Here is a 1010397-nt window from a genome sequence, read left to right as displayed (position 1 = left end):
GACACCTGAAACTGACATGTTACATGTCAATTATATGGCAATTAAAAAAAAACTGAACTCATACCAGAAACAAAGATGAAACATGTTATATAAGCCATAATTTGGCAGATTAAAAAACAGTAATTTATATACAAAAATAGTATTTGTTCATTGTAGAAAATATAAAAAAATATTTTAACATATAAAGGTAAACCTTGAAGTCACCCTTAAATTTCATCTTTCGGAGATAACCGCAGTTCACGTTCTCATGTATTTCCTTTTAGTCTCTTTTTTCCATGAACACTGAATACAAAGAGCTGTAATTTAGAACTGGCAATAGTGGAGTGCTATGTATATCTTAACAGATGTTTTCTATTTTGTGTACTTACAGAAAAAATGAAACTGTGACATATATTAAAGTTTGCTAAGCTACTGTCATGCACTTTTGACACTTTTACCATGTTTCTTGAAGATGAAAAAGGTTTTCCCTGAAAGTTGGGAAGTTACAGGCACCCACTCTCACCTGTTAGACTCACTGTTAAATAGTGTATCCTAATTTTTTTAGTTCATGTTAGCATTTCCCCAAGTCATTAAATACCCTTTAAAATACGCTTTTAATGAATGTGAAACATTCAATATAAGGATAATATGTTCAATATTTCACTGAAATAGTTTTCTACTCTTCAACATTTAGGATATTTTCAGATTTTTTAGACTAACATCTAATGCTACGACGATATGAAACATATATATAATATTCATATATAAACTCTGACCATTCTTTGATCATTTCTTTAGGACAAACTCCTAGGAATGAGACTCGTAGATTTTTATAGGATTTTCTCTGAGATTCAAGGGGACCCAGTTTTTTTTCAGATAGAGCCTCTCCCTAAAGCCTCTGCCCTTAGTCTGTCCAGGTGTGTTGCCCTTTGGTTTAAACCTGAGATTCTGTGAATCCCTGGAGAATCTTTTTCAATCTAACAAGCTTGTCGACTATCTCACTTTCATCCCTTTTTAGACAACAGCTTTTTGAGTTTTTCTCTTTATCTGATCCCTTCTTGTGCCCAGCTCAGACCATTTGGAAATAAAATGGGATAATATGCTCCTATCCATCTCCCATCTCCATGTTTACTCCACTCAGCTCCACTCTAATGCCTTCTCTGCAGATGCTAGTGCCCAAGGATAAGACAGATAGTAACGAAGCACTTAAGGCTTCTTATGTTCCACCTCCCAGGGTACTGAAGAACCTAATCAGTCAGGACTCTCATAATTACTTGAATTTTTGTTTTAATTTTTAAAAATTTCTTTAATTTTTAATTTCTTAGGGTTTTGTTTTTCTATTATACTTTATTTATTGTTCTGTCAATTTCCGATGTACAGCAAAGTGACCTAGTGATATATATGTGTGTGTGTGTGTATATATATATACACACACATATATATATATACACACACACACATTCTTTTTATCACATTATCCTCCATTATGTTCCATTACAAGTGACTACATATTCCCTGTTCTATACAGCAGGATCTCATTGCCTATCCATTTCAAATGTAATAGTTTGCATCTATTAACCCCAAACTCCCAGTCCATCCCTCTGCCTCTCCCTCCCCCTTGGCAACCACAAGTCTCTTCTCCAAGTCCATGAGTTGGCTTCTTTTCCATAGAAAGGTTCATTTGTGCCATATATTAGATTCTGGATATAAGTGATATCATATGGTATTCACCTCTTTCTGACTTACTTCACTTAATATGAGAGTCTCTAGTTCCAGCCATGTTGCTGCAAATGGCATTATTTTGTTCTTTTTATGGCTGAGTAGTATTCCATTGTGTATATATACCACATCTTCTTAATCCAGTCATCTGTTGATGGACATTTATGTTGCTTCCATGTCTTGGCTATTGTGAATAGTACTGAAATGAACATAGGGTACATGTATCTTTTTCAAGGAAAGTTTTGATGGATATATGTCCAAGGGTAGGATTTCTGGGTCATATGATAATTCCATATTTAGTTTTCTGAGGTACCTCCATACTGTTTTCCATAGCAGTTTTACCAATTTACATTCCCACCAACAGCTTAGGAGGATTCCCTTTTCTCCACACCCTCTCCAGCATTTGTTAAAATGGCCATACTACCCAAAGCAATCTACAGAGTTGATGCAATCCTGATCAAATCAACCATGACATTTTTCACAGAACTAGAACAAACAATCCAAAAATTTATATGGAACCATAAAAGACCCAGAATTGCCAAAGCAAACCTGAGGAACAAAAACCAAGCATGGGGCATAACTCTCCCAGACTTCAGGCAATATTACAGAGCCACAGTAATCAAGACAGTGTGGTACTGGTACAAAAACAGACATGCAGACCAATGGAACAGCTTACAGAACCCAGAAATTAAACCCAGACACCTATGGTCAATTAATCTTTGACAAAGGAGGCAAGAATATAAAATGAGGAAAAGGACAGTCTCTTCAGCAAGTACTGCAGGAAAAACTGGACAGCTGCATGTAAATCAATGAAACTGGAATACACCCGCACACCATGCACAAAAATAAACCCAAAATGGCTTTTAAACATAAGACAAGACACCATCAAACTCCTAGAAGAGAGCACAGGCAAAACATTTTCTGACAGCAACCTTATAAATGTTTTCTTAGATCACTCTCCCCAGGCAACAGAAATTAAAGCAAAAATAAACCAAAGGGACCTAATAAAACTTAGAACTTTTGCACAGCAAAGGAAACCATTAAAAAAAAAAAAAAAAGACAACCGACAGAATGGAAGAAAATAGTTGCAAATGACAAGGGCTTAATCTCTAAAATATACAAACAACTCATACAACTCAACAACAACAACAAAATAACGACCCAATTGAAAAATGAGCAGAAGACCTGAACAGACATTTCTCCAAAGAAGATATGCATGTAGCCAACAGGCACATGAAAAAATGCTCAACGTCACTAATCATTAGAGAAATGCAAATCAAAAGTACTATGAGGTTCCACCTCACACCAGTCAGAAAGGCCATCATTAATAAGCATTTAAAAAGATGATCCTAGTCAGAGTTCCTCTTTGGCTCAACGAGTTAAGGATCAGGCATTGTCACTGTAGTGGCTGTGGTGCAGTTTCCATCGCTGGCCCAGGAAATTCTGCATGCCATGGGTGAAGCCAAAAAACAAACAAAAAGAGAAAGATAGAGAGAGAATCTTAGAGAAAGGAAAATGGTCAGCTCAAAGGAATGAATCACTAATTGTGGAAATCACAAAACCAAACAGTAAATCACAGAGAAAGTGAGATTTGCATTAGATCCATAGGAAAAGAAAGCTGTTGAAACCATGGGCTTGGCTGAACTTGCCTTCCAGGAAAGGAGGAAGATGTGTGAACCCAACACAGAGCCTTGGGAGTCAGTGGCAGAGGCTCTCAGGAAGGAAGCTGGAGGGGGTGGATCAAAGTCCAGATGGTGGGATGGGAGGACAGTGAGAGCCTTCACGTGCCAGTGAGCTGTCTGGCGTCGAACTAAAGGCAATCAATGGCTCCATTCTAGGGTCTCAGCAAGAAGATATTGTGCAGAAGTCAGTGCCTGAAGATTCTTCCAGAAACTGTGGGCTTGAAAAATTGTGAAGGAGATAAACCAAGAGCAGGAAAATCAGCCAGGAAACTGCGGTAACAATAATGGCTAATATTTACTAGGTATTTATTGTGTGTTGGGCACTGAGTTGTGTCTCATGCATTAACTCATTAAAAAAACAGCCCAGGTTAATGTTGGAAGTACTATTACAACCCCATTTTATAGATAAGGAAACTGGGAAATAGAAAGTTAAACTGCCTACCTAAAGCTACACAGCTGGACCAGAGCCCAGATGCATTAGCCCTTCCCTGTGAACTGCTGTGAGGATGGCGACCTTGACTGTGGAGAAGTTTCAGACACGGGAAGAAAAAGCACGTGTGTCAGTGTGCATAGTTTATGTTCCAGGGTGTGAGGAGGCAGAGAAAAAAAATGAAGACCGCATCTGAGAAATGTTTCAGAGCTGGCAGAGGCAGGAGCAGGGAGAACCGTGCGGTATCACAGGACCACAGCTGTCCAATGTCTGGCAGTACAGCTGTCCTCTGCAACTTACCAGATTGTTGGACCAGCCTGGGCTGGGGCTCTGCTGGACTGATAGGAGGAGAAGAGTAGCTTCCTCTTTCTTAGCACCTATTTATGCCAGACACAGGCTAGCAACTTGACGTGTATTATCTGATTGATTTCTCAAAACAAGACTACATTTACTTCTTTTTTTGTTTGTTTTCTTTTCTTTTTTTTTTGTTCATACTCCCAGCATGCAGAAGTTCCCAGGCTAGAGCTCAAACCTGAGCCATTGCAAGTGACCCAAGCCACAGCTGTGACAAGGCTAGGGCACCAGGGAACTCCACTTCTATGTTATAGATGAAAACAAAACAAAACAAAACAAAACAAAAAATTGAGGCTCCAAAAAATTATGTGATTTGGGCAAGGCATACAACTCCAAGATCTGAACTCAGGCAGGTCTGTCAGCTCCAAGGCCATCAGCTCCCTGTTTGCTCCTGGCTAAAAGTAACATTTGACATCCAGTCTTGGGGTCCTTCCTTCTCCCACTCCCCAGGGAAAGCCCCTTTCCCATCAGGGAAGAAGGGCTGAGGCTTCCTTTGCTCAGACTTGCCATTAACACCCCTCCCCACACTCCTCCCTTCCCCTGCCTCACAAAAAACAAAGTTCCTGGATCTGTAGGTTGAAGGATGGTTGTCCTCAATCCACGACCTTGTCTGGGTATTTCCTCCCCTTTTATGGATTTCCCAAGTCCAAGATGTGGAACCAGCAGCCCATGCTGGAGTCGTGGCCCCTCAGTTCATGGATGTCTGGTTAAGAGCAAACCTCCATTTCCTCCTTGGGTTGTTGGGAGCACTAAGTGCAGTGATGCATGTGAAACGTTTTGTGAACTGGAAAGCCCTATGTATCTCTTCCACAGCACTGACCCGCTCTCCCCCATCGCTCAGGATTGACTCCAGAATAACTGTCCCCCGAGTTGCCTCCTCCACATTAGGGGAGATGAAGCTGTGAACAGGGAAGTCTGGGCATCCATCAGAGGCCCGCTGTGAGCCAAGCCACCTGCCTGCTGAGCCAGGGCTGGAGTCAGGGCTGAGCCAGACGGCTCGCATTCCTCTGAGGCTTCGCCGTTTACAAACTGCATCCACATTTGTTATGTGGTTGCTTCACAACCACCCCACAAGGCAGCAGCACCATCCGTGTCTGTCAAAAGAGAAAACTGAGTCTTCAGAGAGGTGAGTGACTGCCTCAAGTCACACAGTTACTGAGTGGAGAGCTGGGCTCAAATCTCGGTCATGGGCCTCCTGATCCACTGCTGCTTCCTGGGGCCTGCGGTCCACAGAGCAGCCTCGTCACAGCTCCATGGCTCAGCTCATAGAAATTATGTACAATTGCATAGTTTTCTATACATTGTGTATAAATGTATAATTATGTATAAATAAAGCATACTCTAATTTTGATTATGCGGGGTTTTTGTTTTAATCTCAAGTTGGGAACATCTCAAACATTTTGGAAGACCCTAGTAAACCTCATCAGCCCTAAACATGGTGTCAATACAGAGCCTAACAGTTAAAATCGCCTGCTCGCCAACTGGCACTCCCTCTCCATTACAGCTCAAGGCACTCTGGGGTCAGTTCACCTTGCTTGAGCCCAGATATGGATCCCTTCCCCACTCCTGGCCCAGGAACCAAGGGTCCCCTGCAGGCGGTCAGGCAGCCAGGTGGCTGTCCTAGGGGATGCTCACAACCTCTGCTTGTTCAAGTCTTGGCCTAACCGCCACCCTCTGGAAGCCTTCCCTGACTGCCAGGCTGGCCAAGGTGTCCCTTTGCTATGTTCTCACTGTGCCCAGTAATGGGCTCAGTCACTCTGTGGTGAGTGTCTGTTGCTTGTATGAGTCCCCTCCAGATAATGAGCAGCTGAGGCCAGGACCTGTGTCATCTTCATCTCCCCCAGCACAGGACCCATCAATAAATGCTTCTGGAGTGACTGAGTGAGTGAGTGAGTGGAAAACACAATGCATGGATAAGTGGAAGGGTATTTACTGCCCCTCTAGCTCTTAAATTCTCCTCTACTCCACGTATATGTCAGAAAGGGCAGGGGAAGCAGGGACAAGGGGGGCAATTAAGGCCAAAGAAATAATACTTTTAAAAACAGCATTGACAGGAGTTCTCTGGTGGCTCAGCAGGTTAAGGATCCAGCTTTGCTTCTATGGCTGGCACAAGTCTGATCCCTGACTCAGGTGCCTGACCCAGGAACTTCTACATGCCATGGGTACAGCCAAAAAAAAAAAAAATAGCATTTTTAGAAAGTTTGGTTTTTCTTTTAAGGGCCCAGCTCTTATGCGCCCCCAGAGAGATGGCCCATGGCACAGAGCCTGGCCAGAGAATCAAGGCAAACCAAAGTCCTCTCTCATGTCCCTGACCCTCTGAACTTATTTAAGGACAGTGAATTACCTTCTCTCGTTCCTTACCAGGTCACCAGTTCAAGCTGTGGTGATCAAGTGTTTTCTAGGCAGCAGTTTCCATTTATCCATTTCCCTTGGTGACTGCAATTTTTTTTTTTTAATATACCTTAGGGCTTTCTCCTTGACCTACAAAACAGCACAGTGCATTCTGCATTCTCTGGGCAGAAGTCCTCCCAAACCTTTATTTGGAGAAGTGAGTGTGTGCTGGGGTTTGTCATCCTCAGTGGGAAGTTTGATTCATCTCACCAGGGGACAGTTGGGGGCAATGCCAGCCTGGGCTTCCACTTCTCCCTTTAATGAAGTGGCACCTATTTGGATGATAAGGAGCCACTGAAAATTGGGAACATCTTACAAATGCAAAATGCCCTTTATAGAGAAATGTATATCTTACTTTAGAATGTGTCCTGTAATATTTTTCTAATATAATAAGGATTCCTACAAGGAGTTTATAATAACTTGGGGAAATGTTTATGAAATAGCATTGACTTTAAAAGCAGAATGTGAAATTATATATACAGTGTGTCCTCAATTCTGTTGCTGAAAAGCATACATCAGAAAAAGAAAGGCAGCTTTCTCATTTAATCTTCACAACAACCCTGCGGTATTATGCAGGATTATTAAATAATCTGCCCAAAGCCATACAGCTATATATGCTGGCTGAAGTCACATGCATGAAGAGAAATATGTGCATGTAGATTTTATCTAGAAGGCAACTTGGGGGCTCTGCTTGAAGGCACACAGGAGAATTGCCCTTCCCTAGCACCGCAGAGCCTGATGTGGCCAAACAGTTTGCTTTGGTCAATGACACATGACTGAGGTGATATATCCCTTCCAGGTGGAAACATGAAATCCAGGGTCCATTCCCCATATTCTCTTTTGCCTTCCTCCTAAAGACTGCTGGTCCTCCAGGTAAGACTGGCCTGGCAGCTGGATCCCAGAAGAAGGAAAACAGGAAGCAGAATTTGTATGAAGCATGAAGGGGAAATGGTCCTGAATTTTTTCAAGCCACTGAGATGTGGAGGGTGATTGACACAACACACCATGGTAAAACCTGGTGGATTCTGCCAGATTCATGGGACAAACACAGGCTTACATGAATACTCCCACATAACTTCTTACAGTTCAGGTGGGAGTGTGTGATGCTATAGAGGAGGTTGGGTCTCAGAAGCAGATGTGAATTTCAGCACAAGCCATTAACCTGGTTAAACTGACTTTCATATTTTAAAACAAGGATTATCATATCTTCCCTAGAGAGTTACTCTATTAAATAAGATAGTGCATAGGCGCCATTATGGCTCAGCAGTTAACGAACCTGCCTAGTATCCACGAGGACACAGGTGTGATTCCTGGCCTCGCTCAGTGGGTTAAGGATCCGGCATTGCCATGAGCTGTGGTGTAGGTTGCAGATGCCGCTCGGATCCCAAGTTGCTATGGCTGTGGTATAGGCCAGCAGCTGTAGCTCCAGTTCGACCCCTAGCCTGGGAACCTCCATGTGCCACGGGTGCGGGTCCTAAAAAGCAAAAAAATAAAATAAAATAAAGTAAAAAAGATAGTGCATAGAAAGTACCTGCCACTTAGAAGAAAATAAAAACTGGTTATTCTAAAATTTTTCTACACCACTGATGCCCTAATCCTAATGTATTTGTTAAGCAAGGTGTGATTTTTAATTCTTAACTTGTTCTTTCCACCAATGAACAAAAAATTGTGATGATGTTAGTTTTCCCTCTACCAGAGAGTAATAAATACACAATATATAGCATAAATATATTCATATATTTATAAGAGGAAAAACCAGTGGTTATCATGATTTAAAAGCTTATCATTAATAAAAATTAATATTGAGATGAAATTCAGAGAAGGAAAAATTACTAAAAATACATTTAACGAACATATAAATTGAGGTTCAGTCATTGATATAACATCAATCTAAAGGAATAACAGAGTAACACTAGGAAATAATGGATCTGACTTCCTTTGCATGCCTACTCTGCCAAATATACAGTTCCTGTCCTCAACAAACTTCCAACCTGAGAAAATGAAATACATGCAAAAGATTTCACTCAAATGCTGCATGAAATGTTGGAGTATTATGTTACGCTCCTCCTTCCTAGATTATATAATGAGTCCACACCTTTTTGCTCATTCCATGCTCGACTCACACACAAAAAGAGAATATATTGTGGCTTCAATATAATGCATCTGAATACAAATCAGACTACTAAACTGTAGCTGTTTCTGTAGTAAGCAGGAAACTGTCATCTCCTTTTCCAATGCTGTATTAGGTCTTTTTCACAGGCTTCTTAGGACTCTCCCAAGGCAGCAGAATCAGTAACCTATTGGTCAGAGCCCAGGCCCTTCCTTGCACATTTTCATAATTTTAGAGGTTGCCATGTTTTAAAATACAGCAGCATACCAATATCTCTTCTATATACACCCCGAGTGCCAGAGTCAGCTTCACTTTTGCAGAGACAAATCAAAGTTTCTATGGGAGCCTTTGTTGGCTCCCTAAATAAGCCCGCCCCTCAGTTGCCCAAGGCTGATAATGGGAAGGATCACACAGGGGTGTGGCTGTGCCTCCCAGTCCTGATTTGTCTGCTGAGATTGACCTTCTCATGGGAAAGTCACTGCCACCTCTGCAGTGACTGCGCTTGCTCTGGATGTGCTGCTCCTTCAATGTCTTGCCCCCTCAGGAAAGACTTCCTCCCATTCCCTCTCAGTGGGGACAGTATGGCCCAGGCTCCCATAGGAAAGCCTGTGAGGATGTTTCACCCTTGCTTCTTCCCAGGACCCTCCAAGAATCAACTTATCTTAACCCACTCCTATAGGCATACCAACAGGGAGGTCAGCTCTAGGCCAGACATCCTCCCCCCACCCCCACCCTCTGGGGTCTAGTCCGGCTACGACCCTGGGGCCAAGCTTAGACTCGCCCCAGGCGAGGACTGTTTGTGGCAAACAGGATTGTAAGTACAGAGGAGGGGGCGGGGCTGAAGTCTTGTCCTCCCAGCCTTGGCCATTTAGACACTCCGCAGGGACAGACACAATCTCACTTAGTAGCAGCAAACAACACTTCTAGTTTCACAAATTACTTCACCACAGCCTCCTTCAAAACCTAAACAACTTCTCCAGCTCAGGAAATCTCTCCAGAAAGACATCCCCTGTCACCATCAGCCCATTGTTCCTCCATGGTACCATTTTTTTTTTTTTTTTTTTTTTTTTTGTCTCTTTAGGACCACACCCCAGGGCATATGGAGGTTCCCAGGCTAGGGGTCTAATCGGAGCTGTAGCCACTGGCCTGGCCTACACCACAGCCACAGCAATGCGGGATCTGTAGCCACATCTGCGAACTACACCACAGCTCAGGACAACGCCGGATCCTTAACCCACTGAGCAAGGCCAGGGATCAAACATGCAACCTCATGGTTCCTTGTCGGATTTGTTTCTACTGCGCCACAATGGGAACTCCTTTTTTTTTTCTTTTTTTTCCCATTATAACTGATTTGCTGTGTTCTGCCAATTTTCCACTCCACAGCAAGGTGACCCAGCCACACATACGCATATATATTCTTTTTTCTTACATTATCATGCTCCATCACAAGTGACCAGAGTTCCCAGTGCTATACAGCAGGATCTCATTGCTTATCCATTACAAAGGCAATAGTTTGCATCTATTAACCCCAAATTCCCAGTCCATCCCACTGTCCCCCCCCCCCCCCCCCCCCCCCGCCAACCACCTTTTTAAAGTACTCCTACTTTCTGTGCTAACCTGAGCTAAGTTTGGTTAAAACACGGCTTCTATACTGCTTGTTCAGTTCTTTTCTTCCATTGTGGTCAGCTGAGAAGTCCTTCTGATAGGGATGGAGTAGGATGGTCACACAGGGAGTTGTAGAAGTCCCAGTAGGGGACCATAGATAGAGAGGAAAATCTGGGGAACTTTGGAAGATACTGTAAGTTAATAATGGCTCAGGAAAGCCATCAGAACTAAGGAGGCTTGTTTTACAACAAAATCACAAATGAAAGCCTGAGATATACCCCAGGTCCTTAAAATGAGGCCTGCATTCAAGTTAGCAAGACGATGACCCTCAGGACCAAGGGCGGGAGTTTAAGGACCACCCTTCTGCTGATTTGAATAAGTACATTGACAGTCCTCGTGTGACCTTGTAGGGTTAAATACTCTCTTACCAAATACCAAGGAGGAGCTACTACTCAAAGAAAGAGGAAGAGGTGTTCTTTTCCCACCCAGACTCCCCTCCCCTCGGAGGATAAAACTGTAGCCCACCTAATTAATCCTCAGGACAGAGCTTCCTTGCGCACCCGCTTGCATCTCTCACAAGTGTCTTACCCTAACAAATCTATGTCTTGCCTATCACTTTGTCTCTTGCTGAATTCCTTCTGTGCTGAGGCACAAAGAACCTGAACCTCAGTATATCCAGACACCAGGTGAGTGATTCTAATTTAAAAACTGTGGGTTCGAGTCCCAACCTGGGTTTGGGCTGGGTTCAAGTCATAAGTGCTGTCAGTTTCGCTTCCACTCAATGTTCCTTCCTTCCTTTCCTCCACACCTTTTTAGAACCTATTCCTAGATAATGTTTGGTTTTCTCCCTGTAGGGAGCTAGTATTTGTAATGGTCATAGTTACCGAAAATTACAAACCAGGTGATTATTTTTCTTTTTTCCTTTATCTGCCAGAAAGCTCAGAGCCAAACTTAGAGCTCAATTACATGAACTGAATTGGGTCATTTGACCCACATATCTCATCATGTTTCTAATTTATACATCCCTCATCCAAATTTTCATGTATATTTCACTATTTTATTATATGGGTGTCTATACATATCCTCAACTCTTGCAAAATCCAGAAAGGAATAGAGATGATACATAGATGGCTGGCCAGATAGGCAGACCCATAGATAAACAGATAGGTATTCATAGATCGAAAGAGACGTCTTACTCACTGGTCACCTATTCAGCCAAATTTCCCACTGAGTGTCCACAATCTTCTGAAAAGTAAAGTCTTCCTTCCTGTGGACTGTTTTCCCCTTAAGGAACTCACAAGCCCAGAGAAGGAATGTTGCCCTTCAAGGCAGAGGGTGAGCATCCTGTTCAGAGTCATATGCTGTGGCTATGGTCCAGGCAGGGCTGACCCAGCTCTCTTGGTTTCCAGCCCAGTGAAACCACTCTGCTCTTTGTGCAGTTTTACAGCATGGAAAGCCCATAAAGGCAGAGTCCAAATTAACCACCTTTGGGGGAGGGGGAGAACCAAATGGAAGTTTATTTCTCAAGTGAACATCCCAACAAGGTGCTAGTTCTCTATGGGCGGCAGCAGCAAGGGCGCCCCAAGTGGTCACTATGGAGGTGCTCTGGGGAGCACCTATTTTTTGGTTGCTCATTGTGGGTGGTGGCAAGGCTGAACAAGTGTCCAGAGCCAACTTCAGTTCCAACTGAGAACTAGAGGCAGGAGTTGCAGGACTTGAAGAACATGAGCAGCAGTTGCCAGTCATGGTGGAGCCTGATGATATACAATCCTGGTCACATATGCAATCACTGGGGCCTGGGCTCCCACTCCTCACCAGGGCACATGGCCAAGCCTTCAGCTCTCTAACCACATATTTTTTGAGTCCTGTTCTAATCCCATTCATCCTTTCCTGGGTAGGGGATCTTCCCTTTCCTTATTTTTTCCCTTAATATTTCTACCTTTTGAAGCACATTTCTTTCTCTTTCATCTTCAATCCTTCACTCGTACTGTTTTCTCTGTGTTTGTTTTTGGTTTTGTTTTTTAAAAAAGGGTAGTTCCTCCTCACAGCACAGCAGAAATGAATCTGACTAGCACCCATGAGGACGCAGGTTTGATCCCTGGCCTCGCTCAGTGGGTTTAGGATCCGGCGTTGCCATGAGCTGTGGTGTAGGTTGCAGACACAGCTTGGATCTGGCATTGCTGTGGCTGTGGTGTAGGCCAGTGGCAACAGCTCCAATTCAACCCCTAGTCTGGGAACTTTCATATGCTGTGGGTGTGGCCCTAAAAAGCAAAAAACAAAAACAAAAAACCACACACACACACACACACAAGAAAGAAAACAACAATGCTCATAACTGCCCAGCTGGCCTGCTGCCCAAGGTACCCAATACATGTTAGTTCTCTTTGCCTATACACTTTGACACATGTCAAATGCTCCTCTCCCTCCTTCCTGCACTTCCATCGTTCCAGATACATTGACTTGTGAACTCTGCCAAATGAACATCTAGAACAGATAGATGTCAATGTCATTCTGGAAGGAAAAATAGAAATAAAGTGCCACTCTGCCAAATTGGCCTATCAAAAAGTACTCCCTTTTTATACTAGATCTTTTCCTATCTTCAGTATATCTGATTGGGGGGGGGCATAGGTGGAGAAATGACATCTGTCTGCTTTTCATCATTTGATTTTCACTTGACTTCAACGAGGTCATAGGGAGGGAGTTAGCGATTTGCAATAGAGCTTTGTGGTAACTTTAATATCCATTCCTTTCTTTTGTCTTTTTTTCATCCGGGGATCCATATGGGGCCCATGCGGTCCAAGGAAGCTAACTGCTCTCTGGCTCCAGGGGAAGAGCACGGGACTTGGCCTAAGCAAATCAGCATCCCATTCCCCTGGCCATAGTGATTCATTATCAAGTGGGTGCTCTGACCTCAGGGGGCTCAGTCAAAATAATCATCAGGGCTTTTGTCAAGGCTTTCTCTCCTCCTCTGGAACTAGGAAGTCTAAAGCTCCTTCAGCCCTTTTACTACCACAAGGCAAACCAACTTGAGGAAGAGTCAAAATACAGAGAATGGCAAAGAAATGAAGCCAGGACCCTGGTGACATCATGAAACCTTAGACTAGACCTTACCTAGACTTAGACTTTTCAGTTGCATGAATTATGCAATTTTATTTACACTCATAAGTTACTCTCAAATAAAAGCTCTCTAACTGATACACTGACATTACCTTAAAATTCAGGTAAATAATGCTTGTTTTTGATCAATAACAATAGTTGTGATTCATCACTGCAACTTACGCCATGTCCACTATGCTAAAGACATCAAGCAGGTGGAGGCGATGGTGGTGTGTATGTCTATGTACGTGAGTTTTCCCAAATGATCAACACCAACAATCGTCATTATCTCCATCATCACTGTGGATGGGGCCATCATATGTAAATCAAGCTCAGATGACCAAAGTTTACAGCAACACTTGAAATTTAGTGTCTCAGAAGCATTTCATTTCCGTCCCATAAAAGTTATGGTATGCTGATTAAATACTGACTGGAGGCAGAAAGCATGCTTACTTGAGTTTTATGGGGAAGGAAAGGATGCATTCTGTTGCCATCTAATTTTTTTTCAAAATATCGCTGCCCAAAGACAGCCAAATGCATGGGTTTCAGCTGTTTTAAGGGAAAGAGATGTCATACTTTTTATTTTTTATAATGGTATTTTCTGCCAAAAATAAAATAAGAGAAAGAAGAAATGTTGAGAAGTCCCCGTTGTGGCTCAGTGGTTAACAAATCCGACTAGGAACCATGAGGACGCAGGTTCGATCCCTGGCCTTGCTCAGTGGGTTAAGGATCTGGCATTGCTGTGAGCTGTGGTGTAGGTCACAGATGCAGCTCAGATCCTTCGCTGCTGTGGCTGTGGTAGAGGCTGGAGGCTACAGCTCCAATTCAATACCTAGCCTGGGAATCTCTATGTGCCGCAGGTGCGGCCCTAAAAAGTAAAAAGAAGAAGAAGAAATGTTGATTCAAGAAGCCATATTCCTTTTCCAAAGAAAACATTTGTTGTGTTCAGTATCCTCACTTCTGTTTTTGAGGAGAGAAAGGTAATTCATTTCCTCTGGTAAATATTTTTCACATGGGAGCCTCCCAACTTTCCCTATTGTAGCTCCAGGGATTTTTTTGTATTATTATTATAGTTGATTTACAATGTTCTGTCAGTTTCTGCCATATAGCAAAGTGACCCAGTTGCACACATACATACATTTTTTTCTCGCATTATCCTCCATCACGTTCCATCACAAGTGACTAGATAGAGTTCCCAATGCTATACAGCAGGATCTCATTGCTTACCCACTCCAAATGCAATAGTTTTCATCTATTAACCCCAGATTCCCAGTCCATCTCACTCCATCCCTCTCCCCCTTGGCCACCACAAGTCTATTCTCCCTGTCTATGAGTTTGTTTCTTTTCTGTAGATAGGTACATTTGTGCCATATATTAGATTCCAGATATATGTGATATTACATGGTATTTTTCTTTCTCTTTCTGACGTACTTCACTTGGTATGAGAGTCTCCAGATCCAGAGTTTTAAGGGTTTTGTACTTAATTCCTCCCCCTGCTCAATTCTCTAAGACAAAGGGCAAGGGCCACCTGAACAGATTTTCAAGAAAAAAGCAAAGCAGGAAAAAACTGTCCAGAGGCACCTCCCAGGGGGCTGCTCCTTGCACAGGAGGCAGCGATACAAAGGGACCAAGACACCACGGACGACAGAAAACCAGCTCTGGGGGTAGGAGATGAAAAGGCTGCTGGGAGTTTCCAGTGCTGAGGAATAGGCAGGCAAAGGAAATTTTTAAAGAATTTTTGCGGGGTGGATTTCCCATCGTGGCTCAGTGGTTAATGAAGCCAACTAGTATCTATGAGGACGTGGGTTTGATCCCTGGCCTTGCTCTGTGGGTTAAGGATACGGCAATGCCGTGAGCTCTAGTGTAGGTCACAGATGTGGCTCAGATCCTGAGCTGTGGTGGCTGTGGCACAGGCCAGAGGCTACAGCTCCATTTCGACCCCTAGCCGGGGAACTTCCATATGCCACAGGTGCTGCCCTAAAGAGACAAAAAGAACCCCCCAAAAAAGAATTTCTGTGGAACAAGTAGCTCTAAGGGTTTCAGCTGTATCGATATGAAGTATTGCTCCAGCACTAAAGCCTGGGTTTCTTCACTGTGTGAGCAATAAGGACATCCTTCAGCGATTTCTTTATTTATACTATTTTATTAAGAGCATTTTCAAATGTATAGAAAAATTGAAAGGAACAGTGAAAAGTATACCCATATATGCAGCATCTAGACTCTACAATGAGCAGTTTGCTATATTTCTATCCATTTAACTACCTATCTATCCATTCATCAGTTCATCTTACCTGAGGGTGCATTTCAAAGTAAGTTGCAGACATCAGTAACCTACACTTCTAAATACTTCCTCAAGCCTATCATTAACAAGAGTTCAGGGTTTATTTACAACATTTTTTCCCCTATGTGAAATTTACATAGAGTGAATTGCATGAGGTTGCTGGTTCCATCCCTGGCCTTGCTCAGTGGGTTAAGGATCCAGCTGTGGTGTAGGTTGCAGACACAGTTCAGATCTCACGTTGCTGTGGCTGTGGTGTAGGCTGGCAGCTACAGTTCCAGTTAGACCCCTAGCCTGGGAACCTCCATATGCCGAGGGAGTAGCCCTAGAAAAGGCAAAAAGACCAAAAAAAAAAAAAAAGTGTGGGGAAAAAGAATATATATGTACAACTGGGTCACTTTACTGTAGAGCAAAAATTTACACTTTACTGTAAATCAACTATAGTAAAAAAATTTTTTAAATAAAAATAAAAACGTAAACTCAAAAAAAGTGTTTGAAACACTGGGTTAAACAATGTTAAGAAAAGATTTATTTAATATAAGACTTCTCCTAGTCCTTAACGAGTGTATGTGTATTGCGAATCTACAAGAGGAGACTTTGATAAGGAGCATTTCCCACATTTATTTAAACACAGAATTTTATTGCAGAAAATGTCTAGAGAAGCCATTTTTTCTCCAGAGCACATTTTTTTTCCTTTCCTTTTTGGCCACACCCACAGCATGTAGAAGTTCCAGGTCAGGGATCAAACCCGTGTCACGGCAGTGACCGAAGACACAGTAGTGGTTCCTTAACCCACTGAGCCACAAAGGAACACATTTTGAGAAAAGGTGGCCTTGCCTATCCACTTCACTTTCTAGATGAAGAATCCAAGTCTCACAAAGTTTTAATGACCTGCCAATGCCAGGGGCGAGGCCACAAGACCCATCTCGAAATTCCTAGCGCCAAGCCCTGCCCTTTGCCCTGCATCCTTGCAGGTGGCACCTCTTGGGCTTCCAGGGCCATTCCATCCATGAGAATGATCAGGATCTGTTGTAGAAGTTGGCTGCAGAAGCAGACTCTCCAGGTGACTCTGCTTTTTTTTTTTTTTTTAAGTTTTATTGAAGCATGATTGATTTACAACGTTGTGATCATTTTTTTCCGTACAACAAAGTGACTCTACTTCTAAGGGAGGGGTGGTGGGCTTAGCACTTCTACTTTCTCACCAACACCTCAGAACCCAGGCAGCAGTAAAAGCAGACAGTTGGGAAATTAATTTTTCTTTTTTTTTTTTTTTTTTTTGCTTTTTGCTTTTTAGAGCCACACCCGCAGCATATGGAGATTCCCAGGCCAGGGGTCCAGTTGGAGCTACAGCTGCCGGCCTACACCACAGCCACAGCAACACCAGATCCGAGCCACATCTGCAACCTACACCATGGCTCATGGCAACGCCAGATCCTTAACCCACTGAGCGAGCCCAGGGATCGAACCTGCAACCTCTGGTTCCTAGTCAGATTTGTTAACCACTGAGCCACAACGGGAACTCCATGGGGCAAGAGTTTAGTAAAGAGTTTGCATAGTACTTGGTATATAGTAAGCTCTCAAGGTTATTACTACTGGGAGCCAAGGCCGCAAACAACACTAAATATCGTCTTAGGTTGCCATCTCCAGAGGTGTGCACTCTAAAGGATTTGAGCGCTAGTGGTTTGTTTGGAATGTGATTCTAGGAAACAGATAGGTGGAGAAGCCAGACATAAGGGGATAGAAGCCAATACAGGGTGTATTCCCATGAAGAGCAACTGGGGCTGAATTTTGCAGGGTCATATAGGAAAGCAGAATACAACACACCTCAAAGAGCCCTGCCCATCAGGCAAGGAACTGGGCTATTTATCACCAATTCTCATTTACCATTGGTTGAAGACTATTTCCAGAGAGATTAACACCCCAGTACTCCTGGCCAGCCATCCAGCAGACAAAGCATGTTCTTGCCATCGTGGACTGGCTGCTGCCAGGATCAATTAAGCACCATGGGGAAGAGCCCTGCCTATGCCCAGAGTAGGATGCATTTCCTCACTTAGCACTAGTGACCTAGCCCCATCAAGTCCATCGTGGAGGTTATGAGGATGCATCTTACAGGGCTCCAACTCTGGAGCTGAAACCATACTTCCCATGGGCTGCTTCCAGCTGATGACAGAGTGTGGCAGAAATATTAAGTCAGGCTCATACCCTGGAGTCCTCTGACAGCCATACTTGAGCTCCAGGACTCCAAGCTGGCCTCACTGAACGAACACTGCACATCCGTCTAGATGCTTGCACCCAACTCTCCTCCCCTCTCTCCTGCACTCTGGCTGAACTTGCATTGTGGTCTCTTGGCTCGCCCAGACTATCCCAACTCCTTCGCCATGGGCTCTCATACAGGGGTTTCTGCTAATAAAATCCTTGACCATTTTTTCTCCCATCTTGGTATCTGCTTCTCTGAGAACTGAGACTAACAAATCCATAGAAATGCCATCAGAGTATGCAGCAGCAGAGAAGGCAATTTTCAGACCATAAAAACAAAGGATTCCTGAAATCCTTTTGCTACAGGAATAGGAAATAATCTTTCAATGACCAGGAGAGAAATACTCTTACTGCAGGGAAGTTTCAGTGTTGCTTCTCTTTTTTCCAAGTCTAAAATTCTCTGTTATCTCATTGACAACTTCCTTCTACTCCAGCCACCCACACATACACAAACCACTCCCATACCCACTCTCTCCAACACACGGAGCAAACATAAGCTGGCCCATCAACCAGGGGTGTGAAATGTTTGGAAATATTTTTTTTTCCTCCTTTTAAGCCCACACCTGTGGCATATGGAAGTTCCCAGGCTAGGTGTCTAATCAGAGCAACAGCTGCGGCCTACACCACAGCTTATGGCAAAGCCAGATCCTTAACCAACTGAGCCAGGCCAGGGATGGAACCTGCATCCTCATGGAGGCAAAGTCAAGTCCTTAACCTGCTGAGCCACAACGGGAACTCCCTGGAAATAACTTTTAATATCAGCTTTGACAAAGATAAATAATAATTTAGAGGGGATGTTTGTTGCAAAATTGAATTCTACACAGTGAAATTTTGACAATTTGATTAATCAGTCATTCAGCCAGGCAGACTTTCCAACAAGAACTGGATTCTAGAATGTGCTTAAAGAAGTTTAACAATAGTGCTTTCTGAATGGCAGGCCCTATTTAAAACTTAACTCTAAGGAGGTACCAGTTGTAAGTCATGACCTGCCTCAACCACTTAGTACTGTTAAAGGTACTTTGAAAGAAAATTCAATTTTTGGAGTCCTTGGTTTGAAATACTTACTAATTACAGAAAGCGTCCCTTAGTTTATGAGTAAAAGCTTTCAATTTTCAGGGAAGGAAATTCAATGGTTTTTAATCCAGTGAGGATCACATAATTGTGCCACGATCATCTTAAGCCAGTCTGAATGATTGGCTTGGGTTTTGGTGGACAGTCAGGCAGCCCAGTCCCTGAAGACAGTTCTCAGTGCACAGCCCATGGCCTTATGGAAAAGGCTCCCTCGGACGCTTGTGTGTGTAATAGATGGAAAGAGTCAATTGTCCCAAAATGAAAGAAGACACAGATTCCTTTCCTCCTATGAGCCATGAGTGCTTCCCGAAGGTCCCTTCTGGTCAACCGTTCTCTTGATTCGCTTTTCTTCTCTCAGTCTGCTGGAAACCTAAATCGTACCCACCCTCCAGCCTGCTCAGACCTAGAAAGTGGAAACCCGAGGTGCTCTGAGCTGTGCTCTTCCACCCGCAATCGAGGTGTTGACTCAGATCTCGATGGGGGAGGATCTGCTTCAAAGCTCATTCGTGTGGCTGCTGACAGGCCTTGGGTCCTTGCTGGCTGATGGCTGACACATTAGTCCCCTTTCCAAACAGGCCGGGGGCCCCTGCAACATGGCATCCCCCATGTGAATGTGGCCCCACAGGAAATTTGCTTCCCCAGAGTGGGAGCTCTGAGGGCAGGAGAACAAGAGGGAGCCAGCCTGTGGAAGGCAGTCCTCTTAAAAGCTAATCTCAGCGGTGACGTCTCATCACTGCTGCTGGGTCATCCTGACTGGAAGCAAGTCCATGGTTCCAACTCACACTCCAGGAGAACTAGTCAAAAATACCAGGGTGTGGAGGTCATTGGGGCCATTTGAGAGGCCATCTGCTACACTGGCCCTCCGTGTAGAGAGAGGAGAGATCTCTACACTGGGAGAGATTCGTGACTCTCCCCACATGCAAAACACACACTGGTTGTTCTCACTCATGGCAGCTTTAGGTTTTTCTCAGTCACAATGGTTTTTGTTTTTGTTTTTTTCCAAATTCTCACTAGTTCAACTGGGTGTTTGGCTGAAAAATTATCCATTTGGACCTTGAGCTCTTTCCATCATGGTACCTCTGCTTTTTGGAGGTTTGAGGACTCCAATTTGTGGACCCTCTTAGGAAACGGACAGAAGGCAGATCCTGTTAGCGTGGTATATGGGAGTGACATGGGTTCACGGAACTTAACTGGCTTGGCAGGACATGGTCAGATTGGGTGGAGGAGGAGTTATCTGAATTCCTTCCCCCAGCTGGAGCCACAAGGGGCACCTTCAGGGCCAGGGCCTCTGGGGCAGTGGGTAAGTGAATTAGACTAGAACATGCAAGGTTATGGTGTGTTCATTGGGAACATGAGTCATAACGTCCATTTTCCAGGTTTTGACAGAGAAATGATACAATATAGATGTAAACAGCTCAGATATGGGAGTCAAACCATCTGAATTTGCATCCCAGCACGGACATTATAGTGTGATCTTGAGCAAGAAGCTCAACGTCATTGAGGTATTATGAGGTTTAGTCCATGAACATTGGCTGTAAAGTGCTCAGCACCATGCCTGGCACAGGATGAGAGACAAACCACACTAGTTACTGTCATTTTCGCACATTCTCTCTGAGACTGTAGGTGGGCCGCCAGCATCACTTTTTATTCCTTTGCTGCAGTCATTTGTTGGGGAATCTGCCGGATGAGGGCGCTGGTTCCAAGGCTGAGAGACTCAAACTTGTAGCCTCCTGGAGGGCCTGCCTTGCCCGGAGACCACCAGAGAAACTCTGGTTTGCCCCAGGTGATCTCTACATCTGCTGCCAGGCAGCTGGATGCCAAAACTCTGATTGGAGTATAGTAATCACCCAGCCTCTGTCATGGGAAATGAGAGAGAGAGGCAGGTACTGTGACTAATCCAAACCACACTCCATGGAGATCTCCTGCAGGCAGCCAGCTCCCAAACGCAGGGCACAAGCCTGCTTTTCTATAATCCAGCACCAAGCAGGACACTCGGGGCACACAAAAGATGCAGTGAGCACTGAATGGGACTAAGTCCCATCTTCTCTCCTATTGTGGGCCTTACCTCAGTCCCCAGATCATAGCTCCCACTTACTGAGAGCCACACACTGTGCCTAGTGCCTTCAAAACCAGTTACACTCTCTCCATTCCCCAGCCGGTCCTCCATTGAATGGATGTGGAAAGAGATGGCAGCACACAGTCTACTAGATATTGAAGGCTGTGCACATGTCCTACACCAAGCTGCCTCAAGCACACACTCGAAAATGCGACGCAGAAGTTTCTTTCATCTGCCTTCCTCCCTCTCCAGGAAGCTGGAAGGGGACTTGCCCTTTTGCCAGTTCCAGATGTGCTCAGGAGAGAGGAGCCACCTCCCCACACACCAGATATCTCTCAGAAAGACACTCCTGAAAAACCCACTGCAGGCTCTGAGCCCCAGGCCTGCCTCCACCTTGTACCATAGGCAAGGGGGCAGCCCCCATGGGCTGATGAGAACCAAATGTCTGCATCTCTTCCTGACTCCTCATTAGTAGTTGGGAATTAGTCAATGTGGACTATATACATCATGGAGATTGGTGAAGCTACAAATCGGGACTTTGACTTGATTCTGGAGAGCTGGTTCTTAAACACTGACCAGCACACTGCTCTTAGAGTGATGAGATAAAGCCCTCCCATCCTGAGACAATGTTCTCATAGGTGTACAAACATTTCATGCTGCTGTGAAAACCAGGAATGTGTCAGATGGAGTCACAACGCTGCCTCTGGGAACCTTCCTATTGCCTTGCTTTAAGTAGTACAGCTGTCACCTAGGAATGTTTCATTTACGAATAGAACCCTTAATTCACCTATAAAATATGATTCACATAATGAATCCAGGTATTTCACCCAGTACTAAAATCCAAAAGCAATTAGCCTTTTTGTTTATTTCATGTGGGAGTTAGACTAAAAGCTAAATGAACGCACACAAAAAAAAGAGCCAGGCATTGGTCCAAATGTCTGAATGATGTACTAATTAAATTGTGTAACAACACTGGTATCTTTATACATACACTTTATTACAGGTTGGGGAATCAGCCCAGGGCCTTCCAAGTCAGCCTCCAGGAGAGCACTTCTTTAAAACAAGAGGAACGGTACCAGGTAAAGCTTTGTAAGGAGGGTTTAGCTACACATTCAGGAAGAACTGATAAGACTTTGGATGTGATTTGAAACAGCTTGGTTAATTTTTTGCTTCTCTCTGCCATAATATGATCCTAATCAGGGGCAAGAATTTAAAAGTCTGCTGATTTATGTATTTTCTAAAAAAAAAACATTATGCAATTTGGGATAGATGCTGGGGATAATACAAAATTAATTAAGCCTGTTCCATGCCCTCTAAAAGTCCTCGGATAGCCCCAGTCTGGCAGAGAAGAGAATACTTTTAAGAGCATGTCCCTAAATGTGACACAGGACTCAGAGGTCCCACAGGTAGGTCTGGAGAGAGATAGTTAATAGTGTCTGGGTGGAAGGTGGTAGAGTGGGTACTGAAGGCCCCTCAAAGAGAAGGGGATTTAAGTGGGTGTCTCTCATTTCTCTCATCCAAGTCCGTTAAGCTTCCATGATGAATGAAAGATGTATTGCTAAAGTAGCTTGTTTCCAAACTCATGATGGTTTTCACAAGGAAAACCTGGAAAGACTAGTAGTAGTGATAATGGCTAATAAGCACTAAAGCTTTCCTTGGGCCAGACTCTCTCCAAGAGGTTTAAGTGGCCTGATTCATTTAACCTTCACTACAACACTAGGGTGAGTACAGATGAGCAAAGTAAAGCTTAGTGAATGATGGAGCTGGCATTTGAATCCAGGGGTCTGGTGCTCCCCACCACACACTGCCTGGGATCACATGGCCAAGTGCAAGTTTGCCATCACAGATCACCCTACTGGTCATAACATCATCTCTGTATGTTTACTTTCTTTAAGGAGATTGTCTGGTACAGCAATAGATATATTTCAACCTGAGCCTTGGACTCCATCTTGAGTCCTCTGCCTGGCCACACCACTAACCAGGCAGTGACATGGAAACAAGTTGTCTCTTCTGTCTCAGCTGCCACTACTGCCCATCTCAGGCCACAAAATCCAAGTCCCCTAAACCACTCACCATCTCCCTAATCATCAGGCCCTGCCAATGTCCACAGGTGTTTTCACTCCCCAGGATGAACTGATGGTTCTAAAATGAAGTCACTAGCAACTTGCAAATCTGCTCTACCAGTACCCAACTGCACCCATAAAACAGCACAGAACATTCCAAGTCACTGTGGGGAGACAATATGGCCACCATGGTTGCAAGGGGAACCTCAGGAAGAGTGGGGGTGGCCCTGAGTGTGGACCCTGAAGAACAAGCTGGTTAATAAGGGCAAGGAGGAGAGACAGCTGGACTACGGACTGTGCTTCCTTGACCAGGGCCAGGCTCACAGAAGTTGCTCAATATAATCTTGTCAAAGAAATGATGACAACATTCCATCTTGTGTCAGATAGGTGCTAGGGGATATTTCCTGGTGATAGAAAGGTGTTCCATGCAAGGCAGGAAGGGATGGGTCTGGTCAACCCAAGGCACAGAGAGCACATTCCTGGCTGCAGTGGAAGCAGCTGTGTAGAACGGTGGGGACAAGATTTGCACAGGTGAGGAGTTCCCAATGTGGCACATCTTGGGAGCTATGGGACTCAAGTTCAATGGTTCTATCCCCAGTCTGGAACAGTGGGTTAAGGATCTGGCATTGCCACAGCTGCAGCTTAGGTCATAAATGCAGCTTGGATCTGATCCCTGGCCTGGAAGCGCGATATGCCTCGGGGAAGCAAAAACAAAAAAAACAAAACAAACAAAAAAAAGATTTGCACAGGTAAGCGTGATTCTACCAGCAGGAAACCAGGGATAGGACTAGACAGAGAGAAGCAGTTCTTCATCAGGGGGCTGCAGGCAGACCCCCAGGGGATGGTGTATTAGACTCTGACACACACACACACACACACACACACACACACACTCACACACATCATTTGAGGGGTCTCATCAAAATGCAGATCCTGATGCATCAGGGCTAGGTTTGGGGCCTGAAAGTTTGCATTTCTAAGAGGCTCCTGGATGATGCTGAGGCTCCTGGGTGATGCTGACGCTGCTGGATCACACTTTGAGTAGCAGGTCCTAAAGAGTCCACAGCAGGCTTCAGAGGTCTGTGAACTCCTTAAAGCCTTTTGCAAAATGTTATATTCTGTGCACAGGTGCATTTTTCTGTAGCAAGATGATGGTTTTTATTAGACTCTCAAAAGGGTCTGGTTTGGGGTTGAATTGCATCCCCCCAAAAGGATACATTATGGTCCTGACCCCAGTACCTGTGAATGTGACTTTATTTGGAGTTTGGGAATTTACTGATGTAATCAAGTGAAGATGGGGTTATTGGGATGGGCCCCAATCTGATGGGACTGATGTCTTTATAAGAGAGAAACATGGACATAAACACACAGGGAGAATGCCATGTGACAGCAAAGGTAGAGACTGATCTAGCTGTGAGCCAAGGAAGTCAGGATTGCTGCGAACACTAGAAGCCAGAGAGAGACAAAGAAGAATTCTCCTCTACACGTTTTCAGAAAGAGCATGGCTCTGCTGACATCTTGATCTTGGACTTCCAGCCTCCAGAACCATAAGACAGTACACTTGTGTTTTAAGCCACTCAGTTATTTGTGGCACTTTTTTATGACAGTCCTGGGAAACTAAAATAGAATATAAGGTACACACACACACACACAAACATGGTGAAAGATGTTCATAAAGATGCAAGTAATTGATGATTTTGAGACTATGATTTGCAGCCATCACTGGCAACTTGCAACTGCTACCCTGCCCACTTGCATTTCCTTCCTTTCTTAAACCCTAAAGATGCCTTCTTTCCTAATCAGATCTTTCTCTGGGATCACCATCCGTCTCTTCACCTTCAACCTGTAGGAAGACAAACATTCTCTCTGGACTTCCAGGCCTGAAGCCCCTGCTGGTTTTTTCTTAACAAAGACCACAGAGAAGCTGAAGGTTATGGCTTTTCCTTCTCTCCCAGGTCCCAACTCTGCCACGGTTTGTCTCATCTTGGTCCACACAATCTGGTTCTCCTTTATTCTTGCCCTTCCTTGGCTGTGAGGAGAAAGGCAGCCCTTCCTCTTTTGATGAGGAGATTTAAACCTTAGGAGTTCCCTCTGAGGTCCAGTGGTTAAGAATCCAACTTCAAGAGTTCCCGTCATGGCTCAGTGGTCAACGAACCTGACTAGCACCCATAACAATGCAGGTTTGATCCCTGGCCTCGATCAGTGGGTTAAGGATCTGGTGTTGCTGTGAGCTGTGGTGTAGGTCGCAGACACAGCTTGGATCCCACGTTGCTGGGCTATGGAGTAGGCTGGTGGCTATAGCTCCAATTGGACCCCTAGCCTGGGTACCTCCATATGCCATGGGTATGGCACTAAAGAGACAAAAAAGACCAAAAAAAAAAAAAAAAAAAAAAAGAATCCAACTACAGCAGCTCAGATTGCTTGGAGGTGCAGGTTTGATTCCTGGCCCAGTGCAGTGGGTTAAAAGATCAGCACAGGTTGCAGCTGCAGCTCAGATTCAATGCCTGGCCCGGGAAATTGCTGCAGATGTGATCAAAAACCACCACTACCAACAAAAAACCTAGAAGTACTCTACTCCATGCCTTACCTGGATACTCAGGCTCTCTGGATTAGAAACCAAGATTCAAATAACCTGTATCTCCACAAGAGCTGCTTCTGTCTCCAGGATGCTTTCTCTCTGCCCCAAGGTCCAGGCTCTTGGATCTCTGTGTCCCTCATTTGTAATTTTTGTGGCTACTGCTACCATCACACTTATCTTCTACTGGGAATAGAGGAAGCAGATGGGGAACTAGCATTTACTGAGTATTCAGCAATGATTTTATATACACTTTCCCTCTTAACCCTCATATTCACACCTTACACACTCAAAAGGAGACTAGGTATCAGCATGCCACTGATCTCATCTTCCAAATTAGGACACCAACTCACAGGGCTCACAAGGGACAGAAGTAAGATTCCTATGCAGTCCGGGTCTGCTCCAAAGCCCATGCCCTCCTCACCATTCTAAACTGCCTGACTGAGGCTAAGCTAAACAACTAAATCAGGGAAATACATAAAACCAGTCAGGCTCAATTCTGTTGTTCCAGAACATTGTCTTTAAGACAAATATTTTAGTGTCACGCAAACACAAGCACCATCTGTCTACATGCTTGCTATCTGTCTGATCCACTTACTCTCTCTGATGCAAAAATAACCACCATCAGCTATTCAACAGACAAGACAACGGAAGCCACACTTTTCCACTGGTTGTTATGGACACAGTCAGAGCTTTAGCTTTTCAACAATAATCCCCAACTCTGAATTTGCAACACCCAAGGGCATTTCCCATCACTGTAAGGGATTTTAAAAGATTCTTAAAAATTCCCAGAACCAAATTAGTGTCAACGTCCTCTAAAAAAATAGACAGACTCGGAAAGGCAGACTTTTCAGAAGGCAGAGAAAAGGCTGTGTGGTGGAGCCCAGCAATAAGTGAGAGCTGTTATAATGAGCACATTGCGGGTGGATCTGTCTCCCATTCCTTCACTCAGGTAGCCCTTTCCCCCATGAAACAGATGAACATGTCATTCTTGCTTGTAAGGAGGCATGGAGACCTTGACCTCATTATGTATGGTATGAAGATGCATGAGGAAAAAATAAATAAATAACCCCAAAAGGCTGCAAAGATTTCTGGGTGAAAGGTTAGAGAACATGGAGCTAATTTTTTGTTTGTTTGTTTGCTTTTTAGGGCCTCACCCATGGCACATGGAGGTTCCCAGGCTAGGGGTTGAATCAGAGCTACAGCTTCTGGCCTACACCACAGCCACAGCAGCACGGGATCCAAGTCGTGTCTGTGACCCACACCAAATGGCATGCCAGATCCTTAACACACAGAGGGAGGCCAGGGATTGAGCCCGCAACCCTCTGGTTCCTAGTCAGATTCATTTACCAGTGCACCACAACAGGAACTCCCATGGAGCTAATTTTGTTTGGAGGAAGGAGAGCTGAAAAGCAAGGCCGCTGGTCATATTTTGGAGGGGCATTTACACAGGACTTACGGCCCCCACTTCTGTTTCCCTTACCTGTGGCAGACACCAGTCACTAAGAACAAAACTGGCATGGAGCAAGAGCTGAGCCTCAGAATCTTTCTCAACTCAGTTCTCTAGAGATGCCCATGAAATCAGTTGGGCCCTATAATCCCTGATATGGAGTGGGCTCCCAATCACCATATTGATACACACTGCTATATCACAAGGGGCAAACAGGATGGCAGAGCAAGTACACAGACCCCCTCTCTCTTCTCCTCTTTTTAGCTTGCCTTTAATCCACTAAGTTCTCTCTTCATCATTTCTGGACAAACCTATCATTCTAAATTGTTCTGAATTTGTGTTCATTTTTACCACTGGGTATCCACTCATACATTTTTAGTCCTGAAAAGCCATGGGTGTGTGGGGTGACCCCATTGTGAAAGTTCAGCCAAACTGAACTCTCCAGATTTCTTTGAGATTTCTCAAGTATAGACTGAGAAAGTTGGAGTTCCAGCCACTCACTATCTTGCTCACCTGCACCCACCTGAGCCTCCTTGAAAGTCACTGTCCCTTAAGATGAAAGGGTTGTATCCTATACCCCCTGCAAAATGGCCTCATCAATATTATTGGTTCCATATGCTCTTTTTGAACCTTGCCATTCCTCTGTCAAGAAATGAAGACTTTTGGAGTTCCTGTCATGGCTCAGCGGTTAACAAACCCAACTAGGGTTTGGGTTTGATCCCTGGCCTTGCTGAGTTGGGTAAGAATCTGGTGTTGCATGAGCTGTGGTGTAAGCTGGCAGCTATAGCTCCGATTCAACCTCTAGCCTGGGAACTTCCATATGCCATGAGTGTGGCACTCAAAAGACAAAAGATAAAAAAGAGAAGAAAGAAATGAAGATTTCTCCCCTCCTTGAAATTAGGTAAGCCATTACTGTGCCTCGACCAATAGAATATCTGGTAGAAGAGACACTGCATGACTTCTAAGACAAGGTCATAAATGGAAATATGGCTCCTTACCAGATCTCTCTTTGCAGGATTTTCAACCTTAGAATCTAGCCACCATGTTGTAAGGAAGCCCTAGCTGCAGGGAGAGACTGTGTATGGGTGTTGTGGCTGAGAGACCAAGCCAAGATCTCAGTAAACAGCCAGCACCAACCACCATACATGAGTGAGTGAGCCTTCAGATGATCCCAACCTGTTTCTCCAAGCTGCCCCCAACTAATGCCAAGTGGAGAAGAAAACAGTCGTCCATGTCAAGTCCTGCCTCAATTGCAGATTCATGAGAAAAATAAGTGTTGTCCTTGTTTTAAGCCACTTTTAGAGTGGCTTAATTTGCAACATTAAATAACCAGACCAAGTATGCCTATAAAACCCTGGAAATTATATAAATGCTGATATTCTATACTTCCATACAGACTAAGTAGTCACCGAGCAGTCCTGAGAGTTAAGAGTCAGTACTTGGACACCAGAACTTGCTCCAGGCCCGAGCATACAAGTCCCAGAAACTTGATTCATTAGCTCATCCTCTGACCCATGCTATCTGGGATCAACCCAACACTTAAAAGTCAGATAAGAGTGGCTCCAATGACCTCCTTAAGATTTCCATAAAATTCCACACAATTTCTCTTCTCATAGTCCTTCCTGGGTCTGTGCTTCTGTTTTTGCTGACTTAGTTCTCTCAGTGGGTCATTTCTCTGACTAGCATGTACTGATAGAGAATAGAAGTTAATCTCTTTCTCTGATGTTTACAAAAATCCATTCACCTAAGTCTTGGTCTGTGAATCAGACATTACTAAGTGTTTGTGCAAACTAAGATAGTATACTGCAGAACTAGAAATGAAATTTCAGACATCCCTATTCCTTTCAGGTACCCATCCTGGCCACTGCGCTCCAACCAGAGACCTGAATGTCTTCAGATTCAGATTTCTATCTCTCCACTCTCACCCTCAACATTTTCCCCTCATTGCTACCTTCCTCTCCAATTGCTCCCAGGAATTTCATGTCCCAGCTTGGTACTTATCTTTCTGTTGGGTATGGCCAGTAGCTCTCATGCTTGATCATGTCTCAAATCAACTGGTGAGCTTGTAAACCACATATTTCTGGGCCTCATTTCAGATTCCCAGTTTAGTAGGTCTGGGATAGGATCTGAAAAGTGGTATTTCAAAGCAAGTTCCTGAGTGATGCTGATGCTGCTGGTCTGGGGACCACACTTTGGGAACCATTAGTATGTGTTACATTTCTTTCTAGCCCTTATTTTCAAACTTGTCCCCAGATCTCCCTTTGCTCATCAGCTGATCAGAAGAGAGTCACCACCCAGTTAGCTGCCCAAAGGACACTTGATAGCATCTAGACATCACCTGTGCTATACAACCAAAATATCCATCAACAGTGGAATGGATAAAGAAGACCTGGTATATATGTACAATGGAATATTAGCCACAAAAAAGCAAGAATTAATGCTATTTGCAGTAACATGGATTGACCTAGAAATTATCATACTAAGTGAGGTAAATCAGAGAAAGAAAAATATCATATGAGATCACTAATATGTGGAATCTAATAGAAATGATACAATAGAACTTACAAAACAAAAACAGACTCAAAGATTTTGAAACCAAACTTATGTTTACCAAAGAGGAAAACATAAACAGGGGGATGGATAAATTACAGGGTTGGGATTAATATATACACACTACTGTATATGGAATAGACAGGTAATGGAGACCTACTATATAGCAAGAAAAACTGACTCAGTACTGTGTGGTAACTTATATGGGAAAAGTATCTGAAAAGGAATGAATGTGTGTATATGTATAACTGATTTACTTTGCCATACGGCTGAAATTAACACCATTTTGTAAGTCAACTATACTCCAATAATTTTTTTTAAGTCACCTGTGCTTATAGAAGTCAGTTATGGTTTTAACTACAATCATTTCTCCCTCCAACTCAGTTGGAAGGCTGTATAAGTTGGTGTGACTGCTTCAGAGCCGGCTCTACCTAGCACTGGTTGAAATACTTAGGACATGTTACTCAACCTCACTGAGCCAAATTTCCACACCTATGAAACTCTGGATGATAATACTTACTTCTTAGGATTGTTTGAGCATTAATGGAAATACGCATGTATGGTACTAAACACTTTTTGGGCATGTGAAAAATACTCTATCCGTGTTACCTATTTATCATTCCACAAACCTTCACCAAGCCCCTGCTGTATTTCAGACACCCTGCTGGGCACTGGGATGAGAGATATAACCACATGGATAGAAGAAAGGACAAATAGTAAACAAATACAGGCTCTCAGGTTTATGCCAGAGATGAGCTCTTGAAGGCCTCTGATAATTCAATATTATTTCTTCTTAGAAATAAATGTAAAAGGGGAGATGTATTCTAGGGGCACATAAATCCAGCAACATTGTAGAATAATGTGCTCTAATGCTGCTTTTTATTTTCTCAGCATTAGCTCTAATATTTTGCAGAGGTCTCCTTCTTACATTAATAGCATATCATGGCAGCTGCTGGAGATTCCTGGTAGTATTTTATCACCTCTAACTTCTATTCCAAAGTTATTGATCTTTTTGGTATGTTTTTCATCACTTGTACAAACACCATCTAATGAATACTTGGAAAACTTTGCTAAATTATAACAGCTGAATGTTAAAAAATAACAGGACAATGGCCGCCAAAAATCATTCCGGGAAGTGTAGGTGCCTGCGAACCATGGAAGTGTCCAGAAACACTGACGCAGAGACTACCTAAGGTGGCGCCGCCCTGTGGCGGCAGCAAAAACGCAGTTCATTTCTCAATTCCCTGGGTCCTCCAGCCTGCAAGGGGTACTTCCAGCTCGGATTGTTGCTGCTTTTCATTTGCGGGTCATTGCATCACTTTACATTCTAGGCATAAAGTGAAATTAGAGTCTCTAGGTTAGACTGTTTCACATCTGAAACTCAGATTCCCATGGAATATGTGTTGCCCACAATCACGACGGTCTGAAATAGGTGGTGGCAGGCGCTGCGGTCACACTCTGGTGATCCACTCGAGGCGTCGGCAATTCCATCCTCCCTTCCTGCTGCTGCTCTTTCCCTTCCAGGTGTGTCCTCATCAAGCAAGCACCCTCTCTGCCAAAATAAAAGCAATGATCCCACGGGATACCTTTTGTCGTGGGCTACATCCTGGGGCCAACATCTAGCTTCTGATGATTGAGATAGTCCAGCCCATGGAAATTCATGGAAATCAGAGAGAAATGTGTACCTTCCAAACTACTTAACCGTAATAAACGTATTGAAAGTAGATGACCCTTTTCTGGTTTAACTTGACTTACTTTTTTAAGGAGTAGAATCTCTGTGTATGTTTTGAGTGTGAATTTAGGATTATGATCCAGAGTATTGTCAATTATTTAGAAGCTAAAATTAGAATAAACCAGGTGGGAGTCTAAAAGTTACATTTTAGGGAAGTTAGCACTTGCCTTTCTCCTGATATTTTATATTTTTCTATAGCAGTAGTACAGCAAATAGAAAGGGGATGCTATCTAACACTATTTAATCCCAGCATATTTAAGATATGGTGAAAAAAAAGGAAAAGAAAACTACTTACTAAGAGTCTTGATTGTGAAGATACTCAGTATGAAGCTAACAGTGATTCCATTTCGGAGCTAACAGTGATTCCTGACATCCTAGGCTTTGGGGAATATCTGATGTCCCATTAAGGATATTCAACAAGAGTGTGTGGCAGGAAAATTATTGAGCCGTTCATCTGTGGCTTGTTCTCATTGTATATTTCCCTCTTCATTCGACACAAAAAAAAGACTAAGTGTTTGTGTTCTCTTGTCCCCAGGGGTATTTGTGTTACAGGGCAGAAAGCTGAAGTCAACTGAAGAGGCCTTGCTCTCGGCTTCTGTTCTGAAAGCTGAAACCCTTTAAAGAGGTTGAGCTTGGTTCCCCAGGAGATAAGGGCAAAGGAGCTGCTGCCCCCTGGGGGGCAAGAAGGAACAGCCAGAGCGCCCGCTAGCGGCGAGGGCAGAGACTGGGTGCTGTCTGAGCCCATTGTCCAAAAGTCACATCTTTTTGAGTTTTTACTTTAGAGTAATATGTTAACGTGATTGCTAGGCAAATGATGAAAAGATACCTCACCGAGTGCGTGAAATATGCAATGAAAGTGTGAAGGGTCCGACAGCCGAGCCAGGGAGAGAGCAGTCTTAGGGAAGAGCCTTTCCGGTTTGTAGGAGAGGCCTCCGCTGGGTGCGCAGTGCTGCTGAGATCCTCAGCCTGCTGCCTGCCCTGGTATTAGAAGCTGGCCCAGCTCCAGGAAGAGCTGAAAGACGTTGGCCCGCAAGGATTCCCCAGACCTGGGCACTGAGTATCTCAGTAGCAATCACAGTACTGATGATAAAGCTTCTGTTCATATATTCTGGAAGGGGCAAGACCCCTTGCTCTTCGAACCCTGGAAGTCTGGCAGAAATGCCACCACGTTTAATGACTATCTCTTTATGAGGCAAGACATATGACTAACCTTGGCTGTCTTCCTTAAGAGGGGCTGGGGCCCTATTACAGCATCTAAATATATCAAGAGTGGAAAGGCTAATGAATCCTAGACGAAAGGCCAAAAGCAAGCACAGTTTGTAACTGTCAGATGTTTTGGGTCTGGTGATGAACTGTATCTGTAAAAGGATTGAAACTATGTATTTTTTTCTTTTTTAATATTTTGTATTAAAATATGGTTGATTTAAAACATTGTACCAATTTCTGCTGTACAGCAAAATGACCCAGACATATATATATATATATATATATATATACACACACACACACACACACACACATACACACACACACACACTCCCTTTCTTATATTCTTTGAAAACTGTATTATTAAATGATTAATTTTTTCCCTTTTTTGGCCACACCCATGGCATGTGAAAGTTCTGGGTCAGAAATTTGAACTCAAGCCACAGTGATCCTAAACCTACTGTGCCATTAGGGAACTCCTTAAATGATTAATTTGAGAACATCTGATGATTATTCATTCCTCAACGGGAGCTATGTTCCAAGTATTGTGCAAAATGTTAATCCTAAAGGTATGGGAAAAATTTTTGTTCCTGCCTTCATGAAGCTCCCCATCTCACCCGGCAGTCAGATGAAAATTCAACAGAACCTAGAAAATGCCTCATCGAAGTATGCATATATTTCCATGGGGGCCTTCTTAGGAGCAGAAAGGCCAACGATGGACCAATTCACCGAGTTTGGGGCACTCAAAGTGAATTACTGGGTTTGTTCCAACAATAATGGAAGCAATATACTTTTTCTTCTTGTTTTAGTCTCAGTCTTTTCAGAATTTTCTCAACAAAATTGGTCCTTCTCTAGATTAAGAGTTCATGGGTCTTTGAATGCATTTTATAGAATTAGTGAATGGAGAAGAGATTTGTCATATTTGAGCTCCTTCTGAATAGTTTGAAAATTGTCTCTATAGAAAAAATTAATTGTTGTTGGATTTTGTTATGAAGAAACTGTTTCATACCATACAAGTGTAGAGTGGAATAGATATTACTATCTTCATAAGGGAATGAATAGTCATCATCATTAAAATATTTTCCTATTGATCTATATCTTTAGATGTAAGCTTCTGTTATGATTATGAGCATCAATCCTTGGTCTGGTTTCAGAAAGTGTGTTTCCTTGGGTTTTACGCCAAATGTAATGCACACCAAAAACATGCTTCTTCTTGCACAGTGAGTTTCTTGTTCAGTGGAAGCAGAAAGCTAGCAAAATCAAAGGAACAGTTGGCATCTGTCTATTGTGGGAATGCTGGTTCAGAATGGATCATTTTCATGAGAAGATAGGTCAACTCAAAAAAAAAAAAAAAAAAAAAGACAGAAAGAAAGAAAGAAATTTACACCAACTCAATAGCCTGAACTTAGAGCATTCTGCAACAATGCTTATCTCATGACCAAACAAAAGAAGCCTTGCAACAGGGCAGACCTTGGGGTGATTTGCCCTAAAGAAGTCAAGTGGAGGAGTTCCCGTCGTGACGCAGTGGTTAACAAATCCGACTAGGAACCGTGAGGTTTTGGGTTCGATCCCTGGCCCCGCTCAGCAGGTTAAGGATCTGGCGTTACCGTGAGCTGTGGTGTAGGTTGTAGACGCAGCTCAGATCCCATGTTGCTGTGGCCCTGGTGTAGGCCAGGGGCTACAGCTCCGATTAGACCCCTAGCCTGGGAACCTCCATATGCCGCGAGAGCAGCCCTAGAAAAGGCAAAAAGACAAAAAAAAAAAAAAAAAGAAGAAGTCAAGTGGATCTGTGATCTGAGAAGGGAAGAAGTTCCTTTATCAAGAAGTGTTGGAGGTCCCCTTGTGGCTCAGCAGGTGAAGACTTTGTCTCTGTGAAGATGCAGGTTCAAACCCTGACCTTATTCAGTGGGCTAAGGATCCAGCATTGCCATAAGCTGCTGCATAGGTTACAGATGTGGCTCAGATTTGGTGTTATAGGCCTCAACTTCATCTCTGATTTGGGATGAAGCTTCCATACACCACAGGTGTGGCCGTAAACAGAAGGGTGGCAGAGTCACTAGTTTTCTTCTGTTTTGACTAAGATCTCAGGGGACTCTGAGCCAGATGAGTTTCCTTCAGTGTACAACTGAATGAATGCTTGGGTAGTTCTCAGTGGATCCACTTCCTCATTTTCCTGTTACATACATGCATGTGTCCATTTGATGAGCCTGCTTTGGAAGCATCAGATGCTCAGGGCAACTTTGAAATAATGAAAATTTTCTTTGAACAAAATGTTGGAAGGAAAATATTAGTGCTGTGGGTCGAGATGGACACACTGCTGTCCCACAGATCCTCCAGCTTTCCCATGTTGCTGAAAAAGAAACTCCACATATCAGACTGACCTCTTGTTTTCTACATCCACATGATGTATACTAAGTCATGTCCACTTCAACTTAGAGTCAAGACCTTGAATCCTGCCTTAACAATAGGATTTGTCAAGAAATTAAATGCTAATGTTCACTAGATTTCTAAAGTGCAAGTTTTGAAGCAATTGATTAGCTTCAGACAGAAAGCTTTACCTTTCTTAGGTAACTAACAAAACCCATTCTCATACTGATTGACAAAGAAGACCTCATTTATGATTTGAGTGACTTGATTTACATCTGCGGCCATCTGAATGAACTAAAACTCTTGACTCAACATCCAGCAGATCCCATTATAAATGCTACCAAAAAAATTTAAAGTCTCCTGACCAGACTACCGTTGTGGAAGAGGTGTCTAGAGAAAGAGCTACCTGTTGCTTGCATTGTTGGGAAAAGGGCAGCAGGAGGCCAGAGCCAAGAGTGAGACAGCTTTACTCACTCTCATGCAGGTACAAATGGGCAAAGGAGCTCTTTAAGAATATTTCGCTTGGATGACTTTAAAATTGAAATGTATGGTCCTGATTCTTTCTTTAATGACAAAGACAACATTTATGGTTCAGACATCGACAAAGTTGACCTCCCTGAATTAAAGACAAAGAAAATTATGTTACATGAATTCAACTCCAAGTGTTTTGGAGAATTCTGTGTTCTCGACACAAGGATACCAGAATAATCTGTGAAAACTCTGTCTTTTGCTAGCAAATACCACTGCAAGTTAGAGTTTGCTATCCTTGTTACCACAAAAATGAAAAATCTAAACTAATGGTATGTGAAAGATATTTGCATTATCACATAAAAAACTCCACACTCAATAATTTCAATCTTGTTGTAACAAAACTTCAGCAATCTTCTTATGAAAGTTACTTTTGAACTAAATTACATTTTACTTTTATTTGCACATTTTGACTTACTAAGATTTTTTAGGCAGTAGCTATTAATTTTTGCATGCAAAATGAGATTAAGAGGATCATAAATTTTTTTCAAGCATTGTTTGAACATTGTAACTATGTGAAAGATAGGTCTGCCATGCAGCAAACTAGACTGCAGTCAGTAAATTATGTCATGTGTTTACGTGCATCTATAGCCTTCATCAGATTCTTAAAGACTATCCACCTATTCACACATACCCCTAAAAAGGATTACGAATCACTGACCTAGTTAAATTTGTATCTTCTGATGGGCTCTGAATCAGTAGAAGAGGCAGGCCCAAATTCATGTTTGGTAGCTTGTCAAAAAAAAGGTGGACATTTTTTAAATCAATAGTCCATGGACCCTGATTAAAATGAAGTTCTTTTTTTTTAAGTATTTTAAATAGATCAAATTTTTAAAATAAGACTCTTGTTTGTTTCTTTTCCTTCTTGCACCTCAAAGTCCATGCCTGTGTCTTTGAGGGACAGAGCAATACTAGCAGTCCTAACCCTAAAATATCTGGGGTGTTTATTGAGGATTTTATTAGTGCAAAACATGTTTAAAGTGGCCCTGGAAATAAGCACTAGCACATTGTAATATATTGTGTTTCAGTTTTCCAAAAGGCTCATAGGATAAAGGATAGGATAGGATAAGGATAAAGAAAGACTTGCAGGGAATAGAGACGATGAAATCAAGCACAGAAAAGACATCACTCAGGACAACTTTCCCAAGGGACCAAATACACATAGATGGGAGACACATCTTGTAGCAAAGTGTGTGTGTGTGTGTGTGTGTGTGTGTGTGTGAGAGAGAGAGAGAGAGAGAGAGAGAGAGAGAGAGAGAGAGAGAGAGAGAGAGAGAAATGAGCAAATAGCAGTGATTTCTTCCAGCCAAACACATATCTTTGAAAGTGGAGAGTCAGCCCTGGTGATGCTAATGGAGTGGAACATAAATATTGGCAAGCTGGTTGTCAAATAGAGGCTTTTAAAGGTTGGAATTTTTCAAGGCAAATGTTAACTGCAGTTAAAGGGCCAAAGTGGTCTTAACCTGATCTCAGAATCTAGAATTTTACTTGAAGTTCTAAATACCCAGGATTCTTATGCTAAATTTAGCTTTCCCAGCTCTGCAACCGGCATTTTGGAATGCTTGGTCCATGACGATAAATCATCACACTTGCTGAATACAGGGTTAGCAGGGGACAAGCAGACAGAACCAATTAATATATCAGCCTCCCAGGCAGCTTGGGAGCAGAAGGGAGGGTGCAGGCCCATGATGAACTGTTTTGCCACATTTCAAATAGTAAGTGTACTCTCCCCTGGACAGACCTCCCACCCTCCCCCCAGCCCCACACACCCAGCAAGGCTTTGCTTCTCGCTACTTTTCCAGATCATACCCATCCCAAGAATCAGCCTAATTTCTATCTTCCTGAGGTTTCCTTTCCAAACTCCCCATAAAGACATCAATCTCTACCTTCTCTCAGTTCTCTATCCTTCACTTTCAATCTATAATAGCAGCTTTTCTATAATAGCAGCTAACACACACCTGAACGTTTACTATGTACCAGGCACTATGCTAAATGCTTTACAGGAATTATCTCATTTAATCCTCACAGCAGCTTTATGATGTCGTTTTTATTATCATTCACAGAAGAGAAATGTTTATATAAGGAAACCAAGGCTTAGAAAGGCAAAGCAACCTTCCCAGAGTCCACAACTAATAAACAGTGGACCAATCAACCAGGTTGTCTTCCTCAAATGCCCTCTTAGTGGCAAAATGTACAGTGCTGATGTCTGAAGTGCATGTACCACCTACCCAGCTGGATTTTAAGCTCTTTGGAGCATCTGTATAACCTTTCCTTCATGTGACCCTCAGAGCTGGCATTAAGCTCCACCCGTAATCAATCAATACTTATTGAGGGAGAAAATGAATTAATAAATGAGTAAAAATCAATGCACCAGCTGTAAAACCCAAGAAATATTAATTGATTTGGACCTCCAAATAGCATGCAGAATCAGGAAAAAACTGTTCCTCTTACTGCAGTTGGCAGTAGAAAACAGATGAATTGCTGACTCGCTGCCCTTGTGCTCAGCACAGAGTTAGAGGTGGGCAATGAGTGTCTGTGAACAACCGTGATGGCCCCAGTTTTGTCCCTGGATGCCCCCAAAGCCCCCAAGTCTATCCTGATCCTCAGAATCCGCAAAGTTCACTGCAAGAGAGGGGAGCGACTCAGGAGTTTACCAGGGTAGCAACCAATTCTTCCTAGACCCAACACTGCCTACTGCATGCACACACACACACACACAGAAAGATGATTCCAGCTAGTTAACTTCAATAAATGCATTTTGAGTATTTAGCCCAGAGATTCACAAACTTGGTTGCACATCACAATTATTTATGAATTGTTTGTTTGTTTGTTTTTTCTTTTTTAGGGCTGCATCCATGGCATATGGAGGTTCCCAGGCTAGGGGTCAAATCAGAGCCACAGCTGCCAGCCTACACCACAGCCACAGCAACACCAGATCTGACCCACATCTGCAACATATACCACAGCTCACGGCAACCCTGGATCTTTAACCCACTGAGTGAGGCGAGGGATGGAACCCGCAACTTCATGGTTCCTAGTTGAATTTGTTTCTGCTGCACCACAACGGGAACTCCCATCTATGAGATTTTAAAAATTACCAACATCTGGGCCCCACCTCAAACAGACTGATTCAGAGCCCAGGCACTGGGATGCTGTCACAATGACCCATGAAAATTGAATGTGCTCTGAGGGTAAAGAACCACTAAAATCCATGCCAGACACTGTGCCAGGGGCAGAGTCGCAGAAATGTGGGTATGAAAAGGGAAGCTTGCAGAATAGTCCAAGGATGACAAAAGCAATTGCAATAAAAACATCATGAAAAAGTAACTGTAATGAAGGGCTCAGACAGCAAAAACCACAGGACGTGGTGGGAGCTCAGTGGAGTGGTACCTACTCTCACTGGGAAATGTTGGAAATGTCAGGAGGCAGAAGTGGAGGATGAATGAGGGGGGGTGTGTTTTACAGAATGAGGTGCTGGATCTGATAGGAGTCGGGTTGAAACTTCATGCTTTCCTGGAGGAGAAGTTTAGACCTCCTTAACCCCTGATGACCTCCCAAACGCCCCCAATCCCTGGTGGCAACTATGACTGCCCCTCAGAGGCCCCCAAATCCCTCTGAACCCCTTTGAATCCCATAAACACAAGGGAAATTATTAAACATTGGAACTTGGGATTTAACATCAGATTTAAAATTTTTTAGAACTTTTAATCAGCAGTCAGTGGCGACTGAGAGATTTGGCCCTAAATTTGTTCATTTATAAAATAAGTGTAATCATCTACACTTTGCCAGGGATTGTGAAGTTTCGAGTATTTTTTAATAAGCATTTATTGAGCCCCTACTGTATACCAAGCATGGCAGAGAGATACAAAGATGAACACTCCCAGACCCAGACCCTGTTCTTATGGACATCATAGTCTAGTAAGGGAGAGGGACATGAAGGAAATAATCACAGTATTCATTACTTTCAGAGATGAGTCCAGTGAAGGAACTGCATAAATCTAAATGCCAGAAGAGCATCTAATAGGGAAACCTGGCCTAGACTGAGGGGGGCAGGGAAGTCATCCATGATAAGTAATTCTTAGGCTGAGACCTGAAAGATGTCAAAGAGTACACTAGATGAAGAAAGAAGCAGGAGGAGTTCCCACTGTGGCTCAGTGGGTTAAGGACCTGACATTGTCTCTACAAGGATGTGATTTTGATCCCTGCCTTGCTCAGCAGCTTGAGGATCTGGCATTGTTACAAGTTGTAGTGTAGTCACAGATGTGGCTCGGATCCGGTGCTGCCATGATATTGGCATAGGCCTTCAGCTGCAGTTCAAAGTCAGCCCCTAGGCCAGGAAATCCCATATGCTACAGGTATGGCCATAAAAAGACAGAGAAGGAAGGAAGGAAGGACAGAAAGAAGAAAGAAGCAATAAAATCCAGCAGGGGGAATCCTGGGCAAAGGCCCTGTGCCAGGAGTGAACACCTTGCAGAGATGAACCAAAAGCAGACCAGTATGAGCAGAGCACAAAGAACAAGAGGGAGAGTAGACAACACAAACTGCAGAAGGAGTCGGGGTCCTGCCGACTACACCCTCATCCCAGGAACAGCAGGAAGCTCCTGGGAGGCTCTCAGCCCATGATGTGAACATGTATGAATTTTCAAGAAACCCCTCTGGCTGCTCTGTGGGGAATAGATTGGAGGGCTAAGAGCAGATCTGGATGGACCAGCTAGTGTGTTATTGTAAGTCCAGATCAGGGGTGACCAAGTTTGGTTTTTAATATACAGAATTCAAGATGCCAAGTATGAAAGAGAATTGAGGAGTTCCCATTATGGCTCAGTGGCTTAAGAACTTGGCTAGTATCCATGAGGGATGTAGGTTCAATCCATGGCCTCACTCAGTGGGTTAAAGATCGAGCATTGCCGTGAGCTGGGTAGACATAGGTCATGGATGAGGCTCAGATCCCACGTTGCTGAGGCAGTGGTGAAGGCCAGTGGCTATGGCTCTGATTTGACACCTAGCCTGGGAACCACAATATGCTGTGGGTGCAGCCCTAAAAAAAAAAGACAAAAAAATAGAGAATTGAATTTGAGGTAGCCTATGGTATATAACTGCTTACTATTTAATTAATGTTACACAGGTATTCTATTACATAGAAACATGGCTACTATTTGGAAAGGGAAGACTAGATAGATCTCTTTAGACACCATAACCTAGATCAGTGGGTTAATTCCACTTTCCTTCAGATAATCATTTTGAGAAATGCCATTATTCAGTACAAGAAGGTTGAGCCAAGAGCCCCCAGAGGCCAATTCTGAGTGTTCTTACTAAGCAGTGGGTTGACCCCTGGGAAGACGCCAAGGAACCAAGCCATATTTCTCACCTTCTGACACCTACAGAGATGCCACAATCTGGTCCAAGAAGAAAGACTTTGCCTTCAAGTAGCTGGATGTATAATTCTGCACCTATTAAGGAATAACAGATTCCAAATTGGGGAGCATAACTGCTCGTGGCTGAAGGAGATGAGACCACCATTTTGGATTTGGTTGGAAAGCTAATTAATAAAGGTTCCTGAGATCATAATCTAGACAAGCTGCATGCAGTTGATCAAAGAGCCATGCCCAAGAAGGAGTAACCAGGAATACATTCCCCTCACAAACTGGCCTGTCTTTTCATAACGAATTTTACCTTCTTGGGGAGGTGATTCCATAAGTTTGTGGATGGAGGTACCCACATACCACAGGGGGTTCATTGCACAGGAGCTGTCGGCAGAGGAAGATAGAGAGCCCAGAGGCTCCTGATACAGTCACCATGGCAACCAACCCAAATCTGGTCCATTTTATTCACAGACAAAAAAACCCAGTTCAGTGAACACTGTAGGGAGGTAGGAACAGCTTAGATTAACCAGGCTATCTTCTGGCCCCAAGCAATCTGCAGGATAAGACCTTGCATTAGGCAAAGGTCTTCACTGTGACAAAGCAGAGGATTTGTTAAGCTCTTTGGATCTCACTGGGCCCATTTAACTTCTAGTGTGGGATTAAAAAATTACTCTTCTCCAGGCAGGAGGCCTGAAGTTTCACATGAACTCAGTTGGAAGTGGTAATGGCCAAGCCACAATAAACAATCATCCAGAGCCATTCTCTTTCTCATCACTGGGAGGGTCAGGAGACTGTACAATCAGCTCCTTCTCATCTCTGGCCTACCAGGTAAGAAAACAGACCATGTTTTACAAATGGAAATTCACCTCAAAATTGCCTTGAGTGTTAACATGTCATTTACATGTGTGGTATTTCCCTTTTTTCCCTGGTAATGAGAACAAACAAGGTCTCTGAAAACTGAATGAAGGGAGGGAATGAGAGTCTTTTCAAGGAAACATTATTCATTCATTCGTTCATTTAATTTGGGTTTATTGAAAACCTACTTGGTGCCATAGGGTGACAGAGATGACTAAGCAAGGACTCTGCTTACAGTTCAATGAGGGAGAAGAACTTGATTAAAAATAAAGATGTAAATGGTTAGAACTGAGTAAGGTAAAGTACAATGCCTTAAACAAAATGGAGGGTAAATCTTGCTCATGAAATTGTCTAGGACAGATGGTCCTCCACTACACTGAAAGGAGAGTCAACCATTTCCAATTCATGGCTGCCATGATACTCTGGCTGCATCATGGGGGGATTCATGGACCAGACCCAGAAGTGGCACACATGTCTCCCACTCACATCCACTGGAGGGAATTTAACCACATGTCCAGACCCACCCATAAGGAATCCAGGAAATGCAGTGCACCTGGGCTCCCATGTGCTATGCTACAGTTCTGTTGCCAAGGAAGAGGCAGAGAGCAAAATTTGGAGAAAAAATAATATTAGCCATCTCTGACAATAACAAAGACATGTACCAAGTTTTCTAGAAAACTAGAAAATACCTATCATACTCAAAAATCTCAAATATTTATGAAAGAAATATTGAACTTACCTTGTAATTCAACAAATGCTAGTTAGAAAATAATGAAATATCACGTTTCCCTATTAAATTGCCAAAAATAAAGAAAGAATAATAACAGCGATTGTTGCTGGCAAGTTTCCAAAAGAAAGAAGCACTTATAACTGCAGGAAGCACCAATCAGTACAATCTTTTTGGAGGGCAGTTTTGGAAGTACACATGCAGCAGATTTTTTTTTTTTTTCTTTTTGGGGCCACAGTCTCGGCCAGAGCACTGTCAGCCATGTCTCCAAACAGTAGTTGTGTAATGAATTATTCAAAAGGCTGGATTTTGGCCTCTTAAGACCCACCAGTCTTGATCAAAAGGCTTACTGAGATGGAGACCTGGACTACAATTTTCCATTCTTCTCTTTAATTACACATATTAAACAGCTAAATGTAGCACGGATTGATGACATAACCATTGATTAGGATATTTAAGAAATCAATTCCAATGTCTTGTGATGCAGTTCTGGATCATCGTTGCCATTGACTATGGCAGATCTTGACCCTTGGCACTTGGACAAAAAGGACTGAATTTCAGAGCAGGCAGAGATCCAGATGCGCCCAACAGAGACTGAGAAACAAGCAGGACCCAGAAATCAGATGTGCAGCAAGTCAGAACCATGGGTGGTAAGACCGAAGCAATATAAAGCACAGGCCAATAAGATCATAAGGAGAATTTCTAACCTAACCTGGTGATTCTTACATTATTCCTATCAGGAATGACCCAGCCTAGGGTATGAGCAACACAGGGTCCTTGGGTTAAACCAGGTAAGTGGCCACCCCTGAGGGAGTGGTAGTGAGGCCACAGCTGCCAAGAAAATAGTAACACAATCCCTTTCTTATTCAACTTATATTTCATCAGGGAATCAAGTCCCATAAAGGCCTGGGAAACATGCCTGAGGATTCAGAACAGCATGACATCAAAAACACCCTCTGAGCTTGGTCCTACAGTGCCTGGTGACTTCTCTGCATTCCAGGTTTCTTTCTCAGCCATGAGGTTGAACCATCAGAAAGATGGATAGGTGTCTCCTCTCTAGTTCCCTCTCGTTCTCCTTCTCTATCTTTCATTTGACAGAAGCAAAGAAGAAAAATCATGCCACTTAAGTGTGAAAATGCCATGACTCACACTATTCTTCAGTGAAAGTTTCTCTCTTCTCAACTCCTGGAGACATCTGCCCTCCAGTGAAGTGTTTCCAACAGTAGCCACTGGCTACATATTATTTGAAACTTACATCCTTTGTCACCCATGCAACCTGCACATTTTAAGCTGCTTCTGACACTGTTCCCGAAATCTTTTATAAAGCATCTGTATCTCTTGCCATGGAATATTTTATCCCAACATTTAAACATGGATTTTGCAATATAAATGTAAAGTTGACCTCTTCATGGGGACACATCCTTGGAGTCTGTAAGAAAGAGTGAAGGGCTGTTGCAGGAACTGGACGTATGGATCTGGGGGCAGGCACTGGAGGGGCTCTGCCTCTTCCTGAAGGCTGATAGAGTTTTAGAAGAAGTTTGGGTGAGGCTTGAGAAGGAAGCCCTGGAGGAAGTACGTGGACAAGGCAGCAGCTATTCTTTTTAGACTTAACCCGGTGAAGCCACCACTTATAAGGCATCCAGGATCTGGAAAAAGGCAAACAAGGGAACCTTGGGGGGTGAGAGGGACACACTGGGATACCATGTGTCCCAAGCTGAGTGTTCCCTGTAGCAGGACTCCTTAAGGGAGCAAAGGAAGCCATGAGCCTGGACAAGGTAGGTTTGGGGTCCCACAAGCTATAAAAGAGAATGGGCAGCCTTGAAGGAAAATATCCATACTCCTCCAGGGAAACACGGAAAGACCCATTCCTGCCTCTAATTAATGATAATAATTTACTTTTATACCAATACATGTGTAAATATTTTATCATCCAGAGATTAGAAGTGAGAAAACCAGAATGAAGACTCATGCAATTGTCCTATGAAAAGGACAATTAATATTAATATTGTTCTCTTGTATAAAAATATATATTAATTATACATAAAATATTAATATATTTTTCAATTTATAGAGTAATTTTAGAGTTTTAAAGTGTAATTTTTTTTTTTTTGTCTTTTTGCCTTTTCTAGGGCTGCTCCCATGGCATATGGAGGTTCCCAGGCTAGGGGTCGGATCGGAACTGTAGCCGCCGGCCTATGCCAGAGCCACAGCAACGTGGGATCTGAGCCATGTCTTCAACCTACACCACCGCTCACGGCAATGCCGGATCCTTAACCCACTGAGCAAGGCCAGGGATCAAACCCGCAACCTCATGGTTCCTAGTCAGATTTGTTAACCACTGCTCCACAACGGGAACTCCTTAAAGTTTAATTTTTACAACAACTCTGAGAGACACTGGAACAGGTATTAATACCCCTCTCCTGGGAGATGGGGAAACTCAGTCATAGAGCAAGTGAGTAGCCCAAGGTCACTGAGAGGAGGCCAGAATGCAGGCCCTGGCCTCTTTGGCTACCACTTTCCAACACTCCATTGACTGCTCTTTCAGCTTGATCTTGAGGTTTTTCTTTTGTGATCAAGCAGTCCCTGCCAAAGAGGATGAGGCCAGCTGGCGTAGGGAAGGAATTGCCTTGGGGCAATACTGTTGCCAATGAGACAGGGATGTCCTTGCAGTGATGCTAACATGGGAAGCCACTGCATCTCTGTCCAGCAGGCAGCACAAGGGAGGCAGGTACATGAGAGGCGCCCAAAGGCCATAGCCCAGGGCCCCTTGAAGGTGTCCGATCCCCAGCTCGGGCTTGAGGCTTAGCCACCCAGGCACGTTTCCTACTGTATCTCCAACTTCTCACAAGCCCTTCCAGATATAGCAATGATGAAATCTCACACATTGTTCCTCAGCACTGAAATGTGTTTATGCTCTCAAACTGAAGGTTTGTAATGGGTTTTGCTCACGGGAATGATTATTTTAGTGCTGACTTTTTAAAAGGCAATTGATAACAAGTTTGCCCAGCCCAAAGAGCGCTGGCAATTATCTGCAAATTCAGACTCCGGGAAGAGCCAAGCCAGATCATTTAAGACCCCCTGAATCCATTCTGGGGCCGAGATTATCCAAAATGACAAGCTAAAAATGAGATAATTTATGCTAAAATGGTGCTTATGAAATCAAGATGCTCCTCTGGACATCTGAGGCTGGGAGATGCCATAATCTCTTCTTCCCTTCTTTTTCTCCTTCCTGGGCTTCTTCCCTCCCCCCTTCACTTTCCCAGTTGAGATGGTGGAGAAAGGGGTGAGTGTTTGGGGTATTTTGGCCTGAAAATTTGCTGGGACAGTTTTTAAGCTTCTCATGCAAAGCCTTGAACAACTTGCACAGAATATAAAACATCTCCAGTGTCAGGGTTTGTAGTTGTTTGTTTTTAATCACAGCTCTGGGCAGGGCCTGGGATACAGAGAAAATTCCACTGATGGAGAGGAAGACAAGTCCTGAAGTTGCTCTCCCAGCTCTTCCGCTCACCTGCAAACATTCCCCCAGATGGTCTTGGCCTGAGACCTGAGCACTGAGGCTCCACAAGTGGGAGAAGATGTGGGCTCGCCAGAGGAATATGACCTGCTCCAAGGCTTCCCTCCTGGATGCTTTCAGGGCTCAGAGCATTGGGAGAGTCCCTGAAACTGAGACCCACTTAATTCTGGCCACTGGAGTCCTTGCCCAGCAGCCTGGTCAGAAACAAACTGAGTGGAGATCAAGGAGAGGATGAGCTGGCTCAGGTCTGGCCAAACATAGTGGACCAAGGACACATCTCAATCTCTTCCCATCCTCACACTTTCTTTCTTCTTTTTTTTTTTTTTTTTTTTTTTTTGCTATTTCTTGGGCCGCTTCCGCGGCATATGGAGGTTCCCAGGCTAGGGGTCTAATCGGAGCTGTAGCCGCCAGCCTACACCAGAGCCACAGCAACGCGGGATCCGAGCCGCGTCTGCAACCTACACCACAGCTCACGGCAACGCCGGATCGTTAACCCACTGAGCAAGGGCAGGGACCGAACCCTCAACCTCATGGTTCCTAGTCGGATTCGTTAACCACTGCGCCACGGCGGGAACTCCCTCCATCCTCACACTTTCTAAGTGAAAGTAAAGGAATAAAAATACCTATCAGCAAAGACCAGAAGAACGAGAAAGTAAGGAGAGAGTGGAGGATCTGTTTCAACAGATTTGGGAAGCCAGGAAGCAGATGGCTGAGGGGTGAATGCCCTAGAGGAACAGAGGAGGTAAAATCTTTGTGCCCACAGAGGAGCTACACAGATGGAAAGCAAACCGTTTTGTCCTCTCGTCAGATGAAGAGACTAGGCCGAGTACCCTGGAAACCAGGGTAAAATGTGCTGCTGAAAACCATGAAGTTATTGAAAATCTATGTTTGCCTATCTATGATCTTCCAAGCCCCCTCAGGCATCCCAGGCAACCGGGCATCATTCAGATTCCCTTACCTCTGTAGGAGATGGGGTTTTATTCTCTGGAGAAGATCAAGCAGAGGCTTCAGCTGAGAGGTCAAGGATTTGGAATGAAGCTGAAAATAGGGGATTAGATGGAGGCCCATATACTGAACTCTGGGGCCCCCAGACCCTTCCCCTACCTCCCTCTCAGGAGCAGGCAGCCAGGAATACATGTGTCCTGGCAAGAAATAGGAAGATTATTTTCTAGATGAAATGAACACACCTCTCTAAGAGGAGATCCAAGTATTGATGTTTGGGGGCTTTCCTGCAGCATGGCTGGTTCATCCTCTGACACTTGGGGGAGTTTCCACTGAAGTGCAGAGGGTTAAGAAGCTGGTGTTGCCACACCTATGGCATAGGTGGCAGCTACACTTTGGATCCTAACCCCAGCCTGGGAACTTCCATATGCCACAGGGGTGGCCATGAAAAAAAAAAAAAAAAAAAAAAAACAACTTGAGAATCAAAACAATACAGAACTGGCCCAAAAAAACTCTTGAAAAGAGTAATCTTAGAAATATTAAAGTTACAAAGGGGCAAAGAACCAGCAAGGTGTTTTGACTTTACTGGGAGTGGGTGAGGGAAGAAAAAAAAAATGACAACAAAAAATTTAAAAATCAGCAAAAGGAATAAATACAAAAATCAAGAAACTCTCCCAGAAAATAGACAAAAAAACTTAAAAACAGGAGAGCTATTGAGAAAACTAGAGAATTAACCCAGGATATCCAGAAAGAACAAAATAAAAAACTAGAAGATATTCCCAGAGAAAGACAGAAGAACTGAAGGACTTGAGTTTCCAGAATTAAGCATCTACCAAGTACCCAGCACAATGAGAGATTAAAAAGTATACCTCATTATAACATTTTAGAATATTGAGTTAAATAGAACACCCTAAAAACAAAACAAAGTGTAACATATTCAAAGAAATAATGATACAGAAGACTTGCCAATAATAAAACTGGATGCTAGAGAAGAGAGGGCAGTGCTTTAAAAAGCCCGAGGGGGGAAAAGACTTCAACCTAAAGTCTATAAATAACTACCAGTGAGTCATAAGGTAAAATAAAAACATCAGACACTGAGCTCGAATGTTTTTCATTTACACCCTCTCTCTCTCTCTGAGGAAGCTACTAGAGGACCTGTTTTGGCTAGTTGCAGATGCAAACCAAAAAATAAAACTGGAAAAAAAGACATGGAGATTCAGAGAAGAGCCAGCCCAGAAGTAAGAAGAAAGGAAATCCCAGAATGATCTCCCTTCGCTTGTGAGCAGTGAGTCCTGGTGGAGCTCAAAAGAGAGCTGAGGAGCAAAGAGCAATGGTGCCCTGCTTTATTCAGTTGCATATTTATCATAATATAAACACTGACTGTTAGAACTATTCTGGAAGGGTAAGGGAGCAAGAAGATTGAGCCTTCAACTACCACCTCATGAGTGAGCAGATCTGTGCAAAATGGATCAATGATGAAAGAGACCAATCATAGCATTTAGGTACATGGAGGGAAATATCAGAAGAAATGTCTTCAAGAGTGGGCAGGGACTGGGAGCTATATAGGAGATTTCTGTTTTTCAATACTTAGTACTGTGTAAGTATATTACATGGATAAAAATAAAATTTAAATTATTTTTTTAAGTAAATTCAAATATTTGTCCATTTTCCCTATGCATTAGAGTGATTGAAAGTCTCCATTTAATTCCATAATTATCCCTGAATGTCACCTGAAAGTAGGTGGTATCTCCTTTTCCACAGTTTGCCAATCTGTTGCTCCATACATGTCCTTGTCACTTTCTAGGATGTATTTTTTCTTTTTCCTCAGTGGAAGGAGGAAAAGGAATAGTAGTTGAAAATAGGTGAGGCTTGATTAAGGCAAAAGTGAGAATCCTGGCCCCTGCCCCATCGTCCTACCTGACTGTATAAAACAAAATCAATAGGAAGCTATGCTCCAACCCCATTTCAAGAGTGACTTGCCTGCTCACTAAACAATATGTGGTTGTGTGTATGAGACAGAACTGGATGCCAAGAGCATCAGGAAAAAGAAGCCATGGAATCAAACCCCTCCCTCTTAACCTTCCCCTTGTTAGAATGTGTAACTGGGTCACCATGCTGTGAGGTAGAAACAATATATATATAAAGAAATAAAAATAAAAATAAAAAAATAATATATATATATTTAAAAAAAAAAAAAAAAGAAACTCCAAGAGAAAAATGGCCCTATAAGACTCACATCCTGCCCTTACTCTGGTGCTGCAGTGTTGTTGAACATTCAGATTCATAGAAGAAATTCACTAGACTGAAATTTCTTCAGGTTCCAGAGGACCAGAGAGACATGTCATTACCTAAGAAAGCTAGAAAAAAAGAACACAAAAGGACCTCTACAATGAATTTTGATGATAAACCCATATAAGGGGTAAAATGACTACAAATTAGGCTGAGGGAAGCATAGACAGATGAACATTCTAGAGAGCTAGAGAGCAATGCACCCCCTAATCCCCAATAGGCCTGAGTAGACATGAACTACTTGGGGAAAAAAAGCACCTTTAGAACAATCATTGAAGTTGGTCTGTAAGGGTAGTAAGGAGTCCAGCCAAAGCCTCTGCCCAACCCTAATAGTGACAGAGACAGTGCAGAAGCTCCAGCTCTCTCAGCAATATTCCATGTTTATGATGCATTAAATTTTGTTCTATTTTTCTCCTTTCCTCAGTCATGGAACTCCTGACTTCAAGTCTCTGTCCTTTGCTTTTGTGAGGCTGGTGGAAATAAGTTCACATAACTAAAGAAACAAAACTAAAGGAATAAAAACTAAAGAAAATAAAAATAAATTATAAAGAACACCCATTAAAGGCCCTTCAAAAGGATGAAACGATTTCAATTTTGCTCTGTCTCACTCACGTCTCCCCACTTCCTCCCCAGATATACCTGCATATCTATATATTTATACAGATATTTTTTATTATTTAGTTAATATGAATTACAGGCCTCATGCTTCCTCCCTTCTAAATCCAAAATGAGGAAGCTCTCTCTTTTCTCTCGCTCCCTTTTTTCCTCCACTCCCCCTCACCAACACGATTTACATTCTCAATGTAATGTATTAAAAAGTTGACAGGGACGAAAGGATTCACACGATGTCTGCTAAGAAACCCAATTTCCATGATGAATTGCCCGAAGCCCCTGAATCACAAACCATTTTTTCCGCTGCTCAGAAGTTGGTTTTTTTTTTTTAAATCTTCTTAAAGCCTCTTTCCTAATCTTCGGCTAGAAGAGATGGGTGAAAGGATTTTTTTTTTTCTAAACTAAGGAAAGTATTAGCATCTTGGTTGTTGTGCATCAAATTTGAAAATGCAAGGTTAGTAATATTTCAAATCGGCCATGGTCCAAACCTCTTGATAAGTGAGTGTGCTCTTTGGTATTCTCTCTCTCTCTCACGTCCTTCCCCACCCCACCCCCCAGTCTTACAGCTAGTAATAAGGAGGAGCCTAGGAGAAAAGGAAAATTTAGAGTGATTCATTAAACATCTACCCCTTTTTTGAAAGGTTATAGAATTCCAAATCAAAGATATCCACACTCCTGGAATTGGATGGATCAACCATATTTTAGGCAAAATTTTCAACAGCAAAACCCTAACCCAATGCATAGGACACACCTGTCAACTCAGGAGCAGAAGCTGTGATCAGAGCTGCATGTACATGGCACTGAGTATGTTCTCTCAAGATACTGCATTTGCCCAGAAGAGTTCACCCTGGGCTGCCCATTATCAGAGCAGTGAAGAGAGGCACAGAGTCCATCTGAGCTCTTCCTAATGTTTTTGCATTTCTGGGAAAAACAAAACAAAACCTTACTCTTTCCATTCTAGAAATTTGGGCCTCTCCTGACTATTTACAATTTCAACTTGACATTTTTTCCATGTCCCATGGCCCTCCCACTTGGGGCAGGGCGAGGCTTTCCCTGCTGCCCAAGGACTCTGGTTTGTCCTAGGACACACTGGCCCCAAAAACTTACCAAAAAAGACAGAGCACTAATAAAACTTTAATAGAATTAAAGAACTCTTTCCTTAAAGAACATACTCAACATTATGCTGGGGGGGGGGAGAGAGGGTCTCTGATATTGCCTATAAGTTGCCAAAACATTTTTTTGATGTATTAAGAGAATGACAAGACCATATTCTAGAGTTTAAGTCTGAAGTCACAAAGCCCAAACTTGGGAATTATATAAAGCTATGAATTTCTCTCTCAAGAAAAATTTACAGTGCCTAGGGAACTATATCCAGTCTCTTGGGATAGACCATGATGGAAGGTAATATAAGAAAGGGAATGTATATGTATGTATGACTGAGTCACTTTTCTGTACAGCAGCAATTGGCACAACTGTGTAAATCAACTATCATTTTAAAAAGAAAAATTTACAGTGCAGATATTTAGAAAAGCTTTGCAATTTAAAAGACATGATAAACTTGGACCTACAACAGTAAGAACACACACCCTGAAGGTGAAGAAACTGAAAATGTTAGAAGGGGGAGAAAAAAAACACCTGTCTTCAGCTGCACAGCTAATGAGTGACAGAACTAGGACTTGGTCAGATCCAGTTACTAGTCCTTATATTTCCAAATATGTAACTGTCTGACATTATATAGATACTGGTAACTGGGTAAGGGCTTTAAAACCACGCAGTTTCCCCCAAAGGTTATTTCTCTTGAACATTGTGTTCACCTAAAGGAAGAGAAAGAACACAGCAGGGTAGAGTTAGAAAGGAAAAGGCGATCTCATTATCTTTCCAGACCAGCTTAGCAAAAGGACTTAATGGGTCACCTTACTGAAAAGTCTTCAAGTTGGCTCAATTCAGGGCTAACAGGATCATCAGGGCTCTGCGTCTCCCTGGGGCTCAAGGAGAGAGGAGAGTGAGCTTTGCTGGAATGTTGGAATGTGCCTATGGTGTCACGTAAAGGAAAATCACTGAGCTGATTACTTGTACTTGCCTCCTCAAACAATCATTATAGAGTCACTATTCTCATACTATCTACATCCCTTAGCCAAAGAGATAGCTGCATGGAATTAAAAATAAATGAGTTGACCATACAGTGGAGAAAGATAGTCTTTTCAGCAAATGGTCTGGTAAAACTGGACACATACATGTTTAAAAAAAAAAAAGGATATAGACACAGACCTTATATCCTTCATAAAAATTAACTCTAAGTGGATCATAGAACTAAGTTTAAAATGCAAAATGGTAAGACCCCTAGAAGATAACAAAAGAGAAAGTCTAGATGACCTTGGGTATGGCAATGACCTTAGATATAGCACCAAAGGCATGACCCATGGAAAAAAAATTGATAAGCTGGACTCCATTAAAAACACCTGTTCAGCTGTGATATTGTGATATAAGAAATATGTATTTGGTGTTCATAAGAAATACATACATGGTGTTCATCCCTGGTTCCTGGTATAAGAGCCTCTAAAACTCTTGGAATTTCCGAAGTGAAAAGAGTAAGAGGAGAATCTTTGGTATTTCATAATAAGCCCTCTTTCAACCATACCTGAGTTTATGCTAATGAGTTGATTCTTGTTGAGTCCCTGGATAGCTTTAGGATGGGGTGGATTGCCAGACGAACCAACCATGTGATTAGAGGGTTGAAACTTTCAGCCCCACCTTCTGCCCTCTGGAGAGGAAATAAGGGCAGAAGATTAAGTTAATCATTGATGCCCAGCAATTTAATCAACTGTGCATAAGAAATGGATTCTCCATAAAAACCCTAAGCAACAGGATTTGGAGAGTTTCCCGGTTGATGAACACTTTGAGGTGCTGGGAGGGTAGCACATAGAGAGCAAATATGGAAGCTCCAGGGACCAACCTGTCCATCCCTGGCCCTATGCATCTTTTCCATTGGGCTGTTCCTGAGTTGTATTTTTTTTTTCTTTTTGTATTCTTAATGATAAACAGATAATGGTAAGTAAAGCGCTTTTCTGGGTTCTGTGAGTTGTTCTAGAAAATTATCAAACTTGAGCAGTGGGATATGGGAAATTTAGAGCCACTTATCAGAAGAAATACAGGTGACCTGGGCTTGTGATTGGCATTTAAAGGGGGGGGGCAATCTTCTATGACTGAGCCCTTAACCTGTCGAGTATATGCTAACTCTGGGAAGTTAGTATCAGAACTGAGTTAAACTGTAGGACATTCAGTTGATATCTGCAAAGAATTGTTTGGTGAGGAAAACCTATGCATTTGGAGTCAAAAGTACTGTAAGTAAAAACTTGATCTGTGAAAGACACCATCAAGAGAATGAGAAGAAACAGAAATATGTAGTCTGTGCCACAGACTACACAGACCAGCCCATATATACACACATATATAGTGTATAATGTAGACATATATATGTATATATGTCTATAGATAGATAGATAGATCCAAAATATACAAAGAACTCTTAAAATTCAATAATAAGAAAATAAACCATTTTTAAAAGAACAAAAGACCTTAACAGACCCTTTACCAATATAGAAAATGGCAAATAAGCATATGAAAGGATATTCCAACATCATATGTCATTAGGGTAATGCAACTCAAAATGGCAATGAGATGCCACTACACACCTACTAGAATTGTCAAAATCTAGACCACTGACAACTGCAAGTGATGGTGAGGATGTAGAGCAACAGGAACTTTCATTCATTGGGGATGGAAATGCAAAACAATACAGCCACTTTGGGAGACAGTCTTATGAAACTAAACATGTTCTTACCATAAGACTCGCAATTGCACTTCTTTGTATATACCCAAATGAGGTGAAAACTTATGTCTACACAAAAACCTGCCCATGGATGTTTATAGAAACTTTATTCATAATTATCAAAACTTGGCAGCAACCAAAATGTCCTTCAGTAGGTGAATAGATAAATAAAATGTGGGACATCCAAATAATGAAATATTAAGTGTTAAAAAGAAATGAGCTATCTAGCCACAAAAAGACATGCAGATGTATATTACTAAATGTATATTACTGAGATGTATATTACTAAGTAAAAATGACGTACACATTCCATGATAAATGCATACCATATGATTCCAACTATATGACATTCCAGAGAAGGCAAAATTCTGGAGATAGTAAAGTAATCCATGGTTGCCAGGGAAGAGGAAGGAGGCGTGAATAAGCAGAGCATGTAGGATTTTTAGAACAGTCAAATTATTCTGTATGATACTATAAATGATACATAAAATCCACTGAATGTACATCAAGAATTATGCCCTCAAGTAAACTATGGACTTTGGCTGATAAATGACGTATCAGTGTAGATCCATCAATTATAACAAGTATATTACTGGTTCAGGAAGTTATCAACAATCAGTGGGAGAAGTTGTGCATGTCTGGGGGAAGGGAGTATATGAGAACTTTCTATGCTTTCTGATCAATATCTCCATGAACCTAAAATTACTCTAAAAGATAAAGTCCATTTAAAAGGGAAAAATTAACAAAAAATAAGTGAATTGTACAAGGCAGGTGGTATTTTCTAATGTCAAAGCCTTCAGAATTGTGAATTGTGCTATGACCACACAGCAAATATCCAGGAAAAATGATATAATTCAGAGGTCACATAATCACATAGTGACAGGCATAAGAAGAAAGTAAATGAGAGTACATTTGACATGGATTCATCTTGAGTGAATTAAAATAGAAGAAACAGGCAGACTATTCTGAAATTAGCCTTCCTGCATAATTTTCAAGTAGCTAAAATTGAAAAGGGAAAAAGTTATGAGATAGAAGTAAATAGAAAAGGAAGATCTCACCTCATTGTCTGCTCACTGTTCATGGAATAACAAAAAAGGAAGATTCCACCATGACAAAGAAATGGACACATAGAATGGTAGTTCCATGAGAGAAGGGGTTATTTTCCATTCACTGTGTACCCCTAGTGCCTAGAATAGTAGCTAGCACCAAAAGAACGCTTGTTAAATAAATGATTTCATAAATCAAAAAGCTAGATCTGAGCAGATTATTGTGGGATAGGACCCAGATGGTACAAAGAAAACCAGGTGCAGCAGATTAAGATCTAGCATTGCCACTGCAGTGGCTTGGGTCACTGCTGTGGCATGGCTTCAGTCCCTGGCCGGGGAAATTCTGCTTGCTTCAGGTGTGGCCAAACAAACCAAAAGAAAGAAAGAAAGAAAGAAAGAGAAAGAAAATCACCAGTGACCAAGAAAAAGCAAGTGTAAGATTCAAGACTCACCAACTAATATTTTAAAAATTCCAAATATTCAGCGATTTAACCAGTGAAGATTTCTTATTCCCATTATCATCTGATAATGAAGACTGGAGAAAATTCTATTCTATATAGCTATTAGGGAACCAATATTTTTTCACTATTGACTCCATTACTTCTAAAGCCTCCATTAATTCTTCTATGTCCAGCTGGTAACACCAGCAAGGCAAATTCGTGAAAGATCATATGTAGATTTTCTAAATGGTTAGGTTTGGAAGAGACGTCTGTTACTTCTACTTGCATTCCATTAGTTTGGACTGGGTCAGATTTCCCACTTAACTGCAAGAGACCCTGGAACAGGTACTCTAGCTACAACCAATCAGGTAAGCAACTTGCTAGAACATCAAAGAGCCATTTGCAGATAACAGAAATGCTTGTTCTCTGGGTTAGTGTCTGGGCTTGTCAAGAGAGGAGAGAGAGAGGGAAAGAGAAGCCAATTCAAGAATTCATTCAGGGTGGAGAGTTTTGCTTGAGATATTCCTCATATTAATTTGGAATCCCAAAGAGATATACCTTCAGGGTAAGAAAAATCAGATCTAGCTAGATCTGCCTTCTGGGAATGGTGAAAAGAGCTACCTTGATAAACAGATCAGAACAGAATCAAAGAAGCCATCTCTGGTAGGTCTTAGCTGTGGACAGGATTCACCTGCTATCAGGTTCTTCAAGAAGCAGACTCCAAGCCCCAAGAATAATAAAGTACTCTTGGAGTTCCCTGGTGACCCAGTGGTTAAGGATCCAGCATTGTCACTGCTGTGGCTCAGGTTACTGCTGTGGCATGGGCTCAGTCCTTGACCTGGGAACTTCTTCATGCCTCGCATGGCCAAAACAAAAAGAAAAAGGAAAAGAAAAAAGAAAGTAATCTTAGGAAAAAGCGATGGCTAAGGGAAGCAGGATAGGGAAAAGGAAGAAGCCAACCTAGGGAAAAAATTCAGATAAGCCCCAGGTGCAGCCCGCTCCTTCAGGGAGCTCTCAAGTGTAAATTGCACATTACAGAGTTTCTCACCTCCCAGCAAGGGAGCTAGGTTTTTGTGCTCCTGCACCAATTATTCATTGGCTCTATGTTTTCTTAAGATAATATGAACTCCCAAGTATTTCTACACCAATCAGTTTACTGGTTTACAGGCAACCCTAAGGGAAATAGACCCAGAAAATTCCACCTGTCTCAACAGGCAAGGTGAATCCAATAGTCCAAGGGAGATCTTCTGAAGAATGTTACAGGTATTAGCTTTCATTTTCCCCCATAAAAATGCTGGGGGAAACACATAGAACCAGTAATAGGAATTGGTGGAAATTTAAATGAGGCACCGACAGCATCCACATGCACAATTGGGCCTCAACTCCCCCATTTTCTGGGTGAGCCAAAAACTCTCAATCCTTGAATTTATTTTGTGGTGGTCCCAAAGGGTAGAGCAACTGCAGCCCAGGAAGTGTCCAATATAAACTCTCTCTGGAGGAGAGTACATCCATTCTAGATACTAGGGAAACCCCATAAATTATGTTTGAAAAGTGATGATCAGCTAGCAATCAAAAATTACTAGGTATATGAGAATACAAGATAATATAAATATATATGAGAACCAAGAGAAATCATAGAGAACAGAAATAGATCCACCCAGACTTCAAATATTGAAACTATCAGACACAGTTTGGTAAGATGCTTATCATACTTATTTATCATGTTTAAAAATATAAATGATAACTTTGAAAATATCTGTAGGAAACAGAAGACTATAAAAAGTATCATAGCAGATTTAAGGAAAAATGAAATAGAACTTCCAGAAATAAAAATATAATAACCAAAATTTTTTAAAAAAGAGAAAGGGTCATAGGCAATTTGTAAAATGAAAATGGCTAAGAATATTCAAAACTGATTAAAGACTTTAATCCACAGATTCAAGACTCCTAAATAGGTTAAATAAAAAGAAATTTACCCCTTAGACAAATCATAGGAAATTTCAGTAAAACCAAAGACAAATCCAGAATCTTCAGTGCAGTCAATGAAAATGGAAAGATTACCATCAAAGAAGTGATATTTAGACCAACAACCAACTTCTGAACAGCAACAATGAAAGCTAAAAGATAGCAGAATGTCTTTTCAGATGCCTGAAGGGGGTAAAAAAACCCTGCAGCCTAGAATTGTGTCAACAAAAGTATCTTTTAAGAGAGAAGACTCAATAAAGACATTTCAAAAAATTTCATCATCGGCAGATCCTCACTGAAAAATGTTCTAAAGGGCATACTGTGATCAGTAGCCCCAGATTAAATGTCTGAGACATAAATAGGTGTGAAATGAAATTGAGTGGCACTATATAGGAGTTGTAAAAACATTGATGATAAAAAGCAATACTAATGCCTAAAGGGTTGAAAATGTTAAAGGCATTATACCAGTTAATAATAATATAGAAGTCAAAGTCCTGATAAATGGAATTATAGTGTTCTAAGGTATTATTTGGAAGACAGAAAATAGTTATGAACTTTTCTTTTAATTTAAATATGCATTTTAAAATTTATATTTTATAATTTCCAGAGTACCTCCTAACAGGATACAAGCAGAGCATATAATATGCCCCCAAAATTGGGAGTAGAATTAGAAACAAAAAAAAATTTAGAAAGAGAGGGACTAATATATAATTGATAAAGAAAATATTTAGCATAAAAATCCCAAATATATCCTTTTTTTCTTTTTTCTTTTTTCTTTTCTTTTTTTTTTTTTTTTTGTCTTTTTGCCTTTTCTAGGGCCGCTTCTGCGACATATGCACGTTCCCAGGCAAGGGGTCTAATCAGAGCTGTAGCCATTGGCCTATACCAGAGCCACAGCAACGCGGGATCTGAGCCACTTCTACAACCTACACCATAGCTCACGGCAATGTCAGATCCTGAACCCACTGAGCAATGCCAGGGATTGAACCCGCAACCTCATGGTTCCTAGTCGGATTCGTTAATCACTGAGCCACGACGGGAACTCCCCCAAATATATCCTTAATTATGGTGACTATAAACAATGCTTTTAAAGAAAAAATTAGAAAAATGTAAAATCTAATTATATACTGTTTACAAAGGACATAAAATGTAGAGATATAGAAGACTTGAAAGTAAGAGGCAGCATTAAAATACCAATAAAATACTAATAAAGACATAGTGTTGCTATATTAATATCAGACAAAATATAAGTTGAGGTGAAAAATCATTCCTAGAAACAAGGTCAATCACTTTACGAGAAAAAGATTCAATTCATAAGTAAAAAAGCAATTTTCAGTTTATGTGCATTTATAATGTGGCCTAAAATATATAATGCAAAACTTAATAGATGGAAAAGTGAATATTCACAAATTGTGAAGATTTCAACACTTCTTTTCCATGTTTGACAGAATATGCTGATAAAAATCAGTGAGGATTTTTTAAAATCCGGTCTAAAAAACAGAATTAACAAACAACACACAGGGAACACTGTACCCCACAACCAAATATACTGTTTTGGCAAATTTATACATGTATTTACAAAAATACACGTTACCATCCAATGGACTGTAAAGCATGTCTCAGCAAGTGTTTGAAGACTGAGATCAGAATACATTCTCTGACCACATGCATTAAACCAGAAACAAGATTAAAACAATATTAAATTCTGAAATATTTGGAAATGAAAGCATATTGATAACCATAGATCACAGAAGAAATAATAATGGAAATCAAAAACCACTTAGAGCTATAACGGCAGTTTAAGTACAATACATTCTAACCTATAGGAAGCATTAGCCTTAAAATGCATTTATTAGTAAAGGAAAAATTAATGAGTTAAGTGTCATCTCAGAAAGTTAGGATGTGAAGGAGAGAGGGGAACCTAGAAAAGAGAGAATAACAGAAATCAGTGAACCAAAAAGCAAATATTAAAAAAGAGAAACGGAAAACAAAGCCAAAGCTGATTCTCTAGAATAAGAGATGACACAAGAGTTCCCGTCGTGGCGCAGTGGTTAACGAATCCAACTACTAGGAACCATGATGTTGCGGGTTCGGTCCCTGCCCATGCTCAGTGGGTTGACAATCCGGCGTTGCCGTGAGCTGTGGTGTAGGTTGCAGACGTGGCTCGGATCCCGCGTTGCTGTGGCTCTGGCGTAGGCAGGTGGCTACAGCTCCGATTGGATCCCTAGCCTGGGAACCTCCATATGCCGTGGGAGCGGCCCAAAGAAATAACAAAAAAAAAGACCAAAAAATAAATAAATAAATAAATAAATAAATTATAAAAAAAATAAGAGATGACACATAACTAACAGCAGTAATGGAAAGGAAATCTGCTCAGGTGCTGAAGACCTCAAACAGATGAGAGAAAATTATCAGCCACTTAAGGCCTATAAATTTGACAATGTAAATGAAATGGACATGGTGTCACACCCAGCTTGTTTGATACCCAGAGCAGATCATTTTAACATACCCAACCTCTATTCAACAAAATTGATTTTAGGAATAATCATGTAATCAAACAAATAATAATAATGACCAGAAAAACAAAACCACAGAAGGTGAAAATGCCTTTTATTGAACTTCATGTGCCAGTAGACACACGCAGATACATACCAAAGAAAAGGTTTTACAGAAAAATAGAGGCGTTCCCAATGTGGCTCAGCAGTAATGAACCTGACTAGTATCCATGAGGACTTTATAATCCCGGACCTCTCTCAGGGGGTTAAGGGATCCAGCATTGCCTGAGCTATGGTGTAGGCTGCAGATGTGGCCCAGCTCTCCCTTGCTGTGGCTGTGGTATAGACCGGCACCTGCATCTCTGATTCAACCGCAAGCCTGGGAACCTCCACATGCCACAGGTGCAGCCCTAAAAAGACAAAAATAAATAAATAAATACAGAAAAATAGATGAAAAAAGCAGAGGGGTAAAACTTTTGAATTGCCTCAATGTAATTTTAAAGGGAAAATACTTATACATATAGCTCTACCAGAGCAATAAACACAAACATGACAATTTCCATTTTTGAGCCTAACTTCTGAAAGTTTATGGATGACTTCATCACAATTGATCTTATTCACATATTCATGTCCCTGGACAGTCTAGCCAGACTTGTCAATCTATCTTTACTCAAAGTTGAGCAAAAAAACCTTTTTATTCAGAATGGCCATCATTAATAAATCCACAAATAACAAGTGCTGGAGGGGTTGTGGAGAAAAGGGAACCCCCTGCACTCTGGGTGGGAATGTAAGCTGGTACAGCCACTATGGAGAACAGTTTGGAGATACCTTAGAAATCTATACATAGAACTTCCATATGACCCTGCAATCCCACTCTTGGGCATATATCTGGACAAAACTTTCCTTACAAAAGACACATGCACCCGCATGTTCATTGCAGCGCTATTCACAATAGCCAAGACATGGAAACAACCCAAATGTCCATCGACAGATGATTGGGTTCGGAAGATGTGGTATATATACACAATGGAATACTACTCAGCCATAAAAAAGAATGACATAATGCCATTTGCAGCAACATGAATGGAACTAGAGACTCTCATACTAAGTGAAATAAGTCAGAAAGACAAAGACCAATACCATATGATATTGCTTATAACTGGAATCTAATATACAGCACAAATGAACTTAGACTTGGAGAATAGACTTGTGGCTGCCCCAGGGGGGAAAGGGAGGGAGTGGGAGGGATAGGGAGCTTGGGGTTATCGGTTATTGGATGCAAACTATTGTTCTTGGAATGGATTTACAATGAGATCCTGCTGTGTAGCATTGAGAATTCTGTCTAGATACTTATATCGCAACAGGACAATGGGAGGAAAAAAATGTATACATGTATGTGTAACTTGGTGCCCATGCTGTACAGCGGAAAAAATAAATAATAAAAAAAAGAAAACTCTCTTTCATATGAAGAAACAAATATACAAGGAGTTAGGAAATGTCCTAAACAAAATGTTAGGTGTTGCCAAAATTCATAAAAATAGCCCTTCACAATAAAGTCCAGAAATCGCAATACTGTCCATGCCTTTGTTGCCTGGGATCCATTCCAGCTGCTTTCAAACATGAGAATGACAGAACTTATAACCACAATTCTATTTATTTATTTTTCCTATCACTGCACTACCATCATTAATTTCTAGTCTACTATTTTGACCCAGGAACTTGTGGTATATCACAGGGCTTGTTAGAACAACCTACACTCAAAGCAGATACCCTTAAATAATTCCCACCTGTCACAAACTGACTCTCAAAACAAAAGCCCATAGCTGAGTCCAAGGGTGTCAAGAGCCAACCCTACAAGTGGGAATCCTCCAAATTAAATTTCACATAGAATATGGTGATTTTTTTTTTTTTTTTTTTTTTTTTTTTTTTTTTTTTGCCATTTCTTGGGCCGCTTCTGGAGCATATGGACGTTCCCAAGCTAGGGGTCGAATCAGAGCTGGAGCCACCGGCCTACACCACAGCCACAGCAACGCAGGATCCAAGCCACGTCTGCAACCTACACCACAGCTCATGGCAACGCCTGATCCTTAACCCACTGAGCAAGGCCAGGGATCGAACGCGAAACCTCATGGTTTCTAGTCAGATTCGTTAACCACTGACTCACAAAGGGAACTCCAGAATATGGTGATTTTTAAAATATAATTTTTTAAAGGACCAGTTTGAAGCTCACATACATATTATTAAAATGCAACAGAAATCTCAGCCATTTTTTATAACCCAACAGAAGATGGGGAGTGGATTTGGAATTGCTGAAATTTTCGCTAAATTTATTATCATTTTAAAATTCTCTACAGACAAGGCACTCCCTTATTGCATACCTCTAGGGAGCCTGCTCCGACCACCCTGATCTTGGTACTAAATGGACAAGTCCTAGAAAACTTGAACTTCTCAAACCTAGTCATCAGAACACACTTATATAACAATGTTCACAGCAGCACTGTTCATAATCTCCAAACATGTGGTCCAGGATAGAATACAATACAGCCAACCAACCTTCTAATAGTGTCCTCTTTCTTTTCTTTGTAACACCTGGCACAACTTGTTACAATGTCTGTGTTCATTGCTTACTTGTTTTTGTCGACCCATTTCCCCCACCACATGGTAAGCTCCCTGAAAGCAAGCATCAAGTCCCAATTTTCATGTAGCCCCAGCCTAGTGCCTGACACACAGGTGGCACGCAGAAGTCCTTTCATGTATGAGTGAACCATGAATGGTGACAGTTGAGCTGCGCTTGCCTGGAAACCATTCTGCCACTTTGAAGTGACTTTGTGTAATCTTACATATATATTTATCTTTTCGTTTAGAAAAAAATTTCCTCAATTCCAAAGTCCTCGGATACCCTCAAGTACTGATAACACAGGCAATGGTGGATATGGAATTGACTTACTCTGAGGACATCGAACATCTAACATCAGTCAGAATACAATAAAAATTATTAGCATTTATTGAGTGCTTACTACTTGCAGGCTAATCCTAAGTGTCACAATATTCACAGGTCTATGAGGTAGTGCCAGTATTATTACCATTCTGCAGATCAAAAACTGAGGCAGAGAGATGCTTTTCAAAACTCACAGAGCTGCGTAAGTGGTAGAGCTGGATTCAAACCCAACAGACCACACTGGGCTATGCTGCCTCAAACATTCAGGGTTGAAACTAAGAGTATTAATTGTAACTCATGCTGTAAACTGGTTAGCAGGTTGAACAGCATGGCTTGGGATGTGTGGTGAAGAGAGAAGACTGAGCTAATAGGCACCGTGTGGGGCCTGTGAAGCCAGGCTTCAGAAAGTCAGTGCCCACGTAGGCTCCCAATAAAGAACTCTTCAGATCCCACCTTTTGCCTATGCTGGGTAATCACAGGATTTACCTGGAGGAGCCAGGATTGCATCTCTTGTGATCCTGGCTGGGGGCTCAGAGTGCCTGTTGCTACTGGAGTCATCTATAATTAGGGGATTAAACCTACTCACATTTGGGCTGACTGCAGGCGTCCTTGACAAGCATCAGTCTTACTGATGGGTATGGATGTCTGTGTGGTTTGTGGCTCTGTGTACAGGTGGCTAGAACTTTAGAAAAATAAACTGCAGAAACCATTCAAGTTTTCATTTCTGCCTTCTCGGATTTTTATTCCTTTTTTTTTTTGAACATTTTATGCAGTAGAGGCATATGGCCATTCTTGCTTTCTCTGCCACCCTGCAGAATGGCTGCAGAGTAATACCTGCACAGCTCTACCACACTGCACTGGGTGACAGACCATCTTGGGACACATTCATTCACACCTTAGGTAGTTTGGCATAGGAAAAGCATCAGGGATCTCTTCCAAAGCTGCCCTTCCTTTCACTGGCTCCTGGGCTGAGGTTGGTGGTCTGCATTCTTCCCTCAGGCTATAGACCCTTTCATCAGATCCTTGGTAGTACTGATCCTCCATCTTTCTCCCAATTGGTAAGCTTCTGGAATATTATCAAATCATAACATGTTTATCACCAAAACATCAGACAACATTCAAGTATATTAAAGAGAAAATGAAAGTCCCCCCAAATTCCACCCACACCCAGGAGATTACCACTGTTATTAATGTGGTACCAATATTCACAAAACCCTTGAAAGCATCTAAGATGATAGATAGGTAGATACATAGGTAAGTAGGTAGGTAGGTAAGTAGATAGATAGATAGATAGATAGATAGATAGATAGATAGATCCAATCAATTATAAGAAATTATTTCTACAATTTTATAATCAAATTTGCTTAATAACATGTTGTGGACATTTGTCTATGTCTAGAAATTTTGAAAGATTGATCTGTCTTATCCCTATTGATGGCTGTATAGTATTTCATGTTTCAAAATCAAACTCATTTCTCTGAAGGGAATCACCATCCATCCAGATAAAAACTGGCTGTCTTCCTTGGTATCTCTCCAAATGCAAGCATTTACCAAATTCTGGTGAATTTGCTTCCTAAACTTCCTCAAATGCAGCCCTCCTCTCCTCTCTATCACCACCATTTGAGTCCAAGCTACCATCTTCTCTCACCTAAACTTCTGCAATTGTCTCTCGACAGACACCTCTTCAAATTATAATTCGGATCACATCATCAACCCCAGCATCCAACCCCTCTTGATTCAAAAGCCTTGTAATAGCTTCTATTGCTCTTGAGATATGGACAAGATGCCTTGGCATGACCTACAAGGCCATCTCGAAGAGACCCCTACTGAAGCAAAAGTTCATGCACATTTAAAATTTTGATAATCATCGTCAATCCGCTCTCCAAAAAGGTTATCAAGGTTACAACACCACCAATGGTATTTGAAAGTGTGAGTGAGAAAGAGAAATGCTTTCTTAAATAGCCTTCCTCTATCTCACTACCATCACCATTCTATACCGAAAAGAAAGAAAAAAAACAAAAAAACAAAAAAACAAAAAAAAAGGCTTCCCAGGGCCTAAATGTTGATTTAGCCAGTATTATGTCTTTACATCCATAAAATAATATGACTTGAGGCAATGTCAAATTAATAGAAAAAAATGCTGCAGTAGCTTAACTCTGCCAGCGATGTTACCTCACAAAGGCTCAGTTGGGAGGTAATTACAAACCATAGAATCCCAGGCCTCCCGCAGACATGAAGGAGTGAAGGTCTGCCTGGCTACTGAGCCCTTCCAATTTCAGTATCTCTCAGGCAGCCAGCTGGAGGCTGCCATCTGGTTTGGGAAGGAAGGTCCCTGGATGGTTCTTTCCTCAATCTGGAAAAGTGTTTACTGTTCATTTCCTCTTTTTAACTGTTCACTGGATCAGTTTGAGGCCACACCTTCCGCACACATTTTCTCCAGGGTTAATTCTTAACTAATGCCCAGTAAATTATGAGGTCTCTAATCTAAGAGTAGAATCACATTTTTTGAACCCATGTTTATACTGGATTGTAGTTTAACCTCGAAGTGGTACTGCCCAATTATTCCTATGTTTTATGCAAACCACGCAAAAAAGCAATAGCTTAAAATCCCCCCCAATAACTTTCATATTTCATTCATTCATTCATTCATTCACTCACTCACTTGATACAGAACTGTCCAACGCATATCATGCACCAGACACTGAGTCAAGTGCTAGGAAAATAACAAGAAAAAGAATAACGAAATCTTTATGTTTGTGTGCTGATGCACAGTGAGGTCAAACAAACAGAAATATTGGAATTCGGAACATAGAAAGGTTAATTGCGGGGCCAAGCAAGAAGAACCAGCAGCTCGGGCCCCAAAAGCCTAAACCCCCTGATGGTTTTCAGGGAAGGGTTTTTATAGGCAAAATTTAGGAGGAGGGCTGCAGGGTGTGTGATCCTGCTCGGATTGGTTGGTGGTGAGGTAACAGGGTGATGATGGTTCCAGGAATCTCAACCATCAGCCTTCTTGTTCCAACCAGTCTGGGGTCCAAACGCTTGTGCTCAGCCTGGAGTTACCATCCTCCACCTGGGTGGAGGCCTTAGTTCCTGCAGGACTCAGATATATGTATCAGATTTCTCAGCACATCTCCAGAAGAGGGGGTTAGGAATCAGGACCCCTGTTTCTTTCTGCATTCCTCACTCCCCTAATTAGTAACAGTTTCAATAGCTCTTTGGAACTCAGGGAAAGTCTAGGAGAGGGAAATCTTCTTCTTACAAATAAGAAATGGGGGACACTAAGAATCTTTTTAGCTTGGGGGGGGATCACAGCATCCTGCTCAGTTTCAAACAGGTCATTTCTGACTTTTATTCAAGACCTCATTTTTTGTCTTCATCATTGAACTTCAGTTCTCTCCCTGAGTTACACACAGAGCCTGAACTGTGCTTTCCCAGAAATAACCTTCCCAAAAAAGATGGAATCTTCTCAATTTAATACCTTTTGTTTTCAGAGCCTTCAGGCTATTTTCTTGTCTGCTTTTGCAAATAAATTTTCCTAGTCCCTATAGTAGTTTAAATTATTGATCCCAACACTTAACCCCTCCTTCCATTCATTCCCTTTGCCCAGGGACTTTGCAGTTCCTCCCACCGGCAAGACCTTGACCTTGAGCTCAGCCAGGTGATTTGCTTCAGCTAATGGATGTTAGCAAACATGACACAAGCAAAACAAACAAACAAACAAACACTTGTACTTGCCTGTGTGGGTGTGCCCTCTTGCAATTCTACCATTACCATGAAAAGAACATGATCTAGTCAGTCCACTGATGCAGGGAAAATGAAAGACACCTGGAAGAAACCTAACCTGTAACCTGGATCCCAGGCCCAGGAGAGCTCAGTCTAGAACAGCTGAACCTCAACCTACTCATAGGTGCATGAGTGAGAATAAGTGATTATTGTTTGAAGGCACTGGGCTTGGGGTGGTTTGTTACACAGTGATAGGTGATTGATAAAATCTCTGGCAACTGGTGTCAACATCCCTAGGTCTCTTTCCCCTATAAGTCTATTAGGACCCCCTCTAGAAACCCAAACTAAAAGATGACTACACTTTATATTGTTGGGGGGTTGTCTGTGATAGTTCTTGGGAAACTATCACAAATGGGATACTTTTACCAACAAACTGACCTGTTCCTCTGTCCTCTCTTTGTCTGGTGAAGCCATTGTCTCAGCTACTTTCTGCACTCCCTCCAACCAAATACCTCAGGTTTCTTCTCGGCTTCTTCTTGGAGGAATACTGAAAGGGAACTTTGGGTTTAGAGCATCAGAGGCCTGCATTTAAAGCATGACTCTCGTGTTTATTAGCTGTGTGACCTTGAGCTTTAAGGTGATTTAAAGTTTCTGAATCTCATTTTATGCAACTGAAAAAAAAAATGAAACTGTTACTCATCTAAAACTAGATAATACAGTCTGTGAAAATCTTGACTTTAGTCTCAACTGTGGGAGTCAGTAAAAGTTGCAGGGTGTTTTTTTGCTTTGCCTAATATTGTTTTATAGCTGTAGTTAATCTGTGGGTTTTTAATTTTCTATTTTTGGCTTATCCCCATTATTTATCTGGGGAATTGTCAAAACTAAAGAAGTTAAAAAAAAAAAAAGAGAGAGAGAGAGAGAAGAAAAAAAGAAAAAGAAAAAAACCTTCCTACACTTTCTAGAAGGGAAAAAAATGTCGTATATTAACACTTCAAAATCTCAAAGTAAGCAACCAGCATACATGACTATATAAAAATAAAGCATGTCAGGGCTTCAAGGCAAAGGTGGCAAAAAGAAGCCAAACATAGTCTCCTTCTTTGATATATTATGAAATAATCCAAAATTAGTAAGTAATGATAATACCAGCCAAAAAAATTCATCAACAACAATCCAACCAACTACAGACTTCAAAAAGTGGTGGCCAAGTAGTGGATCAAGTTTCTGGTGTGGCTCTGTAAGATCCTAACATTGGCCTCAGCACCCAGAAACACAACTGGGGTCAGGGGGCGAGGGGGAGTGGCAGGGAATGGTGACTGAACAAAATCCTGAGACTTCTTCCAACAGCCCTGAGTCTGGAGAGAAGACTAGGGGCTGAGCCGAGTAAACATCGCGATTAAAATCCTCAAGATAAAAGCCCCCTACTACACATGGTGGAAACTTGGGATATCAGTAAAAGCAGTAAAATGACTTTGCAGGGTGCCATGCTGAATTGAGAGGATGATCTGAAACCTGTGGATATCCTCCCTGGGAAACAGAGACCCCCTTACGAGGAGGCATAAATTCAGGATGGGCATTTATCAAAATCCCAGAAGACAGCCCAGAGCTCAGGTCATGTATCAAAGTCAGCCTAAGGCTCTGGAAGACTTCTCCTCCACTACCTCCCCACTCCTGCCCTGTGCCCTTGAGGAAACAGAAAAATAAATAAAACCACAATATCTCAGGCTTTAAACAGATCTCACTTATAGAGGGAAGGGAGCCAAGAAGATTCATCCATACCCAATCAGAGAAAACAGAAGGATGAACAGAACTGCTTACATTAACATGAACAAGATAAAAAGAAAGGTATGACAATTATGCAAATTTACCACATCTAAAGAAATACAGCATGCTAATGACAAAATATCCATTTTAGAAGAATATCTCCTACAACTATTTGGGCTGTAGGTAAACTTAACAAAAACGTGAAATCAATAATCAAGAGTAGGGAGGCAAAATTAAAAAACAGCAGAATAAAACCAAAAGAGATTGTCTAGCCAATGAAATAGTTTCAAGACCAAAAATCACATCATTAAAGAAATAATAATCACATTAGAAACATCAGTGAACAATCAAGGTTTCACTGATTGAGGAATAATATGAGATAGTAAAAAATAAATTTCAGGGAGGAAAAGGCAAGTTTTAAGCACTTTGAAAATAATAGCTATGAAAGACAAAGACCATCCAAATAGAACCTATCCCTGAAGACATGCCCAAAACCAGAGCAGAAATGCAGTTGGAGATATAACACAAAAAAATTCCCTTCTATAAAAGAACTAATACTATGTGCCAGGAAATTCCACTAAGGAATTATCAGCAAGACATCACCTTCTTGAATTACTAGGATTAGAAGACTGTGAAAGAATTATTTAGGCACTCAGAACTCTCCAAAAACACATATAAAATCACCTATAAAGAGGGAAATATCAGACACATAAAGGTAACAGATAAGTGTTCTGACATGAAAGAACTTGGACAGAAAGCCTCTAAGAATCATTCTTTAAAAACCTAGTAATAAATCCAGCCAATCAAGAATAAATCAAGGAGCAGAGATTAAAGGAAACAGTGCAAAACCCAGTACCCAAAGGTCATAGAACAATGCCCACAGTCTTATGGGAAACAGATTGGGACACCAAACTGTATACCCAGCCAGGTCAATGTAGAGGAAACCATCAGAAATTTTCAGGTATGCAGGAACTCACAGAGCAAGTGCTATGAGTTCATCTTGAAAAAAGCTTGACAAGGAAATCTGGCAAACCAAAAATGAATCATACTCTTAAAAATAAATCATATTTTTAAAAATAAATAATTCGAGAACACAGAAACTGCGGTACAAGGACAGGAAGTGGGTGGCAAGTTCATTTAAGTATAGATATAAGACTAAACCATGATAATTATGGAATTACAGAATTATAAATGCTTTATACTCCAACATTTTTTTAAAATGATGTTACTAAAAACTCATAAGATGAGGGGAGTGGGAAATGAGGTGAGAGGAAGATTAAAAGTTTTAATTTCCTTATCTTTCATAGCAGAGAGTCAATCAATATGTCTAAAATTAAACATGGATCTTTAAGAAAAACTCTAGCTTTCTTAATTTTTTTTTTATAATCTTTCTTTATAACCTTAGGGAGCACTTTTAGGATCTAATATCTCTGTGGTAAGAAAAAAACATTATCTGAAGTTCCATAATTCCTTTGGTTTTTCTTTGGTTTCTTTTTCTTCCATTAAATTCAAGAAAAATTTAATTTAATGCTTCTTTATTTTTCTGGAAATGGGTAGTAAGACCCAATTTTCACAAAATTATTCTGCATTTTTCATTGCATTTACACACTTAAAGAGCTAGCCAGAATGATGTTCCCCTAAAGTTACTAGGTTACTTCTTTGACAGAATTTGAGGCAATATTTTTATTCTGTTTTATTTTTTGATTATTTTATGCTCAATATGTATTACCTATATAAGAACAATAAAGTTGTTTAGTCTTCAATACACTGGAATACTAATCGCCCTAGTCCCCGGAGCCCCCTTTTGTCTTCAGTACCCTCCAGTATTAGTCATGTATCATGGTTTAACAAATCACACCAGAACTTAATGGCTAATAACACCATGAATGTACTATTTTTCACAATTTGGGGGGGGGGTTGGCTGAGCAGTTCTTCACTCCCACATGGACTAATTCAGGGTTCTGTGGGGAGACTTGCCACAGCTGCGGCAGTGAGGACAAGCTGGCATTTCTGGACCTCTCTCTTCATATATTCTTTCAACCTCAAGGGGACCATACCAATCTCGGCTGACACACAGGATGAAAGCTGCATTCTAAGTGGACAAACCCTAATGCACAAGCACTTATCAAACTTCTGCTTGCTTTATGGATGTTGACACCCCATTGGCCAAAGGAAGTCACATGACTAAGCCCAGAATGAATGTGGATGGGAACTAAACAAGAACTGAAGCAGTGGGAGGCTGCTTCACTAGCAGTGAATTATGAGCAGTCTACCACATCTCCTAATTCTGTCCTAACCTCTATTCCTAGATTAATTATCCTAAACACTTGTTCCATTATCCCAGACCCTTGACCAACCATCTCTTGATGTCAGCGAGATTCAGTGAGGCAGTGGAACTTTTCTGTCATGTATACGTTATAGATGAAATGTGGAATAAATGTTACATTTAGGGAGAAAGTCATCCTGCTGTGCTACATGCTACTGATTGATCACATCTGAGAATTACAACCAACCAGGCCACCAGAGGACAGTCAGGATAGGGAGAAATCTTGAAACTATCTCTTGTCTGGGCTCATAAACTGTCTTGCATGTCTTTCATCTTTGTCTCTAGTCCCATTCTACAATGTGTTAATCATACAGATATTTGATGTATGAATGAGTGGATAGATGGATGAGTGAATTGAAATGGGAGAGTTGAGTGAACAAATTGTTAGCCTGAAACAGTGGTTCTCAAATTTGAGCCTTCAAATGAAGTATTGCTGGAGGACTGCTGAACCACAGATTACTGAGACCTGTGCCCTAGGTGGGAGTAGGGGGGCTCAGAATGTGCATTTCTAACAAGTTCCCAGATGATGCTAATGTTGCAAATTGAAGACCACAGTTTAAGAACCCCTGGCCCAGGAGTTCTCTTGTGGCACAGTGAGTTAAGTATCCAGTATTGTCACTGCAGTGGCTCGGGTCAATGCTATGGTGCAGGTTCCATCACTGGCCCCAGGAGCTTCCAATGTCACATCCAAAAAAAACCAAAACAAACCAAACAAAAAAAACCTACCAGAGAAGAGAAGATCAAGGGAAGAAATGCTATCATTTAGTATCTAAAAACTGATGTAGCCAGAGAAAGCAGATTTGTTCTGCATGGTTCCAGAGTACAGAATCCAAGTTGATAGATGTTGATTCGAGTAAAACATATTTTCTAATAACTAGAGGTGTGTAACAGTGGAATAGGCTGGTCCTCTCCCTCCTTATCCTGCCTCTTTTCCTGCCTTCCTTTAACTTCCCTCCTATTCGCATAGCCCTGTTCCAGTAACAAGTTTACGGCCCTCGCAGAGAGTATAGATGTCGCATTTCCACAATCAGAAATGTCCCTCTCCTAGGAACCAAATGTCAGCAATTTTCTGAATACAATTTTAGGAGAGAAAGAATCAGGCTCTCAAATGTCCATTTGTCTCATTTTGTGCTGTAATGTTCTGATGAGTTTTGGCTCAGGTAAGCAAAGCAATCTGCATTTGGCCATTTCTGTATGTTTATCCCAGACCGCTAATTTCTAATAAAAAATCAAATCCTATTTTAGCATGACACCATTTTGTTTCCCTGTGGAATTATGTGAACATTCATAACAATTTTGCTTTTGAACCTGGTGCCACATAGGAAATGCTGATAACACAATTTCTTAACACACACCCCGAACACAGGTTGCACAAAAGCAGATTCTACTTTAGCCTTTTTGAGAGGCTGTTTAAAAGTTAAGTTCCCCTTAATGAAACAGCAAGAAAAAGGGCTTTGCTTTCCTTCTCTCAGCATCCCGGCTTTCCCCTCTTTGTGGGCTTATGATGTTTTCCTTCTTCCTTGTGTTATCAGTGTTTCCTGCTCATCTCAACTTGATGGCATGTTGCTGAGACAACTAAGTCGCTAACCTTCTTAACTTGGCTTTTGTTGTGCGCTCGCATGTGTTTAGGCGGGATATTTTCATTTCTCTTAGAACACTCTGTGTCTGCTCTGGGGAGGGCTCTTAGACCTGAAGGTGGAGAACAAGGGAGTCTTTTTAAGTGCTTGCCATTCAAGTCGCCTTTTTACTTCCTTTAAGCCCATCGTTTGCATGTGGGCAGGCGCTGGCAGAAGCTTCCTGGGCTGCCCATGGTCAGGATTAATTTACTCAAGGATGCAATGTGTGTTGGAGCCCAGACTCTAGGGGAAAGGAAGGTCCAAGCAAAGAAACATCCAAATTGTCCATCACTCCCCTTTCTTTATTTTCTCTTTCATCCCCTTGGCAAAAGTGGGGAGCCAGCTTGACTGCAACATGACGACTCTGTCCCTTCATCTAGTTGGTTATCCAACAAAATAAGATTCAGACATAAACAAAACCCACGTTTGTCCACATACTAAAACAACTCTTTGTTTATCTGCCTCTGCACCTCCCTCCACGTGTCACCCTCTGCTGCGCTCCCCTAAGTCTCTAACCTCTGTCTTTCTATCTTTGCCCATCTCACATGCGGACTGAGAAAAAGGGTTCCTCTTGGTGCAGAAGGAAATGGATACAAACAGATCCTAGAAAGTTGTTTCTTAAGACACAATTACAAGGCCTACTATATAGCATAGGGAACTCTACTCAATATTCTGTAATAACCTGCAGGGGAAAAGAATCTGAAAAAGAATGGCGATAAGTGTATGTATAACAGAATCACTTTACTGTACACCTGAAGCTAACACGACATGGTAAATCAAGGATACTTCAATACAAAATAAAAATTAAATTTTTAAATAGGACACGATTAATTACAGGTGGCTCCCAATGCTAAAATTTAACTCTGCTGATAGATACAAACTCACCTGACTAAATCTAAATTGAGATGGGAAAAGAGTATCAATTTAGAAATAATTTCTAATGTCTTCAAAATATCTTACGTGTCTAAATTTCCCAACAGATTGTTACTGTGGTTATTCATTTGTTTATTTTATAATTATAACTCATATAATTATACACATCATCTCCATAGGTATCCCCAGGTTTCCAACCTTCTGGGGTTTTCTTTCCCAAATCAGGAGGATGACCATCAGTGTTGTCTGAATACCCGCTAATGCCTAAAAACCTTATTCTCGTGGCCACCTCTGATTCCAGCCAACTCCTAATCTCTCTCTCTCTTCTATCTCCTGTAGTGCATCTCTTATCTAAACTTCCAGTCGAGGAGCTCCTGTCACGACTCACTGATAACAAGCCTGACCAGTATCCATGAGGAGCGCCAGTTTGACTCCTGGCCTCGCTCAGTGGATCAAGGATCCAGTGCTGCCAGGAGCTGTGGTGTAGGTCAAAGATGCAGCTTGGATCTGGTGTTGCTGTGGCTGTGGTGTAGGCCTGCAGCTACAGCTCCAATTCAATCCCTAGCCTGGGAATTTCCATACGCTCCACATTTGGTCCTAAAAGCAAAACACAAACAAACAAACAAACAAACAAAAAACCAAACCATAAACTTCCAGTTGATTTAAAGGTAGAACACAGACCCTTTATCTTTACCTCCCCAAGTCAAGCGCTAAGACTGACATGTACAGGAGACTTAGGGAAGTTTGGGATTGGTGTCTGTTAGCTTCACAATTTGTACAACAAATACTTTTTACTCCTTTGTTTCCTAGGACCTGAGCGATGAGGCAGCTCCAGTCCTTCATGAAGTCCAGAGGAGGACTGAAGACAGAGACAGATTGTCTTTTGAGCAAGTAAAAAAGATCTTGAAGTTCCTAGAAAGAGCTGAACTTTCCGGGAAGGAAAAATAAAAATGTGATTTCCCAGATCCAGAGCCTAGAGTACTTGGACACTGTTTGTGAAGTAAATTGGCATGGGGTAGGATGCAGCCATGACCTAGGCATTTTCCTGCCTGACAATAAGATTTTTTTTTTAAAGATAATAAAGATAAAAAGCTTTCTGGTCTTGGAGGAAAGAGCTGAGAGAGAGAAGGAATCCAGAAAGAAAAAAGAACCAGTGCCTCACTTTCCAGAGCAAGGCCTGGGAGCGAATGCCAGATGCAGAGAGAGGTCCTGCATCTTAAAGGCCTTTGCCGGACCAGGGAAGCCAAGTGAGAAGGTGGGAACATGGCTTCAAGGACCCCCTGAGAAGAAAGAGTTCAGTTCTCAGTGAAACAAGAGCTTGAACTATACAGGCACTCCAGATTGTGCCCACTTCAGTTACAAATATAGATAGATAGATAGATATAGATAGATAGATAGATAGATAGATAGATGAATATATAATTTCTCTTTATTGAGATAAAATTCATAATCTAAAATTTATTTTATTTTTTATTTTTTTTGTCTTTTTAGGGCTGCACCCGAGGCATGTGGAGGTTCTCAGGCTAGGGGTTGAGTTGGAGCTGTAGCCACTGGCCTACAGCCACAGCCACAGCCATGCCAGATCCAAGCCATGTCTGCAACCTACACCACAGCTCACGGCAATACTGGATCCTTAACCCACTGAGTGAGGCCAGGGATTGAACCTGTGTCCTCATGGATACTAGTCAGATTTGTTTCCACTGAGCCCCCACAGGAACTCCGCAATTTACCATTTTAACCATTTTTATCATATATTTGTGACTACCTCCCTGGCAGATATCCTTCTATGGTCCCAGAGAAATTGAGATTCTTGGAGACTGAGCATGAAAACACTGAGAGTAATTTTTACTTATCAACATGCCCACTTGCCCTACTGAAAGCCAATGTACTTCTTTTTTTTTTTTTTTAGCAGTATCGCATTTCTTTTTTTTTTTTTTTTTTCCCACAAGGGGATCAAGTTATCCTTACATGTATACATTACAATTACATTTTTCCCCCACCCTTTCTTCTGTTGCAACATGAGTATCTAGACAAAGTTCTCAACGCTATTCAGCAGGATCTCCTTGTAAATCTATTCTAAGTTGTATCTGATAACCCCAAGCTCCCGATCCCTCCCACTCCCTCCCCCTCCCATCAGGCAGCCACAAGTCTTTTCTCCAAGTCCATGATTTTCTTTTCTGAGGAGATGTTCATTTGTGCTGGATATTAGATTCCAGTTATAAGTGATATCATATGGTGTTTGTCTTTGTCTTTCTGGCTCATTTCACTCAGTATGAGATTCTCTAGTTCCATCCATGTTGCTGCAAATGGCATTATGTCATTCTTTTTGATGGCTGAGTAGTATTCCATTGTGTATATATACCACTTCTTCCGAACCCAATCATCTGTCGATGGACATTTGGGTTGTTTCCTTGTCCTGGCTATTGTGAATAGTGCTGCAATGAACATGTGGGTGCATGTGTCTCTTTTAAGTAGAGTTTTGTCCAGATAGATGCCCAAGAGTGGGACTGTGGGGTCATATGGAAGTTCTATGTATAGATTTCTAAGGTATTTCTAAACTGTTCTCCATAGTGGCTGTACCAGTTTACATTCCCACCAACAGTGCAGGAGGGTTCCCTTTTCTCCACAGCCCCTCCGGCACTTGTTATTTGTGGATTTATTAATGATGGCCATTCTGACTGGTGTGAGGTGGTATCTCATGGTAGTTTTGATTTGCATTTCTCTTATAATCAGCGATGTTGAGCATTTTTTCATGTGTTTGTTGGCCATCTGTATATCTTCTTTGGAGAAATGTCTATTCAGGTCTTTTGCCCATTTTTCCATTGATTGATTGGCTGAAAGCCAATGTACTTCTTAAGCTTTAGCTTTTCCTATGACAACATCACAGTAGAATACACCTCTCTGGCATGGCTCAATCAACCACTCTTCTATTCACTGTATTAGTCAGCTTTGCTACAATGTGATGTGGTAACAAATAGCCCCCTAACCTCAGCAGCTCCCAACAACCAAGCTCTCTTTCTACATGTAAGAAATTTCAGTTGATGATGGTGCTAACTGGAACTTAATCAAAAATATGTGAAAAAATGTACTGTTATCTATTCTGTCCTTTTATTCTTCCATGTAAGTGAGTTTTATTTCAATACTAGATTTTAAGTTCTTTGAAGGCAGGGAATCAAATGTACCTCATACTCATGTTTCTCTCACTTTACCTGGTTTAGGCTTAATTAAATATTTGATGGATGAACCACTGAATAAATGCATCTATTGAAGAACTGTAAACAGGTATGTGAGTTAATAGGCATGAGACTTTACATAAGTTTTTTTGTTAAATGGCAATTAAATGCATTGACATTCATTATAGGCTGAATATATTGAGAATCTAATTGCTCACATGTTACTCATGCAATCTCGTTATTTTGTTGACAACTTGATGTCTTTCTGACATACTTATTGTACCTGGATCAATGGCTATTTCACTCTTAATTGATCTTTTATTAACATATAATAACTCTTATTAAATCTAAATTACAGTCTTAATTGAGACACTTTACCTGCAGTGTTTTAACGTACAATACTCATAACATAATGGATAATCGACAGAAAAGCTAGTAACATATTATCTGTCACCTTTCTCATTGACCTGAGAACAGATTTTCAGCTGGAAGATTTTGTTTCACTTCATTAAGAAACCTGAGTGGCAACTACATTCAGAGATGCATGAAAACCATCCAGTTTCTCTGTTTTCACACATAAAACCTATTCCCCAGCCTCTGCTGTCTTCCTCACCCCTCAACTGAGGCCACGTGACCACCAACAGCAATTGATGAGCACTGTTAATTTAAACACAAATACGACAGCACAGCTACCAAAGATGCTGCAGAAAATAGTAACTATATTCTCTACTGGTCCCCAGCAGCTCTGTGTCTGGGCTCCCTGCCCTCAAGCTCTTAACTACCTTTTTCCTTCATCCCAACCCATCTCTCCTCACCTGGCCTGCTCTGCTGATTGTGTAACTCTGCCCAAATTAAGGGAATGGTCCTACCACCACTTGGTCTGCCATTTGTGCAACAGCTCCCCTTGTTGGGTCAACCCAATTTCTTTCTCTTTTATACTTTTATCTAACTCATGTTAGATGTTCCCAATTCATGCCAATCCTGACCTCAGCCATAAGTTCACCCTTGTGCTGATCTGGATGAAACCTTAAGTCCCCATTGTACTGTCTGAGTTTCTGGCTGATCACCCTGTCCATGGACCATAGTTTTAGTATCTTACCTCATTCCTGTTCCCTCAATAATGCCAGCTGGTGCCTAGGATTTTGCTAGCTGCTCTCAAACTTCCCTGGTGCTCAAACATATCCAAATTTCTGCAGGTCACTTGTTTCTTGAGTCCCTGTTATTGTGAATACAAGATAGCCTCTCCTGCATCCATTCCCCACCTCATCCCCCACAAAACGCCCCTCTTCCATATAGCCATCCATCTCAGGGGAAACATACAGCTACCCCAACTCCAGTAATAGGTTCAATGAATCCAAAAGAAATCTCATCTTCCTTGCTTGTGACTGGTTCAATTATGAGCCAGTGAGGATTATAGGGGCTTCCAGAAGGGGTACTCTCACTCTTCTTCTGGACATTATCCTCTCCATACATGGAGCATGGGACTGATTGGTCACCTCATCATTCATCTCAGGATGATGCAGGAGAAGCAGAATGAAAACAAAATACAGAAGTGCAGCCAAAAACATTGGATAAAATCAACTCCGAAGTCAGCTCTGTCTCTAAAATTTCAGTTATATGACCATATGAATTTCCTTTTTGTTTACACCTACTGCGTTGGCATTTTCTACCATTACAGCTGAAAGCATCCTGCCTCTCATAACTCTGAATCCCTTAGGTAGACATACCACTCACCCATCACTGCCTGATATTGGCTGTATTCTAATCAAGCCAAGATCCCACTGCATCTGATGTTCTCTGCTGTTCTCTTAGCCAGTGCAGGTGGGTCTACACTCAGCCCATGCTGTCCCTTGAGGGGGCAAGAATCACTTAAGATCCAGCCCTTCCCAGTCCTCTGAGCCCTGGTACAGGACATTTCTAGTTCAAGACTGAAGAAAATGAAGAGAACTCATCTAAAACTACTTATTCTGACTGCTGGGAATTCCAAATCAGTATAAGGAACAGGACAAATATTTTAGAACTTAGGGCATTACAAAAGATAGTAATTTCTTAAAAATAGAAGTCTTCTAAATATAGTACTTAGAGAGTAGGAAGCATAAGATCAAAAGATAACTGAGCAAATCTCTGTAACAAGTGTGCATTAAATATATATTCAGCGAGATGGCCTCCGATATTACAAAAGAAAAAGTCTTTGTTGAAAGCAGCTTTCAGCATGTAACATGACTGAGATAATATATATTTGCTTTGTCCTTTTCTAAATATTTTACTGAATAATATTCATTGACCATTTCTCTCAGAATGATCAAAATGCACCTTATGTTTTGAAACACTATGTTGAAATGCTACTTTTACTGGCATTTTCCAATTTTCACAAATGAGGGTAAAGGTCTCAGAGAATACTTAACCAGTGAGAAAAGTTTTGTGATTCATTGGCTGGGGCTCTGGCAGAAGCCCCTCCCAACCCCGCTGCCTTTCTGTCCACATACACGTCCTGCTCTGACAAATACTCATGAAACACTGTGTGGATCATCTCTGCCCTCATCCAGCCATGAACTGCTTCCTGAACTGAGGTGGGTGTTCACAGGAAAATGAAGTTTGTTTTACAAATAACACATAAGCAACACAATTTTCTGGGGGAAATTTTTTTTAATAATTCAAAATTAATATCCAAAATTCAGGTAAGTAATTATACAGATAAGCTTGGTATTTAACTTACTTTGAACATGCTCACAAGCTCTTTAATGTGAAACAGTTATAAAAACTCAATCTTTGGAATGACTTGGTTTCAAATCATGACTCCACATTTACAGCTGAGGAAACCCACGCCAATGATGTAAGCTCCTGACCTCAGCACCACTAGTAACCATGAGTGGTTCTTCTATGCCAAGCCAGCTCCCGCTTGCTTTGAACAGAGCTAGTTCACAAGCTCTTTGACAAATCTCTCCTGCTCTAACTACTCTAAGCTAGCTTGGATGGCTCTCTCTGGCTCCAACAATGTCCTCCATTTACCTGCCTCACAACCCCAAGGTAGGGGTTTGATTTTCATGCCCATCTCTTCTCACTCAACCATGATGAGCTCTTTAAGAACAGGGGCCATGGGTTGCTTGTGCCATATGCCCAGAGCCCACCACAGTGCCTAGCAGGTAAAAGCTCTTAATAAATCAATATTGAATGAATGGATTGGGTGGATAGACTTCTACAGGAAAGTAGAATTGTTGGAGTGAAAACATGTTTTCTAATTCACTAATTGCTATCCTTGTTTGCAAACATGACCCAGATATAGAATAGGATTTTTTTAATCATTACATCATTTATTATTGAGATATAATTTGCACAAACTCTAATGTACAGATTTTAAATTTACAGTCCAATGATATTGGCACATAAATAAATGGTACAGAATGCAACATCCAGAAATATGCCCATATATATAGTCAATTAATATTTGACAAAGATGTCAAAGTAATTTAATAGGAAAAGAAAAAAATTATTACTTTTTAGGGCTACACCTGCAGCATATGGAAGTTCCTGAGAAAGGGGTCAAATTGGAGCTACAGCTGGAAGCCTATAACAGCCCCCACAATACCATATCTGAGCTGCACCTGAAAACAACCCCATAGCTTGCAGCCAAGCCAGAGGCTTAACCCATTGAGCAAAGCCAGGGTTTGAACCCACATCCTCATGGAGACTATGTTGGGTTCTTAACCCGGTGAACCACAAGAGGAAGTCCAGGGGAAAAAAAAAATCTTTTCATCAAATGATATTGGGACCATCGAATGTATAGGGAAAAAAAATTCCTACCTCATACCATACATACAAATTAGAAATGGATAACAGCTCTAAAAGCAATGGATAACAGCTCTAAAAGCAAAAGTTTAAACTTATAAGTCTTAAAAGAAAACGTAGGGAAAAAAATCTGCACAACCTTAGCCAAGATACAGAAAGCATTCATCATATAAGAAAAAGATTGATAAATTGTACCTCATCTGAACTTTTAAATTTATTCATCAAAGACACTATCGGGACAATCAAAAAGGAGAGATGATTTTTAAAACCTGAAGAACGAAGTTTATTTCTACAGGTACTTTTTCTCAGTGAACTTCAACTGTCACTCTCAGGCCCAATAACCTTCATTCTAATTCCCTCTGCAAGTCAGAAATCCAAGCCCCATGTCTTCCAGACTCACTCAAGACCCTATGCAACCATTTTTTACCTTCCTTTGACTTCAGAGATTAGAAGATGAAAGCAGAGCAGAAAGATAATCTCTGCCATTCTCCCTAACTTCTTAAAACCCATGTTTGTCTCTCTTCCAACCAAATAGAAGGTAACACTTGGCAACCATATTTTACACTCTTACCTCCTCTAATTCATTTGACCTTCAATGGTTCACCTTCTTTGAAGAGTCCCGTCTGAAAATAAAATGATTCACATAGACAACTCAAAGTCATTTTTAGCTAAATAGGCTCCATAAATCTCTACATCTTAAGGGATGTGTAAATTTTCTTTTGAATACTTAGGTAAAAACATTTGAGCATGAAAAAATTGTGTTTACAACCAGAATTTTCCCACACATAATTAATACAGATGAAATTAAATATTTTTTATTTTCAAAGTTGTGATGATCACATGTGAAAATTCATTGCAAATTGCAATGCATGAGAAACACATAAGGTGTTTCAATGTTCAACTTCCCTAAATATGACAGAGTAAATATTCTGAAGGGCTCCCATTCTAAAATGCAACCCAATCCTGTACAAACGATAGCAAATATAATTTTAGTTTGTTACTAGACTTTATAGAAACATAGGAAAATCTCAAAGAGAAGGGGGAAAAAAGGCAGCAAGTTGAAACTACTGTTGGGAACTTGGGCAGTAAGTAAACACAAAAGGATTTCCCTGATTGAAAGTGTAAAAATTCTGCCATTGGAAAACTGATCTTTGGCCCTCATTAAAGTGCTGAACCTGAAATTCCAGAATTATTCCAGGATGTTCAAAGGCAGTTGAAGTGTTTCCAGTTCAGTAATTCTCCCTAGCTCCAAGTAGATACAAAGAAAATTCCTCTTCGGAAAAACGCCCCCCCCCCCCCGCCATATATTGGGTCCTCAGAAGTTCTACACATTAAAGACAACATATGAGCTCACAGCCCCAAAAATAATTACAAAACCCACAGAAGGAAATTAGGTCTGAATAAAAATAAGCATAAACAGGAGTTCCCGTTGTGGCTCAGGGGTTAACAAATCCGACTAGAAACCATGAGGTTGCGGGTTCGATCCCTGGCCTTGCTCAGTGGATTAAGGATCCGGCTTGCCGTGAGCTGTGGTGTAGGTCGGCTCAGATCCCACAATGCTATGGCTCTGGCATAGGGCATCAGCTGTAGCTCCAATTAGACCCCTAGCCTGGGAATCTCCATATGCCTCAGGCATGGCCCTAGAAAAGACAAAAAGACCAAAAAATAAAATAAAAAATAAAAAAATAAGCATAAACACAAAAACATAGCTGACTCCCAAGCATCTTAAATATTCTCAAAAGCAGAATTTAAAATAGCTATTATAAAATGCTTAAAGAAATACAAGAATTTTAACAGTGAACCAGCAACTGAAAGATATTAAAAATGATCTAATAGGTTTTTAAAGGGCCAAAAATGCTTTTAGAAAAGTACAATATTTGCAGTTAAAATGTAATGGATGGGATGAATAGCAAGTTAGTCATAGCTAAAAAACAACTCTGAACTGAAACATGGTGCTGAAGAAATTTTCTCAGTTACAGCACAAGAAAATGAAAAGATGAAAACATAAAAGTTCAAGACGTGGGCAAGAGAGGAACACACATCCAATCAGTGGGCAAGAGAGGAACACACATCCAATCAGAGTACCAGAGGAAAGAACAGAGGGAATGGAAGAGAAGAAATATTGAACAGAAAATGGCTTGAATTTTCTAGAATTGATGAAGAAATATGCATCTTCAGAAATAAGAAGTATAATATACCCTAAGCAGAACAAATGAAAATAAATCCACAAACACATTATGGTGAAATGTGGACCACCAAAGGCAATGAGAAAATCTTAAAGGCATTCGAAGAATGGAAAAACAAATCACCCACAAAGCAATAGCAAATAAACAAAGCTAATTTTCTAAAAGTAACCATGAACCCTGAAATTAATGAAACAGCATCTTCAAAGTGCTGAGAGAAAATGATTGTCAATCTGGAACAATAGGAAGCCAAACTATTTTTCTTTTTTTGTTTTTTTTTTTTTGTCTTTTTGTCTTTTTGTCTTTCTAGGGCTACACCTGAGGCATGTGGAGGTTCCCAGGCTAGGGGTCCAATTGGACCTGTAGCCGCCTGCCTATGACACAGACATAGCAACACCGGATCCAGGCCGAGTCTGCGACCTACACCACAGCTCACGGCAACACTGGATCCTTAACGCACTGAGCAAGGCCAGGGATCAAAGCCACAAACCCATGGTTCCTAGTCAGATTTGCTTCCACTGTGCCACAACAGGAACTCCCAAACTATCTCTCATACAAACAAAAATTGACAATGTACCACCAGGAGAACGTCAGTAAAGAAATTCTACAAAATGTACTTCAGGTCTCAATGGTTTTTTATCCAAGACAGGCATCCTCAGTGAGATGATATCACCCCCTAAGGGGAGAAAATTCATTCTTGGTTGGCAAAAAACAAAATCCTTACTCTTTGTATATATCTTCTCAAGAAAGTTCCAAATCTTAACTGTCAATTATTCAAAAATGATATATAGATTCACAGCAAATTCTAATCTAGGTTTTCAAAGGAACCTAAGTAGCCAATTCCAAAATTTGTATATGGAAAAGCAAAGTGTCCCAAGATACTCCTAAACATTGAATGTAAGGAACTTGTCCTATCAAGTATTGTGACAATTCATAAACTATAGTACTGAAGACAGGGCAATTTTGGCAGAGGGATCGACAAACTGACAAAGGAATAAAGAGCCCAACAGCCCTCCATAGGTGTGACTATCATGCCCTTGCTTGATCACCGTGTCTTTTGCTTTCAGGTGAATTCTTTAGTCCCGTTTTGGTCCCTAAGTCAGCATCTTAGAGAGTATCTCTCTTCAGCCCAGGGGTCTCATTATCTTGGAACACTTTCCTCAAAACAACATATTTTCTTCTAACTATTCTACTGAAAAATTTCCCAAAGTATGCTCTCTAGAATCCAAATGTTCAGGATGTTACCGGGTAATTAGATTATTTCAATCCATTATGACAAAAGTTGGAAGAGTTCACTCAATCGCCCCATCTTAACTGCCCTGGAGCCTTTAACATGATGATGGGCCTTGAGAATCTTCCTGAATGGGATCCAGTGCCCGAACTCCCACCATTCCTACTCCTTACACCAGTGATCCAGGGCACCGTCTCCTCTCCCTGCGGTGATAACCATCAACAGCAGGCCTTCTGTAAAGACTCTAGGGAGCAGCATCCCCTGGGATGTTCCCCCACATGGGAGGCATTCCCAAACCTGGGCATGTGAGAGCTGGTGAAAGGTCACAGATTCTGTCCTATCCCATTTTTCTTTTTCCTTTTTTGGCCTCAGCATATGGAGTTCCCCAGCCAGGGATCAGAGCCGAGCTGCACTTGCAACCTAAGCCACAGCTGCAGCAACACAGGATCCTTAGCCCACTGTGCATGGCAGGGGATCAAACCTGTGTCCCAGTGCTGCACTCAAGATGCCGCCAATCCTGTTGCACTGCAGTAGGAATTCCTGTCCTATCCCATTTTCTGCCCATCTTGCTCTCACGCAGGCCTTGTGTCACCCACCTGGAGCAACAGACCTCCTGAAATACAACTGGAGGACTAGTTTTTCTTCTACTTCTCAACTTTCTCTGATGGGATTATATACATTTTACGATAAAAATTATTTAGCATTTTTTAAACTTAATCTTAGTATTGAGTTAAGGGCTATTACCCAAATAGAGCTCCACATTAAATTTCACTAGTAGCCCCCTTAGGAGGTGTTAGCTTGGAATAGACAGAACATGGGATTAAATTAAAGAAACTGGGTTTTGGTCCTGGCTTCTCCACTCACATCAATGTGAGTTTGAGAAGATTCAATCATTGTCAAACCTCAGTTTTCTCATCTGTAAATGGGGATAGTGTGTTATAATTCTGCCATCTGTATAAACACATTCAATCCTCACACCAGCCCTAGGATGTTGATGTCATCTCCAGGTAATCATTATCCTCTTTTTATGGAAGAGAAGAATGAGGCACAGAGAGGATAGGTAACTTGTCCAAGGACACATATCCAAGTAGGTGAGCCAGCCTGGATTTGAACAGACAGAGCTATTCAGAGCCTACACTCTGGACCACCATGCTGTGCTGCTTCCTAACTGGGATTGGACACAAATTAAATAAGCCAATATACGTCAAGGATTTGCACTTCCCTGCCCAAGTCCCAGGCTATAGGTGTCAGGAAGAGAGAGGCTATATTTCACCATCTTTTTTTTTTTAAGATAAACTTCTTTTCATTTATTAAATTTTCTTTGGCCATGCCCATGGCATGCAGAAGTTCCCAGGCCACTGATCAAACCCTTGCCACAGCAGTGACATCACTGGATCCTTAACCCACTGGGCCACCAGGGAACCCCTATTTCACCATCTTGTATCCTCTTCACTGGGCTTGGTCTCTGACAATACCCAGTCGAAATATTACACTAGTGAAGTACTTCCACGTGGTTGGTAACAAGCCACTGCCTCAAGTCTCTCTCCAAGATCCCCCCGATCCCCTCAGATCCAGCAACTGAAGAGTTAACTCCTGGCGTAGCACAGGGCCCTCCAAGGACACAGGAAGTAACAGCAAACATTTATTGAGTGAGTAGAGCTCAGGAAACCAAACCCAAAGTCCTGTCCTCGGTAAACAGTAGAAATGGGAATTTAGACCCAGGTCTGCCTGATTCCAAGACCCAGGGTCTGTGCTTCAGACAACGAAGCATCTGCAAGCATCTGAGGCACTTGAGGTCCAAGAGCCAGAAGACAGCTGGCTGTTTACCGCAGACTCTAGAATCCACATGCAAATTCCCTACCACTCACCTGGGTCACGTGGTCCCCCACTATCCTGACCTCATGGCTACCTCTCTCCCCACACTCCAGCTGCAGCGGCTTCTCTCTGCTCCTTGGCCAGACTTGGTTTCTGTGGCTTGAAAAGCTCTTCTTGCAGAGTCTCACCTGGCTCCTCATCATTCAGGTCACACTGGAAACATCCCTCCCAGAGAAGACTTCCCAGACCACCAGCCCTCAGGCTGCTATTCTCCCAGACACCATAGCCTGGTCACAATCAACTGAAGTGTGAATCACCTTTGGCTTTGTGCTCTTTGTTTTTGCTTCGCTCCCACATGGCATGTAAAGCCACGAAGCCAGGCTCTCTATTTCACTCTGTATCCACAGCTTCTAGTATATTCCTGAATAAATGAATGAGGAGCAAGTGTAAATACTCAGGAAGCGATGCCCAACTGATTAAAGCAGCCCAAGGCCCAGTATCTTCAAAAAACAGCAGAAATCACCCAAGGAAGCCTGACTTGCAGATTCATCTTTCCATCAATAGAAAGTGAGCCTCCACTACATGCCAGGCACCATCCTAAGGTACTGGGGGTACACAGGGGAACAGACAAGAGCGCCTGCCTTCATGAGGTTTTGCCAGAATGGGAATTCAGGCAATACATATAACATGAGTAAAATATATTACATGGCTGATGGTGATGAGTGCTAAGGACAAAACTGAAATATGAAGTAGCATTAAGAGCATAGGGGAGGGGGGAGTGTGAGCTACTAAGGAGTCACTTAAAGAGCTGGAGGCTGGGAGGCAGGGAGCCACAGGGGGATCTTGGGGGTGGGGAGCATTTCACACAGAGGAACTGCAAGCACAAAGGCCCTTGTGCAGATATACCTGGGAAGAGGTATCTTTCCAGGAAAAGCAAGAAGACTCAAGTGGGAGTGTCGTGGGAGATCAGGACACACGAGAACCCTGAGCCCAACAGCAGCCACTGGAAGGATATGAGACGAGGAGAAATGAGGCTGTTTGAGGCTGCAGCCCAGGCGGAGGGAGGCAGAGTAACTCAGAGGTAGTCATACACTCAAGAGAGCCTGGTGGCTTGGACCAGAGGAAGGGGGATGGAGGAGGAAAGACACAGTAGAATTCTGAGAATCTGAAGTCAGATGCTAAAGTCAGAGAAACAGAGGTGGCAAGAAAGAGAAGAAAAATAAAGGATCGGCCCAGACGTGTGGAACCTCTTTGTCAGCGATGACGAAGCCTGGGAGCAAGGAGAGGGTGGGAGAGAGGGGCAAGTCAGCAGGGAAGTTTGGGGTTTGGGGCAGGGACACCAGAGGCCAGCGGGGAGACAGAGCACCAGACGAGAGTAAGGAGAAAGGAGGCTTTTAAAAAGTCGTCCAGGCGGCTATCTCTGCCCTGGCAAAGTTGTGTCTCTAAAGAAAGCATCCTTTTGTGAAGGCAAAGCCCCTGACAGTCAAGGCCAGCTTCACGGGCAGGCCATTGACTTGTGCAGTCTCCCAGAAGGGGCCCTGTGCTTGGTTTCACACCCTGCCATCACTGTCTTAAAATTCTAGTTTGGGGAATTTCTGTTGTGGCTCAGCAGTAATGAATCCAACTAGTATCTGTGAGGATTTGGGCTCAATCCCTGGCCTCAATCAGTGGGTTAAGGATCCGACGTTGTCGTGAGCTGTGGTGTGGGTTAAAGATGCGACTCGGATCCTGTATTGCTGTGGGTGTGGCATAAGAAGGCAGCTGTAGCTCTGATTTGACCCCTAGCCTGGAAACTTCTATATGCCGCACATGTGGCCCTAAAAACCAAAAAAAAAAAAAAAAAAAAAAAAAAAAATCTACTTTTAACAAGGGCCCCCACACTTCCTTTTCTCTGGGCCACACATTTCATGCAGGCAATGCTGTTGCAAATGCTCTCCATTCACCCGTTACCACATTTATGAAGAAAATCTCCACGTGGGAACTGTGCGGGAAAAGCTGAGATAATGACATTGGAACAGCCCTTGGACTCTCCTGGGAAACTGATGCATGTTCAGCTGTGCTCTGAGAGGCACGGTGGTGACTCCGGAACATGAGCACACAGCCCTGGACCAAAGGGCCTCATTGGCCTCTTTAAAAGAGAAAAGGACAAGAACAACACAGACAACATCTCTGGTGGAAAAATACAGCATCCCATCCTTCCGTCGTTAATCTCTGGCCTCCAAAAACAAATGCATCAAGGAATGGCCCCAGCAACCAAGGTTGTCATTTTGATTGGTGCCAAAAACTGGGACCCAGCCATGGTCTTATGATTGATTCTGAGGCACAGAATGGAAAACATTAATATTGATTTATCTGTTCATTCTCTTTATTCAGTGTTCATCCATTTACCCACACTAGCCTTAGCCACTAGACACTAGAAAATTAAATTTAAAACAACTCCTGTATCCTAGATAGACTCATTCTCCTTCTTCTGCTTCTAGGGCTGTGGCTCCAGAAAGCCGAGGCATCCATTAATTTCATTTTTTTAAATATCATGCTATCTCCTGGGGCGGGGGGGAGGGAGGACTCACAAGAATAGTGTTGGAATAATGTAAACTAAAAACTGCAAGACTGACAGAATTTGTTCCTTTATGGATGTTTTGGTACCATTGTGCAGCATCTCAGAAAATCAGAAAAAGAGGCCATAGCAGCTTATTAAGCAGGTCCTCACATCTTACAGCCTCAGAATAATAAGCATCCTTTCGTCCTCTTGCAGCATCCTTCAGTGCAGCCCCGACACTCCACATCACAAAAACATGAGCAGAGCCTCTGCCAGTGACCTATGCTAAGATACAGAACCCCAGAGTGTTTACATTTCTATTAGGCCATCTCTAATATGGAGCAATCAACTAATAACCAAGTATGTCTTGATCATCTGCTAGGTACAAGCACCACAATCGTATTACTGAGAAAGGAAGATGAGAGCTTGCTCTCAGAGGGCTGAACTGAATTTTGCAGACCTGCTCTAGTATACAGCTCCCACGATGGACAAGTCATAATAGCATGGTCTTCAGCAAATACTGCCTTGCTTACCTCAGTGCCCCAGCCACCCAGCTCCAAAGCTCAAAATAGGAGATCTTTCATCACATTACACCTCTACACCATACCAGAAAATAATGCTATGACCTCCTCTCTCTCCTCTCCCCCCCCCACACCTCTCTCTCCACATACACAACACCACACACACACAAATTGAAAAATAAAAAAGTGAAAAAAGCCAGACATAGAAAAGAGAGTTAAATAACTGACAGACTGTCAAGACAACTGAATGCTAAACAATCACCTCCAATGGAAAGGATGCAGATTTATATGCCTAGAGCAGAACCTAAAAGAGCACAGACACAGATTCCCCACCAACATAAGCTGCAAAAGCTAACTCTGCCCAAAGGAGCACACTGGAGGCTCTTGCAATGAACTGGGTAAATACCTCCTTGTTCCCTTCACCCTGCATGAAATGTATTATTTACTTCTGAATGAGTCCATCAAAATGGAAACATCCATTTATCTGAACAGAAAGACACCAGTATTGTTCTGGGGAAAGAAAAAAAAATGCTTTGGTTTGAGGCCACTTAGTCCTACCTAGTGTACACGAGTGTAGACCCACCACTAGATTAGCCTCATTTCCTGGGAACCTATATTGGGGTTTGAAGATGAATCCTAGATAATAGCAAAGTGTTATTTTTCCTGCTTTGCTGCTGTGCTGAGAATCTCACACAAGGTCAGATTCTTCCATTACTCTTGAAACAAGATCCAAGAAGCCCAATTATGTCACTATGTTGACAGCAGTAAGATTTTTTAAAAAAGAATTAATTTATTGCTTATAAGAATTAACTCTTCATGGGTTAAAATGACACACTAAGCAAAATCCAGCTTTACTTGGCAATTAACTAATGGGACTTAAAAATTATGTCTTTCCTCCAGCAGGTGTTTTTGGTGTACTGAATTAGCAACAGGAGATAAAGTTTGTGTTTTTCTGACCCAATTTTCAGTGCATAACCTTGTTTTGAGATAAGACAATTGATATACTCAAAAAGACTTTCCTTCGGTCAGATCTGTACCTACGTTTTTAAAATAAGAGGTTATATTAAAGGAAATTTATTTCCATTGCCACTCCTTTGTAATACAGTAAGCGCTTGGAAAGTCATTACTTGTTTCTCTTCAAAAGAGAATTGAATTTAAGAAGGAAGCTTATCTAAGTTCTTTAAGATTTGGAAAGTAATTCCCGAGATAGGCCTGTATTCATTTCAAGTGAAAATTTTACTTAAACAGAGGAAGCCACATGATTAAAAATGAAGGTTCTTTGAAATGCTTTAAATTTTACTTGGGAAAAAAGAAAAAACATGATCTCAGAAAAATGTGCCTTCTCCTGAGATTTTTTCCAAAAGCAACCCTCTGACCCAACACTGACCATGCCCTTACATAATTGCAGCTCCGGAATCAATTCTGTTTGCAAGACAACTAGTAAACGTCTCCCAAGACTACAAAGGACAATGGAGAACGTTGCTTTTTTTTTTTTTAATTTAGAAGATGTGAAACTATAGTTTTCCAGATGATATACAGTGTTACTTATTTAAATAACACATTTAGAGAATAAACCTAGCATCATTGTCCATTGTAAGTCATTGATATTTATCAGCATCTTTCCCTTCATTTTTTTAATGGTAATACTTACATTTTAGCACATTAAAGCCAACATACTTAGGAAAACAACAATGTACATGAAAACCTGGTACAGAAAAGGATCTTCCCTTTGGTACCTGAATACAGATCTGTTTCTAGTTAGTTTACTCAGCATAGACAGGAAGCGAGCTTCAGTAAATCACAAAGCAGTCCTTTCAGACACTGGCCAGAAAGTAGAAAGGAGAAATGGAAGCAGTGGTCAAATGTTTGCCCTACCAGAGCCATCAGGATCCCTTTTGTTTTGTCAATTATTTTTACCAAAACTTCAAGGAAGAGATCCTCTTCATCCTACAGAAAATGTTTCAAGGAGGAAGGAAAGGAAAGTTACCAACTAATTTTACTAAGTTAACAACAAATTTAATAATAAAACTAGATATATGGAGCATGATAATTAGAGGAAAAAGAATGTATACATGTATGTGTAACTGGGTCACCTTGCTGTACAGTAGAAAATTAACAGAACACTGTAAACCAGCTATAATGGAAAAAAATAAAAATCATTATATAAAAAAAATTTAAAAAATTTTTTTAATTTAACAATAAAACTAGCAAAGTACAGAGATATAAAAAACAAGTATAGGCCAATTTTAATTATCAACATAGATGGAAGAGTCCTAAAGCATTAACAAATCAAATTCAATACTATATTTTTAAAATTACATCATAATCATTTGGAGTTCAGTCCAAGATGCAGAGAAAATTCAGAAACTATTAAGGTATAACTTGCATTCATGAAGTAAGAGGGAAAACCTCAGTAGGGGCTGACAAATCATTTGTTAAAATGAAACATTCATGTGTGAATTTTTTAATGCTTTTTGTGAACTATGAGTCGGAGGGAATTTTCTTAATATGATTTTTTTAAAAACCTATTCTCCGAAAACCTAGAGCCAACATAATACCTAATGGGGAAAATTTTAAATTATCACCATTAAAGTTAGAAATAAAAAAAAGACGGCTGCTCTCCCTGAATGAGCATTGTCACATTGTGCTAGACCACACAGTCAGAATAGGGAGAGAAAAAAAAAGCAAGAACTTTGGAAAGACAGACATTAAATTGCTACTATTTGCAATTATTATTTTCTATTTATAAATGCCAAATAATCTATAGACCAATCATTTTAAGCAATGAGAGAGTTTTTGCTGGTTACAAAATCAATATACTAAAATCAGTAACATTCCTGTACCCCAGCAATAACAGTTTTAAAATGCAATCGGGTATGTACACACAACTAATTCACAATAGCAGCAAAACTTTTTTAAAAAACCAGGAATAAATCTAATAAAAAGCTTTAGGTTGTTTTTGGTGGTGGTGTTTTGTTTTTGGTTTTGGTTTTGGTTTTTTTGGCCTTGCCTACAGCATGTGAAAATTCCTGTGCCAGGGATTGAACCCACATCATGGCAGTGACCCAAGCCCCTGCAGTGACAATGCTGGATCCTTAATCCAATGCACCACAAGGGAATTCTGCAAAAAGTTTTAAGAGAGAATTATAAAATAGTAAGAAAGGACATAAAAGAAGGCTTGGATAATTAAGATATACCTTTTTCATGGACAGGAAACTGAATAAAGATATAATTTTTTCCCAATAAATACAATGTGATTATCATCCCAGTGACAGAGTAGAATTTAGCAAATCGATTCTGCAGTTCATATGAATGAATAGAGTTTCAAGAAGAGTCAATATAATTCTAAAAAAGAGCAAGGATAGTAGCTCTGGCAAATATCATGATGTCATAAACTTTATAGTAATTAAAGCAGTATGGTGTTAGTGGAAAGACAGATAAAGAGATTAGTGACACAAAATAGAAAGGCTGGAAATATAGCATATGATAGAGAAAGGCTTACATGGTAGAAGAGAAAGGAAAAACTGTTCCATTAATAATACTGGAAAATTTGGCTTTCTACCTAGAAAACAAACAAAACTTTATACTCCATATAAAGATATATCTCCAATGAATTACAGGTTTAAGTATGAAAATCAAAACTAAACTATAGAGGGAAAAATTGACTTCCAATTAAAGATAGAAAGTCAAATGCACATGTTCGTCTTCACTGTCTTCTTAAATCCCAGTAAAATAACAATCAATGGATTTCTAGGATATGAAACCACGGAAACAAAAATAGAAAAACAAACAGCAGCAGCAAAATTTGCAGTCTAAAAAGCAGATGGATGAGAAGTAACTTAGCAGACCCAGAGAACCAAATTCTAAATTGGCAGTGAAGAAATCAAGAAGCAGCCCGATATACTGTACAGAATCTCCGAAAGATTTATCAATTATCTCTACCAGTACCACTGGGTGTGAGGGTAAAAGTGAGCTGTAAAAATGAACATTGGTTAAAGTATGTTTAAGAAGCATTTATTCCCCCCAAACCCCTTTCCTCAATTTTGCCCACCAGAGAACTGCTCTTCCCTGACCTTGAAGTTTATTTTCTGGAGAGGGTGAAATAGAAGGTCTATAGGCTGCAAAACACCAGCCTAGTTGAGGGCACGGGTACCTTAGGAAAATAGGGATATTCAAGTAAATATTTTAATTCTGAAGGCTGACATGCCCAGGGCTTTTTTTCTCCACTTGGTTCCCAAAATTCTGACAGGCAGGCTTGTGTATATTCCAATCAAGAACAGGGGAAGCCTTTTCTAGGGGAAAGGCCCCAAGAAAAAGATCTAAAGAAAATTACATGGGGGAGTTCCCACTGTGCTGCAGTGGGTTCAGAATCCAACTGCAGCAGCTTGTGTCACTGCAGAGGTGTCGGTTCAATCCCTTGCCCAGCACAGTGGGTTAAGGATCTGCGATTGCCATGGCTGTGGCATAGGTGGCAGCTGTAGCTCAGACTTGATCTCTGGCCCAGGTACTTCCATATGCAGACATGTAAAAAAATAAATAAAAGTACATGGTGAGTCTCTAAACCAAATGGCACAGCCACATCTGCCTCCATGAAGACTCCAGTTAGCAAATCCAAATCAGGTGTAGTCCCCTGCTCAAATATAAGAGGACAACCAAGGATCCCCGAGCATTTGAAGAAGCCCTCTGATTGAAAGATAGGAGCTCTCAAGGCAATCTGAAGGAACAGACTCCATGTGAGGAGAATGAAAACTTGAGAAATATTTGTAATATCATTATAGACATAAGAGAAGATATTGTGTATCCATGAACTAATAATAAGATAACATTTTAAAAAGAAGGAAAAGGCAGGTTTTTTAAGACACTTGGAAATTAAAAAGATAGCAAAAATTTTAAAAAATCCACTTGGAGGGTTAAAAGATAAAGTTGAAAGACTACCCTTGAGGTAGAACAAAAAGCCAAAGAGACAGAATTCTTTTCAAAGAGAAATTATGAAAACTGAGGAAGAATTCTTGGAGAAAGAATCCAAGGAATTTTCCAGAACTGAAGAGCATGTGTTTTTAGACTGAATGGGTCCAGTTACTGCCCATAAAAATGGTGAACAGTTAACCCACATCAGGATTAATTTCAGAATACCAGAAGACTTTTCAAACTTCCAAAGAGGAAAAACAGTAGCCAGAGGTGTCAAACAAAGAACAAGTATAAGAATAAACTTCTGGCCCAAAATAACACCATTCTGAAGGTAGAAGACAGTAGAGCAATGCCTCTAAAATTTTTCCGAAAAAAATTATTTTCAACCTAAAATGGTACATCCAACAAACATAATATAAGTGTGAGGGCAAAATAAGGCACTGTTAGACATGCAGATTCTCAAAAGGTTTCTCTCCCATGTATTATTTTCTAGGAAGCTACTGTAACACGGTCTTTGCCAAAACTAAGGAGTCAATCAAGAAATAGGAAGTTGGGGAATAGAGGGCAAAGGAAACCCAATATGGGAAAGGCAAAAGGAAAATTCATAGGAGAATAGATGCCCGGCGGTGTAGGAGGCAACCAGCTCTGACTGGGAGAGGTTAGAGGGGCCCAGGGGACACTTATTTAGGAAGATGACTGACAGCACATCTGATGTGTTTGACCATATCAAGAGAAGAGGTTCATATAGTCATTCAATTAAATACCACACACAAATGTAATGAGTCGACACAAACAAACACACACACACATCAACACTGAAAGATTTGGAAGATCAAATATTGAGTGAAAAAGCAATGAGTACTGTGACTACTACTATACCATTAGAATTTTTTAAATTAATGGTACAAGCAATACTGTAGCCTTTTCATGGGAGGTGGAGGGAACAAAAGTCATAAAGTTTCCCTTTTCTGAGGAAAGAGGAACATGAATGGTACTGGGGAGGGAAAATCAGGAGGACTTCAATTTTATCTGTAAGATTCTATTTCTCCTAAGTGATTTTTAAAACCTAAAGCAAAAATGACTAAGTGTAAATATTAGTTAATTCTGGGTAGTGAGTACACAAGTATTGATCTTACATTGATCTTCCTATTTTTCTGTATTTTTCTTTTCTAGGAAGGAAAGAAGGAAGGGAGAAAAAAAGAAAGACAAATGCTGCAATGACAGCCTTTCCACGGGCCTGGGCTGCAGGGACAGGAAAGCAGGTGCCAGGACAAGGGGGGCCACTCGGGCTGCCCCTCTGTCCCTTCATCCTGTTCAGTCCTCTGCTCACAACAGCACGCAGCCATTCTGCAAGGTGCAGGTTTCATTTTTCAAACAACATCCTTTTTCTAAATCTCTGCTTTTTTGCTTTTTCAACATGGTCTACTGAATTTGCGCTTCAGGAGCCCACAAGAAGGAAGGGTGGGTTACCTCCCTTTCACAGCAGAAAATGGAGACTCCAAAACGATGCTCTGGGAGACAGCTTAGTAATTAAAATACTGTGAACCATTTTCATACTATACTTAGCATTGCTACTACTTTAATAGAAAGAGACGTAAATAACAACCAACTCTCTCTCACTCATTCTCATCTATATCTGGCAAAGCACCGCCAAGCCTAAAGACACTACCCTCCCCTGGTGGCAGCTACCCCAAAGGCAGGTGAGAGCCTAGGAGGAAAGGAACAGGACCTGGACTGCTCTGTCAGTATCACCTAAGAAGCAACAGTAAATCTCATACATATATATATATATATATATGTATATATATATATATATATATACACACACACACACACACACATATATGTATAACTGAGTCTTTTTGCTGTACAGCAGAAATTGGCATGACACTGTAAATCAACTAAACTTTAATAAAAAATAAAGAAATGACAGTAAACCTCGTGTGTGTGTGTGTGTGTGTGTGTCAATTTGCTGTCTAGCGAATTGGCAGAACATTGTAAATTAATTATACTTCAATAAAAATAAACAAAAAATAAGTGATAATAAAACATATATATGTACATATAACCAAGGCACTTTGCTGCACAGAAGAAATTGGCACAGCATTGTAAATCAACTATATTTTAATAAAAATAAATAAACAAATAAAGAATAGTAAACTTCCTAAGTATGTGTGTATAACTGAGCCAGTTAGCTAATTAGCAGAACATTGTAAATTAATTATACTTCAATAAAAATAAATAAATAAAAAGTGATAGTAAACTCCAATGTATTTGTATCACTGAGTTACTTTGCTGTACAGCAGAAATCGGCACAACATTTTAAATCGACTATACTTTAATAAAAAATAAACAAAGAAGTGACAGTAAGTCTCACAATGATGGAGGGGCTTGGGACCGGGTGATGCTGGGAAGACATTTGTTCTGTTTAACATAGAGATTTGCCCTTGGCCATCAAAGGGCCTGCTAAATACTCAGCTTCAAGTACACGGTCACAACTTCTGCAAAAAAGCCAAAAGGCTGAGCCTACAGATACTAATGCATATGGTCTCAGATAGACTCAAAATAGTTCATCATCAGACTATTTCATTTGATTTGGACAGGAAGAATTGCAAAGAAGACAAAATGAAAGGCATTGGACAGTTATCCTTTCTCTATTAAAAAAAAAAAAAAAAACTCTGAAGTTTGGTGAGAATGTTGTGTGCTTGGGTTTAGGTCAGTGCTTATAGTCTCCAACGCTTGATGGATTTCTGGCTTCAAATGTTTTATCAAGACAATCCACCTTGTAGCCATCTCCAAAGAAGGCTGTGTGGCTCTATTAAGTCTGCAATTTGCCTTTTAAAATGACTAAATATGCTTTTTCACAACAACGACAAGTCATCTCCCTCCTGGAGCCAACAGAGTTTGTCACCCAGCATCCCTGGCTTTTCAAAGGCAGCCATCAAAAAGCAAAGGAAATGTCATGACTTTGGAGCGGTCAGAAAGCTCTTAAGTCGCAGTGCAGGCTATTTCTCCTTTTGTGGCACAGAAAAGAGTGGACAGACACAATGAATAAATAATCCCATTGTACTTACAAATGTGTAACAATCCTTCAAAATGAGGTGAGGAACAAAGATAGGAGATAGCAAAGCAGCCCAGGTCTTCACAGAACAGCTTGCAATTCCAGAGCCTAAACTGCCTTTGCAAACAAACACACACACACAGTGACCCTGAGAAAATAAAAATTAAAAACGGCATCCGATTCAGAATGCCAAGAGGCTCAGCCTAAATGGCCTTCTGCATAATTCACTTTGGACACCATCAGCCTCCGTGGCTAAAAGGCAGCTGGTCTGGGCCAAGGTTAACACCTTAAACCATTCAAAATAACTGACTTTGAAAGAATCATCAGGGTCACCGGTTGTTGCTAAAAACACCTCTTCATCATTTTTACTCCCCCATGGCCTTTCCTTTCGTTTAAAGAAGTCTCGTTGCTTTATGTTCTAGCATTTGTTCAAGGCTTCCGTTTTTCATCTCTGGTGCCTGCAGCCACCATTTTCCCACCTTGAACTGCAGAATCCAGGGGCAAACAGCAGGACGTGTGATCACTAGAAGATCCAACAGAGAAGGTCCGATGCTGGATGGAGCAAAGGGGGCCCAAGACAGTAATGGATAAAGCTCAAGCCAGAGGTTCAAAGTTCCTAGAAACACAACTCCAGATACTCAGCACTTCAAATGGCCTTGGAGAATTAACAATTGCAAATTTTCAGTTATAGATTTAAAGGAAGGGGACGGGGGGGACGAAGTTTGGCAAATCAAAAAAATAAAATAAAAACCTCTTCATTAGGAGAGAGTACATTTTTGTACACATGAAAGAATGTTTTATATTCTCTTCATAAGACTGTTTTCTTCGTAGGCAAAGGAAAGTAAAATTTGGAAACAAGAATTGTTAGGCATGGAACCACGACTGCCCAGTATTTGTCTCCATGATAGAGGGAAACATTAAGTGGCTTCATTCCCTCGCTGCACAGCTTAGCACTCTTCTTAAAACATATCTGGGTACCAGATGTGATGCCCACATTGATAGATGAGTACTGGCCCTAAGAAAACATAAATGTTACGTTTAATCACTTTTCAACAATGGAAGTTCAAAGAATTGTATTTAGTACTGGATATGATATATTTTTCTTTCTTCCATTGATTAATTTATTGATTGTCAGATCAATAAATATTTGTTAATATTTGCCTCAAGTTCAGGCATTGTGTTGCATATAACATAAAATTATGTATCATTTTCGGTGTTGTATATAATTGTGAAGAAGACATGGTCTCTACTTTCTCAGAGTTTACTATCTCACACTGCATTAGAAGAGAAACAGAATGCTGAATGTGACAGTGTTAAAATCCTTAGCAGCCAGTCAAGATAAGAGAACTCTCAAAATTAGATATACAAATGACTGTTGGTCCCAATGAAAAGTTCTCACCGAACCCAAGGTTCCTGCTCAGATTATTTTTGGCCTTTTCTTTGTCTAGCTTCATGAAGTTTTCATCCTGAGCTGCTGCAAGAGTCCGAAGCATCTCAGGGAAAACAGATAGATTGAACTCCATTAAGTCAGTAGAGAAGACTATACAGACCTCCTGTAGTTGTTGTTCCTAAGCTGTGCACTGGGGCACCCCAGAGTGCTACAATAAACACACATGGATATTTTAACTGTTCAAATGAAACACTGGGACCTACGTCAGACATTGTGAAAACTGCTATTATTACATTGGGCGTATATACAGAGAGAGAGAATTTTTTTTATTTTCTGTACCCATAGAGTTCTGTTACCATTTTTCTTCTGAACTACACTATCATTACAGCTATTATTATGCAGTTATTTCAAGCTACATAAATATATTACATATTTTGATATATAATCATTAAACATACTGTATATCCCTGAATCTAATACATTATTGATTATGAGACACATTCTTTTACCTACCCAGTGGGGGAAAATGTCCTGCCAATTAAACCATGAGGCAAGACTTTCTTATCACATTGGATTGTTTTGTAGATTTATGGGAAGACCTTTTTTAGACTTCAGACATAGATTTTAATCATACACGATACTTGTGCATTCATAAAAAGGGTGATATAAGTGGAACGAATTGGCTCTGGTACTCTACAACATCTTCACATTTTGAGTCCAGCTCTTTTGAATCACTTTTCAACCAAGACATAAACGACCACAATGTTCTACCCAATAGCATCCTCTGTGCCATCAGGAACATTGGTGAAGCAGCAGTTTTTTATGATATTCTACTATTGTCTCTAGGATTTTCTTCCAAGCCATGGACACCATTTTCCATTCTGGAGCTTTCTTACTTGAAATGGTCAGGCCAAAAACAAACAAACAAACAAACCACTTCATGACCGAGACCTAACTGCAGGAATTATAAGATGCCATTGACCATAAGACACACCTTTGTTTCCAGACATAATTAGTGCTCTCATAGACATAATAATTGTATTTTAATGCTACCCCAGTGAAAGGAAGGCAGAGGTCAGGGACAAGGGACACACATCAACTTTGATGAAAGTAAAGAGTCAGAAACCAACCCAGTAGTGAGAGGAATTTGACCCCATCATCAGAGCCACTTTCCCAGCCTTTGTTTCTTTGTTGCCCCAGGACATTTATCTGTCATAAGGCAAAGCATCCCTGAACATGGATGGTTCAGATGACCAGAATCCATAACTTCCTTCCTAATAATTTTCCACGTACAAACGTGCCTAAGGCCTGCAGATTCTCTTTCTCATCTACCCTCCTGTCCTCACTTTAGAAAACATCAGCATCGGAATAGCTCCCTCCTGACGGTGGTGCTTTACCGTGTAATATATATTTACTTATTTATTTATGACTGAGTCACAGCAGAAATTGGCACGACACTGTAAATCAACTATACTTTAATAAAAATTTAAAAATAAAAAAAATCCGTGTGCCCTTATGCCATGCAGAACGTCTCTGGTATCCCCAGGGGGGTAACATTCACCTGTCTAAAGACTACAACAGCAGACTGACTTGCTATCACACATGCAGGGCCGCAAAATAATACAGAGGTCTGGTCCCGAAGGCACAGACTGCCCCTCTGCTCCTACATGCCTGGGACGCCGTGGTGGAAGCCACGTCTTAAGAGAGGCCTCAGTCCACAGAGACACCAAACTGCATTGATGCCGGCCTCTTTCTCCATTCCATGGGCCATGCCACCAAAACTGAGACAAGAGAAGAACCCCTCCTGGTTACTTAGCAAGACAAATATTGCTTATCCGCCCCCCATGCAGAGCCCCCATGCTTCTGAGGCAGTTTCTGTTCCAAAGACCCAGCACATCAACATCTAGCCAGACAGCGTGCCTAGGTGCTTATGAAAATGCATGATGTTTTAAAAATGTTCTTCTGTGCTGTAATCCCCCTTTAAAATTAATGTTCCTAATTCCTGGGGCTGCCGTGATAGGATCTCAGCCATCTGCCCCTGCTGGTTCCTACCACATCCCCTGATTAAACAAAGGGAGGCCTCAGAAAGCACAGAGGTTTTCTTTCAGAAGGGCCCATATATCCTTTATAGGCCTCATTTAGGAATATGATTTTCTTCTCAAGTTTTTTTTTTTTTCAACCAAATGCACAGAGTATCTTCTTCATCATTTCTTATTTAGAGAACTGGGGAAGATATTTGTTACTTTCCCATCCTCACCATTTTAGACACAACTTCTCCCCAGCATCTCCCTGCTTCCACCCAAATGGTACCTCTGTGTTTGCACAATCCTGTCTGCCTCCTTGGCATCTGATACATTCTATATATATAGTGATGCCCCTGACCTTTCCACTTCTCTGAGAATTGAAACAATGGCACTGCAAAGCATGAAATAAAATAAAGAAGAGCATCCTGTCAAATTCAGCAAGTGAATGCACTCCATTCCATGGACACATCAAATCTAACTACTTGAACAGACTCAGGTTATCACAAGCCACAAGGTTTACCAAAAGAAATGCAACCTCGTTTTCTACAGCCCCATTTACTCTGAGGCCCCATTTCCATTTGACATGGCAGCAAACAATTTAGTCACATTCGTGATCACACAGACAGTTTAACTCAGTCAAATGGTGTGTGCCCCTCGTCCTCCATCCTCCATCCACCTCCCCACCCCCATTCTGTATTGGCTACCCAGGGATAGCCTGGGCATGGGCATGGAGGGGACCTCTGGGCCATAAAAATCCTCATTCATCTGCTAGCAGCCCCCCACATGAGCTCTTCTTCCTTTACCAGCTGCTCAGCTACGTCTACGGACCTGGGGGCTTTCTGATGCCCTCCCTGTGGGAAGCTATTCCCATGCCTTTGTAGCCTGGGGAATATTAGCAAGGGTGCCAAAGCCCCAGAGGAGAGCAGGTTAAAAGTCATTACTAATCTTGGAAACCTAAATTTAAAGGAGTTTCTAGGACCCACCCCAAGGTAGTGCATGAGGAAGAATCTCACTCGCATTTCTAATCCCTTTGCTTCTTCCCCAGTTCCAAATCCCTGGATCTATCCCTTAGGGCACTAATTCTCAATAGGAGTGGCACTGCCCCCCTGGGAATTCTGAAAATTTTGAGGGCAGCTCCCCCAAAACATCTTCTTTTCAAAGTTTTCAAATCTTTGGAAGAGTTGCAAGAATAGAAAAATAATTATCCAAATGAGCAAGAAACTTAGTATTAATACTATTATGTATTACACAGTTTCTTAGACAAGTGTCCCCAGTTACCCCAGAATGTTCTTCATAGCTGGTTTTCAGTTCCATCTGGGATTTGATTAGGGATCATACATTGAATTGTCTTTAATTTTCTTTCATCAAAATTGTTCTGGCACTTGAAGAGCAGGAAGCAAAAATAACAGTCATCTCTCAGTACATGGATGGTCCCACAAATAAAGAATGGTTCTATGCCCATGTGACTTTGAGCATTTCTCCAGACATTGATAAAAAGCTGGTTATATGATAGGAAGAAACTTTTAGGGGTGGTGGATATATTTATGGCATAGATTGTAGTAATGGTTTTAGGGCTATCTACTTATCTTCAAAATCACCAGCGGTATATATTAAATACGTTCAGCTTTTTAGATGTCAATCATACCTCAATAATGCGTTTTTTAAAGCAAATGATAATAAAATATAAATGAAAAAAATTTAAATAATAAAATATAGGTTACAATTATCTGCCCCTAGAGCTTGATTCCATTTTACATATAAACACATAGTAACTTCTGCACACTTTGAATATACACTGAATTTTTAGGAACACCAACAATATTTTAAAGAAAGGCTGTACCCTGTTTTGTCAGAAATTTTTCCAAAGAGTTCATTTCAAAAAAGTATGTCACTAATGGCAATGCCATTTACAGTAATTGTCATGACAGGACACCCCTATATCAGTCTGTGTGCAGAGCTTTCACTTCACAGTGTTTCTATGTTCAAGGTCAAGAACAGAACTGCATCATCATGTCCTCTAATATAGTAATGTCCAAGTAAATAATGAAATACTTGTTTTATTTTCAGCTGTTTTCATTTTATTTCTTCTTTATATTCAGAGAGGGCATTATAAAGAGGGGATTCAAACAAATTGTTAGAAATGTATAAGTTAATCAGGGAAATGTGAACACAGTAATTAGGGAATTATCATTCATTATCTTTAGATGTAATAATCGTATTGGGGCTATGTTTTCTAACAAGACTCTTTTATTTTAAAAGATTGCATACAGAAGTCTTTGCTGATAAAATGCTACAATTTGCTTTGAAATAATCAGGGTGGTAGAGCGAGTCAGGCCGAGATGAAACAAGACGCACCATGGATCAATAATTGTTGAAGCTGGGTGATGGGTACATCAGGCTCATTTTACTATTCTCCTAGTTTCTGTGAATGTTTGAAATTTTCAGAAATAGAACAGTTGAATTAAAGAAAGGAGAGTCTGCTGAGTCCAATGAGGTTGAAAACCACTGGTTTACGGTGAATTGTACATTCCGTTTTCTTTAGGGCTTAGCCATTTGAAGTTTTTTTTAAAAAAGAACTGACTCTTTTGTCTATGTTCTTTTGTGTCTTCCTTCAGTGAAAGTGGAAAACTGGGCAGGATGGGGGTGAAAGGTCACTTGGAGAAGGGTGGGGATAGTGGGAATAGGAGAGACTGGAAACAGCACTGGGGGCCAGGAAACCTTGGAAAATATCCATTGTTCCACTCTACTGCATTTCAAATGAACTCTCCTGCTGACTGCAGCAGCCACCCTGAGGGTGACCTATTTCAGACCAGCAGCGCTGTAAGTGCAAAGGGTCAGCCCCTGCCCCTGTCCCAGCCAGACCTTCCGGCCCCCAGGTTTCCCTTCCTCTCCACTAGTTTCTAATCCCATTTCTCAAAGATGGAGCCTACTCTGGGTGTAGAGATTCATTAACAAGCATGTCTTAAGTTCCAGGCTGCAAGCTGGTGGGGACAGGGAACAAGCCAGATGACACTGGGGAACCCCATTCTAGTAGGAGCCATGTGTGTGCAAAGGGTCTGCCCATGATTAGGACACAAAGCAGAGACCCTATATCCTCAGGTGCTGAGGCTTGGTAAAATGGTACATATGTGCAAAATAGACATACAGAATAACACTTGCCTGGAGCTCCCCCAGCTGCCCAATCTCCTCCAGGAGCCAAAACTGAATTCAATTTAATTCAATGACTATTTACTAAATACCTTACCCCAGAACTACATTCCTGGCACTGCCTTTTGGAAATATGCTTCCCAAGTCCCACCTGTTTTAACTTCCTTGAGATCTCATCACTCTGATCCTTCACACTTTATTATTTGTGATTCAGCATCTCCTACCCCAGACAGATGAACAGGTAGAGCTGTTTCTAGCCTCACAGAGCTGCCTTCCAGGCAATTTCTGGTTCATTTCAAAGTAACATTTAAAAACAAACAAACAAACAAAAACAAAAAAACACTTTCATTAAAACCAGATTTGCAAAAAACAAAAACAAGACAAAAAATAAAAATAAAAACAACAACAAAACAGATCAATGTACACACCAGGAGGAGGAGCCATGTCCCTCAAAGCCCTCTTTGCTGCCCTTCTTTGCCCAGAGCCTGCTCCTCTGGAGGACTTTGCAATGGCTCCAGAATCCCCAGGCAGGAGGGGAAAGTCCTAGTGGACTCAAGTCCTAGGGACTCAGGCTTAATGATACTCAGGGCTTCTTCAGTGGCCCCTCTCAGGGATATGTGCATTTGGAAAGATGGCGAATGCCTTGATCTCTCCAGCTTCTCCAAGCTCCTAACCCTCTCCTGGCCTCACGTTCTTCCTTCCCCAGGACTGAGCCCCTGCTTGGTTATCAGAACCAACCCCTCCTTTGCATTCAGCCTTCCACTGTGCCAGCCCAGCAAAGCCCAGCCCCTCATTAGTCCCACCGTTTGTCTGAAACCTGATGCCTCCAAGTCAAATCCTCCCGTCCTGGCCTGCACGCCTTTCTTCTCTGGCTCGTCTTAGCAGAAAGCCTCAGCTCCCTTGTGGGGAAGATGGAGCGAACCAGGAGTGAATATGCTCCAAGTCCGGCTCCCATACTTGCACAGGAGGCCAGCCATGCGGTGCCCTCCTCCCACACAAGGTCAGCCCCCTCCCCAAATCTGAATCCCAAGTTCTTGCCTCCAGGACCCTTCCCTCCATTCATCCCTCCCATCTCCTGCTGCACAGAAGATTCTAGGTCCTCTCACGCCCTTGCTCCTCAATCAGACATCTCAGGGGCCTTCACGTCTTTGCTTCCCATTTATACCTAAACCTGGTATCTGCCACATCACATCACAGGACCACTGGCACAGAGCATCGCATCCCACAGCTGCTGTCCAGGCCCACTGGATGACAGAGCCGAGCTTTCTGCTGTGTTTCCGCTGTCTTCCTGCAGAGCCTCCTCACATTTCCTTAGCCGGCCACCTCCGATGCCCCCTTCTACACTAAGTATTTCTTCCTGGAAGCTTCTTCTGAATCCCCAGTTTTGCCTGTGGGCCCTTCCTCTGGCCCCTAAGACTGGCTCTCACCTTCATCTTAACATTTACTATATGTTAAAACGTATTTCCTGGAAGGCAGGGACCAGGTCTCCTTCACTGGCTCCTCCAGGACCCAGCCCAGGCCCTGGCATGCAGGAAGCCAGGTGTTGGCTGGGCTGAGCTGAATGTCTAAAAGCAACATACTCCCAAATACCCAGCTTTCTCTGGACACTTTATGGTGACATGGTCACAAGTTTTCATCAAAACTGGATATGCACACTCTGGAACTGGCACATGTGAGGGGTCACCACAGTCTTCTGGACCCTCTCAACCCGATCAAGACATTGAGGGGGAAAAGAGTCCCCATCTGCACTCAGGTGACATTTCAAACAGCTTGAGCCCTACCTCCACATAAATATTCACCAAGGGAGTGTGTGTGTGTTGAGGCAAGCTCACTTAAACTACATATGAGAGAGCATGAAAGACCTATCAATTCCCTCTGCTCGTGCCTCAACATTTCGGATGACAGTGACAAGCACATGTTCTGTTTCCTCCCCCCACATCAGGGTTCTAGGAGAGTGGGTAGTATCCATCCACTCAGGGCAGGGCAGGGCTGTCTCTTCTTCCTCTCAGAACACACCTGGCTTAGCCCCTTGCTCAGAAGAGGCACTTAATAAATAAAACAAAATTTTAAACCAAAATTATGAAAATTGACATCACACTGGTATTTTTCTAACAACCAGAATTTTCAGGGAATAAGATAATACATATATTCTGATTAGTGATTCATGAGAGACAATTGACAATTCTTTCCTGCATTAAAATTGTACTTTAAAATGCAAAATTAGTCAACTCTCTCACTTGGGGAGCAGAGGGGCTTTCTGGAATCTGACCAAGTCTGCCTTCCTCAGTACATTTTCCTGCTAGCAATGCTCTTAGGAATCAAATGTGGTTTATTTCATTTTAAGTCGCTTTTTTTTCAATTCAGGAAAATGAATGTTGGAGCCAGATAAGAAACTATAGTCTGCTTTCAAGAAGGTTACAAGAAAACTGCATCTTGCATTACTAATCCTTTATCTTCATGTTAACAAAAAGATTACTGACACATTTTTGAATGAAAGAAAATAAAATAGCAAATGCATCTTAGGAAATGTGTAACTTTCATGCAACACACAAATCAGTTGTTAAATATTTTTTAAATGAAGGAAAATGCATAATAAATTCTTCCTTTAGAAGTAAAGAAACCAACTTTTGAGGATAGGAGAAAAAAAAGAGAAGAAAGCTAGAACTGGGAATCATCTTTTCACAGGAGGTAGAATATGAATTAAATGATTGTACCTAAACCTTCTTAATAGAAAACATGTCTCCCAAAAATGATTTCATTGGCCAAACCAAGTGTTGTTTTGTGAAGGGAAACATTTCAGAGTTGTCTCTGTGCTTCTCTCCATTTTCCCAGAGTCCCTGAGGAAAATTCTGGAAGACTGAAGCCAGACAGATACATTTTCCCAAGACCCTCAAACACAGTGCCCAGGTCAGAGAGGCGACTCAAACCAATTAGCAGTGCTGCCTGAACCCACCTTATAGCATGGGGTCAAGGGCGGACCACCATTCTTAGCAGCAAAGAGACCCGCCCTCACTCTCAGCCATGTTGCATAAACCAGGTGCCTGGAACAAGTTACCTAACCTCACTGCGCCTCAGTCTCCTCATTTATAAGATGGAGATAACATAACTACCTAAGAGAATTAAATAGTATTTAATTGATTAAACAAATAAATATGGAGGAAACAGAGCTGTACACAACAAAAGATAGTTGCTATCTTTGAGCAAGAAAAAGGGAGCCTGAGAGCTCTCTTTTTAGGATTAGAGGATGAAGGGAGGATGGAGGAAATAGGATTAGTCCTCCCCAAAAGATGGCAAATGCCACTGACAGAATTCAAAAGAGCTAAGGCACATCTCGATGAGTGTTTTATTTCCCTCTGGAAGTAGTAAAAGATGCTTTTAATTTCACTTCATATGGTAGTTTTTCAGTGATAGCACAATAATAACCTGGTAATAAGAAGAAACACTTATTGATATCAAAGTTGTTCTATGTACTTTATACATCATCTCACTGGATCCTATAATAGCTCTATGAGCTATTTATTAATATTATCCCCAACTGGAGGGTAGCAAGAAGTCCAAAAATTTGGTTCTTTTTAGAAATGGAAGAACAACTACTTAGGTCCCAGCCCCATGCAATATACTTCAATTCATCCCTTTCCAGAGAAACCCACATGGAAATATCAACTGCCTGTGCTGCTCTGAGGAATGGAGGGAGTTACTGGGGGAAGGGTTGCAGGGGAAGTAACTATTTAAGATTCTTCAGAGAGAGAGAACCAGCAGGATAACTCAAGGAAACAAAAAGGAAGCAATTCTTCCTTCCTCCCACCTTCTGTTCTGTCTAGGTCCTCCATGGATTAGACGATGCCCACCCACATTGAGGAGGGTAATCTTCTTTACTAAATCTACGGAGTCAAAGCTAGTCCAAAAACAACCTCACATACACACCCAGAAATAATGTTTAATCTGGGCACCCTTTGCCTCAGTCAACTGACACACAGAATTAACCATCACAGTGGGGTGACTGGCAGGGCAAGATTGCGCATGTCTGGGTTTCTAGTCATGCTATCAACATATACCACAGAATCTGATCCATCACACAGATATGACCAGAGCCTCACCAGGTTTACATTATGGAATGGGATACATATATTTAGATAGATAGATAGATAGATAGATAGATAGATAGATAGATAGATAGATAGATAGATAGATAGATTGATTATTGGTCCTCTTGCTATGTTACCAAAGCAGAAGACCAGGTTCTTAAAGCTGTGGCACCTGCCACATGCTCCCCAGGAGCAGCAATTCATGTCTCCCTCATGACCTGTGTGAAGGCTGAAGCTTTAACCCAACATAGTTCTTGAACCCTGGAGAAAATGCTTAGGAAATGAGCAATTAATCATCCTAATAGTTCAGATGATGTTATCATATTCAATTATTTCCTTACAGAGACATTCCCAAGGAATTCACTGAGTGTTAACCATTTGAACTTGCATCTCAGAGAAAGGTTAAAAGGCCCTTCAATTCTAATTAAATAATTGGTAAACTCAAAGTAGGAAACAACAGTGGAAGAAAATGTATTACGTGTGAGGAAGACACTTAACAAAAGGGGTCCTCTAGAGAAAAGGAAATAATAAAACAGGGCAAGGACTTGGGAAACTTAGAAGCACTGTAAATAAATCACCTTATTTATAGCCTGGCCAATCTCTTCCTCTGGAGACACCCCTTCCCTAGTCTAAGTGGACCCAGGGAGCTGTCCGTAACAAATCACTCTTTCCTCATCCCCCAATCATATAGGCACAAGCTGGAAATCCAATCTGATCAATCAGAATTCCACCCATCCCCCAACCCACAACAATGATTGGGCATGATACACATCAGACCAATTCGATTCTTCACCAGGACTTTTCTTGTAGAGCCAGTAAGAAAGAATGTCTCTTGCCTTGGTAGTCATAAGGATAGGAAGAAGTAAGATTGGAGTTTCCAGCACCCATCTTCCTTACCTGAGAAGAGCAAAGGGAAAACCTTGTCTATTATGAGAAGGAAACGAATGGGGTCAAAAGAAAAAAGAAGTAAAGCTAACGAATTATATCAGAGAAAGTTCTTTTGATAGCTCTTGGTTACCTGAATCCAACTGAACCTGAATTTAGCTCTATTTCTAGATTTCCCAATTAAATGGATCAATAAATTCCCCCATCTCTTAAGCCAATGTGACTATGGTTTCCCCTGCTTATAACTGAAATAGAGCCAAAAATTAAAACCTATGTCTGTATGAATCCAAATCCCATCCATGTTCTTTCCGGTTCAGGAAGCAGAAGAACCCGCCACCACTACCATTTCTTAGAGGAGACAATATGAATGGTGATGAGTGCAGAGAGAAAGCTTCAACTCAGTTTTGCCATCATTTATCAGGTTTGCCAGTTGCTGTGAGAAAAGACACATGCATGAGAACCACTACCCTTCTGGAGCTTGCAATGCTGGAGGGAAAACAGACTATTACCCAAACTACTTCACTTCAAGTCAGAATGAGGTTACAGTAGAAAGTCGTTCAGGATCCCAAAGAGGCAAAGACAGATCCCAACAAATCCCAACTGGGAAGAGCAGAGGAATGCTTTAGGGAGGTGAAACTTAGTATAAGCTTAAAATTGAGTGGGATTTCAGTAAGCTGAAAGGGTAAGACAAGGAGGCCTTCTCTTTTAACTAAAACACTGTATGAATTTGGCTAAGTGTGACCTTGCACTATCTGGTTAGTACAGAGAACTGAAGCAGATAAGACAATGTATTGATCAGAGTGGACTAGTTTATGTTACAGTAATAAACAACCCCAAAATGTCAGTAGATATGAAAAATAATACTTATCTTGCTTAACTCTTTGTTCACCATGCTTAGCTGAGGAGTCCACTTCATAACCCTTTCACTCCAGTATGCAGGTTGATGAAGCAGCCTCTATCAGGAACAACTGCCACCATGAGAGAGCAAAATCTTGCTGGAGGGGCTTATGCCATCAATTAAATTATCCAGCTTGGATGTGACTCCCATCACCTCCATCCACAACTCTTCATCTAGTACTAATCCAGAACACCATCAAATCAACGGGGCCCAAGACATGTAACCCTAACAGGTGCCCAGAAAGTAAAGAGCCAGTGATATTTGCAAACGGCAGCAATGACTACCAAACTTGATAAAGACATTTATCCAGCAGAGGGTTCATATGAGGCAAAAACATCAGGAGATGATAGTCATATGGAGAGAAAATAGAGTCTAGAAATCAGATCAGCAAAATGGAAACATTTATTAAGCACCTACTACATGTTAAGCTCTGTGCTAAGCCATAGAGATTCAAAAATAAATAATATAGCGTTTCTGACTTAAAGGGGCTCACAGTCTGAGGGTAGAAAATGATGCATATTTGAGACTGAATTGTGCTCCCCCAAATTCATACATTGAAGCCTTAACCCCCAGTGTGACAGTATTTGAAGATAGGGCCATTAAGGGATTAATTAAGGTTAAGTTTGGGTCATAAGGGTAGGGCCCAAATCCACATAACTGGTGCCTTTCTTTATAAGCAGAAGAAGGGATACCAGAGCTCTCTTGCTCTCAGTACACACATGCAGAGGAAATGCCATGTGAGGACACAGTAAGATAGCAGCCATCTTCAGACCAAGACTTACCAAAAACTAACCCTGGAACCTTGATCTTGGATATCCAGCCTCCAGAACGGTGAGAAAATAAACTTCTGTTGTTTAAGCCACCCAGCCTGTAGTATTCTGTTATGGTAGTGAAGCAGACACTACAGTGTATAAGCAAATAATTATAACGTGGTATAGGAAGTGCAATGATAGATATAAACATGTGGGCACACAGGAGAAGAAGCTCCTTCAGTGATTAAAACATAATGATAGGAGTTCCCGTCGTGGCGCAGTGGTTAACGAATCCGACTAGGAACCATGAGGTTGTGGGTTCGGTCCCTGCCCTTGCTCAGTGGGTTAAGGGTCCGGTGTTGCCGTGAGCTGTGGTGTAGGTTGCAGACGCGGCTCGGATCCTGCGTTGCTGTGGCTCTGGCGTAGGCCAGTGGCTACAGCTCAGATTCAAGCCCTAGCCTGGGAACCTCCATATGCCGCGGGAGCGGCCCAAGAAATAGCAACAACAACAACAACAACAACAAAAGACAAAAAAGACAAAAAAATAAATAAATAAAACATAATGATAATGCAACTAGAGATTCTCAAATTAAGTGAAGTAAGTCAGAAAGAGAAAGACAAATAGTATATGATATCACTTATATATAGAATCTAAAATATGTCACAGATGAACCTATCTACAAGACAGAAACGGACTCACAGACACAGAAAACAGACTTGTGGTTGCCAAGGGGGAGGGGAGAGAGAGGGAGTGGGATGGATGGGGAATTTGGGATTGGTAGAAGCAATTATATTTCCAATCCCTTGGTATAGACTGATGGAAGATAATATAAGAAAAAGAATATGTGTATATTCATATATAACCCACATATGAATGCATATTTTTAAAAAGAAGAAAACTGAAAGGTAACAAAATGAGCATCCATCACAAGGAGTTAGGGGAAGACACAAGTTAAATCAAAGAGTAAAAAGGACAGAAATGATATAAAAAATAATCAAATTAATAGTAATAAATAAAGAGAAGAAACAGCAATAAAATAGACAAATCTCTGGCAAGATGGAGCAAGGAATAAAATCAAAGGAGAAAGCCACCCCCTCAAAAAAGAAATAATGCTAAGAATTTGTTTAACAATCCTAAGAAAAGATTCACTAGATATTTTAAAATCAAAAGAAAATGCTACAGAAAACTTTATGCTAGTCAATTTGAAAAATTGAGATGTAATGAAAAAAATAAATTGCCAAAATTGTCTAAAGAAGGAATAACATACTGGATTAGAACCTAATCAGTAAAAGTTCTACATGTGTTTATCAAACCTTCAAGATGAAAATAACTCTTATCTTATCAAAATGTCCCAAAGAGTAGAAAAAGAGAAAAAGGTGCTCCAACTCATTTTATGAAGTTTGTATAACTTTGATACCATAACAGGACAAAGAGATAAGGAGGAGGAAAAAATTATATAAGTCAATCTCACTTAATAACAAAGATGAAAAATATTAAAATACCAGCAAAATGAATAGAAAGAAGTGTGAAAAAATTGGTCATGACTAAGAGTTTATTCCAATTCAAGAGGTTGTTCTAAAAGTTAAAAGCTATTAACTGCGTCACTAAATAAGTTATCAAATGGCCTATAAGCATATTTTAAAAAGTGCTTGATATCGTGAATTGGAGATTGCCACTTGCCATCTGCCTCTACACATATTGAGTTATAAGCCACTGCAGCTGCTGAACCTCAACACCCCTTCTACTCCCCGTGACAAGCAGTAACCTTCATGAGACTAGCAGCAGCCTTCTGCAAAACATGTGCATGGTTGTATATACCTCCTCCCTAGACCAAAATCACATTTATACTGATATTCCCTCCCACCTCTTTGGAGTGGTTTTTCAGAGTCATTTGAAACGCTGTCTCCCAAGCTATAGTCCTCATTTTGCCCCCAAATAAAACTTAACTCTCAACTGTCAGGTTGGGCATATTTCTTTTTTGTGTCTTTTTAGGGGTGCACTAGCAGCTTATGGAGGTTCCCAGGCTAGGGGTCTAATCAGATCTGCAGCTGCCAGCCTATGCCAAAGCCACAGCAATGCCAGATCCAAGCCTCACCTGCAACCTACACCACAGCTCATGACAACACCTGATCCTTAACCACTGAGCAAGGTCAGGGATTGAACCTGTGTCCTCATGGATACGAGACAGGTTCGTTTCTGCTGAGCCACAGTGGGAACTCCTGTGCATATTTTTTAAGTTGACAATATCATTAGTCATCAGATAAATGAAATGCATATTACAACCACAAAGAAAAACAACTATAATTTAATAAAAAAATCAATTTAAAAAACCACAAAGAGATACCACTTTGTACTCATCAGAAAATCTAAAATTAAAGACTAACAATACCAAGTGTTGACAAGGATGTGGAGCAACTGGAATTCTCAAATATTGCTGATGAATGTGAAAAATGATAAAATCACATCACTTTGGAAGGCTATTTGGCAATTTGTTATACAATTATATATACACCTATGTTTCATTGGCCATAATAATGTCCCACGTCACAATTATATAATGAATCATTATTATAAAATCATTAATCTTATTTTTATTTTTATTTTTTTTGCTTTTTAGGGCTGTACTCATGGCATATGGAAGTTCCCAGGCTGGGGTAAAACTGGAGCTATAGCTGCTGGCCTATACCACAGCCACAGCAATGGGGGAATCCTAGCCATATTTGCAACCTACACCACAGCTCACGGTAATGCCAGATCCCCAACATACTGAGCGAGGACAGGGATTGAACCTGCACCTTCATGGATACTAGTCGGATTTGTTCCTGCTATGCCACAATGGGAACTCCCTAATAAATCTTAATTTTCTAACTCATGATGTATATGAGAGTATGTTTGAAGTAAATGTAATCAACAAATGGTTATCATCAGAATATAAAAAGAATAACCCAATAGAAATAGTCAGTTCTCTAAAGAAGAAACTCAGGAGTTCCCGTTGTGGCATGGTGGTTAATGAATCTGACTAGGAACCATGAGGTTGCGGGTTCGATCCCTGGCCTCGCTCAGTGGGTTGAGGATCTAGCATTGCTATGAGCTGTGGCGTTGCTGTGAGCTGCAGTGTAAGTCACAGACCCGGCTCGGATCCTGTGTTGCTGTGGCTCTGGCATAGGCTGGTGGCTATGGCTCCAATTGGACCCCTGGCCTGGGAACCTCCACATGCCACAGGAGCAGCCCTAGAAAAAGGCAAAAAGACAAAAAAAGACAAAAAAAAAAAAAAAAAAAAAAAGAAAGAAAGAAACTCAAATGACCAATAAGCATATGAAACGAAGCCCATGTTCATGATTAGGAAAGTGTTAATTAAAACAAACTTCACCAAATCATCAAACTATCAGTCAAACAGGTAGGAATAAGGCCATTCCAGGTAGAAGGAACAACATGTGCAAACACATCTAATACCAATGAGCACATGTTGGAAGAAGGCAGCAAAAATTTTATATGCAAGTAAATATCAAATCTGGACTGAAGTACTTTTCTCTGTATCCCCTGGAACAAATGCACATGAAAGTCCAGTGGCTCAGCAAATAAAGGCTCTCTAATCCAAGGCATTCCTAGGATTCTGGGTGGCTCTTTCTCCTGGGTTGTGGTTATTTCTTCCTACATCGACAAGTGAGTTCCAAGCCACTCATCCATTTATCTTGTGGGGTGAAAAGACCCCCTTAGATGTGCCTGAATCAGGAACAACCAGCAGTTGGGATTACTTCCTGTCTTCCTCCTGCAATGGCCCCCCCTTCCTAGACAGTTCCAGGAACATCTGACTTTGGAAGATCCTTGTGCCATGTCCTGAAGGCTGACCTTTTCTGGCATAATAGCATATTGTAGCTGAGGCTCTATCACCTTGAAAATCCAAAGCACAGACAAAAATAACTTGTAAAAAAGTAGAAAGCATCAAGGGGAAAGTAAACACATTATACACGGCTCAATGTGTTCCCAAACAGCAAAAAAATTCTTTCATTGTCTACTTTTTATCATTATAGTATTGCCTCTATTTATTTGATAATTGCAGGTCTTCTAAACTTCAATGAAATTTTCCTAGTTAAAAAAAGAAGTGCAGGAAATCATGGAAATGAAAATGATTTGCCTCAAGAAATGGAGATGGGGGGCAATGTGTGATTTAGGGCATCACTTATGTAGAGTGAGATAAGCACAAAAAAAACATTTGACGCCTTAATAAAATCCCAAAGGTGGAAGGAAGGACGGCAGGATTGGTTCTGCCAGGCTGTGGGGAGAGGAGGGACAGCCAGCCCCACCCTTAGAGAAGGCGACCAGCTCCTTTGGCTACAGAGCCCAGGCCTGTGTGGAGCTGGCTGTGAGAATGGAAAGAACAGCCCACAATGGGGATTAACACAGTAACTCACCCACTGAACTAATTATATCTTGTTTGAACGTGAAGGGTCATAGGGTCAGGGGCAAAACTAAGATTCACCCATCAGTGGGACTCTCGCTTTCGTTCTTATTTTAGAAGTAAATAGCAGCAGCAGAAAAAATACAAAAGGGATAGGTTTTGAAGGCCAAGTTGAAGAGCAGAAAGAAAATGAGGTAAGGTAGCTATTGTAAGCAGGCGCATTAAGGTAATGTGTTTATAGGAGTATAAAAGCAGCTGGAGGATATTCACTCCATGCCCCTCCAGGAAGAAGGCCCCCAGGGTGTGGGGGTGGGATGGGGGCTGATGACATTCTGGGGGCTTCGTACCCCAGGGAAAGCTAAGAGTGACCATTTGGACCTCACTAGTTCATCCCTTCACCAAAAATCAGATAATTCTGATGAACCACAGGAAGCAAGGCAGTGTTTCTCAGCCTCTTTCCGTTACCATCCCCCAAAGGAGTCATTGCAGGTATTTTTCCCTAGTTGCCCCCCCCATTAGATTTCAAACCATATAGATATGCTGTGTATCTGTTTATGTTTATACCAGTGTGTTGTATACATAAAAAGACTCAGACTTTTTTTACCTCCCAAGAACTAATTTTCACTCCCCTTGGGAGTGATGCCGGGCTCTTTAACAATGCACAGCCTGGCCCCATTAACTCTTTTCCTCCAGCTTGCCTCGGATGGCTTCTAATAACCACAACCAATAGATTGAATTAAATTCTATTTCCAGAGAACAAGTGCAACAAGCCAATTAGCCAGGAATAGATTTATTCCCCTGATCTAATGATTACAGTCCATGACGGCACTCACAAACACCTAGTGGCAAGTAACAGAATTGCAGGAATACAGGTGAAAAGGAGAGTCAGCCCTCACATGGTTTTGTGTTTATCTCCAAAATCTCACACATGCATGTCTCTCCCCACCTTCAAGTTCACTCTAAGAATTACATTCATGTAGCCTGACCAGCCAAGAAAACTGTCATACTTCCTGAGCCACAACTAGTCGTGTACTAAAAATAAGTTTTACTTTTACAAAAATTTCCAAATGTGAACCATAGCATAAAATTTCATGTATTTTTGTCAGACATGCTATATTGTCTCGAAATTCTGATATAGCCTCCTGGAGATGGGGGCAGAGTATCCATTTGAAAATCACTCATGGAAAAATAAACAATGATCATGAGGCAAACATCTCAGAGTTAGCTGGAAAAAGCAAAAAAAAAAAAGCTTGAAAAACAACTGGTTGAAGTCAAACATACATATAGCCCATTGGTTCCCAAAGCATCCAAACACTTGCTTGATTCATTGAAATCTCTCCAAATTGGTTTGTATGATGATAATAGTTGTCATAATAGCTGCCATGGTTCCAGTAACTAGATGCAGGTGTTGCTGTTGTGCCCATTTTCCAGCTGTGGAACAGGAGACTTATGGACAATGAGGCCCATTCTTTGTCCATGCTCACAAGGCTAACAAAAGTGGTAGAGTTGCAATTCAAATGCAGCTCTTTCTGACCTCAAAGTCCACATTTTAACCACAGCACAGTCCCTGCCTTTGTGTAGACAAAGCCTGGGTAGAGAGGAGGCTTCAGTGTCAAGTAGACATAGTGCTGCTGAAATAGAAGCTATGTCACTCAACTTTGTGGGTTTTTTGAAAAATTTGGACCACAGCTCCATCCTTCTCAAAAGGAGCAGGGTGGAAAAGCCACTGTGAAGATTTGTTTTCGAATTGGAGACCCACTCCAAGAGGGTGTGCGCAGAGTTCAGCAGACAATGAAAAATCATACCAGGCTCTACCCCCTGACAATCAGTGCACAGAACTCTGCTCTCTATCAACCTCGCAGCTCCAGCCGGCTCAGGGGGCTCTCTACTTTGCATGCGACTGCACAGAGGCAATTTATTTTCTCATTGGAAATGGTGATGCCGAGAGAGCAGAGCCGTGTCACACATGGGGGAGCCACCACTATAGGGAACAGAAGCTCCTTCCAGCCTGGCTTAGCTGCCATCTTTTAGGCTGCTGTGATAGCCGCGAGAATGGTGCATCTCCAATCCCTGTCTCAAGCAGGATTGAGAGTGTCTCAAATCCCTGCCTTCTTAGAGAGAATAATGGCCCGGGTTCGTGGGGGAGAAAGGGAGGGGAAACTCTCTCTTGAAACTCTGACTATTGGGCTCCTTAAAGATGGATTAGCATTTCAGAGATTTATTCAGTTTCTTGGGTAGAGAAGCTGACTCACAGATACTATAAGTTTGGGCGTGATAGCTTAGAGCTAAATCTGTGTCCTTAAGCAGAATCTCAAGCCAATAATTTTGAGAAGGCATAATGGAGTGCTGCGATAACCCCCAAACTCCATAAATAATGAAGTCACACCCCCCTTATCCGAGAGAGTCAAGCATCAAACACCCTCAGCCATCCAGAGCATCTGAAAACACACAAGTATCCCCAGCAGTTACCCTGCACAGGCAGAAATTAAAAGCCAGGGAAAGCCTAAGAGGGAGGATTACAGGAAGAATGACATGATTGGGAGGTTTGCAATGAAAGGAGGTCCTTCATAGGTAAGCACTGCCTCTAAAAATCAAGTGCCATTAAGAGCAAAAAGAAGGAATGGGGGCAAAATGAGAAGAATATACAAAACCCAGATCCTAGAGAATCTTACTAACAGTAGCACTGTCCAATAGAAATATGGGAGCCACAAATTCAAGCCACGTGTGTAATTTTAAATTTCCTAGTAGCCACACTAAAAATAAAAAGGAACAGGTAAAATGAATTTCAATGATTTTTGTTACTTATCTTGGGGGGGGGGCACACCCATGGCATATGGAAGTTCATAAGCTAGGGGTCGAATCGGAGCTATAGCCACTAGCCTATGCCACAGCCACAGCAATGCAGGATCCAACCCACGTCTGAGACCTACACCACAGCTCACGGCAACTGGATCCTTAACCCTCTGAGCAAGGCCAGGGAGCGAACCTGCGTCCTTGTGGATGCTGGTCAGACTCGTTAACTGCTAAGCCATGACTGGAACTCCTATTTTACATATCTTAATCCAAGAAACCCTTTCAAATTGTAACCTATATCTTTTTAATTATTGAGTTTTTACACTCTATTTTTTACACTAAGTCTTCAAAACCCAGTATGTTATTTTACACTTACAGCACAGCCCAGTTTGGACTAGCCACACTTCAAGCACACAAGGGCCAAATGTGGCTGGTGGCTAATGTATTAGCAGAAAATTCTTAGCCATATATATATGCTCAAAGAAATCACAAGGATGTTATAAGTGGTGAAAAATTGTAAACGACCTAAATGGCCCATCAAAAGGTGAATGGATTATTTGATTTTATTCTACTAAATACACAAAGCAACAATTAAAATGAATACATTGAATCTAAATATACCACCATACTATTGCTCCAAAACATAATGTTAAATGACAAAATCAGTCTATTGAATCATACTTACACTGTACCATTTAGGTAAAGTTTTAGAAATATCCCTCCAAGGAATTCTCTTGTGGCACAGTGGGTTAAAGATCCAGCATTCTCACTGCAGAGGCTTGGGTCACTGCTGTGGCACGCCCAGGAACTTCCATATGTCATGGGTGTGGCCAAAAATAAAATTTAAAAAATAGAAACAGAAATATTCCCCCAAAAGCCGTACATTGCTTTTTGAAACAAACATGTGTAATACAGTAAAAATTTAATATCAGAATATGTATTAACTTTGGGAAAAAAGTGGTTACGAAGAAGGAAGGCGAGAGAGAAAAGGGTTTTGAGAAAGCTCCATAGAGTCCTCCATTGAATATGCAGTGTTTTATACACTCAAAAAAAAAAATCTGGCACAGACAACAAAATATTAATACTGTTAAATCTCAGTGGTGAGTACAAAAATGCTCATTAAATTACTCTCAGTTCTTTTCTGTATGTTTGATATATTTCATGAAAGGAGAGAAGGAGGGAGGCAAAAAGAAGACACATCATCACAAGAGAAATAAAGAGATGAAATAGTTGGAAGAACATATCACAGGACTGGGCATCACATTCTACCTGCCTCTTGCAGGCAGTGGGATCCATTTGACCTTCACTAGTAATATGCAAGTATTTGTTGCATCCCTTCCAAATCCAAATGCTGCCAGCATTCAGAGATGCTCACAGCTGTGAACCTAGTGGGAAAAAAAAAAGTGCATGTACTCTTTTGTTTTCCATACAGTCTAGGACGGCAGAAGAGCATTTGGTTTTATTTCAAAGAATCTGCTATAAAAGGTTTACACCAAATTTTTAGCACATAAAAGGGTTAACCTTCAGCCTCTGGAACTCAAGCTGAGCAGATCCCCTACTTGGCAATAATGGATAACAGAGGGTAACACAGCCCACAGAGCCATGCCCTGGCTTGATCACACCCTACAAAGCCTCCTCATTTGGAACTTTGAACCTGACACCTCTACTCCTGGTCCACAGTCTCCCACCCTGCCCTACAGGCCTATACACACCCACATACACATGCACACATGCACACACACACACACAGACACACACACACACACACACACACTACACTTGATTCTGCCTCCTTTCCCTGCTTCTAAGCGTGTCTGACTTTCAGCCCAGAGAGGATTCTGCGCATTTGGTGTTCTCCACAAACCTTAAGAGTTTTTTGTCCTTCATCTCTTCCTGGTCATTTATTACAGATGCATCAAAACACTAATCCCAAGAGGTCCCCACTTTTAGCTCTTCTCCATCCACAAGCTGCCCATTTATACCTATCCTTGTTGATTGTCTGTGCCCAGTTCTTCTCTTGGATAAAAACTGCCTCCACAGTTCCATGGAAACAGCTTTCAATATTAAATGCTGTCAGAGATCTATTGTTTAGTTGGAGGAGGAGGGTGTTAAGCTTAAGCAACTCCTGTATCATATCCACACAACTTTTTTTGACATCCCACCAAAAAGGAAAAAGAGAGAGAGAAAATGTATATACTTACCTGATTAGCAAGGGACACGCTCTCATTTTCAAAACCAATCTCCTCATCTGACAAATTCTTTTGCACTCTCTGGTAAATCTATTTCAAGTTTTCTAGGTGTCCAAGGTCAGGCCAGCCTAAGGTTCTCAGGGCCTTTTGGACTCTCTGATGAATGATTATTTATAAGCTGAATTCCTCTGCTCTCATTGGGAAATTGAGCACCACAGAAAAAAAAGAGCTCCATTTCCTTGAAGAAACATCTTAATTTGTGCTTCTAGGTTAAAAACATTTTTTTCAAGATAAAGTCCTGTGTTATTTAATAAAAATTCCAAACAGTCTGTCATGGATCACAGAATTCTTTGAAATTCATTTATTTTCATGAAAATTAGCATTTTACCTGGTCATAAATATAAACTATTGAGGGAGAGGCAAAAAAAATTATTTAAATTTTCACCATCCAAACAAACAAGCACTTTTAAACAATTCAAGAGAGTCTTAAAATCACATGACTCTAGTAATAAAGCTCTTTCAACTCAGCGATGCTGTTTATACACGTGGATATGTTAGCATTGCAGAAATAAAAGCAGAGATGCTCTAGACATGCTTCATTCAGGTGAAAAACAAAGACCAAGTGTTACTGTTTGAGTGGCTCTTGGACAATTTAGGTATATTGGAACAGAATTTCATCTTTTCCCCTAGAAGCAAGCCAAGACCACGGGAAGAAATGTTCTATTTCAGCCCTTCCGGACCTGCGCTTTGAGGACTAGAAACTGAAGGGATTATCTTCACTTAGCCCCTGGAGAAAAGGCAGACAATTGTCTTCAAAGAGAAGGGCCGGCTCACCCACAAAGCGTTTGGGGTCTGGAGCCGAAACACAAACTGTACTTCAGAGTAAAAAAATTTAAGTCCCTTTCCTAAAATCTTTTAAAACGGGCACTCGTTGAACAGTGAGTAGATTTTGTTTGGCTCTGTAATTTTCATACTTTGCTACCAAGACTATAAATGTGTCTGTAACCCTGTGAGTTCATCCTTTCTTCTTTCCCTCCTTGCCCTCTTCAGATCTCTCTCCTTCCCTTTTATGCCCTATTTTACCAGAGCGGTCTGTTGAACTCACGCCTCCGGAAAATAGCAGCATCCTTTTGTCTTTGGCGCCCTCTGATGGTCACGTCGTTTTTATAACTATCTCAGAGCGTTTTCGTGACGAGTGAGGGAACTTGGAGATTTTAAGTCTGAAAAGCCATGAACCAAGTCACCTTAATCTTTTTCTATGGGATGCCAATAAACTATTCATCCAACCGGTCAAGGACAATACCCCGAACAGGTCTAAGGGATACCCCCTCCACTTCAAAGGAGCCTCCTTGTCTCCCTGCTGTGTGACGATGTGTAATTCCCCTATTGTTAGCTATTATTCCAAGTCCCATAGACTAACCCTAGCTTCACCATTCCATATTTCTCACTTAGTCCTGTCTCAGAAATTTTCTTCTACAAGGGCCCAAAGCCTTTGCATTCAGAGCAGTGAATCTCCTCCTGACGAAACACACAAATCCTATGTAAGTGAGTGAGTGTGCTGGTCCCACCGCGCCCTGCCTCGCCCCTGGAGCACACTTCACTTCATCTCAAACTTCCCTCGACTTGTGCGGCTCGTCACCCAGCAGACCCCACACACCTTTCAAGTTGCAGCTGAAATGCTATCTCTTCTCTCCTCCCAGAGTGGGCGTGGCTGCCCCATCTCACAGTCTCTCTGTAAGTTAGACATGTCTCCATAATGGAAATTAACGAGTTCTAGAGAATTCACTTCCAAGTCATGGAAAATAGGCTTCTGTGGACAAATATATCTGAGCAATGGAATATACTCTATCTCCTTCTTGAATAGTATGCACAGAACGATGTTTGGAAACTGCTTTTCAGCCATGTTGGCAAAACTGAGTCACCTGTGAGGAGCCATATTTCTGCATCCTTAAGGCAGAACTGGCAAGGCTGATGGGAATCTGTACTTACCTGCTGTCACCTTTCCTCTCTGGGAGCCCAGCCCCCATAGGACATTCATACCCTCACTGAGAGCTCAGGGAGCCCCACTAAGTCCGACTCAAGAAGCAGCATCAAGGCCACCCCTCCTGTCTCTAGGTGGCCAGGAACTGACTTTCTGGCCACTGCCTGCCTTCCTGATGCTCTGTCCCCACCCCCTTGCTGTCCACCTTGACATGAGAAACTTTTCCAACTCTGGGTATTTGCCACAGGATTTCCTGATTCATCCCATGGGCCTCGGCCTGCAGGAATTCTGTGACTCCATGGACTCCTTCTGCCTGGTCACTGTCCCACCCTCCCTGTCCTACACCTGTCCACATGCCATTGCCATTCAGTGCCCTTGGCAGAAAACACCTCTCTCTCTGGGGAGAACAAAAAATTGCATCTTGGTCGATTCTGCCTCCCAATGTCTCCAGAATCTCCCCACCTCTTTCTGACCCCACAATACAAGTTCGGGCCACCTCATCTCTCCCTGGATGATGATAGCTGGCCTCCTGCCTACATCCTCTCCCATCCATTCAGAGTATCCTTTTTAAAAAGCAAATCTGATCACATCACACACCCTTACCAAAGCTTACAGTGGCTTCTTGTGCTTTGGATCAAGACCAAAGTCCTACACAGGTGATGCTCTGCCAAATCCTCCAGCTTTGTCTCCCAACTCTCAACCAGTATGCTACAGCGCATGGAAGGTCCTTAGGGCTTTTTCTTTCTTCCTTCCTTCCTCCCTTTCTTTGCTGCACCTTCAGCATGTGGAAGTTCCCAAGCAAGGGGTCAAATCGGAGCTACAGCTGCAGGCTTCACCACAGCCACAGCAACACCAGATCCACGCTTCATCTGTGACCTATGCCACAATGCCAGATCCTTAACCCACTGAATGAGGCCAGGGATCAAACCCACATCCTCATGAATACTAGTCAGGTTCTTAACCCTCTGAGCCACAATAGAAACTCTGCCTTGGGTTCTTAAAACACTAATTTTCTCCATGCCCAGGAGACACTATTTGTTTCATTTGGAGCTCTCTTCCCTCTGTCCTTCACATGGATCACCACACCCATTCTTTTTTTTTTTTTTTTTCTGTCTTTTGTCTTTTGTCATTTTTTTTTCGGGCTGCACCCGTGGCATATGGAGGTTCCCAAACTAGGGGTCTAATAGGAGTTGTTGCTGCCAGCCAATGCCAGAGCCATAGGGCAATGCAGGATCAGAGCCATGTCTACAACCTATACCACAGCTCACAGCAACACCGGATCCTTAACCCTCTGAGTGAGGCCAGGGATCAAACTGGCAACCTCATGGTTCCTAGTTGGATTCGTTTCCGCTGCGCCAAGACGGGAACTCCACCCCACCCATTCTTTACTCTCATGTGAACCTCATCTCCCCCACAAATCTGACTCACAGGACCCCTGCAGATGTTAGAGTCCCAGAGGCCAGGTCTACCTGACTCTCTTCTCCACCCCCAGCATCTAACACTAGGTCTGGCCCATGACAGTGCTCAATGAACATTTGTTGGGTGAATTTTGAATTAGGCCGTTTCTTTGTACTAACAGAATATGCATGTTTCCCCCACCATCATTTTATGGCCTATTTTAGCCAGAAGCCTCCTCAGATATCACACCAAATAGGCCATTTCTCTCTGCTTCCTTAAAATAACTGATTTCCCTGACCCAAATTTGAATTAAGCATAAAGAGAACTGAGTCGTACATCACTGGACAGGTCTTTCTCTTCCACATTATTGAACACCCCTCCAACCAGGGTCAAATTGTGGAAAGAATATTTTTCATGTCTAATACTTCAGAATTTCCTAAGTGCTTTTACATGTATCATTGCACAGTGTAAAATCACATTATTCCTGCATTATTTTATATGTGTAATTGCAAAGGACTGCTTCTAAGTGGGTTTTCCTTGGGATCGCTCCTCATTTATACTGATACAAGTAATCAGACCATTAGAAATACCCTGGGCGGTGGGGGGAATGGACTTCCCATTATGGCTTGGCAGGTTAAGACCCTGACATTGTGCCTGTGAGGATGTGGGTTTGATCCTTGGCCTCGCTCAGTGGGTTAAGGATCTGGCGTTGATGGGAGCTGTGGTGTATGTCACAGATGTAGCTCAGATCTGGTGTGGCTGGGGCATAGGCCGGCAGCTGTAGCTCTGATTTGACCCCTAGCCTGGGAATTTCCATATGCTGTAGGTCTTAAAAAGAAAGAAAAATAATATCTTGGGATTTTCAACACTGGGTGACTGTAGTAGGCCAATAACTTCAAAGTTCTAAGGAAAAATTTACTCTCCATCTCAAATGATTTATACGTGACCAAACTATGGATCAAGCAAGAGGGTACAATAAAGACATTTTTAGATATTTAAGGATTTAAGATTTTGTTTCCCATGTATTGCTTTTAGAAAATCACTGGGAAGTTTGCTTTGGCAAAAGGAGGGAGTAAATCTAAAAGAGGATGACACAGGAGTCAGGAAACAAGTGAAGCAGACAAACAGAGTGGTGAAAAAGAAGCCCAAGGATGTTAGCGAGGGCCTAGAGAACCAGTCATGTTGATGAGAGCAGGAGGACAGTGGGCAGGGCACTAAGTGTGGTCATCTAGGCTGTTCCCGCCCGCAGACATGCCACCCAGAAGATCCATGGGACCCCAAGGCTCACTAAGTCAGGTGTTCTGAGGGAGGGCTGAGTACCGAGGTTCCACAGTAGCTGAGAGCATCCCTGAAAGGTTGTGTGCGGGACAGGAAGGTGGGAGGAGTGGACAGAATGTTTGGAACTCTCGTGAGTCTGGGGAAAGTTATTGATAAGTTTGTTGGACCATTTGGGGGAAAAAAAAGGTGAGTCAACAGTATGAGTTTGCTAGGGCTGCCATTACAAATACCACCAACTTGTGGCTTAGGCAACAGAAATTCATTTTCTCGTGGTTCTGGAGGCTCAAGGCCAAGACCAAGGTATCAGCAGGGCTGGTTTCTTCTGAGGCCTCTCTCCGTGGTTTGTAGGTGGCCACCTTCCCACTGTGTCTTCACATGGTCTTTCCTCTGTACATGTCTGTCTGTGTCCTAATGTCCTAATTTCCTTTTATACAGGCGCCTGTCACACTGGATTAGGGCCTACCATAACAGCCTCATTAACTTAATCACCTCTCTAAAGGCCTTATGTCCAAATCTGAGGTACTGAGGGACAGGACTTCAACACACAAATTTGAGGAGGACGTAATTTAGCCCATAACAGTCACAGAGTAAACTAAGCAAATGAAAAAAATTAAGCAATTATTAACTCAGGGATAAATAAAAGTTGTAACAGAAATGATCACAGTAAGCAATCTGGTTGACAGCAAACAATATTTACATTGTCATTATAATGTAAATATTAAGTTTTAACCATGCTTTGTACTATTGAGAGACTAGAGGTACAAATAACATAGAAGAGGAGGGAGTGAGAACTAACAGGGTAAGTTCTCAGCCACCATAAAGGAAAGCTACGTAATAGATATTATTCAAAATGGGTTACTTAAGAAAAAGTAGCACAAGATTGTTTACTAGATGTGGCTATAAGTACTTGAAAAAAAGAAGCTTAAAGTAGTTGAAAGTAGTTGTATTTGTGAAAAGGAATCAGAGGTGAAGAGGGCTGGATAAGTAACTACTAAATTTTATTATAAGCCTTTTGTAATTTAATGTTTTAACTGCAAAGATATGGCTGTGGTTAAAAAACTAGTTTTTAAACATTTCACTCAAATAATTCAATTTTAACACTTTTGGTAGGTCACACAGACTCATGCTGCTGTGTTAATTTCTTCATGTGCAAAATTCAGAATAATCTCCTCTCACCTCCGCTTAATTGAAAACATTCCAAGTTGCAAAAACAACTACTTTAAATCCTTTACCATTTGCAACGACTTATTTGTGTGGATTGGAAATTTTCTCAACATTTGCAGCCCAAACAAAATTCAGAAAGGAACTGAATCTAGAGCCTGATCTCAAATGCACATGCTAATTTAATGAAAACTCATCATCGTCATTAACTTTGGAAGTAAATATTTTATGCTTTCCCTAATATAAATGTATTCTAATGAAGTGCTGCTTCTTTGCTTATATTAAAATTTTTTCAAGTAATGGGAGGGAAGATGTTTAAGAAGGTTGATCTTACCAGGGAGCCCCTTTCCCTTGTGCACTTCACATTCCCATTATGGATTAAAACTTCCAAGCCTTTCATCACTACCATAAGGATGCCAGAAAGTGGGGGTGGAGCGTAGGGAGATCCCCTGGAGTCTTCAGCCTAAGTCAAGGACACCCTCCTAGTTTTGGTGAACCATATAGCTTTGGAATTCCAAGGTTTGGTGTTAATTTCCACAGAGATGATACAATGAATGATCTTTTCAGCTCCCTTATAATACTCACATGCAAATGTACGACAAGCTACTGACCCACTGTCAGCTGGATAAAAATTCTTCTTTATAGAACTGTGCTCAAACAGTTCTTAAAACCTTAATAGCAAAGCCAGGTAATAACTTTATGCTGATGTAAAGAAAAGCATCTTTGAAGAGTTCCTAATCAAAGCTCCTGTCCAACTGCAAGTTAATTTTTGAAGTTTCTTAGAGTTCAGATGTGTCACCAAGCTATTTGCTAAGTGTTTCTATAGTTACTTGCTTACTGAGGAAATAGAAGATTACACGTATCTGAGATCCTTCTCTTCCCTGTAAGATGTGCAGGGACCTAGGCATTAAGTACCCAGAGGGGAGAATTTAATGTTAGACCCAAATTTTTTAGAAACAAACAAAAGCTCCATTAATGTGACATTTTGTTTACATTAAAGAGCTAAATTTTCAGGGCTAAAGTGGATTGGTAGTATCTTCTGGGAGGTCAGTATTCACCTCTAGATATTTTCACCTGGTGATTAATAGTTCCTTCATCACATTATTACCATCATCATCATCGTTATCCGTATCCTTTTTCACTATAGCATGCAAACAATAGGAAATTACTTGCAACACAGATAAATCTCTTTTCTCACAATTTTAATAAGCTAAGAAACTAAAACTTCTAAACTTGTGGAGTTATCATTGTGGCTCAGTGGTAACGAACCCAACCGGTAACCATGAGGATACGGGTTTGATCCCTGGCCTTGCTCATTGGGTTAAGGAGCCGGCATTGCCACAGAGCTTTGGTGTAGGCCACAGATGCGGCTCAGATCCTGCACTGCTGTGGATGTGGTGTAGGCCAGCAGCTGCAGCTCCAGTTCAACCGTTAACCTGGGAGGAACTTCCATATGCCGCAGGTGCAGCTCTTAAAAAAAAAAAAAAAAAAAAAAAAAAAAAAACTTCATAAACTTGTAATTTAAAAATATAATGGTATATTAAGACTCAATGCCCAGAGACCAGGCACATAATATAGGTGAGGAAGGCACATAAGAGGAACATACAGTCTGTCTAAATGGAGCTGCCACTAACCTCTTCCTGCTGACTATCGCTATGTTGGAATAAGATTCCAATCTTGTCACATATTCTGACTTTTCAGGAGAAGCTGGAATCCTTGATTTTTATGTGAAATGTCTTAACTTGCACTCAGCAACCAATTCAAACTTTTTTTTTTTTAACACATAAGTTTTTTTTTTTTTTTTTACCTCATCCCAGGGACTGCTAGTTTCAACTTCTGATGCAGACTATGATGATAGATTCTCTTTCCATGCATGAAGTCACGAGCCATGTCATACAGTGTTAACCAACACTATGAGTGAAAAGGACACAACTCTTATCAGTCCCTGCTTTGGACTGTGACTTTTTTCCTTTTCCCACCTGAAGGCCTCAGGTCATGACTGTGTTCTGACTGGACACTTCACTGGTTGTTTGCCCATTGACCCTCAGCTCCATGCCCACCTATGTTCTGCTCTGTAAGTATCACAAGGGGCTGGACGTCTGCCAACTACAATTCCCACACTCATTTCCCAGCTGGATTCCAGTCATATTCAGCCAATGAGAGACCCTGGAGGAGACTCAAAAGTAGGAAGAGGGAAGAAGCCATTGTTTAATCTCCCTGTCTGTCTTTCTGATTCAGGTCTCTCTCTGCCTCTGTCCTTTTCTCTCTCTCCCACCATCTCCTTCCCTTTTTTGCAGTCCACCCCCACAGTGGCTAAGCCTCCGTCACCTCCTGGCTCCAGATCACTCTGTTCTCCTTTAGTCCTTCCAGCCCTGGAGAGCTCGTGGTTTCCTGCAGTTACTACTCTTTGGATTACTTTGGCTTCCCCTGTTTTGTTTCTCCAGCCTCTTCAACACCTCTGTTACCAATTCTTGGATAAATTTTCTCTCTTGAAATGCCTAGAGGGCTTTTTTTTTTCTGTGTCACTTCTGACTATACAAGTACTCACATATGTCTGCGTATATTCAGTTGTATAAATAACATTTGGTTGTAAAATTTGTTTTCATCTGCAAGATGTACCTTGTACCCCTGCCTTTCTTTCTAAAATTCTAGAGCCCTTCCTTGTCAAACTCAAGTTAGCTGCCATTCTATCAAAAGCTTTTGAAGTAAAGTGGAAGGCAGTGTTTCCCAATTTTGTCATATGATACAAATTGCTTAAGACACTTGTTTAAAAATAATTCCCCACCCCCTCCCTAAACCTGATGACTAAAATCCCCTGGAGAGTGGCTTAGAAATCTGTACTTTTGAAGTTCCCACTGTGGCTCAGCAGGTTAAGAACACAACATAGTCTCTGTGAGGATGTGTCTTCAATCCCTGGCCTGGCTCACTGGATTAAGGATCTGGTGTTGCCACAAGCTGCAGCATAGGTTGCAGGTTTGGGTCAGATCTGGTGTTGCTGTGGCTGTTGCAGAGGGTGGCAGCTGCAGCTCCAATTCAACCCCTAGCCTGGGAACTTCCATGTGCCACAGGTGCAGCCATAAGAAGAAAAAAAAAATCTGTACTTTGATTTTTTCCAAGTTATTCTAACTCTTAAACAAGCTTGGGTAATACTTGTGAGCATCATCCATTCTATGGGTGACTTCTATGCCTATTAATAGTTGAGGTCCAATGCTAACTATTGATGTAATCATTTCACAATATAGGTAAGCCAAGTCATTATGCTATACATCTTAAACCTGTACAGTGCCGGAGTTCCTGTCATGGCTCAGTGGTTAACAAACCCAATGACTATCCATGAGGATTTGGGTTCAATCCCTGGCCTTGCTCAGTGGGTTAACGATCCAGCATTGCCTTGAGCTGTGGTGTAGGTCACAGATGAGGCTTGGATCTACTGTTGCTGTGGCTGTGGTGCAGGCCGGCAGACACAGCTCCGATTAGACCCTTAGCCTGGGAACCTCATATGCCACAGGTGCAGCCCTAAAAAGACAAAATATAAAAAAAAAAAAAAAACCTATACAGTGCTGTGTGTCAATTGTATCTCAGTAAAACTAAGAGAAAAAAGAGAAGCAACAGTTGCACTGAATGTTAGAGTGAATGGTAGATCAATAAAATAATTTGCCAAGAGAAAAAATTTTTAAATAAATGAATAAATAAAAATTAATAATTGAGGAGTTCCCTGGTGGCTCATCTGGTTAAGGACTCAGTGTTTTCAGTGTTGTGGTTCTGGTTACTGCTGTGGCACAGGTTCGATCCGTGGCCCTGGGAACTTCTACATGCTATGGGCATGGCCAAAAAAACTAATTTAGAGGTTTTGCCCCAGAGAGTCATCTTGACTTAAGCAGGCCATCCAAGCAATCAACTCCCCATTGGAGACTTTTATATAGATAAAAAGCTAATGGTCCCTGACACCTTTACTTTTCTAAGACAAAATTAATCCACCAAAATGGCATAAATAACAATAAAATTATCTAATAATTTAAAACCTGGGACTGTGTCATTGAGATGAATGGGTTTGGAGTTGGAAAGACTTGGATTTAAATACCAGTGATATCACTTAATAACATATGACATGCAACAAGCTGTTTAATCTCTTAGAGCTTCAGTCTTCTACAAAGTGAGAATAATACCACCTACTTCACAGAGCTATTCTGAGGATTAAGTGAAAATATGTGTAAATCACCTGGCATAGTCCCTGACCCATAAAAGGTATCCAATAAATATCTATTCTTCTTCTAATCCGTAAGAAGAATATTGGATTTGTGGTAGATTTGTATTGTTTCCCAAAATTCCCTTCCCTGCATAATCCTGAGTTGGCTGGGAATTTAAAAGATGCTTGCTGGAGATTTGGAAGACAGGAGAGAAGCAGCATCTATATTACCTGTGCATAATAAATATGTAAATATAAATAAACAGATTGTAGTAAATGAAAGGGAGTGTTTTAATATAAATGGGGAGGGGGGAGTATGGAATAGCCATCTTACATGGGGTGGTCTAAGAAGGCCCTTTTAAGGAAGTAAGATTGTTCCCTTCATCCTGATGCCTTGAAGAGAAGCTGACAGTCAAGCCAAGAGCTAGGAACAGAATAGCCCAGGTAGATAGAACAGCAAATGCAAACGCCACAAGACAAGTCAGAGCTTGGCTGGCTTGAGAAACAGAAAAGGGCTCAGCGCAATCCTGGCATTTGAAGTAAAACAGAGAACGAACAGCATAAGGGGATGGTGGAGATCCCGGCAGAGGCCAGCCTATGCAAGGCTTTACTAAGCCACATCTTTTTCTTAAGGTGTAGATTTTTTTTTTTTTTCGATTTTGTATTGTAGTTGATTTACAATGATCTATAAATTTCTGCTTCTTGAGGTTTAGGTTTTATTCTAAATGTAAGAACCCCAGTGAAGGGCTGGAAGCTTGCATGTTTTTTTAAAGATCCCTTGTTTCATACCTTTTAGATTGCCAAATATTTTTCAAAGTCAGATAGTTTCAATTGCTGGAGAATATAGGGAAACAAGAACGTTCATAGTGCTGGCAGGAATCTACTGCCATTTTGAAGGGCAGTTTTATAGTTTCAGGTAAAACTGAAAATGGATAACCATAGGATCACTCCTGGTCTCTGCCAGAGAAACTCTTGAATATTGCATAAGAAAACGTGTCCAAGGCTACACAGAGCAGTACTCTCGGCAATAATAAAACATTAAAGGCAGTGAAGTATTGATGAATAAATTAAATGAAGTCTGTCCATCTAATGCAATTTTATTCAGTAAGTAAAATAAATAAATTTGACCTATATCAATACATAATTTTAAAATGCAAAATGATACTAGACATAACAACGCTTGACATTAAATACAAACATGGGGAGCATAAAAAAGGGAACAAGAAAGACATATACCATGATCATCATAATGGTTGCATCGAAGAAAGAAAGAATGCATCCTTCATTTGCATCCCCCCTTAACAACAATAGTTTGGAAATCATCTACAGACAAAAGTACCTTTGTGAGAGACCCAAATCAGAGAGGAAGAACAAGATTGTCTCTGTTTGCAAATGACTTGATACTATATATAGAAGACCCTAAGTATTCTACCAAAAAAAATGTTAGAACTAATCAACAAATCAGATAAGTCATAGGATACAAAATTAACATAAGAAATCAGTTGCATATACATGAACAACAAAATATCTGAAAGAGAAATAAAGAAAATAATTCTGTCCCCAATAGCATCAAAAAGATTAAAATACTTAGGGATAAATTAAACCAAAGTAAAACATCTGTACATAGAAAACTATAAGACTTTGATGGGAGTTGCTACTGTGGCTCATCTGGTTACAAACCTGACTAGTGTCCATGAGAATGCAAGTTCAATCCCTGGTCTTGATCAGTGGGTTAAGGATCCAATGTTGCTATGAGCTGTGGTATAGGTGGCAGACATGGCTTAGATCTCACAGATTCATATCCTTGCCTGGGAACTTTCACATGCCACAGATGCAGCCCCCTCCCCCCGCCCAAAAAAAAAAGATTTCAATGAAAGACAGTGAAGGAGACACAAATAAATGGTACATTGGAACATATACTGTTTATGGATTGATAGAACTAATATCGTTAGAATGTCCATACTACCCAAAGCCATCCATAAATCCAGTGTAATCCCTATCAAAATTCCAATGGCACTTTCCACAGAAATAGAAAAAGACATCCTAATATTTGCATGGAACCACAAAAAGACCCCAAATAGTCAAAGAAATCTTGAGAGAGGACAAAGCTGAAGGCATCACGTTACCTGATTTTAAACTATACTACAAAGCTATAGCAATCAAAATAGTATAGTACCAGCATAAAAAAAGACACATGGACCAATGGAACAGAATCAAGATCCTAGGAATAAACCCATGCATATTTGGCCAATAATATTTGAAAAGGGAACCAAGAATATTTAATGAAAAGGAATAATCTCTTCCATAAGTGGAACTGAGAAAACTGGAAACTCACAGGCATAAAAAAGAAACTGGACCCCTGTCTTGTATCCCTCACAAAAATTTACTTGAAATGGATTAAGACTTGAAAGAAGACTTGATTGTAAGACTTGAAATTGTGAAATCTGTAGAAGAAAACATGGGGGGAAGCTCCTTCACATTGGTTTTAGCAATGATTTTTTTTTTTGATAGGACACTAAAAAAAGTGCAAGCAACAAAAGTAAAAATAAATAAGTGGGACTATATCAAACTAAAAAGATTCTTCAAAGAATAAGAAACAATCAACAAAATTAAAAGGCAATTTATGGAATGGGAAAAATATTTGCAAACCATGTAACAATAATGGTATAAATATCCAAAATATATAAGGAACTCATACAACTCCACAGAAAAAATGATAATAATATGATTTTTAAAATGGGCAGAGGACCTGAATCAATATTTTTCTAAAGAGGACATGCAAATGGCCAATAGGTACATGAAAAGATGCTTAAAATCACTTATCCCCAGGGAAATGGAAATCAAAATTACTTGAAGTATCACCTCCTTCCTGTTAGAATGACTATTATCAAAAAGACAAGAGATATCAAGTGTTGGCAAGGATGTGAACAAAAGGGAACCCTTGTGCACTGTTAGTGAGAATGGAAATTAGCATAGGAATGATGGAAAACAGCCCAGAAGTTCCTCAAAATATTAGAGATAGAACTAACATTTGATCCAGAAATCCTACTTCTGGGTATAATATATCCAAGGGAAATAAAATAACTATCTCAAAGAGATATCTGCTCTCCCATGTTTATTATATCATTATTTACAATAGCCAAGATAAGAAATAATCTGTGTCCATCAACAGATGAATGGATTAAAAATATATAAATATATGCAATGGGTATTTTTCAGCCATTAAAAAAGAAGAAATATGCCATTCGTGACAACATGGATAGACCTTGAGGGCATTATGCTAAACAAAAATAAATCAGACAGAGAATGATATTTGAACATGAGCTTATAGACCTTCAAGAATGATCCAGTTGTAAAAGAGAGACAAGACGCAGGGAGGAGAAAAAGGGTGACTGCAGGAACAGAGTCTTTAGGAAGGTTCGAGGAAAAGGAAATTGCAGCACACATTGATGGATTCTTCTTCCACTGTAACAAAAATGAGAGAATATCTGGACAGGGGCAGGGAGTCTTAAAGATTTGTTTGCCGAGAAATGAGTATTCTTGAAGGAGGCAACAAGTTCACTAATCAAGAGAGGAGGAAGGAAGATGTTACAGGAGATTTGATAAGAAAAGAAAAGTCACCTTGGAGAGTAAGTGAACCCACTATGAAGGAGATTTGGATCTCAGACAATGCCAAGTGCCTATTTTATTTTATTTTATTACAGCCACACCCACAGCACAGAGAAATTCCTGGATTAGGGGTCAAATCTTAGCAACACCAGATCTAAGCTGCACCTGCAACCTACACCACAGCTTGTGATAACACTGGATCTTTAACCCACTGAATGAGGCCAGGGATTTAACCCACATCCTCATGGACACTATGTCAGGTTCTTAACCCACTGAGCCACCATGGGAACTCCCCAAGAAGCACCTATTTTAAATGTGTGATCACAAATTTAAGTACAACCAGTCATCCTGAGTTTTTGTTTGTTTGTTTCACTTTTTAGGGCTGCACTCTTGGCACACAGAAGGGGTCAAACTGGAGCTAGAGCTGCCAGCCTATGCCATAGCCACAACAATGCCAGATCCGAGCCACATCTGCGACCTACACCACAGCTCACAGCAATGCCAGATCCTTAACCCACTGAGCAAGGCCAGGGGTTGAACCTGCATCCTCATGGATACTAGTCGGATTCATTTCCACTGAGCCACAGTGGGAACTCCCCAGCCTGAGAACTTTTTATGTTTAATGTTTTGCTGCACAGGTGTAAGCAGGTAATTGAGTTTAGTTAGGCTTGGAGTAACCAAATAAGAGAGAAAGCCAAAGGTGTTGAAGATGTTTGCAAGAGAACAGAGAGAAAATAGACTGGGGAGGGTGGGAACACAGCCTCAGGGACCTATGGAACTATAACATAGATTTAATTCATGTCGTTGGAGTCCTAGAAGGAGATAAGAAAGAAGACAAGGTTGATAAAATACTCAAAGAAATTATCACTGGAAACTTCCCAAATTTGACAAAAGACATAAAATTACAGATTTAGGAAGATATCCTAAACAGTATATACCCAAAGAAGATCATGTCAAGTCACATCACAATTAAAATTCTGAAAGCTAAAAATAAAATTAAAATCTCGAAAGCAGCCAGAGAAAAACAACACCTTACCTATAGGGAAAAGTAATTCAAATAATGGCAGATTAATTATCAGAAACCATAGAATCCAGGAAAAGTGACAGTATTTTTCAAGTACTAAAAAAAGAAATGTCAACCTAAAATTCTACACTTGGCAAAGTATCCTTCAGAAATGAAGGGGAAATCAAGGCATTCTCAGATAAAGGAAAACTAAGAATTTATCACCAGCATACTTATCCTTTTTTTTTTTTAAGGTAAAGAAAATTATCCAGAGAAAAATAAAATGATAAAAGAAGAAAGTTTGAAACATCAAGAAATAAAAAAGACCAAGATAGGTAAAAGTATGGGTAGTAAAATAGATTTCTTATCCTCTGAAGTTTTCTAAATTATGATTAACGGTTGAAGCAAATTTTGCAGAATCATGTGGTTCTAAATGGATGTAGAGGAAATACATAAGACAATGTGTTATAAATAGGAGATAGTAAAGGGACAAAAGAGAAGTAAGACTTCTATATTCCACTCAAACTGGTAAAAATATCAACACCAATAGACTGTGATAAGTTATGTATATAAAATGTCGTATCTAGAGCAAACACTAAAAGAAAACTACACAAAAAGGTACTCTCAAATGCACTATACATGAATCAAAATGGAATTTTAAAAAATGTTCAAGCAAGCCACAGGCAAAATAAAACAGCGAGAAAAGAAAACCAAAAAATAAAATGGCAGATGTAAGCATTAACAAATCAATAATTACATTGTGTAGATTATTTAAATAGACAAATTAAAAGACCAAAATTGACCAGATGGATTTAAAAATCTGACCCAACTATATGCTATCTATAAGAAACACACTTCAAATGTAATAATAAAGTCATATTTAAAGTAAAATAATAGAAACCTATATATCATGCAAACAGTGATCAAGGAAAGCAGAAACAGACTTCAGAGAAAAGAAAATTACAAGAAATGGGGAAAAATATTATATAATGATAAAAAGTTCAGTCTACCAGGAAGATGTAACAACCCTAAATGTGTAGGTACCAAAAAACAGAGCTGAATAATAATGGAGCAAAACTGAAAGGAGAAATAGACAAATTCGCAAATGTGGTTGGAGACCTCAACACCCCTGTCTCAACAATTTATAGGACAACTAGACAGAAAATAAGCTATACAAAGAATTCAATAACACATTCTATCAAGAGAATCGTATCACTATTTATAGAACACGCCACCAAATAAAAACAGAATACACATGTTTTTCAAGTGCTCACAGAACATATACTAAGATAGACTATGTCTTGGGCCATAACATAAACCTCAGCAAACTTGAAAGAATTGATATCTATAGAGTGTGTTCTACAACCACAATGCAATCAAACTAAAGTTCAATAACAGAAAGATAATGGGAAAATCTTCAAACACTTGGAAACTAAACATTATACTTCCAAATAATCCATGGGTCAAATTAGAAGTCTCAAAAGAAATCAAAGTATAAACTGAATTGCATAGAAATGAGAGCACAACCTATCAAAATATGTGGGACAGAGCTAAGCAGTGCTTTTAGGAAATTTTATAGCACTAAATGCATACATTGGGAAAGAAAAAAATCTAAAATCAATAATCTAAGCTCTCAACTCAAGAACCAAAAAAATAAAGAAAAGAAACACAAAGGAAGCTGAAGGGAAAACTTAATAAAGAGCAGAAAACAATTACATTGAAAACAGAAGAACAGTAGAGAAAAGTCAATGAAAACAATAGCTGTTTTTGAAAATATCCATAAAACTAACAGACCTCTAGCAAGACTGAGAAGGAAAAAAAGAGAATATACAAGTTACAAATATCAGGAGTTAAATATGGAATATCCTAAAAATACTTAGATATCAAAAGAAAAATAAAGGAATATGATAAACAACTCTTGAACTTGTAGATACATACATATGACAATAGATAAAATGACCCTCTTTCTCAAGAAACATAAACTACCACAACTCACTCAATACAATACAAGTAATTTGGATAGACTTATAGCTATTAAGAAATTTGAATTTTAAGACTACCTGGAGGTCTCTCTTACCTCCAGACCCAGATAGTTTCACTGGAGCACTTTACCAAATGTTTAAGGAAGAATTAACACCAATTGTATACAATCTCTTCTAGAAACTAGAAGAGGAAGCAACAGATTCCAATTCACTTTATGAAGCTAGTTTTCCCCTGATGCTAAATCCAGACAAAAACAGTATAAAAAAAAGAAAATTACCAACTTATATCCCTCCTGAGTATGTAAAACTCCTTTTCATAATACTAGCAAATAGAATAGAATTCAGCAGTATATGAAACAGAATTATACAGCATGAAAAAAAATGGGATTTTTTTTCTAGTGATAGAAGTCTGGTCCAATATTCAAAAATTAATCAATGTAATCCACCACATTAACAGGTTAAAGAAAAAAAATCATATTATGAATCAATGCAGAAAAAGCATTTTGCAAAATCCGTACTCATGATTTTTTTTAACTCTCAGAGAAATAGGAATAGAGGAAAGCTTCCTCCACTTGATAAATATTATATATCAAAAAACCTACAGTTAATATCATCACACTGAATGGTGAGAAAATGAATGTTTTCCCTCTAAAATCAATAACAAGGCAAGGATGTTCATTCACTCTCATCACTCTTACCCAGCATAATACTGTACATTCTATCCAGTGCAATAAGGCAAGAAAAAGCATTCACATCAGAAAAGAAAAAAACAAAGCTGAATCTATTTGCAGATGACATGATTATCTACACAGAAAATCACAAGATTCCCCCCCCAAAAAAAACAAAACAAACAACGACAATAAAAAAACTCCAAGAACAAATAAGTAAATTCAACAAGGTCACAGGATAAAAGATAAACATAAAACTTCGTATTGTGTTTCTATATACTAGCAATGAACACATGGACATTGAATTTAAAAACACAATACCATTCACAATCTCTCAAAAAATGAAAAATATAGGTATAAATCTAATAAAATACATATCAGAGTATTTTTACTGAAAAATATATAATGAAAGAAATCAAAGATCTAAATAAATGGGAAAACCATACCATATTCATGGACTGGAAAATTCAGCATGGTTAAGATGTCATGGTAAAGATTGCCAGTCTCCCCAAAATGATAACATTGTTTACCAAAATTCCTACCAAAATCCCAGCAAGAATTTTTGCAGCTATAGACAAGAGTATTCTAAAACGTGGGAGTTGCCATCGTGGAAACAAATGCGACTAGGAACCATGAGGTTGCCGGTTCAATCCCTGGCCTCACTCAGTGGGTTAAGGATCAGGTGTTGCCTTGAGCTGTGGTGTAGGTTGCAGATGAGGCTTCCATCCTGTGCTACTGTGGCTGTGGTGTAGGCTGGCAGGTGCAGATCTGATATGACCCCTAGCCTAGGAACCTCCATATGCTGCTGGTGCGGCCCTAAAAAAAAGCAAAGAAAAAAAAAAAAAGATAATCTAAAACTTACATAGAAAGACAAAGGAACTAAAACAATTACAGTTATTTTGAAAAAAAGAAGAAATTGGGAAGAATCAGTCTATCCAATTTCAAGACGTTATAGAGCTACAACAATCAAAACTGTGTGCTTTTACACAGAGAGATAATAAGTGGCATTGTCCTAGAGAGGGTGGCCCAAAGAAGAAAGATCATACTTATGATAGTCTACTTGACTGAAGCCAAAAATTTCATATGCTTTCAATGCAGAATCCCTGGAAATGTTTCAACAGTGTGATGTACATTGGGAGAGTCTATACAGCATGATACACCTGAATAAAAATCAAAACATCAAGTCTCTCATTTATCTTTGAAACTCAAAGACAACTATTTAGATTTTTCATTTTAATCTTATGAAGACTGTTCACTCAGTTTGCTTTAGGAAAAAAATCGAAAGCATGAAATTCCACAGAAAGCGAAAAGCGAGTTTTGCAAATACCCGATAGATGTGTGTGCTGATAGAGAAGACAAATACAAATGTGAGTTATGAGGAATTAGAAATTTTGATTAGACTTAGTGGATACTACACTTGATCTTAGCCAAAAGGCCAAGAAGCGATGATTAGACTTAGTGGATATAAATAAAATTTTTACCTCTAATAAAATGATAAGACACATGTTATGGGAGAAAGTGAGAAGAAATTACACTAGTTATATTTTATAGGGGTTTTTCCCTGGCAATACTGACAAAGATTTGCAGCTGAAGAAAATGCAAAGGCACATTCATGTTACATCACTGCAAGTCTGAATGTGAAAAAACTAATAGAATATTCTTCTAAAAATAGCCATCGTCTTTGTAAAAACAAGTAGGGTGTGAAAAGAGCTGGTGACAGACAGCTCTGGCCTCTCCATTCCAGTGTTATACAAAGACCATAGGCATGGGGGAGGCCAAGAAATGGGTCACCTGTATTTGCAGATTGCTGAGGCCATGCTAAACCAGGCAGGCAGGCAGTAACACCTGGCCCCTCTTTTTTTTTTTTTTTTTTTTCTTTTCTTTTCTTTTTTAGCTGCTCCTTGGCATATGGAGTTCTTGGGCCAGGGATCAGATCTGAGCCACAGTTGCAACCTACACCAGATCCTTAACCCATAACTCCATCTGGCCCCTCTTTCAACATCTAACCATGACATTTAAACCAATGGTTCTTAAATTTCAGCATCCATCAGGAACACTTAGTGGGCTAATTAATGCTCAGATTGTTGGGCCCCACCCCACAGAGTATCTGATTAGGTCTGGGGTGGAGCCTGAGAATCTGTGTTTCCACCAAGCTCCCAGATGATGATGATAATGATGACGATGACAGCCCAGGAACCACACTTGCAGAGCCACTGGTTTAGAGGAACGTACAAGCTTTTTTGGCCTTACTTAGGGATGATCACAAGGAAGTTTTTCTCCAGGTGTGCTGGTATGCCTCCCTTTATCAGATAACATGTGTTTCCCTTTCTTCTAGGTAACTCAGAACTCTATTTTTATGATCAATTATATTAACATGTAAACTGATGTTCAAAGTGTATCTATATTCTTGTTCCTCAGTGGCTTTTAATTCAAAAGGAAGACAGGGTGAAATGAACAAATGAACAAATTAATGACCAAACTCATTGCACTGTATTTCAGGCCTAGAAATATCGAATTTGGAAGCTAGCAGTATATACTAACTATAAGCCCTAAAATTTGGTATTTTTAACCTTTATAAAACTATCTGTCAAGTGACTGCCCCATGCATTACACCACTCCTCTCCAATAAGCAAGAGAAAGGGTCAATGAAAGATGATGTCCACGTGGGCTTTGATTTGGAGCTGGTTGACCATGTCGATATTATACCTGGCTTTCTAGGATGAGGCAGGAGGTGCCCTGCTGCATACACTGCTCAGGGGTAGAGAAGATCTACCCTGGTGCCTAGTTCACGAGCCACAGAGTCAGCTTCCCACTGACTGTCTCTTACGACACTGGCTGCTGCAAGGTTCATTCAAAACCAGCTTTTGATTTCTCCGTTTAGATGTTTCCTCTGGGCCTGCTCTCTCCTGCAGGCAACCCAAGAAAGGGCAGCCTTAAGTGGAACCCAAGCCCCTCAGTCATCCCCAAGTTCCAGTAACGGGCTTGGCAAGGATCCTATCACCTGTCAGGGGCCTCATCAGCCTGTTCCCAAATTCATGACCCCCTCAGCAACACCACTATTCCTCCTGCTCGCACAAAACACATGCACACAAGTGCTTACACACACATACACAAATATTGCTTTACAAACTCCCGGGTATAACATTTTAGGATTCCATTTATAACAAGAGTCTATAATCATATGCACACACTAGTTTGGAAAATAGATTGAATTCTATCTGATATGTGTTTTCTCTAATCATTATCAGGCAACTTAGGATCCAGCTAGTTATTAACTTCCTATCAGTTGAATTCTACCTATAGTTTTCAAAGCATTCATTGTCAACTGATTTCAACCAGGGTTTTTCTTTACCCGGGGTCAGCTGAGTGTCAGCTCAGGCAGAGAAGCCCAACAGGCAGTCTGAAAAGAGGTTGTGTGTGTTCCCTAAAGGTGGAAGGATCTTGCAGAGCTGATCTATATAGCCGTGAATCAGGCTCCAGATCACAATAGCTACCATTAGTCAGTACCTCCCATGTTCCATTCATCTTATCTTGCATTTAACCCTCACCAGCAACACAAAATGTCTCTCACCATCTCCAATTACAGATTCTCAAGCTTAAAGGGGTTGAATGGTTCAAGCCAGTAGGTGACAGGACCAGCTTAACTCTTTCGACTCCAGGACCTACCTTTCTGCTACCAGTACTAGTTTGCTTCTAGGTTCATAGAGAACCTCATTTTCCCATGGTCCTATGACCCTCTGATCATGGTTTGCCACCCTCTATATGAATTTCCAGAGTTATTATGGAAGATTTAAAAATGTAATGAGGAGTTCTCGTTGTGGTACAGTGGTTAACAAATCTGACTAGGAACCATGAGGTTACAGGTTCGATCCCTGCCCTTGCTCAGTGGGTTGACAATCTGGCGTTGCTCTGAGCTGTGGTGTGGGTCGCAGACGCGGCTTGGATCCCACGTTGCTGTGGCTCTGGCGTAGGCTGGCAGCTACAGCTCCGTTTAGACCCCTAGCCTGGGAAACTCCATATGCCGCAGGAGCGGCCCAAGAAATGGCAAAAAGACAAAAAAAAAAAAAAAAAAAAAAAGTAATGAAAGTAGATTCACAGTGTATTGGTTTCTGAACTAATTTTTATTTATGCTAAAAGATGCATTCATGTCCAGACAATGGCTGTGCTCTATTTTGCCTTCTTGTCTAAGCTCCTCCTTTCCTGGAACCTGGAACTTATGAATGCATTTAAAGGCACATGCGCACCCAGGTGAGCAGACATTGACAGGTGGCTAAATGTGTTTGTCTAGCATTTGCCCTTCATTTAATTCATGAGGTTGAGCAGGACTGGTCCCACCAATTCACCAAGTTCTGACAGCCCTGGGGATTTGTTCTGGGACAGGTCTCTGATTCCAGTTGGTCCAATCCTCATTCCCAGGATTTTGCAGAAGCAGACACTCCATGTCCATAGAATGTAAACCTAGAGAGAACCTATCTGAAGACAACACAGAAAACAGACCAGAGATATGGGAGAGAGTCCTGAGGGCAGTGTCTGAGGCCCCCAGTCCAGTAGCTTGAAGCTAACTATTGCACTTTTCAGTTATAAGACAATACAATGCTATTGTAACAGCAGGCCAATCAGTAGGTATGAGCAGAGAAAGGGAGGGTTGGGGCCAAGTGGCAGGAAACCACACATCATGTAAACAGCAGGGCAGACGAAGACAAGTAGGAACCTCTAGACTGAAAGAAAACCACCATATATTTTGAGGTAATAGGTGTCCTGGAGGCAGACAAAGAAATGTGGAAAAGGACACAAACCTCCAGCTTCTAAAGGTAACTTATTGCTCATTATACAATAAAATTAGCCTTGCAGGTAAGACGTTCCTATCATGCACAATGCCAGGACACTTCCAATCAAAGCTAAATAAAGACAAAAATTCCTCCTCCCTTTGGAAAGGTGGCGCTCTAAAAAAAATCAGGAGGTGTGATTAAGCCCCTCCTTCCCAGTGAATATTCTGCCCATTCATTTGAATGCCCCTTATAACCAGGGTGCCAGATAAACTCAGCCCCTTATAACCAGGGTGCCAGATAAACTTGCCTCTCTGCCTCTCTCTCTTTAAGAGGTTTATTTCTCACTTAAATAAATCCTCACTTTCTCAATTTCCGTCTCATTTCTGAATTCCTTCTACGATGAGACAAGAACCTTGCCTTTGGGAAAGCTATTTGGTCTTAAACAAAATTGAGTTGAGCTTTCTGTCACTTACAATAGACCAAGCTCTATTGGGGCATCTATAAACTCCAGGTCTTAGCAGACACCTGAGTCTAGTCCCTGCTTCCCTCAACTAGAGTTCTTTCCATTGCAAATACTTAAGTCTGGGCAGGGGACATTAAAGGACACATGTGAAGCAATGACGAAGAGGAAAGGACTTGAATTCCAGAAATAGGGGACTTTCTGGTCATATTGTTCTTGGGTGGCTGTGGGGTGAGAATGCTGAACCCTAGCCACCTGATGTCAGCTCACAGAACTTGTCCCTTTAGAGAAAGAATTCTGCAGAGAGATTGAGGGTAGTGAGGCAAACAAGTATTCATTAAGAGAGGAGAGAAGATAGGTGTGGAGAAAGCACAGGTACAGGCAGGCTTGGGGTGGGGGTGGTAGTGAAGAGAGAGAGGGAGAGACAGAGACAGAGAGAAAGAGCAAAAATGAAAGAGAGTGCTTTGGAGGTGGTTTAAATCACCTGTATGAGGACAGACCTCCCCTGGCTTCCTCTGGCCAATCATCTTGCTCTGTCTGTCCTTGAGCCCACATTCAGCCTGACTCAGGGCCCTCCCCTGTGTGCAGGTGCATCTTTTGGCCAGGATGGATTCCAGCGCAAGGGTCTCTGCGAAGTTGACGGGACATACTACGGTCTGGTGCCCCTCCTTTCTCTAATCCCTGAGGAACCTTTCTGTGAGTGTGTAGTTCCATTCCAGAGGTGTCCTTTACCTCAAGAATGAGAAGTAGGTGGTTTCTATCTTTTATCCAAGCTCCTATATTGACATTATCTGTCCACAGGGAACAGATTACAGTTGCTCAGCCTGGGACCCATCTATCTCTTGCTTCAACATCTATCTCCTGCTTTCCCCCCTGCAGAAAAAGAAGACCCTCAAGATGAGTGGATTTTTACTTTGCCACTTCACACTAATAGGATTCAGCTATTGTCAGGAATCTTCTCTCTCTGGAGCTTGTCTGTTGCAGGCTCCTCACTGCTTCTTCTTTCAGCCTGCCATTTCTCTGCCTTGAGTTCCTGCTCCCTCATAACTTGGACTCTCCATGACCCCTCTCAGCTCCCTCTCGTCCTCACAGCGCCTCTTCACACAGCCCTTAAGCTTCAAGTCTAGCTCCTCACAACCTCTTTCTCTGGACATCTTCTAGTTCACATACCCGGGAGAACAAACCTGCTTGGCCCACCTCTTCTTTGTGTGCAGTGCAACTTCATAGGTTGCTGACCAGCCTGCAGCGTGGCTGCCCCTGGGGTCAGTAAGCACTTCCAGTCCCATCAGCTGTGGACAGAGGTGGAATCTCTTGCTTTTACTTAGAAGGGACTACGAGCAAGACAAGAGCCATGATTGACAACTAAGTGCATGCCCACTATCCCCAGTTTGGCTGATGCTTGCTTTTCCCTCTGCCTGCAATACCCTTTCTTCCCTCTCCGTTGTTTTGGTGAAAAAGGCATTGGAAACATCATCATTTCTGGGAAGAGGCTGTAGTAGTTTTTCCAGTCATGATGCTCATCATGGCATCAATCATCTGTCATCATGCAAATAATAGAAATGTTTTAATATTTAATTGATGTCATTTCCTCCAAGATTTCCTTATATTTGGAAGTTCTCTCTTTAAGGAGCTAGACTTAAAGAACATAGGATAACATAAGTGATGTATCCTTGGCTTTTTGTGCTTAAAAAGCCATTCAGGGAAATAGATAATCAACAAGGACTTACTATATATCACAGGGAATTCAATATTCTGTAATAATCTATGTGGGGAAAGAATCTGAAAAAGAATGGATATATGTATATTACTGAATCGCTTTGCTATAAACTTCAAACACATTGTCAATCAACTATATTCCAATATAAAATAAAAATTAAATTAAAAAAAATTTAGGGGACATAGACCTGGGGTTCATACTGGGAAAGAATAGTATGAGTCTGGCCTTGGATTTGCTAGAAATTTGCCTGGTACCCAGAGACAGGCCTGGTGTTCTCCTGTTAATCATAAAAAAAAAAAAAACCTTCACAGAACATCAATATCAGACAAGGCTACTATGAAACCATAGCATGGTTTCAGGACAAAAATAAGACCACTCCATAATCATGTCCAATCACAGCCAAAGCATGGACATTCTCCAAGCTACAAAAATACCCAACATCAACCTCCCCCAGCTAATGTGAATAACTGCTACTTCTTTACCTACTATAGTTTAGCCTCTGCCTAGCCTTCCCTCCTAGGTAAAATGTATTAGATACCCAGTCATAGAATTACTCTACTTCCTGACAGCATCTAATCCATAGCAGAACCCCATTTCCTTAAACCCTTTCAAAACTTCTGAACACAATCCAATTCTAAAATCAGTTCTTTCTAACACCCTTTTAACTTATATTTTTTTTTCTTTTTTCTTCTTTTCTTTTTTGGTTGCCCTGTGGCATATGGATTTCCAGGGCCAGGGCTCAGATCCAAGCTGCAGCTGCAGCAACACCGAATCCTTAACCCACTGTGCCAGGCCAGGAATTGAACCTGCATTCCAGCACCCCCAAGACACTTCAGATCTCATTGCACCATAGCAGGAACTCCTACAACACCCCTGTTCTTTATGGCCCTTGCTTTCCCTCACTGTACCAAATAGAAAACCAAATTTGTCCAACTAAGGTGTTTTCTTCCTGGTCTCGGCTGGAGAGCACTGACATTCGGAAATTTGAAGATGTCTAGGGCATAGCCTATGCCATAAATAAAAAGATTTGAAAGAATGTTTGTTATTATTCAAAGTTGTTTCCCAATATCCACACACAGGAGACTGCATTATATTCCATAATCTGGGGAGCTAAGATAAAAGGGAGAGAAGATTAAAGGAAACACATGGGCATTTGTTGTTGAAAAGTAAGTACACTCTATAGGAATATCAGGACATCAAAAACCAGTATTAAAGTTACTGTGTGGGAAGGAAGAAACCTGGACCCTGGTGAGTCCCCAAAAGGAGTACCCATGCCATTTACTCTCCCACCTCTCCCAATCTGCCCCCATCAACCCCCCCACACACACCAAGCCAAGGATTTTGGAGGCAGTGTGCACAATAATACTCCCAGATAGATTTAGAGATCCAAGGGTAAGGAGGAGCTGTGCTCAATTCCCAGATGGAACTCAGTACTTGGTAAAAGTCATAGAACTTCCCTAAGCCCAGGACTCTCTGAACCCGGCCAATTAAGAGACTTTTTTGTGGTTTAATTACATAGGTATAATTGGTTAAATCATTAGCCTTGGTGATTGAAATCAATCTCCAGCCTGGAGGTCGAGGTAGGGGATGGGCCTAAAAATTCCAAGCTTCTAATCAAGGCTTGGTCTTTCTGTTGACCAGTCCCATCTCAAAACTCTCTATGGGCCCACTAAGAATAATTCCATTAGTATAAACATGTATGGTTGAAGGGGCTTGTTATGATTGACAAAAGATGCTCCTATCAAATTTATCACTCAGGAAATTCCAAAGGTCTTTGGAGCTCTGTGCCAGAAACAAAGGACAAAGACCAAATAGATGTTTCCTGTTATACCACACCAGCACAATGCAGGGAACAACCAACTGTCTGGGGACAAGAGGGTCGTGGGAGCAGCTAAGACCCAGACATGAAGAAGCCTTGTGGTTGGGATAAAGAGGCATAGCTGTAATCTACATGGGCAAGCCCTTATGGACCACATGGAGATGAGATGCTCAAAGATGCCAGTGTGGAAGATGACAGTGGGCTCCCCCATCTCCAAACATCTTGGCATTCTGATTGCCAAAAATTCTGATGCCCCCAGAACTCATTTCCAACCCCATGGATGGCAAGGTCAGGAAATCCTGAACTGGCCAGGATATTTACATTGATGGGAATTAAGTGTCCATTTGATGTCAGAATAAAAACTCAAAATAGAAATTAAGCTCTATTCTGAAAAAAATTAAAACAGTTTCATATTGGGAGCACTTGAGTTTATCTAATGTGATTAACCCACTACTTTTGCTGTCACCTGATCTAGGCTTTGGGTGTTGTCAGTCTGTGGAAGTCTTGTTCATGAGACCTGTCCATCCCCCTCACTAAGCTCCAAGTTCCTGAAACATTGGAACCCAGTATTATTTGCCATTGACACACCAGTGCACATCATAGTGCATGTTTGGCATTTGTTCTGGATAAGCTATTAACCAGCTTATATCCTTAGGAAAGTTGCTTAATTGCTTTGAGATTCCATTTTCTCACCTTAAAATTAGGTAATCTACCGGCAAAAATAAAGCATGTGTTTTCACCAATTGTAGCAAAGACTAGTATTACATTGGTAATAAGTATGAATTGCAGAATATATTAAGAAAATGTGTTTTTCTATTTTATAGCTATATACTAATAAGAACTAGGTTAACTAGATTCAACTACTCCTTTAATCCAAAGGATTCAGAGTAGTCCTTAGGGAACCTAATTTAATGACTAGATAAGGCAAATTTGTAATTAGCGTATCAACTGCTTATATGGAATTAAGTCTTTCCAAAGTGCTTGAAGGTACTTGAAATAGTTTATCTTAAGTAGACCAACTGTTCCCAAACCTGGCTCATCATCAGAATCATATATGGAACTTTTTAATCACAGAGATCCCTGGGCCTTACCATGGAGATTCTAACCCTGTGGGTTCTGAAATCTACATGCCTAAAAATCTTCCCAGATGGAGTTCTCTCTTGGCTCAGTGGGTTAAGAATCTGGCATTGTCAATAGTGTGGCTATGGTTACAGCTATGGCACGGGTTTGATCCCTGGCCTGGGAACTTCTGCTTATAGCAGGTGTAGCCCAAAAAAAAAAAATTGTTTTAATTTAGTATAAAACTTCCCAGAAAATTTCAATGATCAGCCAGGTGTGAAAATCAATGCTTTAGAAAAAACTAACTAGGCAATGGAAACTCCAACCCAATTTGAATTATCATAGATTCCAAATTAATTTCTCCTTTTTATTTTATATTAGAACTTTTTTTCTTTTTCAATCAATACATTACTAAGTAAATACTGTGCTATCTGGGATTTGCTTCAAGATATGCTAGGGAATTGAGGAATGGGCTGGGGGAATAGGATAAAAAAAAACAAGATTGACCATGAATTGATCATTGTTGAAGCTGGGGCACAGGACAAGTATTCTATTTTGTTTTTATTATTTTATCCTCTCTATTTTTGTGTATGTTTGAAACTTTCCATGATAAAACATTTTTAAAAACAAAACTGAGGTACGCGAATAATGAGTAGAGGCTCCTGCTTCTCCTGTCTCATAATCTCATTCCCCAGTATTAGCTGTTAATAGAAGTTGAATGTATATCCTTTCAGATATCTTTCTGTATATTCTAAACAAATGTCCCTTTCTTTAATTCCACTTATGTGCCAACCTTGTGCCTGTAATAAAATTGGTTTAGGAGATGTATTTAGAAATTTTTGCAGAGGAATCTTTGCACTCTCTTCACCAACCTTCTTCCTGCTTCCCTCACTTTCACCATCTGATTGTAACTCCCACTGCAAACAGAAAGGGGCACCTTAAATCCCAATCAACCTGCCTGGAAGACATTACTGCATTTTCTTCACAGTACCATTCTTCCCTCTTTAGAGCTTCATAGACTTTGAAAGCAGCCAGACTCTGAGTTCAAATCCCAGCTCCACTACTTTCTGGTTGTGCAATTAATCTCCCTCAGCCTCAATTTTCCCACCTATGCATGATGTTAACAGTAAAACTCTTCAGAGTGATTATGAGTAGCACCCGTAAAATTTAAATTCTGCTCCCCCATGCTCTAATTAATGTACATTCTTGCCTCACTGAGTTTTTGCAAAACTCATATCCAAACCCCAACTCTAACCTTACACACACACTCCACAAATATGTCTTGTTGTTGTTGTTGTTTTGCCTTTTGTCTTTTGTCTTTTTAGGGCCACACCTGCGGCATATGGAGGTTCCCAGGCTAGGGGTCTAATCAGAGCTACAGCTGCTGGCCTACGCCACAACCACAACAATGTGGGATCCAAGCTGCATCTGCAACCTACACCACAGCTCATGGCAACACTGGATCCTTAACCCACTCAGCCAGGCCAGGGATCAAACCCACAACCTCATGGTTACTAGTTGGATTCATTTCCACTGTGCCACAACGGGAACTCCACAAATATGTTAATGGTTCAGATTTTGTTGTACTAAAATATGATATAAAATGAATCAAAGCATTATTTTTCTTCAGCCTCCTGTCAACAAAAAAATGTCTTTCCACTAGGGGGATAGAATAAATTGACACATGACATTACCACTAAAAGCCCAAGTACCTACCTGGTCACCTCTCAGGTTTTGTCTTGGTTCATTTTTAAATCTCACATTTCATCCCTTTATTTTCCAAGTCTTCCTTTAGGTATGATGATGCATATCTCCAACAATAGGTTTCCAAGATGGTCTTAACCACCAAAACTCTTGCAACACATTTCCCAAAACCTGTTTGGGCTGGTGTTCCCAGGCACTAAATTTTATCTATAGATATATCTGCCCACAGAGGGAGAGGAATAGCGAGAGGGAGGAAGAGAATGCTTCTAAATACCTGAGTCGCCTCCTGAACTTCTCCTTTATAATCCAGATATATTTAGGTCCATGTATTCACAGGCAGAGAACATACACTCTATGTGTACATCCTAGCATGAGTGCACGCACATGCGCACGTGCACACACACACACATACACATATAAATCTCTTTTGACCCTATCATGTATATACTTTGAAAAGTTTGTTAGAAGAACCCGACTGGTAATAATTCACTGCACCTCATGTATAATAAGCAGAAATGCACCAGCCTTTATGATGAATTGCCAGGGTAACACAGGGACATCTTGTTTGCATTTCAATGCACCAAGTGTCAGATTCTTATTTCATTACTCGCCGGCACATTAGTGGACGGTTTTTAATTTCTTTTTTTTTTTCCCTTTAGCAAAGCTCCATGGAGACCTCTCGCTTTTGCCACTTGCATCGAGAGCAAGGTTGCATTATTTTTAAATGCTATCGTGTCTGGGTCTCACTCGAAATGTTGCTGAATTAACAAAATAAATGACAGCATCCGACCAGCAGTTCTATCTGGTTTTCTTTTAAACACAAAATTTCTCTTGCTTTTATTGAACTCATTCTATAGAAAGGGGTTGGGAAGAGTTATGTTATCTCCATATTTCCTATTGGAAGCTGTTCTTTGTTTTTAGTTATGTTTTGGGTCTTTTTTAAATCCAGATTCTCATTGTTCCTTATGCACAACAATAGGGGAAGATACAAAAAGCTGTTCTCAAGGAAAACGTAGTTCTGAATTACCTTGTAATCTGCCGGGAGCTGCTGGATGCTTGGACCCACCATGAAGCCCCTGGCTTGCCCCATGCTTTAGGGTAGCGGACTAAGCATGGATGCCATATGGACTGAGAGCAGATGATTTTTTTTTCCAAAATCATCCCCCAAAAATTTGAAGTGAACTTTCTTCCTAATATTTTCCCAGGTACCTAATCAGAAACAATGGAACAGTGGTTCTCAAACTTAGCAGGCATCAGAATCCCCCAGAGGGCTTGTTTAACCATAGATGGCTAGGTCCCACACCCCCTCAGAGCTTCTGATTTAGTAGGTGTGGGATGAAGTCTGACAACTTGCATTTCCAGCAAGATCCCAGGTGATGCAGATGCTACTGATCAGGGATTACACTTTGAGAATCACTCTAGGGTGGATTATAATCCAGGTGTCATTTACCTTCCCGGTGGCCTTGAGAAAGTTTTCTCACCTCTTAGAGATTTAGAGTCTTCATCAATAAAATGCAAATAGTAATAGCACTTTCTGTATAAAGTAGTCATTAGGAAAAATGAACCAATAAATATAAAGCATCAACCACAATGAAGGATATATACTCAGTGTTCAACTAATAATTAGTTCTTTTTCCCTTCCTCTTCTCCTTCTCATAGAAGGGAAATGAGAGGTCCTATAATCCAATACTCTGTGCAGGAGTCCCTTGTCCAGCCTGCCTGTTGTGGTCATTTAGCTCCTGTCTGTTCTCCTCCAGATGTGGGAAATCCACAACTTTAGGAAACCTATTGCTTTGTGGCCAGCTCTCCCCCATATAAAGTTATGCTGAGCTGAAACCTATCTCCCTGAATTTAGATGCTATTGCCTTCCTGTATCAGAGAATAAATCTTTCCTCTGACTTTGAAACTTTTAATTCAGGACACCCTATGGGCTTATCAACACGATAAGTGGGCTTCTACAGGGACAGATCTCAAACTGTTTGGTATGCCTTGTTTGTTTATTAGTGGCTTCAAATGATGATTCTTTCACTTAATCATTCTCTCACTAAGCAGAGTATGGCAGCAGGCTCAGGAAGGCCAGGCTAAGGGGTCTAGACTTTATTCTTGGGTGATGGGAAGACTTTAACTAGTTTTAAGCCAAAGAGTGAAATGGTCAGATTTGAATTTCATAAAAATCACACTGACAATAGCTTGAAGAGCACATTGTATAAGGAGAAACTGGAGCCAAGAAGACTAATTAAAAAATTACAAAGAGGAGATGAATAGGAGATGTCAGGGAAGTATAAAAAACAGGACCTGGTCTTTGTATGTGAGGAACAAAGGGAGATGGGCATGTCTAGAATGATGTTGAAGGCCCCAGCAGCAGAATAAGGGTTGATGTTTACTGATAAAGATAATACTTGAAGGTTTTGTCAGGTTTTCTAGGAAGTAATCAGCCCAATTTGGGGCATGTTAAGTTTGAAATACTTCTGGGATATCTTGTAGGCAGTTTAATACACAGATCTGAAATCTAAGGAGTAAGATCTGAACTGTAGATGTAGATGTAGGGGTCAATAACTTACATCTTATAGTTGTTATAGGAGTAATTCTGGGAATTATAATTATAGAGAGGAGAAAAATACAGGGTGAGCAAGGAAAGAGGGGGACCAGAACAAAACTTTGAGGAACAGCATCCTAAGGGCAAATGAATCGAAAGGAATACACCAAGGACAGCCAGAGAGATGGAAGAAGACACAGGAGAAAGCAATAACGCAGAAGCCCAAGGAGAACCCCAATATTCAGACCAGCACTATTTACAATAGTGAAAACATGGAAGCAATCTAAGTGCCCATCAACAGAGGAATGGATAAAAAAGATGTGGTATATAGGAGTTCCCTTTGCAGCTCAGGAGTTAACAAACCCAGCAAGGATACAAGAGGATGAGGGTTCGATCCCTAGCCTTGCTCAGTGGGTTGAGGATCTGGCATTGCCATGAGCTATGGTGTAGGTCACAGACGCTGCTTGGATCCTGCATTGCTGTGGCTATGGCATAGGCTGGCAGCTGTATCTCCAATTCATCCCCTATGGAAACTTCCATATGCTGTGGGTGCGGCCCAAAAAGAAAAAAAAAGAAGAAGGTGTGGTATATATATTCATTGGAATACTGCTCAGCCATAAAAAAGAATGAAATAATGCCATTTTCCAGACAAGGCACAGCCCTCAACAGGAGAGGAGGCAAGAGAGCTTAAGAGTATCTTTTCCCTTAACTACACCTCCATTCTTATGTCCCCTCTAGCTCAGTACAATGTCTTTTACATACAGGTCATTTATGACACTACCAGAGAATTGCAATAATCTTCCCATAATTGACCCCGAAGACATTGAGATCTATAATTTACTGATAAAGAATTCAAAATAACTGGTTTAAGGAAATTCAAAAAGCTTCAAGAAAACACAGAAAGACAATTCAATAAAATCAGGAAAAAAAATACTCAGTGGAGAAAGAATGGTTTCTACCATAAGTGGAATTCGGAAAAGTGGATAATCACATGCAGAAGAAGGAAACCGGACCCCTACCTAACACAACAAAAATTAATGCACAATGAATTAAATATTTAAACATGAAATCTAAAATCATAAGACCCCCTAGACAAAAATGTAGGGGTAAAGGCTCTTTCGCATTGGTCTTGGAAGCAGTTTTTTTTAGCTATGACATCAAAAGCATAAGCAACAAAAGCAAAAGTAAATAAGTAAGACTACAAACTAAAATGCTGCTGCACAGCAAAAGAAGCAAACAACAAGGTGAAAAGGCAACCTAGAATATGTTTCCAAATGGTGTATCTGAAAGGGGTTGAGATCAAAAATACATAAGGAACTGGAGTTCCTACTGTGGCTCAGTGGAAATGAATCTGACTAGTATCCATGAGGACACATGTTCGATCCCTGATCTCGCACAGTGGGTAAGGATCTGGCATTGCCATGAGCTGTGGTGTAGGTCATAGACATGGCTTAGATCCCACATTGCTGTAGCTATGGCATAGGCCAGCGGCTGCAGCTCTGATTCAACTCCTAGGGGGGAATCTCCATGTGCCACCAGTGCAGCCCTAAAAAGACTTTTAAAAAATACATAAGGAACTAATATAACTCAACAGCAAAATTAATTAGTCCAATTGAAATGAGCAGAGGATTTGAAGAGACATTTTTCCAAGGAAGACATACAAACAGCCAACAGGTACAGCCGAAAGGTGTTCAACATCAGTAATAATCAGGGAAATAGAAATTAAAACCATAATGAACTATCAACTCACACCTGTTGGAATGGCTATCATCTAAAAGACAAGAGATGTACAAGAGATAACAATTATGGCAAGGATATAGAGAAAAGGGAACACTTGCACACTGTTGGTGAGAATGTAAATTGGTACAGCCACTATGCAGAACAGTACTGAAGTTCCTTACAAAATTAAAAATAGAACTACCATATGATCCTACTTCTGGGTATCTATCTGAAATTATTAATATCACAAAGAGATATCTACACTCCCATTTGATTGCAGCATTATTTTCAATAGGCAAGATATGGAAATAACCTAAGTGTACATCTACAGATGGATGGATAAAGAAGATTTGGGATGTATGTACATATGAATATGTATGTATATATTAATATATATGAATATTGGAGTTCCTTGGTAGGCTAGCAGTTAAGGATCCTGCATTGTCACTGCTGTGGCAAGTTCAATACCTGGCCTGGGAACTTCAGCATGCTGTGGATGTGGCAAAAAAAAAAAAAAGCTAAAAAATTTATATGAATATTATTTGGCCATGAGAAAGAAGGAAATTTTGCCATTTGCTACAACATGGATGGATCTTGAGGGCATTATGCTAAGTGAAGCAAGTCAGACAGAGAATAACAAATACCACCTGACATCGCATATATGGAATCTAAAAAAGCCAAATTCACAGAAACAGAATAGAATAGTGGTTGCCAGGGGCTGAGGGTTGGGGAAAATGAAGAGATTGGTCAAAGTGTACAAATTTCTAGTTATAAGATAAGTAAGTTCAGTATATAGCATGGTGACTATACATACTGTACTGGTTAATAGAACAGTATTATACACTTGAAATTTGCTAAGAGAGTAGATCCTAAATAGTCTCACCACAAAAAAAGAAATGATAATTACGGAGGTAGTGGAGGTGTTAACTAACCCTACTCTGATAATCATTTTGCAGTATACAAGTTTATCAAACCATTGTGTTGTACACCTTAAACTTAGACAAAATTACATGCCAACCGTACCTCAGTAAAGCCATAAAAAAAAATTATCTCATTTCTATAAACTTACTTTTTTTAAAAAAATAGCCTCACCTGCAGCATATGGAAGTTCCCAGGCTAGGGGCTGCAGCTGCCAGCCTATGCCACAACCACAGCATAGGCTCCAAGCCACATCTATAAACTTCACACCTGCACATCTGCTACAGCTTGTGGCAACACCAGATCTTTAACCCACTGAGCAAGGCCAGGGATCAAACTAGAGACTACATCGAGTTCTTAACCCACTGAGCCACAATGGAAACTCCCATCTATAAACTTACGTCTGCTTTCTACTAGTCTTACAGACGTGCACAGAGAGATTTTGGAATGGATTTGCATTGAGAATGATTACGTTGGGATCAAGTGTATAATGAGCATATAGCTTATTTAGGAAGTGAGTTCCAGAGACCAAGGAGAGTGAAACAGGCAAGGAGGGATTGCCAATATAAGGATGCTGTCAAGATGAGCATCACCATGGACAAGTGGTGATCCATCTGGCCATGTTCTCCTGAGGAAATATACACAAGGTCCCTCAGAATTGTGCCCCCACCCCCCAAGGATCAACATGGAGAAGTATTTATCCACTGGCTTCCATCTCCATCAGTTGAGGGTTGTCACGTTTCAAGGCTGTGTGTGGATGAGTGTCCAGGATTGATGTCCCCTGCCATGGTGTCACAGAAGCCTGACAGCAAGTAGCAAGAGACCCTCAGCACCTGCTTGAGCCAAGGTGCTGTCAAAGGAAGAAAGTCAAGCCCACACAAAGCCATTGCCATAGCCAATCCTGCTGTAAAGGACTGAGACTAGGAGAATAAGAGATGTCCAAGATAGGGTGTTTACTTTTCACTTTATCATATCTTTTAATTTTTAGGAATTCTTTTAATAATAAGCATGTGTTGTGTTTATAATGATGATATAGTTAGGATTCTTTTTTTTAAAAACAAACCTCTATTGGCATTAGAAGAGATCATTGCCAGGTACCCCACAATTTTTTTAAACTAATTTCTACCTTGTAACTGGCCTGGAGGACTGACTGTGTGGCAGGCCTTGCCACCTTGTAAGAGGCAAGAGCTTCTGTGAATCCACAGGATTCAACATGGACTCTCTGTTCCTTGTATATAAGTGCCCTTCCCCACAGACACATAGGTCCAATTCCCATGGCTTTTAAATAAAATTTAAATTTGCCAACAATTCCTAAATTTGTATCCCCAACCCAGACCTTACATTAGAGCTCCAGATTCTATATATACAACTGTTTGTCTGATATTCTCACCTGTATGTATCTTAGGCATCTCAAAATTAATATATTCAACATGAAACTCTAACTGCTTCACAGAACTCTTCCTCTTTGGGTCATCTCCATCATTATGAGCTGAACTGTGTCCCCACCCCCCTGAAATTCTCATGTTGAAGTCCTAACCCCCCAGTACTTCCACAAAGGACCATACTTGGAGATGGGGTCATTAAAGAGATAATTATGTTAAAGCGAAGTCATTACGGTGGGCCCTAATCCGCTGTGACTGGTGTCCCAATAAGAAAGGGAAGTTGGACCCCAGTACATACACGGGAAAGACAGTGTGGAGACACGGGCAGAAGACCACCATCTACAAAACAAGGAAAGACCTGGAAAAGATGCCTCCCTCAGAAGAACCAACTCTGCCAGCATCTTGGTCTTGGACATCCAGACTCCAGAAACTGTGAGAAAATAAATTTCTGCCGTTTAAGTGGTCAAGTCTATGGTACTTGGCTACAACCACCGTAGCAAGCTGATACAACATATAAACAGCTGGTCACCAACTTCCAGTGAGCTAAAGCCAGAAATCTGAGATTCGGTCTTGAAATGCTTTCTTCTTTTCTTTTTATTATTGAAATGTAGTTGATTTACCATGTTGTGATAAATTCTGCTGTACAGCAAAAATTGAATCACAGCAAATTGCTACATATATATACACACTATTTTTTAAATATTCTTACCCATTATGGTTTATCAGAGGACATTAAATAGAGTTCTCTGTGCTCTACAGTGAGACCTTCTTGTTTATCCCCTCCATATACAATAACTCACATCTGCTAACACCAACCTCCCACTCTATCCCTCCCCCCAATCCCCTCCACTATGGCCACCACAAGTCTGTTCTCCTTCTTCATGAGTCTGTTTATCTTTCATAGACATGTTCATTTGTTTCATAATTTAGATTTCACATATAGGTAATACCACATAGTATTTCTTTCTGTTTCTGACTTCGCTTAGTATGATGATCTCTGGTTACATCCATGTTGCTGCAAATGGCATTATTCTGTTCTTTTTATGGCTGAGTGGTATTCCACTGTATATATGTACCACATCTTCTTTATCCATTCACCTGTCAGTGATCATTTAGGTTGTTTCCATGTCTTGGCTATTGTGAATAGTGCTGCTATGAACATAGGGGTGCATGTATCTTTTTGAATTGTAGTTTTGTCTGAATATATGCCCGGGAGTGGGATTGCTAGATCATATAGTAACTCTATCCTTAGTTTTCTGAGGAACCTCCATACTATTTTCCACAGTGGTTGTACCAACTTATATTCCCACCAACAGTGTAGGAGGGTTCCCCTTTCTCCACATCCTCTCCAGCATTTGTTTCTGTAGAATTTTTAATGATGGCCATTCTGACTGGTGTGAGCTGGTACCTCATTGTAGTTTTGATTTGCATCTGAAATGCAACCACCACCTGACATCCAACATATAACCAAGTCAACCTACAAAATACATCTCAATCTGCCCACTTCTCTCTATCTCCATTGCCACCACCTGGCCCAAGCCACCATGTCTATTGACAGGAATGATACCAGCAGCCTGGTGACTGGGCCTGGTTCTGATCAGTCTCCTCCAGTATAATGGGAATGGACTTATGAATAGAAATTTGTGCCCAAAACTAGCTAAATAGGGTAGGGGTGGGGAAAAGGCAAGGGTCACAACTCCTGACAGGTCCTGGGCCAGCAGCTGAGTGGGCCCCCAGCTTCTGATCTATTCTCATCTATGTAAGCTTATTCTGACCCTCAGTATCTGCCTCATTCTTTGAGCTTGACCTCACAGTGCAGGCTTTGGATCCAGGGCCTTCAAGGCCAATGTACTCATCAATTTTTTTGCCCATCTACCCACCTGGCGGTCCCCTACTCCTGGTCCTGCTCTGACCTTCCACACTTGAAGGTGTCCAGTACTCCTGCTGCCAGCCCTTTAATTCTACCTCGACCATCACATTTTTCCCACGGCTTCTTGGGCTTGAGCCTCACCACTCAACCTACTCCTCAGGCTCAACCTCTCTGTCTATGCAAAGTATGCCCTTATTTTGATGGCTCCCCAACACCTACAGGAGAAGGGCCAGTCCCCTCCCCTGCAACATGGTACATAAGTGCCCATGTCTTGCTTACCTCTCCCGCTCTATTAAAATATAATCCCTCTCCTCTCTTGAACAACCTAGCAGTCTCCTTGGCTCCCAAATAGGCCTCTCATTTTCACAGTTCCAGGATTCGTTCATGCTATTCCCTCTGCCTCAAATGCTTTTCCCTCACTCTAACTCCTGACTGCTCTTCTTCATTCTTGGAGACTCAGAGTAGATGACCACCTCCCTCCATGTGCCATCCCTCACCCGTCCACACCTACCAGTTCTAGATACCCCCTCCTCCCATTCCTCTGCACTTTACCTACTATATGTTAATTTGTTTACTTTTCCGTCTTCATCACTGAACTGTGAACTCTTTGAAGGCATAGACCACCTCTGCTTGACCTCTGTCCTCCCTTTAGGAACTACCCCCACACAGTATATGTCAAATGAGTGTCTGTTGAGCCCAAGTGGCCTGACTCCCAGGCCCCTGTGCCCTGTGTCCCCAGCACCAGCCCCCAGCAGATGACACACTTCACCTTCTCCACAAACAGGGGACCTGGCTGCTCCCTTTCCTGAACTGAGCCACATGGTAGCCGCTCTAAACAGAGTGCACAGGTAGTGAGGCCTAGATGAATTTTTAAAGTTTCTCAGAGAAAAAATTGTGAAATTCCCCACTGGGACCGCGAAGCAATCTCTCCTAGTCCAGACTGGCGCCCAAAGCCAGCTGCTTGGGCCGGGAGATAACAGGGCCCCATGCTGAGCCGCCACCAGCAGACTCAGAAAAGTAACAAATTGACAACATTCAGGAAGAAGATTCCTCATTTCCAATGGTATCATCTATACCCTGTGGCATAAAGCACCTCCTGCCTTATTAACGTCTTTTACATTTTTTAGTGCAGAATCCAAGGTGAAAGGGAGGAGGGGGAGAGGGTATGTCTGTACCAGAGTCCTTTAGGAACCAGGAAAATGCCGTGGCAGAGATGAATTGTAGACCCAGAAATAGCATTTTTTGGATGAAATGTATAATGTTCACCCTTTTTCAAAAAAAAAAAAAAATAATGTTTAATACAGCCCAAATGACATCATATCAGGTCAGACAGAGCAGAAGGAAGGAAGAAAAAGAGCATGAGAAGAAATTAATACAGACAGGCACTTTCTAAAATGGAATCCACACAGCACACACTGAAGACCAGAGAGAAAAACCTTCATCAGAAAAACGGTGTCTCCCCTTACTTACACCACAGTTAAATACCAGCCAGACTTATTTAGGCTTTAAACGACCTGCTGTGCTTCAAAGACTAACATCAAAACTTAAATGAAAATTATATTTAGCTAGTCTTGTCAGACCTCTCCGAGGTATGCCTGGGAAGTAGGGGAGTTTCATATCATATTCACTAAGCCCAGTAAATTTCTCTCACACAGAACCCCTCCCAGTCTCCACCCTCACTTCCCCACTGTCCAGGACTCACGTTCCCATGCTCCCTACCCCCTGAAGACATGAGCCATCCTGTTATGGCTGAATTAAAGTTCTAGAAATTGCCATGTCCCCACTAGCATTCTCCTGGTGCCAGGTCACTGAAGCCCACTCAGTCTAGTTCAACAAAAGAAAGGGGGTGAAGGAGAGTTTTCTTTATTTTAAGGCCACTCAACCTACTCCTCAGGCTCAACCTCTCTTACAGAATCCAAGAGGAAGAACACAGCCTTTCTTAGGACAGAACCAGAACTAGGCGTCATCTTGTTTTCAAGTCCATCTCTCATTTCTGATTCTCTCTGTGCATCTGCTTCACTGTCTTGGCTCTGCAGACACACTTCCTGACCCTCAGCCCACAGGGCAGGTTGTATAACCTGCAGCTCCTGAGAAACTGGCAGCTCCTGCCACCCCACAAAGAAACAAAATATCTGACTACCTTGTGAATTCAATTCCTAATTCCTGGAGAAGAGAATCTGATTGGGTAACAAATCATCTCTGAGCCAATCAGCTGTGGCAAAGGGAATCATCCTACAGTGCACTCAGCTGCCTTGGGTTCACCTTGGGAGCCTGGGAGCTGTTCCCGGAGTATAGGTGTTTGTGTTCTGCCCAAGGTCCAGAAACAACACTGTACAGGGGTTCACTGTGTCTCTCCTGACCTCAGCGCAATATGAGTCCTGTCCAATCTCTCCTGTGAAAGCTGGACCAAGTGAGGAAAAAGAAAGCGTTTGAAGGGATTCAAGGGATGGAGCTAAAGAGTGAGATCAGAGAAAGAGAGAAAGAGAGAGGTACGAAGTAAAGGCATCAAGAGAGGCCAGTGGATGAACAAGCAGTGCAAGTGTTTTGGCATGGTTCTCAAATAATCATTTATCAGGAAGGATGCCATGGAGTTTCCATTGTGGCTCAGCAGGTTGAGAACCTCCAGTAGTCTCCATGTGGATGTGGGTTTGATCCCTGGTCTCAGTGGGTTAAGGATCCATGGTTGCCTTAAGCTGTGGCATAGGCCTGCAGCTATTGCTCCCATTCAACACACACACACACACATCCTTTTAAATAGAACTACAGAAGTAAATGAAGGAGTTCCCATCGTGGCGCAGTGGTTAACGAATCCGACTAGGAACCATGAGGTTGCGGGTTCGGTCCCTGCCCTTGCTCAGTGGGTTAAGGGTCCGGTGTTGCCGTGAGCTGTGGTGTAGGTCTCAGACGCGGCTCGGATCCAGCGTTGCTGTGGCTCTGGCATAGGCTGGTGGCTACAGCTCCGATTCGACCCCTAGCCTGGGAACCTCCATATGCCGCAGGAGCAGCCCAAGAAATAGCAAAAAGACAAAAAAAAAAAAAAAAAAAAAAAGAAGTAAATGAAAACATCAGTCCTTGGAATGATTCCCCTTAACATCCTTGATTCCCACTGCCCAGAAGCAACCATTTTTAGCTTTTGACGCTATTTCTTCTGATTTCTTATTTGTAAATAATACTAATACATATTTATCTCTTGATTTTTCTTTTTTAGACTTTATATGTCAACTTTCTTTAGTGCTAGACCATCTCAATGTCATCAAACATGTCAGGTAACCTACCAGTTCCAGTGGACTGATTGAGAACACTCCTCCTGGAGAATTTCACACTTCTCCTCAAATCTCAGTGGCTGCTCTTGGACCTACAGACCAGCTGCAGTTCTAGAACTTCTCCTCCCATCATCCCAGGAATTCCCTTTGCTGCTCTCCTGGGTTGCCTCTCCCCACATTGACTTGACATCCTCCTCTTTCTTGATTTACAATCTCATTCTGCTGGAACACACACCCAGTAGTTTTCTGAACATCTGAACATGGGAGATACATTTGTAAGAACTTGCAAATATCATTCTGCCTTCAGTCTTAATAGATGGTTTGGCAGAATGTGGAATTCTAGATTGAAATATATCTTTCCTAGAATTTTGAAAGCATGACTCATTGTCTTCCATCTGCCAGGGTTTCCATGATAAATATCATGCCATTTTGAATCCTGATATGTTGTATGTAGCCTGCTTATTCTCCTTAGAAGATTTTAGACAGTTCTCTACATCCCAGGAGTTCTGAAATTACATTATGGTGTATTTTTTACTCAAACTATGTTCATTCATTTTGCTGGACCTTTAAATCAAGAAGTTCTTGTCTTAGAAACTATCTTGTATTATTTCTAAAAATTTCTCTTGCATTATTTCTTGGATAGTTTCCTCTCCTCCATTTTCTCTGTTCTCTCTTTGGGGTTCCTTTTTATCAAATATTGACATCTTGACCTGATCTCCAGTTTTATCTTTCCTATTTTCCATCTCTTTTATTTTGTTATTTTATTTCTGAGGGATTATTTTCCCTATGAAACTATCATCCTCAATGTTGCTTTCCAATTCACTTATTAAATATATCACTTTTATCACCTTTTAAATTCCCATGAGCTCTGCCATAGTGTATCACTTCATCTCTCTAAAGTTACCTCACGCAATATTATCTCTCATCTCTCTGAAGATATTCAACTATAGGGAACTCTTTAAAAGATTTTTCCTCCTTTCTCATGTGTTTCTTCAGAGTTACTTTTTACTGTTTGCTTATTTTAGTCACTGTCTTTTCTATACAAGACTTTTTACAAATATCTGATGAGCTTTGGTTGCCCATCTAAAAGTGAAATCCCAGAGTTCCCATTGTGGCTTAGCAGTAACAAACCTAACTAGTATCCATGAGGACGCAGTTTCGATCCCTTGCCCCACTCAGTGGGTTAAGGATCTGGCATTGCTGTGAGCTGTAGTGTAGGTCACAGATACAGCTCAGATCTGATGTTGCTGTGGTGCTGGTATAGGCTGGCAGCTGCAGCTCCAATTAGACCCCTAGCCTGGGAGCTTCCATATACCCTAAAAAGACAAAAATAAAAAATAAAGTAAAATAAAAGCAAAGTCTTAAAAAGCTGACTGGCAGCTCTTTGTGCTTGGCTGGAGTTTTTTGGCATCTAGGCTTTGCAGCAGATCAGCACACAGCCGTTTGTGTGAGGGCTTCCAAATGTCAATGTCTGGAGATTTGTTTTCTCTCGTATTCTTTGCTTGTTTGTTTTTTGTTTTTTGCCTTTTTGTCTTTTCTAGTGATGCACCCATGGCATATGGAGGTCCCCAGGCTAGGGGTCCAATCAGAGCTGTAGCCACCAGCCTACACCACAGCCACAGCAATGCGGGATCCTCAACCCACTAAGCGAAGCCGGGGATCAAACCCGAAACCTCATGGTTCCTAGTCGGATTCATTAACCACTGAGCCACGACGGGAACTCCTCTCTTGTATTCTTTATTCTTGTGGGTTTATTCCTTCTTTATTCCTTCTGTTGTTTCAGTGATATTTCAGCAGGGAAAAGAAATAACTGTATGAGTTCAATCCACCACCTTGTGCTGAGAATGCCCTATTACATTTCTGACAATTAATGTTTCTTTCTGGAAATTGAGAATTCACATGCCTCCTCTGTGTCCCCAGCACTATGTTTCTGCCTGCTGGTGAATCAGCCCTCAAAGTCAAGAATGTTCCTTTATCTTTTCCTCCTTTGTCTCTGCAGCCATCTCACTGGATAGAACCCACTTGGGGATTCTCATTGGTTTCTCTGATCCCTTGAATGCAGAGAACAGTCAGCATACTTGGGAATTTACTCGGCCTTCTTCCTTTTTCCCGATTTAGCTGAAGCAGCAAAGACCTGTTTCCTAGGGCCTGCCTATTGCCCATACACTTAACATGGCTCTTACTACCCCACCTGGCATAGTCAGTCTTCCAATAATGACTTTTGTCTCTGTTGCACCTTAAGAACAACAATTCTAGTGTGACTCGCTGCACATCATGCTTTGTAAGGCCTTTCTTTGCACCCACTCAGAAAGTGCAAGGAGCCTGGGCTTCCTCTGGGAAGTAGTATGATTTGGGTGAGAGTAGGGGGTGTATGCTTTAAGACAGCTCTGAGTTTTGTCCCAGCTTGAACACCAGCTTGGTCAGATACTCAACATCTCTGAGACTTAATTTTCTCACTGTGAAATGGAGCTAACATGAGTACAGTGAAAAAAATGCTTCAAAGCACTAGTTGATATGATCTTTATAGCTACTGTCCCTCCCAAGCTCTGCAATTAAAAGGAAGGACATCCATTGATGTAGCCACAGTGAATTTTGGGAACAACTATGCTGCAGTGCATATCTTTTAAGGTCAAAGGACATTTTCTGGGTGTGAGACATGAAAACCTTTTAGTAGAGCTGCCAATAGAGAAAGCAGGTTTGCCCGTATCCCACAGCAAATGGAAGGGCTCCTAGATGGAGGAGAAGAAAGAGGGTTTAAGAGAAGGAAGGAGATACCTCGTAGAAACCCAGCTCCCTGCCTCTCATCCTCAAGCTAGGCCCAGGCTGGGCAGGAGGGGATCTCGGGGTGAGGAACAGGGACTGAGTTCAATAGGAACTCCCAAAAATTAGGCTTCTAAACAGTAACACTGGAAGCTAGCATAGGATGATAGAGTAATACCATTGAAACATTGGGATCGTGTGACTCTGATGCCTGGCTGTATCAGTCATAGCTCTCCAGAGAAACAGAACCAACAGACTATACATATCCTATTTACATATCCATTATGTAAATGCATAACGGCATATACTTACATAAGTATATAAAAGAATTTTGTTCAAGAAATGGACTCATGTGATGGGGGATGCTGGCGAGCCTGAAATCTGTATGGCAGGCTAGAAATGCAGGCAGGAACGAATGTTGCTGTCTTGGAGGCAGAATTTCTTCTTCGAGAAACCTCAGTTTTTACTCTTAATTTCTTTCAACTGATTGGTTGAGGCCCACCGACATTATCGAGGTGATTTCTTTTACTTACTATCAACAGGTAACATCTAGATTAGTGTTTGATTAATTAACTGGGTATTATGGTTTAGCCAAGTTAACACATAAAGCTAACCATCACACCAAGCAAACCAGCAATTAAGGATGGCAGTAGAATAAGACATTTTCAGGCATAGAAAGTCTTAAAATGTTTATAAGCCATACATTCTTTCTCAGGAAGCTACTACAGGATGTGCTCCAACAAATCAAGGGACTAAACCAAGCAAAAGGAAAAGACCCTTGTCTCATGTTGGGTCCCCTTGAAGACTCAGAGACATAAGTTTTTGTGCAAGTGATTTATTAAAGAGACCTCTAAGAGAGTGGAGGAAGCAGGACAAGGAAATAGAGGAAGGCAAACAAGGCATGATTCCAGGCAGAGTTCAGTCTGACCCTCCAGAAGAATGCTGGAAGCTAAGTTACTTTAGAGTCATCCCAACCTGAAACAAAGGAGCTGGCTGGCACATTCCCACATTAATCCATCAATAGATAAGGGTTTCTCTGGGGAGTGGTAAGTGGGGGGGGGAATTCCAAGGCCCTTGGATCTTGGGCGTTAGGCACAGCACCTTCAGAAGTAGCCCAGAGACAGTCCTTCTAAGAAGAGCTACAAGTACTAACTGTTGGAAACAAGAGACACTGGAGCCAGGAAGTATGTGTATGTGTGAGTACACGAAAAATGGTGAAATGATGAAATAGGAACACGGCAAACAGAAAATTCAACTCAGGAGAAAAACAAAGGAATCCGCAGGATGATGGTGAAGGGAAACCTCAAGATGGCAGACATGCAAACCTCAGATTCCTAGAGTGGATCCAGAAGACTGGGAGAGAGCTATTCAAAAGGATATTTGGAAGAGCTCCCGCTGTGCTGCGTTGGGATCAGCAGTGGCTTGGGAATGCTGGGACGCAGGTTTGAACCCCAGCCTGGCACAGTGGATCTAGTATTGCTGAGGCTTAGTCCACGGCTGCGGCTCAGATACGATCCCTGCCTGGGAGCTCCATATGCTACAGGGCAGCCAAAAAAAAAAGGGTATATGGAGTTCCCATTGTGGCTTAACAATAACAAACCCGACTAGTATCCATGAGGACATGGGTTCAATCCCCAGCCTTGCTCACTGGGTTAAGGATCCCTTGAGCTATGGTGGAGGCCGAAGATGAGGGTCAGGTCTGGCACTGCTGTGTCTGTGGCATAGGCCGGCAACTGCTGCTCTGATTCAACCCCTAGCCTGGGAAGTTCCATATGCCACAGCTTGGGCCCTAAAACATAATATAAAATAAAATAAAATTTTAAAAAAGGATATAAATGATAAAATGCCTAATGAGTCTGAACATATTGAAAAGAGATTTACATATATGAGGGAGAGTTCACAGTTGGATTAATGATAAGGATACAGAAAATTTAGCAAATGAGATACTAAAACAATCGTAAACTCCAGGGAAAATAAAACATACTAGAAATTAACAATAGTTCATAAGCTTCATGACTCAGTTGTGAATTACTCAGTAGCATTTACATGATCATAATAATATAAATGCTGAATGTATTGAATTTAATTAAAATTATGAATCAACTCCATAGGGAGAATGGGGATAAGAAGGCAGCATGTGTGATGGGGTTGGAGACAGTGGCCAAAAAATCTCATCTTCCGTACTGGGAAGCCAGTAGATACTGCAACTGAAAAAGCAAGAAGTAGCAGTATCAGCATGTTACTTAGAGGTAGGGAGGAAAAGACCTAGAACATCTTCTAAAAGTTGAAAGGGATTTCCTCTGGGTGGTGAGAAATGGGTGTGGAACAGAGCAGTGTGTGCAATTGCTATTTCTTACACAAGTCTTATAAAACAATTTCATTTTGGAAACTGTAGGCATGTAAAATTTTTATTAAATATAAAAGAATAAATTAGAAAGGGAGGAAATTCCTACAGGCAGAGATGACAGAGATGTGGGAAGATGAGGAATAGAAATCTGATTCAGATATATTTCAGATAGTTTGTGTCTTCTCCATCCCAGAGCTGGGCCCCCAGTAGAGAACTGTGCCAGCGGGGAGACTTTGATCTGTAGACTTTGGCAAAAAAAGCATCTTAGAACCTTGAAAACTGAAATGCATGGAACCACGAAAGTCTGGAATCTTATTTTCACAGAACTGCATTTGAATTCATCCTCTAAATCTCAACTCAGCTGTCTCTTCCTCCAGGATGTCTTCACTGACCCCTTCCCCACACTCTCAAGATCCCCGCCTTTCCTGCTTTCCAGGCATCACGGGTCTGAAGAATCAGGTTGTTTACTTGCCTCCCTCCTCCACTGATGGCAGATGTGTGCCAGTTATTTATTTATTTATTTAGGTCTTTTTGCCTCTTCTAGGGCCACACTCACAGCATATGGAGGATCCCAAGCTAGGGGCCCAATCAGAGCTGTAGCCGCCAGCCTGTGCCACAGCCACAGCAACATGGGATCGGAACCGCATTTGCAACCTACACCACAGCTCACAGCAACACCTGATCCTTAACCCACTGAACTGAGCAAGTCCAGGGATCGAACCTGCAACCTCATGATTCCTAGTCAGATTCATTAACCACTGAGCCATGACAGGAACTCCAGCAGACCTGTGTCTTTAATCACATCCAGGTGAACACAGTCATTTCCATTTTAAGCAATTGTGATGACTCAAAAGGATTCCTGCCCCAGCGCCCACACTTTCCCCGGGGGTGGCAGTCAGTCAGGGGAACTGGCATTGCCTCAGCTCCATGGAGAGCTCCTAGTCTCTGGTCATGGCAAGTGTCCATGCTGGCATCTGGGATGTCACTCGACCCTCTGGTTTGGTTTGTGGCATCCCGAACCACTGACACCTCCTGAGGTATGTGTCCTTGGTCTATCTCTTCCCTGGCTTGACCACAAGGCCCCTCTTTGCTGTCCCTCCTCAGCCATATCCTTGAGCCCCTCTGATGAACTCCTGAGCTTCTGTGGTCTAAAGAAGACTCAGAGGATGCTCTGCCAGGCCCTATTTATTGGCTCAGAAGTGCCCTGCCCACTGCAGGTACCATATTGGGGCAGTGACACTCTCAAGGACCTCTCTTACCATGCTAGGCCTTACCTGGGGATGACACACATCCCTTCTCCCACAGATCCCTGAACTAATCTGTACTAGTTTTCTGTTGCTGCACAATAATGTTACCATAAACGTAGAGACTTGAAAAACAGGACATGTGTATTATCTAACGGCTTCTATGTGTCAGGAGTCTGGCTTAGCCGGGTCTTTTGCAAGGCTGCAGTCAAGGTGCTGCCAGGGCTGGGTTCCTCCCTGAGGCTCAGTCACAGAAAGATCTGCTCCAGGCTCACATGGGGTCTGCAGCATTTGGTCCCTCGGCCACTGGCTAAGCGCCACAGTTTCTCGCCAGTCATTGGTTGGAGGATGCTCTCAGCTCCTTGGCACATGGTCCTGACCTGGGCCAGCTCCCAGCACGGTGGCTGGCTTCCCACAGTCAGCAAGGGATGGTGTCTCCTTGCAAAGGGGAATGAAAATTGTATGTTGTGTAAGTCATGTCCACATAATGGTGGACCTTCTATCTCCTTTGCTGTATCTGTTGGTTGGAAGCAAGTCACAGGTTCTGTCCACACTCAAAGGGAGGGGATTTTGCAAGGGCACGAATACCAGGTGGGGGCGATCAATCAGCAATGATCATGAAACAGTCTGCCCACTGAGGGTCTAGCTCCTGAGTCTAGAACACCCGGGGGCACAGGGCCCCCACTTCTGCATTCATCTCTGACTCTCCCTGATCCTCCCTGGCTCCTTCTAGTCTTGGGTGGGGGAACTGACTTCTTTTGCTCAGACCTGTCTTTGTTTTGTTTTTGTTTTTCAGCTGAGCCCACAGCATGAGGAAGTTCCAGGGCCAGGGATCCAACCTGCTCCACAGAAGTGACAACACTGGATCCTAAACTACAGGCCTCCAGCAAACTTCAGCCCTGTCTTCCTTTTTTTTTTTTTTTTTTTTTTTTTTTTTTTTTTTTTTTTTTTGTCTTTTTGGGTCACATCAATGGCATATGTAAGTTTCCAGGCTAGGGATCAAATAGGAGCTGCAACTGCCATCCTATGCCACAGTCACAGCAATGCAGGGTCCGAGCCACATCTGCAACCTACACCACAACTCACAGCACTGCCGGGGTCCAATTGGAGCTGTAGCCACTGGCCTATACCAGAGCCACAGCAACGCCAGATCCAAGCCACATCTGTGACCTACACCACAGCTCACAGCAACGCTGGATCCTTAACCCACTGAGGAAGGCCAGGGATCAAACCCACAACCTCATGGTTCCTAGTTGGATTTGTTAACCACTGAGCCATACCAGGAACTCCTAGCCCTGTGTTCTTAATTCAGTTATACTGTTTACAGAACATTGCCTTTGTGTACCCAGAAGCCAGGATTTTGAGGTCTAAAGCAATTCGCTGTTAGAAGTTCCAAAATTCTCTTTTTTTTTTTCTTTGTAGGGCAGCACCTGTGATATTTATAGGTTCCCATTTGTAGGTCAGATGCTGGAGCTGCAGCTGCTGGTTTATGCCACAGCCACAGCAACATAGAATCCAAGCTGCTTGTGCAAACTACACCACCACAGCTCATGGCAATGCTGGACCCTTAACCCACTGAGCAAGTCCACGGATTGAACCTGCATCCTCATACGAGTCAGGTTCATTACCACTTGAGCCATGATGGGAACTCCCTCCAAATTCTCTTTTAAACTCAAAAGCTGGAAACTCATTTTTTTGTTCTTAGTTTTTTTATGTCCTTCCTCTTCACAGTAATAAGCTCAAACTACCCTCACTGCTGCCCCCAAAGTGTAGAAAAATGATGGGCAAGACTAAATGGTGGGGAATCACCTGTGCCCTGCACAGGGCTGCAGGAATGAGAGTGACACAACATCAGGGACTTGGGTGCAAACTCCTGCTCTATAACTCACTCACTTTGAAACTTAGAGCAAGTCGCTTATCTTCTATAAGCCTCAGTTTCCTCCCCTACAACACAGGGATGATGATACCTATTCTTATAACTTTGTGAGGATTAATTGGAAGAAAGTTGGTAAAAACTCCAGTCAACTCTAAAGAACCATCAGTGTAGGCACTCCCATGATAGACACACAAGGGCACAAGAGACCACTCCGTAGACAACACTTGATTTTGACCTGGCTTCTTTATCATTCTGGAAAGAGGGCACAGGCTTTGATGTAGGTGAAATGCATAACAGCAGATGCTGACCTGCTTGTAGCTGTGTCCTGGGCCAGGCCTGCTTTTTCCTTGAGCTTTTACCAAATCAGTGTCACAATATCCAGGCGGTAGTATTATGTGTGTTGATGCTTCTGGTAAATGACAGCAGTGGAATGAATGAACACTCAGATTCCTAAGCTGGGAGTGTTATTCCAAAATGCTGTTTGGCCAGAGTATTTCTTCCTGCATGATATTCTTTTCATCACAATGGCATTACACCCCATCGTGTAATGTGGTCGCTGTGGTGCCAGGCTCTGTGAGGGGAGAGTTATGTTATGCATAGATTTACAGAAGTGCTTTCTTCTCTTTGGACTTGCTCAAACAATATTAATTTTAATAAGTATTTATGGAGGCCAGCTGCCATCGGGTAGTACGGGTGACACAAACAGGCCATAAAATTCCTTTAACTTTCTCCTGAAAATCTCATCTTCTGCTGCCTCATAGCTCATCTTTGACTAGAAGAAAGAAATTGATACATCGAATTGCAGACCCAGCTGAAGGTCTATAAAATGAGAAAAGCAACCTGTTACATGGGTCTGAAATTAGAGGCCTCCTGATGGTGGAAGGAACTTCTCGACGGGACTGTCTCATTTCATCCACAAATGTTTAAAATTTGTCCTTCTGTAGTTAATCTAAAGATCTCTATCTCCTGGTTGGGGCTTTCTGCATCATCTCTTTTTAAAGCCAGCTGAATTGAACATGCAGTGTCTGGGCAAACCGCATTAGTTATCTGACATTCCTAGCAGAGGAACTGTGGGTCTACCTCAGACGTCACATCGACATGGGGAAAAGAGAGCTGGGTGGGGTTTGGGGCAAAGTGAGAACTCAGGGTGTGGTTGGTAAAGGAAAAGCATTAGTCCTTAGGGGTCAGAGCCCAGAAGCCGGGCTTAGCCTGCTTTGCAGAGAAGAGAACAGTGTCGGGGTACTAGTGTCTCAAAGGCTTCCCCTGCCTGGGAGGTGTTATTTTTTCTTCTTAACCATGCCTGCATGATGAAATTTCTAGAGCCAGGGACCGAACCCACACCACAGCAGCGATCCAAGCTACTGTAGTGACACTGCTGGATCCTTAACCCACTGCACCACAGGAGAACTCCCAACATTTTTGGGCTCTTAGCATGTGCCAAGCACAGTTAGGGAACTTTATGGATAGAGCTGTATTTAATCACAATAAAAACTATATGAAGCAAGTACAATGATTCTGACTTTTAGTCACAATAGTTTCTAAGACTCAGATGAGAAAAAATGAAGCTAAAAATTTCTCTAACATTGAATTCAGTTTGCAAATCCCTATTTCGGCTGCTAGAAGAAATGTAATCTAGCAATGTTTCAAGACTTTTCAACCCAATACATTAATTTTTTTATGTTTAAAAACTTTATTGTAGTATAGTTGATTTACAACGCTAATATTAATTTTTAAGTTACTTTTGTCTTTTTTTTTTTTTCTTTTTAGGGCCACACCTGTGGCATATGAAAGTTCCCAGGCTAGGGGTAGAATCAGAACCACAGTTGCAGGCCTGCGCTGCAGCCTGTGGCAATGTCGGATCCCTAACCCAGTGAGTGAGGCCAGGGGTCAAACCCACATCCTCACCAATACTATGTCCTTTCAGTTACTTTTGGCTTAAAATGTAACCATTTCAAGGTCTGTGGCTCCCCTGCTTCCCACCCCCACCCCAGCCCTGCACACTCACATGTCTTATTCAAGGGATCCTTCAGGACCTGGTGGCATTGAGTTGGTGGGCATCTGGCCTGTAGTTGCCTCACTGATGAGGTATCCTCTGCAGACAAATCCCCACTTTATCTCTTTTCCCATCTCAGTCTGTGCTTAGTCCAGGAGCAGAGGTGTCTTCCTCTTTTGATTTGGTGCCACTTCTGCCCTGGCTTTACTGCTGTCATCCTGAGCTCAGTTGCAGAGAACTTCCTCTGACCAGGTCAGGCTCTCCTCCCCAGCCATGGAGGTGGGGTCCACGTGGCTTGCGCTAAACCTACTTCCAGGTTGGCTCACGGTGTTCATTCTTAGTGACTGTCTCCTTCCCATTCATGCCATGGACACTCCTAGGGCTCCAGCAGCTGGCCCATCACCTCCCAATGTCATCTCTTCCAGGCTGCTGGATGGCTCTCAGAACTCTCAGATGGGAGCGCCCAAGAATTAGTCTTCCAGGGTCGAATCAGAGCTGCAGGTTCTGGCCTACGCCACAGCCATAGCCAAGCCAGATCTGAGCCTCATCCGTAACCTACAACACAGCTCATGGCCATGATGGATCCTTAGCCCACTGAGCGAGGCCAGGGACTGAACCCACATCCTCATGGATACTATTCAGTTTCTCAAACCCACTGAGCCACAACAGGAACTCCCATACTATTTTATGGATACCCTCTTGGAGACATCCCTGCCTGAAGGCAGAGGGCTGAGATTAATGACCTGTGATGCTATCTCTCTCCTCCGTGTCTGTAAGAAACGGTTATCCAATCAATGGCGAATCCCGAAGAGATGACGAGGGATGTAGAGGTTCAGTATCTTTTAAGTCACACCACCTGCATTGGCAGCAGGAGCCTAGAGAAGGAGGCTCCATCCTGGAGGAAAGATGGAGCCTCCAAGGCAGCTGTGATGAGGAATCAGCCTGATTTGAACTCTCATTCATTCACACGCCCCTCCAGAGGCAGTCTGGTGTAGTGGGAGAAAATATGGGCTTTGGCTCCACACACCAAGGATAAGTTCCCTTTTTGATACTTCCTGGACCTGTGAGCTAGGAGCAATGACTTATCTTCTACAAGTATTAACCTTTCTTTTGGAAATCTAGATCGGGAGGCAATTCAGTTGTCACCCAGGACCCTAGATTCCCTCTGCCATTAATTTAACCTGCACAATAACCATCTGAGTACTTGTCTCTCGCCCCTTCTGAACTTCAGCTTCTAAATGACAAGGGCTGGGCCATTTACCACTGAGCTTCACAGGTCACCTGGGCACCTGGGATTCAGTGAATATTGGATCGATGTTCGTTCTCTGTGCTCTCATGTACCCTATGAACTAGGAACCAGAATCTTTTTGGAAGACTGGATATTTTCAGGTTGTTCATAGGTACAGAAGGTCCACAGAGCACAGGAAGTGAAGCAAGAAGAAAGAGGGAGAGGCGGTGGTTGGAGTGAGAGAAAGAAGCAACCAAATGGAAGAAACTTAAGAAGAGTGCGGGGGCGGGGGGGAAGAGAGTTATAGTACATATCCAAAACAGTATTTTTTTTTTCTTTTTTTAGCCACCCCACAGCATATGGAAGTTCCTGGGCCAAGCTACATCTTCCACCTACACCACAGCTGCAACAACACCAGATCCTTAACCCACTGTGACAAAATGAGAACTCAACAGGATTGGTTTTTAATGAAAGAGGACTGGGAAAAAGAAGGTCATAAGATACAAGTAAATTTGGATCCTGGAGAAGGAAAATAGAACTTAATGCTAGAACTATGTGATTAAAAAGCTGTAATATCTTAGCGAGTAAGAGAGATTCACCTTTATGCTGATGGTGTACTGGTTTTGACCAAAACTCTCCTTTTCAGGTAACTGCTCCTATGCCCACTTCATCCATGCATTTTCCTCAATTGCTACCATTTTCTTCCATGAATCTACCTTCCAATCCTTGCCACAGCTGATTGAACTAGCAGTAGGCATCCAGTACAGTCCAGACCAATCAAAGACATTCCTCAGAAGTTTCTTCATTTATGTAAACTTAAAGAAAAACACACAGGAGCTCTCAGAAGCTGTTTCTCACCATGTGGAGGAAGCCCAGCTACAGAAAGAAGCAGACAAGGAGCACTGGCCACGCTCAAGACCATGGGCCAAATTGCTGCTGAGGCCCTTCTGTTGCCCCTCCCTTTTCACAACACGACTGTTTATTCTTAAAGGATGCTGGTGAGCCAGTAAGTTCCTCCTTTTACCCAAGTCTGCTCAAGGTAAGTTCCTGTCACTTGCAACCAAAATGGTCTTAGCTAATATGTGAAGAAAATCTGTGATACAAGAACACATGTTCACATACTTAGAAATATTTATGCATTTGTGCACATTATCTTTAATCTTGCCAAATCATTAAAGCAGACCTAGGAAGGGGATCTTACCTGTGTTTGTTATATCCCAGTGGCTCTTGGGACATTTAACATAGCAAAATCCTTACTCTAAAAGTCCTTGATTCCAATTTCAGACTGCCCTTCCTTCCCATTAATCCCCACTTTAGTCTCCCAGGCAAACCTTACAGACATTGTTTCTTTCCTCTTCTTTGACAACATGTCCAAAATATCATCATCACTCCCATACTCTACAAATTTTGAAAGACCATTCTCTGTCATAGACTAGTAACTTCCAAAGTGTGGAAATTAGAAAAAGATAAGTTTCCAACTGCAGTCAAGACAGAATAAGCACACTTCAACTTCTCTCTCCTACTGAATACTGTTTAAAATTCTGAACAGGGAGTTCCCATTGTGGCTCAGCAGGTTAGGAATCCAACTATTATCCATGTAGATGCAGGTTTGATCCCTGGCCTTGCTTGGAGGGTTAAGGATCCGGCATTGCTGCAAATTGCGGTGTGGGTCCAAGATGTGACTTGGATCTGGTGTTACTGCAGTCTTGGTGTAGGCCAGCTGCTGCAGCTCCAATTCAAATCCTAGCCTGGGAACTACCATACACCATGGGTGTGGCCCTTAAAAAGAAGAAATGAATAAATAAATAAAATCCTGAACAGAATGCATGGAGCAGCCATCTGAGGACACCGAAAAGTAAACAGTGATAAGTAATTTGGGAAAAGACATATGAACTCAAAAAACCATCTCCAAAATGATGAGCTTCCAGGTTTTACCCTTCAATATCTCTGAGCCTAGATTCAAAGGTAGTCTGAAACCTGAAACTGTGCACCAGATGAGGACAGAAAGAACACCAAGAAAAACCCATCTTTTTTTCTTTCTTTTCTTTTTTTCTTTTTTTTTTTTGGTCTGTGTCCACAGCATACAGAAGTCCCTGAGCAAGGGATCAAATTTGCACCACAGCAGTGACAATGCCAGATCCATAACCATTAGGCCACTAGAGAACTCCAAAGCCATCTATTTCTGATCTGAAGCATTGGAAAGAAAGCCTCTATGAAACTGACAGCACTAACGGCCTGAACCTAGCTAAACACAGATCGGGACTTGAACCAAGGGGCCGGGACTTGAACCAAGGGGCCAGGACTTGAACCCAGCCAAAACCCAGCCTGGGACTAGAACCCACATGCCGGTACTCGAACCCAGCTGAAAGCCAGATTGGAACTTAAACCCACAGTTTTAAATTAGAATCACTCACCCTGTGTCTGGATTCACTGAGGTTCAGGTTCTTCATGTCTCCTCACAGAAGGACTTCAGCGAAAAACAAAGTGATAGGCAAGAAATAGATTTATTAGGACACTTGTGAGAGATGCAAACAGGCAGGCACGGAAGCTCTGCCCGAGGATCTGGTGGGCCAGTTTTATCATCCAAGGGGCCTGGCGGTTGGAAAGGCCCACCTCTTCCTTTCTGGGAGTGGTAGCTCCTCCCTAGTACCCTGTAAGGAGGGTATTCAAATCAGCTGAAGGGCAGTCCTCAAACTCTTGCCTTCAGTCTGAATCTGAATGGAGGCCTCACCCCCATCCCCCACCCAATGACCTGAGGCAATTCTCACACCTCCACTAGTTAAGCAAGCCTGCAGTGTTCTGATGGCTTTCTTGAACTTACAGTGGTCTCTCAACATCCCCCAGGTGTCCCTCTTTACCTATGATCCCTTATTGGGACTTCTACAGTCACCTGTGCCTACTCCATCCCTATCACCTACAGTGGGAGAAATCCCCTGGACTGGTTGGTTGCTTTTTCCATTCTCTCACTGCCTAGTCTCCAGGCAAGATTTTAACAATACCTACAATACCCAGGTATACTCCTAAAATTCCAAGAGAGGGAAACCCTTCTCTCTTATCAGAGAAACTGTGGTCTCCATAGCATGGGGTGAATTCACATTAGTGTATTTTTTCTATGTATTCCTCATTTCATGGCTCTGGATGCAGACACAGTCAAAGGAAGTGAGTGAGAAAACTAAAGACCCAGCTTTCTAGCCAGAGGACCAGGAGGGGAGGACCTTGAAGGCAGAAAGTGTCAGGGAAGGGAAAGCCAATCCCCAGCTACAAGGACAATTCCTGCTGGGTCTAAACTTAGCAATTCACTGTGGCCTCATTCCTCTTGACAGTCAGTTTAGCATGACATGGAATGCAATTCTGGTCAATGAGAAGAGAAATAAGGGCTGGAGATGGGGATGGGTAGGGACAGGAGGCAGATGTTTGTAAAGGTTTCTTTGCTCTTCAAAAGAAAGAGAAAAGGCGTGGATATTAGATTTTATATTTGTAGACTAGAGCCACAGCACCTGTGCTCTAACCACAATCAAAGCTGACAGAGGAAAAGGTGACATTCTGCAAGTGGCAGAATGGAAACATGGAAAGAACATGGAATCGTGGATTTAACCAGTCTGGAGCTGCCCTACCCATGGGCTTCTTGTTATAAGGGATAATCTTTTTTTTTTTTTTTTTCATGTGTTTTTGATTGAATTGAAGCAGGAATTTCTAGAATTTGCAGTCAAGTTACCTAATAATACCCTGTAAGGCACATACAAGGCAAAGACTGCTAGACTATGGCCAAAGGATCAGATCCTCACCCACCCAAGGCAGCCCTCACTCTATGCTTTAGGCTCCTTCTTTGAACGATTGGGCAGGGCACTACTTAAACCTTCCTCAAGGTTCAGAGGAGGTATTAACCTCGGGGGGAAAAGTAAGAAGACTCTATCTGGAACAGCTGGGAAGAGGGACTCCCCTGCCTCCAGGCCATCCACAGAGACTTGCAGTATCCCAGCCACAGCTTCCTGGGCAGGTGATCACAATAACATTAATAATCATAGTACAGAAATAGTGAGGTAGGAGTTTCTGTAGTGGTGCAGTGGTTAACGAATCCACCCAGAACCACAAGGTTGCAGGTTCAATCCCTGGCCTCGCTCAGTGAGTTAAGGATCCAGCGTTGCCATGAGCTGTGGTGTAGGTTGCAGATGTGGCTCAGATCCCACATTGCTGTGGCTCTGGCGTAGGCCGGTGGCTACAGCTCTGATTCGACCCCTAGCCTGGGAACTTCCATATGCCACAGGAAGCGGCCCTAGAAAAGGCAAAAAGACAAAAAAAAAAAAAAAAAAAAAAAAAGAATGAGGTCAACTCTCCAAAGGAAGCTAGAAACACCCATGTTAGAAAAGAATTGACTACATGGATTACACGTATAATGAAGTTTTACCTACTGTCACATTGCTTGGTCAAAGGGTAGATGTTTGACAAATACTTAAATAATTGTATAGGAATATGATCCCATGAATTTAATACTTCCAGCTATTTACAGCTATCCACATTTTTTTTCCAGACTCGTCAGAGCACAGACACTATTTACGGGAAGCTGTAAGAGTGGCTATTCTATTCTGCGCTCTGCTTTGCTTGCACTCAGCTTTGTAATGTGTGCACATTTTCTCAGCTCGCATACTTTTCAGTTTTAATGGTCACTGGGAATTCTGATACACCATGGTTCTCTTAACCATCCCCGCTCACTGGGCATTTGGGTCACTTTCTATTTTCCCCTATTATGAACATGCTGCCATAAATATCTTCGTATAAATGGCTTTTTTTCCATTTGGACTATTACCTTAGGGTATTTTCCCAAAAGTGGGATTACCAAGTCAAAGGGTATGAATGCTTCTTGGTTCTTATTATAAATTGCCAGCTTGCACTTCAGAAAAACAGGAACAAATTACAGTGGCCAGCACTGTGTGTGGGTTTTCCATGCAGAACCTAATGTAATAGGTTTTATTGGTCCTATTTATTTTTATTAATTTAATAAATAATGTTATTAATTTTTACTAATTTAATGTCATTCCTTGGCCGTTCAAATCTGTATTTCTCTCATTATTATTCAGGATGAATTTTTTCATGTTAATGTATTCTCTGTAAAAAATAAAACGACATTTTGATAGAGCAAATCTATCCCCTATGAGATATTATAAATTGTAAAGGTGATATTTATGAAAGATGTTACCTGTCATTCTTTCTATGTAAACAATATCTTTGTATCTTTTGATAATCCTCAAGTAGAGTACAGGTCTTAACCATAAATTTGCATAATTCTGTATCTATTTTGGACCTTAAGCCTTATTCATAATAATTAAAATAATTTTCTAAGTTTTTCATTTCATTTAGTATTTTTTTCCCTACCAAAAGTTGAAATTATTTTATAATTGATTTGATTCACCTTGTTTCTGATGGTATCTTCTATGGCTTTAAATATCACAAATGTATTTCTCTCCCATTGTAGAAATAAATATGTTATTTCATCCTCTTTTGATTTTTTTATGGCTTATTTCATGGTCATTTGCAAGGTGCAAACCTGAGGTAAATTTCATTACTGCCTGGACTTCTGACATATATGGCTAAATACTTCCCTTATGACATTAACTGAGGATAAAAACACACAGCCTTTCCATTCTGTGTGTGGTGGGTTGGTATAGACCAATTCAGGGTTCAGGATGCTAGGCTACCACATACCTCAGCCTCCTGCAGGATTCCTAACTAACCAGACAGAGCGACTAGAAGGGTGCTCAGAAGCAACATGAGATGTAGGAAAGCCACACACAAAGACAATTTTTTCTTTTCCTTTTTAGGGCCACACCTGTGGCATATTGAAGTTACCAGGTCAGGGGTCAAATCAGAGCTGCTGCTGCCAGGCCTATACCACTGCCAGGGCAACAATGGATCCCAGCCACATCTGCTGGGAGTCCTAACCCACTGGGCAAGGTGAGAGATCAAACCCAAATACTCGTGGACACTATGAATATTTCTTAACCCTCTGAGTCACAACAAAAACTTCCACAAACACAAATTTTAATGTGTATCTCCCTGTATTATTTCTTACAATTGCATATGGGTCTATAATTATCTCAAAACAAAAAGGTTAATTGGAAAAAAATGTTTTTAATGCACAGAAATTTAGTAAGATATTTTCTTTGAAGTATACAAATTTCCAAATTCATATTCTGACTGTTTTTTTGTTTGTTGGTTGGTCTTTTTGTCTTGTTTAAGATTCCCAGGCTAGGGGTCCAATCAGAGATGCAGCCACTGACCTACACCACAGCCACAGCAATGCCAGATCCTTCACCCACTGAGCAAGGCCAGGGATCAAACCTGCATCCTCATGGATGCCAGTCAGGTTTGCTAACTGCTGAACTACGAAGGGAACTCCATTATTCTGACTCTTAAGAGAGGTCCAGAAGCCTGGAGCATGGCTCTTCATCATCCGTTCTGGTACTCAGGGCAAAAACCACCAGGAGGTGGAGTCTTCATCCTCAACCTCCCATAATTTGAGGAATCAGCTTTCAAACACTGCCACGTTAAGGCCAAATGCACATTTAGAAGTGGTGGTTTTTAACCAAATTGCCAAATATTTATTAAGGGCCATAAGCAATCTTGCTTGAAAGTGGGGCACCAGCTGTCAGGTAAAAAAACTTGCAGCAGAGGAAATTAATATTTTAAAGCTGCCAACAGTTTCGTCCCATTGCTACAGGTGAGGTTTCATTTTTGAAGCTGGGAAACTGTCATTTTGGTATCCTGTTGAATTTTGCATCCTAGATTTTAAGCTGGAATTTGTCCTTGGGCTGGTGTTCCTTTTCTTTTGGAAGGGCCTCTGTGGCGACCTTTTTAGGCATACAGACAGAAATAAAGCAATTTCTTAACCCTTTCTCTTTGCACAGCTTTGGATTTAAGTATTCTGTTCACTAATGAAAATTTGGTTTCTATTTTAGCAGGACTGTGCCCTTGCAAATAAATTATTTTCAAATATTAAAATAAACTGCTCAGTGCCTGAAAATTATTGCTTGCTTATGAGAGATAGTTTCATTTCTCTAGCTCCAATGTTTATTCCCAATAGATTGCCAGACCAGCCCATGCCAAAAGAAACCTCAGGTCTGGTGGTCTTCTCCTGCTGAAGACAGAGGACCTGAGCTGGGCTTGGCAGGTGCTCCCTGACCTGTCCAGTTGGGACCCCACACTACAGGCTCTACCCCTGCTGCCTGTCTCAGGTAAGCAAACATCACGTCCACTTTCATACAAAGTCCACAGACCCACAAATGAGAGACTTGGAGAAGAGGGGAATCCCGTGGTAAAGGAAACCTGGGCCACCAGGGTGGAAGACACCCACTCTACTTGACCACTTTCAGGACCTTTGGGTACCTGGGAAAATAGAACCAGCCCCACTCTCTCCCAAAGGGCTTGGCATACAAACTTCCACTCAGTTTTGTAAACTGAAGCACGTTCCCATCCTTTCTGTGCCTTGGCGTCCTCATCTGAAAATGAAGATAATAATAACATCATTAGGTAATAAGAGCATCCTTACTATAAGGGGCTCTCCATAACTGCTAGTTCCATATCCAACACCATTTTATACAAGAGACTTGAGCAGCCAGCTGATCCTGCATCCAGATGCAGGGTCGGGAGTGTACTGCAGCCAGAATAATGTACCATGAACTGGGCGGCTTAAACAACAGACACTTATTATCTCATAGTCCTGGAGGCTGGAAGTCTGAAATCAAGGTCTTGGAGGGCCGGTTCCTTCTGAGGCTTCTCTCCTTGGCTTGTAGATGGTCATCTTCTCCCTGTGTCTTCATATGGTCTTCTCTGTATGTGTACGTGTGTCCAAATTTTCCCTTTTTTTTTTTTCTTTTTCAGCTGCATCCATAGCATTTGGAAGTCCCTGGCCCAGGGATCAAATCTGAGCTGCAGCTGCAACCTATGCCACAGCTGCAGCAATGCTGGATTTGTAACCCACTGCATCAGACCAGAGATGGAACCCACACCACCACAGAGAAAACAACAACAGGTCATTACCCACTGTGCCACAGTGGGAACTCCCAACTTTTCCCTTTTTATCAGGACACCAGTCATATTGGATTAAGACCTAACCTAATGACCTCAATCAATTTGATTATTCCTGTAAAGGTCCTATCTCCAAATAAGGTCACATTCTGAAGTGTGGATAGGATTGAGGACACAATCTGACCCCTTAACACTTACCTTATAGAGTTGTCATGAGGATTCAAATGAGTCAGGTTTTCTAAAGTGCTTACATTAGTGCCTGGCATAGAGTAAGCCCTATGTATATTTTGCTATGATGATGATGATGATGATGAATTAAATCAACTTCAGAATTTTTGTCCTCAGTAACATTAAGATGTAAAAGTAGTTGCAAAATGGTTTAACACAGAATATAAAAAGCTTTATGAATTGCCTGGTGGCTCAGTAAGCTAAGGATCTGGCGTTGTCCCTGCTATGGTTTGGGCCACAGCTGTGGCAGGGGTTCGACCCCTGGCCCAGGAACTTCTTCATGCTGCAGGCACAACCAATAATAATAATAATAAATTAATGTTTACTACTATTGTTGTTGTTATTATTATTATTATTATTAAAACCTTTATAACTCAAAAAGGTGAAAGAAAAGGCAAAACCTGTCCAAAAGGGTTTATTCCCTGATTGTTGTGAGACCAGTTTCCACCAGTATGTGTAGTATTTGAGCCTAGCTTGTGTTCCACAAATCTGAGCACACTGGGGGGGGGGGGGGCAAAATTAATCCACTGTTAGACAACTCTTGCAACAAATGTTTGTGCTATCACAGCTACAAGATACACTTTCCCACTGCTGCTCACCATAAATAAGCAAAACTGACAGACTAAAAATTAACAGTAAAGGGACAGAAAATGAGGCCTTGCCCCAAAGAATCTTTTTTTTTTTTTTTTTTTTTTCATTAACTCACTGCCCTGAGATCACAGAACCCAGGAGAAAGGAGAGGAGATCTTTGAGTGCATTGTTGAGTTCCAGGCTCAGGGGAGCTGCCAGGATAAATACTGAAATTGTGTGTTTATGTTGTGTGAGCCAATCAGGAAGCCTTGCATCCTCCCTGGCCAGAAGAAAATGGAAATTACTTCCTCCAGGACTCCTGGAAGACACGTGGAGGCTGGGCTTGTTGAAAGGACCACACAATGGTGGTGTCCAGTGGGAGTCCCTGGAAATGAATTCCAATGTGTTTCACCCCCAGATGGGCTTCCAGTCACTTATCTGCACCTCCAATTTGCCCCCGTGGGCCTGGGGGTGGGGGGATCTGCACCCACAGGCCAGGGCTGACAGTTGCTGTGGCCTCCACCAGCCAGCTATTGATTCAAAAGTTTCACTGAATATAAATGCAGTTATTTAGTGTATCACAGCTGTTAATGTAAATAGATTATTTAGAACTGGATGAATATTACATCTGATGTATTCAGCTATAAATAACAGAAAATCCAACAGATTCAAAAAAATACAGGCATCTATTATTTACTAACAAAAAAAGGGGAAACAGGTGGTGCTAGGTTTGGTTTCACAGCCTAATGATGCCATCGAGGAACCAAGAGTGTTTCCCTTTCCATGCTCCCATCTTGGGCCTGTTGGCTTTTGAGTCTCTTGCTTGCAGCCCCACAGTTCTAAATTGGGTGACTGGTAACACTGCCTCCCCACTTCATCTTTCCCATTTAGGGCCAGAGCAGCTTCTTGCTATTGCTGATTTCTGGGTTGTTTCATCCATCCACTGTTTGTCTTCTCAGCAACTTTATCACCTTTTTAAACAGTTTCCTGCATTAAATTCCTCCTGTTGTAATAACAGAAGTGATTCCGTTTTCTCAGTTAAAACCTAACTGGCCATGTGGCTCACCCAGTAACAAACTAATATCCTTAGGTAGCAGCGCATACAGGGAGTTCCCGACATGGCGCAGTGGAAACGAATCTGACTAGGAACCATGAGGTTGTGGGTTCAATCCCTGGCCTTGCTCAGTGGGTTAAGGATCTATCGTTGCTGTGAGCTGTGGTGTAGGTTGAAGACGTGGGTTGGATCTGGTGTTGCTGTGGCTCTGGCGTAGGCTGTCAGCAACAGCTCCAATTATACCCCTAGCCTGGGAACCCTCTATATGCCGTGGGTACAGCCCTAAAAAGACAAAAAGAAAAAAAAAAAAAAGTACATACATACTTAAGGAGAACACAAAGATAATTTTTGGTAGAAATTAACAAAACTCCAAGTAGGCAATAAGAAAATGACACTGAAAATGAAGCATGGGATGACAGGATGATGAGAACACCCTGGACAAGTGAGAAGGTGGAAGAGGCCAGCACCCCTTCTAGTTTGTTCTGTACAGGGCACCAGACAAAGGGGTGAGTAGGGGCTCAAGTTCAGCCTGTGCATCACAATCACACTTTGCACCCTGTGTGGGGCTATTCTCCCAAACAAAGGGCACTATTTTCATAACTTGCACAAAAACTACACAAAGGTTTCTCTCTCATTGTCTATCCTTGGCCCTGTCTAGACTTGCCAAAACTCATGGCAGCAGGAGAATCAAGAGGAGCAGGAAGAATATCAACAGAGCATAAAATGAGGCCCATTTGACCCCTAAAGAACTTTAACATTTTCAATGTTCCAAGAACACAAGGGGAAGGGAATTTTAAGGAGGCTCCCTGTCCAGAGGCCAGGCTGTTGACAGTACATCCTCTGGAGCAGCAGACAGACACAGTGCCTGCAGCAGCCCTGCTGGAAGCTCCTCCTCAGAAAAGAACCCAGACTTTGACTAGCAAACTGCTCCTCATAGCTATAGCATTTTCTTTTCTTTTCTCCGTCATTTGAGAAAGGGACTCAAATTAGAAATTTAGAACTTAGAAAGTCAAGTTTGATCTCTAGTGCGCTTAATAAGCAACACCCCACACACACGACACAGCAGGACTCCAGAGGACCCAGACAAACCTAGAGTACACCTAGTTATTTCTGGAAGGGCAGCTTGCCATGTACTCACAGCTGATCTCTGCAGCTGCCACCTGGCATCACCCTCCCTTCCTCTGGACCCCCATCTTACTTGTCCATATCTCCTGCTCTTAAGCTGCTTGCAATAGCCTCCCAGCCCATGGGGGTGATGCCTCCATCTGTGCCACATGTGCTCCCCAAGCCACGTCCCCAGGAGCCCTCATGGTGCCAGACCTCATGCAGAAGTAGGGAAGTGGTCTCCCCAGCTCTGTGCCTCACCTCATCAATTACCTGGATCCCAAAGTAGCTCTGCCAGTGCCCAGAGTCTCACCCAGTGGCCCAATCAACTCCTTTAACACCCCATCCCCAGACCTAGACAATCTGGCAAAAGCCGTGTGTCATCAGAGACCTCTATGTCTTCCAGGGATTCAGCCTACAGGGCCTCACGCCCCCAACTTTTTCCTCTTGTTTTTCACCCTCTCCTGCCTCCCAAAAATCCTCTTGGAAGCAAAAACTCTCAGATACTGATGTGTCTGAGAGAAACTCAGTGTACCACCTACATCAGCAGCCAATGAAAGACCCTCTGGTACACTTGCCAGAAGGGAGGGAGGTCTCTCCTCAGCAAAGGAGGGCATTAAGCAGGGGCCGTGCACAGTTCAAAAGATACTGACATTTACTGCCTCTGTTTGACCTCCAGGCCTGTAGGCGGTGCAGCAGCAATGTCCTGAAACAGATTAAACTCCCCGAGCAGGACCAGAACCAGAACTGGTTTGGGGAGGCGAACCTCCTGTTTGCTATCCTCTGCTCTCCCCTCTGGTCTTCTCCCTCCTCCATTCCTTTCTCTTTGTTCTTACCTCCCTCCCTCCTGTTCCTTGGCCTCCCACAATGGTCCTTCCTCTCTTTCTGTGTACATCCCACTTTCCCTCCAGGACCACTTGTGAGTGGAGCACTTTTCTTTTCTACAGGTTATTGGAGATTAAAAAAAATTGGGAGGATTTCACTTGTGGCTCAGTGGGTTAATGATCTCACCTTGTCACTGCAGCAGCCGGGGTGTAGCCAAAAAGAAAAAAAAGAACTGGGAGACACAGTCCCCACCCTTAAGGAGATTATTGAGATAAATAATATATACGTAAATAAATATATATATATTTAGTATATATATATTTGCTTGCGGAGCAAAGCAAAAGGGTAGGGCTGAGTCAAAGATAGTTTTAGCCCCTAACCCTTCTTCATTCACATGCTTAGGCAGCCTCGCGGAGGAGACATGGCTGGAAAGAAAACCCAATGGGTCCTTCTGGATCAGTTCAGATGACAAAGGAAGGTAACCCTTGCTGATGTCTACTCCGTGACACAACTGATTCATCTAATGAAAAATAGGAAAGTAAAGAAATTTCCATGAAGGACTCCTCTACTCATTTAAATATAATAATGTTCTGTTTGTGTGTGTTTTAAAGTCTTTTTAAAAGCCTCACACACAAAACTGTCAGAAGTCCTCTTAGAGTGAAGACACCCAAACAGTAAGGAGGACCATAAATACTGTTAATAGGTGTTTAAAAATTCATTCAACAAATGTGATAAACTCAAGTTTAGTTTTAGATAGAAGGAGCTAGACAGAAGAAAATTCCTCCTTTCTAGTTGGAAGAGGTTCCTCTTAAAGATTTATGGGCTGGACATACAGGAATTCTTCCCTTTGTGCCAGGAAAGACAGACTCAAGTGTGCAAAGTATAGAGGCAGGGAATAGGCTCTTAGGGAAACTAACCACTGGCTAAGGATGTGATCCTTCCCTAGCTGTCTAAATGCACATTCTGGACAAGGCAAGCAAGAGTCAGTATCATCCATTCCAATCTGGGAGAAGGAACCAAAGATGAGTAAGCAGAAACTGGTTCTTCCTGTGTTTTCACATTTCTTTCCGTCTTTCCCCATAGCAGTCTATCTAACATACACTTATGGTATTAATAACTGTTTATTCTGTAGTCCTTTTGGTTTTTATAGAGCTTTGGAAAAGGAAGCTATATGCTCTTTCAGCATCCCACAGCTATGGACCCCGGTGGTCCCAGCAGGTACCCAAAGTAGAGGCACCCTGCTTAGGAGGATGTCTCAAATCCCCCAGCTAATCCAAGAGTTAAGAGCAGATAGCGCAACCCCTACCTAATCGAGGCATGTGGGTAAACATCTCCCTAACCAGACCTGCAACTTAAGACAAAGCAAAGTGGAAAATGGCAAGAGCACTCATTTCCCTGTTGATGTCCCACCGCTGCTTCCACCCACACCTTTGGATTAAGAATGATGGACAGGAGAACTACCTTCTGCCAATTAATTCCAGAGTATAATTTGTAACCTGGGCCTAGCCTGGAAGATCCTGGGCTGCTAACAAACCATGACACTGCTTTAATTTCTCCTTTGCCCCCACACTTTATTAAAACCTGGAGTGGGTTCCATCAAATATCCCTTCAAGGGAAAAACAGAGAGAGGGAGAGAAATGGAGCAACATTTGTCTCAATGCAATATGAAAGATTAGAGTTTGCTGGATAAAGAGGGAGACAGGAGGGGGCAGGAATTCTTGTGAAACACACGCAGGCACGCACAGGGACACACACACACACACACACACACACACACACACACACAATTTCTCTTTTGCAATGACCTCCTTATGCCCCATCCATCAGCCTGGGGTTGGCTTATTCTAACTAGCAGATTCCTTTATTCTGTATAACAGGCCCATCAGACACAATCTGCATGCCAATTACTGGCACAGACCCCTTGATACCAAAAAATGGAAATTAGCTGTCAAGGAAAGACTTCAGCCAGCCAGGTCTCTTTCTTGCTCTCCATTTCCAGCTCATACACATACTCACTCTGCTCAGCGCCTGGCTCTCACCAGGGAGTCCCCGGTGGAAAAAGTCATCTAAAAAATACAAACATATTTTATTGTTATTAGTATTAGTTGCTGACTTTCTCAGTACAATGTGAAATTCACCAGTGGGCAAAAGCTGCTTAGGGCAGAAATGGGTGAGAGAGGTTGATTTCTGATAATTGCATTTCTTTGGGAGCAGATCAAGGCGTCCCATGAAAGGACATTCAAAGAAATGTGAGGATAAGGGCAAGAGAAAACAGACAAGGAATGAGATTCTGTAACCAAGATAACAATCAAAACTTTCACACTTAGGAATGGGCCTAGGCAGAGTTGAGGGGACAGAGGTGAGACACGCTGCAGGAACAAGCCCACATGACTGTTTGCATCCTAATCAGCTCTCACAAAGCCAGGCTGCGGCCAACCCGGAGGGGTTCCTTTGGACGCAGAAACACTCAGTGTGTTTTCAGCCCAATGCAAGCATGCTACCTATAAGGTTTCTGGCCCGCTGCTCCCAGAATGTCCAAAAGAGCACATTTGACTACGTAATTCCTCCTTTCTTTTTTTCCAAAAAGTCACGGAGGGAGGGAGTTTTTTTTTTACTGACAGAGGTCCAGGGTCCATGTTGAATCTCACTTAAAAGGGTCCAGGGTCATGGAGTTTCCGTTGTGGCTCAGCAGGTTAAAGATCCAACATTGTCTCTGTGAGGATTCTGGTTCAATCCCTTGCTTGCTCAGCGAGTTAAGGATCCTGTGTTGCCACAAGCTGTAGTGTAGTTGGCAGACGTGGCTCAGATCCATCGTTGTGGTGGCTGTGGCGCAGGCTGACAGCTATAGCTCTGAATCGATCCCTAGCCTCGGAACTTCCATATGCTGCCAGTGCAGCCCTAAAAAGACAAAAAATAAAATAAAATAAAATAAAATAAAATAAAATAAAATAAAATAAAATAAAATAAAATAAAATAAAATAAAATAAAGCAAAAATAAACAGGTCACCTTAGCTTCCACTGGAGGGTGGTTTTTGTGTTCCCTGACCCAAATGCTCTTCCCCCAGCTCCCAGTTTTAAGGTTCTGGATTTCCAAAAAGTTATCTATTTTCTCATCATACAATGAAACAAAAACAAGTGGTTTAGAATCTGTTGACATTTAGTGCTTCTAACCACTCCCTCAGGGCTGCTGCAGGAGGTTCCTGGTTTCCCTGCCACCATTTCTCTGACTGATTCTTCTCCTCCTTTGAGGATTCTTCTTCTGCTCCTTAAATGTTGGTATTTCTCAGAGTCTTTCCCCTCCTACTCGTGTATTCAGGCTCCAGAACAACAGAGAAGCCAAATTGACCCACAGATGTCTGGCTTGAGCAGCTGGATAAACACAGACCATTCTGTCAGGCATCTTTGATTTCTAGTAATAGAAATCCACTCAAACTAGCTCAAGTAGAAAGGGAGTCCTGTGAGGACAAGAAGTGTCTCAGAGAAATGCAGAAAACTCCCAGACTTCAGGAAGCAAAACCAAAGACACGGACAGGACCCTCTCACCTCCTCCCCCTGGAGCCTGACTACCTCCACCCCCTTCCTGTCCCCCAGTCAGCCATCTCTGAGTTTACCCCCTTCCCAAACTCATCTAGCCCTTTATTGCCACCCCCAGACAAAACTCTACCATGGTCTTTCCACTCCAGTGCCAACCATGAACTGAAACTTGGTCTCAGACACACTCCCCAGAGTGGGCATCTGATTGGCCCAACTCACTTTGTCTGCACCAGGCCAGCTGGTCAGTGAGCTCCCCTTAGATGAGGTGCACACCCCTGCACCAGTCAGCAATGACTGCAGTCAGGTCGGTGGTCTGGGGCCCACCCAGCAGGGGCTATGGGTGAAGGAAGTTTCTCTCAAAAAGAAGTGTGGGAGTTCCTATCATGGCTCAGCAAAAACAAATCTGACTAGCATCCAGGAGGACACAGGCTTGATCCCTGGCCTTGCTCAGTGGGTTAAGGATCCGGCATTGCCGTGAGCTGTGGTGTAGGTCACAGACATGGCTCAGATTCTGAGTTGCTATGGCTGTGGCGCAGGCCGGTCACTACAGCTCCGATTCAACCCCTAGCCTGGGAACCTCCATATGCCACAAGTGTGGCCAAAAAAAAGAAAGGAGTGTGGGTGAGGTAGGTATTCCCAGATGTGCCAATACGTGGTATTACTAAATAGACAGGCAAATTCTACAAATATTTATTGTGAAAATTCTAACTGCACAGCAAGAGAAGAGGGTTGAGGCTGGAAACTCTCCCATTTTGGAGGAAACAGGTTGAAAAGGACCAGCAGAAGAAGCAGAAGTTTCCATCAATTTAAATGTGACCACCTAGGGAGAAGAGGGTTTTGAGACATATATTAGTTTCTTACTGCTGCTGTTAACAAACTACCATGAACTTAGTGGCTTAGACATGCAAATTTATTCTCTTACAGTCCTGAAGGGAAGCAGTCTGAAATGGATCTTGTGGGGTTTCATGTTAAATATGGACAGAGTTATGTTATTTTTGAAGATCCTGGGGGAGTTCCCATCGTGGTGCAGTGGAAAGGAATCCGACTAGGAACCATAAGGTTGTGGGTTCAATCCCTGGCTTCACTCAGTGGGTTAAGGATCCTGTGTTGCTGTGGCTGCGGCGTAGGCCGGCAGCTGTCTCTCTGATTAGACCACTAGCCTGGGAACCTCTAGCTACTAGAGGGGCCAGCCTTCCTTGGCTCATGACCCAGCATTACTGACCTCTGCTTCTATCCTCACACCTCCTCCCTGAATTAGACTTTCCTGTCTCCTTCTTTTCCTTAAAAGGACCCCTAGGACTACATTGGGCCCACCTAGATAATCCAGTATAATCTACCCATCTCAGGTAATTGAATTAATTAATTTGGTCAGTCTGCAAAATCCTTTTTGCCATATAAGATAACATACTCACAGGTTGCAGGGATTAGAACATGGATCTTTGGAGGGCTATTATTCTGTCTACTGCAAGAGGATATGACAGTCACATGAGACAAACCCTGCCACTAATCTAAGGAACAGTCACTGAGTCTTGCATGGCCTCAACCTCATCCTTCAAAAATCATTTTCACAAAACAGAAGGAATGGAAGTCAGATGTCAAAGATTCAAGGTGTGCAGGTGGTAAAGAAAGAAGAGGCAGAAATGCTGACCACTCCTAGGAAAAGTCCAGCGATGGAAGATGAGGAGATGGCTATTGCCTGAGAGGGAATCAGGCCAGAGAAGGAAAGAGAGTGACAGAGTCATTGGAGCATGAAAGTTGGAGCAGAGGACCCCCCCTTGAGACATAGGGAGGCAGAAATAGACCAAGCCTTGAGGCTTTGGGCTTGAAGACACTTCCAGGGAAATGCCATGCAGGGGCCCGAGGAGGAGGAGAAGTTCCACACAATTCAGAGTCTCCAGCTAAGGTTATTATTTTTGTTTTTATTTTTATTTTGACCACACCCATGGCATGTGGAAGTTCTTTGACCAGGGATCAAACGGGCACCACAGCAGTGACCTAAGCCACAGCAGTGACAACACTGGATTCTCAGCCCACTGAGCCACCAGGGAATTCCCTTCAGCTGAGGTTAGATGTTGACTCATCCTCCATGACTTTCATGATCAGTCCCAAGGCCTCAATAAAAGGCAAATGGTGGAGAGGGTTGGGTTGGATGGTTTCATGGAGGCTGTGGGGAGTGAGCATTCTGGGCTGATAAAGAGGGCAAGGATAGAAAGGCTGAGAAGGCAGAGAAGCCAGGGAAGGAGACTGGAGAACCGAAGTGAGGGGGGGAGACTGGCAGCAGCCTAGGAAAAGGACTCCAGCAGCACCTACGGGGTGATGGCACACAAGGAAGATTGGACAGCAGGTCCAGAGCCACAGCGCTGCTGGTCGACTGAGTGTGATGTAGGATCTGGGGCTCTAGACGAGAGGTTGTGATTGGATGGCGGGGAGGGGGCGGACCGAAGGTAAACAGCTTCACATCTCTAACCAAGCCACGCCCGAAGGCTTACAGAGCTGCACAGATGAGTGTTTCAGGATTTCTTGGGTAATCTATTTGGTCTCCACAGACTAAGGAGGCCCTGGCCACCCGAAAGGAAGGACTATCCCAATCAGCTTCCACGAAGTAGTCTGTCGTTATTTAACCCTATATCCTTTTCCTTGGCAGGCAGTTGGGCGGGGGAAGGGGGGGCAGTTTATGCACTGACTCCACCCGCCTTACAAAGGCTTGTCAGATGGACACTGGCAGAAAGAACATCTCTCCCCCAGACAAAAGAAAGATGTCACTGAAATTATCCTGGGTTCCATGGGTGACAGCAGTACAGGCAGACTGCAAAACATCAAGTGCCAATTTACAGATTGGCTTCTGTAGTGCTAAATGAAAATCCTCCCCTTGTGTCAAGGGTGTTGGTGAGAAACCTCCCCCAGCCACAGGCTGGGCTGCACGTGGGCCCAGGGGCCACTTATCTGCCATGTAGGTGGATTCTGCGCCGCGTGACTCTAGAGGAAAATGCATCTTACATAAGGTGCTGCTCCATAGATAAGTCTGTTGTTAATATGCCTCAGACCGCCTTTGCTGCGGCTATTATCACGGATACATGTGACATACATCTTTTTTATCAGTATGCATTGTACTTGGGGTAAAAAAAATAAAAATAAAAAAGGAAGAGAGGCCACAGGATATCATTTGTTATTTTTTAAAAGAGAAAAAAATTTTGCTACAGATTCAACCCAAATCACATTTTATCCCCAATGAATAAATTGGAACATCGTGTTGGCTTCGGCAACACCTATACCAAAATTGGAATGATGCAGAGAAGATTAGCATGGCCCTTGAGCAAGGATGGCATGCAAATTCATGAAGCATTCCATATTTCTTTAAAAAACTGGAGCAACTAACATGCATTAGTCCAATGTGTGGTTTTTTCAGAATGGACTTTTCCATAGTTTGGTGTGATTCAGCAGTACTTGCAGACTCTTATGCCTGAACTGAATGCTACCTGCCACAATTCTGCTCCCTCGCTGTTGTTTTAAAATGTATGGAGTATTTTTTGGAGTTCCCTAGTATCTCAGCGGGTTAAGGATCCAGCATCATCACTGCAGCAGTTCAGGTTGTTGCTGTGGCATGGATTCAATCCTGGCCCAGGAATTTTCACATACCATGGAAGAAACCAAAAGTAAAACAAAATGTATGGATTATTTTTTTTCCCAAAAATGAAAAAGATGATTGGTAACCAATTCTTTATTTATTTATTCATTTATTTGGTCTTTTTAGGGCCACACCCAGGACACATGGAAGTTCCCAGGCTAGAGGTCAAATTGGCGCTTAGACTTCTAGGGTCGAACTGGTGCTGTGGCTGCTGGTCTACACCACAGCCACAGCAACACTGTATCCTTAACCCACTGAGTGAGGCCAGGGATTGAACCCCAGTCCTCATGGATACTAGTCAGGTTCTTAACCCACTGAGCCACAAAAGGAACTTCAGTAGCCAACTGTTTTAGCTGAAGGAGTGGAAGAAAAGTGGGGGCCCAGTGTGAGTCTGGTTTAATATATGCTTTAATATCCAGGAACTGATCAGTTTGGGGAAACTGAAGCATTTCAACCAGATGTTTGTTCCAACAGAAGCCAGTATCAGAGTGAGTCCCAGCTGCACTGTTGGGGGAATTCCTGTCCCTCCTTGGAGCCCCTCACCCGCATGAGGCATTCCAACAGCAGATGTTGTTTGTGGATGTTCAGGCAGTGACAGGCCAGGAATCCATTCCATTTCTTGAACCCAGAAGGCAGAAACTTGAAAGATGACCAGGAAGGAAACCACATGCACAGCAAGGCCTAGGAGCCTGTGGGCTGAAGAAGCCCCTGTGAGTTGAGGGCATCCGTGTCTCTAGGCCTTGCGTCCCCATCTGTGAGATGCCTTTAGGGGACTAAGTGGCCAATGAGGTCCACTGTACTGATCACAGTTGCCCATATGCCTAGAGGACAGGTTTCACCCTCACTCTAGTCTGTCCTCTCCACATGTTTTGGGGCTTCCTGCTCACCGGGGAACAACTGAGGTGCTGGCTGGGGATACCACCTGAGCTCTGACTGAGCCTCACCCTGAGGAAAGCCCAGATCTCAGTTGGTGCTGAGAGGAAGGAATCTTCCCGAGGCTCAGAAACCCCCAAAAGTGGGCCTGAGCTCGTGGACGGAGACTGAAGAGAGGGGGCCCCCACGAGGATCGGGAATTCTCTGACAAGGCCCGCCCACAGCCCTGTGCGTCACCCGCCGCAAGAGGGCGCGCTGACAGCTCCAGTCTCACCCAGCATAAGGACTGAGGTGGGACTGGAGGAAAGGACGCTCGCAATGCGCCCCCCAGATCCTGGGGTCCCTTTCACCTTCTGTGCATCTCCCGCCTGGCTTCACTATGCTTTAGCCCTAATGGCCAGCATCCTACTTCTGGGATGCAGACCCGTCAAATGGAGGTCAGTGTACCACTAGGAGGGAGTCCTAGATGCTTTCCAGAGCTTGATCCAGACTGCCAGAACTCTCTCCAGCCCATAACTCATGTACTCCTAGCACTCTCTAAGCCCCCTCACTGCTTTGCTGACCCCATACCCCAACTGCCTGCCTGCCAACCAGCGACCCATATTTATGTTGCCTTCTGCGTGACACTGCACATAAAATGGTTATATCAGGAACCCCTGTAATCTTCTTCCTTACCCTCAGTTGCAAGAGCCTGGAGGCATATTTAACAGTGTCCCACGGAAGTGCCACGATCCCTGTGCTTTGTCCCAGATCCAAGAGCAAGACCCTCCCACCCAATGTGGTTTAAAATGCCCCCTCATTGTAAATTGTAGCAGCAAAGAACACTGAGTAAGGCAAACAACACAACCTCCAGACCCCAGAAACTGGTTGAGTGCCCAGGTTTTGGGAGAAGAGGCCAAGGAATGAGAGCAATCGAGAGAGTGTGAGAGTCCATCAGCACACAGAGTCCAAAATTTACCAAATTACACTGTCTGCCTCTTAGTCCGTTAGGTAAGGTTAGCAAGTCACCTTGGGGCACCGGGGGGACCCTTCTTAGTTATGCATATTAAGGGGTCTTGTGTGTATTTGGGGAGAGGATGCTAAGGCCTCATTGGGGATATAGGTATGTAACACCTTACTGCTGATGCCCTGGAGGAGTGTAGCAGATTTTTGCACCACCATGAAGGTATGTCCCGGCCTGACGCCCCAGAGCTCAGGAGAAAGGTGGACAGTCTGCAGGAGGAGGGATCTTCTGAGAATAAAGCGTCTAAGATCCAGACTTGAAGCTAAAAAAGCTGTCAGGAAGTTCGTTGTGGCTCAGAGGGTTAAGAACCTAAAATAACATAGTGTCCATGAGGATGCAGTTTCCATTCCTGGCCTCGCTCCTGGGTTAAGGATCCAGAATTGCCCCAAGCTTTGATGTAGGTCACAGATGCTGCTCAGATCCAGTGTTGCTGTGGCTGTGGCATAAGCCTCAGCTGCAGCTCAGATTAAGCCCCTAGCCCAGGAACTTCTATATGCCACAGATGAGGCCCTAAAAATAAAAAATAAAATAAAAAAGCTGTCAGGGTGGACAGGTCTATGTGTAATGTGGGTAGGGACTCGGGCTCTAACCAAAGGCCTGAGGCCTGGGGTCATGGTTTGTGAGGGGAGACCAGATCTGGCAGGGTAACTGGCTGGGCCTGTGCTGGGTTCTGAGGGTTAACAGCCAAGCAGGTAAGCAAAAACTGAGTAAATAGCTTTGATGCCAGGGTGAGAATTCACTCTGCAGAGGGCAAGCATCCAGCCATCTAGGACCAGACATTGGCAGGTGTGCCCTGTGGCAATGACAACAGTTTGGGTCCAGGGGTGAATCATCTGTTGTCCTGGAACAGCATGGAGATGGGATACAGAGGCTCTGAGGGGGTGATTCTCACCTACTAAGACTGTGGGGCCTCCCCAGGGTAAGCAGACACATTAAAGCAAGAGGATAAAATATTCACTTTAAGCCTTTGGTGTGGTTCAAAGATAAGAATCTTAAAACCAAAAAAAAAAAAGAGTTCCCACTGTGGTGCAACAGTAATGAACCTGACCAGTATCCATGAGGATGCTCCCTGGCCTTGCTTGGTGGATTAAGGATCGGGTATTGCTGTGGCTACGGTGTAGGCTGGCAGCTGAAGCTCCAATTCCACCCCTAACCTGGGAACTTCCATATGCCACAGGTGCAGCCCTAAAAAGGAAGAAAAAAAAGTACAACACTCCAGTCTCAGTGGCCGGCCCATGGAAGAAGGTTGATAAACTGGAAGAAGAGAAGAAAGACAATTGTCTAGGGATCTGCCAGCCCTGGGGCCATTGTCCTTGGAAGTCAACTGCAGAGGAACCTCATCTGAGCCCTCATTCCAGAGGGCCAGCCCATTCCTCCTTTTACTCCTGTCACCTTCATAAAGGCCTGGATTGAAGAGCTCTCCTGTAAGTTTTATACTGATTCAGCCAAGGTCTGGAGTCCTGAGTAGCAATCACTGGGCAGCCCCTCTGCTATCTCTCCCAGGCACTGACGGCCTGGGGGTGTGCTCTGCATTCCATCAGAGGCTCCTGGAGAAACCTTGCACCCCAGGGAAGGGACGGGATCCATAGCTGCAGAGAAGAGAGAGAGTAGTCAGTGCTTGGCCTTCCATGGTGTTCCCCATTGCACCCCTCTCCCCCAACGCTGTGAAGCAACCATCTCGGCCGCGCCAGGCCTCGCAATTACACAGGAGACCACGTGCACAGCCCACCATACGGCATCATTCGGCCTGCATTACTTCTCCATAATAATCTCATATATCAAAGCTCGGAGAGACCCTGGCTCTGCCTGTAAGCGACTCGGTTAGACATTGAATATCATTATCAGAAGCCCCTCGCTCCCTCGGCTTCGTATGCAAACTCCTGAGCTCCCTAGAGTCCTTCCCGAAGAAAGTGCCCTGCACGACGGACATTTGTTATTTTGCTGGAGAGACGCTGAGGTTCCACGGGGGGACGGAACGAAATTAAAGGCAGCCACGATGTGGCATCAACCAAGACCTACATTGACACCTAGTGGCCCCTCTCGAAACTGCATCTGGCTCTGGCGCGTTCCTCTGGAAGTCACGCTCCAAAAGTTGAAACAAAAGCCACTGATCTAGATAGCTACAGATATCTGGCAGAAAGACAGAGTGGAAAACAAAAATTCAATTTTCAGCAACTATGGGGTGATAGACAAACTTATAATTCATGTCATCTTAACTTTACAGGAGAGGGAGAAATTGAAACTATTACATTTTCATCCCATCTCAGGATAAAATCTATTGCAAAAGAAAAACGGAGGCATAGAGTCAAAAGCATAGGTGAATTCAACTTTACATTGCACTATCCCTCTGATTTAGGAATCCGACCTGCATATAGTCACACAGGTGCACAAAGATAGTCATTGCAGCAATGTTTGGATTTTTTTTTAAATGGAAACAACCTAAAAATTCTATGTATCAGATAGATGATGATAGAGAGATAGATATTTTGCGTGTATAATATAAAAATGATTTTAAAATGGAAACGACCTAAAAAGACCCTAAATTAGATATATAAATAGATAAATTATGTATAGATATATATTTATACAATAGAAAATATATGAATATATATAGATATAACAAAAGTCATATGTATAGTAAATGAATATATATATATCACCTGGTATACATGTTATGGATTTTGTTATTGTTACATAATTCGATTTTACCTTTATTTGGAGTCTTCATTCCTCCTGATGCAGAAAATGTAATCATGGTCAATCCTGGGTAAAGTCAGGCATTTTATATTTAAACTTATCACAGAAGTTTTCTTTCCTTACCTTGGCCCTTAGGTTTAGGGGCCTACTTCATATCACATTTGAAGAGTGGGGGCAGGTATCTATTCTCCAAATCTCCAAATGGAGGTTTATCACTGACTCCTGAGCCCCTGAGTCCCCAGCCTCTACCCTGAGCCTCTGCAGCACCCTCACATGCTGCATCTTACCCCCAGGGGAGGGCAAGGAGACTCCCTTTGGACACCCCGACTGTTTTTCTATTACTTCCTCCCAATCGTCCCTCTTCCTCTGCCTCATCTTCATCTAGTCTGAGGTTGAGAAGAGGGAGAAAAACTGCCAAAACATAATCTCCTCTGTCTCTTCTATTTCATATCTGGGATGAGAAGTTTTTAGACTAAAACCCAAGAATTGGCACATTTCATCTCTGATTCCACCATGACTGCTTCCTCGAAGCCATGAGTCCCTCCCATCTGCCTTCCAAAATCGGGAGGGGAGGAGGGATCCAGAGAAAAGGGAGTGGGGGCTGGGAGAATGAGAGCTGGTGCCACTTCACACATTATCCCTTCTCAGAGAAAGAGAGGGAGGGAGGGAAGATATGGAAGGAGGCACACCAGATCCTCCCAGAGCTCACACCTAGGGTGAAGGAGGAAAGAAGGGAAGGAATCAAGGAGCCTTTTGATATATGTCCTTCCCTATTGCTCGAAGTTTTCACAATAAGCATGTATTCCTTTTGGAGACAAATGTAATTGGTCTAAATATTAAAAAGTATGAAGCTAGCCAAAAAAAAAAAGAGTTCCCACTGTGATGCAACAGAAACAAATCTGACTAAGAACCATGGGGTTGTGGGTTCCATACCTGGCCTTGCTCAGTGGGTTAAGGATCCAGCGTTGCCGTGAGCTGTGGCGTAGGCCAGCAGCTACAGCTCCAATTAGACCCTTAGCCTGGGAACCTTCATATGCCACAGATGCGGCCCTCAAAAGACAAAATAAATAAATAAATAAAATAAAAAGTATGAAGCTAGCCAGATCTTAAGTTATTTCCCTTCCTCTTCTTTACATCCTTTGAAAACATTGCCTGTGAAAGCCATACAATAGGACGGCGATTAGGACACATTCAGGAGGCAGGCACTGCTGTGTCTTCATTTGACAACCCAACCCTGTCCCCATCACTGCCTCTTCTAGAAGATCTGAATCAGCCAGGTCCCAATCAGACCTGAGTGTCGATGCTGAGAAAAACTCCTAGAATAAGGTCCTACTGTGTGCTGTTCCAAACACCTGAGCCTAAATAACAAGTGCCTTGAGCTCATCACATGCGGATTAGAAGCAGCAGAAAAGTGTTGTTGTTGTTTTTTAAGGGAAAAAAAGCCCGTTTAATCAGTTTATGGAGAGAGAAGGAAGGAGTAGAAAGTCGAGGAGATTTCAGTCACATGCCTCCTATTCTCCCAGCCTGGGTTGAGGAAGGCAGGACACACCCTTGACCCAGATGTTTCCTGTGATAAGAATGTGACAGGTGTGACGTTGGCTCCCAGCTTCACTGAGCAGGATCTATCCCCCATCTGGCACAGTGGGTTAAAAGATCCAGGGTTGCCACAACTGAGGTGTAGGTCACAACTGTGGCTCGAGTCCAATCCCTGACCCAGGAACTCCATGCGCCATGGGGCCAAAAAAGGCAATAAAAAAAAGTAATATCCTGGAGTTCTCTGGTGGCCTAGTGGTTAAGGATCCTGTGTTGTCACTGCTGTGGCTCAGGTCGATGCCACAGGTGCAGCCAAAAAAAAACAATATCCAAATATTGTATCCAACAACCATTGAGAGGATATGAACAGGATTGAGTTGTTGGACATTTCAAAGGATTTATGAAGAGGATGTCTTTGGATTGAGCTTTGGAGTGCTCTGAGTTCCACCAACCCTGCAGGAAGGGAATAAGGGGTATTTTGGTTTATCTCTTAATCCAAATTTTAGGATGCCATGCAGAGAGTCTGATGTGTGTTCCCTGCTGTTGGGGGAAAAAGAGAGTGGATGCCTGGCTCACTTTGAGGCCAGAGGGCCTATGAACACAGAGTAAGCAGCAGTGAATTCAGAGGCTAAAGAGGAAAACTGCAGCTATGGACTAGTCTAGGTTCTCAGAGAACTCCTAAGGGCCTGACTTGTGATTCACCCACAGAGGCCACCAAAAGCTCCAAACAACATCCCTCTCTGCCATGACAGTCTAAGCCCCACTGGACCTGCTGGATCCTGTGGACTGAATGGCAGAGCAGCTTGCACAGCAGCTGGGACTGATGTGGAGCTTCTCTTGTTCTAGGGCCCATTCAAAACAAGTGCATTTTGGAAGTTCTCATCGTGGCTTAGCAGAAATGAATCCTACTAGTATCCATGAGGATGCAGGTTTGATCCCTGGCCTCATTCAATGGGTTTGGGATACAGTGGTATAGGTTGCAGACGTGGCTCAGATCCCACATTGCCATGGCTGTGGCATAGGCCAGCAGCTCTAGCTCCAATTTGACCCCTAGCCTGGGAACTTCCATATGCTTTGAGTGTAGCTCTAAAAAAAAAAAAAAAAAATTGCTTTTTCAGATTCCTCAGTAAATGGGCTGGAGTAACACATCACAGGAGGAATATGTTACCTCCAAAATCCAAAGAGGCCCAGCTGGTGTTGTGCCTCTTTTTCAACTGTAAGAGGGTTTAGAGCAACAACTTATCCTTTGCCTTAGAAGGAAGATCTGAATAGAGTTAAAAGGCTGCGTAAGGAAAAATTCTCTGTCTCTCTCTCTCTGCCAGTCTTCAAGCTGGAACATCAGTCTTCCCTCCCCACCCCCCATGAGCCTGGGACTCAGGCTGGAACTTAGCCTTTGACTTTCCTGGGTCTCATTTTGCCAATTGTAAATCTTGGCACTTCTTTTTTTTGGGGGGGCCCTTTAGGGTTGCTGTCTTGGCATATGGAGGTTCTCAGGCTAGGGGTCTAATCTATGGTACAGCTGCTGGCCTACACCATGGCCACAGCAACACTGGATCCCAACCAAATCTGTGACTTACACCACAGCTCACAGCAACACCAGCTCCTTAACCCACTGAGCAAGGCCAGGGATCGAACTCGCAATCTCATGGTTCCTTGCAACCTCATGGTTTCCACTGCACCACGACAGAAATTCCTCTTGGGACTTCTTAGTCTCCATAACCATAGAAACCAAAACATTAGAAAGTGTGTGTGTGTGTGGGGGGGGGTTAATGGGGAGTTTGGGGTTAGTAGATGCAAACTATTACATTTAGAATGGATGAGCAGGAGTTCCCGTCATGGCTCAGTGGTTAACAAATCCAACTAGGGTTTGATCCCTGGCCTCGCTCAGTGGGTTAAGGATCCAGTGTTGCCGTGAGCTGTGGTGTAGGTCGCAGACACAGGTCAGATCTGGCATTGCTGTGGCTGTGGCATAGGCCGGCAGCTACAGCTCTGATTAGACCCCTAGCCTGGGAACCTCCATATGCCATGGGAGTGGCCCAAGAAATGGCAAAAAAAGACCAAAAAAAAAAAAATAGAATGGATGAGCAATGAGGTCCCACTATACAGCACAGGAAACTATGTCCAATCTCTTGGGATAGACCATGATGGAAGACAATATAAGAAAGGGAATGAGTATGTATAACTGGGTCACTTTGCAGTACAGCAGAAAATGGCACAACATTGTAAATCAACTATGTTTTAATCTACGTGGGAAAAGAATCAGAATGGATATGTGTAGGAGTTCCCATTGTGGCACAGCGGAAACCAATCCGACTAGGAACTATGAGGTTGCGGGTTCGATCCCTGGCCTCGCTCAGTGGGTTAAGGATCCGGCGTTGCTGTGAGCTGTGGTGTAGGTCGCAGACACCGCTCGGATCTGGCTTTGCTGTGGCTCTGGCGCAGGCCAGCGGCTACAGCTCCGATTCGACCCCTAGCCTGGAAACCTCCATATGCCACAGATGTGGCCCTCAAAAGACAAAAAAAAAAAAAAAGAGTGGATATGTGTATATATGACTGGGTCACTTTGTTGTATAGCAGAAATTATCTCAGCCTTGTAAATTAACTATACTTCAATAAAAGTTTAAAAAATAAGTAAACAAAAATTTCTTAAATTAAAAAAAAGAAAAGATCAAAACCTTAGAAAGTTTATCTCAATATACCTCTCACCACGGGGCCTAGAATTTTCACTGAGGTGAAAGGCCTCTGGATTTTGGCCAGGTTTGCTTCCATTCCCTAACATGCAAAGTCCTCACCAAAAAGTCTAGAGCAGTTGCTACTTCTTGCTCAGCAGTTTCAATCAGCATAATGTCACCAGTGTAATGGGCCAGTGTGATATCTTGTAGAAAAGAAGGGTGATCAAGATCCCTGCGGACTCACTTATGACCTAGAGCCAGAAAGCTGATATTCCCCTGAGGTGGGACAGGGAGGGTTATTGCTGGCCTTGCCAACTGAAAGAAAACTGCTTCTGGTGGCCTTTACTAACAGGTAAGGAGAAAAAAATAAATTGCCAGATCAATAGCTACATACCAGGGACCTGGGAATCTGTTGATTTGCTCAAGCAGTGAAACCATGTCTGGTACAGCAGCTGCAATTAAAAACACCACCTTGGAGTTCCTTTGTGGTGCAGTGGGTTAAGGATCCAGCATTGTCACTGCAGTGGCCTGGGTCAATGCTGTGCTATGGGTTCAATCCCTGTCATTCTCGAGGATCCATCCATCTTCTGCATGGGTCAAATAAGTGAGGTCACTGGGGATGAGGGAGGACTCACCACCCCTGTGTCTCTCAAGTTCTTAATGGTGGCACTGATCTCTGCAGTCCCTCCAGGAATATAGTGTTGCCTTTGAGTTACTAGTTTCCTAGGGAGACACAGCTTCAGGGGCTTCCACTTGACCTTTCCAAGAACCAGTGTGGGGATTCCACCAGCTGCCAAGTCTATCTACTCCAAGCATACATTCCAGAACCATGGAAATAGACACAGGGTGTGTTTAGGGACCCACCAGGCCCACTCTGATGTGGACCTGAATTCAACTCCATTGATCCCTGCTGTCAGTGGGGGACCACAGTGACATGATGTGTCTCCCAGAATCAGTGTCAGGTCAGCATTAATGTTCCATTGTCCCCAAAAGTCCTGATTATTTCCTTTTCCCCAATGCAGTTCCCATGGTAAAAGGCTATAAACTCCTTTTGGGGAGTTTCGAGGAAGAGTAACAGCACAAATTGTTGGTAATACTCCAATATCCTTCCTAAGGGGCCACCCTCCTCATCATTCAAGAGGCTCTGGATCTGGGGCTTCATTGAGAGGCCAGGTTCTATGTTTTTATGGTTCAGGTTAGACTTTTGGTCTCTCATCCTAGAACTTTTCTGTTTCTGTAGATCGAATAAGAATCTAGTGGCCTTCCTGTTTCCCTTCTAGGAACACCGTGATCGCCAGCCAATGCCATAGGCCTGCTGTCCATTACACTAACCATGACCACCTTGCCTTTGGTGGTTGAAGGTCACCACTTGGCCCCCTGCAACCCTGATCCAATTACCACCATTGCCTTTAGGCTTCAAAGAGATCCAAGCTGCAAAGAGTTGGGGCTCCCTTCACAAACTTATTTCTCACAGTGTTGGTGAAAGGTCTTTTGCAGAGAAAGACAAATATTATATGTTTTCACTTATATGGGAAATCTAAAAACTAAAACATTAGAACAGAAATAGACTCACAGATAAAGGGAACAAACTAGTGGTTACCAGGGCGGGGGGGGTGGACGGCAAGATCAGTGAAGGGGATTAAGTGGTACAAACTAGTAGGTATAAAATAAATAAGATACAGAGTTCCCTGGTGGCTCAGCAGGTTAAGGACCCAGTGGTGTCACTGCTTAGGCTTCATCCTTGGCCCTGGAATTTCTGCATGCCACTGTGTGGCCAATAAAAATAAATAAATAATATATAAGACTGTAATGTACAGCGCAGGGAATAGAGCCAATATTTTATGATTTGAATAACTATAAAAAATATTGAATCCCTATGTTGTATACCCAAAACAAATATAATATTGTAAATCAAGGAGTTCCCATGGTGGCTCAGTGGTTAACGAATCCGACTAGGAACCATGAGGTTGCAGGTTCGATCCCTGGCCTCACTCAGTGGGTTGATGATCCGGCATTGCTGTGAGCTGTGGTGTAGGTTGCAGACACGGCTCAGATCTCGTGTTGCTGTGGCTCTGGCGTAGGCCAGTGGCTACAGCTCTGATTAGACCCCTAGCCTGGGAACCTTCATATGCCGCAGGAGTGGCCCTAGAAAAGGCAAAAGGACAAAAAAAAAGTAAAAAAAAAAAAAAAAAACATTATAAATCAACTACATTTCAACTTAATAAAATAAAGAAAATTGTGTCTTCTTGGCCCTCCCAGGGTGGGTGAGCAGGTCTTAAATGACAGAACCACTCTAACATTCTAATTTCCCTAAGTCTTTGGATGCCTTCCTCTACATTAGACCAAGGCAAGTCTGGCATTTCTAATTTGTTCACTGTGAGCCTCCTTTTGGTCCATGTTTAAGTCAACCAAACAATCAAACTGTCAGAGCCCTTCCTAACTTCCCAAGCTGCAGCATTAATGCAGAATCTCTTCTTAATGAACCCATATCAATAAATTCAACCAGATCTAATTTTATGTTCTCTCCCCCGTGACCCCACACTTTCAATATCCATTCCCACACGTGTTCCCTAGATCTCTGGTCTGTATAAGTTAGAAAACTCAAGTCATTCTTTTGGAGTGCCATGTACCTCTTCATGGGTCACATTTTGTACCTCACCTTTAGGGTCTATTGGGACTTGAGTCTAGTTATGAGTCTAGAAGCAAAGAGAGATGTGAGGTTGGCTCCTAAGAAGTATCAGCATCATCTTGCATAGAAAAGACCTCAGGAGAGGCGTGATGGTTTCTTCAGCCAATACAAGGTTGTGGGGAATTGCTACCACTGGTTGTGGGAAGACTGCCTCTACTGGAGTGGCCTCTTCCACTGGCAAAGACTCATCAGAATCTAGGGGTTCAATGTCCTCTTCTTCATCAGAGCCTCCCCACACATCCCCACTCCAACTCACAAGACCCACTTCTTGCCTAGTCAGTGCCCTCTCTTTTACAATAGACACCCTGCAAAGCTGGGAGTTCAACTTGCATTGTCAGTCAGCCCATCACATGATGAGGTTCTGGGTATGATTTTCAGCAATCTCAGCCCTTCGCTACAGAAGATAAGAGTTTCCCCCAGAGCACACCTGGGGTGATCAGGACATGTATGCAGTGTCTGAGCTGAGAATTCAAATCCCTGTGCTTATCCTTTTCTTTTGCCACTTTGTCCAGTGACATTAGGAGCAACCAGCCAACCTCATAATTGTATTCATTTTTTTCAAAAGTGTTCAGAAATGACATTTATACAGTCACCCATCTCTTTGCTTCTTACAAGAGGCTAATCAGGAGTATCCAGTGGAGATATTTCCCAACTCTCTATTGCCAAATCATGGACTCTCTGGGCTCTCTTCACTATAGGAAATAAAGGCATTAGCTTTTTTAAATCTAATCAGATTAGGGAGTTCCCATCGTGGCTCAGGTGTAAGGAAGCAAACCCTAGAACCCGACTAGTATCCATGAGGACTCAAATTCCATACCTAGCCTTGCTCAGTGGGTTAAGGATCTGGTGTTGCCATGAGCTGTAGTGTAGGTCGCAGATGCAGCTTGGATCCCACAGCAATGCTGTGGCTGTGGCGTAGGCCGGTAGTTGCAGCTCCGATTTGACCCCTAGCCTGGGAACTTCCATAAGCCAAGGATGCAGCCCTAAAAAGAAAAAAATATAAATATAAATAAATCTAATCAGATTAGAGAATCAATTTCAGAAACCCAAGAACCAATTTGGAAAACTCACTCTTAAAATTCTGTAACCACTCTCAATACCAAAGTCTGTATTAATATGGGAGAAAGAGGTAAATAGATTGGTGATAGAGAGATAAAGAAAGATATTATCTCCTACTGGTTCTATTCCCCTGGAGAATCTGTATTGGTCTGAGAGCATTGATAACAATATCAACAACAACAATAATAATGGTAATATGTGGAGAGAGAGAGATTTATTATAAGGAATTGGCTCATGTGACTTGGAGGCTGACAAGCCCCAAGGTCTGAAGCTGGCAAACTGGATACCCAGGAGAGACAGTGGTATAGTTCCTGTCTGAGTCTAAAAGTCTGAGAACCAGGAAAGCCAATGGTGTAAATTCCAGCCCAAGTTTGAGCCTGAAGACAGAAGACAGACGTCCTAGCTTGGAAACAGTTGGGCAGAGAGAGAGAGAGAATTCCAGAGTTCCCACTGTGGCACATCAGGATTGGCATCCTCTTGGGTGTGCTGGGAAGCAGGTTCAATCCCCAGTCTGGCACATTGGGTTAAGGATCCAGCGTTGCCACAACGGTGGCTTAGGTCACAGTTGCTGCTCAGGCCCTGGCCTGGGAACCCCATATGATGCAGGGCAGCCAAAAAAAAAAAAAAAAGAGAGAGAGAGAGAGAATTCTTTCTTACGCAGCCTTTTTACTCTATTCAGGCCTGCATGGATTGGACAAGGCCCACACACATGGGGAGGGCAATTTGCTATACCCAGTCTACGAATGCAGACGTTAATCTCATCCAGAAACGCCCTCACAGACATACCCAGAATCATGATCACCCAAATATCCGGACACCCCATGGCCCAGCCAAGGTGACACATAAAGTTAACCATCCCAAGCTGAGTTTTCCTTTTCTCTATCCAGGGAGCCCAGAGCGCTTGACGAATAGGGAACAAAAGGAGGAATTTCCAGTACTCAACACAAGGTGGCGCCAGACACCCGTGGACGTAATGAGGCCCCCCCCCCCCCCCCCCCCCGTCCGTCCAGGTGGGCTCCGGAAGAGGGCGAGAGTTCCCTGAAGGGATGGAATGAGGACAGATTCCAAGGAAACAGAACTCTGCATCCATAGGAAGTTGGCCAAAAGATAAAATGGGACACATAGAAAAATAAGGGTGAAAAAAAAAAAATCGAAGAGATGGGAAAAGGTAGCACAGAAACTAGACCGAGTCTATATAAAAGGATCTTGAAAGAACTTTGCCATGGAATTCCGGACAGCACAGGAAGTGGGCGAGTGCACAAAGGCTGGAAGGGGAGGCTGTTGTAGGCATTCGGTGGGGAGAGGGTCATGGCTTGGGCCAGAGAATGATGGTGGTGAAGAAAAACGACTGCTGTACTTACATTTACTAGTTTATATTTACTAGCATTCTCCTTCCATACACTGAGTCAGTAAGCCCAACAGGATTCAATAACAGGAATCAGTAGAAATACACTCTATTCTTTTCTTTTTTGAGATTCTTTTATTTTGTTCTTTTTGTGTACTGTTATGGATTCATGACTTTTCAAATTTATTGTGTTAACTCATGTCAGCCAGTCTTCTCCTTTTGATGCTGACATTGTCCTAACTATAGTTGGTGGGAACCCTTTTAGACTGATTCCTGTGTAATTTTGAATGACCCAGTTATTTAAAGCTTTGCTTCTGGCCCAACAAGGTGCAGGTATCCTGGGACTGCCTTGCACCTTTCACTCCAGACCAGGCATGGAATCAGACATTGCTCCAAGAAACTCCACCTCCTTTTGAGAGAGAAATAGCATTAGGAACCAAAATATGGGGTACTTTGCTACTGGGTCATTTCCATGAAAAAAAAAAAAAAAAAAAAAAGCCAAAAGGGAAATCTATTTTTCATTTAATCTATATGAAGGCAGGACTTTGTGTTGATAAATTCAATTCAGTTCCAACAGTTACACTGCTCCTCCTCGAATGTTTGAGTCTGCCAATGGCTTTCCCTGTCACTAATCCTGAAATCTACGTTTCTGTCAAAATAAACATAATCATTTCCTTGTTCTGACAACTTAAGGGAGTAGCTAAAAAAAAAAAAAAAAAAATACACTGTCAATACAAACAGTATAAATACTGAATACAGTTTTTGTTTTAGACTGCATACTCTTAAGGATTTGTTGCCAAACTATTTTGCTCTAGAGTCACGCTAAATCTCCCACACTGTGTAAGGATTTATCTGACAGACAGTTGTGTGCCATCATTTTCATTTATTTTCATTTAGAGGAGGCTGCAACCCGCCCTCACTCCATCCCTCCGTATTCTGCTCCACTTTGTCATTTTCCTATAGTGCTTACAAATTCCCAGTATACTAGATAATTCACTTAATAATGATAATTACTATTATTTTTGTTTATCATTTTATTATTATTTCTCCTTCTCCACCGCCCATCTGAATGTAAGCCTCATGGAAAAGGGGTTTTGTTCATTGGACTCTGGCACTGTCTGAAGGCAGGACTAAGAAAGCTGGCTTGTGAGTTCCCATTGTGGCGCAGTAGAAACCAATCTGACTAGTCTCCATGAGGATGTGGGTTCGATCCCTGGCCTTGCTCACTAGGTTAAGGATCTGGCATTGCCGTGAGCTATGTTGTAGGTCACAGGCATGGCTCAGATCTGGCGTTGATGTGGCTGTGGCTGTGGCTGGCAGCTGTAGCTCAGATTCTGCCCCTAGCCTAGGAACTTCCATATACTGCAGGTGCTGGCCTTAAAAGCAAAAAAAAAAGGGGGGGGGAAGAAAAAAAAAAGAAAGCTGGGCTCCATGCTGCAGTCAGGGTTGTCTACTCGAATGAGCAGCAGAAAGGACTGGAAAATGGTCAGTCTTCCTTCCGTCCTGTTGTGGTTATTAATCACACCCCTTTTCACTTGTTAAAGTGTCCCAGTTTAGAGGGCTGGGTGCCTGGGTAAATCGAGCGGAGGGGAGGAAGAGGCTGGGAAGTCAGAGTACAAGTATTCCAGGACAGAGGGCGTGGCCCGCTATGGGGGAGGCAGCCCCTCTGTTCTCATGGATTAGCTCAATGTCCAGTGCAAGGCTGGGCTTTAATAAATGATGCTGCGGACATGAGAAGACAACAGAATAATTGAGAGAAATTCCTGTATACTTACACATGTGAGCAAGATGGAGGGGCAGGGGGACCAGCTGGGAGAGGGACTCAACCAGAAGGAAATCAGGGGTCATTTCTGGTTTCTGGGACTGGACAGGTGACAGGGGGACAGTGGACCCAGGATGGAGGGTCAAGAGAGAGGGAGGAGGGGGTGGTGACTGGTGGAGGAGTATAATCTTTATTTCTTCAAACTGAAAATATGTTTCCAGGAGTTCTCCTTGTGGCTCAGTGAGTTAAGAATTGGACATGGTGTCCATGAAGATGCAGGTTCGATCCCCGGCCTTGCTCAGTGGGTTAAGGATCCAATGTTACCACAAGCTGAAGCATAAGTCGCAGATTTAGCATGGATCCCATGTTGCCATGGCGGTGGTAAAGGCCACAGCTGCAGCTCTGATTTGACCCCTAGCCCAGGAACTTCCATATGCTGCAGGTGCGGCCTTGAAAAGAAAATAAATAAATAAATATTTCCCTTTTAGGCCAAATGTAAAACTAACACATAAAGAGTCAAACAATACAGAGTATACACAATGGTAGAGAAGAAAAAGATCTCCATCAATCTCATCTTAGCCCATCCTCTGACTGCTTGAAACCCCACCAGGTGGAGAGAAGGCTGTGCGCCTCTGCCTTGTAGGGGAAACACCTGGCTGAAGCTGGTAAATGGTTCCTACCTCTGGGTTGGCTGGGCAGGCCACAGGAAGAGGGGGTAGAGACAACTGAGCCCAGAGGCTCCAGAGCCGGGAGGGGCGGAGTCTAAGAAGGGAGGCACAGGCCTTGCCCCGCAATCGCTTCAGCCCGTGAGAAATATCCCTCCATCCCTCCTCTGACCCTGACTCTTTCTCACCTGGTGGGGGAAGGGAGCAGGAAGAGGCTCCGGCCCAAAGAACAAGCAGAGAGAGCTGAGGACACCCTGAGGGGCCATCTTGAGGAAAAGAGTTTCCACAAGGGCTTTCCTGTAGAGTGAGGCCTCCAGGAAGACCCAGGGGTACCCTGGTCAGGCGAGGCTTTGGCCAGCTCTCTCAGTCAGGGCTCCCTAGAAGCCAGACGCTGCCCCTCCTTCCCGATCTCTCCTGCCCCACCCCCTGCCTGGGGTTGCCCCCATGCTTCCTGACCAAAGGTGGCCTTTGGGTGGCCGGGACTCAACATGGATGCTAGAACTCGAACCCTAACGGCGACTTTTAAGGAAGAAACCACAGTGATTACCCAAGATGATCCCTCTTTATTTTTCATTCTGTCCTTTCACAACTCTACAGGAAAAAGGAACACAGCAAACATCACACTTATCACCGACATCCTTGGGCAGTCTCATCTCGTGTGTGTGCAGTTTACCTGCTGTCTTCAGTGCACACAGTTTACCCTGTGCTGCATTTCCCGTGTCTGTACCATCTGAGTGCATCCCATTTTCAGTGGGGCTGTGGCCTCCCTGCGGGTCACAGATGGTAAAACTGGCTGAGACATTTGGTCCCCTCTGCAAGGGCATTTGACTGAAGTGAAATCAATCCAGATGGACCCATCCTTCCTTTCCTCTTCAAGGTTTCCTCTAGGGAAGTGAGATCTCCAAGCCGGCTGGTGCAAAGAGCCTTAGATCATTCTCATTACACACGTATCTACTGCTCCTCAGAAAAGCTTAACCCATCACAATATACAGTGTTGCCAATTTCCCTATAGCCCTGCAAGTGGTGGAGAGAGAATGTGTATCTATATACATAGGGTTAATGGTTGTGCAGTGAATTCCCTGTTTTACAAATGAGAAAACCGAGGAGCAGAGAGACCAAGTCACTTCCCCCGGGGTCACCCCACTAGTGGACGGCAGAGAGACCCAGTGCTGGAGGTCACATCTCCTGACCCCGACTCAGGGCTCCATCAGCCACACCACTCTGCCTCTGACAGTTGCTTCTAGACATGGACACAGTGGCTCTTCTCTTCTTGTCCTTCCTTTGTCCATGGAGGAAACAGAAGCATGGCCTTTCCCCTCATGGCTCCTGGGTCCTGCAGACCAGGTTTCTGGGCTTCAGCTGGACAGCGCCCCAAGCTTGCTAGATCCACGCCCTGAGAAGCTCCTCAGAAGACAGCCCAGCTGTTGCACAGGCTTCTACCTCTTCCCTTCTGCAGCTGATTAGCTTCTGGGGTGAACTGGTTATTTTCTGAAATAAAATTTTCATTCACAAACAATGGTAATGGTAAGGAAAATCACCAAAAATCCCAACTATTTGATTCATTAGCTGTGAAGAAGCTAAATAAGTAATAGGCAAATAAATATCAAAAGACAATTCTAACCCCTAGAGCAGGAGCTTCCAACTTTTACTGAGCTGTCTCCCAATTCACTGACCAGCAGACCTCTTGGGGCCCTGCCTCCTCAGTGCTCCTGCCCCACAAAAGTCCAGGATGTGGTTCTAGTCCAAAAAAATCTAACCTTCACCCACAGGAGAGCTCTGAAAATAGTGACTTGGTCTGAGGCACTCCACATACAGCACCTAGCAGGGCTCCCAGTCCAGGGACAGTGCTCCATAAACAGGAATCCCTTCCCACTTGTATTTCACGTTCCTGCCATCTTCTCCTAGCAACCCCAATATGTCACCATAGCTGGTTGTAAAAATGTAGGTATCCTGGGAGTTCCCCTCGTGGCGCAGTGGTTAACGAATCTGACTAGGAACCATGAGGTTGCGGGTTCGATCCCTGGCCTTGCTCAGTGGGTTAAGGATCCGGCGTTGCTGTGAGCTGTGGTATAGGTTGCAGACGCGGCTCAGATCCAGCGTTGCTATGGCTCTGACAGGCTGGTGGCTACAGCTTCGATTCGACCCCTAGTCTGGGAACCTCCATATGCCGCGGAAGTGGCCCTAGAAAAGACAAAGACAAAAAAAAAAAAAAAATGCAGGTATCCACTTCTCATGGCAACTCTCCCCAGGGTTGCTAGCCCACTCACCTCCCCCAACTCACTAGGATCTTCCACAGCTTCTCCCACGGTCCCTCCCGTCTGTCATCACCCCCCAGAGTGGCACCTGGGCACAGACAGGTGGGCATGATGGTTTCCTCCACCCCAGTCCCCAGGAGACATCGGCTTTATCCAGGCAGCTGTCTTTGGGCTTCTTTGTAAAGAGGCAGCTACAGTCATTCCTAGTGTCCACAGGCAAAAAACAGGGAAGGACAATGTACAAGTAGGGCTCACTGATCAGGACATCAGTGTGGAGCCTGCCACCAATTCACTGCTGCTGGTCTGCTCAGATTCTCAGAATGCTGGATAACTACATCTGCAGGGCTTATACTGATTGTTTTTCAAACTCTAAGACACTGTCCAGTGAAAATGTAATGTGAGCTATAAATGCAATTAAAAATGCTCTAGTAGCACCTTTTATAAAGTAAAAAGAAGCAGGTGAAATTAATCTTAATAATATATTTTATCTTAAAAGTAAATATTATCATTTCAACATGTAATCAATATAAAAATATTAATAGAAATTGTACACTATTTTCTTGTAGTGTCTTCAAAATCTGTTGTGTATTTTGTAGTTGCAACACATCTCAGTTTGACCTGGTCATATTTCAGATACTTAATCATCACATTTGGTGAGCAGCTACCATATTAGATAGTGTGGTTCTAGGACATTAAAGTGAAACAACATAACCTCAGAATTTAACAAGGTAAAAAACTATTGCCTCATAGGTTAAATACTCTTTCAAGCAAGGTTCAGCTTAAAAAATATGTATTTTAAATACATAGATATTTTAAAATTTGAATTCATTTTTAACATTTATATCTGGAGATTTATTACAAAATCTGGATTTTTGGTTTCTCATTTCCATGCAGAGCCCAGGGAGTGCTGGCTCATAGTCCCGCTTGGCAGCAACCTTGTTGAACTGAGAAGCAGCTGCTTTCTTTAGTTGACACATGTTTGCCATGGTCCTCATATCTATCTCTCCCTGTTAAATCACATTTATGGCACTGTATACTCTTTTTTTTTTTTTTTTCCACCTGTCTGGGCCCCAGAGGCATCTGAGCTCCACATTCTATGAAGCACATAAAGTCAGACTTGGGATGGTCCATTGAAGAATGCCTAACTTGAGGCCATCTTTATTCTCGCTGCCCACGTTGCAGTGGAATGTGACAGCAGGGAGAAAAAGAATAAAGTGTGCCACATAAAGGAAAGGAAGACCCTTTAAGACCAAAGCCTCCATCCCCATGAAGCAATTATGGATGAGAGACAAGGAGAAGACATTATATTTTAAAATGGGAAATACACACTGAGCAGTCTTAATATAATTTTCCTTGGATATATATTTTTTGCTTTAGACTGTTACTTTGGTGATATAAACTTGAATGGAAAGACATTCTTAATAGTATATTTCAGAGTGCAGCCATCACCAACTGTAAAATTATAGATGTAGACATGAAATGTTTAATCCAAACAGATAAATGAAACACTTACAAACTCAATAGGACTTTTTGAGGCCTTGTCAAGGATTTCAACTTGGTAATTTTCCATGGTTTAATTGGAAAGATGTGTGGCTTTTGCAGGGTTGGCTGGGAGTTGCTTTTTAATAGTTTGGAGGATTATCTGTAACTAATGCAAATGCTGAAGTGCAGCTAGGCTATACTAAAGTCAAGGCTGAGAGTGGGGGGATGGTGGTGAGGTGCAAGTCCAAAATCTTTTGGGGGTTTGATGGACACTAGTGATCTGTTCTCACATAGCACCATGGGAAATGCGTATGCATTAGTCTGGGGAGAAAAGGAAAAGGAATTAAAAGCCTTATGGAAAGAAATGCATGAGGAACAGACACTGGAGTGATGTAGAAAGGATGGTAAGGAGAACAGAGAAGTAAAATGTGACCAAGGGTCGTGGCATATCTTCCATCAACCAAAGGGGTCTCTCATAGAATCTCCTTGTCTCTGGTCTCACTCAGTTGCTTGATTTCCTCTAAAAATTATTTTTAGGGTGTGGTTCATCATGCATTAGGATTCCCAGGAGCTCTTGCCATTTGAAGGCTTTTCTTGTGCACCTGAAATTCTATCGGAAATGGACCCTTTATATGGTTATTTCCCTGGCCCCTCACTCCAGGGCTCCCTACCAACGCACTGGGTTCTGGGAGGCAACTCTGCTGGGTCACTGAATTCAGGACCAAAAGAGGGAAAATGAGGGAAGGTGTTAGGAATGGAATAGCCTGGGAGTAGAAGGTAAGCAAGGGGTCAGAGTTGAGAGGAAAACCACAAAGGGTCACTACTGGATGGAGTCCAGCTGAGGAGGCTGGACATTTCACCATCTGTGGGAAAGAAGAGCTGGGGACCAGCTGAACCAGGGATGCTCCCCTCCCAACATCATCATTTGGGGTTCACTCAGGGTTTCTTCTTTTATTGCAGGGCTCTGCTTCCATTTATGGCAAGAGGAGCACCAATCGTTTCACAGATAACAATTTCAAAAACAGATCAAAATATAAAACCAACTTCCATAAGTCACTGGAGAGCCACCAAAAGTTGACACTTGGAAGAAGGGAATGTCTCTGGGTGAATTTCCCATTTTTTGCATTTCTGTGTCTGAGAGCAGGTCTCTCTTGGTGCCATGAACAGTGACAGTCTTGCTGGCTTGAAGAACCAGAAAACGGATATGGGTAACATAAGTTAGAAACTGAGAAGGCCAGAGTTAAGTGTTAATGAACTAAACATTCCAATTAAATGATAGAGATTGTTGAAATGGATTTGCTTTTAAAAAAAAAAAAAGTTACGCTGCTTCAAGAGACACCCTTCAAATATGAGGACACAGATAAGTTTAAGGTAAAAATATGGAAGATACACCCTACAAAGAGTAAACAAAAAAGGGCTAAGAGTTTCTGTGTGGCTCGTGGGTTAAGGATCTGGCATTGTCACTGCTGTTGCTGGGGTCACTGCTATGGCCCAAGTTCAATCCCTGGCTCAGGAATTTCTACATGCCGTGGGCACAGCCAAAACCAAACAAACAAAGGCTATATTGATATCAGGATAAGAAATATTGCCAGAGATAAAGAGAGACGGTTCATGATGATAAAAGACTCAATTACTCAGGAAGACCTATCACTCATAAATATGTATGCACCTAAAACAGCTCAAAATACATGAAAATTTGACACAAAAGGACAAACAGACACATGCACACTCATAGAGAATTTGTTGTCTCTCTCTCAATAACTAATAGAACTATACCAAAAATAATCAGTAAGGACAAAGATGATCTGAACAGTATGATCAAACATTTTGGCCCAATTGATACCTCTAAAACAGCACCCTGACAACTGCCCAATGCACATCCTTTTATGCTTCAGGAAACTCTGAGACCCTCCAGTTCTTGCCGAAGGGGATGCAGGCCCACCCTATGCCCTGTGTTGATACATCCCGCTGTCTTTATGTTTAGCAGTAAAGCATTTAGTCGTCTGAGTGCCTGGACGGGGAACTGATGGTAAGCGTTATGCAAAGGGGCAAATGAAATGAGCCAATTATCTGTAAAGCCCTTAACTCTGGACCAGTGTGCCCTAAAGTTGTGACTCCCTGAAGTCCTGGAAAGAAAGAGGGCTGACACTAGGCAAACAGGGTGGGGGTGTCCTGAGGACTGGACTGCTGGGAGGATTAGTCCTCCTGTGAATCAGGATCATGGCCTGTGCTCTCAGGGCCATGAGATGTCACAAGGGTGCTTCCTTCCTGGGTGATTCCAGGGTGATAAGGAATGACAGGAATGTATAGCTTGCAGGCAAATTCTGGCTCTAGTTGTTTCTGAGAAGCTAACTGCCAACCCCCTCCTGCCAGGAGAGAACTGTGAGAAATCCCTGAAGGGACAGGGATGGGTTTCCTTTTGTCTGTTATTATTTTGTTGTCTTTTGTTGCACTGGTTGGTGTGCTGAGGTCTTGGGGGCTGGGGTGGGGGTGCACAGGAAGCATAGCGACCATGGTGGGAGCCCTGGAGCCCTGCTTTTGCTCCCTGACTCTAGCATAGGCGTCCAGGGCCTCTCCCCACTGGAGAGACTCAGACCTATGGCCCAGTGCCATCAGGAGTAGGATAAGTGTCCTGGCTTGTGAGGAGCTGGGGGACTCCTCACCCTGGGTTGTTACCGGGCAGGTACCGAGAGTCCCCCTGTACCCAGCCAAAGGCAGAGCACAGTCTGTGGGCCCCACATTCACATACATGCCCTTCACCCTGAGAGCTCATGAGGTTCTTGGTTTATGAATCGACAGTGTTGTGTTGGAACATGTTACAGGAGGCAGCTGCTGCTGTAATGATGGGAGGGGCCCAGAACACTTGGCAGGCCCGTCCCGAGGGTAAGACCAGGCATGACTCCTGACACGCCGGGCCTCCTGGGCTGGGCTACACTCCTGATGCCTTGGCTGTGCCAGGCCCCGGGGGCAAGCAGCAGAGGCCTGAGGGGACCCTGAGGAAGGCCACCCCTCCCTGGAGAAGGGAGATCTCCCATCCCTTTTGACCTAAAGGGAAGGCCCATAAGTGCTCTTCTCCCCTCTTTGTGCAAATGCTTGGAGACCCACGACACGTGTGCCCAGGCCCCACAGAGGCCTACATGACATCTGGTCAGGGCGGTGCTTTGAAAGGAAAATAGAACACAGTTACCAAGGTGTCGGGGAGCACCACCACAGGGCAACAGGAGCGCCGGAGCAGCCGGCCCATTTTCCAGACGGAGAACGGCACAACCACGAGGACGAGCATGAAGCCCACAAATGCAAACAGGGCCAGTGCCAGGGGCAGGCTCTCTCCTGGAAACAGAAAGACAGGAAGCAGCTTAGGAGACAAACTCGCCAATCCTGGTCTTCCCTCACTCTCTTGGAGTTGGCTCTGCAGACTGCCCAAGAGAGCAGCTGCCAACACGCTGAGACTTGACAGATGCCCTCATGACCAAAATGACCACCATTAAAACACTTTTCCTAGAATCCAGATCAAGACTTGGTTTTCAGAAAGCCCCACAGGGAAGATTACACCCTTTTTCTTGGGAAGGGAAAGGGAGGAGCATTATCTGTTAAACCCTAGCTGTGTTTGCACATACCTCGGCGCCTCTGCCAGAAGGAAGGCAGAGTGCCAGGCCCCGGGCAGGATGAGGGGGAGGCACCTAAAGAGAACGGCACAGAAGGGTGCTGGGCTGCAACTGAAAACAAAGTGTGTTTCACAATTTGGTCTTGGCAATGATTCAGGCTGTGGAGGAAAATACTGGGCTCAGAAAACAGTCACACAATAACTCTGACGTATCAAGCCCCTCCAGTGGTTAAGTGACTTACCCCAGATCACACAGGTAGAACTGGCTCCAAATTCCACTAAGGGATGTATCAGAAAGTGCCATGTCTGAGCCATCTGCAGATGCAGGAGGAACCTCTAGCAATTCATTTAGCCCCTCTGGGCTGGGCTGCTCACCCAGATGTGAATGGTGGCACAGCCCATGTGGCTGCAGAGAAGCTAGTGGGCTCTCCCAGGGGGCTGGGGGTACCATCGTTTGAATCAATGCTTTTGGAAAATATTTTGGCCATACACATCAAGAGATACAATAATGTTCAAACCCTTTCACCACTCCTTTGAGTGGATTCCAAAAAAATAATTCCAAGGAAGGAAACAATTACATGCAGAGAGCAGTTCATGGCAACATCTGGATTAGAACAACAACCTGGTAACCAGTCTCCCTCTCTGCCCAAAGCAGCACACCTGCATGTCCTTCCACCCCCAGCGTACTCCGGTGTGTTTTCTCATAGCACATACCACCAAGGGAAACTATCTCATTTGCTTACTTCTTTGTAATCTGTCTCCCCAACTAAAAGCAAAGCTCCGTGAGGGCAGGAACGTCCCAGCTGTGACAAAGCCAGCGCTTGGCACATAGTCAGTGCTCAATAATTATTCACTGAATGAATAAATGAATGATTCAGTGAACGGACATCATCTCCAAAAGCAGATGGAAATGATCTAAATAGCCCCCAATAGAGGATGATGGAATACATTATCAGCATGGCACTTAGGAGTTCCTCTATTACAATGAGAACTAAGATATATCCAAGCTCCTTCACTGCAGCACGGGTTGCAGTGGCAAAAGACTGGAAAGCACAGAAGACACTTATTAATAGCCCAGGTACATATAGTTTGACATATCTATATATTGGCTTGATATGCATCTTCTTTGGAGAGGTAGATCCATATGTACTGACATGAAAAGATGTTCACAATAGATTCCAAGTGAAGATAGGCCAGGGACAGAGCAGTGAGCACAGAATGGTCCCATCTGTGCCTGTGAATACTAGCATCACACACTGACTGGAAGATTAACTCCAAACTTGCCAAAGGAAATCTTGGGGAGATTGGAGTGGTATGGGGAGAATGGAGAATATGGACCTCTTTATGTACTTTTGCATTGTTTGAATTTTTTAGCAAGCTTTACTTATACGGTTTTAAAAAGTAATATAAAATAGTAATCAGAAAATCTACAGGGAAAATGTTACGGAGATAATATTTGTGAAAAAATAAAAATACAAAGAATATGCATGATACAGAGTTCCTGTTGTGGGTTAAGAATGTCTGTGAAGATGCGGGTTCAATCCCTGGCTTTGCTCTGTGGGTTAAGAATCCAGCGTTGTTGCAGGCTGTGGCTGTGGCATAGGCTGCAGCTGTAGCTATGATTCAATCCCTAGCCCAGGAACCTCCATACACTACAGGTGTGGCCATTTAAAAAAAAAAAAAAGAATATGCATAATATAAATACACCATACGTCTACACAAAGGATAACACCCCTTTAGAGAGCAACTTGGAAACAATGGTCAAAATTCTCTGTATTTCCTTTGACCCAGCAACTCTACTTTCAGGAATTTATCCTTCAAATATACCATCAAATGATCTATATACAAGGTAATTAATGAAAGCATTGGCTCTAATAGTAAAATATTGGGAAAAAATGAAATATCCATCAATAGGGGACTAGTTAAACTAGTTATGTACATATAATAGACTATCATGTAGCTATGAAGAAGGATGAAGAAGTTCTTCTTTATTTATTTGTTTGGCTGTGCCCACAGTATGTAGAAGTCCCAGGCCAGGAACTGAATCTGAGCCATAGCAGTGACAGCTTGGGATCCTTAATCCCTAGGCCATCAGGGAACTCTCAAGAAGTTCTTTTTGATTTGGAAAAATCTACAAGATATGTACTGTAAAAAAGACAAGACCTAGAACAGTGTATAGAGTGTACTACCATTTGTGCTAAAAAGAAGGGAAATATGTAAAAATGTATTCCCATTCCCTTGTAAATGTATTAAGACGTCTTTAGAAGTATACACAAAAAGCTAATACCCATGGGGAGGGGTGGGAATTACATCGATGAGGAAGAGGAGTAGGAAGGAGTTGCCATGTGTACCTTCTCAAGTTTTTTGAACTAAGTAAATGTACCAAATGTTCAAAACAATAATTTTTTAAAAACTAAGAAATTACACACTAAATGTCATTGGTGGTGTTTGTGTGGCAGAATCATGGGGTTTTGTTTTTGTTTCTTTTCATTGTAGGTTTATAGACCATAAAAAGTTCAAGGGAAAAAAATTAAGTCAAACAAGGGATTCCATAGACTTCCCATGAAGCCCCTCCCGGCTGAGTGCGGCTGTGTACACAGTGGGCTACACCCTCACAAGGTCTGACTCTCGGGCCCCAGGCTGCTTCACCCGCAGCCCCCTCTGGTTCACAGGCAGCTGCCACTTAGTCAACCAGCCTGGCAACATCTGGCCTCAGGCCTCAGGAGCTTTCAGGGAAGGTGTTCTGGAAAGCTGGACAGCGGCGGAGTGACACCCACCCAACCCCAGGATGGACACTCGCTTCAGGGGGAATTAGAACACAGCACAATTTCACCACAGGAAACCACCCAGCCTGAGGTGGAGGGGGCAGGTCAGGGAAACTGAGGGGAGACTCAGAACCAGGGGCAAACAGATGGCCTTACCTTGCACCTTGACACACTCTGCCTGGCTGAAGGCACTGTACCGCCCGATGGCCTTCACAAATGTCCGGGCTTTCACGCAGTATGTGGCCCCTGGCTCCATGGTTTCCAGGTGCATTGGAATACCCCCAGGCCTCACCACCTTGACGTGTTCCTTTAGAAACCAGACAACAGTTACACCCTGAGCAAAGCAGAACAGGAAAGGGGGAGCAGGAGGGAAGAAAACCTGCAAATATTTCCTTTCCAGGATGCATACAGAGTGTTCCTCTCATTCATTCATTCATTCTTATTTATTTATTTATTTATTTATTTATTTATTTAGCACCCGCTGTGTGCCAGGCGCTGTTGTAGGCACTAGGACACAGTGCTGAACAAAACAAATTTCCTGCTCTCTTGGAGCTTACGTGGGGGAACACAGATTGTATATGATACACAATACACATCCAGTAGTGAAAAGGGCTGTGAAGAAAACTGAGGCAGGACAAGCAGGTAGAAAGTGATGAGGAGGCACTAGAGCAGTGGTTAAGGAAGGCCTCTCTGATAGGTAATATTTGGACCAAGACCTGAATGTCAGAAATCTGACTGGGGTCTTGGCTTGGCCACTGCTGCCAGGGGGGATCAGTGCACAGAAACAACGGAGTCAGTGGGCAATGCCTTCTCACACATCCAAGCATCCACTGTCTGTCTACCCATCTGCACATCCCTCCACCCTACCCACCCCCTGAGGCCTGTGCTCCATGCCTGAACCTGCGGAGGCTTGTCTGGGCCAAGGCCCAGGTGACTCAAGGTACATGCCCTGTAACTTCCAGAGAATCCAAGGGACTTAGATCCTAGGTCCTGATCTGTCCCCCACAAGACTCCATCTGCCTGGCCAGATGGACTCCAGTACCAGGTCCTACCATTTGGGCCCTAACACAGCAGAAGTAAATACTGGAAACCATTGCTATTGCCTGTTCTACCTGTCCATACCACCTTCCAGGGAAAGCCACCTAGCCCACAACCCCTATTGAGAAGGTCATAGGGCACACGTCCTGTCCACCAGACCCAGGCATTAGGTGAGGAGTACCCTTGGCCTGAGAAGGGTCTACCAGAGGCCAGCCAGCAACCAGCAACCCCTAAGCTTGGCCTGATAAGATAAGCAGGACCAGGAAGATTTCCTCCCCTGGGAACTGGTCTTGGGAAACTGAATACCTGCAGCTAGAACCAGGGGTCAAGAGGAAAGGACACGGTAAAGGGGAGGCAGGCCTGGTAAGGCACGGCCATAGGCACATGCAGGAAGGAGTGATGAGGGGTCAGGACAAGCTGGGGAGAGGTGCAATAGAGAAGACCCATCAGAGGGAAGCAAGGATTCTGCAAGAAATGACTGCTGGATAAGGGAGGCTGTGCTGCAGCCTGACTCGGGGCCTCTTCAGAGAGTCTGTGAGAGCCCTTATCACGGAGTATTAGTCCTTGTGATATCAGCTGGGACAGGGCCTCCACGGATCTGTCCAAGCTCTAGACCTTCTGAGGCTGAGGCTATGCAATGTTTGGCCACACCCTCTGGGGAAGCTGACCTTCCACCCAGCCCAGCCTGCAGTCACTGTCCCACAGGGAGGGGCCAGCGCCCCAGCTAGGCATTCCAGGTGGCCCGCCCATGCATAATTAGCTTTGTGCCTAAGCCAGCTCCTGGCTCTCTGCCCTGATTTCTGCACCCTGCCCAGATACACACCCTCAGGAGGCTTGTGTCAGCCCATACACTTTTGAAATCATCCAATTGATCTGGAACACCCTGGTCTGCTGCCCCTAAACACGCCAGGGAGAATGGCTGAGAAGACACGCTGATGAAGGAGAAGAAATGCATTGAAAAGGTATTGTGGATCCAAAAATGTCAGAGATTAAGGCAAGGAGGCAGCCCCCATACCTCAGCAAATCTGGCCTGAGATGGCTCCCAGCCAAGGTGTAGGTTGGACCAAGGTGGGTCTTAGAGGAGGAGGCTGCCAGCTTTGTCATCCTACACTCATCTCTCCTTTCCCACAATTAGGTCTGCTCATCCTCAAGCCACCCCAGACAGCTAGTGTTGCAGGGGCTGGCTTTCCTCACTCAGCTCTCAGAAGTCTGTGCCTTCTTCTCTAAAGCCTAACTCAAAGGCCGAAGCTGGAAGTCTCACCTTGGCACCAGGCTCCCTCCTCCAGTAGGCCACGAAGAACTCAAACTGGGGCCCCAGGTCTTCCAGCTTAATAACCAGGTGGAAGCCATCCTTGGTGACCTCCATTCCAGGTGGGATGAGAGTGGCTGTTGGCAAGACAAGGGGAGAATCAGAGCCAGCCCCAGACAGGACTGATTTCTGTCCAGAGACCATGACCAAGTCATCTGGAAACATGCCAGGCTCATTGGAGGGGGAGGGTTTAGATGTGGTTTCACAGCACAAAGAAACATGTACTCCAGTCCTCTCCTGTACTCAGCAGGTGCTCAGTAAACACATTTCGAGTGATAAGCAAGTGAAAAAAAAAAAAGAAAAACTTAACTGTAATTAACATAGATCAGTGATATATACCAGCTGTTGCTAACTATCAAACATTAGCAAATCAGAAGTTCCCGTAGTGGCTCAGCAATAATGAACCTGACTAGAATCCATGAGGACACAGGTTCGATCCCTGGCCCTACTCAATGGGTTAAGGATCTGGCATTGCTGTGAACTGTGGTGTAGGTCACAGATGTGGCTTGGATCTGGTGTTGCTGCGGCTGTGGCGTAGACCGGCAGCTATAGCTCTGATTCAACCCCTAGCCTGGGAGCTTCCGTTCACCATGGGTGTGGCCCTAAAAAAAAAATTAAAAAAAAAAAAATCAGCAGCATTCTTGGTCCAAGGATTCTTTATCTCATATCCTTAACAGGATATGTTGGAAAATCAGAGGGATTTATAAATTTCAATAATTAGCTCTAGAAATCACAGCACAAACACAAACACCATCTTATACATAATTAGATCCCAAACAGAAAGGCCAGCAACCTCCACGGATACTTTTCTATCAGCAGACCAAGAACAAAAGGGCCTAAACAGAGAGTCTTTAGTCCCTGACTACTAATGATGGGTCCAGACTTGCCTCCCAGATCCAGACACTGCGGGACCAGAAGGGCCACCCTGATTGTTGGGCTTGGCTTAGGAAATAGAGTGGAGCGTGTTCTGGGCTAAATCCCCCTGCCTTGGGGTCAGTGGACACTCAAAAGAAAGGCAGTTCCTGCAGGGAGTTTTCAGAGAACAAAGCATTTCCTGGCATTTGAAGAGCTGCCTGAATAGGGGACAGGAGGACTTGGGAGTCAGGGACCAACTGTGCAAAACAGACCCTGTTCAGAGCCATCATAAGAGCACACAGCACCAATAGACTACCTCTGAAACACCCCCAGAAGGAAAAGAGATGTTTGATTCCTCCAGTTTTAAGTCAAACATGATTAGAACTGGACTTTCCATCTCCATCTTTGTTGAGAATAGGATTAGAGAAAATGCCCTAAGGTCATTTCAGTTCAGGGGATTTTCTTGACAGTGTTGAGCCTCTGTCCTTTGTCCTCTACATCCTTATCTCATTTAATCCATCCAGTAGATTTAAGAAGGTAAATACTATTCCTTTTGTACAGATGACATAACAGAGCCTTAGAGAAGTGATTTTCCCAGAGTCACAACAGTTAATGGCCAGAATTTGAATTCATGTCTTTCCATGTTTCTAGACTTTGCTGTGTGGGGTGTTGAGCCTTGGTATTAGTGGATTTCAGCTCTGGCTATACATGAGAATAACCTGGGGAGAATTTTTAACTCCCAAGAAACAGGATGCACATGGATCATTTAAATCGGACTCTGGGGATGGGCCCCAGAGATAAATGGTTTTAAAGCTCCCCTGTGACTTGAATTCATGCAACTGAGGTTAAGAACCTCTGCATTTTTCAAAGACCAACTACAGACTTAATGCCCTTAAGAATCTCAATTCCATCTCAGCTCTACAGCCAACATCACCGGCACAGGGACCACACAGGATCACATCTTCTGCTTTTGGTGCAGGTACAGAGAATCCTTTCCTCAGCTTCTCCAGCAGCAAGCCCTTTTCCTGTTTACACTGGCCTTTTCAAGTGCAAGTTCCTACTGCACACACCCACCCACGTAGTTTTGCAGGCACTTCCTTATCTCCAAGCACCCCATGCCTTCCTTTCCAACCCCTGCTGCCAGCCCCAGCTGGAGCTCCGTGTTTCTAGGACCCAGAGGAGGTGGTGTTGGATGCTGCCTGGGCATTGCAGGAAGAGGCAAAGCTGCACCACCTTCCAGTGCCCTACAGGCTCCCGCAGGGCCTGCCAGTGGGATCTCACTGCTTCTGCCATATCCTCCCAGTGCCTAGGGAATGACACCTGGGCAGAGGAGCCCACATTCTGCACCCAAATTCCTACTGGTACCCCACTTCAATGGTCCCATGCCAGTCCCCACCTTTTCACTCCTTCCTCTGCTCTCTGGCTCTTAACTCTGGCATCCCTAGGATAATAACAGTAATAGTAGTATGGTAATAGTAGTGATACTTACTAATAGCTGAGTGCTGTGATAAGACAGCACTGCCCTGATCATTTACACATTTCATCTTGCCCACAGTCACCCAGTGAGGCAAACTGTTGCCCGTCTTACAGAAAAGGACTCGAGTGGCTGAACTGGGATTAGAACCACAACTGTCGGAATCTAGAGGGCCAACTTCCCCTACAAATGGATCTTCACTTTCCTCAGCCCCTTCCAGGGTGGGCTCCCCCACCTTCTACACCCCTCAGTAACCTTCGATTCCTTCCATTACTGTACATGCTGCCCCCAACCCTCCTACGTCCTCACACCAGAGGATTGCCTGCCACACCAAGAAAACCAGTCACCGAAGGCAAGCCTTTCCCTTGCCTTTCCTGCATGTCCAAACCGGTCACATTATCATCCACACCCCTCTCAGAGGAGGGCTGCCCTGCGCCTTTCTCCTCCACTCACTCCTCCAGCCGGCAGCCTGACCAACATGCTCACTGCTCCACGAAGCCACTTTCTCAAGGACCCATTTAGGGACCTCCTTCAGACCTATCAGCAGCTCTCCTATCCTCCCTTCCATGACCCTCTCCCTGCCCCTCTCCCTCTCCCGGCACCTGTGGGTGCCCTTCCCTCCATCCTCTTTATATAGATTTCCTAGAATCTTTTCCTGGGTTCTCTTTGTCCTCACGTCTTGTCCCTGGACAATCTCACCTGCTCCCAAGTGAGGTGATTAGCTATTAATTAATTAGCTATTAGTTTTGTGTCTGACCTTGATCTGTCTGAGCCCCAGGGCCTGCTTTCCAACTATAAATCAGACATCTGAGGCACAATATCTTATAGGAATCCCCATCTCAAATAGCCCAAAGCCAGGAGAGTCTCCTGTTCCTCAGACCAGTCACCCCTGCTAGGTTCTCTGCGTTGGATGACATTCTCACCAACTTCAAATAGAAGCCGGACACCATCGTTGTCTCCCCACAACTCTGACTCCCAGTAACTTGTCCCCAAGGCTCTAAACTTTCTAACTCAGCCATGGCTATGTTTTCGCTCCCCTCCCCGACTCCTGGGATCAGGACCCACCTTGGCTCAGGACCCACCTTGGCTCAGCTGCAGGGTTCACTCACCCCCCGACTCTTTTCTTGCCTGAAGCTAATTCTCCCCACAGCAGCCAGGGCGAGTGTTCGGTGAGACAGACTTGGCCTAGACCCTCTCTTCTTCCATGAGCCCCTCTATTGATTTGATCAAGCTTTATGTCAAAGCCCTTCACCCTGTGACCAGCTGCTTCCTCACCTGCTGGCCATCCTGCCCTTGCTCCTGCTATGCCCCCCACACACTCTTTTACACCTTGGTAATTATTTGCACTCTGCCATAGTTGGTCACTAATCTGGGTTCTTCCCTTACTTCTTTCTCCATCATTTTCCAGGTTCTATTGTTATAGAAATTTTACTCATTTCCAAAAGACTATTTCTGGTCACGCTAATAATGTATAGACACTATTGCACAAAGATGCACACACAGGAAACAAAGATGGAGTTAATGAGGTAGGGATGGGAGGCAGTATAAGATTTACTGAGGCACCATCAGGGTAGAGAGAGGCCGTCTTAGCCTCATCTCCCCAATTCTAGAGCAGCCTTCTTTCCAGAGAAAATCATAAATAACTTCCAAAGTCTCTTTTGAAATGAGAGGGGGTAGATTTCCTGTTGTGGCGCTGCAGAGATGAATCCGACTAGTATCCATGAGGATGCAGGTTCCATCCCTGACCTCACTCAGTGGCTTAAGCTCCGGTGTTGCCATGAGCTGCGGTGTAGGTTGCAGACATAGCTTGGATCCTGCGTTGCTGTGGCTGTAGCATAGGCCAGTAGCTATAGCTCCAAACTGACCCCTAGACTGGGAACTTCCATAGGCCACAGGAGTGGCCCTAAAAAGCAAAAACAAAAGAGGGGGGTGCTGTAGGAAGCTGCCAGAAACTTTTTAAATAGACCAGTTAGGGTTGTTTATGTTCACAGTACTCTGACTTTGCAAGACTAATTTGATGCTGAAAAGAATCCTAAAGGCTCAGTGAACATGGCTCCTGAAAGGGGGGTGGGTGTGAACTGGTAGAGGTGTGGAGTAAGTAGAAAAGGGCCTTACTTGAATTTCGATTAAAGGGGTGCTTCAGGGTGCTCCAGGCCGAGGTCTGTGAGCCCAGCGTGGCCCTGACCCGGAGGTTGTATGGCACAGTGGCAGTGATGTCATCAGTGATGTCACACTCAAGACCTGTGGTGGGTGAGCACCAGTTGCTGGGGATCCAGATGTGGCTCATGTATAGGCTCTCATACTCTCTGGACAAAGAGAGGAGGAGACAGTATCACAGCAGCCCCTTCTCCCCAGCCTCAATGATGGTTTCAAGTACCTGCCTCATTCGCTGACTTTTTATGGGTCCGGAAAAGAAGAATTGGCTCCACATTCCACTTCCTCCCCTCTCCTCCTTCACCAACCACCCATCCTTCCTTACGCCCTTTCTTACCAGATGAGGGAAATCCAGGCATAAACCCCACCTAAACCCCATAAACTCTGTCCTGGTCTGTCTGCACAGTCACCACCCCGTTCGCAGCCACTGCACCCCTTGCCTTGCTGGGTCTCCTGACTGCTTTTCCGGCTTCCCTTCCTGCCATTCTCCAAACCCTTCATCACTCAGCAGAGCATAACATTTCTCCAAGGAGCTCTGGCCTTGAATGGAATCCAAACCTCCCCCATGGCCTACAAGACTCTCTGGCCTTCTCTCTCACTCCAACCTTCAGCATGATGCTCTCTCCACACAGGCCTCCTTGCCGTTTCCCCAACAGGCTGACACGTTCACTGTCTCAAATGCTCTGCCCCTGCATTCCACATTGGCCGGCTGCTCCTGTCCTTCAGCCACTGGCTTAAACAGCACATACTCAGGCAGACCTCCCCTGCCCATCTAATAAAAGTTGTCACAGTGTCATCTCTGTTGCATCAGCCTTTTAGCTCCCTCCTAGCACTGATTTCTGACACCCAAAGCAGTGCTGCCCAATAGAACTTTCTGCAATGGTGCAACTATTCTGCATGGGTGTTTTTCTATGTGATATTAGCCACATGTGCCTATTAAGAACTTGAAATGCGGAATTTTCACTGTGGCTCAGCGGGTTAAGGACTCAATGTAATCTCTGTGAGGATGTGCATTTGTTCCCTGGCCTTGCTCAGTGGGAACTTCCATATGCTGAATCTGCACCCATAAAAAAGCGGAAGAAAAAAAAAAAACTTGAAATACGGCTCATGTGAGGAGTTCCCATCATGGCTCAGTGGTTAACGAACCCAACTGGCATCCAAAAGTACGAGGGTTTGATCCCTGGCCTTGCTCATTGGGTTAGGGATCTGGCATTGCTGTGAGCTGTGGTGTAGGTTGCAGATGCAGCTCAGATCCTGCCTTGCTGTGGCTGTAGCGTAGGCCGGCAGCTACAGCTCCAATTCAACCCCTAGCTGGGAACCTCCATATGCCACCAGTGCAGCCCTAAAAGACAAGAAAAGAAAAAGAAAAAGAAATATGGCTCATATGACAGGGAAACAGACATTTTAATTTAATTTTAACTAACTTAACTTTAAATAGCTGTCCATGTCTAGTGGCCACTACATTGGACAGTGTAGACCTAGTGTCTTTATTTCTTGAACTTTTTACTGTCTCCTCTGGTAAATGTAAGCTCCTTATCTCCAGAAACTTGGTCAACTGTACCCCTGAGCCTAGGAGAAAGTCTACACCTGGAGCAGCTGAGAGTGTATGAGTTGTTAATGAAATATGTTGAACACCTTCTGTGTCCCTGTCACTCAACACCTCTGAGAGCTTGGATACCTGGAAGAGGACCAGCTGACATAGAGGGTCACAATTTGTTTTGGCTCCTAGGGACATGCGCACAGTCGGGAAAACCGAGGTCTCCCTCATCCCCAGAGGATCTCAGTCTCCAATGATTTCTCCACCTCAAGTGAGAGTCCACCTCATTTCCTAATATTTTCTTCAGTGATAGACAATTGACGCACTGTTAAAAACAAGCTTCACCAAAAAATGTGTTTATAAATGTTTGTGTCCCCAGGTTGTTCACCGTCAAATCCACGGGACAATTTCCCTTGCTGCGTCAGCTCCCTCAGTGTCCAAGAGGCAGACACGAGAGGCAGATCATGGGAAATAATCTCTCCCTGGACTCACAAAGCCTCCTTGGGCTCTGGAATGAGGGTTGTGCCTCCAGGAGTTAACGACTATCCAAAAGAGATAAACTAAAACAAACAAAAAAACTCACCCCTGGTACTCGACAGAATAGTATACTATTTCTTCAGGCACCATCACTGGGCTCCAGGTCAAGACGTGCTTCATGTTGGTTGACTGCACTGAGATGTTCTGTGGGGCAGGCAGAACAGCCACTCCATCTGGGATCAAGTCAGATAGACAGGCTTACAGGTAAGCTCACATAGGGGAATGCCACCGCTTCAAGTTAGTTTCTAATGAAAGAACTCACATGCTTTGGAACAACTGTAATTTCACCATACTTGTGTTCAAACTTAATTTTTGCTGTCGTCATTTTAATTCTGCCTTTGGTGATAGAATGGCATGTCAACATTCATAATAATAAAGGCTAATTTTATTGAGCACTTACGATGCTCTGTCTAGGTCACCTACTAGGTTATCACACGATTATCTCCTTTAGCCTAATGACCACACTGGGAGGTGAGGACCACCAGATTCTCTGCTGTATAAATGAGAAAACTGAAGCCCATTATGTACAACCCCATGTCAGATTGACCTAGATTCAGACCTTGACTCTGCCACTATGTGACCTCGGTTTTCATAAACCTGAGTCTCCTACCCCTACATGGCAAACCCATACTGCCTCCGGCCAGCTTCTCATCGCCACCCTCTCCTGTTACTGCCAAAAGGTACCAAAGCACATTCCTTTGTGTCCCGCAGTAAGGCCAAATAGGACATCGGCTGCCAGGTGAGAAGTTCTGGCTTGGGTCTGCTGTGGAAGGAGGAGTCCAGCCCAGAGCACAGCAGGCCAGCTCATCAGGCAGACTGCAAGCCTCTGAGCCAGCCCAACACAAGCATCTGCTCACCATGTGCACACTGGGCACACACAGTAGGTCTACAGTTTGCACAGAGAATCAAAGAGGCCTGTGAAGCTGAACCCGCTCTCATAAGGACTTTGGGCAGCCCCAGGGCTCACCCTTGTGTGTAACCCAGGGTGTAGCATGGATCTTCCACTATGGGCCTCTCCTCTGACTTTCACACGCTCCTCTTTTAACGCCCAACACCTGCCACCTTTTGCTGTTACAGTTGCAGTGATAACATCAACAGCACAGTGTGTATGGGTCTGGGGCCCTCGCCTGGGACTTTTCATCTCTGTGCCTGTCTCCAGGTTGGCACCTGCTGTTCGTTATCAAGCCCTGTGACCACGAGAGGATGGGGGCTGCCAGGGACACCCTGGCTGGTGCCCTTCCTTCTTCTCTAAGTTAAGACCCTGGTAGTGTCTCCCCATCTCACTCTCAGCATCCACCATCTGCCCTGTGAGGAAACACCTGGGGCACCCACATGGGAGGCTTCCTGCCCTCCCCACCCTTAAACTTGCAATCATCCAAGGGATGAAGAGGAAAGGGCCAGTTCCAGCAAGGTAACATGGGAGGGTGGGGCATGGTCCTCTCTGTCATCCTTCCTCTGGTGGACAAAGCATTTCCCTAGTCAGGTACGTGGGGATTATAAAGCTATGTAAATATAAAGCTGGAATTCATCACTCGAAAACTTTCAAAATGAAATATCCAGGTCCAGATGGTTACACTGGAGAATACCATGAAATAGTTAAAGAGAAATTAACACCAAGTTTATACCACTTCTCCCCAAAAATAGAAGAAGAAAAGAGCACTTTCCAACTTACTTTATGAGGCCAGTATTAACCTGATACAAAAATCAGACAAGGATAGTATATATTTTAAAAAAGCAAAAAGACTATAGATCAATATATTTCATACACTTAAATGCAAAAATCTTGGAGTTCCTTTCATGGCTCAGCAGTTAACGAACCTGTCTAGGATCCATGAGGCCAGTGGGTTCGGTCCCTGGCCTCACACAGTGGGTTAAGCATCCATTATTGCAGTAAGCTGTGGCTGTGATGCAGGCTGGCAGCTGTAGCTCTGATTTGACCCCTAGCCTGGGAACTTCCATATGCTGCAGATGTGGCCCTAAAAAGCAAAAAAAAAAAAAAAAAAAAAAGACAAAAATCTTCAACGAAATACTAGTAATCCAAATTCAATAATGTATAAAAAGTATTATATACCATGATCAAGTGGGGTTTATTCCAGGTATGTAAGTCTGGTTTGACATTTGAAAATCAATTCATATAATTCACCATTTCAACAAGCTAAAGAAATAAAATACAATCGTATCAATTGACACGGGAAAAAAAGCATTTACAAAATGCAACACACATTCAGGATTTAAAAACAAAAGACAAAAAGACTCGCTTCAAGTTAAGAACAACAGGGGGTTCCCATCATGGCTCAGTGGTAAATGAACCCAACTAGTAACCATGAGGTTGCAGGTTCAATCCCTGGCCTCACTCAGTGGGTTAAGGACCTGGCGTTGCTGTGAGCTGTGGTGTAGGTCACAGACGTGGCTCAGATCTGGCGTTGCTGTGGCTGTGGCGTAGGCCAGCGGCTACAGCTCCAATTCGACCCCTAGCCTGGGAACTTTCGCATGCCACGGGTGTGGCCCTCAAAAGACAAAAAAAAAAAAAAAGTTAAGAACAACAGAGTTATCTCAATTTGATAAAGACCATCTATAAAAAACCTACAGCTAACATCTTTTTAAAAAAATTTTTTTTAATTTTAAAGCATAGTTAATTACAATGTTGTGCCAATTTCTGCTGTACAGCAAAATGACTCAGTCATACTACATATATATACATTCTTTCTCTCCTTCTTTTTTTCTCTTTTGGTCACCCCACAACATATGGAGTTCCTGGACCAGGGATCAGACCCAAGCTGCAGCTGCAGCTGTGGCAAAGCAGCATTCTTAATCCACTGTGCCCAGCCAGGGATCAACCCTGTGTCCCAGTGCTCCAGAGACACCGCCTATCCCGTTGCGCCATAGGACTTTTTTTAAATATTATTTTCCATCATGGACTATCCCAGGAGAATTGGATGTAGTTCCCTATGCTATACAGTAGGACCTTATTGTTTATTCATTCTAAATGTAATAGTTTATGTCTACTAACCCCAAACTCCCCCTCCCACTCTCGTCTCACTCTCCCCCGCTCCCCCACAAATCTGTTCTCTATGTGTCTGTGAGCCTGTTTCTGTAAAAAACAAACAAAATCCTACAGCTAACATCTTATTCAATGGTGAAAGACTGAATGCTTTCCCTCTAAAATCACAAACAAGAAAAAGATGCCCACCCTTATCACTTTTATTTAACACATTGTACTAGAAGTTCTGGCAACTGTAGTATGGCAAACAAAAGAAGTAAAAGGCATTATAGTTGGGAAAAAAAGTAATTAATCTCCCCCTATTTTTAGGTGATATGATAGGCTACATAGGAAATCCCAAAGAATCTACAAAAAAACCTCCTAAAACTAATAGTGAGTTCAGCAAGTTCATAGAATATAAGATAAACAAAAAAAAAGTTTTATTTCTAAATTCTAGCAGTGAACAAATTTACAGAAATTAAACATACTATTTACATTCATTCTCCTCAAAGGGAAATAATCAGGTGTAAATCTAATAAAACATATCCAGGATTTGTATGGGGGAAACTCCACAGTGCTGGTAAAAAATTTCAAATAAAATCTAAATAAATGGAGAGACATGCTGTGCTCATGAATCAGACAGTTAGACATAGTTGAAATGATCGTAATTCTCCTGAAATTGATATACAGGTTTAACACAATTCCTATTAAAAGTCCATCAAGGTTTTTTATAGATGTAGACAAACTCTTTCTAAAATTTATAAGCCACAGCTCCGATTAGACCCCTAGCCTGGGAACCTCCATATGCCACAGGAGTGGCCCTAGAAAAAAGGCAAAAAGACAAAAATAAAATAAAATTTATAAGAAAAGGTAAAGGAATGAGAATAACTAAAATAATTCTGAAAAAGAAACAAGTGAGAGATATCGATCTACCCAGTATCAAGATATATTAATTCAAAGAAATAGCAAAAAGACAAAAAAAAAAAAAATGGAGTTCCCGTCGTGGCACAGTGGTTAACGAATCCGACTAGGAACCATGAGGTTGCGGGTTCGGTCCCTGCCCTTGCTCAGTGGGTTAACGATCCGGCGTTGCCGTGAGCTGTGGTGTAGGTTGCAGACGCGACTCGGATCCTGCGTTGCTGTGGCTCTGGCATAGGCTAGTGGCTACAGCTCCGATTGGACCCCTAGCCTGGGAACCTCCATATGCCGCTGGAGCGGCCCAAAGAAATAGCAAAAAGACAAAAAAAAAAAAAAGATATATTAATTAAGATTGTGTGGTATTCACAAAGGAATAGACATATAAATTCATGAAACAATATAAAGATCCCAGAAATAGACTCATACAAATGTGCTCAGAAGACTTTTGGCAAAAGTACAAAAGCAATGCAGTGAAAAAAATGATAGCTTTTTCAACAAATAATATTAAAGCAACTGGATATTTGCAGGCAAACAAAAGACCTCAACCTAAATCTCACACCTTATGCAAAAATTAATTAAAAGTGGATCATAGACAATGTAAAATGTAAAATTCTAAAACTTTAGGAAAGAACATAGGAGGAAGTCTTCAGCGCTAGATAAAAATTCTTAGACTTCAATACAAAAGTAAGATCCATAAAAGGAAAAATCAGTTGGGCATTATCAAAATTAAAATCTCTTGCTCTACAAAAGACCCTGTTCAGAGATAAAAACTGGGAAAAAATATTTGCAAACTATATATCTCACAAAGGATTCATATCTAGAATATGAATATATGTAATATAATATGAATATATATATATACACACACAGAGCACTCAAAACCCAACAGTAAAAAAGCAAACAATCTAATTAGAAAATGGGCAGAGGAGTTCCTGTTGTGGCTCAGTGGTTAATGAATCTGACTAGGAACCATGAGGTTGCTAGTTCAATCCCTGGCCTTGCTCAGTGGGTTAAGGATCACAGCCAGCAGCAACAGCTCCGATTAGACCCCTAGCCTGGGAACCTCCATATGCCACAGGAGCAATCCTAAAAAAGGCAAAAAGACAAAAAGAGAAAGAAAGAAAGAAAATGGGCAGAGTACTCATTGTAGCTCAACGGTAGCAAACCTAACTAGCATCCATGAGGATCAGGTTTGATCCCTGGCCTCGCTCAGTGGATCCAGCATTGCCATGAGCTGTGGTGTAGGTTGCAGATGTGGCTCAGATCCCATGTTGCTGTGGCTGTGGCGTAGGGGGACAGCTACAGCTCCAATTTGATCCCTAGCCTGGGAAACCCCATATGCAATGGGTGCAGCCCTAAAAAGACAAAAAAGAAAAAGAAAAAGAAAGTGGGAAAAAGACAAAAAACATATACAGATGGCAAATAAGCACATGGGAAGATATTCAACATCATTAGATATTAGGGAAGTACAAATTAAGATCTCCATGAGATAGCACAACACAGTTATCAGAATGACTAAAAAAAAATGTTTTTTCTTTTAGGACCACACCTGTAGCACATGGAAGTTCCCAGGCCAGGAGTTGAATCAGACCTGCAGCTGGGGCCTACACCACAACCATGGCAAACTGGATCCTTAACCCACTGAGTGAGGCTAGGAATGGTTCCCGCACCCTCACAGAGACAATGTCAGAACCACAACAGGAACTCTAAGACTAAAATTGTTTAAAGTTGCAAAACGAAATCCTGGTGAGGATGCAGAGGAAGTGGATCACTCATACATCACTCGTGGGAATGTAAGGCGGTGCAGCCACTCTAGAAGATAGTTTGGCAGTTTCTTATAAAACTAAATTTGTAATTACTATACCACCCAGCAATTGCACTCTTGAGCATTTATCCTGAAGTGATAAAGACTTATGGAGTTCCCGTCGTGGCACAGTGGTTAACAAATCCGACTAGGAACCACGAGGTTGCGGGTTCGGTCCCTGCCCTTGCTCAGCAGGTTAGGGATCCGGCGTTGCAGTGAGCTGTGGTGTAGGTTGCAGACGCGGCTCGGGAACCCGCGTTGCTGTGGCTCTGGCATAGGCCGGTGGCTACAGCTCCGATTCGACTCCTAGCCTGGGAACCTCCATATGCCGCAGGAGCGGCCCAAGAAATAGCAAAAAGACAAAAAAAAAAAAAAAAGACTTATATCACACAAGATCTGCACAATAAATGTTCATAAACAAACTGGAATCAGCCCAGATGTCCTCAGACAGGTGAATAAACAAATTGTGGTATATTCAATAAAAAGGAATAAACTATCACTACAGAAAACAATTTGACTGAATCTCCAGGGAATTATGCTGAATGAAAAAGGCCAATCCCTAAAAGTAGGATTCTATTTATATAACACTTTGAAGTGACAATATTTCAGAAACAGAGAACACAGATCAGTGGTTGCCGGGGCTAGAAACGGTGGGGAAAGGCACAGGAGGGCAAAGGTGGGTAAGGTTATAAAAAGGCAACAGGAGGTATCATTGTGATGTTAGAACTGTTCAGTACCTTTCCTGTGGTGATAAATACACAAACCTACACACACACATACACACACACCCAAATGAGTGCAAGTAAAACAGGAAATCTGAATAAGATGGGTAGGTTGTATTCATGATATCAATATCCTGGTTGTGATATTATACCATTGTTTTGAAAAATACCACTGGGGAAACTGGGCTTTCCGTACCATCTCTTTACCTTTGCATGTGAATCTAGACTTACTGCAATAAAATTTCAATTAAAAAATACACCTGAAAAAAATAGCATTCGTTCTGATTATCTAAATGATGGGATACATTATTTTAATAGTTATTTCCCCAATACGATTTTTCCCCAGTACAGCAAGGTGACCCAGTTACACATACATGTACACATTCTTTTTTCTCACATTATCATGCTCCATCATAAGTGACTAGACAAAGTTCCCAGGGCTACACAGCAGGATCTCATTGCTAATCCATTCCAAAGGTAATAGTTTGAAAAGACCGTGATGAGATTAAACTCAAATGGGATAAAACGTACCTAGGAAAAAAGTAAATTTGTACAATTAGGTGCAATCTATTGAATCAGCGAGGGAGGCCTATTCAGGGCACTCATCAAGGCTTTAAGGAACACGCTTGAATTTCTGGGTATGTCTTCACAAGGGGGCACACAGACAGGACAAAAGCAAGAGATATCCCAGCTTTTAGATGGCTCCATTATGTTGTGCAACAAGTTTGCACTTTTGTAACTGTCTTCTCCTACCTGTGAAGTTCCAAATCTAACTCCATTGTGGGCAAAATAGTCTCATTCCTATATTAAAATGAAAGCAGCTGGAGTTCCCGTCGTGGCACAGTGGTTAACGAATCCGACTAGGAACCATGAGGTTGCGGGTTCGGTCCCTGCCCTTGCTCAGTGGGTTAACGATCCGGCGTTGCCGTGAGCTGTGGTGTAGGTCGCAGACACGGCTCGGATCCCGAGTTGCTGTGGCTCTGGTGTAGGCCAGAGACTACGGCTCCGATTGGACCCCTAGCCTGGGAACCTCCATATGCTGCGGGAGTGGCCCAAGAAATAGCAAAAAGACCAAAAAAAAAAAAAAAAAAAAACAAGTTTGCACTTTTGTAACTGTCTTCTCCTACCTGTGAAGTTCCAAATCTAACTCCATTGTGGGCAAAATAGTCTCATTCCTATATTAAAATGAAAGCAGTTGCTTCTTTTGGAGCCCTAGAGGCAACATCTTCAATATCTTTATGCCATTTGTATAGCATATTCCAAATTCCATTTTTGTTTTGCTGTTATTTACGTGGCGCACGCGTGCGCGCGTGCACACGCACACACACATGCATTGGGTGTGAGGTGGAAAGACAGCAATGCTCACGGACTAGTGATGCTAGGGGACATTTAATCGGGTTACATAGAAATTATCATGGCACTTCATGAAGAAGCATCCATTTTATGTTAGGACACTAAATAGGAAATGACTTTACAAGGCAGGAACTATATTTTCAGCTCAGGCTCCAAGCTGAAAGTGATTCTGTTCACCTACAAAGGATTTTTTTGTTTTGTTTTTTTGTTTTGTTTTGTTTTTTGTCTTTTTGCCTTTTCTAGGGCCGCTTCCTGCGGCATATGGAGGTTCCCAGGCTAGGGGTCGAATCAGAGCTGCAGTCTCCAGCCTACACCAGGGCCACAGCAACGCGGGATCCAAGCTGCTCACTGCAACGCCGGATCCCTAACCTGCTGAGCAAGGCCAGGGATGGAACCCGCAACCTCATGGTTCCTAGTCGCATTTGTTAACCACTGAGCCACGACAGGAACTCCTACAAAGGGTTTTAAAATGCCCTCCAATTGTTTGAGGTGGCTCACTATGGTCCTGAGAACACAATTACATGGAGGAAAAGAAAACTTTCTGATGCACACAGCAGTCTCATTAACAAGAAATCCAGGAGCAGTGTGTATTGAAGTCAAGGCAGAAACCAGTTAATAGAGATGCCACTTGATGTAAATGAGCAAATGCAAAAACAAACACCATCAAGAAGAAGGGGAAGAGTGAGTTTGAAGTGTGAACAGGAAAGACAGTGAGGAGGGTGTGAAATTGGGAAGAATCATTTCCTCAGCCACACTGGATGAGAATTCTCACCAGAGCTGCAGTGAGAGACTGGACCCCTCGGTACAATCCTTTGGTTCCCTGTGAATAGCTATGCACCTGTTACTATAGAGAATTGTATAGTTCTCCCTCTGGCAGTCTGACTCTGGTATCTCAAGAAGGCCCACTGGATGGAGGCTCTTCGGTGGTGTTGCCAACAGAAACTTGAGCTGAGTGACTGTGACCTGACAATTAAGATTCTGGGGCTCAGCGTGGTGAACATAGTTAAGCAACGTTTTTGGTATAGAGCTGCATTCACAAAGCTGATCCCTCTCTCTTGCAATTTATTGGTATAGTATTGCTATAACAAATTCCCAAAATGCAGCATCTTAAAACAACACAGATTTATTATTTCTGGTGATTAGAAGTCAGAACCAAGTCTAAGTGGGCTAAAATCAAGGTATTGGCTGGAACTTTAGGGGAGACTGTTTTCTTGCCATTCCCAGCTGCTGGTAACCCCTCCCCCAGGGCCCCTCACCCCTGCCTTCTTGTTCATGCCCCCCCACCTCCACCTTCAAAGCCGACAATGGTTGGTTGAGTCCTCTTCATGCTTCGAATTCCTCCAGCCTCTTTTTCCGTCCTCCCATCTCTCTTACTACATCCAGGAAAGGTTCTCAGCTTTGAAGGACACGTGTGATTAAACTGGGCCCACCTTGATAATCCAGGATAATCTCCCAATTTCAAAACCCCATAACATTAAAATCCCCCTTTCCATAGACAGTAACATAACATATTCGCAGGTTCCAGGGATAAGAATGTGGACGCTTTAGGGGATCATTATTGTGATCGCACTTCAGGGGATATTGGTACTAGGAACTGACAGTATACCCTAAAATATGGTAAATTATTTCAAGAGAATCACCTTGTATATGACCAGAAGAAAAGGCAAGGCTAAATTAGGACATGGCTGCTAAACAGGTTGCTGGCATCACTCACTCCCTAAGTAACTAGTATGCACACCCCAGCTTCAAAAGGTGTGCAAACAAATCCATGCCTCAGGAAAGTGATCTGTTACTTCAAGGTCTTAAAGTATGGTCTTTGGATCAGCAGCATCATATGCCCTGGAGCTTATTAGAAATGCAGGCTCTCAGGCTGCAGCCTGTACCCTCTACTGAACCAGAATATGCATTTTTAACAAGATTCCTCAGATAATTCATATGTGTATTTAAGTTTGAGAAGCACTGGTATATAGACGTTAAACTAATGGTTCTCAACCTTGGCAGCCCATTAAAATCACTGGGGAGGTGGCCTTTTGTGTTTCTTTTCATGTTTAGTTTTTAAATAATTTCAGACTTACAGAAGAGTTGCAAAAATAGGGCAGAGAGCTCCCATATACCCTCTACTCAGCCTTCCACATGTAGATAACCACAGTACAAATATGAAATTGAAGATATTAACATTGACCCAATATCATTAATGAAGCCTCACTCTTTATTCGAATTTCACCAATTTTCCCCTAAAGTCCTTCTTTCTTTCTTCTGGTGCTCTACATGTCTATGTACAAATTGTGTTTTCATGACAATGTTTCATCCCCCTTCATTAGCTGTGTAAGACTCCAGGCATGGTTTTCCTTCCTTCTTTCCTTCCTTTTTCTTTCTTTCCTTCCTCCCAGAACCAATCCAGGATCCCATATTTAGGTGTTATATTTAGTTATTCTCCATTCCTAAGTCTTTCTTTATGACCTTGACATTTTTGAAGAGTACTGGTCAGCTATTTTGTAGCACATTCCTCTGTTTGTGTTCGTATGATTTTTTTTTCGTGATTTGATGAAGGTCATACATTTTTGTCATGTACTCACAGGGAGGACATGATGTTAATATGTCTTATTACTGGCGATGTTAACCCTGACCACAAGGTTAAGGTGGTGTCTTCACTATAAAACTACCATTTTCCTGTTTATAATTAACAAATAACTTAGAGGAGACACTGTGACACTCTGCAAATATTTTGTTTCTCCTCAAACTTTCACTCATTAATTTTTGCATTTATTGGTGGATATTACTTGCAGCAACAATTGCTGCGATGTTCTAATAGAAATTGTTCCAGCTTTGGTCATTGGGAGCTCTTTCAGATTGGTTCCGTGTCCTTTTAACTTCCATCCCTCACTTTGTTTTTTCACGTTATTTTTATTAATAGACTTTTACATTTGGGAATAATTTTAGATTTTTTTTCCTTTTTTCGTTTTTATTTTTATTTATTTATTTATTTTTAGGGTCAAAACTGTGGCATGTGGAAGTTCCCAGACTAGAGGTCGAATTGGAGCTGTATACGCCACAGCCACAGAATGCCAGATCTGAGTCTCATCTGTGTCCTACCCCACAGCTCACGGCAACGCCAGATCCTTAACCCACTGAGTGAGGCCAGGGATGGAACCTGCATCTCATGGATCCTAATCAGGTTCGTTACCCCTGAGCCACGGACAGGAACTCCTAATTTTAGATTTATAGGAGGAAAAAAAAAAAAAAAAACTGCAGACACTAAGTACACAGAGTTCCTGTATATCTTTCACTCAGCTTCCCCTAATACTAACATTTTACACAGTCATGATATATTTGTCAAAACTAAGAAACCAACATTGGTACATTATTATTAACAAAACTACATACTTTATCTGGATTTTGCCAATTTTTCCACTAATGCCTTTTTCCGTTCCAGGTTCCAATCCAAGATATTGTTGCATTTTGTACCCCCCCCCCCCCGCCTTTTGTTGGTCTTTTTAGGGCCGTACCCATAGCATACGGAGGTTCCCAGGCTAGGGGTCGAATTGGAGCTGCAGCCTCAGGCCTACACCACAGCCACAGCAACTCAGGATCCAAGCTGCATCTGCAACCTACACCACAGCTCACAGCAACACTGGATCCTAAACCCACTGAGCAAGGCCAGGGATTGAACCTGCATTCTCATGGATACTAGTCGGGTTCGTTAACCACTGAGCCACGATGGGAACTCCCCCTTATCCTTTTTTTGAGCACTTCTTTCCTTACCAGAAGATGCACCAGACTTGTATTTTTTCAGTTACAGAATAAACTACTTCTCTAAGGAGCCCCACCCAGGATGTTCTAAAAAATCCCAAAGTCCAGATAGTACCCTAAATTAAGTCAGAACTCTGGCTGTGAAATCCTGGCATCTGTACTTTCAAAATCTCCCTAGGTGATTCCCATGTGTTGAGATTGTGAACCACTGATCTAGACCTTACTTCAGGTACCTGAAGAATAGTGAAAACTATGAATGATAACTCCCCAAAGACTTAAATGTATTTCCTAGCAGGTTCTTATGTCCCCTGAAGATGGGGGACTGTGTTGTTCATCTCTAATGGGCACCTAACCTAGAACCAGGCACATAGTGGGTGCTCAGAAATGAGGAATGAATGAAAACTAAACAGGTGAACCTCATCTGGCTCTGTAATCAAATTAGCCTTGGACTTTTTTTCCCCTTAGTCCCCATCTATTTCACATTATACCTTTGTGCTGCTCTGAAGCTTATGCTGAACATCTATTTCCTAAAATCTTGAGTCAGTGTTAAAAAAGCAGCATAAAGGCTACCCATGACAAAGTGGTCAGGTGAACTTCCCAGGCAGAAATCCTTGCACCTCCTTCCTGGAAGAATGCCATGCTGGCTTCCCCTGGCTGGGTCTGCTGTCAACTCCCTTCATTTGGGTCCTCTTTTTCCACATTTACCTCCAACAGCCCTTATGGCAAGTGTGTCAGAAAAGGTAGCAACATCTTTATTACTTTTGCTTGTCCCTCCAACCTTTTTCTGGCCTGTTTCAATGTCTCAGCTTCTTCTAAAGAGAAGTACCAAGGGCACAGGCTCTGTAGCCAGTCAGACCAGTCAAATCCCAGTTCTCCCACTTCCTAGATGTATATACTTGGGCAAATAACTGAACCTCTCTGAGTCTCTGTTTCCTAGTGTCTAAAAAGGGGATTATATCACCCATCTTGCCGGACTGATATGAGACATCAAGAAAACAATTTTGCTGATCTGGAGCACAGGGTGTGCTCATAAATGTCAGTCGTGATGGTCATTGTTATTATTATTATTATTGGTAGTGGGAATCAGTTTCTGAATCACACACTATTTTTTGAAAGGGACAGGGCAAGGCAAGAATTCTACCCATCTGTTCCAGGGATCTAGAGTAACAGAAGTTCATTTAGAATTTCCAGAATTCATTGCAGGCTCCCACACGATCCAGAGGAAATGGCAAAACTTGCATAAAGACAACTTCAACTAAAGCAAATATCTGCACACACTATACCTGTTCACATAACTAACAGTTGATGAGGAACATGGGGGTGGGCACTCTGACCTCTCCAGAGTGCCTTTGTTTGCATTATCTCATTTGACACCTCCCAACCACAAAGTGGCTCTTTTGACCATTTTACAGATGAGGAAACTGAAGTGATGTGATGTAGTCACTGAACTAGCAAGTGATAAACGTCAAAACTCACACATAGGTCTTTCTGGCTCTAACATCTTGTGGTTTTCACCATTGGTTTGTTTGTGTATTTTGCATGTGTGTGGGGCGGGAGGTGGGGGTAATGGTGGTTGTGATTTTTGGGAGGTTTTTTTTCTGTGTAAATTTCTAGGTGTCAGAAGAGGTCCGTTTGAAATGGGAGTTTTCAGAAAAAGGTTTAAAAAGATTGGACTGCCTTGTTGAAGAAAATGTCAAATTAAAAATAGGTGAAGGGAATTAAAAAGTATAACTATCCAGTTATAAAATAAGTCATGGGGATGTAATGTACAGCATAGTGACTATAATTACCACACTTCATATTTGAAAGTTGCTGAGAAAGTAGATCTTAAACATCTTCATCACAGGAAAAAAATTGTAATTATGTATGATGATAGCTGTTAACTAGACTTGTTACAGTGATCATTTCAAAATACATACAAATAGTGAATTAGTATGTTGTACACCTGAAACTAATGATATGTTATTTGTCAATTACACCTCTATTTTTTTAAAAATCAGGAAAAATATGCTGGCCCCTTCTCATTTGGCCTCCCGGTCTTCTTCTTTTGGGTTAGTAGAATAGTATTTTCCTGGTACCTTGTTTGCTCCACCAATTAATTAATCAATCAACTGACTAACCAATCAACCAACATGCTCAGTCTATGCTGGGGGCTGTGGGGACACCAGGAAAGATGCCCAGGCCCTGCCTTCAGGCCAGTGCAAGAAACAGAAGTAACCCATGGAAACAGAGTACATGGGGTCAAGGGTCAAAGGAGAGAGGTTGGGAAGGTCTGTAGGAGCAGGGACTCACCCATATGGAAGGATGATGAGAGGATGGGTTTGGGATGGGGTAAGGAACTGGAGATGGAGCTTCTGGTGGGAAAGTACAAAAATAAAGGCCAAGAGGAGGAAATGAGGGTGTAACATGCCAACTATGAAGACAGCAGCCGCATGTGGCCCAGGAGTTTCAAGGAGTTTTCAAGGAGTTTTCAAGGAGTAGTGAGAAATAAGTTTGGGGCCTGAATATAGTGAGTCATGAAACAAACAGCAGATTTGAACATCATGGGCTGAGACACTGAGAGCTGTGAAGGGTTTGTTTGAGTTAGGCGGGCATAAATTTGATGTTTAAGTCAGTTCTAAGCATTTGCTAATCGCCTCAGCACTGATTTATGTGATTTAAAACAACTAGAATAATTAGTTCTCCATGTTTAAAAAAAAAAAGGAAAAGAAGGAAGGAAGGGAGAAAGAAAGAGAGAGGGAGATACAGGAAGGAAGGAAGGAAAGAAAAGAAAAGGAAAGAAAGAAAAGAAAAGGAAAGAAAGAAAAGAAAAGGAAAGAAAGAAAAGAAACTCAAGAATCCCATCCACACGGCAAAGTGCTCAGTACCTTGGAGTATTCAAATTTGAAATTTCTCAATGTGATTTGACAGGAAGAAACAGCAAAGGCTAAGGAGCTGTGATTTGGGAATAAAACGTGTATGTGCAAGCAGCCAGGAGTGGAGCAGAGAAAATTATGTAATCTTACTGGCAGGCAAAAAATGCCCCAAACCAAATATTTTTTAAAGTGGTATGGAGTACCTGACTACTCCCTTTTTAAAGTGGTATGGAGTACCTGATCAGGAGAGAAACCCAATTTTTATGTCTTGTACCCAATATTAAGTTTGCAAATTTTATCTTTTTATTCACATATATTTTGTTAGAATCTTTATTTTACCTAAACATATCCTTACAGTTAACATCTCTGAGAAACACACAGAATGACTAAGATAATTGTGTTGTGCTTTTTAAAGTTAGATAATGAAATACATAACAAAACGCATGGATCTCTGCTAGCCTTTTAACTACTTGTTTTGACGCTTTTTCTTTCTAGATTGTTATATGGACGTTAAGAGAGAGATTTCTAAACGGAATGCAGGCCTTTTCTTTGGGATGTGGGGATGGAGGATTAGGAGGTGAGACATCTTTTTAAAAACAGACATAAGATGTTCTATGCATATACTGCAACTCCAAACCCGGAGAAAGTTTTTTTCACCTTCTCAATCTATATTTGAGTCCCAGACTATTGGCCATATTCTGATTCATACTTACCTGTGAGCAAGCAAGGAATCAAGGCGTAGGAAAACCACATCAGACTTGCTGCGATTTCTTCTAGAACCATCGTGAGGATCTGTGGCAGACTCAGCTTGACCTGGGACGTGGTTACCTTCCAAAATGTAGCACTCTGTTCATCTCAGCAATCCTTGCTTCGGCACACAGATGTTGGGGCTGAGGTCTGAGTCGCTGTAAAGCGTAAATTGTTCTGGAAAGAGGAGCCAGCCCAGACAGCTCAGAAGAGGCGGGCTGTGCAGCACCCTCCTTTCTGCCCAAACCCAGATATTGCATCAGGGGGAGTGGCCTAGGAGAGTTTCACAGAAAAGTTAATTCTGGGAAATTTAAAAATCTGTATGAGGGAGATACCTGGATCACAGGCTTTGTCCTGGGGGACGATGATGGTCCCTAGAGGCCCCCTTGGCAGTCAGCAGACAAAGATTATCTGACCCTCATCAAATAGCTCTTTCCTTCCAAGTCTCCCTCTTGTGAGTTCATTCAAGCTGTGTACCAATTAGCTCTTTTTGCTACAGCCCCACTTCAGAAAAAAGGAAATTTTAAAATATTTTTAATATCTTTTAAAAAGTCAGGAAGTGACCATGAATAAAACTTTACATTTGCTTGCATTTGCAAAAAGAAAACCCAGAAGAAGATAGAGAAACTACTAAGATTGGTTACCTTGGCACAAGGGGAGTGGCAATTGGGAAAGATAGAGGAGAAAAATGGGAACTAGACTCTGGTATCTTTTGTTTGTTTTGAGATTTTTTTAAAAAATTGTTTTTATTGTGGCAAAAGACACGTAACATAAAATTTACCATCTAAACTATTTTTAATATACAGTTCAGTGGTTTTAAATACATCCATACTGTTGTGCAACCATCAGCACCATTTGTCCCCAACTCTTTCCATATTGTAAAACTGAAACTCTGTATCCATTAAACAATCACTCCCCCTTCTCCCCTCCCCCTAGCCCTGGCAACCACCATTATATTTTCTTTCTTTATGATTTTGACTACTCTTAAGTATCTCATATAAGTGGAATCATGCAGTATCAATCTTTCTGTGACTGGCTTATTTCACTTAGCATAATGCCCTCAAATTCACCCATTTTGTGGCATAGTGCAGAATTCCCTTTCTTTTTAAGGCTGAATAATATTCCATATACCACATTTTACTTTTCCATTCACCCACTGATGGACACTTGAGTTGCTTGCATGTTTTAGCTGTTGCGAATATCAGGCTGCTATGAACATGGATTACAAATATCTCTTCAAGATCCTGCTTTCAATTTTTATGGGTGCTGTGTATCTTTTTATACTGTTTGAGGACTGAATCATGTGAATGTACTATTGCAATTTTGGAGAAAAATTTTTTTAATTGGAAGGAAAACCTTAAGGGTTTGTCCCCTTAAAATGACAGCTTTTCAAAGACGCCAAACTCTCTACATGTACACGTTCTTTAGTGGGAAGAACATGAATTTTAGAGCTCAACTGATTTTGGTTCCTGTGTCAGAACTTATTTGCAGTTCTTGGGAAATTTACTTATTTATTCATTTAACAGACATTCACTAAGGACTTACTATGTGCCGGATCCTGGAAATGCAATAGTTTCTGCCCTCAACCAAAAACTTCCCAACTAATGGAAAAAATAGACAGGGGAATTATCATAAATCAATATTGAAAATGAAGTGACATAAATATTCACAAGGGAATATAGAAGCACTAAAGATATATACCTTACCCAGTCTGGGGTATCACAGAAGGCTTCCTGGAGATAACTTTTGGGCTGAGTATTAAATGCTGAAAAAAATCAGCCAGCCATAGTGTGTTTTGGAAACCACAAAGTTTTGTGCAACTGGATAGCAAGGTCAGAGCGGAAAAAAATAGGGCTCAAAGGCAGACAACAATAGGATTCAAGGGCACTTTGAATGCCTTGTTGAGGAGCTTAAAGTTTATCTTGAGGCATTGAAGGTCAAATGAGGGGTTAAAAGTGCAAATCTGGGAGTTCCCGTCATGCCTCAGGGGTAACAAACCCGAATATAGTATCCATGAGGACACATGTTTGATCCCTGGACTTGCTCAGTGGGTTAAGGATCCAGAGTTGCTGTGAGCTGTGGTGTAGGTCATAGACATGGCTTGGATCCCACATTGCCATGGCTGTGTGTAGGCCAGCAGCTGCAGCTCTGACCCCTAGCCTGGTAACTTACATGTGCTGTGGGTGTGGCCCTAAAAAGACAAAAAAATAAAAAGGGCAAATCTGATCATGTGATCATGTCACCCCCTATATTTGAGCTTTAAAAAAAAATTTATGACTAGGGTAGCAAAAACTGTGGAAGGGCCCAGACTGGAGGCAGGTGGGCCAGGAGGGAGATATGTTGGTCAGCCCTGGTGAGCAATATTAGCTTCTACTGGGTTTTTCCATGTCTGTAGAGAGCAGTGGCTAAATTCAAATGAGGGTGGTAGAATTGACAGCTCCTAGATATTGAGTGGATTGAAGAAGACAAACACGATTTTCAGGTTCCAGGCTTAAGTAACTGGGTGGATGACAGCTCCTCAACCTAAATAATGAAAAGGAGGGTGGGGTCGAAGCAGGGCAGGCGGGGTTGGGGATGGTACAGGAAAAGGTTGTGTTCAGCTTGATGCACTTGCATTTGAGGTGCTTGTGTGGGCACGGGGAGTCTCTAATATATAAATGATCTTGGTCTCATTTCATGGGATCAAGGGCATGGAACAATCTCCTCCACCTTCAGCATCTCAGTGGTAGCTGAGACCAGGGAGTAGGGAGTGGGTGAGCACATCCAGGAAGAATATGTAGAGTAAGGAAAGGTGTGGGTATGCTCCCGGAAAAGACCCACATTTAAGGACCAGCACAAGGAAAATGAAATAGGAAGATACAGGGGAAAGAAACCAGTCCAAGAGGTAGTCCTGGAACAAACTATGGTCGAGGCGGGTATGAAACCGTCGAGGCGGGTATGAAAAAGAGAGTTACTGAGTAAATCATTGAAAAATTTCTCCTGGACTTATGTCACCTAGAAGGCCATTTATAATCTCAGTAAGCGTTTCAGCAGTTAGGTTGAGGAGTAGAGGGAAAAGTGTGCTCTTTCAACAGCTCCACAAGCCTCATTTTTATAAAATAGATAGAATGATATCTTGCATACCAGTTGTGGGAATTAAAGAATGCAGACAAAGCACATTAGCAAAGTGCCAGGAATACAGTAGGTCTTTACAATTTTTTTATATTATATATTAATATATAAAATAAATATATTAGCGATTATTTCCTCTGACTGGCTGGCCCTGTGTGGGCTGCCTATCTTTCAATTTGGCCCCTCAATCAGCAAAGAAGGGCTCTAGTTGGTGATACCTATTACAAGGTAGTCATTAAAATCATGGCTCTGGAGCCAGACTGTCTGGGTTGGCATTCAGATTCTGCCACTTATAAGTTGTGTTTTTTTCTCCTGAGCCCAAGGCATGGGTAAGTGCCAGGGCCAGGGATCGAAATCAGGCCACAGCAGCAACCCAAGCCGCTGCAGTGACAACACCGGATCCTTAACCCACTACACCACAGAGGAACCCCAAGCCAAGTCTTTTAAACAATCTATTTAAGTGTCTTCACTTGCAAATTGTAGACAAATAATAGTACCTAATTCATAGGGCTGTTATGAGGTTTAAATGTGATGGCACACTTAGAAAAGGATCTGGCAAAGTATATAAGCATTAACTGTGTTATCTTTTTACTACACCATAGTTAAGAACATTTGGTGCGTCCTCTCCTTGATCCCTGCTCTCTATGTACATTTTCATATATTACACATCAGGACTGCAAGATTCGATTCCCAACTTTTCAGTGACACATCTGAAATTTATCTACTGTATATCACAGACCTAGTCAAGGATGGAGATAGGAATTCCAACAGAGATTTGCCTAACTCCAAGTTCTCACTGCCTCCCCACTAGAACCAAAGGAGGGCTCACAATGTGTCTGAGGCACATAAAGCAGTGAGTGATCTGGGAGATTAGCAAAGGCTTTAGAGAACAGACTCAATATGGAACTCCAAGGATGTATTCATTTACATTTGGATAGGAGAGATACATTTGCAGCTAAGCATTCCAATTGGGAGAATGATATGGATAATGCCCAAGGATGGAAAAGTTGAAGGGAAAACAGACTGAGGATGAAAAAGAAACAGTAAGTAAACTGAAAATGGGAAAAAGAACAAGACTCATATAGTTATGTTATTCGGGAGGAGGGAGAGTTGTTCACCAAACCTTGAGGTCTTAAGATAGTTAGCTCAACCCAGGCATGGATCCCTGTCAGGATGTTCCTGCCCAGCACTGCCATGCAAACAAGGCAGTACAACCTGTTAATCCTTCACAAGCCACTCTAAGGAGATCCTGTCTTCTCAGTGCACCTCTAGGGGCACAGAGGGGTTATACCTGCTTGCCACAAGCTTTTGAATGATAGTTCCTCTCAGGACTGGTTCATGAATTAGTAAGGAACTCTGACCATCCACCTCTGCATGGGCCATGCCATTGGGTGAGAACTTCTGGAGTGTCCTGCCTTACCTGCTAGCCCCTACCTTGACACCCCCGACTCTGATCTTGCCTTTCTCTTCTGGCTTGGAGGAATTTCTCTGTCTATACCTTCTCATCATCTGGTTGTGATCTTTATCTACACAACATGCCCAAACCAAACTATCCTCTAACCTGCTGCCTGTACTTCTCAAATTAATTTCCACTGCCTTGCAGAGTTGAAGATGATCAGTCATCTATATCTGAAGATGAATTGCTGGAAGAATGATGCTATTTCATATAAGCAGGTACAGTCTAGAAATAGGACTTTGTTTTATTATACTATCTAGCACTTAAACATTTACTTATGGAAGGAAAAAGCAAAGGAATACAGGTTTTTAGGGAAAGGTAAATAGTGGGGAGGGAAAAGGAGGTTGATGGTCAAGGAAGAGATTCCTAGGCCCTCTGAGCCCCACAGGGCTAGGAGCAGAATACAGCAAGGGAAGAACCAGGGTGTAAATTTTGAGGCACTCCGTCTTAGGTTGTGCAAATGCAGGGCAGGTCATTGTGCCCTAGGACAGACTACATTGGTCCAATAACACTTCCTTGCTCTACTTAGCACAAAATAGTTCTCTTTACCAAGATTCCTAAGTATCTATGTCTTGTGTTTTAGAGCATTTGACATTTAGTTGTAACCCACTGTCACAATTTTATTTTATTTTTCCTGGAAGTGACACAGGGTATTTAAACAGTGGAGTTTTCCTTGTATTAGATTCTTCTGACTCCTGCTTCCACTAAGTCTGCTCAAGATTTAACTTCCAGACAATTTCAAACTAGTTTTCAGGGTTCTTGCAGCCCTTTTTCAATCTCCTTTGAATATATTTTCCTTATTCAGTTTCCTCCCTGGTTTATTGTCTGGCCACAAGTGTACAACATCAGGCGACCTTCCTTAACCTCAATTCTTTCCTTAGAGTGTAATGAATTAAAACCCTTAAGTGTTAAACAGTCCTCCTTTCAGTAGTTATAACTGACCCTTTTCTATGTGACATTCTCCAACAACTTCTCTTAAAATGGAGAATCAGGCCTATTTAGAATAGCCCTTTGTAGTTAGAAGTTCCAAGTGTAAATAAAACAAATACCATTTTATTCCGTTGTAAAATTTGAAAACCAGAAATAATGCTCTGTAATAGTGAAGATCTTAATACTATTTTTAAATGATTTTGGTTGCTGTATTTTCCTTCATTCACTGGTCTAATCCTAGTCATCAGTGATTCTATTAAGTGAAGCACATAATATGCTCAAGGTCAATTCTATCAGAAGCCTCCTTTGACCATCCTACATAAATTAACACCTTAGTATTCAGTCTCCAACCCCCTCATCCTGCTCTGTTTTTTTCTTTACTGCACGTCCCCATCAGGCATTAAATCACTGCTCACTAGCAATATAAGTTTATGACAGCTTTGGGACAAATTTGGCCAATTTCTTCACCATCATATTGCTAGGTTAGAATAGTCTGGCACCTGTGCAATCGAATATCAGCTGGTTGAATGATGCATAAACATCTCCAAAAGCTAAACAAAAACGCAAAATCATACACACAGATATAACAGTTCAAAAAAATTTTTTTTCCTATTTTTTTATGGCCACACCCTTGGCATATAAAAGCTTCCAGACTAGGGGTCAAAATGGAGCTGCAGCTGCAGGCGTACACCACAGTCACTACCAAAGCAGGATCCAAGCCACATCTGTGACCTACAATGAAGCCTGCACCAATGCTGGATCTTCGACCCACTGAGGGAGGCCAGGGATTGAACCCACATCCTCACACACACAGTGTCAGGTTCTTAACCCACTGACCCACAACAGGAACTCCCCAAAAGTATTTTTCTTATCTTGACACCAAGTGTCAGCATATGTCCTGATGAAATCACTATTTTTTTTCTACAACATCCCCCTTTTCTATAGTCTAGAAAATATCGAAACAAGTGAAAGTTTGTTTGGCATTAATTGTTCCAAGAGGGACATACTTATTCAGGGATTACTAATTTCTTCCACAAGATTAAAAACAAAAAAAATCAAGGGAGTTCCCGTCACGGCTCAGAGGTAATGAACCTGACTAACATCCATGAGGACACGGGTTCAAACCCTGGCCTCCCTCAGTGGGTTTAGAATCCCGAGTTGCCATGAGTGTAGTGTAGACACGGCTTGGATCTGGCATTGCTGTGGCTGTGGTGTGTAGGCTGTCAGCTACAGCTCCAATTTGACCCCTAGCCTGGGAATTTCCATATGCCATAGGTGTGGCCCTAAAAAACAGAAAAATAGAACAAAAATCAATTTAATAACCATTCCAGTGTTAAACCTAAAACAAACAAGACTTTAGTCTCATTCTGGAATCTACCTTTCTCTGTAATTTCCCAAGAGCTACGTGCAAATTTTCTACATTATTTAAGACATTATCTGAGCCGAGAGATTTATTTAAAGCAACTAAATATCTTAACCACCTTAGATGTCTAAATTATCTATTTGTTTGCTTTCCTGTTTGAAAGTCGTTATCATTCCACAAGGTACAAGAAAACATGGAGAGGAAACTGAGTATTTTTTTTCATCTTTTGTATTTAAACTACAAATAGGAGTTCCCGTCATGACTCAGTGGTTAACGAATCCAACTAAGAACCATGAGGTTTCGGGTTTGACTCCTGGACTTGCTCAGTGGGTTAAGGATCCGGTGTTGCCGTGAGCTGTGGTGTAGGTTGCAGATGTGGCTCGGATCCTGAGGTGCTGTGGCTCTGGCGTAGGCCGGTGGCTACAGCTCCGATTCAAACCCTAGCTTGGGAACCTCCCATATGCTTCGGGAGCGGCCCAAGAAATGGCAAAAAGACAAAATAAACCAACAAACAAACTGCAAATAAATTTTGCAACATTATTCCAAAATAGTGAGACCATTTTCCTATGAGCTTTAAAAAACTGCCGTCGTGGTGCAGTGGTTAACGAATCCGACTAGGAACCATGAGGTTGCGGGTTCGATCCCTGCCCTTGCTCAGTGGGTTAACGATCCGGCGTTGCCGTGAGCTGTGGTGTAGGTTGCAGACGCGGCTCGGATCCCGAGGTGCTGTGGCTCTGGTGTAGGCCGGTGGCTACAGCTCCGATTCAACCCCTAGCCTGGGAACCTCCATATGCCGAGGGAGCGGCCCAATAAATAGCAACAACAACAACAACAACAAAAAGACAAAAGACAAAAAACAAAACAAAACAAAACAAAACAAAAAACAGCTCAGGAATTCCCTGGTGGCTCAGTGGGTTAAGGATCCAGCATCACCACTGCCGTGGCTCAGGTGGCTGCTGTGACGCAGTTTAGATTCATGGCCTGGGAATCGCTCAAACTGCAGGCATGGCCAAAAACCAGCAAACAAACATACCACAAACAATAAAGATAGCTTAGAGTATTTTGAGTGGAAGCATTTTAAAATCATCCTGTTTGTGCTAAGCAATTGTGGGCATGAGGCCAATTCTGAAGTACTTGAGATAAAGAAAATGCTCTGGCTGACAAAACACATTCTCAAAAACACACTATGGTTTAAAACATTTACCTCTGTGAATGTGGCCAATAACTAAAACTCCTCCTGCTCTTCAAAACCTCACAAGCCCAATTTATGTTCTACTCATTAAACAAACAAGTCTCAACAATCTGTATATTTTCAAATCAAAAGAAACCCCCATTAGAAAACTAGAAAAAATATATTTCAGTTCTTTGGTCATTTCATTTTAGGGTATGTAACAGCAAGAAACTAGGGTGTGGATTATGCAGAGTATGGTCTGTTTAGAACATGACAGAGTTGAGTCATATAAACTTGCTAAACCAAAAGAACAAGTTTATCAGAAGAGAGGAGCTTCCTACCTTGCTTTTCAATAGACTGTTGGCTTTCCCCTGAAGCAGTAAGTAACATGGCATTCTCAAAAGTCCACTGGATGTTGTTCAAAATGAACATCTACCCTACTTCAAATATGCTTTAAGTGCAACTTCAGTTGTGAAGCCATTTGAAAAGTTAAAGGATCTATACAAATACAAGATTACAAAGGAACCCCTTATCTTCTAGCAAAATACTAAAATGGAAAAGTTAAAGCATGCTGGAATGCTACATTCCTAATTTACTGGTTCCAACATTGCATCTGAAGTGTTTCTGAAAAAATGAGTTTCCAGACTCCAAAACAAAAACTCCAAGTTACAGGAAAAATAGGGAGTTAACAGTAACTGCACTTGGAGATTTGAACTAGGGGAATAAAAGTTGGGAAAGAGACTTTTTTACACCGTTGGGCTGTTTTTTGTTGTTGTTGCATGTGTTTTATCACCTTTTTCGTAAAAATAAAGGGAACATCCATACTAAGAATAACCTTGTGGGAATTCAAATACAGTATTATCAGCTTCTCATTTTTGCAGGGGAAACCAGAAATCTGAATTTTATGCAGAAACCCCCAATTTTGAATGTAAACAGTTACTTTTTTAAGCAGTGTGGGTTGAACTGTATTCCTATTAAGTTGTATCCTGAATAGGAGCACCTTGCAAGATGGGGGAAGGGTGACGGTGGTGAGTTTTGCACTTTTCAACAACAAAAGAGGCTAGGCTTGCCAAGGGAGGTGCCTTTTCCCAGTTCTCACAAGGGTACCTACACAGACAGTAGTGGCCCCGCTTTTTGCAATCTCTGGATTAGAAAACAGAATTGAAGCATTAGATCTTGGAGTTAACTCATGCGCCTTTAATCCATCCACATACCTAGGAGAATAATATCATTCTATCAAGGCAAGCTGCTCATCTTCCAGGCTTCTTATTCTTCTAGCAATGGCAATGGATTGTACTTAGGCCTTCCTATTTTAAGTGATATATTTGTGACACACCGTTTTTAATAGTGCCAGATGCCTTGTGTTACCGTGTTTAGTTAAAGATGTGTAATATATGTGAGTATAGAGTCAGTTGAATTAAGGACTTATGACCAAATAACAGATACAGCAGCAATAGCTTTTTGTTATTGAGTTTATATAAAGTTTTGAAAGAACTTATATCTTCTTCCAAGATTTTGGGGATATTACTTGTATAAGTGGGTGGGACAGGATTATGCATGTTATGAATATTTAAACTGATAGCTAAGCATTTCCTCACAGGTGGAAGAAAATTCCTGTTAATACTGCTTTTCCCAGGACTTTCCTCCTAGCCTAAAACAAGCACACAGAGGCCAATGTGTCATGATACAAAATGTACAAGGCTGGAAATAAGGAAACTTGGTTTCTAATACACATCCTGCTACTAGCTAGTTACGTAGATGTTTTGTAGTGTTTATATAGGTTTTCTAGTTTTTTTCTTTTTGGCCACGCCCACAGCATACCGGGGTGGGGGATCAAATCCACACTACAGCAGTGACCCAAGCCACAGCAATGACAATGGGTCCTTAACTTGCTGAGCCACCAGGGAACTCCCATATGTTCTAGGGGGGTTTTTGTTTGATTTTTAGGACCACACCTGAAGCATATGGAAGTTCCCAGGCTAGGGGTCAAATCAGAGCTACGCTGCCAGCCTACACCATAGCTACAGCAACTTGGGACCCGAGCCACCTCTGCGACCTACACCACAGCTCATAGCCAACACCCAATCCTTAACCCACTTTGCAAGGTCAGGGATTGAACCTGCATCCTCATAGATATTAGTCAGGCTTGTTACTGCTGAGCCACAATAGGAACCTCCAATGTTCTAGTTCTTAAGAAAATCAATTCATGTTTTTAAAAAGCAGCCACTGCTGTGAAGATTGGTTTAAGACCTTAAAAAAACTGAGAAAATGTTGACGTACAAAATTAAGTAGTTCCCAGTGAGGTTTTCATCACATAATAAGAAGAGCACACAACAGCTATTATTGGCACACATGGACTATCTAGGAATTCTCTAGTTATTATAAACCTAATTATGGCACAGAAATATATTCATTCTGCTTCCAGTGCTACTCCATTTCTAGCTACTTTCTCAAAATCCTTAACATCAGCTCAGTGGGGTTTGCTATAAATAGCTCATGTCTGTGATACGTAAAAGTAATGGCTCCCCTCATTTTGTTTTTTTAACACCCATTTTTTAAAGTAAGGAAGATGGGGAAAACTCACAAAGAGATGGAGAGTAAAAAAAAGCATCATCAAAGTTTTGCTTAAAATTAAAAAGATGTTTTTTACTACCTCATCATTTTACAACCACTTTAAATCTATTTTTTCAATTTATATTTAAATGACATTACAGCAAAAAAAAAAATATATGACTTTTGTTTCCATTAAATTTGCCTACTAATAATCATCTTAATAGACAAAGGGGGGGCTAAGAAAGATAATTAAATATGAACTGAAAGCCTTTAAAAGCAGATGCAGTGAAGATAAAAAATTGTACATCAATGACTTAATTATATTTGCTGACTTTTGTTGCTTGGTGGGAGAAGCCAGGGCTGCCACCCAGTGGCAATGTAAGTCTTTAAATGATTTGAAGATTTAGAGAAATAAAAAAACATTTAAAACAAAAATTAAAAACACCAAATCAAAAACCTCATGAATTAGATGATGTAATTTTGGTGTATTACACCAGTAATTCTGTGGTATATTAAATGTCTCTTTATAACATAGTAAAGAATACAGTCATCTGCCAAGGCAGCACTGGGGAAATTTTTTGAAAAGCTCATGACTTCCTACTATTTACTAAGTTACATGGTTTTAGTAAGTATTCTCAATTAAAATATTGAAGGTTACATTCCTTAAATTACATGTCCAGTATTTATAATGGGGGGGGGGGAAGCCGTGACCATAAAATACAATTGGTTTTCTTCTGTGATCTACAGAAAAAGATTCAATACTCTAGAGTAGCCTCATATCCATACACTCAAACTTCTGCTTGGTAAACAAAAACAAAATAGAAGCACCTACAAAAACAAATTCTAAAAATAATTTTCTCTAACCATTAGCACATACTGCATCTTTTCCTCAGGTATATACATCAATTCATGTCCCAGTCAATAAAACTCAAAGCTGAAAAGTAGCAGATATATTATGCCTGGTAGTTAATGATGTTTGGTGGGGGGAGAATCAAGTATCTCACTGTCTCCTACTTCTCAAAATTTGGCCATAGTTTTTTTTTCACATTGACACAGGTAATGTATTCAAATACAAGACACTTTGGTGAAATAACACTAAAGCATCCATTCACAGTTTGAAAAGCTAATTATCTCAGAGACTGCCTTGTTCTCTTGCATAAACAGATAGAAGAACCCCCCTCCAAAACTATTAGGAATTTAGAGATTTTTGTTTCCAGTAGTTGTAAAATTAAATTGTATATAATGTTTTCTAACCTATGTCCCATATGTTTTGTTTTACACTGAAGACAACGAATGAGTTTTGAATAATGGCAGACACAACATACTTGATATTTACAATGGCTTGAGACAAATACAATACCTGAAAATAATTTCTAATTTTCCATTTATTATTGCTATTTAGTCACAGAAAAGATTAACTCTCCAAGAAATTTATTTTAGCATATGCCATATATTGATATAATTGATATAATAATTTTATATGATGAGAAACCATTGCAGAAGTAACTAAGGTGGTGCCCTTACACAGAAATAAAGAGGCAATAAAGAAATTCTTCCATATAAAGACTTTTGACTTGCATCATTTTTTCAAAATATAAAACCTTACTATTAGAAGCAAAGAGAAAAACAGCCAAAAAAATCCCAATAAAACAGAAGACCAAGGATAAGGAATTGCTCTATGCAGATGCTTGGCATATGTAGTAAATATATGTATGTGCCGAGTTATAATAAAAAATACTTATGTATTACAGTCAATTCTCATAGAGTTAGAAACAGCACTTTCCAATCAAGCATGACTGGACTGACATTTTCTCAGTCTTCAATTACATGATGAATTACAACTGTGTAGCAGTCACTTCTGGTCAACAATATCATGATAAATGCTTAATAAGATATAATTTCTCTCCTTGTTCACTTGTAAAAATTGGTGCCTTTTTGTAATGTTCTACAAGTTCTTCCATCGTGCTGAATTTACGCTGCCCAATGCAGTAGAGAGTCTCCTTTAGTTGGACTTTAAAATGCTTGTTTTTCCCTTGTGCTTTTAGTGATACAGAGAAATCATTTGGCTAAAAGAGAAAAAACATGTAGGGTAAACATTTTGAAAGACCATTTATTGGCATTTTTATATTAAACTAATAACAGCTAAGATTTGAGCACTTTTAAGTAGTAGGTACAATGCTAAATTATTTATGGGAATTATCTCCTTTATGCTTCAAAGCAAACCCCATTTTACAGACAGAAAAAAAAAAAAAAAAATGAGGCTGAGGAGAAGTTGTCCAAGATCACCCATCTAGTTAAAAGAGATAGGATTCAAACTGAAGTAGACTCCTTTTATGTACTCTATGTAACACCCAGAGCAAATCCTTTTGTTTAAAATCTGAAGCATAAGAGCTATATTCTCTCCATTCAGACTTCTCAGAAACATATAGAAAATCCAAGACAACCACTTCTGTTCAATTAGTAGCTATCAGTTGCTGTCTTACAGAGTAGCTGATATAATACTGATTTCTCAAAGATGAAGGCGAAAAAAATGAGAACTGATATAACCTCTAATAAGAGGTCATAAACTCAAAATGCCTACAAGGGGCAAAAAAGAAATGTAAGCAAGGGCCAGAGTAGCTATATAGAGGGAACAACAGTGCATGGCTTATCTAAAGGATGTGGCCACTTAGCTGCAGTTGTTACCTTGTAGGAATATGGCTCAATGTTGACAGACTTTCCAATTTTAAAAGGGAAATCTGATGTCTAAATTTTTATAATAAACCTTCCAAAAAAATTTTTTTAATGCTTTTTTTCTTTTTTTTTTTTTTTTTCTGTTTGTTTTAGGGCCGCACCTTTGGCATATGGAGGTTCCCAGGCTAGTGGTCTAATTGGAGCTGTTGCTGCCAGCCACAGCCACAGCCATAGCCATGCCAGATCCAAGCTGAGTCTGTGACCTACAGCACAGTTCATGGCAACGCCGGATCCTTAATCCATAGAGCAAGGCCAGGGATCGAACCCTCACGGTTCCTAGTTAGATTCATTTCCACTGTGCCATAACGCCAACTCCAAGCCTTCCAAAACTTAAATACTGATAACGAATTCAAATGTTTAAAAAACACTATGCAGATCAAACAAAACATTCCTACTTGAGACCACTACATTAAAAATTCTACTGCTAAAAATAATGTTATATTTTGGCTAATATCTATGCTTGATTACCCACAAGAAAATACACAGTATTCTGCAATTAAGCTAGCTTCTTAGTTTTTTTTTAAACCTAACACACTTCTGAATAGTCTGTATCAACCTCAGAAGCCTCTTACACAATTACTGTCAGTTTCAAAAAGTGGAAACATCCTATACTTATGGTTATTTGCCATCTATTCCAGGGTTGCTCCCTTCCTAATCCCTCTGCCCACTGCTTGTCCTGGAAAGAAGACCCAGGGCAGGCATCTAACAGAAAACAAATCCCACCAGTCTTCCCTATCATCAACCGCCTCTCTTCCTGAGGGGTTATGTACAGGCCCCCATTTCTTGATCTTTATATAGGACAGTTCAATTAATTTCATTTTCACCCTCTCTTCTTTTCTCTCTCTCTTACACCACTCTCACAGATAGGTTTTCTTCTTTCTTTCAACCTTTTCTATAATCATACATTCACTTTTGTACAAATATATACACACAAAGCCAATACTAATCATGATTTAAAAATTGGAAAAGCAGTGATAAAAATAAAGGCAATTTTTAAGGGACAGAGTATCATCAAATTCTAATATCCTAGAGAATATCCCAAAGAGCCCACATAACTTTTTCTTATTCAATTTATGGTTTTATAGTTTTACTAGTACTGGAACAGAATTTATCTTTTATTGCAAATGGACCTCAAATACAGTGCTTATTCAAATGGGTTTTTTTAGGTACACAATAACTTCCAAATGACCAATTTATAATGAAACTTAAATATCAATTTTTTAAATTTAGGGTTTTCCCTTATTGTAAGGATAGTGCATCCAATACCCAATTCAAAATGTTTTCTCAGTTTAGTCTACTGCATAGAAGAAGTAAAGAAGCCAGTGTTTAATTTTTTCTATTTTTCAGTTTACTGCAACAGAAAATACATTAGGAAAGCAAAGCCAAAAGAACTAGACAGGGCCAAATAATTCAGTGTAGGGCTATATTTTACTAAAAATAAATACAGTTGGAAAGAACACTGACTTTCACTCAGAATAAAATATGCTTATGTCCCAACTTACTGCGTGGTTAACTTTAGGAAAACCACTTAAGCTCTCCAATCCTCTATTTATTTTTTTAATACCCAGAGCTCTATTTCCATTTACCTTTGAAAATCAACTTACCGAAGATTCACTATCACGAATGAGGAAATCACCTTCACGGCCTCTTTCATTTAATGCCATTTCTGCTTGGTGCCTGGTGACTTTGCCATAATACCATGGATTGCCAGCAAATTTTCCAGTGAGTGAAGGCCTAATGTAATCACATTGTGGAGGTGATGGTTCTAGACCCGAGGTTAATGGATTATTCTGCATAATGGTAACATAGTTTTTTGGCACCAGACCAATCATTCCATTGATCTTCCTGCATTTCCACCACTCAGGATCATTTTCAGGTTTTTCAATAACATCCATTATATCTCCTTTCTCGAAATTAAGTTCTTCATCATTGGAGGAGCTGAATGGGTAAAGAGCCTGTACCACATGCAACACTTGTCCAGTATTTAGGTTATTGACGACTGCTGCTAATTTCTCTGACAAGGAACCCACATGGTCACCCAAAGGACTGTCACCTTCCTCAGTTACATAGTTTGAAGGAAACCATCCAATTTGTCCATTGTAGCTACCGCGCCACCAACCATCACTGCATTTCTCCATGACAATCACCTTCGTCCCTTTTATCAATGACAATTCATCCTCTCTCTCTGCCATGTAGTTAAATTTCACATAAGCAGGCATGTTGAGATCATAGAGACGTTCCCCTGGGTCAACAAAGCTTTCATCAGCAGGAGATGCAGAATCTGGCACACTATGTTTTCTTTTCACTTTTCCAATGCCTGTTTAAATAAAAAGGGTAATGAGAATACAAAACAATAATCAAAGATACCAATTCATTCATTATTAAAAAAATGGATCTTCAACTGCTATTTTTTTAAGTCTTTTAACTAAGATAACAAATCTCTCCTCCCTCCCTGTCTCCCTCCCTTCCTTCTCTCCTTCCTCCCTCTCCTCCAACTTCTTCCCTCCTTCCCTGGAGGTTTGTTCCTGTTGACCCCCTTCCCATATTCTTTTCATAACCAAATACTTAACTATAGTTATTATATTGCAGTTTAACTTTTTATCTTTTTTTGTGTCAAAGGCTCGGAAATAATTGCATAACAATTATAAAATTGCCCTAAATTAACAAATTGTCTCTTAAATGTACATACAAGATTACTTCTCTCATATCAACAATCTAAGTACATAAAGGCTCCAAGAAACACATATTCTACTTGTCTTACTTTATTAACCAAGATTCTGTAACTAGCAGTATAGAAACAAAACAATAACTGAAGTTACGACTTGATATGCAAAATAAAACTGTAGTTATATCTGAGTAATCCAGCTGCTTTCTTGGTTCCCAGAGCCAGTTGCTTTATTTATCTCATCTTTATTTTAAAGTAATATACTATTTACTTATTTGTCACTCTTCACCCAGTTCACACATAAGCTCCACATGAGCAGGGATTTTTTTTTTTTTTTTTTTTTTTTTTTGCTATATTCTTGGCTATAATCCCAAGGATCTCATATATAGTGCTTAGTACACAGTACAGTACAGTACACAGTAGATGCTTAATATATACTTGTTATAAAAATTGAAAAAAAAATCACCAAATGGTACTATCATCACAAATATATGCTACATCAACTTTAGTCAAGAATTTTCACTGTTGTTCACTTCTTAGCACACGATTTTGTGTTCTAATTTTACTGAGTAAACTAAGGCGCTCCTATATAAAACTCCTCAAACACCTTCTCACTATCTCAAAATTCTTTTTCATTACCCTTACTCTTTTTCTTATCCTAAGTTTCCAACCGCTTATCCTTCTGGGTTCTTAATATCAAATTTCCTGCTTCTTTTTGGAACTTTTGGCCACCCCTGTTTCCCTCCTATTCATTCCCCTCTATTGTCTAAAAACAAACTTAGATCACTTCTATTCCAAAATAAATTGACTTTAGTTCTGCTGCTTTTTTTTTTTTTTTTTTTTTGGCTTTTTAGGGCTACACTTGTGGCATGTGGAAGTTCCCAGGCTAGGGGTCAAATTGGAGCTGCAGCTGCAGCCCTGGACCACAGCCACAGCAATGTGGGATCCAAGCCACTTCTGCAACCTACACCACAGCTCATGGCAATGCTGAATCCTTAACCCATTGAGCGAGGTCAGGGATCGAACCTGTGTCCTCGTGGTTAAAATAAGATTCATTTCTGCTGCGCCACAATGGGAACTCCCCTCTGCTACTACCTTTAAACTAAAGTTGTCTTCTCCTTTTCCTTCAACTTTTCATCACTCACTTACACTCCTCATAATCCAGTCCTCTAAATCCATCCAAACTACTCAATTAAAATCATTCTTATAAAAAGAGATGTGTCATCTCTTCACTGCCAAATCAGTACCTTTAAAGCCCCTGGTCTATTCAAACTCTCTATACAGAAACCAAGATCTCATATTACTCTCTCCAACATTTTCTCCTTCACTAATTTCACTGAGGGTCCCTTACTTTTCCTACTGACCTGTTTAAATATTCTTGTGTTCCTCTTCTGGGCTCTTCTAAACCTTTTTATAAAATTGCATTGTAATTTGTCTGTCTTAATGGGGGCAGTATCGTATTACCCTGTATCTCCAGCGCTTAGCTAGTAGGAAGAAAGCGAACGTTTGCTGAAAGAATAAGTAAATGATTCCCTAGTTGAAAGTGTTTCCCAAAATGCCATGCTTGGACTTAGCCTCTACTTCAAGACAATCATACACTTTCATTTTCTATAACTTCTGTAGAGAAGATCCCAAGGTCTTTTTTCTTTACAGCTCTAAGCTCTCCCTAGAATTCAAGCATTATCATTCCAATTGTCACTAGACACCTACAGATTGTACCATCAGTACCTCAAATACAACCCGTGTCCAAATAAAAATAACCTTTCCCATATCCATAAATCAACTAACTCCCTCCCTCCCAATTTCCTTCCTTCTGGTTAATGACATATCATCATCCTGAAAAATTCGTATATCAGGGATTTCTTGCATAGTAGGGAACTCTAGGGTTCTATCCCTCCAAAAGAGTAATTAATGAACTGGTGAATATTGTCAAAATCGACTTTTACACAATTCTAGAATCTAGTTTAAAAAAAAGAAAGAAAATTTACAAAAACTAGAGCAAGAAGAAAGCTGCTGCTGCTTTGTAGTAAGAGAGCACTGTGGCATTTTAAGGTGCCTGCCTAACATCCCTTAAATCCCAAATCAATGGTGGCTGGGAGGACAGCAACCTGAACTAATGCCACAGAAAGCAATCAAGGTCTTATTCACAAAGAATTGTAATTGTGGGTTTCAACCTGTCTGGCAGCTACCTGAAGTACCAACACAATGGCTTGCCTTGGTTTCACCTGACTTAGAGCATTCTCTGGGCTAGGGTGTCTTCTGCTGAAATCATTTAGTTGATGCTGCAGCCTGGTGCTAGAGACAACTGGGACAAGGAACAGATTGGAAACCCAGAAAACAAAAACTGAAGGAGTTTGTTACACTATATCTGAGCTACCAAAAATGTTAAACAGAATCCTCCAGGCCGAAATGACACTACACAGTAACCTGAAGTCATGTGAAGAAGTGGTAAGGGTAGCTATATTTTTAAATATAAAAGCTAGTAGTATTATATGTTTAGCTTATAAGTCCTCTTTTATTCCTATATGATTTAAGATGCAAATGTATAAAATAGTAATTTCAAATCTAGGTTAACAGGCATACAATGTATAAAGACAACTATAAAAAAGCAAATTTTTATACTCTACTGAAGCTAAATTTGTATCAATTCAAAGTTGATTGTTAAAAAGTTAAGATGTTAATTGTAATCCACAGGGTAATCACTAAGGAAAAACTACACGGAAAAAGAAATGAGAATGAAAACAAAATGTACATCATAAAAAATCAATTATAAAAGGCAGTAATAAAAGAACCGAGAGGAGAAAAGGTATATGTAGAAAACAAACAGCAAAATAGCAGAAGGCCTTCCTTATCAGTAATTTCTGCCCCCCCCCTCAGGATAAGCAAGTATTTAATTGGCCTTGGTTTTAAACATTAAGTTGTCAGTTTGAGCTTGATAAAGTTTTTTTTAGTTCATATTGCTGCTTCCTTTTTAAAAAAAGTGTTTATGTGTCTTTTAAAATACAGTTGATTTACAACACTGTACCAATTTCTGTTGTACACCAAAGTGATATAGTCAATACACATACATGCATTCCCTTTCTTCCAGTATCTTCCATCATGGTCTATCCCGAGATTGGATATAGGTCCCTCTGCTATTCAGTTCCTACTTGCTTATGCTATCCAGTACCTCACTGCTTATCCATTCTAAATGTTAACAGTTTGATTCTATTAACCCCAACTCCCAGTCCATCTCACTCCCTCCCCCTGGCAACCACAAGTCTGCTCTCTATGCCTGTGAGTCTGTTTCACAGATTCATTTGTGCCATATATTATTTTATTTTATTATCATTATTTTTTTATGTCTTTTTTAGGGCCACACTCACAGCATGTGGAAGCTCCCTGGCTAGGGGTCAAATCAGAGCTTCGGCTGCTGGCCTACAGCACAGCCACAGCAATGCCAGATCTGAGCCGAGTCTGTGACCTACATCACAGCTCACTGCATGCAACACTAGATCCTCAACCCGCTGAGGGAGGCCAGGGATTGAACCTGCAACCTCATGGATACCAGTTGGGTTCATTTCCACTGAGTAACAGGAACTCCTCTGTCTTTTGATGAGAGCATTCAGTTCATTGATATTTAAGGTAATTATTCATATATATTATGTATTCACTGCCATTTTAAACCTTGTTTTCTTTTTTTTTTTTTTTTTTTTTTTTTTTTTTTTTTTTTTTTTGCTATTTCTTGGTGCGCTCCCGTGGCATATGGAGGTTCCCAGGCTAGGGGTCGAATAGGAGCTGTAGCCACCGGCCTACGCCAGAACCACAACAAGGCGGGATCCGAGCTGTGTCTGCAACCTACACCACAGCTCATGGCAACACCAGATCGTTAACCCACTGAGCAAGGGCAGGGACCGAACCCGCAACCTCATGGTTCCTAGTCGGATTCGTTAACCACTGCGCCACGACGGGAACTCCTAAACCTTGTTTTCTAGTTGATTTTATGTTTCTCCTTTGTTTCTCTCTTTTTTTTTTTAATGGTTGGATGATTTCCTTTTATGTTATACTTGTGTCCTTTTCTTCATGGTTTTTGTGAATCTATTGTTTATTTTTGATTTGTGGTTGCCTCATTTTTCAAATATGTCAACCCCTTCCTATATCTGCTCTCTTTAGACTGATAGCCACATAGGATCAGACAGTCTTTTTTTAAAAAAGTCTAGATTTTCTTGTAATCCTTCGCACATTTTATGATTTTGATGCCTTTTTTTACATCATTATGTTTATCCTTTTGCTGTTCCTTGTGTTTATCACTACTTTCATGAATAGGTTTTTTGTTTTTTTTTTTTAAATCTGTACTCTGGTTTATTTAAGTGATTACTTTCCAGATGCGATTTCCTCTACCTGATATCTTCTTACTTCTTTCCTATTTTGGAGGAGACTTTTCAGTACTCTTTTAGGACAGGTTTAGTATTGTTGTATTTAGTTTTTGTTTGAGAAATTCTTTATTTTTTCTTCTATTTTTAAATGATAACCTGGCTGGGTAGAGTATTCAAGGTTGCAAATTTTTCCATTTAGAACTTTGACATATCTTTCTCAGAAAAAAACAAAGGGATAAGTCTTTGTGACCTTGGATTTAGCAATGGATTCTCTGACTTGACACCAAAAGCACAACCAACCAAAAAAAGGATAAACTGTACTTCATTAAAACAAAAAACACTTGTGCAAAGGACACTAGCAAGAGAATGAAAAGACAATCTACAAAATTAGAAAAGTATATTTGCAAATCATAATTCTGATATGGGTTATATCCAGAATACATAAAGAACTCTTAGAACCCAACAACAAAAAGCAAAAGAACCTATCTAGAAAATGGGCAAAGGACTTGAATAAATAATTCTCCAAGGAAGATACACAAATACTCAAAAAGCACGTGAAAAGATGTTCAACATTATTAGTCATTAGGAAAGTGAAAATCAAAACCATAGTGAAATACTACTTCATATGCTACTAAGATGGTTATAAAAAAAAACAAACAAAATGAAAAAGAAAGAAAGAAGGTACATGCTAGCGTGGATATGAAGAAACTGGAACACCTCTTACACTGTTAGTCAAAATGTAAAATGGCCCAACTGCTATGGGAAATAAGTAATGGTTCTTCAAATATTAAACACAAAACTACCGTAATTCCACTCCCAGGTATATACCCAAAAGAACCGAAAACAGGTATTCAGACAAATACTTGTATACAAATGTTCATAGCATCACTATTCACAATAACCAAAAGATAAGAACAACCAAAAGGTCCATCAAGAGATGAATGGATAAACAAGATGTGGTATACCCATATAATGCAATATTATTCAGACACAAAAGGCATGAAGTAGTGATACAGGCTATAATCTCAAAAACAGTATGCTAAGTGAAAAAAACTAGACACAACAAGATCACATATTGTATGATTCCTTTTTCTTTCTTTTCTTTTTTTTTTTTTTTTTTTTTTGTTGTTGTTGTTGTTATTGCTGTTGTTGTTGTTGTTGCTATTTCTTGGGCCGCTCCCGCGGCATATGGAGGTTCCCAGGCTAGGGGTCGAATCGGAGCTGTAGCCACTGGCCTACGCCAGAGCCACAGCAACGTGGGATCCGAGCTGTGTCTGCAACCTACACCACAGCTCACGGCAACGCCGGACCGTTAACCCACTGAGCAAGGGCAGGGACCGAACCCGCAACCTCACGGTTCCTAGTCGGATTCGTTAGCCACTGCGCCATGACGGGAACTCCTCTTTTTTTTTTTTTTTAATTTTGGCCATACTCACTCCATGTGGAAGTTGCTGGGCCAGGGACTAAACCTGCATCACAGTAACAATACTGGATTCTTAATCCACTGAGCCACTAGGGAACCTGTATATGACTCCATTTACATGAAATAGCCAGAATAGGTAAATCTATACAGACAGAAAGCAGATTCACTAATCTGCCAGGGGCTGAAGGGAAGGAGTAATGGGAGTAATTGTTTAATGGGAATGGGGTTCCCTTTTTGGGTGATAAAAATGGCTTGGAATTAGACAGATGTGATAGCTGGACAATGTTGTTAATGTATTAAACACAACTGAAGAGTACGCTTTAAAACAGTTAACTTCATAAATTTATACATCATAAAAATTATTTTCTCGAAAGATTTCTGGAGTTCCCATTGTGCTTCAGTGGTAACAGGCCCAACTAGTATCCATTAGGACAAGGGTTCGATCCCTGGCCCCACTCAGTGGGTTAAGGATCTGGCATTGCCATGAGCTGCAGCGTAGGTTGCAGATGCAGCTCAGATTTGGCATTGCTGTAACTGTGGCATAGGCTGGTAGCTTTCAGCTCCAATTCCACCCCTAGCCTGAGAACTTCCTTATGCCACGGGTACAGACCTATTAAAAAAAAAAGATTTCCACCTGAAATCCTTAAAGCTGTCATGTGTCCTTTCTGCCAACACTTTTCATTTCCACTATTAATATGTTAATTCAGGCCTAAGTTGTTGTCATTGAGCCTTCTCTACCTTTGAACTAGTTTTCTTTTTTAATTAATTCAATCTATTCCATTTCAACCCGTTTTCCACATCAGTCTAATCTTTTTTTTTCCTCCCATGGCCACACCTATGGCATATGGACATTCCCAGGCTAGAAGTCAAATGTAAGCTGTAACTGAGGCCTATGCCACCACCATCACCACAGCAATGCCAGATCTAAGCCTCATATGTAACCCATGGTGCAGACTTCGGCAATGTCGGATCCTTAACCCACTGAGGAGAGCCAGGGATCGAAATCACATCCTTACAAAGACATGGGGTCTTTAACCCACTGATCCACAAAGGGAACACCAGTCTAATCTTCTTATATCACAGCTACAATCACATGACCCTATTGCTCAAAAGCCAGCAGTGGCTCTCCTGCCTATCAATTAAGGAAATACTATCCCTAGCATCTACAGCCCTCTCTAGAATGTCCTCAAGCCTTCCTTTGCAGGCTTATAGTATAGACTATTGAAAACAGCAATCAGCCTTTGGGTTCAAGTCTGCTACTTACTAACTGTAGAATCCTAAGCAAGTTATTTCACTTTTTTGAGCTCAGAAATGGAGGAAACAGCACTCACCATGAGAGTATTGTGAAAATTGAGTAAAATAATGTTAAGTAACAGCATATTACACAGAGCAAATGTTAAACACAAGCATCTTTCTATAATGCCCTACACTGAAAATACCCTGAATTTTTTAAAAATGGGCCACCTAAATCCCTTGAATTAGATGTTCCTATCTTTATGACTTAGTATAGCTTGTTTCGCTAGTTCTTCCCAAAACCTTAATTAAAATTTCTGCCTCTCAAAAACCTATCCATTCAAGAAGTGCTGTTTCAAGTAACAACTTCACTATTTTATTCGTCCTCCTGCTTCATGTTTTTCAGCATCCTTCATTCCCTACCTGTACCTCCAAAGACATATAAGCTCTCCTTCTTTTATGCATCCCAGTACCTTGTATTTCTGAGGTACCTGTATGCTAGCATTTCCTGTGTCTGTCTTTTAAGCTCATCTTGTAGAGCCTAAGATCTTCTGCATTTCCTATACTATTAGAACTATATATACTGGAGATGCTCAATAAGTGTTTGTTACATTGATTAAATTGAATACTGATATAAGCAAATGTAAAATTTTAAGCCTGAAAATAAAGGCTAGTTCCAAAATGCTTTTCTTTTGATTCTGAAAAAGATAATGTCTAAGACTACTTATGCCTTGTCCAAAAAAAGAATGAATTTTTGGACAGACTCAACAATTAAAGCCCCACCTGGGAAAATACCAAACAACCTATTTTAATCTTAGAATATTTGTTCTCTATGAAACACAGAGCCCTCTGTGATCTCTCTTGTGAACATGACTTTAACTTTATACCTGCTTAACTACTACAGCTATACAAGCTCCTCAGGAACCAAAAACCTCATGCTCTTTCAAGGCTCTGAGACTGCATGCAATGTTTTTCTGCATAAAACATGTGCCATTCTCATTCTTCAAGACTCAAAGTGTCTTCTCACTGAAGATCTCCCTATCTATCCCCAGTTACCCATTTTTTATACCACTACTATTCTTTGTAAATATTTGTACTATAATGCTCATCACTCTGCATACCAGTATTTCTTCCTGGAAATTAAAAACCATGTTTTTAACCACCTCTTTATTTCTCCCCAGTGCCTGGGCCATATAAAGTGTTCTGTTTCTATTTATCATGCGAATGACTGACAAATGCATACATAATTGATAAGCTTGCTTTTTCCACTGCTTACAAAGCTTTGTGAAGGGCCTGTTTATTGCTCTTCATTTTCCACTGCTAAAACATGGTCCTTCCAATCTCATGTTATCAATGACAGAACAGATGCAAAAGTACTTTACAAAATTATACAAAAGTAAAGTATTAGTATCCCTTAATTTCTCAATTACGTTATAATCAGCAAAAATTAGATCACTCCACAAAAGCAGACTCCTTCAGATCAAAGGATTATCTTTTCTAAATTCTTCCCAATTTCACAGTTAATTCACCACAATCCTCCTAATCTCAATTAGTCCCTTTGCATTAAATCTGTTTTTTTCTTTTTTGGCCACCCTGCGGCACATGGAGTTCCCAGGCCAGGGATCAGAGTCCAGCCAGTTGTGACCTAAGCTGCAGCTACAGCAATGCCGGATCTTTAACCCACTGTTCTGGCATAAGGATTGAACCTACTTCCCAGTGCTCCCAAGACATGGCCTATCCCATTGCACCAAAGTGGGAAATCCTTTGCATCAAATCTTTCAAAGTCGTTGCTTTTGTGACTCTAATTCTTTCTCTATCTATAGTCATAATGTGTGCACTAGGAAAACTCTTTAACAAAAGAGACCTAAATTCAAATTTTAGTGCTGCTACTTACTGGTTAATCTGATCTTGGTCAAGCTTTTTAATCTTCTCTAAACTCCAGTTTCCTTGTTTGTGAAATGGTGGTGTGTGTGAGTACACAATGATGGTGTGTAGAAGTACCTATCTCAGAATATTTTTATAAAGAACTTCTAAAAGTTTATATGTAAGGCATTCAGTAGAGTCCCTAGCACATAGCCGGTACTCAATCAATGGTGGTTACTACTTTCCTGCCTCTTAATGCTTCTGGCATTTACTTTTTCAAAAATACTTAGAACATTTATTATAGCATTAAATAGCTGGACCTGGACAGAGTTGGGAGGGAAATACTCAGGTCTAAGCAATGAGGATGTGCACAACTCTGAGGCACTTTTTTTTTTTTTTTTTTAGGTTTTATTGAAGTATAGTTGATTTATTGGTTGCAATAATTTCTGCTGTACAACAAAGTGATTTAGGCATACATATACACATATTCATTCTCTTTCAGATTCTCTTCCCACTTAGATTTCTGAAGCAGTCACTGTTATCATTAGCTTTGTTTAAAAAGCCAAAAGCATTAGTATAGCTTTCAATCTTCCCCTCACTCTAATCCACTAGTCTTACTTCTTTCTTCCTTTAGCACTATTTCTTGACCAAAACAATGTATTATTAACTCCTCAAAAGTTTTTAAGACTTTGGTTAGTCATTGTGAATATTTCATTTTCACACAGTAGTTGTCCTCAACTTAGGCAAATCTTTGTACCCATAACTCTTCTTTATGCAACTTGGTTTCCAAATCCTTTGATATACTTGATGCTAGTATTTGGAAGCATCTGAGTTTCTCAACACAATTTTTAAAGTTTATCTAGCCAGAGTGAATAGACTATGTCATTTTATTTGGACAGCAAACACATATGGGAACTACTGCATCCCTTCCCCTGAGCACCTCACAGATTTGAATCAATGCCATCACACAATGTGTTAAGATTTTTTTAGCACCTACATAATCACAGAAGCTCTTACGAAGTCTTTTACTCATGTAAACCACTGTGAGGACAGATTCTCAGCAAGTTTTTCAATTCCTTTTAAAAATTCAATGTAGAATTTTACATTAGTATCTATCTTATTCATCTTGTTTATTTCTTAGTTTTTAACTTTCACATATATTTCTGAACCCAATATACTAGTTATACTTCCATCATTAGGTCTTCTTTACTTTAAGCATGTCACTTTCCCTCCATCTAAATCACAGATTAAATAAATGTTCAAAAGAACAAGGCCTAGGAAAGTATTACTGATTCTTGCTAATTTTTTAGGGAACTATAATTCTGTTCTTATGTTCCTACTTCTTCAAAACCAGTTTCTCCCTTATGGATTTTCCCTTGATTTCCATGACACATCTGAGACTGATCAGTTGTTTACTGGGACTGTAAGACTTTTAGAGTCAGAAGGGACTTTCTAGGATCATCTAGTCTTGCCCAACTCTCTCCTTTACAAATAAGGAACAGAAAATCAGGAAAGTTAGTTATATACCCTTGGCCATATGGCTAATAAATAGTACAGCTAGGAGCAGAACTAAGGAATTCTAAATACAAATATATGGTGCTCTTTCTATTACAGGTTTTCATTTAATTTTAACAATTTTTATCTGTTCACTTCAGTTACATGAAATAAGATAAACTGTTGTTTTTTTATTATTCTCTGCTTTATCTAAAATAAATGTGCCCTTCAGGTTCTCAAGGGTACTCTGGCTACCACATACAAGGAGCACAAATATTGTCACATAAAAGTAGAGGAATCTACTTATCAAGTCCATTCAGGGAAAATGTGGGTGAAAGCCTGTCTCTAACAAGGTAAAAAGCTAAAAAAATGTAAATTTTGGCATATTGCAGGCAATGATGAAAGGAATATTTTGGGTACAAATCTAAAATCCTGACCCCCCCCCAACTGTACAAATATATTTAAGAATAACTATCAGGAGTTCCCATCGTGGCGCAGTGGTTAACGAATCCGACTAGGAACCATGAGGTTGCGGGTTCGGTCCCTGCCCTTGCTCAGTGGGTTAACGATCCGGCGTTGCCGTGAGCTGTGGTGTAGGTCGCAGACGCGGCTCGGATCCCGCGTTGCTGTGGCTCTGGCGTAGGCCGGTGGCTACAGCTCCGATTAGACCCCTAGCCTGGGAACCTCCATATGCCGCGGGAGCGGCCCAAGAAATAGCAACAACAGCAACAACAACAACAAAAGACAAAAAAAAAAAAAAAGAATAACTATCAACTTTCTAAGACTCAGTAGAGAGAATGATAATTTTATATTACATTGGTGGTACATATTAAATCTCTATAAACAATGATAAAATATGTTCTTTTTATACCACTTCTAGTTCATTTATGTTCAACATCACTTACAATCAAACTTAAACATGAACTCCACTGTATTATTAATAATAAATAACAATCACCATCTATCTCCCTACCAGAATGTAAGTTCTTTGAAAGTTAGGGTTAGTTTTTTATTGTATAACTTTTGTCTGGCCTATTGTAGGTAGGCCACCAAGAAAAATATATTCATAAGCAAATGAGTGAATAAATTAGCTCTTTTAAAGGAAAATTAACCCCCCAAAATGGATCTAAAATTTTAACAAATCCTCAAGAAGTAATAAACAAGAGATATAGTCCAGAAGGATTAATTTGGTCATCATAGTTAACTAAAGAAACAAACAAGTATTAACATTCTTTTCCCAGAAAGTGCTTGCTAGCTTTACATTTTGCCGTTTTCCCTGAAATCTCTCAACAGGTTACTCTTTTGCTTTCTTAGACTCCTTACACATAAGCAAGGTCTACAGTTCCTCTGTTTATTTTTCTTTCTTTCCTTTTTTTTTTTTTTTTTTTTTTTTGCCACGCCTGTGGCATGTGGAAGTTCCTGTGCCAGGGACTGAACCTGAGCCACAGCAGTGATAATGCTGGATCACACTAGGCCACCAGGGAAATCCCTTTGGTTTATTTTTCTAGAACCACTGAGCAAGTTCACTATCATAAGAGCATTAAAAGGCCATCAGTACATACACAGATTAGGTGCTTGTTGTTAGTATTAGTACTACTTTATGACCTGAACAAAAGAACAATTCAAGAATTCGTCATTTTCCTTCAATATTTTCATATTCTTTATATGCGCTGCTCTCACAACTCATTTCAGAATTTCAAATTTCACATTTGCCAAAGTAATTTCTAGCAATCTGACACTGATTAAGTCATAACATTCTCTTTACTGGTGCTTTTATTAAACATTAACTTCTACACTGGTCCTCTGAAATCTAAGAAAAAAAGCACTAAGACAATATCATGTTATTCCAAATGTTAAGGATGAAGGAATTTGTTCACTTAATTCTTTTGTCCTATTTTTACTGTATTTACAATTTATTTAATTCACCTCAAATGTCTATGCTAAGTTCAAGGAAGTTAACTGCATCAAATTCAAATCATTTATTTCCTTTTCCTATTTGTTATTTAAACACTGATAACAAAATATTTTAAAAGCATTTTACTTATCAAGTCAAAGCTATTATTATTTGATGTATTATCACCAACTACTTAGCTCAGGTTTCATAAACAATACAAAGCACTAGCCTATATAAACTTAACATATTCCATCCAGTTTTCCTTTAAATTTACCAAAGTGAAAACTCTAATTAAAAAACTACAAGAAAACTACAGATTTAGTAAACAGATTAACTTACTGAAAAAATCTTTAAAGACGTTGAACCAATCCATTTTGAAAAAAATCCCGTGCTCTCTTTTGTCAGTTTGTTAACCCAGCTCAGGAGAATTCTCAGTATAAACTTCCTGGTTCTGCAACATGAAACTCCCCACACCCGATCCATGTGACGTGGCCCACACCCAGGCAATAGAAAGTTTTCCTGAGGCTTCTTTCTTCCCATAACATTTTCCCCCGAACTCTAACAGAATCTATAAAACAAGTATATCATAATGGCCACAAATGGTCTGACCTTACTTTTCAGACTTACTTTGGAAGAAGCTTTAAAACATACAAACTTTTTTCAGTGGATGAAAATATATTCATGTATTCATTCTTTCTTTGTTTTCTCCTTTTTCTTCTTAACCTTCATACAATGTCTCCACAATCATTGTGAAACAAATCCATTAATTATATGGAACATATAAGTTACCAAAAAGGGCTTCAAAAATTCTGAGAAAAGAGGGGAGGCTGTCCAATGCAAAAGCCGGATTCACATCATCTATACATTACATATAAATCATGACCTTAATTTTTTTTCTTTTTAGGGCTGTACCCACAGGATATGGAAGTTCCTAGGCTGGGGGTCAAATCAGAGCTGCAGCTGCCAGCCTATGCTACAGCCACAGCAACAAAGGTTTCTGAGCTGCATCTGTGACCTATGTTGCAGCTTGTTGCAACACCAGATCTTTTAATCTACTGATCAAGGCCAGGGATCAAACCCATATCTTCATGGATACTAGCCATATTCTTAACCCGCTGAGCCACAATGGGAACTCCCTGGATCATGACCTTAAAACAGAATGTTTCCAAGCATTCTGGAATAGATAGCAAGAATTGTAATATGGTAATAAAACTAACAGTGATAGCCTCAAACTTAAATATAGTCTTGCTAAAATCATCTAAATAACATCAGAAAACTGTATGGAAGGTTTCCCAGGAATATTAACAAATAATAAAAATTGTATTTAATTAGGCTTTTAAAACTGATATGCAGTCACACCTAATACTGGGATATTTCTCCTCTTTGCTCTATATTAGTTTTTTCACTATCTTTTGTTAATTACTGTCACACTTGCTCTAGTTCCAGGATACCACTATCCTTTTAAAAAGGGACATAGGAGTTCCCGTCGTGGCGCAGTGGTTAACGAATCCGACTAGGAACCATGAGGTTGCGGGTTCGATCCCTGCCCTTGCTCAGTGGGTTAACGATCCGGCGTTGCCGTGAGCAGTGGTGTAGGTTGCAGACGTGGCTCGGATCCCGAGTTGCTGTGGCTCTGGCATAGGCTCCGATTAGACCCCTAGCCTGGGAACCTCCATATGCCGCGGGAGCGGCCCAAGAAATAGCAAAAAGACAAAAAATAAATAAATTAATTAAAAAGGGACATAAAAGTTCATCTAGGTGTGGATCTAGTCTTTCCTGTGCCTTCATCACTATGAGGCATTCTTTATTGATAGAAGTTACCTTCATTTCCCCCAATACCACTAATGAATATGCTTTAAATAAACGTCAGAAGTATTCCTGGTTCTAACTTTCTTCAGCTATTAAAGAACAGTCTCTTTCTAACTCTTTCATTCATAAGTAGAATGTGTCTGACAGTATCCATGAGGTTGCAGGTTTGATTCCTGACATCACTCAGGGGTTAAGTATCTGGTGTTGCTGTGGCTGTGGTACAGGCCAGCTACTGGAGCTCCGATTCAACCCCTAGCCTGGAAACTTCCATAAGCCACAAGTGAGGCCATAAAGATTTTAAAAATAAAGAAATAAAAACTAATATTAAAGGATTTATATTCAAAACCTTAAAATCTCAAAAAAAAAGTAACCCTTAAAGCAGTTAAATATCATGTGAAAGTTCAGATTAATAATTCCGTTTATTAAATTAGCTTTAGAATACTGGAAATGTTTTTCAGCTCAGAAACCAATATTCTATACTTTATAACTTATTTTGAATTGTACTATGTTTTAGTTTTTACTGTTTATAATGGTTAAAAACATAAAAGATTTGTCTTCTATTACTAGTAATGGAAAGAACATGCGAGTATAAAATAGCAATAATGTTAAATAAGAAATAAAACCAAATATAAAGCAGTTAGTCAATAATATTATATTTCATATCCACTAATCATTGCCACATTACTCCCAAATGATCTTTTTGTTTTTTGGGTTTTTTTTGTCTTTTTGCTATTTCTTGGGCCGCTCCCTCGGAATGCCAGCCAAGGCTGTTGCTTTTTTTTTTGTCTAAAATGATCTTTTTACAAGGAGAAATTTTACTTTTATACACACACACACACACACACACACACACACACACACACACACAAAGAACTATTAATTAACAGCATGCTTGCCTGAATACCTGAGGGAAATTCTGTCCCTCCCAATTCCTTCCTGTCAGCCAGGAAGAATTTTTTTATAAAAAGAGAGACTAGCCCTCATTTGCGCATATTTCCTTCCTATCACAGCTTTGCAAAGCCCAGTGTGAAGTAGGTTCTCCTATCTCTGGCCCTAATGGAAGGCCAGTAAAAACAAACAAACAACTTACAGTTAAGGGAAGAAAGAGGAAAAAAGAGAATCAAAATAAGAAAGAGATCAGTTTTGTCAATGCTAATCTACTACAATTAATGATCCACAATTTAAAACTCTTTTATCAAAATAAAGAATAAAACGATGGCTTGTTTTTAAAAGCAAAATGTGAGCCATTGGACATAAAATACAGCAATGTATCTTATAAAATAAGTTGCCTTAATGACAAGGAGGACATGCTCATTTATCCCCATCTCAATTAGATGTAGAATCTGCCTAAATTCCTTTTTTTTTTTTTTTTTTTACTTTTAGGGCCGCATCCGCAGCATATGGAGGTTTCCAGACTAGACGTCTAATTGGAGCTACAGCTACCAGCCTACACCACAGCCACAGCAATGTGGGATTTGAGCCACATCTGTGACCTCCACCAGAGCTCACGGCAACACCAGATCCTTAACCCACTGAGCAAAGCCAGAGATCGAACCAGCATCCTCATGGATCCTAGTCAGGTTTGTTGACCACTGAGCCACAAAGGGAACTCCCAATCTGGCTAAATTCTAATAGGCACTCTTGGTTCAAGAAGCCCCTGATAGAAGATCAGAGTCAGTTTCACTGACAGCATCACTCTAGCTTGACTCTTGAATTCTGGCCAAACCCATTAGCCAGATTTAAAGAAACTAGCCTTCACTGGTCTCCTGACTTGAACACCTGCTATGAGCCAAGCTTACCTTGGCTAGCTGAAATCCTGGCCCTGGGATTTTCTAGTCAATTCTGCCCAAAGCTGCTAAAATTCTGTACAAAGAACCAAGCTCTAGCATCCATTTAAAAGCAAGTATTGCTGTTCGTTTAATACAAAAATAACTTACCTAAGGTATCTTTTAGGTTTTTTACAATAGATGCTTTCCGGGCACTGTTTTTCCTTTCCACATAGTTAGAAGGCACAAAACCTGTTTTATTCATCGAATTTCGTACTCGCCACCAGGACTTAGAATCATCCAAAAGCCATAGTCTCTCATTCTTCTTGATGTCAAGCTCTTGTTCTTGTTGTGCAACATAATCAAATTTGGCTACTACCACCACTTCTTCTGCCATTTTTCAGCAGCTTCTGCACTGTAACCACATAGAAAATATTTAGATAAAGTTTAACTAGTAGTAGTCTACATGCTTTTCAAAAGAGACATGCCTAAGAACCTAAGAGCACTGAACAACTAAAATATCAAACTAAAAATAAAAGTATGAAAAAATTAAAACACCAGGCATATACTAATCAACACAAAACTGGTATAGAATAACACACAAAAGGACTTTAAGACAAAGCCATTACTAGTGATAAATAAATTCACTACATCATGATAAACAGCCTTATTATATAACAGCTAAACTTATACGTACTATTAATATAGCTCCAAAATAAATGGATAGAAATGCAAGGAAAAAACTGACAAATCTGGTGTCAGTATAATTTTTAACATATTTATCTCAGTAATAAATCAAGGAACCAAAAAATTAGGCTAAAGAAAAACTGACATCATAACCATTAAGTTTGATGTAATAAACATATACAGGAGTTCTTGTTGTGGCTCAGCAGGTAACAAACCTGACTAGTATCCATGAGGATGAGGGTTACATCCCTGGCCTCCCTCAGTGGGTTAAGGATCTGGCAATGAGCTGTGGTATGGGTCACAGACACGACTCAGATCCTGAGTTGCTGTGGCTGTGGCATATGCCAGCAGCTGCAGCTCTGATTCCACCCCTAGCCCAGGAGCTTTCATATGCTGCAGGTGTGGCCATGAAAAGCAAGCAAACAAACAAAAACTTACAGACAGAAGAATACAAAGAGAACATATACAAAAATCGATCAAATGCTAGGCCCTACCTTTTTCATGTACTTGGTATCCTACAAACATACTCTTTGACAATCATAACAAAAAGACACATTTTTAAAAACTCGAGTCAAAGAAGAAGTCATAAGAGAATTCTGAAAATACTTATAAGTAAAATATTAAAAAAATATATATAGCTAACTACGTGGGATACAGTAAAAGAAGTATACAGAAGGAGATTCTCAGTTGTAAATAGTTACATCATAAATAAGAAAAGCTAAATTAACTGATCATCTGTCATCAGAAAAGTGGAATAAAAATAGCTAAAAAGGAAATGTACAAATAAAAGAATTTAATGAAACAGAGACAGAGAAAGCTTAAAGAAACAAAAGGTAGTTCTTCATCATGACTAAAAAATGGACATAGTTCTGGCAAGACTGATCAATGAAAAAAGGGAAAAAGTACACCCAAATACCAAGAATAAAAAAGGAGTTGTGGAGTTCCCGTCATGGCGTAGTAGTTAACAAATTCGACTAGGAACCATGAGGTTGCGGGTTCGATCCCTGGCCTTGCTCAGTGGGTTAAGGATCCAGCATTGCCATGAGCTATGGTATAGGTTGCAGACATGGCTCAGGTCCTGCGTTGTTGTGGCTCTGGTGTAGGCCAGCAGCTACAACTCTGATTAGACCCCTAGCCTGGGAATCTTCATATGCCGTGGGAGCGGCCCTAGAAAAGGTAAAAAGATAAAAAGACAAAAAAAAAAAACAAAAAAAAGAGTCGTAATTATAGATGCTACAGACATTCAAAAGACATGGCAGTATTAAAAACTATCTGTAAATCTGAGAAGAAAAATGTACAAAAGTACATTTTATGAAAAAAAATAACAAAAGTAGTAAAAATTGAATCAGTCACTAAGAAATCTGCTGATAACAAAAACATCAGGACCAGATGGTTTTACAGGCAAGTTTTATGAAAATTCAAGGAACAAATAACTCCAATTTATACAGATTCTTTTAGAACAAAGAAAGGAAATGCTACAAGCCTAACTCACTCCTGAACCAAGATTAGCTCTTGGCTTTCTTCAGAGAGATTATTTTACATAAGTAGCTACCTCTGGTTTTGGATATAGAACAGCATCGTTTTCTCAACAATGAAGCAAATTCTTCAATGTACCCAGGAAAACGCATTTTAATCTAGAATTCAACAAACCCTAGCATTCAAGTGTAGATACTTTTATATCTACAAGGTAGATACTTTGTTAAGGGTATTACAAGGCCTCAAAAACCTACCACCGTCTTCTAAAAGAATGATTCAAGCATGTACAGTAGCAAAATAACTAATGCTTAAAAAATAGGATGATGTGGTATTCAAGAAATGATGAACAGAAGAAAGAAAAATTAATTTGTATTCTTGCAGTTTTTCTGTTTAAAATTATTTCCAAATAAAAAGTTATAACAAAGTCTAAATATTACTAATGCATGATGTAAAAAATTACAAGTGACAGATTTTCTGAGACCCTGAAAAGCAGGGAGATTTTTTTTTTTTTGTCTTTTTGCCGTTTCTTGGGCCGCTCCCGCGGCATATGGAGGTTCCCAGGCTAGGGGTCCAATCGGAGCTGTAGCCACCGGCCTACACCAGAGCCACAGCAACTCGGGATCCGAGCCGTGTCTGCAACCTACACCACAGCTCATGGCAATGCCAAATCCCCAACCCACTGAGCAAGGCCAGGGATCGAACCCACAACCTCATGGTTCCTAGTCGGATTTGTTAGCCACTGAGCCACGATGGGAACTCCAACAGGGAGATATTTTTTAAGGGATACTTGGGAACTGACCGTGAGCCCTTCCATGTGGGAACCTGCTCTTACCCCCCCATAATTTGTCTATACATTTAATAAAATTTAATTCTAGGTCCCAGTGGAATTTATTCTGAAATTTTGACACACTGATTTTTAAATATATCTAGAAAAGTAAACATATAAAACTGGCAAATATTTTTTTGGGGAAAAAAAGAAGGAGTTCCCATCATGGCGCAGCGGAAACAAAGCCAACAAGGAAGCATGAGGTTGGGGGTTCCATCCCTGGCTTCGCTCAGTGGGTTAAGGATCCAGTGTTGCCATGAGCTGCGGTGTAGGTCGCAGACATGGCTTGGATCCTGCGTTGTTGTGGCTCTGGCGTAGGCCAGCAGCTATAGCTCTGATTAGACCTCTTGCCTGGGAACCTCCATATGCTGCAGTGTGGCCCTAAAAAGATGAAAGACCAAAAAAAAAAAAAAAAAAAAAAAGTGTAAGAGTTATAGATGAGAAGCTAGTACAAAAATAAGAGTTGGTGTAATAGTTTATAGACTGTACATCCAGCATTCATTTTCTCTTTTCCTAACAGTATCCCAATTATCCTCCTAGTTGCTACCTCATTATTATTATTTTAGCCACGCAATTTGGGGGAATGACTCTAGCTTCAAAGTTATTCTAATGTAAGACAGGACTGACAGCCCATCTAAGCCAATCATGACAATTTCTCCCCTACCAAGTTTGCCTATGTTAGACCACTTAAAATCAACAGTATGTAAGGAAAACTATGCTAGCAATTTCAGGGAAATGACTGACTCTTGAAAAACACAGTAAAAGACTGTCTCTGTATTTTGTTGTGGACAGATGTGAGAACTGGAACATCTTGTCACCAGCTGAAGAATGAAGCTCACAAACAAGTGTGAAAGGAGAGATGCTGGGAAATAAAGCCAGAGCTGCTGAAACAGATACTAAGAACTGCTCTCTAAACCACCAGTTCCTTGAGCTCATGTATTTCTTTATTATGTTAAGACAGTTTTAGTTGGGGTTTGTTCTTTTCAGTTGAAAGTTCCCCCTACAGGCAAATATACCTTATCAGACATCAAAATGCCCTAAAATATTAAGGCCCTAAAATACTAAGGCAATTTAAAAGAATATGATATTTGTATAGAATCAAATAGACCAGTAGAATATAAATTGAGATCCGCAGACCTACCTTCAGGTGGTTTTAAAAGCCCTTTTCTCTAATGTAATAGCTAATCTGTTCTAGTTTAGGTCTAGAACCTACAAAAAAATCATTTTTTTAAATAAGTACTTACTTCAAAGTACTTAATAAAAAAAAAGAATTTTTGTATGTATTTTCCCACTAAACATTTACAGTAGTTCACCCAGGCCTAATTCAAAAGCAAGGAATTTTTTAAAGTTACTTCCTCTAAATAAAGTCCTTCCAAAGCAGTCTACTTAGTTTTCACAAAAGCAACTTTTTTCCAGCACTATTTTTGTTAAATTATATAATATGTAAGATTATATTGATGCACACCTGAAAGAAACAGTACATCTAACTCTTGGTAAGCTGATTCAACTCAGCTGAAATATGAGAGAGTGGAAATATGTCAAGAATACCAAATTATATATTTCATAACAGAAATAGAGGGGTTTAGTTAATTACGCAAGTCAGCTAACTTCTCCTACATGTCTATAAATATGCAAATATACAAGAATTTCACATACAACCAGGGCATTTCAAATCATTAAAGAATGAATTATTCAATAACTGATACTAAGAATACTATCTACTTGCCCTACCTCACACTAAACACAAAAGTAAATTAGAGGACTACCATTTCCACAAAGACATAGTGGTACTTTTCTTTATTTCTCCAGCTAAGTAGAAGTAAAAACCCTGGACATCTTATATGAAACAAACAATAGAAAACTCTTAAAGGTAAAGAGAAGGCAGCTCAGCTAGGAACCTCAGGACCCAAGTAAACAATGTAGTGGTGAAATTCTTAGGTTTTCTTTTTGCCTGATATATTCTAAAGTTGGACCTAATGACTAATAATAGAAACATACCAACAGGCACAGAAAAAAACAACAGAAACAGTAAAACCCAGTGCTCTTAAGACAGTGGATCAAAAAAGGGACCTCCTAGCAAGACAGAAAACTTAGACAATAAACATTCTCTTCTCCAGTCAGACACTACTGGATAAAAACTGGCTCCACCTGTACCAGTGTAAGGCCAAGGAGAAAAGACTTCCTACTCTTGAGAAGCTATTAAAGGGCACCCCAACATCTCTGTCTGGTGGTATAAGTAAAGATCAGTTGAGGCTTTATTACCCAAAGCCAGACAGACCAGCAAGGATGTAAAAGAAATTATTAACACATTCAACCAACACAATCTAACCAACATTTATATAATATTCCACACGATCTAACAACAGTAAAATATACATGCTTTCCAAGTGCCCATGGAACAAACACCAAGACAGACCATATCCTGAACCATGAAATAAACCTCAACAAATTGAAAATAACTGAAGTCATACAGTGTATTCTCTGACTACAATAGGATCAAACTAGAACTCTATAATACAAAGACATCTAAATATCTAGAACATACTTCTAAATAATCCATGGGTCAAAGAAGTCTCAGAGTTCCCATCATGACCCAGCAGTAACAAACCCAACTAGTATGCACGAGAATGTGGGTTTCATCCCTGGCCTTGCTCAGTGTGTTAACAGTGTTGCTGTGAGCTGTAGTGTAGTTGCAGACGTGGCTTGGATCCCATGTTGCTGTGGCTGTGGCATAGACTGGGAGCCACAGCTCTAATTCAGCTCCTAGCTGGAAACTTCCATATGCCTCAGGTGCGGCCCTAAAAAAGACCAAAAAAAAAAAAAAAAAAAAAAAGAAAGAAGTCTTAAGGAAAATAAATTATTAAACTAAAATGAAAATACAACCTATTAAAATTTTTGTGATATAAGACAAAACTGCAAAAATCAACTGTATTTCTATATACTAGCAATGAATACATGGACACCAAAATTAAAAGCAGTAACATCTATAATAAAGGGAAAAAAATGAAAGAAATGTGAATCTAACAAAAATATGAAGACTTTATGTTAAAAAATATAAATGCAGATGAAAGAAACAAAGAAAATCTAGTTGTTTATGGAATGGAAGATTCAACACAGAAAAGATGTCAATTTTTTCCAAATTGATATATGCGGGTTATTCTTATTAAAATCCCAGCAAAAAAAATTATATATATATAGACATTATCATTCTATGATTTTATGGAAAGACAAAATAACTAAAATAGCTAAAACAACTTCTAAAAGTTAGAATAAAGTGAGCAAAAACTTACTATGTAGCTACAGTAAGTCAAGATTATATGGTGTTTACAAAGGGACAGACACATGTATCAATGGAACAAAACAGAAAATCTGAAAACAGACCCATGCAAATATGCCCTGCTGAGTTTTGACAAAGTAAAAGTAATTCAGTGGAGGAAAAATAAATAGCTTTCTCAACAAATGCTGCAAGAGCTAATGGACACCAAGAGGCAAACAAAAAAAAAATGTACACTGACCTAACCTCACAGCTCATACAAACAATAACTCAAAATGGATGACAACCTTAAATACAAAATGTTTAGAAAAATATATGAAAGAAAATCTTCAGGCTACAGAGCTAGGCAAAGAGTTCTTAGACTTGACACTAAAAAGTAAGATCCACAAAAGGAAAAACTTAACAGTAGAAAAACAGCTCCAACTAGAAAACAAGCAAAAGACATAAGGAGACATTAACTGAAGCTATTATTGATGGCAAACAAGCACATGAAAGGATGCTAATCATCATTAGCTACTAAGAAAATGAAAATTAAAACCACACTGAGACATCACTACATATGTATTAGAATGGCTAAAATAAAAGAGTAACAACACCAAATGCTGACAAGGATATGCTGAAAGTCAATCACTTATACACTGCTGATGAGAATTTTAAATGGTGCAGATACCCTGGAAAATAGTTTCAGTTTCTTATAAAACTAAACATGCAACTACCATACAACTGAACGACTGTATACCCAAGTACTTATTCCAGAGAAATGAAGACTTAAAGTCATGGAAAAACCTTTACATGGATGTTTATAGCAACTTTATTTGTAACAGTCAAAAACTGTCAACTGCCTAGAAGACCTTCAACAGGCAAATAGTTAAACTATGGTACATTCATACCATGGAATACTACTCAGCAATAAAAAGGAAAAAAAAAACTGATATAGCAAAAACCTGGATGTATCTCCAGGGAATTATACTGAATAGGAAAAAAAAAAAGGCACCAATCCCAAAGGTTATCACATATTATATAATTAACATTAATCTGACATTCTTTTTTTTTTTTGTCTTTTGTCTTTTTAGGGCCACACCCACGGCATATGGAGGTTCCCATGCTAGGGGTCTAATCAGAGCTGTTGCTGCCGGCCTACGCCAGAGCCACAGCAACACCAGATCTGAACCGTGTCTGTGACCTACACCGCAGTTCATGGCAACACCGGATCCTTAACCCTCTGAGCGAGGCCAGGATTGAACACACAACCTCATGGTTCCTAGTCAGATTCCTTTCCACTGCGCCACAACGGAACTCTTGACATTCTTGATATAGCAAAATTATAGAAATGGTGAAGAGATTAATGGTTGCTTGGGGTTATGGATGAAGTGGGAGAGGGAAGGAAGTAGGTACGGTTATAAAAGGGCTGCATGAGGGATTCTTGTGATAATGGAAATGTTTGGTATCTTGACTATCAATATTAATATTGTTTGCTATACTGTACTATACTTTTGCCAGATGTTACCATTGGGGGAAACTGAGTAAAGGATAAACTGGATCTCAAAGGTTTAAGATTTCTTAAGAAATCTTAAGATAACTGCACATGGATATATAATTATCTCAAAATTAAAAGTTTAACTGAAATAGAAGACTAATTAAAAACAAAACAGGAGTTCCCGTCATGGCTCAGTGGTTAACGAATCTGACTAGGAACCATGGGGTTGCGGGTTCAAACCCTGGCCTTGCTCAGTGGGTTAAGGATCCGGCCTTGCCGTGAGCTGTGGTGTAGGTCACAGATGTGGCTCGGATCCTGCGTTGCTGTGGCTGTGCGTAGGCTGGCAGTTACAGCTCCGATTCGATGCCTAGCCTGGGAATCTCCATATGCTGTGGGAGCGGCCCAAGAAATGCCAAAAAAAAAAAAAGACAAAGAAAAAACACAAATAAAAACAAAACAAAAAATACAGAAATAACACTTTCATATTCTTGATGCAAGGAAGTCTTTTATTATCATGAATCCAGTATTAAAAACTATAAAATGAAAAAACTTTAACTTTGGTACAGCAAAGGACATTAATATCTATAAATTATCACAAACTTAGTGACTTAGAACAACACAAATTTATCATCTCTGTCCTAGAGGTCAGACGTATGAAATGATTATTATGGGTTAAAATCAAAGTGTTGGCAGAATTATATTACTTCTATAATGAAGAAGTACTGTGCCGTAGTTAGAAGCATCTGTATTAGAAAAGAACTCTCACATACCACTATGAAATGAACTTCAGGATATACTGTTATATTTTGAAAGCAAGGTTAAGCAGTTCTCATTGTGGCACAGTGGAAACGAATCTGACTAGCAACCATGAGGTTGTGGGTTCGATCCCTGGCCTCGCTTAGTGGGTTAAGGATCCTGTGTTGCTGTGGCTGTGGTATAGGCCGGTGGCTACAGCTCCGATTTGACCCCTAGCCTGGGAACCTCCACGTGCCCTGGGTGTGGCCCTAAAAAGCGAAAAATAAGTAAATAAATAAATAAAGCAAGGTTCAGAGAATATATATACATAGTGTGTCTCTTCCTTATGTGTGTGTATATGTTTTGTTATGGGAGGACATGAAAACTGGAATTTCTGATTTCCTACAAACTGTGTGGTTTAAATTAACAGAAAATTTCTTCTATCATAGATCTGAGGTATCAATCAAAGATATAATCAAGAAGTCTGAAGTCAAGGTGTTGACAGGGCTGTACTACCTCTGAAGGCTCTAAGAAACAATCTGTACTTTGCCTCTTATAGCTTTCGGTGGCTGTCAGCATTTGCTGTGGCTGCATCATTCTAACTCTGCCTCTGCGGTCACACTGCCTCCTCCTTCTCTTCTGTCAAACCTCCCTCTGCTTCACTCTTACAAAGATACTTGTCACTGGATTTAGAGTCTACCAGAAAACTCAGGCAATTATCCTCCTCTCAAAATCCTCAAATTAATTAATCACACATTTTTCACATAAATATTTACAAATTCTAGGGATTAGGAAATCTTTTTGTGGACTGCCATTCAGCATACTTCAACAGAGGAAAGACTGTATAAACCTGAAGAAAGATCAATAAAAATTATCCAATCTGAAGAACAGAGGGGAGGGAAATAATTTTGAAAAAGAAAGAAAAGGGCTTCAGGGACTAATGGGACAGTATCGAAAGAGCTAATATTTATGTCTTTATAATCTCTAAAGAAAAGATACTGGTGCAGAAAAAAATATTTGAAGAAGTAATGGTTGAAACTTTCCCCAAAATTGTAAAAGGCATATATTTACAGATTGGAAAAAACTAAGCAAACCCATAGTAGGATAAACTCTAATCATGCCGACCTGTCATAATCTACTAAAAACCATAAATTAAAAAAAATTCTTGAAAGCAACCAGAAAAAAACCCAACATATTGTATGCAGGCCAGTGGACCTCAACTGGGGTTTATTTCACATCCAAGGGATATGTGACAATATGTGGAGTTATTTCTTACTGTCGCAGCTTGGGGGGTGCTAATGGGTGGAAGCCAGGGATAATGCTAAACATCCTATAATGAACAGGATAGGCCTCCAAAAGAAATTACCCAATCCAAAGTGCTAAGGTTGAGAAATCCTTATATAGAGGCAATATAAACAACAGGATTTTTCAGCAGAAACTATGAACCACATCTTTAAAATGCTAAAAGAAAACAACTGACAACCCATATTCTATATTCATTGAAAATAGCCTTCAGGAATGAAATAAGATATTCTCAGATAAAGAAAAACTAAATGACTTCATTGCCAACAGACTGGCTCTAAAAGAAATGTAAAGGAAGTTTATTAAAAGAAAAACGGTATCAGAGGAAAACCTAAAACTTCAGGAATGAAAGAAGAGCAACAAAAATGGGAAATATCTGGGTGGATAAGAATATTTTTCATCTCTTAAATTTTAAAATATACATAGCTCTTAAATTGGAATATTACAATATTTTCATGGGGGAATTTCAACATATATATGTATAATTCATGTGACAACTACAAAAAGTGGGGAAGGCAATAGAAACTATGCAATTGTAAGGCTTTATTTTCTATCTGAAGTGGTAAAATACAAACTCTAGATATACTATGAAAATTAAGTATATGTAATAATCTTAGGGCAATCGGCCAAAAAAAAAAAAAAAAAAAAAAAAAAAGACAAGAGATTAAAGCCAAAAGCCAATAGATACATTAAAATGAATACTAAAATAATACCCAATCCAAAAGAAGGGAAAGGGAAAATCAAAATTAAAAAACACAAGGAACAAACAATAACAAATAATAAAATTCAAACATATCAATAATTAAATAAATGATTTAAACACACTAATTAAAAAACAGACTATCAAATCAAATTAATAAACAAGACCCAACTGTTTACAAAAACCGATTTTAAATATAATGCTATACAGCAGAGTTCTCCTTGTGGTACTCCAGCTTGTCTCTGTGGAGGCTCCAGTTCAATTCCTAGCTTGGTGCAGCAGGTTAAGGATCCTGCACTGCTGCAGCTGTTGGTGTAGGTTGCAGCTCTGGCTCAGATTTGATCCCTGGCCCAGGAACTTCCATATGCTGCAGGTATTGCCAAAAAAGGGAAAATAAATAAATAAATAAAAATGTTATACAGATTAAAAGTAATAGGATCATGCACATACCAATCAAAAGAAAGCTGGAGAAGCTATATTAGTATCTGACAAGGTAAATTTCAAAACAAGAAAAATTATCAGGTGTGAGTTAACGAGAAAAAGGTAAATTCATCAAGACAAAACAACAATCCTAAATGTATATGTACTTAACAAGAGTTCCAAAATACATGAAGCAAAAACTACTATAACAAAGAAATAATAAATCCGCAATTATTCTTAGATAACAAGAACGCTACTATCAGTAATATACAGAACAAGGAGACAGAAAAGCAGCAAAGATATAGAAGATTTAAACATCATCTTCAACCAAATGAGTCTAATCGACTTACACTATACTCAACAGGAACATACGTACATATCTTTTCAAGTATATATAGAATATTCATCAAGACATACCATATTCTGGACCATAAAACAAACCTTAATAAACGTAAAAGAATTCATATCATACAACTTATGTTCTCTGACCATGATGGAATTAAACTAGAAGTTAGTAACAGAAAGATAACTGGAAAATCTCTAAATATTTTGAAATTAAACAATACGCTTCTAAACAATTCATATATCAAAGTGTCTTCTCAAGAGAAATTAGAAAAAAAAAATTTTTTCCTTTCACAGCCACACCTGCAGCATATGGACATTACTGGACTAGGGGTCAAATCAGAGCTGCAGCTGCCTACCTATGGCACTGCCACACAACACGGGATCCAAGCCGCATCTACTATACCACAGCCTGCAACAATGCCGAATCCTTAACCCACTGAGCAAAGCCAGGGATCAAACCTGCACCTTTACAGACACTATATGACTCACTGAGCCGTAAGAACTCCTAGAAAATATTTTGAATTGAAAGAAAATGAAAACACAACGTATGATAAAATTTGTTGGATGAAGCTAAAACACTGCTTAGAAAGAAATTAACGCTGTTAATGAAGTATTAGAAAAGAAGAAAGGTCTCAAATCAATAATTTAAGCTTCCACCTTAAGGAACCACAAAGAAGAGCACATTAATCCCAAAAGAAACAGAAGGACTTAATAAAGACCAGAAACAGTGAGACTGAAACATGAAAATGACTGAAACCAAAAAGATGTTTTGAGAAAGATAAGAAAACTGACAACCCTCTAGCAAGAATGACCAAAAATACAAATTAATGTCAGAAATGAGAGAATACCATTATAGACCTAAAGACATTAAAAATATAATAAAAGAATACCACTGTTTTGGTCTAAGTGTTTCTGTCTCCCCAAAATTCATGGTGAAATCCTAAGCCCCATAAAGTGATGGTATTAGAAGGCAGGGCCTCTGGGAGATAAATAGGTCATAAGCGTGGAGCTCTCAGGAATGGAATTAAGTACTCTTCCCACCCAGGCTGTGGTGTTTTGTACTAGTAGTCAAAATATTCTAAGACAAAACACTGGTACCAAGAAGTGGGAGTGCTACTGTAACAAATACCTGAAGCAGATTTGGAACAAGATAATGGGCAGAGGCTGGTAGAGTCTAGATGAGCATGGGACAGAAATATACAAATATTTGACATTTAACATATTAACATATTTGACATTTGACATATTAAGATATCTAATATTTTAAGCAGACAAAATATTTGAACAGACACTTCACCAAAGAAGATATATGGATGGCATATAAGCATATGAAAAGCATACTGGAAAAAGTCAATATAGCTGCGAGTGGACTATTAAGGGCAGTTTCTCCCCAAGGCTTAGAAAAGGAGAGCAGCAGTAAAGCCTCAATCTTCTTAGAGAATATCTAAGTGGTCACAGAGTGTTGTTTGAAATATTCATGGCACAGTAAAGGTCAATGATGAAGTCTCAGACAAAAATGAGGAACACAATATTAGAAACTGGAGGACAGAGCTCCCATTATGGCACAGTGGGTTAAAAATCTGATTTCAGGGAGTTCCCGTCATGGCTCAGTGGTAACGAATATGACTAGTATCCATGAGTATGCAGGTTCAATCCCTGCCTCTGCTCAGTGAGTTAAGGATCCAGCGTTGCTGTGAGCTGTGGTGTAGGTCACAGATGCGGCCTGGATCCGCGTTGTTATGGCTGTGGTGTAGTCTGGCAGCTCTGATTCAACCCCTAGCCTGGGAATTTCCATATGCTGCAGGTGCAGCTCTAAAAAAATTCAAAAAAAAAAATATTTTTTTTAATAAAAATGTAATTTCAGCAACTCAGGAGGCTAAGGTTCAATCTTCAGGCCAGCACACTGGATTTAAGGATCTGGCATTGCTGCAGCTATGGCATAGGTAGCAGCTGCAGCTCAGATTCAATCCCTGGCTCCAGAACTTCCACATGCTGCAGCTGCAGCCATTAAAAAAAAAGAAAAAGAAAAAAAAGGAAAAAGAAAACAGAAGAAAGACAACTTTTGTTATAAAATGACAAAGAGCTTGGCTGAACTGTTCATGTCTCAGTGTTGAGTGGAAGGCAGAATTTTTCAGGATTAAGTTGGACTATTTGGCTGAATATATTTCTAAACAAAGTGCAGAAGGTGCAGTCTGCCTTCTCTGGACTGCTCATTGTACAATGCAAGAAGAGAAATAAAGCTGGAATTGTTAATCAAAAAGGAAACAGAAATTTAAAGTTGGGAAATTCTCATACATATTATAAAAAATAACAAAGCACTATATTCAGAAAAGAACTCTAAGGCTGTGGCCAAGGGACACTTTGGTCAAGAGGTTAGCATGGGTATGAACATCAGACTTAGCCACCCCAGCAGAAAATAGCCAATCTGAACTGGAAGGAATGAAGGAAGACTGTCAGCTGTATTAGACTTTACAGGATGGGACCATAGAGCTATACAGTTGGGAACTCGAGATATTCTTTAGGACAAGAGAAGAAGAACCCCAAAGGTAATTCCAAAGTCATGAAGGCTGACTCTCCTGTTTCCAAAGAGGAGGCTATCACGGGCTTTAGACAGGCCAAAGACTATGAGCCCAAAGCAATGAGGACCGGGTGAGTAGAGCCACTAGTACAGATTCCAGCCCCAAGGGAGCTGCCTCAGGCTGTGCCTGGCAAAGCCATGGGGCAGAAACATAAATATTTAACATTTAATATTAAAATATCTAATATTTTAGACAGACAAAATATTTGAACAGATACTTCACCAAAGAAGACATATAGATGGCATATAAGCATATGAAAAGATCTTCAATATCATTGGTCATTACAGAAATGCAAATTAAAAACCACTACACAACTATTAAACAGCTTAAAAAGAGAAGGGAGGTGAAGAAAGGAGGAGGGAGTGAAGAAAGCAGACAATTTAATGGGCAAAATAAAGAGAGGAAGAGAGAAGGAAGGAAACACATAAACTGACAGAACTAGTTGTGAAGGAGGCTGCAGAGCAGCTTGAATACAAACACTGCTTGTGGGAATGCAAAATAGTAAAGGTGCTATTGTAAAACAGTGTCACAGCTTCTTATAAAGTTAGGTAGAACCTACCAAAGGACCCAGCAATCTCACTGAGCCAGACTCAAAAAGGCTATATAGGACATTTTGCAAAAGGTGAAACTACAGGGAAAGAGAACAGATCAGTGGTTTTCACATGAGGGAGGAAGTCTGATTACAAAGCAAGAAGTTTTTTTTTCTTGAGAATAAAGAAACTATTCTGTACTTAAGGTGTGACAGTGATTACATAACTCTTAAGTATGTGCCAAAGCTCATTCACACTTCAAAAAGTGTGGATCTTACTGTATGTAAATGAAAATAAATATACAGCAGAAAATATCCACTGGTCTGCTTTATACTTTAATTGGAATTATTTGTACTCATATGTGGTTTTGTATCATTATAAAATATGCACTGAGTTTTGCAGATCTTCCAAATATTAAGATCCTTATATCACTACATTTCATGCAGTCTTTGGAAATTCCAGAGTGGAAAAAGAAACTGAACATCCCAGTGTAATGAAAATAGTTTTGGCCTTATAAACTCCCTAAAATGTCGACTTTAGGAACCTTTAAAGAATTGCTAATCTAAATATGGGAATAATATCAGGCCAAACACCTAAAGTCATGTTCCTCCAAATCTACTCTTACAAACTCATTAGGTGTATCTAAGTCACTAAGTCATTTTAACAATCATCATTTTATCATATTGTGTATGATATGTAAACTATGACGAAACGCACTGTTTACTATGTATGTAGATCATGATAAATATGACCATTTGGGGTAAGGCAGCTATTATATTCTGAAGAAAAAGTAAAGAACCAGCTAGTAACAGAAAAAAATTCTAAAGGGAAATCTCTCATGCTAATACAAATCTGCTATACTTTAACACATATCTTGACAATTTCCTGTTTCTGATAAAAATCAGTAGAGTGACAATACCCAAGTGACTAGCGCAGGAAGTGTGGTTGAGCTGCAGATCTCTCAGTAAACAATGAAGGAGGGAAAATCCCCAAATTACAAACTTCAATATGCTATAAGTAATGCAAAAAGACAGGCAATTCATGAGATTATTTTGTTCTATTCAATGTTTTAAAACCTACTATCTTATCAAGTAATTTTAATTGGTAGACATTCTTACTACTAAGACAACATAGATAAGAATCCACCATGGGGAAAACAAAAACTTAAAGGCTAGTCTGAAATAAAGACTACTTAATATCAACGCTTTTCTTTCAAAGAATAGGTCAAATAAAATGCCACCTTATTCTATTCACTTTTGAAAATATTACTTGAAAACATTCCCAGTATGAGCAAGCACAAAATAATGACAAGGTCTAAAGTCCTGTGCACATCAAAATTCATTCACTGATTCATTCAACAAATGTATAGAGTAGTTATTACAGGTAGAAGGACACTGAGCTAAGCCTAAGAATAACAACAGGCATATCAAGAAAAATCCTGCTCTCAAAAAAGACTATAACTCTATTTCTTAAACAATTTATTTAGTTAATGCCTTTTATATACAAGGCATTGTTCCCATATGATTTTGTCAAGTATCAAAAATTTTACTTATTAACTCTCTCTGAACTACAATAAGCTATACCAAGATTCACGATTAGACTTTTATAATCTGAATATTACATTTTGTATAAAGAAGCCATTATACGCTACTGCTAAAGTAAAAGCAATATAATAATCTTGCTAACACTGCCACCTTTTTTTTTTGTATTTTTAGGGCCACACTCTCGGCATATGGAGGTTCCCAGGCTAGGAGTCGAATCAGAGTTACAGCTGCCGGCCTACGCCACTGCCACAGCCACAGTAATGCAGGATCCAAGCCACATCTGTGGCCTACACCACAGCTCACGGCAATGTCAGATCCTTAACTCACTGAGCACAGTCAGGGATCGACCCTGCATTCTCATGGATGCTAGTGAGATTCACTTCTGCTGAGCCAAGACAGGAACTCCTAATACTGCCAAATTATAAGCAGACAATTATGGTATAAATCACCATCTATGACAAAAGCATAATATAATGAATTTAATGTCATAATAAATACAAGTGTAAACACATTAACTGGTCTAATCCTTATTGTTCTTCACGACAACAAAACAAATGGGTTAATAATTAACTGTAATCATATATGTATATATATATTTTTTGTCTTTTTGCCTTTTTGTCTTTTTCTAGGGCCGCATCTGAGGCATGTAGAGGTTGTTCCCATGCTAGGGGTCGAATCGGAGCTACAGCTGCCGGCCTACACCACAGCCACAGCAAAGTGGGCTCTGAGCATGTGTGTGACCTACACCACAGCTCATGGCAACACCAGATCCTTAACCCACTGAGCAAGGCCAGGGAGTGAACCCACAACCTCATGGTTCCTAGTCGGATTTGTTTCTGCTGTGCCATGATGGGAACTCCGACTGTAATCATATTTTTATATGTATTTTTTAAACTGTAGTAAAATCCTTTTTATGGGTCAAACCCCCACCCCACCCCTCAAATTCAGATGCTGAAGTCCTAACCTCTAGACCCTTGGGATGGAACTAAATTTGGAGATGGGGTCTTTAACAAGATAAGTGAGGTAAATGAGGTCATCAGAGTAGGTTCTAATCCAGTAATGACTAAGGTTATCTTAGGCACTGGTTAGTACAAAGTCACACTCAGTGGGAAGAATATTACGAAGACAGTGGAAAAAGACAATAAATTTCTGTTGTTTAAGCCACCCAGTTTGTGATACTTCATCATGGCAGCCCTAGCAAACCAATACAATAAACATAAAATTTATCATCTGAAACATTTTTCAGTATACAGTTCCAAGCCATTAAGTACTTTCACAGTGTTATGCAATCATTACCACCATTCATCTCCAGAACAACTTTCATTTTGCAAAAGTTAAATTCTATACCCATTAAGTGATAAGTCTGGCTATACATAGCCAAGTATGACAGAAGAATAAAATAATTTTCAGACACACATTCTCAAATTATTTAATTCCAATGTACCCTTACTTAGGAAACAAATGGAAAACATGTTACAGCTAAAGAAAGGAGAAAAGTAAGAAAAAAGAAGGCAATGGATCTAGGAAGCAGGGGAACCAATGAAGAATGGCAAAAAAGATTTCCGGGATGCCAAAGAAAGCAAATCAAGCTCTGAAGCAGGTCTAGAATAAATAGTCCAAATTGGAGCAGGATTATAGGAAAAAGAGAAACTGATAGATTATCTGACAGCTATGACTAAAAATTACACAAATACAAGTTTTATAGAACTGTTAGAGGGTATAGGAAGGTCTACTTATAAATTTGAACAAAGAAAATTTTAAATGAAAATCTTAAAAATTCCTTAGAATTTCAAGAAATTGCAGTCCTTTGTTCTCCTTCCACTTTTCCCACCCCTTTGACTCAAGAAGTAATCACTTTCAGCTTTTCTAACTGTTTCTAATGGTACAGGGTGAAACAAGAAAAAATAGCTAAAAACGGATTACTTTTTGAGGCAAGGCGGAGGAAAGAGGAGCAAAACAATGTTACTTTTGTTGTAGGCCTCAGCACTACGAACCTAATCATTTCTCAATCTAGAATGTCCCTGAATTTTTCATTTCATAAGCAAAAAATTACCTTTCTGCTAAAACAAAAACAAACTAATAGGGCCAATATATAAGATACAATATGTAAAATAATAGGCACCAGAATTGACTGGGAAAAAAAAAAAACAAAACAGAGTATCAAATTTAAAGGAGAAAAGACCACCATAAGAAAGAAGACTTTGGATGGAAGAAAAATGAACAAAAATGAAGAATATAAAAAGCTAGATTAGGGATTAAAGAAATACTAATTCTAGCAAGTACAGATACTTCCAAATTTAACAACCCTGCTTGTGTGTATGTTTATATATGTATAAACACTTCGGAATGGGGTTTAATAAAACCTAACACTGAAAACTACGTAGAGCTTATAAACAACCAAATCACTGATTTTATCAAGCTTTTGCTTGTAAACATGTTTACTAGTTTTTTTTTTCAAGGTCCTACTAACTTGCCAGGCACAGTATAAGCAAACCAGCTTACAAAGCTAAAGCCATCCTGGAAGAGCTTACCGGCTAGTGGGAGAAGTTCTATTTCTTGTTAATACCGTTTTGCCTGTGATGCTGACATATTCTGCTCCTAATTAGCATCAAACTATGCCAACTGCATCTGTATACTAGGTCCAATGTGTTCCTACTGTTTACATATTTAGCTACCTCTGACTGGACTAGTACAACTACCATCTTTTCATTTTATAAACTCTTAGTTACCAGACTACACCTATTTTAAAATGTAACATAAAAACATACAGCCTGCTTTGAATTCCAAAAACCTAAAGAACACAAGATATAACAGTCGTTAAGAAGGCTATCTCAGTATCGGGTATACAACAGAATGGGATTTCCCTGGTGGCCTTGGGGTTAAGGATTTGGTGTTACCACTGCTGTGGCTTGGGAACTTTTGCACACTGCAGTTGTAACAAAACAAACAAACAAACAAAACAGAAGAGGTCCAGAGAAGCAATATCATACCTACCAGTTCTAAGACAGAGGCTATATATACATTCTGGTTTTATTCTCCTCACACAGGATAACCCCAAAATGGGAACTACTAATATTTGGAGGAGAGCTTTTCTACTCCACATGTGATCCTGGAGGTTCTGGGATATATAAATTGTCTTGCTAAGACACAGAAGTAGGGGTTTTAGTCAGCCTGATTACCTCTAACCACTATGTGCTGGGGAAAAGGACTTTCATAAAGAAACATGTCCTTTTCCTAAGGAGAACAGAGTTAGGTAACTATGCTCAAAAACAAAATGGGAATCAGAAACTAGAGACCAGAGGCGATGACAGTAAAACAGTTGGATTATCTATTTCTTTATTACTATTATTTTTAAATTGTCTCCATATTTGCATATGTGGGCCATATGGCAGAGGAAATTATAGATAGGGTCATCTAGATTCTCTAACCCTGCAGCCAAGCTTGAGAGAACCCCCAAATCATTGTATAGATAAACAAAATCTTAAAAGCACAAAGGAAAATCTACACTCTCTGAGAAATAATTCAAGGGAAAAAGGAGAAGAGGAAACAGTCTAGGCCTAAAGACAGAATACCCCACATTTGTTCCCACGTAAAGTGAAGCAATGCTCTACTGATGCTTGCAAACTGTTAGATTACTGCACACAGAGGGCTAGGTCTTATGGGATAATTCTCTTCTACCATCACCCCATCTAGGTTCCTCAGGCTATCCCTAATCTGTAGGACTAAAGGTATCTCTTAGCCCTATTTGACATTTTTAGGGCTCATATATTATGTTAATAATGTTATGCACCTAAAGGTCTGCACCTAAGAATGAGTTATCTCCTTCAATTCTGTAACCTAGGCACCTTGATTGCTTGCTTCACCCTAGTCCTAGTCCTGCTTCACTGCCCCATGAATAAAAACATGCTTATGTTACATTCAATTTCCTTTCTAACCACATATCTGGGTTCTAGACACAGTTCTGTCATTAGCTATGACTCAGGGAATGTCCTATCAACCTCCACTTCATTTTCTTATCTGTAAAATAAGAGAACTGAATCAGATAATATCAAAAAGTCTTTTCTGAGCACCAAAACTATGGTCAAAGTTTGTAATTTAAATATTTTTGACTAAAGAAAACCAGATTTGTATGTTTTGTATTTTTTTCATTGTATTAACCCCTCACTATTCCACTGCTTACCCATTAGTATACTCTAATTACCTTAAAAATGTCGCTCCAAGTTGTACATATTTCCAAAAGAAAATGGACATCAGAGGGGACAGAGTGGAACTATCATTTTCCCATGATGTACAGTATAAATAAGGTTTAGACTGCATCATTACTTTTCACAACCATATTCTCCTGACATATACCAAACCTGTGGGCACCTCAAATGCCAAACATATTTAACATGCAATTAATCGTAATATTTGAGCATCTTTCACATAATTGCTTCCACTTAATTCTACTTCTCCATCATGCCCTCCATATGTAATTTTTATTCAAAAAATAGATGCAGGACATTATTCAGAGGTCACCTCACATCTATTACCAAAAAGACAACAATAAATACTGGTGAGGATGTGGAGAAAAGGAAACCCTCACGCACCATTGGTAGGAATGTAAATTGATATAGCCAGTATGGCAATTCCTCAAAAACTTACAAATAGAACTACCATATGATCCAGCATTTCCACGCCTGAGCATTTACCCAAAGAAAACCAAAATACTAATTCAAAAAGATATAAGCATCTCTATGTTAATTGCAGCATTATTTATAGTAGCTAAGATATAGAAGCAAACTAAGGGCCCATCAATAGATAAACAGATAAAGAAGATGTGGTATATACGTATGTGTACACACACATGCGTGCACACACACATACATGCACACACACAAAATGGAGTATTACTTAGCCATACAGAAGAACAAAATCCTGCCATTTGCAATAATGTAGATGGACCGAGAGGGTACTATACTAAGTGAAGTAAGTCAGAGAGAGAAAGAAATACTGTATGATTTCACTTATATGCGGACTCTGAAAAAAAAATGAATAAACATAACCAACCAGAAACAGTCACGGACACAGAAAGTAAACAGGTGGTTATCAGATGGGAGGGGATTGGGGGAGAAAAGAATTAGGTAAGGGAAATTAAGAGGAACAAACTCAGCTACAAAGCAAAATGAGTCAGAGGTATGAAATATACAGTGTGGGGAATATAGTCAATAATTATGTAATATCTTTATATAGTGACAGATGACAATTAGATTTATCATGATCATTTTGAAATGTATAGAAATATGAAATTACTATGTTGAATAACAGGAACATAGGGTTGTTGTAGGTCAATTATACTTCAAAAACAAATAACAAATTCATAGAAAAAGAGATCAAATTTGTGGCTGCCAGAGGGGTTGGGGAGGTGGAATTGGATGAAGACAGTCAAAAGGTACATACTTCCAGTTATAATTATTTCATCTTTATTACTAGGGAGGTAATGGACAGCATGATAAAGATAATTAACACAACTCTATGTGATATATAAAATTAAGAGAGTAAATCTTAAGTTCTCATCACAAGGAAAAAACTCTTTTAAAGTTATATCTATATGAGATAATGGCTGTTCACTAAGCCTACTGTGGTAATCATTTCGTGATGCATGTAAGTCAAATCTTTATGTTGTACACCTTAAACTTATACAGTGCTAGATGTCAATTATATCTCAATAAAACTGGGGGAGGGGAGTTTAGGATGGTAAATGTTATATGTATTTTGCCACAATAAAAAGATTAGAAAAGTTATATACATTTAAAACTTCCTGGGTGTCATGTTTCCCTTTTTGTTTTTTGTTAGATACTTTAATTCTTTACACTTAAATCCACTTCAAGTGTCAAAACCCTGTTTAAATTTGCGCAAAAATAAAACAATGGTTACTATGTGAATTACATAACTTTTAAAATAAACCAACTGATGATATGATATACAGGGGAACATGTTACAATAAGGTTAAAAATACATATATCACTGTTCTTATCTCACGGCAATACAAATAAAATTCAGTAAAGTGTTTTAAGAGTTTTTCCTTTGGGAGTTCCCTTCGTGGCGCAGTGGTTAATGAATCCGACTAGGAACCATGAGGTTGCGGGTTCGGTCCCTGCCCTTGCTCAGTGGGTTGACGATCCGGCGTTGCCGTGAGCTGTGGTGTAGGTCGCAGACACGGCTCGGATCCCATGTTGCTGTGGCTCTGGCATAGGCTGGTGGGTACAGCTCCGATTGGACCCCTAGCCTGGGAACCTCCATATGCCGCGGGAGCGGACCAAGAAATAGCAAAAAAAAAAAAAAAAAAAAAAAAAAAGAGTTTTTCCTTTAACAAAAAGTCTTTCCTAAATAATATCATGTTTTCTGTTTAATTACTAAATTCTAAACAACCTAGTTCCCAAACTACAGCCAGAGTAATCTGAGATTTTTAATTCCCCTACTCAAAACCTTTCAATGGTTCCTCCTAGCCCATACCTTCACACAGTCGTATCTTTCTGTATACTCCACCTGGGCTCTACCCATACATAAAGATCTATGTTCTGGAATTTGCCTGGAAGCCTAGTAGTTCCTTAACTCCATTGTCACTGCTGTGGCTTAGGTTCGATTCAGGCTCGGGAACTTTCTCATGCTGCAGGCACAGTCAAAAGAAAGAAAAAGATCCATCTTCTGCTCCCTAAATTTGAGATCCTTTAAGGATGTTTATCTCTGTGTTTCTTCTTTGGAACCTAACTCTGAGTCACTTCTCTAGGAAGCCCATAAGAAAAGGCAAATTTAGGTGCCTCTCCACTGTGCTCTTACATCACCTTTTATTTATTTTATTAAGACACTCAACATCCTGTCATTGAAACAGGCTGCTTAAATAATGTTTCCCTAAACATCAAGTTCTTAGACAGAGTCTCATTACATCTTGTAACCATGACGCCTTAAGAGAATAGCATGTGTGTGATAATTAAATTTACAGAATCAACATCATAATCTAAGCTACCTTGACACCATGTTTCAGTCCTAAATATCCTTTATGATCTCATTCATGTTGTTTCTTTGCACCATTTCCCCAGACATCTGAGTTATTAGTCAACCCCTTCACTATGCATCTACCTAACTTCTCTTCTCTAAATACATATCCCACTGAATCTGAAATTCTCTTGTACAGTTTGTATAATTTTCATACCTCCATATGGCAGAAACCATTAGTTGTCTACCTGTTTATTTGTTGTCTTCTTCCTAAGTAACAGAACTCCCCAATTTAGCTCAGCACATGGGAACCACAATAAAAACTACATTTCAAGCCTCCTTTGGAGTTAGATGTGACCATATAAGTCTTAATCTCAAGCAGTAGTCAGTTGCAGCTTATCTCCTATAACAAGTAGAGCAACCTACCCCTATCTCTGGTCTTATGCAGTGTCCTTAACTCTGGTCTCCAGTATCATGTGTGATTCCTTCAGCCTCTATGATCTTACAGGGATATGAATTCAGGATCACCTCAACTATTTTCATACTGTGGCATAGCTAAGGCTTCAATCCCACTTTACAAGCTGTACTTCTAGTTCACTACTTCCACAGATAAACTTATTTAATAACAATGCTTTTATCTGGAGTTCCCTGGTGGCCTAGCAACTTAAGGATGTGGCATCACTGCTGTGGTGAGGGTTATTTCTGTGGCAAGGGTTCAATATCTGGCCCAGGAATTTCCTCATGGCCAAAGTTGGAAGAAAAGGCTTTAACTTTTAAAATTCTTTCTATTTTTGTCTGTCATTGCTTCTTTTTTTTTTCTTTCTTTTTTTTTTTTTTTGTCATTGCTTCTATAGAGCAGGCATGTATTAACCACTCTAATATTTGTTTAAAATTAGTTTAAAAATTTGTTAGTTCAAACAATTAAAACTACATGGGTTCTAACAGATATTGTAAAGAAATGTTAATATGACAAAACCAAAAGGTTGTAGAGGATATATATTATACCTTTTAATAAAAAGACGACCATAAAGAAACACATGCAGGAGTTCCCACTGAGGAAGTGTGGGTTAAGAATCTGCTTGTAGGGGAGATGCAGGTTCAATCCCCAGCCTGGCATAGTGGGTTAAAGAATCTGGCATTGCCACAGCTGCAGCTCAAATTCAATCCCTGGCCTGGGATCATCCATGTGCCTCAGGTGCAGCCATTAAAATAAGGGAGGAATAAAGGGAGGAGGGAGAGAGGGAGGAAGGAAGGAAAAAAGACATGCTTTTTCTCCCTGAAAATGCTATTTTTTTTTTTTTAAGGAATCTTTTTTTTTTTTTTTTTTTGGTCTTTTTAGGGCCATACCCACAGCATATGGAAGTTCCCAGGCTAGGGGTTGAATCGGAGCTGTAGCAGCCAGCCTATACCACAGGCACAGCAACGTGGAATCCAAGCAACATCTGCAACCTATACCACAGCTCACGGCAGAGCCCGATCCTGAACCCACTGAGCAAAGCCAGGGATCGAACCTGCATCCTCATTGATACTAGTTAGGTTCATTAACCGCTGAGCCAGGATGGGAACTCCCTGAAAATCATATTTATCATCAACTATTTCTTTCTTTTTCTTCTTCTTTTTTTTTTTTTTTTTGTTGTTGTTGTTTCAGTGTTTTTGAAAAGTAAAAGCTTCCGACTCTACCTTCAGGAATACCAGTACTCTAAGGTAGAAACAATATTTATCACTGTATCACCAGTTTCTAGCATATGAGGCATGCAAGGATCTGGTGCCTGAGGCTGATGCCACATAAGGATATGTTACCTATAACAATGAGGTCAATAGGTAAGATTTTACATTCCCACTGTGTTAGAAACTGAGTGATGGCAGTATTCAATTATCAATTCATCAAAAGACAGAAAAGGAGTTCCCCCTGTAGCACAGCAGGTTAAGGATCTGGTGCTATGTGGCAGCACGGGTTCTATCCCAGCTCCGTACAGTGGGTTAAGAATCCGATGTTGCACCCAAATGTCCATCGACAGATGATTGGATTCGGAAGATGTGGTATATATACACAATGGAATACTACTCAGCCATAAAAAAGGATTACATAATGCCATTTGCAGCAACATGGATGGAACTAGAGAATCTCATACTGAGTGAAATGAGCCAGAAAGACAAAGACAAATACCATATGATATCACTTATAACTGGAATCTAATATCCAGCACAAATGAACATCTCCTTAGAAAAGAAAATCATGGACTTGGAGAAAAGACTTGTGGCTGCCTGATGGGAGAGGGAGGGAGTGGGAGGGATCGGGAGCTTGGGCTTATCAGACACAACTTAGAATAGATTTACAATGAGATCCTGCTGAATAGGAGCTTGGGCTTATCAGACACAACTTAGAATAGATTTACAAGGAGATCCTGCTGAATAGCATTGAGAACTATGTCTAGATACTCATGTTGCAACAGAAGAAAGGGTGGGGGAAAAATGCAATTGTAATGTATACATGTAAGGATAACCTGACCCCCTTGCTGTACAGTGGGAAAATAAAAAAATAAATAAATAAATAATAAAAAAAAAGAATCCGATGTTGCCACAGCTGTAGCGGCAGAGGTTGCAGCTGTGGCTCAGATTCGATCCCTGGCCTGGGAACTCCCATATGCCAGAGGTGCAGCCATTAAAAAAGAAAGAAAAGAAAGAAAAAAAAAGTGTGTTAAACAAGAAAAAAATAAGTCTACTTATGTCATAAACTAGAAGTAAAAGAGTTTAGCTCATTTATAAAAGCTTATCAGATTTGATATAAAATAAAATACAAAATTCAACTAAAGCTGCTTATAGGAAAGACTAAAAATAAATGAAAAAATATTTTGGCAAACACCAACACAAAAAAGATGATATAGCAATCTTACTATGAGACAAAACAATATCATGGCAACATTAATAGGTATGTAGAGGTACGGAATACAGTAATAAAAGTATAAATAAACTAAGAAAATATATCAAAACTTTATACACACCTCACTCTTATTATAAATAAGGCAAAACTAATTATAAGAAAAAAATCAATCTTCAACTACTGCATGAACCTCTAATTTACTTATATTAAAAACTGATAAATCAGGAGTTCCTATTGCAGATCAGTAGATTAAGGACCTGATGTTATCTCTGAGAGGATGCAGGGTGGATCCCTGGCCTCCCTCAGGGGGTTAGGGATCTGGAGTTGCTACAAGGTACAACGTAGGTCACAGATGTAGCTCGGATCTGGTGGCTGTGGCATAGGCCTCTGGTGCAGCTCTGATTTGACCCTTGGCCTGGGAATGTCTATATGCCACAGGTGCAGCCATTTAAAAAAGAAAAAAGATAAATCAGAAATAAGTAAGGTTATAGAATACCTGATCCACAAAAATAATAAATTTAATCTATTATTATGTATCTATAGAGAGCCCGTTACTAAACAAAAAAAATAAGGATGTAATTATTTTCAAGTACACATGAAACATTTTAAAAACTGATCTTGTACTAAAGAGTCACAAAGGAAGACACAAAAAAATTTCAAAGAACTTATATCAAAGACCACCTTCTTTGACCACAATATAATGTTGAAACCACCAATGAAACAGCTTTTAAATGTTTGGAAACTTAAGAACAGGCTCCTAGACAAAAAAATGTAAAATAATAATAGAAATGATAAAATAGGATCCAAGCAACAAAAAAAGCATTATGCTATCAAAATGCGGAACTCAGCTTATAGCTTTAATGAGTTTGTAACAAAAATATAAGACTAAATATGCTTAACTAATGTATTTTCCATCAAAAGACTGGGAAAAAGAGAATAAACTTCAAGAAAGCATATTACTCGTGTTTTTAAATTTTCTATATTTTATAATGCTCTGACGTGGCAGGGCCCTTCAGACCCAGGGAAGGACTGTCCTCCCAGGATTACCTAATCCCCAGAGATAGCAAATAATAAGCCTAACAGCACATCCTTGATGTACAATCAACAAATCGCCCATATCCCCAACCATTTCCAAAAAAATTCTTGCATACCAAGCCAATATTCTCCCTGCCCTAAATTACCTCAGGGCCACTATTTGAGACAACTAAAGACCACCCCCTATCACCCAGAGCTATAAATTAATAAATTACTCACACTATCCAATCCCAAACTCACTCACATTTGCCTACCCTGCCTCACCCACTCCTTTGCACAGAAACCACAACAAAGGCTCTGGTCCATACTTTCCCCTTGCTCTCTTTGCCTGGCATGGTGTCACTCCTGTTTCTAATGAACTTCTTCCTTCATGACAGTCATTTCCAAGTCTGTGTGGTTCTACCTGATTACATCAAATCCTGGGTACATTTCAAGACACTAAAGGAAATAAAGAGCAGAATTAACAAAATGGAAAGTCAGGAAAAAAAAAAAATCCCAGAGAAGTTTCTCAAACTTAAGAATCGAAAAGCACAACCTATAAAAGAAAAAAATAATAAATATGGAAAAGATTGACAAATGAGTACATTAAATCCTCTGCTTTCCTTAAAATCAGTTCTGAGAATTCACATAAAAAGTTCACTGATTTCAAGTGTAGAATTTAATGAATCTTGACAAATTTATAAAATTGCATAACCAAGCATCACAATCAAGATCTAAAATATTTTCATCACCCCAACCACGTGCCCCTTAACAGTCATTCCTTTAACTAATGGGCTTTCTGTCCCTATAGTTTGCCTTTTCTTGAATTCCTCATAAATGGAATCATATAGTTGACCACATTAAATTTAGAACTTCTGTTCATCAGATCCCCATTATTAAAAATACTGACTTACTTTTAAAATGTTCTAAAAAAGCCTAAGACAAAATTCTAACAAGATTATGGTCACTGCAGAATACAAACAGCAATTTATCAGACATAGAGCTTAACAGGTGGCACAACAGGTGGAGTTGGGATCCTTACATTCTGGGAGGGAGCAGAATTTACACTTCACTCTAAAAATGGGATTGCCTTCCCTGCCCCAAGTGCCCCTCAACATTTATAGTACCTCTGCCCAGTACCACCACCCAGTGGCTTCAAAATGTTTGCTTGGAGTTTCTGTCATGGCTCAGTGATTAACGAATCTGACTAGGAACAATGAGGTTGTAGGTTTGATCCTTGGCCTTACTCAGTGGGTTAAGGATCTGGCGTTGCTGTGAGCTGTGGTGTAGGTCGCACACACAGCTCAGAGCCCACTTTGCTATGGCTGTGGTGTAGGCCAGCAGCTGTAGCTCTGATTTGACCCCTAGCCTGGGAACCGCCAAACGCCAAGGGCACAGGCCTAAAAAGACAAAAGACCAAAAAAAAAAAAAAAAAAAAAAAGTTGCTTTACCAAAATCAGATCCACCTTATTAACATTATCTCAAAGGACCAATTTAATGGTGAAGGAGAAATAACAATAAGCATTTGACCATGGCCTCCACTGGTCCTAACACACATCACACCACCAGGAAACTGCCAGCCTAAGAGAATGATGGAATGGCATTTTAAAGGCTGAGCTCAACAGTCACTCACTCTGTTGGTCTTCCAGGAATGCAATATATGCACTGAGCCAATAACTCTGGTGTTATATCCCAGATATTATCTAGGATGCATGAGTTCAGAAACCAAAAGGTAAAATCTGGACTGACTTTTTTCACCATCAACCCCAGTAACTCAGCTATGGAATCTGGGTTTCCTATGCCCACAGTTTAAAACCTCTCCTATATTAGAGGTCCTGAAAGTTAATGCTCTACCAGCAGATACAATAAGGGTTTTACTAAACCTAAAAGCTACAACCATGTAAGTCAATGGAATAGAGGGTTCCAGAGCAGGGAGGCATCAAGCACCCCCTTGATGCAGGGGCTTTGCACATGTGTTCTCTGTTGGAATGTTCTTCCCCACTTCTTTATCTGCTTAATTTCAACTTATCCATCCAGTCTCTAATTAAGTGGAATTCCCTCAGAGAAACCTTCCCCAGCCAACTGTTAGGCCTAAATTAGTCTTTCTCTCCCTTTACGTGCTCTAGGAGTCCTGAAAGTTTCCTATACAACACTTGCCACAATTGTGTTGGTTGGAATGTGACTAATGCAAATGTAATTGTACTAAATGAAACGTAATTAAATAAATGAGTGTTTTTTTGAAAAAAGCTACAACCACCACCTGGGCACTTTGGGCTCCTCATGCTGATAAGGCTAGTAGAAAAAATAAATAAATATACTAGCAATGATTACTAGTTCTCATTAGGAGTTGTTGTACATACACAGTGTAGGGAGGGAGCAGTCTGTCTGACACTCAGGAGGTTTTCTATGTTTGGTACTAATAAAGGAAACAGAGAGTTGCAGCAACCATGGTCCAAAAAGGGCGAGGCAACTAAGGGCACAAGTCCCTCAGGGATGAAAGTTTAGAGGTCATAGGCAACCTAGAGAAGGTGAACTGCTGGGAAGCCTAGAATGGGAGGTGAAAGAGAAAAATAATGAATATTAAACCCTTCCTTAAGAGCAGGTGCAAAAGCAGGTAGTACCAGCTTGCACCACCAATCCTTTTAAAATTTCTGTTGAAGAGACTGCAGTGACTGGGCGAAGGATTAGAACCAATGCAGGGTCCAAACATCTGAGAAGAGAAAGAGGTACATTTGTGATAATTTGCTACAAAGCAAAAACCTTAAATAGCTAGAATCAAAGGAGAGGCTGGCAGCAAGATGCAGATTCTATCAGAAATCTCTTATACTTGTCTTCATGCTATCCAACTCTCCTTTGATTCTGGCTATATCAGTTTCCTAATGCTGTGTAACAAACCGCCACAAATTTAGTGGCTTAAAACTATACAAACTTGTTATCTTAAAGTTCTGAAGATAAGTCCAAAACAGGTTTTACAGAGCTAAACCAAAGCCTGCATTCCCTCAGGAGGTTCTAGGGGAAAATTCACTCCTTGTCCATTACAGCTTCTGGAAGCTGCCCGCATTCCCTGGCTTTTAGCCAGATCATCATGATTTGTGTTTCCATTGTCACATCTCTTTCTAAAACTGACATTCCCACCTCCCTCTTATAAGTCTCCTTGTGATTATAATGGGCTCACCAAGATAATCCAGAAAAATCAAACCATTTCGAGTTCCTTCTTCCAAGCAAGGTAACAGATTCACAAGTTTAGAAGGTTAGGATGTAGATACCTTGGGAGACTGTTATTCTGCCTACCACACTAGTCATAAGCCAAGGCTAATATTTTCAAGCAGTTTTTGGCTTACTTCCCCCACAATAATAACTATAATTCATTTGCCTTCTGTCCTAGAAGCTCTTTAAAGCCATGAAGTGAGACACCAGTGGGAACTCATTAGGCAGACTCTTGTGTGCAGTCCTATGGTGGGGGGGTGGGTAGGAAGAAAGAATTTACCCCTGACTGAGGCAACCATCAACTGAAGGAGAACAAGAACAGATGATACAGTTTACTCCTGTCCACCGCTGAACAGGCAATTTGAGAAGCATCCAGATCCTCAGAAGTTCCCATTGGGATTGAACCTTAATTGCCACAGCACTGAGTAACTCAAAAACACACTCTGGTATTGCCTTTTCTTCTTTTATTTCATTCACTCTGGTCCCTTGCTCTTGTTCCCTAGGATCATCTGCCATTACCTAAACACGACTCCCTGCTTTTAGACTGTACTTTGGGGGAAAGCATAGTGAGGAGACCTAGTTAACACAATCAGGTAGAGTTTGACAAAGAAATGGGAAACACAATTTAATAAAGTGAAACCTAGACACAAAGGGGGGTGTCTAATAACAACTTTGTCAAATTGTTACAGAATACAAGTCCGTGTACCTGACACACAGTGAGGCCAAACAATACCAAAATGTCAGAGTTTGGAGCAGAGAAAGGTTTACTGCAGGGTAAGGGGACAGGTGGCTCATGCCTTAAAAACTTAACTCCTCAAAGGCTTTCAGCAAAGCCCTATTATAGCATGGTTAGTTGTTGTAAACTTGGTGTTAGAGCCTTCATTCTTGCAGCTGTCCACATAGATAACTTTGGGAGACTCACTGGTCAGGTCACAATATTCTTGTAAACCTCCATCAAAACAAATGTTACGAGTTCCCACTGCAGCTCAATGGGATTGGTAGTGTCTCTGCAGCACCAGGACACAGGGTTCATTCCTGGCCCAGCGCAGTGGGTTAAAGGATATGGCATTGCTACAGCTTTGGCATAGGATGCAATTGTGGCTCAGGTCTGATCCCTGGCCCAGGAACTCCATGAGCTGCAGGGCAGCCAAAAAAGAAAAAGAAAAAAATAAATTGAAAATTTTGAAAAAAAAATTTTTTTAATGTTATTCTCTGGGAATTCCCATCGTGGCACCGTGGTTAGTGAATCCAACTAGGAACCACAAGGTTGCAGGTTCGACCCCTGGCCTTGCTCGGTGGATTAAGCATCTGGCGTTGCCGTGAGCTGTGGTGTAGGCTGCAGACACGGCTCGGATCCCACATTGCTGTGGCTCTGGCGTAGGCCGGTGGCTACAGCTCTGATTAGACCCCTAGCCTGGGAACCTCCACATGCCACAGGTGCAGCCCTAGAAAAGACAAAAAAAAAAAAAAAAAAAAAAAGGTTATTCTCTGTTCTTCAACTTTTTATCTAAAGGTGTAAATTCTGCCTCCATGTCTCCTTGTGGCTTTTAATACTTAACAAATCCCATAAGCAAAGTGACATCATTACCCCTCATCTTACTTGTTCATGGTTCTAAGAATTGACTTTCACTCTCTAAGATCTAGGCCCTGGTTAAAAGGTGGGCCTAGGTCTCTGCCCAGCTGTCGTCACTGAGAGAGCAAGTTGGCTCTCATGCTTCTCAGGTCGCACCAATGGCAGCCAGTCCTATGGATAGCAACCCAGGGAGGCTGCTGCCACCATTAGGTCACAGAGGTGGAATCTGGGCCCAGCCAGGAGATAGCTGCAGTGAGGGCTCCCAAGCTCTACAAGACACAGCCCTCGGCCTGTCCCAGGGCCTCCCAGATCATTCACCAGCTCAAGGCCAGAGGACTTAAACGGTCAGTCTGCTTCTCACCACACTCCCTGCCACTAGGAGACGCAAAGCAGGACCTTTGACAGCCCTTCGCTAATGGTCGGCTATGCGCAGAAAATCTCTTAACTTCACTGTTTTTAATCAACTATAAATGAATGGTCTGACTTCCATGATTCTCTACAGTTCCATTCAGCTCTAAACTTTTATGACACAACAAACATTATTACGGACTAATGAAAGGGGCAGCAAAAAGGCAGAGTTGTGAGATTATAACCAAAAAGGCCAGCTAAGGAAACTGCTGAAATAAGCCAGTCAGAAGGCATCTTTAGGTAGGTTTACTCCTAGGTATTTTATTCTTTTGGATGCAATGGTAAGCGGAATTGCTCCCCTAACTTCTCTTTCTGATCTTTCATTGTTAGTATATAGAAAGGCCATCAATTTCTGTGTATTAATTTTGTATCTTGCGACTTTGCCAAATTCATGGATGAGCTCTAACAGTTTTCTGGTCGAGTCTTTAGGATTCTCTAGGTATAGTATCATGTCATCTGCAAATAGTAATAGTTTTACTTCTTCGTTTCCAATTTGGTTTCCTTTTATTTCTTTTACTTCTCTGATTGCTGTGGCTAGGACTTCCAAAACTATGTTGAAGAGTCGTGGAGAGAGCAGACATCCTTGTCTTGTTCCTGATCTCAGCGGGAATTCTTTCAGCTTTTCACCATTGAGAATGATGTTCGCTGTGGGTTTGTCATACATGGCCTTTATTATGTTGAGGTAGGTTCCCTCTATGCCCACTTTCTGAAGGGTTTTTAAATCAGAAATGGGTGTTGCATTTTGTCAAAGGCTTTTTATGTGTCTATTGAGGGGATCATATGGTTTTTAGTCTTCAGTTTGTTAATGTGGTGTATCACATTGATTGATTTGTGGATATTGAAGAAACCCTGCATCCCTAGGATAAATCCCACTTGATCATGATGTACAATCCTTTTAATGTATTGTTGGATTCGGCTGGCTAGTATTTTGTTGAGGATTTATTCATCTATGTTCATCAGTGAAATTGGCCTGTAGTTTTCTTTTTTTGTGGCATTTTTGTCTGGTTTTGATATCAGGGTGATGGTGGTCTCATAGAATGAGTTTGGGAGTATCCCTTCCTCTGCAATTTTTTGGAATAGTTTCAGAAGGATAGGTATTAGCTCTTCTCTAAATGTTTAATAGAATTTGGCTGTGAAGCCAGAGGTAATATAGTATGGATGCAAAAGGCAATGGAGAAACTGGAACCCTCATTCACTGCTGGTGGGAATGTAAAATTGTACAGTCACTTTGGAAAAGTCTGGCAATTCCTCAAAAGGTTAAACATAGTTACCATACAACCCGGACTTCAAAAGAAATTAAAACGTATATTCACGTAAAAATGTATAAAATGAAGTTACACCATATACTAAAAGAACTCAAAATGGATTAAAGACCTCAGTAGACAAGTTAAAACTATAAAATTCCTAGAATAAAATGGGGCAAAACTTCACATTAGATTTGGCAATAATTCACTGGATCTTACACCAAAAGCACAGGCAACAAATGAAAAAACAAACTGGACATCATCAAAATTAAACTCTTTTGTGCATCAAAGGACACTATCATAGAATGGGAGATAAGATTTGCAAGTCACATATTTGATAAAGAATTGATATCCAGAATACATAAAGAACTCTTACAATTCAACAAAAACAGACTAACCCAATTAAAAAATGGGCAAATAATTTGAATAGATATTTCTCCAGGGAAGACATACAAATGGCCAACAAACATAAGAAAAAACGCTTAACATCACTAATCATTAAGAAAATGCGGAGTTCCCGTCGTGGCGCAGTGGTTAACGAATCCGACTAGGAACCATGAGGTTGCGGGTTCGGTCCCTGCCCTTGCTCAGTGGGTTAACGATCCGGCGTTGCCGTGAGCTGTGGTGTAGGTCGCAGACGCGGCTCGGATCCTGCGTTGCTGTGCTTCTGGCGTAGGCCAGTGGCTACAGCTCCGATTCAACCCCTAGCCTGGGAACCTCCATATGCCGCGGGAGCGGCCCAAGGAATAGCAACAACAACAACAACAACAACAACAAAAAAAAAAAAAAAAAAAAAAAAAAAAAAGACAAAAAAAAAAAAAAAAAAGAAAAAAAAAGAAAATGCAAATCAAAACCATGAGACAACACCTCACACTCATTAGGATGGTTAATCCTTTAAAAAAAAAAAAAAAGAAAATAACAAGTGTTAGTGAAGACCTAGAGGAATTAGAAACCTTGAGCATTACTGGCAGAATTGTGAAATGGTGCATCATCTTTGGAAAACACTTCAGGGTTCCCCAAAAAATTAAAAACATAATCAAGCAATTCTACTTCTGTGTATACACACAAAAGAAATGAAAGCAGTGTCTTGGATACCCTGCACATCCCTATTCACTGCAGCATTATTCCCAAAAACCAAAAAGTGGAAGCAACGTGTGTCCATCTACAGATTAATGGGTAAGTAAAATGTGATATACACAATCAATGGAATATTACCAGCCTAAAAAGGACGTGCTACAGGAGTTGTGGCACAACCGGATCAGTGGCGTCTTGGGAGCGCTGGGACACAGGTTCAATCTCCTGGCACAGTGGGTTAAGGATCTGGCATTGCCACAGCTGCAGTTCTGGCTGCAGCTGTAGCTCGGATCTGATCTGCAGCTCCAATGGAACCCCATGTGCCACACGGCAGCCAAAAAAAAAAAGGACATACTACAATGTCATTATGCTAAGTGAAATACGCCAATCACAAAAGGACAAATATTGTATGGTTCTCATAAATAAAGTTCCTAGAGAGAAATATACAGAAACTCAAAGTAAAATGGTGGTTTCTAGGGGCTGGGAGATGGGAGAATAAAAAATTAGTGTTTAATGGACACAAAATTTTAGTTGAAGAAGTTGAAAAATTTCTGGAAATAGCTGGTAGTTATGATTGCACAATGTGAATATATTTAAAGCCACAGAACTATATACTTAAAAATGGTCAAAATGACAAATATTACGTTATACATACTTCACCACAATAAAAAAAAATTTATACATAAATGTTCATAACAGTATTGTTCAAAATAGTAAAAAGGGAGAAACAACCCAAATGTCCATCAACTGATGAATGAATAAATTTGGTATATTCATACAATGGAATATTATAAATATCCATTATATGAATAAGGCAGTAATAACAATAAAGCACTAATGAATAACACATGCAACAATGATGTACTAATATATGCTACAACATGGGTAAAACTTAAAAACATTATGCTAAGTAAAAAGAGCCAGCGACAGGAGTTCCTGTCGTGGCACAGTGGTTAACGAATCCGACTAGGAACCATGAAGTTGAGGGTTCGATCCTTGGCCTTGCTCAGTGGGTTAAGGATCTGGTGTTGCCGTGAGCTGTGGTGTAGGTTGCAGACGCGGCTCGGACCCCGTGTTGCTGTGGCTCTGGCGTAGGCTGGCATCTACAGCTCCGATTAGACCCCTAGCGTGGGAACCTCCATATGCCACAGGTGCGGGCCTAGAAAAGGCAAAAAGACAAAAAAAAAAAAAAAAAAGAGCCAGCCCCAAAGGATCACATACTACATGACTCCCAATTGTGTGAAATGTCCAGAATGAACAAATCTAGAGAGACAGGAAGTCGATTAATGGCTGTCTGGGAGGATGGGGGTAGGGGAGATCAGACAGTGACAACTAACAGGAGTGGGGTGTCTTCTGGAGGTGGTGTTCTATGCGGTAATAGCTGCAAAACTGTGAAATTAGTACTTTCATCTCAAGGTATTTTTAAATTTTCTCTTTGATTTCACTGTTGACCCACTGGATTTTTTAGTAGCACATTGTTTAGTCTCCATGTAATCATTTTTTTCTCCTTTCTCCTTCTGTGGTTGATTTCAGAATTGAATATTTTAATGAGTGAACTGTATGTGAATTATAAAAAAATTAGTACAGTACAAGCTATATAACCATCCTTTTCTGCTCTATGCTTCTACCTAATTTAAAAATTCCACCAACAACTGTGTAGAAATATAAATTCAATGATAATTATATCTGAATTTTATAATAAGGAAATTATATCCATTCCAGTAGCAAATATCCTAAAAGTCACCAATTACATGTCACCGGCAAAGCAATTTCCAACTGCTGATTCACTACAAGTTGAAACCCAAGGCAAAGGAAAAGATAAACTTTAGAAGCTCTATTCATCAATTATCTCTCAGCTTTTTTTTCTCTTCCTCTCCTTCATCTGCAAACACTTCTTTCCTTACCTACCTGTATTTTTACCTTACCCTTTATTCCAAACTACTACTTTTACTTATAGACTGCTATTGATCATGAGAAGACAACAATCATTTACTTTCTCCCATTATAATACATGTCAAGATAGAAGGAAAAAAAAAAAAAAAAAAGACTGGTCATGCAACCTATGGGACAACTAAACTAACTTGCCAAAGTTTCCTAAGCAAAAAGAATATAATGAAAAGCAATGCAGGAAAGCTCCCATTTTCCCTTATGTTAATAGCTCTCTTGATTATCTACAAAAATGAACTGGAATTTCTCCTTTTCTCCATAGTGGTAAGTTATAACCAACTTCTACTACCAAAATCAAAAGTTCCAAGAAGTTAGTACAATTTGACATATTAAACTATGTTTCCATTTAAAATATACCTTCATTTCCTTTCAGTGTTAAATACGAATTTAATCTCAACCCATTTTAAAGGGATGGTGCCTTTCAAAGGAGCACCTGCATTATAAATGCTTCCGGAATAAGATTCAGTGAAAGGATGTGGTTAAGAAGCATAAACAGATGAACTATCATTGTACTGCTATGATTCTGTATATTTTCAGATCAGAAAATTCCTACTAAAAACACTCCAAAATAAAGTCATAGTTTTATCTCCACATATAGGCTTTTAGTACAACTCTAACTTATTGTAAAATTTAAAAAGAACGTATCTTGGAGTTCCCGTCGTGGCACAGTGGTTAACGAATCAGACTAGGAACCATGAGGTTGCGGGTTCGGTCCCTGCCCTTGCTCAGTGGGTTAAGGATCTGGCGTTGCTGTGAGCTGTGGTGTAGGTTGCAGACGCGGCTCGGATCCCGTGTTGCTGTGGCTCTGGCGTAGGCCGGTGGCTACAGCTCCGATTCAACCCCTAGCCTGGGAACCTCCATATGCCGCGGGAGCAGCCCAAGAAATAGCAACAACAACAACAACAAAAAAAAGACAAAAGACCAAAAAAAATAAAATAAAATAAAATAAAAAGAACGTATCTCTAAAGAAAAAATGCTACAGCAATGCTAGAAGCCTTTTGTCTTTCTACAACTCCTTAAAAAGCCTCCTTGATGCTTTACTATATTTTCACTGTACTTCACTCCAAAATATTTACTGCATACTTGTTGTACAGACCAAATACACTAAGTGCTTTTAATATAGTATGTTGATTATTAACATAACAACCTTATGAAGCAGATATTAATATGAACATTTTATAACCTTCCAGGAAGGTAATATTTCAGAAACTTCAAATGCCTATCACAAAGAATAGCCACACTACCAGCAGTCAAACTCAACCTCCCTCTTTTCTGAAACTCTGGTTTTCTTATCCCTGTATTAAATTGGCTCTCCTTCTCCCTCTCTACCTACTCCTGATTTCCTTACATAGCTTCTCCTTTTAATTCCCTCGCTCTTCTCAAAAATACACCCTCTTTCTCAGTAGATTACCCATTTTTATGGCTTCATCTTATCATCTTGGCCAGTTGATTTTCAAATCTATAATCCCAATTGTGTTCTCTAATCCAAGCTACTGTTTCTCAATATTTCTACTCGAAAGTCTTGCTATCACTTCAAACTCAACATGCATCAATTCCAATTCATCATTATCTCTGAAACTCGACCTCTTCTATCCTCTTTACTCATCTATTAATTAGAAGCCACAATCATCCCCTTTACTAAGACTCCTTCCTTCAGTCACACAGCAATTTGGGTTGGTTTTTCCTTTATCTTTTGTCCATCATTTTCTGTTCCATTGACACTGCCACCACTAAAACCCAGGCCCTCAGTAATTCACCTAAACTGCCATAAGTCTTAGCTATAATTCACTCCAGTCTCTCCATGCTAATCTGTTCTGAATATTAGTCATTCATTCATACAACATATTTACTGAATGACTAGAGTATGCTAAGCAGTGGCTGGGTGCTGCATGGATGTAACAGTGAGAAACATCTCTTCCTAGTAGAGGATACACGTAAAGCAAATAAATTTTTTCAAATAAAATAATTATAGATTGTGATAAATGCTGTGATATAAACATAGTGCTATCATAAAGGACAAAGAATAGGAGGCCAATTTTTGTTAGGGATTTTAATTAGAGATATGTATTTTAAGCTGATGCTTGAAAATGAAAAGGAGGCAGTGGTGTAAATATTTAAAGCAGAGTGCTCCAAGAAAAGGAAACTGCAAAACATATAGGTTTTAGCAGGAAAAAATATTTGGCATGTTTGGGAAATGACCTAGTCTAATGTGACTTGAGAATAAAAAGGGGGAGTATTACAAAATAAGGTTGGACTAGACATAGGCTAATTTTATTCTATGGGTAATAAGTCGTTTTAAGAGTTTTAAGTGGGGGAGTTCTGATCTAATATACATTGTGACAGACTGCTAGTGCTCATTAACATCTGTGTTCTCACTTTCATTAGCACACTTCTATACTACATTTCCCAGCCACCTCTGTAGTTAGATGGGATCATGTAACTCAGTTCTGACCCCAGTGGAATGTGAGTGAAAGTGATATATCACTTCTAGAGTGGGCCATAAAATCTTCTTCCATATATTTGTTTCTCTCAAGGCAACCTCAAAAGTCATATTGTGATGACAGCGATAACTTAAAAAAATAGAGAAGTCTGTGTCCCTGAATTATTACATGGAGCAGAGGTATTCCCACTCCAACGCCATCACATATACAATACACTGATAAGAGAAAGTAAATAAACTTCCATTGTGTTAGGCCTCTGAGATTTGTTGCTTATTAGAACTGTTAGCACATCATGACTAATACAGAAATCTTAAAAACCTTTCTTTGCTGTGTGAAGCATTAGATAAAAAGAAAGAATAGAAATTCAAAGACCAGTTAAGACTCAACAACAATAACAAAAAAAATTAAAAATACAGGACTTAAATATACATTTCTCCTAAGATATACAAATAACTAAGAGGCATATGAAAGGATGCTCAGTATCACTCATCATTAGGAAAATCAAAATCAAAATCACAATTAGATACCACCTCACATCCATTAGGTTAGCCACTATCAAGAAAGGAGCAAAAGAAGGAAGGGAGGCAGGGAGGGAGGGAGATAAGGAAGAAGGAATGATAGTTCCTTAAAATAAAGTATGGCAGGTCCTCAAAAAATCATTACCATCTGGTTCAGCAATTTCTGAAAGCAGAGACTTGAATGGATATTGGTATATCCACATTCATAGCAGCATTACTCATAACAGCAAAGAGTGGAAGCAACCCTAAGTGTCCATCAACAGATGAATGGGTAAAAAAAATGTAGTATATATATTCAATATATATTACCAGCCTTATAAAGGAAGGAAATTTTGCACATACAACAACAGGGATGAGCCCCGAAGACATTATGTTAAGTGAAATAAAGCAGTCATAAAAAGACAAACAACAATGATTCCACTTACATAAGGTATCTAGAGCATAGAGCATACAAATTCACAGAATCAGAAAGTAAGATGGTAGCTGCCAGGGGCTAGGGGAATGGGAGAATGGGGAGTTCTTTAATGAGTTCAAAGTTTCAGTTTTGCAAGATAAGTAGTTCTGGAGATAGCCTGCACAACAGTGTGAACATACTTAACAATACTGAACTATATACACTTAAAAATGGTTAGGATGGTAAATTTTATGTGTGCTTTACCACAAATTTTTAAAAAGACCAGTTAATACGAATGTGAATCGTTATACTGTATACCTGAAACTAATAAAATATTATATGTCAATCATATCTCAAATAAATAAATGACAAGAGTCCAAGTGAAAAGATGAAGGTATCTTGGTAGCCTGGACTTGAGTTGTATGGTGGCTATGTAGATAAAGAATAGAAGAATTCAAAATGCATTTGGAGTTAGAACAGCAGGATGGATGAAAAATGTGGGAGGTAAAGAAAGGAATCAAGTTTGACACTTGGCTTTTAACTACTGGGTGAATGGCAATACCATGTAATGAAATCAGAAAGATTGAGTAAAGGACTAATGGAGCAGATGGGGAAAGGATGCAGTTTAAAAGTAGGGGAATTAAGAATTTGTTTTGTTTGTTTTAAATTCAAAATACCTATGAGATATACAAGTGGCAATATCAGGGATACAGCTTGATATAGGCGGCATATTGTATTTTCCAAAGATGGCTGAAACCTGTCTTCAATACTGCATGCTTTTATTGTGTGATTTATTTTAAGTTAATGAATTTTATTACATTTATAGGTGTACAACAATCATCAAAATCAAATTTTACAGCATTTCCATCCCAAACCATCAGTGCATCCCCCACTCCCCAACCCGTCTCATTTGGAAACCATAAGTTTTTCAAAGTCTGTGAGTCAGTATCTGTTCTGTAAAGAAGTTCACTGTGTCCTCTTTTTAGATTCCACATGTAAGTGATAGCATTTGATGTTGGTTCTGTCTGACTGACTTCACTTAGTATGATAATTTCTAGGTCCATCCATGTTGCTGCAAATGCTGTTATTTCTTTCCTTTTAATGGCTGAGTAATATTCCAATGTGTATATGTACCACCTCTTCTTTATCCACTTCTCTGTCGATGGACATTTAGGTTATTTCCATGTCTTGGCTATTGCATATAGTACCGCGATGAACACTGGAGTACATGTGTCTTTTTTAGTCATGGTTTTCTCTGGATAGATGCCCCAGAGTGGGATTGCTGGATCAAATGGTAGTTCTATTTTTAGTATTCTGAGGAATCTCCATACTGTTTTTCACAGCAGTTGCACCAATTTACAATCCCACCAACAGTGTAATAGGGTTCCTTTTTCTCCACACTCTCTCTAGCATTTATTGTTTGTAGACTTTTTGATGATGGCCATTCTGGCTGGTGTAAGGTGGTACCTCACAGTGGTTTTGATTTGCATTTCTCTAGTAATGAATGATGCTGAACATCTCTTCATATGTTTTTTGGCCATCAGTATGTCTTCTTTGGAGAACTGTCTGTTTAGATCTTCTGCCCATTTTTGATGAGGTTGTTTGTTTTTTTGGTATTGAGCTATAGGAAGTGTTTATAAATTTTGGAGGTTAATCCCTTTTCATTCTCTTCAAAGACATTCCATGCTCTTGAATTGGAAGAGTCAATATTATCAAAATGACTATACTACCTAAGGCAATCTACAGATTCAATGCAATCCCTATCAAATTACGAAGGACATTTTTCACAGAACTAGGACAAAATATTTTAAAGTTTGTTTGGAAGCACAAAAGACCCAGAATAGCCAAAGATATCCTGAAAAAGAAAAATGGAGCTAGAGGAATCAGGCTCCCTGGCTTCAGACTATACTACAAAGCAACGGTCATCAAAACTGTACAGTACTGCCACAAAGACAGAAATACAGATCAGTGGAACAGGATAGAAAGCCCAGAATTAAACCCACACACCTACAGCGAACTCATCTATGACAAAGGAGGCAAGAACATACAATGGAGAAAAGACAGCCTGTTCAATAAGTGGTGCTAGGAAAACTGAACAGCCACATGTAAAAGAATGAAATTAGAACACTTCCTAACACTGTACACAAAAATAAACTCAAGATGGATTAAAGACCTAGATATAAGACCAGATATTATAAAACTCTTAGAAAAAAACATAGGCCAAACACTCTCCAACATAAACAACAGCAACATCCTCTCAGATCCACCTCTTAGAGTAATGACAATAAAAAAATATAAACAAATGGGACTTAATTACACTTAAAAGTTTCTGCACAGCAAGGGAAACCTAAACAAAACAAAAAGAATGGGAGAAAATATTTCCAAATGAAGAGACTTATTATGTGATTTAGATGCCAACTCCTGCTCTTTTTTTTTTTTTTAAAGGGACGCATCTGCAGCATAGGGGTCTAATCGGAGCTGTAGCTGCTGGTCTATGCCACAGCCACAGCAATGCCATATTCAAGACACATCTATGACCTACACCACAGCTCACAGCAACACCAGATCCTTAACCCACTGAGCAAGATCAGGAATCGAACCGGCATCCTCATGGATGCTAGTCAGATTTGTTCCCACTGAGCCACGATGGGAACTCCTAGATGCCACTTCTTAGTGGGCAGTCAATTTCCCTTCCCTTGAATATGGATCTGTGTTAGGTTTATTACTCTGCAGAAGTCAAGCTATTCTATTTCCAAGGTTGTCATAAAAGGTCTACAGCTTCTGCTGGACACTCTAAAGATGCTTATTCTTAGAGCCTGGCCATCACGCTGTGATGAAGCCCAAGTAGTCTATGTAAACATATGCAAGGAGAGGAACCAAGGCCCTCAACCCATAGCCAGTCAAGGAGCTCCCAGTCAACTGCTAACAACTTGTTAGCAATATGAACTGGCCAACCTAGATGACAGCACACAGAACAGAGACAAGCCACCTCCACACAAGTCCTATCCAAATGCAGATCTATGAGCAAAAGGAAAATAATTATTGCTTTAAATCACTCAGTTCTGGAGTGATTTTTACACAGTAAGAGATAATGGATATAATCATACCTGCAACTCAGAGAGGTCTCACCTAAAGTCATAAATTTGTGAATCAACCACATATCATACTATTTAAAATCATAGGATTCAATGCGATAACCATGGGATCATAAACAAGAGAGAAATAATTCCAGAATGAAGCTCTAAACTCCAATATAAAAAAAAAATATTAGTAAATAAAAGACATCACTAATTCAACACCAAACTCTTCACCAATTGCCTAAATTAAGAGAAACAGACATCAGGTATTCTATTAGTTTCAGTGTCACAAAACTACCAGGGCCTTCTGATCTGCTCGAATCCAAACTCACTGCTCTTTCATCTGATAATCAGTTAGTCTTCAGGGAATCCTCTTTTTCACTTTAGGGATCCCCTTTGTCCCTCTAGAATTTGATTTCATATACCACTCACCTTCCTCTTTAAGTTTTATGCCTTCCTTTAGGTGGGTAGAGCAAATTACACCACAGCTTTCTAAGAATGAACTAAGGAAGAATAATTTTTGGAGACCTTGCATGTCTTAAAATATCTACATTCTATACTTGTACTTAATAATTTGGCTGAGTAAAGAATTCTAGCTTGGGGAATTCCTGTCGTGGCTCAATGGAAACAAACCTAACTAGCATCCATAAAGATGAAGGTTCAATCCCTGGCCTGGCTCAGTGGGTTAAGGATCTGGCATTGCTGTGAGCTGTGGTGTTTTAGGTCAAAGATTCGGCTTGGCTCTGGCGTTGCTGTGGCTGTAGCACAGACCAGCAGCTACAATTTCTATTTGACCCCTGGCTTGGGAACCTCCATATGCTGTGGGTACAGCCCTGAAAAGACCAAAAAAAAAAAAAAAAAAGAATTCTAGCTTGGAAATCATATTCCCTGAGAATTTGAGTGCATTGCTCACTGTCTTCTGAGGTTGCAGTTTAGAACGATCAATCTCCATAATGTGATTCATTTCCCCTCCTTTGGAAATTTATAGATCTCCTTTGTCCCATGTATTTCAGAATTTCACAATGACATACTTCAGTGTCTGTGTGTACTGGTCACTAAACTAGTGTCTCAGACTTCAAACCTACTCTTCTCTATTATGCTTTGCAATGTTGAGGGGCCAGAACCCTGCAAATCACACTCCTATGCTAGCTAGCTGGCTTCCTATCAGACTCTCCATAAAAGGGACACTAGGAAGACAATAGAAGAGTCAAGGAGGAAAGAAGGAGCTATCAGTATCAACCATCAACTTTCACTCTGGCAATAGTAATGGTTCCAATATCAGCAACTGGTTCCAGTTAGCAAATTTCTGCTTTTATGGTTTTCCTGCCATTCCCAGACCAGTCTTATCTCCTAAAATATCTTTACTTCCTGAGCAGGCAGCAACTACTTAGAAGTTTGTTTCAGTTCCTCAGGACCACTCTTCAAGCTCCTAAATTCTAATAATTCCAATCTCTTCTCTTTGTTTTCCCAACCCTAGGGACTAGTAATTACTTCCTATAGTTGCTATCTTTGTGACACCCAAGTGTTCCTTTATTGCCTTTTCAGTTCTCCAATTATCTAATAGTTTCTGAGAACTGTTTCAACAAAGTAACACAAACTGGGTTGTAGCTTAGAATAGAAATCCATCTCACAGATCTGGAGGCCACAAGTCAAAAATCCAAGTATTGGTCATGCTCTGTCTGAAGGTACTAGTAAAGATCTGTTTTAGGCCTCTCTCCTAGCTTCTGGTAGCCTCACGCATTCCTTGCAGATGGCCATCTTTCCTCTATGCATGCCTGCGTCCAAGCGTGTGTCTAAACCTCCCCACTGTTTTTAAAGAACACCAGTCATACTGGCTTAGGGGGCACTCTAATGAACTTTAACTTGATTACTGCCATAAAGACCCTATTTCCAAATAAGGTGATATTCTGAGGTACTGAGGGTTAGGATTTCAGTATCTTTGGGGTGGTGAGACACAACTCAACCCATAACCTATGGCTAAATAATTCTTTATATTATAAAATTCTGTTATAAATCATATAGTCTCCATTTTCCTAACTAGACTCTGATTCACCTATTTTCATTCATTTTCCTTGAGTACCCAGAGGGCCTCTCAATGTGCAAATGATGTTCAATTCTGGGTGTTTTCTTGAGTACTTCACTGATACTACTTCTCTCTTGGACTGACTTTTGAAGTGTGTGTGTGTGTGTGTGTGTGTGTGTGTTTAATCAGTCTTCCATCTTTTCCTCTACTTTATGCAAAGTCTCTTCTACTTTAACTTCCATTCTGTTGTTTGTTTTCTTCTAGCTATTACCGTCTAAAGACAAATTTTTTGACCGCTCCTGCAGCATGTGGAAGTTCCTGGGCCACAGACTACAGCAGTAACCTGAGTCACTGCAGTGACAACACCTGATCCTTAACACACTTCATCCTCTAATTTCCTCTAAGAGCTGTTTTTTTGTTCTGATTGCTCCAAATTCTTTTTTTCTATTTGCTTTGGTCTCTTGCATTAAAAGCTTTCCTCATGAACCTAATGATCCTTGATTGTCCGCTCATATTTAAAAGTAGGGTCCTAGAGTTCCCATTGTGGCTAAGTGACTTAAGAACCTGACATAGTATCTGTGAGGATGAGGGTTCAATCCCTGGCCTTGCTGAGCGGGTTAAGGATCAGCGTAGGTTGCAAAGGCAGATCAGATACCATCTTGCTGTGGCTGTGGTGTAGGCTGGCAGCTGCAGCTCCAACTCAACCCCTAGCCTGGGAACTTAACATATGCTACAGTGCAGCCCTAAAAAGAAAAAAATAAATAAAATAAAAAATAAAAGTAGGGTCCTAAAAACTGACTGTGGGTAACTTAGTTTTTCTTCTTGGGCTACTAAGGGAAGCATCCTCTAAGTTCCTACTTGACTGTCAGCATTCTGGGGTCTCCAAAGGAGAAGGGACCTCAATAAGGGTTCTAACATTGACCATATTCACTTAATCCTGTAGGACACCTAGTCTTTAATTATATCTAGCACCTGTCTCTCAGAGACATTGTATTTTAACCACTGGAGAGGATAAATTTCAGTCCTCTGTTGAGACATTAAAGAGGGCAGTCACTTAGCTATACAGATTAACAAAGAGTAGGCTCATGCTGCTTTTTTTTTTTTTTTTGTAATAGCTTACTAAGCTATAACTCAAATATTATACAATTGATAACTGATCCATTTAAAGTGTATGAGTCAATGGTTTTTAGTATATTCACAGTTGTGCAACCCACCATCAGAATCAATTTTAGAACATTTTCATCACACCAAAAAGAAATTCCATATCCTTGAACAGTCATTTCCCAATTCCCTCTAATCTCCCCTACCCTCAGCCCTAGGCAACCACTAATTAACTCTCTATCTCAATAGATCTGTATTTTCTGGACATTTCATACAAATAGAATCATGCAACATGTGACCTTTTCTGACTAGCTTCTTTTACATAAGCATACTGGGTTCATTCACGTTATAACATGTATGAGTACTTCAATCCTTTTTTTCTGCAATACGCATTTTATTTACCCATTTGTCATTTGATGGACATCTGGACTGTTTCTACTTTTTGGCTATTATGATTGACTGAGCTGTCTTTTTTTTTTTTTTTTTTTTTTGCTTTTTAGGGCCACATATGCTGCATATGGAAGTTCCCAGGCTAGAGGTCAAATCAGAGCTGCATCTGTCTGCCTACACTACAGCCATGCAGAATACAAGCTGCATCTGCAACCTACACCACCACTCACAGCAACGCTGGATACTTAACCCACTGAGCGAGGCCAGGAATTGAACCCACATCCTCGTGTATACTAGCTAGGTTCATTACCACTGAGCCACAATGGAAACTCCCTGAGCTATCTTCTTAAACAGACGGTCAAGAAATTCTTCTACTTTCAGCACCACCCACTCTTACCCCCTTTTCCACAAAAATAACCTGATACTGCCAATTCCTGAGCCCAAGGACTCTTACCTATTTTTCCTTCTGCCATTTTAGGACTGATTTTTTTTTTCACGGCCTCACCTGCAGCACACACAGCAGAAGTTCCCAGGCTAGGGGTTGAACTGGAGCCACATTTGCCAGCCTATACTACAGCTACAGCAACACCAGATCCAAGCCGCATCTTCAACCTACACCACAGCTCATGGAAATGCTGGATCCTTAACCCACTGAGCGAGGACCAGGGATGAAACCTGCATCCTCAGTGATACCAGTTGGGTTCATTACCACTGAGCCACAAGGGGAACTCCCAGGATTGACTATTTTTAAGTCTACTAAAATGTTTCTATCAGTCTGTGCTTTCTAGCTTCCAAACTTCATTGCTTCTTCCATTCTATTTACTGATGTAGTTCAAATCTTTAAAAAATATCCTATATGATCATCTTGACAGACTTTGGAGGGGAGTAAAAGTAATGCATCTTTCACTGCTCCATCTTTTTTTTTTTTTGTCTTTTGTCTTGTTGTTGTTGTTGTTGTTGTTATTTCTTGGGCCGCTCCCGCGGCATATGGAGGTTCCCAGGCTAGGGGTCTAATCGGAGCTGTAGCCACTGGCCTACGCCAGAGCCACAGCACCTCGGGATCCGAGCCGCATCTGCAACCTACACCACAGCTCACGGCAACGCCGGATCGTTAACCCACTGAGCAAGGGCAGGGACCGAACCCGCAACCTCATGGTTCCTAGTCGGATTCGTTAACCACTGCGCCACGACGGGAACTCCCACTGCTCCATCTTTACACAGAAGTCTTTTCTATTACTTTTAGCCTTTATTCTAACATATGCATTTTAAGACTATAAATTCTTTTAAGCATAGCTTACCTATACCCCTTAAGTTACATCATATTATTTTAATCGCTCAATTCAAAATAGTTTAATGTCATTCCTTCTTTAATCCATGGGTTACTTAGGAGTATACTGTTTAGTTTCCAAACAGTTGAAAATTTTCTAGGTATTTTTTGTAACTGAATTCTGGCTTAATTCCAACATGTCAGAGCACATATTCTAGAACTGATTATTTCCATCTTTCTTACGGCCCAGCATATGTCCATAGGCACATGAAAAAAAATCTGTATTCTGTATGTGCTGGGTGAAATATTCTAAGCATATAATTAGACTCATTTGTTAATTAAGTTGTTCAGCTCTTTTCTTTTGACTTTTCTGTCCTGTTGTTCTACTAGTTACTCAGAGTTATGCTAAAATATTTCAAATTATGCTTATAGATTTGTCTAATTCTCATTATAGTTCTGCTAGGTTTTTTTTAATGTACAAGATTGGTTAAAAATCAGAATGATGGAGTTCCCGTCGTGGCGCAGTGGTTAACGAATCCGACTAGGAACCATGAGGTCGCGGGTTCGGTCCCTGCCCTTGCTCAGTGGGTTAACGATCCGGCGTTGCCGTGAGCTGTGGTGTAGGTTGCAGATGCGGCTCGGATCCCGAGGTGCTGTGGCTCTGGCGTAGGCCGGAGGCTACAGCTCCGATTGGACCCCTAGCCTGGGAACCTCCATATGCCGCGGGAGTGGCCCAAGAAATAGCAACAACAACAACAACAACAAAAAAGACAAAAGACAAAAAAAAAAAAAAAAATCAGAATGATAATACAAAGTTAAGGAACAGTTTGCTGATAAAAGCATAAATTGGTATTTTTTTTCTGAATAGCAGTTTGACAAGTTAGCAAATTTAAAACATCTATATTTTTGAACCCTGTCATTTTACATGTAGACATTGATTCTAAAGCTCCTAATGTGTACCAAGCAATGCTTAGCAGTTAAACGGATTCATAAATTCTCATTTAAACCTTATAATAATCCTCTGATTAGGTATCATCCCCACATCACAGATAAGAAAAATGAAGTTTGGAGAGGCCTAAGCCTAAACTAATAAACTAACAGTGATGAAGCCTATACTTCATCATTTGAATTTAAGATGACTCTAGAATCTTTGAACTTATACTGACTCAAAAGAATATTTATAAAAGCCAAGTTAGAAAGCAAGATGTAGCATGTGATCCTACTTTTTTCTTAAGTGAGCATAAGTTTGTTATAGCATAAGTTTCTATATCCATACAAACAAATCTGGAATATACATATCAAAAAATAATAGATAGGGAGTTCCCTGGTGGTCTAGTGGTTAGGATTCAGTGCTTTCACTATTGTGGCCCAGGTTTGATCCCTGGTCTGAGAACTAAGATCCCACATCAAGTCACTGCACACTGCAGCCAATAAATAGATAGATAGATGCCATTTAGAAGAAAGAAAAATTATTATACAAGAAACCTGTGATGAGACTGCTCATATAATTAAGACTAAACATAACTGAGATTTTTGGCAGTTAGGACTTAAAGGAAAAGACATTTTATTTCCTATAACAATGTAATTCCTGTTTCTCCCACTCTACTATGTGGCTTAGATTAATTCTCTCTCATTTTTGACTTTTATCAGGTAGGAAAATATAACCACACACACGCACACATACAAATACATACACAGACTTAGATATGTATACGTAAATATATATTACTGCTTGGATAGCTTCTTGTCTACAGCCCATTTATTCCACCAATTATGATTCACAACTACAGAGAGAGCTGATGAAAGTGGGGGGATTGTTTTTGGGGGGGCTGCCTTCAAGACATGTGAAAGTTCCTGGGCAAAGGATCAAACCCACACCACAGCAGTGACAATGCCAGATCCTTAACCACTAGGCCACCAGAAAACTCTGAAAGTGGCTCATTTAAAATATGACTTGGTGCTGGAGGGGCTGTGGAGAAAAGGGAACCCTTCTGCACTGTTGGTGGGAATGTAAACTGGTATGGCCACTATGGAGAACAGTTTGGAGATACCTTAGAAATCTATACATAGAACTTCCATATGACCCCACAATCCCACTCTTGGGCATCTATCCGGACAAAACTCTACTTAAAAGAGACACATGCACCCGCATATTCATTGCAGCACTATTCACAATAGCCAGGACATGGAAACAACCCAAATGTCCATCGACAGAGGATTGGATTCAGAAGATGTGGTATATATACACAATGAAATACTACTCAGCCATAAAAAAGAATGACATAATGCCATTTGCAGCAACATGGATGGAACTAGAGAATCTCATACTGAGTGAAATGAGCCAGAAAGACAAAGACAAATACCATATGATATCACTTATAACTGGAATCTAATATCCAGCACAAATGAACATCTCCTCAGAAAAGAAAATCATGGACTTGGAGAAGAGACTTGTGCCTGCCTGATGGCAGGGGGAGGGAGTGGGAGGGATCGGGAGCTTGGGCTTATCAGACACAACTCAGAATAGATTTACAAGGAGATCCTGCTGAATAGCATTGAGAACTTTGTCTAGATACTCATGTTGCAACAGAAGAAAGGGTGGGGGGAAAATGTAATTGTAATGTATACATGTAAGGATAACCTGACCCCCTTGCTGTACAGTGGGAAAATAAAAAAAATATATAAAAAAAAAGAATAATATTCAAATCCCCCCCAAAAAAAAAAAATATGACTTGGGGGAGTTCCCATCGTGGATCAATAGAAAGGAATCCAACTAGGAACCATTAAGTTTTGGGTTCAGTCCTTGGCCTCACTCAGCGGGTTGAGGATCCGGCATTGCCGTGAGCTGTGGTGTAGGTCGCAGACGCGGCTCAGATGTGGCATTGCTGTGGCTCTGGTGGACCCGGCAGCTGTAGCTCCAATTCAACCCCTAGCCTGAGAACGTCCAAATACCACGGGTTCAGCCCTAAAAACCAAAAAAAAAAAAAAAAAAAAAAAAAGACTTGGACTTGTTCTCAGTACGACAACTGGCCCTTTCCCTACGTATGTTCTGTGTTCTATACATAAATGACAAGACCAAGAATAATGCACATATACACTCATTATGTGTTGTGAGTGGGAATAAAAGAAGTAGTAGTATAGAAATTTTATTAAAGGAAATCAGAACCATTACAATAAGAACAAAGTAGGCAAACCTTTTCTATAAAGGGCCAGAGAGTAAATATTTGTTTTTAAAGGCCACACACAGTATCTGTCTCACATTACTATTATTATTATTTTTTTTTGAACCCTTTAAAAATAGAGGTTCCCTGGTGGTGCAGCATGTTAAGGATCCAGAATTGTCACTGTTGTGGCTCTGGTTACTGCTGTGGTACAGATTCTGCCCCTGGCCAGGGAACTTCCACATGCTGCAGGTAAAGCCAAAAAGAAAAAGAAAAAAAAAAAAAAAAAAAAAAAAAAGAGTAAAATCGTTCTTAGCTGAAGGCAGTACAAAAAGGCTTTTTGAGGGGTTCCAATTAAAATAGTGGATTTAAAAAAGTTTTGTTTTGTTTCTTTTTTGGTCACACCCATGCCATATGGAAGTTCCTGGGCCAGAGATCAAATCTGAGTAGCAGCTGCAACCTTCACCACAGCTGCAGCAACACTGGATCCTTAACCCACTGCACTTGGCGAGGGATTGAACGGCACCACCTCAGAGACAGATCTTTAACCCACTGTGCCACAGTGGGAATGCCTAATACAGTTCTTTTAAAAACAAATTAATATAGATATAGGAAGTCACTACTTTTTATGGTAAAGGGAGAAATCACAGGAAACTACTATGGACCAGAGAACAGGTTCAAAAACTGGTAGACAAAAACACAGCAATTCTACTTCCATATATATACATATTCCAAAGAAATGAGGGTGTATGTTCACTAAAAGACTTGTAAATAAATGTTCATAGCTGTTTTATTCACAACAGCTAAAAAACTGGAAATATCCTTAAAAGTGAAACTTTTTTAAAAAATTATATATTCATCCAACAAAATATGCCATTAATGAAAAAGACCAATTACAGCTGCATCCAACATCATGGGTGACTCTCACAAAAACAATGTTAAGTAAGTAGCCATTCACACAAGAGTATACACTGTATGGTTTCACTTATATTACTTCAAAAACAGGCAAAAATAGCCTATGGTGATATAGGTTAAAACAGCGATTACTTTGGGGGGGGGGGCAGATACACACTGGGAAAAGGCATGAGAGAACCTTCTGGAGCAATGGCAATGTTACACTTCGATCTGGGTGATGGGTGTATGTCTACAAATAGAAAAATTCAATGATGTATTCATTGCAATTTTGGGCCTTTGCGATTTCAAAAAATTTACAATGCTTTCTCCAAGCAAATTTTTAAAGAAATTAATGAGATTTTCAACTGGATCCCACAACAGGAATTAACCAAAAGGAAAATTTTCTAAGGTCATATACACAAAGATCTTTATTTCAAAGTTATTTATAATAGGAAAAAAATCTGGAAATAACACCTAATGAATGAGTGCCACACAAACTCTGGATTTCTCTGGTGTGGCAGAGAAATTATTATTTGGTGTCTTTCTGTTACTAGCAGCCAACCTTATTAACTCAAGGAAGACATCTGTCAAGGAAAAGAGCATGTTCATAGGCTCCAAGGCAAAAAAGAGCTTGGCTATTCAAGGTCCAAAGAACAGCCTAAAAGGGAAAAGAAAATGGTAAAAGATGCAGCTAGAAGTCGGTAAAAGCCAAATCATGGAAACTTTATAGGCCTTTTTAAGAACATGCAAAATGTAAAAGAAATGTGAAAGAAAGAAAGATTAAAGTAACTGATTTTCTAGAGCAGCAAAATCCTGGTAGAGCAGGGGCATGGTTGTACATGAAGTATTCTAAATGTTTCAAAAAACAAAATGTTATTTAAAAATATTGTAGTACTTAGAAGTGACCAAGCATTTCCAAAAAATTTTCCAATGCCTTGTTTAATAAGATGTTTTTATAATAGCTGGAATACTCAAAAAGTACAAAAAATTCTTTGTTATTTTTATTACTTGAATGGATTTAAATGCAACATGATTTTGAAGCATGTACTGAAAGTTCTGGAAGGCTAATTCTGAAATTTAAAAAAAAAAACTTTTTAGATGCATCCATTTTCTAAATGATTCCCCCAAGCTATATTCTCACTGCTTTATTCAATTGGTCTGTTTGAACAAAAGCAGAAAATATTCATACTAAACTTATCCAAGTCAGCACTCCTTAAGTACAAGTTCAAGAATAAACAAGACAATCTGTGTGTCAACAGTTTATCTTTGAAGATAACTTAAAAAAATAAAAATATGCCATTATAAACAACCGAAAAAAAAAAAAGAAAAACAGCTTCTAAATTTGTTTCAGATCAGAAAAGTATACTCTCCAGAGATGTTTCACCTGATAGTTTTCCATGCTAGAGGTCTTACACCATTCAACTCTTGCTACATAAATGTAAGAAAAATACCAAGGAAACCCTATACTGCTGGCATTAACAGAAACTTTAGTTAAGAGGGAAAAAATGTGAAGAACAAATACATAAAAGCTAACTCCCCAAATGGAACAAATGGTTTTCAGAATGTTTTGCTTAATAAGCAGATTGCTCAATAAGCTGGTTCTTAACTGATGAACAAAAATGACAAAATAGGAAACTGTAAAAATGTTACTGTTCTATCAAAAAAAGAACATTCATTTAGATCAGTAAACTTAGTTACATGATATGTAATACACTGTTCACTTGTACTTTCAAGGCTCCCCACAATTCAGTCTCTTTATCAAGAGACTCAAACAAACTAAATTCCAATAGTAATACTGTTGGAGATTCATTTTCAGTGGGTCATAGAACTCAACTGTGAACATGACAATATTATTTTTGTTAACTCTGTTAATATACCCAACAAGCTAGAAGACTTTATGTAGACTTTAAAAATCAGTTTCAATGATTCAAACAATGCAAGTCATGAAGGTTCCTCTGCCCTGACACACAAGTTTTGAAACAACGAGAATACATAAATACACAAAGTGCAAAGTAATGTGAAGCAAACAATACAAAATGACATTGCAAGTTATGAAAAGAAGTATGGCTTCACTAATAACACAGCATTTAAAAAAAAAAAAAAAGGAATACACAGAACTGGAGTTAGGAAGTCAAGCAGGAAATCAAGGTTTGAGTCTCAGCTCTGCCACTATCACTACTGTGAATTAGTTAACTGTGCAGTTAGTCCGTATGGATTATTTTCCCTATCTAAAAAACACAAGGTTGGATCCCAATGTTCCCACAATATTGCTCCATGGTATTATGATACATGCCCACATAAGATTAAAAATCAAAGGAATGATAAAACAGTAGAGACTGCATTCAAAGGAAAGCAACAAAGGGAACATAAAGAAGAATGCACCAAAAGACCAAAAATGAAACTTCAACAAAATTTGACTTCATTTTTTACTTAAGGAGGAAAATTCCTTTTAAAGAATGCAGGCTAAACATAAGACATGAAAACAGAAAAATACAAATTCTAAATGAGAACAGAGATTGGTTTGGTTAGAGTGGACAGCTCCTATAGAGAAACAGTGCTATCATTAGAAAAAGTAGGTCTTCAGCAGACTGTTAGAAAGATGGGAATTCTGAATTAGGCTCTGTAAATAACGGCAAATTTTTGCTGGTTTAACAGCGAGAGTGTTGCAAGCGTTATTTTAAGAACGAGGCAGAAGGCAGGACATAATGAGTGGGGAGAAAATTCAGGCAGAAAATGCAGCTCAATGCTGTGGGAAGGAACAGATAATCTCAAATAAATTTCAGAAAATAGCTGACAAAAACTGGCCAATGTTATGTGGACACAAGTCAAAGATAAAACCAATTTTTATGTCTGGCTAATTTAAGGCAGAATAATATCACTAAAGACAAAGTCAGCATATGGAATCAGTTTTCATGGGAAAGCTATAAATTCTATCTTTCAAATAAAGTGAGAAATATCCAGATAGAATTGTTGCCTTATTAAATAACCCTTAAGTGTCATTTTTGGCCCTGTCAGTAGTCTTCCTAAAACAGCACAGCAAAGTATTTATGGAGAACTTAAGTGCTTAGTGATTTCAAGAGTTTCCTCCAATCCTAGTTATTAACTAAATAACTAAAAAATCATTTAGTCTTCTGGTATAAGTAGAGAGCATTTGGTATTTTTCTATAAAGGAGAGCAAATTGTGAAAATTATTAAACTATAAGGGAAAAAAATGGACTGCATTTGTATCTATTAAGTCTTCCTGACAAGTGATTTACAACAATAATCACATCTACCTTGAGCTTTGGCAAGAAAGCTCTCAAAGGTTAAGAAATTAAAATAAAATAGAGGAATGAACTGAGGGTTTGGGGAGGAAATGTTCTAAAATTGAGATTGTGGTGTTCTGTTGTGGCTCAGTGGTTAACGAATCCGACTAGGAACCATGAGGTTTCGGGTTCGATCCCTGGCCTCGCTCAGTGGGTTAAGGATCCGGAGTTGCTGTGAGCTGTGGTGTAGGTTGCAGACACGGCTCGGCTCGGATCTAGTGTTGCTGTGGCTGTGGCACAGGCCGCCAGCTACAACTCCGATTCGACCCCTAGCCTGGGAACCTCCATATACTGCAGGTGTGGCCCTGGAAAAAGAAAAAAAAAAAAAAAAAAAGAGTAAAATTAGGTTGTGATGATGGTCGTACAACTATAAATATGTACTAAAATTCACTGAATTAAAAAAAGAAAAAATGGAGTTCCTCTCGGGGCTCAGTGGAAATCAATCTGACTAGCATCCATGAACATGCAGGTTCCATCCCTAGCCTCGAGCAGTGGGTTAAGGATCTGGTGTTGCCATGAGCTGTTGTGTAGGTCACAGACGCCTCTCAGATCTGGCATTGCTATGGCTGTGGTGTAGGCCGGCGGGTGTAGCTCCCACTCGACCCCTAGCCTGGGAACCTCCAAATACCACGGGTTCCGCCCTAAAAAGACAAAAAAATAAATAAATAAAAATTTAAAAAGAAAAGAAAAATCCAATGGCATGATAAAAAATGTTTGATGTATGCTTCAAGTTTTATTTACAAAGACCTCTAAATCTGGACTAAATATAATGCTTAGAAAAAGAAAGCAAACAACTTAAAATTTAATACATGAACAAGCACAGCTAAGAAATCTTGACCATTCTGCATAGAATGCTTACAAATCATAATTTCCAAAAAAGAAAGTCCCCACGTTTGTGATCAAGATAAAATAAAACTATTAATCAACCACTGCATATTTCTCGAGTTTCTATCAAACTGTGAATGGGATGCCTATTTAAGAACTAAACATTATTGACAATTATCAAACAGATAAAACCTTCTTCTTGGATTATTTCCCCATTTACTATGCACTCATAGCTGAAGATGGAGACTTTGGGTACAGTGCTTTCCAAGTGCTTAATAAATTGTACAAATTGTCTTTCATAAATCTGCCGAAGTTAAGATTTTAAAAAGTGAATACCTCTTGCAACACTTACCAGTTTTGTCCGGATATTCAGCTTATTTGCTCACCACCCAATACAGGATTAGAAATTTCTCCTTACCTTCTTTCCTAACTCTCATGGTTTCTTACCAAATCCAACGGCCAGAATTATTTTTAGGTAACTAATTCCTTAGTTAGACATTAACTGAGCGCACATAATGTTAGGGTTCTCAGACCCGAACAAAATCCAGCTTCCCGAGTTTCTGACGGCTAATTTAACTTTTATGGACACAGATAAGAAAGGTTACAAAACCAACTATCGAGATACATTCTTTTTACTGGATATATTAGAACACAATATAGTCAAAAGCTCATAGTTCAATCAACTCTCGTACTAATCTACCGCAAATCCACAAGATTAAAATAACCCGTATTTTTCCAGTAGAAGGGAAAGGAGGGGGGGACTGGAGGGGGCGTATGGCGCATCACCAGGATGTCCACCCCCAACACAGGGAAACGCTCCTTACCCCCACTCTCAAGCTGGGGGTGTGCACGCCCCTGTCCTCGTCTACCACGTCCCTACCTTCGCGGCCTCGGACTGCGCCACAACAGCCAACACGACTTTTGGTTAGGAAAAGAAACGGGGTGGGGGACACGCGCCACACATTCGACCTCCCAGCCTCACGGGGCCGCAGGCCGCTGCGCTCAACACGACCGGACTCCCAAAGGATGGAGAGGGAGGCCGCGGGGCCGCGCCGCCCAGGGCAGTGGCCAGAGGGTCGCGCGCAGCAGCCAGGCAAATGCCTAGGCCGGGACGAGCGGCCTCCCCGCCCCCTCCGGCTCAACTCGGGGCCGGCAGACGGCGCCCCCGGGGGCTAACTTCGCCGGGGAAGAGGAAGTGCCGCGGCAAGTAACAGGCTGTGAAGACTCTGGAAGCAAGGAAAAGCTGTCCGTGCGTCTGCCTGCCGGCAGGACCGTCTCACCTCCCCTCTTGCCGAGCCCAGGCGGCCCCAGCTCACCTGAGGAGGGCACCGGGATGCCACCGCGGCCACCGCGATGGCCGTTAGGGCACGAGGCCTCCGCTCTGCCGCCGCGTAGCTCTGGGGAGAGGGGCGGGGCGCGCGGCGAGTGGGCGGGGCTGCTGTGCGGACTGGCTGCGAGGCCGCGGGCGGATCCGCGCGGGCAGGAAACCCCCTCCCTGCCCCATCTAATAGGCTCAGCCGCTCCGTTCCCTCCTATCACTGACGCGAGAGCGATCTGCGCTGCGCCACGAGTGGGCGGGCCCCTCTGTCAATCAAGCGTTGTGCTGGGTGTGGAGTGAGCTGAGAAGGCTCCGCAGACAGCTTTGAGCGAGCGGGCGAGGAACGCCGGGCCTGCATCTGATTCTTGTAGCTTTTGTCTCTCTAGCTGATTACTTTGGACTTTCTCAGCGCCACAGGAGAGAACCCACAACAGAAATGACGGCTTCCCGAGGTCAGCCCTTGCTATTCTGGACGCTTCCTCCTGGTTTCCGCATCTGAAGAAGGTCTTGCCAGCAAAAGGTTTTTAAGGGCGGGGAACTTAAAAAGCAAAACAAACATAAAGACCTGGAAATGGGGACCTGAGAGGAAAATGTCAGACATATGCTTAAATTGAGCAGCAAACAGAAATAAGCTGAGTCTGAAGGCCTTCGAAGGGTCCTGGTGCGTGGGTAGCTTCCCGTCTTGGCTGCAGAAGCCTTGCTGTGAGGAGAGCAGTGATCTTTGGTGCCAGGTCTGCCCATTCTTAGCGGCCCAGCCCCAGTCACCGGCCATCAGTAAGTTGGTTCTCCCGCGACGCCAGCACTGCAGCCACCCTCCATTCCCTGCCATCTCTGTAGCTCTGCTTAGGTGTTGCCCCCTTAGGGAAGACTGCCAAGGTGCACAGATATTGTCCCCACCTAAGCTGTTGAAAGAGTCAGTCCGTCTCCCTACCGACACTGTACATTCAGTTAAATCAGGAGCCATGTCAGTATACAGTTTTTCCCCAGTGCCAAGCACATGCTAGATCGTCAGTAAATATTGTTTAGGCATTAATACATCTTCCAATCCCATTTTTAATCCTGGCCCTAAATTCCAAGAGTTTCTGCTTTTCTATATTTAACTTCAAAATTGTTTGCGTGCTGATAGAGGTGTGTGGTTCACTTGCTATATATAGGATCACAAGGTCAAGCACAAAACACCTATGGTCCAGCCCTTCCTGGCCTCAAGTTGGCTAGAGCAAGTAGACCACACTGAACTCCAGGCAGCAACAACTCTACATCTATATCCCATAACTAGCATCTAAAGTGAATAATGTAAGTGAATTTTGGATTATTCAAAGGGTCTAAATACCTTTGCATATTTTATCATGGACTGAATTGTGTTCCCTACCAAAATTCATGTTGAAGCCCTATCCCCCAATGTGAATGTATTTAAAAGTACATTCTAAATGTATTCTAGAAAGGCCTCCTAGGACCTTTAGGAGGTAACTAAGGTCAACTGAGGTGGTAAGAGTGAGGCCCTAATCCTATAGGATGTGCCCTTGTAAGATACAGCAAGCCCTGTAGCTTGCTCTCTGTCTTCACAACTAGAAGACACACTGAGAAGGCAGCCATGTGCACGCCAGGAAGAGAGCTCTTGCCAAAAACTAACTTTGCTGGCACTCAGATGTGGGACTTTCAGTCTCCAGAACTGTGAGAATTAAATTTCTGTTGTTTAGGCCACCCAGTCTGTGGTATTTTGCTGTAGCAGCCCAAGCTAACTAATACAGTAGTTTTATTTGTTGATACATCTTAGTAAAGTTCATGGATAGAGCTATTATTACATTCATTATTGAAGCTGGAGAAACCATGGTCCAGAGGTTGAAACTATTTCTCCAGAATCACATATCAAACTACACCTTGCTAAATTCTAGTTACATATTTAACATGTGATAAGGTTAGGAGATGTGAATAAAAATATAACAGATAAAATGGTCCTTTCCATCAGGTAGCTTATGACCCTAAAATATCATTTTAAGTGGGGAAAATAAGCCCAGAAAAAAAATATGCTGAAGTCATAACTTTAGATTTTATTTTGTAAGAGAATATGTATTTTGAATGGGCCAATGATCTGAATAAACTCTTCATGAGATTTTGATCCAGATCTCTTAACTATGGCATGCCACCTATTGAAGCAATAGAAGTGAGGGGAAGAGCTTTTTCATAAGAGGATTTTAGTTATTTGTAAACATGTTTTTTCCTTTTAGTTTTCCTTTAAATTTCCTCATTGCCCATTCTTACTAGGAACTCTGAAAAAAGAAAAACAAAAAAAAATCTTAGAAAAAGAGATAGAATTAAAGAAGAAAAATAAGGGAAAAACAATGAAAGAGGAAAGCATTAGGTAGAAGGGTAGATAGGCAGAAAGTGATGTATGAAATTATATTACAGTGTACTTAGAAGAAATAGAGTCCATGACCTTATGAGGTGGGAGTTGTCCCAAAGACTCCCTTTCACACTCTGTATCTCCCCACCTTCCAAATTTAAATATGCAGTTGGCTCCTCCTTCCTCTCATTTAGTGGAACTCACATCAAAAAATGAGAATCACTCCTAATTAGTTCTGAGTGGACTAAGGAGTAGTCAGAATCAGGAAACAACACTTAGGTGAAAACTTATGACTAATAGACTAGAAATGGGGCCTCAGATATGGGAACTAATCTGTCTAGGATAAAAACATGTAGGCAGCTCACTTCATTCATCTCAAAGAAAAGAATTTGGGAAGACAAGGGAAAAATGAGGCTCCATGTCTCAAGACCTTTCCCAGGAAACTATTGATAGCTTATATGTAGAAGTGATTAGGGAGAATGATCTGGTTTGGCATCAATGTAAGATAGAACTATTTAGGACAAAAACAAGAAACAGAGAAAAAGAAAAAAACCCACCCTACCTACTAATCAGTAAGCAGTAACTAATCACATGTTTGACTGTGAAATACAGAAATTAGTGGGCCCTGGTAGCTAAATTTCTGGATTAAATACTGTTATGCTTTATGCTTTTATGGGAGTTAATACAACAAAAATATATTGCATCTACTCTGGTGGGCACTACAATTGGTACCAGAGATCTAAAGATCAGTCAAACTTAAAGGAGCTTCAACCAATTACAGAGAATAAGATTTAAACAGATAACGTATTATTTATATAGTAAATACAGCAATAGATATGTACAGGGGGACATTAGGCAACAGGGGGAGAAGAGGTATGTGGTTAGGCTATTCAGGCAATTAAGTAGGCAAAGGAGAAAGGCCTTCCAATTAGAGGGGCCTGCATTTTAAAAGGCATTATATAATATTAGAATATTGCAAGAGCAGAAAAACTAACAAAAGTAAACAAGAGTGGATTATGCAAGTTAAGGCCCTTGGATTTTATCATATAGGCAATGAGACCCATCAAAGGGTTTTCTTAACAGCACTTTATAAACTGTCATTCTGTTGTTTTCTGGTCTCCATGGTTTCCTGTATGTCATATGTCTTTTCCTCTGGGTGCTTTTAAGATTTTGTTTCTTTATCTTTGTTTATCATAGCAGTTACACTATGTTTCTAGGTGTGATTTTCTTTGTATTCATGCTGGGGTGGTTCACTTATTTCCCTGGATCTGTGGATTGCTGACTGTTTTTGTTGTTTCTTTTTATCAAATTTGGAAAACCTCTGGCCGGTATCTTCAAATATTTTTTTTCACCCCTTTCTCTCTCTCTCTTCTTCTGTGACTACACTTAACACTTATGCTAGACTTCTTAGTCCTTGGTATGGTTCAATCCAGGCTATGTTCTTTTTTTTTTTTTCCAAATATTTTCCTTCTGTGCTTCAATTTGGATAATTTTTATTGAGAGCCAATAATTCCTGGAAAATCTGAATGTTAACATTTTCCCAAAAGCACAGACATCCGACAAGTGACTGTGGGTTCCTTTGGGGTATATTTGAAGGCATATTAGTCAAGGGAACAGAAATCACAGGATATTACAAGAGAGAATTTAGTTTTGGGTGTTGAAGGACTGGAAAAGCAAAAAGGGACCACTGAAGTATCCCAGATATGATAACTTAGAAGTAGCTACCACCTCTAAGGAAAGTGAAAAAGAGGAATCGAGGTGGAACCATCAGGTGTCAGGAGCTCAGAGGAATGACCTAGCTGACTTGCAGCTCACACCCCTGCGAGAGTGCTCTCCAGCCTGCTTGCTGCGACTGAGAGGGATATGATGAGGTTGGATGGGGGTGAAGGAGTGCTAAAAGAAGTTCAATTGCTGCTTCTGGAGCAAAGGACTCTCACTTATGTGGTAACAATGACAGAAACTGCAAGCAAACAGAAAGGAGGAAGTCCTTTCTTCTCTTGTCTTTGAGTCTCCCTCTAATGCCTTTTATTGGTGGAACCTAGTGAGACACCAGCTGGCATAGGAAAAATGTAGTTTGCAGGATCTGAGCCATAGCATCACAGAGGAAAGTATGGATGGGTGAATCTGAAATTAAGGTAACATAAAAAGAATAACAGTAGCTTAATAACCAGTACCACATCAACATTTGTTTGTGCTAAATTCATAAAAACTTCCCCAACTAGATCCAAATTAATGCCACCTTATATGCTTTTACAGACTTTTAGGGTCTTTTGAAAAGAATCTCAAGATACCATGTTGCATCAGTTTTCTGCTATCCTATGACTATTTCTTGTGTCTTTTTCAGGGATAAGGAGTACCTTTACTGCAGCTCACACATGTACTTGCTACAAAATCATAAACAAGGGCAGGTTGGAAGAGACCTGCATACCTGAGGATGAGTAGACCCTCTCCCAACATTAGGTCTCCCACCATCAGGCACAAAATGGCTGGCAAGAATCCAGTCTTCTCTCTACTTCTGTATCCTATGCATTGCCTAATGAGGCATAGCAAGGAGAAAACCCATTTCCTGTTCTAAGGTAAGACAACCACCACTGCCATTGAAAAACCCATTTCCTTCCTTTGTTCCCTCTCACTTGTTTAACTCAAGCTCCCTTACCCAGCCCAATCACCTCTAATTTTCCTGTGAAAACAGATTACAAAACAGGGCTTTTTTTCACCTTATAGATTTTTGAATATTGAAGGATTTTTGTTTAATATTTATAGAATATTGAGCATGAAAATTTTTCTAATTTTTCAACTTCAGGGCCACAGAAGTTCCATCTGAAAGGCATCACTTCTTCAAGTCTTATGTTCTTTAGTGATAAAAGTTAACATTCCCTATCACAACTACCTTTTATTATTAATAGGAAAGACATCAGGTTCATGATATTCCACATCATTTAATATTTGTTTTTAATATATTAGACTAGAATAAATTTTTCTACATCTGCATATATTATATAGCACTGTGTCAGTTATACAACACACAAAAAATTTATAGGTAAACATTAAAATGGCAGTGTACCTGTTAATAACTGAACATTAATAGGATAAGAAGCAGATATTCATTTAATGGGAGAATCTAGTATTTCCTGATAATCCTGCCTTCGTAAATTCCTCCAGTAAAGTTTATAGCCAGCAAGGACAAAAACACTAATCATAATAATTACCCCTCCAAAGACATCATAGACACTAGGAAATATGTGTAGCACTAGAAGCTGCAAGACCATAGCTACCACAATCTCCAAATGTTGTACTGTGCTGACCAAGGCTGGATGGAATTTGTCCAAGGCATAATAAACTCCTAAGAAGGCTGCAGTAGAGCAAACACATATAGCAATGAGATAACTCCAGGTTTCTCCATCTAATGGGATGATGGGTTCTTGAAGAACAAACATAGTGGACACTCCCCAGACTGTCCCAGTCCAACCAAAGGTAAACAGTGCAGTCCACATGCTGATCTTCTCCTTAATGGATCTGTATACTATCATGGAAAGAGCAGTGGTCAGTCCAGCCATCACGGTCATGGTGTACCCAAAGGCTTCCTTCCAGGCATTTAACAAAGAATTGTCTTCATCAACAATGTTGGGGATCATGACAAGACAAACACCTAAGATGCTGCAAACAACTGTAGCCATGTCAACATAAGCCATTTTCTCATCTACAAGTAAAAAAGCCAGAATGGCACTGAAGACTGTGGTTGTGGCTCTCCACATAGTGGTCCCATTACTGGGAGGAACTATTGAAAATGATGTATAAGCACAGGTGATAGAGATGACATTGCACACACCATAAAAGAAGAGTCGCAGTCTGTATCCACTGGGTCCAAAGGGGGCCTCCTGGTAGTAACATACAACTAATACAGATAAAACCTGCAAAACAGAACGGATAAAAATCAGTTCTAGAGATGGAACTTTAGAACGATCAGAAACAAGCCTAGTGATAAGGGCTACACATCCATGAGCCAAAGCAGATCCAAACAGCACTATCCACATCTTTCTGGACTGAAAAATATTTTTTTCTGCAAAGCTTTGTAATTGTCCAGTCTCATTGATCACTGGGTCTTCTGTTGGTGGAGGTCGGGTATCCATGGTTCCAAAGAAAGTTCTCCCTTTTCTTTTCATTTCACTCAGCAGGCCTTTCTTTGGATTTTCTTCCATAAAATTTCCATAGTCTTCATTGATCTCTTCATATCCATTATCCCCAGGCTGAGGATAATGAGAAGTATATTTCACCATCACTGTATTGGGATGTATTTTCACCCGTTTTTTAACTGGGTATTTTTTGGAGGGAGAGGTATCCATTTCTTCAGACAATCAATTCTGTTTAAGAAGAAAAAAAAGACAGATGTATGCATTTATCCATTTAAATATAGTTTTAATTTTATAATTTTCTATTATAATCATAGGTACCAATTCAATAATAGAGTATAGACATTGAAGGGTTTTTTTTTTTAAAAAAAAGCTAATAGGGAGAGATGATCTGACAATATATCTTATCAGATGTATGAAACCCAATGAAACTGTCTGCCCTTTTTTCACTTCATCTTAAGTCTGCCTCTGTTTCTCATGCTGCTTATTCTTTGTCTTAGTCAGCTCTATTTCCTATCTTTACATCACAAACAACTGATATTTTTCCACTTTTTCTTTCCTACCTCTCTATCCATCCAATAATAAAAACATAGAAAAATAAATAACAAAGTAGATCAAAACTTTCCTTGTCATTGTGTCCATTTGTCTATTATAAATTAGAAATGGATAAGTCCAAATTTTTTTGTATAATCACTTCTGTATGACACCAAAACTAGCCTTATAAGTTATAGGGTTTTTTTTAAATATTTATTCTGGGCTTCCCATACACTTTTAGATATATGGATAGATATACTGAAATAGAAAATAAATAAAGTGGATTTAGTGACATTCATGCATTGTTGCTATACATAGCTTTTCTGATGAGCAAGTAGGCAATATGTTTAAAATTTTAACTGAAATCACTCTTTAATTCAGAAATATCACATATAAGGTTTTATCCTAAAGAGATGATCACAAGATGCTTTCTACCTTGTGTTTTTTTAAAAAGGAAAAAACAAGAGTACATATTTATATTTGCTTATGTAACATAAAAAGGAATTCCAGGAAGATACAAAGAAAGCTAATAATCATTGGAGTGGGACAGGGAACAAGAGTGTTAGAAAACATTTTTACTGTATAATATTCGATATATTTTTGAATAGGGATAATTATTTTATTTTTGCCTTTTTGCTATTTCTTGGGCCACTCCCGTAGCATATGGAGGTTCCCAGGCTAGGGGTCAAATTGGAGCTGTAACCACCGGCCTATGCCACAGCCACAGTAATGCAGGGATCTGAGCCATGTCTGCAACCTACACCACAGCTCATGGCAACGCCGGATCCCTAACTCACTGAGCAAGGCCAGGGATCGAACCCGCAACCTCATGGTTCCTAGTCAGATTCATTAACCACTGAGCCATGACAGGAACTCCAGGATAATTATTTGAAAATTAAATTACAAACTAAAAAAAATGTTCATCTGTTATTGAGAAAAAGAGCATACCAAAAACAACAGAAAGATGTATGAATAGGAGAATTCGATGTTGCTTCCTAGAATGACCCTTCATACTATCCTATGCATCCAGTAAAAAAAACGGTGCAGATCTTTATTGACATAGATGTTCAAGACATATTGTTGAGTGGGGAAAAAAAAGTTGAGCTTGTTTTAAGAATTAAATGATATAATGCATATAAAGGATTTGACACAGTGCTATCATACAGTAAACTTTCAATGAATATTAATAAATTCAGGAATTCCCATCATGGCTCAGCAGAAATGAATCTGACTAGCATCCATGAGGACGTAGGTTCAAAATCCCTGGCCTTGCTCAGTGGGTTAAGGATCCAGTGCTGCTGTGAGCTGTGGTGTAGGTCACAGATGTGGCTCGGATCTGGCATTGCTGTGGCTGTGGCAAAAGTCAGCAGCTACAGTTCCGGTTCAACCGCTACCCTGGGAACCTCCATGTGCTGTGAGTGTGGCCCTAAAAAGACCAAAAAAAAAAAAAAAAAAAAAATTAACAAATTCAGCTTCCTTTCACTTGTAATTAACTCTTTTGAAACACCAGGTGTCTTCTAAATGTTATTCTCTCTTTGAGACCTATATTTGTTCACTCAGTTCTCTCCCCTTTCCCCAAGAACAATTTCTTGTTTTCTTCCCAATGATTTCTCCCCTCCCCTTAAAGTTAAAAAATTTTTAAAAGAAACCTTTTTATTTTTTGTCCTCATGACATATTTCCTGTTCCTTGCCAAAAACTACTTCCAGGACCTTAAACCATGGTGCAGAAATCAAATCCTATCTTGTTCTCTGACACCATCTGGGTAAGCCAACTGTTCCTATTTACTCCTTTCTTGTCTAAATGACACCACCTTCAGTCATTTTAAAAAACACCACCTGTGCCTCCAAGCCCTTTATTTAATTCCTAGCCTGGACCTCCCACTGCTATCTGGCTAATCTGGATGTTCTTCTTTCAACTTTTATCAGGATATTTCCACTTCAAATCAGGACTTTAGCTCCAGTAATCACAAACTGAAATCTGGGAGTCTGATTCTGTTTTGTAAATGAATTCAGTTGTATCATTTTTTAAATTAGAATGGAAATATGGGGGAAGGGATAAATTAGGAGTTTGGGATTAACATATATAGACTACTATATATAAAACAGATAACCAACAAGGATGTAGTATATAGCATAGGAAATTCTACTCAATATTCTGTAATAACCTATATGGTAAAAGAATCTGAAAAAGACTGAATATATGTATGTGTATAACTGAATTACTATAATGTATACCTGAAACTAATATAACACTGTAAAGCAACTGTACCCAATTTTTAAAAAAGACTAAAAAAAAATTTCACAGATTGAATTAATGGTCTTGGCCTCCCAAATAGCTTTTCCTTTCCTAACATCCTCATTTATATTTGAAATACATGAATTTTTCTAGTTCCCCAAGCTAGAAACCAAGGAACACTCTGAATTATCCTTTCTGCCATCATACTTTCATTTAGTAGTCATTAATCTTACTGTTTTTTGTCTTTGAAGTATTTCTTAGATTTTTCCTTTCTCCTCCAATTCCACTTTACCTTTGTTATTCCGGATCAGGTTTTTGTGAATTCCCATTTAGAATACTTCAACAGCATCCTAACTAGCCCCCTTGAATCCCTAAAATCCAACTATTTAATACCACGGTCACATTAATACTTTTAAAAAATTCAAAACAAAACAAAAACTTCCCTCAAACTTTCTCCATTCAAAAACCTACATGATTTCCTAACTACTTCCTTGAATCTCAGCTCCTCTGTTTAGCTCTCAAGACTTTGCCTAGTCTAGCGCCTGTCAATACTTAGCTCCTCAACACACATATTTGATTAGTCCAGTGTCCTCCAGTCCCAACTCCCCCCATGTACATATTTCTCTATGCCTTTATTCTTGCTGGCTTTCCCTTCTGCTCCAACTTTCTAAATACTGCTCATCTTTCAAGAGAACTCAGTCCAAACTCTGCCTTTTAGAAACAAACCTTCCCCGACCCCTCTGGCCACTTATTTTTTTCTTCCTTGTTTAACATCTGCATTGGTTCTTCCAATTTTTGAGTCGCATCATTTTGTTATTTTTGTAATCTCATCATTTTGTTATTTGTTTTGTTCTCAACTCAGTGGAATTGTGTCTACAGTCATTGTATCCAAATTTGTTGTTAAATCTCCTTTCCTTGCTAGTCAGCAAGTATCTTAATGACACTGAAGTTTGAGCCCATGATTTCCCACTTGCTATTCAGTTAAAATTGTGTCTTTTATCCATTCAGAGCTTTCCCCTTCCCACTGCAGGCCAGGTATGTAGCCCCAGGAGCACAAATAGGGGAAGGACATAGTCTGCTATTTCACCCCATCTCCCATTCCCTCTTTTTAGAGTCTGTGGGGGGACAATAAGGTATGCTTCTGGGAACACCTCCTCCATCTCCCTCTATAGGATCCAGTTCCTGTGGTATATTGGCCTAGGGAGGAAGGAAAAGGAAAAAGACATATCTCATAAACTGGCTGCTGTTGTGTGATGGCTTTTTGATGTATAAACTTCGTTAGTCTAAACTACATGCCCTAGTTATTAAATCAAACACTAATTTAGGTGCTGCTATGAAGCTATTTTGCAGGTGTGATAAAAGCCCCTAATCAATTGACTTTAAGTTAATAAAAGAAAGACTATCCTGCTGGGCCTGACCTAATCAAATAAGCTCTTAAAAAAAATAAAATTAAATTTAAAAAAAGGCTTAGGCTTTCCTTAGGTTCAGAGATACCAAACAGTTTATGCCATTGGAGTTCCAGCCTTCTCATGACCTTCCTTTCCTTACTGACTTTGGACAAGAAGCTTCGGCCTATGCTCAAGGGTTCCAACATGCTCCTAATCTTTTCTTCCTAACTGCCTGCCCTACAGACTTCACACATCCTTATACAGCCCCCACAATGACATTAACTGGAACACCCTATATCCCTCCCTAGTATTTTAAGGAACAGGAAGGAGGAATGGTTTCAGTAATAGCTAAAGTAAATGGCCTCTTATATTTGGGCCAAACTGATTGGCTTTTGAAAGTGGGATTTTTTTGTCCTCCATTGTGAGATCCTGGATGCTAATTCTGAGGTAACAGGAAAGTTTTATTCAACATCATGTTAGGCATATATTAGTGTACCTAATCCTAGTCCATTGGATACTTTAAATCATTACGAACTGTAATTTTTGTTCATTTCTGTCAATGGATTAGTCTATAACAGATATATTCCAGGTATTTCTCAACACCATTATTATACTGTATCCCACTGATGCAGAAGTCACCTTATGCTATAGGGATACATAAAGATCTTCTTCAGTCTCTCTAGTTTTCATTTAATTTCTGGCTTCATAAATACAATTCTTAATGAGAACCTGGAATCCTGACTAGTACTTACATTTTCGCACATTTAAGTCTTTCAACCTGTGAGCATTTCAATAAATATTTATTGAGTTACTATGTACCCAGCACCATGCTAGGCTTTATAAATATGAAGATAAATAAAACAGGCATGGTCCCAGCATTCATAGAACTTGCAGACTAGTGGAAGAGATAACAAGTAATTCTAACTTAATATTATAACAAGTTAATAATTCTAGCAACTATATGAAGTATGGGAAGCTGTGGGAGCACATACAAAGGGCATTAAAGCCAAATATGGGGGATCTTTGCAGGTTCTCAGGTGGAAAGGATGCCTGAATTGGCACTTTAAGCATATGTAACAACTAGTAAAGAAGAGAAGGGAGAAAAAAACTTTTTCTAGAGATAAATTTAAGAGTCAGAAATGCTGATTTTTGAGTTCTGGTTCTGCCACCAACTAGAGCAATAATTATGTATATTTTATTCCTTTTTTTTTTTTTTTCCTTTTTACAGCTGCACCTGTAGCATATGGAAGTTCCTAGGCTAGGGGTCGAATCAGAGCTACAGCTGCCTCCCTACACCACAGCCACAGCAACACTGGATCTGAGCCACATCTGTGACCTATGGTGAAGCTTGCGGCAATGCCAGATCCTTAACCCACTCATCCAGTCCAGGGATTGAACCCACATCCTCAAAGAGACTAAATCAGGTTCTTAACCTACTGAGCCATAATGGGAACTCCAAATTATGTGTGTTTTTTTTTGTTGTTGTTGTTGTTTGTCTTTTTAGAGCTGCACCCGAGGCATATGGAGGTTCCTAGGCTAGGCATTGAATCAGAGCTACAGCTGTCAGCCTACGCCACAGCCACAGCAACGTGGGATCCGAGCCATGTCTGCAAACTACACCACAACTCACAGCAACACCAGATCCTTAACCCACCGAGTGAGGCCATGGATCGAACTCTTGTCTTCGTGGATACTAGTTGGGTTTGTTAACCACTGAACTACAAACTCAGTGGACTCCTGAAATTATGTGTATTTTAAAAGAAAGAATTTTAGATGATAATTGTTGGGCTCTTGACTCAATTCTCTTCAAAATCGGTTTGTCTGTTTATAATAATTTCACACTTCTAATGTTTTGCATCTCTCCCATGAAAGACCACCAGGTAATTCAATGATCACAGCTTTTTACCACTTGCTCAAAGTTGTTCTGACCAATGAGTCAACTCAACTTCTCTTCCTTCCTTACAGAGATAGTTCCTGTGACAAGGATTTTTGTGGGGAGGTCCCCACCCAGACAGAAGTGTGAATTTCAGCTGTGTACAACAACTCATCTGAGTGGAGGGAAGGTGAAACAATAGGACCAGAAGACCAGCCTACCCAGGTACAAATGTATCCACCTGAAATGCTGGACACAAATGGATTAAAAGGATGCATAGTTTGGTGTCTGCTTGACCAGTGGGCAAAATCTAGTGTGACAAGCCTGAAAGTAGTATTTGTATCCAAAATAGGTACTGTTTCTAAACTACCTCCCACACATAAGGCCCAAGATCACTTCTCTCCTAAGGCTGGGAAAAATTAACACTGCCCTCACTATAGTCTTGGTAGAAGTCCTTAGGACAATCCTCTTATGGTGCCTAAGGCAAATGCCACTTGGTAATAAAGAGTTTTTCTTTAGTTACAAAACTGATCCCTAAAATGGTAAAAACTCTTAGATGTAAAGCTAACTAGTGCAACTTGATTATAATATGGTCATTTAAATGTAAGCATTGATGTGATATTTGACACTCATGAATCAGACTGGTTTTTAATTAATATTTATTAAGAAGTGATAAGTTACTATCTTACATCTGAGCAGCCTACTCCTGAGATACCTTCTTAACCCAATGTGCTCAGATAGTCTTGCCCCTGAATGAAAATGAAAAGACCACACCTGACTGGTCACTTGAAAGAAAGGCCCCAATAATCATCCTTCCAGAATGTTGTGATATTAGGACATGCATAGGATCTGTGCTGTGAAATGTGCCTGAGACCTAATGAGAGAGGCCATTCATCCGTCCAAACTGATGAAAAGGGGCCCATATTCTGAGGGCCCAAAAGCCGTGAGCATGAGTCTACCCATCCTTATGCTGAACCCTGCCTAGCATAACCTTTAACACCTTTCTTTGAATAGGGATTCTCTCTCTTCCCCACTGCAGTTCGTGAGGATCAGGAGAACAAGAGGCAGCATTTAAGTTTGCTTGTACTTTATTAAGACTAAGTCTCTATCTTTGTGTAAAGGCCTGCTACTTTAGAGGAAAAAGAACCTGCTTCTAAGCTCAAAGCTCTTGGACTAGAAAATTAGTTCTTAAATAAACTAATAGAGTTTGAAAGACAAGAATAATTATAATAACAGAGTAGAAGCTAAAGAACATACCCTTTCTTAAATCAGTCACACTTAAGTGAGGGATTTATCATGAGGAAGTAAATGTCTGTCCTTCTTAGAAAGTGTGATAATATGCACATTGTAAGTGGCAAATGATCTAAATGAACTAAGTCTGTAATCAAGTCATGAAACTGGACAGTTTTATGAAGAGGGGCTGCAAGAAAAATTAATTGTATAAGATTTCATATACTCAGATTATAAAGGAACTACCACAAGCAAATTCAACCAAAGGGGGAAAAAAAAATAAAAGAGGAGAAATACAATATAGTAGTCTCTTATGGAAAACTAACTGAATCTCTATAAAAATATAAAAATACATTTCAGGAATTTCCTGGTGGCTCAGCAGGTTGAGGATACGGAGTTGCCACTGCTGTGGAACTGGTTGCTGCTGTGGTGTGGGTTCAATGCCTGGCCTGGGAGCTTCTGCATGCCATGGGCATGACCATTTTATATAAATTTCAGAGCAACCTGGACAAGAATCAATCTAATTCAAATGTATTACTTAGGACATATATACCATACATATTGGCAGAAACCGCAATTAAAAGAGCACTCATATTGCATCAGATTATTGCTTGGGAAATAACATTCCATCTGTATCTCTCTTAGGAAAACCAAAAATAAGGCATGTAATCAATTTCTCCTTTGTAACACTTAAAGTAAAGCATCCTTGCAACAGCTATCAGAAAAAGCTATTTTAGCCAGAGATTATGATATTTTCAGCTCTAATGGAAACAATCAGAATTAGCATAAAAGCAAGAATGGAAAAACAGGAGTTCCCGTCGTGGTGCAGTGGTTAACAAATCCGACTAGGAACCATGAGGTTGCGGGTTCGGTCCCTGCCCTTGCTCAGTGGGTTAAGGATCCGGCATTGCCGTGAGCTGTGGTGTAGGTTGCAGGCGTGGCTCGGATCCCTCATTGCTGTGGCTCTGGCGTAGGCTAGTGGCTACAGCTCCGATTCGACCCCTAGCCTGGGAACCTCCATATGCTGCGGGAGCCACCCAAGAAATAGCAAAAAGACAAAAAAAAAAAAAAAAAAAAGAATGGGAAAACAAATAGAATAAAGAAAGGTACAACTAATGGCTCCAAAACCAGTGAAAACAGAATATGATATATGAAAGAAATCAATAATAACAATGCTATCAATAGCCAGATGTACTGATATTTACATTTGTACAGAAAATGTGCTAAGTACTAAATATGAGTCAACTCTGCTTTGAGAGGAAGTAAAATTTTAGGAGGTTTTACAGTGTGGAAGCATTGGGGAAGGGTAGAAAACTAAATACTTGGAGAAAGCTAATGGCCTACCTCACTTGGAATTGAAAGAACTTAAAAGGAAGTAAAGGAAGATACATACTTTAGGAAATTAATTTGGTATATACCACGTGAAGGGCACCAGGTAGGCTACGTGGAGCAGGTCAGTAGGTTCTACTGTTGAAGAAAATTTGTTCTAAGGTCTTGCCTAGAACTTTGTCACATAGGACCCAAAATTAGTCTCTCTTTCCTATTCTCTCACTCTTTTCCTCTTTGCAACCCCCTCTCTCTTTATCCCTCTTACCTTCTCAACTTAACTCCTGTTCCCCACAGATAAGAGTCCTAACCCAGAAGTAACTACCACTTATTCACGCAAATGGTCTCAGGGAAAATGATTATTTATTTTATTGCCTTAAAGGACAAAGCATTGTCACTGTCAAAATCACATTCTGCTTTCATAATGGAATAAACTATTTTCATTTTCCTGAAATCATAAGTTCTCTGACAAGAAGCATGAGTGATGACAAAATATATCTGTGCAAAAAGTAGGAGAGGAGTTCCTATCATGGCTCAGTGGAAACAAAACTGACTAGCATCCATGAGGACACAGGTTCAATCCCTGGCCTTGTTCAGTGGGATAAGGATCTGGCCTTGCCGTGAGCTGTAGTGTAGTTCACAGATGTGGCTCAGATCTGGCATTGCTGTGACTGTGGCGTAGGCCAGCAGCTACAGCTCTGATTCAATCCCTAGCCTGGGACTCTCCATATGCTGTAGGTACAGCCCTAAGAAGACAAAAAAAAAAAAAAAAAAAAAAAAAAGTAGGAGAAAAGCCTCAATCATGGGACCACCCCTGCCCCTAGAACCCCACCATAAAAACTAGCCTTCAGCCATCCAAACTAACATGTGCACATTTCATTCCCCCGAGCCATCTGGTACTAAGCCTTTGCCTCTCTTTGTCCTTTTATTCTCTGGGTATGACATTGTTAAGGCTTAAAAAGTATTGGCTCCTTGGAGTTCCCATCATGGCTCAGTGGTAATGCGCCCAACTGGTATCCATGAGGACGCGGATTCAATCCCTGGCCCCACTCAGTGGGTTAAGGATCCAGTGTTGCTATGAGCTATGGTGTAGGTCATGGACGTGGCTCAAATCCTGTGTTGCTGTGGCTGTGGCTGTGGCCAGCAGCTGCAGCTCCAATTCAACCCCTAGCTTGGGAACTTGCATATGCCATGGGTGCAGCCCTAAAAAGAAAAAAAAAAAAAAGTAATGGTTCCTCAGTGTATGTTTGCAGGAAGAAGGACAACTAAGTATCCCAACAGATGATTGGATTAAAAAAATGTGGTATATCCATAAAGAGGAATGAAGTTCTGATCCATACTGCAACATGGATGAACCTTGAAGACGTACTAAACTGGAACAAGCCAGCACAGAAGGACAAAAGCTATATGATTCCACTTATATGTGGTATTTAAAATAGGCAAATTCATAAAAAGAAAGTGGATTAGAGATTCCCGGAGGGCTGGGGAAAGGGGGAATAGGGAGTTATGGCTACAAGATTTCTGTTTCGAGTAGTGAAAAAGTTTTAGAAATAGATAGTGGTGATGATTGCTCAGTAGTGTGAATGTAATCAAGGACCTTGAACTGAACATTTAAAAATGTGTTAAAATTGTAAGTTTTCTGTTATTTATTTATTGTCTTTTTGTCTTTTTAGGGCCGCACCTGCGGCATATGGAGATTCCCAGGCTAGGGATCTAATCGGAGCTGTAGCTGGCCTACACCACAGCCACAGCAATGCATCTGCGACCCACACCACAGCTCATGGCAACACCAGATCCCTCACCCACCAAGTGAGGCCAGGGGGATCACACCTGCAACCTCATGGTTCCTAGTCGGATTCATTTCTGCTGCACCATGTTGGGAATTCCCAGTTTTGCGTTATTTATATTTTACCACAATTTTTTAAAATAGGGGTTAAAAAGAAAATAAAAGAGGGGAAATGTATTTATTCTTCCAGTGTGGGTTGGAAGGAGAAGGAAAGGCAAGGAATTGGCTTATGCAGTTATGCCAACTGGCAAGTCTAAAATCTTCAGGGTAGGCCGGCAGGCTGCAGACCCAGAGAGCAGCTGCAGTTCAAGCCCAAAGGCAAGTCAGCTGGCAGAATTTCCTTATCATCAAAGGATGTCAGGATTTTTTCTATTAAGGTTCCAACTGATTGGATTAGACCAACCTCCTTTACAGAGGGGCATTCTGCTTTACTCAAATCCACTGAGTTAAATGTAAATCTCATCTCATCCAAACACACCCTCACACAAACATCAGCATAATCTTTGACCAGCCAAGTTGACACATAAAATTAACTATCACATCTTTTGCTTGTCCTCCACATGCACAAAAGTTCTGACTATTCCAGACTGCAGGAAGTACTTTGAATATGTCATGCTTTTTCTTGGCTCTGAGGTTTTACATATCCTTTTCCTTCTTTATGGAATATTCTTTTCATGCTTTTTCACCTGGGTAAACTCCTGCTCATTTTTCAAGGCCCAGATTACATATTACCTTCTCTGGAAAACTGCCCTAGGCCTACTTCCCACTCCAGTCTGAGTTAGATGTCCACCTCATTTCTTCAATCATAGAATTTACTGCATTGAATTATAACTGTTTTTGTCTTTCTCTTCTGCTAGAACTGTAATGGTTGCAGCATCTAACTCAGTGCTTGGCAAGAGATGGCTGTTCAATAAGTGTTGAATGAGAGAGTGGACTTTTTTTTTTTTTTTCCTGGGCTGAACCCAAGGCATATGGAAGTTCCCAGGCTAGGGGCTGAATCGGAGCTACAGCTGCCAGCCTGTACCACAGCCATAGCAACACCATATTCAAGCCGAGTCTGCGGCCTACATCATAGGTCATGGCAACACCAGATCCTAAACCCACTGAGTGGAGTCAGGAATTGAACCTGAATCCTCATGGATAATAGTCGAGTTTATTACCACTGAGCCACAATGGGAACTCCACTGTTTTTTTTTTAATGAAGCAAACTTTGTTAAGAACAAAATATAAGTAATATAAATAAATGGATTTACATGACTAATAACTCAAACAGGGGGCTTTATCCATTAAAATACTTTGAAGTCCTTAATAATATTTCAAGAATAATAAACCATTAGGGTGCGAAGTTTTGTTAATTAAGAGGATTTGTATATTTAGCTTCTCTCCTTCTGGCTCTGTTTCTGCTGCTAGGTCTCGTATATTTTTTTCTTTTTTTCTTCCTTTCTTTTTCTTTCTTTCTTTCTTTCTTTTTTCTTTCTTTCTTTCTTTCTTTCTTTCTTTCTTTCTTTCTTTCTTTCTTTCTTCCTTCCTTCCTTTCTTTCTTACTTTCCTTTTTTTTTTGTCTATGGCATATATTCCCAGGCCAGGAATCAAACCTGCATCACAGCAGTGACCCAAGCCACTGCAGTGACAACATTAGATACTGAACCCATTGCACCACAAGAGAACTCCTCCCATATTTTCTTTAATATTAAATTCCTCAGGCATAACTAAAGCTGTTCCTTAATAATGTGTATCTTCTTTTCTTAAACCATTATCAACCAATTAGGAAGGGTGTAGAGATACATATCTTTCAGCATCACCATGATGAACTTCAGTTGATACTTTTCTGATGTGCTTCTCCCAGAACACATCTCCCAGTTTGGCCCAGTCAAGTGAATCCCACCCATAAGACCACTTCAGGCTTCCCTGGACTTGCTTAGAACAAGCTTATGAATCAGTAGCTATTTACCACCATCAGATCTTAAAAAAAAAAAAAAAAAAAAAGCCACACACACACATTTTTAAAGATTCTTTCTACAAAAAGCAAATATATGTTTATTGTAGAAAATTGAGAAATGTGAGAAAGCAAAGAAAATAAAAACAACTCATAATCCTATCACCTAGATATTACTACTGACCCTTCCAGGCCTTTTCTTATTTGTGAACATTTTTCCCCCAAAATGGTATCAAACACAATATTCTATTTTATAACTTCCCCTTTACTTATCAGCACTGTAAACATTTTTCCATGTCATTAAATATTCTAAACATTATTTTAATGGCTTGTTAATATGGATCCAGTATTGGGTATGGAACACAACAGGTCAATCATTAATTTCTGGTTTCTGAAAGCCGAAAGGCAAATGGGATGACCAGCTGCCATCAATCCTTTATGCATGGATAGATCCAATAACCATCACAGGAAAAGTCACATATGTGAAAACACACAGATAACGATGTTGAAGTTTTCCCACTGAATGTAAATGAGGAAATGGGTTTTGATGGCCTCAGGAAGACTGTGAAAGAATAAATAGGAGTTAAGTCAAGAGGACTCATGTATCCCTCTTTGTTCTCTGTTCAGACATCATCTATGGAGAGAAACCAACTGAGACTAATAGTGAAATAAAATGTGTCTTCATTCATTTTTTGTGTTTATTTAGAATCAATACACTGTTTGGTTTTAAAAGGATTTGAAGCAACCATTCAATTAATGTTAAAAGAAAAATGAGACCACAGGAAATATCAACCACAGATGCTTCCAAGCACCTGAGAAATACTCTTTTGGGTTGTTTGGCCCTGAATATGGCTCTAGATTCTCTAATCATAAAGATAGCTATGTTTATTTAGCCTATTTTCTGTGGCACATGCACTAAGAACTTTATCATTTAAAGGTCAAAACAACTCTATGAAGCAGGTATTATAATTTCCGTTTTATATGTGAGGAAATGGGTTCTGAGAGATTGGGTAACTTGCCAGTTAGTGGGTGACACAAATAGTTGATAGTGGGGACAAGATTCAGGTCCAGATCTGCCTTCCCAAGCCCCTTCTTCAATACTACTCTTCAAAGTGTAACCATCTGTGGTAGGCAGAATAATCTCCCCCACCTCCCACCAAAATGTCCACACCCTAACTCCCAGAACATTACCTTATATGACAAAGGGGAACTAAGGTTGCAGATGGAATTAAGGCTGTTAATCAACTGACCTTAAAATAGGGAGATCATCCGGGGTTATCTGGTTGGGCCCAGTGTGTAATCAAAAGGGTCCTTATAAGTGGGAGACAGAGACAGAAAAGTCAGAAATGTGACAACAGAAGTGAAGTCAGAGTGGTGCAATGTAAGGACTCAGCCTACTGTTGCTGGCAATGAAGACAGAAGGGAGTCAGGAGCCAAGGGATGTGGATAGTCTCTATAGGCTGGAAAAGGCAAGGAAATGGATTCTTCCCTAGAATGTCTACAAAGGAAAACACTCTGCCAACACCGTTGTTTTAGCCCAGTGATAACTGAACTGGACCTCTGATTTATAGAACTGCAAGACAATAAATTAATGTTGTTTTAAGCCACCAAGTTTGTAGTGATTTGTTACAACAAACAGAAAACTCATAGACCATCATTCTATGAATGTCTAAAGATCAGGTTTGTATTCTTAAATAAAAGATCCACACACTTAGTACAGGTATGGAAAAGAACTACCTGCATGCAAATCCATGATTTTCCCTAGAAAAGAATTTTTGATCTAGGAAAGTGTTGATCTAGACAAGTGTTGGATAAGACTATGAAGTTTTGGGTCAAGTGACATGGACAAGATTATTTTAGGCTGAGATAGAATATATTTGTTGGCTTTAAGAACCACATCCTTGGAGTTCCTGTAACAAACCCGATTAGTATGATGCAGGTTCAACCCTGGCCTTGCTCAGTGGGTTAAGGATCTGGCATTGCCATAAACTATGGTGTAGGTCAAAGAAGTGGTTTGAATCCTGTATTGCTGTGGCTGTAGTATAGGCCAGCAGCTACAGCTTCAGTCTGACCCTTAGCCTGGGAATTTCCATATCCATATGCTGTGGTTGTGGCCCTAAAAAAAAAAAAAGAACCACATCTTTGTGGATCATCTAGGAAAAAAAGTGAATTGTAAAACATCTTTCAAGGGCTGGGTAAACTGCCTGGTTAGATGTAATTACCAATGCTGGACAATGGGTCTAACCAATTCTCAAGAGCAGATCTGATCTTGACTTCTACTTCTGTCACTTTCTGCCTGTTCATATATCACATAACCTTTCTAAATCTCAGTTTCCTCATCTGTAAGATGAGCTGATATTACCAACTTGGAAAGATTACTAAAAAAGACTCAAGAAAAGATAGATCAAATGCATCTAGAATGATACTTGGCACATAGCAGGTGCCCAATAAATATTAGTTTGTTTCCTTCATGTTAGTCAAATACTGGAAGATTTTGTTACTAGGATAGGAGAAATGCCTATTTTTCTCTCTGCTTTGTTTCTATAGCAAGAAAGATTACAAACAGTTTACAAATTAACTAGATTAGAAAAATTTTAGGAGTTCCCATAGGGGTGCAGCAGAAATGAATCCGACTAGGAGCCATGAGGTTGTGGATTTGATCCCTGGCCTCACTCAGTGTGAGCCATGGTGTAGGTCACAGACGTGGCTCAGATCCGACATTGCTGTGGCTGTGGCGTAGACTGGCAGCTACAGCTCCAATTAGACTCCTAGCCTGGGAACCTCTATATGCCGTGGGAGGCAAAGGACAAAAAAGACCAAAAAAAATAAATAAATAAGTTTTAAAGTATAAAACCATGCATTCTACAAGTTGTGCTTGGAGGCCCAGCTTGAAATATGTTCCTCCAATGACTTTAGAGATTTCTGATTCCTTGTATTAATTATATCTCTTTCTGATTGAAGAAGCAAAAGTGATCCTTATTATCTATCACTAAACTCTGTCAAATACACAGATACAGTGTGTATTATACCATATGATATGCAGAACTGAATCCCATCAATCAAGGAACCTCTCCTGCTTATTCTGCTTTAAAAATATTGTTTTAATAGAGATGCCAATAAATCAGTAATAATTTGAAATTTATGAAAAAGTATTCGTTCACACATAATGCCAATAAAGTGAACCAAAGACTGAAGATAATGCTGGTGATCCCTTCCAATAGTCTTAAATTGCTATAAACTCTTTTCTTGATGAGACAGGATGGTGTACAACAGCAATTCATAGTTGACAATTTGCCTACATTTTGTTGCTATTGAAACAATAGTTATTGTTTCAGAAAAAGAGCCTACAATTTATCAAGAAGGCTAGAATAGATTTTTGAAAGAATCAACCAGGTTTGTTTGGTAGTCTGGAGTGATAATAGCATAAGATTTTCATAAAGATGGGCAGACAGCACTGTGAGCTCATACTGAAGAAATACATCAGTTGTGGTAAATAAGAACTTACAGCTGCTAATTAGGACAGAACCTGAATAATTCCTTCAAGCCATCTTCTACTAGAAAACTTTTAAATTGTATGTGATTACTTAGTTCTCTGGAAATGCAACTATTAAGGCAAATTTGTTATAATTTCCTTATACAAGAGGAGAAGAAAATTACAGCTAAGAGACTTAGAGATGACATGAGGTGAGAGGAAAGATGGATATGGGGTTGGGGAGAGGTGGGGAGAAGTGGAAAGGTGCACCAAACAGGAGGCTTACAGCAAGTTTGAGCTGGAGACTCAGCTGACGGTTGTAGGGCAGAAAGTTAAGGAAAGGGATGGCCAGGGGTTACCAGCTGCGCAGAAGCTACTAGGAACTAACGGCTGGCTCTGGGAGGGACAAAGCCTGAGAAAAAGGAAATAATTACAGAAGCATAAGCAGAAGGTAGGAAGGGAAAAGTTGAAAAGGGGGAGGTAGGGATGAGAGTTATCAGTCTGTTTAGAGATTGGGCTAAATATTCTATCTTGCCATCAGCTTGGCAGCACTGGGTGTGTTAGTTGCTGTTTAGGCAAAACTGAATTGAGAAGCCAGTCTCCTCTATACTCATTGGTGTCTAATAACTTTAGTAGACTCTAATGAGCCATGCATACCAGAAAAGGAAAAGGTTAACTGAAGTCAAAGGAAAACCTTATGTGGCAGTTTTCAAACGAACAGGTTGACTTGGCTTGTATGAGGGTGATGATGCCTAATTTGGAAAAGAGCAATTTCTGTTGTACTGTTTTAAAATCCATTCTGGCACATTGTCATGAATGTGTCAGCTGGCAGCTAAAAACTTGCTGGAATGCAAGTCTTTCACCATTTATAATTGACACTTTCCCTTCCAGGAAAGAGCCTTTCTAATCTCTCAAACAGTGGACTTATCAATTTGCATAAAACATGCCATTCTCAATGAACACATATTTATCATCTACCACTTACTTTACTAATTTTTTTTTTTAAGCAGAATTAGCTTGCAGTGAATCAGTACCTTTAAATTCAACTGTGTCAGGTGAATCTGTTAAGGAAGCCATCACTAGAAGCGGGAGAGAAAGGAATAAAATGATCCTTTTCTGTTTTCATGGTCTTATTTATATGTATCTAAGTGGTAAAATCACAAATTAGGTTAGATGCTAATTAAAAGTAAAACCAATTACAGGGCTGTTCTGTTAAGACTGGTAAAGTTGTACTTTTTGGTTTGTTTATTCTGGACCTAATTCTCATGAGAAAGGATCAAATACCCAGTTGAGTTCAAAGAAGCCTGCCAACCAGTCTTGCACCAGTTCCTGGACAAAAAAGGAACACCCAGAATCCACAGAGTCTACTACTCTCAAATCTCTCAAGCACTGTGTATACCACCTATACACATTTGCCTGTTCTTGCTGCCTTTTATCTATGAGAAAGCCAAACCTGAAATCACTCTTGAGGCCAAGACTTATGGGAATGCCAAATGAATTAGTTCAAAATTGTACACATTTGGTTTCATTTAATCATAACTGATTCTTCACACTATAGACACCACTCAATGAAATTACAACTCAGTCACATCCCCCATACATCACATTTCATTAAACTCCAATAATATGAAGCAATTGAAAAATGGTGACCAGATGCCATCTTATTTCAGACCAAAACATAAGTCAAATTTTAAATGAAACTTGACAACATATGGTTGCTTAAGTGGCATACTTAGATTTATTAAAATTGTTTCACTCTTTAATGTCCACTAGAGATTACACACAAATATATATCACTACTGCAAAGCTTAAAAGAGATTTTATAAAGCCCCATCATTGGCAGGTACAAGGTTTATGAAGGAAAAGCATAGTATAGTATAGCATAATCTATCTCATCAGGAGTTAATTTTACCAGCAGCATATTCTAAAATTTAAAATGAACTATTTGACCCAGCAGTGCCATTTCCAGGAATATAGCCCAAGGACACCACTAGTAAAGTAAATAAAGATGGCAAGCGGGGATATTCATCATGGCTTTTTTTACACAATGAAAAATTACAAATAACCTAACTGTCCTTCAGTGAGGGACCTGTTAAATAAAAACATCAATGCATATGTATGTACATATATTGACATAAAAAAATCTTCATGTCATATTGCTAAGTAAAAAGTATAAAATGTGTGGGAGTTCCCATTGTGACTGGCATGTTAAGGACCATGCAAGTCTCTGCAAGAATGCAGGTTCAATCCCTGGCCTGGTTCAGTGGGTTAAGGATCCGGTGTTGCTGCAAGCTGCGGCATTGGTGGCAGATGCAGCTTGGATCTCGTGTTGCTGTGGCTGTGGTGTAGGTTGGCAGCTGCAGCTCCATTATGACCCCTAGCCCAGGACCTTCCATGTGCCACTAGTGTGGCCTTAAAAGAAAAGAGTATACTTGGTATGACTTTACATAAAACAATTTATATCTATACTTGTGGCAAAATTTCAATTATTCAGTACTTTCTTCTTTTTACTTTTTAGTTTAATTTCCCATGCAAACATGCATTTATTTTAAAATCAAGGGAAAAAAAACTATTCTCATCAGAGGAAAAAAATTACTCCATATTTTAGTCAGACCAGAAGTCACCCAGGAAGCCAAATGTAGTGCTTACATTTCTGTGCCTTCTGTTGAAAGGAAAACTGCAGATAAACAAACCATTATTGGTTTTTATAGAGAGAAACAGGATAGATGTTGTCTAGAACCCAAACTAAAACAGAGGTGAAATACTACATAAAAGGAGGATGCCTTTATTATACATAGGGTTTGAAAGAATTAACTCACTATGCATGTGTGCATGTATTACTATATTTTCATGACTAACAAAAAATGTGGATTCCAAATGGCAGCAAAGAATATAATTATCATTGGATTTTTCCTACATGTTACCAGTCTATAAATCTCTGTGTTAATGCGGAAAAATCTGACCTGAACAGATGGACCTCACGCTGTTTTCTAAAACATGAACAGATTTCTGATCTTCTGGACCAGGAAATGAAGTCAGCACTAAAACTGCAGACACTATCATCCATCTCCTAGAATTTCAATTTAAGGAGTTGCTAATAAAAGCAATATTCTCTCTTTAGTAATACAGCACAGTGTCTTAATGGCATGTGCTCTTGTAACACAACATAGTGGAGATTTGTGGCAGTGGAGGTGCTGACTGACCGATCACTGAACAGCATCCGTTTTGGAGAATCCCCTCACTGTGGTTCTTGGCAGGTGGCAGAATTTGGCTGCCTCCATCCTGCATATTCCAAGTTTCTCATGGAAGGCGCAGTCCTGAGGGCGGCCACTCTGTCTGGTTAAATCTTCATCTCATTAGCCCAGGGTCCCTTTTCCTTGAGCATCTTCACAGGAGCTTCTTCACAATAGATACCCTTGGACCTGAAGTCCAATAAAGGGCTCTTGGTCAAATAATTAGCAACTTTTAGAGTTTTTTTCCTCTGCTCCATCACTTTGTAGTTGTGTAACATAAGGCTATGGGGAGGCTGGTGGAGCCAGCAAGACTCAGTCTGAGGAGGAATCGGGGTCAAGGAGGTAGCCCATGAGGTCAAGATATTGTTTATAAAAGGGAGAATGAGGAATTCCCGTTGTGGCTCAGTGGAAGCGATTCTGACTAGTATCCATGAGGACGCAGGTTCGATCCCTGGCCTCGCTCAGTGGGTTAAGGATCTGGTGTTGCAGTGAGCTGTGGTGTAGGTCACAGATGCGGCTTGGATCTGGCATTGCTGTGGCTGTGGCATAGGCTGGCAGCTGCAGCTCTGATTCAACCCCAGCCCGGGAACTTCCATGTGCTGCAGGTGTGGCCCTAAAAAGCAAAAAAAAAAAAAAAAAAAAGTGTGAAGACTAGAATGAACACTATGATGTTGGAATGCAGGAAGTGAAATGGAAATTTAAGTTCAACCCACAGAGTGCGAGAAAATATTTGCAAATGAAGCAAGTGACAAAGGATTAATCTCCAAAATATACAAACACCTCCTACAGCTCAATATAAAAAAAAAAAAAATCAAAAATGGGCAGAAGATCTAAACAGACAATTCTTCAAAGAAGACATACGGATGGCCAAAAAACACATGAAAAGATGCTCAACAGCACTCATCATTAGAGAAATGCAAATCAAAACCACTATGAGGTACCACCTTACACCAGCCAGAATGGCCATCATCAAAAAGTCTACAAATAATAAATGCTGGAGAGGGTATGGAGAAAAAAAGGAATCCTCTTATACTATTGGTGGGAATGTACACTGATGCAACCACTATGGAAAACAGTATGGAGGTTTCTCAAAAAACTAAAAATAGAACTACCATGCGATCCAGCAATCCCACTCCTGGGCCTCTATCCAGTGAAAACCATAATTTGAAAAGATACATGTCCCCCAGTGTTCACTGCAGCACTATCTACAACAGCCAAGACATGGAGGCAATTCAAATGTCCATCAACAGAGAAATGTATAAAGGAGATGTGATATATATATACATACATACACACACAATGGAAAAAAAAGAATGAAGTCATGTCATTTGCCACAACACAGGTGGAGTGGAACCAGAAACTATCACACTAAGTTAGTCAGACTGCGAAATATAAACATCATATGATATCACCTATATGTGGAATATAAAAAAAAAAGAATACAAATGAACTTATTTGCAGAACAGAAATAGAATCACAGACTTTTAAAAACTATGGTTACCAAAGGAGATGGGGGTGGGGATGGGCTGGGAGTTTGGAACTGGCATATGCACATGAAGTATATGGAACGACTGACCAACAGGAACATGCTGTATGGCACAGAGAACTCTGCCTAGTGTTCTGTGATCATCTGTGTGGGAAAAGAATCTGAGAGAGAATGAATATATATATCTGCATGACTGGGTCACTTTGTTGTACAGCAGAAATTATCACAATCATGTAAACTATACTACAATATAAAGTATAAAAAAGGAAAAAAGTAAAAGAGTGAAGACTAGAATGAACACTGTGATGTTGGCGTGCAGTTGAAGATATTGGAGTAAACTCATTTTAATATAAATAGGTGAATAGATATAGAAATAAATATTGATGCATTGTGTATAGGTGCTCATGTGTTTCCTGGTTCTTTCTACTAAGATGTTCCTAAAGTGATGATACTCTAGTACCAATGACCACACCTAGCACCCAGACCTTGCATTCTCTACTAAAAGGAAGCAGGGCGCTTTGGAAAAATAGTTCTTTTAAATCACTGAAGTGGCTAGGGCAGGAAAAGTACAAGATGAGCCTAAAATATCTTACACTAGAAAGTACTCTGATAATAATAGAGATTTCAAAAACAACACAAGAAATAGCTCGAATGGGATTCGAATGGCCAAATCTGTAATAATTTCAGCATCAAAGTCAATGATGATGGTAATGGGTTATAATTACAACTTATGTAAATGAATAAACAAATAATTAAAGATAAAACTCTCCCTTACAATAGAATACCAACTAGTAAGTGTTAAACAAATGTTGGAATTGGAAAAATTGCCATTTGGCAATCATCATAGTAATAATAGTATATTTAAGCAAGAGTCATTATAAAATAAGTCATTGAAAGTTTGTTGAAAAAAGGGATGTTTACATGGTCTCAAAGTATCTCCCCACAAAATGTTTATTAATCACAAAGAGAAAAATAACAACTTTACAGAAGTTATCACCTTAACCAACTCAAAGTTTACATCACCAGCAAAAAGACAAATCAATATTGTATCTTAATAAGATCCACTGAAAAGAATGCATTATCATCTCTATCATTTTTCTGCCAAAAATGTATAACTATGCCAAAAATGCATAACTCGCACCAGACAAATCTAAATGAAAAACATTCTACAAACTTAATGGCCTGAACTTTCAAAAATGTCAAGGTCACTAAAGACAAGAAATGAGACATAACAACTAAACGCAATTCATAATGCTGGATTTGATTCTAGGTGAGAAATAAGAAATATTTTTCCAAAGAGTAAATTATTGGGGCAAATGGCAAATATTAAATGAGGTCTGTGGATTCAATGGCAGAATTATATTAGTGTTAAGTTCCTCATTTGGGTGACAATTCTGTGGTTATGCAGGAGAGCCTTGTCTTTAAGGAAGACACTTAAGTATTTAGGGGTAACTATGCATCGTATCTGCAACTTACTTTCAACTAGTTCAGAAAAATAGGGAAAGTATGAATGCATGACAAAGCAAACATTGTAAAATATTTATAATTGGGTAATTTGGAGTGAAGGATATATGAAAATTACTTCACCTCAAGAGTCTTTTGGACTCAACTTTACTATAAGCTTGAAATTATTTCTAAGTAAAATATAAAAAATATACGGGGGAAAACAGAATCTACCGAGAGTTTTGGGGGAAAGAACACAAGTTAATATGTGTGAGGTGCTTAAAAATGAGCTAGGTAGATAGTAAATGCTAAATAAACATTAGCAATGATGGTGGTAGTAGTAATGAAGTCCTAAACTTTATGCCACAACTCACTGAAGCAGTACAAGTTGACTCTGGCTCATTTACTTGTTTTCTCTTTTTAGATTTAATTTAGAAATTGAAGTAATATTTATTTGCATTCAAGATGCTAACATTATTAAACTTGTTTTTTGTTGTTTAAGCACATGGTGTTCATGTAGACTGATATTTTTTAAACTGTCATCCTCAAGAAAAAAAGATGTTAGTAATAGGTATTAAATCAAGATCAAGTTTTTGAAAAGTCATTTTCATCTTTCATTAACTTGGGCAATAGGGTGGTAATGAATTATATAATATGTACATATACAGATCTATATATTTTTTATATATTCAATATATACAATATATTCAATATATATATTTAATAAGGGTAATCATATACAATATTATAATAATATACGTAGAATTAAAGACCATGGGAGTTGAAAAAGACTTTGGGAGACATCTACTCCAATTCCTTTGAAAGTAACTATAGCCTCTACATCATCCCCAACAAATATTATAGTTTCTGTTTGAACCTACAATGACAGAAAACTTATTCCTTCTCAAGGCAGCCATCTGGAGAGTCATTATGATTATTAGAAAATTATTGTTTTTTTGTTTTTTTTGGCATATGGAAGTCCTCAGTCTAGGGGTTGAATCAGAGCTGTAGATGCCAGTCTACGCCACAGCCACAGCAACACGGGATCCAAGCCATGTCTGCGACCTACACCACAGTTCACACCATCAGATCCTTAACCCACTGAGGGAGGCCAGGGATCAAACCCTCAACCTGACGGACACTAGTCAGATTTGTTTCGCTAAGCCACAATGTGAACTCCTGAAAATTATTTTTTAACATTGAGTCAAGGAGTTCCATTGTGGCACAATGGGTTAAGGATCCAGTGTTGTCACTGCAACAGCTATGAAGTTGCTCTGAAGGAGTTTGCTCCCTGGCCTGGGAATTTCCACGTGCCACGGGTGTGGGGGAAAAAAAATTTAAAAAAAAAACAACAAAAAAAAACTGTTGAGTCAAAATCTATATATATATATAATTTCCAGAGGCTGTTCCTATGAATTTTCTCAGGGGTCACTAATTAATTCCTTGTTCCACATGGCATTTTAGTATCAGGAAATACTATTTCCTACCCTCCCCATCCCAGGTCCCCATCATGAGTTTTCTCTTTTCCAAACTGAAATTCTCATTTTTTTGTTATTCCATGTATCACCTGTGGTTTTCAGTCTCACCATCTTAACCACTCTTCCCTGAACATATACCAGTATCTATGATCTCTCCTATTCAGGAGGTCCTGTTTCTATGAGGACTGCCTGAGATCACACCCACTATTCTGATGGCCTCATGCATTTATGTTTATTCCTTCATTCGGTCAATATTTACTGTGTGACTATGATGTGGAAGGCGCTGTGCTAAGACATTATGAGAGATAAAATTAAGAAACTATATGCTTTATCTTAAAGAACTTACATGTTCATTTGGGAGAAAAGTACCACAAAACAGACACAAGTGCTATGCACTTTAAAGGAAGAAATTATACAATTAAATATGTGTTTGCTTTAACGTCAGAGTACTAGACAACAAAGCAAAAGTAATCAAAATTTCAGACTAGACCTATTTTGTTTTGGGATAGAATGAGAACTTGTAAAAAAGCAGCAGGTTGGGATTTAAGCAACATTAAGAGAGAAACTTCCAGATTAAGAGAATTACACACAGATTCAGAAGACACAAAGGATTTATAATTTTCACCCTTAAAAGCTCTGACAATGGGATCAATAATCACTTGTCCAAAGTGATTTACACACAATGTTATAAAGAGGCAAAAAAAATTAGACTAGACTGTATACACCAGGCTTATACCAAGTGCTTTACCTGTATTATTTTATTTAATGCCAAAACAACTGCATCAGGGTAGGCACTAATATTAGTCCCTCTTTAAAAAAAAAAAAAATTAAGTGAAGATCAGCAGCTTCAGTGACTTGCCCAAGCTTAAAATGGTGCTTACTATGGCAGCCAGGCTTCCAATCCAGGCTGTTACCTTCCAACCTACCTTGAGGCCATCAACTACTTACTGCCCAACAAACAGTATCTGGCTTCCACCCACATCCCTTCAATCTTTCTCAGTGGACTACTTGGAAAAGCCTCTTACTGAATAATCTCTTCCTCCTCCGGGTTCAAGAACACTTTTTACAGGGCCCTGCTATAGTCCTTGACAAAAGGTATCACAGTGAACTGTGGATGTAACTCTAACCTCTGATAAAGTGTTACTGCTCCAAGAACAAGAGATTACATCCTTATCTTATTCTTGGTAACCCCAAGCCGTAGGGCAGTGCCAGACTCAACAAATGCTAGGAAAATGAATCTTTTGGCATATTTGGCTCACTCAGGAGAAAGTCACCACTTTAACCACAGATTTCTAATATTGGGTCTAATTAAACTGCAGTACAGAGCTTCAGTTGCCACAATTCTGCAACCTAACTCTATCTTCTACTTCTTAACTCTAAATTAAGGGAGTCTCAGAACTAATATGAGTATCTGGCTTTAGTCTATCACCACGCTCAGCAACCTTACTCACCTTTAGGATCCTCACCCACATTTAGAACAATGGCTTAGCCAGAGTTACACAGAGACCAGAGGCAAAATAAATGGAAAATTAAATTATCTGGTGTTCTCATTCTGGCTCAGTGGATTAAGGACCCAGTTTTGTCTCTGTGAGGATACTGTTTTGATCACTGGTCTGGGTTGCTGCTCTGGAATCTACATTCAGTTCCTGACCTGGGAACTTCTACATGCCACAGATGTGCCCAAAAAAAGGGAAAAGAGATAAAAAGCAAGTGATTTTGATAATTCAGGAAATGATTAAATGAACTTTAATAAAGATGGCAGGCATGTGGATTGAGTTCATATGTAATTATAACTATGAAAAAGTGTTAAGTGCACATAAAAGTATTATATATGCCTACTAATCAGGTATAATTCTACTATAGCAATGACTATAAGAGAAACCATAGTGGGGGTTCCCTGGTGGTCTAATAGTTAGGACTTGTTGCTTTCACCACTGCAGCCTGGGGTTCAGTCCTTGGTCTGGGAACTGAGGTCCCACATCAAGCTGCTGAATGCTATGGCCAAAAACAAACAAACAAACAAAAAAACAAAAGCCAGAGCAAAGTATTTGACATGTAAAATGTTACATAAGGGCAAAAAAAAATTTTTTTTTTGTCTTTTTGCCCTTTTCTAGAGCCGCACCCGTGGCATGTGGAGGTTCCCAGGCTAGGGGTCCAATCGGAGCTGTAGCCACCGGCCTACGCCAGAGCCACAGCAACGCGGGATCTGAGCCACGTCTGCAACCTACACCACAGCCCATGGCAACGCTGGATCCTTAACCCACTGAGCAAGGCCAGGGATTGAACCTGCAACCTCATGGTTCCTAGTCAGATTCTTTAACCACTGAGCCACAACAGGAACTCCAAGGGCCAAATTTTTAAATGTATATTAATATTTATAAGACAAAACAAAGTTTTGTTCCACAAAAGAAAAAAAAACCTCAGTGATCTTAGCTCATCTCTGGCATTTCCCTTCCAGGTAAATGGGTATTATCTGTGTCCAGACTAGAAGGTAGACGGACAAAGAGTAAGAAAGGAGAGGCACTGGAGTGATTATCATTCTCTTTCCCACATTCAAGCCAGTGGTCAGCAGACAGTGACTTTTAAAGCAACACTTTGGTTACTTAGAGAATCTATTGTTAAGGGCAGATTAACAACAACAACAAAAAAGTGTGATTGAGAAGGGTACTGTGCCTGATTTTATAATCAAAATAATCCAAGAGAAACATGAAGTAAGAAGGATATAGCAGTGTCCCATAGCATCCTGGAACTGCAACTTATCAGAGTTTAAGAATATCACCAATGAATGTAAACTGGTGTAGCCACTATGGAAAATAGTTATGAAGTTCCCCAAAAAACTAAAAATAGAGTTGCCACATGATCTAGCAATCCCACTTCTGGGCCTATATCTGGACGAAACTATAATTCAAAAAGATACATGCATCCCATCTTAATAGTGGCACTATTCACAATAGCCAAGATATGGAAACAACCTAAATGTCCATTGACAGAAGAATGGATAAAGAAAATGTGGTACACATACACAATGGGGTATTACTTAGCCATAAAAAAGAATGAAATAATGCCATTTGCAGCAACATGGGTGAACCCAGAGATTATCATATTAAGCAAAGTCAGTTAAAAAGAGAAAAATAGGAAGTTCCCATTGTGCTCAGTGGTAATGAACTAGACTAGTATCCATAAGGACACAAGTTCCATCCCTGGCCTCACTCAGTGATTTAAGGATCTGGTTTGCCATGAGCTGCAATGTAGCCTGCATGTGCAGCTCAGATCTGGTGTTGCTATAGTGTAGGCCAGCAGCTACAGCTCTGATTCAACCCCTAGCCTGGGAACTTCCATATGCTGTGGGTGCAGCCCTAAAAAAAAGACAAAAAAAAAAAAAAAAAAAAAAAGAGAAGGATAAATACCATATGATATCACTTATATGTAGAATCTAAAATATGGGAATTTCCCGTCATGGCTCAGTGGTTAACAAATCCAACTAGGAACCATGAGGTTTTGGGTTCAACTCCTGGCCTTGCTCAGTGGGTTAAGGATCCAGCGTTGCCATGGGCTGTGGTGTAGGTCGCAGACGTGGCTTGGATCCCGCGTTGCTGTGGCTGTGGCATAGGCCGGCGGCCATAGCTCCGATTGGACCCCTAGCCTGGGAACCTCCATATGCCGTAGGTGCGGCCCTAGAAAAGGCAAAAATAAAAATAAAAATTAAAAAAATTAACGTATGTGAAAAATAGATATGATTCTATTTATGATACACCAAATTTAAGATGCAATCTTTCACATTTCTAATCTTTAAGATGAAAATCTTTGTGATTGACATCTTACATTCAATGAAATATGTGCTTATTCATGAAATCATAACCTTTAAGTACGTATTTACAAACTAATATTCATGGCTACCTGTGGAGACTGGCTTACTAGAGGACTTTTATTTTCTGCTCTGGTGTTGGTGACTTTTGTTTGTTTTTTTTCATCTTTTTTATTTAGGGCCACAGGTGCAGCATGTGGAAGTTCCCAGCTTAGGGGTCAAATCAGAGCTACAGCTGCTGGTGTGTGCCACAGCCACAGCAATGAGGGATCCAAAGCCATAACTCACAGCAACACCAGATCTTTAACCCACTAAGCAGGGCCAGGGATCGAACACAAATCCTCATGGATACTAGTTGGGTTCGTTTCTGCTGAGCCATGATGGGAACCCCAAGTTTCATTTTCTTAATAATAAGCTACATTTAGATGTTTATTCTATAAAAACAATAAAATGATTCCCATTTGGCTGTTCTAAAATGTTTTTAAACCCCGGGATGAAAATAATGCAGAATAGTGTGACACCCAATAATCATTCTTTTGTTTTTTTGGAAAAAGTTCTTTTGATCCATAACAGTTGCCAAAAAGTAGTGTTTGGGTTTTGCTTTTTTTAAGTCATTTGGCCAACCTTATATGTATGCACATTCTTATGAACCTCAGTGACATGAATTCCTAATTTGGCTAAAAAGTGGACTTTTGTCATATTTTCTCTCGTCTACAAAAAAATAGTCTAAAGAATAGCTCCTTTTTTATTTTTATTTTTTTAAATTTTTTTGGCCGCCCCGCAGCATATGGAGTTCCTAACCAGGGATCAGATCCAAGTTGCACTTATGACCTACACTACAGCTGGAGCAACGCTGCCAGATCCTTTAACCCACTGTGCCAACAGATGATTGAAACTGCATTCTGGTACTGTAGAGACGCCACCATCCCATTGCACCATAGTGGGAAATCCAAACAGCTCCTTTTTTAAAAAACTGCATAGTAACAGTTAAAAAATACTAGAGACTAAACAGCATTTAAAGTAAAAACACTTTCATTACATATTTAGAAATTAAACATACCACATTAAAGGGTTCAAACTGAATAACATGTTACTCTTCATAGAAGACAAGCCTATGTACATGTGGGTTGAAAATAAGTAATTACTTCTGACAAACCCATCTTCAGTATAATTTTACATTTAGTAATGAAAGGAATTTAACTAAAAAGGGAAGTGGAAGTATAAAGCTAAAATTTTAAATGTAATCTTTTTCATAAAATCATAAAATATGGTAGATTATCTTTATTACAGAAGAATGAAAAACTGATGTAAATGTCAGAAATTATAAAGAGAAAAGGATCTTTGGCTACATAAAATATGAAAATTTCTATACAGCAGAAAATATCTTAAAGTTTAAATATTGAAATCAAGAAAAAATTGAAACATGTAACAAAGTCTCTAGTATACGAAGAGCTCTTACAAATGAGAAAAAAAGGATATAAGCACATACAACAAAAGTAAGGATATGAGCTGGAAACAGACAAAACAAAATAAGTATGAAAAATAAATATATAAAAAATGCTCTTTACTGCCTCTCTAGTTGGAAAATAACCTTATTTTGGTAATTGTGTGGGGATACTGACTTTCCAATTCAGAGTTTATACTAGTATATATTGATACACATTTTCTGTAGCACAATCTAGAAACAGTGTTCTTCCAACAAATATTTTATAAATAGACATATATCTGGCACTATTTTAGATGCTAAGAACATAGTAAAGAATAAAAGACAGGAGAGAAGACAGGAAATAGCTGAAGAAGTAAGTAAACAATGTATGAAAAAAATAAAATGTACATATCCATTGAACCATCAATTTCACTTCTAGGAATTTTTTCTAAGAATATAATCAAATAAGTGCACAAAAGTTTGTTCAGAGATCTTATATGCAAAACTGTCTAATAACAGCAAAAATTGGAAAAAATATGCATTATTATGAGACTGTTTAAATAAATTATGTCTGCCCACATAGTTCAGTGCTACACAAGACAATAATGATGACCTAGTTTTATATGTACTGGTCTGAAAAACAGACATCAATGGTATGTAGTGAAAATGCAATCAACAGAAGATTGGTCCATTTAAAATGCCTATGTGTTCATCTAAAAGAAAGTCTGTTTAAGTATGGAGGTTCCTTAAAAAGCTAAAAAATACAACCACCATAAGATCCAAAAATCCCACACCTGCGTATATATCCAGAAAAGATTGAGGTGCCCAATGTTTACCGTGGCACTATTTACAATATCCAAGACGTGGAAGCAACCTAAATGTCCACTGACAGATGTACAAAGATGTCATATATATATATATATATATATATACATATATATATGTATATATATATATAATGGAATATTGCTCAGCCATAAAAAAGAATGAATTAATGCCATTTGCAGTAATATGGATGGACCTAGAGATGATCATACTAAGTCAAGAAAGTCAGAGAAAGACAAATATTATATGATATAACTTATATGTGGTCCAAAAAACACTACAAATGAACTTATTTACAAAACAGAAACAGACTTACAGACATAGCAACAAATTTATGGTTACCAAAAGTAAAGTGGGGGAGGGATAAATTGGGAGTATGGGATTAAGAGAGGCTCAGTACCATATATAAAATAGATAAACTATACAGCACATGAAACTACATTCAGTATCTTGTAATAAGCTATAATAGAAAAGAATTTTTAAAAGAATACCACTGTGCTGTACTCCTGAAACTAACAGAATACAGTGATATTTTTCAATTTTTAAAAGATCTGTTTACAATGGTTTTTTCTGGTTTTATGTTTTTTTGTCTATCACCTAAATTTCTTACAATGAGGTGCATTTTATGAGAGAAAAACCATAGGTACCCAATGTTTTGAAAAATATATATGTAACCTTTACAGAGTTCACAAACCATATCCCACCAGTATATTTGAAATACTCAGCATTATGATACATCTTATATTTTCTTTAGATTGTAACTTTCCATGAGACTATTTTTCAATATTAAATTTTTCATTAATTCTTTTTGTTTAAACATCCTTTAGGAAGATCTCTTTCGTGTCAATATCAATTTTACATCTTTCTGGGCTATCTTTGTTCTTGAATTAAAATAGTTATAAATACATAATTGCTCAGCAAAATACCAAACACTTTAATTCACACGTTCTGTGACTTGTGAACAGATGATTATGAAGGTTAATAGTTCTGCAGAGTTCAGAAACACTAAAGATGTCAAAAAAAAAGTGGATTACAAAAAGCTCTGGGAAAATTTGTGACATAGTGTATCGTGGCATTTAAAATGGATGAGTGTATTTACATGTGTGTAATGTTTGGGTGCATACACACATAATGCATCCTAGATGTGCTATGCATATCATATGTGAAGCATATGTTTATGCTCGCCATGTGTTCTTGCATGTAGGTTTTCAAACCAGTTATGCATATGCTTTATCTGCACCCCCGGGGCTAGCCACATTTGCCTTCATGTTATCTTCAGGAAACCAGCATCAACCCATCTGTAGAGAGTTTCGATGTCGAGCCAGGTAGCCGGCGTCACTCTACCCAACAGTGTTGGAGTCGGCTATTTCTGGTGCAGAGTAGAACCGAAAGGCAGGCCGCCGCCCGAGAAGAAAACCGACGAAGACACTAGAGGCACTTCAGCACCACGGACACGGGCAACCCCTTCGAGCGGTACAGCCAGTGACTGCCCCTACCCCAGTGCCCCCAGGCCTGTCTGTCCAGTGCGTCACTATCTCCCGGCCCTCAATCGTCAGTTAGACGCCAGCTTTCCATCCCGCTCCTCTCCAAGCCGTGCAAAAAGCCAGGACTGAGATGTGGGTCTGCGCAGCGCCCCCACCCATCCCAACACAAGTCTCTTTCCTGCTGGCTCCGGCCACCGGCGACCCTTCCATCTCTTCTCCCAAAAGGGGCAAAACGGGCGCACGTGGCCTAGAAATCCTACGGTCCAGGGGCGGGTCAGGGAGGGGTCTTGTTTTTCTCCCCCGGAGGTGGCGGGGGCGGGGCTGAGTGGACTTGTCCTGCTCCTCCAGCCGCCACACAGCCGCGGCCTGGCCCTTCCTCCCTCTCCTTGCCTCGCCTTTCGCTGGGGAAAGGGTTCTCCAAATCGTATATTCTCCACGAAAATCTCAACCCATATAGACTGGAGTCCAAGAGTCGGAGACAGACAACAGAGTAAAGGAAAATACTGATTCTTGGCCATATTTCTAAAACCAGCCAGCATTCTTAAAAGTTTGTATTTGAAATCGATCCCATGGCGTCATAAGACTCACCCCTGTTTGGGTGGGCTCCTGGGCGAGAGGAAAGCAATAGCCCTCGACCTTTTTTTAGAGAGGCTGGAGAAGGACCCATACACGCGACGGTGGCAGGAAGGAGGGGCCCCCGCAGAAGCCACGGCTAATGCTGACCTTACCGAACCCGGGTCTAGGTTCTCCAAGAGAGCAGTGCAGGGAAGTGGGGCACTCACCGCCTCTCAGACGTCCAGCAGAGCCCCCCCACCCCCCGCCACCGCGAAGGTGTGTGAAGGGGGCGGGGCGCTTTGCCCAGGACCCGGCCCAAGCCAAAAAAAAGGGATTTGGCCTCTTGGGTACCTCGGCTAAAAGGCGGGGGTCGGCGTAAGTTCCCACTCCTTCCGGCTGGGGCTGCCGGGCAGACAGGGTCAAGGTCCCAGTCCGCTGCTGCCGACCGGCTGCCAGGGCCCGGTTACCTGCGTGCCACGGCGAGGGAAGGCGCGCCCGGTGCTTCGCCGGGGCTGCCGGCTGCCGCGCACCCAGTCCAGGTTCTGAGGCCGCAGAGGCGGCCGAGAGCTTTGCCAAGAACACCGCGGCTGGTGCGGCTGCGGCCGCCTGGAGGGGCAGGGAGAGGGGCGCCGCCGGCGTGGACACTGCGCCTGCGCTTTCCGCTGCTTCCCCCGCCCCCACCGGCAGGTGCCCGTGCGAAAGGCCGCGGGGGGCGCCCCGGATTTGTGTTTGGACTGAGGGACTCGCTCTACCCGCGCGGTGGGAGGGCCCAGGCGTGGGGAAACTGCCTGTGCGACCGCTTTGGTCTACACTCTTAGACCTGGTTTGAAGCAATCGCTGGCCAGCCAGAGTGACATGGTTTCCTGGAAGGCGGCAGGGAGAGGATATCAGTCCATTTAGACCCGTCTGTTTGCATTTAAAAGTCGCAAATCGATTCCTTGATATTTAAAATACGTCTAGCATCAATAAATTGTGGTCCAGAAAGCTCTTCCGGCATCCTCCGCTCCAGCTGACATTTTACCTGTGAGATTTCTGAGGCGAAGGTCTTGGCGCTGTAGAGCTGGTCCCTGAACCTAGGTCCTAATACCCCACATTCCCGCGCTGAATGAATGAATACAGCTGTTTGCAAACAGACCTGGGTATCAAAGCAAAGGACTAGACTGGTCATGAGGACAGGCAGGAAGACCATTACCGTAGGCCAGGCAAGAGAGAGTGAGGCCTGAACCAAGGTGCGTAGTGGGAAAAGATAGGAAGTGACTACTGGTTTTTCCTCTGTCCTTTCAGATCCACTCACCACCCTGCTCTGTGACTCAGAGCTGATCTTTATGATATTTAGGACCTATCTCCTACATCCTCAGAGGGCCATTCTGTTGGCACTGCCTATATTCTTTATCTAAAGCCCATCATTCCAATCCTGTGGCCCTCTCCTACAGTTCTTTTCTCAGGTCTGTTTACTGCTTGCTGTTCTTGCCCCTGAAGGCTTGGGGCTGGTAATGGCTCCCAGAGGTTTCCTTTAACCCTGCCCACACCTTTTTAAATAGTCCCTTCATTAAATTCTCAACTATCCCCTAAATGTGCCATGCCATCTTTATCCTACCATTCTTTTCCTACCACTCCAGGACACTATAATAGATTTTACTTCATTGTTGTTGGGAAAATTCATAAGAAAAAAATATATATATATAAGAAAGATGGGGGTTTTAAAAAATGAGATGTATCCCAGAGTCATCTTTATAGTTCCCAGGCTCCAGGCAGCCATCATATTAGGTGGTCTCCCCACTGAGTCCCCCCACCTGAGAGCATTAAAGACAGTTTAAGCAGATCCAAGAATGAGATTCAGACTACTCATAACCAATGTGTTCACAAAAGAGCTGGGAATCATCTTAGTGTCCAGCATAATAGAACTTCTGGATGCCTCTTGATGTGAAGAGACCATCTAGATCTTTATGGAGCAAGTGCTGGTGCTTTCCCCCAACTGCAGCTGGGCTGCTTTTGAATGAGTCAGTATTCCTAGGACACTTAAGAGTCCTGGGCACAGTGTCTGAAAAAATGTGTTTATGAAGTAGCTGCTGAGAGAGGCAGTTGTTGATGAGAGTCTCAGGCTGTTTATGTAGAAAACCCAAAGAATGTTCCCAAAGAGGGAGGAAATGAGAGGCAATAGAATGAGTAATGATTGTCCATTGCACTCCATATCAGCTGGATCTGAATCCTGGTCCTGACCATTTCTCTGTCTTGTAAAAACAATCAAACTGGTTTAACTAGTTTAATTCTTTCCCCATCCATCCCCTCTCCCCTTCAAAAAACACACAGGCAAAACCAAACAAAACATTGAGGCACTATCCTGACAAAACTTACCCAAAGGGAACCCCAGGAACAGCTGTTTGCAAACAGAACTAACGTCCACTATTTGTACTGAATACAAATGAGACCAGAACAGAAAATTTAAGATGTATTTTCTGTCTTTCACCATTTTGAAGAGGAGGGACCTTTTGTTGTTCAGAAGGCAGCCTGGGCATTAATTGCACTGATCTAGGTAAGGAGTAGAGGTATAGAAGACAAAGGAGCCTCAGAAGTCTTGACTAATCCACAAAGCTCAGCTAGATTTTATGTTTCTCTTGAAGGAAGTGGGGGAGGAAGAAAGCCAGAAAAGTTTTGAGGTCAGGAGTGAGAAAAAGGAAGATGTGGAGTGATCTGAGCTTAAGAGAGGTTTCTGGGAGTTTTGAGAGAGTGAGATTAGGAATTCAGCACAGCTGTTACTCTGAATGGTAGGTACTCAGAGTATGGTACTCTCAGTATCTCAGAGATACTTTGAAAAAGGAAAAAGGATTTTCAGATGTTTTGTCATGTATAATAAGTGGAATTCTTTTGTACTATAATGCTGAGGACTTTTTCTAGTAAGTGTCAAAAACTCACACTGATTTAACTGAAAAATCCATAGATGCATAGATTCAGGTATGGCTGAATCCAGGGTAAAACAATGTCATCAGCATATGATCACTCCTTTCTTCTGTTCACTTTGTTTGTTTGTTTGTTTGTTTTGCCTTTTTGCCATTTCTTGGGCCGCTCCCACGGCATATGGAGGTTCCCAGGCCAGGGGTCGAATTGGAGCTGTAGCCACCAGCCTACGCCAGAGCCACAGCAACACAGATCTGAGCCACATCTGCAACCTACACCACAGCTCACAGCAAGGCCGGATCCTTAACCCGCTGAGCAAGGCCAGGGATCGAACCTGCAACCTCATGGTTCCTAGTCGGATTTGTTAACCACTGAGCCACGACGGGAACTCCTCTTCTGTTCACTTTAAAGGGTTTATTCTCATATAGCGATTTTTTTCCCTAACTTCCCATCTTTCCCCAGTGTTGAACCTATATCATCCTTATAGCTCATCATTCCATAAGGGCAATTATTTCCAAGTAATTCCAATAAAATCTTATTATGTCTTATTAGCAAATTCTGGATCATATACCTAACTGTATGCTTTAGTCTGAGGACAAAGAATGGGGGAAGGGTCATTTTCCAAAGAAAAGCCAAGGTTCTGTTAGCTGGAAACACCATAAAGTGATAGGCATATGAAAAAAAGAACGTGTCCCCTGCAAGTACCACTTGAAGAAACTTCAGTTAAGATTTATTCATCTTTTAGAGTTCCTGTGCCATTGTGAAAATACATGTTTCCCCCATCAGCACCACCATAACTTCACTCTTGCAATTAGACATAAAGCTCAGTACTAGCACTCTGGTATAAACAACTAAGAAGTGGTTTGTATATCCAACACAGGAATGTACGCAGTAACACCCTATATAAGGAGCATTCAGACTTTTATTAGCACCTGGCACACCATCACAAATCTTGAATTAAGTAAGCCAACTTGCTATCTCAGAGTTCAAGCACTTGCCTTGTTCTTCAAATTGTGTACAAAACAAAGGGCACCAAAGGTAAAAACAGCTCTATTTCCACCCAATCAATTATTTCTTCATTATTATTTATTACTCTATTACCAATTTTACTCACTTCTCCACTTGTTCTGTGCTTCAGATTTCTTAGCAGAAGAAGGAATAATAACTTACTACATAGAGCTCTTTAAGGATTAAATTAATTTATACATGTAAAGGCATAGGAGAGTGTCAGTTACCCAGTAAGCACTAAATTAATGTTTGCTATTATGATTACAGCAGCCAAAAAGTAAATCTCTCTAGATAAGTAAAACAAGTGAAAAAACTTGTATAGAAATCATGTCTGAAAAGAATGCTCTGTAAGAAGAGTATTTGTTCTATCAGCTTGAGAGACCACAGGGAAATGTGAATCTAGTGTTGAAAGACCCAATTTTTATTATTTATTTATTTATTTCTGCTGTATAGCATGGGGACCAAGTTATATATATACATGTATACATAATTTTTCCATCCATTGTTGTGTTGTGATGTAAGTATCTAGACATAGTTCTCAATGATACACAGCAGGATCGCATTGTAAATCCATTCCAAGAGCAATAGTTTGCATCTGTTAACCCCAAGCTCCTGATCCCTCCCACTCCCTCCCTCTCCCCCTGGGCAGCCACAAGTCTATTCTCCAAGTCTATGCTTTTCTTTTCTGTGGAAAGTTTCATTTGTGCTGTATATTAGATTCCAGTTATAAGTGATATCATATGGTATTTGTCTTTCTCTTTCTGACTTACTTCACTCAGTATGAGAGTCTCTAGTTCCATCCATGTTGCTGCAAATGGCATTATGTCGTTCTTTTTTATGGCTGAGTAGTATTCCATTGTGTATATATACCACATCTTCCTAATCCAATTGTCTGCTGTTGGACATTTGGGTTGTTTCCACGTCTTGGCTATTGTAAACAGAACTGCAATGAACATGCAGGTGCATGTGGAAAGACCTGTTTTTTAAATAGGAGGATGAAATCTTGATTTTTTTTTTTTTGGTTATCAAAATTCTGGTTATTAAAAATGCAAATGCAGGGAGTTTCTGTTGTGGCTCAGTGGTAATGAATCTGACTAGTATCCATGAGAATGCAGGTTCAATCCCTGGCCTTTCTCAGTGGGTTAAGAATCCGTGTTGCAGTGAGCTGTGATGTAGGTCACAGACATGGTTCAGATCTGGCATTGTTGTGGCATAGGCTGGCAGCTACAGCTCTGATTTGACCCCTAGCCTGGAAAGTTCCACATGCCATGGGGGCAACTCTAAAAAGACAAAAAAAAATGCAAATTCATTCATGATGCCTAAAAACTCAACAAACTAGGAATAGAAAAAAAATGTTCTCAACATAATAAAGGCTAAATATGAGAAACCCACAGTTAACCTTATATGCAATGGTGAAGAACCAAAAGATTTTCCTCAGGAATTAGGCAAGGATGATCACTCTTACCTCTTCTATTCAACATAATATTACAAGTTCTAGCCAGAGCAATTAGATAAGAAAAAGAAATAAATGGCATCCAAATTAGAAAGGAAGAAGTAAAATGATTTTTGTTCACAGATGACTATGAGCTTATATGTATAAAACCCTATATACTCCACCAAAAACTGTTAAAACTAATAAATGAATTCAGCAAAATTGAAGTATACAAAATTGCTTGCATTTCTGTACACTAAAATGAACATCCTAAAAAGGAAATTAAGAAAAGATTCCATTTATAATAGCATCAAAAAGAATAAAACACTTAGGAATAAACTTAACCAAGGGAGTGTTCCCATCATGGCTCAGTGTTTAACAAACCTGACTAGTATCCAGGAAAACTCAGGTTCAACCCTCGGCCTTGATCTGTGGGTTAGGGATCCAGCATTGCCATGAACTGTGGTGTAGGTCACAGACGTGGCTCCAATCCAGCACTGTTGTGGCTGTGGTGTAGGTCAGCAGCTACAGTTCCATTTTGACCCCTAGCCTGGAACCTCCATAAGCCATGGGTGTGGCCCTAAAAAAAGACAAAAAAAAAAAAAAAAACTAACCAAGACAAGTCTTGTACAATAAAAACTAAAATAAATTACAGACACAAATAAATGGAAAGACTTAGTGTTCATGGATTGTAAGCCAAAATTACTAAGATGTCAATACAACCCAAAATGATTTACAGATTCCTTGCAATCTCTATTAAAATCCTAATGATATTTTGCAGAAATGGAAAAAATCCATCCTGAAATTCATATGGAATCTTAAGAGACTCTTAAAACCAACACAACCTTGAAAACAAAGAATGAAGTTGGAGTTCTCACACTTCCTGATCTCAAAACTTACTATAAAGCTACAGTAATCAAAATAGTGTGGTACTAGAAAAAAAAGACAGAGATATGGACCAATAGAACAGAATAGAGAGGCCAGAAATAAACACTTACATATATGGTCAAATGATTTTTGACAAGGGTGCCAAGACTATACATTGGGGAAATGGCAGTCTTTCTAACATTTGATGCTGGGAAGATGTATCCACATGCAAAAGAATGAAGTTGACCATGTACAAAAATTAACTCAGAATTGATCAAAGATATAAACATAAAGACTAAAACAATAAAACTCTTAGAAGAAAACATAGAGCAAAAGCTTCAGGATATTGGATCTGGCAATAATTTTTTGGACATGATGCCAAAGGAATAGGCAACAAAATAAAAGATAGGTAAGTTGGACTTTATAAAAATTAAATATCTTGATGTTCCTGTTGTGGCTCAGCAGGTTAAGAATATGACATAGCATCTGTGAGGATTCGTGATTGATCCCTGGCCTCACTCAGTGGGTTAAGGATCTGGTGTTACCACAAGCTGTGGAAGAGGTTGCAGATGCAGTCTGGATCTGGTGTTGCTGTGGCTGTAGCATAGGTTGGCAGCTGCAGCTCTAAGAATTGCCAAATGCCACAAGTGTGGCCATAAAAAGAAAAAAATTATATAGCTTTTGTATGTCAAAAGACAGTATCAATAGAGTGAAAAGGCAACCCCTAGAATGGGAGAAAAGATCTGCAAATCATATATCTGATAAGGGATTGATATCCAGAATATATAAAGAACTCCTACAACTCAACAACAAAAAATAACTGATTAAAAAATTAGCAGAAGCCTTGAACAGACATTCCTCCAAAGAAAATATACAAATGGCCAATAAGCACATAAAAAGATGCTCAATATCACTAGTCATTAAGGAAATGCAAATCAAAACCACAATGAGATACGACTTCACACCCATTAGGAAGACTGTTGTTAAAAAAATAAATAACAGAAAATAGTAAGTGTTGGTGAGGATGTGGAGAAATTGAAACACTTGTTCATTGCTGGTAGGAATGTAAAATGAACACTCACTATGGAGAACGGTGTAGTGATTCCTATTTTTAAAAAACTAAAAATAGAATTACCATATGATCTAGAAATTTTACTTCTGGATATAAAATAAAATGAAAGCAAATACTTATACATGCCTATTCACAGCAGCCTTATTCACAATAGCCAAAAGGTGGAAACAACCCAGGTGTTCTCTGAAAGATGAACAGATAAACAAAACATGACATATACATACAATGGAATATTATCAGCCTTAAAAAAGAAAGAAATTCTTGGAGAGCATTATACTAAATGAAATAAGTCAGAGAAAGACAAATAATATGAGATATCACTTACATGTGAAATCTAAAAAATACAACAAACTGGTGAATATTAAAAACAAAAAGGAAGCAGATTCACAGATATAGAGAACAAACTAGTGGTTACCAATGGAGAGAGGGAAGAGGGAGGAGCAATATAGGGTGAGGAGTAAGAGTTATAAATCTTTAGGTATAAAACAAGCTATAGGAGTTCCTGTTGTGGCTTATCAGTAACAAATGAGGATGAGGGTTCAGTCCCTGGCTTCATTCAGTGGGTTAAAGGTCCAGGATTGCCATAAGCTGTGGTGTAGGCCCCAGACACTGCTCAGTTCCCAAGTTGCTGTGGTTGTGGTGTAGGCCTGCAGCTGGATCTCCAGTTCAACCCCTATCCATATGCCATAGGTGTGGCCCTAAAAAAAAAACAAAAAAGAAAGCAAGCTGTAAAAACATATTGTATTACATGAGGAATATAGCCAATATTTTATAATAACTACACATAGGGTACCTTTAAAAATGTTTTTCCCATGTGGCACAGCAGAAATGAATATGACTAGTATCCATGTGGATGCAGGTTCTATCCCTGGCTTCACTCAGTGGGTCTGGGATCCAGCATTGCTGTGAGATGTGGTGTAGGTCACAGATGCCCATCAGATCCCATGTGCTGTGGCTGTGGTGTAGGCCAGCAGCTGTAGCTTCGATTCGACCCCTAGCCTGGAAACTTCCATATGCCACGGGTGCAGCCCTAAAAAAAAAAAAAAAAAAAAAAAAAGCAAAAAAAAGTATTGAATCACTGTATTGTACACCTAAAACTTACATAATATTTTACAGCAACTTCACTTTCATAAAAAAATAACAAAAGGAGTGCCCACTGTGGCACAGTGGGTTAATGATCTGGCTTGTCTCTGCAGTGGCTCAATCCCCAGCCCTGTGTAGTGGGTTGAGGATCCAGAGTTGCTGCCGCTTTGGTATAGGTCGAAGCTTCAGCTTGGATTCACTCCTTGCCCTGAGGAACTTCCTTATCCCGAGGGTGCAGCCAAAAAAGAAAATAGAAAAACAAATAAAAACACCTTAAAAAAAAAAAAGAAATAAAACACAATAGTGAAATTCAACACAATCAATGTAAATCTTGTGAAGTAAGAGTTAAAACTTCTTACATACTCTGCACTTACAAGGGTGTGTCTGTGTTTGCACCAATTGCAAGCACATCATCAATCTGTATACACTGAAATTAAAAAAGAAAAAGTAAAATAATACAGAATTCAGTTACTAGAAAAAAAAATGTTGGAGATGCTAAAGACTCTTAGATCTGGGTTGTATCAAGAACCTGGTAAGAAGAAAAGACAGGCTTCTCAAAGGATCCAAGAAAGTTCTGGACATCCTGGAGCAGTCACATTTATGTGCTTAGTGGACAGTCCTGCCTTGCATACAGTAACGCAACCAGTTTTATCAACCCCAGTGGTTTGCAAATGCCTTAGAAATCAGGTAAGATTCTGACTTCCCATTCCTTTTGATCCCCTTGTCATCCCAAGGACTTTTGATTTAATTGTTTTTGCTTTAGGTATTTCTGACACTAGACTGACACAGATATACAGTGATAAAGTTTCATTGTGAAATTATTTCCTCGTTATACTTTATCTTTAGTTTAAGACTCCATAACATATTATGACTATTGATAGCTGTCCTCTTCTGGTGTTGGTGGCCTGGTTTTCAGAGAGGACAGAGGACCCAAGCAAACTTGGAAAGGGAAGTTGGTCTTTGGGTCCCACTGTCCAGTTTTCATTAGCATTCCGTTTTCTTCTCCTTTGTACATTTTCTTCTCTGGACAGTTGACTATGATCTGGATCCTTTCCTTTGCAGTGTACCCTTAATGGTTTGAGGGAAACACCAGAATAGCTTTAGCTCCTCACCCATTAGCTATGTGGCATGGGGCAAATCCCTTTTAACCTTGAAACTCGTTACAACTTAGATTCTGATCTTAGACACATTTAGTCCAGTTCCTGGATCTATTTCTTAGTTATTGATGATCTTAGTTTATTCCCTATGATTCAAGTTTCTTGTTCATAAAATGAGGGAAAATACTTGCATTATTTTTAAGAAGATATAATTAAATAACATTTTGGGAGTTCCCATTGTGGCGCAGCAAAAATGAATATGACTAGCATCCATGAGGATGCAAGTTCAATCCCTGGCTTTGCACAGTGGGTCTGTGATCCGGCATTGCCGTGAGCTGTGGTATAGGTCACAGATGCAGCTCAGATCCTGTGTTGCTGTGGCTGTGGCATAGGTTAGCATCTGTAGCTCTGATTTGACCCCTAGCCTGGTAAATTCCATATGCTGCTAGTGTGGCCCTAAGAAGAAAAATATTAATAATAATAATAATAATAATGATTAACATTTTGGAAATTAAGTATTTAAATATATAATGCAATGTTGTAAATCAAACTCCAATTTAAAAAAAAAAAGTGACTATACTTTACCTGGCACATAAAATATGCTTAGTAAATGGCAGGAGTCCTGGTAGTGGGGTGGTAGTGGTAGTTGTTATTGATAGGATTTTTATTATAAATATATGAGACAATAAATGTAAAATACCCAGCTTGTAGAAGTTAACAAATTTATTTTTCTATGTTAGATGGGGCTCTTCAATTCTAACTTTTCTTTCCTAAATATCTGGTCATTCTTGCTCAAAAATAAAAAAATTAAAAATAAAATGAAGGAAGGAAATTCTGACATATGCTACATCAGGATGAATCATAAAAAAATATTGTATGATTCCATTTACATGAGATACCTAAAGTAGTCAAATTTATAGAGTCTGAAAGTGGAATGGTGGTACTAGGGATGTGGCAAGGGGTCGGAGAATGGAGACTTAGTATTTAATGGGTAGAGTTTCAGTTGAGGAAGATGAAAAAGATCTGGAAATGGATGGTAGTGATGAGTGTACAACAATGTGAATATACTTAATGCCATAGAACTGTACACCTAAAAAGAGATAAAATGACAAATTTATGCTATGTATATGTTATAATTTAAAAAATTAACTTAAAATGCAAATACAGGGAGTTCTTTGGTGGCTTAGTGTGTTAAGGATCTGGCATTGTCACTGTTGTGGCCCTGGTTACTGCTATGGCTGGAGATTCAGACCCCTGGCCTGGGAACTTCTGCATGCCACAGGTGTGACCAAAATAAAAAAAAAAATGCAAATAGATAAACACTCTGTCAAGCACTTCTACAACCACAGTACATTGTACTGCCAGAGAAAAATATGAGCTTACAAACAAAAAATTTAAAATCACATGAGAAATCACCAGTAGGGAGAGTCAAGCATACGCCACAAGGAAAATTATCTCTGGCCCTAGTTGGTTCTCACTGGCACAGTGGATCCCCCTGATGTCTGGCTATGACTCCCAGAGGATTCCCAGCCCAGGCAATTTGCCTACAGGTTTTGGCTACAAGGTCACTTTGCTGCCACCATGGCATCCCTCTGGCCAGACCAACTAGCACCATCAACTACCTTCTATGCCCCTCATGGTGCAGGCAGGAACCTCTGGATCCCTTCCATACTACACAAGAGTATGAGTAGAGTCAGGAGTGTCAACTCAGCTTCCATCCTGCCTTGTCTATGCCCCACTGTGCTTTCCCTCTGCTTTAGCCTTCCTGTGTTGGTGCAGAGCCACCCTGTGAGGCTTCCTCCTCCCACTTTCCCAAACAGGGAGTGGAACCCAAGCCTCTTCTACTCAGTCTATTTAACAGCCTTGGAATTTCTACCTGGATGGTTAAAATGACAACACAAGAGTCTACCTCTTTACTCCTACGCTCTCTCTTTCTTCTCCTTTCTGCAGCCAAGTAGCAGATTGAACTATGACTCTTGTGTGTTTGTTTGTTTGTTTTTCATTAAATACCTTTTTTAGGAGTCCTAATCTTCCTCACTTTCATTGTTAGTAGGTACCTTTGGCTGACTAGAGAGAAGGTCATATACATGGAAATGCAAAAGAGAGAAACATGTTGTGTATTATTTTAAGTCAAATGGACTGATTTGGGCAATAAAGGGGTATAATTGTTCATATAACTGAATAGCAGGCTTTAACCACATTTTGAAATAATGGAATTAGGATTCAATTTCTCTTGTTTCTCGAATCTACCTCTTCATTGTTGGCCCCATTCTTGGCAGGTTTCTCCTCTTTTGGTTTCAAGGTGAGAGGCTCCAGGATCCATATACTTTCTTGTTCACATGAAAGGAAGAAGAGCTCTTTCCCTCTTCCACTTGTTGAACCAAAGTCCTGAGTTTAGCCTGGCTGGATTTGTCCTTCCTGGATCCAATCATTGGTGATTGAGATGATACTTATTGGCTTAAGTTAAATATCACTTCCCATGTGACATATTCCATTCCTAAAGCAGAAGAAGGGTAGCATCAAGTTCCCCTGAAGTCAAGGACCATGGGAATGAACATTAGATATGATTACCAAGAAAAAGAATGTTAGGGGACCAAAGATAGCAATGTCCACTACCTCCAATAGTCTACCAGATCTGATTTAACTCACAGTAAGCATTTATGAAACTAAATACTGAAGAAAAAAATGCAAAATGGAAACAACTTAATGTTAGCATCTCTTCCCCACAGTACAGACCCTTTCTGACTCCTGATTCTTGCTTTGGGTAATTTCTTTTAAAATAATATCATAGCGTCTACACTTGATACACAAAAATCCACCTATCTCCTGGGTGTCCTCGACCACTTCTCCCATCAGTCCCTTTTCTTGCCCTAGGACTCAGTCTGAACCCCAGTTGCTTTGACGAGGAACAGGAGCCTGTGCCCAACACTGCTGGCCTTATGGGCAAGCTGCCAGTCTATGTGCCCACATCTCCTTAAAGATCATTAATATAGTTCATAAACCAACTCATAGCTGAAGCAAAATTTGCTCTAATTTTTATCACATTGATTTTTATTATATATAATAAAAACTGTAATATATGAGTCTTTCTGCTTCAATTTGACTGTGAAAATACTCATGAACAAAAAGGTGTCTGCTAGAAAGCAGTGTCTACCAGGCCCAGGCCCAACAGAAATACTAGGGGGGAGAGGTGGCTCATCCTGGCTTTGTACCTTTGCCCCTTTGCCATTTTTACTTTGCTTCCCCTCTGCACCCTCTCTGAACACAAGTGAAGAACAAGAGCTAGCCTGCCAACAAATTTTTTAATAAGCAAAATAACCTCTCTCCATTAATCCTCAAAGACTTCACTTTAAAACTTGAGATGTGACTGCTCACACTGGGAATTTAATATTATACGTAATAATAATCAATGTTATTAAAATTAAAGGAAACTCTGCTTCAGCTGTGAGGTGGTTTATGAACCACTTTAATGATCTTTAAAGAGATGTGGACACTCAGACTGGCAGCCTGCCCACAGGGCCAGTGGTGTTGGGCAGAGGCTCCTTATTGGGGCAGAAGGCCTGAGTTCTATTGTTAGCTCTGCTGCTTTGCAATTGTGTGACCTTGAGCAAATCAGTTAACCACTCTGGACCTACCAGATCCTCAGCTCTAAATAGCAGGATTAAACCTGATGCTCTCTTAGCTCTTTTCACCTGCAGCATTCTAAAGTTTTCCAAGAAATTGACTTTGTTTTTAACAGTTCACAAATAAGGAGTTATCAGTAAAGAGTTCTTATCTTTTGGTCTTTTTTTTCTTTCTTTCTTTTTTTTTTTTTTTTGAGTGTGGCACCCTCGGCATACGAAGGTTCCCAGGCTAGGAGTCTAATTAAAGCTGTAGCTGCTGGCCTATGCCAGGGCCACAGCAACACGAGATCCAAGCTGCGTCTGCGACCTATACCACAGCTCACGGCAATGCTGGATCCTTAACCCACTGAGCAAGGCCAGGGATTGAACCTGCAACCTCATGGTTTCTAGTCAGATTGGTTTCCTCTGAGCCATGATGGGAACTCCAAGAGTTCTCATCTTTTCTAGGACAAAAAAGATCACCAAGAGACACTCATTCAGGCTGAATGGGGTTAAGGAGGAGGTGTAGTTTAAAGAGGGAACTACAAAGTGATTAGGATGGTGGAGGGCAAGATCCTGTGGTGGGTCCTGACCCTCCTCTACAGGGGTCTCCAGACAGCACATCCTCAGGGAGCGGGGGTAGTGCTTAACTGTAAGAATCCCCATGCTCTTTGGCCTGGGAAGAGGTTGAATATTCTAGGTTTATAGGATTCTCTTCTTCTGAAGCTTCTCCAGGGATCCAGTCCAGTCTCCCACCACCTCTGATTCATTGGGGAGGGCCTTAACTAGTGTAGAGCATCCAAGGTTGTGTCCCATGACAACTAAATTAGGAGGAAAATTAGAAACCTTGAAGAAACTTCGGCACTCTCTCAAAATCTCACTAAAACAACAAGGAAGGAATTTTTTAAAAAGACTTATCTACAAGAACAAAGAGAAAAGAAGAGAAGACAACAATAATTAAATTTGGAAGTTAGAAAATACCTGAACAAGCAGTAACTGGCTTAGCATACTCAGATAAACTGAATCCTAAATCAGTGATGTTGGAAGATAAGACACAGCCCTGATTTACACTACAAAATCCAAAAGGCTCCTGAATTGGCAGCACCAGGTACTACTGCAAGTGGGGCTGAACTAGGAGATGGAGATAAAAGGGATTGATCGAAAGTTCTTTTAAGCTGCCATTTCCTCAGAAAGCCTTCCCAATCCACACAGAAAGGAAAGTACCTCTCCCTCACCTTAGTGGGAGACTGGAGGTCTTCCCCTTGAGAGGGAAGAGGAATGCTGTCTGGAGAAGAAAAATATGAGGCTCTCTGCACTGGGGGAAATCAAACCCAACAGAGGAAAAGGAGATGAATATAGAAAACAGGAGGGTGTGAATGTTCATATACTGAATGTTAAAACCATTAGCCCTCTTCTCCCTCTCAGATCCAGAACGCTGGCAGCCAGGCCTGTACTGTCCAGGAGCCTGGAGGATCCTTCTATCAGCATTCTGACAAGCTCAAGAGAAAGACATAGGAATATGCTAACCATTGACCCTGCTAGGCCATTTTACAGTGAAATCCACAACTGACAAGCCACAATCCATGTTCTCAGAGCTTACAGTCAGCTTTTTATGCCCCAACTTTAAATATGAGCATAGGGCAAAGATCACCACACATCTGAGGAGAGTCTCAGAGCAAAACAAACAGATAAAGATAACTTTGGGGAAACAGAGTCTATCCAGGGAGGAAAAAAATTCAATAACCAAAATTCGCAGTGAGAGGGATATTACATCAACAAAAGAGAGAAAGGGTATATTTATTAAAAAGAATATTCAGAGAACACAAAGGGAGCCTTGAAAATTTAAAACATGATAGTACAAAGTTTTTTTAAACTTAGAAAGAGATGGAAAGAGACAGTCTCCCATGACATGAAACAAAAAGACAAAAAAGATGGAATATTGGACAGAAAAAGTAAGACTGGCTCAGGAAGTCCAAAATCCAAATAAAGAGTCTAGAGAGAACAGAGAAAACAGGGGAAGAAATATTCCTTAAAATAATTCAGGACAATATCCTAGAGTTTGCAGACCGAAAGAGCCTATAGTACCCAAAAATATATTCCAAAGTAAGCCCATATCATGTCATATCTTAGTGAAATTTCTGAATCCTAGAGACAAGAAAAATGTCTTCAGCTTCTAGAAATAAAATAAACAAAATAAAACAGGAGTTCCCGTTGTGGCACAGTGGAAATGAATCCTACTGGTATCCATGAGGATGCAGGTTTGATCCCTGGCCTCACTCATTGGATCAAGTATCCGGCATTGCCATGAACTATGGTGCAGTTCACAGACGAGGCTTAGATCCTGCATTGCTGTGGCTATAGCATAGGCCAGCAGTATAGCAGCTCCAATTCGACCCATACCCTGGGAATTTTTATATGCCACGGGTGCAGCCCTAAAAAACACATACACGCACACAAAAAAGAAGCTTTTTTTTTTTTTTTTTTTGACTTTTTAGAGCTGCATCTGCAGCATATGGGAGCTCCCAGGCTAGGGGTCAAATCTGAGCTGCAGCTGCTAGCCTACACCAGATCTGAGATGCAGCTCTGACCTACACCACAGCTTGAAGCAACGCCAGATCCTTAACCCACTGAGCGAAGCTAGGGCTGGAACCCACATCCTCATGGATACTAGTCAAGTTCTTAACCTGCTGAGCCACAACAGGAACTCCAAAAGAGGCTTGTAATAGGCCATATAAAAATTGAAGACAACACAAACAGATCTAAAGATGTACTGTGCTCTTGGATTGAAAGGATTAATATTGTTAAAATGACCATACTATCCAAGGCAATCTACAGATTCAGTGCAATCCCTATCAAATTACAAATGGCATTTTTCACAGAACTAGCACTAATAATTTTAAAATGTGTATGAAACCACAAAAGACCCCAAATAGCAAAAACAAACTGAAGAAAGAAGAACAGAACTGGAGGAATAATGCTCTCTGACTTCAGACCATGGTAAAAGCTATAGTAATCTGAACAGTGTGTTGGCACTAAAACAGACACGTGGACCAATGGTATAAAATAGAGAGCCCAGAAATAAATCCACATCCTTATGGTCAATGAGTCTAAGACAAAGGAGGAAAGAATACAATGGAGAAAAGATAATCTCTTCAATAAGTGGTGCTGGAAAAGTGGACAACTACATGTAAAAGAATGCAATTAGAACATTTTCTAACAACATATACAAAAATTAAGCTCAAAATGGATTAAAGACGTAAATGTTAGACCAGAAACCATAAAACTTCTAGAAGAAAACATAGGAAGAACACTCTTTGACATAAGTCATAGCAATACTTGGGGAGAGGGGAATCTGTCTTCTAAAGCAAAGGAAATAAAAGCAAAAATAAACAAGTGGGATCTAATTAAACTCTAAAGCTTTTCCACAGCAAAGGAAACCATTGACAAAATGAACAGACAGCCTACTGAATGGGAGAAAATATGTGCAAATGATATGACTGGTAAGGGGTTAATATCTAACATATATAAACAGCTCATACAACTCAATGAAAAAAAAAATACAACCTGGAGTTAGGAATCCCACTGCCACAGCTCAGGTCACTACGGAGGTGCAGGTTCGGTCTGTAACCCGAGCAGAGTGTTAAAGGATTTAGCATTGCTGCAGCTTTAGGGGAGTTCACAGCTGCTGCTCGGATTCAATCACTGGCCCAGGAACTTCTACTTCCCTCGGGTATGCACATTAAAAAAAAAAAAATGAAAGAAAGAAAGAAAAATAAAAGAAAAAAAAAAAAGGAGTTCCCATCGTGGCTCAGCAGTTAACAAACCCGACAAGTATCTCTGAGGACTCAAGTTCATTCCCTGGCCTTGCTCAGTGGGTTACGGATCCAGCGTTGCTGTGGCTGTGGTGTAGGCTGGCGGGTACAGCTCCTATTGGACCCCTAGCCTGGAAACCTCCATATGCTGCGGGTGCAGCACTAAAAAGAAAAAAAAAAAAAACTGATTAAAAAATGGGCAGAAGGGGAGTACCCTGGTAGTCTAGTGGTTAGGACTTGGTGCTTTCACCCCTGCAGCATAGGTTCAATTCCTGGTCTGGGAATTGAGATCCCACATCAAAACACTGAATGCCGCAGCAGAAAAGGAGGGAGGGCAGGGAGAAAAATTGAATATACATTTTTCCAAAGAGGAAATTCAGATGGCCAACAGACATATGAAAATGTGCTCAACATCATTAAGCACCAGGGAAATGCAAATCAAAACCATAATGAGGGAAGTTCCCCCGTGGCTCAGTGGGTTAAAGATCCTGCGTTGCTGCAGCTATGGCACAATTTGATCTGGCCAGGAAATTTCCACATGCCATGGGTACAGCCAAAAAAACAAAACACTGCGACGAGATATCATCTCACACCCATCAGAATGGCTATTACCAAGAATACAAATAACAAATATTGAGGTCCTGCTGTGTAGCACTGGGAACTATGTCTAGTCACTTATGATAGAGCATGATAATGTGCAAAAATATGTACATGTATGTGTAACTGGGTCACCATGCTGTACAGTAGAAAAAAAATTGTATTGGAGAAATAACTATTAAAGAAAATAATAAAAATAAAAATAAATAAATAAAATAAAATAAGCTACAAGAACATATTGTACCACATGGGGAGCATAGCCAATATTTTATTATAACTACAAATGGAGTAAATTTTTTAAAATTGTGAGTCACTCTATTGTACATCTGTAACTTATGTAATATTGCTCAATTATACTTTAATAATTAATAATTTTTAAGTTAAGTCCGTCAGGAATTAGAATTATTGGGGCTTCTCTACAAAACACCTGCCATGTGCTCAGAACTTCCAGCCAAATTTTCAGTGCTCTACTCTTAAAAATGAGTCAAAGACAGAGGCCAAGGAAAATTTAAGTGATGATAGTAGAAGAGTAAGTCCTGTTTAAAACTCTCTCCCCTCTCCACTACCCCCTGAAAAACCAGAGGGATGGATGGAGCCAGAGCCAAGTACATGCCTGTAGGCCATCCCTTTGCTCTTCCCTCAGATTTCACCTCTGCCACCCGACCCTTTGCTATTTACCACCACCATCCTCTCTCCCTCTCCCCCTCTCTCTCTCTGTCTCTCTCACTCACATACACATATGCTGGCTTGATTTGAGGACATGCATCATGCTGCTTTTCTTGATAGCAATCATTGTTAATTATGGCTCTGCCTAGGAAATAGGCAAAGATCCCAAGGGCTCAGTCCTTGACAGTGGGGAGCTGCACTTCTTTCTGGACAAAGAGTCAGACTAGACTTGGTGACAAATTCTAAATTGGTATGAGACTTTCCCATTTCCTTGAAGCATAGTGCTCCATTGATTGCAAGCTGAGTCATATATTGAGTCTGCTTCTCACACTGTCAGCGGGAAGTGTAATTCCTGAATGACTCCCAGCAGACATTTATAGATTTTTCAGTCTGTTGAGTTAGAAAAGATATTCAAAGCCTTCTTTTTTTCCTGAAGACCTTTAAATAAATCTTGATCTCAACAGATAAGTCATTGAACATAATTACATACAACACATTGGGTATAATCTGCATAGAAGCAAGAGTTAAGTTAATAAAGATAGAAAAACAATCAAGTAAGTTTGTAGAGAAACAAAGAAACAGAGGACTGAGGACTGGAGTTCTACTTTCCAGTTTTCTCTTGCTTTAGAGGTAGAAGAAAGAAAAATAACTATTTAAGGATAGAGGGCAAAGATGGGAATAAGAACTTGGTTAGCGTACCAGGACAGAAATCAAAGAAAAATTACACTTAAGGACAGAGTGCTGGGCAGAGTAAAATATATTGAGGAGAGCAAGAAAAGGGGATGTGGTTGTGGAAGACTGAGTCAGGTCTTAGAGTTTTAAGGCAGGACCCCTGACTTCATCTGTCTAAGGGCCTTTGGCTACTGGAGCCTGCTCTGTGCTGGCAGTGTCAAGCCAGAAGTACTGGGGAACTAGTGTTTCCCAATCTACATTTCAATGCAACAGCCCTTAATCAATGATGAAGTAGAGTTGGTGTATAAATACTCTGGATCTCACATTCTGAGTCCATGTTCTACACTAACTCCCAGAATTCCCCAGCACCATTAAGTTCTAGTCTCTCATGGTGGTAATTGACTTGATGGGGCACCATTTACTGGCTTTCTTCTTCTTTCTTTCTCATTTCCCTACACCCCTACTGTTGCTTCCTGGCATCATCTCCAAAAGACTGGGATGAGAAAAGGCCATTGATAAGATAGCCTGGAGTTTCTGCTGTGACCCAGTGGGTTAAGACCCTGATTAATATCCATGAGGACATAGGTTCAATCCCTGGCCTCGCTCAGTGGGCTAAGGATCTGGCATTGCTGCAAGCTGTGGTGTAGGTCAGAGATGTGGCTTGGAACCGGTGTTGCTATGGAGTAGGCTGGCAGCTGCAGCTCCACTTTGACCCCTAGACCAGGAACTTCCATATGCTGTAGGTGTGGCCCTAAGAAAAAAAAAAAATAGCCTGAAGATTCTTGAGAGAATAAAATCTGTCAAATGGAAAAGGCAGAAGCCATATTGTTGGATTCTAAGGGGAGAGTTGGAGTTGAGGAATTAGAGACAGAACTGGAAAATTCTTTCCAGAAGCTTAGCATTGAGAGGAAGGAGAGAAATTTGGGGGTGTTATTAATGGGGCAGTGGGATTGCACAAAATTTTTTTTGTTTGCATCTATCTAAGGGAGATCCAAAACACATTTTTAGACATTTGACTCTAGGACTCTTTATGCCTTCCTGGAAGCTCCCCTTCTTCTCTAGCTTCATGTCTACCTCTCTCCTGTTTTTATCATCTCTTTGGCTAGCTTCTCTTCTTTCCCCAGACTTAAGTGTTTGTCTTTCTGAGGATTCTGCCCTTGGCCCTCTCCTCATCTCTTTCTACACCCTCTTTCTGGGTAATCTAATCCCCTCCCATAGCTTGAACTTCCATCTATACACTAACGATTCCTAAATTTATGTCTTTAACCCAGACGCCTTTCCTGAGCTCTAGACCCAGTTGCCTGCATTACCTCTTCAGCAGGCCCCCTCAAAATAGTTATGCAAAACTTGAACTTGCCATCCTTTCAAATTTATTTTTTCTTTACATTTGATTGGTAAATGATATTCATCTAGTCACCCATATCGGAAAAGTAGAACTCATTGTGACCCCCACCCTCTCTCTCATCACCTCCATCCAACCAACATGAAGTTGATAAGTTCTTTCCTTTTCTTGAACATCTCCCAAGTCCACCCATTCCTTCATCTCCATTGTTCCTGCCTGAGTTCGGGTCATTAGCATCTCTTGCATAAACCATAGAAGTCTTCTAGGTGGTCTCACTCTTTTGAGTCTTGACTCATTCAATAAATTATTCACACTCCTGCCAAATAGATTTCCTGCTGTTTAAAACAGTTCCAGGCTTTGTCACGTGTGTGTGTGTGTGTGTGTGTGTGTTGTGTGTGTGTGTGTGAGAGAGAGAGAGAGAGAGAGAGAGAGAGAAACTCTAGGATATTCATGGTCAGAGTTGGGGAAAATTGTGTCAAAGGCCCAGCCTGGAGTATATGAAACTTCTGGATCCCTGTTCCCATTTCCCTTCCTGTAGGTTCAAAACAAGAATTCACCTACCACCACCAAAGATAATGGAGTCAAAGATAATGACTTAATTAGAATATTTTCTTGGGTACAACCGCTATGAATCAGAATAAAGATAGAAATGACATCCCCTGGTATTTTTCACCTGTGGATGACAGCCACCAGTTCGGGGCCCAAGGTTAAGAAGCAGAGATGAAGGAGACTCATGATACAGAGCTAGAAAGCTCAGGGTTAGGAGCCCTCCTAAGGCAGGCAAGCATCTTCAAGGCAAAGGCCAACATGGCAAAGACACAAGAAGATTTCCTTTTCTTTAGAAAAGTATTGTTTAGAAAATTGGTTCTGGACTGGGGAGAGAGACATTCTTATCCTAGATTCTACATAGTCAGAAACAACATCTCCTTTATTTTTTCCATTATAGTTGATTTACTGTGTTCCTCAATTTCTACTGTACAGCAAAATGACCCAGACTCACATTATCCTCCGTCGTGTTCCATCACAAGTGACTGGATGTACTACTCTGTGCTATATTGCAGAATCTGCAGAATGGGAGAAAATAGTTTCAAACGATGCTACTGACAAGGGCTTAAACTGTAAAATATACAAACAACTTATACAACTCAACAGCAAAAAACAAATGAATAAAAAACAAAAACAAGAACAACCCAATTGAAAAATGACCAAAAGACCTGAATAGACATTTCTCCAAATATATACAGATGGCCAACAAGCACATGAAAAAATGCTCAACATCGTCCTTGGAGAATGGCCTATTCAGATCTTTTGCCCATTTTTCCATTGGGTGGTCAGGTATATTCCCAGGTATTTGATTTTTTGGGGTACAATTTTAAAAGGTATTGTATTTCTGTATTCCTTTCTAATATTTCATTGTTGGTATACAGAAATGCGACTGATTTCTGAATGTTAATCTTATATCCTGCTACTTTGCTGAATTTGTTGATCACTTCAAGTAGTTCTTGGGTTGAGTCCTTAGGGTTTTCTATGTATAGTATCATGTCATCTGCATACAGTGACAGTTTTATCTCTTCTCTTCCTATTTGGACGCCTTTTATTTCTTTTGTTTGTCTAATTGCTGTGGCTAGGACTTCTAAAACTATGTTGAATAGCAGTGGTGAGAGTGGGCATCCCTGTCTTGTTCCAGATTTGAGTGAGAAGGCTTTCAGTTTTTCTCCATTGAGTATTATATTTGCTGTGGGTTTGTCGTAAATGGCTGATTATGTTAAGGAATGTTCGTTCCCTCTATACCCACTTTGGCGAGAGCTTTTATCATAAATGGATGTTGGACTTTGTCAAATGCTTTTTCTGCATCTATTGAGACGATCATATGGTTTTTGACTTTTCTTTTGTTAATGTGATGTATGACATTGATTGATTTACGTATGTTGAACCATCCCTGTGAACCTGGGCTAAACCCCACCTGGTCATGGTGCACGATCTTTTTGATATGTTGTTGGATTTGGTTGGCTAAGATTTTGTTGAGAATTTTTGCGTCTATATTCATCAAAGATATTGGCTGATAGTTTTCTTAGTTGGTGGTATCTTTGTCTGGTTTTGGAGTTAGGGTGATGGTGGCATCATAGAATGTCTTTGGGAATGTTCCTTCTTCCTCAACCTTTTGAAAAAGTTTAAGAAGAATGGGCACCAGATCGTCTTTGTATGTTTGGTAGAATTCACCTGTGAAGCCATCTGGTCCTGGGCTTTTGTTTGTAGGGAGTGTTTTTATGACATATTCAATTTCATTTCTAGTTACCAATCTGTTCAGTTGGTCTGTATCTTCTCGATTCAGTTTTGGCAGGCTGTAAGATTCTAGACAGTTGTCCATTTCTTCCAGATTGTAAAATTTGTTGGCATATAGTTGTTCATAGTATTCTCTTACAGTTTTTTGTATTTCTGCAGTATCCGTTGTGATTTCTCCTTTTTCATTTCTAATTTTGTTTATTTGGGTTCTTTCTCTCCTCTTCTTAGTGAGTATAGCCAGGGGTTTGTCAATTGTGTTTACCTTTTCAAAGAACTAGGTCTTGGTTTTATTAATTTTGTCTATTGTTTTTTGAATCTCTATTTTATTGATTTCCTTTTTGATCTTTATAATTTCCTTCCTTCTGCTGACTTCAGGTCTTTTTTGTTCTTCTTTTTCTATTTCATTTAGGTGGTGGGTTAAGTTGTCAATTTGAGATCTTTCTTCTTTTTTGAAGATGGCCTGTATTGCTATGAATTTCCCTCTGAGCACTGCTTTTGTGGCGTCCCATAGATTTGGAGTGGTTGTGCCTTCACTATCGTTTGTCTAGAGGTATTTTTAAATTTCCTTCTTGATTTCCTCATTGACCCATTGGTTTTTTTAGTAGCATGTTGTTTAGTCTCCATGTGGTAGGTTTTTTCTCATTTCTTTTCCTGTGGTTGATTTCTAGTTTCATGCCATTGTGGTCAGAGAAGATACTTGAAATAATTTCTATGCTCCTAAATTTGTTGAGGTTAGCTTTGTGCCCCAATGTGTGATCAATTCTTGAGAATGTTCCATGCGCACTTGAGAAGAATGAATATTCTGATTTTTTTGGATGTAGTGTCCTGAAGATGTCAATTAAGTCTAACTTTTCTATTGCTTCCTTTAGGATCTCTGTTGCTTTATTGGTTTTCTGTCTAGAGGATCTGCCCATTGATGTGAGTGGGGTGTTAAAGTCTCCTACTATGATTGTATTCCCATCAATTTCTCCCATTATGTCTGTTAATATTTGTTGTATGTATTTGGGTGCTCCCATATTTGGGGCATCTATGTTGATGATAGTGATATTCTCTTCTTGAATGGATCCTTTAATCATTAAATAGTGTCCTTCTTTTTCTTTTTTTATGGCTTTCATTTTAAAGTCTATTTTGTCTGATATGAGTATTGCAACTCCTGCTTTCCTGTCATGTCCATTGTCATGAAATACTTTTTCCCACCCCCTCACTTTCAATCTATATGTGTCCTTTTCCTAAGGTGAGTGTCTTGTAGGCAGCAGATTGAAGTTTTTTGCTTTCTTATCCAATCAGCCACTCTGTGTCTTTTGATGGGAGCATAGAGTCCTTTGACATTTAAGGTGATAATTGATAGATGATTATTTATTGCTGTTTTAAACCTTGTTTTCCAGGTGATTCTATGATTCTCCATTCTTCCTTTCTGTTTTTGGTTGGATGGTCTCCAATTATTTTCTGCTTGAGTGTTTTTCTTTTCGTTTTTTGTGAATGTAATGTTTGGTTTTGATTTGTGGTTGCCCTGTTTTTTAAGTATGTTAACCACTTCCTATAATTGTGTGTTTTGGCCTGATAGTCCTGTAGGTTCAAACACTTCACTACCATACTAAAATTTAAAAAAAGAAAATTAAAACAAGAATCTATTTATTTCCTTACTTCCCTTGCCCACATTTTATGATTTCGATGTTTCTCTTTTTTCTTTTTAATTTTATTTTGTTTTAAACATCTTCATGATTAGATCTGTATGCTGGCTTATTTGAGTGACTGCTCTCTGATTGTGGTTTCCTCCATCCTAGTTCTTCCTCTCTTTTTTTAATTTTTTTTTTTTTTATTTAGAGAAGGCCTTTCAATATTTCTTTTAGAATGAGTTTTGTATTGCTGTATTCTTTTAGCTTTTGTTTGTTGGAAAAAATTTTTATTCCCCCATCTATTTTAAATGATATTCGTGCTGGATAGAGTATTCTAGGTTGCATGGATTTTCTTTTCAGCACTTTAAATATCTCTTGCCATTCCCTCCTGGCCTGTAGAGTTTCTGTAGAGAAATCATCTGATAGCCTTATGGGGGTTCCCTTATAAGTGACACTTTGCTTTTCTCTTGCTGCCTTTAGGATCCTCTCTTTATTATTAACTTTTGCCATTTTTATTATAATGTGTCTTGGTGTGGGTCTATTTGGGTTCAACTTGTTTGGGGCCCTCTGTGCTTGTGTATCTTGAAATCAGTATCCTTTAGATTTGGGAAGTTTCCAACGATAATTTCTTCAAATATGTTTTCCATCCCCTTATTTTTTTCTACTCCTTCTGGAATTCCTATTGTGCATAGATTGGCCCACTTTATATTATCCCATAGGTCTCTTATATTGCTTTCATGTTTTTTCATTTGGTTTTCTGTCTGCTGTCCTGTTTGGGTGATTTCCATTATTCTATCTTCCACATCACTAATTCGTTCTTCTGCATTATTCATTCTGGTTTTTACTGCCCTTAGCTCAGTTTGTATCTCTGCAAATGAATTTTCTAGTTTTTCTTGGCTCCTCTTTATATTTTCTAGTTCCTTTCTGAGGGAGTCTGCATTACTGTTCATATCTTCTCCTAATTCCTTCAGTATTTTCACTATCTCCCTTTTGAACTCCAAGTCTGTCAGACTGCAGAGTTCTGATTCACTGTTGACTGCTTTAGGTGAGTTCTGTTGGTTTCACTGGGAGTGGTTTCTGAGCTTCTTCATCTTGCTTGTTATTTTCTTTTTCTTGGGGGAGGTGTACTCCCCATGGCTGGGCAGGGTTTGACCTGGCACTGCTGTGGAGTGTTTCCCAAGGGCTGGTGCTGTTGGTTCCCCTTCTTTGAGGCAGTGAGGCATTTCATGAGGGTGGGCGGGGCTAGCAGGGTCACTCTGAAGCAAAGGAGGACTTCCTGAGGGCAGGTGGGACTGGCAGGTTTGCACCTCGATGGAGGCAGACTTCCCATAGCCAGGCAGAGTTTGCTCTGGCATTTCTGGGCCACGGAGCTCTTCGGGGTGGGGGGCAGTGCTGGGCAGCTGCTCTGCAGGAGTGCAGCATCTCCCAAGGGCGGGAGCGGATAGCCAGGCCACTGGGAGACAAAAGGGCACTTCCCCAGGGCAGCCAGAATGGGCAGGACTGCCCGGCAATGGAGGCAGACTTTCCATGGCCAGGCAGAGCTTGCTCTGGCGTTTCTGGGCTGCAGAGCTCTTCCAGGGGGCTGGCGGTGCTGGGCACTGCTCTGCAGGAGTGTAGCCCTTTCTGAGGGTGGGCAGGCCAGGGTGGGGAAAGCCCCTGAGGTGGTCGGCTTCCCGCAAGTGGTGAGGCCAGCCCTCCGGGATGGCAGGAGGCCTCAGGTCAAGCACACGGTGGGTAGGGGAGGGGGGATACATTGGGTCGCACTGCTGTCTGCTAGAAGACAGGCAAGTGTGCTTGCTGGGGTGCAAGGGGTATTCTATGGCAGCCCACCCCTCCTCCTCACCCCTCCCCAACACTGGCACCTTGTCTCTCCTTGGGTCCGGCTCTTCTCCCAAGTTCCCCCTGTTGTGGCTTTCCAATCCCCAGCCCTTAGCATATTGTTCCTTCCAACCATGATGCACTGCTTCCTAGTGCCCCAGGCTATCTCTGAACTGCCAACCCCAGCCTGCTCCCGGGGACTAACCTCCAAAGCTGTGGTCTCAGTGCCCAGCCCCCACCTGAGTGTCTTGCTTTTTGGTGACTGTGCCAGTAGTTCAGATGATCTGTTTAGCTCTCCCTCTGCTTTTCACATCTCAGACCTACTGCTGCACTTTTCTCAGCGTCTGGAGATCCCTCCCACTCAGTTGATCTTTCCGTTGATTAGGTGACTTTCCAGGGTGTGGGTTCCCTTTCTCCTTCCCAGTTCCCTTTCAGGAGTGCCCATCTGGTCCTGATTCCCCTTCTCTCACTCTACTCTTTTCTCTTGTTTTACCCAGTTATGTCATGAGATTCCTACCCTTAATGGAGGTTTAAGTTCTTCTGCCATGTTTAGTTGCTGTTCTGTGCAAGTCATTTAACATGTAGGTGTGTTTTTTTTGTTGTGTTTGTGGGACAAAAGATGGCTTCTGCCATCTTGCTTTCTTTCTCTGTTTTTGTTTGTTTGTTTAATGGTTTCCACTGCTGTGCAAAAGCTTGTCAGTTTGATTAGGTTCCGTTGGTTTATTTTTGCTTTTATTTCTGTTGCCTTGGGAGATTGACCTAAGAAAACATTTATAAGGTTGATGTCAGAGAATCTTTTGCCTATGTTCTCTTCTGGGAGTTTGATGGTGTCATGTCCTACATTTAAGTCTTTAAGCCATTTTGAATTTATTTTTGTGCTTGGTGTGAGGTTGTGTTCTAGTTTCACCAATTACATGCAGCTGTCCAGTTTTCCCAGCTCCTCTTGCTAAAAATACTATCTTTTTCCCATTTTATATTCTTGCCTCCTTTGTCACAGATTAATTGGGCATAGGTGCCTGAGTTTATTTCTGAGTTCTCTATTCTGTTCCATTGGTCTGTATGTCTGTTTTGGTATCAGTACCACACTATCCTGATTACTGTAGCTTTGTAATATTGTCTGAAGTCTGGGAGAGTTATGCCTCCCACTTGGTTTTATGGTTCCATATAAATTTTTGGATTGTTTGTTCTAGTTCTGTGAAAAATGTCGTGGGTATTTTGATAGGGATTTCACTGAATCTACAGAGTGCTTTGGGTAGTATGGCCATTTTCACAATATTAATTCTTCCAACCCAGGTGCATGGATGGAATATCTTTCCATTTCTTTGAATCCTCTTTAATTTCCTTGATTAATGTTTTATAGTTCTCAGCATATAAGTATTTCACCTCCTTGGTCATGTTTATTCCTAGATATTTAATTTTGGGGGGAGCAATTTCAAAAGGTATTTTATTTTTGTATCCTTTTCTAATATTACATTGTTAGTATACAGAAAAGCACTGATTTCTGAATGTTAATCTTGCATCCTGCTACTTTTCTGAATTCATTGATCAGCTTGAGCAGTTTTTGTGTGGAGTCCTTAGGGTTTTCTATGTATAGTATCATGTCATCTGCATGTCTTCTCTTCCAATTTGGATATCTTTTATTTCTTTTGTTTGTCTGATTGCTGTGGCTAGGAGTTCCAATTCTATGTTCAATAAAAGTGATGAGAGTGCGTATCCTTGTCTTTTCCCAGATTTTAGTGGGATGGCTTTCAGCTTTTCTCCATTGAGTATTATATTTGCTGTGGGTTTGTCATAAATGGCTTTGATTATGTTAAGGAATGTTCCTTCTATACCCACTTTGGTAAGAGTTTTTATCATGAATGTATGCTGGACTTTGTCCAGTGCTTTTCTGCATCTATTGATATGACTGTGTGGTTTTTGACTTCTCCTCTGTTAATGTGGTGTATGATATTGATTGATCGAACCATCCTGTGAACATAGGATGAATCCCACTTGGTCGTGGTGTGTGATTTTTTTTTTGTATATTATTGGATTCAGTTGGCTAAAATTTGGTTTTGGAGGTTTAAGTTCTTCTGCCAGTGAGCAGTAGATGTTCTGTGCAAATTGTTGTATATGTAGATGTGTTTTTTTCATGTTTTTATGGAAGAAGGTGAGTGTGATGTCTTACTCCTCTGCCATCTTGATCCTTCCCACCACAAATGTTTTTAAATTCCATTTCAATTTATATACATAATTTTTGTCATAAAGAAGTACGGTGGTATAACCAATAAACAATTTTCAAGCATAAGAATATATTACGATGAAATTCTGAAGAGGAAGTGAAATGTGAATAAGTTAAACCCAGAATGGGAGAAAATATTTGTAAGTGAATTGACTGACAAGGGATTAATATCCAAAATATACAAGTGACACACCCAGCTTAATATAAAAAATAAAATAAAATGAGAAGATCTAGAAATTTCTCCAAAGAAATCTTACAGACAAAAAAAAAAAAAAAGAATGAAAAGATTCTCAACATTGCTAAATATTAGAGAAATGCAAACCAAAACTACAATGAGGTACAAACTTACACCAGCCAGAATAGCCATCATCAAAAAGTCTACAAACACCACAGAGTTCCTTTTGTGGCTCAGCATGTTACCTACCTGGCTAGTATCCTGCTCAGTGGGTTAAGGATCCAGTGTTGCTGTGAGCTGTGGTTCACAGACACTTCTGGATCCCACTTTGCTGTGGCCATGGTGTAGGCTAGCAGCTGCAGCTCCGATTAAGACCCTAGCCTGGGAACTTCCATATGCTGTGGGGCTGCGCTAAAAAGAAAAAAAAGTTTACAAGCAATAAGTGCTAGAGAGGGTATGGAGAAAAGGTAAGCCTCTTACACTGTTGGTAGGAATGTACATTGGTGCAACCACTATGGAAAACAATATGGAAGTTCCTCAAACCTAAAAATAAAACTACCATATGATTCAGAGATCCCACCCCTGGGAGTCTATCTGGAAAAAACCATAATTCGAAAAGATACATGCACCCCAATATTCATTGCAGCACTATTTGCAATAGCCAAGACATGAAAGCAACTTAAATGTCCACCAATGGCAGAATGGGTAAAGAATTGGTACATGCATACAATGAAATATTACTCAACCATAAAAAAGAATGAAATCGTACCCTTTGCAACAACATGGATGGACCTAGAGATTATCATACTAAGTGAAGTTGTCAGATAAAGACAAATATCATATGATATAACTTATATGTGGTATCTTTTAAAAGGATACAAATGAATTTATTTGCAGAACAGAAATAGACTCACAGACTTTGAAAACAAACTTATGGTTGCCAAAGGGCACAGGTGGGAGGGATGGACTGGGGATTTGGGATTGGTATAGGCACACTGATGTATATGGAATGATACCTCAGTGAACCAAGAACCTACTGTGTAGCACAGAGAACTCTATCCAATATTCTGTAATCATCCATATGGGAAAAGAATCTGAAAAATAATGAATGTGTGTACATGTATAACTGAATCATTTTGTTGTATAGCAGAAATTATCACAACATTGTAAATTTTAAAAAAGGATATAAAAGAAATATAAGTTCAAGGAGAAAAAAGAACAATGCAAAATTTTCTACTGAAAAAGAGTTTTTTCTTTTCTTTTCTTTTTTTTTTCTCCTGTCTTTTTATGGCCGCACCTGCGGCATATGGAAGTTCTTAGGCTAGGGGTCCAATCAGACCAAATGCTGCCAGCCTACACCACAGTCACAGCAATGAAAGTTTCAACCCTCATCTGCTTGTTTGAAGTAATGCTGGATCCTTAAGCCATTGAGCAAGGCCAGGGATTGAACCCACATCCTCATGGTTACTAGTTGGGTTCTTAACCTGCTGAGCCACAACAGGAACTCCTGTTCATGTATGTTTTAAATGGCTCTTGGTTGGAGGATGACATTGAATTGTTTTGGCATGTAGATTCCACTGGATTCATTTAAAAGAGTGATGTTAACAGTTTACTTTTAAATACCCGTATTTATAAAATGCCAGAAAGTATATTCTTTGCAAAGATTAAACTTAGGGTAGGGAGTTACTGAGTGGCTCAGTGGTTAATGAATCCTACTAGTATCCATGAGGACATAGGTCCGATCCTTGGCCTTGCTCAGTGGGTTAAAGATCCGATGTTGCCGTGGGCTGTGGTATAGGTCACAGACGTGGTTTGGATCCTGAGTTGCTTTGGTTGTGGCGTAGGCTGGCAGCTGTAGCTCCAAATTAACCCCTAGCCTGGGAAACTCCATATGCTGCATGTGCGGCCCTGAAAAAAAACAAAAAAATAAAAAATAATAAATTTAGGGTAAACATTTTAAAGATGAACTTAAAATATGCAATATATGCAAGGAATAAATAGTATTCAAATTATTTTAGGGGACATAAGAGCAAAAATATTTGAAGTCCCCTGATTTAAGATAATGTTTTGATTTTGTTTTAAGTTAACTGAGACCAAAAAAGACTACCATCACTGTAAAAGGGCTCCAGGTCCTGGTAATGCTACTTAGCACTGAGGATAAACTTCTTAGCATTGAGCTAGGCTCATAAAGTTCTATCTGCCATCAGCTTCCTATTTGGCCACCCACAACACTTCGCCTTATTTTCCATTGGGTCTCCCTTCTCAATTCCAGGCTAGAGCCACATAGGATCCTTACAACTCCCCCCTACATTACCATAATATTCCATACCTCAGGCTTTGGTCAAACTGCTCCTCCTGCCTTGGATGACCCTCACCTCTCCCCTCAGTTCCCCTTCGCCATCCAACAGGGAATTTCTCCCATGAATTATCATTCATAACTGGCCCTTAATTTAGGGTGACTGACCATCCTGAGTTTTCCCAGGATTTGAAAGATTTTCTCGGGGTGAGGGACTTTGCATGCTAAAACCGAAATAGTCCCAGGCCAACCAGGGTGGTTTATCACTCTACCATTCTATGTTCAGGGACTCACAATTTGGCTTGAGAAAAGTGACCCCAACTTTAGCATCTTTACTTCTGTCTTCTTCCTGCTGACCAGTATCTTACATGTGGAAGACAATCACTCTTCCATATTTTGAGAGCACTTTCTTAGGATAATACAATTCAAATGCTTCAAGCATTTAAGCTACTGTATTCCCAATTACCAGCTCACACTTCAAAGAGCAGTTACTTTGTGATCTTAAAAGAAACACTCTCTTCTAATTAATTAAACTCATTAAGCTTGCATATTTAATTCCTGCCAGTGCATGTCTTAGATCATCACTTCAAAATAATTTATCTATAGAGATTGAGGCTCTTAATCTCCTAAAAATAATTTTGAAGAAGCATTATAAATTTCCTGTGACTGTATGAGTGTTTGGAGAGGTGGAGGATGGAAGGTTAATTCTAAACCTTTGAAGAGTTTCCAGAATATCCCAAGGTCAGAATGTGATCAGGAGTGCAGAAGCCATAGAGATCTATTACCTGACTGAGCCTCTGTATCCAACAGAGTAATCCACCTATTTTCTTGAATTAATGAAAGGATTCAAAGAGGCAGTGTAGCAACTTGGTTAGGAGCAGATATTCTGGAGTTAGGCAGCCTGGGTTTGAACTGTGTCTTACTAGCTATGAGACTTTGGGCAAGTGACTTAACATCTCTGTACCTCAATTTCCTCATCTGCAAAATGGGAATAACAATAGAAGATGCTTCATTGTTAGGCTAGTGATGAGGATTAAATGAATTGATATGTGCGAAGTGCTTAGAATAGTGCCTAGCACATAGTAAGTGATAACATGTGTTTGTCAAATAAGTGCATGAAAAGTGCCTGGAACTTTAATAGGAGCCTAGGAAATGGAAGCTATTATTGTATTTATAAGCATTCTTGCTTAGCTGGAATCTCTAAACTTTCATAGAATAACAGGATTCAACAGAAGTTCAACAAATTACTGAACCGTGAGAATAGATTTTCTAACTCTCCACTGAGAGTCCTTTGTTTAAATTATTTAGGGCTCACTGAGAAAAGACTTTGAGAGGATAGATTTTCTTTTTGCATTGATGAGAAAATTGACATTGACAACAGAATTATTTTAAATAAATAGTTTTATATTAGCAAGGGTCTCCCTGAGGTTTTCATTCCAACTGTTTTTATTTCGATCATTGTTCTGCTTGCCTGGGAAGGGAGGCCAGGATTTGCAACATGGTTCAGAGTCCAGGTCAGCAGGCAGCCTTCCTCAGCAGGGCTCCCCATGGTACACAGGACTGTGAAACCAATTTTGGGTTACCATGGTAACTAAAGGAGCTTCTGGAAATTTTTCCAAATGAAACATTCATTCAGAGCATCAATAGGCATGGCCTGGTAGGGGAAGTGGGGGGAGGAAGACAAAAATGCACTGTCTCTGACCCTACCAAGTTCACAAGTCTATTGGAGAGAAAATGCACTTTAAAAATCATTAGCTTATCAAATCTGGAACAAGACAGGGATGCCCACTCTCACCACTGCTCTTCAACATAGTTTTGGAAGTCTTAGCCACAGCAATTAGACAAACAAAAGAAATCAAAGGCATCCATATAGGAAGAGAAGAGATCAAACTGTCACTGTATGCAGATGACATGATTCTATACCTAGAAAACCCTAAGGACTCAACCCCAAAACTCCTTGAACTGATTAATAAATTCAGCAAAGTGGCAGGATATAAGATTAACATTCAGAAGTCAGTTGCATTTCTGTATACCAGCAATGAAGCATTAGAAAAGGAATACAAAAATACGATACCTTTTAAAATTGTACCTCACAAAATCAAATACCTCGGAATACACCTAACCAAAGAGGTAAAGGACCTATATGCCGAGAACTATAAAACCTTAATCAAAGAAATCAAAGAAGATGTAAAAAAATGGAAAGATATTCCATGTTCCTGGATTGGAAAAATCAATATTGTGAAAATGGCCATCCTACCCAAAGCAATCTACAGATTCAATGCAATCCCTATCAAATTACCCATGACATTTTTCACAGAACTAGAACAAACAATCCAAACATTTATATGGAACAACAAAAGACCCAGAATCGCCAAAGCAATCCTGAGAAACAAAAACCAAGCAGGAGGCATAACTCTCCCAGACTTCAAGAAATACTACAAAGCCACAGTCATCAAAACAGTGTGGTACTGGTATCAAAACAGACAGACAGACCAATGGAACAGAATAGAGAATCTGGAAATTAACCCTGACACCTATGGTCAATTAATCTTTGACAAGGGAGGCAAGAACATAAAATGGGAAAAGGAAAGTCTATTCAGCAAGCATTGCTGGGAAACCTGGACAGCTGTATGCAAAGCAATGAAACTAGAACACACCCTCACACCATGCACAAAAATAAACTCCAAATGGCTGAAAGACTTAAATATACGACAGGACACCATCAAACTCCTAGAAGAAAACATAGGCAAAACACTCTCTGACATCAACATCATGAATATTTTCTCAGGTCAGTCTCCCAAAGCAATAGAAACTAGAGCAAAAATAAACCCATGGGACCTCATCAAACTGAAAAGCTTTTGCACAGCAAAGGAAACCCAAAAGAAAACAAAAAGACAACTTACAGAATGGGAGAAAATAGTTTCAAATGATGCAACTGACAAGGGCTTAATCTCTAGAATATACAAGCAACTTATACAACTCAACAGCAAAAAAACCAATCAATCAATGGAAAAATGGGCAAAAGACCTGAATAGACATTTCTCCAAAGAAGATATACAGATGGCCAACAAACACATGAAAAAATGCTCAACATCGCTGATTATAAGAGAAATGCAAATCAAAACTACCATGAGATACCACCTCACACCAGTCAGAATGGCCATCATTAATAAATCCACAAATAACAAGTGCTGGAGGGGCTGTGGAGAAAAGGGAACCCTCCTGCACTGTTGGTGGGAATGTAAACTGGTACAGCCACTATGGAGAACAGTTTGGAGATACCTTAGAAATCTATACATAGAACTTCCATATGACCCTGCAATCCCACTCTTGGGCATCTATCCGGACAAAGCTCTACTTAAAAGAGACACATGCACCCGCATGTTCATTGCAGCACTATTCACAATAGCCAGGACATGGAAACAATCCAAATGTCCATCGACAGAGGATTGGATTCGGAAGATGTGGTATATATACACGATGGAATACTACTCAGCCATTAAAAAGGATGACATCATGCCATTTGCAGCAACATGGATGGAACTAGAGAATCTCATACTGAGTGAAATGAGCCAGAAAGACAAAGACAAATACCATATGACATCACTTATAACTGGAATCTAATATCCAGCACAAATGAACATCTCCTCAGAAAAGAAAATCAATCATGGACTTGGAGAAGAGACTTGTGGTTGCCTGATGGGAGGGGGAGGGAGTGGGAGGGATCGGGAGCTTGGGCTTATCAGTCACAACGTAGAATAGATTTACAAGGAGATCCCGCTGAATAGCATTGAGAACTATGTCTAGATACTCATGTTGCAACAGAAGAAATGGTGGGGGGAAAAACTGTAATTGTAATGTATACATGTAAGGATAACCTGACCCCCTTGCTGTACAGTGGGAAAATAAAATAAAATTTAATATAAAAAAAAAAAAAAAAAAAAATAAAAATCATTAGCTTAAAAAGATACTTCCTTTCATTTTTTAAACTTTTTTTTTTTACTTTTTAGGGCCACACCTGAGGCATATGGAGGTTCCCAGGCTAGGGGTCGAATCAGAGCTGCAGCTGCCGGCCTATGCCACAGCCACAGCAACTCGAGATCTGTGCTGCATCTACAACCTACACCATGGCTCACGGCAATGCCAGATCCTTAATCCACTGAGCAAGGCCAGGGATCGAACCTGCATCCTCATGGATACTAGTTGGGTTCCTTACTGCTGAGCAACGACAGGAGCTCCTATTTTTAAAACATTTTACAGCTTTTGAAATCAGCCAGTTCAGTGGATGAGTTCATTTAATGTTAAGGGTTCCCCAACCCAGATATCTACTACTAAATTAATAAAAGATGTCTGACATCTTTTAAGTTTTTGGAACTGAAGAAATTTGGTATAATAGGGTGCCCTATGCTGTGACTGAGGCATGTAAAAAGGATCAAAGGGGACAAGCATTAGAGGGAGGGAGAAGCAGCATGAGTGTAGTTGAGCTCCCTGAGAAGCTGTCTGCAAATTTCAGTCTTAGTCCTGAATTGTTTGGATATAGGACTCTATCAGCATAATGGAAATAAAATTATCATCTCTCTCTCTCTCTTTTTCTTTTTGGTCACACCTGAGGCATGTGGAAATTCCTTGGCCGGTGATAGAACTTGCACCACAGTGTGACCTGAGCCGCAACACTGACAGTGCTAGATCCTTTAACTGCTAGGCCACCAGGGTACTCCTCTCTCTCTCTTTCTCTCTTTCTATTAAGTAAACATAGCACACCACTTACTTTATGATACAGAGATGACAGAAAGCCAAGAGGAACAGGACTTGATGGTGACGAGTCTTGTGCCCACTGATGGCCAACCTGTGAGTTCTCATCCCTGGCTTTTCCAGCCCAGGTGGCGAGACCTGCTTGAGGAGGCTCTGACTGTAGCATAAGCTTTCAGCATGACTGCTCTCAGAGGCCTCCAGTGAAACTAATCAGGAACTCTACAACTGGGGCCCTGTATATACCATGTAGTGCCACTGAGGACTGGAGGAACAGTACTGTCCAAAACCCAAGAAGAGCTAACACTTACATAGTTCTTCCTATGTAAAACTTGGACATTGTTCCAAGAACCTTACATTGCTAATTCGCCTAATCAACACAACTTTACAGGTAGGTACTATTACTATCCCCATTTTACAGATGAGAAAATAAAGGGATAGAGGTAAAATAACCTGCTCACAGCCCCATATTCTAGAGGCGCTGAGATTTGAACCTGATCTGACTTTAATTCCTTTTTTTCCAACTAAGCCTGAAGCATGCAGAAGTTCTCAGGCCAGGGATCCAACCTGCACCACAACAGTGGCAATGTCAGATCCTTGACCCACTGTGCCATGAAGTAACTGAACGTGGTCTGCCTTTTGAGTCCAAGTTCTCTACCCTCTGTTGCCTCTCAGTCCCGCTGTGAGTTAAAGAAGCACTCATGGGAAGCTCAGGGCCACGCACAAACAGCTCTTTGCTTGGACTTTCATGGCATATTCCCATCCTTATAAAGTAGACAACAGGGAGAAGAGGTAAGGGGAGAAAATCTAGCCACTCCCACAGGTGTGGGATCACGTGGAGAGAGTGTTCCTGACTTTCAGGCCACCCCCCACCACCAGCCCCTCGAGGCCAACTCCTTGTAGAAGAAAAAGAAACTTCTCACTTTTGTATCCTTTCCAGCTCTCCATCCACAACCCCTTCATTCATTTACTCAGGGGCCTTTAGAGGCCAGGACTGTAACATGAATGGAGAACTAAAGAACAAATGCTCAAATTCAAAAACATTAAAACCTATGCCTGACAAAGAAAACACTTCTGAAGAATGAAGACTAGGGAAGCTGCCCGCTTGCCATTGCTATTCTATTTCTTTGTTTCACACTCATAGCCATGGCCACATCCCCTTCTCGTGCTCAGCCTCCAAGGAACTGGCACTTAGTCATCCTGTCCCATCTTGTTCTCTTGTAGGATAGCCCAGAGGAGGCTTCACTGATCTGAATCTTAAAGGATGGGTAGGAGTTTTCCAGGGAAGAGTTTAATAATGATGAAGAATGTATTATAGGTAGAAAGAAATAGAAAGAGAGAAGGTTGAGAGATAGAAAACTTAGGAGACCACTTGAGGATCTGTGGGTAATTTTATGTGACTGAAGAGTATGGGCATCACATGAGTCTGGAGAGGCAGGGCCAGGTGTCATCAGGATTCCAGCCTCTATTGAAGAAACATAGCTTTTACCCTGACAGGTGCAAGGAGATGGTCAGAGCCAGTGGGGAGCTGCAAGCAGGCTAGGCCGATTGAACCAAAGCAGAGGCTCTCAGGATACAGTGCAGAGGTCCCAGAGATATTTAGTTTGAAGAATGATGGTGTTCAGTGATAGGGGAGGGGAAGGAGAGAGAAGATTGCAGTGTGGATAATGCTAGAGCTGTTTCAGGAAAACAATCTACAACGGGATACTGTTCTTGAATGTCTTTCCTCCATTTTGTGTCATTTTGACTCAAACCTATTCTTGAGTTGTTTCAACCTATGATGAGGAAATCCCTGTAGAACTGGTTAAAAACTCATTTTGTTCTTGTCCAGTTGAAATTGAGATGTCTAGTAGAGAGAACACAGAACCCATTTGTGAGGAAATATGGAGGTCAGAAGCAATAACATGGCCTCAGCAGGTGGAGATGTAGCCTGTTTGACCTCCGTGCTTCCTGGTGGTTTTCGTGCTCTCTTGGTTTCCTCCCTCCCCCCCTCTCTCTCTCAGAGCTTCCAGCTGTCCTCTCTTCAGTCCTCCAGCCTTTAATTGACTGATTCCTCAGAGGCAGGCACACTGGACCTGCCTCAGGAGATTTCAGTCAATGCCCGGAAAGGGCAGAGCAACACCTGGTCAGAGGGACTCCATATCTCCAGGTTCAGGACAATTATCAGGACAGAGAGGGGGCAGATAGATAATAGGAACAACTCTCTGTTGCCTCTTTGAATCAAGTTCCCTCTGGGGAGATGACCTAGGGGTGACTCAGTGCTCAGAGGTTTAGTTCAGAAGGGGATGGATTGGGAGGCATGAAGATCAGCTTTAAGCCACTTCACAACAGATGGTGCCTGGGCACTAGAGAGAGGTAGCAAATCCAACTGCCTATAAGAACCATAAAAGAGTGAAATGGGTTGAGGGAGGCTGTGGCATCCTGGAGCATGTAGGCCTCATCTAGAGGGGGCAACTCCTATGCAGCTCTAGCCAAGACCACATGAGCACACGGGCCCAAGGAAGGGACAGCAGCCAACTTTCAAGAGGAAGCAAGTTCAGAGCTTTATGAGCCATCTCCTGATTTGGGGATGTTGGCAATTAATACAATGTTTAAAAATATTGAGCAGAAAAAAACAAAACAAAACAAAACCTCACTTGTGAGACAGATTTGGCCCAACATCTACAACTTTGCAAACTCTGCTCTGAAACTTGGACATTAAGCTCTGAATTTCAACAATCTAGAGCTAGAGCAGGAAAAACAGTAGAGCTATTAGAAAGCTGGAAAGAGTCAAATAGTTCATGGGACCTTGGGAGTCATGAATCCAATTTCTAATTGCATAGATGGGGAAGCCGAGTCTTGAGAAGACAAGTTGCCTGAAGGGTGCACAATCTCAGGCAACAAGTGGTGTTTGCAGCAAAAACAGGGAGACTTAAATCAGGCTCTAGAAAAGCAGCATTCTGCAGACCTGACTGGCATTTGCTCCTCTCCCCTCAGTCTCTTGTTTGCTTGTATGTTTGTATTCCCTAGTTTACTTATAGCCTTTCTTGAACTCTGGATTCACCCCATCGGACTCCTGGGAACTGTCCTGGGCTTCATCTGGAGCCCTGCCCAGACCTCTTGGCCTGGAGCAGTTGCTATTTCTGAGTCTGCTGGCACTGTTCTCCCAACCCCCGGCCTCCTCTCTGGGCCTGTCTGAGCACCACCTGTGCTGGCTGTGACACCCAGCTAATGAGGGGCAAAAATAGGACTTGAACTCAGTCTGCCTGAGTTCTGTGTTCTGTCTACTCAGACACACAGCTTCCCAAGATGAATATCCCCCCGTGGATAGGGAAAGGCAAGTTTGAGTGTCTTTTTTTGTGTGTGTTTGAACTGTGAAGTGAGTTTGAGTACATTTCAGTTTTGCTTTCTTGCCCTTTTTTGCCATCTCCTAGTCAGAGCCAAGTTATCCATTAGGCACAGCATGGAGGGTCCATGATACTTTAAAGGGTCCATAAAATATTTCCATTTTAATTTCTTTAAAAATTGGAATAGGAGTTCCCTTCATGGCTCAGTGGTTAACAGACCTGACTAGGAACCATGAGGATGCGGGTTCAATCCCTGGCCTCCTCAGTGGGTTAAGGATCCGGCATTTCCATGAGCTGTGGTGTAGGTCGAAGACACGGCTCGGATCCCCCCATTGCTGTGGCTGTGGTGTAGGCTGGAAGCTGTAGCTCTGATTAGATTCCCAGCCTGGGAATTTCCATATGCTACAGGTGTGGCCCTAAAAAGCAAAATAATAATAAAATGATAATAATAATAAATCAGGATAAAATAAATACAATGAATATATACAAACAAATTTTGCATAAGTAATGCCAGTGAACTATACACTTAAAATGGTAAATTTTATGTTAGGCATATTTTAACACAATAAAAAAAGAGACTGCAGACTGGATTGCATTCATCTTGATACTAACATAGTCATGAAATATGATTTTAAACTTTTTTGGCCATGCCAAAAAAGCTCCTGGGCCAGGGATCAAACTCAAACTGCAGCAAAATCTTTAACCAAATCTTTAACCACTAGGCCATCAGGGAACTCCAGTTTTTAATATTTTTTTTGTAGGGGAAAGGGCCCATAAATTCAAAATGCCAGGGCCCATGAAAATAATAATTCAGCCCTACTAATATTGAGTGGGTGGCTAATTCATATCAATGATAACTTTTAAAAATTTATGGACCAACACATATGGACTGCCCATTGTCCATGGCTCTGAGGGCCTAATCATGAAGGCCCTAACTCCTGTGATCCAGGATCCTAACACCTGTCACCTGGTTACAGAAATAGTTTAGGTGAAATTCGAGGACAGTGGCTCTGACAACCTTGTTAGTTCCAGTCTCCGCAGTAGGGATTCCCCCTTGAAACAGTGAAGCCAGACCTATGGAGGGTCAGGTTTTTTGGGCTTTTTTGCTTTTTAGGGCCTCACCCATGGCATATGGAGGTTTCCAGGCTAGGAGTCCAATCAGAGCTACAGCTGTTGGCCACAGCCACAGCCACAGCAATGGCAGATCCGAGCCGCGTCTGCAACCTACACCACAGCTCTCAGCAACACCAGATCCTTAATCACTGAGTGAGGCCAGGGATTGAACCCACAACCTCATGGTTCCTAGTCAGATTCGTTTCTGATGCCCCACAACAGGAACTCCTTGATGCATTTTTTAATTAACAAATCTCTCTCTTGGAATACCAAAACAGATGGCTCTCTCTGACTTGACTTGCTCCCATCTGACCTAGTGTGGTATATCCAAACATATATCTCCCTGAAAGACTACTCATCGACTTCCAATATTTTCACTGTTTCAAAAGCTCGATGGAGATCCCACTCTTACTATGGCAAGTAAAATAAACTAACTCAAAATTGCTTGAGTTTAGGCTGGAATTGTGTCAGCATGCTTGGTACAATTAATACATTTTGAGAGAACAAATGGATTTTTCTTCCAGATGCATGTTTTGTTTTGCAAAGAGGTCTTTCATATATGTGAGTCTTTGGAGAAAAGATCATAAATGGGTCCTGGGAAGTAAAAAGGCATGGGGGTCCCTGGAAATATCTCAGTAGAGTTTGCCTGACCCTTCTGGGAGGGCAGTTCTACTCCAGCCACAGAGAAATTACCGACTAGCTGACTACAGGAGAGGGGGAGGGGACGATGAGGAAACATCACATTAAAATTCAATGCAAAGTGAAAGCTTGTCTTGAGCAAGGGTGAATGACTCAGCAAGAAACCTGTTTCCAGGATTCAGTTACTGCTCTCTGCAATTCCTCTGTTAAACAAAAAGCAGATTCTTATTATCTACTTGAAGTTATTCCATTACTCGCCAGATGGCAAGTAAGCAACAAACATATTTCCTAGCATATTTTTTAAATCCTAAACTGAAAGGACTGCTTAGGGTCATAAATACTTCATGTATCTGGTCATTGAGAGGGACTTCGCCTTTGGCAGCCTAAAAGAAGTTTTGGTTTTTAAGCCTAGTCCTGCATTTGTCTCTAAAGCATAGTTATCATTTCACATTCCTACATTCACTCCCCTTCCTTCTGGTAACAGTCATTCCCCCTCTCAATTTTCTCAGGAAACAATACACACATAATCAGTTCACTCTTTTCTTAATTTATTCAAGTAATATTTATAGTAGGGCTTCTCTGTGCTGCTCTGGACATAGAGGCTACATCAGCAAAAAAATCCAGGTCCTTAATGAAATCTATTCAGGAATTCAGATTTGTGTGGTATAGGTGGGCCTGTGACCTTAATTATTCCTTAGCATAATTTCTCCCCTTAACTACCATTCAGTAACTGGTTCAGAAATGTGCATTTGTCTTAGATGAGTTTCTCTATAAGCAGAGCCTGAGGCAAGGATTCAGATGTAAGAAAGGGAATGCTCTTAGGAGAAACACATAAGGGAGTGAGGGAAGCAAGACAGAACAGGAAGGAGCAGAGCAGAGATCTGGTTTCCCCTTAAAGCTCAGATTTGGCCTGATTTTATATAGGGAAGGGGACGCTTGCTTTCGGAACACAAATTGCATGAGTTGTTTCTGCCTGGAGGCAAGGGGGCTGCCTTTTTGTAGCTCCTTGCCTGTCAGGCACTGGTCTAGAGACATAGGCAATGTAACCGCCTAGACATCCTTGGGCTAACAGGCTTTTATTAGTCAAGGGCATCTCTCATTAGTCAAGGTCACAGGTTTAAGCTGTGGGTGGTGGAACGAGGGATAAGCAAGTGAAAGGTGCGTCAACTGATAGAGGGGATATAGATGGAGTACCAGAAGCATCTACTACTGCATGTGTCCCAGCCAGCCTAATCCTAGACTGTGAGGAAACTGAATCTGGAAATTCTGCTGGAATCATCGGAAAATAACCTCTCCTTTTGCTCATTGTGAAATTAGTAGGATGCACGCCTACAGCCATTTAAGCTCAGGAAGAGTCAACTGAAAGGAAACAAGTGTAGACAAATGTAGAGAGACAGAGTCCTGATGACACTGAGTCTCAGAACCAGCTGTGCATACAAGCATGAGGCCTTGGCCACAGGAGATATCCAGTTGGGCAAAGCATAAAAGCTGAGTCCCAGACAAATATTTAAAGAGAGAGGCAAAGTAGAAGCAGGGAATGATGCTAGTGGAGGGTGCTGGGAGGTCAGAGAAACAGGAACTTAAACTGGATTTTGAGCCTGTGTCAGTAAGGTTTTGCATAAATTCCTTTGGGGAATTAGTTTAGTAGAATATTTCTGGATGGCACATTCCTCCTTTTTTCTAGATCTCCTGGGACTATAAAATAATGTATTCATTTTTGTCTCCAAGTCAACATCCCCTTGGACATTCTGATCCCTTGCATAGATCCTGTTCACACTGGGATCCCACCTCCCCTGGCTACATTTTATTAGAATATATGGAAATCAATCCAAAAGCAACCAAATTCTCTTGTTAATCTAAGGTGAAAAGCCCAATGATTATCTCCGACGGACATTTTAATTTAAAAGCCATAGAGGAGTCCCTCTGGGCCCAAGAGGTTAAGGACCCAGTGTCACTGTAGTGATTTGGATCGTTGCTGTGGTGCGTGTTTAATCCCAGGCCCAGGAATTTCTGCATGCTGTAGGTGTGGCAAAACAAAAGACAAAAAAACGCAAAAACCATATAATGTTAGTCTAAGTCAGCAGAGGGAAAAGACAGTACCACAGCAAGTAGGAAGCTAAAATAACAGAAAAGTCACCTTGGGAAGAATGAAGAAACTGGTCCTCACAGAGAAACAGGTTAATAAAGCAAATACAAAAAAAAAGGGGGGGGGATTAGCAGGGGCCATACAGCTTTGTGAGAACTAGGGGAGTAGCTTCACATCCTGACTTTCTAGTTTCAGCCCCATGTCACCAGCTTATTTCCCATGTCACTTATTTCTTACTCTCAGACTGCCCGTGGACCTCTTACAATAATATATTCTTCATATAAGCTAACTCAAGTGCCTATCTGTTCTGTGACCAGTCCAGTTTGAAATATGAGACAAAATGCTTATCACGTCTATGTGGCTCATTAAACAGATGTGTATTACATTTAGACAGTGTGGTAGATGGGTTTATTGGTACCAGTTCTTCACTTTTGCCTGCATCCATACCCTTTGCCATGTGACTTTACAGTTCCTCTTATTGGAGGCAGGATGTATTTCTCCTTTCTGTGTGCAAAGCTTCATGATTTGCTATGGTTAAAAGGATGCTGTCAGACATTATGCAAAGAAAAGCTTGAGATTTGCCTGTGCAATTGGGCATGCCCTCTTGCATCTCTGCTATCGCTGTGAAAAACTGCTCCCAGGTGACTACTGCCCCATCAGCCAGAGCCCCAGAGTGAGCACATATGAAGCATATCTGAGCCCCCCGACCCCTCTTTTTTTGGCTCTGCCTGTGGCATGTGGAAGTTCTTGGGCCAGTGATCAAACCTGCTCCACAGCAGCCACCTGAGCCACTGCAGCGATAATGCCAGATCCTGAGATCTTTAACCAGCTGTGCCACAAGAGAACACCTCTGAGCCCTACTCTTTTTTTTTTTTTTTTTGCCTTACCCACAGCATATGAAAAGTCCCTAGGCTGAGCCACAGCCACAACGTCTATCTATGCCACAGCTGCAGCAATGCCAGATCCTTAACCCACTTTGAGGACTGAACCGGCACCTCTACAGAGGCAAACTGTATGCTTAACCCACTGTGCCACAGCAGGAACTCCAGAGCTTTAATCAGGAGCCAAACATAGCTGAACTCACTGCTTGAAGCAGAGCCAGCCAACTAAATCCAGTCTAGATCAGCCAAGTTTCAGATACCTAAGGAAGAATAAATGAATTTGAAATAATTTCTGCCCCAACCAGACCCACAAGGTAGTTAAGTAAAGGCCACCAGACACTGGTAGGTAATTTATATAAATTCTGTTGTTTAATCCTCGTTGTAAGTTTGGAAGTATTGTTATAAAGTATTACCTCCACTTTCTTTTGGAGACTGCAAGTTTGAATAATGTGCCCAAGTGCCATTCACCAGCTGGTGAATGGAAGAATGAATCAGGCTCTAGTCTCCTAAATCCTAGTTGGTGTTCTTTCCTCTGCATACCAATGTGTCCTCCCTCCAGTGTGTCTAGTTCCCTTCAGCACACCCCAGCTTAACCCAGCTGGGAGGGGACTCGGTGGTCATGGAGTCCAAGTCTGTTATTTCAGAGGAAAGATTAAGTGAGATTAAGGAGGCTGAAGATTGGGGATTAGAATCCAAACCACATGACTCAAATTAAGGGCATGTTCAGGGCACTAGGCTGTTCCAGCTCTTGGAAGAGACTAAAATTCTTTTTCCAAGGAAAGAGTGTTTATTTTACAAGGTCATACTGTAAGAGAAACACAGACAGAAACTCTGCCTGCTGATTGTCCAGTGTACCCCAGTTTATGGAGCATTTTCACATCTAAGATATCCCTCAAGACTTCCACCAGCCCCAAAGTCCTGTGCCCTCTGTCATTTCTCCCTGGAGACCAGAGTGATTGAGTGTTCAGAAATGGGACAGGATGAGGGCCAGCTTCTGTGCTGACCTGTCAGTTCTGCCTCCTGGCTACATACAAACCAAAAGGCTTTTCTGGGAGGCTGCAGCTAAATACTGTCAAAACAGACTGGGCTGCACGCACTTTTGGCCTCTGTTTGCTCTATATTTCTTGCATTTCAAGGAGCCAGCAGGCTGAGAGCCAGAGAAGATCCCATTAAAGAATATGAAACATATGTTCCACTGCTCCTTTGTTGCTGTCAAGAAGACTGAAGAATTAAGTATCAATGAATTTCTGGAAGTGAATAAGGATAGTGCCAGAATCAAGAGTGCAAGACAAAACACACTTTTTTAAAAAAATTACCAACTCCAAACCAGAAGAAACCATAAAGTTTTAATTTGTTGGCTAGTTGGCTACCTTGGAGTGATTCCTTCTACCCCTCTCCATACGCCAAAGTTTGAAAATGTTATTTCTGAAACACATCCTCTAAGTATTAATAAAATTTTTATGGAACTGGTTAGTAATGCACGAGAAATTGGAAAGGAACTTCTAAAATTTGAAGTTAGGATTTTCCAAGGGTATTTTCACTTCTCTTAAATACAATGTCAAAGGCTACTTCCATCTGGACAGCTGGGCCATTCGGCTCTCGTGAGTTTCTTCTTGGTGAACTTCATGGACATGCAGTTCCCCTTCATTGTGGCATGGCTGCCCCAGCTGTTAGGAGTGCTGTTAGCAGACAGCTTTTGGCTTCAGGAATGGCCTCATCTGTAAAGATAAGCCTCGTCTCTCCCAAGGTCAGTCTTTCCAGGCTGACCATATCCAATGAAAAAAGATGCAGGAAATAAAGATCCGGCCACCTCAACCCAACTTGGGAAAACTTTGAAGAGCTGTTCTCACTCTGAAACTCCCTTCGAAGGAGCCAAGGCTACAGATGGGCTTGCATCACAATTTGATTTCTCCCTCTGTCAACGCCTGCTTCTTTCCCCTTTCTTCATCAAGAATTGATCCCAAGGGAACATCCCAATAGATATCCAGCACGCTAAACTGCATCTCGGATCTACTTCCTGAAGAACATAACTTGAGAGAAACTATTTCCATACTTTTTCAACTTTTAGACAGTTTTTTTTAGAGCAGGTTTAGTTTCACAGCAAAATTGAGCAGAAGGTAGGTATAGAGATTTCCCATATACTCCCTGCTCCCACCAAACACACACACACACACACACACACAGTCTCTCCCACTATCAAAATCCCACATTGGAGTTGTTCATTTCTTAAAATTGATAAATCTACACTGATACTTTTTTTTTTCTTTTTTTTGCCAAGCCCATAGCATACAGAAGTTCCTGGGCCAGGGCTCAAACCCACACCACAGCAGTGCCAACACCAAATCATTTAACAGCTAAGCCACCTGCTACATCTTTATCTCCCAAAGTCTGTAGTTTATATTAGGGTTCTATAGGTTTTGACAAATGTTATGATGACATTTACAGTGTCATACAGATTGTTTCATTGCCTGAAAAATCCTCTGTGCTCTATGTATTTATCCCTCCTCCTCCATCACCCTTGGCAACCACTGATCTTTTTATTGCCTCCATAAAAAGGCATTTTTTTTTTTGCCTTTTCCAGAATGTCATATAGTTGGAATCATCTAGTAGGCCGCCTTTTTAGATTGGCTTCTCTCATTTAGTAATTTGCATTTAAGTTTTTCCATGTCTTTTCATGGTTTGATGACTCTTTTTTGGGGGTTTTTTTGTTTTTTGGTTTTTTTTTTTTTCCATTTTTGGCTGCCCCATGGCATATGGAGTTCCCGGGCCAGGGATCAGATCTAAGCCGCAGGTGCAACCTAAGCCACAGCTACAGCAACGCCGGACCCTTAAGACCTGCCCAGGCCAGGGATGGAACCTGAGTCCCAGAGCTCCCAAGATGCCACTGATCCTGTTGCACCGCAGTGAGAATTCCTGATTTATTTATTTATCTATCTATCTATCTATCTATTTATTTATTTATTTATTTATTTATTTATTTATTTTTTAGGGCCACACCCTCAGCATCTAGAAGTTCCCAGGCTAGAGGTTGAATCAGAGCTGCAGCTGCCAGCCTACACCTCAGCTCATGGCAACGCCAGATCCTTAACCCACTGAGCAAGGCCAGGGATCAAATCCTCATCCTCATGGTAAGAGTCGGGTTTATAACCCACTGAGCCACAACAGGAATTCCCTCATATCCTTTTAGTGCAGAATAATAATTCATTGTCCAGATGTACCATGGTTTATTTATCCATTCACCTACTGAGGGACAATTTGTTTGCTTCCAAGTTTTAGCAGTTATGTATAAAGCTGCTATAAACATTCCCATATAGGTAGACAGAAGTTTTCAACTCCTTTGGAATCACACCAAAGGAGTGTGATTGCTGGATCACATGGTAAGATTATCTTTAGTTTTATAAGAAACTGTCAAATTATCTTCCAAAAGTGGCTGAACCATTTTGCATTGCTACAGCAATGTAAGAGAGTTCCTATTGCTCCATATCTTTGCTAGCATTAGTCATCAGTGTTTCAGATTTTGGCCATTCTAATAGGTGTATAGTGATATCTTGTTTTAGTTTGCATTTCTCTGATGACATGATGGAGAGCATCTTTCCATATACATATTTGCCATTGTATATTGTCTTTGGTGAGATATCTGTTAAGGCCTTTTGCCCATTTATTTGGCTTGCTTTTTTTTTTTAAGGTTGAGTTTTAAGAGTTCTTTGTATATTTTGGATAATAGCCTTTTATCATATATGTCTTTTACAAATATTTTCTCCCAATCTGCGGCTTCTCTTCTGATTCTCTTGACATAGCCTTTTGCAAAGCAGAAGATTTTAATTTTACTGAAGTCCAGCCTATTGGTTCTTTCTTTCATGAATTGTATCTTTGGTGTTGTATCACAAAAGGTATCACCATACCCAAGGTCGTATACGTTTTCTCCTAAGTTATCATCTAGGAGTTTTATCATTTATCACCTAGGAGTTTTGCATTTTACATTTAGGCCCATGATCCATTTTGAATAATTTTTTTCGTGTGAAGTATGTAAGATGTGTGTCTATGTTAATTTTTTTTTTTGCATGTGGATGTCCAGTTCTTCCAGCACCATTTGTTGAAAATATTATCCTTTTTCCATTGTATTATCTTTGCTCCTTTGTCAAAGATCAATTGATTATATTTATAGGGGCCTATTTCTGTGTTCTTAATTCTGTTCCATTGATCTGTTTGTCTATTCTTTCACCAATATTGCACTGTCTTGATTACTGTGGCTTTATAGTAAATCTTGAATCTGAGTATTGTCATTTCTCTAATTTTGCTCTATTCCTTAATGTTATATTGGTTACTCTGGGTTTTTTGCCTTTCTATATAAAGTTTGTTTAATGTTTAAAATTCTAATTTTTTTCCAGCTTTATTGTGGTATAATTGATGTACAACATTGTATGCATATTAGGTATACAATGTGATGATTTGTATATATTGTGAAATGCTTGCCATGATAAAGTTAGTTGACACATCCTTCACCTCACATAATTACCATTTTTGTTGTTCTTCTTATGGTGAGAACTTTTAAGATCTACTCTCATAGTAACTTTCAAGTATAGAATACAGTATTGATAAACAGTCACCATGCTATAAACCAGATCCCTTGGATTTATTTATCTTATAACTGAAAGTTTATACTGTTTGACTAACATTTTCCCTTTTGCCCCACCCACTACCCCATAGTAAGCATCAATCTTGTCTCTCTGTCTATTACAGATGTTTTTAAGTTATACACACGAGTGAGATCATATAGTATTTGTCTTTCTCTGTCTCATTTTATTTCACTTAGCATAGTATCCTCCAGATTCATCCATGTTGTTGCAAATGGCAAGATTTTTTTGTGACTGAATAATATTCCACGGAGTTTCTTTTTTTTTTTTGGCTGTGGCATGCTGAAGTTCCTGGGCCAGGGATCAAAGCTGCACCACAGCAGTAACCAGAGCCACAGCAGTGACAACAGTGGATCTTTAATATGCTGAGCCAATGGGGAACCCCTCCATGCAGTTTTATACACATAGAAAATCACATTTTCTGTATCCACTCATCCACTGATGGACACTTAGGTTGTTTCCTTATCTTGGCTACTGTAATGTTGCAATGAACATGTCAGTGAAGATATTTCTTTGAGATAGTGATAACATTTCCTTTGGATATATACCCAAAAGTAGGAATTCTTGATCATACAGTAACTCTATTTTTAATTTTTTGAGGAACCTCCATACTATTTTCCATAGTGTCTACACCCATTTACATCCTCACCAACAATGTACCAAGGTTCCCTTTTCTCCATATCCTCGCCAGCATTTGTTATCTCTTTTCTTTTTGATAATAGCCATTATCAAACTCTTTATCTTTACTAATATCTTTTTGATAACAGATGTGAGGTGATTTCATGTTGCATTTTGATTTTCACTTCCCTGATGAATCTATAGATCAAGCTGGGAAGAACTGACATCTTCACACTATTGTCTTCCTAACCATGAACATGGAATAGCTCTCCGTTTATTTAGTTCTTTTTTGATTTCTTTCATCAGAGTGAAAAAATTTGTCCATTTAAAAAATTTATACTTAATTATTTAATTTTATGAGTGTTAGTATAAATGGTATTGTTTTTAATTTCAAATTCTAGTTATATAAAAATCAATTAATATTAATTAATTAAGTATATTAATCTTTTTTTTTTTCTCTTTTGGCCACACTATGGCATATGGAGTTCCTGAGGCAGGGATCAGATCCAAGACACAGTTGTGACCCAAGCCACAGATACATCAGCACAGGATCCCCAATGCTCTGGCCTGGGCCAGGGATTGAACACAACTCCCAGTGCTTCCAAGATTCTGTCAATCCTATTGCACCACAGTGGGAACTCCTGTATATTAATATTGTATCTTGCAGACTTGCTGTAGTTGCTTATTAGTTCCAAGAGGGTTTTTTTTTTGATCCTTTCAGATTTTCTACATAGATGGTCATTTCAGCCGGAATGAAGACAGTTTTATTTCTTCCCTTGCAAGCTATATACATTTTATTTTCTTGTCTTATTGCACTAGCCAGGACTTCTAGTATGATATAAAAAAATCATTGATAAAAGGGAACATCCTTGCTTTGTTCCTGATCTTATGGGAAAGCTTCCATTTTCTCACCATTAACTGTGATGTCATGTGTAGGGTTTTCTTAATAGGTGTTCTCTGTCAGATTAAGAAAGTTCCCCTATATTACTAATTTGCTGAGAGATTTTATCATGAATTGGTTTTGGATTTGTCAAATGCCTTTTCTCCATCTATGGCCACTACAAATCAAGGAGAGAGGCTTTGAAAGAAAAACCTTTGCTGACACCTTGATCTCAGACAGTTAGCCAGCCACCAGAACGATGAGAAAATACATTTTGGTTGTTTCAGCCACCCAGTCTGTGGTACTTTGTTATGGCAGCCCTAGTAAACTAACATAAGGACTAATCTTAAATACTTTTTAAACTGATGATGTTCATTCACTGGTATGTTGTCAATGTTCAGTTTTAGTAGTACATTAGGGGTTTTTGTTTTTGTTTTTCTTTTTCTTTTTAGGCCCACACCCACAGCATATGGAGATTCCCAGGCTAGGGGTTGAATCAGAGTTACAGCTGCCAGCCTACACCACAGCCACAGCAACATGGGATCTGAGCCATGTCCACAGCCTACATCACAGCTCACAGCAACACCAGATCCCTGAGCCACTGAGTGAGGACGGGGATCGAACCTGCATCCTCATGGATAGTAGTTGGATTCATTTCCACTGTGCCACAATGGGAACTTCCATTTTGAGTTTTGATATTGTCTTTGTCCATATCAATATATGGCATCAAATCAGCCAGGAAGTTAAATACAGAAATCCTGACAAATTCTAGTTCACAGAAATACTATTAAATAAAGTTTAAGAATGTATTAAGTATTTATAACTGTAAATGTTATGTTACTAAATATATTCTCAAAGGCATGAATCAGAATAGAAGTACCTGTTTACAATTGTTCATGGGTAATGACTGCTAAAATATTCCAAAGAATAACATTTGGATCTGTATGTTTCAAATCATATTTCCACTACCCACATACTTCTGTTGTCAGGTGGACACGTTTGTACGGCTTCTAACCCTGTACCTTCATGTCCTAATTCCAGGTAAGTCAGTATATTGGGCAATAAGAGTTTCCCTGTTCAATTCAGCACAGCAAGTAATAAATTCCTCCATGGAGAATTGACTGATGTATACATAAATACACTTCACCAAATCCAAACTAAATGTTTCTCCAATTCAGCTTCCCCCTTAAAATGCTCATGGCCATTCCAATGCTACACAACTCAAGAAGTTTGGCACAGGAGAATTAAAAATGGAAATCAATCTCTTCTTTTTTGAAAAGTTTTCCAACTATATCACTATTAGAACATCCTTCCCTGGAGCTGCGGAAGAGGTATGTGCATGTCAGTGTCCCTGAAGCTTAGGTTCTAATGATTTCACTGTAAATCTGCCTCTGCCACTGTGAGAGCCTTAACCCTGATGCCAATAAGGAACTGCCACATGGTCCTCTGACTTGGTCACTTCTACTGCCTGCCTAATTTTCTGATCTCTTTGCACTCATATCGGTATAAAATTCAGCCATAACAGTATCATAATCAATGGCTACTTCAGGAATTTCTGCCCTGTGTTCCTGTCCATAGCCTCATCCCATAAAGGTTTATCATGGTCTTCTTGAGTCCCCTCTAGTCTGTATTCTAATCAGCCCTTATCACTGTCACAATAGGAAGTGACCCCTTTGCCTATCACCTCAGGCACTTGAATAGACCCTGAAAGAAGAGGAGTCAAGGAGGATGCTGAAACTGTGTGACCAGGGATGCAGAACTATGACCAGAAACACAACAGTTTAGGTCAGGATCAAGAACTGGCGAGGTTTAAAATATGATTTCCTATTTTTATTTTTTTTATATTAAATGTGTTACCTGTGATAAGTAAAAATAGAATAGACAAGTTTAGCATGAAAAGTAAGAATCTCCCCCATTCTGGATCCCTAATCCCTTGCCCCAAAGTTAACCATTAACTGTGGTTAATGATTTTCTCTGTGTGTCTTTGAAGAATTGATTTTAAGAGAGAGATGATGACTCTGGCTTGAGACACATTAAGCTGAGGATTACGATGTTACCTCTTGGTGGCCATGTTCCAAAAATCAGCTGGATATTTTATTTTTTTATTTTATTTTTTTATTGTCTTTTTGCTCTTTCCAGGGCCGCTCCCGCGGTACATGGAGCCTCCCAGGCTAGGGGTCCAATCAGAGCTGTAGCCACCAACCTACACCACAGCCACAGCAATGCAGGATCCAAGCCGCATCTGCAACCCACACCATAGCTCACGGCAAAGCCGGATCCTCAACCCATTGAACAAGGCCAGGGACCAAACCCGCAACCTCACGGTTCCCAGTCAGATTCAAAGTTAACCACTGAGCCACAATGGGAACTCCCTCCCAACAGCTGGATATTTTAAACAGGCAGTTGGAGAAGTAAAAACTAATGAGTCAGAGCTGGATTTTTTTTTTTTTTTTCTGCATTGTTAATGGTGTGAGAGTGAAGGAACTTCTAGGGAGAGAAATGAGAGGTAGGTTAAAAAAAAAGCACAATTCTCAACCCTTGGCAACATCCACATTTCAGAGGTGGCCAAGGAGAGTGAGCCCTTGAAGAAGACAAATGCAATAGTCAATGAGGTAAGAAAAGTTGAGATGTGATTCTGTATTGTAATGACTAATAAACTCTGCCTTCCTGTGTAAAAGTAATGTAAATATAGCTGGCAGCTAATATTTCTGCTGACAAGAAAACTTATAGAAACACGACTATATTTTGTGCTGTATTTTACTACAGAACTTTCTGTTGCTTGTTCTTGTCTCACCAGTCTCCTACTCCAAGTTTCTGTATGCTAGAGTTTGAGCCTCATGTCTATATAGACATGTGGGGTCCACAAGCTCTCCCCATGCCTCAGCTTTCTTTTGTTCTCTGGCCATTGCAAAAACCTCCCTCCTTTTCACTGTGGTAGACAGACTTCTAAGATGGCCCAAAATGATCCTCCAACTCCTCGTATTCATAGTTTTGCATAATTCCCTCCCTTTGAGTGTAGGTTAGACCTAGTGAGTTGATTCTATGGAATAGGTGATGAGAGTTCATTTCCATGATTAAGTTATAAAATACTATAACTTTAGTCTTACTAGCAGATGTTTTCTATTGCCTCTGGGCTTGAACATCTTGAGGAAGTGAGCAGTCATATAGTAGAGGCCCATGTGGCAAAGCACTAAGGGCCTTTTTTAGCTAATAGCCAGCAAGGAAATGAAGCCCTCAGTCCAAGAGCCAATGAGTTGTTAGCTTAGAAGCTGATTCTTCTCCAGTTGGACCTTCAGATGAGTTGACAGACCCTGGGTCAAAACCGTGATTCCAGGCTCGCGAGAGAATATGAAGCAGATAACAGCTCAGCTGTGTGTAGCTTCTTGACCCAAAGAAACTATAAGATGCTATATGTGTATGGTTTGAAGCCACCAACTTTTGGGGTAATTTTTACTTAGTAATAGATGACTAATAAACATATCAAATATCTAATGCTGGTTGTCTCAGAAGTATCCCAAATCTCAAGTGTCAATCTCCAGTCATATAAGAAGGCATATCACAATCCAAGACAGCGATACAGAGGCCTGTATCAGGACAGTGAAAAGGGCAATAGAGAGGAATACTGTTTAGGAGGCAGGACTAGCCGAACTTTAACTAGATAGTGGGGGATTAAGGAGGGGACCAGGGCTTCCAGAGGGAGGGTGGGGAAATTCACTTAGGAGTTGTATACAAAGGGTGAGATTATAGGGAGGTGGTTTTGCATCTGTCTTCAAACTAGAAAAAAAAAAATAGTTTAGTTTCAGACTTCCTTGATCTACTTAAAAGCAGATCTGGGAGTTCCTGTTGTGGCACAGCAGAAACAAATCTGACTAGGAACCATGAGGTTGTGGGTTCAATTCCTGGCCTTGAAGTGGGTTAAGGGTCCGACATTGCTGTGAGCTGTGGTGTAGGTCGCAGACATGGCCCAGATCTGGCATGGCTGTGGCTGTGGCTGTGGCTGTGGCCGGCAGCTACAGCTCTGATTGGACCTCTAGCCTGGGAACCTCCATGTGCCACAGGCGTGGCCCTAAAAAGGAGGAAAAAAAAAAAAAAAAAAAAAAAGCAGATCTGTTGGGAAAATGTTTAAGGAGAAATATATATATTTATTTTGGCCACACCTGAGGCATGTGGAAGTTTCTGAGCCAGAAATCAAACCCACCCCATAGTTGTAACCGGCACCACAGCTGCAGCAGTAATGCCATATCTTTACCTGGCTACAGCACAGAGGAACTTCCAATATATTATATTTTTGAAGATAGGTCGTGGGTATATGAAGGTACACTCTTCATTATACAATTCCTTCAAAACTTGTACATGTTTGAAATTTTTCATAGTAAAAAAAAAATAATGGAAAACTTTTAATAGCTGAATAGATTGCCTAAGTCCATCTAAAGGAACAATGAAGAGAGAGAATGGGAGTTCCTATTGTGACTCAGCATGAGCCTGCAGCTACAGCTCTGATTCAACCACTAGCCTGGGAACTTCCATATGCCTCCGGTGCAGCCTGAGAGAAAGAGAGAGAATATATTAAACATAATAGGTAGAAGAAGAAAAATCAAATAAAAGTAGGGCAATTTGAGGCAGCCTAGGAAATTCCCTCTGTTGAAGAGGGCAGTAGTAGCCAGAGCTTTTTAAAAAAGGGACCTTACTGCCTTGGCCACTGAAGGCCCTGAGCCATCCTGAACTTTGAACTATAAAAATAGTCCCACCCTCTGGTAAGATTCTTAGGATATTTTATGGGTAGTGAGAGTAGCAGTATCTTTCATCAGAGCAGGATCATTGTGGAAAGCCATCTTCACACCAGTCAGGCAAGAAAAGGCCAAGAGACAGCTCCCAGAAAATAGACCTGGCTAGAGAAAGCATCCAAGTTAGTACTGGTAGGCTGCTAAGGTGCAAGACTATCCTTCATCTTGGCTTCACTGGTTGATGAAAGGGGATTGGGAACAGAGAAATCAAGTGGACTTAAGTGACCTTCTAGAAGGAGATCTGGGAGGCAGCAGGCCTTCCTTCTGGGTGGAAATGACAAGATACCTATGGAATCTAAGAAGAAGCAGCCCAACACTGTTAACCAATCCTACCGACTCCTGCGATAAGACCCATCCTACTGCCCTCCCTTGTTAGCCTTTTATAATCCCAAAGGATGGGTAAGCTATCTGAAGATAACAGAATGGTTGATTTGAACAGCTGGGATGAGGCAGGGGTAAAATAAAGGCTGACAGTTATCTACAGACTTAGAGTCATGTTAGAAACTAACTATATGATCAAATCAAATATAAGGACAACCATAGTATGTGCTACACAGGACAGATTATAATCCTAAAGATCATTCATGTGAATGAGCCCATCATGCGTGGTCCTGTGACAAGTTCAGTGTCTTCTTTCAAAGAGTCAATGGATCTTACAGAGGTTAAAGTGAATATCTCTGACTAAACTTAAAAAACATACCAACTTCCACTACTGCCTTCATTCACCCTACCTCTCCTCTCAGGAGCAGATAGCATTTGCTGCCCTGAAACTAAGCCCTTGCCTCAGCAAAATATATATAAGTAGCAGTGCATGTTGGTAAATCTTTAACAAGTGGTTCTCAAGGGTTTAAATGGGGAATAATCCCTGGTTATAGCGTTTGTCAATATCCATGGTGTAAATCTCAATTTCAACCTGACATCACAGAACACCATTGGGAAGACATGTGCAAGAGTAGCTCTTCCAAACAACTCATGTTATTCAGGTCTCAGTTAAAGCACCATTCCTTTGAAGTTGCCTTTCTAAGAATCTTCACACCAATTAGGTGCCCCATAAGTGGCTTCATAGAATCCTGCCCTTTTTCATAGCACTTACAATAATTAGAATACCTATTTATTATAAATCTTGGTTTCAGCTTAGTTATATAAGTAGTCATTATGTAATTAGCTCTTTAATGCTTTTATCCTCTGCTAGAATATAAATCTCCAAGAGAGTAGAAATTGTGTCTGTCTTGTTCACCATCTTCCCAACACCTAATGTGATGCTTTATATAGAACAGGCACTCAAATATATTTGTTAAATGAATGAATGAAAGCCTGACTTATGAGAACGGCTCCATTCTCAGCCTTCTGTTAGAAGGGAAATTCTTTTATTTGTTTGTTTGTTTGTTTTTAGGCTTTACAATACATCTTGGTTTTAGCCTCTGAGAGGTACACGCAGATATTCTGGGCCTCATTCTTTCTAGTGGAGGACCACTGGGATTTTGGTCTTATGGTCTCTTCCCAGCTCTAGATGTCTGCTTACGGCACATGTGCTCAAAGATTATGCATCCAGAAGAGTCATTCAGTGCTTTAGCTTCAAGTTAAAAGAAACTTTTCCACAAAAAAAGAAAAAAAAAGTTTCCATAGTGGGTTAGTGGGTCAGCAGAAATGAATCTGACTAGATCCATGAGGACACAGGTTCGATCCCTGGCCTCGCTCAGTGGGTTAAGGATCTGGCATTGCCGTAGGCTGTGGTGTAGGTTGCAGATGTGGCTCAGATCTGGGGTTGCTAAGGCTGTGGTGTAGGCCAGCAGCTGTGGCTCCAATTGGGTCTCTAGCCTGGGAACCTCCATAGCCATGGGTGCAGCCCTGAAAAGATGAAAAAAAAAAAAAAAAAGAATCTTTTCTGGAGCTTCTGCTGTGGCACAACAGGATTGGCACTGTCTTGGGAGTACTGGGAAGCAGGTTCAGTTCCCCAGCCCAGCTAGGTGAGTTAAGGATCCGTCATTGCTGCAGCTGTAGCTTACGTCACAACCGTGGCTTGCATCTGATCTCTGGCCTGGGAGGTGGCCAAAAAAGAGAAGAAAAAGAGAATATTTTCAGGGGAGTTCTTTTGTGGTGCAGCAGTTTAAGGATCCAGCATTTTCACTTGCAGTGACTTGGGTCACTGCTGTGGCGAGAGTTTGATCCCTGGCCTGGGAAATTCCACATGCTTCAGGTGCAGCCAAAAAAAAAAAAAAAAAAAAAAGTTAATGATACAAATTTAAAATCCATATACCCCTTGACCCAGGAATCTATTTGTCTTCCAAGTGCCCATGTGCATGAAAAGGTGAATGTGTAAGAATGTTTTATAACAGTAAAAGACTGAAAATATCCAAATGTCCACATGGTACGTTTACACAATGAAATGCTATTTGGCCTCTGAAAGAAAGTAGATGCATGTACATAAATAATCCCCAAGCTCAGTTTTTAGAGAAAGAAGACAATGTTAGGACAATGTTAATAGCATGCTCTCATCCATGTAAAAAATTAAAAAGTGTAAGAAAGCGGTTATATACCTTTACTAATATAGGCACAGAATATTTCTTATGTCAGACATAAGAAATCTGTAAAATCCCCCTCTGGGAGTCTGGAAAATAAGGAAGTTTTATTTTTCACTTGCATATGCCTTTTTCAATGTAATTTCCTATTTAAATTATCGTGTGCATGTATATTACTTTTTTAATTAGAAAAGATTAAAGATTTTTAAAAGGACCTGCAATTCCAATATTGAGAAATATGTACTGATAAAATTTTGATATATTCCCTCCAGTCTTTTCCTTTGTGAGAGTATATATATGTACGTGTGGATACACATACATTCATGTGCATGTATATGCTGATAAGAAATAATTCTCAAGATAATGTCAAAATTACCAAACTATACATATAATATTATATATTAATTTCTACCATGTGCTAGTACTGTATTGTAATTTTTTTTGGTCTTCTTTTTAGGGCTGCACCCATGGCATGTGGAGGTTCCCAGGCTAGGGGTCCAATTGGACCTGTAGCTGCCAGCCTACACCACAGCCACAGCAATACTAGATCCAGCCATGTCCGTAACCTACACCACAGCTCACGGCAATGCTGGATCCTTAACCCACTGAGCAAGGCCAGGGATCAAACCCACAACCTCATGGTTCCTAGTCGGATTTGTTAATCACCGAGCCACGACAGGAACTCCACTCCAGTAATATTTTTTATGTCAATGAATATTCTTTGAAAACAAAGAGTATTTTGAATGGCTGTAAAATTCATACATATACATACATATATATCATACATGTGTGAATCATTTATGGGTTTTTTTGACTAAAATCAATGAAGCTGTGATAAATATCTTTGTATATATTCAATTCCATTGACTTATTAAATTCCACCTTAAATTACTTTCTAAGGATAAATTCCTCAAAGTAGAATTACTGGGAATTAAGGGTCTTTTTACATACTGTTAAATTATTTTCCAGAATTTTCTTTAATCTTTTATTTGTACGTATATTTTTTCTACTGTACAGAATGGTGACCCAGTTACAATTACATGTATACATTCTTTTTTCTCACATCACGTGTTCCATCATAAGTGACTAGGCAGAGTTCCCAGTGCTACACAGCAGGATCCCATTGCTAATCCATCCTGAAGGCAACATTCTGCATCTATTTACCCCAAGCTCCCAGTCCCTCCCAGTCCCTCCCCTTCCTCCTTGGCAACCACAAGTCTATTCTCCAAGTCCATGATTTTCTTTTCTGTGGAAAGGTTCATTTACACCATGTATTATATTCCACATATAAGTGATATATGGTATTTGTCTTTCTCTTTCTAACTTACTTTACTCTGGATGAGAGTCTCTATTTCCATCCATGTTGCTGCAAATGGCATTATTTTGTTCTTTTTTATGGCTGATTAGTATTCCATTGTGTATATATACCACATCTTCCTAATCCAATCATCCATCAGTGGACATTTGTATTGATTCCATGATTGTGAATAGAGCTGCAATGAACATGCGGGTGCATGTGTCTTTTTCAAGGAAAGTTTTATCTGGATATATGCCCAAGAGTGGGATTGCTGGGTCATATGATAGTTTTATGTATAGATTTCTAAGGTACCTCCATACTGTCCTCCATAGTGGTTGTACCAGCTTACATTCCCACCAACAGCGCAAGAGAGTTCCCTTTTCTCCACATCCCCTTCAGCACTTGTTATTTGTGGACTTATTAATGAGGGCCATTCTGACTGGTGTAAGGTGGTATCTCATGGTAGTTTTGATTTGCATTTCTCTAATAATAAGTGATTTTGAGCATTGTTTCAAGTGCTTGTTGGCCATCTGTATCTCTTTCTTGGAGAAATGTCTATTCAGGTCTTTTGTCCATTTTTACATTGGGTTGTTGGCTTTTTTGCTGTTGAGTTGTATAAGTTGTTTGTATATTTTAGAGGTTAAGCCCTTGTCAGTTGCATCATTTGAAACTATTTTCTCCCATTCTGTAAACTGTCTTTTTGTTTTTATTTTGGTTTCCTTTTCTGTGCAAAAGCTCATCAGTTTGATTAGGTCCCATTGGTTTATTTTTGTTTTTATTTCTGTTGCTTCGAGAGATATTTTCCAGAATGTTTACACCAGTTTACTGCTCTAGGTGGGGAAGAGATTGTCCATTTACTACAAAATTGATTTCCCAAAATGAAAATAGATTTGTTGCACTTTGTATTATAAAATTAACATATACTCAATATGAAAATTCAGAAAATACAGGAAAGTTATAAAAAGGAAAATAAAAATTACTATCCTGAGATACCCACCTTCACACCAAGGCATATATCTAGATTTTTTCTCAGATTATATTAACTTGATTTTAACTTAATCTTTAACTTAATTTTAACTTAATGTTTCTTTCCAAGCCAGTAGATCAAATAGAGCTACAGTAGTTACCTATCTATTTGATAGGTGCACAGTAATGTATTAAGAGGATACACTTTAAGTAGCTGTCTCCAATTGGGTCCCCTGGGAAGCAGACTCTGAGATGAATTTTAACAGGCAGTATATTTATTAAGGCTTGCCAGTGGTATCAAAATCTGCAGAACGAAGGGGAAGAAAGCAGAATTGAACAGAGGGGAAAATTAAACTGTGATGCAAGCCCAATGAGTGTCTGGGCTGGCCTCACAAGGAATTCCCCTGCTAAAATGGTCCACATTAAACTGAGATGACTAGGCATTTTACATACTGACACTGGTCAATCATTGGATATGGGCCATCTGGGAAAGGACATACCTTTCTATAGCAGAGGCAATCCCTGGAGGAGCTAAGAGCATTCATAGAATTTGGGGTTACAAATCCCTCACTGAACTGGGGTCTGGTCAGCATATCAGTGTCCACTACAGCTGAAACCAAGCAAGAACCTGAAGTGCCTTCCCAGGGCCCCTTCCTCTGTGTTTTCCCCCACTTATTTATAGGAAAGGTTTAGCCTCCTAGGCTTTCTCCAAGTTCTGAAGAGCAAGTTTAGCCAGAGAAGAAAATGTAGAAACAAAGTAAAACAGTCAAGTAAGACAAAATAATAATAATTTAGTCTCAAACCAAGTCAAGGATCTTTAGTTCCTCCTCAAGGGCTATAGATCCTGAGCCATATCCTTGAGTTCTTTTGCAGATAATAAAACTCCCACCAGGAAGTTCCCATTGTGGTGCAGCAGAAACGATTCTGACTAGTAACCATGAGGTTGCAGTTTCGATCCCTGGCCTCACTCAGTGGGTTAAGGATCCAGCATTGCCATGAGCCGTGGTGTAGGTCACAGTCACAGCTCAGATCCTGCATTGCTATGGCTGTGGTGTAGCTCTAATTCAACCCCTACCCTGGGAAGTTCCATATGCCATGGTATGGCCCTAAAAAGCAAAATAAATAAATAAAAATAATAAAAAATTATAAGACCCCCACCAGATGGAAAAAGTTAACTGCATGCTGACCATTAGCACATAGAACCTAGCCCAGTAGAAAATAGAGAGTTGATGACTGAGATTCCCAAAAACCACCCAGTTACCTCACTACCAACCAAGCCCATGGCATGTGGAAGTTCCCAGGCCGGGGATCAAACCAGCACTGCAGTGGTCACAACACTGGATCATTAATACACTGCACCTCCAGGGAATGCCCCACCTTGCCTTTTGAAAAAACCTTCCCCAAAAGCCATCCAAGAGTTCAATTATTTTAAACATGAGCTGCCATTCTTCTTGCTTGACCCTATGTTGGGTGCTTTGCAATAAATGCTATACTTTCCTTCCCTACAACTGTGTCAGTAGATTGGCTTTGCTATGCATTGGACAAGTGGACCCAAATCTGGTTAGGTAACACAGTCTAGTCCTTGTTCTGTTCAGATATATTACTTCTTTTATGTTCTTGGAGCAGAAATGCCACAATTGATGTGGGCCTCTTTTTCTGTAGGAACTATTAAAAAGGAAAGTTATTAGCACAGACTACAATCCCTGGTATTGCAGTTAGTCTCTGGCTTCAACTAATACTCATTGTCCCCCTATTTCTCCATCCATTCTGGATTCCCCTCACCCTCAACTATCATCTTTGCTGGTCTGGTGGCATGACCCAGACCCTCTACCTTGAATGGTATGAACCTTGGTCACAATGTCCTTCTTGGGTTGATATTGCTACATTAGTGCATTTATGGTAAAAATGGGGCAAGAGTTCACCAAAAGGTGTGCAATTGGCTCACCTGAGTGCCAAGCATGTTCCTCTATACCACCATTGTGTAACCTGATGCCAGAATGGTGACTCTTTTTTCCTGAAGCTCCCTGGAATCAAATAACATAAAGAGTTTAGGTTGGCAGCCATAACTTGTAGCTCAGGGAGGCTTGCTGTGTTTCCTGGTAAAACTGGGTTGCCTTTGGAAGCCTGTACCTCCAACTCTGCAGAGTTGGGAGACAATCTTCCAGGGATCTCTTCTATTTCTTCACATCTTACATGCAGACACAAACAGCATTTGTTTTGAATTATTGTTTCAAGGATGTCTGTATAGGAAAAACCTTAAAAGATAGAGATGGTGTCTCCAGAACAAAAGATGGCTTTTTAAAAAATTGAAGTATAATTGATTTACAGTGTTGTGTTACTTTCTAGTGTACAGCAAAGTGATTCTGTGATATAAATAAGTATACATAATACATATATTTTATACATAATATATATTTTTTCAGATTCTTTTCCACTTTAGGTTATTACAAGATATTAAATGTAGTTCCCTGTACTATACAGTAGGAACTTGTTGTTAATCTATTTACTATATAGTGTGTATCTGTAATCCCAAGATCCTAACTTATCCCTCTCCCTCTCTCCCCTTTGGTAACCATAAGTTTGTTTTCTATGTCTGTGAGTATGTTTCTCTTGTGTAAATATGCTCACTATTGTACCATTTTTATTCCACATATAAGTGATATCATGATATTTGCAAAAGACAGCTTTGTTTACTGTTGGATATAATCAAGATAATGACTCCCTCTGAGGAAAAGTTTGGGCAAATTGATAAGTTTTGGGTTCTCTAAACTCAGAGTATTTCAGCCATGATGCAAACATGTACATCTCTGTCTAGACCACTCCACATCTTCCTCATAGTTCTTGGGGAGCAAGGGAAATAATGCAAATGTAAGCTTCATGCTGCTTGCTGTGCTGTGAGCAATAAAATCTACTGACTTAGATCCAGGAATCTCATGTCTTCTGCCAGCATCCACACAAGTGGCAAGCTAAATTGCCAGCTTGCAAATTGGGTGAAGTCTTAGACCCTTCACAGATCTTGACAACCATATTATTGCTAAGGGTGGGAGAATTAACATACCCCTGGGGCATAAATGTAAACGTATATTGTTTTCCGTTACATGTAAATGAGAACTTTTTCTAATTCTCTTTTCTGAGAGAGGTGCGAAAGAATATAGTTATCAGGAGTTCCGTCTGCGGCTCAGTGGTTAAGGAATCTGACTAAGAACCATGAGGTTGTGGGTTTGATCCCTGGCCTTTCTCAGTGGGTTAAGGATCCAGCGTTGCCGTAAGCTGTGGTGTAGGTCGCAGACGCGGCTTGGATCCTGTGTTGTTGTGGCTCTGGTGTAGGCGGGTGGCTATAGCTCCAATTGGACCCCTAGCCTGGGAACCTCCATATGCTACGAAAGCAGCCCGAGAAATCGCAAAAAGACAAAAAAAAAAAAAAAAAAAAAAAAAAAAGAAAAAGAAAAAGAAAAAAGAATATACTTATCAGTTAATGGTCACATACCATGTACCTGTATCTATGTTATTCTACTCTAGCAAAGAATTTTATCTTGTATCTTTCTCCAAAATCGGTCTGGCATTTGTAGGAACCAGATTGCTGAATAAAATGGAGTGTGATAAGGATCACCACCCTTAATCCCCTAGATCTTCAGGAGTGACACTAATTTCCATCATCCCCCCAGCAACACTTATACAAATTTATGTCTTAGATTTCCCTTGTGGCACAGGGAGTTGGGTTGCTGTCATGGCAATGGGTTTAGTCCCTGGCTTGGGAACTTCCAGATGCTGCAGGTGTGTCCAAAATATAAAATAAAATAAAATTTATGTCTTGACTAAGGAAGGAGGCAATTTCAGAGGCTTCCAGTTGGCCTTCTCCATTATAATAGCTGTTACTTCATAGGCCAAGGACCCAATGTGGGGATTGTGCCAACTTGAAGTATATTTATTCTGATTCTATATGTAAGGACTAAAGAAATGATTAATGTGAATCTGTAAGCCATTGGGCCCACTGTGACCTGGACCTTGGAAAGGACTTCATTTATTACCTGCCCTCCATATGCACCCACCTACTCTGAAAAGGAGACTGTGATGATTCTCTGTTTTGTTTTTGTCTTTTCTAGGGCCGCTCCCACAGCATATGGAGGTTCCCAGGCTAGGGGTTGAATCGGAGCTGTAGCCACCGGCCTACGCCAGAGCCACAGCAACACGGGATCCGAGCCGCGTCTGCAACCTACACCACAGCTCACGGCAACGCCGGACCGTTAACCCACTGAGCAAGGGCAGGGACCGAACCCGCAACCTCATGGTTCCTAGTCAGATTTGTTAACCACTGCGCCACGATGGGAACTCCTTTTTTTTTTTTTAATAATATTTATTTATTTATTTATTTATTTATTTATTTTTTGTCTTTTGTCTTTTTGTTGTTGTTGTTGTTGCTCAACTTGATTTCTGATCATTAAACCCCACAACCTGTCCTCTATCATTTGGGGGTCCTATTATCCCTGATGCTATCAGTAAACTTAGTTCTTTAATGACTTCCTTTACATTCAGTTCTGGCTTATAGAAGTCACTACTCAGCCTCTTAATGATACTGGTGCCCCTCACAACCATACAATTCTTATGTCCCAGACATATGGTATAGCCTGCTGGCCTTCTGTAATCAAGTCATCTGGTGAGTTTTTTCATCTTTGCATAGTATATGATCTCCAGCATAACTAGTCTGATTCTTTAAATTCTTTCTTTCACTGTCTGTCAATTTCACTGTCTGGCAATTACAGCATCTTAACCCAGTTTCCTGTGGACCATCACTTTTTCCATGCTTCTAAAAAAATCATCCTAGTAGTAAATTCACATTGTCTTTTGGGGATTTTATAATGACATTAAATCCTGAGTACTAGGAGAGTGCTCCCAAATCTAATTTCTCACTTATCCATCCTTATATTCCCTTCTTTTTCATCAAACACCCTAAAAATTCAATCCTACACACACTCTGTCAGCATATGCTGGCCAGGTATTGAAGTTCCTTGGGGTACATTTCCTTTCCTCCATTATTATATCCAGCACATTGAGACTTAACATCAATTAAGGCCTACTGGACAGGAGACAACCTAAGAACAAATCTTGAAGAGGTCTTTTTTTTCTTTAAAAAAATGTTTTTATTATAATTGATTTACATTGTTCTATCAGTTTCTGCTGTACAGCAACATGACCCAGTCATAGCATCTATACATATTCTCTTTCTCATTTATTTCATCATGTTCTATCACAAGTGATTGGACATAGTTCCCTGTGCTTTACAGCAGGATTCATTGTCTATCCTTCCTAAATATAAGAGTTTGCATCTATTAACCCCAAACTCCCAGTCCATCCATTTCCCTTCCCCTCTCTCCTGGCAACTGCAAGTCTGCTGTCCACATCTATGAGTCTGTTTCTGTTCTATAGATAGGTTCATCTGTGCCATATTTTCAATTCCACGTATAAGGGATATCATATGGTATCTGTCTTTCTCTTTCTGACTTACTTCACTTAGCATGAGAATCTCTAGTTCTATCCATGTTGCTACAAACAGGAAGAGGTCTTTCCACCATCTCTGAATAATGGGGAAAGGATAGGTCTTAGGATAGGAGGGTGGGCCACTTCTGGGAATATCCTCATCTACTGTGTCAAGCCCCAGTCTTTCCCAGCCAGGGCGTTGACCTGGGCTTAGTATATCTGTCTCGACTAAAAGTTTAATCTTTGGAGATTAGCCACTCTGAGTTTATTCTGATCTCCCACTGTAGGAGATGAGAGCCACTTTGTGCTACCAAAGAGATCCTGCATTTTAGCTTTCAGTTGATGATTAATCACTCTCAGCTTTTCATTATCTTTTTAGAGTGCATCAATCTAAGAACAGTCACCTGTTTTAGCAGCTTGGCTGCCCTGACAAAATGCCAGGGATTGGGTAGCTTAAACACCAGAAATTTATTTCTCACAGTTTTGGGAAGAGATCAAGGTGCCTTGATCAAGAAAGCAATTTAGCTTTCTGCAAATGTAGCAATCCTGAAGTTACCAAAGACTGCCAATAGCACTCTGTACTTGGAACAGGCTCTTATTGTAGGGGGATCTGGGCAGGGCATCACACTCTCACTCTTTTTTTTTTTTTTTTTTTCATAGAGGGGAAAAAATTTCTACTCCCCAGGAGGGGAGAATTCGGCAATCTTTCTCTTTCCCCCACACGCCCTGTCCCAGGAACTAGGGAATATTTCTCTGATAGATGAGATTAGAAGGAACCAAGCTTGAAAGGTTAAACCCTTTCTGGGCTTCCTCTGTTTCCGTCTCTGTTTAACTTCCTTTCTCTGTCTCTCTTTATCCCCTGGCTTGTCAGTAGGGTTCAACAAATTCTCTATTCCTCAGTCTTACACACTATGGGGAAGGCTTGAATCTTATGGGAAATCCTGAGGTTGTCCAGTTCTGTCTATGATGGGGTGATGGATTCAGTTGCATGATGGGACCATTACAAAGTGCATTTGCCAAACCAAACCTCTTTCTCTAATTGGCTTTATCCAAAGCTAATTTTTACAAGTTGTATTTATTATGAAAATTGTAATAATAAGAATGATACGATGAATGCGTAGTCAGTACCCAATTGAATGAATGTCAGGGTTTTTATTCAAGTCAATTTCAATTTCCTCCTGTATTGATTCCTGAATCTTATCATTTTTTCATTTGTTTCCTATTTTTTAAAAAATCAAGGGGAGTTCCCATTGTGGTGCAGTGGATTAGGAATCTGACTGCAGCTGCATGTTTGATCCACAGTCTGGTGCAGTGGGTTAAAGGATCAGGCCTTGAAGCAGCTGAGGTGTAGGTTGCAGCTACAGCTCAGATTCAATCCCTGGCCTGGGAACTTCCATATGCAGTGGGTATGACCATAAAAAAAAAAAAAATCAAGAAATTTCACACACAGTCTGGAAAAGTAAAAGGAATACCTGGCCATACTGGATAGCCTGGCAACAGCCAGGTGGTTCTGAGACACTACTTGCTTTGGACAGGATTCAAGGCTCCTGTTTGTCATAATCTCCACCCTCCCAACATGGATGCCAAATATCAGTTTGTCATTTACCATAAAGCTTAAACCGTTGTTTTATTATGTCGAATCTCCCCCTCCCCCTACTTATTTATATTTTCTGTCTGGCTCCTGTGGGCATTTGTATTTTTGGCCCTTGCTCTACCAACAGCCATTTTAGTCTACCTACTAAAGATGAAATCCAGTGAAACACAATCATAGTGTCCGAGTGTTAATAGCAGCTTTATTATAAGAAAAGAAACTATGTCCATTAGCAGGTAAATGGACAAACTGTAGTCTAATCTTGCAATGGAATTCTACAGCAGCACTAACAAGGAATGTATGATTCCTATACCCAGCAATATAGATGAATCTCAAAATAATTGTCCTAAGTAAAGAAATAAGACAAAAAAGAGAGTAAATAATATATTATTTCATTTATATAAAATTCTAGAAAACACAATTAACCTATAGTGACAGAAAGCAGACCAGTAGCTGCCTGACAAGATGAATAAAAGCATGGAGGGATGGATTACAAAGGGCTATGAGACAACTTTTGGAGCTGATAGCTATATTCATTACCTTGATTATGGTGATTCCATGGGTTTATATAGAGGTTGCGGATAAACCATAAACTTTATTTTTTTTATTTTTATTTTTTGCTTTTTAGGGCTGCACTTGCGGCACATGGAGGTTCCCAGGCTAGGGGGTTGAATCAGAGCTGTAGCCGCTGGCCTACACCACAGCCACAGCAATGCAGGATCCAAGCCGCGTCCACGACCCACACCACAGCTCACAGCAAAGCCAGATCCTTAACCCACTGAGCAAGGCCAGGGATCAAACCTGCAACCTCATGGTTCCTAGTTGGATTCGTTAATCACTGAGCCACGATGGGAACTCCAAAATCATATACTTTAAATATATGCAGTTTATTATATGTCAGCCACAGCTCAATATAGCTGTAACAAAATAATCCCCCCCAAACCCCAAGTATGTCATATAGACTGTTAAAGTGCTCAGTGCATGTCTATCTAGATGTCATTGACAGATGTTTATATGCAGTGATTGCTTACATGGATTCAGAAGAAAAAATTGCAATTCTAGTCCTGATAACTTGTTAAATATTTACCCCTAGAAATGTTATAACTCCATGATTAAAGAGAAAGTCCAAAAGCTTCTTGAAATGGAACAGTGACTGCTTCTGGAAAGGAGAACTAAGACTCTAGGGGGAAAAAAAAAACACAGGTAAGTTATTTTTTAATTGGTCACACACATGTAATATTCACATTAAAAAGTTATTTTTTAGAAACAACTTGATTTTGGAGTTCCCGTCGTGGTGCAGCCGAAACAAATCTGACTAGGAACCATGAGGTTGTGGGTTCGATCCCTGGCCTTGTTCAGTGGGTTAAGGTCCTGGCATTGCTATGAGCTGTGGTGTAGGTTGCAGACGCAGCTCGGATCCCATGTTGCTGTGGCTCTGGCGTATGCTGGCAGCTACAGCTCCGATTAGACCCCTAGCCTGGGAATTTCCATATGCCGTGGGTGTGGCCCTAGAAAAGACAATAAATAAATGAATAAATAGAAACAACTTGATTTTTTTAATCCCCATCCTCACTCAGTGGGTTAAAGGATCTGGTGTTGCTGCAAAAAATGTTAACTGTGTTTAAGGGAGGTAAGTAGAAGGAAGAATGGTGGTATTAATATTGGAGAGTTAAAGTACTATCTAAGGTCGAAATACTATCTAGAGTTTTACAGTGTACTATTAAAAGTTACAAAGATAACCCAAAAAAGAGAAAATTAATGTAACTTAAATATTGGAAGACTAGATGTTAACATAATCCTTATCTTTTGTGCCAGGGAGTTGTTAGATGCTGTCTAAAGCTGACACTGTATTTAGAAGTACAGTAATCACAAACAAAGACATTGCGAGAGGCTGTCCCTGTGGACCAGTCCTAAAGGTAGAAAGGATTAGCATGAGATTTGTTGCTGTTCATCATCAATTCTTTTGTGCTTTTTGATTGGTTACAATCTATTTGTTCCCTTTTATTTGTTGTTAACTGTATATTTCTTTGAAAAAAAATTAGAGAATGGTTTTTCTGTTTATATGGAAACAATATTTTATATATCAACCTTATCCAGGTTGACTCTCTAAAGTATGTCAGGGCTTATTTCAGATCTTTTAAAATGAAATTGCAAGGACACCAAGACTCTTGGACTAAGTAAATGGTTGTTCTACTGATATTTTATTTTCTAACCCTAAATGATATTTAATTCTCTACCTATACTATTTCCAGCCCTCTGCTTATGAGATTTCTTTTTTTTAAGTGTCTGAGTAGTTCTTTTCCTCTATTTCTGTAGAATACAGTTTTGCCTCAAACTAGATTACTGAATCTGAAAGGGGAGGTATCCCGGCTCCTGCTTATTACCAAATTTGGGATAGAACTGATTACCCATTGTTTAGAAGGAATTGAAAAATCATTGTTTAATCTGAAAGGTAGGCCACTGTGGCATATTACTGCCACCACTTGGTAGCACACCTTAATTGCAAGAGTAGAAAAGAAGAGAAAATCATTTCTGATTTTTGTTAAATTTAACAATATAAGCAACAGCAAATATCCTATAGCCAAGTGAAAAATGCAAAGGAAGAACACTTGATTTTGAGACAGTAAAATGAGACAGTGGTCATTGTCCTTAAGATACTGTGTTATAGATATTCATGTGTTTATAGAGGTAGTCAAAGCGAAGAGTAAGAAGGCATAATCAGAAGACTTCTCTTTAGTCTAAGTATCCAGTAGCTGTACCTGGAACTCTGTAAAAGAGGCAGAAAAAGGGAAGAATCATGAATCAAATGGTACTTTGAAAAGTTTTTCTTACAAGATATATAGGAGGAAAATAATAAAAGTAGGACAAATGTAATAAGAAAAGAACTAAATAAATGAAGAGATGGATAAAAAGACTCAATATCATCAAGATGTCTGTTCTTTCCAAATTAATCTAGAGATTCAATGCAATCCAAATCAAAATTCCAGCAAGCTATTTTATGGCTATAAAAAAACTGATTTTGAAGTTTATATAGAGAGGCAGAAGACCCTGAATAGCCAACATAATGTTGAAGCAGAAGAACAAAGATGGAGGCCTAATGCTACCTGACTTCAAAACTTACTATTAAGCTACAGTAATCAAGACAGTTGTGATACTGGCAAAAGAATAGACAAATAGATCAACGGAAGATAATAGCCCAGTAAACCCCTATAAATATAATCAACTTATCTTTGACAAAGGAGCAAAGAGGCTATAGAGTAAAGATAGTCTTTTCAATAAACGTTGCTGGAAAAACTGGGTCATCCACATGCAAAAAAAGAAAAAAAAAAAAAAAGGAATCAGACACAGGTCTTACATCCTCCACAAAAAATTAACTCAAAATGGATAATGGACCTAATGTAAAATGCAAAACTATAAAACTCCTAGACAATAAGAGAAAACCTAGATGACTTTAGCTATGATGATACCTTTTAGATACAACACCAAAAATACAATCCGTAAAAGAAATAATCGATAAACTAGATTTCAGTAAAATTAAAAACTATTCTACAAAAGACAATGTCAAGAGAATCAGAAGATGAGCCACAGACTGTGAGGGAAGATTTGCAAAAGACATATCTGATAAAGGAACTATTATTACCCAGAATATATAAAGAACTCTTAAAATTCAATAGCAAGAAAACAAACAACCAAGTTTAAAAATGGGCCAAAGACCTTAACAGACATCTCATCAAAGAAGATAAACAATGGCAAATATACTTATGAAAAGAGATTCTACATGATTTGTCATCGGAGAAATGCAAATTAAAACAAAGAGTTATCACTATACGCCTATTAGAATGGCAAAATCTGGAACACTAACAGCAAATGCTGGTGAAGATATGGAACAACAAACTCCCTTACATTGCTGTTGGGAATACAAAGTGGTACAGTCACTGTGGAAGACAATTTTTCAGTTTCTTGCAAAACTAGAGACACTCTTACCATATGATCCAGCCATCACACTAGTGTGATTTCTAAGGAGTTGAAAATATGTCCACATAAAGATCTGTATAGGAATGATTATAGCAGCTTTATTTGTAATTGCCAAAACTTGGAAGCAACCAAGTTTTCCCTCAGTAGGTGAATGGATAAATAAACTGTGGTACATCTGGACAATGAATTATTATTCAGCACTAAAAAGAAATGAAAAAAAAAAAAAAGTCAGGAGTCAGGGGAGTTCACGCTGCGGTGCAGTGTGTCAAGAACTCAGCTGTAGCAGGTTGGGTTGTTGCAGAGGTGTGGGTTCAGTCCCCAGCCTGGGAACTTCCATATGCCATGGGTGTAACCATTAAAAAAAAAAAAAAAAAAAAAGGCCGGATGACAATAAAAAGATCAGTTGGGTTCCTATTGTGGCTCAGTGGAAAAGAATCTGACTAGCATCCATGGGGACACAGGTTCGATTTCTGGCCTTGCATAGTAGGTTAGGTGTCTGGCACTGCTGTGAGCTGCGGTGTAGGCTGCAGACACAGCTCAGATCTGGCGTTGCTGTGGCATAGGCTGGCGACAACATCTCTGATCGATCCCTAGCCTGGGAACCTCCATATACCAAGGGTGTGGCCCTAAAAAGAAAAAGAGAAGAAAAGATCAGTTGGTTGCCAGGGGTGAGGGAGGAGGAATACATAGAACACAGAGGATTCTTAAGACAATGAAAATACTATTATGATATTATAATGATGGATGAATGTCATTATACATTTGTCCAAATCTATAGGGGTGCAACACCAAGAGTGAGTCCTAAGGTAACCATGGACTTTGGGTGATTAAGATGCATCAATCCTCAATAGTATCTGTATCATTCTGGTGAGTGATGCTAATAACCAAGGAGGAGAGCTGTACATATGCTTAGGCAGAGGCATATGGGAAATCTCAGTATCTTCCTCTCAGTTTTGTTGTGAACCTTAAACAGCTCTTAAAAAAAAAAAAAAAAGTCATAAAAAAAAAGGCTTCTGGGAGTTCTTGTTGTGGCTCAGTGGGTTAAGAACCAGACTACTACCCATGAGGATTCGGGTTCAATCTTTGGCCTTGATCAGTGGGTTAAGGATCTGGCGCTGCTGTAAGCTGTGGTGTAGGCCAGCAGCTGCAGCTCCCCTAGCCTGGGAACTTCCATATACCATAGGTGCAGGCCTAAATAAAAGAAAACAAACAAGGGCTTCTGTGAAAGGAATACCATCATTATTGTCATGAAACAAGTTGGCTGAATGTCTCTTACTTTAAGTAGGACTCTAAAGTCAATGGAATAACTTTGAAATCTTCATGGTAAAATTATCCAGAAAGGAAAAAGACATAAGTTCAGCCAAATTTTAAAAGGAGTTCTTTCAGGAGTTCCCACTGTGGTACATTGGGTTACAAATCTGACTGCAGCAGCTTGGATGGGTATGGAGGTACCAGTTCAGTCCCTGGCCTGGCACAGTGGATTAAAGGATGTGGTGTTGCCACAGCTGTAGCATAGGTTGCAGCTGTGGCTCAGATGCAATCCATGGCCTTGGAACTTCCAAATGCTTGCAGGCTTGAACAAAAAAAAGAGTTCTGCCGTAGATATAGTCACAAACTAGCTTTTTGTGCTATAAAGCAAAGTTCTTCATGTTTTTGGTTACTAAATGTTAACCATTTAGTCTATAAAGCATTTATATCACATTTATATTACATTAATGTATAAAACTGTAAATGCAAGTTAAAAATTTATAATATTAAATGTTAAATTTAATATTATACTTTTGGGCCAGGTTGGCTAAGAGATTGAGTTCAAATAAGAATCTAATGGGCATAGGCTTCATTAGACATCTAACCTGTTGACCTGAACATTCAAAGTGGGCCAGGTCTCATTTTAGATCATTTGAAATGAACAATGAGGTAGAAACTTCAGAGTGTACCAAGAAACTTGGATTAAGCAAATGTTCGTTCTATTGATACTTATTCCCTGCCCTCAAATAATACTTAAGAACCCGTAGCTCCCACCCACACTAGCTCCAGGTATTCTTTCTGATATTTTGTTCATACCTCTGACTTGAAGCTGTTGGTGAAGATTGCAGTGTTTGAAAATCTTTGCCAAGAACTGGAGTTCCCGTCATGACGCAGTGGTTAACGAATCCGATTAAGAACCAGGAGGTTGTGGGTTCGATCCCTGGCCTTGCTCAGTGGGTTAAGGATCGGCATTGTCATGAGCTGTGGTGTAGGTTGCAGACGCGGCTTGGATCCCTTGTTGCTGTGGCCCTGGCATAGGCTTGGCAGCTACAGCTCCAATTAGACCCCTAGCCTGGGAACCTCCATATGCCGTGGATGCGACCCTAGAAAAAAAAGGCAAAAAGCCAAAAAGCCAAAAAAAAAAAAAAAGAGAGACAATCTTTGCCAAGAACTTTGGAAACTTGATTAAGAATTTTATGAAAACAGAGGCTCCTGGGAAATGTGTGATTCTGTAACAAAGTTAACACGTTATAGGACCAATTACTTTATCCTTCCAAACAGCTAAAGGTTGAATATATCTGAAATTAAAATGTTATTAAGAGAAATCAGGAAATTTGAACAAGAAAGATGCATTATTTTAAATGCTGAATTTTGAGTTGGAGCTTCCTAGAAAGAAAACTGAATATGAAGAATCTTAGTTAAGGAAAAGTCAGGAACAGACAGTAATTTAGAGACTTTTGAAAAGAAAGAATGTAGTACAGAAAAACAGAGCGAGGAGTTGAACTATGAGTGAAATACAGAGGAGATAGAAAAGGAATCAGAAGACCAGTAAACCAGGTAGGTTGTAGATTCCAGGAATTGTCTTTAAAAAGGAGGAAATAGGATTTCAAGGAGGGGATAAGGATTGAGAGTGCCGAGAAAATGAGGAATGAGAAAATGGGTGGAAGTTAGAACACTTATGACCTTAAAAGTATAATTTCAGTTTGCTATTAGAGGTCAGACTGATAAAAGCTAAGGAGTAAGGTCAAAATGAAGGTAGTTGACTGCTTCTTTTGAGAAATGTGACAGCAAGAAGGTTGATAGTACAGTAAATGGAGGGAGTAGTAGCACTGAAATTAAAAAAATGACAATGGAGGAGTTCCCATTGTGGCTCAGCAGTAGGTAATGAACCTGACTAGTAACCATGAGGATGTGGGTTCAATCCCTGGCTTCAATCAGTGGGTTAGAGATCTGGCATTGCCACGAGCTGTGGTTTAGGTCACAGATGCGGCTCAGATCCTGCTTTGCTGTAGCTGTGACATAGGCCAGCAGCCGTAGATCTGATTCAGCCCCTGTCCTGGGAAATTCCATATGCTGTGGGTGTGGCCCTAAATTCCAAAAAAGAAAAAAAAAAAAAAAAAAGGCAGTGGAAGCTGTCTTCTGAAAATCAGGAAGAGGCCAATGGCTAAGATATAAAACCCTAGCAAAGTAGTTGTAGAAGGAGGAAATGGGAAGGGATGGCATCTGTAGTCCAGGGAGAAGGACTTGGTTTGGAGAGAAGGGGAGAAGAGATTAATTTGTTGAGAACCTGAGTGATCATCAACAGGATGGAGACAATATCATACCAGAAATGGAATCCTATAGCTTTGATCCCTGCAAACTAGATGACTTTATCTATTAGAATGGGTTGAGACTGGCACCTTAACAAGGAAAGCAAGTCCTTGAAGAGAATACGATAGGAAGTGAACCAAAGATTGGTAAAAAAAAATTTTAAGTGGGAGACCAGCCACAAATTTATACCCAACAAGGTAAACTGTGACTTCCCCCAGTGAAAATCCAACCACCTTGTGATTCTTGGGAGCGAAATCAGAAATAAGGATAATCTAGAGTTCCCACTGTGGCTATGGACCTGGCACTGACACAGCTGTGACATAGGTTGCAGCTTCAGCCTTGGTTAAATCCCTGCCCAGGGAACTCCCATTTACCTTCCATATGCTGAGGGCGCCCCCCCCCCAAAAAAGCAAAAGAAATAGGGGTAATCTACTGGAGACTGGCCCTTAGGGCTCCAAAGGAATTGAGCAATTCTAAGGCAATACAGAAATAAAGCTGGCTATAGCAACAGAGAATTGAGTAATAAATAGGGCTGAAGAACTGGGAGATTAAGGATTCACTTTTGTATTGGTAAGTTTGAGTGGGTGAAAGGTAGGAGCCAAGGCCACAGAGAGTCGGGTACAGAGGAAGAGGCGACATTTATGGGTATAAAACATTTTGCTCATGATCTCACGTTGTCAATTGTTTGCTTTTTGGCAGCTAAAAGGCTAGGATTCTGACGTCCATTTCAGAGCTACTGAAGAGTAGTCCCAGGCTGTGGAAGGAGAAATCTGATTCCAAAGCTGAGGCTGTATTTTCCCAGTCTACCAACATTCTTTTCTCACTAACTAGCCAATGCTGCCGCCTTATGCAAAGCCGGCACTAAGGAGAGGCTCCGCTTTACAGAGGCAGGGACGACGCCAATCGGCCTGGGGCCGGCACTGTAGCATCTAGATCGGCGGCGAGGGAGGTCCCAAACAGTTCTCTAAACCTTTTCGCCCCCGCCAGGGAGATCGCCTCGCCTATGGTCAACAATAAATCGCTAATACAAAGCTAATCTCTGAGGCCCTTGTTAAACCTAAGGGAGGCGGGGGAATGGTTTCGAGCCACCACCCCCTTACGTTTCCGCAGAGCATATCACAGGCGGGGGGATGGGGGCGCCAGAACCCGGGCGGGGCTGCGGGGAAGCGCCAGTCCCGCGACCTGGGGAGGGGCCTCGGTGTAGGGGCTAGGGGCGTGTTTCCCTCCCAGGTCTCGGAAAAGCTCCAAAAATGGCGGGCGGCAACTCGGCTAGCAGGCCGCGCAGGCGCCACCGTGGCCATCCTTCCGCCCGCCTCGGGCGGCCCACGAACCGTCCACAGCGCCCTCACTGAGAGGTATCCGCCGCTCGCGATTGGCTGAGCTGGGCCAGCGCTCCGTGCGGGGGCCGGGCCGTCACGCAGCGGCCACGTTTCCCGCCCCGCTGGTGCGCGTGCGCGCAATCCCCACAGGAAAGCGTTTGCGCGCGTCCCCGCTATGGCCCCTAGCTCGCGCCTCAACTCCCTCCCCTTTCCGGGCAGGCCCGTCCCGTCAGCGAGGCAGTAAGCACCGCGGCCAGCAGAGGGCGGTCCGGACCCAAGTCTGCAGCGGCGCCATTGGCGTGTGGAAAATGCCACCAGATGGCGGGTTAGGATTGCAGCTCCGTTGAAGGCGCGGCCCCCGCTCCCGAACCCCCGGCGACCACCCCGTAACAACCCCCCCACATCGGGAATAACACACCGGAGACTTTTGGGGGGAAACTAGGTCGACGGCCGGCGGCGCCCGGATGGGCAGCTGAGGTGAGTGCGGGCGGCGGCGACGGCGGCGGGGGGCGGGAAAGAGGGGGAATGCGGCGGCAGCGGCGCGGGGGCTGGAAGCGCCGATCCAAGATGGAGGCCGGGCGAGAGCGAGAGAGCGCGAGCAGGGAGCGGGCGGGCCGGGCGCGGGCCCCGCGCGGGGGAGGGAGGCCGCGCGGGCCTGTGCGGGGCGCGGCGGTCGCCGGCCGTCCGGGCTCCGGGGAGGACGGCTGTGGGCGCGGTGGGCACCCCGGAGCCCTCGTCGCTCTCTACTCCTCCCGCGGGCCCCGAAAATTGTGCCCCCGCCCGTTCGGGCACTACGGCGACGGGCGCGGAAGCCTTTGTGGCGCGCTCGGGCCCGCCGCCAAGCCCGCCCTCCGCCCCCCGCCCGGACTCTCGGGACTCGCCCGCGCCCGGCGGGGCCGGGCCCGGGCAGGCTGGTGCGAATGCTTTCCGCCGCCCTGCGTTTCTGCGGTGTTTTAGCGGCGGCGTCGTCACATGACAACGAGCTCGGCCCGGCGGAGGGGCCTGGGGGTCTCTCGGCGTGGCGGCCGGTTCAGGCCTCTTCTCTGTAGGGTGGAGCGGGGGGCTGGCGACTGGGGCCGAGGGGACGTCGAAGCCGGGCTTTCCCGCTATCTGCTCTCCCCGCCCCCGACGGAGGCCTCCTTGTGAAACGTGTCCAGGCCGAAGCACTGCCCCGCTAGTTTGCCAGTCCCCCGGGAGGCGAGGCCAATAAAAGTTGTTTTCCCTCCTTTCTCGGGGTGGGGGCGGGGTGAAGAGCTGGGAAACTGGAGTGCCTGGAGTTGGACCTGGGCCTCTATTGGAGAGTCCGAACTGGGTGCTTCTTGTCTGCTGTTCGGATTAAGAAATTTTCAGGTTTTAGGATTGTCACGTCACCCTTTCTACCCACATTTGAAATGTTATCAATTCTTTTCATATTGCAGAGAATCATGTCCCGGGCGTATAAATCATGGGATGGTTTTGAACGTTTATAGCCTCAAAACAATGCTGTTTGTATGTGACAATAGCGAATTATTTGCTGTTAAAGTTGGTGTTAAGATGATGAATATAGTTTATTCTTTCTTGTAGTTGTGACTAGAGAGAACTTTATTTTGCATCTGTTAACAAATACAGTTAATGTTTGTGAAAGTATCTGAGTTGGCATAAAGTTATGTGACTTGTAACTTATGTGGAATTTGACTCCACCTTTTTGATTTCCGTGCACTTTTTAAAAGAAAATTGTAAATTCTGATGATGATATTTCCTAGGGAAATACAACAGTGAAAAAAAACTTGTATGATACATTGTACCACATTCTTCTATTTAAAACGTCTGAAGAATTTACAGGCTGAAAATCCCAAGGTGAGAAATAGTGAAAGATTCTGAAAGGTTGTTTACTTACTTTTTGATCTTTGAGAAAAGTTGTAATACAGATTGCTTGCTATCTTAATAAAGTTTTAGAAAATCGACAAATGTTTTGATTACAGTTTTTTCTTTACATTTTAAGATGTACATTAAATTTATTCAGATGGCCTATCAGTGGTCATTTTTACAACCAAACTGCTTTTGACTGGAAATTTCTCATATCCACTTTCCTTCCGTTGTTCTGACAAAGCTAAGGGGTTCTAAATAGATATGAAATATTGAAAATTGTTAGGTTGCAAGGACTGCTTCCTTTGAAGATAGCATACAAATACTGTTGGTTTGAAAGTCTCCTTTAAAGCCTTAAGGGAGCTGTGGTATGGGGGAGAGAGCGAGCCATGGAATGAAGTTACTCTGCCGCATGCTTAAGTTCCCAGGCCGGGAATTGAACCCGTGCGGCATCAGTGACCCTAGCCTCAGCAGTGACAACTGCTGGATCTTTAACCTGCTAGGCCACCAGGGAACTCCTTAAGTTACTTTCAACATTCTCTAGGTTTGTGACCTTTGCGGTGTAACTCTTCCAGCCTTACTTTCTTTATCGCCATAATGAAGGTAGTAAATTATGTGGATGTATATGAAAAATCCCTGCTTAATTATGGGAATTCTCGTTATAGCTCAGTGGGTTAAGAATCAGACTAGTATCCATGAGCATGTGGGTTGGATCCCTGGCCTCACCTAGTGGGTTAAAGGATCTGATGTTGCCATGGGCTGGAGTGTAGATCGCAGATGCAGCTTGAATCTTGCTGTGACTGCAGCTCTGATTGGACCCCTAGCCTGGGGACTTTCATATGCTGTGGGTGCAGCCTAAAAAAAACACACACACGAAGCCCTTCTTAATTATTAAAACTTGCAAAATGTCTGCAATTTTACACAGTTTTGATCTTTTCCTCTTGATTCTGGCTCTGTATATCTTTATAATCAGTGCTGTGAGGAGATACAGTGCACTCATGAAAAAGATTTTTCTTCCCCTTTTTTCCTTTGCTGCTTTGTTCTTTATTGAAGAAGTGTATTAGTTTTCTTTTTATGTATGGAGAAGTACCACAAAGTTACTAGCTTAAATAATACCTATTTACTCTTTTACAATTTCTATAGGTGAGAAATCTGGGTTACCTGATAGCTGGGTTCTCTGTTCAGCATCTCACCAGGCTAAAATCAAGATGTTAACTGTGGCTGCGATTCTCATCTGAGGTTCAAGATCTTCTCCCATGCTCATTACTTGTTGGCAGGATTTCCTTGTGGCTATATGACTAAAGTTGTCATCTTCTTGCTGTTGGCCAGGGACCTGTCTCAGTTCCTTACCATGTGTCCACCTGAGCAGTTCACATCAGGACTGTTTACTTTCATCTCTATCTCTGACCTCTGGACTCTTTTTGTGTGTGTGATTTTCTTGGGCTGCTCCCGAGGCATATGGAGGTTCCCAGGCTAGGGGTCGAATCAGCTGTAGCCGCCGACCTACACCAGAGCCATAGTAATGCAGGATCTGAGCCACATCTGCAACCTACACCACAGCTCAAGGCAACACCAGATCCTCAACCCACTGAGTAAGGCCAGGGATTGAACCTGCAACCTCATGGTTCCTAGTCAGATTCATTAACCACTGAGCCATGATGGGAACTCCTGGACTCCTTTTTAAGAACCCCTTTTAAAGCTGATATGAGAAAGTCAGATCCACTCAGGATGATCTTCTTTTTGGTGAACTCAACTGATTAGGAACCTTAAATACATACACAAAAATCTGTTTACCATATGACAATCACAGGAGTGATATCCCATCATCTCTCCCATACTCAAGAGAGGGGAATATACAGGGTGTGGGTCATTGAGGATTATTAGAATTTTGCCTGCTATGGAGAAAGAAGCATCTTTACAGTTGCTTCGGTAGAGTCTGAATGTATAGGAAGTGTGGCTGTGTAAGAAGAGCATGTAGGCAGAGCAGTAACCTCACTTGGTAAATTTACTTAAACTTGTTTTGTTTTAACACTTTTTCCTTTGCATACTTCCTGGTACATCGGTTGAAGTGCCTCCCTCTATAAAAGCATTTTATTGTGTTTAAAGGAAATTAAAAGTAAAAATAAAATTTTAAAAATAAGCGAAAAGAAACACAATAGAGGAGTTCCTATTGTGGCTCAGCAACCTGACTAGTATCCATAAGAATGCTGGTTTGACCCCTGGCCTCCCTCAGTGGGTTGGGGATCCAGGATGTAAGTCACAGATGGGGCTTGGGTTGGATCCTCTGTGGCAGTGGCTGTGGTATAGGCCAGCAGCTATAGCTCCCTATTGGACCCCTAGCCTGGGAACTTCTGTATGCCATGGGTGTGGCCCTAAAAAGCAAAAAAAAAAGCAATAGAAATTATGTAATTCTCATTATTGCTTGATACCTATTGTTTTACTCATTTTAGAGATGAGATTGAATCTCAGGGAAGTTAAGGAATTTAAATGCTTCAAGAGCACACTCCTATTAAATGACAAGTAGTTTCATAAACTCATTGCACCAGTTGCTGTGTTGTGATTAGTCCAGCAACTTTTGAGGAAGGAATTATGAAAGAGAATATTATCTAAATAGATTAGGGATATTACTGATGGACAAAGAGGGTAGCAAAAAATTTCATTTTCGTATGTGGGAGGTTTTACAGTCCAAGAAGCAAAATATCTTCAAGAGAAGACAAGACAGTTTTAGTTAAGAATAGCAAGATTTAGAGATTATAACCAGGTGTTAAAGTTGTTTGGGAGATACAGCTTAATTTCTTAATAGAGAAGTGATGAAGTAAGAGCTTGGTAAATCTTCATTAGCTGAATTAAAATGTGAATCTCTAGAATTCAGATGATTCTTGCTGCTCTAGCATACATGCTGTGGGGAAAAGTAAGAAGCAGAGATATAACAAGATGCTCTTGCATAAGCCCAAGAAAGAAATGATTCTTGAGGTGGGAATTAGGGTGTATCTACAGAGAAGGAGGGATCAATTTCCTGTCATTTTGGTAGTCAAAAGGATAGGCTCTCAGCTTCATATCTTTTAGTGTTGAGAGAAATCTTGTCTTATTGAGAAATGTGATTCTTTTTAAGCAGTTTTAAGTAGGTCATAGTTAGATCAGTTGGTTTTATAGAGTCATTTTTGTATGTTTTAATTCATCCCTTATTGCTTCTCTTAGGTTTCTTCTTCCTTTTTTTTTTTTTGTCTTTTCTAGGGCCTCACCTGTGGCATATGGAGGTTCCCAGACTAGGGGTCCAATCTGAGCTGTAGCCGCTGGCCTATGCCAGAGCCACAGCAACGTGGGATTTGAGCCGTGTCTGCAACCTACACCACAGCTCGGGACAACTGAGCCATGATGGGAACTCCTCCTCCTTTTTTTTCTTGTCTTTTCAGTGCTGCACATGGAGGTTGCCAGGCTAGGGGTTGAATCCGACCTGTAAGTGCCATCCTACGCCACAGCAACTCCAGATCAGAGCTGCGTCTTCCACCTATACCACAGCTCACTGCACTGCAGATCCTTAACCCACTAAGGCCAGTGATTGAACCCGTGTCCTCATGGATACTACCTGGGTTCCTTAACCTGTGAGCCACAGTGGGAACTCCTCCCTCCTTTTCTTATTTTGTATTCTTGCCAGTTAGTGCTTAAAGGACAGCTCAGGTCCCAGCTTCTTTATAAAACACACTCTATGTGTTATGGGCCTAAATGATATACCAGTTAGTTGCCTAAAAGTTTCTTAGGAGTTTTGCTGTAATTAAGGAGTTCTAGAGATGGCTTTTTATCTTGTTAGAAGTTCATAGTTACAAAACAAAAACATTTTTTGTTGTAACCTAATACAGACATACACACAATCGAAATGACATTTAACTTTTATGCAGTACACACTGATATTTTAATTTTTTTTTTTTTAAGAATGCTGGTTGCAAGTCACCTGTGTGATATCATGCCTTACAGTAACCCATAGTTAGAAAAGCCCTATTATAATCCCATTGTAATTGGGAGGGTGCAGAGTAAATCAGGAGAAATCATTTTACTTCCATCAGATTGGCAAACATTAAAAATTCTTAGAGGAATTCCCTGGTAGCTCAATGGGTTGGGGATCTGATGTTGGCAAAATGTCACTACTGTGGCTCTTATTCCCTAGCCTGGGAACTTCTGAGTGTTGTGGATGTGGCTTAAAACAAACAAAATTCTGATAATATTAAGTGTTGATGAAAATGTGCAGAAATAAGACTCTCATTTCTGCAAAAGAAAATGACTTTTGTAGTAAGCTGAAGAATACATGTACCTTAGACCTAGCAGTTTTACTTCTGCCTTTATATCCCTGATGAGAGAAATTCTTGTAAACTGGCATATGTGTACACACGTGTTCACAATACCCTTGTTTACAGTAGCTAAAATTTAGAAACAAAATGTTCATCATTCTACCACTGATTTTCAAACCCTTGTTTGTTTCAAATGTTAAAATAATTTTGATTCTTAGGATAACTTCATTAAGTCACAGGATATTATCCTCTTTATGTTTAATATTTTGTTAGGATTTGGGGATATTTCTTCATCAGGGATATTTGTAGTTTTCTTTGGTTATAGTATCTTTGTTAGGTTTCTGTATTAGAATTATGATTGCCTCATAAAATAAGCTGGGGAGATATTCCCTTTACTTACTGAAAAACTTTGTGTAATACTGATGTTGATTTTTCTTTTTTTGATGGACTTTATCAGTGATACTATCTGGACTGGAACTTTGTGCGTGTGTGTGGGAAAACTTGGTAAATTCAAAATCACTTTTTTTTTTTACTAGACATAGGGCTATTCAGATTTTGTTGTAAGTCAGTTTTGTTGTGTTTTTAAAGAAATTTATTGAGATATGATTCCCTGTTATCCTTTGAATGGCTGTAGGATTTGTAGTGGTGTTACTGGTGTAGTGGTGTTTATTTCTGGTAGTGTTAATGTGTGATTTTTCACTTGACCAGTCTAATTCTTGGTTTATCAATTTGTATATCTTTTCAAAAATAACATTGTTAATTTTCTCCATTCATGTTTTTCTCTCATTTGTTTCTATTCTTTATAATTTTTTTTCCCCCCGGTGCATTTTGCTTTTCATTTTCTAGTTTTTTTAAGTGGTGGTAGGTTTCATTTATTATTTTCTAATACAAGCATTCAAAGCTGTAGATTTTCCTCCAAGCATTGCAGTATTCCCTAGATTTTGCATTTTAGGGCAACACCCATGGAATATGGAAGTTCCCAGGCCAGGAGTTGAATCAGAGCTACAGCTGCCGGCCTACACCACAGCCACATCAGTGTGGGATCTGAGCTGCCTCTGTGACCTACACCACTCATGGCAACACCCGATTCCTGACCCACTCAGTAAGGCCAGGGGTTGAACCTACATCCTCATGGGTACTAGTTGGATTCATTTCTGCTGCTCCACAATGGGAACTCCTTGATATTTTTATTATCATTTAGTTTAAAATAGTTTCTGAAGTGCTTTGTGAGTTCTTCATTGACCCAAAGACTATTTCAAAGTGTGTTAATTTTCAAATATTTGGGATTATATTAGATATCTTATTATTTATAACTTAATTTCATTTTGATGAAAATATACTCTATGACTTTAATCTTAAATTTATTGAACTTTGTTTTATGGTTCATCATATGTTTTATCATATGGTTTAAAGGTCAGTGTACCTTTCAGACTTAAAAAGAACTTGGGTTTGCTGTTGTTGGGTGTAGTGTTCTGTAAATATCAATTAGATTGCAATGTTTTGGTAGCATTTTTCAAATCATTTATGTCTTTGTTTGTTTGGTTTTGTTTTTTGGTATAGTTCTCTGAGCTTCTGAGAGGGATGTTAAAATATCCAACTATGACTGGAATTACCTGTTTCTCCCTAAATTTCATTAATTTTTACTTCATGTGTCTTGACACTCCATTATCAGGCACATATAATTTATGATTATTATGTCTTTCTGATGAATTAGGCTTTATAACATTATGAAATGTCCCTCTTTATCCCTGGTAGTAGTCTTTGCCTTGAAAATCTACTCTTTCTGATATTAATATGGCTAGTCCAACTTTCTTGAGCTTATATTATTTCTGTAATGTCTCTTCCTCCATGCATTCACTTCTCTCTTTTGTCTTCATATTTAAAATATGGAAGGCAGCATATAGTTGAGTTTTGCTTTTTTGCCCTTTTCTGACAGTATGGAACTGGAATCTCTTAGCTATAGTGAATGTTGATTATGTTCTAATGCCTGTCAAGAACTGTGAAAGTTTTGAGATTTTACTCTTTTTATATGTAGGCTAACAAATTAACCAGCTACAACATGAAGTCATGAGACTGCTTGATCAGAGATGAACAGTGCATTACAGCAATAGCAGTAGCAGTAGTACAAGTACCTCAGTGTATCAGGTTTTGGAGCCCCAGTTTGTACATGGTAGAATGAAGGTGTGATACCTGTATATGCAAGGGGTTGTGTTAGAGGAAAAGAATCCCAAACTTAGAGAAATCCAGATATTCAAAATGGGTCCTAAGCATGCCTCCCCTTTTCTCTGAGAGAGATGCTGTTTCTCTTTTCTGAGACTATTCATTGTACAAATATACTTGAAGAGATGGATCAAAATTAGTTGATGTCTCTGTTTTTAAGATATTCAGAAAAGCAAGAGGCTCATGGAGAATTAAAAGTGTGCAGTGAATTTTCTCAATTTTCCCTATGTTATTAGCTTAGGTTTTTGTTCTGTTCCTTACATGGCCCCATCCTAGCATTCCAGCTCTCTGCACTGTACTTCTTTATGGGTTTTATGCTCTCACCGAATTGATTACAGACTTGTATATCCTCTTCTTTTCTCCCCCTACCATGCTTTTGTTGTGGTGTATAATGTATATGTAAGAAAACACTCATTGAGCATTTACTGTGTACCAGTAAATATTTTACAATAGCCTTGTGAAGAAGTTACTATTATATTGATGTTTTATAGGTTAAATTAAACTTACTCTTAAATTAACTGAATTAAGTTCATTAGATTTGACTAAACCTCTCAAGTTTGTGATGAGGGAGGGACACACTGTAGAGAAGTGCTTGGAGTATTTTTTTTTTTGGCTTTTTGGCTTTTTGGCTTTTTGTTGTTGTTATTGTTGCTATCTCTTGGTTCTTTGGCCACTCCCGTGGCATATGGAGGTTCCCAGGCTAGGGGTCGAATCGGAGCTGTAGCCACCGGCCTACGCCAGAGCCACAGCAACGCGGGATCCGAGCCGCATCTGCAACCTACACCACAGCTCACGGCAACGCCGGATCGTTAACACACTGAGCAAGGGCAGGGACCGAACCCGCAACCTCATGGTTCCTAGTCGGATTCGTTAACCACTGCACCACGACGGGAACTCCTTTTTTTTTTTTTTTTTTTGGCAATGACCACGGCATGCAGAAGTTCCCCAGCCAGAGATCACACCTCCCCCCAGCACTAATAACACCAGATCCTTAACCCTTTGAGCCAGCTGGGAACTCCTTCTGTTCCTTGGTCTTAGTAGTAGTGACATGGAGTGTTCACTTTATAATTCTTTACTTTTTTTTTTGGCCTTGCCCATGGCATGTGTAAGCTCCTGGGCCAGGGATCAAACCCATGCCACTGCAGCTACAATGACAGATTCTTAACCCTCTGAGCCATCAAGGTACTCCCACTTTATAACTCTTTAAACTCTTATCTAGGTTTTAATGTATTGTGCTGTATAATTGATATAGCTTACAACAAAGGAAGAACAGAAAAAGCAGATGAATACTGAGCTGTAGGATCTGTGTTAATCTTTCCGATTAACTTCAGCCAACATTTATCACCCTTTTTGTATTTTTATTGATTGCAAATACATTATTGCATTTATTGTTGGCAACATAAGATTTGGTAAGTGGTGGTGTTCGTAAGGCACAATATTTTGTAGACTAATTGTTGCCAGGCCACACGGCTTGTAAATGATAGAGCCAGGATTTAAATCCAGGATTACTTTCAGAACCCAGACTCTTAAGTTTCTTAAAGGGGCATTTTTTTCTCAGCCTTATTTATGCTTGTTGAAACTCTTCGCATTTTGAAGTTTATTTTACAGAGATTTGATTTTCTTTTCTTTTCTACTATATGAGTTGTGTAGTCTTGAGTAGAACATTTAATCTCTAGAGGCCTCGGTTGTCTCATCTCTATGATGGGAATCCAATTAGGATTCTTTCAACATATATTTATGAGCGCCTATTCCATGAACAGTAGTGAGTATACAAAGTTGTTATACATAGGCTTTTCTTTTGAACAGCTTTTGTTCTTTTGGGAGAGATCAAAAACTTAAACTCCCCCCAAAACAAAACAAACTATCAGGGATAATACATGAAATGTTATGAAGAGCATTAGGTTCAGGATACTTTGGAAGCATAAAGTGCAGAGGTAAGAGGACATGTCCTTCTCCTTGTCAGGTCCTCCCAAATAATGTTTTTATTTTTAATGTGTCAGGAAGTGACAGACATGAAACAGAAGACTTTTTTCAGGGTAGTCCTTTTATTTCCTGAATGAGATAACAATAATTAAGTATTACCTGTACTGTTTTTAGGCTCTCTGACAAGATTTCTGTTCGTAATTGTTGAGTTTGTTTAAAGGTTCAAGTAGAGATTTGAGACACCTCTGCTTGTCTCCTCAGTCTTAGAGAGGCAGAAAAAAAGTGTTTTATACATTGCCAAGCATGAACATGACCTGGTTATCTTTTTTGAGATACCCAGTTCCCTCTTTCATCCTAAAGGTCTATTGATTCTGATTATATCAGGTTATTCATTTTCCTGTCTCATTTGTGAGAGTACTGAGAGGTAGCTTTCTCTTTTCTCTAGTAGAGATTGTACAAAGTAGCATATGTGTAGCATATGACAGAGTGGAAGACAAAGTTAAGGACAATCTTTTTTTTTTAGTTGAAGTGTTGTTAATTTACAGTGTTGTGTCAATTTCTGCTATACAGCACAGTAAACCAGGTGTGTGTGTGTATTCTTTTTCTTATATTATCTTCTGTCATGTTCTATCCTAAATAAAATCTTAAACAGTGTTCTACTTTATTTATTGTTAAAGGCTAAATTAATTTATGCATCTTGTACTGTTGGGGTTTGTTAAAAAGTTTGTATATTCACAGATGAAGGAAGTACTATCACATGATAAAGGGCTAAGAAAGCCATTGTCTATTGTCCAAGAGAGTTCCTGACACCTGAGTCCCACTGCCTGTGTCAGATTTTAACACATCCGCTTACTAGATAAATAAAACTTGGGCAAATTCCTTAACCTCTCTAAATCTCAGTTTCCTCATCTGTGTAATGGGAATAATAAAAACATGCCTCATAGGTTGTTGTAATGGTTAAAAAGTTAGATTTTAGCTGCTAGACTATATTGCATTGTATGTATATTCAGAGGATATTAAATTTAGGTGAGTAGAATTATAACACAGATAAATCATGAGATTACTTTGTAGAAGCAAAGAATTTAAATTGGTTCTTATTAATACATAGTGTTAGCAGGTTCTTATCAGCACGTCAAACTAGTTGAATTATAAACTTTATTAGAGTGGCCAGAGGATGAGGTACTCTGGTTAATTGAGAGATGAGGGTTGTATAGCCAGAGTTTTCTGCTTATTGCTAAAAATATTTTAAAAATCAGACTCTTTCTTTAGAAAGTACTGTATCTTGGAAAGGTATTGTTTTCTTTGTGATTGAGAAATTTGATGGCTATATCAGGATTTTTATTTATGAGTATCAGCTTTGTATGTATAATTTTGCAAACAAAGAGACTGGGAATGACTGTTTACCAAGAATAAAATATATCTTGAAAGTTACCTCTGGAGTAAGTTCTTAGACAAAAATAAGATGGTTAGATGGCTGCTTTTCCTCTTATAAAAATGAAGTACAGGAGTTCCCGTCATGGCTCAGCAGTTAACGAACATCCCTGAGGATGTGGGTTTGATCCCTAGTCTCCTTCAGTGGGTTAAGGATCTGGCATTGCAGTGAGCTGTGGTGTAGGTCTCAGATGCGGCTTGGATTCTGTGTTGCTGTGGCTCTGGTGTAGGCTGGCGGCTACATCTCTGATTGGACCCCTAGCCTGGGACCCTCCATATGCCACAGGTGTGGCCCTAAAAAGATTTAAAAAAAAAAAAGAAGTACAGGCAACAAAACTGTTGTTGTTTTTTTTTCTTTCAACTTATAGATAGTTGATGTTCGATAAATGTAAAGGGGGCATGATGTAGAGAGAAAGCTGGTGTAGGCCAGAGACTCAGTTTTAATTACAGCTTTATTAAAAAGCTTTGTGTCTTTGTTATTAGCTCTGTGTCTTTGAGTCATTACTCCTTTGAGTCTCAATTTTTTTGATGCAAAATTAGTATCTTAGACCTAGTTTCCAATATTCCTGTAAACTTTTTAGTCCCTGTTGAAATAATCAGGCCATCAACTCTGAATCAGGTAATGCAAAGTTTTTGATTTGAGTCTTTATTTTTGAAAAACCTAAGTGTGTTATGCAGGCTCCTTTGTCTCCTCATCTCCCAACTGATTATTAGAATAATTCATGTTTTCCCCTAGCTGATCAGTGCACAGACCAAGTACGTTAATGTTTAGATAGTATTTACAGTTTGTGGTTCCAGATATGGGTGTGTGTTTGCTTCTTTATTTGGTGAGAAAGAGATAGATTACCAAGTGTCTTCATATTATTTTATTCATTGTGAGTCATTCAAATATTTGAACATCTACAGTGAGCTATATACTGTGGGTATAAAGATATTAAAGTGCACAGGTCTTATGTACAGAGAAGGCGATTCAGAACTCAGAAACTAGGTGTGATAACCTTCTCCAAAAATTGTTTCTAGATAGCCTTATTATCCCTTCCTCCCACTCTCTTTCCCTTTCTCAAAGGTCTGAGTGCTCTTACTTTGTGTTTTAGTGGTATGCTGCACCAGGGCTGCCATGACTGGTTGTGGAATTGGTGCTCTACATAAAGGTGCCCTGGCCAAGGGGCTAAGTGGGGGGTGAAATCCAGATTTTATTCTGATTGACAAACTCTGCATTTGCTTTTTCATCATTTTCTAATTCGTCTGCCCAAAGGAGGTCTTCTTTCTCAATTCTTACAGAAGATTGTATATGGTGGCAGATAATCTATCCTGTGCGTAGTATACCATTAAGAACTTTCTGTAGTGTGTGTTTTGGCAGATAAGTTTTATAGTAGGTAATAAAAGCCTTGACATGGTTTGTTGAAATGAGCAAATGCTTCCTGAAGGCAAATTTGAAAGAAAAGTGAAAGTTAGCCAGGAAAGAATGGGATGATAGAGATGGGAATGGCATTCCAGGTGAATATAGAGGAACAGTGTTGTGATCTAGTCATGGCTAGTGGTTCTTTTTTTTTTTTTTTTGTCTTTTTGCTATTTCTTGGGCCGCTCCTGCGGCATATGGAGGTTCCCAGGTTAGGGGTCGAATCAGAGCTGTAGCCACTGGCCTACGCCAGAGCCACAGCAACGCGGGATCTGAGCTGTGTCTGCAACCTACACCACAGCTCACAGCAATGCTGGATCATTAACCCACTGAGCAAGGGCAGGGACCGAACCCGCAACCTCATGGTTCCTAGCCGGATTCGTTAACCACTGCGCCATGACGGGAACTCCTAGTGGTTCTTAATTTGTGCTCTTTGTACAAGCAGTATCAACATTACCTGGGAACTTGTTAGAAATGCAAGTTCTTGGCCCTCACTCAGTCTAATTGAATCAGAAGTTCTGGAGATAGAGACCAGCAATTTGTGTTTTAACAGGTCTTTGTGGTGATTCTGATGCAGGCTGAAAGTTGGAGAGCCATGCTGTAGCCCATTTCCTGAGGAAGCATTAATTGACTGTATGTGAAGAGCATGGGGTTACCTAATAGGACTGATTAAAATATATAGCTGTAGGCAGTGACCAGAGTGCCTAGTGTGCCAGGCTAATTTGAACTTTATCCTTAGGTCAGTGGCTACACATTAGAATGACCCAAGAACCTTAAAAATACCAAAGAATGGTTGGGAATCTACCCCAGAACAACTGAACATCAAATTTCTGTCTTTCTGATACACATAAGGTTGTGAAGTACAGACAGAATTTGGTTATTGATTGTAATAGTATACGCATTTATTGAGAATGTGTCAAATATTGTGTTGTATAGCATGATAATAATTAAATAACACAGCAGTCTTACATTGGTATTAATCACATTTCATGGATCTTTGAAGTATAGAGATTAAGTATCTTTTGCCACTGTTGTCTAGGTAGGGAGTGGTAGGTTTGAGTCCAAGTTTTTCTAACTCTAAAGTCTAATGGTTTAAACAATCTTTTTTTTTTAAACCTGGGGTTCATAAACTTAGGTGGAAAAATAATCATATTTTTATTTTCACCAACCTCTAGGTGAGATGTAGCATTTTCTTCAATTTTGAATGTAGGCCAGAAATTTCAGTTGTATGGGCAATACTGTGACTTTGTTATCAATAAAAACCAGAAGTATTTTCAAATTAAGTTGCAGATGTTGCAGATATCTCAAAATATCTTTTTTCCTAATCAGTACTTTAAAATTGAGCTAATTGTTAGACCCTCTTCTAGATTTGTGTTAAAGAAGCATGTATGATACAGCATCACAAGTTAGTTTTTTTTAATGTTGATAATTATACTTGGATATAATAACTTATTCCTTTTCTAAAAGGAAAAATTATTACCTTTGACTGAGAGAGCGTTTACTGGGGTAAGGTAGAAAGGGAGTACAAAATTTATTTATTTGGTTATCTTGTAGAATAGAGATGCTTATAAAAAGTCTCTTTCCTTCCCCACTTTTTTATTTGACTTGTTAAATAGGACCAAAATCCAAGTTCTTCATTGCATGTCAAAGTTATTAGATTAAAAACTACTTTAGGTTTAGAGTGCTTTCTTCTAATAAGCATTTCCTAAAAAATTAGAAAATATGATAATGCATTATTTCAATAGGCATTCTAACCATCCTGTAGTCAGATACAGTACTGTTTAATAGAACTTTCTGCAATGATGGAAATGTTTTGCATATATGCTATAGGCTATGGCAGCTATTAACTATAGTGATGCAAAGAAACAAAATAATAGTAACAACAATGTGATAACCTTAATAGCTAACAATATTTCCTGTATCAGGCTTATGGTTATTTTGTTTGCTGAAACTAATTGAAATACAATTCTGAAGTCATTTTGTGATGAATTAGCTTTAGTTAATGAATATTTGGCTTTTCTTAGTCAACATACATATATGAATGTCTAACCTATGTTACACCTAGTATGGTATGTTGTATTCCTGGAGGCTCAGAAGGGGAGAGGTATCTCTTAGAATTCCATTATTACCATATTCAGGCTAGTTGGTGGTAGAGTGATGTTTTAAAAAGGGCAAGAGGACTATCATTTTTCTGTACAGACTATCAATTGTCTGTACAGATATTGTGCTTGGTACTTTAAATACAAAGCCATCATTTATTGAATACAAGCTTTTTATCACATCATTCAAGTGCTTTAGATTCATTACATATGTCATTTAATCAGCACCCAGTGCTTCAGGGAACATAATGATGGCAAATATACTTTATAGATGAGGGCTTTGTTAGGCTCTTCTTCTCATGTCCACATTCTTTCCTCCACTTCATGGAGATGATCATAAAAACAGATGGGGAATGAGAGGGAGGTGGAGATGAGGTTATTGATGCCAACTTACCTAGTACTTAAGGTTCTTCAGTTAATAAATAGTTGTTCATTTCATTTTGCCTAGATGCTGGGAATAGGGCAGACAAGGTATTTGTCCTCATGTGAGAGATAGTCAATCAGGTAAACAAAATAACCATATACTATGTTAGAAGTATAAGATAATAAATGAGAATTACTGTGATGGATAATAATGGGATACATAAACAAGGAGAGTCAGGAAAGTCATCTTTGATGATGTGAAATTTAAGCTGAGCTTGCATATAACCTGGCAAGAATGGTCCAGGCACAAAGAAGAGCAAAGGCAGGATCTCTATGGCAAGAAATAGCTGTGATATTTTAGGAAATGAGAGGTCATGGTCATTGGAGGGAGCATAATGCAAGAAGAGTAAAGTGGCTTTACGTTGACATTAGAGGGGTAGACCAGAGTTTGGATTATGTAGGATATGTTTGGGTTAGTAAGGACTCTAAGGAGTGCAGATTTTGTTATAAGTAAAATGAGAAACCATTGGAGAATTTTAAGCAGAGAAATATTTAAAAATCATTCCTTCAGCTCAGTGATTCTTAACTGCAGGTTATATTTTGCTTCCCAGGGGACACTTGGCAATCTGTAGACACTTTTGGTTGTCATGACCAGGGGTGATAGTGTATACTGCTGGCATTAATGAGTAGAGATTAAACATTCTACAGTATTACAGAACAGCCCCCTCCAACAAGGAGTATTGGCCCAAAATGTCCTGAGTGGCAAGGTTGAGAACTTCTGCTCTAGCTTCTGTGTGAATGTTGGATTTTGCTGGGGGTGGAATGGAAAAGGGAAGGGTTAGGTTGTTGCAGTGTCCAGGTGATGGTACCTGGACCATGCTGCAGTAGAGATGATAGTGAGAAGTGTTGTGATTATTTATGTGTTTTGGTAATAAGTCAAGGATGATTTCCAAGTTTCTGACTTTAATAATTGAGTGAATGGTGGTGCCATTCCAAGATGAGAAAGACTAAGAATGAAGGATTCTAATCTTTAAAGTCTTATTTCATGGAACCTGAGTTGCCATTAAGAGAAGACACAGGGAATTCCCTTTGTGGCTCAGTGGTTAACAAACCTGACTAGGATCCATGAGGACAAAAGTTTGATCCTTGGCTTCCCTCAGTGGGTTAAGGATCCGGCGTTGCCACAAGCTGTGGTGTAGGTTGCAGATGCGGCTTAGATCTGGCATTGTTGTAGCTGTGGCATAGGCCAGCGGCTGTAGCTCAATTCGACCCCTAGCCTGGTAACATCCATATGCTGCAAGTGCAGCCCTAAAAAGGGGGAAAAAAAAGAGAAGACACAGTACTATTTTATGTACAATAGGAAGGAATATGCCATATGCCTGCACAGTCTTACCAGCCACTTGCTTTTATCTATTCCCAGAGAGAAGACAGTTTCTTCTGCCTTCATTTATATTACTTGGCATGTGATAGGCTGTCCTCAGTAACAAAACATAGTACAGCTTCATCTACTTGTGGCTGTTGTCATATCCCATAAATCACTTTATTGATGCTTTGCAAGAAAACATGGAATTGAGATTATTACTAGCAATAAGGAAATTTGATTTGCTAATCTCGTTTTTTTCTGCCTTTTTATACACGATAACTTTTCATTTCAATACCAAATTACAGAGGAGTAGTTCATTTTTTTATTTTTTATTTTTTTGTCTTTTTTAAGGCCACATCTGCGGCATATGGAGGTTCTCAGGCTAGGGGGCCAACCCGAACTGTAGCCAGCCTACACCACAGCTCACAGCAACACTGGATCCTTAACCCACTGAGTGAGGCCAGGAATTGAACCTGCAACCTCATGGTTCCCTAGCCGGATTCATTTCTACTGTGTGCCGGGGAACTCTTTAAAAGACATTTTAAAAATAAGCTTAACATGCTTGAAATTAACAATGATAATAACTCAGTTGATGACAGGGTGAATAGCTGTGACTGAGTTCATGGATGAACAATGGCAGCTCTGTTCAGTTACTCTCTGTTGAGCGCAGTTATAAAATGCTGATTGTGAGATGTATCTTTACCTCAGAAATGTTAAAAATCGGGAGAAAATGTATGTATTTGAATGGGTGAAATATAGTAGATGGTGAGAAGTATCCTATACCAGAGCATTTAACATGTGATATGGGTCGAAATGGATTAATAGCACTACCAATGGTACTGGTGTTTCTGTGTATGGAAGCTTACCTTTTAAAGATTACTGGCAGGTGAAAATTTATATTTGCAATGAGCTCTTCCGTCAGTGGTAGAAATTGTTGAAAGAATGGATGCAGAGGGTGACAAGTAAATAGTTCCTAGGCAATATTGTAGAAGCTAAGTGGTGAAATTAAAGCAGTGAAGCTCCACATGTATATAGGTTTTGAGCAAGCACAATTATGCAAGCACAATTTTATAGGATGGAGGTATAGGCAAATACATCATAATCTTGGATAGAGAATCTAGTTGCCCTTTTATCACATTGTGCTGTAATTTCTGGTTTAACTTACACAGCTTTAAAAAAGTTTGCTAGTAGTTTTGATCCATTTTATTAAAAAAGACAGTAACCATTACCAGATACTGAAAGTTTATTAACCAAATCAACATCCCTGTGTGCATAAGTGGTGCATGCATATGTATATGTGAATAATATTTTCTTAACATACAAAACACAGGTCTCTTACCACCATGCTTCAGTAGGAACACAGTTGTGGCTCTTCAGTCCAAACCATAGCCAGGCATTCCAGAAACAGGTACTCCTGTGAGATCTGATAGTGATTTTTTTTTTTTTTTTTTGGTGTGATATTCTTCTCCCCACCTTGCCCCCTGATAGTAATCATATTGGTTAAGTTGTAAATACCCTGCTGTAACTATCTTACTTGTTGGCACTTAATTAAATACTGTTTGTATTGTGATAATTCGCATGTGGCTTTCTTTTCTATACTGTGAAGTGTGTTCAGGGTAGGGACATGTTGCTTTTGTGTGTGCTCCATAGCAGCAGAGCACATGTTGGGCAAACTGATAAACATTCAATAAATAGTACTTAAATTCAACCAAATTGAATAATTTAGATTTGTATCATATACTAAGCTTGATTGTATACTACTTGAAACCTTTTTAAAAGATTTTTTCTTTCCAGCTTCAGATATGCTGAAAACATCATCTTTGCTAAAATTAATTCCTTTATTCCATTGTTCCCAAATCTTTTCAACCACCTTTTTCCTTTCTACTTTATTACTTCATTCATTCATTACATAATGTTACTGACTAGGTTCACTTAAGGTCAAGTTAGAGCTTAGAAATAGAAAGTAATTGTTTTGTCATGTAACTTCACTTTAAGCACACGCACACACACACAAACTCTTGTCTATTAAAGGGTGGTATATTGAGTGTGGGGTGACAGATTTGCTTACAGTAAGATTTTTGGTAAAGTTTCTTTGATTCACTAAAAAATTTGGAAGCTTACTTAGTTAATTCAAAATATCATTGGAAAAATATTTGCTTTACATAGAAATGTTGAGGAACATATAAATTTGCAATTATAGTACTTTAAACATTTGACCTTTTCTATTTGGAACCTTTCAAGTTCCCTTAAAAAAAGGAAATTTGAATTGTTAGGAAGGAGCATTCCACTTTCTAAAATAATAAAAAAAATGGTGCTTTGTCATAAAAAGATCTATTCATGAATTTCTGCATATTTTGTTGAATTTTTTAATTTTTTTGAACTTCAGACATTGATACTTTCTTTTCAATCTTAATGAGCCTTCTAGTCCTTTGACACCTCTTTTGTCCCTTTCCTGCCTTAATTTTCTTATCTCGCTTGGAACTTTAACTTTTGAAATATGTTGAGCTGCTTTGCATCTGTCCAACCAGTACTCAACCACAGCTCAGTTAATTTTTCTGATTTCTGTGTACCTGGCTTTGACCTGCTGAGTACATATGGAGAAAAATCACAATTTTGCAGACTGGAGCCACTAAATATTCATGCTCACCAATTTTAATTGGACCCTCACCATCACCCAGTAATCCTTCTTTGTTCCTAGTTAGTTCTTTCTCACAGCAGTTATTTAAAAATTTCTACTCTCTTGTAGCCCACTTAACATCACTTACCCTCTCTTTCTCAGTAGATGAGCTTATCCATTCATTGCTAAACTTGGATTTAATTATAATTTTATTTCTGGAAGATGTTGAAATGATTGAAATGAGACTGGAAAGAGATTAACCTGACATTTGCTCTGCCTAACCCTTGAAGGCGTACAGCAAACTAAGATAGAAATTTTAGAATGAAATTTGAAACATGTTTCTTTGTGACAATTTTGGTTGAACCTACGGTGAACTAATTTTAGTATTAAGTTCCTTTTTCAATTATAGTTCCATTCTTGGAGTAGTTTTATGTTTTAAAATGTAAGATTAAAGGAAGTTCTTCTGCATTGTGTTAAAGGTTCCAAATAAACATCTTTTTCTTTGGGCTGTGCCCTTGGCATATAAAAGTTCCTGAGCCAGGAATTGAACCCATGCCACAGCCGCAACCCAAGCCTCTTCAGTGACAGTGTTGCATCCTCAACCTGCTGTGCCATAGGAGAACTCCTCAAATAAATATCTTTTCCCAGCTTTTAAAATTGCGATATGTGGAGTTCCTGCTGTGTAGCGGTGGATTAAGGATCCAATGCTGCATCTGTGGCAGTGTGAGTTTGATCCTTGGTTTAGCACTGTGGGTTAAGGATCTGGTGTAAGTCGCGACTGTGGCATAGGTCACAGATGCAGCTTTCAGTCCCTGATCCAGGAACTTGCATGGGCCATTGGTACAGCCATTAAAAAAAAAAAAAATACACGTTAATATGTAGAGTACACTGCTCATAAATTTGATGAATTTTTACCATGTAACCACCTACCAGATCAAGTTCTAAAACATTTCCAGCACCACAAAATTTCTCTATACCTCTTCTTAGTTATTTTTCCCTCCCCCAACCTATTTCAGCTTTTATAGCCATCATTAATTTTGTACTTTGGCTTCTTTTGCTTAACATGATGTTTATGGGATTTATCCATATTGTGGCATGTAATGGCAGTTCTTTTTTTTTATTGCTATGTAGTATTTTACTGTATGAATATGTCAAAATGTAGTAATCCATTTTTTTGATGCATGGACATTTGACAGTTTTTGGCTATTATGATAAAGTTATTGTGAACAATCTTGTACAAGTCTCTTGATGAACATATGCCTCATATTTTTTAGGTGTGTATACCTAAAGTGGAATTGCTATATCCGTCTTTTTTTTTTTTTAAGTTTATTTACCCTTTATTATTATTATTTTTCGGGCTGCACCTGTGGCATATGGAAATTCCCAGGCTAGGGGCACATTGCAGCTGAAACTGTAGGCTTATGCCACAGCCACTGCAATATTGGAACTGAGCCGCCTCTGTGACCTATGCTGTATACTTCTTAATACCACTTCTGTAATGAAACCAAATTATTAACTTCAGTCCTTCCTATCTGTAAGCCATTTCATAGGTTTTCTAACAAGTTTTTAAGAGAAGGCAGGCACTTTGTTTTTATTTACATTTGAAATTCTTCATTTAGTTTAAATGGAAGTTTTGTTTCTGTTAGCACTTCCTTTAGTGTTGTTTATAAGTTTTTGTTTATAACTTTCCTTCCTTTATTCGAATTTGAACATTTCTCTCAGTTACAGTTTATCCTGATCCCTGTAAGATTATCTTATTTATTAAAGGATTTCTCTGATTGCTATTTAGATTGCAGAAAATAATCATTGGTTTTTCTGGCAGAAGTGCAGGCTTTCTTGGTTTTATTGGGTTGGACTTTTAAACAATTACAGTGTCTAAAGTTTAGGGAACAACTAGATTTGGAGACCAAGATCTGAATTCTAATCTAGCCTAGTCTGTTTATTAGCAGCATGTTTTTTTATGAAAACTTTCATTTCTCTAGTATTGGGAATAAGCATGTATGTCCTGGTCATCTCAGGATGTTGGATTAGTAAATGAGCTAATGTAACAGTGCTGTAAACCATGAAATATGAATGCATTTGTCTTTTGGCCGGGGGGGGGCATTACATATGTAGATTTCTAAGCAGCATTCATCTAGTTTGTAAAACAGAATATAAATTGCAGTTTTCAGAGGTATGCAGCAGGACAGAAGAGTGTCTCTAGGGAAGGTTGACTGCCTGATGAGTCAGTTCTTAAGTGTGGCGGGAGCTGATGAACTATGTACCAGATTCTGGTTCTCAGAGCTGATATGCTTAGAAGTTCAATTTATTATTTATATGCAGGAGTGATTTAGGTTTCAGGTTAAGTCTGAGGTATAAATCAGGGTGTCAGATTATTGATATACATTGAGAAATGAAACTTTCAAAAGAAATGTGTCTGTGCTCACCAGTCATTGCATTCTCCTCCTGTGGGAAGACCTATGTCAGACGCAGATTATAACCTGAAGATTGACTAGTAAAACTGGAATTAACTCAGAACGAGTTGGATCATCATAGTTGTCAGTATTATGGAGCCTGATATATATAGCTGCACTACAGCAGATCTGGGTCAGAACACTATCCAGAGACAGTGTTGGAGACAAAGTGCCAGATTTAATTTGTTTCATCTCTCCTCACTGTTCAGTTAATTTGATTTTAGCTTTCATACAGTCATGGACAAGATGCGGGTCCTCCTGGTTCCCATGCCACTTTGTTGGTATTTTGTCTATTTAACTTTTTCATTCTACAGATGATTTACCTCTTACATTTAAATCTCTTAATTCTCAGTTTTAAAGGAACCTTTTGTGTATGTCCCATATACTATTTTACTGATGGATTGAATTTATCCTTGGGAAGTTGAGTAAGATATACCTTGCTTCTACTGCTTCTGATGTACCCTTCTGGATGTAGAAAGAATAAGGATTTTGTAGTCAAGCTTAGGTTTCAGTATTGGTTCTGCCATCTATCTAGCTGAAACTTTAGTCAGATTACCTCTTTGAGATCTATCCATTTTATCCATCATCTCAGATGCACTGTAGTCCCTCTGCTTCCCCGTCCCTCCTTTCCCTTCTCCTTCACAGTTATATTGAGGTATAATTTACATAACATAAAATATCCCCCCCCCCCACTTTATGGCTTTGCTTACAGCATGCAGAAGTTCCCAGGTTAGGGATTGAACCCATGCCACAACAGTGGCCCAAGATGCCTCAGTGACATTGCCGGATCCTTAACCCACTGAGCCATAAGAGAACTCTGGCTCTTGTTTTAAAGTATATAATTCAGGAGCTTCTGTCGTGGCACAGTGGTTAACGAATCTGACTAGGAACCATGAGGTTGTGGGTTCGATCCCTGGCCTTGCTCAGTGGGTTAAGGATCCGGTGTTGCTGTGAGCTGTGGTGTAGGTTGCAGACGTGGCTTGGATCCCGTGTTGCTGTGGCTCTGGCGTAGGCTGGTGGCTACAGCTCTGATTAGACCCCTAGCCTGGGAAGCTCCGTATGCCACAGGAACCGGCCCTAGAAAAGGCAAAAGGACAAAAAAAAAAAAAAAAAAAAAAGCGTATGTAATTCAGTGACTTTTTTGTTGTTGTTAATTTTCAAAGCTGTGCAGCCATCACCACAGTCTAATTTTAGAGTATTTCTGTTACCCCAAAAAAGAAACTCCATGGCCATTTACATTCACTTCCCATTTCCCTAGGCTACTACTAATCTATTTTCTGTATCGGTAAATTTGATCTTTTTGAATAATTTATAAGAATGGAATAATAAAATATGTGGTCTTTAATGTTTGGCTTCTTTCATTTAAGTATTTTTAAAGAATGATCCATATTATAGCATATTTCAGTACTTGCCTTTTCATGGCTAAAGAGTATTCCATTTTGTTTATCCATCCACCAATTGATGAACATTTTGGTTGTTTCCACTTGTTGGCTGTTGTAAACAATTCTGCTGTGAAATTCCTGTATACATCTTGATGTAGACATAGTTTCATTTCTCTTCCATTGATGCCTAGGAGTAGAGTGACTGGGTCATACAGTAAATTTGTGTTTGATTTTTTTTTTTTTCTTTTTGCCTTTTTGGGCCACACCCACGACATAGGAAGTTCCCAGGCTAGGGGTAAAATGGAAGCTGCAGCTACTAGCCTACGCCACAGCCCACAGCAACACAGGTTCCGAGCTGCATTTGCGACCTACACTACAGCTAACAGCAATGACAGCTCCATAACCCATTGAGCAAGGCCAAGGATCAAACCCATGTCCTCATGGATGCCAGTCGTTTTCGTTACTGCTGAACCATGACAGGAACTCCCTTGTTTTTAATATTTTAAGATATTGCCAAACTCTTTCCCAGAATGGTTTATCAGTATATGAGGGTTTCTGACTGGGATGTCTTTTTGATTAGATTTTAATATTGCACAAACTAGTTGCTATCAGCAAACAAGAATCACAGCATCATAAGATTTTATTATTTCAGTTAGAAAAAGATATTAAAATTCCACTTATATTAAATGCAAAAACAATGCCAAATGTTAAAAACCCCAGATTTCTACTAGACGAATGTACTTAATTGAAAAATTTCAATACAGCAAGGCAAAGCATTCTATAGAACTGTGGTTGAAATTTATTAATTTATTGAAAATAACTTCTAATTATGAAAAAACCTAAAACATAAAGATGAAGACAGAATGGTTTAGTGAATCCTCATGTACTCACCACCAGCTTCAAAATTGTTATTGTGTCCTGTCTTGTTTCATCTATACCTATATCCATACCCCCTCCTCATTATTATTACTATTGTTACTGTTATTACTATTGTGTGTGTGTGGTCACCCCATGGCATATGGATTTCCTGGGCCAGGGATAAGATCCAAGCCACAGTTGTGTGCCCTACACTGCATCTGCAGCAACGCTGGACCCCCATGCCAGGCTGGGGATCCAACCTACATCCCAGCACTGCAGAGGCACTGCAGAAACTCCTCCCCCATATTATTTTGAAGCAAACCAAAGCATCTTAAAGATAAATCCATTATCATACCTGAAGACATTAGTACTAATTCTTTACTAAGAATTTACTGCTTTTGAAGAGTGAGATACAGAAAGAAAAATTTAAATATGTCTACAGTTAAAAATGGAAATACTTAAAAATAGATTGCCAACCTCAGGAATTGGAGTGCTTTTATATAAATACATTAGTGTGTGTGTGTGTGTGTGTGTGTGTGTGTGTGTGTGTTTTAAAGAAATGTCTCCTCTTTTAGGGATTTTTCAGCCTTATATCTTCCTCTCCTCCCCCTAGAAAAAAATCGTAACAAAGTTTTGAGGGCGTAGAGGCTGGGGTTATGTTTTTATTTGGTCCATTTATGTGAGAATAATTCTTCAGAACATAGGATGAGGTTAGAAGGAATTTGCCACTTCTCATTGGACTTCACTTTATTCCTGCTTTGGAAATTGTTTTTGTCATTTACATTCAAAATTGAATTCCTAAATTTTACTTTCTGTAACGTGATTTGTTGATTAGGATTATGGATCCACTGGATACTGGCAGATCAGTGGTCAGGTTTTTGTCTTTTCTAAAAACACTACAGTGTTTCTTTTCCTGGTACATAGAATTTATTTTTTATTAGTATTAAATGCCTGTAACATCAAAATCAATGGTAACTTTATGATAAATGTGGGCTTTAATTTTAGATCCACTACTGATCTATTTATATAAGCCACTCTGCCTTTTTTTTTTTTTCCTGCCTTTCTCTAAGGCCAAACCCGCGGCCTATGGAGGTTCCCAGGCTCGGGGTCTAGTGGGAGCTGTAGCCACCGACCTATACCAGAGCCCCAGCAAACTAGATCCGAGCCGAGTTTGCAACCAACAACACAGCTCACGGCAATGCTGGATCCTTAACCCGCTGAGTGAGGCAAGGGATCGAACCTGTAACCTCATACCTCATGCTTCCTAGGCAGATTTCTTTTTTTTTTTTTTATTTTATTTTCCCACTGTACAGCAAGGGGGTCAGGTTATCCTTACATGTATACATTACAATTACAGTTTTTCCCCCACCATTTCTTCTGTTGCAACATGAGTATCTAGACATAGTTCTCAATGCTATTCAGCGGGATCTCCTTGTAAATCTATTCTAGGTTGTGTCTGATAAGCCCAAGCTCCCATCCCTCCCACTCCCTCCCCCTCCCATCAGGCAACCACAAGTCTCTTCTCCAAGTCCATGATTTTCTCTTCTGAGGAGATGTTCATTTGTGCTGGATATTAGATTCCAGTTATAAGGGATATCATATGGTATTTGTCTTTGTCTTTCTGGCTCATTTCACTCAGGATGAGATTCTCTAGCTCCATCCATGTTGCTGCAAATGGCATGATGTCATCCTTTTTTATGGCTGAGTAGTATTCCATTGTGTATATATACCACATCTTCCGAATCCAATCATCTGTCGATGGACATTTGGATTGTTTCCATGTCCTGGCTATTGTGAGTAGTGCTGCAATGAACATGCGGGTGCATGTGTCTCTTTTAAGTAGAGCTTTGTCCGGATATATGCCCAAGAGTGGGATTGCAGGGTCATATGGAAGTTCTATGTATAGATTTCTAAGGTATCTCCAAACTGTTCTCCATAGTGGCTATACCAGTTTACATTCCCACCAGCAGTTTTAACCACTGAGCCATGACGGGAACTCCCCCTTTTTTTTTTCCCCACTCTGCTTTATTGAGCCATAGTCCACATCTAAGTTGGAGATATTATAGTATCTATTTATGATTGTCTAAGTGATAAAATGAAAAGATTTGGTAAGTGCCTGTGGATTTTTTGGGGGTATGGGTGTTAGGGGTGGGTTACCAATACTGTGGGCTCCATGCATTTACAAAGAAGAGCAACAAGAAGTGAAAAACAGAGGGCAACAATTTATTAAGATCCTATCATATACAATTCATTGTGATAATTCATTTACATAAATACCTGCTTAATGCTTATGACAGTGCTGGAAGGGTTTATGTATTATTATCTTCATTCCAAAGGAAGGCTCAGAAATGTGAAGTGTTATGCGGAAGATATATATATTATCCTCACTTTATAAATGAGGAAGCTAAGGCTTGCAAAAGTGTAGTAATTTGCAGAAAGTATTACAGCCAGTTAGTATCAGAATTTGATCCCAGGAAAGCAATAATTTGAAAGTTTATACTTCTTTCTACTATCAAAAGTTGTATGCTAGGGAGAGAAAACACAGTCGGTTTTGCTCTTTTTGTCTTAAGCATTTAATGTTAAAAGCTACTTTGGCCAGTTTGAACGTTGTTGTTACATAGCCATGTTTGTGGGTTTGGTCAGTAATTTATTTAGGCTTTACAGAAAAGTGGAACATGAATTATTCTTTGTTATATCTGCATGGCTAAATTGGGTTTGTAACTAAGCATCCCAAGAAGCACGTGGTCACAGAACTTGTTATTAAGATTCAGATGTCAACAATTTTGCCATATATATTTACCACCTTTACTATTTGTTCAGTATTTTCTTAAATTGTCTTTTCCCCCTTGAGTTCATTTTGAAAGGAAACTAAAACATCAGAATTGAGTGAAAGTAATGTCATTTGCTATATATAGAAAGTAACATAAAATCAATAAACAACTATTAGATTAAAAACTTTTGATTAGTGTTGCACCTGGAACTATTCCTTAGCCACCAGTGATTGTGTATCACTCACTGGAAAACTCAGATTTGGAAGATTTAATCCTAAGAGTTTTATCTTGTTCCAAGATAAAATAAGCTGATTGAGAAAGATTGAACTAAGGAAGGTGCAGGTAGGTGTTCATACTAAGCAAGGGGAAGACCAGAGCAGAAACTATTTGTGACCTGGTCGATAGTGACTTCTTTATCTAAGTGACGTGAGCTATTAGAAGTGATTCACATCAATTTATATATGTATCTTATTTTACTACAGTAATTGAAAGATGTCTAGCAGATTTTTCCTGTTTATTTGCCTTTTGAAAAGACCTTTCAATTGTGACATAAAATACATGAAACATAAATGTACTGTTTAAATAGTTATTACAAAGTAAAGATTGTGAAACTAATTTGGTCAAGAACCAGGACATTGTCAACACTGGAGAAGTTCCTCTACTGCCTGCCTGTTTGCATTACAGCCTTTATGCTAAACGAACCATTATCCTGCTTTTCATGGATATCCTTTTCTTGTTTTAAAAAATATTTCTAGGTGTTCCCATTGTGGTTCAGTGGTAACGAACGCAACTAATATCCATGAGAACTCAGGTTTGATCCCTTGCCTTGCTTGGTGGGTTAAGAAGTTGGCATTGCTGTGGCTGTGGTGTAGGCTGGCAATTGCAGCTCCAATTCAGCCCTTATCCTGGGAACTTGCATGTGCTACAGGTGTGAGTCTTAAAAAAATAAAAATATTTCTACTTCCTAAATCTTTATTCCTAAATGCTGTAGCTTTGCTTCGTCTCTTTTACAGTTTCACATGGACAGAATCACACCCTATTTTTTGTGTCTTCTTTCATTCAGTGGTACATTTGTGAAATTCATCTAGTTTCATAAATAGTGAAAACTGTGCACCTATAGTTCATTTTTATTAAGTATTCAATTTTTTATTATGCCCAATTTATCCATTCTACTGTTGATATACATTAGATTATTTTCAGTTTGGGGCCATTATGAATAAGGCTTCTGAGAACACTATATATTTTTAATGCCTATGTGTTGCCTTTTCTGTTGGATCTATATTATTGAGTGGAATCTCTTGGTCCTAATGTATGTCATCAGAAAATGCCAAGTTGTTTTCCAAAGTGGTTTTATTATATTTTGCTTCTGCCAGCAGTATATAAGAATTCCCTTTCTGTCATATTCTCTTCAGCACTTAGTGCCAGTCTTGTAAAGTTTTAGCCATTTTTGAAGGTTTTAATTTGTATTTTCATTGGATACTAATAGTGTTAAGCACCTCAGTTTTGGCCATTTTGATAATTCGTTTTGTGAAGTGATTGTTCTTGTCACTTGCCCATTTTTCTATTGGATTGTCTCTGTTTTGATTCATAGAGGTTCTTTATATATTCTGAATATTGAGTCCCTTTGTCAGTTTAAATAGATCACTAGTATCCTTTTTTTTTTTGGCTGTGGCATGCAATGACTTGATGTGAGATCTCAGTTCTCAGTTTAGGGATTCAACCCAGGCCACAGCAGTGAAAGCATTGAATTCTAAGCACTAGAGCACCAGGGAACTCCCTAGATCACTAATACCTTTCATTCTGTAGTTGCCTATGTTGCTTTTTAAAATGGTATCTTTTGGTGCAGAAAATTTCTTACATAGTCACGTTCATCAGTCTTTTCCTTTATCCTTAGTGCTTTTTGTGCCATGTTTAAAAAAATCTTTCCTTACTTGGAGGTTATGTGGTTATTCTTCTGTGTCATCTAGAAGCTGTATTTACTTTTCTCATTTAGGTATATCCTTTACCTGGAAATGATTTTTTTTTTTTTTTTTTTTTGTCTTTTTGTCTTGTTGTTGTTATTATTGTTGCTATTTCTTGGGCCGATCCCACGGCATATGGAGGTTCCCAGGCTAGGGGTTGAATCGGAGCTGTAGCCACCAGCCTACGCCAGAGCCACAGCAACATGGGATCCCAGCCGCGTCTGCAACCTACACCACAGCTCACGGCAACGCCAGATCGTTAACCCATTGAGCAAGGGCAGGGACCGAACCCGCAACCTCATGGTTCCTAGTCAGATTCGTTAACCACTGCGCCACGACGGGAACTCCTGGAAATGATTTTTGAGTGTGTATTAGGCCACGTTTTAATGTGTTTTTATATGGATGTCTGGTTGTCCCAGCACCACTTAGGAACAAACAAAAAAATCAAAAACCTTTCCTACTGCTCTGCAGTTTCATCTTTTTATAATTCATGCCCATATATGTATGCTTTGTCCCTGAGCCTGCATCTTGTTAGATTAATCCGTTTGTCTTATCCTTGCACTAATATTGTTGCCTTTTTTATGGAGTTTAATGTTAACTCTGAATATCCTACAAAGCAAGTTTTCCCACCTTGTTCTTTTTTAAAGACTTCCTAGTCTTTGCATTTTCACGTGTATTTTAGAACCACCCTGTCAGTTTCTCCTGCCCCCCCCCCCCCCCCCCCCCGCCTTCCTCCCAAAAGAAACCAGTAACTCCCCAGACAAACTACAAAACCTGTTGGGATTTTGATTATGATTGCATTGCTGTTTTAAATTAGTTTCCAGGTAGGGAGAAATGACATCTTTCATAACTTTTTGGATAGAATATCCTTTGTTAGAGTTATTATTAGCTATTTGATTTTTAAAATGATATTATAAGTATTTATTTTTTACAGATTATGATACTTTAATCAGGAGTTTTATAGCAAAATATTTTGTGAAGAGAAATTCTAGCTCCAAGTCAAATTGTCCAAAGCATCTCTAGCATTTCTAAAGCTTGAGGGAGTCCCAGATGCTACACAGAGTAATTGCTTCTGAGGATGACATTTTCCTTTTGTTTTCAAAGAAATTGGACAAAGTGATTGTTTTGTATTGTGATAAAAACATACTTCACATGACCATTTCACTTATCTGAGTAAATTGTGGGTTTTTTTTTTTGTATTAGGCTTTTAATTACGACAGTTTTAAGCTACTCATAAAAATCATTGCTTAAATAAAATGGTTTATGTACTTTTTTTTTAGTTTTAGATTTTTCTTGGCAAACTTTACTTTGCATTAAATAGTTTCTTCTGGTCCTTGGTTGTAATGGGGTAGGGATTATGACCTAAATAAACAGTAAAGTGAAGTACATTATGCAAGTTATAACCTTGTTGCAATGAACATGAAGTACAAAATGACTTTTTGAAATTCTAGGACTGTGGAAAGGAAACAAAATACAGTATAGGTTTAACTCTGCATAGCGGTGTGTGTGTGTGTGAGAGAGAGAGAGAGGAGAAAATTAGACAGGAACCCTGGAATGGAATGTAAGAGAAAAATAGCAGAAGATAAAGGTAAAATGAAATATCCTGGAGAAGGGAGTGGTAAAATAATATTTTAACTGTTTATTTGTTCTTGGAAAACCATTGTGAATTCAGATTTTCACAATTTATACTGTGGAAAAATTGATTTTCAGAAAGAAACATTTTAACAAAAACTTAGGTTGGAATTTTGTGTTGGTGAACTTTCCTAGGCCTTAGAAACAGAATATCCAGAAAGGGAAGAAAAAGAACAAAGCCTAGCATATTTCTGGGGGTAAATAGGCCCAAAAATGTTGTGGTATGTTTTATGAATAAACTCTGTGATACTTGATCTGCACTTCTCAAACTCTAATTAGGTCAAAGTTTATTTAAGATGACAGAAATAACCGTAGTTCATCTGTGTACATCATATTGTAATCTGACTTTCCAAGATCATAAATTCTCCATCAGGGTTGGTGAAGTAGAAAATGGTAAGTATACACATGCTTAAAGTAATTTTAAGGATTTATCAGACATTTCAAAGATTCTATTATTCTTTACTACAGATTATTTTTGGAGAGATGGAGAATTGAACTAGGCACCTAACCATAATATAAATACCAATGTAATAAGCACTGAAGCTGTTTATTTCAAATTAGTGTTTGATAGTGCATATTGGTTTCCCAATATTAGCCTTTACTTTTAAAAATTTCTTTCTTTTTTTTTTTTCTTTTTATGGTCATCCCTGCAGCATGTGGAAGTTCCTGGGCCAGGGATTGAATCTGAGCCACAGCTGCAACACTAGATCCTTTAACCCACTGCACTGGGCTGGGGGTCTAACCTGCACCTCTGCAGCTCCCCTAGCCATTGCAGTCAGATTCCTAACCCACAGCACCACTTTGAGAACTTCCCCCCACTCTTTTTTAAGTTGAAGTGAAATTCATATGATACAATTAACTATTTTAAAGTGTACAATTCAGTGGCATTTAGTGCAGTCACACTGTTGTGCAACCACACTTCTGTAGTTCCAGAGGATTTTCATCACACCAGAACACCCTGAAATCCATTAAGTAATCACTCCCCATTTCCCTCTGATGCCTGTCAAAATCAATCCCATGGCAGTCCCTCATCTGCTTTCTTTCTCTGTGGGTTTGCTTGTTCATGGTATTTAATATAAATGGAATTATTTAATATATGTTGGGCTTCTTTCACTTAGCATAATGTTTACAAAGTTCGTCCAAGTTGTAGCTTGTATCATTACTTATTCCTTTTTATGGTCGAATGATAATTCCATTGTATGTATGCCATTTTATATAAGGCACTTGAGCATCTGTGGATTTTGGTATCCATGGTAGGACCCTGGAACCAATCCGCTCAGGATAGCAAAGGAAAACTGTACCACAGTTTGTTCATCTTATGAACATTTTGACTGTTGTCAGTAATGTTGCTATAATATTTGTATACAAATTTCTATGTGAACCTAAGAATTGCCAGGTCATGGTAATGGTTAATTCTATATTTAGCTTTTTGAGGAACTGCCAAACTGTTTTTGACAGTGGCTGCGCCTTTTTTCATTTTCACCAGCAGTGAAGTATTCCTATTAGTCCACATTCTTGTCAGCACCTGTTGTTTTTATTGTTTTGGTTTACTGAAAATGTCAGTTTTAATTACTGTATTATTGTGTAAGTTTTGCAATTTTGGTGTGTGAGCCCTCCAACTTTGTTTTTCCATTTCAATATCGTTTTGACTATTTGGGCCCCTTGCAATTCCATGTGAATTTGAGGGTTGACTTTTCCATTTCCATATGCTATTGGGTGTGAAGTAGTACCTCATTGTGGCCTTGGCTTGAATTTTCTTTTTTTCCTTTAAAAATTTTTCTTTTTCTATTATAGTTGATTTACATTGTTCTGTCAACTTCTGCTGTACAGGAAAGTGACCCAGTCATACATATATATATATATTTAAGATATATATATACTTTTTTTTTCTTACGTTATCCTACATTGTGTTCTATCACAAGTGACTGTAGTTCCCTGTGCTGTACAGGAGAATCTCTTTGCTTATCTACTCTAAAAACAATAGTTTAGCATCTACTAACCCCAAACTCCCAGTTCATCCCACTCCCTCCCCTACCCCCTTGGCAACCACAAGTCTGTTCTCCAAGTCCATGAGTTTCTTTCTTTTCTGTAGATAGGTTCATTTGTGCCATATATTAGATTCCAGATATAAGTGCTATCATATGGTGTTTTTCTCTCTTTTTCTGACCAACCTCACTTAGTATGAGAGTCTCTAGTTCCATCCATGTTGCTGCAAATGGCATTATTTTGTTCTTTTTATGCCTGAGTAGTATTCCATTGTGTATATATATATCTTCTTAATCCATTCATCTGTTGTTGGACATTTAGGTTGTTTCCATGTCTTGGCTATTGTGAATAGTGCTGCACTGAACATACTGGTACATGTATCTTTTTCAAGGAAAGTTTTGTCTGGATGTATGCTCAGGAGTGGGACTGCTGAGTCATATGGTAGTTCTATATTTAGTTTTCTGAGGTACCCCCATACTATTTTCTATAGGAGTTGTACACCTATGGAAATTAACATTGCCATGAACAGTGAAGGAGGGTACACTTTTCTCCACACCCTCTCCACTCCTCCTCACACACCTCCTCTTACTTGTTGACTTGTTAATGACGGCCATTCTGACTGGTGTGAGGTGGTACCTCATTGTAGTTTTAATTTGCATTTCTCTAATAATTAGAGATGTTGAGCATTTTTCATTTGCCTATTGACCATCTGTGTATCTTCTTTGGAGAAATGTCTATTTAGGGCTTCTGCCCATTTTCCAATTCTGTTGTTAGGTTTTTTTTTTTTTTTTTTTTTTTTCCTGTTGAGTTTTATAAGTTGTGTATTTTAGAGATTAAGCCCTTGTTTTTGTTTGTTTGTTTGTTTGTTTTGTTTTGTTTTTAATTTTAAAATATTTATTGAAAAACAATTTACCATGACATTCCTATAGCACAGACATACCACAGGATGCTAAATAACCAACGGAAGTATACAAAGCCTATCCTTAAATAAATCTTTGGAGGTATTAAATATATAAGCCCATGAGGACAGAGTTGAGTAACTTAAAAATGTTAGTTCTTGGTCACACAGACTATTTGGTAATTAATAAAGAGGTGCCTCTTGGCATTAGACTGCAATTAACTGGGAGGGGAGGTACAGGTACAGGTGGGCCAATGTACTCTTTTCAAAATGAAAAAGAATTCAACTTGAGGATTGAACCCAGGTTTCCAAATCACATAGTTATCTATAATCTTAGGGTCTGGGCTTGCTTCATCTCTTTAGGTACCTCCCCTAGTCAGTCTCCTCCTGGGGACTTAAAAACACTGGCTCATAACTAACAAGACAGCAGATAACAAATTTAAATGAGATTTTATTTGGGAAGGTAAAAAAACTGTTTAAAATCAAATTTATCTGAAATTTCCAATTACTTTTTCTGTACTCAAATGTGGTGGACAGTTTTGATTTTTCCCCTTCCCACTCCAACATGCCTCTTAAAAGAAAACCAAAATTGAGCACACATCCATTCACCCACAGCCCACTCCGAGCATCAGCCAGGAGCAACATCTCTGACAGCCAAGTCGTCAACCCCTGAAAATAGGGGGTTTTCTCCCGTTCTGTAGGTTGTCTTTTTGTTTTCTTTTTGGTTTCCTTTGCTGTGCAAAAGCTTGTAAGTTTAATTACGTCCTCTTGGTTTATTTTTGCTTTTATTTCTGTTTCCTTGAGAGAGGCTTGAATTTTCTTTCTTTTTTTTTTTCAAAGTAAACTCAGTTTTATTTGCTTTATTTTTATTTTTTATTGTTATTTCCCCAACACAATATTTTTCCCCCCACTGTACAGCATGGGGACCTAGTTACGCATGCATGTATACATATGTTTTTCTCCCATTATCATGCTCCGTCCTAAGTATCTAAACATAGTTCTCAGTGCTACACAGCAGGATCTCATTGTTAATCCATTCCAAAAGCAGTAGTTGCATCTGTTAACCTCAAGCTCCCAGTTCATCCCACTCCCTCCCCTACCCCCTTGGCAACCACAAGTCTATTCTCCAAGTCCATGATTTTCTTTTTTGTGGAAAGGTTCATTTGTGCTGTATATTAGATACCAGCTATAAGTGATATCATATGGTACTTGTCTTTCTCTTTCTGACTTACTTCACTCAGTATGAGAGTCTCTAGCTCCATCCATGTTGCTGCAAAAGGCATATGTCGTTCTTTTTTATGGCTGAGTAGTATTCCATTGTGTGGTATACACACACACACACACACACACACACACACACACCCCACACACACACACACACACCCACCCACACCCACACCCACACCCACCTCTTCCTAATCCAATCGTCTGTTGATGGATGTTTGGGTTGTTTCCATGTCTTGGCTGTTGTGAATAGAGCTGCAGTGAACATGTTGGGTGCATGTATCTTTTTTAAGGAAAGTTTTGTGCATATATATACACAAGAGTGGGATTGCTGAGTTATATGGTAGTTCTATGGTTATAAGGTACCTCCATACTCTTCTCCATAGTGGTTGTACCAGCTTACATTTCCACCAACAGTGCAGGGGGTTCTATTTTCTCCATACCCCCCTCTAGCACTTGTTATTCGTGTATTTGTGGACTTATTAATGATGGCCATTCTGACTGGTGTGAGGTAGGTGGTATCTCATGGTAGGTTTTGTTTTGTTTTGTTTTGTTTTGTTTTTTTGGTCTTTGTCTTTGTGCCTTTTCTAGGGCCAGTTTCCGCGGCATATGGAGGTTCCCAGGCTAGAGATCTAATTGGAGCTGTAGCCACCAGCCTTTGCCAGAGCCACAGCAGCGTGGGATCCGAGCTGCATCTGCAACCTACACCACAGCTCACAGCAATACCGGATCCTTAACCCACTGAGGAAGGCCAGGGATCAAACCCGCAACCTCATGGTTCCTAGTCAGATTTATTAACCACTGCGCCACGACGGGAACTCTTCATAGTAGTTTTGATTTGCGTTTCTCTAATAATCAGGGATGTTGAGCATTTTTTCATCTGCTTGTTGGCCATCTGTACATCTTCCTTGGAAAAATGTCTATTCAGGTCTTTTGTCCATTTTTACATTGGGTTGTTGGGTTTTTTTGCTGTTGAGTTGTATAAATTGTTTGTATATTTTAGAGATTAAGCCCTTGTCCGTTGCATCGTTTGAAACTATTTTCTCCCATTCTATAAGTTGTCTTTTTGTTTTCTTTTTGGTTTCCTTTGCTGTGCAAAGGCTTTTCAGTTTGATTAGGTCCCATTGGTTTATGTTTGCTTTTATTTCTTTTGCTTTGGGAGACTGACCTGAGAAAACATTTATAAGGTTGATGCCAGAGAATGTTTTGCCTGTATTCTCTTCCAGGAGTTTGAAGGTGTCTTGTTTTACATTTAGGTCTTTCAGCCATTTTGGGTTTATTTTTGTGCATGGTGTGAGGGTGTGTTCTAGCTCATTGATTGCATGCAGCTGTCCAGGTTTCCCAGCAATTATTGCTGAATAGACTGTCTTTTTTCCCATTTTATGTATTCGCCTCCTTTGTCAAAGATTAATTGACTGTAGGTGTCTGGATTTATTTCTGGGTTCTCTGTTCTGTTCCATTGGCTGGCTGTCTGTTTTGTTCCCAGTACCAGACTGTCTTGATGACTGTGGCTTTGTAATATTGCTTGAGGTCTGGGAGAATTATGACTCCTGCTTAGTTTTTGTTTCTCAGGATTGCTTTGACAATTCTAGGTCTTTTGTGGTTCCATATAAATTTTTGGTTTGTTTGCTCTAGTTCTGTGAAAAATGTCATGGGTAATTTGATAGGGATTGCATTGAATCTATAGATTGCTTTGGGTAGTATGGCCATTTTTACAGTATTAATTTTTTCAATCCAGGAGCATGGAGTATTTTTCCATTTCTTTACATCTTCTTTAATTTCCTTGATAAATGTTTTATAGTCCTTGACATATAAGTCCTTTACCTCCTTGGTCAGGTGTATTCCCAGGTATTTGATTTTTTGTGGTGCAATTTTAAAAGTTATTGTGTTTTTGTATTCCTTTTCTAAAGTTTCATTATTAGTATACAGAAATGCGACTGATTTCTGAATGTTAATCTTACATCTTGCTACTTTGCTGAATTTGTTGATCAGTTCAGGTAGTTTTTGGGTTGAGTCCCTAGGGTTTTCTATATATAGTATCATGTCATCTGCATACAGTGATAGTTTTATCTCTTCTCTTCCTATTTGGGTGCCTTTTATTTCTTTTGTTGGTCTGACTGATGTGGCTAGGACTTCCAATACTATTTTGAGTAACAGTGGTGAGAGTGGGCATCCCTGTCTTGTTCCAGATTTTAGTTGGAAGGCTTTCAGCTTTTCTCCATTGAGTGTTATATTTGCTGTGGGTTTGTCATAAATGGCTTTGATTATGTTAAGGTATGTTCTCTCTGTACCCACTTTGGTGAGAGTTTTGATCATAAACGGATGTTGGACTTTGTCAAATGCTTTTTCTGCATCTATTGAGATGATCATATGGTTTTTGACTTCTCTTTTGTTAATTTGGTGTATGATGTTGATTGAATTTTCTTAATGACCAGTGAAGTTGAATGGTTTTTTATGTGCTTGTTGGCCAATTGTATATTGTCTAAGTCTGATGAGGTATAGTTTATTTTTTCCTTGAAGTACTTGTGCTTTTGGTGTTGCCTTTAAGGAATCATTGCCTACTCTAAGGTCATAGGTTACCTCTATATTTTCGTCTAAGTGTTTTATAGTTTTAGCCCTTGTATGTATGTTTAGGTCTTTGTCCATTTTGAGTTAACTTTTGTATGGTAGTATGTAAGAGTCCAGCTTCATTCTAATTCATGTGGATATCGTATCATCCCAGCATCTTTTGTTGAAGAGACACTTTCTTCTTCATTGAATTATCTTGCATCCTTGTCAAAGATCAGTTGACCATAGGAGTCTGAATTTATTTATGGATTCTCAGTTCTTTTTTCTTTTTGGCCTTCCTGTGGCATATGCAATTACCAGGCCAGGGATCAGATCTGCGCCACAGATGCGACCTAAGCCTCAGCTGCGGCAACGCCAGATCCTTAACCTACTGTGCTGGGCTGGGGATGGAACCTGTGTCCCAGCATTCCCAAGATGCCACATATCCCATTGTGCCACAGGGGGAACTCCAAGTTCTCAGTTCTTTTCTCTTGGTTTATATGTCTGTCCTTGTACTAGTATCACACTGTTTTGATTATTACAGTAGCTTTAGAAGTTTTGGGAGTTCCCATTGTGGCACAGTGGAAACAAATCCGACTAGGAACCATGAGGTCGCAGGTTCAATCCCTGGCCTTGCTCAGTGGGTTTAAGGATCCAGCATTGCCATGAGCTGTGGTGTAGGCTGCAGACGCAGCTCAGATCTGGTGTTGCTGTGGCTCTGGCGTAGGCCGGCAGCTGTAGCTCTGATTAGACCCCTAGCCTGGGAACCTTCATATGCTGCAAGTGTGGACCTAAAAAGCAAAAAAAAAAAGAAGAAGTTTTGAAATTAGGAGGTACAAGTTGTCTGACTTTTTTTTTTTTTTTTCCAGTTTTGTTTTGATTATTCAGGGCCGCTGGCAATTCTGTATTAATTTGGGGATTGACTTTTCCATTTCTGAAAAAAAGGCCGTTGGAATTTTGAAAGGGATTGTACTGAATCTGTAGGTCATTTTTTGGAGTAGAGCCACTTCAACAATATTAATAACCTTGCAGTCTGTGAATATGGGATGCCTTTCCATTTAATTAGGTCTTTTTAATTTCTTTCAGCAGTATCTTTTTGGGGGTGGGGGCTGCGCCTATGGCATGTGGAAATTCCTAAGCTAAGGATTGAACCCGTGCTGCAGTTGGGACCTGCACCACAGCTGTGGCAATGCCAGATCCTTAACCCATGGTGCCACAAAGGTACTTGCCCAGCATTGTTATAGTTTAGAGTTTACAAGTCTTTAACCTCCTTGATTAACTTCTTTTTGAGTGTTTTACTTTTTAAATGTTATTCTAAGTGGGATTGTATTCTTAATTTCCTTTTTTAAAGTGTTCATTATGTGTAGAAACAGTTGATTTTCATGTGCTGATCTTATACTTTGCAACTTAGCTCAATTTGGTTATTAGCTTAGTTTTTTTGTGGATTCTTTGGTATAGTCTCTGGCTGTCTACATTTATCTACCCATTTTTCTATCTAAGTGATCATGGTATGTACAACTGGAGGTAGTTATACTTCTTTCTTTCTCATATGGATGCCTTTTTATTCTTTTTCTTGGCCGATTGCCCTGGTTAAGACTTCCACTACAGTGTCGAAAGCCATGAGCTGCTTTTTCTTGTTCCTGATATTAGGGGGAAGCTTCAGTGTTAACTGTGGGTTCTTCATAAATTTCAATCATTTTAGGGAAGCTTTCTTCTATTCCTGGTTTTTTGAGTGTTGTTTTTAGCATGAAAGGCTGTTGAACTTTGTCAAATGCTTTTTGTGTGTGTCTGTTGAAATGATTATGTGATTTTTTTCTCCCTAATTTCTGTTAATATGGTATATTACATTGATGAAATTATGTGAGCCATCCTTGCATTCTTGAGGTAATTCTCACTTGGTCATGGTACACAGTCCTTTTTATGTGCTATTATATTTGGTTTGCTGATATTTTGTGAGGGTTTTTGCATGTATATTTGTAAAGAATATTGGCCTACCATTGTGGTTTTTGGTTTTTTTTTTTCCTCTTGGTGTCTTTGTCTAGCTTTGGTGTCAGGGTAATACTGTTCTTGTAGAATGTATTAGGGAATATTATTTCTTGTAATTTTTGGAAGGGTTTGATAGTATCGGTATTAATTCTTCTTAAATGTTTGGTAGAATTCACCATTGAAGATGTCTGGATTAGGCTTTCCTTTGCATAGAGGTTTCTGATTATTGATTCTTTTTTTAAAGATTTTTATTTTTTCTATTATAGTTGATATACAATGTTCTGTCAATTTCTGCTGTACAGCAAAGTGACCAAGTCATACGATATATACATTCTTTTTCTCACATTATCCTCCAGTCACATTTCATCATAATTATTTATTTTTTGTTACAGATGTACTGATTCTGTTAAGTTAGTTTTGGTTCATTTTATTTATATTATCTAATTTGTTGGTATTCAGTTGCTCATAGTGTTCTCTTTATAGTTTTTTATTTTCTGTGAAAATTGGTAGTAATGTCCTCACTTTCATTTTTGGTTTTAGTTATTTGCATTTTGTTTTTTTGTTTTCAGCCCAGGTAAAGATTTATCAGTTTCGTTGATTTTTAAATTGTTTTTCTATTCTCTATTTCATTTATCTCGGCTCTAGTCTTTATTTGTTGGCGCTGGGTTTTATTTGTGCTTTATTTTTATTTTTATTTTTTTGGTCTGGTTCCTTAATGTGTAAAAATTAGGTTACTACATTGAAATAGTTTTTTTCTTTTTCTTTTCTTTTTTTAAACCATACCCACAGGATGCAGAAGTTCCTCAGGCCAGGGATCCAAAGTATACCACAGCAGCGACCCGAGCCAGGTCCAGCATTGACAATGCTGTATCCATAACCTGCTGGGCAACTAGGGAACTCCCCAAATACTTCTTTTTTAATGTAGGTATTTATAGGTGCTATAAATTAGCTTCTGAGCACTGCTTTTGCTATATCCAAAGTTTTGTTAATTTGTATTTTCTTTTCTTTTTTTTTTTCTTTTTAAGAGCCCCACCTGCAGCATATGAAAGTTCCCAGGCTAGGAGTCATATCAGAGCTACAGCTGCCGGCCTATGCCACAGCCACAGCAACACCAGATCCGAAGTGAGTTAGTGACCTACACCACAGGTCATGGCAGTGCTGGATCCTTAATCCACTGAGCAGGGCCAGGGTTTGAACGTGTATCCTTATGGACATTAATCGGGTTCATTTCTGTTTAGCCACAACAGGAACTCCTGTATTTTCATTTTCATTAGTCTCACGTTATTTTCTAATTTTCTTTGTGATTTATTCTTTGGCTTGTTTCTTGTTTAAGGATGGGTTTATATTGTTTTTTTCAAGTTTTTCTTCTGTTATTGTTTTCTAATTGCATTCCATTGTGACCCAAGAAAATAAGTTGTAGACTTCAATTCAGTCTGTTTAAATTTATTGAGGATTGTTTTGGTGCCTGTCTCAGAGAATGTTCCTTATATACTTGAGAAGAATATGTGTCCCGCTTCTCCTAAGTGGAGCGTTCTGTGTATGTCTGTTACATCTAGTTGATTTATAGTGTTGTTCAGGTCCTCTATTTGCTTATTGATCTTCTGTCTAGATGTTCCAGGCATTGTTTGTTGAAAGTGGGGTTTTGGAGTCTCCACCTATTATTATTCAACTGTCTGTTTTTCCTTTCAGTTCTGAGAGTTTGCATATGTAATTTGGGGCTTCTTTGCTTGCTTATAATTATTATCAATTTTATGACCTGAAAGTGAATAAACCTGGGTAACTGAACTGAATTACAAGTTTAATTATAAGTGGATTTATAACTGAATTCAGAAATTTGCTGATTTAATGATTTAAATTAATGTAATGTTGGGCATTGGTTGGAAATAATTTTAACAAGTAATGATTTTCATTAAAAAATGTAAAAGAATAGTCAAATTAGGTTTGAATCAATAATTAAAATATTTAATTTGTATTGTAAAACTGTGGGGGCAAAGAAATAGCTCTTGATATTTTATGAGGTTAATTAGCAGACTTCATTTACAGTTTCAATGGGTAGAAAGAATGGATTTGTAGATGATTCTCCCACAAATAATAGCTACCTTTTATTGAGTGATTGCCATATTCCTAAAACACTGAAAGATGCATTAGATGATCTGTTTTAATCCTCAGAGCATCACAACAAGATAGTTAATCTCTTCAGTTGAGAAAATTGATGCTCAAAGAGTTTAGGTAATATTTACACAGTAGAGCAGCCAGTACTGGCTATTAAATGGCAGAGGTAGGAAGCAAGTTTAGGTCTTCCTGGCTTTGTTTCACTGAGCTCCTTTTGATTATAGGATACAGTGACTTCTAGGACTTATCTGAAAAAATAGAGCACCACTTATTCTACAGAGATAATTTTCAATAATGAGATACTGGCTAATGACATTTTCATTGAAGTAGAGGTTCTTAGTTAATAGGATTTTTTATATTTGTATACATACATAGACATTTACAGATAGAGTAGTGGTGGTACTGTGTCAGCTAGGGTTTAAGTTTTAGTAAGGAACCAAAACATTCAAGAATAAAAAAAACCAGTTTTTAGGAGTTCCCTTTTGGTGCAGCGGGTTAAGGATCTGGCATTTATTACTGCAGTGGCTTGGGTCACTGCTGTGGTGCAGGTTTCTTCCTTGGCCTGGGTAATTCTGCAGGCTTCAAGTTTGGCCAAAAACAAAAAAACACAAAAAACAAAAAAACCCAAACAAACACTATTTACAAAAAAAAAAGGTCTATTTTTATATATTCCAGACAAATTGTATATTTAGAAAAGTAAAATTTATTTAAAAGTCTTTGAAGATGCAGTAGCTCAAGATAGGGATTGCTAAATCTACTTCAAATACTTGAGAAAGTGCATTGATGTCCTTTTAAATTGTTCTCAGAGTTCCTCTTGTGGCTCAGTGGAAATGAATCTGACTAGCATCCATGAGGACACAGGTTCAGTCTCTGGACTCACTTAGTAGGTTAAGGATCTGGCATTGCTGTGAACTGTGGTGTAGGTTGCAGATGTGGCTCATATCTGGCGTGGCTGTGGCGCAGCCTAGTGACTGCAGCTCTGATTCGACCCCTAGCCTGGGAACCTCCATATGCTGTGGGTGTGGCCCTAAAAAAAAATTGTTCTTGAGAGACCTTGTGTTAATTTCTTGCTAGCAATCCCATTATAAGTAACAATCATTGGCTCATATATCCTATAACTGGAAGCAACATTTGGAATAATCTAGTCTTACATGCTCATTTGACAGACGAGAAAACTGTTTGAAAATTACAAAGGTTCGAAACCCAGTTTAGTGATCCTTTTTCTTTTCCTCTTTTAATTTTTTCATTAAAAATTTATTGAAATATAGTTGATTTACAAGATTGTGTTTAGTGATCCTTTTTCTTAAGTCTCCTTGGTGCTTAGTTGTTCAAGATTAGGAATGCAGGATAGCATGAGCCTCCAGAAATCATTTCCTGTCATTATCAATTCTAGGCAAAGCTTTCTAGACAGGGATGAAGAAGTAATTTGGAAAGTATGCCAAAAAAAAGAGAGGAGCTGGAAGGACATTGTCATATTTTAGACACATAGAAGAACATATCACATCAAAGAAAGGGAAGAATAAACTGTTCTTTTTCAACAATTTTGAATATTCTAAAGTAAATTTATAGCTACAAGCAGGCAAGATGAAGAATTAGAAGGATGTAACATGGTAACAAACATAGAATTTTAAAGGTGGTCATATGTAGACATGATGTGGCTACTTGGTAGGGCCTTCCTTATTTCTTAGGATTAATCAAACCCATTTGCTATTAACCTCTTACTGTTCCTCTGAAAGATTTTCTTTCTCCCTCTCTCTCTTTCTTTCTTTTTTTGCTTTCTAGTGTGCTGCATCTGTGGCATAGGAGTCAAATTGGAGCTACAGCCACCGGCCAATGCCGCAGCCACAGCAATACAGGATCTGAGCCACGTCTGTGACTTACACTACAACTCACAGCAACGCTGAATCCCCGACCCACTGAGCAAGGCCAGGGATTGACCCTGAGTCCTCATGGATACTAGTCAGGTTCATTTCTGCTGCTCCATGAAGGGAACTCCCAAAAGTATTTCTCTTTTAGAAGACATAGTTGATATGAAGACTTAAAGATTGTGAATCATAAACTGTAGTATTTCTTTTGTATATTTTAATTCAGAGATTGTTAATATAGTGATTGGGATTGTATAATATCAAAATTGTCTAGAGAGGATTTTTTGGAAAGCATATATCTATTTATGACTTCCCCTGGTATATCGGAGTGCGTAAATATAGGGTCAGAGTAGAGAGGAAGATACTATTTATATTTTGGAAAGAACTACCTAAGTGATTGGTCTGCATCAGTCCACTGCCTACTCCACAAAAAGGGGGTTTAAAAAGTCTTAACTAAAATCTTGTCAAAGACAGGAATTTGAAGGAGTCTGGTTGATCAAGAGAGCTTTAAAATAAAGATTAAGTTTTAAAATATGTTTACTTAACTGAATATATTAAAACTGAAACTGAATTGATGTTTGGGATAGGAGATACGACACAGAATGATATGTCTCAGAGGAGGACTTGTTCATTTATCTTTAGAAATAAAAATAGAAGGAGTCAGGTAAATCACAGGTAGAAGTGAAATTTGCATAGCAAATGAACTACAGATGTTAGTAGAATGAGGAATGGCCTTTTTATTTGAAAATTTTTTTTAATTAAAAAATCAATTTAGGAGTTCCCGGCACAGTGGAAACAAATCCGACTAGGAACCAGAAGGGTGTGGGTTCGATCCCTGGCCTCACTCAGCGGGTCGGGGATCTGGCATTGTGTGAGCTATGGTGTAGGTTGCAGACACGGCTCAGATCTGGTGTTGCTGTGGCTGTGGTGTAGGCTGGCGGCTGCAGCTCTGATTGGACCCCTAGCCTGGGAGCCTCCATGTGCCACAGGTCTGGCCCTATAAAGACAAAAAAGGACACATACACACACGCATGCATGCACGCATGCACACAAAAAATCAATTTAGTAATAAGTATGTGTGTTCACCATGTGACAGGCTACTTTCTAGATAAATCAGGATCAAAGAAAGCAAAGATCCGTTTCCTAATGGAAATCTGGAAATTGCATTTCAGTTTAGGGAGGAGGGCACAGTATAAACAGTAGCTAAACGTGAGTAAATCAGTTAAATGCTACGTTATAAAGTACTCATAAAAAAAAAAGGTAGAGCAGGGTAAGGAGATTGAGAGTGTCGGGAGGCAGAAGTTTGCAATTTTTATTAAAATAGAAAAAAACTGTTGAGAACCAAAGTCTACACCAAATATCTGATGTAGACCTTTGATGGTGGGTTTTGGAAAGTTAGTTTTGTGATTACTGGGTGGTGATGTCCATGTAGGGAGGTGCATAATACAAACGAGGAGTTTGGGAAAGATTTCTCTGCTTGGGGAGAGAAAATTGAGATTGTCCATTTAGATGATCTTTAAGGCTGTAAGATTAGACTTGTTCATCTGCAGGGACTAAATGTAGATATAAAAGAGCCTAGTGGGTTGTTTTGCACTGAGATGTGTACTCCAGTCTTAAGCTGTTGGGGCAGGGGAGGAGGATCCAGTAAAGTTGTTACTAGCAAAGGAGGACAACTAGAAGAGTAAGATTTTCTGGAAGCTAACAAATGTTTTAAATTTTGACTGTGTTGCTGATTGGTCAAGTTTAAGATGTGGACTGAGCTTAGCAGCAAAGAGTTAAATGGTAAGCTTGACTCACTGTTTTGGTGGCATAGTGGGGGTAAAAGTCTTAGAGGAGTGAGTTTAAGAAAGAATGGGATGGGAGAGGTTGGAAATAGCAAATACAGAGAGTTCTTTTGAGATATTTTGTTGCAAACGGAAACAAAGAAATAGGGTAGTATCTAGAGAAGATAATGTGTTCCAGAGAAGATTTTTTAAAAGAAATTGAAAATGTATTTCTGTGCTGAGGTGAATGATTAATTAATATGTGAAAAATTGATGTAGAAAAAAGATTGAGGAATTGTGGGAATATATACTTGACAAGTTCACTGGAGGGAGGCGAAGTATGTAGGTATAGAGCTGGTGAGTGGGTAAATGAAGGGTTTTTAGTTTGTGGAAGTTTTCTGATACTTTCAGTTTTTTTCAGTGAAGAGGGAAGCTGAGCAAAGATGGGAGAAGATTGGTTGTAGGATTGAATAGAGAATGTGGGTGTTTATGAAATGGTTGGGAAAGTAATGCTCATTATTTAATTTTTTTTAGAAATATGTAAAATAGAATATGGGAGAATTACTATTTGCTTTATTATCTGCCTGCCTTCCTAAGAGCTAACTACTGTTCATGGTTTTCTCTTATCTTTCCATACCCTTTTTTGGGGGGGAGGTTCTTCTTTTATTTTTAATTTCTAATTTTAATATTAATTTTATTTTTCTTTTTATGTCCTCACCTGTGGCATATGGTAGCTGATGGGCTAGGAGTTGCATTGGAGCTGAAGCTGAGGTCTGTGACACATGCCACGGCCTTGGCTTACCCTGGATCTGAGCTGCATTTGTGATCTATGCCACAGCTGGTGGCAGTGCCAGATCCTTAACCCACTGAGCAAGGCTGGAGATTGAACCCGCATTCCCATGGACTCTGTGTTGAGTCCTTAACTTGCTGAGCCACAATGGGAACTCCCTTTAAGTGTATTTTTAAGAGGCAGAGGTATAATTTTCATTTCTTTGTAGTTGACAGGTATCTTCCTCTATTAGTTTAATCAAATTTAAGAATAATCTTACTCTAACATAAAATGTTAAAAGGGGCTTTGTAACTTTTGAAGACAAAAGTAGAATCTTGTGAATGTAGTTTGACATGTTGAACTTGTATGAAATACAGATAATCTTGCATAATGTGAAATTAACTCACAGAAAACTGATATTTTGTAACCATTTAGAAAACCATTTTTGTCACAACTTCTCACAGCACTCTTCTTTGAACCCTTTGCCTAGATTTCTTTCCTTTTCTTTCCCCCCACTTTTTTTTTCTATTTCAAACTCCCCTGCTATATATGAGCGTTTTTGTAGATTTAATGCCTGAAAATACCTTTGTCTTTTTCTCAAAACTGTGGGAAATTGTCCTTTATATTTTCTTCAGGAAAATTATGGCTTAGTTTATCAATAAAAGGGATATTAACTTTGACATGGACCTTTTGTAATAAAAATATCCTGTACCTAGTGAAAAATCAAAGAAATCATAGTTAACTATTAAAATTAAATATATTCAGAGCATCTTAGGTTATTTTAAATGAAGATTAATGAAGAAGAAAGATTTATTGCTCCTATTATCATAGATTAAACAGAAAATAGGGCTTTTGAATTAAACTGCAACTTGATTCCCACTCTGAAATTGAGAAATTAATTACTCAATGAAGAGACTCTTATATTGGAGTTCCCCTGTGGCTCAGCAGGGGGTTAAGGATCCAGTGTTGTCACTTCAGTGGGTTGAGTTTAATACCTGGCCTGGGAACTTCCACATGCTAATGGTGAGACCAAAAGAAAAGAAAAAAAGATAAACTCTCTATATACCCTACTCCTTTGAGTACTGAGAACTTGATTCATCTCTTGACTTTTCCTTTTCCTTTTTGGCCTGGCATTTGGAAGTTCCCCAGGCCAGGGATGGAAACCATGCCACAGTTGTGGCAGTGCCAGATCCTTAACCTGCTGTGCCAGAGGGGAGCTTCCTCTTGGCTTTTCCTTTAACTAAGTCTCCTACTGTTAGGATAGACTGATGTCTGTTGTTTCAGAGGACTGCAAAAGATGGCCCATCATTCAGTATGCTCTGCCTGAAGTTACTATTCTAATATTCATTTAATTTAGAATGCTGTATGAATTTTGTTCAGATTTTAGAAAAATTTAACCAGCACTTATCTTTACTTTTTCTTACATCTGGACAGAGGAAGTAGAGTGAAAAACGACAAATTATCATAAAGGCTAAACAACACTTTGGAAATGGTGCATGAGGAGGCAAGTCAACAGTATTTAGAAATGAAAGTATATGAAAGAGTTCTTTTTTTTTTTTTTTTTTTTGTCTTTTGTTGTTGTTGTTGTTGTTGCTATTTCTTGGGCCGCTCCCGCGGCATATGGAGGTTCCCAGGCTAGGGGTTGAATCGGAGCTGTAGCCACCGGCCTACGCCAGAGCCACAGCAACGCGGAATCTTAGCCGCGTCTGCAACCTACACCACAGCTCACGGCAACGCCGGATCATTAACCCACTGAGCAAGGGCAGGGACCGAACCCGCAACCTCATGGTTCCTAGTCGGATTCGTTAACCACTGCGCCACGACGGGAACTCCTGAAAGAGTTCTTGTATTTTTGCTGTGAAGTTATAAAGGACACTGGAAAACATTGAAAGCAGTGAAGAGCATCAGGGCGGTATAGTCAGGTAACAATGAGAAAATGTAGTTGAGTAATTCTCTAATTTGGAAAAATTTTTGGTTATGTGGATGAATAAGAAAAACACTCTTAGAGTTCCCATCATGGCTCAGCAGTTTACAAATCCGATGAGCATCCATGAGGACTCAGGTTCGATCCCTGGCCTCTGTCAGTGGGTTAAGGATCTGGTGTTGTCATGAGCTGTGATGTAGGTCTCAGACATGGCTCGGATCCCAAGTGGCTGTGGCTAGCGGCTACAGCTCCAATTCCACCCCTAGCCTGGGAACCTCCATATGTCCAGGGTGTGGCCCTAGAAAGACAAAAAGAAAAAAGAAAAACACTCTTGTTTTTCTTCTCTTCTCTACTACAATACTGAACACTCTGTGACCAAATGTGTTGGTTATCCACACATCAGGCAATTCCACGTACCAGCTGGGAATTGCTGGTAGCCAGAATTTTAGTCAATTCTGACACTGTTTACTTGGAGTTAGCATCAGATCACACAAATAAAAGACTTAATCCCACAAGACCAAAGTGGCCCTCCCCCCCCGCCCCAGCCGCTACAGATGGGTGGACACACACACATCTTGAGATACCAATAGCCGGTCCAGGTTGTTAATTGTACTTCTGACCAACTGGCTATAAATCAGAGGTTCCCATGATTTCTTTCTTGGGTTTGGTTAATTTGTTAGAGTGGTTCATGGAACTCAGGAAGACTATTTTTTTACTAGATTATATAAAAGGATACAACTCAGGAACAGTCAGATGGAAGAGATGCATAGGGCCAGGTATGGGGGAAGGGGCAGTGGCACCCCACCTCCACAAGTTCACCAACCCAGAAGCTCTCTGAATTTCCTTTTGGGTTTTTTTTATCAGTGTTTAATTGAACAGGCATAATTGATTAAATTATTAATCGTTGGTCATTAATTCAATCTTCATTCCTTCTTCTCTCCCCTCCCTGGAGAGGATAGTGTTGAAAAGTCTGACTAAATGGTTGGTTTCCTGGCAGCCAGCCCCCATCCTTAGATGCTTTCCAAAAATCACCTCATTAACATAAACTCAGGTGTGGTTGAAAGAGGCTTGTTATGAGTAACAGAAGACATTACCTCTCTGATACCTTAGAAAATTTTACAGGTTTAGGAGCTCTGAGCCAGGAGGACCAAATACATATTTCTTACTATAAATTATAACACCACAGTGGATGAACAGTCAGACACAAAATACTTAAATGTATGAATAAAGCAGTCATCTTGGCAGAGACATTATCTCCCTATAAAATTAAGTAGCCTAATGAGACATTAAAGGAAGTTTTTTGCTGTTTTTTTGGGGGGTAGGCACAGTTCTTTTTAAAAATTTTATTGGAGTAGAGTTGATTGACAATGAGTTAATTTCTGTTGTACAGCAGATTATTTCATTTATACACATATCTCTTCCCATGTAGGTTATCACAGAATATTGAGATTTCCCTGCACCTATACAGCAGGTTCCCATTGACCATCCAATCCATATACAGTAGTGTGATTATGCAAATCCCAAACCCCCAGTCCATCCCTCCCACCACCCTTCCCCTTTGGTAACCATAAGTTTGAAGTTTGTGAATCTGTTTTTGTTTTGTACTAAAGTTCGTTTGTATCGTTTGTATCATTTTTTACATTCTGCGTGTAAGTGATTTATATTTGGCTTTGAGTTACTTCACTTAGTATGATAACCCCTAGGTCCATCCATGTTGCTGCAGAATGGCATTATTTCACTTTTTTGGTGGCTGAGTAAAGTAATATTCCATTGTATATATGTACTACATCTTCTGTATCCATTCCTCTTGTCAGTGGACATTTAGGTTGCTTCCATGTCTTTGCTTTGTAAACAGTGCTGCAGTGAACATTGGGATGCATATTTATCTTTTTGAATTAGGGCTTTTCTCCAGATGCCCAGGAGTGGAATTGTGGATCATATAGTAGTTCTGGTTTTAGTTTTTTGAGAAACCTCCATACTGTTCTTCATAGTGGTTGTATCAATATACATTCCTACCAACAGTGTAAGAAGGTTCCCTTTTCTCCACACCATCTCCAGCATTTATTGGTTGTTGACTTTTTGATGATGATCATTCTGGTTGGTGTGAGGTAATACTTCATTTTGGTTTTGATTTACATTTCTTTAATAATTAGCACTGTTGAATATCTTTTCCTGTGCTTTTTGGCCATCTCTATGTCTTTGTTGGAGAAGTGTCTATTTAGATCTTTGTCTACTTTGTAATTTTTTCTTCTTCTTTTTTGGCTGCCCCTTGGCATATGGAGTTCCTGGCCAAGGTTAGATCCAAGCCTTGGTTGTGGCCTATGCCTATGCCGACAATGCTGGATTGTTTAATCCACTGTGCTGGGCTAGGAATTGAACCTGTGTCCTGGTGCTGCAGAGCTGCTTTTGATCCTATTGTGCCACAGCGGGTACTCCAGATTGTTTGTTTTTGATATTGAGCTGAATGAGTTGTTTGTATATTTCAGAGATTAATCCCTTGTCAGTTGCTTTGTTTGCGAATATTTTCTCCTATTCTTTGGATTGTCTTTTTGTTTTGTTTATGGTTAAAGGAAGATATTTTTAATAGCAAAAGATGGTTCGATCTCTCCAGTAAGGTAGCTGGTTAGCAAATAGCACCAGTACCAAAGTATTTTCTAAAATAGGTAGCTAGTTCTGTTCACATGTTTAATGTGAACAGAATAGGAAACAATTTGATTTTTGAGTATAAAAACAAGTGTGGTTGCATTGTTAGATACAGAAACTAAGGATTGAAAATTTTTTGCTTAAGATTCTCCATGGGAACAGCATTTCTGCCAGCATTTATTATTTGCATATCTTCTGAAATGATTTCTTACCACAGGAGATTTTTTCAAAGAGGAACCCAAATTTTACAGGAAAAATTCTTCATACCTGAAGCAATGATTTGCCATGCTATATAGAGGTTAAAATAACAAGTAAACAAGAAAGTGTGTTCTCTACAAACTTGTTTGCTATTTTATAATATGAAACAGGATTCCAAGAAGGAAAAATAGTATCTTCAGGAAGCAAGGGATCATCTTAAGGAGAATTATTTTGCAACTATTCTTTCAGGAATCAAAAAGTCTTAAGGTGGGGTGGGGGTCAATCACTGGTCTTTAGTAATTAATTTAATAAAATAGCATTGGGAAGCAGAAGAATAGAGGTCTTGGCTTTGTCACTTCTTATAGCAGGGTTGATGGTTGGCTTACCTGTTTTTATAGCAGAGTTGATGGTTGGCTTACCTGTCATTTACTTTTCTTCAACAAGTGTTTAAAAATAACGCAAGACAGGAGTTCCCGTCGTGGCGCAGTGGTTAACGAATCCGACTAGGAACCATGAGGTTGCGGGTTTGGTCCCTGCCCTTGCTCTGTGGGTTAACGATCTGGCGTTGCCGTGAGCTGTGGTGTAGGTTGCAGATGCGGCTCGGATCCCGCGTTGCTGTGGCTCTGGCGTAGGCTGGTGGCTACAGCTCCGATTGGACCCCTAGCCTGGGAACCTCCATATGCCGAGGGAGCGGCCCAAGAAATAGCAACAACAACAACAACAAGACAAAAAGACAAAAAAAAAAAAAAAAAATAACGCAAGACAAAAAGAACCTGTATTAGGCTAAAGTTTGATAATCATGAGATTTTCTGTGGTTATAATGTGTATTTCATTAAAAATGACTGGATATCTGACTTGTACTAAATGTACCTCATGTTTATTTATTTAAACTGTGTAATCCAGTTTCTATAAATATATACCCTAACTCTTCTATACAAGATACAGATCCAGGGAATTCAGTCAGGCTGAGGAACTTTTGGTCTCTTAATTTTCTGTTCCTCTTGTTGCCTAACTCCAGATTTTAAAATGTCTAGTTTATGTCTAATTTTAAAATGTTCAAGTAGTTAAATTTTACCAGTAATTAAAAAAAAAAAAAAGGAAAAGTACAGCACGTAGTGGTAATAGGTTATAGCCAGTATTTGTGATTGAATTTTTTTTTTTAATCATAGATCCCTAGGCTACTGACATTAGAAATAACTGGGATTTTTGTTAAAAGCTGACCTCTGATGGCCAACCCAAGACCTACTGAATTAAAATCAACTTTGCTTACACATTGGAATTATCTGGGGAGTTTAAAAGATACCGATGGCTGGACCCCACCCCCAGAGAGTCTAATTTAATTGATCTGGAGTTGTGGCTAGGGTTTTCTAAAAGCGCTATTGGAGTTACCTGTTGGGCTCTTCGGGGATTGTTGGGCCCCAAACTCAAAGTTTGGTCAGGTTTGGGGCCAGAGATTTTTCAGTTCTAACAAGTTTCCAGGAAATACTGATGCTAGTCCAGGGACCACACCTTGAAAACTCTGCTCTGACGGAAGTTGTAAACCACCTATTTTGGAGTATGTTTTGTATATGTATGTATGTATGTATGTATTTTTAAACTGCTGCATGCGTGGCATATGGAATTTCCTGGGCCAGGGGTTGAATTGGGGCTGCACTTGCACCCTATGACAGCCATGGAAACACTGGATCCTAGCTGCATCTGCAACCTGCGTCACAGCTTGCAGCAATGCTGGATCCTTAACCCACTGAGCAAAGCCAGGGATTGAACCTGCATCCCTACAGAGACATGGAATCCGTAACTCACTGAGCTACAATGGGAACTCCTGGATGATATGTAATATTAAATAAGAAAACTTAGTCCTTAAGGAGCATAGGAATTTTAGTAGGTTTCAAAGTATAAGGTGTTGTGTGGTAAACTCTAAATTTTAATTTATAAAGCAGAAAGGATATTTCTATGTTCATTATATTTGTAAGTCTAAAATCTTTAAAATTTATTTATAATGAAAAATCTCAAACATCGTAAATAACTTATCAAAAAGAATATCCTCAGAGCTATTGAAGAAAGCACATTTTTCTATCAAGTTTATTAAAGTATAATTGATATATAGTAAAAATTACTCTTTATGAGTTTTGACAAATGCATCAGCTGTGAAACTATCAACAGAATCAAAATACGGAAGAGGTCTAACAATTCTCTCATGCCCCTGTGTGATTAGCCCTTCCTCAAACCTCAGTTTCTGGCAACTACTGGTCTCTTTCTCTGCCTTTTGCAGAATGTCATATAAATGGAATCATCTAGTATGTAACTTTTTGATTCTGGTTTCTTTTCCTTTTTACGTCTGTATCTGTGGCATATAAAGTTCCTGGGCTAGGTGTTGAATTGGAGCTGCAGTTGCAGGCCTATACCACAGCCACAGCAATGCTGGATCCCAGCCAAATCTGCAACTTATGCCACAACTTGTGGCAACACCAGATCTGTAACTCACTGAGTAAGGCAAGGGATTGAACCTGCAGCCTCAGGGGCACTGTCAGTTTCTTAACCCACTGAGCCACAGCAGGAACTCCTATTCTGGTTTCTTTCATGAAGCAGAATGCATTTTAGAACCATTGATGTTGCTGCCTTTCTTTCTTTCTTGTAAATGCAGTTTAGGTTTACAGCAGAATTAAGCTGATGATGTAGAGGGTTCACTTATTACTCCCCCCCTTTCACAGCCTCCATCACTAGCAACAGAGTGGTTCGGTGGTTGTACTCTGAACTTATATTGACACATCATTACCCAAAGTCCATCGTTTATATTGGGGTTCAGTTTTTATTTTATATTCTTTAATATTGACAAAAGTATAACGATATCCACCATTACAGTATTATACAAAATCATTTCACTGCCCTAAAAATCTGTGGATTTGCCTGTTTAACCCTCTCATTCCCTTAACCCCTGGCAACCACTTTTTACTGTCCTCCATAATTTTACCTTTTGTAGAATACCATTTAGTTGGAATCATACTGTACGTAGTGTTTTCATATTGGCTGCATAACTCAAAAATATGCACTTAAGCTTCATGTCTTTAATGACTTGACAGCTCATTTCTTTCTTTTTTAACTTTATTCAAGTATAGTTGATTTACAGTGTTGTGTTAGTTTCTGCTGCACAGCTAAGTGATTCAGTTATACATATATACATTCTCTTTCATTTTCTTTTCCATTATGGTTTATCGCAGGATACTGAATATAGTTCCCTATGCTATACAGTAGAACTTTGTTGTTATTCATCCTATGCATAATAGTTTGCATCTGCTGATACCAAACTCCCGGTCTTTCCTTCCCCCACCCCCTTCCTGCTCATTTCTTTTTATTGCTGAAGAATACTATAGTTTATTTATTTACTTGCCGAAGGATATCTTGGTTGCCTCTAAGTTTTAGGAGTTAGGAGTAAAGCTGCTACAAACATCTGTGTATATAGGTTTTTATGTGAACACAAGTTTTCAGTTCATTTGGATAACTTTCAAGGAGTGAAGTCACTGGATTGTATAGTACGAGTATGTTTAGTTTTGTTAGAAACTGCTAAACTGTGTTCCAGGTGGCTATACCATTTTTTATTCCTTCCAGCATTATAAGAGAGTTTCTAATGCTCTACATTCCTCATCAGCATTTGATATTGTCACTGTACCAGATTTTGGTCCAGATTCTGATAGATGTGTAGTATCTTTTCACATTTTAATTATGCCATGTGAATATTTTCTTTGGTATCTTTTCACATTTTGATTCTGCTTTCTTTCTTTCTTTTTTTGTCTTTTCTTGGGCCACTCCAGCGGCATATGGAGGTTCCCAGGCTAGGGGTCCAATCGGAGCTGTAGCCACCGGCCTACGTCAGAGCCACAGCAACGCGGGATCCAAGCCGCGTCTGCAACCTACACTACAGCTCATGGCAACGCTGGATCGTTAACCCACTGAGCAAGGGCAGGGACCGAACCCGCAACCTCATGGTTCCTAGTTGGATTCGTTAACCACTGCGCCACGACGGGAACTCCTGATTCTGCTTTCTTTTCACATTTAATATGCCTCCTAAATATTTTCTTTGGTGAGGTGTCCAGAACTTTTGTCCATTTTTAATTGGATTGTTTGTTTTTCTTACTCTTGAGTAGTATTTAGTACTGTTGCATACTTACTGTTGAGTACTTACTATTTTTCTTACTGTTAAGAGTACTTTGTATGTTTTATTTATTTATTTATTTTTAGGGCTGCACTGCGACATATGGAAGTTCTCAGGCCAAATCAGAGCTGCAACTGCTGGCCTATGCCACAGCCACAGCAACTTGAGATCCTAGCATGTTTGCGACCTATACCAACAGCTCGCAGCAACTCCAGATCCTTAACTCACTGAGGAAGGCCAGGGATCAAACCCACATCCTCATGGATATTAGTCGGGTTGTTACGGCTGAGCTACAAGGGGAACTCCTGTGTAAGCTTTAGAACAGGGCTGTGATACATACATACATAAATACATATAGTAACTTGTTGATTTTAATTGGTATTGTGTGTAGAATAGCTCAAGTTGGAAAGAACTTACATCTTGACAGTACTGAGTTTTCCTATCATGACAATGGAGTAGTACCTCTCCATTTATTTAGTTCTTTCATCAGAGTTTCTTCATTGTTAGTTTTCCTTATATAGATCTTGTGTATGTATAATTTTTTGTTTTTTTGGGTTTTTTTTTTTTTTTTTTTTTGGTCTTTTTAGGGCCACAACCATGGCAGATGCAAGTTCCCAGGCTAGGGGCGAATCAGAGCTGCAGCTGCCAGTGTACACCACAGCCATAGTGATGCCAGATCCAACCTACGCCACATCTCATGGCAATGCCAGTTCCTTAATCCATTGAGTGGGGCCACGGATCGAACCCGCATCTTCATGGATATTAGTCAAGTTTGTTACTGCTGAGCCACAATGGGAACTCCCTTGTGTATAGCTTTTTAGATTTATACCCAAGTGTTTCATTTTTTGGTGCTGATATAAATGGTATTATGTTTTTAATTTCAAATTCCATTTGTTCATTGCTAGAATATAGGAAAAACAATTGACCTTTTGTATTTTTAGCTTGTATCCTGCAACCTTGCTATTATTGCTTATTAGTTTAGGAGTTTTTGTCTCTTTTCCCAGATTTTTTATATGGACAATCATGTCATCTGCAAATAAAGGTATTTTTGTTTCATCTTTCCCAATCCATATACCTTTTATTTTCTTTCCTTGTATTTCCTTTCCTGTATATTAGCCAGGATTTCTGGAATAGTGTTGAGACAGTGATGATGGGTTATCGTTGCCTTGTTCTTAGTGGGAAAGCTTCTGCTTTCTCATCATCAAGTATGAGGTTAACTGTAGGTTTTTTTCAAAAAGTTATGTTAAAATACACATAACATCAAATTTACCATCTTACTATTTTTTTTTTTTCTTTTTAGGGCCACACCCATGGCATATGGAGGTTCCCAGGCTAGGGGTTGAATTGGAGCTGTAGCTGCTGGCCTATGCCACAGCCACAGCAACGCCAGATCCAAGCCATGTCTGTGACCTACACCACAGCTCACGGCAACGCCGGGTCCTTAACTCACTGAGTGGGGCCAGGGATCAAACCTGCATCCTCATGGATACTAGTTGGGTTCGTTAACCACTGAGCCACAACAGGAACTACTACTGTCTTAATTTTTAAGTATACTTTTCAGTCGTGTTTAGTACCTTCATATTGTTATATAATCAATCTTAGAATTCTTTTCATCTTGCAAAACTGAAACTCCATACCGGTTAAACAACAACTTACCATTTCTTACTTTCCACAGCCCTTGGCAGGCACCATTTTACTTTCTGTCTCTAATGAATTTGACTACTCCAGGTACCTCATATAAGTGGAATTATTCAGTATTTATCTTTTTGTGACTAGTCTATTTCAGTTAGCATAAAGTCCTCAGGATTCATCTGTGTTCTAGCATGTGTCAGAATTTCCTTCCTTTTTAAGGGTGAATAATATTCCATTACTTGTATGTGTATATCATTTATCCATCAGTGGACACTTGGATTACTTTCAGGTATTATTCTGAGTAATACTGCTCTGAATGTGGTTGTACATGTGTTTCTTTGATACCCTGCTTTTAGCTGTTTTTGGCATATGCTCAGAACTGGAGGTGCTGGATCATTCATGTCTTTCAACAACTTCTAGTAGTTTTTTATGTAAGGCTTTTTGCCTTCTTATATTTGTTCTTAAGTATTTTATTTTTGATGATATTTTAAATGGAATTGTTCATTTTCAAATTGTTGATATTATATGGAAACAACGTATATTCGTGTATTTATTTTTATCATACAAGTTTGCTAATTTTTTTTTTTTGGTCTTTTTGCCATTTCTAAGCCGCTTCTGCGGCATATGGAGGTTCCCAGGCTAGGGGTCTAATCGGAGCTGTAGCCCCTGGCCTATACCAGGGCCACAGCAACACGGGATCTGAGCCGCGTCTGCAACCTACACCACAGCTCACGGCAATGCCAGATCCTTAATCCACTGAGGAAGGCCAGGGATCGAACTCCAACCTCATGGTTCCAAGTCGGATTCGTTAACCACTGAACCACAATGGGAACTCCAAGTTTGCTAAATTTTTAAAAATAGCGCTAACAATTTTTTTGGTGTGGAATCTTTAGGATTTTTTACATACAATATCATGTGATCAACAAATAGGGACAGTTTTACTTTTTTAATATGGATGACATTAATTTCTTTTTCTTTGCTAATTGCTTTGATTTCTAGTACTATGTTGAAAAGAAGTGGTGAAAGTAGGTATCCTTAACTCCTTCCAGATTTTAGAGAAAAGGCTTTGGCCTTTCACTATTAAGTAGCATATTAGCTGTGGGTTTTTCATATATGGTCTTTCTCACATTATAGGTATTCTAAGGTAGTTTCCTTCTATTCCTAGTTTGTTGAAGTATTTTTCAAACTTTGGTGTTGAAGTTTGTTAAGTGCTTTTCCTGTGTTATTTGGGATGATTATATAGTTTTTTCCTTCTTTCATTAATATTGATCCATCCTTGCTTTTTAGGAATTTTGGCTAAGTTTGGTTAAGTTTGTTAAGGTGTATAATTCTTCTTCATCTTTTTTTTTTTTTTTTTTTTTTTTTGGCTGAGCTGTGCAGTATTTGAGGTGGGATCTCAGTTCCCAAACCCAGAGATTGAACCTGGGCCACAGGGGTAGAAGCCCTGATTCCTAACCATTAGACCACCAGGGAACACTTTGGGTATATAATTCTTTCAGTCTGCCATTCAGTTCAGTTTGCTATTGTTTAGTTGAGTCTTGAAACATTTTTAATAATAAAGTTATTTTTGTTTCTATAATGTCAGTCTTAGTAAATGACAGAAGCTATATTCATTTTATAGAGTTTGTATAGCCTGGTGTTTATGACCATATGTATATATATAAGCACTGATTAGTTTGGATTATGCTTGAGTTAAGGGAGTATCTTGTTCCCTTAAGGCTATAGGCAGATCCATAGTGTAATTGAATGGCTTAATTTCACATGTGAAAGCTGCTCATTTAAATCATAAAACTAAATCCTGGTGAGTTTGGTACAGTTTTCAGTTCTAGTTTAAAAGATGCATATTATGCAACTAGGGCATAGATAAGTTGTCATTTGTAGCATTCTATACTATAATTCTCAGATTAATATATTTTTAGTCAAAGACATCACAACTTTAAATGATTTTATTTTTCTCTGTAATTCAGTTGATATTTCATATTCATATTTATATAGTTTTATCATATATAAATTTTTGTGTTATAACAATACTTTAGTTTTCTTTATTATATATAAGTATAATTCTTTAATCCTTATATTGGACAAAATTTGTGTCTTGATGTGCATATCTGCTTAAAATTTAACTGCTTAGTTTATAATTTTACATAAAGACATACATGAACATTTATCCCCTTGTGTCATTCTTTTTGGCTAAGCACTCAACTTTCCCATCTCACTGCATCAGAACTACTTCATCCTATTCTTAGTCTGTGTAAATAGCATAGTATTATATATTGCTCCATATTTATCTCTCTCTTCATATAATCTTATACAGACACTTAGGTTCCCATTTATATATGTAGGATTGTTGTGATGATGAGTTTAAAAAGATGGCACCATTATATATTTCTGAATCTTTCTCTTTTTACTAATAATACCTCAGAGAAATCTCCCATCTGAGACATACTTCTAATTCATTATTTTTATGACTCTATAATGAAGGCTTCATGGTGCTTTGTATAAAATCTCACCATTCCCACCATTTATGACAATACTGTTTTTCTTGTTCTTTGCTATTTTAAACAGTGTTGCATCTTTGAATGTATGTCCTTACTTCTAGATGCTTTTATTTCTGTGCAATAGATTTCCAGAAGTAGAATTGCTGGGTTGAAGGGTTTATGTATATATATATATATATATATATATATTTTTTTTTTTTGTATATTGTAGGACCACACCCATGGCATATGGAGGTTCCCAGGCTAGGGGTCTAATTGGAGCTATAGCCTCCAGCCTGCGCCACAGCCACAGCAACTCGGGATCCAAGCTGCGTCTGCGACCTACACCACAGTTCACAGCAATGCCAGATCCTTAACCCACTGAGCGAGGCCAGGGATTGAATCCATAACCTCATGGTTCCTAGTTGGATTCTTTAACCACTGAGCCATGATGGGAACTCCATATTTTTTAATTTAAGTAGATAATGCAACATTGCTTTCTACAAAATTTTCCACTAGCTATGTGTGAGAATACTTTTTGTTAACACATCTGCCAGGAATTAGGGTATAACTTTTTAAACATTTGCCAGCCACAAATGTAATATATATCTCATTATTTTTAATTTGAATTTCCCTTAATATTAATGAATTTGAGCATCTTTTCTTATATTTGTGGACATTTGGTTTTCCCTTTTTGTGAATTGTCCTTTTGATATCCTTTGTTCAAATTCTATTTGTGTTATTTGTTTTTTTCAAATGCAAGAACACTGTGTGTTAAAACATTAATATTTCATTACCTCTGTTGTAAATGTTTTTATTTCTCCCCAGGTACAAAAAGTTTTAATTTTTATGTGAATCCCTTTATCCTTTTTTTTTTTTTTTTTTTTTTTTTTAAAGGGCTGTACTTGTGGCATGTGAAAGTTCACAGGCTTGGGGTCAAATTGGAGCTGCAGGTTCTAGCCACAGCCACGGTAATGCCGGATCCAAGCCATGTCTGCAGCCTACACAGGAGCTCACAGCAATGCCAGATCCTTAACCCACTGAGTGGGGCCAGGATCAAACCTGCATCCTCATGGATACTAGTTGGGTTCATTACCACTGAGCTACAACAGGAACTCCTTTTTAGTTTTAAATTGTGAATGAGCTGTTTCCTAGATTCTTTTTATTGTTTTTATTTTTTTACAATTGATATTTGTCTTGAGTTTACTTTTTGTCTGTCATAACTTTAGGACACCCAGTTTTTCTTCTAGATTACTATCACTTTAAAAAATTAATCAGGCCTTCCCTTTCCCATTGACTTTAGTGATTGCCCTTGTTTTATTCAAGATTTTCATTTTTATGGTACTTTTTTTTTTCAATTGCTAATTATTTTGATATTGTTCTGTTTCTATATCAATATTGAGTTTTCTGGGACAGTCTAATGCATTTTCATATTTGAAGCAGGTTCTAGCTTACCCTTTTTTTTTCATCTTTGGTTTGCAGCTTTAGTTTTATGTGCATATATGGTCATTTCTTTCTTAAAAATACAACGATATAGAGGTTATTTGGATTCTAAATTGAATTACATGGAATTCATTAATTGATATAGGGGACAACTGACATGTCTGTGATAGTGCTTTCCAAATACATGATAGTACTTATGCTTTTTAATAAGAATGTATAGGTTATATTTAGTGCCAGATTATTTAAATCATTCAGAAGTATGGGTCTTCCTGCTATTGTAATGAGAACATTTTAATTTCACTTCCGTTTTTAAGATTATTCTTTTTCCAGCAAAAAAAAAAAATGATTTTTGTATATTGCTCTTTTCTTCAGTCATCAGTTGGTGAATGGATAAACAAAATGCAGCATACAAAAACAATTATTTAGAAATTCCCTGATGGCTTAGTGGGTTAGGGATCTGGCATTGTCATTGCTGTTACTTGGGTCACTGCTGTGGTACGGGTTCGATCACTGGCTTGAGAATTTCTGCATGCTGCCAGCACAGCCAAAAAAACATTATTTAACCATAAAAAGGAATAAAATACTGACTTATGCTTTAATTAATGTAGGTGAACCTTAAAAACATTATGCTAAGTAAAAAGAGCCAAATCCCAAAGTTCACATAGTGTATGATTCCACTTATATGAAATGTTCAGAACAGGCAAATCCAGGGAGACAGAAAGTAGATTAGTAATTGTCAGGGCTATGCGTAGGAGAAGTGAAAAGTTAACTGCTAATGGATATAGGGTATCTTTTGGGAATGATGAAAATGTTCTGAAATGTGATGATTATACAACCTTGTGAACAAAGTAAAAACTACTGAATTGTATACTTAAAATATAAAAGGGTAAATTTTATGATGTGTGGACTATATCTCAAGATTTAAAAAGTGGTGACTGTGTTTATTTGTATCGGCACTGTGAATTTGGCATTAGGTGACAGAAACCCAGACTACAGTAGTTCGATAAAATATAGAACTTTGTTTTCCTTATGTAATTGCTGTTATTGCTTCACTGGTGCAGTGATATCAGAATAGATATCTCCATAATTAATTCTTGGCCTTGTTTTCGAGTTTGTGTATGGCTGTTAATGGCTCTGAGTGCTGGACCATAGAGGAAGGGGAAGAAACAGTGATTGTATCAGAAACTTCAAAGTAGACTTTGAGTCTCAAGGCTGAACTTTATGTATTATTAAATGGTCACTCTTGGCTGGAAGGTGGTTGGGGAAAAGATGACGGTGGGGAGAGAGATTTGGATCAGAAAGTTCCTGGTGCATGCGATCCCTGGCTTTGCTCCATGGGTTAAGGATCAGGCTTTGGCATGATCTGTCTGTGGTGTAGGCTGGCAGCTGCAACTCCAATTCAATCCCTAGTCCAGGAACTCCCCTTTGCCGAGGGTGTGTCCCTTAAAAAAACAAAACAAAACAAAAGCTTTACCATCTAGATCCTTATTTGGACTAATGTTATTTACTATTTCAGTTTAAAAAGACATTTGTTGTTGCTTTCATAGTCTCAATTATATTCAAGTTGTTTTCCCAGTTCACCTAATTTTTTTCTTTTACAGTTGTGTACATTTTCAGGGGTTTTTTGTATCATCTGTTTATTTACGGAAAGGAGAAGAGAAAACTAGTTATTCACTACTCTGTTTAGCTTTGTTTTTTAACAGCCTTACTGAATTAGAATTGACACAACTATACATTTTTTTTTGGCAGCACTTGGGGCACGCCAAAGTTCTGGGTCGGGGATCAAATCTGGCATCATAGCAGTGACCCCAGCCACAGCAGTGACAACCCTGGATCCTTAACTCACTCTGCCACCTAGGGAACTCCTAAAGTGTACATATTTAAACTGTGCAGTTTATTAAATTTTGATATAAGTGTACACCTGCAAAAACATCAATCAACTATAACTAAGATACTTTTTAAAAATTAGTGTCCCTCTTTTTTTATTGAAATGTAGTTGACGTATAACATACTGCTTTCAGGTATCCAATGTAATGATTTGATATTTGTATATATTGCAGTAATCACAATAAGTAGCTAACATGTGCCACCACACAGTTATAAATTTTCTTGTGATGAGAACTTTAAAAACTTATTTGAAAACTTTTAAAACTTTCAGTAACTTTCAAATATACAGTATAGTATTATTAACTGTAGTCACCATGCTCTCTACATTATACCCCAAGACTTATTTATTTATATTATTACTGGAAGTTCATACCTGTTGGTCACCTTCACCCATTTTGCCCACCCTGACCATCTGTTGCTGACAACCATCAATCTCCTCTCTATACTTAAGAATTCGTTGTTCTGTTTTGTTTTTGTTTATCCTTTTTTTGGCCACCCCATGGCATATGGAGTTCCTGGACCAGGGATCAGATCTGAGCTGAAGTTGCGACCTATGTGGTAGTTGCAACAATGCCAGATCCTTTAACTCACCATGCTGGGCCAGAGATCAAATCTGCATCCTGGCTCTGCAGAGATACTGCTGATCCTGTTGTGCCATATGTTCCATTTTGTTTTGTTTTTATTTTTTTAGATTCTGCATTTAAGAGATCATAAATGTGATCATACAGGTGTTGGTCTTTCTCTGACTTATTTTGCTTAGTATAATGCCCTCAAATTCCATCCATTGTTCACAAATGCAAGATTTTCTTTTTTTAATAGGTGGATGATACTTAATTGCATATATATACATATATATGAAGACACATATATATACACACACATACATATACATACACACACCATGCTTTCTTTATACATTCATCCATCACTGGAGACTTAGGTTGTTCCCTCCCATGTCTTGGCTGTTGTAAATAAATTTCTCTTCGAGATAGTGTTTTCATTTTCTTTAGATAAATACCCGGAAGTGGAAGTACTCGATCATGTGGTATTTCTATTTTTAATTTTTTGAGGATCTTTTATACTGTTTTCAGAGTGGTTGCATGAGTTTATATTCCTGTCAACAGTACAAGTGTTCACTTTTCTCCATATTCTCACCAACACTTATTTCTTCTCTTTTTGATAATAACCATTCTAACAGATGTGAAGTGATGTCTTATTTCGGTTTTGATTTGCACTTCCCTGATGGCTAGTTATATTGAGTGTCTTTTCATGTAACTGTTGACCACTGTATGTCTTTGGGAAAATACCTATTCAGATCCTCTGCCCATTAAAAAAATTTTTTTTTCCACTATTGGGTTGTATGCATTCTTTATATATTTTGAATATTAACTCCTTATCAGTATATAAGGTTTACAGATATTTTCTCTCATACAGTAAGGTTGCCTTTTCATTTTGTTGAGGATATCCTTTCCTTTACCAAATGTTTTTAGTTTGATGTTGTCCCATTTATTTGTTTTTGCTTTTTGTTGCCTTTGCTTGTGATACCAAGTTTAAAAAAAATCATTGCTTAGACTAATGTCAAGGCTCTTACCTCCTATATTCTCTAGAAGTTATACGGTTTCAGGACTATTATTCAAGTCTTTAACCTATTTTGAATTAATTTTTGTGAATGATTAAGATAGTGGTCCAGTTTCATTCTTTTGCATGTGGCTGTCTGGTTTTCTTAGCACTAGTGATTGAGATTGTTCTTTCCTCATTGTGTATTTTTGGCTCCTTTGTCATATATTAATTGACTGTATATTCCTGAGTTCATTTCTGGATTCTGGATTCTGTTCCATTGATCTGTGTGTCTATTTTGAAGCCAATACCAAACGGTTTTGAAATCAAGGAGTATGATGCCAGCAGCTTTATTATTCTTTCTCAAGATTACTTAGTCTATTCATGGTCTCCTGCAGTTCCAAACAAATTTTAGGATTGTTCTATTTCTGTGAAAAGTGCCATTGGAATTTTGAAAGGAATTGCACTGAATCTGTAGATTGCTTTGAGTAGTATAGACATTTTAACAATTCTTTACATAAGCGTGGCATTTCTTAATAATTATTTGTGTCATCCTCCATTTTTTTCATGGGCATTTTGTAGTTTAAAGTGTACAAGTCTTTCATCTCCATTAAGTTTATTCCTAGGTATTTTGCTCTTTTTGATGCAGTCATGAATGGGATTCTTTTGGTTGTTACTTATTTCTTAAAATCAACTTTCCTGGAATAGTGTTTGTAAGTGTTTGAATTTTAAGCATATGGTTTTAGTTTTGATAAACGTATAAGTTTTTGTAACCACCATCACCACAATCAGCATGAAAAACATTTTTAGCACACGGAAAGTTTCCTTGTGTTCCCTCCTAATTATTTACACCAGTACCACTCTTATTTCAGGCAACTACTGTGACAACTACAGGGACAAATAGAATAGATAGAATCATAAATGTATAACATTTTGCTTCTGGCTTCTTTTGGTGATGAGACAATGTCTTTTGAAAGTCATGCATGTTGTTGCATGTGTCAGTAGTTCACTTTTTGTTGGTGCGTAGCATTATATTGGTGTGTATATATGGATATATTCAGACTATCCATTTACCTGTTGTTGGATATTTAGGTTGTAATCAATTTTTGGTCACTAGAAATAAATCTCTTGAACATTTTTGTTGAAGTCTAAGTGTGGACATAAGTTTTCATTTCCGTAAATTAATATCAAGTCTACATTACCTCAAAATGTCATTTCCTTATGTGACTGCTTTACTGCCATCTTGTCTAAAAAAAACCAAACAAACAGTAATTTCTTACTATAATACTTCATTTGTGTTCAAATTTACCCAATTGATTTAAAAAAATCTTTCATAGTCTTTTCCTCCCTTTGTTTCTATAGGTAATGGACCATGTCAAGGCCCATGGTCGTTAGGTGTTTGATGTTTGTTCTCTCTCTTTCTCCTCTTATTTTTTTGGATTGCAGCATGCAGTGGTTTTGTGTGGAATCTCAGTTCCCAGACTGCGGATTGAACCTGGGCTTCAGTGAAAGCACCAATTCCTAACTACTAGACCATGAGGAAACACCCCTTTTGTTCTCTTTTAATGTAGAATAACTCATGCTATTTTCCCTTTAAGATACTTTTTTTTTTTTAACTAGAAAAAACTTTATTTTTAGAATGTGTCAATCCTTTTTTTCTTTGTTTCAGAGGTATTTTTTAACTTGTTCCTCTATCTTCTGTATTTCTTGTGAACTGAAAACATTGAATGTCTATGTTTGCTGAAAAATTTTAATTATACCTAGTTTATACTGTTCTCTTTACCCTATGATAATGTTCAGTATGTTTTGAGCCCAGGATGAATAGGCATTTCATTTCTTATTTCATTTTAGGGAGGAAATACATTATAATTATGTAATTATTGGATAGTACGTTATATAATACATGAGAACACATGAGTGGTAAGATCTAAAAGGAGTAGAAGGTTAAAGAAAGATGAATCTAGGTCATCAGAAATGACCCCTTGATACAGAGTTTAGAAAACTGTAATATAACTGGGTCCAACAGCCCTATTATAAGTTGTATGTATATGCTACAATGTTAGTATCTGAATATTTTAATCTTTTCATAACTAATATCTAAGGAGAAAGGGGGGAGATTTTTCATTTCAAAGTCTCCCCATTAGATGACACAGTTCTTCTCCAATTTTGTTTTCTCTGTGCATGAAGAAACTCATTGGCTAAATTTGGAACAGCTTTTTTAACATCAAAAAGAATAACTAATTGATTTTAGAAATTGTAAGAACGTTGAATCAACAAGGGTACTTGGAAAGACACAAAGTGAGAGAGAAACTGACTTGCTACCATAAGAGTGTACATTGGAGAAATTCCTTACTCTAAAATTAATTAAAGGTAAAGAATCGAGCATTTCTGCTACATGTTTAGGCAGAGCTATAATTTATCCCTGCTTGTAGAGGGAAAAAATTTTGTTTTAAATAGAAAAATGCCAGTGAATAAATGTAGAAGAAATAAAAGAATTAGAAAAATTACCATTTTGCAATCACTATTGAAATAACTGATTCAGCTAAAATCATCCATGGATTCTAACACCATTACATAAAAGGTATTCTGGGTAACAGTATCACTCCACAAATTGCAAAGGGAAGGATCTAATAAATCTCACCATCTTATTATTAACTAAATGATCATTTTCATCATCACTAATGGTAGAAAAAAATTGATTTACGTTCCCACTTCAGGGGTAACATATAATGTACACGATATCACTTATATAAACTATCTGTGTAAAAAATGTTTAACCATAAATTAATGAAGCATTTAACACAACTTTCGGCTCACATTACGTGAATACTCCTTTTTGGTATGCTCTGCATAGTCTGTTATTTTTCCTTTCATCTGAAATCACCAGTTTTGGCAGCTTCTTTACTCTGGCCTTTGTCTAATAATACTCTTGTATTCAAAACCTGAAGTTTACCTGCTATCTAATTCTCTTTGGGTCTTCTTTCACTAGCTGTGTTTGTGTGTTTGGGGATGGAGTGGTTTGTATACCTGCTCAGTGCTTATTTACCTTGTTCCAAATTCCCCAGTTTTGGTTCTTAAATCCTGATGATAACACTTTAATTTCTGTTTCATGATAAAGTTTTAGTGGAAATATATCGATGTCAAAAATACAAAATAGCAAAAATTTTGTCATTTTTTTCTTTCTTAATTGAGGTGTTTAAAAAAATGTAAATGTATACCTAATACATACATATATGCTTATTTAGGCATATACTACATATAGAAAGATACACAGTTGGTCACAGTGGGGTCCGCTTGCCTCTGGGATCAGAGTTTGTAGAAGTCTTACTTTTCATTACATATCCTTATTTACCTTTTAACCCTCTCTCTCCTAATTTAAGATCTTCTGTTCTTTTGAAACACAAATATATGTGTGTGAAATACATCCATTAAAAATGCTCTTTCCATCTTAAATGATGCACTTAACAGGAAAAGTAATTTCAGCTTGTGGGCTAGTCTGAATTCTCATGACATTTCTATTATTCTAATTAGTCTCATGTCTGTATGTTGGCTCCAGGTCAAGGAAATCTTTGCTTTGGTAAACAGTAACAAAAAAAAATAGAGAAATGTCTCTGCATATTTATTCAAGTAAATTTATAGAAATATGTTTTATTGGTAAATGGGTTATGTGAGTTAGCTCACGTTTCAGCAGCTCAACTTCCTACCACCTTATAAATCATTGAAGATGAGAATTAATATATTCCTTTATCTCTTTGATTTGTGCTTATATCAGTGAGTTCATTTTTCATCATTTCCATATATTTTTCATTAAAATTCTTCAAGTGCTCTTCTATTTTTCAGGTCTTTCTTAGTTTATATTTTTCTTAGCACTATCAAAGGAATTATCTAGAGAGATGTTGGGTCCAGACATTAGCTTTATTTCTTATTTCCTATCCATCTGCATTTGCAAAGATAGTAGGCTGCATTGAGAACCAGATAGAGTATGAGATGGTACCTGTCATAGGTATATAAAGCCTGTGGAAGAGAAAAAAATGAGCTATAAGGTATATATACACTTTTGTAATTTATTTTAAAGAGAAAAAATCCTATTAAAAACTGACCCTCTTTGTTTTTGTACTGTTTCTAACATAGTCTTTATAGATGCAAAACAAAAACACACAATTTGCCAAGAGCTGGAAAATCCATCCATTATTGAAATTTCTGATGGTGTCAGTTAACATTTATCCCAACATGTATGGGGACACATGGTTTTTTCTTGAAAGTTCAAGTTAATTTAAAAAAAATAAGGAAATCTATAGTTCTACCTCTTTTCTTTAAAGTGAATGTGCTTTTATTCTGATAAATTAGAGTCCTGGTGGAGTGTGTGAGTTCTGGAAGAGCCTTACCAGTGTAGTCGAAAAATCACTTAATTATGAATCAGTGTTTTTCCCTGGCATTGCTACTTATTCACTTGGTCACCTTGGCCTCGTACATCAAATTCTGCATTTATTAAATGGGAATACTAGAAGCTTTTTTGGCTACAGGACTACAGGATTGGGAAAATAAGAGAGTAATATGAAATTGTGTGCTTTTTACTACACATGATGCTGCTGATGTTGAATGAGTCTGTAAAATTGACGTGATTAGGGAATAATTTGACTATAAATTGTTGCTGCACTTACATATTAGAATCATTGAAATATTTACTGAAAGTCATATAATATGTTGTAGTTATTTGTATGCTACTACTAAGTGCCATTTTTATTAGTTGAATGTATAAATGTTATATGGAATAATTAAATGCATGTATTGTTCCTTAATGGGTAGAGTGCTCTTTGAAGTTAATGTTATAATTTATAAATGTGATTTTTTTTTTGTTAATAATTAGTAAAAGTCCAAGTAACTTTTCCCCCTTTTTTTGGCTGTACCTGTGGCATGTGGAAATTCCTGGGCCAGGGATCAAATCTGAGTCACAGCTGCTACCTGTGCCACAGCAGTGGCAATGCTGGATCCTTAACCTACTGTACCACAGAGGGAACTCTTACTTTTCTGTAGTAATATATATCTGAAGTTGTGGGAAGAGAACTTAGCAGTTCATGGCTTTTTTTTTTTTTTCAAACATAAATTTTAAAGAGTTTATTTTTCCTTATTACCAAAGTCTTATAATAGGAGTCATAAAAAGTATAGAAAAGACAAGTAAATGAGAAGAAAAAAGTTACAGTCTCACCATCTAGTGGGTAACCACTGTTAAAGCATTTCTGTTTTTTCTACCAGGGATTGAACCCACACCTCAGCAGTGATCTGAATTGCAGCAGTGACAGCACCGGATTCTTAACTGCTGGGATACCAGGGAGCTCCTAAAACATTTTGATGTTTTTCCTTCCAGTGTTTTTTATGTTTAGGCACACAAAAATATTAGTTAATTCTAAACACATTTTTTACTTTTATCAATTAAAAGTTACTTTTGGTGATGGAGTTGTTTTTTAACTCCTTTTTTAAAAAATTATTTATTGTTGCAGTTCTTTGTTCAAACAGATTTTAGGGAGAAATGTGGTAAATAAAACAAAAGTAGAAGTGCTTTGGTTGCAAATGGGATGGAAATAAAAAACTTCATTGTTTGGCTTTATTCACTACCCTGAACAGTCTGCCTTGGAGATACATCTGAAGAACTCTAGGGTTTCCTATTGGAAGTGTAATTGAAAATAAGTGTTTGCTAACATTTTTAATGACTGCAGAGTATTCCCTCATATGGCATCTGTGACAGCCCTATAGGTGTTTTTCTAAGGTCTCCCTTTAGAGAAACCTGCATTAAGGAATGTTGTTAGCTTACAGCCTCCAGTTATAGAGCCTTTGGGATTTTCTGTAGCATTGAGGCTTGGCCACATTCTCCCTGGGAGCTCCCTGCCAGTAACTAAACACAGCAAGATACAAGAGTCTAGCCATTTCTTCCCAGTATGGGACTTCTCTAAGGCAGTCTTTGCACTGGAGCTCCCTATTGGGCTGGCAGACCAGAGCTGCACTGATCTGAGCCTCACACAGAGGCTTTCTCTGCCTATTCAGTCCCTGCTCCTTCTCTCCTTTCTTCATAGGCATTTCTCCCAATGAATTACTTAAGCTTCTCTGTCTTGGGTCTAATTCCCAGAGAGCCTGACCTGATACACATCCAGGTGTGTGTTACTGAATATTTTTAAGAGTTATTGATGTAATACATGTCCATGGCTTTAAAAAAGTGGAGCAGTATACATGGCTTTGAAAAGCAGAGTATCTACCACTTCTCTAAAACCCTCAGAAAACCATCTTCCCATGTTAATTTTTATACCAGTGTTATATTCTCATTTATATCATTATTTCTTGATTTATGTTACTGTTTGAAATATTAGGGAATCAGTATATCTAACATTCCTTTTTCCGCCACCATCTTTTATTTTTTAATTAATTAATTTATTTTTTGTCTTTTTGCTATTTCTTTGGGCTGCTTCTGAGGCATATGGAGGTTCCCAGGCTAGGGGTTGAATCGGAGCTGTAGCCGCTGGCCTACGCCAGAGCCACAGCAATGTGGGATCCGAGCCACGTCTGCAACCTACACCACAGCTCATGGCAACGCCGGATCGTTAACCCACTGAGCAAGGGCAGGGGGGACCGAACCCGCAACCTCATGGTTCCTAGTCAGATTCATTAACCATTGTGCCACGACAGGAACTCCATCCATCTTTTAATATTTGTTAACTTTTGACATTATTTTTACCTCATCAAAGCTTGGTTTATACTTAATTATATATCCATAATTTGGACTGTTTTTTGACTACAAATTGACTTTTAAACAGTAGCCTTTGCTATATTATGATTATATAAATATAATTCAGTCTTGAACCAAGTAATTTGCTGAAACTATAAAGGAGGAAATCTGTGTATTTTAGTTTCTGACAAAGAAAGTCTTAATGTTTCATTCTAGATGTTCAGCTTTCTCTGTTCCTTGTTCATGTTGTCTTTTTTGGTGGTTAAGAACATAAGCCACATTACTTGAGGTTGAAATCCTAGCATTAGTAGTTACTGGAAATATAATCTTGAGGAAGTTACTTAAGCTCTCGGCTTAAGATTTGTGATCTGTAAAATTGGTGTAACAGTTCTTTTGTTTTCGATTCCCATTGTACCCAATTACCAAGTACTTAGCATCTTACAGCTTCCATAGGTCAGAAATTCAGTTGGCTAGGCTGAATCTTGGCCTAGCAAGTTCGGCCTTGCAGTCTCACAAGGCCAAAAATCTGTGGGCAAGGCTGTTTCCTTTCTGAAAGTTTTAGGAGAGAAACCATTTCCTTGATCCTGTAGATTGTTGGCAGGATTGATTTCACTGAAGTCCCATTTCCTCCTGGCTGTTGACTTAGGGGAAAAGAATTATTTTCAGCTTTTAGAGGCCATTGACATTCTTTGGTTTATGGTCTCCTTCATATCAGAACCAGCAATGGAATGTTGAGTTCCTCTCAAGCTTTAAATCTCTTCTGCCTCATCTGCTGAACCTTGATCTTCTGCCTTCTTAACACTTTTAAGGGCCCATGTGATTACATTTGGGCCTACCTGTATAATCTCTGACTTGTTTTTGAAGTTCCTAACTCTTTTGCCGTGTGGTAAGATGTATACAAGAGTAACTGCAGGGAGGGAAGATCATAGGGGGACAAAATCTTTCCTACCATAATCCTCTCTCTGGCTTCTGTGATCCATCTCAAGGTCCCCACGGGTTTCATCCTTAGAGTATCAATTCAGAGCTCTAAGTCTCATTTAAATCTCATCAGCTCTGAAGTTCCATATTTTAGGAGTTCCTGCTGTGGCACAACAGGATTGGTGGTGTTTTTGCAGTGCTAGGACACAAGTTCAATACCTGGCCCAGCAGAGTGGGTTAAAGGATCTGGCATTGCTGCAGCTGTGCCATAGGTCACAACTGTGGCTTGAATCTCATCCCTGGCCTTGGGAACTCCATATGCTGCAGGGTGGCTAAAAAAGGAAAAAAAAAAGAAATCCCACATTTCATATCAAATTCTCTAAATCCAGTATGGGTGAAGCTCTCTAGCTGTGGACCTGTGAAACTAAAGAAATAGTTATCTATTTCAAAAGTACAATGGTGGGACAGCCTTAGGATGACAGTTATTAGTCATTTCAGTTCAAAAGGGAGAAAATAGAAAAATGCAATCACTAAGTCCAAAGTGACTTTAAAAACCTAGCTGGGAAAATAGCACTAGATTTTTAAGGCCTGGGAATAATCCTCTGTGGTTGGGATCTTTACTCTCTGGGCTTTTATGTCTGCCCTTTCTTTGGTTATTTTTGTTGTTTGTTTTTGCATCTTTTGTTTTTCCTTAGATTTGGTAATTCTTGGTTGTCTGTGCTCATGAAAGAAAGATTAAATTGGTCATTGAGGTTCTTTGCTCTATGTTTGTTTCATAGGTTCCTTCTCTAGAGTGTGGCATGTGATAGGCTTCTTTATTTACTCTAAGGCATGAATTATCAAAGAGGTAAAAACTGGTTATGGGGTAAAAAAAAATTGCTCTTTTAAAGTATAAACCATACACACACACACACACACACACACATATGTATATATGGTATACAGATATACAGTATATCTGTGGTATACTGAAGTTTCATGGAGGGGATGATTTAGGGGGCAGATATTTTAAAACTCCCGGGAGTTCCCATCATGGATCAGCAGAAACAAATCTAATATCCATGAGGATGCAGGTTCGATCCCTGGCCTCACTCATTGGGTTAAGGATCCAGCGTTGCTGTGAGCTGTGCTATAGGTTGCAGATGTGGCTTGAATCTGGTATTGCTGTGGCTATGGCATAGGCTGGCAGCTACACCTCCAATTAGGCCCCTAGCCTGGGAACGCCATATGCCCTGGGTGCAGCCCTAAAAAGACAAAAAAAAAAACAAAAAACAAAAAAAAACTCCTTAAGGGGCTGATGATGGAAAGAAAGGTGGGAAAAGTATATATATGGTTGAGGAGGAGGCAGACTGTTAGGTACCACAATTGCCAGACTACTCAGTTTATGTGGGGAGTGGGATCCTTTAGTGTCTCAAATGCTATCCTGCCTTTTTTTTTTTTTTTTTTTTTTTTTCCAGGCCTCAATACCCACCCTAGGAGCCCTCCACAGATCTGCATACTTTACTTAGAGTAGTAGCTTTCTAATTTTAAAAACTGTGTTCCATAGTATGAAATGTTTTACATTGAAACTTAGTATACAAGTACATACACACATACATAAATGTATAACTGAGCAAAAGTTCAGTGAAATGGTTTTTATTTTTGCCTCACTTTGTATTTTTTGTTCTGTTCATTGTAGACTATTAAAAATGCTAGTTGTAACCCACCAATATTATTTCAGACCTGTAGTTTGAAGAGTACTTTAGTGCCTGTGCCTACTTCTGAGGCTGACAGCCATTTTGCTCTCAGCTTTTTCTTTAAGCAGAGAGAATTGACTGAATCATTTGGAATGCAGTTACTTAATTACTGATGTCCTGATTTATATTCTGGATGATACTCCACTCTCACCTCTTGATCTTTGTATTTTAAGCTTGGAGCCTCTCTTAGACTTTGTTGGGAAGACCCAAAGTGTTGTCTTGGTTGAGTTTCCTTTATTTACTTTTTCTATTTTTTGGGGGGGCGGGGGGGGCTCACCCCAGGCCTATGAAGCTCCCAGCCCAGGGATCAGATCAGATCTGAGCTGTAGCTGTGATCTAAGCCACAGCTATGGCAATGCTGGATCCCTAACCCACTGTGCAGGGCTGGGGCTTGAACCCACATCCCAGCCCTCCCAAGACGCTGCCAATCCTGTTGTGCCACAGCAGGAGCTCCTGCTTACTTTTTAAAAATCTGATCTTATTTGTTTTGTATTTTCTAGGTATCACCCACACTATCTGATCTGATGATGGAATGCCTTTTCATCCATATGTTTGTGATTTGATTTATTTTCTTAAGACATATTTGTGTGCTAAGCCCTCCATCTTGAATTGAAAGTCTTTATTTAATAGTCCTCAAATGCATATTTTGGTGTTTTCCAATTTTTCTGAAAGTTTATGATTATTAAATCTGCATGCATAACCGTGATTATTTTTAGGAATGTTTATAACATTTGAATGCCTGTGTTATATATCTACATACCTATAAAACCTTTAATTCCGCCTTTCTCTGGTGCTAATTGGTTGGGTCATGGTTAAGAATTAGGTTAGGCTGTCACTGGTAAAGCTTCTAGAGGTTTTTGAATTTCAGTTCTGTCAATTAACTGAGGAAAATTACCTCTTTCTGTACCTATTAGCTTATTCTAAAGTAAGGGTAGTAATATCTACCTAAAGGTTGTTGTGAGAATTAAATGTTAGGTCATATAAAGAAAGTTCTTAGGACAGTGCTTGGCATGTAGTAAGTATTTAATAACTGTTATTTGTTTATACCATGATCATAATTTCATACTTCCCATACATACATGTCTTTTTCCTTAAAAAGAAAGAAATGGCACATATTTTATCCTCTTGAACAATTTTTAATATCAGCTTCATAGTTGAACAAGTTCCTCCTTTTTGGGGAGGGGTTTTCAACTTAATTGATTTTTATGAAAAAAAATCTGGTTCTTTTTTGCTTTGCTGGAATTATTAAGCTGGGAAATTGACATAGCTAAGAATGAGTTTGCTATACTAGAAGAGAAAGAGTGAGAAGTGGCAAGAGAAACATCAGTGTTAGGATGGAAGGTTGGAGATTATAAATCATATTCACTTATATGGGCATTGTGGATAGTAGATAAAGATAAGGGCAGTGGAGTCAGATTGTGTGTGTTAGAACGTTGATTCCACAACTCAATGGCTATGTGACCTGGGGTAAGCTACTTAACTTTTCTGTGTCTCATTTTCATCATCTGTAAATTGGAGATAATGGGGGATATTGTGAAGATCCCATGCATTAACACATATAAATTGCTTAGAAGAGCTTAGTTGTTAATTGTTTGTTTGTTTTTTGTCTTTTTGCTTTTTTCTAGGGCCGCTCCTGCTGCATATGGAGGTTCCCAGAGTAGGGGTCCAATCGGAGATGTAGCCACTGGCCTACACACCAGAGCCACAGCAACACAGGATCTGAGCCACATCTGTGACCTACACCACAGCTCATGGCAACGCCGCATTCTTAACTCACTGGGCGAGGCCAGGGGTCGAACCCGCAACCTCATGGTTCCTAGTCAGATTCGTTACCACTGTGCCACAACGGGAACTCCAGTTGTTAATAGTTTTAATATGTTGCTAAAATTTTGAATTGTATTTGATGGTGTTCAGGGTTTGTGTAAGTGTGAGGAATATAGGTTGAAATAAGGGTGAGATTTTTTATATTGAAAGGAGAAATGTGCTATGTTTTCTCCTATTGATGGTTTAGCTTTTGTGACAAAGGAATTATCTTAATTAATAAATAGTTCTTTAATATAGTAATACTTCAATCTTTGGGCCTTCTAGGGTTGTTCTTAGGTGTTTAGAAGCCACTCCTAGTCATTACTGTAGTAACTTGTTGCTAGTTACTTAACAGCCCTTAAAACATTTCTTTCATTCTTGTTATATCTTATTTTTTGAATTTCTGCTTTAGTAGTTAATAGTAGTATTAAGCCCCTACTTTTAAAAAATTTTCCTTTGGAGTTGTACAAAATTTAAAGTTAAGATATGCACAAAATGGAATCTTGTTTTTTTGTTTGTTTATTTTTATTATTATTTTTTTACCTTGGGGACTTTATTGTTTTTTTATTATTCAAATGAATTTATCACATCTGTAGTTGTATAATGATCATAGCAATCTAATTTCACAGGATTTCCATCCCAGAGCCCAAGCACATCCCCCCACCCCCCAAACTGTCTCCTCTGGAGACCATAAGCTTTTCAATGTCTGTGAGTCAGCATCTGCTCTGCAAAGAAGTTGTTTGTCCTTTTTTGAAATTCTGCATTTCGGTGAAAGCATCAGATGTTGGTGTCTCAATGTACGGCTGACTTCACTTAGCATGATAGTTTCTAGGTCCATCTATGTTGCCAAAAATGCTGGTATTTCATTCGTTTTAATGGCTGAGTAATATTCCATTGTGTATATGTACCACCTCTTCTGGATCCACTCCTCTGTAGATGGATATTTAGGTTGTTTCCATGTCTTGGCTATTGTAAATAGTGCCGCAGTGAACATCGGAGTACACGTGTCTTTGTGAGTCGTGGTTTTCTCTGGATAGATGCCCAGGAGTGGGACTGCTGGATCAAATGGCAGTTCTATGTTTAGTTTTCTGAGGAATCTCCATACTGTTTTCCAAAGTGGTTACACCAATTTACAATCCCACCAACAGTGTACTAGGGTTCCTTTTCCTGCACACCCTCTCCAGCACTTATTGTGTGTAGACTTTTGGATGATGGCCATTCTGGCTGGTGTAAGGTGGTAGCTCATAGTGGTTTTGATTTGCATTTCTCTAATAATGAGTGATGCTGAACATCTTTTCATGTGTTTTTTTGGCCATCTGTATGTCTTCTTTGGAGAACGGTCTGTTTAGATCTTCTGCCCATTTTTTGATGGGGTTGTTTGTTTTTTTGGTATGGAGCTGCAGAAGGTGTTTCTAAATTTTGGAGCTGAATCCCTTGTCAGTGGATTCACTTGCAAAGATTTTCTCCCATTCTGTGGGTTGTCTTTTTGTGTTGTTTAGGGTTTCCTTTGCTGTGCAGAAACTTTCAGTTTGATTAGGTCCCATTTGCATATTTTTGTTTTTTTGTCAGTACTCTAAGAGGTGGATCTACAAAATGGAATCTTATTATGTCACATTAATTTATTCTGTTTAAAGTATGTTACTCAAAATATTTTTCTCTCTAGTTTTTGAGTACTACTGGATACTCAAAGTATTAGATTTTTTTGTAATTTCACTATGTTTTATCTAGTTATCCTGTTTGTAGCAACTTTTTCCTGATTAAAAATACATTTTTATTCATTCTGTTTATTTACATGCATTAGATGTTAGTTTTAGATGTAGGTTTAATGTTAGTTTTAGAAATAGGGTTTTTCAAGACTGCTAAGTTTTGTTTACTATTTTTTCCTTTAGTCATGTACATTCATTAAATAGCAACTTCGAGGTTATTTCGCATATCTAGGGTTTTTTATTTTTTAGCAGAATTTTTTAGCAGAATTGCACACTGTTCAAATGACTTTGCTGGTTATTCCTGGCTAACTGTGCATCTCTTTATGAGAAGGAGTTTTTCCCGGTATATATAGTCTTTGAGGAAAAGATAGCTATCTCTGATGAACTGCCAAAAGAATGTTTTTTTCTTAAAAACAGTAGAAAGTCTTTTGTATTTACTATTTGCCTACACATCTTTTTGTTAATAGTGTGCGTGACAAACACACATGCATGTGCCATATGTGGGTTGAAAAACATTTTAGTCTATCACATTTGAGGACAACTTTTTCTTTAGTAAAACTGCATGAAAATTTGGCAGTTTTTGTTATAGCATATGTTCGTTCATTACCCTTGATGGTCCTTTGCTAAATGTAGCCCAGATTATTCTTATTTCCTTTCCTGTATCATTTTTTGCATTAATAAGCAGACTATGTATCTTTTCTTTGTACTCTGTGTTATTAATTATAAGGTTGATTTTGAAATTCACAGTAACATTTTGATTCAAGAATATCAAATACCCTTTTGTTACAGAGTAGTTGCCCTATTAAAGGTAGTTCAGTTTTTTTTGTTTCATTTGGATAATGTGCTATGTTGAGCTATGGTTGTTAATTGATAGATGTGGTATCCCTCTTGGTGAGAGCTTTTAAAATGCATAACACGTATTTCAGAAAGCAGCTGTTGCTATGGCAACTCTTGGGTCACTTGCAGCTCAGCTTACATGATTGGCTGTTAATGGAGTCTAATATGCTTGAGAAGAGAATTGAGCAAATGAAAGAGGGTTTTGAAGGAATCCTCTTAAACCTCTTGAAGTTTAACAGAGCGGCACACAAATATTTAACACTTATGTTACTGTTACACAATATACTGGAAGTAGTTTTTTTATGAATAATGAAAGTGAGACAGGAGAGATTTTTGGAAAAATAATTTTCTCAACCATTTTAGGAATGTTGGAAGCTTGTGTTGTCACTTTATTTTGCTATTGTTTAAAGAAACACCCTATGAGTTGCATTCTGTATTCTCTGTAGCACCTACCTCAGAGGAGTTAATTAGATTGAGACATGGGAAGATTGTTAATTGTACAAGGTCAGAAAGAATGGTAAAACCAGCAATAATGTCTAAATTGACTGATTACGTGAGTTAGATTAGAGTCTGCTCTTACTTGGATTCTTAAGGTAGCCCATGAACCTGCCTCTCTTAGGGGTATAGAAGTGGTGTGAAAAGGGAGGTTTTGGTGTATACTTTGGATTTGAGGCCTATAAAGTAAGTAAAAACAAGTCTAATTAAAAACTGCCATAATAAGAATTAATAAAGACATGCAAATTGAAACAGTAATAATATCTGTCTTGTTAAATGATGGAATTCTCATCAGTATCTATCTACCACCTCTTCTGTAACTGAAGTGCTAGAACGAGGGCACTTTTATTAATTTTGGCAGTTAGTAATACTGAATGTAATTAAACTATAATTATGGAATTTAAAATTCATATAAAATATATTTCAATAAGTTAATACTGCCTTAGAAGATTTCACTTTGTAAAATCAACTTCAGCTGGTTAGTTCAGCAAGTGTAGGATATAGGACTAAGATATATAGCTTATTTTAAGTATCGGCTATTTCTACTTTGTGTTCGAGTTTTAAAAAAGTTAATTGATTATGGCAGTAGTGCTTAAATTGGTACACTAAGTTATAGCTATGTTGGCATGTATATTTATATTAGATTTTCTAATTTTACTATGAAAAATAACTGGCGATAAAAAATTAGGACTTAATAACACCCTAAGTTACCTTTCATTATTTCCCTTATTAAGGAAATATTTTGGGGTATTAAAGAAAAACTTTTCATAATAGATTACATAGAGATGTAGGGGTCTCCCATTACTTTTTTGACAAAACACTTTAGAAGTTCAATAAATGACTTCTAAACACTAAAATCTTATATGCCAATCACCAGTGTGATCTTTGGAAATATTTTTAAATATCATTTTGTTTTTAAATGGTAGTGACCATGTGACCTGGTTACCATAGATCCTGGTCTGCTTTGGGGTATTCTGGTAATTATGCCTTTATCTAATGTAAAATTAATAGCACTCCTATTTTATATTTAATACTATAGGAACTATAAAGAAGAGTACAGGAAATCAAATACAAATCCATAACTTATAGATGGCCTACTATTAACATTTTAGTACACTTCCTTTTCTGTCTTTTTCTTTGTACATGACTGTATATGAAACATGTATAGTAGAGGTCATCCTTTATATATTTTCCTTCTGTGATAATATCATAAACATTTCATGTTTAATATTTCACAATCATGTTGTAATGGTATAAAAATATTTCTTAAGTAACTGCTTTCCATTTATAAGGCATTGTTTCCATTTTTATTTATTTCTCTTGCAAATAGCTTAGGACAAGTGAACACCTTTATGTGTAAATATATTTATGTTTTTTATGGGTTTTTTTTTTTTTTTTTTTTTTTTTTTTTGCTTTTTAAGCCGTACCCGTGGCATATTCAGGTTCCCAGGCTAGGGGTCTAATTGGAGCTACAGCTGCTGGCCACAGCCACAGCACCGTGGGATCCATCTGCCATCTACACCACAGGTCACGGCAATACCTGATCCTTGACCCACTGAGCAAGGCTGGGGATTGAACCCTCAACCTCATTGTTCCTAGTCTGATTTGTTTCTACTGCTCCACAACGGGAACTCCTATTTACATTTATTTTTATTTTAAAACAGATTCAGAGACTAAAAATTACTAATCAAAGACGTGGATATTTTAAAGGTCTCGGTACATGTTGCTTTCCAGAAGAATTTTGAATTATCTTCACTTGGAATTTATTTTAAATTTATTCCCAGGTGTGGAGCGTTGAATTAATCCTAGCCTCAGTTTGTGGCACTTGGTAATTATTGACTCATTCAAGGTCTTGCCTTCATATATATACACACATACACACATACGCAATACACATCTGTTCGTGTGCATGTAAAACATATATTGCTCTCTTATATGGATTTTTTCCTAAGTCAAACATAAAGTAGAATTGGCATCATTTTTTTTCTTTACATTTTTTCCCTCCCCGCTCAACATTGTATTTTAAAATCTATTCATGTTGCTCTATGCCTGTCTTGTCTGTTGACTCTGATTGCTTCTTAGTATCCTAAAGTGTTCACCTGCCATGTTTCACTTAACCATTACCCCAGCACAGTGATAGATGCTGTAATTCCTCTAGCTCTCTGCTAGCATAGACAATGCTGAAAAAGAGCATCCTCATACGTGTACCCTTAATTATATATATTCAAGACTTGGATTCCTGGGCTATGTGTGCATATATATATATCCAGTTAAACACTACCAGATTACTCTTCTGAATAATTGTACCAGTCTGTACTCCCACCAGGAGTACATGGGCATTCTTGCTTTTACACTCCAGATGAATTCCTGGTGTGGTCAGTCTTATCAAAATTAGTAGGAAAGATAGATGGATATTTTTTCATCTAGCTGACTACTTCCAGGTTACAGGAGTGTAATTGTTTTCCAGGCACTTCACTTCAGTCTTTCCAGGGTTGTGTCTTTGCATTGTTCTGCCAGGTAGGGATAGTGAAGTGGTTAAGAGTATGTGTTCTGGACCCAGTCAGCTTGGGGTGAATCCTGGCTCTGTCATTTAGTAATCGTGTGACCCTAGGCTTGCTTAACCGCTGGATGCTTCAGTTTTGTAATTTGTAAAATGAAGAGAAATTTCCTGCCCTTGTTGTGAGGATTAAATTTGTGAATATGTGTGTAGTGTTAGAATAGATGCTACCTAAGTGGGTTACTGTTACCAAAGTTAAAAAATTCAGCTGGAATTTAGAAGGGCATTGCATTGAATTGATACAGTTGAGGAAGAAATCACAGCATAAATTGCCCCACCCAGGAACATGGAATGGCAAACTTTTTCTGTATTTTAATAAAATTGGATTTTCTTTTGTTTCTCTATAGTACTCATTATTCATGATTATTCATTTTAATCAAGGTCATTTTGTGTCCTCCAAGGACCATTTGCATTGTCCTGAGACATTTTGGGATGTCATAACTTAGGAGATGTTTATTGCATCTAGTGGGTAGAGATGCTTCTAAACATCCTGTGTTGCTCAGACTAGGCCCCACAACAAAGCATAATCCTGGAATGCTGAGGTTAAGAAACCCTGTTTAGATATATGGTGTTTTTGTTGCCATTGTAAATGGTGTTTATTTTTTCTAATTGGAAATGTTATAGATTTTCTGTTACCTTGTATCTGGAAATACTGCTGAACCCTTTAGCTCTCTAGATTCTGATTGATTGTTTCTGTAGATGATCTAGTCTATACCTGTCTAATTTCTCTCTCTCTTTCCACACACCTCCCTTTCTCCCTTCTGTCTCTTTTTTCTTATAGTATTGGCCAGGACTTTTATTATGGTTAAACGATATCAGTGATGTTGAGCCTCCTTGTAGTGTTCCCAACTTTGTGGAATAAATTTAAAGTATTTTAATGTTTGTAACAACAGAAATATAAGAGGATGTCAGTTTTATCTTACCTTGCCATTATTTGAGTATTACCACTTAAAATATGTTCTTGAGGGAAGAATGCTTACTTAACTTCACTATTGATCAAGGAAGTATAATTAAATCAGTAATGAAATGGTGTTTTGTATTTCACTTGTGATATCAAGAATTTTTCTACAAGTGAGTTAGCCAGTTTTCCTCTGTATCTTTATCTTTTACCTTTGCTTTCTTGTTGTTGATTTCACTGTTTTTATAAGATAGAACTTTTTCAAATGTTAATATTAACTTTTTGGTTGTTTTGTGTGTGTTGGGGGGTAGTTTTGTAGCTTGTTTGTTTTGATGTGCAGTTTTAATTTTTATGAAGTCAAATCTGTTTACCTTTGATTGGTAAGATCCTTTATTGCTTTTATGCATGAAATGACTCCTGCCTAACAAGTTATATTCAGGTCTGTATAGCTCTTCTTAAAAAACTTAAAAGAGTTCTTATTTACAGAATAGAAATAGGCTCACAGGCAGAGAGAACAAATTTATGGTTACCAAAGGGGAAAAGGATGGAGGGAGGGATAAATTAGGAGTTTGGGATTAACAGATACACACTACTATATATAAAATAGATAAATGACAAAGATCTACTGTATATAGCACAGGAACTATATTCAATATCTTGTAATAACCTATAATGGAAATAGTCTGAGAAAGACAAAAATATGTAAAAATAACTGAATCACTTTGCTGTACACCTGAACCAGCACAACACTGTAAATCGACTATACTTCAATTAAAAAAAAAATCTTAAGGAGTTTCCACTGTGGCATAGCAGAAACAAATCCGACTAGGAACCATGGTGTTGAGGGTTCCATTCCTGGCCTCACTCAGTGGGTTAGGGATCTGGTGTTGCCGTGAGCTGTGGTTTAGTTTGTAGACGCGGTTTGGATCTGGCGTTTCTGTGGTTGTGGCATGGGCCAGCTCCGATTAGACCCCTAGCCTAGGAACCTCCATGTGCTGCTGCTGGTGTGGCCCTAAAAAGACCAAAAAAAAAAAAAAAAAAAAAAAAAATCTTGAGTTCTTTCTATTGCATATGCAACAGTTGTTTATAAGTACAGAGAAGCAAAAACAAGGAATAAAAGTTTATAACTTCACTATTTAGCAGTAATCATTAGTAAGGTCTTTTAAGATGAACTTCATAAGAGGTGACCGTTTTCATATTTATCCTGTGTATGTTTTGGTAAGTTTATTCATAACTTTTAATTTTGTATTGTTAATATGAACTTTAGAATTTTTCTTCGGGGTTTTTTGGTATAAAAACAAGTTATTCATTTTTCTCTATTTTATTGGCTTCCTAACTGAACTCTTTATTAACTCTAACTGAACTCTTAATGTAACACACAAAATAGTGAATAGAATAGCATGAGCAAAGTCATGAAAGTGTGAAACAGACTGATGTTGCATGTAGTATGGTATTACCAGAGGCATAAATGAAAATGTCAGGGAGAGATTGGAAGTGAGGCTAGGGAGGAGTGAGATCATTAAGATTTTTTCTTGGTATGCTTAGGTACTTGAATTTTATCCTAAAAGTGATAACTATTTTAAAGGATTTTAAACTAATCTGGTGTGGTTAAATTAGTATTTAAAATGAACTAGTCTGGCTGTAGGATGGTGTATTGAATTGAAGGAAATAAGAAGTCTAGGAGACTGTTGAGGTAGTCATGGGGACATGGGGGGCTTTATTAGGCAGTGTGAGTAGGATTTGAGAGAAAGGGGGTAGATTTCAGATACATTGTAAAATTGGCAAGATTTTTAGGAGGAGTCAAGGCTGATCTCAGGGTTTCTGATTTTCCAGCTTGGGTGATGAGATGATTCCATTAGAAGAGATGAGTCATTTGGAGGAAAACATAATTTTACAATTTAGTTTTATTAAGTTTCTTTTTTTGAAAGACAAGGAGGTGAGGATACTATTGGGAAGCTCAGTTTATGGACTGTCATGGCAGAAGTCACAATTTTGCAGCTGAGAAAACATATACCAGAAGAAGTAGTTAAATAAAATCTGAAATAAGATTTTGAAGTCATCAAGTACTTTAAAAATTGGCATAAACAACCTTTTAAACTGTCCAGTATATCTGAAGGATGCACCACATCCCCTTGGGTAAAACATTTTATTCTTGCATGAGGGCCAGGATTGGAGAATGTTTCAGGAGGTTTGGGGAGGGGATTTCTCTTCCAACCCAGGTGACTCAGTGACTGTGTTAGTTAAAAAAATCATGATTTATGGAGTTCCCGTCATGGCGCAGTGGTTAACGAATCCGACTAGGAACCATGAGGTTGTGGGTTCGGTCCCTGCCCTTGCTCAGTGGGTTAACGATCCGGTGTTGCCGTGAGCTGTGGTGTAGATTGCAGACACGGCTTGGATCCCGCGTTGCTGTGGCTCTGGCGTAGGCCAGTGGCTACAGCTCCGATTAGACCCCTAGCCTGGGAACCTCCATATGCCGCGGGAGCGGCCCAAAGAAATAGCAAAAAAAAAAAAATCATGATCTAAGAATACTATAACGTAGAGATCTGTGTTCATTATTATTATGAGCTTTTTATTAAAGAATATTTCAAGCATATACAAAAGTATATTGAATTGTATAGTGAACTCATACGTAACTGTTAACCAGCTTAAAGAGTTATAAACTCATGGCCGATAGTGTTTTTATCTGTGTATTTCCAATCCTATATTCATTTGAAGCAAATCCCTAACATTTTACCTATAAATATTTTTTGTATGTACTTATAAAAGATCGTAACCTTAAGAAACATTTAAAATATTGATGATTTTATAATATCCTAAAATATTTCCTAGGTTTTTTTGTTTGTTTGTTTTTTGTTTTGCTTTTTAGGGCCGCACCAGAGGCATATGGAGGTTCCCAGGCTAGGAGTCAAATTGGAGCTACAATTGCCAGTCTGCACCACAGCTGCAGCAACACCAGATCTGAGCCACATCTGCTACCTATACCACAGCTCACTGTAAAGCCAGATCCTTGACTCACTGAGTGAGGCCAGAGATCGAACCCACATCCTCATGGATCCTAGTCAGGTTTGTTAACCACTGAACCATGATGGGAACTCCCGTAGTGATTTTTTTTTTTTTTTCTTTTTTGAAAGAGTAGTTCAGCAGATAATTAGGGCTAAAAGAAAAGAAAAGAAAAACCTAGAGTGGGGAATGAGAAGCAAGGAGGTGGGAGCAGTGAATATAAGACGATTTTCTAGGAAGGAAGACAGAGACTGTGGTACTTAGCGACAGTCTTCGCGGGTTTTTTCTTCTCATATTTGGCTACCCTGTGGCATATGGAGTTCCTGGGCCAGGGATCAGATCTGATCTGCAGATGTGACCTGCTCTGCAGCTTTGACCTAAGCCGCAGCTCTGTCAATGTCAGATCCTTATTAACTCACTGTATCTGTCTGGGTATCAAACCTGTGTCCCAGTGCTCCAGAGACACTGCTGATCCTGTTGCACCACAGCAGGAACTCCCAGTCTTTATGTTCTCAGTGATAGAGGATACTTAAATGATTTACTGGCTTAGGGGTAGAGATTTCGGAGAATGAAATATTGACGTGAGGGAGATTAGAGCAAGAACAAGAGGAAGGATACCATGTTTTCTGAGATAATATTAAAGAATGGATAATTGAGAGACAGGCAATAAGTTGAACAGATAGTTCATAATTAATGACTGCCTTTTTTTTTTTTTTTTGATCTTCAGGGAAGGTAGAGGTTGCCCAAGGGAAAGTATCTTAAGATTAAAATTTGGAAGAGTTGTTGAAGAGAATGGGAGAGGAACCTACTATAGACAAATAAAAATACTGCTTTAGTGGGATTATGATTCTACCTGAAATTGTAGACCAGAATTTAGAGTTGTATCAATTTTCATGTCTCTGTGGTACTTTTCCAGCATTGCTCAATAGCTTGGATGTTTAAGAGAAGATAGTTTGTGGAATTATTTTAGGCTTAGACTTTTACATGATGGGTCCCACAGAAGGACCAATGGTAAAAAGTGTTGATGAAGAAGTGTTTTAAGGAGATCATTCAAATATAGGCTTACCAAGAAAAGGAGATGACAGAGGGACCAGCTAGACAATGCAAAGTGCTATGTTCTGTGTATAATGTTGGGGAGCAGATATAAGGATAGTGTGGGCATGAGAGAGCTGTGAATATCGGAAGATTGGGTCAGATTAGTTAAGTGTTTGGCTGTGAAAATTGTTAGATGAAACCCAAAGGCTGTGTTTGAAGGTCTTTGAATTGAAAAAGTTCAGGAATATTGAGACTTGGGTTTTTAGATAAATGATGCATGTGGTGATGAGACATATAAGGGCAGAATTCTGACCAAGATGCAGACATCTTCAGCGAGTGTGAAGAGCAGTGGTAGGTGATCAGGAAGTGAATAATGCCACTGATGAGGAAGATTAGAGCCTGTACACACTTGGAGAGCAGGAGTGCTAATAGTAACTCAGAGAATTCAGACTGTGGGAGAATTCAGACTGTGGGAAGATAGACAGTTTTCTGCTGTCTTCTAGATAGCTAAGATGTTTCTATACACTGTTCAAGACCTTGAGTCTCATAAAGCTTAAAACAGTCGTGTATAAATAAAAAACAAGGCAGTTTTATAAATAGGTGTCATGAATCACATGGGTAATAAATAATCTAGGAAACTTTTGAAGGGAAGATTTATCAATTCTGTGAATGCAACATTTGAGATGTTAAGAGATAGAGAAATATGGAAAAAGAAGGGGTGGTGGTGTAGGTGAAATGGAGGTGGAGAGTGGTATGAGCACAGGCAGTTGGAAATGAAGACAACAAAACTTAGCATTTTTTACCTGAAATAGAGTATGGGGGTGGGCTGGTTGGAGAAGAAAGATTGTAGTTTTAGCACTAAAACCTACACCTTCCTGTGTTTCACCTTTTCACCAAATTTCTCCCAACAAAAACCTAACTAGCGCTTTTGGAGGTGGGGAGATAAAAGATGTAGCTCTTGAGTAGTATCAAGGGAGACTTTTAGTATAATTTAGGTTTGCTATTCAGTATGTTCAATAACTTTGGGATTTTATACAAAACATTAGTTTTCCAGATATGTGTCCCAGACATTGAAATCATTCATACTGTACAAATTCTAATTAGTTGAGGTTTTGCTCTAGTTTCTACAGTACCCAGTATAATAGGAGCATGTGACAGAAATACTGCATGTCTTTGAGAACTGAAATCTAAGAAATGAATCTAGTAAACTGGTAATTAAATCCAACAGTCTGCATTAAACTTGGTCATTGTGGTAAACTGTTTCAAGCTACAACAGTGGTAATACCGTAGAATTTTGTACAGTAGTTTTTGCATCTTCACTACTTCTCTGAATCACTACTGTTGGAGATAGTGAGCTTGGCAGTGGAGAACACTAGAGAAGTAAAGAGGAGAAACCTGATCAGAGGTATCTGTGGTATATTTGATCAAGGTGATGCCTGGGTAGCTGGCAGGCTTGGTGCTCCAGTGAGCAGTGATGAAAGGGTATGGTTATGATTATTCTGGGACTTTTATACATATTCTTCACCTTACTTTCTGTTCCATCCCTAGTTTCAGTGGAATATGGAGCAGCTTTCTATTGGGGGAATATTCTAAGTCTGTTCTTCAATCTCTGCTAAAGTTTTTTTCCTTCTTAAGTTAATTATCTCCTAATTATGGAGCATATTATTTATTAACAGTAAATATACAACTGTATAATCGACAACTTTGTATTTAACAACAACAGGGAGTCTTGATTTAGCCTACAATTATTAATTGTCCTTTGAGACTTACTGTTTGTGATCAGCAAAGTTTCATTGTACAGTTGTGGGCTATACAAATTTATTTATTTTTTAATTTAATTTAATTAAAAACATTTTTTAATTGTTATTTCCCCAATACAATTTTTTCCTTGCTGTACAACATGGTGACCCAGTTACACATATATGTTTACATTCTTTTCTCTCCCATTATTATGCTCCATCATAAGTGACTAGACATAGTTCTCAGTGCTTCGGGCTATACAAATGTAAATTACCCAACATTGAAATAGCATAATACAGAAAGTTGTCTTAACATTTTGATGTACAAAATTTGATAGAAGACTCTTAAAGTACTAAAAAATTCTTTAAAAATCCTATAATTTTAAAGTTGGTATGCTTAATAAATTGTAAACTGTACACTTGCCATGTGGTCATATCACTTAAGTAAACTACCTTCCCTCCTTTGTTAAGAATAGTCACACTGTTGGGGTTCCCGTCATGGCTCAGTGGTTAACGAATCTGACTAGGAGCCATGAGGTTGGGGGTTCTATCCCTGGCCTCGCTCAGTGGGTTAAGGATCCGGCATTGCCGTGAACTTTGGTGTGGATCACAGACGCGGCTCGGATCCCGTGTTGCTGTGGCTGTGGTGTAGGCCAGCGGCTGCCCCTCCAATTCGACCCCTAGCCTGGGAATCTCCATATGCTGCCAGAGTAGCCCAAGAAATAGCGTGCATGCACACACACATACACACACATAAGTGGCCCAAGAAATAGTGCACACATGCACGCACGCACGCGCGCGCACACACACACACAGTCACACTGCTCCAACCTCTTATATTGGCCATTACACTTTGCAAATCCTGCAAGTCTTAGCTGAAATGTTACCCCCTCAGAAAGTCTACAACCATCCTCTTAAAGTACTTTATCACCTCACAAAATCTGAAATTGTCATGTTTATCTCTTTATTTATTGTCTGATTCTGTGTACTAGAGATACTAGCTTCTTTAAAAAAGAGATTTTGGATTTCCCTCTGTCATGCAGTGGGTTAAGGATCCGGCCAGCATTGCTGCAGCTGTGGCATAGGCCACAGATGGGACTCAGTTTTGATCCCTGGCTCAGGAACTTCCATATATGCCAAGGTGAGCCCGAAAAAGGAAAAAAAGAAAAAGGAAAGAAATTTCATCTAATTTATTTACCCCTCTATGTTCAGCACTTATTTAGAGCATTGCATAGCATATTGGATTTGCTCAGTAAACATTTCTTGAAATGGTGTTGGGTAAATAACTTCTCTTCACCTTCATGGAACAGAAGGGAGTTGTGGGCTGATTTCTGTCCCCCAAAAAGATTATGTTGAGGTCCTAACCCCTACCTGTGAATGTGACCTTATTTAGAAATAGTCTTTGTAGATTTAATTAAGTTAATATGAGGCCATAATCAATTAGGGTGAGCCCTAATTCAGCTTGACTGGTGTCCTTATAAGAACAGAGACAGCAAGGTGAATGCCATATAGAGACAGAGATTGGAGTTGTACTGTAATAAGCCCAGGAATGCCTGGGGCTAGAAGCTGGAAGAAGCAAGGAAGGATCTTCACCTGGAGGCTTTGGAAGGAAAGCCTGTTAACATCTTGATTGTGGACTTCTTGCCTCTAGAACTGTCACTCACTTTGTGATACTTCCTTACAGCAGCCCTAGAAAACTAATACAAGGGAAGAGCTTTGGAAATGTAAAATATAACCGTAAAAGATAAAAGAATTTACTAGTTTTGTTATAGCCTCTGACTTTTAACATTCTTTGGTTAGTAATTTTCTTAATGGGATTGAACTTTTAAGGCATTTTGAGGCATGTAAATATATCATTGGTTTTGTCAGATGTTTTTTTTTTTTTTTCTCCCTTCAAGGATTTATTGAAATTCCATTTGTTACTCAGTGTAGTCCCATGGAACTCTATGGGATATGCAAATAGTTTATTTAAGTGCAATTTGATTATAATGAGTTAGAATAGTTATCATTGTCTAAATCTTCAAGAGACATAGTGTATTGGGGAAGGGAGGGGGAGCTTACATAGTACTTATGCCTAGCTTTTGTAAAATCAATTACTAAGAATAAAGAAGTGTTTTGAACCCTGGGGAGAAAGTGGGAAGATCGTTTGATAAAATACTTCACCTCTTATTTTCTTTCATGTTCTTGGATCTTTTAATGAGGTGTATTTTAGTGTACACTTTGGGAGTTATTTTGGATTTTTCTCCTTCCCTCTGGAAATAATTTGTCTTCTATTAAGTTGCAAATGTAATACAGAGGTTTAGCCTCTGTGTCCTTCACCTAGCTTCCCCAAATGTTAATATCTTACATAATCTCAGCACAATTATCAGAATTGGAAAATTAACTGATACTATATTAATTAACTATTATATAGACCTCATTCAGATCTCATCAGTTGTCCCATTAATGTCCATTTTCTGATCTAGGATCTAATCTAGCATCACGCATTGCATTTAGTTGTCCATATCTCTTCTTGAACATGACAGTTTCTTAGCCTTTTTAAGTCTTTTGTGATTTCAGGACTTTGAAGAATACTGGCTAGTTATGTTGTCGAATGTCCTTCAGTTTGGGTTCATATGATTATCCTTATGATTTGATTCAAGTTTTTCTCTTTTGGCAAGAATACAAGGGAACCAAAGTTGTACCCTTCTTTATTTCTCATATCAGGAGGCCCATGTTGATATGTCTCGTTATTAGCAGGTGTTAACTGTGATCCCCTGGTTGCGGGGCGGGTGGGAGGGGAGGTCTGTCTGCCAGGTTTCTCGACTGTAGTATTACTGTTTTCCTCTTGGTAATTAATTAGTATCATGTGAGGAGATATCATGAGACTATACATAACTTTATCACTGTGCTTTATTTAGCCTACCAGTTTTGTTATCCATTAATGATCCCTTCCTGAAAAAAGTAATGGTGAAGTTTATCAAGTGATGTTTTTTTTTTCTTTCTTTTTTCTTTTCTTTTTTGCTTTTTAGGGTCATACTTGTGGCATATGGAAGTTCCCAGGCTAGGGGTAGAATCAGAGCTGCAGCTGCCAGCCTAGGCAACAGCCACAGCAATGTGGGATCTGAGCCACGTCTGCAACCTATACCACAGCTCATGGTGACACCAGATCCTTAGCCCACTGAGCAAGGCTGGGGATCGAACCTGCATCCTCATGGATAACGACTGGTTGGGTTCTTAACCTGCTGAGCCACAACAGGAACTCCCTGATTTTTCTATTTCTATCCTTCCTTATACAATTATTTATTTTTCTATAAGAAAGAGCACCTCTTCCTCCATTTACTTTTCATTCAGTTTTTATTTATATCACTGTGGACTCTTAGATATTGGTCTTTTGGGGTTGTAATCCATTGTAGTTCAGGTTTTTCAATGTGTTCAAGATGTGAAGAATTTTTCAGAATTTAAGATAAAATGTTACTTGCTGGTGGAACAGTAGATTTGAAGAGAACTCACACATAGCTCTCTCTGGATTTAAAGTAACAACACAGGAGTACCTGTTGTGGTGTAGTGGAAACAAATCCAACTAGTATCCCTGGCCTCACTCAGTGGGTCGGGGATCTGGCATTGCCGTGAGCTGTGTGGTGTAGGTTGCAGATAAGGCTCACATCCCGATTTGGTGTGGCTGTGGCATAGGCCAGCACCTGTAGCTCCAATTTGATCCCTAGCCTCGGAACCTCCATTTGCCAAGGATGAGGCCCTAAAAAGCTAAAAAAACAAAAAACAAAAACACACAAAATTAAAATTAGATACTTTAAGTATTGTTCAGTAAACAGTGTTGAAGGAGTTCCGCTGAGTAGTGGCTCAGCGGAAATGAATCTGACTAGTGTCCATGAGGATGCAGGTTCGATCCCTGGCCTTGCTCAGTGGATTAAGGATCCAGCATTGTCATGAGCTGTGGTGTAGGCCACAGATATGGCTTGGATCCTGCATTGCTATGGCTGTGGCGTAGGCCAGCCGCTGCATCTCCAATTTAACCTCTAGCCTGAGAACCTCCATATGTGGCAGGTGTGGCCCTAAGAAGACCCGGGGGGAAAAATAGTTAAACAGTGTTTGTTCAAATTTTCCGGTTTTAAAAGAACTTTTTAATTCTTTTTTTTTTTTTTTTTTTTCCTTTTTGGCTTTGTCTTTTCAGGGCCACGAGGCATATGGAGGTTCCCAGGCTAGGGGCTGGATCAGAGCTACAGCTGCTGGCCTACATCACAGCCACAGCAACACAGGATCCGAGCAGTGTCTGTGACATACACAACAGCTCACAGCAATGCAAAATCCTTAACCCACTGAGCAAGGCCAGGGATCAAACCCGCAACCTCATGGTTCTTAGTTGGATTCGTTTCCGCTGCGGCAATACAGGAACACCCTGTAATTATTTTATTTATTTATTTATTTATTTTTGGCTTTTTGCTATTTCTTTGGGCCGCTCCCGCTGCATATGGAGGTTCCCAGGCTAGGGGTCTAATCGGAGCTGTAGCCGCCAGCCTACGCCAGAGCCACAGCAACGCGGGATCCGAGCCGCGTCTGCAACCTACACCACAGCTCACGGCAACGCCGGATCGTTAACCCACTGAGCAAGGGCAGGGACCGAACCCGCAACCTCATGGTTCCTAGTCAGATTCATTAACCACTGCGCCACAACGGGAACTCCTGTAATTATTTTTTTGAAAAGAATTTGGGTTCCTAAACTCAACCCACAAAGCAATGAACCACTAGAGTTGTATGTCTTTTGTCTGATTTGGACCACATTCTTTTTTTTTTTCAATTGATTATAGTTAATTTACAATATTGGTTAGTTTCAGGTGTACAGTTAATGATTCAGTATTTTTGAAGATTATTTTCCATTTTAGGTTATTACAAGACGATGGGTGTAATTCCCTGTGCTATATAGTATATCCTTGTTGCTTATCTTTTTTTTTTTTTTGGCTTTTTAGGGCTATGCCCACAGCTTATGGAAGTTTCCAGTCTCGGGGTCAAATTGGAGCTTCACCTGCCAGCCATAGCCACAGCAACTGATCCTGAGCCACGTCTGCAACCTACACCACAGCTCATGGTGCCAGATCCCCAATCCACTGAGCAAGGCCGGGGATTAAACCTGCATCCTCATGGATACTAGTCGGATTTGTTTCTGCCACATCACAATGGGAATTTCTAACATATAGGTTGTATCTGTTAGTCCCATACCCCCGATTTTTCCATCCCCCTTTCCCTGTAAGTCTGTTTTTATTTTGCATATTCATTGATTTGTATTACTTTTTAGATTTTACATATAAATGAAATATGGAATTTAATTTTCTGACCTATTTCACTAAGCATAATATTCTCTAGGTCCATCCATGTTGCTGCAAATGGCAGCAGTTCACCTTTTTTAATGGCTTATATACCATTGTACATATATACCATATCTTCTTAATCCCCTGTCTGTTGATGAGCTTTTGGGTTGCTTCTATGTCTTGGCTGTTATAAATAGTGCTGCTGTGACTACTGGGGAGGTTGTATCTTTGTATCTTTTCGAATTGCAATTTTCCTTTTTGTGGAGACATATACCCAGGAATGGAATTGCTGGATCATATGGTGGTTGTATTTTTACTTTTTTAAGGAACGTCCATACCGTTTTCCATAGTGGCTGCACCAATTTATATTCCTACCATCACTGTATGAGGGTTCCCTTTTCTCTACATTCTCTCCAATATTTGGTATTTGTAAGCTTTTTGATGATAGCCATTCTAGCAGGTGTCAGGTGATACCTTATGGTGGTTTTGATTTGCATTTTTTAAATAATTAGTGATATTGAGGATCTTTTCATGTGCCTGTTAGTCATCTGTGTATCTTCTTTGGAGAAATTGGACCTCATCTTTAAAGTTTATTTAGTCGTAAGGATTTATTAAGAACCTGTTTCTTCCAGATCATAGTCCCATAGAATCTGGCTTTTCACTGCTTCATTAATCGTAATAGGCACATAATCTTCCCTCAAGAAATCCTATCTAGGATTCTGTATTTTTTTTTCTGTCTTATTGAATTTTAGGTTCCTTAAGAGCAGACACCATAATTTAAACATTTTTGGATACCAACATTCTCTAACATTGCCTTGCGGATTTTAAATACCTGTTGGGGGTATGGATTGTAGGACTCCAAAAGAAGATGGTTTTGGCTTTTTAAGTTTGTGGGTCCCCCCCCGTGAAATTAAACATACAGAAAACTATTATAGAATGTCTCCTGAAGACTGCAGATTCATCCCTAGCCCAGAGAACAGTAATGTGCATGCTGCAGTGAGAAAAGTTTATTGTGTTGTAAGAAATTGTCATACTGAGTGAAGTAAGTCAGAAAGAAAAAGACAAATACCGTATGATATCACTTATAACTGGAATCTAATATACAGCACAAATGAACATTTCCACAGAAAAGAAAATCATGGACTTGGAGATTAGACTGGTGGCTGCCTCGGGGGAGAGGGAGAGGGAGAGTGGGAGGGATCAGGAGCTTGGGGTTAACGGTTGCAAACTATTGCTCTTGGAATGGATTTACAATGAGATCCTGCTGTGTATCATTGAGAACTATGTCTAGATACTTACATAGCAATACAACAATGGGAGGAAAAAAATGTATACATGTATGTGTAACTTGGTCCCCATGCTGTACAGAGGGGGGAAAAAAAAAGTTGTGTTTTGAAAATTAGGATTAGTACTAGACAGCCAGTTTTGCAAATTAGTGTTATATAAGCTGAGTTAATAAAAGATAGAGGTAGTGATTAATGTGGAAATAGAGTTTAAATAGCTTTAAATGTGAGCTATAAATTATGGGTAAAATTCAAAAAAATTTTTATGGTAAGTTTTAATAATGAAGTAATAGACATTTTAAAGAAAATTGGAAAAAAGAAGTTGGTCTTTAGTGATGTTTTCATCACCAGATTTAAAAAAATTACCCTATGTATTTTTGTTAAATTTCATAATTTTTTTCTTAGGATAGTAGTAAGGAGTGGTTGGTGGTTATTGTTTTCATGCTTTTTTTTTTTTTTTTTGGCTATGCCTGTGGCATGTGGGAGCTCCTGGGCCAAGGATTGAACCTGAACCACAGTGGTGACCTGAGCCACACAGTGGTGATGCCAGATCCTTAACTGCTAAGTCATCAGGGAACTTCACACTTTGGAAACAATTTTTATATGAAAATCATATGATTATATTCCATAAGTATTTTTATTTTTAATAAACCCTTAACAGTAGATATGGCTTTATCTACTTTAGTGAGAGAACATAGTTGGAATATTTTTATTAATCTTCATGTGCAGTTACTAAACTGTTGATTTTTTTTTGTTTGTTTTTAAAAATTTTATTGAAGTGTAGTTGATTTACAAGTTGTGATAATTTCTGCTATACAACAGAGTGGTTCAGTTATACATATACAGACATCAATTCTTTTTCAGATTCTTTTCCCATATAGATTATCACAGAATATTGGGTAGAATTCTCTGTGCCACATAGCAGGTCCCCATTGGCCAGTCATTCTGTATACCACAGTGTGCATATGCCAATCTTAAATCTGTTCATCCTTCCCTGCATTCCCTCCTGCCCACTTTGTTAACCATGACTTTGTTTACAAAATCTGTGAGTCTGTTTCTGTTCTGCAGTAAGTTCGTTTGTATCTTTTTAGATTCCCCATAGAAGTGATATCATATGATGCTTGTTTTTCACTGCCTAACTTCACTCAGTACAGTAATCTCTAGATCCATCCATGTTGCTGCAAATGGCATTAATTTATTCTTTTTTATGGTGAGTAATATTCCAATGTATATATGTACTACATCTTCTTTATATAGCATATATATAGGTCTTGTTTATTTTTCCATTCAGCCAGTCTTTTGGTTAGAGCATTTAGTCCATTTACATTTAAGGTAATTACTGATATGTAAGGTAATTATTGATATGTATATTCTTATTGCCATTTTGTTAATTGTTTTGGATTTGTTTTTGTTGGGGTTTTTTCTTCCCTTCTCTTGTTCTCTTGTGGTATGATGATTATCTTTAGTGTTGTATTTGAATTGCTTTTTCTTATTTGTGTGTGTGTGTTTTGTAGATTTTTGGTTTTGATATAGGAATCTATATACATATTCAAGATTGTTTTAAGTTACTGGTCTCTTAATTGCGAATGCATTTCCGGGATCCTGCATTTGTACCCTGGTTCTGGTATTATATTTGTGTATGAATGATTTCCTACCTTAACTCTGTGTTTGTCTTTACTAGTGAGTCTTCTCATTGCAATTTCCTTGCTTCCAATTGTGGCCTTTTCTTTCCTGCCTAGAGAAGTTCCTTTAGTATTTGTTTTAAAGCTGATTTGGTGGTGCTGAATTCTCTTAGCTCCTGCTTGTCTGTAAAGCTTTTGATTATTCCTTCAAATCTGAATGAAAGCCTTGTTGGGTAGAGTGCTCTTGGTTGGAGGTTTGTTCCTTTTATCAATTTAAGTATATCATGTTACTTCCTTCTGGCCTGCAGAGTTTATCCTGAAAAATCAGCTGATAACCATATACAGGTTCCCTTGTATGCTATTTGTTGCAATACCTTAGCTGCCTTCAGTATTTTTTTTTTTTTGCCTTTTGTCTTTTCAGAGCCACACCCGTGGCACATGGAGGTTCCTAGGCTAGGGAATTGGAGCTTTAGCTGCCAGCCTTCACCACAGCCACAGCAACACCAGATATGAGATGCGCCTACAACCTACACCACAGCTCATGGCAACGCTGGCTCCTTAACCCACTGAGCAAGGCCAAGGATTGAACCCACAACCTAATGGTTCCTAGTGGGATTCGTTTCCGCTGTACCACTATGGGACCTCACATTATTTTCTATTAGTCTTTAACGTTGGTCGGTTTGATTAAAATGTCTTGGGATTTTCCTCCTTAGGCTTATTGTATATGATATTCTTTGTGCTTTCTGGACTTCGTGAGTGATTCCTTTCCCATGTCAGGGAGTTTTCGGCTATTATCTCTTAAGATATTTTCTCTGGCCCTAAATCTCTCTCTTCACCTTCTGGAACCCCCAAAACACGAATGTTGGTGTGTTTAAAGTTGTCACAGAGTACTCAGACTGTCCTCAATTCTTTTCATTCTGTTTTCTTTATAAAAAAGAAAATCACGTCCATGTCAGTGATTTCCATCAGTCTGTCTTTTTTTTTAACACTCAAATGAGCTTATCACATCAGTAGTTGTATAATGATCATATAGCAACCTAATTTCACAGGATTTCCATCCCAGAGCCCAAGCACATCCCCCCACCCCCCAAACTGTCTCCTCTGGAGACCATAAGCTTTTCAATGTCTGTGAGTCAGCATCTGCTCTGCAAAGAAGTTGTTTGTCCTTTTTTGAAATTCTGCATTTCGGTGAAAGCATCAGATGTTGGTGTCTCAATGTACGGCTGACTTCACTTAGCATGATAGTTTCTAGGTCCATCTATGTTGCCAAAAATGCTGGTATTTCATTCGTTTTAATGGCTGAGTAATATTCCATTGTGTATATGTACCACCTCTTCTGGATCCACTCCTCTGTAGATGGATATTTAGGTTGTTTCCATGTCTTGGCTATTGTAAATAGTGCCGCAGTGAACATCGGAGTACACGTGTCTTTGTGAGTCGTGGTTTTCTCTGGATAGATGCCCAGGAGTGGGACTGCTGGATCAAATGGCAGTTCTATGTTTAGTTTTCTGAGGAATCTCCATACTGTTTTCCAAAGTGGTTGCACCAATTTACAATCCCACCAACAGTGTACTAGGGTTCCTTTTCCTGCACACCCTCTCCAGCACTTATTGCGTGTAGACTTTTGGATGATGGCCATTCTGGCTGGTGTAAGGTGGTAGCTCATAGTGGTTTTGATTTGCATTTCTCTAATAATGAGTGATGCTGAACATCTTTTCATGTGTTTTTTTGGCCATCTGTATGTCTTCTTTGGAGAACGGTCTGTTTAGATCTTCTGCCCATTTTTTGATGGGGTTGTTTGTTTTTTTGGTATGGAGCTGCAGAAGGTGTTTCTAAATTTTGGAGCTGAATCCCTTGTCAGTGGATTCACTTGCAAAGATTTTCTCCCATTCTGTGGGTTGTCTTTTTGTGTTGTTTAGGGTTTCCTTTGCTGTGCAGAAACTTTCAGTTTGATTAGGTCCCATTTGCATATTTTTGTTTTTTTGTCAGTACTCTAAGAGGTGGATCTGAGAAGATGTTGCTGTCGTTTATGTCAGAGAGTGGCCTATGTTTTCCTTTAGGAGTTTTATAGTGTCTGGTCTTATATCTAGATCTTTAATCCATTTTGAGTTTATTTTTGCGTATGGTGTTAGGGAGTGTTCTAATTTCATTCTTTTCCATGTGGCTGTCCAGTTTTCTCAGCACCACTTATTGAACAGGCTGTCCTTTCTCCATTGTATATTCTTGCCTCCTTTGTCATAGGTGAGTTGGCTGTAGGTGTGTGGGTTGAATTCTGGGCTTTCTGTCCTGTTCCACTGAGCTATATTTTTGTCTTTGTGCCAGTACCATGCGGTTTTGATGACGGTTGCTTTGTAGTAGGGTGTGAAGTCTGGGAGCCTGATTCCTCCAGCTCCATTTTTCTTTCTCAGGATGTCTTTGGCTATTCTGGGTCTTTTGTGCTTCCAAACAAATTTTAAAATATTTTTTTCGAGTTCTGGGGAAAATGTTCTTGGTAATTTGATAGAGGTTGCACTGAACCTGTAGATTGCTTTAGGTAGTATAGTCATTTTGATAATATTAAGTAACTCTTCCAATCCACGAGCATGGTGTATCTTTCCATCTATTTGTGTCATCTTTGATTTCTTTCATCAGTGGCTTGTAGTTTTCCGAGTACAGGTCTTTTGTTTCCTTAGGTAGGTTTACTCCTAGGTATTTTATTCTTTTGGATGCGATGGTAAACGGGATTGCTTCCCTAATTTCATTTTCTGCTCTTTCATTGTTAGTATATAGAAATGCCGTTGATTTCTGTGTATTAATTTTGTATCCTGCGACTTTGCCAGATTTGTGGATGAGCTCTAACAGTTTTCTGGTAGAGTCTTTAGGATTCTCGGGGTATAGTATCATGTCATCTGCAAGTAGGGATAGTTTTACATCTTCCTTTCCAATTTGGATTCCTTTTATCTCTTTTACTTCTCTGATCTCTGTGGCTAGGACTTCCAAAACTATGTTGAAGAGTAGTGGCGAGAGCAGACATCCTTGTCTTGTTCCTGATCTCAGCGGGAATTCTTTCAGCTTTTCACCATTGAGAATGATGTTCGCTGTGGGTTTGTCGTATAAGGCCTTTATCATGTTGAGGTAGGTTCCCGTTATGCCCACTTTCTGAAGGGTTTTTATCAGAAATGGGTGTTGGATTTTGTCAAAGGCTTTTTATGTGTCTATTGAGAGGATCATATGGTTTTTAGTCTTCAGTTTGTTAATGTGGTGTATCACACTGATGGATTTGTGGATATTGAAGAACCCTTGCATCCCTGGGATAAATCCCACTTGATCATGATGTACAACCCTTTCAATGTTTTGTTGGATTCGGTTTGCTAGTATTTTGTTGAGGATTTTTGCATCTATGTTCATCAGTGAAATTGGCCTGTAGTTTTCTTTCTTTTTTTTTTTTTTTTTTTTTTTTTTTTTTTTTTTTTTTTGTGGTGTCTTTGTCTGGTTTTGGTGTCAGGGTAATGGTGGCCTCATAGAATGAGTTTGGGAGTATCCCTTTCTCTGCAGTTTTTTGATAATAGTTTCAGAAGGAGAGGTGTTAGCTCTTCACTAAATGTTTGATAGGATTCGCCTGTGAAGCCCTCTGGTCCTGGACTTTTGTTTGTTGGAAGTTTTGTAAGCACAGTTTCAATTTCAGTTCTTGTGATGGGTCCATTCGTCTTTTCTATTTCATCTTGGTTTAGTCTTGGAAGATTGTACTTTTCTAAGAATTTGTCCATTTCTTCTAGGTTTTCCATTTTATTGGCGTATAGTTGCATATAGTAATCTCTTATGAATCCTTTGTATTTCTGTGATGATTGTTGTTACTTCTCCTTTTTCATTTCTAATTTTATTGATTTGAGTCCCCTCTCTTTTTTGCTTGGTAAGTCTGGCTTAGGGGTTTATCAATTTTGTGGATCTTTTCAAAGAACCAGCTTTTTGTTTCATTGCTCTTTTCTGTGGTTTTCTTTGTTTCTATTTCATTGATTTCTGCTCTGATCTTTATGATTTCTTTCCTTCTACTAACTTTCGGCCTTGTCTGTTCTCTCTTGAGCTGCTTTAGATGTAGAGTTAGCTTGTTTATTTGAGCTTTTTCTTGTTTCCTGAGGTGGGCTTGTATTGCCATGAACTTTCCTCTTAGAACGGCTTTTGCTGCATCCCATAGGTTTTGGAGTGTCGTATCTTTGTTGTCATTTGCTCTAGGTCTTTTTTAATTTCCTCTTTGATTTCTTCAGTGATCTGTTGGTTGTTTAGTCTCCACGTGTTTATGTTTTTTGCATATTTTTTCTTGTTGTTGATTGCCAGTCGTATATAGCGTTGTGGTTGGAAAAGATGCTTGATATGATTTCAATTTTCTTAAAGTTACCGAGGTTGGATTTGTAGCCCAGGATGTGATCAATCTTAGAGAATGTTCCATGTGCACTTGAGAAGAATGTGTATTCTGTTGCTTTTGGATGAAATGCCCTATAAATATCTATTAAGTCCATCTGGTTTAATGCCTCATTCAGGGCCTGTGTTTCCTTAATGATTTCCTGTCTGGTTGATCTGTCCATTGCTGTGAGTGGGGTGTTAAAGTCCCCCACTATGATTGTGTTATTGTCGATTTGTCCTTTTAAGGTTGTTAGCAGTTGCCTTAAATATTGTGGTGAACCTGTGTTGGGTGCGTAGATATTTAAAATTGTTATATCATCTTCTTGGATTGATCCTTTGACCATTATGTAATGTCCTTCTTTGTCCCTTAAAATATTCTTCATTTTAAAGTCTATTTTGTCTGATAGGAGTATTGCTAACTCCAGCTTTCTTTTGATAGCCGTTTGCTTGAAATATCTTCTTCCATCCTCTCACTTTCAATTTGTATGTGTCCCTAGAAGTGAAGTGGGTCTCTTGAAGACAGCATATATATGGATCTTGGTTTTGCATCCATTCAGCCAGTCTGTGTCTTTTGGTTGGGGCATGTGGTCCATTAACATTTAAGGTAATTATTGATATGTATGTTCTTATTGCCATTTTGTTAATTGCTTTGGGTTTGTTTTTTGCTGCTCTTTTTTCTTTCCCTCTTCTCTTGTTCTTTTCTGCCTATAGAAGTTCCTTTAGTATTTGTTGTAAGGCTGGTTTGGTGTTGCTGAATTCTCTCAGCTTTTGTTTATCTGTGAAGGTTTTGATCTCCTTCAAATCTGAATGAGAGCCTTGCTGGGTAGAGTAATCTTGGTTTGAGGTTTTTTCCTTTCATCATGTTAAGTATATCATGCCACTCCCTTCTGGCCTGCAGAGTTTCTGTTGAAAGATCTGCCGATAACCTTATTGGGGTTCCCTTGTATTTGTTTCTTTTCCCTAGCTGCTTTCAAGATTTTCTCTTTGTCTTTAATTTTGGTCAGTTTGATTAGTATGTGTCTCGGGGTGTTCCTCCTTGGGTTTATTTTATATGGTTCTCGTTGTGCTTCCTGGATTTGAGTGAGCAGTTCCTTCCCCATGTTAAGGAAGTTTTCGGCTATTATCTCTTGGAATATTTCTTCTGTCTCCTCTCTCTCTTCTCCTTCTGGCACCCCTATAATACGGGTGTTGGTGCGTTTAACATTGTCCCAGAGTTCTCTGGGACTCTCTTTATTTGTTTTCAATCTTTTTTCTCTTTTCTGTTCTGCATCCGTAATTTCCACTAATCTGTCCCCCACCTCGCTTATTCGTTCTTCTGCGTCCTGTATTCTGCTGTTAGCTGCTTCTAGTGAATTTTGTATTTCAGTTATTGTATTTTGCATCTCTTCTTGTTTAAGTTTTATATCTTGTATCTCTTTGCTCAGTGTTTCCTGTAAGTTATCCATCTTTGCCTCCAGTTTATTTCCAATGTCTTGCATCATCTTCAGCACCAACAGTCTAAAGTCTTTTTCCTGGAGGCTGAGAATCTCCTGATCACTTAGCTGATTTTCTAGGGATTTTTCTTTCTCTCTCATCTGAGTTACAGTTCTCTGTCTTTTCATTTTTATAGGATTTTGGTGTAGTGACCTTCTTACAGATAATAGAGTTATAGCATTTCTTACTTCTAATCCCTCTGGTGGGTGGGGCATAGTCTCTCTGGATGGGATTAGAGGTAGTTGTGTGCCTGAAGGGTCTTTAGGCAGCCTGTTTACTGAGGGGCGGGGCTTTGATCCCACCTGGATTGTTGTTTGCCCTGCTTCTCAGCACGACTAACAGGGACGGGGCGGGGGGGGGGGCGGGGGGCAGATTTTCCCAAAATGGGCACCTCCAGAGAAAGGAACGCTGCAGAATATTCCTGAGAGCTTTGTCTTCAATGTCCTTCCCTCACAATAAGCCACGTTCACCCCTGTTTTCCTAGGATGTCCTCCAAGAACTGTGGTCAGGTTTTACCCGGATTCCCTTCGAGACTTTGCTTTGCCCTGGGACTCAGTGCACGTGAAAGTCTGTGTGTGCCTTTTAAGAATGGGGTCTCTGTTTCCCCCAGTCCCGTGGAGCTTCTGCACCCAAGCCCCACTGACCTTCAATGCCAGATGCTCCGGGGCTCTTTCTCCCCGTGCCAGATCCCCACACGTGGGATTTTCTTGTGGGGCTCAGTACTCCCACTAGTATAGGTGAGTCTCTGTGAACCAATTAGTTTCCAGTCTGTGGAGCTTCCCACCCAGGAGGTATGGGGTTGTTAATATCGTGAAATCACCCCTCCTACCTCTTGATGTGTCCTCCTCTTTTTCTTCTGGAGTAGGGTATCTTTTTTACGGTGTCCGGTCCATTTGGGTGAAGAATGCTCAGTCTTTAGTTGTGAATTTTGCTGTTTTTAGGAGAGAAGTTGAGCTCCAGTCCTTCTATTCTGCCATCTTAATCCTGTCTCCATCACCAGTCTGTCTTCTACCTTGTTTTTTTGTTCTTTTGGTTCCTGTCTTATGCTATTGTTTCCTTATAGTGAATTTTTTTATTTCTGTTATTGCTTTGAACATCTCTCTTATTCCTTTTTTAAACATTTCTTAAAATTTGTCTATCTCTGCCTCTAGTTTTCTTTCTTTTCTTTCAAGATCTTGGGTTATCTTTACTATTATTACTCTAAAGTCTTTTTCACATACATTGCTTATCTCCATTTCATTTAGCTGTTTTTCTGGTGTTTTGTCTTTTTCCTTCACCTGGCTCGTGTTTCTCTGACGTTTCATTTTATATAGCTTTTTGTGCGGTCTCCTTTTTTCAGGCTACAGGGTTATAGCCTCTCTTCCTTCTGATTTCTGTCCCCTGTGGGTGACATTGATACAGGAGGTTGTTGCCTGCTTCCTGATGAGAGGGATTGTTGCCTGCCCACTGGCAGGTGGAGGTGATTCTTGTCCCTCTGGTGGGTGGGGCTTTGTCTCTGGGTGTGATTAGAGGCAGTTGTGTTCTTAGGAATATTGTAGGCAGCCTGTTTGGTGATAAGTGGAGCTGTGTTCCCACTCTGTTTGTTGTTTGGCCTGGAGCTTCTTAGCCCCGATTGGTGGGGCCAGATTTTTTCCAAAATGGCAGCAGCGTCCAGGAGAGCTCACATGATCATTATTTCTAGCACCTCTGCATCCAGTGTCCTGCCCCCATAGTGAGCCACAGAACACCCCACTCTCTCAGGAGACCCTCTAAGACCTGCTGGTGGGCCTGATCCACATTGTTATGGATTCCCCTGCTTTACTCTGGGACCCAGAGTAAAGCTTGTGAAACCCTGTGTGGGCTGCCAGTGGTGGAGTCTCTGTTTCCCCCAGTCCTGTGGATCTTCTGCACTCAAGCCTTCAGTGACAAATGTTCCAGGGGCTCCTCCTCCCAATGCCAGACCCCCAGGTGTGGGAACCTGACATGGGGCCAGCCCCAAAGTCTCATTCCGTTGTGAGAGCCTCTGTGATATTGTTATTTTCCAGTCTGTAGGTTGCTCACTCAGCAGTTATATGATTGCTTATATTGTGAAAGTATCCCTCCTACTCTCTTGATGTAGATTATTTATTTATTTATTTTTAGTAGCTTCCAGTCTATTTTGTTGATGGTTGTTCACTGTTTAGTTGTTATTTTGGTGTTTTTGTGAGAGGAGGTTATCTTGAGTTCTTCTCCACAATCTTGTCTTTGTAATTACATTCAGTTTCCCATGTTTCCTTGTAGTCCTGTGCACATGTTATACGATTTGGATGATCTTTTGCAGGATGCCGTGTTTGCTCTGAATTACTGACCTAATTGTTTTTCCTCTCCTTTTTTTTTCTTGTCCACTGTACTGAGTCTAGTCTCACTGGCTCATGGTTGCCCCGTGCAGGGGCTGCAAACACAGCCCTCGTGGTATGTTTTTCTTAATGAAGCTGTTAGTTTCTAAACAATTCTTATTTGTATGAGTAAGTATATCCATTAGGAAAATATTTAAAAGAATGTAATATTTTGTTGGGTGGTATTTAAATAGAGGTAGTATTTGAGTTTGGGAAGAACTTGAATTTTTAAAAATCTCAATGCAGTTTTCATATAAAGGATATGGGAACATAAATTCCTGTAATTTTGACAAGCAGGTCTGTTAGTTTTCTATTTGCAAGCATATTTATTCTCATACAGTTAGTACAGGATAATTCAGTGGAAGGCAACTTAATTTCCATGCAGTTCATTTTTAATTGTTAGCTATTTTAAGGGCTTAAACATTTTTAATTCTCTTTAAATTTTTTATTTTGTTTTTGGCTGCACCCACATTATGCAGACGTTCCCAGAACAGGGATCAAACTTGTGCCTTAGCACCAACCTGAGCCATAGTAGTGACAATGCTGGATCCTTAACCTCTTGTGCCACAAGGGAACTCACAATGCTTTTTAATTTTGAGCAGACCAATCACTAACATATTTATTTGTAATCAATTAGTTGTATAATTTATATAGTGTAACATAATTTTGAAGAGTTTTATATTTAAATAAACTTATTTAAATATAATTTTTTCTTACAAGTCATGTTTAATTTTGATTAGGTTAGACTACTAATAAAGAAGAGTGAATGTCTTGATTCTGCCACATATTATATCCCTATAGTCTTGAAATTTTGTCTGTTTCCAGTCTGCTCTAGTCTTGATATAGTACTTTATGTAAGATTCTTTTCTCTTTGTTCCACGTTGTGTTTATAATCTTACTCCTGTTTCCTAGATTTGTTATTTTGCATTTGACTTAAGATTCTGATCCCTTAGCAAAGCTCTAGTTTGGGTCTGTCCAATTGATGATTTTAGACTTTTATACCTTTTTCACACAGTACACCTGCCTGTTGAACTCTTGAAACCTGACTCAGGGGACTTATTCTTCTCTAGAGAGGAACCAGGGCAGAGCTTGCTATAATCAGACTTCCTTGTTGTTCCAGCATGTTACAGATTTCCAGAAATGAGAAATTTCAATTAAACTAAAAGGTAATTTAGATAAGAGCTATGCAACTGGTTAGAAACTGCATTGCGAAAAGGATCCCATGTATGATATATTAAGAACAAACTACTAATGAATTACCTATTATCATTTTATTTTTTATTGCAGTTGATTTATAATGTCCTGTCCATTTCTGCTGTACAGCAAAGTGATGCACTCATACCTACATATACATTCTTTTCCTCATAATGTCTTCCATCATGTTCCATCACAAGTGATTGGATATAGTTCCCTGTGCTATACAGCAGGACCTCTTTTTTATTTGTCTCTTTAGGGTCACGCTCATGGCATGTGGAAGTTCCCAGGCTAGGGGTCCAGTTGGAGCTGTAGCTGCCAGCTTGTGCCACAGCAACGTGGGATGCAGGCCACATCTGTGACCTACACCACAGCTCATGGCAATGCTAGACCCTTAATCTACTGAATAAGGGCCAGGGATCGAACCTGCATCCTCATGGATACTAGTCGGGTTTGTTACTGCTGAACCATGAGGGGAATTCCAGGACCTCTTAATTTGTAAAAAAATTTTCTTTAAAGAATGGGACATAGGAAGTTTTGTATTTTGTTCAACTTAGTTTTGACATTTTCTTTTTCTTTTTCTCTTTTTTCCTTTTCACAGCTGCATCTGCAGCATATGGAAGTTCTTAGGCTAGGGTTTGAATTGGAGCTGCACCTGGAGCCTACACCATAGACATAGCCACAGCAACACTGGATCTTAGCTGTATCTGTGACCTCCACCACAGCTTGCAGCAGCAGCAGATCATTAACCCACTGAGCAAGACTAGGGATCGAACCCACATCCTCATGGAGGCTACATTGAGTTCTTAATCTGCTGAGCCACAGTGGGAACTCCACTTATCATTTTATCAATGTTTGGAGTTCCTGTCGTGGCTCAGTGGTTAACGAATCCAACTAGAGACCATGAGGTTGCAGGTTCAATCCCTGGCCTCGCTCAGTGGGTTAAGGATCTGGCGTTGCTGTGAGCTGTGGTGTAGGTCGCAGACGGAGCTCAGATCCTGTGTTGCTGTGGCCCTGGTGTAGCCCCGCAGCTACAGCTCCTAGCCTGGGATCCTCCACATGCTGCGGGTGCAGCCCTAAAAAGACAAAAAATTTAAAAAAAATTTTAAAAAGATAAAACCTAGAGACATGGTATATATTTATTTTTTTACACTTGTTTATTATTAAGCCCATTCTCTGGGTGTCTAGTCCTAGACATTTCCTTAGGAGCAGGAAAGATCATAAAGTATCCTAAAGAGCTTGAAATGTGAATGAATCACTTGTTATGTGGCAAATTGCTGTGAACTCACAACTGCCCTAAAAAATAAAGTTTATTAAAAAAAAGACCGGAGTTCCCGTCGTGGCGCAGTGGTTAACAAATCCGACTAGGAACCATGAGGTCGCGGGTTCGGTCCCTGCCCTTGCTCAGTGGGTTAAGGATCCGGCGTTGCTGTGAGCTGTGGTGTAGGTTGCAGACACAGCTCGGATCCCGCGTTGCTGTGGCTCTGGCGTAGGCCGGTGGCTATAGCTCCGTTTCGACCCCTAGCCTGGGAACCTCCATATGCCGCGGGAGCGGCCCAAGAAATAGCAAAAAAAAAAAAAAAAAAAAAAAAAAAAAAAAGACCAACATGGAATGGAGTGACAACTAGTGAAATGAAGAAATGTGTAAGAATATTATTTACAAAATAATACGCATGGAGTTCCCGTCGTGGCGCAGTGGTTAACGAATCCAACTAGGAACCATGAGGTTGCGGGTTCGGTCCCTGCCCTTGCTCAGTGGGTTAAGGATCTGGCGTTGCCGTGAGCTGTGGTGTAGGTTGCAGACGTGGCTCGGATCCCGCGTTGCTGTGGCTCTGGCATAGGCCGGTGGCTACAGCTCCGATTCGACCCCTAGCCTGGGAACCTCCATATGCCGCGGGAGCGGCCCAAAGAAATCACAAAAAGACAAAAAAAAAAAAAAAATAATAATAATAATACGTGAACACACTCATACCTGATATATACAGGTGGTATGAAAGCTAATTATGAGTCCTAACCCTGCGTAGATTTCAAGGTTCGAGCTTTCCACTTTGCTTCGGAAATACTGGGGTACTATGGAGCAGGAGGTAGTATTTGCACATACACAAAAACAGAAGAGAATTAGTTTTGTAAGAAAAATAACAAGCACTTTGGAATTAGGAATAGAGTAATTGGGGAAGAACAGTGAAAGTTGAGACTGTAGGAGAGCTTTAAGGTTCTTGGTGTTATATCTTGGTTTTGGAATATAAGACTATAAAGTAATGGGAATACCAAAAGTAAAGGGAAAATGTGACTAGATGTGAAGAAGATATTGAGTCAGCATTTTGGGAAAGAGTGTGAGGATGTTTATCTTGGAATTACATTTTCAGAGTTTCATATGTGAGCTTCGGCAGAGATTAGTCAAAACGGAAAAATTCAAAGCTCTCTGGATATGACAGTCCAATTTTGGCTTATCACTTTCCTTTAGTCCAAGGACATTCATCTGTGTATGTTGTGGGATTGTATGTATGTATAAGGTCATTGGGGGGCTTTTTTAAACTTAACTTTCTTCCATTCTTAATATACTTTAGTCTCTATCTCTTCCCTTAACCCTTTGCTTGGCCTCCCACCTTACCACCATCTTTAAGAATCACTGCTAAATAAGTAACAGTTACTAAGAATGCAATCCTCAACTATTTCTGTTTTCTTTTAAGGAATAAGTTGCTAATTTTGGCTTGTTAACTCTGAGAGTTCTTCTCATGTTGAATTTTGCATCCTCTGCTTTTAAAAATATGTTTACATATATATGCATTGTTAATTCAACAACTACGTTTTAGGCATTAAGAATGTAGCAGTGAGCAAAAAGAAATAACACTTGCTCTTGCAAGCTGACATTCCTTTATGTCAAAACTGCTCTTCCTTTCTGTAGCTAGGTGTTAATTTTTATTAGAGAGTTACCGGCATTCTTTCAGTTACTCCTCTCAGCCACCGTATGAAGTATGGCTTCTGTTATTACTCCTGTTTGAGAGGTGAGAATACTGAGGCAAAGTAAGTTACAGAGTTAGAACACACAAAAGCCCAGTCCCAAACTCTTAAAGCAATCTGCTGTATATTCCTTTTGATTTTAAGGCTCTGTTACCCAGAAATGATAAGAAGGGGATAGTTTTTAGAATACTTTATTGGAAGAGAAAAGGTAGAATAATGAGCCAACTTGTTGCCAGTGAACTTTTTTTTAATCTATGTCCCACTGAGTATGTGATTCAGTTTTGTTGTAAATTATGCTGTCTCTAATATTTGAGATTTTCAAGATTAATATTTTCTAAAGTTTACTTCTTTCCCATTTCTTGTGTCATAATGTTGCCTCTTTCCCATTTGGGTCATCTTGTGGTGTGAATTACTATGTAACCTCGAGGATCAAATTCTCTTTTGGCATTCTTTTCATTCATTGAAAGAACTAGATAATCTTTGTCATTTGTAGGCTAAGTTTTTTTTTTTTTTTTTACTGGGAAGAGAGATTAATACTTTTTTTGCTTGATTGAAATCTGCTTAAATTCTCTATATTATGAAATGTATATTTTATGTTATATTGGATACAAACTTTTCTCTTAATGTCTTTAATTTTCTGTCATAAACATAGGTAATAGAATCATAATTGTCATAAAAATAGTAAATGAATAAATGCTTTATGTAGTTATAGTGTAGTACTTTATTAAAATTGTTTAAATGCAGTTTTGGAAATATTATGATTTTGTGTGTGTGTGTGTGTCTTTTTAGGGCCGCACATTGGCATATGGAAGTTCCTAGGCTAGGGGTAGAATCAGAGCTGCAGCTGCCGCTGCCAGCCTACACCACAGCCATAGCAATGCCAGATCTGAGCCATGCCTGTGATCTACTCTGCAGCTCACAGCCACACCAGATCTTTAACCCACTGAGCAAGGAAGGCCATGGATCAAACCTGCATCCTCATGGATACTACTTGGGCTTATTACTGCTGAGCCACAATGGGAACTCCCAGAAATATTATAATTTTAATCATTGTTTGCTTTGGAAATCATGTGGCACTCCACTACCACTTACCTATGTGTGTATGTGTGTATGCATTCACTGCTAAGAGATTCTTTAAGGTAACTCATGAAAAATTTTAGGAATGATAAAAGAGGAGCCTGTATTAATTAAATTGTATTATATAAGTCTTTACCTAGAGGATGAATTCCTCTGATTAAAGAATAGGATTTTGTACTCCACAGATGATATTGCATGTAACTGGAAATTAACTGTGTTTTAGATACTACTCTTTAACCTTTATAGTTGATTCAGCTCATAAGAATTTGTAAAATAGGGTGTTATTTAGGAAGGATACAGGCTGGGTGTTATATTCTGTATTTTATTTTTCTTTCATTATTTGTGGCACAGTGCATGGCAATTAGATAGGGATACTGCATATTTAAGTAGATGGGATATTGTGCCTTTGTATTTGTGTGTATATAGGCAGTCTTACACCACATGCTTAAATCCACTTGAGATCATAAAATTGACCAAGAACAAAGAAATGTTAATTTATAAGGACATAAATTAGTATCTGCAGAAAACCTTAATCTGCTAATGAATTATTTACTGTTTCTTAAAGAAGACTTTATTATTATTTTTTTCACCATGCTTGCAGTATATGGAATTTCCTGGTCCAGGGATTGAACCCATGCCACAGCAGCCACCTGGGGGCCAGGGATTGAACCCACACCACAGCAGCCATCTGGGTTGCTGCAGTGACAACACTCATCTTTAACCTACTGCGCCACAGGGAATTATAAGAAGACTTTATTAAGAGTGGTTTTAGGGTCACAGCACATTGAGCAAAAATGTGGAGACTTCACATATAGTCCTTGTCCCCACATACATATAGCCTCTCCCACTATCAACATCTTACATCATAGTGGTACATACATGTGTTCAATTGATGAACCTATATTGACATGCCATTATCATCCAAAGTCCATAGTTGTACATTACTCTACGCTTTTTATGTTGTATATATATTCTCTGGGTTTTGATAAATGTATAATGATATGTATCTATCATTATAGTTTCATACAGAAAAGTTTCAGTGCCCTACAAAACCCTCTGTGTTCCACCTGTTATCTCTACTGCCTGATAATTCCTGGCAAACAGTGATATTTTCACTGTGTTTATAGTTTTACATTTTCCAGAACACCATGTAGTTGAAATCATATAGTACATAGCAGTTTCAGACTGGCTTCAGTTAGTAATATGCATATGAATTTCCTCTGTGTCTTTTCATGGCTTGGTAGCTCTTTTTTTTTTTTTTTTTTTTTTTTAGTGCTGAGTAATATTTCATTGTCTGCATGTACCACAGTTAATTTATCCATTTACCTCATGAAGAACATCTTAGTTCCTTCCATGTTTGAGCAATTTGGAGTAAAGTTACTATAAACATCTGTATGCAGGTTTTGTGTAGACTTGAGTTTTTAATCTCTTTGGTTATGTACATAGGAGAATGATTGCTGGATCATATGGTAAGACTGTTGGGTTTTTAAGAAACTTAGTGAACTATCATCCAAAGTTGCTGTACCATTTTGCTTTCTTGCCAGCAGTGAATGAGAGTTTCTTTTACTCAACATCCTTGTCAGCGTTTGGTTTTGTCTGTCTTCTGGATTTTCACCATTCTATTAGGTGTGTAGAATATCTTATTGTTTTTTTAGTTTGCAATTCCCTAATGACATCTTTAAGTATTTTTTCATATGCTATGTGTTAAGTATTTTTTCATATGTTTATATGCCAGCTGTGTATCTTCTTTTGTGGGGTGTTCAATTTTTTAAGGGCTGCATCTGTGGCATATGGAAGTTCCCAGGTTAGGGGTCAAATTGTAGGTGCAGCTGCTGGCCTACACCCAGCCACAGCAATGCGCATTTGTGACCTTTGCCATATCTTGAAGCAACACTGGATCCTTAACCCACTGAGCGAGGCCAGGGATCAAACTAGCAACCTCACAGACACTATGTCAGGTTCTTAACCCACTGAACCACAATGGGAACTCCTGGTTCAAGTTTTAATACCCATATTTTAAGCAGGTTTTTTGTTTCTTACTGAATTTTAAGAATTCTTTGTTTATTTTGGATTCCTCAAATATTTGAAAGACAGAAATGTCTGGGAAAATATTATTTCCAAGTCTGCGACATGTATTTTCATTTTCTTGACTGTGTCTTTTGCAGAGCAGTTTTTAATTCTTATTAGAATTAAAGCCCAGTTATTAGAATTAGAATTAAGCCCAGTTTATCAATTTTTTTTTCCCTCATTGCTTGTGCCTTTGGTTTTGTATCTAAAAAGTTGTCACTATATCCAAGGTCATCTAGATATATGTTATCTTAAGAGTTTTACTTTTGAGTTTATATTTAGATCTTTGATCCATTTTGAGTCGATTTTATGGAGTGTAAGATCTGTGTCTGGATTCTTCTTTTTTTTCTCTACATGGATAACCAGTTTTAGCATCAAATGTTGAAAAGACGGTTTCCTCCATTGTGTCACCCTCGTTCCTTTGTCGAAGATCAGTTGACTGTATTTGTGTGGGCTCTCTGTACTATTTTATTAATCTATTCTTATTATTGTCTATTCTTAATATCACAGTCTTGATTATTATAGTTTTAAAGCAAGTCTTAGATTCAGATAGTGTCAGTCTTCCAATTTTGTTCTCATTTTTCAGTATTGTTTTGCCTATCTTGGGTACAACTTTAGCATCAGTTTTTGATATACACAGAATAATTTTTTAGGAAATTGGTAGGGATTGTGTTGAATTTATAGGCCAAGTCGGGAAGGACTGATACCTTGACATTGAGGCTTCCTACCTGTGAATATGGAATAGCTGTCCACTTATACAGTTCTTAGATTTCTTTCATTGGAGTTTTCTTTGTTTAGATCTTGTCCACATTTTGTTGGATTTGTACTCAGGTATTTCTCTTTTGGGGGAGTGCTAATGTAAATGGTGTTGTATGTTCATTTCAAATTTCTCTTGTGTATTGCTAATGTATATGAAAGTGACTTTTCTTTCAGATTTTCTTTATCCACAGTTATGTAATCTGCATACAAAGAAAGTTTGATTTCTTCCTTCCCAATATGTATATGTTTTATTTCCTTATTGCATTAGCTCAGACTTCTTGTACACCGTTGAAAAGGAGTAGTAGGCAGAGACACCCCCTTGCTTTGATCCTCTTCTTAGGAGGAAAGCTTCTAGTTTCTCATCATTGTGTGTGTTGTTAGGTGTAGGAATTTTGGAGATATTCTTTATCAAGTTGAGGAAGTTCCCCTTTGTTTAAGTGTACAGAGAGGTTTTGTTTTGTTTTTTTGAGTCATGAATGGGTACTGGATTTTATCAAAATTGATGTTTTTCCTGAATTTATTGATAGGAGTATGTGCTTTTACTTCTTTGCCTCTTGATGTGATGCATTACATTATTTGATTTTCAAATTTTAACTAGCCTTGCATACATTCCTGGGGTAAATCCCACTTGGTTGTGGTGCATAATTCTTTTAATACATTAAAAAAATTTTATTTGCTAATATTTTGTTGAGGATTTTTACATCTGTGTTCTTGAGAGATATTGATATATAATTTCCTGATAATATCTTTGGTTTTGGTGTTAGAGCGATACTGTCCTCATAGAATGATAGGAGATTTTCCCTCTACTACTACTTTCTGGAAGACATTTTAGAGGATTTTTATAACTTCTTCCTTAAATGTTTGGTAGAATTTACTAGAGAACTCATCTGGGTCTGGTGCTTCCTGAGTTGGCATGTTTTAAATTATCAATTCAGTTTCTTTTATGTAGGCCTCTTTAGATTGTCTGTTTCTTGTGAATTTTGGCAAGTTTTATCTTTCATAGAGTTGTTTCATTTCATCTAGGTTTATCAAATTTGTGAGCATATTCTTAGTTTTATTTTATTATCCTTTTAATATCATGGAATTCTGTACTGCTGTTTTCTCTTTCTGATATCAGTAATTTGTGTCCGTTTTTCTTAGTTATTGGGGCTAGAGGTTTATTGATTTTATTGATCTTTTCAAAGAACCAGCTTTTGGTTTTAGTAATTTTAATCACATTTTTGATTTAGTTTTTCACATTCTTTGACTTTTGCTCTACTTATTATTATTTCTTTTCTAATGCTTAGTTTTTATTTAATTTGCTCTTTTTTCTAGTTTCTGAAGATGGAAGCTTAGATGATTGATTTTAGATTTTTTTTTCCTTTCTAATATATGCATAAATGCTGTAAGTTTTTCTGAAGCACTACCTTTGCTGCATCCTATAAATGTTGATAGGTTGTACTTTCATGTTCATTTATTTGAAAATGTTTTAAAGTTTCTGTTGAGAGTTCTTTTTGATTCAGGAGTTATTTAGAAGTGTGTTGTTTAATCTCCAGGTGTTTTGGGATTTTCTAGTTGTCCTTATGTTATTGATTTCTAGTTTAATTCCCTTGTAGTCTGAGGTAATAAATCATATGATTTCTGCTTTTTCACATTTGTTAAGGGTATTTTATGGCCCAGAATGTGATTTGTTCTGATGAACTTAAGAGGAATGTGAATTCTGCTGTTGCTGGATGAAGTAGTTTCTAGATGTTCATTATATCCAGTTAATTGATGGTGTTATTGAGTTCACCTGTGTTTTTCCTGATTTTCTGCCTGCTTTTTACTAGTTTTGTTGCCATTTTTTAATCTTTCAGAAGTTTGACAAAATGAAGGAAACAGCTCTTTTGAATTTTGTTTTGAATATGAAAACTGATGGGTAAAATGGAAGAGTCAGAAACCCTGAAAAGAAGTAATCAGGTCTGCTAGAAGACATTGGTGATGATGAGAATGTACCTTAGGTATTAGAAAAATTTTCAGACTGAGAAAGACATGTACGTTGTTGTTGTTGTTTTTTGTTTTCTGTCCACACCCATGGCATAGATTTGACCAGGGATTGAACCTGTGCTACAGCAGTGACATGAGCTGCTGCAGTGACAATGCCAGATCCTTAAACTGCTGCACCATAGGCAAACTCCCGTATATGTTCTTTTAGGTAGAGAATCTTCAAAACCAAAATACCTCAGAAAGAATGGGGAATTTTCGTCCTTAAAAGTGAAAATTAGCACAATGCCTAGCATGTAGGCAGTACCTAGAAGATGCTTATTTAATGAATGGTGGATGTTCTCAATAAAGGGGAAACAAAATGAAAGCAAGTGGTTATAGAGCAATACCAGTTTAAGGAAGTCTATCTTTAAAAATGGAATATATGGATTTGTCACCACTGATGAATTACAAGATTAGTAGAACTATAGGAACAATGTTAGGATGACTTACAAAAAATATACTAAGTACAAACAAGACTTTTAAAGCTATGATTAGAATGGAAATAAAGATTAAGGGATGGTATAATGTGAAAGACTGGTACTCATCATTTCTTTTTTTCTTTTTTTGTTTTTAGGGCCACACCCATAGCATATGGAGGTTCCCAGGCTAGGGGTTGAACTGGAGCTGCAGCTGCTCATCTACACCACAGCCACAGCAATGCAGAATCCAGGCCATGTCTGCAACCTACACCACAGCTCATGGCAATGCCAAATCCTTAACCCACTGAGTGAGGCCAGGATCAAACCCACACCCTCATGGATACTAGTTGGATTCTTAGCCCGCTGAGCCACAATGGGAACTCCTCACATTTATTTATACCTTCTCTTACAAGGGAAGTATTTTTGAAGCTGTAGAGAATACTCTCAGAGCAAAATGTGTAGGTTTCTAAGACAGAGTTGGATGTACTTAATAAAATAAAGAGATTGAGAATCTACTCTTGTTGGTCAATCCTCTTTTCCTACATCCTCTAACAGCCGCTAATTTGTTCTGTGTCTCTGTGGTTTTCTATAATAAGTAAAAATGGAATTCTAAAATAAGTACGTGGTCTATGTACTTGAGATTCATCAATATTCTGAGATTTATCAATAGTTCATTCCTTTTAATTGTTGGTTAGTATTCTGTTTTGTGGATGTACCATGGTATATTTATGTCGTCATTCAATTAAGGAGATTTTGTGGTATGTTTGCAGTTTTTGGCAATTTTAAATAAAGCTGCTATAAACATTTGAGCACGTGTTTTTACAAATAAGAACATAAGCTTTCTTTTCACCTGGATAAATACCTAGGAGTGGCATTGCTCAGTCATATGGTTAGTGTGTGATTAACTTTTAAAGGACTTGCCAGTTTTTCAAAAGAGGGAACAAAAGAGTTCCCTCCAACTGTGTATGAGGTTTCCAGTTGTTCTTATTTCTCACCAACACTTAAAATGATCTTTTTAATTTTAGTCATTCTAGTCTGTATATAGTAGTATCTGATTGCATTTCTAATTTCCATTTTCCTAATGGTTGAAAGCATGCGTTGGAGTATTTGTCGCTCTTTTATCTTTGGTGAAGTGTAGATTCAAATGTTTCACTCTTTTTTTTAAAAAGAACTGTTTTGTTTCTTATATTTGAGTTTTGAGAGATCTTTAAATATTCTTTCTACAGGTTCTGTCAGATATGTGATTTGCCGGTGTTTTCTTAGTGCGTGACTTGTTTTTAATCTTTTTTTTAATTTTTATTTTTGTCTTTTATCTTTTTAGGGCCTCACCAACAGTATATGGGTGTTCCCAAGCTAGGGGTCAAATTGGAGCTGTAGCCGCTGGCCTATGCCATAGCCACAACAACGCTGGATTCATTCCGTGTCTGTAACCTGCACCACAGCTCACAGCAGTGCGGATCCTTAACCCATTGAGTTGAGGCCAAGGATCAAACTCGCATCCTCATGGTTGCTAGTTGGGTTTGTTAACCACTGAGCCACGACAGGAACTCCTGTTTTTAATCTTTTAGCAATAACTTTTGCAGAGAAAAAAGGTGAATCCAGTTAACTTCTTTTCTGTTTGCTTTAAGTCCTATGCTTTTGGTGTCATATGTAAGAACTCATTACCTACCCCAAGATAACAAAGTTTTTTTCACATTATCATCTTCCATTTTGTGATTATAGCCATCCTAATAATTGCAAAATTATATCACTTTGTGGCTTTGATTTACATTTCTCTAATGATGTTGAGCCTCAAATTTTTAAATGTGCTTATTGGTCAGTAATATATCTTCTTTGGAGAAATGTCTGAGTCCTTTGACTTTTTTTAATTGGAATTTTTTGTCTTATTGGATTGTAAGAAATTACAATCGACTTGAACAACATGGGTTTTGAACTATATGGGTCCATTTATACACAGAATTTTTTCAGTAAATAACATATTGTAGTACTATATGATGCACGGTTGGTTCAATCTGTGGATGTAGAACTGTGACTAAGGAAGACAGACTGTAAAGTTTCATGTGAATTTTCAGCTGTGTGTGGAGATTAGAGCTCCTAACCCCAGTGTTCTTCAAAGGTCAACTCTGTGTTCTAGATACTACGTTTTTATCAGATGTAAGATTTGGAGATATTTTCTCTCGTCCTTTGGTTGCCTTTTGACTTTTTTGATAAGGTCCTTGGATGTAGAAAAGTTTTTTATTTGGATGAAATCCAACTTATTTTTTCTTTTGTTGCTCGTGCTTTTGGTGTCTCATCCAAGGATTCGTTGCCAAATCTAGTATCATTAAGCTTTTCCCCTGGTTTTTCTTTGAAGAGTTTTATAGTTTTAGCTGTTAGGCTTAGGTATTTGATCCATTTTCAGTTAGTTTTTGTATATGGTGTAAAGTGAGGGTTCAACTTCATTCTTTTGTATGTGAGTATCTATTTTCTCAGCACCATTAAAAAAAAAAAGACTGCCTTTCCCCCATTGCATGATCTTGGCTCCCTTAACCAAAAATCATTTGCTCATATGAGGGTTTATTTCTGGGCTCTTTGTTCTTCTGGCCTGTATTAGTGTAGTCTTTTGATTACTGTCACTTTATGGTAAATTTTGAACTCAAGAAGTTTGAGACTTCCAACTTTGGTCCTTTTTCCCCCAAGATTGTTTAGGCTTTCAAGTGTCCTTTTCTTGAGATTGCATGAGAATTTTGGATGGGATTTTTATATTTCTGCAAATAAGTAATTGCGATTTGGTGATTGTATTTAATCTGTAGGTTGTTTTGGCTAGTATTGACATCATTACAATATTAATTTCTCCCATTGGTGAATGAATCCTCACCTTGGTTAATTTTAAGTATTCCATTTATTCTGATGTGATATAAATTAATTTTTTTCTTTTATTTCTTTTTTGGTTTCTTTATTGTCACTGCACAAACATAGAGCTTATTTCTGCATGTTGATTTTGTATCTGTAAGGTTGTTAAACTTGTTTTTTAGTTCCAAAAAAGAAACACAGTTGACTTTTTTTTTTGTATATTATCTTGGACCCAAATAGAAAATACTTTTTTCTATTAGTATTTGGTTGTTGTTGATTCTTTGAGACTTTCTATGTATAAAGAATTTGTCATTTATAAGTAGAGTTAGTTTTACTTTTTTTTCTATTTGGATGCAATTTATGCCTGCTTAATTGTTCTGCTTGAACATACAGTGATTTGTTGAAAGCTCTGGTAAAAATGGACATTGTTGACTTCTTCCTGATTTTAGGTGGAAAGCTTTATTTTAGTCTTTCAAGTTTGATTATGAAGTTACTTATGTGTTTTTCATAAATGTTCTTTATATTAAAATTCCCTTCTATTCCTAGTTTTTGGAAAATTTCTTTTTAATCTTAAGAGTATTTTGGCCCTTTGGTGTCCCTTGGGATTTTTGTAAACTGCTTTTTGTCATTATTTGAGATGATTATGTGGTTCCTTTTTTCCTTCTTTCAAATAATTTATTACCTCAAATGATTTTCTAATTCCTGTAAAATTCCTGTGGACAAATAATATACACCACTTGTCCATGGTATATATTACATTTACTATGTAGTTGATCCTGTTTGCTAGTGTTTTTTTTTTTTTTTTTTGAGGATTTTCTGCATTTATATTTAAAGGGGAAATTGGTCTGTAGATTTGGTTTGGTTGTTTTTTGGTGATGTCTTTGGCTTTTATGTAAAAGAAATGCCTTAGAGATGGTGTTAGAAAGTCTTTTTTCCTTGTATATTTTAAGGAAGAAGTTGAAAAGGATTGGTGCTATTTCTTCTTCAAATTGCTTGTTGAATTCATCAATAAAGCTCTCCCATTCTGGACTTTTTTGTTGGGAGATTTTGATAGCTGATTTAGTCTCTTTGCACATTATAGTTCTGTTCTGATTTTTTATTCTTTTTTGAACCTCTTAATATAGGTTATGCAGTTTATTGGCACACAGTTGTCTATTCTGTTCTCTTAAAATCTTTATTTCTGTAGGGTTGATATTAATATTTTTCCTAACTGAAAGTTTGTCAATACCATGAATATATTTAAAAAAATTTTTTTTTGGTATCATTAATTGTGTTTTTTCTTTAGTCTCTCTTGTTTATTTCAGCTTTAATTTTTATTATATCTTAATTTTTGCTGTTTTTTGATTTAATTTCCTCTTTTTCTCATTAAAGTATAAAGTTATTGAATTGATTTTTTTTTTTTAAAGTGTAGATGTTTACTGCTCTATTTCCCTCTGAGCACTGCTTTTGCTGCATCTCGTAAATTTTGGTATGCAGTGTTTTTGTTTCATTGGTGTCAAAGTTTCCTAATTTGTCTTGTGATTTCTTCTTTGACTCATTAGTAATTTAATGAGTGTTGTTTAGTGTCACCATACTTGTGGATTTTCTGGGTTTTCTCTTTTTAACTTATTTCTGCTTCCTTTTCATTGTGCTCTATGAAGACATTTTCTATGATTTCAGCCTTTTAAAACTTGAGACTTTTTTGTGACCTAATTAGCTATCCTAGAGAATGTTGTATGTGCACTTGAGAATAATGCATGTTCTGTTGTTGGGTGGAGTGTTCCATATATATGTCTGTTAGGTGTATTTGGTTTATAATGTTGCTTAAGTTCTTTGTTTTCTTATTAATCTTCTGTCTTTATCTTCTGTGTTTTATTGAAAGTGGTGTAAGGAAATTACAGTCTTACTACAGCAATGTCTGTTTCTACCTTCAACAATTTCTTAAGTGTTTATGTCATATATTTTGAGACTTTGTTGTTTGTTGTACATACCTTTTTAATTGTTACAGCTTCCAGGTAAATTGACCATTTTTACCTAGTACATTATGTCCCCCTCTTTGTCTCTTGTAATAAATTTGTCTTTAAATTAATTTTGTCTGATACTAGCATAGCCACTCTAGCCTGTTTTTTTGTTACTCTTTGCATAGAATATTATTTTTACATCTTCTTATTTTAACCTCTTTGTGCATTTAAATTTGAAATGAGTTTCTTGTAGATAACATATAATTGGATCATTTAAAAAATATCTGTGTTACCAATCTATCTCTTAACTAATTAGCTTAATGTATTTATATTTATGGAAATTACTGATAAGACTTGCCATTTTGCTATTTTTCTTGTTTGTTTTATGTCTTTTTTATTGCTCAGTTCCTCCATCGCTGCCTTCTTTTGTGTTTGATTCTTTTCTAGTGTACCATTTTCATTGTTTTAATATTTTAAATTACTTTCTTAGTAATTATCATGGTGATAACAATTCACATATTGTGTTTATTCCAATCTAGTTTGAAATGATAGTAATTTAGCTTTTCATATATACATATATATATATATATATAGTCATCAAATATATTGAGGGTTCAGTTCTAGATTACCCACAGTAAAGCAGATATGATAACAGTGTGAGTCATTTGAGCTTTTCAATTTCAGTGCATATAGATGTTACATTTATACTATACTGAAGTCTGTTAAGTATTCAGTAACATTACGTCTTATACCTTTATGTATATACATAAAAATATATTTATTGCTAAAACATGCTAACCATCATCTGAACTTGCAGTGAGTTGTTTTTTTGCTGAAAGAGGGTCATGCTTCATAGTTGATGGCTGCTGAATGATCAGGGTAGTGGTTGCTGAAGGCAGAGGTGATTGTGGCAGTTTCTTAAAATAACAAGATGACAGTAAAGTTTGCCGCATTGGTGGACTCTTCCTTTCATGAATGATTTCTCTGTAGCATGCCATGCTGTTTGATGGCATTTTACCTACAATAGAACTTGCAGAATTTAGAGTCAGTCCTCTCAAACCCAGCTACTGCTTTATCAGTTAAGTTTGCATAATATTCTAAATTCTTTGCTGTCATTTCTGTGATCTTCTCAGCGTCTTTACTAGGAGCAGAGTCCATCTCCAGAAACTACTTTTCTTTGTTCACCCCTAAGAAGCAACTACTCATCTGTTAGTTTTCGTCATGAGATTTGTAGCAATGCAGTCACATATTCAAGACTCTATTTCTAATCCTAGTTCTAATCCTGTTTCATTACACCTGAAGTTCTTTCCCCCACCAAAGACTTGAACCCCTCAAAGTCATCCGTGAGGGTTTGAATCAACCCTTTGCAAACCCCTGTTCATGTTGGTATTTTTCACCTCTTCTCATGAAACATGAATGTCATTAATGGCATATAGAATAATGAATATTTTCCAGATTTTCCACTGGCTTTGCCTAGATTCATCAGAGGCATTACTGTCTATGGCAGCTACAGCTTTATGAAATGTATTTCTTAACTAATAAAACTTGAAAATTGAAATAACTCCTTGTTTGCTTTGTCAGGAAGTGTGAAAACAACATAAATCTCACTGTGCATCTTTATCAGAGCTCTTGGGTGACCAGGTGCATTGTCAGTGAACAGTAACATTTTGAAAGGAGTCTTTTTTCCTGAGTGGTAGACTTCAACATATTGGCCTTAAAATATTCACTAAATCATGTTGTGAACAGATGTGATGTCATCCAGGCTTTGTTGTTCCATTTCTAGAGCCCAGGCAGAGTAGATTTAGTGTAATTCTTAAGGGACCCTAAGATTTTTGGAATGGTAAATGAGTATTGGCTTCCATTTACAGTCACCAGTCCTTAGAAATTATTTTGAAGCTTTGAAGCAGCTGTGAAAGACCTAAATGGTATCTTCTTCCAATATTATGTGGTTTTGTCTACACCGAAAATCTTTTCTTTGGTGTAGGCATCTTTTTTTTTTTTTTTGGCTTTTGCCATTTCTTGGGCCGCTCCCATGGCATATGGAGGTTCCCAGGCTAGGGGTCTAATCAGAGCTGTAGCCACCAGCCTACGCCAGAGCCACAGAAGCATGGGATCCAAGCTGCGTCTGCAACCTAAACCACAGCTCATGGCAACGCCGGATCCTTTAACCCACTGAGCAAGGGCAGGGACCGAACCCGCAGCCTCATGGTTCCTAGTCGGATTCATTAACCACTGTGCCATGACAGGAACTCCTGGTGTAGGCATCTTAACTAATTATCTGAACTAGATCTTCTGGATAACTTGCTGCAGCTCCTACATCAGCACTTGCTGCTTTACTTTGCACTTTTATGTTATGGAGATAACTTTTTTCTTTAAGCCTCATGAACTAACTAACCTCTACTAGATTGAAACTTTTCTTCAGCTTCTTCACTTCTCTTAGCCTTTGTAAAATTGAAGGGAGTTAAGCCTTGCTCTGGATCAGGCTTTGGCTTAAGGGAATGCTGTAAGTGGTTTTGGTCTTCTATCCAGATTACTAAGACATTCTCTATATCAGCAGTAACACTGTTTTGCTTTCTTATCATTTATGTGTTCCCTGGAATAGCACTTTCAGTTTCCATTAAGAACTTTTTCTTCCCATTCACAACTTGGCTAACATCTTGCACTGCGAGATGCCAAGCTTTTGATCTGTTTCAGCTTTCAACATGCCTTCCCTGGACTTACTCATCTCTAGCTTTTTTTTTTTGTCTTTTGTCTTTTGACTTTTTAGGGCTGCACTTGCAGCATATGGAGTTTCCCAGGCTAGGGGTCATATCAGAGCTGTAGCTGCCCGCCTATGCCACAGCCACAGCAATAAGAGATCCGAGCCACATTTGTGACCTACACCACAGCTCATGGCAACACTGGATCCTTAACCCAATGAGCAAGGCCAGGCATTGAACACATGTCCTCCTGAATCCTGGTCGGGTTCATTAGCCATTGAGCCACAGCGGGAACTCCATCTCTCGCTTTTGACGGAAAGTGAGAGATGTAAAATTCTTCCTTTGACTTGAACACTTAGTGGCCATTGTGGGTTTATTAATTGGCCTAATTTCAATATTGTTATTTCTCAATGAATAGGAAGGGAGTGAGACAGAGGAAAGGCTGATCAATGGAGCAGTCAGAACCCATGCATCATTTAATGATTATGTTTGCCATTTTGTGTGAATGTCATTCATGACCCCCAAACAATTGTAATAGTAACATCAAAGGTCACCATAACATAGTAGTAGTAGTAGTAATAATAATAATAATAATAATAATGAAAAGTTTAAAATATTCTAAGAATTACCAAAAAGTGACACAGATGTGAAGTGAGCAAGCGCTACTGAAGAATGGTAATGATGGGCTAGTAGAGTTGCCACAAAATCTTAAATTTGTAAAAGATTGTAAAGCAGAGTGTAATAAAATGAGGTATACTTATAATAACTTGTAAATTTTTGCTTTTTCCATCCCTTATATTATTGTTACATATTCCATCTTTTGATTCAAAGAAATGGGAAGATATCCCATACTCTTGGATTAGAAGAATCAATATGTTAAAATGTCCATACTACTCAAAGCAATCTACAGATTTAATGCAATCTTTAATTTAAAGATACCCATGATATTTTTCACAGAACTAGAATAAATAGTTCTAAAATCTTTGTGGAACCACGAGACCCAGAATTGCCAAAGCAATCCCAAGGAAAAAGAACAAAGCTGGACACATAACCCTTCCAGACCTCAGACAATACTATAAAGCTGCAGTAACCAAGACAGTGTGATATTGGCAAAGAAACAAACAAATTAATGGAACAGTATAAAGACCCCAGAAATTAACCCATACACCTATGGTCAAGTATTCTGTGTCAAAGGAGGCAAGACTATATAATGGAGAAAATATAGTCTAAAGCAAGTGTTATTGGGGAAGCTGGACCGTTACATGTAAAGCAATGAAATTAGAACAGTCCCTCACACTATACATAAGAATAAACTCAAAATGGTTTATAGACCTAAATGTAACACATGACAGCATAACAATCTAAGAAGAGGACAGAGACAAGACATTCTTTGACCTAAATTGTAGCGATATTTTCTTAGATCAATCTCCCAAAGGAAAGATAAACAAATGGGACCTAATCAAACTTAAAACTTTTGTATAGCAAAGGAAACTATGAACAAAACAAAAAGACAATCTTCAGACTGGGAGGAAATATTTGCAAATGATGCAATCATTGGGGGGTTAATATCCAAAATACACAAATAGCTCATACAACTCAATAACAAAGAAACAACCCAATAGAAAAATGGGCAGAAGACCTGAATAGACATTTTTGCAAAGAAGACTTAGAGATGACGACCACATGAAAAGATGTTCAGCATCGCAAATTATTAAAGAAATGCAAATGAAAATCACAGTGAGGCACCATCTCACACCAGCCACAATGGCTGTTTCAAAAAGTCTAGAAATAATACTGGAAAGAGTTTGGAGAAAAGGGAACCCTCCTACCCTTGATGGTAGGATATAAGTTGGTGCACTCACTATGGCAAACAGTGTGGAGGTTCCTTACTGTTTTCTACTAAAAATAGAGCTACCATATGATCCAGCAATTTTACTCCTGGGTATATATCTGGAAAAAGTGAAAACTCTAATTTGAAAAGATATGTGCATCCCAGTGTTCATAGCCACAGTATTTATAATAGCCAAGACATGGGAACAACCAAGTACTCATTAATAGACAGTTGGCCTAAGGTGAGATATAACATATACACATACATGCATGCACACACACAAGCATGTGTGCACGCACACACGAATCTTACTCAGCCAAAACAGAATGAAATACTGCCATTTGCAGCAGCATGGATAGACTTAGGGAATATTACATTTAGCAAAGTCAGTCAGACAGAAAGATAAATATATGATACCACTTCCATGTGCAATCTAAAAAAAAAAATACAAATGAATCTATGTACAAAACAGAAACAGACACAAGACATAGAAAACAAATTTATCATTACCAAATAGGGGAAAAAATGGACAAATTATGAGTATGGGATTAACAGATCTAAACTACTCCACACAAAATAGATAAGCAACAGGGATTTACTATATATAGCACAGGGAATTATATTCAATGTCATATAATAACCTATAATGGAAAATAATCTGAAAAAAATTACATAACTGAATCACTTTGCTGTACTCCTGAAATAAACACAATATCGACAACCAACTCTGTTTCAGTAAAAAGTAAGTTATATCTTTAGATTTTGTGCATTCATTAATACAGGTATACAACTATTTTATGTATTTTTATTTTAAATCATGTTGGAAACAAACATAGGAATTATAAACCAATGGGAGAAAAAAATTCATGTATACATATATGTGTAAGTTCCCATGCTGTACAGTGGGGGAAAAAAAGTGTGTTGGGGGAAATAACAATAAAAAATAAATCAAAAAATATATATAACAGAAAAAATAAAATAAACCAAAAAGTAAAAAAAAAAGTATTTATCTATGTAGCTAATTTTTCCAGTGATCACCTTTTTTCCTATGACTTCGACTTGTTTGTTGTTTCTTTTCTGCATGAAGGATTCCCTGTAATATTTCTTTAGGGTAGGTCAGGTCTAGCAACAAACTTCTTCAGTTTTTGTTTTTTTAGGAATATCTTGATTTCTCTGCCATTTTTGAGTGATATTTTGCTGAGTGTGGAATTCTTATTTGACAGTTTTCTTTCAGCATTTTAGATATGTCATATTACTGCCTTCTGTCTTCCATGACATTTAATGAGAAATTGACTAATAGTCTTACTGTGAATTCTGTGGATTACTTGTATATGACAAGGTGTTTTTGTTTGTTTTTGTGCTTCTTTAAAGATTCTCTCAATGTCTTTGGCTTTTACAGTTTGACTATACAGTTGGCCTTTGAATTACACAAGTTTGAATTGTACCTATCAAGTCTTATACAGGTTTTTTTTTAAATAAATACTAAAATAGGAGTTCCTTTCATGGCTCAGTGGTAATGAACCTGATTCGTATTGCTGGGGATACAGGTTCGATCCCTAGCCTAGCTCAGTGGGTTAAAGGATCTGGCGTTGCCATGAGCTGTGATATAGATCACAGATGCGGCTCAGATCCCATGTTGCTGTAGCTGTGGCACAGACTGGTGGATACAGCTCTGATTTGACCCCTGGCCTGTGAACGTCCATGTGCTGCAGGTGTGGCCCTAAAAAAGACAAAAACAAAACAAAACACAACCTAAAATGTTACATAGTCTGTGGTTAGTTGAATCCACTGGTTCAGAAGTGTGGATATGGAGGGCCAAGTATGAATTTATATGCAGATTTCGAACTACATGGGGTCAACGCCCCAACCCTGGCTTTGTTTAAGCGTTAGCTATAATTTGTATCTGTGAAACTCTTTAAAAAATTTTTTTTATCTTTTAAAGATTATTTTCCATTTACAGTTACTACAAAATGTTAGCTATATACCCTATGTTGTACAATACATCCTTGAGCCCATCTTATATCCAGCAGTTTGTACTTCCTACTCTCCCACCGCTATATCTCCTCAACCCTCCAACCAGTAATTTGTTCTTTATATCTGTGGGTGTGTCTCTTTTGAGTTTTTCCAACTTCTTGATTGTGTAGATTTCCATATTTGATTTAAAATTGGGAGGGTTTTTTTTTTTTTTTTTTGACTTTTTGTCTATATATTCTTTCTACCCCTTTCTCTTCATCTACTTCTGGAAGTCTGTGTTCTCTGGAAGTCTCACTTCAATAACTAAGCTTAACTGGAGATGGTTTCTGTCAAATTCTTTTTTTTTCCCCCTGTTAATGGGCCATACTTTAATGTTTCTTTGTATGCCTTTTGACTTTTGTTGTTGTTGTTGTTAAAAACTGGACATTTTGAATATTATAATGTTGAACTCTGTACACTTGATTCTCCTTCACATGGTTTACTGTCGTCTTCTTAAGGGCCACAGTCATTCTTTATTTACATTTCTAAACTCTTTGCAAGGACTGTATTCTTTGTCATGTGTGGTTACTGAAATTTTGTTGTCTTGGTGTTTAGCAGTCATTTCAGAGTTCCTTATCCAAGGGGAGTTGAAAGAAAAAAGGTAATCTCTTGATGTTTGCAGATAGTCTGTTAGCCAAAGTACTTCTTCAGGGATTAGCCTGTCTACAGCTCTCAGTATTCACGTTGTACTTGCAGAGAACAAAGATCAGCTAGAGTTGTAAGCCTGTGCTCTTCTAAGGTCTTGTCTTAAGAATTCGTCCAACCTGAGCATTCATGTAGCACTCTACATTTCCTGGTGTATGTGATAGCTCTTTAAAACCCTTATTCCTCCAAATATCTTACTCTTCAGTCTTTTTATTTTGAAACTGTTTAATGTTTTGCCATCCATCATCTCTTGCCCCAGGCAGCTACTTGTGTTGTATCTTTAAATACTATTGAAAGATAACACTCTTTCCAAAAAAGAAAAACCCTTCAAAATACTCAGCCACAGTTTTTGAGAACAGGTCCATGGTGTTCTCTTTGGCACCAGGAAGCTCCACCAGTAACTTGGTTTGCTGCCTTTTGTGGGCGACATTGAGCTGGGGGAGGGGAGATGGTATACAGGTGAACAAAAATGCTGCAATGCTTTCTTATCAGCTATAGTAGACTCTCTGGTAGACACTCTTTTTGTCATAAGTTTTTATTTGATTTTGGATGTCCACAAATGATGATTTTTGTCTTTTTTTTTTTTTTTTTTTTTTTTATTGTACCTGAGACATATGGAAGTTTCCAGGCCAGGGGTTGAATCTGAGCTGCAGCTGTGACCTCCACTACAGTTGTGGCAATGCCGGATACTTAATCTGCTGCGCCACAGCAGGAAGTTCTATTTTTGTCATTTTTTGCCAGGCTATGGGTTGCTTCACTGGATGGCCTAATAATTGGAGTTTTCTACTCCTCCATTTTTCCTTTCTTTCATTTTGAAAGAGTAGTAATTCAGGGTTCATGGTTTTTTCTTTTCCATTATTCCATTGTCTTTCACCTTAGGTAGTTTCTACCAAAAAGTTTGATATAATTTTATGTTCATTTTTCTTTTTGTGAGGAATTATGTTCCTTTAGCTTCCTTTTCTTTTTGGTGTGTGTGTGTGTGTGTGTGTGTGTGTGTGTGTCTTTTTTCCATTTCTTGGGCTGCTCCCGTGGCATATGGAGGTTCCCAGGCTAGGAGTCTAATCGGAGCTGTACCTGCCAGCCTATGCTAGAGCCACAGCAACACGGCATCTGAGCTGCGTCTGCAACCTACACCACAGCTCATCGCAACACCAAATCCTTAACCCACTGAGCAAGGCCAGGGTTGAATCCGCAACCTCATGGTTCCTAGTCAGATTCGTTAACCACTGAGCCACGATGGGAACTCCAACTTCCTTTTGAATTTTCTTAGTTTTTAAGCAATATTTATATTTTAGAATATTCTTCTTAAGAATTCTCTGATCTTTCATCTGTTTTAATGTCTTAAATTATTTTTACAAAGTTCTTTGTTATTTCTCAAGATTTTTTTCCTATTTCATATATATATATATATATATATATATTTTTTTTTTTTTTGGGGGGGGGGGCCTCTTCACTGCATGTGGAGTTCCTGGTCCAGGGATCAGATCTGAGCCACAGTTGTGACTTAAGCCGCAGCTACGGCACTGCCAGATCCTTAACCCACTGTGCCAGGTTGGAGATCAAACCTATGTCCCAGCGCTGCCAAAAAACTCCACCTATTCCATTGTGCCACAGTGGGAACTCTTCAAATTTTTATTTTTCCTCTATCTTTCCTTTTTGATACTGTATCATGGCCTATCTTGGATGCTCTCTTTTGTCTCACTTCCTCTGGTATTCTTTTTTTCTTTAATAAACTTATTTTTTAAGGGAAGTTTTAGATTCACAGCAGAATTGAACAAAAGGTAGAAAGATTCCTCCTATAATCCATGTTCCCATATACATACAGCCTCTCCCTCTATTAATATCCCACATCAGGATGGTATATCTGTTACAGTCAGTAAACCTGCCTTGCACATGTCATTATTACTCAGTGTCTGTAGTTTATATTAGGGTTCACTCTTTGTGTTATATATTCTGTAGGTTAGATGTACCTATCATGGTAGTATCATACAAAATAGTTTCACTGCCACCAAAATCTTTCTTCCCACTGTTCATCTCTCCTACCTGATAACTTCTGACAGTCACTGATATTTTCACTGTCTCTATAGTTTTGCCTTTCCCAGAATGCCATATAATTCAAATTATATTGTATGTAGCTTCTTTGACTTAATAATATTCATTTGAGTTTCCTTCATGTCTTTTCCTGACTTGGTAGCTCATCTCATTTTAGTGTTAAATAATGTTGCATTATCTGCATGTACCACAGTTTATTTATCCATTCACCTTCTAAAGTTTTCTGTTTTAGCAATTTTGAATAATGCTGCTATAAACATCTTTGTGGAGGCTTTTGTATAGATGTAAATTTTCAGTTAATTTGAGTAAATACCAAGGAATGTGATTGCTGGTAGTACTGGTTGATTGTAGTCTATCTATTCTGGCATATTCATTTTATTTTAAAATAATTTTCTTTTTCAAAGACCTAAATGGGGAGTTTCTGCTGTGGCACAGTTAAGAATCTGACTGCAGTGGCTCAGGTCACTGCAGAGGTATGGGTTTGCTCCCCTGCCTGGTGCAGTAGGTTAAAGCATTTGACATTGTCACAACTGTGGCATAGGTCACAGCTACAGCTCAGATTCAGTCCCTGGCCTGGAACTTCCATATATTGTGGGTGTGGCCATTAAAAATAAAATGACCTAAATGGACATTTTCCTAAAGAAGGTGTGCAAATGACCAAAAACTACATGCAAAAGTACTCAGTATCACTAATCATTAGGGAAATGAAAATCAGAGCCATAATGAGATATCATTTCACACCTGTGTTAGGATGTCTTATCAAAAATACAAAATATATATTCTGGTTGAGAATATGAGGAAGATGGAACCCTTATTTACTGTTACTGCAAATGCAAAGTGTTACAGCCTCTGGAAAAGAGAATGGAGATTCCTCAAAGAATTAAAAATAAAACTGCCTTATTATACAGCAATCCCACTTCTGGGTATAAATCCAAAAGAAATGAAATCAATTTCCCAAAGAGATAGATGTACTCCTGTGCTCATAGCAGCATTGTTCACCATAACTAAGGGGTGGAAACAACTTTAGGGTTCTTGGACATATGAATAAAGAGAACTTGGGTGTGTATGCGTGTGTGTGTGTGTGTGTGTGTGTGTGTGTGTGTGTGTGTACAGTGGAGTATTAGTCTTTAAAAAAAGGGAAATATCGTTTGACAACATAGATTAACTTGGAGGGCATTATACTAAGTGAAATAAGCTAGACAGAGAAAGATAAAGATTATATGGAATCACTTATATGTGGAATCTTAAAAAAGGGGAAGGAATTCATAGAAAAGAATGCAAAAGTGTGGTCACCAGAGGTCATGTGGTAGGGGGAATAGGGAGGGGTTGGTGAAAGAGTACAGATTTTGTTATAAATGAATATGGTCTGAGGATCTAAAGTATAATATGGTGATTATAGTTGATAACACTGTTTTGTATAATTGACATTTGTAAGAGGGTAGAACTTAAATGTTCAGAACCAAAAAAAGTAAAATGTGAGATGATGGATGTGTTAGTTAACTCAGTGGGAGAAAGCCCTTCACAATGTATCCATATAGCAAATCCTGCTATAAATATCTTACAATTTTATTTGTCAGTTATACCTCAGTAAAACTGGAAAATAATTTTCTTTCTTTTTTTTTTTTAATTCACAGGATTGCCTTTGAGGTTGTTTTAAATTGAGTTGCACAGCACTTGATTCTTTTGCTCCATTGTGGAAAGATCTTTACAGCAATGATTACTTCAGAGTTACCAGTGTTACAGTAAGTATTATAGCTTTCTTTTTTTTTTAATGCATGTAACACTTTTTCTATATCGAAATGCTCTCATTAATGAGACACATCAAATATGTTATCTGATAGTTGAGCAATATGTTTGAAATAAAAGAACTCTTAGGAGGTGTAGTTGCCATATTCATCTGTGGCTCTTGCCATATTGTAATGTCACTGTGTTCTGTGTTACTGAACAAAAAACCATGTTAGGAGTCAGTAAATTATGACCACAGGCCAAATCCAGCATGTGGACTTTTTTTTTTTTTTTTGTCTTTTTTTTTTGCTATTTTTTGAGCTGCTCCCGCGGCATATGGAGGTTCCCAGCTAGGGGTCGAATTGGAGCTGTAGCTGCCGGCCTACGCCACAGCCACAGCAACGCGGGATCTGAGCCATGTCTGCAACCTATACCATAGCTCACGGCAACGCTGGATCATTAACCCACTGAGCAAGGGCAGGGACCGAACCCGCAACCTCATGGTTCCTAGTCGGATTCGTTAACCACTGCGCCACGACGGGAACTCCAGCATGTGGACTTTTTATATATAAAATTATGTTATTGAAACAGAGTCACACTAACTCCTTTGCATATTTTTTATGACTGCTTTTGTGCTACAGGTTGTGATATTGAATTGCCTGTAGAGCATAAGTATTTTGTTTAGTTACTTAGAAAAAGTTTGTAGACCTCTGTGCTGTATCACACTAACTTCCTCACTCCCATGCCAGGGCTTCTTTTTCCTGAGATTGAGATTCCCATTGGTGAGCCCTTCTTGGCATTTCTGGTGGCATCTCATTAGAATTGTTGGAATCGGACAGATTCTGAATTTGGACTTACTTTGGATTCTTTGGGAAATGTGATCAGTGTAATGGCAGATACTTTTTCTTTTATAGGTTTCATTTAGATACAAATTAGGAATCTGCTTCTATGTAATAAAAACACTTCAGTTATACTGAAAGTGACCAATAGGTTATGTAATTATTTATATGATTTTATAATCCCAGATTATCTATATACAAGAGACTGAGGTCACCTTCTAGTTTGTCTCCTGGCCTTCTGTTTTTTGGTTTTTTGGGTTTTGTTTGCTTTTTAGGGCTACACCCGTGGCATATGGAGGTTCCCAGCTGCCTGCCTACACCACAGCCACAGCAGCACCAGATCTGAGCCTTGTCTGCTACCTACACCACAGCTCACGGCAACACCGGATCCTTAACCCACTCAGCGAGGCCAGGGATTGAACCCTCAACCTCGTGGTTTCTAGTCAGATTCATTTCTGCTGTGCCATGAGAGAACTCCCTGGCCTTGTTTTTCTTTCAGACGAAGAAGAAAGAAAGCTTTTTTTCTCTTAAGACGAAAAGTTGTCCAAGTTACTTTACCTGCTGAAAAACAATCAATACCTACCCTCCTTCTTTTTGCCCAAATTTGGGAAATATATAAGCCCTTTCTATTTACTTAACATCATGCCTCTTTATTAGTCTTTAACTTGAACGTAGTACCTAGTTCAGACATCACCATCTAGTATTTCTTTCTTTGTACTTTTGTTTATCTTCATTCTGCCTGCAGTCCCTACATACCTCTTTGCTTACCTGGCAAACTCAGGTAGACCTGTGGGTCTTAGCTGAGGTATGCCTCCAGCAAAGCTCCTCTGACACTTCAAAGTTGGGTAGGTTCCCTCCTGTGCTACTGTCATACTGTTTCCTTTTTTTTTTTTTTTTTTAATAGCATCATACTTAACGTAATGTTTAATACCTCTTATTGTTTTTGCCTGAACTGTATACTTTCGTCTCTTATTTTTGTATGGCGATTTCCTACAACACTGCTGGATATTAGGCAGCCCTTTGCAAATATCTGATTAAATATGAAACATAGGTTGTATTTAAGTAGATTGTATTTAAACAGAGATTGCATGAGCATGATATTATTTACCATGTTTTGTAACTCAGTTTTTCATAAAAATGTAAGCTTGTCATATGATAGTAGATAGTAGTGATCTGTGAGATGAGTAAGTGAAATTTGCTTTCAGTTTGTCAGCCGAAGATTGTACTTTTGGTCAAGCTGAGATCTAAGAAGCATTTTTTTGAAAACATAGAATTTTCTGAGGATTTTGCCAGATGCTTTAGCAGCATATATTATCTTGCTTCATCCATCCATCCAACTATACTGTGTCTACACTGTAGAGGAAAGGAAACATGATATGTCCTCTTAGTATTTGTAAACTTCAGTTTCTGTCATTTGTAAAGTGAAGATAATATATTAGAAATTAATTTCTAAAGTCTCTTCAAAAACAGACAAATCTGTTGAGTGATTGTCAATATTCAATTTAAGTGGTTTTTTCTTTTTTATTATTTTAAAAAATTTTTTATTTTTTATTATTTTTTTAATGGTTATTTCCCCAATACAGTTTTTTTTTCTACTGTGCAGTATGGTGACCCAGTTACACATACATATACATATTCTATTTTCTCACATTATCATGCTCCATCATAAGTGACTAGACATAGTTCCCAGTGCTACACAGCAGGATCAAGTGATTTTTCTAATGGAGACACTAGAAAGGTCATTCTGGTGAGTGACATTTCTTGGCTTGCTTAGTTAATGTAATTACCAATGCTTTATTACCTTAGTGTATTTACTGTTAAACTTTATCGAATATTGTCAGTTGCCACAAATTTATATATACCACCAGGTATTATGGTACAAGAATCTATGGTAGGCTCTGGGATAAAGAATAAGTGGAAGACAGTCTTTATTGCCATGAAGCTGATATGAAGGTAAACTAGAGAATTTTATTAGAATTTTAATACGTCTTGATTTAGCCTACTTTTCTAAGGAAGAGATGGATCTTTGATCTGAAGTGGAGGGAGTTTGGGGGAAGAAGGAGGGATCAGAGTATTAATTGTAGACTGAAGGAATGGCATGTGCAAACACCGTTAGGTAGGAGGAATCATGATATGTTTGAGAGACTGAAATAAAGCTGTTTTTTTGTTTTTTTTTTTCCCAGGATTGAGGTTGGAGTGTGGCATGAGATAAGGCTTGCAAATAGGGTAGGGCTGTATCATACTGGGACCTGCTAAGTCTTAAATTAAGAATTTTGAGAGCTTTTGATCTGATTCCTCCATTGTCTTCATTTATGTACAATAGTGTTATAAATGTGAACCCTAGTCATTTGTAGGGTTTTTGTAGAGCAGTTGCTTTAAGTTTGAATTTGCATACCTCTTGATCCAGCAGCATTCTGTGTCTATTCTAGAGTAAGATATTTGTTGTTGTGTTATAAGAGTTAATGTGCAAGGACAGTTGTTTCAGCTCTTGATATAGAAGTTCAAAACTAGAGACTATCTAAATTCTCATAGATAGGAAAGTAATTAAATAAATTTCATACATATTATGGAATACCATTCAGGAATCCTATATATTTGTATGGAAAATTCCTATTAATTTAAATTTTAAAATTAAAATGTAGATATTGTTTTATGTTTATATATGCCAAAACATAACTATTTATGACAGTATTATTCAAACTGTTAATAATGTTGTTCTGCAGACTGAGATTCAGAGTTAGGGTATAATGAAGTAAAACTCCTCCTTGTATTTTTGTATCTTCTTTTGCTTGAAATTAAAAAACAAAAATTTGCATATCATATATTGTAATAAATATATGTACACATACTAATTAGAGTATGTTATTTGCTGGTAAGAGTTGTCACGTTCTAAGCTGGCTGAAGTTTGCAGAATTAGAAAACATCTTTTTTCTTTTGTCATTAAACTGTATTGCACAAGAATAAATTAGTTTCACTAATGGGTCACATGTTAGATGTTAGAACCAACCTGCTCTTGCAGTTGCCTGGAGATTTCTTTAAGAGCATCAAAAGCATGAGTGTGTTCCTTGCACACAAGAGAAATACAAAATCTAATATTTGTGTTCTAGTATCCGGACATGTAGATAGAGAATTCAAGTTTACCTTGAGATCTAAATGGACTCTACCATTTACTAGTTGTGTGAATATTGACAAGATTATCAGGTTTTTGGATCTTTCGCTTCCTCAGCTGTAAAATCAGGATAACAGTATGTCTTCTTACAAGGTTTTGTGTATATTTATACTAGATAACGTATATAAACTGGCACATACTGTATATACTAAACAGTCTGTTTGGAGTCTAATGAGAAAAAGTAGTTGATTTCTTATTCTTTAGTAGAGGTGAATAAGGTCAACTAGATCAGTGATTGACAAACTACTGCATGTCTTCAGAAGCCTGTTTTTATAAATATTATTGCAACACAGCCACATCCATTCATTCATTTACATATTGTATATGGCTGCATTCATGCTATGGTGAGTAGAGTAGTAAATACAGAGACCTAAAGACCCTTAAGTCTGAGGTATTTGCTATATAGCCCTTTAAGAAAATGTTTAGTGACCCTTAAACTAGGTCAGTATAATTTTTATTTGTTTTTTGCAGGGTGGGGGGCTGCTCCCTTGGCACATGGAGATTCCCAGGCTAGGGGTCCAGTAGGAGCTACAGCCACCGGCCTATGCCATAGCCACAGCAATGCAAGATCCGAGTTGCATCTGTAACCTACACCACACAGCTCATGGCATTGTTGGATGCTTAACCCAGAGCAAGTCCAGGGTGCGAACCCTCAACCTCATGGTTCCTAGTCAGCTTTGTTTCCACTGCACCACGGCGGGAACTCCATTATTTACAGTTTTAAATAACCTGTTTACCTTTGAAGATTTGCAAGCAGGGAAAGGGACATGATAGAATAATATTATTTACAGTGCATAGAATGGCTTTGGAAAAGAGAAATAGTAGAAGCAGGGAGATAAGTTGAAATTAATTCATTAAATTGTGATTATGGTAATATCAGAAAAAGAATGAGAGCAAATTAATATACAAAGGACAGCTCGTGAGGACTTTAATGGATATATGTATAAGAGGAAGATCAGTGTGATTCTAGGAATTTGAGTAATAAATGTATATACAAAGCACACTTGGGCATTAACTGAGTTGGTTGACTAATAGCATTGCCTTGAGCCAAAAACTAAAAATAAGTCAGTTTTGGACTTATTTTTATATATGATATTTGGTGAATTGGAGGTGACATTCAAAGGAGCATGTTATACATACAGGTAAAAATCTTAAATTGCAGATAGTCAGGTCTATTGATAATATACCTAAGTCATTCCATTTGCTTAAATGTTACACATCAAATGGGTGAGATCTCCAAGAGACAGAGTATAAAGAGCAAAGAGCAGCATGAGCTTGAGGAATCAACACAAAGAGGGAATAAACTAAGCCTTCGGTGGAGTAGTTTGAAAAATAATAAGTTGTGAGTTGAGCTTATCATTTGCTTTTTACCCTTCCTGCAATTTGCAGTTTTATGCAGGTTCTTTATACAGTTACTAGTATAGAATTTAGCATAGAGGTTTTTGTTAATACTGTCTATATACCTTTTTAGTGTCGTGCTGGGTCCACCCTGTTTTGACCTGGAGAGCTGAATATTAAATTTCTAGGGATTTTTTGACCTGTTTAAGTGTAACATAGCCAATATAAGAAGTTAAATTACATATACTTAAAATTAAATAAATCATATTAAAAATAAAAGTAAAATACTTAAAACTTACCACTTCCTAATTATTTTACATGTTACTGTTTTCTTTGCTTTTGAGGTTTTATTTACTACTCTTGTATCTATATGGTGGAAATATCTCCCACCCCCACCCCTGCCCATGCCTGAGTCACATGGAAGTTCCCCTGCCTGGGATCTAACCCACACCACAGCAGTAACCCAAGCCACATCAGTGACAACGGCAGATTCCTAATCCTGTGAGCCACCAGTGTGCTACTCCTGTTAATTACTCCCATTCTGTATTTGGTGATGTCACTTTGGCAGTTTGAATCTGGTTGTGGTAGGAGTATTCACATTATGAAAATCATCAAACAGTATAAATCAGGGCTCAGTTTATTGTTTTGTTGTTTGTCTCTGGACTCAGTAAAGTGATGGAGAAATTATTAATGATGTTGATTAAAGTTAAAGGTGTATCAGATCTGCAGTCATTATATTATGATACTACAGAAAATTGAGAAAGTATCCTTCTAGTGTTCAAGAACTGTTACATACTCAATTCAGTAAAGAAGTTGCTCACACCATTGACCAATGAGTGGAGTTCCGACAAATGTCTTTGTCATTTCACTTGGATTTTGTTCATTTAAGTGAACAAGGATATCAGCTATCTTTCATGTCAAAACCGTATTTGTTCCTCATTTGTAGCCATAGGTTAGCTATGAATACAGAATTTTGGCACAGTTATCAAAATCCTTTTCTATGAATCACTTAGCTGCATAGAATTTACAGTAAAGAATGTTGTGCATTTTATTGTTTGTAAATTGTGTTATGCATCCTTTATATTGGTAGCATTTTTAATAATTTATGTGCGTATGTTTTTTGAAGTGCCAGTTGTTACACATTTACCAGCACACTTTCATTTATTTTATAAAATGAATAAAATTCCTCCAACCCTTTATCTTTTTATATTGAAGAATTAGTTTTTGTGATTGTATTTTGTATTTTTATTTTGTATAGTGGCTGCCATTTCCACAGTCATTTCCTTCTCTTTATTTCTCTATTTGGCGAATCATTTATTTAGTGTTATGATAGTCAAGAAGGGTAACATTTTCAGTTTGCTTAAGACTTTTTCTTAAAGTGGAACGATAAACCACTTCTAATCAGCCATGTATAGCCAGAGGTAAGGAAGATTGTGGAACAGAATTGCACTGTATTATTTTTATGTATATATTATTAATTTGTTCACTAAAATAAACGTATTTCCTAGGGATTCAACTAATGAAACTACTGCCCATTCTGATGCTGGCAGCGAACTTGAAGAAACAGAAGTCAAAGGAAAAAGAAAAAGGGGTCGACCTGGCCGGCCTCCGGTATGTATATACTTAATCTTTTTTCCTGCAATGGTTACCAAGTAAAGGGGCTTGATATGAGCTCTTTGTTAATTCTAGTACTGTTAATGCTTTTTAAAATCCGTGACATGTTAGAAATTTTTGGAAATCTTGCTGCATAAGTTGGCTTGGGAAAAGGAAATTAGTTATATATTTTTTGCTTTCAGTGTTTCTCTTGTAAATAAATGGTGGTCTCTGTGACTGCATAGAGAAGATCAACATGAAATGAAGTATATTTATGTTTTCCCTGTTGTTATTTTTAGATATAACTCTGATTTCTTGTGAGATCTTAAGTATATACACTTTGGTAGTATTTGGGTCTAGTCTCAGATATGTTCTCATTGTACATGATTATAAAGTTTAGAAAAGCTAGGTGTCCTTACTGTGAGAGATATCTTTATGTATTTTGAGTAAACTAGTCATCATTTAACTGGAGGTGGCATAGATTGGCAGAGACAGTGTGTCAGTGAGTTAATGCTAGTACATTCACTGTATGATGTTATTTGCTGTTAGCAATTTTCAAGTTTTATTTTAGAGAATTTCTTATTAAGGAAAATTTTAGCCTCCTTTTATAGGAGGCATAATATTATAAAAAACCTTCCATATAACTATTATCCAGCTACAGCAGTTATCAAGTCATGGCTAATCTTGTTTTATTTGTCCATCCAGATAAAACATTCTTTCCTATGTTATTTTTGAAGACCTTTCTAGATATAATTTCATTTTCAAATATATCAGAATGTATCTGTAATAGGGCCTTTTTTTTTCTTTTTTAAACATCACCCCAAATCTGTGTCACAATGCAAGGTAATAGTATTTTATTAGCATCACCAAATAATAAAGTTTATAATCATAAATATTATCTTTTAGAAAATATAGTTTGTCAGTTTGAATCATGGTTTACCTATTGTAGTTTATGATTATGTTATTTATTGACTTAATTTTTTATATTAGTCCTGTTCCGTCAGTATTTATTTGGTTGCCATAACTTTTAATTAGCTTCATTGAAACTAATGGCGTGAAACACCATACCTTTTACTTTCCCAGGAAAATCTAATTAAAAAAAGGGATAGAAGGATGACTTCTGCACTTTTCTCTACACTTGTTTTATCCTCCACATTTATTTAAAGGGGAAAAATTGTGGAGGAAAAGACGTAATTCCTCTTTATAATGCTTCTTAATTTTGTAGTATTTGATGGAACAATATTCCTTACAAAAACATTTTAGAAAAGGTGAAACAGTTTTGCATTTGAGAAGCTGGAGTCTGTTCTAGTTCTTACTACTATGTGATTTTTCTAAGACAAGTTACATTTTCTAAGGCTAGTTATACTGCTTTCTCTAGAATTCATAGATTCCAGGTACAAAATTGGAAATAAAAGTAAACCTTCTATAAAGTAGTAGAATAAACTGCCCACGTGATTACTTTCTTGAATTTGTTCCCCTCAAATTAAAATTCTTAAAGATTCAAATAATGTGCTATTTTCTTCAAGAAAGCCTTTTTTCCCCCTAAAGAGAATTTATCACTTCTTCAGAAGGCTGTCATATTATTCTTTAGAACCTATTTAATTTTGACTTATCTACACTTGTATTTCTGTAGTATTTTGTTTTCCTTTATGAAAAGGAGTTTGTGTATCCAAATGTTTAGCTCTTTTGTGGTTAGAAATACAATTTTACTTTTAGTGAAATTGTTACTGCATAATTAGCAAGTAAATAGTACACGTTCATCCCATGTTTATAGAATTCAAAAAATGTCGACCAGCATTCTCGAGACTTGTGTTAGACTTTAGTCTGTATTTTTACACTTACTAGTTCACTTGGCTGTTTGACTTCCACCCGACTCAGGCCCATTTCTTGATCCTGGAAACAGAACTTTCTGGGTTTTACACTGAGCTAATACTTTTTAAGTCATTTAATCCTCACACTGATGCTATGAAATAGATCTTATATGCAGTTTGCAAAGTAGAAAACAAAATAGAAGGTGGTATTTTGCCTAAGGTCACATCTCAGAAGTAGCAAAGCTAGGATTTAAATTCATAGCCTAACTGCTAACTCTTTCTCTTAGGAATGCCAGAATGCCAAACTGTTAATTGAGAGGTATAAGTTATCAGAATGATCAGAGTTATGCCACAGTATCTGTTCTGAAGATGGCTTGGACATTTTCTATCAACTGGCTCCATTTTGAACAATTCTAAATTTTGATTGATACTCTCTTTGTTTAGCTATTTTAATACTATTTATACTTTTTGAGAGTACTTCATGGATCTCTGGTTTTATTTACTCAATCAAATGAAAGCAAATAGTATAAGTACTTCTGTTTTGAAAAGTATTATTTTCATTATTTCTAAATTCTTAGGGGATATCTTGTTTTTGGTAAATCTTTTCAGTATACTGTTATTTCAGAGACTTTTGTTTTTTATTAAACCATTCTTATTTGTAAATGTCCTATTTTATATTTGTTATTATTATAGCTCTCTACCCAAATGAGTATGGTATCTGAACAAATTATTCTTCTCCCTCTCCCTGTCTCTCACTCTCCCCACTTCCTCCCTCTCCTAACCCTGTAGTTTTTTTTAGCAAATAATGGACATCATCTTCTCTGTCTACACAATATTCCCTTGGTGATCAGATCCAGTCTCATGACTTTAAGCTTCTCTAAGCTTATGTCACCCAGATTTATGTTTCCAGCTTGGACTTTACCCCTGGACTCCAGACTCATATCCAAATCCCCATTGAGAATTTTTATTTGGATATTTAATGGGCCTAAGATGTTTGAAAAACTAAACTCTCAAGCTTCCTATCCTCTACTCACCTCTTTACCGTAATGGCAACTTCATACCTCTGTTTGCTCAGGGTATAAACCTTGTTACCATCTTTCAGTCTTTCTTTAAAATTATCAACAAATCCTGTCCAATTGATTTGCAAATTGCATCAATTTTTTTTTTTTTTTTTGGTCTTTTTGCTATTTCTTTGGGCCGCTCCCGCGGCATATGGAGGTTCCCAGGCTAGGGGTCGAATCGGAGCTGTAGCCACTGGCCTACGCCAGAACCACAGCAACGCGGGATCCGAGCCACGTCTGCAACCTACACCACGCTCACGGCAACGCCGGATCGTTAACCCACTGAGCAAGGGCAGGGACCGAACCTGCAACCTCATGGTTCCTAATCGGATTCGTTAACCACTGCGCCACAGCGGGAACTCCAATTTTTTTTTTTTTTTTTTAACTACAGAATTGATTAAGTCACTGTTGCATGCTTTAGCAGAAACCTATCAGTGTGCTCCTTGTCTCAGGGCCCTGTATCATCTTCTCATTGAGGCCTTCCTTAAGGATGGAATCTAGAACTGCATATGTTCTTTCCTACCCAAGAAGACTTATTATACCCTTCGTGTGTGTGTGTGATTTCCCCTCTTCATAGGACTTGTTGCCGTATAACATAGTATATCCTTTGCTTATTTACTTATTGTTTGTCTTCCCCTGCTGGAAGATAAGTTGCATAAAGTTAGGGATTTTTGTCTGGTTTGTATACTAGTGATTATTGAATGAATGAATGGTGTTTAATTTTGTTAAATCATTGATTTTTTTCCTTCGTTGAGTTTAAATTATTTTTCGTTTTGAGATAATTTCAGACACAGATGAGTTCCAAGAATTCTACAGAGAATTCCTATGTAGATGCTTCATGCAGATTGTCCAAATATTAGCATGTTACTACATTTGCTTTATCATATTTCTCTCTCTCTATATATATATATGTATACACACACACAAATAAATTATACCAATTATAATTTTTTAACTCCTTGAGAGTAGGTTGCAGACATGACACTTTACACCCAATGTATTAGTATACGTTTCCTTAAAATCAAAGATATTCTCCTATACAAGTGCAGTACAAATTTGAAAACTGGGAAAATAATATTGATATAATACCAACCTTATCTCCACATACTTTATTCAGATTTTGCCCAATATCCCAATAATGCCCTGAGCAAAAGAAAAAAATTTTTTTTCTCTTGATTTTGGATCCAGTCTTAGATTTTATATTGCTTTTAGTTGTCTTATAAATGAACACATCTGTAAACGCACTTATCTTAGTATCTGGTTTAAATTTTTTTTTTTTTTTTGCTTTTCTAGTCCGCACCTGCGGCATATGGAGGTTCCTAGGCTAGGGGTCTAATCAAGCTACAGCTGCCGGCCTATGCCGTAGCCACAGCAATACCAGATCTGAGCTTCATCTGCGACCTACATACACCACAGCTCATGGCAATGCCAGATCTTTAACCCACTGAGCAAGGCCAGGGATCGAACCTGCAGCCTCATGGTTCCTAGTCTGATTTGTTTCTGCTGCGCCGCAACGGGAACTCCAGTATCTGGTTTAATGTTTTATTAAGAGTTTTGTTCTCTTTGTTCTATTTAAGTGAGAACCAACATGTACATACTCAGCATTATTTTTTGTGGTAGGAGAGGTAAATAAAATGATACAGTTTTCACTTTATATATATATATTCCTACATGTAGAAAGAAGATGGAGCATAGCATACACAAAAAAAATACTAACAATGAGTATAAGAAGGAAATTGGGTGAATTTACTTGTAAAAATTAACAAATTTTGCTCTAGAACCTTAGATACTTTTATCTTAAATTCTTAAAAGTAGAGTTGAGTAGTCAAAAGATATGCCAAATGTTTTGAAAGTTCTGATGCATATAGTCAGATGCCTTTCACACAGCTATTTATATGGCATTACCAACCTTACCATTGTATATACTGATTGTTAAATCTTTTCTGGTTTTTTTTTGTTTGTTTGTTTTTTGTTTTTGGTCTTTTTGGCTTTTCTAGGGCTGCTCTCGCAGCATGTGGAGGTTCCCAGGCTAGGGGTCTAATCAGAGCTGTAGCCGCAGGCCTATGCAACAGCCACAGCATTGCAGGATCCGAGCCTCGTCTGCCACCTGCACCACAGCTCAAGGCAGTGCCAGATCCTTAACCCACTGAACAAGCCCAGGGATCGAACCCACGACCTCGTGGTTCTTAGTCGGATTCGTTATCCACTGAGCCATGATGGGAACTCCAAATCTTTTCAAATTTTTAAGTGCTGTGACATTTCATCAGTATATTCTAAATATTGATCGTTTATATTTCTTTTCTGAATTGACTCTTGGTCACTTTGCATATCACTTTTTTTTTTAACTTTCATTTTTCCTTTCTTTCTTTTCTTTTTTTTTTTTTTTTTTTTTTTTTGTCTTTTCAGGGCTGCACTTGCAGCATTTGAAAGTTCCCAGGGCTAGGGGTTGAATCAGAGCTTTAGCTGCTGGCCTGCGCCACAGCTATGCTCTATCCAAGCCACGTCTGTGACTTATACCACAGCTCATGGCAATGCCAGATCCTTAACCCACTGAGCGAGGCCAGGGATTGAACATGTGTAATCATGGATACTAGTTGGGTTCGTTATTTCTGTGCCATGATGGGAACTCGTTACTTTTATTTTTCTAAAACATAAAAATCTCCTAAAAGTAGTTTTTGTGGCTTAAGCCTGCATATGTTTATGATCACTTTTGGAAATGTGTTGATCAGTTGGACATGTATTGTTTTCTTTCTCAGACTAGCTTAGTTGTCTTATTCAAATTTTTTTTTCATTTAACATTTCTTCTACAGTTTAGCTTTTAGTTCTGACTTCCTTGATTTTGCTAAAAAGATACCGTAATTTGGAGTTCCTATCATGGCTCAGCAGAAACGAATCTGACTAGCATCCATGAGGACGCAGGTTTGATCCCTGGCCTTGCTCAGCGGGTTAAGGATTCAGTGTTGCCGTGAGCTGTGGTGTAGGTCACAGACGTGGCTTGGGTCCCATGTTGCTGTGACTGTGGTGTAGGCCAGCAGCTACAGCTCCAATTTGACCCCTAGCCTGGGAACCTCCATGTGCTGTGGGTGTGGTCCTAAAAAAAAAAAAAAAAAAAAAAGACAAAGTAAAAAAGATACCATAATTTTTCCAGGAATCTAGAATTAAAATATGATTCACTATTTAATTTCTTATCCCAAGTTCCTTCCCATCTCTCCTATATCTAATGAGATTTCAAATCTCTGAGTTTTTATTTCGTAACATCTTGTACATATGTCCCTTTTACATTTCCCAAGTTCTTTTCTTTAGGCCTCACTTTATAGGAATCTGTACTGTTATCTTCTTGCAATTTAGTCATTTCCCTTTTTCATCCTATCCTTTTTAATATTGCCAGGTTGACTTGTAAGTAACTTGTTCAAATAGTAAGAAACCCCTTTTTGTTATGGGGCATGTTCTTATAACTCTAGTTTGTTTTTCTACTCTTTCCCTTTTATTCACTTTTATTCCATTTGTTATATCTCTTTAGTCCTACATGTGACTTGTGCTTTTCCACTTCTACATCTTAGCTCATGATGTTTTTCTTTCTGGAATACTTGTTTCCTAAATTCTATTAATGCTAATCCTAATAATTTTACTAATCTTAATTCATTAAGTCCCAGCTTTAAGCTCATCGTTTATATGCAACTTCCTCTGGTTACCAATCACTGGAAATTATTTTTCTCTTCATAGAACCCTTCCAGCACTTACCTTCAACTGAATTTCCATGTGTTTTTAAACTTTAGTTTATTATATTACATTGCAGTTGTTTGTGTTTCTGTTTTTCTCATAATTATATATAGAGATTTTGTATTAAGCTATCCCAAATATGTGTATGTACATTATTTGTGAAAGAGTAGCAGTTATTTCACATTGATTGCTTATGAATAAATTCAGGTAGACACAAAGTTTAGAAAAAGTTTGAAGAAATGTTATTGCACATTTAGACTGCAGTTTATCCTATGCAGAGCTTTTGGAATAGAGTAATTTTGTACAATCTCATACAATACCAACTTTTACTTAAAACAGTTTACAGAAGTGTAGACACACATTAAAAATTTTTTGTATAAAGTAAAATTGATTTACAGTGTTTTGTCAGTTTCTGCTATACAACAAAGTGACTCAGTCATACTGTAGGATACATTCTTTTTTATATTCTTTTTCATCATGGTCTGTATCAGGAGGTTGGATATAGTTCCCTGTGCTATACAGTAGGCATTTTTTTGTTTGTTTGTTTTCTTTTCTTTTTTTGTCTTTTTAGGGCCATATCCATGGTATATGGAGGTTCCCAGGCTAGGGGTCAAATCAGAGCTGTATCCACTGGCCTTCACCACAGCCACAGCAACATGGGATCTGAGCCACATCTGCGACGTACACCACAGCTCATGGCAATGCTGAATCCTTAACCTGCTGAGCGAGGCCAGGGATTAAATCCGCAACCTCATGGTTGCTAGTCAGATTCGTTTCCGCTGCACCACAAAGGGAACTCCATAGTAGGACATTGTTATTTAGCCTTTATAAATGTAGTAGTTTGTATCAACTCACTTCACAAGACCATCCACACCCACCAGACCCCACCCCACCCCTTGGCAGCCACACATCTGTTTTCTATGTCCTTCAATCTGTATTTCTTTTGTTGACAGGTTCATTTGTGTCATATTTTAGATCCCACTAGTAAGTGATGTGATATATGGTATTCGTCTTTCTCTTTGACTTGCTTCATTAAGTATGGTCATCATTAGTTGCACCCATGTTGCTCTGAATGGCATTATTTCTTTCTTTACTGTGGCTGAGTAGTATTCCATTGTGTATTTTTACCACATCTTAATCCATTAACTGTTGACAGACATTTAGGTTGTTTCCATGTCTTGGCTATTGTGAGTACTGCTGCTCAGCAATATGTTCAACGTATGTTTTATGGTATCTGGTCTTATGGTTAGGCATTTAATCCATTTAGAGTTCATTTTTGTTTTTGGTGTTAGAGAGTGCTCTCATTTCATTTTTTTTACAGGTAGCTGCTCAGTTGTCCTAGAACCAGTTTTTTAAGAGTCTTTTTTTTCTACATTATATATTCTTGCCTCCTTTGTCATAGGTGAGTTGACCATAGGTGTGTGGGTTTATTTCTGGGCTTTCTATCCTGTTGCATTGATTAGTATTTCTGTTTTTGTTCCAGTACCATACATGTTTGATGACTGTAGCTTTGCAGTATAGTCTGAAGTCAGGGATCCTGATTCCATTTTTCTTTCTTAGGATGGCTCTGGCTATTCTGGGTCTTTTGTGCTTCCAAACAAGCTTTAAAATATTTTGTCCTAGTTCTGTGAAAAATATCCTTGGTAACTTGGTAGGGATTGCATTGAATCTGTAGATTGCTTTGGATAGTATAGTTGTTTTGACAATATTGATTCTTCCAATCCAAGAGCATGTTATGTCTTTCCATCTGTTTGTGTCACCTTTGATTTCTTTCATCAGCATTTTATTTGGGGGGGGGGATTTTAGTTTATTTTTTTTTTAATGATTTTTATTTTTTTCCATCATAACTGGTTTACAGAGATCTGTCAATTTCAGCAGCATCTTATAGTTTTCAGAGTACAGGTCTTTTGTCTCTTTAGGTAGAAATTTATTCCTGGTTATTTTATTCTTCTTGGTGTAGTGGTAGATGAGATTGTATCTCTAGTTTCTCATTCTTACCTTTCATTGGTAGCTTATAGAAATGTAATAGATTTCTGTTTATTAATTTTGTATCCCACAGCTTTATGAAATTCATTGCTGAACTGTAACAATTTTCTGGTAGCATCCTTAGGATTGTCTTTGTGTAGTACGTCATCTGCAGGGTAGTTTTACTTCTTCCCTGCTAATTTGGATTCTTTTTCTTTTTTTCTCTGATTGCAGTGGCTAGGACTTCCAAAACTATGTTTAAAAAAAAAAAAGTGGCAAGAGAGGACATCCTTTTCTTTTTCCTGATCTTAGTGAGAATTCTGTAAACTTTCACTGTTGAGAATGGTGTTAGCTGTGGGTTTGTCATATATGGCCTTTAATATGTTGAGGTAGGTTTCCTCTATGCCTACTTTCTGGAAGGCTTTTATCAGAAATGGTGTTGGATTTTGTCAAAAGCTTTCTCTGCATCTATTGAGACAATCATATTTTTATTCTTCAGTTTGTTAATGTGGTTTATCACATTGATTGATTTGCAGATATTGAAAAATCCTTGCATCCCTGGAATAAATCCCACTTGATCATAGTGTATGATCCTTTTAATGTATTGCTGGATTTGGTTTGCTAGTATCTTGTTGCAAAATTTTGCATCTATGTTCATCAGTGTTACTGGCCTGTAATTTTCTTTTTGTGTATGAAAACTTTGTCTTGTTTTGGTATCAGGGTGATAATAGCCTCGTAGAATGAGTTTGGGAGTGTTCCTTCCTATTCAATTTTTTGGAAGAGTTTCAGAAGAATAGGTTAACTCTTTTCTAAATGTTTCATAGCATTTGCCTGTGAAGCCATTCTGTCCTGGATTTTTGTTTGTTGAAAGCTTTTAAATCACAGTTTCAATTTCAGTACTTAGGATTGGCTCATTCGTCTTTTCTGTTTCTTCCTGGTTCAGTCTTGGAAGATAGTACCTTTCTAAAAAAATTTATTTGTCCATTTCTTCTATATCATGTTATTGGTATATAGTTACTTCTAGTAACTATTTTTCAGATTTTAGCAGGAAGACTTTCAGCTTTTCTGTGTTGAGTAGTATATTGGCTATGGCTTTGTTGTAAATGCCTTTTATTTTGTTGAGATATGTTCCCTCTGTACTCACTTTGGTAAGATTTTTTATCATGAATGGATGTTGAATTTTGTCAAATGCTTTTTCTGCTTCTGTTTTGCTGATCATGTGGTTGTTGACTTTTCTTTTTGCTAATGTGGTGTAATTACATTGATTTATTTGTGTGTGTTGAAAGGTATTTGTTAACCTGGGATGAATCCCACTTGGTCGTGGTGTATGATTGTTTTTATGTGTTGGATTCAGTTGGCTAAATTTTTGTTGAGAATTTTTATATCTATATTCCATCAAAGATACTGATTTTTACATTTCTTTTCTGGTAGCATCTTTGATGTTCTGCTATTGTGATGATAGCTTCATAGGATGTCTTTGGGAGTGTTCCTTCTTCTTCATACTTCTGGAAGAAAAGATTAGTAGATGTTCTTTATATGTTTGGTAGAATTTGCCTATGAAACCATCTGGTCTTGGACCTTTATTTGTAGGGAATTTTTAAAAATTATTTATTCAGTTTTATTTTTAGTGATCAGTCTGTTCTAATTATTTATTTCTTCTTGATTCAATTTTGGTGGGCCATATGTTTCTAGAAAGTTGTCTGTTTCTTCTAGGTTGTTAAATTTGTTGGCACACAATTGTTCATAGTATTCTCTTCTGGTTTTTTTCTTTCTGGGATATCTGTTGAGATTTCATCTTTTTATTTCTTATTTCAACTACTTGGATTCTGTCTCTCTTCTTTTTGGTAAGTCTGGCCAGAAGTTTGTTAATTTTGTCTACCCTGTCAAGGAACCAGCTCTCAATTTTATTGATTTTTCCCCCTAGTTTTTAAATCTCTATTTTATTGATTTTCTCTCTGATCTTTATGATTTCCTTCAGTCAACTGACTTTAAGTTTTGTTTGTTCTTCTTTTTTCTAGTTCATTTAGGTGATAGATTATTTCTTGTTTTTTTGAGAAAGGCTTGTATCATTGTAAACTTCTCTCTAATGCTTTAGTGGCATTCCACAGATCTTGTATGATTGTGATTTCCTTCTTGATTGTCTCAAGGTTTTTTTTTTTGTCTTTTTTTTTTTTTTTTTTTTTTGCCATTTCTTGGGCCGTTCCCGCGGCATATGGAGGTTCCCAGGCTAGGGGTCGAATCGGAGCTGTAGCCGCCAGCCTACGCCAGAGCCACAGCAACACAGGATCCGAGCCGCGTCTGCGACCTACACCACAGCTCACGGCAATGCCGGATCGTTAACCCACTGAGCAAGGGCAGGGATCGAACCCGCAACCTCATGGTTCCTAGTTGGATTCATCAACCACTGCGCCACCACGGGAACTCCTCAAGGTATTTTTTAATTTCCTTTTTGAATTCCTCATTGACCCATTGGTTTTTTTAGTAGCATATTGATAGTCTCCATGTAATCATTTTTTCTCATTTCTTTTCCTGTTGTTGATTTCTAGTTTCATGCTGTTGTATCACAGATAATGTGATAATGTTGTATCACAGATAAGTATATAAGTAACTTTTATACTCTTATGTTTGTTAAGGTTAGTTTTGTGCCCTGATATGTGGTCAGTACTAGAGAATGTTCCATGTGTACTTGGAAAGATTCAGTATCCTGAAGATAACAACTAGATCTGTTTTATTGTATCATATAGGATCTCTATTTCCTTAGTGATTTTCTGTCTAGAAAATATGTCCATTGATGTGAGTGGGATGTAAAAATCTCCTGTTATTGCATTCCCATCTGTTTCTCTCTTTCTGTCTGCTAGTGTTTGTTTTATGTATTTGGGAGCTCGTATATTAGGTACATACGTGCATGTTGCTGATCTTGAAGTCCTTTTCTTGTATTGATTCTTTGTTTTTACTATACAGCGTCCTTCTCCCTTATGGGTTTTGCTTTAAAATCTGTTTTGTCTGATATGAGTATTGTGACTCCCAGTTTCTTAACATTTCTGTTTGCATGAAATACCTTTTTCCATATTATCACTTTCAATCTATGGGTTTCTTTTGCCCTAAATTAAGTCTCTTGTAATCTGCATTGTAGGTTCTTGTTTTTTCAGTCTAGTCTGCCACTTTGTACTTTGTGATTGGAGCGTTATTCCTTTGTCATTTAAAGTTACTATTCATACATATGTATTGCTATTTAAAACCTTGTTTTCCAGTTGATTTTACGTTTCTAATTTGTTCCTTTCTCTTTTTCTTGTTTGATGATTTCCTTTCATTTTATGCTTGTATTCCCTTCTTTTTGGTTTCTGAATCTATTGTATGTTTTGGACTTGTGGTTGCCCTTTTGTTTTTTCAAGTATGTTAACCCCTTCCTATATTGGATTGCTTTAGAATGATAGTCATATAGTTTCAACACATTCTGCAGAAAATAGTCTAGATTTTCTTCCTTTCCTTCTCCACATTTTGTGATTTTGATGACTTTTCTTAATATTTCATGTTTATTTATATTCCTTGTGTTCATCATCACTTTCACCAGTAGGTTTCCTTTTTTTCCATTTTGATCTCTACTGTCTTATTTAAGTGATTACTTTCCAACTTTGATTTTTTTCCTCCCTATGCCTTTTTCTTTTTTTTCATTTTTAAAATTTATTTGTTTTTTGGCTGTATTTGCAGCACATGGAAGTTCCTGGGCAGGGATCGAATCCAGACCACAGTTGTGACCTACACAGAAGCTGCAGCAACTGTGGATCTCTAACCTGTTGTCCCATAAGCAGGAACTCCCTTTTCTTTTTAGAGGAAACCTTTCAGTATTTCTTTTTGAATAAGTTTAGTATTGCCATATTGTTTTAGTTTTTGCTTCTCTGAGAAATTGTTTATTTCTCCTCGTATTCTAAATGATATTCTTGCTGGGTAGAGTATTTAGGTTGCATATTTTTCCTTTTCAGATCTTTGAATATATCTTCCCACTCCCTTCTGACCTACAGTATTTTTCTAGAGTAAACTGCTGATAGCCTTATGGGGGTTTCCTTGTAATTAACCCCTTATTTCTTGGCTACCTCTAGAAGCCTCTCTTTATGTTTAATTTTTGCTGTTTTTATTATAATTTGTATTGGTGTAGGTCTCTTTGGTTCATCTTGTTTGGGACACTCTGTGCTTCTCTGTGCTTCCTGTATCTGGGTATCTGTTTCTTTCTTGAGATTATGGAAGTTTTCAGCCATAATTTCTTCAAATACATTTGCAATCTACATTTCTCTTTCTTCTTCTGGAATCCCTTTTAAGCATAGATTAACATACTTTTATCCCACAGATCTCTTATGTTACTTTCATTTTTTTTTTTTTTTTTTTCATTTGGCTTTCTGTCAGCTCTCTTAATTGGATGACTTCTTTTATTCTATTTCCAAGTCACTTATTTGTTCCTCTGGAATATTCGTTTTGCTGTCATTGCCTTCAGCATAGCTGTCATTTCAACAAATGAATTTTCTAATTTTTCTTGTCTCCTTTTTATAGTTTCTGTTTCCTTTTTCCAATGATTTGCATTTCCTTTTTCTTTCTTTTTTCTTTTTTTTGTCTTTTTGTCTTTTAGGACCACATCAGTGGCATATGGAGGTTCCCAGGCTAGCGGTCGAATCGGAGCTGTAGCATCTGGCCTATGCCAGAACCACAGCAACGCAGGATCTGAGCCGTGTCTGCAACCTACACCACAGCTCACTGCAACTCCCTATCTGTAACCCACTAAGCAAGGCCAGGGATCAAACCCGCATCCTCATGGATGCTAGCTGGGTTCGTTAACCACTGAGCCACAATGGGAACTCCCTAATTTGCATTTTTGTAGATTTTCTTAATTCCTTCAGTATTTTCATGACTTCCTTTTTAAATTTGATGTGTATTAGACTCAAGAGATCTGTTTCATTGTTTGCCCCTTTAGTGGAATTCTCCTGTTCTTTTAACTGGAATTGGTTTCTCTGCTTCTTCTTTTTGCTTCTGTATTTTTACTCTGTGAATTTAGAGGAAATATTTATCTATTAGTCCTGTAGGGCTTTTTATATGCGGGAATGTCCCTGGGTAGCTTGTGTGGGTCTACTCACAAGGGACTGCTTTTTGTTTGGATGCTTGCTTTCTCTTTCTTCAGCATATGCAGTGTATTATCCCCTTGATATGTGGTGTGTGGGTACATGGCCCATGTGAAGTCTTAAGGAGGTTGGATGGGGGGGGTGGCTTGCAGCACCAGTCACCCATATTCCTGGGGAGATGAGGGCAGTGGGCAGTGCCCAGTTGCAGTGACCCCCAGGGAGATGGCAGTGTCAGTCAGTGCCCAGTCACAGGGCTTTTCGTAGGGGTGCCAAGCAGGTGCAGGCCATGTGTGCTCCTGAATGCGGGAGCCTTAGCTGTGGCAGTGGTGGGGCACACACACTCTCAGAGAAGCATCAGATCACAGGGCCCTTGTTAATGGTAGTGACAGCAGCAACAGACCGTGTCCACTCCTGGGCAGGCAATGGTTGTTTGGTGATGCCTCGTCACGAGGCCCTTTTTGGCAGTCGACTCTTTCCACCGTCTAAAGTCTGAGATGGCTGCTGCAGCTTATGCCTGCCCCCATAGCACATGCAAGTGGTTCCCCACCTGCCTGAGAGCCCAGGAGCACAGAAAAAGAAGTTCCTATGATAACCCTGTCCCCTCCTTTTGCACTTTCCCCAAATGATGCCTTGCGTCTCTGGTGGGCCTAGGCCTCTTCCTGCATTCCCTTGGCTGTGTTGCACAACACACTAGCTGCCTCAGGCTGTTTCCCTACAGCCAATACTGGTCCCTGGGTCTGACCTCTAAAGGCTGATCCTCAGTACTTAAGACCCCTGTCTGCCCCCATGGATGAGCATCTCAGGGAGAGGTTTACTCATTGTTGCCCTGTCCTCCTGTGTGACTCTCTCCCTGCTTTCCCCTCCTTAGACTGGCTGTTGCCCTTTTCTCCAAGCCTTAGAAGTGCCCCCTTTGCCCCAACTGATGCCCCTTACCGGTCACAGGTTTCTTGGTGTGTGGAAACCTTTCCTCCTTTCACAGCTCCCTCCCGGAGGTGTTGGTTCCATCCTGATTCCTTCTTTTCTCTTTCTCTCTCTCTTTTTTTTTTTCCTTTTGTCCTACCCAGCTATGTGGAGATTTTCTTCCCCTTTTGGAAGTCTGAGGTCCTCTGCCAGCATTCAGTAGATGTTCTATGCGAATCATTTTACGGGTAGATATTTATTGTTTTTTGTATTTGTGTGAGAAGGTAAGCTCCACATCATACTCCTCCATGATCTTGATGTGATTTTTTTCTTTTTACAGCTGCACCTGTGGCATGTGGAAGTTTCCAGACTAGTGGTTGGATCAGAGCTGCAGCCAAGGCCTATGCCACAGCCAGAGCAACACCGGATCAGAGTCGCATCTTCAGCCTACATTGCAGCAATGCCAGATCCTTAGCCCACTCAGCAAGGCCAAAGACTGAACCTGAATCCTCACACAGACAACTTTGGTTCCTTAACCCACTGAGCCACAATGGGAACTCCTTATCTAGATACCCATTTAAATTAAGTCGTATATAGTTGTAGCAAAGCATTTGTCCTAAAGATTATTCTACACTCTGACATTAGATTGCATCATTTTCATAGGTGAAAGGATGCATATCTCTTTGAATTTCTGAGCATATGTTCTATAAAATTCGTTATTTGGATACATCGAGGCAGGATTTGTTTCAGGTAGTTTTGTTTTTCTACAGACATTCTTTAGCATCTTTTTTTTTTTTTTTACTCTGTCTCTTAAATAAGCTTCAGCAATGAATACATGAACTGTAGTTTCTGTATTACAACCCTGTGGATCATAGACATCTTATTTATATTCTGGTTTATGGGATTTGAATCATGAGTGTTCCTCTTTTACCACCAGTTGAGAAATTGTATTAGGTTGTTGAAAAGTACATCTTAAATACTATGAGTTATTTGAAAGTCATGTGTGGTGATACATAGAAGGATCAACCTTTTTAATATTTGTGGTACATAGTAATTGCATGGTTAATATAAAATAAAAGAATTATTTTGTTGAATGAGCGAAAAAAAAAGTTTCCTAATGCCTTCTATTCCATAGACTGAATCAAGTTGGAGTTTGTCCATTTGCTCATAAGATTCAGGTTATGCATATTTGATAATAGTATCAGATGCTGTCACTTTTGCTCCTAAGTATGAATTCTGAAAGGTAGGATAAAAGAGATTCCATGAAGTAAGATGTTAGAAACTAGACATGCTCAGTAGTTTGAGGAAGATATTTGATATAGATCCACTTGTTACTGGAAGAAAGATTTCCTAGGCAGGTCATAATTGGAGTAGATGAAGTAAGCTGATCATGTTCTACCAGGGAGACTGTATCTCTAGGATCCATAAGCACTCGGAGACTGTGCTGATATACATCTGTACCAGAGCTAGTATCTCTGTGGTCTGGAAGCCTGTTGTGAGGGTCCCACCTAATGGCCTGGAATTCAGGGATAGGAATTCAATCTTTGAGATAAATTGATAATGGACAGGACTCTAGCTGGAGGAACTTAGTTACTGGTTACATTACTAAGGCATTAGTAACCTGTCAATTAAGGCAAAGACTTAGTTCTCTTCTTTTCTTTTTTTGCTATTATTTTACTTCACTTGAAGGGTAGTTGTTAGTTTTGTGTTAGTTTCAGGCAAAGTGATTCAGATTATGTATTTCAGATTATTTTCTATTATAGGTTATTGTAAGATAATGAACATAGTTCCTTGTGCTGTACAGTGAATCCTTCTTGCTTATGTATTTTAGTGGTTTATATCTATTAATCCTGTACTCCTAATTTATCCATACCCTATTCCCTTTCCACTTGGGCAGTCATGTTTGTTTTCTATGTCTATGAATCTGTTTCCTTTTTGGATATAATTGCATTTGTATTATTTTTTAGATTTTATATATGAGTGATAGCATATGTCTTTGATAATTTCACTAAATATAATAGTCTCTAGGTCTATGTTGCTATAAATGGCAATATTTCATTTTTGTTATGACTGTATAATATTCCATTGTGTGTGTGTGTGTGTGTGTGTGTGTGTGTGTGTGTGTGTGTGTGTGTGTGTGTATACACCTCATCTTCTTGAGTTAGTCATCTATTGTTGAACACTTGAGTTATTTCTGTGTCTTGGCTGTTGTAAATAGTGCTGCTGTGAACATTAGGGTCCACATAGCTCTTCAAATTAGAGTTTTTGTTTTTTCTGGATAATTACCTAGGAATGAGACTACTATATCATATATGGTAGCTCCGTATTTCATTTCGAAAAGGAACTCCATATTGGTTTTCCATAGTGGCTGTACCTATTTCCATTTTCCTCAAGCAGGGTCCCTTTTCTTCATGCTTTCTTCAGCATTTATTGTTTCTAGATGCCCTCACTTAATGGGACTACCCACCCCCCCACCACCTGCCAGGGCCATCAAGTAACCCATGTACCCCTTCTCACCCCTCCCAGGGGAGGATCCCTTTCTGTATCACATTGCTGCTGCTACTTGATATTACTACCCCTGGGGGCCCCAGTGCCAGCTGTCTGCTGTCCCCACTGTCATAGTATCCCTGGTCTCTGCAGCAGTCACAGCAGCTTCACTTATGCTGATGGTGGAGCAGAACGCATTCAGATCATAGGGCCACAGCTATGTTTGTGCCAACAAAAAGTATTCCCAGGGCAACCTCAGCCTGGGACCTGGGTTCCTCCTATGGCAGCACACCCAGGTGTGGGTCCCGCCAGTGCCGAGCCACAGAGAATTTCTAACCTATTTATGACAGCCATTGCCTGGTGGTGGTACACTAACAATGAAGTATCAGAAAGAGAAACTTTTTAAAAATCCCATTTAAAATTGTATCCAAAAAAATACCTAATGGAGTTCCCTGGTGGCTCAGTGGGTTAAGTATTCAGCACTGTTGCTGCTGTGGCACGGGTTCAGTCCCTGGCCTGGGAACTTGTGCATGCTGTGTGCACAACCAAAAAACCCCCACCAAAAACAAACAAACAAAAAAAAAACCCTAGGAATAAATTTTACCAAGGATGTGGTAGAACTATATACTGAAAACTATAAAAAAACACTGATGAAAGAAATTGAAGATGATTCAGAGAAATGGAAAGATATCCCATGATCATAGGTTGGAATAATGAATAATGTTATAATGCACAGGTTGAGTAATCTATGACAAAGGTGGAAAGGATACACAACAGAGAAAAGATAGTCTTCTTCAAGAAGTGGTGTTGAGAATCCTGGACAGGTATGTGCAAAGCAGTTAAATTAGAACAGTCCCTCACACTGAATACATAAACAAACTCAAAATGGTTGAAAGACCTAAATATAAGATACGACACATAAAACTCTTAGAAGAGAACATAGGTAAGATACTCTCTGACGTAAATCATAACAGTATTTTCTTAGATCAGTCTTTTAAGGCAAAATAAATAAAAGGAAAGAAAGAAATTGGAAACTAATCAAAATAAATGCTTTTGCACAGTAAAGGAAACCACCAACAAAATGAAAAGATAACCTATGGAACAGGAGAAAATATTTGCAAATGATGCTGCAGACAAGGGGTTAATATAACCAAATATAATATAACCAAAACAAGTTGAATATTGAAAAAAATCAAACAACCCAATCCCCCCCCCCAAAAAAAGGGCAAAAGACCTGAATTGACTTTTTTTTTCAGTGAAGACTTTATAGATACCCAACAGGTACATGATAAGTTGTTTGACATCGCTAACTATTAGAGAAATACAAATCAAAATCACAACGAGGTATTACCTCACACTGATGAGAATGACTCAGTTCTTAATATGGCGGAAACTTGGAACTGGACCAGACAGGCAAGTTGATACAGAACATCACCCATTTTTTTTCATTTGAGAGCACCATGGATCTTGTCCAGGAATGAGACATCTACAAGTATCTGACCTTCATTGCACAAAAAGTGTAGGGAAAGGAAGCCTGGGAAGTCACAAGTAATTAAAACTTACCTTTTGAAATAACATCAGAATTCTTAATTTTCAAATCCCTTATACAGCATTGTCCCCAGCTTCCACACAAATGTGATTTTATCGGAGTAAGTATACCTATATTCTGAGAGAAGAATTTTTTTTTTTTTTGGTCTTTTTGTCTTTTTGTTGTTGTTGTTGTTGTTGTTGTTGCTATTTCTTGGGCTGCTCCCGCGGCATATGGAGGTTCCCAGGCTAGGGGTTGAATCGGAGCTGTAGCCACCGGCCTACGCCAGAGCCACAGCAACGCGGGATCCGAGCCGCGTCTGCAGCCTACACCACAGCTCACGGCAACGCCGGATCATTAACCCACTGAGCAAGGGCAGGGAACGAACCCGCAACCTCATGGTTCCTAGTCGGATTCGTTAACCACTGCGCCACGACGGGAACTCCAGAAGAATTATTTTTAAGACTGCAAAATTGTACCCTTTGGGTATAAACTAAAGATTGAATGTACCCTGTTATACTGTGATCTTTCCTCTTCCTTACTCTTTTTATGAAGGACAGACTTTTTTTTTTTTTCTTTTTTTTTGTCTTTTCTAGGGCCGCACCAGCAGCATATGGAGGTTCCCAGGCTAAGGGTCTAATTGGGAGCTGTAGCCGCAGGCCTACAGCACAGCCACAGCAACGTGGGATCCATGCCATGTGTGTGACCTACACTATAGCTCATGCCAATGCCAGATCCTTAACCCACTGAGCAAGGCCAGAGATTGAACCCACAACCTTGTGGTTCCTAGTTGGATTTGTTAATCACTGAGCTATGACGGGGACTCCGGGACAGACTTTCTGAGCAGAAGCTTTTTGGTTTGTGTTTTTGCATCCTTACTGTATTTTTTTTTTTTTTTTTACCTTTTAAAAATTTATTGTATTCAACTATAGCTGATTTATAATGCTGTGTTAATTTCTGCTGTACAGCGGAATGGCTAAGTTATATACATATATATATTATTTTTTATATTCTTTTCCATTATACTTTATCACGGGATATTGAATATCATTTCCCGTGCTCGACAGTAGGACCTTGTTGTTTTTATATACTATGTATGGTAATAACCATACCACGTTTAAAGGGTATGTTAGGGTATTCCCAGTGATTAACAATTATTTTAAAAGTTGCAAGGAATTTTTTTGTACATTCATGTTTTTTCCTATTGATTTTCACCCATATGATACTTTTCTGAAAGGAGGATGTCTCAAGTAAAAGACATGCATTCTGGTGGGAAGGTAAAATTTTTTTTAAAGTTTTTAAGTTTTTCAGTGTCTGTGAGTCAGCATCTGCTCTGCAAAGAAGTTCAGTCTCCTTTTTTCAGATTCCACATGTCAGTGAAAGCATCAGATGTTGGTGTCTCAATGTACGGCTGACTTCACTTAGCATGATAGTTTCTAGGTCCATCTATGTTGCCAAAAATGCTGGTATTTCATTCGTTTTAATGGCTGAGTAATATTCCATTGTGTATATGTACCACCTCTTCTGGATCCACTCCTCTGTAGATGGATATTTAGGTTGTTTCCATGTCTTGGCTATTGTAAATAGTGCCGCAGTGAACATCGGAGTACACGTGTCTTTGTGAGTCGTGGTTTTCTCTGGATAGATGCCCAGGAGTGGGACTGCTGGATCAAATGGCAGTTCTATGTTTAGTTTTCTGAGGAATCTCCATACTGTTTTCCAAAGTGGTTGCACCAATTTACAATCCCACCAACAGTGTACTAGGGTTCCTTTTCCTGCACACCCTCTCCAGCACTTATTGCGTGTAGACTTTTGGATGATGGCCATTCTGGCTGGTGTAAGGTGGTAGCTCATAGTGGTTTTGATTTGCATTTCTCTAACAATGAGTGATGCTGAACATCTTTTCATGTGTTTTTTTGGCCATCTGTATGTCTTCTTTGGAGAACGGTCTGTTTAGATCTTCTGCCCATTTTTTGATGGGGTTGTTTGTTTTTTTGGTATGGAGCTGCAGAAGGTGTTTCTAAATTTTGGAGCTGAATCCCTTGTCAGTGGATTCACTTGCAAAGATTTTCTCCCATTCTGTGGGTTGTCTTTTTGTGTTGTTTAGGGTTTCCTTTGCTGTGCAGAAACTTTCAGTTTGATTAGGTCCCATTTGCATATTTTTGTTTTTTTGTCAGTACTCTAAGAGGTGGATCTGAGAAGATGTTGCTGTCGTTTATGTCAGAGAGTGTTTGGCCTATGTTTTCCTTTAGGAGTTTTATAGTGTCTGGTCTTATATCTAGATCTTTAATCCATTTTGAGTTTATTTTTGCGTATGGTGTTAGGGAGTGTTCTAATTTCATTCTTTTCCATGTGGCTGTCCAGTTTTCTCAGCACCACTTATTGAACAGGCTGTCCTTTCTCCATTGTATATTCTTGCCTCCTTTGTCATAGGTGAGTTGGCTGTAGGTGTGTGGGTTGAATTCTGGGCTTTCTGTCCTGTTCCACTGAGCTATATTTTTGTCTTTGTGCCAGTACCATGCGGTTTTGATGACGGTTGCTTTGTAGTAGGGTGTGAAGTCTGGGAGCCTGATTCCTCCAGCTCCATTTTTCTTTCTCAGGATGTCTTTGGCTATTCTGGGTCTTTTGTGCTTCCAAACAAATTTTAAAATATTTTTTTCGAGTTCTGGGGAAAATGTTCTTGGTAATTTGATAGAGGTTGCACTGAACCTGTAGATTGCTTTAGGTAGTATAGTCATTTTGATAATATTAAGTAACTCTTCCAATCCACGAGCATGGTGTATCTTTCCATCTATTTGTGTCATCTTTGATTTCTTTCATCAGTGGCTTGTAGTTTTCCGAGTACAGGTCTTTTGTTTCCTTAGGTAGGTTTACTCCTAGGTATTTTATTCTTTTGGATGCGATGGTAAACGGGATTGCTTCCCTAATTTCATTTTCTGCTCTTTCATTGTTAGTATATAGAAATGCCGTTGATTTCTGTGTATTAATTTTGTATCCTGCGACTTTGCCAGATTTGTGGATGAGCTCTAACAGTTTTCTGGTAGAGTCTTTAGGATTCTCGGGGTATAGTATCATGTCATCTGCAAGTAGGGATAGTTTTACATCTTCCTTTCCAATTTGGATTCCTTTTATCTCTTTTACTTCTCTGATCTCTGTGGCTAGGACTTCCAAAACTATGTTGAAGAGTAGTGGCGAGAGCAGACATCCTTGTCTTGTTCCTGATCTCAGCGGGAATTCTTTCAGCTTTTCACCATTGAGAATGATGTTTGCTGTGGGTTTGTCGTATAAGGCCTTTATCATGTTGAGGTAGGTTCCCGTTATGCCCACTTTCTGAAGGGTTTTTATCAGAAATGGGTGTTGGATTTTGTCAAAGGCTTTTTATGTGTCTATTGAGAGGATCATATGGTTTTTAGTCTTCAGTTTGTTAATGTGGTGTATCACACTGATGGATTTGTGGATATTGAAGAACCCTTGCATCCCTGGGATAAATCCCACTTGATCATGATGTACAACCCTTTCAATGTTTTGTTGGATTCGGTTTGCTAGTATTTTGTTGAGGATTTTTGCATCTATGTTCATCAGTGAAATTGGCCTGTAGTTTTCTTTTTTTTTTTTTTGTGGTGTCTTTGTCTGGTTTTGGTGTCAGGGTAATGGTGGCCTCATAGAATGAGTTTGGGAGTATCCCTTTCTCTGCAGTTTTTTGATAATAGTTTCAGAAGGAGAGGTGTTAGCTCTTCACTAAATGTTTGATAGGATTCGCCTGTGAAGCCCTCTGGTCCTGGACTTTTGTTTGTTGGAAGTTTTGTAAGCACAGTTTCAATTTCAGTTCTTGTGATGGGTCCATTCGTCTTTTCTATTTCATCTTGGTTTAGTCTTGGAAGATTGTACTTTTCTAAGAATTTGTCCATTTCTTCTAGGTTTTCCATTTTATTGGCGTATAGTTGCATATAGTAATCTCTTATGAATCCTTTGTATTTCTGTGATGATTGTTGTTACTTCTCCTTTTTCATTTCTAATTTTATTGATTTGAGTCCCCTCTCTTTTTTGCTTGGTAAGTCTGGCTTAGGGGTTTATCAATTTTGTGGATCTTTTCAAAGAACCAGCTTTTTGTTTCATTGCTCTTTTCTGTGGTTTTCTTTGTTTCTATTTCATTGATTTCTGCTCTGATCTTTATGATTTCTTTCCTTCTACTAACTTTCGGCCTTGTCTGTTCTCTCTTGAGCTGCTTTAGATGTAGAGTTAGCTTGTTTATTTGAGCTTTTTCTTGTTTCCTGAGGTGGGCTTGTATTGCCATGAACTTTCCTCTTAGAACGGCTTTTGCTGCATCCCATAGGTTTTGGAGTGTCGTATCTTTGTTGTCATTTGCTCTAGGTCTTTTTTAATTTCCTCTTTGATTTCTTCAGTGATCTGTTGGTTGTTTAGTCTCCACGTGTTTATGTTTTTTGCATATTTTTTCTTGTTGTTGATTGCCAGTCGTATATAGCGTTGTGGTTGGAAAAGATGCTTGATATGATTTCAATTTTCTTAAAGTTACCGAGGTTGGATTTGTAGCCCAGGATGTGATCAATCTTAGAGAATGTTCCATGTGCACTTGAGAAGAATGTGTATTCTGTTGCTTTTGGATGAAATGCCCTATAAATATCTATTAAGTCCATCTGGTTTAATGCCTCATTCAGGGCCTGTGTTTCCTTAATGATTTCCTGTCTGGTTGATCTGTCCATTGCTGTGAGTGGGGTGTTAAAGTCCCCCACTATGATTGTGTTATTGTCGATTTGTCCTTTTAAGGTTGTTAGCAGTTGCCTTAAATATTGTGGTGAACCTGTGTTGGGTGCGTAGATATTTAAAATTGTTATATCATCTTCTTGGATTGATCCTTTGACCATTATGTAATGTCCTTCTTTGTCCCTTAAAATATTCTTCATTTTAAAGTCTATTTTGTCTGATAGGAGTATTGCTAACTCCAGCTTTCTTTTGATAGCCGTTTGCTTGAAATATCTTCTTCCATCCTCTCACTTTCAATTTGTATGTGTCCCTAGAAGTGAAGTGGGTCTCTTGAAGACAGCATATATATGGATCTTGGTTTTGCATCCATTCAGCCAGTCTGTGTCTTTTGGTTGGGGCATGTGGTCCATTAACATTTAAGGTAATTATTGATATGTATGTTCTTATTGCCATTTTGTTAATTGCTTTGGGTTTGTTTTTTGCTGCTCTTTTTTCTTTCCCTCTTCTCTTGTTCTTTTCTGCCTATAGAAGTTCCTTTAGTATTTGTTGTAAGGCTGGTTTGGTGTTGCTGAATTCTCTCAGCTTTTGTTTATCTGTGAAGGTTTTGATCTCCTTCAAATCTGAATGAGAGCCTTGCTGGGTAGAGTAATCTTGGTTTGAGGTTTTTTCCTTTCATCATGTTAAGTATATCATGCCACTCCCTTCTGGCCTGCAGAGTTTCTGTTGAAAGATCTGCCGATAACCTTATTGGGGTTCCCTTGTATTTGTTTCTTTTCCCTAGCTGCTTTCAAGATTTTCTCTTTGTCTTTAATTTTGGTCAGTTTGATTAGTATGTGTCTCGGGGTGTTCCTCCTTGGGTTTATTTTATATGGTTCTCGTTGTGCTTCCTGGATTTGAGTGAGCAGTTCCTTCCCCATGTTAAGGAAGTTTTCGGCTATTATCTCTTGGAATATTTCTTCTGTCTCCTCTCTCTCTTCTCCTTCTGGCACCCCTATAATACGGGTGTTGGTGCGTTTAACATTGTCCCAGAGTTCTCTGGGACTCTCTTTATTTGTTTTCAATCTTTTTTCTCTTTTCTGTTCTGCATCCGTAATTTCCACTAATCTGTCCCCCACCTCGCTTATTCGTTCTTCTGCGTCCTGTATTCTGCTGTTAGCTGCTTCTAGTGAATTTTGTATTTCAGTTATTGTATTTTGCATCTCTTCTTGTTTAAGTTTTATATCTTGTATCTCTTTGCTCAGTGTTTCCTGTAAGTTATCCATCTTTGCCTCCAGTTTATTTCCAATGTCTTGCATCATCTTCAGCACCAACAGTCTAAAGTCTTTTTCCTGGAGGCTGAGAATCTCCTGATCACTTAGCTGATTTTCTAGGGATTTTTCTTTCTCTCTCATCTGAGTTACAGTTCTCTGTCTTTTCATTTTTATAGGATTTTGGTGTAGTGACCTTCTTACAGATAATAGAGTTATAGCATTTCTTACTTCTAATCCCTCTGGTGGGTGGGGCATAGTCTCTCTGGATGGGATTAGAGGTAGTTGTGTGCCTGAAGGGTCTTTAGGCAGCCTGTTTACTGAGGGGCGGGGCTTTGATCCCACCTGGATTGTTGTTTGCCCTGCTTCTCAGCACGACTAACAGGGACGGGGCGGGGGGGGGGGCGGGGGGCAGATTTTCCCAAAATGGGCACCTCCAGAGAAAGGAACGCTGCAGAATATTCCTGAGAGCTTTGTCTTCAATGTCCTTCCCTCACAATAAGCCACGTTCACCCCTGTTTTCCTAGGATGTCCTCCAAGAACTGTGGTCAGGTTTTACCCGGATTCCCTTCGAGACTTTGCTTTGCCCTGGGACTCAGTGCACGTGAAAGTCTGTGTGTGCCTTTTAAGAATGGGGTCTCTGTTTCCCCCAGTCCCGTGGAGCTTCTGCACCCAAGCCCCACTGACCTTCAATGCCAGATGCTCCGGGGCTCTTTCTCCCCGTGCCAGATCCCCACACGTGGGATTTTCTTGTGGGGCTCAGTACTCCCACTAGTATAGGTGAGTCTCTGTGAACCAATTAGTTTCCAGTCTGTGGAGCTTCCCACCCAGGAGGTATGGGGTTGTTAATATCGTGAAATCACCCCTCCTACCTCTTGATGTGTCCTCCTCTTTTTCTTCTGGAGTAGGGTATCTTTTTTACGGTGTCCGGTCCATTTGGGTGAAGAATGCTAGTCTTTAGTTGTGAATTTTGCTGTTTTTAGGAGAGAAGTTGAGCTCCAGTCCTTCTATTCTACCATCTTAATACTGTCCTGGTAAAGTCTCTTTACTGTATTTACTGTCCAGGTCTGTATTAAGAAAATATGTCTTGTAATAATGGGATAAACAGATAGACGGTAGATAAGATCAAGTGGATTTTTCTTAGCTTTTTATTCGTGCTTTATAATAAGTGTTATAGTCTCCCACGTTTGACAATGATGGTTTATTTTCTCTTTATTCATGGAGTTTATTTCATCCAAAATGTGTATAAAATGTGTATATTGATGTATTTGTCTATAGTATGTACAGACATTAGTACACATACACAAGCTCATTTGTTGTGGCATTATTTGTAGTAATAAAATATCTAAAACAATAAATGTTCATCAACAGGTTAATGGTTAAATGTTAATGTGTATCTATATAGTGGATTATTGCAGCTTTCAGAAGCATCAAAACAGTCTCTAGGTCTTGCTGTGGATTAAGTATGTAGTATATTGATAATGAAAATAGAATGGTGCAGAACTCTGTATACCTATCAGAATAGAAAAGATACATGGAAATATATATGTGTTTTATCAGAATTTTAAAAATTCTGATAAAATACACATATGATTTGCCAATTTATTTTGTGTGTGTGTGTGTCCAGGTTCAGTGGTGTTAAATACATTCGTATGTTACGCAGTTTTTATCACCATCTATCTCTATAACTCTCTTGATCTTTTAAAACTGAAACCGTATTCCCATTAAACCTTCATTCCTCCTTACCCCCAGACCCTGGCAATCTCCATCCTAGTTTCTGTCTCTGATGATTTTAACTAAGTACGTAATGTAAGTGCAATCATAGTATTTGTCTTTTGGCAACTGGCTTATTTCACCTAACACAGTGTCCTCAGAGTCCATTCACATTGTGGCATATGTCAGAATTTGCTTCCTTTTTAAGGCTAAATACTATGCCATTGTGTGTGTGTGTACATGCCACATTTGCTCATCCATTCATCCACCAATGGGCACTTGGGTTACTATTAAGTTTTAGTTTTTGTGAACAGTACAGCTACAGATAAGGGTGTACAGATATCCTTGATAACCTGCTTTCAGTTCTTTTGGGTACATATATAGATGTGTTATTGATATATAGTTAATTTGGTTTTTAATTTTTTGAGGAACTGCCATGCTGTTTTCCACAATAGCAGTACCATTTTTCATTTGCATCCATAGTCCAATTTCTCCACATCATTGTGTAGACTTTTTTTTGATAGTAGCTGTCCTAATAGATGTGAGGTAGCTTCTCATTATAATTTTTGACTTGCATGTCTCCTGATTATTAGTGATGTTGATCATCTTTTCACTTGCTGCTTGGTCATTTACTTATCTTTTTTGAAGAAATGTCTGTTGAAGTCATTTGCCCATTTTTTGAATTAGGTTGTTTTATTGAGTTTTAGGAGTTCTTTATTTATTCTGGATATTAATTTCTTATCTGTTATGATTTACAAATATTTTCTCATTCTTTGTGTTATGTTTTTATTCTTTTCCCATTGAATGGTCTTGGTACCCTTGTCAAAAGTTATTTAACCATATATGTGACAGTTTATGTCTGGCTGTCTATTCTCTTCCAGTGGTCTATATATTTGCCTTTATGCCAGCACCACACTGTTTTAATTACTCTAGTTTTGTAGTAAGTTTTAGGATCAGGAAGTGTGAGTGTTCCAACACTCTTTTTTTGTGTTATTTTTTGGAGGGAGTGGTTGTTTGTTTTGTTTGCTTGTTTGCTGTTCTCAGGGTATGCAGAAGTTCCCAGGCTTGGGTCTGAACCCACACCACCTCAGCGACCCTTGCTGCTGCAGTGACAACATTGGATTAAGAATTAAAAACCAATGGGAACTGCATCCAGCATTGTTCTTTTTTTCAAGATTATTTTGGCTTTCAAGGTCCTTTGAGATACCCTATGAATTATAGAATGGGTTTTAACTATATGTTCTTTAATTTCTTTCATGTGTACTTTTAAAAAAATGTTCCAATGTCTTTGGAAGAACATATAAGGAATGAATAATTTTGGTTGAAAGAACCAGTATTCTTTAGTAAGTAAGGCATGAGGGCAAGGGTGGGCAAGTTTTCATTGTATAACTTTTATCACCTTTTGAATTTTGAGCCATGTAAATGTGTTGCCTATTCAATAAAGAAAAATAACATAACATTTTCCCCCTTCCCCTTTTCTCTCTCTCCCTCTCTCTCTCCCTCTCTCTCTCTCTCTCCTCTCTCTCTCTCTCTCTCTCTCTCACACACACACACACACACACAAACACACACATTCATGCACACATCTGCCACAGGTAAGATACCTCTTTCTCCAAAGAGTGAGCGCAGGAACAAGACTTGTTAGGATCTGTACTAGTCTAGTTAAATGGAATGAATGCATGAAATAATGATATTTTCAGGCAATTTTAAGTTGGTCAGTATGGCAGGATAGTAGCTTGTCAATAGGGATCTGATGTGACAGATGACTGAACAGGTAGTAATTGAGAGCCTTACTTGCCAGGCTGAGGAGTTTGGTGGTTATGAGAGTATTGAAGATCAGAGAGCATCCAATAAACAAGGATGCAGTGATGGGATTAAGTTTGTAACATAAAGATTACTATGGTTATACTATTAGAATAGAAAGGCATAGTCTAACAAATATGATGTAAGCCATATCTGTAGTTAATATTTTCTAGTAAGTTTCAACATGTAGATAAAATTAACTTTAATAATATAATTTATTTAACCTAATATACCTAAAATATTATCATCTCATCATGTAATCAGTATATTAGTGAGATATTTTATATGCTTTTTCATATTAAATCTTCACAGTCTTGTGGATATTCAACACATTGTTCACCTAAATTTTGAGCAGCCATGTTTCAAATGTTCTGTTAGCTATGTGAGGGTAGAGGCTCTAATGTAGGATAGTGCATGTATGGAAAATCAGTGTGTCTTTTTGTTGAAAAGTGCATAATCGTTTGTCATTCAGGAATTGCAGATTAAGACTACAGGGAGTTATTGCTATACAACTGTAGAATGGCTGAAATCTAAAAACCTGATAGTAAGATTTTCCTGTCAAGAATGTGAAGCGGTAGGTGCTCTCATTCATTGCTAGTCAGAATGCAAAATGGTATCACCACTTTGGAAAACATTGTACAAAACTAAACATAATTTTTTTTTGTATCATCTAGTAATTGTCCTCCTATGCCTTTACACAACTATTTGTTTTTTCCATACAAAACCCTGTATATGAATGCCAAAGGCACTTCATTCCTAACTGCCAAAAGTAGTGGCCAAGATACTCATCATTAGGTAAATTGATGACAAAATATGGTACATCAGTGAAATGGAATATTGTTTAGAGATAAATAGAAATGAGCTATTATTCAACCACTAAAAGACATGAATCAATCTTAAATGTGTAAAAGTGAAAGACGCCAGTAGGAAAAGCCTATATCCTCTGTGATTTCAATTATATAACTTTTTTGAAAGATGAATTTTCATAGTGGTGATTTTTTAAAAGAAAATTGGTGACTGCCAAGGGGGAAGTAGGAGGTTTGAATGGGTGTGAGAGACAGGTATTTTTTAAGGTAGTACAACTATTCTCTGTGATACCATGATTGTGCATGCATGACACTGTGTATTTGTCCAAACCCACTGAACTTTTCAGGAAAAGAGTAAGTTTTTAATTTAATGTAATTTTTTGGCCATGGCATTCATTGGCTTGATACGGGATCTCAGTTCCCAGACGAGGGATTGAATCCCAGACCAGGCTGGGATCCTAACTATTAGATCACCAGGGAACTCCCCCCAAAAGAGTGAACTTCATAAATGAAGATTTTTTTAATAGTCATTTAGAAAGTTAAGGGAATACCAGGATGGCATGTTGAGTGTAACAAAGTAATCTAACTCTTTTGCAATGAAGGAGATTTCCTGATTTCAGTAACTTCCGAAATAAGTCTATAAGACTTCAGTCAAAGAAATTGGACACAGTGGATGTAAGAACTACAGTCTGGTTCATAAAGTTGTCTTACATGGGGTATGACTTAAAATAGTGTTCTGTATGTTTATTGATGAGAGCCGTATTTCTCATTGTTGGACTGGGAGTTTATATAGATGAGCCAAGGAGAAGAGATATCCATGTGGTAATGGATTAGAGTTGGAGGTACCAGTTTCAACTTATATTTAGCTTAATATAGATAATAAATCATTGTGTATAGCAGTATTTATAGTTATGTGTACATATATGAAACTTATATTTCTTTGTTTTGTCTGCTTAAGGGCCTATAATCAACAGCACTCAGTATTAAGGAATACTCATCCATATTGAATGAATGAAAATAGACAAATCTTCCATACTGAAGAATTTCAAATAGTATGTGTAAATACTCTACCTTTAAGGAGGTGGAATATAGTTCCCCACCCCTTAAATGTGGGATTCACATGGTGACTTTCTTGCAAAAGGCGCATTATGGAAAAGGAAGGAAAAATAACTTTACAGAAGAGAGCCCTGACAATTTACCACCTCAGCCAACTGTTAACAGTCAATATTGGGTGATAAATCATGTTGGTGGTGGAGTTCCCATCGTGGCGCAGTGGTTAACGAATCCGACTAGGAACCATGAGGTTGCAGGTTTGGTCCCTGGCCTTGCTCAGTGAGTTAAGGATCTGGCGTTGCCATGAGCTGTGGTGTAGGTTTCAGACGTGACTTGGATCCCACGTTGCTGTGGCTCTGGCATAGGCCGGTGGCTGCAGCTCTGATTCGACCCCTAGCCTGGGAACCGGAACCTCCGTATGCTATGGGAGTGGCCCTAGAAAAGGCATAAAGACCAAAAAAAAAAAAAAAAAATCATGTTGTTAGTATGTCCCCTTGACTTGAGGTGATAAAAATGACCCTTTATCTCATATCTTCCTCCCCAAACCTGTAATCCCAGTTTAGCTGTGAGAAAAATGTTAGACAAACTATAGTTGAGGTACATTGTATACAATATCTGAAATACCTATACAATACAACATACCTGTAAAATACAAAATACTATGCAAAATTCCTCGAAATTGTCAAGGTCACCAAAAACCAGGAAAGTGTCAAAACTGTTGAAGCAATAAGGAGCTTAGGGAGACATGTGAATATGATGTGGTATCCTTGATGGGCTCCTATAAAGAAAAAGTCAGAAGAAAAAAAGTAAGAAAATCTGAATGAAGTGTGCACATTTATTAATGTATCAATATTGGTTCATTAGCTACAACAAATACAAATAGTAAGATGTCAGTAATAGGGGTAATTAGGTATATGTGGGAATTCCTTGTGGTGTCTTCACAAATTTTTGTAAATCTAACACTATTCTAAAAATAATTTATTTAAAAACAAGCAGTAAGTTTATTATGTATTAACCCCCACACAAAAATTATTGTCAGGCTGTTAAACTGTGAAGAAGAGTGGAAGAATACAGGAATAGAGAATGAAAGGAGCAGGTCCTGTGAGCAGGGAGAGAAGCCCCTGCATGCTATGCTTTGTAGTGTTCCTCCAGGGCCCTCTAGTTATAAAGCCTACCACTGCAGCAGAAACAAAAGAGAAATGTTTACAAAGTCCAACTCCAGCATGGAAAATGTATACTTGGAGAGGAGAAGCAATAAATTATAACTGAAACAGGCTGTTAATGAGAGTGAAGTAAACCACTCAAGAGAGACTATAAAGATTGAGAAGATGTTCAGGAGATACCTAAGGTAACATCAATAGGTAAAGGATATTGGGAGGGAAAAGACATCTGAAATGCAAGGAAGAAATAACATGGCTTGTTCAGAGAATTTTTTTTAAAATGTCTATTACATTTCACCATTAATTTTCTTGGTAAGTTTGGTGAAGCAGCAAGCCTGGTGAGTTTATATATGAATGAAATTTATGGCAATAATAACAGTGGCTGCAAGCAGTTCTGACCTGAATCTAAAGGTGAGATATAGATAATGTAATAACTATGTTGACTTTTTAAAAAAAATTTGGAGCTTGGGATGGGTTGTTAATTGTAAAATGTGGAGTCTGTCAAGGCAGGAATATTTTTTTTGTTTATTGCCACATATCTAGTACCTAGAATGGTTCCAAATGTGCTCAGTATCTATTTGTTGCATGACTGGATTAGAGATCTTCGAGAACTTAAATTGAGGGAGAAGTTGAACATGCAGCTTTTCCAAATAATGTTTTATTGAGCAAAACTGAGGAAATCGAGTATTGAGGAAAATAGGAAGAAGAAGATGTCGAGAAGAGGGCATGGTCAGGGACATGGTTAAAATGTTCTCATTGGCATTATTGTACAAAATACTAAATTTTTGAACTTTATTTTATGCTGTATATAATTTTACTTGTACTTTGCTGTTTGTACTTTGTTTTTATTACTGAAAACATTGTAAAGCTTCCTTTGGGATTATCTTATATAATCAGTACTAACTGCCTTTTACAGGATCAAATGTAATTTGAGATCATATGCTGTATACCTCCATTTAATTTAACTTTTCTTCATCTTTGTACTTAGTCTACAAATAAGAAACCTCGAAAATCTCCAGGAGAGAAGAGTAGAATTGAAGCTGGAGTTAGAGGAACAGGCCGTGGAAGAGCTAATGGGCACCCTCAACAGAATGGTGAAGGGGAGCCTGTCACATTATTTGAAGTGGTGAAACTGGGGAAAAGTGCAATGCAGGTAAATTTTAAGTATTTTTATCTTATTAAAACAGTATGGTCAATAATATGTGGAACCTGTTAGTGTATATTTGATATTTTATATACTCTTATTGTGTAATCAAGTTTATTAACTTAAATGTTTTTCTTAATAATAAGATGAAGATTACAAATTTAGATTGAATTGTGCTGAGTTAAGGTAACTTGCATATAATAGGAGCTGCCTAGGAGAATTTTTATTGCCTTAATAACATATATTTTTTTAGAATTTTGACTTAATATAAGTAAAATATGTGTATTGAAGAATAATTCGAAGAAAAGTGATATGAAATATTCCTAAGTAGTGAAGTAGGAATAACCACAGTTAATATCATATGGTTATTTGTGTGTATGCGTGTGATCTTTTATAACTTTCTTACTCTCTTTTTTCTCTCCTCGTTCACTCAACAAATATTGAATATTCTATAAGAGTACACCTTATCAGTTTCTTTACTAATGAATTATAAGAATAAACCATACTTATTTTACTTTTCCTTTAGTGTGTCTTCCCATTTTTTCACTGTTATACAACTTACTCATTATTCGTCTTTACTTTTCTGCATGTATTTATTTTAAAGTACTGAAGGTGAAATTATTTGCTGAAAGAGTATTTCTTAACTCTGGTTTATAAATATCATTTTACTCTCCAGAGTCTTGTACTACTTTATCTTTCACCAGGTACATAGCTCGCAGTTGGATATTTTATATTTAAGGGTTATTTGACAACATAGATGAAAATGATAATTCATTATTTTAATTTGCATTTTTTGATTACTAATGATTAATAATATATTAAATCTTTATTTGATATTTGCTCATTTTTGATACCTCATTTGCTTTTTTTTTTTTTTTTTTTTTTTTTTTGGTCTTTTTTCTGGTGCCGCACCTACAGCATATGGAGGTTCCCAGGCTAGGGGTCCAATCGGAGCTGTAGCCACTGGCCTATGCCAGAGCCACAGAAGTGCCAGATCCGAGCCGCATCTGCAACCTACACCACAGCTCACTGCAACGCCGGATCCTTAACCCACTGAGTGAGGCCAGGGATCGAACCTGCAACCTCATGGTTCCTAGTTGGATTCGTTAACCATTGAGCCACAATGGGAACTCCCTGATACCTCATTTTCAATTTCAGTTTACAATTAAGGTAATTTATGAAACATTTATTTTTAGAACTTAAAGCAGGCAACTTTATGTTAGTATGTTTTCTATGCTACAGATGTGGCCCTAAAGAGAAAAACAAACAAACAAAAACCTCACTTTTAGGAAATCATGGGCTGAAGGAAGGGAAAGGACAGACACAGTCCTTATAACTAGGACCTGAATTAAAATGCTTACTTACTTGGTTGGTGCCTGGGTCTGTATAAATCTCCAGTATCATCTTAGAGCAAGAGGTGTTTTGTTTTGTTTTGTTTTGTTTTATGATCTAGGTCTGCAGTGGAATAAGGTAATCACCAAAATATTGGATGGGGAGAGATGAGTAATAAAAGAAAGAAATTTATTTAAGATTATGGAGAGATGAAAGAAGAAATTCTGTATCTAATACCAAAAAGGAAATAAACTTAGTTGATTGGTTTTACTGAGGATAAAAAGCTACGTTAGATGCCATCAAAGGGAGAGTTCAGGAATTGGCATACATTAGGCATTTGTTAGAAGGTAGCCCAGAGAAATAAAAAAGTAAATATGAAAGGACAGTTGAGTGACCTTGGTGGGTTGAAAGGGCTCCAAAATATACAGAGGAAGAATTTTGAGGGAACAGACATAGTTGTTGTTTTTTTGTTTTTGGGGGGGGAGTTTGAGATTTTTATTTTTTATTTATTTTTTATTACTCAGTGGATTTTATTACATTTATAATTGTACAACAATCATCACAACCAAATTTTAGGGCATTTCCATCCCAAACCCTCAGTGCATCCTTCCACCCCCAACCTGTCTCATTTGGAAACTGTAAGTTTTTCAAAGTCTGTTAGTCAGCATCTGTACTGCAGAGAAGTTCATTGTGTCCTTTTTTTTAGATTCCACATGTAAGTGATAACATTTGATGTTGGTGTCTCATTGTCTGACTGACTTCACTTCGCATAATTCTAGGTCTATCCATGTTGCTGCAAATACCGGTATTTCTTTCCTTTTAATGTTTGAGTAATATTCCATTCTGTATATATACCACATCTTCTTTATCCACTCCTCTGTCGATGGAGATTTAGGTTGTTTCCCTGTCTTGGCTATTGCATATAGTGCTGCAATGTACATTGGCGTACATGTATCTTTTCAAGTCGTGGTTTTCTCTGGATAGATGCCCAGCAGTGGGATTGCTGGATCAAATGGTAATTCTATTTTTAGTTTTCTGAGGAATCTCCATACTGTTTTCCAGAGTGGTTGCACCAATTTACAATCCCACCAACGGTGTAATATGGAACAGACATAGTTTTTGAAGAGGTAGTTTTAGGAGAAATTTCCTCAGATCTGGAGTTTTTTTGGAGTAAGATAAGTGAAATTCGTTACACAGCTAAAAATAGTACAGGCGTTCCTTGTTTTTGTTTTTTCCCTGCACTTCTCAGATACTGCATTTTTTACAAATAAAAGGTTGGTGGCAACTCTTCATCAATGATGCAAGTCTATCAGCACTTTTTCCAACAGCATTATTTTTTAATTAAGGTATGTATAGTGCTTTTTTTTAGACATGATGTTGCACACTTGATAGACTGTAGTATATTGTAAATATAACTTTTATTCACACTGGAAAACTAAAAATTTCACGACTTTTTTATTGTGATATTTTCGTCATTGTAGTAGTCTGAAACCAAACCCGCAGTATTTCCATACCTATGCCTATATACTATAACTGTTGAATGTTGAGGATTAAAAGGTCTTAAAATAGTTCATTAAGGAATGCCTGACCCTTTTCTCTGACTACAGTGCAACTAAGTTTGAAATATACAAAATAAATTCCTCTCTACATTGCATTATACTCACAGGTCTGGAAAGGCACTCTTAAATAATTCATATGGGAAAGAGAAAATATATAGAATTGAAATGTGAATGTTAATGAAGGTAATGTTTGAAAAATTCAGGCCACTTGAAGCACTACTTGGATAAATCTATTAACATTAGCAAAAATATGAGAAAGAAAAATAGAAAACCTAAAGTGATTAGGAAGAAAGGAATAATAAAAGTAGAAATGGAAATTGAATAGAAAAAGAAATGGAAACTGTCAGTTAACTCAAAAATGTTGGCAATTTGAGTTCAGTAACTTAGATCTTTTATCTTAGGAATGCAAGGATGGCTTAATGGAAGAAAATCCTTTAATATTAGATAGCAAATAGTCGTGTTATGGTGAAAAATAGATGTAGAATGTTTAGAAAAATTGTTTGATAAAATATAGCTCATAATTCACATTAAACATTAACTTCACGAATTAACAAACAAGAGGGAAGTTCCTTAGCATGGTAAAGTTTATCACACAAAAACCTTTTCACTTACACAGCCTAATAACCCTTTTAACAGGGAAATTTAGATGTATTTCCAGGAACAAACAGTAGAGTATTGACTACTCCTCAATACTCATTATAAAATAAAAGAGAAAAGGGAAAATATGGAATTATCTTTTTCTGCCTGCCTGCCTGCCTTTCTTCCCTCCCTCCCTTCTTCCTCCCTCCCTTCCTTTTCCAGATACTTTGAAGAAAGACGACTCAATAACTAGATGTAATTTTTATGTGTTTTCATAAATGAGGCAGTACATAAATTTTTACTGCTACTTTGTTGTAATAAAAAATATAGGAGTTCCCATTATGGCACAGTGGAAACGAATCTGACTAGGAACCTTGAGATTGTGGGTTCAGTCCCTGGCCTCAATCAGTGGGTTAAGGCTCTGGCGTTGCCATGAGCTGTGGTGTAGGTCACAGACGTGGCTCGGATCTGGCATTTCTGCGGCTGTGGCGTAGGTCGGCAGCTGTAGTTCCGATTAGATCCCTAGCCTGGGAACCTCCATATGCTGCTGTGCGGCCTTTATTTCACAGAAATAAAGACTATGAACAGGATGATCAGTAAATAAAATGTGATATATTCGAACACTTAAATTTTCTATAGCAGTTAAAATGAGTAAACTAAAGCTCTAGGTACCATTGTGGATAAATTTCAGAAATGCATTTTAACGGATAAAACAAACTACAGAATGATATATAATATATTGTCTTACTTGTATAAACATACTCCCTAAGTATCTAACATCGTATTTATGATATTGGTTACTTACTGAGAGGATAGGAGAAAGAATGGTATGAGATAGGTGTATGTATATGGGGCACTACATTACTGAAAAAGAAGCAGAAGGAAACACATATGGCTGTAAAGTATTAAATTTTGTTGAAGCTGGATATTCTATACTTTGTTGTCTTATTTTATTATTTGAAATAAAAATGGATAGGTGTCTCTGAAACACTTCCATAAGTACGGCTTATGTTATCAATATATTTGGAAAATGACTATATCTCTTCCACTTTGGAGATATATAAAATGTGAAATATGATTTGTATTAAAGAGTTTAATTTTCTCTGTTTATCCAGCATCCTATAAGCCCTTGTTGATTCCTCTGTTAATGACCATTCTGTCCTGTTAGTCTTTTCTCTTTTTCAGAATTGTAAACAATCATATTTACTAGCTTAATCATATTACTAACTTGTTATGCATCTGCTATAATCAGAAGTGGTGGTAGATAATTCTTAAATGTATGGAAATAACACTTGCTTTATTTGTGATTATGGTAGTGAAATATATATATAAAAGATTATGTATACAACATGTTTATGAATCATCTTTAGGGAAAATAACCTTTATGTACATACTTACATGTATCTATAAATTGTGTATAATTGTTTGAATATGAAATATGGTACTTTCTACTAGCTTTATTTTCAAAGAGGGGACCTAACTTCTTTTAATGCTTCTGCCCAAAATACCTTATTTATACCTTTGGTAAGAATTGAAATACAGAAAACATCATGTATTAAGATATATTGAGGTATAAATGAGATTTTTAAGGATTTCTTCTTTTGTTCACCTCAGTAAATTTCAATTGACTGTGCTTGTGCAATTTCTTATTCTGTATATTAACTTTAATCATGTATAAAGCAGAACCCTTTACAAAATTTTTTTTCATAATTTGTTTCCAAACTACTGAAGAAAATGTTAAATTGATGTAATTCCTTTTATTTCCTAGGCTTTGGTTCTAAGCCTTTGAGATTTGTTTCCCTGTTGTGAGGACCTTTGATCTAGTGCAGGATTTCTTTCTTTCTTTCTTTCTTTCTTTCTTTCTTTTTTTTTTTTTAATCTTTTTAGGGCCACACCCATGGCATATAGAGGTTCCCAGGCTAGGGGTCAAATCAGAGCTGTAGCTGCTGGCCTACACCACAGCCACAGCAATGCAGGATCCAAGCTGCATCTGGGACCTTTATCACAGCTCATGGCAACACCAGATCCCCGACCCACTGAGCTAGGCCAGAATCGAATCCGCGCCCTCATGGTTCGTTAACCACTGAGCCACGACGGGAACTCGTGGTACAGGATTTCTTAACCAGGAGTCAATGCTAGAATTTTTTATTTTTTTAGTCACTGTATTTTATTTTATTTCTTAGGCCACAACCATGGCATATGGAAGTTCCTGGGCCATTGGTTGAATCTGAGCCAGAACCATGACCTCTGTCACAGCTGCCAGGCCAGGGATCAAACTGGAACCTCCACAGAGACAAGCTGGATCATTAACCCACTGTGCCACAGCAGAAACTCCTAGAATTTTTGATAAGCGTGAACATAGATGAGGAGAATGTAAAAAATTTGGAATGGATTTTAAAGAAGTAAGTACAGAGAGAAAACTGATTTGGGATATTTAAAAGGATTGTTAGTGACATTGAACATTAAATTTGTGGGAGTACTGCTTCATATAATTTTTTAATTTTCCTCTTGCATCTCTGTAAGCAAATATTGGAAAGGTGAATTTACTGTTAACTAGAAGGAATAAAATGTAAGTTGCGATTTGTGCCGGAACTTCGTTTCAGTAGTTGTGGTCCTTTGAGGATTCTGAATTGCTTAAAACAAGACAGGCTAATCTGACATCCACGTGTTTATAGATGTTGTGCTGTGTGCAGAAACATTGGGCTAGGATATGAATGTTTGCTAACTGGCTACAGAAGTTCTAGACTATGAACACACATCTTCAAGAAACTTAAGAACTCCATATCCTCTATTAAAACTCCAACTTTCACTCATCACTCAGAGATTCTTGCCTTCGTATGTTTCTAGCTTCTCCTTGTGAACTCTGTTACCTTGTGACATTAAACTTGATTGTGCCTAGGTCTTTTCTTCCTGTCTGTTTTATATAGGTCTGATAAGTAGTAACCTATGTTTTTATAAGGTTCTATATTTTAAATAAGAGCGATCAACAGGACTGGACATTATTATTCTGGATGATATGATAGGAAATCATTTTTCCTGTAATATCCATAACCTAACTTTGTTTATGAAATACCAGTATTTCATAATTTAGGTATTGTGATTTCAGAAGACATTGGAGACAAACATTCAATACTCTGAACGAGTTGTTGCCAACTTTATGACAACTTGTGAATTAACAGCAAGCCAGGTATATTTTCACTGCAGTTATCTAGCTTAATAATCTATGTCATCAAATCCACCCATATATCTTAGATTTGTCTGCTGTGATATCACTTCCTGGTCATTCAGAGCCATCCATTTTACACCTTTTCCCCACACTACATACAATAGCAGATTATTCTTCAGTTATGTTAAATGGTGGCAAGATAATTCCTTAAAAGATGTTATTTTTAAAATACTTTCAGAAACTATTTTGTTTTTAAAATGTTTGGCATTTAGTCTTTTCATAAATTTCATAAGGAGTTGATCAATCCCAGAGTAAAATGGAAGAGAAAAAAAAATAACTAGGGCAATTTTAATTCTACTTTTCTGTTACTTAGCCAGAAATTCTAGAATAATCTTCTATTAGTGATTGAAGCTGGCTCAACACAAAACAGTTGAAAGTACTGGCAAGAGATTGAAATGATGTATTATAGGATTTAGGACAGACTTTTCTAGCATAATTATTAAAAGCACCTTCTTTCATCCTATACATTTTCTGGTTTGTAAGTTAAATTGCAGTGACACCCCAAGAATAGATGAAATAAACTCAGATGTAGAAATTAGAGGACCAAAGCACTTGGTGGGGCTGGAAAGGCACAGTGTAGGTATAAAATGTTATGTGCTGAATGGACAGAGATCATATCAGGTAGTACGGAAATTTCAAAGATGGAGTGGTTCCTAGATTCTAGGATGTAAGTAAAGAGTTTGAAATAAAAATACTGATTTTTTTTTTTTTTTTCCAGACCAGCAGAAGTAAAAGTTGTGGATCTTAAAATACTGGATCCATCTTTATTGACATTTTTTTTCTTTTTATGGGCCACACCTGTGGCATGTAGAAGTTTTTGGGCTAGGAGTCAGAAGTTTAGCTGCCAGCCTACCCCACAGCCAAGACAACACCAGATCAGAGCTGCTTCTGCAACATACGTTGCAGCTTGCGGCAGTGTGGGATCTTTAACCCACTGAGCGAGGCCAAGGATCGAACATGCATCTTCACAGACACCGTGTCAGGTTCTTAATGCATCAAGCCAGAATGGGAACTCCCATTGACATTTTTGGAATGGCTCAGGATGGCTTGATTGGGATAGAGAGGAAGACTATAAACCAAGAAACAAAGGTTCAGTGGCTGAAGGTGGAGGGGTAACTCTTGAGGCTAATTAATGTATCAGAAAGGAGGAGTGGTGGCAGGAAGGTAAGACACCTGGCAAGACTGATGAGTTTTGAATACTGATAGAAACATGGGTGCTTGGATATGACAGTAGCTAGGAAACAGCAATTATCATAAAGCATAAAAAAGAAAGTACTGTAATATTCTGAGGCCATAGGGAGAAGAGCCAAGTTTCATATTGGGCCAAGGCAATAGAAGGAGATTTTGTGAATTGGTTGAATAAACATTTCATATTGAATTTCATAGTGATCTGCTGGTTCCAGATGTTTTAAGAGGAAATAATTAGGAAGGAAAATCAGTAGGAAAGTGAAATAAGAGGAGGAAACCAAGAACTGTGTAGTATTTTACATCAGGGAAAAAAGGGAGGTAATTTTGTATTTTTAATGGTTGTAGATGATGTAGATTACATAGTCATTTTAAGAGATTTATTGGCTTCAGGATTCAGAATAAACTTGGTTTAAAATTGTTTGAAAATTCATTGCATGCTCTCTCAGTATTTTTAGCTTTATGACCTCAAATCGATCCCTATTTTTCAGTAGTGGGGAAAGTACTGTAATATTAGAAGACTAAGAAAGTTATCATTATTTAACTGGGATGGTCTTGGGAAAGTCACTAGATATCTTCCATCTGTATTTTCCTTTTCAGTAATTGATATCCTGCCCATTAGGCTTCTTGTGAGAATCAAATGAGGCAGGTATGTATCAGTGTATTGTGATATAAAGTATTTCAGTTATGCTTGGTTTATACCTTTAAAGCTTACTTTTCAGGGGCTTAATGTGGTTTTGATTCTGTATTTGCAGATATTGTGTGGAATTCTAGAATATATGACTTTAAATTTTAGGTTAAGGCTGGAGAAAGTTATAAGGTAAAAGATTCTGAGAGTTCATATTATGAGCAAAGAAAAACTATGCCAAACATATGTAATGTCCCTTACTGCAAATTAATCAACTTCTTTTAAAATGTGTATTAGAGGGTTAACTTGAGAAAGTGCTGCTTAGAAGTAAGATGCTGAGGTTAATAAAAATAACTCATTTGGATATTCTTAGTTGATTTCTTTTGATACTGTTATCTTTTATAGTAAGGGAGTGTTATGACTATACAAAGAAGCATAGTAGTTCAAAATACTTCCGTAGATTTTTTGACACTAATTGTGCAAAAGAGAAAAATAAAGACATGTAATGAATACCTCCTTCTCCTGTTTTTGTTGTTTCAGTTTTTACTATTCAATTGTTGGCAACTCTGATCTCTCAAACTATATTTTTAGATTTGCTGGTTCATGAAATACAAACATCTTGAATCACTAATTTATAGAATCTAACTAACATCGTTAGAAATATCAGACAACATTTTCTCTTCACTTTTCCACTATCAACTCCTCCTGATGGCTTACTGAAAAATAGGTGATCAAAGTTTACTATTATTTGAAAAGCATCTGATCAGTGTGTGGCAAACTCCATTAGCACTTTTTAAAGTATGCATAGGCTCTTCCAATCAAGCTAATAAGTGCACGAACTTCTCTCATACCAGATACTAGCTATGCACTTACCATATGTTTGTGTCCTTCTCTCTGCCTCCTCCCTGCCAACCCCACCCCCCCCCAAAAAAAAAAAACCAAAACCCTAAGATTAAATAGTTTCAGGTTTGGAAATTATGGCAAGCAGTTTTTGTATCCACTATACTATCTTCCATAGTAAAATGCGTATATTCAGCATTTAGTAAGTAGTTAACAGATCACTTCATACCAATCAGAATAGCTATCTTCAAAAGGTCTACAAATAACAAATGTTGGAGAGGATGTGGAGAAAAGGGAACCCTTGTATACTGTTGTTGGGAATGTAAATTGGTGCAGCCACTGTGCTACTCACTGTGAGAAATAGTATGGAGTTCCTCAAAAAACTAAAAAAGCTACCACATGATCTAGCAAATCCAATCCCAGGTATGTACCTGGAAAAAATGAAAACACTGATTTGAAGAGATACATGTCCTCCATTGTTCATAGCAGCACTATTTACAATAGCCAGGATTTGGAAGCAACCCAAATGCCTATCAATAGACAAATGGATAAAGATGTGATATATATACACAGTAGAATATTACTCAGCCACAAAAAAGAATGAAATCCTGCCATTTCCAGCAACTTGGATGCTCCTGGAAAATATTATGCTTAATGAAATGAGTTAGATATAGAAAAACAGTATTGTATGATATCACTTGTATGTAGAATCTAAAAAATAATACTGGTGAGTGTATATGCAAAACAGAGACAAACTCACAGATATAAAAAACAAACCTAGTGTTTACTGAAGAGAGGAGGGCCAAGGTAAGATTATGTGATTAAGAGGTACAAACTATGTATAAAACAGATGAGCAAGGATATATTGTATAGCACAGGAAATTATAGCTATTATCTTATAATAATTGTTAATGGAGAATAATATGTAAAAATACTGAAGCACTGTGACAGTATACCTGAAACTAAATAAGTCTATATACAAAACAGAAACAGACTCACAGAAGTAGAAAATAAACTTATGGTTACCGAAGGGGAGAGGGCGTGGAGGAGGGCCAAATTAGGAATATGGGACTAACACATACAAACTATTATACATAAAATAGATAAGCAATAGGGATTTCCCGTAGAGCACAGGGAATTATATCCAGTATCTTATAATAATCTAAAATGGAATATAGGAGTTCCTGTCATGGCACAGTGGAAACAAGTCCTACTAGGAACCATGAGGTTGCAGGTTCAATCCCTAGCCTTGCTCAGTGGGTGAAGGATCCGGCGTTGCCATGAGATGCGGTGTAGGTTGCAGACATGGCACGTATCCCGAGTTGCTGTGGCTGTGGCACAGGCTGGCAGCTGTAGCTCCGATTGGACTCCTAGCCTGGGAACCTCCATATGCTGCAGGTGCGACCCTAAAAAGCTAAATAAATAAAATAAATCTGAAAAAGAAAAGCTGAATCATTGTTATCGTATACCAGAAATTAATACAATATTGTAAATGAGCTGTACTTCAATTAAAACATTTTTTTAAAGGTGACATTTTGAAACGCAGGATTTTATGAGTTTTTTTTTAATTAGAAGTAAGTCAGGAGTTTTTGTTGTGGCTCAGCAGGTTACAATCCCGACTATTATACATGAAGATGTGGGTTCCATCCATAGCTTCGCTCACTGGGTTAAAGATCCACTGTTGCTACAAGCTGCTGCATAGGTCAAAGATGAGGCTTGAATCTGGTGGTGTGGTAGATGTGGTGTGGATTGGCAGCTGCAGCTCCAACAACCCCTAGCCTAAGAACTTTCATTTGCCTTGGGTGCAACCCTAAAAAAAAAAAAAAAAAAAAAATTTCTGAAATATTTATCATTCATTTATATTTCCTTTAAAAAGTCTTTAAAATTTGGAGTTCCCATTGTGGCCTCTGTTATTGGGTTAGGGATCTGGCATTGCCTGAGCTATGATATAGGTTGCAAAGGCACCTGGCATCCCACGTTGCTGTGGCTGTGGCATAGGCCAGCAGCTGTAGCTCCAGTTCAACGCCTAGCCTGGGAACTTCGATATGCACAAATGTGACCCTAAAAAAAAAAAAGAAAAGAAAAAATATTTAAAATTCATTTACGTATATAATGCAATACCAATCATAATCTAAGGGATTAGTTTTGAAATTCCTGAAGTGATTGAGAACACTTAGGTGGACAAGAAAATTCTGAAAATGAGGAGTAGCAAGGGATTCATTCTACATATTAGATTATATCATAAAGCTACAGAAATATTAATGTGATTGGCTCAGCAACTATCAAATATATCAGTTGAGCACAAACAGACCTAAATATATATAATAATTTGTTAAAATATGTTCCCTGCCCCTTTCTTTCCCTTCATAGTTGTCACTTTTTAGCAACCTTAGAAACAGCAGACCTTCATTACCTCCTGTTACACACCAAAAACTAAATGTAATAAGGAATTAAATCTAAACAATGATGTCATAAAATAATGAGAAAAAATAATATGAAAAACTACTGGATTTGAGAATTATAAAAGTGTAAGAGCAAACTTAAAGCAAATGTTTTCCTCATTTAAATGCCTTCAGTATTTAGTCTTAACTGTTTAGTGCTTCTAATCTTAAATGCCTATTTCATGTTACTGTTGCTGCTTCCGTGTTCCTGTTTTTGTTTTTTCTCCTAGTATTTCTTGATTCATATCTCTTTTTTTTAATAAACCAAATTTCATTTTAAATTACATAATATCTGAACACGACTTTTTTTTTTTTTGAACACGACTTTTTAGAAAAATCACATAGTGCAGTGTCCAAAATAGCAATCAGTCATGTCTTTCCCTGACCACTTCTAGTTCTGCTCCTTAAGAGTAGTGTTTTCATCTCTTTTAGCTTTTTCTTCTGGTATTTTCTACATAATTATTTACTGTTATTTGACAATATTGTGCTAATTGGATATTATAAACAGGAAGTATTAAGTATAAGCAAGGCTCTGAAAGATACATAAAATACAAAAGGCAACTGGTGAAGGAAGGAACTACATCTACATCCTCATAAAGGTCTGTGGTTACTCTCCTTTGTGAGCCTGGTATGAGTACAGGAGGTGTGGTCAGTAAGCGTTGCTCCCAGGTTTCAATGGAGATGATGAGATCTAAAAACCAATATAATCTTAGGGATTAGTTTTGAAATTCTAACTAATTTAGAACAGTAACCCCCTAAAAACTTTAGGGGGCCCATGGCCACCTCAGTTAAGTATTTGGGCATTCCATGGTTGTGGCATTTCATCAAAATAGTGAAGTAGTGTGATGTTTCATGGAATGTAAGAATGATCAATATCTGTGAACTGTTGCGATGCTCAGACTCCATTGTGGTCCCTGATGACCCCTCACCTCCTGGTATTCATGGTCTTGGTCTCTTCTTTTGAGTGTGTTGAGCCCTGTAACTTGTTTCTAACCACCAGTTACAGCAAAGGTGATGGGAGGGCAGTTCTGTGAATACACTGTGTTATATAAGACACTATATTCCTCACACACTTGCTCTCAGTATTCTCCTTGTTGGCCTAACAAAGTAAAAGATCATGTTGGGGAAGCCCATGTGGTAAGGAACTGTTGGCAACTTCTTGGCCCTGAGAGTTGTTTTCAGCCAATAGCTAGCAGGAGGTCAAGGCTCTCAGTTCTGCAACCAACTTAAAGGAAATAAATTCTTCCAACAACGTTAATGACTTTAGAAATGGATACTTTCCCATTTGAGCCTCCAAATGAGAATATTGCATGGTAAAATACTTTGATTGCAACTCTGTGAGACCTTAAGCAGAAGATTCAGCTGAGCTTTGTCTATACTCACAGGTTGTGAGATACAGATAACCAAGACAACTATTTATTGCAGAGAGCAGGAAAAGTAACGTAGTGCTGAAGCAACACTGTTGAAAGGTATACTTTTGTCCATTCCAGGTAAAAGCTGCTTTCTTTGAATGATCCTTACTATTTGGAGAAAAAGGCATCAGCCAGTTTAGTAGCTGCGTATCAAGTGCCTGAGCCTGCACCTACCCTAAAGGTCACCACCTGATTAAGTTTATGGTGATGCATAGTTTTTCTCCAGGATCCATCTGACTTCTGTATTGGCCAAACTGATGAGCTTAATTGAGAGTATCAGAGGTTTTACCACTTCTGTCTCTTTGAATAATAATAAGTTTTGTTATTCCTCCAGGAATCTAGTATTGCTTCTAGTTTATTATCTTGATAAGGAGAGGAAGCTCCATGAACTTCCCTTTAGACATTCCTACCATAATGCCTCTTATCCCATGGAGTAGAAAGTCAAAGTGAAGTTCTTCCAGTTGTTAAGTATGTTTACTCCAAGTATATATTTAAGAACTAAGTAAATAACCACATAGTGAGCCCCTGGACCATTTGGGCTTGTTATCAGTCAGACTGGAGTTACAACCCTATGTATCACCTGACTTATTTGTCATGTATCACCATAAGTCTCTGATTTAACCAGTGGACCACAGTACCAGGAATTAATAAGGGCAATTCAGGGACGGTGTCTTTCAGTAACAGTGACTATTTTTTACAATGTATAGTATCTGTAATTAATGACTGCAGTCTCTGGGGAAGGATTAGAGGAAGGTTTTGGTGTGATTTGGCAGTAGTCATGTAGGGTCCTTTTTTGAGGGACCTGGTTTCCACTTTATTCAGCCAACTCTGGATCTGTGAGCTAATCCAAGTTTGGTGCCTTGTGAGAAGGTAACTCTCCACTGTGTTGGAGGCCTAAAGCTTTCCTGTTACATAAATTGAACTAGTATTCCATTAGGTGCCCACCTATTTTGTTCCTGGGGTGTGTAATCAATTAGCTACTGCCAAAGATTTCTGCAGGCCAAATCATTCTGATGACAGGTACATCCTTGTCAGCCTTTGCAGGTAATAGGCCCACTTTGTCTTTGATAACAAGTAAAGCCATTTGGGCTGTGTTAACTTGGATCTCATCATCTCCATTGAAACCTGGGAGCAACGCTTACTGACCACATCCCCTACACTCATACCAGGCTCACAAAGGAGAGTAACCACAGACCTTTATAAGGGTGTAGATGTAGTTCCTTCCTTTACCAGTTGCCTTCTGGATCCTCTTGTGTAATGTAGTTGAGGAAAAGTGGTATGAAATTCTCACATGATAAATCTGGTCCACCTCCCTAAATCATTAGATTCCTTTCTCCATCCATATCATTGCCAGGAAAGCTCTGGCATGCCAACCTTTAAATCCAACTTTGAGTGTACCAACTAGATAATTGATAATTATAGCCATGTTCAGCTACATGAACTAATGTATTAAACCTGATATCTCTAGTAAGTCCACCCATGCCAGTTAACTTGTCCTTATGTAGCATTATATTCCATCCTCCTTGGTTAAATATTTCAGGAATCCACTCCACATGGTTCTCCAGTTTCTGTTGGGTATGTAAGCTGTTTCCTCTTGGGTCATACTGTGTACTATCTCACTATAGCATGCCAAGATTTGAACCTAGTTATGGATTTAATGGCTACAGGACTTGGTTGTGGTGGGTGTTCAGGAGAATGAGCATTCCAGGCATGTTCTCAGATGAAATAATCAGAGATTTTTCAAGTCAAGGAAGGCTAGTGCTCTTAGACACTGGAAAGCAAGCTACTTCCACTGGTAGGGGAGGTTTCCAGCTACTAGTGGCAATTAGGGAAGAGGAAGAAGGGTCAGAATTGTTAGTTTCATCTAAGACCGACCAGGTGTTGCCATTCTAATTCCAAGACCCCATTTTTTCCTGATCAAGTTTTAACTTTCAAATGAGAAACTTTTTTTTTCTGGCTACACTCATAGCATGTGAAAGTTCTCAGGCCAGAGATCAAATCCACACCACAGCAGCAACCCAAGCTGCTGCAGTGACAATGCCAGATCCTTAACCTGATGTGCCACAAGAGAACTCCACAAATGAGAACTTGATGAGACTAAATTCAGGTGTTACTGTAATTTAGCAACATACACAATTATATTTTTAGCTTGCTTTTCAAGCAATATCAGTCCTATACATACAAGAAAAAAGAGATTCTTCTAGAGGAATCATGAAAGCTGTGTGGTTCTTGCACTGTGACTTAAGCTGAGAATTAATGGGCTTGAGTTTGTCATTTTTTTCTCTGAAGTGCTCATTTGTACACAAAGATATCTCACATTGCTGTGCTCACAGTTATCATTATTGCATGATAGCAAATATAGCAGGCACTTAAGTTCCCAAGACATGTGCTTGAGTTGACATTTCATCACCATGAACCACAGGTGATAGCTTCACTGATTTTCTCAAAGTACTGTATGCCATAGATTACTAGCATCCCATTTCCTTGGCAAGAAGCTCAGTACTATGTTTAATACCAAGGGCATAACCAAACCAGCTCCCAAATCTTATCTTCACTGGCCTATCATCTGGAACTACTCCTGGGACTAATTTTTTACCCACCTGGATTCAGTAGGGAGTTGGAAACTACATACTTAATTTGAATTGGTAAATTTTACTATACATAATTGCTAAACTACAATAGAAGAATAACTACAAAGATGTAAAGATAACACTAGGGCTGAAGGAGATTTTTCTAGGAAAGATAGCCTTGGAAGAGAGGGGTTCCCTACCCTAGGAAGTGATTCAGACCTTGGAGAAAGTAGAGTTACAGCCTATTGAACGACAGAGAAGTTCCCTAGATTGCCTTAACCAGAGCTAGTTTAGAGTTGATGGGCAGCAGGAGACAGTACTCTGAGGTACAGTTGTATTCAGCATGGTATAGACAGTTGTACAGTGGAAGATAAATCATTGCTGCCAGCATGAGACCTGGAGCATACCAGTGTCTGTATCAGTAGGACTGCATCAGAAGGGTAATCACTAATGCTAGGCTGGGGAACAAGGTTGTCAAAGGACTGCATACTCTTGGCTGTGAGCCTGGGGCAGACCACGACTAGATTTCCTTTTATACACTTGCTGCTACTGAACTCTATGCAGCAAGAAAAAGAAAAGCTGAACTCTAGCATACTGAAGCCAGGAAGAGAAAAGCCCCTTTCCTCCTACAGTGTCTTTCCAGAGCTCTTAAAAAGTCCGGATACTGAAGGGTAACTTTGGATCTGAGGCACAGTAGTTGCCTGATAATGGATGAAGAGGCTTTCCTCAAATGTCTGGTATTGGCAGCTATTTGCTTTCTTACGAGAGGCATTGAGTCCATGTTGGATGCTCTGTATGTAGAGGTGGAGTTTGTATAGTTTGTCCAACTTTAGCTGTTAGTCCTAAGTTTATAAAATTTTCTCTTTTTCCTTGGAATTTTTGAATTTTATCTGAACATGCTTGTACGTGGCATTTTTCCGTTAATTCTGGCAACAACTAAGCCAAGTTAATTTTCAGTGCTACAGGCCTGTGCCACAGCCACAGCAACAGGGGATCTGAGCTGCATCTGCAACCTACACAACAGCTCACAGCAACGCTGGATCCTTAACCCACTGAGCAAGGCCATGGATCAAACCTGCATCCTCATGGATATTAGATTTGTAACCTGCTGAGCCACAATGGGAACTCCGAATATTTCAATTTGAAAGTCTTTCTATGCTTTAAATTTTCCATTTGTTTCATAGATTTGCTTTTTCTTTTCCTTTTTGATTGCTGAATCTTTTAGGCATATGATTTTGCTTTGACTTTTCAATTTGGGTAGTCAAGTCCAAATATTCCTATCCCTCCATTGGCACAAAATCATGTATAATAGGTGTTATTACCATGGTCTCCATTCCTGTGAGTATTACCCTAACCAGCAGTTCTGGATAGTCCTTTCCTCGCCTTAGCAGTAGGAGGCAACTCAGCTGATGATAAAGGTCCCCTACAGTTCCTCTGAGGCCGAGAATATAAAAACATTACATTAAGAAAGTTGATATTGGAGTTCCTGTCGTGGCTCAGCAGTAACAAACCCAACTAGTATCCATGAGACCTCATGTTCAACATCTGGCCTTGCTCAGTGGGTCAGGGATCCAGCGTTGCCGTGAGCTTTGATGTAGGTCACGGATGCAGCTCAGATCCCATAATGCTGTGGCTGTGGTGTAGGCCAGCAGCTGTAGCTCCAATTTGACCCCTAGCCTGAGAACCTCCATATGCTGTGGGTGCGGCCCTAAAAAAGCAGAAAAAAAGTTGATGTTTAAAGTATCATTTTAGGAAGTTCCCATTCATGGCTCAGCGGAAACGAATCTGACTAATACCCATGAGGATTAAGGTTCTGTGCCTGGCCTCACTCAGTGGGTTAAGGATCCGGCACTGCTGTGAGCTGTGGTTGTAGGTCACAGGTGTGGCTCAGATCTGGCATGGCTGTGGCGATGTCATGGGCGGGTGGCTGCAGCTCTGATCCTACTAGCCCAAGAGCCTCCATATGCCACAGGTACGGCCCTAAAAAGGCAAAAATAAATACATAAAATATCATTTTAATTTATCTCTATTATGTCTGTACCATTTTATTTAGACATCGCTTATTACCATACTCACCTTCAAATCTAATTAGGTTATCAGGTTAAACTGAAAAGTATATTTGTCAGTGCTTTCTATTTCAAAAGCAGAATAATACAAAAGAAAAACAAAACTAAGATTAGTATCAAGTAAAAATATGAAATGAACATTGCGTTTTTCTGAAAAAAAAAAAGGCATTGAAATGTTATTATAATGTTATTATAATCTGATTTCATTCCCAACTTTGTAATAAAATCAGGCCTGACATGTGAAGGGTCCAACCACTTATCTGAACTTAAAGACAAATTTCTCTACATTTAGGCAATAATATAGTTGTGTAAAAGAAGAGTGCTATGATCAGATTGGTCAGAAACTGCAGTTAGTTAGAATGCAAAAATCTACAAGAGAAAACAGCCTTGGAGTTCCATTCCAAATGTCATGGCTCAACGGTAATGAACCTGACGAGTATCCATGACGATGGGGGTTTGATCCCTGGCCCTGCTCAGTGGGTTAAGGATCTGCTGGTGTTGCCAAGAGCTGTGCCATAGGTTGCAGACATGGCTAGGATCTGGCATTGTTGTGCCTGCAGTGTAGGCCAGCAGCTACAGCTCCAATTTAACCCCTAGGAACTTCCATATGCAGCAGGTGTAGCCCTAAAAAAGATAAAAAGAAAAAACAGCCTTTAGAGAACTCTGAAAACCAAGGACATTTTAGCTCATACCTGAGGGTAAAATAACAGCCTAATTTCATGGAGTAATAAAGAGTACTCAGTCTACCCATGTAGTATTTTTAAAACTTGAATTCACCGAAAACATGAATGTGATTTTTCTAAAAGCCATGTTGAAAAGAAAATCATCTAAATATTAATTTATTATATAGTGAGTCTTAGTTGGGAAGAGGGAAGGCCCCATATTCATTTAAGATTCCTAATTAGGGTACTTAGTTTCTGAAGTAACTATCTTGCCACCTGCTTGTATTTCTCCAAAGCAAATAAATCTACTCTTAAGCAACATTATGGAATACTAATTCTCTATGATCTTCACAGACCAATCAAATAGTCTGCTGAAAGAACTATGTTGATTTAAGAGAGTTTGAAGAGTATACACTCAGTGTACCATGTAGATATCCATATTGAATTGATTATCTTTCTTTTAGGTTTAGTTTATAATAAGCTTAGAGGCAGACCTAATTTTTTTTTTTTTTTTTTTTTTTTTTTTTTAATGGCTGCACCCACATCGTATGGAGGTTTCTGGGCCAGGGATTGAATTTGAACTACAGCTGTGACTTTGCAACTACAGTAACACTGTATCCTTTAATTCACTGGACTGAGTTGAGGATGAAACAGGCACCCCCACAGTGAACTAAGTCACTGCAATTCGATTCTTAATCCACTGCATCACAGCAGGAACTCCTAAAACTCATTTTTAACTATGACATTTATTATTCTGTTCCACATACTGCTATTTCTTATTCTTGATATTTCTTTTCTGTTCAGTTTTTCTTCCTCAATTTTTAAAACATTGTACTCTGAGTACAAATACCTTATTATACTATCCTTTATTGTACTGTGGAGGGGCAAGAGTGGTCACCCCATTCTTCTTCTCCATCTTAGAAGAAAATCTTTCAGCCTTTTGCCATTGAGTGATGTGGCTGTGGGTATTCTATATGGCCTTTCTTGTAGCATTCTTGTCTGGTTTTGGTAACATGCGACACTGATCACATAAAATGTGTTTGGAGGAGTTCAACCCTCTTCTGTTTTTTGGAAGAGTTTAGTAAGGAGTTATTTGAAGGAAAGTTATTTGAATTCTTCCTTAAATCTTTGGTAGAAATCATCTGGTAGAAGTGTTCTGGTCCTGGACTTCTGTTTGTTGGGAGGTTTTTAATTACTGATTCAATCTCCTTTCTTGTAGTCAGTCAGTTTATATTTTCTATTTCATCATGATACTGTCTTACTAAGTCATATGTTTCTAGGAATTTATTCATTTTTTTCTAGCTTATGAAATTTTTTGGCATGCGATTATTGTTCATAGTAGTCTCCCTATGATCTCTTATGATCCTTTCCATTTTTTATGGGATCAATTAGCATCTCTTTCATTTCTGATTTTATTTATTTAAGTCCTGTGTCTCTTTTTTCTTGGTGAATCTAAATGAAGGCTTGTCACTTTTGTTTATTTTTTCAAAGTAGCAGCTCTTAGTCTCATTGATCTTTTTCGTTCCGTTTTTAGTCTCTATTTCATTTATTTATGCTCTAAATCTTTATTATTTCCTTCCTTCTTGGGCTTTTTTTTTTTTTTTTCAAGTTCCTTGAGCTATAAAGTTAGGTTCTTTATTTGAGATGTTTCTTGGGATAGGTATTTATTGTGCTAAATATCCCTTTTCAAACTGCTTTTGCTGCATCTCATAAATTTTGATACATTTCCATTTTCATTTCTCCCAAGAAAAGTAGAGAGGAGCTAAGAACACCTTGAGAACAGTTAACAAAATGGCGATAAATATATGACTATCAGTAATTACTTTAAATGTAAGTGGACTAAATTCTCTAATTAGAAGATACAGATTGGCTGAATGATTTAATAAATAATAAATTCTATAATGAATTCTTAAGTATAGTTCTGTATTCTTCAGCTTCAAAATTTGTTTGACTCTTTTGTCTTTGTCAGACTTCTCATTTTGTTCTTACATTTTTTTCCTGATACATTAATTTTTTTAATTTCGCTCTCTGATAGCTTTCTGGTTGTCTGTAGGACAGTTATTTGAATTTTTGGTCAGGCAGTTCTTGGATCTTCATTTCTTTGGGCCAGTTACTCTAGGCTTACCATATTTCTTTGGTAGAGATATATTCCCAAAATCTTCATAATTCTTATTGTGTTGTTTTCATGTCTGCATTTTAAGAAGCAGTTACCTCTTCTAGACTTTATAGACTGAATTTGGTAAAGGAAGGCTTTCACCTGTGGGTGAGAGCACACTGGATCATGCTTTGTGATCCTGGATATAGTGGTGCAGGGTACTGATTATGGTGGCATGTGGCACATTAGGTCCCTGAGGGAATGATGTCTTTAACTCCAGCCACAGTGGTATCTATCCCATAGTCAGGTGTGCCCACTGCAGTGGAGGCCAGTGGTGGAGGTTGGGCTGGGATGTGCATTGTACAGCTTGGAGTGGCTAAGTACAGGTGGGCAGACTAGTCCTGGCCATGACAGGAGGCAAGGCCTGATCCAGGCCTGTATGCAGGTGTGAGGTGCCTTGGTTGTAGGTGTACTCACAGGTGGCTGCATATCTCTCCCTTCCCTCCATGAATGCTGACTTCAGTGGAGGCCAGTGATAGATGTCAGGCTAGTAATGCTGTCAGAGGGGTAACCCTTGAGCATGGGCACAGTGGTGATATTCAGTGTGGTGGGTAGTATTAGGCTTGTATCTTCCATTTGTGCAACTGCAGAAGCCCCAGTTGACAGTAAGTGTGGCTCCTCAGATCTGGTGAGGGTAAGTAGTGATTCAGGTAGCTGGCGTCTCACACTTGGTGCAGCTCCAGAGAGATCTAATGTATATAATGTTCTCTCTCCATATTCTCTCTCCATACACATACACACATATGTATGTATGTGTATATATGTTTATAAAATAGTGTATCGTGTAGGTCCAGTATTGGTGGGGGAAGGGTACACAGAAGGAGTCAGGCAGTTAGCATCAGTGAATACAAACACTTGTGGGGGGAAAGCTGGCAAGATCTGAGAGAGGTCTGTAGTGACTCTGCTGGCCTTTGGCTTCCTCATTGGCGAAATTTGCTGACTTTGTCTGAAGAGCAGGTCTGTATGAACTGTGATCCCTCCAGCTGCTTGTCTGCTAATGATAGCTTATCCTTTTAGTCTTTGTTCTTAGCTGGCTCAATACATCTCAGGTTTGCTGGTCTAGGGTAAGTGAAACCAAAGCAGGACCTCTGAGCTGGTTAGTCACACCATATGTCTTTCCTGGGAAGAAGAACTTTTTCTAACTGGGAACATCCTTCCTGAACAGTGCCATTTTGGGGTGTAGGATGATGGAGGCAAAATGAGGTTACCTTCATTTTCTTCTTGTGTGATAATTCTGTTTTGTTGTTCTTAAATCTTTCTAAGTGGACACTAGGAGTCTCTTGGAGCTGGTTTTATTCTTGGACAGCTGTCCAGTCATTGATTTTTGTCAGATGATGGGGAAGCTGGGTTTTATCCTCAACCAATGGGCAGTTTTTTCTTTATTTAAATACATTATTCCATTATCCACTGGCTTTCATTATTTTTGATGACAAATGTGCTGTGTTTCTTATCCTTTTGTCTCTTGAATGTACTCTGTGGTTGCTTTAAAATTTTTTTCTTTTTATTGAAGATTCCCAGAGATTTAGGGGTTTTTTATTTTTTTATTTTTTTGTCTTTTTGCCTTTTCTAGGGCCGCTTCCTGCTGCATATGGAAGTTCCCAGGCTAGGGGTTGAATCGGAGCTGTAGCTACCAGTCCATGCCAGAGCCACAGCAACGAGGGATCCAAGCCCGTCTGCGACCTACACCACAGCTCATAGAAACACCAGATCCTTAACCCACTGAGCAAGGCCAGGGATCGAACTGCAGCCTCATGGTTCCTAGTCGGATTCGTTAATCACTGCACCACGACAGGAACTACTAGGGGTTTTTTAAATTAAAGTATAGTTGATTTAAAATGCACCAATTTGTGCTGCACAGCAAAGTGCCCCAGTTGTATGTGTGTATGTGTGTGTATATGCATATATATGTGTATATATATGTATGCATATGTATGTGTATGTACACACACACACACATTCTTATATCATTCCTCCATCATGTTCAATCGCAAGAGAATGGACACATTTCCCTGTGATATAACAGCAGGACTCCATTGCCCATCCATTTTGAATATAATAGTTTGAATCTACTAATCCCACTCCCTCCCCACTCTCCCTTGGCAACCGCAGTTCTGTTTTCCATGTCTGTAAGTCTGTTTCTATTCTGTAGATAGGTTCATCTGTGCCATATTTTAACTTCCACATACAAGTGGTATCATAGGGTATTTTTCTTTCTCTTTTTGACTTTTTTCATGTAGTTTGAGAATCTCTAGTTGAGTCCATGTTGCTGCAAATGGCATTATTTCATTCTTTCTTAGGCTGAGTAGTATTCTATTGTGTATATATACCACATCTTAATCCATTCATCTGTTGATGGACATTTAGGTTGTTTCCACATCTTGGTTATTGTGAATGGTGCTGTAATGAAAACAGGGTGCATGTATCTTTTTGAATGAAAGTTTTGTCTCTGTATATACCCAAGAATGGGACTGCTGAATCATATGGGAGTTCTATATTTAGTTTTCTGAGGAACCCTCATACTGTTTTCCATAGTGGTTATACAAATTTACATTCCCACCAACAGTGTAGGAAGGTTTGTTTTTCTCCACACTTGTTATTTGTAGACTCATTAAGGGTGGCCATTCTGACTAGTGTGAAGTGGTCCCTCATTATAGGTTTGACTTGTATGCCTCTAATAGCTAGTGATGTTGAGCATCACATACCTACTGGCACATATGACATTTTTTGAGAAATGTCTATTTAGGTCATTTGCCCGTTTTTCTTTTTTTTTTCCTTCCTACCTTCCTTCTTTCTTTCTTTTGATGCTGAGTTGTATGAATTGTTTGTATATTTTGGAGCTTAAGCCCTTGTCACTTGCATGGTTTGCAACAAGTTTCTCCCATTCCTTAGGTTGTCTTTTTTTTTATGATTTCCTTTGCTGTGCAAAAGCTTGTAAGTTTGAGTAGGTCCCATTTGTTTATTTTTGTTTTTATTTCTATTGCCTTGGGAGACTGAACTAAGAAAATATTTGTATGGTTTATGTCAGAATGTTTTGCCTATATTCTCTTCTAGGAATTTTATGATGTCTTATGTTTGAGTCTTTTAAGCCCTTTTTTTTTTTTTTTTTTTTTTTTTGTCTTTGTCTTTTGTCTTTTTTAGCGCCGCACCCACGGCACATGGAGATTCCCAGGCTAGGGTTCTAATTGGAACTATAGCTGCTGGCCTACACCACAGCCACAGCAACACCAGATCTAAGTCGCGTCTATGATCTACACCACAGCTCATGGCAACGCCAGATCCTTAACCCACTGAACAAGGCCAGGGATCAAACCTGCAACCTCATGGTTCCTAGTCAGATTCGTTTCCACTGAGCCACGACAGGAACTCCCTGTTAAGCCATTTTGAGGTTTTTTTTGTGTGTGATGTGAGGGTGTGTTCTAGTTTCATTGTTTGACATGGCAGCTGTCCATTTTCCTAGCACCCCTTGTTGAAGAGTCTTTCCCATTTTTATATTCTTGCTTCCTTTGTCAAAGATTAATTTGACTGTAGGAGTCTGGGTTTATTTCTGGGCTCTCTGTCCTGTTTCATTGGTCTGTATGTTTGTTTTTATACCAGTACCATACTGTCTTGATTACTGACTGTAGCTTTGTAATGTTATCTGAAATCTAGGAGAATTTAAGCCTTCTGCTTGTTTTTGTTTTGTTTTTACACTTCAGGATTGATTTGGCAATTCTGGGTCTTTTATGTTTCCATATAAATTTTGGGGTTGTTCTAGTTCTATGGAAAATGCTAAGGGTAATTTGCTAGGGATCATGTTAAATCTGATGGCTTTGGGTAGTATAGCCATTTTAACAATATTAATTCTTCCAATCCAGGAGCATGGGGTATCTTTCCATTTCTTTGAATCCTCTTCAATTTCCTTGATTAGTGTTTTATATTTCTCAGCATGTGTCCTACTTTGCTGAATTTGTTGATCAGTTTGAATAGTTTCTGTGTGGAGTTCTTAGGATTTTCTCTATATAGTATCATTTCATCTGCATAAAGTGATAATTTTATGTCTTCTCTTTCAATTTGGATACCTCTGATTTATTTTGTTTGTCTGACTGCTCTGGCTAGGACTTCCAATACTATGTTGAATAAAAGTGGTGAGAGTGGGTATCCTTGTCATATTCTAGATTTAGTGGGAAGGATTTTAGCTATTCTCTCTTATATTAGAGTATTATATTGGATGTGGGTTTGTCATAAATGGACTTTTATGTTGTAGTATGTTCCCTCTATACCCACTTCTGGTAAGAGTTTTTATTATGAATGCATGTTGAATTTTGTCACATGCTTTTTTGCATCTGTTGAGATCATCATGTGTTTTGTGTTAATGTGTGTATTAACATTTATTGATTTGAAATATCCTTGGTTGTTGTATATGATTTTTTTGTGTGCTCTTGGATTTGGTTGGCTAAAATTTTGGTGAGAATTTTTGCGTCAATATTCATCAAAGATATTGTTGGCCTATAATTTTCTTTTTTGGTAGTATCTTTAGTTTTGGTATTAGGGTGATGATGGCTTCATAGAATGACTTTGGGAGTGTTCCATCTTCAATCTTTTGGAAAAGTTTAAGAAGAATCATTAAAACTTCTTCTCTGTATGTTTGGTAGAATTCAGCTGTGAAGCCATCTGGTCTTGGACTTTTATTTGTATGGAGTGTTTTTATTACATATTCAATTTAATTTCCTGTGATCAATCTGTTCAAAATATCTATTTCTTCTTGATTCAGTTTTAGTGGGCTGTATTATTCTAGAAAGTGGTCCATTTACAGCAGTTTATTTTTGATGTGCCTTATGTAGTTTTCTGTTTTATACTCTTCCTCTCACCACTGGCTCAGACCATCTATATTAAGATAGTTTGTATCATACACCCACTTATGCCCTTACTTGGCAATGCCTCAAAAAATCATCAGTCTTTGATGGCCTAGGAAGGTTGTATCCCTCTGGAGTTACTTGGTTAGATTCCTTTGCCCTTCCACCTCTTTTTTTTTTTTTTTTTTTTCTGCATTTAACTCAGTGAATTTTATTATATTTATAGTTTTACAATGATCATCACAACTCAGTTTTACAGAATTTCCATCCTAAACCCCCAGCCTGTCCCCCCCAAACTGTCTCCTTTGATAACCATGTTTTTCAAAGTCTGTTAGTCAGTATCTCTGCTGCAAAGAAGATCATTGTATCCTTTTTTTAGTTTCCACATATAGGTGATAGCATATGATGTTTGTGTCTCACTGAAGGACTAACTTCACTTAGCATGGTAATTTTTAAATCCATCCATGTTGCCGAAAATGCCATTATTTCATTCCTTTTTAATAGCTGAGTAATATTCCATTGTGTAATGGGCCACATCTTTATCCACTCCTCTGTTGATGGACATAGAGTTTGCTTCCATGTCCTAGCTATTGTATATAATGCTGTAAAGAACATTGGAGTACATGCATCTTTTTGAGTCATGGTTTTCTCTGGATAGATGCCCCAGAGTGGGATTGCTGGATCAAATGGTAATTCTATTTTTAGTTTTCTGAGGAATCTCCATACTGTTTTCCAAAGTGGTTGCACCAATTTACAATCCCACCAACAGTGTAGCAGGGTTTCCTTTTCTCAACACCCTCTCCAGAACTTATTGTTTGTAGACTTTCTGATGATGGCCATTCTGGCCAGTGTAAGGTGGTAGCTCATAGTGGTTTTGATTTGCATTTCTCTAATAATGAGTGATGCTGAATATCTTTTCATATGTTTTTTGGCCATCTGTATGTCTTCTTTGGCGAATTGTCTTTTTAGATCTTCTGCCCATTTTTTGATGGGGTTGTTTGTTTTTTTGGTACTGAGTTTTAGGAGGTGTTTATATATTTGGGGGATTAATCCCTTGTCAGTTGCTTTACTTGCAAATATTTTCTCCCATTCTGTGGTTTGTTTTTGTTTTGTTTAGGGTTTCCTTTGATATGCAAAACTTTTAAGTTTAATTAGTTCTCATTTGTTTATTTTTGTTTTTATTGTCATTACACTAGGAGGTGGGTCTGAGAAGCTGTTACTGTCATTTATGTCAGAGAGTGTTTGGCCTATGTTTTCCTCTTAAGAGTTTTATAGTGTCTGGTCTTATATTTAGGTCTTTAATCCATTTTGAGTTTATTTTTGGGTATTTTGTTAGTTAGGGTTCTAATTTCATTCTTTTACATGTAGCTGACCAGTTTTCCCAGCACCACTTATTGAAGGGACTGTCTTTTCTGCATTGTATATTCATGCCTCCTTTGTCATAGATTAGTTGACTATAGGTGCATGGATTGAATTCTGGACATTCTATCCTGATATATATTTCTGTCTTTGTGTCAGTACCATACAGTTTTGATGACTGTAGCTTTGTAGTATAGTCTGAAGTCAGGGATCCTGATTCCTCCAGTTCCATTTTTCTTTTCTCAGAATGGCTTTGGCTATTCTGGGTCTTTTGTACTTCCAAACAAACTTTAAAATATTTTGTCCAAGTTCTGTGAAAAATATCCTTGGTAATTTGATGGGGATTTCATTGGATCTGTATATTGCCTTAGGAAGTATAGTCATTTTGACAATATTGATTCTTCCAATCCAAGAGCATGTTAATGTCTTTCCATCTGTTTGTGTCATCTTTGATTTCTTTTATCAGTGTCATGTAGTTTTCAGAAGACACATCTTTTGTCTCTTTAGGTAGGTTTATTTCTACGTATTTTATTCTTTTTGATGCAAGGATAATGGGGTTATTTCTCTGATTTCTCTTTCTGATCTTTTGTTTTTAACATATAGAAATGCAGTCAATTTCTGCCTATTAATTTTGTATCCTGCACCTTTACCATATTCGTTGATGAGCCATAACAGTTTTCTGGTAGTGTCTTTAGGATTTTCTAGTCATCTGCCAATAGCTATAGTTTTACTTTTTCCTTCCAATTTGGATTCCTTTTATTTCCTTTTCTTCTCTAATTGCCTTGGCTAGGACTTGCAAAACTGTAGAGGCAATCTCAGACAACTGATATGAACCTTGAAGAGGTTCTTTCTTTTTACCCTCTCCTACCACCTTTATATTTTCTTTGTACTTTGACAGTAAACCCTCCCAGATAACTAATGTGATGAGACAGAGGGACAGTGTTACATACATCAGCAGTTAATAAAAAAAGTTCTCCCTTTCACATAGAAGAAGGAAATATGATTATCTCTAAGTAAGAGATCATTAAAGAAGGAAAAGGGGTATGCTCTGTCAAAATGGGTTAAAATAAAAGGAATGAGAATGTGGAACATCCATTGTGATACATTGCTGGAGGAGGTATAACATAATACACTTGATCTGGAAAATTGTTTTGACATTGTATAAGTAACCCTCAACATAGATGTATTTTATCTGTTGATTAGTCTGTTAGTGGGCAAATATAAAACAGAAAAAAAATCTTCATGTCAAACAATGTGTACCGTTATGTACATTATAATTTTATTTGTGATAGCCCAAATGGCAATAACACTGATGTTTATCAGTGGTAAAATTGGTTATAAATTGTGGTGTATTAATAAAATTAAATACTGTCCAGTAATACAAACAAGAAACTGATGACACATAACAGCATGGATGAAATGACATGCAAAACACAATTCTATTGGTATGAATTTCATAAACTTATCTAATATATAGCAATAATAGTTAAATTCTTTGGGTTGGTTATGGTTACTGCCTGGAAGGGAACATCAGGCAGCCTGTTTTTCATTTTTTGAAATATTTTTATATTGTCATTTTGATTATGGTTAAATTGATGTATGAATATGTGAACTTTCATCAAGAAGTAACTTAAGATTTATGCATTTACTATGTATAGTTATACCTAAGTACAAAAATTAAAAATTCACGTAGGAGTTCCCATGCGGCTTAAGGATCCAGTATTGTCACTGCTTTCACTTGGGTTGCTGTGGTGCCCCAGGTTCAATATCTAGCCTGGGAACTTCCCTATGCTGTAGGCACAGCCAAAAAAAGAAAACCAAAAAACAATTCACTTAAAAGAAAACTATCACTGAGTAAATTTTTACTCAGTTACGACTGAGTTCCCATCGTGACTCAGTGGTAAAAAACTCAAATAGTATGCATGAGGATGTGGGTTTGATCCCTGGCCTCACTCAGCGGGTTAAGGATCTGGCATCACTGTGAGGTGCGGTGTAGGTTCCAGAAGTGGCACAGATGCTGCAGTTGCTGTGGCTTAGTATAGGCCAGTAGCTATAGCTTTGATTTGACCCTAGCCTGGGAACTTCATATGCTGCAAGTGCAGCCCTAAAAAGACAAAAAAAAAAAAAAAAAAAAAAAGAACAAGAAAATTAATGTATTTCCCATGCTTTCCTACCTATCCCCCCAGGAAAACTCCAAACAGTTCAACCACCTAGTATGCTAAGTGGAAAAACATTTTGAAAGACTATTGATATAGCATTAAACCTTTTTATTTTACTTTATTTTTTTAAGGTTTTTCTTTATTTTGTTTTGTTTCGTCTTTCTGTTTCTTTTTTTGGCTGTATCCTTGGCATTTGGAAGTTCCCAGGCCAGGAACAGAATCCACGCCATAGCTGTGGCAATGCTGGATCCTTAATCTGCTGCACCACAGTAGGAACTCCACACTAATCCTTTTTTTTTAAAAAAAAAATAAATGAAACTTATTTAATATTAAATTGTATATTCTATTTCATAAAAATTTATACATTTCTTGAATTTATTCTTAGATAATTTTAGTTGTGAATAGACTTCTCAATCAATGTATATTTACTTTTTTTCCCCCAGACTACCCCCGCAGCATTGGGAAGTCCCCCAGGCTAGTGGTTGAATCCAAGCTGCAGCTGCAGCCCTACACTGCAGCCACGTTAATGCCGGATCCAAGTCACATATGTGACCTGTACTGCAACTTGTGGCAAAGCCAGATCCTTAACCCAGTGAGCAAGGCCAGGGATCGAACCTAGCTCTTCATGGAGACTACGTTGGGTTCTTAACCCGCTGAGCCACAATGGGAACTTCATTTTTATATTTTTTATATAATGCCAATATGAAAATTTTATTTTGGGAGTTCTTGTTGTAGCACAACAGAAACAAATCCAACTTGTATCCATGAAGATGCAGGTTATTGAAGTAGGTCACAGATGTAGCTCAGATCCTCAGTTGCTGTGGCTATTTCATAGGCTGGCAGCTGTAGCTCCAATTCGACCCCTAGCATGGGAACTTCCATATGCCGTGGGTAGAGCCCGAAAAAGCCAAAAAAAGGAAAAAAAGATTTTGTATATTTATCTTTTGTCAGCTGTCTTGGCAAATTTTTTATTAATCTTTTGATTCACTTTAGTAGAGATGGTTAGGTTTTCTTATCAATTATAGGCAAGGAAAATTGTCTATACTGATGTTTTACTAATTTTACATAAACTAAAAACTTAAAGTCTATGTTGAACTGTTAGGGATGCATCCTTATTTCGTTCCTTTTAGAGCTGAAATATGGTAAGGGTTTCAACAACAAATATATTTTCATCTTTGTCTTTAAGTTGTTTACCAGCATATCATAACGCTTGTTTTTCTAAAAATGTTGTATTAAGCTTGGCTGCATGGTTTTATCAAATAATTCTTTTAAATCCAGTAATACAATCATTTAATTTATTTTTATTCTTTATTTTGTTGGTAAATTTTATTGTTTTATTTCGTAATATTGAGCCTTCCTTGTATTCTTGAAAAAATGTGTTTCATTATATATGTTGTGTACTTTGTTATGCACTACTAAGTTTTCTAATACTCAGGCTTATGTTTATGAGTGAGATTTATTTTTGTGTTATTTTCACAATATGGTTTGAATATTAGTATCTATAGATGCTTAATAATTTTTTGACTTCGTGGTATTGGTAAAGTCAGCTTATATTGTGCTCTATTTTGAACAAGTTTTTGATAACCTAGTAATTCACTTTTGAATTGTCTTTCAAAATAAGGGAATCTTTGCTTTTATTTGGCAACAGAGAATTTTAGGTGAGTAGTTTTCTTGTTTAAATAGACACATGGAAAACCAGTAACTTTTTTGAAAATTTATTTGCTGTGATATCAGTTTTTTAAGCTTCTATTTTTATATATTTTTTCCCCACAGTCCGTGGTCGATGACTGGATTGAATCATATAAACAAGACAGGGACATCGCACTTCTGGATTTAATCAACTTTTTTATCCAGTGTTCAGGATGTCGAGGTACAGAATGTTAGAATAAATGATGTATATTGAGATTCTTTTTCTAGCAGTGTTGAATTTACTTCACCATCTCTTAGCTATTTTATAATTCATCCTGGAATTATGTGCTAATCTTTTTCTGATAAAATTATTTTTAGGATTTTTTTTTTCTGCTTCAATTTTACTAGTAACAGGTTTCTAAATTTGTTGATATTTTGAAGGAAAGTCAAATTAACCACTTTATAAATTCACTTTTTAGGTCTTTAGATTTTATGATTAATATTTACTAATTTTATTTGTACCTATCCATATTATAGACTGTGCGTCTTGCTAACTTTACTTCGAATTCTCATCTTATAGATGAAGTGTTTGAAATGTAAATAATTTAAGCTAACTTAAGTATGAAAATTAGGGTTTCTTAAGTTTACAGTCATTTGTAATCCTTGGACAACCTGTGAAAAGTGAGATTTTATTTTTATCATATTAATAGTTAACTGATAAATACTTTTTCTTCTCTAAAGTAAATAAATCTTAACAAATTAAATTTACTTTATGGGAGTAAGTCAGTAAAATGATCTTCTGTTAAAATCCTTTCTTTATCAATATAGAAAGCACATTGATGTTTTTATTGAGATCACTGATTAAATTGATTTCTTGAAGACTTTATTATTTCTGAACAAGTTATCTTTCAACATATTAAAATTAGAAGTTTATCAAATATTTACAGTTCTGGTTATACTCTGTATTGTTCCAGAGTATACACGTATTATCAACACAGTCTCTTTCCTAGTAAATATTATTATATGTTTAATTTTTAAAGGAAGTTAATTTTTTAAAGAAGTCAGTATACCAACAGTTCAGTAAAGTGCTGAGTACTATGAGACTAATAAAACTGATTAGTTTTTAGTGATTTTTTTTGTCGGGGGGTTCTTTTTAGGGATTCATCTGCAGCATATGGAAGTTCCCAGGCTAGGGGTTGAATTGGTGCTGTACCTGCTGACCTTTCCCACAGCCACAGCAATGCCAGACCCAAACTGCATCTGTGATGTACACTGTAGCTCACCATAATGCCAGATCCTTAACCCACTGAGGAAGGCCACAGATTGAACCCACATCCACGTGGATACCAGTCGGGTTCTTAACCCACTGAGCCACATCAGGAATTCCTAATGACTATTTAATATGTGCTAAGCTACAGAGCTTTAGCTGTAACTAACAGTAATACATGCTTTACATATATTAACCCATTTAATAGTGGTTTGACACTTCTGTCAAGTAGATGTGGTTTTTATTCTGTAGTTCAGGAAACTGCGAATGTAGGGTTTAGGTTAGTTTTTGGATATCATACACTTTGTAAGTGTCAAATTCACGATTTAAATTCAGGCTTGTCTTAATCGAATCTATATTTCTAACCATAGATACTGTGGGAATAACAAGTATCTGATCCAACCCAGGACATTCAAGGACATAATTTAAGAGATAGAAAGCAAAAAGCCTTACCCACTTCTTGCCCTCCCATCTATCTCCACAGAGTTTACTTCTCAACTATTTTGTTGTATATCCATCCTTCCCAATCTTTCTCAGACAAAAAATACTGGTATATAGAGAGCTCTGGTGTCCTTCCTTCCTCCCTCCCTCCTACAAGCAGTATTGTAATGGGTAATTTTTTGTAGGATATAGGTTACTGTATTTGTTATTATATTAAATATTGCCAAATTTCCTGTTTTAGGAATTGTACCCATTTTTACTCGCATCTGTAATATATAAGAATGTTTGTTTCTTCTTTGTCTTTTTAATACAGTGTTTTTATCAAATTTTTGTATTCTTATGAATGATTTAAAAATGATATATCAATATGATTTTTTTTTAATTTGTTTTTTGTTTTTTGTCCTTTTAGGGACGCACCTGTGGCATATGGAGGTTCTTAGGCTAAGAGTCTGATCGGAGCTGTTGCTGCCGGCCTACACCAGAGCCACAGCAATGCCAGATCCGAGCTGTGTCTGCGACCTACACCACAGCTCATGGCAACACCAGATCCTTAACCCACTGAGCCAGGCCAGGGATCGAACCCGCAACCTCATGGTTCCCAGTCAGATTCGTTTCCACTGTGCCACGACAGGAACTCCCAGTATGATATTTTTAATTGAGGTGAAGTTAATTTAAACAGTTAACCATTTTAAAGTGGTAGTTCAGTAGTTTTTAACTTTTCTTTTCTCACCCCATAAGAATACCTCATATTGGTTAAGTAGTCTTTCTTCATTCCCTTTTTCCCTGCAACCCTTGGTGACCACTAATCTGCTTTTGCTATTGTGGATTTGCCTGTTCTATTCATTTCATATAAAAGGAATTATATAATATGTGATCTTTGTTTATGATTTCTTTGATTTAGCATAATGTCTTCGAGGTTTATCTAAGTAGTAGCAAGTATTGGTAATTTATTTCATTTAATGTATATAACAGTTTGTTTATCCATTCATCTGTTGATATACATTTGGGTTGTTTTCACCTTTTGTGTGAATATTGCTTCAGTGTACCGTCATGATCAAATACCTGTTTTGTACTAATTTTTTCACTATTTGTGTAAATACCTAGGAGTGAAACTGCTGGATCATAGTATAATTCTATTTTTATTTTTTGAGGAACTGTTCACACAGCCGCTGCACTATCTTAAATTCCTGAAATATATGAAGATTCTTATTTCTCCACATCTTCTAAAACAGTTTTATTTTGCAAATTTTTAATTTTAAATGTCCTTGAGGGTATGAGGTAATACCATACTCTGGTTTTGATATTTTCTTAATCACCAGTGATCTTGAGCATCTTTTCATAAGCATTTTGGCATTTTTTGTGTCTTTTCTTTAAGAAATATGTATTCAAGTCCTGTGCTTATTTTAAAGTTAGATGGTTTTTATTTTTGTTGTAAATCATTAGAGTTCTTTATGTATTCTGGATGCTAAAACCATGTGTAAAACGTCTAAGTGTTAATAACTTGCAACTGTTGGCTTTGCAGTCTGTAGGTTCTCTTTTCATTTTCTTCAAGATGTCCTCTGATAAACGTTTAAAATTTCTTTGAAGTCCAATTTACCTATTTTCTCCTTTTTTGACTTCGCTTGTGGTATCAAATCTAAGAACCCATTGCCAGTTCTAAGAGCATGAAGTTTTATCTCTTTATTTTCTTCTAGCAGTTTTATAGTTTGGGTTCTTACATGTAGGTCATACTTGAAAGATTTCAATTTCTCTTACATGTGTGGCTTGAGAGCAATTTCTTCTTCTTTTTCTTTTTTCCCCCCCAGTAGATTCTCTGTTCTTACCTCTTGCCACATTTTCTTTTCAACAATCTTCATAGTTCCTGAAAAGGTATTTGACAAAATGGGTTTTAAAACATGGTGATAAGATAGAAATAGAAGCGTATTTTTAATATGATTAAGAGAGAAAGCTCTTAATCAGTGTAGTATAATAAAAATACAAAAATAGACACAAGTGCCTGTGAAACTGTAGCAAGCAGTTCAGGATAGCATTTTTCACCTGTCAGATTGATAAAAATTAAAAGTTACAACAGTACCCTGTTCTTTAGGCTGTGAGGAAACAGGCACTAATACATTGTTTGTTGGAATACAAATTGATACATTTCTCATGGAAGGAGATTTGACAGTATCAGCCAAAACTACATACATTTTTATCTTTTAACCCAACTTACTACTTCTTGAATTTTGCCATGAAGATGTGCCTCCAGTATTATAAAAATAAATGTACAGAGTTCCTCAATACAGTGTTATTTGTAGGAGTAAAGTATTGGAAATAACTTCAATGCTCAGGTAAAGGACAGTGGTTGAATAAACTGTGGTATAGCTTATACCATGGAGTTTTTTGGCACTGCAAAAAAAGTATGAGGAAGATCTCTAAGAATTTGTGGAGGCAAATTTGCAGGATACATTTTTAAGTGCAAAGTATAGGAGAATATCTAAAAGTATTCAACATTTTTTTAGGAGAAAGAAGGGAAAACAATAGATTATACACATGTATCTGTCATTTGATCAGAAAGAAATGAAGGAAAGATAGATAATGATTGATTCTATAGGGTGTATGTGTGTAAATGAGGTGGAAAGCTTAGAGGGAATTGGGGTGAAAGGATGATTATTATTACAATATAGTTTTTGAATGGTTTTGCCTTTTGGGGTTTTCTTCCGTGTTTCATATACTCCAAAAAAAAAAGAAAAAAGAAAAATCAATAAAGATGGAGGGAAAATCCTGACGTTGGATGTCATTAGAATAGATGAACCATGCTCTGCCATACTAGAAATAACATAGCCACACTGAGAAGTATAAAATGTCCAAACAAAAGTAAATTTTAAATTCACTGCCTGGAAAATAAAACTGGTGCAGTAATGTGAAAAACACAGTATTTACCTAGTCAGATTGTCTCCCTATAAGATATTTATTATGGGTAAGATGATACTTTATTGGTACAAACTTGGTAGACACCACCATAAACAAATGATGAAAGCAAACATTGCCAGTTTAGAACGAGATGATAGCATGTGCTTGATGGTATGCACTTAGAAGAACACGGCCTCATTTTTGTAGTATTCTTGCCAAAAGTAGAGTCTGAATCTACTCATGAGAAAGCATCAAAGAAGCTCAAATTGAGATTTACTTTTCAAGATAACTATCCTGTACTCTTTAAAAATGTACATGAAATACAAAGAAATGGTTCAGGAACTGTTCCAGATTAGAGACTAAAGGAACTGTATACAGTGCACAATCTTAGATTTTTCTTTTGATATAAAGAACATTATTGAGACAAATACTGAAATCTGAAATCAGTTCTGGATTAGAACATATATATTGTATCATTGTTAATTTCATCATTCTGATCATTGTACTGTTAGTTATGTAAGAGATTTTTGTTCGTTTGGGGAAATATACATAGGAGTATTGATGAATAAAGAGATACATGAAGATGGAAAAGGATAAATGTAAAATGTTTACATCTGAGAATTTGGTGATGAGTATTCAGAAATTCCTTGTACTTTTCTTATAATCTTCCTAAGTTTGGAAAATAAAAAATGAAAGGAAAAACTCTTTTAAACCTAAACTCAACACCATGCTCAAGGGAAACTAGTAGAGTCATTTTCACTGAAGTCAAACAAGGCAAGGGTGCCCACTCTCTCAACTTCTATTTAGCATTATATTGTCAATATAAGCCAACACATTTAGCTAATAAAGTGAAATAAGCATGATCACTATTTGAGAGTAATATTGAAAGCATTGAAAGTTTAAGAGAAATAGTTTATGAAACTAATGAGCAATATAATAGCTCTGAGGGAGGGAGATCAAGATGACAGAGTGGGAGGACACTGTTCTCCCTTCCCTCTATAACCACCTCAAAAATATAGTACAGGTGTAGCTACTCTCACTATAAACAAACTGGGGGTTGATAGAAAGGCTTTTCTATAGCCAAGCCTGTAAAGAAAGATCCATATGGAGTTGGTAGGAAGAGAGAAGAAACCATGAGGGTCATGAGACTTATACCCCTACCTTGGAACACAGAAGAAGAGAGGATATCACAGGCTTGGAGATTCTCCCGGGGAAGTGAGAGTTTTGAGACACAAACTGGGCAGCCCAACTTTGGGGTCCAGCATGCAGGAAGATGAGTCCCTTTAGCTGGTTAGAAATCTAGTAAGACTTCCCATTGGGCTATAAGAAACTGAGACTCTGCTTGTGGTGATTTGTGCATACATGATTGCTTCCTCCCAGGAACAAGGTAGAAGAAGCAGATTGAAAATGAACTGGGAATCTGGCTCATTTCCCACAACTACTTTATTGCACACCCAAATAGCACAGGGTGCCTGCTCCAGCCCCTCTTGTTCTGGCAGAGAAATAAACTAGGGTGAAGATTGATGTGGCCAAGAGAGTAAGCATCTGGGAGTCTGAAACTCAGACTTGGCCTTACCTCTGAACAGGTTGAAGGCAGCCATTACTGGTACTTACATGGAGGCAATGGACAGACAGCTACTTGAATGAGTTGCTTGGTCTTTCTCAGTCTATAACCCAACTTCTAACGTTAGTCTTCCCACTACATTAGAAGTGCCGTCACTCAGGGTAGAACATGTAGTTAGAGGGAATGGAACCTGCTTAGACCTGACCCTAAGGGCTTCTGCTCCAGCACCTTAGGTCCTGATCATGCCCTTAATAGGGTAGTGATAGCTTTTGAGCCTAGGAAAAGTCTCATTTTACATCTTGTGCTGGGTTTAGCTTCTCTATCTTCTGCCCTACTTCCCAGCAAGGTGGTAACTACCAGCACATCCCATGGGACATTATCCATGCTCACTTCAAATGCTGGTCTCCCACTAGGGATACTGGGTGCACATAGACTGTGTACCCTTTAACACTCACACAAGGAATAATCCCAGTGAAGAACATCCCTTCGCAACTGGGATAGGAGGAGTTCCTGGTGTGGCACAGAAGTAACAAATCTGACTACTATCCCTTAGGATGTGGATTCGATCCCTGGCCTTGCTCAGTGGGTCACAGATCCAGTGTTGCTGTGAGCTATGGTGTAGGTCACAGAGGCTGCTTGGATCTGGTGTGGCTGTAGCCGGCAGCTGTAGCTCCAGTTCAACCCCTCCAGCCTGGGAACCTCCATATGCTGTGTGTGCGACCCTTAAAAAAAAAAAAAGATCTTATTTTATAGAGGCAGAGTAAGTTATACATAATGAGAACACTGAGGAATTTGTTTCACATGAAAGGACAAGGTGGGGGGGAACCTAAAGAAACAGATAATTTACCAATTAAAAGTTCAAAGCATTAGTAATAAACATGCTGGCTGACTGTGGGAAAAGACTAGATGAACTCTGTGAAAATTTTAAAAAGGATCTATGAAACATAAAAACCAGTCAGATCTGTAATTGAAATGAAAAATACACTAGAAGGAATTAACAGCAATTTAGGTGATACAGAAAAATGCAGAAGTGCTCTGGTAGATAGAACAAAGGAAATCACTTAATTAGAATGGCTATGGAAAGAAAAGCAATTTTTTAAAAAATTAGAGTAGTTTTAAGGGACCTCTGCAACAATATCAAGTGTACCAACATTCACATTATATGGATCTCAGAAGGAGGAGAGAGAGAGAAAGGAGTATAAAATGTATTTGATGAAATTATGACTGAAAACATCCCAAAGCTGAAGAAGGGAATACATTTTCAGGTACAGGAAGCCCAGGGAATTCCAAAAAGGTGAACCGAAAAAGACCCATACCAATGCATAATATAATTAAAATGAAAAAAGTTAAAAAATAATAGAACATTAAAGATAGCAAGAGAAAAACAAAGAGTCGCATAAAAGAGAACCCCCATAAGGCTATCAGCAGTTTTTCTGCAGAAACTTTGACAGCCAGGAGGGAGTGATGTGATACATTTAAAGCAGCATCTGAAGCAGAATAACCTTCATCCTAGAATACCCTACCCAGGAACATAGGGTAACTCAGAACTAAAGGAGAGATAAAGAACTTCTCAGACAGGCAAAAAGAAAGTGTTAATCAGTATTAAACCAACCTTAGAAAAGTGTTAATGATCTCCCCTAAGTGGAAAAGAAAAGGCTACAGCAATAAGTAAAGAATTTATAGGAAAGTAGAAGTCCCACTAATAAAGGCAAATACATAGAAAAGACTGTGGATCAGCCACTTATATCAGCTAGTACAAGTGTATAAGATAAAAATTGTAAAATCAATTACAGTAAACAGTGGAAGGATAGACATGAAGATGTCTACGAAATTTGTGGGGGGTGTGGAAAATTGTAGATCTTTCTGAAAGTGTTTGAAATTAAATGATTATCAGTTTTAAAACAAGTAGATATAGTTATAGGACAATAAATACAAACCCCATGGTAACCACAAATCAAAAACCTAAAATAGGTACACAAAAAAACACAAGCATGCTATTAAAGAAAATCATCAAACCTCAGGGGAAGAGACTAAGTGGAAAATAACAGAGAAGTAATCCAAAAACAACCAGAATTCAAGTAACAGTATTACAGTAGGTTACATACCTAATAACTTTAAATGTCAGTGGAATAAATGCTCCCATCAAAAGATACAGAGAGGCTGATGGGCTAAAAAAACAAGACCCATCTGTATGCAGTTTATAAGAGACTCAATTTAGAGCTAAAGCCACACAGGGACTGAAAATGAGGGAAGAGAAAAAGATTTTATGTAAGTAGAAATGACAAAAAACATGGGCTGACCTACAGTATGTATAGCACATGGAAATCTTTTTACTACTGTGTAATAACCTATACAAGAAAAATAGCTGAAAAGGAATAGATAGGTATATGTGTAACTCATTTACATTACTTTAAACCTAAAACTAATACAACTTTATAAGTCAGCTCTACTTCCCCCCCCCAAAAAAAAGGGACACCATCCTCTAATCACTGAGTCCCAGCTTAGAAACCAAGCACAATGTTGGCTCTTTTTTTAACAATATATGTTTATTGATAACATAATGAAACCATAAAAAGATGGGCTAGCAATATTCATGTCAGGCAAAATAGACTTTAAAACAATGCCTATGACAACAAAAGACAAAGAAGGCCATTATATAATAATTAAGGGAACAGTATAAGAAGAGGCTATAGCATTCATTAATATATATGCAGCTTATGTAGGTACACCTAATTATGTAAAGGAAAAATTAATGGACACAAAGGGAAAAATTAACAGCAGTGTAACAGCGGTTGGGAACTTTAACACCTCATTTACCTCAATTGACAGATCATCCAGAAAGAAAAACAGTAAGGAGGCAGTGGTCTGAAATGACACATTAGACCATTTGGAATTAATATATATTTGCAGGACATCTCAAAATAGAATACACATTCTTTTCAAGTACACATGGAATAGACTCTGGAGTAGATCACATGGTAGGCCGTAAAATATGTCTTAGCAAATGTAAGAGTTTGTAAATTGATTCAAGCATTTTTTTTTTCACCCTACCTCACTTGGTATGAAAATGTAATTCAGTTACAGGAAAAGCACAAACGTGGGTAAGCAACATGCTACCCACCATACTAAAAAACCTAATGGGTCAAAGAAGAAATCAAAAAGAAAAATCAGAAAGCACTTTGTGACAAATGAAAATAGAAATACAGCTTTCCAAAACTTATGGTATGGGATGCACCAGAAGTAGTTTGAAGCAGGAATTTTATTGCTATACAGATCTACCTCAAGAAACAAGAAAAATCTCAAACAACCTAACCTACCATCTAAAAACATTAGAAAAAGAAGAAACAATGTCATGTCAGCAGAGGGAAGGAAATAATAAAAATCAGAGAGGAATTAAAAAGCAAAAAAACAATGGAAGAAATAATGAAAATGAGCTAATTTTTTTTAAAAGGATAAAACAAATTGGTAGGTTTTTCTTTAGGCAGGTTCACTAAGAAAAAAGAAAAAGAGGACCCCCATAAAATAATATATTAATGAAGAAACACTACAAATGATACTACAGAGATATGAGAAATCATATGAGAATATTACAGACAGTTATATAGGTCAAGAAATTGGATAATATAGGAGAAAACAGATATATTACTTGACACTTAGAATTTTCTAAGACTGAATCAGGAAGAAATAGACAATCTGAAGGACTTCTCACTAGTTGAGTCATTAAGTTAGTAATCAATAAACTTATCAAGCAAAAATCTAGGACTTGATGGCTTCACAGTGGAATTCTGCCAACATATGAAGAATGCATACTACCTGTTGTCAAAACTATTTCATTAAAGAGAGAACATTCCCATATTCATTCTGAGGCCACCATTACCCAGATATCCAAAATCAGATAATGACTACAAAAAAAAAAAAAAAAGAGAGAGAGAGAAACTCACAGATCTCTGATGAATATAGCTGGAGAAAAAAATCCTCAAGAAAATATTAGCAAGCTGAATTCAACAATATATAAAAAGGGTCATGCACCATCAACAAGTTGGATGACAGTGATGCAGTGATAGTTCAACATTCACAAATCAATTATTGCAGTGTGCCACATTCATATAAAGAAGAATAAAAGTCATGTAATTATATTAATAGACACAGAAAAAGCATGTGACAAAATTCAACATCTATTCCTGATAAAAATTCTCATCAAAGTCGCCATAGAGGAAATAGGTCAACATAGTAAAGATAAATCCACAGGTAACATCATACTCAGTAATGAAAGCTTGAAAGCTTTTCTTCTAAAGTCAGTAATGTGCCAAGTGTGCCCACCCTTACCACTTCTATTTAACATAGTATTTGAGTTTCTAGCCATGGCAGTTGGACAAGAAAAAGAAATAAAAACATCCAGAGTTGAAGTAAAGAAGTAAAACTCTCATTATTAGCAGATAATATGATACTATATATAGAAGACCCTAAAGTCTCCACAAAATACTATTGGAACTAATAAATGAACTTAGTAACATTTCAGGATACAAGATTAATACACAGAAATTTGTTGCTTTTTTGTACTCTAGTAATGAACTACCAGAGAAAGCAAGAAAACAATTCCATTTAAAATCTCATTGAGGAGTTCCTATTGTGGTGCAGTGGAAATGAATCCAACTAGTATCTATGAGGATGCGGGTTTGATCCCTGGCTTCCCTCAGTGGGTTAAGGATTTAGCATTGCTGTGAGCTGTGGTGTAGGTGGCGGACAGAGATTGGATCCCACATTGCAGCTCCAATTCAGCCCCTAGCCTGGGAACTTCCATATGTCTTAGGTGCAGCCCTAAAAAGCAAAAAATAAAAAATAAAAAATAAAAAGATTAAAGCTAGAGGAATCTTGCTCCCTGGCTTCAAACTATATTACAGAGCAATGGTAATCAAGAGAGTATGGTGCTGGCACAAAAAGAGACACATGGATAGATCGTTGGAAGTGAATAGAGAGCCCAGAAATAAAACCACACACTTGATTAATCTACCACAAGGCAGCAAAAATATGTTATAATAAAAGCGAGTCTCTTCAAAAAGTACTGCTGATAGGAGTTCCCATTGTGGTGCAGTGGCTAATGGATCCAACTAGGAACCATGAGGTTGTGGGTTTGATCCCTAGCCTTGCTCAGTGGGTTGAGGATCCAGTGTTGCCATGGACTGTGGCGTAGGTCACAGACTCAGCTCGGATCCTGCTTTGCTGTGGCTCCAGCTCTGACGTAGGTTGGCGGCAACAGCTCCTATTAGACCCCTAGCCTGAGAACCTCTATGTGCCACACCCACGGCCCTAGAAAGACAAAAAAGAGAGAGGAGAGAGAAAAAAATACTGCTGGTAAAACTGGGCTACTTTTTCACATCATATACAAAACCAAACTCAGAATAAAAACCTAAATATTGAGACCTGAAGCGATAAATCTTCTAGGAAAAAATGATAGGAACTACTTACTCTTTGACACCAATCTTAGCAATATTTTTTTTGGATGTGTCTCCTCAGGCAAGGGATCTAAAAGCAAAAATAAACAAATGGTACTATATCAGACTTAAAAGCTTTTGCACAGCTAAGAAACTGGCAACAAAATGAAAAGGGATGCTTACTAAATGGGAGAAAATATTTGCAAACAATATATTCAACAAGTGGCTAATAAGAACTCATAAAAACAATATCAAGAAAACAAAGAACCCAGTTAAAATGGGCAGCACCTGAGAAGACATTTTTCCCAAGAAGACTTTCAGGTGGCCAACAGCCATATTGAAAGATACTCAACATCGCTATAATCATCATAGAAATGAAAATCAAAACCAAAGTGAGATACCCAAGTGTTCATATCAGTATCATTTACAGTAACAAGATATTTAAGCAATCTGAGTGTCCAGTAACAGATGAATCAGTGAAGAAGATATGGTGTATATGTATGAAGTGATATATTAGTCATAATAAAGATAAAATGTGCCATTTGTAACAACATGTTTGGGAACATGGTTTATTTTGTTTAATTAAATCAGATGGAAACAGAAAAATACTGTTTTTTAACTTATATTTGGACTCTAGCAAGTTAAAGGAAATGAATAAATGTGACAAAACAAACTCCTAGAGAACAAACTAGTGGTTACTAGTTGGACAAGAATAGGAAAAGGGCAAAATAGGATTAGGGGATTAGAGATACAAATACTGTGTCTGAAATAAATTAGATATAACAATATATTATACAGCACAGGTAATATATATTACTATTTTATCATTTTTAATGAGGTATAATCCTTATAAATATTGAATCACTATGTTGTACATTTGAAAGTAATATAATACTGTGTATGTAACTGCTATATTTTAATAAAAATGTCATGGAACAATAAAGTGATTTGATAATATATGTAAGTCGATATGTTTGTTTTACATTAGAATAGGCAGTTAAAAGAGTTAGTTAGGAGTTCCTATTGTGGCTCACCTGGTTAGGAACCTGACAAACTGTCCATGAGGTTGCAGGTTTGATCCTCGCCTTGCTCAGTGGGTTAAGGATCCCATGTTAAGCTATGGCATAGGTTGCAAATGCAGCTTGGATCTGGCATGGCTGTGGCTGTGGTGTAGGGCGGCAGCAGCTCTGATTCAACCCCTAGCCCTGGAACTTTCATATGCTGCAGGTTCTGCTGGAGAAAGGAAAAAACAAGAATAAAGGAACTCCTTTTTAAGATAAAAATTAAAAAAGTGTAGAAAATTACTTGATAACGTACACCAAGCAAAATTCCCAGTGCAACAGGTGTTTAAAAACAAAAAAAGGAACAAATAGCAGAAACAAAGCAGTTAAAAATAAATAAATAAATAAATAAATAAATAAATAAATAGTAGAAAGAAAGAATAAGTGCACTAGAAGAAGACATGGAAGAAATTTATAACCTTGCAGTTGGAAAGACCTTTTTTGAATGTAAGTCAAAATGTAAGTGAAATTCAAAAACTATCAGTTGTAAAAGAAATAATCGATGAATTAAACTACAGTTCCAACAGTATTGGAAACGTTTGCATTGTAGGCACATTATAGGGATAGTTCAGAAGAAGGACAAATGGGGAAATTTTTTTGTATTACAAAGATAATTCTTCTACTTATTGAGATAAGATTTGCGTTTTATTAGGACTCGTATTGCAAAGTAATTTCCAATATCTAGATTGATATTCTGTTGTATCAGCTCATTTTCCCCTAATATTGTGTAAGAACAAAGAACAAAAAATGTTAAAAAAAAAAAAAAAATTGCCCGAAGCAGGATGAGAACACCGTAGGTGAGAGAAAAGTTACAAAACTTGTTTTCTGACTTGGGTGGAAAAGACATCCTCACCAAGACATGACAAGTTGAAACACTATGTCACGAATAGAGTTTGGGCATCCCCTCTTCCATTTTGCTCTGGTATTACTATTTTCTCATCCTGATGCTTGAGAATAGGGAGTATTACTGGTTTCCTATATTAGCTATTTAAGTTGCACCATCTCTGTTAGCTGTTTTCTTAACCTTGCCCAGACAAATGTATTCTACTCATTAAACCATCTTTATTTACACCACCTGGAATAAATTATTTTTACTTCTGGAACCAATTGTTAAAATATACTAATTGAATGTGTGATAATAGGGTATGTATTATTATATTCATTATCAATGAAGTAGGAAACAATTCTAAGGAAAAGTTCATTCAAGCAAATTCAAAAGTTTGCATTTTAAAGGCTATGTAACTTCATAAATTTTCATAGAAATAGGGAGTTCCTGTTGGCTCAGCCCATCCCTGGCCTTGCTCAATGGGTTAAGGATCTGGCACTGCCATGGGCTGTGGTGTAAGTCTCAGATGAGGCTCGGATCTGGCATTGCTGTGGCCTTTGTGTAGGCTGGTGGTGATTCAACCCCTAGCCTGGGAACCTCCATATGCCATGGATACAGCCCTAAAAGACAAAAAGATAAAAAATAAATTTAAAAAAAATAAATTTTCATAGAAGTAAATTCTGGGGAAACTGAGAACACAGTGGTAGGATATATTTATAGTATTATGCATAACAAAATAAAAATACATTTATCCCTGTTGTCAAAGTATCATCATTGTTTAAAACACCTTTCTTGAAGACATAATATATTTGGATTTATACTAACACCAGTATATAATAGATTTGAGAAATAAGTATCAGGGTTATTGATAATTTCTAGTGACAGTGTTTTTTTTTTTTTTTTTTTTTTAATAGAGGATGTGTTTCTTAAACTAGTTTATTGTGGGTCGTGTAATGAATTGTGTAGAATATCATTTTTGTTGTGTTTCGTTTTCTGGAAGGATATATGAAATTGGAATTAGTTGTTTACAAAATGTTTGGTAGAATTACTATTAAAAATGTATGGGCATGGAATTTTTTTATTGGAAGATTTTAATACTGATTCAATTTCTTTAACTGATTTAGCACTATTCAGGTATTTTATTACTTTGACAAGCTATATTTTTCTAAGAAATTGTCCATTTCATCTAAATTTTCAAATTTAAGAAAGTTGTTTGCAATATCTGCCTATGCTTTTTTTTTTTTTTTTTTTGTCTTGTTGTTGTTGTTGCTATTTCTTGGGCCGCTCCCGCGGCATATGGAGGTTCCCAGGCTAGGGGTTGAATCGGAGCTGTAGCCACCGGCCTACGCCAGAGCCACAGCAACGCGGGATCCCAGCCGCGTCTGCAACCTACACCACAGCTCACGGCAACGCCGGATCGTTAACCCACTGAGCAAGGGCAGGGACCGAACCCGCAACCTCATGGTTCCTAGTCGGATTCGTTAACCACTGCGCCACGACGGGAACTCCTGCCTATGCTTTTAATGTATTCAGTTTTTCGTGATGTTTCCTTCCTTTCATTAGTTTAATTCAAAATGTGTTTTAATTGTCTTTAAGTCATGGATTACTTAGAAGCATGTTTCTTAATTTGCAACTGAGATCTTCTGCTTAAATTTTGTTTTGAGGCCAGAGAAAATGTGCTGTATGATTTCAGTCCTTTCTAATTTGTGTAGACTTATTTTAAAGTTTTATGGGAAGTTTTTGCAACTATTTCATGAGTGCTTGAAATCCATGTGTATTATGTATTTTCTAGGTACAGTTGTATACATCAGGTTGAGATTGTTCAGTAGTTGTGTTAAAAACATTTTATATTTATTGTTTGCTTTTCTAGAAATTTCTGAAAGTGGTATATTAAAATCCCACGTCATGATTGTAGATTTTTATATTTCTCCTTGAAGACCTTCCCATTGCTTCAACCTCCCTTCCCTGATCCTCTCCCTCCCACACCCTCCTTGTGTAATTAGGCTCATACAAATATTCAAATAATTCTTGTCTTTTGTCTTTTTTTTTGTCTTTTGTTGTTGTTGTTGTTGTTGTTTCTATTTCTTGGGCCGCTCCCGCGGCATATGGAGGTTCCCAGGCTAGGGGTTGAATCGGAGCTGTAGCCACCGGCCTACGCCAGAGCCACAGCAACGCCGGATCGTTAACCCACTGAGCAAGGGCAGGGACCAAACCCGCAACCTCATGGTTCCTAGTCGGATTCGTTAACCACTGCGCCACGATGGGAACTCCTCAGATAATTCTTAAAACTCAAATATTTTATATTTACTTAATGCTCCTCTTGCTCTCTGGCAGTGCTTTTTCTAAAAGTCTATTTATTTAAATATTAATGAAGCACACCATCTTTTATGATTCTTTTGGTCCATCTTTTTCTTTCTGCTTTCATCGTTTTTGTATTTTTACCACTTACGTACCTTTTGTAAACAACATAGAGCTGGATCATAAATGGATATAGTTTTTTTTCTATTTTTTTTAGGGCCGCACCTTCAGCATATGGAGGTTCTCAGGCTAGGGGTCCAATCTGAACTGTAGCCGCTGGCCTTCGCCACAGCCACAGCAATGTGGGATCTGAGCTGTGTCTGCCACCTATGCCACAGCTCACTGCAATGCTGGAACCTTCACCCACTGAGCAATGCCAGGGATCGAATCCGCAACTTCATGTTTACCAGTCAGATTCGTTTCCGCTGTGCCACAATGGGAACTCCATGGATCATATATTTTTTATTCAATCTAAAAGTTGTTTTTCTTTTAACTGTATCACTTAATCCTTTTTTCCACTTAGTTTAGCCACTGGGTATTTGGCTTTATATTGAACCGGTGCTTGTTCTTTGTCCTATCTGCTTTATGCTTTCTTTATTTTTCTCTTTGTTGCCTGTATATTCTTTGAATCTATAAGAGTTCCTTTTTTACCCTCTCCTATATTGAACATTTTTATACTCTTTAAATTCATTTAATAGTTTCCCTGGAAATTGCTGGAAATAATGCTTAACATATTAAAATCTAAAGGTACTTACCACCCTTACCTTTTCTAGTCTGTACAGTGACCTAGAATATCATAATTTGCTTTCTTTCTCATGTTATAATTTAAATGTTTACTTTTCCCATTGTCATTAGTATTATTGTCATTGTTATTCTTCTTATTATTATTATTCATCTTTTTAGGGCTGCACTTGCGATTTATGGAAGTTTCCAGGCTAAGGGTTGAATCAGTTGTAGCCACTGGCCCACACCACAGCCACAGCAATGACAGATCCAAGCCGCGTCTACAGCCTACACTACAGGCCATGGCAAAGCCAGATCCTTGAGCAAGGCCAGGGGTAGAACCTGCATCCTCATGAATGCTAGTCAAATTCGTTTCCACTGCACCACAACTGGATCTCCCAAATTGTCATTATTTTTTAATAAGTTTATTATTTATTAAGTTTATCCCATATATATGCTGCTTTAAATATTTTTAGTTTTTCTTCTTTTCATATGTATCTGAGATCACTTCTTCCTGATATACAGCTTCTAGAAATTCCTTTTTATTTTGTTAGAAATTCCATAGACTCTTTTGGACTTCCTCTGAAATATATTTAACTTGCCTTTATTTCTTAAAATATGACTCGATGGGTATATAATTAAACATTGACAGTTATTTTTCTGTCCCCACATTGAAGACATTTCAAAGTCTTCTGGCATGTGTTGTTGAGAATTTGGAATAATCATTTCTGTCTTTTCAATATTTGTTTTTTCCGAAGTTTAAGATTTCCTTTTGTTTCTGGTATTCTGTGGTTTGACTGTATTATGTTCTATGTATATAATGTATTTCCTTGATTTGGTGACTTTCATCAGTTATCTCTTTAAATGTTGCTTCTTATTTTATTTCATGTCTCCCTTAGTAACTTTGTTTGAACTTTGCATAGTCTTCTATTTACCTTTCCATACTTGAAAATTTCTGTGTAATTTTTCCCCAACCTTCCACTTTAAGTTACTTTTTCATCTGTGCCAGTCTGTTTCAGTTACCATATTGTCCAGTTTTAGGAATTACAGCTATTGAGTTCTTTTTAAAGAAGAAGTTCATGGAATTGTTCTCTGTGTATATTCAGTCTTATGTTTCCTTTTTTAACATGTAAATTTATTTGTTTTATAATCTGTAATTAATATTTAAACATGTAATTATAGTATATAATCTGTATCTGATAATTCTAATATTTAAGTCTAATTCTAATATTTCATTCTGTGTCTGTGACCTTTCTTTGCTTGTTCTTTTGTATAGTGCCCTTCTTCTTGGTATATTTAGTTACTTTTTATTTCAAGCTCCAAATTTTCACTCAAATTTATTTAAGGCCGAGGATAAAAGTATAATCCTTTAGAGAGGATTTATCATTTGCTTGACTGGTGCCCAACCTAGGACCAACCATTTGCAACTGGTTTGAAGTAGTTGTAAAGTTTGAAGTTTTCTGTTTCAGATTATGTGAATTCGGGATGCTTGTGAGAGCACCAGTTTTGGACCACTACCTCCTTCCAGATATATTTACCTCCTTCTGCTAAGTACCCCAAAAAACAATCACACAAAAAATCCTTCTTTATAGTCCCTGGAGTGTTATATTTACTGCTAGTTTAACCTTAATCTAGAGAAGGAAATCCTTTGAGCTGCTGCTTAATGAAATAGTTGTTTCTCCTATACCCTTCATCTTAGAATTCCTAACTTATGCAATGTAGGCTCAGCAAGTGTTATCAGAGAAAGGTGATCTATTTCAGTGCTCCTATATTTTGGGTTTCTACTTTTAGTTATTTTTCTAGTAATGTCTTACTCCACGAGGTTTTAGATGCTTTTCAGATTTTTTTAAATATTTTAGTATTTTAGAAAGATAATTTATATTTTTTGTTATTTACAATGTTACATAGTCAGAACTTGTAGAAATCAATTTAAAGTGACTTGTTCCCTTGGCTAATAAGTAAGTGTGTGTATAAATGTAACTTGTAAATTTGAACTTTTAACACTTTGGATGTGTTTTGTATATTTATATTTTATATTGTTTTAAAGCAATTTCTACTTTTATGGACTTTGAATCTCTTGGGAATATTTAAAAGTCTTAATTTCTTATTCTCGTGTTTTTGGAAGAGCTTTTGAATATAGACACATACAGGTACTATTTTAGGTACAGTAAAAACCGCAGGTGATTCTGATGGGTTTATCATTTACAAAAAAAAACTGTTAGATGTGCAAAGAACAGGATAAAAATTATTAAAATAAGGAGAGGATGGAATAGGAAATGTTTTGGTATGTTTGTCTTTCTTTTTCCAGTGGGTTCCTGGAAATAGGTCTGAAATTTTTATACTCTAAATTAATGTTACAGAAATCACACAAAAATAGTCAACTGATTTATTTAAGATGTATATAAAGAGGCAAAGACACGTAAGTGTACATAAGTTATTTCAACAAATGGTGTTGGAACAATTGGATGTTTATATTGAAAAAATGAAGTTAAGCGCATCTTTTTTTGTCTGTTTCATTTGATGGCTACACTTGTGGAAGGCAGAAATTCCTGGGCCAAGGATTGAATCTGAGCCATAGTGGTGACCTACATGGCAGCTGTGGCAACACCAGATCCTTTAACCCACTGCACTTGGCTAGGTTTGAACCTGCACCTCCACAGCGATCCAAACCACTGCAGTTGGATTCTTAACCCACTGCACCATGGCAGGGATTCCTAGTGTGGTATATCTATATAACCACCAAGAACATGATCCTTAAAAAAAAAAAAATTGGCAGGCTGGACTTAATTATAGGTAAAATTTTTCTGTTCTATGAAAGATACTGATAAGAAAATGAAAACACAAGTCACAAAATTGGAGGAAATATTTGCAAAATACATATGGTAATGGATTTGTATCTGAAATATACAAGACCTTCTAAAAGCTCAATGGTAAGAAAATAAACAGTTCTGTAAAAAGTGGGTAAAAAATCTGAACAGACATCTCACTGAAGAAAATATACAGATGGCAAATGAGCATAATAAAAAATACCATCATTTGTCATTAGGGTGATGCAAGTTAAAAAAAGGATATTAGAAAGGATAAATGCAAGGAAAACTGACAAAACCAATACCTTCCAAGGACGTGAAGCAATAGAAATTCATTATTGGTGCAAATACAAAATGGTATAGCCACTTTGGAAGATAGCTTAAGAGTTTCTTTATAAAACTAAACATAGCTTTACTGTAAATCCAACAGTCATGCTCTAAGATAGTTACCCATCTGATTTGAAACTATGTCCACACAAACACATGAATACGTTTAGAGTAATTATATATATGATTTCTGAAAGATTGGAAGCAACCATAATGTCCTTCAGTAAATGAAATGGATAAAATGTGGTATATCCATATAATGAATACTATTTGGTGATAAGAAGGAAATGAGTTATCAAGCCATGTAAAATCATAGATGAAGCTTTAATGGGCATTGCAATCTGAATAAGGTCTGACTTTCAGTTAATAATTTAGAGCAGATGGAGGAGGAATTTGAGAAAGGTGATCAAAACGAACAAACTGAGTTGTAAGTTCTAGGGATATAATGTACAACATGATAACTATAGTTAATGCTGCTTTGTAATACACAGGAAAGCTAAAAAAGTAGATCCTATGAGTTCCTATCTTAAGAAGAATTTTTTTTCTTTTTATTGTATCTGTATGAAATGATGGATGTTAACTAAACCTGTTGTGGTAATCATTTCATACTGTATGTAAGTCAAACCATCATGCTGTACACCTAAAACTTATCTACAGTGATATATGTCAATTATTTCTCAATAAAACTGAGGCAAAATAATGTTATCAATATTGGTTTATTAGTTGTAACAAATATATACTAATGTCAGGTATTAACAATAGCAGAAACTAATTGAAGTGTATACAAGAGTCTCTGTACTATATGTGTAACTTCCTGTTAGACTTAAACTACTCTGAAATTAAAAGTTTAAAAAAAATATGGGGGAGGAGTTCCTGTTGTAGTTCAATGGGTAAAGAACCCAGTGTTGTCTCTGAGAATCCAGGTTCAGTCCCTTAAGGATCCAGCATTGGCACAAGCTGCAGTGTTGGTCACAGGTGTGGCTTGCATCTGGTGTTGCCTTGGCTATGGCAGAGGCCTGCAGCTCCAATTCAGTGCCTAGCTTGAGAACTTCACTATCCCACAGGAATAGCCAAGGCATTAAAAAAAAAAACTCACTACAGATGATATGATAGTAAGAATACCCTCAAGATAGCACCAGAAAACTGTTAGAACTCATCAATGAATTTGGCAAAGTTGCAGGCAACAAAATTAATACAGAGCAATCAATTGCATTTCTATATACTAATAATGAAAGATCAGAAAGAGAAGTCAGAGAAACCATCCTATTTACAATTGCATCAAAATGAGTAAAATACCTAGGAATAAACCTACCTAAAGAGACAAAAGACCTATAAAAAAATACTAAAACGAAGAAAAATCAAAGATGACATAAACGGATGGAAAGATAAACCATGCTCTTGGATTGAATCAGTATTGTCAAAAAGACTATACTACCTAAGGCAATCCACAGATTCAATGCAGTCCCTATCAAAAAGAAAAATGAAAATGGAGGAATCACACTTCCTGACTTTAGACAATACTACAAAGCTATATTCATCAAAACAATATGGTATTGGCACAAAAACGGCATATGAAAAAAATGCTTAATGTTACTAATTATTAGAGAAATGCAAGTCAAAACAACAGTGAGGTACTACTTCACAACAGGAGGAGTGGCCATCATTAACAAGACAAATAATAAAAGCTGCTTAGGAGTTCCCATTGTGGTTCCGTGGTTAACAAACCCAACTGGCAACCATGAGGATGTGGGTTCGATCCCTGACATTGCTCAGTGGGTTAAGGATCCGGTGTTGCTCTGAGTTGTGGTGTAGGTCACAGACATGGCTTGGATCCTGTGTTGTTGTGGCTGTGGCATAGGCCAGTGGCTACAGCTTTGATTGGACTCCTAGCCTGGGAACCTGTGTATACTGTAGGTGCGGCCCTGAAAAGACAAAAATAAAATAAAATAAAATAAAATAAAATAAAATAAAATAAAATAAATGCTGGATAGGATGTGGAGAAAAAGGTACCCTCTTCCACTGTTGGTGGGAATGTAAATTGGTACAACCACTATGGAAAACAGCTTGGAGGTACCTCAGGAAACTAAATATAGAGCTACTCTATGATCCAGCAATTCCACTGCTGGGCATATTATTGAGACAAAACTTTGATTGAAAAAATACATGCACTTCTATGTTCATAGCAGCACTGTTCACAATACCTAAGAGATGAAAACAGCCTGAATGTCCATCAGGAGATGAATGGATTAAGAAGATGTGGTACATATATACAGTGGAATATTACTCAGCGATAAAAAACTAATGCCATTTGCAGCACATGGATGGAAGTAGAGACTCTCATACTAAGTGAGATAAGCCAGAAAGAAAAAGACAGATTCAATATGATAACACTTATTTGTGTAATATAAAATGTGGAACAGATGATCCTCTCTAAAAATAACAAACAAAAAACTGAAATAGATCATGGCCACAAAGAGCAGACTTGGGATTCCCATTGGTAGGGGAAGGAGAGGAGTGGGAGGAATGGGCATTTAGACCATTTTGGGGAAACTGTTATATCTGGAATGGGATCCTACTGTACAGCACAGGGAAATGTGTGTGATTGGGTCACTTTGTTATACAACAGAACTTGATGAAACATTGTAAATCAACTATACTTGGCAATAGTAATAATTTTAAAATGACCTGAGGAGCGGGGCAACTAGATAATTCAGTTTAAGGAAAATTCTTTGAGACTCTTCTTATTAAGGACAGTTAGGTGTTTTATTTTGGGCTTTTTGGTTTGTTTGAGTACATACTTGAAAGTTTGATAAAATGAAAAGTATTTTAGAGAAAGATGGTTTGAGAAAGTCTTAGTGGAATATAAAATAATGTAAGAGGGATTTCACAAAACTATGAGATTATTTAGGACTTTACTGACATAGCTTTGACACACAGGTAAAAAAATAGTACATGGTCATTTAGTTACAGTTCTATAAGAAGCTGCCAAATAATCCTAAATAACCTCAAATACTTAAATACTAATTTATCTTACATATATTATGCAATTGGAGTGAAATATATAGCATTGGCTATAAATCAGATACTTGATAAATAAAATTTTTCACTAATTTATGGATCCCTATAACTTTATGGGCAAGTTCCCTTGTGCTTTTTCTTTGCCATTAAGAGATGAAACATGGTTCTCCTTAAACAATAACATTTCACTCGTAGCCTGACTTATTAGGAAGGAAGAGTTCAGCCTTTTCTTTTCCCCATCCCCAAGTCCAGTCTTTGCTTTTGCATACCATGCTCCAAGTGTAAATCTTCTCTAGCGGTATTCATTACATCACAATTTTATTTCTCCCTTTATTTCCCTAACATAAAAAAATCTTTGGTTGATATTTTTCAGTTCTCAGATTCCTTTTATAATATCCTGAACATTTGGGGCCTTTCTCCACAGAAGTACATGGATTCAAATCTTCAGTTTCAAAGGTTCATAGATACTTGTGAATCCATGTGCCGCAGATTGAGAAACACTGCCTATCTTGAATTATATTAACAATAGTAATAGATCCTGAGGTAGCAGACAGACATTTTATGTTTATTTTCCTCACTCTCCTTTCCTCTAATTATTGTCTGTGTGAATTGAAGATGAGGTTGTTATAATGTTGTTGAAGATTTGGTGAAAATGGTTTGATAAATTACAGCTCTAGATATTGCTTGCTTTTTGCCCTGGGCGGTGCTAGTATGGCTTAAGCAAGCTCCGAAATTTGAAATTTAATATTTCATAAATTTCTGTGGTTTGATATTGATATCAATATGTATTTCTGAAAAGCTTGGTACTCACAAGTCATGTACTAATATGTTTCTTTCTGAGCATTTAGTTTGGTGTTTCACTTACCTTTTGTATTTACAGAGGAAGAATTAGCTTTTTTTTTTTAACAATGAATGTTACAAAGTACAGGCTGCCATCTAGAGACAGACTTGTCACTGGAGAAGTAGTTACAACAACTTCTATTTTAAGACATTTTAAAAGATTTACAAGTTTTTTAAAGTGTATATTTATTTATAATAACCTGTGAGGTAATTTTTTTCCCATTTTTGTGTGTTACCTAGACATACCAAATACATCACAAGATATTTATAATTAAGCTTGAAATACACATTAAAAGGCAAGCAAAGTGTCTGTCTCTCCTTAAATCTTGAGTAAGACTCTTAAATATGATCACTGCAATGCTAGATAACTGTTAGGTCCTACATGTCTGGTATACAGATGTCTCTTGAGTGAATCCTCAGTATTAGTAGCCTTAGCATTTGTTCTCCTTTTTTGACTCTGATTTTCTGTAGTAATTTATCCATATTTATTTTTGGTCTTTCAACATTTTCTATTGATTTACAATCTGCTATTACATAAAGTAAAAATAAAACAAAAAATACGACAACCAAAGCATCCTGTTATGTGCTTGGATTATCTCTGATGCTGCCAGATTAGGTTTTATTTGTTTAGACTCTAATCCACTCTTTAAAAGAAAAGCCTTAAGATAAAAAGCTTTTAAATACATGGAATGTTTACTTAGAAAGCATCTACTATTTGGAAGGCTCTCTGTGTTCTCAGGCAATGTTAGTGAATTTCACCCATACCTAGGTTTAATTTTGAGTGAGGCAGAATGTTGCTATATCATAAGAGCAATATACCTAAAAGAGACTTTGGTTATATTTGGATGAATTGTTTTTCTGCTAAGTAAAGTTCTGTTTACCTTTCGTCTTCTCTTTACCTGCTTCTCTACCTAGTTGGAAGGATACAAAGAAGGCTAGGGTTTCTGCTCTGGCTAGCATCATAGAATAGCAGATGTGTAGAATTGAAAAGGACTGAATAAAATAAGGAGATACAGTTCTCTAAGTTGTGGGTCTGTATGTGTGAGAATAAGACAGTTTGTTGATTCCTGCTTGACTTTTCTAAGAATGTCTTTATTGCCTTATCTAATCCTTATGACAGGTTCTAGGCATTTTGGGCATGGATGTTTAGTGCTACCAGCTCCACTCTGGAGGTTGTAGGCCTGAGTGATAGAAAAATTGCTGTAATGAGTTTCCTTGGTTCTGGAATAAAGGAGGTGACTGATCTCATTCTCCAAACAGCATAAACCAGGCAACATGCATAAGTAGGAATCACTTGTCCAGTAGAGCTCAAATAAGGAGCTGGAGCTTTTAGGTTGCCTCCAAAATGGGCAAAATAATCTATTAAAAAATGAATGCTCAAAGTAGGGGAGTTTAATACTGAGCATCTTGTACACTGTAGGTACAGTGCTAAATACTTGATGTTTGTAATCTCATGTAGTTCTCATATCATCCTAATTTGTTTAGTGTCATTTTTTGAATTCATTTAGTTGTATATTTTTATGTTTATTTACACACACATATATATGACCATATCATCTACAAACAGTGACAGTTTTACCTCTCCCTTTTGATTCCATTCCCCTTTTATTTGTTTATTTATTCTTGACTAACTGCTCTGGCTTGGACTTTCAGTACCATGTTAAATAAATGTGATAGCGGGCCTCATTGTCACATTTTTGGTCTTAGAGAAAAGCTTTCAGCTTTGTACTATTGAGTTAGCTGCTAACCCTAGGCTTGTCTTACATGGCCTGTATTATGTTGAGGCATGTTCTCTCTATACCCACTATATTGAAAGTATTTTATCATGAATGGATATTGAATTTTGTCAAATGGTTTTTCTGCCTTTATTGAGATGATCATATGACTTTTATCCTTCATTTTGTTAATGTGATGTATTACATTGACTGTTGAACCATTCCTGCATCACTGGAAGAATTCTCACTTTTTCTTTTTTTTATGGCCACACATGCAGCATATGGAAATTCCCAGGCTAGGTGTAGAATCCGAGCTGCACTGCCAGCCTCTGCCACAGCCACAGCAACACAGGATCCAAGCCGCATCTGTGACCTACACCTCAGTTTACAGCAATGCTGGATCCTTAATCCACTGAGTGAGGCCAGGGATTGAACCCATATCCACATGGAAACTATTTGTGGTTCTTAACCCACTGAGCCACAATGAGAACTCCCTAGTTCTACTTGATTATGCTCTAAGACCTCTAATGTATTATTGAACTTGATGTGCTGTTATTTGAGATTTTTGTATCTGTGTTCATCAGGGATATTGGCCTTTAATTTTCTTTGCTTTTTTTATTGTGACATCCTTGTCTGCTGTTGGTATGAAGGTAATGCTGGTCTTATAAAATGTGTTTGGAAGAGTTCTACACACCTCTCCCCCCATGATATTTTTTGGAAGAGTTTGAAAATATTGGCATTAATTTTTCTTTGAAAGGTTGATAGAATTCACCAACCTTTGGTAAAGTATTTTGTTTTGGACTTTTGTTTGTTGGTTGGTCTTTGAGTACTCATTTTTCTTTACTCTAGTATTCTGTTTGTTCAAATTTTTTGTTTTGATATGATTGACTCTCATTAGACAGTGTGTTTCTAGGAATTTATCCGTTTCTTCTAGATTGTCCAAATTTTGGGGATTTCTTTGTTCATAATAGTTTCTTTTATCCTTTGTATTTCTGTAGAAACAGATTTAACATCTCTTTCATTTCTTTTTCTTTATTTGAGTTCGGTCTTTTTCAGGTAAGACTAGCTGAAGGTTTGTCAATTTTTTAAATTTTTTCAAGGAACAAGTTCTTAGTTTCATTGATCTTTCCTATTGTCTTTTTAGTCTCTATTTCATTTATTTCTGCTCCAATCTTTATTATTTCCCTTCTTCTACTAACTTTTGGCTTAATCTGGTTCTACTGTTTCTAGTTTGTTGGGATGTTAAGTTAGATTGTTGAGATATTTCTTGTTTCTCGAGGTAGACATTTATCTCAATAAATTTCTCTCCTAGAACTACTTTTATTGCATCCCATAAATTTTTTTTTTTTTTTTTTTTCTTTTTGCTATTTCTTAAGTCGCTTCCGCAGCATATGGAGATTCCCAGGCTAGGGGTCTAATCGGAGCCTTAGCCACCGGCCTACGCCAGAGCCACAGCAACGCGGGATCCGAGCCGCGTCTGCAACCTACACCACAGCTCACGGCAACGCCGGATTGTTAACCCACTGAGCAAGGGCAGGGACCGAACCCGCAACCTCATGGTTCCTAGTCGGATTCGTTAACCACTGCGCCACGACGGGAACTCCGCATCCCATAAATTTTGATATGTTCCATTTCCATTTTCATTTGTTTCAAGGTACTTTTTAATTTATCTTTTGATTTCTTATATCTGTTAAGTCCATCTGGTCTAACATGCCATTGAAAGCAGATATTCTTATTGATATTCTGTCTGGATGTTCTATTTATTGATTTAAGTGAGATATGAAAGTCTTCTAATATTGCATTTTCAATGTTATATCCTTTTGTTGTATTGACCCCTTTACCACTGTTTTACATATTTTAATTTTTTAATTATACCTATACCATTATTTTTATTTTTTTAAGTCTGTTTTTTCTTGTCTGATATACATATAGATACTCCAGTTTTCTTTTGGTTGCTGTTTGCATGGAATTTCTTTTCTCTATCCCTCCACATTATTGTGTGTGTGTCCTTACATCTAAAGTGTGTCTTGGAGTTCCCTGTTGGCTTAGCAGATTAAGGATCCAGCTTTGTCACTGCTGTGGCTTGAGTTGCTGCCATGGCAAGGGTTTGATCCTTGGCCTTATAAATTGTTCATGCCACAGATGTGACCAAAATAATAATAATAATAAAGCATGTCTCATGTTGGTGGCATATAGATGAGTCCTTTATTTTTATTCACTCAGCCAATCCATGTCTTTTGGTTGGAGAATTTAGTCTATTTACATTTAAAGTAATTGCTGATACTAGCATCCATGAGGACGCAGGTTCAATTCCTGGCCTTGCTCAGCGGATCAAGTATCTGTCGTGGTTGTGGCGTAGGCTGGCAACTGTAGCTCTGATTCGACACCTAGCCTGAGAAACCCCGTATTTTAGGGTGTGGCCCTAAAATAAATAAAGTAGTTGCTGATAGGTATGTGCTTGTTGCCATTTTATTAATTGTTTCCTGGCTGTTTTTGTATTTTCTCTCTGTTTCTTCTTATCCTGCCTTTTTCATTTGTGGTTTGATGTCTTTGTTTAGCAATATATGTATATTTGTATCTCTTTATCTTCTGTGTATTTATGCTGTAGGTTTTTGCTTTGTGATTACCGTGAGACATATTACAGATTTTACTTTTATAACAATTTAAGTCTCATCCCATTTTGAAGCTCAGCATTTTTCCTCTCTCCCCTGCTCTCCACATTTTATGTTTTTCATGTTACATTTCACATTTTTTATCTTACGTCTCCCTTACCTAATTAGACTTGTTTTTACTACTTTTGCCTTTTAATCTTTGTATTAGCTTTATAAGTCATTAATCCACAAATTTACTGTATATTTGCTTTTCCAGTAGGATTTGTTCTTTTATATGTGTTGTGATAACTAAGTAGTGTCCTTTCCTTTCAGCTTAAAGAAGTCTATTTAACATTTCTTATAGGCTGGTTTAGTGATGATGAACTCCTTTAGCTTTTGCTTGTCTGGAACACTCTCTTTCAGTTCTGAATGATAACTCTGCCAGGTAGAGTATTCTTATTAGGAACTTTTCTTCTTTCAGCACTTTGAATCTATCCTGCCACTCCCTTCTGGCCTACAAAGTTTGTGCTGAAAATTCTGCTCAGAGTCTCTTGGCGTTTTCTTGTATGTTTCCTTTTAAGTTTTTCTGTTGTTGCTTTTAATATCCTCTCCTTGTCTTTAACTTTTAAAAGATTATTTATATATGTCTTGCTGTGGGCCATTTTTAGTTTATCTTATTTGGAACTCTCTGGGCTTCCTGGATTTAGATATCTGTTTTCTGCCCCCTTCTCCTTCTTTTCTCCTTCTAGAAAACCTATAATGTGAATGTTAGCATTTTCATTAATTAGGTTTTATCCTGTAAATTCCTTAAACTATCTTCATTATTTTTTCTTTTTGCTGCTGTGATTGGGGTGAGTTCCAGTAATTGTTCTTCAAGTTGATTGATCCTTTCTTCTGCTTCATTTTTAGTCTTCTCTTGAACTCCTCTAGTGTGCTTTTCAGTTCAGTTATTGTATTTTTCATCTCTGTGAATTGTATTTGGTGCTTTTTTTTTTTTGGTTTTTTTTTTGGTTTTTTTTTTTTTTTGGTTTTTTTTTTTGTGTGTGTGTCTTTTTAGGGCCGCATCGCGGCTTATGGAGGTTCCCAGGCTAGGGGTCAAATCAGAGCTAGAGCTGCCGGCCTATGCCACAACGCAGGATCTGAGCTGCCTCTGCGACCTAACACCATAGCTCATGGCAACACCAGATCCTTAACCCACTGAGCAAGGCCAGGGGTCAAACCTGCAACCTCATGGTTCCTAGTCGGATTCGTTTCCACTGTGCCACAATGGGAACTCCGTATTTGGTGCTTTTTTAATGTTTTCCATCTCTGTTGAACTTTCACTGTATTTATCCATTAATCTTCCCAGTTCCATGAATATCTTTATGATCATTACTTTATAAGATAAAATACTTACCTCTATTTCATTAATTTTTTCCCCTGAAGTTTTTACCTTATTCTTTCATTTGGGACATGTTCCTATTTCTTGATTTTCCTTGACTCTCTGTGTTGTTTTCTATACAGTAGATGAAACAGCCACTTCTCTCAGTCTTGAAGGAGTGGACTTGTGCAGGAGATGAAACTTTTCTTCTGCTTTGCCCCAACTATTGGTCATCTTTCAAACCTCTATGCTTGTCTAAGCAGCCTAATATATTTTTAATAGCTCCTGATAGTTGAAAATGTGCCAAGACCTCTCACTGTCCCAAAGTAGATTTCATCACCTAGATTCAAGCTGAGTAGAAGCCAGGCCATGAGGCAGCAGGTTTTAAAAGTATGTAGATATAACATATATAGTGTGAAGCGCTGCAAGCATAAGCCCCACTGGTTACCAGAGCAAGGAGATACAGGGGTATACCTTCAGCAGCAGCCGCAAGTATCAGGACTCCAGATGAGTGTATACATAATATAAGCTGCTTTCTAGGAAGTAATGGTGAGCTGGAGCAAGGCAAAAGGAGAGTACCAAAATGACATCCAGTCTGTGTTCCTTGAGAGCAGCTGCACATGCCATTACATGTGTGTCAAACTTGAAGCCTGGCCCTCAACCTGAAGCTGCAGGACAAGTAAAGTGTCTTCTTTCATGGACTGGGGAATGTGCTTCCTTCAGCTGCCTGTGTGCCATGACCTCTGTGTGACACAGTTCAGTTGCTGCAGTCCCATGTGACCTAAGTACTCAAGCCCTCCGGCCACCAGAGCCAAATGATCAAGGGATCCTGGGCTCCAGTTGCAAAACCCAGGGTATTAGACACAAAAAAACAGGGCACCAGATACATGTAAAGCTTCCCATCAGGAGACACTAGTGCTCTGGAACACTGCAGAAGGTGAGTGTGAAGATAGTGCCCACCCTCTGAATCTTTGACAAGGATTACGTCAGCCCCTAGATGTGTTTAAATAAAACACTGCCCCTCGTGCCACTGTCACAATGGTTAGCTAATAGGCCTTCTTCACAGAAAGACTGAATTCTTAGATCTTTTGCCTCTTGCTGTGCTCTGGAGGTGGTAACTGGTTTAGAACTCTTTCTACATGGGTTATAGTCGTGTGAGAGCTGCAAAATAAGTAAGTACTACTGGTCACAAAGCCAGGTGAAGTAAAAGTGTACCCTGGCAGCAGTCACAAAAATGAGGGCAACAGATTGATATGAACTCCATTCTGGGTTTCACTGATTATTAGAGTTCTGAATGATCAGGAATGCAAGCTCCCCTGGCCTGTCTAGAGCCAGGTGATCAACAATCATATCCTGGGCAGCAGCCACAAAAATTAGGGTGCCAGGCACATGTACAGGCTCCATTCTGGGAGATATTGGTGCTCTGGAGCATAGCACAGAGAAAGTGTGAAGATGGTTCCCTCCACTTTTCATCCCTAGAGAGAGTTCCAATAGTGTGTTAAATTAGGTGCTTGCCCTTAGGCCATGTTTTAACATAATAAGCAAGTAATCTTTATTCACTTTAAATTTGTTTGTGTCAGGCTGCCTCTGATCTGGGCCCTAGATGGATGAGTCCAAGTTGTGCAGGCCCTTTCAGAGCTTTGTACCAGATTTATACCACCTTGTGGGTCTCGGGATGACAGCTCTGTTGGTTTTCACAGTTAGTTGTTTGAGGGGGCTTATCTCTCAAGTGCATGTCTTCAAGGTGCCTGATGTGGGGTTTCAGCTTTTCACTCCTCAGGGAGAAGCTCTGGATTTGAGTTCCCTCTCAGTTATATTTTGCTCTGCTCTAAATGGGATTTGTTTTTACACCGTATTTAGTGATATTTTATGCTAGCCTCTGCTACCTGTTTTGATGTGGTTTTCTTCTCATTTGCCTAATGTGTAGTCATCATTCAGCTAGCCTTTAAGTTTTTGTAAGAGGAAAATCTTTCATATGTAACTGTAGATTCATTGTGTCCATGAGAAAAGGTGAGTTCAGGATCTTCCTACATTGCCATCTTGAACTGGAACCTGTCCCTTCGTTTATCATGTATGAGGATACTCTACAGATATTTTCATATCAATCATAGATAACTTTATTTTTTTATTTTTTAAAATGATTTTTTCCATTATAATTGCTTTACAGTGTTCTGTCAATTTTATACTGTACAGCAAAGTGACCACTCATGCACACATGTATATATACATTCTTTTTCTCACATTATCTTCCATGGTGCTCCATCCCAAATGACTAGATATAGTTCCCACTGCTCTACAACAGGATCTCATTGCTTATCCATTCCAAAGGCAATAGTTTACATTTATTAACTCCAGATTCCCAGTCCATCCCACTCCTACCCCCTCCCCCTTGGCAACCACAAATCTGTTCTCCATGTCCATGATTCTCTTTTCTGTGGAAAGGTTCATTTGTGCTGTATATTAGATACCAGATTTGTCTTTCTGACCTGTTTCACTCAGTATGAGAGTCTCTAGTTCCATCCATGTTGTTGCAAATGGCATTATTCTTTTTATGGCTGAGTAGTATTCCTTTGTGTATGTATACCACATCTTCTTAATCCATTCATCTGTCCTTGGACATTTAGGTTGTGTCCATGTCTTGGCTGTTGTGAATGGTGGTGCAGTGAACGTGTGGGTGCATGTGTCTTTTTTCGAGGAAAGTTTGGTCTGAATATATCCCCAAGAGTGGGATTGCTCAGTCATATGGTAGTTCTATATTTAGTTTTCTAAGGTACCTCCATACTGTTTTCCATAGTGGTTGTACCAATTTACATTCCCACCAACAGTATAAGAGGGTTCCCTTTTCTCCACACCCTCTCTAGCATTTGTAATTTGTGGACTTATTAATGAAGGCTATTCTGACAGGTGTGAGGTGGTACCTCATAGTAGTTATGATTTGCATTTCTCTAATAATCAGTGATGTTGAGCATTTTTTCATGTGCTTGTTTGGCCATCTGTATATCTTCTTTGGAGAAATGTCTATTCAGGTCTTCTGCACATTTTTCAGTTGGGTTGTTGGTTTTTTTTGTTTTTGAGTTGTGTGAGTTGTTTGTATATTTTAGAGATAAAGCCCTTGTCAGTTGCATCATTTGAAACTATTTTCTCCTCTTCCCTAGGTTGTCTTTTTGTTTTTTGGTTTTTTTTTTTATGATTTCCTCTATTATGCAAAAGCTTGTCAGTTTGATTACACCCCATTGGTTTATTTTGCTTTTATTTCTGTTGCCTTGGGAGACTGACCTAAGAAAACATTTGTAAAGTTGATGTCAGAGAATGTTTTGCCTATGTTGTCTTCTAGGAGTTTGATGGTGTCTTGTCTTACGTTTTAAGTTTTTAAACCATTTTTAGTTTATTTTTGTGCATTGTGTGAGGGTGTGTTCCAGATAGCTTTTTAAAAAATATCTCCATGGAAACCATTGACTTTGAGTCAGTTAAGAGAGTAGTGATTTGTCATAGCAAGACTTCCTGCATATAGACCATGGTTCTGCTATTGGGAAACCCTTTTTTACAAATTGCTAAATCTCTAGGTACCTCAATTTTATCATCAGTAAAATGGGAGAAAAATTGTATTCTGAATAAAGTTGTTGTGAAATTTAAGTGCTTACTTACCACGATGGCTGGCAGATGGTGTGCACCAAAATGTTGGCTGCCAACCACCATTGTCATTATCATTACCATTTTTGCGTATTTAATCTGATTCTAATTTTGGAGTATATGTTTTTTTTCCCTTTTTCTACCGTTACAAACAGTGTTTCAGGGAATAATCTTGTGCGTTCATTATTTTGCACATGTGTCATTTTATGGATGCTTTGCAGCAAGTACAATGTCAAAGCAAACGAATATGTAAATTTATTTTTTACTCATCTTTTAAAATTTTTTGATTAGGAACTTATGGTAGCTTTCTGATGTTACTTCTGTTTCTGGAACTATTCATAGATTAAGATGACAATTTTGAAAGTCCTTCCTTTAACTTTATTAGAAGTATAATCCTGTCAGGAGGGCCTGTTAAAGCAACCTTTTATTTTTTGATATAGAATACATATATATTGGTTGGTTATTCTTTTAGGATTCTTATAGATAAACTTGTTAGTATTTAAGAGAGTAGAAGATAATCTTTATTCTTTTTTTCTATTTATTTTTGGGTATTTATATTCCCATGAATCTGAATTATTTAAAATACTCAATTTACCTTTTTTATTCATAATTTAGGGTAATCTTCTATTAGAAATATTCATTTTTAAGAAGGAAGAATTGAAAGTTGAACTGAGATTAGCTTTTTAATTTATTTTGAGTATTAGTCTTGAATTACAAAAAGATTTTTTTCTTTATTAGTGAAAGCTTAGTAGGACAGAGGAGCTTTAAGATGTCAGGCCTTTTTCAAGGCTCATGGAAGAATACAAAGATCAATAAGCAGTGGTCTCTGCCATACCATTTTCTAGGGGATAAGCTAGATGGGGGCCATTTCCAGGTTAGAAATGTAAAAAGGGATGAAGAAGAATGCTTGGATGGAGCTTTAGTCAGGTAAATGACTAAAAGTAACCAAAAGAAATCAAAATAAGTAATCAGACAGTGCAAACATAGGCTGCTATAAAAACCAATAAAATAAACAAATGCTTTAAATAGAATAGATAGGATGTTTCTAAGGAAAGACTGATCTAGCAGCTAGGAGATCAGTAATGGGAGGAAGCAGTTTCAGTACAGTTGTTGGTTCCAATTGGAGAAGAATGAATAGTTGGAAAACAAGTAAATAGACTACTGTCTGCAATAGTCAGTGTCAGTAGAAGAAATTTCTTCCTTAAAAATCTCAATAACAATCTTCTGTTCATTTTCAAAATTGTTTTTAAACATGTGGTTTTATTTTATTAGTAATTTTTATTTTTATATTGTAGTCAACTTTATTTTTATTTTATTTTATTTCTTTTTTGTCTTTTTTTTTTTTTTGCCTTTTTCTGGGGCCACTCCCACGGCATATGGAGGTTCCCAGGCTAGGGGTCTAATCAGAGCTGTAGCCTTCAGCCTACGCCAGAGCCACAGCAGCGCGGGATCCGAGCCATTTCTGCGACCCATACCGCAGCTCATGGCAATGCTGGATCCTCAACCCACTGAGCAAGGCTAGGGATCAAACCCAGAACCTCATGATTCCTAGTCGGATTTGTTAACCACTGAGCCACAACGGGAACTCCTGTAGTCAACATTAAAGATGCTAAGCATGGGGTGGTTTTTTTCATATTGCTTTTAATGCTAGTTACTGTTCTGTTGCCTTTTACTTTACCATATTAAATTGATGCAGTGAAATGATCCTCCCTTTATGAACTAACATAGCTAGTTTATTGAAATTATAGTTACGATTTCACCGTATGTGAAAATTGTTGTGTCACTTGTGGAAATGAAGTGGCTGAGCATTATTTATACTGGAAATATTTTAACAGTGATATGTGTAACTTATTACTGAAGTAGTAGGATTAGTGTTGTCCTTTTTCTTGAATTTTTTAAAAATCAGTTTTTCCAAGCTCTAATTTCGATGCATTGAAATTCACACAGTTGGAATATACAGATTGATGCCTTTTGACAAATTTGACAGATTTAACCATGTAATGACACTTGATTTAAAATATAAGATCTTTCCATCTCAGTAAGAAGAACCATTAATTCTTTCCATGTTTAATTATTTTAACATCTGATTTTACCTCTTTTGCTTATTTCTTAGTCCTTAGGAATGTGATAGTGCTTATTAAGAGTATTGTGAATTAACCCCTGAAATTAACATGCTTTTTATCTCTGAGAATCTATTTCAGATTGATAGAATATTTCATGACTCATAACAAGGTTAAATATAAACAGTATTGTTTAATGTGAGTAATTTTAAGAATATCTAACAGGGAATTCCAACTGTGGCACAGTGGGTTAAGAATCTGGCATTGTTTTTGTGGCAGCCTATGTTTGATCCCTGGCTTGGTGTGGTGGGGTAAAGGTAAGGCTCTAGCATTGCCACAGGTGTAGTTTAGGTCATACCTGTGGCCAGAAACTTCCATATTGCTGTGAGTGTGGCCAAAAAGAGAAAAAAATAATAATATCTAACAGAAAGTTACTTTTATTTGAGATCATTTATAATCAATTTAGCATATTTCTTATTTAATTTTTAAAAATCCTCTGAAAATGAGGCTTATTGTAGTGCATAAACAACCTGTCTTCGACACTTAAATACTCTCTACATTACTGTTTTTGGCATTAAAAAAAATAAAATCACAATAAAAAGTTTCTCATTTTGTTTAGGAAACTGCATATTGGGGAAGAACTCTCTAAAATATTTTTCCTTGCTACAAAATTTGGTTGTGATGATTTTTGTACAAGTATAAATGTAATAAAATTCATTGAGTAATTAAAAAATAAAATATTTTTCCTTTTTGCTCACCTTCCAACCTAGACTGTCTCATTTCTTCACATGAGTTTAGGGACTACCTGTTGGTGGTACTTAATTAATGAATTCAGCATCCTGAAAATGAATGAGAGCTATGTATCAATAAATAAAATGTGGGAGTTTCCATGGTGGCTCAGCAGAAAGGAATCTTAACTAGTATCCATGAGGACGCAGGTCTGATCCCTGACCTCACTCAGTGGGTTGAGTTCCGGCGTTGCTGTGAGCTGTGATGTAGGTCACAGATGTGGCTCGGATCTGGCTGTGGTGTAGGCCAGAGGCTGCAGCTCCGATTGGACCCCTAGCCTGGTAGCTTCCATATGCCATGGGTTCAGCCCTAAAAGGCAAAGTAAATAAATAAATATATGATTTAAACTGATTCTGATTAAAAGATAGGGCAGATACTGTTTTTCTCATTTTATAGTTTAATAAAAATTAGGTCAAACTAAGTTTAATGTGTCAGATGTGCTATTTTACTTTTTGTTGGGACTCTGAATTAAGATCACACTTTGACTTGTAGTGGCTATTCTACTGCTCCATGATCTTTCCTGTAAGAGTACAATACATTTCAGAGACTCTGCCCCCTTATATTCCTTATTGTGACATGAATTGGAGCTGGGAATCACTGGCCAGGAACCTTGCAGAGGGCATAAAGTGATTATTTTCTTGCTGATTTATTGTGTGTTATTCTTGTGACTTGTAACCTGAATATTTTACATTTATACAGGTGAAATTGAACTTCATTTAAGTACTAGGCCAAAATTTTCTGTGCCTAAGTTCATTTTGAACCTCATTTCAGTTTCATTAAAGTGTTATTTTTTGACATGGATTTTCTATATAAACTGCTCTTACATTGTAAGAGTGATAATATTTACATAACCATATTTGAGATAAAAATAAAGGTAAAAGTAGGATGAAAGAATGAGATGAGAACTTTTTCTTTGATCCTTATGTAGAAGTTACTGAGCAACTTTTCATGTTCGGAGGAAGGAGATTTAACTAAACTGTGTTGTTAGATTAACGGACATTTGGTTTTAATTTATAGAAGAATATTCTGATGATAAAAAAATAGATAAGAGGGAGCCTTGAAGGGAGATAACACTCTCTGTACTTGGATGTTTTTAAAACTAAGGCAGCCAGCTATGTGTCTGGATAGCACCAGTATATATTTAAGTCAATCCTCAGGGCCCTCCCTACAATTTAAATTCATTGTTTTATTATGTCTTTGTCTTTTCCTTCTCCAGTTACACTCCTCTCATTATTTTTTCTTATACTTATCTAATTCTTAGTATATTTAGGTTTTTTTAAATGTCTAAAGAACTTTGAAATTCTTAAACAAGGTATTCCTTTAGAATAGATTGAAGTTTGAAAGAAGGGAGAAAAACCCAAAAACTTTCATACAGAACTTTGCAAACAGTGATCAGTTTAAATTCAGTTTTTAGCATGTGATAGAAAAAGATTAACCATAAAATCTGTTGTTCCACAGGTACTGTGAGAATAGAGATGTTTCGAAATATGCAGAATGCAGAAATCATCAGAAAAATGACTGAAGAATTTGATGAGGTATAGCATTTCAATATTTATACAAATTGCCTGCTTATACTTGTAAATGGCGAATTTGATTATTTTAAGTTTTGTTTTGATTTGGTGTTTAGCATAAGAGAAGATATACTATTTTCTCATTTATATAATCCATGCTACTAACTCCAAAATTAATCATCTTTAGAAATTTTATTTCATTGCATGGAGGTAGTAGCACTGAATGTTGACTGATGGCTGACAAGGATAAGAAAATTAATGGTATGAGGTAGAAGTCGATTCTTGATATTCATTCTTGAAGACCATCTAAAATTGCTGAATTTATAAATATCTCCAGCAGTTTCGTGTTCTGTGGAATGCTAGTCCTATTAAATGCTTTAAAGAAAAAAAAGTTTGGAAGTCAACAAAGTGTGAGCAGGCTGCCTGTTAATACCTATCTTAGAGATTGTCAAAGCACATTATCTTATTTAATTAAGGTTCTTAGAAATTCTAATGGAGAAAAACCTCCTTACCTTTATTTAATACAGAATTCTCCAAATTATTTTACATGGAATCCCACCATTGTCACCCCATCCCCTTTTCTCATTTTCTGTGTGAGAGAGTGAGTGAGTGTGTGTGTGTGTGTGTGTGTGTGTGTGTGTGTGTGTGTAAAACTTGACCTTCTATTCAGGAGACTCTGCTTCAGATACTCTGATTTCCATTTAGAATGCAAGTTTTCTTTGCTAGTCTTCACAAATTAATCATGAAGAAATAATTTCTTTCTGCATAATTTTCCATTTTCATTAATATAGACTGTCAGTTTCACACTGATTGTAAATGTTGGATATACTTTTACAGTTTTATTTCTGTATTGTATTATGATGAACTCAATTTGTGTCATGCTTTAGGCCACCATTAATTCCAGTTTTAAAATTCTGCCTTGGATTTAATTAAGATTTCTATTTTCTGATAGGTGTTCCTGTTTCTTGAATTTCAATAGTAACAACAAAGATTGGTTTTCTTCTAGGTCCACTCCCTCCAGTAGGATAGGCACAGGTTTTTTATTATTAATAGCAGTAGTATTTATTTTTAATTGAAAAGTACTATAAACACATGGTAAAATAAATACTCAAACACAGGTTGCTCGATGTATGTCTTTCTCTTCAGCTGTTCACCTTAACTCTAGCAGCAATGCCAAAACATTTTCATGTACATATTTGTAGAAATATTCTACTAGTGACTTTCAGACTGTGTATATAGTCACATTTTATGGGAGAAAGGGGTGACTTTAAATTGTCTTCTAAGCAAATATTCCACAATCGTTTTTCTTAATTTCTTGTAAAACCCTGAAACTCCAAAACCTGGACTCAAATGACATGAGGCTATTTACAGTTTTTATTTATCCCAATCATTGTGAATATCTACATGTCTGGCTGTTAAATATTAATGTTCCTTATTACAGGGAGCTGCCCCAGATTCTGTTGGGGTATGATGGAATATAAGGTATTAACTTCTAAAATTCAAAAACTCTTGGATTCTGAAACATTTCTTTGGGACTGTTTTTCACTGAAAAATACATATTTTGTTACTATTTGAGTTTTTACATGGCAAATAGAAAGTAGCAAAACCAGATTAAGGTGCAAGTAGTAGGTTTACTCACCAGCTACTATACTACTACGCTAGGCTTGCAATACAGCTGATTCAGATCATAGATTAAAAAGTAGTATACATCTTAGACCTTCAAGGCACTATCGTATGATAAAATGATTATTAAGAATTTAAGACAGTAGTTCCTAAATATTGTTTTACGTTGATATCACATGGTTATACTGATACCTGGCTCCCTTCCATATCCCCCAGACACCTTGATTTAATTTGTAAGGCGTGTGACCTGAGCATAGGATGTTGCAAAAGCTCACCAGGTGATTCTAATGTATAACAACTATTGAGAACATTACTCTAAAGGAAATAAGAGAAAGCAAGATTTAGTTATAAAAATATTCATATATGAGAATAAAATGAAGGGAAAACAAGTATGAATTCACTGTGAAAATGCATAATGAATAGGAAATCATTGCTTCATAGTAAGATTTTTAGAAAACTAGAGGAAAATGAGGAATTCAGCAAAACGAAGCTCATTGTATACCGAAGAAACGATCCTGTGAATATTATCAAAATAATAAAGTGTTACCAAAAGTGATAACTATAGCAAATGAAATTATTCAAAAGGCATTTATTTTGTATTCCTAAATATTTTATCCCAATATTTGAGGTTATTGACCTAATCAAAGAAGACTTTTAAAAACCATTATTCTTTTTTTTTTTTTAACAGTATATCTAACACAGTTTTGATTATTACTAGAATGTATTCATTTTAAAGAATTAGGTATCTTCTGGAGTTCCTGTTGTGGCTTAGCAGGTTAAGAACCTGACTAGTATCCATGAGGATGCTGGTTCAATCCCTGGCCTCGCTCAGTGGGTTAAGGATCCAGTGTTGCTGCAAGCTGTGATGTAGGTTGCAGACATAGCTCGGGTCCCATGTTGCTGTGACTATGGCATAGGCCAGCAGCTAAAACTCTGATTCGACCTCTAGCCTGGGAACTTCTAAATGCCATGGCTATGGCCCTTAAATAAAAGAAAGTTAGATGTCTTCTAAGACTATCTATTTTGTCTTCAATCACTTTAGTAAGATACTGATCTTTTGCTACTCTGTATACTCAAGAAACTGCATTTAAATGTTTGCTTATTGTTAAATGTACATTATTTTATTAGGTTGTTTTTTTTTTTTTCTTCAAAAGACCATGTAGGTCATTTAGTCTCCTGGGAGTAGAAGGAGGTTAGTTTTGATAAATCATATTTTGTGATAAACTTCTGAAATATCTGATAATAAGAAACATTAGATCCCAAGATCCTAGAAAAATGCGTAGTTCACATGGAGTAGCCATTAAAATGCTGTTAAATGGGAGTTCCTGTCATGGCTCAGTGGTTAACGAATCCGACTAGGAACCATGAGGTTGCAGGTTCGATCCCTAGCCTTGCTCAGTGGGTTAAGGATCTGGCATTGCCATGAGCTGTGGTGTAGGTCGAAGATGTGGCTCATATCTGGCATTGCTGTGGCTCTGGCGTAGACCAACGGCTACAGCTCCCATTAGACTCCTAGCCTGGGAACCTCCATATGCCATAGGTGAGGCCCTAGAAAAGACCAATAATAATAATAATGATAATAATTCTGTTAAGTGAATGAACATATTGTATTATAAAGAAAAGTAAAGGTGAAATGACTTAGAAGTCATTTTGATTGAAAGTGTTTTAAGTTTAGATAAAATGATCCAAGAGTATCTAACTGCCTGAAAAAGTAATGTACCATAGCTACTATTCCTTACTACTACAAACTGCTTATAACCCCGTTATTAGGTAACGTTTTTTCTTGGCTGTGCCCACAGTATGCTGAAGTTCCCAGACCAGGGATCAAACCTGTGCCACAGCAGTGACATCACCACATCCTTAACTTGATAGGCCAGCAGGAAACTCTCAGATAACCTTTTTTTTTTTTTAAGGCCCTACAAATCTGCACCCAGACAGAAGTGCTTTGTAATTGTAGTATCAACCCAATTTAGAAATACATTAATTCCCAGAGCAGCCTGTAGTTGTTCAGAGTCATAGATATACTTGGTTTCTGTTGGGAGTCAGTTGCTGGGAAGTAATGTAGAATGTAGTAGTATTTCTTCCTCAAATTATTAGAATCAGATCTCCATATATAAATTCTTAGATGTATTTTCCAAAGGTCAGCTTGTATAGTTTTCAAATATTTAAGTGTGACACCTGTGTAGGGAAATCTTTGCAACACATTTAATATTCAGCTGACCTTTGAGCAACATGAGTGTTATGGACTCTGATCTTCCCTCCCTGCATCCTCCCCATAATCGAAAATCCTCATATAACTTTTGAGTCCCCCAAAACTTAACTACTGATAACCTACTGTTGACTAGAAACCTTACCAATAGCATTGACAGTCAGTTAACACATATTTTGTATTTGATGTGTGTTATATGCTGTGTTCTTATCTTGAACAAGGGAAAGAAAAATTTTATTAAGAAAATCGTAAAAAAGGGAGAGTACACCTACAGTACTATATTTATCTTTGCACTAAGTTTATATCATCTGTTTATAAGATGAATTGTTTGTTAGTACCTCTATCATCATTGTCTTATATAATGCAAAATATGATAGATGTTTTTTGTATTACTAATACTAGATATCACAAATGAAAAGGTAATGTGAGTAATTCATATTTATTTACAGATATACTTTATTCATTGATAACGAAGAAGCCAGCAATATGATTGCTTTATGGTAGCCTAGTGTAACTGATGTAATTGTTTCACAGTAATCTAGCCTTTACACTAATGAATGAATTGCTATGAAATTTTTATGGCATACAGTATTACAGTCATATTCATAGTACAGTATTGGAAATATAAAGTATTAAATATAGTATTAAATATAAAATATAGTGTTGAAAACATCATAAAGGTCTTCATCATCATTTTTATATCGAATAGACAGAGGAAGAGAAGGAATTGGTCTTATTGTCTCAGAGGGCAGAGGTTGGAGGAGATGGAAGTGTAGGTAGGTATATTCAGTGTAATTCTATGGAAATACTTCAGTATTTCTGTCTGACTTGATTTTTCATTTCTCTGAAAATGCTTCTACACAGTACTAATCTTTCTTCCACTGTTTGCCTTAGTTTCAGTGCCCATGTCAAAGAAGCATTCATGTCATAAAAGAAGCAGCCTTGAATTAGCAGAATCCTTCTACCAGCTTGTTTAATGTCAGTTTGTTTTCTACCACTGCTTCTTCTCTGTCTTCTTCTACAGTGTCTGACACTGGTTCAGAAGCACTCATCTCCATCAAGTCACCTTCTGTTAATTCTTTGGTATAGGGTCTGTTAGTAAGCTCTTGAATTTCTCCAAGATTCACATGTAAAAATTCTGTACCCTCCACTTTTTTTTTTTTTTTTTTTTTTTGCCATGTCTGCAATCCCTTTCATGATTTCCTTTACTGGCTCTGTTTTAAGTTCTGTGAACTCATGCACAACATCTGGACAAATTTTTCTCCAATAGAACTTTATTACTAAGAGTCTGGTAGCTTTCACATTTTTCCTGTAACACTAATGGCATCGTCAATAGTATGATCCTTACAGACTTTCATTGTGTTCTCTCTATTAGCATTGATAATCCTTTCTGTACAGTATTGTGTGTAATGAGCCTTAAGGGTCCTTGATTCCCTGATCTAGAGATTAAATTAGAAACATCATGTTTGGGGATAAGTAGACCACCTTGACACCTTTGATGTTGAACTCATAGGGTTCTGGGCAGACAGGGGCATTGACCTTTAAACCTCAGTCACTGGCAAGGTACTTCCTGACTTCAGGGACAAAGCAACAATGGATCCAATCAAGAAAAAGGGTTTTCATTGTCCAGGCTTTCTTGTTGTATAGGCTTTCTTTTTGTACAACTAAAAGATTGGTAACTGATGTTTATCTTTTCCCTTCAAGGGTTGAGTTAGTAGCTTTATACACAAGGGCAGTCTGATCATAAACCCGACTGCATTTGCTCAAAAAGTAGGGTCAGCCAGATCCTTCCTGCCTTTAGTCCTGGTGCTTCTCTTCCTTGCTAGTAATATTCTTTGTGGTAGTTTTTTTCTTGAATAGGATACTTTGATCTACAGTAAAAATCTGTTCAAGCAGCTATCATTCTCCTCAATTATTTTCTTAATGGCATCTGGAAACTCATCTGCTGCCTCTTGGTGGTCAGAAGCTGCCTCTCCTGTTATCTTAATATTTCTAAAACCAAACCTTGTTTATAAAATTACCAGACCATCCATTGCTAGCAATAAATTTTCCAGTTTTTAATGTAATGACTTTGCCTTTTTCTTGGCACATATTAGAGTCTGTAGGTATGCCTTTGTTAAAGCAGTCCTGTACCCACATAAAAGCTGCATTTTCAATATGAAATAAAAAGATCTTTCACAAAAAATACAGAGTTCCTGCCAGCTACAATAATGACTTCACAAATTTCCTTTTCTTTTTAAAATGGTCTTTATGCTAGGTTCATTTATTTTGAAATGGTGGGCAACCACAGCTGAGATTTCAATCAATGGTACATATCATGCAACTCAGATTTTCCTTGTAATGTCTTGACTTTTTTCTGCTTCCAGCATTACTAGTGGCACTTCACATGGTTTCCATGTTGTTACTTAGTTTACAGCATTGCATTAAACATGAAAAATACCCAAGACCTGCAAAAGATCACTTTGTACTGCAGTTATACAATTTACTGAAGAATCGAACTGGTCACATGGAGATGATTAGTGTCACACAGCATTTTAAGCAGATACTAAATAGCAACAGGAAGTTGTTATAAAATTATGACAGTAATATAGTATGTACTATAGTTAATTTTATGCAGTTATAATTTACTATTGCATCTTTACATTTGTTTCTCCCAACTGCAAATGGCGCCAATGTGACAGTCTGTAAGTGTTTGTATGGGTAAGTTTTGATACGTTTTAACTTTTTATAATTTATGTATATTTAATTAGTGATAAAATTAATAGTATCTACATTATTTTATGCAATTCATGACATACCTAATTTTTATAATTTTTTTGATATATAGGTTATGTGGTTTGAATGCAAGTCTTTTCAAATTTTTGCAACTCTCCAAAAATTTTCCCAGTATATTTATTGAAAAAAAACGTGGAGTTCCCATTGTGGCTTGGTGGGTTAAGAAACAGCCTGGTGTCTGTGAGGGTGCGGGTTCAATCCCTGGCCTCACTTAGTGGAGTAAGGATCCCACCTTGTCGCAAGCTGAGGCATAGGTCGCAGATGCAGCTCAGATCCGGTGTTGCTGTAGCTGTGGTACAGGCTTGCACCTGCAGCTCCATTTTGACCCCTGGCCTAGAAACTTCCATATGCCACAGGTGCAGCTCTGAAAAAAAAAAAATGTGTATGTAAGCGGACTCATGCAGTTCAGACCTGTGTTGTTCATGGGGCAACTGCATTCACTTAGCTTTTAGTTCTTATATGTGTTATTTTGTATTGCTTTGCTCACAATTATAAATAGGGATTGTGTATACTGTGCTCTTCTATAATGATAACAACTTATCCTGCAGCTTTTTTCTCTTCTCATTTCTAATTATACCAATAATGTGAATTTGTATAAACTTCAGTACAGAACTTTCCATGTGCTTATTCATTTGAGCATTTATTAATCAAAGGATTAATATTAAGAAATATAAAAATGGTTAAATAATATACAAACAGAAAATGTAAAATGATGACAAAATATAGTAGAGAAAAGCTCTGGTCTCAAATTAAAGTCTGTAAATTTTTTGATTATACATCTCATCAATAAAACATTTTTCAGCCTATACTCGTATTAGTGAAAACCTATGATAAGGCTAATTATATATATAAAGTTATTCTCTCCTTGTCTTCCTCTTTCCCACACTTTTTCTCACAATGCTAATTACAGAGTTCTTACCTTGTAGGGAAAGTGCTTAAGAAGTAGTTGCCTGGTAATTGTTGCAGACTTTATTAGTTCTGAACTAAGTCTGTTTCCTAGACATCTTATGAATGAAAATAAAGGTTTTTCTTTTTCCCTTTCATCCTTGGTAGCCAGTAGGCTGAGTGTGTAGTCCTCGTTTATTCAGTATTGTTTAGCATATGCATATTTATAGAATGAAATGCACATCCTACTAGGTCATTTTCTTATCAGATAGTATTTGTCATCTTGGTTTTAACTTTCATAGTAGTCTGAGTGGAACTTGTGCAAGAAATGTCAGTGCTTAGTCATTACATATTCAAATTTTTGTGTACGTGTCTGTTTTCTTGAGAAATCTGTGCATTTGCATTTTATGAAGAGTTTAAAATAAGCAGTATAAATCATAAATCCATTACAGTCATCATAAATAACGTACAAAATGAACAAACCAGAGAAGAGTTCCATTTCTAATCCCTTAGAATATTGAACTCTTCTTATTCTCCTGGGATACCTCAGATACCATCTGCGACACAAATCAGTTTTAAATATGGACCTAGTTAGGTCATACCATGCTTATTCTGTGTATTAAATATTTCTACTAATTTAATTCTTAGATAAAAATAGAGAAATACTAATATTTTCTTGCAATACACCAGTTTTTGTCATCTGTAACACTTTGGAGACTGCTCCAAGTTGAGGAAGTTAAACAGAGTATTAAAGAAAGGAAGCAGGAAGCTCCTTTGTGGCACATTGGATTAAGGATCTGGCATTCCTGCAGCTGTGGTACCTGATCCCTGGCACATATCACCGAAACTACTAAAATACCAGTGCGCTCGTCTACTCTCCCATCCCAGTGCTTCTTCTTCGACATAATCAATATCTTGAATTTTATAAGCATTTTTTTCCTTATAAACCTATTAATAGATCATTTTCCACTCCTCATGAAATGTTTGTGTAGATACACGGATGAGAGTAGAGGCCAGACATTTGGTAGCATTTTATTTAACTAATTGATGTCAATTTGGAGAGCAGGACATATTTAAAAGGAATGATATTAGCAATCCCATTTCTTCTTTGACTTCACATATTTTCCTTTTTTCTCTTTGTGGCTAAGGAAACACAAGTGGTCAAAACTTATGATTAAGGAAAAAATATCTATAGGGATCATTTGGATATGTTTACTGTTATTTTAGGCCCATTTTGACAGTATCACTTTTGTGGTGGTTCGTTTATTTGACCAAGAAGTATTTGAGTGCCTGTTAACCATTCCCAGCTTGGAGGAAATAGCACTGAATAAACCAGCCATCATGGAATTTACATTCTTGTTGGGGAGAAAAGCTAACAAATAACATATATAGGCAGACTATTATAGTATGACAAATGATAGTAAATGCTAAACAGAAAAATAAAGCAGAGAAGAGCACAGAAATTGGGAGGGGAAGGATTATTTTAATTAAGATGATCAGATAAACCCTCTAAGAATGTGATCTTATGTAAAGACTTGAAGGGGAGGGGATAGATCAACCATCCATATATTTGGGGGAAGCAAAAACAGCAAGGGAAAATGATGCCTAGGTAAAACATTCCTAAGTTATTAGACAACAAAGAAACCAGTGCAACTAAAGCACACTGATTTGTATACTGAATTTAATTATTGTGTTCTCAGGACTTTTTTAAAATATAAAATAATTCCCCACTTTTTTTTGTCGTTGTTCACATGACATTTTAGATGACAACCTAGTTGTCTTTAAAAAAAAATAGCTCACATTTTTATTTATCTGATACACCCACCATGGTATTATTTAACTTATTCCTTTATCTTCGGAATTTTGTAACTGAAAGTTAGATCTAATGATGTCATTAGATTACATTTACATTTTTTTGCCAAGATAATTTAATAGGTGATGCTGTGTACTTCATATTGTGTCTTAGTAGATAGCTCATAATGTCAGGTTTGTGATGCTAAGATTGATCACTTGTTTAAGGTGATGGCCAATGAATCTTTTTGTAAAACTACTTTTCCCTTTGCAAGTCTTAAATAATTTGACATTTTGCTAACATTCTGCTTATCCCAGCTTGCCACTTAATGGTTTTAGTATCCATTAATGATCTGTTGCTGGAATTTTGATTTATTTTGAATGTGGACACCAGTGTGTTCTGATGTCTGGAAGTAGAATATTCTGTATCAGTCTTTTATGTCAGTCTCTTCTTACAGTTAGGCATTACTAAACAAAAGAGTTATGCTTCCTACAGGTTTCCGAGACAAAGAATTCTTTGTTTCCTGTTGTGAGTAAACCCACCTAGAAGACCACACCAGAAACAGAGGTTGTTTTTGTCTATCAGTCACTTACTTCAGTAGATTTTATTCCTTTAATATTTGAATATTTATCATGTCCCTCACATTTTTTCTCTCATTATTGTTACTATCTTAGTTTAAATTCTCTGCCCTCACTCTTTTGTTTTTAGATCCATTGCAATGGTAAATCACCTTTGCTCCACCCATTTCCTTCCCCTTTTCCTCTATTTTCCACAATGGAGCTAGAAATTTTTTTTTTTTTTTTTTGTATTTTTGCTATTTCTTGGGCCGTTCCCGCAGCATATGGAGGTTCCCAGGCTAGGGGTCCAATCGGAGCTGTAGCCACCGGCCTACGCCAGAGCCACAGCAACGCGGGATCCCAGCCGCGTCTGCAACCTACACCACAGCTCATGGCAACGCAGGATCGTTAACCCACTTAGCAAGGGCAGGGACCGAACCCGCAACCTCATGGTTCCTAGTCGGATTCGTTAACCACTGCGCCATGACGCCATGACGGGAACTCCCTAGAAATATTTTTTAAAGCCCATAGCTGTTGATGAAAATCCTTCAGTAGCCACCTGTTTTGTCCAGAACAAAGTCTGGCTTCCTTTGCCATCTTTGATTCAGCACCATCTTTCTTCTTGTTCACCACCTGTTTTAGATTGCCAAACTTAAAGCAGCTCTCTGGTCCCTTTGTTGTGCCTTTGTTTATAAGACTTTGCTTAGAATGCTGTTGACCCTGTTTCCCCTGCTCAGTTGCTTTTGCAGAGAATTGGCATTCCTTTCTAAGTACTACATAGCCTTATAAAAGTTCCTATCATTGTATTTAATTCACTTGCTACTTTTTATGTGTTCATCTTCTCGATTAAAATAGAAGTTCTTAGAGGAATGGGGGAAATGGGGAGAAATTGGTCAAAGAGTATAAATTTTCACTTACAAGATGAATAAGTTCTGGTGAGCTAATGTACAACATGGTGATTATAGTTAATAATATGTATTACATACTTGAAACTTGCTAAGAGAATATATCTTAAATGTTTTCACACCAAAAAAGAAAAAAAGGAGTAATGTGATGGGATAGAGGTGTTAGCTAATTCTATGGTGGTAATTACTTTGCAGTATATAAGTATGTCAAATCAACATGTCGTATACCTTAAACTTACACAATGATATATATTAGTTATATTTGTGTAATGTTATATATCAATTATATCTTAATAAAGGTATAAAAAATGTAGAGATTCTTAAAATATCTTTGTTCTGTTCATCTTTGTATGCCCAAAGATCTGGTATAGTGCCAGAGTATATTTGTTGCTTATTAAGTGTGTGGATAGATGAATGGGGGGGGTAGATTGTTAAGTTGATGGATAGTTTTGCCAAACAAGTGTTTGCAAATCCCTCTTTTAAGCAATAGCGGTATATATCTTTGGAAAAGGCTGTTGAAATTAGGTAACCAAAAGCCATGTTTCACCAAAAATAAGTAAATTTTTTGGTGACATTGTCCATCACCTAGGTTAAAAATCAATTCTTTAGGATTTACTCTTAGAGAGTGTTTTATATCTTTAGATATCTATAATTGTGACCACATTGGGCTCCCATATATCCAACACTTAGGGATTAGGCAGTTAGCCTTCTAATTTTGCTAGCTATATGAGCTCTGCCTTGAAGTAGACCTCTATAAGATTGTTCTAATCACAATCAGAGACTCTCAATCTTCTAGCTTTTGCTGTTGGCTATTGTCTCTGAAGTTTGACACCCTTGCCTTCTTCCCTACCCCCAGTGTCCCCACAACTTCTAAAATAGACTTTTTCAATAGTTTCTTGTCTCTGTTTGGGAGAAGAACCCCAGTGTTCCTCCCTTGTAAGGATATTTACTAGACAGCCTCTGTCCTCCAGGGTTATTGGAGTAAACCAGGTGAAGCTGTGTTTAGAGAGAGAATACATGGATTTTTACATTCCCATAACCAGAACCCTGTAGCTCTGTGATCTAGAACAAGTTCAAAAGTACTTTATTTTTCTCTATACATATCAAGAGTCACTACAGTGTATGCATAACACAAGATGAATGCTAACTATGTTATTGGTAGGGTTTTTTGTTTGTTTTGGTTTTGGGTTTTTTGTGCTGTGTGGGGATTTTTCCTTTTCCATTCAAGTGAGGATCATTCCTGAACGTAATTAGAGGGGTTATTTTCTTACTAGACCTTTTTGGTTTGCTTTGTTATCCTTCTTGCATATTTCTGCCTGATACTCTTCCTACCCTAGGCTTCTTTGCTTTTTTATACCTGTTTCTTGTTTGATATGGTTTACCTTTTGATTACTTCATCAATAAAATCCTTATGCAAAGCATTATGACACATCCTTCAAAGAACCTAAACATTAGTTGTGGATAAGACATTTAAGCTATTTGATTATTGTCTTCATTTTATTGTTATTTCATTTCCTTAACTATCTTGAAAAAAGAAATTATTGCTTTGTGAGGAAGCTAGTTTTCCATACTCTACTGCCCATCATTAAACTAGACAATCCTTTTTATATGGCATGTATAAATGTGAATAATGCAGAGAAATTGTAACTAATATTGAAGCAAGAAACTGCCTTTTGAAGTAGAAATGGTAGATCTTCTTTTCCCAGAAATGTTTTTCCTTTTAATCACAATATTTACGCATTATACAAAAATTAAAAGGGATGATACAGTATACATTTTCAGCCTAGTTAGGAATTGAGTTAGGTTTGTGTTCCATTGTTGCTATCATTGTCTTTAGTGTACCACTGGCTTCAGATTTCTCTAGTGGTAGGCTGCTGTTGCCTTGTGCTTAGGATATCTGAGGTCTTTTTTCTCAGCATTTATGCTGCACCCTAAGCTTTCAGCTCTCTTTGCATTCCTATGTCACACTGAGTTGTGTGCCTTATTGCTTGGCACTGTGATGAAGGCAGGGGGATTCTCTATTGTCTTAGTCCTGCCTAAATCTTAAAACAAGCCTTGTGAGCCTAGACCTACTTAGGGACCTTCTTAGCTTTCCTGGACCTCTTTACTATAGTAGCTGAACTTTGCCTCTCTCAGTGGTTGGTCTTGGGTAGGAATTTCCTCCTGTCCACTTCCCAATGCCTCTGGTATTGGTAAAGAATTCAGGGTCCAGAGCAGTGTTTTGATTTCCTCTCTCTCATAGGGAGAGGATCTTTTCTTCTACTCTTCTCCTGACTGTGGTGGGTCTTTGCTGTGCCCTGGTGGTGACTTAGTTTGCTGACCCTCCCCCATATTAAGGCTTCTGGCTTGTAGGAGAGAAAGGTTTAGAGAAATGAGCTGGGCTTCTCCTTACCTTTCCCCCCAACAAGTGAGGATCATTCCTTGTAGAGGTTCTCTCTTTTTCTGTCTCAGACTTTAAGTTTCTAATTGAAAAAAGAGCTTTGGAGTGAGTGCAAATTCCTTGTTTTTCAACACTGACAAGTTAGCCCACACTTGGTCTTTTATAGTTTATTAACATTTTGCTTGATTTCTTCTAACCCATTTTTATGGTGGCGAATTTTCTTTTTTGACTCTGCCACAGATGACAGAGTTTGTGTCTCTTTTCTTGGAAGGCTTATCAATCTTTGGAATTCAGGTTACTTCGACTCAAGATGGACTCAAAAAAGCTGTGATGTTTTCTGTTGATTCAGCTTATTCTCACTATTTGTAGCCTTTTATATTCTAAGTGGAAGCCAAGCCCTATTCTTCCTCTTTTAACTTTGCTTTTGCTGGTTTTTTTTTTTAATTTATTTTATTGTAGTATAGTTTATTTACAATGTTGTGTTAATTTATGCTGTATAATAGCAAAGTGATTCAGTTATATAATAAATATAAATATTCTTTGTCATTTTTTTCCATTATTGTTTATTATAGGACATTGAATATAGTTCAGTATCCGTGTGCTGTACAGTAAGACCATGTTGTTTTTTCATTTGTATAAATAATCTGCAACTGCTAATCTCAAACTCTTAGTTCCAAGTCAGTGAAAGAGGAAGGGACAAAAGGTTGAAGAGCTTATACTAGCTTAGTGTGTACATTTTATTTTTTTAGGACTTTTATTTTTCCATTATAGTTGATTTTCAATGTTCTGTCAATTTCCATTGTATAGCAAAGTGACCCAGTCATATGTATATATATACATATACATATATATATACACATACATATATATATATATTTATTCTTTTTCTCACATTATACTCCCATCGTGTTCCATCACAAGTGACAAATGTAGTTCCCTGTGCTATTCAGCAGGATCCCATTGCTTATCCACTCCAAATGCAATACTTTGCATCTGTTAACCCTAGATTCCCAATCCATCTCACTCCCTTCCTGTCCCCCTTGGCAACCACAAGTCTGTTCTCCAAGTCCATGAGTTTCTTTTCTGTGGAAAGAGTCATTTGTGCTGTATGTTAGATTCCAGATATAAGTGGTATATTGTATTTGTCTTTCTCTTTCTGACTTAACTTCACTTAGTATGAGAGTCTCTAGTTCCATCCATGTTTTGCAAATGGCATTATTTTTTTCTTTTTTATGGCTAAGTAGTATTCCATTGTGTATATATACCACATCTTCTTAATCCATTCATCTGTCGATGGGCATTTAGGTTGCTTCTATGTCTTGGCTGTTGTAAATAGTACTGCAGTGAACAATACTCTTTTGAAATGTAGTGCTGGATTGGATTTGTGGCTATTTTAGATTTAAGTTTTGCACAGCCCATTAACAAAGACTTAGGATGTTTGGGGTGTGTACATTTTAAAAAGCTTTTTTCAGAAGCCCCATCTAGCAAGTTACATGTTTTTCCCTCAGATATGTCTTGCATATTGTTTTCTGGACTACTAATGTATCACCCATCAGTGACCATCCTTTTCTTCAGTTTATCAGTTAAGTTTTTAAGAAATAAAATATCTTAGGAGTTCCTGTCGTGGCTCAGTGGTTAACGAATCTGACTAGGAACCATGAGGTTGCAGGTTTGATTCCTGGCCTTGCTCAGTGGGTTAAGGATCCGGCGTTGCCATGAGCTGTGGTGTAGGTCACAGATGCAGCTCGGATCCCATTGCTGTGGCTGTGGCGTAGGCGGGCAGCTACAGCTCCAATTCGACCCCTAGCCTAAGAACCTCTATATGCTGCGGGAGCGGCCCAAGAAATGGCAAAAAGAAGACAAACAAAATAATATATTTTAGATACATGCAACCCTATACTTATTGCAGCATTATTTACAGTAGTTAGATATGGAAAACAACCTAAGTGTCCATCCATCAGTGGATGAATGGGTAAAGAAAACATAATATGTGCATACACACAGGGATATTATTCAGTCATTATAAAAAGGAAATCTTGCCATTCATGACAACATAGATGGACCTCGAGGGCATTACACCAACATGAAATGAGTCAGACAGGGAACAGATACCATAAGATCTCACTTATATGTAAAATCAAAAAACAAATGAGTTCCCATTGTGGCTCAGTGGTAATGAACCTGACTAGTATCCATGAGGACACGGATTTGATCCCTGGCCTCACTCAGTGGGCTAAGGATCTGGCATTGCCGTGAGCTGTGGTGTAGGTCTCAGATGCAGCTCAGACCCTGCATTGCTGTGGCTATGGTGTAGGCCAGCAGCTGTAGCTCCGATTCTACCCCTAGCCTGGGAACTTTGATGTGCCACAAACAAAACAAACAAACAAAAAATCAACAGCACACGAAAAACACGCTGAGTTCATAGGTACAGAGAACAGATTAGTGGGTGCTGGCAGGTAGGGAGGAGTGGGCAAAATGGATAAAAGGGGTCAAGGAGTATAAACTTCCACTTGTAAAATAAGTAAGTCCTGGAGGTGTAAAGCATGGTGATATAGTTAATAATACTTTATTGCATATTGAAAAGTCACTAAGATCTTTAAAAATGAGATTATAAAAATTCTCATCACAAGAAAAACAAAAGTTTTGTAACTGTTTATGGTGACATATTAACTATACTTACTGTGATTATTTTGCAGTATATACAAATATCGAATCATGTTGTAAACCTGAACTAATGTTATATGTAAATTATACCTCAAAAAAAATCTTAAAAAATATTTCCCAAGAGTTTTGTTCTATGCTACATTTGCATCTTTGAAGTATATTTATTTTTCGTTTAGGTTTTTCTAAATGCTGGTTTTTATGGCTTCCTTTCCTCTTGCTTGCTGTTGGGCCTGTTAAGATAGATTATTTTCTTTGAGTTTCCTTGGGACCCAGATGTGGTTGTGAGTGCTAAATGGATGAATTTCTCAATTGGTACAGAGCAAAAGAAGCTCTACCCTGGTAGGCTTTTGTGACATAGAAGCAGCAGGCAGCCTTCAGAGATAATTTCAGAAACATCTCACCTCTGTATTCTGCTGGCCTCTCCAGTTTATACCCCCATATCCCCAGTCTAAAAAGCTAGGAGGATTCAGCCAGCCCCTTCAGTTCCTTTTTGATCTCCTTAGGGCTTAGTAACTCACACAACACTGCTATAGCACCAAAGTTAGCTTTCCTTGGAGCTATTTGACCTAGTGCCAAGCTCTTCCCCATCTCTGCTTTCTGTTCCTTGCTCTTGAAATTTCTTGCTGTTCCAAGTAACATACTAGTTCTCATTCTTGGGACACCATCAGATCTTAAGACCTCATTTATAACCAGTTTTCTTAGCAGCAGTTTGACCTAAAAAAGACATAGTCACAAACTGAGTATTCTGGTGACTGTTCATAGGATTTCTCACTTTCTGTTTTGTTGTGAATTTCCATTTCGCTACCAAAATGTTTTGGGCTAGAGTGGGAAAATATTAACTAGATGGGTTCAACTGTCAGTTTTGTGTTTTAAACAAGATGACTCTATCTGGTGATACCAAGATAACCATGTTCTAATTTTTTCTTTGAAAAGTTAATAATCTATTCTATAAAATAGAGACCATAGAAAGTTCTTAGTAAAATTGGAAAAAATAGGTTTACACTTTCAGATGTGAAAAGTTGGTTTTGGACTTAATAATGAAGTGCTTATACTCAATTATCTATCCTTAAAAGTGTCTATTTAAAATAATTGAAAAATGCTAAGTATCACATGTATCATGATCAGTTTGATCTGAATTCAGTAGCAAATATCGTTTCTAGTCTAAACTTCTTACTTTGTTTTCTACTTTAAATTATCTCAGCTAGAACCCATGTACAACAAGACTGGAACTATTATTTTAAATGAATGGCTTAGAATAATGAATTAGATACTGGTTCTAAATAATAATTTTGAGTACTTTAACAGTTAGGTAGTTGTAGAAGATCAAAACAAAAACAAGGTAGCAGTCATGTACCCTCTTGATTTTTGTCTACATCTGCTTTGAGAAAAAAGGTTCCTTTTCCAGTAGGAGGAAGAAAAACTGATCAAATTTGATGTCATATGTTGTATTTAATATGTTCTTTTTTATCTGTTTTAGGACAGTGGTGATTATCCCCTTACAATGCCTGGACCCCAGTGGAAAAAATTTCGTTCAAACTTTTGTGAATTTATTGGAGTCCTGATTCGACAATGTCAGTATAGCATAATTTATGATGAGTACATGATGGACACAGTAATCTCCCTTTTGACTGGCTTGTCAGACTCCCAGGTCAGAGCTTTTAGGCATACAAGTACCCTTGCTGGTAAGTAACCAACATTTTTTTTCTCTTTTCATTTAGTTTTGTTAAATATGTTCCATTCTAGTTAAGCATGGTTTAACTAATTTTAACTTAAAATTAATTACTATGCTCGTGAAAATTACCAACATGAATGGTTTGTATTCTCTGTTAAAGTAAAATATGTACCTATTTTGATAACTGACATTTGATAGTCTTGAGAATGAAAATTGAAAATTTCTGGTAGATGTTACCAAATCTCTTTCTGAATGTTAGCTGTTTCCCTACATTTTTATTTTATAACCAAATAAATTTTAGGAGTCCCTCAGGACATATTCTTTGGTAACACCATATACTAGTTGAAGTTCCAAATTCATAGTTTTTTTTCCCACTTAATTACGTTGCTTCATTGTTCATGTTATTATATATAAATGTGTATTTGTTTATATATATTTGAAACAATTCCATCTAATAGGTATTCATGACCTAGATGGCATTCTTTCTATTCCCAGTGCTATAATAACCTAAATGTGATGTCTCTAAAATCAGTTCATTTAGGTTCTAAATAATCTGAAGATTATAATTTTCACTTTAACTTTTATTTTAGAATTATCTAGGCAATTTCTCAGCCAACTATATTCATTTTCCCCTTATTTTTCCATAACAAGGTAATTTTAATTTAGCCATTGTTCTAAATTCCTCAACAGTTTTAACTATGTTTACCTGAAATGACTTTTTTTCTCTCCTATGAGAGAGTGTTTGTGTGTGTGTGTGTGTGTGTGTGTGTACATACAAATATATTTAAATACTCTTAGATTATATCCTTTGTAGTAGCAGAGTAACTGTCTATATTCATCTTACATGTTACTATGACAAAAAAAATGTTTTATTTCATTTTGCATTTAAATTTAAATTTCTCATTTATCTAATGTATTTCATGCATTCATTCTTAAACTTTTTAGCATACATAAGAATTACCTTCAGGGCTTACTAAAACAGATTGTGTGGCCCTGCCTCCAGAGTTTAACATGTTTCTAGCTGATGTTGATGCTTATACTTTTAGGACAATGCATGGCAAACCCCTGATTTAAAATTTTATCCTTTTCTGGCTAACCTGTTGCCTAAAGCGAATTGATGATTTTATTAGTCATCTATATTTTTTTCCATTCCTCTTTTTTTTCAATTCTTTTTCCTTCCTTACTCAATCCATATTAGCGTCCATTATGCCCTTAGTTGCAGTTCTATATGGAACATACAAGACACACAAGTTTTTCTTTTGAGAGTGTCCCTTTCCTCATTATTAGAAACAGAGGAAGATATTTTACTTAATTTTATCTTTTTGATAAAGGCAAAGTCACACAATTTATTGCTGAAAAAAAAATTGTATAGAACAAATATTGGATACATTTTATTTGTGTTTCGAGAGTATCCTCATCCTCAAAATTAGAAAGAAAAAAAGATCTTGTACATAGTTGTAACTTTTTGAAAAGTTACTATAAATATACTATTTATTAAAAAGTTATCTGATACTATACATTGTTCTTTCTAATTTCTTGACTTTTAGTACCTTCTACATTTTATATTTGCATTTTTAAAATTTTCTTTATATCTTCTATTTACTTTTTAATTTTATGTTATTCTACCTATGTACAGTAATGCCCGTTTAGCTGGTTTTCAGATGCATAGTAATTGCAGTCATTTGAAATAAAACTTAAACATAAGATAGAAATTGCTTCTGAATAGCCAAAATTACTGCCATAAACAGTTATTATCTAGTTTCACAATACCAAGAGAAACAACATATGAATGGAGGGGCATGTTAGATTCTGTCTTGCTGACAGAATTGTGAAATGACAATTTAATCAAAAAAGAAGGCAAAAAATTTGCATAGAGATAGCAAGATAGAGAAGTCTGAAGTTTCTCTGTAGGGGCAAGCTACTCTTTAATCCAGAAATTTATGTGCATTCTTTATAAAAGATTTAAAAATTTATATGCCACATACTCTGTTTAAGAACACAAGAGGAGGAATAATATGTTATAGAAATATACAGAATATTTTGACTTTTAAAATGTTTCAATTTCCTGAAAAAATGCACTTTGGTTCATTTGCATTATTCCTTTACTGCCATGTAAATGAAGTATTACTGTATTTTACTGACTTTATGGTGGTCCATTTCAGCTCTCCTTTCCATTGGCCCATTTTCAGTGAGTTTTATTGTTGCATTGTTTTCCCTGTATTTATCCTTTTGATAGTCTATACATGCTAATTTTATGTGTGCTTAAACATATTTTAATTGTGGCTTTCCTCTTACCCCTTTTGAGTTGAGTAGCTCCCTCTTCCTCCCAGTGCCTTTCTGACTTTGCTCACAATTTACCTGTGCTTGTGACAGCTTTTAAAATTGCTTGATAAATGCCATTTTGTTTTCACCTAAGCTCTAGCCTATTTGGGTTTGGTTTTTTTTTTTTGGTTTTTTTTTTTTTTTTTTTTTTTTTTTTGGTTTTTTGTTTCAGTTTTTTTGTTTTTTAGGGCTGTACCTGTGGCATATGACGTTCTCCTGCTAGGGGTAGAATCGGAGCTGCAGCTGCCGACCTACACCACAGCCACAGCAACTGCAAATCCAAGCCCTGTCTGCAACCTACACCACACACAGCTCACAGCAACGCTGGATCCTTAACCCACTGAGCAAAGCCAGGGATTGAACCTGCATCCTCATGGATACTAGTCGGACTCATTACTGCTGAGCCACAACAGGAACCCTCTAGCCTATTTGTATTAATCATTTTTCACAATCAGAAATCAAGAAAAATCAAGGAGATCAATGTTATATTTATAAATAATTATACTTACTTTTCAAAAGCTAAAACCTATTTTTCAAGTTATTCTCAAATTTACTCCAAAATATTACTGTAATTTCTCTATGTCTACATTATTGATATCTTCCAGGGCTCAGTTTCATAAAATGTGAGACATATCAGTTACCTACCCTTCAATAAAGCACAGGGATCTTGCTGAGAACTTAATTTCCGGATGGAGAATAATTATCCATCTTTTAAGGATTATTCTGTTTTCATTTTTGCCCCCTTCTGTGGTTCCATCCCCTTTTTCTTTTATGGTATATGTATGAGGGATAGATTAAAAGATAATCATTTTTATTCACTTTGCAGGACGAGTCTTGGGGACTAGATAAAATGGGCAGGAACATTTAATCCTCTGCTTCAAAGACTGTGTGCATGGACAGTTACAAGGCAGTTATGGCCAGATATGATTATCGGCTTTGGAATAAAATGCTCCTTGACATTGCTTATATCTTAGCTGAGAAGAGAGACAATCAGGTTAGTTGTTTTGTAGGGTACAGACATGATAAGTTTTAGAACTTCGTAAGTCATCAGAGTGGTCTTATCAGTCGTACTTTTAATCTGTTTTTCCACATACCCATTTTCTTGTTACTAATTAAATTATGTGTCCCAATTATCAGTGTTTATGCATTGCATTTAATTGTATGCTTTTGCCACCTTTTCATTAAAATTTTTCATCATTTTGTAGTTTTTCAGGTTTGTTTATTCTCCAGATAGAAGTAGTCTCATTTTTCTATTGGAGGAAAACTGTGCTTTCCTCCTGCTTTTTGGAATTCTTTTTACCACTAAATTGAAATAGACTGTTAACAATTACATTTTATATTTTATTACATTTTTCTTTTTTTTTTCCCTGTTCTTTTCATTTGGAATTTTAAAGCGTACTCTCCTATTTGTCTGACCCATCTTACTAAAGAAGCTTTACATTACAATAAAGATTTAATTAAACAGTTAATCTTCAGAATTAAGTTTTCTCATTTCTTTTCTAAATAGCTACTTCAGATATATTAGAACATAGTTTGTGGATTTCATTTATATAAGTAATATTTTGTCGTTAGTATTATTTTGGTGGATTTACAGCCTGTGACTGGGCACATTTTCTTTCCCTAATTTCACAAAATTTTTGTGAAAAACACTATTCTCCCCAAGATCAAAAATATATAGCATTCCCATTGTTTTACCACTCTCTTGTTTGGTGTTATAAAGATAAGTCTACTCTCAAATGATCTGTTTTTCAGATTTATAGGCATTTGCTTTTTGTAAACTATGCAAATAGTCTAGAAGTTGTTGACTTCAAATTTTTGTTAGATGGCAGTTTACAAGATGAGTAATATTGGCTTACCTTAATTTTTTGCTATTTTCTCACCTGAGTAATTTTCTGTGTTACAAATAGATTAATATTGGGTACCACTCACTTTTAAGGTGAAAATGCTACTTTGAACAAAGGGGAATTAAGAATACAAAGTTTGTATTAATAATGGTATGGTGATTGATCCTGTTCAATTTTTTTCTAAACCGAATTATGCAAAAATTAGAAAATGTGGTTAAAATCATCATATGACAATCGGATACCCTCATTAGGCTGGGAAGCAAGTTTTCACCACTAGTTAACAATAGATCACTCCCAGACTCTTGAGAAAGTAAAAATTTCTTTATGGTTTAACATTTTTATATTGGTATATAGTTGATTTTATATTGATAAATGATTTGATGTTAATTAACATTTTTTACCAAGTCAGATTCTCTGAACTTTAACTCCTAGGATATATAAGCCTATATGAAATTGCTTTTGTTCTCCCATCATAAACTGAAAATCATTTTGCCTCAATAAATTGATTCCTTTTCTTTGGTTTTCAGTTGATGAAACCATATAATATAGGGTTCATAGAATGAGTTCTGGACCCGACTGTCTGAATATTTATTTCTTTCTGCCTTTTACTAGTTGGGTAATTTGCACAAGTCCTTAATGTTTTTGGCTGCATTTTCTTCTTATGCAAAATGGGAAAGATTAATGATAGCCACCTTATTAATAGAAATGAAGAGCGTAGACCCATACCTGATATTTAGTAAACTATTGCTATTATTCTGTAATGACAGGAAGAGCCAATAGTATATGCAATGTTTCCCTTCATTCATTTTTTTTTCTCAGTAATTATTGAACACCTACTCTGTTTTAGTAATAAAAGACATTGAAAATGGGGAAATTGAAAAAAAAAATAAGTACATAAACAGATCTTTCAAAAACTGCCATGAAGAAAACTAACAGCATTTATTTTCACTTTACTTATGTTTTGGCTCTCAGGTGCCATATTCTCTTGATTAAATTCAATAGGTATTTTATAACTCTCAACCAAACAGAATATTTCTGGTTTCTGTGGTTAGGTCCTCAAAATTTTAGAGCAATCTGGCACCATCAAAGAGCAGATTGTAGAGTATGAATACTCTCTCGTTCTTCTTTATATTTTATTTCTCTTTTATTCATTAAATTTTTTTTTACTTCTCATTGCTTGGTATTTTCACCATTGCTTTTTTTTTTTTTTTTTTTTTTTAAACTTTGGAGTGGAGATTTGGGGATTTAATTACTTACTATACAAACTTTGAAATAACACTGCTGTTTTCAGACTTTATTTCATTCCATCTTCTGTAGTTCTTCTCCAACTCCTGAATGCTTCTGGGTTCTGCAGAGCAAATTTGTTTTTGTAGCTTTGGAAATACTTATCATACTTTTTCAACTGTTTGTTTTGATTTGATTTGCATGCTTTACCCATCTGCTTTCCATATGCTTATATTAATAGGCTGGAGTTACAGGTATCTTTCTGTATTTATTGAAGATGAGAATTATTTCCTCCTTGTTGTTTTGGTTGAGCTTTTAAGAGACAAAGGGAATGATTAAATTTTTATTATTTGGAAAGTGAAAGTTTGTTGTAAGCTTTTTTGCTTTTTTTTTTTTAAAGTAAGTTTCTTAAATAAAGAAGGAATATAATTACAGTGAAATATTACTGAGCCATAAAAAAAGAATGAGATCTTGCCATTTGCAGCAACATGGATAGACCTAGACATTTTCATATTAAGTGAAGTAAGTCAGAAAGACAAATAGCATATGACATCACTTATATGTGGAATCTAAAATATGATACAAATGAACTTATTTACAAAACAGAAACAGACTCGTAGGCATAGAAGACAAATTTATGGTTACCAAAGGGGGAAGAGGTTATGAGAGGGATAAATTAGGCATATGGGATTTAGCAAATATAAACTACTGTATATGACACAGATAATTAATAAGCACTGGTAGCAGTATTCAATATCATGCAATAGCCATAATGGAAAAAATATGAAAAAGAACATATATATATATGCATGAGCACACACACAGATATATATAAGACCCTGAATCATTTTGCTCTATACCAGAACCAATAAAACTTTGTAAACCAATTGTACTTCAATTTAAAAAAGGATTGTAGCCTTCCCTCTCTTTAAAATTTAAACTTTTGAGGAGTTCCCGTCATGGCTCAGTGAAAAAGAATCCGACTAGGAACAGTGAGATTGTGGGTTTGATCCCTGGCCTTGCTCAGTGGGTTAAGGATCCGGAGTTGCTGTGAGCTGTGGTGTAGGTTGCAGACACGGCTTTAATCTGGTGTTGCTGTGGCTCTGGTGTGGGCTGGCAGCAATAGCTCTGATTAGACCCCTAACCTGGGAATCTCCATATGCTGCAGGTGCAGCCCAAAAAAAAACAAAAGACAAAAAATAATTTTTAAATAAGATAAAATTTAAACTTTTGAAACTCTCTTTATAACTTTATCCCATTATCAAACATTTCTATGTTTTCAAAAGTAGGTATCAGTAGGAGTTCCCACTACTCTCACTACTAGTGTCACAGTAGATTAAGGATCCAGCATTGCCACAGCTGTGGTTATGAACACAGAAAAGTAAATTGTTAGACAGTGATTAAAAGGTTCAGTGTCTGCAATCTTAGCCATCCCATTTGCTGATACTCTCTTCTATTCCAGTGTTTATTTTATATGCTCCCAGCTCCAGTACTTTTTTTTTTTTCTATTGGGATGTTAAATTCTTTAATACTATGTATTTAGTGTTCTTTGCACCCTTTATGTCCTCACTTCTTCCATTTTCCTTGCTTAAGTTCTATTAGCCATACTTGTTATGACCATGTCCTTCTCATGAATGACCCTCAACATCCTTGCCTCTTTCTCCCTCCATCATAACCCCTGGGGAAACCTCATATTAACAACTGCTACATACCTTCACCAGAGTAGCTGAAAGTAGCTATAGAAAAACATAATTATAATGGCTAGGCTTTTTACATTTTTCTCTCAAGTGGATCTTTAATGCTAACTAGCCAGTCCTATTGTAGTATATGGGAAGAGGAAGATTTATTTCAGTGAATGGCTCACACAGAGGGCAGACCAGAAGGCTAGAAACTTAGGCAGGAGTTGTATAGTCTTTAGGGAGAAATTGCTTCTCTAGGAAACTTAAAATTTAGCTCTTAAAGCATTCAACTAATTGGATGAGGCTACTACATTATTCAGGGTGATCTCCTTTACTTTGAGACATTAACCTTATCTACAAAATACTTTCACAGTAATACCTAGATTAGTGTTTGATTAAATAACTGCATGACAGAGCCCAGCCAAGTTGACACATAACACCAACCATTATATCCTCCCTTGTTTCTGCATGCTCCTTTGCTACAATCCTATTTTTATTCTTTTCTTTATAGCAGATCTCAAAGATTATTTCTACTTTTTCTCCCTAGAACTCTTACTCTCTCCAAACCCACTCCAGTCAGGTTTCTATCTCTACCTCCTCACTGCCTTTACTCTTGTTGAGGTCAGCAGTTATCTTCTTAGAGTCCAAATCACTGGGCAGCGCCATTGTCATCTTTTTCTCTCTAGAGAGATATAGCTACTACTTCTTTCTTGAAGCACTGTCTTAGTAGACCTTAGAAAGTTAAACCATAAATATTCACTTATCTCAGGACACAATCTAAAGACTTTTTTTTATCTTTTCTATCTTCATTCACTCCTTAGTGAGTAAAGTTAAAAACAATATCATATTTTATTATTTCTACTAAAAAATAATGGTGATGGGAAAGATAATGCAGTCATGTGATTTTAAAAATAAAGATTAAAAAAAATCTTATCTGGTAAAATATCACTCATTTACCCATGGCTCTCAGCCATCAAATTGTCTTCTCTGAAGACAACCAAACTTTCCTGTTTCTTATATGTCTTTCCAAAGATATCTTATGAATATGGTATCACATTCATATCAGTGAGAGGCAATATGTTATACTGGTAAAAAACTTATACTGTGGAGCACAATGGCTATAATCAAATTCTCTCTCTGCCACTTACTGGTTGTGTAATTAATTGACAAGTTTCGTAGCCAGGCTGTGCCTCAGTTTTCTCTTAATGTAAAATAGAACTAATCATAGTACTCAGAAGGATGGGAGCTCAACTTCTCTCCTAAAAACAGCAAGATTTACAATTAAATGTTGAGTAATTTTCAACCAAATGGGCCAGAAAATTTCAAAAAGATATCCTACACCAGAAGACAAAGAGGAGGCCACATTAAGACGTAGGAGGGGTGATTATGCAATATAAGCAACCCTATACCTCCCGGGTGGGAAGCTCCACAGACTGGAAACTAACTGGTTCACAGAGACTCATCTACATAAGTGAGAGTTCTGAGCCCCACATCAAAATCCCACGTGTGGGGATCTGGCCCTGGGAGAAAGAGCCCCTGGAGCATCTGGCATTAAAGGCCAGTGGGGCTTGTGCGCAGGAGCTCCACAGGACTGGGGGAAAGTCGCACACAGACTTCCACGTGCACTGGGTCCCAGGGCAAAGCAAAGTCTTCCTAGAAATCTGGGTCAAACCTGACTGCAGTTCTTGGAGGACATCCTGGGAAAACAGGGGTGAATATGGCTTGTATTGAGGGAAGGACATTGGAAGCAAAGCTCCCGAGAATATTCAGGAGTGTGCTTTCCTCTGGAGGTGGCCATTTTGGGAAAATCTAGCCCCACCCATCAGTCAATGCTGATAAGCCCCAGGGAAAACAACAACCCAGGTGGGATCACAGCCCTGCCCCTCAGTAAACAGGCTGCCTAAAGACCCCCAGGCACACAGCTGCCTCTAATCCCAATCAAAGACAAAGCCCCACCCACCAGAGGGATAGGAATCAGCACCACCTACCAGTGGGCAGGTATCAGTCCCTCCCATCAGGAAGCCTACAGGAAACCCCATACCAACTTCAGCCACAGGGGGGCAGACACCAGAAGTAAGAGAGGCTACAACTCTATTATCTGTAAGAAGGTCACCACACCAAAAACCTATAAAAATGAAAAGACCGAAAACTGTAACTCAGATGAGAGGAAAAAAAAAAAAAAAAACCCAGAAAATCAGCTAAGTGATCGGGAGATTCTCAGCCTCCAGGAAAAAGACTAGATTGTTGATGCTGAAGATGATGCAAAACATTGGAAATAAACTGGAGGCAAAGATGGATAACTTACAGGAAACACTGAGCAAAGAGATACAAGATTTAAAACTTAAACAAGAAGAGATGCAAAATACAATAACTGAAATAAAAAATTCACTAGATGCATCCAACAGCAGAATACAGGAGGCAGAAGAATGAATAAGCAAGGTGGAGGAGAGATGAGTGAAATCATGGATGCAGACCAGAAAAGAGAAAATTAAGATTGAAAATAAATGAAGACAGTCTCAGAAAACTCCGGGACAACATTAAATGCACCAACACCCGTATTATAGGGGTGCCAGAAGGAGAAGAGAGAGAGAAGGGGACAGAAAAAATATTCCAAGAGATAATAGCCAAAAACTTCCCTAACATGGGAAAGGAACCACTCACTGAAATCCAGGAAGCGCGAGTACCATATAAAACAAACCCAAGGAGGAATTCACCAGGATACATATTAATCAAACTGACCAAAATTAAAGACAAAGAGAAAATCTTGAAAGCAGCTAGGGAAAAGAAACAAATAACATACAAGGGAACCCTGATAAGGTTATTGGTAGATTTTTTCAGCAGAAACTCTTCAGGCCAGAAGGTAATGGCATGATATACTTAATGTGATGAAAGGAAAAAACCTCCAACCAAGATTACTTTACCCAGCAAGGCTTTCATTCAGATTTGAAGGAGAAATCAAAACCTTCACAGATAAACAAAAGCTAGGAGAATTATGCAACGCTAAAGCAGCTTTACAACATATCCTAAAGGAACTTCTCTAAGCAGAAAAGAAAAGGCCAGAACAGGAAACAAAAATACCAAGAGTGACAAGGCTCACCAGTAAAGGTATATACAGTAAAGTTATTAAATCATCCATGCACATTATGCCACCAAAATCAGAAATGAGGAGGGTACAAATGCAGGACACTAGAGATGCACTTGCAATTAAGAGACCAACAACTTAATCCCATATACATATAGACTTATATCAAAACTTCAGAATAACTGCAAACCAAAAATCTACAATTGATACACAAATAAGTAACACAAATCCACACAAATACAACACTAAAGATAGTCATCAAACCAGAAGAGAGAGCAAGAGTAGAAGGGAAGAAAAAAGAGCTACAAAAATCCAAAGCAATGAATAAAATGGCGATAAGAACATACATATCAATAATTACCTTAAATGTTAATGGAGTAAGCGCCCCAACCAAAAGACGTAGTCAGGCTGAATGGATACAAAAAAACAAAATCCATACATATGCTGCATTCAAAAAACCCACTTCACTTCTAGGGACACATACAAATTGAAAGTGAGAAGATGGAAGAAAATATTCCATGCAAATGGGAATCAAAAGATAGCTGGAGTAGCAATACTCGTAAAAGACAAAATAGAATTTAAAATGAAGAATATTTTAAAGGAAAAGGAAGGTCACTAAATAATGATCAAAGGATCAATGCAAGAAGAAGATACAATAATTTTAAGCTTCACCAGCAAAGGTTCACCGCAATATATAAGGCAACTTTAAAAGGAGAAATCAAAAATAACACAATAATAGTGGGGGACTTTTACACCCCATTTACATCAATGGACAGACAGCCAGAGAGAAAATCATTAAGGAGATTCAGGCACTGAATGAAGCATTAGACCAGATGGACAAAATAGATATAAATATTTACAAGACATTCCATCCAATAGCAACACAATACACATTCTTCTCAAGTGCACATGGAACATTCTCTAAGATTGATCACACCCTGGGCTAAAAATCAAACTGCAGCAACTTTAAGAACATTGAAATCATGGGCAGTGGGGTGGCTGGGCCGGCAGCGGCGGCAGTATGAGGCCCGCGCTTGGGGTCCCGGTTGCGAGGAGGAGGAGGATGTGGCGCATGGAGGAGAAATGGCTGCTGAAAACAAGCCAGAAGGATGTAGTATTAGTGACCCTGGGAAAGCAAGCATTGACTACAGGCTGTACGTGTTGGAGTGTCCCCAGCAGAGTCGTCTCCTTCCGGGCAGTGGGTCCTCTCCTGTCCCGGCCGTGCCACCAGCCGCCTTTGGGAGTTCTCCCTGCTCACTGGGAGCTCCGTTCCGTGGGCAGTAGGAGAATGGGGAAGGTTAGAGGAACACGCCCGAGAGATCATGATGCGGCTGCCCTTTGGGATTTCTTTTTAATAATGTGTGACCCTTCACCTTTGATCCCCTGACCTGCATTACCTTGGTAACCATTTCATTTTTTAATTTAAATTCATTTTTTGATTTTTGTGTACAAGCTGTAATATTTCATCTCTCAAAGTGTAACACATGGATTTCCTCAAATAGAGATACCCTTAGAGCGATAAATTTGCAAAATGCTGTCTTCATTTTCTGTATTAAAATTTATTTCAGTTTTTAAAATAAAAATTTTAAAAAAAACATTGAAATCAGAACAAGCATCTTTTCCAACCACAATGCTGTACAACTGGGAATCAACAACAAGAAAAAAACATAAAACATAAACACGTGGAGACTAAACAACATGCTGCTAAACAACCAATGGATCACTGAAGAAATCAAAGAGGAAATTAAAAAAGACCTAGAGCAAATGACAACAAAGATGCGAAACTCCAAAACCTATGGGATGCAGCAAAAGCCATTCTAAGAGGAAAGTTTATAGCAATACAAGTCCACCTCAGGAAACAAGAAAAAGCTCAGATAGACAAGCTAACTTTACATGTAAAGAAGCTCAAGAGAGAACAGACAAGACCTTAAGTTAGTAGAAGGAAAGAAATCATAAAGATCAGAGAAGAAATCAGCGAAATAGAAACAAAGAAACCCATAGAAAATATCAATGAAACAAAAGCTGATTCTTTGAAAAGATCAACAAAATCGATAAACCCCTAGCCAGACTTACCAAGCAAAAAAAAGAGAGGACTCAAATCAATAAAATTAGAAATGAAAAAGGAAAGGTAACAACAATCATCACAGAAATGCAAAAGATCATAAGAGACTACTATATGCAGCTATATGCCAATAAGACAGAAATCCTAGAAGAAATGGACAACTTCTTAGAAAAGTACAATCTTCCAAGACTAAACCAAGATGAAATAGAAAAGACGAATGGACCCATCACAAGAACTGAAATTGAAACTGTGATTTAAAAACTTCCAACAAACAAAAGTCCAGGACCAGAGGGCTTCACAGGCGAATCCTATCAAACATTTAGTGAAGAGCTAACACCTCTCTTTCTGAAACTATTATCAAAAAACTGCAGAGAAAGGGATACTCCCAAACTCATTCTATGAGGCCACCATTACCCTGACACCAAAACCAGACAAAGATTCCACAAAGAAAGAAAACTACAGGCCAATTTCACTGATGAACATAGATGCAAAAATCCTCAACAAAATACTGGCACACCGCATCCAACAAGACATTAAAAGGATTGTACATCATGATCAAGTAGGATTTATCCCAGGGATGCAAGGGTTCTTCAATATCCACAAATACATCAGTGTGATATACCACATTAACTAACTGAAGACTAAAAACCATACAATCCTCTCAATAGACGTGGAAAAAGCCTTTGACAAAATCCAACACCCATTTCTGATAAAAAAAAAAAAAAACCCTTCAGAAAGTGGGCACAGAGGGAACCTACCTCAACATGATAAAGGCTTTATATGACAAACCCACAGCGAACATCATTCTCAATGGCGAAAAGCTGAAAGAATTCCCGCTGAGATCAGGAACAAGACAAGGATGTCCGCTCTCACCACTACTCTTCAACATAGTTTTGGAAGTCCTAGCCACAGAGATCAGAGAAGTAAAAGAGATAAAAGGAATCCAAATTGGAAAGGAAGAAGTAAAACTATCCCTACTTGCAGATGACATGATACTATACCCCGAGAATCCTAAAGACTCTACCAGAAAACTGTTAGAGCTCATCCACAAATCTGGCAAAGTCGCAGGATACAAAATTAATACACAGAAATCAACGGCATTTCTATATACTAACAATGAAAGAGCAGAAAATGAAATTAGGGAAGCAATCCCGTTTACCATCGCATCCAAAAGAATAAAATACCTAGGAGTAAACCTACCTAAAGAGACAAAAGATCTGTACTCTGAAAACTACAAGCCACTGATGAAAGAAATCAAAGATGACACAAATAGTTGGAAAGACATACCATGCTCTTGGATTGGAAGGGTCAGTATTATCAAAATGTCTATACTACCCACGGCAATCTACAGATTCAGTGCAATCTCTATCAAATTACCAAGGACATTTTTGACAGATCTCAAACAAAATATTTTAAAGTTTGTTTGGAAACACAAAAGTTTGTTTGAATAGCCAAAGGCATCCTGAAAAGGAAAAATGGAGCTGGAGGAATCAGGCTCCCGGACTTCAGACTGTACCACAAAGCAACAGTCATCAAAACCGCACGGTACTGGCACAAAGACAGAAATATAGCTCAGTGGAACAGGATAGAAAGCCCAGAATTCAACCCACACACCTACAGCCAACTCATCTATGACAAAGGAGGCATGAATATACAATGCAGAAAAGACAAGCCCGTTCAATAAGTGGTGCTGGGAAAACCGGACGGCCACATGGAAAAGAATGAAATTAGGACACTCCCTAACACCATACACAAAAATAAACTCAAAATGGATTAAAGACCTAAATATAAGACCCAGACACTATAAAACTCTTAGAGGAAAACATAGGCCAAACACTCTCTGACATAAACGACAGCAACATCTTCTCAGATCCACCTCTTAGAGTAATACGTAAAAACAAAAATATGCAAATGGGACCTAATCAAACTGAAAAGTTTCTGCACAGCAAAGGAAACCCTAAACAAAACGAAAAGACAATCCACAGAATGGGAGAAAATCTTTGCAAATGGATCGACTGACAAGGGATTCAGCTCCAAAATTTAGAAACACCTCCTGCAGCTCAATAGCAAAAAACAAACAACCCCATCAAAAAATGGGCAGAAGATCTAAACAGGCAGTTCTCCAAAGAAGATGTACGGATGGCCAAAAAAACACATGAAAAGATATTCAGCATCACTCATTATTAGAGAAATGCAAATCAAAACCAGGATGAGGTACCACCTTACACCGGCCAGAATGGCCATCATCAGAAAGTCTACAAACAGTTAAGTTCTGGAGAGGGTGTCGAGAAAAGGAAACCCTGCTACACTGTTGGTGGGATTGTAAATTGGTGCAACCACTCTGGAAAGCAGTATGGAGATTGCTCAGAAAACTAAAAATAGAATTACTATTTGATCCAGCAATCCCACTCTGGGGCATCTATGCAGAGAAAACCATGAGTTGAAAAGATACATGTACTCCAATGTTCATTGCAGCACTCTTTTCAATAGCCAAGACATGGAAACAACCTAAATGTCCATTGACAGAGGAGTGGATCAAGAAGACTTGGTACATACACACAATGGAACATTACTGAGCCCAGAAAGGAAAGAAATAATGGCCTTTGCAGGAACATTGATGGACCTAGAAATTATCATGCTAAGTGATGTCAGTCAGATGGTGAGACACCAACATCAAATGCTTTCCCTGACATGTGAAATCTGAAAAAGACAGACTGAACTCCTTTGCAGAACAGATACTGACTCACAGACTTTGAAGAATTTATGATTTCCAAAGGAGATGTTTTGGAGCGTGGGGTTATGTGCTGGGATTGTGGGATGGAAATCCTATAAAATTGCATTGTGATGATCATTGTACTACCATAAATGTAATAAATTCATTGAAAAAAGAAAGAATGAATGAAAAGGAAGGGGTGAAAAAGCATTAGATAATAAAGAAAAAAAATAGGAAATAATCATAGTACTTGACAGGGTTGTGAAGTATAAATAAGTAAGTGTGTTAAGAGCTTAGATGAGTGACTGGCACATAATTAATGCATTCCTTCTTTTTGCATAAATGATAGCATAATATACACAATGACAGGCATCTTCCTTTTTTTTTTTTTTTTCTTTTTACAGCTGCACTTGTGGCATATGGAATTTCCTGGGCTTGGCGTCAGATCAGAGCTGCAGCTGCCAGCCTAAACCACAGCCACAACAACATGGGGTCTCAGCTGCAACTGTGACTTACATGGCAACACTGGATCCTTAATCCATTGCGTAAGGCCAGGGCTCAAAACTGCATCCATACAGATACTGTGTCAGGTTCTTAAACTGCTGAGGCACAACAGCAACTCCAACAGGCATCTTGCTTTTTTTTTCTTCCCCCCATCAAGTAAATTGACCGACTTTTGAGCACACAAATCATGCCTCATTTTTTTCTAGTGGCTGAATAGTCCATTGGATTGATATGCCATCTAGTTTAATTGGGTCTAAAATCCACTATTTTTGTTGATGATCTGTATCTGTTAGCCATCTCCATTTGGATACCTAATAAGCACAAAACTTTCTAATTATCCTTGTGTTTTCTATTTCTCTCATTTCCTATTTTATCTTATTCTTTCAGCTCTACCTTCAAAATATACTTCACATTTGATTTTCTCTTGTGCTTGTTGCTGCTACTTTTAATCCAAGTTAGCATTGCTTTACTGAGTTGCTCAAGACCAATTTTGAGAGTAATCATTGTAAGCTTTTGGCAAAATATGTTCAGCTCTCAGTGTTCTCCTATTTGATCTCCCTTCTACCCCTTTTCCTCTTTTACAGTCTGTTCACATTGCATTGTAAAATATAAATCTCACCCATACCAAAATTTCCAGTGGGTCTTAACCTCACTTAGATTTAATTATCGAGTCCTATTTAGGTCTTAGAAGAATTCCCATAACCTAGCCTTTTGATTTTGTACTCAACCTTGTCTTCCTTCTGCTTATGCCTGTTTCTGTGCTTAAGCCACACTAAATACCTTGCTCTTCTATGAGTCCCCTCATAATAATTTACCTCATAACATTTGCACTTTTTAGTCCCTCTCCCTGGAATGCTGTTCTATCATATAATCATGCTCATTCCCTCAATTTATGTTTAAATATGAGCTCTTTAGAGAGGCCTAACTACCCAATTTGCTCTCTAACCTTTTTAATCATACTTTGTTTTTTAGCATCTGTTCACTTTTTTTTTATAGGTTTTTCACTGATGTATTTTTCATTTGTGTATTATCTATCGAAATACTATCTTGTCACTAGAAGTTTAAAATCATGGAAGCAGATACTCTGTCTCACTCATTTTTGTACTTGTAGTGCATAGAACTGTGCTCAGTACTTGTGTATTGGTAGATGAATGAGAAAGCCCTAAATAAGTGTTTATTGGACTCTTCTGTGTTAAAAGACTAGTTTTTAAATTACAGTCTGTCACAACCTAGTACTTTTGTAAAATGCAGCAATTGAATCTAATTTTATTATTAGATTCAATAGACATAAGATTATTCTGTCAGATTTTTATAACTTTTTTTTTCTTTTTAGGACCTTACCCATGGCATATGGCAATTCCCAGGCTAGGGGTCAACTCAGAGCTGTAGCCACTGGCCTACACCACAACCATAACCACACCAGATCTGAGCCACGTCTGTGACCTACATGCAATGTCGGATCCTTAACCCACTGAGCAAAGCCAGGGATCAAACCCACATCCTCACGCATCCTAGTTGGGTTGGTTACGCTGAACCAGGATAGGAACTCCCTATTATAATATTTCTAAAAACTTACTTTCAAATGTATACTTTCAGCGAATTGGTAACAAGCATTTGTGGTCAGCACATGATTGCTGAACATATGCTTAGTAGCGCAATACTAGAACAAGTTTGCCATTTTGTAGTGAGCAGTTAAAATGTGAAGGCTAAATGAAGTACTCTTCTCTTTGATAGACAAGGAGAAACTACTTCAAAGCCCACATCGCAGAATCCAGGCTGACTTCCTATAGTATTATTGATTTGTTGAAATCTGGGAGTTCCTGTCGTAACTCAGTGGAAACAAATCTGACTAGCATCCATGAGGAGGCAGGTTCCATTAGTAGCCTTGCTCAGTGGGTTAAGGATCCGGCATTGCAGTGAGCTGTGGTGTAGGCCACAGACATGGCTCGGATCCTGCATTGCTGTAGCTGTGGTGTAGGCCAGCAGCTACAGCTCCTATTCAACTCCTAGCCTTGAAACCCCCATATGCCACATGTGTGGCCCTAAAAAGACAGTAAAAAGTAAAAAAATAAAATTCTGTTAGTAATGCAAGTAAAATGTAGTTAGTGCTTACTGTGCACAGGAGTCTTTTTTCCAGTGGACTCAGTAATTCCCATCACAGTCCCCATGTTCTATGTCATTAAGTTATAAGTCTCTCTTCAGTAGCTGTTTACTTGCTTATGTGTTGGTATGTAAAGTGAAAATTTCAGTGAAGCTTAAATTTTAGGTTCATAAACATCTCAGTAAATATTGCTATATATCATATTTAATGTTTTTATAAAAATATATTATTTTGCGTTTTTAAAAGCTTAGTATGTTGATCTCTTTTGTTATTTATATATACTTAGGAAGGGAGGAGGGTCATTACACAATGAGAATTGGATTTGGGGATCTGGGTTCACCAGGAGATAATATAACTGAAAACAAAAAACATTACATTCAAGAAAATTTCTATCTCAGCTTCCACTGGTGAATTCCAGCTACAGTTGGTGTTAATTTTAATGCTTTCCAACTCCTTGATCTTCAAGTCATTTTGTTTTAGAGGTCTGGAAGTAATTAAACCCCATTTGGGTTTGACTTTGTATGTTTAATACAAGCTCTGTTAAACTATTATCCCTGACTTGGGCAAATTGAATACCCCAGATATCTTCTGTCTTTGAGCTATTCTCCTTTTTATACAGATTAATTTTAAAAATACTTTTAACCATCATAGGTAATCTGTTGACAGTGTGTGAAATGATGTAAAATCTCTAGCCTGTATTTTGAAACACATATTTATTTCTCAGTTTATTATCTTTAGACACTGTATCTCAGGAAAAGGGAAACATTTTCATTAAATTCATTTCTAAATGGTCACTAACTTTTTTTTTTTTTTTTTTTTTTTCCGTCTTTTCTAGGGCCACTCCCTCGGCATATGGAGGTTCCCAGGCTAGGGGTCCAATTGGAGCTGTAGCTGCCGGCCTGTGCCAGGGCCACAGCAACACGGGATCCAAGCCGCATCTGCAACCTACACCACAGTTCATGGCAACGCCGGATCCTTAACCCACTGAGCAAGGCTGGGGTCAAACCCGCAACCTCATGGTTCCTAGTCGGATTCGTTAACCCACTGAGCAAGGCCAGGGGTCAAACCCGCAACTTCATGGTTCCTAGTCGGATTGCGCCACAACGGGAACTCCTGGTCACTAACTTTTAAATACATTTTGTTTTTAGGATTTTTGTTTTATATTTAAGTTTGAGGACTGTCGCAATCACTGTTAACATTTTATTTAACCAAAATGTAGAGTTTCAGAATAACACAATGCATGTGTATGTAAATAGATAGATACATAGATATAGATACAGCATCGTGTGTGTATGTTTATGTACATAATACAGGGAAATGGAGAAGTTTTTAAAAGAAATGCATACTTATATTCAGTTATGTATACTTTTGCAGATGCTTGAATCGTTTCTTCCAGAACACTCATTATCTCATTTTTTATAACTGAACATTTGTATTTGGAGATGAATAACCTAAAGGGGAAAAAAGGGAGGTTGTTCTACCAGCACACAGTCACTTATTCCTTTACTGGAATTACCTGCACTCTCACCATCTCAATGAAAATAAATATAAATAGACAAAAGTTTGTTCATGTCTCACCTCTTCCACAGAGGATTTGAAATAGAAGTGTGAAAATAATAAGATTTACAAACACAAGGAAACATTTAAAAGTACATAATGCTAGGACTGGGTAAAAGAAGTCAATCAGAAGTTCACAACGCATTTTTAAAGAATTTAATGAGTTTGGTAGGTTCAGTCTATTTTTCAGGGGTCAGAGGTTATACCATTCACTGAGGCAAGGAACACAGGGAAAGCACCATCATTGGAAATAATGGTCATGAATTGATTGTAAGCAGCTGAGACACCTTTGATACACCTAAGTAAAGATATTAAGGAATTGTATACACAGAACTAGTGGTCAAAAGAGAGGTCTGCAAAGGTTTGATTAGTATGCCCTCACTAAAGTGTGTGTGTTTGAGGGTGGGAGAAAGGGGTTGTTGAAAGTACTACTGAAATCCTTCCTGCTGATAATTACAATGAGTCTGTTTTTAAGTGGAAGTATTAATGAGCCAAGCTTATCCAGACACAAGCAGAGAAAATCATGGCACAGACTAAAATGGTAACTTTTTTCTATAAAAAATTTTTTTCTTTTTACTTAAATTATGTGTAGATTGTAAAACATATAAATTGACTAGTTTCTTCATCCAGTTCTGTTATAAATTTGTAATCTTATGGGTGACGTTCTGATTCATAGGTAATTACTATAATCTTCCTTTATTTCATAGCCATGAAGCTCATGACTGCTCTGGTGAATGTTGCCTTAAACCTCAGTATTCATCAGGATAATACACAGAGACAATATGAAGCTGAGAGAAATAAAATGATTGGGAAGAGAGCCAATGAAAGGTTGGAGTTACTACTTCAAAAACGCAAAGAGGTAGGTTTCAGAGTAACTAAGGTTCTTATGTTCTGTAAATGTGTAGTAAATGTATGTTTTTTAATTCTCTCTTAAAAGATTTGTGTCTTTTTTTAAAAGTTGATATTTAAAGTTAGATTACTTTAACTCAGAGAATGATGCTGGAATTTGATTCCAGCTAGTGGTTATTTGAGTGCTGTCTAATTAGCAGAAGAGAATCACAGAAAAATCCTGCTTTAGGAAAAAGGTGATCTAGGAGCTAGATAACTTAGAAAGATTATTAAGCTGTGGGCTCAGAAAAAACAATACATACTAACCTTAGAATTTAGGGGCCAGCAAAGCTGCATTTCCAAGAGAAATCCCAAGTCCACGTATTAGTAGATATGAGACATTCCTATGAATAGTAAGATTGGTTCCAATTTTACAGTGAGGTCTTCATGTATGTGTTGAAAGTGATTTTAAAATGGATTTTTAGTAACATTTTTATTTGTCCATTTGGAAAATAAATTTTAAATCTACAGTGTTAGTCTATATTTTAACCTGAAAAAAGTGTATCTCTGTGCTATAAATATATTGCTATCAACAAATAACAGGTCATAACAAACATATGATTAAATTATTGACTATACTGTATTGGAGTGCTAAGGCTGTTGTGGATTAAAAAATTGATTTTTCTTTAGAACAGAAATTTATTGTCTCACAATTTTGTAGGCTAGAAGTAGAAGATAGCTCCAATCTTTACATAGTCTTCTCACTGTGTGTTTCTGTCTCTAAACTTCTCCTTCTTTTAAAGACATCAGTCATATTGGTTTTGGGGTTCTGGGAGTTAAGACTTCTGCATTTGAATTTTTGAGGAACACACTTCAACTCATAGCACATTCTATACTAGATAATAATTTTAAGTTTTGGGGTGTGCTTTAATAAGTACTGTTAGCCAAGTTGTATACCTCTTAAAAATTACGTAATTTTTTATAATAAATACAGCCAAAGTAAAACTTATATTAAGTTGTAATAATTTGAGTGATTTAGTGTAAAAGTATTCCCAAAGTTATTTCAGTAAAACCTGAAACAAAGTATACAGCAAAAGCAAATGTGTATGGTGAAAAGAAATGTTTCACTGGGTTTTACTATGGAACAAATTAAAGTAAGAACTATCAACTTGAATGTGATTTGTATCAGTGGTTTTGCTCCTTTTGAATAGTAAATAAACTCAAACTTTAATTCCAATCAGTAATATTGCCTGAAATTTATATCTTTTCTATAGTATTTTATTTTGTTACTCTGTTACCAGTGATGGCTGGGATCCTTGTTGTCTTCTATTATGCCTCTTATTTTGGGAATTTGGCCTATACTCAGTTATGGGCCAGTCAAATGCAAAGTAATATTTGAATACTTTAGGTGAGATAGGAACTTTCTTGTACAATAGCTTTCTTGCAAATATGATAATCAAGGATTATCTGTTACCAAGAAAGGCAAAACAAAGCATGGTATATAGGAGAGTTATAGAAATTGAGGCCTGTTCCCAAAGCAGGCAGTAATTTGTGATGGGAATCTGGTCACATTTAGCCACACTCCTTCTTTTTAGCCATTGTGTAATACCTGTGTAGAGAGACAGAGAGATTCTAAGCCACTGTGGTAAAGCTGTAGGAATAATGCAAAAATACTAGTAATTTCAGACATCTGTTGTATAATATGTGAGAAAAAAAAGATTGATAATTATCCAGAGTGATAATAATTAGGGGTTAAAAACAATTGGAACTGTTTATTCCAAATAAAATGATCCGTATTTTTAATTTATACATTTTTTATTTATTTTTCATTTCAGCTACAAGAAAATCAGGATGAAATTGAAAATATGATGAACTCTATTTTTAAGGGTATATTTGTTCATAGATACCGGTAAGGGATTTTAAAAATCATTTAGAAGATTTTTAAATTAAATAATTTTTTGCTGCTTTATAATCCTAGGCAGTTATAAAACTGTAAACTCTGTTTTGTTTTCTGGGAAACAGCTTTGAAAATAAAAGCTAAGTAAATGTCATACTATTACTGTGGTCAAAAGTGTACCACCACCAGCATTGCCCCACTCTTCCAAATTCAGAATAAATACTGTTAGAGACATCCTATATACTTGAATTTGTACTGATTGAATAATATTAAGATATCATTAAGTTAATGTGGCCTTAATAAGATGTGATTGTCTTAAGATTTGAAAAAATTAAATGCCCTTCTCTTGCCCTTAGTACTCATCATGTAATCAAAATAATGAGCACAGTTTTAAAAATATGTCAGTGATGGCCTAGAGGTTCATGATCTTGCATTGTCACTGCTGTGGCATGGGTTTGGTCCCTGGCCTGGGAACTTCTACATGCCTGTTTTTATATCCATTCAGCTAGACCATCTCCCTTAATTGGAGCATTTAATCAATTTACATTTTAAGTAATGATCAATATGGATGTTCCTGTTACCATTTTGTTACTTGTTTTGGATTTGTTTTTATAGGTCTTTTTTTCCCCTTCTTTTGTTCAGTTTTCTTATGATTTGATGACCATCTTTAGTGTTGTGTTTGGATGCCTTTTTCTTTTTTGTGTTTATTATAGATTTTGTTTTGCACTAACCATCAAGTTTTTTTATAACCTATTGATATAGATGATTTTTAAGTTGCTAATGCTTTAATTTCAAATGCATTTTTGTTACTCTGCATTTATATTCTCCTCCTCTCATGATTACTGCTTTTGATCTTATTTTAAGTCTGATTGTTCTGTGTATCCCTTAACTGCTTATTGTCGGTACAGATGATTTTACTACTTTACTTTTGTCTTTTAACCTCCCTGCTGCCTTTTTTTGTAGTTCATTTGCTGCCTTCATTGTATGTTTGCCTTTATCAGTGAGCTTTTCCATGTCATAGTTTCCTTGTTTTTAGTTATCACTTTTTTTTGTCCACCTAGAGAAATTCCTTTAGCATTTGTTGTAAACCTGGTTTGGTGGTGCTGATTGCATTTATCTTTTCCTTGTCTGTAAATTTTTTGATTAATCCATCAAATCTGAATGAGAACATTGCTAGAATGAGTATTCTTGTAGATTTTTCTCTTTTTATCACTTGAAGTGTATTCTGCCACTTCCTTCTGGCCTCCAGAGTTTCTGCTGAAAAATTAGCTGATAACCATATGAGGATTCCCTTGTATGGTATTTTTTTACTTTTCCCGTGTTACTTTTAATATTCTCTCTTTATTTTTGTCTTTTTAATTACAGTGTATCTAAGTGTACACTGTGGGTTAGTCCTGTATGGGAGCCTCTGCATTTACTGAACTTGGGTGGTTCTTTCCTTCATTCCTCTTTTATTTGTTTTTTACATTGTTGGATGTAATTTGCTGAAATTTACGTAAGAATTGTGTATCTCTATTCAAGAGGGATTTATATATCTTAAGTTTTCATTTGACTTAGTGTCTCTCTGATGGCTTTTGGTGCTAGAGTGATGTCTTTGTAGAATGAGTTGCAAAATATTCACTCCTTTTTAGTGTTCTGTGATAGTTCAATAAAATTGGAATTATTTCTTCCTCAGATAGGAATTAAAACTTTGGGGCCTAGGGTTTTCTTTCTAGAGATGTTTTAATCTACAAATTAATTTTTTCTTAGTAGAAATAAGTTGTTTGCTTTGTCTTAGAAAAAAATCTCAGTTGAATTATGTTTGACAGATGTCAGCATAAAGATGTTTATAGTATTGGTAGTTTCATCTCTGTCATATCAGTTTGTTTAGAGCTAATCAATTGTATTTTTAAGAAAGTGAGATTTTGGTTCATTGAACGTCTGTTTTTCTGTTTTCTGTTTTAGTTGATTACTGCTCTTTTCCTTATTATTTTCTTTCTTCTGCTTACCTCTGACCTTTAGTTTCTCCAAGTTGAAGCCAATGTCATAGATATGAGGCCTTACTTTTTTTCTCCTACGAATTTTTAGTTCGTTAAATTTCTTTCTTAGCACTGCTATAGCTATATCCCCTAAATTCAGATATGTTCTGTTTCTACTTTATTTCAAGATACTTCTAATTTCCCCTTTGACTTGTTTGGTTATTTATTTATTTATTTATTTATTTATTTATTTATTTTTTGTCTTTTTGCTATTTCTTGGGCCGCTCCGTCGGCTTATAGAGGTTCCCAGGCTAGGGGTCGAATCGGAGCTGTAGCCACCGGCCTACACCAGAGCCACAGCAACGCGGGATCCGAGCCGCGTCTGCAACCTACACCACAGCTCACAGCAACGCCAGATCGTTAACCCACTGAGCAAGGGCAGGGACTGAACCCACAACCTCATGATTCCCAGTCGGATTCATTAACCTCTGCGCCATGACGGGAACTCCTTGTTTGGGTATTTAAAAGTGTGGAGTTTATTTGCATATGTCTTAAAACCTTGTTATTGTTTTCTAATTTAGTTTCATTGTAGTCAGAGAACATACTTTGTATGATTTTTTTGTATAATATTTTTTAATTTATTGAGCTTTGTTTTATGGTTCACAGTATGTTCTATCTTGATAAATAAATGTTCTATTTGTGTAGGAAAAATGTATGTATTATGCTTTTTTTAATGTCACTTAGGTTAGACTTTGTTGATGGTTGTTCAAGTCTTTTCCATCCTTACTAATTTTCTATCTCTTTATCCTAATAATCATTGAGAGGGATTTTATTTATAGGTATATTTTTTGTATCCATAATACAAGTGTATTATATAAATTATTTGCATGTTTCCCCCAAGCCTATGGCTTTCTTTTCATTTTCTTAATGATACCTTTTGAAGAGCAAAAATTTTCAATTTGAAGTAATTTATTAGTTTTTCTTCTGTGGCCATGATTTTAAAGTTATATCTATGAGCATTTTGCCTAACCCAGTGTTTTCTTCTGTTATATTGTACAAGTTTAATCATTTAATCTTTTATGTAAAAATATATGAAACATTTTAAGTTAACTTTTGTGTATATATGAGTATATATATTTTTATATATAAGGGTATGAATCTACTTTTTCATATAGATCTTCATTTATCCAAGCACCATTGGTGAAAGACTGTTCTTGTCCAGCTGAATTGTTTTGGTGCTTTTCTTGGAAATCAAATGACCATGAATGCAAAATTTTATTTCTAGATTTTCAAGTCCATCCTTACAGCCATACCACCTGTATTGATTATAGTACTTTATTTTTTGAGCTTTATTTGAGATGTAATGCGATATGTAGCGTATGTAAATTTAAGATGTACAAAACAGTTGTTTGAAACACCTGTATTGTGAAATGATCATCACAATAATGTTAGTTAATATCTCCTTCACCTCAAGTAATTACTTTTTTTGGTTTGTGGTGGTGATAATCTCTAAGATGTACTCCCTTAGCAACTTTTAACTGTGTAATACAGTATTGTTAACTAATCATCATGTTGTACGTTAGGTCCCCAGGCCTATTTATTTATAACCAGAAGTCTGTACGCTTTCACTGTGTATCTCCAAATTTCCCCCACACCTAAGTGAGAACTCACTTTAGAGTGAGTTTTTAAAATTAGGTAGTATTATATTCTCTTATTTTGTTCATTTTCAAAATTATTATGACTATTATAGGTCCTTAGAAATCTTATAACCACCTTGTCAATTTTTACACAAAAGATTGCTGGAATTTTGACAGAAAGTATAGTGAATCTAGATGTACACCAATTTGGAGAGAATCACCTTCTTCATATTATCAAACCTTCCATTTATGAATATATTTGTTTAAATATTTTCAGAATTCTGTCATAGCACAGCAGAAACAAACCCAACTAAGAACCATGAGGTTGCAGGTTCAATCCCTGACCTCACTCAGTGGGTTATAGATCCAGCCTTGCCATGAGCTGTGGTGTAAGTCACAGAGGCGGCTCAGAATCCTGTGTTGCTGTGACTGTGGCTTAGGTCAGCAGCTGTAGCTCCTATTTGACCCCTAGTCTGGGAACCTCCATATGTGGCCCTAAAAGGCAAATGAATAAATAAATATTCTTTAATGACTCTTAGCAATTTTTGTGATTTTCAGTGTACATCTTATACGACTTTCATTAAATGTTTGCATTTTTTATTCTGTTGTGAATGGAATTATTTTTTTTTCTTTTTTTTTCTTTTTTTGTTTTTTTTTTTTGGTCTTTTTTTTTTTTCGAGGGCTTCTCCCAGGGCATATGGAGGTTCCCAGGCTAGGGGTCGAATCAGAGCTGTAGCCACCGGCCTATACCAGGGCCACAGCAATGCCAGATCTGAGCTGTGTCTGCAACCTACACCATAGCTCACAGCAACGCTTGATCCTTAACCCACTGAGCGAGGCCAGGGATCAAACCCTCAACCTCATGTTTCCTAGTCAGATTCATTTCCGCTGCGCCATGATGGGAACTCCAGAATTGTTCTCTTAATTTTTGTTCTAGACGCTTTAATATATAAAAATATAATTTTTATTACTGAAAAATTATAAAATATTTTAATTCTGCAGTTCAGGGTTTTTTTTAATAGATTCGTTAGGATTTTCTACATACAGTATCATGTCATCTGTGAATATAGATAGTTTTAATTCTTACCCTTTTTTTTTAATTGGACTTATTGCACTGAATAGAATCTCCAGTCCAATATTGAATAAAAGCAGTGAGAGAGAACAGCTTTGCTTTTGTTTCTGAAATTAGCAGAAAAATAATCAGTCTTTAAAATTGATTATAATATCATTGGTTGTAAGTTTTATGTTGATACCCTTTAGTAGGATGAAGAAATTTCCTTCTAACCTATTTTTGTTAGGTGTTTGTTGTGCTTGGTTGTTAGATTTCATTTTTTTTTGTTTCAATTGATATAAAAATAGATTCTTTATTAATACAGTGTATTATATTCATTGACTTTCAGATATTAGACAAATCTTGCATTCTGGGGGAATCCACATGGTCTTTGTATATAATGGTTTTTGTATACCAATTTAGATTCAGTTTCCTAATATTTTGTTAAGGAATTTTATACCTACTTTCATAACAGGTATTAATCTGGTTACTAGCCTTGTAGTGCTGGGAAATGTTCCCTCCTGCTCTATGTTTCGAAAGAGTTCATGGAAAATTGGTACTATTTTTATTTATTAATTTGTTAGAATTCACCAGGGAAGCCCTTAAAGCCTAGACTTTTCTTTGTGTGAAGATTTTTAGTTACTAATTAAATTACTTGTTCAATCTCTGGTTTTTTTTATTCCCTCTTTCTTTTTTGGCTGCCCTGTGGCATATGGAGTTCCCAGGATAGGGATCAGATCGGAGCCACAGTTGTAACTTACACTGCAGCAGCAGCAACACCAGAACTTAACCCACTGTGCTGGGCCTGGGATCAAACCTTCATCCCAGTGCTCCAGAGGTACTGCTGATCCCATTGCACCACAGTGGGAATTCCTGTTATTTTCTTTATCATTGCCTCAGAAACTGCATCATATTTTTTTTTCCTTTTTTTTTTTTTATTTTCCCACTGTACAGCAAGGGGGTCAGGTTATCCTTACATGTATACATTACAATTGCATTTTCCCCCCACCCTTTCTTCTGTTGCAACATGAGTATCTAGACAAAGTTCTCAATGCTATTCAGCAGGATCTCCTTGTAAATCTATTCTAAGTTGTGTCTGATAAGCCCAAGCTCCCGATCCCTCCCACTCCCTCCCCCTCCCATCAGGCAGCCACAGGTCTCTTCTCCAAGTCCATGATTTTCTTTTCTAAGGAGATGTTCATTTGTGCTGGATATTAGATTCCAGTTATAAGTGATACCATATGGTATTTTTGATACCATATGGTATTTGTGTTTGTCTTTCTGGCTCATTTCATTCAGTATGAGATTCTCTAGCTCCATCCATGTTGCTGCAAATGGCATTATGTCATTCTTTTTTATGGCTGAGTAGTATTCCATTGTGTATATATACCACGTCTTCCGAATCCAATCATCTGTTGATGGACATTTGGGTTGTTTCCATGTCTTGGCTATTGTGAATAGTGCTGCAATGAACATGCGGGTGCATGTGTCTCTTTTAAGTAGAGTTTTGTCTGGATAGATGCCCAAGAGTGGGATTGTGGGGTCATATGGAAGTTCTATGTATAGATTTCTAAGGTATCTCCAAACTGTTCTCCATAGTGGCTGTACCAGTTTACATTCCCACCAACAGTGCAGGAGGGTTCCATTTTCTCCACACCCCCTCCAGCACTTGTTATTTGTGGATTTATTAATGATGGCCATTCTGACTGGTGTGAGGTGATATCTCATGGTAGTTTTGATTTGCATTTCTCTTATAATCAGCGATGTTGAGCATTTTTTCATGTGTTTGTTGGCCATCTGTATATCTTCTTTGGAGAAATGTCTATTCAGGTCTTTTGCCCATTTTTCCATAAAAACTGCATCGTATTAATGTGACTAATTTCACATAAGTATGGCATATTTGCTCCTGTATAGCTCAGAATTTTCCTTTTCTTTGTATCTTTTAGCTATATTTGTTAACCCAACAGTACCACATTAACTATTATCAGTATATACAGTCTTATGTTTTTCAGTAAAATTAAAGCAATATTCATGATATCTTCTCTGTTTACCCTGTTGTTAACATTGCTAATATTCATCATTTTCTTCTGTGAATTCGAATTACTACATAGTTTTATTTCCTTTCAGTTTGAAGTACTTTCTTTACTATTTCTTATAAGACACATCAGCTAACAGTCTTTGTTTACATGGAAATGTCATTATTTCATCTTCATTTTTGAAAGCTAGTTTTGCTGGGTAGGGAATTCTTGATGGTCAGTTTTATTTTTCCTTGCAACACTTTCTATACCATTTTACTACCTACTGGATTACTGTTTCTTAATCTTGCTGTTCTCCTGCACATCATTATGGTTCACTTTTTTTATATACCTTTCATTTTTCTTTTCTTCTTCTTCTTTTTCCTCTTCCATTTTTGTTTGGCTGTCAACAGTTTGCTTATGTGTTTAGGTCTGGACATCCTTGTGTTTATTCTTCTAAGGTTTTGTTGACCTTTTTGATCTGTAGGTAAGTATTTTCCATCAGATTTCAGAAGCTTTTAGCCACTGATTCTTCAACTTTTTTTTTAACCCATTTCTCTCTTTGTTTGGACTCCTTGTACACATGTGCTAGTATATATGATATTGTTCCATAGGCTTTTGAAACCTGCTCATGTGCTTGATCTCTGATGTTTTTTCCCTCCTGTAATTTTTTTTGTCTTTATTATTTGGATAACTTCTGTTTATCTTCAGGTTAATTTTGCTTTTCTGCCAACTCAGATATGTTGCCAAAACCATGTGATAAGTTTTTAATTTCAGTTATTTTGCTTTTCAGTTGGTCTTATTTTTAAAATTGCTGTTTCTTCATCACAATACACTATTGAGTCATTGTCCTATTCTCATGTAGTTTTTTTTTTTTTTGCTATGATTTCTCTTAATCCATTGATTGTATTTATTAGATTTGCTTTAAAATCTTTGCTTAATTTAACCACTGGATCCACTCAGAAACAGATTCTTTATAAACAGTTTCAATTTGTATTATAAGTACTTTATATATCAAACAATCCTTTGTTTAAAACTTTTGATCCTTTTGTTTTACAAAATACATTGTAACAAATTTGGATTCTAATTTTTCCTTAAATATATTCTGTTGATGTAGTTTGTTTTTTAATAGTTTACCTACATTAATCTAAGGAATTTATCTCTTCTGCTCTGTATCGCCACTAATATTTCTCTTCAGTTGCTTTTTGGTTTTTATATAGATTTCAAAGGAATTGCCCCTTGTTGCTACAGAATTTTATGGTCAACCAATGACTAGTCAGAATTTTTACCCAGGTATCAATAAAGGTTCTATCCTCTATCAGTGGTTTTAGGGTGTTTGAAGATGTTAGTTTACTTGCCAAAATGCCATAGGTTTTTACTGTTTTAGCCCAGTGTCAACTTTTTTATCAGTAAATACTTTGCAATTTTTTTAATGGATTTTCCAAAAACTGAAGTGATTCTTTTTGTCTTTTAAATTGTTTTGGAGAGGAGAAAGTTGTCTTCTCTCAGTGTCAAATTCTTGGTTGTCTTTTTTTTTTTAGTACTTTAAAAGAGTTGATCCACTCTCTGGTTTGCTTTTATTTCCAGCTAGAACTGCTGTCATTCTTATCTTGTGTCCTTCATAGCTATCTTTTGCTCTGGTTGCATTCAAGATTTTTTTATTTATAACCAATTTTGTTATGATGTTCTTTGGTGTCGTTTTCTTCATATTTCTTTTATTTTCTCCAAGCTCTCCTCTAGACTCTTGAACATATTTATTTTGTTTTAATGTTCTCTTTTACTAGTTTTATCGTCTTTGTCATTTCTATTCTGTTTGTATTGATTTGTTTTTATTTTTATACGTGTCTTGCTTGTTTGAATGCCTGGAAATTTTTGTTAGATGCTAGACACTGTGGGTTTGTTTTGTTGGGTGGTATATATTATATTTTTAAAACATTCATCTGCTTTTCTCTGGGATATAATTAATGTTTGATCTTCTGAAGGTTGTGGTTTTTATTTTATTTTATTTTATTTTTTTTTTAGTATTTGTTAAGTAGACTGGGTCAGCATTTAGTCTAAGGTTAACTTTACCCCAGTACTAAAATAATACCATTCTTTGTATTTTCTTGATGCCCTGTAAATCACAAGATTTTTCTCTGGCTCAGTGAAACACAAAATTTGCTCCAGAGATTGTGCTCTCTGCTCTTTGCGTATCTTCCCCAGCATTACCTGTACATGCTCTTTAGTGCTCAGCTAAAAAGTTGATAGGGTCTTTCAGAAGATTTCCTTAACTCACTTTCTCTGTGCATCTCTAATACTATGCCTTGTAAAATCTAGCCACCTTGTCCTCTAGTGTCCCAGCTCCTTTTCCTCAACTCAGGAATATACCCATGCTCTGTCTAGGTTCCCTTACCTATACTGCTGCCTGGTAGCCAACAATCTGGGGCCGTCCTCAGACTCGCCTTACATGTACCTCTTTCTCACAGATTACTGCCCTACTCTGCCTGATATGCAACATCTAAAAACCATTATTTTATATACTTTATGAAATTTTTAAGTTTCTTCAAGTGGGAGCATAAATCCTTTTCATCTTGGCTCAGCCATGCCATCTTGAATGCAGAATGCATGTTATCTTTTATGATTTTTACCTCAGTCTGTAACACGAAAATAACATAGTCTTTATTTTAGTAACTCACTCTTTTTGAGTCTTAACGAAGTTTTCAACCTATTATTCTCATAGAAACAAAAATTCTTTATTTTCCCACTGTTACCTTGTTAATTTTTTGTTTAGTCAGACCTTGTGTAATGGAGTACTGGATCTATCATAGCTAATTTTTAGTACATTAAAATTTCAGTCACACACAAAAAAAAATGTAATTGAAAACTTAGGTGAAGAGTGTGACCTATCTCCTAAAGTGATTAGCATACCGTGAATACCAATCACTGGTTTTCAGGAATATCACTTAATCCACCTTCTTGATTAAAAGAAGACATTACTAAAAATAGCATAGGTTACTAGAAATAGAAGGTGCTGTGCAGAGATGACACTTTCAGTTAATGCTTTCAGTCTCACCTACTGCCGCAACTGCAAGCCGTACATTGCTAGATTTAACTATTAGTTCATAAGAAATACAGAAAATGGAAGAGCATTTTGTCTGACTGAATTTTCATTGGATCATTTTAGGCCAGAATGTCAGAAATTCTATAGACCAAATGACCCAGTTTGTGTAACAGTTAAATGGCATAGAATGTGAATAAGTGGATCTGAAAATTCAATTTTAGAGTTCCCTCGTGGCTCAGTATTTTAAGGATCTGGCATTATCACTACTGTGGCTCCAATCCCTGCTGGGTGGTATGGATTTAATCCTTGGCCTAAGAAGTTCCACATGCCGTGGACATGGCCAAAAAAAAATTTAAAAATAAAACCAACTTTAAAATACTAGATATGAAAAATATATTCATGGATATATGTTCAGTGAAGAAAATACACTTTATTGAAGAGACAGTTAATGAATTAGAATATTATATGAAGAATTTACCTAAGCATAGAAGGTAATAGAATTACATTTCTGAAAAATGTAGGACTTACATTGGTCCTTTACATAGAATTTCAAAGGAGGAGGAGAATAACATAAAGAAGAGATATTGATGTGAGAACTGAAATTTTACAAATTGGCTTACAAGTAGAATATCATATTGTAAAGATTTAATGAGTATTGAATAGTTTAAGAAAAATGTTTCAGGTCTAGACATACCATAGTCAAAGTACAGAACATCAAAGACCTTGAGAGAGTCTTAAATGTAACCAAAAAGGAAAGCCTATCTGTTACTTTAATGATAGTAAAAGAATTTACAAGTTATTAGTTCTTATTCTTAAGAATAGACTTAATGAAATAAGTGATAACAGAGGAAAGATTTCAATCACATTAATATCTTTTGTATTTAAGCCTTTCTTTTTTTTTTTTTTGTCTTTTTTTTTTTGCTATTTCTTGGGCCGCTCCCGCGGCATATGGAGGTTCCCAGGCTCAGGGTCCAGTCGGACGGAGCTGTAGCCACTGGCCTACGCTAGAGCCACAGCAACGAGGGATCCAAGCCGCGTCTGCAACCTACACCACAGCTCATGGCAACGCCGGATCGTTAACCCACTGAGCAAGGGCAGGGATCGAACCCGCAACCTCATGGTTCCTAGTCGGATTCGTTAACCACTGCGCCACGACGGGAACTCCTGTATTTAAGCCTTTCATCTTTTTATGCTATAGTGAAATAATCTCAGAAGTTTATCATAGATGTTCATGGTGAGGAGAAAAGCTATCTGGGCACAGAGACACAGACTTGACTTTTGGGAATGGTTCCGCTACCACTTCATAGTATATTTATAGGGGTTGTTCCATTGTAACTAAGTTCGTATTCTTCCCTGTGCAGTTACTTCAGGGTCTTGCGTTTTGTAAACTACTGTACATTTTCAGATCATATGGGCTTCTACAGTTTTGCCTCATAGATACTAATTTGTGTCTTGTTCATAAAAATTATTTTAATTCTTTAGATGTGTACCAGCTTAGAGTCACAGTTATTTAGAGAAACAGTTCTTGAATTCTACATTATTCTATATTTGGATGTTAATACTCTGCTTCCCTCAGAAGTTTTAACATGTTTATTAATTCCATAATAATTGTGAGGTTTTTCAAAAGCTCCAAATGCCATTTCCTAGACCAGTGAAAATAGAGCAATTGAGTCAAAATAAGATAATTTCCAGAAACACTTTTTTTTCTGATTAGTATCAGTGGTTTTTATTTTATAGAAGCCATATAAAAATACAAGATATTCAAGTTGCAGACCTTTGAGAGTGCAGATATAAATACAGTATTTGGATGAATTAATATTTTTTCTTGCTAAAAATGAGTGTGAAGTACATTTTCATTTTGGCTATTAATCAAAGGTTTGTCTCTTTAATTTTCCTCCTCTAGTGATGCTATTGCTGAGATTAGAGCCATTTGTATTGAAGAAATTGGAGTGTGGATGAAAATGTATAGTGATGCTTTTCTAAATGACAGTTACCTGAAATATGTTGGCTGGACTCTTCATGATCGGGTAAGTTACTCTGTTATCAGCTTTGGCAGAAGATATGCTTTTCCTGGAGTTCCCGTTGTGGTGCAGCAGAAATGAATCTGACTAGGAACCATGGGGTTGCAGGTTCAATTCCTGGCCTCCGTCAGTGGATTAAGGATCCAGTGTTGCCCTGAGCTGTGGTGTAGGTTGCAGACGTGGCTCGGATCTGGCATTGCTGTGGCTCTGGTGTAGGCTGGCAGCAACAGCTCCAATTAGACCCCTATCCTGGGAACTTCCATATGCCACAGGTGCAGCCCTAAAAAGACAAAAGACCAAAAAAAAAAGAAGATATACTTGTTCTAATATTAATAATAGAAAGCTATGAACTGAGGCAGTAATTGGTTTTTCTCAAGAGTTGTAATAATATGGAAATTCAGGGTGATACAAATGAATACTGTTTATTTGTGGCCATGATGAAACTTGAGACATCAGTGTGAAAACCATGTGAACCCTACCTCACTTATTTGAATGTTGTCTTAAACCAGGATTTAAAACCTGGTATATCTAAATTGTAAGTCAATATAATATCTCAAGAAACTAATTAATCTTTTTCTTGTTTGGAATCAAAAGAAATTCTTTGTTTCTCTTAATATATGAAAACTAAGCTTTCTTATCTTGAATTCGCTAGGCTCATATCATAATAGGGTGTTTTATTAGAGTTGAATAGATTTGTTGGATTCTAGAATATTTGATCTAAAAATTCATTTCTGCTTCCACCTTCTTAGAACAGACTCTGACTTAGAAAGACTCCAACATTATTGAGTCCTAAATACGTAATCCTCAAAATAACCAAGAAGGAGTTCCCGTCGTGGCTCAGCAGTAACAAGCCCGACTAGGATCCATGAGGGTGTGAGTTCAGTTCCTGGCCTTGCTTGGGATTAAGGAACCGGCATTACCATGAGCTGTGGTATAGGTGCAGTCATGGCTTGGGTCTTGTGTTGCTGTGACTGTGGCATAGGCCAGCAGATTTAAGTCCCAATACAGAATTATACCTTGTACTCTCACACACACACACACACACATATATATATATACACTATTAAATCCAACAAGACAAACTTTTCATTAAGGCTTAAAGTCCTTTATTTTTATTCCCCACCACTACATTATCAGTTTTCCTCCTCTCCCTCTCCTCCTAATAGAGTCTTCTGAACTTAAATAGCAATACAATTACCAGTTTTAACAGAACTATGTATGTCCTCAAATTCTGAGAAAAACATCAATTTGATGTAGTTTACCAGAAAACAACCAACCTTCATTTTAAAATAAATCGCTGTGTATATTTGTAGAAATCCTCTGTCCAGATAAAGGGAGAGGTAGGTTTCTCTTGTGCATTGTTGGTAAAATGATTTAAACTATTTAACAGAATGATTTTATAAACCTCTCCTGTCATCTCTAGTTACTTTACAAAGGTATGAGTTTTAAATATTTTTCTCAAAACTTTCCTTTTTTTTCCTTTCCAGTCTAATCACCTTGTACTACTTTTCTTTCTCTGAGGACTAGAGTCATTTCCTTTCTCTTCTTTTAATCTTCTAGTTGAAACTTTCCATTGTATGGCCTCTGTCTTCAGATTCATCCTGTGCCCTTTCAAATGAGCTGATGAAACTGTTTTTTTAAGATTGCATTTTAATTATCAATTGCATTTTCTAGCTTTATTTGAGATATAATTGACCATTAACATTGTATTCACATAATGATTTGATATTCTTTGTCTTGACTTTAGAAAACTAGAGGTTATAACCTAGTCTACCTTCCTAAAAATAAGACAAACTTTTTAAAAATAAGACCAATTTGTATAAATTCTAAAGTAAGTTTTGGGACTTCCCGTCATGGTACAGCGGAAACGAATCCAACTAAGAACCATGAGGTTGCAGGTTCCATCCTTGGCCCTGCTCGGTGGGTTAAAGATCCGGCGTTGCCGTGAGCTGTGGTGTAGGTCGCAGATGCGGCTCAGATGCGGCATTGCTATGGCTCTGGTGTAGGCAAGCAGCAATAGCTCCAATTGAACCCCTAGCCTGGGAATCTCCATATGCCACGGGGTGCAGGCCCTCAAAAGACCAAAAAAAAAAGAACAACAAAGTATAAGTTTTGGTCAACAGAAAGACAGTCTCTAACAATTAAAGCCATTCCTGGAAATTCAGTTTGTCTTTCTCTTCATCCAAACATATTTCTGAATTTCTACCCATTGGTTTTAATTCTGTTATTGAGGGTGACACAGAATAGGTCTAATCTAAATATAGCTTTAGTAATCTTTGTGTTCTGGCCTAACTCTCTTTTTGTATTTATGCTCATGGCCCTAGGTTGCCTTTCCGTATCCTTTCTAGTTTATAAATATGACTGTACTGTTTTTGCTTTTAGCTCATGTCTACAATTCTTCTACTTCATTGTATATGCTTAATTGCGTATACGAAAAATCTCTGTAGTGCTTAGGTGGGACTTATTTTGAGTTAGTCAGTTCCATTTCCTCAGCATTTCGTTCACTCATCCCATATTTTATTTCTCTTAAGTTCACTGAAAACCTTCTTAGCTCTGTATATACTAAGCAAGTAACATCTGTTGCTTATCACCAGAAATAAAATCAAAGACTTCTGCCCTCTGCATACTGATCACCCAGGAAAACACAACACAGTGAAGTACTTTACACACAGTGAGAAGGGATAGAACAAAATCAGCTTCAGTGGTGAGCATCAGTCCCCCATGGTCCAGCAGTCAACACAGGACAATTGCACTGTATGCACCCCCCTCTTCTGCCACAGAACTAAGGACCCTGTTACCTCCCCTCAGGATTTAGTGGTGGGGTTGGCCAAATGCCATATGATGCTCACATTTAAGCAGAACAACACACTGAGTCTAAAACTGGAATAGTATTCCCACACAAGGTGATAAATTCAGCACAGTACATGAGGAACTCTTATCTCTTGATAAGGAAGTGTTCCAGGACCAAGGCCTATTCTGTGCAGCCAAGTGTGGGTCAAAAGACTGTATGCAGGAGACTGCCTTTTCCCAGCATTCTACTCCTCACTGCTGTTGGCCATTGCTATGGCAGATAAAGCATCTCAAATCACCCATCCCAAACTTGGAAGTGGAATTAAGTCCACCAGAGTCTCAGAACAATATATATGGTTTTGGATTGCTCATAGAGCTTCCCTGTCATTACAAGATAGCACTCTACTAGGGCCATTGGGAGAGCCAGACCCAAGAGAATGATCAGACGTATTTAGAGGATGTCTTCAACCTGGATGAAACCAACTAAAGAGGTCAAAAAGTGAGTCTTAGGGGATGCTGGGTGTATAGCTGATAACCATCTCACCTAAGCATAAATATTCACCAGTCCGGTTTTTATCTTCCCCAAATTATTGTTGTATATTCAGTAAGAAATGCTGACAATAACATAAATCCCACCCTGTTCTGCCAGCAGATAATTGAGGACTATTTGGTTATCCATCACCACCTTGACTAGTGAGTTCAGTGAGTCTTGCTGAATTGAATGGCTTAGTGTTAGCTATTTCTGCCGTGGTTAAGGACAGGTTGTATACCCTTTTTTTCAGGGCCTGCTTACCTATGCCTGGTGTTAGAATTTGGTTAGCAGAATGGAACCAGTAGTTAGTCTGTCTTTCCAGGAGGATACTATGAGCCATTCTGTGGTGTGTCAACAAAGTAGGTCCTTTCCAGTCCCCTCTGCAGTTGCTGACATGGACACTGGGCCATAAAACTCTGAGGCAACAGTCCTTCCCCTGGAGACAGACATTCTTTTGTCCTTTGGGAACAGAGACATACACAACCCAGGGGAGTGCAGGGACACCTGTCAGGGATTTGGTCTCATGATGCTGACTAGTCTTATTGTATACAGTCTTGACCTGCGTTTTCCATGTGTTCACAGAGAGGACGTTAACCTACTGGGCATCCAAGTCCAAAATGTCAGTAAAGATGAGTAATAACCATTATTGTACAGGGTTGGGTTTTGTTTTGTTTTGTTTTTTCTGTTTTTCGCATCATAGGTAATACTAACATCAAGAGACTCCAGAGAATGCTTGCATCTAGGCCTGTTATCAAAGGAATGACCTGGCTATTTGACCCATTGATAACTTGAAGATCTGAGCAGTTTTGTATCAGCCAGACCATTACAGGGAGTACAAAATGAGAAAGAATTCATTGTGTAATGACAAATCCAGAGTTGTTTAAGTTTGCCTCCTCTGACTATGGCTGCTGTTTTCAACAGGCACAGAAATTGATTCTGTAGGAATGAGAAAAGGAAAGATTGTTTCCACTCCTTTCCCACTTCATGAACCTTCTGAGTCCAGAGCTATTCTGGCCTATTGCTTGGGCTCCTAGCTGCCCTGGTCTTGCAAACCAGGCTACTACAAGTGTGATGCTATTTCCTCTGTGGACACCTAATATCCTTGTGGCTTGGTGCAGACTTTTTGGCCTCAGTTGGTCAGTATAGGAAGGACTCATAAACTTGATATGTTTGATAATGATGCCTAGAGGGACCCTAGCATCCTGGTACTCTTTGGTTCCACCTCCCACCTCTGTGGTATCCCATTGGAGGGAGATGCCCAAAGGAAGCATACGTCCAGATTAGAGTTAAGAGGCCTTGTCTGTACAGTAGTAGCCAGAACCACAGATTTCCCCAGAGACATATACTCCAAGGGGAAAAAAGAATGATTAGCATGTTGAGATTGTGATTTTGCAGGCAAAGCCTAAGTATAGGACTACCTAGTCTACTTCCACCACAACCAAACTCAGTATTTCCCAATATGTGTTGCAGTGCTTTGTTTCCCTTGCACCAGAGTGTTTAATAGCCATATTCCATGAGAACATGCCCATTTTTGTCTTGCTTAAGCAGTGAAAGATGTTTCTTGGTCAGAGTAAATTCCCATGGGGTATTCAAAAACATGAGGTAAATTTTATTCAACAGCAGCTTTAGTAATCTCAGTGTCCTCATGCCGGACTGGAATAGCAATACCATAGCCTGACTAGGTGTTATGGCAGTGAGGCATCATCTTTGCCTATGGCTGGAGGTCAGGGTTTCAATGTGATCAATCTGTGAGACACAGGTGAGTCCCAGTCCTTGGTTAATGTGTTCCAGTTCTTTTCTCTAGATGATTTGAATGCATTAACAAGAATCACAAGATTGTATTGATCCTAGACTAGCCCAAAGACAGCAGGAAGAAGGAAATAATAAAGATAAGAGAGGAAATATATAATATTGAAACTCAAAAAAAAGTTAGAAAAATAAACGAAGCCAAGATCTGGTTTTTTGCAAGCATAAAAAAGAGTTGATAAGCCTTTAGACAGGGTCATTAAGAAAAGAAGAGAGAACCCAAATAAATAAAGATATGAGAGAGGAGAAATGATATCACAGAGATATAAAAAGTCATAAGAGAATACTATGAACAGTTTTATGCCAACAAATTGGAAAGCCTAGGGGAGAACAGGTAAACTTCTAGAAACATATAGTCTTCCAAGACAGAATCAGGAAGAAATAATATGAAAAAGCCAACCAGTAGTGAAACCGAATTAGTAATCAAAAAACTCTCAGCAGATAGAAGTCCAGGCCCTGATGGTTTCACAGGGGAATTCTAGCAAACATATAAAGAAGAACTACTACCTATTTTCAGAAAACTGACACACACTCCCAAATTCATTCCACAAGGCTACCATTACTAAGACACCAAAAGCAAAGACACTACAAAGAAAGAAAATTACAGATCAGTATCTCTGATGAATGTAGATGCAGAAATTCTCAACAAAATATTAGGAAACTGAATTCAGCAATTTATAAGCAGGATCATATACCATGAACAACTGGGTTTTATTACAGAGATGCGAAGATGGTTCATGATCCACAAATGAATCAGTGTGTACACCACATTAACAAATTGAAGGATGTAATCACATCATCATTTCAATAGACATAGAAAAAATTTTTACAAAATTCAGCATTCATTCATGATAAAGATCCTCATCAAAGTTGACCTCAGGTAAGCATGTGTAACATAATAAAGGCTATTTATGACAAACCCGCAGCTGACATCATACTCAATAGTGAAAAGCTGAAAGCTTTTCCTCTTAAGTCAGGAACAATACAAGAATGCCCACTCTTGCCACTTCTATTTCACACAGTATTAGAAGTCCTAGCCACAGGAATCAGGCAAGAAAAAGAAATTGCATCTGAATTGGAAAGGAAGAAGTAAATATTCTTTACTGTTTGCAAATAACGTGATACTATATGTGGAAAACCCTGAAGTACCCACCAAAACACTATTAAAACTAAGAAATTAATTCAGTGAAGTTTCAGGACACAAGATTAATATATATAGGAGTTTGCTTTTCTGTATAATGAGTTATCAGAAAGAGAAAGCAAGAAAACAATTCCATTTAAAATTGCATCAAAAAGAATAAAATACCTAGAAATAAATTTAAGCAAGGAGATGAAAGATCTATACTCTGAAAACTATAAAAATTTGGTGAGAGTTCCTCTGTGACTCAGTGGGTTAAGGACCCAACATTGTCACTGCTGCAGATCAGGTTGCTGCTGTGGTGCAAGATCAATCCCTGGTAAACTTCCAAATGCCACAGGTGCAACCAAAAAAAACAAAAAACAAAAAAAATTGATGAAGGTATTTGGAGATGATACAAAGAAATGGAAAGATATCCCTTGTTCTTGGATTGGAAGAATTAATAAGCATTATACATATTACAGTCCCTATCAAAATACCCATGACAATGCATAACTCGAACAAATAATCCTAAAATGTATATGGAACCACAAAAGACCCTGAATAGCCAAAGCAATCCTGAGGAAAAAAAGAACAGAGATGGAGTTGTTATGCTTCCTGACTTCAGACTACAGTACAAAGCTACAATAATCAAAACAATATGATACTAGCACAAAAACAGATCATTGGAACAGAAGAGCCCAGAAGTAAACCCATGCACATATAGTCAATTATTTTATATAAAAGAGGCAAGATTATACAATGGGGAAGAGACAGTCTCTTCAATAAGTGGTGTTGGGAAAACTGGACAGCCACATGTAAATGAGTGAAATTCAAACATTTTCTCACACTGTATACACATATAAACTCAAAATGGATTAAAGACCTAAAACTAAGACCAGAAACCATAAAACTGGAAGAAAACGGGCAGAACATAGAATTTGTGTCTCTGACATAAATCCTAGCAATTTTTTTTTCAGATCTATCTCCTAAGACAAAGGAAACAAAACAAAAATAAACAAATGGAACCCAGTTAAACTTAAAAGCTCTTGCACAGCAAAGGAGACCATCAGCAAAATGAAAAGATAACATACAGGAAGTACCTATTGTGGCTCAGCGGTAATAAGCCCTACTTGTGTCCGTGGGGATGCAGGTTCAATCCCTGGACTTGCTCGGTGGGTTGAGGATCTGGTGTTGCTGTGAGCTGTGGTGTAGGTTGCAGGTGTGGCTCGGATCCCGAGTTGCTGTGGCTGCGGCATAGGCCAGCAGCTGTGGCTATTTGTTCTCCTAGCCAGGAACTTCCATATGCCACAGGTACAGCCCTAAAAAGCAAAAAAAAAAAAAAAAAAAAAAAGACAATATACAGAATGGGGGAAAATTTGCAAATGATATGACAGCTAAGGGATTAGTACCCCAAATATGTAAACATTTCATACAACTCAGTATCAAAAAAATGAAAAACCTAATTCAGAAGTGGGCAGTTTGAGATTAGCAGAGGAAAACTATTACATATGGAATGGCCAAACAACAAGGTCCTACTATAAAAAGAACTATATTCAATATCCTGTGACAAACCATAATGGAAAAGAGTATGTCTTAAGAATGTGTATGTGTGTATAATTGAATCACTTTGTATAGAAGAAAACACTATTGTAAATCAACTATTTTAATAAAAAACTTTTTAATGGGCAGAAGACCTGAATAGACATTTTTCCAAAGAAGGCATGCAGATGGCAAAAATATGCTCATCGTTGCTGATCACCATAAAATGCAAATCAAAACCACAGCATAATATCACCTTACTACTGTCAGAATTGCTGTCATCAAAAATACCACAAGTAACAATGTTGGCAAGGATGTGGAGAAATGGGAACCCTCATATACTTTTGGTGGGAATGAAAATTGGTGCAGCCATTATAGAATACAATATGAAGGTTTCTCAACTAAAAATAGAAATAGTATATGATGCAGCAATTTTACTCCTAGGTTTATGTCCAAAGAAAATGAAAACACAAATCTGAAAAGATACATGCACTCTAGTGTTCAAAGCAACACTATTTGCATTAGCCAAGACATGGAAGCAACCTAAATGTTCATTAACAGATGAATTGATAAAGAAGAAATGGTGTATCTATACAATGGAATATTATGCAGCTATAAAAAAGAATGGAATTTTGGAGTCCCCTGCTGGTCTAACAGTTAAGAATTTAGCTTGGTCATTGTGGCTTGGGCTCAATACCTGTCCTAGGAACTTTTGCATTCTGTGAGCCCAGCCAAAAAAATAAATAAATAAAAGAATGAAATTTTGCTCTTTGCAAAAACATGGGTGAACCTAGATGGTATTATGTTTAGTGAAATAAGTTAGAGAAACATAAGCACTGCATGTTAATACCTACAAATTATATCTAAAAATTGAAATGAATGAATGTAACAAATAGACTTACAGATACAGAGATAGAGAACAAACTAGTGATTATCTGTGGAGAGAGAGAAGTAAGGAGGGCCAGGACACAGGTAGGGTGATTAAGAGGTACAACTACTATGTAGCTTTCAGTGGAGGATAAATCCATAAAAATACTGAATCAGTATGTTGTACACCTAAAAGTAATATTATAAATCAATTATAATTCAATAAAAATTTTAAGGTAAAAATAATGATCCTTTGCTATGAGTATCAACATAAGTGACATGTTTTTTTCTTCCCAGGGAGCAAGCTGCTGCCACAGTTCTTTTCCTCATATGGGGAGACCCATTAGTAGTCCAGTCTTTTAGTTGCCATTTGCCTGACCAGATGGCTAGGTCATTGGCAACAGTTCATGAGTTAGTGAAAAATATATCAAGGAATGGTGGTAGGGATGGCCCGCACTGAAGTCAGTCACCATAATGTAGAGCTTGGCCAGTTGGTTGCTGCAGCCCAGCAGACCTAATCTACCTTTAGTTTCACAGAGCTGTTAGTAAACCATGTCAGCAGGTTTATGTTTGAATGGTAGCCCCAGGATGGGCCAAAGCGTCCACTCTGACGCTTTGGGGCTTTATGGTAAGCTGGCTATTTGCTTATAGAGCCTACTTTTCCCTTAGGGTTCTAGCCAGACACAATCTTGGATGTATCATTTCCATTTTATGATTGAGCTCTATTGAGCCTTTCCAACTTTATTAATATGAATTACCCAAGTGAAAATGAGTAGTTCAAGATGAATTGTCACTAAATGTGGCACTCTGGCCATAAGATGCTTTATCTCCCTCACTGCCCAATATTAAGGAAGGAGATGTCATTCAAAAGGGATGTGAAGGTTAGCAGATTCTAGAAGTTTGCGTATCCAGAATACAAGAGGTCAGTGCACTTCAGTGGCAGTGTCCTTCTGCCTCAGACTGCAATCATTGTATGTGAGAGTTGCAGAAACCCACCTTCCCATTAGGATGGCTAGCAATTTCAGAGGTTCCAAAGGCTGTGCCTGGACCACTCCTTGCTGAAACAGCTTCCAGGGTCTGCTGCTGTAAAAGGGCTTCATTTAAAATTGGTTGTTAGTTGTTTTAGGAGTTCCCGTCGTTGCTCAGCGGAAATTAATCTGACTGGGAACCATGATGTTGTGGGTTCAATCCCTGGCCTCACTCAGTGGGTTAAGGTCCGGCATTGCCATGAGCTATGGTGTAGGTCACAGACGTGGCTCAGATCTGGTGTTGCTCTGACTGTGGCGTAGGCTGGCAGCTACAGCTCCAGTTCAGCCCCTAACCTGGGAACCTCCATATGCTGTGGGTACGGCCCTAAAAAGCAAAAAAAAAAAAAAAAAAAAAAAAAATTGGTTGTTTTACAGGTCAGCTAGATTAAAGGGGACCAGAGAGCACTCAGGTAGAATACCTGCTGTTTCCATTACACAAAGAGCCCCACTACCTTTTGGGCCTCCATTTTATTAGTGCTACTAAGGGCTTACACTTTTTTTTCTGTGCCATCACTGAGATATTTCTTTCATTCTTCTCGATGTGGACCCTGGTATGCTAAACTGACTTTATCTGGATTTTAACCAAATTGGTGCTAATCATTCTGTCAATTACTAAATACAGCACTGTAGCCATGTCATTAATTTAAAGGATAACTAAAATTTCTGTTGGTACTTGGGCTTGTTGAAAATCAAGCCCTTCCCTCTGGTAGCATTTGCAGAAGAATTTAGGTATCCCTGGAGGAGTACAGTAGAAGTATGTTGTAGACTGTTCAATGTGAACAAAAATTAGTTGATGAGTTCCTGCTGTGGCACACATCATGTTAAGGATTCAGTGTTGTCTCTGCGGTGCCTCAGGTTCTAGTCCTGGCCTGGGAACTTCCATATACTGCAGATGTTGCCAAAAAAAAAAAAAAATTGTTGTGGTCTTTATCCTGTAAAAGGATCAAATAAAAGGCATTAGCCAGGGAGTTCCTTTTGTGGCTCAGTGATAATGAACCCAGCTAGTGTCCATGAGAATGTGGGTTCAATCCCTGGCCCCACTCAGTGGGTTAAGAATGTGACCTGTGGTGTAGGTCACAGATGCAGCTCGGATCTGTTGTTGCTGTGGTTTAGGCCAGCAGCTGTAGCTCCAATTTCAACCCCTAGCCCAGGAACCTCCATATGCCACAAGTGTGGCCCCCCCCAAAAAAAAGGCATTGGCCATATTAGTCAAGAATGTGCTCCTTTCTCACATGGGTTGCCACTGTCTCAGTGGTGGTGATAATATTGGGAACTGCTAGGACAAAAGCCCTGTGGTAATCTATCCACCTCCAAACCCGAGGCCTTCCTGACTGACCATGATAGACTGTTAAATTGTGACAGGATGGTTATCAGCACCCTGATATCAGCATCTGCTTGTTTGTCTAGAATTAACAGAGTGATGTCCCTTTTTCCACTGTAGAGTCAGTATTTTTGTTGAACAATGCCCCGTGGTTTACATGGCTCTGGAATTGGCCAGGCATGCACCTGGCCTGTAGTGCTGGAATTTGTCCTTGTTGTGGTATATACCCCCTGAGGCAGTGATGATGTTTAATACTGCACATAACCAAAATGTTAATGCTTGTTATGTACTCAGTGGTAGGAACCAGGATCATCAGCACCTGAAATGATGCAAAAGTCCTCATCCACAAATACATGTGGACTTGTCTTCCATGGGTAGCTATATTCATCCCAAAGTTAGTATTTTTTTTCTTTTTTCTTTTTAGGGGTGCACCTGTGACAAATGGAAGTTCCCAGGCTAGGGGTTGAAATTGGAGCTACAGCTGCTGACCTACAACACAGCCGTAGCAATGCAGGATCCAAGACACATCTGTGACCTACACCACAGCTCACAGCAACGCACGATCCCCGACCCACTGAGCAAGGTCAGGATTGAACCTGCTTCCTCATGGATACTAGTCAGATTCATTTCCACTGAGCCACAACAGAACTCCCCAAAGTTAGTATTTTAATTCTACCGCTATAGGGACCTGGGGTTATTGTCATTTGGGCAGCAGTACCTAAAAGTTTGACTCCTTGATTTCCTTTCCCCTTCTATCCTGACAGGGACTTAGGGCTTCTGGTCTCCAGTGGGGACCCAGAGACCCTGGCCCCATTCCTAAGTGTTATTCAGCCCTAGGCAATTAAGTCTGCAGTGCCCCTTCATCAACAAATGCAAAACCAGATTACTTGAGACTCCCCCAGCTGCTGTTCTTACCTATCCTTCAGTTTCCTTATTTCACTTTTAAAGGACTTCATTTCAAACAGTTTTGTTTTCATCAATGCCATAGGTGGTTTTGCATTGAGTGAAAACAGGTTTTATTTGAGATGTATAAATCACTTGGATCAGGTGAAGTTTCCTGCGTGGGATCCTTTTACTTACCGCAGACATTATTTGCAATCCCTAAAATACCTTGAGAGTTTGGGAGCAAAATGGGAGCACAAAGGTAGCCAAGAGCCAGAGTGTAGTTTCCCTACATTTTTTAGGACCTATTTCACATTTTCACTCTTAACTGTTTCACCAACTTTTCCCTGTTGACAAGATTTTCCATATACCCCCATGTGTACAAAGGAGGGCCAGCACCTCAGTCCATCCATCACCACCACCCCATCCCCAGAACCAGCTGGCTAGCTCTTTCATTCTATCATACTATGTTGGTTTTTGTTGGCAACTCTGTATCTCTTGGTAAGGAAGTATCCAGGCCTAAGGCCCCTTGTTAGACAGCTGAGAAGGGGCTATAAAGACTACATGAACAAGACTTCTTTTCCTAAATGCATAACAATTCCTTCTCAGGACTACTCCTTCTATTCTTACCAAATGAAAAGAAAAAGAGAAAGGGATAAAAGAAAACTTTTGAGGGCGATATGTTTATTACCTTAAACAGTACAATGTATGTACGTCGATATGCATCAGACAAGTTCTTTGTGTGTAAATTATGTCTCAATAAAACTGTCAAAAAAATAACAAAAGACTGTCTTCTCTGTACTCCCTTCACCCCACCACATAGGAATGTATCTACTTCTTGACAGGCCACCTGAATTTGGTTCATTTTAACTCTTTTTTTTTTTTTTTTTTTTTTGTCTTTTTAGGTCTGCACCCATGGCATATGGAGGTTCCCAGGTTAGGGGTCTAATCAGAGCTGCAGCCACCAGCCTCTGCCACAGCCACAGCAATACTGGATCCTTAACCCACTGAGTGAGGCCAGGGATCAAACCCTAAACCTCATGGTTCCTAGTCAGATTCTTTTCCACTGCACCAAGACGGAAACTCCCATTTTAACTCTTTACATTATTCCCATTGAGGTGTTCATAGTGCACACATCTTTTTAATAGGAGCATTCTTTGCTAGAAACATGAATTACTGCCCCTTAAAAATACAGCCCAGGGAATTTCCATCGTGGCTTAGCAGTAACGAACCCGACTAGGATCCACAAGGTTGCAAGTTCAGTCCCTGGCCTCGCTCAGTTGGGTTAAAGATCTGGCGTTGCCGTGAGCTGTGGTATAGGTAGAAGGCAAGGCTCGAATCTAGCGTTGCTGTGGCTCTGGTGTAGGCTGATGGGTCCAGCTTCACTTCGACCCCTAGCCTGGGAATCTCTATATGACATGGGTGCAGCCCTAAAAAAAGAAAAATACACCTCATTATGGAAAACGTGCCATTATGCCGCACAATACTTTTTGTAGCTATTAACATTTTTTTCAAAAATAATTTTGCAAAAATGTTGATAGGTTAGAATCTCTGACAAGCATGCCCAGCCCTCTCCCTCAAACAAATTATTTTTCTCTTTTCTGGGTTTTCTTTTTTGCTTTTATATTTTTATATATTTATTCAAAAAATATAAATCAGCAGCAACTTTGGGTTATCCAGTGTGTTAAATAATATTCAGATCTGAATAAGATTTTATGTAATGGGAAAACAACAAAACATTTAGATACTCTAATAGAAGTAGCTTCAGAGTATAGCAGAGCCCCAAAATAGAGAAATTACCAAAAGTACAAGTGGAGTTTTCATCTAAGTTTTTGTTAGGTGTTATTGTTGAGTTATTTAATTAAGTTCCTGTCATGTAAGCAGGCCATGTTATAGGTGAAGAACCAAGGTTTGGGAGGAGAGGTAGTTGATTGGGAGGAATCACTGGACAAGGTGAAGATAAAATTCGATTCATATCTTTGTTATACCTGTAATTTGCTATGTGGATAAAATAATTTCATCTTTTTTGACCTTATTTTCAAATCTGAAGTTAGAAGTAAGGAAACTTATATGCTATCTTAGATCTGGGGTTATTTTACTTCTGGTCCAGTGTCTTTAATCTCCTTTATCTATTGTCGATCTTGTGATTTTTTAGATATATGTTACATAATACTTTTGTTGGCTTTCCATCTGGCTTGCCTTGAGGAAGACCATGTCTTGTGAGACATCTCCATAGATCCTCACGGGTTGCTTTGTAACATTGCTACACATCAGAGTTAAGCCCCTCTTGCATCTAAGAGTTAGGTGATGGTACCTTGTTTTTGCTATTCTGTAATCTCATAATCTCCACTGCTACTGGAAACCAGATTCTCTTTTGAGTGTCTCCTATTGCCAGCTCTAGCCTACAGAACACAGCCATTATGGAGTTTCTTAGTGAGGCCTGTTCCCCCCCATCACCAGACTTTTCCTTATTGCCTTGCTAAACAGTGTATATTTTCTCTGGGCCCTCCTGAGAAACATACTCAACTAGTGGTTTTTCTGACTTTATACGGAAGACCTTTCTAGCATGCTTACTTCACAGTCCTTAAATGCCTTTCTTGACAGTATTCCACAAGGATTCTTAAATCTGTTTCATTAATATGCACCATTGCTTCTTCCAAGAGCCATATACCAATGTGTTAGGCCATTTCCAGGGGCCCTAAATCCTGAAGCAAGGGAGAGTTCCCCATATCCCGTTTGATAGTCCCATTCCCCAGTCCAGTACCCTCAGCAACCACTCTCTTGGTTTTTGGTGGCTCAAATTGGCTCACTCATGCAGCACTTGTATAATCCCTCTGCTCCTCTAACAGACTCAGTACTTTCCCATTTGGGCCACATTGATTTTTTTTTTTTTTTTTTTTTTTTTGGCTTTTTAGCTTTTTGGCTTTCTGGGGCCGCACCTGCAGCATATGGAAGCTCCTAGGCTAGGGGTCAAATCAGAGCTGTAGCTGCTGGCCTACACCATAGCCACAGCAACTCAGGGTCTGAGCTGTGTCTGTGACCTATACCACAGCCCACAGCAACGCTGGATCCTTATCCCACTGAGTGAGGCCAGGGATCAAATCCGCATCCTCATGGATACTGGTTGGGTTTGTTCCCACTGAGCCATGACAGGAACTCCTGAAATTTGGCCTTAGCTTGTGGCCCCAAGGAAGATTGATAAGAGCTTGAAAGGGGCTGCTAGCATTGTCACTTGCTTCACTTGAGGTTTCCATATAGTCAAAGGGAGGGGTGGGTGGAGTCATGCTGTCCTCTAACAAGGGACCGTGAGACTTCCTTGTAGGCCCATGAATTCGAAACTTGGAGTTCAAGGTTCTCAGCTACATCCACCCAGTTATTTTTTTGGACTTGCTCTTATTTCCTTTATGGCAATGATTATGGCATAGATTTGGCTGAGATAAATTCTGCTGCCTTTAAAATTTGCCACACCCAAAACTAATAATTCCTTAATGATTGTTCATATCTCTCTGTCTCCTTTCTCTCTCTACCATGCCCATGGCACGCAAAAGTTCCTGGGCCAGGGATCGAACCCAAGCCACATCAGTGACAACTCTTAACTGCTAAACCACCAGAGACCTCCTCATTTTCTCACTTTAGCATCTCAATGATAGCCACCCAGTTCCATAGTCCTTATGGTTCTGATCCCTTCAAGTGCTTGGCTGTTGTACAAATTAGGTGCTCATCCCCTTTTACCTAATAGGTGAATTAGCAAATTGTTGCTATCCTATATCAGAGACTATCATTAACTTTACTCACCACCAATAACTGGATCCTTTCTCATAGTTGTCCATCCTTCAAGTGATCCAGTCTTAGAATCCCATCATCAAAGTCTGCTCCTTAGGACCACTCTTGGTACCACTGTTTAGGTTACTCTCCCTAGAAGCCAAGCCTTAGTCACAGATTTTTGTGGTAGTGATACTTTGAGATTTGTACTCTCAGGAGAAGCATTTAAGAAAGTGAGGAATATAGAATAAGGCAAGAAACACAGTAACAGAAATGTGGCTGAGGTTCCTGTCTGAGCATGATCTCAGAAGGAGCTTTGAAGGATAAATTGCACCTGCAAGATTGTCCTGCCCTGAGACAAGGTAGTTGGGCTTTTTGACTCATTCCCCCACTGACTTCCAGACTCATCCTGGAGAAGGGAAAGCGTATAGATGGGAGAGGCAGGGTGGAACATAGGCATCCTTGTGCTGTGGTGGTCTCAGCCATGGTCAGTTCTCCAGAGAAAGATACAGTTAAAACACTGTTAGCTATCAGTACAGGAGGAAGCAGAAAAATTGGCTATCCTTCCTTGTATATTAGGATTTGGGCATCCGGGCAGGGCTTCAGCACCGTCTACCACAGACCTCTTATGTGCTAGAGACTTTACCAGCAAGCATTCTCTCATTCAGTGGTGTGCAAGAGATACCTTGAATCAACTTTCAAGAGAGTGATTATGGACATCCATTTGCTTATATTAGTTCAGTATCATTGGATAGCTTGAGATTGACCACAAAGGGAGTATTAACATCACAGAAATCTTCAAATGTAACAGTTGAGGGCGCCACTAGAGCTGATTATTAAAACTTTTACTGGCATGCCCCTGCATTCAAACCTTACAACAACCTTATGAAGTCAGTATCACTATTTTATTTTTTTTTTAGGGCTGCATGTGCAGCATATGGAAGTTCCCCGGCTAGGGGTTGAATTGGAGCTATAGCTGCTGACCTTCATCACTGCCACAACAATGTAGGATCTGATCCAAACCGAGTCTGTGACCTATACCACACAGCTCACGGCAAGACTCAATTCTTAACCCACTAAGGGAGGCCAGGGATCAAACCTGCATTCTCATGGATACTAGTCAGGTTCATTACCAGAGCCACAGTGAGAACTTCTGGTATCACTATTTTTTTTTAAATTTTTTATTATTATTATTTTTTTTTTGGTCTTTTTGGGCCGCACCCTTGGCATATGGAGGTTCCCAGGCTAGGGGTCAAATCTGAGCTGTGGCTGCCAGCCTACATCACAGCCACAGCAATGCCAGATCCAAGCCACGTCTGTGACCTGCACCATAACTCAGAGCAATGCTGGATCCTTAACCCACTGGGCAAGGCCAGGGATCAAACCCACAACCTCATGGTTCCTAGTCAGATTCGTTTCCACTTTGCCACGACAAGCACTACATAGTATCACTATTTTATAAATGAGAAAACTGAGCATCAGAGTTATTAATATATTCGCCATGATGACCCTTTTAATATGAAATTGGATTTTTCACAGGAAGGACAAATTATCATGCCTTTCTTAAATTAAAATCATAGGTTGAAAATTCTCTCAAAGCACCACAGTACAGTGTGGAAAATAATTCATGTTGAATCAGAGTTGATACACATTTGAAAACAGGTGTGACTTACTCTCAAATAGCCAAGGAGTTTTTAGTGCTTTTTTTTTTTTTACAGCTAATAAAAATAACTACTTTTAGTGCATTTTTAATTAAATGTAAGTGCGATACAATTACTTTTTTCACTCTGTTGAATTACAATATGAAATAAATTGAATGGGTAAGCTGAAAATTACTTTAGTCTTCATATAGACATGAAATTCTTTTTCAATATTTGTTATGTGGAATTGACTGCTTCTGTTGGGTTTTTACTTGTATTTCTGAAGCAAGGAGAAGTCAGGCTGAAGTGTTTGAAAGCTCTACAAAGTCTGTATACCAATAGAGAATTATTTCCCAAATTGGAGCTATTCACTAACCGATTCAAGGTAAGAAATGCTTAGCTTATCCTTATTTTCACTTTTAAAATACTCATTATAAATGGTATAAAAAATAGATTACCATAACAGGTGTTTAGTTCATATTCTTTACTGCGTGTTCTTTAAATGAACCTGTATTAAATAGATGAAGGAATCTCTGTTTTACAATAGATACCAACATGAGATCTTATTTATTGCCTTTCATGGAAGGCCCACCTGCTTAAAATAAGATTTTCTTCATGAACAGCTTTTTATAATCATATTAGCTATGCAAGGTAAAGTTTGTCTCTGTGTTAGAGAATGCCAGTTGATGAAAAAGATTCCATGTTATAAACATTTATAATGCCTTCTTTGTGTGTATAGGACTATGATTATGTGGTTTCAAGACTAAAACTTTGTATTTGATCTGTCATTGGTCTTCCATGTACTCCTCCAAAGACATTACTTAAGATCTGTCTTGACTTAGTTTCTGTTTATGGTTGGTTTGATTTATAACTTTTTTTAGGATCGCATTGTATCAATGACACTTGATAAGGAATATGACGTTGCTGTGGAAGCTATTCGATTGGTTACTCTGATACTTCAGTAAGTATAATATTTATTAGTATTTTAATTAAGCTGTTAACATTTTAATATTTTCCCAGAATTTTGATATACTTCACATCTATAACCCCTATATATATATATTTTTTTTTATCACATTAAGAGGGTTTTTTTTAACATTTTAATTTTTTTACATTTTAAGGTTAGGTTTGAAACAAATTTTGTTTGTTTTTTTATTTTGAATATTATCTATTTCCTTTACGTAAAAGTTACTTTATGCAGTCCAAGGGGAAGTATCAGTGACGCAGCATACTTTTCTGTTTAAAGAGACATAGGGAGAGAAAAGAGTTCAAGTGATAGATTTTACAAATAGACTTCTTTGGAATAGTATAGAAGTCAGAGAAAGGAAATAAGGCATATAAATTGTGTCATTGATATGATAGAGCTTTTAAAATAGGAATAGTTAGTTTCACCTGTAAAGCTTTGACTGAAAGATAAGGAAGAATCTATGTGCGAAAATTCACACAAAGCAAATTCCTAGCAAAGTCATTAGAGATCTTCCTCTCCCCAGTTTGTGATGCTACATCTGTCATACACCAAACATCATGTATGCCTGAGTTGTTTTGATCTCTTTTTACCTTTTTCTGCTCTAGTGCCATGTTCTTTATTATTGTGGCTTATAATACTGTATATGTTGTATGTTACAAATACGGCCTCTTACTGGTTTATGATTCCTCCTTCTCTGCCTTTCTTTTAAAAATCCACTTAACTACTTGTGGATTTATTTTTTTCGTTATGAATTTTTAAAGTACTTTTGTCTAATTCCTTAGAAACTCTAGCTGAGATTCTAAATATTGGAACTACATTTAATTTTATGTTAAATTTAGGAGAGAATACAATTTGTTACAATTATATATCATTTATACATGAAAATGATACACATCTTTACCCAGATCTCATTAGGTCTTTTATATAAGGTTTAAATTGCTCATAGAATTATTGTACATTATTTATTACGTTAATTCTGAAATACTTTATGACTTTGTTGTTATATGATTAGTATTTAGTGTTAATACTTTTTACTTGATTATTGGTGAGGCAGAGAAACCTTAGTTTTTATGTTGGTCTTATATGTGCACCTGTTAGAACTTTTATGCATTTTGATTGGTTGTATTGGATTTACTATATAGATTATTATATGATCTGCAAATAATTTCAGTTCTGTCTTCTTCTTTTCTAACCTTAAAACTTTTTGTTTCATTCTCTTGTCTGGTCACGTTAGCCAGGACTTTGAGCACTATAAAAGTATCACTGATAATGAATTTTTTTGTTCTTGTTCTAGTACGTCGTCTAAAATTCTTTGTTTCTGAATTTCTGAGATAGGTTTTTGATATATAAAAGTTCCTTTGTATTCTCAAATTTCTGGGATTTTCCTTCATATAGTGATTAGCCTGAATGAAATTGGTAAATTTGTCTAGTGGTAAACCACCCTTGCATTTCTTTTTTTTCTTTTTTTTTTTTAACTTTATTTTATTTTCCCACTGTACAGCAAGGGGATCAAGTTATCCTTACATGTATACCTTTTTTCCCCCACCCTTTGTTCTGCTGCAGCATGAGTATCTAGACATAGTTCTCAATGCTACTCAGCAGGATCTCCTTGTAAATCTATTCTAAGTTGTGTCTGATAAGCCCAAGCTCCCGATCCCTCCCACCCCCTCCCTCTCCCATTAGGCAGCCACAAGTCTATTTTCCAAGTCCATGATTTTCTTTTCTAAGGAGATGTTCATTTGTGCTGGATATTAGATTCCAGTTATAAGTGATATCATATGGTATTTGTCTTTGTCTTTCTGGCTCATTTCACTCAGTATGAGATTCTCTAGTTCCATCCTTGTTGCTGCAAATGGCATTATGTCATTCTTTTTTATGGCTGAGTAGTATTCCATTGTGTATATATACCACATCTTCCGAATCCAATCATCTGTTGATGGACGTTTGGGTTGCTTCCATGTCCTGGCTATTGTGAATAGGCTGCAATGAACATGCGGGTGCATGTGTCTCTTTTAAGTAGAGTTTTGTCCGGATAGATGCCCAAGAGTGGGATTGCGGGGTCATATGGAAGTTCTATGTATAGATTTCTAAGGTATCTCCAAACTGTTCTCCATAGTGGCTGTACCAGTTTACATTCCCACCAGCAGTGCAGGAGGGTTCCATTTTCTCCACACCCCCTCCAGCACTTGTTATTTGTGGATTTATTAATGATGGCCATTCTGACTGGTGTGAGGTGGTATCTCGTGGTAATTTTGATTTGCATTTCTCTTATAATCAGCGATGTTGAGCATTTTTTCATGTGTTTGTTGGCCATCTGTGTATCTTCTTTGGAGAAATGTCTATTCAGGTCTTTTGCCCATTTTTCCATTGGTTGATTGGCTTTTTTGCTGTTGGGTTGTATAAGTTGCTTATATATTCTAGAGATTAAGCCCTTGTCCGTTGCATCATTTGAAACTATTTTCTCCCATTCTGTAAGTTGTCTTTTTGTTTTCTTTTTGGTTTCCTTTGCTGTGCAAAAGCTTTTCAGTTTGATGAGGTCCCATGGGTTTATTTTTGCTCTAATTTCTATTGCTTTGGGAGACTGACCTGAGAAAATGTTCATGATGTTGATGTCAGAGAGTGTTTTGCCTATGTTTTCTTCTAGGAGTTTGATGGTGTCCTGTCTTATATTTAAGTCTTTCAGCCATTTTGAGTTTATTTTTGTGCATGGTGTGAGGGTGTGTTCTAGTTTCACTGCTTTGCATGCAGCTGTCCAGGTTTCCCAGCAATGCTTGCTGAATAGACTTTCTTTTTCCCATTTTATGTTCTTGCCTCCCTTGTCAAAGATTAATCAACCATAGGTATCAGGGTTTATTTCCGGGTTCTCTATTCTGTTCCATTGATCTGTCTGTCTGTTTTGATACCACTACCACACTGTTTTTATGACTGTGGCTTTGTAATATTGCTTGGAGTCAGGGAGAGTTATGCCTCCTGCTTGGTTTTTGTTTCTCAGGATTGTTTTGGCAATTATGGGTCTTTTGTTGTTCCATATAAATTTTTGGATTGTTTCAAAGAAGAAATCAATAAAATAGATTCAAAAAACAATAGAGAAAATTAATAAAACTAAGAGCTGGTTCTTTGAAAAGGTAAACACAATTGACAAACCCCTGGCCAGACTCACTAAAAAGAGGAGAGAAAGAACTCAAATAAACAAAATTATAAATGAAAAAGGAGAAATTGCAGCGGATACTGCAGAAATACAAAAATCATAAGAGAATACTATGAACAACTATATGCCAACAAATTTTACAATCTGGAAGAAATGGACAACTTTCTAGAATCTTACAGCCTGCCAAAACTGAATCAAGAAGAAACAGACCAACTGAACAGACCGATTACTATAAATGAAATTGAAGATATCATAAAAACACTTCCTACAAATAAAAGTCCAGGACCAGATGGCTTCACAGGCAAATTCTATCAAATATAAAAAGAGGAACTGGTGCCCATCCTCCTTAAACTCTTTCAAAAGTTTGAAGAAGAAGGAATACTCCCAAAGACATTCTGTGATGCCACCATCACCCTAATTCCAAAATCAGACAGAGATAACACCAAAAAAGAAAACTATCGGCCAATATCATTGATGAATATAGATGCAAAAAATCTCAACAAAATCTTAGCCAACCGAATCCAACAACTTATCAGAAAGATCACACACCATGACCAGGTAGGGTTCGTCCCAGGTTCACAAGGATGGTTCAACATACGCAAATCAATCAACATCATACACCACATTAACAAAAGAAAAGTCAAAAATCAGATGATCATCTCAATAGACGCAGAAAAAGCATTTGACAAAGTCCAACATCCATTCATGATCAAGACCCTCGCCAAAGTGGGTATAGAGGGAACATTCCTGAATATAATCAAAGCCATTTATGACAAACCCACAGCAAATATAATACTCAATGGAGAAAAACTGAAAGCCTTCTCAGTCAAATCTGGAACAAGACAGGGATGCCCACTCTCACCACTGCTATACAGCATAGTTTTGGAAGTCCTGGCCACAGCAATTAGACAAACAAAAGAAATAAAAGGCATCCAAATAGGAAGAGAAGAGATAAAACTGTCACTGTATGCAGATGACATGATACTATCTATACATCTATACTATCTAAAACCCTAAGGACTCAACCCAAAAACTACTTGAACTCATTAATAAATTCAGCAGAGTAGCAGGATATAAGACTAACATTCAGAAGTCAATCGCATTTCTGTATACCAGCAAAGAAATATTAGAAAACGAATGCAAAAATACAATACCTTTTAAAATTGCACCTCACAAAATCAAATACCTCAGAATACACCTGACCAAAGAGGTAAAGGACTTATATGCTGGGAACTATAAAACTTTAATCAAAGAAATCAAAGAAGATGTAAAGAAATGGAAAGATATTCCATGTTCCTGGATTGGAAAAATCAATATTGTGAAAATGGCCATACTGCCCAAAGCAATCTACAGATTCACTGCAATCCCTATCAAATTACCCATGACATTTTTCACAGAAATAGAACAGCCTTGCATTTCTAGAATAAATCCCGTTTGAAAATATTTATTTTCATTGTGTTTTGCTTAAGTGTAGTGTTATATTTAATATCTTATTTAGGATTTTCACACTTTTGTTGTGTATAAATTTGACATTTTTCCTGATCTTTGTCCAACTTTGAAACTGGATATGTATGTATACACACACACAGACACACATTCTGTAAAATATCTTCAATAGTTTCTCACCCTTATTCTCTTCTGAAATAAATTTTCTATAACAGAGATTAATTCCTCCTGAAATTTTGATAGAATTCTTCTCGGAGTTCCCGTCGTGGCGCAGTGGTTAACGAATCCGACTAGGAACCATGAGGTTGCGGGTTCGGTCCCTGCCCTTGCTCAGTGGGTTAACGATCCGGCGTTGCCGTGAGCTGTGGTGTAGGTTGCAGACGCGGCTTGGATCCCGCGTTGCTGTGGCTCTGGCGTAGGCCGGTGGCTACAGCTCCGATTCAACCCCTAGCCTGGGAACCTCCATATGCCGCGGGAGCGGCCCAAGAAATAGCAACAACAACAACAACAACAACAACAACAAAAAAAAAAAGAATTCTTCTGTTAAAGCCATGTCACTTTTGAGGTTTTTTTGAGAAGGTCTTTGACTACCATTTCTACTTCTTCAGTGGTTATGTAGCTCAATTAACTTTTATTTCCTCTTGTATTAATTTTGGCTTTTTGTAAGCTTTCTAAAAGATATCAATTTTCATCACAGTTTTCAACTTTAGTATTTTATAGTTCATGATATTTTTATTCATAAAACTGCACTATTTCTTCTGTTAGTTCTTCTGTCATCATTCATTTTATTTGTATCCTCTTTGTCTTAATCAATCATGCCAAAAGTTTTCCATCCTACTCTTCTTTTTTTTTCCCCCGTCTTTTTAGGGCCACACCTATGGCATGTGAAATTTTCTAGGCCAGAGGTCAAATCTGAGTTGCAGCTGCTGGCCCACAACACTGCCAGAGTAACTTGGGATCCAAGCCATGTCTGTGACCTATGGATACTAGTCTGAACCCTCATGACCTATGGATCATGTCTGAACCCTCATGGATACTAGTTGGGTTCTTAACCCACTGAGCCACAACGGGAATTCCCTACTGTTCTTTTTAACGAACTAGCTTCATGGAGTTCCTTCTGTGGCACAGTGGTTTAGGAATCTGACTGTAACAGCTTGAGTCACTGTGGAAGGACAGTTTTGATCCCCAGCCCAGCACAGTGGGTTAAACAACCTGTGTCACAGCTGTGGCTTGGATTCTGTCCCCGGCCTAGGAACTTCCATGTGCCATAGGTACGGCTTTAAAAAATGAAAAATCTTCATTTAGTTTTTTCTTATTTTTGAATAATCATATTTAAAATAATAAATATACTTTTATGTACTACTTAAATAGCTTCTAAGCATATGAACATAGAATATTTTCATGGACATTCAGTGATAAAAATTTTGATGACCTTTATGATTTTCATCTTTATTATGGATTATTCAATTATAGTTTTCGTTCTCCCTTGATCAGATAGGTTTTGTTCACTCTGTTTTATGGTATTATTTGAGAATGTGTTCTCAGTGTTTTGGTCAGTTTTCTGAATTTTCTAAGTATGTTTAAAAATAATATATATCTGTGTATATTGTGTATATAGTTATATATTTATAGTCATTACTTTGAATTTATTTACTGTGTCATTCGTTATCTACACCTTTGCTTATTTTTGTCTACTTTTTTTATTGTAGTGAAAATATAGTATAGAGATTTGCATGTTTATATTTTACCTTTTAAAGGTATAGAATGTGATGATTTAATATACATATATATTGTAAAGTAATTAACACTTTTGTCTACTTTTTAAGAGGGATGTATTAAAGCCTTTACTATTCTTATCTTTCCTTATAGAGTGTTGTTTGTTATCATTCAGAGTATATAGATCAGTACCTCCCTGTTCATGCTTTTACATTATCTGCTATTATTCACTGTATCCTTACATCACATTCTTCCTTGTCATTTATGAAAAAACTTTTCTTGTTCAGTTCTATTTTACAATATTAGGTCTCTTATGGAGTTCCTATCATGGCTCAGCAGAAACGAATCTGACTAGCATCTGTGAGGACACAGGTTCAATCCCTGACCTTGTTCTGTGGGTTGAGGATCTGACATGGCTGTGACCTGTGGTGTAGGTTGCAGATGTGACTTGGATCTGGTGTTGCTCTGTGGCTGTGGTGTAGGCTGGCAGCTACAGCTCCGATTTGACCCCTCGCCTGGGAACCTCCATATGCCACAGGCGCCACCCTAAAAAGACAAAAAATAAAATATTAGGTCCCTTAGTTTCAGTTTCTTTGTAAATTTTGCAAGCTTATCAGTGTCTTTCCCTTGAACAAAAAGCACCAGCATTCCACCCACCCATCTTTTTCATTGAATTGTCAAGGGTTTAAAATCTTTGGTTAAAGATTACTTCTTTACCTTTTTTTTTTTTTTATTATTTCTATTTACTTAGTTTCAATACTTCCTCATTTAGACAGGAGTAAACGTTAAGATACTTCTTCCCTTGCTTCTTTTTTTGGGGAGGGCTATCAAAAAATAATGAAGTTTATTATATTACAGAATAAGAATAATGTTGAGAGTTTGAATGGATATGAAGAAGATAATATCATTTGCCCAACAGTGTGATAAATGACCCAGTTCTTTCTGTCCCTTCTGTCTGCCATTGTTGGTGTTGGCATTATCCTTAGGTTGGCAGCAACATGGGTGTAACACTTTCATGGGTCTCATCCAGACAAGGAAATGTAAAGGGATAAAAGACCACTACTTACTGTGTCTCATTTTTACGAGCAAGGAAACCTTTTGAAGAACTTTCCATCACATCTCATTGGCCAGAAGCATGTCAGATCCACCCCTGAAAGAGGGGTGGGGAAACTATGATTTGCTTACATTAATAGGTGAAAGTAGTATTCAAGAATCAATCTTTTTGATCCCTACACTTACAGTAAGGTGATAGAAGACAAGTTTTCTTTTTTTTATTCTTTTTTCTTTTTTTTTTAATTACTCAATGAATTTTATTACATTTATAGTTGTACAATAATCATCACAACCAAATTTTATAGCATTTCCATCCCAAACCCCCAGTGTATCCCCCTACCCCCTAACCTGTCTCATTTGGAAGCCATAAGTTTATCAGTGTCTATGAGTCAGTATTCTGCAAAGAAATTCATTGTGTCCTCTTTTTTAGATTCCACATGTCAGGGAAAGCATTTGATGTTGGTGTCTCACCATCTGACTGACATCACTTAGCATGATAATTTCTAGGTCCATCAATGTTCCTGCAAAGGCCATTATTTCTTTCCTTTCTGGGCTCAGTAATGTTCCATTGTGTGTATGTACCAAGTCTTCTTGATCCACTCCTCTGTCAATGGACATTTAGGTTGTTTCCATGTCTTGGCTATTGAAAAGAGTGCTGCAATGAACATTGGAGTACATGTATCTTTTCAACTCATGGTTTTCTCTGCATAGATGCCCCAGAGTGGGATTGCTGGATCAAATAGTAATTCTATTTTTAGTTTTCTGAGCAATCTCCATACTGCTTTCCAGAGTGGTTGCACCAATTTACAATCCCACCAACAGTGTAGCAGGGTTTCCTTTTCTCGACACCCTCTCCAGAACTTAACTGTTTGTAGACTTTCTGATGATGGCCATTCTGGCCGGTGTAAGGTGGTACCTCATCCTGGTTTTGATTTGCATTTCTCTAATAATGAGTGATGCTGAATATCTTTTCATGTGTTTTTTTGGCCATCCGTACATCTTCTTTGGAGAACTGCCTGTTTAGATCTTCTGCCCATTTTTTGATGGGGTTGTTTGTTTTTTGCTATTGAGCTGCAGGAGGTGTTTCTAAATTTTGGAGCTGAATCCCTTGTCAGTCGATCCATTTGCAAAGATTTTCTCCCATTCTGTGGATTGTCTTTTCGTTTTGTTTAGGGTTTCCTTTGCTGTGCAGAAACTTTTCAGTTTGATTAGGTCCCATTTGCATATTTTTGTTTTTACGTATTACTCTAAGAGGTGGATCTGAGAAGATGTTGCTGTCGTTTATGTCAGAGAGTGTTTGGCCTATGTTTTCCTCTAAGAGTTTTATAGTGTCTGGGTCTTATATTTAGGTCTTTAATCCATTTTGAGTTTATTTTTGTGTATGGTGTTAGGGAGTGTCCTAATTTCATTCTTTTCCATGTGGCCGTCCGGTTTTCCCAGCACCACTTATTGAACGGGCTTGTCTTTTCTGCATTGTATATTCATGCCTCCTTTGTCATAGATGAGTTGGCTGTAGGTGTGTGGGTTGAATTCTGGGCTTTCTATCCTGTTCCACTGAGCTATATTTCTGTCTTTGTGCCAGTACCGTGCGGTTTTGATGACTGTTGCTTTGTGGTACAGTCTGACGTCCGGGAGCCTGATTCCTCCAGCTCCATTTTTCCTTTTCAGGATGCCTTTGGCTATTCAAACAAACTTTTGTGCTTCCAAACAAACTTTAAAATATTTTGTTTGAGATCTGTCAAAAATGTCCTTGGTAATTTGATAGAGATTGCACTGAATCTGTAGATTGCCGTGGGTAGTATAGACATTTTGATAATACTGACCCTTCCAATCCAAGAGCATGGTATGTCTTTCCAACTATTTGTGTCATCTTTGATTTCTTTCATCAGTGGCTTGTAGTTTTCAGAGTACAGATCTTTTGTCTCTTTAGGTAGGTTTACTCCTAGGTATTTTATTCTTTTGGATGCGATGGTAAACGGGATTGCTTCCCTAATTTCATTTTCTGCTCTTTCATTGTTAGTATATAGAAATGCCGTTGATTTCTGTGTATTAATTTTGTATCCTGCGACTTTGCCAGATTTGTGGATGAGCTCTAACAGTTTTCTGGTAGAGTCTTTAGGATTCTCGGGGTATAGTATCATGTCATCTGCAAGTAGGGATAGTTTTACTTCTTCCTTTCCAATTTGGATTCCTTTTATCTCTTTTACTTCTCTGATCTCTGTGGCTAGGACTTCCAAAACTATGTTGAAGAGTAGTGGTGAGAGCGGACATCCTTGTCTTGTTCCTGATCTCAGCGGGAATTCTTTCAGCTTTTCGCCATTGAGAATGATGTTCGCTGTGGGTTTGTCATATAAAGCCTTTATCATGTTGAGGTAGGTTCCCTCTGTGCCCACTTTCTGAAGGGTTTTTTTTTTTTTTTTTATCAGAAATGGGTGTTGGATTTTGTCAAAGGCTTTTTCTGCAGCGACTGATGTCTCAGTCTTATATCCTGCTACTTTGCTGAAATTGTTGATCAGTTCGGGTAGTTTCAGGGTTGAGTCCTTAGGGCTTTCTTTATATGGTATCATATCATCTATATACAGTGACAGTTTTACCTCTTCTCCGATTTGGAAACCTTTTATTTCTTTTGTTTGTCTGATTGCTGTGGCGAGGACCTCCAATACAATGTTGAATAACAGAGGTGAGCGTGGGCATCCTTGTCTTGTTCCAGATATTAGTCTGAAGGCTTTCAGCTTTTCTCCATTGAGTATTATATTTGCTGTGGGTTTGTCGTAAATGGCTTTTATTATGTTAAGGTATGTTCCTCTGTACCCACTTTGGTGAGAGTTTTGATCATGAGTGGATGTTGGGCTTTGTCAGATTATTTTGCTGCATCTATCGAGATGATCCTGTGGTTTTTGAGTTTTCATTTGTTAATATGTTGTATGATGTTGATTGATTTGCGTATGTTGAACCATCCTTGTGAACCTGGGATGACTCCCACCTGGTCATGGTATATAATCTTTTTTATATGTTGTTGGATTCAGTTGGCTAAAATTTTGTTGAGAACACTCTTGGTATTTCTGAGAACAGTTCCCCAGAGTGGACACACCCTCCTCTGGCTATTTTCTTTGTGACTCAGCCCCTGATTTTCAAGTTCCCAGTGTTTTTGAGTTTTTGCCCTAGAGGTTGTCTTGTTAGGCAAAATGCCTCTTAAGATCAACCAGGCTGGCTCCTTTTAAGTATTCCATCTGAGCTAAAGGAAACAGCAAGAAAGTATGGTTTTTTTTCTCCATCTGTTCATTCTTCTTTTGGTTTGGAATATTTTCCTTTAGCTTCTGAGCTTGGGTTACTGAGATATCTTGTTAAATTTATTTTCCTGTGGGTTCAGCTTTTTCCTGAGGGTGTTAGCTAATTTAGCTATTGATATATGTATAATTGAGTGAAGAGGTTAAAACTTAGGCCTTGTTGAGAGGGAGAAAGACTATACTTAAAAAAAAATGCTTCTTGGAGTTCCTACAGTGGATCAGTGGGTTAAGAAGCCAACAGAGCCTCCCTGAGGATATGGGTTTAATCCCTGGCCTCACTCATTGGGTTAAGAATCCAGTGTTGCCACAAGCTGCTGGCATAGGTTGCAGATGCAGCTGTGATACAGTGTTGCCATGGCTGTGGAATAGGCCTGCAGCTGCAGCTCCAATTCGACCCCTAGCCCAGGAACAGCCATGAGCTGTGGGTACGGCCAAAAAAAAAAAAAAAAAAGCTTCTAATGTGTTTTCTGTATTTGATATCCAGCTCTTTTTCATTCATCCCTTATATTGTGATTCAGCTACCTTCTTTAAATTTTATGTTTATTTGTCAAATCTCTCGTTCTCCTCCTAATCTCTTGTGGCATCTCTAGGACTGAATTCTGGAGAATAGGTTTATACCCCAACATCTTATCAAGACCCTGTACAGATCAAGAATTCTGTGTGTGTATGTGTGTACAGTTCATTTTTTTTATTAACGCGTAGTTGATTCACAATATGCCAATTTCTACTGTACAGCAAAGTGACCTCAGTCATATATATATATGTATTCTTTTTTTTTTTTTTTTTGTATTCTTTTCCATTATGGTCTGTCCCAGGATATTGGATATAGTTCCCTATGATATACTGTGGGACCTTATTGTTTATCTATCTTAAATGTAGTAGTTTCTATTTACTAACCCCAAACTCCCAGTCCATCCCACTCTTTTCTCCTTTCCCCTTGGCAACCACAAGTCTGTTCTCTGTGCCTGTGATCTTTCTGTTCTGTAGATAGGTTCATTTGTGCCGTATTTCAGATTCCACATATAAGTGATATCATATGGTATTTGTCTTTCTCTTTCTCACTTACTTCACTTAGTGTGAGAATCTCTAGTTGCATCCATGTTTCTGTGAATGGCATTATTTCATTCTTTTTACAGCTAAGTAGTATTTCATTGTATATATGTACCACATTTTCTTAATCCATTCACCTTTGAATGGGCATTTAGGTTGTTTCCATGTCTTGGCTGTTGTGAATAGTGCTGCAGTGAATATAGGGGTGCGTAACATATAATCTTTTTTGAATTATAGTTTTGTCTCGATATATGCCCAAGAGAAGGAGAAGGATTTTTTGTTGTTGTTGTTCTACTTTTTAGGGCCACACTGTGGCATGTGGAAGTTCCCAGGCTAGGGAACTCCCTCAGTTCTATATTTAGTTTCCTGAGGAACTCCTGTACTGTTTCGCATAGTGGTTGTACCAATTTACATTTCTACCAGCAGTGTTAGCGGGTTCCCTTTTCTCCACACCCTTTCCAGCATTTGTCATTTATAGACTTATTAATGATGGGCTTAGTGACTGGCATGAGGTGGTAACCTCATTGTAGTTTTGATTTGCATTTCTCTAATAGTTAGCCATATTGAGCATCTTTTCATGTGCTTCCTAGCTCATCTGTATTCTTCTTTGGAGAAATGTCTATTTAGGTCTTCTCCCTATTTTTCTATTGGGTTGTTTGGGGTTTTTTGTTGTGAATAGTGCAAGTTGTTTGTGTTTTTGGAGATTAAGCCCTTGTCAGTTTCATCATTTGGAACTATTTTCTCCCATTTTATAGGTTGTCTTTTCAGTCCTTTTATGGTTTTCTTTGCTGTGCAAAAGCTTTTAAGTTTGATTAAGTCCCATTTCTTTATTTTGATTTTTATCTCTACCGCCTTTGGAGACTGACCTAATAAAGTATTTGTATGGTTGATGTTAGAGAATTTTTTTTTTTTTTTTGGTCTTTTTGCCATTTCTAGGGCCACTCCCGTGGCATATGGAGGTTCCCAGGCTAGGGGTTGAATCCTAGCCATAGCCGCCAGCCTCTGCCAGAACCACAGCAGCGCAGGATCCAAGCCGCATCTGCAACCTACACCACAGCTCACGGCAACGCCAGATCCTCAACCCACTGAAGAAGGGCCAGGGATCGAACCCACAACCTCATGATTCCTAGTAGGATTCGTTAACCACTGAGCCACGACGGGAACTCTGAGAATGTTTTGACTATGTTCTCTTTTAAGTGTTTTATAACGTCATGTCTTATGTTTAAGTATTTGAGTATGTAAGCCCAAAAACTCCATACATTATATGTAATCCTATCACACATTTTTAATCGTGTTAATTATCAGGAAATAGATGTTCTCTTTTTGAGGGGAAAAAAATACTTAATGATACTTCCCAGCAAACCAAGAAAAGCTTCAAATTTTAAGAATACATGAGTATGGAGTTCCTGTCATGGCTCAGTGGAAATGAATCTGACTAGTATCCAAGAGTGTGTGGGTTCAATCCCTGGCTTTGCTCAGTGGGTCAGGGATACGGCATTGCCGTGAACTGTCGTGTAGGTAGACGTGGCTTGGATCCCAAGTTGCTGTGACTGTGGTGTAGGCTGACAGCTGTAGCTCCAATTGACCCCTAGCCTGGGAACTTCCACATGCTGTGGGTATGGCCCTGAAAAGCAAAAACAAACAAACAAAAAGAATACATGAGTAGAAAGGTGGGAAATTTGTGTTAGTAGCAGAGTGGTTGTGACTAGTGAATCCATTTTATATGGAAAGAAGACTAAATAGTATTGTAAGTATTATGATAAAATATAATGTAAAATAGACAATTCTGGAAAGAGGAGTTACGTAACACAGTAGTAATTTAACTTTATGAAACAGGGGCAAATATATGCCCAGGCCTATTAATAAAAGGTTTATGCACATTTAAGGAAATTGAGTTAAATTGAGGTAATACAAATCACGATATTAATAGTCATTATCACTGGGTATGTATGGGAAGAAATGTGGACATTTTCTTGTTTTATCTGTACTTTCTGAATTTTAAATAAAAATTAGCTGTCTTTTATTATTGAGGAGAAATACTACTTTCAAAAGTTGGACTAAAAGGAAAAAATAACATCATTATACCTTAAGATTTTGTAAAGAACTTACAAATTTTTAATAAAGGTAGAACTGAGAGTAAACGTTTGTTTTGGCTCAGTGTTACTTTCTGAATTTTTCAGTGGAAGTGAAGAAGCTCTTTCCAATGAAGACTGTGAAAATGTTTACCACTTGGTATACTCAGCACATCGCCCTGTTGCTGTGGCAGCTGGAGAATTCCTTCACAAAAAGTGAGTTAATTATCTCTGAAACCAGGTTCCAGTTTGATTTTTTGTTTTAGAGTTAATAAAAGAAACTAGTAGTGAATGAAAACAGTAATAGAAATGGCCATTGCAAATTCTGGGGGCTGTAATACTCTCACAGTCTATGTGCATATCATGAATCATATCCCTGAGAATGTTGTCCCTTGTGACATATTCCTTTGACTTACAATCTGTAAGGATAATTCTCAGCTAGGGGTGTGAGTGGAGAATGTAGAAGTGCTTAAAGTTTCTAAAAGCTCTCTTAAGTAATTGATACTTTATTTGACCATGTTTTTTGCCTTTTAAAATTCTGAGTTCTCGTATCTTACCTTCTCAACATTGGTAATCTAAAATAGTCTTTAAAATACCTCCCAGTTTTTTGTTTTTTACATCATTCTTTCTATGAGGATGTGGATTGTTTTAATCCATAATCCATTATGATGCTGAAAATTATATATGCAGTTGCAATTTAACTTAAAAGCAAAACCTCACCAATATTTTTTGAAAAACATAGAGGTAGTGAGGGATTATGAATGTAACTAAACTTTCTTATTAAATATATTTTTGGTGGTCTACTCTATATGTTCTATAATTTATTAGTAGATTAATTCATTCTTAAAATATATTCTTGGGCAGGGGGATGTTTTGCTTTCTGATTTTGTTTGTAGATTGAACTTAGTGACTTTGGCAGGTGACCCAGAAGTCCATTACATGTAGTAATTTGTGATTATGCTAAGCACAGATGTAAATCACACACTGGGAAACTGTTAGAAATAGATGATGAGCAGCCCTGGCTCGCCATCCAGCATCAGCAACTCAGTGCTGCAACCACAAACTCTTCTTTACTCAGTGTTACCTCTCAAAGTGGGAAAAATTGTTACTTTGTGGGAAAGTTTTCTTTTCTTTTCTTTTTTTGCCTTTTCTAGGGCCGCACCTGCGGCTATGGATGTTCCTGGGCTAGGGGTCTAATCAGAGCTGTAGCCACCAGCCCTACACCGCAGTAACACCAGATCCCAGCCGAGTCTGCGACCTACACCACAACTCACGGCAACGCCAGATCCTTAACCCCCTGAGCAAGGCCCAGGATCAAACCCGCAACCTCATGGTTCCTAGTCAGATTCGTTAACCACTGAGCCACGGCAGGAGCTCCTGGAAAAGTTTTCTTTAAGAAGGATGCTGGCTGGTAGTGCATACTGGTAATGAAAGTGAGGAAAAAAGTCAAGATTTTCAGGCATGACCTTTAAAATAAAATATTGAATTTGCCTGTCCCTCTAACATCATTGGCTAATACAGAATAGTGCTGTTTCCATATTCATCGGAAGTGTTGTCTGACTCAAATGTCCTTCCTATTTTATTATATTCTAATTAGTCTCTATTCTCCACTTAACTTTTCAAAAAACTTTGTGTTTCTAAAAAGAATTTATTGATTCTATTTTCAAAGAAAAGATAGACTAAAAAAGTTGGTTATCCATAGAATAGAGGCCATAAACTGGCAGCATTGGAGTCAGAAAGAGCCCTTGGATAAATTTAATTTTAACTATCTTATATTTTTCTAAGTTTGAAACACTTGCTAAAAATTTTTAATTATTAATTTTCATATAAATTCACAAGTATTATAAGCCTCTATATAATTTTTCCTTCATGAAAATGAATCCCATTCCTATGCAAATGGAAGCCTTACTTCATCAGCTTATTTTATGCCCCTGCCCTGGAGATAGTTTGAGAAATTTTGATTCTTAATAATCTCTTTGAACATCCACTATTTAATATCGTGATCTTGGAGTTCCCGTCGTGGCACAGTGGTTAACGAATCCGACTAGGAACCATGAGGTTGCGGGTTTGATCCCTGCCCCTGCTCAGTGGGTTAACGATCCGGCGTTGCCGTGAGCTGTGGTGTAGGTTGCAGACGCGGCTCAGATCCCGCGTTGCTGTGGCTCTGGCATAGGCCAGCGGCTACAGCTCTGATTAGACCCCTAGCCTGGGAACCTCCATATGCCACGGAAGTGGCCCAAAAAAATAGCAAAAAGACAAAAAAAAAAAAAAAGGAGAAATATCGTGATCTTTTAAAATCCTAAAACATAACCTGTAAATTAGCCCTAGGAATTCCATGATAAAGTTGTTTTTGTTTTGTTTTTTTTCTTTTAATGTATGTGGACTTGCCGTGGTACGGTGGGGTTAAGAATCCAATTGTAGCAGATTAGGTTGCTGTGGAGGTGTGGGTTGGATCCCCAGCCTGGCACAGTTGTGGCTATGACTCAGATTCGGTCCCTGGCCCAGGAACTTCCATATGCTGCGGGTGCAGCCATTAAAAAAAAAAAAAAATTGCGTGCATGCACATACACTTAGTCTGTTTTGTAATCTAATGTATTAAGCTATACTAAGCATGCAAAAAGTGGTACAGTGTATCTGAAATGAATATTTTAATATGTCATCCAAAGTTCTACATTTTAATATTTTTTTTAAAAAAAGCTAACCCTTCCGTACCTTATATTTATATACAGTGATTTCAGTTGTTCAGATTTGTACATTTTAGTTTGAAAGATGCTCATATTTTCCATTTGCCCCCCACCTCTGAAAGCCACCCAAATAAACAAAACTCTCTTAAACCAGTCTGATAGCTGTGCAGATATACCTTCAAGCTAATACTCTGTAGTCTTCTCCCCCCGCCTGTCCTTTCTCTCCAAGTATTTAATTTCTCTATACTCATTTTCCTCTTGAAATTGGTTTATATTTTATGTCACATGAAATTGTTCTTATTTTGTTATTTTGCCTCTCATCTGAGTGCTGTATGTCTGAGCTAGCGCACTCTATATCCCTATTCCTAGACCATTGTTTTTCCTTATAACACCGGAGATGATATATATTGATCTACCATTTATCTGCATCCACTAGAGCGAGAGCTCAGTGAGAATAGGGATTTTATTTTTGTGCAGTATTATATCCATTTTACCTAGAGAAATACCTGGGAATAAGACATCTTTAAGGAGTTCCTGTCGTGGCTCAGTGGTTAACGAATCCGACTAGGAACCATGAGGTTGTAGGTTCGATCCCTGGCCTTGCTCAGCGAGTTAAGAATCCAGGGTTGCCGTGAGCTGTGGTGTAGGTTGCAGACGTGGCTCGGATCCCGCGTTGCTGTGGCTCTGGCGTAGGCCAGTGGCTACAGGTCCGATTAGACCCCTAGCCTGGAACCTCCATATGCTGCAGATGCGGCCCAAGAAATGGCAAAAAGACAAAAAAAATTTCAAAAAAAGACATCTTTACTAATCCTTAAATTTTGTTAGAATAAATCTTAACAGATTAAAAATTTTTAGTCATTTCTTTGTTATATTTTAGATGTTTTGTGACTTTTTTTAAGTTTAATGTTTGTTTCATTTTACTCAATACTGTCAGGTTAATAAATAGTGTTTCTAGGTAATAGTCTAATAAACAAAAAATAATGGAAGTTCAATCACGATTAAAAGTATGATTTTTACTATTACTGCTGGAGCATCTGGTTAAATTCCGTAATTACTTGACTATGAAATGACTAAGAAAATAGAACTCAATTGAAAATTACGTATTTTAATATTTATCATACAGTATTTTTCATAAGGATTTGAACATTGATTAGTCATCAGTAAAAAAGCCTTTACGCTATATATAGTTGAACTGCATGAAAGTGTTCAGATCTGACCATGTTTTTGACCTATAAATATGTCAGTTACATACTTATGTTGAAATAAATCAGTAATCTGATCTCTGTCACTTGTTTCTTTTATTTTCTTAACACTGAAATAGTTTATACATTGAAGGAAAGGACTAAAATTCATATACATGTAAATTTGTAATGTTGTTTTATTATATATTTCCAGGCTGTTTAGCAGACATGACCCACAAGCAGAAGAAGCACTAGCAAAGAGGAGGGGCAGAAACAGTCCAAATGGGAACCTTATTAGGATGCTGGTTCTTTTCTTTCTTGAAAGTGAGGTAAATTTTTAACGTAATTATGTTTTTCGTATTAGATTATATTTTAAATAAAACTCATTTCATTGATTGCAATTAATGATATTTTTCAATCAAATGAAGACAAGCGTGTGTCTTAAAAAATTGCCTCCATGGATTTTCTGATTATGGGCTTGGTACTCTACCTTTTATGTGACTATGTATGCAGGTGTGAATTAACACTGAATATATGCTACCAATTTTCAAGTTTATAGTATTACAACACTGCGTACTTTTTTAATGTTGCTTGTTTTCCTTGAATTTTTTTTTTTTGGTCTTTTTACCATTTCTTGGGCTGCTCCCACGGCATATGGAGGTTCCCAGGCTAGGGGTTGAATCAGAGCCATAGCCTCCAGCCTACACCACAGCCACAGCAACGCGGGATCCGAGCCGTGTCTGCAACCTACACCACAGCTCATGGCAACACTGGATCCTTAACCCACTGAGCGAGGCCAGGGATCGAACCCACAACCTCATGGTTCCTAGTCGGATTCATTAACCACTGAGCCACGATGGGAACTCCTTTCCTTGAATTTTTGCATGTAGCTTTTTAAATTATATTATTTCAGAAGTTTGTGAACATTGTGAAAGTGTTACACTTGTTAGTTTTTTCCCATCTGAAAATTGTATTATTTAAGGAGAAAGAAAAATATGAATTTAAGTGTAAATTAATGGTTTACAAACTCCATAGCAGTATTTCCATGTTAGTTATCACGTAAGCAATTAACATTCATAGTATATATCTATCAGAATCTGTTTACACAGGCAAACTTTGGTTTGCCCACTAAAATGTTTTTTGGTATTAGAACTGCTGATATGACATTGGAGGAATGATGAACTAAACATAAAGAGCCCCTGAATGAATAAACTCCTTGGCTTAGAAGTGAGTGAACAGAGTTGCAAAAAAAAGTGGTAACAAGGATTGCAAAAAAAAAAAAAAAATCTAGAAACTAGGACCCTGAACTTTGGGAAAAAGTATTTTTGGTCAATGTCCAGTTGAATAAAAATTTAGAGACTGTGTGACTGCTCAAGTTTGAAAGTGCTAGAGAAACACTGCATGAATGAGGAATAGAGAGACAAACAGACTGTCTATAAGAAAATTAAAATCAAAAAGAAATGAAAGAACTTAGTGGAAAGCGTAGGGTTGGGGCAAGCAGGACTGGAAAAATGGTAAAGGAATTGCCTATAAAAACTAAGTGGGTTGGGAACAGAGAAAGAATAAAGTCAGAACCAATACCAGTTGGAGCATCGCATTTGGGTAAATGATGTGTTTTAAGAACAGTATTTTAAATAGGTATACAAATTACATAGGGAGCTTGTTAAAATGCCAGTTCCTATTCAGTAGCTCTGGGTTGGGGTCTGAGATGGTATGTTTCTAACAAGCTCCTGGGTGGTGTTTATGCTTCTGGTTCAGGGACCACACTTTTCATGCTACAGGTCTAAAACATTATTGTCTTTAACAAGGCAAGTGTGGGTATACTGTGGGGTAAAATACAGATGGTTGTGACTTTTTAGGTAAAACATTAAATATGCCGTGAATATCACAGTTATGATAGACTATTCAAATTAAACTCTTAGCCCTTTATGTTTTTAAAGAAATGGGATTAAAAGTATTTAGCACTTCAAGTCCTGTTTAAAAATTTGACTTTAATAGAAACTATATTCAAAAATTGATAGGGATGAGACATGAGTATACTGTTTAGACTGCTGAAAAGTTTAGGAAATGTAATGATCAAGCTAATTGAACTTTATTATTTATTTATTTTTTTTTTTTTTGTCTTTTTGTTGTTGTTGTTGTTGTTGCTATTTCTTGGGCCGCTTCCGCGGCATATGGAGCTTCCCAGGCTGGGGGTTGAATCGGAGCTGTAGCCACCAGCCTACGCCAGAGCCACAGCAACGCAGGATCCGAGCCGCGTCTGCAACCTACACCACAGCTCAGGGCAACGCCGGATTGTTAACCCACTGAGCAAGGGCAGGGACCGAACCCGCAACCTCATGGTTCCTAGTCGGATTCGTTAACCACTGCGCCACGACGGGAACTCCCCTGAACTTTATTATTAATTGAAGGAAAATGTTTTGGATCTCTAAAAAAAGCCCAAGAATCTTACTTTTCAATATATTAAAAGGCATGAGTACTTAATTTTACACAATTTCATTTGATTTAAAGTCGTAATTTGTAGTGTATATTACCGCTCTATTTTCAAATGGTATTACTATTTTCATGTGTTTGCTATTTACTAAAATGTTATAAGAATATTAAAATATATTTCCCAATTCTCTGTGGTGTTTTTATCAGTTGCAAAAGCATCTGCAAATTATACTTAAGGTTTCTAGTTCATATGTATGACCATAATATTGACTTTATATAGGTTTCCTATGTTTTATAAGAAGCATTATTAAAATGTCTCTTGTAATACAGGTGTACCTGGAATTAAATGCTTATTAAAGCTATTCTCATAATAGGGTGGGATTCTGATTGTCCTACTCTGAATTTGCCTTTGTTTTACTGTGTTCTAACCTGTTATAATTATATATACTTACATATACGTTTTGTTTTTTCTTCTTATGCTTTTTGGGACCGGACTGTAACATGTGGAAGTTCACAAGCTAGGGGTTGAATTGAAGCTGCAGCTGCTGGCCTACACCACAGCTACAGCAACATGGGTCCAAGCCACATCTGCGACCTACAAAGCTGGATCCTTAACCTACTGAGTGAGGCCAGGGATCAAACCCGTGTCATCATATGTTTACTAGTCAAATTCATTACTCTTGAGCCACAGAGGGAATTCCCCATAGTAATATTTTAGTAAAAGATTCATAAAAAGTTGAATTGAAAGAGACCTAGAAATCATTGAGTAAAATAAGTTCAGTTTATAGGTGAATTACAAATCAGTTAACTAGAATTTATTGAACTGATTATCATTCCTATTTCTTTGTACTGGAATGTTAAATAATAACATTTTAGTAATAGAATTCTAAAATGTTGAAAGAGGTTTGCAGTCTATAGAGTAGTCTTCCTCTTTATATGTAAATTATAGGTGAAATAGTGGAAATCAAGAGATCTGCCTACACTAGTTATTTTTTTTTCTTTTTGTACCACAGTGTAACATCACAAACTTTTTTAAAGCCATCGCGAACTTTTTTGCAGTCATTGGTTTCAAGTGACAAAATACCTTGTATATTTGAGATACACATCTAATGGGAGGATAGATGGTACTTGCACATGGTGAGCCCAGATTTCCCTGTAGGTAATGTGACTATAGTACTTACTGTACAAACTGTGGTGCTTTTCAGAGTGACCAGGATGGTATTAATAATTACTCCAAAAGAGTAATCATAACCTAGAACATTTCTGCACAATCTAGAAGTCTCATCACCGTCCTTCTAGGCATATGGAATGATGAGGCTAATTAGGACAGTCATTTAAGATAGAAAATTAGCAGACATATTATTGACATAACCAGGAAATCTCCCCTGAGTAGTAACTTTTTTAAAATTTGTACTTCAAAATTAACCAATTACTGGCTCTGTTTCAGCAGAGAATAAAACCCAGCATAAGGGTTTATAAAACCCATAAAAAAATTTTAGGCTTAATGATTTGGGATGGTTATTTGCATTCTAAATAATTTTTCATAAAAGAAATACATGTAAGATTCTGTTGTATGGTAAGATCCTTTAGTGTATTTAACTATTTGACAAGAAGTTAGCAGGGAGAAAAAACATGAGGTAAAATATTGAGTAACCTTTGAAGCTAATTAAAGATAAATGGGTACACACCCAGAAAAATTGTAATTTAAGTCACCAGGAAAATGAATGCATTTGTTACAGACCAGATTAGAGGAAACCCTATAAAGTAAATATACTTAGATATAGCAGAGTAAAATTCACCTACACATAAATATAATTTTAATTTCTATTATGTAATTTATAAATAAATTTTAATGTAATTCCAATTATCTTTTTTGCTGTATAATGATTCTGTCCAATAATGAACTACCTTTTTTGTTTATCTAGTTTCTAAGGAGTACAAGGAATTCTTGCCGATACCTGTTTTCATGCTGTTTTTTTTAAAATTATGATACCAAAAACTTTTTTTAGAAAATAAATGTTTCATTTTTAGGGTTTCAGACACTTTTTTTTTTTTCTTGCTTTTTAGGGCTGCATTTGTGACATATGGAAGTTCCCAGGTGAGGGGTCATATTAGAGCTGCAGCGGCTAGCCTGCACCACAGCCATAGCAATACAGGATCTGAGCTGTGTCTGAGACCTACATCACAGGTCGTGGCAATGCTGAGTCCTTAACCCACTGAGTGAGGCCAGGAATTGAACCTGCATCCTCACGGATACTAGTCAGGTTTGTTTCTGCTGAGCCACAATGGGAACTCTCTGAGTTAAATTTTAATATGCCTTGTTCAAGACATAGAACAATGCCAGTGCTTAAAAATCCCAATGCTAGTGGAATTATACTATTTAAAGCCTTCAATTGTGCCAGCAACTCATCCAAATAAAAAATGCATGCTAAATAAGATGAATAAGATATTACCAGTTCACCAGAACAGTGAGAAATCTGTGGATGCTATAAAGTAAATGACAATTAATTAGAGTTAAATAACCCATACCCTACATGAGACAAAAATAGAATTTTTTTGAGATTTTTTTGGTAGAAGTCTGAAATACACCAAAGTCTAGCAGCAAAGGCTAGTGATAGCTATCAGTAGTAATTAAGTTGCTGCCCTTTAGCTGTGCTTATTCCTCACTTTAGAAATGCTGGTCCAGGGGTCCCGCTGTGGCAAAATGGGATCGGCAGCACCTCTGCAACACTGGGACACAGGTTTGATCCCTGGCGTTAGGAACTCCGTATGCCGCAGGGTGCCCAGAAGATTTTTTTAAAAAAGAAAAAGAGGGAGTTCCCGTCATGGTGCAGTGGTTAACGAATCCGACTAGGAACCATGAGGTTGCGGATTTGGTCCCTGCCCTTGCTCAGTGGGTTAACGATCCAGCGTTGCCGTGGGCTGTGGTGTAGGTTGCAGACGCAGCTCAGATCCTGCGTTGCTGTGGCTCTGGTGTAGGCTGGCAGCTATGGCTCCGATTCAACCCCTAGCCTGGGAACCTCCATATGCCATGGGAGCAGCCCAAGAAATAGCAAAAAGACAAAAAAAAAAGAAAGAAAAAGAAAGAAATTCTGGTCCAGGCACTTTGGATGTGAACATTGGTCTGAGAAGAATTCAGTGAATAAATACCACCAGTTAATTTATGTCCACCAGTAGGGACAGGAAAATTTTGCACTCCAAATATCAGGTGCACATCTACAATTATAGGAAAAACCTGCCTGATTATGGATCCCTTTTCTCCACTTTCCTAAACAACCAAGGAATCCAGGACCTTGTAATCAGACTCAAGAAAAGGATTCTCTCTACCTGTATTCTTGAGTGTGGACTCATTAATGTATATGTCCTGACAGTCAAAACACTGAAACTGAAAAAGATCAATATCAAGTAAAAGAAGCACAAGGCCCAACATTACTGATGAGAATTTTTTAATAATACACCTAAATATAAGAAGCAATTATAAAAGATATGATTAATGAATTAGTGGATTTATAAAAGACATAATTAATAAATCATGGTAAGAACATAATTTCTAAAATGTAAGGGTGAAGCAGATCGTTAAATGACCTGAATGGATGTAACCAAAGATTGGCTATAGATCAAGAGATTTTTCTAGGAACTAGTGCAAAAGAGGAAAGAAATGAAAAACATAAAGAGAGAAATTAAGAGACTGAAAGTTGAGATGAAGAAAGTTTATTATACTATCTAGTAGAAACTCTGTAAAGAGAACACAGAGAGGGGAGAAACTAATCAAAGGATATGCAATTAAAATGTTTACTACGGAGTTCCCGTCGTGGCGCAGTGGTTAACGAATCCGACTAGGAACCATGAGGTTGCGGGTTCGGTCCCTGCCCTTGCTCAGTGGGTTAAGGATCCGGCGTTGCCGTGAGCTGTGGTGTAGGTTGCAGATGCAGCTCGGATCCAGCGTTGCTGTGGCTTTGGCGTAGGCCGGTGGCTACAGCTCCGATTGGACCCCTAGCCTGGGAAGCTCCATATGCCGTGGGAGCGGCCCAAGAAATAGCAAAAAGACAAAAAAAAAAATGTTTACTACCTATGCACTATATATTTTACATTATGCATATATTTTATATCATACATACCTATGCAAAATTTTATTTGAGGATATTTTCTAGCAAAATGAAAAATAGAAGCAAAAGAATGGAAAAAGGAAAAGAATGTAAGAAATACTGATGAGCAAATAAATCTGAAAAATTAGAACTAAGTCTAAATAATATGGCTGTGATCCTTATAGCACATATAAAAATTATTCTTGGTGACCTTGGTAATGGAAAAAATAGGTTAGAAAATAAAACTGCAGAAAGCACAGATAAGATAAAGTCATTAAGTGTGCACAAGGAATCCCTTGCCAACATTTATAATCCCAATCAATGTAAATGGATTAACATGCTTTATTAAAAAGACAGATTGTCATTTAGGGTTGAAATAAAGAAATTAAAATGTTTGCAGAACACCTTAATCAAAAATTTAACTGAATAAAAGCTGATATAATTAACAGATGCTTACAGAAAGCTTGAAGGGACAGTATCATATAAGATAAACCAGAATTGAGGACCAAAAGCATTAAGAGGAACAAGGGGGATATTTTATATGTATAAAAGGTGCAGTCCACCAAAAATATAATTATGAAATTTTCTATACCTATTCTACAGACATGTTTAAGTATGTCAGACATAAAAGTAAGTCTGTATGGCATAGGGTTTGTTTCTTTTTTTTTAAATCATGTTGAAATAAGAGTTCCCTACCAGCCTAGCAGTTAAGAATTCAGTGTTGTCACTGCTATGGCTTGGCTTCAATCCCAGGAACTCCTGCATGTCCTGGGCATAGTTAAATAAATGAATAAATATATATACACACGCATGTATGTATTATGGCGAAATGAAATTTATAGTTTTAACTGTTATTAACTGTATTGCTTATTGGCATTAAGTACATTCACATGGATGTGCAACTTGTCCCTGCCATCAATCTCCAGAACTTCTTCAAAGTCTTCCTAAATTGAAACTCCTTATCCACTAAATAGTACCTCCATTTCAGCATAGGCTTAATAGCTTTTGTTTGCAATTAGTGATTTTTCTATTTTCTGCTGCTAATGTTCATATTTGACACTAGATTGTGCACTACTTATGCTTCTCATTGTTAGAATGTTGTTACTGATGGCATAAGGATATTTCCCTAGGATACGTGATTTGGAAAGTTTGAATACATCTGGCTCCAAATTTTGCCATCTTCTTTCTAAGCAGAGATACTAATCCATACTACCTATTCAGGCATTAACAAAAATCATTGGGGGAGTTCCCGTCGTGGCACAGTGGAGATGGATCCGACTAGGAACCATGAGGTTGCAGGTTTGATTCCTGGCCTCATTCAGTGGGTTGAGGATCCAGCGTTGCTATGAGCTGTGGTGTGGGTCGCAGACGCAGCTCGGATCTGGCGTTGCTGTGGCTATGGCATAGGCCGGCAGCTACAGCTCTGATTAGACCCCTAGCCTGAGAACCTCCTTATGCTGTGGGTGTGGCCCTGAAAAGACTAAAAAGACAAAAAAAAAAAAAAATCATTGGGAAGCTGTGAGGTGTTGTGTGTGCATGCATGTGTACATAGTTTTCCTGAGGTGGTTTCTCAGATCCCGGAATGTATAATGTGAAATGCAATGGAAATGAAGATTAGGATTCAGGAAGTTAAATGAGGCAGGTCTTTCATTTTTTTCAATGATTTTTATTTTTTCCATTATACCTGGTTTACAGTGTTCTGTCAATTTTCTACTGTTTAGTAATGTGACCCAGTCACACATACATTTATTCATTCTTTTTTTTTTTTTTTTTTTTTTTTTTTTTTTTGTCTTTTTGTCTTTTGTTGTTGTTGTTTGTTGTTGTTGCTATCTCTTGGGCCGCTTCCGCGGCATATGGAGGTTCCCAGGCTAGGGGTTGAATCGGAGCTGTAGCCACCGGCCTACGCCAGAGCCACAGCAACGCGGGATCCAAGCCGCATCTGCAACCTACACCACAGCTCACGGCAACGCCGGATCCTTAACCCACTGAGCAAGGGCAGGGACCGAACCCGCGACCTCATGGTTCCTAGTTGGATTCGTTAACCACTGCGCCACGACGGGAACTCCCATTTATTTATTCTTAATGAGGCAGGTCTTTAAAGAGGTCATCGAAATTTACATAGAAATTAAGAATAATGATAGAGGAGTTTCCATTGTGGCTCAGTGGGTTGAGGACCTAACATGGCCCCCATAAGGATGCAGGTTCAATCTCTGACCTTGCTCAGTGGGTTAAGGATCCAGCATTGCTGTAAGCTACAGCATAGGTGGCAGATGTAGCTCCAATCCAGTGTTCCAGTGGCTGTGGTATAGGCCTTCAGCTGTGCAGTCATTCGACCCCTAGCCTGGAAACTTCCATATGCCACAGGTATAGCCATTAAAAGGGAAGAAAAAGAAGAGTAGTGATAGAATTAGGAATGAGGAAGAAACCAACTCACCTGCCCAATGTACCAAGATATCAGTATATGGCCAGTAGGTCTACCAAGGTGACATTCATACATGTTGGACCACTCCTCATCATGCAAAAACCATTTTCTTTCAAAAATACAAGAACATATAACTGAAATATGGAATTGGACTTAACATTCTATGTGCTATATATACATTCTTTTCTACTATGTTAATTCTTTTGAAACTTTAGCCTCAGTACATTAAATTAATAGCCAATGAATGGGTTGCAATCTATACTTTGAAAAACACTGATCTAGAAAGTGGTTTATCTGGATGTCATGACACTCAAAGTGGAAGAACTTTTTTGATTAGCAGACACTGGAATATGGCCAACACCTCTACTTTTCTAAGGAATTTTACTGGAATAATATTCTCCATGGTTTAGTGATCAACAACTGATAAAGAGTTTAATGTGAAGTGTTTGATGAGGAACTTGAGTGCTTGCTATTGGAATGTGAGTTCCAAAGAAAATTGTCAAGAGTAATGAGAAGAAAAAAAGTAGAAGTAAGCTGAGATGGGGAGTTGATTGAATTAAGTGAAAACGAGAATGGAAAAGAGAAGAGATGGAGTAACTTAGATTTGGGCTTAATAAGATGACAGAGATAAAAAATAAATAATACTGTTCCAAAGTTGCAAATGAAATTCTGGTAGAAAGTAAATGATTTTCTTAAAAAAAAAAAAAAGATGCTAACAGAGAGAGACAAACCAAGAGTAAATGAAAAAGTGACCTAGATCCACATTATAGCATTAGGAATTCTGCTAAACTAGGTATACTCTCATTTTTCTCATCTGTAGTTGATGTCATGAACTAGGAGGTCCTTAATCTTAGTATTGTTTTAAAAAAATGGTGGAGTCTACATATTGCATCCCTACTATCAAGAGTAGAATACCAAAAAAAATTTTTTTCTGTTTATTTCTCTCTCTAAATAGCTCTTGTGACCAGGCAATTTTAATTATATAAAGAAATGGCTTAATAATTCAAAATACTACTAATAGTTTCTTTATTAAATGTTCTTCAATCACATTTGATTTGTTACTTTTAGTTACATGAACATGCTGCCTACTTGGTGGACAGTTTATGGGAGAGCTCTCAAGAACTGTTGAAAGACTGGGAATGTATGACAGAATTGCTATTAGAAGAACCTGTTCAAGGAGAGGAAGGTATAGTATTTTGATAAGTTGATTTACATATTTTTTTGAATTTCCATTAATAATCATACCATCCTGTATAGATCACTTCTTAAAAATGAGTATATGCAAGCATGCTGTTTGTCTTTTTTCCCATAGGGAACAACTTATTTGCTATAACAAGCAAGGTGTCTCAGTAGGATGGATGTAACATCTTTCTAGATTAAGACTGCTGCCATACCACACAGGTTTTTTTAAATGCCTATAATGTCATGTAACATTCAAAAAGGTTTTCTTCCTTTTTTTAATGGAACTATGTAGTTGATTTACAGTGTTGTGTTAGTTTCAGGGTGTGTGTGTGTGTGTGTGTGTGTGTGTGTGTGTGTGTGTGTATAAATATTCGTTATCCATTCATCTATTGATGGACGTTTAGGTTGCTTCTATGTCTTGGCTACTGTAAATGGTGCTGCCGTAAACATTAGGGTGCATACATCTTTTCAAATTATAGTTTTCTCCAGATGTAAGCCCACTATCTCCATAGTGGCTATGCCAGTTTATATTCCCACCAACAGTGTTGAGCTTCCTTTTTCTCCACACCCTCTCCAGCATTTATTTGTAGGCTCTTTTTTTGCTTTTTCGGGTTGCGCATGTGGCATATGGAGGTTTCCAGGCTAGGGGTTGAATTGTAGCTGCAGCTGCCAGCCTACACCATAGCCACAGCAACTCAGGATCCAAGCCACAATCTGCAACCTACACTACAGCTCATGGCAACACTGGGTCCTTAACTCACTGAGTGAGGCCTGGGATTGAACCTGCATCCTCATGGATTCTAGTCGGGTTCTTTACTTCTGAGTCACAACCCCCTATTGTAGACTTGTTTTTTCCATTATTCCAGAAGACATATCCAAAAAGATACTGCTGTGATTTACATCAAAGTATAGTCTGCCTATGTTTTCCTCTAGGAGTTTTATAGTACCCAGTTTACATTTAGGTTTTGATCCACTTTGATTTTGTTTTTGTGGGTGGTATTAAAAGAATTTCATTCTTTTACATGAAGCTGTCCAGTTTTCCCAGCATCGCTTATTGAAGAGACTGTCTTTTCTCTATTGTATATTCTTTCCTCCATTGTCGAAGATTAATTGACTGTAGTTGTATGGGTTTATTTCTGGGCTTTCTATCCTGTTCTATTCATCTATATTTCTGTTTTTTGTGCCAGTACTATACTGTTTTGACAACTGTAGCTTTGTAGTTTAACCTAAAGTCAGGGAGTCTGATTCCTCCAGCTCTGATTTTTTTGGTCTCAGGATTGCTTTGGCTATTCAGGGTCTTTCGTGTTTCCATACAAATTTAAAAATTTTTTGTTCTAGTTCTGTGAAAAATGCCATTGGTAATGATAGGGATTGCTTTGAATTTATAGATTGCCTTGGGTAGTATAGTCATTTTGACAGTATTCTTCCAATAAAGGAGTGTTACATATTTCATCTCTTTGTGTCATCTTTGATTACTTTCATCAATATCTTGTACTTTTGAGAGTACAGATCTTTTACCTTTTTACCTCCTTAGGTTTATTTCTCAATACTTTATTCTCTTTGTTGTGATAGTATGGGATTATTTCCTTAATTCTCATCTATTGTTGTTAGTGTATAGAAATGTGAGAGAATTCTGTATATTAATTTTGTATCCTGAAACTAAAGAATTCATTGGTGAGCTCTAGTAGTTTTCTGATAGCATCTTAAGGATTTTCTATGTACAGTATCATATCATCTACAAACAGTGATAGTTTTATTACTTCTTTTCAAATTTGGATTCCTTTTATTTCTTTTTACTCTCTGATTGCTGTGGCTATATTTTCAAAGCTATGTTGAATAACAGTGATACAAATGGACATTTTGTTCTTGAACTTAGGAGAAATCCTTTCAGCTTTCAACATGAGAATAATGTTAGCTGTGGGTTTGTCATATATGGCCTTTATTATGTTGAGATAGCTTCCCTCTCAGCCCATTTTCTGGAGAGTCTTTATCATAAATGGGTGTTGGATTTTGTCAGAAGTTTTTTCTGCACCTATTGAAATGATCATTTGGTTTTTATTCTTCAGTTGGTTAATGTAGTGTATCACACTGATTGATGTGTAGTTTTTGAAAAAATCCTTGCATTCCTGTGTTATATCCCACTTGATCATGATGTATGATTCTTTTAATATATTGTTGGATTTGCCTTATTTATCAGTGGTATTCACCTGTAACTTTCCCCTTTTGTGGTATCTTTGTCTGGTTTGGGTATCAGAGTGATGGTGGCCTCATAGAATGAGGTCCTTTCCTTCCTTCCTTTGCAATTTTTCAGAATAGTTTCAGAAGAATAGGTGTTAGCACTCTCTAAATGTTTGATAGAGTTCTGCTATGAAGCTTTCCAGACCTAGAATTTTGTTTGTTGAAAGGTTTGGCTTGTTTTTTGTTTTTCTTTTTTTTTGCTTTTTTGTTTTTACACTACATGCGCAGCATACAGAAGTTCCCAGGCTAGGGGTTGAATTGGAGCTGCAGCTGCCAGCCTACACCACACCCACAGCAACACTTGATCTGAGCCACATCTGTGACCTACACCACAGCTCATGGCAACACCAGATCTATAACCCACTGAGCGAGGCCAGGGATCAAACCTGCATCCTCATGGATACTTGTCAGGTTCATTACTGTTGAACCACAATGAGAGCTCCTGTTGAAAGTTTTTTAATCACAGATTCAATTTCAATACTTTTGATTGGTCCATTCTTATTTACTGTTCCTTCCCAGCTCAGTCGTGGAAGATTGTATCTTTATAATGATTTTTCTGTTTCTTCTAGATTTTCTATTTTATTGGGATATAGTTGCTTGTAGTAGTCTCTTAGAATCCTTTGTATTTCTGTGATGTCCATTATAACGTCTTCTTTTTCATTTCTTATTTTATTGATTTGAGCCTTTCTTCCCCCCACCCCCTTTTTTTTGGTGAGTCTGGCTAAGGGTTTATCAATTTTGTGTATCTCTTTTCAAAGATCCAGCTTTTAGTTTCATTGATCTTTTCTATTTTCTTCATCTCTATTTCATTTATTTATGCTCTGATATTTATGGTGTCTTTCCTTCTACTCATTTTGCATTTTGTTTATCTTTCTCTAGTTGCTTTATGTGAAACATTACATTGTGTTTGATATTTTTCTTGTTTTCTGAGAAAGGCTTGTATTGCTCTGAAGTTCTCTCTTAGGACTGTTTTTGCTGCATCCCATAGGTTTTGGATCATTGTGTTTTCATTTTCATTTGTCACTTGGTATTTTTTATTTCCTCTTTGATTTCTTCCGTGATCCATTGGTTGTTTAGTAGCTTATTGTTTAGTCTCTGCATGTTTTGTGTTTTTTACAGGTTTTTTGTTGTACTTGATTTCTAGTCTTACAGTGTTGTGGTCAGAAAAAATACTTGATATTATTTCAATTTTCTTAAATTTACTAAGGCTTGATTTGTGGTTCAGAATGTGATCTATCCTAGAGAATGTTTCATGTGCACTTGAGAAGAATGTTTATTCTTCTGCTTTGGGATGGGATGTTCTATACATACCAATTAAGTCCATCTGATCTAAAGTGTTATTTAAGGCCTGTATTTCTTATTGATTTAATGTGGATCCATTGCTGTAACTGGGGTATTAAAGTCTTCTACTATTATTTTCTTGTTGATTTCTCTTTTTATCTCTCTTAGCAGCTGCCTTATATTGTTTGGTGCTCCTGTGTTGGGTGTATACTTTAACGTCTGTTTTGTCTGATATGAGTATTGCTACTCCAGCTTTCTTTTGATTTCCATTTGCATGGAATATCTTTTTCCATCCTCTCACTTTCAGTCTATATGTGTCCCTATAATTGAAATGGGTCTTTTTAAGACTGTATGTATGTGTATGTATATATATCTCCTGTTTTTGTATCCATTCAGCCAGTCCATGCATTTTGGCTGAACATTTAATCCATTTATGTTTAAGGTAATCACTGATAAGTATGTTCTTGCCATTTGTTCATTGTTTTGGATTTCTTCATTTTGTTGATCTTCTTACAATTGTTGGTTTTAATATTGCATTTGTGTGTGCATGTGATTACGTGCCTTTACTATGTTTGTTTTTACCAGTGAGCCTTCTAATTTATAATTTTCTTCTTTGTAGTTGTGGCCTTTCCTTTTCTGCTTAGAAAAGTTCCTTCACCATTTGTTGTAAAGCTGGCTTGTTGGTACTGAATTCTCTTAGCTTTTGCTCATCTGTAAAGCTTTTGATTTCTCTATCAAATATACTTGAAAGCCTTGCTGTGTATTCTGGGTGGTAGTTTTGTTCCTTTCATCACTTTAAGTATATTGTGCTACTCCCTTCTGGTTTCCATAATTTCTGATTGGAAAAAAAACTCAGCTGACAACCTAATCAGAGTTCCCTTGTATGTTATTTGTTGCTTTCCCCTAGCTTCTTTCAATATTTTTCTCTTTGTCTTTATTACTGGTCAGTTTGATTAATATGGGTCTCATTGTTTTTCTCCTTGGTTTTATTTTATATGGTAATTGTGCTTCCTGGATGTTGGTGAGTGATTCCTTTCCCATATTAGGGTGGTTTTTACTATCACTTCAAATATTTTCTCCATATTTTCTCCTTTCTTTCTTCTCCTTCTAGCTCATCTGTAATGCAAATGTTGGTATATTTAATGTTTTCCCAGAGTTCTCTTAGACTGTCCTCATTTCTTTTTGTTCTTTGTTTTTCTTTATTCTGTTCTCTGTCAGTGATTTCTACCAGTCTGTCTTCTTCTGCCTCCTGTATTCTGCTATTGATTCCTTCTATTGAATTTCTTATTTCAGTTGTTGATGTTTGTTCTTTAAATCTTGTTTGCTCTTTAAATTTTCTATTTCTTTGTTAAACATTTATTGTAATTTTTTGATCTTTGCCTACAGTTTTTTTCCAATATCTTGGATCATCCTTATTATTGTTACTTTAAAGTCTTTTTTTTGTAGGTTATTTATCTCAACTTCATTTAGCTGTTTTCCTGGGGTTTTGTCTTGCTCTTTTCTTCTGGATTTTTCTATCTGTCTTTTTCTTATTATGGCCACACTGTTGACATCGAATTCCCAGGCCAGGGAAATTGCAGCCATCTCTGGGACCTACACCACAACCTTGACACCATTGATCTGAGTTTCATCTGCAACCTACACCTCGGTTTGTGGCAACATTGGATCCTTAAAGCATTGAGAAAGACCAGGGATCAAACCTTCATCCTCGCAGAGGCATGTCATGTCCTTAATTCACTGAGTCAGAATGAGAACTCTCTCTGCCTTTTCATTTTGTCTCACTTTCTGCATTTGTGGTCTCCTTTCTCCATGCTGCAGGATTGTAGCCTCTCTTGGTTCTGGTGTCTGCCCCCTGGTGGGTGAAACTTTGTCTTGTCCCTCTGATGGACAGGGCTGTTTCACTGGGTTTAATTAGAATTGGCTGTCTGCCTTGGAGGACTTTTGGCAGCCTGTCTGCTGATGGGTGAAGCTGTGTTCCCATCCTGTGTGTTGTTTTGTGTGTGGCTTCTCAGCAATGGTGGATGGGGCTAGGTTTTTCCAGTGGTAGGTTCTTGGGGTGCTCCCACCGGTGATTATCTTTTGGGACCTCCCCCTTCAATGTCCTGCCACCTCAGGGAACCACAGACCCTCCAAAACCAAGAGGTAGGACTGGCCCAGGTTCTTTTTTTTCTTTCTTTTTTTTTTTTTTTTTTTTTTGTCTTTTGAGGGCTGTACCCATGGCATATGGAGGTTCCCAGGCTAGGGGTCTAATTGGAGCTGTAGCTGCTGGCCTACACCAGAGCCACAGCAACATGGGATCTGAGCCACATCTGTGACCTACAACACAGCTCATGGCAACACCAGATCCTTAACCAACTGATCGAGGCCAGGGATCGAACCTTCAACCTCATGGTTCCTAGTTGGATTCGTTTCCGCTGCACCACGACAGGAACTCCCGGCCCAGATTCTTACAGGGTCTCTGCTTGCCTTGGGACTCAATGCACGTGAAATCTTGAGTGTACCCTCCAAGAGTTTTTTTAAGAGGAAGTGAGCTCAAGTCCTTCTACTCTGCCGTCTTGTCTGGAATCCAGTATCATAGCATTCTGGTCAGAAAAGATGATATGATTTTGGTTTTCTTAAATTTTCTGAGGCTTTTTTTGCGACCCAGCATATGATCTGTCCTGCAGGATGTTCAATGTGCACTTGAAAAGAATGCATATTCCACTGTTTTCATATGAAATGTTCTATAAATATCAATTGAGTACATCTGGTCTGATGTATCATTTAAGGCCTGTATTTCCTTGTTGACTTTCTATTTGAATGATCTGTCCATTGATGTATCTAGGGTATTAAAGTCCCCCTCTGTTATTGTGTTAATCTCAATTTCTCCTTGTGCGCCTGTTAACATTTGCCTTATATTGAGGTGCATCTAGGTTGGTTTTATTTATATTTACATTTGTTATATCTCCTTGGATTGATCCCTCAGTCATTACATAGTGTCATTCCTTGTCTCTTGCAACACTATTTTAAAAGTCTGTTTTGTCATCTCTAAGTGTTACTACTCCAGCTTTCTTTTGATTTCCATTTGTACGGAATGGCCTTTTTCCACCCCCTGACTTTGTCTATGTGTTCTTTAGATCTGAAATGGGTCTTTTGCAAACAGCATATATATGGGTCTTGTTTTTGCATCCATTCACCCAGTGTATGTCTTTTGGTTGGAGCATTTAATCACTTTACGTTTAAGACAATGACTAATATGTATATTCCAATTGTCATTTTGTTAACTGTTTTGGATTTGTTTTTATGGGTCTTTTTTGTTTCCTTTCTCTTGTATTTTGATGACTCTTTTGGGGGTTCTTTTTTTAGGGTGGCACCCACAGCGTATGGAAGTTCCCAAGCTAGGTGTCGAATTGGAGTTAGAGCTGCCAGCCTACACCACAGTCACAGCAGTGCCAACCCTGAGCTGCATCTGTGACCTACACTGCAGCTCATGGCAACACCAGATCCTTAATACACTGAGCAAGGCCAGGGATTGAACCCACATCCTCGTGGATATGTCAGGTTCATTACCACTGAGCCACAACAGGAACTCCTTGATGACTATCTTAAGTGTTGTTTTGGATTCCTTTTTTGTGTGTGTGTGTGTCTATTTTAAATTTTTGTTTTACAGTTACCATGAGGGTTTGGTATAGCAGCCTATGTGTGTGTATGTGCGTGTGTGTATGCATGAATAGGTATATATACAGAAATACATATATGTGTCTGTGTGTATATGTACGTACATATGATTGAATTTCAAGTATATTGTCTTTCTTTTTCCTTTTTTTTTTTTCAGTGCATTTTAGTAATCCTGCATGTGTACTCTGATCCTCTTCTGCTTATTGGTTTTGATGTATTTGTATAGATACTACTACTGTATGCTTACCTCTACCAGTGAGCTTTCCCATTGTCTGATTTTCTTATTTCTGCCCATGAGTCATTTAGCATGGTTGTAAAGCTGGTTTAGTGATTCTTTTAGCTTTTAGTATTGATTCTCTATTCAGTTTTCCCTGCTCTTCCATGTGGTTCATTCCTCTTGGATATTAGAACAGAATGATCCATCATCTTTAATAAATTACCTAAACAGGATAGTGACTATCTCCCAGTGTTTTTTCCCAGGCAGTGAGCTAATTGGCATGATCTGCTCTGGTTTTGAGACAATTCCATGAGAATTCAGAGAGAAATAACAGCTATGCATCATACCCAGATATACTCCAGTAAACTGGCTGAAATTGCTTCTTTTAAATTCAAGATATTTGCCTCACAACTTTCTTTCTTTTTTATTTATTTTTTTTTGTTTTGTTTTGTTTTGTTTTGTCTTTTGTCTTTTTGTCTTTTGTTGTTGTTGTTGCTATTTCTTGGGCCGCTCCCGCGGCACATGGAGGTTCCCAGGCTAGGGGTTGAATCGGAGCTGTAGCCACCGGCCTACGCCAGAGCCACAGCAACGCAGGATCCGAGCCGTGTCTGCAACCTACACCACAGCTCACGGCAACGCCAGATCGTTAACCCACTGAGCAAGGGCAGGGACCGAACCCGCAACCTCATGGTTCCTTGTCGGATTCGTTAACCACTGTGCCACGATGGGAACGCCACAACTTTCTTTCTTAATCTTACAGCATCCCCAAAATTTCTGTTTCAAAATGAAGTTTCTTATGATATATTTGGCCTCACCTATGATTATTATTTATCTTATTTGCATGTGCTTATTTTCCCTCTCTATTTTTGGTAGTAAGAGGCTTTGTTATTAAATTGACAGGGCCTTATGCACTGGATCAAACTCCCATGTATACTCCAGATTCTTTTCACTTTTAAAGTGATCAGAGGATATGAATCTGCATTCTACATTCCCCTTGTTTTATTTATACACGTTCCTACTAAGTTAGCTGACTTCCTGAGTCTATTTCTAACTGATCTTAGTATTTTCTCAAGTAAAATCAACTTCTTTTCTAATCACTACATTCCAGTCAACACCTGAGCAAAATGCCTGGTATAATATTTAATAGTAAATTTCATCCATTTTCCTCCCCTTGTTTGTGGCCTTAGAATCAGCAAATTATCAGAATAGATTCAAAATTCTTATTTATGATGCCAAGCCAGTTTTCGTTTTGTCACCATATGTTCTCTAAGGTTATTTTCAAGGAAAAGGGAAGCGGAAGATATAAATTAAAGGAAGGGCCAAGGTGCTATGATTTGGTATTGTTAACTTCCTACTCTGCTTTAAATAAGATGTGTCAATCAGAAAATAATAATTACTATGTCTGTCAGTCATCAACATATTATAGATGGATTTACCTTGTCAAAATAATGTATTATTAGGTTTTCTTTATGGTATAAATTTAGTTGACATTGAGTTTTTCAGTCAAGAGATTGGGTTTGATTTGATTTGGCTTAAGTTTGATAGATTTGATTTTAGCCAGAAAAGCAAGTTGTAAATGCAAAAAATATTTTAAGTGAACCACAGTTTTAGGATATAATTGAATCTGGGAAAGCAAAGCTGGGTAATGTATGCATAAAAAGTCTAAGACCATTTTGACGTCATGATTCAGTATTTTTTTATAAATTTGCCCATATGCGTGCTGTGGCACATATAACCTCTAGTATGGAAGAGCATCCATATCAATTTTCTTAGCTAATATTTTGCTGTATTTTATGATAACAAAATGCCATTAGTGACTTATTTATTTTCTAAAAACTACATTATATTTTAGGCAGGTGAAGTGTAACAGATATTCTAGTGGATGAAACTCTAGTTTATAGTTGCAAATGTAGGACTAAAATTTGGGGAAACAGACACATTGTAAAAGACTACCAATAGCAATTTTAAATCATAACAGCTGTAAGACTGCCTTGTAGTGTTTTTTTTTTAATTACTAAAATGAATTTATCACATCTGTAGTTGTGTAATGATCATAACAATCCAATTTCACAGGATTTCCATCCCAGAGCCCAAGCACATCCCCCCACCCCCCAAACTGTCTCCGCTGCAGACCATAAGTTTTTCAATGTCTGTGAGTCAGCATCTGTTCTGCAAAGAAGTTCAGTCTGTCCTTTTTTCAGATTCCACATGTCAGTGAAAGCATTTGATGTTGGTGTCTCATTGTATGGCTGACTCCACTTAGCATGATAGTTTCTAGGTCCATCCATGTTGCTAAAAGTGCCGGTATTTCATTCCTTTAGATGGCTGAGTAATATTCCATTGTGTATATGTACCACATCTTCTGGATCCACTCCTCTGTAGATGGACATTTAGGTTGTCTTGGCTATTGCAAATAGTGCTGCAGTGAACATCGGAGTACATGTGTCTTTGCGAGTCGTGATTTTCTCTGGATAGATGCCCAGGAGTGGGATTGCTGGATCAAATGGCAGTTCTATGTTTAGTTTTCTGAGGAATCGCCATACTGTTTTCCAGAGTGATTGCACCAATTTACAATCCCACCAACAGTGTACTAGGGTTCCTTTTTCTGCACACCCTCTCCAGCGCTTATTGTGTGTAGACTTTTGGATGATGGCCATTCTGGCTGGTGTAAGGTGGTAGCTCATAGTGGTTTTGATTTGCATTTCTCTAATAATGAGTGATGCTGAACATCTTTTCATGTGTTTTTTTGGCCATCTGTATGTCTTCTTTGGAGAACGGTCTGTTTAGATCTTCTGCCCATTTTTTGATGGGGTTGTTTGTTTTTTTGGTATGGAGCTAAAGAAAGTGTTTCTAAATTTTGGAGCTGAATCCCTTGTCAGTGGATTCACTTGCAAAGATTTTCTCCCATTCTGTGGGTTGTCTTTTTGTGTTGTTTAGGGTTTCCTTTGCTGTGCAGAAACTTTTCAGTTTGATTAGGTCCCATTTGCATATTTTTGTTTTTACATATTACTCTAAGAGGTGGATCTGAGAAGATGTTGCTGTCGTTTATGTCAGAGAGTGTTTGGCCTATGTTTTCCTCTAAAGTTTTATAGTGTCTGGGTCTTATATTTAGGTCTTTAATCCATTTTGAGTTTATTTTTGTGTATGGTGTTAGGGAGTGTCCTAATTTCATTCTTTTCCATGTGGCCGTCCGGTTTTCCCAGCACCACTTATTGAACGGGCTTGTCTTTTCTGCATTGTATATTCATGCCTCCTTTGTCATAGATGAGTTGGCTGTAGGTGTGTGGGTTGAATTCTGGGCTTTCTATCCTGTTCCACTGAGCTATATTTCTGTCTTTGTGCCAGTACCGTGCGGTTTTGATGACTGTTGCTTTGTGGTATAGTCTGAAGTCCGGGAGCCTGATTCCTCCAGCTCCATTTTTTTTCCTTGTAGTGTTTTTAACGGACAGGGTTTTTTGGAGTGTGGTGGGGTGTAATCTACAGGAAAGTCAAATTGCTGGACAAATTTTTGGTATAATGTGAGAGTCTGGATAACAAGTAATCAAACTAAAACAGGGCCATTACTAAGTCATTTAACTTCTCTGGGTCTCAACTTCATCTATAAAAAGGCCCTTTGGGATTTCCCATTGTGGCTCAGTGGGTTAAGAACCTAACTAGTATCCATGAGGATCCCTGGCCTCACTCATTGAGTTAAGGATCCAGCATTGTCACGAACTACAGCATAGATGGCAGATGCAGCTCAGATCTTGCATGTCTGTGGCATAGGCTGGCAGCTACAGCTCCAATTCAGCCTCTAGTCTAGGAACTTCCATATGCTGCAGGTGTGGCCCTAAAAACGACACTTTGATTAGATAACCTTCTATGGTCATTTCTCATACTAGAATTCTTTCTTTTTTAATTTTTGTTGCAGTTGCAATTTTATTATAGTTGGTTTATGGTGTTGTGCTAGTTTTGGATATATAGCAAAGTGATTTCAGTTATACAATACATATATTCATTCTTTTTCAGATTTTTGTCCCATATAGGTTTTTACAAAATATTGCGTAGAGTTCCCTATAATATAAAGCAAGTCCCTGTTGATTATCTATTTTGTATATAGTAGTGTGTATATATTAATCCCCCAATCGTAATTTATCCCCATCACCCACCTTTCCCCTTTCGTAACCATAATTTGTTTTCAGTCTGGGAATCTCTTTGTTATGTAAATAAGTTTGTTGTGTCATTTTTTTAGATTCTGTATTAATTGATATCATGTGATGTTTGTTTTTTTCTAACTTCACTTAGTATGATAATCTGTGTTACTGCAAATGGCTTTATTTCATTCTTTTTATGGCTGAGTAAAATTCCATTTTGTGTATGTACTACATCATTTTAATCTGTTCCTCTGTTGGTGAACATTTTGGTTGTTTCTATGTCTTGGCTATTGTAAATAATGCTTCAGTGAACATTGGTGGGCATATATCCTTTCGAATTATCATTTTCATCAGATGTTTGCCAGGATTGGGATCATACTATTTTTAGTTTGTTAAGGAACCTGCATACTCTTTTCCATATTGTTTGTACCAATTTTCATTCCCACCGACAGTGTAGGAGAGTTCCCTCTTCTCCACACCCTCTCCATCATTTACTGTTTACAGACTTTTTGATCATGGCCATTCTGACCACTGTGAGATGAGACTTCATTATAGTTTTGATTTGCATTTCTCTAATAATCTAATACTGGAAATCATTGATCCAATTGATGGGTGAAGTAATGTGGATAAGTGGAATTTTTCAAGTAGGAAATCATTAATTCGTTTATAATTTTGAAATACTTCTTGAGGTGTTCCCACTGTGGCACAGTGAGTTAAGAATCCAACTGCAGCAACTCCAGGTCTCTGTGGAGGCATATGTTTTATCCCTTGGTCTACCACAGTGGGTTAAAGGATCCAATGTTGCTGCAACCACAGCTCCGATTCAGTCCTAGCCCAGGAACTTTTATATGCCACCAGTGTAGCCATAAAAAGAGGGAAAAAAATTATTGACCACCTTCTGTGTGCTGTTATACTAAGCACTGAGAGTACAGTCTCAAAGTCAGGTCACTGCCCACGTGGAGCTTATATTCAAGTGGGGAAGGCACACGAAAACTAATTAAACAGAATAACTTAAAAAGTTAAGAAGTATCTGAGAGAGATAATGATAAGAAAGGGTCTGTCTTTATATTGAATATCAAAAGGACAGTTACAGGAGGCCACTTGTGAGCCAAGAATCTAAATGATATAGGGGCTACCCATAGGAGATTTTAAAAAGAACTGTCTAAATGGAGGAAATAGCAATTGCAGGGTATCTGAGGCATGATTGGTATCGTTGTATTCCACAACTGCAATAGCTAGAGCATAGTGAGCCAGTGGTACTAGATGAGATAGAGGCGAGGCAGAGGCCTAATGATGTAGAACATTTAGGTTTATAAGTTGATTTACTTAGTTCATTCTAAGTGTAATAGAAAGCCATTGAAGAATTTCAACTTGAGAGTGAAGTGATCAAGTGCATATTTTAAGAAAAATGCTTTTTGTCAACATGGTTTGGAATGGGCAGATCAGTTAGGTTACTGTTGCAGTGGTTCCTATGGGAAATATTAACAAAAATACAGAAGATTGGGTGGATTATAGAAAGAGTCCATGGTGAGTTTTTTTTTGTTTTGTTTTTGGGTTTTTTTTTTTTTTTCTTTTTTTGTCTTTTCTAGGGCCACACTTGGGGGATATGGAGATTCCCAGGCTAGGGGTCCAATCAGAGCTGTAGCCACAGGCCTACACCAGAGCCACAGCCCAACACCAGATCTGAGCCGCGTATGTGACCTACACCACAGTTCACAGCAACGTCAGATCCTCAACTCACTGAGCAAAGCCATGGATTGAACCCACAACCTCATGGTTCCTAGTCAGGTTCGTTAACCACTGAGCCACGTGGGAACTCCACATGGGGAGTTTTTAAGATTGTGGATAGGGAGGGGACAGAAGTAGGAAGAACAAGAAAGATTTGCAGCAACATGAATGGAACTAGAGACTCTCATACTGAGTAAAGTAAGTCAGAAAGAGAAATACAAATACCATATGATATCACTTATATCTAGTATCTAAAATACAGCACAAATGAACCTTCCCACAGACAAGAAAATCATGGACTTGGAGAATAGACTTGTGGTTGCCTGCGGAGAGGTGGAGGGAATGGGATGGATTGGGAGCTTGGGGTTAACAGATACAAACTATTGCTTTTGGAATGGATTAGCAATGAGATCCTTCTTGTAGCATTGAGAACTATGTCTGGTCATTTATGACGGAGCATGATAATGGGAGAAAAAAGAATGTATACATGTATGTGTAACTGGGTCACCATGCTGTACAGTAGGGGAAAAAATGTGTTGGGGAACTAACAATTAAAAAAAAATTAAAAATAAATAAATAAATAGAAAGAAAGAAAGTGTGAGAGCTCTAACAAGCTATGTAAAAGAATGATAAGAGATAATTGTACTCTATAGAAGGCCCAGTAGAGAGGGTGGTCAAGAGAGCTATGGTTAAGAATATCATGTATTGCAGAGAAGAAAAAAGGACTATGTAAAGATCATTAGTTTTAGTGAAGATATAAGTCGTAGGTGACTTTTTAGTGTTTGTTTTCTGTGGTGGTAGGGAGAAAAGCCAGAATTGAAGGTGATAAGCGTAAAATCAATGATGAGGAAAGGGAGATGATGTGTAAAAAGGTTTCTGAAGACTTAGAAAGTTTTAGAGTTAGCTGATAATTCATGGTTGCAAATAGCTACCCATTTCAGTCATTATGGCTTTTTGGCTCATGTCTGTGGCCTAAGGCTTACTTTGCTTTTGATTTCATTATCTAATTTTGCTGTCACATTTTCAAAAGAAATTTCAATTAAATTTCAACTGTTTTGAGTTTACCAATCTAAATGGATGCTTTCAAGTTACAAACTAAATAATAAAATTGATGACATTGGACATTGTATAAGGTTGGATCATTCTTCAACACTAATACATGGATTTTAGTATAAGGGAATATTTCCATACTTGAGATGTTTTTCTTTCTTTCCTCACTTCCCATAGAATTTATATTTTTTCACAAGAAATAGATTTTTCACAATAGAAAATGCATTTAGTTCATAAACAATCTTGTCATTCCTTTATCCCCAATCAAATGTGAAAAGAAAATTCTAGATTCACAAAATAGAAACTTGGTTGTTTTATTGAGTGGTAAGCTTTTTCATATTATTAAGCATTGGATCAGTGAGTATAAATAGAAAGCTGAAGCTCTTTTTCCTACCACAATTAAAATGTTAAAAATGATTGAATTAAGATGTACATGCATATTCCTGTTCAAGATGATTTGGGTACAGGATAAAGGAAAAGATGTTAATGCCTTTGTTTGCCTTTTCATTGTTATTGTTCCCAGTTTATTTTAAAGTAATCATTATAAACTTCTCAACTTCTAAAACTTAATCTTTTTTTCTTTTAATTTTTGCCTCAGAGCTCTTGGCAGCAGGTTAAGGATCAAGCCTTGCCATTACAGTAGCTTGGGTCACTGCTGTGGTGTGGGTTCGATCCCTCAGTCAAGAACTTCCACTTTCTCTGGGCATGGTCAAAAAAAAAAAACAAATAATAGTCATAATAATTTATGCCTAGTTCTGTCTCTATAATCCCCATGTCTGTTGGTCTTTAACACAAATAAGTATAAAGAAAAAGGCATAAAGAGAGAGGCAGTGAGACAGAAAGATAAAATTAAACTATTCAAATTAGTCTCAAAATTTGGCTTTAAAAATACATAGAAATGAATTCAATAAGGAAAGTACAAAATCAGTGTGAAGAAAATCACAATGTTTCATTAAATAATGTCAAATAAGATCTCAGAAATGAATTCTGTCATCTTCCTGTCTGAAAAGATTATTGAAATGTCAGTTCTTGTCAATATAATGTGTAATTTTCCTAAAATACCAGTTCAGATTCCAGTGGGCTTGAGAGAGTTCTGGGACATGAGGTGAGAGAAGGTACTAAACAAAATCATTTCAGAATTTACATAGAATTTTAAGCTTATGTTCAAAGGGCAGTATAGGAGGTCTCTTGTGGCACAGTAGGTTAAGGATCCAGCATTCTCACTGCACCAGCTTCAGTTGTTGCTGTGGCACGGGTTCGATCTCTAGTCTGGGAATTTCCATATACCTTGGGTGCAGCCAAAAAATAATTTCTTTTTGAAAGACAAAATAGCATAGTGCTTAAGACCACAGACCTTGGAGTGAGGCTACCTGAATTCATATCTTGGCTCTATTATTAGGTGGGTACTTTGAAAAGTTATTTAACCTCTCTATGGCTCATTTTCCCCATGTTAGAATATTAATTCCTATTTCTTGGAATTGTTTTGAGGACAAAAGTTAATACATATAAATCACTTATAACTGTGCTTTACACATAGAAACTGCATAGTAACTTGTTTGCTATTAGCTTTATAGAAATTTGAAACATTTTAGGCAAATGAATGGGTAAAGGAAATTTGTTTTTCTGAATATTCAAATTAGTTAAGTTACATGTTAACATATATTATAACGATGTAAAGCTGCTAAAATGAAAAAATGTGGTACTATAATAGAAAAGACAAATAGATTAATGAAATAAATAAAGAATCCAAAAATAGATCTAAATGTATATGACCACCTAAAACATGTTACAAAATGAGAGTTCACTTCAGTAGGGAAAGCTAGTTTTATTTAACAATGGTAGGGGCATAATTGGCTGCTCATCTGGTGAGAATAAACAAACCCATACTTGATACTGTGTGCAAAAATAAATTTCAGACAGATTAAAGATAAAAGCAAGCAGTAGAGACACACAGGTGGAGAGAGAGAAGAAAATATATTTCTGTAATTTCTAGGAGAAAGAGATCTTTGAAGTATTACAAGAAACTCAGAAGCCTTTTTGTACCAATATGAGATGACAGATGTTAACTAAACTTATTGTGGTGATCATTTCATGATATATGTAAGTTTTAAATTATTATGCTGTACAACTTAAACCTGTACCATACTGTATGTCAATTATGTCTCAAAAAACTGCAAAGAAAAAAGAAACCTAAAAGCCATAGAACAAATCAGTATAGATACAATTTTGTAAAAATTAATACTTTATAACAAAAAATACCATGAGTTTAAAAACAAAAGGACAAACTGGGAGAAAATATTTGCATCATCTAAAGACAAAGTTGGAGTTCCATGGTGGCCTATAGCAGTTAATGATTCGGCATTGTCACTACTGTGGTTTGAGTTCACTCCCAGGCCCAGGAACTTGACCTGCCAAAAGTGCAGCCAAATAAGTAAATAAAATAAAAGCAAACTTAATATAAGAACCCAAGAAATATGGATAACAAGAGCAAAGTGCGCAAAGAATAAACATAGAAACATCTCAGAAGAAAATTTTAAACTAATAAGAAAATACACTCCACTAATTAGTAGTTAGGCAGGAGCAAAATAACAAATACTATTTTTTGGAGTTCCCGTCATGGCGCAGCAGAAATGAATGTGACTAGAAACCATGAGGTTGCAGGTTCGATCCCTGGCTTCCCTCAGTGGGTTAAGGATCCCACGTTGCTGTGAGCTGTGATGTAGGTCGCACACGCAGTTTGGATCTCACGTTGCTGTGGCTGTGGCGTAGGCCGTCAGCAACAGCTCCAATTAGACCCCTACCCTGGAAACCTCCATTTGCCACTGGTGCAGCACTAAAAGGACAAAAGACAAAAAAAACAAAAAACAAAAAACAAAAAAAAAAAACCCAGCATTTTTTAATTATCGGGTTGACAAAAATTAAAGGGACTTATAACATCCAGTACTGGCAGGGATATGAAGAACTGCTTTCAGTCTTTGCAGTTGGAGGTGTGAATTGCAATAAGTATTTTTCTTGATTTGTCAGTACAGAGATTTTAACTTTTGATTCATTACTCCCTCTCTTGAAATTTATCCTACATAAATAAAAGTATCAGTTACATAAAGAGTAATGAATATCATAAATATGTGTATTTATGATATCCATTAGTGCTTTATTTATAAATGGTACAAAACTTTGGGGAAAATTTGAATGAAAGTGGGAGAATATTGAAGAAATTATGGAACACAAATTGTGTAATAACTTGTAATTATTTAATTTGATTATGTATGTGTTAGTGACTTAAAAGATATTCAAAATCTCTTACTAATTTTTTAAGATATAACATTTTCTTCTTTATTTAAAAAACCAAAAAAGAAAAATAAAAGAGCTTTGAAATGATATAGAAGTAAAATTTTAGCATTGCCAAATTCAGAAGTATGATATTACAACAGACTGGTTATTAGAAGAAACCAGAGTTTAGCCTCTTTTTTTTTTTTTTCCTTTGTATCTCTCTGTCATTTGGCTTAACAACCGCATATTATTCTTAAGAAAAAGGACAAAGAACAGAATTTTAGTCTTTAAAATAGCAGTAGGCTACACATTTTTATAATTGTGTTCATTTTTAATGCATGGTTATAGTAAAACTGTTTACTCACCCTAATATGTTTTTGTTTCCTATAGCAATGTCTGACCGTCAGGAGAGTGCCCTTATAGAACTAATGGTTTGTACAATTCGTCAAGCTGCTGAGGCACATCCTCCAGTGGGAAGGGGTACCGGCAAGAGAGTAAGTCGCTTAGTGAGAAATCTACAAAAAGGCCTTTAATGTAATTAACTGTCTTAAATATTTGAATTTTCTTTTTTTTTTCCTTTTTAGGGCCATATGCATGGCATATGGAGGTTCCCAAACTAGGGATTGAATCTGAGGTATAGCCATTGGCCCATGCCACAGCAACTGCAATACCAGTTCCAAGCAGCATCTGCAGCCTACACCACAGCTCACGGCAACGCCAGATCCTTAACCCACTAAGTGAGGCCAGGGATCAAACTTGTATCCTAATGAATGCTAATCAGATTCATTTCTGCTGAGCCACAACAGGAACTTCAATATTTGAAAATTTTCCTGGTATACATATCCGAAACATGAATTTTTATAAATGATATATGCTGTGGTAGTTCATCTTATGTCCTATCTACTATATTTAGGTTCCAAAACTAGATTCTTTGCATTGATGCTCCTATAGCACCTCTGCCTTTTTCTGACAGTCAAGTATCTCAAGAATTTTCACATTCGTATTTGTTAAAAGTGCACAAAGGAGAGAGGACAAGATGGCGGAGGAGTAGGGGGACACGCTCGCCCTCTCCCACAAACACAACAAAAAAAGCACATCTACAGAAGAAATGACTCGCACAGAACAACAACCAATCGCTGGCAGAGGAACCTAAACTCCAATAACGGCAAGAAGTTCGTGACATTATTGGGCAGAACGGGAGAAAAGAGGAGAGTGAGAGAAGGTGAATCCGAGCGGGACGGGCGCTCCCGAAAGGGAACTGCGGAGGAGAAAGGGATCCCGCACCCTGGAAAGTCTCCTACCGGGGGAAAGATCAAACGAACCGGAGGAATCTCCAGATGCAGAGAAGAGTGTAGCAGTAAGTCGGAGTACGGAAAAAAGATCAAGAACCCAACGGACCATCTGAACTACGGGCACAGTCAGCAAAAATTGAGACGCCTGGGTGGGGGCTGGGCACCGAATCCTCGGCTCCAGAGGTTAGTCCCCGGGAAAGTGCCGGGGGACGCCTGGGTGGGGGCTGGGCACCGAGACCTCAGCTCTGAAGGTTGGTCCCCGAGAGGGGGCCGGGGGACGCCTGGGTTGGGGCTGGGCACCGAGACCTCGCCTCCGAAGGTTAGTCCCCAAGAAAGGGCCGGGGGACGCCTGGTGGGGGGGGCTGGGCACCGAGACCTCAGCTCCAGAGATTAGTCCCTGGGCTAGGGGGGCGGGGAAGAGCGGAAACTGCTTGGGAGGTCTCTAAACCATTTGACGGGGCAGAGACTGCCTGGGAGACTAGAAAACAAAGCTGTCGCAGAGGAAGGGAGCAATACTCTAGGGGCGGGGAAGTGGAAAGCCGCCTCAGAGGGAACCTGGGAGAAGAGCCTGGTCTGCGCCCGTGCTGGGGAGGGGAGAGAAGAAGGGGTGGGTCCCCATAGAATACCCCCACGCCACAGCAAGCTTACAGGCCCGCTAGCTAGCAGAAAGCTGTGCTTCCCAGTGCATTCCCTCCCCCCACCCCGCCACCCCCTATGCTCTCGCCGAACCTGGGGCTGCCTGCCATCCAGGAGGGCTGGCCTCAACAATTGCCTGAAGCCTACCACCGCAGGGGCTCTCCCTGCACAGGCCTGCTTGCCCTTTGGAGGGGCTACACTTCCACAGAGCAGCACCAAACACCACCAGCCCCCTAGAAAAGGCCTGCAGCCCAGAAAAGCTAGAACAAGCCTAGCCAGGCCGTGAATAGATCGACCTAATTCTCCCACGGTTTTTCTGAGACGGGCTCCCCCGGGGAGGAGCCTCTTGAGTCTCCAAGGGCCTTGCTACACGCCCAAGACCCCAGGGGGTGCTAAGACCTAGTGGACCAGCTGCATAGGACTGCCAGCTCCAGGCAGGACCCCCTGCAGCCCAGAAAAGCTGCAACAAGCCTGGCCGAATCGGGAAAAGATCTCAGACGGTCTTTCTGAGTCGGGCTGTCCTGGGGAGGAGCCTCTTGAGTCTCCAAGGGCCCTGCTACCCGCCCAAGACCCCAAGGGGTGCTGAGACCTAGTGGACCAGCTGCATAGGACTGCCAGCTCCAGTCAGGACCCCCTGCAGCCCAGAAAAGCTGCAACAAGCCTGGCCGAATTGGGAAAAGATCTCAGACGGTCTTTCTGAGTCGGGCTGTCCTGGGGAGGAGCCTCTTGAGTCTCCAAGGGCCCTGCTACCCGCCCAAGACCCCAGGGGGTGCTGAGACCTAGTGGACCAGCTGCATAGGACTGCCAGCTCCAGGCAGGACCCCCTGCAGCCCAGAAAAGCTGCAACAAGCCTGGCCGAATCGGGAAAAGATCTCAGACGGTCTTTCTGAGTCGGGCTGTCCTGGGGAGGAGCCTCTTGAGTCTCCAAGGGCCCTGCTACCCGCCCAAGACCCCAGGGGGTGCTGAGACCTAGTGGACCAGCTGCATAGGACTGCCAGCTCCAGGCAGGACCCCCTGCAGCCCAGAAAAGCTGCAACAAGCCTGGCCGAATCGGGAAAAGATCTCAGACGGTCTTTCTGAGTCGGGCTGTCCTGGGGAGGAGCCTCTTGAGTCTCCAAGGGCCCTGCTACCCGCCCAAGACCCCAAGGGGTGCTGAGACCTAGTGGACCAGCTGCATAGGACTGCCAGCTCCAGTCAGGACCCCCTGCAGCCCAGAAAAGCTGCAACAAGCCTGGCCGAATTGGGAAAAGATCTCAGACGGTCTTTCTGAGTCGGGCTGTCCTGGGGAGGAGCCTCTTGAGTCTCCAAGGGCCCTGCTACCCGCCCAAGACCCCAGGGGGTGCTGAGACCTAGTGGACCAGCTGCATAGGACTGCCAGCTCCAGGCAGGACCCCCTGCAGCCCAGAAAAGCTGCAACAAGCCTGGCCGAATTGGGAAAAGATCTCAGACGGTCTTTCTGAGTCGGGCTGTTCTGGGGAGGAGCCTCTTGAGTCTCCAAGGGCCCTGCTACCCGCCCAAGACCCCAAGGGGTGCTGAGACCTAGTGGACCAGCTGCATAGGACTGCCAGCTCCAGGCAGGACCCCCTGCAGCCCAGAAAAGCTGCAACAAGCCTGGCCGAATCGGGAAAAGATCTCAGACGGTCTTTCTGAGTCGGGCTGCCCTGGGGAGGAGCCTCTTGAGTCTCCAAGGGCCCTGCTACCCGCCCAAGACCCCAGGGGGTGCTGAGAACCAAGTGAAATCTGCTACCATCGTGGGGTGGACCTCCCAGTCCTGTCTGCCCTCAGGAAGTCCTCCTTTGCTTCAAAGAAACACTGTTAGTCCCATCAACACTCCAGAAAAGCCACACTGCCTCAAAAAAAGATTGACCAACAACGACAGCCCTCAGGAAATATTCCAGGGCAGTGACAAGGCAAACACTACCCGATAACGGAGAGTACAACTCCCTCAGGAGAAAGAAGACAACAAGCAAGATGAAGAAGCTGAGAAACCACCCCCAGTCAAACCAACAGGAGAACTCACCTAAAACAGTCAACAATGAAACTGATCTCTGCAGTCTGACAGACCTGGAGTTCAAAAGAGAAATAGTGAAAATACTGAAGGAATTAAGAGAAGATATGAACAGCAATGCAGATACCCTCAGAAAGGAGCTAGAAAATATAAGGAGGAGCCAAGAAAAACTAGAACATTCATTTGCAGAGATGCAAACTGAACTAGGGGCAGTAAAAACCAGAATGAATAATGCAGAAGAACGAATCAGTGATATGGAAGATAGAATAATGGAAATCACTCAATCTGGTCAACAGACAGAAAACCGAATCAAAAAACTGGAAAGCAATATAAGAGACCTATGGGATAATATAAAACGGGCCAATCTACGCATAATAGGAATTCCAGAAGGAGTAGAAAAAGATAAAGGAATGGAAAATATATTTGAAGAAATTATCGCTGGAAACTTCCCAAATCTAAAGGATACTGGATTCAAGATACAAGAAGCACAGAGGGCCCCAAACAAACTGAACCCAAACAGACCCACACCAAGACACATCATAATAAAAATGGCAAAAGTTAGTGATAAAGAGAGGATCCTAAAGGCAGCAAGAGAAAAACAGAATGTTACCTACAAGGGAACCCCCATAAGAATATCAGCTGATTTCTCTACAGAAACACTACAGGCCAGGAGGGAATGGCAAGAGATATTTAAAGTGCTCAAAGGAAAAAATATGCAACCTAGAATACTTTATCCAGCAAGAATATCATTTAAAATAGAAGGGGAAATAAAAATTTTTCCCAACAAACAAAAACTTAAAGAATACAGCAACACAAAACCCAGGTTAAAGGAAATATTGAAAGGGCTTCTCTAAACCAAAAAGAAAGGAAGGAAAGGGAAGAAAAAAGAAAAGAAAAAAAAAAAAAAGAAGAAGAAGAAGAAGAGGAAGAACTAGGACTGAGGAAGATACAATCAGAGAGCAGTCACTCAAATAAGCCAGCATACAGATTTAATCATGAACATGCTTCAAACAAAATAAAATTAAAAAGAAAAAAATAAAAGAGTCATCAAAACCATAAAATGTGGGCAAGGGATGTTAGGAGGTAAATAATCCTTTTTGTTTGTATGTATGTCTCTCTTCTTAATTTTAATATAATAATGAAGTGTTTGAACTTACAGGACCATCAGGCTAAAACACACAATTATGGGAAGGGGTTAGCATACTTAAAAAACAGGGCAACCACAAGCCAAAACCAAATATTGCATTTGCAAAAAATGAAAAAAAAAAAATACACTCAAGCAGATAATAACAGGAGACCATCCAACCAAAAAAAAAAAGAAAAAAAAAAAGAAGAATGGAGAACCATAGAATCAACTGGAACACGAGGATCAAATGGCAATAAATAATCATCTATCAATTATCACCTTAAATGTCAATGGACTGAATGCCCCAATCAAAAGACACAGAGTGGCTGAGTGGATAAAACGGCAAAAACCTTCAATATGCTGCCTACAAGAAACTCACCTTAGGACAAAAGATACATATAGATTGAAAGTGAAAGGCTGGGGAAAAGTATTTCATGCCAATAGACATGACAGAAAAGCAGGAGTTGCAACGCTCATATCAGACAAAATAGACTTTAAAACAAAAGACATAAAGAAAGACAAAGAAGGACACTATTTAATGATTAAGGGATCCATCCAAGGAGAGGATGTTACTATCATCAACATATATGCCCCAAACATAGGAGCACCCAGATACATACAACAAATATTAACAGACATAAAGGGAGATATTGATGAGAATACAATCATAGTAGGAGACCTAAATACCCCCCTCACATCAATGGACAGATCCTCTAGACAGAAAACCAATAAAGCAACAGAGATCCTAAAGGAAACAATAGAAAAGTTAGACTTAATTGATATCTTCAGGACACTACATCCAAAAAAATCAGAATACACATTCTTCTCAAATGCTCATGGAACATTCTCAAGAATCGACCACATATTGGGACATAAAGCGAATCTCAATAAATTTAGGAGCATAGAAATTATCTCAAGTATCTTCTCTGACCACAATGCCATGAAATTAGAAATCAACCATGGGAAAAGGAAAGAGAAAAAACCTACTCCATGGAGACTAAACAACATGCTACTAAAAAACCAATGGGTCAATGAGGAAATCAAGAAGGAAATTAAAAACTATCTTGAAACAAATGATAATGAAGACACAACCTCTCAAAATCTATGGGATGCTGCGAAAGCAGTGCTCAGAGGGAAATTTATAGCAATCCAGGCCTTTCTCAAAAAAGAAGAAAGATCCCAAATTGACAACTTAACCCTCCACCTAAATGAATTAGAAAAAGAAGAACAAAGAAGTCCTAAAGTCAGCAGAAGGAAGGAAATTGTAAAGATCAAAGAAGAAATCAATAAAATAGAGACTCAAAAAACAATAGAGAAAATTAATAAAACCAAGAGCTGGTTCTTTGAAAAGGTGAACAAAATTGATAAACCCCTGGCCAGACTCACTAAAAAGAGGAGAGAAAGAACCCAAATCACCAAAATTATAAATGAAAAAGGAGAAATCACAACGGATACAGCAGAAATTCAAAAAACCATAAGAGAATACTATGAACAACTATATGGCAATAAGTTTGACAATCTGGAAGAAATGGACAATTTTCTAGAATCTTACAGCCTGCCAAAACTGAATCAAGCAGAAGCAGACCAACTGAACAGACCAATCACTAGAAATGAAATTGAAGAGGTCATAAAATCACTCCCTACAAATAAAAGCCCAGGACCAGATGGCTTCACAGGTGAATTCTATCAAACATATAAAGAGGAATTGGTGCCCATCCTCCTTAAACTCTTTCAAAAGGTTGAAGAAGAAGGAATACTCCCAAAGACATTCTATGAGGCCACCATCACCCTCATTCCAAAACCAGGCAGAGATACCACCAAAAAAGAAAACTATCGCCCAATATCATTGATGAATATAGATGCAAAACTTCTCAACAAAATCTTAGCCAACCGAATCCAACAACATATCAAAAAAATTATACACCATGACCAGGTTGGGTTCATCCCAGGTTCACAAGGATGGTTCAACATACGCAAATCAATCAACATCATACACCACATTAACAAGAAAAAAGTCAAAAATCATATGATCATCTCAATAGATGCAGAAAAAGCATTTGACAAAGTTCAACATCCATTCATGATCAAGACCCTCGCCAAAGTGGGTATAGAGGGAACATTCCTGAATATAATCAAAGCCATTTATGATAAACCCACAGCAAATATAATCCTCAATGGGGAAAAACTGAAAGCCTTCTCACTCAAATCTGGAACAAGACAGGGATGCCCACTCTCACCACTGCTCTTCAACATAGTTTTGGAAGTCTTAGCCACAGCAATTAGACAAACAAAAGAAATCAAAGGCATCCATATAGGAAGAGAAGAGATCAAACTGTCACTGTATGCAGATGACATGATTCTATACCTAGAAAACCCTAAGGACTCAACCCCAAAACTCCTTGAACTGATTAATAAATTCAGCAAAGTGGCAGGATATAAGATTAACATTCAGAAGTCAGTTGCATTTCTGTATACCAGCAATGAAGCATTAGAAAAGGAATACAAAAATACGATACCTTTTAAAATTGTACCTCACAAAATCAAATACCTCGGAATACACCTAACCAAAGAGGTAAAGGACCTATATGCCGAGAACTATAAAACCTTAATCAAAGAAATCAAAGAAGATGTAAAAAAATGGAAAGATATTCCATGTTCCTGGATTGGAAAAATCAATATTGTGAAAATGGCCATCCTACCCAAAGCAATCTACAGATTCAATGCAATCCCTATCAAATTACCCATGACATTTTTCACAGAACTAGAACAAACAATCCAAACATTTATATGGAACAACAAAAGACCCAGAATCGCCAAAGCAATCCTGAGAAACAAAAACCAAGCAGGAGGCATAACTCTCCCAGACTTCAAGAAATACTACAAAGCCACAGTCATCAAAACAGTGTGGTACTGGTATCAAAACAGACAGACAGACCAATGGAACAGAATAGAGAATCTGGAAATTAACCCTGACACCTATGGTCAATTAATCTTTGACAAGGGAGGCAAGAACATCAAATGGGAAAAGGAAACTCTATTCAGCAAGCATTGCTGGGAAACCTGGACAGCTGCATGCAAAGCAATGAAACTAGAACACACCCTCACACCATGCACAAAAATAAACTCCAAATGGCTGAAAGACTTAAATATACGACAGGACACCATCAAACTCCTAGAAGAAAACATAGGCAAAACACTCTCTGACATCAACATCATGAATATTTTCTCAGGTCAGTCTCCCAAAGCAATAGAAATTAGAGCAAAAATAAACCCATGGGACCTCATCAAACTGAAAAGCTTTTGCACAGCAAAGGAAACCCAAAAGAAAACAAAAAGACAACTTACAGAATGGGAGAAAATAGTTTCAAATGATGCAACTGACAAGGGCTTAATCTCTAGAATATACAAGCAACTTATACAACTCAACAGCAAAAAAACCAATCAATCAATGGAAAAATGGGCAAAAGACCTGAATAGACATTTCTCCAAAGAAGATATACAGATGGCCAACAAACACATGAAAAAATGCTCAACATCGCTGATTATAAGAGAAATGCAAATCAAAACTACCATGAGATACCACCTCACACCAGTCAGAATGGCCATCATTCATAAATCCACAAATAACAAGTGCTGGAGGGGCTGTGGAGAAAAGGGAACCCTCCTGCACTGCTGGTGGGAATGTAAACTGGTACAGCCACTATGGAGAACAGTTTGGAGATACCTTAGAAATCTATACATAGAACTTCCATATGACCCTGCAATCCCACTCTTGGGCATCTATCCGGACAAAGCTCTACTTAAAAGAGACACGTGCACCCGCATGTTCATTGCAGCACTATTCACAATAGCCAGGACATGGAAACAATCCAAATGTCCATCGACAGAGGATTGGATTCGGAAGATGTGGTATATATACACGATGGAATACTACTCAGCCATAAAAAAGGATGACATCATGCCATTTGCAGCAACATGGATGGAACTAGAGAATCTCATACTGAGTGAAATGAGCCAGAAAGACAAAGACAAATACCATATGACATCACTTATAACTGGAATCTAATATCCAGCACAAATGAACATCTCCTCAGAAAAGAAAATCAATCATGGACTTGGAGAAGAGACTTGTGGTTGCCTGATGGGAGGGGGAGGGAGTGGGAGGGATCGGGAGCTTGGGCTTATCAGTCACAACGTAGAATAGATTTATAAGGAGATCCCGCTGAATAGCATTGAGAACTATGTCTAGATACTCATGTTGCAACAGAAGAAATGGTGGGGGAAAAACTGTAATTGCAATGTATACATGTAAGGATAACCTGACCCCCTTGCTGTACAGTGGGAAAATAAAATTAAAAAAAAAAAAAAAAAAAAAAAAAAAAAAAAAAGTGCACAAAGGCTCTGAAGACAAACTGCCTAGTTTTGCAAGCTCTTCCATTTAACAACTATGTGATCTTTGGGCAGTTGATTATTTTCTTGTGTGCCCTAATTTTCTTATTTGTAATATGGGACTAGTAATGCAGGTGTTATTGGTATTGAAGATTAACTGAGATAGTCATAGATGGAAAGATTAGCTGTGTTACTATTAAAAAGGTAGGCAGTTCCTCTCTGCCAAAGAAAAATAGTATAAAACTGGAAAAATTATCAAAAACTCATATCAGGGCTCTGAAAATTCACTGAAGATTTAAAAACATATTGAGAAACATTTATAGGCATATCTTGGATATATTGTGGGTTCAGTTCCAGACCACCACAATAAAGCAAATATTGCAATAAAGCTAGTCACATTAATATTTTTGTTTCTCGATGTTGTGTTTAGTTTATTAAGTGTGCAAAGCCTTATGTCTAGAAAAACAATATACATACCTTAATTTAAGAATACTTTCTTGGGGTTTCCGTTGTGGCTCAGCAGGTTAAGAACCCAGCATAGTGTCCGTGAAGATGTGGGTTCAATCCCTGGCCTACTCACTGGGTTAAGGATCTGGCGTTGCCCCAAGCTGTGGTGTAGGACGGTGGCAGCAGCACCTCTAATTTGACCCCTAGCCCAGGAATTTCCATATGCCATAAGTGCAGCCTTAGGAAAAAAAAGAAAATTACTATGAGCGTGTATTCCCTTTACAGTAAGTATCCTGAAATAAAGAAGTAAATTATTGGTTTCAAAAAAAAAACAAAACTTTGTTGCTAAAATAAGCTGTCATCTGAGTCTTAAGCAATTCGCAATTTTTTGCTTGTGGCAATTTCTTAAAATCAGAAAACAATGAAGTTTGCCTCATTAGTGGAGTTTTCCTTCAAACAATTTCTCTGTAGCTTGAAGTGCTGTTTAATAACATTGACCCACAGTAGAATTCTTTCAAAATTTGACTCAACCCTCTGAAACACGGCTGCTGCTTTATCAACTAAGTTCATATAATATTCTAAATCCTTTGTTGTCATTTCAACAGTCATCACAGCATTTTCCCCAGGAGTAGATTCCATCTCAAGAAACCACTTTGCTCACTCATAAGAAGCAACTCCTCATCCATTAAAGTTTTTATCATAAGATTTATCACATATTCAGTCTCTACTTTGAATTCTAGTTCTCTTACTATTCCTACCACATCTGCAGTGACTTCCTCCACTAAAATCATAAACCCTTCAAAGATCATCTATGAGGGTTGGAATCAACTTCTTCCAAATTCCTGTCAGTGTTGATATTTTGACTTCTTCCCCATGAATCATGAATGTTCTTTCTTTTTCTTTTTCTTTTTGCTTTTCAGGGCTGCATCCATGGCATATGGAGATTCCCAGGCTAGGGGTCAAATCGGAGCTATTGCTGCCAACCACAGCCACTCGGGATCTGAGCTGCTTCTGCAACCTATACCACAGTTCATGGCAACACTGGATCCTTAACCCACTGAGAGAGGCCAGGGATTGAACCCACATTCTCACGGATCCTAGTTGGGAGCCACGAAGGGAACTCTAAATCATGAATGTTCTTAATGTCATCCAGAATGCTGAATCCTTCCTAGAAAGTTTTCAATAGACTTTGCCCAGATCTATCAAGGATCACTACCTGTGGCAGCTGTAGCCTTACAACACGTATTTCTTACTATTAAAACTTGAAAGTCAAAATTACTCCCTGATCTGTGGGCTGCAGAATGGGTATTGTGTTAGGAGGCATGAAAACAATATTATTCTCATTGTGCATCTCCATCAGAGCTCTAGGGTGACAAGTTACATTGTCAGTAAGGAGTTAGATTTTGAAAGGAATCTTTTTTATGAGCAGGAGGACTCAACAGTGGGCTTAAAATATTTACTAAAGCATGTTATAAACAGATGTGTTGGAGTTCCTGTCGTGGCTCAGTGGTTAATGAATCCGAGTAGGAACCATGAGGTTGCAGGTTTGATCCCTGGCCTTGCTCAGTGGGTTAAGGATCAGGCATTGCCATGAGCTGTGGTGTAGGTCGCAGACTTGGCTTGGATCCCGAGTTGCTGTGGCTGTGGTGTAGGCCGGCGGCTACAGCTCCAATTAGACCCCTACCCTGGGAACGTCCATATGCTGCAGGAGCGGCCCTAGAAAAGGCAAAAAGACAAAAAAAAAAAAAAAAAAAAAAAAAAAAAAAAAAACAGATGTGTTGTCATCCAGATTTTGTTATTTCATTGATAGAACACAGGCAGAGTAGATTTACCATAATTCTTAAGGGCTGTATGATTTTTGGAATGGTAAATGATCACTGGCTTCAACCTCAAGTCACCAGCTACAATTCCGCCCCCCCCCCCCAAAAAAAGTCAGCTGGTCATTTGAAAGCTGTGAAGCCAGACACTGACTTCTCCTCTCTAGTTATAGAAGTCCTAGATGGCATCTTTTTCCAATATAAAGCAAAAAAAATATGTGTTTTGCTTACATCAAAAGTCTGATGTTTAGTGTAGCCATCTTCACTAATTATCTTAGCTTAGATCTTCTGGGTAACGTACTGCAGCTTCTACATCAGCACTTGCTGCTTCACCTTACATGTTTATGTTACAGAGATGGCTTCTTTGCTTAACCCTGCTAGTTTCAAACTTCTCCTGTAGCTTCCTCACCTCTCTCAGCCTTCATAAAATTGAAGAGAGTTAGAGCCTTGCTCTGGGTTAGGCTTTGGCTTAAGGAAATATTCTGATTAGTTTGATCTTCTGTCCAGACCACTGAAACTTCTCCCATATCAGCATTAAGGTTGTTTCATTTTCTTATTATTCAGTATTCATTGGAATAGCACTTTTAATTTCTTACAAGAACTTTAACTTTACATTCACAACTTGGTTAACTGTTTGGCACTAGATGCCTAGCTTTCGACCTATCTTGCTTATCAACATGCCTTCCTCACTAAGCTTAATCTGTCTAACTTAATTTAAAGAGATATATGACTCTTCTATTTACTTGAAGACTGAGAGGCCATTGTAGGGTTATTAAATGGCCTTATTTCAGTATTGTTAAGTCTTAGGGAATAGGGAAGCCTCAGGAGGGGGAGAGAGATGGGGAAATAGCTGGTTGCTAGAGCACTCAGACACATTTATTAGCTTCCCAAACTTATATGGATGTGGTTTGTGGCACCCCAAAACAATTACAGTGGTGACAGCAAAGGTCACTGATCACTGATCACCATAACAAATATGATGAAAAAGTTTGACATATTGCAAGGATTATCACCAAAATGTTACACTACCAAAATGTGACATAGAAACACAAAGCAAACAAATGCTTTTGTGAAAATGGTGTTGAACTTGACAAGGGTTATCACAAAGTTTCAATTTATATTTTTAAAAAAAGCACTATCTACAAAGCATAATATAATGAGGCATGCCTGTATTCTTAAAAAATTGCTGAAGCTTCAGGTAAAAGCAGTAGGAGTCTGTAGCCTTCTTGCCTAGGATTACAATACACACATTAGCCACAGGCTTGATTGGTAATATCTGTAGTTTTACATGAGTGGCACTGTTTGCAAAAACTAGCAGCTTTGCTGTCAAAGGAAGCAGACTCAATATGTAACAAGTGGGAAAAGTCCACCTCTTTGTCAACTAGAAACAGCAAATATGGGAGAAACAAACAAGGCTGTCCTACAGGTATCATATTCAGAGGTTGTGTATGTAATTGGTAAGAATAGTGGACCAACCAAGAATCTAACTAAAACCTGGAAATGAGAAAGCCATAAAAGGATTAATAAACAATTCACATATCCCTGGCTGACTGGGAAACCTGAGAGAACCTAATGGCAGATAAAATTCCAGCAAATTTACAGACTGGCTGAACTTTGCTCTAGGGTTTATGGTATACTTCAAGCCATTATATCCAATTTCAGATTAATAATGAATGAATTATAAAAAATATAGCACTTTTGCTCCGAGTTCCATTTCCTTTCCTCTTCTTTGTGCTATTATCACATATATCTATATATGTTGTAATCTTAATACTGCAGTACTATAATTATTACTTTAAATAATCTCATGTCTCTTTAAAGATTAAAAAAATATATAATATACATAGCCTTTTATATCTACCCACATATTTACCACTTATGGTACTTTCCATTTTTCTCTGTGGATAGAGTTACTATTCTTTATAGCTTTAAGGACTTCTTCTGGTATTTCCTCTAAGGCAGGTCTTCTAGCAATATATCTTTCAAAGTCTGTTTGTATGGGAATGTTTTAACAGCATATCCTAGGTATTACTCCATAACTTTATTTGGAGATCTTCATTTTCGTACCGCTGCACAGGAGATGCTTTTGAGAGTCTTTTGGGTTGTTGCCAGTCTTTTGCTATTAGAAATAATGTGCCTCAAATAATTTTGTGTCATTTCATGCTAGTACTAGCTGTGTTGGTAGGATAGATTTCTAAAAGTGGGATTTCTGGAGTTCCCATTGTGGCTCAGTGGCAACAAACCCTGCTAGTCTCCATGAGGATGCGGGTTTGATCCCTGGCCTCACTCAGTGGGTTAAAGATCTGGTGTTGCCTTAAGCTGTGGTATAGGTCACAGACAGAGCTCAGATCCCACATTGCTGTGGCTGTGGTGTAGGCCGGCAGCTGCAACTCTGATTTGACCCCTGGCCTGGGAGCTTCAATATGCTGCGGATGCGGACATAAAAATACCAGAAATTTTTTTAAATAAAAATAGAAGTGGCAGAGTTCCCGTCAGTGGAAGGAATCCGACTAGGAACCATGAGGTTGCGGGTTCAATCCCTGGCCTTGCTCAGTGGGTTAAGGATCGGGTGTTGCTATGAGCTGTGGTGTAGTCGCAGACATGGCTTGGGTCTGATGTTGCTGTAGCCATGGCGTAGGCTGGCAGCTGTAGCTTCAGTTCCACCCCTAGCCTGGGAACCTCCATGTGCTGCTGGTGCGGCCCTAAAAAGCAAAATATGTGTATATATATATAGTTTTGTTTTTATTTAATCTAAAGTAGCAATTTATCTAAAATAAGAAGGTATTTAATAAAGTAATAGTACACGTTTACTAGCAATTTATATGAAACTGGATGTTTTGTTTGTTTTTTTGTTTTATCTTTTTTAGGGCCGCATTTGTGGCATATGGAGATTCCCAGGCTAGGGGTCGAATCCGAGCTATAGCTGCCGGCCTACACCACAGCCACAGCAGTGCAAGATGTGAGCCTCATCTGCAACCTACACCACAGGTCATGGCAATGCCAGACTCTTAACCCACTGAGCAAGGCCAGGGATCAAACCCACGTCCTCATGGAAACTAGTTGCATTCGTTAACTGATGTGCCACAATGGGAACGCCAAACTAGATGTATTTATTTTAGTAATTTGCTCATATATTATTTCTCAATGCTTCATCATTGTTTGTGACATTCTAGATTTATAAGTTAGTACATGACACTCATTCTTTGCCCATTTAAATTTATTTCTAGGTGCTAACTGCCAAAGAAAGGAAAACTCAAATTGATGATAGAAACAAATTGACGGAGCATTTTATTATCACACTTCCTATGTTGCTTTCAAAGGTACAGTTTCATTTACAGTTTTATGATAATATGCCAGTGATACTGTACTATTAGTTACTTTTTCTTTGCTTCTCCTTCTAGTATTCTGCAGATGCAGAGAAGGTAGCAAACTTGCTACAAATCCCACAATATTTTGATCTAGAAATTTATAGCACAGGTAGAATGGAAAAGGTAAGAAATTGAAATTCTGCTATTATAATCAGTTTTATTTAACTGGATTATTTTATTTTCATGTAATATATAGGCTTATTTGTTATTTGACAGAAGCCTAATTTTATTTTTTGTTATTAATCTAAATATCATAGATTTTCTTTTTTTTTTTCCTCCTCAGCATCTAGATGCTTTATTAAAGCAGATAAAGTTTGTTGTGGAGAAACATGTGGAATCAGATGTTCTAGAAGCCTGCAGTAAAACCTATAGCATCTTATGCAGTGAAGAGTATACCATCCAGAACAGAGTGGACATAGCTCGAAGTCAACTGATTGATGAGTTTGTAGATCGATTCAATCATTCTGTGGAAGATCTATTACAGGAGGTCTGTTTTTTTGTTTTGTTCTGTTCATTTTTTAAAGTTTTATTGGAAGGTTAGTTGATTTACAATATTGTGATAATCTACAGTACAACAAAATTTTAAATTTAATATGTACCTGTTAATAATTTTGGCTAATTATTCAAGGTGACTAGCTGAATTTGTAAATTATTTTCATTTTAAAATAAACTCTAGCAGAATTCTCTACCAGCCTCAGAACTTAGCAGCATTATTGTAATTGTTCATCCTATATAGATCTGCCTTAGTTATATTTATTTTTGTTTTAAAAACCTGTTTCATAAAAGGCAGGAGGTTTTTTTCCCCTCTTTTAAAGAAAAGTCTTTTTAAGGTCTGCCTTTTTTAATTCATTTTTTTCATTTTCTATTCCTGGGACCTAATTTGCACTTTAATATTACTGAACTATCATGATATGCTAAGGAATAAAACCTAAAAATTAAGTGTGCTTATAAAGGTTGACTGCCTACCAGTGGTGTGCCCAAGATAGCAGCAAGCATCTCCAGCTGGTTAGTTTTACAGTGATTTCTCTGATTCCTGTCTTTTGTCCTCTCCCTTCAATCTATGTAAGATAGTCTGGAATTCCCACAGCTTTCTATGTGCTGATGACCAATCTGATAGGATTTCTTTTTAATCCATTCAATCAATTTTCCCCTACTTTTAATTTTAAATTTTAACTTTTAACTTTTTCAACCATTTTTAACTTTTCACTGTGATTTTGAAACTATAGATATAACAATCGGTAAAAATCACTGAAATAACTGTTAAATTCTTTAAAATACATATCCTTTAACTCAGCAATTTCAAGGAATTTCTCCTACAGTATTAATTGGGGAAGTGTACAAATCATGATTATGACATTGTTTAAAATGCAGAAGTGGTTATCTCTGGGTATTGGAATTATGAATGTTTTTTATTTTTTGGTTTTTTGCTTATTTGTATTTTCTTATTTGCCAGCAGTGAATATGTACTATTTATATAATAAAACAGATTTTTCTTTCACCGGTAAATACTAATAGATTTTCATGTAAATTTGAGAATGAGTAAAGTTATGATAATAAGGTGCTATCTGCTTTTTGTTTATAGGGAGAAGAAGCTGATGATGATGATATTTACAATGTTCTTTCTACTTTAAAGCGGTTAACCTCTTTTCACAAGTACGTCATTTTATTTATTTAAGTAGATTTAATGAATAACCTATATTAATCAACATAAAACATACTGATTGATTACAATGTTTTCCCTTTATTATTTGCATTTTCTCCAGATAAATTATAGGTTTTTATTATAGTTTAATTACTTAAAGAGTAAGATTTGTTATTCAATAATGAGTATATACTGTACTCTGTAAAAGTTTAAGATAATCAGTATTATTAACAAATTAGTTGAGCTAGCATTTTAGAGGTATAATTTTCAGTTGATAGCTCTTAGAAATCTTACTAAATAAGAATCAAGATTTTGGAGAAAGCCATTAAAGTTATTTCTATAAGCTTTTTTTCCTGACTTGCTCTTGTTTTTCTGTTTGTTTATTCTTGTGTTCTTACTGTGTAGACAGAGCAGTTAGATAAGGAAAAAAGGTCTCAGATCCTTGAAATAGGTGTTATTATCAAACTGTAACTTGCACTTCCCTTGTAATAAGACATCCTTATCTTCTCCATAAAAAAGAAAATAAAGAACATTGTCATGAAAGAGAATGTTTAGGTGTAGCCTTTACTTTAATGACTATTTCAGATTTCAAAAGCAGTATCTAATATTTTAAGCTTTTTCTATATACACAAGTACATTTTTGGAATTCCATGGAGAAACAGACCCTTATTTTAAAAAATCTTTAACATCTGAAAATAAAGTTGACAGTGTCAAAACTCTTATTTAAGAAAATATTTTGAGGAGTTCATGTTGTAGCTCAATGGTTAACAAATCTGACTGGCATCAATGAGGACACAGGTTCAATCCCTGGCCTCGCTCAGTGGATTAAGGATCCAGTGTTGGCATGAGCTGTGGTGTAGGCCGTCAGCTGCAGTTCTCATTGGACCCCTCGCCTGGGAACCTCCATAAGCCATGGGTTTGGTCCTAAAAAGACAAAAAATAATATACATTTTTTGACGTTTGAAAATAAAAGTTAACCAGTAATAGTACTATTTTTAGTAGTAGAATACATGAGAATTTACAAATGTGAGTGTTTTTTTGTTGGGTTTTTTTTTTTTTTTTTTTGTCTTTTTGCCTTTTCTAGGGCCACTCCAGTGGCATATGGCGGTTCCCAGGCTAGGGGTCCAGTCGGAGCTGTAGCCAGTGGCCTATGCCAGAGCCACAGCAACGTGGGATCTGAGCCAAGTCTGCGACCTACACCACAGCTCATGGCAACGCCAGATCCTTAACCCACTGAACAAGGCCAGGGATCAAACCTGCAACCTCCTGGTTTCTAGTCAGATTCATTAACCACTGCACCATGACGGGAACTCCAATGTGAGTGTTATCTTGATCAGAAGTCCTCAACCCATGTAAATAGCTACATTAAGGTTTTTGAGCTGTGCAGTATTTCATTTACCCTGACATTGTCTTTTTTTTATCTCCATCTTGTGAATACAAATTTGTTTTTCAAAAATACACATGTACTTATATTTTGTATTTGTGAATAGATTTCTTTAAATGCACTTTTAAAAAAAAAATAGGAGTTCCCTTTGTGGCTCAAAGGGTTAAGAAGCCAACTAGTATCCGTGAAGATGAGGGTTCAATCCCTGGCCTCACTCAGTGGGTTAAGGATCTGGTGTTGCCATGAGCTATGATATAGGTCGAAGACAGGGCTCGGATCCTGTGCTGCTGTGGCTGTGGTATAGCCCGGCAGCTGATGCCTTAATTCAGCCCCTAGCCTAGGAATTTCCATGTGCCACAGGTGTGGCCCTAAAAAGCAAAAGAAAAAAAATCTAGAAAGAAATGGTAACTTTCACTTAAACATAGGCAGTTTTATTGTTGTGGATTTCTCTTAATGAATGAATGAATGAGTATCAGTTTGCACTCTCTTTCTCTATCCACCTCTCTCTTCTACTTCCCCCTCTCATTCCCCCCTTTCCTGTTTTTTCTTTTTCTTTCTTTCTCTCTCTCTCTTTCTCTTTCTCTCTTTTTCACTCTCTCTTTTTCTTTCTAAGCTTAGGGACTTTAACATTTCCTTAGGGATCTTTTTCAGTTCTACTAAAAAATGAAGTTACTTTATTCTTCCCCCATTGAAACTGAACTCAAAGAATTTCAGTTTTCTTCCACTCTAGAATAAAGTTAATGCATTTTTGTTTGTTTTAGTGCTCATGATCTCACAAAATGGGATCTGTTTGGTAATTGCTACAGATTATTGAAGACTGGAATTGAACATGGAGCTATGCCAGAACAGGTAGGAGTTCATTGATACTCCTTTTTGTCATTTTAGAAAGCTAAGCTTTTCTGAGATCATGTATGATTTTCAAAAGCCTTTGATAGAAAGCAGTTGATAATTCTTAACGGCAGCTGCCTCCTTTGAGAATTATTGAATGTTATGGATAGGTATAGTGTATCTTCAGATTTTAGCAGAAAAAAATAGAAAACCTTTATAATGTAGCAAAAGTTTAATATTAATATTTAACTGCGAGGTAAACATTATTACTCTTTTAGGAAAACTACCATTAATAACTACAATAGCAATTTCAAAACATCAATTTAATATAATGAAGATTTCTGATTATGGCTCTTTGTCAGTCATTGTCCTAGGTATTGTACAGCCTTATATAATGGCTTAGTCTTTTGCAGTAGAATCATAGCTAAATAAGTGTGGAGGCCTTTAGCAGATTTTAGACTTTTTTGCATTCATTTATAAGTTGGCATGGGAAGGGCAGGAATTCAACAAACTTTCTCTAGTCTGAAAGAGAGAATAGTCAACTTAGTTATCATACACAGAATTGAGAATATAATAATTCTGTATGAGAATTAAGTTGCTAATTATTAATTAACAATTGTAATTATTGCTTATTAACAATAACAGTATTTTGTTAAGAATTAAGGGTTATTTTGTATATTGCAGACATTCATTCATGTAGACTAAAATACCAACCCGCATAGTTAGGTACAGATGGTGCTTAGAGGTGAACTCATCCATTCCCATTTTAGTAATATGGAATGCTTAGATGGTACTTCATTATACTAAAGCAAAAAAAATCAATAGGTATAACAAATTTTTAATTTTACATTAAAAATTAATCCCAGAAGCATTGCTTTATTATTGATGATTAACTCTTTTAAGTTGCCTTAATTCATGTCTTTAATCTCTACTTTGTAGTCTCTCTTAATAACACATGTCCCTGATTCTGTTAGGTGTTTTTATTGTAGTTTGTGGGGAAAGGCTAAATATATGACCTTGTTGTTTTTCTTCCATTTATTGCTGACTCTTCAACTTTTATCTCTCTCCATCTCAAACTTTTCAGTAGCCAACTGTAATTGCTGTGCAAAGCTGTGCTTCAAAGTTTAAAGGGGAATGATAGAGTTTAGGATATTCTTTTTTTGGTTTCATTTTCCTCATGACGAGAATAAGAGTAGCACTTTCCATTTCATCTGGAAATTACAACTATATTTAAATTTATTTTTAATTCACCATACCATCATTTATTGTCTTAGATCTGATTTGTTTCAGTCTCACAATGTTGTCTTTTGTGGTTTTGTCAGTTTTCTGTTAATTATTTTTACTGCATATGTATCATTTACCCCTTTAATTTCTTTGAGTAAGAGAACATATTTATATGAGATTTGCTTTACCTTTGTTAACTTCTTGGGAACATTCTTTTTCTTTTTCTCTTTTTAGGGCTGCTCCTGCAACATAAGGAAGTTCCCAAGCTAGGGGTCAAATCAGAGTTGTAGCTGCCTACCTGCGCCATAGCCACAGCAATGCAGGATCCGAGCTACATCTGTCTGCAGCCTACCCGACAGGTCATGGCAATGCTGGATCCTTAACCCACTGAGCAAGGCCAGGGATTGAACCCACATCCTCGTGGATACTATTCAGGTTCATTACAACTGAGCCACGATGGGAACTCCTTGGAAACTTTAATCATGTGTATGCGATTTGCACTGGTAGATTGTACTCTTATTCGTTTAAGCAATTAGAGATTATTTACCATTTAGCAGCTCTTAGAACCATCTCTTTAGATACCCGGTACTGAAAATCCAAGCCCTGACTGAATTCAACCATTTCTTCATAGGACCCACAAAAGCTTGCTTTTTTAGATTCTAACTCTATTCCTTTCGTTTAGAATCCAAGAAAATACCCCTTTAGAGCAAGGATATTAAAGAACTACCAAAATATTTGCTATTGTTAACGCTCAGTGATGTTCAACATTTTTGAAGATAACCTTAAAACTTACTATTTGGGGGAACTGTATACTGTCCATAAATGCTTGACTATTCATTTTCGATGGTAACCATTTCAAGTTTCACAGACCCACTCTTCAGAATTAACAATTCTTTTTTTCCTTCCTCTTTCCATGATTTATCTTTTCTCATGCCAGAACTGTTTTAACTATTATGGTAGAACATGTAAAACCACAGTTTAAAAAAATCAAGCTATTGTTAAAATAATTTTTTAAGTTGAATTATCGAAAAGTTTCAAATTGTACAAAAGGAAAAAAAGCTCATATTGCAAATGTACAATTTACAGAATTACTAGCAAAACCAATCAAGGAGACACTGAAAATACAAAAATTCGATTGACTTCAAACTGAACTGGAAACCCATTGGAGTAGATATTAAGCCTTTCCCGTTGCGTGGTAGTCTACAGTTCTAAGCATCTGTTTTCCACATGAAACTCAAGCAAAGGATCAATCTGTGCAGGTGCCAGGGCACTTCCCGGCTTGCTCCCTGGCCAGAACCACAGGTGGATAGGGCTGGCGTGGTGGACAGTCCAGTCATTCCTGCCCCTTCACTTCCAGTGAAACTCACATTTCTGGAAGAAAGTGAGACCCCAGCCCCCCTAACTGGAGCCTAGCAATTGCTAAATTCACAGATAAAACATTTTTGGTGACCAAGATTTTTTCAGAACTGTACAAATGTTGAGAAAAGTTTGTCTGTTTACTAAAAGGATGAATAAAATATCCATTTTGCTTTTTCTACATAAAAGATAGTCATTGGCTGCACAGATTTTTTTTTTTTTATGCTTTTATTTTTTGGAAAAAGGGAAAGCCTCATCCTTCTGTTGCAGCTCCTTTAAAAACCACCCCAGAAACAGCTGTGGATGGATTGGTTTGGATATTGAGGCTTACTTTAGAAATCAGAAAAGAAGAAGTAACTTTGGGCCTATCAAGGCATCAATAATAGAAAACTTATGTTTTGTACTTATTATGTACCAGGTATGAGTCTATATGCATACATTTGTTGAAGCCTCATGATAGCCCTATGAGATATATATCATTATTCTCATTTTATTGATTACAAAACTGAAGCATAAAGAGATTAAATAACTTGCCTGAGGTCTCATAACTATTGCATACGCGCTTAAACCAAGGTTTTAAACTCTTTTCAGTGCATTTTCAAATTTTCTGCTGCTAATTTGCTACTACTATTTATAGTGTCCCATGCCTTCAGATTTTTGCCCCATATTAAACTCTTACTATTTTGTGTGTTTATTTTTTTATTACTCAATGAATTTATAGTTGTACAATGGTCATCACAGTCCAATTTTGTGTGTTTATTTTTTCCAAACTTCTATGTTTTTTCAGTGAGAATTGAAAAATTAGATTCTGGTATTTAATCAGTCATCGTGAACTGGAAATCAATAAATTTCTTTAGGCAGAACATGATACAGGGGTTGAGTTTAATTTTATCAAGCTATTGTTCTCGATCATAATAAAGCTTACTATATAAATAGTGAGGTCTTGTTTTCTCTAGAAGTCATGCTGTCCTTGGTAGACTACACACTATTTCTTTGTCTGGGCTTAGAAATTATTTCAGTTACCCACTTCTGACTATTCCTAGGCATGCCATATCATATCTTTTGGGACTTCTTCACAACCACCTCTCTCCCAAACACACACACACACACACACACACACACACACACACACACACACACATATGGTCGTTATTGACCAAAAATGTGTTTGAATGTCAGGCCCTGAGGGTATAAGGATATATTAGAAGTCGTGTTTAATCTGAAGAGACTTTTGATCTTTTTAAAAATTCTGCCTCCTTAATCTCTCTTCTTGCCATTGTTCTTCCAGCCCTGCTACCATTTCCTTAGTTTAATTTTTCATATTTTCTCTGTGGATCATGGTAGTAACTGGCTGTCTCAGTAACCCCAGTTTTACCCTCTGTCCAATCTAGGTTCTGTTCCAATAATTCTCAACATATGTATGCATCAGAAAACTTAATGGAGTTGTTTGGTTGTTTTCATTTTTTTTTTAATATTTGTGTACTTTCAAATACCCCTGTGAGAATAAATTAGTATAATCCTTTTAGAGGGTTATTTGTCAGTCTCTACCAAAATTTAAAGTGAATGTATCCTTCATTGAGCATTTGTAATTCCAGGAATTTAGACTATGAATATGTACTTGGGCACATATACAAAGATGTAGGTAAAAAGATGTTCATTGCAGAATTATTTATAAAAAAGTTAAAAGTTGAAATAATCTAGGAGTTCCCATTGTGGTGCAGTGGAAGCATATCCAAGTAGTATCCATGTAGTTGTGGGTTCAATGCTTGGCCTCGCTCAGTGGGTTAAGGATCTGCTCTTGCCGTGAGCTGTGGTATAGGTCACAGACGCGGTTCAGGCCCCATGTCGCTATGACTGTGGTGTACGCCAGCAGCTGTAGCTCCAGTTCAACACCTAGCCTTGGAACTTCCATATGCCGTTGGTGCAGCCCTAAAAAGCAAAAAAATAAAATAAAAATAAAAGTTGAGGAGTTCCCCTCATGGCGCAGTGGTTAAGGAATCTGACTAGGAACCATGAGGTTGCAGGTTCGATCCCTGGCCTTGCTCAGTGGGGTAAGGATCTGGCGTTGCCGTGGGCTGTGGTGTAGTTTGCAGACTCAGCTCAGATCTGGCGTTGCTGTGGCTCTGGTGTAGACCAGCGGCTGCAGCTCCGATTAGACCCCTAGCCTGGGAACCTTCATTTGCCGTGGGAGCAGCCCTAGAAAAGACAAAAAAATAAAAAAATAAAAGTTGAAATAATCTAAATATCCATCAACAGAGGACTGGTTAGCTATGGCAGGATTGTTTTAATTCTGCGCAATGCTATGCAGCTATAAATAAAAGAGTGGAGTTGATATCATATATTCTATGTGAGAAGAAATTTAATGGAAAAGGCAAGGAGCAAAACAGTATATATATATAAATGGTGATAAGATCTGTATACATACCTTTTAAATGACAGACTTATTTCTGGGATGATACATAAGAAATTGTTAACAGTGGCTTTGGTGGAAAACTAGAGATTTGTAGTGGTTAAGAAACTTGGGCTGTTGGATATTTTACCATGTACTCCTATTTTTTTTTAAGTTGAAAAACCGGTTAAGACTCAGATGTTGAGAACAAACTAGCAGTTACCAGTGGGAAAGGGACGAGGGGAGGGGCAAGGCAAGATAAGGGTAGGGGATTAAGAGATACAAACTGCTATGTATAAAATAGATAAACAACAAGGATACAGCACAGAAGTACAGCCAGTGTTTTGTAATAATTTTAAATGGAACGTAAGCTAGAAAAATGTCGAATCACTGTGTTGTACACCTGAAACAAATACAGTATTGTAAATCAACTACACTTGAATAAGAAAGAAAATAAGGGGAGAGTTCCCTGTTGGTCTAGTAGTTTGGACTCAGTGCTTTCACTGCTATAGGCCGGGTTCAATCCCTGGCCTGGGAACTGAGATCCCGCATGACGCCACTGCATGTGGCGGCCAAAAAAAATTTTTTGGTGAATTCCCGTTGTGCCTCAGTGGTAACAAGCCCAACTAGTATTCATGAGGATGAGGGTTAAAACCCTGGCCTTGCTCAGTGGCTTAAGGATCCAGCGTTGCCTTGAGGTATTGTATAGGTCAGAGACACAGCTCATATAGTATGTTGCTGTGGCTGTGGCGTAGGCCAGCAGCTGCAGCTCAGGTTTGAACCCTGGCCAGGGATCTTCCATATGCCGTAGGTGTGGCCCTAAAAAGGAAAAAAAGTCTTTTTTAAAGTAAATAAGTAAAAATTTTTAAGACAAACCCCCCAGTTGTTTACTCATGAACCCTAGAAATAAATCTAACAAAATATGTGCAAGATGTATATATGCTGAAAGCTATAAAAGCCTAATGAAAGAAATCAAAATTTTAATAAATGAAGATATACCATGTTTGTGAATTAGAAGTCTCAGTATTTTTAACATGTCAGTTTTGCTCATACTGATCTTAGATTTAACATAATTCTAGTTAAAATCCTCCACAGGATTTCTTGTAGAAAATTGACAACTATTCTAAAATTTATATGGAAAGGCAGAAGAATTAAAATAACCAAAAGAATTTTGAAAAAAAAAAAATTAGAAGATTTATACTACCTAATTTTAAGACTGTGAACAGTAATTTAGTGTAATATTGAAGAAAGGATAGACATAGACCAAAGGAGAATCTAGATGTGGATCCACACATGAATGGCCAATTGATTTTTGACAAAGGTACTAACGCAGTTCTTTGGAGAAAGGATGATCTTTCAACAAATAATGCTGAAATAGTTGGATATTTATATGCAAAAAATGGACCTTAATCCATATTCACACCATATACAAAGTTAATTCAAAATAGGCCATGAACCTAAATGTAAAACCTTTTACTGTTGGAATTTTTTTTTACCTGAGTTGATCTATCTTGTAATGATTTTTTTTTTTTAATCTTTAGTATAGTATGACTGTTGGTAATACAACACAGCAGATGATCTCATTCCCAAAGCACATTCCAAAGATTTAGGAATCTTTCCTTTTTATTAAAGAATTGTTACTTTATATTGCTATGATTTGCTTTACTGTTTTTGCTTAGCATTTTCTCAATAAAAGTATTACTGCAAACTCTTTGCCATATCAATTATTATTTTTAATTATTTATACCGAAAAACTGATTTGATCTCCTTATATAAAGTTATGAATTTTGACATATACATATTTATGTAGTCACCACCACAGTCAGGATGCAGAACAGTTTTATCATCCTCTACACTTCATATTATATCTTTATAGTCATATGCTTATACCATCTACAACCCGTCAAAACCAATCATCTTTCTCCATCACTATAGCTTTGTCTTTCTGAGATTTCCAAATAAATGGAATTAAAGAGTATATAAACCTGAATATAATGCCTTTGAGATTAATTCAAGCTGTTATGTGACTCACTAGTTGCTTTGTCTTTACTGCTCAGTTGTATTCCATTTTTTAGAAATGCTACAGTTTATCCATTCACTTATTGAAAGACAATGTGGATTGTTTCCATCTTTTGGCTATCACAATGAAGAGTGCTATGAATATTTGTGTTCAGTCTTTTGTTTGAACTGTGTTTTCATTTCTCTAAAGTAAATGCCCAAGAGTGTAATTGCTGGCCCTTATGGTAAGTGTATGGTTAACTTAATTAGAAACTGCCGAACAGTTATCCAGAGTGGCTGTACCATTCTGCATTTCTGTGAGTGATGTATAAGAGTTCCAGTTGTTCTGCATCCTCATCAGCACTTGATATTGTCAGTGTTTTTTACTCTAGTTGTCCTAGTAGATATGTAGTGGTGTTTCGCTGTGCTTTTAATGTATATTTCCTTCATGCTAATGATATTGAACATCTTTGCATGTACTTATTTGCCAGTCTTACAGCCTTTTTGGTGAAACTGTAATTTGTACCTAAAGACTCTTTTAGGGGATATAATTGTCATTCACATTAACCTAGTCTAAATGTGATAAAGACTAATTTTGGATATCAGAAATAGACTATTATTGTTAAATAAAAGTGAATTAACACTCTTCTATCATGCACTGTCCACGAAAATATTTGATCCTTCTTCCCCTTCAGTCAGAGCTCAAATTTATCCCAACCATGTGGATTTTCAGAACTTTAAACTTATCCTGTATGTGTAGATAACATGTATCTACACATGCATATTTACATATGCATAATCATTTTTTCCTGTTGGTCTCTTATCAGATTTTATTATCAGGCAAATTCAGTTGTTCTAAACAAACATTCTTTTTTGTTTGGTTGGTTGGTTTGGGTATTTTGGCCACACAATAGCATGTGGAAGTTCCTGGGCCAGGGATCCAACCTATACCACAGCAGTGCAACACCAGGCCCTTAACCTGCTGAGCCACCAGGGAACTCCTAAACTTAAACATTCTAAGAGCTTATCTCTTGGCCTTTACTTACATGTAATAATTCAGTTCCATCTTCAAGATATATCATTAGCTTCAGGTTGAATGATTGTTATTGATTCAATGTTAATCAAAGATAATGAGCTAACTCCTTTAAATACGTAAAAGTAATTATTAGGAAAAAGGGCAGATTAGTTCCCGTCGTGGCTCAGTGGTTGACAAATCTGACTAGGATCCATGAGGTTTTGGGTTCTCTCCCTGGCCTTGCTCAGTGGGTTAAGGATCTGGTGTTGCCGTGAGCTGTGGTGTAGGTTGCAGACACGGCTCCGATCCCACGTTGCTGTGGCTTTGGCGTAGGCAGGCGGCTACAGCTCTGATTTGACTCCTAGCCTGGGAACCTCCACATGCCGTGGGAACAGCCCTAGAAATGGGAAAAGACAAAAAAAAAAAGAAAGAAAGAAAAAGGGCAGAGTTCCTGCAGTAGCACAGCCAGATCAGCAGCACTGCAGTGCCAAGACACAGGTTTGATCCCCCAACCTGCACAGTTTGTTAAAGGATCCAGCATTACCACACTGCCATGTAGGTTGCAGCTCCGGCTCCAGTCTGATCCTTGGCGAGGGAATTCCATGTGCCTTGGAGAGGCCAAAAAAGAAATAAAAGGGGTTAATAAAAAGGAATTTGTTGGTTAAGGTAATGATAACAGCTATAATAGATTAATCTCTATCTCAGTGGCTTAACACAATAGAAATTTATTTCTCATTTCTATAACCATAAAGCACAATTAAAGGAAGTGGGCTGTTGCTGCGCTGCCAAGTCATTCAGGGACCCTGCTCTCCTAGGGTATTGTTATCCTGATGGCAGATAGAGGAGGAAGAGATGGAGAAGGCAGCCCTACTTCTTAACTGTTTTTTGTCCCAGAAGTGTACAATACACCTTGAAGATCCTCTCGAGGTCAGAGCAACATTAGTCAAGAAAAGGCATAAAGACTGTGCTTCTCATAGGTTAGAATAATCTCTTTTGGCTTTTTCAGTTTTTTATTGCTTGTTCTTCTTGAATTTGCTAGATAAATGACTTTTGAACAAATTAGGATAACATTGCTAGTATGGAAGGTAAAATCAATATGACTGATACAAAGCCTGGAAGGAAGAATTCTGAATTTCTTTTGAATTGTGTTCGGCTATATTGTTATATAATTATACCTGTGAGAAAGCAAAAAGCTTCCCAGTCAATGAGAGTGGGCTTTTTATTTTAAAATAATGCATTGGAGCCCTTTTAAAGTAAACTTATGATGAACATCAATACATTAAAATTAAAATGAGGATTCTCTATTGGAAGTCATAATAGGCATTGAAGCAACCAGATATCTCTCTTCTCTCATAACCATGTCTAAGAAACTTGTGTGCAACTTTGGAACACATTTTAAATAATTCCTAATATATATGTCAATAGAAATGTAGAAAGAAAGGAAGTGATATTTTGATGATTAGGTTAAATATAGCCAAAATAGAGCAGTTCTTCAACATTACTTTCTTTCTTTTCTTAATTTTCTTTTTCTTTTTTTTTTTTTTTTTTTTTTTTTTTGTCTTTTCTAGGGCCGTTCCCGCGGCATATGGAGGTTCCCAGGCTAGGGGTCAAATCAGAGCTGTAGCCACCAGCCTACGCCAGAGCCACAGCAATGCAGGATCTGAGCTGTGTCTGCAACCTACACCACAGCTCAGGGCAACGCCAGATCCTCAACCCACTGAGCAAGGCCAGGGATTGAACCCAAAACCTCATGGTTCCTAGTTGGATTCGTTAACCACTAAGCCATGATGGGAAGTCCCTTAATTTTCTTTTGATTAATATTAATTTGTATATCACTGTTCTAGTAATTTAACAAGGCACGTTGTTTCAAATTCAGTAAAAAGTTTTAAATCTTTTTCTTTCATATAAACCACTTTACTACTTTAGTACTTTCTGTTATAAATTAGAGATTAGCAAAAGGTGTCTCAAGATCAGAGGCATATTGTATTGAGTATCTCCTAAGTATAGTAAGATGATTTCTTTAGCGTTAATGTTCATAAGATGACAATGTTTCATTGGTCTTATTTCTGGCATTCTGACATGAATCAATCATTTAGTTATTATGTTTAATAAAACCCCGACACCTCAATAGTATTACATGAAAAGCAACGCCACTCACCCTTCTGATTCTAATGAGTTATTTTCAGTGCCAAGTAGGTGCACTGGAAATATCTTTTGCTTGTGTGATCTGAAATATGAAATTTTTAAAGTAAAACCAGCTAATATTCCTTCCTGAAGCATTCCAATTACTGATTTCTCTTTTGATTTATTCTCTAAATAGATGCATTTTTACAGTTCTTGGTTTAATCGAGTGGAAAATAATAGAAATACTATAATAATGGAATATTATATTATCAGATGTTTTATTGCAGTAAAGATGTACCATGTATACAAACACAAATGTAGTAAAAGACTTGTCCAAAATGAAATTTTTTTATTATGATTTCTTAATCAGTTTTTATTTTCCCAAATTCTTCTATTTGTCTTTTTGAAAAATTAGGATATTGGAGTTCCTGTCGTGGCTCAGTGGTTAACGAATCTGACTAGGAAGCATGAGGTTGCAGGTTCAATCCCTGGCCTTGCTCAGTGGGTTAAGGATCTGGCGTTGCCGTGACCTGTGGTGTAGAGTGCAGACACGGCTTGGATCCCGCGTTGCTGTGGCTCTGGCATAGGCCAGGGGCTACAGGCCAGGGGCTACAGCTCCGATTCGACCCCTAGCCTGGGAACCTCCATATGCTGCGGGGACATCCCTGGAAAAGATAAAAAGACAAAAAAAAAAATTTTTAATGAAAAATAGGGATAAACATTTCACAAAATAGGAATTCAATGCCACTTTAAAAAAAAAATGAAAAGGTGCTCATCTCCGTTGGTAATTAAATAAATACCACATTAAGGTAGTATTCATACATAATCAAATCACCAGATTTAAAACATCTGATGATATCACATATTGGTAAAAACATGGAGCTACAAGAACTGTCAAAGACTATTACAGTCACTTTGGACAAAAGTTTGGCACTATCTACTATAAATACACCTTATTTGACCCAGCAATCCTTTTCCTACAGCAGTGATTCTCAAAGTGTGGTCCCGAGACCCTGGAGGATTTCCAAGCCAGGCTCATAATCTCACACTATTTTCATAATAAGAGGGAGATGTCATTTGTTTTATTTATTCTAATTCTCTCACAGATGTAAATTGGAATGTTGGTGTCATATCAAAGAATATCCACGTTTATCCCTGGAGACTAATCTGTGACACTGGATTTTCTTCATATATTTCAGTCATTAAATTTTGTTTGTTTTATGTACATTTCTGTCTGAGTGTTATAGTCCATATTAAAAATTATTTAAAACAAAATAACTATTTCAGTATAAAATTTGGATAAAAACAGTTTTTTAAATTTCCCCTTAAAAATCTAAGGCAAAGTATTCATAACAGTCCATTTTTCTTTAAAGCATATTGTCATTTGGATCCATGTTTATCAAGACACATTATATCTCTATTCTCTAGATTGGTATGTTGGTTTGTCTTTTTTTAACTATTCTTTTATACATTCCCATTAATTGTATAAAAATTTGGATTTGAAATCTTATTGTAAGATAAAAACTGATAAATGTTTTTCTCTTAATGTGCAAACGTAAATTATGTCTCATTTGTTTGAATTTTTTATTTGATACAGATAGTCGTACAGGCACTGCAGTGTTCCCATTACTCGATTCTTTGGCAGTTGGTGAAAATTACTGATGGTTCTCCTTCCAAAGTAAGTAAGAGTTTCTGTAGGCAGAAGGGTTATTACTAAAACAAAATAACTTTCTTTAACTCATTGTTTAATAGTTTATTTTATCAATTATTATAATAAATTATAATTTTTAATAAAATATATAATAATTATTGTTATCAATTCTTGCTTTATCCTGTAAGTATATTTTACTCCTTTGGAAGATAAACAGTTTTTTGAGTAATAAACACAGAGTTGTTTATATACACAAAGTTTAAATTATTATAAGAAATAACTGTAGCTGAAACCACAAGAGCTCTGATGGGTGATGTCCTGTGAAAAAGAATAATACTGAAAGACAATAATAGTATGTAGCTTTCAGTTCTGGCATCATAGCAGCTTGGGGCCCAAATTAACAACATTCTATTTTTAAATGTCTTATAATATTGCATTTAAAAAATTATATTTTAATTTTTAATCTATCCATGACTATGCAAAGCAAAAGAGAAAATTCAAACCAATGGTTAAGTGAAACTAGGATCCAAGAGAGTCAGAGTACTGAAACCTTAAGGATATTTTCTAATCTAGACAAATGCTAAGGCCCTTCCAAGGAGAAATGTCTGATAGGTAACATATCTCCCTAATAAAGTTGGGATTCTAAAGAGCTACTCCCAACATGAGGATAAATTAGAAATAAACCCATACCAGTTCCATTCATGGGGGAATAGAAGGAAAACAGCCTGGCTTAATGTTTGTCATTAATTAAAGGGAAGAAAATAAGTCTCCATGACAGTTTTTAACCATGAACTAGCTTCTACATAGGTTTCCATGTTAAATTCATACTATTTCTGTGGTCCATTTAAAAAAAAGAAAAAAGGAGTTCCCTGGTGGCTCAGTGGGTTAAGAACCCAGTGTTGTCAGTGCTGTGGCCTGGGTTCGATCCCTGTCCCAGGAGCTTCTGCATGCCCTGGGCACAGCCCTGCGCACCCCCCCCCCAAAAAAAAAACCACACACACAGAAAAATTAAGATTTTTATTTAAGTAAAATGTTATATAGTGGTGGTGTCTCCAAGCACATAACAGAATCGAATATAAATCCATTCTAAAGGAACTTGTCTCAAAGAATTTTCCATAAAGCTTTAAGAAAAATGAGCTCATAGTAAAAAACAATTTTGCTATAAAGAAAACCATTAACCATGAATAGAACCATGAAGAGAAATCAGACTAAAAAAAAATTTTATATGTTGCAGTTACATGCAATAAATATAAAACAAATGTTACAGTTGTCTTATGAAGCCAGAGAGGCTTAAACATATAATTAAAGAGCAAACACTTGATAAACCAAATAAAAATACTATGATATATATGTATCCTCAACTTAAAAAACAGAAGTGATTCAACTTAAAGAACACTAACACATTTCCATATAGAGTCACCTGCTTGATATGGAGTAAAACAGAAGTGATTCAACTTAAAGAACACTAATACATTTCCATATAGAATCACCTGCTTGATATGAAGTAGTCTTTTCTCAAAGAAAGAAATTTTTGTTCTTTTTGTCCTTTCTAATTAATAATTTGAGGATTTCTGTGCCTTTGGAGGTAGTTGGGGGTTTTGTTCATTTTCGGTTAAAAGGACAGTTATGTATTGGTTAGCTTAGGTTTTTCCTATTTTATTAATAACTTCAGTCTTAAAAAACAAAAAGTAAACCTTTTATTGGTAACAAAAACCACTTTAAAACTGTATTACATTTTCATTTTTTATGAAATGTTCTTTAGTATAAGATTAAAGGAGATGGGGTATAAATAATTTAAAATTTGATGAGTTCCTGGGAGTTTCTATTGTGGAGCAGTGGAAAAGAATCTGACTATCATCCATGAGAATGAGGGTTCAATCCCTGGCCTTGCTCAGTGGGTTGGGGATCCAGCATTGCCCTGAGCTGTGACGGAGGTCACAGACACAGCTCAGATCCAGCACTGATTTAGCTGTGGCATAGGCTGGCAGGTGTAGCTCTGATTCAACCCCTAGCCAGGGAACTTTCATGTGCTGCAGGTGTGGCCTTGAAAAAAAAAACCAAAGAAATAAAATATGAGGAGTTAGTATTATGGCTCAGCAGTATCAAACCCAGCTAGTATGTAGGTTTGATCCCTGGCTTCACACAGTGGATTAAAGATCTGGCATTGCTGTGAGCTGTGGTGTAGGTCACAGACGCTGCTTGGATCCTGCATTCCTGTGGCTGTGGTGTAGGCCGGCAGCTGCAGCTCCAATTGGATCCCTAGCCCAGGAACTTCCATATGCCATGGGTGCAGCCTTAAAAAGTACAAAAAATAAATAAAATAAAATTCGAAAGCAAGAGCTTATATGTATACAAAATGTTATTCTGATTTTTTTCACCAGGTTGATTTTTGTATTCAGTTTTTTCCCACTGAGATCATTTTGGTTATCTGAGTTACTTGTATTTTAGCTGAATGTTGGTAATTGCATTTTAGTAACTTTGGAATATTTACTAGCCTAAAACTTTAGCATAATGAGTGGTTATTTCCTCCATTAAATTTAATTTACATTTTGTCCTTTTACAACTAGATTCCATAATTAGAGTGAGAATCTCTCTTTTGGACCTACCTCTTTGAAGATTTTCAGTATTTTTCCTATTAAAATAGAATTATTCTGAGAGTCCTGCCTTTCTGTTTAATTTTCATCTGGTAAATTCTCCCAATAAAAATTGTACTACAGAATTTGTAGTTGTCATTGCCCCAGTGGCAGTGCAGATTTTGAGGCCAGCACTGATATTCTTTAGTCCAGAAAGAATGCCAGAGTATCTTTTACCTGCTTTATGGTTCAGTTGATTTCTATTTATAATTTTATGTGCATTTATATCACATGTGAAATTCTCCTGACTTAGGTGTTTCTCTGGTTATTTCTTCTCACTTTGAAGTTATTGGTATTTTTTGTGAACCAAAGTGTACTCAGTAATCATATATCACTTGTGTCTATAGTTTAAAAGTGGTTCTCTCAAAGTGATAATCTTGAAAAACATTAATCTTCAGGATCCATGCAAACTTTAAAAATTAATGCTTTGGGAGTTCCCTGGTGTCTCAATGGTTTAAGGATCTGGTGTCACTGCAGTGGCTCAGGTTGCTGCTCTGGCACTGGTTTGGTCCCTGGTCCGGAACTTCTGTATACTGCAGGCACAGCCAAAAAAAAAAAAAATTAATGTTGTTTCATTGCTAATATTCCTCCTTTTAAAACAATTATTTTAATGATTCTTACTTATAGTAGTCAGAAGGTAAAGAATTGCCAAACTCTCTAATCCCCTTTGTGATGTAGGATATCTCTAAAAATTTAAAAGCCACAAGTATAAGCTTTGTACACATATGATCTATATTATTAGCATCTCACTTGATAGGATACCAACTTCCTAAATATAGTCTCAGCCATATCATTAACTTGTATAAATAACCTTGAGACAAGTCACTCAAATAATTTTAAAACATAATTTATATCAAAGCTCTTTATCAGTTGTAAAGGGCTTTATAGATACTAATAACAAGTGAAAAATCACTTATCTGTATTTCAGATAAGTTCTTATGAAGTTAAAAGTTGTATTAGGCCAAACTTTTCCAGCTCTAGAATTCTGCAATCTATGCTGAGCTTAATAACTGTTATACCAAGGATGTCTGGATAAATATCCAAAAATCTTTACGGTGGTTACCTCTGGGAAATAGAAATTCTTTGGGGGCATGCATAAGGAGAGAAATTGACCTTTCGCTTTATACCTTTTGATACCTTTGAGGGGTTGTTTTTGTTGGTTATATTTAACAGTGATATTAATATCACAAAAATTAATTTTTAAAAACTACTGATACAAAAACCCTTGCTTTTCCATCCTAATCTTAGGTTTTGGTTTATCACATATAATTCACTGAGTTGTTTGACTTGGATGAATACTGGAAAAGTGCTATGCTCCGTATTATTTGCTGTAGCATCATTATTCTCTTGTTTGTAAATGTAATATTAGATCTGTAAGAGAATTTGGAAATGATCTGATGAAACTTTTTTGTTTTAGGTAAGGCCTAGAAGGAGACATTATTATTTTTACCTTGTTGATATTTTACATTTTGTTAATCACTTTAATATAAATGCTCTAATTTAATTAAATATTCTTGATAATCCTGTAAAGTGGATGTTATTGTAATCCCATTTTACAGATAAGGAACCTAATGCTTATAAAAATTGAGACTTGTCTAAAACCACAAGTCTCTTGAATCTCAATCTAGTGTCTTTCTGTTAGTACTCTTTAAAATTTTATATTATTAAGCTTTTAACACAACTACATTTATAGTTTTTTGTTGTGGTTGGGTTTTGTAAAAAACAAATTTTCTCCTCACTGAACACAAATTAGCAATACCTCTTTTCAGTTAGGTATTGAAAAGTTAAATCGCATAGCAGTTCTCTGTCATCATTCTGTATCCTTAAAGATATTTAAGTGAGAAGTTACTGTGATTTTAAATGACTTAGTTTGTAATGTCAGTGAGTGAGTTAAAGTATATGGATGACTTTGCTAATGATGCACTTAAAATTCTCTTTTCTTTTTCTTCCCCCCTTTAATTTGTTCCCTGAAATTTAAATGTAATACAGCAGACCCTTGTGTCTATATATTTAACATTTGTAATACTGATTATGTAGAGACAATTTGAAAGTCTTATTACATGAATTAATTTTGTTTTTTGTTGTTGAATAAGTATATTAATATGTAATGACCCATTTGTCTAATGAGGGAGCTAGCCACCAGACTGCTCTGTTTTTCTCTATTCATTGTTATATTTATAGAAACTCATTTAAATCTCTGAAGAGATCACTTACATTTTTAGTTAATAAATTATGCTTATTAGTTCGGGTATAAAATATTATGGTAGAGTGGTTTTCATAAATTTAAGATCTTTTACTTGAGTACATATTCATTGTAAAAACTGTGTAAGTAAAAAAAATCCAAATCTTACCACCTGTGGATAATCACTGTTAATATTTTGGTATATTTTCTTTTAGTACTTTTTCTTACATATTTTTCAGCTTTATTAAGATCATGATATATTTATAAATTTGTGTCTCCTCAATTAACATTTTCTTCATTTATTAAATGTTTATAGATAATATTTTTAATGTATGCATGGTAGTCCATAGTGTAGCTATACCGTAATTTATTTTACCACTCTTCTCTCTTGGATATTTAGGTTGTGTAAACATTTTAACAAATAAAATTAATTCTCTGATGGACATTCTGGTGCAAAAGCTTGTTCTGTGTTTTACATTATTTCATCTTTTTATTCTTAGAAATGAAATTGCTTGGTCAAAGATTGTACATACTTCTGAGGCTTAATACATATTGTCAAATTGCTCTTTAGAAAATACTTTTCTAAAATTTATTTTTCTTCTCTATTGTCATGAACACCGTCTTTCAGGGAATTATGAATGGTAGTTATATTTGAAGTTTAAATTCAAGTTATAATTTAACTCAACAGTGAACACTACTTTGTAAAATGAAGTATATGAGAAGACTGTATCAAGAACAGGATTAGATCTTTATTTGAAATGGAAGTGCACTGGGTTTCACCAATGGGTATTTCCTCTGTTCCCCTAATTTCCAGAGTTGAAGCTCTTTGGCAGTCTCACAGGTCATGCTCAGTATACTTTGCTCCGGTGCCCCCTAGTGCTGGTCCTGTAGAAGCAGCCTTCAGTTTCTCTTCTCTGTAGCAGAAAACATCCTTCTTCCTTCAGCTCCTTCTGGACATATACAAAGACATTTAAAGAGCCAGGTAAATAAGAGTTAGGGCTAAACTAATACCCCTCTTGCCTTTTTTTGGCCTGGGGATTTGAATTTATCCTCAATTTTTTTTTCCTCCTGGGAGGAGCTGCCCTACTCTCTGTAGTCTTAAGTTTGTAGTGCTCTCTCCTGCGTGTTTGTATTTTAGGCAGCTGTAGGAGTAGCATGGGGCAACTACATTCTGGACCCAAGCTTTATTCCTAAGTCTTTAAATTAAAGAAAGTCTGCATCCCTCGAGCTACAAGTCAAATTATTGAGTAGTATAGCATGTTTACTGAAAAATCTGTTCCTCCATTACCCTCTTGACTGAAGGTTCTCCTCTGCAAATTTCAGCTTGTTTACCTCCAAACAAACTGGAGAAAGGAGAAGTTAGGGTGAAGATGGGACTGATGTCGGCCAAGCCCCTTGAGGAGACATCTTTATTTTAACCTTGCTATTCTTCCGACAAACATAGATTCCTAGAAATGTACTGGAAATAGACTTAAATGCATAAAAGTCTACACATCTTCCTCTCCCCTTCTCAGTCCTTTAGAATAAGAAAGAGATAGCTCAGTCAGGGCCTTGCCCCAAATTCCTATAATAGCAAAATATAGATACCTCTCCATCTGCAGAGTTAACTGCTTTGAGGGGGAAGGGAATGGGGCCAAGAGTTAGAAATAATAGCTGTCCCCATAGGAATAAATTTTTAGTAGTGGATAACCATTTTGCTTCATTTTTTTCTAGATCTTCCCCCATCTTTTATTTCTTGAGAATTCTATCTTTAATAACTAGTTAGTTTTAAGCCTTTACTTTTGATCAGTCCATGACTTCAGAGTCATCCTTTGATAGCTTTGCTCCTATTAATATTACCTACTCTTTCAAGTACCTGATTGGCTGGTCTAGGAAAGTTAGGAGAGAAAATCCAAGTCTTGTTTTATATTCATTTCTTGTTCAGCTCTCAGAATATTCTTTGTTTAAAAAATCTGGAATACATAAGTAGATGACTTTATACTGAATTCTGAACTTGTCCAGAATGTTATCTAACTCTTAACATTCTAAAAATCTCTGGGAATCAGAAGTAAATATGTTGAACTTAGAAAAGAACTTATTAAACTTGTAATTCCAACATTCTATTAAGAATTCCATGCCGTGTTTGCAGCCCTATTCCTGGGCCTCTACTTTCAGAACTTGCTTTCTGACAGGAAATAACTTTCTCTCCCTTGAGGGACAGCATAAAGCTTCCTCAGGTTCACTAGTCTGTCCAGTTGGATGCTATTTTTACTTACACAGGGACAGTGATCTTTAAAGTACCTAATTTATAAATACTCTCACTCCTTGAGATAATTAAAACCTCATGATTAAGTAATGAGCCAGGGCTAAGAAGATTTATGCTAAATAGCAATTATTTATAATGTAAAAAATGTGTTTTAACTGAATTTATTAGAGGTCTAAAGCAACATTAAGAATGTCTAAAGAGGGAGTTTCCATTGTGGCTCAGTGGTAACAAACCCAACCAGTATCCATGAGGACATGGATTGGATTCCTGGCCTGTCTCAGTGGGTTAAGGATCTGGTGTTACACGCTTGCAGACGTGGCTTGGATCTGCCATGTCTGTGGCTGTGGCCAGCGGCCACAGCTCCCATTCGACACCTAGCCTGGGAACTTGCATATGCCATGGTGTGGCCTTAAAAAGACCAAAAAAAAATGTAATCACTTTTGTTTTTTATAGTAAGTTTTTTGCTTTGAAAATGCCCCCCCCCCCCGCCAGTGGTCATTTTGTAATTACTAGATATTTGTTAAATGACTTACTGTTGCTGACCCAAATTTATATATATATAAGAATCTTGTAGTTCCTGTCATGACTCAGTGGTTAATCCAGCTAGTATCCATGAAGACACGGGTTCAATCCCTGGCCTTGCTCAGTGGGTTAAGGATCTGGTGTTGCCATGAGCTGTGGTGTAGGTCGCAGATGCACTTCAGATCCTGCATTGCTGTGGCTGTGGTGTAGGCCAGCCACTTCAGCTCCAATTGAACCACTAGCCTGGGAATCTCTGTATGCTGTGGGTGCAGCCCTAAAAAAGACAAACAACAACAACAAAATCTTCCAGTATATAAATAGGATATATTTCCAGCATTTTTTGTATTGGAGGATGGTCTTTTGTAGTCAAATATGAATTCAAATTTTGGTGCCATTTCTTACCACCTGTGACAAAGGTATGCAAGTTACTTCACATTTGAACACTAATGTGATATTCACTGCTGGATAGGGTTGTTGAGAAGATTAAAATAAACCTTTCATTTCAGTCAACAATAACTATTGTTTTGATGGCATTACATTGCAGTCCTATTCTGTGTGTTCCTGATCTTCTCCCCTACCCAAACCAAATATTAATACTAAATGAAATATTATGTAAGGCTATGGGAGTATGTAAACATTCTCGATATCTAGTGTAGGTTTGGAATACAGCATGGTAGATTTTGTCTTCCATCTGTATTTTGGAAAATTTGGGAATTCAAGTCACTCACTTTGGTCCTAACAGTCACTACTTTTCCCCTGTTCCTCTGACTCCTCCTTTAGCTTCCTTCATCTTTGTACACCACAGAAAAGAAATCAGAAGATGTTTTGGAACTTCAGTAGGCAGCTTAAGGGTTCCTGGATCATAAGTGGATTAGCCTTTGAGGCAATGGCAGGAGTCAGCAGGTGGGGATTCAGATCGCCAAGAACAGCAGCAACATTGAAAACTAGGTATTACATTTGGGGTTTAAATATCCAATAGTTATTTTATTGTATATTCACAGAAATGGCACACTCTCTCCTTACCCTCAAAAGAGAAGCTAGTAGCAGTCATTAATACAAGAAAGCAATTTCAAAGGTATTATATAAGAGTGTACCCTAACACAGTGGTGAGGCTTTTTATCTCTTGCACTCTGATGTGTCCCAAGTGAATGAATTTAGTTGCATCTGTTTCTATTATATTTAATTTGACTAATGACTTAATTGAGCTAAAGAATAATTTAATGAGCCTCGTTATATGTTAGTGATGATGCTAAGTACACATAAATAGTTTATACTTCCAATGATCTTTATAGCCCAATACAAACTGGATGGGCTACAGCCCATGGGCCAAATCTGGCCAGACACCTGTTTTTGTAAATAAAGTTTTAATGCTCATTCATATATATACTGGCTGAAGCTGCTTTCTTACTCCAGTGGCAGATTATGACCCACAAAGCCTAGAATACTTACTCTCTGACCCCTTACACAAAAAGTTTGCCAGTTTCTGGCCTAGTACCATTATCCCTTGGTCTTTTTTGTCAGTAACTCTCTTTGCTTATTCTGGATAACTCGTTTAGTTTTGTGCTCTATTTTTATCATGAAAATTGATCGCTAAATTCTTAACAGGCTCTATTTTTCATATTCTAAGATATTTGGCCTAATCCAAGTCCTTATTTCTGTTTTATATCTTCCCATTCTGTGTATTTGTCTGATAATGTTGAACTAGTTTTGTGTATTTACTGCTAGTTTTTCCATTGCTAGTTATTTATTGCTTTTCTATTGCTAAGATAATCTGGCTGATTATCTTAATTAGTATTTCACAGTTGTGGATAAAAGGACAGCTAAATTTTCTAGATAAAATTACCCATTTAAAATCTCGTGTTTTGTGTGTTTAGAAATTAAACCCTTATCTTTCCTCACTGACTATAATTGTATTGAGATATTTGACTCGTAAGGGACAGTCTACACCTAAGATCTGTTTTTTCTTCCCTAGATGTTCGGGTAAGTCAAGTTTGAGCCTTCAGATCTTTGAGAAAACTTCTAAAATTGTTTATATGATAAATTCACCATCCTAATTATGTCAGTCTTATTTGAGGGTCTTCACTGTTGAGATTTTGCTGACCAGGGTATATTTGAATTAAGGTGATGTTTTAAAAGTATACTTTGATCAATTGGTTTCATTTAGGGAAAAACATTTGAAAGGAAGCACCATATTCTTGGTCTGTATATTTCTTGTATGGACTACGAGAGGGGAATACCTTCAGTTTTCATCTTTATACTTCAGGTGTTCTGGCTAGGAAGAATTTATTTAAGTAGAATTCCATTGTGTTCAAAGTGTTAAAGGCACTCCCTAAACATCCTATTTTCTTAAAATTGCAGCCTAAATAACTTGTTCTTGGGTTTTTTTTTGTTTGTTTGTTTGTTTTTCAGTGTCTGTTGGGTTGACTAGCATTTTTGTTTATATATAAATATATTTGAGTAATTTGAATTTAAAAGTTCTTACCTCCAAACTGCTCCCTGTTTTTTCAGTATATTAATTTTCTGGCATTATAGAAAGAGTCATTACAGTAAAATGGTTAAGGGCACAGACTCTGGAGACAAACTGCTTTTGCTAATTCAGTACTCCACTTAACTATCTCTGTCTTTGGGCTTGCATTTAACATTTCTGTGCCTGTTTCTCTGTATGTAGAATGGGAATGATAAATATCAATACCCATCACAGTCAAGATTCGTTAATATGTGAAAAGCCTAGATTAGTGCCTGGCACTCAGTAAGTGCCAATAGATGTTAACTTTATGTAGTGTAAGATGCTAACATAGTGAAGTTTGTAGGAAAATTATAGGATAAATAAAGTACTGTGTTCAGAAATCCAGAAGAACCTAAATTCTATCCCCAGCTGTTCAAAGAAATTTACTGTATGAGATTAACTAACTGTTAAATATACATTATCTGTGCCTATTTGCCTAAACGTATTGGTATTTATATTTCTCTCAATGGAATCTGATTACAATAAAACTAACTTTCTTCAGCACTCAGTATTTTTAGGTTGCATCCAAATCTAGGCTAAACGTTAGTGCTAAAGAAGGCCTTTAACGTCTTATTTCCTTGATAGCTTCCCATTTTCACTTTTTAAAAAAGCTACTACTGATTAGTCATCAATAGGTTGCTTAGTTATGAGGTTAAATTTACAACTCCTCAGATGAATTCGCAAGTAATCTTTACATAGGACGTACTTGCTTTATGATTGACCTTTAAAGGAGTATTTTGCCTCCAGCTCCAAAGATAGCTGATTCCCTAGACTGCTTCTAACTGCCCACTTAACCATGAAATTTAAGGGAATGAAGAAGCATTAACATCTTTTTTTTTTTTTTTTTTTTTTTTTTTGTCTTTTTAGGTCCGTACCCATGGCATATGTAAGTTCCCAGGCTAGGGGTCAAATTGGAGCTGCAGCTGCCAGCCTATACCACAGCCACAGCAACTCGGGATCCAAGCCATGCTGTGATCTACATCACAGTTCACAGCAACACCAGATCCTTAACGCACTGAGCAAGGTCAGGGATCAAACCTGCATTCTCATGGATACTAGTCCGGCTCCTTACCACTAAGCTGTGACAGAAACTCCATTTGTTAACTCTATTTATTGTTTGATGAAATAAACACATTACACGTTTGTCCCTTGGATTGTGGTATCATCTTTATTATGTGTATTTATATTTCATTCGGCAAATATTTACTAAATACCTGCCCATGTGCCAAGCACTATTCCAGGTACTAGAAATGGAAGTGAACTTTTGTCCTTTGAATACTAGGTTTACTGGTTAGCACCTATATGTTCTCATTTGAGTGCCTAGATTAATTCAGCAGAATCACAGAATGCCATAGCACCTCAGAGAATATGGTTCAACCCTCTTGTTTGTAGCCAGTTAATCTCATGGCCTGCATTTTGTTTTTCTTTCAGTTATTTATTCAACAAGCATTCTCAAACCTTTTTTATTAAAAAAGTCAACAAAGACCCCAAAAGACATTTCTAGAAGCCATCCTGTTTTTGTTATCTCTTTTTTATCTTTTGTTCATTTTCTACTGCATTCTTTGTTTTTATTTTATTTATTTATTTTATGGCCACAACCATGGCATATGGAAGTTCCCGGGCCAGGGATTGACTCCAGATTGCAGTTGTGACCTTCTCTGCAGCTGTGAAATGCTCAGTACTTTAACCCACTGCGCCAGGCTGGGGATCAAACCCACACTTCCACAGAAACCCAAGCTACTGCAGTCAGATTCTTAACCCACTCTGCCACAGCAGGAACTCCCATGGTCAAACTTTTTTTGAAAGAGTTGCCTTCTTCATCTTTCTACTCATGGGCAGTTTGCTTTTAAATAAAAGTGATCTTTTAATTCCTGTAAAAATGTTCTCCCCAAGGTCATGCACAATCTCCTTGCTTTATCCTTGGAATACTTTTTTAATCCTTTTCTCTTGGTGGCATTTGTCCTAGTTAAACTACTCCATTCATTTTTAAATGTTTTCTTACTTCTAGGATGCCATATTTTGGTTTTGCTCCTACTTCTCAGACCATTTCTTAGGTTTTATCATGTGTTCTTTTTTCTCATCTCTCTATTAAATATTGGTGTTCCCTAGGATACTTTTGTCAGCCCTCTTAACAGATTCTCCTTGAACAGTCTCATCTATTTCCATTGTTTCTGTTGCCATCTAAATGCAGAGGACTTCAAAATCTCTATTCTTGCTCAAATTCTTTACTGTGGGCTTTGAACTCATCCATCTGCCTACTAGACATCTCCAGTAGGGTATCTCTCAAGGATCTTAGATCATCATTTGTAAAGCTGAACTGTTACCTTAGCATTTGTTCCTGCATTGAGTACCTCCATGACTTTATACTGTAATTCATTCAGTAGCAAGTTACCTAGAAATTTAGGAGTAACATCAGCATCCCCGTTCTGATTAGTTCTGAAATTCTGTCAGTTCTGTTGCTTTAATTTCTCTTCACTGTTCATATCTTGACTCTGACATTTTCTTTTCAGGCCCTCATTTTAGATTATTCCTATTGCCTTTGTGAAGAAATACAAAACAATGATTAGAAGCATGGACTTTAGAGTCAAATAACCCTAGGTTTGGATCCTTACTCTATCACTTAGAATCTGTAGGTACTCTGAACTTTAGCTTCCTCATCTATAAAATAGAAATATTACCACTTACTTTATAGGGTAATCGTGAAACTTAAATTTATGCCCCTTAAAACACAATACTTGGTCTATAATAAGCCCTTGACTGAAGATTGTATTTACTATTAACTAACGTCCTTATTCTATATCATTCCCCCTTCTGCTTAGAATATGGTATTAACATAAATTTTTACCATGTATATGATAAAAAATCCTTATTCATTAGTTCCTTATTGCTAGAGTTCCTTTTGTGGTTCAGGGGTAACAAACCCAAATAGTATCCATAAGGATGCTGGTTCAATCCCTGGCCTCACTTAGTGGGTTAAGGATCTGGCATTGCTGTGAGCTGCAGTATAGGTCACGGATGCCTCAGATCCTGTGTTGCTATGGCTGTGGCGTAGATTGCCAGCTGCAGCTCTGATTCGACCCCTAGAATGGGAGCTTCCATATACCACACATGCAATCCTAAAAAAGAGAAAAAAAAGTTTCTTATTGCCAACAGGAAAATAGCCAAATGATTTAACACGGTGTTTTAAATAGTCTCCTGATTAAATGAAAATTGCTCCTCTTTTTCTTTTCTCACCGCTCCTCCCTATTTATGCCCCAAATACAGTAAATTAAGGTCTCATAAAAGCACCCCCAAGGCTGAACATTCTATGCCCTCTGGAACACCATTCCCTATAGGTAGATAATTTTTAGTTGTTATTTAGAACTCAGCTTTATCTTCTTTGGGAACCTTTCTGTAACCACTTTTTACTGTGTTAGGCTTTCTAGCATAGCACTCTTGACATCCTTTAGCAGCTGCCTGTTCTCTTGTCTATTTCCTTTAATGCAATGTGAGTCTTTAAAATTAAAGAAGTGGTCAAGGAAAGTCAAGGTTTGGTTATTGAATGTTCATCTGCAGGAACATTAAAGATTCTGGAGGCAGTGTCCTTTTTACTACTCTGCACAAAATATGTTCTTATTCCTTCTAAATACTGTACTCATTTTAGCAAAAGGAAATATATATGATTTTTTAAGTATCAGTTTTGGGATGTGAAGATCCCAAAAAGGAATAAACTATCATCTGTACAAAATAGAGTAGCTTAAAGAATTCTAGTTTCATAGAGTACTTTTTTTAGCGATTTCTACATCAGCTTATGGTCATTTAATTACTCTTCATTACTGTTTTAAATATCATAATACTGAATTATCTGCATGCGTCTTGCTCATTAGCCAGTGAGAATAGGAGCTCTATTATCAGACAGTCCTGGTTTCAAACCCTTGGTAATAATAACTGCTTCTTCTAATCAATATAAATACTAAATTATGTAACAGCCCTCATACCAGTGCTTGGAACTTTATACATGCTTGATAAATTTAAATTTCCTTTCATACTTTTCAAATGTTTCATATCAAGTATTATATGGCCATCTGATTAAATCCTGTTCACCACTCCAATCTTAGATTAAAGCTCATCTTTCTATGAAGCTGCCTCCAGCCTAGCTCTGTCTGGTACAGTTAGAATTAATACTCCCCCCCCCAAAAAAAAGTGAACACTTAATTACTCTCTAATTGTTTTAACTCCCTGCTAAGATGTTAACACTGAGTATATAGACACTACTTTAAAGCTCTCTCTTTTTTTCCCTTGACATTTTGCGGAGTGCTGAGAATATGGGAGAAATTCAGTACACATTTGTTGCTTAAATGATTTTTCCAGTGTGCTGCTGTGTTCCCTCACTTTATCACCAGCTAGTATTTGTTATAGGGATGACTAACAATTTTAATATTAGCCTAAGTAAACCATATTTATAAAGGAAAATATGTTAGAGGAAACCATACTGAGCATTCCAAAGCTAAATAGAACTGAGTATTTGGGATTATCTGTTTCCCATTTCCATTAAGATAAACTAGGAAATAACTATATGATTTGCTTCCCAACATTAAATTTGGTTTTATGAATTGCTTTAACAATAAATCAGTTTGGCTATTTTCCATTTATTATTTCTTTTGGATCAGTTTTTTTTTTAGAATACTGTAATTCATGGTTGCAAATTTGAAATGTGTCTTACAGGAGGATTTGTTGGTATTGAGGAAAACAGTGAAATCCTTTTTGGCTGTTTGCCAACAGTGCCTATCTAATGTTAATACTCCAGTGAAGGAACAGGTAAGAAATTATCAGTTAAGAGCGCTCAATAAAAATAACTCAAATGTATTAAAAAAACAGTAAGAAGGTGTAATTTTTATGGCGGTTCTTAGCATGTAGGTCTATCTCTAACATTTGTGGGACCTGTGACAAGAATATTTAAGTTATAAAGCAAGCTAACAAACCTGTTATAAGTGTTTGTTCCTTAACGAGTTATACCTTCATAATGGCCTGGAAGGCTGGGTTTCAATTTAGAATTCTTGATTCTTAAAAGTTCTATGTCAGAACTTGGAGAGTTAGGGAACTGGTATAGGGCTCACTTTCTCATCTCACTTTCAGCTCTTTCCCATACAAGGAAGAACTCACACGTGCATGTGAACTTTTCAGTCCACATATCCGAACTTTGTCAACATCCCTCAAACAGACATCCTTGATTACCCTGAGGCCTGGGAGTACGCAATGGGGATGCATTGTGCCTAGGAAAGATGCCTGAATCCCTGTCCCTGAACTGTAAAGTAGGGGTATAGCATATACCATTGGTCCACCAGACTCCTCACCCCTTGGAAAGTAGCATAGCTCAAAGACGGTCAAAGTGGAGCCCAAAGGCAATACCGTTTTCATGAAGTGATTTTGTAAACTATTTAACTATACTGTTCTGTTAGGAAGTACTTTTATAGAAAACAGATGTACCTTTTCAGTGTTGTTTTTTATTAGGATATTGAGCTAGAAAAAGAGTCTTTATCTGTTACCCTTTGCTGCCTCTTCATACAAATGGGTTATCACAGGTCTCTTCTTTATTAAGTTATCAGTATCTTACTTAAAATGGGAACAAAAATAGTCTTTCCTAAACCTTATTCTCAAAGCCTTCTGAACTCAACCAACGCTAAAAAGTACCCAGCCTAGCACATTTAAGCCAGAAATTCAGTGTTTCTACATCATCACTGTTTGGTGACATCTCAAAGTATGGCCTCAATTTAAAAAGTATATTTCCCTGGTTTCTCTTCATGCTCTCCTCTTTTCAAGTGACTGTTTCTATATTTATGTATTTCATAGTTGTGTACCTAGAATATGAACTACCCTGATTCTTGTTGGAGGTGGACAGCATATAACCATCTCCAGGATACCAGAAATTTTTTCCATAGAAATCCATTTTTAAAGGGGGGGGGTGTGAGTGGATTGTTTAGTGCTATCAGAGCCCTCAGTCATTCTATAATAAAAAATCTTTCAATTTCAGTAAACCAATGATACAGGTTTATTTCATTCCATCCATTAAATAGGATAAATTTGGCAAAATAACTATACTTTCTCTGTGGGGATATGTACTGAAAGTTCTCTTATGTGATTACATTTGTTGGGAAGCTTTCAGTTACTGATTTTTATGTGAATGATCTTGAATTCAGTTTTAACCTATTGCTGAAAATTTTTGTTTTACATTAGATTTTTTTAAAGAAGAATCCAGAATAATAGCTTACAGATTATAGAGTACTACATTATAATTTATTGAATTATACAGTTTGTGTTAAGATTTATGCTTATTGTGTGATTAAGCAGTATGTGATTGATTTCTGACCTCTCTCCTTATTGTATCAATTTTGTACTTCTGGAGTTGAGGTTAACTTATTTTTTATAAGTTCAAATCAAAATCTCTTAGCTATTTTGAGTTAATACAGCCAAATTAAAGAAATAGGTTATATTTAGGGTGATAGGAAGTCTTAAATAGGACTAGTATGTAATGAGAAAAAGTAATTTTATTAAGTTTGGAAATTAAAATTAAGTAGCTGCAATTTGAATACTCAGAATTTCTATTATGGTACTGTTATGTAACTTTAATTTGTTATATTTTCATTAACATTGATTTGTAGTTATAGCTGCATTTGTACAATATTTTACTGATGAATTTCTTTTGCATTCCAGGCTTTCATGTTACTCTGTGATCTTTTGATGATTTTTAGCCACCAATTAATGACAGGTGGCAGGGAGGGCCTTCAGCCTTTGGTGTTTAACCCAGATACTGGACTTCAGTCTGAACTCCTCAGTTTTGTGATGGATCATGTTTTCATTGACCAAGATGAGGAGAACCAGAGCATGGGTATTTGTAGCTATCATCTTGTCAATATTGCTTTTGTTTTACCATCCCCAAAATATATGAGAAAAAATTCAGTCCTAAAAAATATTAGAATTTCTCTCTTTAAAAAAAAATGTTGGGGAGTTCCTGTCATGACCCAGTGGTAAGAAACCCAACTAGTATCCATGAGGATGTGGGTTCGATCCCTGGCCTTGCTCAGTAGGTTAAGGATCCAGAATTGCTGTGAGCTGTGATGTAGGTTGCAGATGTGGCTCGGATCCCGTGGTTGCTATAGGCCAGCAGCTACAGCTCCTATTTGACCCTTAGCCTGAGAACTTCCACATGCCCCGGGGTGAGGCCCTAAAAAGACAAAGAAAAAAAAAGTTAATACAGTCATGTAATTCAGAAACCAACACTGAATATATTACTAGTCCCTCCTCTAACATTGTACCTTAGAGAGCTCTCCCTATTACTACATATGTAAACTTCCTTATTCTTATTCTAACAGCTACATAGTATTTCATTGTTTTAACTACAACGTTATTTATGTTACTCATCTCATATTGACTGATGTTTGGCTAGTTTCCAATCTTCTACTATTGTAAACTATGCTATAATGAAAAATTTTGTACACTTGTCATTTCCCTCATATATAAAATGTATATTTAGGATAAGTGGCTTTTTTTCCTAACTGAACTGGGCCTAGGTTCACAGTTTTTCCTTAAAACCATCTGAGTTCCTTTCTGCTCCTTTGTGGTCGCCATGCATTTCTAAAATTTAAAAAATATGACTCATAAGATACTAGGTGCTAAAAGAATGTTATCAGACTCACCAGTCAAAATTGTGCTGAGCATGCAGAATGAAAACTTAGGAATATAAGTAATTTTAAATAAAGATTATATAGAATAGGTTATTTGTAAAATAGATGACTTAAGCTCTCTAAAATAAGATTTGTGGCATATCAGATCCATAAATCTACTTGGTGCTATTAGAATGTTTTTTATTTAACAGAACATTTTAGAAAGTATTGGACTATGAAATGAAATGAAGTATTTTTATTTTGAATCCACATTAATTTCAGGAGGTAAAATTTACCTGCCACTCGTCTTAAACAAAAAGATTTCCAGCTTCTCAAAGTACTGATGATTCATAACTGAACCAGCTAGTAGAAAGGGAAGAAAGAAATTGAGAGTAAGGGGTTTTTTATGGGTATATACGTGCAAAGAAGAGAAGAAAAAACACTGTCCCTAAATGAGGGCTGGCCAAGATGTGAAAGGGTCAGTACAGAGCCTGAAACAAAGGTGTTAACTTTTGTCATTTGGAGTCTTGCAGAGAAATTTTTCTTAGGATTAGAAATACAGGAGTTCCCTTCGTGACACAGTAAAAACGAATCCAACTAGGAACCATAAGGTTACGGGTTCAATCCCTGGCTTTGTTCAGTGGGTTAAGGATCCGGGTGTTGCCATGAGCTGTGGTATAGGTTGCAGACTCGGCTTGGATCCCAAATTGCAGTGGCTCTGGTGTAGGCCAGCAGCTACAGATCCAATTGCCTTAGCCTGGGAACCTCCATATGCCACAGGTGCAGCCCTAAAAAGACAAGAGAAAAAAAAGAAAGAGGCGTTCCTGTCGTGGCTCAGTGGTTAACGAATCCAATTAGGAACCATGAGGTTGTGGGTTCCATCCCTGGCCTTGCTCAGTGGGTTAAGGATCCAGCGTTGCCGTGAGCTGTGGTGTAGGTTGCACATGCGGCTCAGATCCCCTGTTGCTGTGGCTCTGGCTTAGGCCAGTGGCTACAGCTCCGATTACACCCCTAGCCTGGGAACTACCATATGCCACGGGAGCGGCCCTAGAAAAGGCAAAAAGAAAAAAAAAGAAAGAAAGAAAAAAATACATAAGCCAGTAGGGCCTGAGAATCTTAAAAATAAGGAATAAGCACTACTTGTTTTGAAAGTATTTAATAAGGTTTTGTTTCTAAACATGTGAATATACATAACATGGTTTGTAAAATATACTTTATTCCTCAGGTTACAATGTAACCATGTTTAGAATAAGAACTGAAAACTAACTCCTCCATATAATTTCCATTATTCACTCCCCATATATTTTTCTAAAAAAAAAGTTTTTCCCTGTGTCTTAAAAATTTCCAGGTATTTCTTCTCTGTGGAACTATATTAGCACATAAGGAATATTGAAATAAGAAAAGATAGCATTTTAAAGGTAAACAGACACAGTATTATTATGACAAAAATATGTCAGGAAAAAATCTATATATGCTTTGCTTCTCTTACTCAATCTTTGCTATGACAGTATCATAAAAGATAGGTACTTTAGTGCCTACTAAGTATTTAATAAATGTATAACTAAATACAGTATCCTAAAATAAACAGTAGTAAAAGTAACAGTTTTTATCCATCTAAAACTGACTTATACCTATTTGTAAGGTTATAAGCTTGTTTTTTTTATTATAGATTGTCTACATTGTTTCACTTTTTTGCCAAAGTTCATAATTAATTTATTTTCTGTGGTTAGAGGGCGATGAAGAAGATGAAGCTAATAAAATTGAGGCCTTACACAAGAGAAGGAATCTACTTGCTGCCTTCAGCAAACTTATCATTTATGATATTGTTGACATGCATGCAGCTGCAGACATCTTTAAACACTACATGAAGGTATAGTTTTACATTTTTTATGGGTAAAAGAATATACATACTAATATCATTTCATATTCTTATTTTTCCCCTTCCATCTAAGTGGCAGAGAAGTTAGCAACTAAAAATGAAAGGATAATGAATAAACTAAAATTGATAACTTTTACCTATGTATTATTGATGATTTTCTGACATATTTAAAATTTCTCTCATAATTTTTTATAACATGTCCATTTATATCAATTCCATAAAGTAGGAGTTCCTCACATTTATGTGAAAAAAATTCCTTTTTATTTTCATGAGAAAGCAGTGCTTCTTCCCTATAACTCTCTTCAGATATATTTATAAGTGTGCCTACTGTGTACCGTGCCACCTGCCAGGCACTAGTTACAGAGATTTTAAAATTCCTGCTCCAGGAGTTCCCGTCGTGGCGCAGTGGTTAACGAATCCGACTAGGAACCATGAGGTTGCGGGTTCGGTCCCTGCCCTTGCTCAGTGGGTTAACGATCTGGCGTTGCCGTGAGCTGTGGTGTAGGTTGCAGACGCGCCTCGGATCCTGCGTTGCTGTGGCTCTGGCGTAGGCCAGTGGCTACAGCTCCGATTAGACCCCTAGCCTGGGAACCTCCATATGCCGTGGAAGCGGCCCAAAGAAATAGCAAAAAGACAAAAAAAATAAAAAATAAAAAAAAATAAAAAATAAAATAAAATTCCTGCTCCAGAGTGGTCTACAGCTGGAGATAGTCAAGTAGCTTAGACAGTTGCATTTATACAATATAATAGATGTATGTACAGGGGTTCCTGGAAATATGTGAAACAGTCCACTCTTAAGAAGTATGAGGGTTAATGAAAATTGCTTAGAAGTGGCTTCTGAACAAGTCTGATATAATAAGCATAAATTAGTCAAGTAAAGAAGTAATAGGAGGACTCTTAGGTAGATTGAACGTCATGTACAGAGACACAAAGGAAATAAATTGTTTGGGGAAAATGCAAGAAATTTGATATAGGAACATAGATAGCTTATGGCAGTGGAGCCAGGGGTAAGATTTAAAGAAACTGAGAGGTTAGACTTTAGATGTTGTGTGAGAAGTTGTGATTTTTCCATGAGGAGGTGTGGAAAGGTTTTAAACCATTCTTCATATGACAGGGTTTTAATAGTTACTCACTTACTGACTGTTCTCCTTTCTGTAAGTCCATTTTGTCCATTTTGTTTCTGACCCTCAAAAAAAGCAGTGCTCAGAGTTCCCACTGTGGCTCAGAAGTAACAAACCTGACTAGTAACCATGAGGACATGGGTTCAGTCCCTGTCCCCACTCAGTGGGTTAAGGATCTGGCGTTGCTGTGAGCTGCGATGTAGGTAACAAGTGGCTCAGATCCCATGTTACTGTGTCTATGGTGTAGGCCAGCAGCTGCAACTCTGATTCAGCCACTAACCTGGGAACTTCCATATGCCACAGGAGCAGCCCTAAAACAAAAAAAAAGAAAGGAAGGAAAGAAGAAAAAAGCAGTGCTCAGAAATCCTTGATACAGCTGAATAGGCACAATTCTCATCTTTTTAGCTTTTTCTCATGTCAGAGATGGTATTTTATTTTGCCCATATTCAGAATGTTGTGTATGCCATTGATTCACTTATGTCTTTATCCATGTATGGTAATGTATGTACCAAGTATGGTACAATTCTAGTTATGACATAGGAACCAAGTCATCATATTTTGCTGAACACCTGCAATCTGATGAGCACTGTGTTGTTAACCGGAGGTTTAAATAAAACATGATTTCTGGGAGTTCCTGTCGTGGCACAGTGGTTAACGAATCTGACTAGGAACCATAAGGTTGTGGGTTTGATCCCTGGTCTTGCTCAGTGGGTTAAGGATCCAGCGTTGCCGTGAGCTGCAGTGTAGGTTGCAGACGCAGCTTGGATCCTCTGTTGCTGTGGCTGTGGTGTAGGTTGGAGCTACCGATTAGACCCCTAGCCTGGGAATCTCCAAATGCAGCGGGAGTGGCCCTAGAAAAGACAAAAAGACAAAAAAAAAAAAAAAAAAAGTGATTTCTGCACTTAAGGAGGTTACAGATTAACCGAAAAACTGAAATGTACCCATATTATATAACATGTTAATATTAAATAGCTGCCTATGTTCTATGCCAGTTGTATTTGAGACACTGTTCTAAAGCTTTTACATTATCTTTGTTGATTACAGTAACCCTGTGAAGTAGGAAATAATATCATTTACAGATAAGGAAATTAAGTCTTGGAGAGGTTAAGTAACTTTCTAAGATCACACAACTATTAAAGTAGCAAAAACTGGCATTTGATTTTAGGTTTGTCTAGCTTCAAAGCTTAGCACTTTCCACTAGACCATAAGGCTTCAGCGTGATTATTGTAATAATGGATGTACAAATTGCAAAGCAAGCCCAGATATGGTCTTTAAGTGAGCAGCCAGAGAAGGCTTCCAAAAGTAATATCTCAACAGAGTTTGGTTGGATAAATACGAGCTTACCATGGTTTTTCCTTGTCATCCCTTAACAAGACTGTGTTGGTTTTAAGATAAAAGCTGTTATCTAAAACATTTATCATCCTTAACAGTTTTTACCCACCTCTGTTCATTATAGGCGTTAATCGTTCCTATAAATATTCTAATAGTTGTTTGTTGTTCTTTCTTATATATCCTTGGCTTGTTTGGCTTTTGCCTTACTCTTCTGTGAGGTCATTAAAAATCTGAATTTATTATTGATCTATCTTTTGAATGACTTCAGTGCTCTCATGTTTCTCTTTTTATCTGCATTGAGATCATTTTTTAATTGCACTAAAAGAATGATTCTTTTGAGATATTTCCTGGGTTTTTTGGTTTCCTTTTTTTTTTTTTAACCTCACATCGTAGAAGCACACCCATCTTTTTGAAGATTATAAAAATCCAATTGTCAGGCTAATATACTCATTTTGCTAGCTAGGTCATAAGTTTTAGGCTTTAGCCAAGATAATATCCAGATGTAATATTCTCCTAATTATTTAATCACAAAATTCTTTAAATCCTGGGTAAAAAAATTGAATTATAAAGAAGTCAGTGGCTTTATTTTTTATATTGTAATAGTAAAATATAGACATATTGGGGGCGGGAATGAGATAGATAGTACACAAAAATATTAAATGAAAAAGTTAAGTCTGTTACTCTGATCTGCCCTTCCAGATATTTAGGCCCACTCCTCAGAAGTAAGCAGTTTTAACTATTTTGGTTTCATTCTTCGGGAAGTTTCTATCAAAAGTTCTCTTCCTGATTTGTCACCTTTTAAAATGCTGTTTGTTGAATCCATGTTGTAAAAAATGAGGAATTTTGCTCACTTATCTCTTCTTCTCTTGGAATTCCACGTTTTTTAGTTTTATTATTAGTTCATGATCTTAAATATCAAATGTATATTTCTTTAGCTATAGACAATACCTTTTAACTGTCATTAGGTTTTTAAGATGAATAGTTAAAAACCTCTGTATTCACCTTTCGATTTCTTTCACCAACCTGTTCTTTATCTCATAAATTGTTAACAGTTTTAAAGCTATGTTTTCTTTCTTTTCCTCACAGTATTACAATGACTATGGTGATATTATTAAGGAAACACTGAGTAAAACCAGGCAGATTGATAAAATTCAGTGTGCCAAGACCCTCATTCTCAGTTTACAGCAGGTAAGAAATTTGAAGGGGGAGTTCCCATTGTGGCACAGTGGTTAACGAATCCAACTAGGAACCATGAGGTTGCCAGTTCGATCCCTGGCCCTGCTCAGTGGTTAAGGATCCAGCATTGCCGTGAGCTGTAGTGTAGGTCGCAGACGCAGCTCGATCCCGTGTTGTTGTGGCTCTGGTGTAGGCCGGCAGCTACAGCTCCGATTAGACCCCTAGCCTGGGAACCTCCATATGCCCTGGGAGCGGCCCTAGAAAAGGCAAAAAGACAAAAAAGAACAAAAAAAGAAATTTGAAGGGAACGAGATAAAGAGTAGAATTAATATTAAGCAGTTCACTTATTATATGCTAGGTATCTTAATAAGAGAAGAGACAAAACTAGTATCCAAATAAGAAAATATGTTACACATATTGTCTAAATTAGATTCCTAGTAAATGCCTAGTATTAACTTAGAGATTGAGAGGTAGGGGCTGGCTCATAGGTATGTATGTATATATTTAGTCTATGATAAAAGTCTCATTTCAAATGTGAGGAAATGTTTGGGCCTATTCAGTAAATGGTGATAGGTCCATTGACTATGTACTTGGAAAAATAGCTATTTATAGCTATTTATAGCCTAGCATATACCCAAAATTAACTACTAGTTGGACTGTATATAAATGTTAAAAATTTAAAGGTTATAAGAAAAATAAGAGGATATTTTTATATCCTAGAGTAGGGAAGTCCTCAGTAAGGAAAGACGACACAAAGTAAAAAAAAAAAAAAAAATTGATAATATATAAATTTAAATAGATTTATGCATCAGCCAGCACTCCGAACAAAATTTAAAAACAAATGACAGATTGTGGGAAAGTATTTTTAATCATATAGAGAAAATCCTACAAATCAGTAACAAAGGTAAATAAATCCTATACAGAAGTGAGCAAGTGAAAAGCCACTTTTCAAAAGAGGGAACCTTTTTGAGCAGTAAACACAAAAAAAGGCATGGAGTTCCCACCATGGTGCAGTAGGTTAAGGATCTGGCATTGTCTCTGTGGTGACCTGGGTACAATCTCCGGCCCAGTGCAGTGCATTGCGCCCTCAGCTGTGGCGTAGATCACAGTTGTAGGTCAGATCCCATCCCTGGCCTAGAAACTTTCATATGCCTTGTGTGGCCAAAAAGAAAAAAAGAAAAGAGGCATAGTTTTATTAATAATTAACATAATACAGGAGTTCCCATTGTAGCACAGCGGAAACAAATCTAACTGGTCACCATGAGGTTGCAGGTTCAGCCTGGCTCAGTGGGTTAAGGATCTGGCATCAGCTGTGGTGTAGGTTGCATATGCAGCTTGGATCCTGCATTGCTGTGGCTGTGGGACAGGCCAGTGGCTGTAACTTGGATTCAACCCCTAGCCTGGAAACCTCCATGTGCTGTGGGTTGGCCCTAAAGAAAATACTAAAAAATTAAAAATTAATATAATACAAATTAAAACAAGGAGACATTTAACACTGCTGAACAGATTGGCACGAATTAAAATGATTGATAATACCAGTGACAGTTAAAAATGTAGCAAGAAAAGATCCCTTGTGAAAGCAGTTGCTCTTACTTTCTTGGAATATAATTTTTCAGTATATTTCAAAATTTAAGATACATATTCCCTTTAAATCAATAGTTTTGCTACTTAGGTATCTACATAGATACATGCAAATCTGAGCAAAGGTATATATGGGAAATATATTTTATTGTAACAGTCTGTATAATATTGCAAAATGGGAAATAGTTTAAATGCCCATCAACAGAATGGTTAAATAAACTGATACTCTGAAGTAGCTAAAAGATTTTTAAGACAAAATAATAAGTGAAAATAGCAAGTTTCAGGACAAATATATAGTACAGTACCATTTATATAAAAATTAAAGCTTTATGTATGTAATATATTAATGTGTCTAAATTGGTCTAGAAAACTTTCAAACTTCAACATTGGTTACCTTTAGAAAGAAGAATGATATATAGTTGGAAAGAGAAAAGAGAACTTTCACTTTCATATTCCTTGAATTTTGTACAATGACATATATTCTTTGTATTTATTTTAAAGATCAAGGCTATTGTATACAACTGTCTGGGAAAACATTTTAAATTTTGAGACTTGATAAACAATTACCTGAATTTGAAACTCTCTGGAAGAACTGCCGTTTCCAGTCATGGCAGAGTAAGCAGTTTAGGCCAGTCTACTGCCAAAGAAAACTAAAACTCTGGACAGCATAATTAATAGACAATGAGCTATTTCAGTGAAATGGTGTGGTTAGAGTAAATTGAGAGATTAGGAGATGAGGAAGTGAAGAAAACAAATGTAAACAATACTTCTTAGGATCTTTGCATAAAGAGAAGGAGAAAAATGCATTGGTTGCTGGCAGAGGAGATGGAATTAAGATGTTAGGTTGCAGCAACATGGATGGAACTAGAGAATCTCGTCCTGAGTGAAATGAGCCAGAAAGACAAAGACAAATACCATATGATATCACTTATAACTGGAATCTAATATCCAGCACAAATGAACATCTCCTCAGAAAAGAAAATCATGGACTTGGAGAAGAGACTTGTGGTTGCCTGATGGGAGGGGGAGGGAGTGGGAGGGATCGGGAACTTGGGCTTATCAGACACAACTTAGAATAGATTTACAAAGAGATCCTGCTGAATAGCATTGAGAACTATGTCTAGATACTCATGTTGCAACAGAAGAAAGGGTGGGGGAAAAACTGTAATTGTAATGTATACATGTAAGGATAACCTGACCCCCTTGCTGTACAGTGGGAAAAAAAAAAAAAAAAAGATGTTAGGGTTGTTTGTGTGTTTTTTAAGACACATGCCTCTAACAGAGAGGAAAAATTTAATGACGGAGAAAAAAGTAGTAGCACAAGACCAAAATCACTAAAGTAGGTAAAAAGCAGTGAGATACATAAAGTACATAAGGAGAGAGTGGCTTTAGATGAAAGCTTAGACTATTTATTCTTCTCTCATAATAGGAAGGAAGGCAGATGTGTATAGATTCATTTTGTGTCTGACTTTAGTGGCAGAATGATGATTGCTCTTGAGTATTCCATGGTTTTGTTTTTATTGTTATTTTGACACAATATGCATAATGTGTATGTAATTATAAAACTCCTCCACTCGGTTTAAGACCTTATTGGTATATTTTATAATTGGATAGGAAAAATCACTCCATATATCTAAATGAATTTTTTACATAATGTCCTTGTCTAAGATGTAATAAGTAAAAAAAAAAAGTTCTGAATCCTATATTTTATATATTGCCTTTCTTGTGAAATCAACAAAAAGAACACCTAGATGTTTATGAATAAATAGTATATTTGTAACATGTTTCTTTTTCCCAACCCTAAATGCATTCCTTTTTTGGTTAAAAAAAAAGGAAAAGAAAAAATTATGGTTTGCTTTTAATCATTAGCATGAAAATGAGCTCAAGAAATAGTAGATCATAGTAGAAGACTTGGAAAAGGAAAACAGTGTGGCTACTGTTAATACAAGGAAAGAACTATGTATTTTACCATGTGCCATATAAATACTTTTAAATTATATTGCCTATTCTAACAATAAATTTAAAATATTTCTTAGCCATAGGTTTTTCCCTCTTTTTTTTTCTCTTTCTACCAGTTGTTTAATGAACTTGTTCAAGAACAAGGTCCCAACCTAGATAGGACATCTGCCCATGTCAGTGGCATTAAAGAACTGGCACGTCGCTTTGCCCTTACATTTGGATTGGACCAGATCAAGACACGAGAAGCAGTTGCCACACTTCACAAGTGAGTTAGCTAAATAAACACTTATATACAGACTCTGGTTTACTGGAATTTAACTGAAACAACTGTTTTTTAACCAACTGGGTTTTTTTGTGTTTGTTTGTTTGTTTGCTTTTTAAGCACCGCAACTGCGGCATATGGAATATCCCTGGCTAGGGGTCGAATTGGAGCTACAGCTGCCTGCCTACACCCAGCCACAGCAACGCCAGTTCCGAACTGCATCTATGACCTCCACCACAGCTCACAGCTATGCCAGATCCTTAACCCACGGAGCAAGGCCAGGGATCGAACCTGCATCTTCGTGGATACTAGTCAGATTTGTTTCCATTGAGCCATGACCGGGAACTCCCTATTTAACCAATTTTTAAAGTGACAAGTGTTAGAATTTTCAAGGTATAAGAACTTCAGAGATTGTCTAATCTAGTGACTCTCAACAGGAGGGTATTTTTTTTAATTTGAAAAATATTTACATCATCCAGCGTTTTTCATCTTATAAATTATAGAAAGGAAAGTTTAACAAAACAGTCTTGTCTAGTCTGTCAGTGAGAAAATGTGAGAGATATAGGTTTAAAAACACTGTGCAGTACTGATTTGGCCAACCTCATTTCATAACAGAAAACTGAATGGCAAAGACTTAAAGTAGCTTACAAAAACTCACGTGGATGCTTGGTGCCATGATCAACTCTTAAGAACCAAATTTTCTAGCAATCTAAGTATTTTTCCAGAGTATTCTGTTGTATCTAAAAGGTACACAGAGGAATTTAGTCTCGTGGCTGTTTAGCTATTTTTTATATTTTTCACAACTTTAAAGTTTTCCACTGTAAATAATAACATTAAATAGTATTATAAATGTCATACAAATTAACATCATTTTACCATTTGAATTTATCAGATTTTACTACCTTAATAATCATTTTGTCATCTTCCCAACTAATTTTGAAATTCTAGCCCATTAAAGAATTATACTAGCTATTTGGAAAATTAAGCCAATATTTTCTTTTATTTCAGGGATGGCATAGAATTTGCCTTTAAATACCAAAATCAGAAAGGACAAGAATATCCACCTCCTAATTTGGCTTTCCTGGAAGTACTAAGTGAATTTTCTTCTAAGCTTCTTCGACAAGACAAAAAGACTGTGTAAGTTGCACACTTTGCAGTAAAAGTGTCTTTTATTATGACACCATTGTAATTTTAAATGTTTAATTTTTGAAAAAAATTAATCATCTAGATATAATTACTCTTGATAACTTAGGCTCTGATAGTTTAAGGGACTGTACTTTTCTTTCAGACTTTTAGATATTCTTTGACTTCTCCCTCTTCAGTACCCTAGAATTTGCAAGATCGAATTAAGCAAGTGGAAATGATTTCTTATTCCCTAATTCAAAGATGTATGAACACTGGCTTAGCCATTATGTAACACTTTCTTCTTTCCTTTTATGTTTATTATATTTTAGTTTTATTTAGTATTTTGACTTATTCAAGAAGATCGAAGGCTTTTCTTTATAATGCTTTTCAAGTATTCCACTTTGTTTTGTTTAAATGTTCTCTCCATTATTGCAGGTGAGGTTTTGAAGTCTCCAACTATTTTTATTGAATTGTTAGTTCTCCTTTCAATTCTCAGTTTTTGCTTCATATGTATTTTGGAGCTCTGTTGTTAGGTGTATATATATATTCATAATTGCAATGTCTTTCTGAAAGACTGACTTTTACTTATCACTATAAAATGTCCTTCTCTGTCTCTAGTAATTTTTGTCTTAAAGTCTATTTTGTCTGATACTGGAGTAATCACTCTATCTCTATTTTAGTTATTGTTTGCATGGTATATAGCTTTTTTTCCATTCTTCTACTTTCTGCCTTTCTGCCTTTGAATCTAAAGTGTGTTTCTTATAGATAACATATACAGGCATATCTTGGAGTTGAAAACTTCAGTTCCAAACCACTGTGATAAAGTGAATATTATAATAAAGCAAGTCACATGAATTTTTTGTTTCACAGGGCATGTAAAAGTTATATTTACATTCTGCTCTAGTCTGTTAAATGTGCAATAGCATTATCTCTTAAAAAACAATGTCCTTACCTTAATTTAAAAATGCCTTATTCCTTAAAAATACAAACCATCATCATACAACACAAGGTTACCACAAACCTTTCAAACACAATATCTGCTAAGTGCAGTAAGCAAACAAGCACTACAAAATTAAATATGTCTGTAGTTAGATCATGCATTTTGTTTTAATACAGTTTCTGCCATTATATGTCATTTCCTACATCTCTGTGTCTATATTTTCCCTCTTTTATCACCTTCTTTTATATTCAATGGATATTTTCTAGTGTAATATTTTAATTCCTTCAGTAATCTTTAATTTTTTTTTAGTTTTCCTAGATCTTAAAATATACACCTTAACTTAACAAAATTTACTTCAAGTTTATTCTAAAGAAATATTAAAACTTTATTCTTATATAGCTCCATTTCTTCCTTCCCTTTTTTGTGTCATTACTGTTACACATACTGTATCCAAATGTTTCAAACCCAACAATACAATGTTATAATGATTACTTGCTATAGTCACATGTCTTTTAAAATAAGCTGAGAGAAAAAAGGGTGCCAGGTATATATTTATAGAGTGTTATATTAACCTTCTCATTTACTGTTTCTGGTTCTCTTTGTTTCTTTCTGTGGAGACCTACCATCTGGTGTCATTTCCTCATTTCCTTACTCTAACATATCTTTGCTCTCATCCACTTTTTTTGTGTATGTATATTGTCAAATATACATTTTATGTTATTGGCCCAACACATAGAAATCCATATTGTTTTATACAATTGCTTTTTTTAAAAGTGAAAAGGATAAAGTAAATATGCAATTATCTTATCCTTTATAACTACTTGGTAATTACCCTTCAGCACTCTTTGTTTTTTGTGGAAATTCAGATTACTCTCTGATATCATTTGCTATCAGCCTGAAGAACTTCCTTTAATATTTCTTATGAGGCAAGTCTTCAGCAACAAATTCTCTAAGCCTTTGTTCGTCTGGGAATGTTTTTATTTCATCTTCAGCTTTGAAGTGTAAGATTCATGTTGGATAGCTTTTTACTTTCAAGACATTAACTATGTTATCCTGCTGCCTTCTGACCTTCATTGTGTCTGATGAGAAGTCGGCTTTTAAATTTATTGAACTTTCTTTGTGTGTTATGAGTTATTTTTCTCTTACTACTTTCAAGATTTTTCTTTTTTAATCTTTGGCATTTAACAAATTCACTGTGATGGCATCTGGTTGTGGATCTCTTTGCATTTATCCTACTTAGACTTTGTTGAGCTTTGAGGATATATAGTCATCAAATTTGGAAATAATTAGTCATTATTCCTTCAAGTTTATTTCTGGTCCTTTCTTCTCCTGGTACTCCCATTACACCTATCAGTGTACTTAATGGTATCCCATATTTCTCTCAGGCACTGTGCATTTTTCCTTTTTTTTTTTTCCTATCTGTTCTTCAGATTATATATCTCTTTTGATATATCTTGAAGATTACTGACTTTTCTTCTGTCAGCTCAAATCTGTTGAGCCTCTTTAGTGAATTTTTAATTCCATTGTTGTGTTATACTGTAGACTTTCTATTTGGTTCTCTTTTTTTATCATTTCTGCCTTTTTTTTTTAGAGCTGCACCCATGGCATATGGAAGTTCCCAGGCTAGGTATCATATTGGAGCAAGAGCTGCCATCCTGTGCCACAGCCACAGCAATACAGGATCCAAGCTCATGGGAACACCAGATCCTTAACTCCCTGACCCACAACTTCATGGGATACTAGTTAAGGTTCATTACTGCTGAGCTACAAATAACAGTATTTCTTATCATTTCTATCTTATTCATATTCTCTAATGAGAAACATTATTATTATGCTTTTAATTCTTTTTTGTAATGATTTTTTTCCATTATAGCTGGTTTACAGTGTTCTGTCAGTTTTCTACAGTACAGAAAAGAGACCCAGTCGCACATACATATATTATACATTCTTTTTCTCACATCGTCTTCTATCATGTTCCATCACAAGTGACCAGACATAGCTCCCAGTGCAATACAGCAGAATCTCATTTCTTATCCATTCCAAAGGTAATATTTTGAGTCTATTAACCCCAGATTCCCAGTCCATTCCACTCCCTCCCTTGGCAACTATAAGTCTGTTCTCCAAGTCCATGTGTTTCTTTTCTGTGGAAAAGTTCATTTGTGCCATATATGAGATTCCAGATGTACGTTATATCATTTGGTATTTGTCTTTCTCTTTCTGACTGGCTTCACTTAGTATGAGAGTCCCTAGTTCCATCTGTGTTGCTGCAAATGGCATTATTTTGTTCTTTTTTATGGCTGAGTAGTATTCCATTGTGTATTTATACCACATCTTCTTAATCCATTCATCTGCCGATGGATATTTAGGTTGTTGCCATGTCTTGGCTATTGTGAATAGTGCCGCAGTGAACATATGGGTGCATGTGTCTTTTTCGAGGAAGGTTTTGATCTGAATGTATGGCCAGGAGTGAGATTGCTGGCTCATACAGTAGTTCTATATTTAGTTTTCTGAGAAATCTCCATACTGTTCTTCCATAGTGTTTGCATCAATCTACATTCCCACCAACAGTGTAGGAGAGTTCCCTTTTCTCCACACCCTCTCCAGCATTTGTTATTTGTGGATTTATTAATGATGGCCATTCTGACTGGTGTGAGCTGGTACCTCATAGTACTTTTGATTTGCATTTCTGTGATAATCAGTGATGTTGAGCATTTTTTCATGTGCCTATTGGCCATCTGTGTATCTTCTTTGGAGAAATATCTATTCAGGTCTTTTGCCCATTTTCAATTGGGTTGTTGGCTTTTTTTCTGTTGAGTTGTATAAGTTGTTTGTATATTTTAGAGATTAAGCCCTTCTCAGTTGCATCATCTGAAATTATTTTCTCCCGTTCTGTAAGTTGTCTTTTTGGGTTGTTTCGTTTTGTTTTGTTTTGTTTTGTTTTATGGTTTCCTTTTCTGTACAAAAGCATGTCAGTTTGATTAGGTCCCATTGGTTTATTTTTGCTTCTATTTCTGTTGCCTTGGGAGATTGATCTAAGAAAACATTTGTAAGGGTTGGTGTAAGAAAATGTTTTGCCTGTGGTTCTCTTCTAGGAATTTGATGATATCTTATCTGATGTTTAAGTCTTTAAGCCATTTTGAGTTTATTTTTGTGCATGGTGTGAGGGTGTGTTCCAGTTTCATTGATTTCCATGCAGCTGTCCAGTTTTCCCAGCACCACTTCCTGAAAAGTCTGTCTTTTTCCCATATTATATTCTTGCCTTCTTTGTCAAAGATTAATTGGCCGTAGGTGTCTGGGTTTATTTCTGGGCTCTCTGATCTCTTCCATTGGTCTGTATGTCTGTTTTGGTAACAGTGCCGCACTGTCTTGATATACTGTGGCTCTGTAATATTGCCTGAAGTCTGGGAGAGTTATGCCTCCTGCTTGACTTTTGTTCCTCAGGATTACTTTGGCAGTTCTGGGTCTTTTATGGTTCCATATAAATTTTTGAATTGTTTGTTCTAGTTCTTGCTTTTAACTCTTTAGCCATGGTTTTCTTAAGTTTGAACATATTTATAATAATTGCTTTGCCATCGTGGGTCAAGTTTCTATTGCTTGGAGGTTTTTTCCCTATGTATAGGTCACATTTCCTTATTTCTTGCCTGTCTCATAATTTTTTGTTAAAAACTGAATGTTTTAGAAGTTCCCATTGTGGCACAGCGGAAACAAATCCTACTAGTATCCATGAGGCTGCCAGGTTGATCCCTGGTCTCGCTCAGTGGGTTAATGATCTGGCATTGCCATGAGCTGTGGTGTAGGTCGCAGACATGGCTCTGATCCCAGGTTGCTGTGGCTGTGGCTGTGGCTTAGGCTGGCAGCTATAGCTCTGATTCAACCCCTAGCCAGAGAACTTCCTTATGCTGCAGCTGCAGCCCTAAAAAGCAAAACAAAACAAAACAAAAAAAGCCTGACCATTTCAGATAATATATTGCATATGTAATACATTGTAAAATAATAATTTAGCTACTCTTTTTTTTTTTTTTTTTTTTGGTCTTTTTAGGGACACACCCATGGCATATGCAAGTACCAGGCTAAGGGTTGAATCAGAGTTTTAGCTGTTGGCCTACGCCACAGTCACAGTAACATGGAATCTAAGCCGTGTCTGCAACCTACCCCACAGCTCACAGCAACGCTGGGTCCTTAACCCACTGAGTCTAGCCAGGGATCAAACCTGCATCCTTATGGATACTAGTCGGGTTCATTACCACAGAGCTACAATAGGAATTCCAACTTAGCTATTCTTTTTTTTTTTTTTTTTTTCCCCAGTATACCCACTCTTGATACTGATTCTCTATTCCCCCTGGAGATTGATATTATTGGTTGCTTGGTCATTTATTTGTTTAGAGACTTGTATTAACAGACTCTGTGACGTTCATTTCTTTTGCAGTATACAGTGTCTCCTGTCCCTGCTCAGATCTTTTTTTTTCCCTTGTCAGCATAAGTCTCTTATTAATCAATGACTGAGCTTAAACCTCCTTAGGAAGTTAAGTTTTTACCTTTTACTATTGGATGTGTGTGTGGCTTTTGAAGGTCATCACTCACAGTTCAGTGTATTTACTTTGCCCTGTGGTCAGCTAGAGGAAGGGTAGCCATGGGCCATGAACAGTCTTTCAGACTGACAGGAAATCCTGTGATTTAATTTACTTATTTATTTTAACTATATTTTTTAGAGCAGTTTCACAACAAACATGAAGGCAAGGTACAGAGAATTCCCATCCCTTAGTCCCCCTGCCCCTACACATGTATACCCTCTCCCTTGATCAACATCCACTGCCAAAAAGGTTGTTTTTCTGGGGAGAGGGCACATCAAGCTCCTTACTCCACCATTCTAGAAATCCTGCCCTGGCTTAAACCTTTTAAAAGAAAATTCAATAACCTTTTTGAGCCAAACTTCTGTTTGTTTTTTTTTTGAATATCGGTATTTAAAAACAAAGGAAGAAATATAGGAAGAAACATACACACACTCTTAGTAATACATTTGCCTCTTCAAAAGTATTCCAGGAATATGTAAAGCAGAACCTTAAATTGTCAATCCCTCTCTTTCCAGAGGTAACCACTGTTAACAGTTTAATGTGTGCCTTAAGGATTCTTCAGAACCTTCAGAGAGAGCCTCTGGTTATGTAAAAAAAATTAAATAAGTGATACATGAGCTGCTTCCATAAAAATGACTTCTTCTGTTGTGTTTCTAGTCATTCATACCTAGAAAAATTCCTTACGGAACAGATGATGGAAAGGAGAGAAGATGTGTGGCTTCCGCTCATCTCCTATAGAAATTCGTTAGTCACTGGAGGTGAAGATGATAGAATGTCTGTCAACAGTGGAAGTAGCAGCAGCAAAACCTCCTCAGTAAGAAATAAGAAAGGACGACCTCCCCTTCACAAAAAACGAGTAGAGGGTAAGTGTGCCTTTATTCTTTCTATGAGACAAGTTGTTTGCCTCGTGTTATAAAGTGGTAAATAATCTCTCTTTTTTTTTTTTTTTTTTTTTTTTTTTTTTTTTTTTGTCTTTTTGCTATTTCTTTGGGCCGCTCCCACGGCATATGGAGGTTCCCAGGCTAGGAGTCAAATCAGAGCTGTAGCCACTGGCATACGCCAGAGCCACAGCAACGTGGGATCCGAGCCGTGTCTGCAACCTACACCACAGCTCACAGCAACGCCGGATCGTTAACCCACTGAGCAAGGGCAGGGACCGAACCCACAACCTTATGGTTCCTACTCGGATTCGTTAACCACTGTGCCACGACAGGAACTCCATAAATAATCTCTTGAAGCAAGATAATAACTGTTAAGCAGATTATTCCCTTGTATGTTTCATACGCACTGAGAGGTGAGAGGTTCAAGGATATAGGTTGAATAGAAAAAGTGGGACAGGAAAGGAATAAGGAAAAAGAAGTTGAAAAAGCATTGAACACAGAGGAAGATAGGCACAGAGTAAAAGAGCTAGAAAGGCTTATAAAATTGATTCCCATACTATAGACCTCTGATATATTAAAATTTAAAATAAGACAGTCATCATTGTTATTCTATAAAAGTGCATCCTAATATAGGAGAGATTTCTGGCACATTGAGAGTAGAACCACCCTGAATATACCAGCACAACTTTCCATTTGGTTAGATTTATTTTTGTATATAAAATATTTTTGTATATAAAATATTTGTATATAAAATATTTTTGTATATAAAATAAAATAGTGACGGCCAAATCTGGTTTTATAACCAACATGGGCTGTGGGGAACAGGGACTTGAACTGTCATGAAAGTGTGCTCAATAATATTCATATATCTGGAGTTCCCATTGTGGCGCAGTGGTTAATGAATCCGACTAGGAACCATGAGGTTGCGGGTTCGATCCGTGGCCTTGCTCAGTGGGTTAAGGATCCGGCATTGCCATGAGCTGTGGTGTAGGTTGCAGACGCAGCTCGGATCCTGCGTTGCTGTGGCTCTGACGTAGGCTGGCAGCTACAGCTCCAATTAGACCCCTAGGCTGGGAACCTCCCATATGCCACGGGAGCGGCCCAAGAAATGGCAAAAAGACCAAAAAAAAAAAAAAAAAAGAAAAAAAATATATATATACACACTCATATATCCAAAAAGACTAAAAATTGCTTTATTAAAACAAAGCATTACTCTTAAACTAGGAGAAAACTCAAAGTAAAAATGCTTATTTGCTCAAATCATCTTACTCTATTTCCATATTTCTCATAATAAAATTTATTCAAACCAAGGAGGGTGGCAGTGATCTGAATTATGCTCCATTGCTTCTTTTCTATAAACTTTTATTTACCTTTCAGCCTCTCACCTCTGCTGCCTAAAAAATAGGAACTCTTCAAAAATTTTGCTGAAGTCTATAGCAAAATTAATTAGAATATAAATCTAATGTGTCTTTCATCATTGGGAAGGCAGTAGTAACTACTGATGAAGAGTACAAACTCTTACATTCAGAGTTCTGGAATTCAGACCTGGCTTTCTCATTTTTCAGCTGTGTAACCTTTAAGCAGGTTACTTAACCTCTCTAAGCCTCAATTGCTAATCAAATGAAGGATGATCTGAGTACCCATCTGTTAGCCGCTGTGAATATTAAATGAGATACTCCCAAATAAAACACTTGGTACTCACACAGTGCCTAGCACAGTGCTTGCCACATAAGTAGCATCCAATAAATGTTAGCTGCTCTTGTCAGAATGTCAGCATCATGTAGCAATGCCCCTTACCGAGCATCAGTCAGTGGATTAAGCTACTCTCTTTCGAAAAGAAAGATTTTAAAATATTTACAGAATTTATGTTAAAGATTTCCTTTCAAGTTTCAGGTTTGGGACTTAGAATCTCTTTGGTCCAGAGAATGAAAATACAAAACCCTTTCTTTATGGTATAGGATCCTGAACTTTTCTCTAAAGAATGATTCCAGTCTTTTCCTTTGAAAATATCTTCTAAAACAGCCTCTATTAGGATGTCCTGCATCTTTTTATCTATCTATATTTTTTCTGCTCACAACTTTTCTTATATGTAATATTCATATTAGTCAACATTCATCAGATCCTTGCTATGTACCAGGAATATGTTTTATGTGCATATACCACTTATTTATTGACTAATATTTGTAAAGTACTTAGGTCAGTTCCTGGCACATAATAAATGCCATTTAGATATTTTATAAATCAGTTCTGAGTTCAACACTATTACCCAGATTTTACACAGAAGAAACAAAGGCTTAGAGAATGTAGCTTACCAATTATCTATCCCCTAATGGAGCAGTTAGTATTATTATCCTGAGGACCAAGAGAAGCATATATGAACTAGATAAACTAATTTAGTACTCATTAAATTGCAAAAGAAGTAAACTTGCTCCGTATCAGTTTCACATTTATCAAGTAACTAAGGAAACTTACATGCTCAGGACCCTTAGGCAACAGAGTTTCATCTGCTTAGGATGAAAATGAGAAAGCTTTGCAAGAAATGTTTTCACTGAGGAATCTTATTAGGGGTTAGGAGGATCTTTCAAGAAGAGTGAGTTCTTTATTTATTCAGCAAGTCTTCAAGCACCTTCCTAAGAACTGTGCTAGGTGCTGGAGGTTAGGTATTAATAAAAAGAATTCATAGCATAGAAAGGGAGACAGATAAGCAGGCAGTTTCATTTCAGCATAGTGAGTGCTTTGATGGGCCAAAAAGATTCTCTGGGAACTCAGAGGGAGGGACCAAACTCATGAATCAGGGAAGATTTTTTTGGAAAAGATGACATGTAGTAGAGAGCTGAAAGATGGTTCTTACCAGATTAAGAACCTAAATGAGGGAGTGCTCTTGTGGAGCATCAGGTTAAGGATCCAGCATTGTCACTGCTGTAGCACGGGTTTGATCCCTGGCCTGGAAACTTCCACGTGCCTCTGGAGCAGCGTGCTCCCCCCCCCAAAAAAAAAGAACATAAATGATGCCATTCTTATAATCATAAAATTTTAAGTGCAGAGAATAAAAGTTTTGAATTAAACATTGAATGAAAAGTGGCATAAATAAAAGAAAACAAAACATATCTTTGCTAAGAAGAAATTCAGTAGTTGAGCTTCAGCTCTGTAGAATGACCTTAACCAGACAATAGTTAGGTATTTCCAGGAACAAAAAAGCCTATCCAGAACTTATATTTTAGAGAGAATACACTGAGAGAGAAAGAATTCTTGATGGCAAAGGAGAAACCTCCCATGCACCAGCATCTCTGCAACTTAGGGAGGAAAAACAGTGAGAGTCATACTATATTTTGTGATTAAAATTCTTCAGAAGGTAATACATAGCCATAGCAGTAATCCTTTTTTTGAGTCTTCCTATGTCAAGAAAATGCAGTGACCCTTGAACAAATAGGGTAGGAGGAGAGTTAGAGGCACTAACCGCCTACGCAGTTGAAAATCCGTATTGCTCTACAGTACATATGCATGGTTCCACATCTGGGGTTTCAGACACTTGCAGGTCATGTAATACTGGAGTACGTATTTATTGAAAAAATCCACATATAAATGGACTTATGCAGTTCAAACCTTATTGTTCAAGGGTCAAGTGTAATTTAGAATTTCTGTAGAAAGAACTTTATAATTACATAGTATTTTATCAGGATTTAGTTTAGGTGTGCAAATAATGCTGTAAATAATCATTTAATCTGTTCAAATCTTTATAAATGATCTTCAGAAAAAAGAGAAAAATAGTTCCTCGTCTCGTGAAGAAACTTAAATATAATTACAGGGATAAAATACATACACACACACACACACACACGACAAATCACCTGCCAATGCAGGACAGTGTATAAATAAGCCCTAAGCGAGCAGGAATTTCCTCTAGAAGCTAAAAAAGAATGGTAACTGGGGGCTGGGTGGGGGGTGGGGTGACCAAGGAAGGCTTTCCTGAAGAGGTAGAACTTAGAGGCATGAAAACAGTAAGTCCTCAACCCATTTCCACAAGTATGACTTGGCAAAAGTTATTTCTCTGGTGACTAGTGCCTAATTGTGCAACAGGATTTGCCGATTTCTCAGTAAAAGCCAGCCAAACTAAGTGCTTCTGCGTGCCATATGAGACCCATTAAATAGACTGTTTATTGCTGGAGCAAAGGAAGGTGGAGGGGGGTCTCTAGCTAGCCACATTGTTTACCTCCTACAAGGGATTAATTCTCTAGAGATGGTTGAACTTGGAAGAGATGATAACATTTGATGGTTACATTTAATCCTTACAACTCAGTGAGGTCAGGTAATAACATCCCCATTTTCTGTATGAGAAAGAGGAATTTTGGAAGTTTAATAACTTATACAAAGTCACACAAGTGAGTGTTGTAACTGGAATTCAAACACCTAGGCAGTCTATTCCAGAGCCTTGCTCTTCAAGTCTGTGCTGCAACTTCTACCATAGTTAATCTCATCCATGACATTCTCTGACTCGAACTGGAATTTTACAGATGAAAGCCTGGATAATACGTGGCTGAACAGAACTGACACCATGATTCAGACTCCTGGTCCCCTGCCGGCACCACAACTCACCTCCACTGTACTTCGGGAGAATAGCCGGCCCATGGGAGAGCAGATTCAGGAGCCTGAGTCTGAACATGGTTCTGAACCTGACTTTTTACACAAGTAAGTAGTAAAAAATCATTTTCTTGGCATAAAACCTTCAGCTCTTGAAGTAAGAAAAATTATTTCATCCAAGCATATTACTGGTCATTTCATGAAAAAACAAAGCCATAAATAGAGTTTAAATAATTTATATTAGAAGATACATAATAAGTCTGCAAAACACTTGCCATTATCAGTTCCTTAAAGTTCAGAGATCTTTCAATGCGTTGTGTCTCACTAAGTGCTAATTTCATTTGGAGTTTGCAGATTCACCGGGCAGGTCTGTTTCTTCTCAGAGATTTGCCAAGAACACATGCAGTCTTACTTCCTTGGCAAGAGAGCCTGTAAGAGTATCTGCTAAGGTTGTTCCTAGTCTGAACACCAAATAGACTGTATATTACTTTTATCTTCTGTTTAATTAATAGTACTTTGTCTTGGTTAAGTTTATGTTTTAAACTCGAACTGTTCATAGATTAAGAATTGTTAAAATAGTGATAAATTCTGAGAATAGTTGCCCTTTCTCTAAGAGAGAATTAGTTTCTACCTTTTCCCACACTAGCAATTAAAATGTTTTGTAGTACTACAGCTCTGAAAATTGTGGCAAAGGTAGGTTGATGGCATGATTTTTACTATAAAGAACCTTAACTTTTTCTTTGTTGTTTTCCATTTGACCTTGAAGGTCTCTTAGCTCCTCACTTGTGTTTCTGGTCATATTAGCATGATTCTGTGAATTACTCTGATGAATGAGAGAATTCTCACTTGATCTCAAAAAATTTAGGTTGAAAATGTTAAGAAGCAGTGTTAGAGGTATTCAGATCCTGGGTTTTCATAGGGAATCTTCGCTTTGAGGATCTATCTTCTCCAAACTTGAAAGAATAATCATTGTCAGCCATGGCATAGCTGGGCATTCTTAGAGGGTAGTTTGCCTGCGACCAGCATCCCACTCCACTTCCTGGGGGTAGGGGTGGAGATCATGCAGGGCCCTCCTAATTTGAGCAGCCTGCCTTGCTTCCCTGACCTTACCATGTCAGTGCTTCCTGGCTGTGGTCTTGAAACTGACAGGATTAATGGCCTGAACCTAGCCAGAACACAGATTGGGACTTGAACCCATGTGCCAGGACTTGAACCCAGCCTAAACCCAGATTGCGACTTGAACCCAAGGATTTTTTTGTTGTTGTTTTGTTTTGCCTTTCTCTAAGGCCGCACCCACAGCATATGGAGGTTCCCAGGCTCGGGGTCTAATGGGAGCTGTAGCCACTGGCCTACGCCAGAGCCCCAGCAACGCCAGATCCGAGCCGAGTCTGCGACCTACAGCACAGCTCATGGCAACGCCAGATCCTTAAACCACTGAGCGAGTGAGGCAAGGTTCAAACACACAACCTCATGGTTCCTAGGCAGATTCCTTAATCACTGAGGCATGACGGGAACTCCCGAACCCAAGGTTTTAAATTAGAATCACTCACCCTGTGTCTGGACTCACTGAGGTTCAGGTTCTTCATGTCTCAGCACAGAAGGAATTCAGTGAGAGACAAAGTGATCGGCAAGAAATAGATTTATTAGGATAGGACACTTGTGAGAGATTCAAGAGGGCAAGCACGAAAGCTCTGCCCTGAGGAGCTACAGTTTTATCATCCAAGGGGAGTAGGGGTTGGAAAAGCCTACCTCTTCCTTTCTGGAAGTAGCAGCTCCTCTTTAGTATCCCTTAAGGTATGTATTCAAATCCAAAGAAGGGTGGTCCTCAAACTCTTGCCCTTGGTCTGAATATGAATGTAGGCCTAATCCCATCCCCACACCCAACGACCTGAGGCAGTTCTCAAGGCTGCACTAATGAAGCAAACCTGCCTTGTTCTGCTGGCTTTTTTGAGCAATTTATTTACTTACAGCCATCTCCCAATGCCCCCTAAGTTTCTCTCCTTATCTGTGGTCCTTTACTGGGACTTCTAAAACTACCTGTGTCTACTTCATCCCTATCAGTCTGTCATCTTTTCCTTGCTATAGGTTTATAGGTTGAATCAAGGTGGTAGCCTGCGCATAATATAAAGACAGCTGCTTCGAGAGAACTTCATGTGGCAGATAGTAGCTACCAAAAATCATTACAGTTTACATCATTATAGTTTACATTATAGTAAAACTCCCAAGAGGCGTATTTATGCAGGTGTGCAAATGTGCCAGTAACTACAGAGCACAGTTGAAGATTTGGTCCAACATGTACCTAACTCCAAATCTCCTCAGAAGGACAGAGAAAACATGTTATCTACCCTTTCTTGTTCACAGCTCTGGAGAGCTCTGGGCCACCAGGCCAACATCATTCCTGTCCCTTAGGGGACTGAGTGTCTAGCTAGGAGCACTTCTTAAGTAGACCAACAGCTGGATACAGAAGTCTGAGAAGTGTACTTGTTTAGCAAGGATTTGGGATATAAAGCTGATAATTTAAGCACCTATAGGGGAAGAAAAGATTTTCCTCAACCCTCATAGGACCCCTGGCTGGGTCTGAAAATTAAACTGACAAAGATAGTTTAATAGGAGAAAAGCATACAAATTTTATTAAATATTTACATGTATGTGGGAACTGCCACAAGAGAATGAGGAAGACCTCAAGAAGTGACCAGAGCAGAAAGCATTTAAATCTCTTAGACAAAGAAACAGTAAATTTATGAGGAAATGACAAACAGGTTTGGACTAGGGATAGTCCATCTAAGTCTAGGTAGTCCTCATCTTCTTTAACCAAGAGAATAGACATTAGTTTTAAAAGGGTTTGTTGTAGGTTCCTCTGGTGCCCTCTCTGGGTTGATGTCTCCAGTAAAAAAAAAAAAGGAAAGAAAGAAAGAAAAATGTATGTCCTGCCTTCAGGCAGAAAAGGGAGAACTTTTTCTGTGTTTTACTGTTTAATTGCCTTCAGCCCAAAGTAATTTTTATCCAAAAGAGGTGGGGGGGGGAATATAGTCTGATTACCTTCACACCTAACAGTCAGCTTCTCTTAGGGACTTTGGGTTCTCCAGTTTACTGCCATTTCTGCAAAGGCCAGTAAAATGATCTCACCTTTGGCCGTGGAATAAATCCAGCTAATCCCCCTCCATGGGGGATTAGGCCAGCAAACTATGGCATTAGCATGGGACTGATTAGCTAAATTCATCATCTTTTACCACAGGATGAATAATAGTATCCTCTCTTAGTCCTCAGATGCAGATCTCTTGGTTAGGCCAGCCAAAATTGGAAGACTTAAATCGCAAGGACAGAACAGGAATGAACTACATGAAAGTGCGAACTGGAGTAAGACATGCTGTGTAAGTGTAACATCAAGTGTCACAAGAGCGCGATGACTACATGATGCTGGCCATTTTGTATCATGACTTGGGCTTCTCTGATGTTTGGTCTTAGAAGAGGAGTTACAATCATAGTTCAGGATATGCTATGTGACATAGGCTAGGAATGGAGGGCTTGGGCTCTGGAGGCTTTCAGCATTTAAATCCTAGTGTTGCCACTTGCCAGCTGTGTGGCCTTAGGTAAGCTCTAAAACCTCTGTGGTTCCAGTTCTTCATTTGTGAATGAGAAAATAATAGTACCAGTCACTTAAAGAGTTTTGTGGAAATTGACATATAGCTAAATAAATGTTAGCTGGTAATATTGTTAAATAATACTTCCTTCTGATGAGTTGAGATAAAATCTTGAGTGAGCCAAATGAATGTTCCTTAATTACCTTAGAGTTCAGTATCAAATTAGTGAGTACACAAATTAATGCAGTCTCTAGGTTATAATTGGAAAGTGTGCTTTCATTGGTTAGAAGACCCAGTGTAAGAACCAGGACTCCAAATTCTATGCGCCTGAATAGCTGACTGCTTTCTCCTTATCAGTCGGGGCCTAATGGAGGAAGATGCAGAGCCCATCTTTGAAGATGTGATGATGTCATCCCGGAGCCAGTTAGAAGACATGAATGAAGAATTTGAAGACACCATGGTTATTGACCTGGTAAGGAAGTTCAGTATGTTCTTTTTCTGTTAAAACTTGTGAAGGTATTGGTATAAGGTGGTGCTTTTGTTTTCAGTGCTCTGTGAGAAGAAGAGGCAGAGGAGGAACACTGACCAAGAGGGCCAGTGCAGCACTTACGGGCATTTGGATGAGCTTGTATTTTTCAGGCCTGCTTTCAAAGCAGTCAAATTTTGAATTCTGACAATAACAGGAACTGATTCCTTCTTGTTACCTTCATGAAAAAGAGCTCATACTAGATCTTTGAGTATAGCATGTACATCTGGCCTCCTGTATTTTAAATTGGAATCTGACAACATATGCTGCTCCAACTTATCAACCAGATGCAGAATATGGATCTTATTTGTTGTTTAGTTGTGAAAAGATATGTTTAATATAAGGGAATCTGCATATGGACTAAGTAAGGTGATACTAGAATTAACAACTTTGTTGGAAATAGTAATACAAGGTAGTTATGTTTTAAGTTTCCATGTGTTAAGAGATACACACTGAAGTAGTCATGGGGAAATGGTGTGGAAAAGACCAGGAGAGTCAGTGCAACAAGATTGGCCAAATGTTTGACAGTTGTTGAAGGTGGGTGATGGGTGCATGGGGGCTCCCCATACTGCTTTCCTAGTGTTTTAACTTGCTAGACTGCTAAAAATTACCATTGACTGGGTGGCTTAAACAAATTTACTTTCTCACACTTGTGAAGGCTAGAAGTCTGAGATCAAGGTGTCAGCAAAATTGATTTCATTCTGAGGACTCTTGACTTGTAGATGGCCATCTTCTCCCTTTATCTTCACATGATCTTTCCTCTTAAACACATGATGTTTAAGGACATGGACTGTATTGGATTAGAACCCACCCACATGATCTTTTGCCTCAATCACCTCTTTAAAACACCCTGTCTCCAAATACAGTCATATTCTGTGGTCCAGGGATTAGGACTTCAACATATTTAGGGGGACATAATTTACCCATAACATTCTACTTTGTGTATTTTGAATTTTCCATAATGAAAAGGTTTAGTAAGAAATATAAATGAGGAGTTCCCGTCGTGGCTCAGTGGTTAACGAATCCGACTAGAACCATGAGGTTGCCGGTTTGATCCCTAGCCTTGCTCAGTGTGTTAAGGATCTGGTGTTGCCAAGAGCTGTGGTGTAGGTTGCAGACGTGGCTCTGGCGTAGGCCAGCGGCTACAGCTCCGCTTCAACCCCCTAGCCTGGAAACCTCCGTAAGAAATGGCAAAAAAGACAAAAAAAATGTAAATGAGACCACACCACCCAAATCTGTAATCTCCCTCAACCTGCCCAACAGTAGCTCTCCATCTACCTGCTTGGGGAATTTAGTGAAGTTTCATCACCTAGTGTTTGATCAGTTCTTATAAAAATTCTATGATTGAAAGGTATGTTGTTTATATGCCCCAAAATGACTTCTATGCATTTACACATAAGTTGAAAGCCTTTTTTTGATCTAAGTGATAATTAAAAGCTACAGTTATATTTTTTTAATGTATGTTCTGTAAAATCCAGAATCTTTTCCTTTCAAAATTGATCCTAACAGTTCTTTGTATTTGTTACCATTAGAAATATTAACTGATTATCACAGTTCATTGTCCTAATGACTCTCAGGAAAAAATTAAGTATCTGGCTTCTCTTTCCAGCCCCCATCAAGAAATCGGCGAGAGAGAGCTGAGCTGAGGCCAGATTTCTTTGATTCTGCAGCTATCATAGAAGACGATTCAGTAATTGTTAAATTATTACTTTTCTATTATGGTTTCTGTTTTATTTATGCATGAAGTTAACAACCGTTTCATTTTTCCTAGGGATTTGGAATGCCTATGTTCTGAAGTCTGAAGAAAATTTACAAATCTGGAACTCTATTATTTAGAGCTAGAGGCCTATATACTGTGATAGCTTGTATGGGGGAAAAAACACTTTTGATGTGATCTGATTTTTTAATCAAATGATTGAGGTCAATCCCTTTTTGCAGTGACAGAAGAGGAGCATGTAAATTACGCAAGGGAATGTTGGTGAATGTCACCTCAGAAAGACTGACCTGAAAAATCATTTGTGTCCCATTATTGGACTTATCCCAATACAGATGTGTGTGTTTTTCTGGAGGGAGGAAGAAATTTTAAATTTTTAAAACAGCTGACAAGATAAACACTGTTATACACCTGTTTTATGAAAACTCAGCATTGAGTAAAAAAAAAAATATTTTTAACTTTATTTTCCTGTTGTACAATTTAAAAACCGTTTTAACATTTTGCCTTTTTATGTTTTAAAAGCTAACCATTTTTATTAAACCTATGAGTAAGCAGCTCATCCTAATTGCCGAAGAGTGTTTTGGAGCTCACTGGATTTGGTTGACCTTGTGGAATATAGAAACATGGAGGAGCAGAATATTGACAAGCTAAGATGAAATTCCGACAGTGCATCTCTGCCAAAAACCACACACCCTCTGTGGATATGGATATGAATTCCCAGATTTTATATACTCTTGAATAAAAAGGTTTATTTTTATTTATAAGGGGGCATAAAATAAGAAATGTCCATGCAGCCATTTTTTCCAACAGATGCTGTACACACCATTCATTTTATATAGAATAGGGAGACTCAAATACAGTACATTTTCTATTGGTATTTGTTCTGTGCATTTTTAGCAACTTCTACCAGCAAATAAAGTATTCTCAGTAAAACAAAAATGGTTCTCAAGTTATCAGTTTGCTGTTTTTACCACTTATTTCATGCCCTTCCAAATTCAAGTTACATGGACTTCCTTTTCCTTAAAAAGATAATCATGAAGAACTTCTTCACCATTCAAACGTAATTTTAAGTGTAACATAACCGTGTCTACTTCCCATGCACTTAATACCCTTATGCACTAATTTTGTGAATTAAGTTTACCAATTATAGAAGTATGTGCTGCCTAGAAGTCTGTGCTTAGAGGGTGAAGTTCTTAAGCTTACCTTGAAATACAGCTACATTTCAGTGTTAAATGTGCATATTAAGAAAAATTCTTTGGGGGAAATTTTGAATCTTCAGGACAGACAGCCCAGTGGTTTAGAGTTACATTCTGCTTAGACTTTTGACTTGCTGCTACTGTTATTTTTTAAAGCCCACTTAGCTTCTTCCTTTCTGATTTCTAAAGTAAGCCTCAATATCCAAACCAATCCATCCACAGCTGTTTCTGGGGTGGTTTTTAAAGGAGCTGCAACAGAAGGATGAGGCTTTCCCTTTTTACCAAAAAATAAAAGCATAAAAAAAAATCTGTGCAGCCAATGACTATCTTTTATGTAGAAAAAGCAAAATGGATATTTTATTCATCCTTTTAGTAAACAGACAAACTTTTCTCAACATTTGTACAGTTCTGAAAAAATCTTGGTCACCAAAAATGTTTTATCTGTGAATTTAGCAATTGCTAGGCTCCAGTTAGGGGGGCTGGGGTCTCACTTTCTTCCAGAAATGTGAGTTTCACTGGAAGTGAAGGGGCAGGAATGACTGGACTGTCCACCACGCCAGCCCTATCCACCTGTGGTTCTGGCCAGGGAGCAAGCCGGGAAGTGCCCTGGCACCTGCACAGATTGATCCTTTGCTTGAGTTTCATGTGGAAAACAGATGCTTAGAACTGTAGACTACCACGCAACGGGAAAGGCTTAATATCTACTCCAATGGGTTTCCAGTTCAGTTTGAAGTCAATCGAATTTTTGTATTTTCAGTGTCTCCTTGATTGGTTTTGCTAGTAATTCTGTAAATTGTACATTTGCAATATGAGGTTTTTTTCCTTTTGTACAATTTGAAACTGATGCTTCACCTTTCCTTTAATAAACTATTCAAAATCAGGCTTGTGGTAGTCATCCTATTGTTCCTACTAGGTAAAACTGTAAAAGAGGTGCTTTCTAATCCTTCTCAACAGAATGATGAGGCTTTCCCTTTTTATCAAACACTGAGAGTTTGTTCTTTCAGATAATCTGTTAAATGACGGCATATTACTATTTTACTTTTCTAAGCAAGCCGAATTTTTGGACTAGCGCATCAATTTTCTTCCATCACTTGGATATCCTTGGAGAAGGTGAGAGAGTAGCTGGGCCAAGTGGTCTGTTGATCAAGAGACAGTCTCTTGGGGACTGAGTTTTGGAGGAGGCATTCAGGCACTATCAACAGGTCTGAAGCGTGGGTCTTTCCCCTACCAGAAATCCAGACCCTGCACTAATATGCATGGGTTCCCCCTAGCAGTGCCTTCAAAGACGACTTGTATTCTACATGGCTGCTAAAGAAAGTGAGGGGTTCTCTTGACACTGGTGCCAGAAGTCACTGAAAAAAAATCATACTCTATACTTTATGGGCCAGGCTATGTTCATTATTTGGGCCATGTTCATTAGATGGCCTAAGATGCCTGTGCAGAAGAGTCAGGGATGCATGGGATAAATCAGGTGAGTTTTCCAGGCAGTCAAGGAGAGAAGGTGATGAGGATGAGTCTCTGACAGCTCATTTTGAAGGTTATACGCTTATGAGATTAGACCAGGGCTTTACCCATATATGATTCTACCTTGCGACAAGCTTGCAAACCTCCCAGATGTTGCTTGACTGTGACTCTCCATTGACCCTGCTCCCAGGGGAGAATCTATCACACAAAGAACGGTGTCTTTGTGGGAAACAAAGGCTTAGTGCCTGCTCGGGCTCTTTTTTTTCTTCTCTTTATAGCCACAGTGTGTGTAAGTTCCTGGGCTTACGGTTGAATCAGAACTGCAGCTGTGGCCTTCACTACAGTCACGGCAACACCAGATCTGAGCCACATCTGCAACACACGCTGCAGCTTGAGGCAACGTCAGATCCTCAACCCACCAAGTGAAGCTGGGGCTCTTCATACCAGACAGAACTCAGGTATGGTTCCTGCCCTACCCCTGTACATGCCTTGCTCTCCAGGGGTCTATCACTTCTTGAAGAACAGCTTTCTGCTCCCAAGCACATAAAGGAGGCATTTCTCATCACAAGGACAGTAGGGGCATGGTCAGTACCTACCTAAGGCCACCACATCTGCCCAAATGTGCTGGCTGTACTCCAGAGAGGCCCCAGACTGAGACACTGCCCACTAAGCGGCCACTACTTGTGCATAGAATGGACATCCGTTTCAATGCTGACGGGAGCAAGAACATGAGGACCAGTTCCACTGAAATAAACCACAGCTCTCCAGAAATCTTTGTGAACCAGAAGGACATAAAACATTCACATTCTCAAAAGAGGTGAAGTCTAGGTTGGTTAACAACTCTATTAAGTGTGTTAACTCGGTATACTGGGTGAGTGTCCTTTACAGGCTTCTCTGGCTGGGCAAACCATATCTAAAGCACCAGCAAAAAGCATCAGTGTGTCCAGAGGCAGCGAACTGGGCTGGGAAGACCAAGACATGGTCAGAAGAGAAGGTGGAAAAACCTGATGCATACACAAGCACTGGAAGGCTGCATCATGGATGTGCATGCTCCTCGTTACTCCAGCAGCTCAACAAGAAAATTCTTAACTCATCATGCAGGAGGTAGGAGGGCTTTCCAAACTTAGTAGCTGTTTGGGTTGGGCCAGTCACAGGTGGAGCAGACCACTGCCTTTCTCACTCCAGTCTTCTGGGGTTCAGATCCCAGCTTTGCCACTCATTAGCCATGTGGCTTAGTACAAATCTGTTTACTTAAGGCAGGGACAGTTACAGAAGGACACTCACTGTGCCTCCTACCTCCATACAATTCTTTCGGTCTAAAGACAGACACTTGACAGCACTCTGCCAGTACACCCAAGTCCTCTCTGGGTACAAGATTCAGCATTTTTCTTTGTCCCTTTAAGATGAGACCACAATTGGGAAAGGCATTCATAATAGCAGCTGATAAGACTCACTGCCAGTCCCTGCCATCCAGAGAGACTGGTCTTGATGAAGCTCCCATGGCCTTACAGCTTTGTGTCTCCTTAGCCACCAGCTTGGTTTCTAGGTAGGCCAAATCCTAAGTTGGCAGACCCCACAAATCAGATTGGCTAGACAATTTTAAGCATTTAAGCAACACGCTAACCAACCTATAGGATTCTTCCCTAGCCAGGAGGCCTCTAGAAGCCCAGAAGAGCATTCCCGCTGTGGCGCAACAGGATGGGCAGCATCTCTGCTGCACCAGGACACAGAATCAATCCCCAACCCAGCACACTGGATTAAAGGATCCAATGTCACCCACAGCAATCATTACGGCTGTGGCTCAGATCTGATCCCTGGCTTGGAAACTCCATATGCTGCAGGGTGGCCAAAAAGAAAAAAATTTAAAAGTCCAAGAGTTCCCATCATGGCTCAGTGGGAGCAGTATCCACAAGGATGCAGGTTCGATCCCTGGCCTCACTCAGTGGCTTAAAGATCCAGTGTTGACATGAGCTGTGGTATAGGTCGCAGATGTGGTTCCGATCTCACATTGCTATGTCTGAGGCGTAGGCCGGCAGCTATAGCTCTGATTCAACCCCTAGCCTGGGAACCTCCATATGCCACGGAAGCGGCCCTAAAAAGACCAAAAAAATTTCTTTTAAGTCCAGGAGTCTGCCCCCACTCCTTCCCCAGTTCCCAATGGCTTACAGTCTTAGCGCTGGTGCCAAAGAGGAGTACAAAGAATCTCTGTCAAACATCTCTGCCCCCTAGGAACTTGCCACCTAATTAGGAAAATATGTTTCAAGCCAAGAAATGCAAGGGGGATAAGGAATGCACTATTAGGTGCTCACAAAATCCTATTATAAGAGGAATTAGATTAAGCTCACAAGTTGAGATGAACTAATGGAAAAGTCAGGCCTTTCAGCATGAGCAGATTGGAACTGCTAGGAGCAGGACAGTGTTCTAGATGGAGCTGACAGGATGCTAGGTTCAGAAAACTTACTAGGTGAGCAAGAGAGACAGACCAGAACCTTCTGTGTGGGCTGCAGATATTGCAAAGTCACTATCCCCTGGAAGTGCTAAAGCAGAAAATGGCAAGAAAATGTGGGCCTGGAATTAGTCTAGTGGCACAGAACAAGACTGCTGGCTTAGGTGGAGGAGGCCACAGAGACCAGGAGGAAGACAGTTGCAAAAGTACTCAGAGACAACTAGAATGGGAGAGTCCCATTCTCCAACTGGACAGGGAGGAAAGATGTTCAAGAAAAATAACTTCAAAGGCATAAACTGGAATGGTGGGGAGGCTTGGTGGAAATGGGCAAAGCGGGTGATAGTCACATATTAGTTTAAGTCAAGTTGAACTTAAAAGATGCAGCGTCAGGAGTTCCTGTCGTGGTGCAATGGTTAACAAATCCGACTAGGAACCATGAGGTTGGGGGTTCAAACCCTGCCCTTGCTCAGTGGGTTAAGGATCTGGCGTTGCCGTGAGCTGTGGTGTAGGTCACAGACACGGCTCAGACCCCGCGTTGCTGTGGCTCTGGCGTAGGCCGGCGGCTACGGCTCCGACTAGACCCCTAGCCTGGGAACCTCCATATGCTGCTGGGGAGCGGCTCAAGAAAAGGCAAAAAGACCAAAAAAAAAAGATGCAGCGTCAGACAGGGCTTAGAAACCACTGGAGCTCAGGGTCTGCAACGAGGGAAAGCCATCAGTGGTGGGAGGACCCAGGGCTCTCATAGAGAGAGCACCTGACATGCTTTAATGCTGAAGTCACTTAAAATCACCACTTCTGGTATAACTTTTAATACTTTACAAACTCAATAAAAAAAAGTCAACAAGGATGGGAGAAAAACTCCAAAGTGGTCTACAAACATAAAAGACTGATTCTTTCAAACTGATAACATAACCATCCAAGTTACTCATCCAAATAACCTTTGATTTAAAAGTCAGAACTATAAAAAGTCTTGAACTTTAGAAGGTAGCTCTGAAACTTGTAGAACTGAGCAAATGAGTACAATACCCTTGAACAACACAGGTTTGAACTGCACAGGTCCACTTACATGCAGATTTTTCAATAGTAAATACCACAGAACTACTACAAGATCCACGCTGGTTCAATGTGCAGACATGGAACCAGGCATGCAGAGGACCTGTCTTCAGGGGACAGTTTTACATGGCTTCTCAACTGCAGAAGGATGGATACCCCTAAGCCACATGTTGTTCAAGAGTCACGTGTATACCGAAGATAGGATGAGGCTGTTTCATCAGTGTAGGAGACAGACAGATGAACTTGTATATTGGATTGGAATTTAAAGCTTCAATATGAATTCATGATTTTTAAAATATATGTAATGTATACTTACATAAACATGTTTCCCATATACATATACACACACACATATATACACCCGTATTTGTATAAATATTTTGTAGTCTGCCAAAAATACCTAGAAGCAATGACACCTCAGTATCAATGTGAAAATCTAGCGCCAATGTTACTTCTAAATGACATCTACTAGGAGTTCCCATTATGGCTCAGCAGTACTAGGAACCCAACTAGTATCCCTGAGGATGTGGGTTCAATCTTGGCCCCACTCAGTGGGTTAAGTATCCAGCATTGCCATGAGCTGTGGTATAGGTTGCAGACACTGCTCAGACCTGGCATGGCTGTGGTGTAGGCCAGCAGCTGCAGCTCCAGTTCGACTCCTAGCCTGGGAACTTCCATATGCCATACCCGCAGCCCTAAAAAGGCAAATAAATAAATAAATAAATGACATCTACTAAAAGAAACCAGGGCTCTCAGAGAAATCACTGATTCCAGATCTGGGCAAAGAAATATATAAGATGAACTTGGTACATTATCTTGTGTCAAAAAAATAAGGAAAGTACACAAAAAACTACTGTTACATATCAAAAGGACCGAGGAACCTGCCTGAAATTGCACCCCTCTGATCATATCAGCAAATTCTGAACATCAAAATGAGTAACACCGAATTTTTTTTAAAGAGTTCCCGTCGTGGCTCAGTGGTTAACAAACCCACCTAGGATCCATGAGGATGCAGGTTCAATTACTGGCCTCGCTCAGTGGATTAAGGATCCAGAGTGTTGCTGTGAGCTGTGGTGTAGGTTGCAACGCCTCGGATCTGGCATTGCTGTGGCTCTGGAGTAGGCGGCAGCTACAGCTCTGATTCGACCCCTAGCCTGGGGATCTCCATATGCCATGCGTGTGGCCCTTAAAAGACAAAAGACAAAAAGAAAATCTTTTTTAAAGAACCCATGAGTCTCTATTTTTCTTGGTTGAATGATTAAATATATTCAAACATTTATGAAACACCTTCTATATACCAAGTACAGATTTCAATTATGAATAATAACAAAGGATTATCAATCTCAAGAAACCCTTGGGGTGGAAAAGGGATGGAGTAAGAAGAAAAATAATAAACCAGTATAGTGCGTCTGAAAATTTGAGAGGCTGATAGCATAGTAAGAAAAATTATTTCAGGAAAAATGTTTAAAAATGAAAAAGTAATTTATGCATCTAAACTGATACTAAAAAAATAAGAGAAAGCTCTTCCTTCCTTGCTGATACAATGATAGGGTTAGAAATACAATACTTTGGGTGTTCCATTATGGTTCAGCAGTAACAAACTCAACTAGTATCCATGAGGACTCGGGTTCAATCCCTATCTTCACTCAGTGGGTTAAGGATCCAGTGTTGCCTTGAGCTGTGGTGTAGTTCACAGATGCAGCTCAGATCTATTGCTGTTGCTGTGGTATAGGCCAGCGACTACAGCTCCAATTCGATCCCTAGGCTGGGAACTTCCATATGCCGCAGGCGTGGCCCTTAAAAAATAAAAAATAAAAAAATAATAATACTTTACAACAAATACAGAATCACTGATTGAAGCAGAATCACAATGGATACTAAAATCATCACTGGGTGAAAGTGTGCTGACAGGCTTAAAGAATGCACCCCAGGTTAGCTATTAATTACAAAGAGAAAGATTACAAAGGTTATAACCTTTGCAGTCACCACCAGGACCAAGTGATCAATTTCATCAATAATGAAAAAATTAACATGTGCTTCCTAAATTGATACAAGGAGAGAACACGCCTGTATTACTCTTACCTGGATCTGAACGTCCCTAAACAATCAGACAAACCCAAATTGAGGGACATTCTACAAATTGGCAAACTCAAAAAAATGTCAATGTCATGAAAGACTATGTAAGACAATGAGCCTTGTTCGTAGGAAATAAACACATTTGGGGGGACACAGGGTCATGATTCTGTAACTTCCTCTCAAATGGGTCAATAAAAATAATAATTACAGGCTTATGTAAGAGATGAAGCAAATGTAGACAATGTTAAAAACTAGCAAACTCTAGGTAAACAGCACACAGCCTGCAACATTTCCATAGGTTTTTTAAAATATTGAGAACACACTTCCGGAAAGAAGTTAATATAGGGTACTATACCTTACTGAGCATCTATTCTGGCAGACACACACCCAATTACAAACATCTCCTTTAATCCTCAATAATTCCTGATGGAATTTAAAGGATAGGGTGTATCATTTAAATATTATTTAGGAGTTCCCGTCGTGGTGCAGTGGTTAACGAATCCGACTAGAAACCATGAGGTTGCGGGTTCGATCCCTGGCCTTGCTCAGTGGGTTAAGGATCTGGCATTGCCGTGAGCTGTGGTGTAGGTCGCAGACGGGGCTCGGATCCCGCGTTGCTGTGGCTCTGGCGTAGGCCGGGGGCTACAGCTCCGATTCAACCCCTAGCCTGGGAATTTCCATATGCCGCGGGAGCGGCCCAAGAAATAGCAAAAAGACCAAAAAAATAAATAAATAAATATTATTTAAAAGCAAAAAAACTGAAGCCTAAGCAGATTAAGTTCTTTGCCTTAAAAGCTTATTATCTCACCTTTAGAGGAAAAAAAAATTAATTGCTGGGGAAAAAAGGGAAACAACACACAAAAACGTGTTTTCTTTCTAGTTTTGATTTTTTAGATTTCTACCACCAAAAAAATGAGATTTAAGCTCCAAAAATATCATTTGAGTTTGGGTTTTTAATAAAGCAAATAATTTTACATTAAGGCACAAATGAAATCCTTCTAGAACTTATTAAACTTGGCCATTTCAAGTTATTATTAAAACTTAGATTCCCAGGTTTCATGACTGCACAAGGCATATGGACAGGTGCAACTGGCTCGGCAATAATCAGCTCCTGGTTTATCTTCTCTTGATTCATTTACAAGGGAATATTTGCATGTTTCCTCCAAGGGCGCTGTACCTTCTTGCTGGCCAAGACATCCAGGTCACAGCAGATTCGGGCCCGGGTAGAGGAAGGCTGGATGATGTCATCCACAAACCCTGGTGAAGTACAGAAAAGGAAGTAGATCATCTGTATCCCCAGATGCTGCCACCCCCCCAATCTTGTGCTCAGTCTGGGCACCACCTTCTGAACCAACAGGGTGAGGAGGGCCCGCCAGAGGTCCTAAAAATGTCCTTGACCCCAGGAGGCCCCCTGTTCCTCTGACGGGTTCCAAACTTCTGGTCTAGCAACTTCGGCAAGAAAAGGAAAATATCACCCTCATACACACACACACACAAGACGATTTCAGCACGAAAAAAAATTAGGAAAATTTAAAATTATTTTTTAAAGATCACAACAACAATTCCTCCAACCCTGTTCGTAACTCCCTCTGTGATGTCACTTTGCTCCTCCTCCCATCAAGAGGTGGACTGTACTTCTTCACCTGGCCTTGGAACTTGCTTTGGCCAATAGAATGTGGCAAAAGTAACACTGCAACTTCCAAACCTAGCCTCAAGGCAGCCTGCAGTTTCCCCTCTCACCCTCTTGCTGCCCTCAGGACACCACATAGAGCAGTGTGACCAGCCTCCCTACAAATAAGAATCATGTGGAGAGAGAGCCCAGCCGAGAGCCAGCACCAGCCATGTGAGTGAGGCCATCCTGGACTATCCAGCCCCAGTCAGGCCACCAGATAACACAGCTGCATGACTGATCCCAGAAAAAAAAACAGCAGAAGAACCACCCGGCTCAGCTCAGACCAAAATAATGACCCTCAGAACCATGAGGGGAAAAGGAAAGCAAAAAAAGGTGACAGTTTCAAGTCACTTTGTTTTGGGGCTAAAAAAATTTATAAGCTGTGCCCACGGCATGCAGAAGTTCCCAGAGCAAGGACTGAACCTGTGCCACAGCAGTGACAATGCTGGCTCCTTAACCCGCTGCTCCACCAGGGAATTCCCACGAGGTGACTAGAACAACACTAAGAAATTTAGCCATTTCAGCAGTGCTGTTTTGATCCTGGTTACAAAGCAGCCTGCACAGACTCCTTTGTCCTTAAGTGATGACTGCCCAGGGATTAGCCCACCCTCTCCAGTCACCAGATTCAACTGGAAGGGCAAAGGCAGACTTTCTAGAGTAAAATAAGAAGTGATCCAACAAATGAACAGAGCCCCCCTCCCCACCACAGCCCCTACCTCTCACAGCTGCAGGAAAAGGGTTGGCAAACTTCTCAATGTACTCTGCCTGCGCGGCCTCCACATTCTCGTGCCCTTTGAAGATGATCTCCACGGCACCCTGTCACGAGAGGAGTCAGTGAATGTCCCTGGAGGCCCCAACTGGGGCAGGCCTCCCTCATTTGTCTTGGTAAATCAAAGTATCTGGGAGGAGTTCCCATCGTGGCTCAGTGGAAACGAACCCAACTGGTATCCATGAGGACGTGGGTTCAATACCTGGCCCCAGCGAGTGGGTTAAGGATCTTGCACTGCCGTGAGCTGTGGTGTAGGCCGCAGATGCAGCTGGGATCTCACAGCATTCCTGTGGCGCAGGCTGGCAGCTGCAGCTCCAATTTGACCCCTAACCTGGGAACCTTCATATGCCACTTGTGAGGCCCTAGAAAAAGCAAAAAAAAAAAAAAAGTGGAGTGAAGCGCCCACCTCCAGGTGCCCCGGAGTTACCTGGTTCAACCTCAACAGCTATTTTGAAGCAGGAAAGGAGGAGGGAGTAGGATAAGCAACAGAAAGTTCCCAAGAGTCACCAGGGTAAGGACTAGAGTCCAGCCTCTACAGGCTAATAAAAAGCAGGAGCTCTGGGGCCCTCGCTGGGAGATGGGATGGGTTGGGGGAAACATCCAGTCCACCCAAAGGCTAGTTCAGCTGACTCAGCCATTCCTTTTTTTTTTTGGCCACACCCATGGCAAGGGAAAGTTCCTGGACCAGGGATCAAACCTATGCCACAGCAGTGAGAATAATGGATCCTCAAACCACTGAGCCACCAGGAAACCCTCCCCTCTCCCCCTTCTTACATCTCACAGCCCCTCCCACCTGGGCACAAAGATGCCAGCACGTGCCTGAGAGAGCGTGAGACAGGAGGCAAGCTGTCCCTGGCCCAGAATAGGGTGTGCCAGGGTCTAGACCCAAACTCCCTGAAGTTGATCCAACATTTCCCTGGACCCGGGAAAGGGAAAGCTAGAGGGCTCACCTTTGCTCCCATGACGGCAATCTCTGCTGTGGGCCAGGCGTAGTTGGTGTCACCACAAAGGTGCTTGGAGCTCATGACATCATAGGCTCCACCATAGGCCTAGAACAGTCCCAAATGCTAAATGTTAGAGCCTGAGTCAAGCAGATCACATCCCTATAAGACCCCAGGAAGCCAAGTGAAATGAGGACAAAAAGCAAGAACTGCCCTCTTAAGCTCCTGAAGGCCCAGGTCCATGAGGAGCAACAAGGGCACCGCACACAGGCCTTTCACAGGTACATTCATTGATCCTCCTGGCTTTTTCCCACTGTGGCTTTCAGTCCCAAGATGCCCATTGACATCTCTGCAGGGCATGTCCACAAGGCTAGAGATGCTGTCAGGACAGCTTTTTAAGGGGAGCAAGCCCTGCTGAAACTCCCAGCCAGACCTCCAACCACGGTGCTGGTGCTGGGAGTGAGCGGCCTCGGCCTGCAGCCTGAATTCCTCACCTTCCTGGTGATGACTGTGATTTTGGGCACAGTTGCCTCGGCGAACGCATAGAGCAGCTTGGCGCCATGCCGGATGATGCCCCCGTATTCCTGCGCTGTGCCTAGGTCACAATGAAGAGGTACTGGCTACCCACCAAAGTCCTCACGAGGTCTGCCTGCCACTCGCAGCCGTGAGGTCTTCCCCTCTCCCCAGCTTCCAGACACCCAGAATATGGAGAAGTCACAAATCCTGGGGCAATTCTGCAAGATCTCCAAAGAAAGTGGGAGCCTCGCTGGGGAAAACCATCTCTCCTGGGCCCACCTCTGTCAATGACTTACCAGGCAGAAAGCCAGGGACATCAACGAAAGTGATGAGTGGAATGTTAAATGCATCACAGAATCGGACAAAACGAGCCCCTTTCACAGATGAATTAATATCCAAGCATCCTAGAAAGACAAAGACCATCCATGCTGAGTCTCTGGGCAATTCCCAGTTCCCCCCACCCTGGGAATATGCCCTCAGCAACCATTCAGAGCTGATTTCTGCAGAGGTACCCAAGATTCCTCCTCAGAGAACAATAAGGGATCCTCACACTCAGGAAAAAACAGAGGAGACAGAATAAACCACCACCAACTGGCCCAGAGTGGCCTCAGCCCTCAGGGCCTGGGGTCTCTCGCAATGCAGGCAGCAGTCTCTGTCTTACAATTGAAGGGCTGCTCCCCTGACGCACAGCCTGCCTCGCCGCTGGAGCCAGGAGTGGGAGGTGTGTGGTTAGACAGTCCCTGAGGCCTGGAATCAGATTCTGGCTCCACCCACTACAGCTACATGTTGGAGAATTACTTTCTGAGCCACAATTCTCTACCTGAAAAGTAGGGATGTCACTCCCTCCTACCACAGTTAAAAAGATCAAAGGAGATGCTGCCCATAAAATGGCACAAAATAAGAGCCCAATTACTAGCAAACCCCCTCTCCTAGAACAGTGTTCACAGTATTCTATGAGGCTAGCATTACCCTCGTACCAAAACAAGGACATTACAAGAGAATGCAGACCAAAATCCCTCATAAACATTTATGCAAAAAGTGCTAAAATATTACCAAGTCAAATACAGCAATATATCAAGACATTGCTGCATCATGACCAAGCACAGTTTAACTAAGAATTCAGAGTTGATCTAACCTATGAAAAGTAGTAAAAATTTTTTTGTTGTCTTTTGTCCTCTTAGGGCTGCACCCCCGGCATATGGAGGTTCCCAGGCTAGGGGTCTAATCGGAGCTACAGCCGCCAGCCTACACCAGAGCCACAGCAACGCGGGATCTGAGCCACGTCTGCAACCTACACCACAGTTCATGGCAATGCCAGATCCTCAACCCACTGAGCGAGGCCAGGAATCAAACTGGCAACCTCATGGTTCCTAGTAGGGTTCGTTAACCACTGAGCCATGACGGGAACTCCCAAAAGTAGTAAAATTATTAAAGGAGAAAAACTGTATGGTCATCTCAAAAAAACAGAAAAGCTGAGAAAACATTCATAATTAAAAACTAGCAGTAAACTAGGAGAACAATGGAACTTCCATTAGCTGACTAAGAGTTTCTACAGGAGTTCCCTTGTGGCACAGAGGTTAAGGATCCAGCATTATCACTACAGTGGCTCCGGTTACTGCAGTGGTGTGGGTTCAAACCCTGGCACAGGAACTTCTGCATGCTGCAGACAAGGCAACAACAACAACAAAAAAAGCATCTATAAAAAACGTATATACTCATGGATTAGAAGAATAAATCCCCAGGTTAATCTATATCAGTGCTGTCCAAAAGAACTTTCTATGATGATGGCAATGTTCTCTAGCTATTTGTCAGCACAGTAGCCACTACTCACACGTGGATACTGAGTACTTGGAATATGACTGGTAAACATGAGAGACTAGGCTTCTACTTGTATTTAATCTTAATTATTTATTTCTCCTATTTAAATTATTTTAGATTTTAAGTTTAATGGCTGGCATGGCAAATCCATATTTTCAAGAAATTCCTATCAAAATCACAGGAAATTCTTTGGTAGAAACTGATAGGCAGATGCTAAAATTCACCCAAAAAAGAATAAGAGTTCCCATCGTGGCGCTGCAGAAATGAATCCAACTGGGAACCATGAGGTTGCGGGTTTGATTCCTGGCCTTGCTCAGTGGGTTAAGGATTCAGCATTGCTGTGGCTGTGGTATAGGCTGGCAGCTGTAGCTCCAATTTGACCCCTGGCCTGGGAACCTCCATACGCCATAGGTGCAGCCCTAGAAAGACAAAAAAAAAAAAAAAAAGACTGAATAGTCAAAACAATACTAAAAGGGGAGTGGGGGGCAAAATCAGAAAATTCACCCTAGCCGACTTGAAGACTCTCAAAGCAGACTTTCTCTTTTTTGGAGAGGACAATTCCTTGTTGTGGAGGTTTGACTTCTGCGTGTAGGATATGCAGCAGCATATCTGGCCTCTACTCACTAGATGCCAGGAGCACCCCTCCACCCCTCACCTCCACTGGGACAACCAAAACTATTTCCAACACGACCAAATGTTCCCAGGATACTGACATTGCCCCTGGTAGGGAATCACCAAGAAGTATAAAGCTAGAGTAAACACGGTAGTATGCAAAGGTACAAAGATAAGCAAAAACAATGAAACAGAATAGACTGTGAAGAAATGGATGCATACAACTGACTTTAGACCAGGCACCAAAGTAATTCAATGTGGCAACAAGTCTCTTTAACAAATGGTGAAGGAACAACTAAATATCCACATGGGAAAAAAAAATGGAAGTAGACTCTTGTTTCACTCTATGATGTACACACAAAAATTAACAGACCTTCACATAACCTACAATGTTCAATAAGATAATACAGGACTATCTTTAAAACCTTGTAGTTGGCCAAAACTTCTTGAATAGGACACAAAAAGCTCTAAGCAGAAGTAAAAACACTGCTAAATGGGACATTACCAATCTTTTTAAATAATATGAGTCAAAGAGACACCAAAAATTAAAGGAATAAACATATCATGGACCATGAAAAAAGTATTTTTAAATGCACATATCTGAAAAAGACTCAAAACAAAACCCATCCAAATGAGCTCAGAAAAAGCTGTGCATTTTATTGTGTGTAAATGACAACACAATAAGAGAAAAATGTTTTATATATCTCCCCTCTCTCTCTATTCAAATCTATGTTAAAGACCTGAAATAAAGAATGTATGCAAAAATTCCCAACATTTTAGCCAGTTGAACCCAGTAACACATAAAAAAGATCATACACCATGACCAAGTGGGATTCATCCCAAGTTCACAAGGATGGTTCAACATATGCAAATCAATCAGTGTCACATACCACATTAACAAAAAGTCAAAAACCACATGATCATATCAATAGATGCGGAAAAAGCATTGGACAAAATCCAATAGGCATTCATGATAAAAACTCTTACCAAAGTGGGTATACCAAAGTGGGTATATCTTAACATAGTAAGCAATTTATGACAAACCTACAGCCAATATAATACTCAACAGGGAAAAGCTGAAAGACTCCTCACTAAAATATGGAACAAGACAAGGATGCCCATTCTCACCACTTTTATACAACATAGCACTGGAAGCCTAGCCACAGCAGTCAGACCAACAAAAGAAATAAAAGGTATCCAAATTGAAAGAGAAGCAGCAAAATTGTCACTCTGTGAAGATAACATGATACTAGATAAAGAAAACCCGAAGGACTCCACACACAAACTACTCGAACTGATCAATGAATTCAGGAAAGCAGCAGGATACAAGATTAACACTCAGAAATTGGTGGCATTTCTGTTTACTAGCAATGAAATATTAGAAAAGGAATATAAAAATACAATATCTTTTAAAATTGCACCCTCAAAAATTAAATACCTGGGAATAAACCTGACCAAGGAGGTAAAAGACTAATATGCTAAGAACTATAAAACATTAATCAAGGAAATTAAAGAGGATTCAAAGAAATGGAAAGATATTCCATGGTCCAGGTTGGAAAAATTAGTATCGTTAAAATGGTCATACTACCCAAAGCAATCTACAGATTCAATGCAATCTCTATCAAATTACCCATGACATTTTTCATAGAACTGAAACAATCCAAAAATGTATATGGAAGCATAAAAGATTCAGAATTGCCAAAGCAATCCTGAGGAACAAAAACCAAGCAGAAGGCATAACTCTCCTAGACTCCAGACAATATTACAAAGCTACAGTAATCAAGACAGTGTGGTACAGGTACAAAAACAGACATACAGAACAATGGAACAGCGAGCCCAGAAATAAACCCTGACACCTACTATCCATTAATCTTCAACAAAGGAGGCAAGAATATAAATTGGGGAAAAGTGTCTCTTCAGCAAGTGGTGCTGGGAAAACGGGAGAGCCACATGCAAATCAATGAAACTGGAACACATCCTCTTACAATGCACAAAAATAAACTCAAAATGGCTTAAAGACTTAAACGTAAGACAAGACACCATCAAACTCCTAGAAGAGAACAGAGGCAAAACATTCTTTGACATCAACCGTACAAATGCTATCTTAGGTCAGTCTCCCAAAGCAGTAGATATAAAAACAAAAATAAACCAATGGGACCTAATTGAAATTACAAGCCTTTGCACAGCAAACAACAAACAAACAAAGACAACCTATGGAATGGGAGAAAATAGTTGGAAGTGATACACCCAACAAAGGATTAATTTCCAAAATACACGAACAACTCATACAACTCAACAGAAGAAAACAGACCCAATCCATTTCTCCCAAATAAAACAAACAGATGGCCAATAGGCCCATGAAAAAATGCTCAGCATCTCTAGTTATTAGAGAAATGCAAATCAAAACTACAATGAGGTACCACCACCTTACACCAGTCACAATGTCCATCATTAATAAGACCACAAATAACAAATGCTGGAGAGGGTATGGAGAAAAGGGAACCCTCCTACACTGTTGACAGAAATATAAACTGGTACAGCCACTACAGAAAAACAGTATGGAGGTTCCTCAGAAAACTAAATATAGAACTACCATATGACCCAGCAATCTCACTCCTGAGCATATATCCGGACAAAACTTTCATTGAGAAAGATACATACACCCCTATGGTCATTGCAGCACTATTCACAATAGCCAAGACATGGAAACAACCTAAATGTCCATCGACAGACAAATGGATTAAGAAGATATGGTACATATGCACAATGAAATACCACTCAGCCATAACAAGAATGAAATAATGCTATTAGCAGCAATGCGGATCCAACTATAGATTAACATATTAAGTGAAGTTAGTCAAAAAGAGAAGGACAAATATGATATCACTTACACATGAAATCTAAAATATGGCACAGATGAACTTATTCTACAAAACAGAAACAGACTCATGGGCATGCAGAACAGACTCGTGGATGCCAAGGGAGAGGTGGGAGGGAGTGGGATGAACTTAGAGTTTGGGGTCAGCAGACGCAAACTATTACATTTAGAATGGGTAAGCAATGAGATCCTGCTGTACAGCACAGGGAACTATATCCATCACTTGTGATAGAAGATGATGGAAGAGAATATGAGAAAAGAAATGTACATATATGTATTACCAGGTCACTTTGCTGTACAGCAGAAGTTGACAGAACATTACAAACCAATTACAATCAAAAAATTTTTGTAAAAGAATGTGAGTGATGAGTCCTGGGATGAAGACAATTCTAAATGAAGAAACTGCAAAAAGTACAAAGAGGGTAGAATAAAAATCAAAATGAAGAAAAATATGAGCAATGACAATGAAAATAAGATAAAATCACTGCAGAAGTGAACAGTTGGAAATACAAAACCGTGGCCCTGAGCAGCCAAGAGTGGGTCCCAGGTCCAGGACTCAGCCTCATCATCTTAGGCCCCAATCCTAGGCCTGTAGGGTAACTAGCCCCAGCTAATTCCTACAAGGAAGAAATGAGAATCAGAAAAGAAGGCTCCTGAGACTCTGAAGCTGCCTTTTAGACACTCCCTAAACATCGCAAAAAATTGCCAAGTCAAGAAAAAGGGAAGGAGTTCCCGTCATGGCGCAGTGGTTAACGAATCCAACTAAGAACCATGAGGTTGTAGGTTCGGTCCCGGCCCTTGCTCAGTGGGTTAACATCCGGCGTTACCGTGAGCTGTGGTGTAGGTTGCAGACGTGGCTCAGATCCCGCGTTGCTGTGGCTCTGGCATAGGCCCGTGGCTACAGCTCCAATTCAACCCCTAGCCTGGGAACCTCCATATGCCGCGGGAGCGGCCCAAAGAAATAGCAAAAAGACCAAAAAAAAAAAAAAAAAAGAAAAAAGAAAGAAAGAAAGAAAAAGGGAAGCCGAGGAAACAGAATACAGCCAAGTATTTAGATTCTAGCCAGGGCTGGGGCGGGCACCTGGGATGCACATTCTAGGTATTTGTAAGTTTCCAGAATGAGCCAAGCAGTGTCTTAAAAAGGGAACTTGGGAGTTCCCTTATGTAGCAACAAGGATCTGGCGTTGTCACTGCAGTGGTCAGGGTTACTATTGTGGCATGGGTTTTGATCCCCAGCCTGGGAACGTCCACATGGTGCAGCCAAAAAAAGGGGAGGGTGATGCCTGTGAAAGTGCACCCGTGCTGGAGGGTGCCAGAACCTGCAATTATAGTCGAGGAACAAGAAATATTTTTGAGCAGACACAGGAAATCATGAGAGGTCCATGTCAGGGACAGACACAGCAAAGAGGAGGCACTAAAGAGACACATGAACAGCTGAGAAGTTACTGTAGGAACAAAATATGCACTTTCAGTATCTGTAAATCCCTAACTTTAAACACTACTTCTAAACGACAAAACGGTGGAACAGGCAGCTAGCTAGCTCCAAGAACCCATCCTCAAACAGAAACATCAAAACACAAGCAGAAACTGTCAGAACCAACTTTGTCAAAAATCGGGAACAGGCAAAAGTTGCAACAATTAAGTAAAAGCTGAAATCAGGAAAAGGCAACTTAGAAACTGTAGAAAAGCTTTGTAGTGTTCTGAATTACACTTGCCCTCCATCGTTTCTGGTTCTATAGGAAGCAAAGCAGACCTCAGTCACAAACAACATGTAGGTCTGTTATAACTTGTCTGGGAACTACATGAAAGACAAATACAAAGCTTTCATCTCTTTACCAAAATCAGAACTCACCCATGCAAGAAAAGTGGCAGGCATTGCTCAAAAACGCTGTAAGGCAAAAGAACCACCTACAGACATCTGGGGCAAAAGATCATGGTTAAGATCACCTAAGGCCTGAGAAGAAAAAAACAGGGAGTGAGGGGGTTTGGAGGGGAAATGACAGCACTCAAGAGCACCTGTGTATACAAAAGACTTCATTTTTTTTTTCTGCTTTTTAGTGCCACTCCTGTGAGACATGGAGGTTCCCAGGCGAGGGGTCTAATCAGGGCTGTAGCTGCTGGCCTGCACCACAGCCATGGCAAGGCAGGATCTGAGCCGTGTCTGCAACCTACACCACAGCTCATAGCGACACCAGATCCTTAACCCACTGAGCAAAGCCAGGGATTGAACCTGAGGCTTCAAGGATGCTAGTCAGATTCATTAACCTCTGAGCCACGATGAGAACTCCCAAAGGACTTCAGAAAGACAGGTATGCCTAGAGTCAGACGCATGCTCAGAAAAGACCTGAGAAAGGAAATTAGAAAATACCTTGAGATGAATGAAAATGAAAATATAACATTACAAAACAAAAGACTTGAGAAGACCTTAGGCTTTAACCTTGAGCTAATCTCTAAACTCAGTTTAAGTCTGGATAAGTATTGAAAGAGAGCTTCAGTACAGACCCAATTTGCAAAGACCAGAAGGTGCTTGCTTGCTTTTTTTTTTTTTTTTTTTTTTTTTGTCTTTTTGCTATTTCTTGGGCCGCTCCCGTGGCATATGGAGGTTCCCAGGCTAGGGGTCAAATCAGAGCTATAGGCACTGGCCTACGCCAGAGCCAAAGCAACGCAGGATCTGAGCCGCGTCTGCAACCTACACCACAGCTCACGGCAATGCCAGATCCTTAACCCACTGAGCAAGGCCAGGGATCGAACCCGCAACCTCGTGGTTCCTAGTCGGATTCGTTAACCACTGTGCCACGACGGGAACTCCAGGTGTTTTCTTATCTGTCTGTTTTAGCACTGGTGTTCAAGGTAATCTCTGTCAAAATACTAGCTGGACACAAGCTAACAAATACAACAAGGAATATAGCCTCTGCAAAAATAGTGGGGAAAAGTCACTGGACAAATGGACTATACATCATGCAACAATCAAAAACAAAAAAAAATTCTGCAAAAAGATAATATGATTTCCAGAATCACATTGTGATATTTAAATATTCAGTTTTCAGCAAAAAATAACAAAGCATACAAAGAGTAAAGTACAGCCATTCAAATGAACAAAATAAATTAAAAGAACCCATCTCTGAGGAAACCCAGACAATGATCTTACTAAACAAAAACTTTAAAACAACTGTCTTAAATATGCTCAAAGAGATAAAGGAAACCATGAAGAACTAAAAATCAGGACAACAATGTATAAACAAAATGAGATTGTCAATAAGAGATAGAGAAGATAAAAAGGAACCAAACAAATTCTAGGGCTGAGACGTACAATAGTTGAAAAGGAAAATTTACTACAGGGGTTCAACAACAGACTAAGCAGACAGGAAGAAGGATCAGGAAACTTGAAAATAAGAAAACTTAAATTACCCAGTCTGAGGAGCAGAAAGAAAAGAAAAAAATGAAGTGAATAGAGACTTAAGAACCTATGGATATCATCGTAGCATCACCTGCATATACAGCATGGCAATACCAGAAGGAAGAAAGGGGGTGGGGGAGGGACAGAGAGATTATTCGAAGAAAGAATATCCAAAAACTTCTCAAATTTGGGATAAGATGTGAAGCTACAAATCCCAGAAACTATAAGGATAAACACATACACACCCACACTGAGACACATTATATTCAAATTATTAAAAGACAAAGACAGAATCTTAAAAGTAGCAAGAGAGAAGTGACACATCACAAAGATCTTCATTAAGATGAGCAATTGATTTCTTAACAGAAACTATGGAGGCCAGAAGACAATGGGATAAATATTTAAAGTGCTGACAGTTTTTCTAATCTTAGTTCTACTTTTAATTTTTTGAGAAACCTCCATACAGTCTTCCATGGTGATTGTGTCAGTTTACATTCCCATGAACAGTGTATGAGGGATCCATTTTCTCCATATCCTCACCAACATTTGCTATTTGTGTTCTTTTTGATGAAAGTCTTTCTGCCAGGTGTGAAGTAATATTTCACTGAGGTTTTGATTTGTATTTCCCTGACAGTTGGCAATGTTGAGCACCTTTTTGTGTGCCTGTTGGCCATCTGCATTTCTTCTTTGGAAAAATATTTATTCATTCAGTTCTTCTGCCCCAGTAATTCCATTGCTGGGTATATATCAGGAAAAAAAAAAAAAAAAAACACTAATTTAAAAAGATACATGCAAAAAAAGATACTTGTACTCCAATGTTCATTGCAGCATCATTTCCAATTTCCAACATATGAAAACAACCTAAGTGTCCATCAAAAGATGACTGGATAAAGATTTGGTATTTGAATACAATGGAACACTACTCAGCCATAAAAAGAATGAAACTGTGCCTTTTGCAGCAACATGGATGGATTTGAAGGGCACTATGATAAGTGAAATAAGTCAGAGAAAGACAAATATTGTATCTCATCACTTATTCATGGAATATAATGGGAAGAATGGGGAAGGGCAGGGTAGGGGTAGGAGGGCAAGAGGTACAAATGGCTAGTTATCTATAAAATAAGATACAAATCCCACAGAATGGGAGAAAAATATTTGCAAATGAAGCAACTGACAAAGGATTCATCTCCAAAATATACAAACACCTCCTACAGCTCAATATAAAAAAAAAAATCAAAAATGGGCAGAAGATCTAAACAGTCAATTCTCCAAAGACAAACAGATGGCCAAAAAAACACATGAAAAGATGTTCAACATCACTCATTATTAGAGAAATGTAAATCAAAACCACTATAAGGTACCACCTTACACCAGCCAGAATGGCCATCATCCAAAAGTCTACAAATAATAAATTCTGGAGAGGGTGTCGAGAAAAGGAAAACCCATTACACTGTTGGTGGGATTATAAATTGGTGCAACCACTCTGGAAAACAGTATGGAGGTTCCTCAGAAAACTAAACATAGAACTACCATTTGATCCAGCAATCTCACTCCTAGGCATCTATCCAGAGAAAACCACAACTCGAAAAGACAAATGTACTCCAATGTTCATTGCAGCACTATTTGCAATAGCCAAGACAACCTAAATGTCCATTGACAGAGGATTGGATCAAGAAGATGTGGTCCATACACACAATGGAATATTACTCAGCCACTAAAAGGAATGAAATAACAGCATTTTTAGCAACATGGGTGGACCTAGAAATTATCATGCTAAGTGAAGTCAATCAGACAATTAGACACCAATGACATCAAATGCTCTCTCTTACACGTGGAATCTGAAAAAAGGACACAATTAACTTCTTTACAGAACAGATCCTGACTCACAAACTTTGAAAAACTTATTGTTTCCAAAGGAAAGAGGTTAGGGGGTGGGGGCATGCTGGGGATTTGGGATGGAAATGTTATCTCATTATACAATTATAAATATAATAAATTCATTGAGTAATATAAAAAAAAGATACAAAGATATACTGTACATCGTGGAGAATATAGCCATTATTTTATAATAACTATAAATGAAATATAATCTTTAAATTTTTTGAATCACTATATTTTACACCTGTAACTTATGTCATATTATACAGCAACTATACTTCAATAAAAAAATTTTAAATAAAAAAATAAAGTGCTGAAAGAATAAAACTCAACCACAACTCTATACTTAGCAAACTGTCCTTCAAAAATGAGGGGAAAAATAAGACATTGCCAGATAAATAAAAGCTGAGGAACAATGATTAACGTAGCCCACCAGGTTGAAATGAAAGGATAATAGACTTCTGGATTAAGATGGCAGAATAGAAGGACTGGAGCTCAATTTCTCTCCCAAAAACAACAAAATTCACAACTAAAGGCTGAGCCCAAATGGACTGGAAACCTTAAAAAAGATATCATACTTCAGAAGAAAAAGAAGAGGCCACATCAAGAGACAGGAGGGGCGATTTTACAATATAAGCAACCCTATACCTCCCAGGTGGGAAGTTCCACAGGCTGGAAACTAACTGGTTCACAGAGACTCACCTACAGGAGTGAGAGTTCTGAGCCACACATCAAACCCTCACATGCTGGGATCTGGCAGGGAGAGAAAGAGCCCCTGGAGCATCTGGCATTGAAGGGCAATAGGGCTTGTGCGCAGGAGCTCCCCAGGACTGGGGAAAATGGAGACCCCATTCTTAAAAGGCACACACGGACTTTCATGTGCACTGGGTCCCAGGGCAGAGCGAGGTCTCCATAGGAATCTGGGTCAAACCTGACTGCAGTTCTTGGAGGACATCCTGGGAAAACAGAGGTGAATGTGGCTTGTTGTGAGGGAGGGACATTGAAGGCAAAGCTCTCAGGATTATTCAGCAGCTGCCTTTCTCTGGAGGTGGCCATTTTGGGAAAATCTGGCCCCACCCATCAGTCAGCACTGAGATGCCCCAGGGCAAACAACAATCCACCCATCAGTAAACAGGCTACCTAAAGACCCCTCAGGCACACAGATGCCTCTAATCCCATCCAGAGAGACTAGCCCCACCCACCAGAGGGATTAGAATCAGCTCCACCTACCAGTGAGCAGGCATCAGCCCCTCTCCTCAGGAATCCTACAGCAAGCCCCCACACCAACTTCAGCTACAAAAGGGCAGACACCAGAAGTAAGAGAGGCTACAACTCTACTATCTGTAAAAAAGTCACCACACCAAAAACCTATAAAAATGAAAAGACAGAGAACTACAACTCACATGAGGGAGAAAGGAAAAACCCCAGAAAATCAGCTAAGTGATCAGGAGATTCTCAGCCTCCAGGAAAAAGACTTTTTAGACTGTTGATGCTGAAGATGATGCAAGACATTGGAGATAAACTGGAGGCAAAGATGGATAACTTACAGGAAACACTCAGCAAAGAGATACAAGATATAAAACTTAAACAAGAAGAGATGCAAAATACAATAACTGAAATAAAAAATTCACTAGAAGCAGCTAACAGCACAATACAGGACGCAGAAGAACGAATAAGCGAGGTGGGGGACAGATTAGTGGAAATTACGAATGCAGAACAGAAAAGAGAAAAAAGATTGAAAACAAAGGAAGAGAGTCTCAGAGAACTCTGGAACAACATTAATCGCACCAACATCCGTATTATAGGGGTGCCAGAAGGAGAAGAGAGAGAAAGGGGGACAGAAAAAATATTCCAAGAGATAATAGCCGAAAACTTCCCTAACATGGGAAAGGAACCACTCACTCAAATCCAGTAAGCACAATGAGTAGCATATAAAATAAACCCAAGGAGGAACACCCCGAGATGCATATTAATCAAACTGACCAAAATTAAAGAGAAAATCTTGAAAGCAGCTAGGGAAAAGAAACATAACATACAAGGGATCCCCAATAAGGTTGTCAGCAGGTTTTTCAGCAAAAACCCTGCAGGCCAGAAGGGATGAAAGGAAAAAACCTCCAACCAAGATTACTCTACCCAGCAAGGCTCTCATTCAGATTTGAAGAAGAAATCAAAACCTTCACAGATAAGCAAAAGCTGAGAAAATTCAGCAACACTAAACCAGCCTTACAACAAATACTAAAGGAATTTCTCTAGGCAGAAAAGACAAGACAGCAACAGGAAACAAAAATTCCACAAATGAGAAGGATCACCAGTAAAGGAACATATACAGTAAAGATATGAAATCATCCATGCACAATTATACCACCAAAATCAGAAATCATAAGAAGAGGTGGTACAAATGCAGGATACTGGAGACGAACTTGCAATTAAGAGAACAACAACTTAAAACAATCTCATATACATATAGACTCTTATATCAAAACTTCAGAATAACTGCAAACCAAAAATCTACACTTGATACACAAACAAGGAATCTCTGGAGAATAAATATATCTCATAGTAAATATGTGCGTAATCCACCATGAAGAGGGTCATCTGACATCATTCTTGGAATGCTCAAGTCTCCTTAGATCTGATTCTGATTTCCTCTCCATCAAAGAGTACAATGTAAGGTCTATAATGTCTTGTTTATGACATCACCTAGAATGGTATAATGTCTTTATTGAAGAATCAATAAGATGTAACAAATTGTGAGGACATATTTATATAGTTACACTGTTTTTTAACCAATTTATGCATTTTATATTTTACTTATTTTCAGAGGGTGTATTATTTTTGTTATTCTTACCAGTTAAGTTATTCTTTTTATTATGCTTTATAAAATATTTAATAGTATATAAGGCTTTCTTCTTTACAAATTTTAGTTGCATAATATACACGATTTTAATATAATGCTAATATTTAAAGAAAAATTGAAATGTAATAGATAATACTAAATAGTAAAGATGAAAGCCACATGCAAAAACACTGATATAAACCCAAGCCTTATATCTTCCACAAAAATTAACTCAAAATGGATCCACAAACCTAAATATAAAACACATAACTATAAAATTCCTAGAAATAACATAGAAAAAATATAGGTTATCTTGGGGGTGGCAGTAACTTTTTAGATACACTACTTTCAAAGGCATGATCCATGAAAGAAATAATTAGTTAAGCTGTACTTCACTGAAACTAAGAAGTTCTGCTCTGTGAAAGATACTATTTAGAGAATAAGTAGACAACCACAGAATGGGAGAAAATATTTGGCAAACTTACAAAAGAATTTCAATCTAAAATTAAAAAGACTGCAGGATATAAAATGGAGAATCCCACACATGTGCTCTGAGGAAGATAAAACTTAAGGACTAAGAAAGTGACTTGCCTTAAATGCCTGATTTGCAGAAAACCCAATAGTACAGAATTTTTTCAGATGACAGAGGGTTGATCATGAGTTGTCTCATATCAACCTCGGGAATTTTCATGAAAGGCAGAGGAGCCAGGTCAGATTGGACTCACAAAGTGGGATGAACTGAGCTTTGTTTATGTGACTGGACTAATTATATCCAGCCAAGAAGTTTTCAAGGCTGGTCTCCATTTGCTTTTTATTTTAACTGACTCAAACTGAACTCTCCCCTCTTGACATTTCCTGCCCACAAATAAAACCTGCCCCACCAGACTCACCTGAAACTTGTAACAGGTTTGCTTGTCTGCTATTCTTGTCTTTTGTTTTTGGTCTTTTTAGGGCCACAGCCGCAGCATATGGAGGCTCCCAGGCTGGGGGTCCATTGGGAGCTGTTGCTACTGGCCTATGCCACAGCCACAGCAATGCCAGATCCAAGCAGCGTCTGAGACCTACACCACAGCTCACAGCAACCCCAGATCCTTAACCCACTGAGCGAGGCCAGGGATCAAACCCGCAAACTCATGGTCCCTAGTCGGATTCTTTTTCGCTGCACCACGATGGGAACTCCTCCTCTGCTTTTCTTAAACTAATATTTTTGGGCTTGCCGTAATACATCTCTTTATTTAGGTTTTATTTTTTTAGTAAAACCACCGAATTAAAAAAATGGGTGGGGTTACCACCGTGGCACAGGTTAAGGACCTGGCATTGCCTCTGCAACAGTGTAGGTTCAATACCCAGCCCCAAACAGTGAGTTAAGGCTCCAGCACTGCCACAGCTTTGGCCTGGGAACATCCATATGCTATGGGTGTAATAAAAAAAAGTTGGGGGGAGGGGCAAAAGCAAGAGTTCCCTGATGGCCTAGTGGTTTAGGATTTGGTGTTGTCATTGCTGTGGCTCAATTCCATCCCTGGACCAGAAACTTTTGTGTGCTACAGCCATGGCCCAAAAAAAAAGGAGGGGGCAAAAGACCTGAATAGATACCTCACCAAAGAAAACACATGGCAAATAAACACATGAAAAGATGCTCCACATCATGTCATCAGGGAAATGCAAATTAAAATGAGATAACACTCATTTTAAAGAACTAACAGAACGGCCAAAATTCAGAACACTGACAACACAGAGTGCTGATAAGGATGTGGAGCAATAGGAACTAGTCTTTACTGCTAGTGGGGATTCAAATAAGTACAGCCATTCTGGCCAGTTTGGCAGTTTCTTACAAACCAAACAAATTCTTTTTTTCTTTATGGCCACACCTATGGCATATAGAAGTTCCCAGGCTAGGGTTCAAATCAGAGCTGCAGCTGCAGGCCTATGCCACAGCCACGGCAACATCAGATCCGAGCCATATCTGCTAACTACACCACAGCTTGTGGCAATGCCAGATCCTTAACCCAATGAGCAAAGCATAGTCCGAACCCACATCCTCACGGACCATGTTGGGTTCTTCACCTGCTGAGCCACAACAGAAACTCCCAGATTCTTACTATTCAAGCCAGCCATCATGCTCCTCAGTATTTATCCAAATGAGTTGAAAACCTATGTCCACACAAAAACTTGCACAAATGTTTTTTAGCAACTTTATTCCTAACCGCCAAAACTTAAACAAAGCCAAGATGTCCTTCGGTAGGTAAAAAGATAAATGAACTGTGGTATATCCAATGTAATATTAACACTAAAAAGACCAGAGCTACCAAGCTATGAAAAGCCCTGGAGGAAAACCTGAATCACAGAGCCTGATATATAGTGTTATCAGACCATCTTCTTCCATATATGTAATGTAAGTGGAAGAAGCTGATCTGAAAAGGCTACATACCATCTGATTCCAACCGTACATTTTGGACAGTGGTTGCCCAAGGTTACCAGTTATCAGGGTTAGGGAGAAGGGAGTGATCAATAGGCAGAACACAGAGGATAATTTTTAGGGCAAGTGAAACCATCTTGTATCATGCCGCAAATGGTGGATACATATCATTACACATTTATCCAAATCTACAGAATATATAACACCAAGGATAAACCCTAAAGTAAACCATGGACTAAAATGATGTGTTAATGTACAGTCAATAATTGTAGCAAATGTTCCACTCCAGATTAGAACACTGACAGTAGGGTAAGCTGAGCATGTGTGAAAACAGGGTACATATCAGAACTCTCTGTTGTGTCCAATCAATTTTACTGTGAACCTAAAAGCTCTAGAAAACAAGTTTATCCAAAAAAGAAAGAAAGAAAGAAAGATTATCACCATGACCAAATGGGATATATCCCAGGAATGGTGTTTTACGTTGATTGATTTAATATAAAAAAATCAATCAACGTAACACATCACATTAATAGAACAAAGGACAAAAGCCACATGACCATCTCATTTGAGACAGAAAAGGCATTTGGCAAAAATCTATCACCTTTCATGATAAAACACTCAGAAAACTACAAATAGAAGGTAATTTCCCCAACATGAAGACCATATGTGAAAAACCAAGAGTTAATATAATAATCAATTGTGATGACAGAACAATGTAAATCAACTATAATAGAATAAAAACCTAAAAAAAATAATAATCAATGGAGAAAATAAAACTTCCCCCATAAGATCAGGGACAAGAAAAAATGTCCACTTGCACCACTGCTATTCAACACTGTGCTGGAAGTTCCAGCCAGAGCAATAAGACAAGCAATCATAATAAATCATAATAAAAAGTATCCAAATTGGACAGGAAGAAGTAAAACTATCTTTATTTGCATATAACATGATTCTACATATGGAAAATCCCAGAAACTCTACAACAAAGGTACTAAAGCTAATAAATTGAACAAAGTTGCAGGTTCCAAGATGAGCAAACAAAAAGCAGTTGCATAGCTGTCTTTCTATACACTGATAATGAACAAAGTGAAAAGGAAATTAAGAAAGGAATTCTATTTACAACTTCTAAAAGAAATATAACACTTAATTAGCATTAAATTTAACTAAGAGGTTAAAGATTTGTGCAGTAAAAACTAAAACACTGACAAAGAAAAGACCAAAATAAACAGAAAGACATCCTGTGTTCATGGGTCAGAAAACTTGACATTGTTAAGGTGTCAATACTACATAAAGTGATCAACAGGATCAATGCAGTCATTATCAAAATTCCAACAGCCTTTTTTGCAGAAATGGAAACGCCAATAATCAAATTCATATGGAATTGCAAGGCATCCCAAAAAGCAAAAATAATCTGCAAAGAAACAACATGAGAAGACTCACATTTCCCAATATTAAAACTTATTACAAACCTATAGTAATCAAAACAGTGTGATACTAGCAGGTGGACAGACATGTAGACCAAAGGAATACTACTGAAAATCTAGAAACAGATCTATAAATGCATTTACAGCCCATTGATTTCTGGCAAAAAATGCCAATTCCATTCAATAGGGAGACAACAGTCTATTGAACAAATGGTACTGGTACAACTCCACAACAAAAAAACCAAATAACCCAATGGAAAAATGGACAGAAGACCTGACCTAAACAGACATTTTTCCAAAGAAGACATACAGATAGTCAGTAGGTGCATGAAAAGATGCTCAACATCACTAATTATTAAGGAAATGCAAATCAAAACTACAATAATAAGGTACCACCTCACATTAGTCAGAATGGCCATCATTAACAAGTCTACAAACAACAAATGCCAGAAACGGTGTGGACAAAAGAGAACCCTCCTCCACTGTTGGTGGGAATGTAATTTGTACAACCCCTACGGAAAACAGTATGGAGGTTCCTCAGAAAACTAAATATAGAATTACCGTATGAAACAATAATCCCACTCTTGGCCACAGAGCTAGACAAAACTGTAATTTAAAATCATACATGCACTTCTATGTTCACTGCAGAACTATTCGCAATAGCCAAGACATGGAAACAACCTAAATGTCTATCAACAGATGAACAGATTAAGACGACGGTGGTATATATACACAATGGAATACTATTCAACCATAAAAAGAATGAAATAATACCATTTGCAGTAACATGGATGCAACTAGAGATTATCATACTAAGTGAGGTCAGAAAGTGAAGGACAAATACCATATCACTTATATGTGGAATCTAAAATATGGCATGTCTATGAGTCTGTTTCTATTTCAACAGAATAGAAACAGACTCACAGACATGGAGAACAGATGTGTGGTTGCCAAGTGGTAGGGGGAAGGGAGTGGGATGGACTGGGAATTTGGGTTTAGTAGAAACAAACTATTTTTTTTTTTTTTTGCAGTGAAGGACTTTATTTTTTTTTTTTGAAGCAAACTATTATATTTAGAATGGATAAACAATAAAGTCCTACAGTGCAGCACAGAGAACTATTTCCAATATCCTGGGATAGACCATAATATAAAGAATATAAAAAAAGAATACACACACATATATGTATAACTGAGTCATTTTTCTATACAGCAGAAATTGGCACAACACTGTAAATCAACTATTCTTTAATAAAAATGAAAATGAAACAAATCGTCCTGGGATAATTGATCTTCACATGCATAAGAATAAAGTTGAACCTCTAACTCACATCATCATATGTAAAAATTAACCCCAAACTGATCAAACCTAAATGTGAAAGCTAAAAGCATAAAACTCCTAAAAGAAAACAGGGGGAAAACTCCATGATATTAGATTTAGCAATAAGTTCTTAGGTATGACTTCAAAACCATGAGCAACCAAATAAATGAGACAGAGAGAGAGAATTACTTTATCAAATTTTATAACTTTTGTGTATCAAATGACATTATCTAGAAAGTGAAGCCAACCTACAGAATGGAAGAAAATATTGGCAAATCATTTACCTGATAACAGTGTAATATCCAGAACATACAGAGAACTCCTACAGCCAAACAACAACAAAAAACTCCAAGTAATTAAAAGAAGGCAAAGGACTTGAATATACATCTCTCCAAAGGTACGTGAATTGCCAGTAAACATTAAGAAAAATGCTCAACATCCCTAATCATCAGGAAAATATAAATGAAAACCACAATGGGATAATACTTTGCACCGATTAGAATTACCAAAACATACTAAAAAATAACAAGTGTTGACAAGAGTATGAAGAAATTGGAACTCTTGTGCATTGTTATTGAGAATATAAAATGGTACAGCCATTGTGAAAAACTGTGATATTTCCTCAAAAAAATAAAATTAAGATATGACTCAGGACTTATACAACTTGGTATATACCCAAAAAAACCTAATAACAGGGATTCAAACAAATACCTGTACACCAGCATTCACTGTAACATTATCTGCATATAGCCAGGTGGAAACAATCCAAGTATCCATCAGCATATGAATGACTAAAATGTAGTATACACATGCAATGTAGTATTACTCAGACATGAAAATTAAAACCAAGTTCTGATGCATGCTATAATATGAATGAACCTTGAAGACATTATGCTACTTAAAATAAGCCAGACTCAAAAGAACAAATATTATATGATTCCACTTTTATGACATATCTAGAATAACAAAATTCACAGAGACAGAGAGTAGATTAAAATTACCAAGGGCTTGAGGTAGGAAAGAAAAGGAATCTCTATTTGGGATGACTTGAAAATTTTTTGGAAAAGTTGGTGGCAACAGCTACATACATTAAGAATATATAGGAGTTCCCATCGTGGCGCAGTGGTTAACGAATCCGACTAAAAACCATGAGGTTGCGGGTTCGGTCCCTGCCCTTGCTCAGTGGGTTAATGATCCGGCGTTGCCGTGAGCTGTGGTGTAGGTTGCAGACGCGGCTCGATCCCGCGTTGCTGTGGCTCTGGCGTAGGCCGGTGGCTACAGCTCCAATTCAACCCCTAGCCTGGGAACCTCCATATGCCGCGGGAGCAGCCCAAGAAATAGCAACAACAACAACAACAACAAAAAAAAAAAGACAAAAGACAAAAAAAAAAAAAAAAAAAAAAGAATATAATTGGGGAATTCCGGTCGTGGCGTAGTGGTTAACGAATCCGACTAAAAACCATGAGGTTGCGGGTTCGGTCCCTGCCCTTGCTCAGTGGGTTAACGATCCGGCGTTGCCGTGAGCTGTGGTGTAGGTTGCAGACGCGGCTCGGATCCTGCGTTGCTGTGGCTCTGGTGTAGGCCAGGGGCTACAGCTCCAATTCGACGCCAGCCTGGGAACCTCCATATGCCGCGGGAGCGGCCCAAGAAATAGCAAAAAAAAAAACCAAAAACACAAAAAACAAAAAACAAACAAAAAAAAGAATATAATTGATGTCACTGCATTGTACACTTAAAAATGGTTAAATGGGAGTTCCCATCATGGCCCAATGGTTGACGAATCTGACTAGGAACCATGAGGTTGCAGGTTCGATCCCTGGCCTTGCTCAGTGGGTTAAAGATCCAGCATTGCTGTGAGCTGTGGTGTATAGGTCACAGACGCGGCTCAGATCCCATGTTGCTGTGGCTCTGGCATAGTAGGCCAGCAGCTACAGCTCCGATTAGACCCCTAGCCTGGGAACCTCCATGTGCCGAGGGAGCGGCCCTAGAAAAGGCAAAAAGACACACACACCAAAAAATGGTTAAATGACTAGTATCCATGAGGTGCCAAGTTCAACCTCTGGCCTTGCTCAGTGGGTTAAGGATCTGGCATTGCCGTGAGCTGTGGTGCAGGTCGCAGATGCAGATTGGTTCTGGTGTTGCTGAGTCTGTGGTGTAGCTACAGCAGCTACAGCTCCAATTCGACCCCTAGTCTAGGAACCTCCATATGCTGCAGGTGTGGCCCCGAAAAGATTTTTAAAAAAGAAAAGAAAATGGGCAGAAGACTAAACAGACATTTCTCCAAAGTGGCCAACAGGCACAGGAAGATGTTCAACATGACTAATTATTAGAGAAATTCAAATCAAAACTACAATGAGGTTATCACCTCACACCAGTCAGAATGGCCATTATCAAAGAGTCTACAGATAATTAATGCTGGAGAAGATGTGGAGAAAAGGGAGCCCTCCAACACTGCTGCTGGGAATGTAAATTGGTACAACCACCATGGAAAATAGTATGGAGGTTCCTCAGAAAACTAAATATAGAACTACCATATGACCCAGCAATCCCATTCCTGGGCATATATCTAGAAAAGACAAAAACTCTAACTAGAAAAGACAAATGCACTCCAACGTTCACAGCAGCACTATTCAAAATAGCCAACATAAAGAACCAACCTAAATGATAATAGAACCCAAGATAAAGAACCATCCAACAGATGAATGGATAAAGAAGACATGGTATATAATGGAATATTACTCGGCCACAAAAAAGAATGAAATAATGCCATCTGCAGCAACATGGATGGACCTAGAGATTATCATACTAAGTAAAGTAAGTCAGACAAGTATCATGATGTCATTCATATGTGGAATCTAAAAATAATACAAATGAACTTATTTATGAAACAGAAATAGACTCAGAGACACAGAAAACAAACTTACAGTTATCAAAGGGGAAAGAGGAGGAAAAGGATAAATAAAAGTATGGGATCAACAGATACATACAATTATACATAAAACAGACAAATAACAGGATTTATTATATAGAATAAGGAATTAAATTCAGTATCTTGTAATAAACCATCATGGAAAAGAACTGAAAAAGAAAACACACATACATGTTTATGTGTCTATGTGATTAACCACTTTGCTATGTATCTGCAACTAACTCAATATTATAAATCAACGACGGTTCAATAACAAAAAAAAGGTTAAAATAGCAAATTTTATATATATTTTTACAATAAAAAACATGTTTTAAAACCTTTTTCTAAATACAAGAAAGTGCCATGGCAGTAATAAATATGAGACTGTGTCAAAAAAGGAGGGTGGGTATCTGTCCCAAATAGGGATTCAAAGGAAATGTAAGAAGGAAAATAGTAAGGAGGGCAGCAGCACCCAGAGTCCGCAACCCCACCCAGAACACAACTGACTAAGGGTCCCCACCACCCAGCTGTGAAAGCAGGCCTCCGAAAAAGCAGACATTGTAAGCTGAGGAGAAAAGTTATCTATAAAGCCTTAAAAATCAGAGAACCATGAAAGAAGCATTTTGAGATGCTTATGTTAATTTTGAGAAATTAAAGAGAAAGGAGCTTTTGCAGCAACATATATTTGAGTGTCTCCTCTGACCATGGAAGGCCATGTCTGAGGAAGATGGGCACCCAGACCCAGGCAGCCCTGGTCCCCAATCACCCTTCCCCTTCCCCCACCAAGGTCTAGGAGAGCCTCTTCCTCCTACCTGAAGCCACCTTAGGCTGGTTGCCAACAATTCCAACAGTCCTCCCATTCATTCTTGCAAAACCAACAATGATGTTCTTGGCATAATTGGGCATGATCTCAAAAAAGTCTCGCTCGTCAACAATCTGCAACGATAAATTTACTCCTGAGCCCAAGATGATCAACAAGGTACAACGACACTGCAGAGTGACAGACATTTACACTACAGAACAATAAGCTGAAGAGCTCCCTCCCTCCCCACACAGGTTCCCCAAGGAGGCAGGAAGACAGGATGAGGCTGTGCCTCCTCCCTACAAGAGGGGAAAACACTTCTGCCTATTCCCTAGGAAAGGACAAACCAGTACAGCCTTTTTTGAAAAGTTCTATTTGAATGTAGCATGTTTATCACACTTTTTTTTTTTTTACCTTCTTTTGAAATCATTTCAAAACTCATAAAAATTTCCAGAATAGGAGTTCCCATTGTGGCTCAGTGGTAACAAACCCAGCTAGCATCCATAAGGACGTGGGTTCGATCCCTGGCCTCGCTCAATGAGTTAGGGATCCAGCATTGCCATGAGCTGTGGAGTAGGTTGCAGATGCCAATTGGATCCCACATTGCTGTGGCTCTGGTGTAGGCCAGTGGCTTATAGCTCTGATTTGACCACTAGCCTGGGAACTTTCACATGCTGCAGGAGTGGCCCTAAAAAGACAAAAAAACAAACAACAAACAAACAAAAAAAAAACCTTTCAGAATAGGACAAAAAAATTTAAATATCCTTCACCCAGATTCCCCATTTATTAATGTTTTACCACATAGTTTTATCGTTCCCTCTCCCTTCCTGCCTTCCCCACTTTTCTCTTAGCTTCTCAAGTATGTATATATGTATATATATGTTCTATAACTATACATATCACACAATTTTTTCCTAAACCATTTGAGAATAAGTTATAGACATACTGTCTCTTTACCTTTAAGTACCTAAGTTCCATCTCCAAAGAAGACATTCTCTTATATATCATCAGCAGTAATATTGTCAAAACCAGGAAATTAACATTAATATATTATATTATATTATAAAACCTTATTCAAACTTTGCCAGTTATTCCAACAATGTCCTTTCCAGCAACAAAACTCTAGTTCTACGACCTAACCCAAGATCACCTGGCACTTTCAGTGGTCATGTCTCTTCAGCCTCCCTTAATTTTTTCCCCTCAACCTTTGTCTTTCAAGTTCATGACATCTGTGAAGACTACAGATCAGTTATTTGGTTATTTGTCTATTTGGGTTTCATGTTTCTTCATGTTTAATTTCAGGTTAAGCATTTTTGGCAGAAGATCACAGAAGTGACCCTGCCAAGTGAATTACATCGAACAGCACATGAATGTCCATTAATGGTGATAAATAGGCCAGGCTTGTCTGTAAAGTCATTATTTCTCTACTCGTAATTACCAAGCATTTTGTGGGGAAATACTCTGAAATTTTGTAAAAATCCTATTCTTCTCCAATCTTTCACCCAGAAGGTTTAGTTAATAGCCCGTGATGATTCTTGCCTATCAACCCAATTATTGCCATGATAGTTGCCAAATGAATTCTCTAACTCCACTTTCCCTTCTCTATTACTTGGCATTATACCATCAGAGATAACTCTGCATTCCCCAATTACTTTTGGGAAATCCACAGAATGAAGTTACAGGTTTTTCTTTTGTTAAGTGGACTGTAACCTTTACCAACATTATTTATGTTCATATTGTCCCATTTTTGACCATGAGAGCTTATTCAAGGTGGATCCGATGCCCTTTGATGCTTCTCCATCATTCTTTGAGCAAGACCTTACATTCTGGAATTACCTTACTTTCAGGTTAATCTTATATTTTTTCCTGACCAAGCCTAGAATCAGCCATTTCTCCAAGGGACCTGGGTGCAAGGGTTGGGAGGGGGGATAAATGACTGCGTCTAAGCAGCTTTCCCAGAGCACAGAGCTAGGAAACACACACATGCACATAAACACTCTCATTTTCATTTCTGTAAGTAATAAGAAAACCAGGGGTTCATACTGCTAACACAATTTTAGACCAATTCAACTACTAGGTTCATTCTAATATGCCCCCCTTTCCAAACCATAACTCATTTCTCCTACAGTGGACATAACTTCCATTATCCCTTATTACTCAATCCTCAAATACAAATGAAATACTTTCAGAACTGCTAATCCATATGATTGCAAAAAAAAAAAAAAAGCTAAAATTCAGTATTTATTCATAACTATTTCTGTTGTTAAGACTAAAGGAAATAGTCAAAATACTGTATTCAAAAGTTAATTATGTGAAACACAGCCAAATTCATTTGTTTTTATTGTAAAGGTTTACCCCAGTCTTGATTTCTTTTTTTAATATATAAAAATTAATATAGTTTCGGAGTTCTTGTAATGGCACAACAGAAAAGAATCCAACTAGGAACCATGAGGTTGCAGGTTCAATTCCTGGACTTGCTCAGTGGGTTAAGGATCTGGCATTGCAGTGAGCTGTGGTATAGGTCACAGGTGTGGCTGTGGCTGTGGCTTAGTCCAGAAGCTGTAGCTCTGATTGGACCCCCAGACTGGGAACCTCCATATGCTCTGGCTGCAGCCCTAAAAAGCAAAAAAAAAAAAAAAAGCAAAAAAAAAGAATGTAGTTTAACAAACTGACATAACATTGTAAATAAAACTTTTTAAAAATTACATTTGCTTAAAATACATATATATAGTTTAACAGTATCACTCCCCATTCCTTCTACTTAATTATTAATGTCATCATTTTCTGATTTATCTTGTGTGTATTGCAGAAATGAGTAAATACAGTCAGAGCTTTTTAATTCCCCTTCTACACTAAATGAAAGGAAACAAACCACAGATACTCTCTTACACTCCAAGTTTATTCACTTAACAAATCACTCCATATCAGTCCACTGAGCACTCCCTCACTCTTTTTCATTCTTGCATAGTACTCTATTGTGTGGATATAGCAAAGTTTATTCACCAATTTCCTATGCATTATTTATATTATTTTGACACACTCAGGTCGTTTAGAATATTTCATAACCAGAAACAACACTGTAACAGTAGTACCCTACCCTGTGCAGATATACTTTTGTCTGGTGGGAAGTATATCTTCAGAGTCAAGTCCTAGAAGTGGAACTGCTAGGGAGGGGTAAGTTTTAGATACATCCCTACCAGCAATGTATAAGAGTGTCTGCTTCTTCATGGACCCATCATGGAAAGTATTTTCAAGTTTTTTTCATTTGGGGCCAATCTGACAGAGAAATAATTTAGCATAACTTTAATTTGCACTTGTAGCATTATGAATAAAGCTGAACTTCTTCCCAATATGTGTAAAGTCCATTTTACCTTTTCTGTGAGCTCTCTATTCCTGGTTTTTGCCTGTTTTTCTATCAATTTTAGTCCTTATCTGCTCAATTTTTTTTTAACACTTTAGGGCCACACCCATGGCCTGTGGAGGTTCCCACACACAGACTTTCATGCACACTGGGTCCCAGAGCAAAATGAAGGCTCCACAGGAATCTGGGTCAGACCTGACTACAGTTCTTAGAGGATCTCCTGGGAAACAGTGGGTGACTGTGGCATGTTGTGGGGGAAGGATATTGGAGGCAAAGCTCTTGGGAATATTCATCAGTGTGCATTTCTCTGGAAGTGGCCATTTTGGGAAAATCTGGCCCTACCCATCAGCACTGAGAAACCCCAGGCCAAACAATAATCCAAGTGGGATCACAGCTCCACCCATCAGTGAACAGCTGCCTAAAGACTGCCCCCCAGAAACACAGCCAACTCTAATCTCACCCAGAGACAAAGTCCCACACACCAAAGGGAGAGGAATCAGCCCCACCTACCAGTGGGCAGGCACCAGTCCCTCCCATCAGGAAGCCTACAGCAAGTCCCTGTACCAATTTCAGCCAAGACATCAGAAGTAAGAGAAGCTACAACTCAATTATCTGCAAAAAGGAGACTATACCAAAAACCTGTAAAAATGAAAAGGCAGAGAATTATTGCTCAGATAAGGGAACAAGAAGAAAAAAAAAAAGAAAAAAGAAAAACAGCTAAGTGATCTGGAGATTCTCAGCCTCCAGGAAAAAGACTTTAGACTTATGATGCTGAAGATGATGCAAGACATTGGAAATAAACTGGAGGCAAAGACTGTAACTTACAGCAAACACTGAGCAAAGAAATACAAGATTTAAAACTTAAGCAAGTAGAGATATAAAATATAATAATTGAAATAAAAAATTTATTAGAAGCAACCAATAGCAGAACACAGGAGGTAGAAGAATGAAAAAGCAAGGTAGAGGACACACTAGTGGAAATCACTGATGTAGAGCAGAAAAGAGAAAAAGGACTGAAAAGAAATGAAGAGAGTCTCAGAGAACTCCGAGACAACATTAAATGCACCAACGACTATATTACAGGGGTGTCAGAAAGAGGAGAGAAAGGGACAGAAAAAACATCTGAAGAGATAATAGCCAAAAACTTCCCTAACATGGGAAAGGAACCACTCACTCAAATCCAGTAAGCACAAGTACCATATAAAATAAACCCAAGGAGGAACCCCCCGAGACACATAATCAAACTGACCAAAATTAAAGACAAAGAGAAAATACTGAAAACAGCTAAGAAAAAGAACAAGTAACATACAAGGGAACCCCAATAAGGTTATCGGCAGATTTTTCAACAGAAACTCTGCAGGCCAGAAGGGAGTGGCATGATATACGCAACGTGATGAAAGGAAAAAACCTCCAACCAAGATTACTTTACCCAGCAAGTCTCTCATTCAGATGTGAAGGAGAAATCAAGAGCTTTACAGATACACAAAAGCTAAGAGAATTCAGCAACACTAAACCAGCCTTACAACAAATACTAAAGGAACTTCTCCAGACAGAAAAGAAAAGGCAGCAATAGAAATAAAAGGCTAATCTTGGAGGGATCAAAATGGTGGAAGAGTAAGACGTGGTGCTGACCTTCTCCCACAAACACATTAAAAAAAAAACATGTATAACAATTCTCGCAGAACATCTACTGAATGCTGGCAGAAGACCTTCAATCTCCAAAATGGGCAAGAAACCCTCCACATACCTGGGTAGAACAAAAGGAATTTTAAAAAGAGAGAGAGAGAGAAAAGGAATCACTTGGGGAATAGCACTCCTGAGACGGCACTGTTAAGGAAGAAAGGAACCCACACCCTGGGAATCTACCTAACCGAGAGGGAGCTTGGCCAAGGCAGCGGGACCTCAAAAGTTTCAAAGAAAAGCACAGGAGCTGGACTGAAGATGGCAAAGCAGAGAGACAGCCACACAGACCATCCTTACCACCGCCCCAGACACTCGGGCAGGAACTGGGTGCTGAAACTCGGGCTCAGGAGGTCAGTTCCAGGGAGAGGACTAGAGTTGGCTGTGTGGAGACAGTCTGAGGGGCCAGGGAGCAGTGTGCTATGGGCTGGGGAGCAGAACGCCACAGCCAAGGGAATGCAGAAGGAGGTCTGGGTCCACAGGAGAAGAAGCAAGGCACCATTGTTGGGAAGGGTGAGAGGACGAGGGGCAGATAACCACAGGAATATCTTTCCCTGTGCACATGTGGATTCTCAGAGGGGAGGACACCTCTCATGCAGGCTACAGGTGGCTAGGCAACTCTTGCCCAGGCTAAGGCAGCAGGGATGCTAAGTGTAACACAGCCCCTCTTACATGGTCTACAGGCAGTGGGGGCAAACCACAGCAGTCATCTCAGACATCAGATGTGGACATAGCCTGCCTCCACTAGGGGTCCATGAACAGGCACCGTCTGTGTTTCCAGTCACCTCAGAGGTCGGCACAGAGGAAGGCATTGCAACCGAGTACCACCTATTGTTGCTCTCACTCCCCTGGGAACGCATATGCCCTGCTGATGCCACTGCCAAATGCTCTGGGTGTCACCTACACCTGACTGAAAATCACTGCCACTTCCCAGGGCCCTGCAACTAGGAGCAGCCTGCACCACCTCCCTGTAGCTCCTTGCCTCTGTCAAGGGCCCAGCAACCAGGCACTGGCTACTAGCCCGGCCCACTGCCTACATCTCCCTGGAAGCACACACAGCACCCTATCAAGCCTGCACACACTGAGGAAGAAGACACAGAAGCAGCCCTGAGGCCAAAAATAAATAGTAAGTCCTCACATAATACCTGGGGCACTCTCACTCTCACATATAAACAGCCCTCCAAGATTATAGTAGTTGTTTTCCCTAAACTCACAGAATAAGAAAAATATAAGCAAAATGAAGAAGCTCAGGAACCATTAAAAGAATAGGAGGGATTTCCCGTCATGGCACAGCAGAAACGAATCGGACTAGGAACCATGAGGTTACAGTTCAATCCCTGGCCTCGCTCAGCAGGTTCAGGATCTGGTGTTGCCGTGAGCTGTGGTGTAGGTTGCAGATACAGCTCAGATCTGCAGTTGCTGTGGCTGTGGTGTAGGCTGGCGGCTGCAGCTCCAGTTGAACCCCTAGCCTGGGAACCTCCATATACCACAGGTGCAGCCCTCAAAAAAAAAAAAAGCATAAAAGAACAGGATAATTCCCCTGAAGAAGCAAAAAATGAAACAGACTTCTGGCATTCTAACGACACTGAGTTAAAAAATGAGAGCATGAAAATACTGAAGGAAGTAAGAGTGAATATGAAGGAATTAAGAGCAAATATGAACAGTAATACAGATCACTGTAGAAAGGAACTAGAAAATATACAGAGGAACCAAGAAAAATTAGCATATTCATTTGCAGAGATGCAAGGTGAGTTAAAGGCATTGAAGAGTAAAATGAATAATGCAGAGGAACAGATTAGTGACTTGGAAGACAGAATAACGGAAATCACCCAATCAGAAGCACAGAAGAAAACTAAATGAAAAAATATGAAAGCAATGTAAGAGATCTATGGAACAATATAAAGTGGGCCAATCTATGTATAATGGGGATTCCAGAAGGAGAGGAAAAAGAAAAGGGGTTTGAAAATATATTTGAAGAAATTATGGCTGAAAACTTTCCAAATCTAAAGGAAACAGTTATCAAGATACAAGAAACACAGAGGGCCCCAAACAAGCTGAACCCAAAAAGACACACATCAGGACATTTTATATTAAAAACAGCAAAAGTTAAAGAGAGGATTCTAAAGGCAGCAAGAGAAAAACAAAGACTTACTTATAAGGGAATCCCCATGAGGCTATCAGCTGACTTCTCTACAGAAACACTACATGCCATAAGAGAGTGGCAAGATATATTCAAAGTCTAAAAAGGGAAATATTTGCAGACTAGAATACTCTACCCAGTGAGAATATCATGTAAATTAGAAAGAAAAATAGGAGTTCCCGTCGTGGCGCAGTGGTTAACGAATCCGACTAGGAACCATGAGGTTGTGGGTTCGATCCCTGCCCTTGCTCAGTGGGTTAAGGATCCGGCGTTGCCGTGAGCTGTGGTGTGGGTTGCAGACTCGGCTCGGATCCTGCGTTGCTGTGGCTCTGGCGTAGGCTGGCAGCTACAGCTCTGATTCGACCCCTAGCCAGGGAACCTCCATATGCCGTGGAAGCAGCCCAAGAAATGGCAAAAAGACAAAAAAAAAAAAAAAAAAAAAAAAAAAAAGGAAAAATAAAGAATTTCTACAACAAACAGAAACTAAAAGAGTACAGTACTACTAAACCTATTCTAAATGATATACTGAAAGGGCTCCTCTAAATAAAAAAGAAGTGGGAAATAGGATGGAGGCAATCACAATTGGAAAGCAAACACTTGGGGGCTCTTCTCCCACACTCCCAGAAGTCCTGGGAGCTATTGCTTTCCTGAAATAAAAACTTTGCTCGCTTGCTGTGTGTTCACAGAGTTCATTCTTGGACTGCATGAACAAGAACCAGGATTCTGGTAAAATCTTTCCGGCATCATCTTTTGGGGGTTCATCCAGGATCCAATCCAATACACCAGTGCTCACACAATAAGCGGCAGCAAGCTTGTGCTTTCTACTTTGTTCAGTTTCATTTCCCTCTGAAAGGCGGGTGAATGTGTGAATGAGTGCACAAGCCTGAGATGTGTCCTGGACACGAAGTGAGTGCAGAGTCTCGAAACGTGGTTCTGTTTAAGCTCCTGAGCGACTTCATATGGCTAAAAGGCAACCCTTTGAGTCTAAAAGGGCCAGGAGTCCCATTGGCGGTTTATACCATCCTGCAATATGCCAAGAGGCACCAGATGGGGTGTCCCAAGAGGGAGATGGCTGGAGACAGATAAAGTGAGTCAAGAGGCAAACTTTCCTTCCCATTCCCCCAATCCTGTAATCTCGTCTCTCTATGTACTCTATGGCCTTTGCAAAGCATTTGGGAAATCACAGGTTACTATATGACTGAAGGTTAGCAATTGTTGAAAGGCATGTGAGGAACAAAAATGTTGTTTTTGTAAATTCTTGAAGAGTGATAAAGGGTTCAAAGTAGCCGTCTCTAACCCCTTAGGAGACTCTCACTCCGCCTTCCCTGCTTCCTACAATATGTTAGGAGCCAGCAATTTACAGTAAATGATATCAGTTGAGTGGCCAGAGTCCAATTTTAATAGAAATCTTTTAGTGGTATCCCTAAGAGGACAAGACACAAGGACATCCCTTGCACTGTGGGAGGGAAAAAAAAATGCTAAGGGTTATATGGACAAAAGTCCTCATAAGCCAGTTCTGTAAGCTTAGGGAGTTCCCCTTGAATCTTAAGTACATCCCATCGTATGGTACTTCTGGCCTTTCACCCCTTGCTATTTTTAGCTAGTTAGTACTCCTTGGGCTTTAGGCCAATTGATACCACCTCTTCTATGACTTCGGCCTTGTCTCCTATGCTGGGCTTGGTCACTGTTATATTCTTCTCATCAAGTGATGCCCAATCTCCTTAGCAGTCCTTTAAAGGGCTCGACTAATCCGATCCTTTTTCCTTTGCTATTACCTCAAATGGAGCTGTGGGGGCAAAAGAAACAGATCTCTTGATGTTAAGACTTCCCTGAATTGTTACCATACCTGTGAGGAAGGAGTTCATAACTAATATTCATCCGAATTAGGCCAAGTGTTTAGTCTCAGAGCCCAGACATGGTCACTTTTGCTCTTTGCTATTTACTTTCCCCCTGGTTGGAGAAAGTGACAGCCAGCTTACCAGTTAACTATGGCTTAGGAACTTTCCTATATTAACAGAGAGCATGTCAGAGCGAGCATCTTAGGTTTGAAAGCTCAGGACAGGGCCTGTACGCCTGGGTTTTCTTCACCCCTGTCCAGAGACAGACAATGCACAGGGATGATGGGAGAATAGGCTACACTGATAAGGAGTGGTTAATTCCAGTCAGCCTAAGGTCAGAAGGGAATTTGACCACTAACGTCTAGCTGCTCTGTACAAGAGAGGGGACACCCTCACACAACGGAGAAAGGACAACCGGCATTGGACACTGGTCTTTTTCTCTTTTTCAGATGGGAACCACATCCTTGAGCCTGGTGCACTCCTCAATAGCAAGTCCTCTGACATGTGCTTTGAAAAACTGGGAAAAGTCTGACCCTCAAACTATGAGAAGGAAAAATTTAGTTTTCTTTTCCATGAAAGCCTGGCCACTATATAACACGTTGGAAAGGAATCACCTATATAAGCCAGTATACAGAACTAAAAGGAAAAATAAAAAAACACCTTTTATACAAATGATGATAAACACAAGAAACAGCAAAAGTACAAACATGACGATGTCAAAAAAGTACTTCAAAATCATAAAATGTGGGGAAGGAAAGTAAAAAAAACCTAGACTCTTTGTCTCACAATGTGTTTGAGCCTATATGACTACCAAGCTAAAACAAGCAGATATAGGAGGAGTTAAAATACTTGAAAAACAGGGCAGCCACAAATCAAAACCAAACAATATACTCACAAAACCTAAAAAGAAGAGGACACAAGCATAAAATCAAAGGAAATCATCCAACCAAAAAAAGAAAGGAACAAAAAAGTAACACAGACTCGAGTGGAAAACAAGGTATAAAATGGCAATAAATACATATCTATCAATAATTATCTTAAATGTCAATGGACTGAAGGCTCCAATCGAAAGACACAGAGTGACAGACTGGATAAAAAAACAAGACCCGGAGTTCCCATCGTGGCTCAGTGGTTAACAAATCCGACTAGGAACCATGAGGTTGCAGGTTCAATCCCTGGCCTTGCTCAGTGGGTTAAGGATCCAGCATTGCCGTGAGCTGTGGCAGCTGTGGTCGAAGACGCGGCTTGGATCCATTGCTGTGGCTCTGGCATAGGCCAGCGGCTACAGCTCCAATTCGACCCCTAGCCTGGGAAACTCTATATGCTGTGGGAGTGGCCCAAGAAAATGGCAAAAAGACAAAAACACCAAAAAAAAAAAAAAAGACCCTACAATATGCTGTCTCCAAGAGATTTGCCTTAGAGCAAAGGACACATATAAATTGAAAGTGAGGGGATGGAAAGAGATATTTCATGTGAATGGAAAAAGACAGGAAAGAAAGTATATCAGACAAAATGGACTTTAAAATGAAGGCCATAATGAAGACAAAAAGGACACTAATGATAAAAGGATCCATTCAAGAAGAGGATCAAGAAGAGATGTTGTTTACAATCGTCAACACCTCTAATATAGGAGCACCCAGATACATAAAACACATATTGACATAAAAGGAGAAATTGATGGGAATACAATAATAGTAGGAGACTGTTAACACCCTGCTCACATCAATGGACAGATCTTCTAAACAGAAAATCAATAAGGCAACAGAGATTGTAAATGACACAATAGAAAACTTAGACTTAACTGACAGCTTTAGGACATTACATGCAAAAAAATCAGAATACACATTCTTTTAGGTATACATGGAACATTCTCAAGAACTGACCGCATACTGGGGCACAAAACTAGCCTCAACACATTTAGAAGTAATGGAAATTATTTCAAGTACCTTCTCTGACCACAATGGCATGAAACTAGAAATCAACCACAGGAAAAGAAATGAGAAAAAACTGACTACATGGAGACTAAACAACATGCTACTAAAAAACCAATGGGTCAATGAGGAAATCAAAAAGGAAATTAATAATACCTCGAGGCAAATGATAATGAAGACAAAGCCATTCAAAATATGGGATGTGGAGTGATTGTTGCTGCCGCCACCAGGCCCATGCCACCAGAGCCATGCCGAGGAGCCACCACTGCTGCCAGGGATGGAGCCCAGATCTTGAATTGAGTGCAGCAACGTGCAACACCTCTGCACAGGGCCACCCAGCAAGCTGAGGTGTCCACACAGCTGCTTCCCATGAAAAACACAGGCCTCAAATGCAGGGAGCGAGGCCTCTGCATGCGGCTCCCCATACGTGTGTGAAACCAGATTAAATGCCAAAGAAATAAAAGGCTTGCGGTAACGTCATATTGGGATTGGAAAAAACATATTCAACTATCAGGATTTTAAAACTTTATTTGAGATGGGACTAAGAATAGAAGGACTGGAGCTCAACTTCTCTCCTAAAAACAACAAAATTCACAACTAAAGGCTGAGCAATCTTCAACCAAATGGACTGGAAACCTTAAAAAAGATACCCTACTCCAGAAGAAAAAGAGGAGGACACATCAAGAGGTAGGAGGGTCGATTTCGTGATATAAACAACCCCATACCTCTTGAGTGGGAAGCTCCAAAGACTGGAAACTGGTTCACAGAGACTCACCTACAGGAGTGAGAGTTCTGAGCCACACATCAAACTCTCTCATGTGGGGATCTGGCACGGAGAGAAAGAGCCCCGGAGCATCTGGCATTGAAGGCCAGTGGGGCTTGTGCACAGAAACTCCATGGGACTGGGGGAAATGGAGACCCCATTCTTAAAAGGCACACACGGACTTTCACGTGCACTGGGTCCCAGGGCAAAGCAAAGTCTCCATGGGAATCTGTGTCAAACCTGACTGAAGTTCTTAGAGGATATCCTGGGGAAACAGGGGTGAATGTGGCTTGTTGTGAGGGAAGGACATTGGCAGCAAAGCCCTTGGGAATATTCAGCAGCCCTGTCTTTCTCTGGAGGTGGCCATTTCTTTCTCTGGAGGTGGCCATTTTGGGAAAATGTCACCTGCAGAGAAGCCCCAGGGCAAACAACAACCCAGGTGGGATCACAGCCCCACCCCTCAGTAAACAGGCTACCTAAAGACCCCTCAGGCACACAGATGCCTCTAATCCCATCCAGAGAGACTAGCCCCACCCACCAGAGGGATTAGAATCAGCTCCACCTACCAGTGAGCAGGCATCAGCCCCTCTCCTCAGGAATCCTACAGCAAGCCCCCACACCAACTTCAGCTACAAAAGGGCAGACACCAGAAGTAAGAGAGGCTACAACTCTACTATCTGTAAAAAAGTCACCACACCAAAAACCTATAAAAATGAAAAGACAGAGAACTATAACTCACATGAGGGAGAAAGGAAAAACCCCAGAAAATCAGCTAAGTGGTCAGGAGAGTCTCAGCTTCCAGGAAAAAGACTTTAGACTGTTGATGCTGAAGATGATGCAAGACATTGGAAACAAACTGGAGGCAAAGATGGATAACTTACAGGAAACACTGACCAAAGAGATACAAGATATAAAACTTAAACAAGAAGAGATGCAAAATACAATAACTGAAATAAAAAATTCACTAGAAGCAGCTAACAGCACAATACAGGGCGCAGAAGAACAAATAAGCAAGGTGGAGGACAGAGTAGTGGAAATTACGAATGCAGAAAAGAAAAGAGAAAAAAGATTGAAAACAAATGAAGAGAGTCTCAGAGAACTCTGGGACAACATTAATCGCACCAACATCCGTATTATAGGGGTGCCAGAAGGAGAAGAGAGAGAGAAGGAGACAGAAAAAATATTCCAAGAGACAATAGCCGAAAACTTCCCTAACATGGGAAAGGAACCACTCACTCAAATCCAAGAAGCACAATGAGTAGCATATAAAATAAACCAAAGGAGGTACACCCCGAGAAGGAGAAATCAAAACCTTCACAGATAAGCAAAAGCTGAGAGAATTCAGCAACACTAAACCAGCCTTACAACAAATACTAAAGGAACTTCTCTAGGCAGAAAAGAACAAGAGAAGAGGGAAAGAAAAAAGAGCAGCAAAAACAAATCCAAAGCAATTCATAAAATGGCAATAAGAACATATACATATCAACAATTACAAATGGTAATGGACTAAACGCTCCAACCAAAAGACACAGGCTGGCTGAATGGATACAAAAACAAGACTCATATATATGCTATTTTCAAGAGACCCACTTCACTTCTAGGGACACATACAAATTGAAAGTGAGAGGATGGAAGAAAATATTTCATGCAAACGGCTATCAAAAGAAAGCTGGACTTAGCAATACACATATCAGACAAAATAGACTTTAAAATGAAGAGTATTTTAAGAGACAAAGAAGGACATTACATAATGATCAAAGGATCAATCCAAGAAGATGATATAACAATTTTAAATACCTACACACTCAAAATAGGTTCACCACAATATATAAGGCAACTGCTAACAACCTTAAAAGGACAAATCAACAATAACACAACAATAGTGGGGGACTTTAACACCCCACTCACAGCAACCAGACAGAAAATCATTAAGGAAACACAGGACCTGAATAATGCATTAAACCAGATGGACTTAATAGCTATTTATAGAACATTCCATCCAAAAGCAACAGAATACACATTCTTCTCAAGTGCACATGGAACATTCTCTAAGATTGAACATATCCTAGGCTACAAATCCAACCTCGGTAACTTTAAGAAAATTGAAATCATATCAAGCATCTTTTCCAACCACAACACTATACAACTGGCAATCAACAACAAGAAAAAAATCTGCAAAAAACATAAACACGTGGAGACTAAACAACCAACAGATCATTGAAGCAACCAAAGAGGAAATTAAAAAATACCTAGAGCAAATGACAACAAAGATACGACACTCCAAAACCTATGGGATGCAGCAAAAGCCATTGTAAGAGCAAAATTCATAGCAATACAACCCCACCTCAGGAAACAAGAAAAAGCTCAAATAAACAAGCTAACTTTACATCTAAAGCAGCTCGAGAGAGAACAGACAAGACCTAAAGTTAGTAGAAGGAAAGAAATCATAAAGATCAGAGCAGAAATCAATGAAACAGAAACAAAGAAAACCATAGAAAAGATCAATGAAACAAAAAGCTGGTTCTTTGAAAAGATCAACAAAATTGATAAACCCTTAGCAAGAATTCTCAAGAAAAAAAGAGAGAGGACTAAAATCAATAAAATTAGAAATGAAAAAGGAGAAGTAACAACAGACATCACAGAAATACAAAGGATCATAAGAGACTACTACTATATGCAACTATATGCCAATAAAACAGAAAACCTAGAAGAAATGGACAACTTCTTAGAAAAGTACAATCTTCCAAGACTAAACCAAGATGAAATAGAAAAGATGAACGGACCAATCACAAGAACTGAAATTGAAACTGTGATTTAAAAACTTCCAACAGGAGTTCCCGTCGTGGCGCAGTGGTTAACGAATCCAACTAGGAACCATGAGGTTGCAGGTTCGGTCCCTGCCCTTGCTCAGTGGGTTAATGATCCGGCGTTGCCGTGAGCTGTGGTGTAGATTGCAGACGCGGCTCGGATCCCGCATTGCTGTGGCTCTGGTGTAGGCCGGTGGCTACAGCTCCGATTCAACCCCTAGCCTGGGAACCTCCATATGCCACAGGAGCGGCCCAAGAAATAGCAACAACAACAACAACAAAAAAAAAAACTTCCAACAAACAAAAGTCCAGGACCAGAGGGCTTCACAGGCAAATTCAATCAAACATTTAGAGAAGAGCTAACACCTATCCTTCTGAAACTATTTTTAAAAAATTGCAGAGGAAGGGATACTCCCAAACTCATTCTATGAGGCCACCATCACCCTGATACCAAAACCAGACAAAGACTCCACAACAAAAGAAAACTACAGGCCAATTTCACTCATGAACATAAATGCAAAAATCCTCAACAAAATACTGGCAAACCACATCCAACAATACATTAAAAGGATTGTACATCATGATCAAGTGGGATTTATCCCAGGGATGCAAGGGTTCTTCAATATCAGCAAATCCATCAGTGTGATACACATCAACAAACTGAAGAATAAAAACCATATGATCCTCTCAATGGATGCAGAAAGAGCCTTTGACAAAATCCAACACCCATTTCTGATAAAAACCCTTCAGAAAGTGGGCATAGCAGGAACCTACCTCAACATAATACAGGCTATATATGACAAACCCACAGCGAACATCATTCTCAATGGTGAAAAGCTGAAAGAATTCCCACCAAGAACAGGAACAAGACAAGGATGTCCGCTCTCGCCACTACTCTTCAACATAGTTTTGGAAGTCCTAGCCACAGCAATCAGAGAAGTAAAAGAAATAAAGGAATCCAAATTGGAAAGGAAGAAGTAAAACTATCCCTACTTGCAGATGACATGATACTATATCTAGAGAACCCTAAAGACTCTAACAGAAAACTGTTAGAGCTCATCCATGAATTTGGCAAAGTCACAGGATACAAAATTAACACACAGAAATCAACGGCATTTCTATACACTAACAATGAAAGAGCAGAAAGAGAAATTAGGGAAGCAATCCCATTTACCATCGCATCCAAAAGAATAAAATACCTAGGAGTAAACCTACCTAAAGAGACAAAAGATCTGTACTCTGAAAACTACAAGCCACTGATGAAAGAAATCAAAGATGACACAAATAGATGGAAAGATATACCATGCTTATAGACTGGAAGAGTTAATATTATCAGAATGACTATACTACCTAAAGCAATTTACAGATTCAATACAATCCCTATCAAATTACCAAGGACATTGTTGACAGAACTCGAACAAAATATTTTAAAGTTTCTTTGGAAGCACAAAAGACCCAGAATAGCCAAAGGCATCCTGAAAAGGAAAAATGGAGCTGGAGGAATCAGGCTCCCCGACTTCAGACTATACCACAAAGCAACAATCATCAAAACCGCACGGTACTGGCACAAAGACAGAAATATAACTCAGTGGAACAGATAGAAAGCCCAGAATTCAACCCACACACCTACAGCCAACTCATCTATGACAAAGGAGGCAAGAATATACAATGCAGAAAAGACAAGCCCGTTCAATAAGTGGTGCTGGGAAAACTGGACAGCCACATGGAAAAAAATGAAATTAGAACACTCCCTAACACCATACACAAAAATAAACTCCAAATGGATTAAAGACCTAGATATAAGACCAGACACTATAAAACTCCTAAAGGAAAACACTCTCTGACATAAATGACAGCAACATCTTCTCAGATCCACCTCTTAGAGTATGGACAATAAAAACAAAAATAAACAAATGGGATCTTATCAAACTGAAAAGTTTCTGCACAGCAAAGGAAACCCTAAACAAAACGAAAAGACAACCCACAGATTGGGAGAAAGTCTTTGCAAGTGAATCAACTGACAAGGGATTCACCTCCAAAATTTACAAACACTTTCTTCAGCTCCATACCAAAAAAACAAACAACCCCATCAAAAAATGGGCAGAAGATCTAAACAGACCGTTCTCCAAAGAAGACATACAGATGGCCAAAAAACACATGAAAAGATGTTCAGCATCACTCATTATTAGAGAAATGCAAATCAAAACCACTATGAGCTACCACCTTACACCAGCCAGAATGGCCATCATCCAAAAGTCTACACACAATAAGTGCTGGAGAGGGTGTGCAGAAAAAGGAACCCTAGTACACTGTTGGTGGGATTGTAAATTGGTGCAACCACTCTGGAAAACAGTATGGCGATTCCTTGGAAAACTAAAAATAGAACTACCATTTGATCCAGCAATCCCACTCCTGGGCATCTATCCAGAGAAAATCACGACTCGCAAAGACACATGTACTCCGATGTTCACTGCAGCACTATTTGCAATAGCCAAGACAACCTAAATGTCCATTGACAGAGGAGTGGATCAAGAAGATGTGGTACATATACACAGTGGAATATTACTCAGCCATTAAAAGGAATGAAATACTGGCATTTTTAGCAACATGGATGGACCTAGAAATTATCATGCTAAGTGAAGTCAGCCATACGATGAGACACCAACATCAAATGCTTTCACTGACATGTGGAATCTGAAAAAAGGACAGACTGAACTTCTTTGCAGAGCAGATGCCGACTCACAGACATTGAAAAACTTACGGTCTCCAGCGGAGACAGTTTGGGGGGTGGGGGGATGTGCTTGGGCTCTGGGATGGAAATCCTGTGAAACTGGATTGTTATGATCATTATACAGCTACAGATGTGATAAAGTCATTTGAGTAATAAAAAAAAATGGGATGCAACAAAAGCAGTGCTTAGAGGGAAGTTCATAGCTATACAGGCCTTCCTCAAAAAATAAGAAAAATCTCAAATCGACAACTTAACCTACCACCTATAAGAATGAGAAAAAGAACAAACAAAACCAAAAGTCAGCAGAAGGAAGGAAATCATAAAGATCAGAGAAGAAATCAATGAAATAGAGATTCAAAAAACAACAGAGGAGCTTCTATAGTGGTTCAGCAGTAACAAACCTGACTAGGACCAACAAGGATGCAGGTTCAATTCCTGGCCTCACTCAGTGAATTAAAGATCCAGCATTGCCAAGAGCTGTGGTGTAGGGCGCAGACATGGCTCAAATCTAGCATTGCTGTGGCTGTGGGGTACGCCGGCAGTTGTAGCTCTGATTCGACCCCTAGCCTGGGAACTTACATATGACAAGGGTGCAGCCCTAAACAGCAAAAACAAACAAACACACTAAAAAAAAAAAAATCAATAAAAAAATCAATAAAACCAAGAGCTGGTTCTTTCAAAGGGTAAACAAAATTGACAAACCTCTGGCCAGACTCACCAAAAAAAGAAGAGAAAGAACTCAAATAAACAAAATAAGAAATGAAAAAGGAAAAATCCCAATGGATAATGCAGAAATGCAAACAACCGTAAGAGAATACTATGAACAATTATATGCCAACAAATTTGACAACCTAGAAGAAATGCACAACTTTCTAGAGACATACAGTGTGCCAAAACTAAGTCAAGGAGAAAGAGATCAATTGAACAGACTGATCGCTAGAAATGAAATCGAGTATGTAATAAAAACACTCCCTACAAACAAAAGCCCAAGACCAGATGGCTTCACAGGTGAATTCTACCAAACATACAAAGAAGCTATACCCATCCTTTTTAAAACCTTCCAAAAGGTTGAAGAAGGAGCACTCAAAGATCTTCTATGAAGCCACCATCACCCTAATACCAAAACCAAAGATATTACCCTAAAAGAAAGTTATAGGGCAATATCTTTGATGAATATAGATGCAAAAATTCTCAACAAAATTTTAGCCAACCGAATCCAACAACATATAAAAAAGATCATACACCACTACCAAGTGGGATTCATCCCAGGTTCACAAGGATGGTTTAACATATGTAAATCAATCAACATCATACATCACATTAAAAAAAATCAGGAGTTCCCGTCGTGGTGCAGTGGTTAACGAATCCGACTAGGAACCATGAGGTTGCGGGTTCGGTCCCTGCCCTTGCTCAGTGAGTTAACGATTTGGCGTTGCCGTGAGCTGTGGTGTACGTTGCAGACGCGCCTCGGATCCTGCGTTGCTGTGGCTCTGGCGTAGGCCGGCGGCTACAGCTCCGATTCAACCCCTAGCCTGGGAACCTCCATATGCCGCGAGAGCGGCCCGAGAAATGGCAAAAAGACAAAAAAAAAAAAAAAAAAAAAAAAAAGTCAAAAGTCACATAATCATCTCAGTAAACGCAGAAAAAGCATTTGACAAAGTCCATTCATGATAAAAATTCTTACCAAAGTAGGTATAGAATGAACATACCTTAACATAGTAAAAGCCATTTACAACAAACCCACAGCAAATCTAATACTCAATGGAGAAAAGTTGAAAGCCTTCCCGCTAAAATCTGTAACAAGACAAGCATACCCACTCTCAACACTTTTATTCAACATAGTATGTGTTTTGTTTTTTTACTGTCTATGATGCTCTGAAACAATTTAAGTAGCACTGGGATCTTTGAAGGTTTCACAGAATTCCCACATGAAGCTATCTTGGGCCTGTTGCATTTTTTGTGAAATAACTCCTTATGTAACTTGGTCCACTTAAGCTTTCTACTTCTAGTGGGGTCAATTTCTGGTAAAATGTATTTTTCAAATAAAATATCCAATTCATCTAACCTCTCATGATTTCAAAATTTCTTGGAGTTCCCATCGTGGTGCAGCAGAAATGAATCCGACTAGGAACCATAAGGTTGTGGGTTCGATCCCTGGCTTCACTCAGTGGGTTAAGGATCTGGCGTTGCTGTGAGCTGTGCTGTAGGTTGCAGACACAGCTCAGATCATCCGTTGCTGTGGCTCTCTGGTGTAGGCCAGCAGCTGCAGCTCCATCCGACCCCTTCCTCCCCCTGACCCCTGCCAAAAAAAATTTTCTTCTCTGTGGTTATTTCTCCTTTTCACTTTACTTTTGTGCCTCTTTTTTTAAGTTAGCTAGTATTTTATTTCATTAGTTACAGCTGTTTTTCTACTTCCTAAATCATAAAAATTCTGCTTTTATCCTTACTAAATCCTTTCTTGCAATTCTTCAGATATTTTCTTTCTTCTTCAGCTTTTGGAGTGGAGGGTTTATTTTCCTTTTTTCATTTTTTTACTAAATTTTGAAGGCTATATAAATTTTCAACTCATAGATTTTGATTATAATGTTTTTATCTTTATCCTCTCAGAATTCTGTCATTTTGGTTTATATTCTCTCCATTTATCCAATAATTAACAGATTTATTTCCAAATGAGACACTGTCTTTGCTATAACTCTAAGTTTCTAGTCCTGATCACTGTTGTTTATAACATTTTTGCTTTATGGAATGTGAGGATGCTTTCTTTCTGATCAAATATGTGATCAACAACTTTTGTGAATGTTTCATGTGTACTTGAGAATAAGACTGCCTATTTTAAGGTCTGAAATAGATCCTTAAGATCTATCCATGATACTATTGAGGTCTTCTATATCTTATTTATTTTTGTCCATTTGACCTGCTTTGTACTAATTATTATGTGTTTAAATCTATTATTGTTTCTACCTATGTCTCCTTGGATCTCATAGTTTCTCCTTTTTAAAGATGATTGTTGTATGATTTAGAGCATAGATTTTTTATCTCATCATTGTGAACTGTATTTTTCAGGTTTGAAAATGTCTTTGCTTGTCACAGTTAATAGACTTGAATTTTACATTATCCAACACTGGGCTCATACACGCTGCTTTGTTTCTATTCTCCTGACATACCTTTGCCTATCCCTTATACTTAACTTTTCTGAATCACTTGTTTATGAGGTATATTGAACATTTTTTCTTTTAATAAATGAGATAAATGAGTTTAATAAGTAAGCCATTCATATTTATTATTTCAGATGTTTATTTTTATTTTTGTAATTATTCTGTGTACCATGCTACATTTTTAAGCGATATGTTTTACATTACTATTTACAAAGATTTATATTTGTGGTCTCGTGCTCACCTTTGTCATTATACTTTTTTTACTCCATTGGCCACCCTGCAGCATAGAAGTTTCCTAACCAGGGATCAGATCTGAGCCACAGCTGCGATCTATGCCACAGCTATAGCAACACCCGATTTTTAACCCACAGTGCTGGGCTGGGGATGGAACCTACATCCTGATGCTGCAAAGACACCACTCATCCCACTGTCCCACAGCACAAATTCTTGTCATACACTTTTTTAATGTCCTTAGTCTGTTTCTTCATTTAATGTTTCATTAACTGGGTTTTCTATTTTTAACATTATCTGTTGAGTCACAGCAATCAGTGAACTTAGTTTGTTATGTCCTTTCCCTCTTCCTTCTCCCAGTGGCATTTTTTTCTGCAACTAAAACACAGTTTTTATATATTGTGCTCCACTCTTATTCCCAGACTTTTTTTTTTTTTCTTTTAAGGGCCACACCTGAGGCATATGGAGGTTCCTAGACTAGGGTTCCAATCGGAGCTACAGCTGCCAGCCTAGGCCACGGCAACACCAGATCCAAGCCGCATCTTCAACCTACACTACAGCTCATGGCAATGCCAGATCCTTCACTCAACTGAGAGAGGCCAGGGATCAAACCCACATCCACATGGATCCTGGTTGGGTTTGTTACTACTGAGCCACAATGGGAGCTCCCCTCAGCCTTGTTTTTAATCTTATCAGATCACCACCAATCCTTTTGCTAAAATTTCTCTAGTCTTCTCTTGATAGAATGAAACTCATCCCCTAGTAGTTTCCTCAAGAAGAGCTGGGGGGAGTTCCTCTGTGGTACAGTGGGTTAAGGATCCAGTGTTGTCACTGCAGTGGCTCAAGTCGCTGCTGTGGCACAGGTTCAACTCCTGGCCCAGGAAGTTCCATGTGCTGTGGGTATGGGAGGAAAAAAAAAAAAAAAAAAGCTAGGCACACAGAATTCCCTCAGCTTTGCATATTTAAAACTGGCTGTCTTTAGCCTTGATACATCAGCTTGGCCAAATGTAAAATCTTTGGTCCCATACTCTTTCCTGGAGTCTCCTGAAACTGCTTTTCCATTGTTGCCTTCCTTCATAAGTTGCTTTTGAGAATTCTGATGCTACTCTAATTCTCTCATCTTTGTAGGGTATTTGATCTTTTTGCTTCAGAGTCCTGAGGGCTTTTCTTTTAGAAATCTAATGGTTCTGGAGTTCCCATTGTGGCTCTGTGGTTAATGAACCCAACTAGTATCCATTAGGAGGTGGATTCAATCCCTGCCCTTGCTCAGTGGATTAAGGATCCCACATTGCTCTGCCTGTGGCCTAGGCTGGCAGCTGTAGCTCCGATTAGACCCCTAGGCTTGGAACCTCCATATGCCACAGGTGTGACCTTAAAAAGACCAAAAAAAAAAAAAATTTAATAGTTCTGCACAGCAGAAGTTACAACATTGTAAATCAATAATATTTCAATAAAACTTTTAAAAATGAAAAAAAATAATCTAATAGTTCTATGTGAATATTTACTCAAATTTGACCATTCCTGGTTAATTTTCCCATACACACAGTAAGTTCTTTCATCATGTAGTTAGGTCTTGGATTATCTATGTAGCTATGTTTTCTTGGATTACAGTTTTAAACATTAATTCTGTTCCTGTTTTTCCTTCATCATATGCTCCAATTATACATATGTTTAGTCTTCTTTGTCTACCTTCCCCTTTAGTCACCTTTTTCCGATTTTTTAACTTTATTTTCTTGGTTGCTTTTCCACCTTTTTTCCAACATTCCTTATTACATTTTATTTAAATACATTCTCCCTAGAGCACCCTGTAATTCTTTCTTCATTTCTGATATATTTTGTTCCTTCCTCCCATTTTAATCCAATCACCTCTAACTTTACTTCTTGCCATTTTATGTCTATCCTGTCATTAGTTTCTGAATTTCTGATTTTCATAGCCTGATATAATCATGGTGATTATGGGAGAGTACTGAACTCAACTGCAGTAGGATCATCTGCCTCATGATTAACTTTTATAGTGAAGGGAGTTTTGTCAGTTGAAGTTTTTTTAATTTATTTTTTTGCTTTTTAGGGCTGCATCCACGGCATATGGAGGTAGAGGTCCACTTGGAGCTAAAGCTGCCAGCCACAGCCACAGCCACAGCCATGTCAGATCCAAGCCACATCTGCAACCTACACCACAGCTCGTGGCAATGCCAGATCCTTAACCCACTGAGCAAGGCCAGAGACCAAACCCGCAACCTCATTGTTCCTAGTGGTATTCGTTTCTGCTGCACCACGATGGGAACTCCATCAATTGAAATTTTTTTACTCTCATTTTTTGACTTGTTATTTTAAAATAGCTTTATCTAGATAAACTACTTGTATCTCTGCATTTTGCAAACAGAGCAGTTTGGGTTGTGAACAAGATTCCCAGTTCAAGAGCGCCCTCTTCTGTCAGTATAGCAAAGTGCCTTTTAATAAACGGGTGCCTTGATTTTACAAAGCATAGTAGGGAATGGGGTAGGATGACCTCAATTTTTTCAATTTATATCTTGCAGACACATAAATTAACTCTTTTTTTCCCTTCACAATTTCTAAATGTGCCTCTCTCTCTTCCTTTTAAGTATTTTCTTCTCCAGAAGCCATGCCTTTCCAACGCTGCCTTCTTGATTCTTGTACATGTTGAAGTCCCTCCCCTGAAGTAACTCTTCTGAACTAATAGGACTTTTTTCCAGTATTTTTCACTCTTATAGTGAACTCTTTCTTAGTGATTCTACCTAAATTTCTTTTTTTTTTTTAACAGTGTCTCAACACTTCTTCTAGCTCTCTACAAAGGCTTGTAGCTGGAACTCAAGCAACAGTCCCATGAGAAAGTAGTGTTTATTGTTCTATTTATTGTTATTTGAAGTTTGTAGCTTCCTATCTCTCACTTACACTAATTTTATTTTTTCTTCTTACTGACATACATTTTTTCAAGAGTTTACAGAGTTTTGGATTTAGGAGACTTTGACTACCTAGAAATATCATTCTCCCCCCTTTCTCTTAAACAATTTTTAAGCATTCTTGCTCAATGATCATATTCCATTACTGACTTCTGATCCAATGGATAGTCACAAAAACATACTGATACATACAGGTTTTTACTGTAGCACTACTATAAGCAAATACTGTAAAAGGTCTAGATGTCCATCAGTATGATAAAGCTTAATGTTCCACATTATTATGGAGTACTACAGAGTCATTACAAGGAATAAGGTAAATGTGTATGCCATTGAAGTAAGAATTTTAAAGAGACAACCCCCCCCACCAGCTGAGGAGGCAGCTACATGCCTGTCAGCAGCTTTGCTCACCCCATACCACCCTTCTTGTAATCTTGCAGCAACTACATGCTAGCAACTCTGCTAGCAGTGCTCCAAGCATTGCTTATCAGTTTTGTTTTTGTAATCTTGTTTACTCAGCTTCTTAGGCAGGAACACTGTCTGCCCCAGGAAGGGGCAGGGCCCAGCTGCTTGCTGGGAAAAGCAAGACCTAGAAGTCTGTATTGTATAAAATCTACCCAGAACAAAGACCTAGTGCTCAGCCTCTGGAGGCGACTCCTCTGAGCCTGCAGGGTGCTGAAAAAACCATGCTATTCCGCATCTCCGAGTGCCATTTGTCTCTTTCTGATGCCACGGTTTCTGCAACACCGTGACGGGGGAGTGGGGGGGTGGAAAAAGAGCAAGGTGTCCAAAAGTGTGCATAATACAATGTTTAGTTCAAAGTGAATATACTGATAAGTAAGTTTTTTTCCTGTAAAGATATGCAAGAAAAATATTAGTGGTTACCTCTGGGAAAGACAATGGATAAGAAAGAGAAAGAAAAGATTTGCATTTCATTTTACGTTTCTATACATAAGCTTTTTCCTTTGTAAATATCATTATTTGTTTTTATTTAAAAACCATTAAGATGTTGTAGCAGAAATTTCTAAGTGGCCACCAAGTCAAAGAAAGCAAGATGCCAGAGAGGGAGGGTTAGGGTGAGGAGGCCCAGGTGAAGGTACCTCATTCTCTGCACCCAGGGACATGGGACGGACAGTGGGGAGGGAGAAATGGTCACCTGCAGGGAACAAGAAACGTGATGCTCTAGACTTTGTCCATGAGGGAAATGCCAGTGTCGTCTGATCAGAGTGAGGAGTTGAGAAGGAAGTTAGGATTTGGATGAGGAAAAGTGAAGAAAATAAAAAAATGGTGAGGGAAGGTTCACATCACATATTCAAGCCAGGGGCCAGAGAGGCACATAAGGTCGCACTTCAGGCTGAAGTAGGGCTCCGGGGCTTTCCTCTCACAGGCTTAGGCAACACGGCTAGCTGGCTGGCTGGCTGGGGTGGGGTGGATAGATGGATGGATGGATGGGATGGGGTGGATAGGTTGGCTGGATGGATGTGTGGATGGATGGATGGATGGATGGATGGGATGGCTGGCTGGCTGGAGGGATGGCTACAGCCTTGAACCAGGGATGGGGCTCCATGGGGGCAAAAGAGAATTGGGGCACTAATGACAGAGACCCCATTCTACCTTCTTCACATTATTGGACATAAAACTACCCATGTATGTTTTTCTCTGAAGCTCTCACTCAAATGTGAGGTCACAGATGCAGGGTTTTGTTCACCACAGTGATACACAGCACCAGCACTAAGAAAAGTGTTGACACCTGACAAAATGGCAGAGTTCAAGCTGGGCCAGGAAGCAGAGGCCAGGAGGGGCTGAGGGCTCCAGAAGAATGGAAAGACTGAGGGCCGGAGTGGCCAGGAGCAGAGGGGTGAGACAGGCACAGGGATGGTTGTGAGGGTGTGGTGAGTACTTAAGGTCAACGAAGGGCATGCTACAGACTACAGAATCCAGCAACGAGGAGCGGCCGAATCTGGCCATGGCCACAGGACAGGGGGAGAAGGAACAGGTCACCAGGAGACCCAGGGCTCTGGGAGAGGCTGTGCCCACAGGGCTATCGGAGCTCAGTGAAGCAAGGACAGCTGAAAGCACAGTGTGCAGAGAAAAGTATGAGGGAAATGACAGCCATCAACAAATGCCCCTGGTTCACCCCAACGCTATCCTCTTAATGACCCAGGAATCTGCCACACCAAAAAAAAAAAGGTACAAAGGACTCCTGTCCTCCTCAGACCTACACACACTCCTTGACCCTGTCACAGAATACCCTGCATACCCTCCTTTCTCTAGAGACAAAATGCACTCTAAACAGAGGTACATAAAAGTCCTCCTGCCTCAACTCTGGGCTCTGGAGACATGGCTCCTCCAGGAGCCTCAAAGCACCAAGCCCTGAGCTCTGCTGGCCCAACTGGCTCCTCCCTCAAGTCCATCTGAGGAGGAGGGTGGCCAGAGCCACTAGCTCTTCCCATAATACACAACTCAGTGGCCCCTGGCTCTGTCTCTCCCCCCCCACCCTGCTGTTGCCCAATGTTCAGGCCTACAAATCCAGTCCTGCATCACTGAGCCAGAGCACAATGACACGGACATGGCTGAGCCAGCACAGACAAGACAAACAAGTGAGGCACTTACAGAGTATATTATGTCCACCATGTCATAGGCTCTAGTCGATTCCAAAGGGACAACTGTGTCAAGCTCAGGAACCAGACGGTCACTTTGGATAGAAAAAGCAGCAGATATAATCAACATGGAAGAGCCTGTTGCCTTCTGTGGGTAGGGGATGGGAGAGGAAATGGGGCAGGCACATCATGGGGGCTGGACCGATTCCATCCTGTTGGGTATGCAAAGCAGTCCCCAAAGATGCATTCGTTTCTTACCACCATGTTAAACTGAACCCAAGCTTGATATCAACCCAGATCTTTGTTTCTATTTAGGGGGTGGGGGGATTAACATATTCCTCTGAATGGAATTCCTTCATTTATCCTCTCAGAACACCTTCTACATTCTAGGTACCATGTGGGGCATTAAAGGACACTATCCCATCAAGCCCAGCTTCCCAGAGAGCTCCCCATCAGGGTACTGGACACAGCCCCAACCCATGACAAAGTCCTTACTTTTTTTTTTTTTTTTTTGGTCTTGTTTGTCTTTTCAGGGCTGCACCTGTGGCATATGGAAGTTCCCAGGCTAGGGGTATAATCGGAGCTATAGCTGCTGGACTACGCCAGAGCCACAGCAATGCGGGATCTGAGCCATGTCTGCAACCTACACCACAGCTCACGGCAATGCCAGATCCTTAACCCACTGAGCGAGGCCAGGGGTCGAACATGCAAGCTCATGGTTCCAAGTTGGATTTGTTTCTGCTGCGCAATGATAGGAACTCCACAGTCCTTACTTTTCATTTGCTGTTTATGCACACAGCCTCCCTGGTACTGAACAGAAAGGAGGCACAGCTGCACCAAAGCAGGCTATTCAACATGTCTGGGGCCTGGGCCATAGCACCTTCAAATGCTGTCCTAAACCTTCCAAGAACCCCAAATAGTACAGATGCCCAGAAAAGGAGGCTGTGCCCATAGTTCTGGGCCTGGTGACCACCCTCCCTTTCATGACTACACATAGTGGGCCATGGCTGTGTCCCCTGAGTTGTGAGGCAGAGGCACACAGGGAGGGGTCCTGGGGATGACTCTACAGGACATCCCTGGCCCAGACACAGCCCCATAGGTAGGAGCCCAGGTCCATCCCATGGAGCAGTGTCTGAAAATGGCTTCTTCCCAAGCGATACAATTCCAAATCCTTCTGCAGAAGTAGTTCAGGCCAAGTCAGTGCTTCAAAATCAGAGAGGAAACAAAGTGGAGAAGAAAGCAGCCAGAGGTCCAGAGCAATGGCTTCCACAGCTGGGCTCTGGCTTACTCTGTGGTGCCCCCATCAGGCAGTGGCCCAAACAGCAAGAAGGAAAGAAGGTCATCAGGTGGGCAACATACCCTTCCCCAGGACTGCCCAGCTCTGGCACAAGCAGGTATGCATAAGCACACTTCCTAAAGGGCATGCTGGATGCAACATTTCACACTGACTTATGTTAAGACAAAAAAAAAAAAAAAAAAATCAAGTGTTCCCATTATGGCTCAGTGGGTTAAGAACCCAACACAGTATCTGTGAAAATGAAGGTTTGATCCCTGACCTCACTCAGTGGGTTAAGGATCCAGCATTACCGTGAGTTGTGGTGTAGATCACAGATGTTGCTCAGATCCAGCATTGCCGTGGCTGTGGCATAGGTCGCAGCTGCAGCTCCAATTCAACCCCTAGCCTGGGAACTTTCACATGCCATAGGTGCAGCCGAAAAAAGAAAAAAAATAGTAAAATCGAATCAGATCTTTTTTGTTTCTATACCCAGACATGCCACCACCATGCCTACACCTGAATCCACTCCACAAGCTATTCCAAGCTGCCTACCAGGGCACACCCTAGAGGTCCTGCCAGAGCCTGGGGGCCAGAAAAGAACAAGCCAACTTGCAAAAATGGAGGAACTGGGCCTGCAACTCACCTGGGATCATGGCACTCACGGATGGGAGCCGGGTCCTGATTGCTGAGAGGCAGGTAGTTGAAGAACTCCCGGAGATTACATAGGGCATCGACATCATTGTCAAAAGCTCTGTGGGCCACGCCTGAGAAACAGGAAGACGTAAGGGGCCAGGGTGACTATCAGCCAGAGACACAGCTTCACGCCCCTGGGCACCTTCTAGGGCACATCTGCAGCAGACTGTGTTGCTGACCCCATGGTCCCCATCCCCCACTGAGGATGGGATGCCACACACTGCACACCTTCAGGCTGATCTCAGCTACTGCAGCCTGTTCCCTCTTCTCTGTACCAAGAGCCCTAGAGTCACTATTTTCATTATTCAGGTCTTTGCTCTAATGTCACCTACTCGGAAGGCTCTCTCCGACCCCTCTCCAGAACACAACCTTCCCCACACCCCTCACTCTTCATGCCTGGACCGTGTGGGAGTTCTCGTCACACTTTTCTCTGTGGCACCTATTGCCCTGTTTATTGCCTGACATCTCCCCAAGAACATCAGCTCCAGCACAGTACAGAGCAGGCCCGTCTTACCACTGCAGCCTGGTTATATATCCATCATCTCTCAACAAAGCTGAATGATAAAAAATAACAGCTGGCACAGCACGGTACTTTGCAATGGTAGAAGGAAGGAGGGAAAAGGGAAACCATATGACCCCAGTAAGGAATCAAGCCATCATTCCTCAAGAACACTCTGAAATCACGGAACGGCTATATAGGGCCACAGACATGACAGATAAAGTGGGCCAGGAGTTCTCTCTCAGGTTCAACCCAGCAGACTCCTAGCTTCTTCCACCATTGCCCCCAGAGTCTCTTCCCCACACAGCAGCCCAAGTGAGCTTTCTGGAGTTCCGTTGTGGCTCAGTGGGTTAAGAACCCAACATAGTCTCCATGAGGATGTAGGTTAAGTCCCTGGCCTTGCTCAGTGGGTTAAGGACCCAGCATTGCTTCAAACAGTGGCATAGGTCACAGATGCAGCTCAGATCCAGCGCTGCTGCTGCTGCTGCTGAGGCAGTGGCGTAGGGCAGCAGCTACAGCTCCAATTCTACCCGTAGCCTGGGAACTTCCAATATGATGCAGGTGGGACAGGACAGGACAGGACCCCAAATTGAGCTAAGTAAGACCATGTCACGCCCCTATTCCAACCACCCTCCTTGCTGTGCACAAAGCGTGCCAGTCCCTCTCCTTCCTCAGGAGCCTCTGCCTGTGATGCTTCTCCACAGGCATCTATGCAGTTCACTCCCTCCCATCTGCTCACCTACTAGCCAGTGAGGCCTGCCCTTGCCACTGTATTTAAAACTGAAATAGGAGTTCCCATCGTGGCTCAACAGTTAATGAACCCGACTAGTATCCATGAGGATGCAGGGGCAATCCCTGGCCTTGCTCAAAAGGTTAAGGAGCCAGCGTTGCCGTGAGCTATGGTGTAGGTCGCAGACACGCTCAGGTCTGGCATTGCTGTGGCCTAGGCCAGTGGCTGCAGCTCCAATTCCACCCCTAGCCCAGGAACCTCCATATCTCCATATGCTGTCGTTGTGGCCCTAAAAAGACAAAAAAAAAAACAGCCTGAAATAATCCCCGCCCCCAACCCCAAGCTATTTTGTCCAGAGCACATATTAGCTTAACATTCTCTAGAATGTCCTTAGTTATATGGTTTATTGTCTATCTCCTCTGCTAGGATATACACCTTATACAGGCAGAGATCTTCTCTCACAAATGTTTTCCTAGCACATAGAACAATACTTGACACACAGGTATTCAATGAATAAATGACTAAATAAAAAGCATGTCCAACATGACAGAATTCTTTCATTCAGGAAACATTTACAAATTGGTATAGCCACTATGCAGGAAAGCATGTCGCTTCCTCAAAAAGTCAGAGTACCACCTGACCCAGAAATTCCACCCCTAGATATACACCTAAGGAAAACAAAAACATACACCTAGACAAAAATTGTACGTGAGTGTTTATAGCAGCATATTTGTGACAGTCAAAAAGTGAAAACAATCCAAATGTTTGTTAAATTAGCACTAGACAGGTGTTCCATGGTAGCTCAGTGGGTTAAGGATCTGGCATTGTCCCTGCTGTGGCTCTGGTCACTGCTGTAACGTGGGTTTGATCCCTGGCCCAAGAACGTCTGCATGCTGCAAATGCGGACAAAAAAAGAGAAGAAAAAAATTATCACTAGATAAACAAAACGAGGCATATACATACCTTGAAACATTATGCAGCAATAAAAAGGAATGATTTACTGATTCTTGCTGCAACATGCTATAAGAAAATATGCTACAACCTTAAAAATATATGCTAAGTGGAGTTCTTGTCGTGGCTCAGCAATAACAAACCTGACTAGAGTCCATGAGGACACGAGGTCAATCCTGGCCTCTCTCAGTGGGTTAAGGATTTGGCATTGCCGTGAGCTGTGAAATAAGGTCACAGACAGGGATCAGATCCCTCACTGCTGTGGCTGTGGCACAGAACTGCAGCTGTAGCTCCAATTCTACCCTTAGCTTGAGAACTTCCATATGCTGCAGGTGCAGCCCTAAAAAGACAAAAAAAAAAAAAAAAAAAAAAAAAAAAAACTGAAAAATTGAAAAAGAAAAATAAAATTGACCATGGTGATAATTAACACTGAATATATTAAAACCACTGACTTGCATACTTTAAGTAGGAAGTTCATATACATGTATGTGAATTATATCTCAATAAAGCTGTTATCAAAAGCATATATATATATATGTATATAAAGCATCTTTGTGTCTTTTTTTGGGGACACAGAGCTAAGTACATCAGACTTGACCAAAGAGCCTCAGACTCAGAAAGAACACCAAATGCTACCTTTAAAATTATGCTGCAGAAGAAAATGTAACTTCACAGTTATTCATTACCTTAAGCTGTCAGGGGAAAAAACAAGCCACAAAAGAATATTACACACCTACATTTGAGTTATATATATATATAATATATATATATAATATATATATATTCCCACCTATCTGCATGAAAAGACTACAGTTATAACCAAAAATTGAATGGTGGAGTCCCCTGGTGGTTCATCAGGTTAAGGGTCCGGCATTGTCACTGCTGTGGCTTAGGGTGCAGCTGTGGCACAGGTTCAATCCCTGGCCAAAAAGAAACAAACAAAAGAGTGGTAATTATCTGCGAGTGATGAAATTCCTAATGATTTTGTGGGGGGGGGGCATGGTATGCAGCAGCTTGATGTGAGATCTCAATTCCCTGATCAGGGACTGAACTCAGGTCACAGCAATGAAGGCGCTAAGTCCTAACCACTAGACCACCAGGGAACCCCTCCTGGTGATTTTTACTCCTGGATTTTCTAAACTGTCTACCACAAACATGTAATACTGGTGAAGTCAGGGGAAAAAAGCATACTTCATCAAATCTGATTCCATCAAGACTCAACATTATTTTACATCCCAATAAGAAAAATAAACAACTGCTGCCAATTAAGCCCTGAGATGTGAGCGTGATGACAGGCTGTGGGCATTTACTGTGAGAAGCATGCTGGGCTGGACAGAGAGCCACTGGGTGAGGGAAAAGAGTGCACCTAGGTTTGTAACAAAGCAGGACCCTTTGGGGCCTTCCCAGGGTAGGCCCTTCCCCCATATCATCTGCTTTAGCTCCTCTCTTAAGTATAACTTGTATCCTGTTGGAGGTTTACAGGAACTTTGTGCCCTCTGTGTACAGCTGCAAGAACAAAGGATTTCTGCACAAATAAGTTTGCAACAACCAACCACGCCCCTCTCTCACTTTGCCTTTCGAAACACTTTGCAATTTTGTTTCAGGGCCTTCAGGATACTTGAGGGGCACAAGCCACCCATTTGCTTGCATGGCCATGCAATAAACCTTTCTATGCTCCAAACACCAATGGTTTGGTTTGTTTGGCTTCCTTGCACACAGAGTTGCACTAACAGGCTGACCCCAACCTGAGATGAAGGAGGAACAACTTGGGGCGGGGCAGTGATCAAGAACTATAACTTTTGTTAAACTATGTTTCATCAAACATTAGACTTCAAGACATTAAGACATACCTCCATTATATGCACCCAAAGAAAGAAATGCTGCTGATTAAATGAGGACCCAATGCCTTAACCACAGTACAATGCCTTAACCACAGTACAACCACAGCACAGACTATCTCACCAGCCTCTCAGTGCTTTGAAATCTTTCAAGGAGGCTCCTCCTCCTGTCTTCAGTAAAATTGCTTGCCGTGTGGTAGGCAATCTTTTCACAACTTGGGGTCTTCTTCCAAGAAAATATGGAATTCCAATCATTATTCCAATGACAACTGTCTTCACTAATGTCAGATTCATGCTCTGCTCTCAATTCCAGGCCTCTCTATACAAACAGTACCTTTCTGTTTTGATGCCAAAGCAAAGAATAATCTTTACACATTTTGAACGCAGCATTATGAAACTAAAGGTGAGAAGCAATGACCCAGATTGTCAACATGTGGGCCTGACCATCATTACAACTGTACTTGGCCAATGGAGACTGGTAAAATGCCACCTATTCTAAGACCTACCCCAACTTTGGAGTAAAAAAACCATGAGGTTGCGGGTTCGGTCCCTGCCCTTGCTCAGAGGGTTAACGATGCCGGCGTTGCTGAGCTGTGGTGTAGGTTGCAGACGCGGCTCGGATCTCCGCTTGTCTGTGGCCTCTGGCGTAGCCGGTGCTACAGCTCCGATTCAACCCCTAGCCTGGGAACCTCCATATGCCGCGGGAGCGGCCCAAGAAATAGCAACAACAACAAAAAAAAAAAAGACAAAAGACAAAAAAAAAAAAAAAAAAAAAGTAATAAAATGCAACATATTTTGGAGTTTCCATTGTGGCACAATGGGATCCTTAGCATCTCTGGACCACTGGGATGCAGGTTCAGTTCCCCACCCAGCACAGTGGATTAAAGACCCAGAGATGTCACAGTTGCAGCAGAGGTTCCAACTGTGGCTCAGATCTGATCCCTGGTCTGGGAACTTCATATGTCATGGAGCAGACCAAAAAAAAAGCAATTTTTTTAAGTTCAACTATACTATATAAATCGTAATTGTTATAACCATCATTCTTGCTAACTCAAAAATTTCAGACTGGAGTTCCTGCTGTGGCGCAACAGGGTCAGCAGTGTCTCTGGAGCACTGGGATGCAGGGTGGATCCCTGGCCTGGCACAGTGGGTTAAGGATCTGGGTTGCTGCAGGTGCAGCATAGGTCACAAATGCAGCTCAGATCTGATCCTTGGCCCAGGAACTCCACATGCTTCAGGGCAACCAAAACAGAAAAAAAGAAAAATTCAAAGACTACCAAAGCATTAGTAGCAGCCTGCTATTTAACAAGTTTGAGATATAAATCCACCCTTATTACTGTATCTGTAGTCAATACAGCATATTTATAGTCTTCTCAAATTCTGGCAGTGAAGTGGTATTTCTAACAGACGGTCACGTTATCTCTGGCAACAACTCATCTCAGTGTCTGACAGCGGAGGGGCACCTCAAGACCTCTAACCTGACATGGTGGTGTGGGTCCTGGCACCCCCGAGCTCCTCCTGGGTCACGTCCTCGTTGGTGACAGACTTCACAACATCAGGACCAGTGATGAATAAGTAGGAGGTGTCCTGAAACCAGAGAATCCCAGAAGGTTCAGTCTCAGAGCTGAGAAGACAGTGACATGGGGCAGAATCAGGTTAGGATGCAGCTCACAGATGCCTACCTAAATTACAGACCCATATTTTTCCCTGCCTCACCTGGATCAGGTGAACAAAAAATCTCCACTGCCTGTTCTCTCTCAGTGAGATGACCTGCTAACATTGTTTGGCTAACATGTCCAGGGCATTCCTCTGTAGAGCACCCTAAAAGGTGGCCCCTATTCACAGTTTGCTGTGCACTAAGCATTTTTCTAAGCATTTCATGGGATTGTGTCATGACAGCCGAGGTACTATTATCACCCCACTTATGGATGAAGAAACTAAAGCGCTATGATGGTGTGCAGATTGCCTAAAATTAACCAGTCACTTTAAGTGAAGCCATTGGAGACATTGATAACAATGTTTGGTGTTTCAGGAGGATAACAGGATTTTAATTCTCAGTTTATAATTTAAAGATGATTTAAGAGTTCCTGTCATGGCTCAGCAGTTGGCAAACCCAGCTAGCATCCATGAGGAGGCAGGTTCGAACCCTGGACTTGCTCAATGGGTTGAGGATCCAGTGTTGCCACGAACTGTGTTGTAGGTCACAGATGTGGCTCGGATCTGGCATTGCTGTGGCTGTGGTGGAGGCTGGCGGCTACAGCTCCAATTGGACCCCTAGCTTGGGAACCTCCATATGCCATGGGTGCAGCCCTAAAAATACAAAAAGACCAAAAAACATATATTATATATATACATATATATATATATATATAAAATTTAAAGATAATAAAGGCATATTGTAAAAAATTTAAACAAGAACGGGAGATAGTTACAGTGGGAAGTCTACATGCCAGCCCTTATTTCCAGGCCTCCGATTTCCCTCCCCAAAGGCAACCACTGTTAGTTTCTCTGACGTCCCTGCATATATGAACATTTACATTTTTCCCTTTATTTTCTCTCCAGCACAGTGTCCCCCCACACACTGTCTGAAACTTCTTAAAGAACATTCCACATCAGTATACTAGGATATGTATCATAGTTTAACTGTCACCTACTGATTATCCTTTAGATGGTTGCCAGCGTTTTCCTATAACAAGCAATGCTGCAATAAATATCTTACTACAATCATCTCTGTCAGCTCACTGTTTATGTTCTTTGCTTATTTTCCTACTAGATGGTCACTCTTAGATAATAAGGAGAGTCCTTAGACTACTATGTGTGTTGTACTATAACCCAGTAGGACCCTATGGGGCCTTCTCAGGGCAGGCCCTTCCCCCATATCCTCTGCTTAGCGCCTCTCTGAAGTATATAATATGTGTCTTGTTGGAGGTTTACAGGAACACTGTGCTCTAACCTCCATGAACAGCTGCAAGAACAAAGGATTTCTGCACCAAGAAGTTCGCAACAACCAACCACCGAGCCCTCCCTCACCTTGCCTTTTAAAATGCTTTACAACTTTGACTCCAGGAGTTCAGAGCCACCTGTCTCCTTGCACCGCCTGCAATAAACCTCTCTCTGCTCCACCCTCTGACATTTCGGCTCCTTTGCCTCACTGTGCATCAGGCACATGAACTTGTGCTAACAGTAGCGGTCTTTATTTTATGGCTCCTTGGTGTGGACTCTTGCTAGAATAGCCTAGCTAGAGAGATCTATCTCCCCCACCCGACACAAACACTCATACAATGTTCATAACAGCACTATTTGTAACAGTCAAAAACTAGAAACAGTCCAGTGTCCACAAGTGAATCTCAAAATAATTATCCAGAGGGAAAGAAACTAGCCCGTTGCCAAAAAAAAAGGGGGGGTGCATACCTTTTCTATGCATTTTGTATAGTTCTATTTATACAACATTCTAAACAACACAAATTAACCTACTGTGATAACAAGCAGATGAACTTAACTAAGGACAGGACTGGGATATAGGGAAGAATGGATTACAAAAAATACGCAAAGAAAATTTGGGGGTGACAGCTGTGTTCATGACCTTAATTGTGGTCATGACTTTATGGTTGAATACACTCATCGCACTGCACAAGGAGGTCTCTTTTGGCACTGCAGGTTAAAAATCCAGCATTGTCACTGCAGCGATTTGGATTGCTGCGGTGGCTTGGGTTTGATCCTGGGCCCAGGAACTTCTGCATACCACGGGCTCGCAGAAAAATAAATAAATAACACCTTACTTTCCATAAAGAACTTATTCAGGAACAGACTCAAAGATTTCATAACCAAACTTACAGTTACTAAAGGTGTTGGGATGGATTGGGAGGTTGGGGTTGGCATATACACAGTACTACATACAAAATCAATCAGTGATAAGGACCTACTATATAGTTCAGGGAACTCTATTCAATGCTCTCTGGTAGCCTATATGGGACAGGAATATGAAAAATAATGGATAGTATGTTTACATATGGCTGATTCACTTTGCTGAACTCTGGAAACTAAACATTATAAGTCACCTATACTTCAATAAACTTTACTTTAAAAAAATATTCTAATTACACAACTTAAATGTATGCAGTTCACCATACATCAATTATATCTCAAAGTTGAAAAAAGGGGGGGATCCAAGAATATCCCATTCCACTTAAAGAAGAGTTAAGGAGAGACGCTGTTCCAGTTATCAACTTTTCACATAAAGCCATTGTAATGAATAGTATGGTACTAACACAGAGATACGTAAACAGACCAAGAGAATTCAGTGAAATACTCTTGATATATGGATGCTTGAATCATGATGTAAATAACATTACAGAGCAAGAAAGAATGTTCCTTTCAATAGAAAGATCTAGGAGTTCCCATTGTAGCTCAGTGGGTTAAGGAATCAACATTGCCTCCACTCAGGTTTGATACCTGGCCACACTCATTGGGTCCAGCGTTGCCCCAAGCTGCGGCACAGGTCAAAGATGTGGCTCAGATCCGGTGTTGCCATGGCTGTGGTGTAGGCTTCAGCTGCAGCTCCAATTCAACCCCTGACCTGGGAACTTCCATATGTCATAGGTGTAGCCATAAAAAGAAAAAAAGAAAAAGAAAAAAAGGTATCTATACAAAAAAAAAAAAATCCAACTAGCCTCCACTTCATACTAATGCAAAAATAATTCTAATTTTAGATGGAACATAAAAGGCAAAATAATTAAGCTTTTAGAAAATAACAACTATCAGAGTTCCCATTGTGGCTCAGTGGGTTAAGAACCTGACTAGTACCCAGAAGGATACAGGTTTGATCCCTGGCCTTGGTCAGTGGGTTAAGGATCCAGTCTTCTCTCAAGCTACAGTGTAGGTCACAGATGAACCTTGAATCTGGCATTGCTGTAGCTGTGGCAACGCCAGCAGCTACAGCTCCAATTTGACCCCTAGCCTGGGAATTTTCATATGCCGCAGGCGCAGCTCTAAAAAGGAAAAACAAAAAATGAAAAAAACAAACAAACAAAAAACTATCTTCATGACTTTGGGGTAGGAAAAAGTAAAAAAACTAAAACACACTACCCATAAAGTATACATTTGACATTGATTCTCCTACCAAAAGGGCACAGAAACCAGCTTTATAGAGACTCCGACTGGCTAAGTGAAAGGCATTTTGAATATCAAAATACCTAATAATAGTAATGGATTATAAACCACTGGGTAAAATAGGAAAATCCATTAAGTCAGTGAAATAAACAAGTGCCCAAGAAAGCAGAGCTCTTCCTTAGTGTAGAATGCTAAATGGTATAAAGCAAGTGGAGGAATTGGAAAATAATCATCTTGTAAAGATTGGTTTGGACAAGAATCAGCAATAGATACTAAGTCAAGGAGAAAAAGTGTAATGTGGAACAGCATACTTGCATGGTCTCAAAGTATTTCCCCAATGAGTATCAGTTACAAAGGAAAAACAGAAACTACACAGTGGAGAAATCAGACAACTGAACAGTGATCAAATTAGTATTAATAATGAAGGGCAGATGGCCATCAATGGCCTCCAGGTGTGATCATCTGAGCAGGATACAACATCACTTATGCAAGAGACAGGCTAGGATACCTAATGTGAATCTTATCATGAGGAAATATCGCATGGACCCAAACTGAGGAACAATCTATGAAATAATTCATTCTGTAGTCTTCAAAATGTCATGACAAAGAGTCTGAGGAATTGTCACAAAGTAAATGATATTAATGCAATATGATAACTGAATGCAATATGTGATCCCAAAATGGATCCTGTACTAAAAGAAAAAGCCATGAAGGACATCATCGGGACAACTGACCAAAAGAATCTAGATGGTAAATAAAAGGAGTATATCAGATAGACTGCATGTTAAGCATATGCGAAACAAGTCTTAAGTTTTAAAAGATTAAAATCACACAACCTGTCTTGCTTGCTCATAATGGAATGAAAATAGAAACAGAACGAAAACTGGAAATTTACAAATATGCAGAAATTAAATACCACACTCTTAAACAACCAATGGATAAAAGATGAAATCAAGGGAATTAGAAAATATCAAGAAATGAAAACACAACATACAAAAACTTATGAGCAACAATAGTGCTAGGAGGGGGAATTTAAAGCTATAAACACACTAAGTAAAGTCTCAATTCAACTTTATACCTTAAGGATCAAAAAAAAAACCCACAAAAAGACAAAAACTTAAACCCAAAGCTAGAAGAAGGGAAAAAAATTAGAGCTGATAAGCTAATATTCTCTTAAACCACCCGCTGAGGCTTACAAAAACATCTAATTGTGATATTTTTCATTTCTAGTTCTAGTTGGCTCTTTTCCCATATCTGCTTGATAACTTTTACGGGGGATTTTTGTTCCTTATTTATATTTAGAGAACTTGTAGCAGGCTGAATTGTGTTACTTCAAAATTCATATATTAAAATCCTAAATGCTGGTAAAAAAAAAAAATTAGAGCTGAGTTAAATGAAAATTAGGTGGGAGGGAACTCAATAAAACCAGAAGTTGGTTTTTCAAAAAGATCAACAAAATTGACAAATATTTAACTAGATGTCCTAAAGGCGGGGGGGGACTCAAAGTACTAAAATCAGAAATGAAAATGGAGGAGTTCCTGTCGTGGCTCAGTGGTAACAAACCCAACTTGGATCCATGAGGATGCAGGTTCAATCCCTGGCCCCCCTCAGTGGGTTAATGATCCAGCACTGTGGTGAGCTGTGGTGTAGGTTGCAGACAAGGCTCAGATTCCACATTACCTTGGCTGTGGTGTAGGCCAGCAGCTGCAACTCCAATTAGACCCCTAGCCTGGGAACTTCCATATGCTACAGACACAGCCCTAAAAACCAAAAGCAAACAAAAAAGAAATAAAAATGGAGGCATCACTACCATGTCTACATAAATGAAAAGATTATGAAGAGTACTATGAACAATTCTATACCAACAAATTAGTTTTGAGTTTGTTTGTTTTTTTTTCAACAGCCTCACCTGAAGTATATGGACCTTTCCAGGCTCGGGGTCAAACTGGAGCTGCAGCTGCCGGCCTACAACAATGCCAGATCTATGTCACATCTTCTACCCATGCCACAGCTGACAACAACACCAGATCCTTAACCCACTAAGCAAGGCCAGAGATCAAGCCCACATCCTCACGGATACTAGTCAGGTTCGTTAACACTGAGACACAACAGGAACTCCTATACCAACAAACTGGATGACCTAGATGATATGGAAAAATTCCTAGAAATTTACAACCTACCACCAAGACTGAGTCATGAAAAATTAGAAATCTGAATAGATCTGTAACTAGTGAAGACATCAAATCAGTAATCTAAAACCTCCCAAAGAAAAGCCCAAGACCAAATGGCTTCATCAGTAAATTCTACCAAACATTTCAAAAAAGATTAAATATGAGGTACTACCTCACACCAGTCAGAATGGCCATCATCATTAATAAGTCAACAAATAACAAATGGTAAAGAGGGTATAGAGAAAAAGGTACCCTCCTTCACTATTGGTGGGAATATAACCACTATGGAAAACAGTATGGCAGTACCTCAGAAATCTAAATATAGAACTACCATATAATCCAACAATCCCACTCCTGGGCCTATATGAGACAAAACTTTCATTGAAAAAGATACATGCACCCCTATGTTCACAATATCCAAGACCTGGAAACAACCTAAATGTACACCAGCAGATGAATGCATTAATAAAATATGGTACATATATGCAATGGAGTATTACTCAGCCATAAAGACAAACTAATGCCATCTGCAGCAACATGGATGGAACTAGAGGGTCTCATACTAAGTGAAGTAAGCCAGAAAGAGAAAGACAAATACCATAAGTTATCACTTATTTGTGGAGTCTAAAATATGGAACAGATGATCTTATCTAAAAAACAGAAAACAGATCACAGCCAAGGAGAGCAGACCTGGGGTTGGGGGCAGGGATGGGGATGGATGGGCAGTTCAGGGTTTTTGGATGCAAACTGTTATATTTGGAATGGATGGGCAATGGGACCCTACTGTGCAGCACAAGGAACTGTGTGTGATTGGACTGCTTTGCTGTACAAGAGAACTTAAAGAAACACTGTAAATCAACTACACTTTAGCATAAAAGCAATAAAATTACAACCTACTGCTGAACTGATGATAGTGAAGATGATGCAAGATGTTGGAAATAAACTGGAAGCAAAGATTGATAAATTACAAGAAACACTGAGTTAAGAAATGTAAAATTTAAGGATTAAGCAAGCAGCAATGCAAAATACAGTAACTGAAATAAATTCATTAGAAGCGAACAACAGCAGAATACAGGAGGCAGAAGAATAATAAGCAAGGTAGAGGACAGACTAGTAGAAATCATTGATATGGAACAGAAAAGAGAAAAAAGGCTGAAAAGAAATGAGTCTAAGAGAACTCTGAGACGTTAAACACACCAACATCCACACTATAGGGGTGCCAGAAGGGGAAGAGAGAGAGAGGGAGAGAAAAAAACAAAGAGATAATAGCGGAAAATTTCCCTAACATGGGAAAGGAAACACTCACTCAAGTCCAGGAAGCACAATGAGTACCATATAAAATAAACCTAAGGAGGAATACACCAAGATACATTATTAATCAAACTGACCAAAATTAAAGGCTAAGAGAGAATATTGACAGCAGCTAGGGAAAAGAAACAAATAACATACAAGGGAACCCCGATAAGGTTATCAGCAGATTTTCCAGAATATACAAAGAATTCCTAAAAGTCAATAAGAAAAAATAAGAACCTCAGTTTTCAAAAAGGGGCAAAACAGATGAACAGGCATGCCACAAAAGAAAACACATGAAAATGTGTTCAACCTCATTAGTCATAGAAATGCAAATTAAAACAATGAGAGATCACAAAACATGTAAACTGCCACAATTAAATTATGTTAATAAAAGTGTTGGCAAGGATGCAGAACAAGTGAAATTCTCACCCACTGCTAGTAGAAGGGTAAATTGCTGCAACTTCTTCAGTATACAGGCATTTCCTAGAAAAACTGGGAAATACGTATATCCCATGACCTAATGCTGTCTGACCTTGAGAAACTGAAACATGTGTGCACCAAGATACACATATAAGAATGCTTATATCAGCATTATTTGCAATGGCAAAAAATCTTGAAACACAAATAACTGTTGACAGAAAGGATGAGGATATTAAGGTAATTTACTACACAGCTATTAAAATGAATATTTTACAAAGAACATGGAAAAATCTTAAAAAATATGAATCACAGTCATGCACAAAAGAATGCATATTATGTGATTTCACTCTACATTAAAGGTTAAAGCAGGCAGCATTAACTACACTGTTTGGTGAGGCAGAATTAAAATGTAAACCTGTAGGAATTTCCTGGTGGCTCAGTGGGTTAAGGTTCCAGCATTGTCACTGCTGTGGCCTGGGTGCATCCCAGGACCCAGAACTTCCACATGCCACAGACAAAGATAAATAAATAAATAAATATTTTTTAAAAGTAATACAATTAAAAAAAAAGTTACACTGTAAAGCAAAGCAAAAAAAAAAAAAAGTTACTATAAAAGTTGATAGAGTAAATAATTCTAGACAAGATGGGTGGAGACAATAGTGATTAGGAAGAGGAAGAGGGCAAGGCTCCTGCAAGGCCATTTCTTGTTCTGAGTGTTATTCATGTGGATTTGTACTTTATAACAATTTCTAAACTTCACGTATTTTTATATACTTTCCCAGGTAGTATTCCATTAGAAAATTTTAAGTGCTCAAAATGTTTTAATTAACTGGGAGAGGAGGCAGAGACAGAAGCAAGAAAAAAAGTAGAAGGATTCAACAATAATCCAGATAGGGTACTTGTATAAAAGCTGTGTAGCAACTTGGTTATATTTTAGATTATATCCTAAAGTAAAGCAAATATGATTTCTGACTGATTGAACTACAAATGTGACCAAAAATATGAGTCAAGATAATGTCATTGTTTTTGACCTGAACCACTAGAAGGCTGGTCTTGCCATTTATGGAGATGGGGAAACATGTAGAACACTCTGGGAAGGGTTCATTTGAGATCAAAACCTATCAAGTTTGAGAAATCCAATGAAGTCCAAATGGAAATGTTGATAGGCAACTGAATGTTTAATCCTGGAGTAAAAAGAGCGTGTTTTATCCTGAAGAAATAGGTTTGAGAGTTGTCAGTTGCTAGATGGATGAGAATTTAAAGTTTAGAGATAGGCTAAGATCACCAAGGGAATGAGAGAACTGCCAGAATATAGTGTCCTGAAGTTTCAAAGAGGAAGATGTGATGAGATAGGTCAAATGCTGCTAGAAGTCAAGTTAGATAAGGTTTAAGAAACATCAAATTGTATATAGTAATATAGAAATCAGTGGTGTCTTTGATACAAGAAACTGACATTATCGGCAACCATAAATAAGACAATATATCCTTTTCATCACAAATTAAATGTCTGAGTATATTTAGATCCATTTCTCAATTCGATTCTGTTCTCCTGGTCTATTTATTTACAAATCAAAGAGTTTCAGTTATTTTAGCTTTATAATGTTTTCTCACCTGCCAGGACTAACCCTTCATTGCACTTCCTTTATGGAATTTTTTTTTCTGGGTTTTTTTGTTTTTGTTTTTTTTGCCATGCCTACGACATATGGAAATTCCTGGGCCAGGGACGGAACCCATGCCACAGCAGTAACCCAAGCCTCTGCAGTGACAATACTATATACTTAACCCACGGCACCACAGAGGACTCCTTGGAATATCTATCCTTACACATTGGTTCCACAGACACACACACACACACCCACCATATGAACTTTATGGTTACTTCATTGAGTACTTTAAAAAGAATCTGCTAGCATTTTTACTGTACTCTCAAACACATGGAATAGTTAAGAGGTAGAATGGTTAAGGCTTAATGATTCTGCAGAAGACAAGAAAGAGGGTGCTGCCAATACACAGGTATTTAAAGTTCTGCAAGTGGAGAATGGAATTGCTGAGGATGAAAACACAGGGTTAAAAGAGAAGGAATACAAAAAGTCAACATAGAGAAATCAGTTGCATTTCTGTACAAAATATACACAATACACAAAATATTTGAAAAAGATATAAAACCAGCCCATTCACACAGCATCAAACATCATAAAATACTCAGGTATGGGAGTTCTCTAGTGACTCAGCAGGTTAAGGATCTAGCACTGTCACTGCTGTGGTGAGGGTTTGACCCCTAACCCAGGAACTTCAACATGCAGCCAGGGAAAAAAAAAACACTTAGATATAAATTTAACCAAGGAAGTAAAAGATCTGTACACTGAAAACTACAGGACTTTGATAAAAGACACTGAAGAAGACAAAAATAAGTGGAAGAGATTCCATGATCATGGATAAAAATACTGTTAAAAGGTCCATACTACCAAAAGCCATCTATTGATTCAAAAGAACTCCTATCAAAATTCCAATGGCATTTTTCTATGAGGTAGGAAAAAACATGTAAAATTTGTACAGAACTATAAAAGACCCAAAACAATCAAAGCAATACTGAGAAAAGAACAAAACTGAAAGCACCACACTTTCTGATCTCAAACTATACTACAAAGCTACAATAATCAAAAAAGGAGTTCCCATTGTGGCACAGCAGAAACGACTCCAAGTAGGAACCATGAGGTTGCGGGTTTGACCCCTGGTCTCGCTCAGTGTGTTGAGGATCCAGCGTTGCCATGAGCTGTGGTGTAGGTTGCAGACGCGGCTCAGATCTGGCGTTGCTATGGCTCTGGCATAGGCTGGCAGCTGTAGCTCTGATTAGACTCCTAGCCTGGGAACCTCCATGTGCAGTAGCTGCGGCCCTAAAAAAGACAAAAAAAAAAAAAATCAAAACAATATGACATGACTTAAAAAGAGAAAGAGAGACCAATGGAAGAGAATCAAGAGTCCATAAACAAATTCTCACATATGCTGTCAACTAACACTTGACAAGGGGACCAAGAATACTCAATTGGGAAAAAATACTCTCTTTAATAAATGGTGGTGGGAAAACTGGATAACCACATGCAGAAGAATAAAAGTGCTCCCACATCCTACACTATTCACAAAAATTAACTCAAAACAGATTAAAGACTCAACGACCTGAAACCATAAAACTCCTAGAAAAAAAAAAACAGGAAAACACTCCCCAACACTGGTCTTGGCAACAATTTTAAGGATGACACCAAAAGCACAAGCAACAAAAACAAAAATTAGTAAGAGGGACAACATCAAAGTAAAAAGCTCTGCATAGCAAAAGAAACAATCAACAAAATGAAAAGGCGACCTACCAAACGGGAGAAAACACTGCCAAATCATATATGTAGTAAGGTGTTAACATCCAAAATATATAGACAGCTGACACAACTCAAGAGCAAAAAACAATAATCTGACTAAAAAATGAGCAGAGGATCTGAAGACATCTTTCCAAAGAAAACAAACAGTTAATGAGTACACCAAAATATGTTGAACATCACTCCATCATCCAGGAAAATGCAAATCAAAACCACAATGAGGTTTTAGCCTCACACCTGTTAGAAAAGCTATTATCAAAAGGACAAGAAATAACAGCAAGGATGTAGAGAAAAGGGAACACTTGTGCATTGTTGGTGGGAATGTAAATTGATACAGCTACTGAGGAAAACAGTATAGAGTTTCCTAAAAAAAAAAAAAAAAAAAAAAAACTAAAACTAAATATAGGAGCTCCTGCTGCAGTATAACAGGATTGGCAGTATCTTGGGAGCACTGGAACTGGGGTTCAATCCCTGGCCCGGCACAGTGGGGTAGGGATCCAGCGTTCCTACAGCTGCAGCTTATTTAGCAGCTATGACTCAGATCTGATCCCTGGCTTGGGAGCTCCATATGCAGCAGGGGGAGCCAAAAAAAAACCCTAAATATAGAACAAGCATATGATCCAGCAATCCCACTTCTGGATGTATATTCAAAGGAAATAAAACCAGGACATCAATGAGATAGATGCACTGCCATATTCACTGCAGCATTATTCACTATAGCCAAGATATCAAAACAACCTAAGTGTCCATCAAGGGTTGAATGGATAAATAAAATGTGATACACGTACATATACACACAGTATTACCCACTAGATATCCATATTGATAAAACGTGACACACACATACACACCCAGAGGAGTATTATTCGGCCATGATAAAGAAATCCTGCCGTTTGTGACATGAACGGAACTTCAGGACATTTCACTTGGCATATATGAAGTCAGACAGTGGAAGATAAATACTGCATGATCTCACTTAAATGTATAATCTAAAAAAGCCAAGGAGTTCCCATCATGGCTCAGCAGAAACAAATCTGACTAGTATCCATGAAGACGCAGGTTTGACCCCTGGCCTTGCTCAGTGGGTTAAGGATCCGGTGATGCAGCTCGGATCTGACATTGCTATGGCTGTGGTGTAGGTCAGAGACTACAGCTTCAATTCAACCCCTAGCCTGGGAACCTCCATATGCCACAGGTGCAGCGCTAAAAAGACAAAAATTAAATTAAATAATAAAAAAGCCAAACTTGATGGAAGATAGCATGAGAAAAAAAGAAAATGTATGTGTACATATATACATGATTGGGTCACAGGAGAAAGTGACACAATGCTGTAAATCAGCTATACTTTAATAAAAAAAAAAATTTTTTTTGTCTTTTTGTCTTTTTGCCATTTGTTGGGCCGCTCCCGCAGCATACGGAGGTTCCCAGGCTAGGGGTCAAATCGGAGCTATAGCCACTGGCCTACGCCACAGCCACAGCAACGCAGGATCCGAGCCACATCTGCTGCCTACACCACAGCTCTCGGCAACGCCGGATCCTTAACCCACTGAGCAAAGCCAGGGATCGAACCTGCAACCCCAGGGTTCCTAGTGCAATTCATTAACCACTGAGCCACGATGGGAACTCCTAAAAAAAATTTTTAAGCCAAACTCACAGAAAAAAAAAGATGGGAGTTCCCGTCATGGCACAGCGGAAACAAATCTGATTAGGAACCATGAGGTTTTGGGTTCGATCCCTGGCCTTGCTCAGTGGGTTAAGGATCCGGTGTTGCCGTGAGCTGTGGTATAGGTCACAGACACGGCTCAGGTGTGGTGTTGCTATGGCTGTGGTGTAGGCCAGCAGCTACAGCTCAGATTAGACCCATGGCCTGGGAACCTCCATATGCCATGGGTGAGGCCCTCAAAAAGACAAAAAAAAAAAAAAAAAGAATGGTGGTTAGCAAAGGCTGGGGCAAGGTGGGAGGTAGGGATAGAGAAATGTTGGTCAAAAGATACAAACTTCCTTTTACAAGATGAGTAAGTTCTGGTGATTTAATGTACAACATGGTGATTATTGTTAACAATACTGTATTACATACTTGAAAATTGCTAAGAAAGTGGATCTTAAATGTTCTCACCACAAAAAAAAAAAAAAATGGTAATCATGTGAGGTCATGGAGGTTTTCTTAGCTAGGCTATGCTATGAGGGTAATCATTTTGAAATAGGTATGTATCAAATTATGAGAATTAGCCCAAGTCTTTTCTATCAAAGGAAGCCTTGGTTACTCCATTTTGTTCCTGCTTTGCCTGAGACACCCTCCTCTCACCCACCCCTCTTTTCCCAGTAACAATTTGTTTCAAATTAGCCAACCAAGAAGAATGTGCACCCTGACCTGACCAATGGAAAGGGGACAGATATACCATGTGCATTAGGGATAAATTGGGGGGGGGTCTTTCTTCTTCCTGTGTACTTTTTGAGTACTCGTACCCTTCTGCAGGAGTAAAGAGCCTTGTGGAGATCTCCCTGTGTTCGTGTGCCTCACTTTCTGACACTGACGATCCAAGCTGAGGTCACTTTTTCCCAACAATTTGGGGGCTCATCTGGGATTCGAGGTCCACTGGAGCATGGATTCTCAAGGAGGGGAGACACGTCTCATGGCCCCATTGCAGTGGCCCTGAATTGAGAGGTCCGCACCCCTGAACTTCGAACCTGTGGAGAGTTCTCGACAACGCAGAGGACGGTCTGAGAAAAATGGCAATCGCAGCAACCAGGTGACACCACGCACCAGACCAAGGTAGGAAAGGTCCCATTGTGGGGGCGACCAAGTATCTCCTTGGTGGTCGAGGAAAGGGATTGGTAAGCCTCAAAAGGTCTCAGGTGAGACTGGCAATTTCTGGTGATGTCAGAGAATCGGAGCACAATCCCGGGAAAATGGGAAGTAATCTTCCCAACTCGTGCCTCCACTTGGAGGATCTCCGGGTGGAGGGGGAAACCAAGTTCCTCCCGACAGTCCTCTGGGATTAATGCTAAAGTATTGGGGAGACAATCCACAGACGAAGGACAAAAGAAGAATGATTAAATATTGTTGTTTTATCTGGAAATAGACACCTATTCTTGCCCCATCCGTCTTCTGGCCAAAGTTCAAATTGGACAAGGATTGGGTCTATCAGCTGCTTGTTCAGTTTGTCCAGGACAAGACACCAGGGTCCCAGGAGGGAACTGATTATGCTCTCTGTTGGCAGCAGGGACCGGTCGTCTTATTTCCCCTCAGAGGGGGAACAGAAGGGGAATGAGGAGGAAACCCAAGAACATTGAGACCTCCTTCCTCTCCCCTCCAAGGGGCCCACATGACTCCCTGCCACCACCGCCTCAACAAAACCAAAGAATATGACAAGGCCTTATTCCAGACTTAGGAGAGATTTAAAGCAATGTCAGGAGGATACTCAAAATTTTCTGTTTTCTTCCTCTGCCTCTGGAGACCAAGAAAAAGAGCCACAACCTGCTATTCCAACTAGGGGAGGTTCCCTTAGGTGGGGGTGGAATAGGATATGTAAATGCCTCTTTAACCAGCACTGAGGTCCAGAGTTTTAAGAGGGAATTGTGGTCATTGTTGGAGGACCCGTACAGGGTAGTGGATCAAATAGATCAGTTCCTTGGACCACAGGTCTATACATGGTCTGAATTAATGTCTATTTTGAGGATTCTATTTTCCAGGAAGGAAGGGGGATGATCTGAAGGACAGCCATGGCCTCGAGGGAGCAAACTCACCCTCCCCAGGCCAGGAAGTTCAGGTGAAAAGTAAATTCCCAACGAGGACCCCAGCTGGGACAATAATAATGCTACACACTGAGGGCATGTGCAAAAAGTATCTAAGGTATTCAAAGTACAAGGTAAAGAGGAGGGGCCAACTGAATTTTTGGAAAGACTCAGAGCTGAAATAAAAAGATACGGTGGAAATTCCACCGACCCTTTAGGAAAGGGCATGCTCAAACTTCACTTCGTAACTAAGAGATGGCAAATATTTCCAAAAAGCTACAAAAAAATAGAGGAACGGAAAGATAAACCATGAGAAAACTTAATAGAAGAGGCACAAAAGGTTTATGTGAGAAGGAATGAAGAATGGAATTCTATTTTATCAAGGGAAAAGAAGAGTAAGTCTGTCTGACAGCTTGTTTTCAATGGAAAATAGGGGACAAACTAATGGACACACAAAGTATTAGAAGGTTTATGGGAAGTGGACATTGAGAGAAGGGTTGTGCATTGTCAGAACTAAGTTTAGGATAAGTTGACTTGAGTAAATTAATTTTTAAAATAAGCTGGTGCAAAACTTGACTTTTTGTTGTTAAGAAAACAGTTTCCTTGGAATGCTACTTTGATAACAGATTATATGTTCTTTTAAGTGATCTGCTGTATTTGCTTTTGGTATCTCTTGTAACTTTGGTGAAGGAAAAAGTATTATCCACAGTGACCTATGATTCTATCTGATCAAATTTTTTAAAAAATGTTAAATTGACTAGAATTATTTGGTATGTTAAAATAGAGAGCATTATCAAATGAGTGATAATCCTCAGATTATACAGAAGAATAGATGTTTTTAATATAGATATTCTAGAACTTATACAGTTTCTGAAATTTGGATATATACTAGTACTATGTTGAATTTCTTTTTTTTTCTAGTTATTTCAAAATGTTGTATGTCACAACAGTAACCAAGTTTCCTTATCAATTTGCATTGTAATCAGATTTAAAACGTGCCTTAAGTCTTGTCACTGTTAATGGCTTTACTCCGATGCCTTTGCAAAAATGTTTTCAAGAAGGTCTATAGAAAGGACTTTTTAAGGAAATACAGTTTCTGACTTCCAGACCTTAAGGATGAGCTGGGTAAGAAATTTAAAAATTCTATGTATATGTGAAGAGAAAAAAATTAATCATTATTTTGTGTGAAGGGTAGTATCATTTAAAAAACTATTATCAGATACAGGAGTTCCCGTAGTGGCTCAGAGGTTAGCAAACCCATAAGGACGCAGGTTGATCCCTGGCCTTGCTCAGTGGAAAGGGGATCCAGCATTGCCATGAGCTATGGTGTAGGTCACAGGCATGGCTGGGATCCTGCATTGCTGTGGCTCTGGTGTAGGCCGGTGGCTACAGCTCTGACTGGACCCCTAGCCTGGGAACCACCATATGCCACCGCAGGTGCGGCCCTATAAGGACAGAAAAGGCAAAAAAAAAAAAAAAAAAAAAAAAATTATTATCAGATTCATTCTTATTTTCTAATTACTTAGGGTGATAAAATTCAATCAGTGGTTTTATTTAATGCCTCATTTTCAGAAGTTTTTTTTCAACTAATAAAATGGATCTATTTCAAAAAAATAAATTAAAAAATTCTAAAAGCTGGGTAAGAAATTTAAAAATTCTAAAAGGAAATCTGATGGTTTCAATAAACAATTAAACAAAAAGGATGGGTTACATTGGACTGTGTGAACTGGTGAATATGGTTTTAATTTTATGGTTTCTACTTGAAATAGTAATGGCTTTTAATATGCATTTTCTAGGTATAAAGAAATTCTCCCCAACAAGCACTTTGGTAAATTATGCCTTTGTAAGCACAATTGAAACATTTCTCTCTTTTCTCTACCTGATTCCTTCAGAGAATGGAAACTCTTAGGTTCCAGAAGCTTTATCAGATAAATTAGGAAAGCCACGTTGTATGTAGCCTGCAGAAATCTCAAGGTATTTCGGTTTTTAAAAATCAAGGAATTCACCTAGATCTTTAAGACAAGCCCTTGGCATGTCTTTCCTAGCCCTGAGTTGCCTTTAAAAGCTTAGTCTGAGATTCCTTACAAAGTTCTAACAAAGCTAATTTTTAGAAAACCCTATATGATCAATTATATTTACATAAATCATCAGGCCAAGGTTGTTGACACCAGACTTAATTGGCAAAAGAATTAGTCTTGGTTTGGCTATATTTGTTAAAAATTAGAGTAATTTTATAAAGGAAGAGATGTTTCAATGGACATTTGCAGTATCTGTTAATCTAATTCTTTTAATTGGGGTATCACTAAGATTTACTTCCCAGGTAGTTCTTTGCTGTTATGTTATATTGCTGCAAAGTTAAACTGAGTTTGTAAAAGAACATTCTAAGCTTGTTTCTAAAGTTTATCTCAGTGACCTATTTTTGGATGAGGATCAGATGCCCCAGAATGTGAGACAAGGGGACTGTGTACTGAAAAGGACGTAATATAAAAGGACTATTTCCAAGCCAAGAGGAAGGCCCGGATCCCCTACTATGGAGCCAGGAGGAGGTACAACAATTCAGGGATTTAAGAGAGGTGCTGTCGGGTGCCCCTGTTCTGGCTCTACCATCCTTTGAAAAACCTTTGCGCTTATTTGTAAGCATGGATAGAGGAATGGCTCTAGGGGTCCTCACACAAAATAGGGGATAAGTCGCCAGCCAGTGGCCTTCCTTTCCCACCTTCTGGACCCTGTCACCAGAGGATGACCTGAGTAAAAATAGTCAGTAGCCGCCACCACCCTATTAACTAAAACAAAAGCAAAAAATTCACTTTTGAAGGAAGGCTGGTGGTGAGTATAGAAACAGAGACACAAATGCCTGGTTGAAATGGATAAAATATTCTGTGGGCACACTACACAAAATCAACTGTTAACGCTTGTGCCACAGGGAGACCAGAGGCCCAAGTGATTCCCCTTCCTCTGGGATTGTCATCAGACCCATGGCCCTCTTCCAGGACAAAACGGTTTGGAATAATGAGTCCTGTCGGACTTAGTCACTGCTGTTCCTTGAGGCGAAAGGTTCTACGGGTCAGCCCCCGAGAACTGTTCAGCCACCAAATGAAAATGTCAGCTTCTCCTTGTGTCTAGAACAAGAGGCGAAGGTGACTTTCTTAGGCGACCTGACCAGGTACAGAGAAAGCCGTTACTACAACACCCTCCACAATAAATGCCAGTTCTGAGTGTCCCGGGCAGATGTCTGGTGGTATTGTGGGGGTCCACTAATGGGCACTCTTCTAGAAAACTGGAGTGGCACCTGTACTTTGGTGCAACTGGCCATCCCTTTCACCCTGGCATTTAGGCCCCAATCTCAAACTCAGCCATTCCGGAGGGGACGAGACAACACCCTGGCGGGGGCGGGGGGGCTTTGACCCCCCAGGTCTATATTGACTCAATAGGTGTTCCACGGGGTGTTCCAAACAAATTTACGGCAAGAAATCAAATAGCTGCCAGGTTTGAATCTGTTCTCTTTGGGTGGTCAACCATAAATAAAAACATTGATTAGATAAACTGCATCTGTTGAAATCAACAAAAATTTGTTAATTACACTAGCAATGCCATTTAAGAAAAAGCCGAATAGCTGGGGCCAACTAGTCATATGGCATGAGAAAACAAACTTCCTTTAGACATGATGCTGACAAAAAGGGTCAGATCTAGGTAATGATTGGTATCCAGTGCTGCACCTTCATTCCTGATAACACTGCCCCAGATGACACCACTACCAAGGCCCTACTTGGACTGATGACCTTAGCAGATAAACTTTCAGAAAATTCTGGTATTAATGACCCCTTCACAGACCTTTTTAAAAAAAAAAAAATTGGTTTGCAAGATGAAAGGGACTAATAGCTTCAATCCTTACCCCTCTAATTGCTGTAATTAATGTCCTTGTCTTAGTTTGATGTTGTCCAGGGGACTTATTCAAAGATTAATAAAAACCACTTTAACAACTGGGACCTCCCCACCACCAAACCAATATGCTTCTAATGGACACAACTGAACATGAATGTCAAACTATGCTCATCAAGTTTGAAGAAAAGAATACCTGATAAAGAAATGAAAAGGGGAAATTGTGAGAATTAACATATGTCTTTTCTATCAAAGGAAGTCTTAGTTACTCCATTTTGCTCTGGCTTCATCTGAGACACCTTCCTCTGAACTACCCCCCCCCCGCCCCCCCGCACTTCTCCCAGTAAGTTTGTTTCAATTTAGCCAACTGAGAAGAACGTGCACCCTGACCTGACCAATGGGAAGGGGACAGACATACCACCTGCGTTAGGGGTAAACAGGGGTCTTTCTTCCTCACGCACGTTTTTTGAGCACTTGCGCCCTTCTGCAGAAGAGCCTTGTCAAGTTCGCCCATGTTTGTGCATCTCACTTTCAGACACTGACAGTCTGAGCCAAGGTCATTTTTCCCCAACAAAATCAACATGTACACCTTAAACTTACACAAATGTTATATGTCAATTATAGCTCAATAAAACTGTGGGAAATGTTTTTAAAATAAGAGAAAGAAGTTCAGAATAAATTCCAGCATGTATGCAGGAGAGCAGGGAAGGATGGCCTTAACCAGAACTGATCCCAAACCTCCATTCCTACCAGTTAGGAAGACCACAACTGGGGTAGCACCTGGTAGATATGGCATTTATAGATTTAGTGGGCCAAGTTCAAGGTATTCTGTTTTGTACAGGGAGTCAGAGATGTGGTCATCTTGATTTTTAAAACCCACCCTAAAGTAAACACTGAACTCTTAGGTTACTGTCAAATCTGTCACTAAGGAAAAATACTGAGTCAAGGGGTAATCACTTTGCCAAATATTAATTCCTATTGTCAAGTTACCCCTTAGAATCCTATTTGCATCCTCTCTATTTACATTGTTTTCATACTGCTTGACTATCTTTCCTTTTGCTCCGTAATTTGTCTTGACATTTATTGCTCACTATTGTTAAACTTTTTTTTTTTTTTTTTTTTTTTTTTTTTTTGCTTTTTGGGGCTGCAACAGCGGCATGTGGAAGTTCCCAGGCTATGGAGGCTCCTAGGTGGAATCGGAGGTACACCTGCCAGCCTACACCATAGCCACAGCTACGCAGGATCCAAGCAGCATCTGTGACCTACACCACAACTCACAGCCACAACAGATCCTTAACCCAGAAAATCAAACCCGAAACCTCATGGTTCCTAGTTGGATGCATTTACGCTGCACCATAACGGGAGCGCCTCACTATTGTTAAAAATATTTTAAAAGGAAATGACTGATTTTTTTTCCTGTTATCAGGTGATGGGTAATTACCCACGTATGATTTCGAACAGGTTTCATTTTAAAATCATTTTAAAATACCACTGCCGGAGTTCCCACTGTGGCACAACAGGTTAAGAATATGCATTGTCTCTGCAATGGTGCAGAGAGACTCTGATTTGATCCCCTGGCCTGGGAACTTCCACTTGCTGTGGGTACAGCCAAAAAAGAAAAAATTATTCCATCTAAATCATGTAAAGATATACTTCTCACAATGAAATTGGAGATCAGATTTACCATTAATACAATAAAATGGCAAATAGCTCAAGAAATAAAAGTAGGACAGGAGTTCCCATCGAGGCTTAGCAGTTAGCGAACCCAACTAGCATCTATGAGGAGATGGGTTCAATCCCTGGCCTCGTTCAGTGGGTTAAGGATCCAGTGTTGCCATGAGCTGTAATGTAGGTCACAGACACGGCTCAGATCCCCCGTTGCTGTGGCTGTGGTGTGGGCTGGCAGCTACAGCTCCAACTGGACCCCTAGCCTGGGAACCTCCATATGCCACGGGTGTGGCCCCCAAAAGACGAAAAGACCAAAAAAAAAAAAAAAAAAAAGAAAAGAAAGAAAAGTAGGACATAAAAAACTTTCCAACAACACAGATAACAGAAAAGCTTTCCACAAGAAACTTTTTGAATAGTATTCAGTAAACAATCATCTGTCTGGGCAGAGGAGAACATCCTTTGATTACCTGAAAATCATTTGCAATTCAAATTAACAAGTAAAATCACCCACCAATGAAGTACACAGCACATTCTGCCACCGAACCCCTACAAGCTACACATTCCATGCCAAAACCTCTCTCCACCAAGACCTTATCATCACTACAATGAAAGCCAGTAAGCATGCAGATAACAACCCAGATCTGGGTCAGGAATTATTATTATTGCAGGTGAGGTACTGCACAGCTCTCAAAGGGCAGGAGAACCAGGTCCTCCTTTCTTACCTTTACCATGAATGTGAAGTCTGTCAGGGCCGGGGAGTAGACAGCCCCACCAGCACACGGGCCCATGATCAGAGAAATCTGAGGGATGACTCCAGATGCCGAGACATTCCTCTGCCAAAAGAGAAAGGCAAAGGCATCTGGTTACAGAGGTGTTCAAGGCATTATTTGCACAAAGACAAAGGTGACAATAAAAGTACATTTGGCTTTTATTCACAGAAATTCTATCCTGCAGACAGGAGACCTAATCTGTACGGTTCCTCCCAGAATTATAGTTACAATTTCTCCCCCTAACTGCTGGGATGGCTGGCATATTACTTACTGCCTGGGGCAAATAACCTCTCCTCTCTTTGGCAAGCCAACAGTTCCCCCAAAGCTCCACCAGGACAGGAGCTCAGAGAGGATTCCACCACTCTTCACCCAGCTCCAAACACACCTCAGGGCAGGATCCCTGTCTGCACAAAGCTGGCTTCAAGAATAAATGAAAACTTTAGGTGGAATATCCAGGGCCAGTACTTATCCTTGAGCCATGACCTCTACCTGGACCCCCTTCACTCCCTCCACAGAGGATACGCAGCAGTTACAGGCACGGCTAAGGAGCAGGTGCTGAGTCTTCAACGTCTGCCCACCCCTAGACAGAGGAGATGGGGAACAGGGAGGTAGCAGAAGCCAGAAAGGATCCACGGGGACAAAGGTGTTGTAAAAGGCCAAGCCTCGGGCCACCTCCTAAGGAAAACAAGCTTTTCCTGAAGGGCCCAAGCAAGATAAGAGCCCAGTGACTCCTTGCCCATCCCCTAACTTCCAGCCTTCTCTGAGCACTATCAACCTCAACAAAGTACGTCTGTTTTTAGCCCTGCCTTGGTTCTAAGCCCAATTTCTATAATTCATAGGACATAGCTCAGCAAAGTACAAAAAAGGCACCTACAGAAAGGATTCTGGGAAGATGGCAGAGTGGGAAGCACCAGGAGTCTGTCTCCTATCTAGATAAAAATGACACTGATATCTGTCTGATGTAACGTTTTGCTACTCTGGAGCCTATTCAAGGCTTGCAATTTGCAGGGGATGATTTAGAGGGCAAATTGTGATTAATTTCAGTCCCTTTCAGTTCTTAGCATAGTACCCCTGAACCCTATGGGTTCCCTACCCCCAGCCATGAGGCACTGCAACTGATATCAGGAAAACAATGTGTGAACAAAATGAGAATGCCAGTAAAGAAACAGGAATTTTAAAGAGAAACAAAGCAGACATTCTAGACTTGAAAAGTATGATAACTGAAATGAAAAGCTGACTAGAGGGTTTCAACAGCACACTTCACCAAGCCAGAGAACTTCAGAGAATTCGAAGACATGATAATGGAAACTGTCCACTCTAAGGGGAAGAGAGGAAGGAGAGAAAGGGGAGGGGGAGTCAGAAGGAGGGAGGGAGAACAAACAGAGGCTAAGGGACCTGTAGGAAAGCATTCAATGCACCAATGAAACAGAAGGGAAGGGGGCAGGGCACAGCCTTTAAAAAGTGACACAGCCTTTAAGGATACAACAAAAACTGGTTAGAACCAACTAGGTCCAAGATGACAGAAGGTTCAAATTCCCAAGGACCTTGAGCCTCACTATATGCTCACTGTAATACACAGACACCATGACAGTTCCAGGGCTGACTATAAAAGGCCAAAAAGTAGGTAGGGACCCAATTCCTGGAAACTGCACCTTGGAATAATCTTCCCACTCATTAGCCTATGAAATTACTCAGCCTATAAAAACTACCCACCCCATATTCTGGGGTGTTCTCTCACCCTTTGAGGCAGACCTCATTCTGTCTATGGAATATGTATCTTCCGGGCATCTCTCATCATCTGAGACGGCTCACACTGTGTCTACCTCTCCCAATAAATCTACTTCTTGCCCTTCACTTTGCCTCTCACTGAATTCCATCTGTGCTGAGACATAAAGAACCTCAACTTCAGTTAAGTCTTAAGACCAGGTGTGTGATCTTGGGTTCAAGTCCCAATCTGAGTTGTGCAATTTCACCAATATACATGTTTTGAGAATATCAGAAGAGAGAGAAGCGTGATTCTGATATAAGGATAAGCATATAGATCAATGGAAAAAGAATCAAGTCTAGATATAAACCATTACATTTACGGTCAATTGATTTTCTTTCCACCAAAGTACCCAGTAAACGGTGGTATGGAAAAAAAAAAAACTGGACAAAATCTTTATGACTTTGTATTGGGCAGAGTTCTTGCATATTGAAGAATAAAAATGAGATCCATGAAAGGAAAAAAAATGATGAAGTGGTTTTGCAAAATTTAAGACTGCTGTTGCACTCAAATGCCACCACTAAGAAAGAGAGCGACAGACAAGGAAAGAAATATTTGCAAATCATATATCTGATAGAGAACTTGTATCCAGAATCCATAAAGAACCCTTATAACTCAAAATCCAACTACAAAATGAGTAAAAGAACTGGACAAACATTTCAGCAAAGAAGATATCCAAATGAGTTTAACATGTACATAAAAAGATAACTTAAATTCACAGGGAGATACCACTACTTTCCACTGAAATGGCTACAAATGAAAAAGACTGACAATGCTAAGTGTCAACAAGGATGTGGAGAATTTGAAGCCCTCAATTATATCTGTGGTAATGTAAAAGTATACAGTCACTTTGGAAAAAAATTTTGCAGTTTCTTAAAAAGTTATACATAGGAGTTCCTATTGTGGCTCAGTGGGTTAAGAACTCAAACTAGTATCCATAAGGATGCTGGTTCAATCCCTGACCTTGCTCATGGAGTTAAATAACCTGGCATTGCCATGAGCTGCGGTGTAGGTAGCAGACAAGGCTAGGATCTCGTGTTTGCTGTGGCTGTCACAGGCCAGCAGCAACAGCTCTGATTCACCCCCTACCTTGGGAACTTCCATATGCCCCAGGTGCAGCCCTAAAAAAAATAGTTATACATAAACTCATAAGTTATAAATAAACTTATAATGAAACCAAGCAGGACCTTTTGGGACCCTCCTAAGGAAAAAGCGTTTCTGTGTCCCCCATTTCTTTCTTCCTATTTATTTATTTTGTCTTTTTGTCTTCTGAGAGCCACACCAGCGGCATATGGAGATTCCCAGGCTAGGGGTCCAATCGCAGTTACAGCTGCCAGCCTATACCACTGCCACAGCAACGCCGGATCCAAGCAGCCTCTATGACCTACACACAGCTCACAGCAATGCCGGATCCTTAACCCACTAAGTGAGGCCAGGGATCGAACCCGATACCTCGTGGTTTCTAGTCGGATTCATTTCCACTGAGCCACAACGAGAACTCCTCTTCTTTTTTAATTTCCAGTTTTATTCTATCAGCCATGCTCATTGCATGCAGAGGTTCCCAGGCCAGGGATCGAACCCAGGCCACACAGCAACCCAAGCCACAGCAGTGATAATGCCAGGAACTTCTGGCCACCCCCCCCCATTTCCAATTTATAGGAAAAATAATTACAGCCTCCTAGACTTCCCCAGAGTTCCAAAGGGCAGATTCAAACAGTTACTAATTGGGGGAGAGGGGAATGCAGAGAGAAACAATAGTGTAGCATATGTCCTGGGCCTGTTCTGATCTCCACCCCCCACCCCCCAACTTCACCCCCCCCTTCCCCTGGGATGTGCAGAGCAATCTGATACATATCTCTGAGTTCTTCTAAGGAACTAAGGCCCCCTCCCAGCTGGAGGATGGTAACTCCAGGCTAAGCACAAGCATGTGGACCCCAGACTGGTTGGAACAAGAAGGCTGATGACTGAGATTCCTGGAAACATCATCACCCTGTTACCTCACCACCAACCAATCCAAGCAGGATCACACACCCTGCTATTCCCCTCACCTTCCCCTTAAAAACTCTTCCCTGAAACCCAGGGTGGAGTTCAGGTCTTTGCCTGGCCCTTACAATAAACCTTTCTCCACTCCAAACTCAAACATTTCTGTTTTTTGGCCTCACTGTGCAGTGGACACAAGAACTTGGGTTCAACAATTAGACTCAATAATTCCACCCTCTTTTTTGGTGGGGGGTGGGGGAGCCATGCCGGCACCACGCCAGCGATCAAACCTGGGCCACAGTAGTGATCCGAGCCACAGCAGTGACACCACCAGGATCCTCAACCCCCTGAGCCATCAGGGAACTCCAACAACTCCACTCTTAAGACCCTATTCAGGGTTATGAAAACATGTCCACACAATGAGTTACATACAATGCTCACTCATAGAGTATTATTTACGATTGTCAAAAAATGAAAACGACCCAAATGTCCATCAACTAGTAGATGGATAAACAAAATACGGTATATCTACATAATAAAACATTGTCCACCAATAAACCAAAGATATCCAGTACAATTATTGCTAAGTGGATAAGCATTATGCTAAGTGGAGAGTCAGATGCAAAAACTGTAGAGACAGAAAGATGATCAGTGGATACCTAGGGCTGAGTAGAATGGGATCTTTTTGAAGGGAAAGATTCTAAATTGTAGATTGTATTATTATATGCTAACAATGGATGGATTTTATGGTTTGTAAATTACACCTCAATAAAGCTGTTTTACGAGTTCCCATCGTGGCTCAGTGGTTAACAAATCTGACTAGGAACTATGAGGTTTCGGGTTTGATCCCTGGCCTCACTCAGTGGGTTAAGGATCCGGCGTTGCCATAAGCTGTGGTGTAGGTCGCAGACACGGCTCAGATCCCAAGTTGCTATATCTGTGGTGTAGGCTAGCAACTGTAGCTGCGATTGGACCCCTAGCCTGGAAATCTCCATATGTCACAAGTACGGCCCCAAAAGACAAAAAAATAAATAAAGCTGTTTTTAAAAAATAGAAGAAGAAGAGCGAGAGGTGTTCCTGTTGTGGCGTACCATAAACAAATCCAAATAGTATCCATGAGGATGGAGGTTCAATCCCTTGCCTCACTCAGTGGGTTGGGGATCTGGCATTGCCATGAGCTGTGGTGTAGGTCACAGGCAGAGCTTGGATCCCAATACTCAACCCCTAACCTGGAAACCTCCATATGCCGCAGGTACAGCCCTTAAAAAAAAAAAAAAAAAAAAAAAAAGAGTGAGAGAGATGACAACTAAGTCCAGTATTTAATACTGGATTGGATTATGAGAGGATAACTATAAAGGCCTTTATTAGGATCATTTGATAAAATAAGAATAAGGACCATGAATAATATTGATGAATCGAAATTAAGTTTCTTAATTATTACACTAGTTTAAATAAGAATGTCTGTATTAAGAAAACATACAATGGAGGAGTTCCCATTTTGGCTCAGCGGTAACCAACCTCACTAGTATCCATGAGGATGAAGGTTTGATTCCCGGCCTTGATCAGTGAGTTAAGGATCCAGCATTGCTGTGAGCTGTGGTGTAGGCTGCAGACATGGCTCAGATCCCGCTTTGCTATGGCTGCGGTACAGGCAAGCAGCTCTAGTTCCGATTTGCCCCCCAGTCTGGGAACATCCACATGCCAAGGGTGCAGCTCCAAAAGAAGACAAAAAAAAAAAAAAAAAAAAAAATAAGAAAACATACAGTTAAGGATTTAAGAGATAAAGGAGGGAACAACAGTCTCCAATTTATTCTCAAATGTTTCAGGAAAACATAACTCAGAGTTCCCCGGTAGTCCAGTGTTTTCTCTGCTGCGGCATGGGTTCAATCCCTAGCCCAAGACCTTCTACATGCCATTAGCATAGCAAAAAAAAAAAAAAATGTGCATATGGAGGAAAAAAAATGATTGCACAAACAGGCAAAATATAAACAACTGGTGAAAGTGGGTAGAAAACATATGGGAGTCCCTTTACTCCCCAGTGGGTTATTCCTAAAGTTCAAGTTTAAAGATTAAAAAGTAGGTTTAAGATCTACAAAACGGCTTCTCAAGCAACTTCAGCGCTCCCACTACTAGTAGAGTTTGGTACACAAAGTAAACACGTATTTTTCTGACTGATCACATGGGGCAGTGGAATAAAAACCCTCATAAGCGGGCAGACCAGGGGCCACAAGAACAGCTGGCCTGATTAGAAACAATGTCTGCCTGTCTCTGCCCTTTCTTTCCTCCCCTCCCTGGACACGCTGATCTGTCCCTTTTCTCAAGTTTCCATCTGGCAGTATCTCTCTCTCACCCCAGCCTCTCATACTCTTCTCTTACAATATACTTCCTACTTCCAATAATGCATTAAAGTTATTTTTTTGTTTCTTTGCCTTTTTTTCTCTTTAGTCTGTAAGAAAGCAGAAAGATATCTGAACTGGTGCTCACCACATATTTCTGAATGTTGGGATTTGGTGTGATGGCAGCATTCTCTTTTCTTTGTACTATAGCTTGAACTTTGTATAATGATCTTAGAGTATTTTAACAAAAAAAAAAAGTTTTGCCTTTTTAAAAATTAGTGCTTCTAAGAAACCTGTTCATTTTAACCTTTTATATTACTTCCTCCTTGCTTTAAAATAAATAAAGTATGTATTTAAGTGCCTTTCTCTTCTGAATGATCTTTCATTTTGTTTTCCCCAGAGTGGCCTCCATGAGAGAAAAAGAAAACCCTCCCCACCTTATCTCTCTTGCTTTTCACCCACCCTTCATGTAAGCCCCAATGACACAGAAAGGAGCCCCAGGACACAATGAGGAAAGATAGGGAAGCTCTGACCAGGAAAGAGCTTAGAGAAATAAGCCCTGTACTCTTTTATTCTCCATTAACAGTTTCTCACCAGAAAGATGTCTGCATAGCCAGCCAAAGACTCTACTCCTTCTTGGATCCTGGCTCCCCCTGAGTCATTCAGTCCAATCACCGGAGCCCCAACTGTCATGGCTTGGTCCATGATCTGGGACAGCAGAGAAATCTTTTGTGAGACAACTGATCCTGCTATGAAAAAAAACATTTACAAAGCACCACAGTGGTTTTCTGGAAAATGTTCTGAGTGCACTTTTCAAAACAAGAGTCGGTAACACTGGCTTCATTCCCCATGATGACTGGCTATCTTCATATAAGTCAGAGAACCAGATGTTTCAAGTGCTGATTACAGCCCCCAAGCACTTCCCATTAGCAGGGGACAAGACTGTTTATGGCAACCATTTCTACAGCCACAGGCCCAGGTTGTAAAAATTTTTTTCAGCAGCCAGTTTTGTTCCTGGTTACTCTTTTGAAAAAAAATGATAGCAGACAAAATGGTAAAGCAGTATTTTTGTGAAAGAAATGTAGAACCATCTATTTACCACAGGCACACAGGCAAGGACTAACCCTTTTTTTTTTCCTTCCTCCCCAGTAGTCGAACCAAGGCATATGGAAGTTCCCAGGCCAGGGATCAAATCTGAGTCACAGCTGCGGTAATGCCAGATCCTTTAACCCACTGTGCCAGGTTGGAGATCAAACCTATGCCTCCGCAGTGATCCAAGCTGCTACAGTAGGATTCTTAACCCACTATGCCACAGCAACTCCCCTAGGCCTTTTACTTCTAATAAGACAGATTTTCCTCATGGGTCAGTATGCTAACAGTCCTTAAGAATTTACAAAGCACCTTCACTTCAAGTATCTCATTTAACCATCATAACAGAGGCAATAAAAAGAAAAAAAAGTTAGGAAGGTTTAAAAGTTAAGTGAGTGGCCCAAGGCCTCATGAGTAAGACAGGACCAAACCTAGAAGCCAGGTGTTCCCTTACAGAGGGAAGATCTGTTCAGCTACTAACAGTCAACTCTACCTTTAATTCCAAAACTCTCCAAATATGACCTACACTTTTATTCATCTCCAGAGCATCTCCTCTAGCAGCATTTTTTAAATACTATCAGGTAATCCTTGCACTGCTCTTTTAGCACCTGGACTCTCCACCTAGACCATAGGTTCTTCACTTGGGGTCTTCAGAACCCTAAGGGGCCTGTAAAGAGATTTCAAAGAGTCGATGAACTTGGATGGGAAAAATTTACATCTTTGTAAACCACAGCAGTATTATAAATGCTTGTGACTTTCTCATTAACAGAAGCCATAGGTTTCTATGTCACACTGAAATGAAGTTGCTGCAGATATCCTGAATTATCATTTTCACTTATATCTACTTTGAAATTACAGCAGTTTATCCACTGCTAAATCTTGTTTTTTACCACATGAATAAGGAAGCATCATATTGAAAATGTAATTTTTTGGAGTTCCTGTCATGACACAGTGGAAACAAATCTGTGGCGCAGTGGAAATGAATCCAACTGGGAACCATGAGGTTGCGGATTCAATCCCTGGCCTCACTCAGTGGGTGAAGGATCCGGCATTGCCGTGAGCTGTGGTGTAGCTTGCAGACTCAGTTCAGATCCAGTGTTGCTGTGGCTGTGGTGTAGACCGGCAGCTATAGCTCCGATTCAACCCCTAGCCTGGGAACTTCCATATGCCATATGTGTGGCCCTAATAAATAAATAAATAAATATTTTAAAAAATAAAAATGTGACTTTTTAGTATTTTTAATTCTTTGTAATCCTATGTATTTTATTTTGTGCATGTACAAAAATGAGAGTCCAGGCTTCGCCAGCCAGCCAAAGGGATCCATGCTACAAAAAAATGTTAAGAACCTCTGCCCTGGACTGAGGGCACCCTTCAGGGCAGCTCCACATCTTGCACACCTCTGCACTATCCCTCATACCCGACTCAGTTATCTTGTACCCCAACTATATTCAATATGCACCATGTGACTGATGTAAGTACTGAGTTTTTCTCAATATTAAATACTTACCTTGCAGATCTTTTGGGCATGGGCTCCAGACAGACTGCCTCCAAAAACGGTAAAATCCTAAAAAGAAAACAGAGGGTTAAGGATCCGGTGTTGTCACTGCTGCTGCTGCGGCTCAGGTTTGATCCCTGGCCCAGAAGCTTCCACATGCCACAGGCAAGGACAAAAAAAAAAAAAAAAAAAATTAATATACAGTGACTCGTTAGGATATGAAGAGCCAGGAAGAGAATGAAATGGAAAATTCACATATAAAAGTTTTTAAAGGATTTTCAGAAGTGGAAAAGTCTGACATATAAATTATACCACAGAATGAATAGTGAGTAAACTATCTTAAAAGGAGTTCATGTAATGAAAAGAGCAAAAGACCTAGTATTTGTCTACAAAAATGACTTGTAGCTCTGAGGAAAGGAAAACTTTTCATGCAGAAATAACCCAACAAATCAGACTCTATGATGTCAAACAGGCATTCCTGTGACTAGGAAATATTTGATATTTTGACAAAGGAGGTGAAAGAAGTGAATGAGTCCTCATTGCCTCCTCTTGCTTATGGATTTTCATTACCTCCTGATATAAAAAGCTTCTTGTTGCAATGATCTCCTTCCTAAAAGCCCCTCAAAAAGATAGTGGGGAATTAAAAACAGATTCAATCTAGCAGGACAAAAAAGGATGAGGAAACCACAGCAGAAGAGACTGATCAAAGGAAGGAACTGAAAGCACAAGAATATCTGACTTGGAGCAAATGAAAGCCTCTACACCTGCAGAGGGAGTAACCACGGGAGGGAACAACCAGGAACCACAGAAAGTGTGGCGGTATGCAGACTGATAGGAAGTCTGTATGAGCAGCAGTTAGACCCCACAGGGACTCTTCTTCACTTCAAGAGGAGAAAGGAGGTTTACCCTCTAAAGACACTTAACCAGCCGGGTTCTGGAGACACAATTACCAGCTGCAAAAGGCAGTAAAGGTGAGGCTGAAAACAAGTGAGATTAGGAGCCTATACACTGACTGAGAAGCCAGTGCTGGCCCCCTCTTTCCCCCGCCCGGCCCCCCGGCACACCTGCAGCCAATTATCCTGCAAGAGTTGGAGCCTTCTCTGGAAAAACAGAAGCTCCCCGCCCCCAGAAAAAAAAAAAAAAAAATGCCTACTGATATTACCATCTAGGGGATCACTACAGAGAAACTGGTTCATCACACCTCTCCCCCAGCATCCTTCAGGGCCTGTTGTTTCACATGTCCCATTTTCCCTAAAGTTTTCCTCAATCCAGGTGTGATCTCCCTTTGTCCTGAGCCCACAGCCAGCGCCCACCTCGCTCACTCCATCTGCGACTACAAGCCACTCCTATTCTGCCCCATTCTATCAACTACATGATTAGCTTCTTCAGGGCCAGAAGAGCCTCAGTCATCTCCCCCTCCCTCCCACCCTCACCCATCACATAAGAGGTGCTCCAAAGTATTGATTCAATGAATTTTTCCTCTTAACTGTTATCAGAACTCTGTGCCCAGAAAGCACAATAACCTTCTTTGTTCCCACTACCTAGTTGCTCCTTCTGTACAAATTTTTTTTGCCTAGCTCTCATAAACTACAAAAAACAGAGATGATTCCTTCTAGTTAGGCATTTGGTAGACCCACTTCTAACACAGTTTTAAAACATTTCAAAAGTACTTCTATTAGCAAATGAGTCCTGCCTAAATAAATTTTAAAATAATCAAGTATAATTTAATATCAAGCCCAGAAAACATTCTCAGTTCCTAACCAGGCTCTATACCTTTAAGATCTGTGAAAGAGGAGTTCCCGTAGTGGCGCAGTAGTTAACCAATTGGACTAAGAACCATGAGGTTTTGGGTTCGGTCCCTGGCCTTGCTCAGTGGGTTAAGGATCCAGCATTGCCGTGAGCTGTGGTGTAGGTCGAAGAGGCGCCTCAGATCCCATGTTGCTGTGGCTCTGGTGTAGGCCGGTGGCTACAGCTCCGATTAGACCCCTAGCCTGGGAACCTCCATATGCCGTGGAAGCGGCCCTAGAAAAGGCAAAGAGACAAAAAAAAAAAAAAAAAAAAATCTGTGAAAGAAACTAAATATTTAGAATTATTTACATATTTCTATCTGTGGGGAAGGGGAATCAAACACCAATTAATATACAACATGTTCTTTGTGTTCGTTTTCTACTGCTGCTTTAACAAATTACCACAAAGTCAGTGGCATGAGACAACACCCATTCATTACCTTACAGTTCTGTGATTTAGAAGTCCTACACAGGTCTCACTGGGCTAAAATCAAGGTGAGCAGGGCTACTCTCCTTTCTGGAGGATCCAGAGGGGAATCTGTTGTCTTATCTTTTCCAGCATCTAGAGATGATCGATCTGCTTTCCTTCTTTCAAGACCCCCATCCTCCACCCTCGAGCCAGCAAGCAGACCAAGTCCTTCTCACACATCATTACCGTGCCCCGTCCTTCTCCCTCTCTTCCGCTTTTAAGTACACTTGTGATTACAGTAGGTTCACCTGGCTCACCCAAGCTAATTTATTTTAAGGTCAACTGATTAGTAACATTAATTCCATTTGCAAGCTTCATTCCCCTTTGCCAGGTAAAACTACATATTCGCAGGTTTCAGGGATTAGGGTTTAGACATCTTTGGGGGACCATTATTCCGCCTACTACATTCTCCTATGGTCTCTGTATGAAGAAGCTATGCTTGTCTTGATACAGTCTAACAAAATTTATTTGAACACTTTCATGAAAGCCCAAAACTCAAGGGCCTGTGGTTCCGAGAGTCAAACCTGTGTCCAAGCTGCAACCACTGCACTCTCAGGCCCACAGGCTTCCCAGGACAAAGCTGCCCTCCAGGCACACCCCTAACCTGCCACGAGGACTCAAGCCCACACAGACAAAGTCTTGGTTTCTGGGACTTCTTACATGACTCCTGCTCTACGCTCCTCCTCCCTGAGAAAAAATACACAGTATAATACTCTGGACATATGAACTGAAAAACAAAGTAATTCCTTCATCTGTCTCAGCTACAGGCAAGTTTTCATTCCCCAGGACTCTTTTTTTTTTTTTTTTTTTTCCTGGCTTTTGTTCTTGGCTCTGTGCTCAAAAAACTCAGCCAATTAGAGTATGACATACCTGACTGAAGACATAAACCAATCTTCCATTGATTCGGCCCCGTCCAGTGACAACGCTGTCTCCAGGAAACTACCAGAAAAATAGAAAAATGTTAATGATAGAAGATCATATAAGAAAAGGAATGTGTGTACATTTATGATTGGGTCTCTTTGCTATACAGCAGAAATTGGCACAACACTGTAAATCAACCATACTTTACTAGGAAAAAAAAAAAAAGAGAGAGAGAAATAAAGGTTAAAAAAAACCCAGGCATTCCCATGATAGTTCAGTGGAAACAAACCTGACTAGCATCCACAAGGACAGCGGGATAAGAATCCAATGTTGTCGTGAGCTGTGATGTAGGTCACAGACATGGCTCAGATGGCGAGTTGCTGTGGCTGTGGTGTAGGCCGGCAGCTATAGCTCCAATTCGACCCCTAGCCTGGGAATTTCCACATGCCAGGTGCGGCCCTAAAAAAAAAAAAGACAAAAGAAAAAAAAACCCAAAACACTTCTTTTAATGGATTTGGCAATTATGTCCCAATGAAAAACACCCTCCCCACAAAAATCCCCACCCCAATTCCTTAAAATTCAATATGAATAAGGAACATGAAGGACTCTCCCCTCTCTTTCCTCAGCTCTGCAACAGCCAGCACTGAGCTACTGCTTTACCAACAGAAGAAATTGTCTTGGGCCTCAATTTCCTTCCTAAAAGCGGAATAATTAGGAGACCCCCAAGGTCTGACACTACCAAATGCTCACAGGAGGGAGAAGAATGTATAAGGAAACACAGCAACATCTACAAAGCCACAAATCTTAAAAAGGCAAATTTATCATTTTGCTTGGAATTCTCAGAGTCATTGTGTGGCCCATAATGACTCAAATGGAGTCAGCAAGTTTGGTGCCAAGGTTACAAATCTTTGATCACAGACTGAAAAAAACTGACCAAAAGTGAGTCCAAAGAATTCTGGGCACCATGGAGAACACCCAACTGAAGGAGCAAAGTGTCAGTGACTGACCTCCAAAACTCCAAAGCATAAAACTGATGTCAAATAACCGAGTCAGGAGTTCCGTCATGGCGCAGTGGGTAACGAATCCAACTAGGAACCATGGGGCTTCGGGTTCGATCCCTGGCCCTGCTCAGTGGGTTGAGGATTCAGCGTTGCCATGAGCTGTGGTATAGGTTGCAGACGTGGCTCGGATCCCGCGTTGCTGTGGCTCTGGCGTAGGCCAGCAGCTATAGATCCGATGAGACCCCTAGCCTGGGAACCTCCATATGCTGAGGGTGCAGCCCAAGAAATGGCAAAAAGACCAAGAAAAAAAAAAAAAAAAACAACCGAGTCAGAGGCACCTTGCACAAGGTATAGGCTGGCTACCCATATTCTTCATCTGCAGACAAAGGTGAGTGGGAACCGGGAGGCCCCAATAGTGCTTCTCAATAGGCACTTTGAGAATTCCAGGGCCCCACCCTTGAAAAGTTTTCAATGTATCCTGAGTCCTGGAAGAACTTCATTTGTCTATTGGGTAGGCCAGCAGGGCCATAGCTGCTACGGGTAATTTGTAGGCTTGTACCACCACTGTGAACAGATACCTTATTCTTGTCAGCAGCCATTCCAAAATCTGCACATCTGTGTTCCACAAACATGTCACTCTCAATAAAACTGCCGGGGTCCAGCAAGAGACTGATCCGTTCTCTGGCCGTTAGCTTTCCCTAAAATGCAACAAAAATCACTTAGTGATGTCATGGGAGGGCCAGGAGGGCTGATTTTGCCTCCGCCCCATGTGAAAGCCTATATTCCATCATCCTGCCCAAGAGACAAGAGTTACCAGTAGAATTAAGCCAGCAAGGATACCAAGGCTGCTCCAGGAGTCACTAACGTGGAAGGCAAATAAAAGAGTAGGAGGGAAAGCCGGAGAGACGTGGGGGTAAGGAGAGCCTGACCTTGGAACAAGGTAACTAGTTCCATAAACATTACTAGAGACCTAAGGAGCAACAAAAAGAAGAATGGAGAAGCAGGAGGTGGAAACCTAAAGCAGGCTTTGTGAAGGGTCTGAGGCTACACCCTCAGGTTCACAGGCTTTTTTTTTTTTTTTTTTTTTTTTTTTTTGCCACACCTGTGGCATATAGAAGTTCCTGGGCAAGAGACTGAATCAGCACCTCAGCAACGACTCAAGCTGCAGACAACTCAGGATCCTTAACCCCCATGCCACAGCAGGAACTCTCATAGGCTTCTTCTAGGGAACCCCACAAAGGCTCCCTTCGCAAGGGTCCAGCCCCAAGGACACTTCTAGGACTACTTCCTGGTTCATCTCCTGCCTCCCCCATGGGGGCCCTGCTTAGGGACTCTATACCTGACTATGACTCTGTAATACACAGACAAAACCACAGCAGGGAGTGGCCAAGTAGAAAAGAAGTGGGACAGACGGTGCTAAAGAACTTACTTGAGAGGAGTTCCCTTGTGGCACAGCGGGGTAAGAATCTGGCGTTGTCAATACAGTGGCTCAGATCATTGCTGTGGCTTGGGTTCCACCCCTGCCCAGTGAACTTGCACATTCCATAGACACAGCCAAAGGGAAAAAATAAAAAATAAAATAAAATAGGAGTTCCCGTCGTGGCGCAGTGGTTAATGAATCCGACTAGGAACCATGAGGTTGCGGGTTCGATCCCTGCCCTTGCTCAGTGGGTCAAGGTTCCGGCGTTGCCGTGAGCTGTGGTGTAGGTCGCAGACAAGGCTCGGATCCCGCGTTGCTGTGGCTCTGGCGTAGGCTGGCAGCTACAGCTCCGATTGGACCCCTAGCCTGGGAACCTCCATATGCCACGGTGCGGCCCTAGAAAAAGGCAAAAAGACAAAACAAAAAATAAAATAAAATAAAATACTTCTCGGAGAACTTGACCAACCAAGAGGCTGCACTGCTTAGAATCCCAAGATCTTAGACCAAGTCCATAAGCCTGGCCCATGGGGTAAAAAAACACCTCAAACCAGCTGCACTATTCCATCAAGAAAATAGCTTAAGCAGTTCCTGCTGTGGTACAGTGGGTTAAGAATCCAACTGCAGGAGTTCCCGTCGTGGCGCAGTGGTTAACGAATCCGACTAGGAACCATGAGGTTGCGGGTTTGGTCCCTGCCCTTGCTCGTGGGTCAAGGTTCCGGCGTTGCCGTTAGCTGTGGTGTAGGTCGCAGACGCGGCTCGGATCCTGCGTTGCTGTGGTTCTGGCTTAGGCTGGGGGCTACAGCTCCGATTAGACCCCTAGCCTGGGAACCTCCATATGCCGTGGGAGCGGCCCAAAGAAATAGCAAAAAGACAAAAAAAAAAAAAAAAAAAAAAGAATCCAACTGCAGTGGCTCGGGTTGCTGCAAAGCTATGGGTTTGATCCCTGACCCAAACATTGGGTTAAAGGATCTGGCATTGCCATAGCTGCAGCTCCAGTCCCAGCTGCACCTTGGATTCGATCCCCGGCCCGGGAACTTCCATATGCCACGGGTGCAACCGTAAAAGTAAAAGTAGCTAAAGCCAGTGAGTTCGTATTAAAACAAAAAGTCAATCCTACACACTATTGTGTAAAATAAAATAAGTTTTCAGGAATGCAATTTGGAAATATACTGTCAAAATTGTTTAAAAAATATTCATCCCTTTTGACCCAGTAAGTCCATTTCTGGGAATCTAGTCTATGGAAGGAGTCCAAACATTGTGTAAAAGGGGGTGGAGTGGGAACTTTAAACCAAGTAAGCCTCCTAAGTCAGCTTTGGCAAAAGAAACAGTTTCTGAAGGCTGCATCTAAACCCAGTTAAGAGCAGCCTGAAAATGGGTGGGGTGATGTTCCAAGGAGGACTGAGCCACGGGACCCAACAGAAAGAGTGCAGGGAGCATTGACAGGCCTTTCCAGAGAAGGATCTAAATTTCCCCCACTCCAGACATGACCACCCCATGGGAGGAAGGGAAAGCACTCCTGGACCACACTATCAACCAAATTTACATCTCACTCCCAAATGTGAAAAAGGAACTGTTACTTTCAGGCTCTGGTCAAGTGGGTATTTACATCTAAATCAACACTCAATTTAGACTTAATAAAGAGCTGGTGCAAATCTCACTGGAAGTTCCTGTGGTGGCTCAGTGGTTAAAGAACCCAACTAGCATCCATGAGGACGTGGGTTCGATCCCTGGCCTCGCTTGGAGGGTTACGGATCTGCCATGAGCTGTGGTGTAGGTGGCGGACACAGCTCAGATCCCAAGTTGCTGTGGTTCTGGTGTAGGCCGGAGACTGCAATTCGACTCCTAGCCGGGGAACCTCCATATGCCGTGGGTGTGGCCCTAAAAGACAAAAAAAACGGAAGAAAAAAAAAAAAGAAAGAAAATCTCCTCACTGAAGACTCCACCTCCCCGCTGAGCTTGTGTGTTATGCCTCAGTGCCCTTCACCTCTAGGAATTTCACTTTCCCGCCGCCAGGTTGGTTATTTAACTCATCTAGCACATCGATCCATACTCATATGTGTCTAGGATGCATTGAGTGAGCCTCATTTCAAGTGCCAGGTCACCCATCTGGGCCTCAGTTTCTTCTGCTACTAAATGGCCTACGAAGCATATCTCGACTTAACATATGGGCGGTTAGGAGTTCCAGTGGTGCAAGTGGAAACTCCTATAGGAATGCCAGTTCGAACCCTGGCCTCGCTCAGTGGGTAGGGGAACCGGTGTTGCCAAGAGCTATGGTGTAGATCGCAGAGGGCTGAGATCCAGAGTTGCCACGCCCTCGGTCGGCAGCTGTAGCTCTGATTCTAGCCCTACCCTGGGAACTTCCACCCTACCCTGGGTGCCGCCCTAAAAAGCAAAAAAACGAAACACAGACAGTGGGCGGCAGTGCCTCAGCTGCTCACTCCAGCCAAACCCAGAGAGCAACCTGAGCAACATCCCCCCCCCCAAAAAAAACATGCTTCAGCAACACGCCTCTCCTACTCCACAGGCAGCTTGATGCATGCTGAGACCCTAAAGGCATTCAGCTGGCCTTCCGAGGACATAGTTTCCCCAAGTTCTCTGCGCACACCACACGGCCACCCCAGGTGAACGTGAGTTTGCCCATATAACTTCCCTGTCAAATGCCTCGATTTTCCTGCTTCCATAATGGAGCAAGAACCTACCACCACTCTTCCATGGGGCATGAGAAGAACAAGGTGTTTTTTTTTTTTTAATTAAGGGCCTATCATTGCTTCACTCTTATTCTAGTGAGATTGCGAGGGAAGAATTACTATTGTTTTCTATTTAGTATAAATTGACTTCTAGGGAGTAAATTTTCCAAAAGTTCACAGGTGGAGCCCAGCCAGGCCCACCTAAAATTCCAAAGGGAAAGCAGAAAGTGACGAAGAACAGCAATGCTTGTCCTGGTTTTACGTGTCTCAGCTAAAAGCCAAAAGGTTCGCAAAATTAACATCCTCGGCCCCGCCCCGCCCCTCGCGGCACCACGTGGATTGGCTGGGAGGCCCAGCCGCGGACACTGTGATTGGTCGCGAATGTCGGGGCGGGCTGGCTCGGGCCCCCTCGGGACTTACTCGCTTATGCTGCGAATCAATGCGGCGCTGGCCTCCTCCCAGCAGTGCGGCCTGACGCTTGTTCTCGATGCGCTCGTTAACTGAGACAGGCTGGGTGCACAGACTGCGCACCCCGGCGTGGAGACTTCTCACTACAACGCGGAGCCTGGCTCGGGCCGCCGTCACGCGCACTGCCGCCGCCATTTCTGCTGGACCGGCGCATGTGCGTCAAGTGTGGGCGCTGCGGCATTTGCGCCTGCGCAGCATCGGCGGGAAGTAAGTAGCCTGTGGGCTGGACTGCGGAGCGCAATTTGGAAAAAGGCTGGAGGCCAAAGAGCGTGGGTCCTGAGACTGCGCTAGGGTGTGTCATCGTCAGAAGCGCGGGCCTGGTCAACCGCAAGGCTGGGCAGAAAAGAGACTTTGCCCTTGCTTTTCTCTGGCTACCTAGACCCCTGGTTTTGTTATCCCACCGCCTCCAGAAAATGAATAGAGTTAATCATTTGTTGAATACCAAGTGTTGCTTTAAGCATTTACCTGTATTAGCTTATTGTCCTGATTTCGCAGCTGAGACAAATGGAGCACAAAGAGATAGAATGATTTAATCCAGCCAGGACTAAAGATGTGGTTGAACCAGATTTCAAACACAGATATTTTACATAATACTTACTGAGCACATGGCTTAAGGATCACTGGAAAAAGCACGATGGGAAATGCAAACTTCCAAATTCTCAGACTCAATCCCAGACCTAATAAGTCAAATTCTAGAAGTGCGGCCAGCGATCTGTTTCATCACATGGCCTCTAGGTGATTTTAATGCTTGCTCCAGTTTGAGAACCACTTCCCTAGGGATTTAGAACTGAACTGTTGGGAGCTTGTCCATCTGTTTTTCCAGCTAAGAGGCAGCTCTTCAAGGCAAAGAACAAGGTGTATATTTAACATTCTTAGCCACAAAAAAACTGCTAAAGTTGATCATTAACCCCGCCAAGCTCCAGCTCACAGCCAGGACCTTCATAAAGTCCAAACTCTGGCCTGAGACTTTAACATTAATACCATTCAATTCAGCAAACGTTTTTGATCAGCTACTATGTGCCAAAAACTAACCACAGTACTTATTACTTTCATGGAGTAGGAATTATTCACCTAGACACTAGGGAAGCAGAGGGTCTAAGGCTTGAAGTCATTTGACTGGACAAAGCCTGCCTGCACCTCACTAACTGGGTATCTATGCTCTTGGCCCTACGTTTAGGGCCCTACCTTAAGGACCTCCCCTTCCCCCAACCTAGAGAAATAGACAAAGGACCGGCATGGTAGCACAGGGGTCAAGGCAGGTGTGTCAAGCAGAGTTATCTCTGAGAAGGTAACTGTATCCCAAGACTAATGGTATGTTCAGATTCACACACATGACTGTGTCCCCAGCTTGGACGAAAATAGTGGTAAATGAAGCTGAAAGGCAGTAATAGAGATAAGTGTGTGAAGAATTTTGCCATGTTCAGAAATTGGGACTTGATTTGGGCTGGAGCACTGGGACTCCTTTGTCCGAAGTTCCTTTGCAGGTTCCTCTCCTGTGGCACATCTCACACCCTAGTAACATTGTTTGGCTCTCTCCCAGCTGGATTCCCAAGCCAGAGGGCAGGACCTATGGCAGCTTGCTGACCACTGTGGACCTTGCACCTGGAACAAGTCCCAACACATAGGAAGCCCTCAGAATGTATTTGTAGAATTGAGTTGAGCTTGCAAATAGGCAATTGCATGTGTCTTGGGAGGTTTTCTCCTACACCTGTGCGTCCTTCCAGGCTCTGCTCAGGTAGCATCTCCTCAAGGTAGTCTACCCTGATCGTCCCTCTACCTAGTTAGGGAAAGTATTGCTCCCTCCGGAAGCAAGAACTTTTTTTTCTTATTGGAGTTTGAATAACCATTGTTTAGCAGAAAGCCCAGTGCAGGAGGGATCCATAAACAACTATTAGACTGAACCTGAGTGTTCCCTCCAGGTAGTTCTCCTTCCCTCCCCTTCTTTCTCCTCCCATTCTTCCTCCTTGCTATTCTAGCGCCCCACCCATAGGTACTCAATACAGAGTTCTAAAGATCTATAATTTCATTTCTTCTACCTCAGATGCAAGGCCCAGAGTAGGGTAGGTGGAAGGAGAAGGAGGAGGATTGAACTACCCAGAAGTTGCGCTTTTAGAATCCTTGCATGAGGAAGTTCCTGCTGTGGCTCAGTGTGTTACGAACCCAACTGGCTAGTATCCATGAGGATGTTTCTATCCCTGGCTTTGCTCAGTGGGTTAAGAATTTGGCATTGCTGTGAGCTTAGTGTAGGTCACAGACGTGGCTTGGATCCTGAGTTGCTGTGGCTATGGTATAGACCTAGCAGCTGCAGCTCTGATTCGACCCCTAGCCTGGGAAACTGCATATGCCATGGGTGCAGCCCTAAAAAGAAAAGAAAAAAAAAAAAGAATCCTTGCATGGTCTGGGCTATTTTCCTGTCCCTAGTCCCCCTCACCAGGTTACTATGTCTGAGTTACTTCTCCATTTCAAGACACAAGTCACCCTGATTTGGCTATTTCATCCTTCTCAGTGACTACTGTCAGCAAAAAATGGGTGAAATGGAAGGAAGGAGTAAATTTGGATGAGGTCACAAATATTTGAGATGGAGTATTAGTCTGGTTCCTCAGAGAAGCAGCTACCGAGAGGGGAATTAAACATGTAAGAAACCAATGAGGGGACCACATATGAGAGAACATGGGGCAGCACCTGGGAGAGGCTGGGAGACCCATCAGTCAGACTGCAATGCAAGTCTGACCTCCAGTCAAGGACAGAAGGTGAATGGTAGCTTTTTAGACTATGAGGCAAGTTTAGGGAAAGTTCAGCAAGGATGTCCAGGAGTCCCGAGCCTAATGTTCCTGCCCCTGATTGGCTAGGAGCGGCACATGAGAGACGTGGCCTCAGTGCAGATTCGGCAATGAATTTCAGAACAGCTGGAATGCTCAGTAAATCACTTAGTGCAGTCAAGGTGTTTTCTCACCTTAGACAGGTTTGTGAGGATAGGAGTAAAGAGTGTTAGAGAAAATTTTGGAGAGCAGCTGCCACCCATGTGGGAGAAGAGGATTTTTAAGATGTTTCTTGTGCCTTATGAATATACTTCTCCTTTAGTGGTTTATTTTAAAAATTGAAGAAAAAAAAAGTACTTCGAATTCACTCCCCCTCCCCACCAAAACATGTTTCTTTGACTGCTGAGGTTGGGTCATAAGAGTCCTGTTTTAAATTCCAGTTAAAATTGTTGTTAAGACATTAAGCCAGAGTTTCCTTGTGGTGCAGTAGGTTAAGGAGCCAGCATTATCTCTGCAGTGGCTTGGGTTGATGCTGTGGTGTGGGTTTTATCACTGGCCCCACAACTTAACTTCAGCATGCCACAAGCGTGGGGGTGGGGGGAGTGGTAATGTGAACCTGGTTTTCCCCAAACCACACACTTTTTTCAAGCTGTCCTGGAAAAGCTTCATCTTTTCTGATTTTGGGGGCTCTGTTGGAAATAAGCAGAACTGGCCTATCCTTTTTTCCAGACGCAATTCCACATGGTTGTTCCACCATTACTGAGTTGCTGTTCTTTTGAGGTTTTTTTGCCATCTGTTGGTACCAACTTTAAGCATTCCCTAATTTCCACAACACACCCTCCCCTCTCTTCTGGAATGTTTGTGTCAGGCTCTCTCTTTCCCTTTTCCCTGCCGTATTAATCAGGGTTAGGGTTCTCCAAAGAAATGGAAATATATATACATATATATTTATAATGAGAAATATATATATTTATAATAATAATATTATATATATATAATGAGAATTGGCTCCTGTGGTTATGGAGGCTAAGAAATCCCACTATGTGCTGTCTGAAAGATGGACCAGAACAACAGGCAAGTAAAAATATAAAAGACATGCAAATTGGAAAATAAGTAAAACTCACTACTTGTAAATAAAATACATATAGAAAACACTAAAATGCAACCAAAAAAACACAAGAACTAAAAAATGAATTTAGCAAAGTCGCAAAATACAAAATCAACATGTAAAAATCTGTTGCATCTTTAAACTAATAATAAATTATCAGAAGGAGAAATTAAGAAAACAACCCATTTAGAGTTGCATCAAAAAGAATAAAATACTGAGGAATAAATTTAACCAAGGAGGTGAAAGCCCTGTACATTGAAATGATAAAATGTTGGAGTTCCCATCATGGCTCAGCAGAAACAAATCTAACTAGCATCCATGAGGACTCAGGTTCCATCGCTGGCCTCGCTCAGTGGGTTAAGAATCCAGCATTTCGGAGTTCCCGTCGTGGTGCAGTGGTTAACGAATCCGACTAGGAACCATGAGGTTGCGGGTTTGGTCCCTGCCCTTACTCAGTGGGTTAACGATCCGGCATTGCCGTGAGCTGTGGTGTAGGTTGCAGACGCGGCTCAGATCCCGCGTTGCTGTGGCTCTGGCGTAGGCCGGTGGCTACAGCTCCGATTCAACCCCTAGCCTGGGAACCTCCATATGCTGCAGGAGCGGCCCAAGAAAAAGCAACAACAACAACAACAAAAGACAAAAAAAAAAAAAAAAAAGAATCCAGCATTTCCATGATCTGTGGTGTAGTTCACAGATGCAGCTCAGATCTGGCTTTGCTGTGGCTGAGGTGTAGGCCAGTGACTACAGCTTCGATTCTACTCCTAGCCTGGGAACCTCCATATGCTGCGGATGAGGCCCTAAAAAGGCAAAAAAGAAAAAGAAAATGATAAGATGTTAATAAAAGAAATTGAAGACACAAATAAATGAAAAGATATTTCACACTCATAGATTGGAAGAATTAATATTGTTAAGATATTCATACTACCCAAAGCAATCTACAGAGTCAATGCAATCCCTATCAAAATTCCAGTGGCATTTTTTACAGAAATAGACCAAACCATCCTTAAATGCCCCCAGATTGCCAAAGCAATCTTGAGAAAGAAGAACAAAGCTGGAGGCATCATGCTCCTGATTTAAGACTTTATTAAAAAGCTATAATAGGAGTTCCCTTGTGGCACAGCAGGTTAAGGATCTGGTGTTGTCAATGTAGCAGCTTGGGAAACTGCTGTGACACAGACTTGATCCCTGGCTGGGGAACTTCCACATGCAACAGGCACAGACCCCCCCCCAAAAAAAAAGTATAGTAATCAAAGCAGCATAGCATTTGCACAAAAACAGACACATAGATCAAGAGCCAAGAAATAAACTCACTCATAGATATCCAGTTAATTTACAATAAAGGAACTGAGACTATACAACAGGGAAAGAACAGTCCCTTCAATAAGCAGTTTTGGGAAAACTGGGTAGCCATATGCAGAAGAAATACTAGACCACTGTCTTACACCACACACAAAAATTAACTCAAAGTGGATTAAAGCTTTCAGCGTAAGAACTGAAGCCATAATACTCCTAAAAGAGAGCATAGGCAGTAACCTCCTTGACACTGGTCTTGGCAATAATTGTTTTGTTTTGTTTTGTTTTGTTTTGTAGGGGCCCAACTGCTGCATACGGAGTTTAACAGGCTAGGGGTCAAATTGGAGCTGTAGCTGCCGGCCTATGCCACAGCCACAGTAACACTGGATCTGAGCCACATCTGTGACCTACACCACAGCTCACAGCAACGCCAGATACATAACCCACTGAGCAAGGCCAGGGATCGAACCCTCAACCTCATGGTTCCTAGTTGGATTTGTTAACCACTGAGCCACGACAGGAACTCCCACAATAATTTTTTTTTATTTGACACAATGCCAAATGCAAAGGCAACAAAAGCGAAATTAAACAGGGACCACGTCAAACTAAAACACTGCTGCACAGCAAAAGAAACAATCAACAAAATGAAAAAGCAACCAATGAAGTGAGAAAATGTTTGCAAATCATATATCTGACAAAGGGTTAATATCCAAAGTATATAGAGAACTCATATAACCCAAGAGCAAAAAATAATAACAATCTGATTAAAAATGGATAGAAGACCTGAATAAATAGACATACCTCCAAAGAGAATACAGAAATGCCTAATGTGTGGGTACATGAAAAGATGCTCAACATCACTCATCATCAGGGAAATGCAAATCAAAACCACAATGAGATTTTAGCCTCACACTTGTTAGAATGGCTATTATCAAAAAGAAATTTCCCCTGTAGCACAGAGGGTTAAGGATCCAGCATTGCCACAGCTGTCATAAGTGCAGCACAGGGATCAACTGCATAACCAGGGATTTAACCAAGGAGGTGAAAGACCTGTACATTGACAATAATAATATGTTGGAGTTCCCATCATGGCTCAGCAAACTAGCATCCATGAGGACTCAGGTTCAATCCCTGGCCTCACTCAGTGGGTTAAGGATCCAGCATTGCCATGATCTGTGGTGTAGTTCACAGATGCAGCTCAGATCTGGCATTGCTGTGGCTGATCCCTGGCTCAGGAACTTCTACATGCTTCCATTGCGGAGGGGACAGCCCCCACCAAATGTACAAGAAATAACAAGTGTTAGTGAGGATGTGGAGAAAAGTGAACACCTGTCCACTGTTGTTAAGAATGTAAATTGATACATCCACTGTGGAAAACAGTATAGAGTTTCCTTAAAAAAACTAAAAATAGAACTGCCATATGATCTAGCTATTTCACTTCTGGGTATTTATCCAAAGAAAACAAAAACACTAATTTGAAAAAGTATATATACCTCCATGTTCATTTCAGCATCATTTACAATAACCAAGACATGGAAACAGCCTAGGTATCCACCAATGGAATATTATTCAGCCATGAGAAAGAATGAAATCTTGCCATTTATGACATCATGGGTGGAACTTAAGGATATTGTGCTAAGTGAAATGTCAGGTAGAGAAAGACAAATACTGTATGATCTCACTCATATGTGGAAACTTAAAAAAAAAACAAAGCCTCAGATTAGTAATTATCAGAGATGGAAGGGTAGGGAGGTGGGCAAAATTGGTGAAGGAGGTCAAAAGGTATAAATTCCCAGTAATAAAATTAATGCAATAGGGATGTACAGCATGGTAACTATATCTAATAATACCGTATTATATATTTGAAAATTGCTAAGAGAATGATCTTAAAAGTTATCGTCACAAGAAAAAAACTAACTATATATAGTGATGTATGTTGACTTGCTGTGGTGACAATTACATAGTATATTCAAATATAGAAACTAATATAATGTTACATGTCAATTATACCTCAATTAAAAAAGAAAGCACTCTAAAAAAAAAAAAATTAAAAAGCAGTTCCCGTCATGGTGCAGCAGAAACAAATCTGACTAGGAACCATGAGGTTGCAGTTTCGATCCCTGGCCTCGCTCAGTGGGTTGAGGATCTGGCACTGCCATGAGATGTGGTGTATGCGCAGACATAGCTCGGATCCTGCGTTGCTGTGGCTGTGGCTGTGGCATTGGTATATAGCTCCAACTAGACCCCTAGCCTGGGAACCTCCATATGCCATGGGTGCAGGCCTAAAAGGACAAGAAACAAAGAAAAAAAGAAAAAAAAAAAGCACTCTGGGGAGTTCCCGTCGTGGTGCAGTGGTTAACGAATCCGACTAGGAACCATGAGGTTGCGGGTTCGGTCCCTGCCCTTGCTCAGTGGGTTAACGATCCGGCGTTGCCGTGAGCTGTGGTGTAGGTTGCAGACGCGGCTCGGATCCCGCGTTGCTGTGGCTCTGGCGTAGGCCGGTGGCTACAGCTCCGATTAGACCCCTAGCCTGGGAACCTCCATATGCCGCGGGAGCGGCCCAAGAAATAGCTTAAAAAAAAAAAAAAAAAAAGCACTCTATACTATTCATAGTTTATTGAATGTTTATGTAGGTATCAATGACTATTAAAGATTATATGGTCTTATTTTTTAACAAAAGATGGAGAACTATGAAAACCTATTGTGGCAATTCAGTCTGAGTCCAAAAGTCTATAAAAAGGAGGCTGGGGAGTTAGTGATGTAAGTCTCCATCTGAGTCCAAAAGCCCTAGAATCAGGACACAAATGTCACAGGGAAGGAGAGAATGGATGTCTCAGCTCAAGCAGAGACACGAAATTTGGCCTTCCTATTTTTTGTCCTACTTAGAACCTTAATGGATTGAACGATGCCCATCCACATTGATGAAGATGATTTTTTTTTACCCCATATGCTGAATCAAATATAAATCTCTTCTAGAGACACCCTCATAGACACACCCAGAAATAATGTTTACCAGCTATCTGGGCACCCCTTAGCCTAAACTTTGAGAAGTTGATAGAAAAATTAACCACCACACCTGCCTCCCACCACCATTCTCAGAGAGTTCATTCAACCTTTATACTGATGTCCTCTGGCTCCCTGGCCTCACAATGCTTCAGTTTCTTCAACAAGAAGGGTGTTCAGGAGTTCCCATTGTGGCTCAATATGTTATGAAACAGACACTGTCTCTCTGATGATGCAGATGTGGTCCTTGGCCTGGCTCAGTGGGTTAAGGATCCAGTGTTGCCCCAAGCTGTGGTGTAGGTTGCGGATTTGGCTCAAATCCATTGTTGCTATGGCTATGGCCTAGGCCTGCAGCTGCATCTCTGATTCGGCCCCTAGCCTGGGAACTTCCATATTCCATAGGTGCAGCGATAAATGGGAAAGAGAAAAAAAAAAAAAAGAAAGGCATTCCACTCTGTTCCACTTTAGCCACCCAAGTGCTAAGCTTTGTAATCACCAAGAATTTCTCAACTTCCAGGACCTGGAAGCTGGAGGGTTTCTCTACCACCTGTTTCCTCCTATCTTTCCTGTGCCTTTCTTCATACTGAATCTGATCCATGCCTTTAATATAACGTTTTAATTCTCCCAGTATAACCATGTAAGCTCTACATACTCTAACACTCTACCCTCTCTCAACCCCTTTCCATCAAGATCACCATGCCAACGCCCAACTCTAGATCACTACTTCTTTTGGACCATGGTGATTCCACTCACAGACTGCCCACAGTTGCTGGAAGAAGCCACAGAATCATGCCAAATATATTAGTTTCCTAGAGCTGCTGCAATCAGTGACCACAAAATGAGTGCCTTAAAACTACAGACATTTATTTGTTCATGGTTCTGGAAGCCAAAGTCCAAAATCAAGGTTTTGGCAGGGACGATCTCCCTTCAGAAGCTCTGAAGGAGAATCCTTTTTTGCCTTTCCCAGGTTCTGGTGGCTCCTGGTGGGCCTAGGGTTATGGCAGCATCACTCCCATCACATCTCCATCTTCACATGGGCTTCCTCCCTGTGTCTTCTCTTTGTGATTCCCTCTCTCCCTTTCCTTGTTACGACACCAGTCATTGGATTTAGGGCTCACACTAAATCCAAGATGACCTCGTCTTGAGATCACTAGCAAGATTACATATGCAAGGGTCTATTTCCAAATAAGGTCACATTCACAGGTGCCAGGGGTTAGGGCTTGAACATGTCTTTTTTGGGGGGGGGCATCATTTCCAACACTACACTAGGTCACTGCAGATTCTTGCTGTTCCTAGCTATTCTCTGAAATGCTATCTCTGTGTGTCCAAACTTGATGCATCTAAATTCAAACACCATTTCTTCCACAAAGCATTTCCTCAATTTTGCATTTCCACAATTTCCCATTCTAAGCAAACTCTTCTTTCTCTAAACTTCCATCTACTTTTTTGTTCTTCATTTCTATTTTTATCAATATCTACCTTCATTGGCACTATCTGTGGAAGACAGCCTTACACTTGTCTGGTTACCTGAATTGCAGAAGTTGTCTCTTTACCAGACTTCTCTTTAAAAACTTAGTTCGGACTGAAATCATTTATGTTGCTCCTGGCACCACTGAACATGTTGCCCTGGCCTTGCTACCTTAAAAGTCCCTATATGTCTCAATCAAAAGAGGTTTATTATTCTTTGTGATTCCTCTTCCCTAACCAGTTCTCTTTGCTTCTTCCTTCCCCCCAGTTCTCTGCTCAGCAACCTGTCCTTTTTCCTTTCTTTTCCGTTTCTTTCTTTTTTTTTTTTTTTTTTTTTTTTTTTCTTTTTGGCTGCTCCACAGCATATGGAGTTCCCATCTCAGGCAGCTGAGGCAACGCTGGATCCTTTAACCCACTGTGCTGAGCCAGGGATCAAACCTGCATCCCAGCACTGCAGAGATGCCACCCATCCTGTTTCACCACAGTGAGAACTCCAACCTATCCCTTTTCTACTTCCACTTCTCAATCTCCTACCTTGTGCAGCCCTGTTAAGCACAAATCTGCCCCTCAGGCCATTCACTGGTTACTTATATTTTCTCTCTTCCAGCAGGTCAGCCCTTTGCTTGGGGCTTTCTCCTACCCCCTCCACCTGGCCCACCAGATGGTCTTAACTTTGTCCAAGAACACTCCCTTTACTGTCTTGCCTCATGGCCTTGGTTCCCTTCCTTCTAATACCTAACATGATTTCCATTCCACAAAATTACTGCATTCTTCTTTTGTGTTCCCAGAGTTTGTCCCTACTTCTCTGATGGCATCTGATGGCACCTTCTTTTTTTTTTTTTTTTTTGTCTTTTCTAGGGCAGCACCTGCGGCATATGGAAGTTCCCAGGCTAGGGGTGCAATCGGAGCTGTAGCCGCCGGCCCTCGCCAGAGCCACAGCAACATCAGATCCCAGCCGCGTCTGCAACCTACACCACAGCTCACAGCAACGCCAGATCCTTAACTCACTGATCGAGGCCAGGAATCAAACCCCCAAGCCTATGGTTTGAACCCGCAAGCCCATGGCTCCTAGTCAGATTCGTTAACCACTGAGCCATGACGGGAACTCCCTATGATGGTACCTTCTTGATAAATTGCATTAAAATTATTTGCTGAGGGCGTTCCCGTCATGGTGCAGTGGAAACAAATCCAACTAGGAACCATGAGGTTGGGGGTTCGATCCCTGGCCTCACTCAATGGGTTAAGGATCTGGCGTTGCCGTGAGCTGTGGTGTAGGTTGCAGACGCAGCTGGGATCTGGCGTTGCTGTGGCTCTGGTGTAGGCCAGTGGCTACATATCTGATTCGACCCCTAGCCTGGAACCTCCATATACCACAGGTGTGGCCCTAAAAAAAAAAAAAAAGAAAAAAAATTATTTCCTCAGATTTTACTAACTTCACGCTTCCCATCCACGTTACACTCCATTTCTGTCTGTATTTATACCTGGCAGTGGGTTTGGGATGTATGTGTTCAGAACTATGATATACAGGGTACACTCAGCTGGAATGTTAGAAGATAGGAAAAAGGACATGGATTTGAAGAAAGAGTCCTTGAGCTCACAAGAACAGTTCCAGTATCACATTTTGAGAATATTGATTCTATCACCCTTGAGGATGGCCTTTTCCATTTCAGCCAAAAGTCCCAACTATTCTCCCCATTTCTGATTACTGGTTTGCATTTAAGTTAAAATGCAGCCATGATATGAGAAATATTCTTTCATTTCCCCTCATCCTCCTTCTTTCTAGCTGTCTTCCAACCACTTAGAAAATTTTAAGACTAGAGTACCGGATTAAGAAATGTTTCTTTAAATTAGTGGCTTCTCTTCCTCCCTTCTTTTTCCTTTATAACTCCTGCTATATTTCTAACAGGTTATATGATCTATACTAATTTCATAATGATTTCTACTGTAATGGATGGTTTTAAGTATTTGGTATGAATTATGCTGTTCTAAGGTGATTAAAGCTAAAATCTAGAAACTGGAAAAGTTAAGTAATGCTATATGATTCCACTGGATTATATAGCTGTTTAGAGTGAGGATTCTATAATTTTTATTTCTTTTTTTCTTCTTTTTTGGCCACCTCATGCATCAATATGGAGTTCCCAGGCCAGGGATCAGATTCAAGCCACAGTCTCAACCTAAGCCATGGTGGTGGCAATGCTGGACCCTTAACCCAACATGCTGGGCTGAGGATCAAATCTGTGTCCCCACTGCTCCCAAGACACTGCCGATCCAGTTGCTCCACAGAGGGAACCCTTATAATTTTTATTTCTATGTTTCTAGTGCCATATTCAATCACTGAATGAACTTAGTCTCTCCCTATTCCAGTTTCTCTGGGAAGATGGAACTATCTGACACTCAGTTCTATCATCAGAGGCAGCTTCCTTCTCATGGAGCACAGGAAACCTATACAAAGTTTCTCAAGGGTGTTGTTGACATTTGAGACAATATTACTGGGGGATATCAAAAGTAATAAAGATAATTGCTTTCCATTAGGGTACAGTTCATCCAATCCATCTCCCCTCAAAATTCAACCATATGATCAATGCAACTGTGAGTGACCCAAAGTGAATGAGAGAAAGAAGGAAGGAAGGTTGGGAAGAAGCATCTTAGACTGCAGTGCACGCTAAGGAAAGTCAGCAGAAGAGCTGAATGGAGTGATGCCAGCATGTACTATCTGCTTTCCCACATGATTTTTTATTGTGTCAAGCAGGAAGGAAGGGAGGGAAAGTATAAAAAAAAGAAAATAAGGAAAGATGAAAGAGAAGAGAAGGAAAAGGAAGACAAAAGATGGAAAGGGCAAGAAAGGAAAAGACACTGTTTGAAGCCTTAGAAAACAACTGCAACAAGAGAATTTTCTTTTATATATAGGAAAGGATTAAGTTAATATTGATATATTCCATATTTGCAGAGTCAGATGATCATGGGCTGTAAAATGCCCTAGAAAGAAGCACTGCAGTAATTAGGAGTTGGTGAAGGGTTTCTGGTGCAAAGGGAAAACATGTTTGATGCCATCAAAATTGAGTTCCAGGAGTTCCCACTCTGGTGCAGTGGGTTAAGAAGCTGACTTTAGTCACTTGGATCACTGCAGAGTCACAGGCTTGATTCCTAGCCCAGTACAGTGAGTTAAAGGATCAAGTGTTGCCACAGCTATGGCGTAGGTCACAACTGCAGCTTGGATTTGATCCCCAGCCTGGGAACTTCCATATGCCAGGGGTGCAGCTATAAAAAAAAAAGCAACTGAATTCTGGAGTTCCCATTGTGGCATGGTGGGTTAAGGACCCAATGTATTCTCTGTGAGGATGGAGTTGGATCCCTGGCCTCTCTCAGTGGGTTAAAGGTCTGGCATTGCTGCATAGCCATGGCTATGGCATAGGCCTGCAGCTGCAGCTCTGATTCAACCACTAGCCCAGAAATGTCCATAAGCTGCAGGTGCAGCCATAAAAAGAAATACAAAAACTGAATTCTAAGTAACACTCACAAGTGCTGAAAAAAATTCAATTCATCTCTTTGAGTTGCATTTCCCATTTATTAACAGAAAGAAATAATACTGACCCTATAGAAGAGATGGGATGATTAAATTAAGTATGAAAGCATATTTAAAGTGCCCTTCTCAGTGCTGGGTGTGCACTAGGTTCTTCATAAATGGTAGTGCCCCGAACAAAAAGACACTTATAGAATGGGAGAAAATACATGCAAACGAAGTGACTGATGAGGGGTTAATCTCCAAAATATACAAACAGATCTCTATATATATATAAAAAAGAAGTTCCCATTGTGGTGCAGCAGAAATGAATCTGACTAGTATCTGTGAGGAAGCAGGTTTGATCCTTGGCCTTGCTCAGAAGGTCAAGGATCCTGCATTACTGTAGCTGTGGTGTAGGCCAGCAGCTGTAGCTCCAATTCGACCCCTAGCCTGGGAAGTTTCATATGCTGTGGGTATGGCCCTAAAAAACAAAACCAAAAACCAAAAAACCAAAAAACCCAACCCAATCAAAAAAACAAATGGTCAAAAGATCTAAATAGACATTTCTCCGAAGAAGACAGACAGATGGCCAAAGGGCATATGAAAAGATGCTCGACATCACTAATTTTTAGAGAAATGCAAATCAAAACCACAATGAAGTATTGCCTCATACCAGTTAGAATGGCCATCATCAAAAAGTCTACTAATAAAAAAAATCCTACAAACAATTGGAGTTCCAGCTATAGTGCAACAGGTTAAGGATCCAGCATTGACACAGTTGTGGCATAAGCTGCAGCTGTAGCTCTGATTCAGTCCCTGGCCCAGGAACTTCCATATTCCCTGGGTGTGGAAAAAAAAAAAATCCTACTAACAATAAGTGCTGGAGTAGAGTAAAGGGAACCCTCCTACACTGTTGGTGGGAATGTAAACTGGTAAAACCACTAAGGAAAACAGTACAGAAGTTCCATAAAAAAAGTAAACTACAACTGCCATATGATCCAACAATCCCACTCCTGGGCATCTATCCCGAGAAAACCGTAATTCAAAAAGATATATATGCCCCAATGTTCATTGCAGCACTGTTTGCAATAGCCAAGACATGGAAACAACCTAAATGTCCATTGACAGAGGAATGGATAAAGAAGATGTACATATATGCAATGGAATACTACTCAGCCATTAAAAAGAATAAAATAATGGCATTTGTAACAACATGGATGGACTTAGAGATTATCATACTAAGTGAACTTAGACAAGTATATGATATCACTGATATGTTGAATCTGATTTTTTAAATGATACAAAATAATTTATTCACAAAATAGAAACAGATTTGAAGATTTTGAAATCAAACTTATGGTTACTAAAGGGGAAACGTTGAGGAAGGGATAAAATGGGAGGTTGGGATTGACATATACACATTACTATATATGGAATGGATGAGTAGGAAGGACCTACTGTATAGCACAGGCAAATATACTCAGTACTTTGTGGTGACCCATATGGGAAAAGAATCTGAAAAGGAATGGATATATGTATATGTATAACTGAATCATGTTGCCATACACCTGAAACTAACTCAATGTTGTTAGATTCTAACTATACTCAAATAAAAAAAAATTTTTAAATGGTGATTCCATTGACTCTAGCTTGAGAGGAGAGTCCAGAGTAGATGGGAAGGATAGTGAAGATGAAACTGACTCTGAAGATCTGAAGAAGATAATTAATTATTACAAGGAAGGAATTGTCAAGTAGGATAATCAAAAGTCAAAAAGCAAGCGAATCTGGAGTTCCCATTGTGGCACAGTGGCGACAAATCCAACTAGTATCCATGAGGATGGCAATTTGATCCCTGGCCTCACTTAGTGGGTGGAGGATCTGGCAGTTACTGGGAACTGCGGTGTAGGTTGCTCAAATCTGACGTTGCTGTGGCTGCAGCATAGGCCGGCAGCTGTAGCTCTGATTCAACCCCTAGCCCTAAAAAGAAAAACAAAACAAAACCCTTTTGCCAGGCCTTGCTGCCCCTGCCTCAGGATTCTCAAGGCCATCCCATCACTGAGAATGTTTTCTATATTGTTGTGTATCTTTGCATTACTCCCACATTCGAGTCTTGAGAGGGAATGGGTCAGATTGTCAGAAACTAAGTAACATGCCCACATCCTGGCATGGGAAGGATCTAACTCATTTGGCATCAAGAGTTCCATAGTAGGAGACTCCCTCTAAATAAAAGAGAGGGAATTAAGATGGTGCGTACCCAAAAAAAGGACAAATTATTTTTGTATTACTTAGAGTAACGCCAGTAACTTAGTAAACCAACCTCATGTTTTCAGTGACCTAACATAATAGAGGATTACTGTTTACTCACCCAACATTCCAGTGGAGTTGTTCCTGCACACGGTGGCCAGGATTTCCTCAACATAGTGATTCAGGGGCCCAGGCTCCTTCTGTCTTGTGGCCTCACCATTCCTAGAGTCTTCTGCACTCAACTGAAGAGTAGAGAAGGAGAAAAGTGGTAGAGGAGCCCTGCTTCTTAAAGATCCCAGTCACCCCTGGATACAGGAGGTTGGCAATGTGGTTCCTGGCTGGCCAGCCACTTTCTAGCAACAATTCCACAGTATAGAAAGGGGGGTAACAAAATTTTGGTTGACAGTCTGTGCCACACTCTCTACTGGGTCAATGCATGTGGTAAAATGTATTGGGGTTGGAGGTAGGAAACTGAAGATGAAAGCACCTTGAGAAGATGGGAAACTGTTTTGAGTAGGGGATTTGGAGAGTAAGGAATGAGACAGTATAACAGTAAGTTGAAATAAGTGGGAAACGTCAATCCTGGGGTGCAAGATAGTCTGAACTCAGCACCCCCAACAACCTCTTTGTTGAGGTTGCACTGAATTCCTGCTACGTATAGGGGGCTTGCTGAAGTGCAGAGATTGTCAAGGGTGCTAATTAGGAAGATGTGGGTGTAGAAAGATAAATTTTGTTTTCTAGGTAGCATTTGTAAAGTGTTGGGTGAGTGCTGGGGGAAAGTACTATAAAAGTTCAAAATAGGAAGTTATTACTAATTGCTGAGGGCTTAGGGCAGGTGTTTAGTCCAGGTCCTCCAAGAAGCTGATGCCCAGGTAGGATTGAATGTGTAAGAAATGTATTGAGGTCAATGCCTGTGAGAGAAAATGGGGAGGGAGCCAGGGGAGTCTGGGAGAAGCTCTAGACTGCAAGTGTCAATTAAATCTGACCCGAGTGAAGGAGATAGGGCAGAATGGGAAGTGGGCTGGGTGGAAGCATCTTAAACTGTAGAGCAGTTTAAGGAAAGTGGAGCAAGACCATGAGACAGTCCCTGAGCAAGGTCACCCACCCAGATAAGTCCCATATCTCCCAGCACATCCTTCTTCCATTTCCCTTCCACGTCAGTTATTGGCTGGGAGCAGCCTGCAAGATTCGTGACCTCAGAAGAATTCCAGCCCAGGATTTCAGAGAGCAGTAGCTGGGTCCCTTGTCAATTACACTCCTTGTGGTTGGAAATCTGAGAGGTACATTCTCACGGCTACCACCATCCACCATTCGCCCCACACAGATCTAACTCTTCTCACAGGTTTGGGAAGCATTTCCTCCCTGATCCCTGTGAGCCTTTCTTCCTGAGAGGAAACGCAGAAGAGAGCATTTAGTGACACAAACTATAGCCTCTGTTGCTGCAGTGGATCTCAGAGCCACAATTGGTATCCCATCCTCTCCCTCCTTCAACATCCATTCTCAAGTCCCCTCCCCAACAGTGATCACCTTGGCAGGTCTTGGTGACTTACCTGGTGATGTGACTCAAACTTTCATTCTGGAAGGGTCTGCACCATTGGTATTGATAACTTTCTCAGGCCGAGTTGCATCATTTGTCCATTCATAGCCACAACAGAAAGAACCAGGAGCCACTCAAGCAGATTGCCTGGCTTCCACATATGTTTCTCCTTGTCCCTACTGCATAAAAGCAGCCCTCCTTTTAATCAGGTTAAGTACCCTTGCTGGATAGTGATTCTTCTCACCTGCAGGTTCCTAGACACACTGAACTCAAAGTGCCCTGGCATCAGCTACAGCTTATAATTCAATGAGACCCTTGCTATATCCTCTGGCAAAAGTGTGCCCCCTTTGGGGACTTGGATATCTGAACAAGTCAAGAGTTGTAGGTCTAGGAAGCACAAAATTTCTCAATGAGGCGTTGTTGGGTGTGATAGTAAGTGGGGTTACTTCTGCTTCTACATCTTGGTTCCCAGACCCACATCTTCTTCTTAATCAAAGCACCATAGAGAGGTCTCTGATTTAATACACACACTGTACCTTGAAAGAGGGACCCATCCACGCAAACCCTATGCTGTGCTTGCTGCCTCTATCCAGTACTTCAGTGCCATTGCAAACTGGCCTTATCTGAGCATTCTAATGTCTCTGGAGCTCTGCACTCTAACAATTAGGTCTTCATTCTACCACTTCATTCATTCATTCCTTTCCCCGATAGAGATAAAGGTCTCATTGTAAGCTATCCCAAAGGCCTCTGGGCTCTTTTTTTTTTTTTTTTTTTTTTTTTGTCTTTTTGCCATTTCTTGCGCCACTCCCATGGCATATGGAGGTTCCCAGGCTAGGGGTCAAATCGGAGCTGTAGCCACCGGCCTACGCCACAGCCACAGCAACGCGGGATCTGAGCTGCATCTGCGACCTACACCACAGCTCACGGCAACGCCGGATCGTTAACCCACTGAGCAAGGGTGGGGACCAAACCCGCAACCTCATGGTTCCTAGTTGGATTTGTTAACCACTGCCCCACGATGGGAACTCCTGGGCTCTTTTATTTAACCAAAAATTGCTTGTTACTAATGGCTTTTCAGTCTCATGATTTCTCTGCAGGAATCAATACAACTTGGTAATTACCACCCAATTTTACTATCCTTGCAGGTATTTTTCCTTCCCATGTTTTTAAGATGCCTGTGTCATCACAACTGCCACAGTATTCCCCTCTGCTAGGCCATGTCCCCAGGTTAACAGAGGTGGAGTCTTTAGCAGTTGAGCTACTCCCTCATGCCAGGAACTTCCTATGCCTCACCTACAAACTAGGCATCCTCTTTGGATGGGCAGTAGATGAGACAGTCCAAATTCCTATCTTATCACCTATTTTCCTGGATCACTTCTGGTACCACTTGTGTAAGTCCAGGTCACTGAGAAATGATGCAAGACCGGATTTTTTTTTAATTGAAGTATAGTTGAATTACAATGTTGTGTTAATTTCTGCTGTGCAGCAAAGCGATTCATTTAGACATACATATACATTCTTTTTTATATTTTTTTCCATTATGGTTTATCACACTGTATTGAGCATAATTCCCTGTGCTATACACTAGGATCTTGTTGTTTAACCATTCTATATATAATAGTTTGCATCTGCTAATCTAAAACTCCTAATGTATCCCTCCCCCATCCCCCTTCTCCTTGACAACCACGTCTGTTTTCTATGTCTGTGAGTCTGTTTCTATTTCATAGATAAGTTCATTTGTGTCATACTTTAGATTCCACAGGTAAGTGATGTAATATGATATTTGTCTTTTCTCTCTGACTTGGCTTCCCTTAGTATGATAATCTCTAGTTGCATCCATGCTACAAATGACATTATTTCATGCTTTTTAAGGCTGAGTAGTAGTCCACATCTTCTTTATCCAGTCATCTGTTGATGGACATTTTGGTTGTTTCCAAATCTTTGTTATTGTGAATAGTGCTGCTCTGAACATAGGGGTGCACATATGGTTGTTTTTTGTTTTGCTGTTTAGGGCCACATCTGTAGCATATGGAAGTTCTCAGGCTAGGAGTCAATTCGGAGCTGTAGCTGTTGACCTACGCCACAGCCACAGCAATACAGGATCTGAGCTGTATCTGCGAACTACATCACAGCTCACAGCAATGCTGGATCCTTAACCCCCTGTGCAAGGCCAGGGATAGAACCTGCGTCCTCAAGGATATTAGTTGGATATTTTTGAATTATAGTTTTGTCCAGATATATGTTCAGGAGTGGGATTGCTGGATCATATGGCAACTCTATTTTTAGTTTTTTGAGGAACATCCAAACTGTTTTCTATAATGCTGCACCAACTTACATTCCCACTGACAGTATAGGAAGGTTCTCTTTTCTCCACACCCTCTCCAGCATTTGTTATTTGCAGACTTTTTAATGATGGCCATTATGATTGACGTGACGTGATACCTCATTGTAGTTTTGATTTGCATTTCTCTAATAATTAGTGTTGTTGAACATCTTTTCATGTGCCTATTGGCCATCTGTATCTCTTCTTTGGAGAATGTCTATTTAGATCTTCTGCCCTTTTTTCAGTTTTTTGTTGTTGTTGTTTTTACTGAATGTATGAGTTGTTTGTATATTTTGGAGATTAAGCCCTTGTTAGTCACAGCATTTGAAAATATTTTCTCCTATTCTATAAGCTGTCTTTTTGTTCTAGTTATGATCTGCTTTGCTGTATAAAATCTTGTAAGTTTTATTAGGTCCCTTTTTTTTTTTTACTTCTATTGACTTTGGGATACTGACCTAAGAAAACAATGGCATGATTTATGTCAGAGAATGTTTGTCTATGTTCTCTTCTAGGAGTTTTATGGTGTCGTGTCTTATGTTTAAGTCTTCAAGCCATTTTGAGTTTATTTTTGTGTGTGGTATGAGGGTATGTTCAACTTCATGGTTAACATGCAGCTGTCCAACTTTCCCAGGACCACTTTTTTCTAAAGAGACTGTTTTTCCATTGCATATTCTTGCCTCCTTTGTTGAAGATTGACCATGTATGTGGATTTGTTTCTGGGCTCTCCATTCTGCTTGATTTATCCATGTATCTATTTTGTGCCGATACCACACTGTTTTGATTACTGTAGTTTTGTAGTACTGTCTGAAGTCTGAGGGGGTTATTCTTCCTGTTTTGTTTTTATCCCTCAGGATCACTTTGACAATTCTAGGTATTTTATGGTTCCATATAAATTTTAGGATTATTTGCTCTAGTTCTGTGAAAAATGTCATGGGTAATCTGGTAGGGATCACACTAAATCTATAGATCGCTATGCACAGTATGGCCATTTAAACAATATTAATTCTTCTAATCTAAGAGCATAGGGTATCTTTCCATTTCTTTGAATCATCTTCAGTTTCCTTTATTGTTTTATAGTTGTCAGCATATAAGTCTTTCACCTATTTGGTCAAGTTTATTCCTAAGAGTTTTGTTTTGTTTTTTTTTTTTTTTTTGATGTGATTTTAAAAGGCATTTTTTTCCCTTTACATTCCATTTCTGATGATTCATTGTTCGTGTAAAGAAATGCAACCAATTTCTGTATGTTAATTTGATGCAAGACAAGATTAATCATGTAAGAATGTATTAGAGGAAATGACTATTAGATAAAATAGGGAGGCAAATAAGTGATACTGGGAGAGCCATCAGATTACAGTGCAAGTCTGACTGAGTAAAAGAACAAAGGAGGGAACATTGGATGGAAACATCTTACACCTCAATGCAGTTATAAGGAAAGTTGGACAAGGTTTTTTAGTAGTCTCAAAGTCATCTGTCAGAGGAGCCTGTCACCTCCCAGGAATGGGCCTGCCTTAGTGTCTCTGCCATACTCATTCATTGTCTGAGAGCAGCCTGTAGGAAGCAGAACCTTGGTGCAAACAGTAATGAATTTCAGAGGGCAATAACCTGCACCCTCAGTCAATTATGCTCACTGCAGAGATCTGAGAGGTATATTCTAATGGTCTCCACAGCAATCTTCATAGAGGAAGTGAAATAAGGTCAGGGCTTAGAAAATAGGTAGTAATTAGATAAGTAGTGATGGATGGAAGATACGTCCAATGATGATTGGTAGGCAGAGTGTACTATGTGCTCTAGATAAAATACATAGGGCACCTTATCTGTAAGGTATCTTGTCTGAAAGATTAACTTCAGTGATGTCATGGGGAAAATAAGATAAAATAAAGATAAAATTGTTGTGGGCTTTGAATATCAGGATAAGAAATTCAGTCTGTATCCTATAGGCATTAGGAAGTGATGAACATATTAAATCTACATTTTACCCACCCTCTTGGGAGCTTTGAATTCTAGTGATTACTTTCTCCTTTTTTCCTTCCTCCTTCATGAAAAATTCTCCTGGCTTCTTTGACATGGCATACTCCTAGTTTTCCTTCTAAATCATCTGCCACTCCTTCTCAGTCTCCTTTGTGCAGTTACTCATGACTTGAAAGTGGGTAGTTTGCCCAGAGGAGAATATAAAATGGAGAAGAACCTAAGTCTAAGGGTAGAGTTAATTAATTATTTGGTTAGTTAGTTAGCTGATCCATCTAAGCAAGTATTTTACTGTTAAACCTAAACTCTGCAATGGCTTCTCAATGTCCCTATGGTAAACATTCCTAACATTGTCTATAAATCGCTGCATGGCCTAGATCCTACAGTCTCTATGACTTATCCAGTACCATCCCCCCAGTCTCTCTGCTTTAGCCAAACTGGAAATTACCATGTGTCTCTTCTGCAGGGTCTTTGCCTTCACTGAGTAGAAGGTTCACCTCTCTCCTTTTCAGTAGTTGATGTCTACTTATCTTCAGATTTCAGTTTGACACTTCCTTAGAGAAACCTTCCCTGACTCCTTTAACTAAATCATATTCTTCTGTTATATGTTTCTTATACCATTTTCCTTTCATTTGTAATTATCAAAGTTGTCATTTTAGACTTATTTGTGTGAGTGTTTGATTAATGTCATTTTGTTAATCTCTCCAACTATACTATAAAGCCACATGAGGGTAAGAACTGGGTCCATATTTTTATTTTTCTTGTATCACTTAGGACAGTGACTGAAATATATTTAACAGAGTACCTTAAAGAATTGATGTATGAATGAATAAAGAGTGGCAGTTCTTGAGCAGAGGAGGGTGGTGATATTTGTGCAAATTAGAGTCTTAGCTTAATAATCAATACTGGGTAAGATCAAGTATAGGTGTGGGAGACTTACATTAGAGAGTCCGGCTAGAAGTCAACTGTAAGTTTGTGGTAAAGAAGGCACACTAGGGCAAAGGCTAAGATGCTAAATAAAAGGACCCTTAGATACAATGGCTTAAATAAAATAGCTCTTTACTTATATCCTAGGAATGTCTTCAAAGTTTACGTGCAACAACATTCACTGAAGTGTTATTTAAATAGAGAAAAATTAATAACCTTGATGTCCAACAATAGCAGGATACTTAAGTAGATTGTCGTATTACTATTCAACGGGATAAAAGTCATGTTGCGGAACAATGGCTCTCATACTTTGTACATTAGAATTACCTGGAGGGCTTGTTAAAACACAGTCTGCAAATCGAGTATACTTTAATTTTTAGAAAAGGCTAGAAAAACAAACAAACAAACAAAAAGCACAGCCTGCTGGGCTTAGCCCAGAGTTTCTGAGTCAGTAAGTCTGGGGTAGTGTGCAAGAATTTGCATCTATAAATACTTGGGTGATGCTGATGCTGCCAGGGACCACAACTTGAGAACAACTGTTGTAGAAGAAAATATAACAAAATGAGACAATGCTTACGGCATATTGTCAACTGAGAAAAGCAGGTTCAGAAAAGTCTCCAAGATGGAATTTATTCATGATCTCATTGTGATAGAAAATATATATGTATTTGTGATGACTTAGAGATCTGTAAAAGTATGTTAGCTGCTCACAGGTGGATTTACATGCAATCTTTTTGTTTGTATCTATAAATTGTTTACAGATGCATAACATGTAATAAGGTAGTGTGTTTTCATTACTTTTAATTTTTTTGAGGTAAAATACACATAACATTTACCATCTTAACTAATTTTAAGTGTGTACAGCTCAGTGGTATTAAATATATTCACATTGTTTTGTAACCGTCACCACCATCCATCTTCATATCTCTTTTCATCTTGTAAAACTGAAATGCTATACCCATTAAGTAATAATAGCTTTCCATTGTTCCCTCCCTCAGGCCCTGGAAACCAACATTATACTTTTGGTCTTTTTAAGTTTGATTATTCTAAGTATCTCATAAAAGTGGAATCGTAATAAACTGGTTTGCTATTGTTTTTAAGAAAAAGTGTTATTTATAAGACTTGTTGGGGGAAGTGGTAAAAGTGGTAACTCCAAGGTTATAAGATTTAGAGAAAGAGAACGTTGTCAATGTGAAATCTGGATGTTGGGGGACTGATGATGTGTTCAGTTTTGGATGTATACATTCTAAAGTGACGGTAGAATACCTAGGTGAAGATGAAAGCAGGAAGCTAGAGATAATGGCTCTGAAGCTCAGAAGAAATGTCAAAGTAGAGACACTGATGTAATAGTTATTCAAGAAGAAGGGATCACTTAATCCATTAGACCAGATGAGTGGCCAGAGCAGGGGTATGAAATAAAAAGAGCTAATAACCAAGGCCTGAATTCATTCATTCAAACACTCATGCATTCATTCAAAAATAAATGAACTAATACTTAAAGTCCTCAAAAAACTTACCATCTAATAAGTGAGAGATATAAATAGCTGGTTTCGATTTAGGGATATCTTTAACATCAAATTGAAACAGAAGGAAATAATCCACAAATGAGAAAGAGATTACCCAGACATAGGAAAACTTGGACAGTACAAAATTGTAGAACAATGGAGAAAGAAGGTTTTCAGAAGAAAGATGTCATGAATGATAAAATTATTTTCCAGAGAAGTCAAGGAAAATAAGATTTAGTAAAGTACATTGATATCATTAAATAGTTGCAGAATTGGGGCTTAGGGCCCAGAGCTAAAGATAATGAAGCAAAGGATCTCAAACGTTTTAGCCATCTTCCTCAGGACTAAAGTAACAAAACCAGTTTTGCTACTATCAGATACCACCCCAACCCTCTCTCTCTTCCTAGTTCATAGGAAAAGAGGGAAGAAGTAAAGAGTCAGAGACCAGGATTGAGGTTGTGCGTTTATGGCAAGAGGTGTTCATTCCCCTCCGAGGAAAGCCATGCTTCTCCTCTACTCCCACCACCAAGTGCCTTTGGAGATGGAGTATGTGGGAAAGAGAGGCTGATTTCCTGGTTAAACATATTCTTGACTTGATGGAAGCAAAGAGAAAGGAACTGAAGAGAGATATTGAATAGGATTTGAGGGTAGCCTATGGAGTAGTCTGAATTCTCACCATTTTTCATAGCAAGAATGATTATTTCCTGTTAGATGGACCCCAAGGACAGTAGCCAGGATTGAACTGTTTTGGCAGTGCCCCACTAAGGGAGCTATCACCTGGCAAGAGGGTTCTACCAACAGGAGGCTTGGGGATAAAGTCCTAGGAGTGTAAAATGAAGAGTCTCTATAAGGGGCCAACCCAGAGGTATTCTCTCATGTGAGGGCAAATGTGAGTGGACACCCAGAACTAGTCGTGAAAAATGCAAACATGTACCCAAGAGAGACCTTGCACTTGGAGGCCTGCCAGTCAGAACTTCAGTTACCAATTAAGGTTAGCCAGAGAAGCAGTGGCAACCATTAGGGCAAGAACTGCAGTCCTTCCCAGTTGAGCAGATAACTGTCCAGACCCACTCCAATCATTTGCAGAGCCCAGGGCAAGCGTTCAAATGGCAGCTTACATACCACCTGGCTAAATATTGCCAAGTTATAAATCAAACTTCTACATAAAATGTGTTTCATCTTCCTACTTTGACAAACGTGTTTATTAGACGACATGGAAGACCAGGTTAAACTTTAGAATTTTTGAGGAATTCCCTTGTGGTGCATTGGGTTAAGGATCTAGAGTTGTCACTGTGGGGGCTTAGGTCATTGCTGTGGTGTGGGTTTGAACCCGAGCTTGGGAATTTTTATATGCCGTGGGTGCGGCCAAAAAAATAATAATAATTTAGAATTTTTGAAGTCCTTGGAGTTTCATACCAGAATGTGGCTTCATAGGCAGAGTTGGTCTCCCAACTATGGCTCCTGGCCCACCTCCCTTCTCTTCTTACCTTGACTCTTCTCATCCTTCAAGGATCCTAACATGTTCACCTCAACCCAAACATCCAATCTCTATTACCAACTGCTGTCCCTTGGCTGTTTCTTAGAATCCTTGGTTCTTTGGGCCCCTCTACCTGACAGGAGGAGAGGCTTCACCAGAGTTGCCCCTTCCTAGTGCAAACCTACTACTGCCCTTGTCCCTCTTCCTCTCCTATTTATACCAACACACCAGAGGAGAGAGAGCGCTTGAGGAGTGGAGGGAGAGGAAGAGATGAGATTTGAAAACATTTTGAGTTTATAGTTTGTGGTAGAAACTGCTAGTTGTCATCCAAAGTCTATTCTTCTTCCTTAACAGTAGAACTTCCATTTTACTTGGCATGTCCATGCACCTACTAAAAGAATGTATTTCCAGACACCCTTCCAATTGAGCATGGTAAAGGGACTAAGTTATGGCCAAAGAAATGTAAAGGAAGTGTGACATGGGCTGCTTAAAAGTGGAGATTGCTTTAAAGGCTCTGCTTCAGTTGGGAAGTAGACCCTTTTGTTTTCTTTTCCTCCTTCCTATTGTCTGAAATGCTGACGCTTCAGTAGCCGTCTTAGACTAAAAGATAATCTTAAAGGTAGATGTACTTGGAAGGAATATCAAGACAGAGCCCGAGTCCCTGATGAAGTGAAACTGCAATGCCAACCGTGCATGGCCTGCCTCTGGACTTTTCTTTTAACATGAAAGAAATAAATTTCTATGTTGCTTAAGCATTATTATTTTAGGTTTTCTGTGATTTCAGCCAAATGTACTCCTGATTCAAAGTTCTAAACTAGACTGGACTTTATTAATCAGAAGTTATGGAATTTATTCAAGATGTAATACAAGGAGAAGAAAGTAAATTTAACATAGCATTGGTGAAGGTAGCGATCAATCAATAAATAAATCAAACAATAGGGACCCTCTGTGGTTTCGAAGAATATAGTTTCAATAGAATGGTGGAGGCAGAAATCTGACTTCAAGAGATGAAATTAATGGTTAATGAGGAAATTAAATAAGGTTGAATTCTACTGAAAGTTTGACAGATTAAAGGAAGAGAAAGAAAATGTGGTCTAAAAGAGGGGTTTTGAAGCATATGGCATAGCTCAACAGAACTGAGAAATATAGCAATGAGGAATAGAAAGCTGAAGTAAGCCTTGGCAAAAGCATGGAGCAAGGTCCTAGAGGAAGCCAGAAACAGAAGGGAAGAATGAAAGATGGGGAATTATGGAATATTTTGATGTGGAGAAGAGGGAGATCTTGATTTTTCCTTAAAGAACAGCAAACGTCTTCTGCTAAGAATTGGCAGGCAATTGTTTAAATATTGGTGGTCCTCAGGGTTTCATTCTTAGCTTTTTTTCTTCTTACTTCTCCTGGGCAATCTCTATCTCTCCCATGATCGTTCTTGCCAAATGATTCCCAAGTCTCTATCTATGATCTACATCTCTCCCTTCTCTTCCCCGAGCACCAGAATCATTTATCCAACTGCCAACTGGACATCTCTTTTGCGTGTTCCACAATCACTTTAAATTCTGTATCTCCAAAATCTGCATTCATCATTTCCATCCAAATCTATTTTTCCTGCTGAGTTCCCCATTCTGAATTTATAGAAGAGTGTTGAGAGAAGAGACTGTGAAACTAGACTGCTTTGATTCAATTCTTGCCTCATATTAGTTGTGTGGCCTTGAACAAATTGCTAGATCTCTGTACCTCAGCTTCCTTATATGTAAAATGAGGATAACTACAGTACATTGAGTTCTTTTTTTTTTTTTTTTTTCCTTTTTTTGTCTTTTCTAGGGCCACTCCTGTGGCATATGGAGGTTCCCAGGCTAGGGGTCGAATCAGAGCTATAGCCGCCAGCCCACACCAGAGCCACAGCAACGCAGGATCCAAGCCTAGTCTGCGACCTACACCGCAGCTCACAGCAACACCGGATCCTTAACCCATTGAGCAAGGCCAGGGATCGAACGTGCAACCTCATGGTTCCTAGTCAGATTCGTTAACCACTGAGCCACATGAGGAACTCCAGTACATTGAGTTCTTGAGTGGCTTAGTGGGTTAAGCATCCAGCACCATTGCAATAGCTGTGGTGTGAGTTCGATCCCTGGCCCAGAAACTTCTGCAGGTGTGGGAAAAAAATATATTACCTACCTCATAGGGTTTTGAACAGATTAATAAATTAATATATTTAAACAACTTAGATCAGTGCTCATTATGTAGTAAGGCCATGTAAGTATTTTTTACTATTTTTGCAAAAATAAGGGAACGTGGATATCACTTACAACTGTTCCTCATTCTCACATTCCACCATTTATAGACACTGAAATTTGAATTTCATGTGTCATAAAATATTATTTTTTGTTTGTTTTTTTGGCCATGCCCACAGCATGCAGAAGTTCCTGGGGTCAGGGACTGAACCTGTGCCATAACAGTGACCAGAGTCACAGCAGTAACAATGCCAGATCCTTAACTGGCTAAGCCTCCCGGACATTCCATCCAATACATTCTTTTTTTTTGCTTTGCTTTTTAGGGCTGCATCCTCAGTATATGGAGTTTCCCAAGCTAGGGGTTTAATCGAAGCTACAGCTGCTGGCCTACACCACAGCTCACAGCAATGCCAGATCCTTAACGCACTGAGTGAGGCCAGGGATTGAACCCACAACCTCATGGTTCCTAGTCGGATTTGTTCCTGCTGAGCCACAATGGGAACTCCCCAATAAAATTCTTTTTTTTTTTTTTTTTTTGTCTTTTTTGCTATTTCTTGGGCCGCTCCTTCGGCATATGGAGGTTCCCAGGCTAGGGGTCTAATCGGAGCTGTAGCCACTGACCTACACCAGGGCCACAGCAACGCGGGACCCGAGCCGCGTCTGCAACCTACATCACAGCTCACGGCAACGCCGGATCCTTAACCCACTGAGCAAGGGCAGGGACCGAACCGGCAACCTCATGGTTCCTAGTCGGATTCGTTAACCACTGCGCCACGACGGGAACTCCCCCCAATAAAATTCTTAATTGGTCTCTCAGCTTCTAATCCTGCATCCCTTCCTGAAAACTATTTTCTGTAATGTCCCTTTACTCTGAGGATGTCTTACCCATAAAGTTCTTCATATCTCATGCCTTTTCCTCTTGTACTTTGTGCTTTAGCCTTATGCAACTACATGAAGTTTCCCAAATATCTAAGCTTCTTCCTCTTGGCCTTCCTTCTGTCTAGAAACTCTTTCTGCCCTTCCCCCATTTCTCCTCCTTATCCTTCAGGTCAATTTTTATAGCACTTCCTTTATGTTTTTGAGTTTGACATCTGGTTAGGTGTCTCGTCTCATGTTTTTATAGTACCAAATTGAAGTATTGTCTCATTGCATTATAAATGATTTTTCATTTCTGTCTTAGCTGGTAGACTGAAACTCCTTGAGATTGACTTTTTCATCTGTGTACCCACAGTACATGTGTTAGAAACTTATTTGTTGATATATGACTCTCCATGGCAGCCCTTCAATGGAAGTATTTTTATCCCCATTTTACAGATGAGAAAACTAAGGCTCAAAGAGCTTGAATATTCTTCCCAAATCTATAGAGTAAGTATTGGAATAAAGATTTGTTCATATCAATACTATTAATCCATGCTATCTCCCAAAGCTCCAGAGTAACAAGGACAGTTTGTCTCACAAAGTCCAGTTTGTTCAATTTCAGGTTAGACATCTTCATTCTTAGCCTGGAGTCTGTCTTTGAATTGCAAATACCATGCTTTTCTGTTTTTGCTAAGAAATAATTGACATATATCACTGTATAAATTTAAAGTATACAGCATGATCATTTGATTTACATATATAGTGGGTGTTCCCTGATTTGGCATTTTCACTCCTGTGGCCCAGGTTTGGTTCCTGGTCTGGGAACTGTGATCCCACATTAGGTCACTGCATATTGTGGCCAAAAAAATTAAAAGAAAAGAAACCACCCCCCCTAAATATAGTATGAAATGGGTTCAGCTATCATTCATCTTCGCATACAGATGAAAGAAGAAGAAAATGAAGAAAAAAAAATATTTTTTCTTTGTGATGAGAAATCTTAATATTTACCCTTTCAACAATTTTTTAATTTATTATACATTACCGTTAGCTATAGTCATCATATTGTATATAACATCCCTAGTACTTATTTATCTTATAACTGAAAGTTTGTGCATTTTGATCACCTTTTTCCAATACCCTCCCATGCTCTCCACCTCTATTAACCATAAGTCTGGTCTCTTTTTCCATGAGTTTTTTTTTGTTTGTTTGTTTAGATTCCACATATTTATGAAATCATGCAGTATTTGTCTTTCTCTCACTTATTTCGCTTCGCATAATGCCCTCATGGTCTTTCAAATGGTAGAGTTTCCTTGTGTTTTTTTTTTTTTTTTCTTCTTTTTAGGGCCACACCCTCAGCCTATGTGATTTTCCAGGCTAGGGGTCCACTCAGAGCTGCAGCTGCTGGCCTACACCACAGCCACAGAAACTTGGGATCCGAGTGGCGTCCTCCACCTGCACCATAGCTCAGGGCAACGCCAGATCCTTAACCCACTGAGTGAGATCAGGGATCGAACCTGCGTCCTCATGGATGCTAGTCAAATTTGTTTCTGCTGAGCCACAATGGGAACTCTTAAATTTTGGTTTTTTTTTTTATCCATTTACCCATGGTTGGACACTTTGATTGTTTCCATATCTTGACTACTGTAAATAATGCTGCACTGAACATGGAGGTGCAGTTATCTTTTTGAGTTAGTGTTTTCATTTCCTTTGGATATATTCCCAGAAGTGGGATTGCTGGATCATATGTTAGTTCTATTTTTAATTTTTTGAGGATCCTCCATACTGTTTTCCACAGTGCTGTACAAATTTAGAATCCCACCAACAGTGCTCCAAGCTTCCCTTTCTTTCCATATCCATAGGAAAGTTTTGTTTTTGTGTGTTTTTTTTTTTGGTTGCTGTTGCTTAAAAAAGGGAGAAATTTAATTATTTTAAATACAGAGGGCTTTAAGAAGTTTTAAAATGTGTGCATCCACACTAACATTTGCTATCTCTCCTCTTTTTGATTATGGCCATTCTAATAGATGTGAGGTGGTTTAAAAATGTTCCTCTTGGTCCTTTTTTTTTTCCTTTTTCCTTTTTCCATCGCACTCATGGCATATGGAAGTTCCCCAGCCAGGGATAGAATCTGAGCTGCAGTTGTGACCTGCGCCATAGCTGTACCCTTGACCTGCTTTGCCACAGCAGGAACTCCAGTTTTTTTGTTTTGTTTTGTTCTGTTTTGTTTTTGGCTGCACCCATGGCATGTGGAAGTCACCAGGCCAGGGATCAAACCTGCACCACAGTTGTACCCAGAGCTGCAGCAGTAATAATGCCAGATCTTCACTTGCTGAGCCATGAGGGACCCCTCAGCATCATTTATTGAAGAGACTTGTCTTTTCTCCATTGAGTATTCTTGGCACCCTTGTCGATTGTTGATTGTCTTTATTTCTTGGCTCTCGATTCTATTCCATTGGTCTATTTGTCTGTTTTTTTGTTTTTTTGGCTTGTTTTGTTTTTTGTCCACCTTGCAGCATATGGAGTTCACAGGCCATGGATCAAATCCAAGTTGTAGTTGTGACCTAGGCCACAGCTGTGGCAATGCCAGATCTTTAACCTACTATGTTGGGCCAGGGATAGAACCTGTGTCCCACTGCTCCCAAAATGCCGCTGATCCCATTGCACCACAGCAGGACTCCCTGATTTTTTAATTTTTTTTTTTTTTTTTTTTTTTTTTTTTTGCCATACCTGTGGCATATGGAAGTTCCTGGGCCAGGGATTGAATTCAAGCCTCAGCTATGATGGGAACGCTGGATCGTTTAACCCACTGCGCCAGGCTGAGGATCAAACCTACAACTTCACAGCAACCCTAGCTGCTGCAATTGGATTCTCTACCTGCTGTGCCATAGCAGGAACTCCTTGTCTGTTTTTATGCTAGTACCATACTGTCTTGATGACTATAGCTTTATATTATAGCTTGAAATCAGGACATGTGATGCCTCTACCTTTATTCTTCTTTCTCCAAATTGCTTTGGCTCCTTAGGGCCTTTCATGGTTTAAAATCCATCTTTTAAACCTTTATTGTCCAGGAGTGTGTATTTAGATACTATTTTATCCAAGAGATACCCTTTTGGAAACCATCTCTGCAATCGCTTCTCCAGTCCTCCCTCTCTCATTTCACGTAACAGCAATTCCAAACTCTCATCACTCTCTTGATGAACTTTTCTCACTGCCTTCTCTAATAGTAAAATTTTGAACAGTCAAATTTAGGACTAAGTCTCTTTTAGTCCTTCCTTCTTGATTCAAACTGCTTGACCAGAGGACTGTCTCAGTCATGCAGTGTTGAACTCTGCTGAGTAAGTCGATGGCCCTGGGATCTGCAACCTTCAGGTAGTACCATAGGCCATATGGAACAGGTGGGAGTTGTAAAGAGATATAAATTGTCCTAAGACAGATGGGGATCTTAGATAATGGCAAAATAAGACAGCCCCCAGGGACAAGCAGGCTGTGTTCCAAAAATTCAATTTTAAATTGACTGGAATGCAGAACACATTTTCTCTTAGAAACAATGCTATGAATAATTGTAGTTATTTTTCCCAGGAAAGTCACAAGCTTGTTTAGCCTATAGTGGAACAGAAATATCTGCTAAGATATTTACATTTGCATCAAGTGCATTCCTAAATCCTTACCACTCTGAATTATAAATTAGCTGTGTACATAGCTGCTGCCCCAACTAGACTGTGAACTCTTTGAGGGCTTGAAACTGTTGAATTATTCATTTTTGTATTCTGAATGCCTGGCATATAACTGGCAATAAATGTTGGTTACGTAAATGAATGGGCAAATTTAATAGGCATTTGAGTAGTGTTGAAAATGTCTTAAGGAATAAAAACAGTAACATTTAGTTGGGTACCTTAATATGTGTCTGGCACTGTGCTAGGCAGATGACCAATAAAGCAGCTGCTTTGTTTAGGCTAGAGTTGGGGATGAAGAAGCTGAAGGCAATTTTAATATTTGACATATAAAATAAATAGGTACTGGATTTACTAAATAAATGTTTCTCTATGAAATGAATGGGTGTATGTATTGATTTGAAAAAAAGGCATTGGAAAAATATCAACAGGAATTGAAATGCAAAGGGATATGACTCTCTTCAGGCATTCCTTTTGAGGAGGAGAGAAGATCACAGTTAAAGAGCAGGAGATAGAAGATGGTTTAGTAACAATCAGAGAGGAGTAGTCAGCAAAGAACAGGACTGGTTTGGATTAGGCCTTGCTTTAATTTCATCTGGTTTACTGGTCTTTGTAAAGAGGTATTTGTTCTAGCTAGTCTTTGAAGATTTGTTGTGAGTTTAGATTAAGCTATTATCACTTTCCATAGATTGAGGTTAATCGGACAGATTTCTTTCCAGAACGGCAGTAGATTAAGCCCTTGTTAAAATTTGGTAGGAGTTATGTCTTAGTGAGCTTGAGCTGCTATAATACAATGCCACAAACTGAGACTGAGCAGCTTAAAGAGCAAATATTTATTTCTACAGCTCTGGATGGTGAAAAAGTGTGAGATCAGAGGCCACCATGGTTATCTGGTGAGGGCCCTCTTCTGGGCTGAGGATGGCAGACTTCTTATTGCCTCACATCACAAATGGCAGAGAGAATGAAAGAGAACTCTCTTGGGTCCTTTTTTTTTTTTTTCCTTTTCTTTTCTTTTTAGGCCTGCACCTGCAGCATATGGAAGTTCCAAGGCTAGGGGTTGAATTGGAGCTGCAGCTGTGGGCCTACTCCACAGCCACAGCAATGCCAGAACTGAGCTGTGCCTGTGACCTACACCGAAGCTCATCGCAACGCCAGATCCTTAACTCCCTGAAGGAGGCCTTTGATGGAAACTGCATCCTCATGGATACTAGTTAGGTTCATAACCTGTGAGCCACAATGGGAACTCCTGGGCTCCTTTCTATAAGGGCAGTCTGGGGATGCGGGAGAGAGAACATTAGAGAGATTTTGGAGGAAGAAGGAGGGAGCAGAGGAAGGAGGGTGAAAGAGGAAGAGGTAGGAAGGCAAACAACTCTTTCACAATGTTGTAAAGGGCTTAACCCTTCAGAAGATCACTCTGACTAACTGCCAGCCTGATCCTTGTTCTTTGAAAGTGTAACTACTTCTGCATTTAATTTATTGTCCCCAACGTGCTAGAGTACAATCAATAAATACTTGTTGAATGATTATTCTGAGTGTTTCAAATCAATCCACACTTCTGGTTTTATTAAGGATCTTAGAATTGCCATTGATCAAGCTGAAGTTAAAACTGTCTTAAAATTTGTAAGACATTTTACATTTTTCCCCAGGGAGACACAAACATTTGTCTGTGCCTATTATTCACTTCACATTGTACTGCGGTGTTTACTTACATTATTGCATTTCTGGTAATTCATCATTATTTTAGCAATTACTGAGTACCTGTTACATGTCAGATCCTATGCAAGGCAATGATGATAAAAGGCAAAGGGGGAGAAACTCTGACCTTGGAACAGTTATAGTATAATAAGGAGAAGACAGGGCTCAAACCACAGAGTAGAATAAGTGCAATGAAAGAGGTAAGCACTTGGAAATCTTGGAGGATGGAAAAGGGGAGCTATAATTCAAACTGGGTAGGAAATACGGGTAATAAGAAGGAAATAGGTATTTTTTGTCTGAAATGAAAACTTAACTGGGTGCCAGGAGGGACCTAAGGAGCTATGGCTAAATGTGATGTGGTATCCTGGATGGGATTCTGGATCAGGAAAAGACATTAGGGAAAAAGTGAAGAAATATGAGTAAAATATGGATTTTAGTTCATAATAATGCATTACTATTGGTTCATTAATTGCGACAAATGTACCATGCTAATGTAAGATGTTAATAGGGAAAATTGGGAATGGAATAGACGAGAACTGTCTGTACTATCAGTGCAATAATTCTGTAAATTCTAAATTGTTCTAAAATAAAAAGTTTATTAAAGTTTTTAAACTGACATCCTGTATTTTTGTTAGATCTGGCAACCCTAACACTATTACTTCCAAATGATAATTAAATCTAAGATATAAAAAAATTACCTTAAGTTGATAGTTTAGAGGATTATACATGATTTCTCCTAAATATTTGACCCAAGCACTTTATTTTGTGTAAACAGTTCATTTATTTTCTTTTTAGACAAACCTCAAGCAAGCAAATAGTTTTTAGATAGGGAATATATTTCTGTGTGGAGATGCTTTGCCTCTAAGTGCCATAGGCTATCATCAGATGCAACCCAATTTCAGAAGCTAAAAAGCAACTGGTTTAATTCTCTCGCACACACATATACACACAAACCATCAATAGAATTAATCTTAATTTGATGTGCACATCCCAAGAGACTAAAAAAAAAAAATCCATTCATGAGAAAATCAGCAAGGTTAAGGCCCTGCAAATAATCACTTGCCTAGGGTAACTGCTAATTTATACTGTCTGAATGGAAACAGTGCTGATTATTTAACTCTCCGTGTTGGTCTCTGGGGAAGGACAACCTGTGTGTTCTAGAAGAACTTAAAAGTCTGGAATAAAAATAGAACTGTATATTTGAACAGTCTTATTTGAAGGTGCGCTTTGCAAAGATCGTTTACTTAAAAAAAGCAAGATGAAGCTTTAAAAAAAAGAGTGCGTTTTATAGACTGTCATTTTTTAGATACAAGACAACCAAATATATTTCACACAACTTTAATTTCTACTTTACGAAATTAGGAAAATAGATTTATTTTTGCTTAATACCGACATCCTGATAATATGCTAAGACTTGTAAAGAAAATAAACCTGCTCTCAAATTATCTGTCGAAGGTTATACAGGTTGGTTCTCTTATACCTTAACTGCATTTTTAAGTGGCAAGCCTCAAAAACTAACATGTATTTGTGCCACAAAAGATTTGCGCACGTCGTAAACCTCGCTTTGCCAACAGGCATAGAGCATTTACTACGTCCAAGAAATGCTATGTTGAAGAGTTCTGGTGGATCCAGAGATAATGGTTCCTACGCTGTTTCTATTTTTAAAGAAGGGTTTGTTCTTTTGGAGGGGAGGGTAATCAGGCGTTAAGTTAGGCTTTTGTTTATTAATTTCTCAGTGTCCTTGGTCTCCTGCAAAAACATGAGCCAAAGCTTGTTTAAAACAGATAATACGTTCAAGAATTTGGGTTCTAAAGCAGCACCATGGTTCTTCAAGAAATCTCTTCACAGAGAGGGCCCAGCTATGTTAAAGGAGCTAAAACAGAGGTTCGTTTTCTTTTTAAATTGGACCGCCCGCGTCCGTCTGGCTCCAAGGCTCAGAGGCCGCGGAAAGAGCCCGCTACTGACCGGCAGGCGAA

General features: G+C 39.2%; 5 protein-coding genes and 1 non-coding gene across 15 annotated transcripts; 2 read left to right on the top strand and 4 right to left on the bottom strand.

Annotated features, from left to right (window-relative positions):
• Positions 170393–170466, top strand: MIR9850 (microRNA 9850). Its single transcript, NR_128544.1, has one exon. It is a non-coding gene; the product is annotated as a microRNA 9850 (primary transcript).
• On the bottom strand, positions 206323–246125 carry IL20RB (interleukin 20 receptor subunit beta). 3 transcript variants are annotated; one of them, XM_003358566.4, is made up of 7 exons: positions 239885–246125; positions 224836–224962; positions 222677–222867; positions 218185–218309; positions 216042–216192; positions 212704–212846; positions 206323–207267 (listed from the first exon to the last, which is right to left on the bottom strand). In XM_003358566.4, exons 1-7 carry the CDS (start codon positions 239952–239954, stop codon positions 207160–207162), a joined length of 915 nt encoding a protein of 304 aa, XP_003358614.1. In that variant the 5' UTR covers positions 239955–246125; the 3' UTR covers positions 206323–207159. The 3 variants fall into 3 exon arrangements, 2 of the variants coding, with proteins under 2 accessions (XP_003358614.1, XP_013837505.1); XR_002338102.1 differs by having other exon boundaries at positions 206326–207267; positions 208123–212846; positions 239885–240145; XM_013982051.2 differs by lacking the exon at positions 212704–212846.
• Positions 251537–328826, bottom strand: NCK1 (NCK adaptor protein 1). 4 transcript variants are annotated; one of them, XM_005669868.2, is made up of 5 exons: positions 328668–328740; positions 271909–272152; positions 268502–268730; positions 254840–255552; positions 251537–252568 (listed from the first exon to the last, which is right to left on the bottom strand). In XM_005669868.2, the coding sequence occupies exons 3-5, from the start codon at positions 268533–268535 to the stop codon at positions 252374–252376; spliced, it is 942 nt and encodes a 313-aa protein (XP_005669925.1). In that variant the 5' UTR covers positions 268536–268730; positions 271909–272152; positions 328668–328740; the 3' UTR covers positions 251537–252373.
• On the top strand, positions 328948–870609 carry STAG1 (stromal antigen 1). 3 transcript variants are annotated; one of them, XM_021071122.1, is made up of 38 exons: positions 328948–329121; positions 333355–333586; positions 341264–341396; positions 433862–433971; positions 441840–442097; positions 571263–571370; positions 578208–578310; positions 610362–610526; positions 641296–641392; positions 678248–678324; positions 695568–695772; positions 715558–715709; positions 717514–717587; positions 729180–729303; positions 746871–746969; positions 747466–747545; positions 761432–761539; positions 765403–765517; positions 775197–775314; positions 793275–793378; positions 807827–807919; positions 808001–808090; positions 808251–808454; positions 809550–809620; positions 811755–811842; positions 823525–823605; positions 838371–838463; positions 840357–840531; positions 843037–843176; positions 846725–846826; positions 850471–850619; positions 851625–851753; positions 857910–858115; positions 862645–862819; positions 865972–866082; positions 866650–866764; positions 868428–868508; positions 868590–870035. In XM_021071122.1, the coding sequence occupies exons 6-38, from the start codon at positions 571342–571344 to the stop codon at positions 868611–868613; spliced, it is 3777 nt and encodes a 1258-aa protein (XP_020926781.1). In that variant the 5' UTR covers positions 328948–329121; positions 333355–333586; positions 341264–341396; positions 433862–433971; positions 441840–442097; positions 571263–571341; the 3' UTR covers positions 868614–870035. The 3 variants fall into 3 exon arrangements, with proteins under 3 accessions (XP_020926781.1, XP_020926780.1, XP_020926782.1); XM_021071121.1 differs by having other exon boundaries at positions 328984–329443; positions 868590–870609; XM_021071123.1 differs by lacking the exons at positions 328948–329121; positions 333355–333586; positions 341264–341396; positions 433862–433971 and adding an exon at positions 443363–443456 and having other exon boundaries at positions 441864–442097.
• Positions 333944–367290, bottom strand: SLC35G2 (solute carrier family 35 member G2). Of its 3 annotated transcripts, none has more exons than XM_003358564.4 (2): positions 367124–367290; positions 333944–335371 (listed from the first exon to the last, which is right to left on the bottom strand). In XM_003358564.4, the coding sequence occupies exon 2, from the start codon at positions 335351–335353 to the stop codon at positions 334115–334117; it is 1239 nt and encodes a 412-aa protein (XP_003358612.1). In that variant the 5' UTR covers positions 335354–335371; positions 367124–367290; the 3' UTR covers positions 333944–334114. The 3 variants fall into 3 exon arrangements, with proteins under 3 accessions (XP_003358612.1, XP_005654084.1, XP_020926784.1); XM_005654027.3 differs by having other exon boundaries at positions 367008–367140; XM_021071125.1 differs by lacking the exon at positions 367124–367290 and adding an exon at positions 366884–366908.
• PCCB (propionyl-CoA carboxylase beta subunit) lies at positions 877702–975000 on the bottom strand. Its single transcript, NM_213901.1, is given in 15 exon segments — positions 877702–878024; positions 879156–879255; positions 880159–880257; positions 880644–880744; positions 880962–881069; positions 902963–903086; positions 929121–929202; positions 931027–931147; positions 936573–936681; positions 957457–957567; positions 964180–964293; positions 966182–966238; positions 969296–969364; positions 970866–970985; positions 974815–975000. Coding segments are annotated over 15 exon segments (1620 nt in total). The 5' UTR covers positions 974998–975000; the 3' UTR covers positions 877702–877902.

Source organism: Sus scrofa, chromosome 13 (assembly GCF_000003025.6).
Source record: "Sus scrofa isolate TJ Tabasco breed Duroc chromosome 13, Sscrofa11.1, whole genome shotgun sequence".
Taxonomy (NCBI): Eukaryota; Metazoa; Chordata; class Mammalia; order Artiodactyla; family Suidae; genus Sus; species Sus scrofa.
This window is presented reverse-complemented; position numbering and strand designations above follow the sequence as displayed.

Coding starts and splice junctions, on each gene's coding strand:
- IL20RB (XM_003358566.4), bottom strand. CDS start 239,954: ATGGTTCTAGAAGAAATCGCAGCAAGTCTGATGTGGTTTTCCTACGCC. Junction 224,963..239,884: donor GATTCCTTGCTTGCTCACAG/GTAAGTATGAAT, acceptor ACTTGATCCCAG/ATGGAGTGGCTGTTCTGCCT. Junction 212,847..216,041: donor AGAGTGTGTCAAGGTGCAAG/GTAAGGCCATCT, acceptor TTCTGTTTCCAG/GAGAGAGCCTGCCCCTGGCA.
- NCK1 (XM_021068315.1), bottom strand. CDS start 272,134: ATGGCAGAAGAAGTGGTGGTAGTAGCCAAATTTGATTATGTTGCACAA. Junction 255,553..271,908: donor AAACCTAAAAGATACCTTAG/GTAAGTTATTTT, acceptor TTATTTAAACAG/GCATTGGAAAAGTGAAAAGA. Junction 252,569..254,839: donor TTCGTGATAGTGAATCTTCG/GTAAGTTGATTT, acceptor TTTCTCTTTTAG/CCAAATGATTTCTCTGTATC.
- SLC35G2 (XM_003358564.4), bottom strand. CDS start 335,353: ATGGATACCTCTCCCTCCAAAAAATACCCAGTTAAAAAACGGGTGAAA.
- STAG1 (XM_021071121.1), top strand. CDS start 571,342: ATGATTACTTCAGAGTTACCAGTGTTACA. Junction 695,773..715,557: donor GCATACAAGTACCCTTGCTG/GTAAGTAACCAA, acceptor TTTATTTCATAG/CCATGAAGCTCATGACTGCT. Junction 717,588..729,179: donor ATATTTGTTCATAGATACCG/GTAAGGGATTTT, acceptor TTCCTCCTCTAG/TGATGCTATTGCTGAGATTA.